At 43.4% G+C, this 957,272-nt stretch overlaps 31 protein-coding genes, 1 long non-coding RNA gene and 1 other non-coding gene across 54 annotated transcripts; 19 read left to right on the top strand and 14 right to left on the bottom strand.

The window, feature by feature from the left end:
- Positions 1 to 75,082: 75,082 nt before the first annotated feature.
- On the top strand, positions 75,083 to 122,309 carry unc5b (unc-5 netrin receptor B). The gene is made up of 17 exons (XM_029520911.1): positions 75,083 to 75,901; positions 105,581 to 105,811; positions 106,098 to 106,241; positions 106,592 to 106,695; positions 107,654 to 107,834; positions 107,924 to 108,091; positions 108,469 to 108,633; positions 110,266 to 110,298; positions 113,951 to 114,145; positions 114,545 to 114,913; positions 115,031 to 115,118; positions 115,390 to 115,564; positions 115,655 to 115,894; positions 117,633 to 117,782; positions 118,257 to 118,421; positions 118,510 to 118,688; positions 119,541 to 122,309. Exons 1-17 carry the CDS (start codon positions 75,814 to 75,816, stop codon positions 119,704 to 119,706), a joined length of 2,841 nt encoding a protein of 946 aa, XP_029376771.1. The 5' UTR covers positions 75,083 to 75,813; the 3' UTR covers positions 119,707 to 122,309.
- Positions 122,310 to 128,740: 6,431 nt separating this feature from the next.
- Positions 128,741 to 134,018, top strand: slc29a3 (solute carrier family 29 member 3). Of its 3 annotated transcripts, none has more exons than XM_029521221.1 (7): positions 128,741 to 128,859; positions 129,810 to 129,906; positions 130,004 to 130,400; positions 131,156 to 131,238; positions 131,719 to 131,945; positions 132,593 to 132,755; positions 133,010 to 134,018. In XM_029521221.1, the coding sequence occupies exons 3-7, from the start codon at positions 130,080 to 130,082 to the stop codon at positions 133,620 to 133,622; spliced, it is 1,407 nt and encodes a 468-aa protein (XP_029377081.1). In that variant the 5' UTR covers positions 128,741 to 128,859; positions 129,810 to 129,906; positions 130,004 to 130,079; the 3' UTR covers positions 133,623 to 134,018. The 3 variants fall into 3 exon arrangements, with proteins under 3 accessions (XP_029377081.1, XP_029377082.1, XP_029377080.1); XM_029521222.1 differs by lacking the exon at positions 128,741 to 128,859 and adding an exon at positions 129,364 to 129,641 and having other exon boundaries at positions 129,866 to 129,906; XM_029521220.1 differs by lacking the exon at positions 128,741 to 128,859 and adding an exon at positions 129,364 to 129,641.
- Positions 134,019 to 134,300: 282 nt separating this feature from the next.
- On the bottom strand, positions 134,301 to 142,349 carry psap (prosaposin). Of its 2 annotated transcripts, XM_029521691.1 has the most exons (15): positions 142,211 to 142,349; positions 139,457 to 139,590; positions 139,217 to 139,291; positions 138,979 to 139,104; positions 138,156 to 138,368; positions 137,916 to 138,059; positions 137,363 to 137,419; positions 137,028 to 137,033; positions 136,267 to 136,422; positions 136,080 to 136,172; positions 135,808 to 135,991; positions 135,507 to 135,670; positions 135,345 to 135,425; positions 135,126 to 135,233; positions 134,301 to 135,003 (listed from the first exon to the last, which is right to left on the bottom strand). In XM_029521691.1, the coding sequence occupies exons 1-15, from the start codon at positions 142,242 to 142,244 to the stop codon at positions 134,968 to 134,970; spliced, it is 1,611 nt and encodes a 536-aa protein (XP_029377551.1). In that variant the 5' UTR covers positions 142,245 to 142,349; the 3' UTR covers positions 134,301 to 134,967. The 2 variants fall into 2 exon arrangements, with proteins under 2 accessions (XP_029377551.1, XP_029377552.1); XM_029521692.1 differs by lacking the exon at positions 137,028 to 137,033.
- A 3,308-nt stretch (positions 142,350 to 145,657) lies between these two features.
- papolg (poly(A) polymerase gamma) lies at positions 145,658 to 157,930 on the top strand. 4 transcript variants are annotated; one of them, XM_029521471.1, is made up of 25 exons: positions 145,658 to 145,987; positions 146,729 to 146,887; positions 147,155 to 147,221; positions 147,329 to 147,410; positions 149,740 to 149,849; positions 150,601 to 150,654; positions 150,759 to 150,870; positions 151,055 to 151,144; positions 151,381 to 151,519; positions 151,808 to 151,880; positions 153,117 to 153,237; positions 153,419 to 153,503; positions 153,869 to 153,922; positions 154,077 to 154,196; positions 154,496 to 154,605; positions 154,766 to 154,887; positions 154,988 to 155,145; positions 155,278 to 155,336; positions 155,433 to 155,474; positions 155,610 to 155,812; positions 155,924 to 156,007; positions 156,104 to 156,163; positions 156,324 to 156,427; positions 156,540 to 156,640; positions 157,106 to 157,930. In XM_029521471.1, exons 1-25 carry the CDS (start codon positions 145,971 to 145,973, stop codon positions 157,279 to 157,281), a joined length of 2,502 nt encoding a protein of 833 aa, XP_029377331.1. In that variant the 5' UTR covers positions 145,658 to 145,970; the 3' UTR covers positions 157,282 to 157,930. The 4 variants fall into 4 exon arrangements, with proteins under 4 accessions (XP_029377331.1, XP_029377330.1, XP_029377329.1 ...); XM_029521470.1 differs by having other exon boundaries at positions 155,278 to 155,474; positions 155,646 to 155,812; XM_029521469.1 differs by having other exon boundaries at positions 155,278 to 155,474.
- A 2,773-nt stretch (positions 157,931 to 160,703) lies between these two features.
- On the top strand, positions 160,704 to 163,534 carry haao (3-hydroxyanthranilate 3,4-dioxygenase). 2 transcript variants are annotated; one of them, XR_003841716.1, is made up of 10 exons: positions 160,704 to 160,854; positions 161,041 to 161,119; positions 161,718 to 161,801; positions 161,903 to 162,009; positions 162,080 to 162,169; positions 162,247 to 162,290; positions 162,381 to 162,526; positions 162,785 to 162,853; positions 162,949 to 163,027; positions 163,170 to 163,534. XR_003841716.1 is itself a non-coding variant. In XM_029521730.1 (10 exons), exons 1-10 carry the CDS (start codon positions 160,766 to 160,768, stop codon positions 163,240 to 163,242), a joined length of 864 nt encoding a protein of 287 aa, XP_029377590.1. In that variant the 5' UTR covers positions 160,704 to 160,765; the 3' UTR covers positions 163,243 to 163,531. The 2 variants fall into 2 exon arrangements, 1 of the variants encoding a protein (XP_029377590.1); XM_029521730.1 differs by having other exon boundaries at positions 162,945 to 163,027; positions 163,170 to 163,531.
- Positions 163,535 to 163,938: 404 nt separating this feature from the next.
- LOC115055758 (transmembrane protein 229b-like) lies at positions 163,939 to 165,965 on the bottom strand. The gene is made up of 2 exons (XM_029521774.1): positions 165,932 to 165,965; positions 163,939 to 164,742 (listed from the first exon to the last, which is right to left on the bottom strand). The coding sequence occupies exons 1-2, from the start codon at positions 165,963 to 165,965 to the stop codon at positions 164,297 to 164,299; spliced, it is 480 nt and encodes a 159-aa protein (XP_029377634.1). The 3' UTR covers positions 163,939 to 164,296.
- Positions 165,966 to 167,300: 1,335 nt separating this feature from the next.
- On the top strand, positions 167,301 to 169,662 carry hcar1-3 (hydroxycarboxylic acid receptor 1-3). Its single transcript, XM_029521729.1, has 2 exons — positions 167,301 to 167,454; positions 167,842 to 169,662. The coding sequence occupies exon 2, from the start codon at positions 167,894 to 167,896 to the stop codon at positions 168,911 to 168,913; it is 1,020 nt and encodes a 339-aa protein (XP_029377589.1). The 5' UTR covers positions 167,301 to 167,454; positions 167,842 to 167,893; the 3' UTR covers positions 168,914 to 169,662.
- A 1,488-nt stretch (positions 169,663 to 171,150) lies between these two features.
- On the top strand, positions 171,151 to 171,244 carry trnai-uau (transfer RNA isoleucine (anticodon UAU)). The gene is made up of 2 exons: positions 171,151 to 171,188; positions 171,209 to 171,244. It is a non-coding gene; the product is annotated as a tRNA-Ile (tRNA).
- A 186,256-nt stretch (positions 171,245 to 357,500) lies between these two features.
- Positions 357,501 to 361,438, bottom strand: zfp36l2 (zinc finger protein 36, C3H type-like 2). 2 transcript variants are annotated; one of them, XM_029521755.1, is made up of 2 exons: positions 361,089 to 361,438; positions 357,501 to 360,902 (listed from the first exon to the last, which is right to left on the bottom strand). In XM_029521755.1, exons 1-2 carry the CDS (start codon positions 361,176 to 361,178, stop codon positions 359,649 to 359,651), a joined length of 1,344 nt encoding a protein of 447 aa, XP_029377615.1. In that variant the 5' UTR covers positions 361,179 to 361,438; the 3' UTR covers positions 357,501 to 359,648. The 2 variants fall into 2 exon arrangements, with proteins under 2 accessions (XP_029377615.1, XP_029377616.1); XM_029521756.1 differs by having other exon boundaries at positions 357,501 to 360,899.
- A 2,410-nt stretch (positions 361,439 to 363,848) lies between these two features.
- Positions 363,849 to 440,090, bottom strand: thada (THADA armadillo repeat containing). 2 transcript variants are annotated; one of them, XM_029521524.1, is made up of 39 exons: positions 440,067 to 440,090; positions 439,098 to 439,199; positions 438,607 to 438,690; positions 438,399 to 438,508; positions 438,128 to 438,258; positions 437,763 to 437,911; positions 437,635 to 437,667; positions 437,491 to 437,539; positions 437,028 to 437,221; positions 436,747 to 436,841; positions 436,098 to 436,321; positions 435,271 to 435,989; positions 434,942 to 435,096; positions 434,661 to 434,816; positions 434,378 to 434,485; positions 433,758 to 433,881; positions 432,931 to 433,076; positions 432,589 to 432,817; positions 432,345 to 432,480; positions 432,058 to 432,194; positions 431,556 to 431,681; positions 430,897 to 431,057; positions 424,494 to 424,603; positions 421,443 to 421,575; positions 418,784 to 418,906; positions 418,211 to 418,333; positions 417,677 to 417,768; positions 412,216 to 412,305; positions 408,800 to 408,931; positions 401,758 to 401,926; positions 392,753 to 392,856; positions 389,853 to 389,935; positions 382,015 to 382,397; positions 378,250 to 378,374; positions 376,122 to 376,194; positions 375,873 to 376,023; positions 375,619 to 375,735; positions 365,373 to 365,548; positions 363,849 to 364,365 (listed from the first exon to the last, which is right to left on the bottom strand). In XM_029521524.1, exons 3-39 carry the CDS (start codon positions 438,677 to 438,679, stop codon positions 364,057 to 364,059), a joined length of 5,748 nt encoding a protein of 1,915 aa, XP_029377384.1. In that variant the 5' UTR covers positions 438,680 to 438,690; positions 439,098 to 439,199; positions 440,067 to 440,090; the 3' UTR covers positions 363,849 to 364,056. The 2 variants fall into 2 exon arrangements, with proteins under 2 accessions (XP_029377384.1, XP_029377385.1); XM_029521525.1 differs by having other exon boundaries at positions 363,849 to 364,362.
- A 79-nt stretch (positions 440,091 to 440,169) lies between these two features.
- Positions 440,170 to 463,485, top strand: plekhh2 (pleckstrin homology domain containing, family H (with MyTH4 domain) member 2). Of its 4 annotated transcripts, none has more exons than XM_029520838.1 (30): positions 440,170 to 440,312; positions 442,112 to 442,247; positions 449,410 to 449,472; positions 449,550 to 449,699; positions 450,134 to 450,217; positions 450,345 to 450,426; positions 450,517 to 450,702; positions 450,796 to 451,637; positions 452,037 to 452,112; positions 452,183 to 452,277; positions 452,875 to 453,034; positions 453,115 to 453,251; positions 453,504 to 453,617; positions 453,841 to 453,927; positions 454,079 to 454,237; positions 454,662 to 454,742; positions 455,255 to 455,434; positions 455,844 to 455,952; positions 456,330 to 456,442; positions 456,542 to 456,721; positions 457,270 to 457,367; positions 457,596 to 457,773; positions 458,617 to 458,772; positions 458,842 to 458,939; positions 459,187 to 459,328; positions 459,499 to 459,635; positions 460,689 to 460,818; positions 461,141 to 461,227; positions 461,460 to 461,600; positions 461,830 to 463,485. In XM_029520838.1, exons 2-30 carry the CDS (start codon positions 442,125 to 442,127, stop codon positions 462,058 to 462,060), a joined length of 4,419 nt encoding a protein of 1,472 aa, XP_029376698.1. In that variant the 5' UTR covers positions 440,170 to 440,312; positions 442,112 to 442,124; the 3' UTR covers positions 462,061 to 463,485. The 4 variants fall into 4 exon arrangements, with proteins under 4 accessions (XP_029376698.1, XP_029376696.1, XP_029376695.1 ...); XM_029520836.1 differs by having other exon boundaries at positions 450,781 to 451,637; XM_029520835.1 differs by having other exon boundaries at positions 450,517 to 451,637.
- Positions 463,486 to 464,454: 969 nt separating this feature from the next.
- Positions 464,455 to 467,143, bottom strand: epcam (epithelial cell adhesion molecule). The gene is made up of 9 exons (XM_029521240.1): positions 466,794 to 467,143; positions 466,322 to 466,426; positions 465,950 to 466,208; positions 465,797 to 465,862; positions 465,645 to 465,711; positions 465,437 to 465,535; positions 465,132 to 465,329; positions 464,964 to 465,008; positions 464,455 to 464,833 (listed from the first exon to the last, which is right to left on the bottom strand). The coding sequence occupies exons 1-9, from the start codon at positions 466,852 to 466,854 to the stop codon at positions 464,810 to 464,812; spliced, it is 924 nt and encodes a 307-aa protein (XP_029377100.1). The 5' UTR covers positions 466,855 to 467,143; the 3' UTR covers positions 464,455 to 464,809.
- A 3,936-nt stretch (positions 467,144 to 471,079) lies between these two features.
- Positions 471,080 to 475,973, top strand: LOC115055757 (fibrillin-2-like). Its single transcript, XM_029521773.1, has 5 exons — positions 471,080 to 471,087; positions 471,140 to 473,022; positions 473,646 to 473,768; positions 473,898 to 475,867; positions 475,965 to 475,973. The coding sequence occupies exons 1-5, from the start codon at positions 471,080 to 471,082 to the stop codon at positions 475,971 to 475,973; spliced, it is 3,993 nt and encodes a 1,330-aa protein (XP_029377633.1).
- An 864-nt stretch (positions 475,974 to 476,837) lies between these two features.
- Positions 476,838 to 488,367, top strand: LOC115055756 (mucin-like protein). Its single transcript, XM_029521772.1, has 18 exons — positions 476,838 to 477,032; positions 477,599 to 478,190; positions 478,464 to 478,613; positions 478,723 to 478,940; positions 479,335 to 479,410; positions 479,600 to 479,890; positions 480,619 to 480,855; positions 480,953 to 481,105; positions 481,387 to 481,565; positions 481,917 to 482,109; positions 482,197 to 482,316; positions 482,391 to 482,510; positions 482,950 to 482,970; positions 483,086 to 483,147; positions 483,223 to 483,415; positions 483,729 to 483,854; positions 484,080 to 484,215; positions 486,734 to 488,367. Exons 1-18 carry the CDS (start codon positions 476,838 to 476,840, stop codon positions 486,873 to 486,875), a joined length of 3,204 nt encoding a protein of 1,067 aa, XP_029377632.1. The 3' UTR covers positions 486,876 to 488,367.
- A 4,258-nt stretch (positions 488,368 to 492,625) lies between these two features.
- Positions 492,626 to 496,201, top strand: calm2a (calmodulin 2a (phosphorylase kinase, delta)). Its single transcript, XM_029520502.1, has 6 exons — positions 492,626 to 492,748; positions 493,566 to 493,596; positions 494,881 to 495,024; positions 495,102 to 495,208; positions 495,287 to 495,422; positions 495,534 to 496,201. Exons 1-6 carry the CDS (start codon positions 492,746 to 492,748, stop codon positions 495,560 to 495,562), a joined length of 450 nt encoding a protein of 149 aa, XP_029376362.1. The 5' UTR covers positions 492,626 to 492,745; the 3' UTR covers positions 495,563 to 496,201.
- A 1,844-nt stretch (positions 496,202 to 498,045) lies between these two features.
- On the top strand, positions 498,046 to 503,082 carry stpg4 (sperm-tail PG-rich repeat containing 4). Its single transcript, XM_029521770.1, has 7 exons — positions 498,046 to 498,075; positions 498,171 to 498,227; positions 498,747 to 499,001; positions 499,257 to 499,321; positions 499,492 to 499,537; positions 501,954 to 502,058; positions 502,975 to 503,082. Exons 1-7 carry the CDS (start codon positions 498,046 to 498,048, stop codon positions 503,080 to 503,082), a joined length of 666 nt encoding a protein of 221 aa, XP_029377630.1.
- Positions 503,083 to 507,841: 4,759 nt separating this feature from the next.
- ttc7a (tetratricopeptide repeat domain 7A) lies at positions 507,842 to 545,307 on the bottom strand. Of its 5 annotated transcripts, none has more exons than XM_029521349.1 (21): positions 545,251 to 545,307; positions 544,288 to 544,474; positions 542,374 to 542,537; positions 542,066 to 542,234; positions 539,382 to 539,512; positions 538,671 to 538,795; positions 538,067 to 538,145; positions 537,669 to 537,838; positions 535,894 to 535,957; positions 535,610 to 535,747; positions 534,355 to 534,438; positions 533,416 to 533,520; positions 530,395 to 530,512; positions 529,730 to 529,787; positions 529,389 to 529,461; positions 529,103 to 529,263; positions 523,890 to 524,006; positions 523,003 to 523,115; positions 522,352 to 522,486; positions 519,358 to 519,560; positions 507,842 to 509,469 (listed from the first exon to the last, which is right to left on the bottom strand). In XM_029521349.1, the coding sequence occupies exons 1-21, from the start codon at positions 545,305 to 545,307 to the stop codon at positions 509,251 to 509,253; spliced, it is 2,670 nt and encodes an 889-aa protein (XP_029377209.1). In that variant the 3' UTR covers positions 507,842 to 509,250. The 5 variants fall into 5 exon arrangements, with proteins under 5 accessions (XP_029377209.1, XP_029377210.1, XP_029377211.1 ...); XM_029521350.1 differs by lacking the exon at positions 545,251 to 545,307 and adding an exon at positions 544,739 to 544,754; XM_029521351.1 differs by lacking the exon at positions 545,251 to 545,307 and having other exon boundaries at positions 542,374 to 542,534; positions 544,288 to 544,494.
- Positions 545,308 to 545,732: 425 nt separating this feature from the next.
- Positions 545,733 to 548,459, top strand: mcfd2 (multiple coagulation factor deficiency 2, ER cargo receptor complex subunit). Of its 2 annotated transcripts, none has more exons than XM_029521354.1 (4): positions 545,733 to 545,825; positions 546,297 to 546,488; positions 546,617 to 546,776; positions 546,904 to 548,459. In XM_029521354.1, the coding sequence occupies exons 2-4, from the start codon at positions 546,301 to 546,303 to the stop codon at positions 547,033 to 547,035; spliced, it is 480 nt and encodes a 159-aa protein (XP_029377214.1). In that variant the 5' UTR covers positions 545,733 to 545,825; positions 546,297 to 546,300; the 3' UTR covers positions 547,036 to 548,459. The 2 variants fall into 2 exon arrangements, with proteins under 2 accessions (XP_029377214.1, XP_029377215.1); XM_029521355.1 differs by having other exon boundaries at positions 545,750 to 545,825; positions 546,300 to 546,488.
- Positions 548,460 to 548,794: 335 nt separating this feature from the next.
- On the bottom strand, positions 548,795 to 550,394 carry prop1 (PROP paired-like homeobox 1). The gene is made up of 3 exons (XM_029521720.1): positions 550,301 to 550,394; positions 549,425 to 549,657; positions 548,795 to 549,151 (listed from the first exon to the last, which is right to left on the bottom strand). Exons 1-3 carry the CDS (start codon positions 550,392 to 550,394, stop codon positions 548,795 to 548,797), a joined length of 684 nt encoding a protein of 227 aa, XP_029377580.1.
- A 24,270-nt stretch (positions 550,395 to 574,664) lies between these two features.
- Positions 574,665 to 588,486, bottom strand: socs5b (suppressor of cytokine signaling 5b). Its single transcript, XM_029521180.1, has 2 exons — positions 588,171 to 588,486; positions 574,665 to 582,732 (listed from the first exon to the last, which is right to left on the bottom strand). The coding sequence occupies exon 2, from the start codon at positions 582,711 to 582,713 to the stop codon at positions 581,022 to 581,024; it is 1,692 nt and encodes a 563-aa protein (XP_029377040.1). The 5' UTR covers positions 582,714 to 582,732; positions 588,171 to 588,486; the 3' UTR covers positions 574,665 to 581,021.
- A 6,597-nt stretch (positions 588,487 to 595,083) lies between these two features.
- On the top strand, positions 595,084 to 596,779 carry LOC115055754 (GTP cyclohydrolase 1-like). The gene is made up of 6 exons (XM_029521769.1): positions 595,084 to 595,357; positions 595,614 to 595,723; positions 595,812 to 595,867; positions 595,947 to 595,978; positions 596,059 to 596,143; positions 596,650 to 596,779. Exons 1-6 carry the CDS (start codon positions 595,084 to 595,086, stop codon positions 596,777 to 596,779), a joined length of 687 nt encoding a protein of 228 aa, XP_029377629.1.
- Positions 596,780 to 601,018: 4,239 nt separating this feature from the next.
- LOC115055108 (rho-related GTP-binding protein RhoQ) lies at positions 601,019 to 615,071 on the bottom strand. Its single transcript, XM_029520572.1, has 5 exons — positions 614,560 to 615,071; positions 614,190 to 614,248; positions 606,304 to 606,468; positions 605,103 to 605,198; positions 601,019 to 601,584 (listed from the first exon to the last, which is right to left on the bottom strand). The coding sequence occupies exons 1-5, from the start codon at positions 614,699 to 614,701 to the stop codon at positions 601,423 to 601,425; spliced, it is 624 nt and encodes a 207-aa protein (XP_029376432.1). The 5' UTR covers positions 614,702 to 615,071; the 3' UTR covers positions 601,019 to 601,422.
- A 10,404-nt stretch (positions 615,072 to 625,475) lies between these two features.
- On the top strand, positions 625,476 to 629,047 carry tmem254 (transmembrane protein 254). Its single transcript, XM_029521543.1, has 4 exons — positions 625,476 to 625,596; positions 627,245 to 627,348; positions 627,944 to 628,003; positions 628,401 to 629,047. The coding sequence occupies exons 1-4, from the start codon at positions 625,510 to 625,512 to the stop codon at positions 628,519 to 628,521; spliced, it is 372 nt and encodes a 123-aa protein (XP_029377403.1). The 5' UTR covers positions 625,476 to 625,509; the 3' UTR covers positions 628,522 to 629,047.
- Positions 629,048 to 630,763: 1,716 nt separating this feature from the next.
- Positions 630,764 to 635,448, bottom strand: LOC115055753 (L-threo-3-hydroxyaspartate ammonia-lyase). Its single transcript, XM_029521768.1, has 10 exons — positions 635,098 to 635,448; positions 634,811 to 634,927; positions 634,385 to 634,626; positions 633,632 to 633,797; positions 632,586 to 632,685; positions 632,366 to 632,441; positions 632,112 to 632,237; positions 631,723 to 631,890; positions 631,531 to 631,588; positions 630,764 to 630,862 (listed from the first exon to the last, which is right to left on the bottom strand). Exons 1-10 carry the CDS (start codon positions 635,446 to 635,448, stop codon positions 630,764 to 630,766), a joined length of 1,503 nt encoding a protein of 500 aa, XP_029377628.1.
- A 6,474-nt stretch (positions 635,449 to 641,922) lies between these two features.
- LOC115055676 (placenta-specific protein 9-like) lies at positions 641,923 to 648,913 on the top strand. Its single transcript, XM_029521647.1, has 3 exons — positions 641,923 to 642,158; positions 646,280 to 646,371; positions 646,752 to 648,913. Exons 1-3 carry the CDS (start codon positions 642,095 to 642,097, stop codon positions 646,905 to 646,907), a joined length of 312 nt encoding a protein of 103 aa, XP_029377507.1. The 5' UTR covers positions 641,923 to 642,094; the 3' UTR covers positions 646,908 to 648,913.
- Positions 647,289 to 705,845, bottom strand: stk32c (serine/threonine kinase 32C). Of its 2 annotated transcripts, XM_029521645.1 has the most exons (12): positions 705,331 to 705,845; positions 686,295 to 686,350; positions 670,318 to 670,469; positions 662,725 to 662,898; positions 659,875 to 659,912; positions 658,567 to 658,656; positions 657,969 to 658,072; positions 657,548 to 657,664; positions 655,063 to 655,188; positions 654,630 to 654,758; positions 652,289 to 652,356; positions 647,289 to 650,966 (listed from the first exon to the last, which is right to left on the bottom strand). In XM_029521645.1, exons 1-12 carry the CDS (start codon positions 705,410 to 705,412, stop codon positions 650,765 to 650,767), a joined length of 1,338 nt encoding a protein of 445 aa, XP_029377505.1. In that variant the 5' UTR covers positions 705,413 to 705,845; the 3' UTR covers positions 647,289 to 650,764. The 2 variants fall into 2 exon arrangements, with proteins under 2 accessions (XP_029377505.1, XP_029377506.1); XM_029521646.1 differs by lacking the exons at positions 647,289 to 650,966; positions 652,289 to 652,356; positions 654,630 to 654,758; positions 655,063 to 655,188 and adding an exon at positions 656,870 to 656,995.
- Positions 705,846 to 707,367: 1,522 nt separating this feature from the next.
- On the top strand, positions 707,368 to 712,453 carry LOC115055689 (leucine-rich repeat-containing protein 27-like). Its single transcript, XM_029521663.1, has 10 exons — positions 707,368 to 707,580; positions 707,766 to 707,896; positions 708,222 to 708,280; positions 708,635 to 708,787; positions 709,586 to 709,778; positions 710,336 to 710,476; positions 710,787 to 710,877; positions 711,442 to 711,521; positions 712,020 to 712,140; positions 712,250 to 712,453. The coding sequence occupies exons 1-10, from the start codon at positions 707,368 to 707,370 to the stop codon at positions 712,361 to 712,363; spliced, it is 1,296 nt and encodes a 431-aa protein (XP_029377523.1). The 3' UTR covers positions 712,364 to 712,453.
- A 537-nt stretch (positions 712,454 to 712,990) lies between these two features.
- On the top strand, positions 712,991 to 728,499 carry pwwp2b (PWWP domain containing 2B). 3 transcript variants are annotated; one of them, XM_029521153.1, is made up of 3 exons: positions 712,991 to 713,439; positions 715,774 to 717,505; positions 728,383 to 728,499. In XM_029521153.1, the coding sequence occupies exons 1-2, from the start codon at positions 713,300 to 713,302 to the stop codon at positions 717,503 to 717,505; spliced, it is 1,872 nt and encodes a 623-aa protein (XP_029377013.1). In that variant the 5' UTR covers positions 712,991 to 713,299; the 3' UTR covers positions 728,383 to 728,499. The 3 variants fall into 3 exon arrangements, with proteins under 3 accessions (XP_029377013.1, XP_029377011.1, XP_029377012.1); XM_029521151.1 differs by lacking the exon at positions 728,383 to 728,499 and adding an exon at positions 720,128 to 720,299 and having other exon boundaries at positions 715,774 to 717,501; XM_029521152.1 differs by lacking the exon at positions 728,383 to 728,499 and adding an exon at positions 720,128 to 720,299.
- Positions 728,500 to 735,884: 7,385 nt separating this feature from the next.
- LOC115055594 (uncharacterized) lies at positions 735,885 to 739,581 on the bottom strand. Its single transcript, XR_003841701.1, has 3 exons — positions 739,468 to 739,581; positions 739,287 to 739,370; positions 735,885 to 738,973 (listed from the first exon to the last, which is right to left on the bottom strand). It is a non-coding gene; the product is annotated as an uncharacterized LOC115055594 (long non-coding RNA).
- Positions 739,582 to 744,605: 5,024 nt separating this feature from the next.
- inpp5a (inositol polyphosphate-5-phosphatase A) lies at positions 744,606 to 858,717 on the top strand. Of its 2 annotated transcripts, none has more exons than XM_029520585.1 (16): positions 744,606 to 745,144; positions 774,593 to 774,634; positions 781,720 to 781,820; positions 782,108 to 782,195; positions 807,522 to 807,585; positions 809,131 to 809,234; positions 815,711 to 815,763; positions 816,652 to 816,771; positions 824,663 to 824,747; positions 839,280 to 839,375; positions 840,021 to 840,095; positions 846,075 to 846,148; positions 853,582 to 853,693; positions 855,839 to 855,907; positions 856,608 to 856,644; positions 856,965 to 858,717. In XM_029520585.1, the coding sequence occupies exons 1-16, from the start codon at positions 745,067 to 745,069 to the stop codon at positions 857,012 to 857,014; spliced, it is 1,248 nt and encodes a 415-aa protein (XP_029376445.1). In that variant the 5' UTR covers positions 744,606 to 745,066; the 3' UTR covers positions 857,015 to 858,717. The 2 variants fall into 2 exon arrangements, with proteins under 2 accessions (XP_029376445.1, XP_029376446.1); XM_029520586.1 differs by having other exon boundaries at positions 856,608 to 856,695.
- A 1,677-nt stretch (positions 858,718 to 860,394) lies between these two features.
- Positions 860,395 to 861,938, bottom strand: nkx6.2 (NK6 homeobox 2). Its single transcript, XM_029521619.1, has 3 exons — positions 861,362 to 861,938; positions 860,906 to 861,078; positions 860,395 to 860,803 (listed from the first exon to the last, which is right to left on the bottom strand). The coding sequence occupies exons 1-3, from the start codon at positions 861,789 to 861,791 to the stop codon at positions 860,555 to 860,557; spliced, it is 852 nt and encodes a 283-aa protein (XP_029377479.1). The 5' UTR covers positions 861,792 to 861,938; the 3' UTR covers positions 860,395 to 860,554.
- Positions 861,939 to 881,663: 19,725 nt separating this feature from the next.
- valopa (vertebrate ancient long opsin a) lies at positions 881,664 to 888,070 on the top strand. Its single transcript, XM_029520990.1, has 5 exons — positions 881,664 to 882,027; positions 883,465 to 883,675; positions 886,069 to 886,186; positions 886,296 to 886,529; positions 887,834 to 888,070. The coding sequence occupies exons 1-5, from the start codon at positions 881,664 to 881,666 to the stop codon at positions 888,068 to 888,070; spliced, it is 1,164 nt and encodes a 387-aa protein (XP_029376850.1).
- Positions 888,071 to 905,156: 17,086 nt separating this feature from the next.
- cfap46 (cilia and flagella associated protein 46) lies at positions 905,157 to 941,704 on the bottom strand. Its single transcript, XM_029521766.1, has 57 exons — positions 941,656 to 941,704; positions 941,470 to 941,579; positions 939,064 to 939,195; positions 938,678 to 938,742; positions 937,726 to 937,890; positions 936,967 to 937,090; positions 936,672 to 936,763; positions 935,592 to 935,732; positions 935,303 to 935,402; positions 934,793 to 934,891; positions 934,211 to 934,401; positions 933,867 to 934,086; positions 933,657 to 933,774; positions 931,949 to 932,069; positions 931,266 to 931,390; positions 930,806 to 930,945; positions 930,101 to 930,198; positions 929,433 to 929,645; positions 928,474 to 928,675; positions 926,681 to 926,830; positions 925,207 to 925,317; positions 924,202 to 924,383; positions 923,727 to 923,858; positions 923,378 to 923,566; positions 922,554 to 922,645; positions 922,313 to 922,451; positions 922,042 to 922,225; positions 921,286 to 921,439; positions 920,459 to 920,676; positions 919,726 to 919,887; positions 918,901 to 919,049; positions 918,439 to 918,537; positions 918,282 to 918,345; positions 917,647 to 917,799; positions 917,276 to 917,476; positions 917,098 to 917,198; positions 916,573 to 916,755; positions 916,255 to 916,393; positions 915,051 to 915,248; positions 914,280 to 914,468; positions 913,855 to 913,971; positions 912,851 to 913,033; positions 912,449 to 912,622; positions 911,799 to 911,896; positions 911,643 to 911,716; positions 911,110 to 911,276; positions 910,777 to 910,883; positions 910,451 to 910,539; positions 910,182 to 910,337; positions 908,234 to 908,313; positions 907,743 to 907,812; positions 907,263 to 907,365; positions 907,057 to 907,169; positions 905,898 to 905,973; positions 905,621 to 905,757; positions 905,439 to 905,537; positions 905,157 to 905,269 (listed from the first exon to the last, which is right to left on the bottom strand). The coding sequence occupies exons 1-57, from the start codon at positions 941,702 to 941,704 to the stop codon at positions 905,157 to 905,159; spliced, it is 7,650 nt and encodes a 2,549-aa protein (XP_029377626.1).
- Positions 941,705 to 957,272: the final 15,568 nt, after the last annotated feature.

Below are 957,272 nucleotides of genomic sequence, written 5' to 3'. Positions count from 1 at the left end.
TGTTTCCATAACACACCTCTGATCTTCCCCAAAATCCAGTTGCAGTAGCATGAAGCATATCCCTGTGGAATCATTTCCTAGCTACATGAAAAGACATCACAGGACAATCAGGCTGCGGTAGATGAGCTCGGCCCTGAGGAGACCAAATGGACCCCTTCAGGGCCGCCGTAACGGTCAGGGGCGGGCTGTAGATGGGTGTGGCCAGAGGCGTAGTAGTGAGGTGAAAGGTCCGGGATGAATCACAGTGTCCGTCTTTTGCCCGTGCCGGCTGAAGAGGTAAGCAGTGACGCTCAGCGCTGAGCCGCAGGCCCCACTGGAGGGGCTGGTAATCTCCTGGCCCGTGCAGGAAGGGGACACTAGCTCAGATTAAGCTCGCGGGGGGGGCTTTAGGAGCAAACAACCTGCTTTTCATTGTGTGATCAGGACGAACCGAGGGGCCGCCGGAACCATGAGGGCTGTCCAGTACTGTCCACTGCTCCTGCTGTCTTTGGTCCTGCTAACAGCCGACAGTAAGGGCTTCTTTTCCTTTTTCCCCCTTTTTCTTTATCTGCCCCTCCTGTTAGATCACCGCGTAACCCCACCTGTCATTTGAGCTTCGTTGGAGTCTCCCCTTCAGTTTCCCTTCTACCTGGACGCTTTCCAAGCTCTCCATTGTCTTTCTGTGTTTGTGTCTTTTCGTGAGGCGGGGAACGTGGCGCTGCTTTCCGACATCATCACCTCAACAACAACGCCTCTTAAAACTCCCAATAAGTCTGTTTCACACCGGCGACACTTTATTTGTGCCAAATTTACTAATTGCTTTTAATTTCTCCTGCCTCCCTTTAGACTTTAACCAGCATGCAACCCCAGCAGTTAATCCCTTAATAGGCCTGGAGGCTAATACTTGTAGCATGTGTGGAGGAGCAGCTGTGCTGTCAGGATGGAGTGGGGTCAACCCCAAACAGCCGGAGACATTTACATACCACGCCAATACACCCGAGAGCGCACAAGCGACAAAAGAAATACACCAAATTGTACGAATTTGTTGTAATTTGTGTAAGAAATTACAATTTGCCGCTGTTGTTGCTGTTTTGCTGTGAAAGCTGGAACAAAGAAGTCAACGTTTGATTTATCTTGATTTGCTCAGTTTGAGGGAATTTCACCTCTCTGGTCTGTCGCTGTAGGGAAACAAGACTTTGTGTGTCTGTGCATGTTTTTTTTTTTTTTTCTCACTGTCAGGGTTAAAGGAGGTTATTCTGACGGCCAAAACAAGAGATGTGCTGCTGTATAGGATGTTTGAAGCTCTCCTTTAAGGCCAGCTCTGTTTGATCCCCTTAGGAAGCAGCATTAAAGGCATTAAAGGTTTCTGAAGGACCATTTCAGAATTTGGGAGACAGACAGAGCTTTTCAAAGGGAAGCGTTGAAGTGATATTTCAAAGGTCAGCTAATGCTTCCTCTGGAGAGCTTTAGAAAGACATTGAAGTGTTCTGTGTGCTGAAGTGCCTTCTTTAAGCTTTAGCTGAAGGTTAGAAACACGCGCCTCTAAATATGAGGCCACACACTTAGTTGTTTTTTTTTTTTCAGCATTATTTGGGAAGGTTTTTGTGAAGAGAGGGAGTAATCACAACTCTTTGCTTTGCCCCTGCGTTCCTCTGTATGTATATGTGCTCATCGAACCTACACAGCCTGTCCTTACCACGCAGGAGCTGAAAATGTTGGTTTTTAAAGGACGAATACATCATCAGCGACATTAGCAGCACACGCTGGAAGAAGCAGCCGAGACAGTTTTTGAGTCAAAAATCTCACATTAGCATTATAAATGAACTGAAGCAGCAAGGTCAGTGTGAAAGAACACGGATATTTAAATGGTTTCAGTCACATACTCTTGGTCCTTTGAATGTCACGTTTCCTTCTCCTTTTGCACAAAATGCTAAGAAGGGGAAAGAGTTGTTGCATCCCTGTGATGTATCTACACACATGAGTCTTCTCTGTCTCTCTCAGGTGAGGCTCTGCGATGTTACACCTGTATGGGCTCCAATAATGAGGACTGCAACCGGCAAGGCTCCAAATCCTGTCCCAGCTACTCTGATGCGTGTGCCGTGGTGGTGGGCCATGACAGTGAGTCCAACCGTGACAGTGTAGTAGCCTTTATTTTTCCACGGGCTTACTTTCAACCTTTGTTTTAATTTCTTTCCCTTTTTTTTTTTTGTTAAATGATAAATACTCTATTTTTATCACCATGTGCGTGCTGGTATGTGTTTAACGGCGGACAGGCTGCCGTCTGGAGACACATCTCGGTCAGCAGGGGGGCTGAAGCTTTTAAAAGAACCAAGGGCTTTGCTACTCCTACTCGATCAATATCCTTAATTAGGACGCCATGTGTTCATGGCACCAGGACGATTCCGCCACACAAAATTAAGTCTTATTAACTCATTTTCCTAATTTAAACCTGCACAAGGCAGGAGTTTTAATGTGCTATATTAATAATCGGAAAGTGGGCCAACAGCAGAGCCCGTCATTCTGTCAGTACATGACACTTTCCTCAAATTAAATCCCGTGTCAGGGTCATCATGTGCAAACAATAAACTGGATGCACACAGGCCAAGTGAGAAAATCAAAAGTTAAGAAAGAAAAACAGCACTTATGCTTTATTCTTTGACTGAATCCATCAACTCGGGGAATTTTATCTTTAGAGTAAGTTTATTGAAATGCATGTCTTTGCTCTGAGTGAAATAGCAGCTAATAGGCAGTGTTACTGACTTCTATTTCTGTCTGCTTTGTCAGGTGGGGTGATGAAGTCGTGCTCTTACAAGTCGTTCTGCAGTCAGGCCAACAGCCAGGGCTACAGAGCTCCAGGCGTCAGAGTTCACTGCTGCTACACTGACGACTGCAACGTGACGAGCTTCGCCTCCAGGCTGCCCCGACTCAACTATCTGCTGCTGTTTCTGCCGCTGCTCCTCCAGCGCATGCTCAAGTAGACGCACGGCTCGACTTCCCCATTCCAACAAGTATCCACAACACAAATGCCAAACAACAAACAGCTGTCGTTCTCATTTCCTTCGCAAACTGCCAAAACAACCGAAACTAAACATGGTCCTTCTGCCGCTGCACTTAGGTTTACTGCGTCTGTCTTCACAGAGGCATTAGTGGGTTACCGTACGCGGCGGAGGCTTCGGGCCCGAGGTGTGACTGTGTGGATTATTTGCACCATGTTGGATTGAATCCATTAAACAGCAACTCAAGTAGACGTGACTTTCAGTGGATTTCACTAAGCCAATAAGTAGGATCCTGAGGGAAGTGCAGAAATAACAGATAATTTATTGTCTGCATCCGACACTAAAGAGGAAGAGATGCTGTTTGAGTTTATTAGTTTCACCTCCCCATTCTGATGCTCAGCATACATTATCAGGTAGCGGGCCTGCCACGGTAGTTGGGTAGGTTGTAACAAAAGCGCACCATGTTTTTGACATTAAAACACGAGGTCTGCCATATTTTTGCAGGCTTTTTAATAGGTGCCATTTGTAGCAAACAAATATGAGAGTTTGGTTAAAAGCTCTCTGGGTTTGAAACAATCGGCTTTCAAGTTAGATTTTACCGAATATTTCGGAGCTCTTGTTCAGTCAGCTGTTGTGCCGTTATGTCATTAGATGTGTCAGTCACACATCTGACAAACTGTGGTGAAGACATAAGTCTCACTTCTCACATGCCTGCAAATCCACATAAGCTTCGTACGTGTCCAAGTGTGTTGCAGCAATGAGGTTAATCCGCAGCGTTTGAAGTCACTTAAAGAATTACAGAGTTGATTAGCAGAATATAAGCACCCCTCACAACTGCGTGAGGAGAGACTCATATATATATATATATATATATATATATATACTGTATGAAGAATATCATGCACATGCACATCTGGTGGGTGAGAATCCAACCAGGTTGGTGTGTCGTGGTTTGGTAGCTGTAACCTGCAGCTACTGGACCATTTATAGATTTTATTTTGATCACTTACATGAAAATGTGCAGGTGTGAATTTCCAGAATGATGTCTCATAAATCCTAGCATGCCTCAGTTTAACTGTTCTTTCGGGCACGTTTCTCATCATGGCGTGAATTCAAAGTATAAAGGTTATTTAATCTAAAAAAGGTAGTGATGCCCCCTGCACTGTATATATAATGTATTCTACTGATGAACAGACTTATTCAACCTAATTTTATGTAAATACAAACAATATAGATGACCTTTTGTAACTGTACTTGAGTGACCGTGATTCTTTCATGAAAACTGCCAACAAGAATATTTAGTTTCAACCTCATGTGATCTGACATGTTACCTGTTTGCTTGTGTCATCTCAGTGGGTGACAAACCCTGAAGTGTCACCGTTGTCATGTAATTATCACGTTTGGTATTTATGGTGACTTTATGATTCACAAGATTGTGTTATTGTGCTGAAATTTTCATGCAGTGTTTAGAAATGTGAGTAATCAATCTAAAAGTGGAACAGATTGTTGTTTGGCTCTGTTTTTTCTCTGTCTTGGGATTCCAAGGTCTTAAATCACAAAGCGTGCTAAATTATTTGAAGTATATGTCACAAACATGAAATACAGACGAGACGTTGGGTTGGAAGACGGAAGATTGGGCCTAAAACAAGATGAAATGAATCTGGTAAAACGAAAGGCTGGATTTGGAGCACATTAGCACGTCTCAGTCCAAACATTTAACATAAGCTGCTGCATTTTCACGTCTCTTCACACAATCTCCTTGTTTGCAAAACAGCTGCTCTCACTCCGAACCACGTCAACAGGTTCTTGTCTCGCTGATGAGAATCACATCTTTGACAGCAGCTCGCTTTGCCATATCAGCTAAGCACAGTAATAAACATCCCATATTAAATATATCACATGTAGTCTGCACAGGCTCCACTGTGAGGCAGTCCAGCCACACTTTTGTCCTCGGTGGCTGCGGGCGGATCCATAAGACTGTTGCAATTCAAACTGACCGGCCACGCCTCATGGGCACCGGCTCGAGTCAATAGTGATGATTTTTAATTGTGCAGTTTTATTAGTGTGTGCTGGGGGTTTGTGGAAAAAAAAAAAAAGATTCTTCAGTGCTGCCCTCTCCTTTGACTGGCAGGTGTGAGAGTGTGAACGGACTGCCCTGTAGGGGGATAAACACTGACCCCAAACTGTTGAGTCTGTGCAGCCGCTGCTTTTTCTGGATCCTCACGTCCACACAGAGCCGCCGCCCCCCCACCTTCCCCTCGGCCATGTCAGCCTTTATCAGCTTTTTTATTTTTTTTTGTTTTTGTTGTTATTGGAGAAGGAGGGGAAGGTTTGCATAGACTTGAGGGGTTAATGGGTCGACGTGCAGCGGAGGTGTAGGTGGGGGTGTCTGAAGTTTGTCTTTTGGTGCTCATAGTTCAGTTCAGTCTGTTGTGCTCCCGATTCCCTGAAGTGGGACTATTTGTGCACTGTGCAATTTCTCTGCCACGCGACTGCTGCGTTAAATGTCACCTGTACCTTTCACACATATTCCAGAACAGAGTTTATAATTTGATGGAGGATTTTGAAAGTGCAATCATGGCCAAAGCTCCCACTCAACTGGAAGCGTCTCTGGACAATAAAACCCGTCACCGTATTCTCCACGGGGTTAGACCACCTGAGCTGAAACTGAAGGTCATCGCTATGGCAACTTTGCTGTTTAAATTGGAGTATGTTTAATCCCAAACCTCTGGCACCTGAAGACATTATCACTGCAAATCCCACTGTCAGTCATCAAAGGGGATGAGCTGTCTGCCCTTTAAAGGAGGCTGCACGGAGGTAACAAGTCTGCAAAAAAAGTAACGTCCCCAGTAGTTTTCAAAACTGAACCAGACAGGTTTCACTTCTAAAGAATGCCACCAGCTGTGGTTATAGTCATTATTATTTTTTTTTTTTTTTCTGTGTGTGTTTTCTTGTTATCAGAGAGGATTTATCATTTGTCAAGCGTGGGTTCCTTTTGCCAGTGCCCTGGAAGATTGGCGTCTCCGACAAACCTTCCATCACAAGCAATCATGCTATATTTATTTGCCTGGAGAATTGATTGCATGACCTGTTTTTAATGACAACAGGCTCCGGCAGGACTGATTACACTGGTCAATATGAGCGGTGAAAGGAAACTGATGGTGGGACGGAGACCCCAGGCTGTCAGCTCCGGTCGGAGGCTCCTCCCGAACCGGGATGTGAACTTTGTGAACCGCTGGTGGAATCCAGGTCTGGCCCACATAAGCATCATCTAGGACAGCTGCCTCTCTGGAGGGAGAGCAGTTTTCAGCCGTTTCGGGACGGGTCACACTCTCCAGGCTCTGCAGGGCCGACTTTTTGGATGCAGGCCCCCTCAGAAGAAAAACAACTTAATGAGTTGTGTGTCGAGGGCAGCGGCCTACCTTTAAAATCATCGATCAGCTCCTCTCAGCCAAGTGACAGCCAATATCGCTGCCTGTGAGGGACATGATGGCTGCTGGTTGAACAAAACAAAAAACAAACACGTCGGAGTTAAAGGAAAACGCACTGCGCAGCATCAAACTTCGATGCCATTGTGAGGAAGGAACAAAAGCGCTTGTGGGGGTGGGTGAATGAGAGCGTGTGAGACCAGGGCTGTGTTTACAAGCGTGCGGGTCTTGGCTGCTTGGCCCGGGTTCACCCAACGGTCACCGGTTCTGAGGTCTCCGGGTCTTGGGTCTTTTTTTTTGAAAAAGATCTGTGAAGCAGAATTAAAGTGATCTACCTCCGGACCCCGGACGGAGAACCATGAGGGCTTTTGGTCTTTAAAACAGGGAAGAGAGGCGATACAGGGAGAGAGAGGGGGGAGAGTGGGGAGCTGGGGGGGGGATTATTTATAATGAGTGTGTTCCCTGTCTGTGCTACTTTGAAATGTGACTAAATGGCCCACCTTCTGCGAGACCAGTCCACGGCTTGAGGGCAGCAAGGAGCCTGTCGAGGGACAACTCTAAAATGTTCAAAGCATGTTCCCAACATTTCCTCCTCCTAATGAACCTTTTCATGAAATGTAAAACAAAATCATTAACATGTGAAGGAAATTGCTCGTGATTTATTTATTTGTTTTTTTTTTTTTTGTTTTTTTTTTTGGCTTCAAGTTCCTGCAGTAATTAAATCGCTTGACGTTCATTGTGTCAAAGACACGCCTGATAATTATTTCCTTTTTAAATTGAAATAACCACGGTAACAACAGATTTCACAAACGGAATCAGCAATGTTCCTCATAAACAACATATTTCAGATGTCATGTCTATTCATTAGTGAATGGATTCCAAGTAAACATGCCATGAGCCAATATACAGCAACGAACGACTCCACCATATGTTTTCTGCAGGCTTCACCTTCTTCTCCTTAGAAGACAGCGTTTGCACCATTTCTGTTTCATCTATGGATGTGGTACAGGCTGTCTATTTCTGCGATCCCCACAGGATGAACAAAGGAGCAGGATTATATTGTGAGAAATCTCTATGATGGGCTATTTTGTAGAATTACTGCAGCTCTGCTAATTCTGTATCCAGGAAGAATAAGATCTGCATCCAGAGTCGAGGATTTTAGTTTCTACAGTGGAATAATAATAATAAAATAGAAACTACAAAATGCAGAAGGTCAAAAAATTTAGGAAAACTGTAGGAAGGGAATGGGCCGCACTGAGAGAGGGACAGTAAGAGGGAGGAGAGGGAAACAGAACCTTGGAGCCAAAACCAAATCACATCAGTAACCGCTGCACCCCGGGGTGAGGGCAGGCTCAGTCAGCCGTACCGTGCAACTGGGATAATTAGTTTTGGAAAGGAATATCAACTGATATAATTGGGCATTCTCCACTAATGAAGATCCTCTGTGTTGTCACTGGTGAGGCGCTAATTGATGGGAGAGGGACATGGGGAGGGGAGGATGTAGGGGGGGCTGAGGGGCTGTGCAGGATATGATGATGGAAGTGCTCCCTGCGCTGGCAACCAGAAGCGTTTATCTTTATAAGATGGGCTTTTATATGGCAGTCAATGACTTATTGTCTACTTTCAAATGCACAAACCAACATCATATACTTTTCTAACCACATCGTGCATATTTTCCCGCTGTACAGTCATCCATAATGCATACTGCATTATGTACAGAGACATAGACAGTATCTCTGTTCTTTGTTTTTCTCTGTTGTATATTGTGTTCTTTCTTTGATCTGTAATTATATTTCATTTTATTCTGTCTCTGTTCTGGCTGTTCAGAGCTGTGGTAACGAGCAAATTTCCCCAAGTGGGATCAATAAAGTCTCATCTAACTTATCTGATCTTAACATGTGTGTGTGTGTGGAGGGGGGGGGGGGCTGTTTGTTGGTTCCCTTTCAAAGATTTGCCAGGAAATTAAAAGAAATGCACAGCAGTTTTTAGACGGGGGGGTTTAAGGGCGGGGTTTAAACAAGAAAAAAAAAAAAAAGTAGCATGAGCCCACAGGACGGGGGTGGAGGGAGTTTAGGGGTTGCACAGGTCGTGTTGGGAGTTTCGATTGAGGGAAGCGGAGGGTCCAGGATTTGAGGTGGAGGGCTGAGAGGAGGGGTCATGGTGAAATCAGTTGAGGGAATAATAGGAAAGCAAATTGGTTTTGACAAGTCTGGGGAGCTGGAAGTAATGTAGTCCTTTTAAAAGGGAGATGAGGGAATATCCAGCAAAACCATGAGATAATCAGGGGTACCATTCAGGAGGGGGGGACCTGAACCAGAACACGGGGCCCGCTGACGACCCCGAAGGGCCCAAGAAAGGAGGTCAGTGCTCATGTGTGGCCTACAGGGGGCGGCAGGTTGAAAGCAGAGTTGAACCTTGATGAAGTTGGAGTAATCCCAAACACAGATAACTTTCTCTTAACCTTCAGCCTTCAAAAGGTTTCCAGAGTAAATTTTTGTATTGATTAAGTATATTCTCACTCATGAATAAATCAGCTTAAGGAAAGCTTGCCAAATTGATAATGTTTTTTTTTGGTAACTCTGAAAACAGCAGGCGGGCGGACAGGACAGACAGCACCGATCCACCGTCCGCTGTCACACATCTTTGGAAACAGGCATCGTCCCCCCCAACAGCAGGCCGCCTGCCAGACCAGCTCCACCGGCAGCCAGCGAGACAGACAGACTGCTCACAACAGCCAGCACGGAGACAGACTGACGCAGAGCAACCAGCTAAGGTGTTTGAACACAAACAAAAGATTAACAGAGCTCCGGGCAGCGAGGTGACGGCAAATAAAACGCCAAACAGGCCCACTCCGCAGGACAGCAGGTCCAAACAGACAAATGATTTCACACTCATCTCAAATTAATGTCAGCAGATAATAGAGTCTTGGTCCAGCTTTATGTCGTCCAATTTGCCGGGACTGATTTCATATGCAGAGCAGGACGGGATGCATCCTGTTAGGGACGTGCTTTAAAAAAAAAAAAAAGAAGTCGTAAATATTGCACTTTCTCTGGCTTGTCAGGGAAGGACAGGATGATCCTCTGTTGGGCTGAAATCGAAAATTCCTGATAGGGTCAACATAGAAGTAAACGGTTGAGATAAAGTCAAACATTCTCTGTGCGCTTGCCGACACCTGCATGACTTTCTTTTCAGATAACATCACATATATACAGCGAGAGAAACAGACGCACGGGCCTGAAGGGGAGAAAAAAAAAAGAATGCCACCGCAATCCTTCAAACCCTGAGTGTCTGACTCAGAATGCAATTTGCTGTTGTTGCCAGGCATGACAACCACAACAAAACAACAACACCAAAAAAAGGCACCTCTGAATGCACGCACACGCCTCCTTAACATCCGCCTTCATCTTTTAGAGTCAGTCAAATATTTGCCAAGTGCCATTGATCTAGATGTGCATCGTACATTAAGTATGCTAGAGAAGTAAGAACAAACGAGGGAAGTTAATTGAAAATTTTTGACCCAGGTCGGCATTTGAGGCTGCTGCTAACAGCTCAATATGTTATCATTCGGTCGCAGAGACAGCAACAGCTTTTTTCTTGAAAAGGTATCAACCATCTTTTTTTCCCTTCTTCTTCTTCCTCCTCCTCTTCTTCTTTTTTACCAAAACCCATTTCTGAGATGTAAAATTCCTTTTAGAGGAATTTGCAGGTGGGACGGGACACAGTTAGGAGCCTTGGTGCTCCGGCTTTCATAGCTTGGAGAAATTTTCTCCACACTTTCCGGCCAGCGGCCTCCATCTCCACATTTTCCATGTGACTCCATATCCCTTCACATTAGTGCAGTCCGCTGAAAAAGTAGCTGCAAGAATCAGCACGCGGTCAACTGTGGCGAGGGAAAAAAGAAGGGAAGAAAGAGAAAATATTTAAGGCCTTGCTCTCGCTGTCAGCTTTCACCTCCTTTCCCTCCTTCTTCGTGTTTTCACAGCCCTTAATCCTGGCGGCTCCAATGTGAAGCGGTCACAGGTTTTGACAGCAGACTGTAATGACCTAAGCTGTTCTCTGCTGGGGGTGAGGAGGGCACCAGGGGCGTGTTATTAGGGATGGGGGGGTGAACAGAGAGAGAGAGAAAGAGAGAGAAATGTTTAATGAGAGGTTGTTTGGCATTTGTTTTGCAGACTAATGCAGCTTAACGTCTCGGCCATCGGGGGCAGAGAACGTTCAAACTCATTCATTCATTCAACTCAAAATTCAGAATACCTGCAATCATCTGGAAGATCTGCAAGAGCTAAATCAAAGTCTACGCTGATTTAGAGCACCGTCAAATGTTCTGCCTGAGTGTCGAATGTTTTCTGTTTCTTAGAGAGTAAAAACATACATAGACCTCTTAAATGAGTGCAGCCACCTTTCTGTGGCGGAGAAATGATTGAGACTTAAAAAAGGATTTTGAAGCGGCTTGTTGGAACATGTTAGCACGTTCACGCCGGCCGGTCAGTCCTCTCATGAATCGACTGATAATAAGCAAATTTATTGTGAGCCTGATGAACGACCACTGATCAACCTGGAGCAGCTTTCTTATTAGAGCGACATTATGTTAGTTTTGTGGATCCCTAGTTATTACCAAATGCATTAATTAATCCACACATCCAGCACGACGCTGACATCCGACGGAACCATATTTTTGGCCAATGTTCACCCACCAGCTGCAGATTGATTTATTAACACATTCACTGGACACCTACTTTCTATGCTGTTTGGTCTTAGAAAAGCATGATATGATCAAAGAGGAGCTGAGGAAAACAGAGAAACAACTACAGTCCGTGTCAAGGCTCAAAAATCAATGCTGAGTTAAACCAGGTTAAAAAGTGATTTACATCTGCTATGTCGGATTAATTCTCAATGGATTTAGCTCAGAAAGCTGCTCTTTAATACCAGAGCGTTTTGATTTATGTTGATTCATACACTCGATAACCTTTTGTCTTCTCTGACTCAGTTTCCTTTCAGGAGATGAATCTTCAGTCTTCTTCAGCTACGAATAAATCAAATAAACGCAGTCTGCAGAATCAGGACTTGCTTCTTATAAAGTTGTTTTTAGCATCCTTGTTGACTTGGCTCAATGCAGGCAGACGGTGAGACATAACAGGCAGACAGATAGTCAATAAAATAGACATAAAAGCACGATTTGACAGAAGTTCTGAGTTGGACTTTACAGGTCAAGAATGGATAATCAGATGAAACATGTCCATGAAGCTTATTTTTCTTCTTTCAGCTTGTCTTTCAATTAAAGGTTCTGTGAATAGTCACCAGATCTTAATAATGAAATACCTCCATCCTTGCTTGCTAGAAATAGCAACATGCGCTGGAAAAAAAAAAAAAAAAAAATCCAAAATATTGATAAAAACAAGTTATCATGCAACATGGAATTAGACATGGGGGAGCAGAAAAGCTGTTCAGGGTCAGTTCAGCAGCTCATAGTCGTCCCCATCTTAGTAAAGATTTAAGAGTTCTGACTCTGGTCCACAGAAAAAACACTCAGCCTTGCTCTTATCTGCTGGGAGCACGAAGCATGAATGACACTGATGGCGCCGGTAAAGACACTGACACAGCTGGTAAATACTTTATGGATGTTTTGCCAGCCCATCGGCTGACTGCGAGCTGAACTGGTTGTCCCCATGACCAGGCTGCCTGTTCTCTGACCTCGTCCCTTAATGTTTTAATTTATTTTAGCCAGAAAGCATGAAAAAGAAGGTCGCTGTCACCTGAACTATGCTGCACTACGCCATCTGCCAACTACACAGGAAATAGCTGTTTGCTGATTCATACATGACTCATTAAAAGACTAAAGTTATTCAACACTGGCTATTTGTAAACCTTGAGATTACCATAATCTGGCTCACCTGGTAAAGGCTGTGCCAATAAGGCCCAGCCCTATCCTCAGTACTACCCATGATCTTTTGCTGCCTCGCTCTCAAGTCTACTAAAAACGGAAATCATAATAATTTCTCTTCAAGTCGGCGCAGCTTGTCGATTCAAAGGGGTTTAAATTAGTTCTTAACTGTCCAGCCAGAACCCAGAACGTAAAAAATTACAGGGTAAGGCTACGAAGATGCAGTATAAAAGTTTCTTCTGGTGAAATTTAGTGAGAATCTGAATGTCAGCTGGAACTCAATAGGGGCACGAGCACATGGTTGCCACACAACTGCTCCCTAACCTGGCGTGGAAGTGAGGATTATTCTGGAAAAGAGCACTTGGACAATGCTCAAGCCGTCTAAGAAGATGTAGTTATCGGCTTCATTATGCAGAACGAGAAACGGTACTCTGTTCTTCCATTTTGTTTTTGAAAAATGTCCCGCTGGCGGTCACACTTCCTATCAGCAACATAACTGCGGTAGTTTCCTTCATCATCAGTAATTGAGAAAACACCTGCAGCCCGTGGCCAAAGACAGGGCATGCTTAAAAGTTTCTACCTGAGAGAGCACAACAACCACAGCCACCATTTTAACGGAATTAATGTTTGTTTTGCCTTTGAAGTTTAACCTTACCGACGAAATGAGTCGCTCTCACAGGCTGTTAATCTGCTTTGTTTTGTTTTGTTTTTTTCACCACAGGACACAGATGTTGTGTCTTTGTGCGTTCACAGCGGAGGTTGCTGTAAGATGTATAGACAGCGGCTGGAAAAAAGTAAGTAAAAGTTTTGAAAGCTATAAATATAAATTGGCAGTAAAAACACAGCATCTTCAAACCAATAATAATAATAATAAGAAGAAGAATAAGAATAATAATAATGTTGTTTCTGTTTGTGCTGCTTTCAAATGCTTCTCAGGTAAGGTGGCGAAATGTGCTATTGTTGTATTATGAAACATCACAGCGGTAACTCAACAATTTGGTTTATTTATTAGCGAGGTCACCACTAATAAATAACCTTTCTAACTTATTTAAGTGGACAGCAGCTGAGCGGTGACTTTATGTGGGGGCTCTGAGGGTCGGTAATGAACTCAGCTCCATCCATCTTTCATCCCGGCTCCAGTCTCCACAACGAATCCCATGCATTTATACATTTTCTTCATCAATATGTGCAAATAATACTGTCTCTTCACATCCTTCACTCAAAGATCCCACATTGATCAGCATTCACATATCATGGCTATTTAGCATTCCTCGGGGATTAATGAAGTGTTTCTGATGACGATAAGATGAAGGCAAACCTAAAAAGCTAATTTCATTTGACTGCTCACCTGTGCAACGTTACCATTATCCTCTCTTATTGCAGTTTACGCATGATGGGATTTCCTGTTGTAACAACAGCCGCAGCGGAGAGATGATGAGGTGATAGAAGAAAAAGGATTGTTTGTTAAAAAAAAAAAAAAAACTGATTCTAAGCTCAAATGAACATCTTAAAGTTACATAAACAAACAACAAAATCCATGTAGGTCTATTTAAGTGGATGATCTGTCATTAAACCAAAACTGAGCCAAAAGGTCAAAATCAATTTGAGGTCTTCGCTTTGTTAGCTCTGAGATTCTTCAGCGTGGATCTGTCATGCTTTCCTCCCATGTCATGATGAAACCAGATCTACTGTGTCTCAGCTGTCGCTGTTAGTCACATGGATGGTGTGGCATCCATCTTTAAGCACTTTAAAGTATAAAGCAGTTTCAATACTGAGCTTTTTATTTCGTTCAGTTATGGCGCTGACACTTGAGCTGGAGAAGTTTCTCCAACAGTCACTAGCTAATTTGTTAAAATCCACAGCTTCTCTGCTGCTTTCCTTCTGTGTTTATCCATCGAGTGCCAGCGCTCCTACAGGAATATACAATCTGCACAATCTGTGACTCACAACTGATGGTCAAGCTGAAGAAAACTGGGGCTGAAATTCGGTGAACTTGGCAGCAGCGGCGGCGTTGTTCAGGTCCAACGGCAGTCTGCACAAACCCAACAGCAACAGTCTGCGACGTTCAATGCATATTTTATAGCAATGCTTACAAAATCTAAATGAAAAAAATACATCTCACCCCAACTCCAAAGTACTGAGCAAACATCCCGATATGAAAATCCAGACTTGTTCACCTTCAAAAGATTTGTTCTTCACTGCTGTTAGTGTAATTGCTTTCTGCCCCCCAGCTACTGATATAAAATGTCCAAGGTAATAAGACTCGCTTTTTCTTCTACAGTGTGCCGCTGTGACGGTGCTGTGATTCAGTCTCAGGCAGATGGATTTTTGCAATATTTCATCCAGTAGGCAGAAAAAACACGAGAATGTCTATCAGGCCTGAACGGCTCTGTTTTGTTTATCATTTTCATTCCTCCTTATGGTCCTGAGTGTTATCTTCACTCCCTCCTCTGTTTCACAGAAGCTCATCTCGTTAGTTTCTGCCCCTCCACAGGACGACTGGCGGTCTCACCTCCTCATTATTAGGTTGCTGCCTTCACACCTATGCAAACTATAGCGCTCAGAGCGCTCGATGTTCAGACTATAAAGAGATATTCCCTTGGGGAATGAAACCAAGCAAGTCCCAATATTGGATAGAGAATAGACGGACTTAACCCTTTCCCTTCTACCAAGCAAGTAGATAAATAAAGGTTTAATTAAGAAACGATCCTCAATAGGGTTATTAGGCTTTGGGGTTGGTGACTGATGGGTGAGGGGGGATTTGAAAGGCAATTTGGACACGAGAGGCAATACTTGAGCTCCACCTATGGAATAAAGCACAATAAAGGAATATTTATTAAATATCTGGGAGCTTGCAGGCTATTGAACACCGTAGACATCATAAGCCATTCATAATGGAAAAAACTCCATTAAAAAGAGAAAACCATTACAGCTTGGTCATTACAAAAATATATAAAATAATCAATCCAATTATTTTCATTTTATCACCTCTCCCAAAGAGCAGAATGCATCTTATAGGTGAGGCATCAAGATTAATTGCTGTGGAAATTAATTTGGAGAGTAATTCTCATCATAAACAAAATTACATTTTGCTTTATCACAGTGAGTCAGAGCAGCAGTGTTTGTGGTGCAGATGTCCTCTCTGCTGCAACAGCTCTGCCAGCAGGAGAGACAGAGAGAGACTTCAATATGTTATAAACTCGCCATTAGTTTGGATGTTTTGAAATGCCTGGATGAAAAACTCAGTCAGCCATGTTTGATGGAAAATACAGAAGAAGCAAACGTGCTGAAAAGTATGTTTAAATGTAGTGAAGATAAGAATTCAGGAAGCACGTCACAGAGACGTCGTAAACGCTCCGCGTCCTGCAGGTGACGCCAACTAGAGCTGGTTAGAAGACGAAGTTAGTTTGCATGTTGTTGTGGGAGCAACAAAAACTCCAGACACCGTCATCTGCAGCAGAAGGCTCCCACACCTGTATTTATTCAAAATGACTTGGTCAAACCTACATGTCTGCTCTCCTTCAACGCTGTCAGGGATGTGCGGTGGATTTCATTCATTTATTATTTTTTTTTCTCCTCCATATGGCAGCCATCTTATCAAAACTTAATGGTAGACTTCACCAGCCTCTCTGCCATTATACGGTACTTTCCATAAGTAGAGGCTTTCCGCTCTATTGTGCTCAGTGATTACAGCGCCTGTGCGGTGATGTGCAATTGGGGAGATGTAGTTCCTTTCTACTGATTTAACTATTGACTGCAGCTCTAAAATGTAGCAGGGAAAAAAAAAAAAAAAAGAAAAAGACGTTTTTATAAGTGCTGTGTTTTTCCACCGGGGGAACAGTCGTCCAACTTAAGATGACGGCATGCATGCCAGAATTCCGGTCTGCTGTGGCTTTATGTGCCGAAGGTGAGAGTAACTTCCTCTTGGTATCACACACATCTCTTAGCTATTGAATAATACACACCAACTGTCTGTATGTTTTTCCCTGCCTTCATATCTTGGACACACACACACAGCCTCACTCTCACCCTAATATTTACCTTATGCTTTCAGATTGAAATCCCAGGAGATGCTATATCAAGGCTAAATAAGTCAAATATACCACGAATGCCTTGTGGTGCCCTTGTGTAGAAATCATTTTCTGCACAATGAATATGATCAAATCAAATTAAATCATAGTCTAAATCATCTAAATTCCCAAATCTAAAAATTCATGCAGGAGCCTGGTGCAAGTGCAAATCATTATTTATTTCAGTGAAAATAAAATGCAGAAAATGACCATTTCAACTGAAAGTGTATTACAAATCACAATGCTTGCCCAAAATGATCACAATTTGCATATTGTGCAGCCCAACTCCAGACATAAGGGAGCGTATTTGTTTGCAGACCTCAGGCCCCGGGAAAATGAAATGCAAAAAAGGCACCACTTCACCTCCAAATAAAATTGTGACTCATACCAAAATTACAATATCTGCCAAAATAATTGCAATATGATTTTTTTCCCCCCATTTCACTCAAGTCCCTGTTTTATAAAAGTGTAAATAGAGTTTGGTGCTTGCAATATGAGTAATACCTATAACACACACACACACACACACACACACACACACACACTCCAAACTGCACGATGCATTCAATCACTCAGATGAATATTGTGTGGTCAGATCTCGCCGTGTGTCACGCCGTTTATGGGCCTGCTAGCTTTTAAGTGGCCTTTTAAGATGTTCTTCTGAGCCATTAGTAGCACTTTACCATAAACCTTCATCATATAGGGAGCTGACTCGCTGAGTTGTGCTTGCGCCCTTAAAGACTGAGGTTACTAGTAGGAACTAGAAGTGGGTCTGTCCTTTCTGAAGTTTGTGCCTTTATGTTCAAACTTGTTTCTGTATGTAAGCGTATATCTGCCGTGTGTCTTTGCAACAGAGAAGCTATAGTTTATTTATATATTTAAGAATGGAGGAAGTGAACAAATGGCCCGGCCGGCCTTTGCCTGGGGAAACCGTGGACCTCCATATGTAGCATGCACATCTCCTGGCCCTAAGTCCCCCCCATCATCTCCACCAGGGGCCCCTGGGGTCCATCTGACCCACCTCCATCCCTCTATCTCCGTCCACGGCCTTGCTACGCGTAGAACACCGACGCCCCAGGCCACGGCTGACTTTCTCTGTAGTTTGCCATGATGTAGCACGCAGTGCAGACAAGCCCTCTCCTCCTCTCTGCCGTCCCCTCAGAGAGAGGGAGAGAGGGGTGGGGTGGTGTGAGGGGGAAGCTAAGGTTGACCGATTTAACAGCTGCTGGGTAATACACAGAAAGTCATTTGTTAAAATCTAATTGATCGCTCCATTTCCACCTATACACTAGGTGGATGTTCTATCCGCTGTGTGAGCGCGGCCGAACAACAGATGTCTCTCCCGCAGAGACGGTAAAACAGAGCTCAGCGGCGGCGGTGGCAGGAACGAGATGAGCTGAAACACTTTGCACGTTGTAATCTAGCGTGGCTTCACGACAGACAGGGCTTGTTTTCGTGAGCACAGTGACGCAGGTGATGCTGAGCAGCAAAAAAGCTCGTCGGGGGCCAATCAGTGTTCAAAATAAGACAATTTAAAAAATGGACATTATAACGATTGCATTCATCGCAGAAGTTTGCAGTTTTTATCCTGCTGCCTCTGGTAGGACCTGATTTCTTCTTATGCCTGTAATCGCCACGCTTTCTGCTCTGTTCACTGACATTGAGGCGACGTGTCCTCCAGGGACTGAGGACGTGCCCCGTCGAGGAGAGGCCGACCTCTCCTACAGAGCCCCTCGCTCCCTGTTTCATTTTCAGCTTCACACTCGAACTGGGCCCTTTTAACAGGACAGCAGTTGAGTTCTCGCTCCTCATAACACAAGTATATACCAACAGCCATATCACCGTGCCCCGCCTCACCCTCCAGCCCTCATGGGAAACGATGTGGTGCAGCTCTTGGCTGACCTGAGCCCGGCTGACCATGCGACAGCGAGGCCGCAGTCTGTGTGCGTCAGAGCCACTTTAAACACAATCATTTTCCATCAAAGCAATCAGCCGCTGGCCCCCGGCGCAATTCTCACGCGCTGAGCAGCGAGGCAGCCATCCACACATTCGCAGCCTCACCTGCCTCCCTCTCTCACCTCACTCCTTGCCTGTCAGCGCGACCTCAGTCAACATATAACCGTGCACACCTACATTTTATCATTAGCGGTGGCTCGAACGTGCTGCCTGCTGTCTGCCGACTGCACGCTCACAAGGAGGCTCTTGCTCCCTGTACATTAGTGGCAGAGAGCAAGCAGCTAATTATAAAACCACTCTGGGTGCCTGGCTGTTCATCGGCAGTGCTGCTGTGCTGCTCCATGCAGAGTGGGGAAAATGAGCCTGTCAGTCCGCTCCCAAGTTGCTGTGATGAGTGCAAATGAGGTAAGGCCCCAGAAGCCTCTTGGGAAGCTCCATGCAGGGAGGTGGGACGCTGAAGGGTGGGTAAACACACACACACACACACACACAGAGCAGAGACTGATAGTTTTGATTTGTGAGCTGTCAGCTGAAGTGGGTCAGAATGGGACAAACAAGAGGGACTTTCAGATCCTCCAGCACAGTGTGATTGCCCAACAGGTCGGTGGCACGCTGGGGCTGCGGTTCAGACACCCACCTACCGGCAGAATATCAAGCAGTTTCAGGCTGTAATGAGATGTTGCCCCCCCCCCCCCCAAACCGCTTGTGTTCACTTGTGTTCATATCAACATCCCCGCTGAATGCTTCTGTTGTGTTTTGCAGCTGTTAATGAAAAAAATCATCTAAGGGTCCTTATAAAAAAAAAAAAAAAAAAAAAAACAACAACAACACAGCACTGTGTCCGAGTTCCTGTGTGAACAGCGGTGTGTAATAATGTCAGGTGCAGCTTGTCATTATGGAGGCACGCAGGACGTTACAGCACCGTCACACTGTTCTGATGATGAGGAGTGCTCCGCAGCCCCAGCCCTTCCTGTCATTAACTCCTGTCACTGTCTGGGCTCATTTCCCGCAGACCGCCTGAACACCCGCTATGATCACAGCTTCACGTGCACGCAGGCCAACCAGCTTTCATTCCACGTTGCTTTCATTTTTTCTCTCCGTACTTACCTATTCTCTGTGTCTCTTTATCTGCGTTCCTCCACTCCCCTCCCTCTGGCAGGGTATTATTAGCAGCCCTATAGATTTATTTTATTTTTTTCATTTTGGTTGACTGACAGCCGAGGTGATACCAATCCTTTCATTAGCATATTAGCCGTTTAGTCTCTGTACCTGCCACTAATGGCGGTGATTCCCTGGCTGCCGTTCCTGAATTAGTATGCGCCAGCCTGGGAGTTGGGGCTGCTAATCAGAGGCTGTGGTGAGAGGAGAAGGATGGCTTTAAATTACATCCTTCACAGTCAACAGGAGGTGCACATGAAAGTGCGACATCCCGCCGTTTTTCTCCGACTTGAGGAAGTTTGCAGATCGACAGTGACAGTGCCCCGTTTACCTCTGAGACACCCTCTAGAACATCTCCAATTAAAAGCCTCCTATGATTTCCTCGATAAATAATAAATGGCTGAGAGCTTGGTGGAGCTGTGATGGTGCGTGTCTGTGAGGATTTTCCCTTCATGCACACAGTGGTGTGAGCGGTATATCTGCTGGTGTGTGCGTGTGTGTGAGCATCTATGTTCTGTGCCAGTTCATGTACATTTGCTGCTGGTGTTTTGTTTCATGAGTCTCTCCACCTCCTCTCTGTGGTGGTAGTTGCCTCATAATCATGACTGAAAAGCCATAATGTGCCTCTCTGGAAACTGAAGATGCCACATTGGATTTCAAATGGAAATCCGAAGAAGTGTCTGTCTCTTCACTGCTGAGGCAGATGCCAGGAAGCCAGAGACGGTTTTCCAGGAAAAAAAATGTGTTACTGCAAACAGTGTCTGTCCCCATGACTTCTGCACAAACATTGATCAAGTTCCAGAGCACCTGGAGAGCTGCTCCTCTTTATTAATGGCGTAACTCTGCTATCGTTTCTGTGACTACAGATTATGGGCTCTGTAACCACCTCGTACCTAAATTTAAAGGGGGTCGTACAAAGAACGGCAGCGCGCCACACCTCATCATAATAACCATAATTGCGAGAGACACCAACACCGAGGTTCAGGCCGTGCCTTTTTTTTTTTTTTCTTTTTCTTTTTTAGCATAATTTGCAAGAATGAAATGAGCCAATGATGTGGATATAAGCTTCCTCATAAATAAGTCCAGAAAACGTTTTCACGGAGGACAATGGGGCCGTCTGGAGAGGGCATGACTTCAAAATGACTCATCCACTTGGTTGCACTGTTTCTCATTTAACAAACACAGTCCATCAGAGCGTCATATCGTAGCTGCTCGGGCTGAAGCTAATGCGTCCTGATTGCTGGTTTATTTACATCTCCCTTCACTACAGCACAGCCTTTTGTCACTAGATGCCTCTGAACGTCTTTCACTCACTGTCACAGTAGCATTCACACCAGCTCTCCATTCTGCAGAATCAACTGATTTTGCTAATGCCTGCAGGACTTAATCAATATGCGTGACTTAAGGTGTCAGTTATCAGCACGCAAGTGGTTTTTCAGGAAACATTATCCTTCCCCGGATCCTGATTTGTACCTGAATAATGCTGCGTGTATGGATTGGTGGTGAGCGCGTGTGGCGGGTAATCAACACATGTTCACCGTGGCTGTCAAGCTAAAGGAGGAATTCATCCCAGAGCAAAAGGGGCGAGTTGCACATTCATGACCACAGCACGCTATAGGACGTTGGAAACGCCGTGACAAATAGTGGTGATGAATGGGGAGGGCACGACCTTGCAGGTGGTGGTTCTGCCCGTGTTCGTCTCCGTACTGTCGCCGCGAGCACAAAGAACTCTCTAACCTGGAAAAAGATATGACTTCCCTCGTGCTCACATTCAGTCTCCGTGTCTCTTTTACATGCAATTTGAAGGATAAATGCGGCTTTCCAGACCTCAACGTCTGAGCAGAGAAGTGGCAAAATTGCAGATCAGGCTATTGTTGCTTGTTTTTATTACCAGACCACAGACAGATTTAATTGTGAGTGTCACAGTTGATCTGTGTTAACAGAAAAATGCTCTCAGCAGTGGGATGCCACAGTCATCTGGGATTGCTGTCTGGTCAAACTGCCATATGTGAACATTAGACATGGTTGGACTGCAAAGTGGATTACACAAACAGAGGACGCTGAAAGAAGATAAGGGATAATGTCGGTAGACACACTTTAACTGTACAGCTTCAGATGTTTTCAAGAAAACCTCAAGAGGATGAAAATACTATATCCATGGTAACACGGCATACATTTTAGATTAAGCCGTCATTATTCTTAAATGTCACTCATAAAAAGCTGCCTTTCATTAATGTCAGATGTCCTTCTGCAGCTGTCAGCCACTCTAATTAGTCTCTATTTAAATCATTAGCAATGAAAGCGAGCTTCCAGTCTCCGTGGTCAGGTTATGGCAGGTATGGTGATACAGAGACTCCCGCTTCACTAAATAGGAGGACAGAGAAACATTTAAGTGATTCACATTAACAAAATGCAGCTTAACAGTGTTTGGCAGATTATGTGAAACAGTCTTTCAGAAAGTGCAAACACATACATGTCTTTTGTTACTGAGCTGAGCAAGGTCTGTTTTTATACTTTGGTTTCTCACACTAGCTGACACTTATTTGTAGCGAATCCTCCAAGAAAACATCTTTGTTGAGACTTTGTGGAGGCACAATACCAGGCGTCTGTGTGCAGACAGATGTCTGGTATTGTGCTTGGTCGGGTTGGCCGCTAGCTGTGGCAGCTGCAGAAATTAAACTAAAACCATCAAAACAGAGTTATCCAATTTGAGAAACGCTCAAGAAAAGGTTAGCAGGTTCACGAGTTGTTTACGAGCCCGACGTGTAATTAACCAATTTAAACAAACCATCCAAAGCCAGAACTTGAACAAAAGCTGGAGGAAGTGAAGAAGATGAAGTTGCTTGGTTGCATGAGTTTTAACTGACAGTGTTCACAACACTGAACACCTGAAAACTCATTTGATTCTGTTTAACTCTGTTTAATGAAGACCTCGTGCTTCAAATGTGTAGTGGGACATCCGAGTAACATCGCGGTGAGGTTGTCGGTTTTAAAGCTGTGCTGTGTTTCTGTGTGCTCAGTCTCCAGTTAGCTAGTTAACACCAAGAGCATTTTTTTTTTTTCTTAAATTGACAAACTGGACATTTGTCACGCCACACAGAGATATTTTGGGATTTGATGGCTGGCAACGAATGACAACCACTGCAGTTTTTTGCACAAATTCTCAGCCATCGTGCAGATAAAGAAAAAAAAAAAATTAGAATAAGTAGATATGAATTTCCTGAGCTGCTGAAGCTTCAAACAGTGCAGCCGCAGGCCGTGATTAAGGGCCCTCATTGCAGCTCTTAATGTGACCTACAACTACTGTGTATGTGCTGAATGCATCAGGTTCACAGTCCCCTCCTTGTCAGGGAATAACTCTGCGTGGTTTGTTCATCACTCCGTGGAAAGAAAGAGAGTACTCAACAACACTATTCATAAAACACTAGTTCCTGAAATGTCCAGAAGTTAAGAAAATTGATAATGAGAACAGTATCTAGGGCAGACTTGCGTTGTAAGCCTATTTGTTAACTCACACAGCCCCACATTATTTGGTACTAAAGGAGATTTAGCAATTAAAACTGACAGAGCTTATCATTTTCCAACACAACAAATGTAAGCAAGCGAAAAGAGACATAAGAACGCGACAGGTCAACCAGCAGTACCGTCGGTATTGAAACACAAACACGACGCCACATATGTAGACTTTATTTGGTTGACAGAGCGTTCACAATGCTGCCAGCTCCCACCAGCTACAGCAGATTAATTAACTTAATTTCATTTCTTAATTAGCTCAATTTTTCTCCCTGCCCTGATACACTAAAATGTAAATGTCAAAAATTAAAGTGTTCCAATTAATCTGATTCTGTTTGCCATCGTACACTGAAATGTTTCAGGCAAATGTGCTTCCATTAACATTACATTAATTTGTCACCCTTACATATGGGCCTGCAAGAATCACTGACAGTGTGGAAACTTATGCTGTGTACAACAAATAAGTCAGCAACAACAGTAATGAAACTGCATACACGTGTAGAGATTTCTTAAGTATAACGAATATAATCAGTGTTGGAGGATTACGAAATTGTGTAGCAATTTCGGATGGCATTCTCTGCAGTTATGACCTATCCTGTGTTTTTGATTTGAAATAGTTTCAGCAAACCCTTTAATGAAAAAATACCAACTGGCGTGCTAAAAAGGTAAATGCAGAGGGAGCTGTGATTTTGTCATTATCAGCAGAATTTGGTAAACCACTGTTCTCTTGTCAAGAGACACAAGAACAGAATAAGAAGAACCAAACAAATTGCAAAAAGCCAATGAACTGAAATCAAAAGTTACTGCTATAAGTTGTTGATAGGAGCTGAACTCTACACGTGTGTAATTGTGCACCTTGGCTGACATTATATCGTCTTCTCAAACAAATATAGCACAATTTGTTTTTGTTTTCTAACGCATGTCAATTTTTCCGGCAGCAGTCTCGACAAAGCATATTTCCCGTTCAGCTTAATTTTGTTTATATAGCAGCTCATCATATCAAGGCAAGGCCAAGACCTTAGAAATATTACAGCTGTCTCCACGGGGAGCGGAGAGGAAGGAGTCACGTTTAATACAAAGACCCCTCCAACTGAAACACCGCGTGTGCCCTCAATTATGATCAACTTTATGTGTCAATTAAGTTTAAAGAGATGAGGTACGTAAAAAATTATTACGGGGGAAATCAGCCTTAGAGACTAAAAGCTTTTTTTTCTGCCTGTTTGTTTCTGCTTGAGTCATTTTAACGTGGTTAACACAGTTTAGCCTAACATGGCCGCTGGGGGAATCTGTAGTTATTAGTGCTTGAACAGAACTGGACTCAGCCATCTACCTCCACCAGTTCATTAAAGAAGATACAAATGAAGGATAGTTATCACAGGAATTATCGTCATCGCAGTCATAATCCTCCGGGGGAACGACACGCAGAGCTCGTGCATGAGCTGCGGGGATTTTGATGGATGAAGGACAAACCTTTGTGTTTGAAGCACTCGGTGCAAGCGAGCTTGCTGTGAATTTGGTATGACAGCATGTAGTATAATAGCAGTGTCTGCTCTCGCAGCCTTTCTTGTTAGATGAAGAATGGTAACCTCCACACAGAGCCCTTTGCCATCTTTTTGTCTGCAGGAGTGTAGTATGATGTGACCTTTAATGGCTGGCAGGCCAGAGGAGAGCAGAGGACTTATAAGAAATGGCAGATCTGAAACTGACCTTTAAAAAACCTCATATTGCATTAAGACCCTTTGATCACATGGATTATCCACTGCTGTCTGAGACCTCACTGGATCATTCTGACCAGTCGAGAAAAAACTCATGAAAAAAAAAAAAAACAAACAAAAACAACATAACATCACGCATCATGAAAAGGACGCAATCTGCCGTCTGCAGTGTCATTCATAATTTGTACATGTGAATGCCATCATCAGGACTGTCAATGTCAGACACATCTGCAGTTTATCACAACAATTAAAAAGCTTTTACCGTATAAAAGTGAAACAGACAGCTCCAGCGATTAAAGATGATGATTTCAAGCTGTTGTTGTGGGTCTTTGTTCTTTAGGAGTCACTTTAAGCTGTGACAGTCGCCAGATGATCCGGGCTGATCGCACCACAGCAGCTGAGCCTTGTCAGAGTGACTGGGAAAATAATAGAGTATAATGTGAAAGCAAAGTCAAAGTCCATCCTCAATAACATTTATGCCACGCACTGAGCGATTAAAATCAATGCACTCTCGTCCTGCCTAGTTTCATTTTATAAGGAGGAAATATGTCGACCTTGTCAGCCGCCCGTAGTTGGTGTAGTGAAATATATCACATCGATTTTATTTAAAGACCTACTCAGTTCCTGTTAACGCAGTGAATAAATAAAATAATTCAAGTTTGATGGATAAGAACATGCTATTTAAAGTTTTAATTATGTGTTCTGTTTTTGGGATTAGTTACTTTCTGATGTGTTTGTGTTCTTGCTGCGCTGACATGTCGTATTATACAGCAGGAAGTGTTAGTTAGAAGGCTCAGATGCAGAACCACACAGTTTATTGCAGTGGTGGACAGGATCGGGTCACAGGGGTCAGGTCGGGTCAGGGATCTGAGGAAAGCAGCTTGTAACGAAGGCAGAAACCAGACCTGGACCGGAGAAAGACTAACAGTGGAATCATTGGCCGGTCTTAGCAGCAGGAGCTGGTGATTGTTGATGAGTGGCACCTGAGTCCTTCACACACAGCGAGGCAGACAGCATGACAAGGAAAGCCCTCACGTGTCCCTGATGACCTTAAATAAAAGGTAAAAAACACTCCAACACATCACACAGCCTCTTCAATGTGAAATTAATGATTATTTTTTAATGCCGCTCCAACATTCGCTCTCATTTCGTCCTCTCCTCCAACTCCTGACTGCTCCTCTCTGTTTTTCTGCAGTCTGGTGCTGGTCAGTTAATATACGGTGGCTCTTTTGAAGAGTTTTTCTTTTTTGTTGTGTGTGTGTTTGTTTGTTTGTTTGTTTGCTGCCTGCTGTGTCCTCAAATGACACTATGACAGCATGCAAGCAGCAACCAAAGCATGAAGCTGCAGGCTGGAAAAACCAAAACAGCGAGCGGGTCAAAGATGCAGCGATGAAAACCGGTGGATGATTTATTTTTTTTTTAAATGCCTGTCACATTAGGGGCTGCAGATTAATTTAATCTACCATAAATATGGCAATTATACTCCTTATACTACTTTTTATATTAAGTATAAGTAGTGCATTTGTTCCGGAGACTTTTTTAACGATCTTTTCCTTCATGCCCTGGATTATCACCCCTGAGCATTATGTTTCTTCCACACTGCATCATGTGAATTGTGCTGCCAGACACAACAGTGTTTTCTGAAGTGCTAGGGTGTGAATCTGATGCTAATTATGAGAATCCCTGGGGGAGCGGGGTTCTTGTTCTTGGACCAGGTGCTCCATCTTCCATCTCATCTCTTACCAACGCTATCACAACTGACGCACCTCCCCGAGCCAGCCAGTCAGTCAGTCAGGTGTTCATAAGTGTAGCCTTAAGGGACGCAAGATGGCTGGGGGGGGGGGGCCTTTTGATACGGCCCCTTCACTCACAACCCCCTCCCACCCCCTGTCTTTAATATCCAAATCACTGCTGTCCCATATGGACAAGGTAATTGACACTGTGATTCAAAGGCAACCTGAACGCATCCATTCCGTGTGTGCGTCCTGGAGATAACACAAAAAAGATTACTCTGTTAACATGTTCACAGACCTCTTCTCTCCCACCGGCGAGGTCCGGTGACCCGTCAGCAATTCTGTATCACCATAATGTGAAAATCTTCCCATCAGCCATAATTACCATGTTACAAAGAGCTGTCTTAAATTACAGCAGCAATAATGGTTCTGCAGTGAGAGTTAGAGCTCATGTCCGCTACCTTACCTCTGTCTGAATGTATGTGTGTGTGATATACAATAACAACCTGGACAAGGCGGATTTAAAATTGTTGTTTAGAGAGGAAACTGCAAAGGTTGGAAATGATTCATTGAGAACATCATTAAAATAAATAATAAAACGAAAAAAAAAAAACAAACCAAGATTAGCAGCCGTTCTCAAACCAGTCACGTCAGCTCTGAACTGCTGAAACTATCTCATCAAAAGTTTTTGTCTTCTTGAAGTTCTTACTGACATGAAAGTATCCGTGACGCTATTAGGACGACAGTCAAAGTCTAGTTAGCTGCCGAGTCAGTGATTAAGACGGGTTTAAGAATGGATGGACAAATGGCAGATTTTCAGATGTGTATTTAAATACTGGGGTTTGTTAGATACAGTCTGGTACCTTCCACCTTCACTATAAAATGGGATCTGCCAACCACACAAGTCTAATTCGAATAAAAATCCATTCTCCTCTACAGTTGAATGTTTGAATGATTAGTAAGTTCCTGCCCGCCATTCATCCTCCTGCGTATGATTTATGCGCTCCTTGTTTAATTGTAGGTTTGGGAAATGCCCGGAGCTCGTGGCAATTTGCGTATTCTGACCTGGGCACAAATTGCAGGCATTCAAAAGCAATGAATTTCAATCACCTTTCTCGTCCCTTCCCAAGATTGGCTCTGCGTCAAACTGTCATTAGGCTCGGCCAAACATTTCGCAAAATGTACGTGTTGATATCATTCACATGGTCGTGATTAATCAATCATTTAATACGAGGTGAAAGAGACAGGGATGATTTTCTACAGAGATACACTTTTACCATGAATAGATTTGCATTTACACAGCGTACATTAGAGCCCTGCCTGTGTGCTTGTGCGTGTTATTAAAATGTATTTTCAGCTGCTGTGCTGTCTGCTTCCTGTACCGATGATGAGACATGATGATGCAAAATGGAAAATGTGTACCATTTAAATCACAAATCTGCTGTGTAACCATGAAGCTGTAATCTTAGCCATGTGTTGTCTATTTTTTTAAAGAGAAAAATTAAGGAAATCACCTTTCGTACCAACTTGTCCTCATGCTACAACATTTTATTTTTTTAATAACAAATTCAATTACCTAAAACAATCAAAACTGCCTTTTTGTTTATAGCCTCATTATTATGTACCAATGTTCAAGAATAATAAACACGAGAAATCTGTTGTAAAACAAATTAATTATAGAACCTTTACCTGATAGAATTAAATGATAAAAGCCGCATGTAGCCGGGAGTCGTGCTGTTTGATTTAGGTGTAGGAACTTTTGCTTTGCTTTGTGTTTTCTCTTGACTCATCATCCCACTCATTATTCTTTCAGAGCAAACATGCAGTAAAAGCTGCTTTGGCTAAATGCTCTTCCCCCAGGATCTCCTGCCTCGTGGACCATCTTTTTAGATGAAATTATATTAGTTTAGATGATATCTTTTATTGTAGTTGTGACTTCCAATGCAAAATGCTGCTTTATTAAAAATAGAGTTGCTCCAAATGTTACGAGTTCCTCTGACAGATCCGTGCCGATCCATGCGATGAACTTTACGGCTAACATTCATGAAATCATTACGATAGAAACTGCAAATCAGTTCTTTGTTTATAAAACTGTAATCATCATGGAAATACAGATTTTTATAGCAGTTCACTGACAAATCAGGGATGTTTACCATCAGAACCTCTCAGATTAGTTCATTAGTCTAATTCTGGAAATATAGAAATTAGGATGTAGCATGTTCTGTCTGATGAAAAGGTGTGACCAGAACTTGCAAAGAAATGTGTCAGACATCGCAAAGTTTGGTAACATCTTCGTAACATCTTCAGGGAATGTGTGTGTGTGTGTGTGTGTGTGTGTGTGTGTGTGTGTGTGAGAGTGAATAAAAAAGAAGAATCTATTGTAGCTCGGCCTCCTACAGCGCCCGTAAGTTCACATCTGTTCAGCTTGGTGTCAAATCTTAGGAAAGAAAAGGACACTCCAGTAGTTCCAAAGTTGTGGTGTTTATGCTGACCCCCCCACCTGTGAGACTCCACCAAACACAACAGAATAAACCTGACTCTAAGCTCTTAATATATCTCCCTCCTGCTCTCAGATCTATGTGCACTGAGGGCAGCCGGGCCAGGAGGGAATCTCTGGCTGGACTGTTAATGACGCTGCTTAGATCAGTCCCCTACGGAGTTCTGTGTTTTCTCTTTCATCCTATCACTCTACATTGGCCTCTGCATGCCTCCTGTTTACTCCCCCCCCCCACCCCACCCCTAAACTACCCCCAACCTGCTCCATCCAGCTGCTCTCCACAAAAATGTGTACCGACTGAAATTGTCCTGTTGACCCGCGCTGCCCGTTTTTGCTGTTTGCAATTCCTTACAAACACACGGGGTCCGGTTCTGTCTCCAGACAAATCGAATGGGCCAGCTTGTGTCTCTGACTGTGTGCAGTGCTGGCCGATCGATGGACATCACAGTTAATACCCTCTCTTGTTTTTTTTTTTTTTTTTGGTCGATTTTTGTGGAATGCTCAGAGCTGACGGACACACCCATCGGCTGCTTTCTTCTTGTACGAACGATCATGGCTTTGCTCCTCCGGGGGACGGCTTGTCGATCCCAGGCTGTTCAAAGTGATCAGAGTCACTGTCCACAAAATCAATAGGCTTCTCCTGCTCTCCCTGCCGGCCCCCCCCGCCCCCCTTACTATCTTCTTACAAGAGTGGACAAAGTTTTTCCTGTATGCCTTAATGGAATGAACATTGGTTGGATCAATAAATCAAATAATCAATAGACTCAGGGGAGCCGCCAGGGTAGAGTCCCAGGGTGGTGCGTCAGGTTGTGTATTTGGAAAGTCCTTAAGACGATAAATCAGATAGACCAAGAAATTATTGGAAGCAGAAGAAAAAAAAAATAAGTTGTCTAATTATTGAAAAAGATTTACGAAGAAAGCAACATATATATCAGAGCCAATTCATGACCAAATATATTATCATATTAGGTTTTTGTTTTTTTTCAAGTTGCGCTGCTCAGTTTCATAAAAGTATTTGACAAATCATCTCTAAAGGATTCTAATTAAACTTTTGAAGGCTCATCCATCAACCTGGGTTGATGTCGACAACATTTGAGGCGTGCATTATTTCAGAGCGACGGAACCACACAAACGTGGTTATCTTTTAAGCGAGGCTCTGAGGCGGGGAGAAATATGCTCAAAGGTGATATCAAACATAAATGATCAGAGGTCATATGACCATCTGACCCCTCTTCTCTTCCCTGTAGGCCGCCAGCAAGCGAGCCACAGCCGTACGGACGCCTTCGTTCAGAACACCGTAAGCCAATTTGCCGCACTTGATCTCATTGTGTTCCAAAGCCTGAGAGTCCAGCTGAGCTTCACGGAGCTGACTGTATCAGGAGCTTACCTTGTGCCAACAAACGTTTGATTTCGGCTTTCACATGCTGAGATTAGTGCATCCTAAATAACGTATGTGCTGCATAAGAGGCAGAGCAGATGAAGTGTGAACACTTTAATGCTCCTTCCATTATATTACCTTCTAAAGGTTTTTCTTCAGGCATCTGGGTCTGTAGATATTTTTAGTATCGTCTTCTCTAATCACACATACAGTTTGTAAGTGTTTTCAAATTTTAAATTCAAGTTTATGTCACATTCCCGAAGAGAAACGGAATGCCCGTCTTTGCTTCAGTCACAATTGTAACACAAAGCAAAGTGGCGATAAAGTTTAACTTGATTGATTGATTGGCTTTATTGGAAACTGAGGCCTATTGGGAATTCACCCCAGTAGGAAAAATCAAAAACTGATGTGACTGCTGTCTTTAACACAGAGGGGTTAATTAGATGACCTTTTCAGTGTTATTACCTCTAATAAAGAACTAATAAAGGGCCACATTAGGAACTGAAAGCTTCCAAATCAATATGTGCACACATAGAGGTATTTGGTGAAACACTCAGCAGTCATAATGGGGGCCAGTGACAGCTCAGAGAGCTATTTTTACTCAGAGGAAAGAAAAGAAAAAGTATTGTCTTACACAGGAACTGCCAATAAACTTTAAGTATCCTTGAGCACTGCAGCTTAGGCTATCAAAATGAGTCTGGAAACTGGGGCGCACTCAGATGAATAAGGTCTCGCAGACTGTTTTGAGGACCGAAGGTCTGCGGCAGGCACGGCGTTCGGGGAGAGGGAACTGTGGATTTGCATTTAATGCCAATTTTATCACATTTTACGTTAATATCTCTGGTGCAAGTAGAAACTTTGGGCTGACGGTGATGCCAGAGAAAAGGGAAGGGGACCTAGTTTTCAAACAACAACAAATGGGGTGAAACGCATAGCTAATATACCAAACACACAGGATGTTGTCTGCTGAATGGGCCTCATTAAAGTGATCGATATCCAGGCCATTTCCATATGCAATAAAACAGGCAGTCTTTAAAATTTCTCAGTTCACTTATTGTGACGGCCCGAGTGTCTGCACCGGCTGTCTGGCTGTGCTGCGTCAGGCTGCTGCTGGTTACAGTGAGGCGAGGCCTCCTGGCGGCAGGTACGACACAGATTATTATTATTATTATTATTATTATTATTATTATCTGGTGCTGAAAATCACCTTATGATGATCAAACTGCAGCAGGACAGAGAAGGTGTGGCCTTTCACTGCAGCGCTTTCTGTCCTCTCCCTGTGAATAGCTTTGCTAGCACTAATGTGTTGACAGAAACACCACAGAGACTTCCCTCAACTGCAAGTCATGCCAAATATGTCCGCCTGTGTTGTTTACGATGATGTTGGCAAATGTGGTATTTTGATGGCTGACCACAAAGTGCCATCAGTTTACTGAAAGACTCGTGTGCTGTTTGGTGCGGTGAGTTGAAAATGGGGTGGAAACTGCGCTCAGCCACAGTCTGTGGTGGCCTGAAGCACGGACGCGTCAGTGATCACCTGGTCTGGGGGGGGTGGGGGGGCATCGTCCACCCTCATTCAGGCAGGCAATGTTAACCTCAGGTCTTCTGCCATGTGACTTTCCTGTTGCGCCTGAGATTAACAAATGTTTTCGGTGACCTCTCTGCGACTCAGCAGCTGGACTGTTTAGCGTTGTGCCCCTGCAGCAGTGCAGCCAACGCGCAACTGAGCTGCAGCAGCACCTAGCTCGCTTGCTCGTAGTGGGTGCAAATGTGGTTGCAGTTCTGCTGCAGGTTTTTGCTGTCACTATGCATGGCGTGTTTGTCTATACAGAACCTGAACAGAACATGAGGCGATTCTTTCCAGAGGCACCGAATTAGACGAAAGGCAGAGCTTTAACATGACATTCATATGGAATTAGATGTTGGGATAAAAAGACAAATTAGAAAATGCACACGATTGAATAGATGCAGCAAATGGGAACATTTTAAGCCTTGTTTTTTAATGAGCTGAAAGTGTCAACAAATTTCAGGTGTTCAGGAAGTTCGTCTTCACTTCCACTTCTCCCAAAAAGTATAGACCTGTTGATGAATACTGAGCTCGTAATGTGACAACGTCCACTTTAGTATTTTGTGCCTTTGTAGAATTCGGGATAAATATAAATATTTTTCAGCTGATGTGTGGGTGCATTCTTACAAATTAATTAAAATTGAAAGAATGCCATATGCCTACAAACCTGCCCTGCAGATCAAAACCCCAAACGCATGCAGTTGTACAGAACACCACTTTGCCATGATTATTCACACCTATCTGTGACAGTTTGAGTCTTTTTCTCAACTTGGTAAATGACCTGTCAACACATGTCAGAGTTAATTATTAATCAGTACACATGTAGTGTCCTCTCCTCGAAGCTTCCCACTGCTCTTCAGTACGTACACCAGTTATCTGCTTGTTTGTTTTTTCACTGCGCATTGCTGATTGCATTAAGTGTATTGAGGTGCCGTAATGTAAAGCACTGGATTTAAAAAGTCTTATGAGCCTGAGAGAGTTGACAACAAACACAAGACCTCTGTGTAGTTATTAAGGATCGCTAATGCACCAGATTACTGAACCAGCGGAGCCTGCAAAGCGCTGAAGAATTTGGGGCACAGACTGAACTTTACTCTGCAAAAACACAAAGCACCTCCGCCAACAAACAAAATCATTCACAATCGTTCAGTCTCTCCCTCAGGAATTTACTTCTCTGGTATTTCTTTCATCTCTTTATTGGACTTTTACATCTTACCAATTTCATTTGTATTGTAAAAAAGGAAAATCCATCTCTGATGTTTTGGATGTGAAAAGCCAGCAACATGGCTCATGCTCGTGCAGCTTACCTTGCCTCTATCTTTTCCTCAATAAAGCATTACTTACGCTAAAAGCAGCTTAGAGAAATTGAATCACCATGTGTCCTGACAGCTCAATAGATTTGCGTCTTCACTTGGATACACAAGATGACGCGATTAATCCTCTGGTGTTTGGGCACAGCACAGAACTCTAAATCACAGTAATTACTATCATCTATGCCAATTTACACCACATGACAATAGAAATGCCCCCCCTTGAAAAAAAAAAAAAAGAAGAAAAATTAAACAAGTCAAGTAAATCCACAACATCCACATGCACACAAGTTTTTGGTGTCCTGTGCTTAAGCTTGTGTTTAACCTGGGACTGTTACTGTGTGCGATTTGCTCAGGTGATTGTGTTTGTTTGCAGCGTTCCAGGTCAGTCCCTCTCCCTTGGCGGCATTCTCAGTGTCAGGGTTGTAGTCATTCTGGCTACAGGCATCCTGTCGCTGCGGTGGATTTACTGGCAACATGCCCCCTCCCTCTCCCCTCCGTCCCCGGCCAGCTCTTTAATTACCCTGGCCTATTGATCCTCCCAGGGACACGGCACTCTGGAGCTGAAGCTGGGCCTGCACCCGTTAATGACTGATTATTCCTTCGCCGTCCCTTGGGAGCAGGCAGCCAACGTGGGGACAGAGCGCCGGGCCTGTTCCGCTCTGCAGCAGCATTTGCACTTTTCCCCGACTCACCTGATTGCAGAACCGGCTCAAAAATAGCATCTCGTACTTTCTGTCCTGCCTGATTGAGGATTTCGTCCTAAAGGGCGAAGGGTTGAGCAAGTTCAGACAATCATGACGATTTATGCACGATTTAATAATTATCCCAGTGTGGGAGACACATCTGTTTCTCCGAGCAGGATTAAACAATGAGCACATAAGCTCAACTACCTAGATGTTTTTATATAACTACCACAGTTTAGTTATACAACGCTTTGGCATACATTATACAACACTTTAAAGACGAAACGATGCTTGTCTTTGCGAAAACCTTTTAAAGCTGCTGTATAGAAATAGGCAGTTGTGTTTCTGTAGCCGGCATCCTATTAGGTAACAAGTGAGACGAAGGTAAACACGACAGACGGAAAGGGGATTGGTGAGACGGCGAGGTGTGGATGTAAACACAGTCCTATGAGGCCATAATGTTAATTTAGTTTTCCCTGATAATCATCTCACAGCGTTCACACCCTTCCTGTTTGTCTCCCTCTGGAGAAAACAGGCGTACAAACGGCATTGGAAAACAAAGGACGAAATCAAAGGTATCAGGTGCCAGGTAAAAATGAAAAAGTCCTGGGTCTCTGTTTTGTTTTGTTTTGTTTTTTCAAATGAGAGTGGAGGATGAGTATTTCATTCACTTTGCTGGGTTGGAAGTTGATGTGGCACTGGACGGTGATTCCCTCCTTTTCCTCATCTCCTTTTCCCCCCTGAGTGACCAGCTGAGGGGGGACAAGTAGTATTCATGAGGAATTCTCTTTACCATCACTCCTCCGGGACTGACGCCACGTGAGTCGAGAAGACGGAGGGATGCGCGCTGAATGTTTTCGGGTAGAAGAGGCAGAAAAAAGTAGCTGAGATTGATGACGGGAGGGAGGGCCGCTCTCTCTGACCGCCTGACCACCTTTATAAATGCCTGAATGATTGAGCTGTATCACATCTTTACTGTGGTGGATCCAAAAATATGATGTTTTAATGCTCCCATTTTCAAATCCATTCACTCAAACTTGAAATCATTTTCATTTTTGGTGTTTTTTTGTTGGGGAGCATGTGGCCTTCCAACTTGCCTGCTTCCACTTCTTTCATCGTGGTGCGTCCTCCTAAACGTCGAACGTTCAACGGGGGACGGCTAATGTCAAAAATGCAGGAAACGCATTCCCAGCATAACATTGGGACGATTTGGAGAGCCAAGTCTTCCTTTGGGCTCCTCTTTGTGCCACAGAAACCAGCAAGAGATCATGAAAGTGTTGGTCATGGATTGTCCATGGTGAGAGGCAACAATATTGTCACATGTAGGAGAGATCAGCTGGAAGTCCCAGAGATGCTCTCTTAGGGCCTGGATGCCACGGAGACATCAAAGTTAGCAGTGGCAAGGAGCAAGATGAAACGGAAACTGTCCCCAGCATGAGAAGCCAGAGGGACATCCATCCAATCCATCCGTCCATCCATTTGTTTGTGTGAACACGGGGCACAAATGTTCTGCCGCTTGGCAAGTTGCTGACTTCGTACGACGCTGCCCTTGTTTCGTTGCACCTCCACTTGTCTGTGACTAAGAGGCAAAAGTGAAGCAGGCATCGCAGCCTGGTGGCACAAACAGAAGGAGAGCGTTTTGCAAACACATGCATATGATTAATGTTCCCACACATATCATCCATCCCTGCCTCCTGCTGCTGTATGCTATATTACCAACACAAAAAAAATAAAAACAAAACAAAAAAAAACACACACACACACACACACACAAAGGCCTCACAAGATGGAGCATCCTGTAAAGGGAAATATATCTTTGAGTTGTAGGCTGCACCGAGAGAATATTATTAGAGCAAAGAATTAACAACCTTAAAAAAAAAAAAAAATCATTTAAACACTCAAAGATTCACAACTTTTTCATTCAGCCTTAATGCACAGGGCTGTGAAGTGCATGTTCTTTTCATCAGCCAGCACAGTTTGTTACCAATGCACTGGGTAGCAATATGAATTATGTGATAAGCAAACAGTATTTTGCTGTGCTGTTAATTGTTGATTAGAAGATATATACCGCTGTGTTAATACAGTCTGTTGCTCCCATGTCTATGAATTAGTAATTATTGTGCACTGTTCCTAATTATCATTAGTCACAAACAAAAATAGAGATTAAATAATTAGCAGTCTAATCTTGCTTTTCTTATATATCTCCTATTTTCCCTCTTTTAGTCCCTCTCACTCATTCAGTTGCCTCTCTTTGCCTCTTCATCAGTCCAGCCGACTAATTTAGATGTTTATTCCTACAAACCCCTTAATATCACAACTGCTTCATTTAGCCACGAGAGCAAAATGAATAAAACAGTTGGCGAATTAAACAACATGCATATCAACTTGTTGTGGCATGTTAGGCTCAGTAACTCATAAAGTCTGTTTGCTGTGGAAAGGAAGTGTTAAAAAGTGTACTACTTCTGACTAAATCCCTACACTGTTTGATATCTGATACATAAATTAAGGAAAAAATATTTCAGTTCATGTTCTGTGACATGCAAATGGTCCCAGAAAAATTTGCATTTAAAGAATAGGAAATAAAAAGGCATGCAGAAAATATGTTTTATGTAAGCTAAAAAACAAACAAACCCCGTAGCTCTGCCTTAAGTTCTCCTCAGAAAAACAATGCAGTGGTATGTTGTAAATATTGGGGGCGTTGCTCTCTCTCCTCCCTCAGTGATTCACAGTAACTCGTCAGATCAGATGGATGCTGTGCAGCTCAGGTCTAACTGGACCGGTCCGGGCTGCAGGGCTGTCTGTCTGTCTGTCTGACGGCTGCTGGCTGTGGTTGTAGAGTAAAGAGAAAAAAAAAAAAACAAAAAACCTGCAGCATTCAAATAGTTTGTTTCCTGAAAATGGGAGTGATGTACAAAAGATTTCACACAAAGAAAAACATCATCTCTTGTTTGTCCTAATTATGTTTGGAAATGTCTTTTTGTTTGTTCAGTGGCAGCTAAAGTTTCCTCCTGTGTTTGGAGCCTCACAGAGGGTGTCTGGCTTCCCCCAGTCCAGAAAATATACACGTTAACGTAACTGGAAGCTCTAAATTGCCCACAAATGTAATCGAGCGTGTGAATAATTTGTGACAGACCGGCTCAGAGTTCACCCTCCGACTGAGTGTCGGCTCCAGATGCTGCAGAGATGAGCAGTATGTGATGTGATGGATGGATGTGACCACCCAAAGAACACCTTTAAAAAAAATAAATAAATAAAAAAGATGTCCCTGTTACAAACGTGTTTCCAAACCATTTAAAAGGTGAGAAGGCTAATTGTCTTCATCCAATCACAGAATGACACAGCAGGCTATTAGCCAATCACTTATCATCGCTGTCTAACTTTAAAGGTGTCATGAAGAAGGAGGTCTGTTCCTCATCTGGGCTTTTTTCTGATCAGTCTCTCCTAATTGAAGTGACATTAAATGTTCTTTTGTCCTGTTAAAGTTTAACATTGTGTCACAGTCTCTGTTGGATCTGCACGCAGCCGCTCCTGATCACCCATCAGTCAGTTTGTCACTTGCTCCCTCTTTGCCAGGTCGTTCCCGGCCCTCATGCAGAACCTCCCTGTTACCGACTTCTCCTCTTCTCGGCTCCATGCCTGCTCCCCACCAGCTTGGTTCGTCTCCCCGGATGGCCCAGTATCCGTTCACAGCTCCCCACTCAGCACCTGCACCAGGTCAGTGGCATCCAGCTTTTGGGTCCAAACCCACAACCCTCACAGAAACAGTCCTGATGACTGTGACACAAGCCAGACTCCATAATGCCAAAACTCTGAAACTGGAGCAGCTGAAATGAATTTAGCTTGAATTTCCAAACTACTTTCTGATAATTCTATTTTAATTTGCTGCTTTACTTCATGAAAACTTTGCAGCTCTCTGCATGTGGACATGTTGTGTTGTATTTAGAGCCTTATTGTTGCAGCCCAGGATGAAAAGATTATGGGCAATATGATGTTTTTCTTTTTTTAAGATATTATGGATTTTAGTTTTACTTAAATTACAAAACTACGTCTGTTTTGTACTATTTTGTGAACTATTATCCCAACTTACAGTGTACAGACTTCTTTACTGATTGAATTTTTAAATTAGCTAAGGTTTTGTTTTGTTATTTTAAAGAAAGAAAACTTTTTCAGGACAAAGATACTAATCTATTATTAAAAAGCTGAGCCGTTAGATATGCGTTTGCATCACTCCATCACAAGTTACTACAAGGTCAAGGCTGTTTTCAGCAAAGACCGAGTAATAAATGAAAAGATATCAGTTCATACTTAAAAAAAATGCACTTGCATTCACAGCAGCAGTTATGAATATTAAAGCCATTCAGAATAATAGTACTGTCAAAACTGGGGAAAAATACAGGAACTCAAAGTGCTATTCAATAAAATCAATCAATAACAAAAAAGTGTGGTGGTTTTGCATGAATATTACATTCATGCAAAGCCTCAGATGTGTTCTTTCTTCGCCAAATTTACAAGAGATAATTCAATTATAGGCAAGGACACGTGGATCGCACAGAATATCACATGAATAACTACATTATAATTTCAAAGACGAGGATGAGTCGTATTAGGGCCAGTCCAATGCCAAAGAACAGCACATGCTAATTTAAAAGGAGAGTGTGTTGCTAATAATCTGTTAATGAAAAGGATCAAAACATTGCAATCATTGTGTGTCAAGGGGAAGTGTTTCTAACAGTGTTGACACTTTGATTTGATCGAACTGCCGGACGCACCAACAGAGGCAGACGGGCACCTTCACAAAATAGTTGCTAAACACTGCAGAACCGCGGCCTCAAGTATTATCACAATATCAAACCGCCGCTGCTGGAACACAGCGTCCGAAAACTCAAACTCAAGGTGAGTTTTTCCTGAGTTTCTTCTTCCACTTCCGCAATCATCCAAAGCCAGTAAATAAATGTACACAACCTGCTGTAAATCTGGAGCCAGTGCAACAGCAGGGAGCAATATCGCCTAATGAGTCATTTTTCACCCTCTTTAGATTCTGAGGAAAACCAAACGATGCTTTCAGCCCACAATGTCTGTTGTCGACTGTTAAACATGGCAGCAGAGCTGTAATGATAGGGGCAGCCATCTACTGGGGATCATTAGGTCTGATGATTGCTCTGCATGATTGCATAACAGCCAAGGAATATGAAGCCATTTTATAGAACAGAGTGCTCCCTGCAGCGCAAACGCCGTTCCCTCGCGATATTCCCATATACTAAGATCATAACGGTATGCTGCACGCTGCTAAATAAATTAAGAAGTGGTTTCATAAACACCAGGAAGCAGTCAGACATCTTTTAATTTAAAAACTGTAAACATCATCTCCTCAAGTGATGTATTTTTCTTTTCTTTTTTTTTTTTACATATTATTTTTTTGTCTTTTTTTTTTTTTTTGACGAGTCGTGAGCGAAGGGTGATTTTGACCTGTTTTATCCCTCAAAGACTGGATGCTGTCATTCCTGAAGAATGGTTTAATATCGCCCTGCACAAAGGGTATGAAGTCGTGTGACACGGCGTCAGGGAGGATTCGGGCAGCTCCGAAGGCCAGACGTCGGCCTTTTTATGTGTTCCCTTCTTCTTCAGTGTGTCAGTAGCATGATGTAAGTTTTAGTTTGTTACCGTAAGATGGCAGCTTATTCGTCAGACAACCGTCTTTCTGTCCTCCCAGGCGCTGCCTCTGCCCCCCCCCGTCCCCTTTCCCCTCCTCCCCTGCCTGCCCAGTCTAAATATGAGTATGTACCTGTCTGCTATCGGTGCATGATTTATGATACTGAAGTCTCATTTGTGCTCTCTTTGCAGAACAGGTGTGCTTTGTTTGTTCTTCTACACTTTCTTGGACTTGTCACTTGGCAGTTCTATTCTTTCCCTTATTTTCCATTAAGCCGCCACTCTGCCCGTGGAAAGTCACCGAGCCGGTTCATATTTCTGCCCCCTCCCCCCCGTGCTCTCTCTCCAAAGGAGCAAGAACCCTTAATTTCATATTTAAACTGCTAGAGTTTCTTTAAAGCCAACCAGGAGGCTGATGCATGAATGCTCCGTCCACGTGAATACTTTCGTCTGTATTTATGAAAACCGTGCACACCTCATTCCTCAAGTGCCGTCATCCGTTGGTTTGTAAATTGCGTCTTTTCATCCCAGAGTTTAGTTATCTTGATTTGAAACCAGATTTGGAGGAGGATGAGCTGAGTGAGGACTGTTAATAGGAAAAAGTATAATGACCAATTAAATTTAAGTGTGAAAAAAGACAATTTTCCCATGGACTTCACGAGAAATAACGCTCATCAGTCTGGTACAGCAGCTTTTTAGCAGGAACTAAAAGAGATAGAGTGAAGCGAAAATGCAAAAGAGAGAGAAAGCTGATCAAAGGTTTTGCTGCTTAAACAACAAAAACTATTCGACAATTCATAAACACTAATGTTTTTTTGTTAATTTCCTCTTCAGGGACTAATGCAGAATCTTAGCATTGCTTAATATTTTATCTCCAATGTGAGCCATCCAGTAAACTGTTGCAATACCACTTCAGTATTTACTAATAACAGTGTGGACTATTTATAGTTCGTTATTCTACTAAAGTTTCTTAATAAACTCAAGTATGTGATTTCAATTTCAGTAAAACTGACTTTTCTTTTTTGTTAGCCTTTTCTGTGTTGGGCAGACAGCGTTTTTGTTGGCAGATTGGAGGATTAAAGGACGCTCTCCGTCCATGTAAGTCCGATTGTGAGATTTGGAATGAGGCTTGTGAATGTGCACCCTGTTTTTCATTGAGTGAAATTCAGAAAAAAAAAAAAAAAAATATCAATACGTATGGACGTCTTTAAAATCCTGATGAAAATACAGCACAGGCATGCTTCTGCTTTTTCTACATTCACGTGGTTTCACTCATGAGTCGTTGGTCTTTGTCTTTGTGTGTCGGCCGTGTGATGGACTGGCGACGTGTCCAGGGTGACCCCGCCTTCATCTAACGTGAGCTGGGATTGGCTCCAGCACCCTCTGTGACCCAGACACGAATAAGCTGTAAAAGATGAATGAATGGATGGTTGAAATGTCTTTTTTTTATTATTATTAGCAGACAAAAGACAAAAACGAAGTCGGCATCCTCAAAATGTTCCCATTTCCCGCCAATGTTGGCATCACTCATCTCCAACTCAGTTAAGTCCTAGTGGAATTAAATCTTGATTTAAAAAGCTTATATTGTGTTGTGATATATGGCCCTCTAACAAAGCAAGTGGGCTCTGCAGATTTCTAGATATTGTAAGACAAACAGGAGTATATCATGATTTTTTTTTTGGGGGGGGGGGAGTATCTTCAGCATTAAAAATGAATTTGTGTGTAGTGAGTATTTACAGGTTGGTATATACGGCAGTCAGTGACTGAGAAATACACACATAATCAGACTGGATATACAGACAAACTTTCAAAAATGATGCATTCGCAGTCTTTAACAGCCCTCACTGAGTGATTCATGGAATTTATTCAATGGCATGCTTGTCCTGAGCGCCCAGAGGTGAGCTCCTGCCTCAATAACAAACTCCAGAATCTTGAATGTTTTGCTTATTTGTTTTGTTACTTTGCTGTCAGCAGTGTGTGGTTCTTGTTCCTGAGCAGAGGATGTCATTGCATCGATGCTGAGCAGATACGAGGGGTGTCTCTTTGAAACATGGGCCCACGTTTCCGAGGACTCTGCTGCGGCGGCTTCCGCTGCATGTCGCGGTGGGGGGGGGGGGGGGGGGGGGGGGGTGTGTGGACACTACCATAGCAGCGCTGCCTCTTCACAGGAACCTATCGTGTACAGACAAAGTGCTGCTGACAGGCAGTTCAGGGTTTAGCAGCAGGCCTCCTCTGGGGTATTTCATCAATGCCTCTCACTGAGACACCCGGTGCCACAGAGCTGATCCTGTGCTCTAATGATGGCAACGATTGGCTGCGAGGAGGCTGAGGTGAGCTTGCCAAGGTTCAAGATAGAACAGCGTGGGCATGGCATGTGGTATGGAAGTGCGGAGGGGGGGGGGGGTGCTGATATTGGGAGTGGGCATAATTAGACTGTTGGGAGCCATGGTGATAATGGCTGTGCTCAGAGCAAGGGAGCACAGGGAAAGCACTTTAATTGAGATATAAAAGGCTCGGTTCCAAGGGCACTTCACAAGAAAAGAGATGCCAGCTACAAAAGCTTGCTCAGTGTAAATACTGAACAATGACGCACGGGCCCTTTGGTGTGTGTATAAACAACACTGTTTACAAGACAGTGTGTAATTAATTCCTAATTGATGGTAATAACAAATGCTAACTTTCATAATGCTTCGAGAGGAAGAGGAAGGAAACCAAACATGATTCAGGGGCTGTTTGCATAAAGACATTTGCTACCTTCTTAATCAAAGCGATCGCTTCCAGTTGTGTGCAGTCACTCCCACAGCCTGCTCCGGATTGCAGCGCGGAAGACATAAACACATCTGGTGAATGAGGGGCGAACCAATCAACAGGGACATCAGAGGGTGGCAACGGAGGTGGCAGATGGGCCGTGTCTGGGGGGGGGCGGCAGGACAGTGGGTTAGGGGTGGGACACACAGAGAAATGTATGCACTTCCTGGTTCTGCTCCAGGCAGAGCAGACTAAGACAAACTGAAGGAGACGCTTCTGCAAGTTCAATTCATCTTTAATTCAAAATCCATCCAAATCCGGTGAATTCACGAATACTAATAACAAATTCCTCCTCTTTTTCTTGGAGATCTTTTTGTGTTTGCCTTCAAGCTTGGAGAGAAGAATTATTACTACATCCCTGTTTCGCACTTTCTTCATTTGCATGCAAATATTGTCTTGTCCTGCCTCGGCACACTTTTTGGTAATCAAAGTCTAATGTTACTTAATTCCTGAAATAAATGTAGTCAAATGTATTCCAGCAGACTTAATCTAGGCAGCAAAACACAGCAGACAAATACAGCTGAAAGTTTAAACAAAAATGTTCATGTTGCTTAGATACAAACATAGAAGTTTGGTGCGTTTCCATGTGAATATTAGATCGAATCTCATTGGGATTGTGTTACTTCATCCGTCTGCTACTTGTTCTTTCTTTGTACACACACACACACACTTTGAACACCTCACCCCCTTTTAAACACTCATTAACACATGAAATCACAAGCTCACTCTTCCTGTCTGTCTGTCTGTCTGTCTCTATCTCAAACACTCGCTCTTATGTCACTTTGGTTCAGGACTTTGTTGTTCCACTGATTGAACAAGGCCATCAATAGCTTTCAAATACAGCAACCTGTCTGAAGAGGAGCTATGGAGCATGAACAGCAGCATCTCAAAAGATTTCCCTCTAATACTCTTCTTCCCTGGGTACCGTAGGAGTCCTGCTATTATTTCCAGCCTTTTGCCTTTGGCCATTTCTCTCTGTGTTGAGGTGAGAGGGCTCTGTCGCCGCGCACACACTGGGGCCACCAAGACACGCTGAAGACTCGGGATAAAAATGTTTCCATGGTACCGAGCTCAAGGTCATCTGGACGACGATATAAAATTAGCCCTCCTGGGACTTAACCTCCTTTCAACACCTTTGCTCACAAGTCCCAGTCTGCCATTTTACCAGTGCTCTTTCACATTTCTCTTCCCCTCCCACACGTGCACAGAAGAACCTGCTTGACTGGGTGGATTTTATTTATTTATTTATTTATTTATTTATTTTTTTTTTCAGTCTGCTCCATCGGGATCTGGCTGAGCAGAAGAGTTGGCACCTGCGGGGGGGAAGTGAAGAGAGAGTCGGGGGGCGTTGTAGCAGCAGAGGTGGCCAGAGTAGTCTGAAGCTTGAAGGAGAGTGGAGCAGCTTGGCAGTGGTGACTGCTCGGGTCTCCCAGGTTTGGACAAATGGCCCCACTTGGCCCAACCTACTGCTGGTGGTCAGATGGTCTGCTCCGCTACGAGGCGATAAGGCCAGGGGCACGCTTTCACATTCATTCCAGCCCGTCTTTGTCAAAGACTCTCAATGACTTTCCAAAAATAGGCAAGTGGGAATTCGACAGAGGAGGCAGCAGAGTGAGCAGTGGAGGAAAATGGGCGAAATAAAAGCCAAGAGTTGAGGTGCGAGGGAACAGCATATGTTGTTTTTAATGTTCGCGTTTACAGACCCTCTTTTCTTTCCCCCAGTGCCCTCAAAAGGGTCCTTCAATTCACAACAGGCCCCCAGATGGCACAGTCCTGGTTTAGTGTGGGAGGCAAAAGGGAGCATTTACTGACAACACTTTCAGCGGCGGCATCTGTGACCAGCGTTGTGTCCAAGGATGTCGACTCAAACAAAAGGAGATAAGCAGCAGTGCATCCTTAAGCCAGTCACTTACTCATTCAACTCATCCATCTTCCACCACTTATCTGTTTCCAGGTGGCGGGAGGCCAAACCCAGCTCACTTTGTGAGGGGCCACTCTGGACAGGTCACCTCAGAGGTCAGTCCATCGCAGGGCCAACACACAGAGACAGAGACCAACAAACACCCAGACCTACGGACAGTTCAGAGTCACCAATTAACCCAAACATGATGTCTTTGGACGGTGGAGAACGGGGAGACTCCACACAGAAAGGCTCCAGGCCGGGAACCGAACCCACCATCTTCTTGTTGTGGAGAAACGGCACTAAAGACAGTCGCATGAAACAAAAATAGTCGGTTTTACGTCTCAAACTGTGTCTTTTAACTGCGTGTTCGAGACATCTGACGTGTTGCAAAAACACATTTGCCTGGCAGGCAGTGTTTATCTCAACATGGCAGACCAGTGCTCAAGATGGAGACATTACCCTTCTGACAACAAATGCTTGGCTACCACCCTCCTCTCAGTCCCTCTCCGCCTCTTCCTTAGGACCCCCATGCACCCCCCCACCACCACCACCTCCGCCTCCCCACCATCAGTCCCACTTCCCTGGAGTACAAGCCTGATAATTGTCAGAATTCCCAGCAGGCACTGGTGCTGGTTTAATCTAGTGTGGGTGTAATCCTCGTGCCCTATCTGGTACTGAAAGGCCCTCCCCGCACAGAGAGCCCCCCCAGAGCATTCGTAAAGAACCACAGGAGGGAGAAGGCTTTCAAATCGGACTGGAGTGAATCCACTATTTCTGCACAGATTCATGTCTGAGCCAACAAACCAGAGAGAGAGAGGAAAATATGGTGATAAATGTAGTCATGACTGAAATAGGGGAGGCGCCGGTGATATGTGGGATTGCAGAAAATGAGGACACATATTTTGTCGAAGATACCGCGGGGAGGGGGGGGGGGCTGTGACCTGTGTTCGCTTCATATTCCAGCCAGCTTGGAGCCAAGCTTCCCCAGGCTCTGCCCTGAGGGCTGGATAAATGTTGGCTTTTGGGAGCTCAGTGGTTCGAAGTATCGTGGGTATCGCCAGATAATGACTTGCTTTTTAGAATAGCTGTTGTGTGTGTTGTTGTGTGTATGTCAAATTTTTTTTGTTTGTTAGTTTTTTTCAGTTTTTTGGGTTGTTTTTTTTTTTCATTGTATTCACATTTTCGAATGCTGTGTGGATAAATTGACTGCTGGCTTGGAAATCACACAGGCTTAACTTCGATACACATTCATACACATCCACCTTAATCAGCACGCCTGTTTACTTCTGCAGTCAAATTCAGTTAGCGTTAACAAGCGCTCCCCTCACGCTCCTTCTGCAGCGGCAAAAGATATGCCACGGAAATTTTTTCTGAGATTCTCACAAGCAGTAATTCCCTCTCGGTTACAACCTGTTTTTCTTGTTGACCTTCAGATCCCTTGCGAGGTCTCTGCACCACCGTCGTGTCATTGTGAGTAGGCATTAGTTGGACTCTTTCCTGGATCCTGCTTTTCTAATGAGGGATATCAGCAATTTGGCACAGCTTACTGGCAGCATGCATAAAAATGGACGGGGATGGGGTGCAGCTCGACAGACCTGTCCCACAATCTTGGTCCAAGAAAACAGTGCCCAGAAGGATTGGGTTGCATTATCAAATTTTAAAATATGCCCATTATTTTCGTAGTTATATTTAATCCAAAAGAGCCTTTGGGATTCCTGGTTTTTTGGAGATAATAGGGGCCACATTGTTTGCAGAGGGTTTTTTTTTTTTTTCTTCCAATGTCATGGTATGCTGTAGGTATCATTTTCTCTTCATTTTTTCCCTCCCCCTTGTGCTACTAGGTACAGAATATCCACAAATAGCCTCTCTTGGTTTTGGACATCATCACATCTGAAAAAGAGGTGTCTCAAAACGGACATGTGGTGTCAGTGTTCATGCTGAATCTCTAGAAAGGATCGAGCGAAGCTTCACAGAAGAGATACACAGAGCTAATACACCCATGGGGGATATTTTCAGGGGCGCTATAGATTCATTATCTTGTCACGTATCATAAAAAAGACAACACCGCCCTTGCGATGGAGGGGATGGGGGGTGTTCTGTGCTTGTGTGTCCAAACTCCCCTGGCTTTTCTTCAGCCAAACTTGGCAGCAACCTCCTTCGCCGCGCATAATGAGAGTGGGCTGTAGACGGCGCACCTCGGTGAGCAGTATTGATTGTCTCCCCAACACCTTCTGCTGGGAGGTCTCATTCTGTCTGTCACACTCCTACACACACACACACACAAACCTGCAGATACATGCTGTGGGAGCACACACACACACACACACGTACATGCACAGGCATGACTTGGACAACATATGCCACCCTGGAGGGCTCAGTTATTTGATGTCTCACTTGCTCAGCGCTCAATTAAAGTGTAAAAGTGTGACGTTAATGCCTTAAGCCATTATCAACACCAGATTTTTGCTAGTGAAGGATCATTTATGCCAACCTCCACTTTCTGTCCTGCCTGACTTTGTGACTTTTGAGTAAGCCCCTCTTTCTCTCTCTCTCTCTGGTGCCCAATCTTTGTAAACAGTGAAGCGGACGGCTGTAAAACACGGCTGCTTTACTGGTCCACGCCACTCAGAGCGAGGGAAAAACATTCCCTTGTTAAATAGAAAAGAATGGAGATGATGGGGAGTTTACTACCCATTTTCTCTCACCCTCATTTCATTGGTCATGGATCTGTGCGTATGCATAGGGGGGCTCTCAGCCGATGACAACTGAATTGCTGAGAATATATATATATATATTTTTTTATGAAATCTTCATTTTACCATTGGGTATTTTCATAGCTTTGACACGGCAACAGTGTAAACCCTCAAATTAAGCTTTTGGCTTTTTGTGGCCCCGTAATTCCAAATATGTCACACTGAATAAGTATGAAACGCACGCTGATTCCTTTCTGTCATATACAAATATCCAGCCATGTGATTTGCGTTTCCTCTAATGTGTGCTGACAAAAGGAAAGAAATTAACACGTTTACGAAGCACGACAAAGAGGCACAATGTAAACGTGCATGCAGGTCCAAACACATGTGTGGGGGGGGGAGTGTTAATTGACCAACCTGCCACGCAATTATTGTCGGTTGACCTCATAACCAAAATGTGTTTCTGATTATCATGCTTCAGAGGGTCTGTTAAGGAAGCCATGTTTTAAACTGTTGAGACAGCACCTTCCACAGTCCACGGGGGACTGTTCTCAATCAGGCGAAAATGTAATCTAAGCTGCAAACTAATGAAAAATGAATATTTTTTTCATGCTTTTTTTTTTTTGTATTTGAATTTGATTACAAAATTCTAATTATATAAAGCTCAGGGAATGAAAAAGATGATTTGCATGTAACTAAATCATTTGCCTGGTGGACCACAGACCACAGCAGGACAGAGATGTATCATCTCTAGATTTTAATGCAGGGCATTTCCCACAACGGTGAACTGACTATTTCATTTTTTTTTTTCTCAAGTGTGAGTCAGTGTCTAAACAACGGCATGATAAAAGTGAATGAAATATAAGTCAGTGAAGAAATGAAACTGATGGCACTGAGGTAATTTCAATCCCAGCGCAGAGGAAGGCGTCCAAGGCGGTGGCTCGGCAGCGTGAGCGGAAATGTCAGCAGCCAGACAGGCAGGGGTTGAGCTTTGCGAGATGAAGATAGCGCCAGCGGAGTAGGAGGTTAGTGTGTTTGTCCAGGAGATTATTATCCACACACATGCTCCCCAGGGATAAACACAGCCGTGACAGCATTCTAATAATGCTTCACTTTTATCAGGATGCACAAATGTGCACTCTGTGTCCATTTGCTTTGGGAAGCACAAGTCACACCGCAAACGAAGACAAACATCAAGTGGTGCAGCAAATTGGAAATTCTTTTTTTCCGGTATCTAAATCCTTTGAATTCTCCAGGTCCCCAAAGTAATTAGAGTCTCAGGCGATTGGGGCTCATAGGGGTGCCCAGAGTCTTTCTACTCAAATAGAGGGAATGCCCTGTGCCTGGCCATAAGAAAATAATGGCATAGCCCTCCTCCATCAATTACGGCCTTCACAACTTAGATTTACATTAGATGCCAGTCGCAGCAGCCCAAAGATTTGCGGTCCTGCGCTTGCCTTCAGGTTGTATAGTTAAAGATCAGCATCAGTTTGCGGGTAGTTTATACGTCCAAGCAGCGATAAGCCTCATACAGCTGTAGGCCCGGTATGAATGATTTGGCCACAGCAGGAAAACAGAAGCCACAGCCGGGATACCTGCAGGGCGAGTGTTATCTGCCGGGCAGTAGGCGGGTGTTTAACAGGACCCTGATAGCCTCTCCTCACCTGCACCCGAGGCACAGTATCAAGCTCCCTGTCAAGGAAAGAAGAAATCAACACGGCCGGTTTGGCTTGGGTTAATAGCACTAAAAGTAAGGGTCAGGACTTCTATTATGGACTAGTACCTTATCAAAGTTAGACCGGTTACCTGTCAATCAACTGGCTTAGCTGCTATCCATCTGGCCGAGGCTCCAATTAAGAATGACAAGTGTGTAAAAAAGCAGAATCTGTGAGGGGCAGCTGCTCGTGTTTCAGGGTTCTTTTTGGTTTGTATTTTTTGTTACGGTCGTACGGATGCACCGGTGAAGGGCAAAGCTGACAGATGACAAACGATCAGGGTGAGACGTTTGAGCAAAAAAAAACCAAAAAAACTTCCAGAAGTAATGATAGCGAAAATAATAATAGTTTTTTGTTGTTGTTTTTTTTTTTTTTTTCCTGCCCTCAACCACTTCACCTCTCTCATCCGATTGTTGTTTCTCCATAGAACACAGGCTTATTTACTCATTATTACTTCCTGATGCCTCTTATTGTCCACAGCTGCTTCTCTCGCCATAAGAAAAAGCTCAATGTACATTCAAGTGGACCATGAACGCATTTGCTTTCTTCCAACTCTTTCATCCTTCATCCAATCTTTTTACCCAGCCCTCCGCCTTTGCCTCTTTGTTCCTATTTTCAATTCTCCCCTGGCCCCATGCCTCTTTTCCTATTTTTCTGTCAATGGGCTGATTTCTTTTTATCCAGGAGCGCAGCAGATTAACAGATATTGTATCATGGCCAAGACAGGCAAAACCCCTCTCTGTCCCTGACATCTAATTAATGGTAATCCTTTAATCTGCTGCTTGTAGTGCAGACCCCTTGGTTGCCGTCCCATTTGCAGCAACAGAAGTGAGTCCGAAGACGGGACAGAGATAGAGTGGGGAGAGCGCCGGTTTGCTCACTCAGCAGGTCGAACTGCCGGCCCTCTGTGGACAAAGACACGTGGAGCACAATGAAAGACAATGTCTTCTTCCATTCTAATGATTGCACATATTTCATTCTGCCCAGTGTACCTCAGTACTGCAACTACCTGTTCCTGCAGCCGCTGTGCGAGAAACGCAACATCATTTAGTTTGCATCTGAAGAAGAGATATTTAAACCTGCACACTAACGTGAAAACGCACGCTGAGCTTAATCTCCGACGTTGGCTGTGCCTGGGTGACATCTGTATTTACGGCATCAACCTTGCACTGTGGACATAGATGTAATTAACTGCAGGAGGGAGGGAAGCAAATCCTTCCATCTCAATTAACTTAATTAATAGATATAAATAATCACCTTCAGCCTGTCTTCATTTGTTAGGCAATAAACCCGGGTATTAAAACCTCATCTTGCTTCTGTCATAAACAATATGCAGCCTCTGTCTCTGATGTGACGCCACAGATGGCGCTTGGATATCATCTAATGAATGTGTAGTGTAGCCTTAATGTGGCAGCCCTGTCTTGGACTTCCATAAAAGACGCCACAGCTCCAAACAGCCAAGTGACAAACTTCTGTATCACCAGAAATGAAAGAGCACTCAGCTGCAAGAAAGGCTCTCACCAAAGGAAACGCGAAACACTTGTGCCATCTGCATTGTATTCATTCATTTGTTTAACAAATGCAACACGCTCGCTTTTTTATCAGCCTGATTTGATTAATCAATCAGCACCAGAAGGTAAAAATCAGGAAGAGAGCCGATTGTTGAACTCACGCCAAGTCCAAGCAGAGTGTTACGGGCCAGAGCCACATCGGCGGTGGACCGCATCCAAGGGCATAGCACGGGAAGGACAGCAGCACCTTCAACGTGCAACACCGCAGCTATTTCCCTCACAAATAGGCACACAAAAGAGCGAGCTGTCTGTATGCACAAACGCCCACACATCCACTGCCTACACACACACACGCACACAAACACGCGCCGTAGCAGAGAGGGTTCAGACACCCGCAGACGGTGGGTGTGATTAATGCATCAGGTGCTGGGCCCTGCTGTAGAAGGTGTCTGTGTCTTAATCACTCTCTCAGTGTGTTTCATTAGCTCCTGATGGTCTCTGATGAATGGGCTTGCCCTGGGTGTCCCGGGATCTCTGGTGGTGCTGTCACCCAGTGGGCTCCACTTTGGAGGGTTTCGATTGATCCTCCCCTCAACACCCCCCACCCTCCCCCCGCCTTTTCCCCACTGCAGAGGCCCCCCCCATCACAGATTGGCAGGTGCGTCTGACAGGTTGTTAAAGATATGATGCTCATGAGCGCAGCACTGCTCCTGAATTCATTAACCTACATTTGAAGGATAATTCAGGCACCAGTCGCTGCCATATGTGCTTTGATTGCTGGATCAGCTCCCAGTGTTGGGATTCTGTGCGAGTCGATGGGCGGTTTAATAACAAATGCAGATGGCCTGTGGTGTTTCTTCATTCTTACTACTCGTCTCTCATCCTCATCTCATCTGGGAATGCTGAACTCATGTTGTACTCTTCAGTCGCCGCACTTGCTTCATCTGCAACATGACTATAAATCCCTACAAATATGGCTGTAGATATTCTACTTCACCTTCATTACACAGCACGTTGTAATGCAAAAGCACAATAAAGGAGATGATTGACGTGCTTAACACGTACACGTAGTACTTTCGAAGGATGACGTGCGTGTATTTTGTTGCATTTAAATCTGGATCTTTGTATAATTAATATTTCCTTTGTCTCATCGATTGGAAACTTGCCACCTGAGGACAGCAGAGGCTGCTTCTGCTAAAATACACAACGACCTGAGGGCGACACTCCTGCTAAGTCCTTGGTTGCTGCTGGACTCAGGGCGGTTTAAAATTTGGAAAAAAGACAGAAAGCGATGTCGATCTGTTGCATTCAAATGCACCTCCATTATCTGAATAAATGCAGTGTCAGGGTACGTTGTGGGCTATTACCTCCTGTTCGAAATGCCGTTGCGGAGATTGTTGCTGAGACAGGCAGCGCAGCTTTGGGGCTTGGCGTTGGCTTATGGGTGGCAGGGTTTGCCAAGTCTCTCTCTCCTACTGCTCCCATTGCATCATGGGGGATGTCAGACGCCTGAGCAGGGATGGTGAGGGGGGGCTGCCAGTTGAGGCTGCAGGAGGCTTTGTGGACTCTTCCAGCATGTTTTAAATTATCCCGGCTCGCCCTTCATCCCCTTCTGTATTCAGACAAATGGTAAAAACACAATCATAGTGCTGTATTTATTTTCAATTATATCAGCCGATTAAGTCAATGAATAAGCTGATCGGGAGCCAAGAAATTTCAGACGGGTAATATGAGCTGTTCACTTCATGTCCAGCAGTCACTTCTCTTACTTTCTTATTGCGATGCTTTCCAACGGCAAAATTCAGTGCCAGCGCAGTATGCTGTTGCCCAAACAATACCCTAACCTTAAAGGTTCAGCACTGAGTTTGTTATGTTGTCAATTCTAATTATTAAAATAACAGTTTGGCGTTCTGGCCTGCAACTTCACCGTTTAGGTAACTTTAAATCTCAGCATAGTTTTAAACCGGAACATTGAGATGTGTAAAAGCTAGCTGGTGAACATTATGGACTGTTTGGCAGCCACCAGTACCAGCAGTAAATAAATGAATGCTAATGTTGCTGGAGGAGTAAATAAATATTCCTCGTGTCAACCTGCCTGTGCTCGAGTTGATATGTGTTCACCGATTCTTTCTGGTGTCTCAAGTAGGGAAGCGACTCGCTCACAGCAGCATTAACCGTGCAATAAGTAGAAATTGGTATTTAACCGCAGACTTAATATATGAAGATCGATGTAATTGCTGCGTCGTCACCCATTTCTGTTGGTTCCTTAAGTTGTGTTTCAAAATTCGCAGCGTGCTGTCTCCCAACAAATCCCAGAACTTTGGCGCACATTTTCATCCTCCCGTAATCATTGTTAGCTAATTGACTTTCTGGCTAATTAGCTCGTTAACAAGCTAACTGACAAATTCAGGCATTTTTACTTTTTAAATTTTCCTGGCATGTTGTTTTTATCGTTTCTTCTTTACTTGCTCGTTGTTGTTCTTTTACTTCTAATTTATTATTTCTTTTTTTTTAAACAGTGACATTTCCAAACTGTGGGATAAATAAAGAAATTTGAGTCGATCACTCTTCATTTGTGTTTCTACCCAGTTTGATTGGTGGATGATAATGGGTGATCAAAGTTTTTCATTATTGGCCCTATGCTTTAATTGAACACATTCATTGTCTTTTTAACACTTCAGTAATTTATTAGCTATTGGAACACATTTACCACCAGGTCTTCCCACATTTATCTGAACTGCTGAGTCTTGTATTTCTGAAACTTTTTTCCCCACATCATCCTGTGGTAACCCATAATTTAGGGACCAAGCAACATCATTTATAAAGAGTAAACAACCTCATTCTCAACATTTAACAGGGTTCTTACCACAGCATTCAAAGGTGACAGATGTTTAGTGAGAAATAACTTTTATAAATCTGTTAAATCCTGAATTAGAACACAACTTTAGTTCTAAGTAACGAAACAGTTTGCGGGCAAACACACAAAGTGCTAAACTCATCTTTTCTTCCCCCTTAGTGCTCAACAATAAGGTTAAAAATACCTGAAAATGTCACGCCAGCGCCTCGGGAACGCACAATACAGAGTACACACATTGCAGTTGTGGAGTTTTGACATCAGTAATTACTGAACTATAACTGAACTGTCAGAAAAATGTAAAGAAAATGTGGATGTGTGACGTCAGCTGCCTCGGCCCGGGGCCTTCGGTGTCTTCACACTCACCTGCCTCTTGATGTTGTTGTGTTTCATTAGCATTTCCTGTTGTCGCAGCTCCCACGCGTCCCACATTCACCGTGACCCCCTTAGCCATTAGCCCCGTTCTTGGTGTCTCTTGGCAGATTATCTTTGTACTAGCTCAGTCTGTTTAGTCTTACTTGTTCTTGCTCACCTGCTCCCGACCCTTTCCTGTGCCTGTCTGTGCAGCCTTTCTCGGCTTTCACCTAAGAATTTGTTGTTCGCGTTTAAAAAGCTACATAATAATGATATAGTATCAACATGTAATAGATTTTTTTTCCCCACCCCAAATGAACCGTTTTTGCCGCTGTTCTTCTTTTATATTCTGAATCAATTTTGCAAGCAACAAGATAATTGTGAAAGTTGTGTACGAGTAAATCTGAAAAGGATCCATGATGAAAATAAACACTCTGGACAGCTGCACGACAAAACAAAGACAACGAAGAGAGAGAAGTGCTGTATCTTAGAGCACAGCTACACAGAGGGAGGGTAGGCTGATTAAAAACAGCCCTGTAAAATCCTCTACCTCACCCCCTCAATGCATTTCATGTTCTCCCCTGCTCTCTCGGCCCCATCACTCCTCCTGTTTGCTCATTTACTTTCTCCTTCTCCTCCCCCCCCTTCCCCTTCTGTGCGCTCTCTGCTTCTTGGAGTCTCACCAATCCCTCGTGTTGTTTCACACCAGACTGTGTAGAAAAGACTAAAAATATATGTGTTTGGTCCTGGCATCCCTGAAGGCAACTTTATTGAGAACAAAGGAGATAGCAGGGCGGCTCAAATAACTCATGATGAGAGAGCGAGGGGATGCTGCTGCTGGGGCTCTGTTGCCCCGCCGAAGAACATTATTGCTAGATTATTGATTTACAGCACAAAATGGATGGAATGTAAGCAGAGTTAAGCTCATTAATCCCCCTCCTGCCTCTTTTATGAAAATGGATTTGTTATCAGCGATTATTCTAATGGATTGTTGTGATCGAACACTTACTGTACCGTGCGGTGGCTGCCTGAGCAGAAAAAAAAATAAATAATAATAATAAAAATATAAGGCACAGGGGGCGGCAGAGGTGAGGTTTGGGGATGACGGCAGCAGACTCGAGGCGAAGAACAGAAGTATCTGCTGAAATGAATGCGCTCAAAACGACAGTGGAATTGCTGACATTCTGGTGACATTTGGTGCATCAGTGGCATTTTGGAAGACATACGAGCAGGTAGCTCAGTTCTCATCTCTCCTAGCATGAGATGGTCCAGCTCGCCCATGCTGGTCATTAGCATACCTTTGGGCAGGGGAGAAAAAAAAAAAAAAAAAAAAAGCCATCGTCATTAGGAATCGTTTTGATATGGCTTTTTTTGTTGGCTTATGAAACTCGATGAGTAGTTCAATTTACAGGAATGAAAACTGGAAGACACCCTGACCTCAATCTTTGTGCTCCTCGCTCTCCTCCCCTCGCCTTTCTCTCACTCTTCCTCTCCCTCTCCTCTCCCAGGTCCGTGTACATCCATCAGGGAGTGCTCCAATGGAGCGCGGCGGGCCCGACAATTGTCCTCATAAATTGTGAGCGTGTCGGGGTGCAGAGGGGCTAAGTGAGCAGTAAATAACAAAGGGTCCCGCCGCCGTCCACTCGCCACCGCCGCCGCGTTTCCGGCCACGCAAGAATACCCAGGATGCCCCTGGAGGGAGGAGGGGGGTTCTTCTTCCGCTGTGTGATGAATGGACAAGGTGGGGTGGGGGGACAGGCTTCGTCACCCAGCGTCTGACAGAGAAAAGGTGAGGCCCAGGAACCCCGCCGATTTAAATTGATGAGTGTCTTTATTTCGCCGTTAAAAAAAAAACCCCAGAAAGAAGCTGTTTGTCTCTCTCTTTCTGTAATAACAGATTGCTCGGCAGATATATTTAACTGCCTCCATTCTTCACTGTCACTCCCTTTTCTCTCTGTCCCACTCACTTTCTCCTGCTCTCTTGTGTCCTTTTCGATTTTTCCTCTCTTGCCTATTCTCTGTCTCTATTGACTGTGCATTCATAACCGCCCGTGGTCACTTATTTCGACTCTGTGTCTCTGTACTTTTCTGCAGCCCCACACTATTTTTCCTCCCTGCTCCCTCCTCTTATGTTCCTCTTCACTTCTCCTGGTGTAATGGGCCAACAGGCTATCAAAAACGCCATCAAACCTCAGAGTGCCACTCATAGTTTTCTCCAATAGATAAAAACTCCTTTCTTTTTTTTTTGTTTCATTTTTGATTTATGTAACTATTTTTCAGGTACCATCCCTGCCTGTTTTTGTTCTTGCCCGTTATAACGAAGCTATATTTTATCTCAAGCGATTGCACGTTATTCTGATGCATCTGTAACTGCGATTTCACTTGTTCTGCCTCCCGATGCTTGACTTCATTGCCTCACCTTGTGTTTTCGCCGTGTTGTACCGTTCACCTTGCCACTCGGCGTCAGTCCATTCATTTATCTTGATCACCCTTGCCTCCCCCACTCCCCTCCTTCTCGCCCAGTTTCCAGATTTACACCTGGCAAACAAAAATCTCCGTCCTCACCAACAGCTGCTTTTGTCTCTTTGTTTTTTTTTTTTTCTCCCCCAACTTCTCTTTTACATTCCCCCTTTTCCCTGCTAATACAGATTGTGACAAGCATTTGTACATTCAGTGATGTTGGTGCAGCTGCTGCGTTTAGTTGAATGGCATGTGAAAAAGAAGTTAATGTTAGGGTTTTGCGATAGTTGAATTTGATGAGAGATGCTTGCATGGCTGCCTCAGCCGATCAGCCAGAGGAGCTTTCTCTCCAAATGTTGACAGCTGTAAGAAAGGAGATGAAAAGGTTCAAAATGGGATGTTCAGCCTGTTTTCTGAGATATTCTTAACATCGCTTATGTAAGGACTGAGTTCTAGGTAGCTCCCGCTAAATGTTGCCTTCGCTCTTCCTGTTTTTGTATGGGAGAGAACATCATGTCAAACTCTGTGCTGCAAACGTTAAACTGTCAAATTTTGGCATTGAATTTGACAGGATGTTCTCAAAAGAGAAAGAGTGGCGGTTATCAAGGCATGTGGCCAGCTGAAGGAAAATTACTCGCCTCTCTCCCACACCTACTTTGCCATGTGATACTTCGGGTAAATCAAAATAATGAGAGATATTTCTTCCTCCTGTGCCAATAGGACAAGAGTAACATACCTATAGATTTCTATGGAAGCAGAACATATCGCGTATGGATCAATAAAGTATTTAATAGTTTGACGTGTAACCTTTTTAAGAATATCGATTTGTGCAGTGTTCTGCATGAGGGCTCAATTTGGAGCGTATTGACTGTGGTGTTGTTGTGATATGGCGAGGAAGGGCCTCGGGCTCCGGGCAGACGCTCTGTACGCCACAGTTATTGACCCTCTTGACCTTCTGCCTACTAAGACAGTAAATGCATGTCCGTAGTTGTCCTGTTAAATGGTATAAACACTGCAGTGATATAAACTCAACCAGTCACTCTATTAGGAGCTTAAAATGTTTCTACTCATGAATGTTCCCAATAGAGCCGTCTATCGAACTTAAATGGCAGTAAGTATCAAAAACAGCCAAGTGCCCGTTACATTATGGTGGCTGGACGTCTCCAGCCACAGGCCAGAGAGAAGGACTGGAACCGAAGCAGACAGGAAGCAAACGAAGCCGCCTGTTGGTTTGACAACTGTCACATATTGTTATTGTGTTTATAGTGCAGAATGTCATTACAGCACTTAATTTATGCGTCTGTCTGTTTTTGGCCAGCAAGATAAGTTAATTGTCTGTATACACACACCGACACGGATAATTTAGATCAGCTACACAGAACGAGTTCGGATTTATAATAGCAAATTCTTCCGCTAGGCTTAATGGATTAATTGAAGAAATATCAACAACCAGAACTTGAAAAAATATTTTGCTTAATTTTTTTAAGTTGGAAGGTTGAGCATTTTTTTTTTTTTATGAAAAACATGCTGACAGACTTAAGGAGTATTAATAATGGGGATTGACAATCGGACGTACCGATGAGATAATGAGTCCCTATCAGGGTCATTTGTTGGTTTATGACGCCAGTAAATCCAAATGAGTTACACCGTCCCTGCCATTTTTTTTTTTTTTTTATAAAAAACCGTCTCTCTGAGCTAAGAATCTGTAGCATTGTGTCACAAACATGTAAACAGTTTTTCACGCTGCTCAGAAGCAGCTTTTACCAGGTCACCAGCGATCAGCCGGTTTCAGGCTCAGTGTCATCTAGAAAATAGCATGAACAACAAATTTATGCATCAGTTGTGAGTGGCTAACGTAATGAGCAGCTCATGTTTGTGCAGAGTAACGTAACGTGACAGTCTGAGGAGAACAGGAGGGTTTCCTGTATAATGTGTAAATATTTATCTCCCATACATGTGCACTGAATCGAGTCTGACTAAGCGTGTCCTGGATCAGTTTTTTATTGAACAGCGTTTTAGGTTCCAATTACAGATGATACTCTGTATCATACAGTACAACATGAAACACATAAAGCTGGGGCAGTTTTTTATTTAATTCATCGATGCACTGGATATTTAAATGATATATTGACCACCCAACCAGAAATGTTGCCGGGTTTCATTTCAGATATCTTGTCTACTGATATTACACTGAATGCTTGGTCAGTTTCATATTTTTTGCTGTTTCCTTTGCACAGCCTGGTTTGTGTAATTATATAATGCACTCAGCTTTGAAGTGTATTATTTATTTCTGTATTATTTCAAGTGTGTATTGACTCCACAAACATTTATCAAACTGATCAGAACACTGAACAAACCTTAAACCAAACGGCTCGCATTGATTGAAATATAGAACGTTGCTCCACGAACATTAATGTAAATGAATGTTACGGTAAGATTCAGATGAGAAGGCCAACATCAGCTAAAGACAGGGAAGATGTTTAGTTTAGCTTAGTGTCACTTTTTAACGGATTATTTGTTTTGTTTGGATTTTCAGCTTCTTATCAAACCACCAAAGTAGGACCATTAAATGTTCATGCCATTTACATGCGCGTGCTAATGCGAGTGCACTGTATGCAATTTCATCCGGAAATATGGGGAGAAGGCAGTTATTTCAGCACTCACTACACCTCCTGAGCAAAACAACATGGAACAACAACAAAACACAAAAACAAGCTACCTGCATCTTTGTCTGGATGAGGAGAAGTGTGCGTTCACAGAAAAATATACACGGCTAAAAATACTGTGAAAAGTTTTGCCATCTGGTATCGCAGAAAGTTTTTTTTTTTTTTTTAATTTTGGACAACGCCCAACTCCCAGTGTTACCTTTTAATTTTCCCTTAAGAAGATTTAAAGGTGGAATTTAAAAAAGAAAATCACTGTCTAATGATATTGCACAAAGTTTTTTCTGCTCATCTCAGCACTCTGTTGAATCTGTTTCACACTATTGTGCAGATTGAGGAGAATATTCATATCCAAGTTGACATTTTTATGACTGCTCTGTTGAATGAAAGAGACAATCTAAATGTTTTGTACAATATTTCAGACACATTTCCCTGTAATTTAGTCTGACACTTCTGATCTCCTCAGAGTCCCGGGCTTCTTCCCCGAGCTCTGTGGGTTCCAGTTGTGCTTGCCCGAAAAATGTGAGATGGCAATAACAGATCCACCAAGACCGCCGCGTGGTTGAAAAAGGCAAATTTCTGCTTTTTATTTCACCTGAGCACCCTGTTTGAACTGTGCAGCTGTGAAACAACATAACGATTACTTTTAATAGATGACCAGCTGGACTTGGGTGAGCAATATCATATCTCTTCAACTCTCTTATCCCCTCTCCTCCCATCTCTCCCTCTCTCTCTCTCTCTCTCTCTTTGTGTCCATCAGCCTCCAGGCTCTCCCTCCGCCTTCCCACTGCTGACTTGGCTATCAGTGCACGGGAGAGCAGCCTCCTTTGGCTGCAGGTGAACCCCTGGACCCCTTTAACATCGCACAAAAAGTCTGAGCAGCCAAGACACACTCCCTAAATGAACTCTCCTCTCCCCCTCAGCCACCATCGCTGCCGGAGCCGGCCACTGGGTGAATTAGATTGCAGGCTTTTTAATATGGTTCTTAATGGTTTATAAATTGCACATAATGATTCCTCCTTTCCTCTCTCTCACAGTGCTTTTTATGGCCCCTTGGCTTTCTAAGGGAGTGGGTGGGATTTAATATGAGGTGGAGGAGGCAGAATGAGGAGGTGAAACTAGTCCTGCGCAGCTTTCTGCCTGTCCTTAACGCTTCCCCTGGCTACAGAGGAAGGGAATCCTGCAAATAAAGCTGGACACTGACTCTATGGTGGCTGTAACTTATACCAGCCAGAGCATGACAACACCTCATGACGAAATGGTCACCAGAGAGGCGCTAATAATCGGAGAGATGTGCGCGGTGGAAGGCTGGAGAGCGCGATGAGAGGTTCGATTGGAGGGGGGAGGCCCTGCCGTGGGGATAGACAAAAATATGCACAGCCAAGCCTGATGCAGAGCCTAAATATGAAAAAGGAAGGAGTAGCACACCCACAATATCACCCCAGTGTACATGTTAATGTCTTTTACACTGTCCCAGCGCAGTACAAACACCTTAAGGCTAAATAAACCCATCTAATGCTACAAACTCATCTTCTGGCTGTGTACAGCTTGTCCTCAGTGATGCAGCCGATGAATCTCTGCTGACGGTACGGTGGATGTGTGCCAGCTTTGAAACCTACCACCCCACCCCACCCAACACTTTCCTCCTGGTTCAATCATCTTCAAAATCAGCCTCAGTGAAAACAGTATCCTGTAGAGTTGAATCATCGCATGCCTGACGAGATAAGAAACATAAAACCGAGTGATGGCCGCACACTGTAACATTTAAATTAGATCGCTCATCACATTTATTCAAATAGACAGTGTTTACTAATTGTTAAATTCATTTCAACACCATCTCTCCTTCGCTAGCAACAACTTTGCCTCCCAAACAGTCTGGAGAATGGTAATTAGAGCAGAGTGGGAGGTTTTCAATTCCTAATGCAGCGCAGTATGAAGAGCGGCCAGCATAAGCCCAGCACATCAATTGATGGTTCTTTGGCTCTAAGTGAAATTACAATTAACTTCCCTAAATGTCTGCAGGGAGTGTTTGTCTGAGAGATGCAATTAGGTTTTTTTTTTCCATCTTGTGCTCGGCTGTGTAGTGACCAGCATCAGCAGTAACACAGGCTCCATCTGATATAAAAGTAGTTCTGTTTTTTTTTTTTTTTTTTTTCCATTGTGGAAATATAAAATGTGGCTTCTTGTACATTCCCATTGCTCTGCCTGACAGCAGTACAAGACGGGGATTCCTTTAGATTTAATGTGCAGGTTGCAAGGTTCAGCAAAACGCCCGACTACAAAGCCATTGTCTAATGGGTAACAAAGACTTACCACCGAAGAGTCTCTTTGGAAATGAAACGCCGTGGGTAGTGATGAAAAAAAAAAAACCTGCAGGTAGGGAGGCGATGCTCTGTCACAGCCCCACGCTGCGCTTTAAAGAACTGTTCAAACAATTTGGTTTGTCAAAGAGGGACTCCTGCCCCATTTCCTACAGCTTTCTGTGAGGATTCATCTGTCCCCTCTGCAGTCTGTGGACCTCCACTGGAATGACAGTGTTTCTCCAGAGACTGACTTTTGTCTACATAAGTAATTGTGTGTTTAAATGACCCTGTTGGTTGGACAATTAGTGTGACAAAAAAAAAAAAAAAACACCTAACAAAAAACATGAAAAATGTCCGTTCCTGGCTTAGTTTTTCCCTTCAAGTGCAAAACCAAAGGGAGGGAGAGCAGGAGGAGAAGGATAAAGGCACTGGCAGATGGGGATGTGGTTTCCTGAGGTCAGACAGTGGCGAAAGGTTACGGAAAATAAGAAGCGCACACTAAAACACAAGCAGATAAGGAGTGGGGGTAAGCAAATGCTGATCCATGGCTACTGTCTGGTAAGGCAAAACAGCATTGATTCTACAAGATCCACAAATGAAAAATCCATGGGGGGCGAGGAGCTCTTCGGCCCCACGGCGGAGCGGGGCACTGACACCGGACCCACTGGGCTCACTGGGTGGTGGCAGATAGTGCTGGATCAGCTGGACCGCGGCCAAAACCGACCTAAGCAGCCGGACCCCCACTGAGAAAATGATAGAAAGGAGCACATTTCTTTTTCCTGGAAAAGAAAAGAGCTTGTTTGTTTTATAGTTCCACCACTGAGGTCACATAACACAGCAGAAATATAAAAAGGACCAGAGGCGTTATTTCCTCGTCCTGTTTTTTGGTTGCCTGGCATTTTGATCGCATTAATCCCTAACTGTGCATCTGACCATTGTGCCCCCACCCCGCCCCTCCACCTGTAAAGAACAGATAAAGAAGCCCTGCATCTCTATCTGTGGTTCCATTTGAATTCCCTCTATTAACACAGCTGATAGGATTTGGGGTTGGTGGAGGGAGGGCCCTTTCTTCTTCTCATTACCACCTAGTGTTAGTACATGTACATACCACAGACACACTAATCTGTACAACACCCCCCTACACACACACACACTCCCAACTTCTTAAATGGCAGCCACACCTAAATGCAGAGGAGGGCGGGGGGGGGGGCAGCGGGAGGAAGTCATTAAAGCGTGCCCTGCAGGAGCCCGCCTCGGCCTGGCTGGGTGAGATGGTTCGACAGTGGCACTTTGGGTGTGTATTCACTAGTGGGAGATGGAAGTGTGTGGGGGGGGGCAGTTTGTTTGCTGGCTCTACTCTGGTCCCCCCACCACCACCCACGGGTAAGTCCCGGTCCCCAGCAGGCAGGATAAAAATCAGATATGCAGAGCCAGTGGTGGGAGTGTTTGTTTGTGTGTGTGTGTGTGTGGATTTGGGAGATTAAAGGTGACAGTTGTTGCTTTGCTTAGACCTGCTCACCTGCCACAGTCTGTCAGTAACCAAAGCTGCTCAGTTAAGCGTACTGCACCTGTCATCGGTGAGTCTGTGTCACAGTTTGTGGCTGCGTGTCATCTCACCTGCATTTAATATTAATAACTATAACCTCAATAGAATTAGTTGTGGTGTCCCTCTGCAGCTTTTTGGGAGCACAATCATCCTTTTCCTTTTTAAATCATGGCTTAGAACTTTTTTGTATTAACTACCTCTAAAAGCAGGCTCGTGGATGAGAGAGAATTCCGACATTATCATCTCAATTCATGTTGCCTTTCGTGACACTTCTGCACATACAGATTAACATACTTTTGAAAAACATGTTCCGTCTAGTTATTTATCTGGGCTTGTTTGTGAATACACAAACACACAGATGCTTGTGTTCACATTTAAATGTGAGAGGGAACAACTGATGATATTGTTTGCATTCTCTCCCCACAGCTTCAACACCTACAGATTAAAATAATTCAAAACATAAATATATATGTGGTACAGTGACAGAGTGGCAAGGGGGTGAAATAGACAAAGCCAGACAGACAGCATTTCTCTGCCTGAAGCACCTTAACTGATCATATATGTCTCCTATCAAAAGCTATGAGCTGTTTAATTGTTTGAATATAACCTCTTCATTTGTCACAGGCAATAATCGCATTGTAACTCAGCTTTAATGGTGATGTGCAAAACCATAATGAGAAATCATGCTGATTACTGTCTGTGCATATGTGCGTGCATGCGTGGGTGGGTGAGTTTCTGTGAGACAAGGATCTCTGCACATCCCTTATTAAAAGTGGATATTGTGACAACTCAGTTTTTTGACACATTAAAGACTGCAGCTCATCTTTAAAAGCCCTCGATGTTTTCTCGAGCTGGTTTCTTTTGGAATAAAGTATTTTTTTCTTTTTTTCTTTTTTTTTTTAACAATCTTAATCTCAGGGAGGAGATCACAGGAGGTGCAGAATTTGCCGTTGTGAAGACAAAAGGCTGAGGGAGGGGAAAAAAAATGTTTAGATGAAATCTGTGCAATACATCCCAATGAGCTAACAGGAGATGAGTAATGCATTTATATGCCCAGTGCATTCACATCCCCAGCTCATAACGGCGTTCGTTGTAAATAAATATGAGCAATCAGCGAAGAACGGCAATAAAGAGCCCATAAAGAGCTGCAAACAGTGACATGAGAGGAAATTGCATTTCTGCACAGACAAAGACAAGAAGGTTGATAAAATACGCAAAAGAGAAAGAGCAGGAATCTTTTTTTCTTTGACCTCTGTGTCTAAGGACCGAGTGGAAGGTCAGGATTTTTTTTAGTTTTTTAAAGTTGTGGTATTTAGACCACAACCCTGCTAACAAAGAGCTAACAGCAGGCAGCGGCAGCGGAGCGAGGAAGTCACAGAGAGGTTAAAAAGAAGTGTCGTATATTGGGCTCCCTTAGCCCTCCGGCGCGGGGTCACCTCAGAGACAGGAAACTGAATTACCCAGCAGCCCCGGCCGCTCGCAGGTTCAGGCGGACAAGGGGAGAGGACGAGGGGAGTTAATGAAGGGAAGAGACAGTTCAGGTCCCGCGGGGGCCTCTAGGCACCAGCCTGGCCAGCTCCCACCAGTCCAACCTGCTCTGATTGGCTAATTATCAACATGGATTTAGCCCGGAGTCAAATCACTGATTGATTGGAGTGTTTTAAATCTGTCTTTGGTCTCTGGCTGTTTCTCCTTCCTGTCCTGCTCCCTCTCCGCCACTGGAGTCCTGCTGCTGGGAGCACGGCAGCAGCAGGCGACCCGGTCCTTTCCCACCGTGTTGACTCACAGACTCAACTGTGGTGATTTCATACCTCCGTGGACGTATAATTAATTAGTTATGCACTTAAAAAGAAATAATTTGACTCGACAGATAGTTACTAATTACAGCTTAAATAAGTGACAGAACATTTTTCAAAGGGGAACGAGGGAAGGGAGGCCACAGTCTTGCTCATATTGGGTCAACATAATTCTAGTAATAGATGTTATTTGCCATCACCATGGAGGTTGTGGAGTGGTGATTAAAGAAGTGTTGCCATGTTTGCTTATATTCATTTATCAGTGATTAAGTAGCTCCTGGTCCAGTAGGAATCTGGCGCCTGGTTCATTAGACTTTACATTAAAAGCCAAAGGGAATTAATGCTGTGCAGCATATGAGTCTTAGCATTAGTCATGCCTGTTAAAGTGACTGTTGTTTCTCTGTACAATCCCGTTTTCTCTGCCGCATGGCGGAGGGAACTTGTTGGATTCAGCTTAATCATTCTATAGCTGATATGGCTTACACAAAATTCTCTTCTGTTCTGCTGAAAAGCCATTAATTCCTGAAACATAAACCGACACAGTTAATATCAAAGAGCACAAGGAGAGCACAAAGTAGGAGTTTAAATTTGGCTTTGCTGGATATTTGAGTCGTGCTCAAATACGTAACTACATGGCAGCGCGTGAGTAAAGCTCCCCCTTTGTTTTCTTATCTGCCTCCAGTTCAATCTGAGTGCATGAGACGACAATTTTACTTCCCCTGAAAAAAAAAAAAGAAAAGACAGAAAATAGGCTGAGCACGTGTTGCTCGTAAAAGCACGTATGTCAAACACGCCTCCCTATTTTTCAGTGTCAGATCAGCCAGAATCACTTCTTTCACCTCGAGCAGTGTGGGGGCGTTGAGTGATTCTCGTGGCGGGATGGAAACGCACACGACCTGCAGCTGAGAGCGTTACTGGGACATACAAATCCCAAATCCCAACCTAGATTGGTGACAAGAAGGAGAACGAAGAGCGGTCTCCTAAGAGAGCAGATTTAGCTCCATGATGATGGTCGGCACCGCCGCCCAGGATGTCTCCCTCTATTCTGCTGCATTGCATCCTGGGACAGGACATCTATAGCAGCCCAGGAAGCCCCGGGGGAGGCTGGGGGATTAGCTCCGGCCTATCTCTTTTGAGCTGGGAATTAATTAAGTAATTATGAGAACAGGCGGAGGGATGAAATATGTATGAGCCTTGATTGGGACTTTTGTGATTGTGTAACCGGCGCACTGTCACCGTCAGGTGCAACACACACCACAGGGCTGTGCACACACATACACGTGCGTGCACACAGAATTTCAGCGTACACAAAACATAACCAGTGACTCTCTCGCTGTCGGTGGAGAGGGTATTTTGACTATTTCATTATGTTAATTAAAATGAGGTTCTCGGTATGGATTAATCATCAGTAATGAGGATTGAACAGCAGATTATGTTTTCTTACCTAATCCATATAATTGTATTTGTAGAAGCATGAGATTCATATGCCAGCATCCAATTAACACTAAAATGATTGATTTAGCACGTTCCACTGTGAGATTCCTTTGCAGTGAGAAAAGTGGACTTTTTTGCTTTTGTCTAACACTGTATTTGTTGTCGTAGGTGTTGGCGGGGGCCACGAGGGGTTTTGTGTTTCGCTGCTGTTTCCTCTCCTGGTGCCCCTGTCTCTTTATTGATGGACTTGAAGGTCTGTTCGCAGCGCAGCGCTCTCCTGAAAAATACTTCCTGCAGATGACTCAAAGAGTCAATAGCACAGAAGAGACCAGTGGCCATGAGCTACACCACAAGAGAGACTGTCGCATTCTCCGAGCACGTGCGCACAATATAGGTCTTAAGTGTGGCCACAAGCATGCACACGATACAAACACACATACAGACACACACACACACACACACACGTGCACAAGAGGCACAGCAAGGCTCCCATTTCCTCTCAATCACCTGCTAGTTTATCGACCTAGGTGCATCCTCCTTCCTTTCATTTATTTTGTATTTTTTTCACTTATTGATTTGCTCATCGGTGTATTTAGAAAGCTGCAGGAATATCGGCTTCTAAGTTTCGCCATTTGTGTCCTTTTGCGCCCATCCAACGCGCTCCTGCTCTTTTGTTTCCCTTGTCTTAAAACTTTGGCATTCAGTGTAACACTGCTCTAAGTATAGTTTAAGTGAAAGAAGGAGAGACTCATTTATGTAAATGTGCAGCGAACTTTAAAGAAAAAAAAACTAAAAATGAGCTTTTTATGTTTTACTATATGCTCTAGTTCACTGGAGTACTGCAGTGGGAACCTTCCAGTATTTAAACTGGTCCCCAGTGTTTGAACTCTGCTCAGAAAGCAGAACATAAAGCAGCGAGATGAGAGGAGAGATGCAGAGATGAAAGGCTGCCGTGTGCCCTCCAAAGGGATTGTGGGAGCCCGGGAGCGCACTTACTCACAGTGTTAGTTGTAAGATTGTTCCTTTGTCTCGTTCAGTCGCCGGAGGAGCTGCATTAAAGCCCAAGCACAGGAAATGTGACAGGAGAAGGCTGCAGGTTGGATACTTCACAAGCCCACCTGTCACGTTGTGGGATTACTTTCCATAGGTGTCGCTGAACTTTGTTGAATTGCACCACAAAGGAGGTCAGAATTCATGGAGACGTGCTTTTCGGCCAACTGACGCCCACTGCCTTGTGATGCTCGAAGTCACGATCGCGCCGATGATGAGAGGAGCAGATGTGTCTCCTGACATGACACATCCACCTTTTCAACCTCTGTCTGTTCACAATAAGCAGGAGCCGTACGAGCTCATTAATTTCTCCTCAGGTTATGACCTTCCTTACTGTACAGCGGTGCCCTCTGCGTTCTTTTCTCTCCCCTCCTACGCTCTTTTTCCAGAGATATTTTTCTCCCCATAAAGCAGAAAGAGACATGAGCAATATAAAGATTTCCTGTCATTTCCCTGAGAACAATTTGTGATGTGACGTGACGCGAAGCGACTTGAATTTCGTGGACACGGCTGAAATGCTGAGGGAGAAAAAGCAAACTTCTCTTTTGGTTAATAAAAAACACGATGTATTATTACACCACACTGTCTGATCTGGACCTGCTGAGGCCTCTGTGGCTCCAAACACAGCTGACTGCTATGCATGGACTTGATTGCACCGCAGAGAGATTTGCATATCGCTCAAAATGAAAAAGCCCCTCAACTGCCAGTTTACAAAGGCGGGAGAAAAAACACAACACATGCACAGAAATGGCTTTGGCCAACCTCCTGCTGAAACATTGAGCGTTTGACCCTTCCGCAATTTTCTTCCCATTATAAAGTAATTACTTGTGTTACAATAATACAATCAAAGGTCTCAGTCCAAAGACAAATGCACAAAGCCTTCATTGAGTAGCTGGGCCTTAAAACAAGCCATCAGGACCTCTGTAACTCTGTGATGTCATAACAACGCAGTCAAACAAGCCCGAAAAGCTCCACCCACCGAAAACCAAGTTTGGTTTCTGATCTGTTTTTTCTGTGTTTAGCCGAAAGCAGCTGTATTCTCATCCAATCAGTCAGAACAGAAATGAGTCAACCAGTCAATAGAGAGGACTGCTGCCGTCCTCCAAAGACTCGAGGGACGACCTGTAAATCTGCTTTGAGGTTGTTTTTTGGACTCCAGATGTCTAATATATTTTCCCGCAGATATCAACACTTGAAATGAAACTCGGGAAATTGTTAAATATGGGACATTTAATTTAATCTGCGAACAGACTTGTATTGTCAATCATCATCAGAGGTTGCGAGGACCAGAGAGCGCTGTTGTTTCCCTTCTGTCTATTTTCTCTCAGTTTCACTCCTCCTCACTTTCCATCCCTCCGGTGTTGGCTCCCACCTCCAGAAATGAGGTGATATTGGCATGATGGGAGACCATTCCCGGGCAAACAAAGCACACCCACACCTGAGCTTTTTCTAGGCTAATAAGATGACCACTGGCTGTCTGCACTGCGGGGTCAGCTCCGGTGTTATCCATCCTCTGTCTGCACAAATCCGGCCTATTATTATCGTTTTGATTGACTGTGTGTTGAGACGTATAATAATAGTGTCTCTTAAGCTTGCATGAGCAATATGGAGGAATCGGCACTTGGCTCTTTCGACCTTCTCCGTCTTTGCGCCTGAAAAGGCTAAAAGGCATAATGTTACATTTATTTTTCTGGCTGATATAATGCGTTATGTCACCCGTCTGCACTGTATTGCATCATGGGATAGCACTGAGTCCTGCCCAGGCTGGCCGAAAAAACTCATAATATATTCGGTGGGCTGCGCTTTCAGCTTGTCGATTTGTTGCGGTGATGTTGGAGGAGAGGTGATATTTTCTGTTTTTGTTGACACCCACCTTTTTTTTTAGTTCATAAGTGTGAAACACTGCTTTTGTTTTGTTGTGTAGCTGCTGAAAAACCACTCAAATGTGTCAGGGAAGAATTTCCGCATTCACAAAGACAGCTTTATGAATGTGAATGTTATTGAAACCAGAAATACACCGGCAGACCGCCTTTCCTCTGGCAAAGCTGCGACATTCACATTTCCAATCAAGCAACAATTTCTGCAGATCTCACACCTCCAAGTATTGAGCGGTTCTTGTGCAGCGCGTTAACAGCACTCGGCTCCGTGTCTCTCACAATAACGTGCTTGTGCAATTATAGTAATCATGAACGACGCACATATCATGCAAGACAGTTTTTGGCTTCCAGTGGGATGTTTCGCCTCAGTCTCCACCCATTCTCCGTGGCCAGCAGAAGTGCAGTAGTGGCAGCTTATTTCCGTCCAGAGCTGTCAGCGTTTCCCACCAGATCAGGGCTGTGATTAATAAAACGGGCCTCCTGGTCCCCTGCAGCCTATTCTCGCCTCCTCCCTTTACGCTACCTGTGCAGCACATGCTTGTATCCTTGTGTCTGGACCTCTGTCAACGTCTCCCTTCATTCTCATTCTCTCCTTATTCTCGCTCTCTCCTTCTGCCTCTCTCTTTACTTCCCTCTCGCCGCATCCCTGGAACTCCAGGTAAATGATGCATGGTCGACTCACGGCCGCTGAGCAATCATTAGCGAGGTGGCACAGGTGAACAGCAGCGATGGATGATGAAGAGAGGGAGGGATGGAGGGAGTAGCAGAGGACAGCAGAAGTCATGTTTCCACCCTCAGGCGTTTCCCTGTATCGTCACAAAACTAGAAGCTGTTTGTGTACAACGCTAGTCGGTGGCTTTTTTTATGCCAGGGGTCATTAATCTACACACATAAACACACAGACACACACCTACACACGCGTACATACAGAAATGAAGCTACAATGCTGCTGTAAAGGATATATTTGACTGGTAGCTTATAGCCTGTGTGCTGAGCCGCCAATATCATAAAGCGTACATAATGCTTCCCTGAAGAAATATAATGACTCTCATCATAAACAAAATTTGGGTTTATCGTTCATATCAGGGTTAATAAACTGAGACAATACCTGACGAAGGTCCACGGTGGGTAAGAAACTCCCACATGTGAGGCTGACTGGAGGCAGAGTTCACCGCGATGCCGTCTCCCCCTTCCAGTCAATCAGACACACTTTGTTTGATGTAATGACAGTAACATTGCGTCTCTCCTAATCGCTGATGATTTGATTGTCAGCTCCTAAAATACCGGTGTCTCCACTTCCAACAGATGTTATGTTTAATTAGTGTTCACACCCACTCTTTGTTGCAGCTGCGAGTCAGAACACCTAATAACACTTTCCATTTGCACGCATCTTCTTCCTTCTCGGAGCAACTCGCGCTGTATAAACACAGCGTTCCTGAAACTTTTAATCGCCTTTATGTTTCAATAACACAATAATAATGTGTAAAAAAAATAATAATAATAAAAAATAAGACACCCACACAAACATGCAGGTTATCAGATATAGCTGTGCCCTAATGTTCCTTTCTCCTTCGCTACTGGAGGATCCCTGTAATGCACCATACAGTCGAATGTCTTACCCTGACAGTGCAGATACGAACCAGCCGTTTTCCTCGGAGCTCCCTCACTGCACTTAAGTATTCACGGCGCACAATGGGCCATCGTGATGATCCTCAGTCTGCTGTTTTTAGATGATACCTCAGTCAAATCCCGGTCATTAGTGAGCATTAAAGAGCCCCTTCGAAATAAGAAGTCAACACTACGATTGTGTAGTTCCACCTTGGAACTATATCTGAGATGTATAAATATAAAAATAAATATAAAGAGAGAGAGAGAGAGAGATTTTTTTTCCCATTCAATAAAAATCAAGTCAAAACTTTGTCAGAACAGAGAGTCAGAGTTCATGGAGTCTCCACCATTAAACCATTCTGATCAAACAGCTATTTGCTGATTATGATCGCAGCAAACTCCTGATTTAAATTTGGCTCATAACGAATGAGGAAGTGAGCACATCTGCTTCCTTTCTGTCCTGAATTTCAGCGGCACAATTTGGAAATGAAGGCAAAATCCAACAACATATCAACTGCGATGTGAAGTTTGAAGCCTAAAGAAATAAGAATTTATTCTCTCATATGGGTCACCTGCAGTAAGTTTAAGAACTTGGATAGTAAGTTTTTAATTCCCCGGGCTGTGACTGAGGTGACCTTTCTGCATATGAAAACCATTTGGACTTGTTTGTCGAGCTGCTGTTTCTATGCAGTGTCGGCAGAGCGAGACATATATCAAAGGCTGACATATCCTCACATTTTCCACATTGTTCTGTCAACTTTAATTTTATTAGCCTTTCCCCCTGCAGAAACAGAGGGTGAGCAGAGTTTCTAGGGCAACAATCAGTGTAATTGTCCTAAGTCTGACACAGGCAATCTGCTAAAAGCCCCGAAGCCCAAAGGCCCAGGTGCACCCTGGGATTACTACGGTGGAGGACAGGTGAAGTCAATGCGCACTGACAAGAACATACACACACCCACATAGATCCTGGGCTGTTCTCAGCGCACACGCACACACACACACACACACAAACACACAGAGACGTGTATGGACACAGGGCCAAACATGCCAAAACGCACAAACAATCTTCAGCATAACCAATCCATCTGCAGATGGTCACATACTGAGCGCTAACTTCTTTGGTTTTTTACCAAACTGTTAACAAGCTGAACAAAACCTGACCAAGACCCATGAAGAGCTGGAGGTTGTTCAAAGTAAAATCAGATATGGAATCAACAAGAATTTTTCAGGTTTAAATCATCCATAATGGAACACAGTGGAAAATATTCAGATTATTTACATAAGAAAAAGCAGCAATACCAGCAGCCTTTGTCCAAATCCCTCTGAAATAAAAACACAGGTATTATCTGGAAACCGTACTTAAAGGATCTTCAGATAAACTCGTGGATGATTGCTTTTGTTATATTATCATAACCGCTTCATATTCTTTCACTATATTTTCACTTAGATTTGATCATATAATTGGATGTTAATTTTCTGACTTAACATCGATACTTTATAGGTAAAATAGCTCCAGCTGTTGTGAAGTAAAAACTGAAAACTTCTCCTATCAGAAAAAAACAAACAAACATGAAAGTGTCCAACAGTAAATACATATAGAAACTGTCCGCCACTGATTCAGAGTACGAAGGGGAAAAAAATGTCAATACTTTGAGCAGCACAAATGGAATTTCCGCAAAAGCTTGGCACATGAAACGGAAAGTTTTCGTGTAGCCTGTAGGAAAACACGACGGGTTTCTAGGTGATCGGATGACCTGAAGACACTCCAAAGAAACTTGAAAGACACCACACTGAAAAAAGATAAATCTGTGACCATCCTCAAGCGCCAAACTGTAATGAAACTGTATTATTCATCTCTCCCTGTACGATGTTTTCTCGCTGAGCAGAAAAGCTCGTAGATTGGCTGCTTTATTTTGCCTTATTCACTGCTTCGAAATTATATTAAACAAGTTCTGCTCTGGCCTGCGAGAAATAATTAGTCTGGTGGATAGGTCAACTTAATCATTCCTGAAAATAATATTCAATTATCTCTACAGCAACTTCTAGAGCATGCATCCTATTTTTAGGCCCCCTCTGTTTTACAGAGATAGGCAGCTTGATCCTTTTTATGTCGCGGCTGCAACACAAGACGACGGAGAGTCAGCCGCGCTAAACAGTCCTCGGCGGATAACCTATTATGCCTTAATAATGGCCCCGGCTTCTTCATTGTCTCTGCCTCTGTATGGTGCACAACATATGAGCTCCGTCCCACTTGATTATGGCTCCTCTCCCCCAGCTTCCCTCTATAGTTTTCTATTAGGTGCCCTTGACTTACATCTTCAATTAGTCTTAGCAAAGGCAGCGCAAAATAATAACTAATAATAACATCAGGCTGGCAATAATTAGGAGGGGGGAAGAGAGGAGACAGGGTAAATTGTCTAATTATGGCCTGTAAAGTGTTTACATCTTGTGTGGCTTCATCAAGGTAGACGCGTCGCCAAAGTCGGCCTCGTAAACAACGGCGGAAGAAGATTCTCACCGCTGAAGAGCTTCAGATGTGAAAATGACTGGGGATGATGCTGTATAAGTACACACTCAGTAGTCATAATGTTGAGTGCAGGTCTATTACATGAAAGGGGAGACAAGAGAAAGAACACAATCAAAAAGTATGACACGCACGGGCATGTAAACAGAAAATACACTGGCAGCTTGAAGAGGCAAATCCGTCTCAAACACAACCTGCGAACTCCATTTCACGCTTAACCTCTCTCGCTGTCAGTGTCCCTCTTCCCCATCACACTCCTCCCACCTCTCTCTCTCTCTCTCTCTCTCTCTCCAATGAAGACTTGGGGAATAAATAAATAATCCTGAACGTATTCTGTGCTGCAGGAAACGGCGTGACTGTCATCAGAGGAGGGAGGCTCTGGGAGTCATCACTTGTCCGGACGGATTATGACCTTTGAAGTTGGATTTGAGCAAAATGCAGCAATGCAGTACCGTTGCCAGATACTGTCACGTCTTAGAGAGGGGCCTCGCTTCGGGCTCGGCGTCACGCACGCGGACTCTCTGGCTTCCTGACAGGCTCACCCCCATGCCTAAAACTCCGCTCTTCACCCTGCTTTGCTGCTAAATCTCGGGCAGTGTACACAAAAACATAAATTAAACCTCGAGGTGCAAGTTGTGCAGGAGGATAAAACTTCCTCCCCACTGCCCCTCGCCGTGACTCAACGGCAGAGGGAATAGATGTTGATCTGGGTGAGTCAGAGTGAAAATGAAAATGCCCGAAGACAATAACGTGTACAAAGGTATCTTCAAAGACAGGAATCAATTGTTATCCTCGTCACCATCAAAATAACATCACTCATAAAGGGGACAAACCACCATTACGTTTGCAGATCCTGAGTGTCGTCGGCCTTCTGATGACGCCATGTTTGTTCTACTGGGTTGAGCTGCGGTGCCTTGCACCATCCCCATCAAACCGTTTTAACGAGCCCTCGAGCTCCGAGTGGAAGCATCTGCACTTGTTATGATTCTCCGCCCATTTATTTTTCTTTTAATTCCTCACCCATCTGTACATCATATGCCCACTTGGTGAAAGAGTTTGCATCGGGGGGGGGGGTCGGCTCAGAGCCTCACCATCAAAATGACCCAGAATCCCAAATATCAGAGGGACACCACCTACCTCACCGACAGCCGAGCTCTGGAGTTGGACTTACCTGCTCGATGCCTGCTTTGAAAAAAAAAAAAAAAAAAAAAAAAAAGTCAACATTAAAACTTCCAAAGCAGCGTCCACCTGTTCATCATGGCCTCCACTGCTGGCCACTCACCAATCAGACAAGATCAGCAACCAGCCACTCACACGAGGAAAAGTAAAAGTGCTGCAGAGGATCCAGCCTGCTCTCCTCCTCCTCATTGGAGACAGGCTCATTTATGAAAGGCTGCTCTCTTGTGGCCACGGGGAGGAAAATTAGATTCAGGGATGCAGGAAGGACGGACTGACAGGAAATAATACACTCTGACAAACCAGGACTGGTGCCGCTGGACTCCTTTTATAGAGTCAAGACTGCTGTCCAAAGACTATTCACAGCAAAGGGAAGGGATTAAAAGTGACTACACAGATAGACGGATAGATGGACAGACAGATTGATGGACAGACATATAGACAGATAGACAGATAGACAGATAGACAGATAGATGGACAGATAGGTTGATGGACAGATAGACGGACAGACAGATAGATGGACAGACATATAGACAGACAGATGGATAGACAGATAGACAGATAGACGGATAGACAGATAGATAGATAGACGGATAGACAGATAGACAGATAGACAGATATACAGATAGATGGATAGACAGATAGACAGATAGATGGACAGATAGACAGATAGACTGATAGACAGATAGACGGATAGACAGATAGATAGATAGACAGATAGACAGATAGACAGATAGACAGATATACAGATAGATGGATAGACAGATAGACAGATAGACAGATAGACGGATAGACAGATAGACAGATAGACAGATAGATGGACAGACGGATAGACAGATAGATGGACAGACAGACAGATAGAATAATGGATAGACGGATAGACAAATAGATAGACGGATAGATGGACAGACAGATAGACGGATAGACAGATAGACAGATAGACAGATATACAGATAGATGGATAGACAGACAGATAGACAGACAGACAGATAGACGGATAGACAGATAGATAGACAGATATACTGATAAATGGATAGACAGATAGACAGATTGACTGACAGACAGACAGACAGGTAGACAGACAGACAGACAGACAGACAGACAGACAGACAGGATATATGGAAGTGATGACCTCTGCAGCTGAACCTTGGTTGAATCCAGAGCGGCTCTGTGCGCTCTTCTGTCCGGGTTTTCTGTCTCTCCCCTCCCATCCACTCCCTCCCTCCCTCCCCTGCCTTTAGTTTACCTTCACTTGTTCAGCCTTCACTCCGACAGGAGGAGGAGGAGGAGGAGGGTGGTGGTGTGTGATTGGCCAGGCGGGGGCTGGTAGTCCGGAGGCTGGCGTTGAGCTCCAGCGCCGATCCCCGTGTTCTTGTTTACACCTTGCGGACGGGGAAGTCCGGTCAGACGCCCCGGGGGGAGGAGGACGGAGAGAGTCCGGTGCGCGGCTCTCCTTGGTTTTGTGAGACAAGTTTGTGTTTAGGTGGGAATCGGACTCAGTCTCTCTCCTGTCTGAGCGGCGATGCGTCAAACTTTTTGGTGACTTCTTCTTCTTCTTTTTTTTTTTCTTTTTTTTTGGGGGGGTTGGTGATTTGTGACTCCGGGTTCGAGCAGAGCTGGAAATGAAATCCACCAGGATTAGACCCGAGCGAGTGTTTGTTGGCATGCAAGGGGTGTGAGCTCTGCAGAGCTGTTGAAAACTTCCAAAGTACGGACGGAAATTACAGCCTGCTTTCTCCCAATCCTCCTCCTCCGACACCGACACCGACACCGACGCGCAGCGCGGCGATGGATGTGCTCTGAGCGCTGCAGCCTGCGTGCGTCAAAAGTGAACTATCCCCCCTCCCAAAAAAAAAAAAAAACACCGCCATCAGTCAGCCTGCTGACAAAGCCTTCACATCCTCTTTTTTTTTTCTAAGACACTGCTGGATAAGGAGCCACTTTGGTGTGTCCGAGGCACAGACCGCAGGTTACCCCTGTGTGGACGACCCGCGACGTCTCGCAACGGCGTAGCCGGAAAAGATGCTCTCTGTTCGGACGCAGCGCGACCAACGTCTCGGTCCTCTGGTTCTCCTCCTCGTGTTCGGGGGACATGTCGTGTCCGGCACCGGTGAGTTGTGACATTAAACATCACACTGAGCACATGTGACATGGAAACACGTTTAGCACACACAAACACACAGCACATTTTCAGCATGTTTCTCGAATAGTTTCACATTCAGATCACAAGCTTTGATCCAAGTGATCAATAATAATAATAATAATAATAATAATAATGATAAAAAAAAAACAGTCCTGGATTATGTTCTACGAGTAAAACTGCAGGTTTCTGGGCTTTTCTGCTGACCTGCACTTAAAAAAAGTCTTCAGCTTCAGATTGGAGTTTTTTTCCACTTGGAGTGGAAAAATCAAACTCCCCCGGTGCGCATGGAGTAATTAAAGTTTTGCTCCATGCTTTCTTGACTTCTCAAAAAAAAAAAAGAAAAAAGTGAACTATGAAACCTTCTCCGGGGGTAGAGAGTCTTGTTGACAGTTTTTATTCCCCCCTTCACTTCAAGTTACAGCATTTAAATATAGTGGCACTTTGTTTTTGGCTGCTGGTGAAGAGACAAGTCACTCAGCTGATCATGAACCATCCAACTTCCTTTTTTATTTTATTTTACATTTGGGCTCGTTACAGCTGTCTGCTAATCTTAATGCCATCAGAGAGGGCAGACAGCTCCAAGAGAAGATGAAATCACTCGGCACAGAGAGCAGTGAGGCTGTCAGGGAGGGGACGGGACAAGACCTGAGCATCAAGGTGACTCTGCCCATCCTCGGTGTCAGATTAATGGTCCCCCTCGGTGTGGCCTGTTGGTAGCCTGGACCTTTTCTCTCCCCTCTCTTTGCCAGATCAGATTGAAATACGAGGCAGAAATCTGAGGGTTTAGTGAATTCTGGATTAAGCTCGGTTTACAGTAGAGGAGGGGGGAGAACAATGTGGACAAAAATGGAAGCAGAACCTACAAAAACAAAAAAAAAAAAAAAAAAGTGTCTGCTGAAGAAGTAATTTCTTCCTTTTTCTTTTTTGTCTCTGTGCTTAATGATAGCTATAATCTTTTGAGGGGCAGACGGGGACTGGTCTGTCTGTCTGTCTGTCCAGGTCGCTTGCCATTTCTTTGAATCCCAGTAAGAGCCCCCGCTGCACCTCCCAAGGTCCTGTGCATGTATTATTCTCTGAACAGTCGGAGCAGAAAAGCAGCTTACGTTTATTAAAATTGTGGACCCGTTCTGAAATCCTTGCATGAGAAATGAGAAACATTGATACAAACAGTTGTGGATTGCAGAGCTGAGAGTGGAGGAGGTGGGGAGGTGGAGAGGTGGTGGTGGGGGGGGGGGGGGGGGGGGGGGGGGGGGGGTGGGGGGGGGGCAACAGGGGACAATAGCTCAGTGTGTCCCAGTAAAGTTTCTGTCTGGCAGAGAAGAAGATATATTTAGGGAATGCATGATGGGACACACAGATTGCATTTATCTTCTCTCCTATTGTGCATTCCCCCCTATCTGTTTCACACACACACACACACACACACACACACTTTAACCCTCCTGGATGTGCTGAGCTCACATTTCTGTGGAGCTTCTTTTCCTGTGTTGACATACACATTAATTACAAGGATTGCCAGGAACACTTGTCTGGAGTATGAGCCCGGCTGTCCACTGTTTCTCTCAGCATGTGTCATTATTAATGACTTCATCAGAATTAGGGGAGGTGACAGACGGGAAGTGTGCTTACACCGCGCTGTTTGTGACACATCGGGATTAAAAGGAGGCGACCAGGTGCCCCGGTCTGATCGTTTTAGGGGCGGGGAGGGGCGTGAGACTGGCGTCCAGACCAGGAGGTCAAGGCAGGAGGAGAGCGAGGGTGGCGAGGGGGCAGTGGAGTGTTCAGAGTTAGGAAGCGTAGCGTGTCAGACACTCCCAGAGAGGACTGGATGAATAGTGACACGTTTTTTGTTTTGTTTTTTTTGTGGGGATGTGCTGTCTCGTTCGTGTTCACTGTGGGAATCCTCTTCCTCCTCCTCCTACTGAAGTCCCCCCTCAGTGCACTGGCTGCACGAGGACTCACGTTTTTAAATATTATATGCGTGCGAGTACAAGGCTGCTGAAATATTTGTTGCCCCCGCCACACTCTCGGGCCACAATTGTGCCATTTTCTGCCAGCTTCCATGGGAATTTTTAGATGAGAGGAATGTGGCCACAAAAGCTAACCTCAAACAAACACCAAAGTAGATTTGGCTTCAAAGACACTCAGCAGATTGAGATGTCAGATTAGATTAAAGTGTCTCTGAAACACGTAGTCATAACAAAAGTGCTGCCAGGCTGTGGCATCTGCAGAGATTTTGGACAGGTGGTTGGGCACCCTGAAAAATAAACACACAGACAGCTCTCTTCAGGCTAAATCACAGGCCAGACTTGTTCCTCAGACGACTCCTGCTGGCAGACCCGGCCAGGCCACATTCTGTCCTGGAGCAGTGCATTAGTTTTATGACCGAGAGGCGGCAGGGGATGGGATGGCTGGCCAGCCACTGCCCTCGCTGCTGTATTATTCATATGTGCAAAGTGGTCTTTGTTAATATTTAAAATGTGCTTATGATGCTCAAATTCTCAAGGAGAAAGCGTGGGAGGGGAGCAGCTGCTCAGCTCTTATTGGTGTAACTGACCCGGATGACTATTGAGGGGGGTAGTGGAGGATTTTAGGGTACCAACAGGCATTTATAGACTGGATAAAAGAATCGCAGTTCCAGAAAGTGTGCCGTTTGGGGGCGGGGGGGGGGCGGGTGCGCTGGAGCGGATGTGTGCGTGTGAACCAAACATGGAGAAGGGTTATGTGGGGTAACGCTATCCATCTGAAAGTGAAGAGGAAAAAACAGAGAGGGGAGATGGAAGAGAAATGAATCTGGGAGAGACACATTGAGATAGATTGATCTCGGGGCACGGCTTTTAAATATCCTTTATGAGAAAAGAGTGCAGAAGAGAACTCCATAGCAGTGGCATTCAAGCGTCATTAAACCTTTGGCACTGGCCAGAAGAATGAGACGCAGAGGGGTAGGTGGTGGCCTGGGGGGTTGGCGGGTGGTGTGGGGGGGGGTAAAGAGTTAGAGGAAGGCAGATGATGCTCAAGCTGGACCAGGTTGAAGCTGACAAGGCTGCAGAAGAAACAGCAGTTAAGGGGAGAAGGGAAACTCTCGAGGTGAGGGTGGGGGTGGGTTTTTTCTTTTTTTTTTGGAGGGGGGGGTCACAAAGAGAGACACAAATCCACCAGGGGGATGTTTTTATTAAGGCTCTTATCGATGGAGAGAGCTCACAGTATTAAGAGTAGACATGTTTAATGCTTTGCCAATACTGTGCATGTTAGATGGAACCATAAATCTGCAGCAAACAGTGACGGTTCTGTGGGGGGGGCAAGCAGCAAGGTAAATGGAGGGGGACGCTGACTTTAAAGAATGGAAAACAGAATCAGCAGCAGAGAAAAGTTTTAACCACAGATTGGCAGCCCTGAGATGAATACAGTTTTAAGCACAGGTCATTATTTTACCCTGCTGAAGGAAAATATGTTGCAAAGGTATTTAGGACACGCGGTCATAATGGCTTAATCAATATTGCAGTGCATAATATGAATTCAAACTGTGCGTGTGATTTGAAAAAGCACACAGGAATTCTGTATGTAATTATCATCCAGTGAAGCTATTTAAATATTCCATGTTATGTTTTTCTGAAGTTTGGTTGAAAATGTCATGTTTTCTCTCCTACCTGCTCGCGCTCGTAAGGAAAAAATGGGGGAATGTTTCAATTTAATACAAACATTTTGAAAATGATTGATGCACGAGATTTAAACAATGTTTTTGATAGAGCTGTTTATCTCAAGGTCGGACGAGTCTTTTTTTAAAAAAAAATGGTAATCACAGAATTAAATTTTATTCTGTCAATGACTTTAGAAGGTGATGCCATAAAACACACGATTTTTGGTGTTGGTCTTCAAATGCCCAATGAGTGGAGCTTTTATGGATGGGTGGAAGGATTCGAAGGGTGGAGGAGGGACGGTTTCGGTGGCAGATGGGAGCTGAAGTTGCTGCTGGGTCGGCAGGACAGGGAACCCCCTGCCCCTCCATCCTTAGCCCCGTAGGGTGGGGTGGGGGAGTGGGTGGGGCAGACAGGGAAACAGGAAGAAAACCTCGGTGGGGTTCCATTGTGCTTTAGATGAATAGGGAGACTCCAGAGGGCTTTTTCTGCCTCTTTGTGTGGGGTAAAGAGTGGGGGGGGGGGGTCCGCAGCAGAACACACACACACACACACATTTACAAATTCAACAGGAGCTACAGCTGCATGAGTGTGTGTGCATGATTCTCTGGAAGAGGTGTGCAACTGTTGCATAACTCCTCGCACACAGGAAAAGACCGCGTTTGCTTGTTTTAGCTTGAAACAGAAGAAAAGAAAAAAAAAAAAGAAAACCTGATTCACTTAATGATTGATATGCAAAGACATGCTCAGTGACATCTGACATCAAAAGGACAGCACCCACCCCACCCAGCCTCCCCACCCACACTCACAACAGCTCACACATATGCAAAAATGGAGCCACATCCTCTGATGAAGAGGTAGTATTTATGTGTATAATGGAGGAAGACCTGCTGGGTCACTAAGAAGGAGAGAGAGTGAGTGAGTGCAAGAATTTTCATTTAAGATCTCAGCAGCACACTGAGCATCGTGACCAATAGGATCAGGATTCGCTACGGAGGGGGGGGGGGCGCGCGTCAGATCCCCTCACTGCCCACCCACCTCCGCTCTTTCGCGCTAAAGCACACACACACAAGCACACGTATGCACACATACTCATATAGCCGACACACACTTGGCAAAAGTGTTTGCGTCGAGGTCCGTGGATCAGAGGCGGTGTCAGCATTTGGTCGGCTGAGCTGTGGTCCAGCGCTCTGCGTGTGCCCTGATCGTTTAAAAAAAAAAAAAAAGGATGTTTTTCAGGCCACGTAGAGTCCCCTCATCTTCTTAGCAGAGGCTTTTTGTCTTCAAAAGGCAGTCGAGCCAAGTCCACTCAGAGCTTAGACCACAGCCAATCTGTTAATGCTTGTGTTTGTGCGTCTGTTTGTATCCGAGCGTGTCACGTGGGATCGGCTCACTGGAGGAAAATTATCCATAAAATGTGTTATTAATGCACTTTCCACCGTCGGGTGGAAACGCGCCGCATTAGAGGAGGGAATGGATTGGATTTGCTTGGACTTCTGTTTTACGAATTTGGCAAAGAGAGCCGTTACATTCCCCCAGATCCACACTAATAAACCGCCTTCACTTGTCCCTGGGTTCCCCCTTCCTCTGCCTTCAAACTGGTGATGGTCCCATCAGCCGTATTTATAGCTTTGTAGTCACTCACACACCAACCTCTGTCAGCCATATCTCACTCACTCCATCTTTTTTTTTTTTATCTTGCCAACTCTGGGGTGTGAATTTGGGAATTGCTCTTTAGGAGGCACTGTGAAGAATCCCATTTCTCTGAGCGTAACGCTTATTAGGGTCCCATCTGCCCTCGGGGTAGTTATGAATGTGGGGGGTGTTTGGGTGTTCTTGGGTAGGTAAAGGAGGAGAGGGACCTTTGTCATGCCTGTGCGTAAGTGGATGTGGGTGCCGCTGGGGGCTTGTGCAGAGGTGAGAAGGGGCTTTTAACACTGCAGAGCACACACCGAGCAGCTGGTGAGTCTAAAGTAGGGGAATGACACGCAGACCTCCCTGGAGGAAGAAAACCAGGCGTGCTGAGCGTATGTGCACATAACTCCAGCTGAGCTAGGCAACGGAAATGATCCCGCGTCCTTCTGTCTGCGTGGCACGCAGCTAGGCAACAGCAGGACTCTCAAACAACTTAAAGTTGTTGTGTGTTTTTTTTTTTTTTTTTTTTTCCCTCCCACTTCCCCTCCCTTGTGTGTGTGTTTTTAAATCAAGCCGAACGATGGGTAATGAGTGTGTTTGGGAGTGTGTGTCGGATGCAGGGATGGAGGGAGGCTTATGTGACTGGCTGCATGTCAGCGACGTGACGCTGTGCTGGGTTATTTAATGTAGTGACTGTCGGTGAGTTAAATCACCATGTTTGTCTCCTAAGCTCATTGCCCCTGTCAGTAATGGAGACTGATTGGCCACTCAATCAGAGGTTAACAAGGCCACATCCAGACCTCTCCTGTCCCTTCATGTCTTTCCTCGCTCTCTCTTCCTCTCTTCTTTTTCTTTCCTCCCGGCAGTTTGAGCTTTAAAGATTGTGCTTAAGGACGAAGTCTTCTTTGCAGCAGCATCCTGGAAACATATGCAGACACATACAAACGCGCAGTGGGGGTTATAATCCTCGTTTCTGCTCAGACGCTCTTGGATCACAACCATAGCAAAGAGCAGTGAAAGAATGAGATCTGCCCTCGTCCACCCTTTAATTCCCCCCCCCACCCCGTCTTCAGCTTAATTCTTATTTCGCCTCAGAAGGCTTTGACTGGGAGCCTCCAAGCTCGGTAAGGATTCTGTTCTCGCCTTGGATGCAGGTCTTAATCAAGGGTTGACAGGCTCCTCTTGGCGTGTTTGTGTGCGGCGGGTGGGTGCAGCGCTGATGGGAAGTCAGCCACTTGCACTCCCTTTTCTGCATGGGTCACAGTGGGGTCACGCTCCCAGCCTCAATCAGCACACGGCTCTCGTACACACCCATCTCGCTCTCGCTCCGGCAGCTGTTCTGATTGCACAGGAGGAGACCTGGCTTTTCATTGTGGTACATTCGCCATGCCAGGTGTATGTGACAAAATGCCGCCGGACATCGGCTGCGGAAGAAAGAAGGACCCGGGTGTCGTTTTAAGTAAGCGCCACATGTGAAAGAGCAAACCGAACGCAGCCTGGGTCTAACGAGGCAGATGTACCCGCATGTAATTAAGGTTAGATTTAAGTGCATGAGCTCACGCAGGCATGAAGTGTGTCAGCGGGTGTGTGTTTCAAGCCTCTTACCTGCTGCTGACCAGATGGGCTCAACAACAGACCCCACGTTCACCTCTCGCTGCCATTCTGCTTAGATTAGCTGGTGAGCTGAGCTAAGGCACACGGCCATTAGACACATCAGCCCCCCCCTTACACACACACACACAGTCACATAAAACACATGTACAGTCCTCGTTTCGTTCATCATGCAGGATATTTAGGATGACGATACACTGTGTGTGTGTGTGTGTGTGTGTGTGGTTGGACAGCGCCAGCGGCCTGCTGTTTATGGGGATTATGAAAGCAGATGGACAGCCATGCTGACTGGTGAGGGTTCATTAACTCTGGGAGTCTCTGCTGTGACTCTGCCGCTGCTGTTGCACAGCTTCACTTGTCTCCAATCCTCTCTGCAACAAGACGGTGTGTGTGTGAGTGTGTATGTGTGTGAGTGGTGTGTTTGTGTGGGTGCAGCAGGTAGAGAAAGCATTTTGTGCAAGAAAAGGAAAACCATATAGATCTTTATCGATTGGGGACGAGATGAGAGCTTCACATTTGTGCTTGATTGGTTCGTGTGGAGGCATCACAGCAGCAGCCGGTTCTTCTTCTTTTTTTTTTCTTTTTTTTGCACTCTCTGGTGTCATTATGTTATTTTTGTGCCATTTTGTGTCAACGAGGTTCTTCTACATGAAAGGCAACAGGAAAAAGCGTGTTTTCGTGTAACCTAGTTTAGAGGAACGAGCCAGTTGGAGACTCCTGAGCATGATGCAACATCTTCAGCAGAGGACCATGACATTTCCCTGCTCTGCCAGGGGAGATGAATAGCTATAGTTATAGTGGGTCATTAAACACTGAGCTGTCTCTCTCTGTCTATAGCTTCAACCTTCACGCTGCAGCCAACTCCTGCCTTCTTCTTCCACGGCTTAATAAAGCAGGCCGAGAGGCAGACAGACATACCTGTGGAGAGGCAGACAGGCCCACAGACAGGCCTGCAGATTCCTGGGCAGATGGGCTGTTTGGAGTCCCGCAGAGGCCGCTGGTGCCGTTAGCCACATGGGTCTTTCACCAGGGATAGGGCCTGAGAAAGAGTTCCGGTTGAGAGCCGCCTCTAAATTGCCCAAATCAGCAGAATCAAATGCACCACAGTTTGTCATTTCCTCTTATCGATGCCAGCAAGCTTTTCCGACAGTTTGGTTTTGTGAGACTGTGATGTCAAACGCATGCATTCCCACTGTAGGAGACCTGGAAAGCAGCAGTCACGGCCATTATGAGGAGCTGGTCCAAAGCGTGAATGCAGATGGCTGTAATTCCTGTAAAATGAAAATTTCCAGTCAAAGTGGAAACACCAACAACATCTTTAATGTCTTACATGAGGCCTTAAACGAGCAACATGTCCAAGGCATTTCCTGTGCACAGGCCTGCCTCGTCCAGGATGATTAACTCGCTCCTTTTCGGCTGAGGTAAATCTTAAATCTCTCATTAGAACGTATTATTTCGCTCTTTTTCAAATTGTTGATTTGCGTGCGTAGCAGCAGCAGCTGAGTGAGGAGCGGCGGCCTCTCTGCCTGCTGCGTCAGGCAGGTTACGTGTCTGATGCAGCGAGCCGGCAGGACGAGCGGGTTGTAAACCTAAACGAGCGACGTCACAAACATACCTCCCTCGGTTCGGACGCTGTGTCCAGGCTCTGCTGCTGCTCGTTTCCCGCAACTGGTGATGGTTAAAGGTGACATACGCTGGTATAGATACGATCTTATCCAACCATTATGAGTCATCTGTTGGCGGGAACGTGATCAGGATCAGGAAAACAACAGAGAATAGATCTCTGATGATCTATATTCATTATCTATTATTGTTATTATCATTATTGAAACACTCATTATCTCTTTAAATGAGCTGGAACAAACTGAAAAGAACGTCTTTCCAAAATCAACACAAAGTTCATGATCTCAACAGAACATCAGAAGCACCTTTAAAATGTTTTGTGCTCTCGAGAGTAAATATTTCTTCAACAGAAAAATATGCTGTAGTTCTGCAGTCAGCCACTTTTTAAAGCCTTTGTGATGTGGCGATGATGCTTTGTGCCTATTTTGGGCCAGAAGACTGAATGGCAAAACAAACAAACAAAAAAAACAAAAAAAAACAAACAAAAAAACTAAACAGAAACAGAACATTTACATGTGCATGTCATTGTCCGCCCACGCCTCCGTCAGCGCCGGCGTGTGTGCGCGGCAGGTCTTCCTGTGCGTTCGTGAGTGGCTGTCGCTCGTGGCGTGCCTCTTCATGGTCTTGTGAGCGTGAGTTTGTGAGTGACAGTTATACAGTGGTGAGGAGTGTGTAAATCTCCTTCCCTCTAAAGCGCTCAGCAGTGGGCCTTACATTAGCACAACAATTTACACATCTGTCCTGAGGCGAAGAGCAGGCAGACTTGGAGAATAATGAAATAGAGACAGAGTGTGTGCGTGCGCGAGTGCGAGAGAGAGAGAGAGAAATCAGGAGAGTTTGGAGAGGTTTATTAAAACCCCCCCCACCACTCACCATCCTTTTGTCCATCTATTCCCTGCGTTGCCCCCCCTCTCTCGTTCAGAGGAGCGATTACATGCCTCTGTCTCTCGTCTTTCATCTCTCTCCGTGAAGAGAAGAGGAATGAAGGTCTTCTGTGGCGTGTAATTACACAGAGACATCCTGGATGAGGGCGTCTGTCTCCACAAACAAAAAAAAAAAAAAAGAAAAGAAAAAGACAACACCCCCCCCCCCTTAATACCTCTTGATGGGGGGAGATCTAAAAAGAGACATTTAAGTACCTTTGATCCACCACAGGGCCCTTGTCTTTACCTGCCACTTATGGACGCCTAATAAGTACCATCGCAAGTCTATTTATTTCATTAGAAGCGCTGACACTAACATATGCGTGGCTCGGCTCCAGCACCATGGGAGTGATATATGCGGCTCCTCCATTCATTTTAAGCACGTAGTCATAATAATGACACGTTTACAGAATGCCGTTCCGATCTTACCCATGAGTCATACCGCTGAATGATTATGGAAGGGCGTATTTTTTACGGGCTTACACTGGTATTGGCTCAACCTTTAATTGGCCCAAAGCACATTTGCATTCTCAGAAGGTAATAAGGGGGCTCTTTGGAGGCACTTAAAACAAGAAAGTCATTGCACTCTGACTTAATTCTGCTCATAGAAGTGATGAGGCCTCCAGATGGCTTTTTTACTGTGTGATATGGCCATTTTATGTGTTCGATCACACGCTTACTCAATACTATTTGAAATAGCTAACTTTGTGGCTGTACCACTGGTCTCCTGCCGCCCGTTTTTTTCCTCTCAGTATTTTTTATTACTTTGTATTTCACTCGCACCAGAAGAGAGATGCAAATACAGCTGCAACACTCTTCCTGAAATACAAAACACTGTCTGTGTTGATGCCGTTAGGTTGTTTGTCATGAATCTAGAGAGCGAGTCTTGTATGAAATTAGAGACCCCCCCCCTTTTGTTCTTTGGCTGCATCAGAATGTACCTTCAAGTGTCCCGCTGAGAAGAAAGCAGAGGTCATACAGTGTGGTTTGACGCTCTGCAGAGGTCGCCCATGTCAAGCAGCCGTCCGCTAAGAGAGCTGGAGTCGGTCTGAATGTGTTTAGCGTGTCTTCTTTTTTTTTTTTTCAACTTGTGTAAATCCGCCCCCATTCATGGAGACTTAACTGTTTCTGTGAACTCGCTGGGAGATGAAGTGCGTGCTGTGGTGCAGCTAAAACAGAGCTGGCGTCAGACAATAGCCCGGGGTCTTCTATTACACTTAGCTGAAGCTGCTGAATAGACTCTCAATAGACTCGGAGCATTGCGGCCGTCCAGCTGCCGGACAATGGCCTGCTCAGCAGAAAGGTGGCCTGTGACCTCGAGGTCTGCTCCGGCCCTGTCTGCTCTGATCCCTGAACCCTCGGCACACAGTCAGCACCACAAGCAGGGACCCTGCAGTAAACAGAGAAAACCAACAGCAACCAAAGGGCAGAGCTGTAAACAAATGCAGTTGTTGGCCTTAAAGGAACAGGACTTTTTACGGTGCAGTGAGACGGGAAGATTAACACCCTCTTTTATGTCTGTGCTGTAAATATAACAAGCTTAGCTTAGCACAGACCTTTAATTCAATGGGAAACACACAGCCTGCCTCAGTCCAAGTGTTACTAAGTTCTAATGAACACATTATAGCTTGCTTAATTCAGATTTAAACAGAAATGAAGTCGTTAAAAGTTGTGGTTTCATGGGAAATGACACACTGGAGCTGGAATTTAGTGGCCAGATGCACTGACTTCCTGATGTCACTGTGAAGTTGTGAAACATCCAAAACCATCCAGAAAAGGTCAAAGTATTTTTTTAATTTGGTCTGAAACGGGACTTTCATTCCTCCTGCTGAGGACATGAGCTCCGTCTGACTGTGTTGTGAATGCTCAAACTGATTGACTCGCAATTTCTGTCCTTTTTTCTTTTTTGTCTCCCCAATTTTCTTTTCTTCATGGAGGCTGGTGGCAGACACTGTGTTTACACACTCAAAAAACTATACAGCTACACCCAAACTGGATAATGGGTTTTAGTTCTTTGTCTGACTGGGTGGGGATTTTAAGATTTCTGGATCCCATTTGGAAATGAATTTACTCAGTTTGGCTTCAGGAATCCATCACGCTGAGGGAATCAGTCTTTCTGTTTGAGCGGAGAATAGGAAGCATTTTATTCTGCTTTAATAATACCAAGTGTTTGAGCCTCAGACATACTCTCATTTCCCAAAACAAACACAATCACCACACTTACACCCCAAAATCAAACACAACTTCACACACAAATTCCAGCACCGGGAAAACCGTTCACGGACAGACGCCCTGCTTTTGATCGCAAGCGGCCTCCCCTCCTCCCCCATTTGTGTTTATTCTGGGGATTATTCTGACCTAATCTCTTTAGAGCATAATTCAGATTAGATTTTGTGTTATTATTATTGCTATGTCCATTCCCTACTGTCCTGCAGGGATTTCCTGACTGCCGTAGTGCTCCCGTGTTTGGAAAATTGATTAAAACCGCTGACCACTGCCCCAGATAGCACAGGGCACTGGCAAAGTGGACGGGGAAAAAAATGAAAACACAAATGATACACCGCTGCAGTTTGTAAAAAGCATGTCCCCTGAAATAGGACCGTGGGAGGACATGCTGTGCACAGTGGCAACCAAATGTAGAAATCCCCCTTTGGTTCAATTATCCTGCATCGATCACCGCAGGAGCAGCTGAGATAATCGTATTCATAAATGTTTAACAGTACGCTCAAACACAACGTTTTGCCTTGACCAACCAGTTACCAGCAGTTTGCTTTGAAGTTCAAATGGCCATAAACAGAGCAAAGCAAAAAAAAAAATCAAATATTTGAAAAATAAAAAAACTTGAATGAATCTAATTACCTGAAGCAAAAGCCTGCGTGTGTGCAGTCAAAGCTGGAGCTCCATCTGTATTTGAGCTTCCCAAAAGTCGCTCAACAATTTGATATTCAGACGTCATGTTGCATTTTCAAGATAATGTTTAAACGCCATCTGCCTTTTATCTGCCTCTGAGCTGGGGAATGTGAACAAGAGAAGCCTTAAATAAATTACAGCGGAGTCAGTGCAGGAAAAAAAAAACAAAACAAAACAATCCATCAATTTTCTGTCCTTCATTAACAGAGAAGGTCTAAACTTTAGGGTTTTTTTTTTTTTCTGACGAAAAATCTTCAGATAAATTAGACAAAAGCATCAATAAGTGAGCGAATTAACTAAAACTAGTCCTCCGTAGATCTGCTTCCTTCTTCCTTGTTTTGCCGCCCATTTGTTTTCAGCGTTATTGAAAAAGAACACATCAGGAGGAGCTTTTGCACATAAAAAAAGTGAAGCTGTTTTTACAACAGAGAGTATCAGACAGGAAGAACATGGATCCAAAGATATTGTTTGTTTTTCATCAACAGCTAAGTAATTAATGGTTCCTTTTTGGTCTTGATGCTCCGTCATGACTCCCAAACTGTGGTCTGGTGCCCCGCTGGTGGCCCGGGAAGGTTTTACAATTGTGCAGACAAATCGTTTGCAAACATTTTTGGTAAAAAGTATATAAAAATATTTTCATGAAAAAATTAAAAGGAAATCGCTTTTGTTTTGTCTTTCGTATTGAGGTCTATCTCTGTAAAAAGGCAGTGATAGGAACTGCGAAAATTGGAGAATCAAAATGGATAACTGGTTGGCAACGAGAAAGCGTTAAATGTGTCTCTTTACGTTGAACAATGAGGAAAAACTGAGCTTCTCCTGTTTTCAAATCATTGTCCTTAAAATAAAAAGTGCTCTATGGCGTTGTTTGGCCGACGTGCGCGACATTGGATGAGGGCTGCCAACATTTTTTGCTATTTACAAGTTTAGCACGGACCTGCTAAAGGTTGGGAATCACCGGTGCATGAGTTTGTTAAAAAGATCCAATGTGTTAATAAACCATCTGCCCTCTTTGTTTTGGAGGGGTTGTTGCAGGGTTGTTGTGTCCCTGCCAGTGCTGAGACCAGACCAGCACCCCTGGTAGCAACATATTCACCTTTCACAGGCTGAAAACACACACCAGATATCCCTGAGGTCCAGAAATACACAACCTGCACTTTCATCTTTCCATTGCTCCCCTTTGCTTACTTGTTTTTCTCAATTAAGATGAATTATAGAATTGCATTGGGGAGCAGGGACAAGGAGCGCTTACCCTGAGGTCCTTCAGTCAATGAGTTGGAGAGAGAAGCAGAGTGCTGTGGATATTTTGGTCTGTGTGCCTCACACCCCCCCAGATTCCTAATGGACCGCACGATATGCAGCGTTCGCCAAACTTATGAGAGCATGTGCATGTGCAGAAGCAGGAGGAGGTGAAGCTCGGGTTTATTGCTCATATGTGGAGATGGAGGAGATAAAGGAAATGCAGCCGGGGAGGTGTGTTTGTGCTCGCTGAAGGACTGGGCTGCAGTGTATATTTCATTACTCTTTCCTCCTTCAGAGGCCCAAGTGTGTGTCACAGTTCCTTCTGTTGGCAGCCGAGCACCAGATGATTAGATGAGCTGCACCTCGGTAAATGGATACTATTGATCTCCACACCTTGTTATATGGAACACCTCAGAACGTGATGAGTCTAAGACAAGACGGCATGATGAATCTCACGCTGTCCAAAATTGCCTCTTCTGCTCAGCTAACTTTCTCTCTTTTTCGCCTTCACCCCCTTTGAGTACACAACGTAGCCTGACTTGGTCCTGTCCATTCTGCTTCCCCGTGTCTTCCTATTCTTTCTTTTTTTTTTTTTTTTTATTTGCTCCACTGATTGCTTTCACTGTCTCACATTAAGGTGATAGCGGACTGTGTAATGTATATTAATGTAATGTGCTTGTACTTTTTAGAGCAGTTTTGCTGTGCGTGCTACATTTTTTCCTGGGGAGAAAGCGCAGCGGCGTGCCTTTGTGTCGGGCAATTAAACTGAGATTGTAATTTGCTGTTTTCCGTGAAATAGTCACGCGGCTTGAAGGTCAAGGGTCATGGGACCTTTCGACGGCTTTTGCATGAAGTTCCTGATTGCTGCGCTGATTTTATCGGTGTTATCCTGCAGAACGCATCGCAGCAACTTAATATTGAGTAATGACGCCTGCGACGTGGAATTATCAGGAGGCTACGACCTCTGACCTATAGATTTGCGGTGGATAATTTGCAGCGATGTTTGTTGGTGTTATGAGGGCACTAGTGCAAGATATAAGAGGCGCTTGAACACGAGTCTCTAATGTTATTAACTGGTTTCTGCATGCCGATGTCGTAAATTTAGCTTAATGTGTATTTACAGCACACACGGCGTCTCATTTCATCCTCGTCACTCGCCCCCTGTTTGTGTTTTGGGATGTGAACTATTCAAACGTCCCCACTTTTATCATTTACACATTTGATGTGATTCACAGTGCAGACCAATGTTTTATTCCTGCTATAGATTTTGTAATCTCAACAACAAACGCCACTCACCTGCACGTCCTGAATGCTCACTTGGAGACAGCAAAGAGTGGTTCTTCATTGCTGGGGGGTGGGATAGAAGCCAGTCATGCTGAATAGATTGTAAATTGTGGGCGAGATATAAGCACCTTTATGTTTGCAGCCTGCCATTGTGCTTCACAAATGACCCAACTGGCCGCAGCCATATGGGGGTCAAACTCTTCTATTCTTCCGCCTTCCTACACAGTGAAACCTTTCAAGAGCTGCACCGTTGTCATTTTCTAGCCTGAGACATCATGAGATAGAAAATGGAAAGTGTAGAATTGGGGCCGTGGCAGCACCTGCTCGCTCCACTGTGATTTCTGTAAGGTCGCTCAACTTTTTCTAAACTTCTAAAATCAATATTTACGTTCAGTGGATCAGGTGTCTGTTAGAGTTGTGAAATAATGTCCAAATCACCTGACGGCAGCTTCGTTGAGCTCAGCACAGCTTGTTTGGATCTGTGAGTGTCAGGTTTCGATGTGTCTGACACACAACTTTTAATATTATGCCTCAGTGTTTTCGCCAGCGATGTTTTTCAGCTGCTCTCAGTGAGAAGCTGCTGACAGCAGCGAGTCAGCTTGTGAGCAAACAGAGTTGGTCCGGTGGAATTGGGGGAAACCCAAAGTGAGCTAAAAGGAGTTCATGTTAGCGAGGTGGCGGGCAGAGAATAGACTCCAAATGCTGATATTGCTGCATCAAACTTTTAACCAAAACTAATCACTGAATCCAAAGGCTTCAGCGAAGACAAAGCTGTTTGTCTTCGCCAGTTTTGAATTGAATAGAAACATGCATACAAGTCCTCCTACTTTAAAGCCCTTTGGATTAAACTGTCCACCACAAACCAGAAATTTAAAATTAATTTCACGTGGAGCCAAACAGAACGGAATGACTGTTTGGCAGGAGCTGATGTTTTTACCTGCATTTCATTTCATTGTGTTGTGACTCTTTGATGCAGCATCTTCGGGTGCTTTGAGCTCAGAATTCCCAAAGCGATTATACAAAGTTAATCTACGTGAAGCAGAATAATCCAGAGAAGTAAAGGGGCGATTGGCCTCCGTGGTGTGTTCGTGTGTGTGTGTGTGTGTTTTTGTGTGGGTTTAAACCCGTATATATCATTCATACACATTCCATAGATAGACACATAAATCCCCCAGAATAAAATCTAATCAGATCATGTTGTCTCCAATATGCTGCGTACGTGCCGTTAATGTTGTTTGTGTGTGAATCCAGCCGACACACACAAATATTCGAGTTCCTACCTGTCACACTCTATTATCCATCATTGTGTTGGATTAAGCCGCTGACTTTCTTCCACCTTGTCAGATATAAGGCAAAGCAGCAGCGATAGTTTCTGGATTCTTGACGCATACCTTTTGTTTGTTCCTTTCACCCACTTCTGCGTCCGCAGGTCTCTGCGTGTGAGCTCATTTATCTGGTCTCAAAGCAGAGCTCTTTCTTCAGCTTTTTCATCCTTAAGTAATCAATACTAGTACTATGAATTCAGGTCATCCTGGCTCCTGTGGCTTTTCTGCCTCCCGCTCTCTTTCCAGCTTTGTCTTTATTAATCTCTGTCTCCCTCACTGCCTCTTTTTCCTCCCTCTTGTACCATCTTTGTCTTGTCCCTCTCTATTCCTGTCTCTTCTTTCCCTCTTCCGTCCTTCTTCTTCTCTCCTCCTCCTGAAAAATTACTTTGCCCATCTGGACGGAGCTCTGCTCGGCCGTTACGCTATTAGTCCTCGCGTGGCAGTGATTTAAAAATAGATCAGAGTCGCGAATCAGAATTAGTCAAGACTTTTCTTCCTCTCCAGCCCTCTTTTATCTCTCCTCCTGGTACAGTGAACTCTATTGGCTGCTGTTAAAAATGGATCTGAGATTGAAAGTGAAAAGTTAGCAAGGAAATGTCTTACCTTTTTTTTGTTTTTTAAATCTCAGCTCAGTGTGTGTGTGTGCGGCACTGTTTGTCAGTGTGTGTGTGCACCGCCTGCGGACTCTTCGCTGGGTGCTGTCTCGCGTCGAGCGGTGTGTTTGAGAGGCTTGTCGAAGTAAAGCTCCTGTCAGCGCCTGGCCAGAGGAAGTGTACTGATGAAAGGCCTCTTCATCATCCTAATGGGATACACAAACCTCTTAACCAGCACTGCTGCCACGGCTGCGCCCGGGTGAAGCCGAGGAGAGAGGGGAAGGAAAAGCTCTGAGTGACTAGCTGGCCCACAAACACACACACGCACACACACACACACACACACACACACACACACACACACACACACACACACGCACACACCAAGGACCACACTGAAAATCTACAGCTCATAAAAATGTACAGTGTGAACACAATGCAGAGGAGGCGTGGGGCTCTGGGCGGCCTCTGGTTTGTGAGCGGTTCAGTGGGCCACAGCCAGTTAAAGCCCTTCTGTCCACTGGAGCCCCCCCCCCCCCCTCACCTCTGTCCAACCCCCCTGTCCTGGCATAGACGTGGAAAATTGGGAGAAGCACCAGAAAAATGTTGCATTATACTGATGTGGTGTCTGAGGCTCCATCAGTTGGTTCGTCTGCTGATTTGTGCATCAGCTGGCTCGTTTGTTTGTAAACTGGCTGTCGCCATCTTGGTTTGGCCACCTCACGTTTGGAGGAGAATGTGGAGATGAGGAAGAGCGAAGGTGGGGGGGGGGGACTAACCTGCCCGGTACTCAACCCTGATGGGTTGGTCTGCCAATCGCACGGTGGCCACGGCCGCTAATCCAGCCCATCCTTTAAGCTCTATTTCCCCTCGAAAGCAGCCATCATTTCAGAAAAGTACATCATGTTGTGCTGAAGAGTTGAAACCAGAGACTGAGACTGTAATAATAAATAAATTCAGGGAGAAATAGGGCCATTTTCCTATAGATTTCAATACAGTATGAGTTTTTACAACCAGTGGCGTTGCCCCCAGACGGTCAATAGTGACTGCTTGATAGACTCATGATCTGTTGGATGGATTGTTGTCCAGATGTTTTCGTTCCCCAGAGGATGCATCATATAGGCCGTTGATCCCTCCGCTTTTCCTCCTGTGTCACCAAAGCATAAAAACATTCACACACACTCAGACATACACGGACACACACAGACACACATTTTCATAGTGAAATGTCTCCATAAATGTTGATTGGGTTGCTGTGACATCTGGTGCATATGTCCACGGTTCCCAGAGGATGAATCCTAATGACGTTTCCATGGTGATGACATTTGTTTGGAGTGAAATGTCAATAATAAAGTTAAGTACACACAAATTTGCAATAAGCTGCAAACATATGGATATTTGTTATCCACAGATTTAGTTTCTGACCCCTGATCCCTTTCAGCTGATAAACACCTGCATGCTGACGGTAACATTCCCAGTGTCAGCAGAGATACTGACACTTTTAAGGTAGATGATGGTATAAATAAACCTGCTGAGCACGTCTTCGGCTTCTACGTTTTTTTTTTTTTTTTTTTTTGTGTGTTGTGTTGTAGTTGGGTTTCCAATATCTGGAGCCCTGCTACAGTTCAACCACCGAGGAGGACACGGGGGGTCACAGGGGTGTGGCTCAAAGTCTGCTGCAAGGGGGTGACAGACTGAGGAGGCCGGAGAGAGAGATCGGGAAAGCGTCTCTCATCGTTATTGTCACAATGCTGTGCACTCTGACCACTCAGTGTCACCATCAGTCTGTGCCGGCCCTGGGCGTCTGGTGGGTGACGCTGTGCCTCGCCTCCCTCCTTCGGCTTGTACACACACACACTCACACACTCACACACTTATGTTTTATTCGTGCACGCTCTCTTCGTCACCGCCATTTCTGCCAGTCCAGTCATACATGCACACCCGGCCCGAGGCGATGGGATGTCCTCTTTTTATTCCTCTGCAGCCCAGTCCCCCATCCTTTCCCCGAGTCAAGGACACATTCCTGTAACAGATAACTGAGGGGGGAAACAAAAAAAACACAACAAACAGGAAACTTTTGACATCCAACGGCAAACATAGCCTCATGAATGATTGATGCCCGAATGCTGACTCAGCACACAGGGGAGAGAACCAATATTTTGACCTGAGACATAACAAGATTTACATTTGTAGCGTTGAGCCGAGGCACACACAGCCTGTCCAGGTTGCAGATAACTTTGCAGAGATGCTACGGGTCCCTTTGTGCTATGAAGAGTTTTCAATTCTCAGTGTTTCACAATCTGTTAGCGCCTGAGATTGCCAGATATGGAGAAGCTGGCCTGTCCTCAAGTGATAGTCTGTGAGATGCTTATGCTTTCGTGATTACTTTTATGTTTTGGTGCCGCACTGCACTGAGATTACCTGGCAGTCAGTGTGGTATGTTTTTCTCTTCGTATCTTGAATTGCACATTTCCGACTGAAGTTTGACTTCCTCTGGGTTTCGAGTTGTGTTTTTTTTTCTTTCCATCGAATTGGAGAAACAAAAGGCGCCAGGATGACTTTGTCAACTGATTTTTATTTATTTATTTATTTATTTGTATATTTTTTAAAGTTGTTTTTAAGTTTAAGTTTAAGTAAGGAGTAATGACTTAAAATCAAAGCGTAGCGTAGACCCAGATTCCTCTTCACTGAAACAAGAGGTCTGGCAGGATGTCTCATCTCGTCTCCTTTTCTCCTTTGGCCTGATTTGAGCGAATGTGTCCAAGCTGAGGCGGGGATGGAAATTTATTTTGAGAAAATGATGAAGGGAGGTATAAAAGGGAGTGAAGTAAAAAGATCAAAAGGATAAAACAGCCGTTTGCTTTGGGATAGCATTATTTTTGCTTACATGCCCCCCCCCCCCACACAGAGTGAGGAGGTCGAATTGCTCCTCTATCTTCAGCCTTTCCATTTGTCTGCCCTGCTATCTCCACCTCTCCTCTCATCATCTATCTCCTCCACTGTGGACTTTCTTCCTATTAGTGCCCTAATCTCTCCAGTCCCTCGCCGTACCTCTCTGCTGCCTCGCTATCTCCCCGCTTCTATCTTCATCTGTCGTTTTTATTTTAATATCTCCTTAAATTTCAAGTTATCTTTAGAGACTTCCTGTTAATAAAATCCAGGCGTTCATTTAAAATACAGCTATTTGATGTCCTTTTTTTTCCCATTCTCAGATGAGTTATGCAATGAGAAAATGATGCTTGTAGTCTGTATATTTAAGGAAACACACAAATTTATAAAGCTCACAGCACTCTGTCTCCTTCTCACACACACACACACACACACAGAGGTTAGCCCACAGCATGTTGCTTGTTGTGCACCGCATATCTTGGGATTTCTCTGATGCAAGGGGACGCAATGAAGGAACAGAGTGACGCCAACCAGGCTGTGTTTGTGTGTTGTGATCATGCATGTGCATACGTTTTTGTTTTTTGTGTGTGTGTGTTTTTTTTTTCCTCCTTGTATTGTCACATCTGGTACACTGACTTGCCAACGTGTGATTTGTGAGTTGAGATGTCTGCGCCAGTGTGTCATTCGGTGTACGCATTTTTGACAGCAAGGTCTGCTCGTGTCTTCGTACATACCCTCTAATCCTCTGCTTCTCTGTGTGTGTGTGTGTGTGTGTGTGTGTGTGTGAGTGAAGTTGTGTGCACGGGCTGTCGATCTGTTGTCAATCCAGCTCATCTCCTCATCTGTTCATTAGCATGACGGAGGAGCTTTTCTGCCAAAGCAGTTAGTCACAAGAATCAGCCCCTGTCACAACACATTACAGCAGCCACCATCTCCTACAGCACCGGCAATCCTGGCAACCATAGCCAAAGCCTACAGTATGCACACACACACACACACACACACACACCAATCAAAAGTTGCACTTGATCTGCACCCAGCGAGTGTTTCTGTCTTTCTGTCTTGCTCTTTCTGTTCACATATCCTCCCTCCCTCCCTCTTCAACCCCTCTCCCTCCATCACTTGCCTTACATCAACCAGGTCACCTGTAACGACCCCTCCACCTCTCACATTTCTGTGTCCTTCCCAACCGGCTCTATTTCTGTCTCCTGTCCTCCTGCTCTGAGACTTTTCATTTTTAATCCATGCACGACACTGTTTTAGTTCACCACCCCCACCCCTTGCCATCACTCTCCTCTCTCTTCATTATCACCTGCTCGGGGTGTCTGGTGTGATTTGCACAGGAAGTTTGATCCAGTCGTGGTTTTTCTCGCTCACGGTAGCCGAGATGCCATATCAGATCATAAAGAACACATATGTTGTGACGCCTTTCGCCGGCTCCCTCTGATGTTTACGGATCATGACACTTGATAGTATATCAAACATAACCTGAAAATTTTCAACAATGTTCGGCTTTTGAAATTCTGAGAGCTTTTTAATTATGAAACTGTAAATGAGATCCTTGCAGACGATGTGCTTGAGTGCAGATGAAAGGGTAGCGGGAACTCAAGATGGCTGACTGGGGCGACAATTGCGGGGTGTTTGGGTGAAGGACATGTAATTTAACTGTCTGTGTGTCTCCAGTCTTACCGGAATCCCTGATGCTGGTGGACTTACTGGTTTTGTTGTGGTTTGTGTGTGTGTGTGTGTGTGTGTGTGTGTGAGAGGTCATGTGCTCGACCCCACCCATGCTTGGTGTGTATTTATCGCGAAGGAGACAAAAGGTGGGTGAGACAGAGCGTGGATGTACCTGTAAGGCAGGAGCTGTCAGTCCTCGTCTCAGAGCGGCCATGAGACAACACTGACCGGCATCGGACAGCAAACGCCCAGAGACGGGCCCGGGGGGGAGTGTGTGGGGGAGGGGGGCGTAGCAGTGATAGAATTAGTTTTCATTAAGAACTGACTGTGATTACTTTTGACGAGAAGTGCACTATTTACATGCATAATACAGAATCCTGTCCTCTATTTTCAGAAATTCAAAGAAAAGATGCTGAATGAGTGCCTAAGTGTGTGTGTGTGTGTGTGTGTGTGTGTGTGTGAGAGAGAGAGCAGTAATCTGCTCAAGGAGCAGTCAGGGAGGACAGAGGAGTGACCTGGTGAGGTGCAGTTAGGAGAGAGGTGAGTCAGAGGACTGGAATGAGGTTGGTGGTGGTGGGGGGGGGTAAATTTGCCTCTGGCCCCACTTAGGCAGAGACAACGCAAGTACAGTGGGATGGAGGGTGAGACATAGGAGGGGTGGGTGTGTGGGGGTGGGGGGGTAGAGTAGGTAATTACAGGGGCCCAGAGAGGAGAGGCCTGTAATCAGCCTGCCCTTAGAAAGGAATGCAGCTCATCTTCTCATGTAATTACTGCCATTTAAACGGCCCCAGCTTCCAAACACTCATCCGACTGTACTGCTCACCTATTCAACACACACTTAGACAGACTTATGTCAACAAGGCTTCCTAATAGAAGCGGTGAGGTGGCAAAAGCAACAGATAGATAGAATATATGTGTGTGTGTGTGTGTGTGTGTGTGTGCGCACCGGCGGTAATGGCTGTGTAGACTGCCGGCCTCTGGAGGAGCCGGCTCCATGTGAATACCTGCCATGGCAACCCGCCACTCCGGTTAGATTTGCGTAACTCTGGTGAAGCAGCTGCACAGTGGTGGAGCAGACGAGCTGTGGCGCCTTACGCACAACACGTACAGTTATGTCCACACACACAGACACACACACGCCCAGTCTCATTCTACCATATGAGTTTGACCTCCTCCAAGTAATAGTTGTGACATTGGTCTGTAATTTCGAGAGGATAATAGGGAAACAACATTGTCTCACCCACTCTGTCTCCTCTCCCTCCCTGTTCCCTCACCCCTCTCCCTCCCTCCCTCCCTCCTTCTCTCTCTCTCTCTCCCCACCTCTGATAGTGATTGATAGTGGTGTTTGTGCGCTCCTGTGTTCCCATGCAGTAGGTGGTCGTCAGGGCACACACAAAACAACACAGGGCCACTTTTTGATGGGGCTATGATTAATGAGCGCCGGCGGGGTGGGGTATGATGGAGGGGTGGATGGCGCCCCCTAGCTGTAACTGAGCTGTGATGTTGTACCTCTTCTTCCTCTGCTCTCTCTGCCTGTCTACTGAAATGTACCAGTAGCAGCAGTGGGATCACAGCTCCACCACAAACATAAATCCTCTTAGCGCTCCCACTCTCGCAGTCACACTCACCCACATGTTCAAAATCACAGTCAAAGAATCTCGCTCAGAGTAGGCCGTCCCTCGGATGCACGCTGGGTAAATATAATGCTCACTCTGTTACAAACACACCCGACCTGCCTCTCGCATACACAGCTTGAATAGTGTGGGTCCATGTGAAAGAGCCACAAAATTATCCACCATTCACCCAGTTATCAGTAAAAAAACAGCGCTGACTGTCGCCCTGTCATTGGTTCTTACCGGCTGTCTGGAACCACGTAGTTGGATAACATGTTTACATTTGTGTGTGCGTTTCCCCCTCTTGTACACCCCACAACAGGGCTGATTAAATGTCGTAATGACTCTGAAGGCTTATGGAGAAAAAAAAAAAAAAAATGAGACAGAAGATGAGTCCTTTTGAAAAAGGGCAGGTCACACTTCATTTACAATTAAAGGGTTGCAGGATAACTCACCTTGCAGCTAGGAGTGTGGGATAACACTCTATTTACAAGCAGATCTGTGAAAGAGGTCTTCCAATCTTCTGCAGTTTTTGTTGTGTGTGTATCTGTGTGTTGCCGTGTCCTCGAGCTTGCTTTCTCTCCTCCAGTTGTCCGGGCATGCTGGATGGACAAGCAAAGCATTTCTGTCACTCTGCATCTCCATCACCGGCTCGGACTTCTCCCTCTGCCAATCTGTTTTCCAGCCTCCTGTCACCTCTCGCTTTCTCATATTCACCAGCGCACAGAGCTTTTCCATCCTCGTTTCTGCCACTCTCCGTCTCTCTCAGATTACATCTTTCTTCCTGCACAATCAATTATACGCTTCCCCTCGTATCTCTGTGCACCAGGGGAGGCTTTATTGCCCCCTTAGAAATAGCCCTTCTGCAAGCGGCCTCATTAACGTGTTGGAGCCAATCAAAGATGCGATATTTCCACTGCCAATGATGAACTTCCAACAATTCGCAGTTCACAATTTCCTATAACAAACATGATTAGACATGTGACTCTGGCTTGATGATATCTGGCCTTGATAATCACGAACGTTCCCGTTATGTTATCTTCTTGGGTGTGTTAGCTGAGCGGCGTTCACAAGGGGACGATATCAGTTAGCAGAGTTAGTATGTGTTATTCCTAAAGTCATCTAATTAAGATATGTTAAATATGCCAAATAACACGAGAATGAAACCTTTGACATTGTTTTTTTCCATGGATACAGAGAACAGCAGCTGTTAGAGGTTAAGTTGCAAAAATAAATGCATCAGCTTCAATAACACCACATGTTCTTCAAGAGAGTGCAACTAACTAACTGTTTGTAGCTAAAGATGACATGTAAGCGTTTGGAATGTGTTTTTATCATCCTTTCATAGCGCTAACTTTGCTCTCATGTTTCATAGTTTGTGTTAAATTGACCTAATACATCTTGGAGCTGGTGCAACGAAGATGAAACAAATACTGAAAAAAAAAAAAAAACCTTTTACAGATGCTGGTTAGGGTGAGGGGGAAAAATAAACTTCAACAGCCACTGGCAGTGAAAGAAAGTATAAGAATCAAGGGAGGATCTGAAGAGGGAATGTGTGTGTGTGTGAGAGAGAGAGTGTGTTAGTTCGATAGTCACCATGGTGAGTACAAAGGAACAGGCTGTGCAGCCATGTGGCGCCGCTGCAGGTTGGTTCGAGACGAGAGCAGCTAAGGCCGACGTGTCGAAGGCTCCACGAGAGTCCGATCTGCGTCCTCCTTAGCAGGAGAAGTTCTTAGAAGAAGCCTTGCAGCCCCCTAAAAGAAATTAAAAAAAAAAAAAAAGGTGTTTGCTGGTCGCTGGTGAATTAACGTTTTCATTTATAATATGACAAATTTTTACCTTCACCTGTGTTGAACAGCGAGGGTTTGCTTCTTCTGTCATTGTCTGTTCAGAAGGGTGAACGGCAGCTCCAACCACACACACATTCAGTGATTTTCCATCGAGCGTCTTCCATCTTTTTCCGTCTCTCTCCTGGCGTAGTGACTTGTTTTCAGGCTGATGAGGATGAGGTCAGTCTGAATATCAATCACTCAATGTAATTGTCCTTTAAGGAAAGCAAGGAGAGAGCGTCTCCCTCCATCCATCTCTGCCTCCTTCGACCTGCCTCGGTCGGTGTGTGTGTGCGTGACTGCACCTCAGGGGGCTTCCTCGCAAGAATGATGATAATGAGCGAAATTGAGTGCGGATGATGGATATATGGTCAGCCAGTCAATGTTACATAATGGCGTCTGATCACTCTGTATCTATTGGCCTCGCCCCCCCAAGCATCATTGTCATATTTGACTGTCTGTCTTGGCAGCCGTTTTGTGGGCTCAGCGAGGCGGCTGCGATTCGTAGCTGAGGGCTACGACTCTTCCTCCATGTGTGCGTGTTTACATTTAAGACTGGATGTCATTTTGAAGTTGACTGGATCTGCACAAAGTGCTTTGAATCCAGCAGGCAAGAGGGAAGGAGGACTGGAGTCAGGAGAGGGCAAGAAGGAAATCATTCTCACGCCAGATGCTGAGCTGGAGAGCAGAAGGGGAGGAGGTGGGACGCTGCGTCGTGGTTTGTTTGTTTTTGACCTCATAGGACGCAGATGGATCTTGCCATTCACAGCCTGTTCCTGTGTTGTTTAGCTGCTTACAAGGATCCCTCCTCTTCCCCTGTGCATTATTCTCCCACCCTCACCCGTTTCTGAAAGCAGCGTTGGGACAGTGGGGGCACTGGAGGGGACAGTAATGACTAACTCTGTAAAGGTAATGATAAAGTACAGATGCTTTAGACTCAGCTCTGGCTGGAGGCGCTGGGGCTCAGAAAATTACAGTCGTCCATGTGTGCGTGCTTGTGTTTGTTTGTGCGTGTGCTTATGTGTGTGTGAGAGAATGAAAAGAGGGTGGAGACAGACGGGGGATAGAAAGAATAACAGAGACACTCTCAGTCGAGCTGTAGACAGACAGACATTGCTGTGATTTATTTTCCTCCCAAGTAACTACAGCAGTCCACTATTATGGACTCTGTGTGTGTATGTGTGTGTGTTGTGTATGTCTGCTGCATCATCTCTCCAATCGTCTACACGTCTGTCTTGACCTGCCTTCGGTCAGCCCTCCTGTCTTCTCGTGTTGTACCTCTCTCTCTCTCTCTCCCTCGCTCCACCACTGTCACTCCGAGACTTGGTGACACTGTGGTGAAGCACGCAGCCACACAGGAATCTCCTTCAGCCGTGCCATTTGAATCCATTTCCCATTTGCAGCTAGGTGCTGTATTAGCATAGGTTGTCATCTCGTGTCTAGATGTGCGTGCATGTGAGTGTGTGTGCTGCAGAAAAGAATACCCAGACGCCTGTGTTTGCTTTCTAGCTGTCTGCTGTCTATCATTAGAGTAATAAAAGACTTGCTGTGCTGCACTGCGAGGAGTTCTCGTCTCCAAGGCTCCTCCATTCCCCACAAATTGCCAGCTGCTGAGTTCTGATGGATGTTTGTACGCTGGCCCAAAAAACACAGGTTCCACTTTAAACCCGCCCCCCCCCCCAGCTCCATTATCTCAGAGGGAGACAGGGAGAGAGGAGAGAGGAGCTCTCAAGTTTGCCTGCTACCTCTGTCATGCAAAAAGTGTTTTAATTAAACTGTGCTGGCCCCAGAGAGAGAGAGAGAGAGAGGGAGAGAGAGCTCTCCTCCCATTCTGTCTCCGACTGAAGCGTCGCCGCTCCACTTCCATTCTCCGTCGTCCTCTCTCTCCCTCTCCATCTCCATGCCCCCTCTCCTCTCATCGCGGCCTGAAGAGTGACAGGCTGTGTTTTTCAGCCGATGTTTGAACACAGAGCGATCAATGCCGGACAAAGGGGAAAAGAGCGGGGCTGAGGTGGGTCGGGGGGCGGCGACACAATTGGTTATTGACAGAGAATTCAAAGTCTGAAAGCCTGGTGGCAAAACCATCGTAAGAGGAGAAGTGAGGGGATGTGAGGAGAGAAAACACGAGACAGGTGGCCGGGGGGGGGGCGGGCGCGGGGGGGATGAAGAAGACTTGACCATAAGTGCAATTCATGCCCAGGGTTTTAGCAAGACATTGAGATGTGTTAACTTTTATTATTCATTGGTTGCGTTTACTTTCATGAGTACCCACTTGCATTATTGTGCACAGTTAATTGAGTGTATGTAATTGACAGAAAGTGTGGAACCTGACAGGGTGTAAGCTGGGCAAGCAGAAATAAATGCATGTTTATGCGCGGATTCTCGTGCGTGTTTGTGTGTTTTGTTACTGCTCTTTCTGCTCTGAGCTTTCCCAGCGTGTCTCTTGTGTGTCACTGAAGTAATTCAGCATGATGTTGTTCTCATGGCTGCAAGAAGTAAACTCAAAAATGTAGTTTTCAGGTTCAAATGTGTTCTCTTGTCCATCAAAAGAGACAAATATGGCGGCGCCGCTCACGCCTGTTACAACATGCAGCGCGTCCATGAACAAACAAACGTGAGCAGACTGTGAGCTTTGGTGTTGCAACTACTGCGAAATTTTAGCAATCAATCATAAAGAATTATGTGTCATTACTGCGGTATCGGGATGCTGAAATGTTTATATTTTCAAAATTCCCTTGAAATGAGACACCTTAACACAATACACCTTTACAAAATGTGTAAAGGTGAGAAAGGCACGAGCTCCGATGGGGACAAATACGGTGAAACATCACAAAAGTAAATCCAGTCGCAGTTATACGACTTTATTCCAACACAATATTTAATAGTTGCCTTTTCTTCTGATTGGTTCGCCTGATGGGGATTCAGTTTTTGTGCGTTCGTAGCTTTGTTTTTTTGCTGCACTTCTGTCGGGAATACAGCAATACGACGATAGAGAGTGCAAAGGAAAAGGTGGGATGAGAGCAAAGTTTTTAAAGTGTAAGAAAAAAAAGCCTTCCTTTCTGAAACTTACTGGAAACCTTTATAATTCTTGTGTTTATAATCATCGGCAGGAGAAGGAGGGGGGTGAAGGATGATGCGTGCAGCGGCGAGGGTTCAGTCAGGGGTCACGGGTTAGTGAATAAATTTAGTGACTTCAGAAGAAGGAAGCTACCTCCACCTCTCACGGTGGAGGTAGGCGGCCGCAAAGTTCTGCTGGTTCGAAGCTGTCTCTCTGTTCCTGCCTCCCCGCTGCTCTCCCCCCTAATGCCTCCGACAGAATCTGTCAAGGGGAACGGCATTCGGGATCGTGGTGGGCAAGTGCTCATGTTCCTAAAATAGGAGATGGTATCTTTCTGAGTAGTTTCTCTTGTTCCCTGGTTGTGGCATAAATGATCAAGTTGGGCTCGATTAATTTTGAAAAACTGCTCACTGCAAATTAGCCCCAGTTTAAATCTCTGCTCATTCCCCTCAAACCTCTTTCTCTCTTTCTTCACTCGCTGAATGTGGAGAATGAGATTTAATAACCGTAATGCTCTGTTTTAAAAAAAATAAAAAAGCACAATTACCCCATGAGCTGTGTTTAAATGCTTCTGTGTGTGTGTGTCAGTGGCTGGACATGCCCTCACTGTTTTGGCATCTCCTGACTGCAGCTGAGTCAACCCTGTCGATCCCCTGCACTCCGCTCCAGTCTTCCATTTAATGCATATTGAATTCAGATCATTTTCGTTAGCAGAACCGTGTTTTTCCACCGGAGGGGTCAGACCCATTAACAATTTATAAGAACTTGAATTTACCTGACAGAAAAAGTCAGAAGGTGATGACAGATACTTCACCGCTTAGGGAAAACATTTCAATTATGTTTTTGTTTTTTGTTTTTTTTACCCTAACCCGGGTATCAACTGATAATCTGTTCTATTAATCTCTGAAATTATGATTAATAATTATTTGGTGTTTACTCTATTAAACACCAAATGAAGGAATATCTTGAGGGATAGTGATTTTCTTCTGCCCGTAAAGTTCAGCACCAATGATGGATGGCAGTTTGTGTCATTATATTGTGAAACCTAATACTTGTGAAACTATCAAGTTAGTTTTAGTAATATTGGACAAATTTGATGTGTGTACAGTAAATGTGCTGACCCTTGAAAACAATGTAATACAAATCAAAAGTATCCTTGCTGACACACTCAGCAGCAGCAGCCAGTTATATCGCAGCGATGATATTGTGCGTTGGATCTCTCCATCACATTTAGAGCAACAAGTCAGACCGAAGAGGTCAGAAATATCGTGTCCTTCCTGCCAGGAGAAGCTCTTTGCCGCATGGCCGGGGGGGATGTGTCACATCGGAAATGTCAGGGGATAATGTGCGACGAGCGGGACCTGTCCGTGGAAGGTCAGCAGCCCTGCTCCCGGCTGAGAGGCGCAGACTCTTCCTGCGACGCCAGAGCAGGAGGCCCGCATTGACCAGATTACCGGCAATAATGTCACCATGTCACTTCATTTATAGTGCAAGCTGTCAGCACCTTAAATGTCTCGGAGTGCACTAACAGGGTTTCCTTAATGTAAGCAGTGAAACTCTGCTGACAGAGCTGCTCATACATGCCCCGAAGCTGGACTGAGACACACAAGACAAGCTGTCATGCACCCAAGCGCTTCCAACAGTTGTGTGAAGGCTTCTTGTTCCCCGTGGGCCGCATTTGTCATTTTGTTTATTTCCTACCCCCCCCCCCCCCCCCCCCCCCCCCCTCCAACAGGGAGGTCAGAGGGGCAGGATCACTTTAGCACGGGTCAGCCATCAGCTTCCGTCTTCTGTGTTTTCAGAGAGCAGCGACTACAGCGAGGCCGAGGTCCTCCCCGACTCCTTCCCATCAGCCCCGGCGGAGCCTCTCCCAGAATTCCTGCTGGAGCCGGAGGACGCCTTCATCGTGAAGAACCGCCCGGTCCAGCTGCGATGCCGCGCGTCGCCGGCCACGCAGATCTACTTCAAATGCAACGGGGAGTGGGTCAATCAGAACGACCACGTCACCAGGGAGAGCCTGGACCAGATCACAGGTCTCTCTCTCACACACACAGACACACACACACACACACACGTGGTAATGTCACCTTGTATTTCACAAACATAAACATCACGCTCAATTACAAACATCATTTTCAACTACATAATCCATTAGCTCCTGTAGGGTTTTATGTGCACATGAACTGCTTCTGGCCTGCAGCCAAAGCATTGTTTTTATGTGCTGTGAAAGATATTTCCCTGACTCTTCCTCTCCCCCCTCTCTCTCTCTCTCTCTCTCTCTCTCTCTCTCTCTGTGTGTGTGTGTGTGTGTGTGCACAGGTCTGGTGGTGAGGGAGGTGGACATCTCGGTGTCGAGGACCCAGGTGGAGGAGTTGTTTGGGCTGGAGGACTACTGGTGTCAGTGCGTGGCCTGGAGCTCGGCCGGCACCACCAAGAGCAACCGCGCCTACGTTCGCATCGCATGTCAGTATCAAGTCAGAGAGAGAAAGCAGAGGGTCAAAATGTTTTTCTTTTTTTTTTCCTCCTGACACGAGTCAGCTTAAGTATATATATGCAAATACATTTGCTGTAGCACTCCCCCTGATAAAGTGCGCCGCGGCATGATTGACACTGTGCATGTTTATGAGGATTTTGGGGGGGTGACGCAGCGACAGCGACAGCTTTTTGGGGTGAATGTGTTTCTGTGTGTGTCTGTGTGCGTGTGCTGTGTTTGTGTGACACACACACACACCACCAAGATAAACAGGGTGTCACTCTGCTGTCACAAGGCAGCCGTCACTAATTTCTGACTACGTCTGTGTCACCCGCTGTAGACCTGAGGAAGAACTTTGAGCAGGAGCCGCTGGGACGGGAGGTGCGACTCGAGCAGGAAGTGCTGTTGCAGTGTCGCCCCCCGGAGGGCATGCCCGCCGCGGAGGTACGCCTTGCACTCGTCGCATCTCACATTCGTGTTCTTGATGCTGATGGCTGGTAAACAGTCCAAACAAATTTAGTGTCTTGCAAGTTCGTGAATTTTAGAAGAAACGGTGAAGCAGAGATCTGAATAATCTAATGATCAGTCATCCAAATTTATGCAACCACATAAAGTAAAAGGGAGCAAAGTAAAGGCCAAGCTACTGAAGTTACAGCTACGTGGCCCCATCAAGAAAAAAAAAAAAAAAAACTAAAACAGATAACGATCAGTAATAATATGCTTCGTTTTTTGAGCAATAAGGCAAAAAAAGGCAGCACTTAAATCCACTTAATGTCACGTTTTCATACTGAGCTGCTCCAACTCTACTGCAAAACATCAGACAGTTTTACTCCTCTCATAAAACAACAGTGCAATGATATATTGAAAAACAGGAATTATTCTGAAAAGTAGATTTTTTTTATCACTTTGTAAATATTCGTCTTCTGCCTTTTTACTGGCTCAGGGTTATTATATGACATAAAAGCAACAACATGATATGTGATTATAGGAGAACGTTTCACAATAAATACTAATTACTGTGTTCTTGTCCAGCGTTAACAAGAAAGATGTGTCAGAAATAAAAGAAGCCACAAATGATATTTTTCTAACCTAACAATCAGCAAATATTGACGTTGTCTAAATCGATAGCGAACGTGATGTGTTTTCAGCTACGGTTTGGGATGTTTGCTGAATGGTTCTGTGTGTGTGTGTGTGTGTGTGTGTGTGTGCTTGTGTGATGTCTGCTGATTCATGTTTATGCATACACACAACGATTTATGTGAGGAAATAGAATTACATGAAGTCCAATTTTTCAAATTGGGACGCAGAGGGATGAGAGTGCGGGAGCTTTGTGTTTAAATGCAGCAGAGTTTCTGTTTTTTAATCCACTGGTGTGCATGTGTCTTCTCCTGCCTGCCTCCAGGTGGACTGGCTCAAGAACGAGGACGTCATCGATCCGTCACAGGACTCCAACTTCCTGATCACTATTGATCACGACCTGATCATCAAACAGGCCAGACTCTTGGACACGGCGAACTACACCTGCGTGGCTCGGAACGTGGTGGCCAAGAGACGCAGCAGCACCGCCACGCTCATCGTTTACGGTAACACACGCGTCGCTCCTCACTTCCTGTCATTGATGAGACGATGTTTTGGTGATGGCGGTGACGTTGCCCGTCTCGTTCTCTGTCAGTGAGTGGGGGCTGGTCTTCTTGGACCGAATGGTCCCAGTGTAACGCTCAGTGTGGGCGGGGCTGGCAGCGACGGACACGCAGCTGCACCAATCCTGCCCCTCTGAATGGAGGCGCCTTCTGTGAGGGCCCGCCCTTCCAGAGAGTGACCTGCACCAGTCTGTGCCCAGGTGAACTTCTGTTTCAGACAAAGTATTTGTGCACTGAAATATCAGGAGATTGTCTGGGGAGCTTTGTTCCAATAAGCGTGTGTCTGTCTCTGTGTCTGCTGTTACTTGTCAGGATGATTTTGTACTATTGATGACTTTATCTGTAAGGACCTGCTTCAAAATTAGATGCTACAACTCGAGGGGCTAGCCTTTGAAAACAGACTGGGCCATTTTGCAGGAGTGAATTTGAAATCTCGTTCGGGGTCTGAGTGCCCAAAGTTGTTGTTGTAGAACAAACTACAGAATGCGTTTCGCAAATTGTAAAATAATCCGTTCACCGTCACCTCACTTCCTGGACGTGCTCTGCCCGGAGTGAAATCTCTGCTACCTACTTTCAGTGGATGGAGGCTGGACGGAGTGGGCAAAGTGGTCTGCCTGCGGGACGGAGTGCACCCACTGGCGCAGTCGCGAGTGCCAAGCCCCCCCACCCAGGAACGGAGGAAAGCACTGCAGCGGCAGCATGATGGAGAGCAAAAACTGCACCGAGGGGCTGTGTACACGAAGTAAGTCACAGGATCAATTTATTTGAGCTGGGGTGGCTGTTAAATGTCAAAAAGAGAGTTACCATTTGCCTGATTTCTATTTCCTAATTCTTCATCTGGTCAGTACAGATCTGCGTCCGTGAGGTTCAGTTGAGCTGTGAGAAAGTGCTGTTTCTGAGGTTTCTATAGGGGTCAGTCCTCTAACAGCCTATTTGCTGCCTCAGGTGGTTGTGGACTTGATAATAGCAACCCCTCGCAGGCTGATGTTTCTCTGCTCATAGTTCATTTTTATACGGTGTGCTTTATTTCTCAGCAGCACTGTATTTCCAAATTGTTTAGGCGTTGCAGTGTCAATGGGAGCGCCAAAGAGGAAGAGAGAGATGAAAGGAGCAACTCAGACAGATGTTTCTTGAGGGAGAATTTAGGCTGACAAAGAGAGGAAGCAAGTGATCCACGTCTGGAGAAGCACAGATAGAGAGAGAGAGAAGGGGAGGGATGGAGCAAGAGCACGCCAAGGGAGTGTGTGTAGAGTGGGAAGCAAGCATGACATGGCCAAGTTGAAAAATTAGCACAGAGAAGAGCATATGAGAGTGAGTCAGACTCGCACTGACACCCAGTGTGCAGCCCGTGATGAGCTGGGAGGAATCCAGCTGACAGCGCATTAGAATCTGGGAGACGCGCATCCACAGAGGCAGCAAGATGCGTTCAAGTGCACGCATAAAAAAAGAACGAAAAAACCCCAACACGCATACGTATGGGCACACAGGACCAACACACCCGAGCATAAGGACAGGCCTCGTAAAATGCACGCGCAGCGAGGCGGGGGCAGGCAGAGGTTGGGGGATCGTATCCACATTAAGTGCAGCACTGCGCCTTTGCTCTTTCAGACCTACTCATGAGTCCTGACATAAACAGGCTTCCGTGGAGCAGCCGGATTAGACAAATATACCGTCTGATGCGGCTGCAGAGAGCTGCACATTCTCAGGAGGCCGTCTGCAAAACATGCACTTGAGCAGCTTTGACATAAGAGGAGGATGGTGTGTGTGTGTGTGTGAGGGGGGGCACATAGGAAGGCTGTGCAGGAGAAAATCTGTGAAGAAGTCATTTGGCAAGCTGCAGGGGGCTGACTGACTTATTTATTCTCCCACCATGTTAATATAATTACTCCTTGGTCACAAGTGTCCTGATGACATTAGGACTCCTTTCATTCCTCACATGCTTCAGACAATCAGACGCTAACTCGGTGTCTCACTCGCAGTTAATCCCTCTGAGAATCGGCTCAGTGCCCTGATCATAAATGTGAAATGCTCCGAGACGCCACAAACCGCCATCCAACATCCTAATAGCTGCAGGTTCAAGGAGACCATTTGGTGTTCGGGGGAGATAAGAGCTGCTTGGTGCTGACACCGCTGCTGTCCTCTATTTTGTGTAGACAGTTGTCCCCAGATGTGAGTCTTTGATTGTTTGGATATTAAGTGTTTGCTTTCTTGCAGGATGCCTTTTATATTGAGTTTTGTTTTTTTTTTTTTCAATTGCCAAGCTATTGTTTGCTTTTTTTATTGTCTTTCATTTGCATAACAAGTAATCCATCCATTTTTATGTTTTGTGTTTCTTTTTCTTTTCTTCTTCTTTTTTTGTCTCCTGTTCAAACAGATAAAAAGATTTCTATTGAACATGCAAGCCATCGTAAGTTCGCCTTCCCATGACTTCACTCTTCCACCCCATATGTGTGCGTGTGTGTGTGTCTGTTTGTGTTGAGTTCTAACATCTGTGTCATGCACGTGGACCTGAATGTGTGCAGCATTTTCTGTTGGGTGTGTCCATCCACACTTCGTTGTCACTTCGAGTTCAGCAAAGTCTCGGCTCACTTTATCCGGGCGGCTTGCCGACGTTGTTGCGCCTGCTTGTCAGTTGTGTTGACTAAGAGCCGGCTTCATGTTTGCACATCGCTTCACACTCCTTCAAAATTATTTCACACAAATCATTGTGAAATTCAAATAGGAGCACACAAACATGATTATAGTAATGGGTGAAAATGGGACACCTCAATAAGCTTCAGAAGCTTGAGAATAGATGCAGAGTAAAGAAACCAGCTCGGAAATTCTTCCAGGTAATATTTTGGTAGTAACAGCTGCTCTGAGTACTGAGACTGACAAGTATGTGACATTTATCGTGCTCACACCTGTTGACCTCTACAAACCGCACAAAAACTTGTACATTCAGTTAACATTTCTTACCCTTTATAAGATTTTTTTGTAATCTTAAAAGCAAGAGAAGGTATTTTTGAAAAAGGTCAAAGAGTCTGTCGTTAAGCTAAAATACACCCATCTTAACGTCACCGTGAGCTGCTGTTCCGAAGCCTTCAGTTTGTAGTTCGGCCGCGGCCATCTTGGTTTTTTTTAAAGTAGTAGAGACCATATTTGGAGGAGAAGGTGGAGCCGAGGAGGAGTCCAGTCCATCACTCACAGTGAAGCCACGCCCCCTATTGCATTTATGGTGTGTTATCCTCCAAATGGGAGCATCAATTAAAAGAAAATTAATACAACGTTGGATTGAGGAAGACATGAAACTAAAGACTGAGACCATAGACTCATTAGGAAAGCCTTTACTGAGCTAATAAATCAGTGAGAAAAAAAGACCATTTTCCCATAGGCTTCAATATAATCTCATGTTTAAGGCACACGAGCATTTATTTTACTCTGACTCAGAGTCTACATCCACTTTTCAATGCAAAGTGAAAAAATGAAGTAAATAAAAAATAGCATGCGCTAATCATGAAAAAGTGTAATGTTGCGTCTTAGTTGAGGAAATAGTTGACGTGTCTGAGAGGAAACCCTGCAGACTCCAATAGAGAGGAAGCTCTTTGATCCACAGGCTGTTCAGGGGAAAACACAGCGCCTGCTGGAGGGATATAAAAAAAAAAAATCATTTGATTTCTGTGTGACTTTCAGTTAATCTGTGATACAGTTTACATTTGAAGTGATGGTAATTCCTCTGGATCAACGTGATGTGGGCTCAGGGGAGAGCAGCCGCGGTAATGCACCTAATTCGCCATTGTTCCGTTTCTGGTAATAAGTGCGGACGGCTGTCGGATTCGGTTCCATCGCGCCACGTGAGCGCGGCAGCTCTCTCCTCTGCCTCCGGCTTTCCTCTCCTCCACCCTTCCTCGCACTCTCTCTGCTGCTCTGTGGCGTCTGCGTTCCCTTCCCCGCTCCTCTCCACTTTTAACACCAGGCCTCTCCTCACACGCTGCCTTCCTTATCTCCTCAGCACACTTATAATCCCTCTGTCCTCTCAACAAATCACAACCTTATCTCACTTCTTCCTGTCTGTTTTTTTTTTCTTCTCCTCTCCAATTGCCTCTCCTGTAGCTCTCTACTTGTTCATTTATTCCGCCTGTCTACTCCTTCTCCCTATTTTTTTTTTTTTTTTTCCTCCTCAAAGCTCGATGCTCGCCTTCTCGTCTTTTTTTGTGACCGGCTCACGTGTCTGCGTTGGTTCTGGCTCTGCTAGTGTTGGGGAGCCGCGGCTTTGTTGGGCCTGCTGACCAGTCACAAGCAATCACCCGGCAGGCGACAGGAAAGGGAGACCAGCGGGGAGCAGGTGAGGGTGAGGTCAACCCGTGACCTCACCCCCCACGATCCCTCCTGGGGTTATTTACAGCAGTTTATTTTATTAATTTTTTTTTTTTTTGTTTTCATGCTTGTCTCGATACCTCGTCCACTTTTCGAAAGTGTGTGCCGCCTCAGCACATCTGTTAACCTTTGGTGCAAAATGCACCTCAGCCGCAAAAACACTTTGTGTGAGTCACGCTGCCGTAACTCCAATAGGACTACTTTTCTCACTCGGGTGTGCAGTGAACTAAAAAACAACTTGGGGCGCTGCAAAACACATATTATTATCCTCTATTTTTGCATCCACAAACAGCCAAAATAATTTTTTGATCTGTTTTTTTGCCTCTCACAACAGTGTTGCTTTTAAGCACGTAATGATCCAAGCCTGCCGCTACAGCACTCATCCTTGTCATTATTATTGATAACAGCATTAATTATAGGTATTGCTGTTATTACTTGCAACGGTTACAATTAAGGATTTTCTCCTCACTGTTGCCAAGTGCTTTTTCTTTGTGGGAACTGTTGGCTTTCTCTCTATAAATATGTCTAGACCTTAAACCCGTTAAGATGACGTACAAATACATAAAATGTAAAACAGAAACCAAATTAATCCAATTTGCACATGTTGTGGATGGTAACAAGGCTGCAAATCAAAAAAACCTTCTTGCTAAATTGAATAATCTCGTTTAGTTTAATTTAAATCGGCTGTAATTGCACAGAATGGTGTTTGTGTGCACAGTTTACCTGATGTGGTTACTGTGCGTGTATCTAAGTATTGAGACGAGCGGTAAAAGGATCGGAGCCCAGAAGATAAAGATGTGACTGGAGCCAAACTGAGCAGCTGCTTTATCTCTGCAAGCATTTTCATCTTAAAACAACTCTCCCAGTCTGGACTCATCAGTCACTTTGATCATGTCTTCTTTTCCATACGAGGAGTGACTGTGACGCGACTCCTTAATGCAATTCCAGTGTAACAGATATGGAAACTGCTCACAGTCCTTGTTCTGTGTAAAATGCATGATCAGGTTCAGCTGAAGATCATTTTCTGGCGGCACGCTGAGACACCCTTTTCTCTCCTGATATAAGTGTCACTTGGAACTCATCGGCATAATTTTCATATCTGTAACGTTGAAAGACACACACTTGATTTGACTTGCATGCATTTTAACACAGAGAAAGGACTGTGGATTTCTGTCCCCATCTGTTGCACTGCAGTCGAGTTGGGGCCGTAACAGACATGAGGAGAAATTAAATTAGCCGGGATCTTGTTAAATTCCCGACTGGGCATGAGACGGACGTGAACAATGGGAACCTACTTTTGAAGATTACGATCTCACCTGTGGAAAATGGAGGCCGCAGCCATTCCCATCACTAATTCATGATTCATTTTGGATTACTCAGACGGATCAGACCAGACAGGTCTGGTTTAGGATCTGTAGTCCGAAGTTACGTCACGAGTCCCAGAGCTCATGGTGACGTTGCTTGTTTTGTCCAATCGATAGTCCGAACCCAGAAGATATTGAACTTCCTATAATACAGTGATGTGGGAATTCTCTTTTTAGTAGCTGGAATTATTTGAATTAATCAACTAGACTTTTCTGCACTAACCTCGACAGCTATAACTAATTTCTGCTCTGTCCTGAAATTTCTCTGAATGGATGTTTTACTCGCCCCCAGTTCCTGTCTCTTGACAGTGTCTGTCACTGTGTCCCCCCCCCCCCCAGCGCTGGCCCCAGGTATGGGTGTAGCAGTCTACGCCGGTCTGGTGGTGGCCCTGGTGCTGTGTGTGATCCTGGCGCTGTGTGTGGGAGTCCTCGCGTATCGACGCAGACGCCGCCATCTCCACGGAGACATCACAGATTCCTCGTCTGCTCTCACCACGGCTTTCCACCCCGGCAACTACAAACCTCCCAGACAAGGTGCGTTCACGCACACACATACTCCCACTTATGATTCAACCAGTGTCACACATGTCGATTCTCTCTCTATCTCATTTTGTTTATTTTTTTCTTCACTCCTCCACATTGGAGAACTTTTCATTTCATTATCACCCCGCTATTTATAACATCAAATAAATGAATTCTCTTTATTCTGTTATCTCCTTGTGCTCAGTTAATTCTCTGTTCTTCACTGCATTCGTTTTTTGTTTTTATTTTATTTTAAACATTCGTTATGCTATCCCTTCTCTTGTTCTTGCCATCAAATTTTAATTAACAACATTAATCCATTTCACTCATGTTACTTTTAGCACTCTCCGTCCTGCCTGTTGCCGTTTCTGGTGATAAAAGAGCCGCTTGTCTCTTCTCCTGTGTCCGCAGACAACCCTCACCCTCTGCATCCCTCGGCTCCTCCGGATCTGACGGCCACCGCCGGGGCTTTCCGGGGGCCGCTCTTCTCCCTGCAGCACGGTGTCAACGACAGCCCCCACAAAATCCCCATGACCACCTCTCCCCTGCTGGACCCTCTGCCCAGCCTCAAGATCAAGGTGTACAACTCCTCCACCCTCTCCTCCCTGGAGCTGCCCACCGACATGGGCCCGGGCGACGGGGAGATCCTCAGCCTGAAGTCGGTGGGCACGGTGGGGAGAGAGCGGGATTTCCACAGCCACACCCTGTCCAGAGAGCCCGGGCTGAGCACCAGCGCCACCCTGGGCAACCTGGGCGGACGCCTCACCATCCCCAACACAGGTAACAACACATCCTGCCGCACCCAGCTTCCTTTTCATGCACAGATGGAAAGATTTATACGACCTGCCCAGATAATTACACAGAAGACAAGATAATTCATGATGCCTTCACCTTCAGGTGTCAGTCTGCTGGTCCCGCCCGGTACAATCCCCCAGGGGAAGTTCTACGAGATGTACCTCATTATCAACAAGTGGGACAAAACAACGTGAGTCTATTTCACTCATCTCCTTCACAGCCACGTAGCAGAAAAGCCCTCATCCCCAGCTCAATCAGAAGAGCTCCCATGCAAAGGCTCATTTGAAGGTTATTTCACTTTTAGATTAAAAAAAAAAAAAAAAAAAAAGGTATCAACATGACTCAACCTCTTCCACGAGTGGAGCGAATTAATTTCTTGCCAATTCTCTGGAAGTTTTGATATTCACTTTGCCTGGATGACACAGTGTTCCTTCACAGTTTGTGTTATTGTTGCGTTACAGGCTTCCCTCGGAGGGCAGTCAGACCGTGCTCAGTCCCGTGGTGAGCTGCGGCCCGTCCGGCATGCTGCTGAACCGCCCCGTGGTGCTGACGCTGCCTCACTGTGCCCAGCTCGACACACCTACCCCCGACTGGACCCTGACGCTGAAGACTCAGACGCACCAAGGCGCCTGGGAGGTCAGACAGTCACACAGCGAGGTGCAAATAGCGGCGGGGTGTGCCGACGGCGGACGTGGCTTCACTGACGCTTTAATGTTTTTGCTTCAGGAGGTGCTGACGGTGGGCGAGGAGACTCTGTCGTCTCCGTGCTACCTGCAGCTGGAGGAGGAGTGCTGTCACGTTCTCATGGAGCAGCTGGGAACGTACGGCCTGGTGGGCCAGTCCTGCCCCCCGCAGCCCGCCTGCAAACGCCTGCAGCTGGCCCTGTTCGCCCCCCGGGCTCCCTGCCTCTCCCTGGACTACAGCCTCCGGATCTACTGCATCCACGACACCCCGCACGCCCTCAAGGTGTTTACTTTGTGCTTTATATCTGAACCTCCCTCACTCTGTCCTGCTGCTTTCCTTCATTTTTTCCTCTGTCTCTGTTTTTGTTCTCTCTTCTATTGACTTGTTCACATTTTGTTCTGGCACTAGTTTCAATATTAAGAGATCTCCAGTCACTTATCAAACGATTGTGATCGTCGTCAGCAGATAAGACAACATCGTCCTTTTTATTCCACAATGCAGCCGGCCTGCTGGAACTTCATCCCTGCTAGTATCAGCAGGAATCAGCATCAGGCTGTAGGAGGCTGGTGATCTCACTTCATGTCCTTCCAACGCAGTCATTCGTTTGCCGTTCGCAGCCTCAGTCGGCGCTGACTGAAGAGACGTCTCATTTATTTCTGAGCCGCTCCCTCCTCAGCCACAACATCTTAATACAACCTTTTCCACAAATGAGCAAATCTCAGTCCCAGTGATCTGTAAACCGACTGAAGTTCCCTTTTAATAAATGCAGCACTACTTATTTATTTAAACATTTTCCTTTCGATGAAATATTCATTCTTCATGTCAGCTGTAGTTTTGAGGTATCTCTATACTGAGACTGGTCTGGCTTTATTATGTCAAAATGCGGTTTATTTATTTACTTGTTTTTATTTATTTGATAGAGATGATGCATGCTGAGGAACATCAGCATGAAATACAGAATTTAAATGTGAAGGATTGTGGGTGCTGTCCTGCATCCACACTCCTGAGGCAGGTAACACAAAACCAAATACTGCAACGAACGGTACACAAATACAAAAAACACAAAATGTTTTTAGCTTTGCACAAATTAAAAGACAAAATACATTTTGCAGTTAAACGTGATGACAGAACAACTAAAGTCAATGTTATTACAGTGTGTAATTAATTCATTTGTAGGTGAAAGGCAGGTCCACCTAAAACTGCACATAAAACAAGCATATTTTTTAATTGGCAACGATCTCAAAACTACTGCGAAATATTGCAGCGATGAAATGGATGAAATGTTCTTTTATAAATAAAATTTTATGGCGTTCCTTTAGAGTGATTCTACCGATTGAAGTGCTGTTCCTCCTGTGAATGAACAGATGCTAAAACGATTCTGTAAATAATCAGGTGAAAGAGAGCCAAAATAAAAAGGCAGGTGAAATCACAGCAATGTGCACTCGCAAAATCAAAATGCATAGCTTGAAATAAACCAAGAAATATCAATATAAATTGAACATAATGCAAACAGAGGGTCACGAAAGCAACGCTTCACACATGATAACAACAATACGACTTATTCCCAGAGTGGTTCTGGGTACAATCATCCTCTTTTAACGGCTTCACTCTGATCTGCCATGACTGCTGCTCTTCACAAGCAGCTCTGCCTCAGAATAGTGCAGCACAATACAAGCTCACTGCACATCGAGTGAGAAAGTAGTTGGACAAACTGACGTTAAATATTTTCCCTCTCTTGCTCCCTTGTTGTATGTTTGTATGTGTTCACAGAGCAGCCAGCGTAGTAAACATGCAGTTTACTGCCAGCACATTACATGATTTCTGGCTGCAAAAGTTCAGACAGCTTTCAAACCGACAGCTCGCGCACATTTCCATTTGGAGATATTGACTTAGAGAATGCACAGAACATTTTAATTACAGATTTTTCCATCGTGTGCTCTCGAATGTGTCGTAATTATAAACCTGTAATGATCAAGGAGATCTGCTGCTGAGCCCGTCTTCTTGCACTGCTTCTCCACAGGAAGTGATGGATCTGGAAAGGAGTCTAGGCGGAGTATTGCTGGAAGATCCCAAGCCGCTGCTCTTCAAAGACAGCTACCACAACCTGCGCCTGTCCATCCACGACATCCCTCACACGCACTGGAGAAGCAAACTGCTGGCCAAGTACCAGGTGAACAGACAATAGTTGTTGACCGGTTGATTTGTATGTTGAGTCTGCCGTGAATTTGAACACAGCACAAGCTTACAAATAGTTTTTGCTATTTGAAAAATTAATGAGCAACGCCTTACTGGCAAAAGCCACGGTCTGACAAACACTTGAGTTCTCTCACAGGGAGTACACTCAACTTTATAGTATCCACTGCTGTTGTTAACTCCAAAATCTCTCAGTCTTCATTCACTGAGCAGCAGCGCAGAAATTGCAGTCTGAACCTCCTCTGAATAAACAAATAGGAAATCGGATAGTATTTCTAATTTATGGACGGAGTACTCTCGGAATAAATTGTGCTGCGACGCACTGAGAGCCAGTTTGGTTGAACTTGAAATGGTACAATTGCATACTTCTTGGATGGAAACTGAGTTGGCTCAGGACGAAGATGTTTTTCATCCATCCTTTTGTTTCGCTGTCCGTCCTCTCGTGTGGCAGGAGATCCCTTTCTATCACATTTGGAGCGGCAGTCAGAGGCCACTTCACTGCACCTTCAGCCTGGAGAGAGGAAGCCTGGCCGTGTCGCAGCTCACCTGTAAGATCTGCGTCCGACAGGTGGAAGGGGAGGGGCAGATATTCCAGCTGCTCACAGACATCCAGGAGGTACTGGCTACAGCCGGAAAAGGCTCGTTTCAGATGATATTGGTGATAGGATTTAAAATTCACTAAATCTCTGTTTCTGTCGATCCAGACTCTACCGCCGCACTCGCCCCTCCCCTCAGGTGGCAGCTGCCTGCCTTCCTCACAAGTGGGACCTTATGCCTTTCGCCTGCCGGACTCCATCCGCCAGAAGATCTGTGCCAGTTTGGACGCGCCCAGTGCTCGTGGATGCGACTGGAGGCTCTTGGCCCGCAGTCTGGGCTTTGACAGGTCAGATCAGCCTCACACGTTAGTGTGTGAAAGGCATCTGCAGTGCCCATGTTTGACTCTGTGGGGAGACAGCTCTGCCCCTCTGGATGTGATTTAAAAAGGCTTAAGTCGTGTGTTTAAACAGAAACCTGAATCCTTGTCAGACTGAAGAGACTCTTGAACGTGACTTGAATTTTAACTTTGTGAATTTGAGTATTTTCTCTGCTGGTAATAATAATGATCATTATTATGAACTTTATCAGCAGGCACTATCCAAGACACACAACGAGAGTTAAAAAAAAAAAAAGAAGCAAATAAAATAAAGCAGTCAATACTAAAAACAAGATAAAACATTAGGAATATAAGAAATATAGGAAAACAGATAAACATACATTTATACAGTACAGTCTGAAAGTGTTAACAAAGTGCTGTGACGCACAAAATGGAGCAGGACATAAATAAGGTGGATTTACAGACACAACGGGAAAATATAACTTAAAATAAATTACAGGAAGAAGACACAGCACAAGCGGACACAAAGATATATATAGATAGACACATACACAATGAAGCAATAAACTTGTAAAATAAATAACTCTGAAGTTAAAAGGATAAGAAAGTAAGACGTGTGTATACAGTATATTTTCATACACATTTACTCAGTGAACGCTGTTCTTGCTCACCCGGTCCTGCTTTGGGAAATATTAGTTTGTTAGCTTGTTGGGCATCAATACGAGACCAAAGTCATAATGAAGCGTTACCAGCAACCAAAGGTATTAAAGACATTAAGTGCTTTTATTTAATAATGCAGCGCTTCCTTTGCTCCGTCTCTTGCTGAATAAACTTTCCTCGTCTCTCCCCCCCCCCCCTCAGGTACTTGAACTACTTCGCCACAAAGCCCAGCCCCACAGGTGTTCTCCTGGACTTATGGGAAGCCTGTCACCAAGGTGACGCAGACCTGGTCTCTCTGGCGACCGCGCTGGAAGAGATGGGCAAAAGTGAGGTGCTAGTTGTCATGACAACTGATGGGGATTGTTGATTGGTCAAGGATCGGGAGAGCAAGCAAGAAATTATGTTTTTCTATTTTTTCCGCCCTCCTGCTGCGATGATAATAAGGATACCTGGCTATCAATACACAGCCTGGCACACATCATAAGCCCGCAGAACGCTTTGGTTCTCTCACATATACTGTGTTACCTCTGCCTCATCTCACTTCTCCCCGGCCCGCTGCAGCTGCATCCGCCATAATCCGTCACCACGTGAGCCGTCTCATGACAACCGCTGATTTGATTCAGCTCGAATCCTCCAAAGCGATGTTGCGTCTGCCAGATGCGAAACCGTTCCGAGAGTAACGAAGATGTAAAGTGCGTTTGTCTTTCTGTGTGTGTGTGTGTGTGTTTGTGCGTGTGCCTCCTTCAAAGATTCAGAGTGATGCTATTCTTGTATATAAATAAAGCTTTGGCACAAACAACAACAACAAAAATTACATGTATTCAGCACAGTAAAGCACGCACAATAATGCAGGCACACAAAAGCAAACAACGTGTTCACCCATGTTTCAGTAGCGGCATGAAAGTGCATGATTCGACATCATCTCACCTCCTGCAGAGGCTTTTGTTTCCTCCATTGTCATTCTGTGTGGGAAGTGAATGACAGGCAGCACCAACCTGTCTGCAACCTCCTCAGGCTACGGACGCACTCCAACACATGTGGACAAACTGGTCATTAACGGGCTGCGATTTCCTGTCTAACCGCTTAGACTGCCAACAAACCGCACGAGGGCCGAACTCTTTAGGTTTATCGCTTTGGGCTCAGAGGGGGAAAGGAAAGAAGAAAAGAATCAAAAACGCTGCCTGTTCTTTGTGGTGGGAGGGCGAATTGGTGGATAACTACACCGACTGACTCTTTATATTGTACCAACAAATGCCTCAAAGCCTTGGCATATCTTTCTGACTCACAGGGGTTTTCCTCTTTCATCTCTCCTCACTTTCCTCTATCGGTCCGCCACACTCCTCCAATCTGTTGAGAATAAACTGTAGGAGAGCTTTCTGGTCGTCCCTTAAGAGTTTCCTTTGGGGAACGCTCTTTAAGTTATTATCCATATTTGTGGATTTCTTTTTTGTTTTTCTGTTGTTGTTGTTGTTGTTGTTGTTGCTTTCTTTCATTTCATTGTTATTGGCGCTGAGATCATATAGAACCATTTTTATCATTCATGCTTATTTAGGCTGCTGAGCTGCTGGATATTATTTTTGAATCTAGTAGAAAAAGGCCAAATGGGAGGTTTAGGTGCACAGAGGATGTCTCGATTGCGAATAACAAAACCATGTTTATTTGTTATTCTTGATGTTGTCTATCTATTCAAAATGTAAAGTATGAGCTGTAAAACATGTTTAGAGGTGGTTGTTCTGCTTTTGAAGGGTTTCTTTTCTTGTTGTTTTTATTTTTTATTTACTTTGAGGGCAGTTTCTCCGGCTCAGGCTCTCAAGAGACTTTCAGACTGCAGAGTGGATGAGCCTTGTCCTGAATCAACTAGGCAGAAAGGGACCATCAAATTTACCTCAACAGTAAACACCTAACGTATCGGTCTGTTCTCAGTACACAACTTATCTGTGCCCCTCTCTCCGTCCATCGGCGTGTCCTCCCCCCTGTCTATTTGATGACGTGCCGTTTTTACAAAGCCGCCTGCTTTGTGGTCAGGGTCCTCGAGCTAGTTGCATCATAAACATTGCTCGGCTGTTTAAATGCTGTCATCTGTAACATCTTTACTTAATTTCTCTGTTATTGAGTCTTTTTTTTTTTTTTTTTGCTCCCTAAAGAGCAAAAACTAAGTGTTCATATTTTTGAAGCCGCTGAAAAAGAAAAAAAAAAAACCTGACAACAAACAAACCAAAACACAGGCAGTATCCCCCCTCTTCACCAGTGAGTCATGTCACTGTTTTGTGTGAATGGACTGAAAACATAAGTATGTGTGAGTGTGTGTTTGTGTGAGTGGGTAGGCGGGTGTGCAAAAAGAATGTGTGCACACGCTAAAGGTCTGTCATTTCTCTTTGTAAGTGCTATGCAAGTACAAAAGAAAAGAAAAGCATTTTTGGCTTCTTTTGTTTCCAGGGAGAGTAATTCTATTTTTTCAGACCTGGGCATTGACAGGGTTCTGATTTTGTAACCTAAAGTGGTTAAAAAGCGGTGACGGTAGTCAGTCCTTCCATGTGGATCACAAGAAGTGGCTCAGCTACAGCTATGAAGTGAAAAAGCACATGTGGAAGAAGGAAAAGATAGGCTGGTGCAACACCAACAATACAGATTGTGACCAACATTACGCAACGCCTGCCCTGCGGATCTTTCTGCCTGTGAGGAAATATCTGAACATTACCCATTCAGGACTTTTGGATCCCTGAACACTGCAGGACTATTTTCTTTCCTCGAGTCTCGTGGCAGAGACCGGTTAGCCGTAGACTACAGTGTTTCTTTGTCCGGATTTCTTGAGTGTCTGTCGGATCTTTGGCCATAGTTCTGGATCATTTGTGCTGGAACTGGACTGGATTCTACCTTGCTCCCTTCAAAGATGAAAACGAAGCCTTTTGTTTGAGAAGTCAAGAAATTTTTACAAAAAAAAAAAAAAAAAGACAAAAATAACAAAAGAAACACACGAAGACAACAAAAATTGATTCAGTGACATTTTAGCTCTGTAAAGTACCAATTGTAAATAAACGTCTAGCCTTCTTACCTGTAACTAAATATAATTTTTATGCAATAAATTATATTTCTTAGTTTAACAACAGTCTTGTGTTGTTTGTTTTGGTTCTATTGAATTAAAATCTGTTATTATTGCAAAACCACTCAATGTAGAAGAAGCCTCCATCGAGTCCAAAGACCAAATTACGGGCATACTTGGAGCTCCAGGACAGGACACGTGTTTATTATTAAACACAATAACTTATTTTTCATCAAATAGACCTCATTTTTATAATAAATGCACCCCCCTTCTCTCTTCCTCACACCTCAATGGTAAATCCTCTTTAGGTCCATTTAGTTTTGAAATCTTTTAACAGTCCAGTGTCCAAATTAACAAGATGCATTAAAAGTGACCTTTAAGGATCAACTATGGCCCTTTCCATCTAACCTCAGCTTTTTTTATGAGAGCAGGATGTGGGGATTCATGAGATTAGGCTCTCACGTGGCGTCCAAATATCCCAGTGAGTCATCTGCAGTGAGTGCACACTGCAGCGTGGTCTTAATGGCAGCAACACTTTGCACCTGTTTCATCAGATGCACTGCTAATTGGGGACTGATATGCCACCCTTCATTGCATGACTTAATTGAACCCTTTACAAAGCATAAAGTGGAAATATAAAAGCTGGGTGCAGCTCCAACCTCACCCCTACAAAGGGTGCTTTTGTTGCTTTTGAGTGAGCAAAGAGAATAACGTTATTTTAAGGGCAAATAAACTGCTTGTGGTACCAGTTCATGCATACACATATGTGGCATGTGGAATTCACAGCACACATTCTGAGGTTAACAATGAAATGCTGGAATCCTTTAATCAAAGCATTCATACCTGCACAGCCTCGTAGGGAAAAAATGAGAAAATGGGACTCTTATCATTGCTAAGCTTCATAATTAGAACTGTAGGTACAAGAGAGATGCAGTTGCTGATTTCAGGCTCACAGAGGAAAGAAAAGACGGCATTTTGTTGGCAGTATATTATTTGTACATTAACTGGCTTGAACAATTACATAAGTTGTTGCCATGGGGAACAGCAGTTCAGGAGCCATCAGTTGGATTCACTCATTTTCTCAGCGATTTTCATCCAGTGGTGTCCACCCATCTGCCACGGAGAGTCTGCAGGTGTTCACCCAAGTCAAGGACACAAAATGATCCGGTTTCATCCTGATCGACAGCGAGGAAGAGTTTTTCTCCTCAGTTACTGTTTTAGTTTTCACATCCCGGTGAGGTGCGTTGTGCGTGCTGTCCTCTGGTGTCACCTACTGGTAAATATTTTAAGTAGGTCCACACTTTTATACACTCGCTGGTCGAAAGCCATTAAACACTTACTGCCACAACGATTTTAAATTACCTGATATAGTTAACATAAATTTAACAAGCTAATGATAGAGATACCGAGCCCATGTGACGTGAAGGTTTGATTTTATTTTTTTTTTATTCATTAGTGCTACAATATGTTGTCAGCTTGAGCAACCAAATGTTATTAATAGACGGAGTAGCCCACTTACACCAAGCTGCTTTCTGAGCAGAAGCATTAATGTTGTCCTTCATGTTTACCCTACACCAGGAAAAAGTCTAGTGGCTTATATTTTATAGTAATTGCTCAGATGTGTTGTTTTTACTTTGGCCAATTCCCTCTTTGAAAACAGTAAAATAAAAAAAGCACCTGCAATTTCTATTCTATTAACTGCTGTTATGTATTTGTAAGATATGATGATTAAGATATTTCCTAATTGACGTAATATGCTGTTGTTGAAAAGAAAAAATTTTACAGCCAATTGATGACGTGTTCAGGATCAGAGGCAGACAGCTAATGAAACAACCAATGAGAGACAGGTATAAGAACAACATGGATAACAACCCTTTGATCAAAGAGGCCACAACTGTTTGCACATTACATTGTACTTTGAGAAAAAGGGGCCCAGATCACATATTTGAAGATAAACAGCTAAAAGTAAATAAATTGATTTGATGGCCATCTTCAGGAGCATTAGCATTTACTTGAACTGCCATAAGCAGTTATTTTGACTTTCAGTAGGATTAAAATATCCTGAACAATTTGTTTGAGCGGTGTGTGACAGATCTCAAATTAGCTACCTGCTCATCATGCACATACATACATGAATGTGTTACATGTCCATGGTTTTCACTCAGTAAACAAAATGGAATGGATTTAACAATGAAGCACTTAAACAGACTGACCTTTTCTAAAAAAGCAGAATGGGAGCTACAGCCGTGGCTGACAGGCTGTCATTGGTACCAATTACTGTTGTTTTCAGTGGGCACAGTGCTCCTTCTAGTGTTCAGAAACATTCATAAAATAAAGTGATGGAAACAATAGATACAGTTAATGTTTTTATTTTGACATTTACATTTCAGACAGACACGTGAAGCACAGATCAACTTCCCCCCTTGTCACCAAGATTGAGAAACCCAACAGTTGCCAACCAGAGCGAGCCAGCCATCTGCCGTGACTGGTCGGGTGGAGGGAGAAAAATGGGGAAGAGGGGGGAAGGGAGGGAAGGGGGAATAAACTGCCTGCTCAGTGGGTAGGTGGTGAAACAGGAAGTAAGTGGGTGAGCTGTTGGGTGGGTGGGTTGGATCGCTTCTTTCGAAGGTTAAAGATGGAAACCATTCTGTTCCTCACTCTGCTGAAGAATTTGTTTAGCCTCTGAAAAGGGCCATTCCGGCGAAGTCCTGTCTTGACAGCATCAGTGTCAACAATTTGAATGTTTGAAGGTACGAAGGCTGTGGCTCCATCAGTTGGTGCAACGTCAGCGTCATTCTCGCTGGCAACTGGCTCACGATGGATGCTTGTATGATCGCTGTTGCGTGGAGTAGAGGTGTCTGGCTCTTTCTTAGGCGGAGTGACAGCAGCCCCATCACGAAGACTGCTTTCTGCTGAGGGTCCGGCTGGCTTGTTTGATTGTATGTTGACTCCGTTGGTGGGGTTTGGATCTTGATGGTAGGAGTGACTGGAGGCCTTTGTATCGGCATTGTTGTTCAAATGATCACAGTAACGTTTCACAGGTTGACCTCGGCGGAGCAGGTGTTTCCGCTCTGGGCGTCGAAAATGCAAATGTCTGCTGACAGGATCGTCGCTGAAAGAGTCCATGTCAGCGTCGTATCCACAAGAGAGACACTTATAACTGTAACTGTTGCTGCGTGCACAGCGGTGACTGTCACTGACTGCGTCCCTCTCACTCTGACTCTCTCTGGTTTCAGTGCTAAAATCCTCAACATCTGCATCGTAACTGGAAGAATCCAGCAACTCTTTTCCGTGACACCAATATGGATTTTTCTGCAAGTCACTTATGAGAGCAAAGTTTGAGTAGTCTTCACAACCCTTGTCGTCATCTGAAGCTTCCATCAGAGAAACGCTCATGAGCTGAAGAGCAGTATCTGCATACGAGCCGGCTGCCATTGTATCTCTCAGGTGATCCACTGTGATGAAACTGTGTTTTAGGGCTTCCCTGGGAATGATTCTCAGTTCATGATCTGGATACAGGCAACATCTCAGAAGGTCTAAAAATGCCCTCCTGTCTTCATACTCAAGATGACCTTCTGTTGGTGTACAGTTCATTACTGCATCCTTTAAATTGCGGGCAGAGTCGAAAGGCCTTTCGTAAATGTCTGGTTTCTCACCAGTCACCTCCTCGTACTCCTCTGGTGTCCTCAGTCTCCACCCAGTGGAATCATCCCAGAAGAAATAGGCCCAGCTGAATTTTGCAGCAACTAAATGGTGGTTGTCTGGCTGACCCACCAGGTGGACCACCGTTTTCATCCAGTGATACGGGCAGCTGCCAGGGAAGAGGTTGGCACCAAAGTACAGGAATGCCATGACGCAGCCTAATGCCCACATATCAACAGATTCAGTCAGGGGAAGTCCCAGGTTTACTTCTGGAGCTCTGTACGAAGTAGCCTGCATCCTCATTCCAATTTTCGCCTCGCTGGTGTGAATGGCCAAACCAAAGTCGATCAGCTTGATCCTGAATGGCTGATCTTTGTGATTGACAAGCATTACATTGTCCGGTTTCAAGTCTGTGTGCATGATGCCAATACTCTCCAGGGCTTCAAAAGCGACCAGCAGCTGTCGGGTCACAGGGCGGATTTCATTCAGACTCAGCGGCTCCCATTCTCTCTTATTTACCAGGTCCCAAAGGCTCATGTCCAGCATTTCAAAGGCTAGACAAGAGTGGTGGTGGTATCTGAAACTGTCTATGAATCTTACAATGTTCTTCTTCTCTGGATCAAGAACGCTGACTGCCTCTAACATGGCCACTTCCCTTTTAATGAGATCATCCTTGTTGTCTTTGTGGATTTTGATCGCCACGATTTCAGAGGTGTTTAGGTCCAAGCACTTGACAACTTGGCCAAAAGAGCCCTCTCCGTTAAAATCCAGTATCTGGTAGCAGGTGGTGTTGCTTCGGAGGATATCTTGGTCCTCTGCTTGATTTTCTGGACGTGCACGTTCACATGCTTCCTGCTTTCTCTTCTCTTGTGAAGGCATTTCTGATGAGAAGTTTGGCAAAACTGTCACAAACGTAGAGTAAGTAACTCCTGTCTCACTGCGAGGGCGATCGGAACGAACTGACCAAGTTTGTATCCACATTCTATGTACCTGTTTCTGTGATGTCACAGATGATGCCACCAAGTCACCTTTGGAACAGATCAAAGGATCAAAGCCAAATGTCGAAGAAGGCCATTTAAATAGCTGTGTTCAGGTCCCTGGAGGTGATGGTTCGATTCCCACTTCTGACAGAGACCCTGTCACTGTTCATGTTTTAAGATGAAATACTGTGAGAATGTTTACACTTCATTCACTGAAGGTTTCTTTTTTTACATTCACACCATGTACAGTTTCTGTTTTTGTGTTTGTGTAAGCATTATTCTTTTCTACTCTATTTTACTATTTTTATTTTTGTTCTATTCTGTTATTATTCTATTTTCATTGCTGCTGGACTCTGTGAGTTCCAAACATAATTTCATTGTACCAACTACAATAACAATTAAGTTCTAGAATCTGTATTCTAAAAATTCTAAGATTACCAGATGTCATATGACAAATTTTCAGCTCTTTTAGCTGCAGAATTTTTCTATTGGTCCTGAATTTTTTAACAGCTATGCAGAGTGTGAATTAGGGCACTTTTGTCACTTTTAAAAAAAACTCGAGGATGAATTAATTTTGACTCACCTATAAAACCCGGTCCACCTCAAGCCCCCACTATTTAAGTAGCTTCATTAACTTCAGTTTAGTTTTTGGTGTTTTTGTTTGATTTTTTGTTTTTTGTTTTTTTGTCTGCATTTTTCCTCATAATTTAACAACACAGGCTGTGCCAGCTTTTTATGAGATTGATGCAGTTATAGCCTTGCAGCTAAATATTTTATTGTTTCAGTGCATGTGTGTGACCATCAGCAGCCCTCCCTGGAATGAGTAGAATGACCTTTGTGTGGCTGGGAGGGCGGTGCTTCACCTCAGTGAGTGCCATGCCCACTCCAGGATACTACAGTTAAGTGAGACATGGAGAAAGAGAGAATTCAATCATTCTCTGTATGGATGTTGAGAACGGTCTGCATGTGTTTCTAAGAAACCATCTCTTGCTATCAGTATGGAGTGGGTTACATTCAGTGATTTGAGTGGACTCTGAAAGTGAATGTTGGAATGTTAGATTATAAATATGTGGATATATGAGGGAGGAGTGTACAGTGGAGTCACGGGCAATGTCATAAAAACTGAACATCAAGAACATCAAGACCTGGAAGGAAAACAACAAAGTTATTGACGTGATCACCACAATGACAAAATTTATTGCATAGGGGATATGTGGAAGAGAGGGAGACATATGTGAGGGGAGAAAGAGGAAAGAAGAGCAGGGAGAGTTGTATAAGGTGAGTGACAGGACAGGAGAGGTGACACACATTTTTTTCTTTAATGTTTGTTGGTTTTTTCTAAATATGTATTTTACAAAATGGAAATTCATGTTGACATTTAATTTATCAAATTAATGAAATGAATAAATAAATACATAAAATATTTATCATTTGTCAGACGATCTATTGTTTTTACTGAATGCATGCTTTTAATTTCTGCACCGGAAGTCGTGCTATTTCCGCCAACAACAGGACAAACAAAATAAAAGCACAAGTAGTTAAACTTTCCTTTTATTTAGAGTACAAAACACTGATGTTGTGTCACTCTATAGAGAGGAAAATTTTCTCAAATTTGAATTCAACTCCCCTTTTAGGGGTAAAAAAGAAATTTTAATTAGTTTGGTTTCGATACGTGTATGTGGCGGTTTTATTCTGAAAGCTCGATGCCGGATGTTGTGTTTGTTTCCGCTCGCTGTGGAGCAGCGTGTTCAGTGTTCAGTCAGCTGATCGGAAAAGTTTTCTGTGAAATGGACTTATGTGCCAGATCAGTTTCCCCAGAAAAGACAGAAACAGCATCCAGAGAGTCTCCAACAGTCAGGTACGGTGGTGCGACTCCTTCGCGCACTTTGCTAGCTCCTAATTAGCTAGCTTCTTCTGCTAATTTAGCTAGTTTGCGATTATATGCAGGTGTCTGCATTGAATGAATAAAGTTGGATTTGTTGTGTGGGGCGGTTTTGTTTGTTTGTTTGTTTGTTTGTTTGTTTGTTTTCAAGCCAGATGAGCAGAATGTTTTCTTTGCAATGGGAAGTGGAATTATTTTGTGAAACCGTCTGTCCGCAGTGACAAACTTCCTTAGTGTAAACTGTTGTGTGAAGCTTGAGGGTTAGGGTTAGGGTTAGGGTTAGGGTGTTCAGTCTCGGTCAGCATCATGTGAAAACTTGTTCCTCATCAGTCACAGATGTGGTACTTCTACTTGAAAGCTCATCATGTCGGCGGTTTTTATTCCCACGTTCGCTTGCTGTTGTTGTTTTTTTTTTTTTTAATCTCTTTGAGGAGCTGGATTTGGGGACCCCCCCCACCCAACACCACTGACAGACTCTTGAGTTTATCTCAGTTACTTTCACTTCTCTCAGCTCCTAAATTTTGCATCATTCAGGACTTATTTTAACCACCAAAAGCCGTGTTTTTGCAGAACTGGCAAACTTTAGATCAAATAACATTAAAGAAAGTCCCACCCAGATGGGAATGGCCAAACCGTGGCGGTTCTTATAAGTGAAAGGGAATTGGCTACACACAATAGTCAACACACTCCTGCTAAATGGTAATGAAGACACGATGAGAAAGGGACTGTGTGCTCACATCATTTGAGTCACATTGAGGGTGAGTCCTTGTTTTATTTGTGCACCTTTTGTGAGGACCCACTTTGTTATATTCAGTGTTTTTGGCTGAATGTTGGTCAACGCTCCTGCATTATTGTCTTTCTGCACATGTTTAGTATGCAAGATGGATTTACGTTCTCTGTGTAAAATTTGACTTGCTGTGTGGCAGGATCACAGGATTTGCATGACTGGACTTGATATCTAACCACCGCAGTATTTTTCCAGACGATGGCTTCAGAACAAACACGCTGTTTCCACAAGTAAATGTAAGTCTCATCCTTATGTCACCTTTTTTGTCACCAATAACATTACAATGATATCGTGATTTTCCCCTTTTAACTCTTGTTTTCTTCTCTTTCACAGCTTTGTGTCTAACACCTCCTGACTGCCCCAACCTTCCCTGTTTTCTTCCACCCATAGTTTTTGATCGTCTGTAAAGATGGACGGCACAGAGCCGATGCAGCCCAGTGTCAACTCCTCCTATGTCCCCGCTGCTTTTGGCAACCCTGATGCATCTGATGAAGATGAGGAGGACAAGGACTCGGGTCCCTCTGCGTCCCTCCTGCCTAAACATTCCCCAGTCCCTCTGACTGTGCGCTACAGTCCAGAGGACTCTTACAATATTGTGTACATCATCTTCTTTCTGATGGGCATTGGGTCACTGCTTCCCTGGAACTTTTTCGTAACAGCCAAACAGTACTGGATGTACAAACTGAGCAACAGCACTCAGCACAGTGAAGGTCAGCGGTCAGCGCTGGGTGTAAGTAAGAAACAACGCATACAATGTTTAATTTGTTGCACATACTTGTGCGTAGTAAGATGCATTTGTTCTGGACCCAGCTGGTATGTCTTTTGCAGACCTGATAATCCCGTGATAGATGTGAGGACTGAGTCTCCTTTCACATCTGATGTTGTAATACAATTATACAATTAGACATGCCGATGGTCTGTTGAGGAGAGCTCAGTTGAAGTCTGAGAAGGTAAAAGAAAATTACCCAGCCAAGTGAGGCTTGTCACCATAATGTTAGTTTAGGATCTGTCTTCAAACAATGAGGTAATTTCATATTTTTGCATATAAAAACGCACACAAATGTCAGGGTGACTGTAAAAACGTCTTTCATGCTGAAAGACTCACAGCTTTAGAGATATAGCTTGATCGTTTCACATATACAAACATTGAACAATTCATTCTGTAAACTATCTGTTTCACTGTATAATCCACCCACTGAAGCGTCCATGCATATAAATTCATGATGAAAAAAATAGACGCTTGCTATTTCAGGCAAGACAAAGGGCAGTTAAATTGTTCTATACATTTCTACTATGGTTTAATTTCACCACAGAAAACTCAAAGAAGAGTGTGTGCATATATATATATATATATATATATATATATATATATATATATATTTCTCATTTACAATTCCTTTGACTTTAATTTGCGGTTGCATGAATCTCCATTCTTACATCTGTTAAACTGATGTTGGCTTTTTTTTATTTTCCAACTTTTCACAGGATTACTTTGAAAGTTATCTGGTCGTTGCCTCCACGGTGCCCTCAGTGCTGTGTCTGATACTCAACTACTTTCTAGTCAACAGGTTGAGCCACAACACACACACACACACACACCTTAGTGGGCTTTTTCTTTGAGTCTTCGTGTTTATTGCAGCTTGACGTACTCCCTGTTGGTTGGTCTCTGTGTCTAGATGTTACAATGGGATGGCTGTCCTATTTAAAGCCTCACCGATTGCAGTAATGCCATTTACCACAGGATCTTTAACACAGTGTGTTCCTTTACATTCTCTAAACGTAGCTCATTCTGTTCTTTTACGAGAGAACAGGAAGCAGAGATGTTTTTTCACATCTCAGCAGAATGTGTTTTATATTTATCATCTGTGTGTGTAACTAATAACTCACTGTCTTCCATTTGTGCACTGTCAGTGTTGTTTGCACATTAATGTTGTACACAGGCTGTTATGACTCTGACTTGTTCCAGCTGCACAGCTTTTTGTGTTTATGTTGATCAGCCTGTGTTTGGTAAAACTCCCAAAGCATCTGTCTGTGTTCCATGTCGGCAGGTTGTCTGCGAACGTTCGCATCCTGTCATCTCTCGTTGTGATCCTGCTGGTGTTCGTGGTGACCACGGTGCTGGTGAAGGTGGATGTGTCCAACTACAGGGTTGAGTTCTTCTCCGGCACGCTGGTCAGCGTGGCCATTGTCAGCGGAGCCTCCAACTTCTACTGTGGCAGCATGTTCGGGATCAGCGGGCATTTTCCCATAAAGATCTCTCAGGCCATAATATCAGGTACTGATGTCGCTCAGGTCAGGAATGTCTTATTTTACACTTCTGCTACATTTGCACAGTGGTCTGTGAACACATCAAGAATCTAAGTGAGAAAACACTGGAATTTTACATGACAGGTTCCCATTACACAACAAACGATACTCTTCTTGGGCCCAATTTTAATCAATAGTTAGATTTACATTTGGATATTAATGAATACAATAACATTTAAGATCTCTAGCCTTGAAAGACCCCCATATTTCCATTTATATTTTCTTATGCAAGAACAATTTAATGACACAGATCTTTTTTTCAATTAATTAAAGGTTTTAATAATGACCTAATTAACATAGCCAGACATAATTAAGCCTCGACTGCAGGGCAGGACTGAAACAAGCAAGTACATGAATGGATGATCTTATTAGACACCATGATGGGCCATAAATATGGTACTCAGACTATAATCTTACCATTCCAGGGTCAAGCTTGGCAGAGCTGCCATTATCCCCTTGTCCTTATTTCCTGTTAGCTCTCCTCTGCTCTCTTTGATAAAGGCAATAAACCGACTTTAATAGTTTTATTTAGACTACCACTAATTACAGTGGAGATTTTTCAGTCCAGAGGTCATGTCTTAACTGACTGCACAATGAGCCTTTCTTGTGTCTCAGGTCAGGCTATGGGCGGCACATTGAGTGCAGTGGCATCATTGGTCAACCTGGCTGTCGCCGATGATGAGACAAACAGCGCTCTGGGCTATTTCCTGACAGCGGACATCTTCATTCTGCTCTGCATCATCTCATACTTGTTTCTTCCCAGGCTGTCATATTCAAGGTCAGAGGCAGAGGGGGATATTATTGTTCCAAAAGAGATTAAAGCAGTTTCTTAACCTGCAGAAGTTTGATGAGAGTAATGTCCCTCTTTCTGCAATATTTGCTTTCATCTAATTTTGGACTTTGTAGATCAGATAATGTAGGCAGGGTGAGTCTGCCACAGCGTCATTCTGCATCCGACCAGCAGACGGAGCCAAAGCAGGAAGTATTAGATGAATGAATTCAGCTCTAAGAAGTTCTGCTTCCTTTCTCCAGGCATTACATGCTGGCAGCAACATGCACCAGTGCAGGAGCATTGAGTGAAAGAGGAGATACAGCAGGCGGCATTTCCATCCTGCCTATCCTCAAGAAGACGTGGGTGCTCTGCCTCAGTGTCTTCTACGTCTTCTGTGTCTCTATCGCAGTGTTTCCTGCAGTGTCCTCAGGGATCCACTCTGCCCACGAAGACAGCGGCAGCCCCTTGACAACCACTTACTTTGTGCCCCTCACCAGCTTCCTCCTGTACAACTGGGCCGACTTCTGCGGCAGGCAGTCCACTGCCTGGCTTCAGGTCCCGGGCCCCACCAGTCGTGTCCTGCCAGCTCTGGTGCTGTGTCGCTCGATCTTTGTGCCACTTTTCATGTTGTGTAACTACCAGCCAAGGGACCACCTCCACACGGTGATATTCACACATGATGCATACCCCATTGTTTTCAACTGCCTGCTGGGCCTCTCCAACGGCTACCTGGGAAGTCTACCAATGATCTACGGCCCAAAGGTGGTTCCTCGGGAGCTGGCAGAGGCCACAGGAGTGGTCATGTCCTTCTTCCTCACTCTGGGCCTGGCTATTGGATCTGCATTCTCTGTGCTTATTGTGCGTTACCTCTAATCACTGCTGATGACATCAGAACCTCAGAGCACTGATGCCAGTTGTCTGCTATGATGGAAACATCCTGTTGAGGTCAGTGCCACTCTGGAACCAAAATGCTTAAACTCCTTCATACCTCACATTAAAATCTACCATGTTTACACTGATGTTGCATCCACAATGACGGACTACACCTTTTGAAATCACGAAGTGGCTCTTGAAGCAACATCTGCAATCCAAGAAAGGCAAATACTCAAAGCTTGTTTTATACATTTCATCTTGCACACATTTCAGGAGGAAGTGGGAGTTGATATGGGAATTTTTTTTTTTTTTTCTACTTGAATTAAACAGATTGAATTATCTGATGTCTAAACTTGATCAACTTGTTCTGTTTATAAAATGATCATTTCCAATCAATTCCTCTAGATCAAGTCATTTCTATTGTTTCGTGGCATCACTCCAATACTATTTGGTTATTCTCTTGCTGAAAAGAAATGTCTCCTAGAATTTAATCTTGAAGTCTACTGCAGGTGATCAGGTGGAAATGTTCAGTTATCTAACATTTAAAGACCAAACCATATCCAAAACATTTCCTGTTTTGGAGAACTGGCCACCCTGTCTTTAAAAGTCAGCATCTTAATAAGCCTGTAAGAACACCACACCTCAGTTTACAGTAAAAAGGAACTCACACTCAACAGAATGGATTGGGATCAATTTAATTGTTAAAAATTTACAGATCAACTGGCAGTTGGCTCACAGTTTGAAGCAGACAAATTTGATGTTTTGTATGTTACAAACAGTGATTTACAAACAGTAGGAAGAGTGCAAACAATGAAGTGAGACTTAAAACAAAATTGCCTGTCTACAAAATAGAAATTCCTTTAAAGCATCAGACATACTGCTAAAAGCAATGTCTCAACACGCAGTCATTCTTGACACAATGAGCTGTGTCTCCCATCAGGACAGCAGCCATCTGACATGTCAATTTACAAGTGAAACTTGAATTTGTGTCATCGCACGCACACATACTATACCCTGCTAGCAATACAACCCAAATGATGCACATCTTAAGCTTTGACTTCTGCTCAGTGAAGCAGGGATGTGCTGAGCTGTAGGCCACGATATATTATTTCTCAATATCTGCCCCCCCCATTCCCACAGAAGAGGGGGAGGGGGAGGAAAAAAAAAAAAAAAAATACAGTCCCTTCCCCATGACTTTGAAAATATCCAAGTTAATTTACACGTAAATTGCAGTTGTTTGAGTCTTACTTAAAAGGACCAAAGGACAACAATTAAAAGTGGAAAGCAGCACAATGTAGTAATTTTAATTCCCTACAGGTCAGTTTGTGCTGGTCATCCTCTTCTTCTATACCCACACATGGCGTTTGCAGTGAGCCACAGCCTGAAAGACAAAACAAAACAAGCCCTTTAGAAACTATGTAGAGTCCAAATCAGTTACCATTGTCGGCATTAATGACTGCTGTTAAAGAGCTTCTTCAAAGAGCTGGAGACTTAATCACTCACATTGCATCGAGTTGCTGTCTCCATGTTCTTGCACCAAAAGGCAGGTCCCCAGCTGCACTGCTCTGTTCCCAGCAGCCTGCGCACAGCTTCAGGACAGGCCCCCACTTTCTGTTCCACACATTATGGAGAAGAAAACAACATTAGCTGTAACATCTGGAGGGAAGATCAAGTCATATTACTCCAGTTTATATTTTGTTATGAATTAAGTTTATTCTTTACCATGCACACAAAGTCTGGGTCCAGCATCTGGAGCAGCAGCTGGATAAGCATTGGTTCATACTGTTGAATCATCTGGTCACACTGTTGAAAACAAGAGAGGGAATGTAAGTCTGTCACACAACAGGTAAAAGTTACACAAGCCAAGAAGATGATGTGATTTACCTCAGTCTGCATCGAGTCAGGCAGGAAGCTGCAGGCTTTCCTCACTGCCTCCTCAATCTGTTGCTCGGTGGCGTTCTTCTCCAGAAGTTTGTCAATGTAACTAACAGCCATCTTGCACACGTCGCAGTAGCCACCAGCCTGGAAGCGAGTCTGATCGAGTACAGCTGCAAAGGAGAAGAAGAAAGAAAGAAAGAAAAAAAAAAAAACAACCTGTTATGATTAACTACACGAGGCAGATAAAGACATCACACCTGTAACGCTTCTGTCAGCGCTCAGCGTGTCTTAATGAGTGAAGACTTACGGACATATGCGCGGCTGGCACCGTTGCAGAGTGCCAGCACTGTGCAGACAGTCTTGGGGTCGGCCTGCTGCAGCAGCAGTTCAATGATGGCGTCGCCATAGGCCTCAATCAGGTCCTTGCACTGGACGGTCAGACTGGAGGGCAGATATGCGCACACTTTCTCCACAGCTTGAATCACCTCCTCCTGAGACAGAGACAGAAGAGTCAGTTCGACACCAGCATTTGGTAGAAAATTCACCATAGATCGTCTGTCCAAGCTTCACTTGTCCTACCTCTCTAGTTTTATCCTCCAACATACTCTCCAGCTGCTTCATCACAAACTCACAGATGGCACATGTTGGGGAATCACGGACACGCACCACAGGCTGGAACACAAAAAGAAAAACTTCAAAACTGGACCACAAAAAGCACCCCCCCCCCCCCCAATAAGCCTGGTGTTGAGTGCCTGCCGTAATTCACCTTAGCAGACTCCACCTTGGTGGCAGGGAAAAGCTTGAGAGCAGGTATGGCGTTGGCAGCAGGCTCAGTCTTGGCAGCCTGCAGCATCATCATGGGAACAGATTTCTCCAGAGCAGCAGGACAGAAGCCAGCGAGGACACAGATCTCCTTGGGTTGCTGAGGATAGAAACACTTACTTTAGTATACACAGCTGATTGTTGGCAAATCTTGCCCCCCCCCATGCTGTTATCATAAACCTTTACACAGCATCACTCCCCATGCAAGTCTGTTACAGCCCCCACCCTCCAGCAAACAAACAACTACTGCTGGTTTCTTCTATCACAACTGAACACCTCACACACGTACTGGCAAAAATAATGTCAATTCATTGCGTTTAAGAAAAACCAGCCATTTAGAGAAGAGAAGATTACACCACATCAATGTAGCCAGAGACCAGTGCATCTCTCAGTTAACGTGTTCATGCACACATCACTACAGCCAAGCACACTGTAAATATGCCAGCACTGTATTCTCATTTGATGTGAACAGCAGGATGTTGCTTCAGCTCCAGGCACTTTAGCGTGAAGTCGTTAACTGAACAAGCAGAGTGCTCAGGTGAGGTGGAGTAGTGTCATTTAAAATAAGATAATTTAACATGCATCTCTACAGTTAGGTGAGTAGCTCCAGTAGATTAAACCACATACACACAAAAAAATAAATAAAAATTAAAAAGCAGGAGCTGTGGGTTAAAAATGCTACAGGTGGAACACAGAGACACCTACCTGTTCCTGAGGAGCGGCACATAAACAACCAAAAAAAAAAAAAAAAAACAAACAAAAAAAAAGCAAGAGACATGAATGGAGGGGGAAAGTCAAGAAGAAAAACACAAGAAAGACAAAAGAAATTAAGAAAAAAGAAAGTCAGAAGATATGAATAATTTCAGTCAACATGCCAGTGAGTGCTGGGTATGAACACCACAACATACTAATTATCTCAGACATTAGCTTAGATGGCCTGTTCAATAGGCTTTCTCAGGATATAACTGTTTCTGTCAGATGAAATGAATGAATAAAACTTCAATAAAAGGCACAGACAGTGAAGAAGTTAGAAAACTCACCATAGACATAAGCTGCTCAACAACAAGGGTACCATACTGGCTGACGTACTGCTTACACTGCAACGAGGGAAAGAAAACAACGATTCAAAAAATCTACTTCCACAGAAATAAATATGTATTGAATTAACCTATTTAGATCCACATTAATCCTTTTCTGTTTTTTCTTCATCGAGTTGGCACATATTCAGAATCTGCACAATCTCAGCCAATTATGCATTTCTGGGAACAGTAGAATAAGAAATTATTAATAAATACAGGACTGAGCCAATTTCCTTTGGCTTTACAAGTAAGTGACAGCGCTGCCTCTCAATGAGACACTGATGAGATGCGACAGCCGCTACTGTAACCAAAAGGGGTGTCTGATGCAAAGACGTGATGATGGTGGATCAGCATTGAACACAAAAGTAAAGCAGTGATGCTCCAGTTAACAGGAGAGCCTAATTCATATCTACTAAACTATAGTAACTGTGGAACACAACATGATTTATGGAATCATGCACACTTCTGGGGGCTTAATGGGGTTTAATGCCCCACCCACAAGTGGGACTCTCACCATTGAAGACAGGCCCGGCCCCAGCAGGTCACACTGGTTCTCAATATTCTCAATGAGAGAGTCGATGAATGATGAGTTGGCTTTGGCTTCGGCTTGCGCGTCAGTCAGGAACTTGATGCAGTCCTGGCACACCACATCACCGTCCTACAGGAAAAGAAAGATTTGGGGCACAATGAAGTCGATTCTCAACGACAGGAGCAGACCAGATCACTGTGCATGTGAGAGAGTTCAACAGTGTACCTGCTTTGGAGTCTCCTCTTTGGGGGCCTCTTCCATGGGACTTTGGGGGTAGAGGAGCTGGGGCACATTGAGGATGAAAGGAGCCATAGGCTGGGAAAGGTCGACCTGAGGGATTTCATTGGACTCGAGCTGCTTCATTTCTTCAGCCTTAGCCAGAGCTGCCTGCTGAGACTTACACAGCCCCATGGCGCCGCACACCACCCCGGGTTCCTCCTAAAAAAGGAGAAAAAGAAATACAACTTTAAAAAGCTTTGTTTTTAAAAGAGGAGAACATAGAACTTAAATCTTCGCAGCTGCATGATCAAATGTGTTCAGAGAGAAGCTCAGCTTCCTGCTGTTGCATAGAAGTCACATTTTGTTTTGGCGTGTAAAGAACCGTCCTTTTGGTTCTCCCTTTGTAGCAGGTGAGAGTTGAAACAAAGAAACCTACATCAAATGCTGTCCCAGTCACAAGGCTCAGTATTACACAATGGCCACTCTGTTCCCATTTAGACTGATTCACTTTCTCAGTGGTGTTCATTTAGCTGGCTTCACTTTGCTCACAGTCACTTGTGTTTTCCTTCTTTTGACCTGAAAGGGCAGCTGGACCATGTTAAGAGTCTTAGATGAAGTTGAACAATAAACTGAGTCCGAACGCACTAAAATAAACTTTAATCAGATCTCCATTAATGCCGAAATGCAGACCTTGATTGCCTGTTAATGGTAAAACTGCAAAGGCTAAGTTAAAACGTCCCTGTCTAATGTCGTTTCAGGCAGTTGCTACATCCCTAGTGTACTTAAAAAAAAAAAAAAACAAAAACACTGGACAACCAGTTTCACTCACCAGTTCTCCAATGATAATTCCAAAGATGATGGGGTAATATTCATCCACCATCTCTTTGCACTCTGCTGTCATACTTTGATCAGGGATGAGCTGGCAGGCCTTCTCCAGATACCCAAGAATCTCACTCTGCAGTCACGCACAAACCACACGAACATAAAAAAGACAAATCATCCACCTGAGTGTTTATAATCAGGTTTAGTCATGTGCCACTGTGCTGCTTATTACACAGAGATCTCACCTCAGTGGCATTGTCCTTCAGGATCTGTCCCACCACCATCAACACCTCCTTACACAAATCACATGGCACCGTTTTCTGAAAACATTTGGATGTGTTAGATTATTCGAGCATTAGAATTGTTTGTCTCATATTGCTGAGTGTAAATATCAATATATCAAAGGAGGAAGGCATAAAAATGGAATAGACTCTCTTAACATAAACACAAATATATGAATAGTCTGTCACTTTCACAGGTCTTACCATCTGGGGCTTGTTCCACACATTCTGCTGGCAGTGACTCACAGCTCCACAGAGAGACGCCGTCTTCACATTCTTACACCAGTAGGGGGGACCACGAGCACACTGCTCAGTGCCGAGCAGAGGACTCGCCAAAGCTGCAGAGAAGACAAGCGTCACATTTTTAACTACAGCAATCAAGAGAGCTGTCAAACACTTTCCAATCTCCTGATTTAATTTGCTTCCTCGTTCCCTCTAACTCCTATGTTACAGCCCTCCTGCCCATTTCTCACTCTGCCAGGCCAACCTGTAACAGGTAATTTAGATTGCAGAAGATTTTAAAAATGTGTGCAAACACCCTGTAAACTTCTGCTGCTTTAGTTCAGTCAAGATGAGATATGTTCATCTTTACCTGAGAAAAGAGCTTCAAGAGCTTTTGCTTGAGTATTTTTCATTTAAATGGAAATGCAAAAATAAATAAATAAAATAATAATAATAATAATAATGGAAGATGCATTTATGATTTCAGTTGGAATGATTTCTGTTGTGGCATGTATAACCAAATTACACGAGTTGTAAATTATGAAGAATTTTTCCAAATTTACACTGAACTTCCACTTTAATTTGGCAATAAGGAGTCCAAATGTATTAAATTGACTCAGCATAGCTGGGGGTTTTTTTTTAAGCAACCTGCAGCCATTTGCTGTTCAGCAGTTATTCATTTTTGATGTTTCTGGAAATATGTAGCTCTTCTGCCAAGTCAGTTGTCCAAGACATTGAATATCCAACTTTATTCGATCAAATATAACAAAGTTTTGTTGTTAGGCAGGCTGACAAGTGAGTCAACATACTCAGTGCAGATAGAAATCTCTCAAAAATATTGCATTAATGGGCAAAGAGCCAGCCACACACACGCGCACACACACGCTTTAGGTCAACCTGCCACTTATCACGTTGACCTACAACTGCACAACCCTGACTGAGAGCACTAGTCAGAATTGATTTGCATGTTCATCACAGCTGCAGAAATACACAATTACCATTCGTTCAAATTATTCAAAAACTTCATGTGCAGTGGATGCAAAACAAAATTTACTGAAGTGAAAAGGGGAATGTGGGAAAACACCTACAATGCAGCACTGTTCCTGTTTTTAATTCAATGAACTCTGCCTGAGCAAAGTGCAAAAAAGATGTTGACCATTTTCTTAAAATATAGACTGTTAAGTATACAAATACTGTGCATGAGAGGCCTTTGGTAAGGAACTGGTGGGGGATTGAAGGTTATTAAGTGCAGCTTCACTGGTATGAAAACCCCTCCATAGGTGTTCATAGCAGTAGACTGTGTAGTCACATGAGCAGCCCCAGAAAATAACAGGTTGTTCTTTGGCAGTCAGTCTGTACTGATGTGTCAAACATCTTTGGTTTGACTTTGACACTGCAGTAAACTGTTTATAGTTGACAACCCGCACTGAAGAAAAGCTTTACATTTCTGATGTTCCTGCAGGAGATAAACGGGATGAGGGTCAAAGGAACACTTAACTGAGGTCATCAAAAAGAAAAGCCTATAACGCATTTTTGAGTCACTTTCTGTGACTCCGAAATTAGTGAACTCATCATAATGCCGGTGAATCAACATCACATGACACATACGCAGTTTTTTTTTTTTTTTTTAAACACAAAATTCTGGTTGTGTTGTTCAGCAACAGGACAGGAACTGAACAACACTTGTACAGCATGACTGAAGCACGAATGCAGAAGTGCAAAAAAAAAAAAAAAGGCATTACATAAAATCAATTTGTCTAAACTGACAGTCAAACTGAAGGTAAGCATTTAACACACAAAGCACTAATGTGATGACTAAGGAATCAATACGGAAGGAAACAATGGTCTGAGAAGTGAACAAACAAAAACCATTTCAGATCCTCACTCCAAATGACAGCCTTATCTCTAAAGAGATTGATTTTCTCCATGTCATCGCAGCAATAACTGCTGCTTCATTGGCCCAGATTTGTCCGCATATAGCAGAACAGAAAGTAATCCAAGGGAATCAAAAACAAAACTAAGCAAGTGGTATTTTGGCCCCAAAAAAAATAAATAAAATAAAAGTGAAATGAAAGTGGCTGGTTTAAATGATCCAGCTCAACTTCCCTGAGGAAGCCGGGGTTCAACAAAAAGGACCACATATAGGCCATGATCAGTCCGGATCAGGTGGGGCCGGACCGAGCGTCTGTTTTTAAATGGTGAAACAACATAACCGACCTCCAAACAAAACACAAAGGTGACCGTCACCCACCACACGAACTAAGAGCTTTGTGGTGACGATCAGACACGTCGACAGGAACAAATTAAAATCAGAGATGAAGTGGTGGTTTTTAAAGTTTTTATCATCTAATGAACTGAACCGAGGCTAACGCTACGTTAGCCGAGATGCTAACAACTGACGCCAACGATCAAACAACAACAACCACTTTCATGCCCAAAATCAAAGGCTGACATTCATTAAACAGACTTTTTACACATTTGACACACAACCACGGGTGTAACATATAGACAGGATAATAAAAGCGGGATGTTTATATATGTGTTTACTTTTATTTTACATAATCAAACTAAAACTGCCATTAGCTAATTTGCGTGCTTGCAGAAGCTAGCGCTCCTTTTTTTTTTTGCCTTGTAATGTCGAAACGCACTTCGGTCGTTACACAACCGGGGAGCTTTCATCGTGACAAAAAAACACAACACGACAGGACTAAACAACAACATTTTGTCGGACGTTACCTGACGACACGAAGAGCAGGGTTAAAAGCAGCATGACGGCGCTGTTTTTCTGGACTGTCTGTCTGTCTGCGGTGCTCGGCGGAGCTCACTGTTCTGCAATGCAGACGGGCGGTTTGTTGTCGGCTTTATGAAGTCCGTGTGTCAGCTGACTGAACGACATGTGACTCTGCCGAAGTGTGTGTGTGTCCTGTACGATCACACGACGCACAAAAGACACAATCAAAAACCCCTTCAGATGTTTTATTTGGTTTGGGTTCAGTTTTCGTCCCCAAAAAACAAAATGATGAATACTGGTGTATAAAAATAAAATAAAAAGCTGAGTCACAAATTAAAACTAGTGCAAGTTAAAATGGCATCCGTATGGATAGACAGGTGGAACCAACTTTCAGCAAAGAAGTTTGATTTTTAAGAAGATCCCAGTTTGGAATCTATCGGAAACCAGAAATAGTTTTATTGCAAGGTATGTGTAGACATAATAGGAATTTGAGTCCAGTGTTTCAAACTTGGAGAAGGGCAAGGCAGAAAAAATAAATAAATAAAAAAGGAAATATATATATATATCAATCTATCTATCTGAAATATTAAACATGTATTACCCAGCTAATTAAGTTACGTGTTTGTTTTTTCACGTTGAATGCCTTTGTTGGAATATGATGGTACTTAAATCCAAAATGCAACTCAAACTAGAAATTGTATTTTTTATTTTACCATTATACATGCATATGGTTAATATAATCACTTTATCACAAAATAATTGATTTTATTGATCCATCTTTGAAACATCTGAAGTTTATGAATGTAAATATTTATAAATATAAATGCACGTTTGATATACATATGTATATCAGCATTAGGGTTAGGGATTGTATAATGAAATATGGTCAGAAATAATATAGTATGAACCCACAGTTAAATAATAACTAGAGTATAAATTCTCTTTACATTCCTTTCAAGGAGATTATTATTGTTCAGTAGGTCTTACAGACAACACTGTCTCAGAGTATCTACAGTTTAAAACCCTGAATCGTTGCCCCAATGTTTCATAACTTCACACCTTGCTCCTCAGTAGTCAACCTACATATGGCATGGTACACACTGTACCGTCACACTTTAACAGCTGACACCATGTCTTATGTTTCAGGCTGTAATCTGCTCTAATACCCCAAATTCACTGCTAATTTCTACCAATTTTCTCCAAATTGTTAAAATTAGCCCAAATGTAGTTGTAGTAGTGTGTGACGTGTAAATAATGGACAAGCACAGGAGGACTTATACAACAATGCCATTCCAAAAAACTAATATATTTAAAAATTGTAACCATGATAACATTGATCTTCATGAATCATCTAGCCTGGAAATCAAATTCATCAAATTGTGCAATTTGAAACAGCTGACTACACAAAATTGAATTTAGATCACATGAACTTAAAATCACATATTTAAGTGAAATATATCAAGCCATAATTACATTTGACACAAAGTTGTAATTAAAAACGCATAGGTGGAAATCCTTGTTAATGTAATTAAGATTTTCATGTCCAAACTCTCACAACTTCGAGGAAAAAGAGGAACTGAAATTAACATTTCATCCCTGAACATCATGTGAAGCGAAATGTGTAAAATGTTTGAACAGGAAGTTGAGAAAACTTTGCATCTAAAATAGAAAAAAAGTGATTCATTACGGCATAATATTCCAGACTCAGGCCTACAACAATGGGAAAGGTCAAAGGTGAATGCACCATGCTGGATGTGAGCTGTGAAAACCTGAAAAACAAAAGGCAACAGCTGTTATATTGGGATCAGTTACAGCAATCATTAGAGCATGTTGTCCATAAATGCAAGGTACGCACTTGATCTTGGATTTTTGAGGACAATACTAATACTAGTTGGCCCACTAAATACTGTACTCCGGCTGCAATCTGCAATGTATTCAAAGTGATTTAAATGTATAGTAATTTGTGTTATGATCATTCTCTTGCCTGCAGTTTTAGAACAGGCACAGGAAAGTGAGCTCCCCCTTACTCCTAGCCCATTAATCACAATTTATTGGCTCATTTCACAACTCACTCCCCCTTTACCATGAATAAACACACCTGCACCCTTAGGGGTCATTAAAGTAAAAAAAGTAAGGCAAATTGAGTATGATCTGTTGTCTTGAAGGTTTCTGTTTACCCCCAATTTTCACAATTTTGCTCTGCTGCACCCTCGGGTGGTGAAGCACTACTACAGCACTCTGTCTGAAGGAGTGGAGCCTCTGTATGAGGGCCATAATGCTTAAAGGAAAGTTAACTTGACTAATTAACCATTATTCTGAGGAATAATTTGAAACAAATATCCACACAAATGTTAAACATCTTAGTTGGCCATAAAATCCACTTTGATAATCTCTACTTTTCACATTTGATTTTCATATCTTTTTGGAGAAGAATGGCATGTTTGCAATCTGTAGTCTTGTATCTAAGGTCACACTTCACAATGTGAATACAAATTTGGTAAAAAATTCTGGAATTATTTTAATGTAATGGCTTCAGATACAATACAAATGTACAATGTACAACACTAACACAAAAATCTAAAAAAACTAAACAAAACAAAACAACAACAACACTGAATCATGATATAGAAGCAATTTGGACAAAAAAAAAATATTTAAAAAAGCCTAATTGAAATTCTGTTCAGTTCACAGCTTTCATTTGAAGCTTCATCGTTTCACATTTGGGAGGCATCTTCACATGTTAATAACTTGAGGCTGAGAAACTGCTCCCTGGTGGGAACAACAGCAAACAGCAACAATAAACACAAATCAGCGTTTACTTCACATTCAAGTTTTACTTTTCATAAGAAGACTCGGATTAATTATTTATTTTTATGGGTTACATTCTTTTGTTTGTCTAAATAAACTTGTGTGAACACTTAGTTCCCATTTTAATTAACATATGGTATTACTATTAATTAATTAATTATCTACTATGAAATCCTCTTAACTTTGATGTTAAGCCGATTTTGCAAATTTACACTTATAACAACAATAAGTTAATAATTTAGCTTCTTATAACAATAAGTTAAACAGTTTAAATTATGCTAGGCACATTTGTTTCTATGACAAGCTAACAAAATAGCCAGCATTATCTCTAACAAAAAAATGACTTACGCAAAAAAATAAAAATAATAATAATCTTACACTTTTGGCTTTTTCTAGTTCACCATCGGACTGTTGGTTTAATTATTCCACACTTTCCCTCTCCATGCCTCTCCATTCCTTGCGTTCCTTGCGTGGCGACGTGCTAGCATTTAGCATGTAGCATGTAGCATCTACCATGTAGCTGTTAGCAAAACACCGTCGCCTGCGACGTCGGTCACGTGATCTTGCGCGCGCAAGCAGACGTTGTCCTGATTGAACGGCGTGACATTTGTAGTTTTGAATTTAACAAAAAAAAAAAAAAAAAAGAGAAAGGGGTACTATATCCGTGTTGAAGCTGCTGGCATCCATGTGAACCCGATTGGCTTTGAAATAAAAAGGAAATAGACATGAATATTCCTTCAGCGTTACGAAGTTGCAGGTTATCTCAGAAGAAGTGATTCCGGTTCAGAGGGAAGGTTTTTGAACGCTTCTCTGGAAAGTGACCATTGTTGTAATCAGGTCGAGGCTGTTATCATTTCCACTTACGGACTGGATTACTTTTTTTTTTCCTTTTTTTAAATAAATAAATAAAATCAGTTTACAGCTGAACGCAGGGCAGGTTGTTTTTTTAAGAGTGTCATGAAAGAAATGTCAAGGTAAGTCGTGCAATGTGGAAGATTTAAAAATTTTTTCCCCCACTTGTGAACCGTTTGAGGAAGTCCTTAAAGAATAGGCTAAAAGCTAACGTTAGCCAACTGTCACAACAACCAAACAGGGCCTGCAGCTATCGGCTTTAAGCTAGCTTGCCTTAGTGTTGTTGTGCCCAATATGCCCAACAAAATAAATGAATTTTTACACGTAGTTGAAGATTGATAACGATGTCACTTCTTAAATCGACCCAAGTGGATCGCCACTTAAAGCCGTTTCTCCGTAGCAGCCGGCTAACATTTGCTAACTTGCTAAACTAGCTAACTTGCTAGCGCCTCTCGCCTGTTTGTAGCATTATAGCTAACGTTCGTTCGCCCCCACAATAGTTACATATTTTAGTCATAGTTCTGCACCTTTAGATCATTCTTCATCCCATATTATTATTTATACACACATGTGTTGTTGGTTCGACTAATGTAACGCCACAACATTGCTCTCCTTAGCCTTTGGCCATGTGTTTACACAGTGAATTCGCGGTAACTGGAAAGGAGCGTGATGAAAGCTACCAAACAATTAAATATTTCTACATTAAACTGATGCCGGTGAATTCATCATCGGTCATTTGGTCATGAATGTTCATGCCCTATCTTATTTGTCACATATGTTTGATACATTTCGGGATGTGACCCGTGTTCAGTTGTGTTGTGAAACACCTGTCACTTAATGTCCTGTTGTGTGTTCCCTCGCAGCACCATGCCTGGTGGGCAGCAGCCTCAGAAACACTATGGCATCACGTCTGCCATTAGCCTTGCACCTCCACGAGAAATAGACCACCAGTACACCAAGAAACTCTGCGATGCTATGAAACCTTTTGGGGTATTTGAAGATGAAGAGGAATTGAACCACAGGTGAGAACCGCATGGTACTTGTTTACTATTTGACCTGAAAAGACTAGGACATGTTAACTGCATGTCTTTCATGGCATCAGTCAGGGCTTCACAGAGAAAGGGTACATAATAAAATATTATCGACATAAATAAAAAGCTTCAGACCCCATCAAAGCAGTAATTTTTGTAACTAAAGCAAACTAAAACTCAGCATGCCTCATTTTTTTGTCTGAAGAATTGTATTCCTGAAAGAATAAAAGCACCCATTAAAGTTATGTCTCCTTTCAGACTTGCAGTTCTTGGGAAGTTGAATAACTTTGTTAAAGAATGGATCGCAGAGATCAGTGAATTAAAGGTATGTTCTGCTGTGTGCACTAAAAGTATTGTAGAATTATGGCCATGCACGTCGTGAAGTGTGATTAGACATTTTGACTTAAACGAATTTGTTTATATCCTCCACAGAATCTTCCGCCATCAGCCATTAGCTGTGTTGGTGGTAAGATATTTACATTTGGTTCGTACCGCCTAGGAGTGCACACAAAAGGTATGTGTAGTTTTGATTTAATACACATTCACGCAAATGCCATAACATCAATCAAAAATCACTGTTTTATGCTGGCAAATTGTTCTTGGATTTTAAAACATTTAAGTATAATGACAATAGCATGTTTTGTGTGACTGGCTGCGTTGGCCCTCAAAAGGCCTTGGCCCTCTGTTTTTTAAAGGCTTAGTTCACCCTGACCACACTAAAGCACGAGGCTGTCATTGTCATATTGAGTGCTATTGAGTGTTTTTGAAAAGGCCAGTTTGGGGGTTTGAAAGCTTGGTAAACACTGGCTGAACATAACCTAATGGTTTTTGGTGGCCCTGCACATATTATTGGTTAAAGTAAATGAGATGAGTGAAATTTATCAAAAAGGTGTTTGTGATTGTTATTGATTTAAAGAAAAAAAATGGTCACACAGCTTCATTCTCCTTGCATCTTCAGGTGTTCTAAGCTAACCTGTGAAGTTATCAGTGTTTATTTTAGCCAGTTTTACTTCTGTAGAACGCTCATGTTAAATCTCAAAATAAACAACCAAAAAAGAGAAATCACACCTCAAAGCTTAATTGCATGGTATTGATTGAGCTGAATAGAGGACTGTAGGTTTTAGAGTGTGTGATTCCAGTCAATTTCAGGTATATTCCATAGACACACAACCCCTCTAGATTTTTGCAACCTTTTAAAGACTGTTTTGCTCATGCTGCAAAGACAGACCTTGCCTAGCAGTGTCCAATCATTGCTGTCACACAAAGACATCTACACTGACTTTGCTTTCCTGGTTTTTAGAAATGCAGGTTTCATGTTTGTTTTGTGTTGGAGTACTGCTAGTTCTGGGAATCTTGTGATGCTGATTGCAGAGGGTATCACAGGATTTCTTCAGTCATAAATCATCTTTCAGCGTGTGCAAGCACCAACTGTTGGTGGACGCACAAATCATGCACCACACAAGTTTATTTCTGGCATGTTAGCAAGTTGCTCACAGCGTTATCATTAATTAACAGCTTTTACATCCAGCTGCCAGCCTTGTTTGTTATTTTCCTGGTAAAAATGAACCATCGTTCAAAAGCAGTGAAAAATGAGAAACTCCCTTGTTAATTTTTTAGAGACTACTACTGTGGGCAAAAAGGTAGAAAGGAGTAAACAGATTCATTTTTGCTGGAGTTTGATGAATCTGTATTTTCCCAAACTCAGGACTTCAGCGACATTGACCTGATGAAAATGGTGTATGCACTTTTTTTCATATTTTGGAAGCTTTTCTCACTTCAAAAACAAAACTTTATCAAAACAGCCCAGTGTTTCAGTCTGTGCAGCATAAATGGCTTTTCCAGAAGATAAACCTCCACCTGAGAGTTAAGGGGGTTGTGACAATAAAGTTGAGATGACTTTTGAGGGTTTGGGATCTCCAAATCCAGCTCAGACTTTACAAAGTCCACATTTGATCAATGCTGATTCACGATAACTGTTACAACAGATGAACAGGGCAATTAAGCAAAGAACCTTGCAGAAAGTATCCTTGGAACATAAATCTGTCAAACATTGAACAAGTGAGCAAGACTGTTAAACTTATTACTGAAGGTCTAAAATAAGGTATCTCTATTTTCCTTTAAAATTACATGTAAACCTGCTTTATTTACAGAGAAATTATCATTCCATATTACGTATTGTTAAATGCAAATGTATAGCTAAGCTAAGTGCAGAGTAGATGTAGATAGTGTGGTCATGAATCTATTTGCACCATTTGTGCTTAGAAGCTTTCAGCCTGTTATCTGTGTGCAGCCGTTTGCAGGGTTAGGCTTACTGCATAAAGTCGAATCAGCAGCGTTCAGGTAACTTCTGTGGTTCCATATCTAATATCTGGAGGTTATATCTTCAACAAACACAAACAGAGCTTGAAGCTTGAGTCTTTTTTTTTTTTTTTCATTCTTATTATAAAGTTGATTTGAACCCACAGCCACCCGTCCCAAGTCCCATCAGTCCCCTGAAGAGTAGTCCAGCATTTCAAATTCATTGTAAATTAAAAAGACATTTTTAAGAAAAAACTGATACTTCAGATCCCACAAAATGAATTTGATTTCTCAAGAATTAGTTTAAATCTAAACCTGACAGTGGGAGCTGAATGAACCAGATGAATCATGATAGAAAAATGCAAAACTTTGCTCTACATGAACCCAGTGTCAAAGTTGTTTACCTACAATGTTTTGTTCCACTCGGTTTAACCTTTGATGCAGAAACTGCATTCATTGTTCTTATCAGACTGTCACAGAATCATCAACTGTTAAAACTCCTGAGCGCCACAGATTACAATAATCAAAGAAACTATCCATTACAGGAGCTGATATTGATGCATTGTGTGTGGCTCCGCGCCATGTAGAGAGAAGCGACTTTTTCCAGTCATTCTTTGAGAAATTGAAACAGCATGAAGAAATCAAAGATTTGAGGGTAAGTCTGATGCATTTCACAATGTCTTATTAAAGGTATTAAAAAAGACTTCATATGGAGTCTTCACTGGGCCCTGAAAAGTCACAGTCATGTCAAAGTGGCACAGCAGATTGCTTGCATCACTGCTCCTGGAGGAAAGGCCTAGGAGCGGTTTCTCTGGGCGCTGAGCTCAATGTATTGGAAACACAAAGCTGTATGTAACACAGATATTGACTGCTGGATTAGATCCCAAACTGGGAAATTCCTGGTTGGGTCATAATTCTGCTTTTGTTTTGAGTAATAATAAATTAACTCTCAGGACATGAGCATTGTGTGTACTGCTGCTTAGTCAGGTGGAAAACATTATTAATTTCCCAAGGGGGCGTATGTGTGTGGAGTGTGTATATATTAAAACTAATACGCTTGGTTTAAAAAAAAGAAAAAAGAGGTGCATACATCTCCTAGGCTTGTGTTTGTTTGTTGTGGGTCCAAATGATCTAGAAATAAATTTATATAATTAGCTGATCTCTGCTGAGATGTTTAGAGGGTTATTTGTTTTTTTGAGCTCTGATACCATGTACTCCAAAGCCAACCGAGAGTGACACCCGTATTCTACATTACATTAATGATTTCTGACTGTAAATCTACGCTGCTCGTTTGGAATCTTGTTCTTAGTGTTTTTCATTTTGTGATGAAGTTGTTCTGCCTTGTGGCTTTACATTGTCCCAGATTTCGTTTTTGACATTGTCTGTCTTTTTTTTTTCCTCTCAAGGCTGTTGAAGATGCTTTTGTACCTGTGATAAAATTCAAATTTGACGGAATAGAGGTAACGTGTGTGCTATAGTTGAAATAATAAACTTAACTTACACACATTTAATTTAGATGTTTAACCTCAGGCTTTCCCTCCTGGTCTTCTCTCCGTCTGAGCAGATTGACCTGCTTTTTGCCAGACTGGCCTTACAATCCATTCCAGACAACCTGGACTTGAGGGGAGACTCCATCCTGAGAAACTTGGACATTCGGTGTATCCGCAGCCTAAATGGTACCCCATGGCTTCTACTAGATTGTACCAATGCAGGAGTGAAGTTGATATAGACTTTGTTGATGCTGTTACTGCTGTTTAATCATAGGGAAACTAGTGTAGGTTTGTAGTGTAACATATTTTGCAGGTATGACAGAGAAACATTTTGTGAACTTGTGATGCCTGACATTTTGTTCTAACATAGGCTGTCGAGTGACTGATGAAATTTTGTACTTGGTGCCAAACAAAGAAAACTTCAGGCTAACACTGAGAGCCATCAAACTTTGGGCAAAACGTAAGTGCATTCAAAACACTTGTTTCATTCAGTTTGGAATGACCGTATAAACCTTTTAAAATCAGATCCAGGGAGCAACATTTGTCATGTGTCATTTGTCACATGATGGATAAAAAAATGAAGATAGTTATGTGTCAAATTAAAGCTGTGTTCCTTTCCTGCACACGTCTTTGAGTTTTGACAAAAGCAGGATTTTCTGAGACATCACTGACTCATAATGTGTCCTGTGACCGTAGGTCGAGGGATCTACTCCAACATGCTGGGCTTTCTGGGTGGAGTGTCGTGGGCCATGCTGGTGGCCAGGACTTGTCAGCTCTACCCCAACGCTGTAGCTGCCACACTCGTCCACAAGTTTTTCTTGGTTTTCTCTAAATGGTGAGAATCTGGCTGTTTGCAACTCAACTGTTGTTTTTGTCCAGTTGATGGCAGCATTTCACATCCTTGTACAGTTATTGTGAATTTAAAGTGTGAAACACATTTATTGGGGCAGCACAGCGGCATAGTGGTTAGCGCTGTTGCCCCACTGTCACGGGTTTGGTTCCCAGGCCTGAGGCCTTTCTGTGCACGAGTTTTGTATGTTCTCCCCGTGCCTGTGTGGACACCCTGGACAGAGGATGAATAAATGAATGAACCCATTTATTGACTTTTACTTCTGTTGTGCAGGGAGTGGCCAAATCCTGTGTTGCTGAAACAGCCCGAGGACAGTAATCTGAATTTACCCGTGTGGGATCCTAGAGTGAGTATGACACCAGTGTTGTATTTAAACATCTTTTATCATGTTGTTATTCGCCCGTTTATTGTGTGAACGGTTGTGCAGACACAGGAAACACCATCTGGGCAGAGTTAAACTATTGAGTCTTGAAAAGATTGTTTAGTATTTAACAGTTAGCTGATCAAACAGAGAACAGGTACATTTATTGTCTCTTATTTCATGTCTCCCTGCTCCTCTGCCCTTATGTGACCATGACATTGATCGGGTCCCCCCCATCATGAGTTCCAATGCTCTTAACTCTGCTCGGAAGAGGCTTCCCAGAGCAGCATGGAGCAAGGAAGAATTCCTACATGGACATCTTTTATCAGACACAGCCCTCCAGTAAAAATGCATTAGCACTCTCATAGCCAAATAGTTGAATGTTTTTTGTTTTTTTTTTGTTTTTTTTTTGGTTTTTTTTTAGTTTTTTCCTTCAAGGCCAGACCTTTGGTATATTGACTTTGACTTTAGCCTTGTTTTTCCTGTTTTTCATAATTATATCATAAACTATCCTCTCCCAAACTTATGTCTCTTGCATTAATTGAAAACCTTATAGGCATTGAAATCTCTGTCATGTTTGTTGTGTCCCTTCAGCAATAAACACCTTTTAATTGTCAATTGTTGTTGTTTTCCGTTAAGTCACAGCAAGGCCAAATATGTCGAAAAGATCATTCCTAACATCCCAAAGATTTAGGGTATTTAATTATTTCTGTTTACCATCAGAAATTCATAGTTATCTTTGAATATATATCTTTTTTTAAATACAAAGAAAATTAAGTAAAAACTGACTCTCTGGACATGTTTATGTACCTGCTGATGCTGGTCAAGTACTTAGCGTGAAGGCTCAGTGCACAGTTGTGATTTTCAAAATAAAATGATTAAAACTAATACCACTAACAGTGGAGGTGGTGCTCTTATTGTTTCAATAGCTGTTCTTTTTACAAGTACCAGCTGTAAGGTGATAGAACGGGTCATCCAGCTGTGCAGCGTCATCAAAATCTTCAGAGAGGCATCTAAAACATGTTTCCTTGCTTCCTCCCTTCTTGCAATTCAGGACAAATGAAGACAGAGTGATTTGGGAGTGGTATTGTCTGTGTCTGATGTGCACACCTCTTGTTGTCGCCGCAACACTTGTTCAGTTTTTGGTGTGGCGTTTGCTCCCGTGGAGAAGGCTCCTTCCTGCTGTGAAACCAATCTTGGTCCCCTGTGCCGTGTTTTCAGGTGAACCCGTCTGACCGATACCACTTGATGCCCATCATCACACCGGCCTACCCTCAGCAGAACTCCACGTACAACGTCTCCACCTCAACACGCACCATCATGAGCGAGGAGTTCAAATATGGTAATTAGGAATACAAGAGTGAAACACAATGTGTATCATTCATGTTTCTGCTTCCTGTTCACCTGTTTGGCAAGTTCTTATAAACATTGTCTAGTTTTTTCAAAGGCAGTTATTTTTCTTCCTCTTAGTTTAAGTCCTGATTTGTTTCACGTCATCTTCCTTGTGTATCTGTCACGAACAGGCCTCAGTGTCACAGATGAGATTCTTCAGGGAAAAGCAGAATGGTCCAAACTCTTCGAGCCGCCAAGCTTTTTCCAAAAATACAAGTAGGTGTTCAATTTTCAATTTGATGCATTAATGAGTGTAACATTTTATTGACCAGAGCAAAATGAGTAACGTAGGGCTATGAAGAAGTAAAGATTAAGTTGTAATATCAAAATATATCAGTTGGCACAACCACTTGTACTTAACTTTCCTGCCTCTTCGTCTTTCTTTGCACTCTGATGACGCTGCTTCTCACATTATTGTTTGTCCTCAATCCAAAGAGGAAGGCAACTGTTGGGTCGACTCATTTTGTCTCTGCATGTCCTCCCAAACAACTGAAGTACAACTGCTCTTCCTGTTCTGATCTTTGAGTGTAGCACAACAAACTGAGTCTTTTTTTTTGTTGTTTGTTTGTTTTTTGCTGCAGGCATTATATAGTTCTAACAGCCAGTGCATCCACAGAAGAAAACCACTTAGAATGGTGAGTGTTAAAGATCTGGATATGTTATTGAACCATTCCTGAGTTAATTTCAGTAGATTTATTTTATTGCGTCTGTATCAGCATTTAACTGATCCCGCTAACAATGTAAGGAATAAACAGATTGGAGCAAATAAAGAACCTGTTTTCCCCTCAGGATCGGCCTGGTGGAGTCAAAGATCCGTGTTCTTGTGGGGAACCTGGAGAGGAATGAGTACATCACACTGGCTCACGTAAACCCCCAGTCCTTCCCTGGGTCCAAAGAGAACCGGAACGAGTGAGTCAGGGTTTATCTGTGCACAAAGAGCTGGCTGAGAAAGTTCAGAAATAGAAAAGACAATGTTTGGTCTTCTTAAATCAAATTCATTAAATCTCTCTTACTAATAGTTAGCCTGTTATTAAACAGGCACATGGAATGTGCTGAGAGAACTGAAAAAAAGTTTGAAAACCATTTATTCCTCTTTACTTGCTTGACCATCATAAACATGTTGATAACTTTAGTAAATTCTGCAAAAATCAGCACAAATTCGAGTCACTGATTAGCTTTATCTTGAATCTTGTGTGCTTCTGCAACAGAAACGACTTTGTGTCCATGTGGTTCATCGGGATTATCTTCAAGAAAGTGGAGAATGCAGAGAGTGTAAATATTGACCTGACATACGACATCCAGTCCTTCACAGACACAGGTAAGTCCTCACGCAAGCACTTAGTCAAAGGCACGATGGGCTGCACCATCCACTGTGCAGCCCATAAATATGACCCGAGCTATATGCTATAAAGAAAGCCTGCATAAAGGTTTTATGTTGAAAGCCCTCTAACCTCAGCATGACATGTTGTTTCCTGCAGTGTACAGACAAGCCAACAACATCAACATGCTGAAGGAAGGGATGAAGATTGAAGCAACACACGTAAAGAAGAAACAGCTGCACCAGTATCTTCCTCCTGAACTAGTGCAGAAGAAGAAGAGGGTGAGAGATCCTGCTGTGGACGATGGGACAAATCCTTTGTCATCTTTAGACCCTTTCTGTTGCTAATATTTGGCCCGTTTGCGCTCTCCTGTTTCTGCAGAGCATAGCAGAGTTGAACCGTAGCTCTAACGGTGGGAGCTCGAAGCGGATTTCTTTGGACAGCAGTCATCTAGACAGTTCCAGAGACACAGACTCGGGGACTCCCTTTAGCTCCCCGGCCAGCAAACCCTCTAAACCCACATCTGACACAGATGACAGGTCTGATATACTTGTGTTTAACAATTTTTCTCATCTGCTGTCAACCTCCACATCCAGCTGCGGTCCACATTTATTTTCGTTCTTTACAATAACGCCCAGTAAACCTTTCCCTTCGTTCCCTGTATTTTCCAGTGTCAGCCCTCCCAAGCAACTTTTTGTGGAAAGCTCCCCGGCACCCAGCGCAGCATCAAGCACGGCACCCAGTGCAGAACCCAGTGCGGCACCTAGTGCGGCACCTAGCGTGGCACCCAGTGCAGCGCCCAGTGCGGCACCCAGCGCGGCAGCAGCTGCTACAGACCAGGGAATGTCCATCCCTGTCATTGGCTCAAGTGAGTTTCCCTTGTTTCCCTTTTGGACTGGTACAATTTGTGGCACCTTAATAAATATACATATAAGAAATAAAAAGAGAATCCTTAAATCTAGACAAGAATGAGGCTGAGGGTGTCCTTTTTGTTATTCTGTAGAGCCTCCACTTAAAGCAAAGCCTCCTTCCCCTCCAGCCAGCACCTCCGTCACGTCGGGGCTGAGCAGCAGCGTGAAGCCCAACGCCACCAGCAGCCCCAGAGAGGAGCCCAACGGCCTGGAGGACTCCGTCAACGGAGGCGCTGCCAAGAGACCACACTCACCTACGCAAGAGGACCTGGCCAAGAGGCACAAAGACACAGAGGTAAAGAGGTTATCAGTTCAGGGCAGGTGTTATCGTATGGATGTGTTTTTAATACATAGATTTAAACTTATTTAATGGGATTTCCTTCATGTTGTCTGTTTTCTTCTGCAGGTGGTGTCCAATGATGACTCCATATTTAAAGAGCCATATCCACCATCCTCTGACTCCTGTACAACCACAGAAGGACCCAATATTGTAGGTGTAATCTACTCTATCTCTTATTACTGTAAAATCAGGCAGAAATAAATACAAATGAAGATTAATTTTCCTCTTTTGTCTCCTCACTAATAGAACCCTAATTCTGGATCAAAGGCTAAGCCCATTCCAACCATTGATACCTCAAGAACACAGGTGACTTTATAAAACAGAAGCTCTTTTTTATACCTGAATGTTTTGATTTTGATCGATGTCAGTTTGATTCTGAATTTATTTGATGAGCTTTTAGTAAACCCCTTGTTTATGACTTTGATCTGATTAATGTCACTGAAGATGTCATTTGTTCTTACCGCAGAGACTTCCCAGCATGGAGTTGCCAGATGCCTCGTCGCCTCTCCCCGCCAGCAACAGCTGTCGAGTTGTTAAAAATTCGATCAAACTGGCCCTCAACCGCCACAAGTGAGCCTCAGCTATAATTCCGGCAGCAACAGGCTGATTGAAAGTGTTGGGTGTTATTTATTTCTTTCCTCTATGGTGTTTAATTAACTTTGTAAACCCCGTTGTCTCACAGCATCACACCTCCCAAACCGCCAGTGTTTGAGGAAAGCCTCAGCACTAACGCTACTCCTGCAGGCGAAGAGAAGGGCATGTCCATTCCTGTCATCGGCTCAAGTGAGTATCTGCTTTTCATCTTAATTTTGTTGAGTAAAAACTGATGACGAAAACATTTCCTGGCAAAGACAGAAATGAAGACTGTTTAATAACTTTTTTTGAGGAGACTAAAACTCAGACTAACTAAAGTATCAATTTAAATTAGCAAACCTAATAATAGTAAAGTAAATCAGGCTGATGTTACATCCATTTAATTCAGTTATGCGTCCACCATCCCTGCATTTCAATTGCCTTCATTAAAAGAGGAATTTAATGGAAAATAAATATTAAAAAGCTGTCAAACAAAATGCAAACTGCAGAAATACGAAACAAAACAGCATCATGAGTTGGACTCATAGTGATTCTCTTTGTTTTCAGTGGCAGGAAAAGGCTTTTCAGGCCGAAACAAAGACGTTCGGTCACTTCATGGATGTTGACAGGAGCTGTACTGACCATCGTGTTTGTACTCTGTGTTTCTCCCTGCAGAACACGTGGTGTCCAAACATGTGGCGCCCCCCGTCGGCAGCTCCATCCCCACATTGGTGAGCAGAGGAGCCGACCCGCTGAACGGAGCCGCCTCCAAGAGACCCCACTCCCCATCCCTGGAGGAGCAGGCCAAGAGGCTGAAGGAAACAGAGAAGGCCAGAATCCACATAGCCTGAACGAACGACCGATAAGACTGGATTCAGAAACACACACAGAGGTGGGGCTTAACACAGAAGTCAAACACCGAGACGATGACTTCACACGGGTACGGGGCGCGTGCTCAGTCCCGAGAGTGAAGCGGCAGGACAGACACCTCACCTCAAATCTTCAGAGATTACAGATTTGCCAGTGGATAGGTGATTTGGTCCATGTTGTCTGCGCCCTCTGTCACACTCACAATCAGGCAGCATTTAACACAACTTTCCGGAGATTTCTGACATGGGAACTAAAGCAGCAGTTGTTTTTTTTTTTTTGTTTTGTTTTGTTTTGTTTTGTTTTTTACTCATCTTGTCCCTCAGTGTTTGAAAATGCTCACTGCAATGATGGATAACGATCCGTTCTCCTTTTCATTTTCCCCAGTTAACATATTTTAAAACTGTCAAATGTTTATCGACGCTCACTACACATACTTCAGGTGTATACAGATTTTTTTCTCTCTCTCTTCCTTTCTTCATCCAAACAGAAACCTGTACAGTAAATGTTGATGTACATAACTTTTTTTGTCTTTAAAAAAAGCAAAAGATCACTGTTAAGTCTTTTGACCATTCTATTGTAGTTTTATCTAAAAATTGAGAAAAAAAAAAGGCAAAAAAAAAAAAAAAAAAAGAAGTAATTTCTTGTTTTTCTCTACTGCTTGTCCAACAAATGTGTCTCCAGCCTGGATATTTTTTGTAAACATTGTATAGGTTTGGATATTTGCAGGGAGGATTTATCGAGGGTTTGCTTATGATGGAAATCACAACCACGACTCCTTTGGGGCCAACTCCAGGGTGGCATGGGTGCTGCTGCGTGACATCAGGGCTTCTCAGGTGCCGGTAAGAGCCAGAAAATCAAACCTCACGATGATTTGAAAGCATCGAGCATTTTCTGGAGGCGGCGAAACGTGTCTGAAGTCGTGATAAAGTCTGGGAAGGATTAGGACAGAACCCCGGAGGAACTGCGTGGAGACGTTACACCGATCCTGTTCAGTAACTTCAGTGCCGCCGTGTCACGCCTATTGTCCGTCTCGGATTAAAAGAAAAGGTTGGTGAGTTTTCCGATTCCTTTTCACGGTGTGTCATAAGTTGTGCGAGCTGAACAGTCACAAGAGAGCCGTCACGAGTAAGTGTTTAAATATTGGTTTTGTGTATGTACCTGTGATTGACAGATTGTCTGACAACTGAAGTTATCCTGCAGTCCGTCAGGAAGAGTAAATAACAGATTTGTTCAGAATACGGTTTGACCTCCCCTCCCGCCCCCCGACCCCCCACCACCACCCCCACTGCTTCCATGTGGTCTGTTTGGTAGTGAAACTTGATTCTGTCAAAGCAAAGTCCTGATTGTTTTCCATGTTTCATGTTCATGAAAGAGTTTGTGGTGCTTTTTTGACAAAAGAAAAAAAAAAAGGTTCAAAGCTTTTCTTTTTTTTTTCTTTCTTTCTTTCGTTTGGATAAGTTTTGCTTGTGTGTGTGTGTGTGTGTGTGCGTGCGTGGGAGTGTGTGTGTGTGTGTGTGTGTGTGTGCGCGCGTGGGAGTGTGTGTGTGTGTGTGTGTGTGTGTGTGTGTGTGTGTGTGTGTGTGTGTGTGTGTGTGTGTGCGTGTGTGCGCGTGTGCGCATGCGTGCGAGTGTGTGAGAACGCACATGCATAGATGGTTTATGTGTTGGAGAGAGACGGGATTCCCTTGGTTTGGGGTGTTAACCCTCTGCGCCTCCTGTGGAGGTTCTTAAAAGGCATCTCCTCGGGCCACAGGTGGGGGGTCAGGAGACAACTCGGCCCTGCCTTTGGCCCCAGCCCTCCATCTTTATAGTCTGAAGCTGGATTTCTTTGTGTTGGTCTTCAGCACACAGGTTCTGTGTATACAACAAAGTGTAAAGTGATGCTAAAGAAGCGCCCTCTTCATCGGAGCAGGTAGTCAGTTGGGACACAGGCTCTTTTTCCAGCATCAGTTTCCCCAACTAAATGTACAGAGAACATTTTTTTTTTCTTTTTTTTTTTTTTCAAAAGGCATATTCTTCATTTTTTGGGGGTTTTCTTATCACTTTATTTATATTTGCATATTTGTACCATGTTTTGTTTTGTTTTGTTTTTTTTTTTTTTTAAATAGGATTCATAGCAGGTAGATCTTTTTTGAATGGAATCTGCACCACTCTGTTTCAGACAACTTATGTTTTGCTGTTCAGAAGCATTTAACAAAACAGGTCATGTAGATGTTTGTTTCTAAAATGTATTGAAAGGGTATTTTTGTATGTGTTTATCACTTCCTTTAAACAAATCTGTACACCAATTAAACCCCTAAAAACTACTCTGGTGTTTTTGTTTTTTTTACGTATTTTTGAATCACAACCTTTTTTATACTTGCTATAATTTCGAGGTGTCATGATTGAATGAAATGTTTCTTTTTCACTTATTCATTTTGTCTGGATGTTAATTAGTCTGCAGGTTAAAGGCCTTTACCTTCACTCTGAGCTGCTTCAGCTGTTTTTCTTCCTCTGAGGAAATGATTGCTGCAACTTAGCTCCTGATTCTTATCACAACCTGTGATGAAAAGTTTACTCCCTGAGGGCTCAAACATTAACTTCTGATGCTGTTTGTTCTGTTGTTAGTTCATTAATGAAGCTCAGCTCCAAACTCCTGACTTCGTCTGTAGACTTGAACCAGATCTGTAGCTGCAGCCTCTAAGGGATTCAGGCTTTTATTCAATCTCAGTGTTAAACTGCTCCATCTGGTGAAGCCTTTAAATCATTACATCTAAATAAATGTACCAACCCCAGGGTCAAAGGTCAACGATCTTTAATAGGCAGCTGATTCTCAAACTTCCAACTGTTCAAGTTCCGTTTTTGCCAGGGAAGTAGATACCTGTTGATATCTTTGTGACAAGACGGGCACACACAATACAAACCGACGATGAAATCGAGAGATTTTCAATATAAAGAATGAGCTATGGTGATGCTAAATGTGTAGGAAGTGTAAATTATGACTATAATATGTAGCATATTTAATATAAGGGCCTAAATACTACCTTCATCTATCAATAAAAATATAAGTAGGACATGTTAAAAATATGATGCAGAAACTTTAAAGAAAAAAAGAATCTGATAACTAATTCAGCTATTTAGGGCTTTTGAAGTGCCAAAGGTTGATATGACCAAGTATTTGACTGTCGGACAGACAGATTATATGTTGACACTAATGGAAAAACCACACAAAACAGATTCTGCCAGTTTGGCTTCATGGGATTAAAAGGTTTAATGATATTCAAGAGATCTGCACTGCATGCTATGTTTTAAGAGGGTACAAACAATCTTTGACCTGTCGAGGCTCCTCCCCATTCACCTACTCCCACTTCTGCATTTTGGACTTTCCCCTTAAGTCACATAGTTGAAACCGGTCGGACAAGCAGACTGCTCAGAGACTTTTAACACAACAACACAACAACACAAAAACCCAAATCTGTTGGAAACATGAGCAGCAGTCCTCTTCTGGTGAACGTGGAAGACTGGATTGCAGAGAACCAAAATGCTTTTGTGCCACCAGTGTGCAACAAGCTGATGTGAGTAGAATGCATGTTATATTTTCCAAGAGAAGTCCAATTACTCTGCAACAACTGCAATTGTCCACTTTGTTTTGCAGCTTCTTCCGACACAGACAGGAAGTCAGCAGAGGAATGTCATTCATGAGCAATGATAAACTCTCATTGAGAGTGTGATGAGTCAGTGGTTGTTTTTCTATTCCTCAGGCACTTTCACCAGCTGAACATCATGTTTGTCGGAGGGCCAAACACCAGGAATGATTATCATATTGAGGAAGGGGAGGAGGTGAGAGAGCAGCACCAATTCATTCCGTATGGAGTCTTAATTCCACCACAGAAATGCTCATAATTAAAACAGGGGAAGGATTATACAGTTCAAACTTTCAGCTTTCCATCCAACTTTTCCTCTTCGTTGCACCAGATATTTTCTTGGCTTTGTTTCATGTTTCAAACTGTTAAATCCCTCTTCCTCACGAAATGGAAACTAAAAACTATAATACCCCCCACACACACTATTTCTCCTCAGTATTGCAATGCTTGGTCAAATATTTTTTCAGGATAAGGATTATCATCCTTCACTGTCAGGCTTTTAGACGTTTACAGTCTCAGTCAGGTGACGCCACACAGAATGAGCTGTTACTTATTAAGTCTTTTTATGTGTTTTGCTAAATACATAAGAAAGCACCACGTTGGAGCCGTATCATGTTGCCGGGATCATGACAGAGAGATTCTTAGTCAACACATTCCTCTTTCCCGTCAAATCTGGCGCCGATCTTACCCACAGTGCAACTGGATAGCTGACAGTTGATTAGAGTGCGATGTAACGTGATAGCGCCACTGGCTCGTCTTTAATCCAGCGCCGCTCTTTCCCTTCTCTGAAATAGTTCTTCTACCAGCTGAAAGGAGACATGTGTCTGAAGGTGATCGAAAACGGCAAACACAAGGACGTCCACATCAGAGAGGGAGAGGTGAACTGCTGTGTATCCGAAACATGTAACGACACACCTGGAGTCCCATTTTAAAACAGAAGAAATCACTTTTCTTCCTCTGTGTCCTCCTCGGTTTGCAGATGTTCCTGCTGCCGGCTCGGATCCCCCACTCCCCCCAGAGGCAGGCCAACACCATGGGACTGGTGGTGGAAAGGAGACGGCTGCCGACAGAAACTGACTGTCTCAGGTTCTTCTTCTTCTTCTCATCTTTTCTCTTCTTTTTTCCCCTCTCCTCTAAAATCAGTGTTCCCTTTCAGGTATTATGTAGACAACTCCACTGACATCCTCTTTGAAAGATGGTTTCACTGTAAGAATCTGGGAACCGAACTGGTGCCAATAATCAAAGAGTAAGACGTCTCCCCTTTACACCCACAGCCTCATCGGCCCAGGTCTTTTGTTTGACCGAAGTCCTTGTTGGTTGCAGGTTCATGGAGTCGCAGCAGTGCAGAACAGGAAGGCCCGACCCAAGTGAGTCGCTCTGAGACTTATTGTGCTTCCTGTTGATGTGAAGAAATTTCTCCAGCCTGATCTCTTTACATGTCGTCCTCTGATGGACAGACGAGGTCTTCAGGGAGCCTCCGTTTCAGATGAACACCATGAACATGATGTCTCCCTTCTCCTTCAAAGACTGGCTGGATAAACAGCGGCCAGCGCTGGCCACCGGCAGGCCGGTCGACATGTTCGGAGCTCAGTTTGAGACGGAGGTACGTATGATCAGATTTCTGCTGGTTCACATAACCATTTTGCCTGTTTCAGCTCTTCTTTGTCCAATTTTGTTGGAGCAACGTTTAATAGAAAGTGAAAAATACATTGTTGTTTTGAAAAAGTGACTCAGTTGACTTTTCCTGCACCGTCATTCTCCTGCTTGGGGATATTCCCTGCAGCCGTACAACATTACAGACGAAAAGACAAGAGCAGGCATTCAAAAAATTAGATGGTACTTTTTCCAATGACCCACACAGGCGATGGTGTTTGGCCCCGGGCTGATGGACGCCGCAGCACCTCAGAGCAATGTGTGGATTTGGCAGCTGGTAGGTGGCGTACCTTACATCATCCTCCTCTGATCTTTGCCCTCCACCTTCACCTTCTCTCTCTCTCTCTCTCTCTCTCTCTGTCCTTCAGGAAGGATCCTCGACAGTAACCATGAATGAGCAGGAGTTCAGTCTTTCTGCAGGAAACAGTTTACTGATTCCTGAACAGAGCCAGTGAGTCATTATTAACAGTTAATGGAAAACTGGATAATGGATAAAGAGAGGTTATATTTCCACTCCTGAATGATTCAGATGTGGTTTGAAAGCAGCCGATGATTTGAAATACAAAAGGATAACTGTCCTTCTTCTTCTGCAGGTACCAGTGGCGGAGAGATGAGAAGACTGTTGCCTTGTTCGTGGTCCAAAACCCGGAGCGGAAGAGACCATAACCATGAGCTTCTTCTCTTCACAGCTACAATCATAAAGCATGCCGTGCACAACTGACTCTGCCAATGTGCAGGAATGAAAAGCAGATATTGCATCATCACATAATAATGATAATAATAATGTGAATCATTACTTTATACACGTTAGAAGCTTCTATTATCAGTATTAATGGGCACAAAATGTTATTGAAACTGAAGCTGTACAGTGCACTTTGTTGTGGTTACATAAGCAGACCGCTGTTATGACTAATTAACTTTTTCTGTAATTTAATTTCAATGTAATGCAATGTAATGTAATAAAGACGTCTTCGAGAGCATAAAAAAAAAAATGCGATGGGACTTATTTGACTTCACACACGCTCTCCATGACTTTTACTTCCTCATTTTACTTCCTCATTGTTACATCTCTCCCCCTCCTGCTGTTTCTGCTGTGCTGATTATTCCCTCTGTCTGGGGCACGGCCTTTCCAGAGGAACAAAGAACTGATGGGACATGAATCTGCTGGATCTGTGGGTCTGAGAAACAATGAAACAATAACAGAATAAAGTTAAACCTTGATCGTTAAGTTTCATAACCCAGCCATTCTGATTCCATTCCTGTGTTTAAATCTGACAATAGCATGTTTTTAACTTTGTCTTTTTATTCTCATACTTTTCTTCACTGTCATAAATCTAAATTTGAGTTCATTCAATCTCATTTTCGGAAATTTACAGATTTAAAAAAACTGCAGAGATTTAGATGAGAAAGTCGACCACTCAGAATGGTCCCTGGATTTAATTTATCTTATCTGATTCAAGTATAAAGAAAGGAAACCACCGGTGTACAGAGTTAAAGAAAAACATGCCTGACGATGTAGTTAACCTTAATAAAACATTGTCATACATTCAGCTGCCAAATATTGTTCAGATTACAATAAAACAACCAAATAAACAATAAACAAAACAAAAAAAACTGATGCAGCAAATTCACAAACTTTTTAATAAGAAAATGTGGAAAACCTGACAGTGTGGTATTTTAAACATGTCCACGGAAGCACGTTATTCCAGACTGTTTAAGTTCAGTCGTGCAGTCGTATCCTCAGCGTGTTCCTGATCACATGCTGCTCGGCTATAAAGGCCGCCACAGCCCAAGGCAGCGCGTACTCCAGAGTCACCAGTCCTCCCAGGTTGTACCTGAACCCGGAGTAGTCCCAGGGACAGGCCTGCAGCATCCTCAGCCCTGCCCCCCAGCTGAACTCCCAGAGGTAAATGAACAGGGTGTAGGCCGCCAGGCGCACGGGCAGCAGACGATGCTGAGCCAGCAGCCGCTCTCTCAGGCTCTCCATGAGGAAGATGGCGGTGGCGTACATGGGCAGGGCCCACAGGCTGCTGTGGCCCGCCAGCCTCCTGTCCTGGGTGCTGCACCAGTCCCACACGGCGGTGAAGGCCACCTCACACAGGCAGCCGTGCAGGGCGTACACGTAGAGACGAACCAGAGCAGACAGAGGGCGGCTGGAGCGGCTCCCTGAGATCAGGAAGGACACTGATTAATCAGCTTCTGTGTGAAAAGTTTTAGAAATCTAATCTTAAGAGAAAAAAAAAGCAAAGGGAGTGAGGTCACGGGAGGTTACAGAGCTTTTGATCTTATTTTTGCATTCAACAGATCCAGCCAAGATGTTTTTTCTGTTTCTTTAAACTAAACTAAACTGCCCTGCAGCTACATTATTTCACACACATGAGGGAGCTTCTCCTCTACTTCTCAACACAAGTTCCCCAAATTATTGAATTATTCCTTTATGTTAAATTAAAACTCCTCCAAGAAAGGAGAAACATTCAATGGCATTCGTGTAAATGTGAACTACATTTACATGCAAATAATGAAGAAGTTGCCCATGAAAAGGCAGGTGTGTGTTTCTCAGACTTCTCTGTTGACACGTGTGCTCTGTTAATGTGGATGATGTAAAGTTTCTGCTCCCTCAGAAAACTGTCATGACTCATTTATATTAGTTGCTGCCTGTTTTTTGTCCCCAGTCTTGTGTTGTGTCTCCTTCTTTAGAGCTCATCCACAAATGTAAACTCAGCTGGATAAAACTAGTTCGTAAGGTAAAACAGGAACTAACTGAAGAATCATCATTGCAGATTACAAAGTTGATTTTCCTCCAAAAAGCTATGAAATTTACAGGTTTCTTTAGAACTTCTGTTTAATTAGTTTTATCTCTGTCCTAACTCAACATCAGAATTACAGTTTTTTTATGAATAATTTTTATTTCACATCATAAAAAGTTCTCTTTTTTGGGGATAACCTGTCTTTTTTTTTTTTTTTAAAGCCCTTCCCATTGTTGTCTCTCAGGTGTGTCGAGTGGCCTTGTCTCCGCATCGCAGTGTGAATCTGCACGTTGTAATGCGGATTACTGTGGCAGATTAACAGCCCAGCTAAGCAAATTAAAGGCTCAGGAAATCTTCAACACATTCGTACTCTGTATTGGAAAAACGTGCAATATCTCAAAGTCTATCAGCTACGGGAGACTTTCATTATCATGACGTCTTCTGTTTCAATACAATCAATGAAAGTTTCACAGAAGCTTTAAATTCAAACCCATCTTTTCACTCAATGTGGCTGAGATGAGGATGCAGACAAAAAAAAAATCCCCAACAGCGTTTTCCTGTAGTCGTTAAAAAGATTTTCAAACAAAACAATCTGTAGTAATTCTCACCTTGGTCATAAGAATAATGTGTCCTCACCTCCATCCCTGGGCAGCATATGGGTGTCTGTGCCTCTGTAATCCTGTGTTTCCCTGTGTGTGTGTGTGTGTGTGTGTGTGTATATTCAGGGCTAAACATTAAGCTGCTTCATGTGGTCAGAGAGAGACAGTGATGTCTCTGTCAGGCCAACCTGGACCACCTGAGAAAAACTGTGTGTGTGTGTGTCTCCATCCTAGTATTGATCCCACAACGGCTGTTTGAGTGTTTGAGTGTTACCTCTTATGCAAATAATTATATCGATGTGTCTTTATCATGAAGAAGCTCCATAAAAACATTTCCTAATTTCATGTTGCCAGCTGGGAAATATACACATATTGATTAGCTGATTGATTCATTGAAGAGGACCTATTTAAACAAAGTGTCTTATATCCATTTAAACTTTTAGCCACGGTGAGACAGAATGACTTAAACGGGCTTTTCCTCTGTCACTCAGTCAGGTCGGGTTTTGCTGGAAACTTTTAAACACACTTTAAAAAACATGGACACCAAGCTGAACCAGGTGCAGCAGAAAGTACGACCACGAAGTGTCACCCTGAGCAGATGTCAGGTTTGACTTGGTGCTACCGCTCGGTTCTGTGTTTGTTTTGCTCACACGCTAATAAAACAGTTAGATGAGTGATGGAGCTCCAGATCAGAGTCCAGTGGTTCAGGCAAACACACCTTCATGGCTGTGAAAGGGGACTGTGTCAGTGACCATAAAATGATTGAACTGACAAAGGTCGGACTCTTCACACAGCGGTGGAGTGAGCTCACTCTGTCGTTGTGTAACGAGCCAAAAGAAGTTTGTTTAGGGAAACTAGCACCAACAACAACCCATTGCTTTTATATTCATTGGCAATTTTGAATCAGTCTGGTAATAATAACTGAATTGAAATGAATATATTAATATATTAATGTTATACAAGACAAGAAGATGAGATGATTTAATGAGAAAGGATCCATCCATCTATCTATTTTTTAGATGTTTCAAGAAGTTGAAGTTGAATTTAAATGATAAATTGTGTTTTCAGGAATTTTCACACAATTTTTTACTCACTTATTCGTGTTGTGTTTGATGACTGAACGTGATTAAAGTATTCCTGTAACTGTGTGTGTACATATGTGCATTTGTTTCAATTACACCAGCAATGATCCAAATCTCATTATCACTACAGTTATCTGTTATTTTATTTTCTTAGTACTAGTAATAGTAGTATTTCCTGGGAAAGTGAAGATCACATAATCAGAAAATTGAATTCCTGCCTTGTTTCAGGGGAACCACCTTGAGTTTCATGTTGTGACAAGCTCTGAGGAACAACCAGCTTTTATAAAGGCCTCCCAGCAGGGTGTCACCTGCAGATATCTTTCTCTGCATGAGAGCTGCTCTCACTGTTGTATTTATCTGCTGAAATCACAACTGAGAAAAACTGAAAATGACCTGGAACAGCTTTTCTTGAGGGTACAACAACAACAAAAAAAAAATTGTTGGCTGCAGGTGAGTACAGAAATATGGACTTTCTTTTATCTTTGTTGCGATGTGCACAGTTTAGCTCTTCGACAGGCTGATAGTTTACATGACAGAGATTTCACAATAAGTTCAACATTTTAATTGATAGGAGAGAGATGTCATTACATTGAAATACAGTTTTAAATAATCACGTGGCAGGAGGTGAACTGTGTTCAGGCAGGCATGAGATAACTTTTTGTCCCAGCAATTTTGGATCAGTTTGGTAAATTGATTGTTTCGGTTAGTGAAATGGGCTACAAAACTATTTGATCAGACTGAAAAAGATGAGATTAAATATATTGCAATAATTCCTCAGAAATCTATTTATTTTATTAAATACTAAGCTCTCATGTTTACTTCTCTTGAAATTTTCAGGAACATAAGCTTCGGTGAAAAGAAAAGCAGAAGCAGAAGCAGAAAAACCTGAATGCTTACACGAGAAATGGATTTGGTAACCAGTTCTCTGAGGCCGATCACTGAAAATAACACTTTGATGCACTGCCAATCCAGCAAAAAATATGAAACGGCGTACCAGACCATTTTCACCATCTTTGATGTGATCGTGGGCCTGCCAGGAAACTCAGTCGCCATGTGGATTTTCTGTTTCCGCATTAAGTCATGGAAACCGCACATACTTTTCCTCTTTAACCTGGCTATAGCAGACTTACTGCTCATCATCAGCCTGCCTTTCCGCATTGTTACGGACCTGCAGGGGGAGGATTGGATTTTCGGACAGGCCTGGTGCCGCATCAACCTCTTCATGCTGGCTGTCAATCGCTCCGCCAGTATTGCATTCATGACAGCTGTGACAGTGGACCGCTACTTTAAAGTGGTGCATCCACATCACAGAGTCAGCCACATGACTTTGACTCAAGCGGGCGTGCTCACAGGCCTGCTGTGGATTGTTGTGATTGCCCTTCGGATCCCGCTGTTGACCATCAATCTCCTCTACGAGCACGGCAACCTCTCTTTGTGTCGCAGCTTCAATTCTTACGAGGGCATCCCCCCGGAGATAAAGTTACACTATTTGGCCTTCATTGTCGAGTTCATCCTGCCCTGGTTCTTGTTGCTGTTCTGCTCGACCCGTATCGCCTGCTCTCTGCACCAGCGTTGGACGGACAGGCAGAAGAAGATGGTGCGTAAGGCCACCATTGCAGTAGTGGTCATCAGTTTGGTGTTCACCATCTGCTTCATGCCGGGTGTCGTCACAGGCCTGGCGGCAATGTACATCAAGAGGTTCCACCCCAAAAACTGCACAGCATACAATCAGGCCATCCAGTGCTTTATGATGAGCGTAACCATCACGTACCTCAACAGCTCTTTGGACCCGGTCATCTACTGCTTCTCCAGCTCTCTGTTCCGTGATCCACTCAAGAAATCAATCTGCTGCAGGCGCTTTCAAAAGAAAAATGACACAATGCAGAATGAAACAATAACTATTATCTAAAAGGATATTTCAAATATTATATATTGTGTACTGTACATACTGTACTGTTTTGCAGGGAGAATTTAAAAATGAACAAGGCGTGGTTGTGAAGATACTCCCTCACCCTCTTACTATCATTGTGATGCCCTGACCTTAAACCACATTTTCACCATAAAACTAAATATTATCCTGCAAACAGCCATTAAAACTCCAGATTTTTGCATTAAACAGATCCAGCCAAGATGTTTTTCTGTTTCCAGTCTTTAAACTAAACTAAACTGCCCTGCAGCTACATTATTTCACACACACGCGGGAGCTTCTCCTCTACTTCTCAACACGAGTTCCCCAAAATATTGAATCATTCCTTTATGTTAAATTAAAACTCCTCCAAGAAAGGAGAAACATTTGATGGCATTCGTGTAAATGTGAACTACATTTACACGCAAATAATGAAGAAGTTGCCCATGAAAAGGCAGGTGTGTGTTTCTCAGACTTCTCTGTTGACACGCGTGCTCTGTTAATGTGGATGATGTAAAGTTTCTGCTCCCTCAGAAAACTGTCATGACTCATTTATATTAGTTGCTGCCTGTTTTTTGTCCCCAGTCTTGTGTTGTCTCCCTCTTTAGAGCTCGTCCACAAATGTAAACTCAGCTGGATAAAAGTAGTTTGTAAGATAAAACATTAACTAACTAAAGAATCATGATTGCAGATTACAAAATAGAGTTTATTTAAAAAAGTTATGACATTTATAGGTTTTAAATGAGGAAGCATCCATCTATCCATTTCTTTTAGATGTTTCATGAAACAAACTAAATGATAAATAGGGTTTTCAGGAATTTCCCCACAATGGTGTGTTGTGTTTGAAGACTGAACATGATTAAAGTATTCCTGTAACTGAGTGTGTACATATGCACATTTGTTTCATTTACCCCAGCAATGATCAAAATCTCACTACAGTTATCAGTTATTTTATTTCCTTAGCATTATTAATAGTAGTATTTCCTGGAAAAGTGAGACTTCCTGTCTTGTTTCAGTGCCATGTAGTGACAAGCTGTGAGGAACAACCAGCTTTTATTGCAGATCTCTCACTGTTGTATTTATCAGCTGAAAACACACCTGAGGAAAACTGAAAACGACCTGGAACAGCGTGTCTTCAATCAGCACAACGACAAGCGGATCCGACACGCAGCATCTGTGTTGCAGCCTCTTGCGGTCGGCGTGTGACGTCATTTCCGGCAACTGTTGGGCGTGCTCCGAGTCACCTCGTGCGTTTTCGCTGATAATCTTTCCGGTTCACCAGATCGATCCGATAGCGAGCTGCTGTCACGACAACGCCGACATAGAACTCGATATCTCTGCCCTTTCCGAAGCTTACTGCCGATTCTGCTGCTCCGCTAGTAAAAATTATACGATTAGCAATGTCCGCTAGCTCTCTCTCTTTTAGCTAGCCGCCCCAGATTAGCTCCTACGGCAGCCGAGAAGGTCCAACTCAGTCGCTATGTGGAGTTTCTGTGCCGCAACATTTTTTCATATTGAATAAATGGAGTTATAAAGAAGAATAAATAAATACAACCACCAAAAATGTCTGTGTGGTAATTTGTTGAGATATATTTCTTTTTACAGATTACATCTCACGTTTCTCATAATCAAGGGACAACCGTGTTTAAGATTAAAAAATTAACTCGCAGTACTGTTTAATATAGTTTTAATTGGCTTTAAAATTGTACCGTGTGTGATTTCTTTCAGACATTCAGGTAGTACAGTAATAGATGGGTCGATTTAATAATTTAATTTAACTCTGTTGTCAACAGACTTTATTTTTAATTAAAACCTACAACGTTTACGATACAAAGTCGCCGCATTCGTCATTACTTCGACATTTTATATATATAAATATATATATATATATTTGCAGCACATTGCTTTCAATTTATTTTTTGTCGCTGCAGAGTCATTTTGTTCTTTAAAAAAAAACAAAAGTTTGCTCACTGATCGTCACTTCCTGATAGCGCCCAGCCAGCGTCGATGTTAGTGACGTCACTTCCGCCCGGGTCGGTAACTATGGTGATTGAAGAAGAAAACGGAAGAAGGCGAAAAAAGCCGTAGTAACAAATGAATTTAAAATTCAACGAGGGGACAAAAATAATGATTCCAATGAATCTCTCTCACGTTGACGTAGCGTCATCGCTAAAAACGGAAAAACAAACGACCAAAACGCGCTCATGCTTATAAAGAGAACCGTGGGGCTCAGACAGTGAGCTCCAGTGGCGCAATCGGTTAGCGCGCGGTACTTATACGACAGTACGCTGTGAAGCGATGCCGAGGTTGTGAGTTCGAGCCTCACCTGGAGCAGCCTTTTGGTGCCGGAGCGGCTCCTTTTGTGTCAAAAACAGCACAACTGCTACACTTTGGTCGGCGTCGGTGAGCCTACAAACACTGGCAACTACACAACACACCCAGAAAGACTAACGAACAATCCAACTGACCTAACTGGTGTTTTGTTTTGTTTTTTTTAAACAATGGTGACTGAAAAAAAAAAAAAAACACGCAAAATGTCATTAAATAAGATTAGGACATTAAGAATTACACTTAATATGAAAAAAAAAAAAGATTCAGGAGACTATATAGGAATTTTAAACACATATATAAATATTACCATATTTAAAAGCAGACATATTTCCAAATCAAAGACACACACCTTTCTTTGTGTCCATATAGCATATTGTAGTTTTTGTTTGTTTTGTGTTTTTATTTGTACAAAATCAGTAGTATTTCAGCCATTCCCTCAAAAGGGGGCAGTATCTCCCCATCGCTGCAAAGACCCAGCCAACAAGTGACCCCTCTGCTTCCAGCAGTTTCTATCCTCACTCCAGTATTCGCCTAATACAGTCATTATTTACAAACAGTTTTAGGTGGATGTCAGAACTGTAATGGTTATCGGATCTCACTGAGATCTCAGAGAGTAAAATGTGATATTCATTCACAAATAGTACAAATCGTGGCTATCACATCTCACATCATGCCAAAGAATAATGTTCATACTGCTTCCAGCTCCACAAATTGAATTTGAATATTTGCATGGTTTTATCGTGAATCTGAAAGAGTTCAGAGATCAGAATGATTTCAAACCTGCTGTTTTTTTGTCTTCATAGATTTCTCTCTGGAGGAGCGTGCGATCCAACGATTCTTATAGGACATCATAAGATGGTTTAAAGTTCCTGGGAAGAATGTAAAAATTCATTTTCATGCAAGTGATTGGCTCGTGAGTCAGTGTGAGCCAAAGGTGTTAATTGTGCTAAGTGAATTAACATTGACTTGACATGAATGTTCGTCTCTTCCACTAGGGGTGAGTGTTGCCCGCTGTTTGGATCAGCTGGTCCTTACCCCCCCCCCCCGCCCTTCCTGATGCAGATGTGATGCTGAGATATGACTGGCTGTGTCTGGTGTTTGAATGAAAACAGTCCGTCCAGTTTTGCTCTTCCCCCGTCTGTGTTAGTGTGTGCTCATCTTTATCATCTAGTGTGAACTGCTGCAGCATGACCTGCACATATGGATGTCTGAATTTTATTTTATTTTATAATGTGTGTTGAATTTAGCCAGTTTGTGCCATCTGGTCTGTTTTAGGGGAGATCTGCTTTTATTCTCAGAAATGTAAAAATTCCCCATCCAGCCGTGATACAGCAACTTAGCCCTCTGCAAAGGAGCACAAAAACAAGAAGGGGTGTGTAGACTGTAAGTTACCAACACAGAAATCACATTAAACCTCCTCAAATTATACAAAACAATATGTATATGTATCAGCAATCAGGGCTAAAAGAAATATTTCTGATCAAGATGTGATTGCTGACATCAACAAAACAACAACAAAAGCAGCAAAGTAAAGGCCGGAGACACCACACTTTATAACACAAAGTGCATGTAGTGACACACATATTTAATCACCAATGCTCCAAGCATTGACACTCCAGGCAAAATTGTCAGTTTACAACAATACAACTTGTGCAAATAAAACCGAAACGTATACGACATATTAGTGTAATTTAATAGACTGGAAGAGACTCTCAGTGTGTAATCGGGTTTCTCCTGCATGTAGAGCTGAAACTGCTCTTCCCCTTTCTGTTGCTAAGCATTAAAATGTCAAAGAAAGTTGTAGAAGGAAAGTTGTGATGATATGATTGGGGTTATGTATGCGTGAATGGAAAGATGGAAAGACTGGGTAGGAATATTATTGACTATCACAAGCTCAAGAACAGGGATAATGTAGAAAACATGGTGTGCTGAGAGACTTCAGCTTGCTCCATTAAGATCAGGCCAGATGCAGCGAGCATGAGATCACCATATTGCAAAAAAAATAAAAAAAATAAAACAAAAAAATGGGGGTGTATGCTTCCAAAGTGTACTCGATGATCAACTTGTGCAAGGAGCCCCTTTGTGATCAGTGTGCGATGGGAAAATTGAACCAGAACTACTCAAGACGTTACCAGCTCTCATCTGATCCAGTAAACACACTGTCATCTTTTTTCCTTTTTCATTTTCATCAGTCGCCATACATGCTTGTACAAACATTTGCAGGAGTCTTTTCATTCTGCCAGTGTTGTCCCCCCCCCCCCCCCACCTCCTCCTCCCCCTACAGATGATTTCTCTCCCCTGACTTGGCTTACAGAGAAAACCGGCCGTCTCCTTTCTGTTTGACTCTGTGTTAAGACTGAACCTTAAAGTGCAGAGAAAGTCAAATACAGAGTGAAGTAGGAACTTTGTTCGGTTGTTATTATAAGACCAAAACCAATTAAATGTTTGGCTGAGAAAATGTTCTGGCTAAATGATCATTTCAAATTAAATGACATTAAAGTGTTAACGGTGAACTTTCTGTGATATATACAAAACGAGCAAATAATAATTCATGATGCATGGGGGTTATTTTCTGGTGTTTGAACAGTGTTAGAATGGGGTTTATGGGCTGTCAACGTAGCATGTGCTAAAATATCAGGCAACCAAATAGCCCACTGTGTTGCAAAATTGCTAAAGTGTTTGTTGTTTCTCAGCCCAGCAAAAATATTATTGTCTGCTGTCTGCCCATGTGGCGTGTACTGAAATGTCAGCGTAGTCTTAGAGCTTAGTCTGAGCATAGCATGTTGAATGTTAGCGCTTTAGCATTAAAACCTGCTCCCTCGCCACGCACAGAAATCATGAGCATAGCATGAAAGCGGTATATATATCAGGACATCCTGTGCAGCCTTTTTTTGGTTACACAGGGAGAATCATATCAACCAACACATTCCACTTGAGACACATTTTGTGTTCCTGAGCAGCACGTGAGTCAGCCTGACTTTAGCTGCAGTTTGTTATGATGCGAAGACACACTCCGTAGATCCAGTTCACTGGAACGGAGGATGTGTGAATGAGCAGGAGCGCTAAAGTAATCAAAAGGGAGAAATCCCGATTGGACAAAATGTTTTGATGAGAAATGAATAGTGTATTTGATGATGACAGGGAATCGCACAGTGTGTGATGAATGGGAGACCTGAAAACACAACCCAGAGGCACCGTAGCTGCAAGTCTGCAGATGTTGTGGCAAGATCAGTGCTTGTATCTTTCCTCCGATCTGGCCTGCAGCATTAATCACACACAAACACGCCCACAAACGCACACAGCTGAACGTTTGCACAAAACTAGAAAGGCCGTGAATCAATGAAGTGTGATGATCTGATTAAACTATCAAATGAACCACAAATGCTTTTATCTGATTTGTCATGAATGCGGTTGTAATCACAGACTGTATATAAAATCGGACGTAGCCGCCGTGACGTCAGCCAAGTTTCTGCCATCTTGGCAGCATCAGACACCACCAAAGGCCCCGTTAGTATGATGTATGCTGTTCGGTGAGAGTTCGGTGCATGCTGATTTGGGACAAATATATGCTCACCTGCCTGCTGCCCAACGTTTATGTGTAATGTAAGCAGCAATAGAATTTAAACTACTGACTCATATAAAACAAAACCCCCTGTAGTTGTAATAAATGGGCCAATTAGCTATGACCAGAATCATTTTCTGTGCCGGGCTGTAAACGTGTTTATCTCTGCTGTAAATTTGTACATTTTAACACGGCAGTCTATAGCGTTTACCTCTCTTTTAGAGCCAGACTCAAGAAACTCCAGCTTCATTTTTCAGGCCCTGCTGTTCACTTATAATGAAGCTTTTATTTACCAGCTTTCCACAGCAACACCAAGTAAACCAGAAATATAGAAATAAAAGCTTGTGGGAAGATAAACACGTATTGAAATCCCTTTAAGATGGAGTAAAAAAGGACAGATATTGCGATAACTGCCAAACCTCTGCATTCTGAAGGTGTATATGATCCAAACTGTCCTCCAGCCTCTTAGTAACTACACAGTTATGTGTCACAAGCTATAATTCGCATGTGTCTTTGATTAGCACTGAGTGTTCACCCACCATGTAGCTGTCTGACAGGTCTAAGGCCCAGCTGTTATATATTGCGGCCCGTGGGCTCTGCTCATTATGTGTGAAGGTATAATTATTATCATTATTGTTTTGTTTTTTTCTCTTCCACTCTCCTCTCAACCCCGAGGCAGCCTCGCTGATGAAGAGCCTGTCAAGCTGCCTAAAGGAAGTGACGTCATCTGGCCTGGCAGCACATCAGCAAACTTTGAGGTCAGAGGTGGGGGCTGTCGAAGGGGGGAGACATGTGGGTGTGTTGGACATCGGCTGCAGCCAGGGAGGGTGAAAGACATGAGATAATGTTTTGTTCCGAGGAAGCCAATTATGTGACTGTTGTTCATTCTAAGTGTGTGAATTTTCAGAAGTCATCAGCGAAGAATTCCCAGATGTGCCATTTACATTTTTTTTAAACTCCACTCTCACAAGGTAAACTGTGAATGTCTCTCACACTTCATCACCATCATCATTGTCTTTTGGGAGTGTTGTGTAAGTGTTCTTTGGGATGGAGAGCAGCTCTGGGAGCGAAGCAGCACCGGAGGCGACAGACAAAATACAATCCAGGAAGCTCATTAAATGACTATCAGGTACAAACACACTGAATGAACCTGGGAAGTTCTCTGCTTCTCCTCGGCCCTGACTCTTCTGTGGTAAAAAGTAGACTTACTGCAATGATCGACGGGACTGCTGTGATGTTTTGCACGTGATTTATGAGTGCAGTGTGTTCTTCGGCTAGCTAGCTCCCAAAAGCAAACTGAGCGGAGCTGGCAGCAGTCAGCAGGATTAACTTACTGTGAGGTTTAAAATCTTATGTCAGACAACCAAAATCTAAATTGTAAATTGCTTGAAAAAACAACAAACAAACAAACTAGTATCTTGAAAAGCTCTGTATAAAAGTGGTTTATACTTTCATAACAGAGCTTCTGTTGGTCAAACAGCCTCCATATCACTGCGCATTTATTCGCAGTGACACCTAAACGTCTTTTACCAGCGGGGACAGACCGTGCAGAGATCATGTAGTTACACGGGAGAGGACGACGGAAAATTTACGAGATCGGAGCACTGAAACGATCTCAAAGAAAAAATTTGGAGTGCAGCAGTTGGAGTCACTCTTTGGCTTATTAAAATGAATGTCAGTGGTGTATTTTGAGGTAGGGGGCCATTTCCTCGATCTGGGCCCCAAGTCGCTGTCGGGAGCGGCTGCCAATGTGCTTCCAGGTGAGGTTTGATGTCGGACATGCAACAGTGACGTTCCCAGACTGTGTGTGTGGAATGATGAAGGAAAAGCAAATAATTTCTGTACATTTCCACGTTTGCTTTCACAGTTCCTACAGACGCTAAAATGAAATGAGAGGTTGCAGGTTACTCAGAGTTGGGCCACGCGCTCTCACTCTGCCGTAATGAAAAGTGAGTATAGCAGCAGGTGGCGGCTGGAAACTTGGACAGTCTTCCAGGTTTGAGAAGTGGAGAGTCTACAAGCGCGTGTGCGTCCGCGTTAAGACAAGGGTGTGTCGGTCCAGTTGGCCGCCTTGCCTGCTGCACCTCCTTAACCTAATTAAACATCCCTCCAACAGCCTGGCTCCTTCTGCCAACTCCACACACACACACGTTTGCGCACAGACACACAATCTTCCTGGAAATGACAGCGGGTTTTAAAGGATTTGCAGCACTTCGCTCCTCATTTCGGGTCAGATGTGTGACCTTTTGTGTGCATGTGAATGTACTCACTCTTTTCTCTAATATCCAGGAAACCTGCATTTAAACTTTTAATACAAAGTCACATAACTTCCAGCAAAGTTTAACTTGAAACTCTTCAGCTTCTGCAACTTCCTATATCGTCCCAGCGAAGTTTAAAGCTTAAGGAAAAGAAAAAAAAACAGCATGGGGAGTATTCTCATCCCAGCCAGCGATTTGTTTGTATTCCAGCCTCCACCCCTCTCCCCTGGCCCAGGACTTTGGCCTAGCGGGGCCTGGTAAATGACCACATCCTGTACAATGTGTCTACCCATCCAGATAGATGTCACAAATAATGGGGAGAACTCTGGGAGTGTGTTTGATTTATGTGTGCTCAGAGCCCTCTGGAAGAGGAAGAGTGTGTGACCTGATGGAGAGCCAGGATCCCTAAAAGGGTCCTTCCTGAACTCCCGAGCCAAGCGGTGCTCTTGGATGGACCGACCTGAACTCATCCCAGAAGGAGAGTTTTTAAATGAAAATCTGCTTGTTTTACTGTCACAGTTGCCTCTCTGTCTTTTCCCATGAACAGTTTAATATGTAAATGAGCTCTCACACTCACACACACTTCAAAACATCTGCTTCTGCCACTACAGACAAGGAAATAAACACACAATCATCCCAACACACACACACACACACATGTACTTCCCCCGCGGGTTAGCATCCCTCGTGTATTTGCAGCTTTGTTGCTAATGAGCACCATAATCTTCTTTTTGGCACGAGCCAGGTGTGTTTCATTAGCTCTCCAAATACTCTGCATGGACTTGATGATTTATAAAGCTTCCATTGTGTCCGTTTAGCTCAGTGTGTAGCAATTGCAGTGAGTCAGACCTGGATGGTATAAATAACAGAACGATGACCTTTGATGGAGGAAATGAACTGTCAGATCATGTGCCAGCCTGATTGTGCTCTACCTACGTGGCCGGTTTAACGTGGCCACGGCCGGAAAAGGAGAGAAGGATGCCTGATTGCTGTGTTTGTAAATTGTTTGATGCATGCGTGTTTGTGTTTATCTGGGCAAAGCTGCTCAATGTGTGTCAACATACTGTAATTTAACACAATTTAATGGGCATGTCGTCCAATTTTCCTCTGATGTACATGACTTTTTTGTTTTTGTTTTCGGTAACTATCTGGATCAAATGGGCCAGTTAGTAGTTTTCCACTGTTAGGGTTAGTGTAAACTTATTTAGAGACACACAACAGTGATATGATAACGCACACAATCCATATTGAATTACGCATTTTGCTTTTGATTACAATAAATAAATCTGAATGTGTATTTTAACATCATCCAAGTCCAGATTTATTTTTTGTGGCTCTGTAACTATTATATTCAAACCTGAAAATATCACCATACTTTTACTCTGCCCAAAAAACCTGCTAAACTCAGCTAACATCTGGATCATGGACAGAAAATTGGTCACACTTGCACGCAGTGAAATTCATGTTTATCCCTCTACAGTCATAAGTTTAATTTTAGCGCACAGATACAGATAGGTTATTAATAAAATCGGTTCCAGCTAACAGCGCTCATCCCTTCTGCTTTTGATTCTATCGTGGGGGGCTGGACATTTGTTCCAACGGAGGCCTGCAGTTCGAACCCTGTGTGTAAAATAAAAAATAAAGCCAGTTACATCTCTCTCTGTGTCTAATGAGCACTGCACGTCTAAATCAGCGTCTCCTGTAGGCAGACGGGGCACAACCAGCCACATGTGTTTGTGTGTGTGCTGTGTGTATTGTGGGTCTGTCGGCGACCAGCCTATCGCTCCCCATGGGCACATGAAGGGCGGCGTGGCGGCTGGGGGCTGCGAGCTGCTGACATGACTGCCCAGTTCAAAGAGATGGAGCACGAGATGCAGGCGGGGAGCGAACAGAGCTGCCTTTATGTTCGCCTTGGCTGAGCCTGGGAAAGCTCTGCAGCCTCCCTGTCCTCGCCTGCGGTTACGGGCAGGGAGGCAAGTGGACTTACAGGTGCTGCACAGTGCTCGGGCTCCGTGAGATCCCGCAGACTGTGATCTGTTGAAAAATCTCCCGGTGTCCCGTGTGTTTCAATGAGAGCTAAGTGATGATGGACGACACGGCGCGGTGCGAAACACACACGAAAATATCAAAAGGCCGTCAGTCAAAAATGCCGAAGGAGTGATTCTAATCTTCCCACCGGAGTCGGTGCTGATGATGTTTTGTTTTATAGGAGGGTAAAAACCTCTAATCGACACCTGACCTCTGACCTCCAGCTCTGAGTTATCAGAGTGTGTGAGGCTTGTTTGCACATTCACAATTACACAGTTACAACAGTTAAATTGATGAAACAACCAGGAGAAATAATCACTGCTGTCTGCAAGAGGAAAAACACTCTGCAGTTACACATATTATTTTTCTAATAATTGCTAATTTTGTCAGTGGTAGGAGAATGTACTTAATGACTGCTAAATTTTATTATTTCAGTGAGCTGCTTCTTTAAGTGTTTTGGGATTTCAGACGAGCTACTGGACTAACTGAGGCACAAGACAAAATTACAGCAATTAGTTGAAAAAAGAGGGTTTTAGAGTTGAAACTAGTAACCTTTGGACGGTAAAAATGATGCAGTGTGAGGAACATTACTGTAGACATGTCTGGATTTCTGAGAAACAAAGCTGCTATAGGGCACAAAACTCATGTTGGTGATTGGAGCCAGTTGTAAGTTGCTTTTTTTACAAAATATCTTAATTAGTGCAAACTGCTGGCTAACTTGAGAAGTGGCAGAGGCGGTGTTAGTTTCCAACAGCATTATTCCTTATTATTCCTTTTCTTTCTCACTGCAGTCGTCTGCACATCATCTTCATCTTTCCTTTTTACTTCGGCCTCCTTCTCCTCTTCTCTGCTCTGAGCCTGGCACAGATTTATTTTCCACTGGCTCTATGCAGCAGCTCACTCTGGTAGTGCTCTCTCTGGTATTATTCCATTGGTCCTTTATTCTTCTCTGTCCTAAATACAGGCTGGCTATCACCTTCAACACTCCACGCTCGGTGTTTATAACCTGCAGTGCACTCACAGCTGGCTGCAGTCGCTGTTTTGCTTGTTGCCCAGCCATCCTGCCCTGCCTCCGGGCTACAGTACGGCCGTCCGCTACACTCAAATTTCCCTCAGGGATCTATATTTTTAAACTCTAACATCGTTTTTATGACACCTTCCTCGGGGCGGACTATGATAACACTTGTTACTGCAGCAGGGTTTAAGTGTACATTGGCAGGGCCGGGCAGGTGTCACTCAGCAGGCCCTTGCTGTTTTGTTAATGGTGTTTTATGTTTCTCTGCAGACAGCGATGAATGTGGCTATTCAGCAGAGGGTGCGAGGAAAGGTTGGAGTGTGTGTGTGTGTTAGAACTGGCTAAGTTAGGCTGGTATGCTGTGCCAGTGTCTGATGTGAGCGATCCGGGGGGTGTCAGTTGTTAGTGTGTGTGTGTGTGTGTGTGAAGTAAGGGGAGAGGCTGACATCACTCCTTCCAGTGCTGAGGGGGTTGTTATTGTTGCCCTTCTCAGCTCAGGGCAGCCGGAGTTATGGCAAACACTTATATGGGGCTTCACATCACAGGGCCTGTCATTTCCCCCTGTATACACACAGGCACGTGTGAGCAGATAAACACACAGTGACAGACACACAAGCGGACGGACGCACGGTGAGGTGTGCTCGCGATGACCGACTCACAATTGCAAACAGAAACACACATAGTAGCAGATCATTTCCAGGGTAATTACAGAGTGTGTGACTGACACTGCTGCATTATCACTCCAGGTGAAACTGCCAATTACGTCAGCTGTAAATCTGCCCGTCTTAATAAGCCAAAGCTGGGGGGGGCGGGGGGGGTGATGGCTGCAGCTCTGTGTGTGTGTATTTGCATGGGTGCAAGAAGGCACTTGCTTGCACATGTTGCCCAGACTTGGGGCTTAAACACATTAGACTGCATGTAAAGAACATGCTTTCAGGGGGAATTTATTAAGCCAGACAGCACAGAGTGGGCAAAGCAGTTATTTTTACTGAATGGAGTTTAAAGGTGCAATCTGGAATTTATTTTACTATCCATCGAAAATGGGGAAATAGCTGATGGAAAATAAGTCTCCTCAAAAATTAGTGAAGCCACAGTAACTCGATACAAATGTTAGACATATGAAAGGAGCTTTGATGCATTTTATCGCTCTTGTTTTGACCTTGTATTGAAAGAAATACATTTAAAACACGAAAACACCGTAACTGAAGCAGTTACACACTGGAAGGTAAAACCATGGGGATGTTTTAACAATTTACTGCTCCAAACTGTAAATTCTTTAAAAGGTAGCTCCCCACTATAAATGTTAATGATTCTAAGAGTAGCTACTGAAACGTTAAGGACAAACAAAAAAAATGAAAAACTTTTATTGTGAAGCTGTAAAATAAGAGTGGAACGCTGATGTTTATTCAGACCTGTTTCATTTCTTACAGCGTTGGATAGAACAAAGGAAATGAAAACATTTCCTCTTCCTTTCCATTTCAGCTCAGAATAAAAACATTGACTTTATCCCCTTCCTCCTGTCTGGCTGTCTGTCTGTCTGTCAGTCAGTCTCCCTCTGTGTGTGTGTGTATTCAGTACCCAGGGTGGAGATTAGGTTTGGTATTAATGGGACGTCCCTTGCTGCATGTCCGCCCCCTCCTCCTTCACATTCCACTGTCCCAACAAACCTGTACACACACACACGGCCTGACGTGACCCTGTCCGACTTGAACCTACACATCCACACAAAGTCAAACACGCATCCCCCCTTTGGCAACACTTCAAGCCCTCCTCCCTCCTTCGCCCTCCCGGGCCTTTGGACATCAGAGCATCCAGACCTGTTAAACTAACATGTGGCAGATCTTTTGTCCTCCAGCTTGATCTGGAGTGTGTGTGTTGGTTTGGCCTGGCCGGTAGGTTAGGATAAGATTTGGACAGCGTTGGATCCCCTCTAATCCCAGAAAAGCAGAGGTAAATCCCGGTCCAGGACCTCCGGCGCTTTCGCCGACGCACCCTCGTTCACCTGCACAACCACACACACACAAACACACAGTGTTGTGGTTGGATCATAAAGGTCAGCAATAATGTCTTCTATTAACTAAAAGGCCCAGTTGCATTCAAAACCTTGATGACTTCCATCGCTGCTCACTGCTAACATGCTAACATGCTAACCAGCTGCGTACATGCAGGACTCTTGCAGCTTATTTGCACTCATTTTTCTTTTCTTTTTTTTTAACCATGTTCTCTACTCTAATATTTTGTTCTGAGCATTAAACTCCACTTTATTAAACACAATCTAAACTCCCAGGCCCTGGAACACTCCTCTGCGACTGTTTCAGAGGAAAGAGTTAAGCTGTGGGGTATAAGTGTAATGCACACTGCCCCAGCGAATTGACTTTAAACGGGGGAAAGAGAGTCAGAACACGGCAAACGGTTTTGATTTATGGGAGCATAACCACATTTGATATTCATTTCCGCAGCTGTGGCCAGCTAAAAAAACAGCCCGCAAATAGACCCATACTGACAATGGCGCAGTGTAGCCCTCCAAGTGTGTGTGCGTGTGTCTGAAAGACAGTTTGTGTCTCAGAGCCTGCGTGCGTCACTCCTATTTTAGGAATGTTTTGGGGTTCTTTCAGTCAAATTCGCGACAGATGTTTCTGATTCGCCAAACACATATAATAAGTAATTATTGAAAACACCTTTCGGTTGCCCAGGGTTGTGTGGTGCTTCATTTTGTGTAATCGAAGCTGTGGTTTTTCAGAGCGGCGCGGGGATCCAAGAGTTTATTGAAAGCCAGCAAAACAGCCCCACAGTCAGAGTTTCCTGAGAAAAGAAGAGAGAAAAAGGAGCTTAAAGAAATATTCCCCCAGCCCGCTTCAGTGAAAAGACAGAAAGGGAGCAAGAGCGGGAGGGAGGGAGGTCTGGAGATGAAGAGGGAAGGATCAGCAGCAATCACAGCCAGTCAGGTGGAAAGAGATGAGGAGATTTGGTGCTTGCAGATGGAGGGAGGAAGAGACTGCTCATTGTCTGAATGATTAACTAACTGTAACAATGACTTAGACTATAAGTGGATGAGCAGACGTGAAATTAAATATTTGCCTCTGCTGAGGCACAATGGATTCTTACATTTGAAAGACTTTCATATCATCAGGCGAATAAATGGATCGCCGAGAGAGGGGAGAGTAAACAGAAACATTACTTAGACGTGAACCAGAGTTAAATCGCGTTTGAAATTCAAAACCTGCGGCCAGGAACTAAAATGTGACGCCCATTGATCTTGACTCCAAAGGCCCCGCCACAGCAGCGACTACATCTGTAACATGTGATCAGCGTATTTGCTCACGTTGAGGGTGGTCGAACTTTGACACTCAGATTCTCGCCGTTGAGGAAGTGGAAGACAACCCGAGAAGTGAGCTGGCTCGTCTACTTTTATTTGACCTCCTCCGTCTGACTGTAAAGTAATCCACATAACTGGTGGTTTTAAATCTTAAGACTGTTCATTTTGTGAATACTTGTACCAAGTTATTGTCACGTTAGCGACAAAGCTAAGAAACTCGCTAACCAAAATATTCAGTTGCTTGCATGGATTAGCTCAGAAAGTCGGATAACTTGTTTTTTTACTTCAGTAATTAATCTTTGTTTAATGAAATGAGACAATCCTGAGAACAAAATGTCAGACAGGTAGATTAGAGGGAGTATCCAGAGAAAACAACACATCACGATCTGCTTTCTAACTTAGCGAGTCATTTCCGCGTTGACACTAACTCTCCTTTGATTTAATGTGAAATCCTGACAACAAAACACTCGTGGGATGAAATTGCACACAGTTAAAAATCAAGTCAAAGCACTGCAAGAAAGAAAAATTGCAGTTGACCTATTTTGCGAGAACTCAGATAATTCTCGCCGTGCAACTCTCTGGAGTTACCAGGTGTTAAAAGACCTTCAGGGGTTCAATCTTTTTCAAGTCAATGTGACAGAAATCCAGGAAATATGTGCAAATGTTCTCCCGGTTCTCCCCCGTAGAGCTAAATTTACTTGTCCTTGCAGACTTTTGCACAAGGATCCGTGTCTACAAATTGGTGTTGGTGATTCAGTGTGGGTGCCTGAGTGCTTGTTCTGTATGTGGGTGTTTGTGTTCTGCGTGTGTGCATGTTATTTAAGAGAAAGAAGGATTGGAGAGAAAAGAGAGAGAGAGAGAGAGAGAGAGAGAGAGAGAGAGAGAGAGATTGGAGACGGGATAGGGGATGACAGGCTGGATCTGATTACGGGTTGGAATGGCTGGGAGGGTTTGCGGTGCAGCGCTCTCTCAATAGTACATTCCTGTGTGCAAGCTGGGGCAGGATCCGCAGCTACAGGCCGGCCTCTGCCAGAGGGACCGAGCAGAAAGGACGTCGTCAGAACAGGCAAACAGGTCAGGACTCACATTTAGGGTTTAGTGGGCCCTTGCTAGATAGCAGGATAGAAGATGAGTCATTCACACATCCAGCAGCGCCGGCCTCCATGACACCGGACCCCGAGCACACTTTAACGGGCGTCCTGTGTTGTATGAGCTCAGCAGAGATTTTCTACAGCTTGGAGGTCTAAAGGTTGGATTGGCCCTTTATTGTTTTGGATGTCAAATTCACATGCCCCCAGAAACTGTCAACACCGAGGGGAGTGACCTTTAAAGAAGGAAGCCAGCTTGTTTTTTTTTTTTTTTTGTTGTTTTTTAGAGGTTTGTGTGGACTGAGGCTTTGTGTGTGTGTGTGTGTGTGTGTGTGTGTGCCAGCAGGAAATGTCTTGACAACTGCACAAATCAACGCTTTTAAAAGTCAGCAGCTGTTTGCCAGCATTGCCAGTCAGCACTGGAAAATTCAAAGACTCACCTGCTCTAAATGTCGCCAGCGGGTTCCTCCCCTGTTACACAAACACAGATACACCAGTAACAAGCTCGGGCCTTTACCTGTGTGTTAGTCTGAGGGGGAACAAGCCAAACGTCTATGTTTCAATTCAGCTGTCTGGTTCTTGGCCGGTTGACAGACCATCTCTCTGCTTTTCGCATGTACACACAAAAGCGCTCCCTCTGCGTCAAGTTCAGGACGAGGTTTCGACACGAGTCGGTGAACAACACGGAGGTTCCCATGCTGAAAGCTGATAAGGAGGCCTCTCCTTGCCCCCCCCCGCCCCACACACACACACAGACTGGAAAGCCAGTGTGTGTTTGTGCGACGCTGTGTATGAACGCCACTGGGAAAAAGGTAAATGGGAGGATGAGGATGCTGATGCGGGCCTTTTGTTCATGACACTACTCCTGCCGCCATCGCTGCCGATGGTAAACACCTCCACAAACTCACAAAAGAAATGCCCCCCCCCCTCCATCCACACCTCTTTCTCCACCTCACCCCTTTAGTTTGATTTACTACACAAAGGAAATAACATTAACTTGTCCGTGTGCCCCTCCCTCCCCTATTCGGCCTTTGTTCACAGGTTTGTTTACTATTCTCTGCACGGAAAATCCTTCAGGAATGCAGAGGAAGTGGGTGTTTCCTCCAGTAGCTTGAGTTTTTTAATGGGTCTGTGTGGAGGAGAAGGAGAGACGGGGGAGGATGGAGGCAGCTTTCCAATATCCCACAATGCTTCAGGTGGTCAGGAAGGCAGGCAGGCGAGAAGCGAGTGTGTGTGTGAACTTAGTTTTAAGTTACCTGAGGCAGTGGAGGCAGCGTTAATTAAAAAGGTTAGTCCAACAAGTTAAGCTCCTGCACCTGCACAGGAGGAAAAAATATCCAGTTATCTCTGCTCAGTTATCTTCGGTTGATGCGTCAACATTTTCCTCTGAATATGATCTCCTCTCCAGTCCATCGCCTCCATCCGTCAATAAACTGAAGGAGTATTGTATGATCAATACTTAACGGCTAAAACAGAGCAATAACTGAGTTTGAAGGACTGAACTGAGGGAGATGATGCTTCCACTTGTTCCTCAGAATTAAACTGTTTAGTCTTAGCAAACTGAATATTAGGCCCAAAACTCAGTTTTAAAGTCTGAGCTTTATAGTTTATAGTCCACAAATTTAATATATTTCACTGTGATGAGAACAAAAAGCCGAATTTAACCCTTAAATCAGATATTTCCACCTGAGCTATAACCGTTTCAAACGCCGATGAAATACTAATGTTGTATAATCTAATCTAAAATAATAAAAGACACATAACTTCCTCCTTAATGCTTTATTAACTGTAACAAATCAGTTAAAACCTGGATTGAAGGTGGAAAAGGAATGGGTGAGTTTTTTACTGTCGGTGTGGGTGACCTTTGACCTGTTGTTACCAGTAAAACACACCAACGTGATTACACACACACACACACACACACACATCTGCGGTCACCTGCAGCCTATCCTTGGTGACCTCTGACCCCCGGAGCCTCAGTAGCTGCGTATAAACCTCAGCTGGCGTTAAATGTTGTCAATGTTTGAGTGATAATCGGAGAACAATCCGGTCGAGGAAAACATGACGAGTGTATGAATACCATCGGTTCCAGGGAAGAAATTAACTTTAGGAGCTGTTGGCAAATAGTACTAACGAATGATTAGCGCACACACACAAACATGAAAAGGGGCTGAGTCATCTGTGTTTATGAGTGCCTGAGATTTCCAATGCTGCTCTCATTCTGAGTGTGTCTGCGTCTGCTTTGACCACTAAAGAGTGCCGGCTGCCCACAGAAATGCCTACAAGCGATGCTTCCCTCCTAACAGCATGACCTGTGTGTGTGTGTGTGTGTCCACGGTGTTCCTGAGTGTGTGTTTGACCAGGGAAAAACTGCATCGTGTTCCTCCATCTTTTTTTTGCATCCTGGACAGACATCTGAAATGCACCCGGCCTACGAAAATATTTGCTGAAACACGCCCAGAAATTTTGAATAATCCCAGAATAACACGCAAAAGTCGCACATGTGCGATGTCACCGTTTTACCTGCAAGACCTACATTATCCCCAAACGAAACAAACCGCCAGGTCTGGTTTGAATCATGGTACCTGTTTCCAGCAGCTATTCAGTATAACTCTTGAGGTTTCTGCATTTATGTCGCTGCAATTTAAACTAATTTCCCCTTGTTTGTACTCGTGGATGTGGTTGCCCGTGCAGCGTGTTTGTGCCAGCAGATGGCAGGGCTGGAGTCTGATGTGTAGAGATGCATGTCTGTCTATCTTTGCAGGTGATGATCTGATTGCAGGTGTGTGATTGAGGAATCCGGCCCCCCATCTTCCAGTCTGTCCATCTCTCAGCGCCCTTGTAGCAGCAGATGAGAATCCCACCCTCGGCAGCAGGTGATCACAGGACTCCCTCTCTGTTTTATTGAAGCAGGCCTGTCACACTGGTATGTGGCCCATCTGTTAACACCCGGCACATGTTAACTCAACCTTGTTTTCATCTTCGGCAAAATGACTTAATATCTAATTTTAACTCAGATAAGGGATTATGTATACCAGTCCCAGAAGATTAGGACCCAAACTTCTTCCGGACTATCGGTCTTCTATGGGATAGTTGTGTTTTATCTGCTGCGATACAAGACGTTATAATCAGATCTGCTCTACGTTTTCAGTTTCTTGGTTAGTGTGCTAACATCAGTAAATGAAAAGATCAAGTTATCGGAGTTTCTTCTTTCCACCACCGGAGGTAAAGGAATAAAGTTTGATGCTGACCTCTCGCTGTTTCCTGTTTCCAAACTGCTGAGTGATCAACTGTAGTTTCTAATGTCCACAATGTGGAAACTTACAAATAACTCCAACAGACATTAAAGTGATCAGTTGTTTGTCCAGAAACTAGAAATCGAGACCGTCACTGACAAATGAAGGGAGAAATTGGGACATTTTTCCATAGACTTCAATACAGTTGAGCGTAGTTGCCTCCTGATAGTTTTTGGATAGAGTGCGGGTTTTGGGTTCTTCACCACTTGCCTCACTTGGTGCATTTTTATGGTCAAAAAGCTAAATTTAGATGTGATGAAACTTTTCCTTTTATTTTTAGAAATCTTTCCCCAGATGGACGGAAATCACTGACCAGCCGTGAAAAAAAAAAAGACAAGCTCCGATGGGTTCAGATTAAGGAGACTGGCATGTAAACGTAAATCTGTGAGTTCAGCAGCGAGCTGCGCCTATATAGTCACAGCGACGCTTCTACAGTTTGGCTTTCTTTCTTCCTCACACGCTGAAATGACGAGGCCTCAGTCTGGAGACGTGTCGTCTTTCATCGATCGCTGCGTGGATGCGTGCTGCATCGCGGTTGATCTTGGTGATAGCGTTATAATGGTGGGGTTAGGTGTGTTTTGGATCAATAGGATTACCGGCTCAGTTGTGGGGGCAGAACGGTCTGGATGTCACGGCTGAACAGATCGTGACCCGACCGATGATGGAGTTAAACACATAGCTCAGACCGCTCGTATGGCTGCAAATTGAATTGAGGAGAAGAGGAAAACAAAACAGCCTATAATCTGAGCATGTGTGTGCTCGTGTGTGTGTGTGTGTGTGTGTGTTTCCCCGACACTGACAACTACTGCTGTCTGACGCACATGAGCACAACGCACACAAACTCACAAACTATAACCACAGTGTTTACCATTATCCAGTAATCTGACCCCTCTTAGAGAGGCGGAGGTGGAAGAGATTCAAGGGATGGATGGTGGGGTCAGTGCAAAGAGGACTGGGGACTTTGGGCCAATCCCAGTTTTCAGCCTACTCACCACTTGCTACGTCACTGTGTAGTTTACGTTCGGGCACACCAGCAACTGCATAGTTACATTTGCATGTACGTTTGTTTCGAAGTAACATAAATAATTTTACTTGCTTCCTTATTATCATAATAATGTGAAATATTCAACAAGTTATCAGGAAAGATGAACGCTAGCGAGTAACGTTAACTGGACATGGTAATGTTACCTCGCCGGCTGTCATCCTGAACTGCATTAGTTGTGGTCACAGATTGTATTATCTTACGTTAAACCGTTCTGTTTACAAAAACTGTTATTACAAAACATTTTTACTAATTTTCCGTGCAAAATTATGTGTACATTTGTGGTTTTTCTTCTTAGACTTCTCCACGTCCTCTCGCTCTCTGGGGGTCGCCATTGTTGTTTGATTCATGGGAAATGGGAAATTTTCCACGGCCTTCCTTCTGCATGTCAGCATCTGAAATCCCTCGCTCTGAAGGGTTAGATTCACAGCCCCTACCCTTTGTTATGCCCACTGCCCCGATATGAAAAAGTAATTGGGACACCACTACCCTCACAGGAACGCGCAAAATTTAGGGGTAGGGCTAAAAAGTAGGGCGAGGGGGTGTTTTGGGACGGGGCCTTTATGTGTGTGAGGTTCAGCTGGGCGGTGGCTGTAAGTGCTGCCCATAAAGCCCCCAGATATGTGCTATAAAAGGGTGTCGCTAGCTTGAAAATATTTCTTTGTAGTAAATAAAGCCTCTGGTTGCAGCAAGCTAAAAGTTTTTCCATAATAACTGCAGCAAAATCCTTTAAATCATAACAAATATTGATGGGCAGGTTTGGACCAAACTCAACAACAGGCAAATTTTTTAACAAACCGTGCGCAGAACGATGGGGACGAGTGCAGCAGCTCAGGTGAGCAGATGTCCCAGAATGCACCACAGCTTCACCAGCCATGGGAATTTCTTCAACACATCGCAATCACCGTTAAACCGGATTTACACCCGGATAAAAAAGTTCACGGCGTGCTCTCTAATACGTGTGGGAAAGGGTCGTCCACAGCTCGTAGCTGCCCGGCCTGCAGAGGGCCGGCAGCTGTTGGCTGGTTGTGTTACCCTCTGGACAACTACCTAAACCCGCCAGCTGCCAAACAACAGCTGGGTTTGACATCCTTTGTGTTCAGGCGGAGGCTGATAACACAGCAGTACATGTTACACTGCATGTTCTTGTCTTCTGTGCTGTCAATTATTCAAATCACAAGCTGGAGATCACTCACAGGCATTCGTTATGTTTTTTGGTGAAATGATTTCAAAGTTGGACTTCTGCTCACTCAGCCCTCAGCAGACTGTAAAACAAAAAGGCATGAAGAGAGATTGGTAATAAAAAGGAAGTAGCTCGAAGGCCCATACATGCCTCCCCCGCCCACGTCTGTGCTTTCTTAACTGTAAATTGTGAGCCATGGGTGAAAATGCCCCGTTCGAGGTTCCCCTGACCGGGCACCTCCTCCCACCGGCTCCCACAATGCAGCAGCGGTGCCAGGGGAAGTGCAGTTTGGGCTGGTGCTTGTCTCATTGTGTTTCCACCATGTCACATCCACAATGGCATGAAAGACGTCTTGCTGGGAGGAAGCCGAAGCAGCTGGAGTGCACCGAGTCGGGCGGGTTTTCCACTGCAAAGGGGAAAAATGTTTCACTTTTGTTTTGCTGGATCATAACAATAACAACGAGGCAGTGACCGTCACAATGCTTTTCCTCGAGTCTGCCGCGGCCCCCTCACAGTCACACCCAGACGCCGTTGTGGCCATTCACAGTGCGTCCTTGCTCTCTGCCGACATCACATTGATTTGGGCTCTTCCTGCTTTTTTTGGAGAAATAATGATGTGATAGTATCAGTGAGAAGCAGACCGGAGGCTGGAAGCTGAGCTGACATTTCCTCTGAATACGTTTCTGTCGGACAAAATATACGACAGACTAACAAAATACTCATCCTTTCTGCTAAATAAAACATATACAATGACGACCTGGAATAAATGTAAATTGCGATTCTTAGACAAAAGAACAAACTTTATGGGCATCAGACAGCACATGAAGTCACTGACACGCCTACTGCACACCTCCAAACACAACAAAGATGACCCGCTTCACCTCCAATTTCAGTTTTATAATGTCACAGAGGCCTGACTGTTGCTGTTGAGGTTTGATTGATTTGGGCAAATCACAGCGGAGGGTGTTATTATGGGATAGTGAGTCATCCCTGTTGCTCCGACCGCAGGCCTGTTCATGCCTCAGAAAATCAGTTGGTAACCAGTAAAGTCAGTTATGAGAACAACGTGTGATGTGACAGTTATGTGTCTGTCTACTGACTGTTACTGAAGCTTTGCTGGAATCTGATTTCATTGGAAATAAAAGTCTACACAGGGTGAAAATGTGCTAACCCAGAAAGGAGACTTTAAAACTGAAAGACCTTAAAAAACTAAACTTAGTCGAAATAAAAAATAGATTCTGATGCTTAACGAGCCATCGCTGATTTGTCTTGCTCATCGTTATTGATTTCATCATGACATTGCTGCTGTCGAACTGAAACTGAGTTCTTGTCTCTTATTTCGAGTCTTCGTCACGATGTTCACGTTTTAAATGATGCCGCAGGTCAAAGCTCCTCAGCTTCCAGTTTCAAATAACTTTGTGTTGAGCTGGTCACCATACTGCCGAAGGCAGACTGCTGCCCAACAACGACCCACCTTTGACTTCCCTATCATGGTAGCATCCTTCAGATCTTTCTGAAGTATTTATTACTTTAAGTGCTGCTCTGACCTCCCTTTGCCCTCGTCATCCAACTTTCATCTAACCCGGAGCCATTCGCAGGAGCTGGCTGCCATGTTTTTCATTGCTCCGCCCCTCTTATGCCCCCGGTTGAGTGATCGGCCAACCTCCGCTTGGGCCAACCTTGGATTTCCAAACCGCACTCCCCTAAATTTGCCGCCAGCTCTACTCCCTTGTTGCTGTAAACTCTATAAAATAAAACAAAATCTGACCTGAGATTAGTCTTGCTCCCTTCTGAAGAAAAATAAGAAATGAAGCAGCCCATGCTGAGATAGCTTGACCTTTATTCCTTAATAGAATAAAATGGGATCCCTCTTCCCCCATAATGCAACCCATTAAAATTTTTTTGTTCGAGCCCTCCTGCCCCTTATTTTATGGTCACTTCTTTCTAACCCCGAGTGTATACTAAAAATCTAAAGCCCAAACGGATCCCCTTATGACATCATGTGGTTTATTTTTTCAGGACATTCTCCGCAGAGTACCGTTCATTGTGCCATGTAAAAGCAGAGGAGGCGCTCTTTAAAGGCGCCTTACTTTTGTTTGGCTCAAACACTAAACTGACGAAAGCAGCATTACCCTTTTCAGATTTGTTGCCGTCCAACACCTGCTGCTACGCAACATCTTCCGCAGTTAGTAGATTTAGATTTAGTTGCATGAATTGCTGATATTTTGAAGTTCAGGGATCACTCGTCTGACAGTATAGAAATTATCTGTGAGTGTGTGAAACCCCCCAGTTATAGACATGATTGATGGAAGAGCAGCATGAAGTGAGCCCGGAGGCGACGCACTGAAGCAGACACACACACATGTACTGGATCCAAAACACACACACACACACACACAGATTTATAGCTCTGGTCCTGCAGCCATGACTTACTTGCTGTCTCACCTAAAATGCAGCCACTCACCCAGAAAATAATGACCCCTGGAGCGGCAGTCAATCATCGCTGCCCAAAGAACACAGAGTTCCCCAGAAAGCTGCAAGTCTATGGCTTGACTCTTATTATCTGGCTTCCCCATATGACGTATCAGCACAATCAGGCCCCAGAGAACATTTAAAGTAGCTGTCAGAGCACTTTGGTTAAACTATTACCACTATAAACACGGTATCTATTAACACAGAGCGCGCTGGTGTTTACACAGTTAGGGGTGGTTCTATTAAACTGCTTAAAACGTATCATTATAAACCCTTAAATGTTTCTTCCATCCTATCATGTTCAGTTAAAATGTTTCTGATGTTGCTGTTATTGTCTTGTCTTGTTTGTGGAACCAAGACATTTTGTGTTGTAGCAATAAGATATGACATATTGGGTGCTGAAGGGCCGAACGACTCGCTTACGGAGATCCTGGTGCAGATGTTATCCCATGGGGTTGTTGCACCCTCGACCTTATTTATGGACCGACAATCCTTAACGCTAAAGCAGCCTGCCAGTTCAAGCCTTATGTAACTGCGCAGCCACCAGGTGATGGTTGATCCTCGCCATTCAAAAGCTGCCCTCGGGCTGCTGCTGTGAGTAAGTGGACCTGTGGTGAACTGCGCTGGCCCAATCCCACCCTTCAGTAATCGGTCTGATGAACAATACGCTCCAGGTCTCTGAAGTATGATCATTTCTAGGTCCTGTCTTAGGATGAAAACATAAACCACTTGACAAAACAGAGGAAACTTCAAATCACACAATCTATACATATAATTATCTCAAAATCCCGGCTCAGCTCATCTGTCATGACATGACTCAGAGCCAGTGCTGTAACGTGAGCCAAAGTAAACCTGCTCCGATTGTTTTCAGATCAGCCAGGCTAATTAAGTAAGAACAAATCCAGTCATGTATTAATGATCCACGCTTGTAGCAGATCGGGTCTTGTTTGGCTTCACCTACAGCAGAGTTCAGCAGTTGGTGCTCCGCACCGAGGGTTTCCTCTCCACTTCAACGGAGTGCACCGTTTCTGGGAATCGGTCCGCTTGTTGGAGGCGAGACATCACAATCATCCACATGTCCCATCTGGATCATTTGGATGTTTGTTTGATGTTTGTTTGATCGCTTCTCCCCTGACTTTTCGCCAACTCTGCGCTTGTAGACAACTCCGATGACCAAACTTACAGAAAAAGATGATTTTAGCTGCAAGAATATTAGGCTGCTAACTGAAGCTGGCCATGAAAAAACCCAAAAAACCCAACAACAACAACAACAACAACAACAGGAGGCCAAAATGGCCTGCTTAACTTGTAATGAATGGCGTGTCTAAGACCATCCAACCCTGATTCAAATTCAGGTGCCAGCACTGTTGATTCTCAGCAAACCAGCACCGTTAAATCCTCTTCAAATAGCCGATAAAGAGCTCTTACCCATGAACCGCTATGTGGACTGGAGAGAGTTTCTGTGGGCCTGACCCAGCTGCTGGTGGGCTCGGGGCTCTCTTGGTGTGGCAGGAAGTGCCAGCACATAGCTGCAGTCCTGCTGTGTATCATAGTTAAGTTACAGTAATTTTACTCTCTAATATCTTGTTAAGCTCTTAATATAGTGCAGTTATTGGTGGGCACAATGTGTTTACTGTCTCGGAAGACAAATAAATCTGTTGGTTATGTCTGACGTCGTCTTTCCACTCATGTCTACCAATTTCTTTTATTATTGCTACCAGCTCTATTACAGCTACGAGTCGGGCCCAAAGAGGAGGTTCAAATTTATCCATTGTCACGGACTTTGCTTCAGGAAACATGGCGAAACTTTGATCCTCTGACAAAGTTTAGTCTCAAAATGACCCGTCTTTACACATGGAAGGGTAGAAAACAAACACAAGCTGAAGAATCTGAAATAAAACAAACAGAGAGTGAAAACGTCATGAAATTAGCAGAATAAAGCTCTTGGGTTAATATGGTAACAACATGCAACTAAAAAATCCTATAAAATGTCTGATCTCAGGTGAAAGAAAAAATGAACAGGAGTGAACTTTAAATCGCTTTGTGATGAACTCAGTCAGTTAAATGAGGAGTATATACGTGAGGAACTTTATCGTGAGAGAAAACCTCCAAAGTCAAAACAAATGGGAAAGGAAAGTTATTCAAGCTGGAGGCTATAATGCACACTAACATCTGATCCTGTTCAGATTGGAGACTGAAAGTGGGAGGGGCTCATGATCTGCTATAGTCGCCACACATCCATTCATCAGAGCATATCTCTTGTTTCCCTCCTGACATGCCCACTTACAGACCGTTTCTGTGCTCCAACATTTCAGGACAAACTCATCCTGCATGTTTCATTTCCTGCAATATGCTACAACAATGTGTTTGGCATTACGCAGCCAGTTTTTTGTGTTCCATCTACGCTAGCAGACTTTGTGTGTATTTGTCCTGCTTGAGTCTGCAGGGGCGGAGCTTATAGTGGCCGTGCACGTGGAGACGCACTCTGCCAACAGGGACAGGATCCGTCAGCGTTCGGCAAACTCCAGGAGGAGATAGAACCTGTCAACGCAGGCCGAACCCAGAGTGATAAAGGCGTCTGTCTTCAGAGCTCAGAATCTGTGTGTGTTTGTGTGTTGGGGGGGGGAGTTAACAATAGTCCAAGTAGTGAGTGACGCAGTAAGAGTTGTATTCATAAGGCCGTGTATGTATATGTCATTTGTCTCCTTGCATGCCACTTCATGTGTAAGTGTGTGTTTGTGTTTTTGTGTTAGTGTGTCACTGTGTGTGTGTGTGTGTGGTGTGGCTGAAGGCCCGGCCATGAGAAGCAGCAGGATGACATCAGAGGACAAACTGTACTCATAACAATGTTCGTTTCCACGTAAACGGACGGCCCCTTTGGCTCCGTTGCCACGGCACCGGCACTTCACCTCCAATCTGCATCCAGCATCCACATCACCTTCAGCAGGTGGGGGCGGAGGCCGGCTGTAAAATGACATCGTCCCTCTGGCCCTGACCTCCTCGCCGACGGCACTTTATCTGCTTCACACTGACTTCCCTCTTCTTTCACTTTGTTCCTCTTTCTTCATCCTTCTGTTCCGATTTCTCGGCATCTGACTTTTCACCCTCCTCTATTTCCATCCCTCCCCGTCTGTTTCTGTCTTTCCCTTCCTCTTTCTGCCTCTTTGTTGTTAGTGATGGCTGTTTTTCTTGGCAAGTGTCGCGGCACGATGGTGGCTTGGTCCCAGTGACACTGCACATTTTCCCCAGTTCCTCTCTCTCTCTCTTCCTCTCTTCCCTTCCTTTCTCTGCCGGTCTATTCTTGGCTGATGACTCTGCGTCCTCAGCAGTTTAAAGGCGTTACTCTCCCAAGGCATTACGCTAATTGTTCTTCCATTTCCCCATCTCTACATCACCGCATCTGAATGTGTGACCGATTGAGTTTGTGTGAGCTTGTGATACAATCCGTTTCGATGTATTCGTGCACACTTGTGTTTGTGCGCACTCCCCTCTGTTTGAGTGCACTTTTGGCTTGTAATTTTGTATATTTATGTGTACGGGTGTCACTTATCACCTCGGCATCTCTTGATTTAGGAAAGTCTGCCAGTGTTCCACAGCAAGTGTTATGCAATTAGCTCTAGTTCTATGGATGCTGCAGATGTCTGTGTGTATGCGTGCGTGTCAGTGTGTGCATTTGTGTTATGGTTATCCATCTCCAGGGCATCTGCTCTCCATTATGTTTTAATGGTTGTCAGATAAGAACATGACAAACGGATGCAGAATGGCTGAGAGATGTCTCAACTGCCCCACTGGGGGAGCTAGAGAATCACTGCAGGGAGGGAGATAACTCTTCTATTTTTCCACTCCTCCTTCCTTTCCTTCTCACCAGGGACCCGAACAAACAGAGCCAAATCATTTTTTTTTAATTCTGATGATTTGTGTTGGCTCTGCTTCTGTGCCAGATGGGTGGGATTTGCCACATAGAACAATACAACGAGCGCCAGAGCTATTAGACCGTCATCCCAAAGTATTCGAAAGTCAGTTTGTTGAACTTTTCCTTTAACTGGCGACTTGACTTGACACTATTTGAGCTGTTTAGTGGTATGAAGTACATCTAATCTGCTGGTTCTCCAAGCTGGTTAAAGTTAATGTTAAAAAAAAATATTTCACCTGTGCATGTTCCCATTTACATCATCATTCCTTTCCCTCCATCTGTTTTACACTCACATCCTCAGTTGCTTGTACAATGTCCACGATTAAAGGAAAAAAAAAATCACCTTTACCTGTGGGTTTGTTTTTAAACTCAAATTTATCCTCAGTTGAAGAAATAAACACTAAAGTTCAACAGCTAGGTTAGCCTCCTCACTGTAACAATACTATTGTTGATGCTCTGCAGGTCTAACGTTTGCCACGTTCATCGTCTTTTCGCGTGTTCACACGCCAATTACATTGCAGCAATCCATCCTGGGGGTGATATGAATATCTGCGCCAGATTTTTTGTTGTTCTTGAGAAATTTCCCTCCACACCCAAAGTCCAAAAGCCACTCTGTGCGGGATCATCAGTCTGCACAGGTCCGTTCAGGAGATGGTGAGATGTTTCACAGGACAACTGAAATAAAGCCATGATGGTTTTTACCAGAAACCTTTTTAAAACAATTCAGTTTAATGCTTTTAAAATAAAAAATAAAAAATAACCAAGAAGAAGCTTTCACCTGCACTGGACTTTGTGTCTCTGTGCCGTTCCCCAAGTGGAAAAGATTAATACCCCACCATCTTTTCTCCCACGTTGCGTCTCTCTCCCTTCTTTCTTTGCTTGTACTCATTTTTCCAGATGGTTCGTTCCGCTTGGACAGCAGGAAACCGGCCTGTACGGGACACTGGGACGTGAAAATGTCCCCCTTGGTTGCACATCCACCCACTGGAAATCAATTGGAAGTCTTTGGGATGCTCCGGGCTGACGCTGCCAAACTGGCCAGCAAGCCAACAACATGAGTTATGGTGCCATTGACCTTGATCTTACAGCTTTTTTTTATTTTACTGTGCCTTTCTACCCAGTTTTTTTCCTGTTTCTTATTTTCTGTCATGCCAGAAACTCAATTTCCAAATGTGAGTCAAGGTAATCTTTGCCTGGCTTCGCCCCAGTTTGCTCCAGTGTGAGGTATTTTTATCATATGTACGTGGTATTATATTGCAATCATAAAGCCATGTCAGAAATCAAATTCTCTCACACCACCACCCAACCGCCTGTTTCTCATTGCCGCTCTCTGTTGCAGCGCCAGAATGCGTCAGACGCTCCCTGCGGCCTCTTCAAATAAAGACAGTTATACACATGACTTAAACCAAGTGCAATTCCAGTAATCATCTTCCTCTGACACAAATCAGGTGCACTTGTGAGACTCCTGTCCTGCGTTATGAGTCCTCTTTGAGACTGTCAGAGTGAGGAAACAGTTCTGGAAACAACGCGCTTTATTGCTGCTGGATGTTTGAAATGCAACGCCGCTCAGAGGGAGCCCATAGGTCTCCAATTAAAGCCTCGTGGAGTCTGGATTTTACAGCTGAAGCCACGTTCCAGGTCCGCAAACACTACAAGATAAAACATGATCCTGTTTGTTTGCAGGAACACGTGAAGATGAGCTTGAACGGCAAACTGAAACTGAAAAAAATCATTTAACCGAATCCGACTCCCTTCAGACTATTTTAGAGGCGTGTGAACTCAACATTTGTTATTTGATGTTGAACCTCAGATGCGTTTATACAGACCTACATGAGTAGCAACCAGGAGGTGAGCCCACTTTACTCCTGATAACTAAAATGTAAACAGATTCAGCTCGGGCTCAGGGTGCAGGTTAAAATTAGGCATCACGACAGCGGCCTATGGATTGTTTAAATAATAACATAAGGGGCTCTGCAACTCTGCATTGGTGCATGATGATACTTGTGTGTCAGTGTTGTGTAAGTGTGCATATGGCTATTGCAACAGTTTTGACGGATCTGGACTTGTGTATTGAGTGCTGATTTTGTGCGTGTGTTCAGAGGATAGAGGCAAAATGATGGTGCTGAAAGACAAGTAATCCTCAAACACAGACACAGACTCGGCTGGAGCGTCACCAAGGACACAGGTATTCTCTCTCCTTCCTGTCATCGCACGCTTCGTTGTGCTTCTGTGATCGCCATCCAAAAACAACACCGATCGCCTGGACGACGCATGAAAGTCAATGAGGGAGAGGAACAACAAATTGTGTGACGCACAATCTTAATGTTTAATCCATCCACCCATCCACTGAATCCCATACTCTCCATTCAACAAATCTGTACTAATTGTGTTATTTTGATTAAGGATGAAAAATGTTTCACATCAACCTTTAAAGCCAATCTGCTCGAAACTAGCAAGAATCGAACTCTCTGTTCATGTAAAGCTGGATTTAATCAGCTGATGTGGCCATTTGTCATCATAACAGCTCAGTCTGTGCATTGGGCCTTTAAGCCAAAGTATTTGAACTTATTTCCGTCTCACACACACACACACACACAGGCGCGCACGCACAATAAATGAAACCATCTTTAATTTCTGGCTATGAAGATGCTTGATTTAACAGTGTGGTGTGATTGAATGTCTCTTTAAGAAAGCACAACTCTTCCACAGTTTGGGCCCTAAGTTACTGTTCCTGTCCAAAGATCCAGGCGGCACAGTAGCAGGAACATTATATCTTCTTTCAGGTCACTGCACAAACCAGTTTCAGCTCTGAGCCGTTTAGTTCGAGACAGTAGTTTTTCAAATGTTTCCTGCCGCCCTTCTCAGTCACATTTGGCTTCTCTGGGTGTTTTATTTTTATTCATGCAGAGCTTTCATCTCTTTATCTTTCTGAGGAAGTATTACCAAAGTGTTTTGTGGTCCCCGCAGGGATCCATCCTCGGTCCCCTTTTCTTTTCAATCCAGCTGTTTTTGAACTCCAACCTGCTTTGGCTTCTGTAAATAATCTAAAATAAAAGGCAGAGAATGGACACCCTGATTGTCACACAGTTACAGGGCTCTTCATCTTCTGTAACAGTGACCCAAATGACAAGAGCTGGATGCCTTGCGGTCTGCCCGCCAGTCAGTCAGCCTGTGTGTGATTATTGAGTGGTGGGTGTTCTCCATCTTTTGTCAATGGTGGTTGGAAATGCTGACCCTTGATGAGGCAAAACATGAGGTAAACCTTTTGGAGTGTTTATAAAGAGACCATAAGCGACTTACGCTGCATTACGTGGGATTTCCAAAGGTTTGGTTTGGTCAATAAATGCAGGCTTGTCGGGTCCTGCCTTTTTTCGAGCGCTACGACGGGAATGCCGGTTGGCAGGAGGGAGCAACACATCCATCCGTGCACATACAAATGCTTCAGGTCTGCAACTATTGTGGTGAAATAAAAACCTGAAGCAACATTTCAGGAGCTCTTTGCATCTGATTGACCAGCTCATAAATCCAAGAACAGAACCCCCCCACCACCACCAACACACACACACACACACACACACACAGGCAAGGCAAACACATCTGTAAAGTATCATACCCCCCCATTCACCAGGGAACTGTCGCTGGGCTCTTGAAAAACAGACAGCAATCACCATCTGAGAGAATGAGAAGCAGCAGAGCGTGTAAAGACAGCAGGAACTATAGGAACAGGAAAATACCTCAGCTTTAGATCCTGATTTCTTGAACTATTGGTTGGAGCCCAAAATGAATGAGGGATTTGGTGTAGTTTGCTCTGCGTGCAAAAGAACTCCAGGATGTGTGTCACAGTGCATGTTTAGGTTCATTCGTTGTAAGTTTCCTTTCACACGGTTGAAGGAAAACATGATTTATCTTTGAAAAGTTCTCACTAAATTTGAAAATGAAGAAGCGAAGAATACGAAACATTCCGCCTCCATTTTGGATGATTTCATGAAGCGTGTTTCTGGGTGAAGAAGTGTGTTGAGCCCCCCGTGTCGGGCTTTCCACTCTTCCATCTGACAGAACCGACGCTCCCACATTTTAAACACCACATCTGTCGACGCATGCTGCGCAGCGGCTCGTGCTAAATGCACACCAACCTGAGCTGAAACATATTTCAAGTCCTTCTCTTTTGATTCCTGCATTTAAGTAACAGATGTGTGCTCAGTGACTGACGGACGGACGGGAAACAGACAATCATACATGTGTCCTGTACATGTATGCTGTCTGAGAAGACGACATGCTGCCTATCTGATCCTCCAACGCTGAGAATATGATACACATTTGAGGTCTGTGTGCTCTGTTTATGTGTGTGTGAGGGCTTGCGTGTGTTTAGATTTCGCGGTCCACTGAATACACATGACTAAAAAAACACACTCGCGTTTGGCACAAAAGGCTTCAGGACGGCTGTGATTGGCTGCAACGGGGCACGCTGATCCATGGTAAATCCCGGGGTGGGGGTTGGGGGGGGGGGGGGGGGGGGGGGGGGGGTGGGCGTCGATGGAAAGAACGAGAAGCCAAATGGAGAGAGAGAGATTCAGCCAGATTTTCAAGGCATTCCTGCTTTTATTGTATATGATGCAAGCTACTTGTTCTTTAGCCCATTGACCTTTTGTGCTGTACTTAAGGAATGAACATGGATGCACGCACACACACACACACACACACACACCTTCACGTACACACTCTTCCTCCCTGAGTCCTCATTTTGCAGACAGCTCTCAGCTGCTCTGGATTACAACCAGCACTGCTGACTCTTAAAGTAAACAAAGCTCAGATATTTCAGTCTTATCACCATCCGCTGTCTCCCATTCAACACACACAAACACAAACACACAAACACACACACACACACACCATCCAAACACAGCCGAGCCCCCTGTCCCCTGTTGATAACTCCTCTTTACAGTGTGTCTCTCTCTGTGTTTTGCAGTCAGGGATCAGTCCCAGTGTGATTTATGAGGCCTCAGGCTGCTGTAACTTTACTCTGTGCCACATTTTCCTCCTTTCCAGAGCCGTGCAGTCGTGACTGATACTGATGAGCACTGAGCTGATCCATCCACTGCTCTTAACAGGACAGGCCATTAGTCAGTGAAGGAAAGTTATGTTCACTAAACATACCTCGAACCTGTACTGATCTGTCTGAACTTAGTTCACTCCCTCCGTTTTGACATCAATATAAAAAGATGGCCGGACGATCACCTGACTTCTTTTTAAAATGACGCTGAACAGCACTGCCCGGACTGAAGGCGTCGGGTCACAGGCTGCACGAGATTTTGTACCAACTGTTGAATCTCTAATCTGTATTTTTATATCAACAGTGGATTAAATGTCTGCACTGTGCTTAACGAACCTGCAGGAAACGATCCCCCATGTCTGAATTTCCTCAGCTCCACGCGCCGCTTAAGCATCTTTCAGCTCTTTATTCTGTTTTTATGTCCGGCAGCGGCGTTACTGTTTTGGGTTCGCTCTCGCTGCTCTCATCAGCATTGTTTCCAGCAGCAGATGTTCCATCTTGGAGAATTTCACGGCTCAAGATCCAGAAGGCTTCATCAGGAGACGACAGAGACCCAAAACACAATTTAAGAGAGCGAAATATTCTCCTTAAAGTGTTGACAGACAGATTCAAAGTGATTGACAGTGTCGCTCCACGTCTGCTGGATGTATGAAAAGAATCTGTTCAGTCAGCCACAATTTCATAAAAGATTATGTGACCTCGTGAATTTGGCCAAGTCCTTCCTTAGGACACAGTTCCTCGACGGTTTGGTAGCAATAATAACAGTTACAGGTTATTTTGTTCCTTTCGAGCGGACACTAGATTTTTTTTAAACGACATAATTTATAGAAAAACGCTGCATAACATCTGAATCAAAATCTTTCACTTTACAGCCATTTCTTATGAAATTTGCAACTACACAACCTGTTGTGTAACTGCTTATATGTAAAACCCGGATGGATGATTATAAAATGAGAAACTCTTCACTAACATTCATAACCTTCCGTAATGCCCAGATAAATAATCTGGTGTCTGAGTTTTGTTCCGCCATTAAATAAATTGTTTATGCATTGCAGTTAGAACGCTTCGTCTATCAGCACTTTGATTTGTGCATGTCGCCAAGTTTCCACCAAGAGAGTTGCGTCACCTGCCGTCCAGCTGCGCCTCATCCTGAGGGACGTTTACTGACCGCACAAAGATTCAGTAATTTTAGCTCAAAATACGTAATCTCATAGTCAACCGGTCATCAAATGGAAATCAAACCTAAAGCCAGCACGGGCCGTTGTGGGAAGTGAGATTGGAATCATGTGACACTGCACTTCGATGGGATGAGATGGTTAACGTGAAGCTCTGATAAACATTCATTAGCTGCACTCCTTTTCTTTCTAAGGTCACAAAGTGCTGCTGGAGCCAACACCAGCTGACATACGGCGAGACACACAACCATTCACAAACGTGCACACACCTACAACCAATAAACTGATGACTGCAATGATGACAAAGGTAATTGAGGAGTTGCGCTATTTTCACACAGACATCAATACAATCTGATTTATTTTAGTTTAGACTTTTCATATACAGTCTGTGGTTAGACTGTTGCTATGAAGCTGTGAGCTAACCGCCTGTGTTTAGCATCACTAATGAAAAAGTCCTCATAACGATCAGACGTTGACCTGCAGCTGTACATTTAGTGCACAGATGTGAAAGTTGTAGCAAAACTCTCTGGGCAAGAAAGTGAATTATGCATTTAGGAGAGGCCCCCACTCCCCATACAGAGCTCTATCTCATCCACATAATTAGGGTCAGATCTTATCATCACCCCCCCACCTACCTCCCCCACTCTCCTCTCCCCCCTCCATCCCTTACAATCATTCCAGCTCTCTTTCATCTCCCCCAAAAGAATGCTTGTTTATCTTTCGCCCTCTCCAGATAGGGCCAGAACAAAGATGCTTTTTGTGGTTGTGTTTGTGTGTGTGTGTGTGTGTGATGGGGAGAGTGCACAAGCCAGAAAAAGAAGCTGCATACAAAAGTGAGAAAGTGCGACATTAGGTGGACGTAAGAGTCTGTTTCCAATGTGTGAAATAACCACACATGGTTGGAGATACTTTAAATAGTCTGAATATAAGTTAGTGCTCTTACACACAGACACGCACACGCACCCGCACACACACACACACAGATGTTTTCATAGGCTTATTTTGACAGGTTTAAATTTCAAGAATCATTCCAACGTCTTCTCGATGAAAAAAGAGAAAAAAAAGATATAAAGAGAATCTATTTGCGGACTAAGGGACAAATTAGTGAGCAATAAAAAGACAGAAACACTGTCAGCAGCGTGTGTGTTTGTGTGTTTGTGTGCTGCGTGACACCGGCCTCCCACCTCAGGCCTACAAAACTCAACCTCTGAGCGAGAGGACGAATAAACACACTCCAGGATTCATTTCTGAAGAGCACACACACAGAATTTTTGTCGCTTGGGGAGGAATTGGACATTTCTTTCGTAGGAGTGGTGTTGTATGCGCAGGCCGCCGGCCAATCAAATCAGCTCCAACCTCCGACACGGGTACGGACCAGTTGTTGGTGATCTGAGCTCCTCCACCCTTCCTGCGTGTGTGATGCGGACTTTAGGTAGGCTCCGGTGGAGGGGAGGTGTGGGGCTACATGTTTGGATGGAGGGAGTGCTGATGGAGGATTTTAGGTTGGAGGGGGGCTGCACAGGAAAAATAAGAAACAGCTGGCCGCTCTGAGCTGTTGGCTTCTCGTCAAACGGGAGGAGAGGAGGAGAGATGACGTCACCGACTGTTGCACAGGCCGAAAGGACGGCGGCGCAGCTGTCATGTAAATATGAACATCTACAAGTCTTATGTTTATTACAATGTCATGCCTTCAATTTCCAACACCCCCCCCTTTTCTAATTACATAATCATTTTGTATTTTCTGACTCCTGGCTGCCCTGATCAACACAGCGGCCTCGCACGGATCATAACAGTTTAAGCTCATATGATGTTATGTCTCCCAACTGAGCTATTGTACTTTTCTTCTTGACATCCTCGTGTCCAACAATAACGCCTCCGCCCAGCTGTTAAATGCCCCCCCCCCAGCCCCGCCTCCCATGCTGGTCTGCTGGGAACTCCATATGGCGGGACCGCTGGATGAGGCCCGGTGAGTTTGAGGGTAGTGAAGTCAGTTCATCCCTGAAAAGTAAAGTGGTTTATTCTACCAAAAAGCTGCGTGCCTTCACTGTTAAACTGAAGTGGTTACAGTCGGCGGTGGGAAAGCGACTTAAAACCATTCTAATCAATTACTCATGTCGCATTTTTCGCTGAAAAAACAACAGAGGTAATTAGTTAAATTACACATTACTTTTGTTTTAAGGCCTTTTAAACGTCTCCAACCGCTCGTCGTGTTTTTGTGCTTCACAGATGTAAGAGTGAAACAAAAAAAAAAGAAACAAAAGAAAACAGATATTATGGGTCATCTGTGCAGCAGCTTTTTAAGCCTTGTTTTATCTCAAGCCACAAAATCCACATTTAAATTGGGTTGAATCACAGACTGCATGTTAAAATGGATGCAGACTTTAACATATGGCCGAAAAGTGACGCCAAAGTGCAGAACGGATTGAGGTCTATATGAAAATAGCCTTTCTTCTCACTTGAGTTATTAGCTCAGCAAACATATTTGAAATTCATTTATGGTCTCTAGTTTCAAGTTTCCTCATTTAACACAACATTATGTTCATTTTCTAAATGACGGTCCCATATAGATGAAACCAAAGCAGACTGACGGCCTGCCCTGGTTTAAAACCGACCGCTGTTGTTGTTTCTGTTAACAATGAGTGTTGTATAAACTCTAACTGTGAGTTATTTTTGGGTTATCTCAGCTGTAAAAGTTCTCCAACCTCAAGGAAATAGCTACTCTCCTTATTTTAAACACAAATTATTCTCATTTTCTGCCAATTAAACTGTGGCAATCCACAAACATTCATTATTAAAATGTCCACCAAGCTAACGCGTCCCACCTGAACAGACAAACTGAGATCGATCCTCCTGCAGCTAAAATAGCACGTTTATCCCGAAATCACAAAAATAATGAGTGGTGGAGTAACAAAATCAGATTCAGAGAAACCTTATTGATCGTTAAAAGTTGGGTTGTGGTTTCAGAGACTGATAATAAGGAAGCAGCACAAACCAGGTTGATTACTGACATCTGGAAAAACAAATGGCGTTATCACCAATATTTTACTGTGTTATAAGCGAATGTGGACTCCACATTCGCCACCTGGTCTGATTATGCGACTGCACATTTCCTCCTCAGCTCTTGGACTTCCTTGGATCCTTGTTCCCAGACCACAGGAGGCAGGCGGCTTTGCGAGTACACTGTGATTTTTACTGATAGAAATGATGGCCAAAACTGTGAAAACAAGACTCAGATATTCAAATGCTGGTCAGCCGCCAGCACGTCTCCAACATCTGCCCAAATTAAAACTGTATATCAACCAGCCTGACAAGTGGGCCCTCGCTGAGGGTGTGAAAACATGGGTGATTTTAAAACATCAAAATTTGATATTCCCTTTCTGAAGCTATTTAATTTGATTAATTTTAGAAGGTTGAAATCTCCAAATGTTAATTTCATGTGAAAGGAGTCATAAATCACGCAGCTGTGTAGTTACGAATTAAAGATCCAAGTTTTTACACCCCATGAATCATCTTGTAACTCCTTCAGGGATCATGAATCCCAGATTGAGAGCTGCTGTGTTTCTGTGTGGAGGAAGTAACTGAAGGATGGAGAAAATAAATGGTTCTGTTGCAACCTTCTTGGATCCAAAGCAGGACGACCCCTCGCCCCTCACAAATCACACAGGAGTGAGACTTTGGTCCATTAGTGGTCAGTTTGTGGCTCTCCATTCAGCCTGTACACCCCCCCCCCCTCCTTTTAGTTTTACTCATCAGGACCCCCAACTCCATGCCCCTCAAATCTGCCCCAGCCTCTCCCGAGTTTGCCCCACACTCAACCCTGTAATTTGGGCGAAAGATTCAGAGGCTGTTATTTTTATTGAATTCCCAATAACGTAGCTGAGATTGCAGTTAAGTGTGGGGGCGGCTGGAGCTTGCGGCTCTGTTGCGGGAGCCTTTCTGGGGCCAGTGGGATGCTGAGACTGGTGCCAGGGTGGGAAGTAGAGAGGTCATTGACTTTTTTTTTTTTTTTTTACACAGCATAGGGGAAAACGCAGGGCAACAATCATCACATTTATAGATGGATCTCTGCTCTCTCTGGGTCCTGGGCAGACGCTGCCAAGTTTAAAGCCAGCCAGTGGGCGACTGGCCACTAATAAAGGGATTTCATCCACGGGGGGTTGTAAAGGCACTCTGCGGCACACGGGGATGTGTGTGTTCATGCGAAACAGAGAATACAAGTGTGAACATGTACGTAAATGTGGCACGTGCATATTCAGGCCTGTGGAAGTGGATTTATAATTGATACCGTGAGCTAAAGAGAGCCCGTTCAGGATTCGTGTGAAAGCTCTCCAGTGCGCCGTAACGACATTCATGACTCAAATCTTCTCCATCCAGGCTTTCGTGTCCTCGTCTATGAATTTTCACTGAATCACGTTGAATAATTTGTTCCGCAACACTTGTGTTTTTGCAGCCGTTGCTAAGCGCCACGTCCATGATTAGAGATCATGAATGGAACTCTATTTGGCTCTTTTCAGGGCCGACACAGTGACGTCAAACAAGGCTGTTAGTATTCATCCTTCCTTTCAATCAGGCTTCATGATCTAATGTGTGTTGCATTCAAGGACTGAAGTCCTGAACAGAACTAATTCAGGTGGCTAAAGTCTAAATGGCAGTTGACGGTTTGGAAACCCTGAAACACGGCAGCAAAACTCAATTTTATTGTGTATATCGGCTTAGATCACAAATGTAATTGTAGCTTTGTCGGACAATGAAGACATGTTGAAGCCAAAGGACGTATATTAACGAAGCTGCATATCGATCTGAAGGGTTAAACCTCCCTCGTGGATATGATCCTGGATTTAATCAGACTTAAGCCTAAATGACTCTGACATGCTCTTAATTGGCTTTAGGGATTGTGCTGTTCTAGCTATTTTCTTCCTGAAGCTAAAGTAAAAGGAACAAAGATATAAAACTGAGGAAGCAGAGGCTGTTAAAATCACCTGGTCACTGGTGACCAGTTAAAACTTGTGTAAAACAGCACAGAAACACATAAAGCTTTAACTGTAAATGTTGCAGACTCGGCCGGGAAAACAAATGAACATCTGCAGCTGCTAACTTTTCATATTGGACATCATTATTAGCATATGGTGCCATGAAGCGCATGTTACAACACAAGATTTCTGTTTTAAAAAAAACTTGAAATGTTACAAAAGGTAGATTAGTTTGGGGAGCGCTGGTATGAAAAGTTGCCCCTTAAATGATTTTATCGGTAAAAATAAGAAAATCGAATCTGACGAACTGATGTGTTGAAGGGATTTAGCTCTTTTTGTTGGGTGAAATGTGCGCCCAACAAATTGCTTTAACGTTTACAACACAGAGTAACGTAGCGGCAACAGTGGAAACACAAACTCCCAGCAGAGCAGCAACGCACAACAGTTTCCCATATGTCGACTACACACTGGCTGCTCTGCTCAGCGTAAGTCCTCTGTTGGAGTGTTGAAGTGTTGTGAAGTCAGGTCTGCTCTGGTCTGTAAGGCTGAACCTCTGGGGATACACTACACACTTTCTCACGTTCCACACGCACACACACACACGGAGACCGCACAAGTATGCACACACTGACGCAGCGGTTGCCCGGCGCTCCCCAGAGAGAAGGTTTGGTCGCAGCTTTGCACGAATCGCAGCGGCCACACTGCAGACACTTGACTCCTCATCTGATGGGATGATGGCGCTGAAATGGCCGCCCCCGTCCGCCCACCACATGTCTCGGCTCAGACACAACACTGGTAGCAGGATTGGCCTTTTCTCACACTTTAAATGGCATTATTGTGTGTGTTTGTCGTGCTGGCCTCGAGTTCCCAGGACCGCCACAGTCCTGGTCTTACACACCACAGCTGTCTGCAGTGCAACCTCCTGGATGATCCTCTGACTAATCCTCCTGTAATGACACTGTGATCACTGGACAGACCACACTAATACCCCTCTTACCCCCAGGAGGAGCCCGGACTGTGAACAAGCTGCTCATTAAAGAGCCAAGATGTTTTCAAATTTCACGCCACGGTCGTCGATACAGAACAGCTTTTGTTTGCAAAGTTTAACAAAAAAAAAAAAAATGGCACATGCATTTTCCATCTTCCCTCCTGAACTGTCAGTAAACACAACAATCAGTCAAAACGAGATTCATCCCAATGATCCGAGTCACATAAGAAAGCTGCCGGCTTTTGGCATCAGCTAATTCAGCTGCATCTCATTTTGTGTTTTGATGTGAAGATGACATCTAGATGTGATGATAATCCAATAGAGCAAGAACAGCAACAACACATCTACTTTTATTAAATGTACTTCCAGATTTGTCCAAAAAAAAAAAGTTTCGGGCTTTATTTTTCATCGGGTGATCATGAAAAATTAAATACATGAGCCAATTTTAAGATTTCCAATAAAACAATGAATTATAATTTTAATTGTCTGAGTGTAACATTACATTTAACTGTCTGGTGCCAACCTTTCTGGCTTGGAAGCCTTTATAACCCATTTATGGTACAATAATTCGTGCTCAATACTTTCTACCATCTGTGTGTTGAGAGCACGTCGACCAAAGACTGAGAAACAAAAAGACCTTTGGGGGTCCTGACCCCCAGACTGGGAAAGATTGCTGTAGCAAAAATAAAACCGTCTGCCAACACAACTAAGCGTGTAAAAATTATAAGTTGTGGTTTGCTCTGTGTTGGCCGGGCGCAGTGTCTTCCAGGAAACCAGCAGAAACTTCACAGCCTCTCGCCAAGACGTGGTCCAGAAGATGACTAGCCCTGCAAGTGAAACGCGTTGTTTTTCCTCTTCTACAGATTAAACGGATATAATGAGCTAATTAGCTTTTGATGAGATGGTGGGCAGACTTGGCTGTTTCCAGGCTTTGCGCTAAGCTAAGCTAATTAAGTGGAGCATTTCCCAAAAAGTAAAACTCAAATCCCGACACCACCAAAGATTTTAACAGATCAGGGGCCCTTTGCCACAACGAAAGCTTCTGTGAAAGCCTTGAGAGAGTAATTTGTGAATTCCTATATCTGTGATCCCCCTTAAATCATAGTCTAGTGTTACTGTACATTCCTTATCTGTCTGTCAGTGAGGAAGAAGATGGAGGGGGGGCAGCTGTCAAACTTGGTTTTCCCCAGATATTTAAAAACCAGTCCACAACTGCTGCTCCTCTCTTTCCGTGCCCCTCCGCTGGACTGAAGTTGAGCAGCTGTGTGACCTTTGACCCCTCACAACGGCGTCAGGTCTCGTTGACGTAGCGGGTGGAGAGGAGCCGGGCCGCGGCCCGTGGCAGCTTCTCTGCGATTGCCAACAAAGCAGCGCCTGTGATTTACTCGGGCCAGTGCTGCCAAAAATAAGCAGAATAGAGTTAAACTTGTCCTTGGCAAAGAAAGACGTCTGATTCCTGATTGTGTCTCGGCCAAGAACATCTCTCCCCGTCCTCCAGTGCACACAAACACAGACACACACACTAGCTCTGTCACCCTGGTTCGTTGTGTGCGTGCGCGCTTGTATTTACTCGGGCCCAGCATGTGTTGTGGCTCATCAAGCCAGAACATGGAAACTGTGAGTGGCTGCAGATGTTGAGAAGATGAGGTTTGTTTTTTTTTTTCTCGTCTTGGTTTTAACATGCTTCCTCGCACTCTGCTCAGACGCCTCAGCAGAGCTTCATCTTATCCCACAATCACCGGGGCTTAGAGGAGGAGCTCATAGTGCACATAGTTCTGAGTGCCCATCACCTCCCATCCCCGAACGAAAATCCTTTCAGGATCACAGCTCCAACTTGCTGCACCAACCGGAAGCAGGAGTGAGTTTGGAGGGAGCTGTGCGAGCAGAAGGTCATGAATTTAGACTCCAATACGTTTGCCAGAATGTCTAGTTTTCTCAATTTTTCAAAAAAGTAATCTGAATCTGTCGCTCTGCTTCAGTCTTAAGAAGGCAAATTCCCCCAAAATGAGTAGGCGGAGAGACCGCACAGTAGCGCCCATTGAAAGTATAATTAACAGACGCTCATGCTCATCGGCCGTCATGATTAATCCTGAAATGTCACAGCGGTCACTCAGGAATCCGCCCGCAATATCCCCCCCGTGGTAATCGTGTCGGCATCCGGATGAGCCTTTGGCTGGACCTCCGCATCACACAGAGGGTTATTCACCAGAGAGGAGACGTGTGGGAGAAAAAGCTGGACCGTGGAAGCTATACATTAAGCCCGCGGTGTCAGTGATCTCTCACCATTGTCGTCACACTTGCAGGGATTCTCACACTCCCCCCGCCGACGCACACACACACACCTGTCTCCATATGTTAGGGGGTCATTCTGGACTTTGGTGCGGCGATGGTCTTGTTTCCGGGGTTTTGAGGTCACCACGCTTACCTTTTAGTCGACCGAGCAGTTGTTGTGTCTGCGGACTTCGAGGTCTCTGAATAAATCATCAACCTTATTCTTCGGTTTTTGTTTCACTCGGCTGCAGCTCCAGATTTACTTTGGATGTACCGACTGCAGACGCTTTGGTTGCCAAATATCTGCAAAAAATATTCTGCGATACAAGCAGTCATGGGAAGGCATTTGCGACATCTCCAGTTTCTGCTCATTTCCTGTCAGAGAAGTGTGTTTGACATATTAAATTCTGCTCAGGTGCAGACACTCACACTGATAACATCCATAAAATCTGAATGGACTACCCAAAGCTCACAATGGGATATTATCCTGCTCTAAAACCATTAAACGTACTATGAGACTCACATCGCCAAATTCTTGGACATGCTTCTGTGACATTCAAGAGTCCAAGCCGCGTCTTGCATCCAACTGTTTTTATTTCAGAAGATTCGAGTGTTGATGGATTGTTGTACTATTGCTTTGAGGGCTCGTTGAACCTGAAACACTTAAAATAATAATACTACTAATAAAAAAACACACAAATATTCCTATTTTGGACAGAGAAGAGAGGCTTTTTGGTCTTTTTGCCAATTGGAATGACCATCTTTGAGCAGAGGTGGCGGCCAACCTCACCAACTATCAGCCACCGTCTCCTCAGACGGTTTTAGAACTGAAGAAAACTTTTGAATGAAGCAAAACCTAAAAGAAGTTCAGTTACCTTCCGCTGAATCATTTAAGACAAACACGACGTGGATGACTGAGAACCTGCACAGACAAAATGACGACAGTTCATCTCAGATACAGGAGACTCAAACTACGTTTTTGAGATCACAGAAACGATCAGGTAGTTTGGCTGCACTGGTGACATCTGATGGGAGGTAAACAAACTAAAAAACAGAGGTTAATAACGCTGATATCTGTTTCTGGCATCTTGAATACACTTAAAATTTTGAGCCTTTTCCAGCTAATAAACATCTCGTCGCTGTTCCTCGGTTAGTCAATGTTTGTTGGGATTGGATGGCTAACACCACCGCCCGCCCCCACCACCACCAAATGCATCCAACTCACACTTACGGCGGGCTGCAAAGTGCGTTCTGTCATTTATTCTCAAGTTGCAGACAGTTTTGCTGTTTGTGGATTGAAGTAAAGTTGTTCTCCAGACAGAGGACCGGGGTAAAACAATCTGATGTGAACTGAACTGGAACTGGTACCGACCTATTTAGCAGATTGGGAAATGTAGCTGAACACATTGAACACAATACCCTGGTAGAAGTCAAAAATTATTCTGTTTTCCATTAATCAGATTTTTTTTTATAAAAACAAACAGGACAAAATGATAGATGGCTCGGCTGCAGCTTTTCATTAAATCGAAAACAAAGCACATTATAGTAAATTGAAGTTTAAAATGTGCACAGTTATCAGCCAATGGGAGTTAGAAGAATCATAATTGATATCTGAGAAGAAAAAGCAGAACATTTTCCACCAATTCTCACTGATTATCCACTTTGTATTAAATAGTCAATTATTGCCAATAGGTTTGCTGACTGAAAAGCTTCCTCTTCCTGTTAAAGTGCTGCCAAACGTGTAGTTCAGCCCCTGGCCCACATTCAGAGGTTAAATGGTAAAGGAACTGGAATTACCTTGTTTGACAATGAATATAATGGCACAGGTGTTTTCAGTCCGTTACTGGCAGCTAACAGGCCATCACAGTTCTTTAAACACCCCCCAACAGTGTGGTCGGGCCTCACAGCTCCACCTTGGTCCACTTCACAAACAGACGAAGATGATGATGAGGATGAGAGGGGTTCGTTGTTTATGGGAGGTTTTAATCTGAAGAGAAAATCCCCTTAAAACATGTCAAACATACAACTCAGCCCTCCAGTTATAAGGCTCTTTTATTTCTTCGGCTTGGCGACCTGGTGACAAAGACGACAGTGCTGCTGCTGACAGCGATGTCTGTTTTTAGCACCTAGCGCTGTTGAATTGCTTATTTGATGAAAGGTGGGTGTTCTCGTTGCCAAACCAGCTCCCAGCTTGGACAAATAAAGTTGAAACATGAACTTAAAACACCATCCCTCCTCCCTTCATTATTCTTTTCTTTTCCCTTCAGCCTCTTCTCCCCCCTTTCCACGGAGGCCTTATGCAACCCAATCAGAACCCTATTTAGGGAAATCAAGTTAAATAAACTGCGATGTGAACCGATTTCAAATAAGGCCTCTTATATAAGAATGAGGTTGCTTCATAGATGAATGGCTCTTGGAATGGACATGGATTTCCCAAGTCCTGTATTTATTTTCATTACCATCAGAATAGCTTCGCCCTGAGCCGGCTGCCAAATGAGGACGGAAAGAGGAAGGAGTTGAAATTTATCTGAATTTATTTAATCTTTATTTAATTTAGTTTCTCACAGTTTAATCTATATCTAAGAGACAGATTTTAATATACTCTGCTCCAAAGATCAACAGTTTCCCGTGTCGATTAGCCGAGGGCTATGGAAAACCTGTAGCTGCACGTGTAGGTTTTACGCGTGTGTTTCTGGATCTTTTAGAATTTATTCTGTGAAACAGCAATTTGAACTGCAGCTGTCTCTCCCGGCGTCGACTCTGGGTGCAGCCTGGATTTCGTGGCGGGCTGTTCCAAGTGGAGACGACACAGATCACTGATCTGAGAAAAATAAAAGTGCTGCATGGCTTGCGTGATTCTGTCAACATGTGCCAGACAAAAGTTTTTACAGGAAGACGTAAAAGTGAAAACAGAGCAGCACAATGCTGAGAGAAATGTTGTTTTTAAGACGAGATGAAAATTTAATGATCCTGTGGGGAGAATTTGAACGCCTGCAGCGATAACGTAATGTGATTCATGAAATGGAGAATGGAGTACAGCACATCAAGGACGTTTTAAATCAAAATCCGTGACTGCTTGATGAGGGTATGTCGAAATGTCAGTCAACAAGAGAAGAAAAACTCAGTTCTGGTCCAGCTCAGAAGAGAAGGTGGTGGAGATGCACCTGGTGCAGGTTGTCTTCGATCTCCACTACAGATCCACACAGTCTCTGATTTCAGATGTGTCAGAGCTGCCTTTTCAGGAAGTCCTCAGTAACTCTTGGTTTCCAGGAGCAACGGGCACCTTTACGACCTCACGACAGAATATGTGTCCAAGTTTGAATAATCACATTTCAATATATCTTAAGTCCTTCTTTTCCAGACCTGAATAACATCTGACTCCCCCAGTTAGGGAACCCACTAATGTGGCCTTCAAGCTGCTGCACAGTAATAATTAAGGCCGACCCAGATGAAACATGTTTGGCCATGTTGGTGGGTCCACACTGAGCTATAAACTGGATTGAAATAATAGATACAGATATCTGCTGTGTCCACATCATAAATCCCTCCTGACTCTGACGTCACCAGCAGTTTGATCTTCCCTGAAAGATAAATCCTTAGAACTGCTTCCTGTTGACATTTCTATTACCAATACATCGGTTTAAATACCAGCAACACGGGACCTTTTCATCAGCATTAACTGTGTGCTTAGTCCTAAAAATAGCATATGCTGACAAACTAAATTATACATGTATACATGAGAAACATCAGTATGTTAGCATTAATGTACGACGTGGGAGCAACGTGATTTTGTAAAAATAAGGAAAAGAAGCACTTGGTCAGAGACGTGAAACATGAGCGATGCAAATGAAAGAGCACAACTCGCAACAATGAAGAAAACAAATGGGACATAGTCTGTATTCACAGCTGTCTTCCTACATGTTCTACATGTCGGGTTTACAAAGAAACAGACACTGAGGATGATTATGGATCTGTGTCTCGTGTCTGAGTTTGAAGGAGACAAGCCTTCATACGCTTCTCAGCTGACACCGCTGTCCTGAACAACGAGGCCTTGTTTCCCAAAACAAACATGGCTGCATGATCCGGGTCCAGTCCGGTATGCGGCTGCAGGTACCGCGCTGTCATGCAGCTTTATGTGTACATCGGGAGATAAATCAGTGTGTGTTTGATGTGCGCCGGGTGACTCTGTGTGTGAGTCTGTTATGTAAGCATGACAACACTGGATGGGACAAAAACATCCATCATCCCTTCCTCTCACTTCTTCCATCCCTCTCTCAGTGCTCAGGCTGCTTCCTGCAGCTGAGCTCAGCACCGATATCTGCCCGGCCTGTCCCACTGCCCCCGACCTTTGCCCCGATGTAGCGGATAAGGAAGTGTCAGTGGGAACCGGCCGGGTCAGGTCGGGTCTCAGTCCTGGGATCCTGATTCCTGGCTTGCCCCGCCGTCCCCTCCCTGTATCAAGCCCTCCACATGTGTTTCCTGTTGTTTTTCAGACCAGCAGCAGCTCTAGGTCGGCCCACCACACAAGAGCCGGGAACTTTTTCCTGAGGCTTTGTTTGGCCTGGCCGCTGGGAATGGCTTAAATTTAGGTGTGTATGGCAGAAGAACCCCCCCCCCCCCCACACACACACACACACTCCCCACGATGAAAGCTCGTGCTGCAGCCAATACAGTAGAGCCTCATAAAAACTGTTCCCTTTCTCTGTTCATTTCTTTGACACCATTCACCTCCACTGTCTGCAGTTCTCTGAGAGCTGAAGAGTTCGGCCAATATTTAATCAAGGTCCATGAAAACAGGCAGAGATTACAGCTGGAGACTGTCTATGAAATGGATGTGGACTCATCGGGTCCAAAACAGGGACAATGGGAAACAGGCCTCCATCTCACTTGATTTGATTCGTCAGTAAAAACCTTTGACTTTTTGGTCTCAGTCTCGAGTTTCAAGTCCTCTTCACCAGGAGTCAACCACTGCCTTCTTCTGTCACGACACGTGGATGAACTTTGACCTTTTGACCTTTTGACCCGTTTGAAACACTGATGTGGAGCCAGTTTGTAAAGGCAGAGTAATATCAGGAACCTCCTCAAAACAAGAACGCAGGCTGAATGAGTACAGACCTGTTCTCGGTCTTAGAAAAACAAAATTATGCAAACGTTGTAAAACTGATTCCTTTGTTAACATTTAAGTCTTTTATCAGCGTTTGTTTGCACTTTTTAACCACATTTCCATCTGTAGTACAAAATTAAGGACAACATATTCCCAGCACTGCAGATATAATTCATATTGATCCGAAATGATTGATTTTCTGATCAACAAAAAAATGCTGGTTCCCATCAAGAGAACCGGAGAAATTCTTTAAAGAGCAGCTAAACGTTTAAGACTTGGCTACACGTCAGGATGTGATAATTCTCATGGCTTATAAATCTGAGTTTTTTGGCTCCAGAACTTTTGTTGGAGTTGAAAATAATGGTCAGGTGAGACGTGGCCGAGGATCTGAAGCTCAGAGAGCAGTGTGTCCCTAAAGGAGGGTTAGGGTTGGGAGAGTCGGCGGCGCAGCTCTGGAATATCAACCAGTGGAAATTGCACCTCTATTTTTACTTAATTATCTGCAGTGGCACAGGCTGTTTGTGCCGCTGCCGATGTTTCCATGGGGGGGGGGGGGGGGGGTCAGAGGATTTATTAGAAGCAGCCTCTGCTGTTTGAGAGCAGGACTCATGTGTTCTCTCTCAGGCTCTTCTGCTGGGACTCATCCTGACGTTGAGATGATTTTGTTTGTGGATTTTTTAATTGAAAAGACACCAAGACTGAAAGCCTAACAACCCCCCCCCCCCCCCTCTCTCTCTCTCACAGCTCTTGCTCTCAGTACTTCAATCTCAGGAGGCCCCTCTGTGTTGCCCCCCAAATGTTTTCCATCAAGGAACCAGCATGCTAATTTACAGTGTGGTGAGAAAAAACTGGCGGCTCAGCAATTTGCTCTCTTCCCCTCCTCCTCTCTTCCCCTTTTCCTCCCCCTTCCTCTCACCAACCACCATCGCCACCCCTCCCTCCCCCCGGTACTGTCTTTCCCCTCCTCTTTCCTGACACAGCAGTACTATGCCCGTGTGTGACATCACAGCGCTCATCTCCAGAAAAAAGTCCAAACATTCCCAGCAGCGAATACAGCAGGGACGGGAGAATGGGTTCCATATGGGGCGCACACACAGACACACACACACGCTTCCTCGCTTTTCCACGGGGGTGGAGGTTGATGGGCATGACGGGAAGACAAGAAGAAGAAGGAGGAAAAGGAGAACTGCCAGGTTATCTTTCCAAAAGAAATTAGAAAAAAAAAAAAAAAAAAAAAAAAGAAGAAGCAGCTTTCATCTTTAGCTGGCGCGCGGTGTTTGCCCACAGCCGAACCCGCACTCTCCAAATCTATCATTTTATCATCTCTGCGTAGACAGGAAAGGCTGCTCATCACGTCTCTTTCTCCCTCTTGCTCTCTCTCGTGCGTGGTGATTGAGGAAATGGTAACTGGATCTCAGCGCTGGGCTGCTCTCCTTCCAGCCGCCACAGGTTTGGCTTGGCTGCAGGCCAGCCAACTGCCTGACACTCCATAGCATGGGAACATCCTGCCTCCCCCAGCCCGGCTGCAGCACCGACTCCCTCTCAGACTCCATACACACCGAACGGGTCACACACACACACACACACACACATAACTTATTTATGTGTGTCCACATCAATGGAAGAAATACATAATCAGCATAGATGCATTTTTAAAGTCCCAGTGTTTCCATATGGGGCTGATTTAAGATCAGACATACACTGAAGAGGCAGGTTTGTCACAAAAGAAGTGCTGCACCAGGCTGTGTGTGTGTGTCTGTGTGTGTGTGTGTGTGTGTGTGTGTGTTACTGTACTCCAGTGGAGTGGAGAGAATAGAGGCCTGCACAAAGAGATTAATGAATGTCTGCCCTTTGTTCTCTGTCAGCCCGGGGGGTTTATGGCCCTACAGTTTCCCTTAAATCTCTCACAAACACACACACACACACACACACACACACACACACACACATGCATGCACTGCTCCTTTATGTTGCAAACACAAGCTGACGACTCAGGCTTTGATTTATATACCCTCACCGAGGGTGAAAGGCGGCTCACAGATGGAATAGTGTGAGTGTTTTGTGTGCGAATATTTGCACACATGCATTTGTGTGTGCGTGTGTACATGTGTTTGTATGTAGTGTGTGCGCAAGGAGATCAAGACTGTGAAGTGCTCCTCAAAACGGCTGCAAGATGCCGTGGAAGTGGGGCCTTTTGTTTGGCTGCCTTGTTATTTTTCCCCATTAATCATGGTTAATGTCTGTCTAATCTTTCCTGCACTGCCCTGATTGCTTACTGCGGTGGTGTGTGTGTGTGTGTGTGTGTGTGTGTGTGGGGGGGGGGGGGGTCTTCATCAGCAGACAGAAAAACAAGAAAAAGGAGGAGAAAAAGACGATGGGGCACTTGCTGCTCCTCAACTCCAACCCCGGAGCTATTGTTCTGCTAATTGATTGCTGCTGATGGGGTTTAAATATTTCGAGCATTAGATACCGCTATCCTGATCAAAGTGAAAAACGCCCTCAATAAATCTGCTCAGCGGATTAACACATTCTTGGCCCGCTGTCAGTAAACAATGTAAAGAAAGAAAAAGAGAAATCGCAGAGTGAGGAGGAGGAGGACAGGGAGGAGCCGGTGGTGGCGAAGCAGCAGGTGACCCGAAGGAGTTGGAGGAAAAGGCCGCTCCAGCAATCGAGAGGGCTTAGCGGCGTTTTCCTCCCTCAATGAACTCCTTGTCCTAGTGAGTGCGTGTGTGTGTGTGTGTGTGTGTGTGTGTCGGGGGGGGTGGTGGTGGAAATAAAAGCCTTTTTTTTTTTTAAACATCAATATTGTTCCACTGGATTTCAACCTGGAAATTGTGCAAGTCCCATAACAGGATGATTTTTCCTAAGATGTATAGCAGAGCCCCCCCAGGCAGGAACATAATTCAGTGTTTAATCAGGCAGAAAAATAAAAATGCTCGTGCACCTGTGTGTGCTCATAAAGGGATTGGTTTTAATCTATTTGTAAACTTTTTGACCACGAGATTAAAATAAATCCAAGTTATTAAAAAAAAAAAAAGACTTGGCTCAGACGTCTTCGTGCTGCACCGCTGACTTCTCCGATAAACTTTAGGAGACTCATCATTCGTGTCTTCCCTCTCTGCTCAGTGAGCAGCAGAGTTGACACAACAGCTTTCACATTTCGATGATCTGAAAAACTGTTTTGTTTTTGTTTTTTTTTTACATCCAAACACACAAAGTACGCACACAGACAACTACAGGATTATATATGCTACAAATGTGTGTCCTGTGTATATATAGTGCAGTTCAAAGTCTGGACACTCTTTAATTTATGTTGCATTAATAGCATATGTACACATGAAGGGTTGACTAAAGGGCGGAGAGATTGTGAATGAAAGGGGGCGTGAACAGAACAGAGTCCAGGCGCTCTGTTTGCATTTTCTTCTTCTTTGTATTATATTTACTCTTCAGCATTCAGTGTGGAGGAGGAGGAGGTTAATGAGGTTGATTTCACAACACTGACACACTCACCCCAGCGTCTGCGAGGGTTTGTTTTGGAACCAGCTCTCAGAAGTGTTTGGCTAAATCTGTCTGCAGCTTCAACCCATTTTATCAGGAACAGAATCAGACTTAAAAATCACAGAGTACAATAAATACCGAAGAGTTTGTTGGTTGTTACATCAACGGTGACATATTGGCAAATAGCACTTCGCAGTAGGATACACAGAAACCTGGCGCGGCTCATGGGAAACAGGATCTCACGTACAGTCAAAGATATGTCATGGACTGTTTCACAATTTGTTTAGTCAATATTCATCAACAATTGAAGCTGGAAAAAGAATAAAGAAGTTAACATGGTGCTGGCTGAAGGCTGTGTCGGCTTGCCAAAGGCAGCAATGACTAATGTCTTGGAGATGTCATGAGTTTGGCACGTTGCAAAATCTATATCTCGTACAACTGGATTTATAAATCTTTATTATGCGTTGAATTTATTAACTACATCAGCTCAGCCCTATCATTTTCATGTCCTCGCCTGGATGACATTTGATAAACTATGAATTTGATCTACTTCAGGCAAGAATGGCAATGAAAAGCCATTGTCAGAAACCGAGCTTTCAGGTTTTAGGCCCTTTTCACCTTTAACTTGAATCACTGACACACTAACATTTTGATGATGCTACCTTTGAAACCATTCAAAACTGCCGTCTGCGATGGACCGACTCACAGTTAGTATTTATAACTTTGAATACTTTTATGGAAAAACATTTCATTTTGTGATTTATGGACTCTTGTGAACAAATGGAGCAACCATTTAAGGAACGGACCGTAGGGCTTCCAGATGTCAGCTGCAGGGAGTCATCGTGGTTTTTCTGGAATATGATGCTGGCAGATTTTAAGGCTTTTTATTTGCATCCTTATTTTTTTTTAGCACAAAATGAACTGAAAATTTGAATTTTAACTGATCTAATGAAATGTAACACACATCAGGGTCTGTGATTAGCCCTTCAGATCACAGCTCAGTCAGAGGCAGTTTGTCGGTGACTCAGCGGGTTTTAAAGCAGTGAGCAGCTCATATTTCAGAATAAAAGCAGTCATATTCTACTTTCAGTGCTTTCCCTTTAGTTGTTTAGCGCTCTGTTGAGCTTGTTGTTGCTATCGCAATATTTTTAAATTAAAAAAGAAAATACTATGATATTCAGCGTTTCTATTTGGTCAAGTCCCTCCCTCCTTTTTTAAAAAAAAATTACATTGTCTTGCATCAGAATCATTTCCAAAGTGCACTGAATGGCAACGCAATTACATGAGAATAAGCGTAATGTGTTTGTTTTTCCTCAGAGCTGTGGCTGCAGTACATCCGTCATCATCTGAGAGAAGACTGACTAACAGTAACAGTGCTTTGCTTTCTGATTTCACAATTATTGATTCTCATGACAGCTTTTGCTTTATGTGAACCAAGCCTCTGTAGGTTTGGAAATGAAAGGCCAAAATATTTCCTGTCAGATAAGACGACGAGGAGAGAGATGGAGGAAGAAGGGAGACAAGCTTCATGGATGAAGGAGAAAAATGAGAGAAACTTGGTCGTACCAACCTGCATGAGGATGAACTCCAAACCACCACTATCATCACACAGATATCTCCTCCTCACACACACACAGACGTAAACACACACTCTCCCAGTGGAAATTCCCTCATCATGACTCCCGTTACGATAATAATTGTTATGTCCAACATTACCATAGCAATGCGAGCAAACATCGATCACCCGACAGCAGAATTGCCAAAACTTTAAGAAAGAAAATGTTCAAATGTTTGACAGTGATGTTATCACAGCGCTGCCCTGCACTCAGGCTTCCTCTGGCGAAGCTTAAAATGAATCCCCAGAAAAGGGATTTGACCGTCTCGCCATCAGTGATGATGGCGCCCTGGGTGAATTGGGTTTGCGCCTACGTTTCTGTAAAGTTCAACCTCAAAGCAGCGTGACGGCCACATCTGGACTGCTGAGGATTTGGCTCAATCTGGACGGTTGTGCGTTTCTAAAGTCCAGATTGATGTAAATCCTGATGGTCTACTGCTTCTTTTCCCGCATCTGAGAGGAAACCTGAAGGTCGATCTGCAGCGTGTGCATATGTGTTTGTGTGTGCGCTTGTTTCAAGGCCATAGGTCAAATGATTTAGCACAGATCACTGACATTTTCCGCGAGATTAAGATGTAATCGCAGTCATGAGGGAACCCGTTACAGTACGTCTAGACTGGAAGGCCACAGGTCGCTCATTGTTACGACTGTCCAACTCAGTTGGATAGTTGGGAGAAATTCAGCCGCCGGAGTTACAAATAGGAGACTAGACTCATCTACACTGCGATTACAATAAACATGGACAGCTTTTCAAATCTACAGCTGCATTTTTGACCACTGGAGAGCAGCTCCATGTTGTGTAAGATATCACTGATCAAAGATGGAAGATACCCGCTGTTTCAAGATGCCGCTGCATTTTTCTGTGAGAGTGATTTCGAAACAACACTCAGATGATGTCTGTGTGACTCAGGGGATTTTGGGTAATTTAATTAAGGTTACTGATTAACTTATAGGAAATGGGTGACGATATCCAGCCATCCCTTTTGATGCCAGAACATTTCAGTATTGCTTTAAAGCCACAAATTTGTTGGTAAATCATGATACAATAACACAATTATTCTTTACTCTACTCTCATACATGGCCTGCTACAAAAATGCAGCATAAACCACTTTTCCATACATACAAATGTGGATTTATGGCCTTGTTTCTATATTTACATTTTTTACAACCATATGACTTGAATGCTAGTTGTGAGTTTACTTCAAACAAACTGAGAAATCAATTTACTTCATATGACAGGCAGAACTTTGGCCTCTTTTTGACCACAGCCACCTCGTTTCTTCAGAGCAGCTCCAGTCTACATATGTCCACCATCCACCGCGGCGGCGAGGAGGCCGGTTTGGTTCGCGGAAACATTAGAGCGATACGGTTGATGCGTCAAGGTTGAGCGGCGCTGCTGACACATGCAGGGGTGAGAATAAACAGAATTGGAGTTCTATACACATTCATACATGAAAGCGCACACATGCAATCAGAGATGTGCTCACATTCCACCAGCATGAAAGTGCTTTCATGTTTACAGCAGGACAAACAGAGGAGGGCTTCACCTCCTGTGTTTATCTGTAATATGCTTGTTTCCATGACTGCCTTTGCTCCGAGCAGTAAGAAGCAAAACATTTGCTCTGGGGGATTCGAGTTTGACAAGCAGCGAGCATAAAAGAAAGGAGGCATGTTGGTTGTAATTTGTTCTGGATATTTGCCTTCAGGCTCACAAATGCTGCTGATAAACATTGGTTATATTTAGTCAAACACTGATAAAATATGGACTTTAGTCATACAGCAGTTTTCAATTGGGGGGCGGGTGGATTTTTCCACTTCCCTTCAAGTGTTTTGCTGTGTTTCTTGTTTTGTTATTATTTGTATGCAGTATCTGGGCTTCTTCCTGTTTTTTTTTTTTTTTTGCTTCCAGATTTTACTGATCACCTTCGAAACAAAATCAAGGCCTGGCTCCAAGTTATGTGTCAGAACTATAAGAGCTAGTCTGAACCTTTACATCCTCGGGCAGGACCGTTCTCATGGCTCCAGGACTGAGCCCATGAAGTCTGGAACAACCTGCCTGAAGAGATGAGGCAGAGTCAATGACTTCTTCCTTTCCACTGTTATATTAATCATACGGTATTTTCGTCATTTAGCATGTCTGCTTTGATTGGCATATAAAGGAACGTGACAAAAGTGTTGCGGAAAGTTTTTATTTTCTTCAGTTTTTTGACGTTTTCATTGGAAATACATACAGGCAGTTATTTCCAGCTGAACATGGTGGAGCTTTAAGCAGCCCTCAGGAGTTAATGAGAGAGGGGAAAAATGTACAACTTCATACAAATGATCCGGCCAGTTTCGTGTTCACAACTTGTGCAGTCCACATTTGCCAAATAAATAGTTTTAGTAGAAATGTTGAACGGACCAAATTAATTGCAGAGGTCTCCTCCTTCAAACAACGTCAGGCAGACAAGAAGCACGAGCACGTTCTGATAGATTATGTAAACTTCACTGGAATAGAAGCACTTGTCAAACTCACAGTAGTTGTGCACACAGATTTTACTGTTTCTGGGCAGCGAATGGTTGTTCCCACGTTTTAGCAATTACTCATACGACTGCAATCTTAATATTGTTACATTTCCCCAAAACAATCAGAAGACAACCTACAAACAGGAAACAAAACCTACAAGGGTACTTCTACAAAGGTGGCTGTGGGAACACAACACAGCAAACACACAAACTATCAAAAGGCAACAAATGAGCCAACAAAAAAAATGAGGGGACTTAAAATAAACGCAAGTGGGAGTCACTTTCACACACTCAAAGACTTCACAAAAACGCACACTGAGCCAACTGGTGGTGTTGACCCTCTGCAGTCACACAGTTTCAACAACCTCCCTCCCCTTCCCTTCTGCCACGATGATTAGCCCAGCTGAGGGCAAATCATAGCTGCAACCAATGAGTCAGTGAAACCTGCATCCACATGCCGCACTTCTTCTGACCATGACATTCTCAAAGACTGAAAGTTTGTTCAAAACTACAGAAAAGAGTTCAGTTAGATTTTTGCTTTAACTGTTGTGGCGCTGAAGAGCCTGACGCGGCAGGACTGCGTCGAGTCATCTCCAATAGGATGCGCTCCCTTTTCCCTCCCCATCAGCTGCACTGTTTCCCTTTGAGCAAGGCAGGGATCGGTGCTGTGTGGCCAACAGCCTCCTGGCAGCTTCCAGACTGCAGGGTGATTGAATGCGAAGCAGACTGTTGCTCCTGGAAAAGACAAAGTGTTCTCAGTTTGCCTTCCCTGGTTGCCTGTAAGCTGCAATATGTGTATATTCATGGCTCTGTAAGACAGAGCTACATTCCCCTGAACCCCAGTGTCTTGTTGTATTGTCATAAACCAAATCTAGGTAATATAATAAGTCCAACCTGGCAGCAGGCTCTGGGAAAGTACAGTCCTCTGCTCTGCATCGGTTTGTAGTCAGTGGATGTGGTCGGTGGATGTGGATAGCGGGCAGAGTATGTGAATATTTTTTCTTTATTTGTGCGTATGTGTGTGCGCAGTCCTTGTGTGTTGGGTCGAGGGTCTAGCCAGCTCTTTCCTCGCTCCATTTGCCATCAAACCCCAGCTGAAATAAAGAACACATGGGAGCTGTTTTGAAGCTCCCTCGATGCTGGGTTTACAAAAAAAAAAAAAAAAAAATCGAAATTTCCCCCCACCATTTCTTACTGTCTATCCTTTACCCTCCACCCATCCCTCATCCTCCTCTTTGTGCTTGGAACTGCTCGCCCGGAACAGGCAACACCAATCGACCTCAAAATTTCCATTCGGAAAAGAAAAGAAAAACCAAAATAAACAGATGATGAGGAAGAAGGAGAAGAAAGAAGCGAAACAACATTTGCGTGCACGGCGGTGATGGGAGGGCAAATGCTGTGCCAACTGTGTTTTGGTTGGCAAACCTTGAAGTGCCTGATCCACAGCTGGGGGGGGGGGGGGGGGCTTCCATACAGCCGCTGTATGTTTGAAAACCATGGGAGAAATTTCATGTGGTTGTAATTTTCATATTAAGCTAATGGAGGTCTATCAGTGTCTGAGATGTATTTGGAGGTGGGGGGGCGGGGGGGGGGGCACGGTGTGTACATACATTTACAGTGTCATTGAAGTTAGCGTGTGTTTTGGGAGATATACTCTAATCCACCTCGTAATGGCGCTTAATGGTGGCACTTCAGAAATGCCAAAGTAAATGATAGTTGGAGCGAGTGTGAAGAGGAAAATAACTAGTCCTTGAACACTATTCTCCATTTCAGCATTAACGCAGAGCCGTTTTGAACATTTCATCACGTATTAGCCTTCGTCTGATGTAGTCTGCTGATAGACATGTACGAGGCCAGCGGTTTTTATTGAAGATCTGCTACACTTAGCGTCAACCAGTGTAAAATTTTTACCTCCATACACTTGTGGTCTATGCTAAAGCCCCGAAACTGAACTTATTCTTACGTAATTTTGATCTTATTCCTTTAAAGTCTTGACGACGAGGTCAAGTCAAGAACGGTGAGTTTAAAGTTTCCAATCGAAAAATTGGATTTAATTGGAAGAGGCAGAAATATTGTAAAAACAAAGAACTATGTGGACTAGCACGTTTTATGTTGTTGCCACACCAACGCTGTTCATAAATAAGTGAGGCCCAAGCCTGGCCAATATGCTCCAACATCTGGGTACATTTTGGAGGATTTACTGTGTGTGTGCCAGAACTGGTCCAGACGTTGAGGTAGCATCTGTCCATCATGCTTTATATAGGCCAGATCTGGGCCATGGAGCAGTGCATTGTGGGCCAGAAGAGACTCCTGAGGCCCAGACATTTGCTCAGCCCGCTGATATCTGAAAAGGTAACTTGTTAGCTTTAGCTCTTAGCCAACGTTGACTGGCCTCTGGAAACATGGATGGAAGTTGTTGTTTTGAAGTTCCGTGTGCTGCATGCTTTAGTTGACAAAACTCTCAAACCTCAGAGGTGTCATCTGTTGACTGTCTGGGTCAAACGCACTTACGCCTTCCTGCCCAGACGGTGGGATCAGCTGCTGTCGGCTCTGTTGTCTGAGAAAAAGGCCTCCATTTGCTGCTCTTTATGAATTTTTCATATTTGGCTCTCTCATTATAAAAAAATCTCAAATCCATCATGACATAAGATGTGATTTATGTCACTTTAGTCCGCAATTCTGGTAGATATACAGTTTTTATAATGAAAGAAATTGCTCTGACAGGGTGTGAATATAATGTCCAACCAACCACGGCATGTGAACTCTGTATAGACGGGCGGTCGCGTCATGTCCGTTGGTGATAATGGGCAATAAAAAACTTGGATCAGCAGCAGTCTTGGCAGCGTTGTTTGCAGCGGTATTAGCAAACAAACAGTGTCCAGCAACGTTGGCAAAGCAGCAGCGAGCACCGCACGTCATGAATTGGATATAAAACATTCTCAGCTTAATCTCCATTTTGTTCTGTTCTTATTAGCTGTCACATCGGGAGCCTGGGGGGATTTAGCCTTTCTCTTTTAGCCAGATGTGGTTTTCCACAATGCCTTTACGAGTCAGATCATCGTCTGGCTGGATGTTTGCTGTCAGGACAAAGGCGTTAAGGACAAACCCTGTCTCTGTGACCCCTCCAGCCCTGTTGATACAATAAGTGTCATGTTCAAGCCCTCCATTTATCTCCCACCACCGGGGATTTAAATCTGGCCTTATTTGTAGTTGCTTATGTACTGTGTGTGTGTGTGTGTGTGTGTCTTGGTCTCTGTTTAACGGGTGGTCTAATGCCTTTGGTAAGATGACACACATCCATCAAAATGTGTGAGCAGTTTCCTTACAGGGGCGATGGTTAAGTACGGTGACTGGTTGCCCTGGAAACTAATAAATAACTTCTGGTATTTTCTATTTGTTGGGACATTTGCACCACGTCTTCTGACGCAAACAGCCACTTAGGTTTTTTCCTTTCAACAGCACCGATCATGGCTGCAAAACCTCTGTTTAATCAGGCCAAGGCACAAAAACTACTTCAGCTACTTCAGAAAAGATTTTAGCTGTTTGGGGGCTGCAAGGTTGATTTCAAATACTCACATCCTCACAAACCAGTCCTCCTTGTAGCCAAAAGGTGGATCCTCCACAATCCTAAAAACACTGTAAAATCCTGTAAAACACAAGCTCGTGTTTTACAGGAAAGTCTTTCTCTTTCAAATTCTTAAGATGGAAAAAGGAAACTATTATTGAGACTCTTTGCTCCAAGAGCTGTTTTGATTTGTGTTGCGATTGGTACGGAAAATAAAAAAGGGCCTCACTGTACAACTCTCCGTGTTGATCATCACATGGCTGTAAATTGAAGAAAGTTGTGCGCGTGTGTGTTCATGGTGCCCGAGCGCTGGTCCACTTCAGTTCAAAAAGGTTGTTAGAAGTTCAGTAAAAGTTGGTTGTGATACAAATATCAGCTCCTTGAATGCAGACGGAGATGGACTGATACATGGGGGAAAGCAGAACGGGGGGGGGGTTATGTTTCCGTGCTATACATCAGATTCCCTCTCATTACTCCAGATACTTGCAGGGTTTTCACACGTCCCTCATAAGGCAGTGTGGTTTCGGTTGCCCGCGACCAGATGGGGTTTCTCTGTCTTGGACATCCATGAGAAGAGGGTCCCAGGCCTGAGTCAGACAGCAGGATTAGTGGTAATGCTGCTTTGCCAGGGAGATGGACGGATGAGATGGAAAGCTTGTAAGCTTGTAAGAAAAAGCGAAAAGAAAAAAAAAAAAAAAACCTTGGGAAAAGGAACAGACGTCACTTCAGATTAATTACGATGCATTTTTAATTTGCTCTTGTGGGGTTTGAAGACCTTTCAAAGGGACCTGCAGGTCACACAGCTCGCTATACCTTTAAGAACCATGTCAAACTTCATTTCTTGTAATAACATGAAATTCCCAGTGGTCGCAGTTATGAGGTTTACACAACAGAACGGGAAAGAAGAAGAAGGAGGGATAGATGGATGGGTGGTGGGGCGGAATGAGGGAGAGGAGGTTTGTGCATGTCTGCTGGAGTCACGCCAGGGCAAGACTTGGCAAGTAATTGTAGGATATCTGTGGTTAGAGGAAAGACGAGGGCTGGATGCTTTTTAAACAGAGATAGAGGGAGATGGATGCTGGTGACCTACATCCAGGTTTTTCAAACTGCAGCCTGAGAATTAAAAGCAAGAGTTTGGTCCTTTATGTCAGCGTTTTACACAATCAGCTCTAATCCTTTTTGGTTTTCCGCTCCATATGAGCAAATCTGTGTGACTCAATGTGCAGCACGTCATCATCCGAGAGGAGTGTTTGTGTGAGCGGGCCTCGTGATGACTGACAGTTGTATTGTCTCAATTCATAACTTACAAGATTCACATATCACTCAGCTTGACTGCGGTTAGAAAGCATTTTCTGAGCTTCTTGTCTTATTTGAACCACACATTGGATGAGCAGTCATATTCTGCCAAAGAATGGATAACTCTGCAAAAATCTGCATGATGTGTATCAACGCTGCCCTTTTGTCTTTCTTTTTCCATTCATTTTCAACATCATTTAAAAGTCACAGCAACCACGGTATTGGGAAAAGTTAGCGAAAGACTGTGCTTATGGTAAATAAAGTACACTTAACGTTTACACGTGAAATACAGGGAGGCAAAAATCCATAAAGAGGAATGTGTTTTTGTTTATGTTATGGTGATTCTGTCATTGAAAGAGTTCAGTAGTTCAAGACAATTGCCGATGACCCGAGGGAGGGGAGTGACGTTTGGATGAAAAAGACTAAACCCATGACTTAAAGGATTCAGACTTCAACCTGCTAAGCTGCCAGCCAGCTGGCCAAAGAGACATGTTGGAGGAAGACGCATGTTTTTGGGTTTGAGTCTTGAGGTTTGTGTGTATTTGTTAAAAATGAAGCACATGTATTAGTTTTAATAATGTCGGGTGTCTGAACTTTACTCATATTGAATGACCAGCACAAAGTAGAAAGCCTGCTGCCGAGTCTTGTCCCTCGGAGCTTACATGTCTGACACTGAGCTGGTCCACTCCCGTCCTTTGTCTGCAAACGTCTCCTCGGTGAAACCCGACCACGGGGACAATCATCATTCCTCAGCTATTAGCACCAAATCTTTAGCCTGCCCAAAATGTGAGGAGATGTTGTGTTGTCAGCTGGAGGGCTCTGATTTCTCCTCCGATGAGCGGAGAAAGGGGTTAGTGACGCCTGTCAACGACCCCCAACGGCCCCCGGCTTCCTGTCCAGGGGCTGCTCAATGACCTCCATTACATGTCACTGAAGAATCAAAATGGCCTCTGCTCTAGATTTCCACCCCGGAGTTTTTATCGGGATAGTTTCTCGGCTGAAACTCAAGAGTTTTTACATGAATACCGCATGGAAGCAAAAGCAAGATATAGCTCAGATATACATACGCTGATAAAGGTAATTTACTATGAAAGGAAAGATGGCTTGTTTTGCAATCTGAGAGTTTCTCTGAGATTTCAGAGATAAATATCTGTAACGTAAGAAGAACTTGGAGGCTCGACCGACAAGGACCAAGTGGGCTTGTTGGATCACTCAAAACGTTGTATTAAAATAAGCCTTGTGAAAGTCCAGGCAAGAAGTATTTAACCACACTGGTTTCTGTGAACTTTAAGTGTCTGGGACTGTGGCACTTTGTTCCATCCGCAGGATCTGTTGTTTTTATGTTTCTGTATGGCACTGCTAGGTGTTATAAATGTCAGAGCGATTTTCGTCTGAGCTGAACGAAATTCCTCCTGCCTGACTCTGTGGGAACTTGAACTTGAAATAGTTGTATCATTTCTGGAGGGGCTTAAAGCACACATTAGAAAATGAAGCAAGTTGGGTCTGTGGTGTAACTTTTCTTTTCCTGTGAAAATGCTCCAAGACGGCTGCTCTGTGAACCAGCAGTAAAAACTTTCCACCGGTCATGTCTCGCGGTCTCCTCGCTCACCTTGCTCGTCTCGTGGAGGCTGTTTTCTTGAGCCACCCGGTCTCGCGTCAGTGGGTCAATATTTGCCTTAAACTTTTGACCTGTATGTTTACCCACTTTTTACTCAATTACTGCCATCATTGCAGTCTGGCTCTGGGAGGGTGTTAAGGTGAGGATCTGAAAATGCTGTGTCAAAAACTCTGAGGGAACTATGTTTCTTTTAATGACATTCCATGATAGATTGTGATTTATAGACTAATGATTAATATGGAAAATATGTTGAGTGGACCAACAGACACCTTTTCAAAGCAATGAGGCCTGGGACCGAACCAACTGCACTGTTTGTTTCTTCTGTATGTATTCCAGCAGTTTAGTACTTGCGGGTGCTTTTCATAATTAAAGCTCACAATATTTAATGGTGGATAAATTTGTCTTATTTTTGGACAAAAATATCTGCTGAAAGTCAGGAGAAGTATCAAATGGAAACTGGTGATGAGCCCCAAAAAAAGTAAATGTAGTGTGCAGTGTAAGCACTCAGCAGCTGATTCCGATCAAGTCATTAAAGCTGCACCGATCAATATTTTTATATGGATGACAATTGTAATGAAAAAGCGATAACTCTTGTGATTGATCTGGTTCCGTCGCTCTCATAGAATGTACTTTCAGCAGCTGTTTTGATGTAAAATATCTGATGGAGTCATGTCTTTGCTACCGGGCCAGTAGACAAATGTGGGACAGTTAAAAGGAAGGGGCCTGTGTGCTCCATCAGAGCTGTCTGCTGGCTGCCCTCTCCCCGGCCCACACACTGAGTCAAACAATTCCTTTATCTTTTTCATCCTTTGTACTCCGGTGTAAATGTTTCATTGACTTTCTGGCCTCGCCATCTGCTCATAAAACTAAACTGGTTTGCATGAACTCATCCACACCCGCTGAGCTCTTTATGTGCAACGCCATACGTACAGGTGTCAGAACACCTCCTGCCATCCTCTTGGATCGGGGCCCAGCGGGCGGAGGAGCCACCGTGGTGTTCCTGTGACCGCGGTGGCCCGACACCAGCCTGCCATGTTGACACAGGCCACGTTCTTTTCAAACCGGATTTACCGGCATCACCCTAATCAGAAACAGAATTTAAACACCATATAAACAGACAAGGTTTCCATGTTGGTGGTGTCGACGTATTCAAACATGATTGGGACGTTTCCATGTTTGATTTCTTTTAAATATGTCTTCCTGCAGCCAAATGGTCACAATTATCAGACTTATGCAAGAGAGAGAAACCAACTTATTAACAGAAATACACGAATACCAAAGCACTTACAGCTTGCACTAACCTTGACTGAACTATTACTGCTGTTACAATTACTGCCACTACCACATACAGTATATCACACGTCCATGTGTGTACAGACTGCTGTTAACAATCCAGACTGCTGTGACTTGTTTTAAATACATCCCAGACTAATAAGCTCATTACTGCAAGAGCAGTGGGTCAGGAATTCTGGACACACGCACACACTGTAACACTGTGTGTACATGTGGAGCACATACTGTATACAGAAATGTGTGCATGAGAGCTGAGCACACTTTCTAGATACCTCTGCAGAAACAGAATCCACTTTTCCAGCACACGAGAAAAAGAGAGGCAAAGACTCGTGTCTCTTGCTGCCTGTCCATCTGCACATCCTGTCATCCTCAGCTCCTGAAACTGTAAACTGTGAAATTAGAAGCGAAAACCACATCCTCTCTGATTGAATGTGTGGACCTGCTGGGTCTCTGGGTGGCTGCACAAACAAACTGAGCTGGACAATTACAGCCTGGCTCCTCTGTGGCGTCTCTCTCTCTCTCTCTCTCTCTCTCTCTTACACACACACACAAACATGAATGCAGCAACACTTGCTTGCATGCACCTAAACACACAAACACACCTAAAGTTAGAGTTTGGTGTAGGGGGGGATGAAATGCAAAACCTCTGTCTCCAGTCCTTATCTGTATCTATAACTAATCAGCTTTTGTTTGTCTAACTGCACATACCTTCCTAAGGTAAGATAGAATCTATAATGGGTTTATTGGCAGAGGGACAACGGGGCAGGGGAGCTGCGGTTAGTTGCCTGAAAGTTTCAGATTTACAAATGTAGTTTCCCTGCCAGAATATGCATGTGACATATCTGATGTATTAGAGAGTGGAAATAGGCATATTTGAAGCAACAGATGGACTCAGATTTACAAACTTTGATCTCTGGGTCCAATAAAACAACGCCAAGACACAACATGACTCAGCAGCCAACAGGCCATAAAACACAGCCTTATCATGTTGTGTGTTATTACTCACAGCGTTCCAGTTTCCTTGGCCAAATCTGTCTGTTTCATTGGTCTGATAGTTCGGATTTCTGCACAGACTCATTTAGCCGGCTTATATAACGGAGTGATGAATGCCATCCCTCCTGCTTTCTGTTCCCTCTCCTTTCCTTTCTTTCTTTTTTCTCCATTCTCTCTGTTTTTTCTCATTTTCCCCTGAACCCACCACATCCACGGATCCTCATCTTTCAGTCTATATTTCTTCTACTGTTCCGTCTCTTGTAATTAAACCTGGGTCGGGTCGTTTAAGAACTTTTCTGTGGTTTGGCCAGAAGTGAATCACATCTCATGGGGTAGGTACACAAACTCAGACAGACAAAAAATGAGCAACACTGAGGAACTGAATGGCAATGAGAGTGAATATTACAAGCAATTAACAGACATAAATAATTTTTATGAGCAAAATCTTTCCAGATGTGATCAAACCGGGATACCTTATGGGTTTGGAGGGAGGTGGTGTCAGGGAAGGCCAAGCTGCTCTGCCATTTGAATTGAGCAAATATAATTAAAACTTTTTTTTTTTTTTTGGACAATCAACCAATGGTGGTTTTGTTTAGTGGGAGTCTATTGGAAATGTTGAAAGCTGTTTTAATCCTGCAGTTCAAAACAGCCATCATATGACAGTGGCTTGGCCTTTGGTGATGTAGAAAATTCATGTGGGAAGCCTGAATAAAGCACCATTCAGATTAAAGTAGGGTCCAGTCAAAACCACACACTCACATACACAAAAACACACAATTCTTACCTCTACTGTATGTGGTCGTAGACTGCAAACTGTACATGCAGCATCTCTTCTTCTTCACATGTGTTTGCATTTGCTGGAATCTCTGCGCTGATTCTTATTCCTACCAAAGAGAAAACTGATGATTGATGTTTGTGAGTGGAATCAGCATTTTCAGACCTTACTGCTTCACATTTTCCTGGTTTGGGAAGAAGAAAACTAATTTCCCTTGGCAGGCTTTATTAACCGGGTCCCAAGAAAAAGGAAAAACTGTAGTGTTGAGCCTGTTGACTATTTATCAAGACCAGGCATCTCCACATGCAGAAGTTATTGAGAGGGTGGCGATAAATATTTCCTTGCATATTCATATTGGAGAACATACAGCATGACGCCAGAGTGGGAACTATTGCTGCATCTACATAAATGACATGACACTACCCGACTCACTCACTCATTTTCTACCGCTTATCCAACGCAGGGTGCGCTAGAGACAATCCCAGCTCACATTGGGTGAGGACAGGTCACCAACACACAGAGACCAACAACCACTCACACACATCACCGATGAACCCAAATGTGATGTCTTTGGACGGTGGGAGGAAACTGGAGTACCTGAAGAATCCATGCAAGCATGGGGAGAACATGCACACTCCACACAGAAAGGCCCCAGGGCCGGAAAACAAAGCACTGCGCCGCCGTGCTGCCCCATGATGCAACCTGCAACTTCAAATTTGATCTTCAGCAAAGTCTCAAACACAAATCATTTATCCATTAGCATACTAATTGTTGTATTGTTTTTTATGGATAATTAATACATCACAGTGTAGGTTGGAAAAAGGATGTAAACCTGTCGACTAATGAGTCAACACAACAGGAGTCACTGTGGGTCAGCTCAATGAAATTGAAGTATCTGCTGATGGGAACCTGGAAGATCAAAAATGAGTGAGAGAATAATGGTCAAAAATCCAAATTGCATTGTGCAAATTTCATACGGCCCCAGCCTCTGTCATAAAATATATATGTTTGTCCCCCCAGGAGTGTCGAACACAGTATGATACACTACAAAAAGCAATTTTAAATTTAACCAGTGACCGTGACCCTTCCTGGCCAATTTCTAAAATGGCGGCTGTAAATAAAAAAACAAAAAGGGAGGTTGACTCTGAAGGCGGCAGGTGGAAGTCTGAATATGTTTTCCACTGAAATATGAAACAACCCTTCAAGAAAATGTGACTGTTTGTGGGGAGTTCAATGTCAACATACACCAACGGTCGGAGCATGCTAACGCTAACGACAAGCTAAAAGCTAACAGCTAACAGGGAGCTGCTGAACTGTTTCAACTTCACGGCAGCTTTTTCACTATTAAAATGCCAGAAAGGTGAACTACAAGGTGACAACACTCACTGATAAATGCTGCAAACCTTTTGTTTTTACTGATTGTGAATTTGTGAAAGACCGTGTTATGGTAACAGCAATGGAGATTATCTGTCCTGGAAGAAGCAGGAGTTTGCCAACGTTTGCTAACACGGATGCTCAGAGAATTGAAGACCTTTCAACAGACATCCAGAGACAGTTGGAGGCCAGATGATTGGGGATTAGCCTGCTATGAATGGTAAATGTAAATTAGTTCTCTGTCATCTCAAATATGACCATGTTATGAAACTGGTGATAAAGGCTATTAATTTTATTTAAAGGGTTTATTTTGTCAGGCAGAACGGTTGGCTCTCTCTGGAAAAAGTTTGGACACCTTTGATTTAGTCCAAGAGGTCACTTATCCCATAATGTGTGATCTGTGACCTGTTGAATATCTGTATCAATCACGGCTGTGATTATTACATCAGGAAACCAGGATGTGATCGATGCTCATGGAATTTCATTTCCTATCCCGAGACAACCTCAGAAACTTAGACACAGACCGCCATGACCTTTGACCTGGAAGCCGCTTGGCGAAGGCTTTGGATGTGGTTGTGGGAAAATTAGCATCTATGATAAAATCGAGGAAGATGAGTCAGACGAGTCAGAGCTGGATGCCGGAGCAGCAGCGTATCTTGTTTGGACAGTGGTTTCCTCATTTGTAGGACAAGTGACAGGCGGGTTAACTGCTGTTTCCCTCGGCGACTGCACAGACTGGAGGATGTTTGTCTCCGTTCGTGAATCTCTGGGCGCGCTCTGGTGTTTGAGGATAATTTTGGGGCATTCCAGCTTTAGTTGTATTTTGTTTTCTGCTGGTATCTGGGCAGCAGCAACAGTAAAACCAAGTCAGGTGGTCATGCAGATTTGGAACAAAGGAGGGCAGTAAAAACATTGTCCACACCCGTCACTGTTCACAGACTACTTTCTTGTTTCAACTTTGCTTCAACAATGTTGATTGCAGCTGTGCCCACACAACTTTCCTGTTGGAGTGATCACTTCTGACTGTCACTGATAATGTTACAGACTTTTTTCTTATGTTCTCAAGATTCCCCAGAATGTTCCCTGCTAGTTTTCCTTTCCGCTCAGGGTTGGTCTCCACCACCTCCAAATAAAAAATATATGGCCCTTTAACCGCTAAATGCTAAACGGAAATTGGCTAGTTGCTAACTCTGTGCTCGTTTGGATGGATTTGGATGGAGCCAAAACAAACTGCCTCAGCTCAACGTCATGAGAAGACCAGTCACGGTGCTCCACCTGCTCTTCCCAGAATTCCCCACTTAGCCGCCATAATCCTGGAAGGGGGGGCGGCATGGACGATATAAACACATACAGTGGATTATGTTTGGTGCGTAGGGAGGGGGGGCTTTGGTGGCAGGGAGGGGAGTATAAAAGAGATGAAACAGAAGATGACTCTTCTCGGGGCAAAGTAATCCATTTGCAAGCAGGTTGTGTGTGTCCATAAAGAGCTCCCGCTCTCTCACCAGGTAGGTCTATTCATCACCGATGACGGCCTGTGTGCACGGGGCTTACTGTAGATCCCCCCCCAGCTCACACACACACTTTTACACACATAACCATACATGATGGGGCCACCCAAACTTTCTGTGTGCTCCCTCCCACTGTCTCTTTTTTTTTTGGTGCTTTCACAGACCATCTTTATTCCACAAAGATCGAATGCACAAATACTGGAAACATTTTAAGGCTGTTACACACACACACACACACACACACACACAGCCCACCCAAGGATACATATTAAGAAATTAATGAAACATGCAAATATCCAGTGTGCTCTGTCCCCCCATGCTGTGTCCCATTCTCATGCATAAGGGTCATTAATATTAACGTCAACGGGCCTGTACGTTTATGCACCATTTAAATGTTAATCCTTGCAAAAAGAGCCATTGTTTTGCTTTAACAGTAGAGAGGATGTGGGGGGAGGGGGGGGGGCTAAAGCAGTTTGAACATGTTAATGAACTTGAGGGGTTTTGCACTGGACCTCAACAATAAAGTCCCTCTGAGCATGAAATGGGAGGATGGGCCTCCTGCTGTTTCCCCTCAAACACACACAAACAGACAACCACACACCATCCTCAACTCTCCTTCCTCCTTGGACCTTTTTAAGCTGTCCTGACCGAAGGAGGGTAGGGGTGTGTGTGTGTAGGGCGGGGGGGGCTGCAGTGTCCAGTCCTTCTCCTCGACCCGGGCCCGACTCAACAACAACAGCTGAAATGGCTTGCAGATGTTGCTCCACCTTAGCTAATAAATTCTTTGTGAACTCAGCAGACATGGGGGTGGAATGGGGGGTGGGGGGGGGGGTTCGGGAGTTTTGGCAGTGGGGGGTTGTTGAACATGCTGGACCATAGGGGCCTGTTTGCGTGTCTGAGTTTGGATGTGTCGCTGTGTGTGTGGTTGAAAAAGTGTCCACATCTGTCCTTCTGTGTGCTTGCATCCATAAACTTGTGCATGAACCATTTAATGTTTATATATATATATGTGTGTGTGTGTGTGTGTGTGTGTGTGTGTGTGCACTCGCATGTGTGGGTGTGTGTCTGACCACTCCATCTTTTAGTAAAACATCAGGCCCAGCATGTAAACGTCTCAAACTGCTGCTCCCATCGATTTATAGAAAGTTATCAAGTCGAGAGAAAGTTGAGAAAACAATAAATCCCGTCTACTGGCTACTGACATAACTCAGGATACATTTAAGTGCAGCAAGTATGTAGCTGATGTCAATAGACTTCAGCTTCAAAGTCTAAGTAAGTAATAAAAAGTTGAATTCATGAGCAATAAAACTAATTTGACAGAGTCAGGAGTTTAAGCTGCTGCAGACGTGAGTCCTTCAGACAGAGATTAGGTCTGCTCTCTCTGTTAGCTAAACATTTCAAATGCTTGAACTGAAAGTAGCTGAGAAGTAAACACGTTTCCAGAGGTGTCGTCCTCACTCCTGCGCTCTTTTCCACTCTTCAGCTGGACTCTATCACCTGTCTCCCGCTGCAGCGATTGTCTAACTTGATTTAACTTTGCTGTTAAATGTTTTGTGACAAAAATTATTTGAAACTTGTGACCAAAAGTTTTTCAGTGCATCACTTATGGATTGAATTATAATGACAACAAATTGTTCCTCTTTTTGACCCCCAGAAGGAGCGACTGAGATCCAACTTTGAGATTTGTGAAAAGTGACATTTGGCTCTGGACTGATTGGGGAAGTCAACATGTCATCAACGCTTTCTTGAGAAAGATGACCACCTGTACATTCATTCGGGGGAATTAGATCACCGCAGCTCAACTTCTTTGCATTTTTTCCCTCCTGCAATAGATTCATAAAACTCCGTGATAAGCAAGAATTTTCAACTCGCACGGATGCACCATCACCTCAGTGTTTGTGTGAATTCCTCTCATTCTGTGCTGGTGTCTGTAAAAGAAAACTTTTTGATACTCTTTCGAAGCCTCGAAAATCCTATTTCTGTCTGAACACACTTTAAAACGATGCCCAAGAAAATTCACTCGGTCATTATCCTGCATTTTCCACTTGTGGCCACCGTGGCTGCTGTTCAGCAAAAGTTAAACATTCCTGCTTCAGGAATTTGCCTGAAATACGATGAGATATCCAAGGATCAGTATCTCCTTTACAGATTTAAAGTTCTGATGACGGTTGGTTAGTAATTTGGCCACACGTCAATCAAATCGGACTGAAAGAATAAAAAAATAAATAAATAAAAATAAACACACTGCTACAGAGAATCACTTGTTTTCAGGATCATTTAAATGCAGCAGCAGACCTGAAAAAGAGGAAAGCGCTTTAGAATAATTAGCTTCAAAGCAAAACGGTTTAATCCCACGAATTACCACCAAAACAAAGTCAGTGAGGAGGAAAGGGGGCACGAAAGCCGAGAGTTCGATGCCGCTGTTTGTTTTTCCAAGGATATCCCTTCATCCCACGAGACTTGCTCATGTTTTTTTTCCAAATCATGAGTTGCTTACTTTTAATGACTGATATTTGATTATATGTTTTATAATCTAATGATATGTACAGTGCTGCAAACTGTCTGGGTCACATGTCTTTTTTTTTTTTTTTTGACTTTCCTATTGAGGATTTAGACTGTCAGCACTCAGATTACACTGCTGGTTAACTTTTAACATTTACTGCACACACACCTAACAAATCACGCACCACAACCTGAGAGCACACAAACCCACTGTTCAAACAGGCTTAACGTGCACACACACACACACACACACACACACACACATACATATAGACACAAGTTCACCTCTCTACACTTGCAGTCTTTGCTGCTTTTCTCTGAACAAAAAACAAAAAAATGCCAAAACTATGAGCTGGTGCCAAGATGCTGATATGTCTTGTTTTACCCCTCCCAACACACTCGCACAAGCACACACACTCCCCAGAGGAGATGTAATCAGGAGATCTGGCTTTCATGCATTAACCCCAACACCCCCTCACAGTCCCTTTTCTCCAGTAACTCATGCACACACACACACACACACGCACACAACTTCTGCCTGTTTCTTTCATTCTTGGTTTTTATTACAACTTATGTAAAACATTTTTGTGTGTGTGTTCAGGGAAGAGAAAGGCCTCGGTGACATTAAACATGGTTGACATGGAGTGGGCAGAATAAACAAGGGCCTGAGCAGTGAGGCTGCCCTTCAAACACTCCACACTCAGCAAATAGGCCTAGGATCAACTGTGTTTATCTGTCCTGGGGCAACCGAGGGAGAGAGACAAAGAGTGGGAGAGAGAGAGAGAGAGAGCAGGGGGAGAAAAAGAGGAATGGGAGGGGGCTGAGAGTATCGAGGAATGTGCGATGAGTGAAGATTGAAGGGAAACGTTGAGAGTTTAAGGATCTTGACACACTTCTGTCTGTCCTGGCTGACCATCAGATGTAGTTTCTGCAGATTCTAGTTGGGTCCGAAGTCCAGCCTGGATTCAGGGTTTCGATCTTGTTCCTGGCTCTGCAGGTGGATGATTCAGCACAGCGAGCCGGCCCAGGAGGGAGCCGACTGTTCAGCCCTGGACAAACACTGCTTAGTCTCTGCTTGTAATTCACGTTAACTTCAAATTCAAATTTTTCGTTTTGATTTATCACATTTATTGACACTCATCATAGAGAAGGTATGCAAATATTTCCCATGAATGGGGATTTCCCAGTAAGTGCTGGTGACGAGCTTGATTAAGTTCCTGGGTTTAGTGACGTCCTTGGATTGGTCCTGGCTGAGCACAACCATCAATCAATTAATTTTAATTGTTTACCAATTAAATTATCATTTCATCAATGTATATTAATCTTATGTTCCTTTGTCAGCTGTTTTATTCTGTAGCACAATGGTGAAAAGTAAACACAATAAATATTAATAAATAAAAAAGTGTGACACAGATATTGAGATATGTATTTTATTTGCACTGAAAAGGCTGGAGTGTCTCTGCGGTATCACATGTGGTGTTCTGACTCATTTATCAAGATGTGTGATTTGGCCATATATTACGATTCAATGATATTTTGATATCTTGCTAAATGTTCTTTATTCAATGTCTTCTCCAAGTAAATTACAGAAACAACAAACTTGTGATATCAAAAGGCCTGTTTCGCTGCTTTGTATTTCACAGCGATTGTTATCATCAATGTTTGGGCAGTGTGTTAGTTGTAGTTGGCCTCAGTGAGTGTTTTTACTTCCTTTAATAAAGTGTTGGACACTTTATTCTCCCTCAGGCTTACACAGATGTGACAGAGACATCAAGATTTCATTAAGATTTCAACCTGGAGGAGTGAAAATAAGAAAAGAGATTTTTCTAAAAGGCTTAAAACCTGTTGAAATAGTCCTGAATCACAGGCAGATATTTTGTGTTTTAATAAAAAAAAAAGCACTGTGCACTGCCTCTGTGGTGCATTCGAAGCCGCTGTCTCGGTCCTCATGACAGGATGACGTGAGAATGAGAAAAACAGGCACATCTGATAGACTTGTCTGCTGATTCGAATCTCAGAAGCATCTAAGATTTTCCTTAAGACAAAGAAACAAACTGCTTCACTACATCCTAATGAAATCAATCATAAGCTGTCTTTATTGGACGGCAAGGCCAACTGATAAGAGCCACATTTCTTCAGTCGTTATCACTGATAACACAAAACCGGATGAAGATAATTTAATTAAGTCTGTGTGTCAGGATGTTTCACCTCACACACTCCTCATAACTCTCAGAAGACTGGCATTTAGAGACGCAGGCTCCTTTATTTACAGCATCAATGAAAACATTCAAACATGCAAATATGCACTCCAGTTGTGCAGCTTGTTGAAAGTAAATATTCAAGTCTCATATAATCAGCGACTACTGTGATGTGACGCTTCATTTATTCTTCGGCCTGAGAATGATTAATTAAACATTTGGTGTGAAGACTGTCATAGCTGGTTTGGATTCCTATTCATCAGACTGCATCTTTTCAGATATTTGTGGACCAATAAGAATTCCCAGCAACGCAGCCCACAGTATATTGTTTCCTTAATGTCTGCTGGGAATCATGGGAAATGGCGTAAAACACTGCAAACCACAGGAAGTGCAAGTTTAGTGAGAATGCAGAGCATCTCTGGATGGGGATGAATTATGCCGATGTTGTCTGGTGAGCAGGGTGGCACGGTGGTGCAGTGGTTAGGTTTGATTCTCCTGCCTGGGGCCTGCTCTGTCTGCCTGTTTGGGTTCTCCAGCTTCCTCTCACTGTCCAAAAACAGATATTTTAGGTAAATTGGTGACTTTAAATTGCCTGTAATGGTTGTTTGTCTCTATATGTCCATCCTGTAATAGACCGGGGGCCCCTCCAGGTGCTACCTTGCTCTCTTCCACGTCCAGCTCCCTTGTGGACCCTTAAGGATGTTTTGTAATATCTTCGTGAGGTCACCATCAGAGTATCTTTCATATTTAATAAATACACCTGCTAAAGTAACAATGCTAAAACTTTAGCCTTATTATACTATTTAGAAAAAGCTACTACGCTAAACTAAGATGCTGAATAAGGCATTAAATGTATTATTATGAGCATCCAGCTCAAGCGCATTCTCACAGATTCACTAATATGGTTGTGGGGATCTTATTTTTTAATCCCATGGTGCAAATCTTACATTTAGCATAGATGTCAAACAGCGGTCACTCTGCATGTGATGCTAACGTCGGGCTGAATAAACATCTGAACATTAGAAAGATGCTGGAATTCCCCACTGAGACCTGACAGGAGAAACTCGCACATTGTTTCAGAACAGTTATGAAACCGAGTAGGACAGACTGAGGACGATACTCACAAGGAGACATTTACTGTCTACACTGTCTACATCCTGCCTTTATGCAGCCTTTTGTCTCCAAAGCCTGGAAGCGTGTTGGGCTGGATATGACTTTTCTTTGTCTCATCTCCACTTTATCTGGATTTGCTCTGGGCCTATAGCGCTTGTAATCAGTCTGTATAACGAGTTTGTCTGGGTGTGTGTGGGAAAGGATCCATACGCATATGTATGAGATAAACTGTGGTGGTGTGTGTGTTTAACTCTGGTCTCATCTCCCCATCACAAAGCATCTTCCACAGGAACAGGAAATTGTGCTTGAATTCAGAGTTTATTGCACAAGCTGCAGTTCAAAGGAATAGCCAAGAAAAGAATCTGACAAATCTTTACATTTATGAGAATGGAATCCGTCCCACAGCATACATCACTGCTACCCTGAGTGCTCTAATACCGCTGTGCTACATGAACAATATGAACTCATAAATCTCATAAATCATCGGCCCCGGGTCTGGGAGGACTCTGCTCCCTCTGCAGTAAGAAGCCTGACTTTTCTCCTCAGTGGCTGGCACGTCGAGAGAAATAATGTCTTCACATGAAAATGCAACCTCAAATTCTAGATACCTGAAAAACGTAGCTTGATAAACCTGCAGCCAGACCCTTCACGTGCATTTGGCCTCTAACAAGGTAACTGCCGTCATTTCTCGATGGCTCATCTTAATTTTGATTGGGTCCTAATCCTGATTGGATTCAGGAGCTTGTTCCACTAGATACAAAGAGTTTGGACCGAAGTTAGCTTGTTTAGAAGGGACGGAAATGCTGGGCAATGTTTCCTGAAGCTCAAGGAGATGGTGCACACCCAGAAATTACTGTGAAGGGGAACACGAGTGAGCTGAGTTCCCTGACAGTCACAGTCTGGGGAAGTTTACAGGTGGTATATTTTTAGGGGATTCATCCATAATTAGCATTCACCAAATTAGTGATCCATGACCTCAGCAACTATACGCAATGAAATCTACATGTCAGTGTTCAGGCAGATTAGATTGGTATCAGTTATTTTAGCTCTTTGCATGCATGTAGGGGACTTCTGGGGGTTTGTACACTGAATGTTGTTTTAGTTTTGCAGTTGCACGTTTACTTGCAAAGCATCTGTATGACTCAGGTTTCAGAGTTATAGTAGGATTAATCGTGTGCCAGCTTGCAGCTCTACACAAACACACACAGACCTTTAGAGGTGTGATGACAAAAAAAGAGATAACAATAGAGACGTGTCAAGTTTCTCAGAAATTTTGGCTCAATGCCACGCAGTTTTTGAGATATTTGTCGCATTTCAACACCACATCAGTGTTCTTGTCACCTTCCCCACCCTCATTTCTACCTTTCACGTTGTCACTCACTCCCTCATTTTCACCCCTCCATCTAATACAGCCTCAGTAATCAGAGAGTTAATCATAAGCCCCGGACTTTGCAGACACACAAGCGTTCTTTGTTTCAGTGTGGAAAAACACAGTCGAGCACAGATAGAGAGAAAAATCGTAAGTCACGTTCGTGGTCAATTAAGCTTTAAAAATATTTTAAATGTGCTGTACTGAAACAAGCTCTCTGCACTTCAAATGAAAATCATCAGAGGGTTTACCCCCAGAGTAATCTGTAAAGGTTTAAGTGTTTTACTGGGGGCGGGACATTAATGACTTGTGCATGTGTGTGTTTGTGTGTGGTGTGTATTTGTGTGTGTGTGTGTGTGTGTGTGAACATGCGTGGCTGATCCATGGCCCAAATCTCAACCAGAAGAAAGTTAGTCAGTCATGGAGCCAGTGAGAACATTTGGCCCAACTCCAAACTAAATATAGGAAACACGCCGTTCATTTATGGCAGATTAAGTACAGCTGTAGTAGAGTTGCCACCTTTTATAGGTAAAAAACTGGGACACTGGACAATTTTTTTTTTTTTATGTCCTTGTCCTTCTCGTCCATTTCCTCCTCCATTTCACCACATTGAGATTTAAATACATTTCATTTTTACTCAAGGCTTGCTGACTGAATTCACACTGTCGTCATGATGGATTTGCATTAAAGCCAAAGTGCATATGTATAATGGCATCTCATCTCAGATGCAGGATGATAACCCGTTCTTTATCAGATACATCGGGATGAACTGCATGCACATGTTTTCACCCTGTAACTCTGTCACGTGTCATCCATCAGAGAAAACAAAGCGCAAGCTGCTCGTTCTTTGGTTTTCTGCTGTTAACTAAACCAGCCGCACACACAACAAAGGAGAAAACTCTGCTTGGATAACTGTATTTGTTTAGGAACAGTAACCTTTTCATTTTGGCCACAATTGAGATAGAACTGAGGCTTACAGAAGAAAAAGGAAACTTTTAAAGGGATTCATCTGATGATATTAAGTCATAAATAAAATTCTGACATGTTCTGTAAATGTCCTGACGGTCCCTCAATGGAAGATAGATGATGAAAAAAGTGCTGTGATGCCTTTTTTTTATCTACCTCCATTTTTATTTGTAGAGGTCAGTATAGACAGGAAATGGGACAGAAAGAACAAGAAGGTCATGGGGGAAGGAGTCCAGCAGGCTGGGAATTGAACCAGGGACTCACCTGTTCATGTACATCGTCCTCTTCCTCCACACGCTTTAATTTTATGTACCTTTTACAGTAACATAGTCAGTAAGCTCTTCTTAGTGCTATAAACCTTTGACAGTTGTGTCATTTCCTGAAAGAAATGAAAAATTGTCATCTCGCTCTCTGTGTTTTAACTTGTCCTGGGTTTTGTCCTCCCATGTGTACCAGGAAATTGCCCCATTCTCCAAAACAGACCGCAAGTTTGTTTGTATCTCAACCTCCTTACCATCAGAGTTAACCACACACACACACACACACACACACACACACACAGATAAACTCTGTGCACCAACATGCATGCACAGACATGCACTCTCACACTGACGGCAGGTATGTGTAGACACACTGACAAATGTGTGTGTATTTTTAGGGATGAAGTTGTATTGTTCTACTTTGGACTGAAGCTTTGGGAGGTCTGATGACTGTGAGGTCCTGCAACAAGTTTCCTGTTTACACTACTCAATACAATAACTACCCAGCTGACGCATTGTGTGTGTGCTTACAGTACACGTGTGTACAGTATTGTGTACATCTTGGCTTGTGAGTTCTTGCCTCCCTGTTTGTGTGTGTGTCGGGATGCTTGCCCACCGATGATTTGTTGCCATGTTGTGCTAAAGCCCAGAGCTTCAGTCCTTATTCCATAATGCTAATTCAGAGAGAAAATATTATGTTCCAGATAACTGGACAGGCGAGCAGTGTGGCGGCCGAGCTGTTGCTTCTGGAACCGAACTGGCCTACGTGAGGAATGATAACAGAGGCTGGCGAAATAGGACTTTATTATTCTATGGATCAGCAGGAAAATAAACAGTTGTTATATTACTGTCAAACTGTGTTTTAGTTTGGGCTAGCTCAGGTTAGCTTAGGGTTAGCCAGCCACAGAAATACTTTTCAGCAAAGAAACAAGGAAATAAGTGGAGAGTGAAAAGGTTGACTGAAACTATTCAACAGACTGAAGGGCTAAAGCTTAAATAAAAGTGCTTTTTAAAGGAGGAACACACAAACTGTAGAAAAGCCTCGTTCAGTTTTGTACAAGGAAAAAGGCGGCGCCTCAGAGGTTTTCTCGGTCGAGCTCAGCAGATAGTCGGTTGACATTGAGGGTTGTCAGCTGATGAAGTTCACCTGAGTCTCCTGGACTATAAGAGTCCATGTGCTCCGCTTGTTTGCTCTCCTCCACCTAGATTTTAATTTGGCACATCCACTCATATCCTGATTTCCACGTTATATCTTTTATTTTTTGTTTTTTCATCAAAATCAATTATTATCTTTGATTATTTCTTTTTGTTGACTCCGTTCTTGTCACATTCTCTCAGCCAGGTTGTGACAGTATCAGAAGCCTGTTTGTGTGTGTGTGCGTGTGAAATGTGAAATATTCCATTTGTGGTTGTCCCTTCAGCTTCTTCTGTGTTTTAGCATCTTATTCTTTCACAGTAAAAAAAAAAAAGATTTAGTACAAGAAAGTTGTGGGTTTGATTCCACTCTGTGTGGACTTTGGATGTCATGGTCAGGTGAAGGACTGGTCGCCCGTCCAGAAGAGCCTAACAGAGAAGCAGTACAGGTAACGCTCGTGTTATCGATGAAAATAAATGCATCAGCAGGTGTTGAGCTGGATTATAGTTGTTTACAGACTCTGCAGCTCTGGAGGTGGGAGGAGCTGTGCAGCACTGAACTGTCCTCATTCAGTCAGGTCATTATGCAGCGATATCAGCGACTGATACAGTCTGACTGTAATTTATGGAGCTACATTCAGCCTGGATGGGGATGATGATGTTTCAGTCCTGCTCTGACCGCCCCCTTATCAGCCTGATCTTTTCAATTTACTGGTTTGGCTTCTATTGAGCAGGACACTGTTACTACACATGCTCTGGAGATTATCTAACCAATAAAACTGACAGGATGTGCATCATCATCACGATCATCGTCATCTTCTGGGGATTGTCTTGTAGATACATGATGCACAGAAACGTGGGAGTTTTTAGGTTATCATCTGAATGTTTTGGGAGAAACTCATCCAGGAACATCATATCTGGCCGAGCTGACAGATAAAACACATTTGCCTGCACATGTGAGTGTTTGTGTATTCGTCATCTCCTCAGTATTTCCAGGTCCCAGAGCTCCGGCTGCACAGTTTTCACTCAGCTCTGAGTAATGGGGCAGATGTTCTATCAGCAGAGGAAGAAAACAGCTATATTTGTGATGCAAAAAAAAACCTCCAAGTATAACACTGCAGCATAAAATACATCTGCCCTGTCCCAGCACTGTGCACAGCACTCACTGTGGTGTGCGTTTGTGTGTTTTTGTTTGTTGGAAAGAAACTCTCGTACATTGTCCTGAACTAGGTACAATCTGTTTCACATATTTGCATATACCAATCTGAAACACACACACACACACACACACACACACACACACACACAGACAGACAGGTTGTCACCAGCACTTGGATTTCCTTTCCTTTCCTTTCCTTATGTCACTTTTAACTCTAATCAGGTTTGACTCCACTTTGATTCCCTAAAACAAAGACTTCTTTTAAGGCAACCCATCAGTGCTCCATCTGGGAGAACTTTAAATGTTGTTTCAACAACCCACCAAAATGTCATTATAATGTCAAAGCAAAAGGGGAAAAAAAAAACAAAACAAAACTGTGGCTTCATGCAACCTGCAGATATAAGATATAACAAGATCTCACAAGATCTCACATCAGTCTGAAAGTTTTATGGAAAGTTTTCTGTGTTTTTAATAAAAGCTGTGTGCACATTTGTTTGTATTGATGCACAGAAAAAACGAAATAATCAAGAAAAATAATGAGAAGGAAGTAAAATTGTGAAAGAAAATAGGTCAGAAAAATAAAATAAATGGCTAAAGATGCTGGAACGGACGTTAAAAACGTCTTTAGTTTTGAAAAAGCAGTGTCAGAACAAACATATGAGTCAGGAATGAAATGTGGAGACAGTGCAGGAATGTCGAAACGCTCGATGTGACGTGACAGCCAGGTTTACATGAACAATCCCACTCGTCCTCTGTTTATTGTTCTATCTGAGCCTCCAGGGCAATTAATCACACATTTGCACACACATGCACAAACACACACCTTCTTCTCAAAAAGCCCAGTTAGCTTTTGAGTTTGTTGAAACCTAAAACACAGGTCTCACTTTTCTGGAATCTGATACTGACTTGGTCATTTTTACCATTTCTGCACAGCGCCGGGAATGACACAAAAACCAGAGTGACGTTCCTCTTTAAGAGATTCACCGACAACCTGTGTGAGGACTGAGTCAGAAGTGCAATTGTTTAACCCAGCTCAAGTGTATACTTATAAGGCACGCTCGGTCCAAGCCAAACAGTTATGCAGGTCTTGATTTCAGACCTGCTACAGCCTTTAATGGCTAAGTCAACATGAAGTCAGCAGCAGAGCATTACAGCTGCCGAATGCACAGCCTGGCTTCAAAGACAGAGAGGTGGACCTTTTACACACTGAACCTCTTCAGTGTATGTGTGAGGGAGTGTGTGCTGAAAGAAGTGATGCTTCCAGAGTCAAACTACAGCAATACAGCATTGTCTGGCCTTCATTTAAAGAAAGATTCAAAATCTAAAGTGTAGAGAAACTGGATCCTAAATAGAGCTGGGGGAGGTTATTTACCATAATCTTTGGGGTCTCCTCCAGAGAGGGAGGGGTCTGAGGTTTTCTATCCATCCATTTCTCTGAGCTACCAGAGGTTTGATATTCATTAGCTCTTATGACTAACCTGCCGGACGTTTCCTGATGGCATCAGTTTCAGATGTGGATATTGCAAGACACAACTTGAAGCTCCAATATGCAACTTTTTGCCCCGGAGGCAGAACGTGTATTGTTAGTCATGCCCTCCTCTGCTTCAGCATGCTGAGTTTCCACCCTAGCGGTTGTCAATCATTCAGCTGTTTACCTGTGAAAGAGCCTGTTAGCCTGAGGCTGCTGAAGCCAAGTTTGAAGTGACAGAGCCCGCCGGGGGAAAGATAAGTCACATCTGTGTTCTGATTCACCCGGAGTGCCTTTTTACTGCAGGAACCTTATGCTTTTTTTTTTTTAATCAATATTTTCCTTCAGTTTCGTGTTTTGATTTAATGGCCAACAATTTTACTTCTTTGGTTCTTTGGTATCCGTTCCAGATGTGGAAGGCAGCTGTTTTCAGTTTGAAATCTCTGATAAACTCACTGTGCAGAGCAAACAGCACGAAAAAAATTATTAGCAACTTAGTATTAAACAAACAGCTGAATAGCACAGTGTTGTGTGCGTCAGAGAACCTGGTGGAGACCAAAAAAAGGGCGAAGAGGTGGTCTGAACTGAAAGCTAGCACTTAGTTTGAAAATTAAAAATTGTTTCTTGCTAAAACATTATCCGTAGTAACTTTCCAGGGAAATACATAAGTGTACAGTCTGTTGTTCTGCCAGTTTGACAAAACATTTGGTAACATCTGGTATGTCCCACTATAATCTGCACTGTCAGCCACCCATTTCACAGACGAGGCCCTGAAGGTAAATCTCAGCACCATGAGATTTAACCTTCAGCGGTTTCAAAAGGTGCACATATATACAATTTAATAATGGCTGCAGGCCAAAGCTTAGAAATGTTGAGATGATTTGACTTCCCTGGAAAACACTTTTCTCTCTTTTAAAACATCGTTACATTACAAGAAGACATAAAAAAACAGCAGCCAAAAAAAAAAAAAAACAACAACTCCATAAATCATGAAATGCACGATATGATAACATTAATGTCCACCTGCCTGGTAATGAAGTTAGAGTACAGACCTGTCAGATCCATCCTTCTATCCAACTGACCTCCACTTTCCCACCGAGGGCAGCAACCAAATGTGAAGCCTTCGAACCAACAGTCAACAAACCGGTGGATGAAGTTTTATAGTCACCTGATCTTTTCATTGTTGTAAAATCATGATGCGTGTTGTTTTCCTCTCATAGCCAACAGCACATAAATAGGACATAGTTGAATCTTGTACCAAAACCTCACTTGGTTGAGGTTTTGAAAGGCCACATGTTCAGGGGTTTTCTGTCCCTGTAGTGGAAAAGGGGCTGTTTTATTTTTCAAAGTGATGCATTACTTTGATAATTAGACATAATAGGTGTTGTGGTTTTACTCCACAGTGTCGCCAGCAACCACAACTCAGAGGTCAGTCTGTTGGCTCGAGGGTCGGATGTTGCAGTGACTGATACTGTATAAGAACTTTTTACTTTCTCTTGGCTCCCACATCTTTATTCTTTTGTGTTAGCATTAAATATCATCATAATCATCATCATCATCAGGAAAGCCTGACTTCTCTCCAGTCACAGCAAACACATGAACTCTACCCCTTCCTCTAATTACACACGCTAATTCTCCTCGATTTGCATCGAGCTCAGACTGTTTATAGCTCTGAGCTGTATGGCACATATTCCTCTGTCATCGTAGCTTTTCCACACACCCTCACTAATAACTTATAGAAGCTGTTACTGATACACGCCAGCCAAAGCAGCACTGAAAATACATTTTTTCTTGTCAGATCCGTGCTGGATAATGCCAATTCATACGGTTTAATAAGTGGTGTTTATGGCACAGCAGGGCCCATAGAGAAGTCTACTGCTTCTAATGTTTCTAACAAAGAGGCTTTTATTGATTGTTGGATTGTGTGGACATGTATGCACCATGTACTTGTATAAACACACACAAACGAAGTAAAGAAATTTACATACTGCAACCAGAAGAACTAGCGATGTAATTAGGTTTGTGAAGACAGGAGGCCGTGTAAATTGCATACGCTGTAGTTCATTTGTGTTTAACTCCAGACACACACTCAGTTTGTTTCTGTATGTTTGCATACCTTGAGTATGAACCCACGTTCCATGTGTCCCGACTGTATATACTTGCAGTTGTGTGATTGCGTTTGTGTGTGTGTGGAAAGCATAGCAGTGTGATGGGGCTCTCAGCCATCCAGAGCACAGCTGGTTGTGTTTAGACTATTTGTCATGTGCAGGACTGCAGTCTGTCTCGGTGGCAATGACATGGCGACGTTTAGACACACACACACACACACACACAGATGTGTAGATATACTCTAAAGATTTGCATTAATGTGTCGTGCGATTTAAATGGAAGTGTAAAGATGGTTGGGACGCAGGCGGAGATCTGCATCTTGACTGAAATGAACAGAAATCTTATCAAACTGTGACCTCGTTGAACAAACAGCATGATGGCTGATCAGGGCGATGTGTTTTGTCTTTGGTTAGGGGTCACGGTGGAGCAGCGGTTATTGCTGTCACCTCTAAGTGGGTAGTTTTTGGGTTCAAACCTCAGGCCTGGCCTTTCGGTGTGAAGTTTGCATGTTCTCTTTGTTCCTCCCACTCCGTGTTTGGTTGATTGGTGTCACTGAGCTGCCTGTAGGCAAATCTGTCTATATGTCTGCCCCCCCCCCATGTCAGCTGTGGCTTCAGTCCGCCATCAACCCTGACACCTGAAACTAAACACAGCCTGCTAAGACCCAATTTTCAAAACTCGTTCTTACATTTCCATTAGTCCGGCCAGTTAGTCAGTTCATTTCAGTGTTACTTAGAATTATTCAACATATGCCAAACAAGGATGAGTGTTTTCATTAAAAAGTGTGACTGACTTCTTCAAAGAAACTGACATGTAATGTGCCTTATTCATTGTGAGACCTGAAACTGTTTAAGGTTTCATCCGAGTTATGATTGTGCAGTTTGAGTTCAAGATGACTGAACTTGATAGCCTTGTCTTTGCAGCTTTATGATGAGTCAGACCAGGAGACAGAGAAGTCCAGATAAGCTTCTCTCCAGCAAGTCAAGAGAAACGTCAGTGGAGGAGAAGAGGAAGAAGAGGCATGAGATTTTACAACTGTAAACACAATATTATGACCTTGATGTGGCTAATGTGCTATCAAACTGTTTATTTTTTACATCTCCAGTAAACACAGGGCACCATAAATATTAATTTAGAGTCCCAGCTCTACCAGATCTCGGATTTTTACCCTCCTAATGACTGTGTTTTGTTTTCCACCAACAGTTTAGGGAAAATATCTGGCTCTTCAGGTGCTAAATGCTGCACTTGTTCACCAGTGAGTCTCTAACGTTGCCTGTCTGCTGGGCAGGTAGTGCACGGTGGGTTTACCACGACGTCCTGACGAAAATCAGCAGAAAAAAAAAGTCAGGAGATGAGAAACCAATCTGATGAGCTAATGATGCAAAAACCGTCTGCAGCTGTAAGGCTGTACAATCAGCAGCGCTCCTCGTAGACCACAAACCCAAATGTAAATAACCTCCATTCCCCATTTTCATTATTCATTTCTGTGTGTTTCTGCAGCATTGAGGAGGCTCATCGCTGACATATCCCACTGAAAATGTGACTTCCATTCCAGCAAACTTTCTGCAATCTCGACTTCAGAGAAACCCAGGCTGTCTAGATTCAGAGAAACGTTCACAAAATCCAACAAGTGTCTCGCCACACGAACAGACGTGTCTGCTGTCCGAGATCATTGTCTTTAAATCATCGTCTGCTGCATCATGGAAGTGGACACTCAGTGAAGTTGTAAATGGACGGAGAAGCAGAAGGGAAGGTCATGCTCCTGAGAGACAGAAACATATTCTCCTTTCCCCCCACAAACAAACCAGTACAGAATGTTCTTGGCTGCTTTCCAGCAGATGAATGAAGAGTCTCTCTCTCTCTTTCCACCTCTGACTCTCTGTGTACCTCTCTCGCCCCTCGTTTTCCTCTTCCGTGGAGCGAGAGATGAATGGTTAACAGAGGAATGGAGGAAATATCCAGCAGTCAGATTCCTCAGCTCTTGTAATGCCATTCACATGAGTGTGAGTGTGAGTGTGACACTGGCATGTGTGTGTTCCACAGCTTGCATGCTGACAGTACTGTATGTGTCGTGTGTGTGTGTGTGTGCGTTCTTTCATGGCTGTTGTACACATCTGTGTGTTCATGTCAGATAACCTTTGTTTTGCAACACTGTTTTTTGCTGTAGGGCTTTGCCAAAATGCAGGTATGAACACACACACACACACACACACACACACACACACACACACACAGGCAAACAGACACCTCCACCCACAAACACACATACACACACACAGACAGTAAAGTGCAGTATGGTGTAATTTACTCTCTCTACAGTCGTATCTGCCAACTCTTATATAACCCATTGAAGTTGTATCAGAAAGGACGGGGGCCATGAAGTAGAGCACAGCTGGAAGAAGGCGCTCAAATGCTTAGAGACACACAAACACACACCTACACACACCAAACACACACACAAATATTGCAGCTCAAGATAAGATTTGTAGCTGCAATCCTCCTCATTCATCACAGCCACTGTGGTGTAGCAGTGCCCGACTGTGGATGGATCTTCTTTACAGGAAATATAATGTGTGTGTGTGTGTGTGTGTGTGTGTGTGTGTGCGTGCACAGACACATGTGGATCTCTGCTCATAGTCATGTGTCCACAGGGGGCTGCTGACATGAACTCTGGGGGGGTAGTGAAAGGTTAAGTTGTACAAGAGAGAAACCCCTCTCACCTCAGGCAACACTATATCTCTCTTTGTCTCTTTGACCCCCCCCCCCCCCCATCCCCCCATCCCCCATCTCTTTCTCACCCATTCCTCCCCCGCCCCCCGCACTCACTCCCCCCACCCCCCGCTCAGTCTTTTGCTGTTTATTTGTGCAGGTTTCACTAATCAACCTGATGTTTTGTCTCCTGATTGGCTGCAGTAATGAGGTCCTGGAGGTCAACAGCACAGATCCTTATCCCTTATACTGAGTGTGTGTGTGTGTGTGTGTGTGTGTGTGTGTGTGTGTGCGTGTCTGTGTGTGTAAGTGTATCCTGCTGTTAGTGAGTACATCACTTGTACATATGGATTCATACTTGCCAACGCTGGTGTAGTCAAACATATGGAGGCTGTGCATGTTCCAAACCCTGGAGACAGACACACACGTGTGGACACACACACACACACACACACACTGATTAATGACCCAGTTAATGTGGTTGTGTGAAATAGAAGAGACCCAGGCAGGTCAGTGCCTTCTGACGTCCATCCATCAACACCTCTCACCAGGGGACTACTCTTAGCTGCTAAGTTAAACACACACTGTACTGTTAATGCATGCTTATGTGTGTGTGTGTTTGCCTGAGGTATGCACTGAAACCTGCCTTGCCTAGGGAGATGAATGAGTTTTGGAAAATGTCACACATTCATGCCTAAGTCTTGTGAGGATGTGTTCCAAGTCAGGGGAGATGAACCAAAAACCCAGTTTTGCACACACACACAAACAGGGAGACACACTCAACGACATTTGCATTCATCATGTTACCAACAGGTTTGTAAGAATGCTCTCTTTGTTAGCGTTTAGCTTCAGCTCATTTAGCACATCTTTTATCAATCACTGAGAGAAATAAGTGTTTATCACTCCACCATGTGCAGTTGGGTTTTGTTGTGTGCAACTTCTTTGTTACAAGAAAAGAGACAGAGAAACATCAGCCCCTTCTTAACTCCCACAGGGCGAATCTGTGGGAGACAATGCCACTTATTCAAGTCCAACACAATACTCACATGCCATATATATCTCAAGTCACTGTAATCATTCCTCCTCCCCATACTTGCCAGGTCAAGATCATTTTAAGTCGTGACAATGCTGTTTTGATGAAAAAAACTAAATCCACGCTCTGCCATTCATGAAAAAAACCATGAAGTGAGTCATGACAGAGTAAAGCAAAGTAAAACCCAGCTGAAGGAAAAAATGACTGAACTATTCAAAAATATAGGAACTACTCTGAATGTTAGCCCAGAAACAAAGTGGAGGACGTATTAAGATTCTTTCAATAGCAGTGTCATGTTAAAATACTCTATTGCGAGTGGTTCATTACAAAACCTGAGTAAAAAGTGATATTTCCAGCTGAAATAAAAGTCAAAGTATGTCAGGTACTTGAGTAAAAGGCACTTGGTTAGATTCCTCACTGTACCGAGTGACGGTGCACAATTTAAGATCATCATGGTTTTTTTTTGGGGGGGGTTTTTTTTGCATGTGAAAGTGTGCTGTGGAAAAAAACTGCAGCTGTCAGATTAATTCAGAGGAGGAAAAGAGCCGCTCAGAGGGGGGTGGCTGGGTATCAAGTCTCACAAAATGGAATTACTCAAGGCGGTGTGGTAAGATAACTCCACCTGTTTCCAATACTGTGAAAATTTTACTCTGAGATTTTAACATCTTGAAAATAAATAAGAATCAGGCCCCAGATTGTGCTCAGATAAACATCAACGGGAATGTGTTAAACAGAGACTGGACCAGTTTCCCGCAGCTTTAAAAAAAAAAATTACAAAGTTATTATTGTCATAACAACATAAACAGCAGGGGTGAGTACAAGCTGACAAAAACAGGAAATAATATGAACCCGTTGGTCGACTTATCAGTTCAACAGTGACTAATAAATCTGTGTCTTATTGAGAAATCAGTGTTGGGACGTCAAGTGGGCCATGAGCATCGATTAAGTGAAGCACAAGGGACTGATCAGATGTGGCCGGCATGATCTTTCCATCTTTCGCCATCCACGCATACAGTGTGCTCGTTCTCCCCAGGAACTTGTTGTTCCACTAATTCAGCTGACTGAGCACATGGAGTCTGGGAAAACGCCGCCAGCCAAGGCCGAGAGAGGACTTTGAGAGTCATTATCGCCACCACATCTGTTGGTTTCGCTCAAGTTGAGATTCCCCCCACGCTAATACCTGTTAGATAACTTCATGCAGGGAAGCAGGGAGAGAAAGCTGAGGGGTGTGTGTGGGGGAGGTGTGGTTGGGGACATGCTAACACTTGGGGGCAGTCTAACACAAAGCATGAAGAGAGCGTGGCCCTGGATCACCGAGCTCCAATCTGCGATGGTTGAACACACACAGGCGAGTTGCTTGAATCTCACAACTTTTTTTTTTTTTTTTTTTTTTTTTTAAAGGCATGCTAGAAAACAACAGCGCCATCCCAATCTAGCACAAACAGCCCCCGTTTTGTTTATACAGATGATCATCACTTTCTAATCACCCAATTTTTCAACCAGCTTTAAACACACGGTCATTTAGTCTATAATAGCTCTGTTTAGTGCTCATTAAGCCATTAGAAAGTGCAGAGGCAGCTGAAAGGCTGCACAGCAGTTAGACAAAAGGCAGAGAATAGACGGCTTTATTCGCTCTTTGGCCTTCCCTATTCTCCGCTCGGTGTTCTCCACTCCTCGTCTCTCCACCGTTACATAAACATCAGAGATAGCCAGCCACATCCTCCACATTAGATTCCATTCAATCTGCACATAATGGCTGTGGTGTGGCTGCGCTGCTGCAGGGTGGAGGTCTCTCCCGCTCTGTTTCTCGAGGTTGGTGGGACCCAGCGGCGGTGCTGCGCTGTTAAAGTGTCTGTTTAGCGGGGAAGCCAGCGCTCCTTGATGTGGCTTCAGAGGAATGAGAGCCGTGGCCACAGAAGGAGCTCCATGGAGCTGCTTGAGCGAGCTGTAATATGAGTCAGAAAACAACACTGGGCACCTCCAGCCATGCTCACTCACCCTGTGTGTTTACTCACCGTGTGTGTGTGTGTGTGTGTGTCTGTGTGAGTGATTACATACTGCATACCTGTGTGCCTCTGTGCTCCCACTTAACCAGCCTACGACACCCACACATACCTCACAGTGCAAGTCGAAATGTGTGTGCCGTTTTGTCTTTTCTCCCATTTGTGTGTATGCGTTTGTGCGTGGCTGGACATCCCTGTAAGTCGTGTGTGGGTCAACGTGTTAGTGCATTTGTGTGTGACATGTGAGTCTGTGTTTGCTGTTGTGTGTGACGTGTGGCTTAGATAAGATGGATACCATTGATCCCAGGCAGGAAATGTATGTGTGTCAATGTGTGTGTCTGTGTGTGTGTGTGTGTGTGTGTGTGTGTGTGTGTAGTCTAATGTGCCCTTAGCTGTGCTATCTGATGTGCAGTAGGTGTGAAGTAAAGGTGTGTGTTGTGTGAATGTGCTGAGTGGTTAAAGGACATTCCGTTCATTTAGTACACTCACTTCCTCCCATATTAAATTACATAGCATATCATTGCATAATGTCCTCATTTTTACTTCTGGTTTCTTTTTCGATTTATGATTTTTTTTAAGATTTTATTTTTTATTTTAATAATTAATAAAGCTCAGAAGATGTTGGATGCCAAAAGAGATGGCAAACACTCGAGCTCACAGGAACAATATTAATAAAAAAAAAAAAAGCTGATAAAAGCTCAGGTATGTTTAAACACTACAAATCAGAATGAAAGTGTGTCAGAGGAGTAGAGCAGGTCCGTATACCGAAATTTTATTAAATACAGCGCAACAGTAACAGATTATTTTCAGTCTATTCTATCAGATTTTGCCACATGGTCCTCAACCTGACGGCATGGTTAAACCAGTTCTACATGTTTTGTTCTTTGTTTTGCTGTTATGAATGACACTACGATGATGAACACGCTCCTCCAACTAGCCAACATTAATGCTAATTCAGTTATAACACTGTGACAGTAATGTGAGACCGTCGGTGTTGTGATTAGTGTAATGCAGTAATACGAGGCTACTGCGGTGAGCTCTGCTCTGGGATTCATTCCTTTAACCGAAGGACTTGAATAAGGAAAAGGAGGCCAAACTCCCAATAAAGCCTCCTGGTTTTCTGGGAAGCAACTGGGCAACATTTGACTCCAGTGCACTCCAGCTCTCTCTTTATTGGCATGCTCCCCTTGGAAAGTCCGACTGCTGCTCTCTGTGAGGAAAAAAAAAAAAATCTTGTTTCAGAAATTCTTGCTATCTGTCTCATTTCCTTATCCACAACTTCTCTCTGGTGTGTTTGGCTGTCAGGGTGAGGTCTGTGGGAGGCTGGACAAAATGTGTGTGTGTGTGTGTGTGTGTGTGTGTGATCAAACACACCTGGTCAAGACCCCCCCCCCTCCCACTGCAACACACTGAACAATTACCTCAATAGAGAAGCAAGATTTGGGGCTCACAGGAAGCACTATGAGTGTGTGTGTGTGTGTGTGTGTGTGTGCGTGCATGGAGGCAGAGGAAGCTTTCAGCAACTGGTGTGAAGGAATCCAACTCCAGTGGTGGTGACCCCCCCACCCCCCCCCTACTCCTCCTCCTCAACCTCACTCGCCTCTCCTTTCCCACTTTTTCCTCCCTTCCCTCCTCTTCCACTCTCTTCATCATCTCTCCCCCGAAGAGACAGCTGCGGAAGACATTATGTTATGCTACGTGTGTGCATGTGACAGAGAGAGAGATAAAAAAGAGAAGGAATGGGGAGAGCTGAAGAAAGAGTGCATTCGACACAGGGCTGGGTAAAGGCGCGCCAAACTTTTTCGCCAACGTGTGTGTGCGTTTCTGGCGTCTTCGCTCAAAAACATTTGCATCTGGCTGGAAAAAAAAAAAAAAAAAAACAAACCTCCATGTAGCCCCCTCGACATATGTCTTGCAGATTTACATCAGTTGGATAATGTGTGGGGAAGAGAAAGGAGGGTTGCGTGAGGGGGAGGCAGGCAGGGTGGGGGCTCTCCTTTTGTACCCATTCAAGTCAAGACAGTCATTCTTATGCATTTAAACATTTGACCAAAGTTTAGGAATCCTTGGGTTCCTGTGCCGGAGCAGTGCGGGTGGTGGGCTGACAGCTGATGGCTGCAGTTTATGGTTATTTTACCACAATCTGAGAGGTCATTTCACCCACAATTTCAAAATTGCCTATTCATCATAGAAAATTGTATCTCATGGGGAAAAAAGAAAAACAACTAAAAAAAAAAAAAAAAAAATCCCCCATTCATATTCACTTTGTCTTTACAACTTCGTTCCCCGGCCAGAGTCAAAGCAGTCGCCTCCAATCATCTACATTATTGTGGGCATGGAAGCTGAATATTTGGGTTTTCATTTATAGGAAAACTTGATGGCTCCATCACATGTGTATTCACATATGTGCTTGTGTTACATGGAGAAAGAGGAGTGAGAGGGAAGTTCTTATTTGTGTAGATTTAACTCCAATTTCTTTTCTGATTTGGGCGTTTTTGTGTCATTATTGCAATTTTCCTGGAAGGAACAGCTACAGTCTTATCCAGAGGTTTTCATGGTGTAACAGACTTTCTGGAAAGCTCTTCGGGATGAGGCAGAGATCCTGTATAAGATGAGAAGTCACGTACATGTTCCAATGACAGGAAACTATTTTAGTATGGCTTCTTTAAACCTTTCAGATTTCTCAAACCTAAGACTACAGGTTTTTGCACCTTTTTGCTATGATGCAAAAACAATTGAGCATCACAACACGCAGCAGCTTCTGACCACCATATACTGTTTACATAACACAATTATACACTACACTTTTCCCCATCTTGCCATGTTTTCGGTCTGTACCATCTCCCGAGGGAAGTATCTGGCCTTTTAGCTTGTACAGGTTTGTAGAGCTGAGTTTTTAGTGAAAACAGCTGCACAACTCGACCACAGGTAGTGGTCAAGTTGTGGGCCAGACAGCTAAACAATGAGCTGAAAGTCGCTGTCAACGTGAATGGATCTGAGGAGAACTGTAGACTTGGAGCATCAATGCAACGTCCATTTTCACATTGTCGCATTGTCTTTCACTTTTCATGATTCCTTTTTGTAAAAGCACTGATTGTAGTACAATTCATTGCAGCCAGAACTTTAAAAATAAGCTCCAAATCCTTCAAGTATTCACCTGCATGGATATGTGAGGGGGGGTTTTTGTGTGTTCTTCTGGCTTGTGTCCACAGTGCGTCTGCATGTTTTTCATGCGTTAGCTGTGGTATTGTTCGAGCGTATTTGCAGAGTATTAATCACTGTGTGAGTCAGTGTGTAGTTAGTGGCAGGATTCTGGATGTGGCTCCTTCATTAAAATGTTAACCAGGCCACACGGACAATGGACGCAGTGTTCGCCCTGCTGTCCTCTTCAGCCCAGAACTATGTGTCTCCTTCCCTTTCTGTCCTCCTCACTCTCCCTCTTCGCCCTCTTCATCTCCTCAAACTGCCCCATACCCCTCGACTGTTGCTGAAAACACAAACCCTTTTTTTGGGTTTTACCTTGCATCTCGCTTACTTTTTCTCTTCCTCTTCCTTTTGAGTCCCTTCCTTTTCTTCTGTGCTACCGTGTCAGCCCTCTTTAGTTTCAACCTGAGCACTTTTCAACTCTGTATGAACCGAGCAGTCATAAATCTGATTATGTTCAGGCACGCTGATGTTACCAAATTACCTTTTTACACGAGCAGGTTTTTAAATGTGCGGGTATCCTTCTGTGTTCCTGACCTTCATGTCCATATGGATATTTGTGCAACCAGGAGGCAGCTGCAGAAATATTCATGAGGATTATTTTTGCTAAATGTTTCAGCATTTTTTAAAATTCAACATTTTTGACTCTGTCCGGTCTGGACTCACTGCGAGACAAAAATTCATATCAATATGTATGTTGTAAATATGAGAACACAATGATACAAAGCTAAGTCTGTTATTTGCTCCATCAGGGTGTGTTATTTTTGTTCTGCTGTGACAATTTTCCAACAGAGAAGGTTCAATCATTTCTCAAAGTCTGCCTATTAAACTTATTGTTCTTGAATTTTACATCCTTATGAACTGAATGTGTGCTAAAACTTGTCCAAGTGTGACATCCAAATCGCAAGAGTTGCTTTTATTAGGTTCAAAATAAAATATGTCACAACGTTGTCGTGTGTTAGCACAGTAAAATATCTGTTAACATAACAGCAACATGAATTGTTAATTAAAAGTAATTCATACATCCAATTGGCCTTTGTCATTTTAAAAGAGTAACTGCCAGCAACCAGTTAGCTTAGCTTAGAATAAAAACTAAAATCAGTGGGGATGCTGCTCCCTTCGAAGTCTAAAGTGGATGTCTGACCCTAACCCTTCACAACAATAACAAACCTTCTTGCATGTAGCCTCTTGTAAAACCACAACTGGGCATGGTTACACAAAATCCCCATGAAAGTCTGGTTAAGTTAAGATGACGACAGCCTCATATTCAGAATGTGAATACGGGACTGGCATCAATCAAACAACAGGATGATAAACTGCTCCTCCAAAACCATGTTCAAATGCACACAGTGTGCGTACACAGAGGTTGTGTGTTTTGGCTTGTGGTTCCAGCGCTGTAATATTCAGTGCAGTTTAACCGTGAGAGCGTCCATGTTGCTCCAGGCCTGCTATCCAGTTCATCTGTCCCTGAGGACCAGTTTGGGCCAGAGGCAGAGAGTGCGGCAGGACGGGGGGCTAAGTTGGTGTGAAGAGGGGTGATGGAGGGGGACCCCACCCCCTCCCTGCCCAGAGACTGGGACTTTACATGAGGATCAAAGTGGCCCTGACACCCCGGGGTCCCACGGGCCGTGTAGGTCTGTGTCTTGCCCCCACGCTCCTGAGCATCAAGGCAACAAACAGGTGTGATGTTGTGCGTGCGTGTTAGTGCGTGTGTCTCGGGCTGCATGTCGTTCAGCAAGGCAGCTGGGCAGCTATTTGTTAGCTGCTGCCACGATAAAAATGAGGAGACACTTCCTTGTTTCTAAGTTTGGCGTTTAACCCCTGTCACTCACACTCACACACACACATACGTACGTACATGCACACAAAAAGACAAAGGTCTGGCCTTTGACCTCACTGCCACAGTCTCATATTAATGCCTTTTTTGTGAACTGTAATCATAAAACATCGTCAGCGATTCATGTGAGAAGACACATTCAAACTCCTGACCACAGCAGGTCAGGGGGGATAGAAAAAGGAAATGATGTCACGACTTGCTGTCATGCTTCTATTGTGAAGGGGAACTGTATCTAAGATCTCCCTGAAGAGAGCTCATCCCACTCCCAAAAGTCTGTTTTTCCTCTCTCCCTTCTTTCACATACACAAACACACACTAACACACTCAAAGACAAACTCCTCAGTCACCTACATTTCCACTTTGCAAATTACAGCCTGAATTATGGCCCCCACCAATCAAAGCACAGATCTGTCATCAGCCCGCCAATCACGAGCCTCTGGGGTGCTGGTCGGCATGCAGGGCGGTCGAGGCAGACTTAAGGTGGTCATTTTCTGCTGAAGCCTGTAGTTAAAGTCCATGGGAAAAAAGAGGTCGGCCATTTTGGTGCCCTGCAGACCCTTGCAGAGCTGGCTGGGGATCGGAGTGGTTTAAAAATGTAAACACTTGAACTATAAATAATAAGAATGACATTTGACCATCTCGCTCGTATGATGAATGAACCCTGAGGACACTTTTATACCAGCATGTTGTCCAGAGTATCTAAATGGCAGATACCAGATTTGAGTTGGTATCTGTTTGTAATTCACCCACAAACTCGAGCTGTGGGGAGTTTTCAAGGCTGAAGAGGAAAAGAGGCCACAACATTGGATCACAGTCATGTTGTTCCATAACAAAACTGTTATTTTCTTGCATATACTATTAAATATTCTTTGGCAGTATAAACAGTCCGAATACAGTAAGTCTGAAGTGAAACACTATAAAACCTGAATAAAGTTTTGACTGGGACATTTGGACATGTATTAATAGTCTTGTTTCTAGCTTGATTCAGACTTCCTTTGACTTCACGTCCAAGTTATGTTGAGGCTTGAGTGAATCTTTTCTTGGAAAAGATCTGAGAATTAATTTGGATTTGATTGCAATTCGTCCTTGAGGAAACATGAAACATGACATGAAGGTTTCCGCAGCAGTTCACCTGGTAGAGCATCTGCCATGAGGACTTTGTCCTAATTCCAGCGCCCAGGTTGCTGCCTGTCATCCACCCTGACTTTCTGTCTCTCTCTCTCTCTCTGTCTATCAAAATATAAGTTCAATAACGCCCAAATTAGAAGACATGCATATTTATAAAAACTCGATGTGAACCTGTCTCCACCGTCTTGATGAGTAGACGAGACTTGAGACTTGGACTCAACTATCTTGAGACAGACTTGGCTCTTATTTTGACTTTGATTTCCCGTAAAAGACTTAAAACAAAAGCAGCTGAATGCAGCTTTTCCACAGAACACAAGAAGTCCTGAGTAATGATAATGACATGATGGCTGGCGATTACAGTGCGTTTTGTGAAGGTGCCGTGTGTTCCCGTTTATCTTAAACTTCCCTGACCTTCAGCGTCTGACGCATCCTGTCAGGAATGAGTGTGTGTTGCGATGAGGTTCCCTTCACAATTTCCACCGAGCATGAATACACATCCATCATTATGACTTACATCACGAGCTCACAGCTCACAGCTCGCCCTCAGGAAATTAGAGAGCGTCCAGAAACCTGTGTGTGTCTGTGTGTGTGTGATTTCACAGGAGTCCAAGCATAAGAGTGTGTTTTCAATGTGTAACTGTCTGTGTGTGACAGTTGGCTTTTTTCTGAGTGTGTGTTTGTGCACGAGAGCAAAGCAACTACTGAGTGTGTATCTAGACTCTGGGATCTGTTGTGTGTGTGTGTGTGTGTGTGTATGTGTGTCCTCCTAATCACAGTCTTTAAGGTTGTGTGATCACAAGCTTTGCTGAGCAAACCCAACCAAATTACTGACTGACAGACACACACACACACACTCCCACACACACATAAACAACATAGACACGCACATGTGCACCAACAAAAACACATTCATTGTTACGCACACTTTCACTGTCACGATTAACACAAATTCCCAAAAAGTGAGCATGCTTATTATTCGTCGTCGCTGCCAAAAAAGAAAGAAAAAAATCGAGACAACATTTTACAAACTGCCCTCAATGTCGGTGGGATCCAGCAGCTCCAAACAGGCGGCCTGGTCCGGAGGGGAAGGGTCAGGGGCTATTGTGTGTTGTGCGTTAACAGAGAGTCATCTCCACCGAGATTACTAACCGTAAATAAGGCTAATTAGAGAGGTGTTATGCCGCTGCTGTTGAAAAGCAGTCCGTTACGAGAGCCAATGACAGGCTAGGATCCTCCTGGGTGTCTTGAGGAGGGACACATTATGATAGGGATGTGGTGCGCTTTGTGTACGACCCTTCGCTTCGATGTGGGTCAGGTTGTGGAAAGACTGTGTGCGTACGTGTACGTGTGGGCGGACGCATCTGTGTGTGGTGGAGCGTTGTGTACAGTTGGAAGGAGCTTGTTTGTGCCCTGTGTTACTGTCGGGGTACAGCATGTTTTCAATTTTGCTTCATGTTTTCTCATGTTGAAACCATAATTTTAAAGAAAAGAGCGGATGATGTTCTGTTTGTTGTTAGTAGAATTTGCTAGTTTGCCTCATAATGAGGTTTAGAAGGATGGCTACATGATCTGCAGAAAAAATAAATAAAAATGTTGGCTGATATTAGTTAATACTCCGGGAGACTTTAATTTAATTGAAAATACTATAAATGATTTGATTTTTCTTGGTTCTTGCACCAAACAAACATCTTTCATTAAGTCTGGAGGAAGTTGTGGTACTTACTGAGAAGTTTCCATGGAAGGTAAAGTTCAGTCGAGCAGCAGCGAGGCCTGTGTGACCTCTGAGCGCTAACACACATCCCAACAGCTGTTTATCTGATCGGTTGGTGTCCGTATGCTGGCGACTTTGGTCTAAACGGCCGTCAGTCGGTTCATCAGGGAGGGATCAGGACCAGCCTGCGGGGGCAAAGCATCGGGGAGTGGGGGTGGAATGTGTTTTGGGTGGTTGGTGTGAGTGTGAGGTCAGGGGTGAGGCAGTGGGAGTGTTTGTGTTAGGGGGGAGGTCGGGGAGGTCTGGTTGGGGTAAAAGGAGTCGCTTCAGTTAGTACAGGCCGCCGTTTGATGTTTGAAGATTTGCGTGTTTTGGGGTGACGACGGTCGCTGCGGATGGGTTTCGTTGTGTAACATAAAATGGACGCAATACAGAGAATACACATCCATGAATACACTATGAGGGTGTGTGTGTGTGTGTGTGTGTGTTGCTGTCAGCAGGTCTCCTGTCAATGACTTGTCACTCCGACCCACAGGCCCCACCCACCCCTATCAACACCACGGGCTTAGAGTGTAGAGTTGTTAGGTGTCTGGATAATATCATACACACAAACACACAGAGAGACACACGCACGCACACACACACACTGAAGGGATTCACACTCACTTTTCTAAACTAAAAGCATCAAGTGTTTCTCTTTTAACAAGGAACTTTTGGCCAGCCGCTGCTCAGATATCACGCCTGAATCTGAATATAGATCAGCTCCCGTTCCAGCTCTTTATCCTCCTCAGCTGTTGTGTGTGTTTCTGATTAGATCCTCTTCTCTTCCCTGACGTCAGCGGGGCCGTGCCCCACCAGCGGGTTACGGTCAAACACACACCTGGGAGATATCTAGCGCAGGCCGCAGTCCTGCCCTGCCGGCCTCTCCACAGGAAGTGCCGCAGGGTGAGTGCCTTGCTCAACAGCGCACATTGGTGGCTACAGAAATCTAATCCGCAATCTCTCACTGTGGGTTTCCACTCATAAAATCCTCTTCTCTGACCATCATATCTCGCCACGGTCGCCCTCCTCGCTGCCTCGATGTGTTTTTGATCAGATTCCGTCTTCTTCCTTGACGTCAGTGCGGCTGCTTCCCTCCCCAGCTGTTTATTTTTCAACAGATCCCAGAGCGATGAGCGTTTATACGACTCTGATATGGAACAAATAAAAGAAGAGGATCTCTGCGGGACGCAGGGAAGGAAGTGGCCTTAGAGAGGCCTCCAGATACCTGATATCAAACATTTTCATGTTCAGCTCATCCAAAACAGATGCGCTGACACGTTGCTGGTCGACAACCCCTATTTACTAAACAAGTTAGATGTGTATATTGTCTTTTGCGTTACATAGGATTTAGTGAAAGCCATAAAAATCTGACCACAAAAAGGCGCAAAAAAATAAAAACTTTAAGCTCTAAAAAGTTTAAAAAGCATCAGTGATACAACAGGATGTTATAATATTGCTGCGGGAGCGAGATGTCACAACGACAGTACTGACAATGAGCAGCTGCCACTGTGACTCCAAAGATGCCAGATATGTTGTTTAGGAAAACATGATCCACTAGTTGGCGAGGGGGTGTCGTCGGCACTAAGCCATCATGAAGATCTTTTGAAACGACAAACGCACACTAAGATACACACAGAATCCACACAGAGATTCATGCAGCACTTCGCACACTTATTTCTGTATCCTGCCTGGTGCCGTTGGTATGATCCCCCAACTCTGTCCTTGTGCTAACAACACAGAGAACCCCCCCCCCCCCCCAGATGGAGATGTTGTGAAAAGGGAACAGCTGGTTTTACTCGCTGATCCATCACATATCTGACCTCATGATATGAGAAAGGCCTTGACAGTAAAATTATCGTTTTAGTACATCTGACGTGTTAATACCCACATTGGACAAACGTGACTGCATCTGACGGAGGAGAAGCAAAGATGCTTTTGGCTCGGCAGCAACAATTTGCTGTCTGCGTGTGCCAGACCTTCAATGTGAGTCATAAGTGCGTGATTGAACCGGATGAAGGATCACTGGCCAAGCAGGATGCTGTGCAGCTATGAAAGAAAAGAACTTACAACTAAATATGCTGATAAATATTGAGCTGGGTAGTTGGAGAAAATGTGCTTTCACCACTGGATGGGGTGTTGAGAACCAATCAGGGAGGGATATTTTGCCCATCACAAAATGCCAGCATTAGCCTTCTGATGTACATTTTGCAGGTACTTGGTCTGAAAATCAAAATCTGAAAAACATGAAACGAAATTTCACAGCAATAGTTGTCAAGATGTCACATTTTGAAACTGTCAGGTTCACCTCATGATGGCGAAACAGTGGATGTCAGAGGATCACTAAAATCAAATCACCGCTGTAGAAGTTCACTGGAGAGGTGAAAACAAACCAATCATTAGAAAATTGTGGTCAACTATGAAAAGGGAACATTGGTACCAAATGTTGTGCCGATCCATCGAGAGGATGGTGAGCGACATCAGAGCAAATGTCCAAAATCTGACTGACTGTTGGTGCTGAGAATTAAAGTCTGAAGATGACCGAAGGTATTAACGTCCTCAAGGATCCTGTTCCAAATCCCATGAAAAAAACCTTGTATTGATGGGGAGTCAGGAATTCCTGTCATTCTGATTCAGCCTCTCACTTTGCTGCCAGGGTGGATAAATAATCAGAAAAATAAACAGAGTTGGCATTTCTAACCACCATAAATCCAAAGAGGCCTCCTCCACACCAACTTAAAACCTTTCAGGCTCCCCTATCAAGTGTAAAGTGTTAGCTGTGAAGAACGAGTGATTTTGGTGAAGCATTGCTGTAATAAAGTCCTCACTGTCAGACGATGTTTTATCTTTTGGAGAAATCATCCATCAGGCCTGACAAGAACCAATTACACTTTCTTCAGGTCTTCCAACTTGCGTACTATAATATGATATATTATTGTTTCATATGGGGCCTTTACCTTTCATTTTAATTCTTAAAGTTTCACACTGCTCATCTGTCTGCCTGAGTCCTGCCCTCTCAGGTGGCGGTGCAGATGGAGGAGGGGCAGTAAGTTTATTAGGTTCAGCTGCTGCAGTGTCTAAAGATCATCAGATCGAGGTATATTTAGCAGCGGCTCTGTCTGCTTTGTTTACATACGCTTTCGTCAACACCGCACAACGTTGCTGTTGTCGGCTGTTACATTATGCAAACCATATCTGATTCAATCATACAGCGGAGTCCGACCGCAGCTTTGACTAAACAAATGATGTGCCCTCATTCGACACAAATAGAGACATGCATGAACGCACACGTCCGTCTTCCTCTATCTCTCTCTAACATGAGAGCTCTTCCTCTCCTGCTCTCGATCCAAGGACCCCTACTACCCCCCTACGGGCCACGGTGACTGAACCAGCACCACAGTTACAGTGATTGATGACTTCAGCCAGGGCCAGGCTGCAACCACAGACACACAAACACACATTACTCACCCCAAAGATAAGCAAATGGTCCACAAGCTGTCAATGGCCCTAAGTGCTCCACAAACACAGGTAACACTGGCCTGGTTTCAAAAGGATTCATTACCTAACCGCAGCCGGCTACCTTTATGGAACAAAAAAAAAAAAAACCCAGGGGCAATACGCTTGTGTGTTTTCATCCCTTGATCTGGCAGCATGAGGCAGATCAAATCACCAGCTCTGTTTTCAGCTGTGTCGCTGGGATGCCCGCGGTCACGGCGTGGCGTCCGCACACACTTCATATGCGTATGAAGTTGTCTAAGAAACTGTCCTAGCTGTTGAACTTATACAAACTGTATGTGTTCTGTGAAGGCGAGGTGGAGAATGCACCACCTGTGTGTGCGCACCACACAGGTAGAGAACCAGTTTGGTGTTGCCGATCCCGGCACTGATACCTCAGATAGGTGCTGTCACAGGACTGAGGCCTGGAGGGCCCGATGTTAGCAGAGAACCAGGATGGATATTACAACATTGTGTTCCTGTAAAATTGGCTGACAGCAATCTTCAAATCTGTCGCCACTTGGTAGACCGGTGTTCGGACCTAAGGAGCCTAATCCAGGGAGAACTGAAGCTGCTGTCAGGGTTTGTGGTGGATTGGCGTTTGTGATGAGAGTACAACTTCTGATTGGATGGTGTGATTGCAGATGATCTGGCATCCATACTTTAGGTGATGAAGGGGTGGAGCTTGACTGACGGCCACCAAGTCACGCTTTGATTGGACAGTCAGCAGAGGGGATTGTTTTCCCCACTGAACTTACCATCCCAAAAAATGTTTAGAAGAGTCATTGTGAATTCAGTCATAAAATCAACCAATCCTTAGCCATAACACTGATAAGTAGAGGTTTATGTTTTCCACTTTGGAAATAAAATGAGACATGCTGTTGATTTATGATAACATTTTTATTTTCATGGAGATTATTTAACTTGACTGTAGACTTGTGTTGAATCTGGAAAAATGTGTGGCAGGACAGACAATTGATGTCACCCTGTCAGAGAAGATCAATGAATTGGTGTGTGTGATGTTTTTTTAAAGATATTCTGATTCTGCTTTTCAAACTTTTGTGAATTCAAGCTGCTGCAAACTGTTCAGAAACATTTCTCAGGTATGGGTTACTCAAAAGGGACAAAGATATTCTCAAAGCCCAGGACTCAGAAGTCGGTATATTCCTCTCTTCCATCTTCTCCATCCCCTTCTTGTGCAACAGGGCGGAGCAAGCAGACGAAAGACTTGTCCACAGCAGGCCCTGGCTCCAACCCCCCCCCCACCCCCATCCATCACAATCAACGCCAGCAGTCGGCCCAATTAGGCCCCCGGAACACTCAGGGCCACGGCGTGATTGTTAACACTGAAAACACAGAGGAGAGGGACGGGACGAGGGGGTGGATTTGGAGGGGGGGCGATGACGGGACACAGAGAGCTTAGGGGGAGTTTGGGGGAAAGATGGAGGAAAAAAGGAGGAGGAAGGGGTCAGATAGCTGGCGGCCCCATTTCCTCTCTAATGGCCTCCAAACGAGGGAATATGAGGGAATGTTGCCCCTTAAAGCAGGTGACCCGTACGAATGAGGGGCAGCCACACCCACCTCCAAACCCTCATTCGACTTGGACAATACGCATACACACAAACACACGCACACATCTGCACCACAAGCCATTAAAAGAAAGAAATGGATGGTCATGCATGAGTATAATTATGCATACAAGGCGCGTAAAAAGCACACGCAAGGAAAAGCCATAAACACAAATTATGAGCAAAAGCGCAGAGGTTGTTCCTGAACATAATCATGCATGTTACACACACACACATACACACACAAAAAAAACTTGTAGCGTCATTTCCAAGCATTCCCTTAACCTCCATTACCACTAATCACTGATTTGTCTCAGTTCCCTCATTGAAAAGCCATTAGTAGCTGCGGCGCACTTCGCTGTGCTCAGCTTTCTGTCTTCGGCAGATCTTAAAGTAAACAGCACGAAGAAACACCTGGATTGGGTTGGACCAGCAATTCATAAATCCATTACTAAGTTTCTATGTGAGTCTTTCCCAAGTCCCTGTGCCAGTCAATAGTTTTCTAAAAAAAAAAAAAAAGTTTTTTTCTTCTTCTTTTTTTTTTTTTTAATCACTTGGCAGTTATTACTTCATTGATAAAAGATGTGTAATTTTAAACCTCACTGATGCTGTCGAATACAAAGTAATGGACCTAACAGCAATAATAAAACTTCCGAATGTATGGTTTTTACAGAAAATACCAAAACTCTGAAGTGTAAAAACAACAAGTTGTGGTTTCACCCCCTGTGAAACCACAACACCACGACCTCTGCAAACTGTGCAACTCCTGTTGTTTTTACACTGAAGACTAAACAAATGAGACACAATGTGTGAATTATTGTGCCCGGAGCTCCTGGTAGGCGGCCTTTGTCACATTTGAAAAGCTTGGGAAAGTTTCTCCTTGTTCCCGCTGTCTAAGCTAGGCTAGGCTAACGGGCCACCATGGTTTGACATTTACTGGACAGATGTGAAGGTGGTATTGATATTTATACTCTGAAGTGAATAAGCATACTCCAAAATAAAAACTAGAGCTTAAGTGACAGTCCTCTGCATGACTTCATTCATTCTGTGGCTCCTGGAGCGTCTGTGATGTGCAGCTCTGCTCTGATAATCATCTTCTAATCATTACAGACGCTGCAGAAAGCTGGAGGTAGAAGTTTAGTCAAACTTCTTCTTCTCAGAAAACAAATTGGGATAAGACATGTGTGGCTTTTTTTTTTTTTTTTTTTTTGCAGTTCGCATCGTACCTTCTTGTGGATTTGGTGGATTCTGATGAAATGGAGTGTATGAGTTGTGACACACTGCTCTCTGGTTAGCTCATTGACTGAGTCAAGGTCTGTTTTGAACCAATTCTCTCCGGCGTCCTTGCTGCATGTGCCAAGCTCTAAGCAAAACCTGCTGTTCCTACCATCACTGGTAATATAATCTCACTTCATTTGGGTTAATAAGTGAAACCAACTGGGCTCTGTCTCTTTTTTCTCTCCCTGGCTGTTTGTGTGAGTGTGGGTGGGTGGGAGCTGGCATGCAGTGCATATGGTTTAACAGAAAAATAGGTTGCTTTTTTTCTATGCTCATCCTTGCATGTGAATGAGTGTGTATGTAACTGCGGTTATAAGGTAATAAATGCTGACCATATGCACTATTTTTGGCGCTAAAGATCCCCTTTCTGCTGTGAAGAGGCATGTGTTTGTCTGCGTTCCGGAAGTGGGTGGGTGGTAGTGGTCTGTACTGGTTTGTGTGTTAGTAAAATCCATCTCTCTGTGTCATCCCCCTCACCACCTCCTCCTCCTCCTCTGGACCTGCATGGCTGTATTTTCTGGAAGGCAGGGAGGGGTGGAGGGCCTGAAGGAGGTCAGAGGTGACGGGGGAGGGTTCGGGCCTGCTTGTAGAAAGGAGGGACGTTACGGATGAGAGAACCTGTTTGTTGGAATGGAGAATAGATGTGCGGGTGAGCTTATGCCCCTATCCTCCATACAATGCAGTGTAACCAGCACTGGCCCGGCCCATATCCACAAACAGCCGTGTCTGACGGGCCTGACAACGACACTAAAGGTGTGGAATTGCGATTGTGTGGGGGGATTTTCCATGCCTTCACGCTCTCTGTGCACTAGGCAGAGCCCTGCCAGCAGGGTTTGTGTGTGTGTGTGTGTGTGTGTGTGTGTGTGTGTGTGTTCAGAGACTTTGCATGTGCTTGCACATGATTTAATGGGGTTTCAGAGAGAACCCTTAATGTGTGATTGAGTTCAGTATAACAAACCATAAACATGTACAATTGAACCAGATGTACAGGTCTATTTGGCAGACGGCCATACACTTATGGGAAAAGCCCCTCCACTTCGAGAGCACACACAGCCCCACACACACACACACACAGGGCGTACTGTGCTGTACTCATACAGCAAGACTGACATGTTACGCTAAGGGGTTAAAGGGGAATAATGACTTGCTATTAGATCAAGAGGGGGCACATAAACAGAGTTCCCTTGGAGACTCCTGAGCTCTGCTCCACGATGTGTGTGTGTGTGTGTGTGTCCGTGTCCTTCATGAATTCCTTCACATTCCTGGGGATCAGTGTTAGGAAGCTCAGTGTCCTGCCAGCTGTGGGCAGATTTAATGTGTCTGCCACTCACTGCAGCCGCCCTGCACGGTAATGTGTCGCAAGCACTTCCTCTGCTTTTCCCTTTCTGCACCTGGAGCGATTGGACGCTCAAGCTGGTGCTCAAGTGCACTTCATCAGGGCCCTCAGGCTGATGTGGTTTGAGTGCATCTTTGGGCTTTTTCTCTGTGTGTGGCCATGCACGTGTGTGTGCAAATTATGCAGATAATTGAAGCCATAGGGGGAATAGCTGAAGCATAATGAAGCAAATGATGCTGTCGAGGAGGGGGGAGAGCGAAATCAGCCAGCCACAACACTCACCTGAGGTGTGAATGTCTTCGTCGAACAAGTGAGTGGCACAGTAATTATCGGTTGGGATTCACATAATTGAGGTGCAGCAATTTGCGGCTACATTTAAGGCGGTAAAACCTTTCACCAGGAGGCCGATTTCCTCTGGAGGAGAGGGGGCTCCACAGGCACTCGACGAGGGGAAATCCACCCCATAAAAGAATTGGCGTGTTGCAGCGAGCACTCCAGTGGGCTTGTTCTGTTCAGTCCAGATGTGTGAGCGTGGCACAATCCATCTCCAAGTTATGCACAAAGGTACCGGTTTGGACGGAAAATAATAAAACAAAAATACCGCAGTAATGAATCATAAATTGTCTTGCAGGCTCTGTGCTGAATGCATCTCTGTTGGTGGAAGAAATGCTAATTTCAGACTTAAGTCAGAATAAGAATTGCTATGTGTTGTATAATAAATGCAAATTACAGTGTGGCACCAGGGGATATTGTTCAAGAGACACTCTGGCATGATTCCCGAGGCCTAAATTATCATACTGAATATGCTGTGCAGGCAGCTGGACTCCATATTCCAAAAAGCTGATTTTTCCCACTGACGCAGATCTATTTTTGGAACAAAATAATCGGTTATGGATGCTTCTGACGGACTTGAAGAAAGTTCTGACACCGAACGGCGTCACAAGTAAACAATGGCCCAACACTTCTCCAAAACAACTCCATCAGCAAGTAGGTAGACAGTCGCTGGAACGTCTCACTTCACAGTGGAAGTTGACCTTTGACCTCTCACCTTTGTCCAGGGTTCCAGCTGGGGGAGTCTCTGGGGGGCAACAAAACAGGTTTGCCTCACTTCGAAGTGAAATCACAGAAAAAAAACAAAAACATACAAATCTAAGAATGTCCAGATTACAGCATGAATTTGCCAAACCAACACTTTGACTTGGCTTGTTGGGACTGAAATTTAACACATATTAACCATATTTATCATATATTTACAGGAAATAATGGAAAGTTTCCATTTGAGGGGAACCTTGTGAAGCATTTACAGAAAATAAGTCCTGACCAGAGGTTTATTTTTAATGAAAGGAGAAGAAAAAGCAAAAAAATTATGTTAGAAAATCATTTTAAAAAGTCTCAAATACAGATATTTTCTTCTCCATCCCAGAATTCAAATATGTTCTAAATAAAAAAAAAAAAACAACAAAACAAAACAAAAGAGAGCGCAAAGCAATATATCCTAAATTAGTCATTAGGGGCCTTATTCTCCACATGAACTTTGAAGCAAATTATATAATTGAAGAGGAAATCATGTATTAGTGGGGAAAATCTTATTTGGCTCAATGGAAAGTATTGATGTCAACATTAATAGCTGGTTGGACTGTTGTAACCCAGTTTGTAACGATGGCGGTGGCGGTGGTGGTGGTGGGGGGGGAGGTCGCCCAGTGTAGAGGCTCTTTGTCTGGGATGGACTGCAGAGATGCGAGGCCTGGCCTGGTTCTGGGATCTGGAGGTCGGCCAGGGGCTTGAGGGGGAACCAAGAGTGCAGAAGTGGCCGATTGGTCCCATGCTGACACAAAGACGCCTTTCTCTGGACCACAGGTCTGAAGTGACCCAGGGCTCACACTGGAGACGTCAGACTACAATAGGGATGTTGACACACACACACACACACACACACACACACACACACACACACACATGTTGCTGTCATTTAATAAGTGCGTTTCTTTTCAGTTTTATTTTCAGTTCACTGAAGGCTGATAAAGTTCAGAAGACACAACGTCCCCATTTCTGTATTTGATAAAATAAAAGTTTATTAGGATGACAGTGGCTCTTAATCACGCCTACATATACGAGCCATGTGTGAAATATATGTTTGTGTGCATGAGCCCTCTCCCCTTCCGACGTTACGTAACAGATTCATCGAGGTAAAAAAGAAAACACATTTTCTGGGGGAACCTCTGTTCTTTCTCTCTACCCCCCCCATTTGCACAAAAATCCCAACGCTCCCCCCCTGCAGCTTCTAAAAGTCTGGCCTGGGTTAAACAACCCCCCCTCCCAACCGTAGCTGGTTAATGAAGCTTAATTAGCTTGATTAAAGCCCAATTACGAACTGGGGGTAAAGGGAGACGAGGCCCTGTACAGATGACCTCTCACCTTTGAGCTTTAGCTCCTTTCCCCTCAGATCAGAGCAACCTGGGGTGAGGCACTAAAAGAGCCAGACGGCTGTGTGTGTGTGTGTGTGTCAGTAGGTGGACGAGCACTGATTGTGTCCTGTTGACATAGAGCAGCCTTGGCCTCCCTGCTGTTTTAACAGGAAGAAACACACACACTTTTACACACATAATGCACACTTACACTTTGGTTTTGGTCATGTAAATTAACCTCCGAGCTCAGAAGAAAACATTCAGAGGAGCATTTAGTCCAAAGGTTTCCATGTGTTCCATCATACAGCAGAGTCTAATCAGAATTATTTCTTTATTTCTTTTTTGCTTTAAGCCAATGTTTAATGTTGTGGAATAATACACAGTAATGTAGCAGCATGATGCAAGTGGATCTAAAATAACTGAATAGCCATGAAACGTCTGGTTTTAGTACAGTATGTGAGTCAGGAAAGTGATAAAGTTTTATGGTCACTGGTCAAAGTTATTGTATTTATTTTGTCGGTTAATGGTCAATGAAATGAAAACCACGCACTTGCCAATAAACCAGGAGTATGAATATACATCCAGCTGCAGCGTGCTGGCAGCTTGGTGCTCTGAGCTACATGCTAACATGCTCTCACTGAGGACACTGACGTGCTGGTGTTTTGTTTACTAGTTATTCAGATAAAGCATCTAAACACAAAGTGCCAGTAGTTCAGCAGGTGTTTTGCATATTCACATTCAGAGGGTGAACTCTTATAGATGTTGAGGTATTTTAATGAACTGTATCGTGACCAAGTTTTTAGGATTCATCCTCAGGTGACCACAAAGTCTGTGCTGAATTCAATTTCAATCCATCCTAGTTGTTGTTGTAGTTGATGAGATATTTTACTGTAAAACAAAAAAGTTAACCTGCTTGAGGATCAGTGATGTCCGTATCATGTTTATTCACAAATACAATCGCACAAGAAAAATAAGTCTTAATTTCTGTAAACAGACAAAATTGCAGCAAAGAAAAATTTTAGAACCCCGCAAAAGAAAATCTGAAACATTGATGCACAAATATTTCTCAGTAATCTGTCAGTGTCCACATTATTTAACTGGCACACACAAACATAAACACTCTTTTTTATTTGTGTGTCATGTAAACTGTAAGACGCTGGCAGGCGGGCGTGTTTGTGCGGAGTTTGCTTGTGAGTCTGGATCATGGCTGAGGTCAGGCTGGCCTGGAGCTGATCTGCAGAGTGACAGTTGAACCACTCAGCCTGTTGTGTGTTAGTGTGGATGTGAGCGAGTGCGTATGTGTTTTATAGCCTGTGAAATGAAGATGGGGGGTAAGGTGACACTGGGAATGGGGGTGCGCAGGGTCATGAGATAGTCAACCCCATATCAACACTACCCACCAACACGCACACACACATACACATATTGTGTCTCTTGGGCCTGAGATAACTGAGTCAAGGGTCTGGGGGTCAAAGGTCAGGGCCCTGGCTCATAGGGAACACATGGAAGGGATAAAGAGGCTCTGGATTCCATAAAGCACGAGCAGGGACGGACTTATTTATGGCTGCACGGAAAACATCACAACCAAATCCTTCTCCTCCTGTCCAGTCCACTCCCCCGCTGACAGAAAGGGGGATGTAGTTAGAAGAGAGAGATGGAAGAGGGGAGCAAAAAAAAAAAAGTGGCTTCATCACAAAGGTTCCCTGAAAGGAGCTCAAACTTTCCCTGAAAAATGAAAAAAAAAGGGGGAAATATGAAACAGCGAAACATCGATGGCCACAAACTGAATGAGTAAAGAAAAGCCATGTGAGCGTGCACTCAAACAGCAGGATATTGTGACAAGCAGCGGTTTTCATTTAACCCAAAGAAACTAATGGCATGCTGCTCGCCTGCTAAAGGGCGTGCGGCCTGTCTGCGTTTGGTGCACATTAAAGTTACTGTGCACACACACTCCTGCTTCTTGTTACACATCTATTCAAAGTGTCTCTGCAGTCATTTTCTCTGGGGCACAGACCTATACAGCCCCATACTGTGCTGTTGTCGGACTGTGGAATATATTAGCGATAATGCACAGTGAAATGTTCCAACAGAGCAACAAAAAAAGCATTTATTGTCTTTATATTTGTTTGCTTCAAGCAGCTGCATCTGGAAACAATGTTGGTTAGAACAATGACAGTGAATTTGGGTCAATAGACCAAAATAATGTGCTTTATCCCTCTGAGGGAAATTGCAGTCAGGTGATGATTCCCTCTCTGTCTTGTTTTCTCCACATATATCCATTCAACTTGGTGTGTCCACACTTCTTTTGACGATGTCACTCTTCCGATGACAGCTGGATCTGATCTGCCTTCGACCTCAGGGATGCCTGATTTTTTCTCTCTGTGTCCATAGAACGTCAGCACGTCATACCATTTCCAAGTTCATTTCTTCTTACCTGATGTGATTCAGTGCAAGTAAGAGACAATTCTTGGACCAACTTTTCCTGAGACAGACAAAGATGGCTGCTCGGGCTCAGAAGGAGAACTGTGGAAGCAGAAGGGGTTTCGTCACTTGGTGTGCACTTAAAAAGGACTTGAGTGTGTGAAACACAAGACAGACAACAGAAGAAAGACGTGAAGGACTTGACAGTGGCCATCTGGCCTTTTTACTGTAGCCTCACCTCAGGACACACAGCGAAAGAGAAAGAGTGACATATCATGCTCATTACGTCTATCTTTGTGTGTGTGTGAGGTTGTGTGTCACAAAGGGGTGTTGTTGAGTTGTTATGTTCATCACCTAAGGGTCCTGAGACAATGGCAGTGAGATAATGAAGTCGGGAGCCGGTAACGGAGGCTGGCGGAGAACAATGCAGCGGTAATGGCTCTGGCTCTGGCTCTGGAGTTTACTGGTGCTCACTGGGGCGCTTCCTTCCTGTCCTGTTTTATCAACACGCAGGAAAGAAAACAACACATCCTCCTCCTCCTCCTCCTCTCTGCCCCTGAATGACTTGATTGTTGTCGCTTCTTCTACTTCTTGTCCTTCTCTCCTTTCCTGGTAATTCCCTCTTCTCTTGTTTCCTCTCCTCTCCTCTTCTCTCCTCTCAGCAGCAGACAGGAAGAAGATGCTGTCGTTCCCTCCCTCTTTTCCTTATCAGTGTGTTTTTATTCTTCGGGGGGATCCTCAATGAGGGATGCTGCTCGCTGTTTGTGTGTGTCCCTCATTGCTTGCTCTTCCTCTTCATCCCTTGTTTATCTACTCTTACCCTCCCTCTCTCATTTCAAAGCACCCTGAGGTGAGCTGGGAGAGCAGTGGAGGGAGGAAGGCCTCTCTGGGGTTAACATAATAACTTGGCTCCCTTCTAATTCATGAGCCTTGCTGCCTTCTACCCGAGGCTCACAGTGTGTGTGTGTGTGTGTGTGTGTGTTGGTGTACAGTCCTGACCCGTCCTCATCCCCGTATTACAAAACATTGTCTGACACTTCAAAGATGATAGGATTGTTGCCCTTACACCCTCTGGAGAGACAGAGACAGTCAGACAAAGAAGGACAGAGCTCTTCAGGATGTTGTGTTTGCAGAGGACATGAGGCTGATGTGGTGGGGGGGGTTTGAGAATGCTTTTCCTGTCTTTGCTGCCTTAATGGTCTCTCTTTAGACTTATATTTATGATAACTGCAGAATTATGGCATAAAGTGTTTTGTGGCAGCAGTAGAGAAAGAAAATATCTCTTCAGTGATTAATCATTTGACCCGAGTCGGGTTAAGGTTAGGGTTAGGGTTGTAGCCTTATTCTGTTGTTGACAAAAGCCAGATGTGAGTACTGTAGGTAAAGGGGCTCTATGTGCTAACTCCTGTCCATCTCATGTTCCCTCCTCCACTCACTCATCAACCCAAAGATGCTGAGGGGAGCAATCCACCATGGCTCCATTTCAAACGTCCCCAGTGAAAAAAAAGGACTGTGTTAACACAAGCTGGTCAAATAAGATGGCTCTATGCTTGGCAGAGATCTGGACTCACTCAGGACGTTCATGGGGAGACACATGCTCCATCTCGGACAAAAACAAACCAGCCTCTTCACATCAGCCTGGCAGGACAGACAACCAGCTGCAGCTGCAGCCAACATCTCATCTCTTCCCACAGCGGCTCATCAACTGGACTACTTTAATTATCATTCTAAATTATTAGCTATTATCACCACTGCTGCCGGACAACTGAATAAATAAAACTATCCACCCATCCATCCATCCTCAGCAGGGTTGGCTAGTGGGAATCAAACCTGGAATTGTGTTGCTGCTTTATTCCATCGATTGAATCTTACAGCACATGGATGGATGGATGGGAGGTTACATGTTTTTCAGTTGCTCATTTTTAGAAGTTATATTGTTGTGGGACAAAGCTGTGAGCCGAAGACAAAGACATTCTTTCTGTCAGTTCCTTTTTTTCACTTTCACTCAGTGCAACCTGTTGATTGATAGCAGAAAAAATTATTTGGTTAAAGTTTAAACCAACATGCAGGGTTGCCACTGCCCTCATGACACACACAAACACAGACACACACCCTCACATGTACACACAAGTGCATAGTGTGCTAATCTCTTTAGCATCTCCATGGAGATGCTGGTGTGAAGGCTCTGTGGGGGTTTAGCTGTGCCCTGTCCTCAAACCACTGAGGGGACTGTGTGGGGGAGAGCTAGGCACTGGGCCATGAAAGTCTGTGTGTGTGTGTGTATGTGTGCGTGTACGTGCATTTGTGTGTGACTGCCTTGCGTGCCCTTTTGCATTTTCATGAAGTTAATCCCGGCTCGGCCAAGCGGGTCTGGCTGTGCATAAATAATCACTTTAGGAGAAGTTCAAACAGCGTCAGTATGCATGACCCTCCATCTCCCTGACACTGCACCATCAACCAGGACATCAAGCCTCTGAGCCGTTATCCTCCGGACCAACACATGTCCGCTGGCTGCTACACTGCTGCCGTTACACGTCATAAGGACGAGAGAGCGAGCAGGGAAGATGAAACGAGAGGGAGAGAGTCGGAGCGAAGTGTTGAAAATACAAGCAAGTGACTCATGCCTCATAAGCAAAAATGCAAAGAAAGAAAGCGGAAAAGAAGGATTTGGGGGCTTAGAGGACGAGACTTCTCCACGGCATCCGCTCTTACTATTGGCCTGCGGTTCACCCCAATGATCCAAGCCCGACTCCCTAGCTTGGTCCCAATTGGCCCTCCATGGGTCAAATTAGCTCCAACACTGGAGAGCTTAGTTGGGCTTGAAGAAACAGCTGGCACCGTGTGGGGCCTCGTGGATCCAAAATGGCTGGCTGGTCACAGCACTACCCTACGCATTCCTCTCCCACAGACTTAGCTTAGTCTGGCCCGAAGAGGAATATTTGAAACATAAACATGGAGATGTTATTCTGTTCCCAAATGGGTGAAACCGTTTCCCATGGTGGGGCTGGGATGATAGTTAGTTTTTTGGTTTGTAGGCCTTGAGAATGTCTGGCCAGGTCTTATTCTTAGTAGGAGCACAAAAATAAAAGATGTGATTATATATGATTTCTTTTTGGTTGTTGTTGTTGCTGTTGTTGTTTGCGAACAAACAGCAGCATTGAACCAGGAACATCAGGCAGTCCACCACTTTAGTCATAATGGAAATATTTCAACAACTATTGGACAATATTAAAGCTCACTTGAACACAAAGTCTAAAAGCTTTGACAATCCTGAGATGCATCACATACCTCTGTCATTAACATCCGACTTTACCATTATTACTAAACATCTGTAAAATGAATAACATAGAAATTTCCACCTGTAGATAATTAAGAGCTTTCCCATCAACCTCAGTGTAATTTGTTCTTAGTTTTAGCCTAATATTAGCATTTGGCGCTCCGTGGACTCTGTCAAACGGTATTATTAGCATGCATTGATGGTGTTTTGAATCCTTATCATGAAATTCATGACCAACCTCATTAGCTCATGTCTGGGAGTTCCTTTGGTGCTCCGAATGAGTTTCCACTCTTGTTCTTTTTAATCTCATTCACAGGGTTCACATAGAGTGCATCCACACACATTCATGTTCACTTTAGTACATCATTTGCATCCAACCTCAATGTCATTTGATATTCTGCATTTTTAAAAACAAAAAAGAGTTGAATTTGTTTCAGAACATTTTTGGAACCACAGCTGGACCAGAAGTCTGTTCTGTTTAATTCAACAGTGACAGTGATGTGAGCAGTAACATTGTCCATGCCTCTTATATGTCGCAATGCTTGGATTTATGTGGAATGAGCTGTCATTCACAGAAAAATGGCCTGCTATAATTTGACATGCACACAGTATTTTCCTAGGACCTCTTTCGCTGCTCGTGAAACCTTCTGGTGATCTTCATAGGCTCCCACATGACATGCACTTGCGCCGTTGCCAGTGGAATTGGACAAAACAAACCTCATTTGCCAAATCTAAATTCAGTGTCATGTGTAAAGAGCTGAAATCAACAAATGGTCAAGAAAAATCAAGACAGGAATGCCAGGGAAGGATTTGTGCTGACCGACAGATGGAGGGACGATGGCGAAAGGAAAAGAGAAAAACGGATGAAGGAGGAGGAAGGAGACGCAGGAAAGAGACAGAGAGTGAAAGGAGTCGGGGGAACATGTGCTGCTGTCAGTCTGTCTTTAATCCCTTTGGATTTTTTCTTCCTCCCTTTCCCACGTTCTCAGTGTTAATTGATAAACACAGGGAGGGAATGAGACCCCGTGACTAATCATCCTGGCTGCTGCTGTGCTCTGCTGCTGTGTGTGTGTGTGTGTGTGTTTCTGCAGGTCACTGAAGTCTGCAGGCCCTGCTGGAGTGGCAATAGTAAAAAACTGGCAGCATCAACAGTCTGCTGCTGTTTCATGCCAGCAACTTGTTGTCTGGTTTTTCTTTAAAACAGAACCGCTTTAACGTGACGAGCCAAAAACTACAGTTTGTTCCATGACTCAGTGGCCGCGCAGACGGTAACTGTGATCGAACAAGCTCACGGATCGAATAGGTAGAAGTGTTCTTGTGTGTTTCAACTTGCATCGGAGCGTTTAATGAAGTATTTTTGCCTTCTGTGTTCTTATAGGACCTTCGAATGTGTACAAAAACACGTCTTTCTGTTTTCTCAACTCTGAATACCAGGAAAATGACAACGTGACGTGCACTCAGTGTAAAAGAGCTTTTAGTGCACCTGTGTGGTTTAATCAGACACGGCTGCTGTAAATCAAAGCCGAGCTGCGCTCAACAGATGGACAAGATGCACTAAAATTGCCAACAAACAATGCTCTTGTGGCTCAATTGCTATAAAAAAAAAAAGTAAAAACATGCCAGGATGGAAGATTTTCCCTCATATGCTCCTACATACAATAAAAATGCAGGTCAGAGCTATAATGGTGACAATTTTTTTCGTAAAACTGGTGAATGATGTCCTGAAAAACAGGACCAAGTAATTATTTTTGTATGAAACAAACTCAAATAAGAATGTGTGTCCCCAACTCTGTGTTTGTATAACAGCCAGTGAAAAAGCTTTTCTGGGAAAACAGTGATGTAAACTGATGTAAAATTACAGGAAACCATTCTATCCTAATCCCCACTTATTTGGAAACCCCACCACCCGTTCTGATACTCCATGTTAACTGCTGTATGACACATAATTCAAAAATGGTTTCGGTTTCACTGACTGTCCACGATGGAAGTCACCAGAATTTGATCGCCCTCTGATGCTTTGAGTCAAAAAGTATCATCCACCTTTCCAAATGATTTTAAAGGCTATGGAAACTTTTAAGATATCACAAAGTTGTAAAGTTAGTTGATATAAACTAAATTCTCGACATTTTGGGTCAACGACACACATTTGACCGGTTTTATATGACGACAATTGAACACTTCGTATCACTCAACCAAACAGTCTCTACCTGTACAGGCAAGGTGGATAATATAGCTCCACATCTCAGTGAATAAATACAAAGTGTTCCTGTTTATAATAATCAATCTAAATCTCATTTTGCAATAGTAGATTAACTCACAGAAAGAAGGAGGGAACAGCTACCAGGACTCTCCCTAAACCAAAAACCAAAAGTGCATTGGTGAATTATGAGATATAATCTGTTAATTCCTCGGCTTGACAGGTGATCCTGGGGGTTTATCCTGTTTCCAGTCTCTATGCTGGTAAAGATTACGAAGAAGGCAGCTATTTGGCCATCATTAATCTTCTCACCTTCAGAAACTCTGTACCTTTAAAAAAAAAAAAAAAAAAAGAAACGAGTCAAACATTCACCATGAAAAATTTTTTATTAACTCGGTTGAAGGGATTAATTTTGTTGTGGTCAGTTTCTGCAGGGTCTCCTGGTTCTGCCATGAAAACTGACCAATCATGTGTTGGTGTCTCAAACACACCCCTCCCTTCCGTCCTCCCTCTCACACACACGAACAGACTCATTCGTTGCCCCTTAGTCATACACTCGACCACAGGACTCACACCCACCGATGCGACTCCCACTCACACACACCACCCACGAAACTGACTCACTCAGTGCCGACTCACGATCGGGAAATTACTGTTTTGATCAAACAGAACTACGGTTCAGTGGTGAAACTTAAAGAAAGCTTCAGCAAATGTTTTCTTCCCCTCTCTTTTTCTTTTTTTTTTTTTGCATCCAAAGCAGTTGGCCTCTTCTTGTCTCATCAAGCAATAAAACCTTCTGACCACTGAGAACAAAAGGAAAAGCCCCCAGAAGAGAAGGAATTCAAGGCTCTATTATGCTTATTTAAATTGTTCTAGGTTGACATGTGAACAGATAATTGCTGTGTTTCGTCCCGATGTTACAAAAATGTGGTGAGCGGCTGGATAACGAGAACCAACACAGAAAAACAAAGTGCTGCCTTTAGATTAGCTCAGCGCAGATGTTTGGCCTGGCATGGAGCTCGAATCGGCATCGACTCGCAGTAAAAAAGGCCAGCTGACGGCCTGATACAAACACATGGCCGGCCTGAAGGACGACGGATGGAAAAGACAGCCGAAACGAAGCAGCAAAAACAAGAAATAAATAGAAAAGTCAAGCGGATCGGTAGCCGCTGTACTGTTTGTCTTCGGCGATCTGACCGGGGCATTAAAAAAACAGGCTGGATCTCATTTGCGATTACTTCATTGAGAAGAAATCATGTGAAAGGCTGATTCACATCTCTGTCCACATATCAGCAAACATTAACAAGCATTAGCGCCCACAGATGTTTTCATGGGAGATGTGAAACTAAAACAAACCCAGGAGACCATTGCATGATTTACTTCTTCAGTTTATTCTTTACTTTTAGTTTTGTGTTGACATTCAACGATGCCAGTACCTTTTAACTGCTGGCAGGGTTGGTTGACTCAACACAGCATAAAAAATATTTTATTTTTACTCATCTGTGGGGCAGCTGGCTGTGAATGTTTGGGGATTTTGTGCTGTTTTGAGATCGATGCTTAATGATCCCTGATCAGTTACTGTGGGTGAACCACGGATGAGTCGGTTTTTATTGGAACTAAACTGATCAGCAAATCACCTTTAAAATGGGCAACTGATTTTAGTCTAAGCCGTGATAGTCTTCAGTGGAAAGGCAGTCCAAGAGCTCCTGCTGTGTTGTGTGGATTATTAACAGAGTCCCAGTAGCAGCCTTTGTGTGTGAATGGGTCCATTGTTGTTGAATTGTTAGCAGCGTGGTTTTAAGTGTGGTCCAAACGGACACATCTGAACGACGATTGGATGGATCGCTGTGAAACAGTCCCCAGACCATGAACATGAACCTTTCCACAAGCTTCTGCTGCATTTGCATTCAGTCCGAACAAGTAAATCCAATCATCCTTCATTTCACTTCATCATTGCGCGCTTGATTCTGAATCATATTTGTCAGTGAACGCGGATCAAACAGACTGACTACATGCTTCACTGATCTTAAGTCTTTGAATAGTTGTTGAGTGCTGATAAATGCAGGAAAGACCCATTTCCTCTCTTAATTTCTCTATACTGACTTCCTATGAAGTGTGTATGAGTATGATTTGAAATCCTCCTTTAGTGTCCAGGCACATCATATCACATACAGGATTATACAGTATGTGGACCGCTGAGTCTTCAAACCTCCTTAAGATGAGGCATAAAACTCTGCTTTAAGTTGAAGTTGGCTCAGGGTTTTCCTTGAGCCATCCCTTTTCACTCTGCTGTAAGCTTTCACTACCGAGCTCCAAGCCACGATGCATCTGGACAAATTTGTATTCCATAAATAGACAATAATGATGGCCTTGTAATTTGGTGTTTTCTCATCTCGATCGTGTTGCAAATATTTCCTGTCAAATTTGGAAGCCAATAATCGTCCCTCCGATCCAGCTCAGCTCTCTCTCTCTCTCTGAATGTTTATATTCTTCATAGGAATAATGGTTAATCCGGTCCAGGTTGAGTCCAAGTGGAGTTTCCCTCTGCAGTATCCTACATTGTATATTCACTGTTTTTGTTTTTCTTTCTTTTACTGCAGTGGAGCCGTTCATTAGAGGAGCTGAGAGACAAACAGATGGACAGACAGGCAGTGAGAAGACTGGTCTTACGCTGCATTACAGCTAATTGGAGCAATCATAATAAAAGCTCAGTAAATCCCCACCATTAGCCAGTTAAGGACAGGAAACAGAGGCCGGCTTTTATCACGACTTCTCCTTACTGCTGGCCATACCTGCGGCTGTGTGTCAACACACAAACACACACACACAAGCATGTATGTATGTTATATACCCCCATGTTTCCTTTCCTGGCTGCTAGGCTGCACCAGCTCCGTCTATTTTTAGATTGGCTTTAGCTGTGAACGTTTTTTCATTACAGCATTATAAACAGAGCCTCAGCTCGTAACTTAGAGGGAAATAAAGATTTCTACTCTACGGACAGGATGGGGCGTGCCAGAGAGCTGTTGCCCCCAGTAATGAGTCTCTCCCTGGGGGTTGGATTCGACTCCCCTGGGGCCTCTCTGACTCTATCTTGGTGGAAAATACAGTGCCGTCCTGCAGGCTGGTTTTACGTTGCCGTGCTTTAAGTCATGTCTTTCTTTCCCTTTCACTCTCCCTCCTTGTTTGCCCCGTCATTCCTTTACTCGAAGGGGGAATTCCCCCGTTCTGTGGCCATGGTAGCTGCCCCTGAATGGGCCCGACTGGGATGAGAGTGCAGGGTGGAGATTGTGTGACTGTGCGTCGGGGGGGCAGTAATGGCTGAGTGAAAGGCTTTTTTTTTGTAAGACTCCTGCTGTTTGACAGTGGGGCTATCCTCCCAGGGCTCATCTTCAGCCCCGCCACACCCACCCAGCTTTTCATATGGTAAGGCCCCGTAATGGCTTTAACACTTGCCCGATTGCTACGGCACTCCCAAGCAACCAACGGGCTGCCCCCCTGGCAACCAACAGGGCTACCTACCCTGCCCTCCTCCGTCCCCCGCCTTCTTCCCATGGTAACCAACCACCGCTGCCGTGGCAACTGCTTCTGCCCCACTGAACCTGCCCCAGCAACTGCTTTTGACTCCCAATCAGTTCAGGTTCATTTCTGACTCCCTTGCTGGAGGGGCTGGGAGGTGGGAACAGTCAGAGGAGAATGGGGATGGGCAGGGGACATGCACGTACATGCGTGCACGTACATGCGTGCACGTTCCCACGTGCGCGTGACGAGGTGTGGCTCCCACACATTATGACCAATTCACAGCGAAACTACCGGGCGAAGAGAAAGTCAAAGTTTTCTTAAAGGGCCTACAGCGACGTCTGAAATCCTAAATCTGTCTCCCATAAGACGTATGCGTGCTCGTGAGTGTGCACGCCCACATTCAGAGAGAAAAGAGTGCGGAGAATGAAGTGTTCCTGTCAGTTGGGGGTAGCATACACACATTGGGACTTGGCTAAATTAAGGTCGGCCTTTCCACTGGGCACTCGGTGCTGGATTTGCATTTGAATCCAATTGTGAGCGCTTAGATTTATGCCTCTGTGAGTGGTGCCCAGCAGTGCTTTTTTTTCTGGCTTTCTCTCTCAACCATTCTCTTTCTCATCTTCCCTCACTGTGTTGTGCTTCTTATTGCTCCCCTGTTTTACCCCCCCCCCCCACACACACACACACAGATACCCTCTCCTTTATCTTGTTTGCCAGGGCAGGACTCATATTTGATCGATTCCATTTCATGCTTCCCACAAAAGTTCTTGGTGATTATCTCGGCAACACATTTTTTTTTTTGTACCAAGAAAGAAGACACGTGGAATTATAATGTGCTCACTTAAAGAAAGCATTGTGTTTATCTGGACAGTTCCACAGACTTAACCCTGACTGCTCAGGAATGCAAAGACATCAGTAATATGTTTATTTTTTTAATGAGGGATGTGCAGAGCTTTAGAGGGAGTTAGGGATACTTTAAAAAAAATGCTGAAATGCTAATCAAACACATGCAAACTAACTAAATTAAACACGAACAGAAATTAAATGCTTCCCTGTTAACTTTGTCATTAATTCTCCTGAATTAAACGTGACAACGCAACCTCCCCGCTATTATACAAGTGCACTGTCCAAGCTCAGTAGATCATATTTACACCATAAAGCCACATCATTTAAGATAGAAGTGTGAATTTGCATTCATTTGTATGTCTATATGAATGGAGATTAGTGGCTTTAGTGGTACTCTGTTTCATTAGCTGCATTTCATACGGAGACATCTGACTTTGATCGAGATGTTTGTGGCTGTTTGGTGACTTCTCCTTATCGTGCCAAGTGGCGACCCACCATGAAATCACCCAACGGTTTACGAACTGTCATTTTCAAGCCTCAAGTTTGTAATTTGTAGAAGCAGATGGAGCTGAGGGGGAGTGACGGGCGGATCTGACCTGCTCGGTGCCTTCTGCAGCAGGTTGCTTTATGGTCTATTTTCTTCAAAGTTGGACAAGTATTTTTTTTAAAAGAAGATCATTCCCAAAATGTCGACTGAGGTCATAAATCAATTGAGATGTGGGCCAGCTCTGAAAGCAGAATGTTGGTTTGTAAAGTTGGCGTCTGGATGGGAAACAATGACACGATGACACCCTGTTTCTGCCTGATTGGCTCTTATCAGCCTTGATTTAAAGTGGTGAGGATGAATTACAGAACAACAGTTACTGACTTTGCTATCTTTGGCAGCAGCTGATGTTCAGTAACTTTCTGTGTATGAAGGCCAGAAACTGCTCAAAGACACGTTTTCTCAGATCGTTTCTGATGTGAGGCTGAAACTCTCGTCAGAACAGAGAGTCGTAGAGTTTCAGCGTTTTCTTTTTGCTAGCAAAGAGATGTTAATCTGTTAAATGCAGGAGAAAAATAAAAACAGCGTGGTTTGTAACAGGGTAGATTAGTGCACATTCCTTCCCCAGCAAAAGGAACCACTGGAGACATAACCCCCCCACCCGCCCTGCTGCCCTCCTGCCCCCTCAGCTCTCGTTGACTGATTGACAGGGAACTCTCCGGCATGAATATTCATAACCACAGACCCACCGAGCTTTCTCACAGCTAGAAGAAAAGTAAACTTTGCCAGGGGAGAGAAGATCACTGCTGGCTGTTCACTTCATGTGGAAATGTGGCGCTTCTATTCAGCTCCCTGCAGGCTTTTCCAAAAAAGAATAAGGAAGGGGTGAGTGGTGGGCCGTGGGTGGTGGGTGGTGGTTGGTTGTGTGTCTTGAGGGAAAGTTGACAAGATTTAAGGATTTGCCTGGCTCACGCTTTTGTCTTGGCCTGCGTTAAAAAGTGAATAAACACGATTCTAGATCCATTATTCACGTGAATCAGCAATCGTAAAAACAGACCCTGGGAATGAAAGAAAGGAGAAGACGAAGGGACAAGGACTGGAAAAGAGAGAGCCAGAACATATTTAGACTAGTTTAGCAGAGACAAACAACATAAAACTCAAAAAGAGAAAAAAAGGAACGTATTGAGATTGATGTGTTGAGGCGATGGGTGACAGCTGAAACCCTGGGAATGGGTAACACTGGTGGGTGGAGGGGTATGAGGGGAGAGGGGGGGGTAGATGAGGAGATGACAGAGGCCTCTCAGCGGTAAAAGACCACTGTGTGTAATCGCTTTTAATTGGAATGTATGGAAGACAAGGCTCTCCGAGGGGATCAGTTGGCCTTAAACCTGCTTAATTATAGGGGATCATGTTGGGACGGTCGGGCTCGGGGCAAAAATACTGCTGCAGGGACGAAGCAATACTGGAGCAGGAAGAGAAACAACAAGGAGGAGGCGGCAGCAGCAGAGCGCTCCTTCACATATACACCAGCCATTTTAATAATACAGTATGAGATGAACAAAGTTAACGTTATATTTTTGTTTTTATTTCCTGTGATACTTTGAAATTCCCCATCAGTAACATTAAAAGGGATTTAATGGGTGTATAATGCGTCGAAGTTTCTTGTTTGGCACCTTCCCATACGTTAAACGGAGTTTATAGATTTTTTATACCTTCTTTAAAAATGTTTGGTGGTTTTTTTATGTTCATCTCTCAACATTTGGAGGATGTTTCTAAACGAAGCTCACTTATGGCTCACACTCTCTGTCGTCCAAATAATAGTTTTAAACCTAAGAAGAAGAAAAAAAAAAGCCACAGAAATAGTTTGCAGCCTGCGTCCAATCAGAAGGAATGAAGCTGCTGATGTGTCTACTCGTCAAGTTCATTTGATGAGATGTAGGAATGTAGCAGGACTGTCAAAATAAAACAAAATCAGGCAAACACTGGCAGCAACTCTCAGACAATCAAATCTCTCCAGCTAAACTTGAAGTTGAAAAAAACAAAAACAAAAAAAACATGGAAGTTAGTTTTGATTTTATCTTCAAATGAAGTGTTTTTAATCTAGTCCAATAGTTTTTGTTTTAAGGAGGGCTGTTTTTATTTTGATTTTGGCCTTTATTTTGATAGCCACAGCGAAATATTTTCAAAAATATCAAAGGAAATAATGTTGATGTAACTTGACATAAAGTATATGAACTTATAAAGTGAAAGAATAAAGTCCGACTCCTGATCTTCCAGAACAAAACCCCTCAGCAGCTGGAGTCACTTGATGTGAGTCCAGATGTTCGTTTGCTAAAAGGTGCTGTTTCATCTCAATATGCTGCTTGACTTTTACTCAGCGCTGCCGCTGCAAACGACATTCCAGGCTCACCGCCTACACACAGAACAAAACAAAAAAACACTTTTATACAGCTGAGCTTCAGTTTTCTCAAACTGTAAAGACAGAACTTCGCCAAACGTCTATCTTTTCATTTGCTCCCCTGTGCAGGTTGGAGATGACAGACTCTGTTACAGTAACACACGAAGCTGAAACTAACCCCGAGCGTATACATTTGTGGAAGAGACTGCGATGTGTGTTTGTAAAACTTGTAAACACATGAGCTCACAGCCGAAAGCGCTTCATGCAGGCGAACGCGACCTGATGTATGATGTTGTCTCACGCGCATAAACAAACTTCTGCTTGCTTATGTAATGCACTTTGTTGGAGTTGTGTGTCTCCAACACACTTGAACTGCAGATTTGTATCTTGTGAAGATGCAAAGAGTGGATGCACCCGCACACACACACACACACACACACACTGTGGGGAGCTGTCAGGATGGACTTTGTCAGAAGTTTGCTGGCTGCATGATTGAATTAAAGGAATGCAGTGAGATGGGAGCTCCACCTCCTCCTCCTCCCATCGCCACACTGGGCGTTCCTGGGATGAGCACTGTGGTAGGATCTCCAGCCCCCCCCCCCCCCCCCCCCCCCCCCACCAACCAACACCAACACACTCCCCTTGTTGTTTTGGTGGTGGTGGTTTCCTCTCCGCCTCAAAGTTGCTCCATGTTGTCTGGATGCTGGGTCAACATGGCGACAGGGTCAGTGTGGCGAGTCTTTTTCCAGAGGGCCGGCCCGGTTGGTCAGCGGATTCTGGGTTTAAGGAAGGAAGAGGACTAAGGATGTAGAGGGGATTGGGGTCTGGCGTCTGAATCTCTCCCCTAACACTCCACCACCTCTCCACCCTATAATGATCTGTGCGGCAGGGTGACCCGGTTCTGGCTTCCAGCGTCTCAGGTCGCGCAGCAGCAAGATGCAGCGACCACTTTCCCATGGACCCGCACTTTCAGGCCCATCATTACCATTTAATATCCTATAATATAACCCCCCCCCCCACACCCCCTTACCGCCACTTATCTCCAAAACAGCCTCGACCAGAGGAATGGAGGGGGGAGGAGGGGGTTGCCCACACCGCAAATAAGCCAGGATACCGAATATCCCCCTCTTTTATTTGGACCCTTCCATCGCGTAGCTGCACAACAGCTCAGCCGTTTCACTAAGTACGGGCTACTGCGAATTAAATAAACAAGCATTGGTGGCGACTCTGCAAGAGCACCAGGAAATAATAATGAAACGGTTTCACTCAGCGTCGGTAAGAGAAGGTTTCGGGGTGTTGTTTGCATTGATAAATCAGAACTGGATCAATATTTTGACATGGCGGTTAGTGGCGTTTGTTTCATTGTTTGTCAGGGCGTAGATGAGCAGCGTTGATGCTGGAGCCGTCTCGTATTTACGGCTCACAGCAGAAAACAAACACAGGAAGCGGCCCTCAGCCTGCTGCAGCAGACAAATGTCATTTCAGAGAAAAGCCGGAGTATAAATGCAAGTGTTGTGTTGAGCTGAAGAGCCCAAAAGACGGATCATATATACAGAACACAACCAGACGATTCAGTCTTGAGCAGTCAACACAGACACACACACACAGATACAAGTAACAACATGATCACTTATGTTGTACTGTGATTTTTTTAGAGACAACCACTGTCAACCACTGATACTGTACAAGAGACCATGATGTCCTTTTCTAATGGCACAAAATGCTCCTGGTGCTCAGTTTTGTCTTACTGTTATTCCGCCCTTTGGTGCTGTTTTGAAGCCTCTAGTTTGCCCATCTTGTTTTTTTTTTTTTTGTTGTTGTTTTTGTTGTTGTTAAGCGCACTTTACTCAGCATCTTAACTGTGAATTAGTTAATGGAAGCAAAGTTTGCCAGTAGCTGCTGCAGCAGGGTGGAACAACTAGCTTTTTGTGATCGTGTTAAATATGTAAAGGTGTGTTTGAAATAACAGCAACGTTGAAGTGCAGAACTCCACCATGTTTTTCCTCCAAGTGAGGAAAAACAATATTAAAAGTTTGTGGTTGAGCTTGAAAAGTTTGATGTCTTTGGCGTATTGTTGCGATAAAAAAAAAACAAAATATTTGAGGATCTCACAGAGCTCTGGGATGATTTATACACAAGCTAGCTAGTACGTTAATTCATAATCATTTTGTGAGGCGCAGACTTGTACCATTATGTAGTGAATCTTATTTCCAGAATCTGTTTGCACATGTGCAGCAAATGTAAGGTCTGTGTGTGTGTGTGTGTGTGTGTGTGTGTGGATGGGCAGCGGGGGATTCAGAGATAGCTTTGGAGGTGTATTGGGTGTCGAGGGGCCGGGAGCTCCTCTGAAGAGCTTCATTCACAGAGCCAGGATACTGATAAGAAGCAGAGCAGAGCTGCCATGAATCCAGCCTCTGTTCAGCCTCCCCTCACTCTCTGTCTCTCCCTCTCTCGCCTCTCCTCCAGCCCTTTATGCTCCCTGTGAGAAAGTTGTGGAGATGGGGCTGGGAGGGAAAGAGTTGGGAGGAAGGAGCCCTGCAGGCTCTCAAAGTTTAATTAGAAGGATTAAAATCAAGAAGTAGAGAGGAAGAGAAAGAAAGAGAGCGGTAGAGCATGAAAACACGTCCATTTGCAGCTGTTTGCTTTTATCTATCATTGTCTGAAACACATAGATTATCACGAAACAATAAAAACAACAGGAATGAGCTCATTCTATTTGATTTTATTGGCAAAGTAGATCACTGAACTCCAAATACTTGTGTCTTGAATAATAAAAAATAAAACTGTGATTATGTAATATATTTTAAGGCAGTTACACACTCGGGCTGCACAACTAATTGAAATTGCAACATCGCCAAGTGCATTGTGTGTGCATTATGAGTTTTATAAAGGCCCACTTTGTCTCAATATTGTTATTATTGTAAGGAAAATAAACCACCATAAAAACTAACAAAAATCACATCCTTGTCATCACTAAAACTATTTTTATAGAATAAATAAAACGGCGTCATCGTACCTTTTGCTCTGGTCACATGGTCGTGCATCTCCTCGTCATTAAATCTAGACGGATCAGCCCAAAGGGTCATGCAGATTCATTTGCCTCACTGAACTTTCCCCAAAGTTTCATTTCGCCTCCTTCCTCTTCCTCCTTTTTAACACACAACAACAGCGTTGTAGCTGTAAGTTTTCCGTGTTTGTGTGCGTCACTGCGTCTGCCTCTCTGGGTCGCGATAAAACGACAAAGCCTTCATTGTCACTGCTCTTCTGTCTGTGATTTTAAATGTACTCGGAAGAATGTCAAAACCTCTGCTGGGAGTTTTACTACTACAATTCTTTGGTCGTGAAACATCTGCTGTAATACTTTGCCATGAATACCTCACTGACAATATTTTTTCATCCGAAGTGTCTCCATGGCAACAGTGTAATCATCATCCCAGCCCTTAAGTCATGGGACTAGTCTGGTCCAAGTGTTGGTTTGGCTTTAAAAAGGCCCAGAGTGACTGTGCTGTCTGTGTCATTTGAGATGTGATCTAGTGTGTGTGTGTGTGTGTGTGTGTGTGTGCGTCTGTGTGCTGACCATTGTCCAGTGTATCTTTCCATCCTGCACCTGTACCAAGGTCTTCTCCCGACCTTGAAAAAATGACGTAATCTGCACATTACGCACAAAACCTTTTGCGCACATTCAAACACACGGAGAGACGACGGGTAAGAAAATCTCATAAATCTCATATGTGCGTCGGACATTTGAGGAGCTGAACACCCCCCCACCACCACCACCACCACCCCCACCCTCGCAGGCTGCAAGGGCGAGGTCAATCTTAGTCCTATAGGAGGTCACAGCTGCTACAACACACAGCAAACAAAATTAGCCCTGTTTGTTTTTGAAGGAAGCCTATATTACCCACAGTCAAATAAACTTCTTTCAAACCCCTCCGACCCCCCCGGACTCTCAATCAACCCACAGCTTGGTCAGCACATTTCTGCCCCATGCTGAGGCAATCTAAAGGCCTGGCCTGTGTCAGCTCTGCTCTGCCTAGGTTTTGCCTTACATAAGCTTAATGCCCCCCCACCCAACCTACCTACCTACCTCTCTGAGCCTCCCCCATCATTTTAATCAGTGTTTGCATGGCTAAACTCAGCTCTCAGAGACTGACAGGCGGGCCGGTTAAACAACAAACTAGTGGACTGAATGGTTGACGAGCAGGTTGGTGACTGTTTGCTGACTGGAAAAAAAAAAAAGCTTGTTTATCGACTAACTGGGTGACTTTATTTTGATTAACTGCCTGACTGAACGGCTAACAGGTTGCTGAGCTGGTTGGCTTGTGCTCAAACCGGTATTGTAACCAGCTGTGTGCCTGACTGTTTGACAGGCTGTGACCTCCTCCCAGAGAGGCTCCAGCCTCATTTAGTCTCATTAGTACCAAGTCTCTGGCTCCCAGACAGGGACAGCACCGCAGCTCCCTGGGGGAGGGAGGTGTGCATCTATGTGAGTGTGTGTGTGTGTGTGTGTGTGTGTGTGTGTGTGTGTGGAGTCCCGGAGCTGGGACACGGTGTGTCTTGTCTGTCATCGAAGCGCAGATGTCCAGCACATTACATCACACTGACCGCACCCTGATCTCCCTCACATCTCTTACACCCCCTCACCCCTCCCCTCTTTTTCTCCCCCATTCAGATCTTTCTCCACCTCTCCACGTCCAGCCGGCCACATCCCCTTCAGACACACATTCTCCACCGTAGATAATGAGTTCTGATTTATGGCTCCCACCGCTGCTTTCCCATCACCTCCCCTCGCCTGATGACTTCATCTCCCATCACACCTCACCTCATCTTCATTAGGCTGTGAGTCTACGTGGCCCATGATGCACTGGAATTTGTGTTGCCGGGTTCTGACCTGGGCAGGCCTTGGATGGAAGTCCTCGATCTTACTTAAGCCAGCAGGTTGACTAAGAGACGGGAAGTTTACGCTGTTGTGTGGAGTGTGATCACTGGAAAGTCTTGAGGGTCGTGAAGGTATTTCCTGAAACGAGCAACCACTCTGACTCCATCAATTAAAGATGCTGTTCACTGCGGTCTTACTGCCGTTGTAAAATAGGCGTGTATCCTTTTCTATTTCTCCTCTTGCAGCCAGGATGTCAGGCTTTTAGGCTCCAGCCCAACTCCATAACCCCAAATATGAGCTTACTCCCTCTTTCTCCTGTCATCTGTGACGTAGAGGTCCTATGAGACCGGGGGGAAAGAGGATCAGCTCTCAGAGGAGTTGGACCAGGAAGGGGAGAAGGAGGCCAAGAGCCGTGTTGATGGTCCCCCAGCTAAAAGGTCACGGAGTTACATCTTGCTCTGTTTGTTGTTATGTCGTGAGGTGATGTCATGATTAAAAGTGTTGCGCTGCTGAAATAAACGCTGGCAGAAAAGTGTTGGATTTCGCTCCGGGCCCTGAGGTTCCACATCTCGACAGAGAGAATGTATTTGTTAACCATTAACACAACTCCCCACTGCGCAGCAGCGCAACCCTCCGAAGTTTCTGACCTCGGACACGAACGGAGCCCATGGTGTGCTTGCGGGAAGCATCTCAGTCAGTAGAACAAATAAAGTAATCCGATCAGTGTAGGACTAAGCGGTGCGGCACAAAGAGCCAGTGAAACGTCTTCCTGTCGGACAGTGCTGTCTTGTTGAAGCTAACTGCAGCTCACGACCCCACAACAACAGTCTTTGTGCTGAAATCATTCCCAGAAGTTTGCCAGTGAGCTGAAATCTGCTCTGCGGCTCAGTTCTGCAACAAAGACCCCTGGAAGGCTTTTCCCATGACACACTGCTAAGTTTTGCAAAGAGTGGGGGGCGGGGGCAGCAACACTAATACAATCATGTAGCTACCACTTCAAACAATATGAAGCCATCAGCGAGAGACAAAACAGAAAACATGGAGAGAAATGTAAGTATGAAGGATGACAGAGGCCTTCTCCCTACTGATGGGTGATCAGTTAGCATAAAGGGAAGAGCTTACAGTGGATGACTGATCTTAAATCAGTGTGGAGTCCTTTTGAACCGTCGTATCAATCGCCCCAAACCTCTGAATGTGCTGCAACACGTAGAACAATCTGAAGCTGGTCCACTGTTGAGCCCCCTCACCCCCCCTCTGTCCTCCATGTTGACCCCGAGGACCACTCTCCTCTTTTCACTGTCGCCCTGATGACCAAGCGGACTCTCCCTCTTTCTCCCTTTCTCATCCTTGCATTCTAACTCTATACGGTCACATCCGGCCGATGAATCGACGGCTCTGTTCGGGCCATGAATGGACGGGGAGCGACAGAAACTGAATAGAGCGGCGGGGAGAAAAGAGCAGTTTATGTGCAGAGAGCTGCAGCGATGAAATAAATGGACGTAATGGACTTGTGCAGATGGAAGACAGAGGAGGTCACGGGGAGTTAGGGAGAAAGATGAAGACAATAACGTCGCTGCGTCCCCCAGGGGATTCGCAGTGAAGGTCGGAGGTCGCCATGCATGGGCAAGATTCATATCCGAAGCCCTGTTGGCCCTTAAACTCTGAAGGCTGGTACCAGCCTTTATTGCTCCAGACGTCCTCTCTCATAACCCCCTGCATTCTCTCCCCTCTTTCATTTCCTTTCCGAGTGTCCGTCTCTTTCGTGTCTTTATATACGTGCACGCTGATATATATCTTTCCATAACGAATGATTACACACTGCATGTAAAACCAGTAAGGGCTGCGTGCACGCGGATGGTCTCGGTCCTGTATATTTGTAGGTGAGGGCTGCGGCTCCGGCGGGTTTATAACGCTGCTGCAACCGGAGCCCGACAGGCGGAGGGCCCATGTCTACGCCGTGCCAGTCAGGCGGAACAGGGAAGTAAACTGGAAGGCCTGATGGAGTGGGGACAGCCTTTATAACTAACACACAGGGGGGCTTTTGAATTACAGCCTTGGTCTATGGTTGAAGGCCTGTGTTGGGTTAAGAGCCAGTTTTCAGTCCGCTCAGGGAAGGATTATAAAATGTGAAGATGACAACTTAAAGGCCTTTGGAAAAAAAAAAAAGACAACTTGTAAAGTTCATGAGCACAGAGACAAAATATAATGAACAAAGAGCAAATCATTGTGGAGTTAAGCATGATACAACCATCTATTATAGTGGAAATGTGGAAAAAAATGTTTAGAATTGATTAACTCAGGCATCAACTCTTGATTCCCATTTCTATAATACAGCTTGCGACCTTTCTTCTTTCAGAATTGGTTTCTTGGAGCTGAGGTGTTTCTGGATCCGTACCGCATTCCAGCAGACGGCGACGCCATGAAAGTGTAGCTCCGTGTGAAAGGGCCAGGCCGGAGTTAAAGGCCGCTGTGAACTCTGGAGCTCCGTGACCCAGACGTGGACCTCGAGGTCTTGGTTAGGTGTATCAGTGTTGGTGCTGTTTGGCTGTAACTGAGCCAGACGGACAGCTGTTGTCCGTCTGTCCGTCTGCTCGCTCTCTGTCATCGGCTGCATCGACCAAGTCTGCGTCGACCACCTGGCTGCACGTATATATAGCACAGATCACGGCAGGCCATGGCATGTGTGTGTGTGTTTGTGTGTGAGTGGAAAGAGAATAAAAATATCATAACTCTCAGGAAATTGTCTAAATACTGCAGTTTGAAACTTTATCATCCAAAATCATGAACATTGAGCTTGCAAATCTCTTACTATCAATCTATACGGGAAGAATAAATTTGTTTTCGCCACATAAAATCTGACTGTTGTGCAACAAAGTGACACAGAAATCTAAATAAACCTTTATGTGTTAACCTGTTGACACTGGCTGCGCGCACAGTGCGGCTGTGCATGTCGAAGCGTGTTGAAAGCAGCCTGCATACATAAGGTCATATACAGGGGTATTAACATGGCTATAATCGCCGGTCATGTGGCGCGAGCTCGATCTATATTTAAGTATGCTGTGGGTGCTTCGGGTGCCGCAAAGGTCGGCAGATATATGTGCTGCTCATCTGGTCCGGTGGCTAAATATTCCACTGCCTCTGCTGGGACCGAATTAATGAGGTCAAGTTGTGTGGGTAACGTTGGCTGGGGGAAAATGTTTTAAATATTTTCAAGTTGCCCCTTCAGAGTTCCTCTAAGGTGAAACCGCTCAGACGCGATGGCAAAAACAGTCTGTGTGACAGTGTTTCCTTCACTCCTGACTAATCCAACCGCCTCTTTTTTTCCATCATAAGACTTAACCCATGTATGCTCAGGCACCATCTATGAAATTTTTGCGCCACCGGTGCCACCCATTAACAGCAACGGGATGTTTCCTGAGAGCGACCAGCAATAACAATGAACTGATGGACCTTTGCATGACCTCGCCTCAAAATATAGAACCACGTGCAATAAAACAAAATGTTCATAAAATGCTGGAAATTTCAAAAGAAACGACAATATTATGACTGACATTTTTTTTTTATTTTGCAATTAACATTAAGGCCAAAATTTATAACCAGCCTAGTCCCCAAGAGTCTGATCCCCGGCCTGGGCTAACGCTCCAGGTTGTTTTCAGTTGCTGACAGATTGATCCTTCTGTCAGCTGGAAGTTTTGTTTTTTCCTTTTTTCAGCATAAAAAACTCGATCTAAGAAACTCAAGCCATCTCCTTGTTATTTCTGTTCATTCTCTGTTCTACATCTTGTGAATATAAAACATGAAGCTATATTACTGGTCTCTGTTATTTACTATGATATGTGTACGCACTTAAAGGAGTCAGCAGATCTGCAGTTGCATCTAATTCTTGCGTTGTCGTCTCTTACTATGAAGCCAGCATACTGAAAAAAATGCCGTTATCAAAGAAAAGTTAAGGCTAGATTTTCCTCCATTGTTCAAATATTTTACTTGTCTGCTGTATTTAGGTTTGCCAAGCGGAGGAAGTGCAGTTGTAGTACAACGCAAACAACATGATGAGAAGAGCAGAGTGTTGAACCATCTTAGCACAATAACATCAATAACTCCAGCACCGTTAAAATGCTTCGGGGTTGTGGGAGTATCTGTTTCCACACTCAAACCGCTCACTCTGGTCTAATCCCATGTTGCTGCTCCCCTCAGCAACAACTCCAGCTCTGTCCTCCTGGTTAGGCCACAGTGGTGACCCCACGGGGGGGGGGGTTGGGGTCAGGGGTCATGGGTCGGGGCAGCTCCTTGGGCCGGACAATAGCCTAAGCGCCACCTGGAGTAAATCAGCGGCCGGCTCAGGCAATTGCCCGTGACAGCCGCCATTACCGAGGCCAAATAAACACAGAGCAGGCAAGGGATTGTGGGTAAGGCCCATGCACACGTGTGCGCAAACATTTCAACGTTTGAGATGAACATCCAGAGGCCCACAACTCACTGCTGCCCCGTTATCACCCCCAACTTACCTCCTCTCCAACCTCCAACCTCCAACCCCCGGGTGTGTGATTAACTGTTGGAAGTGGAGAAGGTGAAGGGTCTAAGAGAGAGAACGAGTGGATCACCGGGGGTTAAACTGAGGTGTGTGTATGTGTGTGTGTGTGTGGGGGGGGGGGGGGGGGGGGGGGGTCACTGAAGGGAGAGCTTTGTTTTTGGACTCATATTTCATTCAAGAAGATTTGTTGTTTGTAGCTTCAAACCCGCTCCATGTGCTGATGGAGCTGGAAACACTTTTTCTGTCCTGGATGAATGAATGATTGAAAATGAACATGTGAAGAGTGAACGTCTTCAGTCCGCATGCATCAGCTCAGATTGTCTTATTTAAAGAGTTGTAAAACAATGTGTACTTTACGTTTCCTTAACTTCGTCCAGTGTTTTTGAAGTTTCCAGTACAACCACACAAAGTCATCACATTAAACAACAAAATGCTTTATAATGATCAGACTAATAACTTTAGCTGTAGATTCATTCAGTCTTTTTAAACCATTTACATTATTTTGTTATGTGACATGATTTCTTCTTGTGTTACTGTGTTGAGTTGATTTTTGGGGTCAAGGGGGTTTCGACAAAACCAACCAAGCTCCAGCATCGCTCCCTGTTGAGTGACAATGTTGCTTTTACAGCCACACGTGATATGAATTATGAAAAAGATAAAAGTCAGTGAGTCTTATGGAGCGGAGTTAAATGTGAGTTACGGTCTGGTGTCCCCATGTTTTCAGCAGTTGTTGTTATTTACTGATTCCTTTGTCCAAGTTAAAGCAGGAAAACTGTGATTTACTGTTTTTTAATTTGAGACTTCAGTGCAATAAAACTGAAGTAGAATCTCTGAGGGGTGTGTAGCGTCTGTGTTTGAGTGGTGGTGGCCGAGGTGGGGGGGGCAGCATAGCTCTGTTTTGGATACCAAAGGCCCAGCGATAACCGCAGCGGTCTCTCTGGCTCCAGCCGAACTCCACTATCGCTGGTCAGCGGCGGCGGCCGCCGGGCTGCAGCTATGTGCTGTGCTGCGTATGAAGATTCGGTTAACTGCATGGCAGGGCTCGGTCTATAAACTGGGGAGGGTCAGAGGAGGGTGAAGCCGTTTGATTATTAAGACGCAGACACTGGTGGGAAAGAATCGGAGGATGTTTTAGGGTTGGGTGGTCTTTGGTGGTGATAAACAGACCTCTTTGGAAATGTGTTCAATTTCCTTTTTTAAACTTTTTATTTTCGGCGTTTTGCCTTTTTGGAATAGTGGCAGTGTTGATGAGGAAATGAGGGGAGTAAGGGAGATTTCAGAAAAGTTCCTTTGTTTGTTTTGAAGTCGGTTGATGAGCTGAGTGTTTCCCCTCTTAGTTCGCTTTGCTTCCACACACATATGAGTCAAAATCAATACAAACCACGAGAACGTTGTTGGTCTTCTGGCCCAGATGTGCCTGTCATGCCATATGCAGGCCAGACTTAAGCTGTGGGACCAGAGTTTATTCTGGACCAGGTACAGGTTAGAAGTATTTTACTATCTGGACAGAAGAAAACACAGGAAGACGATCCTGACAGCGCCGGCACCCGAAACCTCTTTTCTTCGTTGGTCTAGTTTGGATCTACAGAAATATTATCCAACTCCAGAATGCTGAAACTGCTTCAGCGCTGCGCTGCGCTGCGCAGCGCTGCTTCAGACTGGACTGAGATCATCCTCTCTATAAGGTTTACAAGTCAAAATGAATTAAAAAACAAAACCAAAATGTATGTTTAGAACTTCCTGCCCACCAGGAACGGTCACACACGGAGGCTGTATTCAAGATTTGAGTTCACAGCGGTGAGGTTTTCAGATTAATATGGATACTCAGAGTAACTATCTCTTTCAGATTGATGTAGTGCAGCTAAAACTATGATGTTTTTCTCCTGAATTAGTGGAAGTATAAAGTTGCACCGAATGGAAAGTACAGTACAGTAGTGGCTGGTGCCAATACTACAAATCTGCTCTGGAAAACGAATAGAAACCAAAAATCATTTCTGTTCCTTCTGTTTGTTTTTCTGAACGTGCATTTGTATGAGAATCAGCTGGATCTTTTGCATCCATATGACGGCGTTTGTCTGTGTGTCTGTTTTCCTTTCTGACTGCGCGTCTCCGTCAGCACCACAGTTTTATTTGTCTCACGCAGCAGAGTGGGCGGCTGGTAGTGGAGGGATGTTAGTGTGCGGAGAGTCCACGGGGGCCGGTCGGCCTCCCTCCTTCTCTTTTTCCCAGCTCTCAGCCACCCTGTCATTAGGGTGACAGTCAGGTCCTGTTTAGCCCCAATTGGCCATGCTAATAACAGTTTTAATAACCCGGACACATGTAATATTTCACTTCTGTTTGGACCACGATGTCACCCTGAGAGCCCGGCAATGGAAAAACAGCTTCACCGCCGCAAGGATGGAATGACTGGGTGAACTCTGTCCAGGCACATGTGTGTCTGTTTGTGCGTGCGTGTCCATGTTTTTGTATATGACAGACTGACCATAGCATAAATTCTACTGTGCATTTTTGTTTGTCTTAGTGTGTCCTTTATGTGTATGTGTGTGTGTGTGTGTTCCTTCGCACAGATGAGTGTCTGTCTCAAACTCGATTTGTGCGCTTGTTTGTGTGCACACCTGTTTCTGTGTGTGTGTTTGTGCAATAGATTAACTCACTGACTGCATGTTAATCTTTTACCATGTGTAATGTGTTGTATAAGGCTTTTCCTGTTTCGACAGAGAAGTCAGGGGAGCTGTTGTGCTGATGTAAATACAAACATGCACCTACGGGCTGCATCTGAGGAAGGCCTGACTTTTCATTTACCTGCAGCTGGCAGCTTTACGCCAAGGAGGGATTTTTATGATGCCTTCTGCAAAGAAGTGAGTGAAGGCACTGAAAGTACTGCGCATCACTTCACTTACATGTTAATGCACACGTGTTAGAAGCAGAGACATTTCCTTGCTCAGTCCATCTAAAGGTCAGACTCTCCACAACGTGCCTTTAATTGTGTTTTCAACAACCACCCTTCCCAAACATAATGTAGAAAGCAAAAGTTTATATGCTGTTGAAAAAATCAGAATCACCCAATATCAGCATTTTATCTGGTGATCAGCAACAAAGAATGCAATAAAAGATGAAAGTGCACAGTCCTGGCACAGTTTAGTCACTTAGCCAAAGCGAGGCTCTTCACTCTTGCACTCGTGTGTAGGTCTGCTGTAAATTTTTTATTATGGCAATAAATCCCACCAGGATGTTTGACTGCATGGTGACAAGAAGGGAAGACTGACGGAAACAAAAATGTGAATTATAATATTATATTATATATTATATTCATAATATAATATCATTAGTAAGGACAGAGTGACCCAGAACTCTGTTTACACGTTGAAGTCACATTATGGTCGACTGGAAAGATCTGGTCCCATCACCTCACAACTATTTTGTCAGATTTGTTGTGTGAAGTCCATAGTTTCCAATCAGTCCTTCTCGATTTGAATGGAAAATGCTGAGATGGAAACTCGACTACAGACGCACACACACTCCTCTAGCAGCTTCAGCTCCTTCTACCCAAGGCTTTGCCAGAGAGGCAAAGAGTGAGGCCGTCTGTGAGCGCAGAGTGAAACCTAATTCCCTGGCAGCGCTCACCTTCGGCCAACGCTGTGAAAGATAAAGGCTCGGGGGGGAGAGAGCGGGCCTGGGAATCAAGCTAGCATTGGCTTTTATTGGGCAGCCCACATCACAGAGGGGACCTTGAGCAGGTCTTAGCCCACTGGGGAGGGCTGGAGACAGAGGCCCATGGAGAGAGTCGGCCCGGCGGCGGCAGGGGGAGCATCAGGGATGAACCAGGGAGCTCTTTCATTCCCTGCCAGCCTGCAGATTGCTTCCAACTGGACCCAGAGACAAAGCAAAACTCCAACAGAAAAGAGAGAGAGACAAACAGTCACCCAGAGGAACCTAACAACAACTCACACGGCATCAACAAGCCCAACATATGGTCTTAAAGCAGCACACTTACAGGTTTTAAAATGTACTTTCTTTTCATCATTTCAGGCAGCTATCGGCTTTCATTCATTCCCGTCCAGGACATCTGTTAGCACACTCTTGAAACCTATTTGAGTTGTGTAATCCATCACAATGAGCATCAGGGCCGCACTGGTTTTTGTCAAAGTTGACGAATGTTGTAGAGATCAATCTGTTCTTGATCTGCATTCCTATGAAGTGATAGTGGGATGAAGACAAAAACTTACTTAGATGACAGTTTACATAAACCATGAGGGTTTCAAAACTCGGCTAATTGATTTTCATGCCGAGCAGAAACCAAAGACTTCCAAGGTACTTAAATGCATTTAGTGCTCTGTAAAGGTGGGGGCCTCGTCAGTGACTAATAAAAGAAGAATCAACATCGAAGCCAGGAGATTCTGACTTATGCCCCAGAAAAAGCCTGGATTGTGGATTCTGACCCAGTCGGGGTCCTGCACCTGTTCCACTGCAGGAATCTGGCTTATATGTCTCAAGTATATTGAACGCAGTCGGCACTGTGGTGCAGTTAGCACCAGCTCATCATAACAGGAAGGGTCTGGGTTCAAATCTCTGTGTCCAGTGACCTGGGATTGACTCCAGACCTCTGCGAACCGTACAGATCACGGAAGGAGAGATGCATTCGTAAATGCTTTGCCTATTTTTTTTTTTTTTTTTTTCAGTCCATACTGATATATTTATATTGTGATGATGGCTAATGAGTTCATAGATCATCAGGCACTTTACTCTTGTGGTGTTAAGTAACTATATAATCAAACACTTCATTAAACAAAAGGTTTAATGAAAGGAAGTGCTGTGGCTGTGGCTCGTGAATCAGCCGCCTTTTGAAGAGAACATGAGCAATTTATGGAGGCTTGCATAACAAGAAGCCAACACTGTGTTAAAAAGCAGCCTGGACGCCTCTTTAAAGATTTGGTGGGTAAGCAGTGGAAGAGCCGGAGCTGAATCAATTAGCCCTACTGTGTGATTTATGGTTGAGGTGGGTGAGCCTCCCTTTCACTCTGTGGAAACGCGCTCGGACACACACACACACCTGTCACCGACACTCTGGAGGCTGAGCGCACCAGATTAACTCTGCCATTGCACTCGGGCATTCATCAGCGTCTGCCACACATCTGCACGCCCGCACGCACAAGAAGGCACGTTTGCTTTCAGCGTGAAGACTCCTGGAATAGGTGGCCCTTTGAAGCTGCAGGATATGTTACGCAACAACAACACCAGTGGCCAAGCATTCACCTTCAGCACGTCCGCTGATACAGCTGGTGTTCTCGGCTCTATTACTCCACAGCAGATGAAAAGGGGGGGGGGGCGGTGTTGGTTAGATTTTATATCCACCCTCTGGTATGTGGAGTGTTTTCCACTCTCCATGTGCTGTAGATTAGTCTCTTTGTTCTCGGCGCTGCTGCCATAACACTGGCTCATTAATCACACTCTTACAGTAGTTCGCTCCTCCGTCGTCCTTCCCTCCGTGGCTGCCAGCTATTCCCAGGGTGTGAACTCTCTCTGCTGCTCAAACCGCAGCGTTATCCAGCCAGCAGACAGGAGGGAAAAGTGGGTCAACACAAACCACATTGGAACCACCTGAAAGCAGCAGGAATGCAGGACCACCTCCTTCCACCCGACTGTGCGGGTGTCTGTTTGGACTCACACTACTGTATGTCAGCCTCAGCGAGAACAAATAGGAGTTTTCATTTTTCAAACAAAAGCCAGGATGAGATTTATTTGTCAGCGTTCCATTAGGACAATATTTTACTTGACTGCACTTTCTTCCAATGTGAACGTTTACTGATTCACATTTAATAAATAATCTGAGTGAACAAATAATCTTTTCTTACTTTGGCTGAAAAAGAAATGACCGGGCGTCGTGCAAGAGTCTGTTTCAGACAAATGTTTTTGAGGTTTTCTTTTTCAAATCGCTGCTTTCAGACTGAGAAGCACCGTTTGTTGCATATTCCTGAGACGTGATCATTTGTGTAGCCAACACTACCTGTTCCACTTCGCTGATGGCCACGTTTCATTCACAAAAATATGTTGCACAAGAGCAAGTAGAAGACTTTGACAGCGCACAGCTTCATGCCTGCCATCATTATGTGCTGATGTTGGCCCTCATGCATATGGATTAGTTAGGATTCCTGTCAAAACACTCCCAGCACAATATTTTCACAGAAATAAGAACCAATTCTTGAGTTCATTACTTTTTGCCTTAGACTTTTGGTGGATGATGGAATGGGGTGCGCTTTGGAAGCCAGAAAGACAACACGCAATAATCATGAACCAGAAACACTGGAAATAAACATTTATTGGTCTGTACATCCATCGTGTCACCGTTATCTGTACGTCTGTTCATGACGTGCCGTCCTTACAACCGCAGCAGCACTGTGACACAAATAAAGAGCGGCTGCTTTCGGATACAGGAAGTCAGTGAAAGTCTCTTAGTCAGCTGCAACAACTACTTGCTAGTCAAATAATTATTTGTTAGACAAAAAGCATGTGTTTTTGACGACAACATTTACAAACATATCTGTGCCACTTTTCAACAGGAAGGCCAAACATGTCCAGTAACAGTTGAAAGCGTCCGTATCAAAGTAAATCTCGTCCCCTCACAGCTCATAAGAACCCATTTTCATGTTGCTTCATTCTCCACTTCATGCTGTTGGAGTGTTTATGTCACTGTCCAACAATCCGAGTAAAATCCATCATAACTTTCAGGACCAGAAACCAGAGCAGCATGTCACACAGGATAGAGTTTCTCTGTGCTGGGGGGGCTGGAGTCCGAGGCCTCGCTCCCTGCCTTTGTTTCCAGCTCACAGTTGTGCTCACACTGAAATGGACACACACACACACACACACACACACACACACCGACGCACACTCTATAAGCCCCCTTCCCAAAATATCTCTCACACGCTACACTCTTTCCTTTCGTTCCACCTCCACCCCCCTGCCTTTTTGTCCGCCCCCTCCTCCACACACACCCTCTTTACCCAGCCACTGGTGAATTAGCATTTTTCCACAGCTTTACTTTTGTCTTAGTTAACCCTCCCCGCTGCCACCACCCCAACCCTCTCTATCTGCTGGTATGTGGCTGGTCATTAATCTGCAACGCAGCCTGAAATGACCCCCCCCCCCCCCCCAAAAAAAAAAAAAAAAAAAAAAAAAAAAAAAACAGTCCTCGGGGGCTTGGAAAAGGGGGTCTCTTCACTTCTTATTAGGAGCCAATTGCCCCCCTTCCATCCCATGCACCCATATTCACCCCCCCTCCTTCCCATTACTAGCTCACTGTGTTGCACTAATCGCACGCACTCATTAGCATGGCGCCCCCGTTTGGGTCCTGCCATGTTAATGGGTCAGGCAGGGGGACGGACGCCTCTTTTTGTCAGAGCTGGCTTTCAGAGATGCAAAATATGATACCCATTCAGCCTCTTCACTTACCCCTCAGTAACTTCAGCGCCCCCCAAACAGCCCTCCCTCCCTCCACCATCTCTGCTTTAAGGAAGTTTGCCCCTGATCCAGTGACCCGTGCCAAGTCTGAGTGAGCGCTGTGCCAGTCTGCAGCCTCCCCTCTCCCCACCGCAGCAGCCCCTCCTCAGCCGGACGCGTTGATGAGACTCGAAGCCGTCGGAGCCTGGGCACACTGCACAAGTCACAAGGCTCTCAGCTGAGTCAGTCTGGGCTCTCAGTCTGCCACCCAGACTGCGGTGAACTCGGCCTAACACCTTACAAAGCTCTGCAGCTTTACTTCGCTGTGGTTTTCAAAGGTTTAACTTAACTCATGATGATCAGCAAAGGATGAGGCATGGGAAAAACCTGCCAAGGGTGGCAACACATGCGGATACACACACACACACACACACACACGCACAAACACACCCGTACACACTCGAAATACACTCAGATGTGCCTGGATTGCAAAGCCAGTCAACAGTAATCAAATATGAGGCAACCAAAATATTATTTCACAATTAAATTCGACAACCAAACGCCAACGACGCCCTGGATTAAACTGTAAATCCCCCTAATATTATGGAAAGTGCTGTGTGACAGTTCGAGGCCTGAAACTCACAGTTAACGCGCTGGTAATTCACATTGTCAGATAGTAACAGACAGAAAACACACACTGGCCCGCAACTGTGCAGACACTCTGACTCTGACTTAATAACAATAAAGTATTCCTGTTGCAAGCCATGTTTTTTTCATCCGATTTGTGATTCCTGTGAAGACGTTCCACTTTAATGCTGAGCAAACAATTTCTGAAGAATATAATAATATAATAAATCATTTTGTACAACATCGGCTGCAGACGAGGATTCAGATGTATTACATTAGGGATAATTCTATTTTACTGCGTCTCGGGTTTTTATTTTTTGTAAATTCGGCCTAATTCTTTTCAGCTATAATTACATTACAGTCACTAAGATCTAAGCAGCATCAGTACAAGAAGGTCAAAACAATAAAAATCTGCTGAACAGCCTTAAACCTTCATTTCATCTAATGACCATCGAATTGAAGACCATGGGAAAATGTCTCTACTTCACACTTGATTTATTCGCTCAGTAAACATTTTCCTAATGGGTTTATGAGCCTTTAGTAGTCAGTCTCCAGTCTGAAGTCTTCTTCAATACAACATGATGTTCATTTATTAAATGATGGCCCCATTTAGAGGAAAATAGACCACCAGTGTGATTGACAGGATCGGGTACACATCCTCCTTTTCGGCTCCACTTTCTCCTCCAAATATGGTTCCATGGCATCACGATGAAGGATCAGCTGGATCAGACGCAAGCCAAAGTTCTCCTTGAGTGTCTTTTATCATCTGAACTGCTTCTTCATTTGCTTATTCCTGATCTCAGTTATTTACTTGGTTGTTAGAAAAGTGGAATTATCCTGCTCCCTTTGTGAGCAACGCAACAAGCTGTAAATACAAAACTGACATATTGACACATCAATCAGACAAAGAATCAACATGTCATGTCTCTGGCCACACGATGAACGAGCCTGGTGACATCAGACATTATCTGCTAAATTAACTGTTGAATCTGCAGTATAAGAAGGATTCACAGCTGTCAGATGTGTGAAAAGGAGAAAGGAACACAAACGTAATCTCAAGATGAGACTGCGATTATCTTCTTTTGGAGCCACATTGAGGTTTTCATACTTTGTAAAGGTGCCTTTGTTAATGGCAGGCAGTATTCAGAATCAGAACAACTCTCTGGTTATAAATGCCACTCAACAAATTCACAGTAATTGGGGATGTTTGTGTTGCTCGAGAGTTTATTTGAAGTTCCTATCTTGATCTGATCATGTGATATTCTCATATTTTCAAGCAGCATTCATAAAACATCAGCTCCAAAGCCTCTAATGCTCTAAATATCTTATTTTCCATGTGTGTCTGTCTCTATTCTGTCACTACAATAAACTCAGACCAACTTTTCATCAGAAAAATGCAGGATTGATTCAATTTACGGTGCAGATTTCCGAGAAAACGGCAAGTGTCTGGTAAATCCCCCCGCCAATGTGCTGTAAAGGCTTCTCTGTGCTACACGAGGCTAAATATATTTTAAAATGGTCTCTTCATCAGTATGATACTATCGTTATTTATATCCACACTGGACACGCAAATGTATTTATTTTTGATTTCACTATGTTAATGAACTTGTCATCCAGATAACCCCCCCCCCACCCAATTGGATTGACCTTCTTCATCATGCATGCTTTTTCTTACGGTGTCAGAGAGACTTATTGCCCCCCCCTTAACCCTAACCCCCCCCCTCTCCACACACACACACACACACACACACAAACCCACCCAGCTCTTGAAAACCACTCACCCTCCCACCCTTCAGCCCAGATCTGACATGGCTGACCTTGATGCCTGCTGCATTATGGGAAACAGTGAAAAGAGAGAGCGAGACAGAGAGAGAGAGAGAGAGAGAGAGAGAGGGGTGGGGTGGTTGTGTTGATACGTGTGTGCGTGTGTGTGTGTGTGTGTGTGTATATTGGGGGGGGGGGGTCACATCCCCAATCAGTGATGTAAAACAGATCCATTGTCAGAGTGGCAGGAAAAAAAAAAACCCTGATTAATGCAACGGGGGTGTTCGAGAGATGAAAGGGGAGAAAAAGGTTGAAGGGGGGTGGTGGGGGGGGGCAGAGAGGAGAATTAGGGCATGAGAAGGTTCTCGACGCATTGGAGAGTCTGCTCAATGTCCAGCGGAGGAGGTCTGGGGGAGAGATATTTCACAGCTGACAAGTCTGTGTGTGTGTGGAAATATGTTATGTAACCTCCTCTTGGGGGGAAAAAGGAAGGCGAGGGTCAGACCAAGGGAGGAGAGGAGGAGGAGAAGAAGAAGAGGAGAGGAGGAATGTCACGAGCGAGGAGGAGAAAAAGAGTAAAGAGAAACTTTCCTCTCGCTCTGTTTTCTCTGTATGAGTGTGTGTGACCTCTCTCTGTTTCTCTGCCCTCCCTCGTTCATACATCAACACAATTTCCTTCTCCCCTGTTCGCGCCGTGCCTCTTACATAAACAGCCCAACACATACTGCTCCTATAAATACTAAGATAAACACATTTATACTTCCTCTACTGCTTTCTTATTGCCCCGGACCGGCTATTTTAAAATGTCAATGCTAACTTTGTGCAGAGTTTCGGCCATGACCTAAATTATACGCAACTTCAAGCCTTGATTAAAGAAAAAAAAAAAATTAGCTGTAGAGAGGCTGTAAACATGTTTATTTCTGCTGAGCACCGTCTTACTCACGAAACAAATTCGGCTCTCAAACTCATTCAACTGCATCTTTGGGCCTGTTTTGATTGTAACACAGTTTAAGGTCAGTGTGGTCACATATGAGCTAAGTAAAGTGGAACGTGAGTGTGAGATTTGTCATCATCAGCAGCAACGACTGACATCTGAGAGCCCGTTTCTGTGGCGTAACTTATTTTAATTTGGCGCTCAGTCTGTGCACAGTGAAATAAACACTTGTTGAAATCCAACGAACAGCAGGTCCTTCAACACGTCACTTCAGAAAGAACGTTTATTTCTGATCTCTAGATATAACATGACAGCGTTTGAAAAGCAAACCCAGCGGGGGCCTCATCAGTTGTCAGCACATAGTCATCATTTTCTATCAATCCCATATATTTGAATGTGATGTGTGAACACTTGGACCTCATCCTGCATAGACTCATTTCATTCAGGCCTCCGCCGTTCCCTCTCACAGCGTTTCAGTCTCTCACTGAGCCCTTGCGTGTCCTGTTAAATCTTTTATGATGTGAACGTGCTAAAGTTGCTATGAATAAATGAAGTCCTGCAGCTCGGTGGGGGGAGGGGCAGAGATTGTTGTCCAAATCAAAATGTTTTGTGTTTAGTTAGTGCTCTTGGGCGGCGTCACATTATTGAGGCATGCGTAATGTTATATGTCATCCCCGAGTCGATCGAACAGCATGATGTGATCAAGAAACCAGATGATGTCATTCTGGTTTAATTATATAACCCTATATTCTTCGCCTTGTGTTTAACTCGCCGTCTGTTTTTTCTTGTGACACATTTTGGCTTTCACTTCTGTTGCTGTGTGTGTACTGTTAAATTTGGCTCTATAATTACTCCTTGTGTGATATAAAATGTGTTGTATGGGGAAGTTAGAACGCTTATGAGGCCATCTTCCATCTTCCCTTTTCCCTCATGTCCAGCAGTGCTCAAGTGTAAATTCTGGAGGTTGAGGTGGGGGGGGTCTGGTCGGTTGGTGGAGGTGGGTGGGGGGGGGGGGCTGTAATGGCTCTCTGCTCAGTGCAACTTGGCTTCATCAAAAGAGCCAGTGGAGACGAGAGAAGGGTTGGAGGGATAAAGGGGAGGAGGAGCTGGTTCCCTAAGCCCCATCAGTGTGTTTATGCTGTAACAGGGGGGAGGAGGGGAGCCTTGTGTGTGTGTGTGTGTGTGTGTGTGTGTGTGTTTTCTGAGTCAGAGCCGTGCTCCACGGCCCATAATTAATGGTCCCTGATGGAGGTGGGGCCGGACAATAGGAGCCTTTCAGCAGGGCCATGGGGCCCCAGTCCTGGACCCGTCCTGGCCCGTCCTGCAGGCACATTGTTGCCCCGCTGTAACTTCTGCCAGCTGGGCTAGAAGGGAAACTTCAACATAACGGGGGCCAGAAGCACTACGGCCCAGGATCCACTGTCTGTGTGTGTGTGTGTGTGTGTGTGTGTGGAAGTGCTTCTGACCAAATTGGATTACAGAGCTAAAAACGCATAAATCCAAAAGAGCTGAGATGCAGCAAGAGATCAAAGAGTGAGCAAGAAGATGCAGGACACATAAACACAAACATCATCGTCACATCAGTGTTTCTGGATGACACTGAACTGAATGCTCTTACTATTCACCTTCAGACATTCACAGTGGAAACGCTTGAAAGCACAGAAAAAATATTGCAGTTGAATAAAGAATGTGTTTCTGGTGATTCACAACTTTTATGAGGTGAGATGTGCTTTTTTCGTTTTTCCTAAGCTTAGATGAACACTAGGGGTCGGTGTTCCTACGAGTAGAGACGAGCAGCGGCGCCACCACCATCCATCAACCCCTGTGAGTCAGGCCCGGTCCCTGCTCAGCAGTCGGGGCCTCACAGAGAGCCATCTACCCCTCGCTTGTCTGTAACGATGGACTGTTATAGAATCCCATCTTGTGGTTGTGTTAGTCTAATTGTAATCACTGTGTCCTCAGTTACACTGAAATCTATCGCCAAACCAACAAAGTACCACCAAATTTATCTTATCTTTAACCTTTCAGTCTGTCGTAATTGTGGTTCGTTGTATGGCTGCATGCATGAATGTGGTTTTGTGAGTCTTGTACATTCAAGTGTACATTCAATACTGCACAAGCATGTCTCTGCGTGCCTTGTGTAGTAATAATTATCCACTGTGGCCCACCTATATTTAGACTGACCAATTTATGACGTCCGTAGCAGTCTAATCTCACCCGCACCCATCAAATGCCAAGGATGCAGCAACACCATGAAGTTTTTTATCTGCTTGTATATATCGTTGTGTTATGACGTTATGCTATACATACAGCTCATGTCATGCTGCGTTGTATTATGTTGTACTGTGTGTTGCTGCATGTTGTATGGCATGCCGTGCTACGTGGTGCCACACTGTGCGGTGCTGTGTTGGATAAACTTTGCTTTATGTGAAGACCTGCTGCATGTCATGTTGAAGTATCTTACATTGGCATGATGCTACGTTATAATACAGGATATCAGTTCATGTCGTCTTTCAGCAGGAGGATTCCCGCTCTTCTACTGGCCATAAATTTTGAATGCAGCGGATGTGAGTTACCTTAGGATGACAGTGGTTGGGGGGGGGCTGGAGCCCCTTAATCTGCCTTGTGGAAGCCTTAATCCCATTACAGTGTGAGGGAGTGGGAGCCCCAGGACGCTGTAGCTGGCTGCACACAGCCCAGCGACAAAGCTCATTCCTGGCCTTTGAAGCGGGAGTTGACCTAAAGGGTCCCCTCGTCTGGTTTCCTGTAGGCGTGACAGAAGTGAGAAACTGGCTGTTATCTCAGCGTAAGGACGGTTTCCACAGGGATCAGGGCGGAACGGTCGCATTTAAACGTCGTGAATTTCTAGAAAATGAACGGCGGCTCACTGCGCGCATGCATCGTGTTAAACTACTTAGTCTTCTTTGTGTCTTAACTTCCTGCTCTTCTTGAGACAGCTGAACTCTGGGAGACAAAAACACCTCCATAATTTCCAAAGAATGATGAGTTAATTCAAGAATGCCTCAAAGCAAATGATATTGAAGTGGTCCTAGTTCCACGACGCCACCCCTCAGTGGAACTAAGCAAAAAAAAACATGAACACAGAGTAGCTACAAAGTTGTAGCCACATCAAATGCAACCTATAGAAAACAGTGTTTTTCCATTAGGTGTGTGTTCAATCTGACCAAAATACTTGACTGTTTTTATAGGAAATAATAGTCACATCCTGGATTCAGCCCCGAGTATTGTTTGTTTCTGTTTCCACTTTTATTCACTCTGCAGCCACACTGGCATTTCAGCTTCCTGTCCCATGGTGTTGCTGGATGTGGGAGCTGCTTTCTCTGCATTCTGTCACTTTAGTGTTTGATTTTCACGCCCTTGATTTTTATTTTTTTTTTCTAAACAGCAAAAAAAAATCCTCACACAGGTAATGTCATTTTGAAAAAAAAAAAAAAAAAAAAAAAAGCTATACGGGAGCACACCAGCCAGTGTGTTTGATCGTGAGAATCTACATGTCTCCCTTCATCTATGAAAGCCCACAAATCTGTTGACGTGAACTGCAGCAGGGCTGGCAGGAGAAGGGGAAGGCAGCCTCTTCTTGTGGGTGACAGGCCTCAACCAGTCTGAGCGTAGATGAGTCGTGGTTCAGCAGCAGGTATCAGCCTGTGAAGGAGTGTGTGGGAGCAGACTCACTTGTACTGTTTGCACCAGATTTAGTTTGTGTGTGCATTCACTCGTATATGTTTATGCATCACTTTCATTACGTGCAGCCCAGACGGGCATTCAGGGGTCAAACCGGAGTGACATAACTTTGATTAAATCTCCAGTTCCTACCAAGGCTGCACCCATATGGATGGCATGGCGCTACGCCCTACGTCTGCCATGGATATATGCGGCTGGATGTATTTGAATCTGCGGTCTGCGAGCTGAGGCTGAGCCAAGCCAACAGACTGAGTGTTAACTTTAGCATAGTGCACTGCTCATATATACAGCCGTAAATACACAGGCGAGGGCTCCTCTTTTGTTCTAACCAAAGCCAAGCAGAGCTGAGGCATGAGAGGAGGAAACGTGTAAATATAGATATGTATGTTTCATGACAGGCATGCCGAAATTGCAGTGAGGCTATCTCTGCATCAGAAGAGGTCAAGGTTTTGTTTACATAAGCGTTTAAAGGGGTTTTTTGTGGCCTCTGCTTCCACCTATGTCGTCTTACATAATCAGCCTATCTAGGTCAGAGTTTCTAAACCAGAGCGAGCCAAAAATGGGATTTTTGGGATACCCTGACAGGGAAGGGAAGAGGGAAGACGTTTCCCTCAACAGTTTCTGCTTCACCTGCTCGTTGTGTCTTTTTCACTGTCTGTCTGAGCAGCAGTCGACTGGTATACTCATCTGGATTCTTAAATAATGCCATTATCTGGGTCACTTACTTGTGGCCAACTAAAGATTTCATGCCTGAAGAGAAAGCAGCTGATTTTTTTATTTTTTTTGCTGTGGGTTGCTGACCTTGAAAGCTTCGCTTATGCTTGCAGCATTTGGGGACTGTTTGAATGTGTCAGTCCGATCATGTGTGTTGGCATTTTTGAGCCGGCACCTGAGCCGATTCTGCATGTCGCCCCGAGAGATACTGGCTAAATCTTAACGTCGCGTCCCGTGCGCGTGTTGAAGTGTCGCTCCACGTGCCCCCTCTCAGACTCGTGCACGCTCACATGGAGCATGTGCTCGGCTCTAATTGTCCGTCCTGTCTGCTCACATTAGCAGCCTGTTAGTTCCGTCAGCCTGATGTTTGTCCTGGACCCCCACAAGACCAAGCCCAGCCACAAGATGGAGGGGTGAGGAGGAGGTGTGTGTGTGTGTGTGTGTGTGTATGGGCTCTTGCCATGGTGCCCGGGCCTTAATGGGATCAGAGGGGGGCGGCGGCGTGAGGGGGACAAGGTCAAGCCAATGTGCTGCCAACTTTGGTTAACTACAAGTGGACCCGAGTCCAGCAGGACAGGTGCTCTCTCACGCCATTGCTCCCACCCTCCTGTTACCCCACTTTCTCTTTCCGCCCACCCCCTCCATCTCCAGCTCGTTTTCCTCTCATCTTATTGTCCTTTTTCCCCTTCCTTCTGCTCCCCACAGCCACCCCACCCCTTGGCAAATAATGCTCCTGCCTCTATGACGGACCAGCAGCACAGACTGGGTCAACTGGGACAAACTCTCTCAGCGTTCACCTCTTTCATTTCATGTCAAGCTGAAAACACAAACCGTAACGCGCTGTGACTTTCGCTGGTTTGAGGTCCAAGATGACAAAGTCCACCTCTGATCAGATCTGTGATATTTGACATTGAGACTTTCGTTCTGACTCAAAGCTGAAACTTTTGGGTCAAAACAAAGTGTATGGTGTCGTCTTCTTATTTTCAGGGAGGAAACCTAACGTCACCTCTGCTTATCTGTCTAACACCCCGAACAATCATGCATTGTATTGCCTCCTCTCGTCTCAACTGGCATATAGCTCCCTATTCTTCAAGCCAAGAAGCTGCCACAGGAATGAAATTAGTTTCAAATACTCCACAGTGTTCCTGTATCAGCTCTGTATTGACCTTTAAGGCGTTGTACAATTTGTTCTGCATATGCGTATATGTATCTTGTAGCTCTGGTTCAGCCACACGGGTGAACTTTACTTTTAGGGTTTGGTGAGATTACACTGATGGACTAGGGGGCCTCATGTGATTTCACCATAGCAACCTCAAAACGCCACCTCTTTCCACACACATTTGCAGACATTGGTGCAGCAGTTACTTAAGACCAGCCCCGTGACCTTTAATCCACACAGAAATCTAATCTGATCTGCAGATTGAATTTCTGCAAAAAAAAAAAAAAAAAAAAATGGAGAGGAGAGCGCAGCAGGGTGTGTTCAAGTTTTTAAACTGCTCGTGCACATATGAATGAGGAAGAGTGCATGGGAGCAGAAGGCCGTCAATCATCGGGAAGCTGAATAGACTTTAGTTTTCTTTTCAACACTGACTTGTAGTATAGACTTTCCCATGTAAGGCAGCAGAGTGATGCGGGGCAGTTGTGTAAGAAGATTCCTGACACGCATCTCTCTCTCTCTTTTCATGTGTGTTTGGTTCCTGGAGTCTGTTAATTTGCTTGTCTGTGCATGCATACAACATTTGTCTGAGTGTGAATGCCTGCAGATACTTGCAGCACCTGGGTGTGTTGGCGTACACCGTCGCAAAACGCCATCACCCCATTGCACGTCTTAGTCTACACTCTGGCAGGAAAGATTCACAACGGCTCAACAAAAGCACATCGAGCGCCGAAGCATTTTACTGCTGCATCAACATGAGAAGGAGCAACAAAAGAGAAAGAGACTGTGTTTGTATGCTGGAGAGGAAGCCACTGTGGTCAGATAAACAGCTTTTATTTGCAAGAGTGAGCATGCTGCAGGGCTGGCTGGGAAACCACAGTGTGCGTAAGAGAGTGCACAGGTACACAAGCTGAGTACGCTGATGTGAGGTTACGATTAGTGCAATGGCTGGCACTGTACAGAGAGACACAAAAAACATGAAAGCATGATCATGCTGCAGCAGCGGGAGATAAAACAATGCACTTCTACTCCAAATTTGTTTTTCTGCTTCTATTTTGTACACGCATGCAACCGTACGTGCCACACTGGTTGTGTGCGTCACTGCTTCGTGTTTGTGTGTAAGATTTAGTCATAAGTGGTGCATTTAAAAAACCAGGTGTGAACAGGTGAGCAAGGAGTTGACCACATCAGATAACTGAAACTGGGGCCATTTCATATCTGCAGAAAATTGGTTTTGCATCTCATGCAGCTCAGTTTAATGGATGTAGCATGATTGTTGAATACATTTGGTGTTCCGCAGAAAATGTTCAGGACTAGGGCAGAATCGCTGTGCATGGAAATATGGAGTTTACTTTAACTGGTGCATGTTCGAGGCCACAGCCTCCCAGTGTGTGTGAATCCGATCCACGTCACAGCTTTGTGTTTTAGAGCATCTCATGTCTCAGCTGTACAAGCCCATGAATGAGTCATCCCCACCATGGCTCAGTCAGGGTACAGACTGTCCTCATTCACAACAGTGTCTTATTTAACCGTCCAATCGGGGGCCGCGTTACGGCAGTGGCTCACAGGGAGTGTCCAATGGCAGGTGGTGACAGATCGCCGTTGTGTTTTCTCAAAGGGCAAAGGCCGGGCTGATGGGTGTTTGAGGTGGGGAAGCATGGATGTGTCTGGACTGTTTGTCTGCACTGAGCAGGGAGACAACATGCACACACACGCACACACAGACATACAGTCATGTTGCGTGTGTATGATGTGTACATTCTCCCATACGCACAGAGACACACCAAACAGGGTGACGTAAAGAAATGGATTCAGACACATGCACAGGCACAGATAGGAACATAAACACACACACACACACACATCACAGAGCCTAACAAGCACTTGTTTCACTGTCTTTGTTCCATACTCGCCAATTCAAATACAGGAAGTCTGCCTGTATCTTTAATATTTTGGCAACAGTGCGGCCTTTTGCGGGGTGTAGCATCAGCACAATCTCTGATCACGTGTGTGTGCGTTTGTGTGGGAGCTTGTGTTTGGGTGTTCACTCTGTTCTTTTCCATATCTTCTTCTTCATGTGCAGCAGGGCGATGCCACAGCAGCAGCAGGGTGTCTTTGAATGCTTCGTCAAGAGCACGCACCCTCCCTTCCACCACATCACTGAGAGCCCAGCATATGTGTGTGTGTGTGTGTGTGAGTGTTGTGGTTTCAACCATGCCGCATCATAGAGGTTTCCAGTCAGCCTGCTCAGCAGCCAGCCTCACTAAACCAGAGGAACTCCGTGTTCTGGTGTTATCATAAGCCATCTTCATTTCTTTCTATTTCCCTTCCTTGTTTTCTCACTTTCCTTTTTAGAAAAAACAACATTTTAATATTTCCAAAAGAAGAAACAAAGTCATGGAACACGTGATTAGAGTGTTGTTATTGGAATTTACCACATATTTTGGAAACTCTTAACACTCCTATGTGGGTAGTTTCTGTTGTTTTTTAAAGTGGAGCCGTTTGATTTGTGAAGCTCTTATACAATTTCCTACAAGATTTTCTATTTCTAATGCAACATGGGATTATATTGTTTTACTGTTGAGATGGACAGCTTTTGTTTCTGTTTCTTTCTTTTCTTTATCCATCCCTGTTTCTTTTTCCTCTACCTTGCGTGCGCACAGACAGAAGTTTCTGCACTGAGGTCTGTAGAGTTGATGCGAAGACGAATGCCACAGGTGGTTTGTACGAGATGCGGCGGGATGCTGACTGCCTGCAGAGCACATGATTTACAGAACACAGGTCGGTTCAGGTTGAGACCCAGATTTTTTTTTTTTTTTTTCTTTCGTTCAGCGCAGTGAACCGAGGTGATGAAATGTGAGAAAACCACTATTTTGAATATCTCCTACACGGTGCACACATCCTTGACACAGTCCCTCACTTACAGTAATTCATTATTTGGAGCAGCCTCAGTCATTAATGGGAAATCATTAGCTTTTCATATTAGTTTGTGTCTTGACAAGCACATACACGATGAGCACAACCAATTGTTTCCATCCAGAGGAACTCCGCTGAACGCTTTCACAGTAAACACACCTCAGCCTCTGTTGGAAAAACACTTCACAAACAAAACAACTCTGAAGCAAGTTTTGTAGTGCTGTTTTCCATCACAGCCACACAAACTCATCCAGCATTTATTATATTTAATCTGTTAGTATCTCCAATTTTTGTTTGTTTGTTTGTTTGTTTAGATTTATATGTCTAATATAAATAAAAACTTTAAGCCACAGTTCAGTTGTGGCCTAAATACAATGAGTGAATTAGAAAATTAAGGTTTATTTACAGAAAGAGAGACACCACGTTGTGTTTGATTTTTACATCCTCGCCACGTATAATGAGGGAGGGGGGCTGGAAAAGCAGTCCTCCATTTATTCCTTGTATTTATTTTATTTTTCTACAGTTTTCTAAATGAATTGGATAGTCAGGAAAAAAAGAGCTAAGGGGGGAAGACAGAAAAGAAATAGTGACACAACAAAAGAGGCGAGCGGGGGGTCCTGAGATAGAGACTGGAGGGGGGGGTCGCCTCGCTTTCCCTCCTTCATCGAGGTTGTTTCCCCTCCTTCTGCCTTTGATGTGCAGCGGTAGACCAAAATTTTGTCAAGTGCACTAGTGAGGAAGAGTGTGTGTGTGTGTGTGTGTGTGTAGACGGGGCAGGGGTCGGTGGGGGGGGGGGGGTGTGAAAAAGCAAACTTGACAGGCTTCGGAAGTGCGGATAAAAAGAGGCACAGCTGGACTGATGGGAATGATGAGAGCGTCCTCCTCTCCCCGTCAACATACACACACCATAAATACACACATGCAGGTACACACACACACACACACACACTCACACACAGTGAAAGTTTCCTTCTCTGTGTGTCACCCACCCACACTGCAGAAAAACACACATACTTGTACACAGACAAACACACTCCACTGTCTACCCCTTCTGTCTGTCTCTCTCTCTCACTCACACACACACACTCACACACACTCTCTCACACACACACACACACACACACTGGTGTTGTTGTCAGTCACAGTGGGCTTGTAAAAAGCCCCTCTGTTCAGGCTCCTCCTCTCATTCTCCTCTAATGGTCAGGTGCTTCTGTTCTTTCTTTCTGTTCAACCCGCAGAAATCAATCAGCAGTCTGCTAGTTGTCTGGCTGCCTCAATAATGTGTGTGTGTGTGTGTGTGTGTGTGTGTGTGTGTACGTGTGAGCCTTTTTCTGTTTGACTAGATAACCGTAGGTGAGTTATTGGGAAGCAATGAGAAGAAAGTGATGTCTGATAGAAATGAGTCATTCCCGTTTGAGCAGTTTCTCACTCGGCTCGTTATTCCTCCCAATCAAACAGAATTCATGCATTTGTCTCAAGTCATCTTCATCTCCATCCCACAGATTAGTCTTCGTCTTCAACTTCTTAATATCTTCTTAGAAAAGCTGCAGGCAAACCGATGGAAAACAAACTCAGAGACTTTCCTCTAAAAGACGAGCGGATTACAGAGAAACTTCGGTCCAACTTTCATCCTCGTGCAGCCATAAAACTTTAGTTTTCTGTAACAATGCAGGAAGATTTCACAGGATTAAAGTCACTTTCTGAGATCATTAGTGTTTCCAGGGCGAATTTGGAGAAGCTGGCGGGCCGACACGACAGGCTGCTGGTGGTCACAGAGTAACGTACCGTCCTGGCCTTCGCTGTTTTGACAACTGGAGCCATGAGATAGAGACGGAATAAACTAGCACCACTGTTTTCTGTTACACAAGTTGGAGCAGGCGAAGAGTTTCAAATCAGGCACGGCGATGTTATGACTTCTCTCATGACTACTTAAGTTGAAAACAGATGGCACCATCCCTGTTTACACATTAACATTTTGACTTGTCTGAAGAAAACTAACATTTTAGGGCTCCATTTTGGATTAAGTGACTTGGTCAGATGGATGTTTTTGGCCTGGTGTCCCGCCTGGCACACGGACACTGCCAGGTGCCCCACTACTCAGGGCCAGACAGCACTCTTAAGTCCTGCCACCTTTCATTCACTTTAATAGGTGGCGGTGTGAATGCCCAGTGGCACTAACACCAGCCTTTGGTGGGCATCAGGCCTGGAAGGACAGAGCCGCTTATAAGACCCGGAGAAAAGATAGAGAGAGGAGGGAGTTATAAAATGAAAGGCTGACGCTGTAAAGCACCGCTTCAACGAGAACACAGAGGGAAGGGAGAGAATCACCAAAACAACTTACCCACCCTCACACACACACACACACACACACACACACACACCAGCCTGCCAGCCCCCCGACATTTACATTAGAAGAGGAAGGACACAGTGGGCCTGTGGAGGAATAGAGGGCCGGGGAGGAGAGGTCGGACACGCTATTGGAGGTTGTAAACACTGTAAGACAGTATCTCCATGGAAGCCCGCGCACTGCTCAGAGGCATTTCACCCACCCCCTCCATCCAGCTGCCAGTCCCCCCCAACAATCACCACCACTACCCGCCTTTCCAAAGCCAAGTACCCTGACCACCGGGCCCCCAAATCGGCCCCTCGCCTCACTTGCCAGCCTGGCTGTCCGGCACAGCAGATGTGCGCAGAGGAGTGGCCTTGGCTGACTGGATCCCCTGGGCTTTACGGATTACGGGGGTGTAGGGGGGTAGATGATGAGTGGCCTTGACAGAGGGCTTGTGTGACCGAGGCCCCGTGTTTGCAGAGAGAGAGCTCATGTTTACTGGAGGTGTCCGAGTGCGGGTTCATACATGCACAAGTGTTTGCGGATGTGCTTTCATGTGGCCTCCGCTCAGGGCCAAGACGGTAAACACTCCCAGCTTGATTTCCCGTTAAATGAAGGAAACAATATCATTTAAGATGTTCAAATTAATTTTATGTATAGTGAGCACTTTGAAGGAGCATCTTTTGGCTCATGGGTTTGCTGTTCAGCTTCATTCTGCCATCAGTGTCGTGGAGAGGAACATCAAACCAACACGTGCTGTACAACAAGTTTTAAATGTACAATTTGTACATTTTTGTTTGTCCTGCTTATTGTGCCGCCATTTAGCTGCCCCAAAATTAATTAATGCTACTTCAAATTAGTCTTAAATAGAAAAGCTGAAGGGCAAGATTGACTTTTCATTTACTTTGAATTATGTGTAGTGTTTTGTTTGTCTGCTTGTGTGTAGCTATGTATGTGTGTGTGCTAAGAGGAAGGATGTGAGGATGGAGAGGAGGAAAACAGGTGGGTCTAAATGCTGTTCTGGCTTGAATGACCCCATTATACAGCAGCTATTATGTGACTCTCAGTGGCCAAGTCACTACATGGAAGTTGCTCCGGAGAACAGACAGGAAGACGGCAAACCAACAGACGGATTATTATTATTATTCTCACTTCAAAATCAAAGTTTCTGGTTTGGCATTAAAGGTTTACATTAACCATATAACATCCAGTTTATTAAGAATTATCCCTGCTGTCTCGTCTCTTATATTTGTTTATCTCAAAGGGACTTTGGATGGGGTTACTGGTAGATGGATGGATGTAAAATAGATTCTCATTCAGCAGCTCTGCATAAAGGCCTTTTATTGGGAACTCTCTTCGTTAGCCCTCTCACCTCCCGTATTCGCCACTTCACTCCCGGGGAGAGAGTGGGAAGCGGTTGAAAGATACACATGAGGAGGGAACAGGAGTAGAGAAGTAAATGGGTAGTTTAGGAAAAAAAACAGCCCTTAAAGGCTTGTTTTTTTTTTGTTTTTTTTTTGAGGACAAAAGAATGAGTTAGAGAGAGAGAGTGAGGGAGGGAGGGAGCCTGAATACTCAGAGAGAGCGAGAGAGCAAGAGAAAAGGGAGAGCGGGTTTACAGAGCGGCAGCAGCGGCTGCCAGGCACTGAGGAATTCATGGCCGATTTGTCCTTGTTCGTGGCTGGTTTGCAATAAAAAAAAAATAAATAAAAAATGGAGCTGAAGGGGAGAAGGGGCTGGACCGAGCTGGGGGCAAGCAACAGATTGCAGATGCCTCTATTGGAGAGGGCTCCTTGTGAAAAACTAGGTCCCCCTCTCTGAGTCCCGAGCCACCCTCCAGAGAAAAGAACCCTTCTCTACTGTAAAGGAGCGCTCGGGACATTGTGGGGCTTGTCAATGGCTCTCGGCTGGGGCACCGGGAGAATACAAGGAGGCCCAGTGTTCTGCGCCGCAGCTTCTTCTATAGAGGCCAGAACCGTAATGGGGGCCCCGGGGGCTCTACAGGGAGTTTAGAGGGCCCATTTTCAATGGAGACCAAGTCTTTTTAACTGGTACATTGTGCGACTCTTTCGCTCTGTCCTAGAGATGGCAGAGGGGGAAATTCCTATGCAGATCAAACAGAATGTCTTCATTTCCAAATGAACGTGGGATGGATGAAATTCGGAGGGACACAGTTTGAGACATTGAGGGGTTATTGTTAGCGTAGGGAGGCCAGGGTTAGGTAGGTGTGTGTGTCTGTGTACATGCACGACTGCACTTCTGCATGTGTGTCAAATGTTGTTACCGCAGACGGTGGCCAGCAAACGTTCCATCTCAGGTGAGATTAGAGCCAATCACGGCCTGTTAAAGTGCCTGTCAATCAACGCAGCGGACCGCTGCACCTGGGGGCAGCCACCAGCTGTTTTCCAGCGAGTGTGTACACAGTGTGTGTGAGCGGCGTGAGGTAAGGTCAGTCATGAGTTTTTTTCCCCTGAAATCATTACTGGAAAGCATTTTTAGCCCCGCGTTGCATATTGAAGCAGAGTATAATCACTTGTGGCGTCGAGGCCCAGACAGCTGGCATTACACACATTCGGGACTCGGTTACCCGAATCCTTGAAAAGACAAACTTTACACAGTCACCATGACCGCTGCAGAACGCTGTAGAAAATGTAGCTGATAAACAAACTGTCGTCCAATGAGGTGGACAACCCCCCCACCTCAAAATCTCACCCAGGGGTCTGAATACACAGTGGGCTGCTCAGGTCTTTTTATATCTTTGTTTGTCTGCCACGCTCTTAAAAAAGGTGGCACATGAAATGTTCACGGATAGAACGGTTCAGTTTAACTTTGGCTTTTGTTTTTTGTGCTTGTGACCTTTCACATGTTGGCATCAAGCTTGCTGAGATCTGGGAACTTTACGGAGTGACGGGCAAAGGAGCAAGAGCAGCATTTTAGCCGAACTGTCCGAATCGCCAAAACGCCAAAAGTGAGCGAATCTGAAATGTTAACCAAAACTCACTGGGATGCAACCCCAAGGCCTTCAGACGGGCAGGGCGGGGAAGATCCACCAGACAACCATTCAATACAGTGTTCACGGCACCTGTGGCTGTTTAACCTTTTATTTGCTGCAGAGAAACATCTTTTAAAGGTGTGGTTGTTAATGGACAGAACTTGCAGCATCCTTTCCTGACTCTTCCATCCCCCCACAGGCCTTTATCGATGCATCCAGTCTGCCTGTCTGACGATAATTTCACTGTGCAGTTTCCCTGTGGCTCAATTTCCCAACTTCCAATAAACAAAATAATTAGCACCTTTGCCTCGACAAGAAAGCTGCACAAGCACAATCATAACAGGTGTGGTCGGTTAAAGTTAAAACAGGAAGTGCGTCTGTAAACCGGGACATGTGATTACACCAGACAGTTCAGGTGATAAATCTTTACTTTTCCTTGTCAAATTGGTTTTGAAAGTGTTTTTTTGCTGCTAATCTGACTGATGGTGTTTGTGACAGCTTGTTTTCACAGCGAGGTCCAAGCTGTAAGCGTCCTTTAACTCTCCTCCGCGGCACAAAGAGCGCTCTTCATGTAATTTTAACTCTTTGCAGTGAAATCATGCTGAACCACTCCAGACTGAACTCGAATGCAAACTAAACCCAGATCTGAAGCCGTCATCGTCCATGAACTCTTGAACAGGAACTTGGTCTTCCTGCAGGATTCCCACATCTCGCCATCTGTGTTTGTTAATGTGTGTGTGTCTTACTGTCTATCTACACATGCGACAGAAATTCAAGGGGATGAGAGAGCGTGACACCTTCGACTACCAGGTTCCTCCAATTGTTAGGCAGGAAACCCGCTCCAAGTGGAGATAAAAGAAAACGAGAAGGAAATTACCGAAGAAACTAAGCAAGCGAGGGCAGCCGCGGAGTACAGAGAGATGCTCGCTCGCCCTCGGGGGGAGGCAGAAGTAGTGCAAAGGTGAGGGTCGTGGAACAACAGAAAGCCCATGAGCAACAACAAGAAAAACAGCGGCGTGGTGAGTCAGGCCTGTGGTTTGGAGCCTCCGCTCAGCTGGTTCACAGTGTGTGTTCTCTCTGAGGAGACTCCACAATGACGCACAATCTCAAGACATCTGCTCACTACAGGAGCCCCACAAACAAGGGCATGACACAAATATATACAAAAAAAAAAAAAAACATAGATGCTTGTTGTTCTTGTTTTTAAGTTAGCACTTTGCTTGCAGCGTGAAACTTAAAAAAAAAAAAAATAATGCACAGTCACTGAATGCAGCTTGTGGCATTTACAATTTCAAGATATGGCTTTAAAATGAATCTTAGAGGGCGTTTTAACCATTACATCACGTCTGCTGCTGAACCGAACCAGAAAAAACAACATGAGAGTTGAAACAGAGAACGAGTTCCAAGCACAGAACATATTGATCTGTATGTTGTGGGGGTAACTCCCCCCGACGCATCGGAATCTCCCATGTAAACTTTATTAACTGTGACATTTTAATTACAGAAAGTCTTATGAAAGCTGTGTGGGCGCATGACTCAAATCTGACTTCAACATCTGACCTGAGATGTAAATGTGCAACTCTTTTTCATCTTAATTTGAAGCGTTTGACTAAATACAGGGAGGATAATTGTGCGTATTATTGACACGTTAATGTTGATGCGAAGTTTTATGGGGGAGAACACCAAATCAGGTCATCAAATATGCTTCGGGGAAACACGGCTATCTGCGTTCGTGGTGAGATTTAGGTGAGATGCCAGGAGACGGTTAAGCTAGTTTAGCATGAAGATCAGAATGAGCTACCTGAGCTCTGTCCCCCGACCAACAGTCCTAAAGGCCGAAAACATAGAAACACGTCATCACAAGCTACATTCAATTCCTTCTAGTTGATGCTAAGCTAACATAAGACGGACATAAAAGTATTTTCTTCCAAGAAAAGGAAAGCGTCTTTCTCAAAAAATAATGTGTTTTTTCATTTCTTGATCATCCTGACTGACCTTCTTCACTTTCAGTGGAAACAGGAAGCTGCTTCAATGTTGTTTGCAGCTGATCCACTGTTTCTGGAGCTGCTTGCTCTTATTCTGTTTTACATCGACAAACAGGCAACAGACCACACACACATGATATATTTATTTTACTCACACACAAATATCGTCATCACGTGCTGCAGAGTGCTTGTACACCACTCTCTCCATTTTTCTCTCCCTCCCTCAAGCCCACATTTTGTCTGCCCTCCCTGAGGTATTAGTTTGGTGGGCCGAGCTCCAGCAGGATAATGAAGCTATTGTCAATGAAGCTGCAAATCAGAGATAAACACCAACAGACAACCTGTGGTTTCTTACTCAGTGGTACAATGTGGTAAAGCCTCACTCATCTGGCTTCCTGGGCAGGGTTACACCGAGAGCACAAATAAATACAGTATGACTCATACTTTATGTTTACGTGTCTGTTATGTTGTTAGGGCTGGGCCAAAATAATTTCTATCGTCAGTGCTGAAGCTGATCATTAATAAAAACCAAGTCTGTCATTGTCATCCATGATGGATGTTATTGTTTCTAATGTATATAGCAACAGTAATAAGTGTAATTTAATGTAATGTGTTTGATTTGCTTTCAACAAATCCTGCATGCTCAAATTATTATTATTATCGTTATAATTGTCAGTTAATAACCGCCATCATGTTATATGTATGCAGCCCTTACAATAACAATATGATTGGCTGCACACTCAATTTAAAACGAGGTTAAAACCATCCGACAGCTTTTCATATCAAAGATTCTGGTGTGAGCTTTAAAATAAATCCACATCGGATTGTGTTTAACTCCTAAATATTAAATAAACTGTAGCCAGAGATATTATGTTTTTCTTCTTGTCAGCAAACTCCATGAAAAAAAAAAAAATCAATGAATCACTGAATTGTTGGATATTTTAATCCTCCTATAAATTGGACAATTTATGTCAATACATTTCCCAGCAGGCAGTGCAGCAAATTTAAAAACTAACTTTATTTTTCTGCATTAGAATGAAGAACGCTGTTTTTATTTTTGATATAAAATGAGTTTAAAAAAAAAAAAGGCTGAAATGTTGACTCATCTGTCTTTACAATTAGAAGTCACTTATAACAGATTGTCGTTTGTGCCTCCTCAGTGGGAATGAATAGATCTATGAGTATGTGAATTCATGAAAGACGGTGACACACCTGATTTATTCACAACTAAATAAATAGACTTATTGACTATCACAATGACTAACTATATCTGCATTGCTTTGTTTTGCTTTCCTGATTATTGGAGCTGAACCCAAATAAAAGAATCACAATAGCAGGTCATAAGCCACAAGGTGAATTCTCCATTTGTTTGCAATGAGTCACGATGCAAACAAAAGACGGGGCACAACAATGAGAAGCCTATCTGTTGCTCGAAGTCTGCAGTCACCTGTTTGAATTTATTATCTATGTATCGCCCTGATCCTCAAACATGACAGGAGCAGATTCCTCTGTGTGGGCATGTACGATTGTGTACACAGTATCTGTGAGACTGTGTTTGTGTGTGATGCAAAGGAGGGGGGGTGGAGGGGGAGGGGGGGGGCGTGGTTGACAGGCTGACAGCTACCTGCAGGGAAGTGTCTCAGTATGTGGGTCGTGTCCATCAGCCTTTAATCCTTCGTGATGCCGACCTGTTTGGACAGCCAGCAGGTTCTCACCAACACGGTTACGTAAGAGCTGAATGGAGGCCAAGAAAAAAAAAAAAACAAAAAAAAACAAACAGAGAGGCATCGGTTTGCACTTATCATCGTTAATTTACCTGAGCTCTACAATTAGACAGGAATTTCTTGGCACCTTACAGTTTGATTTAAGTCAGTGTGTGTGTTGAGAAAAATGGATTGTGCATGAGTGTGTTTGTGTGTGGTAATGAGCAGGTGTTTGACTAAAAGGTTTGACTAAACAAAGTTGGGCAGCTGGAGATTCCCCCATGCTGCTCCAACACTAACATTAGACAAATACCGCAGGTTAATCGGATGCCACATCTCAGTAAGTGGATGGAAAATAACCAGTGCAACACCTACAAACCGCAGTTAACTCCTTCTGTGCCATCCGAGTTCCGAGTAATTAAGTAGCTTGCCAAATAAATCCATCCCATTATTTTCTATTGACTCAGTATACGTTCAGTTCTGCTGCCTGAATCGGAACAGTAAATAAATTGATGTTAATAAAATGAATTGGCTGCACGGTTAAAATAAAAATATCAGCCCAAGAAAGCTGCACAGCAACAGTGGAGTTGAGTCAGGCAAAGTCATATTTTAAAAGCAACAGCAGTGTTTGCTCAAAGGGTTAAAACAATATTCCTGCTGCTCACTCTGTTCTAGGTCGACTGATAAGAGCGCCGAGACAGTGAACCGGCCGACTCGCGTCACGTCGGCTCGACCCAGGGGAGGAGATCAGGTTTAGAGAGTCAGGTTCTCATTTTATCTCACATCTTAACACACGAAAATAAAGCTTTTATTGCCTGAAGTCTTTTTAATTTCTGTTTAATTTGATTCATTTCAGTTTTTGACTCGTTGTTTTGTCACTTATATTGAAAAGCGCTCAACAAATAAAGTCTTAATTATAAAATGATTATGTTTCCCTTTTTAGGGGCAGGTATGAAAGTGATTTACTCTCCAGACCGTCTGCCTAGCTCTGACAGTCACCGACCGAATTTCAAGTCTATTTCTAATAAAGGAAAAGTTCCTTCTAAGAAACCAAAGTAAATCCAGCACTCTTCCCCTCAGTAACACTCTCACACCTGGAAATGACATCATTGTGTGCAGAGGCCTGATAAGGTCATTAGTCAACAAAAGCAATGACCTGTTGTATAAGAAAGCCCGGCAGGACTCATTGATTGACACAGACACACACACACACACACACAAAGTGGGCCACAAGTAGTTAATGATTATGTGCGTAATGTGATAGGCTCTGCTATTGCACCTGTCATATCAAACACAGGTTGGCTCCAGCCTGCTTCTCACAAACGGTCATTGTTTTCACTGCCATGCAACACTGGCCACAAACAAAGACAAAGTGTGTGTGTGTGTTGTCTCAGTAGAGAGAGTGTATGTTCATAGAAGGAGTTTCAGGATATATAAAGGTGTGTGTCTGTGTGTGTGAGCGAGGGGGAGGAGAGGTTCATGTTAAAATGTTGGGATAAGCTCAAACTAACAAAACGTTGTGTTCGTTGTTTCTCCTTTTCTCTGGACACATGAATCACGTCTCATACTTTCTGATTAATCGTGTGAAAGGGCCCGACTTTTGTTTGCAGCCATTTTGTTTATGTCACAGTGAACCAGTTCCAACTGAAGCAGTTTCAGCAAAAATGATTCACGTTGTTGTGTTTATATAACCGATGGTGTCAGTTCATGCCGACGAAATGTTGTGTTTCTAATCAGTCAGAGCTGGTTTGCCGTCTTTAATTGATCTGGACGTACTTTGTCATTTCAGCATTTTAGAGGAAACTTGTTCTTCAACTGCTAATTATTTTCATAATTGATTATTTATTCACTTATTTACTCTCATTAAATTTCAACATCAACCGTCCATAACTTAACAAACTACGTCGAATTCACAATGATATAAAGCCTTTCGTTCACTCTTATACAAGATAAAATTCTTGAAAAACAACAGAATAACGGAAAAGTTCAGCAAATTTATATAAATATAAATAACTTTTACAATAAAACATTAAATGAGACAGTTTCAAAATTTTCTGTCGTGACAAATTGGTGAGTCAGTTAAACGAAAACAACGACAACAGTTTATTTTTAGGTTTCTGGTCAGCAGTTAAATTGTGTTACTGTAACAACAAGCTGCTGAGATGACCGAATATATACCAAGCAAATGTGAGTCACCCGTGAAGTTGGTGATGAGTAATCACAATAATTGTTGCTTATTAGTTCAGATTAAAAGATTATTCTCAGTCTTTATAATCAAGTAGCCCTCTCAGGTTCGCACTGTTTGGCCTGTTTTAAGTGAAACTGTAACTACAACACAAGTTCATTGTTTTCATATCTGGAGGAGCTAAAAGTAGCTCATTTTCCTTTAACTCAAGCAAAGCTATCTCATGTTGTTACATGAAAATAAACCAAAGTAACTTTTTCAAAAAATGTGATATGTTGCTTTATGGCCCGTCGTCTGAAGGACAAAAACAAAAACCGCCCAAAATGCCACTTTGAAAGATGAGTGCAGGAAAATGAGATGACTGACAGCATTAAGATAATAGGGTATCTTTTTCATTCCTGTTATCAGGCTGACTTAATAACCACAGTGTTCTTTCTCCTTGCTGAACCTTAATAGGAGCATACCTGCAGCTACTCGTATTTCATCCCTGTGACAACGTCCAAGGTCTCTACTTAGCCCCGGCCTGGAATCTGGCGATACGACACAGTGGAGACAGCAGTGTTTTAAGGGGAACCGTTGAAATACACAGAATGGGTGTGTGTTCCAGGGTGCGTGTTTCAGCTTGTGGCCGGCTGTGTTTGATTTGTGTTATTCGGTTTAATCACATACAATGATGGCGTCTGTCATTGGACGGGGCAGGTCTCACACATTCAGTGAGAATCTGCGTTGGAAAAACAACCGCTGGATCCATAAACAAAAGCCCCCCCCCCCCCAAAAAAAAAAAGGAACAAGCTTTAACACGAGCTTTATGGAAATTAAAGAGAAACAGGAAGACTGACTGACACACAGACGTGTCTCTTATTCCAATCTGCACTCTATCGAATGACCTTCAGGGGGCGACTCCACTGGATGTAAAAAAAAAAAAAAAAGAAAGAAAGTCAGGTTGTACTGAAGTCTATGGGAAAATGGCCACATTTTCCTAATGAGTTTCTAGTTTCAAGTCTTAATTTCTCAAATGATGGTCCCATTCAGAGGAAAACGGACACCTTGGGGGCGTGGCTAAGGCGTAACTGACAGGCTGTACCGCCCAGAGCGGGTCAGATTTACCCCTCACCCCTCCTCAGCTCCGCCTTCTTCTCCAAATGTAATCTTTTCTGGTTTCTAATAATCAAGATGGTGACGGCCAAATTACAGACCAGAAGCTTCAAAATGGCGTTTCAAAGAAATCATGCAGAAATTATTATAGATATGATCATAAATATAAAACGCAAACTTATTACAACTTATTAAAATCTGTGTCAATAATTAGCAGATAAAAGACCTTATTGCTCGCAGCAACTATGCATGTTGGGAAATATATACTGTCAGCGGTGCTGTCCTATATTTTTATACTCTGTGCACGACTGTTTCACTGTTCATTACACAGTGGAAATCAATTAATTTGCCTAAATTTAAATTTTTAAAACTTTTTAGATGCACAACAGAGACATTCCGTCAGATCTTTTTACTCAATGGTTTCATTATTTATTTCATTATTCCCACACAGTCTGCGACAGATACTTGTTCCCAGGATCATATGAGCTGAGCCAAGCGACCAAAAGAAGGTTATTTTCATTACTGAATTATAAAATGTCTAATGAAAGATAACCACCTGGGAGGGAAGTGAAGATGTCTGAAAAAAGTCAGAATAAACTGGAACCTGCTTGTCTGTTTCCATGTCTGGTCGACGGAGGGGGGAAATGCGGCTCGATGATCGTGTTCCTCTTTGCATCAGAAATGAAACTATTACTGAAACATGAAGTGAAACAAGTTGAGGAGAACAGTTAATGCCATGTTTTAGTTCCCTCCAGCTCTTCATCATTACCCACAGTCTTTGAGAGCACACACCCACTGCATCAGCTCCTCTCAACCAGGGACTTCTCTGTGTCAGATCTTGGTTGTGACTTGACTGTAGCTGTGTGATGCTAACTCAGGTTGCTAATAGGGCGAACTGTAACTCCGGCCCTGCTGTGCTGAGACTTTGGTTAAGTCATCGGATCATTTGAAAGAAACACTTCTATTTTGTAGAAACGCTGGTCCGGTGTGGATCGTTGCTGTGCTGTGAAGTGAAGTAAAGTGAAGTAAAGACAAAAGACAGTGTCGTGATTTCAGTTGCATTTATAACAAACACAGAGCGCTTTGCTGTTGCTGCAAAAATGACCCCATCTCAAAACAATAGCTGCAACTAGCAATTAGCTGTTCTGACAGCTCAGCACGCTCACCTTGAATACCTGAGCGGCTGACAAACGCTCCGTATGAGCCGCAGCACATCCTCCCAGCGCAGACGTATAGACGTGTTGAATATAACAGTGATATGTTTGTTTCCCAGGCAAGTGCAATGAGCGTGTGAAATGCAGGTCAGGTGAGTCATCGTCCCTTCTCTGACAGTGCCGTCTGTTTTTTCACACCTGAATGGAAAAATACACTTGTGCGTGCACAAGTGAAGACACACACACGGGCTGATTCATATGCTTTTATGACTGCCCAGACAGCAGAGCACCAAGATGTGCTGAAAGGTCCAAGGACACGCAGGAGGGTATCGCAAGTAGCTTTGTGTGTTTTCTCACAAACACACAATTTCTTTCTCTCATTCACTAAGTTCCTCACTATCACGCACACACAGATATACACAAACACACACTCAAGCTGAATTGCTGCTGCTATAAAAAGACAGCAGTGTTTAACCCGTCCTTGAAACCAAACAGACGGCCAAAGACAACCACAAACACACACACACACACACACACACGCACACGTACATACATACGTGTCACTACCTCATTCCTACACAGGTTATGTATTACACACTGCAGAGTTTATGTTCAGAAATGACAGCGCTGTCAGTGTCCTATATAAATGTGTTGCAGTAAAGTGCCAGCGTGTCGACTAAAATGACCAGTGTAAACCGTACGCACAAACAAACGGCCGAGGTGTTACTTGCTTCTTCCTTCGCCCTCCGTCCGTTTCCCATGGTGCATTTGGAAAGTCCTCAGCTCACCTGTCGGGCGGACGGCAGCATTTTTGCTTCTGTGTGCGTTTGGTATTTGTGTATAGTGGTATCTGGTTAAGATGCTCCTCAAATGGCAGTCATCACTCTATCCATCAAACCACAACCTGCACAGACACACACACACACATGCCAGTCTGGGATAGTTGGCATGCTGGGTATTTGTGTGTGTGTGTGTGTGTGTGTGTGTGTGTGTGTGCACCCATCTGGGTTTGTCGCTGTGAGGCCATTTGCGAGACTCGAGCAGAGCTGCACTTTTACTCAGCTTTCTCCTTTTGTTGTTGTTATTGTTTAGTTAGCTGTTTCAAGTCTGTTGCTTTTTCTCTCTCTGTCTGTGCAACTCACTCAAACACGCACACACATCATGTTTAAGGACCAACAACGTCTATACACACACAGAAGAAAAGAAACATGCAGACACACTGCACAGCGAAGCGGCTCATCTGTTTCCCTCGTTTATCTGCTCGTTCTTCCCTCAGTTCAGTTTGTCCACTCTGTTCTTGTCATCTTCTCCCTCCTCCTCCTCTGAAGTGCTTTTGTGACCCTTGGCCTGTCGTTGAACCTCGCTGGTTTCAACCGGGGGCATTCCTGTCATGGCTGCCGCCTGGTGTCTGCGATGTCAACGCGGGTCAGCGGTCGGGTCTTGTTAGTAAAGATTTTATAAACCAAATCTATAACAGTAACAGAGTGAAGTTCAGCTGACCAAGCTTCACTCCATGTCTAAGCTTCCTGCCATTAAGATCCACGTTAATGCAAAAAGATTCATGTGGAAAAACACTTCCAAGGCCGGATTAAAATGGATTAAAATGAGATATCATCTGTGTTATTACTCCCAAACTGAGCAAGTGAAAAAATAAAGTTTGGCGCTGATGTTTCATCCAAACTGATGACCAAACAGCTCTTCAGCATTTGCAAAATGAGCATTATTGCTCCTTTAATCTCAGATCATTAATTAAAACACACAGGGGAGACCAGGAGGAGTGACATGTCGGATCCCCCTCTCCATTTTCTCTGTGTTCCTCTCTGAAGCTCAGATTTAGTAGATGTGAGCCTGGCTTCGATTCTGTGCAAGTGAAAGGAAAAACCTTATTATGCCATGTTACCATAGAGCCTCTGGTTTTGGATCACACAGCACCACCATCACCTTCCGTCCTGCACTCATGTCCAGGAAATACGATCATCACAATAAATCCTGTAAAGTACAGTGCGAACATTTCGTGTGGCTGAACCTTCCTTTGTCCCTTTAACGGTCTGCTGAGCGTACATGTACCTTTTGTGTTTAAGTCTAAACGTCTACGTGTGTGTCTGCATGTGCGTGTGTTTGTCTCCTGTTGCGGTGAAGGTCGCAGAGATTATCAGTAGAGTTGGCTCATGTGTGTGTGCGTGATGTTTAAGTTTCTGTATTGCTTAAGGTTATAAGGTTTTTGAAAGCTCTTATGACAAGTGTGTGTGTGTGTGTGTGTGTGTGTCTGCTGGATTCCAGCAGGCTGTAGATCATTTGCAGGTATGACAGGTCAATCTTCAATCCAGATGGCCTCCCAGACTCCCGGGCTGCATTCCAAACAGAAACACACTTCACTACACCGCAGCCTCACCTCTCTGCCTTCAGCGGCCGAGTGCGTACCTGACGATCATTATTCAAATCCGCTGAAATCTCGGCACAAACGAGCCGTTCCAACTGGGAAACACAATTTTTAAATGGGACACATTCTGGTGTCATAAAGATAGAAAAATAGGGAGTTTATCAGCCCTCTAGGTTAAAACGCAAAAGACGATTGGCTTCTCTAAGAGTAACTATCTCCTCTTTCAAATGTCGCCGCCAACTATCTCTGCAACGATAGCCTCAACCGGGTGGCACGATGTGTGTGTCTGTGCACCCGTGTCGGCTGTTAAGTATTATGGCAGACGTCCTTGGCCACAGTGGCCTACTTTACTAAAATTAGCATATTTCTTATCCTGCAGTTTACTCTCCAAGGACAGACGGCAGGAAGCCGGCGATAGAGATGCGAAAAAAAGAAAAAGAAAAAGAAAAGGTGTTTGGTGAAAAACTGCCTAAATGTGATGACACAGAGCAACAAAGTACAGCCGTGGTCTCGCTGCCTTTCACCAGGAACGCTGGAGTGTGATGAATGAATATGGAATGGAGGGAAATATGGAAATATAATGAAGAGGGGGATGCACTGACAAAGATTTAAGCCTCAGGACTAAATCAGAGACAAATGTCAGATTTGGCTCGTCCGTCTCCTCTCATGAGTCGAGGGTGATGTTCTCAACATCTGTCATCAACCTCGTCCTCATTTCTGTCTCCTCTTTCTTTTTCCATCCTTCCGCTCTGTCTCTGACTCCAGGACAGTTGTGGATGACAGCATGTGATGACAGCCCACTTTTAAAGGACAGCGCCAAATTCTGACAAGAAGTTCAGGAGCAGATATATTTCTCTGTTTGCTTTGTTTGTCTTTTTTGCTTTTGTTTTATATCAACTCAGCGTGAGAAGAAGAAGCAAAAATAAGAAAAATAAGGAAGAATTTGTGACCACTGAACTTTCGAAATAAAGCTTTCACACATGCATACACAGTTAAGATTGCTATTGTGTGTGTGTGTGTGTGTGTGTGTGTGTGTGTGTGTGTGTGTGTGTGTGCATCCTTTCTGAGCGGTCCAACAGGATATGACAGATATGGAAAGACTGCTGGTCTCCGCGCCGGCTGGGATGTTCCTAAACACACACACACACACACACACACACACAAGCACACACACACACACACACAGGTCACTGAGGCTACCGCTGCGATCAGATGTCCACCTTTTCCGTGTAAATGTCACTTCACATCTGGATATTTTTTTCCACAAAACGAGCCCTCTTGTCTCCACAGAACACACCTGTACATCTATTAATAAGGTTGGATTTCAGTGAGTAATACACAGTACATTCAGTCTGCGAAGATATAAAAACAGAAAACAGTCCTGCCCCGGCACCGACAGACTGATGATGATGTTCCTGCGGCCAAGATTTAAATCTGCCCAGAGAAAAACACGTAGAGCGTGTTGGCACTTACCGAACTCTCAATTCAAACCTCAAGTCCCTCGACAAAAAGATGTTCCATAAACCAAAAGCATGTGAATCTGTTTCCTTCTCATGCATACACATAGAAATGCTAAAAAGTGGAACCAAACTAGATTTTCAAATAAAAAAATGCCAAACTCAAAGACAAACAACCAAAGAAACCTGGCATAAACACAGAAACGCATACATCAGTATTAGTATTTAAAAGCTGCCTTCATATTTCATTACTGGATATTGTTGATCTGTTCAGTTTGAACTGTAACGTCATGCAACTCTATATTTTCATCTTCTCAATGACCATTTAGTGTCACATTTAGATTTTTCGTTTGGTAAATCTATAAAATGGATCTCACACCAACACCAACTCATCAACAAATGAAGCTGGTGTAATGAACGTGTTAGCAAACACTGAAGTCCCCACACGCAGAACAACATTAACATTTACACAAAGTAATGCATCTGCTCAGCTGATGGAATCAGTTTCACCGCCTCTTTTCCATATCGCATACAAAAAATATGAAGCGGAGCAGTTTTAGAATTGAACCAAATGAGATTCAAGTTTCAGTAAAAACGCCAAAGCTGCCAAACGGCATTCAGCGTTAACGTGTCGATGAGTTTTCTGGGAAAGTAAGGCTGGACGGTCCAGCTTTGATGGGGGCCAGAAGGGGACCAGAAGGGGACCGAGCTGGACCCGACAAGGCCATGAAACAACAGCAGCCTGTCAGCACCTCCAACTACCCAAATCAGAGCCAGGACACTGCTGTCAACAGGACACTACACACACACACACTAATTCAAATACCACGGCCAAACACACAGAGACACCCCACCCCCCCACCGAGACACACACACACACACACACACACACACACTTTGAACTGAGTGTTAGTTTAGCCTGTTTGTGCCTGTCAGTCACCGTTTAACTGGCCCTGACTTCACCACACACACATACGCTGTCAGTGTCTGTGAAAATCTTCCGCTGCTGTGATGTCACTTCCTTTCTCGTTGCTCAGCTCAGATCTCTTCACGTTCTCTCTTCCATCTGCCTTTTCACCTGACGTGACAAGGTGCTCCAGCCTCGACCGAGGCCACCTCCACATCTACAATATTCATCTTTACTTTAATAAACACAGCTAATCCGCTTTTTCCAACCCATCAGGCTCCGTCCTGCCCACACACTCGATCCTCGTAAATCCCTCATACATGCATCTCTCCACCGCGTCCATATTAACCGCTGTTTGCTCTGCCTGCAGCAGGTCCTGCAGAGGCTGCAGACCACAGATGGTGATGAATACTGGAAGAAGTTTTGGTGCTGCGTCATGGAGGCTGCTGGGATGAGGTTAGACCAGGTTAGGTCGGTTCTCCGTGACCCCATTCGGCAGCTGTAGGATCTATCTATCTATCTGTGAGTCTTCTACACAAAACGGTATAAAGTCATTGCACCTTGACTCGTAATCGGACTACAACCATTTACAATCTGACTTGTTATCTCACGTTGATGATCTTGTTTGTGTCCTTCCATCCTGTGCAGAGTTTACAGTCATGACACAGCAGACAGATGGAAGCTGACATTGCAAAGGTTGTCGGTTATACTTTAACCAAACCAACTGTGTGTGTGTACCCAAGCCTTGATGTGCAGATGACTTCATGGTGAAGTGCTGAATTCGGACTTGTATGACTGTATAACCTCTTTTTGTATGTGTATGTTTGTTTAAAAGCTAAACTAGTTCCTGGTTTCCTCTCCAGTGAGAGCTGGACTCTGGACCAAACTTGACCCAGACTGACTCCCGCTGGGAGTTTTAATAGGCTGAATAGCTTTTATATAACTCAGAGCGTCAATTATTGTTCAGCTGGACTTTGATGGCCGAGGATTAAATGACTGTCTACTTGTCTGCTGCCATCGACCGGCCCCCGTACTGAACTGAACTTGACGTTAGATGACCAGAGCGAGGTGTGTATGTGTGATTGGTTGTGTTGTGAAATACTGACAATCTTCTGTAGCTGTCCTACAGCGAATCCTGTCACATGACAAAGATAAATTAGTGGGTTAGTGTTAGTCAGTGTGTTCCCTGCAAAATGATGAGGTGACTGATGTCTTTCAGTGATGACAACAAAAAAAAAAAAAACTTCTCCAAACCTTGTTTGCAAAACCGCAAGACCTGCCCGGGTGCACATTCACAAACAATTAAGAATGAGTAAAAGTTTCCCAGTACATACACACAAAGAGTTACATGAAGCATGAAAGCCTGTTTGTCCCCTGGGACGTCTCATAAAGTGAGTCAGGCATGACTGGGAGGCCTGAGACGAGGAAGCAATCACATCGGCGAGGGTAGAGTTTCCATAAACAAGCTGCAGATCGGCAGCGTAGCACCAGATTTCAAAAAGAGGTAATATTAGAGGCCAGACAGACAGGCAGACAGACAGGTAGCAGTCCAGATAGACAGCTGCTCACCATATTAAAAAGCATTAGTCCGTCAGTATTGTCTCATAACTTTTTTACCCCCCCCCCCCCAGGCCAGAGATGTTCCTCCTGGTGAATTATCGGTTATGACGATCGGACCACAGCCAGATACAGTTATCCAACTTTTATTCCACTCCCTCCCCAGGGCTTTTTTTTTTTTAGGCCTCTGTAGCCACAGACACACACACACACACAGAATAAGGAGACACATCAAAGATTTACATCGAATCCTAAAAGGTGACGGACGGCCGACAGCAGCTGCGTTTCTGCACCTTTGTGGCTAAATAGATATCTGGGACTTTGTGACGAGCTGTCTGGTAGTTTTTCCACTTTTATGGAGCAGAACAGCTGCCGGCTCAGAGCGTGTTACTGCATCACCAACATGGAGGGCCGTATTGTGTCCAGAGCTGGTGACACCACATGCAGTCACCTCGTAAATGTGTCTGTCTTATCTGTATGAGTGATGAGACACGGCCTTCAGTCGTCTCTGGCCGTTTGTACTCGTCTTTTTATCAAGACAGTCCTGTTCCTCAAATTCATTCTTATTCTTCATTATTACATGAAACGCTCTCCTAAAAAAGTAAATTACATTTTAATGTTAATGATTTGAATCTTTTTATTTATTTGCTTTGGCTCCCTCTCAGTTACAAACAACTCCTCCTGGAGTTTACTATAAACATAATTCATGTTTTGTATGTTAAATCTGAATTTTGAGAATAATGCGGAATACATGGAGGAACTATAAAAGTATAAAGTTCTTCTGAACTTTGTATCCAGCACTCGAGGTTTTAGCTTCACCAGTGTATTTTTAACATCCCGTGTTATTCTAAATTATCAATATTAAAACGTTTCATCTGAATCTCATAAAGCTCTTTGCTTCATCCTCAAAGAGCAGATGGAAAACAGAGGAAACTTTAAATTACAAAAATAAAAAGAAATCTGCATTGATGGGGAGAATCGCTTTGTGTTGTTGCGTGTCAGCGTGAACAAGCAAGAAGCATCAATTCTGAATCTGAGTCACAGCAGGTTGAGTAAAGGAACAGATTAGATGCAAACGGCCTAAATCACAAGAAGTCCTTTCAGTTTCACTCTAATCTGAAGTATTTCAAATAAATCCATCCAGAGTCTTCTGAGAAGACAGATAAATGTTCACAGTTTCTCAGCAGAGCTGCAAAAACCATGACAAAGCTGCTTCCCTAGTGGGCTAATATGAGTCAGTGTAATAAGGGGTTAAACCATTCTGTCAGTCCCTACATGGTTTCACATGCAAATGTGGCAGAGACACATGTGTCTGAAAATAATGCTCTGTGAGTCGACTTAGAAAGGAGCCATTTTGAAAGTAGATACAGATAAAAGTTTGATTAAAAAAAAAAAGTGATGAACATGTAAACAAAAGCACATTTACACATTTACAGATTCACATGACGCTTTGATGCCTGAAAACACAACAGTGTGAGGCTGCGCTGTAAATATTTGTGTATTCAAAAAAATAAAAAGCAACAACATTTGTCGTCATTTTGCCTTTGAGACGTACTCAGTGTCTGACTAGTGTAATCATATGACACTGTTTCCAGACACACACACACACCGACTGAATAGTTCTTTTTACATTGAACAGTAACACACTTCCTCCTTTTCATTCAGTCATTCAGTCTGGAGTAACACACACACACACAGCAATTACTCTATTAGATAACTATGACTCGAGGGGGGTCACAGGTCAGAAAGGCCCTGAAGTTTACAGGACGATGACACCAAATGTCCCGACTGCTGTTTTCTGTCCATCTGAGCTTAAAAAGGAGCTGAAGTGTGTGATAAGGGTCAGTCACATTCATGAGGAAAAGAGATAAGAGGGCTGAGATTTATTTGGGAGTCTTACTTATATTGTACATGAAACTACTTCTAAGCGGTGGACTTTCCCGTCTGTATATTAATAAACCTGCCTCTCTCGAGCCCTTCGTATTGTAACAGGGCCAAGCATCTGCATGTCTGAGGTTTGATCTGTCCTTGAAACTCGCAGCCTTGCTGGTGTCGGTCTGCTCGGGCGTTTTAAGGGGACCTATATACTTATTTATCTCTGAGGATGAATTTTAAATCCAAGGAAAGTGTTGAGTTACAGCCAGCAGACCGCCGACGGCTGCAAATGCGTTCTCAAAAATGGGGAAAAACGGGATAATATCACAGAAATGATAATATTTAAGTAGTACAGGAAGCTCAAGCTTCAGCAGACACAACAAATCGTCCTCATTTAGATCGGCTCACAATACGGCCACACTCTGTCACGTGTTTCCTGCGAAGTATAGACCCAGTAGTGTGATATGTTGAATGAGATGCATCATAAAGCGTTCATAGATATCACAGGATACCGGAGCCAGAGGCTGCAGCCGTAAACTCTTAAGTGGGAGCAGATGAGATGTATTGTCTGCAGCAGTAACGTGGACCTCAGGTCACATGGAAACCACTGATGACCTTGTTTTTCCTGTTTGTCTCTTGGTTTGACGCAGTGGAAAGATCTCGTGTCGCCCGGTGACCCACCGCTATGAAAACCATCTTTATTATTATTATAAGGCTAATCTTACATTCAGTCTAAATCTGATTTGGGTTCATCAGTTTACCTAGAAATCTTGCAAAAAATAGTCAGGAACCGTTTCTCGAAACAGTTTGACCCCTTGTTTCCTGGCAGTGGGGCAGTAATTGAAAAGCTGACGTCAAGAGTTACTCAATAAGTGTAAATTAATTCAATCCTTAAATGTCGGACTTCCTCCCTTTTTTTCTACCTCTGTTTACATCTGTTTCTATCCCTCTCTCTGTCTCCTTCAGTGTTTCCATAGTCTCATGATCAATTAGAGGAGAAGAAGAAATGGTGGAGTCAAAGTGGCTATGATGACCAACTCGCCATGTCGATGGTGACCGGGTGCGGTCTGAAAAGTCGAGAGAGAGAGAAGTGGTGTGTGTGTGTGTGTGTGTGTGTGTGTGTCGAGATCATGCGGTTGTGTTTTTATAGAGCAGTGGCCCAGTCACATGACAGTCAACACCTCAATATCACACATCACCTGTCAGACAAAATATGTGAAATAGACATTTCTTTTTAAAAAATATCTCATCATATTTAACAGTTGATTCGATTGTCAACATTTTGATGATCAAGATCAAGAAAAAAATCTAATATTTGCCTTTTTTCACCACTTCCTGGATGAAAGAATTAACCAAGTCATTGGTTGGATATTGAAAATCCAACCGAACATAATTAATATGAATATTTAGACTGAAAGCTAAATTTGACTGAATATTTATGTATTATTGAGCCTGAAGTGAGCGTAACTTGGCTCAGAATCAGATGTTTACTCATGATTAACTGCTGCTGCTGCTGGAGGTTTCACTGAAAAGCTTCTGTGAGTGTCAGAATCTGGAGAACAAAAAAATCCTGAATAGAACGAAACTCTTCGGCTCCTTGGAGCGAAACGTGCTCGGCTTTGTGTGCTTGTCTAAATTTGACGGCGTTTGACAACAGCTGACTCCGCCCATACGGTTTCCACACTCTTTAAAACAAACACTGTGCTTTTGCAAATACGGCCTGACCCACTTCCACACTGCAATGTCATGTGTGTGACAAAGTCCTATGTCATTTGACTGCACCACCATGATCCCCAAGGACAGAGACAGACAATGTGTGTGTGGTTGCGAGAGAGGAAAGAAAAAGAAGAAATTCAACTTTTGATGGATTTCAGGAAAGTCTATAAATGATATGTGTCTCGGAGATGTGTTTTTGCTGTGTTACAGTGTGGTGTGTCCCTGTGTGTGTGTATACACTGAGGTAAACTAATTAGCATGTGCTGCGATCAGCTGTGGGCCCTGAGGCCTGCAGGGAGAATTCCTCTGTGGTCAGCCGACCCCGGCTCTCCTCTCTCTCTCTCTCTCTCTCACACACACACACATTGTGAACTCAGTCACCCCCCTTCACGCCACTCAGACTTGTCATGTTGAGGTCCAGAAACAGAAAGACGGCAGGAGAGCAGCAAACGTATACGCTCAGGCTGTGATTATCTTCTGTGCCGAATAAGCTTCCTAATGCATCAAACTCAGTTTTGCGGGCGGTGCGCTGGAATAAAAACTCCATTTTAACTGCGTGCAGTCGATTATTGACCTACATTGTGGCGGAGTTAAGTTACTGCGTTTTAATCTGGATGCTCTTCCAGGGAATTCCAGGCACGATGAATGATATAGGGCTTCGTCTGGTGGCTAGCCGCTATCTGTTTCCCCCACCGGTATGTCGACATGAAGTGGATGTTACATCAATGAAAACTCACGTAATCACAGCGGCAGTATGGGAGCTTTATGGTGTCGTCATCCGAGCTGCTTCAGAGCCAGAAAATCAGTTGTTCAGGAAATTTTACAAAACAAATCAAATGAACAGAAAAAGATGTTAAAATCAGCAAAAATCTACCTTTCTAAATCATAATTTATTCAAATGTAAGCATCACAATGAGACCCTCTGACTGATTCCCAGCAGGAAATAAGGCCGTTGTAACTACCTCATAAAAATAATTAGGAAATTAGGTAAATGGCATTTTCTGGATTATTATTGGTCACATGAGAATGAGGATTTGCACGGCACTTAATGTGACTGTGCTGGATTTTAAACTGCTCCATGAGACAGAGATGATGTACTCAGGTCTGGCTCCAGTCAGCCAGATCAGACCTTCCAGAGCCGATGGACGATTTGTCTCATTAGCAGCCAAGCTAAGCTAACGTGCTTGCTAATGCACGTTTCACGCTTTTCAACATAAAATCAAACCCAATCAATCAACCCAGTGAGTCAGGACTTTTTTACCTCTTAGGAATAGATCTATAATACGTTGCGTAGTTGCGAGCTAATCTTTTTGTTTCTGTTTTATCCCTGTGTTATGTTTTGATTGTATCTGAAGTTACTTTCCACACAAAAGCTTTGCTTCATTTAAATGTTGAACAAAGGCAGAGAGATTTTATTTGTTTCTGAAGCATTTCCAAACGGTAATATAATGCAGCCGTTGCAGATGTCACATATCTGCATGTGTTTGTGACATTCGCACACATAGATCATGTCACCCACAGCTATCCTCAGGGAGAAGCAAAAATATCTCCGCGCAATTAAGAGAACATTGCTGTGTCAGCTTACACGTATTCAAGTTTGAGCATGTACACCTGAAGGACAACATTTCACGTGCACACACAGGCTCACGCACAGACGCCTCTATTTCCAGTCAGCGGGGCCATCGGGGGGCCGTCGGGACACGAGATTAGCAGCTGTCATGGTTAAAAACACAAGGTCTGCAGCAGTGCAGCTAAACACTAGCATGAAGGAATCCAGACAACCACCCGCTGACCTCCCCAACCCCACACACACACAATCTGAGCTTCAGAAATCAGCGTTAACATTGGAAGTCTCATTACCACGAACACGGCCGGTAGTTGTGTAAGCAAACGGCGAGGTAGCAACATTATAGCAGAACCATGTTGTTTAGCAAACTCTGACGTGGTTGGGAAAATTAAAAAAGAAAGAAAAAAAAAAAAAAGGCCTCAGGCCCAAACAAACCATTAATTAGTGTGTCCATTCATGTTGAGACAAACTAGTGAGCTGATATGGCTCCTGAGGTCTCACCTCATAGGAGCGATTTCTTCACAAATTTGACGTTTTAATGTTCTGGCTGTCTCCGAGCCGTCCTGTTGGCCGTAACGATGACGGCGAAGGAGGCTGAGGCGAGTCCTCCACAGCCGGAGGAAAACCACAGTAGACAAACATACGTTCTCTCCCTCTCGCGCACAAACACTCAACCAAAACCAACGAAAATAGTTGTTTAAAAAGTCATGCGCCCTGAAAAACACACTCATACACTAAATAATAGGTAGTATGGTGGGAAGTACCAAGCCATCCAACATAAACCCATATATCTGCTGAACTGTATAAAGTCCGGTTTTTTGGGACCTATGATACTGAAAACCAAAGAGAGGAAAAGCGCTTCTATGGTTCTTTGGTTTTGTGAGTGGTTCTATGTGCAGCCATAATAACCTTTAATTTGTTTTTTGTATCTATGTATAAAAAAAGGCCAATCAAATAAACAACTTATGCAAGTTGTTACCTCTTTTTAAAACAGTTCTGCCCCGGAGCTGAGAAACATTTTTCTGATGCTAAATAGAACCGTTCTTGTTCAGGGGGGGAAAAAGGAGATGCAGGGTGAAATGTGATCGACCGAGAGAACCCGGCGCTTGGGAGGACGGCCATGTGTTCCCCTGACCGTTGATGCACTGATAACGACTGAATGGGAGCCGTGTTGTTTTCACAGAGCAGTTGAATACACGGTGACGTGACCGAGACTGTGAGAGTGAACCAGCATTTCCCACCATTACCCTGCAAAAAAAAAAAATAAAAAAAAAAATCTCCTTTTCTGGGGGTCAAGTCAGTTTTGGGACCTTCCCCATAAATCAAACGAAGTTTAAGTGCAATCAGACGTGTTTATGTGAAATGCAGAAATGAAAGTGCTTCGATTGCTGCATGTTGAGGTGTTACTAGAATTGGAAATTTCTAAACCTCAATACATAATGTGAAACTATCAGCACAGACACAATACCATAAAAGTATGAAATGTACATGTTTTGTGGTTTGTGTGAAGTCACACTTTAAGGTAATGGTTAGCTTAGCATCATTTACTTATTTGTTTTTTTTAGCTTCATCATCGACACATCTCCATATTAAGGCTCTGTTTCACTCAGAGGTAATTTGAGATGTAAATCAGCTGACAGAGAATCCTCGATAATTAGACAGAACATTAAAACTTTTGGAGGATATTTGATCGGACCTGCTGTAGCTGCATATCTTATCTTCATCGCCTTTACAGTCTTTGTTCGCAGCTACTTCCCTCTGAGCTGAACTCTGAGCTTCCAGGAGTTTGGCTCTCATTTCCAACACAAACCAAACACACTACAGCTCAGCTGATAGCGATACTGTGCCCCCGCCAGTAGGACTTTAACCCCCAGAGAACTGTGGAGGTCTCATACAACACAAACACACACACACACACAGGGAGGCGGGGGGGGGGGGGGGGGGGGGGGGGGTGTTTGACGCCACTGACAGATGTTGCAGCCCGTTTCCAGCTGTTCTCGGCCCGACTCCTCAGGTGAGCTGGGCGGTGTTCAGTGCTAATGGCACACCCACGCGTGCTCATTTGGACGCAGACGACCAGTTATCTCACCAGCTATGTGCGATCGACCGACACACGAAAACACATCAGTGTTTCAGCTTCTGTTCAGCAGCGAGTGTGAGAGAGCGCGACAGACGGGGATGTGTTTACCATTTGGAGGAATGTACAGTATTTGGTAATGTGAAAAGCAGCCCTTAGTAGTCCGGAGTTGAACAAACACACTGTGTTTTATTGGATGGGCCTGAGATTCCTCTGTGAGCACCCAGGGGCAAGAGGGCGGGATCTGAACACTTTAACATGCTGTCTCAGAGGTTGAGGGATCTGGTGCTGGTGTTTGTTACTGACTGAGCCTCCTCAACGGGCCTAATCTATTTAAAAACACTCTTGAGACTGGGAGCAAAAGTGTAATCCAGGTCATGCTGCTGCCAGAAATCCGCGACAAAGACCTGTAAGTGATGCTTACAGTTCGATTACATCATCGCCTCGCGCTTCTCACATCTGTTCCCGCCGACGGAGGTCACATGAGTCATCCGTGTACATTTCATCATGTGCAAAGTTTCTGTTTGTAAAGTGCAGGATTAGTGTATTAGCGAGTCAATAAGCGCTTCAGAGTTTGTGTGCTGCCTTTGTGGGTCGAAGTATACGAGGCCCAGTTGTGCGGCGGGTTGTGTTAGTGTCTGACTGAACCTGAAGCAGAGCAGCAACGTGACCACCTGCAGCTCTTATCGAGTTACATACGAGCACACGGGCTAATCTTTAGGTGAGAATCTGGGTCAGTGTCGCAGCAGGAGGGGGAGCGAAGCTAGCCCAGATCGAAGTGGGCTACTTCCAGTTAACTTTATCTGTAATTTTCAATAATCTCCTCTTCTTCTTCTTCTTCTTCTTCTTCTTCTCGTCTAATTTGTCTTTGAATTTCCTTGTGATGGCTCAACTTTTTCCTTCCTCTGTGATTTCTCTGGCTAAAGCTGGTTGATAAAAATGTCATCAGAGGGTGGGGTAAAAACCGTCCGTAGGCCTGATGTCAGAGGGCGTTGAACATTTATAATGACAAGAAGGGTTCCGTCTTATTGTGTTTACTTTGGTTTAATGATATTCTTGTAAAGCTGTTGGTGACACTGTTATCTGAAGCTGCTGGTGGTTGGTGTCTATTTATCATTTTTCTTGGAAAACTTTCAAAAGAGGTCTTCGATCAAATATTTTACCAGGATGTGGTTTTGAAACAGATCATAAATAGGAAGGGCATGACTCATAACATAAAGTCTCTTCTATGAAACCCAGCAGAAGAAACATTCATTTCATTTTCCACTAATCAAAATAAATTAATAAATCAAAATAAAGACTTTTATAATTCGATAGGCACCAAGTTTTTATCTCAGTTTTACAGCAGTCTGACTCATGTTGAGAATTAACCCAGCTCTTCAGGTCCACCTTATTTCTCTCACACAAAGTCTTCACACAGTTTCTCTCTTGGCCTGAGTTGGAAAAGCTGTTACAAGAGTAAAAGAAGCCATCAGTAAATTTCAACCTCAGTGCTGGAAACTACTTCTATGAATATGAATTCAAATGCCAAAATGTTTGACAAGGAATTAATCCAGAGCCCGAAGAGGGGCTAAAACACTCCGAGCAGTAATGAATGACTTCATACACTTCTCTGGGAATGAAAAAAAGAAAACAGCTTTTTTCAAAAACAGTCTAATGATCCTCTAATAAACAGCCGCGCTGTAAACTGACTTAAATTGGAAGTTCTGGCCCAGTCGGAGTCGGTGGGAAGCAGCAGAAACGTGCCGCCGTGTAAACACACAGTGACAGCTTTCCCACTTTATCATCGGCGAGATCTCCAACTTCTCATTTCCTCTGGAGAGCGGCGACCCTTTGGGATTGCTGTGTGGATATGAGGCACACAGGGTCTGATGTGCACTCTCATCAGTGTTATTTCAGCGTTACGTGCTTTTGAACGCCTCCAGCTGGAAGAGACCAGCTCATCAGATCGCTGTCAGAACTTTGGACTGTCCAAGATGGAGATCCTGAATTCTGCTTTTATGCCGTAGTAATGTCCTTTTTAAACCCCAAAGCCACAAGAGCACGGAGTACGTAATAAATGATGAAATCTGCTTAGCATGCCTGGCTAACCAGCACATCGGCAGCTCTGCCCTGTTTTTTTCATTGGATTTTGAGAAACAACTGCAGGGTCGGCCCTGATAGTCTCAGCCAAACGCGCTGGAAACATGCTTGGTTACTAATGCAGCCAAGCAGGATGTGTCAGAAAGAAATATCAAACACGGAACGTGATTCTCGGAATTACAGGCGCCGTGACGTTTCCTTATTCCAGTGTCCGAAATCACTCCCTATTTACTTTACAGGGAACTTTATTTACCTTCCACCATTTCATTTGAGAAGAAGCGTTCATGGCCTGCACACTTTTTTTTTTTCCCCTAGCAACAGCTCCATAAGATGATGTGCTGAGCTTTATATGGAAGCAAATGTTCTGCAAAATCGTGAAAGTGAGAGCGGGTTGGGTTAAACTGTTGAGCTTCTCCTGCTCACGGCTGCCGCGTGTGTTGGTATCAAGTGGAGTGAGCTGGTGTTACCTTACCTTGGCAGTTAACGCTCTTGGTCCGGTTCCTGAGGCCTTTCTGTGCAGAGTCTCCATGTTCTCCCTGTGCTTTTGTGGGTTTCCTCCCACCTTCCAAAGGTTAATGGACTCTAAGGTGTCTGTAGATCTGAGCGTGAGTGGCTGTTGGTCTCTGTCTGTCTCTGTGTGTTGGCCCTGAGATGGGGCCGGCACTTCAGCTGCCATATTGAACTAAGAAAATGTGACTCATATTGTGAACAGCGATGAAACGCCTGAGGGGGAAAACAGCTGTGATTGTTGTACTCGTCAGGTCTCTCTGAGGAGACACTTGTGACTTTGTGCAGTAAACGGGGTTAAGGCGTTTCCAAAACAGTTCTTTCTTGAAACCGAATGTTGCATAAGGCCTGGCCCTGGGTAAATAACTGATGCATTGTGCTGTAATGACACACACACACACAGGAATGAGAGAGGCAGGTTGTGATTTAGGTCAAGCAGTCTAAACGCTTCGGGCCTAATGACTCACGCTCAGAGCTGCAGACAGTCAGCGTTGCGGTACGCAAAATTTGTTGCTTTTACTTTGCGCCTCAACCCGACAATCAGGTGGCACCGGTCTCCACTTTGACCTTTTTTTGAATTTTCAGAACTTCTTTAAAGCCAACACGAACAATACAGTTGAAAAGAAAAAGCCCGCTACAGTTAAGGTCAATAAGCAGAATATATGAATGGCCGAATATTATATATGACCAACAACAAAAGGAAGAGAAATCGATTCCTTTAGTTTTAGGATACAAGTTTTCCTTATTAGTAACATCCACTTTCCTGTTTTGTTTGGACTCTGGGGGATTTGAGGCCGCTCTGCCTGTGTGTGTGTTTATAAGGTGACTCAACTTTTTAAATAAAAGATTATTTAGTTTAGTTCCTCTTGCCACCATCACAACAGAGGTATGTGTGTGCTTGTGTTAGTGGGTCACTGTGTGTTTCCAACTCAAACAAACCCAACAGTGAATTTGTGCAGCGGTGGCTCTGAATCATCTTTTAAATACCAATTTCTTCTTTCTTTCTTTCTTATTAGGCTGAAACGCACCATTGAGGAATCCGACTGTGAACTTCATGGGAAACAGCCAAGTGGCATCTGCTGTTCATCTTGGAGCGGCGGCCGCACGGTGCCCACCGAAAAAACCCCAAAGTGCTGAATGCCTGCACACAAGAGCAGGTCTGAGATTGATCATTCAAATAAACACCATTTTGTTTATAAAATGAAACCTATCTTTATTTACAGTAAACAGAGGTGTGTGTATGCATAGTCCCAGATGCAAAACACACACAGACGCAGATGCACATATGGAGTCTGCAAACGAGCGCAGGAGGTGTGTTTTCTTGCTCCCCGATGGTGTTTGAACAAGCAAGTACACACATACACTTTGCTCAGTTTGTGTTGTGTGTGTGTGTGTGTGTGCTGCTTCAGATAGCTCCCCCTCTCTGGTGTATGAATGAGTGTCCTGAGAGCGTTAGATAAAGGTGGTCTGTGCTGCAGCTCAGCTCCACTTACCCTTAAAGGAAGCATTGATGGGAGGGCTGGTTGGCCGCTGCAGCTCCAGGACCTGCATCCGCCTGCAGTGCACCAGCGGAGGATGGATGGAGAGAGTGGAGGGCGGAGGGGAGGGCAGCTCTGGAAGACAAAATGTCTAACACTGAGTTTGTGAACATGGCCAGGGCTGCCAAACATCAGATCCTTCAGCTGGAAGACGCAGCCAAGACCTCCAGGATGTGAGGCTGCCACAGACCAGAACGTGGCCTGTACACGCTCACACATGCAAACACTTAAAGACTCAAAGGGCTTCTAATGGCCAACACAAATACATGTATTTCTGCGCTGACTGGAAGTTATTTATTAACAGATTATATCACTGAATGATTAAATCTGATTTATAAATTTAAGCTGCTCAGCCGATAGACGACTAACAGATTAAAAAGGTTTGGCTGATAACGGATAAAACAGACGTGCAGATAATTAGATCGTCTCCAGGACTGATTCAGTCTGAGTAGAGAAGGTTTCATTTTAGTTTTGTTTATTTCAGGGAAAACGTTCTAGTTGTTCTAGAAAAGTTCTAGTCAAAGGTTTGAAACCTGTGTGTTTATATCTTCTGTTGAATTCAGACTTTCATGATCAGAAAACCACAAATAGAGTAAAATATTCATCAAAACTTTCAGATTTATATCTTCAACGTGTTCCTGATAACTGACCTGCAACTGTCCTGCTTTTTAATGTGCTTATTAAGAGACCAAACTGTCGATACATTCATTCATCTTCGACAGCTCATCTGTTTCCGGGTCATGGGGGGTTCTGGAGCCAGAGACCAACAACCACTCAGACCTGCGGACAGTTTAGAGCCACCAATCAACCCAAACATGATGTCTTTGGAGGTGGGAGGAAAGGGTTAGGGAGAACAGAAAGGCTGGGGGGCCGGGAACCAAAGCCACGCCGCCGCCGTGCTGCTCTGTTGATACATTTATAAAGTAATTCATTCAGGCAGCAGAATGATGAGCAGCTCATGAGCGTGACGAAGGAAATCCACTCGAGTGTTGACTCACAGGATGCTGCTGGACAGCATAGAACTGAAAACAGAATGAACTGGACGTGACTCAGGTCTTGATTTGAGCTCTCAGCTTTTTTCCCTTCAAGCATCTTTATTTCAGTTCACGTCGAAGCCAAATTCCCCTAAAGTTGTGTTCACGTGGATTTTAGATGCAGTCATGAGACTTCAAAAACGATCTCCTTTTAATTCAAACTCACCTTTATAGAGGAAAATCTCTGACCTCCATGGAGCCAGCAGATGTTACTCTGGTAAAACACCCCATGTGGGTTTCATTATCACATGAGCTTGATGAAACTATCTGCCCAGTGAAGAATAGATATGTGATTATGTTGAGAAATGAAACAGAGAAATCTAATGAGCTCAGTGGGTAAAAAAAAAAAAAAAAAACTGGATCACATTAGAAAGAGAAATAAAAACATCATTAGTGAGCACACAAACACTCATTTCCTCCGGTAAATGCCGGTAGATTGTATCAACATGCGGCTTTTGTTTGAAAGCCACAGTTATGAAATATGGACGTGAGTAAGACCACTGCAACTAGACCGAGAAGGACTAACCGCCCCACATACAGAGACATATCCAGGTCTAGGTGACCTTTAGCCCCTTTAACTCGCTGCCAGATGTAGGTCAAACCTCAAAGGAGCTCCGACCTCGAACGCCTCCATATCTTGTTTTTATCAGTCCACCTGCAATAATCTTCATAATTCAGTGTTTGTTTGTTTGGTTTTTTATTTTATTGCTTTAGAGATTAAAAAAAAAAGAAAAATCACTACTCACTACTTTTGATGATCATCAAAATGGTCAGAGCTGTCTGTGTTTGTCCAAATGGTTGAATTAACAGTTTAAAAAAAAAAACACGTCTGAGACTCAAAGCTGCTGTTGTTTCAACTAAATATTAATGCTAACCTCTTACAGATCATCTTCGCTTTTCATGTAGAAAACTAACACTTAAGACAAAATACAACTCTCAGGTCAACACTTGCCAAAGTTGTGCATTAATCTTCCATCCTTCTCTGGATCAAATTAAATTAAAGGCAGAAATCCCCAAATAAGACCCAGAAAATACAAAACATGTATCCAAGAGCTAAAATCAAAAATGTCGAGCTCATAATGACACCATCCAAAGAGTGAAGGGGTCGTTATGATTCACCCTCTGTATGACATTCTGCTGTAATCCTTCCAATAATTGCAACGATTTGTCAGTTTGGACCACCGCAGTGGAACTGACACACCAACTCTGCACCGTGCTGGAGATCCAAAACCTCTCAGAGCAGCAAAAACACAATGTTCTCTGATTACATTGAAATAACACAGAGGACGTGATACATCACGCCGTAATTAGTGTGGAAATGCAAAGATGAGAGCCACAGACTGACACAAGCATGATGTACAGACGAGTGTGCGTCATAGATCGAGGAAGGGCTTAACGAGACACGTGTGTTATGTTCGGTTAGTTTGAAGAATGTGGCCGGACTGATTGGAAACAGTTTTGCTGCTTCTGAGGCTCGTCAGCGTGGAGGCTTTCACTTAGAAGGTCAGAAAACGTTGGACACTCCAGTCCAGCAAAGGGGAACATTTGAGAGGCTTTATGGTGTTCAGCGCAGCGCCGAGTGGATGTGACGGCCATAAAAAGTGTTAGCAGGCTCTCCGTCTTGCTGCATGACAATCTGAGTTTGGCCTTGAGCCTCGGTAATCACGGAGCGGCTGGGCTCATTCACAACACCAGCTATACTCATCCTACACAGCCACTCACTCAGCATAGTTATGCTATTTGTACAGTATAAACATTTTGGATGATTATATGTAATTAGCCCTTGCAAAACGGGTGCGCGGACATCCACGTTGACTCATGCACACATGGACACAAACCTGCACACACTGACCCCGGGGATTCTCTTCCAGGCTGAAAAGTGTTTACTGAGTAATAAGGGAAATGAAAGAAGTCAGGGACGCGCTCGCTGCCAAGATCCTCTCCAAATAAACACCCGAATTAAATATTTTCATGTCAGTTAAGTCACTTATCTCTCGCTCCCTTCTCTCTCACTCTCAGACCGCAGCGCTGACCGTGAAGCCTCATTCATCGCGGCCCGAGATCTCATGTGTGGCTCTCTCTGTCCTCCAACGCCATTGGTCAGGAGGAGTAAGTAGGCCGCGCAATGTCAACACGCACACTCCCAGCATTCACTGCTCCAGCGGTCCCGCCTTCCCTCTCGCCTCACAGATACTTCCTTATCACCCTCCGAGCTCAGCTGCCAATCACATGTTCAGAGGCCGCGCCTGGTCTAAGTAAAGCCCGTTACTGTACTAGATAGGACATGCTACATTTTACAGCTGCGTCCGTCAAAGACGCAGGCCTGAGACATTCACGCCGTTTGGCCTGCAGAGGCCGAGCATGCGGACCAAGTGACACATATAGCACACAGATAGTGATTGTTATTTTCAGGCTCCTCGCTCTTGTATGTTGGTACTTGAACCAGTCAGATGTGCTTTGAAAGCTGCTGGCTGAGCAGTTTCATCCACTTCCAGATTTACTGCTGCCTCTGTTCTGAGTTTTGTCTTTTCATCAAAGAGAGGAAATAACAGATTGTTTATCGTGTGAATAGAAAGCAACAAAACACATCCAACTTGTCTGTGGCCTGTGGTGGCTACGATTAGCTAGTGATGCTGTGAGTCTATGAGGCATTTTAAACTGAAACTATTTTATTTATGCACGAAAGGTCAAATTGATTATGAACCAAACGTGGTCAAGTGTCCGACAACAACACTGACTTAGTTTGGTATGTATTTCTCAGATCTATCTGAGATCTAAGCTTGACCACAGCAGAAGCTGTTCATCACGTGTTACTTTCATCCTCGTTGGTAAAGGCATAATTAGATGGACGAATTTTCTGCAGCATGTGGAGGGAAACAGTCTTATCTCTGACTCCAGTAGGTGAAAAGGCCTCCCAGAATCTTCTGATCTCTGACAGAGATTCAGCGTCTTCGGCCCGGCCTTCATGAATCTGGAAACATCCTTCTGCCTAAAAATGGCCTGAGCTGGCTGTTTTGGTATTTACACCGTCCGTATTGTTTACATTTGGAGACGAGTGACAAAAACATGTTTTATGAGAATGTTCCACCCACGAACACGTGAAGTCAGCATCCAGGGTGGGGCGAGGTAAACAAACACTTCTCCCATCTCTCTCTCTGTCATCTGCAGGGTCAAAGAAGGTCGAGCGAGGTGCGACCGCTCAGGGCCGCGACCTGAACAAGAGCCAGGGGCCGGTGTTTGTAAACTGTGGAGAGACCAAGGGAAGTGCCTCATCCGACACACACACACCCAGCTGAGGGTTTACACTGTGTGAGGAGCGGCAGAAGCATCGCTTTTGCAGTGCTCGTGCACGTGAGCGTGCACGCGGGCCGTGCGCTGAGGAGGCCACAAGCATCGGTGGTAAACACTCAGGCCTCTCACAAGATGCTCTGTAAATATTTACAGCTCGGCAGGCGTTGAAGGGAGAGGAACATGGCGGACTGAGCCGAACGTGACCGGCCTCAGACAACTCCCCCCCCCCCTCGCCCCCCCACAGGCCTCCTTCCTCCCTCCCCATCTCTGACCATCACCAGACTTCAAATCCACTGGGCAAACAACATGAACTCATTCAGCATCTGTGCACTGCGGCTTACCTTGGCTTACCTTGAGGCAGCTGGAGGTGTGTGTGTGTTTGGTGGTGGTGGTGGGGGGGGGCAGCTCAGCTGAGCCTGGGGCCGGTGTCTACTTCCTGAAAATAAAGTCAGGATTATGTTTTTAGCTCCTCACAATGAAAAGAGGCAGTGAACGTTCTGTCCAAGCGGTTTGATTTGGCTCATCTGTGAACTGAATTCCGATCAGAAATGTTTAGACGCTGAATGTAACTTCAGCTGCTCCGGCTGTTTGTTGTCGTTTCTCAGTCAATAAAAGTACAAAATGTACCAAAATACTGTGCAACGCAGCAGTGCACAAAGATTGTTGTGTTGTGTCCCCGATCTGGCAGCCCTGAGCCGTTTTCCACTGAAGTGAAATGGTGAAACTGTCCTCACCTGCCGCTGATAGCAGTGGATTTAAAGATACGACGCACTCTGTGCTGAATAGCAGCACACTGGCACGTTTTCACCATTTCACCCCCCAGATTTCGGTGTGTGGGGGGACTGCAAACTTCAGTATGGGGTCATCCAATAAACTTGTTATGGCGACCTCGGAAAAGTCGCTCCTTATTTAGCGGACACACAGCAGCATTTGGAGAGCCCGAAGTTGATTTCCTGTCGGTGAAGCTCCAACAAAACGGCTGTTTAGCTGCAAAACGTTCTCCAGCTTGTTGTGTTTGGTGGGTTGAAACATCTGCAAGAAGAAATGAGGCAGCAATGTGCTCCAGTCTGACACAAAGTGGTGTGATGAGCTGAGAATATCAAAAATTGATTGATGCCGCTTTAAAAACTTTATCGTTTAGTGACAACAATCATGTTTCCTGCTGATGTAAGTCATATTTATTTCCTTTCTTAGCTTTGCGATAAAATCTGCAGAAACGTGCGTCTGTGTCACGCTAATTGTGGCGCAACAGTTGGTATTAAAACAACGGCTGAGCAAGTTAAGTGTGAAATGTGTTTTGGTCAGAGCAGACAAAGTGAGGCTGTAACTCCTGAGCTGGAAAAGGGTGCGTTCGTTTGCTTATTGCTTCATCTCTGCAGGATGGTATTTGTTTGTTCAGAAGGTAAATGGCTGCGTCTTCAGTTTGAGTCCAGGCTGCGCGCGGATTTTGACATAATCTGCGCTCACGTTATATAAACTTATCGCAGGAATCAGGTCATCAGACGTCCTCCGGCTGAACATCAGATGTTTGCTAGAACATTTAGGGGCAGTTGGGCGGAGGGCCAAATTGGTTTCTCACACAAAGACACACTCAAACATTCAACATATTCTTTTTCCTGTGAAACCAGAAGAGTTAACAATCACAGATAAGCAAACAAAGGGGGACTCTATACGGGCTCTTCACTAATTTATGATGCCCTTTGACTCTCCGCCCTGGAAGCAGGAAGGGTCCCTCAGTTAAAGTGATGAATTGTTTACTTTCACTTTATTTTATAATTTGCAATTATAGCTCATTAAAGGCAGGAAGATTTCCATTAAATCTCTGCAATCTGCAACTTTTATTACTAAATCAACAAGAACAAAAGGGAAAATCGGCCTTATCTGATTCTAATTTGGGTCTTTTTGGGGGTTTTTTATTTATTATTTGACACAAAGATGATAAACAGCTTTGTGTCTCCGCTCTTCTAGTTGGCAAAGTGCCGCCCATCTGGCATCTATGTAGTGGCTCAAACAAAGTCTCAAGAGTGTGTGCTGTTACTACTTGACCCCGGGTCTGGGCTTAGCTGCCAAAACAATACCAGGACGAGCCGAGCTTCCCCGAGCGGCAACACAAATAGTAACTTCTCGAAGCCGCCACTACAGAGGAGAAGGGAAACTGAAGGAGGAGGAAAAACAGCAGGACGAAGAAGAGGTGGAAATGGGTGGTGGCCAGGAAGTGGGACTCTTCCTGCCCTAATCACAAGTCAGAGAGTGTTTCCTTTCATTGTAGCAGCTCCAGACCCTATTAACCAGCAAGACCCCTGCGTGCACACACCAACAGCCCCACATCTGTGCTCCCCGTGTCGGAAAAGTTGTCTTTTACAGACAGAACAAATGGAAATGTTGGCGAATTCAGCTGAACATTATACGGGCTCGCGGTGTGAGCCGCAGGTATGTGGATCCTACCTGGCGAGGCCCGCCGCATTGTGCAGCCCTTTAGCTCTGCTCTGACAAACACTTCATTATGAAATCCTGAGGACACAGTAAATATTTGCCGAGGCCCTTATCAGGCTGCCTTATCTTGGCGTGAACTCCAGGCACCACATGACTCTTTGGCCCTTTATTTTCTCAATGCCTTTGCTACTACTGATAACTTTGCAGAACAGCCTGCAGAAAACACTTTTTCTTTGAAAAGCTCCTGAAAGCTGAGGCACCAAAACAACGGGGGCGGCCTTTTTGGTCTAGACATGAGGCACTTCAGATTAGGGCCTGGGGAAGGACGTATGTTTCCCGGTATTCCTGGTGAATTGAAGTTTTCCCGGCTGCGCCCGTTCTACCTGCTGAAGTGACTGATAGTAGAAACACATTTACAGCCACGGGGTTAATCAGTTATGGCCGGATTGCCGGCGTTCAGCTCTCGGAATGATCCATCCATCTCAGCCTGTCTGACATCAGAGCTCAGCTGGATTATTTGGAAAGATCAGGAAGAAAAGCAACGCACCAGATCACTCAGGTGTGATAGAAGCACATCGATTGTCGACCCATTCGAAGGCTTGCTCTTCAAATCAAATCAAATCAAATCAGACTTATTTGTATAGCGCCAAATCATAACAAAGTTACATCGAAGCACATTACATAAAAAGCAGGTCCAGACCAAACTCTTTGTAAAATTACTTAAAGAGACCCAACAGATCCCCCCGATGAGCAGGAAAAACTTCCTTTAAGAGGCAGAAACCTCGCGTTGGGTTGAGCGGTGCTTCGTAGGTGTTTTTTATTTTCTACCACTTCACAAACAAATCTTCGTTTTGTTTATTGGCTTCCAGATTAAAAGGCCCATATGTCAGTTTTCTCTGCCACCAAACGTGGACTTCTTCAGGTGTGGATGATTTACATGACAAGAATTTATAACGTGGACGCCAGCAGTGACCGGACAGGTCGTGGCTAGCTGGTTAGCATGCTAACCAGAAGAAAAGAGTTGTTGTTGCTTTCCTTTGCTTGACTCAGCTCTTAGTAAATGAAGAGATGACAGGAAGGCCTCCTGTAAACAGCTGTTAGTGCTAATGTTAGCTTTGTACGATCAGCAGTATTTACAAATGGCTCCTTTAAATCCGGGATTTCCACTATTTTTGGCCCGTGACCCCAGTTGAGTCACGTTCAGACATTTATGCGGGTCCATTAAAGAGACATTTCTTTAGAGTTTTGCCGCTCTCCAAGGATGGGGGAGAGTTTGTCAGAAAACGGGATCATAATTCTGGGCATGTTAAGGTATTAAAATCTGACCGTGATGGCGAAGAACCAGACAGATTTTCAGCCACCGACACGATCCAGCTGACGCTCCTGGGATCCCGCACATTTTCCATTTTAAAATTCCAGACCTCAAATTCCTCAGATGGTGCAGACACATCGCTCATCGGCCTCCGTTTATAGCAGAACATTGCACATTATGTAACATTACTTATTATCCTGGGATATCAGCTCCCGTGTTCACAGTCAGATTCATCCTGTTCACGAACACACCGAGACTTCAGGATTTGGAATCCAGGTCAGGCCTTTCAAGGACAAAGGACCAGGACTCGCTGCACCGGGTCCTGCAGGTCCCAGACCAGCTACAGGCTACACAATATGGGACAACACCCCCCCCCAGGGCTTTTTCCACTGTAGGAAGACTAAAGTCAGACTTCTAATTATCACCGGCTGAAGTGTTTTTTTTTTTTAAGAACGTAGAATAAAATCACTACCTGAGAAGCCTGAGACTTTTTCAAAATGATTTTTATTGGGAGAACTACAAAAAATGTACAGTACAAAGTTAACAGTCTCACACTCAATTTGTAGTGAACTGACTCCCCAAAACAAAAAAAATAATAAAAAAAAAAAAATACAACTCTCGTTGTCTTTTTGTCCGTTTTTTTTGTTACATTCAAAAAGCTTTACTTCTGATAAAGTAGTCAAAAGTACATAGTGCGCATCCCCCTGTACCTACTATGTACAAACCAAACATGTTCATCCACTTCCCTCTCCAGCAAACTCTCAAAGACTCAGACTAGATCTCAGTATCAAAAAAAAAAAAAGAGAAACAAATCAAAATGAGAGGAATGGGGATTTAGAGAAAGGTTACGGTTGTTTATCAGAGTGTCTGAGTGGTAACAACCTCTTTAAAAAAACAAAAGGAAAAGTTTCAGAATCCAACACTACATTCAATTCAACCTGTGTATAAAAAGATGCCATGTAGGAAAAATACTTTATTTGGTTAATTTTAAGGCATGTCAGGATGGTGAACCCCTCAGGCACTACACAATAATACTGGGGCACAAGGATTGCTACATTCTTTAGCACGTGGCTGGAATCACAGTGTGACCTCGTGCAAACAGAAAGAAAACAAAATACTTTTTGGTTAATTTATTGACTTGGGTTCTTTGTCACTGAAGTCTGATCTAGATCAAAAAAAAAAAAAAGTAAGGTTTGGACGGTCTGTACAACCACATCGTTTATACATTCTACAGAAACATCTAGATAGGGATCCTCGAGAAAGAAAAACAAAACAAAAAAAAAAAAAAAAAAAAGCCTTCTACAGCACTGACACACAACCTCAGGAGCAAACAGCAATCACGCAAACTTTTTTTTAATAAACGTAAACAAGGAAACAAAATTAATGAAATAAATATCACATACGTTCTCTTAAATTAAGAATTTTTTTTTTTACTCATTTACAATAAAAATAACCAAGTGAAGTTACAAAAAAAGGAGAAAAAAACAAAATATATATATTACTGTGAAAAGAACATACACTCCACTTTATGCAGATTAATAATGGCGATCATAATTTAAACATAAAAGAATATAGATCTATTGCTTCATCATACTTGATAAATACAGTATGGACACAAATTACCAATGTAGCCTATACTTTTCACAAGATAATAAATAAGTTAAATAGTCCATAGCCAGTTATGCACCGCTATGTAAATCACTCAAAAACAGCTAAAAAAATATATATTCAACCATCAGCAGTGATTTCCCCAAACAAACCCAACTCAAGAGTGCTTTTTAACCAAGCAACAAACTAGACTAACCAAACGAACCACTGGGTGGCGCTGGGAGGAAACAGATCTGGAATGGAAGCTGAAGCTTTCAAGAGGAAGGAAAAACAAACAAAACAAAACCAAAAAAAACAAAACAAAAAAAAAAAAAAAACAACAAGAAAACATTTTGATAAAGAAAAAAAAAATGTTACTTTGAGTCAAGGCATATTCTTGGCAGGATGGGAGGAAATCTGAAACCGCTTACAGTCTCTTCTTCTTGTCAAGTCATGTTACACACACACACACACACACACACACAAACACACACTCTCTCTCACTCACACACACACACATCTAATCCCAGGAAAAGTGTGGCTTGCCTGATAGAGCCAAAGGGAGAGCGGGCTGCCGTGAGCCCTTGGGCAAGGCACTGTTGGAATGCCTTCTGTTTGCTATCTAAGTTTTAATACAGCTATATTACATAAAGAAAAACAAATGAGACTAAACTAATGCCGGTCAAGGACACTTAAACTGAAGCTTTATTGATCCCTGTGGGTGAAATTCACTTCTCTTGCCCCCCTCCAGGGAGGTCAGAGCAGGGTCAGCACCCCCCCTCTCTCTCACACACACTCACTCACTCACACCACCTCAAAGTCTTTGCTCAGAGGCACATCAGCAGGATGGATGCTGCTGTTTGGGGGTGGAGGTGGAGGTGTTTTTTTTTTTTTTTTTTTTTTGGGTGGGGGGGGGGTCAATCTGGATCCTCTGCTGCTGTGAAGGACAGTCTACCTGCATCTGAGCCGTCCATAGATCCGATAGAAAAAAACAACAACACAAAGAGGAAAAATAAACAAAACAAAAACAAAAACAAAAAAGGTTTTTAGTCATCTGAAATCGACAGCCTGCTGAAGATTGGCAAACGTCTCCCCGCGTCCAGACTCGGAGACTCGGAGCCGCTGAGGCTGCCGGGAGAGCTGAGGGACCCGCTCGCATAGCTCTCCCGGTCAGAGAGCGAGTCGGGCGGGCTGGGAGGAGGCTCGAACACCGGCGACTCGCTGAGGCGGCGCAGCGCCTGCAGGCTGCTCATGTTGTAGGGCGGAGGGGAGGGCGGGCACACGCCGCCCTGCAGGCTTCCGTAGTAGGCACCGGCCGGGTGGTTGTTCGCGTACCCGCCGGGGTTGTGCACGGCCAGGGGGGCCAGCAGGGCCTTTAAGTCCTGTCCGGGGAAAGCGAAGGCACTGTTGATGCAGGACACCGAGTTGGGGGAGAGCACCTCCTCGTAGAAGCTGGAGGAGGAGGAGCAGGAGGCGGCCGTGGTGGCGGCGCTGCCGCCGCCGCTGCTGCTGCTGCTGCTGCTGGCCGGCGGCGGGGGGGTCCGGGACGTGGGGCTGTCGAGCAGCGGGGACTCCAGTCCGTGGTGGGTGGAGAAGCCGGAGAAGCTGAGGCTGTGGTGGAGCCTCGGCCTGTCCCTCTGGGTGTAGCCGAGCTGCTGCTGCAGCGGCAGCACGTCCCGCTGGCCGTAGCCGCAGCGGGGCTCCGCGGCCTGCACGTTGGCGTTGGCCGCCGGAGCCGGCCGCCGCTCGTCGGCGTTGTGGATAAAGTGACACCGGGGCCCGTACGGGCAGAAGCCGATGGTGTGGAAGGTGCGGCACGGCTCGGTTTTGTACTTCGGGTGGCGGGACAAGCTCCTCAACTCGTGGTAGCCGTGAGCGAACTGACATTTCTCCCCGTACTTGCACGACCCGTTCTCCTCGAAGGGCCGGCACAGCTCCGTCTTGTAGCGGGTGGAGTTGATCTGGGAGCCGGGCTTCTGCTGCAGCACGCCCCGGTCTCCGTTCTCGCTGTAGGCCCGGTCGCGGAACTTGTTCTCCTTGTTCATGAGCGCCGTGGCGCTGCTGCTGCCGGTGGAGCTGTTACCGCTGCTCGGCGTGTTCTCCTTCAGGCTTCCGTAGGAGCCCATGGAGTATTTGTTGCCGTTGTTCATCGCTTCCACGTTGCTGGTCGAGTTTCTCCGGAAAAATCCCGGCGTGAAGGAGCCGCCGGAGCCCGGAGTCGTGACCGGAGCCCCCACCGCTTTCTTGTCCAGCATGCTGTTTATGTGCAGGGCGTTCATGTTCATGCCTTTCTCCTGCTGCTGGGAGAGAAAAACACGCCTGTTAGACAGAGAAATCGGCGCATTTTTGCGGGTTTACTGAAGCACATGGCTGTTTTCGGGAAACTTTTCCTGCAGCCGCACCAACTTGTTGCAGCCGGACGCATGCTCAGAGCGCCTCCACCTGAACTCCACACTCAAACCACGTTTGGACAACATTTCATTTACCTTATAAAGCATGTCCATGTCGTAGAAGGCTGACAAGACGGTCGCAGACATCTCTTTTCCCCAAGTGGCTTGTCGCGCTCCCTCTTTCATGGAGGACCGACCAGGATCCTTGAATGCGCCGAGCGGTAGTTTGTGCCACGACTGGTTTTTGGTTGTGAGGAGGCGGAAAAAAAAGTAAAAAAAAAAAAAAAATATTTATAGAGTAAAAAGTTTTTCGGGAAAAAGTTGCTTCAAAAAGTTAATGTGTCCGATGAGGAGGGGGGTCAGTACTGTTGGGTTGGAGGTGTATTTTTGTGTTTCGTCCCCTCGGAAGCGCTGAGCCAGAGTGCTTCGCTGTGCGCTCTCGCTTTTACGCGTCGATTTAAATGCTTGGCGGTGTCCAGGGAGGGGCGAACTCAAGTCGGCACAAACTTCTCAGAGGAGCCGCCTCCTCCCCATTCACCGGTTGGCCGCCTATTCTTTAACACCACGCCTTGAAATCCAACCCCAGCTCCCTCCCTTCTTCCCTCCCCACCCACCCATCCACCCATCCATCCATCCATCCAGAAGTTTTTTTTTTTTTCTTTTCTTTTCTTTTCTCTTTCTCCTCTTTTAATCACATAACCAATTTTGTGGAAGTTGGTTTTGCTTTCTGGGCTGTCTCTCGCTGTGAAAGAATGCAGATACACGGAGGGGGAAGTCTGCAAGCTGCTCTCCAGCCAATTAACCAAAGAGACACCCACACTTGGGTCCATCCTGAGTCCTGGAAGTGTCCAGGTGGGGGGAAACACACACACACACCACAACACTAAGGGATCTCAGAGGACGGGCCACTTGGAAGCTGACACATGTATTTGTAATGGAAGGAAACTCTCCCCCCCCCCCCCCCCCCCCCCACTGTGGATGGGGTGAGACCACAAGTATGAGCGGAGAGGAGTCCAGGCAGAGTGCAGAACAATTTTTAGACTCCTCTGGTTGCATAATCGGCTTCCACGGCGCAGCAGCAGCCTATTCCCGTCCACTACACACGGAAAAAGTCAAACTTTGACTTCAGAAATCTGTCGCTCTGAGAAGGGAAAAATCTGGTGAATCATTATAAACACAAAGTGGATTTGGTTTGTTGCTGCACTCTCAGTTTCTCTCTTGACTCCCCCTCCTAAACGAAGGAAGTCCAGACTGCAGGAATGTGGTTTTCCTCCGCTACAGTGGCGCAACACTGCCCCCATGAGAGCAGGAAGGGGACTGAGTGTGAAGGGCTGGGGCGCCATCTGCTGATCACAGCTGGGGGGGGGGGGGGGGGCTGTAGTAAAGTAGTAAAGTTTGTTCCTCTTTTTTTTTGGGGGGGGGGGGCGTGATGCTTTTGGTTATTTCTGCAAAAAGACCGAAAACGTCTTCCTCCTTTTTAACCAATAACAAAGCCACGCAGCCACCACAGTCGCTCTCTTTGTAAAGACTACAGTGCGGTCGCAACAACCTGCCTGGCCTCAGCATGATGTAACCTTCCTAGGATGGCAAAATGTTCAAATGAAAATGTCAAACTGCTCCACTTGGCTGTTGGAGCGATGTCAAGTTTAAAAAAAAAAAACAAAAAAAAAAACCACAGTGGAAAGATCCCAGAGCTGGCAAAGCTGAGCTGGGGGCTCTATCAGAGCTCAGAGAAGCTGACTTTTTGGGAGTAAAACTGAAGAAACAACAACGAATACATCAGATATGCCACACATGGTTCCTGCAACACCTGCGACCCTGAAGCCTTTGACTTTTCAAGATCACGAGTGGAAAAGATTTTTCTTCCAGTGACATGATCCAATATTGTCTGAAGTGCTGAATGGAGACAAAAAAAAAAAAAAAAAAAAAAAGAAACGGGGGGGAAAATAGCAACAGGCGAAAAACAAGTGACATAAGAGCTTGGAATCTACTACTACAACCCTAAAATTAGGCTGAGGGCTGCCCCAGGACTATTTGCGCTTTAGCAAGTTGTGATAAATAGTTTAATGTGAAGGACAGGCGCAGCGAGACTCCTGAGAAATCCTTCCAACATGTCCTCGTCCACAGAAACCGCTCTCCCATCGCACGGCTCTGTTTTTATTGGGGGATGTCGAGCTGTTCCAAAACATTACGTCAGTTTTACTGTAACAGGGAACATGGCTACCAGGGAGGGAGACAGGTCCAGCTGTATGAGCGAGCAGCATGAATCCCCACACACACACACACACACACACGAGGACAGTGGTCCATTGTGCCGTTCCTCTTAATTACATAACCGGCAAAAACTGGAGGGAGAATAAAACGCAGTCCGAAGGGAAGAATCCCGCAGTAAATTAAATATCACAGGAAAATAACACCTCGTATAAACATACAGTAGAAGCTGGAGCGCACGCTGACATACAGCCCTGGTGACGTGTCAACGCAAACACTTGCTCTCACAACCCCGTGTGCTGGTTATGAAGCTCGGCTCGCTGCACAATCGCAGCATTTAAGTTGGTGCCTTGAAGCTTTGGGCTCCGAGTTGTTTTGTTCCAGACCTAAAGTCCCTGTTGGACTCAGCAGTCTGTTAACTCAATGCTGACACTGTTGAAGTTTGGCGTGTGACACAGTCCCGCTGATAAGAGGACAGTACATCGAGTGTTGTGCACAAAGCTCGGGCTCAATTGTTATTATGGCTTCACAACTGCCGGACTCCCCCCATATAATATTATCTCCCTCCTGCTTATTGACTTTAAAGAGGAGACACACTCAACTTTGTCTTTAAGAAGCAGAACATTGGCGGCAAAAGTGTAATTTGAGATAAAATATTTATTTAAAAAGAAAATGTAAGTTTGGTAAGATTAAAAACAGTGAGACGAGTTCAAATCGATTGTTTCCTTCGTTGTCTTGATTGGATAAGACCACAAAACCCGTCCGTGGTCACGTGTTGGTTCACTGAAGATGTTCATTCTGAAAACGTCCTCCTTTCTGGAATCATCAGACCATCCTGATGATTCCTCTTCCTCTAGCTCAGCCTCTCCAGCACATCCAGAGCCAGCGTTGCTCTCTGGTGCTGCAGCGTCAGCCGGGCGTGCTCCGCGGTGCAGGAGAACTGGGGCAAAGCAGGAAGGGAGTCCAGGGCCCGCCGGGAGCTGAGGGCCTTGGTCTGGGCGTGGGTGAGCAGCGTGGCCAGCTGGGTCCGGTCCGAGTGATGGGTCTGCCTGAAGGTCGGGATGAGGGAGCCGAGGTTCGTGTGGAGCAGCCTCACCCACTGGACCGGCTCGGCCCACAAGTTCAGATCCCCCTTCTCAAACAGGAAGTCGTCCTCATCCTGCTGAAGAGCAGAGCGTCTGTTAGCTGGAGTCTCTTTTCAAGACGGATCCACGATTTGAACTCTCAGTGGAAAACAGAAAATCCAGAGAAGTGTCGGCACTTCAGCTATTAAAGTCATTTCTTTTAAATCACTTATTTAAAGTAATTCTTATAGTTTTGCTTTGATGCTGCCTTTTCTCGTGGTGTCATCTTTTCTGTGCCACCATGCTTAAGTCCAATATTCATCCCGCCAACGTTGCACTCCGTCCACCCTGACCACCTCTCTGGGCAGTCACACAGGATAGCGACAGGCTTATGGGCGCCGTGCTAATGGATGATTACAGACTCATACATATCTAGGAAGCAGCAACACGCAGAGAAAAGACCTGCTGTTGTCATTCTGACCTACATTATTATACAAAAGAGACTCCGTCCACCAGCACCTGTGTCCAGGCTGACTCTGACAAATGTGGCGTCTTTACCAATAAAAATATACATATTTTTTAAGCAGTCTAGCAGCTGCCTGTGGAAAATGAAAATAAAGAATATCCTGCAGAGAGAAGGATCTGGCAGCTACACCGGACGAGCTGCGCTGCTCACATCACACCGAGTGAAATTTAAAACATTTAAAACTGACAGTATTGAAGAAGTACAGCTTTAAGATTCTTGACAAATCGTCAACAAGAAGCTGAAATAACCCAACAACTAAACAGGCAGCTAAACAAAGCAGGAACCTTGGCGGCTGTAAAACAGTCTGTTATTTTGACTCCAATTATGAGCAGAAGTGAAAAAAGAGAAGCAGAGAAAATAGTTTTGTCTGTTTCATAATGTCATCAGTTCATTGGACTCTTATTGCTTTCTTGCATTAATATTTGTTTGACCTGTCCTGTGACAGCATCTCAAATATCTCGGAACAGTTTGTGAAGTTCTTGTGTAGTCGTTTTCAATATGGATCTGCAGCAAAAGTGCAACTTCAGAAATAATATTTACTGAAAAAAGATATCAAAGATTATTAAAATGTTTTCTCACCAGACTGGAAGCTTCGTCTGAAGCCGCCTCGTCGTCGCCGTCTTCGTCTCCCAGCAGCCACTGCGTCAGAGCGAGGAACCCTGCAGGAACCTGCCTCCACAGCACCAACAGCCGACACAGGAGCCGCACGCCGAGGTCGACGGCTACCGGAGGACACACGGACGCAGCGTCTTCATCTGAGGGCGTACGAGATACAACGTTCATCCACTCTGTTCATGCTGTTTTAAAACAAAGACACAAGAAACTACACAAACAGGCAGGTAGGACGATGCTAAATCATCTTCCTCTGACACTTTGGCGTATGTGTGCGATTTGACCGAACTTCCTGATACACACAACCTCAGGAGCAGATGTCAGATCATCAGGCGACTGTCAGCTGAGCTGTGGTCAAACTCTGGCTGTTGATTTTATGAACCTCTGTGTGGCTGTTGTCTCCGGGGCCTGAAGGCCGAGCAGAACATTTACAGCACAACTGTTATTCCCCTCATCATACGGACTGAGAGCGCAGAAGGACTTAACTGGGAAACGTCTCAGCTGCATTCGTATTTATTCAACCCGCTTCACCTCATTCACACTCCTCTATATTATACATGTATGTTTTTAATGGTCTGTTGCGTTACATTTTTTTATTGATCTGTTTTTGGGAGAAGACAAATTTCCAATAAGCTGGACACTGAAGTCAGAAGACGTCTGCTGTGTGATAAAGCTTATAATGAAATTAGAGCTCAAGGACACAGCTGAGGAAGAAACATTAAACACTAATTCATCCACAGTTGAATTAGTGTTTAATGCTCCTTAATGCTCTTAACTGTTGTAGCATTAAATCGTAGCCTGTTCTGCCACTCTGTGATAAAACTGTTTTATTTATGGATGCCTGTGTGGAAAAATATATAGATAACAGAATTAATGCACTTAAGACTGAGTGGATATTATGAGAGCTAATATAACAGATATTGCCAGTTTCCTCTTTTAAATCTAGACAGGTCAAATATTTGCAGGCTAACGTTTGCTCCCTTCATAAACTAAGAGACCAGATAATAAAAGAGTTGTAATTTAAATGAACGAAATAGAAACCTACACTTCATACACACTTACTTTATGGTGTCACTTGGCTTAATGTGAACTGAAGAAGAGCTGGAATCAGGATTTATCACTAAGAGAGTAATTAACTTATTAAGTTTTGGAGTTACGGCTAAATTGGAATATGACTAAATTTGATGAGGAACGTCCATCATCGTGTGTTTGTTGGACTCCCTAAAGTAAAGTTGAGTGATGATGATCATCAGTGTAAAGTAAAATGAAGTGGATAACACAAAGACTTGAGTGGGTTTGAATCCGACTCCCTTCACGTTGCTGTCAAAATAAGGGTTAAAAAAACAAAAACAAAAACAAAACCCAAATAATAACTTTAAAAATGAGAAGTTGGTTATCACAGTTTGATTCCTGCTAAGCAAACTGGTTTCTACATTAGTTCCGACAACAGTCCATGTGAAAGACACCCAGCCCGCAGAGCAACAGGGGATGGATGCGGTGACACGACAGGAAAAACCATTACTCTATCCAAAATAATTAAATCCAAAGTCTGACTAAAACTCAAACTGAAATAAATAATTCTAAATAAGTCACTTTCCACAGCTCAACAGTACACTGCTTTTAAAATTTAGACGGATTTGCCCTTCAAGGAAAAAACGTGTGTGTGATGTAATCCAGCCGCCGCAAATCCAAAAACAGGAGCATTATCAAATCTGGAATACAGAAACAGGCAGAAACCTGAAAACAAGTGTGTGTGTGTGTGTGTGTGTGTGTGTGTGTGTGAGAGAGAGACCGACCTCCACAGTGAGAGCTGATGTTCTGCTTTGCTTTATGTTTAAGTGTTGATGGGTGGATGACGATCACTGATCACTCACATGATAAAAAAATGTGTTTTTGAGTTGTCATCTGCTGTCTACACACACACACACACACACAAAGACAGACAGACAGACAGACAGACACACACCAACACTCTCTGGGTGTTGAATGGGACGGTGGAGGAAGTGTGAGCGCGACAACACATACTTCAAACATAATGTTCGACTTCATTTACCATCTCCAGTTGTCTTTCTGGCAGAAGTTGTGTGTGTGTGTGTGTGTGTGTGTGTGTGTGTGTGTGTGTGTGTTGTTGTTCTCCCACCTTGACTCTCCTCACCACAGCTGACACCCTGATAACGCCAGAAACTTCAAAAGGCTTTTAGAGCCACTAGCCAAAACACTACCACTATGGGAAGAGACAGGAGGGGGTGGGGGGGTTATAGACCCCTGTTAGCACACATACAGTATAACACACACACACACACACACACACACACACACTCTGTGTTGGGAAGCCAGATTGTTTTTCCTCTTCAGAGAGGAGGCGTAAAATCAGAGCCGAGCCTGAAGTCTGAGCGCGGAGGGAAACCTGCTCTGTGAACATTAGAGGCCGATGATTGTGCCGAATTAGAGGAGATTTAAGAGTTTAGGAGCTTGAGTGACAAATTCTTTTCTTTACCAAGACTTTCTCTGGGACGGTCCTGCCTCTGATGTCAAGCCTTTACAGCCTCCCCCCCCCCCCCCCCAACCTCAAAGGAGGAAACTCTAGCTGCATTCAGTTTATCTACTTTTCTACGGAGGTTTCACACGTCGATTAACACGATTTCCCTCCTCGAGCTTTTGGCGCAAAATACTCTGTTTCTCAAGGGGATTGTCTTTCAGACTCTTATTGGTGTTGGTGTGTTGTGCGTGTGTGTGTGTGTGCGTGCGTGCGTGCGTGCGTGCGGTGGTATGTGTGTTGTCCTGTGTGGGCACTGTTTGTGATGAAAGACTGCAGGAGTTTATGTTTCTCAATCTTGTCTTAGTAAATGATGATATCAGCAGCAGTTGGTGAATGAATGGGTTTGAATAAGATTGGGTGAGGCCGTGTGTGTGTGTGTGTGTGTGTTGTGCAGTTGGCATTCAATGCCACTAATTTGGGCAGGGCAGGGCAGGGCAGGGCAGGAGTGTGAGGGAAAAACTTAACCTTGTGCCACTTGTAGCTCCTTCTAGGTTTTTCTTCAGTCGCCTTGATCGCCTTTCATATGTAAATCAGCTTGAGCTTTTCTTGAGCAATTTCTCATGAAATCTGTTCAAACAGCTAAGTGAACTTACGAGCCGTTTCCCGGTTCATTTCTCTGTCAGGTGAAGCTAAATGACAATTATCTTGAAAACCAGAGAAAATGACTATCACTTCCTCTCTCATTTCTGCATCGTGCAGCTCGTCTGTAGTCCGTTCTGCAAATGTTCGAACAAACTGTGCAGACTTTCTGCTTTCTGAACACTGACACATGTCTCTGTCTCTGGAGCTGCTTCCTGTTGTCTCAAAGTCACTGCGTTGAATTAGGAGAAAGTGAAGCACCTCTGCAGCTGGGGGGAGGGGGCGGTCATCTATTTGTCCTTTAATGCGTGCAGAAAGATGCTACAGATCTTTCTTTCCTTCGTCCTGCTGCTGGGACAACCTGAGCAGAGTGATGAGGACAGATCTGGAGGAAAGATCATCATTCATCTCCACAATCTACAGCAGGAACTCACTCAGTACCTGTGTATCTGCTGCACATCCAGCAGACGCGTCCATTTTTTTTTTTTTTTTTTTATGCATTTTAATGCATCTCTTTTTCATGATTTAGTTTTGCCTGTCAGTCTTTCAGGGGGTGGGTGGGCATGTGGGGGTGTCAGGAAGTGAGTGAAAACCTTCCACCCTTTGCTCTTCCACTCACTGGGGTCATTCGCTGTAGTGGGAGAGCATTCCTTTTACTCAGCCACCCACATCTACAGGATTTGGGTTAGATGCCCCCCCACCTCCTCACCAGCACATTAACTGACTGAACTGAAGCTATAAACTGCCACCGGGCCACCGTACGGGCCCCTCAGCTACACCTGCCCCATCCTCCAGCTGGGTCTTTATTCTTTACAGCCTGGACAAAGACTGTCTGTCAGACAGGGGCCACAAAGATCTGGATCCAGGACTGAACCTGCGGGGCTCATTCGCAAAATAACTGACGAGACAATAGGAAAACATCTTCAACATTAATCTCTGCCCCAGCTCAAAGCAACACACACTTTGTTTCTCACACCAGACACACACACGCAGAGAAAAGGCTACAGATGCTGCAGTGGAGCTGAGACGGCAGGAAACTCTGGTGTGAAATATCGAGAGAGGTGTGAAAGAAAAGCAGTCACTTTACAGCCTCGACTTCCTCTGGAGGCCCAGAGCAAAACAACAACAACGTCAACATCACCAGGCAGCATTACCATGAAAATAAGAGTCCAAGACTCAGTAAGGACTTTGAGCATTCACATAAATGGTCTGAGAGCGTGCTGGTACATGAAGTCTCTGTCAGGCCTCTGTCATAAAGCCCAGAGTGAAAGGCCAAGCCGACAGCAGGGGGTCGGCACAGACTCCCGACTGTCTCCGTCCATCACCTGCAGCCGCTTCAGTCCCCTCGAGACGGACGCAGATGATTCGATGGTTTCAAGTAACTCATGATGATGGAAGGAGCTGCAGGAGCTGCTTAAAAAACTGCTTTTACAGGCTCAAATTCCTGGGGAGCCTTTTTAAAGTCAGGCCCTTTTGTAATGCAGATGAAAGTGTGGATGCTTACAGGTTTATTCTGACACAACAGGATTTTTCCAACAGAAAAGTTTCCGTTCTGTGACGAGGGGCAGAATCTGGTTTTCAGAATAATGAGGAATTTGTTGTTTGTTTGGTCCAAACAGTAAATGCGGCAAGAAAGAAAAAAATTATGTCATACATAAACTATTAAAATAGATTTGAATAAATGAATGATGATCTCACTTCACTCACTTGTAAAACAAACATTTTAGAGATGTGGCGATTTACCTGCACGGTCATTTTGGGTGATTGTGGTCTTTTTTGTACGGGGAAGCTAAATGGCACTAACACGTTGTGACAGTGGACAGTTGGTTTGTCTTTTAAGGTTGGAGGCAGCTGGTCTGGTTATCATTGTGGGGTTTTTTTTTATTTCGTTTGTTTAACACCACCATGAGACAAAGACATTTGCATGTATTTAATATCTGTCTGTGAATGTTTGACTTTGTGCTGTTGTTGCTTTTAACTTAACCAGCCAACACTAACCAACCATGACCTGGTGATGTTGTCATTACTGCCATGAGTTTAATATTTATTAAGTCATTTATGTAACAAGCTCCAGGTCTGAAAAAGGGCTAATGTCTAAACCCCAAAACAAGAAAATTTGTTCAACCAATGAGGGCTAGAATAAACATTCAAATGACCTAAAACGACTGAGATCTGGGTCTGGTTTCACCTGTTTCACAACAGAGAATACACAATGAGGCCACATCAGTTTGACACAGTTAGATTGTGAAAAAGCTGTTTTGCATTTTATCGTCTGATCGCTCCAGTTGAGGAGCAAAGAGAAGTAGAAAAAAAAAAAAAAAGTGAACACAGCCTGCAGACACCGGTCATTACTACAGACATGTGACTTCGTTTCACACCAACCACCAAATCTTTACAATCTCCTTCCCCAACACTGCCCTGCGTGTCAAAGACAGCGTGAGCTACAACAACACAATTTCCTATTTTCAGGAAATAACATAACAGTGTATTTGTTCCAAAAGTGAAAGTCAGACCTCTCCAGCTTCCAGTTTCTGTGTATTTTTTACTTTCTTTTCCAGATGAGTGACATGTGACAGTTTTACAGAGTCTCATTCATCCAACACAGACTAACAAACCAGGCTTTAACGGATGAGCGAGTGTTGTGCTAAAATAGGACAAGGTCTGTTTAATGAGTGTCCTTCAGCTCTGTCAGGTTGTTCACGTCCATTCATCTGCGTTATCCACTGTAAATGAATGAGCCGAGGGAAAGGACACATGAATGGCTCGGGCTCAGTTTGTTGGCTTTACAGTAAGCAAAGTAGGTTACTCCAGGCGCGCGGGCTGATAATGGTTCACTGAGAACGGCCTGGAAAATATGGGCACGTCAGCAGAGTGTGTGGGTCCACTGCTGCGCTTCAGCAGAGATTTCAACTGCACAGATAAAACACACAACTCAGCATTTATTCATTCACAGAAAACGTGTCATTTTGAGAAAGCTACGTTCGATAATAATGAAAGAGAAGAAACTGAGTTTGTAGTTCTTATTTACACATTTAAAGTTGTATTTTGTCCATTTCATGCCCCTGTTATCTTGACTGGACAGTGAAAAGAGACAGGAAAATGGGCAGGAGAGAAGGGGAATGACATGCGTGGAAAAGAACCGGAGCTCACAGAATTTGTGCCCGTGTGGCTGCTCCATAATCGTTTAGCCATCGGCGTCCCCTGACAGAGTATCTAAAGCCAAATTTTCCCCATCTACACTTTATCTAACTGAAAGGCGGACAGATCAGAACCTTAATCAGAGGAAAAACCAAAGTGAACCATCTTTCTGCCTCTTTAAAAGACAAGCTGATGTTTAGAATGAAGACCACCTGAGTCCTCTCTGAGGCCGCAGCAAAACAAGCAACTAAACCGGCGTGGATTGTTCTCAATAAAAAAACAACTGACTTCAGATCAGGTGTCTGTTGGTCAGTTGTGCAACCAGTCGCTTCCTGCTGCCTCTGTGTGGTGAAGTGCCACCAATCTGCCTGACTGCCACTCATTTTAAGACCATCATGCTACACAATGTTGGTGCTGGGCGGCTTCATATTTAGCCAACAAGGCACAAAATTCTTTAAATATAATTAGTACCAGACATTTGATATCCAAAATTGGTGCATCTTGCATCTAATCACTGGGTTCTTATACACTGTCGACCAATCCGACTGCCTCTGGGCTCTATATATAAAATGATCCCTCTGTTCCTGTCACAGTGCTGGAGGTCCACTGAGGGTGAGTGGAGTTTGATTTCAGACCCAATTAGAGTGGAGGTATTTGGGTGGTGAGGGGGTGGGACTGGGCTAAATTAGATTGGCTCTTCCTGTCTGGGACAATGGCTCCACTGTGATTCACAGCTTAGTGAAGAAGAAGCTTCACCAACCTGATGAGAACCAAATTAAAATTTCTCTCCCACGTACACGGAACAGCTTTATCAACATTAGAACAGATTAAAAATAAATTAATACACGCAAAAATTCAGCTGTTTAACGTGAAACTATCCTTTTATTACAGGAAAGGTGAGTCCTGCATTTACATTTAAGCACGTAGAGACTTAAAATGGTGGAAACCATTAAAGCCTCATTGCAAAAGAGGGACTTGGTATTAAGTATTAAGTTTTGCAGCTATTGAATGAGAAGGGATGACAAAAGTTAGACATGCTAGAGTCCAGCTCTTGTGAAATATCTGTTTTAACAAATTATCTATAAGACAAACAAAGTAAATTGAGACATTGAACAAAACCAGAATTAATGTGAAGAGAAAAATAAAAAACTTAAATGTCAAACTATCTTTTAACCAATTGAAGATAAAGTGGATTTCAACCCAAAGAGCACACCAACGTCAACCAAGAATATGATCAGGAACAAGAGCATTAGTTTAAACGATTAAATGACATTTAGATTTACTTTTCTTTCTAAAAGGGGATGAGTGTTTTGCATTTTGCCCTTTTGTGTGCTAGTTTGTGTGTCTGTGTGTAGCAGATCCTGTCTCTGTTCTCACATCTCTGGATGTCGTCCATATCAAAGGGCCAGGAGTCGTCACCTCCATCTGAAGCAGCTAACACCTCAGATACTTGATTTGGCAACGGCAGGTCATAAAACACACACAGACACACAAACACACACACACACACCTCCGAGCAGACCAGACTGACTGACTTGAAAGAAAAGGAAAAGATACACACAAACACACACAGACAGGATGGTTCTGTTGATCTCTGTCCACTTTGACACACTTCAACATGTTGCACGACCATCCAGGGACGCTGAGCATGTGCACGCCGGTGTAAACAGGAAGTTGATCAGCTACTCTGAGGTTAATAAAAGACCATTGTGGTGATTACACGCCATAGTTCACGACAGCTGCTGACAAGGACAACAAGGGTAATCTGTCATCCATGTTAATTTCAACACTGATAAAAACCAAATCAGGCATCGTTGTTGTCAAAGGTCGGAGATTTTATCTCCCCAGGTCAAAAGGCAAAAATACATTTCCAGAGTTGTCAATCTGAGTCAGCCTCAGTGGTGTTTCGATTGTCTCGATTTTCTTTGACGCAGCCTCGTGCTCCCGAAAATGCTATCAGAAACCTTCAAGAACAACTGGTTGAACAAAAATTCAAAACACACCAGGCAACTTATTCTCTAGCTTCAGGCTCGGGCCATCAAGTGACGTCACCCGCTGGGTTGTGTGATGGTGTTTAGAATCCACCAGTTTGAAATCGGGATGTCACCATCTTGTTTTTTTTTTTTTTTTTTTTTTTTTTTTTTAAACCAGAACACCCCCCCACCCCCCCCCACCTCGCCCGGTGTGAGCTGGGATTGGCTTCATCATCCCCCTCGTGGCCCAGAAACAGATAAGGGAGAGGAGATAAATGAATGAATGAAAGCGGACTCACAAATACAAACAGTCCTTTTGAGAGACAAGCATCGTCTCTTCATCAACACACACTCATACAATGGCTGCCCTGGAGACAGCAGACAGGATGACTTCATTAAATTTAGCCACAACTCCACAAGTACAACAATGCCCTCTGGTCCTGTCTGTAGTGTATTTAAGTTTAGAACATCACTTGAGTTTGAGCTTTAAAAGTAGAAAGATGACATATTTTTCCAATTGAAGGTTTTGTTTTTTCGTATTCTTTATACTCAGGAGGATACGATTTCTTTTTGGGTTTTTCTGTTGTTTTTCATTTTCATGAGGAGCCCGGCTCTTCTGGCCAAGTCACTCATTCATTTGATACGAAATCACCAATTTACCGCCTCATTTCTCCTCTCTGCGTTGTGCGCACATTCCTGCAGTGTGTACGACATGTGTTAAAATAAACCAGGAATTCAGTGCAATTTCCATGGTCGTTTCGGGAGGTTAGAGGAGGTTTTGGCTGGAGAGCGAAAGGTCACACAAAGGAATTGAAACAAACACTTGCACTCTTTTTCCCACAGAACGCGTCCAGGTCCAGGAGGAAATGTAGGCCAGTTTACGGTAAGTAACACTCTGACAAAAACTGGAATCTACAAAATGAGCAGTGACTACTGATGGACAAAGGAGGATAGCCCACCCTCTTCTCTCCACACACAGACACAAACACATGCACACACACAAAGACACCCACTCTGTAATTATGCCTATTGTGCTCGCTTCCTGTTGGAGAGAAAACCTCTCCATCTTACTCATGTTCTTCAGCTGCTATCTGATTTTCAGCTGACAGCTTATCTGAACCTGACTGGCCTTATGTACATAAACATATATAGAACACACACACACACTCTGCTTTGGGATAAAATCCTGGTATGAAAACATTTAAGGAATTTTAAATGCACTTCCTGGAGCTTCAGATCAAAAAACACACACTGCCATTGGCTCTTTTTTGTCTCTCACTTTGACAGTAACTACCATAACAGTTGACTCCTACAGCCTCTGTTTGCCCCTTCCTCACAGTTTCCAGGGCAACAGAGACTTTCCAGGAGATGCTTTGCTATCCTGTGTTGTGTTTTCAGATATTATCAGCGGTGACAGACACAACAAGGGTGGTTCCTGCAGGAAAGCTGGGAAAATAGAGGAAGTGCAGTGTTTAGATGGCAGGAAGTTGCACCGTGGCTGTTTGTGAGGCGTCAGCTGTCGGTCCTCTGTGCGTGATGGGAAGCATGCAAGGTCCTTCCAGGTTAATAAACCTGTCATTGGTGTGTGTGTGTGTGTGTGTGTACCTCAGGTATTTGTAAGTAAATTCACTCAATGAGACTGTGGAACATATAATTCCTCAGGAAACTGACCTCAGACATTCCAGAAACAATGACCACACAAACACAGTTCACTCTTGCATCCCAAACTAGAATTATCATCCTTCATTCCAGGACGGCTTCACCACCCTTTGCACGAAATGATGTCATCAGCTCTTTTTAACATCAGCATGCGTTTGTCATGTTTTTTGAATATTGTCAGTGTACATGTGTGTATGCATTATCACCACTTTCTCACCCTGCTTTGTTATGTGTATGCATGTAAATCTCAAATGTGTATGTGGTGTATCACGTATGTTAGCTTGTAAGTGCGTGGTTATGCATTGTTGTGTGTGCGTAGTCTTACTCAGAAGATGTGTTGGTGCATTAGAGATGAAGTCTGAGGCTGCATTTCTGACTTCGTGGTCTTCATCCTGCAGCAGAGTGAACAGACTCCCCCACAAAGAGACTGTAGTGGTCAGACCTGAGACAGACAGACACACACATAAACACAATAGAATCATTACTCAGAACTCAGAGAACTCCAGATCCACAGAACATCCAGGAAATGACTTAAATCTATTAAAATCGATCTAACGTGTTCACATTGCTGTTCCTCACCCAGCGGTAAATGAGGGCTGGTCAGCACAGTGCCAGTGCAGCTCACCAACACGTTGGCTGCCATCAGCTTCACCTCCGCTGGCTGCTCCTCGCTGCAGCATGAGCACACCAGCTCCCCCCACTGAACCAGGCCTGGCATTGCACCGACACCCTGGAAGTTAATATCGCACAAATCACTACATAGCAGGTACTGCTGGTGAACACGTACAATTCAGCAGTATCAGGTCAGAAAGGTTCATTCGTCTTCACCTTGGGGTCAGAGCTCACCAGCTGAACCACCAGCTGAGACACCAGCGTCAGGGCGGCACAGTGGAGCTCCGCGCTGAAACACAAAATCAAAGAGACACCGTCGGCATCCACATGATGAATTTGGCCAGATTATACTTGATGACCTAAGTTTTTTTTTTTCTTTTTTTCTTTTTCATCTAATGACAGAAGGTGCTGGACAATTTATTGGTGTGATTAACAACGATAACGATTGCTTGCCATTTGAAAAAAAAAAAAAAAAAAAAAAAGAAGACGACATTTTTCATGATGTAAATAGCTCAGCCATGCCCCTTTTCTTCCTACTGCACATTAATAACAGACTTTTTGTATTGATTTCTTTATTGAAGAAGGCTCTTTTTATGTATTTCCATTTCCTTGTTTTTGTTTTTTTGGTACAACATATAACAAAAAGGAGTGTGATTGTTGAAGTCCTCTATTTTCCCATAAACTTGAATGTCAATTATAAATAACCATATGCATCCCTTTGGATATGCACATATTAATTGCTTTTCCCAGAGGGGTAATAATAATAATAATAATAATAATAGATATAATAAAAACAAGACAGAAGGAAAAAATAATAATTATAGATTATTATGTGCCTGCAGCAGAGAAATCGTTCATCGTCATCTCAATTGCCGTGTTTTCGTAATCATTGGAAACCAAAACTGTAATCAAACATAGAATTGAGATAAATCGCCCTTGAAATTACCCTTTGAAGCATCAGATCAATGCAATATTGGGGGGAGGGGGTTGTGCGGACGTGCCCCTCGGGTCATTCTGTCAAAAACCGTTATACACACGTCACCCCTCTACGCACTCACACATCACTCAACTGTATTGACTTACAATCCACAAAAGAAGTGTGCTGGTACTCACCACTACATTATGGATCACAATAGCCCCGGTGCCATTCAATCACAAAGCAGACAAGGGCAGCCAGCAACCCAATCTCATCGCTCCCTGGCTCTAATCATAACCCTGGGGCCGCTCTGGAGGGAAAGTGGATCCCCGGGTCCAGAGATTGTGGCCAGGAAAAGGCTTTACAGGACTAAAAGCCTTTGTAATCCAATCCGCATTCAAGCCTGTATTCTCTTGTTGGGGTGAGAAAAGTACAGCAGCGGCTTGTCGAGGGAGGTGTGTGTGTCTGTCAATCCATGTCACAGGGCTTACAGTGTGTACGCACACACAAACTGGAACAGTATGTGCCAAATCAGTTTGCGGTACGAGGGGCCCGATGACTCATGGACTTGTGAGCGCTGACAAAAGTAATGGCTTGACCCTGATACTTGAGAATAATGTAATGAAGGAATAATGTTCTGCCTTTGAGAGCAGAAGTATCGGCTTTCACGCGCAGACGTCTCTCTGTTTACGTTCTTTTACAAACTACCAGTCTCTCTCGGCTTAGGTTATGTAAATACTGCAAGAGCACATCAGCAGCTGCACCGACGCCCATATAGAAAGGTGCCAGTATGCTCCAGGTACCCAGGTGCAGTGTGAAGGTGCAGCCAGTGAACCCGGGCGCTCCTCCTCCATGGATTCTGGCTCTGAATGAAGGGCTGACGGCCAGTCTGCCCCAGCAGGGTGAGGGTTCCTTTCACAAGCAGAGGGGGCCGGGGAAAAAAAAAAAAAAAATAGACTGGGAAATAAGAGGAGGAGGATGTGGTTGCATCTTGCCCTGTAGAACACTCACTTCTCCTCCATCCATCACTGCTAAAAGCTGGTCTGGGACTGCTTAGAGACTGTTTTGACAGCAGGCTTTCAGGAGGCAGTGGACAGTTTGGAGTAATACATTTGCCTCCCTTTTCCTGCAGTTACCTTGAAACGAATGAAATTTACAACAAGTACTGACGTGATCCTTCAGCTCAGGGCTGGCGTGGAAGTTTCCAGAACACAACCACATGTTTTAACATCATTGCAAAAATGTGTAGCATTTGAACACATTTGTTATTTCTAGCCATGTTGGTATCGTGGATCTGGATATTCCCTCCCCAAGGAAGAATCATCAGAACTCTGCCCTTTTCACTTTTCATACAGCACCATCATCAGCTTAACCTGATTTATTTTCTAAGTATCAGTACATGAGGTGTTTGGTAGTGTGTTTGCTGACCTGTGGAAAGAATTTTGAGCCAGTGCGAGGAGGCGGCCCACGACCTCCTCTTGGGACAACACCTGAGCGCCGTCCCTCCACAGGAGTCCACCACCAGAGCTCAACGCACATAGCACCTGAAGGACCTGAGAGGAGAGGACACAAGATGCCGAGACAGTCACTCCAGTTCACGCTCCGTCTCTTCCTCCCACACACACGCACAGTCAGGGCTACTGGTGGGGGAAATTATTCAGGGCCATCCATCAACACAGCTTTGGTGTCCTCTCTGCAGTGTGCCTGGCAAGCTGCCCTGAGGGTATTTTTACCACACCGGTCAGATCCTCCCTACACACACCCTAACCATGGGTACACAGCTGCCTCACTTTCTCTGTCGCGTACACAGCACACAACTATATGCATGTATGTGGATGCAGACGAGAACATGTATGTGTGGAGTCTCCGCATCCCTCAGCTGAACCTCCCACACTCGATTTTCTCTCCATCCATGACCCCCTCGCTGCTTCCCCCTGTTCTCTCCATCCTCTATGTGCTGTTTTCTTTGCCTGGTCACTCCTCCAGAGAGGGAGGCAGCTGACCGAGTCAGAGGAGGAAAAGACCCCCATGAAACAACACACGTCCAGCCGAGAACACATGTTGACATTCCTGCTGCATATCTCAATGATTATTATTTCTTTCAAAGCCCCAGCCTGTCATTTGAGCTTTAAAATAAAGCTTGCTTTACTGGATCTGTGTGGGTGGAGACCAGAACGAGCGGGTGTAAACATCTGTGTGTTTGTGACTGTATATTTGGGTATGTGAGGAGTAAAAAGACAAGGTTGATCTCCTCAGCTATTGTGTTTGTTGTTCTGATTTCCTCTGATTGGTCCGACGGCTCAATCCATCATGAGGTTTAAGACACAAGTACCAGCAGAACAATGCTCTTTGACTGAAAGGTTTTAAATATTTTAAAGGTGTACTCATTTCTTAGTCCAGGGAATAAAAATGTGTCTTTAGCCTTGATTCAGTGATAGTATGGGGTGACATCTGTGAAGACTGTTGCAGGTGTGATTTGTGGGACTTGTAGGAAGGATGAGCTCTCAGATCTGAAAGGTTTAGAACATAAACACTGAGTGCCAGTGGATGAGATCTGCGGCCGTGGCCTTTGGGAGGTTTAAATTCTGAACAAAATGAAGTCAGTGGAGGGAGACCGGAGTGTAGCGCTCAGGCAACATATCTGTGGGTGGATTTTACCAGAGAATGAAGACTGAAGGAAGGTCTACGTTTTGGCAATGGCTCATAAAACTATCTACAATGTGAAAAGGGTGGCGTACAGTGACGAGCTACAGACTCTGACCTGCTCCTTCAGCTCTCCACCATGAACAATCCGATTTCCACCCACAGCAGCCTGTTGGACTGTTGGTCAGTCTAAAATGAAAGCTGTTGTTGGCTGTGTGGATATGTAAATATAACACTTCAAAACACGCAACAATTTAATAATGTGAGGTTGCGTCAGTGTTGTTTTTTTACTTGGTTGCGCTGCTCCCAAGTGGCCAATGAAATCCACTGATGCTGCTTTAAACGAATCCATCAGCTGCAGAGTGTTAGCCTGTAGCTGCACATGGTGCTTATATAAATTTTTTCAAACTGTTTGAAACTGGTCGTTAAAAATCTTCTAAAGTATCTGTACAGTCCAACTCCAGTGAGAGCCAATCAATCATCTCACATTCATCTTGAATCGGCCATTCATTTGCTTCTCTGTTTACTGCATGACTGAAAATCTTCCACTGGTCTTCTCCTTTCTGTTTTTGCAGCATAGAGTGAGTTATACCCCCCTCTGTAGGTATTTGAGTCGTAGCTCTCGTGCAGCTGGTCCGACTACCTCTGCATTTAAACCCTGTTTTAATGAGCTCCTGTTCTGCAGCACGCTCGACTGCCTTCGTACTTAAATATACACAGACAGACGAAAACATGCCAACTCAGGCGTAGATGCGTGCAGACTTTCATAGCTGTAACATGCAAATAAACAGTGACACCCACCCAACATGAACAGACACACAAATGTTAAGAAAATTAACAAGGTTACAAGGTGTAAAAAGGTTACACTCTGCCTAGCGTGCAATACAGTACTGCTGAACAGTCACACTCTCGCCTAAAGGTGCTGATTCTTTTTACTTTTCACTGCTTTTGCCTGCGTCAAAACACAGAAAAGATTTAAACTAAAAAACAAAGATTGCCAGATTCATTTTGCCAAAAAGGGAAAGTCATAATGACTTTTGTTTGGCCATATCTTCTAACTTCCAATTACAGCACAGAACCTAAGAGCCGGCTCACGATATCGAGTGATTACTGTATGTAATGCTCTCGTAAAAACAGAACATAAACACAAACACTTTGTCTGGGCTGGATTTCCATTCATTTAGCTTTGATATCATGATATCATTTCCAGTTTTGGAAACATTGAAAAGTCAACAAACTGGAGCTGGAATTAGCTTTAATCATAAATTGGAAAAACCTACAACCATCAGCTCAAAATGAGAATCTCACTTTCGTCCCTCTCAGCCTGAAATTAAGAACCAGGTGTTTGAAAAACAACTCGAGCGGTCAACCTGTCGCCGCCACGTTCCTTTGTTACTGTTGATCTGCTGCAAAAACGTTGACAGGTGGAGCACAAGCCACTGCTGAAACCACAGATGGTCGCCATTCAATACCAAACATCTTAGAGAAAATTAAATACAATATATTACACTAAAGCTCTAAAAATGCAGTAAAATGCCACGTGTGGTATTTATACTGCTAAATTGCTACATTCTTTGTTTTTTCTTCTCAGTGTCCTATATGAGTCATCTAATACACATGTGAATGAGGACTGGAGATGACAGGATAATTTCCTCTAGACTTCTGGAAGTAGCATCATACGCAGAACAGTAGACCAACACTATGTCATGGCCTATTGCTGCTCATGCTCCTTTCCCAGAATGCTTCAGTGGAGTCCAAAGCGAGCTATGGCAACTGGCCCATTGGGTTGGCGTGTCCTTGGAAGAGGGGAGGCTCCACTTAATGGGGCCGACACTTTAAACATTAACGGCTGGCCTGTAAAGCAACGCCTGGTGAACAGGCTCAAAAAAAAAAAAAAGAAAAAAAAAAAAAGAAAAAGAAAAACAAGAAGAAAAAAAAAAGAAAGAAAGAAAATGTCCGCAGTGGTAAAGAAACACACACACACACACACACACACACACACACACACACACACACACACACACACACCAAGCAGTGGTGACTGCAGTCGGCTCAGGAGGAGTGTTAATGACAGGTCTGACAGAGCAGGTCTGTGGCTGCCTGTCCGTCCTTTATGAACACGCTGCAATACGACCTGCTGTCCCTAAACAGGAAATAGGCTGCATTTTCCCGTCCAAAGATCCTCGGAGTGGAAGTCTACCAAACCTTTCATGAGTGTTTGGAAGTGAGAGAGAGTCAGCTCACCGCCAGCGTGCTTGGCGTGTCTGCTGTAGCCGATTAGCCTCTCACGCGAGACTCTGTGAGATGGATTTAATCAATTTACAGCAAATGTTTCGGTGGTTCAGTGTAAATGTGATGAATAGGAAAAATGTTTTATTTTGAAAAGTGTTCCACTTCATGTGACAACAGGCCCTTCACAGATGTACACATGAGACTCTACAAACACACACACTTCCACCTATAAACCAACCAGACACATATACAGTCTCTCAAACAAACACACAACAAACAAATGGACATCTCATAATGTTTTTGTGTGTGTGGTCTCACCTTGGCCAGACACTGGGGGTGTGTTTCCTGAAGAGCAAGGCTGGTCAGGTTAGACAGGGTCGTCTCGTCCATCCACTGAGGTCTTTCCTTCCTTCCCTCCTCCTCCTCCTCCTCCTGCAGCGTCCTCAGGACTCCCTCCAGCACCAGCTCCCTCACCTCGTACTGCTGGCACTGTAGCAGACGCTGCAGGAGCTGGGTCGCTGGCTGAGCTGCCCCCCAGAGCTCAGGGATCTCCACGCTGGCGCTGAGGGCGACTCGTGCCAGGCTGAGCAGATACTGGGTGCTGCCAGGCCCAAGGGTGGTGGTGAAAGAGTCGGAGATGACCAGGTCTGACGCCATCAGCACAGACAGAGTCTTCTGACGCAGTTCGCTGACTTCTGAATCTGAAACAATGAGACGTTGATTATTAATATATATATAATTTTGTGCAACTTATTACTGAAGCTGTGAGCTTTTTGAATTATTGAAGCTGACACCGTCGGGTTGTATAAAAATAGCACCAAACTCATGATTAATGATGTTTACATAAATTTCACTGCAGCGGCGTGAGAGGAGGCGGTTAACAGGTAGATGAGGCCAGAAATGTAAAGGAATCAAACTGTGCTGTTCTTGATGCTGAACTGAAGATGAATGACGTTTCAACAGATCTTGACTCTACCAGAGCTTGCCATTTAAAATAAGGATGTTTGTTTACAGAGCTGGCCGCTAGTGATTCAATTTTCTCTACCTCTGTGCAAGCCACACAGACGCACACACACATACAGTGAGAAACACAAACACACAAAGTCACACACACTTTGTGAAGGGAACAGATGCAGACAACAGACCAGACTGAAGAAGCCAGTGTCCTCTGTTCCTTTCTATTTTGACTTTTATAGGAAAGGCTGTGTCAGTGTCTGTTTGGAAATGCCCACGGCTGTGCCAGCCCAGCCACCTGTGAACATACACCCTCTGGGAATGATAGTCACACAAATAAACCCACGCACGCGCACAAGCACTTCCTCTGAAATATAAGTATAATCTGGAGGCTGTGTAACTATAGAGTAACCCAATGCCATTCTAAAGCTGTGCTGCTCCCGACAGTGCTGCACACAGACCTGCTTTGACAGCCAACTCAATTAGTTTAACACACATGCACGCACACACATACACACAAATCTTATGAAACCCAGTGCAACTCAATCTGGCCCTGCAGCGCCAGTCAAAACGTGGCCTGACAAAAGAGCGGGAAATGCTGCATTCCTCCAGAGATGGGCTGGGTTACCGTGGAGACGGGCCAGGTTACTATGGAACCTGATCCTCAAAGGGGGGTCCTGGGCCAAATAAGCATAGCCTAATGGTTATAATAGGGGGTAGGGGCGCAGTAATGACACCGATGATGAAGGGAGGAGAGTGAGGAGGATGACTGAAGGAGAAAGGGAGCGTGTCAAAGAGAAAACGGCTGTTTGTCATGGTGGAAAACAGAGAAACCTGGTGTGTGTGTGTGTGTGTGTGTGTGTATGTCAAACGCCTGTAGAAACAGCATGCTGCCATTAGTTTGTCAAAGACTGATGAATTCAAGTGTAACGCTGTGGTCCACATTTGTACCTGACTTTAACAAAGATACAAATACAAAAGACGCAAACCACACACACACACACACACAGGAAAGGGAAGCAAATCAAGAAGAAAGGAGACCGAAAAAAAAAAACAAAAAAACAACAACTTTCAACCGTGTCCAAATGCAAATGTGCAAAGAAGAAAAGGCAATGTTGATAACTGGAAAATGGAAAGAAAAGGTCCAAATGAGGAAACCCTGGGTTGAAAAGGAGAAAGAAACAAAGAGGAAACACATCATTAGTCAGGATGCAAAGGCTTTCTTTTTTTTTTTTTTTTTTATGATGGTCTTCATTAAAAATGAGTGTATAGAGGACAGGAGCAGCAACAAAAGGCGCTGCTGTGAATCCTCATGTCTGGTCATAAATAGCCGTTGTTCTCCCACAGCTGTGTTTATTTAAATCTGTGTCAGCTACACTTGTGTCTCTTTATGTCACTCATGTGTAGAGCTGTGCCTGGACCGAGTCCAGACTCCGAGGAGTTTGTGTTGGGTATTTCAGGACACTCAGCAGAACACGTTGCAAACAAAACTCCAGACTTTGCTTGTTAATAAATGTTGGTGCAGGTGTCAGCAGAGCATGTTACCGTTTAAACGTTGTTTCAGAGGTGTGAAGACAAATTGCAAAACACAAATTAAAAAGTCAAGACTGAGTTTTTGTAACAGCAGCATTAAGCGAGACACACAAAGATGACTTGCTGCTGCTGCTTCGGTCACACCCTGATTTACAACATCATTTATATCATCACGTTCTATTTTACTTCCCCAAGGTCAAAGACAGAATCCCGAAATGGCTTGTTTTGTCTCATCAGCGTTTCAGAACCCAAAAACATTAAGCAGGCCATCTTGACTGTATTTGTCACGAATGTAGTCTGATCCTGTGTTTTAAGTAACATTATTGTATCTTTTTAAGATTTTGCAAATGCCTTGTTGCCTTGTGCACACGAATTTGCATTCTTCTTCAGTTTGATTTATGACTAAATACATGCAAAAAAATGCCACCCTGTCATCCTCAGCGGTACTTTTTGTTCAGTGGCAATTAGCAAACGTTAGCATGCCATCATTTTTAGCTTAGTGAGAATGGTAATCACTAGAAACATAAACATTATACCCCCTGGACATCAATTATCAAGCTCTGTGGTTCAGTTGATTTCCACTGTGGAATCATGATGTTTTATGACATGAAACCTGAGATTTAAGAACCAACCTTAACTTGGTGTTATTAGCATTCCTGCGTCGACACCCACAATGAAACTCCACTCTGCGCCGAAGCTATGAAAACAACCCAAGAACAGCATGTGGACAAATCAAAACTCCCAGAAAAGCTCAGGAAAACTGGCCTCATGTCATCTGTTGCTCACATGTCTCGTTGAGACTTAAACCTTTTTAAAGGTTTATGTGTCAGCAGCAGAGAAGAATAAGTGCTATATGTGTGATGGCCTGTTTTACAGTACAGGTCAAATATTTAAACTAAACTTAACCACAAAATGTGGTTTGAATAAATCCAGGCCGACCTGGTTTAGGGGAAGACAGGGGCTGAGCTGGGTTTGGATGGAGGATGAAGGACCATGTGCCGGTCCAGACAGCTTTTCATGATCCAAACTGAAGTGTCACGTGAAAAACCCAAGAAAGTCAAACAGCACCACACATTTCAACCCTTTTAGATGCAAATTAAAGCTTTTCTGTTTTTACATATCTTTGTGGTATCCTTCTTGTCATTTCTAAGAAAAATGTCAACAGAACACATATTCAGAAACAGCATAATCTCATTTAATTATATGTGGCACTCATTAAAGACTTCTGCTCACTGTAATAGAGGATAGTAGTTCATAAATCAAGAAAGAACTAAAACAGAAAGTTCCTCATGTGTTTGGGTCGTTCTAGAGCTGATCTGAAGTTTCTATCTTTATCTGATCAGGAGTTCTGCTCATTCTTTGGAGCAGTAATGATGAAAAATCAGCCCCAAAGCCTCTAATGCTCTGCTCTAAATATCTGTCTTTATTCTGTCAACCCAATAAACTCAGAACAATTTCTCCTGATGCTGAGATCAGGAAAATGCAGGATTGATTCTCAGCTGAATGAGGCACTCTGATGGGCTATGACATCAACCACAGGAGCTAATAGGATCGTCCGATGCAGACGTGACTCCAGACACTAACAACGAGGGAGGAGGATGAGAATTGATGTATGAACATTCAGACGTGAAGCAGGTAAGAGGTCAGACTGATCCAAATCAGGAGGAATATCTTCCATTTCAGGCTTGTGAGCTGTATGTGATAAATTTTGTGCTGCAAAAGTACAAGAGCACTTGTGTGTAGGTTTGTGTGTCAGTGAGGCCTCTGGCTCCCCATCGGCCCCGTCCACAGCTCACTGGCAGTAAAGACGCTTTGCTGTGTCAAACTCAAGCTTCAGCGAGACACTTGCACGTGGTCTCACACGCAAGCACACAGCTGGATTTCACATCAAGTTCCACCGTCATTACCAGAACTGTGAAAAACAAACCCCAGACACTACATGTGTGTGTGTCTGCCAGTGGGAGAGAGCTGACCTCCTTCTCATGCTGATGGAGCTTTACAATTTACTGAGGTCCCTCCCTCTAATTACCCGAGAAGCCCTGTTCCCACATACACATCTATACGTATGTATATGTGTGAGCGTGCACATGGGAGGAGGGTGCTCAATATTTCTTAAGTGTCTGAGTGATATAAATAACACTAACGACGGCTTTGTCTTATAAGCCACAGTTGCATTTAGTTTCCTGAAATCATGACGTTTTACTACTTCACTGACTGAATTAGAGTTAAATAAGGAAGTAAGTACGACACAGGCAGTGGGCTCATAGAGGGCAGAAAAAGTACCAGAATGATAAACCCAGATTTACTGTGCAAAAATATAAATTCTACTTTGGTTGTATTTTGAGTTCAATCACCCGTTTTTCCCGTAGTTTAAGAGGAATTCAGATTCACCTACTTCCTTCCAGGTAGCCACCATCGCAGGTCACAGATATCTATGAGCTGCTGAACTGAAGAGCAATGATTTCTGTTTTTATATGTAAACTCTCTGACCTTCACTGAGCTTATTCTTTCTGAACTGCCCGAGTTGGATTGATGTCCTGTGACCTCTATGTGTTATAGCTTAATAAGCACTGATGTGAGGAGGAGACTGACTGAAGTGTTTCAGAAGAGTTAAAACGGGGATAAAACGTTCTTGACATAAGATTGCATAATTATGACATAAAAGCAAGAGCATCCATCCAAGCTGTCATACGTGAATCATCTGACAAACATCTGCCTCACATCACGAAATGTGAAGGATGAACGCTGTAATAACTCCTCCCCCTGCACATTGAAAAACCAAGACAAGCGAAGCTCCAATTCTCATTATTACAGAATTCCCTCTGAAAACTGGAGGAGGAAGAGCGAAAAGGAGCAAAAACTGGAACAGAAATACACAAAAAGTGCAACAAACAGGATGACGATTCACCTGATTTGTTTTTTGAACTCCAAAAAAGGCTAATATTAGCCGAAAGGTGCTGAGTGGAGCGTTTATGTGAATAAACACTTGGATATTTGCATTCAGAGCTTTTCCACCACAACACACTGTGTCCTGGAGGCTTCACTGTTATGTTCAAAGCGGTTTTTTTTCTCTCTCCCAAAATATCTTGAAGCAAAACTACAGTTGCGCTATTTCAATTATTGCTTTGTTTACACCCAACTTCGTTCATTTAGACTCTTCTTCATCTCATCTGCAGGATGTGTGAACGTGTATTGTGTCTCCAAAATGGAGACTAAAGCTACTAGTGGCTAAAAAAAAAAAAAAAAAAAGGTATAATTACAGCAAGTGAAGTGTTGATGCACAGAAAAGGCAGTAAAGCCTTTTAACCAGTGCAGCAGCCTACTGGGATTTGTACCCTTCGCTGCTCTTATTATAATTGCTTCACTTTGATTTGGTGTTTTAGACGAAGCCGCTTTTTACTCGTGAAAAACCTGCTAAGAGCCGCTGATATCAGCCTTTTGTTGGCAGCGTAAAAGACTACAATCTGTATTCAGCCTCAGGTCAAATGACTCTGCTGTAAACACGCTAATGTTCAGCCTTGATGTTCTTATGGTGTCTCAGACCTGCCACCTGCAGGAAGACGCGACAACACTTCTAAATAACTTCAGCTTGTAAATAACTTTTTAAAAAACACATGATCATTGATCAAAGCCTCTCGGAGGAGCCAAAATTTCAACAGGAAAAGCGATAAGTGACAGATGAGTTTTGGCAGCTGACGGCTGTTTAAAACTCCAAGTCTGACCAATATTTGTGGTGAGAAAAGGAAACGGGTGAGGGAGATGTCAGTGAGATTTCCAACCAAACCGCTTCAATTTGGCTCAGCAGGGAGTCCAATCAGGCCTGGTGGGTTTATAATATCCATCCTATTAAAAATATTGGACTCTTTGCAGTAATACTGTGAAGATAACTAATATTTAACTATTCCGCAAGACTGACAGCATCAAATTTTTGACTTTTACAAGCAAAACACTCAAGTTTTACCAGCCGATTCCAGATTCTTCAACAGACCAACGGTGACTGACCATCTTCACTAATGGAAACAGCACATTCACTGATACTTTAAACATCTTCCGTCTGTTTTTTTTTTTTTTCCTTCCCCTCCCTCAATTTGTGTCAGTCTCGTTTCCTACTTTCTTCTCATTTTACTGGCAGAGAGACAGAAGACTGGCGGAGGTAGAGATGAAGCAATGAACAGTGGGGACTTTTTTATGAGTCCGCCTGGATCAAAGGGCCGGGGCAGAGAAATGTGTGCACACACACACACACACACACACACACACACACACACACACAAAAGACCTGTGTTCACCGGCAAAAGGAATTGGCTGGTAAATGCAAAGTTCCTATTTAATGCAAGCTGCCAGTTAAAAGGAAAAAGAAAAGTAATATTGAAGAAGCCAATTGTTCACCTTTAGTCCTCGGTGCCAGGCTCTCCTCAGGCCTGCTGCTTTCGTACAAACCTGCCCGACCTGCGGCTTTTTAACTCAACATCTGATTTGTCTGAAAAGTGTAATTGCACAACAGGAAAAGAGGCATGGGAAATGATGAGGGGAAGAAGGGAGAAAGAGAGCGGCGGACGCGTTGAGGGCTCAAACCTCAGCGGGGTGCGGCTGAGAACATGCAGCGAAAGACGGACTTATGATAATAATAGAGAGGCATTAGAGGTGTGTAAGCTAATTATTTAGTTATGTAAAGAGCAGAGGCAAGTTGGGCCAGGCTGCGTCCTCAATCTAGGGGCTTGTTTTGAGAAATCCTCGGCATTTCCACTGTCAAGGCGAACATGTGTTCAGCACATGGTCGACCAAAAACACAAGCCCCCCCCCACCCCTCTACTTTTTCCCTCCCCTCTCCGTATAGCGCTCCACCATAAACTGGGTCATAGGCACAATCCTGCCATCTGTCAGAGATCGCTCGCCTTTGGTTTCACATTCCTCCAGTGTGGAGACCCCCGCCAGTCTGTGCACATGTGCTCACAACCACACCACACACAGCACCCTGGGAGAAGGGATTGGGGGGGGGGGGGGGAGTTCTCTGAACTACCAAAGACGTGAAGCTGATGTCTGTCAACAATCCATCTAAATGGAGAGAAGCAGCGGACAGCCTTGCCGGCAAACGCTACGAGGCTGCCTGTTCAGACAAAGTATTCAAAGCCAGATTCACAGCGAAGGGAGGGAACACAGTTGCTGCGTACTCATGTTATAAATGCCACAGCAACTTACTGACCTCAGCAAAAAACTAAATCAAGACGGAGACCTGAGAGGGACATTTTCAAAACCAAATTCTGCACCGATTCAAATATTTTACACTCAACATAATACTTCAAAAAATTATAAAATTTGAATAAATGCCAATAAACATACCATTTTCTCGTCCCCTTGAACTGTATTTTTTTATATTTATAATTTCATTGACAGCTGAAGTTTGTTTTTTGGGTTTTTGTTTTTTGATGGAGATGAGGAATTCTTTAAGAAACACCTCAAAGACAAAATAAACAAAAATATCAAAAATACAAAAATGACAGATAGATATGGGGTAAAAATGTAAAAGCCAGTTTATTCCCCGGGCAGATGCTGAGTGTAAAATCAATTCTAAGTCTGTTTTGGATGGACAGTGGAGCATGTGACGTCTGTGAAGCTCAACATCCTCCATAAAGAGAAACTGGACAAAGTTTGTATTTGTAATCACTCACCCTCCAGGAGACTGATCTTCGGCCCACAGAGACACACCAACACATCCAGAAAGGCTGCTCTGTTCACGACACAGCTATTCTGTCTGATGAAAACAGGAGAAAATAAACAAACAAATGTTTTTTCTGTCATCTACTCCATCCAACAAGCGAACTTTAGATAATTAGTTCTGCTGTCGGTCTGCCACAGAAATTCTCAAAAGGATGATTTTCTCTGGCACTGATTCTTCACAAGAGGAAGTTTTGTCTTTTTAAAAACTTAGGAATTGGTGAGTTTTCTGGTTGAGTTAAACGTACGATTTGATGTCGTACAGTTTGATATTTGCCCTGATGAAATCATCCTGCTGTGGCTTTGGTGGTAAAATGAGAGAGGACATTCATTTTTGTCAGATCTGACGATATTAGTTTTAATAAGTCTGCAGTCTCTGTCTCAATGTGGCTGTGTGATTCCAGACAAAAACTGCCCGAAAATTTATTACAGGCTACTACCGCCCGAAAGCTGTATAGCTGTGAATCCTGATTGAGTATTTAAATTGAAATTCAGTAGCTGTTCTGTCCCATTCATTTTCAGCTTTCCACAGGGTGGCCGGGGTCTGTTGTTTTATGCAGTAGTGTGAGTGGGAGTCTGTAAAATAACTCCCTGCTAGAGCTGCACATTTATAATAATAATAATAATAATAATAATAATAATAATAATAATAATAATAAAAAGGCTTATTGCAATGATTTGGGCAGATATTCAATTATGGGATTTTAGTGTTTACCCCTTTTCTTAACAAAACAATTGAAAGATGATGATGATGTAATATTTGTTGGGTCCTTTTAAGGGCCAAACAATCATTCTTCTATATGTTGGAAGAATTAGATTTGTCGCACCACAACGATTGTGGTCCTGGAAATGTCGAAACACATTTTAAAGTCTCCTGTGATTTGGATATTGCACCATTTTGATGCCATTTTAATTAATCGTGAAGCCTGTGATTACCCTTGGAGGTCTTCTTGGTTTAGGATTTCAGAGTAATCTGTGTCTCTTCGCTCTGCAGGTAGTTGAGTCCTGTACCTGGAGGACCTGAGGTCCCAGATCTTATAAGTTCTGGCCGCAGACTAATCTGTCTCCTCTCTTGTGTTGTTCTAATTTGTCTTGATTTCAACAACACCGACTGCATGATGATTAACACCTGCTATGCTATACACATTTACTTTGGCCTCCTAATTTGGTTTGATATAACATTATTTATTAATCATTAACTGGTGCGTCTCTCTTTTGTTGTGTTCATTTCAGCCTGATCATAACACGGCCCCGGCCTCTACCTTTGATTTATGGTATAAGGTGGAGCTGATGTCGCCATCAAAAAGTGGGACAGAGTCTGTCATTCTGATAATGAAAGACCCTTCAATCCACTCAAACAGCTGTCTGCTTTGTTTGTCCTCAGGGGAACATTTCAGTGTCACAGCCGCCAACTTAAAAAACTGGAGTAAAACCAAATCATGTGCTGATTTGAGAAGGACAGTCTCACCAGGACTACCAGTGGAAACATTAGTCTGCAACAAGTTACACAAAAAGTTACTGTCGTTACTGTTTCAACAGCTCACAGGATAAGATACTGAACAGGACACTGATGTGCATTTTCATCTGAAGGCAAGAATCACATGAGACCCCTGCAGCTGCACGATCAAGGAGGCAGTTGTAATTAATTTACTAGCATTCACAGCAGCATTGTTAATGATAAATTATTTGTTTTGTGGCGTGTGTGGTCAGTGTGTGTCAAGGATATGACCACGACACTGTGAAAGCCCACAAGTGCGCATGTGAGAACAAGGGACGCAGTGTGTGAGCTTGACGTCACATTTTCATCACTCAGTTATTAATAACACACATGCCCCCACACAAATGCTTTGCACGCTTCATGTGCACACATACACAATACACATGATGGAGTACGGGGAAAGGACCAAAGGGGAGTGTGTGGGTGGTTGTGTGTTTTGTGGCCTAAGTGAGAACAGACTTGGGAAGAGATGAGTCCTGTGAAGTGGGTTGAACGTGTTTGTGTGTATGGATGTGAGGTAACATTATAAAATAGGCCGTGAGATGTTGAATCATTAGATCACCATCCAAACAAAACACAGGAGATATTCTAAAAGGTTGGTCCTGGGTCGGCTGCAGCAACACAATGCCAAAGTCAACTGCAGTGAGTGTCTGCAGTTATTGTTACAGCGTTGATGCCCTCTGGGATCCAGAAAAAGTCCAGGATTACAAAATACAGAGATGTCGCGATGACAAAAACCAAACACTGACTTAGATCAGGGGAACAATGCATTCCATCCTCTCTGGAAGGTGGCTGCTTCAAATTAGTGGTGTTCTGGTGCGAGTGAAGGAATTCTTTTCCCAAAAACAGAGATCCCCTGACCTGTGATGTCCTCAGATCTGGGTGCTGGAGCTCTGCAGGGCTGCTTGATCAAACAGACAGTCTGTGGGCGCGCTCCACCGAGCAAGAATTCACCTTGTCATCTTAATAAAGGCTCATCAGTGCAACCAAGCGGTGCTAGCAGGGCTAGTATTGCTAACCTGCCGACCCTGCCTTATCTGCTGTAGGACGCAGCCCGGGAGAAGCTGGAGACCCCGGCCTGACCTCAGCTCAACGGGAGGAGGCCGACGAGATAATCTGTGCTCCATCTTGAGGCCTAGATCTTAGGTGAGAGCAGGAGGGGTTGCAATAGATTGGGGGAGGGAGGGGGAACGTGGATGGGACAGCAGGCGGCCTCTTTGAAATGGAAGCCTGGGCAGGACATGAAGCGAACACAGCCAGGGAGGGGATCAACGGTGACACAAGGAGCTATTCTTCTGGTGAACGAGCTGGAAAAGAGGGCGGGATGCTTATCTGTGTGTGTGTGTCTTGGATTACCGAGAGGCGAGCCAGATGCGTTGACTGAGGGCTTCGCTGATGCCATTTCCTGCTGGCAGGGGTCTGTGTGAGTCAGCCTGGTAGGAGTGCAGAAGGAACAGCACCTGCGCGCGCACACACACACACACACAATCAAATGAATGTTTGTAAATCTGTGGATAATCATTAATTTATGAGCCATGCCAGTCCTAGTCTTAGATTCACAGAAAACTAAAATCAGCTTTTGATGTTCACTGGGTGACACCTGGGTCACCTGGAGAGCCTGCATGGACTGTGACAGAGTGGTGACATGTCAGGTGAGCCTGCAGTAACTGCCGGTATGGAATTGTGCTCTAAGCAATTCAAAACCCTGGTGGTCTCTCCTTCAGTTGCTGACATTAATTTTCTCCAGTATTTGTATGTGACTGATTCGAATTGGATACTGCATTTTTAATTTTTAACTCATAATGCTGAAGCTCAGTGTTTGTACTCGTGTCATCCATATTGCCACTTCACTAAAGTTCAGGAAGGAGACTCGTGACAGTTCAAACATTTATATGTTGTGTACCGTTGCGGTCAATTGGTTGGTTAAAGGGAAGTGTAGAAGAAAACGGCGTGTCATCCATTTTGATTCTTTGAGCTCATATTCTTGTGTGACTCAGAAGACCTGTGCAGCTTGTGGTGAGAGGAAAAAAAGAATCAGTCTTGTCATTGTGGCTGATGTGACAGTGTGAAAGTCAGTTAGTAGCAGGTGGACCGGTGGTTGGGAGTGTTCAGGGGCCAGGACACAAGCTGGATGGCCGGCCGGCTGGATGGCTGGGGTGTGTATTCTGGGCCTTGGTAAGTATACTCTTTAAGCCGGGGCCATGGCCACAGACCAGTAGGAAGCCATTCATTACGCTGTGCAAGGAAGGCAACGTGGGGAAAAACCAGGCCGACCACGTAGCACCAAGCCTGGCCGCTGAGTCTTGGCCTGCCCCTTCTCTTCTCCTGCAGTCTCCACGCCCAAGCAACACCCACAAGCTCACACAAACAGCCTCCACACTTCTGGGTCCTTCTGCCTCTATCTGTCACTTTCATTGGCCTTTTTCACATGCATGTACCAGAGTAGGAGCTGTTCCCCCAAATAAAATGATCAATCCAAATAATTCCATTCAGAAAACTGCAGCTAAAGGTTCGATCACATCGACCAGTTGACACAGGGATCTCTTGATTTCATCCATGTTGTGTTGATCAAGAGAGCAGCACATAATTCAAACAGCATCCCTTCAAATGGTAATATCAGCTTCGTGCTGGCCTGTAGATACGCAACCCAGCCTAACATCATGTTGAGGGCAGCGTAACATCATCATAAAAACCTAGACAGGACTCCATTCAACAAAAAATAAAATTAAAAAAAATTAAGGAAAAGTGGAAAATTATCATGTTTCAATTCTGGAAAATTTGGGGAATTACAAAAATGGTTTCAGTCCAACGTGGCCTCAGTTGATATACAAAAATAAACACTGTAAATTTCTACTTGACTGATATGGCATTAAATTCAACAACAATGGTGCTGAGGGTGACGTGGATATTTAGAATAAAGTACCTGAGCTGTTTTTTGATTGAAAGGTGCCTAAACTTGCAAATCATCAAATCAATAGACTCATTGAGAAGCAGAGTGCCAGCACCGGTTCAGCATCGGCAGGGTCAGAGCCCTGTCTTCATTTCCCTCTCCGTGCACTCCAGCAAGTTGGGAAGTCCCTCTATGGGAGACTCAACCAGCTCAATCCAGCTCGGCACAGAGAGAACAGGAATATTTATAGAAAATGCAGCCTCCCTGTTCCTCCTCCCAAAAAACAGAATAGAGAACTACACCCCATGTGGGAGGAGATGCTTGGACTGGATCAAGCTGAAATGAATGGGAGACGATAAGACAGCAGCGCAGGCACTAAGAGCTGGATCAGTTTCGGTCAGAAATGTATAACCTGATGTATTATTCTTTAAAATATAACTGCTCGAAATATATTCAAGTGGAGTGAATTTAAGAATCAGAGATTCAGAGTTTCTCAGCAGGCCCAACAACCTTCAAACAGAATTACAATTCACGTCTCTCTTCTGAAAACGTTTATTCCTATTCCTCGATTGCAAAAAATTCTGGTGACTTGCACAAATCTACTCTCACTTTTAGTCCAAAGGAGCATTTGCATCTAATATCTGTCTGAAGGGTCAGATATATACATATATTTCTTTTTGAGATAATCTCAAACTTTCTCTCGGTGCTGGAGCAGGTGGAACCATGCAGGTTTATTATGGTGTTACAGCTGCTGCAAGAAACGGGATTGATGAGAACAGCAGGCCGAACCAAAACTGTTAGGTTTGTGGCCACAAAAGTAAATAACTTTTAGCTAAAAAGCAAAAAAAGGAGAAGCCAATAACAGGTGAGAGAGAATATCTCAACCTCTTTGTGCATGTTGTTTTTATGTGATGCGTTCAACGGCTGTTGCGTTGTGTGTCTGTGTGTGTTTTTCTGTTGCAACAAGCCTTACTCCTCTTTTGGGCCCGGTAAAAATAGTGGTGGTGGATGTGAGGTCCTTTCAGACTCTGTTATCAGCCTGCCCTGCCGTCCCTCCCACTGCCGCAACCTCAGACTGACCACATGCTGCCGCGAGCGCACACACGTGCACATACGCACACAGCAAGTGCAAATAATTGCACGTCAATTCGTGGCTCAGTCCAGTAAAACCCAAGCACAAAGAAACATATAAATCGACATTCACATAAAACTAGATAGGGGTTAGGCAAAGTGTGGACGCGCCCAATTAGGCAAGAAGAGATGCCATTAAAGCTGGGCTAGATATAAAAAGAAATAAACACACTCACTTGGTCCCTACAGTTGTATTCTTGCACAAACAAAGCTTCCATATGGACACAGAGTCATGGGCTCGACAACCAAGTCATTTGGTGGTGTGTGCGTCTGTCTGTGTTCCTTCTTTGACAAAAGTTAGAACAGTGCAACCAAAAGAGCCCCCGGGGAGCTGCTTGTTATTTCCATTAAGTCCGGAGAGGTATGTATTTTTGTTTGGGCAGTAGGAGGTTGCGTGTGTGCGTGGTGGTTTAAAATATGGTGCAATAAAAAGTTAGTCACTTCTGTTAATTCATCTCAAAATTTAAACTTTCATTTTCATTTTTAGATTGAAAAAAGAAAAAAGAAAAAAAAAATGGGTCAGTCTGAACAGCTTAGCTTAGATTACCTCTGCACTGAGGAAAAAAAAGCCGAGCTGACCACAATGGAGGTCAGTGGTTCCCAAGCTGTGGGATGGGGCCTGCTGGTGGTCCGCCAAAGAACTGCAAGTGGACCGACAATCATGGTGAAATTTACTGTGTGTGTTTGCGCATCTTTATGGATATATACCGTGATAAGTCAACGAAATTGAAAATTTTTTGCTCTGAACCTGCATTCTGTGTAATGACCATCAGAGGGAAAAGGTTTGCTCCACTAACCAAATCTCATTGAACAGTAGCTCACATTCTTCAGGAGCAGATCAAGCTATCTCAGTTATGTACAGCACGTTACAGCCCTGAAGGTTCATGTCTGACACCAGCAACAAACACCTGGACCAGCTTTTTAAAGGCCCACAGCTTCTTTAATTGGTTCACCCCTTCAGGGCTTTCACAGGAAGCCCAGGCAGACCACTGGGCAACGGCAGCAGGCCGACGAATGGGGAGGAATGCCTCTGGGGGAAACAACAGAAACATTACGGCTGCCAGGGAAAAGGAGATGGCAGAACTCCTAATTCTCAAGGCTCCTTCTCTCAGTCTCGCTCTCATTTCTCCTCTGTTGTGGAAATACACAAAGGATTACATCCGCCGAGTTGGCCCTCTTCAAACCACCACAAGCCGCAGCTTTAATACTTCTGGCCAGTACCAGGCATTGTGGGCCACGGCTGTTGCTGGCGCGTGTCAAGAGTGGAGATTGGTGTCGGGTTGGTTTAGTGCCGGCCTGTCCGACGGGCTTGTTAAGCAGTTCTGATGGTATCAGCAGAGGTCTGAGGCACGTAGGAGTGACAGAAGTGATTCCAGTATAATAATATGTTTTATCAGAGACAAGGGCCCTGCTGAGGCCACCCAGCGGGCAGCACTCCTTCAGGTCATACAAACTGCTCTTTACACTTAGTTTTGTCCTATCTAATTATGATTATTATCCAAAATGAAAACAGAGAGCCAACATCAAGCATCCTACTGCCAAATGTTCTCACCCTGACCAAACGCTGACTCTAAAGACCTGGTCAACAGCTAAATCAATACATTTCAATGAAATTACCACAATCAGCTGATTCGCTTGAGGGGAAGAAGTAAAATTGCATCTTTTGGGGTCAAGTTCAACTTGAATGAGACACAGTTTGCCTGTGGAATACTGTCTTGACTTGGAAAACCAGACAGTCCAGAATAGAAGATCCCAATTCAGTGTCTGGAGGAAAATAAAAACTGTGAGATTGATGTTTTAGGTAATAGTAAAACCCGGGCCTCCTAAATAAAATACCTGAACTTGTTGTCTTTTTATCAGGAGTTCTAGTGAGCAAGCAAATTAGCCAGTTAGCACTCAGTTTCACACTTTTCTGACATGTAATCAAACAACCACCTCACATAACTTAGTGAAACGTAGTTCGGGAGGACAAGCTCATGGACATCAGTGTGCCACTTCCTGATGTGAAAAGACCCAAACTAAACCAACTCATTTAATTTTAGACAGCAGATGAAATTTGTGGGATATGTGGGATGAGCAGAAACCATCACAGTTAATGTGACGGGGCAGGATTTCAACTGAAGAGAATGAGAATTGATGCATCTTTCCATCCAAAACAGTTATGTGAATATCTGCGCTGAGGAAGCGTGAAACCACAGCAGAGGAAGAGAACACACTGAACACAAACCTCACGCTGTGGCAATCATGATAGAAATATGTCTCTCGTGTTTGTTTCGTGTATTCATTTAAGGAAATTTACAGCCTTCTCACTGATCCACAAATTTTAGTGTTTTCTTCTGCTGCTATTTTTTTTTTTTTGCCTGTTTAGAGAAAGCTGAAGTCCTCCATCAAAACAAAACCATTTATGTCTAGTTTCTTTCCTCCCAAGTTTCCAGTCAGATGGTCTTTATGCAAAAATAGCTTAAGGTACCATGGGATAATGCAACATTACACTGATAATCTAATCATTTTGTAATAATTTTTAAACTGCGTGACACCAAAGAGTGGACAGATTTTAATATGAGCATTTCTGTGTTCGATGTTTGGGATTATCCATTTAAGCAACTTTTATCTTGGCGGTTCTGAGTGTTAATACTTCTGCTCAATAATTTATTCTTCCAATACTTTTTAATTCAAATCAGTTTTGAACGGAGGTCCAAGCTGCATCTAATTTACACTGTTCAATTCAGCTACAACTGAACTTCACGGTGACGTAGGACAACTTGCTGCATGAAGAATTAATTGGGGTTGGAAGAGGAGCAGGATGGAAACGTTTTCGAGGGTGTGGGTTTCAGACCTCCTCACTGTGTGTGAGAAAGTCGGGGTGGTACATCAGTCGCTGTGATGGTTCCCAGCTCCATGCTTGGCCCACTAACAGCCGATAACAGAGGAAGTCATTTCTCCTTCCAGCAAAAACATCTGCTACCTGTTACAAACACACACACACACACACACACACACACACACACAAACTCACATATTACTTACATTAGGTATCTCCCAAGGCTAAACACAATGTCCTCATCATCTCAGAGTAAACACACAGCCAGTGTGTGGTGTTCATGTACAGACTGTCAAACACACACACACACACACACACATTTCACTGAAGCCTAAACATCTTCCCTCATCATACACATAAGTGCAGATTATTTTACACACACACACACACATACACACACGGACACTATCTCCTCCATCAGCGGCTGTGTGTGTGATGCTCCCCTCTACACGTACACTGCAGCCCACTCTTTTTTTTTTGCTATGTTTAGACCGCCTCACCTGCATACAGCTCAAAGACAGTCCAACCTTCTTCCCTCAGCTAAACACACCTTAAATATCTCCCTTCACCATCTCCGTGAAGCCCCCACCCAGTTACTACACACCTGCTATCTATAGCCTGGTTTCAGATGGCAGATACATACAAACCTATCGGGAGTCAAAAAATAAATAAATCAAAAATAAAACAAAAACCACTGAATCACATGTTTTTGGTTTGTCAGCCACATCTTCAGTCCAGCAGCACAAACAATCTGCGCAGTCATTGCAAGATTAGTGTCACCAAGCAAGGTCACAGCCTCTGCTTCTGCTCCTGAGTTACAGCACTGAGTAACAAATGTTTTAGCACGTCATGACGTCACAATGACACTACGGATAGAAAATGTCACAGCTAATAGACATTTCTGGGAAATTCTGTCATGACTGGCACATAAATTCTTCACAAGCGGCACTACTGTAGTGTAGCTTGTCAGGCTACGGGGAGACTTTCCAGTCATTATGCTAAGCTAACAGACGCATGTGGGAGGAATAAACATGTTTCTAACCTCTGGCCCAGCGATTAAGACTGTATTCAGAGGTCAAGTGAAGCTGAACAGAGTTTGAGGTTTAATGCTCTGGTCTGTTTTGGATGGAAAGAAAAACAGAGAAGGAAATTAAATGTCTAAGGAAGGATGCAGGCGTCATCTGAACCGTTTCCTCAACAGACGTTTTTGTAACTTTGCAAGTGTAATATTCTGGTGATCCCTATTGTCTCGTTAAGAAAAAACGAAACGCTAGATCATCAAGTGGAGGTAAAAAAATGAAGGTCTCTCTTCATGCTGCAGTTACTGTATGTTTTACCACACAAGTAGCTCCTAAGGTACAAGGACACTGTGAAAATGGTGCAGATATCTACAGCGACAGAGACATCTTTAATAGGGGAGGGAGAAAGGAGAGGAAGGAGATGGAGACGGACGAGAAGAGACAACCGCAGAAACAGATCAGGAAACATCTGGAGAAGCTCCACACATGGCAGCCATGACAGGAAAGCAAACCGATATCCACTCTCCTCCTGAAATCTCCTCTAAGCCTTTAAGAGGCGAACCATCCCCCCTCCTCCTCCTCCTCACCATGCCTGCCTTCATCCCACAGCAGACCTCCTTGTTGTCCAGACTGCTATCAAACCACAAGCGCTCCATCCACTCCTGTCTCTTCGGGTCATACCCTTCAATGCCCCCAGCTGCCTCACTGACCCCGCTGGTGTTCAACAAAAGGCCAGGGAAACCCCCTGCCCCCATGTTCCCCCCCTCAGTGTGTGTTGATATTACCAGCAGACTGTTTGGTTGTGTTTGTCAGAGTGTGATGACAGAACTGAACACTGGTATTTGCCCAGCGATAACCGCCTTGTCTGGACAGGCTCTGTGTGGAAACTGGCGGTGTGGGACTGACAGAAAGTAAGTGTGCGAGTGTGCATGTCTGTGTGTGTGTGTGTGACTGTAAATTGTGAGGACCAGGAAGAAAGGTTTTCCCATCAGACTGAGGGCTTTTTTGCTAAGTTGCTGTTCCTCACAGATACAAGGTTTGTTGGAGGTTAGGTCTCAGTTCTTTTGTTTAGTGGTTAGTCATTTAGTTGTGATGGATTGTCGGGGTTGTGCGTTAGTGAATGCATCATCTCGATGATGTCACAAAGGCAGAAGTACGTGTGTGTAAAGCTTGATGTCCCACATTTATCAACCAGTGTGGGTGAGCACACACATTTTATGGTGACTGGATTTCATATTTTGTCTCTGTTGAGTGAAAACCTCTCAAGTCTCATTTTGCAAAGAGTTTCCCATTTTAACCTGAGATGATTAAAGGATTTTAAATTTAAACTATGAACTGAGGACATTAAGTAATAAAAGTTATGAATAGTAATACAATGCAAGTTTTACTGCAAATATCACTATGCACCACTACGCATCTGAGATCTGGCTGAGGTCAAATGGTGTTTATCATGACCAAACTTACAAAATAATGCACATTAATCTTTACACATATTTATTGAAACTTTCTGGAATAAGTCTGTGCCCCTGAGCGGTTCAGCAGCTCTGACAAAATAAAAACAAATGTTTAACAATATTGTTTAGAAGGGCAGACAGTCATTCTTATCTTTACTACATGAGAGGCAACAAGGCCAACTCAGTCAGCAGGAAGGGATAACAGAAGGACCCGGATACATTTAACCATCTACAGGTAATACGCACAAAGGCAAAGCAAATGAAAAAGGTATAGCTAACGTTTTCAAAGTGATGACTGTGTCTCACAGTCGGGTCCAGTACCAACATTTCTCTCTTCTGGAGGAATCCAGGTCAAGTTCAGTTCTGGATGATAAATTTATAGGTCTTTGTGTGTTTTGCCAAGCAGATATCCAATGATTTTTAGACAGTAGAGCAGCAGTTCACACTCACACACACAGACACACACACACACACACACACACACTTCCTTCTTTGACGTTCCCTGACCAGGACACCTGTCTCTGTCTTCCTCATGTCCAATCAATGTTACAAATAACACAGGTTGTTTATATAGACCCCGAGTTAACGCTGGTTGAGTTTCAACTTGTAGGGTCACATGTATCATCCCACATGACAGGAACAGGACATGCGAGGTGGCTTTAAAAAGGCCACGATCACAACGACCTTTCAACAATGCAATAGCCTGCTATCACATGACAAACTGACATGACAATTATGTCAACTCAATGGCAAATAAGCAAAATCCATTTGCGCAGGAAGTCAATGAGATTGAGATAAAACAAAATGTTGAAACACAAACTCCTTTGTTTGTATGTGAAAGCGGGTGACCACAGGTGTGTATGTGTGTGCATTATCTAAATTTACATGAAAGTACAGCATACTACTGATCAACATATTGAATAAATAAACAGTTGGCCATTTATGCAGTTTTTGATTGAACGTTCCAGTATACATAAGTGCGAGTGTTGACTGAAAGTGTATACGAGTGTTTTTGAAATTGCATGTTGATGCTGGTGGGTTCAGACCTGCAGCAGAGTCCCATGGATGTGGTTGTGTTGCATTGTGGGTCCTGGCTCTGCAGGAAGCTCCTGCAGCAAAGAGCGGACCGTGGCTGGAAGCTGGGTGACCAGCACAAAGGGGACGAGGGCGCGAGCGGCCATTTCTCTGGTCCGATACACTGCAGAGCGGCCACATCTGCAGAACACACACAAACAAATGCAGCAGTATTAGCATCGTGTAAGGTTATTAAAATGATGGAAAATGAACAGCTATGCTGCTGTCTTTCATAACCAGGATGTGTGGAGTTGGTGGAGGAAGCTATAAGGCTGCCAATTGTCACAGGTCATGGCTTGTTATTGCAAAGGGTCAGTTCAATTTAAGTAATTTAATTACTGTGTATAATCATGATTGTTTTTCTTCATTATTTGGTTTTCCAGTGACATTATGTCACAGGCAAATTCTTCAGTTAGGCATCATGACCCGTGGTTAATTTAAGTTCAGACAGATGGGCACTATTTCTCCCTCACTGCACTCGTTTGTCAGCGTTTAACTATTGCACAAGCAAAAACTTAACAACTTAACAGATGACCAACACACGCATGTCTGCATGGCACACACACACAGAAACACACATTTACAGTATTGGCTGGTGATGGAGAATGTGGCCAGTCACCCTGAGTAGAGGCTAAAATTAACCTTGTTTACAAGCTGATAGTCTTTCCATCTCCAGTGTCATAACACTGCCACTGCTGATATCAGGGAAGGACATGATCAAGACCTGAATGAGAGAAGCGGGGGGGTTGACAGACCGAAAGGGGAAAGAGTTAAGAGTGTCCTAATGAAGGAAGTAAACAATCCCAACGACCTTTTCTTTATGTGTCTGCTGGAGATGATTTTAATTTAGCAGAGCTTTCTAGTTACCAATCCACACAAAATTACAGGAAAGCAATCCTAATTTTTTGCTTCTATCACTTAAAGTTGTGTCGCATAACTCAACAAGACAAGAAGACTGATAAACAGTTAATGGCAATGCTGGCAATCCCTGTACTAAAAAAAAAAATTCTCAAAATGACAATGTCAGCAGGCTAATGGTTAGCAGGTGGCCCGATCATAGAGCAACTTTAAAAGTTTCACGACAATCCATTAAATATTTGTGAAAACAATTTATTTAGAACCACAGATTTGAACACCAGGGTGCCACTGAAGTTAAAGAGTAAACAGAGGATTCATCATCTGGGAATCGTGTACAGCTCTGGTTCCACTGTATCCTATTTCTCAGAACATGTGATTTGTCCAAACCACATCACGCCTGACACAATAATGACCTGCAGCATGGGTCGCTGTTCTTAGATGTGGAGGGATGACTGGGACTGTAATGTCTGGAAGTATTTCTGATAAAAGTCAGCCCAGTTCAAACTTTAATTAGTCATTTAATGGACGCAGATACTCTTTTAGCGGCTTTCAAGAAAACGATGCAGAGTTATTGATTTATTTCTGGTTTTATTCTCTTCCAAACATTTCCTTTCTTTCAGGATTTTATCTTTTCTTTGTTTTTTTAGTACCCTATTTTTTTTTAATAGCATTTTATCTTTATCACTCTTTTTGGTGTTTCTTTCCAGTTTTCTTAGTTTTGTCAGAACAAATGCAAATCCAAGAGATTTGTGATCTTTTCTGTTATTATTGTCTTGGTTTATATCATTTTTATTACTTGGTGCTCCTTATATGAATTTGTGAGGGGGATTACTTTTATTGCTTTTGCTTAAAAAAAAAAAAACAACTGTGTTAACTCGGATCAAAAGTGCAAAACGAATACAGTGTGACTGATTTGAGTTCATTCTGATGACCGCCTATGAGAATTAAATTTTAAAGGGCTTGCTGGAAAGAAAGACCATTCAGAGCAGAAGGGGGGTCACATATTGATGTCAATCACAAAGCCGTCTGTCGGCCTTTACGCTGTGAAGAAGAGGAGTCTGTGTTTAGGGCGACAACTGGTTCTTCAAAATGCATGGAGAGCAGAGTGTACATGAATACTGCACAGACAGTGGAGAACAGCACAGCACACACTCACATACATACATGCATACAGAGCAAAAGTCGAGGGAGGACAGGAGATGTGTGTAGGTTGCAGGCTGTTTATAGGGTCTGTAAAAAGGGGGCCAAACAAGTGGCTCAGATCGACGGTGGAACATTCAGCAGAAGCTTCCAGAGAAACGTGAAACACCTATCCATCACTACAGTGGTATGCAGAGATGAAAAGGAAGCTTGCTTTTTTGGTTTTGGTATGTGGGAGGGTGAGACCAGTTTAAAGACATAAACTTACAGCTGTGTATAATATGTGTCGAGGAAAGAAAAACAAACAAACAGACGGAGTCCAGGGAAGAGGAAAAGGCCAATGACTGCTCGCAAATGATCACCAACATGTTTTAAATTTTCACAATATAAGAGATGGGAAGTGAAAGACAAGAGGGGTGAAATCTTTTAGGACTTCAACAAAGAGAGGGCTGTTTGTACCAACAAGTCAACTGTCAACAAATGCTTTTCCACCTGCTGTGCACAACACATAGAACACCCTCCCTCCACAGACACACACACACACACACAGACACACACCTGTAGCCAGACAGACAACCAAAGATCCTGTATCAAACACAGACAGCAGCTTGCATTCCTGGGTGCTACACGCCTGTACATGTGAATTTATGTACACATTAGTTCACCGATACACACAAAAACACGTCTAATGACCAAAACCCATGTTCACTCCTCACTTTCCACCCCTCCCTACTGCCACTTGGGGCCCATATGTTAACTATCTGTGCTAATTTGTCCCATTGAAACTCTTTTGCAAAAGGAAATGACAGTTTGGAGGGGTGTAATTTTAGAAACAGGGCCGCCCCCTGTGGGGTCAGGAGGCAGACTGTTGACTGGCATGGACAAGACTCATCTGGGCCTCATTTTGAAGAACTAGGAGAGCAGTTTCCACCACAGAAACTGTAGCATGTTAGCAAAACAAGCCTAAGCAACGGAGTCTGTCACTGAGGAATGTGGGTAAGTTAGGAAGTTAAGTGGAAACACAATTACAATAATTTAGCTTCATTCACTCATATGGACATGATGATGTGGTCTGAATACAACCTCTCTTTTACTTCACAAGCAAAATTCAAAATTGTTAGATTTTTTTTTTCATTAGTCACTACGCATAACAAAAACAAGTGTGACATGAAGATTGCTTATAATAGTCAGACACTTAAAAGACAACTAAAACAAAAACAGTAACAGAAAGATGACATGGAGAGTGTGTTATATGAGAGAAGGGTAACCACTGTATTCGCTCGCTCTCTCTCCATATATAAAAGCTTACTTTAAATACCTGAATATGCTGTTCTCTATGATATATTAAACTTTAGTATACATATGGTGGTGTAGTGACAGTATGGTGTGTATTAATAATACAATATACATGGCATGTAGAGGTTATGTGCGTGTTATATTTATGTGTGTTATGTTATTGTTATCCAGCTGTTCAAATTTAATTTTTATTTTTTTGAGTTAGTTTTTCCATATCAATTATTTAACGTTGAGATAAAGTTGACTGTTAAAAAGACAATTCAATAAATGTTCAATAATCATGGTTATGATTTCTGCCATGACTGAGCTGCCTGACAGCCAGACTCCACCACGAGCAAACAGGGGACACACACTGCATCTCTGTTGGGAAGGAAATAACAGTGGTCTCTTGCTCTAAGTTTATGGGCATTAGTTTGCCCTTTGAAAAGAAATGAGATATGACACACGGAGGACGAGAAAGGAAAGGAAGGAGGGAGGGGTGAGGAGAGATGCCTGGATTGGATATCACAGGACGTAAATCATAGGCGCTCTGAGGTTTTGGCATGGAGGCAGAGAGAAAACGAAGGGGAGATAAGACCAACTGTCCATCTGATATAAAGACGTCGAAGGGTGGAATAAGTTTTCCAGCTCCTCTTCATCATCATCCTCCCCTTCTTTGTCATCACCATCACTCTTCCTCATTAGCTGTGCGGGTGTGACGCACGCAGGTCGGGAAGCAAAGAAATGTGGAAGTTTGGGGGAGATGTGATGGAGGGAAATACAGAGTGCTTCAACAGTCTGACACTCCTCCCAATCATTTGTACTGGGAGGAAGAGTTAATATTTGCGTCGTCTGCAGAAGAGGAGACAAGCTGCATTTAATCTTTGGAGGGGGTGGATCAGATTGTACACAGAGAAGAGGGGGGGGGCTGACAGTCATCGGCCTCATCAGACACGTCCGCACATGCCTGGGGAAGGGTTGGGGGATGGGGTTGGAGAGGGTAGTGTCGAGAAACATGGCTGGAGCCAAAGAAGTTGGGGCTGGGCTATATTTAACATCTCCAACATGTGGGCTTCATTTTAGTGGATGTGTGCGCTGCATACCTTCTCTGACAGTGACAGCCAGCCAGTCAGCCAGCGCTCAGCTGAAGACCTGTTAACCCCCCCCCGAGAAGAGATGGTTCCTGAAAATATTACTTCTTAAACGTCACTAAATCACTTACTCCTTAAAAACAAAAGTCCGGTAAATCAGTTAAGCAGTAACTTGGAGAAACTAATTTGGAACAAATGCTGTTCTTCAGGCTGCTAAATGCAACCAGGCACATCTGCACCTCCAAATGGTAACTGTTGGTATCTTGGGGGTGGTGGGGGCAAGAGAACTGATGGGAGGGCGTAGAGGGGAGAGACAGGAGACGAAGCTGTAATGTGAGGAGAAAGAGACTGGTGCATGCTGGTTGACTAAAAACAACAGGAAGTTAGTCATTGCAGTGTGGCCTGCTGATGCCCTCCCTGTTTGTGTCTACTCATCTTCTGAGTCAGAACCGAAATCAGTGTAATTGTAGTGATAGTCAAGTCTTTTGCCTGCTTTAATCTGATAAACAATCACTCCCTTAGTTCATAAATATCATTGTAATTAGAATGGAAATACGTTTCCTCTGTTTCAGAAGATTCTCCACGCAGCATCTCTGGAACTCAACCAGAGTGATCCGGCTCTTAGTCCAATCTTTGGCCAAGGCCTGATTTCTCACTTTCTCACTCTGGGAACAGCACCGAGCTTGGTCCTTTTAAGAATTATGGAGGCCACTGTGCTCTCGGGGACCTCAGTGTCATCTTCCACAGATCAGATCCTCGATACAATCCTGTCTCTGAGTTCTGCCAGCGGCTCCTTTGACATCATGTCTGTTGGTTTTAGTTATGAGACCTCATATGGACAGATGTATTCTTTTACATATTTAGCATAAAACTGCAGCATAACAAAATGTGAAGAGGTCTGATGAAACGCTGAATGCTCTGTATGTGATGGGACTGGGACAGAAATGCTCAGGTGGGTGAAATAATCCCAGTTTGGTAAGACCCTGCAGGGATTTCTCACAGCCGTGGCCATTTTGATGGTGGCTGTTCTTATTCTCGGGTTCAGAGCTGAAGAGGAAACATCCTGGCCCATATTTAACTTTCTCTGAGAACTATGACCTGTGTGACGAAGGACGGGCTGTCGGAGCCTCTGCAGGTTGGTGTAGCCTACAGATGTCCCTGTGAGCTTTACTATCATCATATCTAGGTTTCCAACTGACCTTCCTCAAACTCCCTGATGCTCAGGCCTCACAGCTTGGCATGCAAACTGGTGGAAAACCCGCATCCTGAGGAGCACATGAAATTGTGTGGCAATACATCATCTAGTTGTTGAGAGACTCCAGCTAAAACAGCTTGTTTCACTCAGTGGTTGAGATATTTCACGCTGGACCAAAGTGGTGGAACAACCGAACACCGACCAGCAGACACTCATCCATGAAGTCCTGCTGCTGAAAACTACTTCAGGTTGAGCCAATTGAGCAGCAGACAAACGCTTCGTCTATATCAAATCCCCAAACAGCATTTAAACACAAAAGAACACAATACCATCACCACACGGGTGAGCAATACCCACATTCAAGAGCTGTTATCTCAAATGTTGGTGAAGCATTAAAACCTGCAGGTCTGAGTCTAAGCCCACCATTTCCTCCCACACACCATGCAACAGTTTGTCTAAACAAGTGATGTGATATATTTCACATCCAGTGGGAAGCGGACACCCATCATGTGCCCCCTTTGGCACAGACTGATTGAATGGATGTCCTCACAGGAGCAGTAAGACGTACAAGCTTATGTTCTGTTTGCAGGTGCAGCGCATGTAGATGAGCGTGTACCAAAAATATTTGTAGATCTCTCCATCAGAGGAATGTAAAAAATGAAGGTTGTGACCGCATTTTCCCAGTCGCCTGTGTGATTTGCTCTGCAGTAAACAGATAAAACCAGTCACAATCTAATCAACCACTGCAACACTGGACGGCACAAACAACAACACGAATCACTCTGGAGGCTCGCTTGGAATAGACTTGTGTTTTGTCTTAGTGTGAAAAAATTCCAAATTAGACAAAAAAAAAACCACTTGTATTTGCTTTTTGGCGTGATCATAAGACTAGACTATATAACGCAAAAGTGAGTTGGGTGATTGTGATGTTGGAGAAGGTATCAGGAATGATATAAGACATAGGTTTATATGAGAAATGCACCTGTGCAAGCACACAATCATGTTTAGACTGTAGGTGTTTTGTCTCTGTGACTGAAGCGTTCTATTCTTAGAATACGTTTTAATTCAAGGAAAAGTTTGTTTGAGAGGTTTTTTTTCTCATGGCTGAGAGAACAGGCACATGACTCTCCTGGGTTTGATGGCACATTTCCTCGATTCACTTTTTGTTTTTTTTATCTTTATATGAACAGCCATAGTATTTGCCTATTCATAGCTTCCCACATTCTCCATTTCTCTGCTACGTACTATCCAAGAGTTAGGAGTTCATATTGTTATTCAAGAACACATCATCCGTTCAATAAAGGAATGGAGTGATTTCACTTAATGAAAAATAAAGAGGGCATTCTTGATTTCCAGTTTGATTTTATAATTTTTAGATGAAAGAGAATATAATGATTTGATTCAGTCTGCGTTTGGCCGCTGTGCATGGAGGATATTTATACTTCTGACACCCACCTTATGATGAACGGCATGAATGGGCTAAGTCCCAGAGGTGAGGAGGAGCCATCCATGGGCGACGGGTAGAGTCGACTGAGCACCAGCAGCAGTAAGAACAGACTGGGGTGTAGCTTCACTTGACCACTGTCGCTGAAAACACACAAGAAAAGCCGGTGAAGGTTTACAGCTTGATGAAAGCACTGTTATAGTTGTTGCAGGCCATTTCTGTCAGACTGCTACCTTCACCTCCTTTATTGGTTATTAATAGACATAAGATCATATTTATGTCTTTATGTAAGCCTCCTCTGTGCATTGATTTTAATGGAATCTATAAAAGGGAAAACTTCAGCTTTTTTGGAAGGCCAAACATTTTTTTGGAGAGCTGGTTTTGGTTGACAAGACTCTATTTGGCTGCCACCTCTGTATCAGCTTGTTCACATTTGACTGCCTGAAATAACTTAACTCGGTTCAAGAATGTGACTTACCTGATATGTTCTATTATAAATTTTACAGGCTGTTTTTGATAGATTCGGCTGAAAAGAATAGCCTTTGTTGGTATGCTGTAGCCATAGCAGTGGGCGAGAAAAACAAATAGTTTGGATGCAGTTCTCATGCGTTGTTCATTTTCTGAAATGGGACTAAAGAGCAATATGAAAACCGCATACAATCACAATTCCAACACAGCCTAAATTCCTCTGGTGCTTTTATCTAAAAACCACCCACACTCCAACGCAGTCATCTCCTCGTCGGCCCTGGAGCCAAGCTTATTTGACCTCTCTTTTTGTTTTTTGTCCATCCAAATCTCATCATCACCATCTGAGTCAGAATGGAAACTGTTTTTCTGTGCCAGCAGTTTCACAATTTTTCTCTGATACACTCACGGAGAGGGAAGGAGGGAGGAAAGTTAAGAAAAAGAGAGTTCTTAGGATACTAGGAGGCATGACTGACTAAACTGTATGAATATCAGGTGTCTGTATGGCAGAAGGGCGCTGATTTCCCCTGCCTACACTTCTATTCCCTCAGCTGTCAGAGTCCAGCTCTTTGAGGGGTGAATACAGCAGAAATCAATTCAAAGGCTCTACTTTATGTTGGTGTTCATAAAACTTTAGCTGTGTATTCTTGGAAAATAATGGGAAAACAAAGTTTTATACCATAAGGAGCACTTGCACCTTGTGTGAGCCTACATGAGACAGCAGAATGTCCTGCAGGCGCCGTCATTAGTCATGAGGATCTCGCAGAAGAGGCGCTCACCAACAACAGACCCCCTGTGATAACATCTTGTGCTTTTCATTATTTCACTCGGCACGGATCCGTCCGCTGGGACGGCCGCAGATCTGCACGAAGGGAAATGTAATAGTGGCCCAATTAGTAACTGGTCTGATGTATTTAGTGTTACAGTTCAGTCGAGCCCAGCAGGACAGGATGTGATGTCAGAGATAGAGGGGGAGGGGGGAAAATATTGGGGAATTGTCGGGATACAGCTGGAGGCTGAAACTCTTGACAGGATGAAAAAGAGACCGTGGCATTTAATGGCACTCTTAAATTCCATGGTGAGGTCTTCCATGAATTTTCTGCCCTCTGTCCTTTAACTCCTCAATCATCTCCAGTATCTGCGCCTTTGATGAAAGGTTTATTTTTGTTTTACATGTTATCCAACAGACAAGAGAAACAGGACACTGACCTCAATTTGTTTTGTTTTCTTTTTTTTAGAGAGTGGCAAAAAGGACGAAGTAGCTGAGACATAAAAGAAGCTCTAGTATAAACTCAGCTTTTAACACAGCATTTAGTTTGCTCTCAGACAAATAAATTATCCACTTTGTTTAGGAAATTAGAGAAAAGCACTTGCGGTATGATATGATGAGTGTTTTCTTTGGAAGTGAAGGCAGGAGCTGATAAGACTGTTTAAATGTGGGTAGTGATCTGAAATAGCTCCACAGATAAACCGGTTTCAGTTTGCTACACTGAGATAATAAATTCAGATTTTTTTTATTTATGAATCTTTATGAAAAAAACACAACACTTTCCTGTTACTGAGAAGTAAATATCCTTATCTTTATCATATGTGCTCAGACTTACTGTGTAATATTCTCAAAGGCATTCCAGTTTAACTGCTGACACATGTATTATATTAACCTTCATGGTTATTAGAGATCATTGATACTTCACAGCTCACTGCTATGGTAAACTACAGTGAGTGACATAGTACAATATCTGTACGGCACTATACTATATTATTAACCCAACTATATGTCATATTGTACTATAATAAAACATTCACAATAATACAATATTCACTCTACTGTACACGATACTCCACCACACCACTGGATAAAACCAGGAGTAGAAATGATCTCAGTGTCACAAACACACAAACTCCTGAATCCTTTCTGGCAACAAATGGGTGTGGATGAGGAAGCAAACGTGAGCTGTGTTCATTTTGGCAGCTATTTTCAGATTTAATCACATGCATTCAATCCTCCATATTTTTAGTTGTGACATAACATGCTGAAAAAGTGTTGCCTCGCTACAAAGAAGCACAGAGTTGGAAACACGCTGCCTTTCTGGAGGTACACTACTTTACATGTTTTCCCCTTTGAAATGCTGGTTCCAACTGTGTATTACAACTATTTTTGGAGGCAGGATTGTTTTCTACTCACTCACTGGATGGAGTACATATTGGATAATGTATATACATGGGCTCTAAGTATAGATGTGCAGTTACAAATCTAATTTCTATAATTCTTTGTATACTGAAACCTATTTTGGGAATGTATTTGTAATGCAAGTTCCACAAAGCTGCTTTAAAACCACTAACAGCAGCTCTTCTGCTTCCTGTCCCGCTGTGCACCGCCACAGTACGGTGTGGATGGTCTGTTTGGGTGGCGCAGTGCACTTAGATGATGTGGGAATTCAGACAACCAAGATCTGGTTCCGTGGGAAATTTGCAAATCTTTTAACAAGGGTCGAAGGGAGTGAGGGGGAATTGTGTAAGAGCCAGTCTGAAAGAGCATTCAATTAACTGGATCCATATTAAGATAAGGTTGCCCGGGGAGCCGCTGACAACAGCAAATGCTTTTAAAAGGGGAGGCCAATGAACCTCAGTGGACTCAACTCCCTACTGCAACAAAACTAAACTAAGTCTTGACAAGACATTTACTTCATGTTGGTCGTAAAGTTTTGGAGTAAATAGTCTGTCAAATGTGCACAAGGAATCAATCCCAGGCAATGCTCCTTCATTAGAAGTAAGAGCTGAGTTTGTCACTTATTCCCTGACAAAAAGCTGCACTAACTTGTTCCGAGAATTAGTTCGACAAATTAAAAATCTGTCCGGGGGCTTAAATGTGAGTGAAATTAAAGCTTTAACAGGATCAAGAAAGTGTGAAAAGGCATGTGAAGGCTGAATGTGGTGTGTGTGGATCAAGGAACCGCCTCACCTGTCCACTGTGGCTGCAGCCTCCTCCAGCTGGGTCAGAAGAAACGGATAGAGAGCCGGGAAACGAGTGAAAAACTCCCGGCCCGTCATCCTAACAACAGAAGCAAAGAGTGAGGGACGGAGTGAGTATGTAAACAGTCAAAAGGGCCACAGACATCTCTGGGTTCCTAAACAGGTTGTTTTGTTTTTGTTAAGTGGTTATGGTAAAAGAGAGGTAACATTAAATTTTGGGTCTGAAAACAAAACCAAAGACTGTAACTAAAGATGGACGTAGCCTGTGACGTCTCACAAAGGTTTCTGAGGAATAGTTTTTAAAGCTCAGTGTGGGCTGCTCCACAGTCGCCATCTTGGCAGTGTCTGACCCCGCCAAAGTCATGGCTAATCTAAACAAAAGGCGAAGAGACGGGGCGAGCGTGGAGCCAAAGCTGCGCTCCATGCCAGTTTGAGGCAACTATACTTGTGAGCTAAAAATCCCGCCCCTCCCCTGCACAGTTACCACAAAGGGATTTTTGTGTTAACTCCTCAGAGGACATGCCTAATGTCTCATCTGAAAAAATTTACCATAACATTAAATATTCTACTTCTTACTGAACTACTGTCGTCAGATTTGATCGATCCTGACAACATGAACCGAAAACCCAACACTAGCACTCAGGATTTGATCCAAATGTGCTTGAATCAGGAAAAAGGCACCTTTTTATGTCCCTGAAAACTCAATAGAAAGAAAAATAATGTAACTGTTCAAGCTTTGGCAGATGATTTATGAAATGCAGGTCCCCATTACTATTTGAAAAAAGCCGACAAGGAACAGTGAGTTCAATATATTTTAAAAACGTCTTATTTAGTAAGGAAAATTAAGTGGTGACAGGCAGAAGGCAGGTGAGATGAAGTGGGTGCATAAATTCTTTTATGCAGCGAGAAATTAAATTTGCTCTTAAAAACAAAAGCCAATAATAAGAAAATGTATTAGATTAGTAGCAACCTGACTGTGTTGAAGTTTTCATCAAGTACTGTGCAAGAGCACGCCACATGACTGACTGCTTCTAGAAATTACTCAACCGGGAATAGAAATAATATGAAATGCGAGTGATTTCCAGTTAAATTTGAGTTTAGCCAAGCGTCCTGTGGTTCAAGGCTGCATCTGCTGCACTGATTCAAATACATCTGAAATTTAACATGTTCCTTCACCGACCATACCTCTGTGACATAACAACAAGGCAGCGTGTGTGTGTATGTCAATAAAATGTCAATAAAATGACAAACTTTATATTTAACCTTGGAGGCCTTGCACGCTGACACCGCCATTCAGCCTCAGGGCCAATAAAGTTCTTATTTAATTCTGTCTGTCTAAATTAAGAGGTCTGGTCTGCCAAGCCCATGAGCACACTGCCTCAGTCACTAATTCCTCTAATTCTTGACCGGCGCACAAAAACACAAACATTCTTGGATGTTAGCCGCAAGTGATTCATATGGTTTCAAAACCTTTTCAAACATGGTTTGTGTCGTCCTCCTCATCTCCTGGGACCCGACGAGCGCACACAGACAAAATGTGTCACCGACGGCACATACTTGCAAATGGAAACAGCTGCTATTGAACTTAATTCTTACTGCATACATGTGCAAATGAAGGACAGTGTGTGTTATATAAGAGTGTGTGCTGCGCTGCTCTGCTCTGCTCTGCTCTCTCTGATGAGAGTCTCCCAGTTCAACTGGCTGCCTGGAGGACAAAGGTCAAAGGTCGTGTGGGAACAGATTAGACGGGGTAAAAGGGGTGAGGGTTACCCAGGCGGAGCGAGAAGAGAGGAGGTGGTGTGAAACAGTCTGGTCATATTTGTTGGCTCAAAGCTCACGTAGGGGACACAATTGTTTTTAAACTGTGACTGTCCCAACTCCTGCATTTCCCCGTCTTGTTTAGTTCATAAGATATGTCATGTTGTGTTCATCTGTTGTCTTGTGTTTGCATCAACTAAAAATAAAGACAAATGTTCGAAGTCAAAATACAGAAACTCAGCAAATATCTTAGCACGGTTGTTATGACTGCGCTGCATTAGTTTTGTTGATTGTTTATTTCTTTCTCCATCTCTGTGTTACGAGACTAAGTGACGTACCGATGTGCATGTATGTCGCTGGCACTTGCTCCTGTCTGATATCAACCAGTTCTCAAACCACCAGGATGGCGCCGCCAAGCTGCACAGGGCAGAAACTCCAATCTGCCTCCTATTCACGAGCTTTAGTGAGACTTAGGAAGGCTGAGCTGTTGTTTGATCAACTTTCCTCCTGTTTTTGTTAGTCTAGAAGTTTCATTATTGCAGTCTATTTGTCATACTTGAGCAGGTTACGTCGGTGTTTTGTTTCCATGTATATTGTTTGCTTAAGGTTTTGGCCTTGGCCCACCCTGAAGCAGAAACTCTGGCCTCGTTCACATCACCTCAGTAATATTATTAGTATTCTGATCTGCCTCACAGCGTGAAGGTCTAAGGTTTTGGGGTCTTTCTGTGTGGAGTTTGGCCTTCCTGTGCTGGTTTCTCAAGGTGCTGCTACCTTCCAAAGACTTGAACATTAGGTTAACTGGTGCCTCTAAATTGCCCACAGGTGTTAAATTGAGTGTGAATTGTTGTTGTTAGCTGGGAATAGCTCCAGGCCCCTCATGACTTTATGAGGATCAGACGTATGGCTTATTATTCCTTATTCATCTAATTTAACAGCTGCACTGTAAATCCAGTTCCAATTGATCAGCATTAATGCTCTTATGATATCTTAAATAATAATTTATCTGCAAAATTTGTAGTTTTCTGATATTATTTATGTGCTTTTACCTGACTCTCTCTTTAAATGCACAATTTTCTGTTTTGTATTGGTATTTCTATCTAAGTAGCACAGCTGAGGTGTCTGTGAGCAAAGACATTCACTTTGTGAACTCAAACATTAGCTGCAATGATCAGAAGCACCACGATGGCACTGATTTGGACATTTCTGCACATGCAGTGCAGACATGAGATAAAGCGGGAGGAGTTAGTTGGAATGCAGAATGGATTTATCTAAACAGCGTTATTGGGTCAACATAGATGTACAGTCACAGAGGTCTGTGTGGAATGATGATCCAAAACCAAACAATATGTCTGGATTCAAGTAACTACAGAAAATACACAGCTGAAATTCCCAGACACAGCGAGAAGCTCAGTCTTCCCAAACATGCAAATAGACATAATGCTCATAATGTAAATAAACAGGTTTGCAAATGAGGGAGATATATGTTTATGTTGCAGCTTCAGTGGACCAAGAGACGCTGACATGCATAGAGCTAAATATTAGAGTGGACAAGCTGTCAGAAAACATTTTCTACTGCCAGAGATCATAACCATAAAATTGGGGTAATAACAGAGACCAGACTTACAACAGACTGAAGAAGACAAACTCTCAAAGGGCACAATAAATGAGCTGCAGCTTTCTTACAAACATACTCAGTTCTTCACACATTTCAGGTCAACAAAATGAGATTCACTTGTCACGACAACCCAAGTATCACAACAACACTACTGTGAACTAAAGATGTTGTTTGAAAAAAAGAAAGAAAAAAAAAAAGGGCAACATAAAGTCAAACTAAAATATAGGTTTGGGGTCAAATGCTGATTTTGTGTGCCATCATGCTCCCCAGCATTTATCACTATCTCTCCCACATGCACATAAAAATAAAGCCCACGCAGTAATAAGAAACAAGAAAGCAGCAGATGTGAGGAGGGGGAGATAACTGAGGTAGGGACAGCACTGAAAGCAAAAGTGAAAACAGACAAGATAAACAGAAGCAGCCTTGGCTTATAGAGGCCTTCAGAGAAGGAGCCAATAGAAGCACAATAAAACTGAACATCTTGGAGCAGTGACCAAACCGTGTGAGACTCTGTCCTGGTTTATCTGTGCTCAGTATAGACCTGTTCACGTTGACAGCGCATGCTAACATTTGCTCATCGGCACCAAACACAAAACTGAACAAACAAAAAAAGAAAGAAGTGAGACTCTTGCTGTTATTAATTTTTGGGCAAACTGAGAGAGATTCCACTGTGCAACACCTGCGGATAGGACAGAAGCTTCTTCCTGCAGAATCACATAAATTTGTCTGATTGTGTAATTATGAGCAACCTGGAGCATCCAACTCCTACTGCTCTACTCCACCAAACCTGGATGCAACAGATTATGAAATATATGCAGGGGAAAAAAGCAAGACCCTTTAAGCATATTCATTATCAAAGTTTCCACATTATTGAATAGTTTCTTGACAGGATGCTGGAAGCATGTTATAATTTAAGACTTTTTTTTTTTTTTTTATAGAAATCTCAATAACAAGTCCCAAGTTTCAAACAATCCTTGAGAACACATTAGGACAAACAACTGATAACCTTCTAGCTAGTTTGGACACAGTTTAAGGTCCAAAATGAGACATCCAGCGACTGACAGCTCAACCTGAAAAGTTATTCTTGGCCTCACGGAGAGAACATCCTGCACATGTAGGTGAGTGCTTTTGATGGCTTCACTTCTTCAACAAATTTGTCTTGAGAATGCGGGAGAACATCCCTGTCACTGAGTTTTTACTATCACATTTTAAGATTACGATGAGTTAAGGCTGGGGACTGGGGACAAAACTGCATTCCTTTGAGTTTATTTCCCATCTTTCCCATGACTTTGAATAATCCTGTTAAAGTAATTACCAGAATTTCAGTCTACATCAATGGCAACATGATTATTTATTAAATCTGTTTTCACAAACATGCCTCTGGAGATTCAATTGATTATTTTACTGCAAACACATGTTGTTGACGGATGAATCATCAGTCAATGTTTCCAACGGTCATTAAACCAGTCATGCAGATTTTTGTTTCTCCAAAGGATGCGCACACAATGCTGCTGTGTACTTCATCACATCATTCATAGTGCACCTTATCAATTGAAGCCAGATTTAGTGCACCACACTTTTGATGGTTCTGAGAGTTTTATAGAAGGTTAGTTATAACACTATTAGTTAAAGTGCAGCTCTTTCTTTCACTCTGGTCTAATTTCCATCTTGCTGGTACAGGAGCAGTGGAGATCTGCATCCCCACAAGCCAAAAAAAATAGCTGAGTGACGATTGTATTTTCAGTCAGAGTGCTTGTGCAACAGCGCCCCTCTGTGGTACAAAGAGCTCCCGTTCACATGTCTACCTTTATCTTGGTTTGGGAGCTTCAGATCTTACTCAGCAGCTTGCTTTCCTGCAAATTGGCTGACTGCAGATTTTGAAATCAGACAAAGTCATTTTGTCTGATTAAACAAAACTTGGAAAATTACTCACAGCTGATTTATCATCAAAGCAAGTGAAACTATAGAGGTGAGAGGGGCTGTGACCTCCTGCTGCTAACTAGATTTTACTAGTTATTTTCCAATACTTAGAAACTCTGTGGTGTGTGGTTGTGTTAGAGAGGGAGACGGATCAAACCTGTTCTTTTTTGAGTGCTCGTCTTTCCCTTTCTTCACTCCAAAGATCCTTGTGATCAGTGTGCTGAAGAGAAGAGTGGAGGAGTTCCTCACCTGGGACAGAGGAAAAAAAAAAAAAAAAGACAAGACAAAGCGTGTCAACTTCCAGCTAAGACATGCTGATCAGGATTTCTATGCCCTGGAAAAGACTACAATGGGCATTGAACTCCAGGTCGCATGACTCTCAGATATACACTCAGATATTTATCAGCCCCGGCTCCTGTCGGCGCTGATGTAAACACAACACCTGAGCAAAGACATTAATTTTCACCTCTTTCCCTGCTGTGAAGTCCTTCAGAGCGCAGACACTGTAAACACATCTGTCCAGCACATAACAGAGCAAGTGTTGATTTAACTTTGTCATCTTTTTGCAGGCTACAGTTTGCGGTGGTGTTTCGTGGAGTGGAAACAACAACAAAAGCACCTCAGAGCTTGTTGGAAAAAGACATTTTTACACCTGCTTAGTGATGAACAAAAGGCGGAAGTTGAAACTCACTGCCCAGACAGGGGAGATGAATCCCAGCACAGCAGCCTGCATCCCATCTGAGACAAAGGGGATGATGTTTTCCCCCAGACGTGTGTCCCTGTACAGAGCCCTGAGGATGTTCAGAGCATGGACCTGTGGTGCGGCAGAATGAAAATAACATTAAAAACCACGATACTGCCCATGACCACAAGACCACTGCTTTCATTTAAGCCTTAGCTGATGGCAAAAAGCGATTTGATGAACCAGGACAGTCCTCAGAGTCTAATGTGACCTTCACAAGGTAACAAATTTACCAACAGCAGCCAAGATTCTGCAGGATTTGTCTATAATTCCTAATTTTTTAGAGCGGTGTTATCCACCTTCATTATAGTGAGCATGAATTAGCTTCTTTGTGCAATATTCATTAAAACTGAATCAGGAAAAGCTTTTTATATTTGGCAGGGTTTTATATTTTTACTCCGGCTTCAAACATGACAAACCACGCACACTGCATTTAGGGCGACCCAGCTGCAGAAACAGCAAACATTTATTTATTCAAAACAATTCTCCTTTGTCAAGCAATGAGCTGCTGGGCGATCATACCTGAGGGACGGTGGAGCTGTCAGTGTTCCTGTCTGCAGATGGCATGGCCAGGGTGATCAGCTCTCTCATGGTCATCTTCAGCAAACTGCAGCTGGACGACTTGGGCTCGGAGGAGAGCAGAGCCTGTGGATGTCAGAGGAAGAACACTGGACATGTATTCAGAGTGAAAAATAAAACAAGCTGTTAGTGACAGATGCAACACATCAGTTCTCAAGGACCAGGACCTGATACAGACAGAGTCAGAAACAGGATGTGCTTATTTTCCCATGTGGGAGCTTGTTGCTCATGTATATACTGTGATCAGCCATTACATTATGACCACAGGTGATGTGAATAATGTTGATTATCTGGTCACCTAGGCTCCTGTCAGTAAGTGGGATATGTTTGGCTGCAAGTATACAATTTCGTCCTGAAGTTGATGTTGAAGCAGAAAAAATGTTCAAGTCTGAGTGACTTCGACAAGGACCAAACTGCAATATGTAGACGACTGAGTCGGAGCATTTATAAAACTGCAGCTCTGAGGGATGTTCCTGCTCTGAAGGGGTCAAGACCTGCCAATTCACCACTTTTAGTAAACAGTATCCCCTAAGGGCAGCAGCCTCTTTCTCTACACTTCAAAAATGGTTCACAAATGATTTGAAGAACAACAACCGGTTCAAGGTGCTGACTTGGACTCAAATTCCCCAGATTTCGATCCAATCCAGCATCTGTGGGAAAATCCATTGAGGGCCAAACTTGCAACTTCCAAAACTTAGGCCTGCTGCTTACTTTTTTTAGTGCCAAGAAGATATTGCAAATCATCTTCAGAAAAACACAGAAACACAGGAACACTCCACAGGAGTCCAGGCCTTGATGGGTCATGGCTGTTATATTGGCAAAATGGAGACCTACTAAACATCAGCCAGGTGGTCATAATGTTATGGCTGACGAGGTGAGTTCATTAATCAATTAGATGATTTATTGGCAGTTGCATAAAGAACTATAAATCAATAGTGTCTGCACTGAAATATTTACAGCAGTAGAATCTCTAAACTGAACAGAACTGTGTCCACTACCAAAGAAACACTGATCTTTAACTTAAAGGCGCAGCCATTACATAAGTTTGTCTTTACTGACGGCTTCGCTGAATGACGTAGGTATGTGCCCTGAGTGGGAGTTGGGAATGTGGGAGAAAGGAGGTGACAGTACTTGGCGGCTGTGAGAGGAAGGAGTTATCTTACTGTGGGAGCTGATGGGAACCAGCTGTGTGTCTGGTCGGGGTTATGGTTAAGAGTTACGCCTGGGAGGGATAAAGAGATGGAGGATGGAGGTACAGTCTGGCTGCTATGAACTCTTGGTGGCGGGGGATAGAGGAAGGTAAGAGGAAGAGGAGGGCTAGTCCAGATCCTGTGAAGTCTGTCCCAGGTTGGTCCAGGCCAGCGTGAGGTCAGTGAAGCAGCCAGCCTTCCTGGAGGCGACTCCATCTTTGTGTGTGCAGGAATGTAGCCCAAAGCTCTGCCAACATGCAAATCTTCTCCCCAGACTTCCTCTGCTTCATCGAACTGTCCTTCTTCCTCTCATATCTTATCTTCCCGGTCTAGTAATTAAACCTTTGTACTACATCATGCTCTGTCCTGCCACGCTACTCTCCGTCTGTTCAGTCACTTTACCATATCTTCAAGTCAATTTTCAGTTACTTCAGATGAAGATAATCTCATAACATCGTATAAATAATCAGATAGAACACCAACTAGAGAAGGTCAGAGTTCAAAGATGTCTAGACGGTTTTAAAAGAGCACACATGCCTGCCACACAAACTCATGAAAAACACAAGAGAGTCGTGATGTCAGCGGTGCAACCAAGCACATCGTAGCCATAACCACAGCAAAGGACGACTCCAGTCCAAAATGACTGCTATGATAAAACATGAACTCTGTCATGTCTAGTTTTAATATCAGTAATCAGAGGAAGTGGGAGGTGTTCTGCGGCTCAATAGTACAATGAGTCAGTGGTGTGTAAAGGTTAGAGAGAGAATGCAAGACATTGTTAAAGGTGTGTGAGACTGGCAACTGTGAAGAGGGGTCAGAGAAAGGACAGTGCTTTTGTGTGTGCGTGTGTGTTTTCATGAGTGAAAAGACTGATAGATTAAGAAACTCCTTCTTCTTCCAGCATGAGTGCTACAGTGGTGCGCCAAGAATGGCTAATTACACGACTTTTAGGAGTAAACAGGAACATGAATACATACACACACACAATTTCTCTACTACAAAACATCCAGTCCTTCCCAACATTCATTCAGTAACCATAACCCTTACCATGCCATCATGACCTCAATTTTGACCGTTTTTTTTTTTTTTTTTTTTTTGAGTTTTAAAGAGGAATAACAAAAAGCAAAAAGTTGTGGTTGAACCGGCTATTTGGAACCATGTAGTTTGCACCCTAAACGCTCGGCTATCAGGTCTTCAATTCTTAACCATCACACTAACCTTTGTTGTGACACAGGTTAGTACTTTACCTATTGATCCTTACAGTCCTAAAAAGTTTACACACCAAACACTGCGATTTAAACAATAAGCCTCTTCCCCACATTTTATCAACAGTGCAAGTCCAGCATCAAGACTGGAAACGCCATAAGCACCCTTTAAAAACTTGTGAAAAGTCTTGAAAACTGTGCTCACACCTGGATGTAGAAGGGGATCCCAGCGCTGCGTCGCGTGGCACACAGCTTGGACGACGGGTCACTACATTTGACCTCCTGCAGGACTTCAGACAGCCAGCAGGCAGGAAGCTGCTGCAGGGCCTGACTGCCACTCCTTATACACAGAAAAACATTGTTTAGTTAGTTTTACATCATTATTCAAATCAACAAGTGAATCACTATGAAACTATGAGTGAGTCATAGTTACATATTTACTTTTTGATGCCATTTCATTTCCCCTTATTTCACCCATGCTAGCAGCCCAATAACTGACGCAGCAGGAGTTGACCTTTTATTACTTTTGTCAGATGCAACATTTAATATCCCCCATTAGCTGCATTTGTGTGTGTACTTAAATGATGGAAAATCATGCCCGCACAACATTGCATGACTGAAATGTTGTACACTAAATCCAGTATGATTGTCTCGACAAGAAACAGTCCACTGACGCACCAAACCAGGATCACGTCACTGAAAATTATTTTTAACATTTGTTTAAATCCACTCTGACAACCAGATGGGTCTCAAAGTAGGTTTCCATATAATGTGACTGACAGTTGAGAAAGCATTGTAACTTCGTCCGCTGTGGTTCCTATCAAAACGTCAAACAACCAGACAAGTTAAAACTCTTATCAAATAGTCATCCGCGGTCTTATGTGTGCCTACTTAGTGAGGACTGACGTTACGAAGGAAGTTTCCGCTCCGACACGTTTACCATCCTCTGTGGCATCTGGTTCTTCGGGCGTTTTAAAACAAACGCTGAGAATATGATCTGAGACAGGTCTGGCAAACACACACCCACGGGAAACCGCTCAGCTCTGTAGTTGAGCAGTAACAAGCAGCAGAAAAGAGGATAAATGAAAACAATTCCACATTGAGGACACAGTGGGGGTGCAGCAGGGAGACACACACTCCACTGCAGTCAATTGCACATGCTTGACACCCAGAGGACACACACATCTTCACTGGAAATGGTTGGCTTGCAGTATTTACCTCAGTACATGTGTTTTTTCAAACAGGTTCTACTTAATATCATGTGAAAAGATTATGGAGCCTCGCACCTAATTAATATGCTTTAAGATTTGATTACAATAGAGAGAGTGTGAGTTACATTACGACTGCAACAATCCCTCACAAAAAAATAAAATAATAATAATAATAATAATAATAAAATAAAAAACATCAGCTACCCAAAACATTATTGTTTCAGAAGCTGCAGCTCAATGAAATATGCCATAATTTTCCCATTAACTCTGCCGGTAGACATTCCTTCTTCACATCATCATCAATCACTCATCTGGAGTCCCACTCAATTACACTTAGAGCTCCACATGGACTGTGATTATTTTGGCAGATATTACGACATGAATCCTGATCGCAGCTGGAATGGTAATTTTTGCATTTCATTTAGACTGAAATTATGAGAATGTTATTTTTGGTGAGGTGAGTAGATCATTTGTAGGCCGGGAACATCCACAATACTTAATTTACACTGAATTATGACACCTTTTACCTTTTGTATAAATACTGCAGATCCTGAAATGTTCATATTGGTTTTCTCAATATTGAAATTTAGCTAACTATACCAAGGGTAATCTAGTGGGAGGGCCTGTGGGGGTATAAATATAAAAAACACAAGGCTTTTAACCACTGTTGTAAACAACTACTGTAAACAACCAGAGAGATAAATATGCATGACTAACAAGGGAACTGGGTCCATCATTGAGAGGCGAAACTGAGAAAATTAAGAAATACAAAAAAAGAGTAAAGGAAAGAGAGGAAGAGGAATGAAAAGAGACAGAGTGAGAGAGTGCAAACACACCAGCACCAGATCCCAGAGCAGAGCATCAAAAAGCCATGGTTAGGCACCCCGCAATCAACACCCCATAACACAGCACACGGCCTGCATACTATCCACACACTGCTCTTCCCCTGCTGAAAAACACTCACTCCATCCACATATGCCCAGAGCAGAACACACACAAATATACACACTCCCAGTACACCTACACACAACCACTAGAATGTCGCCCTCATTACACAACACACTGAGCGGCTGGTTTCTGGACAAGAACAAAACAAGTGAGTTTTGTTTTAACTGCTGAGCGTTGGGTGGTTCAAAGTCAACACTGCTGCGACGGTTTTGTGGTTTGTCACCTGCCACGGGGTGAAGACGTCCTCAATTCGACATTAAAGAACATGGAGAGGTACAAGAAAGTGAGAAATTCTTTCATGCTGGTCAGAATTAAAAGACTGTTTTTCTTCTCCCTTGGGAGGATAATAGTGGGATTATTTCCTTGAATAGCAGGGGAGCATAGTGTTCAGTGCAAGACTCCAGCTAAGTTAATGCTGCCAGTGGAGGAGTGCTGCTGCCAAAGCCCCATCACTCCAAATTTGCTCAACGTGTAAATGAACTACACACGAATGGTGGACAGTTACATTAGCCATGCTAGCAGCTAAAGGCCAATTGACACCAGAGTTGTCCGCCAAGTTTAATAAAAAGGTAAAATGTAAATCTTTCAATTAAACAATTTATTTTAACTAGTTCATTTCTTTAAAATCTCCAACTTAAATCAACAAAATTAAAAAATATACCTAAGCTAGGCTAACCATAACAACACTTTACCAATTCTTTACCAAGAAAAGACAAGTGGTGTAAACCTTTTCATCTAACTCTCACAGTCACAAACAGGAAAAATGAGAGTATTTCCAAAAAGGCCAAACTGTTATGAAAAAAGATGATTTACCAGCATTTTAATTTATAGAACTGTATTTTGACTCTACTCTATTATCAGCAGCTCATTTTTTCATGTCCATGTAACTGTCCAGAGGACACCAGATGATGAATTATTCCAACGATCCCGGTTTGGTGTAATTACAGTACATTATATCTGAGGAGTGACACTGAGAAATCTCGCCCTCTTGTTAATTACAAGCCACGCTGATGTTCACCGTCATGATGGAAGCTAATGCCCACAGCAGTATTACCTTTCAATCCTTTTGCCCTGAATGTGAACACACACACACACACACCTGCACAGCATGTCAGTGAGGCGCACAAAGCCAACATAAGCCAGTTCAAAGGCGCCACGGTGACGGGACTGCAGGAGCTGCTGACGGAAATACAGGCCGACTCCCTCCACCTGTAACAGAGAGAGACAGAGAAAATCAGCAACTGAGCTGTAACAAGAGCAGCATGGCTTTCCAGGTGTGTGTTTGTGTGTGAGTTTAAAGCAAAGGAGTGGATGTGACCTGTTGCACAGTCAAAATGATGTAATTCCAGTCTTGTATAAAACAACTGAGACGGACTGCTGCTATCTATATCATTTAATATGTAATAAACCAAGAAAATGGTTCGAAATCCAAAACAATGTCTTCTTCAAAAGACTTGTTATGTATACCCTACAGTCCAAAACCCAAAGTGGGGTGGGTGGGGTATGACATGCAATGTCTCCAGCCAGAATTGAAGGGTGACATCATGATTATATGCGTTGTAACCACCAGACTACAAGGAACCTTCAAATATTCAGTTTATAATCATGGAAACAAAAGAATAAAGACAATCCTGACATTTGATATTTCTTTAAATCCTTATTTTCTCACTCTTTTAAATTCCTTTCAGATGTGTCGTGTGATGTCTCAGTGTTTTGGTGACTAAGCTGTCCTCTGATTACATGCAATTTGCTAAAATATGGATGACTGACATGTTAAAGTTAACCTTTACAAAACAAGCTCTTTAAATCCCAGGACCCAGAGCCCATTTACTCAGAGGGCATAGCCATTAGTTTTAATGAGAATTCATCGAAATAACAGTTTCGTAGACTGTGAATCATGTTGTCAAGCTTTTTCACATCTAAATACCTGTACCTTCCACCCCCACTGCCAATCAAATGCTGGCACGCAGCAGTAAAGGGAACAATTTAACCAGCTTTGTTATTTACGCTGAAAGTTATTCTTTCCAAATAGAAGTGCAGTAGTGTAATAAAAAGAGATGACCGGCATTACCTACTGCTCTTCAGCCTAATCTCCATTTGGCAGGCACAGTGACACTGTAACACTGGCTACTCTCTTGTTTTAGAGACACCACTTAGTTTTCGGCCAGCAAGCAACGAGCATGTCAAGCGTGAGAGCGGCATGTCAGTGGCGTGACAAGTGTGCTCAAATAAGGATGCTGAGACATCCGCATAATGGCCACCGTCAGTAAAACCATCCAGTTAGTAACAGTGTTAGCGACATTATTCTAACTATACACACACACACACAAACACACAGCTGAGCGCTGCCTCTGCGGCAGTGTGTAAACTGGTGAGTGTGTTGCAGGTGAGGCGGCAGGGCGAGGCGGACGCAGGGCTTCCAGTGCCCTGTCATTAAGACTGTGGTATCACCGCCACCACAGAGGCAGCCAGGCCCCGACTTAGTCAGGGGTGGCATGGAGGGCACAGGGAGGGGTAACAAGGGCCTGATGCAAAAAAGCCCCTGTGTGAAAAGGGAAAAAGAAAATCCCAACGGCTCCACAGGGGATGTGGGGTTAGACACAACATCTAAACTAACACAGACGCCGGCCCACAGATGGACTCAGAGCACACCCATCACCATAACCTTCAGCAAACCAAGCCTGATGTCACTGAATGTAGGGACAGTGATGCATGAGGAAAGATTTACAAGATGGAAACAGCAAGAGAATGTGCTGAAACAGACAAAAAAGTGAATGAAACGTGCAAAATTAAAAAAAAAAAAAAAAAGAGAAGAAGAACAGATGCAACAAAACGTACGGCTTAGATGGCCCGTCTTTGGCGACATGACTGGTCAGTAAACTTGCCTGACCCTGCAGACCCAATGTGGACTAACTTGAACACCAAAGTATGGACTGAGTAAACCACAGCAGTACCAAGCCCAATGACTTATCACATTGGTGGCCAGAGCGGACACCCAGGACAGGCCTGACCTCACCAGGTTAAAAACGGCAGCGACAGTCACTGTTAGATGGCCCGTGGCTGCCGGGCCCAGACCGCTGCGGTGCTGAGCTGGGCCGCGGCTTCGCCTATTTAAAGCTTCCCTCCCGAAGGTTCCCGTCTGTGTAACTGCTCAAAAGGGCCAAGCAAGCTTCCTGCACAGGGGGGCGGGGGGACGGGACTTTATTTAGACGTCAACTTCCTGTTTGCAAACGTGCCCATTTCCCAGAAAAACTTCCATGTGCGGAGAAAGAAGTTTCCCAAGTCTAATTACATGTGTGGCTCCGGGCCGTGACAGTGACCCAAATAGCCAACTTCTCCCCTGATGGGGCAACGTTACAAAACACTCTGATCATGTTCGTTGTTGCAGCAATCTGCAGGAGGAATTTTGCTGTTCTCATAAATGCTAATTGACAATAGAAAACCATTAATTAACTTCAGATTCTTACACTGCAACATAACAAATATTATTCTCTTCTAATCCTGTTCAGCACATTTGGACAGAATTTAGTAACAAAAAAAAAAAAACATTTCTACTTTCTTAATGTGGTGTTAAGTCTTCTGACAGGCCTAGGAAGTTTTGTGCAAAATCTAATGACTCGTGTTTTCCCAGCAGCCTGTAACAGCGTCCAAAGAGCTTCTTGTGACATCCCAGGATGCACTGCTTGCTCAGTCTTCAAGTCTTCTGAGGTCAGGTGATTGTGGACGGTGATCTTCTATGGTGTTCGAATAGTTCTCACAAAGCTTTGAGGCGTGTTTAGGGTCATTATTCTGCTGCAGCTTGAGTCATTCTCCACAAAGATGCAAACCAGAGGGTGCAGCTTGTCTCTGAGGGAAGAAGTGGTTCTTCTCTTTGTTCAGGAAGTGCTTGAGTCAGTGCAGGTGCCAGAGCAGGCAAACCAACACTGGACTGACTATTTCCACCATCTTGTTTTATTGTGGTTTTGATACACCGTGGCTTCTCTCTCCTGTTCTTTCCCTTACATCCTTCTGTTACTGCCATAAACCTCACAGTTGGATTCATCAGTAAACAGGACTTCTTTTTTTTTTTTCCCCCCCAGTCATCCACTGTGAGATGCTGGTATTTCTTAGGCCACCCTGACCGTTTGAGCTCGTCTCTCGTCGTCAGAGGTGGCTTGGAAACTAAAGTGAAAATAAAGTCATGAAAAAGAAATCCTGAGACTAAATTCTGAAATGGATCAGACAAGCTGCAGCATCCAAGAACACGTTGACACTCAGAGCCACTACTCCTCATTAGTCATTGCACTAGTCTAGAGAATTCAGGACCACACTCTGGCTTAATTTTGATCTCAGGTACACACCTGTAAAGTTTGACGACTATCTCGCTGGTTTTGATGCTGTCGTGTTGACAAAATCTGTTCACAGACAGACAAGACAAACAAACGCCTCAAAACCACCTCTGTGGTGGTTCCTGTTATAGTAGGCGTCTCCAGGACCACACCATGATGATGACACGAGCACACGCATACACTGCAGACTCACAAAGTGAAAACAATGCCAGCCCCACTGTTGTGGCTGGTTATCAAACCATTACCATTAATGCCCACCTATAACTGCCACTGTTGCCTTTGTGCCACCCAGTGACAGAAACATCTGCAGCGTTGCCAGGCCAACGAGGATATAACACAGGATGCTGGCTCTGGACTGCAGGGGGTGTTGCGCTTACACACATTTTGGAAAGAGATGCGTTTTGGTCAGACACACACTCTTATACACATATGTTTGCCCATGCATGTCATCACTGCGGTAGGGCAGAATGACTTTGTCCACACAGGCTTTGCTGCCAGACCCAACTTTCCTAACGCTATTGGAATCACCCCACTGACTGCAAAGGTCACATACACACAAACACAAATGTTCACACAAAGCGTGGAAGCGATGACAAGCGAATGAAAAAGAACGAGGATGCGGTAAAGACAGAGCACAGGAGTTCAGATTTTCCTCTTGTAGGCATATTTCTCAGCAGGAGTTTGTTAAATCATCGGTTATGTAATGAGGCTTGTTGCTGTGGTAACCACAGGAGACAACACGGCATCCATGATATCATCATCAATCATCTCTTCGGGGCACTGGAGTGGTGACATCATTATGGAGTCAATTTCAGTAGTTGAAGGTTAGGGTTAGTAGTGAAATAGAAAAATAATGCGTCTCTTCTTCTGTGTTACAGAGAGGGTGATCTAAACTCGAGACATTTAAGGCGTTCTTACTGTCAGATTGAAAGGTTTTCCAGGCCATAGTAAAAGAAATGAACGTCACAAAATGTGCAAGTTTAAAAAAGAAAACCACGAAAAGGTGACAGTATCTCTGAGTTCACGTGCTCAGGACAAGCGCAGATACGGTTAAGCTCAATTTAACAGCAGAGCTGTGTGATAATACACAGCTCTGCTGTTCGTACACTGAATTTACATAAACTGTTGTAGTTGGATGGTAATATTGGATCTCAGTCTGGAACCAAAACATGTAATACAGTTTTCAGAGAACCAGGAGCACGAGGGGCCATTTGCTCCCAAACCTGCAGCAACGTGACTGAAGAGATTTGGACTTCGACAGTTGTTGCAGGGTTAAGAACCTGGATAATAAAAACTGAACAAACTGAGGAAAAACACACATTCAGCACATAGTACAGTACAGCACTTCCTACTTTCCCTCTCCTTCCCTCAGGGGTGTAAAGACATGGTCAACAGACAAACACAAACACAAATGAACACACACCCTTTACCCCCTACACAGACAAGCACAGCCTATGTCTGGTCCCCTTGTTATTATGGACGCTCACATGCTGAACCACTCAGACAACTATTCCTGTGTGAGTTTGTCTGTGTGTCAGACCATGTATATGTTTGTGTGCGTGTTGTTTGTAGCGCTCTGTGTTTTGCTGCTGGTGGTGGAAGTGATTTGGAAAGAATGCAGTGGAAAGGGAGGGGCGTCGCGGCCGTTAAACCAGCAGGGTCAGGCCTTAAATGAAAGCTTGGCACTAACGAGGGCGGATACTAATTGAAGAGCCTCCCAGCGTGGTGTCACAAACACACACAGACAAACACATGGATTCACATCATCTCCTCCTTCTACAGTACAAATACACACATTCAAATGTCACCTTTTGAAATGAAATACTGGGTGTGCAAACTGCTTCTACAACAGCGTCCACATCAGACTCAGCCACGTGCATTTTTACATCATCCAGTCGCTCCTCGTGTGGGAACGCCAATTCCTGACATGGAATGGAGCAGCTCGTCTGTGTCCTCTACAGCACACTACCAACGCTCAGCTGTTGTAGCTTGGTTGAAATTGTTAGCCTTCCCATTACAGAAATGAGACTTCAAAGCATTAAGAACAAGCGACAAGATAGATCTGAACAGTGGCAGCAGATGTTCGAGGAGCCAAAAGTTAGATGTATAAACGCCATCATAGCAAAAAAAAAAAAAAAAAAAAAAAACATGAAGGGAACAGAGCTTTGACTATTTGATATCTTAAAATGTAACCTATTACTAGTGGTTTACCACAGAGGACTGTTTTGGATTTCATACAATTCATATTGACATGTAGAATACATCAATTTGACTGTTTCTCTTCCAGCACCGATTTCCACCACCAGTGCTCACTTTCCACCACTTTCCATTTGAAATCTGGATACCACACTGGGATCATTCCTATGTGAGCAACTTGAGGCCAGGGATCAGTGTGACTCATAACTCAGCCTGTGGCATCCGGTGACTGCCTGAAGCTAACACTTAGTTTTACATTGACAGTGGTGAAAAAGCTGTTGTGAATATGGATCAATCTCATCTCTCTAAAATATTATTTGCATTATGAGTGTAAAACTAACCCAGTGGATTTTGAGCATTCCTGCTGACGCTGATGAGTAATAATTTCAATCGTTTTCTATGATATCTAGTAATTAGTGCCTTTTGAATAGTAGCTGAGGAAGAGCATGAATTGAATACTCACCCTTCAGTTTTTTTATTATGCATTTGCCTTCTTTTTCTTTTTTGTTTTCCTGAATCCCAAAAGAAGAGATTTCAATACTTTCCATGTTGCAGATGTAAAAATCAATAATCGACCCTCCTTGTTAAAGGAATGCGTTCACTTTTAATCAGAGGCCCTTTTCATGGGATTTCTGTCAATAAGATACAACTACAAAAAAATTTAAAAGGAATCCTGCTGGCTCTTCCATGGAGGTGCAGTTCTAACGGTTATCCCCCCTCTCCCTCCCTGACATTATGAATAATTAAAAAATGCCCACAAAAAAATAGGATTTTTAAAAAATATCCAAAATATTGGAAATGGACAGTAATACCAATAAGGTGAGGGAGCTAAGTCACGTTCAATTTGAAAGGATTAAGTAATAGTTTCACTTATTTATACATTAAACCATAAAGTCATTGTTTGGAAGAAGAAGAGGAAAAGTGACAGATGCTGACTTTCTGTCGAGGTGAGATTGTCTCAGTTGTTCGGGGTCTCACCTGTTCCTCTGTGATGAGTCCTGGGTGCGTGTGCGCCTTGTCACTGGTGTAGCACAGAGGCAGACTCTGACACAGCTGTCCGAGCAGCATGGCCACTTCCTTCATGCTCCGCCAGCAACATACCAGCACCATCTGGGCTGTCACCCTGTAGCCCTCGCCGGCTGGAGCCAACACACACATTAAAAAAATAAAGTGACATTGGAAAGTTTTTATCATCTTTTCATTCATTAACTAATCATTTAACCTAGAAGATTTATTTGTCTTATTATGTCATGGTTAAAGTTTTCTATTTAGTGGAAATCAAAAGTCACATAATGTGCCTGTTGTTGTTTACGTTGTGTCACATACGTTACACAGTTATTTTCCTTATCGCAGAGAAATTACAGTCATTTAGTGAATTATTAAATATGTTTCCTCACAGGAACAAACTGAACCTCATGTAAATGTAGGATATAAAAGAGAGGCCAAACACTGCCCCCATGAGGACATCAGCAGTGCTGCACAACCGCTCTGAAATAAACATTGGAAATGGTCTCACTGAAACTGTTTAGACTAAAGACGCCAAATAAGCTGCAAATCTTAAAAAATAAGTGAACCAGACCTAATATTTATGATATAGCTCTATTCATCTGAATTAATATTAATTATTGGTAACTTACCAGCGTGCAGTGATGGTGTGCGTGTCGTCTGACTCTGTGTGTCCAGCTCTCTGGCGCTGCTGAAGAAGTCATTGGTGTCCCTGGGCTGGATTTCCTGCAGGATTCTTTGTAGACCTGCTGATGTTTCTGTCCAAACACATGCACATGCATCATGGTGTAAATTTCCCATAACCTTTCACTACTAAATGAGTGATGAAGGAATCCATCAAACAAAGGTTTCTGTCCTGCAAATAAATCTTTTTTTTTGTCACATTTGGAGGATAAAGTCATCCACAACAATCCAATATTGTAAATGGATGTGTTAGAGTTTCCCAGAATTTTCGAATTATTTTTAATTCATGATTGCAGTCTTGCTGTTAATCACATATAAACATTTATACTACCAGTCAAACGTTTGAACACATTTTCCTATTCCTTTGAATGAGAAAGTGTGTCCAAACTTTGACTAGTAGTGTGTATTACAGAGTAAAGTGAAGAAGACAATCTTAGGAAATGAGACAACCTGAATCAGTATCCATGGGAATGAGTCCTTCTGGGGAAGAGCTCTGGACTACAGGAGAAACCACATCAGACATCCTGTAGCACACTGCGATGAGCTCTGTCACCAGACATCTCCACCGCTCAGTCTGACTCAAATTCCTAAACACACACAAACAAACATGCATTTACCACACAAGCTTCAAAACACAACTGGCTCTTTAAATACAATGTGCCAGCTACAGAAACCTAAACTCAAGTGGAAGCACACTGTCCAACATGTGTATGTGTGGTGATGATTGATCTTCTCACTCCGTGTTTAGATGCTGCAGCACAGCTGTGATGCAGTGAGCTCTGCCGTACAGAGGGTGGGAAGCAGCTGCCTGTAAGAGAGATGACTCGGCTCTCGACACCTCTGACTGCAGGCAGTGCAGCAAGAACTGAACCACTGACAGAGGAAGACAAAAAAAATAAAATAAATAAAAAGCATGTCTCATGATTATGTGAGCCTCCACAACATGCATACGTTTACTGGGCTGATAAATCTGGATCTCACCGGCGAGAGTGTTGAGCTCCCAGATGAGTGCTTCAGAAGCCTGAGGTGGAGGGCACAGGGGCTGGAAGTCGAGTCCCTGCTGCTGGCCACAGTGCAGCAGAGCCTGGCTCAGGTTCGGCTGCTGGAGCAGTAGGTTGAGGAGATGAGCTGCTGTAACACTATCAAAAGGCTTGGTGCTGGTACTCAGGTCCAGAGCAGCCTGAAGGACACAACGCATCTTTTCTGGCACCTAGCATCACAAAGCACAAGGAGATTATGAAGTAAATACTGGTAGAGACACGAAGCATCTTCTCTGTCTCACTTTTTTTTTATGAATCTATTGTGTTTTAGTGCATTATAAACCTGCAGCCCAAGAGCTGATGGAGGGAGTTGCGGTAGCAGTGACGAGGCCAGCTGTTTCACTTCAAGGAAGTTGCTGGCAACACAGTAGAGGACATTCTGGGCATGCTCCGAGGTCACGACCTCACCGAGGGCAAACACGTCAGGGCCTGAGGAAAATCGAGGGGTGGAGTTGACAAGGACTGATAAGAGGAAGTTCATATGCCGAAACAGCTGGAGCTTTAGTCTGGCATCACAGTAAAGACACGGGCTGCTGGTTCAGGCACCAACACAAAGATAAACTCTGAGTTGGCTGCTAAATTGTGAAATGCGCCAAGCATTTTCACTAAGGTGCCCTTGAGCAAAGCATTGAGTCCCATACTGCTGTGTGTGTTGGCTGAACATGGCCTGTATGTACAAATTGCGGGATGATGACATTTAAGCAATAGGCCACTGCTACTTAATTTATTTTTCTGAGTTATAACTATTCGCCCCAAGCATCAAAGTCATCCTGTTTTGATTTTTAAACTTAAAAAGACTGGAAAAGCTGTCATAATATATTCAGTTTTCATAGAAAAGTAGTAGCACAAAGAGCATATTCACACAGCTGTGACTTTTTGTTGGCTTCAAGGCAACTGGCTTTTAACTAGCGCATGGTACTTTTTTATATTTTATGTAGTGTTTTTATTTGTTATCACCTTATTTTCATTTGCTGTATTTACCTTATTTAAGCTGATGTTTTTACTTTACTTTTTGTATCTTGTTTTGAATTCCTTCCACTTGACTTTATTCTTTTGACTGCGACAAGCGTCTTCAAAATAGCCGCCTATTAATAAAATTTGCTTACTTACCAGTGCTGAAGGTGAAGAGCTGGCCAAGCAGACAGAGCAGGTGGAGGGACATGAGGCATTTGGAAAAGGAAGCTCCAGGAAGCAAAACGTCCAGCAACTGTTCACACAACCAGTGCAGGAACTCCTAAAGTACAGAAAAATTTTATTTATCTATAACTTTATTTAGCTCGGTGCTGATTTGACTGTTCCAGGAGTCGGTAACCCACGACCCCTTTGCCACGCTCCCTGTGGCTTTGAGAAAATAATGTGAATAAATAATGGATATTTAATTTCCATTCATCCATCTTCTACCACTTTTCTGTTTCCGGGTCGTGTGGCTATTTAATTTCAATAAATCTTATTCTATATAACAATTTTTCCAATGTAATAGTCATGATTCTGGAGATTTTGGTGATCTTGTAACATTGGAAGAAAAGAAAAAAAAAAAAAAAAAAAAAACGCATCCCAAAAAAGAACCTAGTTCTTATTTACATGACTTACGTGGAGTGAACCTACATTATAGCTGTAATATAGGCTTTGTGGCTTCGGATAGGTTTTATTTGTTTGAAATCAGACCAAAATGGCTCTTAATGCTGAAGGTTGTTGACCCTTGGCTTATATGACTGTACTGTGTTGTATACCTTGTACAGGTGCAGTGTGTGTTGGTCTTTGTCTCTCTGCTCCTGGTCCTTCTCCTGGCTCAGTCTCTTCTGTAGCAGCTGAGTACTGTCCTTCACTCTACAGAGTAACTGTGGTAGAAGATTTAAAGTAAATTTTAATGATGAGTTTGTTGTTGCGTTTTTAATCAAATGTCCAAAAAGTTGTTCCTATCAGTGAGTTGAGTAAATCTGCTTACTGTTGTGCTATCAACCCACAAAATTTCAAACATAATCTAAAGAAGAAAGAATGCAAAGAGCAGATGACCTTCTTCAGCAGGCTGACCGTCTGCTGTCTGACGCCTGGGGACTGACTGTTAAGATTGGGCAGCAGGAAGTGGCGGCTCAGATCCATTTCCTGTGAGGTCAGAACCTCAGTGCTGCGGTGACTCTCACACACCAAGCCCAAAGCATCCATCCTCACCTGGATGGCAAGGAATCATGACACGTTAATACAGTGGAAGATATTTTCCACGCAAAATGTATAAAATACAACATTCTTACAACATTGAAGACCATGATTACACACTCGATGACAGACGTGCTCACTTGATCATGTTTGTGTATCAGTGCTTGTTGGAGTAAGGAGAGGGGCACCAGTCCTCCCCACAGACCTTCTTCTGATGAGGGAACAACACCCTGGGCCCTGGCTGCCCGCAGACACGTCATCAGAGCTCCCAGAGCCCCCCTGCTGCCTGAAGGGCCTAAGATTAAAAAAATAAATAAATAAAAATCAGCAAGTTATAGTTATACAATGCTCTCTTTGCTTGTGGCAAGAAACATTGCTTTAACTATAATCTCTCAAACCACCACAGAATGTTTTGTGAAAGACATTAATACACGGCAAATATGAAGTACAAACATCTGTGTATTCGTGCCTTTGCTGCAGGGAGGCATGTCCTGTAAGGCCTTCACCATGTGAGCGAGACTGGAGGGGCTGCAGCGAAGCAGCTTGGGCAGGAAGTAGTCAAGGATGTATGTGGTCTGGTCCAGTCTAGCACGGCACAGCACCTGCAGCAGGGGGGTTACCCAAGTCTGGTGCCAACACTCCATCCAATCCTGGTTCTTTCCTGCAGCACCAGCCTCACTCACCAGCTGACCTTTGTGACTGATAAACAGCCTCTCCAGCAGGTCACTGGCATAAGGAGCCAGGGTCTGATCCCCCATCAAACCCAGGAGACATGATGGAAGCTGGGGTTGGATGCTCAGCAGGTACCCTGCTCCATAAAGCTCCACCAGGCAGCCCAAGGAGCCATACTTCCCCCTCATGTGCCACTCTAGTTCCAGCAGGCTGTGGGTGAGCTCTGTGATATAAGAGTCCTTGGTAGGGTCAGAACAGGAGGGATTGGTTTTCTGGTGTAGTCGGAGGAGGTTGTGAAACAGTGAGCGGGTTTGATGGCGTACTCCGTCCAGTGGGTGCTCCCAGTGGGAGTAGATGTGCTCCAGGAGGTGGCGCTGCAGCTCAGAGCCCCCACTGAGGGACTGCTGGAGGTGGGGAGGACAGAGTTGAACCTCCCCCTGCATGCAGTCCAGAACAGCACCACTCCAAAGGGTGAGCACTCGAGCTACCACCATGGCCGTACTGGACTCCTTTATACTGCAGAAACATGAATAAATAACATTACCATGCTTGTCCCTAAAACATTTTTTCAATAAGTATTCAGTTCTTTGTGTAGTTTTGAGTGACCAGTTTTGACAGACCTACCTAACATCCAGATCCAGCAGCGTATTTGGGACCAGCAGCAGCAGCTGTTCCCACTCTGGTCCTGGGAGAGAACCCTTCCAGCTCAGCATGGCCAGAACTCCATGACATAGATACAAAGAGACACCCAGCGGGCGACCAGTGGTGCACAGACAGACACACCTCTGCTTGAGCCAGTGAGGGGCCGGGTCCAAGCCCTGCACTGAACACCGAATCAAACTGCACACCTAAGATACACAATCACAGAATGGCCAACAACAGAAAAATTACTCATTGATTAAATATCTTTGAAATTAAAATGCTATGATTAATTTGGTAAAATTTTTTCAATCGAATGTGTCTAAAACGTTTTTATTTCAATGACACACAGGTGGGATGATTATGCTGCTACAAACTTAACCCAACCAAGTTTTTCTTTTTTTTTTTTTTTACAGTAAATCTGGTGATTATTAAAAGTATTAATATTATTTTACATTACATTTTGCTTACCTATTTTTCAACAATGATGTGATGCCGCATTTGAATACGCATTTCGATGCATATTAATATGGAAGTGCTTCTTGGTTAATTCACATTTGTATTTATGTTGTTACAATGATAGCTTTTCCCATAATAAATGTGCAGTATCCTGAACTTTTAACCTTTAACTCACCACAGAGGCAACTTCATCTCCTGAGCCCATGACAGACCTGATCAACAAGACGACAGCCATGCCAGCTGTACTCTGGACTGACTGGATGAACTCCTCTGTAAGCAGAGAGCAGAGCATCTGTCAGAGAAAAGTCTGTTGGCGCAAAACAAAATGGTTCTCGTTTTCTAGCTTAATATGTCATTCATCCAAAATTCAGTGTTGGGATGTAAGCGGAAAAAAAATGCTTAATCTACATCAGCGGAGGCCACAATATTACAAAGGTTTTGCATATTGTTCCTTACCATCGGTGAGGATGTGAATGTAACAGCCCAGGAGGCTGCTTAGCGTGTCCTCCACCTTGCAGTGATTTTGTCCAGCCTGGAGGGCAGCACTGATGGTCTCTTGTGATCGCTGGACTACCAGCATGGAGGTCTTCACTGCAGCCAAACAGGACTGCATGAGTTGAGCCTGGGCAATGTGGCAGCCTGCTAGACCACTTCGGGAACAGGAGGGGGCGACAGAGACAAAGCAACCGCAGTCAGTGCTGCAAAGGAAGCTAGTCCAAGTGTAAATGCAACCATGTGCCCGCAGAACCCACAAAAAATAACAATAGCAGTTAAGGTTGAAAAACAATGCATGCAAAAACTTTTCCTAAGTAAAAAAATACCAGATATTAAAGAAGATATTGCATAAATTCAGGTTTTTCTATGGCTTTAAAGTAAAGCACATCTGAAGAATTTATGATTGCATATTGTGCCTGTGTACCTGTTCTGATGAAGGTATTTACTCAGGCCCTTATGAAGAAAGTGCAGGACTAAATAGAGGATAAGAAAAACAATCAGGATGAGAAGAGTCATTTCTAAAAATAAATAAATAAATATGAAACCATAAGGATGTATAGATATTAACCTTCAGGCAGCAGCTTGTTTATGCATCGTTCACCTGAAGAGAGAAGCAGTTAGCTATCTAACTAAATTCCAAAAGGTAATAAAAGAAGTAGTATAAATCTGCAGTGACAGTAAGTGTGACCCATTCACCAAGAGAGAAGCCATCCAAAGAGGCAGTGATGGTATCCACAACATGAGCATATTTGTCTGATTCTGAGCTGAACAGACAGTCAGACAAGCAGGCACACAAACAGTTTACAGTCCTCTCCTGCAACCAGGCTGGTACTGAACCCAAGGCACTGAGGACCAAGAATGACAGGTTACTTATTACACAACTAAAGAATAAACTGGAAAACAGATTAGGTTAGCAATGAAAAACCAGATGTACTGAGCTGCCAAGTTCACAATTCAAACAAAACTTCCTTAGCAAATTGCAGACATCAGACATCGAAAATGTATACGATCAAGGAAGTCCTTTGATAGGCTACTTGGCTACAACTGAATTAACCGTGTACCTGGCGATGGCTCGTCGTAGAGGGTTCTTGGGCTGCAGGGAGGTGTAGACCAGAGCCAAGGTGTGTAGGCAGGCATCTAGAAGTGCTCCATCTGTCTGATCTTCACCCAGCATCTCTAACATAGACCCAGCCTGAAGAACACACACAGACACAGGTCATTTATTATATAGCACTGAATCCTAGCTATTCTCTGGGTCTGTCCACCAGACAGGGTAAATAATGGCACCAAAATGCACGTGACAGGAGACACGTTCATCTTATTGTAGTTCACCTTTTTAACCAGCTGGATCTGCTGCACTGGCTCAGACAGCTGCAAACAGGACTGCAGGGTCTGGGCAACCTGTCTGACTCCATCTTCTCCACCATCCACAGAGAGGGAGGCTACAAGAGACCAGGACACAGACACGGTTCAATCTCAAATACCATCACACATACGGCATGAAGTGGATGGCGTTAGTTTGTGTGTTTGTCATCATTACCAATCAGCTGGTGGAGCTTCTCCTCGTCCAGCGATACAGCCTGTACTTTGGCTGTCTTCTTCTTCACCACCATGACTCCAACCTCTGTGTGAGGAGCAGCGTGATCATTTCAATGACTGTCTGAGCTTAAACATCCAAAAAGTCAACCTCCATCTTTAAAAGAAACGGGCAAAACTCAGATTTTCCTCAACTTTAACGATCGATTTGGATTAAATGAACAGCTTCTCTTTACACTGTAAGATCTTTCTCACACCAATACACACCTAATGTCTTATTTTTTTTTACACTCTCCCTTTTTTCTGAGATGTTCAGATTTACCTGCTGCTAGCACAGTTAGCCACCTGAAGCTAGCCCTTTAGCATTGACTCTACGTGCCGAGTAAAAAAGCGACAAACACGCAGGAGATACCGGAAAAATACGACAGACAAACTCCCAGAAAAAGAGTCCAAACGCTCATTAAAGATGCGAAATGAAACACAAAAGCCACACACCTCAGTTACACATGTGGGTCCCTCACAGAACTGCGGCTTCTGCTAAGAACTCCGACGGACGTCAAGCCGGCCATTTTCAAACCTCCACTTCCTGTACGAGTTCTTTTCAGAATAAAATTATATTCACATGCAGATATATTATTAAATTAAAAAGATATAAATCTGTTACAATCTCTTAAAATGTCCACAATTATAAATATATACAACATGATATATAGCTAATATATATTGTTTAACATGCAAAACGTTAACATCAGACATTTAATTGACAAACACATGTATCCACATATATCAGAAGGCTTTAGGAAGGATATATTTTTAACAATATATCTCCAATGTAAGCTTAATACATTAAGACTTAATCATACTGGACTACGCTTTATATAATGTATATGTCAATATGTTAAACTATTCCAATTTCAAATTGGATTCTTTTTACATTTACATATATGTATTTAGTTTATATGAATGTACCTATATATATATATATATATATATATAGATAGGTATATATATATATATATATATATATATATATATATATATATATATATATATATATATATATATATATTAAACCATGTAATTTTACCAAAATATTAATTTAATCAGTCAAGTGAATGAAGAATATGAATGAATGAGCAGTCACATTGATGGAAATGTTAATATATATTTTCTTAATTCATTCGTGATTGAAATTCATGATAATAATAAAAAAAAATTAACTGTAGTGATTGAGCACATATTTATGGATTTGCGTCTAAAACTTTCAGCGTTTCCTGTTTGAGTTCCCGGAAACTTGACACAGCCTGGGCCTGCATATGTCAAACGTCACTTCCGGTGAATAATTGGGCTCCGCCCCCAGAAGCTGAGCTGTCCATAAAATAGCGCTCCGGATTTTTATTGGTGGAGCCAAAACGTCAATCAATCTCAGAGCTGAACGTTTCCCAAGCGAAGGGACACACCCACCGGATCTGTGATTGGAGGCTTTTTTTTTTTTTGAGGAGCCACGCCCCTCCTTCCTCACATCCAGCCCGTTTCCAAACTTTCGGCTGAGAGCTGAAATGAAAATCTTTAGGAAAGAGAGCAATTCCCAGCTTTCACCCCTGAATCAGAGCTTCCTCCTGAGGGATAAATAAGAAGAAGAATCACACAGACGCTGCAGTCGACATGGCCTGAAGTCGCTCATCAAAGCTCACAACAACATTTTGAAGGGTAGGTCGAGAAAGTTTGATGAAAATATGTTTGTTTGTTTTTTTATCAAATACAAAACGACGGAGAGTGTCTGTTTAAAAACGATGCTTTTAATTCCCACTAAGCTCTTTTACACAAAACCTTTTGAGATGGAAAATTTTTCTGAATGACAATCAAGTTTTCTAGACAAATACATTTTAATTTGTCTTTCTGTATCTGGTGTCTTGTTTTAGAATTGTTCCATCATGTCTATTAAAAAACAGTTTTGTTGATAGAACAAATCTCAAATTATTTTTGTGATATCACAGGAAGCTTAAATCTATGACCTATGATGTGATACAGTCACTATTGAGCTTCAGAGGGGCTTGCTGTTGAATTGAGTGAAATAATTTCCATGACTGTATGAAACAGAAATTCCTCCAGCTTTGCTGTGAATTAAAACAGGAAAAGGTTTAAAATTCAAAAAGAAAGCTCTCCCACCAGGTGAAATGTTAATCCTCACACATGGAAATTTAAAGATCTGCTTGTTAAGAAATTCCTTTTTTTTTTTTTTTTTTTTTAAGACATATCAGCTGAACTTTTAATGGACTTGGCTCCCACTCAGTTTTTCCTCACAGTTCATTAATGAGAAGTGGCTTACCTTAACGCACGCTGTAAACTTTAAATGCATTAACAGCAGGTGATTTATGTCTTTAATAGCTCACAGCAGCACCACACCAGACCGGATCGTGCATCATATTCTGCTTCACTGCCTCTTCACTGCACACTCACACTGACTTTACTCAACAGGAAGTGACTGAGAGAAAGGACAGACAAAGAAACGCTGGCTGGGTTTAGCCATCAAACTGCCTTTTGGTGTTTCCCACCAACGCCATCGTTTCTGTCACCACTGTGGAATGACGCTCGGAGTAAAGGGAAAAGATCAGCACCCTCCATTATACAGATCTGATGAACGAAAAAGAAATGTGATTTAATTCTCAAAGGCTCCACTTAACTCTTAAACTATAGAAAAATAAAAATACATTGAATAAAAAAACAAAAACAAAGGCCCTAAATATTATTACTGTTAATAACAAAAAGGTTCTTAATATCAGATATTATCTCTATTATTACATCAGAACTTCCTTAAATATGCCATATTAAAGTACTGGCCTTTGTTTGTTTACATAGTTTATTTTTATTTTTTTTTATTTTTTTTGGGAGGGGTTGCTGTCGTCAGAAGAACCAGAAATAAACCTGTGGAAGCCAGTTTATGGTCTTCCTTCACACATGTTTGCAGTCTCTTTGCAAAGAGGCCAGCCTGGTAATGAGAGGTTATTACTTATGAGAGCCTCCTCCTCCTCCTCCTTCATCAGAGATCCTCATCTCTCTCTCTCTCGCTCCCTCTTGCTCACTCTTCCTCTCTGTATTTACTGGCTGTTTTTCCTTGGAAAATGTGATACAAGTCCGACCCCGGTGGGCGTCGAGGTGTTTTGGAGCGACTGTGGTGTTTTCCTGTTTTGGCCGAGTCCAGTCATACGCCCACACTGGAATATTTCAGGTGACGGCCGGTGACGACACACCTATACAACAACAAAACCTCACCATATGTGTGTGCCCAGTCACTGTTTTTTAATTTTTTATTGTATGTAAATATGTAAATATATCTATATTTACACTGCGGAGGTGACTCGATCCCCAACTCCATCTGATTCTGATCTCTGATCCCTCAGGACAAGGAAATGAAAAATGAATTTTCCCACAGGAAGTCTTGCTTTATTGTTATGTACATATATTCACCCTTTCCCCTCTTGCTGTGTGTGTGTCTGTGTGTGTCACAGAGGGTCAGCAAGCATGGCGGATGGGGAGGAGGCCATGAGCCAGGAGGACTGGAAGAAGAAGTGTATGGTCCTGGAGGCTCTGCTCATGAAGTTCAGAGTGCAGATAATCAAGATTCGAGAACTCACCGCTGACAAAGTTGGTACAAGTAAACTTTCTTCATGACAAAATGAACTTTATTAATGGTACAAGTGCACCTCCCCGAGAAGAGGATGGAAAGTTGTCAGTTATATGGTGCCAGAGCTTTGCGGTAGTGGAGCTCCTGTTCAGGTGGGGAGTCTCTGCTGCAGGTATTTTACTGTGTGGATACAGAGCGGGAGTTCTTCAGGTTCCCGACTTGTATTTACTTCCTCACATCTTACGAAATGGATCTTATTTCATTTACGTGACTCAGTCCAACGACATTTTTAGGAGACAAATCAGCCATGACGTTCATCATGTTAGCTGACAGTTTTAAACAGAAGAGGCCTGAAGACTTCTGCTGCTCGTTAAAAAAAGCAAGATTTAAATTATGATTATCAGAAGTAGCAGGAGCATCATATTATAATGAACGATAAGTAAAGTAAAATCTGTAACTGCGTAAAACGGCAGGTAAATTAAGTTTCTGCAGATGTACTGGACAAATATTTGCCGTCATGGTGTCCATGAAGGAAAATTGGTGTTTTGGTATAAAAAAGAAAAAGTAGATAAAGTTGTAAAAGTGTTTTCATGATGGCTGGATGATGAAACCGTAATGATGCAGTACTGAACACATCATCAGGTGCGAGAGAACCAGCCGTTAAACGTAGACTGAGCAGACACAAGGATTCAAAATGTGAAAAGGATGTCAAATTTTTCAACAAGCACAGGGACGTCCACGTCCAGGCATGGAGACGTGGTGTGCGTGGTAGCTTCGGAGCGACCCGTCAGCTCCCAGCTGGCCCAAACTGCTCAGTGGCCTAGATCTGAAGCTGCTCTCCAGGGATGCTGATTAGAGCTCTAATGTAAACAGCAGTCTGACCACAGGGCTCCGCCACGCACTGCATGATGGGATTGACCCAGCTCCAGTCAATTACAGACTCAAAGTAAGCTCAGCTGGACAGCAAAACAAACTCCTGGAGAGACTTGGAAGAAAGATTCGGTGGGTTTTTACGGCCCACATAACACATGTGAAAGTCTCTGAGGGATATTTTGGGCCTCATCCATCCTCAGTGACAGGTTGAATTTAACTTCCAAGGCTTTTTTCCACTCAGAATCATAAAAAGACCATTAAACATGGAACTTTACTACAAATGTAATGATATATAATTTGCCCCAACTTCACCAGTCTGCTCCAGTAGTTTGTTTAATCCCAGTGTCAGGTTAGTTTAAAAAGGCTTTGTTAAAGTCGGGTCATCACCTCGTAGCCTTTAGCCTGATTAAACAGCTTTTCTCAGTGGTAGATACAGGAGAGTTCAGCCAGAGTTCAGGTTCATTAAAACCACTGTTGACAAAGTATGGCATTACAGTCATTATGTGTTAATATTGTTATTTTTCATTTATGGTCAGAAGAATTCACCGAAGGAATTCGATGAAAAAAGCTTTTGGTTCAATCAATAATACAACAAAAAAACCATCAGTGAACTCAAAGGTGTTGCTTTGACAACCACTACAGTTATCATCCTTATTATTATTATTATTATTATTATTATTATTATTATTATTATTATCATGCTGGAAATTATTGAACATGATCATATGGTCATATCAGATTTCCAGTCCTGCAGTAACTGGACTACAGCTGTATTTGATTTATCTACTCGGTGTTAAAACTCATCCTGTCAGAAATTTAGGGAAATTATCGGCCAGATCAGATTTTGAGACATGTTGTGTTTCCATTTCAGGCTGATTTGGTGTCTGTCTGGGTTGTGTGTCCGATGACAGAATGAACATTATTTTCCTCTGCTGGTTGTACCGTGACCCCCCCCACCTTGTGATCACTGACCTCCTGATGCCGTGAGGTCACCGTGTCAACAGTCAGACCCCTGCTGATGTTTTCCTTTTTCTCTGCTGCGCCTCCCACAGCCGGAGCTTGTTGTTGTTTTAAAGCTGTGCGGGGGCGCACATGTATCACAATCAAAATCCCCCTGATGGGGGGCCAGGGGAGGTCGGCGGCACAGGTTGGTGGCTGTTGAGGCCTCGGACGCTGAATGTCCAGAACGTTGGGTGTCTATTTATTGATATAGCTGTGTAATATTTACAATGGGGGTGAATGGAAAGCTCAAATTGATTGAAAGAGTCTGATGAAATTAGAGTTATAATTACTTTGAAAGAAACAGAAATAATGTTTTTCAGTAGCCATTAGAAATATTTACAATTCATTTTAACAGCAAATTGGGTATTTATTGAATTTTTAAACCAGATCATTTGAATTAAAAGAATTATTTCATACCAAATTCAGATTCTGTACTATAACTACGTTTTTGACTGAATTAATCATTTGTTGGACTGTGCTTGTAGTGACAACATCATTTTAAAAACGTTAGATGTTGAATCTCTCTGATCCAGTTGAGTTGCAAGAATTCAGGTAAACTTGGCTGAAATCCTTGAAAAGCTGTGTGACGGAGGAAGAGACGGGAGGAGAGAAAAAAAATAGAAGCCTTGTGTAAAGACTGAGCTGCCCAAGGGAGGAAATACCCGGTTTAGTAAATTGTGCGTGTGTGTATGTGTGTTTCACAGGAAGTGAGTTTGCAGTCTGAAGGATTTGCTCGGTCAGTTATTCTGTATGTGCTTCATATGTACATACGCAGGGCCAGTTGAAATGGCGTAGAAACTATGAAAGTGATGGTGTGTGTGGGTGCAGCTATTTGGGAGGGGACGTTAGTTTTGGCCAGCGGGGCCTCCAGCTGTAACAGAAGGCTACACATCTCTCAGGGGAGACAAAGAGCCCGTGTGTGTGTGTGTGTGTGTGTGTGTACTTTCTGATTCTGTCGGCCTCTTTTTAGTGGACTCACTGACGTATTGCGTTCTTTCTGTCTGCCTGTGATTCTCTATGAGAACGTGAAACAGTTTGAATCTGATCCAAATGAGAACCGAAAAAGATTCAAACTGTTGTTTTTCATCCCTCCATCCCTCCATCCCTCCATTCCTCCCTCCATCCATCCATCATCCATCCCTCCATCCATCCATCCATCCATCCATTCCTCCCTCCATCCATCCATCATCCATCCCTCCATCCATCCATCCATCCATCCATCCATTCCTCCCTCCCTCCATCCCTTCATCCATCCATCCATCATCCATCCATCCATCCATCCATCCATCCATCCATCCATCCATTCCTCCCTCCCTCCATCCCTTCATCCATCCATCCATCATCCATCCCTCCATCCATCCATCCATCCATCCATTCCTCCCTCCATCCATCCATCATCCATCCATCCATCATCCATCCATCCATCCATCCATCCATCCTGCCATCCATCCCTCCATTCCTCCATCCATTCCTCCATCCATCCATCCATCCATCGATCCCTCCATCCATCCATCCATCCATCCATCCATCTCTCCACTATCTGTGGGCTGATTCTCGTCAGGTATCAGGGAGACTGGACTCGATCCACCCTCGACAGGTCCCGGGTCTTTCACAGGGCCGACATAAAGTCACCTAAAGATCTGGAGCTGGAGGGAGCCCACACAGAGAGAACAGGAAACCTCAGACCTGGGGTTCAAACTCCGAGCATCCTGGGTGGCAATGTGCAAACCACTGCCCCACAGTGCCGCCGCCCTTCCTTTATCATCACCTGTAATTAATACTAATACAAATGGGGAATAAATATCATTTGGAGTGGCATGGTCTGGTTTGGACTCGGAGAGGAGGACTCTGACGGACCCTCACTCAGTTTGAAACCAAACATCATCTCGAGGGATGGGTGGGGCTTCGTGGGGCGTCAGATCAGACAGATTCAAAAATGAGTGCCTCACCTGAACGTTGTTATCCAAACATGCACCCTAAACTGTGTTCTTCACAAACATCTGCTTCATCGTCTCCGTATTTTCGTGTGTGTGGAGCCACGTTTTGGTCTGTTTATCCCCAGTTAAACATGCCTGACAATCACAAAATCAAGGCAGGACTTTCCGGGCACCGGTGTGGGAATAACACCCAACTGCAGCTGTATTCAATTCATCTATTTGGCGTTGAAACTGTATAATTGTAGGTGAACACTTCGGGTCAAGGGGCCTACAGAAAGAGGCTTTGTGAGCTGGCTCTCTGGCAGCGGATGGAGCGATGGGGGAGGGATGGATGGAGTTCAGGGGGAGGTTGGCCACAGAGCGCCAGTTGTGGAATTCCAGGAATGGGAGTTGAGCTGGAGTCCGGATCTGAAGAGGGAACGGACTGGAGAGGTGATGGAGCGCTGCTGCTGAGGGAGAGGAGACGGGTCGCACGTGCGTCCTAACTGAGCTGCACAGGATGTGACACAGACCGTCACACCTGACTCATCCTATATGTGATGCACACACAGGAGGTTATCCTCGTCATCAGACATCATGGATGTGCGTTTAAGGCTTTTTATGCGTTGTTATGTCTGCTGTGTGTGTGTCTCTCATCTCCAGAATCGGCCTACAGAACAGGCCCTGTAATTAACAAGCTGCTCTCTGCCACATGCTATATCTGTTGTTGAGAGAGCCACATGTGGTTTGTGGTCCAACACAGCAGAGGATCTATATCGAGGAGAGATCGAGAGAGAGGCTGTTTGCTTGTTTGTGCGATACGCAATATATTTATCTGTTTTAATTGGTTCAGAACTGAAATTAATGGGAGGTTGTTTTTTGTTTTGTTTTTTTTTTTTTTTTTTACATGTATCTGAGCTGTAACCTCAGTGCACTTTTTATCAGCAGGAAAAGGATAATCTTCAAAACCAGATGTGAGAATGCTCAGATTCGTCTGACACGATAAATCAAATGATCCAAACTGGCATCCCAAGCAGCGGCGGCTGCATGGAGGCGTCACTGTGCTCGCACTTTAGTCCAGAGAGAGCTGTACAGTGGAAACACTGAGTGTCTCTTGCAGGGTGTGGCTGCTTTTGGACTGAGCTGGGTCCATTTCTGCCGGTCTCTGCAAGTTACCAGACGCAGGGGAAAACTGGAGCGCAGCCATGCCAGGCTCCAACAGCTGCACCAAACCAAAAACAGATACGCTTCTCTTGCTCTTCACAGGCACTTGTGCTCAGTTTGGACAAGAAGCAGAGTGGTAATTTGTTGTTTTCTATACTCGGTGTAACACAACTGCTCTGAACACAGGAACCTCATAGTGCTCATGACGTAGTGTGTTGTAAGTCATTTTCCACTTCTAAAACATTGTCGTCCAACTACTAGGAAAAACAAGCTGCTGTTCATGCTGAATCTGGGTGGAGGGAGGGAATCAACCAATAAATGAAAAGCAATGGATTTGTTTTCCTCAAAAAGAAGAATCAGAAAATGTTAAAAGTACAAAAGTCTCAATATCTTTGTGTCTCTCCGTTTCTCACTGAAGTTTCAGTGTGTGCTGTCACACCCATAAAACACTGACTGAAAGATACCAAATTTAAAGAATGACTTGTTCTGGAACTGTTTGATCCATCCATCCATTTCCATCTTATTCATGCATTCAGATTACTTACTTACTTACTTAGTTTTACTTAGATTAATTAGGACAGTTTTTAAGTGCATTGCAACAGAATATCAAATTAAAACAATGGAGAATACGACGATGAACTTAGACACTAGAAACTAAACAGTAGATGATAAAATATGTACATGAAACAACTAAGAAGAGTAAAATATGGGAGATACTTTTGAAGCCAAGTTCAATAAACAGGTTTCCAGCTGACATTTAAAAATATTTGCAGAGCCTGAATCTCTTAGAACTCTTGGCAGAGTTTTTCAAAGTTTTGGAGCATCATTTTGAAAAGAAAGCCTGCGCTGCATTTTTTTTTCTATGTAGAAAAACTGTGCTCTTAATTTATTAATAATTTTAGACTGGACTAAAAAAGCTAAATTTGATGATTATCGCTCAGCCTTGTTGGACGTGGACTTTACATTGCTGTCATTCTTATGTTTATATTATAACATTAATGTGAGGCTGCGCTTGATGCAGATATTAAACCTGTCCTTGTACGGCTTTTCTGAAATAAATTGTATTTATTCCTGCTGCTGCAAATCAATGATAGTTTGCTATTCTGGTTGGAAAAGTCTCTTTCTTCCTTTCTATTCCTTCCCGTTTTATTTTGAGCCTTTCCTATTCTGAGCTACATCCGATCCTCTGGTGTGTCAGCCAGCTTCTCCACAGGGACTGTTAAAAGTTTCCTTTAATTGAGTGTCATTTGTGCTGTAGAAAACTATTCTGACCGCGGTGGTTGTAGAAGTGCTTCACAGAGAATTTCATACATATTTTTCTCCACGAAGCCGCCGAGGTTTAAAAGAAGACACTGGTTTCTCCGCTGCTTCCGCCGCGTTGAGCTGAGGAATTTCAGAGGAATGTTGCTCATAAAGTCATCTCTCTCCTCCATTCCCACAGGCCTTTTTTTTTTTTAATCCTTGTGTGTGCGTGTGTGCGTGCACCAGCGTGACCTTTTGGTGTTGCTGCAGTCTTGACACGCTCCCACCAGCTTCCTCGTGCCGTGCTCTGATCTTTGTGCACAAAGAGCTGGTTGTACCTTTTATACATGTGACACCTCATCAGGTGTAAAGTAAAACCGTGTAGAGTTTAGTACAGACGTGGTCAACAAAAAACGGTTATCCTCAGTGGTAGTGCACCATATTGAAGTTGCTGCTGTTTTATAGCACAAGGACCTGAAAGTAGTTTGTTTAATTTTGAACACAAAAATAACCTCAGCATATTTATCTCAACCAATCTGAGTCTGTAAATTCGCAAATCTGCCACTTTTGAGGAGAAGGATTTTATGGCACCCAAACAGACAAATGCCTAAACTCTAAATGTAGACAAATACCCCAATTCTGATCGTAATCCTTCGTAAAAAATGAAGAATGCCAAGGAGCAGCTGGTTTTCAGCATATCACTGTTATCTCGACTGCAGCTCTCATTACGTCTTTTGCGTGCAGCTCCTTCTTTGTCTTTATTTGGTGCTGTTGTTTTTGGTCGGGATCAGTGTGTTTGATATTCCACCTCCACGTGTGTACGAACACGGTGGTCAGAAGCACTAGAGGGAATAAAAGTGTGTTGTGAGTGGAGTGTGTAATTAGTGTGTGTCGTTAAGTAACAAAAATAGTACAACATTTGGAGGATAAAATAGAAATGAATGAGAAAAGAGGTCAAATTGAAATGAAATTCTTCCCCTTGTAGATTCAACAGCTGGAGACGCAGGTGGTCGACTCAGAGAAACGGGCCTTCAGTGCTCAGCAGCAGGTAAGAGTCCAATCAAATGTTTTCTCTGGTTGGAGGAGCATGTGTCGCATGTTTGAATGCTTGGCTTCTGATTTAAGGTGCAGTGGATGGAGGAGAAGCTGAAGGCGGCAGATGGTCACGCCGGAGACTCAGAGGTGCGTTTGTTTCAGCGGTGCCAGGAGCTGCAGGCCGCGGTGCAGGAGAAGGAGGAAGTCATCGCACAGCTGGAGCAGCAGCTGGAGGAGCAGGTAAGACACAAACACAAAAGAAGTTAGGAGGAGCTCTGGGTTATTGATCTCTGTGCACCTGCAATCACTTTAGATCCAACCTCAACAGACAGTTGGCCTGATCTTTATTTATTATAATCCTGTAAGATTCAAGCGAAGTTAACTTCTTTTCTGAGATCATAATAATAAGAAGAAGAAAACTGTAGAGCACTTTTCATTACAACCAGCATCTAAGTACTTTGTATGAGTCAACTCTAAAACATCCAAACAAATCAAAGCTACGTTAAATTAAAAAGATCGGCAGAGATCAAAGAACATCACTCAGTAAATACACAATATGTGTTTTCAGCCTTGTTTTGAGGGTCGGATTGCAAAAAGAGGTCGCACTGCACTGTGATTTCTGCCACACATGGCTCGTATCTTTACGTCCAATCCTCCCTGTCCTCTTTCACCAGAAGCAGATCAGAATCCAAGATGCCAAAACTGTGGAGGAGAAAGCAGCTAAGATCAAAGAGTGGGTGCTGCTGAAGCTGTCAGAGGTAAACACTTAATGTTACTAGATAGAAGAGAGGCAAGATGGCGGCTGAGTGGCGGGTTAGTCCAGATAATCAAGATGATATTAAGCACACCGTAAAAGGTTTTTCTGAACTTGTGTCTATTCTTCAGTTCGAGGTCGAGAATGCAGCGTTACGAGAAACCAAAAAGCAACAAGAGACTCAGATCCTGGAGCTTCAGAAACAAGTTCAAGGTGAGAGCATGCTGAAGTCTCCATAACGAAGACAGAAGTGAACGCCGTAGATGTTCATACTGCAGTTCAGACGGCTGTTTTTGTTTTCAGCCTTCGAGGAGAAGTGTGGCGGCGGCCGAGGAGTCCTTTGCAGACCAGGCGAGGCCCAGCGGCTCAGCAGCCTGACGTTTGGCTGTTTCCAGGTGAGAGGGAAGAATCCGCAGGTCCTCACCGGACCGGCTCCCTCCCAGAGGATCCTGAGCACCCAAGGAGAGGCCGAGGGCAGAGACCAGACCGGTGAGTCGATCCGGAAACAGCTTCAGAGGAATCTTTTTACTGTTGAGTTCCAGATGTGTATTATTTTTACTTCGGCAGCGACCTCTTCCTCAGAGAAAAACAGTGAAGTCCACCACCCAGACCAAACTGGACTAGAGGATGGCAGTGCATCTGAAGGGCTGGGTGATGATCCCTGTGGCGTCTCCTCCAGCGCTGCCTCAGGAGGAGGAGGCGGTGGAGCGAGTGGTCTGGAGTTTAGCCGACCGGGCAGTGAAACCTACCTGACTGCTTCAGACGACAGCAGCTCTCTGTTTGACGACGACATGCAGCGAGCGGAGCGGCCAGGCTTCGGCCTACTGGGGTCATCAGACGCGACCCTGGGGGGGTCTAAGGAAGGAGAGGAGGGGGTGCACAGGGCTGAGCAGGAGGACTGCACCTCTGAGGAGCTCAACAAACGATTTCAGTCTCAAAGACTCGACTCGTCGTCCTCCTCCAGTGAACCCAACACTCCCAGCCCCATCCTCACGCCGGCTCTCACACCTAAACGGCCCAACCCTCCCCAGGATCCCCGGGACAACCCCGCCTCACCCAAACAGCCGCGCCTGAGGACCCCAGCTGGGTTCGGCCTGACGAATGCGGCTCTGGCCAAGAAGCATCTGAGTCAGCCGCCAACCAGCACAGAGGCTGCGCACGGACAGACGCGCAACGCCCTCAGCATGCTGCGCCCCTTCCAGCCGCAGGAAACCGACCTCGACCGGGAGCGGGAGGTTGGCATGGAGACGGGCAGGGACACGCCTCCTCAAGGCCTTCCCACCTCACAAGCTACTACAACCACCACGCCTTCCTCTCATAACTCACATGACCCCGGAGAAATGAGCCAAGAGGGGCCAGACTGTGACGTCTCAGCTCCTGGCAGCAAACCTCCGACTCCCCCTCTGCACAGGCTGCCGTCCTGGGTAAGATCCAATCCAGGGTGTTTCTTATGATGCTGTTGGACATGGAAACTGCAGAGGAAATATATGAGGAAGAGTCAGGAAGTAAAGGTACAGGGCTGAAACTAGATCAGAACAATATACTCCACTGTGCAGTCCAGATTTTAGTCTTTTCAATGGATTTGTTGGCAGAAAAAACTATTTAATACAAGTATTAAATTTATCCTCAAAAACATGGAAGGCTCTGAAACTGAAGTCCCATAAAGTTTAGTTTGTTTTTTGTTTTTTGTTTTTTTTTTTGGTGAAAACTATCTCAGCACCATGTTTTTCATTCCAAATCTATTGGCAGCTGTGAAAAAGTCATTTTGTCATTGTTAGAAATGGAGTTTTTCTTAAATACCAGACTGACTGTTTTCGCTGCAGGAGAGTCGTATCTATGCTGTGGCTAAATCAGGAATCCGCCTGTCTGAGACGTCCTGCACCGACCCTGCCAGCAAAGGTACGACAATAAAGCTACAGTCAACACACACACATTTACCCAGCTAACTGACTTGTGGTCTGTGCTGCAGATCGATCCCTCCAGTCCTCCTATCCCGCCTTTGTGATGTACACGTCCCTCATCTATAAGAACATGACGACTCCAGTTTACACCACTCTGAAGGGGGTACGTTTCTTTGGACTGTACTGACTGTATAGCTCAGATTTATGAATCAGAGAATCATAGATGATGAAAAGAGCATTTAATACCCTTTTATAGTCTGTAAACTATCAAATGAGATATTTATGTGAGCTGCAGAGGAAAAAAAAACCTGTTTTTGGTCTGTAATGTTTAAACCACTGTTTGCATCAGGTGAGTAATATTTCTAATATTTATCGTCCTGCTTCAGCTCCCAGAAAGGAGGCAGGAAGCAAAGCTCCACAAGCATAATTGCCCCAAACTTTGGTTTGTTGACCCCCAAAGACACAGGAGATCGCGCTTTGGTCCTGAAGAGCGCAGGATTTTCTGACCAGCAGCTAAAACAGTGCAGTAATTTACTGTCAGCTTTAATGAACTGAGCTGCCCCACTTCTTTAACATCATGCATGAATGAAACATTAGTATGAGTTGAGTTTAGATAACACTGACATTATCTTCTCATTATTTGACAAATCGTTTTTGGAGGGAAGCCCATCGTTAGAGACCTGTCAGATTCTGACAGCGTCTCGTCTTTTTGTGCATTCAGTAGTTCACCATCTCTGACTTTGAGTGCTCCGTTTTGCAGAAAGCCACTCTGCTGAGCAGCAGTCCGTTCTCAGACGAGTCGTCCAGCTCTGAGGAGTCGTCCAGCTCAGGAGAGGAGGACGGCTCCCTCTGCGGCTCCCACGCCTCAACGGGCTCCCGCAAGGACAGCAGCCCCGGCAGCCCGCGGTCCCTCAAGAGAGGTACGACACCTCCCCCCACACCGAGCTTCATCAGGAGTTTTTATTTCTAACACACCAGACCACTCTCTCGTCTGCTCTAGCGGTGTCGATGTCTTCGATGACATCAGAGAGCGACTATGCCATCCCTCCCGATGCCTACTCCACTGACACCGAGTGCTCCGAGCCGGAGCAGAAACTTCCCAAGACCTGCTCCTCGGCCAGCGACAACGGCAAGAGTGTGAGTCCGTCTGTGTTTTGGGAACACGTGCGCAGTTACTGGCATTGTCATGCAGTTTTTATTGTTTTGAGGTGAAAACTGATCTGGAGAAGCTGTGTGAGCAGCGACCTTCATGTTAATATATTAAAGCTCAACGTGGAGTGAAGATCTCGCCGTGAAAACTCTGAAATAGTTCAAATAAATCCACGAATGAGGTTTTTAATAAACAACTAAATCTGCTACACAAAACTGAACAATGTGGTTGTTTTACAGGAGCCGATGGAGAAGTCGGGCTACCTGCTCAAAATGGTTAAGACCTGGAAGAAAACCTGGAAGAGACGCTGGTTTGTCCTCAAAGACGGAGAGCTGCTCTACTACAAGTCACCTGTGGGTTTCACTCAGTTGTTGTTTTATCACAAAACTTTTTTTTTTTTCTGTGCTCCTGTTAACAGTTTATGAATAAAATCAAATTTTTATGCCCCTTCAGTACGTTTTTATATATAAAATGATGTTTATTTACCATCAAATCTGACATTGATACTGATTGATATTCATCATTTCAGTGATGGATAGATGATTAGATCTGCCGCCTCTGATTGTTCCCCCACAGAGCAACGTGATCAGGAAGCCTCAGGGTCAGATCGAGGTCAACGCCACCAGCAGCATCGCCCGTGGAGAAGGAAAACAAGTTCTCCAGGTATTAACCTCAGCTTTTTAAATAAAAACAGCGTGTCCAACGAGACAGCTCCGATCTCAATGATCTCCTCAGAAACAGAGACACACAATGACACAATAGAATTTTTTCACACGTTGATATTGACGACTTCTCGGCCTGTTCTTGTGTGCAGATAGTGACGGGGAAGCGGGTGTACTACCTGAAGGCCGACTCTCCCAACCTGCTGGACGAGTGGCTGAGGGTGCTGCTGAGCGTCCTGAGGGTGAAAGCTGCCAGTCCGCTCTTCACCCAGCCGGACATCCGCCCCGGCATGAAGGGACTGCTCGTAAAGGTTGGACGGCCCAGTTCTCTGTAAACACAACCACCAGCCTAATATTGTTGAGGCCTTCAGGGACGTCTGGACTCGTCTGAGGGTTAGCTGTGGTATCTGGACCAAGATGTTAGCCAGACATGCTTTAAGTCCCAGTCCTGAAGTGGATCCGACTTGTTGGTGCACAACGTCCACCAACGAGTCGCGTTTCCATGAAGGCTGAACTTGGGCTGTCGATCCTGTCCTGCAGCGCTGAAGATGCTCTGACCTCTGACCTCTGACCTCACAGTTGCACAGCCTGATGTATATCAGGGTTAGGGCTGGTGTCCAGAAATCACTCCCCCTGTCACTGGTCGTAATGCTATGGCTGCGCTCTCTTCCTTCACCTTGCAGATTTCCTTCTGTATCATCACTGCAGTTTTTGACGTGTACTTGCTCCTCGCAGGTGAAGCACGGCTACTCGAAGCGGGTTTGGTGCGCTCTGATCGGCAAAACGCTGTACTACTTCAGGAGCCAGGAGGACAAGGTGCGACTCTAAATCTTCAGGATTTACAGGCGTACAGAGAAAACTGTAATTATTCGTCTTTTTGGCTGTTCAGGGACTTGGCTGAGATTCTCAAATTAAATATATGTTTGACAAAACGATTGGAGGATTTCTGCAGGGCAAACAAAACAAAAATGATCAGGATTAATGATAACACAATACAAACAGGGCAAATACCAATTCATGAAGCCAGTGTGTCAGCAAAAGCTGGTGTGATCTTTCGTAGTTTGATGCAGAGCTGTCTGTAAGTAACCATCAAACTGTTGAGCTGCTCTTTAGAGCGAATTCACAACTGAATTATTATTTTCACCAACTCTCAAAATCCTCTAAAATACATCTAGGGTCATTTTTATTAAGATTTTAATTCCCCGCCACAGGTCATTCTTCAAATGTGATTTCTGTTTTTAAATGTAAATTCTTTTGGAAATGGCTGAAAAGAAAAAGTCACAGTATTCACGTGAGCTCATGTTTCTTTGTTTTATTTGTGTTTGCAGTTCCCACTGGGTCAGATTAAGCTGTGGGAGGCCAAGGTGGAGGAGGTGGACAGGTCCCGGGACTCAGATGATGAGCTGAGGACGTGTGGGCGGGGCTTAGAGGCGGCGCCTTTCACCATCACTGTCCAACCACAGGAGCAAGGACCAACCTACCTGCTGATCGAGTCGCGCCATGAAAAGGTCAGAGGTCAACGTCATCAGCGCAGCAGTGCTGAATAATAACAGAATGTTCAAACAAAAAGCACATAACAGCAAAAAATCCAATATTACAAACATCACAGTTACATTTATATATTGAACATCTCCTCAACTCACATCATGTAAGTTTTTTTTATTATCGGTGACTTTGCACAACAAAATGACTAAAAATTCTAAAAATTATATTTTTAGAGATATAGATAAAACATAGAACATGAGAAATATGAGAGTGTGTGTTTGTGAAATAACACACGTGACACATGAAATAAGTTAAGACTGTACACACGTCGAGCCTGTATTGTGTTCCTGCAGGAACAAAACAAATGTTCATTTCTGTTTCGCTGTAAGTCGATTGTGAAGTCTAATTAAATGTGCGACTGTCGCTGTGCAGGACTCGTGGCTCTACCATCTGTCTGTGGCAGCAGGAAGCACGGTGGGCAAAGTCGGCACCGAGTTCGAACAACTGGTGGGAAAACTTTTCCAGCTGGACGGAGATCCGAGTGAGTCCAATCCGTTTTCTGTTCTGTTGTTACCTCACTAAAGAGGACAGGAGTAAAATCATCACAGCCTGTTCTATAAAACCAAAGTGCTTTTAAATTCGCTCAGTTAAACAACATGCTCCTTCACGGGTGAGTTGCCTGAAGACAAAAATCCCATCAGCACAAACAGAGCCGGACATAAATTCACCAGGAAGCTTGATCGTGTTTTTCCGCCATTTAGGCAACAAAGATGCAAAAAAAAAAAAAAAAAAAAAATTGAGACAATAAATGTTTCTGTTTTTTTGTTTGTTTGTTTTTTTCATTTCATCTTTTTCTGCATCCAGCTTGTCTTTCCCTGTGTGTGCAGCTCTTTATACATGTGTGTCTCTGTCCCTCAGACTCTAAGATCTGGAGACATCCCACGCTGTGTTTCAGTAAAGAGGCTCTGTCCTCCCCCCTCACCACGCTGCCCTCACAGGCCCTGCAGACAGAAGCTGTCAAACTCTTCAAGGTGCACGCTAACAGGCAGACGCAGATATATTTAATATTCCAAAGATGGAACCCTCCTCAGTTTCCTGCGCTCTGTCTCTAAAGTGTCGTCTCTCCTCAGACCTGCCAGCTTTTCATCAACGTGGCCATCGATGCTCCGGCCATCGACTACCACGTCTCGCTGGCCCAGAGCGCCCTGCAGGTCTGCCTGGCCCACCCGGAGCTTCAGAACGAGTTCTTCTGCCAGCTCATCAAACAGACCCGCAGGAGGCAGCCCCACGGACAACCAGGACCGCTGCAGGTTGGGACTCTCACCACATGATGGCAGCTCGGGCTCGTGTTTTGTTTGTGTGTCGGGCAAGCTCGCTGCAATCTGACGTTTCTTTCTTTCTTTTTTTTTTTTAAAAGCCTTTTGTTTGATGTGTCCGGTTATAAATGATACTTAAAACTTTGGAGAGGCTTCTCTTTTATCAGCGCGAACAGAAAACAGACTAAGCCTTTAACTCTACACCAGAAACTCTTTGTCCTTCTCTGTGTGGTCACGTGATCGTTTGTCACTAATAAGCAGACGCTTCAGCACATGCTGTCCTGAAGGAACATCATATGATTACATTGCAGGATTATAAAGACGGCAAGATGAGTCACAATCCAAGTGACAGACGAGTCACGAGACTCTGTGACTTTGTGATACTTTGTGATACTGTACATGAATGAAATCAATCAAAACTAATCACAGCTGTCGGACTTGATCAGGTGTTTTATGGAAAAATATTATGCAGTTCTTATCAGTTCGTCTGTGTGCCACATGTGGGAGAGTTTGTAAAGGTTGTGTTGTTTGTCATTTTTCAGGGCTGGCAGTTTCTGGCCTTGTGCGTTGGACTGTTTCTGCCTCAGCATCCTTTCCTCTGGCTGCTTCAGGTGCACCTCAAAAGACACGGAGACTCCAGGTGACGAAACACTGTCATGAAAAATATCTGCTAGAAAAACTTTTGTTTCTGAACAAAATGTTGGTAAAGTCACTCCACTTTGTCTCGACGGGCCATTTTAAGAGTTTAAAGTATATTTTGGTTCAAGATAAATGAAATATTCACACAGTGATCACTGACTTGATTTATTTCAAAATGCTGCTCACGTGCCACTGCCGCGCCGTTTGGTTGTGTTCCCGTTGCACTCAGGACCGAGGTGGGTAAATATGCCATCTACTGCCAGCGGTCCATGGAGCGGACGCAGCAGAAGGGGGAGAGGCAGGCCCGGCCGTCCCGTATGGAGATCCTCTCCATCCTGCTGAGGAACCCCTACCATCACTCGCTGCCGTTCAGCGTCCCCGTTCACTTCCTCAACAACACCTACCAGGTAACGATAATGCGCCACACAGCAGACGAGTGAATCTTGAATCTTTCTGACTTTCACACAATGCTCAGTCGCCCCGCAGTGGGTGTTTGTTTTTTGTCACCTCCTGCTTCTCTCTCTGCGCACAGCGTGTTTGGAGGAGGAGGCACCTTCCTCATATCAGCTGTGACCACTTGGGCTCTTATCTGACAACAGTGTGTCTTTGTCTAATACTTGTTGACCTGATTTCAGCCCTCGTCTACATGCGGACGTCTCTCAAAGCAGAGCAATCAAGTTCAATACTTGAATTTGAATGTGTGATGTATTTCGGAGGGTTATATAAATGTATGTAGTAATGGACTGAGATTTAAACTTTGTATGAGACAACTTACTTGTGATTGGCAGAGACAGTTAAAGAAGAACCAGCGAAACAGGCTCTTCATTAGCTTCACTAAACACAGAGAGACATGTATCACATAGTGATCCATCTTCCATTTTTTTACAATGCAATAATAACTGTGATTCTTTATAGCAGCAAATCCAATTAAAACAATAAAATCAGAAAGAAGAAAGAAGATCAAAACAGAGGAGGAGAAGAAATAGAAAGAAAACATCAAAACAATCGAACATTAGAAAAGTCGGTCTTAAGCATTTGATTTAAATGTAAAACAAGATATTCTAAGAATTAAATAAACAAGTTTGATCAAAAGAAGGATGTTCCAGATTTCTTCCTGATTCCTCGATTCTTTGCATTATGAATATTTCCTAAGTGATCCTGTACCTGCTCTCATGATTGTTTTTCTGAGCTGTCTTATACACGTTTCATTCTGTAACGTGTTTCCTCTGCATTAAATTCCCCTTCCTCAGGTGGTGAGCTTCGATGCGTCGACCACGGTGGATGAGTTTCAGTGTCGGCTGAATCAGGACACCGGCATAAGGAAAACTGGGCTCTCTGGTTTCAGCTTGTACACCGACGATCCTACTGGACGGGAGCTGGAGCACTGTCTGCAAGGAGGCATCAAGGTGCTGCTTTAATGCCTCGGTGAACCGCTTTGTGCAGGTCAGATGTGTTAACGCTTTCTTCGTTCACAGATCTGTGACATTATCGCCAAATGGGAGCAGGCCTGTAAGGAGCAGCACACGGGCAAGTCGGAGAACACCAGGACTGTTCGCCTCACCTACAAGAACAGGTGGAGAAATATATCACATTAATCATATCAACTAAATATGTTGTTTCTGTTTATTATCTAATAAAGCCAGAAATAAAAAAAAATTAAACTTCAGTCAGGATCCAAAACACAGATGGAATAGACAGGAAGGGGACAAATTCATGTGACACTAACGGAGGCGGGACATCCGATCACGACAGGAAGAGAAATAAACACTTTATCACTAATAGAAGTTCTCTCCCTGTTTCTCCTTGCCTGTCTCCCCCAGGCTGTACTTCTCCCTCCAGGGGAGGGGGGAGTCGGAGAGGGAGAGGCTGCTGTTGGCATATCAGACCAACGAGTCCATCATAGCCGGACACTTTCCTGTCAACAAGGAGCTGGCTCTGGAAATGGCCGCCCTGCTGGCCCAGGTCCGGAAAATGTTCTTTACGTATTTCCGTCTGTGTAAATGAAGCTTAATGTTGTGTTTTAATGCACAAAGCTGCAGGTTTTGTGCATCAATGCAACTGAAACTCTGAGGGGGGTTTAATTTCAACGATTTGAACACTGAAAAAGTATTTCGTGTGCCGGTTGTGTTCAGGTGGAGTACGGGGATTTTGAGCGTCCGTTCTCTGCTCCCGGATCGGCCCAGACCAAGTCTAACCAAACCCTGAAACAGGTTCTGGAGAGATTTTACCCCAAACATTATCGCAGAACCACATCGGAGGAGCAGCTCAGGTACCAGAACTCACTGAAACCGGACTATGAGTCAGTCCTACGTTGACATGCGTTCACATGTGACGCTCTAAAGGGAAATCCGGCGTTAGGCCGGAGCTGTGTCAACAATCCTCTGTACTCATTCATCAACGGCCCAAAGGTTTTCCCTCAGGTGGGGCTTTAATGAAGGCGCTGAAGAGCTGTTGTCTATCTTTTTTTTTTGTCGGATCATTACTGGAAGTTACACCCTTAATTTAACCCCTTAATTTCCTATCATCGTTGTCAGAAAACCATAAGTGCCGTCATCTTATGTACCATTCGAACCAGTCGAGCCAGTCAAGTTAGATCTATGTGGATTTGTTTATATCTATTCAATTAGTACAAAAGATGCAAAAGAAGTAATTATAGATAAGAAATTAAGTTTAAGTTTAACAATCAGCTATCAAACCATAGAAAATGAACAGGCAGTCCAAGAATTTTTCATCCCTCATTCCCAGATGGTGAAAAAATTCCCAGAATCCCATCGGAGCAGGAAAGTCCCTCTGCAGGAAACTCTGAAAAACTGCCTCCCAAAAACCACAACATGCCTCACTGAAGAAATTTCATTTCTTTTTTATTGTCTGTCATGCACATGTTTGGCAGATGTAGCTCTCAGTACTTAAACCAAGGCCTCCTACTCCACTGTAGGCGTTTTTGGACGTCTCTCATTGTGAGTTTCTTTGGATAAAATATCAAACATGATGAAATGCCAAAAGTTTGAGCCTGGTAGGTGGTGACAGTGCTAACCACTGAACCACGGGGGCGCCCCCACAACATCCAAAGCAAGAAAAGGAAGATTGTTGTGTTCATTGTGAAACTGATAGGAATCCGATGGGAAAGGGAGAAGTGGAGTTTCACAATCAAATCATGTCTCAGTAAAAAAACTAAAAATAATGTATCAGCTGACGAAAGACGTGAAAATCAGTCAGTAAATCAGTAGAAAGCTGCCCCGAACTATGACTTCTTCTGACCCGAGTATATCGCTGCATAATAAGCTCATAATTTAATGGTGTCTCCTGCTCCTACCCCCTCCAGGCAGCTGCTGCAGCGTCTCTCCGCACGCTGGGCTTCGCTCAGAGGTCGAAGTTCATCCGAGTGCGTCAGGATCTACCTGACCGTTGCCAGGAAGTGGCCTTTCTTTGGAGCCAAACTGTTTGAAGCTGTGGTAAGAGTGTGTTTCAGTTTCATTCAGTTCAATAAATTCTGGTTTCGTCGTCTTATTTTCTTTAAAAACGTGATCGTTGAACAAACACAAACATATAAACTCAATGAAAGAAAAATGGAGTGGACTCCGTCAGTATCGGATAAAGTGATTCATGTCGACCAAAACTGACTGACTTGTTTCTGTCACTGGTAAAACGTGTGATGTCACAGTGGTGACTGTGGTGAGTCAACAAGCTGATTGTTGTTCTTATCAGATTAGTGATGTTGTAATAAACTGTTCTGCATCGTCCTTTTTTTTTTTTGCTTCCAATCTCTGGTTTTAGTCCGTGACTTCCTCCCCAGACCAGGACGTGCGTGTTTGGCTGGCGGTGCACGAGGATGGAATCAGCGTTCTTGAGCTCAACTCCATCGTAAGTCTCAGTACACGTTTTCCTTCTGAGCTCAGTCTCAGTCTCAACACAACATGATGCCCTCGTTTTTAAACGATGGTCCGATTTAGAGGAAAATCACAGCAGCTGACATGGAGAGACGTACACCTCGTCAATGAAACTCGCTTAAATGAGGTCATATAAGAAAATGTGTCGCTGAGGTTGGAACTGACTGTTCCTTCTTTTCTGTTTTATTCTGTGTGTGTGTGTTTAGAAACTTCTGGTGTCCCATCCCTACAAGAACCTGATGACATTTGGAGGCTGCAAACAGGACTTCATGCTGGTGGTGGGACAGAGCGGCGGAACCAAAGACAAGCCTACAGAGAAACACCTGTTTGCTATGGACACCTCCAAGGTTGGTGTCATTACCACCCACAGATTCACTCACTTCACAGGGAACTGAGCGAAGAGGCTTCATTTTTCTGCTTCATGTTTGATGATGTGACATTCTCGTCCTTATTGTACGTGCAGTGTGTGACGTAGAACCAACAAAGGTCTTGCAGCTTTAAGGCTCCTCAGCACTGGACTCTCTTTAAGGTCCAACTCTGACGGTCGGCCGTTTTTTTGTGTTGTTTCGTCATCAGATCCGGGAAATCACGCTCCTCATATCCAGCTACATCAACAGTGCTCACCAGCAGAAGGCTGCCGCCCACCATCTCTCTGCGCCGGCCCTGATGGTGGCCCAGCCCATCAGCCTGAAGAGCAAAGACCTCAGGAGCAAAGACCTCAGGAGCAAAGACCTCAGGAGCAAAGACCTCAGGAGCAAATCCCCGCCGGCGCTGAGGCGTCCCAGCAAGACCCCTACTCTGCTGTGACGACGCCTGCGAGAGATTCTCGCTCTGCTCAGCTGATGCTCACCTTTTGTTTTTATCTTTTTTTTTACCCCAGTTTGAATATACAGCTGCAGCCGGACTGGTCTCGACTGGGCCAGATTAATTTCTGGCCTGTGGAGCAGAGGTCGCCCATCGTCATACAGGATTATTGGGAGTTGATGTCCTACCGTTTGAAGCAGTTAACCTTCTCAGACGTTACTTTTCTCAGAGAACACATTATGAGGTTTGGGCTTAAACAGGAGCTTTAAGCTTTATCATGCGGTACAAGGGTGTTGAGGAACAAATGAGGAGCTTTGCTCGGCGGACTCCGGGGACAGTCATTGTCTCCCTGATGAGCGCGCTGCTTTTATGTTGTGACTCCAAAGAGGGAAACCGTCAGCGCACTGAGCACGTCTCATTAATCTGTGCGCTCTCCTGAAGATGCTGTTTGAAGTCAATATTTCTTCTTCAAAAAACAATGCAGGCATAAACAAAATAGAAGGCTTCACAGGAAAATAATTGAGAGGGTATTTTCTCCTTTCCTGTCGGGCACAGCGACTCTGTGGTGAGATATTATAATGAAGGATACTGAACAATATGATGAAAGCAGGAGGCAATAACAGGTAAGAGCAGAAAGTGGCTGCAGTGAGAACGGAAGCGCTTCGTGTTCCGGATATTTAGAATAGATGGAGTTAGTTGTTAGACTGAAATTCAAAAGAGGGAACCAGGTTGTGTGTTCTTGGTTACTGAGTAGCCGAAGACCGGTGAAACTTTAATCGAGCAACCTCGCTGTGACCAAAGTCAGAGCAATTTAGAAACATGAAGTTGGCATGCAGGAAAAAGAGGATATGAAAGAGGCTGAATGAATGAAGGGAATTACAGTTCTGTTTTTGTACCTGGTACCACAAACAGTATGAAGGTGTGAAGAGTTCCAGTTACTGGAAGAGAGAATTCATTTTTCCATGGTACTTCCCCCCTCTGTGTTTGTCCTGTTTAGGCTAACAATGGACCCGTGTTATATTTATTTGTCATATGAAATATATATCATATTTATATCATCTTTGGAATGAGTGATATAATTATTGTACAAGTCTGAAGCTTGAATAAACCCGACCACAGCAAAATGAGTGACCTCATTCATTCAGGTAATAAACCACCTCCTCCTGGGCTCTGGGGGGCTTATTGTAGAGACTCTGGGAGTCTTTTTCTGCCCCACTAAAATTCCTCCAGCTCCCTCATTGGTGCCGACGTTGCTGACATACTGATACCTGCAACAGGTGGCTGAGAGCGACGGACACACCTTCATTCCTGTAGTCTTTCAGGGAAGAGAGCGACGGTGACATGTGATACCTGACCTGCCTGAACTAGTTTCAGACATGCTTTTGTACCTGTGTTGCTATGGACACCGAGGGGGAGGGGTGGCAATGGGGGAAGAAAAACTGGGTGAGGCAAAATGGACCTCAGACACCAGAGAGAAATTTTATAATGTGCGTTCAATAAACAGTAAAGATTAAAGAGCGTTGAGAGATTTAAAATAAAAGTAAAGTGAATTGAGCTGGATTAACTGTAAGTCATGAACCTGGTTTTGTTTTTGTGACTAAAAGACATTGAAGACTGGAAACTGGGACTGGGAACTGTTTCCTTACATGCCGCCCTCAGGCGGTCCCAAAAACCACCAGTGATCGTGTTGGGACACAACACTGGGAGAATTCTTACCTCTACGGTTTCACCTGAATGTTCCCTCCTCACACTTTATTTTTTGATTTGTTTGTTTCATGGCTCCAGTTTAGACCCTTTCTGCAGCCCCGCCTTTGCTGGACTTTGACTTCTCTCTTTAATCTGTGAATAAAAGCAGCGGTTTTGCTTTATGTCGGTGTTTGTTTTCTACCTGGGTTCTTAACGAGTCAGCCAGAACCTGACTGACAGGTTCAACATCATGCCGGGCTGTTTCCACAGATACAGGAAATGAAGGAAAAAGACAAAGCATCCCACCTGCCCTGACAGGTGTTGTTAGAATAAAAAACACAAACACACTCTCAGTTCTCAGCTGTTTTTGAAGTTCATTTAGAGTAAACAAACCAGCCTGACACACCCGTCAGTGGAAAAACTTCCATTAGGCTGATTCCAATCCACTTTATCAAAGCAGGGAGCCTACAGCCGATGGAAATGTTGGGTTGAAGTGTGGCCAAAACGTGCTGCATTGAATTCCAGCACCTTGGACTTAAAAAAAATAAATAAGTGATACTTATTCTGACTGACTGTATTTAAAGGAACAGAAAATGCCACCAGCAGGGACAAACTTGCTCCCCTCCCCCAACACAAGACACTGCGCTGTAATTTTCCACTGAGACTAAAGACACAGAAGGCTCATCAACACAAAAGCTGCACCACACCAACTGTCTTTTAAAATATTTTTTATTAAAAACAATCCAAACACATATGCAAGGAGGACACTGTACAATCTATGAATCTAAACCATTTAACAAAGTTGTTGTACTAAAATGAGGGTGGAACATATTTTAAAGGAGTGCACTTCCTTAAGGCGTAAAGGCTGAAATATACATTCAAGACTTTACACAATTTTATAAATAAATGGCTGAGCTAGTAATGCCAACAGTGACTCAGTTGATCCAACATTTAAAATCGATTCTCAAGTAAAAATGATAAGAATGGCACATTCCCAATGCAAAAAACAAAACATACATCCAAAAAGGTGAAGTACAAGAAGGCTGCAGAGTCCTTTCCAGAGACTTTACATGGCGTCCATCTCTCTTTGCTGGGTTATTATTAGAAAGGAGAAGAGAAAAACTTGGTTTAAAAAAAACAATTCTGGCACTACACATACTTTTTTATTATATTTTCTACTTGGAGTGATGTTGAAAAAAGAAAACGGATGTTCATCTCACTTGAGTTTTGTTGTACCGCAGACTCCGGCGCCTTCTGGCAAAAAACTAGAAACACACACAAAAAAAAAAAAGAAAACAATTAATATTCAGTCACCTGAATCTTTGAAACTATGAGATGGGAAATGCATGCAAAAAAAAAAATAAAAAAATAAAAAAAAATGCACCCACCAGGACCACCAAACCGACAATCACAGCCAGCACGACCACCACGATCACCGCGATGATCCCGCCTGTCAGGTGCTTCATGGTGAAAGTCGGGGCCTCCTCGTCCACATAGTACACCAAGATGTTCTCCATTTCCAGCTGCTGGCCGCCCACATTTGGCTTAAAGGTTTCCTGGTTCTTGAACAGGGGCAGGGCCTTCACCTGCAGCAGGAGGATGAGAAGTGGCAGGGTCAATAAAGGGCTTTCTTTAAGCCTTCTACAAATGAATAACAATTAAAATTAAAATAAAATAAAAAAAACTGGCATACATCTTTCTCCATGTAATAGGCCATTTGGGACAAGTCATTAACGCGGTCTCCCATGGGCTTCTTGACGTCCACCACAATCAAGCGTGCGTCAGCGTCATACTGCAGATGGGCAGAGAGGTTAGTTGTGCTATTGTGATGCACTGCTAATAATTAAACCCACAAGGAACACATTTTGTTTGTTCTCCCTTAAAACCAGACATGCACTCACATCGACTTTGTCCACAAGGTCCTTTCTGAAGTTCTTGTAGCGCTTGTGAATGGCGTCCGCAATGGCACTGCATCAGAGAAAATGAATCGTGAAACAAACTCATTTGTCACTTTAACAATGAAAACAAAATGGAGGCCGTTAGATGTGCTTACTCCTTCAGCTTGCTGGTGTCCACTGGATTGTTCACCTTTTTGTGTGTCAGCTGGAGACGGACCCAGCTGGAGAGAAAAGCAAAAGAAAAAAGTTAAACCCCGAGATCTGCACGCTGAAACTGTCAATCCAAGAACCATCTTAAAGTTACTCACTATGTCTCCACCAGCTTATCACACGTCAAGCTGGTGTCTCCCTTGTCGGTACGACGCACACCGGCACTGTTGACGCACCAGCACTCCTCAGTGTTGTTGCACTGCTTGGCCCTGAATTTTCCATCGTTCTCACAGTCCGGGTCGTAGATGCCGTCGTTGTCAACGAAGGCGGTCTCCACGGGCTTCCCGCCCGTACGGGTGCTCAGGCCCTTCCTGGCTCGGTACATCTCAGCCTTCATCAGGAAGCACTTTGGGATGACTGAGGGTGGAACATTCAAAATAAAAAATAAAAAAAAAGGCACATCATGAGCATGTGAGGACAGACCAGCTGGCAGGAAATCAAATCATAGTCTTGATTGCATTGTTACTTACGCTTGTTGCAGTCCAGTTTCTGTTTCTCACTGTTGCCCACCAGGATGGTACACTCACATGATGCATCTCCATCACAGGTAGCCCACTTCATGGTGTCACATGAACCTACATACAGAAACAATTTTCATTTTTAAACCCAGTGAGGCCAAATATAACCTCAAAAGAGCTTTACGTCAGAAAAAGGAACATTTCAAGACATGTGACGGTTTAAGCTTTGCTGTGGCAGTGAAGTCCTGCAGTGTAAAATGGGGTTAGAATTCATCCAGCCTGTATCCAATAAAGGCTTTACAGCAGGTAGCTGGGCGTTGGTTCCTGCTCAGCCCGGAGGGACTCACCGTCCCAACCCCCACTCAGGCTGCATTAACCACAGCCGCTTCAGAAAGCCATTTCTTTATTCAACAGCTTCACCGAGCTTCCTTTTTTTTTTTTCTGACCAAACTCTCCCTGAAAGTGAAGAAGTCTGATTACTTACAGCTCTGAGCCGAGGTTCCGGCCGCCAGGACCGCCAGGACCACAAAGATCCACATTTCCATGTCGGAATGACCGAAGAAAAGAAACTTTAAGAAAAGTTTGATCTAAAAAAAAAAAAAAAAAGTATCAAAGTCCGTCCGTCCGTCAGAGAGAGTGAGAGCAGCTCCTTCCTCCTTCAGGTGTGTTCCGGTCCAACCCGTCGGGGGACTAGCTCAACGAGCACGAGCGTGCGCGCACACACACACACACACACAGCAGGTAAGGCGATCAAAGAGGCGCGGACACCTGTTGAGTGACGTCAGTCCGTGAGGTTAGTAATGGCCGCGCTCCGTCTCGGTCGTTTCTCCGGTTGATCTGACAGACGAGCCGAAGAGGCAACTTTTTATAGGACAATGCAGGCTGCAGGTAAGGTGACGTGAAAATCGGGGCGGGGCCAAAATGACAAACCGGTGTGACCATATTTGGTGTGCCCGCCCCCTCCCCCCTCCGCCGGCGATTGTCGAAAAACAGTCTATAATTCCTATTCAGTATCGTTAACACACATTTTTACTGTGGGGGTTTCAACAAACAGACAAAACTTCCAAAAAAGCTCAAAAAACACAACATTACGAAAATTATTACTAAAAAATTATTAGGGATTTTACCAGTCTCATATTAAAGTTTAAGTTTGTTTATTTGTGGATGTGAATGAACTAAAAGGATAAATTATGATGTTAATGATCACAGATCTTAGATTTTATTGAATCATTGTACATGAACAGTTAGATGTATTCACATTTAAAGGTTCAAAAAAATTATATTCCACCATTATAACATTCCTTTGTGATCATTTAGCACTTTGTGTCTTTTCTTCAGTTATTCAAAAAGTTTAAAGTCACATTTTTATTCCCACTTCCATGATATGAGGTGTAAATATGTTGTTTATCATACACTGACAAACATTGTGATGTGATGGCATCATCAACTGTCTGAAGTGGGTATCTGACATGACAGAAACTGGAGGTTTAGAAAACAATTCTGGTGTTGTGAATCACACCCCGCTGGATGGGCGTGTCAACATCACAGCACCAGATGTCATGAAGTCATGGGAAGATTATTTATCTAAGAAATATTCTCCCCAGCAGGCCGCTTGGTTTCCTTAGTTTCACTTGTGAGTCGAGCAGGGAGGCAATGATTCAGTTTAAAAAATGAGTTTTATAAAAATCAGAGCAATGTTTGTACTAAATCACTGACGTGTGAGGACATCGCAGCACGGGCAGGTCTGCAGGAATAAAACAAGGAGAGCCATCATACCTGACATATTCTCTGCGTCTGAAACACATAACAACAAACTCAGACACACACTTTTCTCATAGGCTGTCACTTTTAACTCCTGTTCTTTCTTTATTTTTAGGGAAACATTAGAGCTTTGAGGAATTTTCACTTTCTCTTCTGCTCTTTTTGGATTTAAATTATCATGCTTAGAATTGAAACCAGAATGTTAGTTAGTTTAGCAACCCAAAAACGGACAAAGCCACAGTTAGCATAGCTGTGTGTAAGAGCATTGTTGGTCACTGCAGTCAGCTGTAGCTCACACACAATATACAATAAAGTGTGCGTTTCACAATCATATATATATTTTTAAGGTTAAATATGCTGTAAACAAGTTGGTGCATGGATTTCTCAAATGCATGCGCTGTTATTTCTAAAGCTAATCCAATGACAAAACATTCTTTAAAATGTATTACAAGCACTGTCCTGAATGTAAAGGCTGCTCCTACAGTTGAACAGGCCCAAGTGTTCAGATAAATCCCAACGACAGGTCATAAAAACAGCCAGTGAAGGCGGGATAATAAACCTGCTACCTGATGCTGCCTTATCTGCTGCCAACGGTTTATTACAGGCTGTTATCCAGAGCTACAGCAGGACTGGCTGAACAGGCATCAGCTCGTAATGTACATATTTTTTTTATTTATTTATAAGGAAATACTGCGGCAGCAGAACTGCAGCAGTGCTCACTTGGTTTACTGTCATTCTCGCATTATAACTGTAATGAAAAATTACTAAAAAGAAATTAAGTGGTAGAATACGCCTATTGGACTAACAGCAGAATCAAATATTTAGACATTTTGGTTTATTTTGTCCTCCGTCGACATCACAGATGGAATTGTAGATAAGATATCAGTCCACTGGGGTTATAGTTCACATTTCACGGATCAACAAATGTCTTAACAAACAAACAACCAGAAGGAAAAGAGCTTTAAAGAGTGGTTTAAATGGTTTGATTAAATTGGTTATTATTCTGGTGTCAATGGTGACTGTAATATTAGCTGACAAACTGGCAAACACAGCACCCAAACCTCCTTTTCTCCACAGACGAGCAGCTGAATGAAAGTCCTTTTGCTGCCCGGGACAAACGAAGGCCTTCGGGGCCTGGTCCACTTATTGTGCGAGAGCTGACACACAAGCAGGGGGAATATGGGTGTTCCTCTTCCCAGAGGTTTAAGATGTCAGGGCAGGACATGGGACGGTGAGGTGGACCATTATCGCCATTCCCAGGGGTGGAGGAATGAAGACGGAGGTGGACGAAGCTGCCTGACGACAGAAGGTGAGAGATCCAGAGGAGGGGAGTCCGGTCTGCCTCCCCACGAAGGACGGAGAGCCCACCAGGTGACGAGGAAACATGCGGTGAGTTCAAATCTCTACGTTTCTTTTACCATCTCTCCTGTTTATGTTATTTCTTCTTCTTAGGGCTCATCATATTTTTCCAAAGATTTGTTCACCATCACGTGAGCCCGACCTCAGTTTAATATTTGTGATTAGATTAGTTCGTTTGCTTCAATATATTTGTTTCATGCCTTATTTTTGGGCCATTAAAGCACAAAAGTTCCTTCATTACCATAGAATCAGATAATTATTATAATGTTACGGTGATTATTGAAAAGGTATTATTCACTTCTTACTCTTCACCTGCATGTTAGGAAAATAAACAAAAATTGTGTTTTTTTTTACAAGTTAATTGTATTAATTCCACCATCTGTTGAGTTTATTTGTTATTCAGTGATTATGTCCTCAGTAAATCCTCGCTTACAACCTTGGGAGCAGGATATTTAGATATACATGAAAGTCATGATAGATAAAGAAAAGGGAAGAATAAACAGAGGGAATAACCACAAAGAGTGTTTCAGGAGTCCCAAACTGAGTCACACAAAGCGCAAAAGTAAACAAGGTTGGCCGCAGTATAACAAGGTAAATAAATTAAAAGGTAACAGCAGGAAAGTATTAAATTATAATCTGCTCTGGTCACTCTTGTTCTAAGAAAGAACAGATGAGATATAATAAAAGCTTTAGAGATGCCGGTCAGCCAGGCCCTGTGATGTGTGTTAATGCTAAGCTAAGTAAACTATATTTATACTCAAAGACTGAATGAGCTCTGCTGAAAAACAACATTAAAAGCATTTATCAAACATTTGACCTTTTCTGACACATACACATCATTTCCTCATGTTTTCTGTCATGTCTGTTCCAGTTGCAGCCCCTCAGGGAGGGCTTGATACGGTTTACAGGAGACAGTCCTACATTTCTGTAATGGAAGAGCGTCTCCTTGCATGTCCAGGACCGTCCCCCGAGACGCAAACAAAGGCCCCATGTGGCCTGAAGGGAATATTGACATTCACTTTGTTACCTAATCATAGCAAACAAGAAGCGTTCTAATTATTCTCATAATCCAGCTCTAATACTTCCTTAAACTGCTGCCCATACCAAAACAAACCGAGAGTCTGAGAGTCCGAGAGCAACTTTATCTGTTAGTGTGAACAGGCTGAAGCTGGGGAGGTTTAAAACCTCTGAGCAAGTGGTGAAAAAATAAGAATTGTTTCAGAAATGAGATCTGATCATTGCTCAGTGGAAACGCAAAAAGCATTACTTCCTGTTTCAGGACTGTTTCAACTTAATGTCTCCTTAACTGACAAAGACCAAACATGGATTGTGATGATTTTCTCTTCTTTGCTCCTGATCCCAGGTTTCCACTCCTGTGGCTGATAAGTCTACCAGCAGTGTTGGAATACTGCAGCGCAGGTAACTTCATGCCAACTAAAACCATCTTTACTGCGTTTACACAAGCCACGGTCAGCAGAAAACAAAACACATCTGCTCTGTTTTTTCTCCAGTTGCTGACCCAAAGGACTGCGAGGCAACCGGCAGCAAGTGCCACCCTCAGGCCGAGTGTCTGAAGGTCAAAAACAACTTCACCTGTGCGTGCCGCATGGGCTACCAAGGCGATGGGCTGCTGTGCAACGACATCGACGAATGCCTGAGTGGCCTGCACAGCTGCCACCCGAAGGCCCACTGCAACAACACTCTGGGCAGCTACAGCTGCGTCTGCGTCAGCGGCTACGTGGGAGACGGCACCAACTGCCAGGACATCGACGAGTGCAAAAAAGAGAACGGCGGCTGCCACGCCAACGCCGTCTGCACCAACTTCGAGGGGGGGCGGCAGTGCCAGTGTAAAGTTGGCTTCAGGGGAAACGGCTTCCAGTGCAACGACGTCGATGAATGCACCAACCAGAGGATCTGCCACTGGAACGCCACTTGCACCAACAACCCCGGGTCCTATGTGTGCACCTGTAACGCTGGTTATAAAGGCAACGGGAATTACCTCTGTCTTGACATTGATGAGTGTTCGGAGACTCCTCATGTTTGTGCTTCCTCACTTGGCTACAAAGGCTGTAAAAATCTGCCCGGCACCTACTACTGCACCTGCAGCAACGGCTTCGAGAGCAACGGGCAGAGCTGCGTGGACATCAACGAATGTGCCAACAACATCTGCAGCCTGTATGCAGACTGTGTCAACACCATGGGGTCGTACCGGTGTACCTGTGACAGCGGTTTCGTAGGAAATGGGCTGACGTGTGTTGACGTTAACGAATGCAATGAGAACAATCAGTGCGACTCCAACGCTGTCTGCATCAACCGGCTCGGGAGCTACGAGTGCTCCTGCCAGGGGGGTTTTTTAGGAGACGGTCGACTGTGTCAGGACGTGGATGAGTGTGCAACACCCAACATTTGCTCTTCTACCACAACCTGCGTCAACACGCCTGGGTCGTATTACTGCGACTGTGGCAGCGGCTTCATCTTCAACGACTCCATCTGCCTCGATGTGGACGAGTGTGCGGTGGGCCGCTGCAGCCCCTTCGCCAACTGCACAAACTCTCCCGGTTCCTTTTCCTGTCGGTGTGCAGCCGGGTTCAACGGAGATGGCTTCACCTGTGCAGATGTGGATGAATGCTCTCTGGCCAGGCAGTGCCACCTGAATGCGCTTTGTGTTAACTTCCCCGGCTCCTATAACTGCACCTGTCAGGTGGGTTATTCTGGAGACGGGGTGTTTCAGTGCAGTGACGTGAACGAGTGTTTGGTGGATAACGGAGGCTGCAGAAACAAGGCTAAATGTGTCAACAACCAGGGCTCCTTCTCCTGCCTGTGTCTGCCAGGCTTCGTTTTGGTGAACCAGACTCTTTGCCAGGATGTAAACGAGTGCCAGGAAAAGAACGATCCATGCAGAGTCAACGAAGAATGCAAGAACGTGGACGGTTCGTACGAGTGCCCCTGCAGGGTCGGTTTCTTCCGCCCTGCCAGCACCTTGGACTGCGTTGACATCGACGAGTGTAAAGACGACCCCTGCCACGTTAACGCCACATGCCTCAACACCGTCGGCTCCCACGCTTGCACCTGTAAACGAGGTTTCACAGCAAACGGCACCCAGTGTGAGGACATCGATGAGTGCGCTGCAGTGGGTGCGTGCCACACGCGTGCCCTCTGCACTAACTTCATGGGGGATTTTTCCTGCTCATGTGAAGAAGGTTTCAAAGGCGACGGCTTCTCCTGTCAGGACGTGGACGAATGCACCTTCCTCGATACCATCTGCCCGGCCTTCTCAAAGTGTATCAACTCCCCCGGTGCTCATGTGTGCTCCTGTTTGAATGGCACAGTGGCCTTTAATGGCACCTGTTTGCCACCCAGCTCGCTCTGTGAGCCAGCCTGCCACCTTCACGGCCTCTGCCACCTCTCGCCTGCTGGATACCAGTGTGTGTGCGACTTAGGCTACGTGGGTGACGGGCTGACATGTTCTGACATAGATGAGTGCCAGAATGAAAATGTTTGTCCTGAAAATGAAACTGAATGTATCAACACCCCTGGACTGTTTTTCTGTGCCTGCAGAGGAGGATACGTTCTCAATGGAACACAATGTGTTGGTAAAATATAATTATTTCTTTCCTATTTTCATTTAAATCTACAAAGTGTGAAACAATTGGCAGCATGATGACACTATGAAAAAAAATGTTAGTTCAGTTTATCCTTAGGTTACACTGAAACAGCATTAATGTGCAAAATATTCCCAAATAGAGCTCATGACATGAATCTGGATAAAAATAAAATGTCTGTTCTTGTTTTTTGTTTTTTTTTTCCCAAAATGCCTTTCCTGTTCAAAGTCAGTCAGTCATAGTCAGCTCATACACATAATGGAGAAACTAAATCTGCTGCCAAAGGATCTGTTGTTCGTTTCCGTGAAAACTGTCTGACAGATTCATGGTGTGGTGACACACTGACAGTTACAGTTACAGTTGGCTTTGATTTGGAAGTTTATTGGAAATTAAGGAGAGCTTGATTCAGTTTCATTTTACTGAAAAAGAGCACCATACACACACACAAAAAAAAACTGTTGTACCTCGTTTATCTTCAAAACATGCTCCAAAGAGCTAAACCCCCCCCCCCCCCAAAAAAAAAAAAAAAAAATCTGATCTGCTCATGTCCTTTTGCTGTTCATCTCAATTGTTACCCTCTTTTTCTCCTCCCTTTTTTGTCCATCACCTTTCAGATGTGAATGAGTGTGAGACGGGCCAGCAGCAGTGTAGTGAGTTTGCCCAATGCATCAACACTTTGGGCAGTCATTTCTGCTTCTGCCTCAGCGGCTTCACCGGAGATGGGAAGAACTGCTCCGGTAAGCATCAAAACTATAAATAACCGTGATTGGTTACTCTGCCGCCGTACGTGGACGATCTTTTGAGCTTTCTTTTAGCACTATGTGGGGCTGTTTCCCTGACACTGTCCCATTTTGGATAAATTATAGACTTTGATGAGTGCCAAGTCCAAAATGGAGGATGCCATCCAGTTGCCAGCTGCTCTAACACGCCTGGATCATTCCACTGCGCTTGCCCGCCAGGCATGGAGGGCAGCGGCTTTGACTGCCAGGACGTGAACGAGTGCGAGCAGAACTCCTCCTTGTCGCACAACTGCAGTGCCCATGCTCTGTGCCTCAATTCAAATGGTTCCTATGCCTGCCAATGCCAGGATGGATACCGTGGCGATGGCTTCCTTTGTGAAGACGTGGACGAGTGTCAGTTGAACACAACTTGTAACCGGAACATGGCGTGCAGCAACACGGCCGGTTCCTTCGGATGTACCTGTTTTTTGGGCCTGGTGTACGACACGGGCACATGTGTGCCTGAAGACACGTGTCTGAACGGCACCAGCGCCTGCCACACACTTTCTGAGTGTCACCAACACCAGGGTTCCTTCTACTGCCGGTGCAAAGACGGCTACGAAGGAAATGGCACAGATTGCTGGGATGTGGATGAATGTGCCCGTTCACAAGGGGAAGTCTGCACCAACTTCTCTTATTGTCTCAACACCGATGGCTCCTACATCTGCGACTGCTGGGATGGGTTCGAGCGCAAAGAGACTCACTGTCAGGATGTGGACGAATGTGCCACAGGGAGATTCATCTGCCCCAACAACAGCACCTGCAGCAACACCGACGGGAGCTACAACTGCACCTGTGATCCAGGCTTCTCAGGCAACAGCTCCTTCTGTTCGGACGTAGATGAGTGTTCCCTCGGCCTCGTCCACTGCCCTGATTTCTCCGACTGCACAAACACAGCCGGATCATTTGTCTGTGAGTGCTGGGAGGGTTACCGAGGGAATCAAAGCCACTGTGAGGACGTCGATGAGTGCCTGGAAGACTCAGCCTGCCCTGAGCATAGCGGGTGCACCAACACCAACGGAGGCCACGTGTGTCAATGTGACGCTGGGTTTTCCAGTGAGGATGATCTGTGCGTAGACATCGATGAATGTGAGAGTCTGCAGCTGGGGGAGCTTTGCGCCAACGGAAGCTGTGTGAACGCTATCGGGTCGTATTACTGCGACTGTATCAAAGGGTTCAGGTCCAATGGGACAGAGTGTGTGGATGTCGACGAATGCTCAGACTCCAACAACTCCTCAGTGTGCCAGCTGCATTCTGTCTGCATCAACATTATGGGCTCTTACCTTTGCCCCTGTGATGAAGGGTTTGTTCTGAACGGCACAGAGTGCCAGGATGTGGACGAGTGTCGCAGCCCGGATGAAACGCCGTGCCCCGAACACTCAACATGCAACAACACAGCGGGGTCCTTCTTCTGTCTGTGCTCTCCTGGGTACGAACCCGCCCAACATGGCTGCGAGGATGTCGACGAATGCGAGCACAACACCACCTGCCGCTTTGACCAGGTGTGCGCCAACCTGCCTGGAGCATACAGCTGCTCTTGCCCCTTGGGGTACCAAGAGGAGAACCAGACATGTGTCGACACTAATGAATGTGAGAATTCACCGTGCCACCACTCAGCGCGATGCTGGAACACCCCGGGCTCCTTCTCATGCCACTGCCCTCTGGGCTTCGCTGGAAATGGTTCCTGGTGCAAAGACGTGGATGAGTGCGTCGCCCTGACCGATCCCTGCCACCCTCGATCACGCTGTCACAACACCCCAGGGTCATTTCTCTGCGAGTGTACGCCCGGCTTTGTAAGCGTCGGCCCGCTGTGCGTTGACTTTGACGAATGCCAGCAGGCAAATGGGAACTGCCACCACGCTGCCACCTGCTCCAACAGCGTGGGAGGCTTCAAATGTTCGTGCAATCGCGGCTGGAGGGCCACCGACAATAACGGTCACGGAAAAGGAGGATGTGTGGACGTGGACGAGTGTCTGTCACCCATGACATGTCCCGGACAGACATCCTGCACCAACCTGCCGGGGTCTTTCAGCTGCTCCTGCCCCAAAAACCACACAGTGTGCAGATCGATGGCTCTGAAGGGTCGGCTTTGTCTTTTTTTATCTGTCCTGATAATCACACTGAGGTCTGTTCATCCATGTGTGTCTGACACAGACCGGCTGAATCTTTACGTTTCATTGGTGTGAAATCCTAAAAGTGAACTGACTATAAAGCACAACGTTCAGCACACATAGCTAGTTTTTACCATTTTGCATCAGTGAAAAAGACATTAGCTTAGCTAGTGCAACATTTATTCAAAGTCATTTAATGTATCAGCTGATTTTTACAGATGTTCAGTTATCCTGAGGTTTGCAAGTAATTATTTCTGGTTTTTTTTTTCTCAATAGAAAGCAGCTTGTATCCCTTTGGCACAGAAGTTGGTGATAATGAAATAAAGATGGACACAGAGGATGGGAATTCCCCGTATATTTCCCCACGTATGGGGTTTCCCTTCATAGGAAAACTGTTCGACAGGCTTTATGTGAGTGCATCGTTTTACAGAAATTGAAAACACACCAATATTTGGAGGAAAAAAACTAAAAACCAGTAATTACTCCTTTCCTGTTTTGCTTCTGGTCAAACTGTCCTACATAGTCTGACATGAAATGTGCTCAAAGACTGAATAGTAATCATGCTCTTGTAGTGAAATCAGGAATAAATGAATAAAAAAACCTCTCAAAGTTAAGGCAGAATCTTCATGATATCTTTTGGACACTGTCCCTCAGTTTTCTGACAATGGCCTCGTCCAGTTTCAATCCGCTGCTGAGAACGAGCAGTATCTGCTTCCCGCTCCTTTGGCCAGCGGTTTTCCCGACAACATGAATGCGAGTCTTTTGGGGGCATTCTGGGATGACGTTGACCTCACCAAGGGCAACGGGCGGCTGCTCTATCAGGTTTGGAGTCATCGGGGTTTTTCCTTTTTCACTTGAAAGAAACAACTCAATCTATTTTTAATCACACTGCAATCTGTAAAAGAATCTTGGGTTCATGTCTTCCTTTCAGGAATACCATAAGACGGATATATCGGATGTTTACGCCCAGATCGTCTTTAATCGTACAGTCGATGAAGTGACAAAGTTTGAGGTGCAGAGAAACAAGCGTGTTTTCCTCCCTGAATGGATCCTAAAGGTCACCTGGGATCGTGTGGTGCCTGTTTCCTACCAAAAGTTCAACCTCTCCGAGGTAAAGTCCCAATCTTTCTGCCTTTTAGATTTTCTTCACCACATAGTTCTTCTAGTGTTTCTGAACCATCTTTACCTCTAGAATTTAAAAAAAAGGAATCATGGAAGAGTTTTACAGTTACAACTGTAGTTTGGGTTTTGGTTTCATTTCTTTCTCGCTCTCATATGAACTCAAAGCTTCACAGTCCTGTCACAAGTGATTAGTGGCAAAGCGGCTCCAGGCCTGTATCCAATAAAACACTAAAGGATCAATCCTTTGTCAGACTGAGGATACTCACAGTGAAATCGCCTGAGGGAATGTTAGTCTGTTCTTGTTAAAATGCTGCGCTCAGTGTGAGCCCACAGACTTCCCTGAAAAACTCATCCTGCTTTGTTTAACTTTGGTGCCATCTTGGGGTTGTTGTTTTTTTTTTCATCCTGAGAGGCCTGAGTGATTTCTGCTGCCACCTGTCCGTCAAAATGTGACAAGATCTTCTTCTGGTTCTGAATTGACTTACCATGTGATGTTAGGCAGCGAGGGACAAAATATTAAATTATAATTGAATAAATCTGCCTTGTTATTCTCAGACTAACACTTTCCAGTGTATCCTGACCACGGATGGGGTGCGCTCCTTCGCCCTCCTGCGATACGGGGAGATGCTCTGGGGTCCGGGCCAGAGGCAAAATCACGACGCCATCATTGGCTACACAGATGGGAAATCCTCCTTCAAGGAGCCCACTGTCCCCTCAGGAAACCTTTTTGGGCCTGCGGGCCGATATAGGCCCCACCAGTTGAAGGGGACTCTGGGGAAGTTGGGCCAGCTGGTGTATGATTTGGCAGGACCGTTGGACTCAGACGTGGATCCCCAGATCAGGTGCCAGACTTGGGCAATGAAGGAACCTGATCCTGCCGATTGGACAAAGGAGCTGCCCCCGTGTCCCTGCACCCGCACCCAGGCCCTGGAGGAGCTGGCGTTCATGCGGGATACTACCGAACCGGGCTCAAGTGTGAAAGCACTAAGGGGCCAGCGATGGGGGGGTGCAGGGGGCCACATCTTCCGGTCAGTCCTGTCCAACAGACACGGCTCAGGGAAGAGGTGTGTGTATGAACCCGAAGGTCCTCTGCTAGCCGGATACAACGAGCGATACTTCTTCGGACACAGCGAGCAGAAACACATCGGTAATACCAACCACCCAAACACACAGTGAATCCTAATGAGCAGCAGATTAGTCAGCAAGGAATATTTTAAAGACCGTATTAAAGTTAAAGATCCGCTCCCCAAGTTGGAATGAAACATATTGAACATGTACATTTCAGTTTTTAAGGGCCGTGCGTTACAACAATCATTTTAAATGCACAGAGGAGAGTGATTACTGAGTGAAATATATAAATTAAAGAGTGATTTTCTGAAGAGCAAACTGAAACGTTGATCCATGTATCTTCTCTCCTCAGATGAAGACCTCCTGCCTTTTCAGTGGTGTTGCATTGAGTCTTCTCGATGTCACCTTTATCTCAACAAGAGACCGCTGGACCGTTGCCAAGGTTACAGCTGGTCCAGAAACGACCGCTGCGTCCCGTCCAAGAAGGTCACGCAGGGAGTAGGTGAGGGAGACGAGACAAAACCAAGACCTGTACCTGTAATCAAAGATGTCTGCTTGGTGAATTGAACTCACAACACAGGAAACCTCTCTTCGCCGTGTTTCCCTCACAGCGATGGTGTATGGCAGCCTCCACCTCGTCACCTTCGACGGCACGGCGTACTCCTTTAGGGCCCTGGGAGAGTTTGTGCTCTTACGTCTCTCATCCAGCACCGGCTCTAATATCTTCACCCTGCAAGGGCAGACCGAGAGGCTCCGCATGGGCCCAAAGGGGATCAGGGAGGTCCCAGTGGTGGCTCGCATGGCAGCCTTCCACCAGGGCATCGGCAAGGTCGGGAAGTTTGGGTGTCAGGGAGGAAAAATCGGAAATGTGTCTGCATTCAAGCAATATTCACATTCATTTGAAATATTTACCGTTATTTTACGTTGGATGATGAAGCCTGTTTTAGCACAAAGGAGGAAGAAGAAACAGGATTGGCTCTGAAGTCGAAAACTAAGCTTCAATGCTTTATTTTATATATTATATTTTTGATTGAGCATTTGCAACCTTGATTTCTAATTTCCAGTTTGAAGCAGCAGATATGAGGAGGTTGGTGTCTAATAGATTTAAGTCAAGGCAGTCATCAGATACTGTGTTCCCCTCGATGAGACATCTGGTTGTAAATGTGAGATAATGTTATGAAGTTTTTCTTTGACCGAGCTCGAATTTTCACATGTAATTCCAGATTGAATGGAGATGTGCAGAGGAAGGAGATGGACTCCAGGTTTTTGTGGATGACTCTGAGGTGCCAGTCACAGTTGGTAATGATGATATCAAACATCTGCCATACAATGAAAAACATGTTTATTTTATTTATTTATCAAGAGGAGCTGAAGTCTGGGAGCAGATTTTTGATATGGGCAGGATTCTGCCAGGTCTCTCTGACACACCAAGAAAAGAAATCTACAGGATTTAAGTCCTGAAGGCTTTTATTAAAAATGTCCTTTCAGGTGTCGTGCACTCGGGCGGGGGGGGCTTTGCTGTGCGCTGTCTGTCAGTGGACCGCTGTGCAGCCGTGTACGCTGGCGGCCTCCACGTGTTGGCTTGGCGGGTTGAAGGCCACAATCAGCTGGCGGCCATTGTTGAGGTTCCTCAGACCTTCTACAACCGCACCGTGGGCCTCATGGGTCTCTGGAGCTCCAACCGCTCCGACGACTTCCTCATGTCTGACGGAAGGCTCCTCCCCTCGGACGACCTCAACCCCCCCTCAGAGGAGAGGCTCCATGACTTCGGCATGTCCTGTGAGTGAACCACAGATATATGAATCAGCTGCATATCACTGCTAATGATAACGGCGTATTAATTATCTCCTGAAAAAAGGTTGTGTGAGGTAAACTACTAATCATTTATCCATCTGACCCCTGACTCCTTCTTTTTGGTATATACATATATATCTAAAGTGATATGCATCAGAACAGAGTGTAAATGGAGCATTAATTCAGCCAAAACTTTCCACCCTGGCTTCAAAATCTGCCACAATAAATCCCTAAAAATTCCCCTTTCTTACCTGCCAGACTCAGGTGATGCTCACCTTTTAAAGCTGCTCTAATCAATATTTTTATGATAACAAGGGATCAAATAGCTGCTCTTTGTTTCACAGTCAACAGTGTTCACTCTCACTGTTTTCAGTCAACAGCTCTGATCACTCTGCTGCTCTCGCTCAGCTGACGTGCAAAGTTAAATGCAGGCTGCTGAACAAAGAGAAGTGTTAAACAGCTGAACAGTCAGATATTCCTCTAAGAGACCAAAACAGAGTGAGAAGACACAACATGAAGAAAACAGTGGCCTTGTTGAGTTTCGCCAAACCGACCTAGCTTTTAATGTCCACGCCCATTTTTGACCCCCTGCAATGCACGTTTAGTCTTAATATGCAGAACAGCAACAAATAAGTCACAAAACACTTTTTCACAGCTGCACCGGTCCCCGTTCACACGTGTCCTCCTTTCTGGTCCCGTGTGTTTGTTTCCAGGGGCCGTCCCGGGCCCAGAGAGCCTGTTGTTCTCTCTGCCTCCGGTGGTTCCACTGGAGCATGTCTCCTCTGAGCGTCTGCTGGAAAGGCTCAGTCCCGCTGAGGTGGAGGAGCTGAGGAGGACCTGTAAAGGCAGCATGGAGTGCGTGCTCGACACCGTGGCGTCGGGCAGCTCTGCCATGGGGCTGCGGACTCTGGACGCCAAGACGCAGCTCCAGAATCTGGCTCTGATCTACGGTGAGCTGTCTACGCCGTGTTGCAGAAAAGGTTTTTGTTCCTTCCACCGTTGACCTGATGTGACCTGGTCTGACGTGGTCCGTCTGTGGTCTGGCAGGTAACATGCCGCCCATCGTGACGGAGCCCACAGTGATCCATGGGAAGGTCAACTCCACTGTCAACATCCAGATTGTTGCTGAGGACCCGAACGGAGACGCCATCAGCTACTCGCTGCTCTTCCCCCGGCCTCCTCGGGCTTCAATTGGAAGCGGTGAGACACATTTGCACAAGAATAACAACCCCCCCCCCATCCATCACCATTATAAGATGACGCTACTGTTGACATTTGTTAGTGGGATGGTGAGTCTCCTGCTGTAGCCAGCAGTGCTGTTTTTCAGCAGATGGGACATTTCAGAGCTGAGTCAGTGGATGGATCACAGACAGACAGGCACGAACAGGCAAAAGCATAAAAGTCTCTTTCAAACTTTTTCAAACCTGCTCTGTTTAATTCAACACCTCAGTTCCTCTGCGTCCTTGTGCTCTGTGCTCCAGGTGACGGTTACCTGACCTGGACTCCCCTCAGCACTCAGCCGGTCCAGCTGACCATCAAGGTCAGCGACAAGCTCACCAGCTCCATGTTCACCCCCATCCTCCGTGTTTGCAACTGCCTCAACGGAGGAACCTGCCAGTACGACAGCGCCGTCGAAAACCACCAGCAGGGGAAGTTCCAGGTCGCGGATGCTCATCTCTGATCATGTCCACTCACACACAAATATCATATATTCATCATCTGATATTCAGGATTAAAAAAAAAAAACTACAGAAAACCCACATTGTTTATGCTATATGCAGTTTAGTTTGTTTATCTGTTTGTGGTTCAGATTTTCCACCACAATAGAAAACAAATATGAAAATAGAGTAAAATTTTAAGATAAAATGTTTTGACACAGAGCCTTTATAGTCAGCGATCAGCCTGAAGCTGCAGGTTTGCTGAAAATGCAGCCACGTTGGGCACTTAGGATAAAGTCATCTCCGGTCTTTTTGGATGTAGTATTCATTCTGTTTTCCCGCCTCTCTCCCAGGTGGTGGGGTGTCTGTGCCCAAAAGGCTTCAGTGGGAAATTCTGCGGTAAAGTCGCGGATGTATGTCAAGGAAAGCCGTGTTATCGAGGCGTCGAGTGCCGCTCTAAGACGGGGCCCGAGCAGTTCTCCTGTGGAGAGTGTCCCGATAACACCGTCTCTCAGGGGAAACAGGGATACAAGTGCTTTGAGCATGGTTTGTTGCAGCGTAATGAGCCACATGGTCAGGTGTCGGGTAGAGGAGTGAGCCTATGACTGATCCAAGTCCTGTTTCTCCTCTCAGACATGTGCCTTCCTCCTTTCCCCTTCCCCTGCCACAAAGACGCAGACTGCCGCAGCACAAAGCAGAACTACACCTGCACATGTAAGCCTGGCTTCCGTGGAAATGGATACAACTGCACAGGTACTTAATCCACAAAACTTCATGTTGTCTGAGTAGCAATTATTGCACCGATCCAACCGTGGCCTGTGTCGCAGATATAGACGAGTGTGAGGAGCTGTCAACATGCCCCAATGCGAAATTTGAGTGTAAGAACAAACCTGGCTCTGTCGACTGCTTCTGCAGATACAAGGACGCCAAGGACACAGACGGATGTGGTAGGTGAATAGTCATATATTCTGATTAACTTTAGAATTCAAGTCCAAATAACTGTTAAAAAAAAAGGCCAGAAATGAACTCATGTGACAACACGTGAGAAACTAACAGATCTTTGCAATATGAGCAAAATGCTACATGATATAGTTATTATACATGTACATTCAATCTCACTTATAACTGGATTCTTCATTCTGATCTCTGATTAGATTTTTAGCATCTCCTTTTGTCCTCTTTTGATGTAGTCATGATACATTACACATTCATGTCATGTGGTGGTTGGCTTTTTTTGTGCACGTGTAACACAGAACATCAATGCATCGTGCATCAATAATGTATTATCAATGTTAGCATCAATTCAGCGGGGTAAAAATGCCATCAGATACTACAGCCTGATAATTGTGTGTCTGGTTCACGTCTGAATGATGTGCTTCCCTGCAGGTGACTCTGAAAACCCTCCAGGTAAGAGCTCCCATACGCTTCGTTCTACGGCGTCGTGGTGGCCTTGTGTTGCCGTGGCGACCTAACAGGTAACGAGGGGGTCAACAGTTGTTCTACTGCTGTTGTGTTTCTGCAGGAAGTAATGTGTTCAACGTCTCCGTGAGCTGGAAGAAGAACAGAGCTGATGGACTCAAACAGGTCGGTGTGTTTGTGAATAATGTCGTCATTTTGCACCAGAAGAGTCATTTATTCCCGTTTTCCTTCTCCTCTCAGCTGGTGGACATTGTGTTGATGGGTTTCCAGAATAAATTTTACAACGCCAGTAAGAAGGATCCAGGTCTGGGCTCTAGTCCAGGTTTTGAGGAATATCGCGTCAACGTGTCCAGTGACACACCCCACTGGTATATCAGAGACTACCTGGCTCGGGTCAGCAACCACTACGACATCACTGACATTGAAGTGGATGGTAAAATAAATTGCTGGTTTTCATTGTTGCTTAATTCTATCTTTAGTATTAATCTCAGCAAGTACAGCAAACACCCGTCTGAAAAGACTGCCTCAAATAAACTGGCATGATGCTTATCATAGAGCTAAACAATCAGAGTAAATTCTGTCTGACGTTTTCGTTATTGGCTGCTTCTTGTTGGAGAAAACAAGTAGGAGAAACATAAGATTTGATCATAATGAGTGTGACTGGCATGTTGTGTTATTACAGTGTTTATTCGAGTTGTTGTGGTACAGTATACCGCAGCACTTGCTGAGAATCTCTGTCCCCACAGATCTGGATGAGTGTGAGGCCAAGGAAGCAGCGTGTGCGCTCCCAGCTCTGTGTGCCAACACCTACGGAGGCTACAGGTGTGTTTGTAATGGCACCGACGTGAAGGAAAGCCAGTCCTGTGTGTTAGGTGAGGCTTCACACATCCACCCTGCAGTACATTCATCAAAAATATATATTCACTGGAAATGACTGCATTAATACATCAGCAGCGTTGTCAGCAGAAATAATTCTCCGGTGTTGTTATTGTCAAAGCTCCTGTCCTTTCCTTCCTGAATCAATATGACAATGGGACTTGATTTGATTAGAGCTGGCTGCAGTTTGCCAGGACTTAATACAGACTGACCTCTTCCAGAGAGAGACAAAGTGAGCAACGTGGAGCTGGATCTGGTTCTGGGGCTGGTTTTGGGCATCGGCATCCCTCTGCTGCTGCTCCTGCTCCTGGCTGCACTGGCCTGTTTCTGCTGCTGCAAGAAGACCGTGACTGGAGAGTGAGTAACAAGAGCCACACGTGAAACACTGTTTATTTGTTTATGTGACATTAAACATAACAACAAAAATGATTTTTAGACAGACGGGTTCTGTTTGATTGACCTGTCATAATATCGAAGCCTCCTTGCTGCCTTGACAGATCCATTTTTAAACCACTCCTGGATGTTTCATTTACCAAACCTCGTGTTTGTGCCTTCAGTGGTCCAAACTTCACTTCTTTTGATTTATGAATGAATTGATGGCAGAACAACATGACTTTTCTTCACAGCCGCGGTTGTCTGTCAGTTTTCCGTCCATACAACAATGGCCCTCACACGTCGAAGATGTGTGTTGGGCGTCACAGCCTCTTTACAGACAAAACAATAGCACAAAAACTCCAACAGATAAATATAAAACTGGTTTTGGGTGGAGATGGGCGGTGATGAAGGGTTCATTACAAGTCTCCAGAAAATATACTGCTGCAAAGAATAACAAGATTGTGCCGCACGCATGAACACACAAACACAGTTTTAAGGTACAGTAGTGGAGTAGGTCTGGCCTGAAACAATCTTTCAGAACACCTTGGAGGTTTTAAATCCTCTGTGCTGCTGCAGCGTCTTCTGGTATTTAACTTATCATCCGTTGGAGGACAGGCTGCCCACTCTCTTACTATATTAAACAAAATACACTTCCTACCGCTGGCTTTGGTTGGAGTTATGAAACTACGGTTGGGTAACACTGAAGAATGACATCAGATTTACTGTAAACTAAAATAATAATAATGAGGGGAACACATGCACAGCTAAAACGGCATCATCTCAGTGTTTTCCTGAAGTAGCAGCTCAGGAGGATTGATGCAGGACACTTTCTTATCTCTTTGCAAAGCTAAACTGGTTGGCTTCATATTTATCATCCAGATGTGGATGTTAAAAAACTATTCCTCTTATCAGACATAAAAATGAGCAGTGATTGCTATTATGAGGAAGATTGCAATACTTTTTCAGTCGTTTTAAGATTCAGTCAGATTGATTTGAAGAGTATTAAACATTGCTGGAGTCTCAAGTGCACAGAAATATCACATGACTGCAGGATTTCTGCTGAATTAGTCTGCGGTATAAAGTACATCTCCTGTCCAGATGTACAGTGTGTGAATGCACAGCTGAGGCATCTAATCATGACTTTTTCATTATAACGTGCATGTACAGATGTATGGCATCTGGGCCAGGTGTTAGTGGGCCATAGAGACACGTAATCCCCCTGATGACTGGCCTGCTTTCTCTGCTGTCAGTTAACTAGACCCTATGGATATAAAGGCCGGGGTCTTGACCCGCATTGAGGGATTAGGTCGTTAGATTAGAGCGAGAGAAGCAAAAAGCAGGGAGGAGGCCATGCTGTCGTCTGTGAACAAGATTATATCTTATGATATAATGATACTGAACATCCCAGATGTTCGTACAGATATGATAAAGACGACGCAGAATGTTTTATCATGTTAATAATACACTGTAAAAATATCAACAGAATTAAGCACCTTAACAAAATTTGAAGCAATAACTGTGATCTGCAGTCTGAAGATCTTTGTACAGTCAGGAGGAAAGAAATTATTTGGCAACAAGCACGTTTTGTTCCTTTAGTCTGTATTCCCAGAAGGATTCACACCAGGTTGTTCAATCTGTAGCTCATTATCAGCGAAGATTTGCATCTTTATTTGCACTGAGAACGACCGTAAAGACATACAATCCAAAATATCACGACTGTCAACAACAGCAGGTCTAGAAATCAGACATTCAGGCTGTATTTTTCATGTTTTTAATCAGCTTTAGCCCCAGATTTCAGCATCTTTCAACACTCTGAATATTTAGGCTGGAGCTGGTGATTACATTCATGCTGCCTGTCCAAACATTTCCATAAATTGCCTCAGATGATTGTCTGCTGAATGAAGAATTACAGGCTGCAGCAACTAAAGCCAGGAATTTAATGAATATGGTACAAAATATACAGATATTTAACTCCTGGCACTGATAGAGATAAACATTACAGTCACTCTCCGGTCTCGCAACCTATAATCAGCCCATTCAGTCCAAGTTCAGGACTTCATCTCTTTATATTTAGACGAGAGAGCAGCAGCCTGTCGGGTTTTCAATCAGCCAAAAATGGCTCATGCTACTCCACAACTTGTTGACCTACACTAGCCTTCCTCCCATGGCTGCAGGAATCAAATTCAAGTCACTAATGCTCCTCCTTGAACTCAATCATGGAGCCCTACGAGACGTCTCTGCAGCTGATTTCCACTCAGGAATGTCATCTGGATCTCAGTCCAGACTGTTCCATTGTAAGGTTCCCTGTAGGTGGAACAAGCTGCAGAGGAGGGACAAAACTCAAACATGACAACCGTGTACTCTTACTGAATTCCAACAGTAAGCTCTTCTGCTGCTCTCAAACTTTACTGGTGTGCCTCACCTGTAAGTTGCTTTTGTAAGTTTTCTTGTTTACTCCTGCAATCTGATTGGCTGCTGCTTTTTTGTTTGTTTGCTTCAGCCTCCCCCACTCGATGCCAGATTACATCCAGGAGCAGTACAACCCTCCGCCCTTCAACTACTCCGACCCCGCACTGCACTACTTGACCCACTCCAGCCCTCGGATCATAGACAACATCAAACCCAGACAACGCCACAGATAGCGTCACATATTCATCCACGTATATGTGCAGATCACTCACACAAACACAACATAAGCACTTTTGGAGCCGCTGTATATGTTTTATATAATGATAAAATGGGTATTATATGTCTTTTAACAAACTATTAATTAAACCTGAATGACTTTTAAAGTCAATTACTTTCAATCCTCCCTGCTGAGAGATGGACCTGCCAAGTGTGAGCTGGACGTTCTTTTGCCTGGACAACAGTTTACAGACCGTCTGACCCAGCAGAACTCGACAATCTCTTGGCTGGAGACGATGATGAAAAGTAAACCACTGCAGTGCTGTTAAGCTTCCAGCTGATTCTAAGCCAAAACCTTCCTTGATAGCAACATTTGCATTTGCCAGAATACCTGAGCTCCTGCCCTCATCATCGTCAATATCCAGTTTGTAATTGCTCTTGGAGCCATTTTACAGCAAAAAAGAGAATCTGCATCACTCAAAATCACCAAAACATCAGTGAATCAATTTATGAAACTATCAGGAAATTATTGTTTAAAAGCTTCAATCCATACGGTAAAAACTGTGGGTGTCACTGTTTGTCTCACTTCAGAGTTACACAACACCAAACAGCAAATTACTTTTCATATTTGGCCTGTCTCCCATTTAATATAACACAACAGAGTAACTCAGTGTTTCAACTGGCAGCAGTCTTTCTTTTAGACTGTCAATGCAAGATTTAAAATAAATGTAAATATTGCGTAAATTATTAAAAGTGCAACTTAAATGTCATCGAAGTGGCCTTTAGAGACTTTACTAACTAAAGCAATGGTCTTCTGACTGAAAGGTCCAGGTTTAAATAGTAAAGTGTCCTTGAGTGTGGCAGTTGATCCCTGGACTAACTGTTCAGCTCACCTTGACCTATGACCTCCCTCCAAGGATGGAAATGAACAACACATTGTCATCTTCCTGTAAACTGATACACATCAAGCTGCAGCTGCTGATAGTTTGTCAAAAGGACTCAATGTTCATGATGAAATAATGATGTTATTTCTCCCAAATGTTATTTTTGTCTGGGTGAAAATAGCACCTCCCGTTGTAAAATAAAGGACGCTGGAGCCAATCCATCAGGCTAGCATGGATCAATTTACAGTTAATTAAAGTCAGAATGACTAAATATTGACAGTATTGACCCGAGAGGTTTAAATTAAACATCAATCAGCCGTCTAAACAGCAGTGAAACACATATTCAGCTCATTTACCCAAGTAATGCCACAGTGGAAAGATACTTCATTATAAGTCTTACATACATATAAAATGTGGAATAATTATTATTATTATGACAATCATCACAAAAGTGTAGTTAATGTGTTAAATGTCCTGCTTTTTTTGCACCAGAAGGCACAAAAAGGTTCCAACAAAACAATTTTCCTATCTGCTGAATGTAATTTTAGAAAATACAGTTTTAAGAGTTTTATCCACTGCTGTAAATAATCTATTTTAAAAAATGATCACTATTTGCACGACCATTTAATTTAACAACTATCCAAAATTTAAATGTAAATGTGCAAAAATTAACATAAGTAATAATGAGTGAAATAAAAGGAGTGTATATTTCATGATTATATATTTTGTATTTATTTTTGCAGTTTGCAGTGTAAAATGTGTGAACTTGTGTGTGTGCAGATTGTATTTACAGTGGTTAGTGTTTATTAGAGCTTTTATTTAACCAGCAGTTTTTCTTCTGGCCACCAGGTGACCCAGCTGAGTCGTGCACACAAGACAGATCAATCACATTTGTTTATGAGCAGGGCTGAAGCAGAAACGCAGTGCACGCACACACAGAGTCATACGCACACGTACACACGGACGGCTGGACACCTGCTCTGCAGACTTCATCTGAAAACGACCACAGCATGCGGTGGAGCCAGCTGCCCCCCTGCAGAATGAGATCATCTGAGGATGGTGAGGGTGGGGGGCGGGTGTGAGGGAGGCAACCCTGCAGGTCCCTGCCACTGCAAACTCACACCCGGCCTGTGCCACATCCAGGGTCAAGGACGGGGCACTTCTACAACACCCGGCCCCTGTCACTTCCTCATTGTGGTCACACTCGTGCAGAGAGCCGCCCTGCATGTCCTCTGCAGTGGATCTTGATTCCTCTGATATCACTTTTCTTGTGAGTAAAATGAGACTAAGCACCACAACAACTCACGAAGGATTTGCAGAGGAAACTTCTGGAAAGAGGCAGCGCTCCCGACACCTGCGACGCAGAGGCAAGGCTGGCGGGGGGAAACTGCAGCCGCCGAGGTTGGAATCACCTTGGCGAGAGAGACACGTCTGGAAGGTTCCTGGTTGCACTGTTTCATGTGCTGCTGAAGGCTGCAGTGTTTGAACTCCAGCACCACTGACTGCAGAAGACAACCTGGAGGGAAGCCAGTGAGGGAGGCAGGGAGAGGTAGCGGGGAGAGAGAGAGAGAGAAAGGACGAGGGGGGGAAATGAAAAGTGAGGGAGTGAAATCAACAGCAGGGATTCTACTTGACAGCCAGTAAGTGGTTTTGTCCCTCAGATCCCCTCAACTAAAACAAGTGACATGTGCAAGTTCAGAGAGGTGGTTGATGATATAGTGCCAGGCCCAACCAACAGAGACACATTGGGGGGGTGGGTAGAAAACTAAGTGCATGCTTAACACTATATCCATTTCATCACAACATGATTGAAAGCAGGGAATAGCAGGCCTGACCAAATCCTCTTATCTGATTTGAGGCCATTAATCATTTTTGCCTCATGATGTAATTTTAGAAAACAAGTCATTTCTCAGTAACAGGTAGGCCAGAATGCCAATGGGATTGGCTCGTGTCTGCGCAGCTAATGTCCTTATTGCATGGCTGTAAAACCATACACACTAACTGGAAATAGTGGTAGCCCATCAACTTTGTCCACACACTACACCAGACCTTTGGCCGGTGTACGCTGGTAAGTTTCACTGGCAATCAAGAACTCTCAGAGGCCGGTTGGATGCAGCTAAAATTGCCTGCCGTTCATTAAAAATACATGCATACACGAACACACCCCTTCCTTGTTGTATTTACCATCAGTACATACGTACAGAAAAGCATTTCATGAAGGGCTGAACTTACAAACACTCAGACAAACATGCGGATGTTCAAACTAAACACTGCAGAACAAAAAGATCCAGGCCTGAGCGTGCACGGACAATGTGTGTATACAACGTATAGGACTCCCTGATAGTAGCCACATCCGTGACACACAAACAGCTGCCATTCTCGCCCATGAAAGATGATCTGACCTTGGCATGGGACCAGCAGGTGCATTACGAAGCCTCATCCATTAGTAATGGTGTCCACGTCTTACAGTTACACAGGTAAACATCTCATATTTGTCACCAGTGTTTTATCCCTCAAAGGCCACAGGCCACAAATTAACTGTCTCTTCAAGTTTTTTTGTTTGCTTGAACGCTGCTTAATTTCATTCCCTGCACAGCACATCACACTGTATCTCACGTGCTGCCGCCGACCTGCCCCCCCCCCCAGGGCCCAAAACTGACCTGACCCACATGGTGAGTTCCTACATGACGGGAACAATGCTCCCGTGCCGTTCCAGGCTGTTGGGAGGTGGCACTAGTGAAGACAGAAGGGTGACTTCAAGAAACCTTTCCTCTGCCGAACTAAGGTGAACTTTGACCCCTGCGATATGGAAATTAAAGCTGCAGTTTTAAAAAAAACGTTCTAGCTCGGCGACTTCTGATAAGAACTTACGTGAGGCAGTTACATATTGACAAAGCTGATAACTGGGAGCAACATGCTTAAGGACAACAGTGGTTTGTGTGCAGTGTGTGCGTATGTGTGTAGGATATAAATAAAAAGCAAACAACAGCTGAATAAGCACAATACCGAACATCCATAATGCAAAAATTAGACTGTAACACAAACTGTATTGTTCTCCATATTGAGAGATCAGTCCTCTTCGTCTTACATCATGGAGATTGGTTTCAGGTTTTGTAGACTATTAAGACATGTCTCCTAGGTTCCAGTATTGCCTATCCATATTAACCTTTAACCTTCGGGGACCTTTGACCTGGAGCAGGCCCTCTGAGACCTGAGGTTCATTGAAGGGCATGTCATCAAGCAGCCAAACAGCTGATCATGCATATTGGATGTAGTGCTGCTATAGAAATTGGGCAGGAGGACAAAGTAGAAAGCTGATTTTGAAATATATATGACCCATCAGTAAACCGTTTTTTTACAATTCACTCTAACTGTTGCAAAATATCATCTCAAAATATCAATATCACAACAGTGAAAATGAGGTGAAGTGTCCGCGGCAGCTACTTTATAATATCCAAGGTCGCATTTTAAAGTGGTTGCCAAGTATTTTCAAAGTGGCGAGAGGTGAATTCGTACACCTTCGCACACGGTCGGTCACACATGCTCCAGCTTATCTGATTCTTGTGACAGGTTTAGGCCTCTGTGCCGTCATCTTTGGAATTACATAATCTGCAGTGACAAAAACACCAACATGAAAACAGATTTAAATCAAAGGAATCCAGTGTGCTCCAGATTAGGCTGGTTAGGGGAAAGCTTGGTTTATTCTGAAGCTGCTCAGCCGAACACATGGCCCAGGCAGCATCGCCTCTGTATGTGCAGATGGAGGCGAGAACAGCTTTGGATCCTCGTTTCTTTGGTCTACTCCTGAGATATTGAGCTTTTCACAATCCCTGCTCTCTACTTATGGTGTGACTTCAGTGTCTAATAATAAGAGAGACAGCAGAATCTGGAGGGTGTGTGTGTGTGTGGGGGGGGGGGGGGGGGTCTGTTTTGGGACATGGAATTTCTAGTACATTCTTCAAGTCTTCCTCCTTGCACGTCTCTGCTCACCCTCCTCCACAGTATCGCCCATGGGATCAGACCAGAGACAGGTGGTCACTGGGAGACAGGAGAGTCAGTCAGGCATAAGCAATCAGGCTATCAGATACTCCAGCAGCACAATTAGACCTGAGAATCCACCGTCATCTGACAGTCCCATCACACATCCCAACTGTGCACACACACATGCACAAAAAAGCCGAAAACCCAGTGCATCCCTGTGAACCTACAAAGCATTTCAATATGCATTTGAAGTTGAGCAAAAGGGGGCAACTTAGTGTTTCAACCCTATCACACAAATTTTAAGAAACAAAACAAAAATAAACGATGCAGCCGTGATGAGGAAACAGCTGGGGCAACTGTAAGCACAAAGTGGGTCACTGACGAGTCACAAGTCACGGCGCTCCTCGCAGCTAATCACTTCTCCAAAAAAAAAAAAAAAAAAAAAAAAAAAAGGCACCTTATTGGGTGTAAAAGCCGATGCACATTTTCCTGCACACACCGCGCACAGAGCCTGCGGCGCTGGCTGGGCCGTCTGCGGCCGGGCTGCAGCGGCCATGGGAGTGACGCATTGCAGGTACGAACGGACCAATCAGAGAGCGCGGTGCCCCATCACGGAGTAGCAGAAAGTATTCATGCGCCGCCGAGGATACGAGAGAGAGAGCGATGGTTGGGGGGGGGGTGGTTCGAAAATGGCGATTGAAAAAGCGCACGGCCGTCACCGGCTGGACCCGGAGATGGTGGGTTAGATTATTTTAGCGCCGCTGGTGATGAAATAAAAAACAAAAATTGAGTGAATATGGCCGATTTGAGAAAGTGAGAACACGGGTAAATCGGCGGAGGGATACCACGCGGGTGGGGAGAAGGGGGCGGGGTTAAGGGCAGCCGTTAAAGGCGAGTCCGACCGGCTCCTTCTCAGTGTGTCAGTCCGCCGAGCGTCGCCTCGTCTTTCGGGACTTTTTCTCTTTAAAAACGACAAAAAACAACAAAAAAAGTCACCAACCGCCCGCTGCATTTACATCAAAATGGTAAGAAAACACAGATTACGCCTTCTACCGAGTCTGCTGCTGGAGGAGGGGGGGTTAGATCGTAGTCCCGTAACGGTTGTCGCGTGCGGCTGCTCCGGGGTTGTGACGCCGGGAGGACAGACTCTTCTCCGGCCAGGCTGAGAGCGCCGAGCCGGCCTCTCTGACGGCTCGCTCGCTCGCTCGCTAGCTAGCTAAAAGTGGCTGTCAGTGAATGGAGCGGTGGGTGTGAGCTGATTTTTCTGCTTCTGAGGCTGTCGGATGTTTTAACTCGTCTTCTTTTCCGTATTCATTTGCTGTTTATTGTGCAAGCCCCGACTCGGTCATAATGTCCTGGCCGCTACACGGCGGCGGTGCCCGGAGGTTTGTCGTGGAGAAAATAAAATAATAAAAAAAAAAAAAAAACAAAACCGTCGACGGTACAGAAAATAAATAAAACGTTTAAATGGTTAGTTAAAAAAATAAAAAATGCGGACAGCGTTGCTGTTTTATGGTGCAGCACGGCAGCTAGCTTGGTTTAGCTCTCAGTAGCTAACATTTACCGCCAATTTGGAAGTCATTCATCGTCTATGGCGAAGCAGCGACGATCGTTCTCACGTCTGCTGGGATCACTCTTGTGTTTGGTCATTTTTGCTTCTAGATCAGTCAAACTCATGCTACCCACCGGCAGTAAAATGTCTATTTTAGAAAGACGTGTTTTGCATCTTGCTCGAATTGGGATTGACTATCTTAGTCATAACGATAGGAAAGCTAATTTGGGCTATTTTGCAATAAGGCATGCTATTAATTACTTCATATTCCTTTTTTTTTTTTTTTACAGGCTGATCAGCTTACAGAAGAGCAGATTGCTGGTAAGAGATCGCTGCACTGATCCTCTACTTTCCCCATATCCTGCAAAGTGACCCGCATTATGGATCCTTGCATCCCTTGCAGTGGATTTACACTTTTGCCTTTTAAGGCGTTCCACAGGGCACCCTGCTTGGTCATAAAACAGGAATGAATGAAACGGCTGTTGCTTGCTGGCTCTGGAACGCTGAAGGACTCCCTCATGGAAAACTTTGCATTTTCATTGTAGCCATGTAATAAATGATGTAATTTGCAAGGGCTGTGCTCTGAGGTGTGTGCCGTCGTGCTGTGCATGTGTCCTTTGCCCTGGGTGTGTTCTCATCAGATGGAATGCATCGAACTGCAGCAGTAACCTGGGTTTCGTGTGCTGATATTGTAATGAAAATCATGTGGGAGTGTCTCTGCTGTCAGTCTGTTTCTGCTCAGACTTGGTGAATTGAATGCAGTTCACGTTTAAAGTGGAGCACAGTTGGAGCTGTTTGCGGTTGCTCATTGTACTATATTTCGTGGTAGTTGCCATTTAATGGGTTAAGGTTTGTTTGGTTTACTGGTTGATTAGTTTTTAGGCTGTTTAGACAAATGGCATAGACAGAGATGTGTGCTGTTACTGTAATTTGAAAGTGCAGCAACTAACGCACTGATGTGTATGTTTTAATGGCTTGTGCCAGAGGAATTAGGACCCACACGTGGATGCTGACAGCAAGCCTTTCCTCATAACAAAAAGGGTGTAGCCCCCTGTTTTTGCCCCCAGCAAATGGTAGGGAATGTTATGGTTTTAATGGCACTGACAAGCTGCCTCTGCTGTATGCCACTACACATTTCCCACTGGCCTCATCACATTTGATGTGTCATGATTCCTCAGCCCCACCAGCTTCACCAAACTGCACATGTTATGTTTGTAATGCAGCCTGATTCTGCCCTTCTGCTTGGTCTTGTGGCTGCTGTCCTTGTTTAGCCAGAAACAACTATAGTTTGAACTCTAAACAAAGGGGCTGGTCGTCATCCTGTAGCCAGTGCATAAGTCATGAGTGATGTCCTCTTTGAGACTTCTGGTAGTTCAGAGTTTGGCCCAGTGTTGATCGAGCTGAGAGGAAGGGAATGTGGTTAATGACGGTCCGTCAACATTTACCTGCCTTTATTTATGTTTTTAAGATGGCTTGAGCCTTCTGCTGTGCTGGAATTACAAACACTGCTGAAGCTGTCTTGCAAATGTTTTTGTACATATTTATCTATTGGTGTGACAGCTTTGCCTTACTGATGATGCTCATCCTGTTCTCTTTTACAATCAGAGTTCAAGGAGGCATTTTCGCTTTTTGACAAGGATGGAGATGGCACCATCACCACCAAAGAGTTGGGCACAGTCATGCGTTCTCTGGGCCAAAACCCCACAGAGGCAGAGCTGCAGGACATGATCAATGAAGTGGATGCTGATGGTGAGACCTGGCTTCAAATTAGACACATACTGTCCATGTACAGGGTTATCACCCCTCCTCATTGTCTCTGTCTTCAGGAAATGGAACGATAGACTTCCCAGAGTTTTTGACCATGATGGCCAGGAAGATGAAGGACACAGACAGTGAGGAGGAGATCAGAGAAGCATTCCGTGTCTTTGACAAGGTAAACACTGTCTGAACTCCCACACAGGTGGATGAACAGCAGGGTTTGAATTTGTTCACTAACGGATGTGAATTTCAGGATGGAAATGGATACATCAGTGCTGCAGAGCTGCGCCATGTGATGACAAACCTGGGGGAGAAGCTGACTGATGAAGAAGTGGATGAGATGATCAGGGAAGCAGACATTGATGGAGATGGACAGGTCAACTATGAAGGTTAGTAAATGTTCAGATTTAACTTCCTTTTATTTATTCAATCTTTTTCAGTTACTTATTTTATACTGATTTGCAAATTTTTTTTTCAATTCCTTCCCCTTTTTCTTGCAGAGTTCGTACAAATGATGACGGCGAAGTGAAGGCCTTGTACAGATTTCGTATATAAATAATTTGCCTTTTCTTTCTTTTTTTTTTTTCTTTGTGTAATTTATCTGTAAAATCTTAATAGCCCCTTGTCCCCCTTTGTCCCTGCCCCTTCTGCTGTCCAAAGGAACTGCATGTAAACTGCATAGGCTCTTGTCCCCATGTCCCTTTCTTTTGCTGTCATGGTGTTTTGGAGTGACAGAACGGTCATACAACCAGATGCCCGTGGAGGCCCCTGGGAGCCGGAGAACTTCGTATCTTCCTGTCTTGTGTGCTCGGGGCCCTCCACGCATGGCGACATTGGAAACTTGTCAGCTGGTTGTCACTTGACAACACTGTTGGCATGGAAACAATGTAGAGGAGATTAAACTCTGCATGGACTACGGACAAAGTATATATGGAAATCTCTCAGCATTGCACTACTGCAAAAAAAATGACACGGGTGTATCTCCTAGGTACTCGTACAAACTCTTTTTGTATCTGCTGTTCTATATACCAGAAAACAACTAATCTTATGCTTTTTAATGTTTTACTCACTTTTATTTTCTTTTTTTTATGGCCTCTGGTCATGCTTCAAATAATTCATTCCAAGTTGTATATTTTTGTTTTCCAATAAAATTTACAATCTACCCGGATATGAAAATTGTCTTGTTTTCTCAGTTAATGAAGCCTTGAGTTTGTATAGCCTGTAATATTTACTCTTTTTTTTTTTTTTTTTTAATCTTTATCTTTTCCACCTCCCTTGTTGCTTAGAATCTCTATGAAATGTTTACCTTTCAAAATTTAAAGTGTCCCTCTGATTTCCCTAAAGCACTGAGGAGCATCAGCCAATGCCTCTTAATGTTCAGATAAGCTCAGATCAAAATCTGTATTGTCATCATTACAAAAGCTCGGAGCGGCATCAAAGGCTTCCATTGTGAGGCGCGCCCGACGGTGCCCGACCTCAGATTAGCCTCCACACTGCTGCAGGCCACGTGCTGACCGCCTCATGTCTTACAAGGAGCAGGTGATTGAGTGTACATCAGAAACCATGGTGTAAATAGGTGTACCTGTTTTTTTTTTTTTTTTTTTTTTGTTAATTTGGAAATATTGAGTTTGTTACAGTAGCTTGCAGAGATACTGAGTTTGTTATTTTGATGAATGATGATAATAAAGCTCGATTGTGGGCCTCTGCTTTGCCTCCATGTGAATTTTATTCCAGTTGTGAATTCACACTTAGATCATAAAATCCACATTCTTGAAGAATTATTTAAATAAGTTTACCTTTTACTCAGTCTGACAAGAGCTGAAGGGAAAACAAACTTCAGGTGTGAATTGATGACACGTGGTTATCACTTTGTCAAAAACAATTATTGCAAGACTGGAAAAGCTCACAGTGTCATTGCTTCTTTTTTTTTTTAAAACAGCATTAAGTCTCTTCGTTTGCATTTCTGCTTTGTCCACTGCAGAGAAACTGAACGATGAAAAGGGACCCTGTCAATCACATAATGGCTCCTCAGCTGCCTCTTTCCTGTGTGAATAATCCTCTGAGGTCTCACCAGACGAGTGTGAACATAAATTATTGCGTCCTTTGGATCATGAGTTTCACGTAACTTAGCAACAAGGATGAATTTAGTGCCTCTGCTCCCAGAGCGAGCTTTTCGCTTCAGCCGACGGTCTTCAGTTCGGCTGTGTTTGTCTGTACATGACATCACTCCTCAGCCACGACAGGAAAAATAAACTTCCTCCACAGCAAAGGTGTTTAGTTCGAAAGAACGGCTCAAGGTGAACAACATCCAAGTGGCAGGATTCAGAAGACGAATGATAAATAGACCGTTTTATCAGAACGCCTGCTCAACTGCTGCTTAACACAAACATCTGGTCAGCCAATCACAAGTTCAACCTGAGCAGCAGGAGGGAGACTAAAGATTGTTGGTTTAATATTTCAGAAACTGAAGATCTACTGCGATCTTCACTGTAAACACCTCTAAGGCTGAAGAGATTGGCCCACCAGTTAGCAACAGTCCTCACCAGAGGTCAGAGGTCAGACAGGTTGACGAAAAGGCAACAGAAACTCAGATAGCCACCATTTACAACTGAGGTCTGCAGAAGAGCCTCCCAGCTAAAGCAAGAATAAGTTGCACAATTGAACTTTTCCTGATAATAGTTACTGAAGCAGCTCGGTGGATCTGTGCATTCAAATAGACATCCCAGTCTCACACCAAACATCACAACGATAGCGGCCGAGCATGCACAGCATGTACAGTATGCACATACACTTGCTTCCCATTGTCTCTCGTTCTCAGTCAAACTGCTAGGTGAGTCTAAATTTAGCCTACCAGGCCGGCTCGTTGAAAAATTGATCAATAGTGGAGTCGCTGCTATAGTAACAGTAAGTTTTAATGGCGGTCAGGTTTCACCGGATCTCCAGTCAAGCAGGAGAGTGAACAACAACAATGGGCTCAGTGCAGGACTGAGCGGTGTCTCTAAGGCCGGAGACATGTCGCGGGGCGGGAACAGATCAGATAAGGTAAGAATCCAAGGTTTCTTTAAAGGGAAGAAGAAGAACTGGTAAAGGGCACGCACACACACGTTGTCGGTGCATCAAACTGTTCTTATCTGCAGGGTGAAGACAGAGTGGACCAGTGTGGACGGAGCAGCTGGTGGACGGGAACGCTGAAAGTAGGTGTCCGGTCCCATGACCTGTCATCAGAGCAGAGGCGGCCACATCAGGCCCAAGCACACCGCTGCTTCGTCACTCTGGAGTGACTCATTAGCTCGTATTTAACTCCGGCCGAGCTGAGCCTAATGAAACCGCAGCAGAGCCTCATAAACACATGATTGTTTTTGCAATGTGTGTAGTTTTCAACTACCGCCTTTTATTGCACAGCACTTTACAAAGTCTGCCGTCTGCCAGAAATGAATCCGAACACAGCAGAGTCCGGCCTCTAAAAGCCTCACGGCGCATTCATCGCAATAACACACAGACCTAATTAACTATCGGTTTATCTTAATGCAGGCTCAGCTCTCCGGCTCCATCACTGTAGTAATGATGTCCATACAGCAAACAGTCTGAGCCCGTGCTGCAGTCGTCTGATCTGCATTTGGCTCATGCAGACAATGATCCACACGTACAACAGTTCAATACATTTCCTGTCACTGCACCGAGCCTCGTCGTCCCTAAACTTTTCCCTCCTCCAGGACACGCCCATCCCCGGTCACTATCACATTCGAGACTTCGTCGAGGAGGCTGAACTGAACCCTGTGAGGAAGACGTACGGGTTTAAAGGTGCGGGCAGAAAAGCTCAGATTCTGGGCTCCCGTAACGGGGACCTGCTTCTGCCGGGGGCGTACGACTACACTGACTCGATCCAGGAAGTCCTGAAGCAGCGGGCGTCCTACTCCTTCAAAAACTGTCCACGACCCCACGTGGCCACCCTCGGCCTCAGAGACAAGGTGAGACTGAGACACACCACCTCGCAATCTTTAGTTAGTTTGGCTTTGCGAGCATTTGCTGAAGGCGGTTCGTAGCAGGTCTCTTCAACACCATCCACCTCGTCGACTCCAACTAAGCATTTATTAATGGTTGTTTTAATAGTTTTTGGCTGTTGGATGGAGACATGATCATAGTGCTCAAAATGGCATAAAGCGCTTTTTAAAGTGTAGCTGGAATATGAAGGTGATCCTGTAACGTCTATTTTCTGGTGCCAGCACATAAATACGTCGCCGTGTGACTACGATGTGGGCCCTAAACCCGTGACGAAGAGTCCCTGCAAGTAAGTTCCGACAGACAGTCATCAGTCCTCCATCTTCTCGAGGATTAAGGATCAGCAACCATTGTACAGTGTCTCTCAATCATCCAGGAACTTATTCTTTCCTCACCGTTCTCCTCTCTTCTATCTTTTGGACACCCACATTCCTCTCCCTCTCTTTTTTCTTCTTGCAGGCATGTAATGTTTCGCTCGACTGTACAACGGATCAGCTTTCCTCCTGTAAGTATCTGATCACGCGGAGCAGTTATCAGGCCCATTCAGGTCTTTCCATTGTCCACAAAAAGCCTTCATTACAATAGACTTTTTTAGGTTTTGATTACAAGAGCCGTGCATGAGCTGGTTATGACAACCGCAGAGGAAACTGATTCCAGCAGCTGATTGGAGGGGCCTGCTCTGGCTGACCGGTCAGCGTCGGTTCATGTTGCACAGCGAGTGTTGCTGCCTAACCCGCGTGTCCGTGCTGGTAGCTGATGGATACTTGAGCCGCGCTGGCAGGTGCTGAGTGTTGACAGAGAAGGAAAGGCGCTAAGAAATCCCGAGGGTGTTATTACTGCAGAGATGGGAGCACTTTTCTGCTGTTAGTGGTGTCATAGCGACTCCGGGACAAGTTTATTGTCAAAGGTTAAGCAGCTTCACAAATCCCCCTGTGAAGTTCTCAGAAAGGGCCGATCATTCGGGCAGCTGCCCTGCCAGAGCTGGACGGACATTAGTGGATCAGAGAGGAGGCAACTAAATGGTTTTTCACCGAGAGCTCCGCGTCCGTCCCGACGTCTCTGAGCTGAAATTTAAAATGAAATTGATTTCCACGCGCCTGAAAGAGGCCTCCGCTGAGCTGGAGATGTTTGGGGACGCAACAAAAGCAGCACATACAAATATCTGTGTGTGTTCAACTGAATTGCTCCGTCCTGGGGCCACAGCGTGTCCTAGATTTACATGTTGTGCTTTTTTTTTCTCCTGTTTTTGCAACATCAGCCGCACATGCTGCTCAGAAGGAACAAATCCTCCCTCTAGATTCAAGTCTGCTTGAATTCAAATCATAATCACATCTATTTCCTATGAATACATATCCCACTTCCTATTGTACCAAAGCTGCAGTCTGTACTCACACAGACATTCGTGGTACCCAGAGGATGACTTTCAACGATTGCGACCTTGGTGATCTCTTCATTTTTCCTCATGAGGGTGATATTTATGTTTTTCAGCACTGACGTGAGGTTGGTTTGTGTATATATTTATCTATATACAGCTTCATTATCATGTTCCAAATGATTCCACCTCAGTTTATTTTAGAGGAAAAAGAGATTTCCTGTTTATTTAAGGCGGGCTGTATCACAAGGATTCGGACGGGCGAATCAAAAGCAGGTCAAAGTTTAAAAGTTTCACAGACAGTGACAGCATGTGCCACATTTCCACGCCACTGTGGCTCTGCGGGAAACTAGGCCAGGAGCTTTGGCTCAAACACACTTCCACACATCCAGAGAAGAGTTTCGCTGCTGTCTGCCGGCTCCTGTGAAATACACCTGCATTAGCGCCTCAGGGAGCTTCAGCCAGTTAGAGGGGATCAAGTGAACCGGCAGCCGGGTTCAAACAGTAACCTAATGGGCGCGGCGTTTCCTCCAAGGAGTCAAGGAGAGGAAAAGACATCTCCCTCGTCTTCCTCTGTCAGAATCTGAGAGCGGCTGAAAATGAAAGGCTAGTCCTGCGTTCAGGGACAGGGAGACAGTTTTATGTCTGAGGAGGAGGACGGCGGGGAGTGATGCTATTTCTGCATGGCACGCCGCTGGTGATGACCAGTATGTGTGTTAGTGGGTAAGAGAAAAGGAGAATTGAAAGACAACGAGAGAGAGAGAGAGAGACTTTTGACAGAGATTCAACCTCAACATACCGAACCAACAGATTTACTGGCAAAGACCAGAAAGTCATGAGTCAGATTATGTGTCACAGGCCTTAAAAATATTGATATGAAATCCTGGAATAGGTCGGCTCTACACTGACGGAGCATTCCTCACATGGCTGGAATATCAGCATGATGTAACAATAGAGTTTTCAAGAGCTACCGAGTTCAGTGGCATAAAAATGAAAGTAACCTAATTCAAGCTCACGCGTTTTTGGCCAATTAAAGTTTCATAACAAGCTGTTTCTGTGTGTGACCACAACTGTTGCTGGTGTTCAGATCTGATTCCACTGTGAATCAGCTACTTGCTGTAAACTACTGATATTTCAATAAACACAGAATTTAGAAATAGGAAAACGAATTGACAAAAAAACAAATCTGGTGAGTAAAATTCCAATTTCTGTCCAATCACAGAGCTAATGCTCATGAACATTTTCTAAATTATGCTGTAAAATGTTTTTTATTATAGATATAATTATATCAGTTTATCGTATGAGGTCAGTCTGTCCTTCAGCCATTTTCTTGTCAAAGCCTTTTAACTCATCCAGATCACTAAGACACATTATGAATATTAATTAATGAATAATTATTCAGACATTTTTAATAATAATAATAATAAAAAAAAAACTCATTACATGGTACAGATTATATCCTGGGCCTGTTTGACAGAATATCGAGGTTCACTCAAAAAAGTCAATGAATCAATCTCTCTGTAATGTCTTCCATCTCTGGCCACCACAGAAGGAGGGACCAGCTCCATGTCATTACAGTCCCCAGACCAGACCTGAAAAAGCCATCACGTCCTGCTTCAAGTCCACTTTACCGCGGCTCCACTATGTGCACCCAGTGAGTCCAGCTCTCCTCTGTATGTTTGTAAAATGTAAGATACACATCCATGTAAGTGTCTTATTGTGACGACAGAATTATTTTCTAAAATATTTTAAAACTGTAATTTGATTTGAATCACTTCAGTTCCTTTAAGTAAAGTGGGACATCATGTTATCAAAGAGGCTTCAGAAAGTATTCAGACCCCCTCTGTTGTGTTGCAGACTGAAAACTCTTTTTAACAAAGATGATCAGGTTGTCAGGAGTATCGTCTTTGCTCCAATCTTCCTTCCACCAAACTGAAGTGATGGAACATCGTTAAGAAATGCAGGTTCTTGTGCAGATACACAAGCCAAACCATGAATTCCAAGAAAAGAAAAAGGAGTCGTCTGTTCTTTTCCCAAGCCAAAAGGAAGAGTCGGCCGTCCAGCCAAAGTGACCCAATGAGACACGAAAACCTTCCAGAAGGACGACCGTCTGAGCAAAATGCCATAAATCAGGCTTCTGTGGTGAAGCTGTGAGACGGAGGTCACTTTGAGTGAAAGGCATATCATGTTCAAGTTTTCAAAATATAATTTAAAGAACTCAGAGAGAGTAAGGAGAAAGAGTCTCTTGTCTGATAAACACCAGAAGGTTCTCCACAGCCAAGATGAAGCTGGAGTGACTTTGGGACATTTTGGGACTTCTGTCTGACCGCAGCAGGTCTGCGACCTGAAGATGACCTGAAGATGACGAAGAAGGCAGCTTCCCATTCCAGCTGAGGAAAGATTTGACTGGAATCAACTTCCCAAGACGGAGGTGTGCAAAGCTTACATATGTTGGCTCACCGCTAACTTAAGAAGCAAAGGGCCTGAATACTTTCTGGAGAACAGGACGCTGCAGAATAAACGTCAGCGGGACAAATGTCACATATCTGTGTTATTTTCATGTTTGACAGAAAACCCCGGGACCCGGAGCGTACGAACCTTGTTGGAAGTTGGGCGACCGTCTGAACGCCAAGCTGCCAGACCCCTCCTTCAGCCTCTTTTTCCGCAACGCTCCCTAGTGTGGACTTTATTTCCCACGATGCCTTCACCCTCGTCCTGTCGACCTACTGGCACAGCACACGTGACCCTGCGTTAATCATGGAAATAATTAGTAAAATCACAAGTGCACAAAGAAATAACACCTCCAGTCTCTCATGACCCGTCTTTATGTGTGTGTCAGCGAGGGATTTTGTGGGCTGCCAACAACACAATCAGCTACATTCGTTGTGCTCAAATCCCTTTTGTGATGCCAGCCAGGGAAGCAGAATGATCTTATCTGCAACAAAGGGTACTTCATTCCACTTAACTACACGTTCCCGGTATTGCTCTCTCCCTTCATTTCTCCTCTCTGCCTCTCTGTTGGCAGTCAGGCTGCTTCGCCTTCCTACTATCTCTGCCCCGCGATGCACTCAGGAGGAGGAATGCTGCTCAGCCATGCGTCACATGCACATAGCTTAGTGTGGCATGCTGCACCCTCAGATAACACATTCAGTATTAGGGGCCAAAGCAGCGGCGCACAATAAAACGTCTATTCTTATCGCTACCTTCTCTGCGTACTCACCCTTTTCTTTCGACCGACCGACCAACCAACCAAACGTGGAGACTGAAGAGAAGTGAGAGGAATCACCTGAGCCTGGCACATAATTGGAGGTGTAGATTACAGCACAACAGGGAAAAGGTACAAACATTATGAATAAATACATAAAAAAAAAAACACACGGCAGATTTGCTATGGGTATGATTCCGGACGATGTTTCTTTATCTGCTACTTGTTTTGTTTGTTTGTGGGGTTTTTTTTTTTGTTTTTTCTGGTTTGTCAGCACTGATTTATATTCATGGACTTACACTCAAGAATTTTATGCCACAGCCTGGTGGGCAGTTTTTTATCTAAAGATGTACAGCAGTAATTAAAGCCCACTGTATGGAGCTTTCTTTGAGTGCATGAATAAAACACCAATAGCAGCTAATTACACAGCACAAGGCCTTTAACAAACAGTAATACAGCTGTCCCACTGATATAAATTAGTCATGACTTTGATGCAAGAACGGGCCTCATTTTTGTTTGTTCATGAATCTGCAAATTTGCTTACATGCCTCTCATAAAACTTAATAACATGACGAAGAACTCAGTGTTGCTTAATTTGAAGCTTATGAGCAACCTTCCAAGTGGTCAAACAATAATTATAGCTCCTTTGACTCCAGAACTGAAGCCACGTGTGGTGATGTAACCGGAAAGTCAGGACAAATATTTTTATTAATCCTGTCAGAGAGTTAACATCTGTGAGGAGATGAAGATGCTGCTACCAGGTTCAACATTTATTTATTGCCAGCTACAATCAAGTGTTCATGTACTACATATGAGAGAGAGAGCAGAGCTTTTGTTTCAAGTTGTAAGACCCCTCAAGCCACCCGAGGGGACTTTGGGTGCTGAGAGATAGACGTGAACATAAAGAAACATTGTTTTGACTCCTTTAGAGGCGTCTGCGAAGTGTTTTGTCTGCCGTCAAGCCGTGCAGGGCGTTATCACAGCCACATCTGCTTTAATCTCCACCTCTCTGTTTTCCTTCGGTAGTCGACATTCAAGAGCATGAAGAGGTTCAAGAGCCAGGCTCTTATTAGCCGTGTCATTATGGTGGAGACAAAGGAGCGCACATTTGCATCCGGAGAGGAAGACAATCTTATTAACACGGAGCTTAGCATGCAGCCTCTCGAGGGCAGGCCATGTGTATCCACCGCTGGAGAGAAAGAGGCAATGAGAGCAAATGAGTGTTTGAGTTTGAGTTTGTGTTTGTGTGCGTGCGCAAAGAGCAGCGATTCGGCCTGTGGTCAAGCCACCAAGCCCCCAGTAATCTCTGTCCCTCTCAACCCCCGACGCCCTTCCTCCCTTCTCATCTCAGTGATCTCCGTAGTCCAGCGTTGATCTCTGACATATGCCTCATACTGACGACTTAACACCCTCCGTCTCCCACAGCCCGCCCCGACCACAGGCATGACCGGCCGTACTCTGTCAGTCAGGCCGGCCCCTCGCGGACCAGCGTTTCTTAAAAGGATACGCAAGCAGCCGCACAATCCCCTGAATGCAAAACACACACATGCATCCTAACCCTCTCACAAAACTGCAAACACAACACAGTTCCTTGTTTCTTAAAGGTTCTCAAAAACTGGAACGTCACTCGCACGTTAGTATTTTACCTCCATTTAATGAATGCGATTTTAAGTGAATTGACTTTAAATTCCTGCAACATACTGCACTAATCTTACCACACACAATCTTTTCCTGCTATTGGTGGCCAGACAGTGATTTAGGATTTGAGGTAGATCATAAAAGAATCAGCTATCAGCGCTGGTCGAACACGGGACCCAAAACATCAGCGAACAGCTTAATGAGAACATTCAGGAAGCACATCAGCGAGGGCCTGTCTGGGATAAATCTGTGTTTTTGGCAGCTTCCTGCCGGACGGTGACCCCCCGCTCCTCAGCGGCACAGCTGGGCCGGAGTGAAAGACGTCAAATTAACGGCTAACTCGGGACAACATGCTGAGAAAATGTGTCGCTGCTCCAAAAGGGATGACGAAGGCAAGGCCGCAGGAATTTCCTAAGAATGTGAGGTTGCTCAAAAATACCCATAATCCAATACTGGTGTGGGACAAATGCCATCATCAGTTGCTGAGTCCCAGCTAAAGGTCGACAAACAAACAAAGCCTCAGACAGAGCAGCCTTTGTCCACTCACTTGACATTGTGCTGAACTAAAATGGCCTCACCGCTCTGGGCCGGCCGGGCCGGACCTCCCTTTTCCATTAACCCTCCCCAGCTCGACAACAGCGGTGGCAAACTTGGTTTGTTTTATTGACACGGGTTATTCTGAGCGATCCGGTTCACTTCAGTCAGTGACACACACACACACACCCCTCCAATTTAGTACAATTATTATTATGATACTAATCATAATAATCATCATAGCATGTGCATAAAACACCAGTGTGTTTAACCGCCTGCTTATGCTTATTAGATTCACTGACTGGAGTGAAGTCACTGTTTCCAGTGAGTCCGCTGTCTCACCTAGGATCCGGATTGATGGAGGCCTCGGGCTCGTGATTCAGTGCGAACTGATTCAGGAAGCGACGAGCTCTACTGGAGGACACGAGCACCGGGGTGGGGTGGGTGGGGGGGTTAAACAAAGAGGAGGCAGGCTCGGAAGTGCTTCTCCCTCGTGTCTCCACCAGAGTCCAGGTCACATTCCCTCTCATCACCAAATCCCACACTGAGGGTGATGACTGGCCAGAGAGGGAATTCAGCGGGCAGTGCGACATGCCAGCAGGGTGACCAGGTATCCATTTACCCCCTCCACTCCTGCGCTTACTCCTAATCCTCCTGCCGGGCTGCTGACAGACACATCGGAGCAACATTACGCTTCTATTAAATGACATCTAAAAGTTTAATCAGCTCCAATAGGCAGCTGTTAGCGAACGGTGTCATTGTGTAAGTGGGTAATGGTGCTGGCACTGCAGCCGAGCGTGGACCTGGACCAAGACAGCTGGAGGGCGATGAGGTGAGCTGGAGTGACTGATGGAACGGCCGCCATGTCACTCCACGCCACTTCATCATTTGAGCCGTCTGCTCGGAGCAACTCAACTCCTCTTCTTCTTCTTCATGTCATTTCACGGCCTCAAACTATATATACGTCTACAGTGCCGGCCTCTTTATTTTTAAATGAGATTATGGAAGCACATCTGATCCTTTAACCTCCATCCCACCCCTCACCCTTCCATGACTCTCCGGCCTTGTTTGGACATCACAATGGCGGTTTATGGTTTCCTTCTTGGCGCCCTACACCAGCACCGCCCAGCCCGTGCCCTCCAGATGCCCCCTGCAGAGCTGGCATCAACACACAAGCAGGACAGCGACCTGAATACCAGACCCCCCCCCCCCCCGCCACCACACACACCACTCTTTCATCATCCATTATTAGTTTGTTATTGATGCCTTATCAAACTAAATCGACTGTGACCTCACTTTTGTGACGATCTTATTGATTCCAGGTGTGTGAGCTCTGTGTGTGTATGTATTGTTTGTTTGTTTTGGTGTGTGTGGATGGAGCCTCCAATAGTCAGTCAACACCACAACATGTGTGTGCATGAACATGTGTACTGTAGAACATAATGCCTATCGATGTCAGCGTGTGTGTGGATGGGATTAGAGCGTTCGTCTACCCAAGCTGCTGTGTAGGTGTCACACAGGGCTCTAATCAGGAGAGGATGGAACAAGGGAGAGCTGCTGGGTGGGTGGGGGGTTAGCGGAGGTTTTAAAAAAGGACAGGGAGGGCCGGGATTAGAGTCGGGGGGGGGGGGGGGGGGGAATGGGTTAAAAAAGAGATTGTGGGTTTGCTGAGAGCAAAGACAGGGACTCTTCCCATAACACAAATCAATTTACACCAGCCTGGGACATTGATTGCAGCTGAGTCATACCTCACATGGTAACAGACATCAAACAGACACTGTCAAGCCTGTAAAACCACACAACAGGGGCATTATCTGTGTGTCTGTGTGTGTGTGTGTGTGTGTGTTGTTCAGCAGACCAGATAGCTCTCCTCTTCCCCAGTTACTCAAACAGGGGGATGGCTGCTAGGCAACCAAGCCACATCACATCACATCAGGCGAGCCGGGAGCGAGCAAGAGACATAGAGAAATAGAAGAGGAAAAGAGAGAGAGAGAGAGAGAGAGAGAGGAGGAGGAGGAGGAGGCAGTTTGGAGGCAGAAACTGTGCTGGCAGTATTACATAAGCCGGCCGCCCGGTCCCACTGCTCACATTAATGTGGTTAGGCACTCGGAAGTGATGTCCATTAGTCACAAGTGACAAGGCAGGTGAAGACGTGGCATTATTAAACGCCATTGTTGTTTATAACGGAGAACATCACAAACAGGCGAGTCCAAAGGAACACAACACAAAGAAAAACAAGAGAGACGGCGTGCACATTATCGGAGGATGAGTCGCCTGCTGTACTGTACCAACACAACAAACACAACAGAGACCGATGACACCCCGGAGGGACAGTCCTAAACAAACACAACAGGAAGATACATTACGTAAAGACACACACACACACACACATACATAAAAGTGACATACGGAGCGACAACATGACAAATTATATGAGGTCTCCTTTGAAGATGGGGGGGCGGTTGTGTGTACGTGTCTACATAAAAGCTGCGTCAATCAATGTGATGATAAGAATACATTAAAGGCTAAAATGAAAGTGACGTAGAGCTGCTGTTGTGAGCAGCTTTTATGCAATCTGCATTTTTACATATAACAAAACATGCAACAAATTCTACCTGAAGACGTAACCAGCACATCAAATCATTTATGAAGTATCACAAATATTATTCATTAGTTAATAACTGAGAAACATCTGTACCTTATTATGCCACTTTTTGTTTTCAATGATTTATATCAATATTCAAGAAAATATAGATCATTTCCTTTCTCTCACCAAATGCACCTCATTAAGAGCTGCTTGGAATGTACAGATATATTATTTTTGGTAAAACTACAGTCCCTGAATACTGAACACGTTGGGAAGAATGCTTATTTGCTTTCACACCAAGAGTTTGAAGCGTTTTACACCTAAAATTGAAAGTGTTTTTCAGCACGTCAGCAGATGAACGGTTCTCCGGGGGGGTTCAGGTGACGTTGCTGCCACACAGGACCAGAGCTGATAAATACCTGTGACGACCACAGGGAGTGATTTCAAAATGTAGATTTTACAATGGTAACAAAAGCCTAAAGTTAACAGGTGTTCCCAGATTATTTTGACTGGTGTTTAAAAAAAATAAAAAGGCTTTAGATGAGAAGATAGACATCTCTGATTGTTGATTAAGAAACAACACTCATGAATCAGTTTTATAAAACTGTAAAACACCTGAATCTGATATCCGGATGTGAAATTATTTTGTGCAAAAGCTGAAGTTCTCCATCCTGCAGCTCCATATTAAACTGACAGATATCTGAGTGGCATCAAGCTTCTCAACTTACTCTTGGCAACAAAGCAAATATTTCCCAAAATGTCAAGCTATTCATATGAGGGACATTTTCCCACCCATCTCCGTTTTATTCATTGTATCTCCACCAGCGTGCAATCATCCAGCCTGAGACCAGTCCTGTGTCCTGAACCCAAACCTCCGACCCCTCAGAGCTCCCTGGGGATGATGGTGAAGGGACGGATGGGACAAGAAGCCTCGAGCTCCAGGGCCGTCAAGAAGCAGTCGGGGGCCTGGCTGGAGCTCCGAGACTGCAGGGCCTCGCCCAGTCCGCTCCAAGCTTCGTGGGAGGTGCTGTGGACTTGGACTGCATCACGAAGGACCTTCTCCCCGAGGTGGACGCGTCCGCTTCTCACCAGCAAACGGCCCTGGACAGACAGGCAGAGGGACGAAACAGGAAACTCAGTTCAGCTGTAAAATACTGTACGTACATACAACTGTGGTGACAAATCTATTTAGGGCAGAAAATATCAGACCTTCTAAAGCTCTACTACAAAGACAGCACATAACAGTGATTTTTGTAGTTTTTATACTGAACAGATGGTAGTTTAAATAGAACAAAGTGGTATTTAATTGCTGAGTTTGATGAGTTTAAACAGAATTAACACCCCTTCTGAGGTGAGTTGTGGTATAAATGCAGCCCTGTTTTTCACAATACACAATGGCCCCATCACATTAAAGCTCACGACCTTGCCTCTAATGTTTTTACTCTAAATATCTACCATTAAAACATTTTTCAGTGCATGATGAGCTCAAACAAGCAGATGGCGGCTTTTAACACACAAAAAAATAAAAACCCAAATTTTGGGTTATAATTCCTGTTGGCCTTTGGACTAGTTTAGCACAAAAAAACCAAAAAAAACAAACAAACAAACAAACAACTGTACTACTTTTGACTAGAGTTGTATTTAACTGGAATTGTACAACTGAAAAGAGAAAATCCACAAATCATGAGATTAGGGGTAGCCTTGGACACAGACACACAAAAGGGTGCCACGTTTAACCTGTTTAGATCAGCTCAACAGGGACACTTGAGGTCATTTTTTTCTGTTTCGGTAATAATATCGTTACTATTTCTACACTACAGATTTGAAGACAACCTGCACAAAAAGCTAAATGGTTTACAGGCTGCAGTTCTGAGGCATCCAACCCAGAAGGAACTGATGGATGCTTCCTGAGGTTTGTATAATCGTGCGACTGCTCTGGCAGCAGTCAGTACAGTGTTATCATCCTCCAGGTTTCCTTTAAAGGGGCTCTCTGCTGCAGAAAGCGACGTCTTGGCTGCCGGTGAGCGGTAGCATCTTCAGGACAGTTTGGAGTTTTACAGTCCAGTGCTAGCTGGTTACCATGCTAACCCTGACATAAAAGACCAACGTTATTCATTCTGATTGCTGGAAACAGCTGTAGCGGGGTAAAGGATTACAGTTAATGCTAAACTTGAAACGTTTGCCTTACGTCAACATCTGCTAACACTAACTTTAGCTATGTAGAAGTAGGAAAACAAAATAATTGCTGCTTTAAGGTCTCTGATTATTTTATTAACTCTGCCAAAGATGTCTGATCCGTTTGTCCGGGATGATCAGGTCTTTCAATCAGAGCCAGCAGGAAGGTTTCCCAGCAGCTTCTATGATTTTCCGGATGGTTCTCCTGTGCAGCCCACAGATCCTGGATCAGGACTAAGGACTGGCCCGCCAAGCCCTTCCATCACACTTCCACCGGTTCCAGCACTCAGCAGATCTGACAGCTCTACCTACACCACATGTTGTTGGCCCCAGACACCAGCTCGGTTCCTGCTCTAAGTACAAAAATGTTTGGCAGCCCACTCTGCATCGAAACTAATCACGCTACTTCAACAAGTCACTAAATCAAATAAATCTAGACAAATAAATCTAAATCGTTCCTCCCATCCACGTCGAGAGACGTTCGGAGCTGATGTGATATCAATACGTCTTCTTACGTCATAAAGTGACCCGAACTCAGTGGAAGTCAGAAGAAATTAACATGAATAAAAGAACCATCAGTATGTACCTTAAAAGAACACATTCAGAAGTGTTCATTTTCAGTGGCGTGCTGGGCGCCGACTGCCCAGGGCTCTGCCAGGACGAGTGCTGGGCACGCACGTAATCTTCACACTCACTGCTTTTATACTGTATCAGTGTGTGTGTGTGTGTGTGTGTAAAGAAGAGTGTTTATGTGAAAAGAGCAATATTACACTTGATATCTGTTGTCACCATTTTTTTGGTGTGTGCGTTTGTGTGTCTCTTCACCCTGCTCAGCTCAGCCGGGGTGGGGTGCATTTGAGAACCCAGCAGAAAAGGGCGCCACGCAACTGACGGCACAGAGCCAAATTTGTGTTGTGCACAAACACAATGCACAGACACACTCACTCACATGAAACCTACAGCGCCACATGGAGACTAAAGGTGACAACAGACAGCCACTCTCACACAATAAGGTTCCCTCCCTCGCTTTGACTATCTGTTACACACACACACACACACACACACACACACACACACACACACACACACACACACACACACTCTGAGCTGGCCTGAGGTTAGACAGACGAGTCTTGTTATGCAGCCTCTACTCACAAGCTCCAGATTAATTGGGCTGAAATTCACATAGCTGTCTAGGGCCTCTGATGCAACTTTCAATAAGAGTACACACACACACACACACACACAGACACACACACACACACACACTTTAGCCTTCTATCCTCCTCTGTTCTGCTGTGTTCAAAACAGAGGAGAAACTGAAATGGAGAAACTCACAGGCTGCACATGGAGGTTTGCTCATTTGTGCGTGTGTGTGTGTGTGTGTGTGTGTGTGTGTGTGTGTGTGTGTGTGTATGCATGCCTGTGTGTGTGTCTGTTTGGGTCTATGATGTATTCCTTGCTGCCGGTTTAGCCTCCACATCTTGCTGTCTGTACTCAGACTCACAGGGGTTACATTGTTCTAGTGTTTCTAGCATAAACACAGTCAGCCAGTGGGCTAACACACACACACACACACACACACACACACACACACAATAATACACACCCTTCCATCTGTGCTGCGGCACGTCAGTTATGCTGGTAATCATGGAAAAGTTGATCCTTCTGGAGTGGCAGCTCCATCAAATAAACACTATTCCACATTCTGATGTGGAGCTGACAGGGAGGAACACGCTGCAGAAAACACACACGGCCCCGCATGTAAAACATTCAGCTCTGGAAATAAATAAAATAAGATAATGTAACACCTGTCCGTTTGTTACATGGATTACAGGGCTGTGGCTGGCTCAGATCATTATTTTAGCAGATGTAAACATTTGGCCTGGCTCTGTTCAAAGTGAATAAATAAACCCACCAAATTTATTTTCAATATTGGAATGTTGGTATTTGTTTTAAATGTACTGGGATGTAAAACGACGATAATTTCCTTAATATTTGAGACTCCGTTTGGAATTGGCAGTTATGGTTGAGACCAAAATGCTGCTACAGCTCATTAGCTGGGTTGTCTTATATAACCTGCTCCACAACAGAGACCTGATCCCCTGGTACTGACACTGTACCAACATGTTGTCCCCTTCACTTTCAAAACTTTCCACCTGGCATTAGCAAGCGGCTTTAATCAACATACAATTGAGCAGGAAAAACTTTGAGGATCGATCCCTCAGATGGATACCAAGTTAGAGAGCGAAGAGTAGGAACATTTGGCTTCTGTCAGCAAAAGAAAAGACTATAATCTGTGAAGATGCTAGTTTCTGTCCCTTTTCCTGCCGTAATGACTTCCAAAGCGCATCAAATCCCACGCTGCTCGATTAAACTAGAAAATCTGCAGCGATATTGTGTTTTTAAAACTCAGTTAACAGCTTCAGCTCATTCTACCATTTACAGACCTGACAAGACTTTGACTGCCAGTTCCTGCTTTCCGAAACCGTAAATCTCTACCTAGAGACCACAAGGAAGAGGCCGAGGAAAAGGTTTGGTAGTAAATGAAGTGGGAATTAGGGACATTTTCCCATAGACTTCAACACTATCTCACTTGTATTTACAACCAGAGGAGTCGCCTCTGAATAATCAATGAAAACATCCATAATAGTGAGCTTTTCCTTTAAGTTGGGTAAAAATAGTTTTTAAATTAAGAAAAGCAGTGACAAACAGCTAAAAGAAGGTTGGTAGTTCGATTCCCAGCTCCTCCCACACTGCCTTTAAAGATCAAGCCGTGTCAGCTCGCTGTGATCAGTGTGAGAGTACCAAAAAAAAAAAAAAAAAAAAAAAAAAAGGACACACTGCTTAACGTTCTGGATAAAAGTGTGACTGGCTGCTGAGGGTGAGTGAACGGATTCAGAAATAAAGAAAAAAGTGGACGTTGGTGAGCAAATGCGTGTTCAAGAAGACAGAGATTGCTGCCGAGCGTCTCTGGCATTACTCTGATAAAACTGGTTTCGCTTTAATTACTCGCAGCCATCTGTCTCCAGTTTTACCTCAGCTGATCCCATCAAGCTTGGCAGCAAAGGTTTAGTTTTTTTCCTGTTGCCATTAAAGCAGAACTAAAGTCAGCCGAGCCAAAATCGAGCAAGTGGGCAGTCTTTTTTTTTTTTTTTTTTTTTTTTGTGTGTGTGTGTGGGGGGGGGGGGGGGGGGGGGGGGGGGGGGGGCATCGTCTTTCAGGCTGAATTCAAGCAAAACTTTTTAAAAAATTAAACAAAAAAAAAAAAAACCAGCATTTAATTAAGTGTATTTCCCTCAGCTAGATTGAAGAGAATGGGAAAACAAAAGCTTCTTGGATGTCACAAACGAACACACCCAACAGAGATTTGATTATGGAATTTGATACGCATCGGGGAAATGAGTTTTTGTTCTTTGGTGTCAATTAATATAATTCATATTTCATACTGTGCAAAAACAAAAGAGTACTTTGTAATACTCCATACTCTAATACCATAGAAATATATTACTGGGAATAATATCTATTGGATAACTAAAAAACCTTTTCTGCTTTAAGCTTGTATATGTTGACTGGAATATATATTATAGTTTTTGCTTTGCTTTTAATGCATCCAATATATTTTGACTTGGTGCAAACGTAAATGTTTTTTCTTTATCTATTTATAATTTAATGCATGACACATTAAAGTGTGCAAATAGTAAAGGGGGGTGAATTCTAAAGTAGCTGTACATTACATAACTGCCAAATCAGTCACTCGCAAAATGGTCGTTTGGATCAGTTTCCAGAAAAAAAAGAAAAAAAAAAAAGCACAGGAATTAACATCTTCTAGACGGCGTAGAGACAGCTGATCTCTAAATTTAGACCCGCAATCTGCTGTTGTCAGCCACGCTGCCTACATAGCTGAAGAGCCGTGAGTGACCAGGGCGAACTGTCGAATAAGGAGCAGGTCGTAAAATGTTTATTTCAGATGAAAGGTTGGAGTTTGTGAAGTTAAAGAAGGGTTAAAGTGTTTGCATGGCTCAGTTCAGGCCCAGTAAGTTCCATAACCCAGAGGGTTTGTTATGACACTCGATAACCATCTGTTGGACCACTTAGCTTAGCTAAGCTAATCAACGTAGAGGCCTTGATCTTCCCTTCTAGCACAGATATCCAATATCATGAAATACTTAAACTTCAGACTCCATGTTTTAAATACTGTCCAAAATACTGTCCTTGTTTTGCGCTTTTACAAATTTGCCCCTAAAAATTTAGCCAGACAAGTTTGGCAGCTCTGCAAACTTTAAATTCATGATTCTGATTTCCTGTACAGATATTTAAGCAGTTCAACACTGAGTGAGTCCCCATTATGTTCTGTTTTTGTCGGCTTCATGTGGTATTGACCTCGCTGACCGTTGCGTCGCCGCCATGACACGCACATACACAGCACGTCTGCACGCTCGGCTGCACCTTCAGTGTGTGTTTGAAGAAAGAAATGGGATCTGCAGAGCATCTAGAATCAATTCCCTCTCTATCAGAGCAGATACAAGTCAGCATGACATGACCCACACATACAAACACAAACACACACACAGGGAGAGGCAGCAACAGGAAAGGCAAAAAAAGAGAGGCGTGATAAAAGAACCTCGGAAGAAACTGAGGAAGAGAGCGAACAAGAAAAGAGCTAAAATGGGAACAATGAATAGAGAGAAAAAGAGATGGAAGGAAAAAGAGAGTCGCCAAAGAAAAAGGAAAAAATAAGTGAGCCCAGATGAGCCATACATAGCAACGGAGTCACCAGCCAACTCCCAATCGTCTCTCTGTTTGCAACCCGATTTTTTCTTCTCTCTCTCTCTGGTTATCAGAGGTCTTGCTCAATAGAATACATTTCCCTGGTTGCTAGGCAATCCCATAAAGTGGTGAGAACGAGCAAAGCGTTATAAATAATGTATTTGCATTATCTAATCAGCTGACAACCACCCCCATCCACACAGAAAGGGAAGGAGGGAGAGAGAGATGGGGGGCATTTGATAATTGGAACGCAATTAATTCAATGAGCACAAGACCTCGGCCGATGTGAAGCTGTGTATGAATATGCTTCTGTTGGAGAGGGGGAAAAGTAAAGAGTGTGTGTGTGTGTGTGTGTGTGTGTGTGTGGGGCTGACTCAGAGCAGGAGGGATGAGATGTGGAGGATGTTGGGAGTGGGTCAGATTCATTTCATACCATCGCCGGAAGCAAGGCTGGGCCATGTTTCAGGATCAGCTACCCATCTGAACACACACACACACACACACACACACACACACACACACACACACACACACAAACACACACAAACACACACACACACACACCAAAATACCAAACACTTTGTGTGATTAATTTAAACTTGGTGTTGCACACGTTCAGATTTAACCTGTGGACTGGAACAACCAAGACATTAAAGTAGAAATCTCCAGCTCCACCTTAAACACACATACATGCGCGCACACATACCATAACCCTGCACTGGTTTCCCCTAACTAACACTCCCTCATTCATCCAAAAATACTCTGAAACCAGCAGCTGACCAACCAGAGCTGTGAGTCACTGTCTGATTACTGCATTTCTCTCTGAAACACACACACACACACACACACACACACACACAGATGATGTTAACAGTTGGTGATGGAGTGGTGAGTAAAATGGCGTGCGGTGACTGAGGGAACATGGTGGTGGTGTGTTATTAGGAGCCGGACCACAGCGGCTGTTCGTGGCTTCGGGATGTGGGTTTCCTGAACACAACGTTTCCCCTTTTTCCGTCCACCGCAGCTACTGTGGAGAAAATTACAACTCCGCTCCAGACTTAACCTGACGCACCAGATGGGCTGTTACACAAAGCCATCTGGGAGGACTTTGGTGAAAAGTGTTTGGGGAAAGGGAAGGTAAAAAGGATAAAAACATGCAGGTAATTGGTGAAACCATCCTGTCACTCTCAAACATTAGCCAGTCTTATTCTGCACCCTTCACACTTCTTTTGAACAAACAAACCTGTCAGGAAAACATCATAGTTCTTCTTCGGGAATAGAAAAGCAACAAAAGTAGTGAAATGAGGCCAGAATAATAATAATAAGAAGAAGAAGTAAGACAAGCTGAGCATCCAACAAAACAACGGCTGTTACAAGGAACTAAATGAGTAAAAATAATCATTTAAAAAAATAATAATTCAGGTTCCTATAAAGATGCCATTTTCATCTTATATCCAGTTGAGTAGAGGTTGAATTGAATTGAATTGAAGGCCGTTGCTCCATATTATCAACCTTCCTCCTTCTGAATACTTCCCGTCTGTATTAGCACCGTAAAGTGTCCAGTAAAGACGAGCTGTACAATAACATTGATAAAACTTTTATATGGCACAATGATTCCTCTTTTCCCCCAAAGGTTTTTAATTCAGAAAATATCTGCTGAAATTAAAATCTGAAAATGATAAAAAAACCATCTTGTAGGATATATATATATATATATATATATATATATATATATATGTACTCTTCACAACAAAGAAAGTTCTTAAGGACATTCAAGGAAAGTACAGTATGTACTTTTGTAGAATAATTGCTCAAGTGTAAGACTATCATCAGAGTTCCCCTTAAGGCAGAGCAGAATAAATGGGCCACCGGCACACAAAGTGTCCACAGCAGATACAGTATAAAAATAAATGCACGAAGCCGGAGCCACTGAGCAGCAGCAACTGTAGGTTGTATTCTGGAAGGCTGATGCAAGCCAGAAATATGGGCAGTGCTCCAAATAAAATGTCCCACACACTGTCCTACTTAGGCTCCATCACAATGCAAGGATGCATCCATTTAACAGACGGCTCCATTAGCATGTAAAAAATATAATCCGCAGCACGCCGAATTTTATATCGCAGGATTTTTATATTTGGGGTTTATGTCTTCATCTCTTGTGAAAAGCTGAAAAAAAAAATCTCTCCTCTGCAAAGGACTCTTCAGTTCTTTGTCAGTGGCAGGCAGGAAAAGGTCCACTGTGACCATTTTGTTGTAGGTCACCAGCGGGGCCCATTTATTTCATTTTGCTCTTCGAGGAGTGCTGGAGGTTCCCAAACACTGAGGACGCTGTGCTCCGGGAAACAACCAAACCTCAGAAATGTTTTCCATCCTCGGCCTGAGCTGTGCCTCATCACAATTTTATATTGCAGAGTTCCACTGAGGGATTACTTGACTTAATTTTCATGCAGTTTTTTTTTGTGTGTGTGGGACTTCATATTTACAGGTGCAGTCCACTCGAAACTACTTTCAATTAAACCAATTTGCTTCCTCAGTTGGACTCCCGTCAACTTCTAGAAACATCTCAGAGAGTAAAAACGTCCACCTGGAGTCCCAATATTTCTTATTTGCAGAAACATCTACAAACTACAAACAACTCAGCGTACACTGATGGGCAAATATTGATATTCTATAGATTTCGTTATTAAATAAAGCCCAAAGCAGAACAGATCTGGAGACTTTCTGAAGAAAATGTATGTATAATTTATCCCGCCCCCCCCAAAAAAAAGAAAAAAACCAACTGCCTAAATTTGCTTCCATGGATGAAAGAAGGCGTACACAAACACAGTCATGGCTCGACACACACACACACACACACACACACACAGAACACATCTGCCCTGTAAGAGACCAGAGTAGGACACTGCCAGCTGGCTTTGTTTCAACTTTTCGCCCCCTGGGTTTGATTCTCCCACAGGCCAAATATGGAAGAGACGCAAACCTTTGTGGTCCCAAATGAGACTGACAGACGCACACATGCACACAGACGCACACATGTGGATAACACGCACCCTGAATGAAGTGCACAGTAGGAACAACAGCATTAGCCTTATGTGGTCACAAGGTGGCCAGAGCTCAAGTCAAAGAGATATCAACCGGCACATCTGCGGTCACCATGGAGACCACAGTCATCAGTGTGTGTGTGTGTGTGTGTGAGGCTTGGATTTGAACAATATCAGTCCGTCTGGTCACATCACCATGACAACAGAGAAAGTTCAAAAGGTCAGAGCAAGTGTGGTTAATCCGGTGGATCATCTGGAGGACAGACTGGGAGGGAGACGGACTGAGGGAGTGGGTGGAAGTGGGCGAGAGAGGATCTTTATAGTGCAGAAGAAAGAGAGAGAGAGGGAGGATCTGCTCAGATGAAAGAATTGTGGGGGAGTGATCCGGCGAGAGAGACAGAGAGCCAGTCTCTGAGCAGGATTTGTCCTTTGTTGGTGCTGGCCCAAAAAGCTTGTTTCTATTTTCTGAAATATTCTGTGTTAATCTGCTGTGGAAAACTTCATATGTCTGAGCTGTAATCTGATATTACACTCACGACACCGAACTGCACCGCACGACGGGCCGACATCCCTGCTGCTGCTCTACGAGGCTAACTTTGTCTCATAATTCCTCTTGAATTTGTGATTCCTACATTTCAGAAATTCAGGTATCACAAAATAAGACAATTGTAAATATGGTGAACCAATATTTATTGGACATCCTTACCTTTAGATTTATGTATTTTCTCTGATTCTTCTAAAAATGGGGTTAGCATACGTTGATATTTTCATTAGTTTGTTAAAAATTTGTTTTTCCATTTTGATCTGATTTGATTTGTATGTGTGTCTCTGAGAACAAGCCAACAGTTTAATTACCAGAATCTAAATGCTTAGTTAAAGTTCTTTTATTATAGTTGTAGCACTTAACAGTGGAAAGTCCGAACTGTTTCGACGTTCTCCGTGCTGTTTGTGTACGTGTTGTTAAGTTCCTCTCAGTCTTAGGTAACGTCTCACTGTCGCTCACCATGTTCACCAGGATGCGCTCTCCGGTGGGATGGATGGCCAGGGCCTCGTCGTACAGGCTTTTCGCTTCGTCCAGCTGACCCCGGAGCTCAGCCAGGCGTCCTCGCTGCAGCAGCACCGAGTGCGAGTTGGGGAAGAGCGCGCTCGCCTCGGAGATGCAGAACTGGGCCTCTTTAAGCCGACCGTCGGCCATGAACAACTCGCCTGCGGGAGGAGACGGAACGAGGAACCAGGAGGGAGGTGAGAATTGGAAGAAAGGGAGAAGAAACGGGGAATGGAAATGGGAGGAAATGATCAGGGACACACAAAAAAAAAAAAAAAAAAAAAAAAAAAAGAGTTAATGAACGTCTAAACTGTGAGTTCAGAAGCACCGAGTTAAAATGTAAACTGTGCAGCAAACACAAAATACTACACTGAGATGGACACACACACACACACACAGATGTAATGCCTGGGAAGTCATGAAAGTCTTGCCTAAATATGGCCATCACATACTGAGGCCGGCCGCCTCCTCACCCCGCTGCTGGGAAGATGAGGACAAACCCCAGACACACACAAACACACACGCTCACACAACATCACGCCTACAAGCAATTCATTGTCCAATAAGCCGTCGGACACAGAGCTGACCGGAGGACCCGCCTTCGAGGACGGAGCAGACCGCTGCGTGGGCAGGAAGCCGCAGCAGGGAGCCGTCAATCAAGAGTCGACGCCGGGTCGACAACCAGAGAAACCCTGAGAAAGAAACCCCTCAGCTGTGTGTGTTACAGATAGACAGAATGAACCCTGCTGTGCAAATACACTGCACACACCGTCTGCTCCGCGTGAACCCATGTGTGTGCTTGGTAGCGGACGCTTTGTTTGTTTACCTGCGTCTCATGGATGCACAGATGGGAAACACGTAGCGGCGAATGCATGTATGCAAAGTGTCAGAGGAAGAGGAGCGGACTCTCAGCCGCGGGGTTCCTTTTCATGGCTGCTTTTCAGGGAAAAAAGATTCACTGAACGGTTACGTAAGGCCTCATCCTGTTCAGCACCTGAGCCCTCAAACTATTAGATTGTGTTTACGTTTGTGTTTGTAGAAGACACACAGCTAAACGTCGCCCTCTGTGTCCTTTACGTGTGTGTTTTTTCTCAATGTGGTCATTGAGGATGTGAGATTGAAAGAGGAAGTGACTGATGTGAAGAGGAATGCTGGGACGGAGGGAGGAGAGGTTCAACTGGTTCATTCTTGAGTGAGGGGACACACCCCCTGATCTCTCACACACACACACACACACACACACACACACACACACACTTTCTATTTTGCCCGTTCTCAGCCAAGGAATAGTAGAGTTGAAAGGTCGGACATAGAAAGTAACCTTGAAATCACACCAGGCCGCTCGGGACGTGACCCCGTGACCCTCCCCATCCCGTCCTGAACCACATCACGCTGGTATTCCGGCTGCATCGCCGCCTTCGCTCAGTTGCGATACAGATTCCCTTTCCCATGCCTCGTCCACTCCAGCTGAGAGATGGAGCCGTGTTTGTGAGGAGCATCTCTGCTCTCCGGTGAACTTCCACAGGCAGACTGAAGGCTGAAGGGGTGGAAATAATGGCCGTATGCTGCACTGCCATTCTGCCCTTAAGAGGAACAGTGGACTGCGTGTATGCAGGTAAAGCTCCCAGATAAAGTAACAGTTATCTGAGAGGACCGAAATGGCTCAGACCACTAAATTGTTAACGTTTTTCCTTTTTCCCTCGCTTGTGGAAGGCAGAGGAGAAAATGGCTGTAGTGGTCACAATAAATTAATCATGTAGTTTAAATAAGGTAACAACAAATCCTTTTTGGCAGCAGTTTTGATTTATACATATATATAAACATAAAGTAACATAAATAAACCCGACTGAATCTCTGTGGCACCCCAGAAGGACTGAAATCTAACTGCACTTCTCTGAAAAGTGTGAGTGACTGAGTAGCATCTACAAAATTTCCATGAAAGGGTTGATGTCAAATTAAATAACATGATGTTTAGGACAGCTACACTTTCCATACACACTAGGGTTTGTTTTTTTGTTTTTTTTTAGCTTTACTCCTGACCGATGTGATCAAACGTATATATGTGGTCCAATAATTGAGCTTTGAGGTGCACCATGTGTCCACAACCACTGGACCTGGACAGATCTATCAGTCATAAACAGCAGGGTCAAAGGTCACGTAAATGTGGCTCTACACTCACCACAGACCTGAACGAAGGATGTAACAAATCTTACGGTGTTTATTATCTAGGGAAGGTCATCTTTGTCCTCCTCTTGTGCGATTGGTCCTCCACTTTGATGGCTATTGGATGAATAGTCATAAACCACGATCCTTTGAGAATAAACGACTCTAGTGAGCCATTAGGAGTTCTAAGTCATTAGTCTCTGCTGTACCTCACATTTCCTGATAATTAGCAAATAATAGCATCGTAACACACTGAACAATGATCAACAATTTTTGATGTAAAGATTCTAACATAAGCGTTCACCTCTTAGACTCAGAGCTGCAGGCAGCGAGGGTGGAGAGTCAGTTCTGTTTGCTTTTAATGCTGTAGTCCTTCAAAAAATTGGAGAACTCAAAAGCTTTAGCTATCTGAAATCAATGTTCTGTCCATTTTGTACTGGCCAGTGGAATTATTATTCAAACAGCTGAATTACAGTGGAAAACACAAAAAAAATCTGAAATGTGATTATTCAATTTAATTCCCATAAGACGTTTCCGAACTTTTTCCAGCTCAGATTCAATAAAGACATGAGCGAGGTTTTTCTGTGCTCTCAGTCCAGCAGCAAATGAACTCCCATGGCGCACACACTGATTACACAGTAACTGACTGACCATAAACCCCGGCCAAGACTGAAAAGAAACTCCCTGCTGACGAAAGGAATTTCAAATCAACTTTTCCAAGAGATCCCAACTCCAAGGATAACTTGGAAAACTTGTGTTACAGTGACTCATCGTGTATCGCCGTCATACCAGCCTGTAGCCAAATGCGTTCTAAGGTGGTCCAGATGTAGGTGGGTCCTTGGCGACGCATGGAGCTCATGTCTGACACCTCAGAGATCGCCGCCTCCAGACGGGACACCGCAACGGATGAAGGGCTCAAAGAAGCTGTGGAGAGACGAGAGGAAGAAGAAGGGCCTCAAAGTTTTAACGGAACATTACAAAACTGCATCATCAAAAATAACAGAGAGCTCTTTAATATGCTAGAGCCGCTGAATGTAGAATATTTTATCTGAAATTAGTGACATTTAAAACCCTTCGAGATCCGTCCAGTTGTTGGACACTTGTTAAATTGTGATCAGAAAACAACAGAACAGAGCCATTCGTTCTTTGTGCCTCAAAACACAGATGTGGAGGTGAGTCACATCATTGATATATAACAGTACACGTGTTTCCCAAAGAGGGGGGGTGGGCTCAGACAGGCAAACATAGTTTAATCCGTTACAGGCCAAACACTGGAGGATCTAAATTAACCCGCGTTCACCTTCCTTACTGGTATTTACCCGACACCAGACAGGGAGGAAAAGCCATTTGACTTAAAATAATCAATTTGGCACGCGGCAATCCAAATATGTGCAGTGACATGCCCTCATTAGAAACACTGAGACCAGAGATGAAGCAGACCGGTCGAGGCGTCCTGGAAGTCCGGCAGGGTGAGGTGGATGGAGGGTTTCCTGCCTCCGGGGCTGACCTCTGCCCTCTCAGCCATCGGTATGCTGCTGCTGTCATCCGTCTCACTGCGCACACAAACACACACACAAATCAATAAAGACAAGCAGAGTGCAGGAAAACATACATTTAATCACCTTAACATAAAAAAGTTCTTGTTCCCATCAATCTTCTCTTTAAAAGGTAACATTTTAGATTTCTCTGGAGATTTACACATCAATAGTCATAGAAATAAAATAAATAAATAAAGGAAAAGGTTTTCTAATTTGAGCCAGTAAGCTGGTTCCATCTGTGGATCAGTACTTGGAACAACAACAACAACAAAAAAAAAAAAAAGATTAAGAAGAAGTTCTGTAAAGTGGATTAGATTGAATTTAACTTTAAAATGCTGGCTGTGTGCTTCAGGCTGCACCTCTTGTTGGTAACAATCCACTGATCCTTGTCATAATTACAGCGAATAAACAACAAAAATTATATAAGAAACATGATACTCAGCTAAAGAAGGCAGAATTCAGACACACATCACGTCAACACAACAATAAAAACCCTTTAATGAAATAAGGGGTGTTGATCTTGTGTTAATAAGTACCAGTATGAACAATTCGTCCACTGAAGCTGAAGGAATTAATTGCTCTCTCACACACACACACACACACACAGAGAAATCAATATTATCAATACTACAGCAGCATACAAACACTCCCCCATCCCCGCCTACTTGAAGATGCAGAGCAGTTTATTAAAAAAAAAAAAACACAAATGAGTAGCGAAGTATCGCACATTTTGCGGCGCACAATAAGCAAAGTGGCACACACCATGTTGTGTTATGTTTGCACGCTCACCTTGACCGGCTGATGTCGTAACGGCTTTGCCATTGTTGCAGCATCTCTTCACATGTCTGCAGGGCTGCAGCCGCCCCAAACAGAGCTTCCTCCAGCTTCACTTTGGTGAACAACAAGCTAGACCAAACAAAACACACACGACTTTTATTTTTGTATAATGTTACCGTGCTTTTTCATGCTTGTGTTGCTATAACACAAACCTTGTGTTCGTCTTGCACACAAAATATCTGCTGTTTTTGTACCCATACAGAAATTAAACTGTAAACTTGGTTTTTAAATCACCAGGACTTCCAAGTCCAGCAGCGGAAACCAGCACATATTATCCCAGATGGAGATATAACTGAAGATTTTATATATTTATTATATAAATGCAGTAAACTGGCGTGCACGATGTTGTCCGCGTGTGTTTGGTGCAGTCGGTAAGTCCAGAGGACCCATCAACATCTAACTGATGCATTCGGACTGAGCGACACACAGATCAATATGAGAAGAGTGGTGGGGGGGTAAACACAGTCATCAAGAGCACGCTCTAAGAGCTGTGTGCATGTGTGTGAGGCTTATATGTGCGTTGTGGCGTGCTGAGGAGGCCATAGTGTGTCTCCGCTTGGCCTTTTAGTTGGCGACAACTGGTTAAGTGATGTGGGAGTCTCTGTTGTGTGTGTGTGGTTGTGCAGTAATTGCCAGAAGGGGATCTCAGCGGATACATCTAATGCCCGTCTGCCGAACTGTCCGCTGCCTCCCTGTTGTTGAAGGCTCTTCCAATTATTCTGGGTGGGGGGTTGGGGGGGGGGGCACGGATGAAGGAGTGGAGCAAAGCTGAGGATGGATCAATAGCAGAGGTGAGCTCGTGCCGGGGGAAAAAAACTCGAGGTGAAATGAGTTATTACTAACTCACTGGTTGGTGGATGACTTGGGAGGGAGCAGAAGATGGAGGGATGTTTGGGAAAAAAAAAAGCAAAAACAAAAGTGTGTGTGGGAGGATTTGGATTTATTTTATTTTTATTTTTTTTTTTTGACAAGCTGATGACAAGTCCTCACAGAGGGACTTTGTGTTAAGGATACGCCTGCCAGCAGGGGGGCAGTGAAGTATGGATGTGATGTTGTGCGTCTCTGGAGTCCCCATTACCAACGTGGCAAAGTGTTTAGAAGTGTTGTGACATGTAAGTCCATCCTAGTGTTGAAATGTGACGAGGGCTGTGTGTGTTTCGGTATCATACACACAAAAAAAACTGACATCTCAGTGTGAAATCTTCAAATCATGCATAGCAACACCAAAACTACGACTGCAAACAGTCTCATTAATGTCTTTACTTACGGCTTGCTTTATTTTAGTTTTTTTATTTTTTAAATCTACCAAACTGTCATGAGTCTTCCTCCCCTCAGAAGTTTAACATTAAAAGAGCAAAAATTATTTGCTCCTTTAAGTATTTTTCTTTTGAAAAGAAAAATAAAACGAAATAAAGAGAGACCTTTACTTTTATGTGCTCGTATCCTTTTAAAAGCCTCTCTAATACTACAAACAATGGGGCTGCTTTCTTTGTATCAGAAGGCAATAATTGGAAATTTCAGGCTGCGTCTTTGAAATGTATCCACATATTTAGATTTCTGGCAAGATCGCAGGGCGCCGGTTACATCACGGTAAGTAATATCAGACACACACACACATACATTTCATCAAGATTACAGCACTCCCAACAACACATCAGATGACAAAGGCTGTCGTTTCCAGCCTCATAGGAATGAGCTTGGTGTGTGTGTGTGTGTGTGTGTGTGAGGAAGGATGTTTCTCCATATCAATGTTCGGTGGTGGCCAACTAAGAGCAGTGAGTGCCAGCGTAAACTCCAAATAAAAATAGCTAATAACGTTCCCTTGAAGAAGCGGTACATCTACAGTATTACTCATTCTGCACTCCCACATTTCAGAGTGTGTGTCCTCCACAGTGCACGCGCCGTTCTCCTGCATATACACTTGTAGTACATGCATAGAGATTAACAAACACAAGCCTAGGCAGACATGCTTTGTAAGGCGTAAGGCATTAGCCAGGCACGCACTTGTAGAGGTGCACACGCACAAACGGACTTGCTCATGCTGCAACATCCCGTTAGATGAATGCAGAATCAAAGGCTGGGATTAATCATTCCCTATAGCACAAACTGAGACCTCTCTCTCCAAAGCACACACAGCCCTCCTGCTCTTTCTCCTCAGCTCTCTCAATCTGGAGCAGATTCACATTTCACATTGAAATATATGCCTGTTTCCTGGGTGATTAAAATTTCAAAGAAAAGAGAGAGATAGAAAAATTAAGAGGCAAGGAGAGAACGAAACACGTGGAAGGACGAGAGAGGAAGAGATAGAGTAGGAGAGAGAGAGAGAGAAGCCGGGGGAAGAGGATGTGGGAGAAAAGGAGGAAGGAGAAATTCGGTATGCTACAGTGAGCTGACAGTTTGTTGTGGTGCAGAGAGGCAGTGGCTAACAAGAATCACACACATGCATGCATACACACACACAAACACACAATGACACACAGTGACACACAAAAAAAATAAAAACGCAAGTGCAAGATTACGATCTGGTTCACTTGTACACCCACGTCTCTCTGCACCCCACACACACACACACACACACAGAGTCGTGGAATGCCCAACGCCACACAGCAGTGCAGGCTTTGATCACAAACGCTCACTCACACAAATACTGATCAAAAGAAATTCAGTGAGCTGGTTGCTGAGAAAACACCTCTGACTGTCGTCCTCTCTGTCTGAGCCCTACAGATCCAACATATTCATTCATCCATCCATCTTCTACCACTTATCCATTTCCAGGTCGCACACTGAGCGACGGCAGGGTCACTCCGGACAGGTCTCCATATTTATTCTAAATCCAGGCAGAATTTCAGTGTTCATTGCAGGCTTGGGTTAAATATCAATCAAATGTTGCTTGATGACCAATGATACCTTTGTATGAATTCTGTGTCAAACTAATTATTTCTTCAAGCTTTTTAGCTACAGGAAGTTTGATCAATCAGTAAGTTTACACGTACTGCAGAAAGAACAAAGTTGTGTCTGTTGTAATGTGATGAGTGGAAATATTTACTCTAATTTTAATTCCGTTTTGGTCTCCTTCAACTTCTGGTAAATGTAAACAGCAAAAGCTAACAATTTCACTTACCTGTTGTTTATGATTGTGCCAAATTTCTAATTGGATTCTGTTTGTGTGAAGTCATTTTAGCAACATAATGTCAGTTAGCTTGAAATGTTTTTCTTAAACTGGCTAAGTCATGTTAGCTAACTGATACTTAACATGCTGGCTTTTCATTTAATTGCAGATAAAATGTCTATCATGTTAATCACTGGTGCTGAGTCATGGAGGGACATTAATATAAAGTTTGTGTTTTGCTTGTTTTGCTTCATGACGTTAGCTTTCATAATTAATACAGTCTTAATTTACTAATTCATCTGGTCTTACCTGATTGAGCAATCTGAAAGTGAATGAAGGTCACAAAGAAGGTTGTGGATGAATTTAGAAAAGTGCTTTTGAACATGATGTAAGAATTTGTGCCACAATCAAATAAGAAGAAAGAACTGGTCACTGTGAATGAATAAATCAGGAAACCTCAGCGGTAGTAACGGAGTTAATGGACACGTATTTAGAACATTTTGACTCAGCTGCTCCATTCGGATATGTGGATGTGTACGGCTCTCTCTCTCTCTCTCTCCCTGTCTGAGTCAGAGTCTCTCTGCCGCACCATAACAACAGTTTGGGAACAACAACTGATTCTGGCTGCTCTACCCGGATGACCTCATGGTTACTGGGGCGATGGGGATCCCTGGCGCAGAGAGCGACGTAATTGGCCGAGCCTGGAAAAGAGCTCTTAAATGGGTCAAAGCAGTCAAGTGTCTCTTTGGAGAAGGTGTGTGTGTGAGAAGTGTGTAACTGTGCATCTATACACTGAACAAACAGACTTCATCTTCCAATTGAAAGCACAACACCAAGCAGTAAAGCCTATTATGAAACTGTCGCCTTTCCTGCGTCCTCCCACTCCGTCTCTGAGCTTTTCTTCTTCCTGTCGGGCTCTTGCATCCTTCCTTTGCTTCATTGTGTCATCAGTTTTTCTTGTTTTTCTGCATTTCCTCTCTCGTCCTCTCACTACTGATGTATGGACGTACCCCCCCCCCCCCCAACCCGTCTGTCTGTGCCGGGACCGTGGAGGCCAACACTGACCCCAAATGGTTGCATTACGAAATGCTTTGCTGGGCTTTGAAATAAAGAGAAAATGCATCTGAAAGATGATGCAACATGCCTCCATGTTATGGTTGGTGTGAAAAAACTGGCCTGGACAGTTAATGTTGTCTAACGTTGGTACAACAGAGTCTCCTCCACAGCTAATGAACGCGGTTTTCATATTTTTTTTAATGAGGGTGATTGACTGAAAACATTCCTGGGAGATAATCCTATAACAGTTTGGAGTTTGCAATCACAAACCTGCATCAAATAATTAACATAATGGATTATTATTATTGCTTATTGCAGGAGTAAAGTTTTTCAACCGAGACGAAATTCTGAAAGAATTTGTGATTGTTTTTGTGTGAATATGATGTAATGGCACAATTTCTGGCTCAAAAGCACTTTTCTCAACTTATCCTATGACCGTTGAGTGCTTTCAGGCAACATTGCTCATTAGAATATCTCAATCGTATGGTCACACGGTTACAGACACCAACAGTTCACAGGCTCACTTCCTGTCCTTCCAAAGTAAATCATGCCCCGAAATGATTAGTGTAAAAAAATCCAAGTCTGTTTTACTGTTTTGACCTGCTTAGCGAAGCAGACGGAGGTTTATGTGCTGGATGGGTTTTGTCTTAAAAGCAGCACCAGGACTCGGGTCAGAGCAGCCGTGTTAAAAGGGTAAGAGTGTGTGAGGGGCACGGGTACCGCAATGCAGGCCTCTTCTCTGCCACATCTAAATACGGCTTCAAGTGTGTGTGTGTGTGTGTGTGTGCTTAGCCTCCAACACAGTGGAGACCAGACACCCTATCCCTACGGAGAGGACTGCACCCCTCACTGGTTTTACACACCAACACACACTAATACACAACACACACGTGAAGAAACTTCAAAAGTTGTGCAGCAAATCAAGTGGCATCTTATCTTAGTTTCACCAACATTCGCTGCTGTGTGTGGGAGTGGGACGGTGCTGGAGCTGGTTGTTTACTTGAAGTTGTCAGGGTGCTGGCTGAGGGCCAGGCTCAGGGTGTCCAGGGCGTGACGGTGGTGTTTCTGGGCACTGAGCAGCAGGGCCAGCAGGTGGAGGGAGTGCACGTCATCCTCACGGAGGTTTAACGCTGCCTGCAGGGGCTCCATGGCCGCTGATACCTGCCAGACGTACACACACAAACGCACATCCTTGGCTGTAGTGTGTACTTTCCAATTATGTGAATATGAACAATATTTGTTGTTGCTGATGTACAATATGTTTCTCATGTATTGGCGTTGTATACCTGGCGTACAAGTGCCAGCTGCAGACCGAGGTACATCGCAATCTGAGCATCGTGGGGGTCTAATGAGTGAGCCCTACGGAGGAGACACAAACATCACACAATGTTCATGTTAAGTTGGCACAGGTGATGTCGTGAAATGAAAGGCTCTTGGGAGATAGATAAAATAATGTAACACAAGATGCTTTTATTGGTTAAAACATATAAACATAATATCAACGTGTTAACAGGGCAGTAAAGACCTTCTGTTTACCATCTTAGCGTTTGCTAATTAGTGCTAATCACAGTGCAGATGAGCTGACGCGAATCTGAAAGCTCTAAAGAATGAAAGGAATCAGACCTACTTGCTCAGAGCCTGAAGCGCTTTTCTGTTGAATTCATTCCGGTTGGCTTTGAGAGAAGCTGCAGGAAGACATTTATTTTATAACAATGTTTAACAGTAAACGGCCCAAAAATACAAAAATAAGTGTTCAACAAGTGGTCAAACCAAAACACAAAATGGGACTTTTTAAAACGACATTCACGACTCAAGGTGGCAAAAATCACTGCATTCAGCCAAGAAAACGCACAAATGTCATTTTCACACGAACGCTAAGCTAAGCTAAGCTAAACCAGCAGCGGCTCTTATGAACAGACACAATCTTCTCTTAACTTTTGACTAAAAGCTAAAAATTGCCTTTTTAATGACCTCGTTAAACGCTGTATTCTTAATTCAGTTTGTGAAACTTGTTATTTATTTCATATCCAAATAGTCTGAACTAGTTATTAAAGATTAATATTTAATTTTGAGATTCATTTTAAATTCCTTTCTGTTACTCAGTCAGATTTCATAATTAACACCCATCTATGTTGGACAGTTACAGTCCTCCATACATCTTCACTGCATTGAGGTTTTGAGGCCGGCAGTCTTCACCTCTGTGAGTCTTTGAACGAACGACTAATGCTTTGGGTTTTCTGGTGAGGATTGTCGTAGCGTTTGTGTGATTGGCAGTTCATTGTGCGTCCGTACCGTCAGAGGCCTGTAGACTGTAGGAGAGGCCCAGAGCCAGGTAGGCTCTGGGAAGAAACTCTCCAGCTTCCTCCCCCTTCGACACCACAGTCTTGGCCAGAGCTTCTGCCTCCTCAAACTTAACACACACAGACAGACATGAATTAAGTCAAGTGTGGCATGTAAAAACATCTCCATGACGCAGCGCGAGGTTTTGTGCTTTACGCTCGACCTGCAACAGCCTCTGAGTGTGTGTGACAGGAAAAAGCTTTTGTCGCGCTGAAAGGCAAATGAGGCTGAAGTGCAGCAGGGAATGGAGTATTGATGGCTGAGTCTGGTGTGAGTTTACTCTGAGTAGATTCATCTGAAGGACAAAGCAGAGTTTGCTGAAGGGCACGCACACACAGACACACACACACACGCCCGCACACAGCAGTAGACTGCAGGCAGCGAGCGGCTGAGCCGAGCCGAGAAAAAAGTGTGTCACTCCGTTTGAGGTATGGCTGGTGGCAGGCAGGCAGGTGGGTAGGTGGGCGTGGGGGGGTGTGTGTGTGGGGGGGGGGGGGGGGGGGGGGGGGTAATGCCTTTGACGGCACGCCAGCGCAGCAGCAAGCCAACTGCTCTGACACCCTCCCTCCTCTTCCTCCCGTCATCCTCCTCCTCTCTTTCTCCAGATCCAGTCCTTGTGAATTCAAAGCCACCACACAATAGCCAGCCATTTAAACACACACGCACATCTGAGGAGGATTAAGCTTCTTTTTTTCCTTCTCCTCTCTCTCCCTCTCTCTCCCTCTCTCTCCCTGTTGAATGGTGTGAAAGAAGAACACGTCGCTGTTGTCGGGTGAAAACGTTGCATCTGAGAAACTGCTCTTCAGGAATTTAGAAAAGCAGCTTTGCTTTCAGATCGCCGGTCGTGCGGTTTGCAGTGATGTCACCGGCTTGGAGAGGTTTTCTCGTGCCCTCACATCCTGTACTGTTTTCCTACACACATACAGGAGCGCTTTGAATGCCTGGAAAATTAGGGAGAGATGCTTCTGAAGTGTCGGCCCGGTCTGAGGGCTAATGGGCCAGCTCAGTAAACAAAAGAATGTCGGTGAACAGCTAACGGCCCAGACTGTCCGGTGCAGCTGATGGTGGATAATGGTGGCCTATTTATGTAATGCCCCACTGCACTATGGCCATAGTGTCCCATTGTGATTAAGGCTGTAAGCTCCTTAGTGTCTCCGGCCTGCCATGATCTCCAGCCACTGACAGATGTGCACTCTCCATTCGGCCCTGCTAGCTCCTGTTTTTCTAATCTCTGACCCCTTTCTCTCTCTCTGTCTAACTCGCCCTCACTCTTTCTGTCCCTCCACCCTAAACACGACTGATGTGACTTGCTCCCTGCCGCCCAGATCATCCACTGCAGGACTTGTCCAAGCGGGCCGAGCCCCCATGCTGATGCACATCTACCCGATGTGCTCCACAATTCTATGACGTAACTTCACCATTAAGCTTATCATCATATAAGTGTTCAGCAGAAGCTGAGGCCCCCCCTCAGCTTCTGCAGGTCTACCTAAATGAAAATGAACATGCAGGGATTACAGGAGTGATGCGACACAATTTAAAATATCTCATTAGTTCAAGATGGAGAACGGATCTTCGCTACTGCGGCCGTAACCCTGTGAAATCGCAACCTTTGTATTTATAGCTTCACGGCTTTTTGATGGATCCCTGTTTTGTTGGCGCTGACTGGATGGGTCGGTAATACAAAAGCAATCTCTGCTTTGTGTTAAAATGCCAAGTCATTGAGTGATCTCCCCTTCGGAGTGATGGTCGCCACGTCGCAGCTGTTGGGAATAGTTCTGGGTTTGAAGGTATTGAGCTCATAAAACAAAGGACTTGACGACCAGCTTAGCTTTTTTTCAAGGATCACAAAATTATTCGACATGTATGCACTACATTTTCATGGAATCCAACTAATTGTTAAAATGTTTCAGTCAAAAATGAAAGCTTTTGACTGAAAACGCAAGTCAGGGAAAGGCAAATGGAATTCATCATCTGGGGATCATGTTTTTACAAAACTGATCCTCCAGTCGTCCAAATAGATGGACGAACATCTACAGAAACAAAAACAAAACATTACGTCCTCTTACATAATCCACTTGCTTTTTTTACTTTGTGCCCCAGTAACCATGTTATGAGGAGCCACAGCGACTGTGTCAACGATCACAGACTTTTCCGGTCTACTGGGAGAAGGAATTTAAATTACTACACAACTTGTGTGCAGCTAGCTTTCAGCAGCAGTGAAGCAGCGCAGCATCAAGGAGGAATGGTGAATCAACAGGAAGGGAAACACAAGAAGAAGATTCAGAGATGCCAAGCAGAAACAAAATGTAGAAACTTTGTAATGAAAACCAGCAGTTTTCCAAAGTTTTTGCTTAAAATGATGACACGCCTGCTCGAGATGTGTCATCCCATATTTTGGTCACATTGAGGTCGTGGTGTGGAGATGATTTGTGAGCAGCTGAAGTGTAGAAAGATTTTTCTCCTGCTTAGATTTTGTGAGTTCAAAGAAATATACTTATTATTTAAGAAGGAAAAAAGCACACTCGTGCTCGAAAGTTTCAGGAAAACCAAATTACACATAAAAAGGTCCAGACTCGTAATCTGTCCAGGCTGCATCTGGCTAACGAACAGTCCTGCCTGTGACGTCAGGCCATTTTAAAGACACGCAGGTCAGGTGACGCTTGTGGATGTAAAAACACAAGACCGGCGATGCCGAAAAGAATCCTGGGGGAAATGCTGCTATCTCTCAAAATAGGAGTCAGTGAGCCGCCACAAGACGGAGCAGATGTTGAAAACAGCTCCACCTACAGAGACGCATCCACAGCAACAAGTACCTCTGGGAAAAGCAGTGCAACAACATGACAGCAAGGACACCTACGGCATCAGAGGTATTAGGAGGAAGCTCCCAGACCTGACCCTCAACTGCATGTGCGTGCACATTATGATTGTGTACAAGTTTAGAAGGGATGTGTGTGTTTGTGAGTGTGTGTTCACCCCTTGCAGTTGACCAATGCAGATCTTAGCAGCTAAGAGAGGCAACGACGGGTCCTCTGGTCTCATCCTGGCACACTCTTTAAATACAGACACGGCACCAACCCCCTGGAAGAGACACACACAGACACACACACAAATGTCAGTGACAAATTGTGGTGCACATGGCGGCCACAGATGACATGGATGGCTGTGGAGCGAGCGTATCAAACGCACATCGACTGTCCTTACACAGCCCTAATAGACCCATTTAGACACTTAATACATGTAGGTCAATCATTAATGGACCACGTGCACACCCGCATGTGCTGACACACATGCACACAGACACACACTTGACAGGCCCTAAATAGAAGTGGATCTGACGACACTGAGGCGGCCCCCTTCTCCTTCTAGGGAGCAGCCTATTTCGAGAGCTCTCCATTGATCTGCAGTGTCATTTTATCCTGCAACCCAGATCAATTTTACCGTTCGCACAAATGGACGCACACACACACAAAGAAAAGAGAGAAATGTAAGCTACTCCTCATGAGGACTCCCATTTAAAGAATGTCAGGTATTTTAACACTACAGCTGCACTCATGTTATCTTTGGAGCAAATGGATTTCATTTTATTTTTCAATATTTTTTTTATAACAGCAGAAGGTGTTGGAGGTCTTTAAGGTGAACACTGAAAAAAAAAAAAAAAAAAAAAAGTAGCTGAAAGCACTTTTGTTCTACTTTGTCTCTTTCGATGAAAACATCTGATTTACCTTGCTTGAGAAAAATGTAACCCATCCAACCCCACCTCACCAAAAGCAGAGCGAGCACTCAGCTATGAAAGCTATCTGTTGCATGCCTGGACGTGAAGGTGAGGCGGGAGCACAGGAGTATACAGGAAGATGGACGTCGCCTTTGGCTGGTGTGTGTCTGCTGCTGGTATATAAGGAGAAATGAGCTCACCTTCCCAGCCGCCATGAGTGACAGGCCCAGCTGGTGCCAGAGGTGAAACTCGTTGAAAGAGAACTTCATGGCTCGCTCCAGACACTGGAGAAGAAACGCACACGCAGACACACACAAACACACTTTAGTTACGTAATTTTGCACAAGCAGGATTTGTGAGCAGAAGGTTGAGTGCAGGTAACCCTGCATTTGTGTTCACGCTGTCTTTAAACTGAAACCGTCAGGAACATTAAATTAGTTCGTTACTTTTTCACTAAACTGATTGGCCGCTCTCCTTGGCTTATTTCTCTGTGACTGTCAGTCACTACACGCCACCTACTCCGTTCTCTTTCAAAGCGAAACAGTGTGATTGATGTGTGTGTGGATGAGGAGAGGATGCCACTCAGTTAGCTGCCGTCAGTCATGCAGAAGTGAGCTAAACCCAGAGAAAGGCCTGCCCAGTATTTCATTAAATAATGTGCAACTAACGGCGAGGCTGCTTACCGTCTCCTGCGGTTTCCGAAACCAACAAAAGGAACGGACTAAGTTCTGTATCGATAGAGAGGCTTCAGTGATCCCAACCCATTACAGTACAAATCCCATTTTATTAACCCCCGTTCAGACTTAACAAGTGGGGAAAGTAAGAAATAGCATAATAATGCCAATTTCAATCTTTACTGTTTTGATTTTATTTCACTGCTGCTCGTATCTCCGTTTCCAGCTGAAGCATTTGGTTGTTCTTGTGGAAAAAAAAACTCTCAGTAGGTAAAGTAGGAGATGAGTTGTGCTAACAACAAAGTGCACTTTGTTTTTATCTATGAAAGTTGTGAATAATTCTGGATTAATGTTTCAGTGTCACTTTTACTCCAAATTTTAGAGCAAACCGATCCACTAGTACAACTGGAACCTCCTCAGTGTGTGTGTGTGTGTGTGTGTGTGTGTGTGTGTGGTCGGCACCATCAGTCAGACAAACCTAATTTGAGACAACCCCTCCAACCTCTGACCCTCCGACTTCCCAAATCTGAGTAAAGGTCACATTAGAGCGCCGACCGTGAAAGAATAAGGGAGGACGAGGTGAAGAAACGGAGGCAGGAAGGGGAAGCTGAGACGGGAATAAGATAAAAATCCTCCAGCTGAAAGTGATGAGGACATTCATTAAAAAGTTTGGCAAAGGCAAAGCTCTTACTATCTCATCTCTCACTCTGTTGTTCGCCTTCAGAAAAAAGACCTCCAGCACTGTGTGTGTGTGTGTGTGTGTGAGAGAGAGAGAGCACACCTCTGACAGCATGGCGTACTGCCCCCTCCTGGCCATGCCGATGGTGAGCAGGTCGTAGACGGAGGTGGCGTCCTGCAGGCTGGCCTGGCGAGCATCAGTCTGGTCGGGCAGACGGCTGATCACCGCTTCGCCGCTGGCCTGGACGGGTGAGGAAGAGGAGGAGTGAGGAGGAAGACTGAGGGAGGGGAGGGCGTCTGGACACATCTGATGGGAGCGTCTCACAGGAAAGTGTCAAAAGGTGTCGACATAAAAGGGCAGGTAGGTGTGTGTGTGTGTGTCCTCACCATGGACTCTGTGATGAGCAGCAGCAGCACGGCCTCCTCCACCACGTCCTGGGGACAGAAGCAGCTGCAGGGACACAGGAAACAGGAAGTAGAACCAAGAACAGGAAGTCTATACACACACACACACACACACACAGCTGGTCTGTAGGCAGATTGACGGATTGTCAGGAGTGTCCGGTTTCTGCCTCACCTGTGCTGCTGTAACACAACACGGACCACCATGGCCGTATCACCACACAACAATATCTCAGATGTCTTCTCACACAAACGCACACTTATCCCATCTCTAGCTCTCTTTCATCACTTCCTGCGCTCCGGTCAGCTCAGTTCAAGGACACGTTTGCCATCGCGGCCTTTTCAGAGGCAGCGAACTGACGACAAGAGCCGTGAACAAAACTGAGGTAGAGCTGTTCCTCAGGGCGAGTCCTCCCGTTCACCCTCTCCTTCTAATCTCAGACATGGATTTAGATCTTCACTTATGATAGTGTGGGCAGGATTAGTCATGTGGCGCTGACTAAGTACGGCTCGCAGGGCCTGAACAACAAGCAAAGGATCCCTGCAAAGTGGGAAATGTAGAAACGAGGCAACAAAGTGGTGAAAACTGTTCTGTACTCTTCTATATTCCAGGTCCTCCGTGCTTCTGATTGTTTTATGTGTTCAGATCTATAATCTCTGATCTATTTTATTATGAAATAAACCAAACTGCTGCTGCGTCACCTCAGAACACGGCTGTCAGTTTTCTGCTTTAGAGCTGAAGAAAGTTTTAGAAAATAAAGATTTCCTCTCATCTCAGACTGAATGTTATATAACCAATGTTGTTATAAACAGAATTGGTTTGATGGACGATAATTTAAAAGTAATCTTAATTCTCACATATTCACTGGTGGGCTGCATTTTTGATGTGAAGTATTGATTTTTCTTGTATTTAAAAAAAAAATAAATAAAATATCTAAAAAAAAAAAGTCTTCGTTCGCACCAATAAGAGAAGGGAGGAGTAATAACCGGTAGAATAACCAGGATGTGCTGTGGGAGTCCTCACCTCGGCTGAACCGGCGTAAACTGGGAGTCCACTGTGAGATCTCTGCCGGTAGTTGTGTTATATAATGCCAATTTGGTTTCCATAGAAAAAGGGTGTTCTTTTACTTTGTGGAGATGAGGCTCAGATTCACACCAGCCTGCCGATGACTCACAGTCTTTAGTACAAAATAATCCAAGAACAAAGAAAACTGGCACCAAACTCCAAAATCTGCAGTTTCTGACAGGATGGAAACTTGGACAAAAGCGCCGGGGGCACATGGGACGAGAGCAAAACTTTGACAAAGGAAATTAAAACCTACAGGGATGAAGTGTTTTGTTTGCAACAGTTTTTGATCCAGTAGAGAGAGAAAATAAAAATCTCTCCTGCCATATCAGATCTATTTACTACAGTTAAGCATTCGCTCTGTAACTGACACTGCATTTTTTTACTACGTTTAATGTAAATGATTTTCTAAGCAACACAAATTGCTTGCTTACTTTAGGCCAATCAGGCCCCCAAGTGGATGTTAGAATTTGTAAATTCTTACTAAGTTATGTATGTTCTTGTCCTGTTTCTGTCTTCTTTTGTTTATTTTGCTTCTTGTCTGATTGGATGACTGTAATTGTGTTGCTGCTGTGTTATGTCAGGATAGTTTAGCAGTTAGAAATTAGTAAAAACTTAAGTAATTGTTGAGCTCCAGTCCACAGAGCTGAGGAGATGCTGGACAAAAGCCAGACAAAACAAAGATGACACAAACCAGTCGGTGCTGTAGCGCTGCGGCGGTTTAACAGTGGGGTAGATGGCGTCTTTGGAGGCGGCGGCTCCCTCTCTGTGGAGCCAGGAGGGGGGTGGGGGGCCCAGCGGGGGCCAGTAGCTGTCTTCACTCACTGAGCTCAGCAGCACCTCCGCCAGCTTCCTCGCTGCAGACTAGGACACAACGATAAACATAAAAACTTGTAGAGACTTGTTAGCATAAAATGATGTGAGTTTTCAACACATCGCACTGAAGAAATTCATTTCAGTCACACGTATTTTCCCATCAGTGTATGATCCGAAAAAAGGAAATCGCTCATTGATGCTTCACACATTTTATTATGTTTTCATCCTATTTTGAACAGCTCTTCTGTGTGTGTGTGAGAACGGGAGAGGCCTCACCTTCCTGAAGCTCTGGGACCCTCGTGACTCCACCACCCTGAGCACCCTACGCAGCTGGTGAGCACCCTGCGCAAGATGACTAACACAAACACAGTAGGTGTATATCAGTGTGATGTGTACAGTAGGATGTGAAGATGTCACAAACATAGAAGCAGCAGAGAAAAGTTATGCAAAGACTGGAGCGTTACTCTCACTGGGTAGTGTTTCAACACCCCCAAACTGAAGCCTGAACACAAGCTGCTGTGTTAGACTGCTTGTTGGGTTTTTCTGAGTCTAAGAGCAACACTGTCACCTGCTGGTCACAAATTAAAATTCATCTCTGCTGGACTGAGTTCTGAGCTACAACAACAACAACAACAACAAACAACCTGCGACGTCACAGAAGTTCAGATGGATAAACTGTCTGTGATCACAAAAGGCCAACCACCTATTAACCTCAAAAAGGACCTCATTAAGAAGCGTTTGGGTGAGTTAAATATTAATCGATTAAAATTTAGCACACACACACAATAATAATAATAATGCAGGTGAGCTGAATATCTGAACTCCAACAGGCCAAATCACAATGATGGATGTATGTTGTGTACACAATTTGCAGACTCACCCTCTCTGCAGCAGACAAATGTAAGCGCTCTGCAACGCAGCCTGCAGGAAGTATCCCAGTTCGATGTCCACCGGTGGGGGCAGCAGACTGGCTTTGGCCATCTTGGTGTGGGGAGTGGTTACTACCTGGAAACACACAGCAAAAGTATAAATTCACTACATTTATAGGAACACATTAGTGTAGGAATAAGGACGTGAATAAAGACCTTCGACAAAATGTTTAGATTTTTGCATCCTGCTGTTATTTTGGACGTCCCTTCCAACAAACACTGGAAAACGTTTTCCTGGAATGTGCATTGGATTGTTTTTGTGTCATTTGATCCCGTTGGACACCCAACAAATGAGCCAAAATACCCCAAAACTGCATTTTAATACTGTTTGTTCATTAGTTTCCAGTTCTGGTGAAAGTGGTACAAAAACGGTAAAACACATTTTCTCCCTCCACTCACAGAGCCTGAGAAGTACCAAAGTTTTATATATTATATTCAGATTCAGAACTGCTGAAAGAAAAAAGAAGTTGATGAATTGAAGATGTCTCTTGGATGAGTCCATTTCAGAAACATCTTATTTCTTGAACTTTCTCATAAAACTTTCAGCTTGATGACTGAGAACTTTCACAGCATTTGTAAAGAAATAAATGGGAGTGCTGGAAAACGGTATAATTAATGTCAATAAGCTGAATGCAGAGTCTAAAAGGTAAAATAATGCTCACTTTATCGAGCTCCTGCAGGTAGGACAGAGCAGCGTCGCAGGCCCGGAGGTAACAGGACAGACTCTCCTCCTCCCGCTCTGACAGACGGACCCGAGACACCGCAGAAACCGTCTGGTGGTCCAGAGACAGACCTGGAAGACCAGGATGAATTCTGACGAAATAAAATACACTAAAGCAACAAACTCTGATAGCTGGTGACAAGCTGTGTGCGAAAATAAAGTGCACAGATCAGACAGATGACTCATTATAAAGAAAAAAAAAGGAAAATAAAAACGAATATTTCCAAGCACTAAAACATGGATGTCATTATGGAAAGTGTATTTTTTTTAATTCTTACTCATCTCCCAAAGAGTAGATCTTTGAATTACGGAAGACGTAAAGAAATGGCAACAGTCAGTACAACATTATTTGGAGTTCTGTGGTGTGCAGGACAAATATAGAAAAAGTTAGAGGGAAAGACTACAGAAGTATATTTTTATACCGATTACACTGAGTTCTTGTCAGACTGAATTCTGGACATGCGTGAGTCCCTGAAGATCGTAAGTATTAATATAGCTTTACCTAGATTAGGCTAAGATTGTAAACAGTAACACATTAACATTGTTACACAAAGCTCCTAACGTGGATTTAGACTCAATCTCCTTGTTTAAAATACAAACAAAAGTATCACCTTGAGAGAAGTAACTGCATGTTTATCTGATGCTGCGCTGCACAGTCAGACGTGTGTGAACGAATATAAAGCTCATGGTGGTCCAGACGCCTCCTCTGAAGTCTGTTTGTGGAATTACTGCTACAAATAAACGGCTGGAGGAACTTTTCTAGTCCAATGTAGGCCTGTGATGGACGACGGCATCAGGCCAGACGCCAGGCCTAATCAAATAAGCAGGCAGCTGCCGTCATACAAGACATCATCCTCCAAACATTCACTACTGACTTCATTCCCACAGCAAAGCACAACAACACGTACGTAAAAACAGCAAAGCAGCCCCCACAGGGTCCGATTGGTTTCCCAAATATAACATCATTCAGGGGAATTCAAAACAATCACTGGAAATCAAAATCGGATGGTTGTTATATTAAAATTCTCCCCAGTTTCATGAGCATGAGGTCATGTCCGCTGATCAGGAAACAGGGAGTTTAATGACATGATGATGATGATGAGTGTAACTCTGCAGACCACAGTCTGCGTTATGTTCTCTGACCTTGGACCTTTTTATAATGTTGGTATTCGATGTGTCCAAGTAGTCAGAAATTTTTAAGATGGTATCTGACTGGAAAGAGTCCGCCCGCCGATCACCTCAAAAATAACCTGCTAAAACAAAACTTCACTTTAAGGACTTCAGACAGCTTGTGTGACTGTGAGCAACAGCGAACACTTCCCTGACAAATGACTCACCATCAGCAGGCTTTTACAAACAGCATTTTTATAGAAAGCCGTCGGGACACAAATCAGCCGCGGTGAGTTTGTTCCCAGAGGAGTTTACTGTCACTTCAGGGGGAGCAGCTACAGGGAAAACATGATGGAGACAACGTTTCACATATTCACATCACGACTCTCGTCCACAGGCCGAGGTTAAAAACTGACAGAGCTATCTGTCCCATCAAGCTGAAGATTCCCATCTGTGCTGCCTTCATTTCTGCAAACTGAGTTTCTTCTGCCCACCACCTTTGCTTTTCGTGTGTCTAAACTCCATACAAGGTCAGGGTGATTTTAGGGCTGTAATAACTCAGAGCAAAGAGATCAGGAATCAGGACATCATCAAGGAAATGTACGCAGGGAACTGTTCAGCCTCGCCTGGGCTGTTTTTCCAGGGATGTGTGCCAGTCTTCAGTGCTGCTCTGGTTTACTTAAGGCTAACAGGTAGGAGATCTGCTGGAACTGTTCAGCGCGCAGCACAACAGAGACAGAAATCCAGCTAACGTTCAACATGACGCACTGTTGGCGACACTTTCTGTTCAGACACAAGTTTCTATGAATATCGGCACTACATTTCTTGCACAATCACGATTATATTCACTGATCGATAACAAAATATCTGACTGTCAATTAAAGTGACCACGCCCCAAATTAAATACATAAATAGGGGATATCTGAGACATGAAAAAAAAAAAAGCAAAGGAATTTCTTAAGAAAACTGCAGTTCCTTCAATGCCTGCAATCCTTCTAATGTCAAGTCGAGTGGATTTGTTTTGAAACAGTTCCAATCCACAGAAACATTTCCAAAAAGACCGGCTCAAAGCTAATTTTGTCCTTCATGATACCTGTGTGTTTTTTTATTTCACTCACTTATGAGCGACCGACGGACGAGCAAAGTCGAGCTGTAAGTCTGCCTGAGCCGAATTCTCAGGGTGGATCTAATCTGATCTGATCTCTGCTTAATGGTCTGTTTCCCCTAAATGGGTCCATCATTCAAAAAAAAAATGAACATCATTTTGTATTGGAGAGGATTTGAAACAAGAAGCTGAGACTGTAAACTCATCAGGAAAACATTTACTGAGGCAGTAAATCTAATGAGAAGGACGGACATTTTCACATTGATCTAATGCCATCTCCCTTTTCCAGCCAGTACGGTCTCGTCCGGATGGCCATTACCAAAAACTACCAAGACTAGCAGCAACAAAACAACTAGACTCTAGAAAGCAAAAATGGAATTTCTCTTGAAGTTTGGAGAAACCCGAGTTACCTTTGATGACGAACGCCTCAGCCAGCAGTCGCAGGTGGTAGGTGGGCTGGTCCTCCTGCGTCAGCTCCTCCAGTCCCACCCTGGCACACATTCCCTGGGCGTCCCGGTAGCGACCCTGCACGTAGTGGACTTTGGCCATCAGCAGCAGAGCCTCGTTCAAATACCTGGGCTGGGGGCGAAAAGGGGAAGGAAATGACTGAAACAACACAAAGGAAAAGATTTGCATGTAAAGGATGCTGTGCTCTGCGGCACAAAGCACGTAAAGAAAAGAAGCTTTGTAAAGAATCTGCAGCTGAATCAGAACTGACTGTGAGGCGGCCTCGGCTCAGGATGGTGTTCAGGTGGCCTTTGGCCCTGCACAGTCTGGGCTGGGTCCTGTCCATCAGAGGTATCGATCTCCGTAACAGGTCCATGTTTTCCAACAGGCTCTCCTCCAGCAACGCCTCCGCCATCAGCAGTGTCCCATAATCTTCTGGGAGAGGGATTTAAAAAAAAAAAAAAAAAAAGAAAAGTTAAACATGAACATTTGCTAGTGTAGGTCTGAGGTCAGGGTCAGAGGTCATCTGTTTCTTTAGCCAAAGCAAACCTGACTCTGCCTTTTAAAAACAACATTTCCCACCAACCCTGGTGGGAGCAGCTCAGCTATGCCAGAGATCTAAAGTCTATTTAGAAGCTGCAGTTTCCATTTCCCTCAGCTCTTCCTTAAATAGCCATATCGTTGGAATCACACGGTGAACGCTCCACATCCACCTACGCCGAACTAAGATATCAAACTTTAAACTGACCCCGTTCACTCGGTTTGTGTGTACACACAGCTTTGATCAAAGCCTTCCTGTTTAGCTTTTTCATTCTGTTTTGTTTATGTTCCGATATACTTGACATATCTGCTGGTTTGGTTTTATCAGCCCAGCCGAGACTTGGCCTGCCGGGGAATGGAAGGTGAGGGACAAACAGCAGGACGTGTCTCAGCCCATAACCACAGCAGCAGCTATTTCATGCTTTCAAACAAGTTGTAGCACAAACTTGCAACTTGCCACTGTTGCAATACAGAGCTAACACTGGTGTCGGGCCCTCTGACGGGAAATTCTACATGTTTAAGTGCAGGAAGACAAAGAAAATGTGTGTGTACAACATCTTTATTCTTTGAGTCTGACTGACATCAAATTATTCCAATTACACCTCAAGTTTTTAATTAGCCAGCTGATACATCATGAATTCAGAATCCGTTTGTCTGGCAGCCTTTCACACTTTTATAGGAAGTTGGAGTTAAACACTAACTACACCAACACAATTTATTTCCTTATTGCTTCAACTGCAGCAATGCTCCTCTGTCTCTGATAAATTAACCTCTCCACGTCTTCGACACAAGTGAAGCATGCAGGCAGTAATTCCACTCTGATTTAACACATCGGTGCGAGTGCACTCAGGTCGGCCAGTTATGGGCTCGACATTCAGCGGGTCACCTGAACTTGTGTTTACTCTGCTAAGGTGAGAGGTGGAAGCAGGTGCATTCGTGAACTACCAAAGTAACGCTTTATGAGGCACAGAGTGATAAGTGTGTTTGCTTTTCTTTCAGCACATGTACATGGGGTGATTTAAAGCGTATGGGCAGGGAGTGAATAGTTCACTGGAAAGGCTCGTTTTGCATGAGAAATAGCAGGTGGTGCTGTCTGTCCTGTCTGAAGTACAGCCTGTCAGTGTGTACACTGTAAACCTCTGTGCAGTCACACTTTTATGTCATTCTTGGAGACAGCTGGTAACCCACTGGGACAGACAAAAATCAGCTCACTATTATTATCAGCATTGTTGAATACGTTTTATGGGAAAACTTTGAAATACAGTGGCCCATTCTGTTGTTTAAAGTTCAAAGTCCAACTTGTGTGGCAAAAACGCACTGCAAAAAATGTCAACAAAAAAAAAAAAGATTCTTCCTGACTCTTAATATCTGTTTTTTTTTATTGCACAAATATTAAAGTGGGTGACACAGTGAACTCTTGCTGCTCCCATTTTCTCTTATTTATATGTGTAGTATAAAAAAAGTGCTTCATGATGACTAGAAGTAACTTCCTGAAACAAGTGGAAGAACTAAGGAGCTAAATTTTATCTCCTTTAATTCAAAACGGAGAGATTTCAGCCTGATAATGAAGTCAGTGTTTCTTTTTTGCAGCGGATCAGTGAAGGCAGCAGGAAGCCTCAGAACCAGGTGAGAGCCGCTCACTCACCGTCCTCATGGATCCGCGCTGTCTGCATCTGCTCGATCACCGCCGGCATCTTGTCCCACTGGCACTCGGCCCGGTACCGCTCCAACTCCGCTTCCAGCCGGATCTGACTGAAGGAGATCCGGGATGCCATGGCTGCTCTGTCCCGGTGGTGACTGTAGTCCCCGGACACGATGGGAGTAACTGCGGACTACCAGGAGAAATAAATGTGTAATCTGTGAGTGCGGAAGGATGGAGGGTGGAGTGTGCACCACAAGAGCCGGTGCGCCAGAGTAAGTTAAGAAGTGCATGTGATAGTAGCTGTTTGCAGCTGGAATAACTTTTTTTGTTTTATTTAACGTGGAAATTAAGACAAATATTCCACAAATCCGTTTAATTCCTGCAGAAATGAACAATGCAAATACATTACACATGCACACTGTTGTGCACAGCCTCAATGGCAAATGACTCCTACCAGTGAAGGCTTCTTCTTCATATAAGTGTGGCATTTTGAGGAGGACTTGATCAGTAGATGTCTAAAGGAAATGTGTCTTCCTCTCAGGACACACGTGTCCCTAATCTCTTCTGTTAACACTTTAACTGGATCAGGTAGGGCTTAGGAAGACTTCAGTCCTCTAAAGTGTGCAGCCCAGTTTGAGCAGAAACAAAGTCGTTTTTCTTCTTTTTGTTCTGCAGTGGAAAGAAAAATCAATTTGTCATCGGCCTAGCCTGGTTAAAGTCCCAGCTGTCAGCTTCTGCACTGTGATTTGTAAATGCACCGCTTCAAGCAAGCCAATGGATGCAGTCTCTAGAGAGAGAGCTACAAGATGTTTAGCTGCAGCATATAAAATTAAAAAAAAGGGTTGGTGGTGGAGGGGGGGGGGGGGCATTAAACCAATCAACCACAACACGGGGTGGAAATACACAGGGAGACACTCACTACCGAGTCTGAGTCTCTACCAGCTACTTTACGACGTAAAATAAAACCTCAAGCCTCCTGAAAAGAGATCTAGCTGCTTCATTTTCTCTCTGAAAACTCGACATTTGTTGGGAAAGTCGTTTTCTCTCTCTCCCCCTCCTGATTTGTGCCACATCGACTGCTCAGCGTGCTGCAGACTGATCAGCTGAGCGCCCCTTCCGGCTTTATACCGCGGGCCTGTCAAAGAGCGCCTCGGCCGCCAAGAAAGATATCCTCAAAAAAAGACGAAAAGTGGCGTAAGTGAAAACATATAAAATATATATGATTTTTCATGTCTACATTACGCCACATAGTCACTTTTATTTCTATATTTTACCTTCAAATCGTTAAGGTTGAATTTTTTACGGGTAGCAATGATTATCTAACTCTTTAGCCCGGCTAGCATGCGCTAACGGTAATAATTCTCTCACTTCGGCTTCATACTCTTTGATAGCATTAACCAATCATAATGCGCTGTCGTGTCCAAGCGGAGCTACGGCAAGCCGTTTGGCCCAAAGCGGTGTGAGGAACGGTGTCGGCTGCCAACTACAGAAAAGAGCGTTCACCGTCTGCGCAGCCAGGTGGAGATACAAATTAGCTTCAAGTAGGTGTTAAAAACTGTCTTTTTACTGACTATTCCACACTTAAACTCGCAGCAGAGCTGGTGCCATCTTAAAGAGGATTCAGACTTAAAGCTTCGCGCTAGCAGATGTTAGTGTAGCTTCAGAGCTAACCTGAGTGATTGTTTTCGTGAATTTCTGCGCTCTAGCTTAGCATTAATAACATTATGGAGCAAATAACAGGATCAGTTAGACAGTATCACTGAGATAACACGCCTAAAATCAATCGATGTGTGTTGTTTTCACATCAGCGTTTTAAGGAGAACATACGGTTGACAGTGATGAATAAGGGGACATGCGGACATCACCAGGAGTTTGAATATTGATCTTGTTAAAAGTGTGACAGCTTGAAATGGAATAAGATGGTTTAGAAAAGTAAACAACCCCTTTGTGTATGATCAGGGTAAGTAATGTCCACCCTACTGGAGATTTGTGTGTCTCTGTGTGTCCATGAGAAGGATGAGTGGCGGGTCCAGAGTCCAGTGGGGGGGTCTGCTCCTCCTGTCCTCCTGTCTGATGGGGGTTTATTCCCACATGGACCCACATCAGCAGCAGCAGCAGCAGCAGCAGCCACCAATCGTGGAAAGTTCAGCCACCCTATCCCACAGTCACGGCCGCTTTGACAAGAACGTGGTCCAGGACAAAGAGTGAGTGAAGTTTCCTCATTCAGTGCCATGTCATTTGAACGCACTGATAAACTTTGAACAGAGCCAGCAGCGGGCTTCGTACGCTGCGTATTTCAAAAGCCGTGGTTCTTGGTCTGTTTCTCCACCAGCCACATCATGGAGCATCTGGAGGGAGTGATAGACAAACCGGAGAAAGAAATGACGCCTCAGGAGCTTCAGCTACACTACTTCAAGATGCACGATTACGATGGAAACAATCTCTTGGATGGGCTCGAGCTGGCAACAGCGATCACACATGTACACAGAGAGGTGTGTGGTTGTGTAAACATTTGCTTTGGTTACTTCTGCTGTCTCAAACCATTTGTTAAAGAGCACATAAAATGTGTTGTCAGCATATGTACATGAACCCTGTTGTTGTTGGTCTTTTCTTGTTCAGGAGAGGGGAGAGAACAGTCAGCCAATGAAAGAGGAGGATCTGATAAATCTCATTGACGATGTTCTGAAGGACGATGACAAAAACAACGATGGTTATATAGATTATGCAGAGTTTGCCAAATCACTGGAGTAGAGCAACTTCACGTCACATCACGTCCACAAGAACAGCAAGTTTTGCAGAGAAAAGTAGGTCAATGGAGCCAAACAAAGACAAGGCACCTCATCGTGGAAGATTATCATTTAACCTTTTCTAGTTCTCTCACAGGTGATCAGTTCTGCTTGTTGGTAATTTAAATGCATAATTTGCCCTTTCTAAGCTCCTGACACTTATTTTGTCTGAGCTGTAAATTGGATAGATTTGGAATGTTTCCAATTTAATAAGAAAATTGGTGTAGAAAAAATTCTACATCCTATTTTGCGGGTTTTTTTGAAGTCATGTAAATTTAAAAGGACCAGTTCACCCATTTAAATACACTTAAGAACATTTTTCACCATAATAACTGTTTGATGTGCTTTAGAAACACCTCTGATTCCTTTGTATACATGAATACTTATAATTTTCTTTGCAGCTGCCTGTTAAATAGGTCCTTAGTAATGTCTGTGACCTACCCAGAACAAGCTGAATATTAATTCACCTCCAGAAGTCTGAAGTACCTCAAAACCAGTTTAAAATAATTTAGGGTGAACTTGCCCTTTATAAGTACAGGGTTGCTGTGGTTAGTGTGTGTTTCTTCTTTTAGTCGTGCTACACTAACTTTACTCTGGTAGCACATCTAAGCAGAATGTCATGACTTTAAATGGACCAGTTTGTGGTCATGGTCACACAATTGCTGTCTGACGTTCGACTAATGGGACCAAAGGATTCCTGCTGAGGATCCATTTCATTTGCTGTTTGAGACGAAAATGGTCGTTCTCATGACAACAGAAAGTGGCCTTGCTTGGATTTATATTTTGTCATGTAGTGTGTGTGTGTGTGTGTGTATGTTTGTGTGTTTGTGGCAGAGTAGAAAACCTTACTCTTTTTTGGAGGGAAGCCCAAGCAGGGTGACACAAAATTGAAGGGCACATCAGAATCACACATTTATTCTTCTCCTGATATATTAACAATATGAGCCAATCACCTTCCTCCTCCCTGTCGTCATTCAGCCAGCCAGCAGGTATATGTCATAAAGTGAATGTAAAAAAGCTCCACAATGCTGGTAATTTATCACTGGATAAGCTCGACTTGAAGCGCACTGGTTGACGCTGCTGCGGTGGCATCAGTTTCCTGAGGAGCACTTGGGCACAACTCCTTCACTTGAGCTATTAGCTACCTTTAAAACGGATTTGGACGAAGTGCTTCAGGTCTCTGTGTGTGTCAGATACATCCGTGATTTCTTCTATTGTAGGATTTTCATATGAATGAATTCTATATTTTTGCCATTCAGTGTTGACTCTTCAATCCATTCAGGTTTTTGAGTGCAAATATTTAAAATATAAAAGTGAAAACTGAACAGATACAGCACTGTTGTCTCTGGGATGTGAGGTAAAAATTAAAATAAAAAACTATGAAAGATGTGTCTCTTTCCAGGTGAATTATTGAATTACTATTCAGTATGATGACTTGGCTCCTAATTTCCCAGATCTCAGTTCAATCCAGCATCTGACTGAACCTGAGGTTAACTCGTTCTTCCACTGCAAAAAACAATTCGAAGCATATTTTTAATAAAAGTAAAAACACTTTAGTACAAGTTTAATGACTGCAGGATATAAAATGATTTGGTACAGAAGAGTCTACAGACAAGATAGAAAAATGCAGGAATGAAACAGTGTTTACTGCCATTGTGTAGATTTAAAGGGACTGTTTTCATGCATTTTGTTTTTGAAGATCCCGTTTCCTCCCTGGTTCTACCTTAGCTCCAGGGGGAGGTGGGGTCCAGAGGCTGCATGGAGGCCAACGAGAACACCGGTGAGCCGAGGTTGCCCCTCAGAGGGCCGTACCAGTCGTCGTGCTGGCGCTGGGTGGCAGGCTGTGGCGGGACCCCGGGGTAGGGGCACTGGCTGACCGGGCCTGGGTGGCGGGCATACATGGGGGAGAGGCGGGGGATGTGAGCCAGGGGCTGGCTGTAGTACTGTCGGGCCATGCCGGACGGCTGGACGGGGACGCCCCCCAGCAGAGCCCTGTGGCCCGGCATCATGCCCAAGGAGAGCACCTTCTGGGAGGCTCGCTCCTGCTTCCGCTGTTTGGCTCTTCTGTTTTGAAACCACACCTGCAGAGTCAGGCCGGGTCAGGGAAGAGGAATAAGAGCAAATAAAAATGTTATCCCATCATCTTTCTGCTCGTTCTCAGGAATTATCAGACTTTTTGCCAACAATTTTCTTCCTAGTGCAGATCTTTTGCTTCAGGTGTGCTACCATCTCTGTGCCTTTCCTGCTGTGAAACATCTCAATGTCTGCTGTGATGAATTGAAATTGATTGTCTGTAAAATATCTGACCTCCCATCTATTTAGCAGGCTGCACAACATGTGTTAGGGTGAGCTACCTGAATTCGAGCCTCATTGAGTTTGGTGACGCGGGCCAGCTCCTCTCTGTAGTAGATGTCGGGATACTGGTTTTGTCCAAAGGCCACTTCCAGCTGTTCCAGCTGCTTGTGGCTGAAGGTGGTGCGATGGCGTCTCCTGGCTGGGGTGGGGTAGGCCCTGCTCCGCCGCTCAAGGCCAGCAGCCATGGAGGTCTCGCCACACAGTGACCCCTTCCTCACCGGCTCTCCTATATCTGTTGTGTGCAGCAAGAAATAAATAATAAAAAAAAAAAGGTCAAGGCTTTCCGAAAGCTGCTGAGGAGCAAATTTCACCGATGGCTGTCTCAAAAAAGAGGGATTACACCAACTCAATGGTTCCCACTGCAGCCAGGCAACCCGAGAGCCAGAGAGATTTAGCTGCCAAAGACAAGCTCGTGAGAAAGAGATACCAGAAACTGGGGGATTTGACCAAGATTACTGGCACAATAACTGACAAAGTGACTAATCTGTCAAATTGGTGGACTGAGCTGACCTCGTCTGTTCGTACCATCGTGGCTGGAGAAGGCCGAGAAGATGCAGACAGAATTACTGGCGACAGTGTACATTTCCCTTTTCTCTACTTTGGTAACTTCATGCAAACTGTCTAAAAAAGAATTTAAGTTGATTATAAACTATTAAGCTTTTAACAGTGTCATAAAAAAATAACACTAGGCGGCAAATTGGAAAGCAAAGTGATTTTACATATTAAAGAAATTTCATAAGATGTACTTTAAGATCACAATGCAACATAACTCTCCTTCACTGAATGGAACAACGACCCTGCTGCATTAAAGTCAATAAATATGACTAATAATACGTTTGATATTTTTCTGGCTTTGCCTTTTACTCTGGACTCACCTGCACTGGAGCTGACGGTTGCCATGTCAGAGTAAACCTCTGCACAGTCCGGGTGGCTCCTCACAGCCTCCCCCGATGCCTTCACCTGGGCCATAGCTGCAGCTCTGCTCAGTGACGGACGATCTGCACCGTCTGATCCCCACACAGTCACCTGCCGTCTGCGGGACCCACCCATCGGGCTCTTTGTGGGGGGGTGTGGATCAGGGACCTGTGGAGTGGATGCATCAAGACCCAGGGAGAGCTCAGTTTACCTCGAAGATGTCATTTTCAATTTTATTTTTTATTTTTAACATTTTCTTCTTAAAGTTCTGCATCTGGGAAATGTAGGATCGTCACTTTGGCAGATAGATAAGTTTGTGTCTGAGATTGGACAGCTGAAAAGTTGAATTTCTGCTCCTAGTGTTTCATTTCTTCCTGTTAAACAGGCCAAACCTCTTGGCTTGTCACTTATAGGGACATTATTTTTAATGCCTCACACGTCTACATCACCGTCTTTGTTTTATCCCTTTTCCCAAAGGAAATAAAATGACAAGAGAAAATTTACATCCCCTAATTCAGGTGCAGTTTTTAAATTAAATTAACCTTCAACACAGTAAAGATCTGAACTAAAAATCCAAATTGTGTTTCATTTTCATCTTTCTACTGTTGACCACATAGGCAACACTGACGATTTATATTTCAGCTACACAAAAAAATATCATCAGTACATAAAATATGATGCAATGTAGACTAAACTTCTCAGCACTATATAAAGTAGTTCAAATGTTACACGGACATGCTTCTTATTTATTTACTCTCTCCTAATAATTTTCACACTACAATAATATTATATATTTTACATTCAGTTATCGTATTCGTACTTTGAGCCTATTCTGAGTTTTCACATTGTGTCACCTTGTCCAAAAATGTCAGTGTTTTTTATGGCATTTGTTTCACTTCGTTATAAAAGAATGTAAGTAATCATTTAATTATATTATTAATTCTTTAATTCTGTGTTCAGATGACAAAGGTTTAAATATTAGTTCTACGTCTGCAGCTGCCTTTGTGACCAGCAGGTGGCCCTCAGGTCTTGTATTGGGGACAAACCGGATCACAAAACTTCAACAGAACAATCCTCAGAAGTCCAGACTTTGATGCAGGGGCAAAGTGCAGGAAACCCTCCCAGCTGAGTCCACTCTTCAGCCCTCCACAAACACGAACCCTCCCAGGTCAGTTCCTGCCTTTGGTCGGCTGGATCTTGACTGACAGGGCACCCCGTCAGCTGGATTAACTCAGCTGAACTCGTGTGTAACCTCCCAGGACGCCAGCTGCTATCAGCAGTTCCCATGATGCTAAACTCAGTCCAAGACCAGGACCGGGGGCTGGCCCTCTGAGCTGGATCTGAGGAAGAGACCGGCTAATGTCCCAGTCAGCACTGAGTCATGATGAGCAGCAGCTTCCTATCAGGGCTGGGGCCGGACACCAAGTCCTCCTCATCACACACCATAAATGTTGAACAATGCCTTTGCATGTGTGTGATATAGTGGCAGTAATGTGTGCTTGGAGCACCCACAGAGTAGGGTGGGGGGGGGGGCTTCTGTTTGGAGCACCCACAGAGTAGGGTGGGGGGGGGGGCTTTCTGTTTGGAGCACCCACAGAGAAGGGTGGTGGGGGGGGCTTTCTGCTTGGAGCACCCACGGAGTAGGGTGGGGGGGGGGGGTGGGCTTTCTGTTTGGAGCACCTACAGAGAAGGGTGGGGGGGGGGGCTTTCTGCTTGGAGCACCCACGGAGTAGGGTGGGGGGGAGGGGGGGCTTTCTGTTTGGTGCACCCACAGAGAAGGGTGGGGGGGGGCTTTCTGTGGGATGATTAGACAGTTTGATGGCGCTGAATTCTGAGTAGACCCTCCCTCTTGTGTAACAAGTCTGTCATGAACCATTTGACCTGGGCGAGACTTGTGACTCCCAGGAACCAGTAAATCAGACATCCAACTGGACTCTGATGTGTCACGCTGAAACTGCGCAGCGTGCCCCTCCACCCCCCTCCCCCCTTTCCTCGTTCCAGGGATCATGTCCTGCAATAGACGAAATACAGTGATTGAATGACATGCTGCACAAACACAGCTGCATTGATTGGCTGGTGTGAATGAACCAACTTTCCTGTAGATTCCTTGAGAAAGCCCCTTCGCCTCGTTCTGCACAGCAACATCTAATTTAATTCCTTGTGACACGACGTCTGCGAGAGCCAAGTCCTGTGTGTCCTGGAAGAGCTTCCATCTTCCCTGCATTGTGTGTGTGTCTGTGTGTACGTGTGCTCGGCTGCCAAGTTCTCTACGGATCCCATATTCAGCTCACATGTTTCCTGTCCCAGACAACCCCCCCCCCCAGCAAGGCAGGCACACTGAGCCCGTCTGTGTTTTCTGTCTGTACCTCCACTTCTATTTGTCTCCCTAATAAATAAAATATCTAGCAAACGTCTGTGATTCAGGGTTGAAAATTTATCAACCGCATTTCTGTTTTTTTGTGTTTTCCTGCTGCTGAAGAGGGGGATTTTTCCAGAGCATCTTGAGAAAATGAGCAGCAAATGTTGATGGGTTCAATGTACAGAATATCTCTAACTTAAAATCAGGACCATATTTTCCTGCCATGTGTCCCCTTCTCCTCCGGGAATGTCTGAACTCGATGGAGTTAAAAGCTTAACCTGAACGTTTGCCATCAGAGCAGTGGAGCTGAAGTCCAATATTGGCTAGTTGAGGAAAAATAAGTTTGTGTTTTGTGCAATGAAACAGTGCAGTTTTTCACGCCAGAACTCCGTGGCACGCTAGAAAGCAGTGATGAGGCTGCCATTGTTTGTTCAAGATTGGTTTGTGTTTATAGCAACTCAATAGCATCTCAGATTTTACCAAGTTATGGCACATTACTTGGTCGAGTTACAGTGTGTGTCTGAAAGAGGCTGTCAGGACACTCTATCTGTCGGGGAATAACTTAACAGTCTTGATCTATTTGTAGGACACGAAGCATCGAGACACCTCAGCTGACCCGGACCAGGTTTGGTCCAGTGGAGGTGAGGCAGCTTTCAGTTTTCCTGCTGAACACCTGAGATCTGCCGACAGGTCAGCTCATTTCTCCTTCTGTGTCCTGTGTTCTGGAGACACACAACCATTCATGCTCCCTTCTATGAGCAGTTGACTTAAACAAGTGTGTTTTTGGTCTGCGGGATGAAGCCATGAATGAATGAAGACTATCTGGAGGGTGGGAGCAGAGCATGTCCTGCTTCAGGCCTGGTGCTGCTGGACCCAGAATCTTCTCGCTGTGAGGCAACAACACTGGCAACTGCAATGACTTTTACAAACAAATATTTTCTCCAGTTAAATCTAATAATATTGTGGTTATGTGGTGAGTGTTCATACCATGTGGGTCCAAGTGCTCTGGGCAGAGCTCCCCGGTTTGAGTCTTGGAACGGCCTGCTGGGCTTCTCCTCTTTTTCTTTCTTCATCCCTCCCATCTAATGCTAAAGGCAAGGAGGCACGGTGGGACAGTGGTTAGCCCCGCTGCCTCACAGAAAGCTTCTGGGCTCAAACCACGAGTCAGTTGCCTGTTTGGGTTACAGCTTAGGTGTCTCTTGTCTGTTGGTCTCCGTTACGACTGTAAATAATAAAGGTATAAAAACATGGGCGCCACAGATTGTAGTGAAAAAGCTGCGCACACAAACGTCTACACAATCTGACACAGAGCACACTTACACTCCATGTGCAACCCCACCTCTCCTACAATATACATGGGAGAAAATAACATGCAACTCATACTACAGTGGGCGCTCAGTCAACATCAACACACACACGAGCGCACACAGGCCTCTGTATGTTTGTGGCCATGCCCAGTATGGACACATAGAGGAAATTCTTCCCTCCCAATTTCCCGGGACTGAACTGGGAGTGACCTGGTTGGCAGACACACAGCCCCGATGGAAGGAATGTAACTGAACTCCCCCCACCATCACCCTCAGCTACCCCCCTCCCATCCATCCAGCAGCCTGCAGGCCCAGCTGTGAGAGGACAGTGAGAGACACATACAGTGCTGTGGGGTGAGAGGTGGGGGAGTATTTTATCTCTAATGCATGAAACCCCTCATTATACTCTGGTGAGTATTAATATTTAAGGTTTCACAGTGTTTGTTGTGGAAAAGATTAATCTGTGTTTGACATCGTGTCTCCTGGAGTCACCGATGTGCCAGCAGACAGTGAAATTCGTCTTTACTTGCTTATGCAGCTCAGAATGTACAAGCGCAGCAGTATCAACACCAAGACTGACCTCTTTCACAACCGGAGCAAAAGCTGCAACAAGGTGTCGAATCAGAAACAGCCAAATAACAAAAGGCAAAGAGACGAGTGACAACCACATAATCATCATCGAGTCTGAGCACCATCAAATAGAAATGGTATGCTAATCTCAGCGATGAGCTCAAAACAAACCTCGTGTTCATGTTCAGAGCCAAAGTCAGCAGGTAAAACCAGCTCGGCCCCGTGATCTGAGACCAGCAGACAACGGGACCCAAATCCTTACCAGACAGGACAGACGTTTTTGTTACTACACTGAAAAAAACTGGAGTCTTATTTAGTTGGGAAAAGCTAGGAAGGTTTTTGTAAGTCAATTCTACAAAGGTGATGATCAAGTACACTTTACTTGTGGATGTAACTTTCTTTTACCAGCAAACCTCTAAGTAACATTTTACATTATTTTCCTGCAGTTTAAATTTGCTCTGAATGTTTTTGTTTGTTGAAACAATGACTTAAAAAAGTTAAGTTACAAAACATCTGTTCACAGCTATAATCATATCACTAGAACAGATATAACATCAGATTTTCCATACATTTCATGCGGCGCCACAATTTAAAAGGCATTCTGCTTCATTCCACAGTCTCTGGGGGGGTCTCATCTGGTCCGGCCTAGGTCCTGGGGGGTGGCACAGACTTGTTCGGCTGCCCAGACCGGGACTCGAACCCAAGACCAGTAAGATTTTGTGGCAAACTAAGAGGACACTGCACGATAACAGCAACGATAGCTTCCTCTTTAGTGTTGGAGGTGAATGGCAAAACCTGGGAGATATCCATTTACAGATCATACAAATGTTAAATCCTAACTACATTAGATTTACAGATTAAATCCATCGCTGTCAGCAGACGGCGGCAGTCAGGAAGTCATCGCTTGGTGCTAACTTTGACTCTGACTCCAGCTAGCATAACGTTAGCTTTGTGTCTTATAGCCGAACCAGACTTGAATAATTGCAGTTCTCACTGATTCTCACAATTAGAAAGTAAATATTGTGACAGTTAACCTAATAAATATTACTGCACCACAAAATCTTTTTTTCAGTGTATTACTATTGTCTGTTGTTTTACATTAGCATTTTTACCAGCTATCAGAAACATAATAATAGCTAATTAGCATTTTTACCAGCTATCAGAAACATAATAATAACTAATGAATATAAGTATGTCATTGTCATTGTGTGGTTGCATGGAGTAATTTAACCACTAACAATATTTATTTATTTATTATTTGTTTAAAAACAAAGGCAGCTGACTAATGTAACATGTTAGTTAGTGAGTATAGCTAACTTATTTTATTAGAGACTCTAAAAGACTTCTTTTTTTTTTTTTTTTTTTTGTAAGCAGCCGTAAGCTGATTGGCCGAGGGTCAATAAATGGATCATATTCCGCTGGGTCCCACAATATTGTGGTGTCCATGCTAACCATCAATACTCCAGCTGCTAATCCAGCTGCTAAACCATTCAAGCAGAGATAAACTGGACCGATCAAATCCCTGAGATAATGTCTGATAATATCTTACATGCATTTAACACCCCAGAAAAAGGCAAATTTCTCAGTGACACAGCAGCTTCTTGGTGACTCAAACTGGAACTCGTGACAACTATTCCTTTAATTAGCTTTGAATTTGGTACCTGCCTCATAATCTAAATTTAAATTGACACAATTTGTATTGCGACACGCTGGTGTATTATTACTAATGTATGTCAGGTGGTCAGACACACGGCTCCTGATGGATCCTTTTCGTCTCACTCTTAAAGGGTTTTCTGCTTCAATCGACTCTGTATTTAGTCTGCACATATTAACAGTTTGTCTTCATCTCAGTGCAGTTCCCACCTGAACCTCCCTGACTGGGCCAGTCTGCAGGCTGAAGTGGGAACCACTGCGCCCATTATGACTCAGCAGATGGTGCGCTATGCAGCACCACCCTCCCCGTGCGCCTTCAGGAGGACTCGGTGTCCTCCGATGACATTTAACGCATCTTAGCCTGCGCCCTGGGAATCTCATCTTTCCCACATACAGATATAAAGCCAAGAATGCCAGGTTTGAACTGGCCAGGTTGTCCTGGCCGCTGCAAAAAGACATCCTGTTCAGTAGCTCATACGATTCAGCCGAGAGTCCTGCAGCCTCTCACGCTGTAAAATGTGGTACTTTCACTGCAGCTTTGAATTTGAATCCAAGAATGTATATATGTTCTTGTTTTCGTTTATGTTTTTGGTTTGGGTTTAGTTTTTTTGTTTTTTTTGCTGTTTTTGTCACACAACCATGAAAATGTCAGCTTTAAAGTGGAGTGATTGAGATAATGGTGGCGTGTGGCAGCCTGCCCTGAGCGAGGTTTTTGAGGTTCAGCTGTTTGGGAGGGAGGGCCGGTGGATTTGCAGAGCTGTTGTCTGGATGCCTCTTCCTGCTCCAGACTCCCTCGGCGGTGTCCTCTTTCCTCCTGTCCCGACAGCCTTTTATTGGCTCTGCAGGCTTCCTCTGGTGCTCATGGGCACTCCCTGAACTGGTGCATGATACTCTGCCCGCAAAACCTGCCATTCCACCCTTGCTCTCATCTGCTGCCACGGGGTTGGGGGGAGGGGGGGTGGAGTGGTATAATTATCTTCTTCTTACATCTCTCTCTTCACCTCAGTTTCCTTACAGCTGATCTCATCCTAACCCTTTGGTTCAACTTTGCAGTTTAACAGGGTTGGCATAGTTAACCACTAAGACAGTAAACTCATTAGGAAAATGTTACCTCAGATATTAAATCAAGGGAGACAATGTGCCATTTTCCCATAGACTTCAATACACTGTAGCATATTTTTACAATCAGCGGAGTCGCCCCTGAACATCAGTCAGCAGCCCATTCACATATAGAATCCATGATCTTTTCAAGGTAAGATTTTTAGCCACAATCTTTAAACAATGTGCAACAAGTTTGTGAGGCATTTCACTTTCATCAGAAAAGTGCAGCTGCTGTGATTTGGATGTTGCACTTGGACGTCTTATCATGTTGATTATTTTTACATTTTTGCAGCCCCAGTAGTCAGAGAATCGTTAAGAGCTCCACCACATAGAGGTTTCTCCCTTCCAATATTGTTTAATTTTTATAAATGTCCAAATAATCCGATATCCCACCGAAAATCCAAGTTTAGAAAAGAAGTCCAAAAACTGAAAACAGATTCATGAATCAAATCTTTGTTTTGCTCCTTTCATCTCCCATTAAAAATCAACACATTGGCACGAAAGTAGCATAAAGATAAGAATAAATGGAATGAAGATAAACTCTCTGCAGCTGGCTCACCTACAAAGTCCCCCTGTAGGTATTAACATAATCAGCCACACACGCTGTTTAATCAGTTCTTACATAGCGTCTTTTGGATTTTGGAAAAACCTCCAAACTCTTGTCTCCCTGGCTGCAGCCACATGCAACCCACATCAACACAAGAAGAAACCCCAAATTTTACCGGCCTGTCGTGCTTCGTGATGGTTTCTGAGCCCTGACGGATGGTTAATTAGACCCAGTTCACAAAAATAGCAGCGAGACGGGTTCATCAAAAATCCCTGCGCTCCATAACATTCCTCCAAATCAACTCTTTTTTTTCTTTTTTTTTTTTGCTTGTGCAACCTTGTTTATGAGCATCTGTTTGTACATTTCTGCCTCCTCTTGTGTATCACAGACGGAGTGAAGCAGCATCTTGGCAGTTGTAACCATGGTGACCGCTCGCCGGCTCCGCTCCATGACGATGCCAGGCCATGTCATATCATGGTCACGGTGCTAAGCCGCACTCTGACCCCCGGCACACTCCACCGACATCACCAGCCTGTCCCGCACTGAAAGGCCACACATGCACGTACTTGTACTCATGTAGACACGCATGCTATTTCACATAACACACACACGTGGGCTATATTTTACCCCACAAACTCATGTCTTCTTTCAGCTCAGATTGGCACTTACAGGCACACTGAGTGACCTCTCCATAGGTATAGGATTTCTGCCGCTATTACAGAGCATATTATGGTCTGGTGTGCAGGCTATTCTCAGCACTATTATAAATGTAAACACGAGGAGGAAAGTTTTGAGCGTTTTTACGGCTGCAGCAGATATATGCTGCGTACTAAACGAATCTTCATCTTAAAAATCTGATGCACTGAGAGAAATATTTCCATGCTGTCTTTGTCTGTTTCCGCTTGTTTTCGTCAAACACGCTGATGGTTTGCAGCTTTTGACTGAAGTACTTCCAAGCCAAGGAAGATATAGCTATACTAGGAGCTATAGGTTTCAGACTCCGTCATCCACATAAAAGCACAATTAAAAACACTCACACAGGAAGTGAAGAGTGGAGGCAGCAGAGGAGAGGAGTGGAAGTGTACAGTGCGTGGCCATTCCCAAGCTCAAACTCTAAAAATAAAGTAAGAACACAGTAAAAAAAAAAAAAAAAAAACAGCCATTAATGGCATTTATTTGACCTTATATTGCAACTGACTGAAAACCGTGCCACCATTCTTTTGCGCTGCCAGGGAGATCACATAAAACTGAATGAGCTGGAGAGCTTCTAGCATTTTGGACTCCACTTTCTGACCACCCATTACGAGGCTAACAAATTCAAAGCAGCTTTGCTATCTGTCAGGAGTATGTACGTGCACACCGACAGTGAGCTCAACGTTGAAGCCTTTCAGAGGGCCGAGTCTGCTGCGATGGTTTGCTGTCGTAAATACACGCATGATGATGAGCCGGTAATGCAATCTCCTGTCCCCGTGTGACTCTGCAGCTAATACACACTGTATGTCTGGCTGCATGTGGACAAACAATCTCGACTTCTTTAGTGTGATATATTAAACGTGGCTGCAGATCAAACAAACTGAGACTAGAGAACTGTTGAGCATTAAAAGTTGGCACTGTCAGACTTAATATTGACATTTTTAATTAAATGTTTGCTTTGAGAGTAACCAGTTTGTTTGTACTTTAAAAAGAGGCATTGTGCTAATATGTTAGCAAACAATTCCCTTTTAATTCATCCAGCTGGCACGAGCGGCCTTATTATTAATTTTGACTTATTTTTATGGCCATTTGATGGATGGGAAATCAAATGATCACCAATAACCAACGTTCCTTTTAGCAGCAGATCATTGTGTCTGATTCTTGTGCTGCTTTTTTTTCTTTGTGCAAAAAAGTGTTGCTGTTGCTTCGGCTGTCTGAGCGTAAAGTCGCATGTTTAGCGGAAAGATGCTGAAACTGAATCACAGGTTAAACACACCGCGCTCTATCTACCTCTAACTGGGACCATAACTTAAAAATTCACTTATGTTGGATTGGATGTCCAGGGCGACCCCACCGTCACACAATGCCCCGCAAGCCATGACTGATGAAGAACTTCAAACTGGCGACTGAGTCCATTAACTCATTCAGACAAGTTAATAAACTAGCAGAACAGGCACAGACTTCTTTTTAAAAACCAGTGATGGTCATTAGATAGAACACAGGTTTGTTCCTTTTCTATAAACAGTCTAATTATAATCTTCTGTTGTTTTATTTAATATATTAATTAGCTCTAAAAAAAAATTATCCTCACCAAATTCTCAGTTTGATATCTTTATTTATTCGCACTTTTCTGAAATGTGAAACTTGCATGCAACAACACGTCTATCTGCATCTTTAGGCATCTGCATCGTTTTTTTTTTTTTTTTTTTTACAGCTTCGTCTCCAGAAGTCAATTAATGAGTTTGTGGCAGTTTCTGGTGGTGCCAGTAGCAACCACGCCCCAACAGCTGGAACGAGGACAGACGCACACAGCTGGGAGGGAGGGAAAAGGGATGAGGCGTGAATAGTTTAACGCTGCTAATTGACGGACGAGGGAGAAGAGGTGGGGAACATACAGCACATAAGTTAAAGCGGCCTTCACGCACTGTCAATGCGACCGAGCGTGCACTTTTAAGGGCAGATTTGAGGGCACATTACGGGCAATTCAGAACAGTTATGGCATAAAAAGCCTCAGTGTGTGTGAACAGGAACAATGTGGCCATTTATGGGGTGAATACTGCAGTCTTTAACAAGGGCCCTTAACATATTAACCATGTGACCCTCTTGAGCTCAGAAAAAGTCTCGTAACAACCCCCAGCCCTGCTCTCCTGCGATACACCCAAACCCCCAAAATACAGAGACAGAGGTCCAGTTGTGCAGATGATGAATCGCCGCATGTTTTGTTTTGTTTTTTTTTAGCACGAGGCTCCTTAAGTTCTTAGCCTCAACTAACATGTGATTCAAAAGTGTTTCATACGATTACATCAGGTCTAAGGCGAGGGCTGGTGCATGCAGTCATTAAGTGTGCAGCCCTGACCTCTGACCTGTCGAGTAAGAACATGGCCGCCTTTGCCCCATCGCGGCTGTGATGTCACCCTGAGCACAGAACAGGCAGTGCTGGAAAAGAGGGCCTGAAAAAAGAACGGAGGAACACGGGCCAGCAGAATAATTATATGAGAGAGGGAGTGAATCAGGAAATAGCTTTTGGTTTGGGAAACTCAAGAGTTTGAGGGAGCGCTGCCATGTGCTAAATGAAAACAGCATTCAAAAAAAGAGCGAAGGAGCGAGGAGTGCGAGGAAAGCAAAAGCCAAAATGTCTCTTTTTTTTTTTCGTGCAGAGGGGTAGCAGGGTAGCCAGTGGTCAGCACAGAGAATATCCCTCAACAACCCTCGAACTTTTCTCCACACAACCGCCCCCCCCCTCCTCTTTGCTGGCTGGCAGGCTCTCAGCTCTTTCCTCTTTCCTCACACATTTTAATGGGTATCTTCCCAATCAAGTTTTTATTGCAGGAAATTTCAGAACACCACATTGCGTGAGCCGAAGGAGCGCTCTTTTCTTAGCTCGGCACCGCTGAGTGCCAGGGTGTGTTGAGCTTGCCAGTGTATGTGTGTGTGTGTTAGAAAAGCGGGGGGGTTAACTGTTGTGTCAATTTGATGCCAGCGTTACAGCCCTCCACGACCCCTCCTCCTCCTCCTCCTCCTCTCCTTTGGTAACAATACTGAAGTCAGAGCAGTCGGCAGTGGATGGAGGCCGTTGTGAAAACACCTCCACCTCCTTGACAACTCTGAGTCAGTGTGGAGTGGCAGAACTTAACAACAGAGTTCCTCCACCACCCGACCTACAGCTCCAGCTCCTCACTTTATCCCCCCTGGCAGCCACCTGGGTTTTTCTCTGAAAAGAAGGCCGTGGTTTCAGGCCTGCGGTTTAATTGAAATAATATTTGCTGTACTCCGCTGCCTCCCAGGCTCTGTTCTCCCTTAACAACGGGCATTATTTTTAGCTGCTGCGCAGAGTTCTGTCATTTCCTGTTGCAGGTCTCGCTGTGTTTTTGACCACAAGCAGACTCAAACACTCGTCTGCGCCTCTGTGCTCAGCCGTCACACCATTCCTCACACTCCTCGGCACAGAGCGGCCAGGCCGAACTGTCCGCCACTTATTGTGACGTCCAACCAAACGGCGCTCACTCTGCTGCATTTTAATTTGCATTACACCTAAAATATGCAGCTTAAATAAAAAAAAAAAAAAAAGTCAGCATGTTCTTGCAAACAAAACCACTGCTCTGATTTATATTAGCAAAGAATTTCCAGATAAATGTCCAGACAAAGCTTTTCTATCTCGACAGATGAATGGCACTGCTGTCCACACTCTCAGAGACTTCACTTGCAGCAGAGTCTTCTGACCTGGGACACGAGGACCTCACATGCAGTGCAGACACGCAAGTGCAAAACAAAGTGTGGACGGTAGACTATACAGATCATTCTACAAATATACATTCAATGGCTGGTCGCATTGAAGCAGGGTGTTTAACAGCATGGCTGCAGCTGCACCGGCAGGACTGCTGATCCAGCAGATCATCCGATACTGACTCCATCATACAGAACCGAAAGTGAGGAGTCAGTATGTCATGAAGATATCACACGTTTCTAACTGTCAAATTAAAAAGGGGGCTGTCCTCCAGACATCCGATGCCCCATGATAAGTGAAAAGAGTTTCAATCAGGACATCCAGAGATAGGACAAAGAAGAAAAGCTATGAAGTAAATATCTCTTCTCCTGAAAATTTTGAATTTTTATTGAGCCACAACTGAAGAGGTTAAAAGGGTTTCTTCAGTCCATCTCTCTCCACAGCTGAATAATTTCAGCACAGAGCCAATTCAAAATTAACATTAACTCCTAAATAATGAGGAAACGTGTTTAACTGAAATGCATCTTCTGGTTTTTGCAGTCGACGTTGAAGATTTGCACAAAATGTTGTAGACTGAACATCAGATTAGCTCCACGTTAGCCGAGCTGTCGTCAACATTAGCTTTTCTGACGCCTTGACATTTGCCCCAGTTGCCATAACAACTCATCTGGTTTCATTGGTTACTGCTTATTAAACCAAGGTGAAGGCAGCAGGTACAACTGACAGAGTTATAATCTATAAATGTGATGTCTGCCATTTGAATCCAGTTCATCCCAGTTACCAAAACCATTTTATTAGGGAGTAGAACTGAAAATAAACAGAGCAGTACTGCCTGTAAATATCCCACAATGCACTGGACTGTGACAAATTTAGAATTCGTACAATTATCCTCAATTACTGAGCGACAAAGTTGGACCATGAAGTCAATCTGTAAACTGTTAAAGATGTTTATAATGAACGGTTGTAGAAATGGCTTTATTGATTGTCCCCATGTTTAGCCCTCTTGGCTAGATTTTTCTAGGTTTGACTACTTCGGGGGTCATTTGAGGGGAAAAAGCTGGAAATTTTCAACATATTTGTTACAGTCAACAAATCTTATGAAAAGACCCAAACCCATGATGTGTTATGATGTGTGTCTCATTGCTTTTAGACTTTCCCAGCCTGTTTCTGGCTCTCAGCCACCTTTCAACAAAATAGTCAACAAAAGTATGAATAATTTTCTAACAGTTGCCCAAAAGACTAAGACAGCTGGGGAGTGTAGTTTTTGTCGTTTGATTGTCAGCCACTCAAACAGGAGCAAGAAGTGTGTACATTGGGGATTAGTTTCATCTGTTGATTAATACACATTTAATACACACTTTGCTGCTGCGCTTCTGGCAGCGTGACTGTGTAAATGAATCTGACTCAAAATAAACTACAATGTGTGTGTGGTAATGGAAGAACGTGACACCCAGCACAACATCAAAGTTCACTGAAGTGGTTTGTAATAATAATACACTTTGGTTTCACACACAATGTTTGCTTTTAGAATCAATTTCCTGCTCATTAATAATACAGAAGAATGAGGATAACACCAGAAGTATCCGTTAACATCTGTATGATCTAATGACCCTGTTTCTTTCGGTTCTTCACCCAGATATTAAGATACGGCCGGCCAGCACTTAGGCCACATGCTTCTGGTCCAGTACAAACCACAATCCCTTGGCCCAGGTCCGGCCCATAACACAGCAGGAGACGCATCTTCCAAATCTGGACCGACCAAGTCCTCCAGCTGCCTGTGAGGTAGAACAGCTGGAATCTACCAACGTGTGGAAGTATATTGGCTAGACTCACACTGTGGAAGCAGTGAATACTGGGCATGGATGTTCATTTTCCAATATGGATAGTGTTAAGGTCAGTTAATATTTCTTTCCCAAGTAGAAAAAACAAAACAAACAAACAAACAAAAAAAAAAACATGTGCAGATCCTTCTTCCACATCTGGACCATCGGGTGTGCACACAGAAACATCTGGATTGTATCCAGATGAAGTAAATGGGCCAGACTCGGGCCATGGAAGCGGACATTACACTTGATGGTCAGAAAGTAAAAAACTTTTTCTCCTTTAATAAAGCCATGAAAGAAAGCTGCCTGCTCAGATTAGACTTTCACATCTGGTCCATTTCTAGTGCAAACACACAAAATCACACCGGAGGACAACAGCTAGAAGTATCAGGCCATAAACAGCAGTTTAAACTGGCTGATAATATTCACTTAGAAATGCTAACAATTGTATTTCACCCCTCTGCAACAATGACCACCGCTGCATTAATCTTCATTATTTTCCTGAAGAGAAGTTGGACCCTTGAGCCCAAAAAGGTTAAAAGTTGTGACCAGAACTCACAGGTTCATATCCAAAGATGCACTGGAGCGAGTTATGCAACAGGCAAGAGCTCCAGTGGAGTCGCTCAATGACCCGTGGTTGTTTTGGGCAGCTCCCATGATGCAGGAAGTGAAGGCGAGCCTTCCTGACAAAAGAGCAGTGAGGTCCAAGAACAATTTCTAGCGTAACAGCAGAGATTACGAGAACCAGCTCCTAAAAGGAGTCTGTTTTTAAAGTCAAAAGTGCTTCATAACAAAGGCTTTTATTTGAAGCAGGGCAGATAGGATGGGCTCGTAATGTACCACACAGCTGTAGTTCAGCACAGCATATCCAGATACTCCATCCATACGAGGAGGTCAAACCAGATCAGTCAACACCGATGAAGCTCATATATTACGTTTATGTCCCTGGAGCAGAGTTACATGTGTCATAGTTGCCACAGAAAATAAAACATGTCAGCAGGATGTAAACAGCAAACGGGGAGTTATGACTATGAGAAAGTATGTCAACACGTTAACAATCGAAGCGTCCACCACCTGGGTGGGTTGTGGTCATGAAGCCTGTGTGACAACAGCTGCGTGAGTCAGCGGCGGAGCGCCGGTCCTGGAGGAGACCCTGGGGCCGTGATGAAAGGCCTCTGGGCTCCTATGTGGTCGCCCAGAGCTGATTCATTCTTCTGGGAAAGCAGAATCTGAAAAGAAACAGTCTCGTTTCTCACTGTCTTCTTGCTTCCTTTGTCTCGTTTACGTTCTGCGCGTTTCTCTTCGAGGACACTACAGCAGAACTGGATCTTTTGGCATTTCTGCGGCAACGTAAATATTTTCTGATTATTTTTCTAATATTCTTGACGACTCTAATTTCTAATGATGTTCGGACTCTCTGTGTGAATATTTTGGAGAAAGCATGAGTGGCCTTGCTTTGATTTTTCTGAGTAACACTCTAGTTGAACCCTTGAACTGATGACTTGTCTTTCCTAATGCAATGATGCCACACGCAGTAATGTAATCTATGGACATGAGTCAAAAGTGTGACCTTCTCCAGTCAGGACAGGAGAATGGTCCAAGACTTCAGACAGATGTCCTCAATGCCTGAAATTAATCTTTAATGTAGCTGCTTGTTTATTGAATGGAATCAATGGCTCTTTGTTTTTATGTCTATAAAAACTGCAGTGGGGATGCACCCATCACTGATCCCTCTGATGTCCCTGAGATAAATACACAGAGAATTTCTTCACAGTCTCTTTGTTTCTCCAGAACCAGAATCAGCTTTATTGACCTAATATCTGTGCACACACAGAAGACATGGATCTGGTTTAGCTTTGCATAGTTGTAATTTTTAGAAATTCAAATTCAGATTGTTACGCAAAGTGTTCACATCCCTTCACTTTTTACTTCATTTTGGTAAATAACAGCCTTCACGCTGAAAGACAATGATGAATATAGAAACATTTTTGTTGATGAAAAAGGAAACATATAATTAGTATTAAGATTTGTTATAGTGCCTGTGTCACCTCCCTCAGGGAAAGCTAGGGGTGAGGAGGGAAAAAATGACTTACAAAGGACTCAAAATGTGGGGGAGGGTGTTGTACCAAAGCAAAGAAACCAACAAAACAAAATGAGGCCGAGGTGGGTTAGCTCAGGTGACCCCAAACCTGCCCACCGTCACAGCTAAAGGGGGCTTCAGAGAGGGACCGCCGGCACTCAGGTGATGAGTGTCGTCAGGTGGAGCCCATCCACGCCGATCAGCAGGAGAGGAAACAGATGACGTGGGGGGGTCTGATTGTGGTGCACAAACAGCCTGTACTTTGGAGCAGAAGTTTCATTCTTCTCTCTGAGGAGGTGGAAGAAACAGAGCTCAGTGCAGCACGGTGTCAAAGTGCTGACAGCTCTCATCACACCGGAGGAGGAGGAGATGATTTGTTGAATTACATGAATGAAAAGAACTGTGAGTTTACCTGCTGCATCATACGCACACCGTAATGTGAAGAACCAGCTGGATGTCAGCGATGCAGCGAAGCAGAAGCAGAAGCATGTGGCCATGTACACGTGCTGGGTGTTGTTAGCGTTGGTGCGGTTAGCATTCACAATACTGTATGTCAGCAGCTGCATCTGCTCTCAATGACCTGTACAGATGGAGGCGACGCCAAAACTCTGACTGACACCATAATCACCGAACTCAGGAAAACAGGAGCCAATGCAGCCAACAAACTGAGTCAAGTCTGTCTGGAAAGCTTTGGTGGTGCTCAGAAGACCTCGGAGAAGAGAAATGTCGTGCGTACGTTGACTCGATCGCCAGCTGCTCTTCATTACCCTTCATACTCTGTCAACAGAATAAATGGCAGAGGATGTTTTCATAATCTGATCACTTCACATGAAGACATGAAGCATTTGCTCAATCAAAGATGTACGGGTCATCTGGCCACTCCGTCGGTTGTCATTGCATCATTTAAAGGCTCCATCTCACTGACTTCTAAGCACAATCTTGAGCAAGCGCCTGGCCCTGAAAGAAGGAAAATAAAGGCTGCTGAGAAAAGTGTCTGAGCCAGGATTTGTGTTTATTGAACATCTTGTGCATACGATTCTTTCGCTACTGAATCCCCTAACGAGCTACTTCAGGAGGAGAAGAGAAATTTACAGATGGGTCACAAACTCGTGTCTATTACAACCAAATGTGACCTGAAAATGGAGACGACCCAGAACCAGAATGGAAAAAAAAAAACTGAATAAAAAAAATATGAACCTTTGTACCAAAAAGCCACATTTGGTAATGAAACTCTTCCTGTAACAGCAGACCAGGAGTCACACCTGACAGCAGTGGAAGGAAACAGTCAAGAGGAGAATCAATTTATGAATAAAAAGATCAGTCTAACCACCAGAAGCCAGAAATGGACACAGAGCTGGTTTGCATATGAAAACAAAACTTTGGTACTTGCCAGTTTGTGGCCACGCGTCAGTCAAAGCTGAATTTGGTAATTTATATCAAACTTTAAGACTGAAAGAGGCACAGCTGTCACCAAGGACCAAAGGCACCAAGTTTGCCTGCAGACCAAAGAATGTAAACATGGTTATTTCTTCTGAAAAGGTAAACATTTTGTGTTCAGCGCCAACCTACCGAGACGTCACCTATTGTTTAGTGAGCTGCCAGCAATTTGACCATCACCATCTTGGTTCTTTAAAAAACCAGTGGAAACTGTATTTGAAGAAGAAGATCTGACCGGCTCTCAGCTCCATCCTGATTGGGTAGTACAATCTGCCAATCATACACTGTCAACGCCCCAGTCCAGCCCCTGATCTTCCTCTTCATCACACAATGAAGATCGTACAAATTCAGCTTTAATGCTGAAAACCGACCAAAGTAAGAATAAAGAACCCATTTTCTTGACACATCAGCGCCACTTTTTCATCAGCAACAGCGTGAAACCGTCAGCTGGAATGTGTCTCATCTGTCAAACGGGAAGGAAAAAAAAAAAAAAAAAAAGGCTGCACCATCTGATTCCACAATCACAAGACAATTAAACAAGCACTCCAAGGTATCCTGAGGCGTTCTTTCTGTGGTGGAGCTGAGATCCAAAGAGGTTTAATTGGCTTTTATAAGTCAAGATCATTTATTTTGATGCATTTCAGAAATCATGTGATGTCCCCAAATCAACCCGACGTCATTCTCAAATTTTGATTATTATTTTTTTTTTTTTTTTTTTTTTTATTTTGCAACTGTAATTTGAGCTCAGTCTGGAGGCAGCGCTGTCTGCTCACACAGTCATTATGGGTCTGATCTATTCTTTGGCAAAACCATATTGTGTTGTATGTTTACAGCGCATTTCTGTCTCACTGAAGCAGTGAGAACCATGTAGCCTAACTGGGTCCAGTTCACGAAAAACCAGAACAGCTCCAGTTATTTCTGTCACCTCTACTGGTAACCATATTACCTACTGGAGTGGAATAGTTTAATCCCAATTCAATTAATTACAAAGTGGCCGGTATCCCCAGTGCCAATGACCCAGGCAATACCCCTCCATAAGAAAATACAGCTCCACCACACTTCCCATAGCTCGACCACAGGGCCCATCTGAGCCCATCACTCGCCTGTCCGGCTGCCTCCATAATGGTGCACCAGCCACCACAGAGGCCGTAGCTCCAGCTCCAAGGCCCATTTCTCCTCCACCACACTGCCACTGCCTGCACGGCGAATGAGGGATTAAATATACTGCTCGCATGACAAGTCTGCAACGCAAGAGAGGGAGCGAGGAGGAAGGAATTTGTCAGAACTCCATAAACACATACATGGATTTCGGGTCCCACTGCCAGCCCTCAGCAAGGGGAGAACTTTCCGGAGGCTCACTGAGCGACGGGAGAGGCTGAGGGTGAGCGTAAGCATGGCTGCCGAACGAGCCCAGGGTTTACGCAGAGGCCAGCCAAGCAGCAATGATACACTGCGATGGAGAAGGAAAGTGATAGAAACAAGAGCGGAGACGGGAAAGAAGACGGTAGATGGGGCGGACTAAACCCCCGGGGTCTGGATTCATTGTGAAATAAAACATTCCCTCCATCAGCTGGGATGCACATATAATATATACATAATGTAGAGAGAGACTGAGACAGGATCAGGGAGGGAGGGAGACAGTAATGGAGAATGAGAAAGCGCAAAGGACGGGTGGGGGGAAATTAACAGGACATGCCCACTGAAATTTTCCAGTGTCTCTGCCAGAGAACAAAAAAAAAAAAAAAAAAAAAAAAAAAAAAGGAGGTCAGTCCAGATGCCGTTCCACGACTGTTCACATGTGGTGCAACTCCTCTGGATGGGCTGAAGAAAAAGAGGTGTTGAAGAAGGAGGATGACCATGGTGGGGGGGGGGGGGGGGGGGCAGCGGTTGGCTACAATCAGACTATATGAACCAGAACTTGGATTTCATTTGGTGAACAGATGTTGGACAGGCGGGGAGTAAATTCTGCAGGAGGTCTGAGACTTTGCAGAGGGATTGTGAGGGGAGGTGGAAGGTGGAGGGGCAAAGGTCAGGACGTAAAGCTCCAGCTTAACTGTAACCTGTTCTGCCTCCAGCAGAGACGAGCTGTTGACCAAGCAGCGATGCAGGACGAAGCTGGAAAACGGATTTATGGATCTTCTTCTTTCGGCCCCCGAAGCTGCCTCAACTCCTCCGCTCCAGATGATTGTGCGATTGTGCGATTGGCCCTGTTGCTCTTGGCTCGGCCACTGGAAGAGGAGCAGCCTCCAGGCCCAGCCCTCCTCGGCCCTCTCAGCCACTGGGAGGTGAGCTCTGCAGTGGGTGTAAAATACTGCCGGGCGGATATATTTCTGCTATGAAATATGGATGCAGGCCTTGTGTGAGCGTGTGCCTGTCTGTGTATGTGCATCCGACTAAGGTTAACTGGAGGTCAACGCTCACTCTGCCGCCGCAGCCTTGGCGGCACTCCAGCGCTGGAAAAGCAGCAGCAGTGTCTCTTACTCTGTGTCCTGTTCCTCTCCCTGCGCTCTTCCTCCGCCTCCTCCTCTTGCCAATGTTATTGTAGTTTGCGTGCAGTTAACATGCAGGGAGCCATGTGGTGTGTGTCTGTGCTGAGCTCTGGGCTTAGCACTGTGTGTGTGGGGAGAAATGTGGGCTCAGAGCTCGAGACGTGAAGGAAATGAAAAGCCTAACTAGCTCTAAAGTGATACGAGAGTCAGATGAGTCTAAGAGAGTAAAGTTCTCCCCCCACGCTCTGTAAAACTCACAGCTATTCTGGTAGTAAAAGCTAAAAATACCAAATAGTACTACTATAAACTGGAAAAAAAAGACTCAGCATTTCAGGAAATGTCTTTATTTGCTTGCTTGATGAGTCAGTCAGTTTGCAGGGGTGGACAGTAACAAAGTAAATTTACTTAAGTACAGTTTTTGAGTATCTGTACTTTACTTGAGTATTATTTTTGGGGGATACTTTTACTTTCACTTCATTTGAAAGACAAATATTGTACTTTTTACTTTCACTACATTTCCATTGATGCACTCACTCCTTTTGCGCTATTCTAACATTACGGTTCATTGTTTTTGTAACACGCACACCTCTGTGCATGTTCCAGGTAAGAATATGGCCATGATGTATAATGCTCATCCTACCTGGGTTATTTCTCCACAGCGATCGGCTCATCGTGGCCGGATTATCACCTGGAACATGCACACCTCTTGCATTCAGTTGAGCACGCATTAGCTTGTAGCCAGAGTTTAGATGTCTTCTGTGGACATCACTTAAAACACAGTCCAACTCCTCATCAGTCACAGCTGAATACAGGTCTAAAAAACATTAACAGCGAGTAATGTCCCGGTCCTTGTGTGTGTTGTTGGGGATGACTTCTTCTAAATTTGCGGTCAATATCTTTGTCGGGAAAATAATGCCAACAACTTAAAGAAATCCCTCTGCTTTACAGGCTACACGCTCTGGGTCAGCAGGTCCAGCTTCCACCTACTCTGCAAGGTCTAAAATGTCTCTCACCAACTCCCCAAAAAGTTGGAGCACATCCTTCAAAGCCGCCATGTTTTGAAAGACTTCCAGGTTTCACCAAAGCATTTGATTAGACTCGATTTGTGTTAGCCCCGTCCAGGCCAGCAGACAGTCTTGCCTGGAACCGGGACAAGTTAAGCCTAGATGCCCCCCCCCCCACACCACACCACCACCAAACTCAGCTGTTTCTGTCAAAGATAACGTTTTGTGTCGGCTTTAATACAAGCTAGGCTAACGGACGTTAGCATTAGAGCTTGCCAGTTAGCGTATCTTACAAGCTAACGGCGCTGTTTCTTACCTTGCTCTACGTTTCTCGTCCCAGCTTCACTGTCACCACGTTTTGTTTTTTGTTTTTTTATATTTGTTTAGAAAATTTCTTAACTCTTTATTTTCTTATTCTCTATTCTATTCTTTTCTGGGCACCGGACCGAACTTCAGACAAGAGAAAACAGCCTGGCATAGCAACAGTAACCAACGGGGGGCGGGGCTTAGCGAAGGATCATTAGCGAAGGCCAAACCATTTGTTGGCGGTTTGTTCCTGGGCCGGTCCTGTCTAGTCTGGTCTGGTTCGGCCTAGGTCCTGGGGTTCAACCAATGAACCAGTTAGCCTAGCCGTGTTCCGCTGCCTGCACTGGAAATCGAACCACGCCTCTTTGGTCCGGTCTCTTTTCTGGTCCTGTTTACCATCTGTCTACTATCCGCTTTTCCTTTTTACCTTGCTGTAGCCCCGTCACTCTTCGACAAATGACCACCCGCCCCTACTGGGAATCGAACCCCGAAGTGGGCACTTTTTCACATGGAATTCAATATAATCAGCCAGTATAGTCACCACCTGATGGTCATTAGATAAAATACAGGTTTAAGGTTTCACTTTAAGGTATCCAGCAGCTAGATAGCTTAGCTTAGCATTAGAACTGGAAACAAGTAAAATGTTTACCTGTGTAATGTAATCATTTAGCAGGTTTGAACACAGAAGCTGCAGTGCTAACCACTGCTCCACCGTGCCACCCAGTGTTGAAATATTCATTTAATAACTCCGGCCTTCGACATTCACTGAATATTTTTCCACACCAAAACATTTTGTACTTTCCCACACTTCACGGCAAAGGACCGAGTGCACGTGTAAAAGTATTGCACCTTTGTGTGAACCCTCATTATCAAATGACATAAAATACATAATAAGGCTTCTGGCACAGACGAAAACAAAACAAAAGGGGCCTTTCATGTCGATCGCAGCGTGATGATTCTCACCCTTGACTTATCTTTTGATGCTGCTGCCAACAACGGGCCAACAATTGCTCAATGTGCAAACTAGAGATAGAGCGGAGAGCAGAGAGGAGGCTGGTCCACCGGGCCGATAAGAACCGGGCCGCTGCGAGATCAGATCTGACGGCTTCGCCCTGATGATGAACTGACAAAACCATCCTTCTCTGCACTTTAACCCTCCTCCTCCTCTCGGTGTCACTGACCCACTTCCAACTCTGGATTCCACAACTTATTGCTGGTCAGTTATTGCTTGGGTTTCTATTCTGGTTGTGCCAGAAGCTTCAGCGGTGGTGGTGGGGGGGGGGGGGGGGGGGGGGGGCGGCTGGTGTCATCATGCTTTTGTACATTTACATGGAATTGCTCAGTTTTGGTTTTTGTTGGTTTTCAGAAAACTGTGTGGTCATGAGAACAGAAAGGCTCCTTCCCTGGACTGGAGCTCAGACTCGCTCTCCTCCTGGGTGAGCGTCAATTATTCATAAGCCTTGGGTTGCTAACTTGAAACCGATAACCCACATGCTATTTATACTTCATTTCAAATGAACAAATACTTAACTGTGAAGTTCCAGGCAGCTTGCTTGTGTCTGTCTGCATAGCTGCTGCTGCCGGGCACAGGGTGGAGTCATCTGTCTATTGGGGAGAAAGGTTGAATCCGTGAGATGACAGGATTGAGAATCTTTACTGTAAATCTCTGCCCCCACCCACAAGACTCAGCAAGCACAAATAAAATAAGAGCTTAATACGTTTCTAAATATTTCTAAATATGGCTTCTTTGGATTTATTTTGAAACCCTACCTGTTTCTCTGTGCAGTCCACTTTATAGATCGTCCAAATTGAACTTAATGTTTCTGCAGTTCACAGTAGTCCAGGTCCAGGTGACAGTCCAGCATCTTCCTGGTTTAGTGTTGATGGCCTTGTTTTTTTTTTCTCAGCCAAACTGTTTCATAGCTTCCAAGCCACAGCTTAGATCTGCGGTGCTGAGCTCTGCATTAAAGGACGTTTTAATTTCAGCTGCAGGTGGTGTGTGTGTGGTCTCATTGTAAAAATTCAGGGAACTTGCTTGTTAAAGATTTGACTGAACTGTGTATAAAATTAATTCCTGTTCTGATCTCAGGTATTTAAATTGTAAATCAGATGTGTGGCCATTTTATAAAGTTATACTGCTCTTTAAAATCACCTAAAGGGAACAGACGTTCGTGTTTTCAGTGTTTTGCTGCTTATATTTACAGACCATTTTGATTAGCGCTGCACAAACTGCAAAAAAAACGAAATCGTATTACAATTATGTTGGCAGATATTGTGATTTCAGTTGGAATGACTGTTTTCTTCTACCAAACAACCCAAAGCCTGTACAACATGATGTGCATGTGCAGCATCTCCAAGTTTATGATGCAGAAAACAAAAACCATCAGCTTTCATAAACTGTTCTGTGATAATCTTAGACATGTTGACTGTCATCCTGTCGCGTTATTTTTTTCCACTGCAGATGAAAACTCTCTGGCTGATCAACATTTTAAGTCTTTACAGTGATGCTGATGTATGAAAATCAAAGCTCAAATGTATTCAGAGCTTCAACATTAAATGACACTCTGCAGTGCGCCCTGACGAGCTACACGGGCCGGAGGCTGCAACACACTGCTGCTGCTCTCAGAGAATCACTTTCTTCTGAATTCATTATCAGCTCAGATAAAAATGTGCAACGGAAGGGAAACGTCAAGATCCAAAGCCACTAAAGTCTGAAATTATGATTGAAGTCTGACATTAAACACAATAGCTGAGACTGCTGATAGAGATGGACGTGGACTGGAGTGTCTTAATCTGTGTTTAATCTAATGACCGTCAGATTGGATTGAGGTCTATTGAAAATTGGCTGTTCTCACTTCATTTATAATTTTAGTAAACATTTTCCAAATGAGTTTATGGTCTCAGTCCCTAGTTTCAACTCTTCAACACAACCTGAATTTTGAAGTGCTGGTCACATTTAGAGGAAAATAGACCACAAAGCAGTGGATGGATTGGGACATGTGGCAACTTTCTGACCTTGAAAAACCCAACAACGACCAAATTACAAACTGGAGGCTTCAAAACTTCAGCTCAAACCAATAAGTGACATCACAGGGCGTTGACACTCCATTTCAGCATGAGCAAAACAAAAAAATAAACAAACATACTCCAGAGCGTATCATGGGCCAGTGTGGATTACACTTAACAGTTTTATTTGGAATATTAAGACAATGAAGCATAAGCCAAGCACCAAGAGTGACAGCTACAAGTGTCGCATCATACGGCTCTTAAAAATGAACAGATTATACTGGAAAACAAGTTTTTTTTTTTCTTTTCAAATGGTGAAGCAGATACACAGAACAGACAGTGAGATGTGAACATGATTATGCCATTTACATGCTCCAAATCCTACCTGACAGCAGAAGAAGATAAAAATCAAATAAAAAAAAAAAAAAAAAAAAAGGAGAGAGAGAAGAAGAAGAAAATAATGAAAAAGCAGAAAGAAAATGGAACAGCGATATTCGTCCGACTACAGCCTGGTCAGCCTGCGGCCCCGGGTTTAAAAGGGCTCTTATGATTGGTCAGAACGAATAAGGCAGTCTGGGAACGCGGCAGCGCTGCAGAGTGACAACCATTAGTTCCCATCATTGTCAAGTCCTGTTGCCTCGGCACCCACATCCACACAGCAACCAATGTGCACATACAGCATTAAAGTGACAGAGGATTGCAACCATTGTTACACTACACTCCATTGCATATTAGGGAGAAGTAATAATGAAAAATAATAATTCTTTCATACATCTTTTTCTGTTTGTATATAGCACTTAACCCAGCTTTCTAAAATATATATGGGAACAAGGAAGAAAAATGTTTAAAATATCTTTTTTTTTAAAGTTTGTCCTCTTAACAGCAGAAACCATGAGTCGTACCGAGGTGGGGGGGGGGGGTCAGACATTGCAGGGTGTTGCTGTAAATTGGGACAATTTAGCGAATTAACCAGCCTGCGTCTCATCCAGACCGGACCCAGTGGTTTCTCGCCACAAGCGAGGCTCTCATCATAGTGCAGCTAAATAGTGTCATACTAATGACAATAGAAGGTCAAAACTGTTGAATTCATGGCATTTTCTTATTTTGTTTTGTTGTCTTTTTTTTTTTTTCCTTTTTTTGTTTTGTCTATTATTTAAGAACATAGAATATACACAAACGCCCAACTTTGCTTTCCCTTTTTTGGGGGAGTCACACACAAAGGTGGTGCTGGCTAAAATGTGGTCCATCTTTACGCATCCCTGGTTTAGGGGGGTGAGGATGCAGTGTGAGTGTGTGTGTGTGTGTGTGTGTGTGTGTGTGTGTGTGTGTGTGTGTTATACCTGGGTTAGTGTCGCTGTTAGAGAAAATGTTATGGTATGTGCAAATGTGTGTGTTCCAGACAGTTAATGCACCACAGAAGAATAAAAAGTCTTTTCATCAGGCTCCTAACACACAACTCCAAACAAATTATTCATCAAACATACAACAGTTTGTTTTTCTTCTTCTTCTCCTAAATCTACGGGATATATGGCAAACATGTGCTATGCTTAACATCAGATATTTCCCATGGGGAAAACGGAAAACTGGGTTGAGAGGGTCCCAGGACTCTCCTTGCAACGGGCCTGCCTGAGGGTTTGTTTTTTTTTTTTTATACATATATGGGGGGTTGGGGAGGACGGGGCAGAGAGGCATTGTTCACCGGAGTCACTGTCATCACCCCTCACAGTCCACCCTGCTTCCCTCCCTCTTGTGTGGCTCTGTCCATAGACTAATATACTACCACACAACACACACACGCAGAGTCTGCACCATGGTGGAGAATACAACTCCATCAACACAGCTTCCAACACCTGAATATAAGTGAAACGCTTTCAGGATCGCCGGCGCCATCGCAACACTCACAAGTCTCGCTGTCTTGAGCTAATACATGTACGGTGCTGTCCGGAGATATTGGGACAGTGGGACATTTTCAGTCGTTCTGACTCTGTAGTGCAGCTTATCAGTAATGAAACAATGATGATGAAATTAAAGTGCTAACTCCCACTTTATTTTACATTTGAGAGCGTTCAAATCCATTTTGGGTGACCACAGTGGGGATACTGGCCTTGTTTTTTAATTGTTTAAAAAAATTATCCTTATCTAATAGACAAAACATTTTTTCAATTTGAGCAACTGAGGAAATTTTACTCCCAAAATAAGTGAGAATGAACATTAATGCAGCTATCAGAACAGATCATGTACTCGTGACTGATTCTGGCACTGCAGAACATGCTCGACCAAGTTGTATGAACCTTAAAGCGTGTTAGACTTGTAGCTGAGGTCCAATCCCCATTGTGTTCACCCAGTATAAACCTCTGAACCCAACCGTCACTTCAATATGATGGAGTAGAGACGCGTCACTGTCCCTATACCTGGAGACTGCACCGTAGAATACAAATACACAATTAAAGTGCTTTTTACTTCAACAAATCCCTCGCCCTCTCTGCGAGCACTTCGTAGCACCTTCAGTGAGCCAGCTCCGTCTCTGCTATAACATGGTTGGAGAAAGAGTAGAGGGCAAGACAACAGGCCTGAAGTTCACTCTAAACCACCATCATCTACATCAGCGCTCTGATGTCAGGAGATGTGGCCAGATGGGGAGAGAGGATATAAAAACATAACAAAAAAGTCAGCTCCCCTCAGTCATACAGCAGCCATAAGGCAACACAAAGTGGCCCTTATAGTACCCGGTATATTTATCCCCACATGGTAAAATTAGCCTGTGATTAGTGCCCACAAGCAAGGTGGGGCATGTTAAGGGGTCATACGCAATTGCTAAGCAGCAGCGTGGTCGGCAGGTGGTGGTGAGGAAAATAGAAGATGGTTTGTGTGTGTGTGTGTGGGGGGAGTTTAAAACAAATACAGCGGCTTCACAAAATATTCAGACCCCTTAAATTTGTTGTGTTTTGACAGAGGCATGGATCAGGATGGAAGAAGTTAGAGTTCTGTCCATCCAGCCAAACTGAGTCACCAGGCAAGAGGAGCCCCGGTCTGGGAAGTGTTACACCCAACGAGCTTCACAAGGGCCCGCCTGAAGGACGAACATCAAGCAGGTTTTTTCTCTGAGAGTGTGAGGAAAAAGATTCTGTGGTCCAATGAGACAAAAAAAAAAATATATACACTCAAAACACCCTGACCTCTGCAAGCAGAGCAGTGACAGTCACTCCAGCGTCGGCTTGGCTGTGTGCTGACTCTGGCTGTCCTTGACAGGCCCAGCCAAAGCCACATAACATCTGCACAGACCTGAAGGTGGCAGCTTCCCATCCAATCTGACGGCATTTCAGAGGATCTGCCATGAAGACTGGAATAAACTGCCCAGATCCAGGTGTGTAAAGCTTTTTAAGTCTAAGCCAACAAGACTTGAAGGTATAACTGTTGCCAAAGGGCTTTTACAAAGTACTTCTCTAAAGTAGAGACTTCGTTTTCTTATTTAGTGAAAATATGTTTTGGGTTATTCAGCACAGACTGATGGGTAATTATAGCCATTTATAAAAAAATCAAATCCACAAAACAATAAAGGGGTCTGTTGCTCTGTGGAGCCTCTGTATACGTTTCTTGCATTCGACAGTGTGGATGCCGAATATTCTCAAACATAAAAGTGCGCATGCAAGCAACTAAAATGTCGGCCTTATTACCCCCACCCCCCCTCCTGAGAATCACCCCAGCTCCTCTCAACACATACAGGAGAGTAATGTGCTGTATTCATGACCACAAAGTACCAGGCAGCTGAAAATGTTCCACACGTTTTCAGACAGGAAATATTTTATAATGCCTGATCAATTCGAACTGCTTCAAAGAAACGGTTTGTGAAACACGAGGAGGCCACACACCCCACATTGCTGCCTGGTCAATATGTGAACATGAGACTCGGGGTGTGGAGAGCATTTGAGTTTTACAGCGTCCTGGTCCTCCCACAAGAAAATGTTGTAGCAAAGAGCTCAAGTCTCCAAACCACAGTATGGAGCGAGCTTTCACTTGTTTGTTAAGCTGATAATTTAGCTTTAATTAAACACCACTGAACTCCACAATAAGCATCAGCCCAGTGAGTTAAGAGACAGAGCTGTGTGCAGCAGCTTTGGTCTCAGATTTTCATGGGAGAGAAAGCACCCAGACATTTGTTCACGATTCAACCCCATTGATGATTAAAATGACCTTTTTGCCGTATGTGCAGGTTGATACACCCATGAGCACATACACAGACTAAAGAATGACTAAAGAACTAGTTTAGAGATGAAGCCCTCCAGTGATCATGAGCTCATGTGCGTTTCAGCTTTAATATTTCAGTTTTACACATTACCTGCATGGTTTTCAAAGAAAAATCTTCTCTTTTAGTACACAGGGGAGTCACTCATTTGTTTGGACACATCTCGCTCACAGAAATGTGTTTCAACGTTTAACTACTCTCTCTTTTTTTTAAGCCAGGTAATGTGTGTTTACTAAAAAGTAAGAATTAAAACTAAATGTTAGTCATCAGACGTTAGATTATTATTTGCTTAACCTTCCAGATTTGTTTGGCAAGTAGGAGCCAAGAACCTACACATGAGGCTGGACAAACAGGGATATTTTGAGCTGGTGTATGCTACAGTAGGGCTGGCATTGGACCCGCTATCCACCTAATACTACCACACAAAGCCATGACATGACAAGAGACTAACACATGCATTAGTGAGTGACAACAGATGTAGCTAATGTAAAACCTAACCAACACAGAATACCACTACTTTTTTTTTTGTTTGTTTGTTTTGTTGAACCACCATGAAAATGAGCTTTTGGCTCAGACTCATTTCATGGCATTCAAGTGCACCATGTTGAAGCACCTGCTCCAGGTTTGGACAACTAAACAGCGGATTAAGGGACAAGAAGAATGGTTTTCTGAAAAGGCACATAGGTTACACTGAGAACACAACAGAGGTGGCTGGATGGCCAGCAGTGTTTTTCTCCCACACAACTGAACTCACTCAGATTACAACAATTAAAGCTCTCAGGTACATGCCAACCTCTTGAGAGTCAAATGTGTTGCCTGGGCTCGATGCAACCATCCAATGAGGGGGATTTCTTCAGATAATTAGCTGTTAAGTGTGGGACATTAACGCCCAAGAAAAGGCTACATGATCTGTTTCCTGTTGGTGACACAGGGCCGTTCATTACAACAGCATAACACATTCTAACATGATTTCATAGAAAGAAATATAAACTCAGGCAAAGAAAGTGTTCTCCAATTGACATTTGTCCTATTAATGAACTTTAAGGGGTCAACTCCCTCTTTTATGATCATGTTTAGAAGGGACAAGAGTATTTTTAAGTTTCATTGATTGTCTTCCCAGCACTTGCCACACACACCTTCAACTTCTCGGACAACCCCTGTAAGCACCCCTTAGTCGAAGTGCACGGCTAGCTGCACCAGTGTCACAAGTGTCTGGTGAAAACTGGAGACAACTAACCAACTTGGACACTCTCAGTGTCCAGGGCAGACGCATCCAAAAAAATAAAAAATTAAAAAAAGTGCTAACTGAAAGAAGCAGGTGTAAAACTAAACACTGTCAAGCCACAGCATGATCCCGTAGAAACACCGGACTACTCAAATGTTACAGGGTAGGAAGAAATGAACTGGCAGCACATGTTGAAGTGACCGTGGCCAAAGACGATGTGACAGACTGCTAACAAAATATTTTCCTTACTATATTTCCTTGAAGGAGAAAGAAGAAAAAGGAGAGCGGGGGTGTGCACACTAATTAGGATACAGTACACTGATTTTTTTATTCATGATTACTGCTTAAGTAGGAACAATTGTTATTAAGGACCAATATTATCCTTAGAAAGCCCTTAACTTCCCTGATGTGCTGTCCCTCTCAGAATCTGCCCCCGTCTCTGGCTCAGGTGATACTCATGCATGCAGATATGGCAAAGAATGTGCCTAATGCAGCTTTATCCATGGGACAAGCTCTGACTGCAATATACCAATAGCACCTCCAGATGCCCTCTCAACCCATTGACACCTTAAAGCCCTTACAGGAAGGTGTCTCCACTAGGTGCTTTGACAAGCTTGGTTGGAGGGGAGGGGGGAAGAAAAAAAAAAAAAAAAAAAAAAAAAAAAAGAGAAAGAGAGAGAAAGCACAAAGTGAACTGTACAACGTAGCCATGTGGCCCTAAGTAGCATTTTGGGATGAACAGGGAAGGCATGCAGGCAGGTCTACAGGCAGGGAGATGTTGTGGGATCAGGCAGACAATTAGCACAAAGCGGGAGGGGAAAAGACACAAAGCGCTGATATTTGTGCCTTCCCTCCCTGTCAAAACAACCTGTTCAACACAAAAACATGTGCTTGCCAGACAGCATTATACTGAATATAATTATATGTATTTTCTGTGATGTAAGTAATAACTAAAACAAAGATTAGAATGAACCTTGTATAGCTTGTTATATTTCAATTTCATCTCCCACCAGAAAGAGAGCCATATCAGCAAAGCCTCTAATTGGCTAACGAGGAATTTCTTCAGTTTTGTGATGCTGCTGCAGTGTGTGTACAGACGATGGAGAAGCCCGCCCTATTTGACCTTAAGTGGCGGTTCCCTCTCCAGCCAGCGAACTCGTACTTTTTGTTTATAGTGATACTCCTTGAGGAAGTCCTGCAAAGCAGGGGGCAGCGGCAAAGAGCCTATACCATCGTATGTGGTCCAGCGGCAGATGGCAGCTCGTGCCAAGTGCTGCAGGCCAAAGGGAAAGGTTCGATGGAGAGGTGCTGTAAGCAGCGGTTCAAAAAACATGCAGGCGCTGGGGTCCTTGTAGTGCTCCAGCAGTCCTGTGACGGTGGAAGAGTGGAAAACACAAGGGTCGTGGGCGTCGAAGCTGAAGTTGTGGTTCCACTGCTCGATGCGTGCGTGCAGGGAGCGGTTGTAACGGCGGAAGCTAACGGAGAAGAGGTAGTCCTCCTGGGCTGAGTCACGCAGCAGAAAGGTACCCTCTGGCCGTCCGTCCAGCAGTGCCTCAGCCTCATAGCGGTCCATCACACCCCAGTAACAGGGCAGAGAGGTGATCTGCAATAGATCCGGCACCAGGCAGTGGATGTAGTCTATCTGCGTGTGGACCTTCCACGGTCCAGGTTGCTGCCGGCTCAAGTGACCTTCACCAGAGGTGTGCCTCTGCTTGGGCCTTCTGGCTTGCAGACAGAGGGTGGTTGAATCCTCCTCAGAGTCACAGTCCTGGGCTGACGCTGAAGCCCCCAACACCTGCCCACATGCCCCTGATGATACAGCAGTCACAGAGCTGCCAGTCCCTGAGGCCCGGCCATCCCCAGAGGCCTCTCCCATGCCAGGAGCCATCTTTGGTCCCAGTTTGTAGAGAGAGGATCCCGGCACTGAGGCCTCCAGGGTGTGGATCTGTGCATTAGGTGGTGGGTCCACACCTTCCTCAATGCTAAGTCTGCGGCGCTCACGTAGACGTTCCTCTTCATCCTCAGGAGAGGGGTGGGCCGGGTCAAAGGCATCAAGCAGGGCAGTGGAGGAATGCGGGCTGACCGGTGCTGTGTGTTGCTTGATCAAGTGCCACTTGTGGGCGAGATCTGAGCCTGGTGGGAAGGGGCAGGTCTCCAGCATGAGCTCTGTTAGGTGAATCTTACGTTTGGAGGCGACTGGGTTCTTAGTTGAACGGGAGCGTCTTCGAGTGGGAAGGGGTAAGCACAGTCCCACCGTGTCACTCAGCCGCTGGCGCAACGACCGAGCAGTCAGACTGCGTCCTCCAGACACAGAATCGCTCATCTCCTGAATGGAGCTGACGGCGTAGCGCCTGTCTCTACGGTTCCCACTCCCCCTTAAACGCCCAGAACGCCGATCTGCCTCCAGCGAGCTCTGGGTTTTGGTGGAACATGAATGTTTTTTCTTGCCCCCCCATGGAGCATGACGGGAATAGGAGTCTCTCCTGGCCAGGGGAACACCCCCTGATCCCCCCCGTATATCCTCAGTGTCCTTGTCAATAGTGATCTCTACTATCTGAGGGATGTCCGACACACAGTTGTGATGGCGCCGTCCTGATGTTACCATTGGCACTGGAAGGAGGCTCCGTGATGGACTAGATGCTCCTGATGGATGTGCGTCACCTGAGCTGCCCGGTTGGCCGAGATCCACCACACAATGGACGGCATCTGCCTCAACCCTGCTTTCACTGGGTCCTGCACTGCTGTTGTGAAAGAGTGTCTGGCATTTGCTCTTCAGGTTGCTCCACATGTTGCCTACTTTCTTCATCAATAGGAGCCCCTGAGACCTGGAGGCAACAGGAGAGGGGGGAAAAAAGGCAAAAACAAAAAATTAAGTCACAGGTGGAGCAATCTCACAACAGCAACAGTGCCTACATTTAATACTGAGGTAAAACTATATAAAGAATGTCCTACATTTAAATTCCCCAGGCTACTGTGTATCTAGTAATTAGACATGGTGTGAGTATAACGGGGCCAAAGTGTCTGAGAGGTGGGTGAGCTTGAGTAGCTGGAACAGCGGAGTTAGGAGTTGCCAGGCAGACGTGCAGGGACACAAGGCCACAGCTATAAATGAACCCAGGATCTGCTCACAGCTGATCTGCTGGTATGTACTGTATTACAGAGCCAGTCTAGACCTGACCAAAAACTTTCCCTGCAACAGAAGCAGACAGGCGCGCGCACACACACATACACACACAAACGTCACTGATTTTTCACTCTTCTACAATTTGACAGATCTGGAAGTGGTGACACAAAAACTGTGTTTGAATTCTACAATAAGCAGGGTCAGCTCGGGTACGTGGCCTGGCAAACACAAAAGCTTCAAGGATTGCAAAAAGCAGCATTTCCTTCCTGGTTTCAGACATTTTCTCTAAACCCCATTAATGTATACATTTTCGTGTTTACAAGAAGGTTCAAAGTAGTAGCAAACAACTTTTCCACAAAGAAAACCTTCTGGAATGATTTTGCAACTGAATTACTATGTTTATTTTCTTTATTGCTTGTGCATTTAAGTGAACAGTAGATAATAAAATTAAGCTTTATGGATGAGCTTGAAAGAGCATGCAGTTCAATTGTAGCAGTACTCAATAAGACTGAAATCCCCAACCCCGTCAGCATTATTTGTACATACCATTCACTAATATACAGCCACTCATCAAAGGACATTAGTCCCTCTGTGGCCAGTCTGTCTCACTTCCTCCAAGTTCTAACTCAATAAACTTCTGGACTAAAAGTGCTGTTTGACCACCTGGCATCATGTCGACCATCACACAGACAGTGCATCCAAATATTGATAGAGGCATCATGGATTTGCAGACTCAGCTGAGAGAGTCCAGAACTCTGATGTGCAGGAAACTAAACTGATCCTCAGCACATGACTGATTAAGTTGATTTCCTGAGGGAATCTTCTATGAGTATTGCTGAAAAACTCATTACATCTCCAAACCTGGCTGTGGTCATCCCACATATTGAATTGCTTTCAATTTATAAAAAGATGTCAAAATATCTGTGTAGCCATGAAAGTTTAACCCCCAAATGTGACATAATTGAGATTCTGTAGATCACCTCTTATTCTGTATTAAATATGCATGCACACAAAAAACTGGAGAAAGTGCATTGTCTGTTCTGTTGGACAGCCGCAGTACTTAAACCCACAACTGGCTACACATTCAAGCCACTGACTTCATATGGAGCCCCAAAGATAAACAGACAGACATATTTCCGAACATGCAAAGCTCCCACATGCTTTTATACAGCAAATACAACAAATGCATGACTGTTGAGAACCAGTACCATGGTAGGTTTCTGCATGCTGCAATTCAATTATACTTAAAATATGTTTGTAATTAAATTACAGCTACTAAAGTGGTTCATTTCAGCACTGCAACACGCACACCAAGTCCTTTGTACTTTGTTCAGTGCTGCCGACTGTGGTGGGAGCTGCTCTAGCATTATACCATTATAATCCTTATCTATCTGATTTTGGCATTGTTAAAAAAAGGCAAATTTACTCATCATTACCTGATTGACTTTACAGTTTAAGTGTTGCTATTGTTACTAAAGCTTGAACTATGGTGACGTGTGTACTGTTGTTGATCTTTAGTAATGGAACTCAAAGACAATCAATACTTGGCCATGATTTTGATTGATTTTATTTTTTTTTTTAAAGTCTGCACATAAATAATGAAATAGCCTTTTTTCCTGTTGCATGTAATTAGATAATTAAATTTATGAGGTAAATAATTGAATCAGAGTGACCAGCAGTGTTCCATTACTAAAAATGCTTATACAACATGCAGCCATGCAGAAAACTCAGTAGCATTGTGCCCACAGCATTAGCTCTGATTATAACCCCTCACATCATGGCCAGTGTCCACACTGCGTGGAACTTCAGCTGTTCCAGGTATGCACAAATACTGTTGCACTAAATCGTGTACATCTTGATTAAGCTGATGCTAAACTTGTGCACAACTATTAATCTATTTATCAAACACCCAATCAAAAGAAAATTCCCACCCATTCTGAGAAGGGGAATAATTTGTTTTCTTTGAAAGATGTTTCCAAGGGGAAAAAAATGCAAAACAATGTGAGAATTTGTTGCATCACTTGGTCTTATATCAAGAACATTAAATATTTTCCTATCCTGCAGTGAGATCACATGGAAATAGATGCATGCTGTAAACATGCTGTTAATTGTAAGTAATATGCACAAAGGAAATAATTGTTAGTTGCCTTTGTATAAATAACGTGTACTAACCTAGACAAAAATATCACAGATTGATGATTCAAATTTATTTAGGAAGCACTTTTAATACTTTATGATGGTCCAATCTGCCACACCATAAGGTGCATTCACACCAGAGGAACGTTTCCATAGTTATTAGAACTGGTGGAGAAAGTACCCCCCTTTTCCCGTGTTTGCACCGCAGGAACGTAGAACCATTCTAGTTCTAAGAACACTGTTTTGAGGGGCTTTTTTGCTGCCCCTACTTCAGGGTAGGTATTTTCGCAGCGCAATAGGAACTTTGCATGACTTAAGTATACAGTGATTGGTCCAGACGTAGGCACACTACATTCAACTCCACCATTTTTAAAAAAACCCGTTTACAGCATTTGCCGAGTAAACACAGAAGTCACGACAGTGTTCCTACTGGCGGTGCGAATGCACGCAGTTAAAAGGCCCTAGAACGTCTGTAGCTCAAGGCGGTGCTTGAAGGTTTGCGGTTCCTATCAAATGATAGGATGTTGATACTGTCAAGACTTTTAGTTAAGAGGTGTCATGCCTCATGTTACACACATGGAGAAAGCAAAAAACCCGAGAAATACATTTACATAAAAAAGGAAAAAAAACAGCAGCCTTGAACTAAGTTGATTAGGTACCACCATCCACAATGTGATTTTACATCTTAACTAGAGTTGTCTATGATTTCAATGTGTTGGCTCAATAGCACACTAACGCATCTCAACCATTTCAAGATTCAAACTAACTTAGACAGGCAGAAGAAACATTACTCAAAACACACTTGAACTCGTTGTCCAGCCAAACAAACTTAAGAAAAAGGAAACAAGCCAAAAACCAGCTTTAGTTTGTCAAAATTTTTGTTGGAGCACAAAGTCTAACCAGCCACCGCCTAAATTTGCCAGATTTATCTTATTTCTTGTAATTCGATTGTCAGCCAGAAAGCACTGATCTACCAACTACAACTGCATGTTCACACCCTGCTGTTTAACTTCCAAGATAAACTGGAACTGTGAGGCTAATGTTTTATCAGTTACATCTTGAGAGTCTGGATTTTCCATCCAGGTTGGTGTGTTTTATCCCTCAGTCTGCTAATGGCTTAAAAAATACAAACAATGAAAAGTTCCATTGACCAAGACCCATGACTGAAAGGGGTCAGGATCTTGACAGCTTTGCCAACTGTGACCAGGTATGATTAAAGAATGCCTATAACTTAACCAGGACTGACATTTATTATTAATAGCATTAGAAATTGGTAAGAGTTATGATTAACTTGGCAAGCAGGGAGACAAATCTCTGGGCACTGAACCATAAAATTGTATGAACTATTACAAATGTGAAGGAATGAAAACTCTTTGCGCAACAGTGTTATTTAGCTAATCTGGCCCATGTCCTCGTTAGCATGGCTCCAATCTCACGAGCTATCAAAAACAGACAACATTAATAACACTGGACTCATCGAACCAAACAAAAACAGTCACCATCTATGAAGTTAGCGCATTTATTAAAGCGAAGATGGTGACACAAACACATTATATGAACTTAAACTTGAACTCGTATCAGACTGCTTGCACCATTGCATCCAATTTACAATTCTTGCACTAATCTTTTACACCACTTTACAATAAGACAACTCAAACTGCAGCTTTGTGCTAAGAATTAACTCAGTTCAGCCAATACATGAGTGATTATTTTATAGGTGACTGTCCTCTATCACTGTCTAGGAGTCGCCCTCTGATAACAATGGCCACACCGATAGCACCATCCAGTCCACAAGCTTTTAAAGTCTCCCTGAAACAGAACTAGGCTACTTCTGCTCTCCGGCAGCCCAACACACCCATTCTCCTGGGATCACACTGATCTAAGAGAGGGCTGGAGAGAAGACAAGATTAAGGGAGGGCGCCTTCTCTGCTCAGACCAGGCCAGAGTTAATGAGATATCTGCAGCGTCTCGCATTCTTAAAGATATGTGGGATGGCAGCAAGCCATGCAGGGTCTGCAAACGACTGATAAAACACACTGATTCTTCCTTTAACTCAAATATATCTCTGCAAATACTTTTAAAACTTTTAATTGAGATATTGATATGATGAGCCAATTTATCCTCCACAAAACATAAGCAGATTGTCTTTTTATTTAATAGTGCAGAATATGCACAGTCAAAACATAAGCCTGAAATATTACCTTATCCTGGAGCACATACAGAAATTTCATTAAAATAATTATGCTGTCCTGCTGTGGCTTTCTAGTAAAACAAAACATGCAAGTTAAAAAAAAAAAGTCATTATAATGAGTTAAGTGACATTAGGTGGGAAAAATACCAAAACTAAGATAAACACAGTTTAAAGTTAATAAAATAAACCATTCTTTTGAGTTATCGCTCCAACAATGAATTAGAGCTGGTTTTACAGATAACCGCGGACGGTTCCGTTACTCTAACGGGCAGACGAGGAGATTTTTATAAAACCATATTTAATAATATAATGGATTTTGTTGTTTTTAAGCTGGTCTATAGAAATTGGTTGGAGGCCTTTTGGCTGCTGGAGCCCCCCCCCCCTCGGTCCCAGCCGAGTTAGCCGACCTGCTAACACGTTAACCCTCCACAGACACACCGCTCCTCTGGGGTTACAACCGTGGGGGTTAACGTTAACCAAGCTCCTTTTATATGGTATTAAATACAAAAAACTTAAAAACATCCATTTAAAAATAAAATAGAGTCTCTTTAATTTAGCAACTCACGAGCTGTCAAAAAAAAAAATTGCTAACCAGCTAGCATAGCATTCCCCCCAGAACAGGGGGATCCTAACGTTAGCTTTCGGCTAACCCGCTAGCTCCGCTAGCTGGTTAGCTTGAGGGGAGGAGGAAGAGCGGAGAAAATCCGACACAAAATCTGAAATAAACCATCCAAGAGAGGCTCAAACGTGCCGGGCAGATATCTACAACATGTCGGACGTGTGGCGGTGGGTGTCCCGGGGTCGTGTCTTACCCGTGTGGCCGGTGGAAGGTCTATTCAACGGCTCTCTTTGTCTGCAAAAAATGGCTAACGGGAGAAGTCAGGCATAGATCCCCTCTGCGGACCACGGCGGCGGAGCGAAGCACGGAAAAGACGGGGAGACTTGACGGTGTCATCCCGGATGTTTCCCCGATAATTACTTCAACGCTGTTAAAAAATATATATGTTATTTTAAAAGAAAACCAAAGAAGGAGTTAAATTAGCCTGGAAGTGCAGCCAAAGCCCGTCTTTTCCATCATGGTGGGGGTCTTCTTCCTCTGCCGCGGTCGCTGCTGCCTCTAGCAGCCGATGTGACGGCGGTGTCGGCAGACGGAGAGCCGGGGGAAGGGGGGGGGGGGGAGGCGGACGGAGAGGAGGACTGACGGCGGCCCGGTCCAATGGAGGGCGGAGGAAAAGGCGGACACTTCCGACGGAGCTGCCGGATGGGGAACGGCCCCGAGCCCCGCCACTGCTGACGGGCGTGCGCGGCCGCCAATGGCCAGCCAGGGGAGGCCGAAGCTCGGCCGCTGGCTGCGGCTCGGAAACGTGGAGCGGTGGAGGGATGCTGAGGATGGACGTCCCGGCTTCACTGTTTCACTGGTTAAAAATGAACCACCGTCTGAAGCTCAGCTGGCTGTGACTCATTAAAATATACACCATAAATAACAAATATTCATTCAACGAAACAGTAAAAGCCTCGTGTGAGGTTTTGTTTTTCTGCCAGATCCACGTGTTAAAATCTGGTTTTGTACTCATCTTGGTTTTTGTCAGGTTACATTTTTGGTTTTTTTATGTTTATTCATATATTCTCTATCAATTTCTTTTTTCCTGTCTCATCTAACATTTCTAGTTATCCCTCTTTGCTTCTATTCTGTCCGATGCTGCTGTAATGTACACATTTCCTCACTGAGAGACGAATATAGGATTATCTTATTTTATCCTTATTCTGTTTTTCTAATTATATTCCTACTTAACAACACAATGAACAGGCATTGAGAGGAATACAGGACTAAGAAAGGCCCAAAAGATTAATTTTTGTACTGAAGCCTTTAATAGTATAATCTGGACATACTCATAAACTTTCCTGGTCACGAACCAGAGTGTTTTTAGTTATTTAATTTGAAATTATAATAGTATATTTGCGGAAAAAAACACAACCAAATAACAATTCAAACTAATATAATAGTTTGCTATCTGGTCCAATTATTCAAATATAGTTTTGTGCTTATTTTGCTGCCTCTTTCTCATTTGTTTTATGTTTAATTATATTTCTACTTAAACTTTGCACATCGTTGAAGCAGTGAGAGGAATATGGGTGTTAAGGCCCAAAAGCTCAGTTGTTGCTCTGGAGCCTTTAGGGAGGGATGATCTGGACATACTTGTGAACTTTCCCAATCACATCAAGAGGACTTTAAGGATCAAAACAAAAGCAATTATGCCAAAAGAAGAAAAAAAAATCTGTAGTGGACATGATAATAATAATATGTGAGACAAATTAAACATTTAAAAGCCATCCCCTCAAACTGTAGAGATCTGGCATCATGACCAATTAATACATTGCATAGCGAGTTCCAAAGCAAACATACAATTAAAATGTCTGAGAAGAACATTCACAGTCACTCGCACCCACACATGAAGTCATCTCCTGGAGTCGGATCACTCATGTACACATGACACGAGGCGTAATGGGAAGTGGAAGTGGCGTGAGTAATGCAGTAGTTAGCTGGGGCTGAGGGTGAGTTCAGGGGAAATCACCAGCAGCCCGAACACATTAGCTTTTACATCTCCGAGACGCTGATCTAATTTGTGCTTATGAAAGGAAATGAAAGAGAATTGCATTAGCACTGATTCTTCTGCCAGGAGTGATTCACACTATTTTCGTCAGCGAGGACCTTTCCTACCAGGTCTACGCTGTGTCATCTGCAGGCGATCCACAGTGAGGATATGATAACTCCCTCGTCCCTGTCCAGGGTGACTGAGTGCGACTCATCTGGACCTGAGGGAGAAAAGTCCTGATTATAAAACCACATTCTCACACCAGCTCTACTACAAATGTGAAAACTGTAAAATCTACAGAGGGAGAAGTGTCCCAGCCTCCATATGTAATATTTTTTTACATAGATTATTGAGATTTCTGTAAATTCAGACTACTGTCTTGTTCTAGATGCAAAAAACTGGAGGTGGTGTTTATTCTGTAAGGGTCATTTTGAAAGTTTCAGTTGCACTGATGTTAAAGTGTTTACTAAACTTCATTTACTGCTCCACGCTGCGAGTCTGGCATCCAAATAAACTAATGCAAATCACAAGTGTTGACAGACAATATTTGGGGACGGGGAGTCGCATCGTACAGAAATAGACTTGGATGCAGATCAGTCGTGGTGTTTCGTGGATGGAGTGAAGCAGACGTTGGGTCGGATCTTTCGTGGTTTATGTTTTGGTCTTAGTGAGCTGACAAGCCCCATATTCAGCTCAACGCATGCTGTTAAACTTTGTAAAATTAATAATAAGCTTTCATTATTACTACACTTATATCACCGGTAGCATTACAGGTACCATTAACGTTATTACTGCTGCTGCTTCTACAATTGTAATAATATTGGTAATTATACTGACTTTATTTATGAAGCACTTTTCCAAATAAAGTTACAAAGTGCTGTGCATTAAAACAAAACAAAGCAATAAAAGTGGCAATTAGCAAGGCAACCATGACAAGGAGGATTAAGACAAAAGACAGAAAGGAAAGGCAATAAAGCTCATTATTATTTCTAATGCTCTCTCTCTCTCTCTCTCTCCAGTTGAGGAAGATGGACGCCCAGCCTGATCCTAGTTCTACTCAAATTTTAGGTCTGAAAATGAAGTTTTTGATCTTGGTGGGAATCATTCTGTCTAAATCCAACGATTAACCGTTTAACCAGTCGCACCAACAGTCAGATTAGCCACAGCAATCAACCTAATGTGCATATTTTCGTACTGTGGGAGGAAGCCAGCGGCCTGGGATTCAAACCTGGAACCTTCTTGTGTTATTTTGTGACTTCAGATACTTAAATTTTCATTTAATTCAAGCACGCAAGCCATAAGTATACTTCACAGGACATGACTGAAGGCCCCTTTGATCTGGTGGTGAGTTTGCAGTCACTGATACTGACAATATAAAATAATTGAATAACTTTCCTGAATTATTAATTGCTGTTCATCCTCAGTTTAACTACAAGATACACAGGATCCACTCTTTGTAATATGGCAGCAGCTGCTATAATCAAATTTGAATTACAGAAAGATAAATTATCGCAACTCAGGACAGAAATGTTGCTTGCATTTACAACCAGGAAACTGTGAATCTCTATGTTGAGTTACAGGAAGTTGTTCATGTGGTTTCCATGGAAGTGTCTCCATCTTGTGGCAACAGCCTGGAAATAAAATTGCATCGACATGAAATTCAGATTTACTCATAGCTGGTAATCTCTGGTTTAAAGATCCATAGCTGATGTTTGATTCATCTTATGACTTATTCCTGCATGTGTCCTGTTCTCACAATATGGGTTAACCCTAACACACCTTTTGTATTTTTGTATTTTAAGATCATCCCAGTCATGAATTTATAATGTATCCAAAATTAAACAACACCATTATCCGATCCTTAGGTGGCTTTACTGTTATTTAAATCTAGGGATTAGCCACAGTTGTGTTGTGTTGTGTTGTGTATTTTGGGTGATTGTTACATTAAATCTGTTTTTGTTCCTGATGTCCTGCTCGGCCCTTTTTCTTCACCTGTCAGGGTTGTTTTGTAGTTTTATTTTCATAAATTTCATGGATGGGGTTCTTCGTAAAGGTGTTTTTTGTGGTTGATAGTGGAATGATGGAGACCTACAAGTGGGAAATAACATCTTGGAACTTCAAATTTTTGATGAGTGTTTGAAAATGGAAATTAGGCATGAAGTCCAGGAAGTTTTTATAAAAATTGGAAAGAGAAGAGTAAAAAAAAGCAAAATGCATCAACATTATTTTTATTCATTTTTATTTATTTATTTATTTATTTGCATGTCACCGAAGAAACTTTTGATTTCTAAGAAAACCATCCAGAAGCTCACATGCATGAAGAAGTTAGTGAATTTCGTGCATCTTTAGTCACGGCAGCATTGTGACAGTAAGCACAAAGCCGTTCACTTCGTAGTCACAGCTGACACAAAAAGGCGGAAAACTTCAGAAATATAAAATGTAATCTTTATTCATTTATCATTTGTCCAATAAAGTCAGAGCAGCATCACTGACGTCAGGAATTTTCACGTCCTCGTGGAGGAAACATTTATTTTAAATGTAAGTAGTGGTCCCCAAACTTTTCCAACTCATGGCCCACTTGAAAGTCCAACAATATGGAAACCAAATAATTTCTTAGAGAATTTTTTCTTGTCTTTTTAATATAATTACATTCAATGCTTTGTTGGCCTATTTTATAGCCCAGCAGTGGGCCCCAACCCAGGGTTGGGATTGAGTTTACATTTCTTCCAGATGTTGGAAACAGCAGCATGCAGATCCATCACTGGATAATGTGGCTCATCATTTTGATGGATGTGCTGTGAGAGGTGAGGTGGGTCGATACCAGCTTCTCTTTGAAGCCCAGGACAGTTGACAGGAGGAAGCCATATTGACAAGGATGGAGAATCTGGATTTGACACCCTGGACTGGGAAAGAGATGAAGCTGTCGTGACTTTCAAGAACTGCAGGAACTCTGAGGAAGATTAGACAATTAATTATACATTACCAGATAAAATGTCGTGTCAAAAATGAACACTAGTGACCTAAGTTTTCCACAAATCTCAAATTCTTGATCGTGGATTGAGTTGTCTTGATTTTACAGGCAAATGTTTTTCAATCCAGCCTTTCATATATGTTTAAAAATGAAAGTTAAGTTTGAAGATTTTAAGGATTCTAAAAGGAAAATGTGTTCTTTGGTTATATATTTGTTTTCGATCTAATTTAAATGTCTTTCAGTCTGTGTTTTCTGAGAAGTCAAAGAAAGTGAGACAAACAACAAGTGGAAAATGATTTTGATCGACATCATGTGGATAAGGTGTGACAGAGACTTATCTGAAATGATGATTGAGTTAATATCATGTGAGTTTACACAAAGTGACGGGAAGCCACTTCTTCTCCACGCTTGTGTCTCACTGTGTCAAAACAAAAAAACGGTCCTTTTCCTGGAGTCCTTTTTGTGCTCGAACAATAACGTTAACAAGCAGTAGAAAAACTATAGCAAAGGAATGTCTCCAACAATCCCTGAATGGATAGAAACCATTTTGATATTAAGGAGCAATTGACTCTTCCCCTGAGTGAAACAAATACGAGAAGATGCTGAAAGAACTAAATCTAAGATGAATTCTTCTTTGTGTATTTGCAGTGTTGAATAGATTGTTGACTGACTTGACAGCAAAGTCACAAATCATCATGAAAACCCACAATGAGTTTAAAAGACACACGTAAACATAAAGGACACTCACTTCAGGGGCCTGACTGTGCAGCCATTATGCATGAGGCCACATTTGAGAGGCAGATTCCACAGAACCTGAGGTCGATCTGGTCACGAGTCAGTGGCCTCACAAAAGTTTTAATGGGTCTGAAGCCACAATCAGAACTGTCAGCCTTATCTGTATTCATTTGTCCTTTTCAAACAGTTTCTTCAGAAAAAGGAGACATTTCGTCCTGTCAGACTAAGTTCTTGCAATTTGCCCGACTCTTTGTTCGTCTTATAAACTAATTATTTTCATTAAATGGAGGATTTGATGTGATTTTTTTTTTTTTTAATTCTGCAGGGGATTTATTCTCTCATGACTCAGAGAACGCGCTAATGTGCCTCTATTAACCCTTTTAAACCCAGAGAGCTGGAAATTTGTGTTTTTTCTCATTTAACAAAAAAATCTTATTCCTAACAAGGCCAAGCTCAAAGATCTGGAAGTTTCTGGGGTCACATCTTCTGTTTTATCAGCTGCTATCTCCTAAAATGGGTTAATTGAACTTAGAAGAACAATGTGCTCTTCCAGGTTTGATTCCCTGGGACAGTAATTTAATTGTTTTGGCTTTGTATCCCAGAGCTGACCACGGAACAGCCTGTAATTTCACATGTGCTGTCATGCACCATTTGTTTTGGCCGTCTCCATCAATTGATTTTGGAATCGATCAGTTCTGCTGATCAGGCTCACATGTTTGCACGTTCCTGTGCTCAGGCCAGATTCTGTGTTTCTGTGAGAACTTAAATTGAAATCGGCGTTGGCTCACGTCTGATTTCGTGTGATTTCAGGATTTAGAGGGAATTGCGCTACATGTGTTCCCTGTATTATATTTCAACATTTCTGGTTGAATGAGACACAATGAGTGACACAACGTTGTGACAGCAGATGATCAGAGGGTGATTTTCCACCCTCCTATTCAAGTCTACAGTCATGGTCCACGGTGGCTGTGACCCAAATAACAAGGCCACTTTCGTGTCACAGGATCATATGTTGGGTTTTTTTTTTTTTTCTTTCTTTCTTTTTTTTTGGGGGGGGGGGGTACGTTGATGAGAAATTGTGGATTCTTTATATCTCCACATTCCAGGACAGTGAGAATATGAAGTCAAGAGGGAGTTTAACGTTAATTATTAATTAATTAAACTTTAAAGGCGATTTTAAACGTCATATATGGGCACAGGAGGAATTTGCAGCTCTGTGACGCCCCTCTGCATCACAGGGCTCTTCTAGGCCTCTGCTAGCAATTATCCACAGGTTATCTGGATTGCCCTGAGGGGCCTGTAGTGGGCTTTATAAACCAGAGGCGTCTCCTTCCAGAGGCCACAGCTCAAACAGCCCGGTTTAGGAGCTCATCTACCAGCCGTCTGCAGTTTGTTTCATCTCCAGCAACCAAGAACCGACCAAGAATGGAGTTTCATTACGCCTCAGAGTTCAACGGAAATGTGTCCGTTTCTAAGCTGAACAAGCACAATGAGTGCAAACACAACGATTTGTGCAAGGAGGAGAAAGACTCGACGGCACCAGAGGATCGGTCTGCGGTGTCCTGCATGGAGAAAGCTTACAGCACCATCCTGAAGGAGCTGGGAGAGGATGTGGAGCGGGAGGGACTTTTACGCACACCATTACGTGCAGCCAAAGCCATGAAGTTCTTCACAAAGGGCTATCAGGAGACGGTCCAGGGTGAGTGGCATGACCAAACTCAGCTGTGCTGCACATCTGAGTAATCACTGCAGCAAATATCTGCACTTCTGTCAGATAAAAGTGAGCTTCAAGTTGTGTCAACGCAACTTTACGCCAAACTGTATCAGAGTGAGAAATGAAAGCTGGTTGTGCGTTCACAGTACTCAAAACTAGGCAGAGAAGTTTTCCATCTGTAGTTTAATAATGATTTATTCAGTAAGACAGAAAAAAATAATCAGCGTTTTCATCTGCACAGACATCCTGAATGACGCCATCTTTGACGAAAACCATCATGAGGTGGTGCTGGTGAAGGACATCGACCTGTTCTCTCTCTGTGAACATCATCTGGTGCCTTTTTTTGGGAAGGTCGTTCACTCACCGAGACACCCAGAGTCCTCAAACAATCCTTTAACTGTGTTCTTACTGATTTTGTTGTTTTTTGTTTCACTGTCAGGCTCACATCGCCTACCTCCCAAACAGGAGGGTGGTCGGCCTGAGCAAGCTGGCCAGGTAAGTGATGGCAACACACACACACCAAAAATGAAACAAATGACCAACTGGATTCACTTTATTGTTTTTACTTTAATAGAATTGTGGAGGTGTATAGCAGGAGATTTCAAGGTAATGTGTGTTTGACTTCACTCTTATTTTTGTAACCTTTGGCCTTCAGTCACATTCAGTGGGATTTTTCTCCTCCACAGTTCAGGAACGTCTCACCAAACAGATCGCGATGGCCATCAATGAGGCCCTGGAGCCTGCAGGAGTGGCTGTGGTCATTGAAGCTGCGTGAGTCTCTTTGTCTTCATTTATTATAAAAATCCTCGACAGTTTTCTCTTTTCTGACTAAATAAAGCCCAGTATTTTGGTCCAATATCGGCCCTAAAATAAGACACAGTTAATGGGACACTTAGGACTCAAACTTCTTGAATGTTTTGAAAGAAATAAAGTAACCCAAATGATTTTTAGCATAGGCTAAAAAATAAAAAGGTTATTACGGCCACTGAGCTCTGCAGGGAAGCAACAGCCCAGTTCACAACATCAGACAGACTTCATGTCATCAAGGCTGTACGGCATAAAGGATATGATATGACATAAAACTATTTGATACATCAACTCAGCTGAACCATCTTTAAGTCGCTGAGAGGCTGAGGTTGATCCTGGTTTGTCTGAAATTCTGCCAAAGTGGGGGAAAATGACAAGAAATGTCTAAACTGGGGCTTTAGTGTTTAGATCTACACTCGCCTCCATTTTTGTACTTTTTAACTCAAAGTTAAACTCTGTCTGCGTTTCAGTCACATGTGCATGGTGATGAGAGGTGTCCAGAAGATAAACGCCAACACTGTCACATCTGTCCTGCTGGGAACTTACAAAACAGATCCGAAGCTCCGAGAGGAGTTTTTGTCTCACATACACAGGAAATGAGTCAGCTGGACATGTCCACTTCTCGAACACACCACACCCTGAGATGGAGTCAGGATGTGAAGTGATAAAAGTGTAACAGATAAAAGGCACTGAATGTAATATTAATTTACTTTGTTCTAATTAATATCTTTTCTGGATGCTTTGGAACATGTTATCTTAATATTTGCCAAATGAATGCTATTTCTGGTCACAGTGATACATCATTGTGAGATATTTATGTTTGTACAGTCACAACTTAATTAAACTTATTCTTCTTTGCCTTAAACTTCATTTTTGTCTTTGTTGTCTGAGTAAAAACATTTGAATCCAATGCACCAAAAAAAAAAAAAGTTCTTCTGATTAATTTGGGTCGTTGGTTTTTCGCCATGAAGTGAGAAATAACGCTTAACACAACTTAATACATATTACACAGAAAGCTGATGGAACTCATCATACCTTATGCGACTTAATTTCCTTCTTTAGATCTAGAGAACATCAACGATTCAGAAAAGCTGCAGATGGTCATTAAAATGGGAAGTAAGAGCCTTCTGAGCAGAACCGTGCAGCCAATGAGGGGTGCTAACGCTCCACTCTCCTCCCTGTGCAGACTCAGTGTTGGGGTCCGATCACTCGACTAACACCGTACCTGAGATCACCTGGCGTCTCGTTAACCGCGGCCATGTTCTTACATCAGCCCAAACTTTCGGCCTGCAAAGCCTTTTCCTCCCTCTGAGAACAAACAGAAGTACTCAGGATATTGTTTTTGTTCATATTGCAGCAGTTAGCTGGTTGGAATTTCATTGTTCGACAGCTTTTTATTGTTTATTTGTGTTATGTTATATTCTTGTGTTATATTCTCATTTTAATACCACAAGACGAGGGCAAAGGAAATGCTAAGAGGAAGAAATGTCAGCTTGATTTGCTTCATTTACTTAATGCCGTTGATATTGTTCTCAGTTTGTTTATGCATTGTGACGGATATCATCTTTAACCAGTATTTTGAATTGAGACAAATATTGGATCATGTGTTTAAGGGCCCCAGTCCCCTCGAGGGCCCAGAGCCCTGAGGCTGGGAACCAACGTGGCGCTCATCTGACGGTGACTCTTTGTCGCCTTCAGCAGCTCACAGTGACGCTCACTCACTCAAAACCTGGAGATGCCTGTAAGTTAAACTTCTTATCTCACTATTTAGGAGTAAAATTTGGAAAGTGTCTCAGGTTGTGCAAGAATGAACGTCCTCTCTGCTGATTTAAAAAATGCAAAACATTTCCTCATTCTCAGTTTTTACAGCGACAAGTTTGTATTTCCTGTAAAAAAAAAAGCTGATGACCCTAATGTCACTTAATTTAGACTTCTCTGTCTCTTGCCTGGTTAAGTGGTGGCGGCATTAAAATGATCGAGGTTCCTTTTTTTTACTCATGGGGCCACATCAACGGGCTTGCGGATGTAACACTGCTTTAAATGTGGATGTCTTCAACTGAAATGAAAACATGAAAATAAAAAAAAAATATTATAATGATATATAAATGAATTAGTATCTAATTCCATTGACCTGTTTACCAAGTCGACCCAGTGATGTGTGAGCCATTATGAACATTAACACCCTCAGTTCCACAAATAAAAGCTGCGAATGTTAATTCCACAAATGTGTTTCTGATGCTGCGCGAGTTAACGCCTCTGAGCCAACTCATCAACACATTAACCACATTTATTGAGAAGAGAGAAGCATCAACAGGGAGAATGCATCGGTGGCTGCGGCACTTAGATCCTGGATCCTGAGGGTGGACCTTCACACAACGGATAAGCAAAGCAAAAACTGTCCCAAGAGCGAGAGAGAGAGAGAGAGAGATAGAAGGCTGTTCAACCTGCGATCTGCTGACAGTTACACAACGCAGGCTGGGACAGAGGAGGAGCACCATTTACATTAAAGCTTTGAATCAATCATCAGAACAAACAGACAAACAAAAAAACTTACACAAGTCATTCAGCAAGAGTTGGCACTGTTGGATTAATCGTTTGAAAAAGTAAAAGAGGAAAAGCCAACACCAAATGCATCAAAACAAGGCAAGCCGATAGTTTAGATGTTTGACTTGCAAGAAAATAAAAACAAAATTCCATCCTGAACTCAGGTTGTTACCAACAAATCCGACAGACATGAAAATCCGAAACTGTATTTGCATAAAGCTGTTTTATGGAGTTACATATATTTTAACAGTTTTCAAAATTCTGGTAAACTTCACATATCTTCATTTCTGTTCAAAAAGTTGTTTATTACACGACACCTGTCGCTGTCAAGCTGATGTCATTTGGGTTCAACTGATTTGAATTCCATTTTTAAAAAGTAGATTTATAGCATGGGTTGCACCAGCCATCTATCAATCACAACGTTTTGTTGTTTTATGGTTTTAAATCAGTGATTTACTAAATTTGGCTGCACCATTAAAACTTTTTCTTGTTTTCTGCAGTCAAGACTTTGGTTGTGCAAATCAGTTGCAAAACTAAATTAGTATAAAGTCACTGTAGCATCAAAGTGTGAACAAAACCACCAGGACGTTGATGCTAACCTGGAAGTTTACAACCCAAAAAACTTTACTGCAGAAAATAGTTCAGGAAATGCTGCCAAACTTCCAACTTGTAGTTTAGTTGAGTGCTCACTTCATCCAAAAAGAGTTAAGCATGAATTGTTTTACAGTGTTTACGTATTTGGTGCAACGTGTTTAACTCTCCTGAAAATCTCTGTATCCTCTGTTATTCTTTTAAGAAGTCACCACCACTGTATTTTATGTTGTAGAGTCAAACATGAAAATGTCTTGAGCTTGTGTTTTTAATCAGAGACTTTATTTCATCATCCAAAAACCTGTTTTAAAAAAAAAAAAAAAAACTTCCAAGACTTTGTGAAAATTTTTGTGGCTAAGTGCTAAAATGCTAACTAATTTCCATGAAATTCAATTTATGTGATTTAATTTTGGAAAACACATCAAGAGTTGGACAGATTCATACGGTTTAGAAACGGTGGGATGAGTCTGATTATGTTAAACAAATTAGCATCATTTTCATCCTTTAGCCTCCCAAAGATTATTGGAATAACATTTTCTGGCATCTGGAGTTGTTTTTGCACACTTCTAATTCAATTCTTTATTGTGAATTTTAAAAAAGTGTCAGGCCCAATGTCAAGAGTAACCGTTTTTGGGTTTTATTAGCGAAGGCGCCGGGTTCTGCTTTGCTGCCTGGTTCGATTTAATACCAAGTAAATCCCCATTTATTACATAATTAATGGGCTAAATTTAAATCTACAAACAGCCGGTGCAACTGACGGCAACTCCTGGTTCCCTTTGAAAACGAGAAGTTGGCCTTGGGAAGTACAAGTAGTGATTGATCACGGTCGACGGCGTGCTGTGCTCGAACTTGTGCCTGATGGATCTTTGTGCGCGTCAGTCGACCTTTTTTTCCAGGAGAAGGGCGGTGTGTGTGGAAGAAGAGGAATGTGCTTTGTTTTGCCGGGAAATGAGAGTGGCACTGACTGTGCTTCATGTTGTGCATTAGATATACAGCGTCAGCTCACGGTGATGAAAATGTGCATTTGAGTCTTTGGATATTGGATATGAATCAGAGTTTCATTTGTAAAATGAGCTCTCTCTTCTAAACTCTCTTAAAGGTGATAAAATGATAACACATTATTGCAAGATAACCAAAGAGAAAACAAAAACAGGTTAAGCTATAATATTTGCAAAGACTTAATGATCTCTATTTTAGAGATACAGAATCATAAACTCCGGATAATATATTTTAAAAATGAATAATAAACCTCTTCAGTTTCAGGCCCTGTCTTAACTTACAGTATGATTTGGCATGCCATACTATAAAACGACGGGGTTTTCATAAGGCAAAAACACAAGACTCTCAAACGTTCAAATAAAACAGTTCTAGGTCCAAAATCTGTCGTCTGAACAACATTTCACTGTTGTTGATTTGTGCTACCCTCTACACACAAGCAAAGCCTCTTATGTGGTATAATCTGCAAGTCCTCAAAAGAAAAATAATTGGAGACAGACTTTTTCTGGGCCAACAGAGCTAGAAATTGAAAAAAATCAAAAAACAAAAACAAAAACGAGGCCCTTATGTCCAGGAATGAATCCTGGGCGCCGTCACAGTGTCACCTAAATCAGCCTCTAATTATTCATCTATTAGCTGCAGCTCCATCATCTGCAAATCAATAATGTGACTTTTAAAACCATAGAAATCATATGAACTCTTTGAATGTAGCATTTCTCTGAAAACTGAAATGTCACCTTGTGTGTTTTTTTTTTTTTTTTTCTTTTCTCTTTTTCATATGACAGCATACAACAATCTTGTACAGGAAAAATGATTAAAAATGGTTATAAAAGAAGGTAACTTTGAGGCAAAAAGTCTTTGAGAAGAAGAGACTGACTTGGGTTTTGTGCTCCTTTGGTAGTAAACTGCATCCTTAACCCCGGTGATGGCAACAGGAGAGGAAGTTACGGCCTTTGAAGAGCGCTGCAGCTTAAAACGAGCTCTTGCTTTGTCCTTTCCACTCTCCTCTTTTGTCTCACTCCGCTGTCTGCACATCTCACGTCTGTCTGCCTTTAGCTTCCAGTCCAGGTTTGGTTTATGGTTGGCTGCCGTGCGCTCTCTGGGTTTATGTATCACGTGATCAGGCAGCAGTTGATGCAGCGAGGGCCCAGTCTTCTCTTCAGAGCTCCCTTCTTTCTCTTGGGCGTCAGGATGGCGATGATGGCCTCGTCAAACACCGTCTTCAGACCCTTCTGGGTCAGTGCTGAACATTCAACGTAACAACACGCACCGATCTGACGAAGAAGAAGGGACAAATCATCAATTAGTATTTAAAAAAAAAAAAAAAAAACTATAATAGGTGACGTTATTTAAGACAAAGCCAACTTTAGACAAACCGTTCAATAATTATAAAACTATAACCAGCAACCGGCTAGCTTAGCTTAGCAGCCCCCTCAAGTGATCGTGTCTAGTTTTTAAACTTTGTACTGATTAAACTAATTAAGCTAATTATATTAATAATAGTTTATATTTGGGGAGCACTTTTGTTAAAAAGTGAAGAAAAAACAGATAAAAACTATTAAAATAATAAGTAAAGCCAGCACGTGTAGAGTCATAGAATTCCTACGAAACAGAATAAGAGAATAAAATCAGTAATAAATAAGAAATAAGGTCTGTCTTTAATGGCTTGTTGCTTCTGTTTGCCTTTGGATTTCCCCAAATACTCTCTTTTATTTCTTTCTCTTTATATTTCTGTATTTTTTTTTATTTACTTGTTTTTTTACTTGACTTGTCTAATTTATTCCTGCTTTTATTTGGACATTTATTTCCTTATTGTTTTGCAGATTAATTATTTCTTATGGCTCTCCTGTGACTCCATACAGCAATAAAAGCTCGCTGATAGAAGTGAGTTTTTAGATGACAATTAAAGGAGATCACAGTTCAAAGTGTATTCTTGTGCAGGAAACTATGAGGCCCGACATAAAACTGGGAGCCTTCAAAGCAATCAATAAAATTTCAAATTCTCTTCTCAAACACATCATCTCTTGATCCTGTACCGTCTGGAGCAGACCAATGGGTTTTTGGGAGACGGGGGGCCTTTAAAGGTTAAATTATAACTGTTTTATGATTATTTCTAAAACGATAAAAGCACGATTGTAGAAACTGAGAACTGAGAACGGTATTAAACCGGACGCTGACAGTTTACGCTCAACGTGTTCTGCCTGGGAACAAAAACGTGGCACAGACAGTTTTATCAAGCAGGACGTCCATTTTCTTTGAGTTCAACTGACAGAAATGTTTCAGACGTCCAGTTATTGACACTGTTGAGCTTCCCAAAGTACAGTTACTGTGTCGCAGGTCTTCTGGTGTCCTCTGCCGTCAGCAAAGCTAAAATGACTTTATATGCCGTTTGTTTGAATCAGTCAAAGCAAACAACACTGTTCCCCCTGACTCTGCTGCAGAGGCTGAAGCTGGTGAGTGCTTCTGTAACCTAACGCTATGATTGTATGTGGCTAGCTGTGTAATGATGTATCATTTGCTGTGGCTGGGTTGATATTATGGGGTAACTTTATCTGGGTGGGGGGCATTGTTTTTACCAAACCTCCTCCTCCGCTGCAGAAAGCGGCCCGTCGAGTTCCTGTATGTTGTAGCTGAGGAGATTTTATTTCTGTTGCCCCTTTCAAATTCCTTATGAGGGACAAAAACTTACATAATTTTAAATAAATATATTTTTATATTGAATGTATTGATAATATTGATATAAGTGTGTATATAGACACGTACTAATCTTTTATTGATTCACTCATTTCTACATTTACTTACTTACTGAACATATGTTGATTAGGTGGCTAGTACTGTGATTCTCCTTTATGGGAAATAGTTCAGGTTTCTCCTAAAAGTATTTTAGAGCTTCATGAAAGAAAACGTCACTAATGAGGCTGAAAAGTTGCTAAATCCAGAGTGAAAGCTGCTGAGTTTGCATCAGCGAAAAGGCAGCTTGTCTGGAAAAGTTCAGGTCGTAGAAGCTTGAAAACTAGTCGACTGCCTCACTAAAGAACATGTAGACACGGAAATAAGTAAATGCATAAATACAGAAATAAGTTAATAGTTTAAAAACAAAAATTACCAAAATATTTCTGTTACCTTTTTTTATTCATTCACATTATAAATCTCATGTCTCAATAAACAGAGACCTGGAAACTCTATTTCAGGAACAGATATTTGATCTGACTGATCTTTGGCGTTTGCTCAGTTTGTACATGCACCAAAGTTGGAGTTTCTTAATACTATATATGATTATTATCTTATGTTTTTATAGTTAAATAACACCAAAATGTGTTTTGTGTGTGTGTGTGTGTGTGTGTGTGTGTGCGTGCGTGCGTGCGTGCGTGCGTGCGTGCGTGCGTGCGTGCGTGCGTGCGTGCGTGCGTGCGTGTGTGTGTGTGTGTGTGTGTGTGTGTGTGTGTGTGCGTGCGTGCGTGTGTGTGTGTGTGTGTGTGTGCTGTGCTAAAGCATCAAGGAGGTTCCAGCATCATTTCCAGCAGCATGGATATAAAATCAAGGAACACAGAGGAATAGATTAACATCTGGGGGATGTTAATATGAGTCAACGGTTCACTTTGTTCAACATAAAGACTCAGAACAGGGGGACTATATCTTTCCAGGGAGAAATCATCTCCTGGTCTGGAAATATTGTTTCCCCTGTTTGGAGTTGTTGAGTACAGAGATGTTTAGAGTACACACGAAGCCGAGCTGACTGTCTGCTGGCTCCACTGCACATTTAGAGTATAGATATGAGAGTGGTATTGATCTTCTCAGCAAGAAAGACAATAAGCTGAATAAGTAAATAATATTTGCTAAAATATTTAACTGTTCTTTAAAATTTTTCTGCAGATGATGTATGTTTTTCATCCATTTAGTTTTTGCCATATAATTTTCCCCAAAATTCGGGACGCTAAGCTCTAGTTGTGGATGCACAATATGTGAAAAAAAAAAAATTAAAGAATCCTTTAATCCAATCATGATTATATTGGAAGATGTTATGATTGTGGTTTAATTTGAGTTTTTCATGTAATCTTTGATGAGTGTGGTACCCAAAAAGCTTTTTTATATCTGAGGAATGTGATTTGCAGGCTGGAATATCTCCATAACATCAAGACAGTGTTTAGACACATTTTGGCTTTATGAAAAATTTGGATATTGCACTTGACCATACAGCAATTTTGAACATTTTTTGATAATTTTTTCAGCTCTAGAAGTAACCCACTTATATAATTGTAATAGCATAGCTGTATGTAGTAATTATAGAGCAACCATCTGAGGAAATTAGGGGTTGAGCATCTTTCCTAAAGACATTTTGACACATTGAATCTGAGCCACAGCCGCCCCTAATAATGCTCACATTGGCTTAAAATTATCTTAAATGTACCCTTGTGGCCGTAAAAAATTTCATTTTCAAGTTGCCAAAGCTGCATAAACACCTGCTTTTAACTGTAATTTATTGTTATTTTCAGTTTCTGCCTGACAGAAGCTTTTCATTTGATATCTGCATCTTCCTCACTTGAACTCCTATCTGGTCATCCCATGTTGACCCAGAATGTATTCCTGGATTCATTTCCTGGCGAGGGATGCACAGAGGTCTAATTCAAAGCGGTGCATTCCTGCAGAGACATTCCTGGGTCAGATCAACACAGAGGAAACTAACTGGACCTGACAGCTCAATCCTGCAACACTGATCGTGAAAATAGAGGCTTCTCCTCTCTCTCACCAACTTCGCACCACTTCATCTCTTCAGTCGGACAAATACACCAACCTCCTTTGCCAGTTTCTGCCCTTGCTCAGTAGCTATGGGCTTCTCCTTCATGTCATTCAGTTTAGCAATGGTCTTGGGGTCATCACGAAGGTCAATCTGAAAGAGATAAAGGAAACTTCTTGAGTCAAATTCGATTTTTGCCGTGAAAATAATAATAAGCCTTGCCCATTATTTTCTATGACTTGTCTGAATTGTGGACATAAAACTAGGGATTAGAGCTACTGAGTCCATTTTACTAAAGGTGAACAGCGTCCAGTGTCGTCTCATTTTGAAACAAAGGCCTGTTGGCCCACATTTCCTGCTCTTATGCAAAGTAATTTCACAGCCAACCACAAGGTTCCTCACGCTTCTTTTATTCATTGCAATGCTCAGCACAAACTGCACATTTCCGTCTCAGTAACAACCAATTATGATAAATGCACAGACCCACACAGTCTTGCAGGGAGCAACCGCCATTAAGCCCTTTTCTTAATTGGCGTGATTTGTGTTAGTGTGGCTCTCTGTTGTCGAGTTTGTGTGCTCAGAGCAGCATCCACCCGAGGAGCAGCGAGTGAGTTATGACAGGAACTGATAAAAAGAGCAGTAAACATCAGCTGACATGAGATAAATCAGACACCCACTACATCCTCCTCTTCACCGCTGGGCCTGGGCTGCAACTGGCTTTTGGTTGCCAGGGAACACAGACCAAAAATCAACCACAAGTCAGTTCACATTTTTGAGGGGGACATATGGTACTGGCAGCCGGTTTTAATACTTAGGATCAATGTCATCCCTAAAAATTGATGTGACTTTCGTGATAAATCTATTGACGATCACAAAACATTAGAGCAGCTTTAGCATCAGTTTTTTTTTAGTTGGCTTTAAGTTAGTAAAGGTTTGGGTCAGTCTGTCTCTCGGACTGAAGCACTGCTACTTTAATGTAGCAGGTTTATCCATCGATCCTCATCCTCCATCTAGAGTCACGTCACTACATCAGACGCTTTTATTAGCTCCAGGTGATGTCACAGCCAATCAGAGCGTCTCATTCAAAGGCCTAACTGTCAGCTGAGGATCAATCCTGTATTTTTCTGTTCTCAGAGTGAGGAAATGTTGGTCTGAGTTTATTGTGTTGTGTCGTTACTGCTCCTAAGAATGAGCATCCCCCAACTTATAACCTTCATCTGAAAATGAGCGTGAAGGCCTGCTGTTGTCAGGGACTGACCTGGGTGCCAATGAGCAGGTACGGGACGCTGGGCGCATACTCCTGCAGCTCGGGCACCCATTCCTCTCGTACGTTCTGGAAACTGGCAGGGTTGACCACAGAGAAGCAGATGAGGAAGACATCAGTCATCGGATAGGACAGCGGCCTCAGGCGGTCATAGTCCTCCTGGAAGAGGGCAGGACATCCTTGGTTAACAGTGACAGTTGGGTTCAGGAGAGGATTAGAGGTCAGGATGGAGGGGGACAACGGGAAGGAGACAAGGAGACAACTCATTTCCATTTCGCAACATCTGAGAAATTATTATTCATGAATTATTAATGTGAACAAAAAAAGAGCTCCAAGCGCAGACAGACTTTTACATCCTCAGGGCAGCCAGGAGGGCTGACGTTACGCCGCTGCTAGATGGTTCTGTTTTGACATAATAATGTTAACAACAGACAGTTGGGAGATGAAGAGAAAAGGATGTGAAGAAGATGACTTTCACATGAGAGTCCTTCTCTCTTTCACTCTCCCATCCTGACAAAGACAATTGAGGATTATTTTGCACTTGCAGTCAGTTAAGGCGAGCAGCGCACAGGCGTCGCTACAAGACAGCCAAGACCTGACACGCTGCCATCTCTGATATTTGTGTGGCATAAATGGCCAATTCACAGATGCAAGACTGCCCTTTGTGCACCAGATCAAGTGCTGCCTTGTCCTCTGCGAAGATAAACCCTTTTGACAGAGTCTCTGTCTTGCACACATGAATATTCATGAGTCATCACACGTCTTCTTCTTCTGGTGGTTTTCTGCTGCTAGCTTGAAGACACAGTCAGTCAATGGATGTCCAGTAATCAGATATGACTCAACCAGATCAACTCAGACCAAGTGAATCAATCTCACTCTCATGTCTTTGAAATTCACTGTCCACATCCCTGAAATCAAAGCTAATTGGATACAACATCCCTCTGTGCCAGAGATAGTTGCACTGGGACAGCTGAGCGCCGGCACGACAGTCTTTCACTTTGATGCCTCCAGTATGTCCCGTTCACTGCCAAACACACACACACAGTCCAATACTATCACACTGACACAACCCCAGAAAGGGAAATGATTATGCAAATACCATGTCAAAGATTCTACAAACAGCAGTAGATCAGCTGCAGGCGTGTCAGCCTTTGTTGCCTCTGTAATGAATTTGAGATGGACCGACTTATATAAGCGGATAAGCAGCTGAAAACACAACGGACTTATATGAGATTGGAGAAGATGACAAAAACAATGCACAAAGCCTCACGCCTGCGTTAGTATCGCAGATGACTCAACTTTGCCTCACTGGAGTGGGTCAAGTGGATCTGATTCAAAAATTTATGAGGCGTTCATCCTCTTACTTCCAAGTGAGTATCTCACAACATTTACGGGTCTGGTTCATACGCTAAATAATTCTTGGGATGTTTTTGACTTCTTGGGAGTGCCAGAGGTTTGGACATGGTGTGTGCATGTTGACAGCGCCTGTGACTGACAGCTTACCTGACACTCTGTGAATGTTCCTGATGTGAAAAATCAATTATGAATGTGAACCATCTGCTAGTTAAGTGAAGCTGAGACGAATGGTGAGCATTTACAAATACTATGTTACACTAACCTGAGTCGTACACACGTAGTCTGAAGCGAGCTCAAGCAGCAGAATGAAGACATCAACATCTAAATTTGGCCTAAAGGTGTGTGACTTTAAACTACTACTACTACTTTAAACACATTTTAAACTACTGTTAAAAATACTTTTTAGCATCTGAATTCATAAACCTAAAGCTGTCTATTAGCCAATATAGAAAAACAAATAAAAATATTATACCTTATGAGAGTGACCTTATAATGGATGCCATGGTATTGTTTTATGGCACAGTTCATCTTCGACTCACTTAAAAGCATTCAACCTTAAAATGACTCCATGATATACTAACTAACTAAACTATAGTTAAGATTAAAACTAAATAAAACTCTAAAAATTTTAATTTTAAACTGAAACTTTAAGTCTTTCTAAACTTTTCTTCTATTTGTGAATACTTAACGCCTCTTATAAACACAAAATCATATTGATGAACAGTTTCTCCACCAAACTGGATTGGTCTGTCTAATCTCACATCTAAAACATTTTTTAAAAATCACTCCTCCAAAACGTGTCACCGCAAACCGGAAACGACTTCTTCTACGCTGCTATAAAACGGTAGCTGCCAGTGCGAACGACAAAAGTGGCGAAGAAGAAACGACTTCCGGTAAACGCTACAACGCTAGCAAGTTTTTCAGCAATTAGAAATGAATAGTTATTAATTTTTTTTTATTTAGCAATCGCGATTTATTTATTATTATTAGCAATTTCGTAGTCATTTTCGGGACTGGCGACGAACTCCGAGCTCAAATTGCACCATGGGAAATGTAGGAGCTTCGCAGCCTCCCGAGTCAAGTCTTTTAAACGGTGAGTGGCCCAACTTTGTAGAAGTGTAAGACTTCATAGCATGAGTGATTTTTTTTGTTGTATCTCAGGGACTAAAAGTCATAAAGTCAACAATAAGGTTTCATAAAATTTAACTTGTTTATATTTAGCATCAGCAGGATAAACAGCAGGTAAACATCTGGTTATGTTGTCCATTCTTTTATTCCATTCTTTGATTGGAAAATCTTTTTTTTTTCCCTCCAGTAATCTGTACCATGATAGATTATATGATGGAAATGTACTGCTGGAATATAAAATTGTAATGTAAACATATAAACTATGGTTACCTGCTGCATTTTATACCTGTAACTCAGACGAGAGTTGCGTTTATATGAAATAGAAGACACAATGGGGAAGGCCATCACAAATAAACAAGCTATTCTAGATACGGGATTTCCCTCTACCTGTTTTTGGCTCAGGTATATACTTTGTCACGGTCATCACCAGTAACATAAAAGGCAATTAATGTAGTGAAGACATGCAGGTTGTTCCACTCAAAACTTTAAGTTACTTGGCAAAACTATATATATGTGTATGTGTGTCTATAAGTGTGTATATATACACCATATCTGTGATGTGAGAGCAAGGACAGTGCGTGTTTATGTGTCTCTGTGTGTTTATGACCTTTGCTTGCACAAGTGAATCGCCTGATCCCCCAACGAGCCACAGACATAAAGGATCACAGTGTAAGCCACTCAGCAGTTTACTGTAAACAGGCCTGGAGCTTCTCTGAGACCCATCTTGGCCTCTCACACTGTTTCCTCAGTGCACCCCTGACACATTACCAAAGACAGTCTGCCCGCTCGCCACTCTGTGTGGATACAGGGAGGCACAGACTGAGCGTAGTCTCTTCCTCCATAGCTCCAGTGCTCAGTCTTACTCACGCAATGTTTACACTCACGCTGCTGCTAGAGAGCACTGGATGGACGTTTCCGCCAGAGGTATGCAACACAATTTTATTAGCACAGTCCAACAGTTTGTGTGTGCATCACAGACACCTTGCATAAGTCAGTCTTTCCGAGGTCGTCAGGAGCGTCTCGTAAATATTATGATCAGTGGAACGTAGACAAAAAGGGAGTGAGGGTGGCTGAATGTGTGCATGATGAAATCTTAACGCGAACGTCTCTCTCCATACATGTCCATACATCCCCACCAGTGTCTTCATTTGGCCACTGTGCGACTCCGCTGTGTTGACTCAGTGACATATGAGTGCTATGATACCAGTGAGTCATTCCCTCCTCCATCAACCCCCTCCTTCCACCGCTCTCTCTTTCTTCCATCTTTCTCCTTTTCTACTCCGTTCTCCTTAGGGCTCTATCAACCGACTATGTCAACAGAGTCAGAGACGCCTGCTCTAACATGGCCGCCGGATGGGAACACAGGCCCAGAAATAGACGCTTCTGTTTGCAAAGTTCTGTCTCTGATCTGGAATTGGCACATTTTTCAGAAATAGATTTAACCTAAGGAGTAAAGTTTTATTAGCGCTTTGATGGTGATTAATGATCATTCGTCGCAGCTTGAGCACTGATGCACACATGTCTATTCATGCCTTCGTAACGAAAACATCCTGCAACACTTAATTCTGAAGTCTGACAGTTTAATGTTGCCTTTAATGCCAGTGGTACAAATGCAGGCAGGATTCAGCATAAATGGAGACTTTAATTAGAAGCAGCTACAGTATCTAATTTTATGTTCTTTCTTTTAGCACCAAATATTATTATTGCTTGATCAAAACATTTTGGAGCTTAGCGTACTCACTATAAGTACACCCGAGCTTGTAAAGGAAGCTGCTGAGACTGGGTGAGTTTTGTCGAGTCCCTCATGATGTCTTTAGGGATTATCTCAGCTTCAGCGTGGAGACTAAAAGTTGTTAAGGGATGAGTAGTACGATTTTTTTTTTTTTTTTTTTTTTTTTTTCTCTGAGACAAAAGCAAAAACAACAATCATTTGAACCTATAAACAAGTGCAGACTGAAGAATCTTATTCCCTCTGAACTCTGCTGGTGAACTGAGTGCCGCAACATCAACACATGCTGTAGTTTATTTTGACTCAATTCTTCACTGTCCCATTGAGGTAAATACTTGCTGGAGAACAAAATGTGCATTAATCCGCTGCTGAAAATAGTCCCATCCCCCCAAATGCACTGTTCCTCCTTAGCTGAGTAACATTTATAAACACTACAGAGCCCACGTTTTTATTAAGCTATTAAGCCTTTTAATCTAGTTCCTATAATGGCAACTTTTGTTATTCTGCACATTTTATTTAGAGATAGGATCATTAAGCATAAAATTGACTATAAAAGGGATTAAAATTTTACCACAGGCCTCTCCTTACAGCAGAAGCCACAGTGAGATCTATTTTCTGTTTTTTGTTAAGATAAAAGCCTCAAATAAGTTCTGAATTCTGGAGCATTTGCTTCAGGCTTTGAGCGTTTGACCAGTATTATTCACTCTCCTGACAACTTTTGGAATAAAAAGACACATTAGACGTTTTAAAGGGTTCGTTTCATACAGTTTAAAGGCATGTCTGGCTCAGGCACGTCTGTAGGATTCCTGTGTCACTTTGTCTGAGCAGCTGAGTGCTGACAGGCCCCCCAGCTGGGGAGAAACATTTCCAGTCCTCACCCCCATACTCCACCTGCCACTGGGACGACAGAGGGTCACTGGGCCATTTTGGGCTGCTGAGTCACATGAAGAGTGACCAGACTGTACCAAATGCTGAGGGGGGGGGGCATAATAGGTGAAGTGAGGTGGTAAAAGTGATTACACGATGTGCAGTTGAGTGTGAGAGCCTGAAGGCCAGCGCAAACGAGGAACGGTCCAACAGCAAGGTGGGGGGTTAATAGAGGAGCAGGACATGGATGCCATAGGGTATCAACTACGGAGTTCCTCTCTCTGAAGCGTTTCCATGGGTACCACAGCACTTAGCATCCACTTCCTGTTTCCTCTCGCTCCTCCTCAGGCGGCGATGCTAGATTTTCTTGAGTGCAGCAGGAGCGGCAGCAGGAGAATGAATGAATAAGTAAAGACTTTTCCCTCTGTTCCCTCATCGCATTCAGCAAAACAGACTTTGCAGACCTTCCATATGGAATAATTCAATAGGCAAGAGCCCGGGGGGAACGACGTGGCAGCGCGCAGACAATAGCAGAAGGGGAAGCGATATGAAGAGCAGACAAAGCAGAGTGACACTCAGCTCAGTGGAGAGTTGTGATTATGTGGCCTGATATGAAGCTCCAACGTGACAGCAAGGAGCCCTATCAGTTGAGGATATGACGGCGTTGCGTATCTATAATGTTGTTGATACCCTTGTGGAACAGCAAAGGATTATGGGAACTCCAGCCATGCAAGGAATATAAATATTACAAGGAACTGGAAGCCAATCGAACATGTGCAGGACAGGCCAGAAGTGGAGATGATGCAGGAGAGAGGTTTAAATTAAAAGAACGTGAGAAAGAAGGGAAAAGAAAATGAAACTAAAACGACTGAATGTATTCAATTTGTGAGCAACCCCCCCCCCCATATTTTTCTTCTTCTTCCTCCTCACTCTATTTGCCGCCCCTCCAGTCTCGCTCTCTTCCTCTTTCTGTCTTCCTCTCACTTTCTATCTCCCCCTCTCTCTTTGGGGCGCCGGGGCTTTGATCAGATGCTGAAGCTATAAACATTACCAGCTGGCCTTGTGCTCCACATAAAGAGGTCAGCCGAAGTGGGGGACTGAAGTGGGGAGGGGGAGGAGGGGTGGTAAAGGAGTTAGTGAAGGGGTGGGGGGGGGGGGGGGGCGGCTGCATTTTCAAGAGAAGTAACTCTACCCTCGGCAGCCAGAAGCACCCACAGCAGACATCTGGGAGAACTTCTCCATTTCAGAGACGCTCTGAATCAGCCAAAAACAAACCCTGCTCCGACACACACACACACACACACACACACACACCCTATCAAACACGCCAGAATAGACAATAAGGTTGTCTTCCTCTTTTTACAACTGAGTAGTAACACTTCTGCCATCTGCTTTCTTCAGGGGAAAAGATATAACACAGCCACAGGTACCCGTTTGGGTGGGAAGGTGTTTGTGATTTGCTATTCATGGACTTGTGCATTTCGCATTCATGAATGAACAGACGGCAGGAAGGGCCGAATACTCCCCGGCTGACCTTTCAAGTGCTTAACTTTTTTACAGCGGCTCACGTTTCGGATTGTGACTCCTTCTGATTTCACACAGTTAAATCCAGTCCTGTGGAAAGTGTTAACTATTCAACATCAGGCTGCTGCAGAGGCAGGTTAAAGGTTTTATTACGGCACAGGCTGAGTCTTTTATTAATATGGCTGATGTGAGCCAAATTTTAAAGGTGTCGTGGTGAAAAGAAGCCCTGTTGTCATTCCGTCTTTCTCACCCAAATTCAGATGTGTGTATCCCTGAAAAAGTTGGAGTTGTGTAATGTTTACATCCAGCTGCATCTGCTACATTATTTTTGTCTGCTGTCGATCAATCAAACAAAATCCGGTTCCTGACATGTTCCTGACATGTTTGTGCAATACATGATCCATAAAACTAATAATATTGGTCAAAAAAACCACGGCTTTCTGCTTTTAAAGTGGAAATACTGGAACACATGAGATTAATATGAGATTCTAAAAACATGCATGTTAAAGGTTAAAGCTTATGTCCAGTATGGTTCTGCTTTCCATTATCAATTAATCTGCTGATGATTTGTGTCATAATCAATTCAAGATGTTTTGTGCAAAGCCACAAATATTCAGTTTACTGCCAATTGTGAGCGTAAGAACCAAATGGAAGCAGCTGAGTTGTGTCGTTTGTGATCAGTGATGTCAGACTTCACATTTAAACTGATAATTTATCATTAATAGCCTTTCTCCATACCCAGCTGTCACCTGCGAGGAGCTTGTGGCCATTCTGTGCGTCCATATGATTGTCTGCGTGAGTGTTTGTATACACTGGCTCTTTTGGCGCCATTGTTTGTTTGTGTGTGCGCTCAGGGCAGTGTATTTTCATTCCAGTTTTAGCTCTTGCCCTCTGAATGGCACATTGTAAAGAGCGAGCCCAGGCATTAGGCAACCCTATCAACAAACCTGTGACATCACTACTGGACATAGGAGCCCTGTTCGCCACATAATAGAACTATTGAAGGCCCCTTCACTGCCATCACTGTCCGTGGCACACCAGAGTCTGGCAGTAAACCCATGTGTGAAAACCATCACCTGTTGCAGCTTAGTGTCTGGCCTGAATCTGAAGCCTGTGGGCGTGTTGGAGACACTGTCGGATGGTTATTGGTCCCACGAGCACGTTGGGAGACCGAGATAGAGATATGGTGAGAGACAGGGAGAGCGAGACCATATGTATGTGTGTGTCCTTGACATGCTTGGCACCTGGCCAGAGTAAAAAAAAACTAAAACTGTACCTGACCAGCCGTGTCGTACAGTCCCAACAAGTACTGCTTTCCTCCGACGTTGACGCTCACTGCAAGAAAATGACAAAGAGCAGTTGAGAGAAGGAGGAAGGGGTAAAAAAAAAAAAAAAGGAAGGAAGGAAGGAGGGAGGGAGGGAGGATCTGGGTCCCCCAACCCCTCTCTGCTATGAAGAAGGCAAACAAGTGGTTTTGATTATAGCAACAGATGCAAGCCAATGCAGTTGGAGAAGGAGAGGCAGAGGAAACGGAATGTTTCATCTTCCATTTCATCTGAATCCCTCCTGACGATTTACAGTGAGCAGTCACGATTAAACACACACACACACACACACACAGTGAGCTGCACGGCTTGTGTTCATACCTGCATAATGGTCAAACACTGTGGGCACATACTCCTCCGGGAAGGCGTCGTTGGCATAGCTCATCAGAAGACACGTTTTTCCCACCGCACCGTCTCCGACCACGACGCATTTTAACATGATAGCACCGGTTCCGTTTGCCATGATCCCGACCTTACCACCATCATCCTCCTCCTCCCCGGCCCCAGACGCCCTGTTGTCCCGACCTCCCCCCGCTCCTCCTGCCGCTGCTGCTGGGCGGTGATTCCCGGCGCGGCGGGCATCACCAGCTTCGGAGGCGGACTCCGCGGCGCACGGAGTCCGACTGGAACTGCATCTCTCTCCGCCCTCCTCCTCCTCCTCCTCCCAAATTTACCCGTGAAGTGAGTTCGATTTGTTTTTTGTTTTCTTTTTTTTTTTCTTCCTCTTTTCAAACGCAGTCGCTCTCCTGGACGGGGAACAGCCTAAGAAGTGGCACCGGTGTCCGCGGTCCTCTGCGCTCCGGCTCCCTGGCGCACTGACGGGGCTGCTGGTGGACAAGGTGGGTGCGCTTGGTGGAGAGGCGGAGCCTGGGTTTGAAACCAAGGGGCTCCGGATAAAGTACACTCCGCCTGCTGGAGGACCACAATCACAGCCTGCTTTATTCTCCAGACTCCTCCAATTTGGTGCAAACACACTAAATTCAGTGGAGGGGGGGGGGAGCAATGAATGTGAATGAATGTGTCCCCTTTAAATATCAACAGAAAATTCAGCAACACAGATGTAAAAGAGTGAAACTTCAGGAAGAAAATTATGTGAGAAAGATTATAATAGATAATAAAAGGATATTAGAAATAACCAGACATAGAGATATTAGGAAAACATATAATTAATAAAAAGAATAAATACTAGGACCCAAAGGATTTAGTGTTAGTTCAGAATAAGCTAAAAATATAACATTATTGTCTCATTGGAAGTGAAGACGATAAGCCTGCTGACATAATACAGGCTAGACTTACACCTGTCCTGCCTTAAAGTCTGAGCCTAAAATCTCAGATTGTCAGCCACCTGTTTGTTTTAGTTGTAACTTCAGCCTAACTTCAGGTCATAAACACAGAGGCTCTAAATTTAGGGAACTCTCTGACTTTGTGGTGGAGGGGATGAACAGATGACCTGTCCTTACTGTGCTGATGTGCGACCAGCCTGTGTTTGTGGTGGTGGTGGTGGTGGTGGTGGTGGGGGGGGGCTGCAGATGGAGACACCACAGGAAGAGGTATGTGTTCGTGAAAGAAGGAGGGGAAGTACAGAGATTTGACCTCTGAGCAGTTGGCCAGGTGTGGGCTGTCTCTTTGAATTAACACACTCATAACCGTCTTAATAAAGCACGTCTCTCCACGGATGGAAAAGGAAAGAACCTGCCTGTTTTCTGTTCTGTCTGCGTTCGAGGTTAAATGTTCCTCAACTGCTGGTGGGGAGCTCTGGACGCTGCGGGGCCGCTCCCAAAGTCGGCTAACAAATGATTCCAGTCCCAGAATAACAAGTCGGCCTCCTGATCCTCATCTGTCCGAAGGTCCTTCACTCAAGGATGTAAAACTAATTTAGATATGTTGACTGAACCAACCACAGCAGTCACATATTAGTTAATCCATAAAGCTCTGAGCTCCGGCACAAAAACAAAGCTTCAAAAGAGCTTCTGCTCGCTCTTTTTTAAGTCATAAATGTGGTTGACTAGTTAGCTGTGGCAAAAATATACCGACAACGCATGACGTATAATATTACGCATTTCACTGGAGCATAAAAACTGAGTCACAGTCGACAGGAAACAGACCGTCTTCCTATTACTTGTATCTGCGGGGAGGTGCAGCAGCAAGATAAGACATCACACAATCACCACGGCCGAACTTCGCTGGAATAATGATTCGGCTTATTAACACGCACTTTCTGGACGCATTCAAAACTACTGAATACAAATCAGCATTAATATTTCGTCGTAGTCTGTCGGTGCTTCCTGGTCTGAGTCCCTCCATGGGTGCATCTCTTGGATGATGGTCCCTAGATGTCTGCAGGCTGTCCAATCAGCTGCCGGGGGGGGCGGGGTCGAGGATTCTCCTGCTATCATCACATTTGACAGCTGCTGCAGCAGCTCACATGACCAAACAACAATTACCTCATACATGTAGTACTCCTGGGCAGAGTGGAAAAGTGGTTAGTGCTGTGGCCCCACAGCAAGAAGGTCGCAGGTTCGGTTCCCGGTTCTCTTGCTTTGCTTGCATTTGTTTCCCACCGTCTAAAGACATCATGTTTGGGTTGATTGGTGGCTCTAAATTGTCTGTAGGTGTGAGTGTGAGTGGTTGTTGGTCTCTGGCTGTCTCTGAGCCGGGGTTGGCTCCATCGCTTCAGAAATGGATAAGCGGTAGAAGATGAATGAGTGAAGAGAGCACATCAGAGCCCAGGCTGCTGACTACAGACGCTATCTGATCTAAATCCCTGAAATAGATTGTCAATATTTCACTTACTGTGATTGATATTCTGCTGCAGAAGACACAGAGGGAACGTGGATTAAAAAGAAGATAACATAAATTCTCATTAAAAGTCGGCTTATTATGTTTATGGTTATGGTTAGTTGGGTTTTCACTTCCTCACTGCTCTAAATGATATATATATCTTTTTGTCCTTTATTCCAAAGAAGAGGAATGACATTTTATATTCCCACAGAGATTTATAGTGTATTTAATTAGTCATGGCTGTTGTATCTCACAGATTTTTGAGTCCATCCCAGAGGGAGCCGAGGCACCTAGAGGTTGCTCTATTTTTACAGTTTAGAAATAAATAAAATTCACTTTCCTTCAACACAATCCACCTTTTTAGCCACTTTAAATCAAGCTTTAGCAGGGAGCATGACTGTAGGAGTCCTGATATCTATCAGATGGATCCTAATGAGATTGGTGATTCGTGCACTTTCCCTCGAGTGTCTGTATGAGGACGCATTCGTGGTTCAGAGTGTTGGATGGATTTTGTGCAGACATTCACCGTCTTTTTAAACTTACTTTAGTCTAATAGTTTGGTTTGTCTGTGTGGTTTTGTTTTCACTGTGGCCTCACACGGCAAAAAATTCAAACCTTCTTAGGTTCCATTCAATTTTAGGTTTTTTGTTCCATTGTGTTCATATTTATTTTATTTTAATTCTCTGCTTCTGCAGTTTCTAATGTCACATTTTCACCTCACATATTATCGCAGTAACATCCCTGTTATATTCTGGGGAGGAGGTGCCCATTTAAAACTTCCATTATTTTTTAAGGGCAGGCTGTGAAGGGCACGTGTTGCATTCACGTGCTGTCTCCGGTTTATTAGGTTGCTGTACTGTAGGTTAGAGCTGGCAGGTACCAGAAGACGTCGCTGCCCAGGAGTTCATTAGCGAGCTGCTGACCTTATTTCCCATGTGCTTGACATTTAATATGAACTGTCTATTTCTGTATGGAGCTAAATTTTAAAGCTAGAGGCTTCAATAAAATATATTGGTTTCCTGGATTGTGCATTTCAGTGTATTCACCCTGTCAGTATATTGAGATGTAAACGGCCAAAGAGACACAAAAAAAACAAAAACAACTATGTTTGAATGGAAGTTTAAGTGCGTTTTGTGCGCACTGAGGCAATATGAGTGAAAATACAAATATTCAATAGTGTAGTATTACATCAGTCTATTTCCAGAGGGCTGGAGTCTGGCCGGCAAGCGGTTCTATTTTAGGAAAAAGGCAAACAAATGCAGGAGCTCCTCACTCCCATGTCTCCGATCCAGTTTCCAGATACTATCATCTAGATCGTACAGTGCGCACATATGATCGCACACACACACACTTCCTCCCTGTTCCCTGTCACTGATCACCATCAATCACCATCATGCGAACTGAGGATGAGTTTGCAGGGAGAGAGTAGCGCAGTTCAATCACACAGCTCTCAGACGAGCTCCTAAATTAGACCGTGTGGCCGATGTGGACTCCCTGGGAGGGTTTGGTTAAATTACAGGCCGTATTTTTAGTGAAGGCTGAGCTTCTTCCCTGCGTCTGCGCCGACAGCTGAGGACCATCACTCACCCAGTCTGCCTGTCTGGGGGGGGTATGTTGACGTCCTCTGCAGCAGAATGTGGGTCATGTCAGACATCTTGGTCGTGAGAAAACATCACTGGACACCTCAAACCTCAGACTCACAGCCGTCGTCACATGAGCAGCTGAGTCACTGACAACGTGTCTGAATGTGGCCTAAAAGGTGAAAGGGGCTGAACTTTTGTGTTACTTAGACACACAGACACATGATGAGCCTCATGATGCTTCGCTCTACATTGTGAATCGTGAATCTAGATAACTGAATGAGGAAACGTTGCTGTTACACAATCACAACAACAAGGTCAAGATGAGGGGAAACAAGACGAATCATTTACAGCTAACAGGCGGCCGAGTAGCACCAGAAATATTTCTTCCAAGCGTGTCTAACGGCGTGGATCATTTTTTCCAGTAACATCTGAAAGTCTGGTGGATATTTCTGTTTTCACTTAGTCAGTGCGGGAGCTGTCAAAACATCCCGTCACATCTCAGGTAAACAAACAAAATCAACAATATTTCAGCAACAGTTGTCTTTCTGAAGGAGCCTGATGGCGTTCATTATTTATTTGTAGTTCTGGGAAAGTTTGTCCGCCAACTTTATTCCAAGAGTTGTTAACAGATTGGGGGATAATAATGAAAGAGGAATTACAGTCGTTCCCACTGACTCTGGGTCGTCTGCTTCAGTTTTGTGTTTGTGTGTTTACTTAACTGGTCCATATTCTGTCCTTTTCTTGGAGTTTTAGTTGAAGTTTTTAGCGCGCTCAAAGAAAAAACGTTACGATTTCAGGTCCTTGTTGTGACATCACAAAGTTGCCCAAGAGCTGATCGCACAGTTTCTCAATAGAGGAGCGGTGACCAAATTCAGGGGCCTCATCCTGCAGGAGCCCAAAACACGCCAAGATCAGTTCTGTTCGTTATGAAGGTGATCTCAGCAAACCCCCCCATAGACCCAATAAGGGCCACGTCCACTGCAGGATCCGGCCTCTGTGGAGTTTAATCAACAAATTCAACTTTGTCTAATAGTCCAAATAATCATGTTGTTAATATAAAAGCATTGACTGTTTATTTAGTTTGCTCTTATTTTGAGATTATATTGAGAGTTCGTGAACATTGATGTGTTGATGAAGGATAGATTTTTTTTTTTGCTCGCCAAAAGAAGAAACAGCCTGCAGGTATCAGTAACAGTAATTCTTGAGATCTTCTTTTGGGTTCTTGGCCGTTCTCTCTTCCTTCAGCTGTCTGCATCTTGTTTGTGGAGCATTGTGCCGTCGACCACCTGCCTGATGCACGTCAGCCGCTGACGGTCTGCAACATTTCCTCTGTCGGGTTGTTTTGTGGGCCCTTCAGGCGGAGGAGTCACGTTCCCGCCTGCCTATTGTGTGTTTTTTCTGGGGACAGGAACCCACGCCAGACACTAACAAAAGGACAACACCCTTCCTTGCATCTTGAGGATGAAGGCAGGAGGCCAAAACAGTATAAACAACTGGAGCACATTTCACTCCTGTGGGAAAGCAGTGTGAAGCCTCAAGCCTAACATCCTGTGAACTGTCCTGGGCTTTTTCCATCACATGGCTCGATGAAGAAATGCACGCCGGGGTCATCAGGTCAGGGGAGAACAGAGGACTGACGCACACCGGGGGCTTTGGCAGATGCTAAAAAGATGATATAACTTTCATCTTGACCTGACAGTTTAACCTTCAGTACCTCATGGTGGACTTACTGATGCTGCATTTGGGGGAAAGTAAAAAAAAAAAAAAAAAAAAGTTTTTAAACATGTTGGGTTTACAAAATGACTCCAGCTCTTTAATAAAACAAAGTTTTGGAATAAAGCTTCATAGAAATATTTTCTCAGCCTCAAAGCTGCACAAAAGTTGTATGTATGTTTATATGCAGTTTGCTGAAACATTCTTATGTCTGATTTCATTTCAAAAGGTTTCATTTATGATTTTAACATTGTAAGCTGGACTTCACTCTCTTTTTGGTTCTCTCTGAGATGAGAGAACCGGCTCACAGGCGCCATCTACTGGTTGTGGTGTGTGACCTACTTTCTCTCCCTGATCCAACAGTAAATCTATCACATCTGGAGAGCAAAAGGAATTTATGTCATGGATTTCACTCCATTGTAATTAACAAACTCAGATGATGAAAAAATGCTCAAAAAATGCAGTTGTGCTTTATTACCACTGATTTATTTATATAAAAGTGCAGAAAATCATAAATACACGTTATAAATAGTGAATGGATGAATAAATACATTAACCAGAATAAGCTGCTGTAAGTGAAGCATAACTAAGCATAAATAGAAAAGGATTTTGAAAATATGGATCCAGTTTCCAACATTTTGACTTTTTTTTTTCTATGTACACAAAAGACTAAAATTAAAATGATACACGTGATTTCTGTCCGTTTAACATCCTGGTAACAGAGACATCAGCAGAAAGCCGCTTTCTCCTCGATAATATGACAATCCAGGCCCTCTCCTCCCAGCCAGTCCTCATTTAGCTCCCCAAGAATCTCCTGCAAGGACAGCTCAGGCAGGGGGGCGTGCTGGATCAGGCCTGCATGTCTGGGCTCCCTGCAGCCCTCCAGGGCAGCGCCGCTCCACGAATCCTCCAGCTGCGAGCACTGACCTTCCTGCGGGGGGCTGCTCTCCACGCCGGCATCCCAGTATCCAGAATCGGGGGTGTCTGGGGTGGAGGAGTGGGAGGTCGAGGAGGTCATGTATGTCTGCTGCTCCGCCGATCCTGGATACATGAAGGAGCTGGAGCCGTAGCCGCCGACCCCCCGAGGAGAGTTGCACCACAATGGCGAGTGAGGGGAGGTCTGGCTGCTGGTCTGGGACCAGAAGCACCTCAGGGGGGGACTAGAGCTGCTGCCCAGCAATCTGCCCTGCTGCAGCCCAAACATGGAGCTGTAATGGCCGTGCTCCTCAACGGTGGAGTAGGTCGGCGGACACTGTGAATAGTAGCAGGCTTCCTCCATCTCCTCCTTCACCTGAGCTGGGTACGCCGGCGGGGGTCCCTGCGGTGGCAGGGGAAGAGGGCCCAGCTGTGGTCTCACGTTGGCGACAGCGTGTGGTGGAGGGACGGCCTCCTGGCCTGGGGGGTCGCTCTGCCACAGGGCCTTCTTGGCTCCTTTGCACTTGAGGGTGCGAGCTCTTCTGTTCTGAAACCACACCTGAACAGGAAACACAGGAAAAAGTTTGAGTTTAGAGCCAATGAAGGAACGATAGAGCAACTCATTCTGCTCTGTTAATCATTTTCTAGGCACCAATGAGGGAGGGGCCGAGCACGGCTAATGGCTCCCAGCTGTCACAGTTTGTTGTACAGTCAATCTGTCCAGTCAAACAAGGCCCCGATAAAAGCAGCTTGTGTCATCGCTGCAGATAAAGAAATACAGAGATAGAGTGATAGCACTATCTGCATTCTATGCAGGAAGCATTTGAAAACAGAGGCTTTTTATGATAAGACCCACAGTGCAAACTCCCCGAAACCACAACTACGTGTGTGTGTGTGTGTGTTTGTACTTTCTGCAAAGCATCAATGTGTCTATGCATACAAAAGTATAACATATTAGAAGATTTCTTGCACATATAAGGCTTGCTGAAGGAAAAGGGTGCAGGAGGTGACTGCGTACCTGGATGCGTGACTCTGGCAGGCCCGTGGTCTGGGACAGGCTCTCCCTGAGGCTGATGCCGGGGTAGGGGTCGGTTTCAAAGGTGGCACGTAGGAGCTCCACGTGCTCTTTGGAGAAACTGGTTCTCTTTCTGCGGCTGGCGCCGCGGGAGGAGCTGCCGCCGGAGGCTGCAGATCTGGTGTCATCTGACGGAAGAGAAGACAACAGGTTCCACATCAGATCCGGGACTAATTCCATATTACTCATCTGTTCTACGTATTGTGACCGAAGGACTGTCCGGTCACCGTGCAACTAAACCAGATACCTTGTTTAGACTGTGAAATACAAACTTTTGCATCAGCGGCATTTAAAAAAGCAGCATGCAGTTTGTGGTCATCTAGATTTCCCCACTGTGGGATGAATAAAGGAATTTAAAATTCTCCTTCCAATTAGTCATGTTTCCAACATTAGCTGCTCAGGTAGATACAACACACAACGAGACCTAATGTGTATACACAAATGGTCATTTCAACTGGATGTCCTGTTTAATTCATCTTAGCACAGTAAGACCTTCAGCCTGCTGCAGCAGGCAGGTAAAAAAAAAAACCCTGAACTATTTCATCCAATTCAGATCACAAAAGACATTTACTGCAACTAAGACATGGCTGCAGATTACACATAAAAAAACTGATTATCTGTTGTTTTCCTTTTCTATTACAGAGTATGAGACTGTTCTTACCGTTGCTGCAGTCCTTCCACATGGCAGCAGTTAAATGAATGAAGCTCTGGACACAAATGGATTTCTACTGGACTTCTGATGGGACAGAGTTCACTGTGGCAGTGTGTTCCTTCACTGTGTGTCTCCTGGTTGGACCAGGACACCTTTTATATGGATCACCTGAGACCCCAAAAGGGCAGAGTGGTGGGGTGTTAACTTTGAGGATGGTTAACAGGACTATGCTGACCGGAGCGGCCCCCGTTATCACCTCACCTCTATCAAAGTAGTGCCAAGGTCAATGGTAAATATGGCAAAGTGTGTGTAAGACAAAAGGAGGTCGTTAGCCTCATCGATACCACTTCACAACATGATTACTTGTATTTTTGGGCGAATTAATATTTGACAGATCAAAATGGCCTAAAGACAAAAATATTTTTTTGCTATAATTTTAATAGGTTTGCGTTTGTTAGGTGATTTGTCTTTAGTGAACTTTATTATAATGAATATAAATGCACTCTGTTCTAGCATCCTTGTGTCCTTTTTTAGTTAAAAGAAAGTCTAAAGACATGTTGGTATATTTCAAGGCTTCCTTTTAATTCAAATTTGGCTTCTGGGAGATATCTGATTAGTGTTAAGGACAAACACAGGAGGCTTCACAAACTGTGGAACGTTGATCAACAAACAATAGCCCTAAAGAAATATTTAACCCACAGACTGCAGCAAAATACAAAATGGTACTCTGAGCTGAAGCCTATCAGCGGCTCCTGTTCTCTTCTCATATGCAGAGCAGCTCCCTGCTATCATCAGAGGAAAAACAAAGGTGGCTAATTATTCAGTGATTAATTGGACAGTTACTCTGCACACACCACACACCAGCCTCATTAAAGTGAATAAATGCATCAAAGTGAGGGCCAAGTTTGTGAAATGGTTTAACATGTCCGGGCCGTGGCCAGGCTGTGTGCAAATGCTGTGACTCTTCACTGCAATATGCCATTTTTTAAATATATATTTTTTGCAAAAGATGCCAGAAAACAGCCATTAAATTAAATATTTAATGTTTGGATATTTACATGGATTTATTTTTACTAGTTGCAGCAGCCGCTAAATGTCAGATGCATTTGAAAATGCAAAAGCTAACACACTAACAGGCTAAAGTCAAACAGTCCTTAAGGACAAAGTGCAGAAACAGATTTACGGTAGTTTTTAGGTGTATTAGAAAACAATGCAGCTTGAAGTCTACCAGAGTTATCTAAAGCAAAGCAACAAGCTCAGTTCAGTTCTTTCTTTTTATCTTTATCTGGACAACAGGCAGAATCAATGTCTCCAGGTGAAGAGACGGCTCCTGAAAGTCCCCCAACTCTCTCTGTGCTTCACCCAAATCCTGTCAGATATCACGTGCAGCAGTTTGCCAACACTGGAAGCTGTCACACCCCCTAATAAATAAGAGATTATGCTTTAAATTCAGACTGGATATTAATATTAAAACACAGGCACAAGTTTGATTATCTAAAATTAATCTGATAAAATAATAATATGGGAAAGAGTCTTATCAATACACCATTTCAGAAGGTTAAATACTTGTTATGCCCAAGTTTACACACAATGATGGCGTGATAAAAGCTAACACTGGTTCTGCCCAAAGAAAACCCAAACCCAAAACCACTACGGATTTTATTTGTTTTTTAATTTTTAAATTTTTTTCTTGACTCTATAGAGAGCTCTATCTTAGAAAAACAAAAGAGCATCTAATCAGGTTTATCTCTATAAAATGAACATATTGTTTTATTGAATCAATTTTACGAGTCAGCTTCCAGAGAGATACATAGAAATGATTGGTTAGATATGTAATATTCTCTCCCCATGTTTGTGCAGTTCCACTCCTCTTTTCCCAATATATGTCATAAACTATGAGCATGTACAATTATAGTTATGTTGTATAAATCAATGGTTAGATACCATTTGGCTGGTTTTCAAAGGGGCAATAGAACAAAGTCTTACCAAACAGATGTCTGTGGCCAGGATTATCTCTTTACACTGGTGTCCACAGCACATACTGATTCAGATTATACTGTTTAAACTGGAGGGAGAAATATTGGAAACCCCTTTATTTATATCTTTACTATCTTCATGTACAAAAAATAAATACCTGGCAGTGGAAACATTTCACATCTGCAGATTATTCAGACTCGTTTTGTACGGTGGGAGTAGAAATCTGAAGCTGACTTTTTAAATCATCTTGTTATCTTGAGGCATTTTACTGACGATGATTTTTCTAATTCATTTTTCTTTTTTCATAAATCCTTCAAAAGACCACCAGAGGGCGACAGCACACGTAATCATTTTTATTTGTATTAAAATAAAACAAAATTACTGTTTCACATCAACGTTAGCTAAAAAAAAGAGTGTATTATACATTTCTATTTCTCTTTTTCTAATTATTATTAATTAAACTTTTCCAACTCCACACCGACTCGCCGCCGGGACTGCTTCCGTCCCGCCGCTGTTTCCGCCCGGTCACATTTGACGGCGGCACCAGCCGAGCAGCAGCACCAGCAGCGGCAGCGATGGCGAAAAGTGATGGATGCGATTATTTTAAGAGAACCAGCCTGTTCTGGATCGTCTTTGTGACATTCGGGGTTGGATATTTTACTGTAAGTTGACTTAAAATTCCATAAAATGAAGGATGTGTTATTATTTATTTCACTTAAAAAAATGCCACCGTGTTGTGTCGGGTCGCATAAAATCTCATTAAAATCATTTCCGTCATAGTTTTCCGGAGATTTTGGATTTTCTATATTTCCATTCTGTTGTAATCTCTGGAAAAGTCTCAGCCGGTGACAATGACTCATATCCGGATGGATTATTCGGTTATGCGGGGTCAAACTATTGGACAAAGTCCACTTTACAAACAGTTTGTCAGACAACTCGTGTTAATGTTTCCCCTCCGAACAACTGACCGCTTTAGAAAAAAGACAAACCTGCCAAATTCCATAAAAATCCCTCTAAATAACCTCTGAAATAATATGAGCGGTAATATTGACTAACGTCGGTCAGAAGGCATCGGGGCGGTTCGTTGCAGCCGATGTGTTTGTTTTTGGCCAACAAAATGAATGCCGAATTGATCAGCAGAGAAATCACAGCAGTGAAATATCTTTAGATTTATTTTTAATGTGTTGCTGTGTCGAGCTGAAAGGCTGAAAAATAGAACACGATACTTTTTCGGTGCGATTCTGTTTCGTTTCCCAGATTGGGTGTCAAATGTCGGTGAGACTGAAGGTAAACCTGCCACGTGTGCAGAAACAGGAGGGACACCAGAGTGGGAAGGAAAAGGACAAGTTCTTATAGTTTTAAATAATGTTATAATCAATAATAAATGGAGAAATATGTGTTGTGTTTGACAGAATAACTAAATAAAGCCCTCTGTGGCCCGTCAGCTCACAGCTCCACACAATGCCTTTCACTGTCCAGGACTCATGTTCCAGTGAGACACAGAACCCCAACTGAATTATTCAATGCAATTATGCTAAAACTGAGCTGTGCAATTATAGAAGTGTCTTCAAAATCAACATGCATCGATGTCCACAAGGAGTAGGTGAAACAAAAAAACGCAACATATTGATCTACAAATATCATTTTATCAGTTCAGATTCCTTCAGCTGCGAGATAAAGCTGCGTTTACTAAATCAACACGGCAGAATTACCAGATTAGATGTCAACAAATGTGGAGGAGAAGAACTAATCCTGACTCTGACAGTCACACAGAAGCTTGAACTTTGATTTCACATTGCAAAACTTTAATATCAAACCACAGGAAAAAAAAACAAAAAAACAGCATGATGCAGAACTAGAACAAATTAGATCTAAGTGGCATCTCGCACAACAAGGCTGCCCTTTGCAGTACATGTGGCTGTTACTGTTATGATGAATAAGAAGGCATTCATTAAGCCTTCTTTTTATACAGTTCATTATTGTCACTGTTTTTCCTTCCAGCATTAAGATCTAAATGCAGCAGAACACTTTTAGATGTGTGACAAGAAATGCACGACAGATTACTCTAAAGTCAACGTCAACAAAAAAACGCTTTGATTATTGAAACAGTTAAAGAATTACTGACCTTCTGAGTAACACGCTTTGGGCAAAACAGTTCTGAAAAAAAATGTATGTCTAAATGTTAAAGAGGTTAAATGTGCTTTCAAACAGAGAAATGCATTGATTTTTTATTTTATTTTATTTTTTTATATATATACAGCACATGCTAGACTAACTTAATTATTGCTGACATACGTTTGTGTTTTGCAGTGCGTTGTGTTTGCACCAGAAAAAATCCCATTTGAGCTCCTTGGTCCGTTCGGTACCTTCTCCAGATACCTTGTGGATAATCATGCTGAAGTTATGTACAAAGGGTGAGTGTTACAACCTTCATTGAATCAGAAATGAGAGTGATCAGATCATTAATTAATTCAGGATTAATTCCTTTATTTATGACAGTTGATTATTGCAGCTTATCGTGCAGCACAAAGCAGAGTTGAATCAAAACAGCTCACAGCTGTTCTCTTTAATAATCATTCATCGTTTATTCAGTTTTTATTCTTCTGTCATTTCTGTTAAGCACATTGAATAACCTTTGTGTGTGATAAAGTCCTTTAAAGTCTTAATGCTTTTTATACATGAGCAGATTGCTGTTAGTCACACGGCCTCTGGGTATTAAGGCAACAATCAAAGGAAGATGTTTTGTTGTTGGTTGGGTCATGTGATTTACAGGACAGCCCTTAAACTTGACTGTTTTGTGAAGTGGAGGTTGTTGTTTCAGTCTTTTGTGTTTCAAATGTGCGAAGTGGTTGATCTTTTTCAGGCCGTCACGTGACTCGGATGTTTTGGGTATAAAATGTTCCTGTTGGAGCTGAAGTTAAACTGATGGCTCTAATCATTATTATTTCTGTTTTTTAATCATGTGTTAAATATCTTTGTTGAGGAATCTAACACATCTGTCTGTTACAGGTGGTGGGCCGCTCTTGCCATTCATGTCGTGGAGGCATTGGTTGCATTGAAGGTTTGCAGGTAAGAGTGAAAGGAATCTTATTGTCCACTAGAGGGAGGTGCAACATAACTTGTTGATAACCTGCTTAACTAATATTTGAGATTTTTTTTTTAACTGTTAAAAGTCCCAAATCTTATCTCAGACACATTATTAGTATACACAAACTGTTTTTACTATACATGATTTATGAATGTCTTTCTTTTCTTTTTATTGCAATAAAAAGAAATATGAACCATAACCTGTGAAAGAAAAGCCTTTGGAAGTTGTGTGTGTGTTAGATAATCACAAAATGTCTTCAGTAATCCTTTATTATCAAGTGTTCTCAGGAATTCAGGAAAATTATGGTAAATCAATAAGGGCCATGGGTTGTGAGGATTTGTTTGCTCCAGCAGCTCAACCTTTGTTCCCTCCCCACAGTAACAAAGGTATCAACAGCACAACCACTCGCCTCATGTGGGTTTTCCAGACCTTTCTGTTTGGCTTCGCCTCCCTCGGCCCGCTCCTCAAGTACAACCCGAAGCGCCCCAAACAGCACTGACACCAGCAGCAGAGCTCCACAGAACAACACAGCGTAAGATGAACTTCCAAGAAAAAATCTAGTTTCCTTGTGCCTCTTCCACAGTCGCTCTGTGGTATGAAATCCTGCTGAGCAGGCAGCAGATGGAGGAAGAGCCCTGAGCCTGTTCACCTTTTATACTGTTTTTTTTAACACCGAAGTATTGAAGTGAAGACTAAACTGTGATAGAATCAAATATTCTTTTTCCTGTGCTGTGACGAAATAGACTTCTTTTTCATTCCGTGGATTTTTCCACTGTGCCTCACGGACGATACTTTAATGTTTTACTGATAATGGTATTAACAGAATTATTTTGATGAGTCTGCTGTGGGCCAAACATGGACTGCAGTACAAGGTGAATCTTTTAGGCAATTTTTTTACATCCCACAATGTTTACATTCAGCCTGGATGTCAGGCAGGTTGGCTGCAGATGGTGCCGCTGTCATGAGCTTCAGACGTCCTCTGGGATTAAAAAAAAAAAAAAAAAGAGTGAGCTGCTGTATGAAATCTGCATTTGCCTCTGTTGTACTGAAGTCCTTCAAGGTTTTAAACCACAGACTGGAAGTTCTTCATATTAATTACACTAAATAAAATGTGACTTACAAAGTAAATGTCATGTTGGATTTTATTTTTTGATCCTTGAAAAAGACTCAAAATGGTGAAAAAAAAAAAAAAAAAGACGATAACGCCAAACATTTAGGTTAACTCTGCTAATTAGCACCAAACATGATGCGGGTCATGGATGTTGCGGTTACTTTGGCATGACCTGATGGAGAAGTCGAGGAATATCTGATCCTTTCTGTGTCGTGTGATTATCTGTCTGAGTTTAATTAAAATCAAGAATCCTCCTGACTTACTTTTGCTGATGCTAACAGACGTTAGCATGTCATGATGCTAACAGACGTTAGCATCAGCCCCACACTTTAAATGGGCTTTTGGAAAATACGACAATACAAGTTTAGGATACTTACAAGTTTTTCTCAGCAATTTTTTTTGAAAGAACTGCAATGTTTGTTAAAGCTCAAAAAAACAATCCTTAGAGGTGCAAAGTAATGCTAGTCTAGAAACGATAGCATGATTACATAGTTTAAATGTCATCATTGCTAAACTTCCACTTTGTAGTTTGGTGTGTGGCTCGTCCATTTATATATTATAACTTGGCCAACTAAAACATCTTCCCTATCAAAATTAGTAACAGCCTGGAGAGCAGCAAATGTAAAAATAGAGAATTTGTTGAATCCATTTAATGTCTGATGGCGTATGTAGTCTCCTGTTAGCACCATATGTGGGAAGATACAGAAACGACACCGGGAGGATTTACTGGAATATTTATATGCTGCTGGACCTTCATAATAATCATAATAATAATAAAGAAAATAGACTAAAAACTACATTAAAAAAAGTAAAAAGTCACGGACGAGGGAACTGGAAGTCCAAAAATCCTAATCTGGGTTTAGACGTTCTATTTATATAAGAAACTACAAAAAGCACATTAGTGAAACTTTTACCATTAACAGTGTTGCGTTGTTTTTGTTTGTCTTAGAGGCAGTGTTGATGGCACACACGCAGGTAAACAGTGTGACCTCATCTGAATGCGTCTGAAGCAGCGGCCCGGGGTCACCATGTCCTCTGCTGACGGACCTAAGAGCCTTAGAGTCTTAAACAGCAGCTTCTCCAGCCATTAATCAGGGACAGAGTGGAGGAGACACACTCTGACGGACTTTAAAAAAGAAAACGGTGGAGACCTTTGTCGGTTCCCAGTTTTATTTGTTTATATCGACACGTTTACTTGGACTGACACTGCCACCTCAGGATGGTACAAATGAACAAATATATACAACAGTTTATAAACAATACGGGTGGAAAAATATATCTTTTGACATTTGTAGTGTGTGTTTCATTTAGAATGAGACAACTACAGGACTGAACCTGTGTCATCAGTGTAGGATTGGCTCTCTGTCTCGGTGATCTATAAGATCTATAGTCATCTTCTGGATGCAGTCTAAAATCAAATTTATTCTAAATAGAGGGTGCAATGATTAAAGAAGAACAGCAGCATAATTAATGGGAGTAATATGTGTAACATTTGTTCTATAATCTCAAGGCTTTGCAGTCATTTTTTGTAGTAGTGTATTTGTTTGCACATAATCTCATATTTTGTGTGTATTGTTTCCTCTTTTTTCTCCTATTGTAAATATAGTTTGTGTTTAGGATGTTGGTGGGATCACCGGTTCAGCCAGCATATTGACGGGTAGCGCTCACTCAGCGTCTTGCGCAGCTGAGCGCTCTGTGCCTTATCCCTGGTTTCCACCACACACTCCACCTGTTACACACAAACACAGTAAGCTGTCTGATATCTCAGATCCACATACGCACACGCACACTAGAATTTGCATAGGTTGTAATGCAGAGCAGAAGATAAGACACTTCAATTTAACAGTTTCTTCAAGTTTTTGAAACAAGATAGAACGAGTTAGTCTGGTCCAAGAAGATTGATAAATCAAGAGCCTTTACGTTTGGAGTGCATAAGCACACTCAATACAAAGTGAGAAAAGAAAATGGACAGAAATGTGTTTAAAACTACAACATCGTAGTGTGGCTGTAGGCTAAACTGAAGCGTGACAGTTGGACTGAGTAAAACTGGCCACACTGGATGAACTGAGTCTGTATAGAACTTCACATAGTTCCTTTCAGCGAATGGACTGAAGAATTTGTTTATTATTCATACAGGCATTACAGCTTAAAAAGGATGCCATATTAGAAAGTGGTAGGATTATTTTTTGCCCTATAATCAAGGTTTCTTTGGAAAACAATCTACAAAAAACAGTAAAAATTTTTTTATTTTACTGTGTTTTTATTTTTGTCTCTTTAATTCGTGCCAGCTCGCTGCCAACACAAGCCAAGACTTCCATGGTGTTGGAGGGAAAGTAGATGAGCAGATTGAAGTGTAGGAGGAAACAGAGAGGTGAGGCGCAGAGATTAGTAGCATACCTTCGCCTTGAACAGCTCTGACTTGTCGCTGTGTCTCCGATGGCAGACGTCCAACAACCTGGAGGAAAAAGGCAGAGCGAGAGCAAATAATTACACATGGCATCAAGGAACATTACACATGAAACAGACTGGGCTGCAGCGGCGTGAAGCAACAGAACAAAAGCTCTTTAAACGGGCGGGGGATGATCCTACCTGACGTCCTCTCTGGACAGGACGTCCAGCAGCTTGGCCATGTCTCCCGGCCACTCTCCCAGTTGCACAGAGAACTTACTGACCCGGTCGTCCAGGACCAGGGCTCGATCAACACACTGTCTCACCAGCTCCAGCTCCATGTTAGCGCTGCTCACCACCACAGCAACCCTGCAGCAGAAACACAAGAGGGAGTCTTGTTTTATGTGCAGCCAAACGGATTAGCACTGATGACATCGCTGCATTGCCAAAAAATGTCAGCCTCTCAGGGCTTAGAAAACGCCTCAGCCCTCAGAATAAGAGCTGAATGTTTACATTGTTTAAAAATGTACAATTAAATACAACTTTAGGTTCTCTGGTGTCTCGCCTCGACATTAACAAGTCTGACCCACTTTTTGCTCTTCAGTTCTGGGAGTTGTCCGGCCAGGATGGCGGCCAGTCCCATGGCTCCCTCTGTGTCCACCGTGGAGCGTTCAAACTCCTGAAACCGCAGCATCGCCACCAGAGAGTCCTCCTCACTATGGGGACAGAGGTTCAACACTAATGACGGTTAGTTTATGTAACGGCCTTTATACGAGATAACGTCGCAGTACACGACGGTCTTTCGTCTAAAACATGTGGGCCACATTCATAAATGAAGCCGTACCTGACGGTGATGACTTTATCTACGAGTTTCTTTGACAGCTGGAAGGTGTTGACACCGAGGGAGCGCTCCATAAGATCTGAGATCAACACATGTTTAGTTACTGTTACTTACAGAACTTAGCAAGCCTGATTAGCTTCAAATAGGGAAGAAGTGCAGATGATGTCTATTCAGCGCTAAACCTGACAGCAGAGAGAACAATGAGTAGATTTGCTGATCTTACCTCCATAGAGTTTCTTATTGGGGTTGCTGTGCATGTCTTTGACTGGACTGTTTGTTTTCAGAGATTGTAGTAGCAGAGGGAAACCTTCTGGTTCAATTCCCTGTTAAAGGAATAAAGTCAGAGCATCCATTTGTGTTTTCACTGTATTACTTTAATAAAAGATTGCTGAGGCCTACAGCCGTGCTACCAGCTCCGTGCAGCTCTAAGGACTCTTGGATTGCCCACATGCTCACAATGACATGCTAGCACGCGAATGTTAATGTATTTACCATTGTGTTACCATGGTAGCATGTTAAAATTAGCTGATTTATACAAAACACCTGAAGCTAATAGGAATGAAATCTGTTCTTCGAGCTACAATTTGATCACAAACCAAAACACTGGAAAAAGTACCGACTGGATCTACGTCATTGGAACTCCGAGCTTGGCTAAAAATATTATTTTCCAATCTAGGACTAATCCATGCCTTATTTGCAAGACTAAAAAAATCCTCAGCCTCCCTCTCACTCCTCTACATTTTCCCTTTTCTGATAAATTATACTTTGATTGAAGGCATTTTCTTTCACAAGTTGTTCATATATTTAGGGAACTCTGGAGATGTGGAGCTTCCTGCTCAGTAGCCTACAATACTAGCTTCAGTAAGCAGGAGATATTAGGTTAGTTACTATAGTTACTATACTTAGAGATCACTACGAGATCAAGCTTGGCAATTAATTTGATTCATTGCTTTGCTGTGCTCAGAGATATTCTTTTTTTGATTAAAAATAGAAGCAGAGGGCTGTTCTGTTCCCTCCAGAGTAAATAGAGCTGAAGCTCTCAGAGTAACTCTTATGGACAGAAAGTGGAACAAGGCAAAACACTTCAAATACATTTATCTCGATGAGGAAATCCAGGCAGAGAGGAAAACACAATTGGATGAACATCGTAGACATATTGGTGTCAAATACGCAACCTCATCTCCATAATAAGAAATTAGGCTGTGCAGGAAATGTGACCTGAAACACAGCACAGTGTGAGACAGAGGCGTCTTTTTTGCATCAACCTACTATAACAAGAATCTGTGGGTTGAGGTGTTTGATGGCAGCAGCGGTGCCGGCCAGGAGACCATACTGTCCAGCTGCAGGAACAACCACTGCATCCAGTTTGGGCACTTGTTCATAGATTTCCATGCCCACAGTTCCAAGCCCGGCCAAATACGCTGCACTTTCATCTCTGGCCATCGGAAAAGGAAGAAGAGAAAGAAAAGTGGTGACAGTCTGCGGAATTTAAGTCTACCTTCCTTATATCAAACCTGTGCACAGCCAACAGACAGATGAGAGAAGCAGTTCACGGAAAATAATGGAAATTTGTGCCCGGAATGTGATTTACTAACATCCATTAGCTTATAAAAGCAACCGTAGTGTTATATAACCCGTGGATTCAGTGTGTGCATTTTGCATAAAATGGCTCTCAAGTGTGACTTCACTCTATTCATGAGTTAAATCATGTACTTTCAGGAGGAAAATGGAAAAGGGCTTCAAGAGAAACTTTTGATGGAATAGTTTCTAAAGATACACTGAGGACCCTCCTGCTCTACTCAATACATTCAGGAGGTTTTCAGTCACAAGCTTCCTAATTCTGGGATAAGTAGTTCATTTTGGGTGATGTCACCAAACTTTTAGGCAGCTGAGGCACCGACATGACTGACTGATTAGTCTTCTCTTACTGGATCCCTGTTAATGCGCATTAAACTGAGTCTATGGCAGCTGCAAGTGGAGAACCACGCAGTAGAGATGGAGGTCGATATAAGTGGGACTGACTCTTCCAAGTAGAGGTATCCGTTCTCTTTGGCTAGATGGCGGGCGTGGTTCTGGGAATCATAGCCAGTGCTGCCGTAGGAGATGACCATGGCGCCGTAGTCCCTGTAGATCCTGAGGCGAGGCGAAGAGCAGCACGACGGCATGATGACGAACATCGGGATCTTCAGCTCCACGGCATGATGAGCCACGGCCATGGAGAAGTTACAGTCAGTGGCCACGATCACACCCTTCCTCTGCTGCTCCTGGAGGGCCCGAAACATACATGGATCTTTAAGTAGGTATACACAACAAGTGGCAACGCAACATGATGTCACCCATTAGTGTGCGCAGTGCCATTTTTAAGCCTCCAGTTTGGAATTTAAAAGCAGTTTGTTTTTGTTTGTTTTTTTTTTTAACTGAGCAGATGGAGGGGTTCTCTTGTTTTACCTGTGTGAGCGAGGTGAGCAGGTACAGGACTCCTCTCTCCTTCACTGAGCCTGTATAATGCAGATGCTCCTTCTTCAGGTAGATCTCCATCCCGTACTGTTTGGACAGTCTGGAGTACTGCACACGCAAAGAAGCAGAAGTACACAAATTCACTTTCTCAATAATATTCCTTATTTTAATTTTTATAGAAATGTCTGTAGCAGACACCAGCTGGTCTCTTTGTCAGCGCTCAGTGGTGACGTTGGCTTCGTCACTGCACATTGTGAGCTCATGCTAAGCTAGCGTACCGTGCAGGGAGTCTTCTGTATCCCTGACTGGATCCTGAAGGCAGCTGCGCTGATGTCCTCGAAGCGGAGGTACTGGGGCAGAGGTCTGGGGATAATCCTGAACTCGCTGACTCTCCTAGTCTTAGGCGGGTTCATGAGCATGATCTCTGGAGCCCCCACCACCTTGGTGTCGTAGACCTTCACATCCCCATTGAGGAGTTCCTCCTCACCGAAGTCCTTCAGCCGCTCCGGTTCAATGAGGGTGGGTCTGCGGCCTGCAGTGCCGTTACTGATGGGGCCACATTTGTAAGGAGCTCCAGAGTGAAAGGGGCCCAGACGCAACTCCTCTCTGGGCAACAAAGAGACAGACATTTCCTCACTTTCAAATAAGTTATCCAGCATTTGAAAAGACTGACGTGATTATTATGTTTCCTAAATGAAGAGATAATAGTAAAGTGAGTTCTTTTACTATTAGCACAAACTAGCACAAACTGATTTCTTTAAAAACTACTTCTCACAGTGTGATCGTTCAAGGATCGCAATATTATTTTGGTTTTTAACAAAACAATTTCCAAAGCAGGCATTTTTTCCCTAATTTGACAGCAGAACTTTTGATATTTTCCTTTTATCAACAACATTATGTGAAGTTTTATTTTCATTTACTTCCTGTTATTGTTGCAAGTTAATTCAGTAAAAAGGAAAAGCTTGAATACTTCCAGCAGCTAGGATTTGCTGTCCAGACTGGATAAGTACTTTAATGGCTTCTAGACTGTTTTGAGGTCATGAAGATGGAATTTCCCAAAAGCACATAAATACAATAGCACTGCATGAGTCATTCTCTTCAATGCAACTGAAGTAGACTCACTAGAAATTTACAAGCTCCAATACTGAAATACTCAGTGTTTCTATAAAGACGTGAATTTTTATATAACACATTAAAATTAATAACAGCTACAGAGAGAGGAAAATCTATGCAATCAATGTAATTAGTCATAATTAAACTAACACGTGCTGTCAAAAGTGCCCTTTGAGTAATGTTAGTTTTGCTTTAATTATAATTTCATTATAATTCAGACCCTCATGAACTTGTGAGTGAATGTGACGTGATGTGAATTTAGTTGTTTTTCACTTCTAAATCTAGTCAATCACATTAAACTGACTCCACACACACACACACACACACACAATCCTTCACACCAGATAAATCGATTCACCTTTCACGTCAACCCAGCTTCCATTTACCATGACAGATTATATCTGTGAATCAGTTTATGATTCATTGGGTCATTCAGCTGCTTGTTTTTGGAGACATGAAGCCAATTTTAGTGGCAGTTTATGTCCAAAGGTTGGACTGGCTGATTAATAGCATAATTCATTTATATCATCCTTCCAAAATCTACTGACTATAGTTGCATTTCTCATTTTGATGACTTAGCACAAAACCAAATCAGACATTTGAGTTGTTTTGGTTGTTTGGCTGACAGCACAGTTAATCAGGAGGCTCTCTACGCAGTACAAATATAATAATAGGATTGGACCTATTGGAGATTAACCCTGTGACTTAACCACTAAAGCAGATCACAAATGGTTAACAGCTAAGATTGAAACTTTGAATAAGGTTGTGCAGCGGAGCCAGGAGAATAATATATATGTAAAAACACTGTGGAAGCCAGACAGGAGGTACGTTTGCTGCATCATAATAATCCAGACAGACTTGAGTAGCCTCTTAAATGAAAAGAGTAAAAGAGATAATAATCAGGAGATGACAGTGTTTTTTTAAAGACTCCCAAAATAACATCCCAAACCACCAGGTGGAGCCGCTTTACCAAACAACAGCTGACAGCTCATCCTGGTATATTTATATCACAATGATCTGCCATAAACAATACCTTCACCTTTCACCTCATTTCCTCAGTGCATTACTGCCCTCAATCCCACTATCAGTCACTTTCACTCTGTCACTCCGCCACAGTGCGTGTCCTTAACACAACTGAACAGAAAGATCCCAAGGCTGCACCTGTGATTAGGGTGCTTTGGTTCAAAAACAGAGTTCAAAAACTGCATCAAAAGGGGGAAAGAACAACACTACGGCCAGTTTGAGGCCTAAAAACGAGGGGATGAAGAACTGAGATGGTAAAAAAAAAAAAAAAAACAACAAACGGATCTTTTAATTTTAAATGGTGCCGAAAACGACAAGTAAGGACAAAGTAAAAAGAGAGGAAGAGATCTCAGCCCATTGGGCTTTCATCATTACACTGATCTCAGCTTCTTCGTGTCCTTTTAAAGACTGAATGCCCCGACTTGCCGCTGTAATCATTTTGGGGAATGAAAATGTCTCAAAGCAAAGTATGACCCCAATTGTTGAAACAACTCTGCTCATTTCTCTCTGTAAGCTCATAGCTTCACAACTGTCTTGTATTATTTGAATTTGGAAACGACAGAAAAAAAACAAAAAACAAATCTGTCTTTTGTGATTGAACATCTGTCCAAAACAGTATCCATTACTATCACACCAAGGACAAACAGAGATAAAGTACTTTCAAGCCCTGTTTTAACCTAGAAAGGAAGTGTGGCACTAAACATTACCTTTGTGATCCACTGGTAACTTTTGATTTCTCTGGGTTTTCCTTGAAACATGTCATAATAGGGAGGACAATGAAGTACAGGACCAAGCGAAGGAGCAAGTCTACAAGGGCATGGAAGGGAGGGAGAAAGTTTCTTCCACAAGAAGTGGGGGCCGAGGAAAAGGAGGAAGACGACAAAGCCATTTCTGCAGTGGATGTAGATGGAGCGAGAGAACTCTGGGGATAAACCATCTGAGGAGAGGGATGTTTGTCGGCCCTGGATTTGGGCTCTGCATCAGCCAAACATGGATTGGGAGAACAAATGGTAGGTTTGGTTGATTTCTTTTCATGATGAAGGGGAAGGGAAAGAGGCTGAGGAAGAGACTGAAGATTTGAGGGTTTGTTTGTTAGAGTGGGCTGCATACAAGGTGGATGTGGAGGAGGAATCAGAGTGCCTGAAGACGGAGGCAACGGCATTGAGGAGGTGGGACCTACCTCCGAACTCCACGCAGAGGGTAAATCTGTCACTACAGGATCGATCTGGGTAGGGGGTAAGTCTGGGAGGTCCAGGGGGCTACATGTTGTAAATTCCCACCTCTGCCAGAAGGGGTCATTCTCTTCGCTGTCTTTAAGTGCAGGCCTAGGTGAGTACAAACGCTCAAGTCGCTCACTTAAGTAGCTCGAGTAGAATAACTGGGCGGCAAAGTTCATGGTGGTTGAAGCGCTGTCTTCCTAAAGTCCCACGAGTCTCTGAATCCCTCTCCCGCTCCAGCTGGTGTGGTGTGTCCGAGGGATAACAGGACACTGACTGGTGCTGCTCCCACGGTATAACGTCCCCTGACCTCGCTCCCTCCCACTTTCCCTTCCCGTGGGCTATTAAAGAGAGGATTAGACGGGGACACATGCACGGTGGCTCTGGAGAGTCTCTCCAGTGGCCTGGCCCCTCCCAGGGCTCTATTCCTGGGCCCAGACTGGGATTACTCCCCATTTCTGTGACGTAGTGCTAATCAGACGATGTAAGGAGATAGATGCAGACTTAGTGTTTATCTAAGGAGCAGTGATCTGGAGGCTCAAGCATACAGAGGATACGATGAGGAATGGGGGATCAGAAATGAAAGGTTGTGGGGTGAAGGTAGCCCAAAGGATTTTCACATTTGGGCCAAGATGCATTGTACTTTACCTCGAACTTCTGCTCGTAAAATAGAGAGAATACAAATTGAAGGTAAAGCCTGAACAAAAGATCCTTCCACACTGCATACCTGAGCTGTGTCTGATTTTATATCAAGATGAGAAGAAAAAAAGATTTAAGTCACTATAGAAGAGGCATCACTGTATCTGTAGTGACTAAAGTCCTTCCGTGGGATGGACATCAGTAAATATACGGTCTGAAATCATCCTGTGATGAAAACTGGAGGAGTTTCTTCCAGAAGGGAAACCACTAATACCCCCATACACCATCCATAAGGCACATTAGGTCAAGGAATGAATTGATAAGAATGAAAATAATATTCTATGGCCTTGAGTGACAGAACCACCATCATCAAAATACCAAATGAGATAATATCTTTTTTAAGAATGGTGTTAATCCCTCCAGTCCAAGGATTTGGAGAAAATAATATCAAGGAGCATTAAAGCATTTCTGGTGGCCCGATACTTTCCAAAGTCGCTTTGGTTTTTCTTTTAGTCACCCATCTACATGGACGACAAAGGCTGACTTCATGCTTGTCTGGTGAGTTATCAGTGTCTGCATCTGTAAGTGAAGTAGTATGCTGCTGCAGAAGAGCAAGGCTTCCCTAGATAAATAATCAGATAAACTGAGAGAGAGAAAGGCTACCGGCCTGACAGATAACAGCGACTTCAGGGAAAAGGAACCAGCCTTAAAACTGGCTGCCGGCAGAACAGCAGGTAGCCCATATCCCACTGAGCTCTGATGAATGTCCTGCCCGCCCTTCAAATCTGAGCTGAGGAACGACAGTAATGGCAGCATTAACTGGACGGACTTCAACAAGGTAAAGAGCGTGCCCCAACCTGGATCACTACATGAATGTATACTTAGAATCAGAGATGATCCGTTTAGCCAACATGACTCAAACGGTATTTGCAGGTAAATCTGAGTGCAGTGAATGGAGGGAAAGTCGGGTGGAGTTAACTGTCCCAGCAAAGTGTACATGGTGTCTTGTGACTGTCTAAAATCTTTCATAGTAATTTTTCTAATTGATAGTATGTTGGTATCCTTCCACTTAGACCAGCCACAGCAGATGTTATTGAAAGCCTATCAGGTTATCTTAAATGTTGTTGTCCCATCAAGCAGGCACCGTCTAGTAAGCAAGATGAAAACCTGGAGTTGTTCTTCAGACTCTGTGAACACAACAGATCTACAACAGGTTTAGGGCACCAAAGGCCAAACAGTGACTTGTCTCAAAAGGAGCGAGTGGAGAAGTTTGTTTCTTTTGATGTAGTTACACCGACACACAACCAAACTCATCACTCACACATCACTCAAATTAGATTTAGCTCCTTAAAAAGGGACAGGAAGTGAGCGTATGCCAGGCAGCGAACCGGTACGGAGAGCCGAGTCCTCGTCCTGCCAACAAGGTTTACTGAGGCCCATGTTCAGGTGTAATTACCTGGTAGGGTGGATGAAATGACAAAAGCCAGGAATGAAGGCCTGCTCCTCCCTTTCTACGTCTCTGAGGACATTGTAAACTACATTCAACCGAACCGGCAGAGGTATAGACAGAGACGACGGGTGGACAGAAATAGATGGAGAGAAGGTGACCCTGACTCCAGCAGCCAGTCACACCACAGATCAGCGTGACGCCGGCTGACTGGAGCTCATGATCCTCTGGCTCTGTGTTCGTGTAGACATTCTGTACTTCAGCGAGTATCTGCTGGCTGGACTTGAACTAACATTTGATGCCTGAATGAACTTTGACACACATTAATATTTTTGCTTTTTTTTTTTTTTTTTTTTAAATCAGTAATTTCTGAAGGACCTAATAACATTAATATGGAGCAAAAGTTATTCAGATTTCATCGACTAAATCTGAGAAATATATTGAATAAATCATAAAACCATTTTATTATTCCCATCATTGCCTTTCAACATGGAAAAATGCTGACCAGATAACATCTTTAATAAGATTATCATTCTCATTTCATTATTGCTCTACCATCTACCATCTCATCCATTAAATATTTCTATGTATTTTTAATTTTAGCATGTAACATCTGATAATTTTACAGCATTTAATCGATATAATTATGCAAGATATAATTTCTTTACATAAATAATTCTTAAAATACAGGTTAGAGCAAAATCTGCTTTTATAATTGATCCTCTGAAGAAAAACTAATATGTTAATTTTTCTATTAAACATCAAAAGTGTGAGAATTAAGTGAAATCATGTCACATAAGAATTTTTTTTTTCCAGGTTCAGTGAATCAAACTTATTCTTACTGTGTGAAATTGACAATCTCTTACTTTTGTCACTTCAAAATAGATTTTTTTTTCTTTTTCCAGTGACCTAGGCTTAAATGATATTATGAATCAGATAACTAGGTTGTTTATGTGTGGAGATACGTAGAGTAAGTCTTTATGGTTTGTATTTCTGTTTGTTTATCTGTCTATTTGTCTTCTCCTCTCTTCATTGATCCCTTTTTCACTTTTACTCTGCTGCTTGACCTGCAAATCTGCTTAAGAGACCAGATAAGTGAGCAAAACACGAGGTAAAGACAACCAGGCTTAACGAAGATGACCACACTTGCTACGTAATTGTCTTGGCTGCCTTTTAGCATTCTTGTTTGTGTGCGTGTGTTTGTGTGAGTCACTCAGACAGAGGGAGAAGTCAGGGTTTAAAAAGGAACCAATCAATGCAATTATAAAGACCATTCCCTTCAGCTGAATTGATCTTCATTTGTTAGCCTTGGTGTTGACAGGAAACACTGACTGATTTTCCCAGAAAAAAGCTCAACAGCCCTCACCGCCATTTATTATTCTCCTAATTTAATGAAAAATGCAATTTCAACAATTGGCTGCATCAATCTATCATCGGAAAAACAAAATGCTGGTCCAGGTTATTATGAACTTAAATGTGAACAAGAAAATGCCAGTGACCACAAAAACAGCAGAAAAGTTGCACAACATTCAGTAAAAGCAGAGCTGCCGTCTTTGGCTGCTCTGAGATCGCAGTCCCCTCCCCAGTACATCCCTCCCGCCCCTTCCCAGATACTAACGTTTTTGTTCTGCATCTAATGTTTTCATTAGGAAACTGGGCGCAACCAAGACAAGGAGGGAAGGAGGGAAGGATTAAAGAGCAACAGAGTGAACACAGAGTTAAGGAGGAGAGGGAGCCATTTGGTCTTTCAGTCATTTTCTGAATTACAGGGGATTTTTGGGGGAACGTTTCCTCTCTCACACACTGTTTCTGTCATCCCCTTCACTTTTCGTCACCATGATATCCCCTCTTTCCTCCTCAATCGGACTCCTCCTCCTCCTGATTGGCTCCTCAGCAGCAGGTAAGGGAGCAGGGCAGGGGTCTGGGACAGGGACGGTAGGCAGGTTACAGGTCACGACAGGAAGGGCCACAGGAGAAACATCAGGTACTGTTAGGAGTTTTCACTGATAGACCAGATTATTTATCGGTAAGCATATTTTCCATTTCTTTACTTTGTGTCTTATCGGCATGAAGCAATGTGTGTTTGTGGGTGTATAAATGAAAACTGGATGCTGCTGAACTGACATCATGGCTGTACACACACATACATGTGGTTTTGTGTGTGTTCAGGGATTTGCCAGCACATCTGTTACTAATTCAACTGCAGCTCGAGCGTCACATAATCTAATATGTACTCTGGAGCAGAGTTTCAAACAATCACTCTTTGCTTCATCCATTATGTTCATCTGCCGGCCCTCGAGCCTTATTTTAATTCTGTTAACCAGCGTTACAATAATTCAGTGGAAATTCACGAAAATGTGGGACAATCCTCCAGAGCCCGATCTGTGAGTGACGGCCTCGAGTGTGAATTACACTGACTTCATACTGCAAGAATGGGCGACTGCAGGAAGCATATGCTCACCATCACAGCACGGGCTCTGCCTCGTTACATTTAATGCCCACCAGCTTAATCTCAATAAACAAAAAACACTTTTAAAAAGTCACCTCAATCATCAAATGGTTCTTCAAACAACGACAATTTGAGGGGTTCATTTTTTTACAGTGCAATCAAAAAAAAAATTGATAAACTCATGTAAAGTTAACAATCATAATACTTATAAATAACTACTTTCCACATTTAGTTATCCTTCAACACACCTGCGTATCAATATTACTGAAACAGGTGAAAGCCCTGAATTCATCTGTGAAAACAAACAAGTGTTATAAAATGAGGCACGAAAATGGCAAATAAATAAATAAATAAATAAAAATAATTTAATTAAACTACCAGACAAAAAAGGTTCAAATTAATGAGTCTATAATTTATGAACTAAATATTTATGTCAAAATGTATACTTGTATCACCGCTAATCCTTCGTGATATCAAGCATCACGTTATATAAGAGATGATTTCATCTAAATTTTAATAAAACCAAAAATTTAAGTTAATTAATTTAACATCACGAGGGAACGACACCGGAAGTGTCATGGCGTGCTAACGGCTAGCTAAAACCAGCCTGCTCCGTCGGCGACGCTGAACTGTAATCAGCGGCTAACGTGGCTAACATTGGTGTCGGGAATGACCGGAGTTCGTCTGCAGAGTATCTTCACGGTCAGAATCAGACAATCTGAAGGCAAGAAAGTTCCATTTATCGACGATAAATCATAAATAAACGCCAACTTTACCTCCACGTCCACGGTTAGCCGCCATCGGAGTGTAGGCGATGGTACGGTCCACTTTAGGGGTGTCTCAGATCCGACCATCTTCTGGGAAATGTATATGGACAAAATATAAAAATATTTCAACTAAATGTTTAGAGATTCTTCAACCGTGAAAATGCTTGTTTTGACCTCTTTTGGTTGGTGCAGGGCTGAATCACGACGACAGACACCTCCGATCTTCCCCCACATTTCTCGCAATGGTTCCCACCTAATTCTCAGCACAACACAACTTTTGCAGAGAAATAATTTTTGTGTTCAAAAGACAAACAGCTCTACTGTGAGCATTTACGCTTCAGCTTTTTAATGTAAAACGGAAGTGTCTGACCTTGTGTGCAGTTTTTTTGGAGTAAATATTCAGTGATGTTACTGTGCATTACACACAGTACCCTCATGTTTTCTGTTGGTGTTTGTCAGGGCAGTTCTTGGTTTATGCTTAACAGAACTCATGTCAGTGCAAACCCAAGGACAAAAAAAAAAACAATCTGCAGACACGCACAGCGCTTCACCTTTATCCTTGGGTGCCGTATGTAACTTAGATCATGGTATCCATGTTTGCTTTTCCTGTAGTGTGTGTGTGTGTGTGTGTGTGGACGGTGGGTGGTTGAGGGGATGCTGTGATTTCCCAACCTGCTGGAACGGCTCTGACGGGATTTGAAAAAGTCTCAGCATGAGCGAAAGCCAACACAAACAGAAACAAATGTCTTTCTGTGCTGTTCGGAAACAGTTTTATTTTAGCATCCCAGACGCATTAATGGCATCTGTAGTTTGTCACACACACTTCTGTCTCTTCGGAGCAGCTCAGCAGGTGGCCACACCAGCATGTAACTCTCTGTTGCACATTTTTCTCCTAAAGAGCGCGATGTGCTGTGTACACATGCCGTTCACACAAACACACACTGACACTTCAATGGAGGTACAGCTGTGGGTTTTTTTTTTTGTTTTGTTTTTTTTTTTTTTTTTTTTTTTTTTTTTTTGGGGGGGGGGGTATCTTTTGCTGATCTGGAAACCAGCAGTGCATCCTGCCACAGCTGAATGTGCATTTGTGGTTGTTGGAAAGTGCAACAGCAGAACCCACCGTCTGGTTCCACCTCCAGATCCACGTGCTGGAAATATCCAGCTTTTTTTTGCAGACTTCTGATGATAAGATGTACCCAGGGCAAACATCTGCCGCATCTGCTCAGCAAGGGAATCTAATGAAGTCACTGTTGCTTTCATTCATCCGTCACTCTGTCTTGGCCTGTATCCCGCATGTACTGAACCTGGCGCCCCTCCGTCCGGCGTAATGGAGCTTGTAAAATGTTTCCATGCAATATCATTGTAAAATCAGAGCAGCTTGGTGCTCAGGCACGGCCGTACATGTGAAGACAGTGAGCAGAATAAGATCCAGGAATCATTTCTTATTGACTCTGCTTTCATTGCTGGGGGAAGAAAACACTTGAGTTGGTCTAAAGGGCTCCTTAAGGTGGATAATGTCTACACTGTTGATGTGAATGTGGTGAAGTTCACGGCTGTGAACCTGAACAAAGCAGCAGTCTGTGTTTGTGTGTTTGACACCAAACTGAATGCCTGGTGGTTTTGTTCAGAAATGAATATTTCCATGAGCCCACGTGAAGCTCCAGCGTGCACAGACTGAATAATGTGGAAGGAAGAGATGGCAGGAAAAGGTTCAGGCTGAAAGCTCAAACTACCTGAAGAGAGCAGATGTAAAGCAGAGTTTAGGTTTTCAGGTCAGGCATCAAACCCGCTGAATGAGGATTCACAATCAGAGAGGGGGGTCTTTGATGTTGTCCAGGTTGGGAGGCATTAACAAAACAGGAAGTGGGAAAAAAAAGCAAATGAACAACAATAAACACAACATCAGACATGGAGGGGACATGACAGCTGGTTATAGGAGAAAACGTCATGATGGGACCTGATGGTGTTTCAGCTCCCGACTGTGTTTTATTCCAGTAGAAAATGTGAAAGCATGTTTGTTTGTTTGGTCACAACAGGAGAGGAATGATCCTGACAAATGTCTGCAGAGACGAACTAACACAGCCTCAGCATCATTAAAGTTCAACAACAACATAAGCTCTCAACCTTTAGCTGCCTATAAACGCTCCAAATGTTGAATGTGAGCGAAGCCAGCAGCGTTCAGGAAAAGAACGAGAAGCGTGTTCATCTGTAAAATGCAGAAATTTGGCCTCCAGCCTCTGAGAAGGTGTCAGGGCCAAGTCCTGTGGGAGAAGGAAGGCGTCCCATAACTAAACACGTCGGCTTCAAAGAGAGGCAGATAATTGGAAACATCACTGTGAGGAGGGAGGGAGGGGCGCCCCCCCCCCCATACCTCATACAGTTAGTTTTCCTTTTAGGCTTCACAAAACGACAAGCAGTCATTCTGTGAGTCTGTCTCACAGCATCCAAAGAGATGATCCCGTGTTATTTCTCACATTTTTCTGATTGTAGAACCAAAGTTGGGTAAATGTGTGTTCACTGTAGATTCTGTCCTCATCTTCTTTTTCTTAAAACTAATTTTTACAGACTTGCTTTAATGTGACATATTCTTTCAGTTTGTTACCCTTTTACTTAATCCTGTTATTTTTTAGGATTTAATATTTATAGCTTTATCATATATATATATATATATGTATGTATTTTATCTACCAAAGAGGACAAAACTCCTTATTATACTCGTGTGTTTGTGAAAATTTAGTTTTTGCTCGTACATTTTCTTTCCTCCTTATGTAAACCTGTAAATCTTCCTCATTTCATCATTCCCAGGTCCTGAGCCTGGCCTGCGCCCTCGAGCGGTGCGTTCAAGTGCCTGTCAGGAGCACACAAACCTTCACAGCCGCCTGGATGTGGTGGAGAAGGTGCAGTTTCCGAACCAACTTCACATCAAACCCCTCAGTGGTTTCACACCTCCAGGAATCAGGATGTTTTCTGCTCCTGGTGTCAAATTCATTATTACATGTCAGCCACTTTAGCTGATTCTCCATCTGAGACTGAGAAAAAAAAAAACAAAAAAAAAAACACAGCATTTCCTTTTAAACAGGAGATGTTGTGTTTATCCACCATCTTTTAACCTGATGAGACAGAACTCAGACTCACTGTGACTTCACTTCACCTGCTGTTTTCAAGAACTGTAAAAAGTGTTTGTGTTATTCACCTGTGATGTTTCTGTTGTGTGTACTCCAACCTATTGTTGTATTGTTCATGTCAGTGGCATGAATACGTCTCGTGTCTCCTGCAGAAGGTGGAGGAGACTGTGGACAAGCTGGAGGTGGAGCTGACGTCTCTTCTGGATGTCATTGAGGCCCCAAAGTGGCGTCCACTGTTGGACAGCACGAGAAGGACAACAGTGGACATCCTGGAGGAGCCGGAGCAGAGAGGCCCTGTCCTGAACTGACCAGACATCCCGAGGAGGGAAGAGGAGGGAGAGCCTCGCTCGTTCTTGGACTCTGAAGGATTAAATCTGTCTCCATGAATTGTTTTTTTTTTTTCAAGTGTCAGTGCATCAAAATGAAGTTCGTATGTGAACGGAGGAGGCGGCTCTTTACACAAAGCTGAGCTTGTCTGCATTATTTATTCATACTAATCCTGCGACAGCCTTGTCTCTTCCCAGGCTTCAGATTCTGACCCCATGCAGTCAATAGCGGCACAGCTCATGTTGACAGAGCCAGTCAAACAGATTAATCCACTTTGGCCATCCCGGCTCAGCCCATTCTCTCCAGCGCCCCCTACTGACGCTGTATCTGGGTGGAAATGACACAGACGAAGATGTAAAATGACTGCAAGGAGTTTTATTTCTTTATCAAAGCAGTTGAAGCATGTTTTTAAACACACAGAGCAGTTTCAGCTGATAAAGTAACCAGGCTTTCACTGATTCCCTGCAAAACAACAACATTATGCAAAACAGGTTCACAAGCAGGAAAAAAGCTGCGTAAATCACATCTTCTTCTTGTTTCATTTTCTCACCAGGACGCTGACTAACTGTATCCACAGAGGTCACACATCTACAGGAGCGTACACCCCGGTTCATCCATCAGGCAGGGAACGCTTGAATAGGAGACATGCTGTTGCACGATGCCTTAAAAAACAAACAAACCAAAACAAAAAACACCTAACAGCATTCAGAACATCAACACATAAAGACTCATGTCCAGGAAGGTTTGCAAGCACATTCAAATCAGGATCGATCACTGATATCAAGAACAAAATGCCAGTGCTGTAACTTAGAGAAAAGCTACACTTAAACAAAATCCAGTTCTTAATCCATTTACAAATGATGAACATATAATTACACACCCACTTTAAGCCTACGTTGATTCTGATGGAGTGTAGTTTTAGCTTTCTTTTTCACAAATGGAGACATTCAGTGTTTTAATTATGCAGCGAATTCTGTGATGGGGTGAAGTGAAAACCTGCCCCACTTCCAATTTCCTCTTCCCCTTGCTGCACAGACAATAACGCAACACATCAACCCACAACAGAGCATCACACACGGCTGCTGACCTCATTCCACCCATACAGCACAAAGTGTGAGCCCAGATACTGTAACAGAGCGTAAAGACGACCTACAAGATGCCAGAAGGTACTGCATATCATCTACAAATATCATGCCGTCCATATAACACTGCAGATTATAGGATTATCACTTTTATTTGTTTGTACAGTTCACAAAACTCACTGTTCAGAAACAGTCATGTTATACTTTGATTTGGACTGCGTCAGGTATCAGGTGAGTATCGAGGTTTGCTATTACCGAAAGCTTGTGCATGCACAAATCAGCCAGTAAGGCTCAAGCTCAAGGCTTTGGCAAAAACAGGCTTATACTGTAAAGGTACATGCAAAAGAAGCGCAGGGCTCGATTATATTAAATTCATCATGTATCTTGGCGAACTTGGAAGGTGCCACTTTTAAATCCCTTTAGAGAAGCTTCTTAATCTAATAATGCAGAGTAGTTAAAGAAATGGTTGTATGTTTTGGGAAGCACGTCGGTCTGCCTCGTTTCTGATGGATGAGAAGGTCGACACCGCTGACACCGACTGACCTGAAACAACCAGCCTGCTGTCAGCGCTACAGTCTTCCACACATCTCAGACATAAACGACGGCTCTGTAACACAGCTTGTTTTGTTTTTCATCATCTACTGAAACCATGAAAACATGTAAATACACAAAACAACAGCACATTCTGAAAAGTTTTAAACTCCTGAAATAATATTTTATTACATATCGCAATTAAAAACAATAAGTTGATTATCGGGATAATTGCTAATGTCCTCAGGAGTGATTTGAAAACGTTGTTGAAGGATTTCATTTGGACTCTTCCATAAAGTCATGACTCCTGCTTCTGTCAGAATGAACCAACTCACACAGTGTTTCTATTATCATTAATAAAGGGACCTTATGATTTATAATAAGATGATGAAAGTTTCATTGTTTTTTCCCCTGATGCCTCAGGCTGCCTTCAGCCTGGTCCAGTCTCCAAAACAACAATTTGTGTGTTTACAGTGAGTTACTTTGTGTAACCTGACAGAGAACACGTGTGCAGAGTGATTTTTACATTCCTGTTTGTGTAGATTTGTGTTAACTAGTTAATTCAGTCAGAAACACACTTCCTGCTCCCTCCTGCCTTCAGCCTTTGGGCTGAGATAAGCGCCTCTAATTTTGGACTGGTGGTGTCGATCTTCTCATTTCTTTCACTTCGTAAACACAGCGAACTGGTGTACTTCCCAAAACATACTCTGAGGTCTACCCCTTACCTGAAATATATACTTTATACATCACATTATTATATAAATGATAGTATTTCTTCACTTGCAGAAGGAACGTTGACTTTACGTTATACTGGGAAAAAGAGACATACATTCACTCACTCAAAGTTCCTTAGAAATGGTTACGCAAATGGTAGAAAAGCTTTGGCATATTTTGCCTACAAGTTGTGCCTGCACACTTGGAAAGAAGAGAAGGATGAAGCAGCATGAAGCTTCACACAACTCTTCCTTTAGTTTATACGTCGAGTTCGCAGTCCCACATAAAACTGTGGCGAGTTTAATTACCCTACACTATATGCTATTTACACGGTTTTCATTTTAATAGGCCTCAGGCTGTTAAGGTGGACTTTTGCTACATGTTCCCAGCTGTTCAGACTGAGATGGATGGCGCCACCTTAAACGTACCACTACAACGATGACAGTTATCGACTAGTTTGTCTACACAATTTGAAGGTCCAACAGGGCACAGCTACACATTTTAAGTACAGCCCCAAAACGAACTCTACAGGGAGAAGATCTTTATACTAACCAAGCACTTAAAGAGATGACAGCGTCCTGTCAAGCAAATGGAGCTTCTCCTGGATTATTAAAAGATTTCTTATTGGCATTTAATCCCCAGAGCAGAGGTCCTGGGTGTGACACAATACTGAATGTTGGAAACCACTACAGACAGTGACGAGCACCTTTCAGTACGATTGCTGCCCTGGTTTCTCCAAAATGGCGCGCACCGTCATCCAAAACAAGCTTGGGGGGAGAGTAACATTTAAAGGGAAAAATCATTCTGGCCTATTTAAAGCATCCACGGCGACAGTGTGATTAACACATACTGATTATCAGGCACCACTTTAAACATGAAACCAGCCACACTGTCACGGCCGACTGAAGAGAGGAGAGGCGTCCCGACAGGAGGGAGGCGCTCTGCCCTGGAGGACATTGAAAACTTTTTCTTCTCCTACAAATTAGGGCGCACGTTAGAGAAGACACACTGAGGGGAAGAGTGAAGTGAAGACACAAGCAATAACATAAACTGAGTGCCTGCATGTGCTGAATAATTCAGCCGTCCCCATCAGATTGTGAACAGGACGGCCGAGGGGAGGTGCCGCCGCCAAAACCACCAACTCCACAAAAAACTGCTATTGCTCAGGATGTCATCATGCTCGTGCAAGGTTTCTGCTCCTGAACGCCTCCTGTTAGTGATACCTTATTTGTCATGCTATACAGTAACATTGCATAGAAGTTAGAGCTTACTCTGGCGGGGTGGGGGTGTGTATGGTGGGGGGGCAGGTACAGTAGGTGGAGACTCTCTGGAAATCTGATTCATTCATGCCTTACCGGAAGGATGCTACAAAAACATAAAAAAAGACATATGGGGGAAATGGGAGGAGCCATTTTAGGTCCTGCTGTGTGTTTGCCTCCACGCCGAGCTACAATACAGGAGAGAGGTGAGAGCGAATCAAACACTGCAGCAGCCAGAGAGACCTGCCGATGTTAGCAGCTGCCAGGGGACGAGCACACCGAGACGCACATGCTCAGCTTGGAGGAGGACTCGGGCTCCGGATCAGGACCGGCTTCAGGTTCTGGCTCAGGCACGTCGTCGTCGGTGGCTCCGGCCTCCCCGTCCCCGTCCCCGTCCCCGCTGGCGTCCTCGGCCCCGGCCTCTGACTGACCCTCCTCCTGACGCTTTTTCAATCTGAGACAGGAAAAACAGATGTTTTACATGCACTTTAAGAAAACATTGATGCTGAACTCTCATTAAAGCTTTGCATTTTCAACTTTACAACTTTGTGCCAATAATTGCTCATGTGATCAAATCTTTTGTCTTGGACTTGGGTCTCTCCAGATAATATCATCCAGAGAAGGTCCAGATCTGCCCCACTGGAACTTGACATAACTTCTGTTAAGAGATTGGTTTAAATTGCAGCCAGAATGTCGTTCTGTTTTAAATGTGGTCAACAGTTCACAGTTGAATGTAATGAGGGGCTTTGAGTTTTTTATATCGTGTTCCTCCGTGCTCTGTATAATTCCAGATATTACGACCTCCATTATAAATAGAAGTAGACTCCCATTAATTAGAGTAATCGGATATAATGAGACGTTTCCCGCACAGAAGGATTGCAGTAATGTTGCAGTGGCAGGACCTGTTCAATAATAGATGAGGCAATCATTTAGGGCAGCACTGAACCAATATTCCTCACTTTATATTGCAGAGAGGGCAAATATTCTATGAAGACATATATGGGCCTCATATTTGTTATTTATGATGCAGTGTGTATGTTTTAGTGGGATGAGTAACATTAAGCCACAGCCGGTTGGGCTCTTCACAGCCTCGTCATCTGCCATGTATTACATATCATGTCATTTCATGAGTTTGCTTGGCTGTCACACAGGTTTGGAGTATATGCTGCGCCGCTCCACGCTCCGTGGTTTTGGCTTATCGTGGAAATGTATCAGTGTTTGCTGTGGATCCTCACAAACTGCAGCTGATACAAGTTCATCACTTTCCTCGTCTGCTGGCCGCTCAGTACATTTCACACAGAGGTGACGCTTCAGGCTCCGTTCAGCATAAGCTCCGCTTTAATCCACGTTTCAGTCACGGTTTAAATGCAGCTAACTGTGACAGAAATGTTTTTCATCAAATAAAAACACTAATTGTGAACCTGAGGAGTTTTGTGATCAAAGGGGAATGTAGATCATTTCACGTTGGGCAGATCTGATCATCGTTTAAAGCCGTTTTGAAACACATCTGTACAGACATTCACCTTCAGCTGTCCACTTCATCCTGCATGGCTAATTTTGAAAGTAAATCACTTTACCTTGAACAGAGCTACTACTCTCACCTTTTGGTACGCACCACCGAGTTGATGGGTTTCAACAGCGGCTGAATTTTATTTGTAATCATTGTTATATTCTGCCTTTTGAATTTGATGTGTTTTGTGGCCGTGCTGCTTTTTAATGACAGAACAGGAAGTTCTGTTTTCAGCCCGTGTTATCGACGGTCTGCTGCTCTCTTACCTTTCACGGTTGAAGATCATGAACTCTTGCTGCACCACTTCAAGGCACTCCTGTAGGTAGTCATTCTCCTGCAGGGGAGTCATCAGACCACACATCAACCTCATCATCGTCATCAAAAACCACAGACAGAGCCGGACTCAGTCAGCTGTGAGACCTCTGAGGTGAAAATGTCTCTTCTTTTTTTCTTTTTTTTTTTTAAGAAGTCATGAATTGTTTGTGAGCCTTCCTCAAACTGGATGTTTGGCCTGAGACAAAAATAGAAGCTCATATTTCCGAAAGCACTTGAGGCCAAGACAACAGCACTGAAGCTTCATAATTTAATAATCTCTGTAATAACGCTGTAAGAGTGCACGCACACACACGCACACGCAGACCAAGTCTCATAACCCTGCTGTTCCTAGAGGTGCGTACTCCTTGCACACGCTGATCAACCCTGAAAACGCACACACAGGGCTGACGTTAATAACACTGATGTCATGATGACTGTCTGATGGGAGCAGGCTGCTTCTCATAAATACAGAGAGGAGATCTCTAGTCTGTTGTAAATAATGTCTCAATCAAACACAGCAAAGCAAAGAGAGAAAGAGGCTCCAGTTAATCCTGCAGGTTTCAGCACACAGACCAAATCAGGACAGACTCAGGTTTGTTCATGTATTTGAGTGAGCGGTCTTTTATTTCTCAATACTTTTTTGACTCTTGTATTCTCCTTTCATTTCCTTTCCCCCCATTGTGTCTATTTTTAAAACCAGGATAACAGTTTTTAAGATGAAAATACCCGTTATAGGTTTTGCCTTTCAAAACGACCAGACCAGACACGTCATTGCAGCACAAAAGCCAGAAACTGTTTAGCTGTTAGTTAGTTTTAAAACAAAAATTGTTGGTAGGAAACATTAAACTGGAGCCTGCAGCTGTTTATCTTATCTCAGCATAAAGGCTGAAATTGGGGGGACACAGCCAAATATAAAGAAAACCCTCACCGATGATCACGTTACACCAGCTGCTGGGTGAGAGAGCAAAATGTTGAACTATTCCTTTCTAATATCAACATCCTTTTGTTTTGGTAATAATATCACAGGGTGAAAAATGTATTTAGCCCTGCTCGGGGTGGAGTTTATTTAAAATATACAGTATGATTAGATGTCAATTTAAAAAGATGTATGATCTCAAAAGGATCGTAATAAAACCAATCGGGGTACGTGCCTTGAAGGCTGAAGCCTGTACAGTAAGTCTTTCTTTATTGTCTCGAGCAGAGATAATTCCCCGTAGCTGAGAAAGAGAGGATGCTGGGATTGAGTGCACCAACCACCAATCTAAAAATATACAGTATTGACAGGAACTGACAGACTGGAGACTGAGGGAAACCCAAGTTGCATTGTTATCCTGGGCTGGCCCTGCTTCTTCATGTGAATGAGTAATATTCCTCTGCAGCAGGTAATAATTTAGAGAGATGTGTGCATGTGCTGGCGGACTCTTCATGGCCATACATACAGAAAAATAATCTGATCTGCGCGGGGATGGAAAGATCGAATTATTGGGAAAAAGGACGATCATTGTGTATCTGTGTGACAAATAGCCCTTTAACATGTGAGCAGAAGTAAAAATAGCCTCTGTCTCCATCATCAAAGGGAACACAAGCCGCTAACAGCTGCAGTGACATCTTGAGTTCCACCTTCATCTTCACAGCTCTTTAAGCCTCCTCCTCAGCACAACATAATGCTTTTAATGCCGAGGTTACGAAGCATTTCAGTATTTTATCTTTCCAGATAAACTATTAAAGATGGTGCCGATTAGCAGCTAATCCGAATAATAGAAGCCTGTCTTTGGAGGTAATCCCCAAATGGGAGACACAAGCTTGTTTACACTAAGTGCACTTCTCTTTGTACTTATGCTAATAAGGTGTGATTGAAAAATAAATGCCAATTGTCAAGTAACTATTTAGGAAACAGCCATTATTTCAATCTTGTTTTTACGAGGGGAAATGAGGTTCCAGCTTCTGAAATGGGAGGATTTGCTGCTTTTCTTGATTTATGTGACGGTAAAACTAATACCTTTAAATTTCGACTGGTTTGATGAAAAGCCGAGGCTTTTGGGTGAAGTTGTCTAAATTGTGATTGGCAGTTCATTAAACAAATGCATTTTAATTAAAATAAAAAATGTATTTTCAGCCGTGCTCCTTCGGTCATTTTGGTAAAGATCTGTTGGTGATGAAACCAGCAGTGACAATGTGGAAGTTCCTAGCATAATAAATAACTATTCCGCTGTTAATAAAGAGGAAAATCCATATGAAAAGCAATGCATTATGGGTGTGTGTCTGGGTGATTCAGAGGGAGGTGTCACTCACCGACTGTGAATCCTTGCTGTTGTCTCGAGACCGGTTTTTGGCCAGCCTCTTCTTCTTCTTGTGAAGTGGACGCGACTCCAAGATCATCTCCTCCAGCTCAAAGGTGGGGTCACAGTGGAGGCGACCTTTCTGCAGGCGGGAGATGCACACGAGATAGTTAGAAACACTATCACACACACACACACACACACACAAAGCCACAGACTGCACACTTAATGCACCAAATAACACACATGAATAGACTGATGCACACACAAATGTACAATAAGTGCATGTGCACACACTACAGAGGCTGCATTCAGTTTCCTTTACATTATTCAGTTGCCACACACACTCGATCTACAAACATCGGAGTACCTGTGTGTCCGTTTGGGTGTTTGTAACGTGTGTGTGTTTCTGTGTGTGTGAGCTGATCGGATCTCTGCTCACTAACATTAGGAACAAATCCGGCCTCCATCTTCTTCTCGTATACAGCATCCCAGTTGATGTCAGCGAGGTAAGGAGAGGTCTGCATGTCAGACACACTGGAGAAGCGATGCTCCGGGTTCACTGTCAGGAGCTGGAAGAAGTGGAGACACACACACACACTGTCACCTACAACATGTCACCCTCAGAGTAGCAGCATCACCTTCACAGTTTCTCTCCTCGATCACAGCAAGGCTCTTCTCTCTGTGAGGTGAAATAAACCCAACAAATGGTGGAGGTTTATTGTGTGTTTACCAACAGCGTGGAAGCGACAACAGGAGAAAGAAGAAAATGTGGTCAAACCATTTTATTTTTGCAACACAAATGTCAGTATATTTATTTTAGAGGTGGACAGAGCACACGATTCACTACTTTAGTAAAAGTACAGATACTACTTCAAGTATTACTCCAATACAAGTAAAAGTAACTTTACTTGTCAAAATATTACTTAAGTAAAAGTACAGAAGTACTTGCTTAAAAAATACTTCCTTCAAATGTAGTGAAGTGAAAGTATCCCCCAAAAATAATACTCAAGTACAGATACTCAAAAACTGTACTTAAGGACAGTACTCAAGTAAATTTACTTTGTTACTGCACCCCTGCTTTATTTACTTTAATATTTTTGGCTACAAGTGCGATAAGAATTCAGACTTTTTTTTTTTATTATTTTTTATTAGCACCAGCAAGGCTACTTGTGAATTCATCCACTTCGCTTCAGCTAGTTATATTTAGCACGGTTTAGCTCCAACTAGTTACAGTTATCGCCAGTTAGCCACAGTTACTGTCTAGTTATTTATTCTGAATCTCTTCAAATGCAAATTAATGCTATTCATTATTTGTTTACTAACTTCCTGTTATACTGCGATGATGGAGTTTTTACTATTTTGTACTTTTTTATTTGTGAGATTGCAAGACAAATGAATCTGACCGATTGATTGATGAACCATTCAGGCACCAAATGAAGTATTTGATTATGTTGCCACTTCCAAAGGAGGAGTACTTTCTGGTATCTAAACCAATAGAGGGCACTGTTTATTTTATTTAAATCAGACACTCATCAGGTTTGAATCAAAAATAAAAATTGAAATAGGAGAGATGAACGTGGAGTCACCTCCTGGGTGAATAAAACCTGGACCTGATACAGTCTAGATTTCAATGGAATACCATCCGTTTCATTTTTTGGCCTCGGGGTAAACACTGGAAATGATAAGAACCTTGTCGTGTTAAGTCTCTTCTTCGCTTTGGTCACAGGCTGATTCGGTTTTCTCCTGCAGGGCCGGTTGGGTTCGTCTCGGTGGAGTCCAGACATGGTAATCAATCAGCAGCAGAGCGGAAGAGACCGCCGCTCGGTCCAGAGCGCTCAGTCATTCAGATATGGAGCACATGCAAGCAGTCATGCTCACACTTACACTCTGCCAAAAAATATCATTTTAAAGCGCGGCGTGCTGCTCAGACTCACTTCAAATCCTTGTATTAAAATGGCTAAAGAAAATATCTCCACAGGGGATTCTTCCATCACAGGTTCAGATGGTGACATGATGACAAAGAAGAATCAGGTGGACTATTAAAATGACACAAAGGGAATTATGCCCTCTGATATTAACTTGTAAGAGAAGCATCAATATCAAATGATATTGTTTGTTACAATTAATAGTATCAGCAGCGACACACTTGTTGACACACTCAGACACGCACTCTTGTCTCGTCTCGCACTTGCTCTGCTTCTGTGCTTCCATCCCTCTGATCCCCATCTGTCGTTTTTCTTCTCCTTTGCCCCGAGGGTCTCGGCTCATCTTCCCTCCCTCCAGCTCCAGTCTCCTTCAGCGCTTTTACCTCCAAACGTACCCTGATAACACCTTGACTGTCCCTGCTGTCCTTTCCCTCCTCATCCCACATATTTTCTGTCGGCAACAAAGCATCACTTTGTACAATTTGCTATCACATAAGATGGAAAAAAAAAGGAAGAAATACTAACAAAGGACCAGCAGGAGCCTACTTATATAACAAATTAATTATCCAAACAGTTACAGAATATTTCTTCCTTCTATTCTCTAAATAATTGAAATTTTAATTTGAATTGTATTACACTTTGATTAAAAATTGAATGACCTGAACATCTGGATACTAATAATTAATGTTTGAATGTTGATGATTGCACTTTAAGATTGAATGCAAAACGCCCACAAGTCCAGCAGTGTTGGAGACAAATATAGTATTTAAAAAGTAATTCAAGTTTCTTCACTTTGGCAGGTTAAAGGTTCAGAAACACTTCCAGTCAATTTCAATCCAATGAAATCAAATATTTGTCCTTAAATTATGCAACACGTGCCAATTGTATTAACAATGTGAAACAACATCACAATCTTATCTCTTAGGCGGAGAAGATTTCTGGCTTTTGACATCTGAAGTAAGACCAACTATGTGATGGACAGAGCTGAGGCTAAATGGCTCACCTTCCTCAGGAGGGAAACCAGGTCCTTGGGCCAGGCTGGGCTGTACTGCACGCTGACTGTACTGAAGAGCTGAATCAGGGACTCCACCGAGTTATTGGCATGGATGTCGTAGGGCCTCTGGGACAGAGACAGAAACAGGCAGGGTGGATTTGATGGACCGGACGGATATTAGCTGATTTGTTGACAAAGAAAAAATAAACGGTGCTGCTAAATATACAAACAATATCATCAGGTTGTTGTAATAAAGTGGACATTTGGTGAGTTTGTTGTGTAGAGGTAACCAGCAGTGTTGCCTCAGGGAATCATATCCCTCAACCTGCTTTGCCTTCAAATATTTATCTGTTTATTTCTATTTTATTAATTTTACTGTCGTTGGGTCATTCGTTTTCAGTTAGGCCGAGAGGTCGATGCTTTGGCTTACCCATCCACGGAGCACTTCGAAGATTGTCACCCCCAGCGACCACCAGTCCACTTCAAAGGCGTAGCCCGTCCCTCCACTGACAAAAGACTGGAAGATCTCTGGGGCTGTGAGCAAAGAGAGAACGATTTCTGAAGCAGAAACAGCATTTCAAACCACAGCTTGAACATGTGGTGAAAAACGAGAAAGGTGTATGTTCTTCTGTGAACAAACGGTTCATTTTCACCTCAGTCGCCACCAGACGAGACGTAACTTTTTTTTTTTTTTTTGCACATTTGCTTCAGAGTCACTCAAATAAACACAAGATGTGTTCAGAAATCAGCAGAAATCTTGTCTGGAACGTTCCAGCAGGAATATCTGATCTGAAAAGGGTTGTCTGCTGTGAGCATGTCTATGCTTTATTTTAGTTGTACTACCGTGACACAGAAATGTCAGATTCCCTTTGTTCAAACCAACTAAACAGAAAACTAATTTTCATCAGGCTATTCACTTCAAATCTAATTCAGTTTTTTAAGATTATAACTGTCTCCCTCTTCTAGTCAGGATATTCATTTGTATAAAGTGATGAGACATCTGTGAAGTCACTGCAAATTAAAGTTACCCATGTAGGGCTTGGTTCCAGCTAAGGCTGTGGCTCTCTCTCCATCCTTTATTATTGTGGCGATGTTGAAGTCCGTCAAGTGAGCGTGACCTGAAACGACACAGACGGACAAAAAATACGGTGCAGCCAAATCCCTTTGAACTTCGGAATCTTTCAAATAAACGTCTGTGATGATTTCAGAAGGGAACGTTTCAATATGTAATGAAGGAAAATAAAACCTGACATTTCAGTCCACTGGATCAATGTGCCTTTGTGGTTTGTGTGTGTTAGATTCACATCTATCACTGCTGTGATCTTGTTAGTGTTGACTCAGAAGCCTGCTGGGTCATTTCTGAGTATTTCACTTGTCAGGGTGAACTCTGGATCTCTGACTACTATAAATTTAAAATGTTTAGCTATCACATAATTCACACTTCACATAAATTTACAACCAACAGACAAACGTAATAGCCTAAATTGAAAAGGATGTTTTAAACATATTGATATTTAAGCTTTTTAAAAATCTTGCTATCTCAGCGGGATCAAGATCTGTTTTGCACACTGATCTGATTTCAGCAGAAGAGATAAGAAAACGCTCTGATTATCGCTGATAAGTACGTTTGAACAGCACTCAAACGATAAGACATCTATAAAAATGTTAAAAATAGAACGTCGGCCTAATGGGACCTGACCCTGAAGTCCTAAAGTTCTTTGTTCCTCGATTTAAATGCTGCAGTGGAGCTGAAGGGAGTCTTCACATGTTCCGTATTTCCTGGTGGGGCATCAGGAGTTAAGCAGCCCTCAGATGTGATATACTGAGCGAGCTTTGGTAAGAAACTACAACACAGAAATAACTCAGCATGGTGATTTAGCGTGAAACCTCATCAAGCTGACAACTTTGCCTTCTTGACAGTAAAACACATTTTCTTTTAACAACACTGATCGCAGGTTTGAGGTTAAACTGAAATGTGTGAAGACTGAAAACAGAGTAACCTACACATGGCTCGAGTCGAAGAAGAGCTGTATACAAAAGACTATCGTCTGTCTAAAGCAGGATAAGAAAAGATAATTCTCTGAAAACACATTAAAATCAGATTTTTATATTTTCTAAAATGCCAACACTGAACTGTTGGCCCTGGAGATACATCCATACAACGTTTACAGGTTATCTCTGTTCACATCCATCCCATGTTAACTCAGCTCAGACTCAAGATTCGTTCTTCAGTCGAGATCTCTGACAACTCTCAACTGGACGCACTCCCCATTTTTGTCCAGTTTGTTTGCTGTGGATGTCGGATGACGGATGTCTTTAATAGTTCACATTCTTACCTTGCTCGTCCAGCAGGATATTGTCAGGCTTGACATCTCTGAAAAAGACAAACAGACACACATATTCATCACAAAAGAGTAACAAGACTTAAAATCTGGGAAGACTCAAGTTATAAATGCCACAGTAACTTTAAATAACCATGAAAATGGAAAAGAACAGGTCTTGTTTATAAGGAGTTTGAATCTAGCGGTCAATCTGCTGCATCTGGACTAAATGGCTTCAGTTTGATCAGATTTTGTTGACAACACAAGATGACAGATGTCGTCAAACTGTAAATCTATTGTCTATTGGTGTCTGCAGATTTATGGAGGCCCCCGTGGCTCTTAGTGGGATGCTAATTGAGAGCCTTTAATGCCTTTTGTGTTTGCGATGTTCTAATCACTTGTTTACAAAAAGTTTAGGGAGCTCTTTCTGATATTGTGAGTTCCTGTCTTCCTATTTTTTTATATTTTTCGGTCAAGTCAAAGTCCCTCAGGCTTTGTGGTCTGGTGGTAAACACCAGGATAAGATGTGTACGATCTAACTCTGTGAAAGTCTGTAGGAGGTGTTTGGAGGCTGATGTATGTGTGAATTACATGTTGGCGCAACATGTGAAGTGTGTGTCTGTGCATGTGTGTGTGTGTCGGTGAGAGATGGGTGGAGGACGAAACACAACCATCACCAGTTTCCCTGGTGGCTCTCTCAGGCTTGTCTGCACACGCTTTCTACACTGGCCACCCAGTCAACACACACATTCAGATACACGCTCACACTCTCGACATTTCCCAGCCTCTCCACGCCAATTAACGGAGCGTGCACATCTTATTTAATTATGCTGCTCGTCACGTTGTTGTGGAGAATACACGAGAATCCACAGAGAGCGTCGTCACACCTCAAAGGACACATGTGTTCGCTAACATCATCTGCCAAAACCATCCAGCAGCACAGGACTGCAGGGAAATAGGAGGAATCCTGTGGAGCAGGATGAAACGCAGATGGAACTGCATGTAAAGAGATTTTCTGTTTTGTACGACAAACCTCCTCTGTGAATAGATCTGATGTGTAGAGCGTTTAACATGAGATGCATTCAATGGAGAAGAGAGCAGAAAGGAGGACTCTCTACTTTTACTTCCCTTTTTCTCACAGGACTAATTTTACATCTTTGGGCATGGTGGCAGCTGACTGTTGCTAGGAGACCGGGGACCCTTCTTCCTTCAGTTGGTGCAACAAAATAATTGTATAGTATTCTCCTGCCAAAAACATACAGGGTGGAACGAAATTGTAGAGCTGGGGACGGCCATGGATACCCAGGGATTGGATCGGGGCTCTGAGAGCAGACACTACTGTGTCGGAGGCAGAAGAGTGAGAGGGAAAACATGACATTTCTCGCCTGTCTCTAATGGGAATTTTCAAATGTACATCACGGACATCTGCCAAAAGGGAGGACTTCCTGTGGTGCACTCAAATGATGAATAGGAACTAAAGCACTGAAATTGTACACTGTATAATAACACAAGCAAACACCATATGTATAATTCAAACTGACGCTCTGGCTGTGCATTGTCATTTTATCATTTTAGTGTTTTTCAGTAAAACACCAAAACTATTGTACACAGGTATTCTGTGCACACACTGACAGAGAATATTGCTGTTTAAAGGAAGACATGTGGCCCAAATGAGGTTTTGAACAAGGTTCAAACTGTTTTTTCAGCCATCTGTGGCATTAAATCTGCAGCCTGCAGGGAAGCAGCTCTTACACTTACTGCACACTTACTGCTGCGTTCAGCATATTTCCACAAAAAGCTGCGGACCCAAAGTCCCCCTGGTTGAAGATGATTGATGGTAACAATTGCAGGAACCCACATTAGGGCCACCTATAGGTATGTAAAGTAACGTATATAAAAACAGGGAGATGTCCGAGTGCCTGCGCAAGGTATGAATTTGAATCCACACAAGGCTCAGACTGACAATCTGCCTCCTACAGCTCAGGTTTTGATCTCACACCTTTTATCTCTAAGCTGTGTCTCAGCTGCTCTCAGAGCAGATTTAATAAAGATAGGAGGATACTGTGGCCATAAGTGAAGACAGGGAGCACGCTCCTCAGAGCGAATAAAGAAAACTAATAAAACCTCTGCACTGCCTTTATGGTACGGCTTCGATCTGGTGAGCTATTTCAATGCAGAGGAAATTAAATTTTACTATTTTCACGAAACAAAATGCGAGAATGTACCAAGCTGATGTAAAAATGAAATTCATTTGATTGGATTAATCCCCCAAAAAAGATTTGGTCCAATATTTGAATGAAACCTCACTGTTTTTGAGCGAAGGAGGTGGTGGAGACTAAAATAAATGTAAATGAGTGAATACCACGGAAAGAAGCATGACTCAAAATGATTGCAAATGTTTATAGTCAACGCGCATTTATACAAAATCGGCTTATGGTGATAATGTTTTCAGAGTTTAACGCCTGTTCTGATGCTCTGAGTTACTCAGGGACAGAAGATGATCAAGCATCGCTGCTTTAATCAGAAAAATGCTTCCACTAACATACTTTTGAAATACTGAGTAGCTGTTGGGTAACACTTTTGTCTGAAACAGGTTTAAAGAAACGACACTCTTCATATGTTACAAAGCAAGCAGGTTTCAAAAATATTTTTGTCATTTCTCCAGACGGAGAGAATCTGTTTCTTTACAAATATTAACAAAAGGCTCGGGAGCTGCTGGAGGCCTTGAAATGAAAAGGAACAAAAACAAAAAAAAAGTCCATACCTCTTTGTTGGCTCTTTAACAGCTCCACGCAGAGTTTGGTCTAGACCTGCTCTTTATGTTTGTTATGATCTGGAGCCATGTCAGTACATTTGATGTGATACCTATGGATGATGTGCTGGCTCTGCAGGTAGTCCAGCGCCAGCGTCATCTCACAGAGGTAGAGTTTGACGGCATCCTCGCTGAACTGGACGCTCTGCTGCAGGTGGTATCGGAGGTCTCCTCCCAGCAGGAGGTCCACCACCATGAACATGTCCTCCTCATCCTGAAACGAGTACCTGGAACCCGGTGGGGAAAGAGGACGCAGCGCTCAGTCACTGTCAAAGCAGGGAGGAGCGCTAACTATACAAACAACGACAAAGACAGAGCATGCAAGCAACACACGTGTGCTGTGCAGGGCCTTTTCTGCTCGTGCATGCAGTGCAAACAGCACACATGTGCAAAGCTTAGACGGTAAATATCAGCACACAAAAGCATGTTTACACAAAAGGACAAAGGACAAACATGGCAGGAGGCCTCATCAGAAAAACATGCCCGATTCGTGCATCGCTCTCATTACATGTGCAACGTTTATTCATGTGCATCACTGTCTGCTTATTTGGTTTCTTTACAGGTGGATGCTTCCTGTAGAGCCAAACAATGCAGATAGTTTTTTTTAATAATAACCGTGAAAATCTTCGTTCTCCTCTTAACGTGCCGTTTAATTTAAAAGAAACAAGAGGAGACAGACTGACCGTCAAATTGAAGCTTGAAAACAGACCCGTCTTTGCTCGGTGCCGCTCGTGGAGCACAAACCATTTTTGTCAATCAGGTTCACTACTCAAGCACGTCCAATTAAAACAGCCTCTCCCCGATCTGTAACACCCCAGACACCGAGTAAAACAAGAAGCCACATGGGTGAACAAACTGTTTCCATACAGCACCGTCTATCCAACCTACAATCCCTGTGTGTTCATTTGCAGGAGGGGAGAGAAAACAAATGGAAACTTCAGTGAGTTCTACCAAACTCAGCCAAATCTTTACTTTCCCCATTAAAGCTCAGATACTGTGGCGGTATTAGTTTTCTTATATTTATAGCTGGAGGGCCCCTCTGTGTCATCAGGCTTGGTCCCCAACACTCAGAGGGACATTCTGATTGGTCCTGTTCAGGTGCAATTTCCTGCCTTTCTGTAATGTGAGAAATGGTGCCGGTGTTTGCTTCGGAGTGAAAATCATTCAATCTCATCCACACATTGGTGGTTCTGCCGGAGGGGGGTCCATTTGTTGAGTCTTTCTCTTCTCCTTCATCTTTTCCTCCCTCTTCTGTAGATTAAACGCTGGAATGGCCTCGGCCGTGCGATAGGATGTGATTGCACACATAACGGGCACACAATAGTAAAAGATAGTGTTGTCTCTGATGCATGACACCGTGCCAGGCTGGATTAAACATACGGGCAACAGGGTAGTTTTCTGAGGGCCCGGGGCAACATATCTCGCTACTGAACTAGTCTCTGGTGTGCTGGAGCGTGATGACAAAAGCCAGCATGGAGTTAATGTTCAGTATTTCTTCTCCCTCAGCAGCCACTGGAGCAGCTAACATTAGCTGTTAGCTCAGAGAGCAGCTCTAAGTGGCGACCTGCCCCATTTAGGCACCGTTGGCCTCAATTCCTCCAAACAGAAAATGCCTCTCAGTTAAACATGGTAAAATTTGTTAATTTTGTCAGATTAAACAAACATTTAGCCACATCTCTGAATGTCCTCTGTGCTTTCTTTCTTTCTTTTTTTTTGCTAATGGACTGAAGAGAACATTCTCTTTTTCTCTGTCTCGAACTGTGAGAGTGACACGCTGACCTAAGTGCCACTTCATTAAGTTTTTTATGTGTCCGGAGTCTCTCGTTAAATTTGTGACAGCCTCTGTTTTTGTCCTGTCTGTGAATGTCCCGTGGCTCCTTTTCATTCGTGAGGAACTTGGATGTTGGAAAAAGAAAAAGAACTTTAACTTTATATTTACACCACTTTAGTTTCGTATTACCATCAGTCTGTGATGGATTGGCGACCTGTCCAAAGTGTACCCACCCCACCCGCCCAATGTGAGCTGGGATTAGCTCCAGCAACGAATAAGTGGTAGAAGATGAATGAATGACCGTCAGTTGTCATTAGACATGTCATCATTACAAGATGACAATTCCTGTAGGATGGACTCAAGAGGAAATGACAGTAAAGTCACCTAAGTCAGATAAGGTAAACTAATCTGCGCTGACCTTTCAAAGATTGGCCCCACTATTTAAACAGAACTTCCGCAGCAGATGGGCGGCCACAGGATGCTGTTTGCCGCTGGCAGGGATTCCTCACTGTCACCTTTTTATCACCTCATTGTCACAGTCTGATTCCTGGTATCCGGCTGACAGATGAGCTTCCTCTCAGGCGCCACTCACTATCTCAGTGTTGCACAAAACGGTCCTCCCGAAGCCTCCGCCAAAATATCAGGGCTCAGAAGAGAGACGGCGATGGCAGCGGCCCGGGTCTGGTTGTCACTTCCTTCCCGGCTCTCACTGAGGTGACAAGGAGACGTCAGATACGAGGCGACAACTGGAGCATATGAAAGCTCCAGCGCTGACAAGCTCTGTCACCTTTAAGATTCCAGCCAAGGATGGGACAGAGGAGAAACATAAACACTTTTATTCCCTTGTCCTAAAAAAAAATAAATAAAGGAAGTCTTCTGCTGGCTGGAAGTGAGAAAGTAGTTCTGCTTAAACTTTGGAAAAAAAAAGAGGAAGCAGGAACTTAAAGACATCTCTGTTAGAAATGAGAAAGAAATGTCCACAAAGTATTTTAAAAATTCACATTCAGACCATTCATTTTGCCTTCATTTGGCAGAGTTGATAAAAAAAAAAAATGCATTCACGTTGGCATTTTAAGCTTTAGAGACAAATAACTTTTTGCAGCAGGCTGTAAACATGTTAATTTCTGCTCTAACGTTGGATAAGGGAGTGTTGTCTTTATCTGTCAGCCACGGTCGCTGCCGCTGCTTTGTTTCATTTGACAGTTCAGGTGATAAGGGGCAGTGAAACCAAATTAAACTGCAGAGTTGGAGGCTTTGAAACCAAAACGATTAGATGAGAGAAGGTAGAGCTCGAGTCTGGTGGATTTATGTCCAACAGCCCAGGAAACATTTTCATTTAATCTATTGCTGATATAAAAATAAATGAATGCAGTGCTGTTTTATATCTGCAGAGCTCTTAAAACAAGGACAAGGAGTCCAAATAATGTTTTACCCCTAATCTCATTTTTTTGGCAATGTGCTGCTTTCCCAAATAGAAAATTAGCACAATTTATTTGGATGTGTTTTGTAATGAGCACAGAGGAGTTACAGGTCAAACCCCGGAGTTTGAATGAATGCCTGGCAGCACGCTGGGACAGTTTCTGTCCAAGACCACCAAGAGGCCACATGGAGAGGCCATGACAGCACTAGGCTGCGACAGTCACAGAGAGTTTGAGCATGCGAGGTTAGCCGGCTGGAGGGAGTACAAGGAACAGGCTGAAATAATCAGGACACAATGACAAATGAGCGCAGAGAGGCAGGGTGGAGAGGGAAATAGAGGGACAGTGGAACAGTTTTGAGGAGGGAAAAAGCCAGAGAGAAACAAGAGCTTGTGATTCTGCTGGCTGAAGTCGGTCTGCAAAGTTTCAATGGCCTACATAAAGTTGATGATAGAGATGGTGCGTGACTAAATCACAAGACCCTGGCTCGCTCCTCTGAGGTTTCCTGCAACATCGCTGTGGGTGAACGCTGCCTCTCCTCCGGATGGCCTCCAACTGCTCGCCTTCAGACACAACGACTCCAATGGCCTGATTTCACAAGGTGCACTTTGAAATCCTAAAAGTTCTATAAAACTACTATGTGGGGCAGTTTTGCTCCAGTCCTGAATCCTTCCGGAGGGCAAAATAAACTGTGGATGCTCGATGTGATATTAGATTAGAGAAACAGACTCCTGTGCCTTTCAAAATGACCCCATACTTCACCTTCCATGAGGATGATTTAAAGCTGAACCCCCTCGTAGGGCTTGTTATAGCTGCTGACCGGGGGTGTAGAGGCTAATTTGTTCCAGTCTCCTAAGGCCTTGTTCCATCCAGGCCTGAAATCAATATTCCTAATGGAGGCTGAACAGGACACAGCACATCCATCCTCGGCACTACTCTCGCTTGTTTTCCGACTCCATTGAGGGGATGGACAGTAAGAGGAGCGAACCACATCCCGCTTCTCCACATGACTCACTCCCGTTTTGGTTTGTGAAACCTTCAAAATCCTTGAGGATTATCCCAGAGGACTGTGCTTAAAGCTCCGACTCTGTGATGACAGTTGCTGCGACAGCCCTGGCTAATGTCGCCGCTCTGTTTTCAACAGCGCGGTGGCAGCGTCCATTTGGTCACGAGTCACTGCTGTGTCTGCGAGCCCTTAGGGAGAAGGAGTGATGGCGTATGAGAGTAATCTGCTGCGAGGTGAAGCTTCAGGCCAAATCGGGCTTCTATAATGATGTGCTACACTTTTATTCCTGCGCCCTAATGCTGGTTATTTACTTCCTTCTGGGGGGGAAGAGGTGACCCCTGCAGTTTGGTGCGTTTCCAACACATGTGAGGGAAAGAAGAAGTCAGCGTCTTCTCATGTGTCTTAAATCCTTACAAGGATTTGTGTGGATTTGGCGCGCGCAGCAGATGATAGTTAATTTTTCCTCCTCCAAGGTAATCCATTCAGCGTACCCTCGACTCCTACACATCATATCTGTGCAGCAAGGGAATGGTTGCAGCAATTACTGTGGGCTGCAAACTTGACATCCGCCCAGCTTAGAGCAGCCTTCACCCGGCTGAAGGGATTCAGTGTGGTGCTTCCTAATGAATTTCCTTTGGACGGAGCTGTTCAAAAGCACAGCTAGAATTCAGGACGTCTCTGTGAAAGCCAAGCCCCTGTTTGAGACAGAAAAGTGTGTGTGTGTAGGTAAACGCTGAAGGAAAAGATTACAAATCCTCTTAGTCTGCATGTCTCTTTTCTTTTTTCCTTTTTTTTTTGACAAAACAAATCAACGCCACATACTTTCTTTGTGCTGTCTTGTGCACCCCTCCTCTCTACTTGATGCCTCCCCCCCTCCCCTCCATGATTGCAGGAATCATTACTTCCTCTGACAGCTACTTGGTGTGTTTTCCTGCATTCTCTCTCTCTCTCTCCGTCCCTGACTAACTGAGGCTCCCTCCTGGCATCACATCAATAAAAACACTCCTATGAAGCTTTATCAAAGCTGGCTTTTCTCGTGAGTTGCATCTTCTTTTTGCCTTTGAGAATGGGCAGTTCCCAAAAAAAATCCCAGATGGCCTATCACACATCCATTAAAAATGGAGTCAGGTGCCAAAATGCCAAGCACAAGAACTGGCTGATTGAAAAGCCTATGGAAAAATGGAAAATGGCTGATAATCAGGGAGTTGCTTAAGCAGCATATCCAGCCAGTGAACCAATGAGATGGCTGGTTGTTACCCAGCCAGGGAGATGATGGGAAGATGAAGCAGAAATCTCTGCTGTCCAATCTAATTACCTGCCAGGATGAGAACCTGAAACACAGTTTATGCGTACAAACAGGTGCAGTGCACAAGGCTGCTCACCAATGTCTGCGTTAACTGGGACAGAAATAACAAAGCTACCACGGACTCGAGCTCTAGATTGAATTCCTTTATCTCTCACTGCCTGTTCTCTCTCCAGCTGGAGGAAGAAAATTCAAACTTTCCTTCAATTTCACATTTTTGTGCATAGAGAAGGCTGAAGGCAGCAGGATCTCAGTCCTCACAGGTGATCTTCAGAGCAGTCCTGCATGAAACTCATCTGGGCTTCTGGAGCAGCATTACTCTCTCTGCTGGCTTCGCATGGGATGATTCTGGTGATGCATGCCTTTCAAAAACATCAACACAGCTGCCCAGGTTCAGGGTCTGTGCAAACAGACTCATCACACAGCTGGTTTCATAAGCCGTCTCTATCTCTCTCCTGTCACGCAGCCACTCAGCAGAGGCCTGTTGAGAACGTGCCTTTGCCTCCTGCATCCCTCACTGTGACGCTTTATTTGTTATGCAGATTTGACACTTTCCCTTTGCTCTGCAAGGAGGACAGATAATACAAGCAGGCAAGATGTGAGTGACATGACGGAGGGGGACAATGGTGTTTAGAGAAGGCCTGCTGGCCAAAGTTATCACGTCTATTTCTGCAAAATATCCAACATTTGAATTGTAGAATTTTAAATATTCCCAATTAGAGGGAAACAGACCATAATGCAGGTTATACAAAACACCAAGATGGCTGATGGACAAATTACAGACTGGAGGCTTCAAACGGCAGCTCGCACACCAACGGCTGACATCACGGTGGGATGACACTTGGCTCCGAGCAGCTCAAAATCATTTCATCAAGCAAAATCTCAGTCTGATTCAATTAGCTCCATTGTGTGAGATTGGTAGGAAAAAATCTGAAATCTCTGGATGCTTGAATATCAATATCTCTCTCCCTTTAATGTGTGTAATCATCAATCTTTGCTGTTTCCTTTAGACGTGAAAGTGGGCCTTAGAAATACAGATGTCACAAATAACATGTGGATTATCCAGATTCAGACCAATTATGCATGTTGGGCCGTTTGGGGAAGCTGATGGAGATTGTGTTTTCTCTCAGTGGGCTCCCAGTGAGACAGACAAGCCCTTTCTAGAGCATCTCAGTGAAGGCGACTTAAAAAGGAGGATGTGAAGCGTGAAACTATTCATTCCCACAAAGCTGCACATATACAGTTTAGCATCTTTGTCACTAATGGGCATTTGAAATAGTGCTGGATGCTGAGAGAGAGAGAGAGAGAGAGAGGCAGGCAGAGCAGCACAGCATTGAAAAACTGGAACAAAGAAGGCTTTGGCAGCCAGAAACTCCGGCAGGGAATTATACTATACTGTAAAAAATACACAGCCTACTACTGTACGCTTATTAAAATGCCTTCAGTCTGTTCTTGTAGCGTGCCTCCTCAAGCAGGCAAAAAAATATTCTCTCTGGATTAAACTTTGATCATTCACAACTTCAGACACAACTTGTGTTGAATCATTCCTACACACAATCAATCAGTGGAAGTTAAGTGTGAGCAGCATGTGCCATATCATTCCACCGATTACAGCAAAGAGGAGCAAAGTGCTTTGCGTAACATGCCGTGAATGCCGTGCCAGGTCCCCAATTACATTTAGAAATGTGTCCCGCCTGGAGATGATCGTTGAATAATGAAAGCAGCTTCCATTCACCCACATATCGAAACTCAGGGGAAGAGTAAGGTCATTTCCAACCGCAGTAATTATCAAATGTGTGCTTCGTGGGCTAGGAGTCAAAATTAATAGCCTAAAATATCCCCTGTGAAAATTGTTTCTGGAGGACAATTTTTTTCAAGCCTTAATGACACTTAAAGAAAACTTGTCCTTTTCTTTCTTTTCTTTTTTTTTTTTTTTTTGAGGGGCAAATGCAGAAATATAGTGCATGCAACAGTGCGAACATAATACCTACAAAGAGTACATCTATTTTAGGGCTGCAACAGATCTCAGAGTGAGCATGCACTTCCCCATTGAGAAGTAAATACACAGAATGAACAGACAGAGCAGAGCAGATGACTGACAGACGCACACCAGACCACACTGAAAGTGTAAAAACATGAGATAGTCACCAGAGATTTACTAAAAAAACATGTTCAATTTCCTGAAGGATCTCAAGCTCTCTAAAGACGTTTCGGACCTCATCTCTCTCTATGCACTGCTGCTTGTTCATGTACTTCATGGCGTACATCTTCTCTGTGTCCCGCTTTTGCACAATGCATACCTGCAGCGAGAAAGAACAGAAGAGAAAGAGAGACAAGATCAGACATTTTAGATAATGAGATAGCCATGTGTTTAGGCTGTATTTAGCATGCGTAAAAAGGCCGTGTACACATGAAAAGTAGAACTGGAGAGTTACATCACTGCTTTTGCGGCTGGGCCAAGTTTCAGCTCCACAGATGAAGCCTCACTGGTATGCAAATAAAGCTTGTTTTCAAAATAGCCCACGGCATCTTTCAGCTGTTGATTAATGCGATTGTTGGGGCAGATACCCTGCGCTAATGCATAAACGCCGTCACACTGAGCAGCTCTAATGAACTTCATTCTCAAACACAGAAGTTTGTGGCAGAAACCACTTCCAAACAAATCACCTCATGATTTATTCATCACAGGTTTTGTGGTTTCGTCAGGAAGCGGCTGCAAAAGGTAAGAGACAGGACGGCACTCCGGAGAGGTCAGAGTCATTACAGTAACATCTCTGTCCGACCGCAGACATTAAACAGATCCTGTCCTGTCCCAAACACAAACCCGGATTTAAATGACTAAAACTGGACGTCTATCCTCACTCCTCTATCAAAGAATGACTTAGGATTCACCATATGGGAGGTTTAATAGCCAGTATGGAGCCATCGACAACTCTCTTGGAATTCGGTGCATATGGCGCGTGTATTGTATGAATGGAAAAGGCCTGAATCCATCATTTAATATGGTTTTACAGCAGCAATCTCCAGGGGTGTTGAGATGTAATTTGCATGACTGTTGAGCAGTGATACCACCGACACTGCCAGAAAAAAGCTTAAGTGTACCAGAGGGAAAACATGCAGTCCCCTTGGCTTCAAATGCAAAGGAAAATGGCCAAGAAGAACAGTTTTAAACCTTTATTTCTTTAGTCCAATCGAGTCAGTGTCGTGTAAGCAACAACCCTGGTTTCCTTAAATAGAGAAAGAGATTATTCAGCTGGATTTCTAATGGAGGCAGCAGATTTCTTCTTCCCGTCAGTGTTTATCTGGAAACTGTGCATAACAAAGACTTAAGATGGAAAGTCACAATCGCTGTGGCAGCAGTGCAGGAAAACACTGTTACTCATCCATGTAATACACTTAATATGCCAGCCTTGGTTTGAAGCTGTGGCAGGGGGTAGGAGTGGAATCTGATTACAGAGCACCTGCATGTAAGCACAGTCCCTGATTTCACCTCCTTAAATGGGTTTCTCCGAATAATCTGGCGCCCTGCGTGCACGAACAAAGTGAATGTGAAGCCCTTGCAGACAGTCAGAGTCTTCCCACCGTCCTGCAGTCAAAGTGCTTCAGGAACAAAATCTAAGCAGCTGTTTTTGGCCCTTGAAAGTGTCCCTCGATGCCCCGAGCGCAGCACATGACCGCCCTGTGAAGCATTAAAAGCTAAACAGAGCACCGCAGCTATTTTTGTTACAGACAGAAGGCCTTTGCTGAATCGAACTGGCCGCCAAGGCACAGGTCTCCTCTTTATACTCGGGGCCAGACAGATGTCTCAGACGGTTTTACCCACTCTGGCCCCGATGCACCACAAAAACACCCATCTCAGCCTGTGTTGTCTCTTTTGTCCAGTCTTATAGAGGGAGAGTCTCCATGGTTGCCATGCAGGCGGATGTTTGTGCAGCTGTGCAAAAGCAAGATTTAAGATTTTTCAGGAATGAGGCAAAATTAGCTCATCCTAAATGCACTCTTTGTTCAAAATGCCTCTGCATTAGAAAGATCAAGTCATCTAAAACTGCTCTTCTTCCCACTGCAATGAGGATTTTCTCCCACTTGATTTAATGGGGGAAAGCGGAGATTTTGCAAATGAAGACCAGGCTAAATGGAGTGTTAAAATAGACATTATGTCTGGTGACAGTAGGAAACCTATTACTGTGTAAATCACCATCTATTTAACTCTGCATCAGGGTTTCCTCTCAAGCAGAAAGCTCAAATGAACGTGAGGTCTCTGCTTTCGCCTCCAGGCTCAGATTTCACTCAATTCTGTCAATTTCATTAGTGTGTCACTGCTCAAATTAATCAAAACCCGTTCCTCCTTCTTTATCAATCGTACTATCGAGACAGAGTCTATGAGCTGACTGCACTGAATTGACCTTTGACCTCTGTCACAACCCCCTTAGTTACTGTTGCCAAGCCTGTTTGTTTTTCTCAAGGAAAAGAGAGACAAAAACAGCTACTGGCAGAGCTGATTAGCTTTAGCAAACTAAACAGAAAAGGCTCTGTGTGGACAGTTATACTAATGCTATGCTAACATGCCAAAGTTAAGAGCAGCCATTCATAATTAAAAGCTGATTTAAATTCTAGTACAAAGTGTTTCCCTTACTTCATCAAGAAAATGTGTGATGTGGAGAAGACAAACATCAACACAATCCCTTTTCAATTAAAAATGTTACATATCAAAAGAAAATTTTAATTCTTGCCACTTTAAAAAGTCCTGATATTAGAGTTCAAGTTTCCTTATCAATTCACCCATTCCTCGTCTTTAGTATTTTTTTAGCCCTCAGCATGGTAAAACACAGCTCCAGGCCCTCCCTTTTTCCATCTCCCTCGTCGAGCTCAACACAGACCCAGTTTCTCTTTGCTCTGAGCCAAGCCGGTCTGTACCATCTGCACTGTGCTGGAAGGTAGACTAAATAAACTCATTTTAATCCAGCAAACAACAACCCAAGAGGTCTTTTTCTTACTTACACATTTTCATCCTTTCCTCCTCTTTCCGACATGCACCTTAACCTGTTTAAACTGAAGCTATTTTCCACGACAGCATCGTGTAGGAGCAGCCAATTTTTAGAGGCATCTCTCCAGCTCCATACTTATTTTTGAATAACTTCTTTGTGGCTCTCTTGAGAGAAAAAGCTGGTTTGCAAGACTCCTACATGCAGAGAAAGAGAGCCTTTACGTGTAATTTCAAATACCAAGTCCAGTGCAAATGAGAAACAATCACAAACTTGAGATAGATGCTTCTATATGAGGCCGGGGGGCAGATGGATATCAGAACTTTATCTGGAGCTTATTGCTGAACGCACAGTTAATCGCTCCATCAATTTGACATTTATTTTCTATTGGACCTGTTTTTTTGTGATGTGATGTGTGAAGTTCAAGCCGCCACTGAGCAGAGTCCCTGCTTACAACCCAATAACAAGATGATCTTAATTCAACTTAAAAGAAGAAGCAGAAAGTACAATATTCTCTTTTATTTGAAGGATGCTTCAAACCCAATTGCACCTAGTGTGGTAGAAAATAAATCTAAACTCTTCCTAACAGCATTCATTAAGCCCTTGCCCTTTTTAATTCTTTTTAATTCAAATGCTGAGACATGAACTGTACGGTGGCTCTAGTGGCTCAAGCTGCTGCCCCTTTTATGGCTGATGTGCCCCTCTGGACCAAATAAATAGAATTATTACAACTCTTATGGCTGCCATTCTTATTATCATTGTTGTGTGAAAGATTTGTTCAGATTTTCTCAAATACTACTGCATCTCCCTTTTACTGCTCTTTGAAATTCAATTTTCATTCTTAGTGGATTAATATTTTTCTGATCTTGTGATTTGCTCTTTTATTGACCATATTCTCTGTTTTCTACATTATTCATAGCTCTTTATAGGATTTCCTTATTACAGATTGTAGTGATGGTGGGGAGTGTAAAATCCAGAGTTTTCCAACCAATCACTTATTCCCCTGTCAGTCATCTCCTGCCAGCCCCATCTTATCTGGAATCCCCAGGGGCCAGACAGAGAAGTGAAACCACAGCTTTTAAAAAGGATTTATTCATATATTCATAGGGCATATTAGCAATTCAATGCATTAGAGTAGAGTAGTATGAAGCAGGAAAAAAAAGTCACAATTTTCAGACGATAGGTGCAAGGCAGATATTTACATATGAATGGAAACATTTCCACCTAAACTGAAAGCATCTCATCACTGTGACGTGTCCATTTAAGAAGGAGGGGGCGGTGGGGTGATGGCTTCTGAGACCAATTTTCTCCAAGCAGTAACCAACACTAAAGTATCCTTAATTAATTCTGTATCGCCATCTCCAAAATGCTAATGGCGAGCATGAGCCAATCTTCCATTACTCTGCTGGCGAGGTTTCCCGAGTTAAATTATAATTTGGGAACACCTGCTATTCAGATCGCCTTTGAATATTTGTCAGCGATAAAGGTCATTTTGTTTTTGGACAGGCAGGGCGGAGTCAGACAATGCTGCCAAATCTCCCCGTTGGATGGCTGGCGGTGCATCTGGGAAAAGGGCTGGCTAATAAATCTGCACATTATAAAGAACCGGCTCTGAATTGTTTAGCCTCAAGCCAGCACGAGTCATCCAACAGCAGGAACTGAAAATCTAAGTGAGCAGCAACCAAATGTTGCAGAAGAAAAAGACACAAGGAGACGACGTTAGCACTGGAGCGCTAATCAAATCTTAAATGGTGCAAAATTAAAATATGTAGCTCATGTTTGTTAATTGAAGTAGTCTCCTCAGTCCACACAAATCTAATGTTGCCCCTTTCCCACTGTTGTAGATTGTCGCAAGAATCACATAACCATAAATAAATCCAAACAATGAAAATCACTGATGTGTTTCGTAGAGTTTTAAAGGCGCAGTAATTCCATTTTCTTTTATCTCAAGGGTTGATACCCCAAAAACAACATATTTGTGGTTTAACAACCAAAAACTATCTGAAATTAGTTTTCCATCTCCTCTCTAGGGCTTTAGGACCATACAGATTTTACTGCGGCCTTTTCAAATCTAAAGGGACCTTGTCTGAAGAGTGAAATATACCTGTTTTATGACCAACTCCATCTATATCCATTTTATGAATAAAAAAATACATCAATAAATGTAAAAATCACTGTAATGGTCTAGGTGACAATGAATTCAGCACTTGCAGCTGTCAGGGAGATTGAATGGCTTTGCAGTTAGTGAGAAAAAACAAAAACAGGCCATTCATATGGGCTGTGTCCCGGGTTTACACTTGGCTGCAGAATCTACGTCTCCAAGCAGCAGCCTGGATGACGGCACAGCGCCGGGGTAAGATGCTGTCACAATGTTGGCCGTAATCTCTGACCACCAGCTGCCCATAGCACCTGCTTATCTGTCCTATAGAGAGCTTTTTAGAGGTGGCCAGGCAGACACACACACACACACACACACACACCATATACACAAACACACGGCGTAAAGATAAAGGAAGGACCTTTCTCTGTGGACAGAGTTAGAGGTGCATGCACGTTTGACGTGGAGGCATTCGTAAGGCAACAATGACGCACATGAAGGAACGCAACAGATGACAGCACCACAAAGAAAACCCTCCTTTGCATCTTAACACCTCTGATGCTCACCTTTAATGGCTTTGAGCTCTGAAGCATGAAACTAACTTTGTTTTTTTGCAGCACAATCATTATTTAATCAGTGCTAAGAAAGGAGAACGGCGCTCATAACGAGGAACGCAGCAGGCTGTTTCCTGGAGTTAATCTCCATAGGGGCAGCCAGGGGCACCTGGCAGGCAGCGAGACACGTTCCTGCGATTGAACCGCACGTTCAAACATCTACCATTCTAAATAAAGCCAACAGAGCTACCCAGCCATATGCTCTAAAAAAACTTTTTAAGGATCCCTAATGAGGCACTACAAACAGCAATTACAGAACAACAGTGCTGGGTCTGCTGTGGCTTGTGACGGGATCATCTTACTCGTAAACTCAGATTTAAAAGCAGCACTAATCCATTAAAAAGGCAACAGTCATTCATTAATAATTCAGTATTTTATATTCTACAGAACATCAGACATTGCACAGCAAAACATGCAGGTTGCATATGGCCTCTGGGAAAGCAAAAAGATGATATATCGGGTTTACATTTGGCCCCAAGGATGACAGACACCTGATTAAGAAGGTGCCTGCAGAGTTCAGGGGCTGTATGCTGCTGCAGTACACTGCTCAAAACTACTTTAGAGATCACTCGTTGCATCTCGATGAACAAATTATGCAAGCGCAAGATCTGTCCAGCTATCCTCCCGTAGCAGCTGGTCTCCTGGTCACTCCTCCACGCTCCTGAGACTGAGCAAAATTTCAGCTGTGGTCACTTTCATTTGCACCGAAGCAGGTTAGCGGTTGTGCTTCCTAAAAGGACTGACTTTTGATTCATCTCCCAGAGAGAGAAGAGATCGGGTGTATTACTGTGATTATTAAAGGTTCCCATTTATTGAGCAGTGTATATTCAGGTGATGCAGTTTAACACCAATATCTTAATGTATTTTGCCAAAAATAAATAGTAAAACTGCTGATTTTATTTCACATCGTCGGTGTGGAAGCTGGTGTATAAATAACACCTCAGTATAATTTGGAATAATTAGCCTGTTACACAATAATAGACCCATTTCACAGACTGCAATGTTGTATTACATTATTGTGATTTGCATGGCCACACCACTGCTGTTCTGGTGTAGACATTAACCATGCACTGTGCTCTCATCAACATGATAGTGTTAAAAAGTTTAATAAAAGCATGTATATATGCCTTCCCACACAATAACAGATTCTTAAACTCCTCTCTAAATTCGCTGTCAAAATTCCTCCGAGACTCAATGTGACCTATCTACTAGTATGACCCATCTACTGCAGATCATGAAACTAATTATATATTCCACTGAGACGCTCTGTCCAGCTCCAACTTCAGCTTTTTTACCCAGTTGCTGATGGGTGGGTGATGTTAATTTGGAAGGTCAGTGGATAATGATTCCACAGAGCAGTGGAAGAATCACAATAAAGAACAAAAAAAAAAAGATTCCTCCTGTGGAATTAAAAGAATCTTATTTAGTTGAGGTAAGATCATGGCTCTTTGAAAAAGCAGCAGAGCCAATTGGGTCAAAACAGATAATTTCTTTGCTTAGCTTAATTAAACCAAACTGGTGCTTCCTCCCTCAGTTCCATTAAAACTTTATCTGGGCTCGAAGCACCAATACTCCCCAACACTGAGAGAAGTTCTGTGGTATTAAAAAAGCTGAGTTCAAGATGAGCAGTTCCTTGAATATCCTTTTATTAACGGTGGGATCCTGGACCGCCGAGCGTCACGCCAGCAGAATTATGAGGAGTGAGAAATAATGGAACAGACGTTGACAGACTGAAAGGCCCACAGGCAAGAGCCCCAAACTATCCTCAAATTAGTAAAGCAAGGTTATTACTCTGCTTTAATAAAGTCTTCATCCATTATAGAGGGACTTTAAATCGTATACCACCATGACCTCACTCAGGGCTTCTATGATCGCTCACAGTTAGACTCAATGTCCCTCATGATCTAACAGGTCCGACTGATGCAGAATACCAACTGGAGCTAACGCACTGCAGTGGTTGCAAATTTTGCGACAGCAGATGCAGATGTGCAATAAATGTGAGAAGTTTCAGACGAGCAACTAAAGAAGAATTTAGTTTAAGAAACAGAAATTATTAAAAAACATAATAATAATTAAATTATTGTCAGCTAGTGTTTCATGATAAATTCTCAGAAAAAAAAAAAAGTTACACCAAATGGTGCAACAATTAATATGCATGAAGCCCCGAGCTTATTGGATCCAATGCAGACATATTTAATTTAAAGATAAAGTTCTCATTCAGCATTTCTTTATTCTTGAATAAATTGGGATTCTAACTGAGCAGTATATTTACTTTGTTCATTCTTTCATTCATTAGCTGCACTACTTATCCTTTCAGGGTCAAAATCTTCATCTAGTCAGTCACAGTAGCCACACCCCTTTTCTCTTTTAAATGGGCTCTTCGTTTAAAAAACTAATTATGTTGTTTTTAAGACCTGAAACTATTAACTGAGATTATAAACTCATTAGGAAAACAGTTAGAAATCCAGTGAGCAGTCAGGACATTTCCCCATAGATTTCAAACAAGCAGAATCGGAATCAGAACAGTTAGTTAATGCCCCGGGGAAATTTGGTATGATGGTCAACATTTTTCAAGAATGAGTCCATGTCCACTTTTAAAGTTTAAAGTTGAAACTGTCATATTTTGAACTTTCACATTAAGATCTCCCTCCTTTCTATCTGGTTGTTATAAAATGAGTCACAAGCCTTCAACTTGTTCATCCATTTGCCTCTTGTGTCCAGCCGTGACATTTAGTCTGCCAACGTCTGGGGCTTATGGGAAATGTCTGGGGGTGTTTGTTAAAGGGCAACAGTATATGAGTATAACCTACGCACAGACACACAACATCAAGCGTTACAATTAGACAAAGATTTTGGGACATAAAGGTTGACAGAACATCTACGGACAGACTGTCTTCCCACTAGGCCACCTTCATGAAGTATCATGTGGTATTTTGGTGTCATATCGCCTCTGAGGTGACCTGTAGTCACCCTGCCTCTGTCCTTATGTGTCTGACCTCCAGGCAGGTGGTTATCAGCTAATGAAAATAGAAACCCAAATTCCCTTTCCGCTGCCCTAAATCTTTCATATGTTGAAAAAAAATAAATAAATAAAAAAAAAGTGATCTTGGGCTGCAGCCCAGCGCAGACTTTTTGCCTCAGCCTCAGCCTCTAGCTCCTCTCTCTCCACCCAGACCTCCCTCTGCTTCGTCTCAATGTTACATGCTCCTTGAACACATGCAATTATTAAACGCTTATTAGCTGAACATATCACTTGGAGACAAAAAAAAAAAAAAAGAACTTTCATTTGGTGCTTCAAAACAAGCCGTCACTGTTAAATCCCGGGGATAGCTGCACGTTGTTTACCTTTACAATCCGCCTTCTTCCTCCACTGTTCTGCTATAGTTAGCACTCCTATCAATTGTTGTCAGAAGGTCTAAAGCTCCTGGGATAACAAAGATTGCAGAGAAGAGAAAAGGGTTGGGTGTAAATTTAGTGGACTCAGTCAGGAAGCTGCGGATTTCAGTTTTTCTAGGTCAGGTAAGTGCCAAGTCGGCCAGAAATGTTTGACTGAGACACGTGGGGAAAGACGAACAGATAGAAGACCACTGCCTGGGGTAAGGCAGAAGGGGAGAGAGACATCACTTCTTAGCCCCCCCCTTAAGTTCAACAGAAATATGGTGTACATTAACTGTCGACATTCATCATTCATCTTGTGTTTGTTGTCGGTACAGCGGTTTAACACTCATCATCAGTGCACAGTGAGTGAAAAGACACACACCCTCACAAACCCTGCATTTTAGCAAAAGTGCTTTGAGAGGGGCAAGCAAGGCAAACACACTTTCAGGGTCTGATGAACATGTCATCCAGGGAGAAGAAGGAATAATTTGCTCTTTCATTTGGTTCATTCCACTGGATGTCTTCTGGTCCACAACGGCTGCTGTCAGCCTGCAGGAAATGAAAGTGTTTACTGAGCTTGGCCATCCATTTGCACAGCTCAAGGATGCTCTATTATGTCAGGCATAACCATTAATACGTACAGTCATGAATCAGCCTTCTCCAGGACTGAGCTGGGGAATGTGAACCAGGAGGTGTTTTTGGGTGAGAAGTGTAAAAATCATTTCACAACACATGCTGACAAGCTTTGTGCACACAACACTCATACTCACTAAGACCTATTACTCTGATAGCCTGTGAGCACTCCGGTCTCTGACTGAGGGGTGTAACTGAGGGATAAAGCAAAATCAGCTTGGCTCATGGCTCCATTGTAAACCAAAATCAGCTGAGTATCAATCGTGTCTTCTTTTTTAACCATTCATTGGGCAGAATACAGGTTAAAGGGTGGGAGAAGTGCATGAGTTGGCTTCACTTTTCAGCCCCAGAGTCTACTTCCATTTTAATATTCAGGCTCTGGTCTTGCTAATATTCCATGATTAATTTTCAATGTGAAGTACTGGTCCTTCAGGTGGCATAAAACTCCTCAGATTAAAAAAAAAAAAACGGAGAGAGTAAAGCACAAGACTTAACTGCAGTGTTGACAACAAAAGAAAAGCTTAAACACACATGACTTCACTGATACAAATATCTTAAAAACCCTCTGGGCAAAGACACCAAATGGCAAAAAATTGCATGAATGTATAAAACAGGCTTCCTTGAGGTCTGAGCTTTCCTCCAATTTTTATAAAACACAAAGAAAGACTTTGAAGCTGCTCGTGTGTGACGGTCAGAAAACTGCAGGATAAGGACAGCATAATGACAATGACATGCATCACACAATGTAAAGGAGATTAAAGATGCACAAAAAGGGCCCCAAGGCTCATTTCAAGTATATCCTCTTTAGGTTCAACGAAGACATGTAGAGAGGTGTAGAGCACGTGTTTCAGTAAAGGTGGAATATCTCATACATATTCACCACTAAGACTGAACTTGGAAAGCTGTTGTCTCATATTGTGTTCTATATGACTAACGGAAAGAGATGCTGGCCGTGATCTGGCTGATATTGCATTTATCCTCCTCTTCATCTGTTTGGCAGTTTGATTCCCTGAGATCTCTGTTAAAGTGTTCATCAGTCAAACCCCGCTGGGACCTTAACAAAACACTGACATACATATATTAACTCTGTCAAATATGTAAACACTTTGGCTTACATAACGGATTCATTAAGCCCTTCCCCCTTACTCTCAAGCCATTTCTTCTCACACTCCACATATAGGCAGTTTACGGTGATAGCGGCAGCACAATTATGAAACAAATACACAGTTGTTATTTATGGAAGGTTGGACAGTTGGATTTGTGTTGACAGGAAATTTGATTAAATCGCCCACAATGCAACCACTCACACCTCAATTTATAGTATCTTTAATTATCATTAGAAATCTTAAAAGTTTGCAGGCTGATGGAATTCTTATCTGAAAGTCAGAAGAGTAGTTTTTAATCATAGTTCTCTATCAGATTTTAATAAAAAAGATATAACCCTTATCTGAAGACAAATGCTGGATGCTGTCACAGTTTAGCAATTCATTCTCCACGGAACTGCACAGAAACAAAAATGTGGAGGTGGAACAAAACTCTCTTGTTTCTGGCTATACCAGGCAGTGAAGTGAAATCACACAGTAACATGTGAATAATCAAAGTACTGGTATTCTCCTGGGAAGATGGTTGGAATGGTAATGAATGTGAAGATTATTAATGGAAATGCTGCAATACTCATGGAACAGTTGTCATTAACGTGTGGAGTGATGTCCTCGTACAAAGAGGAGCTTTGGCAGACTTGAGCGATGATGAAATAAGATGCTCTGCGGGGGGAAAAATGTAGAGGTCCTGACAGAGCTTTGGCACACAGCATTGCTGCCATTCTCATTTTCCATCATGTATATTGTGTTTAGTTGGCAGGAATGTTAATATTAACGCCTCCAAATGGCCTTCTTCTTCTGGGCTGTGAATGTGCCCAGCCAATTAAAACAAAACAAATGAAAGCCATTTCAAGATTTCTGAGCTCAGTAAATAATTTTCAAGTCCAGAAGCTATTTTACTCACATTGCTCTTGCTCCAGGCAACATGGTGGCATAGTGATTAGCACTGTTGCCTCACAAGTAGGTCACGGGTTTGGTTCCCGGCCCGAGGCTTTTCTGTGTGGAGTTTGCATGTTCTCCCCGTGTCTGTGTGGGTTTCCTCCCACCGTCCAAAGACATCATGTTTGGGTTGATTGGTGACTCTAAATTGTCCGTAGATCTGAGTGCGAGTGGTTGTTGGTCTCTGTCTGTCTCTGTGTGTTGGCCCTGAGATGGACTGGTGGCCTGTCCAGGGTGTACCTGCCCTCGCCCAGTGTGAGCTGGGATTGGCTCCAGCAACCCCTGTGACCCGGAAACGGATAAGCAGATAAGCAGTAGAAGATGAATTAGTGCCCGCTGCGTGGAGCTTTGAACTATGAAACATGCAGAGGTGTAATGGAAGAGGATACAATTCTGGACTAATAGGTTGCTGAGGGCCACACTTCGGCTGAGCTTTACTGCAAAGTTGCACTCTGCAAAACCAAGTCTCATCCAAGCTCTTCACACCTGCGGCTGGAAGGTAAAGATGAGGGCGAGACTGACAGTCTGTCACCAAGAGGACTGGCAGCGAACAGAAAGGGCAGAAAACAGCAACAAAGGCTTCATCATGATCTGACCTTTCCGCGGATGCTGGCACCTTCCCTGATATGATAGAGGCGTCAAAGCCTCTCTCACTGCCTTTAGCTCTCCCTTCCTGTCGGGTTTATTTCTACCTCCTGTCTGCGTCCATCACACTGGGTCCTAATGAGGGCTTATTTCCGATGAACTGTGTTGTATGAAGATGTAGAAACCACCAGCTGAGCTCCTGCGCTACCTCTGACCTTCCTTGTCTCTCTCCATCCGCCTCCCTGAGTGCTCTCCCCTCTCTGTTTAGATGTTTACCTGCACATCTGACTGTTGGCATTAAGGAGCTGTCACTTAAACCCCTGTCAGTGCCGATGACTGTCACACCCTGGCCCCCTTTCTGCAAGTGTCACTCATCCCTCAAGCACTCAAGCACTGGCCTTAATGAGCCCTGCGGCGGAAATGGCAGTCCAATATGCAGCCAGAGATGAGAAGATGGAATGAAAAAAAAAAAAGGGGGGGGGGGGGCAAATGTGTGACGCCTCTAAGGAAAAGGCAGAGGAGAAGCAGGAGAGCAACAGCGGAGCAGCAATTATCCTTACTCTGGTGCTGTGCATCACCATCTTACCCTCCGGCAGGCATCTTACAAATGAGCGACAGAATATCCACCACTGCTGTAGGAATAATCACATCGAACCACCCTCACTCTTCACCCCCACCTGCTAGAGGACAGATCTTCCGAAACAGAGATTCTTCTTTCTGTGGGAATTCAAACTACATTTATGCCTCTTGTTTTTCAATTTCTATATTGCTTTGCCAACACAGACTTCGTTGCTGCCAAATCCGTAAAATACACTTGAATTGAATTGGAGCCCGAGGTGGGGGGGGGTTACCTGCACTGATGTCAGAAGGATGTACATGGGGATGATCAGCCCTAAGGCAAGGTGAGAGGAAACAGACAGGCAGGAGAAGGAGAATGAAGTCTGAATAAAAACACGTGCTAACCAGCTAGCATCCCCCAGCTCTGGCACGTCCATCAGCCCTGAAGATGTAACCTACTTAAAAGGACGTTTTTGAACTTCTAGTCTTGTGAACGCAATGATGGCTGAAGCTCCTGCCAGATCACCAACACCCATAATAAACCTTACAGCTAAAACTTATGACTCACCCTGTTAAAAAGGCAACTGCCAGTGATTCTGTGGACTTAGGTCATAGTTAGGTAGGATAGTTTCTGCACACACTGTTAATGCGACAACAGCTTGTGACAGAAAACGTCTTGTGCAGTACAGCGGTCCTAAGAATTGGAAAGTGTTACAGTCTGCATGAGCTTTAAAACAAGGAGAAGATGAGAAGCTCATGTGTTGAAGCAATGACAGCAAGAGGAGTGGCAGAGAAAAGACACCAACACTCACACTGTATGTACATGAAAAGAACGGAAGATGGAGGGAGACAGAAAAACAGAAGGAACAAGTTTAAAGGAGAACCAGTTAGCTGTGTTCACTTTCCAAAGACAGAGATTCTCAGATTCCCGTCTCGCAGCTCCATCCTACTGCACGACTCCCTGCTGTGTGAGAACGACTCCCCCTGCACACATTCTCACTTTCCAAATGCACACCAACACAAAATCTACAGTACCACACAAAATTTTCTTGGGGCGCAGAACAGGCAGATAAATAAGCACTCTATAGATTTGTACCTGATTGTGTTCCTTGTTTCAGACAAACATCAGTGTCTTTGTGATGTGGTTCTACTTTTTATAAGGCTTTACTTTAGACTCATTTAGCTCATCGTAACCAAGATGCCTTAAATTACAGTCTGTTTTCTTTATCCATCTTCTTTATTTCTATAAACATCTGCGCTCACATGCACACCATCAGGCTAAATGCCAAGCTGAAGACTTGCCTATGTGTGTGTAGTATGTCTGTATGTGCATTACAGCTGTTGCATAACTACAACCCATTTCTATTTCTGCGGACTCTTGGATGAAACAGTTGTCTGTCACATGCATGTCTTGTTTTCTGTTTTTGAATAATTTTGCTCAGACTCAGGTTCAGTGTCAGAATAAAAGCAAAATTTCTGCTGTCACTTCAAGAGTATATTTAATGCATATTTAATAGAAGAAGTGACAGTTTGACAGCGACGACCACTGTCAAGCGGCCCTTGTCATTGGGAAGTGGTATGTGCCAGGAGAACATGGGGGAAATCAGCACAAGTGGCATACCATTAGCAACTTTTCAACCCGATGTCTCTCTCCTCTTGTTTGCTCACATTGTTATTAAAGATAATTTCAACTGTGCGCATGAGGACATTTTATAAATTTCCATCAATTTTTTTCAGCCTATCTGATTTACAGACATCCATCTGTGCTGTAACACCTTCCAGCTCCTCATGGGGGATTTCAAGATGCTCCCAGGCCAACTGGGTCAGCTCTCAGTGGGACATGCTCAGAAAGCCTCCAGAGAAGGGCAGCCTTGAGGGATCCTTATCAGATGTCCCAACTGGCTCAACTGGCTCAACTGGCTGCTTTCAATGTGAGGGAGCAGCAACTCTACTCTGAGATCCTCAACAGATCTCTAAGACTGAGTCCTGCCACCCTACCAAGGAAACCCAGTTGAGCCGCTACCGAAACCTCATGGCCATTTTTGAGGGTTTGAACAAAGATTGACGGGTAAATCAATTGGACCAAGTGTAGGTCAGTATTCAAATCGTCTGGGTTGTCCTCTCTCTCTTAAGAAGCTGTACGCAGCGCATTTCCCAGCTTACTGCTGATTCCCTTTCGTGTCATAAGGGAAGTGACAGCAGCTTGAGGGAACAACGCAATAAGTAAACATTGATAAATGCACATGGAAATGTATTCAGCATTAGGCAGTGACTTTTCACCTGACAGAGGGACACGGATTTGGAGGCAAAGCAGAGAGAATTGCAAAGGCTTGCACAGACCCGAATATAATGAACAAATATTAGCAGTGATATTTTGGATTCAAAATGAAGATAAACTATTCCAATCTCTAGGGCCCAATTGTGTATCAACGCGCGCACACACACACACAAACAGCACTCTGAATCCATTACTGAAGTCTCATACAGACACTGAAGGATTCTTCAACTAACAAATGGCCCACAAGTTCATCCAAACCATTGGTATTTTCAATAATGGCCTGAGACACGCTGGAAAGGAACCGCAATAACTTGGTTTCGCAACATTCAGAGAGTGGGAGTACAGTGGAATGGTGGTTAGTGCTGTTGTGTCACAACAAGAAGGTCGAGGGTTCGGTTCCCGGGCCTTTTCTGTGTGCATCTTCGGATGGGTTTCCTCCTACTGTCCAAATCCATCATGTTTGGGTTAATTGGGTAAATTGTCCTGGTTGTACCTCACCCTCATCCAACGTGAGCTGGGATTGGCTCTAGCACCTACCGCAACCCAGCAACATATAAGAGGTAGAAGATGAATTTATGGATGAATAAATATGCTTCCCGCTGCATTCAGTCCAACCAGTGAGCATGATGATAAATGCAGCCACAGTAGTGTGCTGCTCTGTAATTAAATGGAGATGTGGGGTCAAAACTCCCAAAAGACTCACTGGCATTAGATGAAAAGTAAATTGGCTCCTCTCTGAGTGATTTTAAAACAGACAATTACATAAGCTCTACTTATAACTATTATTAAAATAGAAAAATAACTTATCTTGGAAGAGCTATAATATGAAATGAAGTGGGATCTTTCACAGCCTGCTCTGCCTCACCTTCTCCGATTCTTCACAGGAGATAATTGCTCTGCCAGGTAATTGAAGGTGCAGAACACAAACACCCACTGCAAAGGGAATGGAGGTTACATTACCTTTCCAAAGCTCCCTTTCCCAATGGCCCGCAATATCTGGAAGTGGTCAAAGTTCACTGTGAAGAGAAAGAAGGAGAAAGAGAGAGAACCCATCAGCATCATTTGTAGTTGGCATGTGGTGCCTTATTAAGTATCATTATTGAACCTATGACAGTGAAGTTAAATTGCTGTGTTCAAGCCTCATTTTGAGAACGATCACACCTCCGATTCTGCCTCCCTTTGTTTAGTCCGACACCTTAATGGAAAGCTGTCGAACAAGTTAACATCAACTGGTCACAATCGACAGCTGCAAATCTTTCGCAATCAATAACTGGCTGAAGCGTTCAGCCTGCAAAAGCAGCAGAAACATTCACTTTCACTTCTTGCCAGCTCTGGTTGGCCTCAAAAATCCCCTTGGCCATCTTGTCTGTAGGAACAAAATCATTGCCCTTCTGAATCCTACGACTATACTTGGAGGTGTGTGTGTCTGTGTAAAAAAACAGCTAGGGTGTGATATTTTGAAGGGATTGTTTTCTTAATTAGGCCTTTCAAACAACACAGAGCTTGCCCACTTAGGTCGTTTGGTCCATTACTCGCATGTGCACGTGTAAGAGGTGACGCTTAGTTTTACTTTGAAGAGGTTTTGGGTTAGTACAGCTCCTCTGTATCTGAGGTGCTTCGGGGTCTCTGTTGGTTTCCACGCATATTTTTAACATCCTGTTCCGTCTTTCTTTAAAAAAATTAAAATAATACACTTCTGTTCAAATATTGTATGATTATATGAAACACTTATCTTAAAACTAATGATATTCCTGAAGCGAAACCTTCTATATTCCATGTTATCATAACATAAAACATTCAGCACACATTATTAACTATTAAAATTAGTTTGACCTTCGTTACTTCAACTGCACTGACTTTATCATCAAGATCAGTTGTTGCTTCAACTTGAAAAAGTGATCAAGAAGAAACTTTTCAAAAGGCAGATCATTTCCAAGCAAAGCTGTTTAAATGGTGATCAGCCGAAGCCAGAGGAGTCATATTTCAGAAAACCACACAGCTCAAAGCACTGCAATCATTCATCTTATTTAATGTTGTTATATCAATATGTGTAATGGCGCAGTTAGATGTTTTGGTTCATTGCCTTCTTCAGTAAATGTGTTTTTGTCTGATTGATAGAATTGTCCTGGTGGTTAAAGAGGAGGGGTAATGGATGGTTTGAAGGACCCTAAGAAGGGATCACTCTGTGAAAGGACTTACTGCAGAGTTGTTCTATCGCTTTTCGTCATACAGAGGCATTGATTCAACACTCCAGGAAACAAAACTACTTTTTCCAATCAATGCTGCAATGGAATTTGATGAATAAAACTCAAGATGTGTATTTATGATGAACACTATGAACAAGATACAACTGTTCCTTGTATTGATCATGCTTTTTTACATTTATATAAACATTTTTCAATTATATTTAGACATTTTAATTTGATTTTAAATTTAGCTGCAAGCTACACAAAAATTCCCCGGGGACTTGAACCCAAACGTGTTAACCCCTGCACCACCATGGAGGGTTGAGCTGTGCCGTTACCTAACACTACCTTCATATCCTGCCCGAGCTCGGAGCACTCAACAGCACGGTTTGTTTTCTGACAAATCTATTGTTGGCCAAAGTAAATAATACAGATGCCAGGAGCACATTAATCAGACATCATCCAAGATTTTATTTTATTCTTTATTTTTTTGCTGTTTGTTTCACCGTCTCACACAAGAAATGCAATTAGCTGCAGCTGAGTAAACCCACCGGCAACAGTTGGCATTTCAGTCGAGAAAGTCAACAGTTTTCTGACTCACACTTTTGCTTGTTGCAGGTTGTTAAAATATTTTTGATTACTTAAGTAGTAATTAAAATTTTCAGTGGTGGTTAGGTCTTTTGAATTTTCTTTCCCTTGTATGTGTAAGAAAGGATTGCACATCTACGGAAAAGGTTTTACTGATTGAGGCCACAGAAATCTGTCACCCTGTTGCTATAAAGTGGGCTGATGAGGGCGACCACTGACCAACCTGCTCCTGGTCATCTGTCCCTGATTGAGGCTCGACTCTGTTCTTTATGAGTGTGTGGGAGTGTAGCGGTGCCCCGGGCAGACGTGAGCGCAGCAGGCATGGTGCTAACTCACGCGGCTGCTCCTTAAAAGTCAGTCACCCTCTGAAGCACACATCTGATCTGCACAGCCCCTCTGTCCGTGCAGACAGGGACTGATCTCCTCATCCTCCAGGCAGACCCACTACCAGCTGACCTTCACACCCCAGGGCTCAATCAGGAGGAAAACCTACAACATTAGCCGCTTCTAGAGAAAAAAAAGACACAAGGCATGGTTTGCATGGTTCTTCTATAAGACGACTAATCCAGTGTGGAGTCTCCACATTCAGTCTTTTTGTACATGGATAATCCTCTCATATGGCATGGCTCCGACTGCACCCTAGCGCCAAAACACTATGAACGTAGCTCTGTGTGTGGTATTTAAGGGATAAAGGGAAACATGTAAAAATTGTTCTGCTTTCTTGCCAGATTAGATGCATTTTCCTTTGACTTCCCTGCTGACTCAGTTACACTTGTTATGGTTGAGCAGCCTGAAACTCAGACACTCATGTCCAGAAATATGACAACGCACCGTGTCAAACTGCTGACAGGGTCAAAACCTGATTTGATGCTTTGGTCCCATCTCACTTTACATTCTCCATATTGGTTTATAAATTGAATACAATGCATGTTAAATGATGCAAAGAGGGTGCAGTGTTAATGTGGTACACTTGCTTAGTTTAATTTGAGACCACCCACTGTTTTATTTCAGTATGAACTGGTAGACAAGGACAGCAGCAGGATGTGCAAAGTCAGCAGTAAGTGGAAAGGTGGAACTAATTAAAAATAATACAATTATCTAGTTTTCTCAAAAGAATCATGTCTGATACCCAACATGTTTTTGGATATAATTTCCAACATTGATAGAATCAGGACACAGCTACAGTTAGCTGCTGTGCTAAGGAAACTCTCGTTTTCAGTCCTCACAAGTTTTCAAATGTATTTTTCTCCACCCCCTGCCCTTTACTGCTGACCGGTTTGGCTGTCTGAATCTGTTTTTACAAGACAGTCTGGTTCTCTGCAGTTCAAAGTGGAAACACTTAGTCAGAATGTTAATGAGTTTAAATGCTTATTTTTCATCTGGGTGGTCTCTGAACTGTTCTTTTTTACGTGATTTGAACCATCACACAATACTGAGTCTCTGTAGACATATTACATTCACAACAAATAGGCTCAACAGCAAAATGACTCATCCACCTTAACTTTTAACCATCAATTGATGTTCTCAGTATCGCTGCACTCCATCAGCCTGTGAGTCATCTGCTAATGGGGAGAAGAACAAAAGTCCCCCCTCCCCCGCCAATCCTCCCTTTAACTGGCCTGGTGAAAGGAGCTGCTCTTCAAATTCAGGGATAAAAGGGATTTGGGTCTTGTTCCATGCTAAGGGGATAATTAGAGCAGACACTGCATTTCCTGTAACCATCACTTCAGCATCGGAGGCTCCCCCCCCACCCCCCCCCATATTTGCCAGGCTGGCTCCCACATGCTGTGAGGAAGAATTACATGGGAACGCTGTTCAGGTCTTTCATGTCATGAGAGCGTCATGCTGACCCGAATCTCATCGTGCAGAGGTGAAGTCCTTGTTGTGCAGTTGGTACATTACTTCCCAGAAGCAAAAATGTTGCTCTTCACCACTGACCTTGTCCACTTACATCTGAGAGCTGAAGTTTTCCTCTTTGAGCCGGGGCTCTGTTTAAAAAAAAAATCCAGCCATTTACCAGCCTTTCAATGAATGTTTTTCTCAAGCTGTCAGTGGGCGTCCACAGCAGTTAAGTCCAGCTATTATTTTCAAGCCAAACGACTGAAGGACAGAGGGCATTTCTTTTTCAAACTACTCCAAACTGGACTACCTTAACTGGAGCGTTTATGGTTCCCCAGGCTGAGTGTCACACATTTAAATCATCTTCATGGGCTGTTGTAATGACACAAATCAATGCAATAACTTTTGCGATAACATTTGTGTAGTTTTAAGGTCAAATGGTCCTCCAGAGAAACCAACAAGTTGACGGTGAGTGAGGCCTGATGGAAGAAGTGTGTGCAGTCACTATGTTGGCTCCGTCCACCTGTCTCAAGTTTCAGCAAATGCTCCACAATTGACTACGGCCAAATCCTCATGCAGACAACTGAGGCGTGTAGTTTGAGTGAATGTGATCCACCGCAGAGACAGAGGGAGAACAACAACATCTCCTCCTCTGTGAGGGCTGGAAGCTGCTGACATGCAGCTGAGGATGATATACTGAGTCGGCTCCACAGGAGCCCTCATTGAGTGATTGGCTCCTGCAGAGGAGCTGATATTGGCATGAAGCCCATGTCAAGGGGCATGAAAAGTGCATGTCTGAAAGCATCTGAGTGTGTATGTGGGAGTGCATGTGTGTGTGTGTTCATGCACTTTAATCCACCAACTGAGCAAAAATTGCAATTCAAGCTTCACTTTGGCCTCATGTGTTCATTTTATTATAAAGAAAGGTAAAGTTAGTAGAGTGCCAGTTTAGGAAGTTGTTTGTCTTCATTAAATTTTCTGACTGTCAGTTTCCAGGCCTGGATCTTAATACCACAATATCCCAAAACTGCGATGCCACAGTGTGTACATTTTTTTCACCGGGTAGAAACAACTGGCAATTGTAGAAAATAGGGATTTCCCAGAAAGTCGTGAGCCACATTTCCTTTGTGGAATTCAATTCACAATGTGCTGAGAGAAGACTGAACATTCTCAAAACGGAGGAAAGCCAGGCGATGTTTGATCTTTTGCTTAATGATTGACTTTGTTGAGATTAAGTCATTATTGAAAGTTTTGATAAATAAACAGTTGATTGCAATTCCACCCAATTTGAAGCAGGAGTGGTTCAAAAACTGCATCAATAACTGGTTGGTTTGGATGGGTGGGGTGCTTGTCAATCAAAGGCTTAAAGTGTGTCTATAATGGTTGCAATCAATGGAGTCAATTGAAATGCTGTTGATCACAAAAGAGAAAAGAGAGGAGGCTAGAAAGGTGAACAAAGTGGAGGACACCTTGAAGTTTGTGAAAACACATTATGCAGCAGGATCATTAACCTTGTTGATTAGACCCTGGGAAATACTGAATCGCATATTTTGGGGGACTGGAGAAGCTTTCAAAGCTGCTCTCTTTTAAGGGATAAAAGAAAAACACTCTGTAGCCCAGGGAACAACATTTAAAGGACAGAATTGGAGTGAATCCTTCACACATGAAGAGAAACTAAAAATAACTGATGTCTCAGTCAATATTAGTAAGATGAAATTGAAAAAAAGATTCTAATTAACATCTACGATCATATCCTTGAGGCAGAACATGTTTAGAAATACAAAAATAAGCCAACGTATGTATGGAAATTAATATGAATTTACCGTGTGGTGCAAGGTTTCTGTAGTCATATTTTGGTATTAATTATGAATCATAATGTAATATAATTTTCATGAGCCGTTCTTTATTAATCACCATCACAGTCGCTGCTCCCAGGCACAAAGAGGGTTGTGTGAGGGGAGGAGGAATGGCAATTCATCAAGAGCGCAGATGCTGATGAATTATGAGTTCAACTCATATACAAGAATCTGCAGCTTGAATAGCTGTGGTGTAATTCACCACAAACAGATGCTCGGTACTTCAGGGTGGTGAGTTTATGCCATTTGTGCAATGCCACCACTTGGAGGAAAGTTATTGAACTCAGGATTTTAGACACAAGTGTGACAAAACTCCACGGTAGCAATGTGGTCCAGCACACAAACAGCAAACGCAACTAATGAATTAGTAAAACGCCATCCTGTTTTAATATTAGTTGGAGTTCCATCTTGGACCAGTCAGCGTTAATTTGAAACAGTCAATGCACCGTTTAAATTTTTAATTATAAAATTGGACAGAGTCTGGGGCTGTAAATTGGAGCCGATGCTGAAGAGTTGCAAACCTGCATTTTATCTAATGACCATCAGGAGGCTACTTGATCTGTGCTTAAAAGATTTTATTGAAGTAAATGGGAAAATGTCTCTGTTTCTCCCTTGATTTAATAGCTAAGCTAATGTTTAACATGGTTTCTATTGGTTTCAAAAAAGCACGATGGTGTCAGCCAGATTACAAATTTAAGGCTTCAAACAGAAGCTCCCAAACCAATGGATGATATCACTGCCATCAATCTGAGCATGGATCCATATCGAGATTTATATAGCTCATATGCAGCTAATCAGACATAGCCATGATGTACCGAAGTCATTACGTGTTAAATTCAGTCACTGATAGAACTTTTTTTAAACTAAACTCCCTTGGCCCAGTTAATTGGCAAACGAATTCTAGGGGAAAATGAACGTAATTGTCCAATTCTCCCCATAAATCAACCAAGATTTCCTTTGAGAACACATTTCAATCCAATTCCAGTTGGGTTTAATGTAAAAACCAAAACCACAGACAGCAGATTAAGTATTGACGCATTCCTTTGTAAAGCAAACCACCAACCGCAACATGTGTTTCTCCATTCTCTTGCCTCCAATTTCACCCCAGGTTTCCCATAGAGAATAAATCTAACTAGAAGAGAATCACTGCATGATCAATACACCAATGATACTGTTACCGACACCGTCACCTGAAATGGAGGCATCAAGCTGAGATCATAATAATTGAGGGTGGGAGGAGACGGGAACCTAATACCTGTGATGTCACTGGAGCTCGAACACATTGATCCACGAAAGACTATTCCACGTGACGGCACAATGGTTCACCGTGGTTGTTCTCTTCATGTGTCCCAGAGACTGCTGGCTTGGATAAACCATGCTGTTGTGCAGCATGTAAAGAAATATGTAAAAAGAAGTGGCCTATCTGCATCTGTGGTCTATCATGAAACTGCTATTTATTCATATAACAGTACAATATAAACAGCTGAATTCATATGATCAGATATGAATGTTTTATCTTAGGATTTCTAATAGCTCTAGATGTTTTCAAACTGTGATAAAGTAGGAGATTCATGTTATCTGGACTTGCGGCCCAACTATGTACTCTAATGGTGCCACCTTCGAGGCTGTTAAGCATATTGTCTTGTTACTTATGGTAATATTTGTCTGAAGCTATTATTGGGCCAGTTTCTGCTTCACATACAGGAGGCCTAAGGATCCCTAACTTCGAGAATGTGATACAATTCTATATACAATCAATTAGTGGATTGAGTAGTTAAATTAATTAAAAAATAATAATTTAAAGCAGAAAAAAAGGCAAAATTATTGATATTCACTCAATCTCTTGGAAATGAGTCAGACTCACATGGAAGAATTTGCTGCTGTTTGTCACCATGTGTTCTCGATATTGTGATTTATGCTTTTTGCTGTTGTTTTTTTTTTTTTCATTTATTTCATAGACCAAACAATAATTGAGAAAATGGATATCAGATTAATCCATAGTGGGTGCAGTCCTGTTATGGCTGACAATTCTTTCATAACACAGAGATTGTTATTTCATTTAATTTATCACGATCAATATTACCCCCTAAACGCTTTGATTAAACTCAACTGGCTGTGATTTCAGGGTTGCCATAACGGTTCTTTTGTGCAACAGCTAATGCTGCTTAAGATAAATATACAGTTTACACACACTTCTGCATAACTGGCATCAACTGAATCAGAGTGTGATTAATCATTAATAAATATCAGAGTATAGATCAATCCTTTTATGATGTTAAGTCCTTTGACACAGGACACAAAAAGTGAACTTTGAAATGTTAATGCACATTACATTTAGTGTACGACCCACCATCAAATCCCTCTGAGTGAGTGCACCCTGCGTGGACAAGCCTGTTGGACTCGGATCAAAAAACCTCCTAGCATTGATCCCTTCCGGTTCTGTCTTTTGAGAATACGCCTCTGCTTTTAATCCAATCCCATGCTGTCTGCCTCCATGCTATGTTATCAGCCTGTGTACAAGATATTGCTCAGATTTTGCTGACAGATTCCCATTTGCATACACAGCGCACATAACCACTGTGCTGTATGCCTGGCAGCATCAGCAGCAGGCCATCTTCAGTTCAAGTTCCTTTGGTGGAAGTGAAGTGTCTCTACAGCAACACAGGCAGAAAGATCAGCCTTTGAAAGCACGGGACACTTTACTGTGCACGTGACACAACATACTGCAACTAAGATCAGAGTAAGCTCCAAAAACACAATTTGCTTTACAGCAGATTCTTCTCCCACGTGATTCTTTAAATATTTAATTGTACTAGTAAGATGTATTTCATGGTCAGTAGTAGTCGAGCTGCTGCTGGAATATGCTCCAGTATTTAATATTGATCATCCAATCAAATGCATTGAGAGGGAAATGCAGGAAGATTTAATGCACAGCTCAATTCAGCTGTAAATCCAAGACGTTTAGTGATTGACATTCTCAGTTTCTATAGTCTTGATTTGACCTTGCGCTGATCATCTTTGATGTTTATTGATGGGACTCTCATAACATCAGAAGAGAAAAGACTCACGTAAAGAGAAGGCTGCATTTGCCTTGGACAGCGATAAAGGGGAATATGGTTCAAGTTCTATGATCGTGCTGTCGTAAGCTTTTTTTTTTTTTTTTTACAAATAAAAATGTTTGCTGAAGATCACTAGAAGTAAGAGTCAAGAGAGAAGGTCAACGCTGAACAAACAGATAAAATGACTTATACTGCATTCATAAACAAACCCTCTGTCCAAAAGAAAAAGAAGCTCACTAACCACTGTCTTCCCGTTTACCCACGTGATATGTATGACAAACTGTATTTCTCATCTGTTGACAAAAAAGAAATCTTTCTCTCTTAAATTTCAAACTGACACGGCAGAAAAGCGCCTCTGCGGTGCTTGAGGCCACATTTGATGTATCTGTTTACTTAAATCACTATCATCACCAAACAGCCATCATCATCATTTTCTCCTTGTACACTAGAGCACTAATACCGCCTAATTGTGGGCTTTCTAAACAGAACACCTAATGAATATTCATGAGCACTACTGAGCTCATTGTTTTCACAGGCGTGAATATTTCAGCTATGGATCCAAACCGATAATTGGACAAGGACGGGGAGGTACCAAAGAGGGTATGCTGGTGTAACTCTATATTCAATTCCTGTGGTGAGTCAGCAGTGCTCCCTGTGGACAGACTGCCGTGTGGTTCAATCGTCTTTGAATGCCCTTGCATGTGCATTAATTACCCTGAGAGTGTGTTTTGTTTTGTTTTTTTATCTTCATCTGCTGGACGGCTTTTATGATGACACAAAAGAATCATGCCACTGGAAAATTAAAGCAGCCATTAAGGCTTGATCTGGCTTTTTTTCCTGGCTGTGTTTACGTGCCTCACTAATGTGATGAACCTTTTCTCAAAAACAACTAGTGGGGCCTATGATTCATACGCCGTACCTTGTTGCTAAGGTTACTCATCCAATCGGAGTGAATTTGGACCACTGATGCATACAGATCAATAAAGGATGTAGATCAGGGACACACACGTCAACTGGCAAAGTTTTACTGGGCATTTCTTTGGCAGCAAACAGAAAATTTGGATTTTCTGAGCAGTCATATCTGTTAATTTCTCCATTATTCACCTCCTACGGCCACTTCCCCAGATTTATGTGGATGGAGACATTAGCCATTCTCATGGTAGAGTAACATCCAGTGTGTTGCAGACACTGCACAGTTTTTCTTTATGATCAAAATCAAAACGCAGCCAAAACCAAATGGAAGACTTTAGTACAATCTGACTTCTTTACAATTTAAGTTTAAACATTGTTTAACACCATTATCACCATAAGTGTTTTCTTCCTTTTAAAATCATTTTCAATTAAAATCAAACAAAAACAAGCAGGTGAAATGAAATTTCAATTATAATATTTGCCAAAATAATCACAATACAGTGTTTTTTGCAGCCCTAATCAACATTAATACCAACAGTGAAACCCAAAGATTTGTTATTGAATCAAATTTGTTCAACCTAAACTTAAAGCATACATATGTATTTCATCCATCCATTTCAAGACAATCTCACAACAGAAAATTCAGTTCAACAAAGAACTACATGGAGGGTGAACCTTCAAATCTAGATTTTTTTAAAGCAGCGTATGGTTTAAATGTATGATAGCATAATAATTTCAGTTAACTATAAGGTTATGGGACTTAATACTCAATTCTCATTATTCGAACTGACTGCAACCATCAAAGTATCAGCTCTAACTATGGGAATGTTAAAGTAGCTTTAGCAACAAAACAAAAAAACAAAACTGGTGTAATTGATAAGGCCAGTATCAGCAGTGATAACCAAAACAGTCATTGCTGTTTGTTATTTTTTCATACAGGACACCCACTTGGAAATGTGTTTGTGAGAGACAGACATTCTGTGGTTGTCGGGTTGAATGGAGTTTGGAAAATCTGCAGATGTCAAGGAAATCTTTACAAACGGGGAGCCACGCCACAGAAAATGAAAGGGGCGACGTGGAAATGGACCTCTACACAGAGGAATCGCTACAGGATGCTGTGTCTTACATCTAAAGGCTGTCAAGACGAAACGCGAGCTAGATGAAAACACTTCAGAGGATAATTCTGCACTGCAGCAGGGGGACTCTTCCATGCACAGCACTGTCACAAAGAAACATCATCTGGACTGTGTGAAAACTTCTGAGGTTGCCATGGCAATGTGTCTCTTTGTGTGCGCGTTTGTATGCATGTCTTTTACTCTGTGCATGTTATGTTACAGCGCTGCAACATCATCTCATGGTCCCTTCGCTAGCGTAATTAGTTCCCTGTGCTGGCCCAGCGTCGGCACATTGTGTATTCACCACAACTTGGCTCATTAATAAAACACTGGGAGGGAACTGTGCTGGACTTCAGGTGAAGTACCTGCAGCTTATTATTATAGCTGGGGTCAGACAATACATATAGTCTGCAGTACAAATTACTCCTGCAGTGCAGTGTTGAGTTCCTCCAGTGAGAAAAGCCAATGGATTTATTGGTCAGCCCTGCTAATTTCTCAAAGGTCATCGTGCCGAACTGGCAGGTCAGACACTGCAAAGCCATTACGGCTCAAGGTGCAGCAAACGCTTCATCATGCTGCTGGTGTCTTTTAAATCTGAGAGATTTCACTTTCAGGTCTAGTAAAATTTTCAAAAAAGATAAATCAGAAAAGTTAGGAAAAATAAACTATTTTATTCTTGGTGTCTTTTATTTTAGTTTGCCAATTCTGATTCTGCAATGCTGGCAAGAAACTAAAATGTGTTAAACTCAAAAAGATTGAAAGAGCAGATTTAAGCTGCCAGGTTGCTGTCTTGTAATTTCTTTTTGGTAAAACTGGAAGAAAAATCATGTCGCTATCCAATTCTCTGCACAAGTTGAATCTTCATACTTGTTTTTAATTGAGTCAGACATGCAAAAGCAAATCCTATTCTGTAGCATTTTGGCAACAACTCCAAGAGAAATCTAACACCATATTGTTAAGACTCAACACAAGCATTGACTCAAGCACAACCAAATAAGTAAACAGCTGCTGAGTGGGTCCAAACTCCCTGCTGCCTACACATTTGGAGCAAGTTCTTCCAATTAAGAACTGTATCTGAGCACCCGACCCTAGATGTTTCCACCGACCTGGTTTCAAAAAAATCACTGGGCTGTGACATCGCTGTGAACAAATGGACCACGCTGCAGGGTTAAAATGCCATACTAACCTTTCAACGGTTCACAGAGGGATACATTATGGATCTGTTTAGAGCCTGGTGGGAGGTTAGACAGTATATAAGAAAAAAATGGTGATGGTATACTGTAAATAGAGATCTACAATGTCCACCTGGTCGACAGAACAGCTCAGGTATTGAGTTTGAAAGGAAAAGAAATAAAAAAAACAGGACAGCCCCTGAAAGGTGAAAAGTACGCTGAAGTCTTTACTTCTAAAAACCGTCTTCACACACAACGCAGGACCTTGAGAGGTAAAATGCTTTGAAACAAAAATATTAAGTTACAGTGAAGATAAATCAGTACTGTTATTTTCTGGGCATGCAAAAACACGTTTTGCCTGTGCTAACCAGAGAAAAGAAGGAGAGAAATGGCATTTGCACTGGAGCTCGGCGCATATGACATTGCACTGAAGTGTGTGTTTAAGGTAAAAGGAAATGGGCACTATGGCCTAGTTCGTTCCCCTTAAAAGTTCTGATTAGTGGCAGAGGCAGGACACGTTGTGTTCTGGCCCAGATACACCTGACTTCTGCTAGTCTTCACAGGTATTTAGGACAGAGCTATATATTCAGTTCATTTATCAGGTGTGCACCCACATGTTGCCTTGGCCTAGGCCCAATTTCCAAAAATGTTTTTGTGAAAGTCTGTAACATCTACTGAGACAGATTTTTCCCAACACCTGTAAGAAGAAGTTTGATTGTTTTTATAGACCTGTGATCTATGAAGTGTGAGAGATGTGCTTGCATACGCACTCCCCTGGGGATATAATGGGCAGCTGCGAAGGAGGAGTCTGTCAGGATGAATAGAGTAATGTTTCAGTGGCGAGTCAGTGTGGGGTAATTCAAGAATGAGAACATGGGCATGTGTCTTCGTGTGCCACCAGTGACTGATTGTGTTTGCATGTGCCTAAATAACATGATTACTATTGGCTGTCTACAATAATTTGATTTCTTGAATGTCAGGCGAATGAGAAAATCTATTTTCTGAGAGAAACCCGGTTAACATGACTTGATTTCTGCTGGAAAAACAGATTTTCAGCTGTGTGTGCCCACCACAGAGACTGAGAAAGTGCAGCTTTGTGCAGCATGGTAAGAGGGGAGATTGTTATGAGAAGCTGTGAATAGAAAAATGTTCAAAACAATTAAATCTGAAGCCCTTGGATAAATCATGTTTAGGGGTAGAAGATGAATCTAATTACCTACCAGCTGCATGTAAACATGGATTTTAACAGTAACATCGAAGTAATCGCATTCTCTAATTTCCTGCTTTAACCTGACAACACAAGTGAGCTCGGAGCTCTACATTAAGACGAGCAGGGGAAGTGGGTGGTGCGGTATCCTGACATCAATGAGGCTGACCAACAGACTGCCAGTCCTGTCCTCATGCGGGAATATGAAGAATTGAGTCATCTTGATCCAACCTCATTCTCGCCGTTACAAATGGTGTCCTGAATAATAATAATAATAAAAAAAGCCAATCTCTGACCAATACTAATTTAATTAAAAGTTCTTTTTAAATGAAACTGAAGAACTTGCTCTTACAGCTATTCTCCAGAGTTCAGAGATTACTGCCACTGTTATGCATTTCATTCATTTAAAGAACGACTTAGTACCTAAATTACTTAAACCTTTTCCCCGCAGTGATTGGATAATCATAGCTTATGAACCATATTACAAATGAAAGGTCCATCAAGTTCTCGATTTCTGCCAAGTTAAAGTTGTGCCGTCAGGTGGAACTGGGCTGTATTTAAGGTGCTGAATCTCTTTTGAGTCTATATAAAAACTTTAAACAACAGCAACAGGGAAAAAAAATGAAGTTGGGTTTTGGATGGGTGTTTCACCAAATTCATGTATCAACTAATGAAACCTTCCAGCAACAGATGTAATATCAGCCTGTAAAACGGCCAACTCGGTCTGATATCTGTTGTCACTTTTAACTATCTCTGTGCTGACACTTCAAAACCCGACCAGTTTAGCAGCATTAAATGAGGCTTCCTTAATAAATGGTCAGCACGCCATTTAAGTCCTAGTGAGACTAAACACTTTGATTTTTATAGCATAAAAATGCCTAAACCAACCAGGCAGACAACGATTCTAAGAAAATGGAAATGCATTTGACACGGACACAATGCAGGGACGCTGAGGTTTTAATTAGTTTCTATGGGCAATAATGTCTGGGCTGCTGCCAAGGTAAACTGAGAAGCCAAGGGTTCGTTTCACTACACTGCACAGAGGCTTTCCTATAAATAAATACACACACACACACACACACACACACGCACACTGCACAATGGGTTTGTAAACTACAGAGTTTACATATGTCAGTCTGTCAAGCAACTTTGTGACTGCAATCTGAGTTTTCATCCCCTCTGATCCTTCATCAGTGGCACAGTAAAAGCGTACTTGCAGTTTTATTCAGGTTTCCCACAGGAAATGTCTAGAGAGTGCCGCTTCTCCTCTCTCCATCGTGAATCTAGTTCAGTAATCGAAATGTTGGGAATGAGATGAGGGCAGGCTGAAGACAGTTATGTATTTCTCCATAAAAGAAGGGTATAAGCAGAGAGCCAAATATTAAACTAACCGAACTACAGCTGCAAGGAGACACTTCAGTTTGCTTTATTAGATGCTCCAGTTTTTCTTTTGCCAATGACAAAGCGGAGTGAATTTATGGTCGACAATAAACCTCGGTGTACTCACTCCCTTTGTAGTGGCAAGGGAAAGTGCTCTCCTCAGTACTCTGTATAAAATTGTTAAAATGCAACACAAGAAGATCAGCAGGTGTGAAAGCATCCATGCAGACATTCCTCCGCCTTGCCAACGCACATCAGTTGTATCCCCCTTGTCCTAATCCCTTCCTCTCTGCTCAGAAACAGGCACAAACACCTCAACAAGCAAGCGCGCCCTTTCTTCCCTCTGCTGTCACCTCAGCATCAAGCTGAGCAAATCTCTTTGAAGACTGTGTTGGTCTGGCACTGAAGCTGCGACAACAGTCATCACCTGCACATCACCAGAAGCTAACAAGGTTATGTAACACGAGAGTGACGGACGTGAGGCATTGTGAGTTGCTTTTGCATCAAAAGGAAAAAAAAGAGGCACGTCAGGGTGGAAAATCGAAGGGTGACTTTTACGGTGCGGATTAACTGGAAACTAGGCGTTCTCTGTGTCACAGCAAGAAAAACACAGGTGTAAATGATAACATTAATGGTGACTAAATTCCATTTAGCGTCTTTGATTTCGTGGGGCTCGCAATGTTCACACTGCCTTGCTGCCACACTGTCATGACTCACTGGGACACTTGCTGTGAAAAGGCCTACGCTGTCAACAGTGGCTGCGGCTGCTGTGTCAGATGTGACATGCCAGCAGTTTGTCATTATTAAAATTAAGGGCCAATTAGGCTGTTAAATATGAGGACAACACCATTTTTAAGTGTCATGATGATTTTGGAATATTACTGACAAATCACAGGCATACCACTGATGTAATATCTTAAATATAGGTATGCTACGTTGGTGAAATATAAAAACTTCAGTTAAACCTTTTTATTTCTGATTCAGGACTTTAATTACAATCTACACTTCAACATTCAAACTTTTCTATCTTCTTTTCTCAAATCCATAACAACGACCGCACTTTGTGTTTTTCTGAATTTGGGGTGGGTGATCCCACAAAGGGATCACATCCGAATCCCTTGAGGATAATTAGAACCCACGTCTGTCACAAGTGACAGATTTTGTTTATTTCCTATTCACATGACAAGTTGTGCAAATGGTAGCCTGGATGTGAAGTCGGTTCCTTCAACTTCAAGGCCCGACTGAAAAATCTCCACATGCTGTTTCTGATTTTATCCCTCAAATCCTAGCAGAAGTTGTGACTCTTCATTTTCTGCCACTTTGATGCTTCCTCTCGGATGTTTGTCCGCTCGCCGCTCTACCTCGCCCACAATGCCTTCTGTCTTTTGTTTACAAATTGTGTCAGTTAGTTAATCTGGACTGTACGTTTGGGTAGATAGATTTCTGTGTTTCATCTGAAAAAAATTTTGCTTGGCCAAAGATCCAGATTATCCATGGAACCTTGGAAACTCTTTTACACTCCAAGTTTTATTTGTTCAGGTACAGACAGAATAAATTTGTGATTGTGCTACCACATGCACAGACCTGGAAATTAGCTATGTGTCTTACAGAAATCTTTATTCCTGAGACTGATGACAGTTTGGCAAATAATTAGTAATTTAATAATTGTGAAGTTCTACAAGGTAAATACTTAAAAGTGTAAACTATGGCGACATGCTGCGATCAAATGATATCTCTTGTGTAACTGTAAGACTATCAGAGCAGACCTCTGCTATGGCAAGTGGCCAGTCGCTGCAGGCAGCCATGAAGTTGAGTTGAATAGAGAGTGAGAGAAATTGAGAGTCTGTTATAGAAATGAAAGAAAGTGAGCGCCTCAGTACTCAGTGCAAGTAATCAGCCATCTTGCTCTGCAGCTATCTTTATCCTCAACAAAATCTTCTTTCATTGCCTCATGTACTTATCCTTAACAGGAAAAGCAGTCACGCACACACTCAGACATTCAGGCTCACACGCACATACGCCTCCACAAAGAACACAAGTTTATTGTCCACAGAAGTATAAATTCGCCTTTGGCTTAACAAGGACAATCAAATGGATACAACAATATAACAACACGATAAACAGTCAATACAAGTAACTGCATCCTCTGCACGCACAATCTTTATTTCTTTTGCATAGTTCAAGTATCACATGCACCTAAACTGGATTAAAGCAGGCGTTTGTCTGCCGATTCTTCTTCTCTCTCCTGGATTCTGTAGCAGATTCACAACAAGTGTCTTCTCTCAAAAAGCAACAAGCTGATGCTGTTCCAGATTCAGTTGAGGACTTGGACAGTGAAGTGGTCCTTTGTCTGGAGTCTAGCCAACGGTTAAACTAAACAGCCAGTCCACTCACTTACTCACTCACTCACCTCTGATTCTTAACAACTTGTGGAGTGGTTGTACTCATTTACAGTGCAGATGCAATTTTTCTTGAAATCATTTATATTTTCAAAACCAAAATGTCCATCGGAAACATCATTCCATTCACTGTTAATTCCCATTCACTTTATCAAAAGGAACAGTTCAACATTTTAAACAATAAGGTCATGGGTTCGTTTGCTGGGCCCTTTCTGTGCAGAGTTTGCATGTTCTCCCCGAGCCTGTGTGGGTTTCTTCTGGGTGCTTCAGTTCCGGTTAACTGGTGACTCTAAACTGTCTGTAGATTTGAGTGTGAGTGGTTGTTGGTCTCTGTCTGTCTCTGTGCGCTGGCCCTGAGAGGGACTGACAACCTGTCCACCTGCTCATCCAATGTGAGCTGGGATCGGCTCCAGCATCACCCAGCAATCCAGAAACGGATAAGCGCTAGAAGATGAATGAATAAATGAATGAATGAATTATGTGCCTGATCAATCCTCAGCCAACGGTAAACCGTGCTTTGGTTTGTGAGAGCTTTAGTACTGCTGAACAGATGTTATCTTGGGATTACCTGTGAACATATTAGCCCTGGCCAGTTCAGTCTTTCATCTCCACAACACTGTGGTTCCTTTATCAAATGAAAATATGAGGTGTCAATATTTTTCATCCAATGGAAGAAGGCAAATAACCAAGTTTCTCAAAAAGTCAAATTTAAGTATTTGAAGGGGCATGAGCCAAGAGCTTAGGAACCTTTGGTACAGGATGTGGTACCTTCCGCTTCACCACGACTCATTCAACACAGGCTCTTATTATCTTTTCACTCTGAACACTGCTGTCAGACAGTTTCAGTAGGAAAAGCAACACAACAATGACCAGGATGTGCACCTCAATCAATTCCACAGCTTTCCTGTGCTAATCAAACTATCTGCCAAAAAAGCCCTTTTGGCAGCTATGCTTGGACATCAACCTGACCACTCGATTATGTTTGCAGCCTTTTGAGCCAAACGCTGGTCTAATATTACTGCCTAATGTAGCCCATATGCTGTATTCCAAGAAGCCAAGAGATACTGTTTCTAAGAGACATCTCCAGTGCAAGTCAGCATCCACAGCGAGGTGCACCGGGGTTTGCTCGGACTGTCCTCAGTGCTGGGCAACTCTTTGCAGAGATAAACGGGGTGAAAGAGAGGCAGCTGGTTTATACAGAACCGGTGCGACACAAGTGTTCAAGCTGATCAGACCGACAGTAACACTGGTTTCTTTTACATGTGAACACGTGCATTAACAGACTCACCCCTTGTGCGAATACTTAACTAAACAAGCCTCAGTCTCAACATCGTACTAGTGCTTTTGATAAAAACGCAGATATGACGGCTCTGATGATGCAAACAATGCAACTTACTCTGCCTATGATGCTCTTCTCTACACCCTTGTTCATGAATTTGCCTCAAGGAAAGGGTGATAGCGAAACACTCAGGGATGTAGAACCACTCCCCTTCAACAATACTCTGAATTCATACCAAACACTTTTCTTCAAGGCTATTGAGAAAAAGCAGAAAGCTTAACTGGGTTATCCTTTTATGCAATACTAAACACACACACACACACACACACACACCATATGACCATATCCCTGCAGAGAAATGACCTCATTTGCTCAAGTTTTGTCCACAACTTGGCCAGCACTGTAGCAACAGTGGATTTCAGTCTCAGCCTCAGTCCATCATGCAGATACTGGGATTCGGTGCTCAGCTTATGGGCTTGACTTCCAAGAGGCTTATTTCCCATACACTGACAAGATATCACGAATTAACATTACTTCCATGCATGACACTAATCTCGTCTTAATTATGCAATTAGCTCTCTGTCTTCACACAGTCCTCATTTCAAAGGGTCCATTCAGGCATTCATGCATTTTCTCACAGTCCTTTTGTTGGTAGAACTCCTTCACTTTCTGCTTTGTGAGAATGATCCCCTCACAAACAGGAAGTTTATCAGCTGTCAAATTAAGAGGATGTTGACCTTTACATTATTATTATTATTATTATTATTATTATTATATTACTATTATTTAAATTTCCACAGATGATAGTAAACAGCTGCAGTCGTCTGCTTGCAGGAAGACGAAACACTTTAAATTGAAACACTGAAAGTATAATTCTTCAGAAGAGCAAAAACTTTCCGAACTTTGCTAACAGATGCTAATGCTAACTTCGGGGGGTTGATAAATTAGCCCTTTTTAAAGGCTTTGTTTGTGTTTTGTTTTGTTTTTAGTTTTCCGTCACTTACCATCTTCCTTTTCATCGAAAACGGGTCTCTTAGAAGAACTGTTGGCTCCCATCCTCTTCTTCCACTTGCCCCAGTGAAACATCGATGCTCAGATTTCATTCCTCGCCTCTTGAAGAGATGAAAAAAACAAACTACAGCTCCGTGTTGGACTCCCTCCTCAAAGAAACACACATTTCTCTCTCACACGCACAAATAAAATAAATAAATGGATGAATAAATAAATGAAGAAAAAAAAATAAAACTCAGTCCGGTATTTCGCTTCACTTCTCCGTTTTTTATTCTGACGAGTTAAAGTCTTTAAAAAAAAAAAAAACAAAAACAAAAAGGAGGTTGATGAGGAAGAAGAAGAAGAAGAAGACGGCTGGCTGGAGCAGGTACCGACGGACTGGGGTTAAATATCTGAGATAAAGATGAAATAAATGTTGTTCTGATAGTTGACAGCTGGAGGCTGGATGTAATCAGTCGGCTCTGCCGTTGTTGAGTTGTGTTCCGCAGCTCGGCAGCACAAACCGACAGACTTGTGTTTGTCGGAGAGAGAAAGCTGCGTCAGTCAGCTGAAACAAACCGGAAGTCGGTCTGTTTGTCTTTAAAAATAAATAAATTTAAAAAAAAAACATCTAAACCAGTCGGACAGCTTATATTATCGTAAAAAAAAAATTCATTTAAAATATAGATGGTTTATGACAACAGTCTGGTTCAATCCATTTAGATTTTAAATGCGCTGCAACAATGACTTACTGCAGTCTTGCCATAAATTATTGATGTGAGACAATTCATAGAATGTTCGTCATAGAAATAAAATTATATGTTTTTATATATATTATTCTATAGGGGAGACACGATTATGGTGGAAAAGAAAAAGAAAGGAATTAAAATGCCATCCATAAACTCAAGAAATTATATATATAATATAATATTATATATATATATATATATGTGTGTGTGTGTGTGTGTGTGTGTGTGTGTTATCAAGTAGGCAAGATCTTGGTTGAAAAGTAAAAATTAAAAGGAGTTGAAAGAAAGAAAAAAAAACATTAATAAATTAAAAAAAATTGTACTGAGGTGTAAATCTGAGTCAGATTTGTTGGGAGAGGAGAAAATTGAAATTGAAATTGTCTTCTTTAGCTCAAAAATTGTTCTGTTTGCGGTGTGATATTTTGCATTGAAAGTTAGAAGGAAGTTCTTCCTTCCGTGTCCTGACTAACTTTACACTTGTGAGAGTAGTGTGACAGCTGCTGTCCAGTGAGTGTGTGGTCGACGTAGCTCACTATCACAGACTGCTGTGCATCTGAACACACAAGGACCAGGCTGTGGAGGGGAAGCCTGCTCCCTGCGGAGAGCTGCTGCAGTCCATCCGAAATGAACCACAATCTCATTAATAAATAGAAGGGTGGTGCCTGATCACTGAGGGGGTGGAGGAGGGGGGGGGGTGCAGGGATTAATAACAAACTGCTCCATTTACTCCTGTTGCTCCTTTGCGCATTATGAAGTGGGACGTGTGGTGCTGTTCAGCCCACATTCACTGAGAAGTGAATGCCCTTTTTACTAATTAATCTAAACCCTAAATGGATTAATTTAATTTATTTTTGTTTTGTTTTTTTTTTTGCTAACTCGTCTTGTTTGGACGCGTACGGCTGCCGTAGTTAGTGTTGAACGCGTTGTCATGGATACGCAGTCAAATTCGAGAAGTGGTAGCTAAAAGTTAGCATGATATTTTCCTACTTTTTAATCTTCTTTTCTGTTAAAGTGTTTATTTTAAGAGGGCTTTGGTCGTTTACTTAAACAGCAGGTAAACTAATGCGGTGTTGTTTTTGTATTTAAAGGAAGTCAAAGGTAAATTTACTAATGTTAATGTTGTTAATGTCTAATGTTAGTTAGCAGCTAACATCTGCTTCTGGGCAAGTTTAAATCTTTGTGACAGCTCTCTGCAGTTTGGGGAAAAGGCGAGCTATTAAATGAGACACTTTTTCACATTTCAAATTTTTAAACACGGGGAAGAAAAATGCCATCCAAGAAAGACACTTGAACGCCCTGGACATGTCTTCCCCCGAGGAGAAGGAGGAGACCTCAGACCGGCAGCGGAGCTACCTCTCCGGGAACAGTGTTGACAAACCACAGACGTCCTGCTTTCTGCCTGGGGACGCTGAGCCACAGGAGCTGGACGACCATTACTCAACAGAGACATTGTGTCTGAGCAAAACTAAGCTAAAACATGTCTCTGAAAGTATTTTTAAAAATAGGACACTAAAGGTCAGTTTCTTCTTTGCTTTGCTTGTCGACCTCTCAGCTACACGCTGTGTGCTGCAGTAGTTTCAAGCAATATATGTATATATATATCCTCCCACCAGAACATTAGGCCAGTAATGCATTATTTCTTTTAAATGTATACTTTTGCATTGTCAAGTTATAATAACTCTTCATTGTGTTATCTTCAGTATTTATATCTTGAGGGCAACCAGATATCCAAGATCCCAGGTTCGCTGTTCATCAGCCTGCCCAACCTGCAGTGGCTGGACCTCAGGAATAACCAAATTGTGTCACTCCCTGCTGAAATTGGCTTGCACAGGTAGGTTGCTTATGCAACTGGTCCCTGAAATACAGGCTGATGGTTTCCAAACTCCCAGGCCACCAAGGGAGAGCAGTTTGCTTATTTGTGATAGTTTTTATGAGGTTTTTTTTTTTTTTCTTTTCCAATTTTTCTAAGTAGCATATGCTTGGAAAAATACATTCTAAACTGTGGAATATTAGATTCACTTAAAGCATATCTGGTTTTCTTTGACCAAGGCGTATCTTGTTTCTCCCCTTTTAATTTTAAGGATTTAACATCTGTCTTGATCAAAGCATATCCCTTGCAGTCATCTAATGATTAAAGTATTATTTGCTTCATTAAGGTCTCTGAGAACATTACTACTTGAAGGGAATCCTATCTCAGAACTTCCACCAGAATTGGGTGAGTTGAGTTCACTCATCTCTGCCAGTGAGCAGCATCTCTGCTCTTTGAGATAACAAGCTGTCTTTCTGTTTCATCACTCTCAATAATCCTCACTTGCAGAAAATTTTGATTTACGTTACATGTAATGAATAACTAGTGGTTGCTAATAAAAAAGGTCATTCAACATATTTTAAAATGTTTTGTCTTACCTGTAAATGCTGAAGTTTATTACTGCACAGTTACTTAAATGTAGTTCATGAATGAAATGGAGTTATGTACTCCGTGTCAGCTTCCACTACTGATGCACTCATTTGTAAATTAATTTGGATAAGAGTGCATAGTTAAATTAATAATTATTTGCCTTGTTTTCAGGAAAATTGGTTACCCTTAAAGGCCTGAACCTTAGAAATTGCCCCATAACTTTCCCACCACAAGACATTGTGCACCAAGGTGTCCAAGGTATCCTCCAGTATCTGAGGAGTGTGATGGCGAACCGGCAAGTTAGCGCATGGAAGGCCTCTCCAGGTGAATCAAAGGCACCTTAACTTCGAACTGTGCAGCAGCAAGGTGTTCAGTGTGCACGTGCTTCCTAGCCATCTGCTCTTTTTGTCAAAGATAGGACGGCTGGCCACAAAAATAGCTCCTATCCCTGTTACCGCTTCACTGGTGTGACTCCTGTTCCCTTGGAGACAGCGCATGCCGTGCAGCTGACTCTTTTTTTTTTCTTCTTCTTTTGACACCTTGGCTCTGCAATATTTTGAGCCAGATGAAAATGATCAATTACCAATAGGCCCTAAACAGAACCTCTCTATCACTAAGCTCCTTGTAGTGATAATCACTGTGAGAAGCCCAAGACAGCCCTCCACAGGAGAGGCTGCTGCTGCACAATGAGCAGAATAAATCCCTCAATCAAACAATTTATCTCCCTCCGCACAAGGTTACTAACAAAGACAGGCCTCTAGTCACTGTGTGAGGAAATCTCTTTTTATTTAATTAGCTCAGAGTTTAGCAAATTTGAATAGATATAATTCATTAACATACTGCAATGTCATCAACCTTTTCCAGCTGTGGTAACATGGAATATTTAGTTTGTTTCAGTCAAATTATCCTACATGGAGTGAAAATTGTTAATCAGCCATGTATTGTTTAATTATCTTAAAGATTCCTTACAGCATACTATCCTCTGTAATTCACACAGAGTAATTTACATGCTACCTCCACTATACATCTACTATTTCCACTGTAGCTGCAGACTTTGTCTTGTTGCCAGCATAGGCTGCCCCAACGTCACTCTTGTATCTGCCATGTTTGTTTCATGGGCAGAGTTGCCAGTGGTGGAGAAGCTCCAGCTGTCAGAGCTGATGGGGTCGAGTGTGGAGGAGCAGGATGAGTCAGTGGATGAGGATGAGCTGCAGAGGTTCAACCAGCTAAAACAACAAATGATCTTACTGGACAAGGATGATCTGGGTTCAATAGCACAGGGTGATAGAACGTCACATCTTCCTGTTATCAAAACGTAAGTGAAAATATTAGAGTGAAAGGAATAAGATATTTTTGAAAGAAAAATTTCATATCTTGATATGTAACATAAGAATACAAAATAGCATTTACATATGTATACTTTGTAAGACTTTTGGGAGTTTGCAGGTACAGTCTTATGTCTGTACAAGATACTGTCAGAGTCTTGAAAGAGATTAAAACAAAAGTCAAAACTTGGTAGCTCATCCCTACACCCTTTGTTTTTGTACAATGAATCCAGTCTCCAAATATCTAAAAGATAGAATTTTTTTTTTTTACCTGTTCAGGTACATTTTGCAGTGAAAGCGTTATTGGTTATCTGCAAGTTTGACAGACGTGGATTTATTTTGTTTTGGTAGATAAGTGCTGAGGTCTGGAGTTGTGTTACACAAAATAGAATACAATATGGTGCCTTGGAAAAAAATACCATAACAACTTTCATTGACATTGTCCACAGAGGAGACAGTGATAAAACTCTCCCACGCTATTTCCACTGGGGCTAAGGGCTCTGGAGAGCTAATAAAATAAAGTATTTCATTTCAATTTATTTGTTAGGAAAAAGGCAGCGTCCAAGGCCGGTATAATTCCTGAGCTGCATCTGTTTGACACTCAGCATTGGAAGAGGCCAGAAGAGAAGACACAGGCTGCGATGCAAGAGCTGAAAGAAAAACAGGCTGTTCTTGAGCAGAGGAGAAAGTAAGCTGAAAAAGACCTTTAGCTCAGTATGGTATTGTAAATACCTTTTCTGCCTGACTTCATTTTGATCGTTGAGAAGATTTAGGACCCGCTCTAATACTGTTGTTTCAAAAAGCAAATTTAAAATGCATTTAACTGGCATTTGTCCCAGTGACCAACAGTGAGAGATAATTATTATGGCCACTATATAAAGACAGAGGAACAATCAATGTTTACAGACATTTTAGAGCCTTTTAGAAATTAAGAGTCTGAGAGCCATTGTCCATAAAATAAAACTATATGTGTGTATTGTGATGTGGGTTTCCCTTAGAAGCCAAGAGGCTCTTCGTGCCTGGCGCACACAGGACAAGAAAATATCAGCACACAGGCAGAGGAAGAAGGAAAAACACAAACAATCTGTGGTAAGTGTGGAATAAATCATCTGAATTGTCACCTGCCAACATGGCAACCACAAGGAGGCAGTAGAGAACCACCTCTGGAACACTGGACAGAGGACCAACACAACAGATATTAAATCCTACAAGAAAAATCCTTTTTGATGCTCATGAATTGGATTTCAGGTGGTACCATTACAAGAGTAAGCGTTAGAAATCCTGCGTTATGGTGTAGGTGCTGTTGAAGGCAGCGACAGATGCCAGTGCCTGTGTTGGAGCCTGCTGCATCAGTGATAGCAGCAACACGTGTGCAGGTGTATACATGCTGTAGATTTATGCAGATGGATAGTCTTCATTAATTTAACCGTCATCCACACTTATATGCATGTAGTTGAACCATTAAGTACCATTAAGTTAGCATTCAAACAACAACCTCAGCGTAAATGTTCACTGAAACGTATAATACCAAAAACAAAGAAAGGCAAAAGGAGGCCGTTTGTAGCCTGTGTTTGTAGGATGTGTCACAATAGTTGTTATATTATTTGATCACAGGGTCTGATGTTCTTGTAACAATTCCACTCTTTCTTATAGGAAGCAGAAGCTGACGAAGAGAAAAGAAGTGATACTCCACCGAGGCCACATATGCCCATCGCAGAGTACGACAAGACCAGGTACATGGGAAATCTGGATGGCCTAAATAATACTAATACACAGTACACATCCACAATAACAATCTACAAGTCTGTTCTGTAGGACTATTAACTCTAATTGTGCATATACATGCCTATCTTCACCTTTCAGGGAACTGAGTAAAATGATTTAGACAGATTTAATGGCATAAATTTAATTTGATATTTTATATGCTAACCTAGGCAGAGAACTAGAGACACCTAGTGGGCAAAGAGAGATACACACCCTTCACAGAACATCAGCAGTTTCCTTTGTTCTTCTTCAACAATGTTATGTCTCCAATAAAACAGATAAATTAGATTAAATTGCACAGTGTGGGGTTTTCTGTCTTCACTGACAGAATAAATATTAACTGAGGAGAGAACATTTAGTCACAGTCTTGCATTTTTAATCGGTTGTCTGCCACCGATAAAGACTGTGATACCAGTGGCCCTACCTCAGCATCTAAATGTTAAATCCTTTGGTTTTAAATTTTCCAGGTCAGATCAGGAGCTAGAGCGGCAGATCCGGGCCCGTGTGGAGAAGATCCAGGAGAGACACAGGAATCCCAGGGGCACAGCCACCGAGCAGATGGCAGCAGCAGAGCAAGACGTAGAGGAGGTAAAACCTATACATCAGTCATCACGCACAACTGATGCATATTGAACTCCTAAGAGATTGACCTGAATTCTCTTTTGATGTTTTGAATCTTCCTCTTTGTTTTTGACAGATGAGGAAGTTACAAGCGCAGCTTCTTGAGCGAAAGAAGAACCGAGGCCAAGATGCTGAAAACTGTTTTACTCTCTTCACCGGAGACACCTGGCCAAGTTTCCTTGACAAGTGACAGCGATTATACAGCCCTTCAGTTTGAGTTTTGCTGTATCGATTTCATTCTCCAAAGTCAACTTCAAAACCTTTTTTGCATGAATAATGTTCTCCATGCTCATATCTTAAAATAAAGATCCTAAAGATGTTGAGTGAGTGGTTTGAAACATAGCACGGCGTGGTTATTTTTGTCTTCCTCTTTATTTTCTATTGTGTGTTATTAAACATAAATATATTAACCTATTCTTCACACATGTACAAGCAGGGCACTGTTGCATAGCGTGTGAATTTCATTAGGTACAATGGCATTATCATTATCATTATTAAAACTTAATAATAGTTTCACACTGTGAATTAAAGCTGGCGATAATAAGTCAAGGATTGTTAAGGAGGGTGAGACAAAGGTGGATAAGGAGCCAAACTGAAAAACTGAAAGGCATTTTTATATGAAAGTATAAATAACCACAACAGTTTAGTGGCCTCATATCTTATAAGGATTTATTCAACACAGGCCATAATTATCCAACTAAATTTGGAAGGGGCTTAAAACAAACAAACAAACAAAAAAAAAACAAACCACAATCTGGTTTGTTCTATCAGGAAATACATCCACATGTTGTCCTCTGTGCAGAGAAATAAGAGTGGCTGTGTGGAGGCTGTTGTTGGTGAAAGTGAGATGAAGTCCGCATTAATGAACGGCTCCAAAGCGGTGAAGGCAGCCGGAGGAAGGGAAGGCCTGGTCTTGGAGGGTTTCTGCTCCTCTAGCACAGAGAGCGTGATGTCAGCGGTAGCAGTGCTGTTGTAATTGACTTGGTGGGGGTGATGGCGTCATTTTATGCCCTGGTGTAGCCTCCTGCTCCAATAGCGAAGGGGAGACGGATCTTTGGCCGACGCGACCGTGGCTCCCTTGGCCGGGATCGAGCACCGCCGAGCCGGACACTTCACCCCGGGAAACATGGAGGCTGTGGCCGAGGAGCTGCGGGCCGGCTCTCGGGTACCTGTCACTATCGATCAAATAGTTAACGATACGCTGGTGGTGACGCTGACCTACCGAGAAAGGAGCTACACGGGGATATTACTTGATTGCAACAAAAAGTGAGTCGCGTTTACTTTTGTTTGTTATTTTTTTCCTTTTAAGCATTTATCTCTGAAATCGATTCTGCTAAACTCTGCTAACGGCTAACCTACCGTTGATGCTAATCAGTCAATGCTAAGCGGTTAGCTAGCCGCCGGGCTAACTGGGCCTCCATACAAAAGACTCATAGGTAACAAGGTAGCTATCTGTTAGCCTGCCGGCTAATGCCAAACTGGGTTCATTTTATGCCACAATAAGGTGATAAAACACGCAGTCTTGCTGTGGTTAAAGTCCACGTGTCAAGAGGGAGACCCTGTCTGAATAGAGAGTGAATGGCTTATTTTGAACAACAGCTAATGTCACTGGGTTCATCTCTAGCTTATTGTTAGCCTAATCAAATACAGAGCAGCTAAAACGTATTCAGAAAAAAGAGCAGGCCTTGACTGATCTGCTCTCTGTAAATCAATTACAATTTGATGTATATCTACATTGATGTTAGTGCATTGTGTACACAATTCCAGAGGTGATGTCCTTTTTGTAAAAATTATATTAAACATTATAGTAATAATAAATCTACAAGATTCAGAAACTGTTTTGAGAGATGGTTTGATTACCCTGATCAGCAGTCACTTTTAATCTATTGAAACAATAGAAAATGACATTAGAGACACATGTGGGTTTTGGATGGATCACAGCTGTTGTGTTTCTCATTGAAATGTTATTTATGAAAAGATCCAGAGAACATTTCAGGGTCTGTTTGTCAGGAAGAGGTCTTTCTCTGGCCCATCTGTGGAAAACAACCAGGTTCAAATCAGAAAACCATATGAGATTAATTTGACATATCAGTATCAGGTCTTATCGTTTCCCTTTGCTGCGTGTCACATGTATGAGCCTTGTGTTGCTCTTAGTGTTGTACACCTTAAAAGCCACTGGCTTTAAACTATTTATAGACTAGCAGAATCAGAATCTAACCAGCTTTGCCCCTTAGTATGCTTAGATGGTTTTTCATGTGAGCGCTCATACTGTCCTGAAAATAGCCCACCCAGATGGGAAAAGACAGGCCTTGGAATAACTTGAAATAGGCCCATTTTTCAGGCCTTGTCACTGACAAAAATTTGACTAATTGTTCTTTTTCAGTTCGTGGTAATACAGTTCCTGTCATTGTCTCTTCCAGGTTTTTTGGTTTGTTTTTTTTTTGTTGTTGTTGTTTTTTGTTTTTTTTTTAGGCGTATCATACGGGCAGAGATCCACATTTAGTTTTACTGTACACAACGTGATATGGCAACAGAGCGGTGAATCATTGCTGGTCATATGCTGCGTCCTTGTACTGAGCCTACCTAGTACTGTGTGTTCCCTGTCACAGGCTGAACTGTCTGTGCCATGTCAATCACTATGAAGGCTAATGTTCAGCTGCTTTACAGGCACTTACCAAAAAAACAAAAAAGTGAGAGGAACAAGCCTCACCAAGAGACTATTATTTGGAGGTGCCTGCCAGTTGCTTCTCCTGGGGAGAAAAACCGGCTCCCTAAATGTGCACTAATTAATAATCTCACCACACATAAGCCCTGAGTAGACACGGATGCAAAACAAACTGAAATCTCCTGGCTCCTACTCTACCTCTCTGAATCCCGAGTGATTCATGGGATTGTTTTTTGTTCAGTCAGATGTTGGGGAGGGAGGAGGGGGTTCCTGGGCATCCTGTAGTCTCTTTGTCTGCTGTCTCCTGACTAAAGCAGCACAGCCATGTTACTGTTGCCTGCCAGCCACCTCTCAAAGACTCCTTGGCAGTTGGGCCTTCTGCGGACATGTTTGCTGGTTTCAGAGTACGAAAAGAGAGCATGTAAAATCCCTCAGAGAGAGAGTCAGTGATACTATTGCTCCATTTTTGTGGCCTAAGGCAGCAGGATGTCTGGCTGCTTGTACAGCGAACCCCAACCCCCACACAATAAGAATTTTCAGCATACAGGTGACAGAGTGGCGTCAGTGTGTCCAGTCAAAGTAAAACTAAATGGTAAAGTAGGTTTCCCTTCTTGTACATGAGGTAGGAAAAAGCTTTGGGTGCTTATTTCTCATTTGGCCTGATTGAAACAGCGAGGCGTTTGATTTGTGCTGCAACACCAGCCCAGTTACCTAACAGGCTGAAATACAAGTGCAGCATTATAGTATGATTGCTGTGAAGGAAATTGCTTAACTTGAAATTGAAATGTAAAAATTGCTTATGATGTATGACAAGACAATTTTTTTTGTGTTGGCTTTCGTGAGCTTCACTGGAGCATACTCACAAAGCTAAACAAAACACACAATAAACACACAAATTTATTGCTTTGTGTTTTTTCTCTCCTTGTTTGTCCTAGGACTGGACTCTTCTGTCTACCGGATTTCACAGTAAAACCTGGGGATTGCCTGATATCTAAACCAAGTTGTGAAATCCCAGAAGTTCTGAGTGAGGAGTCAGTTTCCAAGTCTCCTAGCCAGGCTTCACACAAACCAAAGGATGAAAACACTCTCCCTGAAAGCAGTGCACCTACTGCATCTCTTCCCTGCCCTATACCCACACCAGTCCCAGCTGGACAGACTCCTTACCCTCCTTATTTTGAAGGAGCCCCCTTCCCTCAGCCCTTATGGGTGCGTCATAGCTACAGCCAATGGGTACCTCAACCCCCTCCAAGACCAATCAAAAGAAAGAAGAGGCGGACGCGAGAGCCTGGCCGCATGACCATGAGTACTATTCGTCTGCGGCCACGACAGGTACTCTGTGAAAAATGCAAGAACACCCTGAATAGTGATGAAGACAGCAAAGATGGCATGAACAACACCAAGACATCTAGAAAAGAAAATGCACTACAGAGTGATGACGATGGTGACGACAAGGACATCCCTTCTAAACTGTCAAGAAAAGAGGATGTAGTTGCTACCAAGGACACTAAAAGGCGGGAAAATGGCACCGGCCTTGACAGTAAGCGCCTTAGGAAGGACAAAAGGGGGGAAGCTGACGGGGAGAAGTTCCCCGGAGGTGATGTGATTATCCCCCATAGTCCTGTCATAAAGATCTCCTACAGCACTCCCCAAGGCAAGGGGGAGGTGATGAAGATCCCTTCACGTGTCCACGGTTCAGTGAAACCATTTTGCCCCAAACAGCTGGTGCAGAACGGTGTGGGAGAGAATGGCAAGGCACCTTCTGATCCAACCAAGGAACAACGGCACATTCTAGATGCCACGCGGTCTGGCCTTACTGTGTCCATTCCCAAACTCAAACTAACCAGACCTTTTACAACTGTGGGTCAGGACTTGCCTTCTCCAAAGATCCGCTTGAGACCTCCTCAGAGGGAGGGTGAGGAGAGTGTGGTCGAGTATGAGGCAGAACTGGTAGAGGGCTCTAGGAGACGAAGCCCCAGGGTTCCCGGTCCCTGCTTGCCTCACTCTGATGACTCGGGGGAAGGCAAGAACTCTCTGGAGTTGTGGTCTGGGAGTTCTGGGGAGGAGGCCGAGCGAGGCCACAGCGATCTCACCCTTCTTATCAATTTCCGTAAGCGTAAAGCGGATTCTTCTAGCCTGTCCGTGTGCAGCAGCGACAGCCTAGATGAATCCAAGTCCTTCAGCTCGGACGGCACATCACCTGAGCTGTGTGATCTGGCGCCTGGCGAAGACCTCTCTGTAACCTCATCTTCTGTACCGTCACGGGAGGACTGCAAGACTGTGCCGCCGCTTACGGTGCGGCTTCATACACGCAGCATGACAAAGTGTGTAACGGAGGAGGGTCACGCTGTGGCGGTGGGCGACATTGTTTGGGGGAAAATCCACGGCTTCCCCTGGTGGCCAGCACGTGTCCTCAGCATCAGCGGCACCCGGAAACAGGAGACAGCCAGTTGCGAGGCGCAGTGGCCACAGGCAAAGGTGGCGTGGTTCGGATCACCCACCACCTCCCAGCTCTCTGTTGCCAAACTGTCACCCTTCAGAGAGCTCTTCAGGTCCCGCTTCAACCGCAAGAAGAAAGGGATGTACCGGAGAGCCATCCTGGAGGCGGCCAAGGCTGTGGGTCACATGAGCCCAGAGATTACATCACTGCTTTCCCACTGCGATACGTAGGTCAGTTAACATTTACACATGGGGGCTTCACATTTTTCTAGTTTGACACATGTGCACAGGTGCTCTATATGGACTGAAATGGGGGGGGGGGGGGGGGGGGGTGTAAAACAGTAAATCTGCCTAATTTAAATTATGGTCGAGTGTTTGGTATCTTCAGCTCATGAATTCTTTTAGCCAGGGCAGCAGGTAAAAACTGAATAGTGGTTGAGTGAACTGGAACGAAATGATGCAGCAGGTTATTACACAAGCATTTCCAAAGCGCCACACACATTTATTTTTAGGGATGCAGACTAAAAAAGAATTAACAATAATGCATCTCACTGCGTTATGAAACATAAACATGCTGCTTGCATAGATGCTGTGGCAAACTGTCTTATTTAAAACAGACGTATGTCTGGAACCTAACAAAATAATATTCATAATCTTTATAGTTAAATAAAGTCTGCTCACAAGAACCTCAATAGATTCATAAACGATTAAGATTCAGTAACATCTCCACTGATGTTTATTCTGGGATATAATGGCATCTCTCTGGATTCATCCCCAACCACATTTGCTCAGTATACAGAATATAGAAGAATAATTATATAGCAGGAGAATATCCAAATGATATGTTAAAATATTAATCTGAGACTTTGAAGTAACAGCTGGAGCTTCACAAGATTTTACGTATGAGCCACACAATCTAAATGTGGAAGTCCTGGATGAAAACCATAAAGCTGCCCATCAGCTTCACTTTTTTTTTTCATGGTGTGGACAAAATGGCACAAATACACGGTGCTCTCATCTAAACTCTCATGCCACATGCATAAACTAAAGAAAAGGCCTAAAAGTATTGTGTTTTTGCTGCAACACACATTGGATCCAAATAATCAGTACTCATGGGGGGAAAAAAGATTTTGATTGACCCTTAGAGGAGATTCTGACTCCTGAAGCTGATGGGCCAAATATTACACAGTGTTTTTACAGATCGTCGTCATGATCAGTGTTGATGAACAAGAAGATCAACAAAAAGAAAACATTTCTTCTGTGTTGAATTTTTTTCCCTGACAAATGATGTTTGGCCAAGTGCAGAAGAGGAACACCCATAACTGATAAGATATCAAAATGAAACTAGGCTGTTATTCAGTCCCAAACAATGAATGAATTAATAATTTATCAAATGCTGTGATCTCTAAACACTGTTGCCGTTTGTCCGTTCTGTCGATGGCAGCTGAAAATGAGTGAACGTCATGTGAGTGAGTCGTGCATTGTTCTCTGCTCACGAGAGCAAACAGAGACAAAGCAAATATTTATCATGCCATCTCAGGTCCTTTTAACTGTGAAACCAAAAACATCCCACAGAATAAACGAGAAGCCATAAAGGTGTCAGAGCCTCCTTCCCCTGGGTTAGTGCAGCCAGGCAGTTGTGTTTTTGTGATTTAGTAAGATGTTCACTGTGATGGTGATGATGGAAGGTCCTGTGCGCAGCGATGTTTGTACCTGTTTTATTATTGTTACTGAGTAAATGTGACTTCATGTTAAAGTGGGCGGGGGGGTTCTTCTGCTGCAACCTGCTTATTTAACAAACACTCGCCCGGGGGAGTTTAGCTTTGTTCGTGTCGTGGAACAGTCTCTGTGTTGAGAGGGGCAAAACAAACTTTAATATCAGCTGTAATGAAGGCGCAGGCTGCTGCTGCTGAGCTTATTAAAACTGCTGATTTCTGAAAGTGAGCCTCAACAAATAGTCCCAACGTATCAGTCAGGTGACAAGTGAAAGGAAAACCCAGAATGAGTGCGATCGTAACACGCAGACAGCTTCAGTGTCCGAACAAACACATTCCTTTACATCAGTCAATCCACAACAATTAACACTGATGGCCATGCTCTATATCCATCTTTTTTATGCATCTGTATCTCTGAAGAACACTTTTCATATCTGTGTATAAATGTGTATATCTCACATACATCTCCATCCACCCTAAGGTAATGTTGGGTGTCCAGCAGCTCATTAGAAGAGATAATAGCTGGTAATAAATAAATCAGTCCAGTTAATGACCCACTTCCTTTGGAGTCTGATGTGAGTGGGGACACGGGATCTCCTGCAGCACATCGAGATGAGACTTCAGCTCGTTCTCTGACATATTTTACCTTAAAACCACAGCTCCTCTGATTTGGATATACCATCTCGATGCTGTGTATGTTTTCTGATGTGTCTAAAAAGACTTTTTTTTTTTTCCCCTCTCATTGAGTGTGTGGAATCAAGCAGCAGACACTCAAAGGTTAAATATTGTCTTTGTGTTCTCAGCCCTTCTGTTGACTCTGTAATGGGCCCAGTAGCCAAGAAGAGGGTGGTTGTCGTAGAGAATAAACACAGTAAGGGGTTAAGACCGGTCTATATTTGGTACTTTTTCCAGCGCTCATAAAGGAAGCGTTTTTCTTGCTCCGTCAGCTACACAGAGGTTTTTAGTCCGATGGAAAGTAGCTGACGTTCACTTCTCGGCGCTCCGTAATCTGCAGATGACAAACCTGACGTGTTGAGAAACACATCTCTCCATACCTGATCTTTGTTTGCTCACTCTCTTTACTTTGTTCTCTCCCTCCTCCTCCTCCTCCTCCTCCTCCTTTCTCTCTCTTGTGTAGAAGCTGAGGAATCTGAGAGGTCTCCGAGGTTTTTCTGAATTCTCAGACTGTCATCAAGATCCAGGAGAGAATACGTGCGGTTGCCACGGCTACTATTTATATGCCGTTTTTTGTTTTGTTTTTGTTTGTTTTTATTTTATTTTATTATTTTTTTTTTGTTGTTGTTTTTTGTTTTGGGGTTTTTTTTTTTTTTTTTCTCCTTTTTCACAAGGCTGGTGGAAAATGGCCGCCAAGATGGCGCGCTGTTGAGACTGGATAAGGGAGCAAAAAAAAAAAAAAAAAAAAGAAATGGCCAGGCATCTCATGGTCTCAGATGAACTAAGATTATTCCTCTTTTTATTTTATTTTATAGATTTAATCATATTTCAATAGAGCAGAATAACGACACTACGAGGACCCGAATGTATTTATTATCTGGAACGGTTTATTATGATCCATTAAGTTCACCTTTCCACTTCAGTCTCCCTAAACCCCGCCCAGTCTGCTGCTGCCATCATCACGTTCCTTCGCCACCGATGTGTTCACTACGAGGTCCAAGTCATCCAGCTAGAAGAACCCCCCCCTCGACCATGAGACATTCTTACCATGATTTGAAGTCTTACCCTGAATCCTCCCACTTCTCACAATGTGAACGGCTCCATCCAGAGACAGCAGTGACTGTTCCAGCTCTTCTAGTGATCAGCGTTCCATCCTCGTCGCCTTCGGCCACATTAGTTGGGCTTGTGGATGTATTTATACTCTGAACTCTATTCCTCTCCAGAATCACGTTGTGTCTCTTCCATTTCATGTTTTTACCTGTATGAGTGTCACATCGGCGTTCTTACTCCTCCAACCCCACCTTTTTTTCCTGAGAACCATTTTCACATCACTTTAATTATTTAAAACGTCATGTTTAAGAGAAAAAAAAAGCACTTTATCTGTACCTTGGTGGCCTGCTGTATGCTCACTGTCTGAAACACTATTGCAAGATAGAGCCCTGATAGGCAGCAGGGGAATTCAGAAGTCTTTGTGGTTGACTATCCATGGCCTTGGAAATACAAGAGATACAAAAAATAAGAACCTGTTTTTGTTTTTTTTTTCCTTCTCTTTTTGTTATTTTATTGTACGACTCTTGGGGACAGACACAAGATGGTTGTGTACACTGTATTCTCGACAGGGGTGTGTTCCTCTCCGCTTATTTACCACACACACTACACAAGTCCATGTTTTAACATTTCCACTGGAGAAACATGGCTGAACAAACTTGTCAAAGCCCCCTATGCATTATCAGTTAAAGCTTTATGAGTGACTTTGGGAGAAAAAATAATGCTGTAAGAATACTGTGAATTCAACTGCTGAGTGTGCTGAAGAAAAGCTCTGTACTAGTTGGGAGCCTGCCGTTTATATTGAGTCATCTGGCAAAGGCAGACTAAAACGCTGACCTTTAGTGACCTTTGTGTTGAAAGCAGCACTGTGGGAATAGGGGGAGGGAGGCAGCTCTCGAGCGCAGCCCCCCGGTCTGTAGTTCAGAAAAAAGGAGTTTAAAAAAAAAAAAAAAAAACTTTACCGAAGATTGCACACAGTCACGCTCAGCCAACCAGCTCGTCTCCTTTCTGCCTGTCTGGGAACTTCCTGTTCAGATCCAGGCTGAAAACTGGGATTGCTGATTGTTAACGAGAGAAGTGTGTTTATTGCAGGAGCTGGAGATAATGCACTCCTCCCAATTTTTTATTTTCATTTGTACGTTTCTTGATAATCTGTGGTTTGACCATTTGCTATCAAGCCCAGCTAGTTTCCAGGCAGCCTTACACAATGAGGAGAGGGAGAGTCGACATCTACGGATGCCTGAGAGGGAAAAACGGTCCACAGGATTTTTCCCGTGTATGAGCAACATGGCTATCTACTGTTGCCCACGTTGGTCAATGTTATTGGCTACTTTTTTTTGTTTTCTTTTTTTACATGTACTGTACATAAAATAAAATATACAAGCAATACCCGTGCAGTCGTGGATTTGACTTTGATATTACATTTCCAACAAAATGAAGGAAAAAGAAACTTGTGTTTCAGTTTGTGGCTTTAACTTTTTAATAGGAAACTTACCTACAAGCGAGGGTTTCAGAAAAAGGTGTTATTTATGTGGATTACAGGAAATGAGAGCTTTAGCTTTAAATCACAGTAGTTCCCAGTGAACTACCAACCCACTGGAGCATTCATGTGTAGACGTGTGCATTACGTTAAACTTCTGCACAATACAGCTGCTGTTATTAGCATTGGCCTTTAATGTGTGAAAAAAGCTTTGTACGTCTACATTAAAGGGTCGACACCATTTTCAACCATCTTAATTTCAGTGAGCAGTAAAAACGCTGCTAGCTGGATGTTCTTACTGTGATTACTCCCAGGTTTTTAATGTGGCTTCTGTTTCTGGTCTCGACCAACATGGAAGACCTGATCTTCCTCCACGCTCTGTCGTTAAACATGGGCTGTTACGTAACTGTAGGATAGGCCAGCAAAGGTGCTCTCCTGATCAGATCTTTTTGCTATGAAGGGCTAAAGTGAACTCTCCCCTCCCCCCACGCCTGCTCATGTTTCATACCTCTGACCTGCCTCTGTCTGCTGCCAGACATTTCATAACTCCGCTCTGCTCCGCGCTGTTTCACCCAGACCAAAGCTTCCTTAAAGCAGAGCGATAGGCCGGAAGAGGGTGTGAGAGAAGATTACTTTTATTGCCTCAATCCAAAGTTTCTCAGTTCATAAAGGGGCCAAATGTAGATTTTTTTTCTCATCCTTTGTTTTCTAATCAACGAGGAATCACTAACCTGCTTTTTTATCCGACTGCTGCTTTGTCCTTCATAGATTAATCTCCCAAAAACAGGATAAGAACCTCGACACAGCTCTCAGGACCGAGGCCTGAATATGAACCGACCAGGAGACGTTAGCTCAGATTAAATGCACGACTGAATTACTTCCCTGAAATAACATGAAGCTCTAAATGATATGAAAAGAATTAAATAAGAGCTTGTGTCGGCTGGTTGGTTATTGTTTAACTATAAACCCAGAGGTGGCCTAAATGGCCTTCAGATGGATGAGCCCTTTTCTTCTGAGTCGGAGGTCTGTTGTTGCTTCCTGGAACTTCTATTTTTCAAAAATAAAATGAAATGTTTCCGCATTTAGCTCCATGAAAGGAAAGGGGAGGTGCTGCTATGATACTGAATCACAGCTTGTCTTTATAAAGCATTCAATTTTTGTCTTCTGTTGACGTTTGCACATAAGAACGGTCCATGTTTAGCTCAGATTTACGGTTTAGATAAACTCATGTTTCCTAAAGCTGCAGCATCTGTGTTGGTTTTTCTAGTTTGTGTTAAGTTTGTTCTTCCCACAGTCCTCACCATCTGAGGCTCAGGCTCTGCAGGTGAGGCGACATACATGCAGGCACGCCTCATTTTCTAAATCTAACAGTGTGGCCGCAAACAAATAAACACATTTATGCACACAAAGTGAGAAACAAAGAAACTGTGTTCGCTGGGAGATCTGCAGACGAAGCAGCAGTGACCGCTGTGGAGATATCTGGAGCTCTGTAACTTTGTGATGTCATAACCCCGAAGTCAAGGCCGTCAGCTGTTCATTCAGCACCAGGTGTTGTTTTTAACTTCATTAATGGTACAATACCAAACACCCGGGGATTGGGATTCAGTAGTAGAGCCCATGCCTTGCTTAGACAGGCCTGGGGTTCAAACCCCAGCCACAAGCAGCGCTTGTGCCGGCTCCAAGACAGAAAAAAAGGGGAGCGTTGTGACAGGAAGGGCATCCAGCGTAGAACTGCAGCTTCCCCTTCACTGAGCTAATTTTATAAACCAGCTGAAGGGTGTTTTAGTGACGTCCTGGAATATTTCAGTCGATGTGCTTCGTCTTTCTTTGTGTTGCTCAGAAATCAGACGGACAAAACAGCCTGTTTTTGGTCGGGTGTAGAAAATGGGACCATTAAATTGCTCTGTGTTTTCGTCTTGTGGAAACAGATTGGTTTTGGGAATTTACTGTCCACGGAGATTCACGGAGCAACAACCAGTTTCACAACCCAGCAGGAGGAAACAACTGTCCCTCTGTTGATATGAAAACACATGTCTACACATGAACATGCTTTCACAACAAACACACTCTGCCTCTCAGTAATCCTGCCGTTTCCTGGAGCTGCACCGTTCATGCACACGTGCTGTTTTTTCCCCTTTGCCTTCTTTCAAACCCCGATTTCTTCCTATTGAGAGATGGGGACACATGGAGTTGTATCATCAGCACGCAGAGCTTTGCACAGAATCCTTCATGGATCAGTGCAGCGTAAATCTGGAACACACAAAAAAAAAAAAAAAGAGGGAGGCACATGGCAGTGGGATGCTGTGTGCAATTACTGCTAATGATATGCCTCCATGCAAGCTGTGGCCGTAATTAAGCGAGGAGGAAGCCCGGCTTGTCTGAGCCCCGTGTGAGGGGATGCTCACAGGAACAGGCACAGCGCCGAGTGTCAGGGCTACGAAAGCAAACCTGCCTGGACATTGTTCAGACAACATGTCTGCTGCCTCAGATTAGCCACGTTGGGTGGTCTCGTGTCGGAGTAATATAATGCGGATGTTAATGGAGTTGTCCTCCGGAACTTGGCCAAAGCTCAGGAGAGTTTTGTGAAGCAGTTTGGTGGAACTGTAGGTCAGAAAGTTCCTGTATAGCCGGATGATGACTTGATTAATAGTAGTAAAATGTCTTTTGTCTAATTTAGACTTTTGGATTTTTATTGAGTCTCACGGCTGACGGATGATTTTAACCTTCTTAAGTCCACAGAGGCCTGAATGTCTCCAAAAGTCTCTTCTCTCCTATTTAGATCTGTGATGGTTTGCGTTAGAAATGTCTTATTTCTCTTTAAAATAGATCAGCTCTTTGTCTGCGTGACACTGACGTCAGTGTCAGTCTCATGAAGTTCAGTCTGACTCTTCGGCTGCTGCTTTCCTTCTGTGTGTTTATTCGTCCATTCTTGTCCTCCATCTTTGATCTGGAGTCACGTCTCTACATCGGACACTCCTATTGGAGCAGGATCAGTCCTGTATGTTTGTGAAGTTGGTCTGAGTTTATTGTGTTGTCAGAGTTTTTCATCATTACTGCTCCAAAGAATGAGCAGAATGACCCAAACACATGACAGGAACTTTCTGTGTCCAACTTTCCTTTTTTATTCGGACTTACAGTGTTTTAATCTAGAAAATAACGACACACTGAGCGTGTGTTTTTTGTTTTTTTGGGGGGATAGGAGCTCCTCCCCTGTTACAGTAAAGCAGTGTCTTTATTGACTGACATATAATTAGCTGAGGTTGTGCTGATTCCAAATATGTGCAGATTTGGAGACATTTTAAAAAACAGTAACTTTAGAAGGAACGCTGTTCACTGCTGAGGAAACTTTACAGTCATCATCCTGATGTTCTGTCCCAGCCGTCCCCACGAGGACTTGGCCTGTCTCCAGAGTCCAGAGCCCCCCTCCTTTGTCCTTGATGCCTCGGAGTCATCTCTCACTGCTGTCATCAGTATTGACAGCCTGAATCTGCTGGCCTGGCTTTTTAAATTGGGCCGTTTTATTGATCTGGGTTAATCAGTTGAGGTTTGATCACTCCAGTCTCTCATTTGCATTCAGTAACTGCTTGCCCCCCCCCCCCCCTCTCACCCATTACTGTGTAATTAATGTGATAAACAACTTGTATGTCCTGGAAGTCACTCTGTAATCATCGTGGTTTTTCTGGTCACAGAGATGTTCCTCAACAAACGCAGCATTATGCAATTTTTGAATTTCTCTTGTGTAATATGCAGTCTTTGTCTTGTGCATTTCCCGGAAGAGACTATATATATATTTCTCAAGGGTTAGGGCGCGGTTGACAACTTTCAGGACAGACTCAGGGTCAACCCATATGACCTGGGTAATCACAGTGTGGGCCCCGACAGGAAGCAGCCGTCAGTTATGATGGACTTTAAACCTTTAAACGCTGTGCGTATGTGTCATGTCTCTCCTCCTCCCCCGTGCAGCGATTCCTCAAATATTAACACAAGTGGATAGCCTGAGTAAACATCGGGCTTCTTTGTCAAGGCGGTCTTTATTTCGGGTTGCTCCAGTTTTTGTGGCTGCTCACGGCCCTGAGCATGCATGAGCACTTCGCTGAATCTTCCAGGATGTGGCTGCGGCTCTGGCCGGCCATAAGCAGCAGCCCCAGGCCTCCCAGAGCAGCTGTCAGCCGGCTCTAGAGACAGAAAGGCAGAGAGAGGAGAGAGTTGCCCTGCCCCCAACTTCACCAGCCTGCCTGCTCCCACTGCAGGGACTAAAAAAAAAAAAAGGGGGGGGGGGATGGGAAGTTATACAGCCAGATAAAACATGGAGAAATCATCAGCAATTCCTCTGCATCTCTTCATGAAATCAGCTTTAAAGCTGCGCTACATCACGCTCCTCATGTTCACTTATTTGTCCTCTCCTCCAAAATGGATTAACCAACAGTTGGCCTTTGACTCAGCTCTGTGCACCTTCCCATCTGGCCTCCTCTTTCTTCTCTTTCTCAATCTCCTGTTTACCACCTCCTCCATTGTCCCCCTTCATCCAACACTGCTCTGCACTTAAGCCACAACCAGGCGGAACATCCTTGAGGGTTTTATTAAAGTCCTGGCGTGCCAGTGACACCAGAGGAAGGAAGGAAGAGAGTCAGTGGTGTCAGTGTGAAAAACAAAATGACAGGATAATGTAGCCGAGGCTGAGTAATGATGGCGCAACAGCCTGTCGGAGCAGCTGCCTGTCAAGAATGTGCCATATAAAACGCAGTTAAAGGTCATGTTGGATTTACGGACAGTTTCATCCTAAACGTTAAAAAGCACGAGTGACGTTCAACCCTGAATGGAAACGAGCAGAAGCTTCTTTTTTTTTTCTTTGTAAAACACGATTTGTTCCTCTGAGAGGTTGAGGCAGCAGTGAACTTTAGATTTCAGCAAATTTACTGTGAATTTATTCATTTATTATTGAGGATTGATAGCTGACACTTCAGCTCCATAATAAATACCACATGTGAGCACAGAGGGGAAGAACATAAGAGATCCAAATTAGACCCGGAGGGGTTTGGGTAGATGAGCTCCGAGCAGGCGTTGCTGTTTCAAATCCCTTTCTTCCGTTCTTCCAACAAATAAAATGTAAAATCCAAATTACAGACTTGGATTTTACATAATAATCATATTCATACAGTCAGTTATAATATTTCACTCCTTATAGTTATGAATTAGATTAAAAACTCTGATATTATTGGTGCGTGTTCCTCGTTTCTAAAGTCCTGAGAGAGATAATGAAGTGATGTTTGTTTGAGTTTGGCTCTGGTCCGAATCACTGTGAATGAGCATATGTTGAGCCTGTTGGTCGCCTGTCAGCACCTTTATATTAATGAATTGAATTGAATGTCATCTAATTTATTGTCCAAGTCCCAGCTAAATGCAAATGTAGGCCCCCCTTCCTTTAGTCCCCAACTCCACTTTGTCTGTACGAGAGGTCCAACCATACACATCACACTGCTAATGTTTCCAGGAGATCCAGATTCAAACTGTTCTTATTTTAAATCCTAATATAGATAATAAAGCGACCCTTTTTAATGTGATGCTGACAGCTTCATAATGAGATCTAATTATCTGCCCCTTTCCCTCTGAGCGACCCCTCCTTGACATAACTGTGGCTACGCCACCGTTTGCATGGAAAATCAAAATGAAGGAGACATTGTCTCCGCCACACCTCTGCAGACAGAGATGTGGCAGAATGAGTATTATCACAGCTGGACACCATTTTCAAGCGTGGATGGGTTCAGCTGTTTCTGCTACCGACCGTCAGACGTGAGAAATATCAGTAATATTCATTTTGTTGACAGTTAAATCTAAATAACTGAACATTTGTGGGGATTCGATTGGAACAGTTTGACCCCCTAAAGCTTTTCTGTAAATCCATTTTCACACAGGTCTGCATTCGATGGCGTGTTCACATATTAACAGGATGACATTTAATTTCCCCCCATAGCTCTCCAAGTGTGCACACCAATCAAATTATTCTCAGGAGAGCTCTATCAGCATTGTAACAGGTTGACACTTATTAACCAGGAATGTGTGGGAGGGATGTTGTGTACACTGGAGGGGGGGGGCTTTTGGTAAATACTCTGATCAGAGTGTGTTAAGATCTTAATATATGACCTATCCAACCACCTACCGTCCTCCACTGTCTCTCTGTGTTTGTTTTTCAGATTCTATCCTCCAGTCTGCCTTCTGCCCTCCGGCTGCTCTCGTTCCTTCTTTATCTGTCTATTATTTTGAACCGCAGCGTGTTGTCGACATCAGAACCGTCAGGCGCAACGGAAAAGGACATTCCAACATCATCAGGGAATCAAACACGCACGCAGATGTTCTCCTTTGTGAATCATACCCCCAGATTAGGGATTGGAGCCAGTTTCTGGGATCTTAAAATGAGGAATGCGCCTCAGCAGAGTGACGATGTTCCACTTAATGGTGGAAAAAATGATGTAACTGAAATGTAAAAGTAAATGTGTGATTTGGTGATTTGTATCTGCACATACTGTACCCTGCAGTGTGTGTGTGCGCCGCCCTGCCCAGCCCGGCCCTACAGCTATGCTGATCCCATCTGTGAACTCTGCCTCCTCACAGCTTGATCCCAGCACCACCTCTATTGTCTCACTAATCCAGGACTATTAACGCTGCAGCACCACAACAGGCGCTTACTGGGGCCCCGGATGGCTCCCAGAAAACCTCCGTTCTGAGCAGACTGCAATCTAATTAACTTGGAGGAGGAGGATGAGGGGCTGGTGGGGGCCGGGCTGTGTGAGGTTTTCTGGATCGAGGGGATTTGCTTTTCATAATGTGCCGAGGCCGGAGGGCTACAGGTGCCAAAAGGAAAACGGCCTCAGTCGAGATTCCCGCTGGACTTCAGATGCAACATTAAATCTGATCACCGGATGAAGTGGAAAGAGAACTGTTCCTCTTGTTGGTTTTAAAATTCATGTTATTCCAAAAAGCAGCAGAAATTATCGGGTTTGTTTCACCTCATGTTCATATGTTCAGCTTGAATAACCAGGTTTTTGTGTTTTGATGCAGTTAAAACTGAATCAGTTATGCACTCATTTGGCTGTCACTGTAATTCTGATAAGTTTATTGGTGAATTTGAAGCATTGGAACAAAATCAGATTGTGTTTTCGTCTCTAAACAGCCCGGACAGTCTGCTGACCTCGGGTCACGTGATGTTTCCACAACCCTGAACTGAACAGCAGCTTATTAACACACTGTCTGGAATTAAATTCAGCTCTCACACTTTCTATTGATTTCTATTGATCGAATCAGATTAAATGATAAAACTGGTGTGACACTCTCTGAGAAGTGAGCGTGAGCTTCCCTCGGGCTCCTGATGGTCATTAAAGCCAAATACGTTTGCAAGTAGCTGCCAGCCCAGCTGTCAAATTTCAAGAAGCCCGTTTGAGATATTTTAAGATTTCATATGAAGCCGTGACTGTGAGGTCACTAAGATTTTCATCTTTGACCTTTGGCCATAGAAAACGGGTTCTTCCTTGAGTCTTACTGAAGGTTTGTGCCAAATTTGAAGACGTGAAATATCACGACCAAACGTCGACAACACGGAGGCATAAAAATCCGTCAGGGACGCAGCTTTAATGACCAAAAGTGATAATGAAGGATCTGACCTCGTCACGACCAGAACAGACAGAAGTATTTCACAGTGTGATACAGCTAACACGACTGCTTCTTTTTTTTATCCTTATGGTCTAACAGTTTCGTCAAAGGTCAGATTGCACATGGTCGTTGGTTAATGTCACCAGCTCACCCAGATAGAGAAAATTCACCAATCAGCTTCTCTGAATTTGGTCCACTTCTGTCTCAACTTTGTTATGAAAGCTGCTGTGACTAAACTGTTGGTCCGTGTTTATGTTGGTTTGAGCAGCTTCCCCTGAAGGACCGGAGGCCTGCAACCTTGGTGTGGACACAGATAGTTTATGTAGATAAAAATCACACAGTGAGACTTAGGACAAGCACGAATGGCTTTACCTCCAGCGCTCGGGGGGGTCCGGCTCTCTGGAAGAAAAGAAAACAGATCTGTGCTCAGGTTGTGGTAAAGCTTACTGTAAGTCAGAGCAGCTGAGTTTGCAGAGCTTCCACCTCCTGAGGCCTGGGAACTGTTGATTCTTCAATAATTCTGTGTGTGTGTGTGTGTGTTGGCCTCCACACTAGCTCATGAGCGTGCACGTGAAGATCCGAGCGAGCGAGCTTGGTTAATGCACTCCCTGCCCTCCCTCATATTTGACATTCTTTGGCCTTGTATGGCAGATCGGCATCAGATGGAACTCCAGAGGAGAATAATAACCGCAGTTTGCTAACTCTTCTGCAGGCCACCGCCCTCGACGCAGCGGCTCGAAGAAGCAGCTCCACATATCTCCCTCTTCAGCTGGAAAAGCAGGCTGAGGTAACGCCCGATGAAAGATGTGCAGAATAAATTACACTCTGCCTCCTTGGTTCCTTCCTCTCCTTTTTGCCCCTCGTTCTCTCCATCTTCATTTGTCCTCATGAGTCACCATATGAGGCCTTGATGGCAGACTGTGTTTGTGCAGGGAGGAAATGCCGATGTGTGTGTTCATACCCGAAGCTGCAGTCATTATCAGTGTGTCCATGAGGATGGCACAGACATCCTGAAGACGATTCTCTATCACTGTCTCATCAAGACTCTCATTTGTTTGATTCATCCCTTCAACTGGAGGAGAAGAAACATGAGTCTTGTCTTTCCCCTGTAACGGCTGCTGGGCACCTCGGGGCGTCAGATCAAGATCACTTTGGAGTTTCAGTTCCCTCTGGAGCGTTCATGGAAATGTTTACCGTAACTTCAGATGAAGATCAGATATGTTGAAACTGCTTTCACAAAGCAAAACAAACTGGTGAGAAAACACAACTCCAAATAAACCAGCAGTCTCAGATGTAGCTCCTGATTCGGAGCCTTCAAACGAAGCTCATGTGGACGTGCGCTGGATGATGTCAGTGATAAAGTCATTCAACACATCCTTAAATATGATCCGGTTTGTTACAAGCTCTTCAACATGTGGTGTCTTTAATTATTGAAATTTCCTTCCCCGAAATGCAACTAGTGCAGAAGTTTTTAGCCACCATACTACACAGCTATAATTAGCATTAACATGCTGTTTACTTAGTCTGGAGGAAACACTGAGTTTAGCATTAAAAATGTTTCCCTTTACTCACCAAGAATAAAAAGTATCAGGCGTCAGCAGGAAATAATGTTTGGCAGTGAAGGAAACTCACAGAGGTCTCATATTTTACTTACTCGTTGTTTTATTGGGAAGTTTTTTATCCATAAGGAGACTTATTAGTGGTTTTAAATAACAAAAAATAGACCCATTAAACTCTCAATAGACGATAAATGTTCTTAAGACCTAATCCAAATCCAAATCCAATCCCTAAATCACGTCCTGCCTTCTAACAGATCGGACTCTCATGTCTGTGACATTAGCGCTGCTGTTAACACCGTCAGAACATTTTTTTGTCCACATTAATCTGAAATGTGATAGTTGAACTATGACAGTTCCAGCAGAACTGGAGTGTTCAGAGGCTTCCAGTCTGTTGAGCCTTTGATAGCATGCCGATGGCGTTTGCTAAGAACCTGCAGCGGGGGGGTGGGGGGGTTGAATCCCACAGAGAGGCAGTACATTCCTCACTCTCCATTGGCGGTGGTGTCTAACTGTCACCTCGCTCTCTCTCTGACAGGTTTTCTGTTCAGCTCATCGACAGCTCAGAGATGAGTGACTCTAACACAGATACACAAAGACACACACAAACGCACAAACACACACACACAGCACAGAAGAAATCAACGGCTTTCTCTGTCTGCACTGCATCCACTGAGGCCTCTCAGCTGTTACCTACAGAGTTTCACATATTTAAACAGATCTATTTGCATTAAATTCTTAATTAGTGTCGTAATTAATTACCCCCAATTAAATCGCACACGATCTGTGTTTAATTTGATGTCAGATCTGAAATAATTTCCCTCCACAGCTCAGATGAAATGTAATATACGGTGGAGTCAGGGCGCAAAAAGAAGGCGGAGATGATCGCAGGTTAAATCACAGGCCCATTGTGGTGAGGTGAGTCAGAGTCTGAGTCACAGCGGCGGTGACGTCCACGATGAGTCACACCGGGTGGAAACGTGAAGACTCAACCAACTGAGGTGAGAAATGCAACAAAACCGTCCAGAGAATGCAGTCACAGACTCAACTTGTCCTTTGGCCGACTGTTACTTTACAGGAAATGATCCCAGTCACAATCCCATTACCAGCATTATCGTGTTTCCATTTGCGTTGGGGTTTGGCTGATGAGCACCTTTTTCATGGCTGGTTACCACCTGAATGGAGGAGACCGGAGTCGTCGTTTGGTTCCTCGTAGCTTCAGCCTGTTAGTAAAGCTTTAATGTCCTTCCTCTGACTTCACTCCGCCACGGTTAAACTTCGTTCCAAATCCTAATGAGGCTCTGGATGCGTTACATGTGTACTGTCTGTTATTGGGCGGCACGGTGGATCAGTGGTTAGCTCGCCTCTGGATGTTGTTTTGATTCTTTCACTAAACCTGAGGAAGACTAATTATCATGTACAAAATAAATGTAAAAAAGGGAAGCCGGCTGACTTCAGCGTGTTGTTTTCTCCTGTCGTGCTCATACAGGTGCAGTATTTGACAGCAGGCTGAGAATCAGAGCTTATTTTCCCAAAGTGCAATCCAATCCGGTTAGATGACATAAAATGCAGCACATTTCTTGGCTGATATTGTCAGCCGGTCACAGACGGTGGACTTTCTGAGTGATAAGAGCTGACAGTGTGAGGACTTAGCGGAAAACAGGTCATGAATCACCAGGACGTGTGTCGTTACCTTCATTGGATTAACTTTCCACCCTGAATCAGTCGCTCTGAGTCTGTGACTCATCTGGTGGACATTTGACATCCAGGACGGTTTTCTCAGAATAAATAATACAAAAAAAAAAAAGAAACAATCTGTTTTAAATGTTCAGGCTTTCTTTAAGTCAGACAATAAACCACCTCGTTGTGTTTTACTCGCTCTGAATGAAACAAAGAATTACATAGGTCACTTCTGATATCATGATTCGGCTCATTCTTGGGAACCGACGGTCTGTTTTATGAGTGTTTTCTGCCTTTTACAGTAGAATCTGTGTGTTTTGGCACTCAGACAGTCACTGTGGAAGGAATCCCACATGGTATTTACAGCCATGGGTGGGGATGTTTATTCTCTAATCAGACCATCTCACTGCTGACTTATTTCAAATCTAATTTTCACAGCGAGGAAGCCGGTTACTGACACACAAAGACAACACGCACACTGCTGTATTTATTCAGTGTGACTTTGGAGCCGGTCCACACTCAGCAAACTGAGTCCGGTGTTACAAAGTCCAGCTGTATGACACTGTCGCTGGGATCTCTGAGGGGAGTTGTGCAACCACCGGGAAGATATGACATTTTTAATAAAAGCCAAAGCTGATATTGCACCAGCCTGCTCTGCAGTCCGTTGGCAGGCAGACTGATGATTCTATGACTCAGCCTCCAATAAAAAAAAGTCACATCTGCTTTCTTTGAAATGTGCCGCTCAACCCAGTGACCGTATCTGCACTTCCTCAACACAACCTTCTACTCTGTAAATGCCTTCGTTTCGCATACCTGCATGTGGAACCACTTCAGATAAGACCACACCCTTCTGTAAGTTCAGCGTTTAACTGTCTAAAGTCAACAAATGAAACCTACAGCCGCGGTTGCTAACCTTCCTGATCATGCAAATGATGACAGTGCGGCCTGAGAGAGTCTGAGAGAGAAGAAGAAAATAAAATTCAGTGTTTTACAGGAAAAGAGAAATTAAACAAAACTTAAAGCAAAATAAAAGGAATTCACTGGAATCATCTTTTGATCAGCAGTTTGGCGTCAGAGATTGTCTGTTTGGTTAAATGTTTCATCAGCTATTTAAAAGGTTTCAGAGTTTCCATTTTTGTTTGTGTTTAATGTTTCCAGACAAATTTCTGAACATCAGACATTAATGCTGAAGATTTGGTGTCCAGGATGAATCAAGTCAACTTAGCATGCAGTTCTATTGCTTGTGTTCAGTCTGTCTCCTCTGCCACCCTCATATTACACTCATATCTTATTCTTAATTCTTTTTAATTTGGATCATAATTCCTGCTTTCACTGAGCTGCTCCTGCTACAAAATATCTGTCATCAATAAGAGTTTGAGTCATTTTGAGGGCCTGGAGATGATTTTGTGGTCTAAAACGAGAAGGAAAAAAAATCCAACATGATCTTAGTTTGCCCCTGAGTGCACGTTCAGCCACAGTTTTTTAATAAACTTGTTATGAATAATGAAATTTCTCTCCTACCAGACGGATATGAGACATGAATGCTGCTTAGACAATGAAGTCTTAAGAATTTGGTGCAGATGTTCACGTTCAGAGAGGAAGACGTATTAGCATGTTTTTGTTGGAACAACTAACTTACAGCCGTCTCGGATCAAATCTCTGCCCAGAGTGTTTGTATTGTTCACTGAGCGCTCTGTGTGTTGGCATGTGTAAAGGTGAACCACGTCGACCCCCCCTCCACGCTTTTGTCTGGACGCAGGTTTGTTTATTGCTCAGCTCATTTTGGACTCCATTCCCCTCAAATGTCATCTGTCAGTGGAATAGAAAGCGTGAATCGTCTCATGTTGTGTGTTTCCTGATGAAAAGCTTTGAGCTCTGGTCTTTTCTTTGTGCTGCTGTAACCTTGTTTTTCTCCCTGATTCCACCTCTGTTGACTCCAAACAAAAGACCTGAGAGGTGACGTCTTCATTTTATTGCTCTGAGCCACAGAAGATTCTTAAAAACTGACGGCAGCAGATTGTCCTCCTCTGCAGAGGTTTCTCCTTTTATTAACCAGCCTCAGGTTTTTGGGGACGGTGGCTTTCGATGGGAGGTAATGATGTGGAAATGTGTGTTGGAGGAAGGGGTAGGGGTGAGGGGGGGGGCAGTGACAGCTGTCACACACTAACAAACACCTCCCTCTGTGAATGGGATGGTGATGGTGTTCCTGTGGGTGGAGTGGGGGGCACCTCCTTCACCACACAGCTGCCACAGACCTGTCACTCAGGGCGTTATCGTGCCCCCTCATCTGGGCTGCACGGGGGGCTTTTGGTCAGTGTGGGCATCGATCCGACACCCCCACAGCTCAACCCAAAGACCAAAGACTGAAGTTCATTTTGGGATCATTTGTGTTTCACTGACAGCCGAATGATTTTTAATAATTCATCACATGTTGGTGCATCGAAAAGAGTCAAATATTAGTTTACCTGCAACAGGATTTCATTAGATGACTGTCTTCACAAACATGATATAAATTATTAGTCAGGCAACAGAAGTCCAACACTGCCATCCAGTGGTCCTTCAGAGGAAACTCACAATGTGTAGACAAGGACTGGATTACATTAAATAAAGTACTCATTCATTTATAAAGACAAGTTTATAAATGAACTAAATCTGTTGTTCTTCATTTGAGCTTGTTCAATTCATTCTTTAACTGAGCTTCTTCTTTTAAAATATCTCATACTCAAGAATGAATAAGGAAAGCATTTTAAAATCATTTTATGATACAAAAAGTGACAAAAAAAAAATCAACATCATATTAGTTTGGAGTTAGGAGTGCACACACATTCATGGTTTTCAATAAAACATCATGAAAGTTTAACAAACATCTGGTAAATCATGAAAACAGACCAGGATACATGCAGAAAAACAGAAATGTGGTAGAGATGGCGTAAACAGTTTGTGTTCAAATCAAAGGTCAGATAAAGACATTTAACAGGAAGTCAGTGGACCGGCTCACACACTGTGAAAATGTGCTCCTCCTGTTGTTGTATTTTAGTTGCATTCCCAGTTCTTTATCAGTTTTTAGTGGCATTTTCAGTTTGTTTCTTCAAAATAAAATAAAAAAACTAACTGGACACTTTTAACTCTTTGGAGGTTCCCAACATGTGGGGTGGGGCCCACTGCTGGGCCACACAGGTATTGCAAAGGGGCCAAGAAAGGATTAAAAATTTTGGTGAAAAGATTTAATTATGGAAATAAATGGGGCTTTTAGAGGTTCTTTGCTGTACATTGTAGTTCTCAACAAAATGAGCCTTCAGCAGAGTAAAAATGTTTTAAAATTCCTTTCACTGTTTTTGTTATCTTGTTTCAAGGCCAATCACTGTGATAAGCCAGTTATGGGAACTTCTGTACGTCACCTCAGGCCACATCGTCTGAGTGTTTTGCTTTTTTAATCCGCTAAAAGATTAAATTCATGGAAAAGTTTACATGAATGTAAACTATCAACATGAAAATCTAAAAGCTGAGAAACAGATGATGAATCCTCTTCAGACAAAGAAGAAATGTTGAGCTTCCCCTGCTTTGAATCCAGACATGATTTATATTATCATTATGGTAACAGACATAATGTATTATTGGTTTTTTGTATTGTGAGATGAGACACACAGAGCTCGCTCTATAAATCCGATACCTGTGTGAACAGAAGGCCAAACATCCCGTACAGCAGGAAGTGAAGTGCCCTTGAAAATTTCTTGCAGACATCATTACTGTATTTGACAGAGAGCCATGAATCAAAGACTGAATGTCCATCCGCTTACATCCTCTTTCACAGCGGGAGTCATCTGTTTTAGAATTAGATTAATGCTGAAACATGCTGCGACATCGTTGGTCTCTACTGCCATCTCCTGGAAGGCAGCAAGAACAGACGAGTTCCCATAACTTGGTGCTGAAGAGAAGTTGAGGATGCAGCATGCTGTCTGATTTAGTTTGGTAAACAGTTTACACATCAACGTTACTCAACCGCCAGAGCCCGTATAAACAGGTCAGACAGGCAGGCTCAGTTATTATCCTGGAAACAAACATCTGTTGGTCACAAGATGGAACAATTTCATCATTTTCAGTCACAAGTTGGTGCCAATTAAGCCGAGCTCTGCCGGGACATTTACATAAGGCTCTGGAAAGCAGCACAGAGCACGGTTTGTTTCCTGTTTTTGGCAGCGGCTGTTTCCTAGATACACACATGCCTGTTTTCAGCACCTTCAGGAGCTTTGTGTTTGACAAGCAGCAAAAAAAAATTATATATAAACCCCCAAGTTTATATTTAGGACAATCCTTTTCTTACAAAGTGTGTAATAAGTGTGAGTCACAGGGTCAATGTGTTGACATTTGGCCAGTTATGGATTCAGTGAATGGTGAAAGGGGGGATGCTGGCCTGGATTTGGGCTTTGTGTGTGTGGTTTGTGTATGTGTGTGCGTGCCTGGTGTGTTTCCTCTAGATGGCGGCAACACTGGAGGAATCCAGTTTTGGCACATGGAGATTTGGAGGTCTAATGAGGTCTAACATCAGCGTGTGAAAGAGCAAGTTGACCTGACGACTGAAGAAAGGAAGAAGGTTTAAATCACAAGACAAGTGAGATCATACAAAACTAAGAAAGGATCCATGAGATAAAGGGTTTAAGATTCACTGCCATGTAAAGATACTCTCACCGACTTTTTGGCCATTTTGGGCTGTAAAATAAGGACCGACACACTCTTATCTTATAAAGTTGATATAGTGAGGAATTAGGATGTTTACTGAGTGACAACCAGTCTCTCTCCAGTTTAACTGTCAAATAAAGGCCAAACAAGACCCAAACAATGAGACGAAAGGCAATAAAACATTTCCATACTTGGGGGCATCCTGAATGCTGTTGTATCTAAAGAAAACACATTTTCATTTTGCAAATATTGACCCGTATCACGTTGTTGTATCAGTTTAAAAGCTCATCATATGTCCGTTTCAGTCTGTTCTCACACCAATCAAAAACTTATTCCTTTCTTTCCATCTTCTCTTTCAGATTTCTATAGAAATTCAAAGTTACATAATCTGAATCTGAAAATAGTATGAGCAATGAGTTGAAGCGGGGACAGTCTCACCAGTCGGTCCCCCTTGAGCTAAAAATGATTGAGGCCATCAGCAGCCATTTTCAGAAAATAACTGACCTTTGTCCCGGTGGAATAACGTGATCCAAATTAATTAGTAAGGGAGGATGAATTGCTATGGACCGATATTACAGAGCACCCAGTGGGAGCTCCAAAATAGGCTTCATCGCAGTGGGAGAAACAAGCCAGAGATTTAAGGCTACAGTGAACTGACCCGACTGAAATAATGTGACAGGGTTAACCGATGCCCCCCAGCTTGGGAAAATAGACTTTTCTTAGCCCCGTGGGTCTGCTGTGTGTCCTTTGGTTTTTGTCTTGTTGACAGCATGTTTACTCATAGCTCAGCACATTTGCTGACATTATGTTGTGGTGAAATTAAGGAATTTTCATGAGTCGAAACCTAAGAGACGGTCACTAGCTGGTGAACGCAGCAGATAAAGAGCTCAGTCTTTCCAGAGACATTTGAAAACTAAAATTAACAGATTCTTGTGTTTGGGGCTCCATTTGTTTTGCTCTTGCCAGCATTGCAATCAACGCTTGTTTACTTCCCAGTCTTGGCAGCTCTTGACTCATCATTACTTCTCCTAGAAAGTTAGAATGCGTCCTTTGGGCAGAGCGATGTCCTCGGGGCAGACCGATGCTCCAGTAAATCAGAGTCAGAAAGTGATGAGGCGGTTCAGCCGGACATCGGCTAGCTGGTTAGCCTGCTAACTTTAGAAAAGAGACGAGGTTCTTTCCACCGATGGACTCAGACTGCGGTGAGCTCACAACGATTCTTCTTCTGGTGAGTAAACAGCTGTTAATGATAACACTGGATATGCAACAACAGCAGCAACAAAAAAAGTTTATGCCTCCATGTTTAACAAACATAGACCATCCATGCAGCTATTACAACAGGCCTAACACATGCTGAGGTGCCTTAGCACAGAAGGTCAATCAACAAATTAACCACAAACCACAAATGTAACAGGAGATTTATCAACCTGCATGCAAGTAGAGAAATAAATGCCATGAAAAGGAAGCTGCAAATGACAGAAAACCCATCTAAACTGTTATTCCTGTGCTAACAAAGCTGAGTCTCCTGGTATACATACATCAGGTTTACACGACTGCAGCTGCAGAAAGAACTTCACGTCGGCCGAGTCTTGATACGCCGTTACATGGCCGAATCCCTGCTCCTGAGGAGACATGAGAAAGCCAGATTGTTTCCAGGTTTGCCTATTTTTAGATAAGCGAATTTAAGCAGTAGAGAGATCGAGGTCAAAGTGCACATACTTGCTTGCAGTCTGGAATTCCAACATAATTTTTTCCATTACCCCAACTGCAGAAGGAGGGGCTTCTGGCCAGTGTGTAGGACTCCTTTATCAGCAGTGGACACACACTCACACACATGCACAAAAAAAAAAAAAAAATTCATTGCCCTCCTCATGTTACCCCCGAGGGATATCCTGCCTGGAACTAACGGTGTAGTATTTACTAACCCCCATGGAACACTGTACCTGTGTTGTTATCTTTGTGCACACAGACCTCCGTGAATGTTTGTCCTGTTATATTTAGGAGCATTTCCACTTGTGGCCAGAGCTGTTTGATTAGCAGAAAGGAAAAATGTTGGTTGCATGTAAGCCACAGCAGCTGGGATACAGTAGAACGGGTAATGATGGTTTATCTGAAATTTACCTTTGAAGGAAAAGTACCTCACTTTGGGAAGTATGTTTAGGTTCTTCCTTCCTGAGGGGTTAGCTGAAGAGATCGTTGTGATTCGGGTGTGTCTGTCTATAGGAGAGGAAAAACACCTATTAAGCTCCAAAACCTGTAATTATTATTAATTAACATCTTATTACTGCCAGAACAAACTCATGTGAGCTTCTGTATAAGAACAATTTGTCATCTCAACCTTTGAAGTTTTGTAAAATATAGATATAACACGGAGACTCATTCGGTACCTTTGGCTGGTTGTTGTTTAGCCTCGATGTTAAACTAAGATAACTAGTGGATACCTCCTGTAAGGTATTCTAAGCTAATGAGTGGTGTCAGTCTTTTCCTCTAACTCTAAATAAATACTTTACCCTCCTCAAAGTTCTCCAGATGAAGACAAAACATTCAGTCTAGATTGTTAGCAAGCTAATTAGCTCTAATAAGTTTATATTCTGATGAACAAAAACATTTAGTGAATGAATGTGAAATTATGCATAACTAATAAGATATCAGCCCTGTGGTAGACTGGCGACCTGTCCAGGGTGAACACCCCCCCCTTGCCCGAGATGTCAGTGTAGAATCAGCAGATCTCAGTGTTGTGGGGGTTTCTATCGGGACTACTGTAAGTATCAACCAGCTGTTGCTGATTGCAACCAAACATTTTATTGTTTGCATTGCACTATTCATGATGTATTTTCACTTTATTTTCCCAGCCTGTCTCATTAATTGTCTGCAGATATGCCTAATTTGTTATTTCAGACTGGGCTTGCTGATTTCCACTTGAAACAAGGAAGCAACATTTACACTCCTCTGTCTTCGCCATCCTCCGTTTCTCCTTCCCTTCCATCTTCTGCCTATTAAGGACACCGCTAATGGTTTTTTTTTTTTAGCCTTGACTTCTTTCAGCCTCCACATGAGCAAAAGCTATTAACTCTCAGTCCTCCAACCCACGGGTCCAACTTTATGATAAACATTAGTCAGTCAGACTCAGACGGTCCCAGTCTCCTTTACACTGTTTACATATTTCTAATGTACTTAGTTTACTGTGGTGAGTAGAACATTCTCCAAAAGAGATACTTTATAGTTTGGGGTTTTTTCCACGGCAGGCTGATCCATTGTTAATCAAACCTCTGGACATGAACACACACACACTAAAAAGTGAAAATGCACACACAATAGCTCTGGTACTGACTTCTACTTTGAATCTTATCTTCGTCCTCTTCATGTGTCTGAATGACTGATTATAGATACTCTGAGTCATATCGTTTTCACACATACAGAACATGGCGAGACACCACATAAATAAACATGCATTTGTGCAAACACAATCATAACATGGAAATCGCAAAGAGGCACATTTTCTCCCAACACACACACACACACACACACACTTTCCCCAATGCCAGGCACAGCTGTGAGCACTCTCATTTTGGCAATAATCTCTCAGCTCTCTTCAAAGACTCTCAGCAAGCCATGACCACGGTCCCCCTCCCTGAACACACACACACACACACACACACACACTCAACCTGAGCTGTTAACATAAGAGCTGCATGAGCCATCCTTTAGTCAGTTGAGGTTTGCCACCATTTCCTACTTTTATCGCGACACAGCTGGACACTCAGTGACTGAACGATTCTCATAAAACACATCACAACAACATGCTAATGATGCCCAAAGCTTTATTCAACTCGCTCAACAAGTAAATTCTCCCTATGATTCTTTTACCTCATCGGTCCTTTTAGGAAGGCGAGCTCACTGCCCTCTTATCCAGCGTGTCATATGCACCCTGCCCTAACTTGTTGACCTCAAACTACCTTTTACTGGAGTGAGCTATTTATGGTCCCACGCTCCCTCGAAACCATCGAGTGAGATCGCATCATGCTGTGTGAAAAGCATTTCTGTAATTCATACATGATGATCTGTGAATGATGCAGGAGAGTCACACTGCGTTCCTGCCAGATGTTACGTTTCAGACGATCAAACGCTGACAGAAAACATCACAGACTGATTTCTATTCCATTATCATCGTCCATACAATTTCACATCAAACCACAATTGTCGTCTGACTGACAGTTTGATCTCTCCTTATTGCGGTCAAGCGGACCCTTCAGCGGAAGCTTCATTTATTTATTTATTTATTTTCAGTTTTTCACAGTTCAATCCTAAGCCTTGTGTCAGCAAACAGGTGAGATTGATGCTGACAACAAACACGGTTTATTATGCCAGAAAAAGACAGATATAAAATATCCTCATTCACGGTAATCCGTTGCACATGGACTTGGTAATGATGTCTGAGCAGTGTTGGCAAAATCCAGTCATGCACACAGTGATTTAATTTCCAGTCTTTTAATATGAAACTTTTCCAAGATCTCCCTGCCAAAACCTAAATAGGAATTCTTTAGATCAAAGAGTGCATGTCCACCTTTGGCACAGGGTGTCGACGTCTATGCAAAGAGCTCACACATGCAATGGAAAGTACATGTTAGGGCATGTGTGTCAGGTTTGGACAATTTTAGCTGCTGATTGAACTCAGTAACACAGATTAGTTAGATAGCTATCTACCATTAGGCGCACACAAGATTGCTGAGCTATTTTTCAAGGCTTATCTGTGTATATGATAATGGTAATGACATTCTTCATCTTCATCCATTCTTTCAAAAATCACTCTACAAAACTGTACCCTTTAGTTTACACAGTAGACATTTAGGAAAGATGTGTCATAGCAGAACAAACAAACAGCAGGTTACTGACCTCACATTGTAATAATGGGTCCGTTATATTTGAGTTGAATTGTATTTTATGACATGAAAAGGGCTTTCAACACTGTCAGTGAATTGCAGTGTCTATAGTGATTTATAGTTTTTGAAGCATGTAGACAAACAAGCCATTTACTGTACATGCCCTTAGGCAGCACTCTGGTAGCTCAGAGGTCTAACGAACATGTTGACTATGCAGCAATGCTTTTTAATATTAGCAAGGAATCAAATTACGATGAAATTCCTTCTTTAACTTACTTTATAGAGCTTGACTCCACTGAGGCAACACAGAGTCTGGACTGTGATGCATGCTGATTGGTGTCAAACATGCACTCATCCACCTGTCACTCAAAGGAGCACCATCATTTACTTTTGACTTTAGGAAGTGAGAAAATATTTCCACTGTAAAGTTGAACGTTTTAACATGGAAGTCTACGGGGGAATGATTTGCCTTTGTGGCCAGTCTCAATTGGCCATTCAAAGAATGATTTGCAGATTTAAACACTGTTGACATGAACTAAAAATATTGGTGCTGAAGTCCCCATGTTCCCACATTTGCAAATTTCTTTACAGTGAATTATACAGTAAAACTTAGCAAAATAGCAACAGCCATTGGCAACAAATGTATGGATGTAAACACAAGTGACTCTCTCACAAAACCTGTCTTACAGCCTAATTACACCTGGTTCATGCTTTGGGACTAGACTGACGTGCCTAAACTCATTCAGGCTCCCCTGTGGAAATCATGTGCACACAATGATAGAGGATGTAGTGTTGTTAGGGATATCAGTGAAACTCCGTCCATTTTGCCAGGTGGTTGCTGAAAACACTTGTGCATTTTCAAGCCATGACTAATTAAACAGTGACAGATATAATGCTGCCCATACCATGATATGGGGAAGTAGTGCTTGATAAAAAAATACTGCCATTGAGCAGCTGGAGGGTGGCATGGTGGTTTGGTTGTTAGCAATGTTGAGCCGAAGGCTGGAGCCTGCCGGCTGGCTTCTCTGAGCACTCCTGCTTCCTCCAACAGTTCAAGGACACACAGGTTCAGCTTAAATGCGAACTGGATTGAGCTTGTCCCTGTAACCCTGATGGATACGTGGTAGAGATGATCGATAGATGGTCTGGTCCTGATCCTGATCCCGTTTCTGAACCTGATGCGGATTCAGATCCTGATCCAGATTCAGATCTTGTTCCGGATCCAGATTTCTACTCTGTTCCTGATCCAGATTTAAATCCTGATCCTGATCCTGTCCCTGATTCAGATCCAGATCCTGTTCCTGATCCAGATTCAGATCCTGATTCTGTTCCTGTTCCTGTTCCTGATCCTGATCCAGATCTTGATCCAGATCCTGATCCTGTTCAAGATCCTGTCCCTGATCCAGATCATGATCCTGATCCAGATTCAGATCCTGATTCTGTTCCTGTTCCTGATCCTGATGCAGATCTTGATCCAGATCCGGATCCTGTTCAAGATCCTGTCACTGATCCTGTCCCTGATCCTGATCCAGATCCTGTCCCAGATCCAGATCCAGATCCGGTTCCAGATCCTGTCCCTGATCCAGATCCTGATCCTGATCCTGATCCTGATCCAGATCCAGATTCAGATCCTGATCCAGATTCAGATCCTGATCCAGATCCTGATCCTGATCCAGATCCTGTTCCTGATCCAGATCCAGATCCTGTCCCTGATCCAGATCCTGATCCTGATCCAGATCCAGATTCAGATCCTGATCCAGATCCTGTTCCTGATCCAGATTCAGATCCTGATCCAGATCCCGATCCCGATCCAGATCCTGATCCTGACCGTGGTGTCCGATAATGGACGCCTCTCGGCTCGTCTCGTGTTTACGGTGCGCTGGCCCTTTAAGGCGGCCCCGTGTTTCCATTGGCACCGTGACGTCAGAGCGGCGGCGGGGCTCCAGCCTATCGCGTCCTCGCGGCGGAGCCCGGAGGTCCAGGCAACGAGCCCGGCGCTAGGACGGAGACTTTTCCCCGCTCCGACAGCCACCAGCAGGGCAGACAGCCGTCCTCTGACATGAGCCGCAGCCTCCGGCCGCTCTCCGTGGATTAAGAAAAAATAAAAGAAACGGAAAACTTAACGATGGCCGCGAAGGTGAAAAAGTAGCGCGAGAGGAGGCAACGACGCCAACGGCCGCCAACGGCCCTTCCACCGCAGAGCAGCTCCGGGTAGATGCGCGGCCACCAACCGAAGAAAAATATGCTCCAGCCGAGCCGCCTCTGCCCCGGCTTCAGTGGCAACCCCTCCGCGTTATAAGACCAGCTGAGAACTGTTCCGCCTGTTTGTGTGTTTGTTTGTTTTTTTTTTTACATTACCGCCTCTTACCTTACAAAGTCCCGCCGTACAAGTCTCCCCCTCCGACACACACCTCGACTCTACCTGAGAGACAGAGACTATGGCCGGGAAGATGACAGGAGCTCCGGGGACAGGGATACTGCTGGTGACGGCCAACGTCGGATCCCTGTTCGAGGATGTGAGTCCTTCCACTGTCTGTTCGTGTAACTTTCACCGTCATGTTTTGCCATTTAACGCCGCAGTCGGTCACGACTTTGACTCTCACACATGGGCCTCTCTGAGCCATTCAGACACATGGACCCTGTGTGTGTGTGTGTGTGTGTGTGTGTGTGTTCTGTCCCACTCCCCCTCCCATGTGTGAGGATGTGCACATTGCTTTTAACTGGCACACACACCGGTGTGTATTTTCTTTCTGCATGCATTGGCAGCATAGAGTGAGATTGCTGCTGTTTTACACGATGCAACTTTCTCACGTGTCCTGCTTGTTTTATGATGGAAACAAAGTGCATTTAGATACTGACATTAGATAAAGGCAGTTTCTTGCTTGGTTGCAGAAAGCAATGCATCACGCTCTGTGTAAAAATAGGTGTGCCGGGCATTCCCCAGGAGTGTCTGCAAAGGGTGCTGAATTATATCTAAGACTCTTATCATGCATTTGGACTCTTACCTCTTTCTCTGTCAAGGTGCAGCTTTGTGCGCAATGGCATGCCAATTTTAGTTAAAATTAAATGGCCCAAGCTCGAACACACTGTGTCACTTTCTCTGTTGTGTCAATAGAGAGTCTCCCTCTTCCTCCTTCCTCTCACCCATGTGAAGTGCTGATCCAAAACATGAGGGAAGAGCGTCTCCCTCACTGGAGTAAGCCTATAAATAGCCTGTCTTGTGCAAGCACCACACATTGGGTGTTTTGTGAATTTTTTTCCCTTTCCCTCCACCAGACTTCTAACAGACGGAGCCAAACAGCACATAAGAACATGTTTCCTTCTATGTGTGGGTGTGTTGGTCATATATGAGGGTATTTATAGTCTGCAGTGTGTTGGCACCCCTGTTATGCATATAGGAGTTGAATGAAATCCTCGGCCGGCTCCACTATTAGCTGTCTGTTGTAGATGAAAGGATTGTCCATCATTGCGGCACAGTCTGACCCCGATCCCGCCTCAGACCTCAGGCTTTTTCTCAAGTTGAGGCATCGTGGAGTAAAAAGAATCTTAACTTTCCAAATCAAATTTCACAGCTGCATACACACTGTTTACACTCATTACAATAGTGGACATGCTGGAGATTAAACCTGACACATTCAGTGAGTAATGAAACACACCCAAGCTCAGTTCCAACACACTCAAGAGTGTGATAGTCTTACTTTATGTCCGGTACCTTATAGGGACTACTGTTAGAAAAGAAAGACTGACAATACAGAATCAGCTCTATCAACTTTAAGCATTTACCATTATTTTAATTACCCGCTGTAGCACCACAGCTGGGTGTTGAACAAAGTTGAACAGGGCTTGGTTTAATACTGAGGTCTTAGTGAACATGAGTTGTTTCCAGAATAAAAGGACTGTAGGAATGACATACAGGGAACATTATATCACACTAGTTTTAGGAAGGGCTTCATTACTCCTAGTGCCTAAATGATTCATTTTTATCATTGCACTTTGAGCTGAAACTTGATGCAAAATCTCAATTACTATTGATTACATCAGTGTCCCATTGTTGTTTTTTTTTTTTTTTTGTCCCATCCATCAGTTTAAAAATATCGTTGACTATCTAAAGAGGACAGGTCACTTGGGGGGTACAGTCAGTCAGTTACATGGTAGCCATCTGCTTTTTGGTCTATTTTCCAGCTCACAAAGAGATAAAGAAACCGTATGAATCAAATCCGCATCCAGTCGAACAAAAAAGTTGTTTTAAAGCCAAGTCACAAAAGTTTTACAATCATATTTCCTTGTCACGTGAAAGATTTATGTGCATCAGACAGCCGCTATCTTTGGCTTAAAAGGCAGTTTGATTCAGGATTCTGTGACGTTTCCGTTGAAAACAATGCTTTGATGTTATAAATTGCCGTCGGCTTCGCTATCACTCCAGTTCTCAGTCATTGCTTGAACATCAATAATAAAACACATTCTCCCTCATGCTCAAGTTGTTTTTCCATGGTTGGGCCTCTGAGCCATCCTCAGTGGATCTGATTATGACAACAGAGACCAGTTCCTCCTGCGTTTTAAACAGTGTCATGAGTTAACCTTTTATTTGCTTTTTTCAGGAGTTTCACATGATCACTTTGTGCTTCTAAGACAAAGCCCCCCATCATCCTCCCCCAGCTCCTCGAGCTGACAGCTCGACTGCGTCTTTGCTCTTTGGCTGCAGTAGTGAGTTATCTAGTCAGTCCAAGTAAAGCAGGAGTCCAGTTTTAAAGGCTAACCTGATTAAACAGAGCACATGCACCTGTGAGTGTTATCTGCTTTTAATTTATTTATTTTCATTCATTGGTGAACTGAACTCAATACTTTTAGTCCACACCCTGTTCCACTGAACTGTTTTCAGCCCGCTTCCTGTAGAACTAATTTTTTAAAATCTAGTGGTCAAATGTGTCATGAAATGAGTCATGAAATGTGTGTTGTGATGATACAGTGACAAATCGTCAGACATTAGAGAATGTGTTTGTTTGGTACAAGTTCAAACAAAACAAACATCCTCATCAATTCTTTTTTTTTTTTCAGGGAAAATGAAACTCACATGTGACTCACATTGTAGTTGCAACATCTTCCAAAATCACTATTTAACTTCTACTCATACGTATAGATTTAAATGAGAAAGAATATTTTGAAAGGTCCATTGTCCAAAAATTACTGAAATAGAAAAAAAAAACACAAAAAACAAAACCAAAACTAAACATGTTTGATATTACAGCGGGTGAGCATTATTACTCAGCTGTGTTTTAATATTACTGTCTGTAGACCTTTTAATAAGAATCAGCTTTAAGGGTAAACCTCTCTTCTATTCTTGAAAGCAAGATTCTACTGAATATACTTCACTGAGAATACTGTGAATATATTCAGCACACTCTGATCCTCCAATATAAAAAAAAAAAAAAATCTAGTAAAGATGAAATGGAAAATAATTATTCCAACTAAAACTGGACCTGTATCCCATTTGTGATATCATGCAGCCCCACATGTTGAGGATGCCTGAGGGTAATGCAGCTATAATGTACATTATTCTGCATTTCTACTCCCAGGGCACATCAGGGAGGCCCAGTGAGAAGATGCTGCATGACCTCTGTGGATTCCTGATCAAAAGTCACTATGTATTACACATTTCAGCATTGACTAAGTCAACTAATGATCCATACTGCCATACACACGACCACCACAGTGGAGTCAGGATAAAGAAGGAATAATGAATGTGTGTGAGTCTCACAGTGTGTGAGTGAATCTGTTATTTGCTTCACCTCACCCGTTCACCAACCTGACAGAAGTTGTTGGTGAGTTGGAAACTCATTCCAGTATGTGGGCATGTTAATATAAAACATACATTGAGAGCTCTGGACTGTTGTCTTTTTAGTAAGGGCTTGTTTAAACAGGTGGACACTGTGCAGGCTGGACTTGGGTGTCACCAAATAACCACAGCTTGATGCCTGAGGCGCAGCTTTCTCTTTCACATTGGACTAAAGTAAACCCCTTAAAGTGTTAATGTGGTCTACTGTGCCAACAGCCAAGTTACAGGAAACAAATCCAGAGTAAAAAAGTATACTGAAGTGCTGAATGAAGCATTTGCAAATCCTGCCAGAGTTTCAGGGACTGGAATCCACTGCCCGTGTTTACAGGCTTTGGGTTTGAACCTAAATGAACCCAGACAAAAGCAAGAAAGTAAACTTTTCCACTGTGGTTGACTCCAAAGAAAACAAACTATAGGTGTGATCTGAGTGTCCTTGTCTATTACGTGATCCGTGGTCATAACAAGGCCTGGCTTGCTGACAGTAATTGAGCGATCATATCATGCTTCTTGGAGACTTTCCAGTGATATGCTCACTTACGTTAAGCTGGATGATTAAAATTTAACAAACAGCTGGCCATGTCTTGCCCTGCTTGTGAGGAATCATGCCGCAATATTTGTTGTTCCCACCTTGTTCTCAGGAGCTCTCATTGCGGTAAACGTCGGGTTCCTGGCTGTGGTTTTCATTTGATTTCAAGCGCTCCGTTTTTTTGATTACATGCACCCCTTGTTTGCCAAGCCAGGATGACCACAATGTGATGTAACAGATTACTATGAAAACTCTCTATTGTGGGTTTGGCTGTCCAAGTTATTTTTCATATGATCTGTCACTCTCTGGCTTGCCCTGTCCCGTCCACTGGCAGCTCATTAGCTCAGCCTGTCACAGCACATCCCACTGAGCTGGCATCTTTACACCACTAAAGATAGAACAGAGCGGGAAGAAATACCAGAGTGTTTCCTCAAACTCTTTTGTATTTAGCTCTCAGCGGCTGTTATACATTTATGCATGTTTGTGTAGTTAGGAGTAGTATGCCGTGCATTTCATTAGCTGTACCACACTATTTTCCTCGTGAAGATGGTACAGCCGGCAGCGTAGACCCTGGGAACTATATTTAGCCTTAAGTCACATGGCTGATGGTAGTGAATTCCCTAACTGAATAATGTAATTGAGCATTCAGGGTGTGTATGTATAGTATTGTTGGTAGAGCACAAATGTATGATCCCAGCAGTCATGCTGTGCTGATAAGGAGGTAGAAATGGAGAACGTGAACAATGGGGAAATTAATTGCGGCCCTCATATCCCCCTGTATTTGTCCGTTCCCCCGTCCATCTGTGCTGATGTTTTAACTCGGAGAGGAGAGGGAGCAGAGACGGTGACCAAAGGCTTCATCTGACAGCTCGATTTTGTGTTTCTTCCTCTGCCAAAGTCTGTTCCAGTGTGTTGCTTCAGGAGTGGAAAAGTTTATGAAAGAAAGATCAGATGATGCTATTTTGGTGTTCCCCCTGCTCTGCCCTCCTCCATCCTGTCATAACACGGACTTAGAATTTCAAAAAGGGAAAGATGTTGGAAAGAAATGAAAGTTGCCACCAGCAGGCAGCGAAAAGTGAAGGGGCTCAGCAATATGTTTTAGCTTCCTGCAGATGCCTCTATTCATTAAAACTGTCCCCTGTATGCTTCCTTTTCATTGGTAACCTTCTTAAATACTTTATTTTCCTCCTATCGTATAACTTTGGAAGCACTGAACTGAAAAAGATGGTAGAAATTAAATGGCACTGCAGAATTAGCAGCATTATGACCCTGTGTCACACTTGATGTGTTAGATTTACAACTACAGAGGGTGATTTGATTTTCAGTCAACACCTCTAATGGAAATTACAATACCCAGAACTTCTGCTGTGTTGCTGTTCGGGAACTCCATCATTATATCAAGGTGGCTTGTTGACACTGTACCCGACATTTACAGCAGAACACCGCCTGCAGTTTTTCAGATAACATGCTGTTGTGGCATGTCGCACAACAGCGTCTTGGTCTGTCCTGTCATGCCGATCGATCAAGCTCTGGTTTTGACTTTAAGTCAAGACAATGATTTCTCCTCCGATGTTTGTGGCTTTTACGGAAAGCAGCAGAATGAAGGTGCACCCTTGAACTGACTGTGTAAGGATAAATTGTATGGAGCTGTATAATAGTGTTGAAGTCTTTAAAAGAAAGCCGTGAAGCTGTGGGCTACTCTGCACAGTCCAGCCTCCCACACTAACTCCAGCTCGTCACCAGGGGCAAAAGTTGAGGCCACTCCATAATCATTTTTTTCCTGTTTCCAGAGGTCCGTGTCACTTTGCTTGATGGCAGCCAATTAGCTGTCACTCATGAAAATAATTAGTTTGCTTTGTAATAGTAATGAGTATTCAAGTATTCAAAGTATTCAAATAAACCATTGAGTAGAGTGATGGTTATGGGGTTTCTGCTATCATATTAGCAATCCCCCCCCAACCAGTTTTCCACTTGATTTTAACTTCAGTTTGGTCATAATAGTGCTGATCTTTGAATGGGATAAAGAGAGCCCTACATAAGGAAAACTATTTTTTTTAATACTTGTTTCCAACAAAATTAGCAGGTAGAAGTGGGTTAGGGTCAGGCAGTTCTTATTTGCATAGCTCCAGTTCACAAGAGGAGTTATCTCAAGGTACCTTCCAGATGGAAGAGGGAGCTGTGTTAATATAAAATTATTTACAGAAACCCAACTATTTCCACCTTGAGCAAGCAGGAGCCGCCATTTAAGAGACAGAAACCTCGGGCAGTGGTAACAGCTGAAATCATAGTCTTAATGGCAACTGTAATTATGTATAATTATAGTAAAGACCTGGAGAAAAAAATGAGTTTTAAGCTCAAACACTTAAGACTGTAATTTTAGGATGAGTATATTTTTCTATTGGCTTAACAAACATCAGGAACATCAGGTGAGGCTGATGTCTGACATGATTTTCGGTCAGTGGTGATTTTCCGTGTCCTTCATCACTAACTTTTATCCAAAGTAACAGAGTGGCCTCTGTAAGAACTTCCTCATGTTCTGTGTTCAAGCTGAAGCAGATGTTCGCTCTCGGCTCACCCCGTTTTATCGCTGCCATCTTTGGTGCTGGATTGTGTTGTATTGAAGGTGGAGATCAAATCAGATCAGGTCACTATCCCCCAGAACAGTGTAGAGATAATCGTGTTGGCACACCTCTGCTTAGCTGTTGAACTCATTCACACTGACACCTTGTGTAAAACAAGAGACAGGGACTTCAGAGTGAGTTGACCCTATCACATTTTTCAAGAGTTCATTGCTCCTGCACAGCAGGATTTGATAATGTGTGTGTGAGCGGAGCAGGACAATGAATAGCCTGGCCCAGCTGGGCCCAGATAAGGAACTGGGATAAAGGTGGGAGTGCTGACGCAGGCAGAGGGAAGCTTGGGTTCACTCCAAGAGCCATAATTATCTGGGATGGGAAAGCCAGAGAGGGACACCCCCACCCATCCCGCTGATTAGGCCCAGGACTCATTCATAAGGTTTTCTGGAGAGACAGCAGCCGAGGCTCAGGCCCCATTAAAGCTTTTTGGGTTGAGTTTCTGCTTTTACTTGGTCACAACCTGTCGGCTACACAATCAAGGAGATGGTCACAGTCAACTCTGGCCACTGTTGGGTTAGCCACAGTAATTAACAAGGTTCATTGAAGTCGCAGACAAAAGACGAGACATTTAGTGCCTCTAAATTAATTATCAAGCCATATTATTTGGTTCACTTTTCGTAGATGTCAAAGTGCTGTGTGTGTGTGTGTGTGTTTTTATATATTATTTTAACAATCCCAGAAAGGTCAAACATTTCTAAGCTGACAGCAATGTGTTAAATATGGACATAAATTCACTCTCACTGGGTTGGGGGTGTAAATTAGCAACTGGGCTGCTGCTCTTAGCAACAGCTGCCCTGTGTGTCAACTCCTGTTTTTGTGTTCATGAACATTTATTTCACCTTCCTGTGATCTGTTGTGATGATGTCAGCCTTAAACCTCCTGCTGTGTTTGTTAGAGTCACACACTCACGTAGAGGCACGGACTTGGGTTTTTGACAACGTGCTGTGTTTTGTCTGAGCAGGCTGCCGGGGAGAGACTACAAATTGAATGATTGCAGAAATGCTGGTTTGTCTTTTATTTGCACAGAAGCCAAACTTGGTGAATAAAGAGGCCGGGGCTCATAGCAGCAGCCTGCCCGAGCTGTGACAGAAGATCTGTCCTCCCTGCGCTGCTCCACGTCACACTGGGACAGTTCATATCACAGACAGCTCGGAAAAATCTGTAATCTTGTCAGAGATCACGTTTTTAGAAAGTGGATAAATGGAAGAGATAGTGTTGCAGAGCGGATTTTATTATTGTTGTTGTTGTTGTCATTGTTGTTACAGGCTCAGCAGTACCACATTTTTAATAATGCAGTCATTGGAATTACATCATTGTGTAGTGATTGACGAATATGCTGATCGACCTGATTGTGTCTTTTTAGTGACAATAACATCTGAGTGCGTTGGTTGTTGATCAGCAGCTGCAATATAAACAGTCTCACTGAAATAAAATCCAATCTTGTTTGGGCAGTGAATGATTGGCTACTCACTGTGCGTGCAGTAGCGATAACCGTGGTTATTGTTTGCTTTATTGTTTTCGTGGCCTGTTGAGAGATACTCATGATTTTTTTCACCTGAATCTGTAATGATGTGAGAAGTAGAAAGGATTTCCAAGGTTGGATATTGACAACCAGTATGTATAAGGATGGAGGAACGGGGGTGTTTGCTTTCTCATTCTACTTCGACATTTTGGAAAATATGCTTGTTCGCTTACTTGCCAAGAATTCGATGGGACAATCAATACAACTCTGTACCTGCAAGTGAACTAGAATAACTACAGTAGAATGACTCGTCCTACCCAGCCTCCAAAAACAAAGATTTGCGTTTGACATTATGGTTTGTATACCTCGGTTCTTGTACTTACATAGACAAATGAACCCTGACTGGTTCATATTTGTTTAGGTTGTATGAACAGTTTTTCTTTTGAGGTTGTTTTTGTTCCTCACCCCTTTTATCTCATCTCAAAAACCAAATATTAGCTGGTCTCAGTGGGTTTGACCAGTGGAACCTCTCCAGTTTTACCCCTCTCTCAGCGTCAGTGCTAAGCTAGGCTGGCTGCTTTCTTTTGTGGTCAGGGTTAGGGTAGACGTTGAAACACTGGCTAATATGGTTTTCCTCAGGACAGTGACTTGACATTAGAGAGATGCTGCTCCTTGACATTGAAAGGAGCCAGTTGGAATGGTTTGGTCATCTGATAAGGATGCCTCGTAGGCGCCTTCAGGACATGTTCAAGTGGGAGGAAACCTTTGGTTAGACCCAGTGCTCACTAGAGGGATCCCATTATAGCCCGAGGGTCCTGGGAGAATAAAAGCTGAAAAGTGTTACTGGAAAGAGGGATGTGTGGAGTTCCTTGAATCACCCTGCTACTAGATTACAAGAATATGATGAATAAAAATAAATAAATAAATAAAATCAACAAAGAGAATTACAGTAGGTTTTCTGTGCAGTAAGACGTTTATTGTGAAGAAGCTGCAGACAGGCCACTTACAGCCAGCTTGGCTTCAGATGCAAGAACATTGCTGGTGGTTTAAACCACCTAATTGACATTATCATCCTCAGCTGTGAAGGCCATGTGATGGTCGTCACGTCGCTCTGTGACAAGAATTGAGAAAAAAACTTCACATTTTGGACACAATTTTCTTTTGATGTTTTCAAAATGTGGCCTCCCCTCACGTCCTCACATCGACTATGTTCCTGCACTAGTTCCAGTTGGGGGGAAAAAGAGTTTCCAGCTGGGCTGCTCCTCTCACTCCTTTTATCCCCTGCAGAGACCTCTACACTCACTCGCTCCCTTAACCTTCTTGTCCATACACACCCAGCACACGCTGTTTCAGCAGGATGGGTGTTTATTTAACTCGAAGGCTTGGATGGAGGATGCTTCTCTCTAGCCCACATTTCAGTCGCTGGGTGAATATTTCCCAGTTAAGACCATTGTTTTTTTTTTTTTTTCGAGCCTGAGAAAGTACGATCTACGGATGGTTTTACTATAAAGACCAGCTACAATTTGGTCACAAATGCATCACTGTTGGAGAAATAAAGCATATTCATGCGTCACTCAGTATCAAAAGTGTATTCTCCATCACTCAGAATGATGTCTGGTTTCTCTCAACAACTCCCAAGCCCTAATGGAAAGCTCTCTCCCAGTGACCCCCTCCCCTTCAATATTGGCTCCTCATCACTGGTGAAATAGCCTGATAGCTCCTGTTACATGTCAAGTGGCACTTAGCAGCTTGACATGTAACAGGACTGTAGATTTGTATTTACATTAGATGGAAATATTTGTTTTTTGCCTGTTCCTGGCCAATTTTAGTGCTGTATCCAGAAGGCACATGTTGTTTGTGTCTTTTGTCCCCCCCCCCCCCATATGATGCAAATAGAGGCCCAGCTGCAGACGAAGGAAGAGGAACAGGGTTGGCATTGAATGCTACTCTTCAGCAAGCTGCTGTGGTGTAATTGTGGTGCCTGCTTTAATTACTGCATCATTAGTCCTCCCACTCTCAGCCTCACTTCTGGAGAAAACGGAGGAGCAGTCTCCAATCTTCAATGCATTATTTTTTCACAATACTGAAAATCAGAAGATCAGATACACATACCATAAACAGTGTAAACAATCGAAAAAAAAAAATAATAAGGGATTGTAAATGCAGTTAAGGAAAAGCGTGACAGAAGAGCAGGAGATTAGATCAGGGATTTTCTCTTTTCATTTCTAGCCCTAATTTTGTAATAAACGATTGCCTTGTGTCAGGTGGCTGTTTGTGGAGCTCTATCAGGTCTTAACTGTCTGACTCCTTTGTGACATGCCATCCCTTCCTTATCGCTCCTCTGTCTTCTTGACTTTCCTGTCTCTCTCTCTTTTTCTGTGACTTCAACATAAAAGCAAAAATGCCCAAAAGTAACTGTAAGAAAGCTTAGGCTGCCCACTTTAAGTTAATGAATGTCTTTTTCAAAGCAGATATTTTGACTGGACCACATTAAAGATTACTCAACAATAGTCACTGTCTGTACGTGAGTGAGTGTGTGTCTGTGTCAGACAAATGCAACTACACATTAGACACAGGTGATGCAAAAAAGGGATGGCTTTTTTTGATAAAATTAATATGTGTTGCATAGTTAGCAACACCAAGGTGTTTTTAACATGGACTTAACTGAAATATAATCAAAATTGAAAAGTGGCCAATTGCAATATGCAAATCACAGGAGCTTTTTTTTTTCATTGATAAATGTTATGTCACCATATCAACATTGTTATGATGGTTAGGCTAACAAAACATGCTCTCCAGGCATAAGACAACATGTTCGTTTACTACAAACCCCAACAAAAATTGCATCATCATAATTTTTTATTTTTCTTCGCAGTGAAACCAAAATACAACTGAAATGTGATGACACTAGCTGCCAAGCTTGATTGTGTTGCTAAGCCATGCTGTACACCTGTGAATCCCTACTTCAGGGATGATTTGAACCCCCGGAGTTTAACGTCCACATCTTGATGGGCGTTGTGTGTGGCGCGTCTCAGCAGGACAGGATCTTCGCTGGACCATGTTTATTCGTGAGCAATAATACCCTGGTGGGGGCTCGGCCACTCCCAAATGATTTCCTTTTGTTTCTGAAATTGTGACTGGGGGTTTGCCAGGTTTCCAGCACATACATGAATACATGTTGTGTATGTGTGTGGTCCCTTTTGCTGCCTTATCTCCCTCTGACCCATACAAAGGGTTATCACTTGGTCTTCCACCAACGCTAAAGTTTCCACTGCGGACAGCAGCAACAATGAAAGACCCTCCCTTGTTTCTCCACTACCTCTGCCTCTCTCCCCGGCAGCTAAATATAGACCTCAACCACAGGAATAGCTTTGTCTTAGACATCCTATTATTTAGTAGCAGGGCCTCAAACAAATTTCCTATTCTACTGACAAATTTGGCAAAGAAGGCAATGATTCAGGTCACAATCGGGTGTTTTGAGGCTCAAGTTGAGACTTGATTTCTCTTCCTGATGCTTCAAGTGGCTAAGTTCCCTGAGGGACATACTCCAAATTTCACAGTTTTTCTGCTCCTTTGTTTGTCTATCAAGAGTTTTAGTACTTTAGTCAGAGCTAAAGGCCCTTCACTCGGTTTTTAATAATGTGGATTTGGACTGAAAGGTCAACACTCAAGCAGCAATCTTTTAGTGCTTATATGAATTTTGGCTGGTGGATAAAAGTCAGGAGACTCGTATATCTATTCTTTGTGTAGGTGTGAGTTAGGGATATGCAGTTTTTCTCCTGAATGAGCATGTTCCACTCTGCTGTTTTACCTATTTACATATAGAGTCATGTCTCCACATTGGACAATGCCATTGGCTCCTGTGGGCATTGTCCCAGCCAATCAGCATGGAGGAATGTAATACTCTTGTATTGTAAAGTTACTCATTTTGTTTTCAGTAAGTTAAATTCCTGCTTTTTAGGCAGTCGTGTTTTTTTCATGTGCTCATTTTGTAATTTTACTTTTGTGATATTTCAGCATGACTCATGTGGGGGCTTGGAATAAAACTATCAGGCCTTTTTGCTTCACCCTGCTCTGTATGCTATTTTCTTTTAAATATATATATATATATTTGTTGTTTACTGTGTATTTTATATTGTGCATACTTTAGATGAGCAAACACTCACATATATGTCTCAAGGGCAGCTCTGGCCCTTTGCCTGCAGCCTGTCTGCACTTGATCAGACAAGTGTCCATTCGTCGCTCAGGCTTTGTGGGACAGGCCAGGCCGGTCCCAAGATGCCAGTTCACATGCCAGCTCAACAGATGGTCTCTACCTTTCTGGCTTTGCAGGTTTTTATTACTCCTGACCTGGCCAGTGGCAGGTTTAGAAAGGGGTGGCAGTTGTCCACAGTGAATAAAAAAAAGCATATTCATCCAACTGCTAATGAACATAATTTAGCTTTTATAGATATTTGCTTTGTCTGCCTGACAGATGGAAACCTTGTTAAACTGTGTGAGTGTGCGCTCCGGCCTGAGTCTTCCTAAGTGTGTTGGTCAGGGCACAGAAACATCCCAGCTTTACAGGACCACTGAAAAAACCAACCATGTGCTCTGTTCCATTTAAAGCCCATGAGCCTACGGACATAAAAGTGTCAGAGACAAAACAGTTCATGGTTTTACAAGGTTTGTCTTGTAAAGTGAGTTAAGCCCAACTGCCTGGCTGTTTTTTCATATGGCACATCTTTATTGTCTTTATAGCCACAGATACAGAGATATGGATTCCTGGAACGTTCATCTGTTTTACCGGCAGTTTGACGCTGACTCTTAAACCCCCGGTAGTGATAACTTGTCCTGCTGCATTCATGTTCACCTGGAGGACAGACTGACTGACTGTAGTGATCACTAGACTATTCAGTGAAGTGTTGACAGTTTCTGTGTTATGTAGCCGGACGAAATATTTGACACAAAATAGACTGTATATTGACCTGCTTCTATCCAACCTGGTTTAAAAAAAAATATGTTTTGCGTTTTCAATGTCTATCACATATATCTGGTTTAGCCAGACAAAGGTGGAAAGTGTCAGATTTGTGTAATGTTGCTGGTATGATGTGACAATAACATCAACAAGTCAGTCTCTATTTGCTACAGAAAAAGTTGTTGAGGTGCTGAATCTCTAGATCTCATGGTTGTATCAACTGTTAAAATTCAGAGTGCTTAAAAACCACACACATCCACACTCATACTCTGATGGAACAACCATTGGATGTCATTAAGGGTCTAAGGTCTTGCTGAAGGACCTGGAGGAACTGGGAGTTGTACCAGCCACCCTCTAATTAGCGGAAAACCTGCTCTACCTCCCGAGACTCAAGAATACGAAAACACCCACCTCCACGCCCCCCCCACCGACATGGTGAATAGCAGCATCTCCAGGTCCAGCAGCTGACCTTCATTTATTCACTGCTCCCTGCTTGGCTTTTATTACCTGGGAATCAGCAAGAGGCAGCAGCTGTCACCCCACACGCCAATGTGTCAGGTGAAGCTCTTGTGTCAATTTGCTGAAATTTGTGTGTTTTAATCATCTTTCCTTGACAAAGAAATGGTAATACACAGTAGAAGCTGCTGGATATTTACGTTCAGCTGTCTGTCTTATATTGGGTGTTGGTCTTGACTTTTTTTTTTTTTTTTATGTCTCCCATTTCTCAAAAACACGTTTGCAGAAACTGTCAGTATGCACAGTACAAATCAATTTTCTCCTCAGCATGTATACTGGGACAAAGGCAGTTGTCCAAATGACAGACAAAGGTGAACTATGGCTGTAATTTGACTAACTCTGGGCATGTAAACACAGTGAGGGACAGTGAGACAAGAAACGCTGAGTGAGTGTTTTATCTGATTGGCTCCTGGCAGAGCCAAAGAGGTGTGTAAAGGGATACTTAGGAAGATAGGTGGCCTGGGGATGCTGGTCTTGGTCTGGCCTTTCCTGTCTGTCAATTTCCTGCTTCCCTATTCTCCGCTAAAAGGTTCAAGTTCAAGACTCGAGTGACTCTGAACATGTTCCAACATCTGAGCTGGCAAATTCACACTGGGCATTTTTTTGGGTGCTGGAACATGTTGAGGTAGTTAACTGAACTGAATACTGTCTTCTTATTAGATTTGATGATTTTTTTCCAGGGGGAAAATACTGTATTTATGTATAAATGAGGAAATCAGTGACCTTTGACCTTGGCTGGCTTTTAGTTGCTGCTTCTTGGCTGACTGGCTTCAAGCAGTGTCCTCTGTCCTAATGAGATTCATGAGCTGACATTAAATGTCCTTATATTAACTGTTATTACTGTAATAACTGTCATACAATTCACATAATTAAAATGAATATCTCTTTATTTAACACAATGTTTTCTGTTATGTGTTTGAGCTTTTTTCATATGCATGAATGAATTTGAACTGTAATTTCAGCCAGAGGTTTGTTTTTGTAGTAACTGCTTGCCGGGATGTTGGTGAACTAGAGCTAATATCTAACACACTAGCCACCCATGAGCAACGAACAGGATGTTAAATGCACGTGGTTTATTCAGGAGTTATGTTCGTAGTATCAATTCCTATTTATTTTAAATTAAGGGTGGACCTCTTGCAGGTATTTAATTGTGCAAATAAAAATCGATTGGTTTCTTGAACACTGTTGTCATCACATGAACAAATTTACAGAGCATAAGCACAGATGCATTGGAGACAGTGAACTAGCTGCTTAGCAAACTGATTAAAAAAGGTTATCTGTCATAAGTCATCAGCTTTGCTCCTGTAAAAGTGTTTCCTTAGATCAGTGGTTGTGTCTCTTTAAAAATGATGTCGAGGCTCTGGTTCACTCTGTGTCTGGGTACTGAGACTTTACGGCAGGAAAAAGGGCAGAAATGATTGTGCTGGTTGACATCAATGCTGATAAGCACCCAGGTCTCTAGCAGATTCATTTGACCTGGGTCTGAATGCCGATAGTGGCCTTTTCCATTGTCGACGAAAGCCAGATGTTAGCAGATTGTAGGTTTTTTTTTTTTTTTGGAAAGAAGGGGTGTTCCAGCAGCTTTCCTTCAGTTTGACTCTACGTTTCCTACAGATGTCATAACTGACATGTCTCAAAATGGCATGTGATTGTTCACATTTCAGCGCATTTGAACTTGATGCACAGGACTGACAGGTCTGCTTAACCCCTGAGATCTATACCAGTGATCCTGGCAAAGCCTCCTCTGCTTATTGTCACGCTCTGCTTTTTGTGACTCATTATTTAGTTTGTTCCTTAAACTGTGTGTGTGTGTTTAAGAGCACGTCCATTTTCCCTGAAGGAAATTGAAGGTGAGTTCAGGCAGGTTTTGCATTTGTCTGTGTGATTCAGTGGTGTTTCTTTGCCACAGGGTGTTTGTGTTAGCTACAGAAAACACTGCTATTTATCTATTCAAAGGGTGTTTGTGAATTTGAATGAATTTTACTTCTGGAACAGCAAGATTACGTACAACTTTGTCTCTCAATTCCTGTTTACGCATCTCTCATGATGACCAGTCTACGCTCCTTATCCTGTTTCCACTCCTTCCACTGTTTCCCCATTTGGCCCTGTCTCATGGTGAGCCTGCATTCTGCTGAGGGGTCATCGGAGACTGACGGGACTGCCCAGGAGACGTGATTAGTTCTATCAGATGATGTATGGAAGTAGGCTGAAGTAAATAGGAATGCAGGAGATTGCGTCTGTAAAACTGATGAGGCGCTTTCGTGAGGCCCACAGAGCTGATGCAGCTCGACAGACGGCAAGACGCTGCTGCAGAGAATGAATGCCTGAAAATGGTGAATCATTTTGAGGGGAGGAATAGAAGTTTGGCAGGCTGGGAATGAGGTTTTGCCGTCTGCTGTGTCTGAAAATGTTTGCTTTTGTTAGCTCCCACTCATCTATATGATCTGATGGAATGTGTCTGAGGGTCATAATAGGACGGATTGTACAGAAGAAAACGTAGCATTGTGGCTCCAGAAGAAGAAAGTTGATCTCTTGGTCTTTTGGTACCACCTCACTACCGGGTCCAATCTGAAATACCTCAGTTTCTATTGGATGCATTGAATTAATCATTATTATTTTTTTTTTTACAAACATTCATGCTCCCCAGAAGATGTATTCTAATAATCTTACATTTCCTGCCGTACCTTATTGAGGATGACCTTCACAACTATTAGATAGAATATCTTGAAAATCATATGCAGACATTTTTTTTTTACTCTTTTAACTTAACTTTGCACTAAACCAACGCTGCCATTTGCTGTATATACTTTTTCCTTTGTACAAAACATTTTTAATTCTATTGCTTTTGCTTACTATTTTGATATTTATTATGGATAATTTGTTCTTTACTGTATATATTTTTATTCTTATCCTATGTTGTTTGATATCTCTGTGTGTAATGCTGCTGCTACACTGCAATTTCCCAGCCTGGGATAAATAAAGTATATCTATCTATCTATCTATCTAATAGTCCCCAGAAGATGTGTATTAGAGTTTGACTTTTTTTCCTCGTGAATGAAATACCATGACGAATGTTTGCTCGGTTGACTACCCAGATTGAAATTCTCCAGAGGATCAATCCTCCAAAGGACTTTGGTGATCCCTTGACTTTTATATGCCAGTTTTATATGTTAATTATGGCCTTACTGCGCTGCTATTAAGGCTGTTGATTCTTGGTCTAACTGTCCACACATCCACGAGATTGTGTTGTTGACAAAAGGTCAAACAAACTCTGTGCCCTTTTGACGTCATTATGCAGAGAAAAACAAGTTTGAAAATATGAACTGAGTGACGGTTATTATGTTATATTTCTTTTTCTGAGACAGGACAGTTGTTGATGATGTTGGCGCTCATCATTCTCCTTCAGGTCGTCTTTCAGATGACCTGCATGGCCTCAAGTGTGGTTTTCCTCACAAGTCCTCACACTGCCAAATAAATGACACACTTTAAACATCCCCTAACATGCGGGCTACCCTCATCGCTTTCCCAACTACTACTCTGTGATGTCAGTTCATGAGAAAGTTGTGAAACTCTATTGTGAAATTATTTAAGGGTGTCGTACCAAGTGTGAACTCTTATCGCCAAAAAAGGAAAATTACAAAAAAGGGATCTTATTAGCCTTGCCAAGGCGGGTTTCCAATAAACAGTACATTGTGAGTTTGTAAGGGGGATTCTATCAGATTGGAAGTTGGCGTAGTGAAACAAAAAAATAAAAAGTTCCTAAACTCTCCAGGGAGGAGCCATGGGGAAATGTGAAAGTGATGGAGGAAAAGAGTCAGAGGTCCAGCTCCAGGGCCCAGTAGACCCAAACCTGGTTGCTGGCCTCAGATGTGAACGATTGTGGTGCTTCTAAGGACAGGTTAGTTAGTTCACTTTGTTCACTTTGTGGTCTGGTTGAGCTCTGTGTTGTGGAAGCTGAGCACCCTCTCTACTGATTTATTTTTGAAGCCTGGTTCTCTGGCTCTTTGTGAAGGTCAGTACTGAGGGGAGCCATTAGATGAGATGATGACTTTGGAGATATAGCTCTGGATTTGGATATATTTTGGACATGCTTTCTGTTGCAGAGAGTCACAGAGAGCCTGGTTTGTCCCGTTTGGGGCTTGCCCCTTGAAGTATGATGGATTTAACCTATTTTGGTGTGACACAGATACCAATGTTGATGTTTCTGCTCTACATAGTTCACAGTGACAGGACAGAAAGAATTGTTGCGGGGCTTCTCAGAGACATTTTAATGGGGGTTTGGTAGAGATGGAAACTGACCCTTCTGTGCACCCCCACCCTCCCCCTGTTGCTGCTCACTCTTTTCTCTCCTCCTCTCTCTTCTCTTTCCATTCTCACTCTCTGAAAGCACTCCCACAGCAGGAAGAATACAATTATGGAGATATCGGGCCCATGCTGAAAAAGTGATAGCCTGTGAAATGTCTTCGGCGTCACACAGACAATGTTTGTCCTGCCCCAGTGCAAACAGGATGCTGTGTGCAGGAGAGCGGCGTAAGATAAGAACAGACAACGGCAAGAGGGAAAGACCAAAAGAATGGGCAACGAGGGGGGCAGAAGACAACACGGACAGAGAGAGGGGAAAAGGACAAAAAAAAAAAAAAAAAAAAGAGCATGAAGACCGATGATGCTGAGATGATCCTGTGACTCTGAGAAAGGGACAGACAGAACAGCAGCAGTGTGATTGTTGTACAGGAAGTAGAAGGGTATGAGCTACCACCTGAAGGAAACACAGCTTCTCCTCCTCCTCCTACTCTTAACCATTTCCTCTTCCTTCCTTGCCTGATAGTTGTTCACAATGACTTTTGTTTACCAAGGAAATTGCAGGTTGTTTTGTGCAACAACTCATCAGAGTCTGAGAAACGCAGCAGAATCACTTACACAGCTGTCGGCAGGGATTTGTTAGTATAGGTGTGATCGCACACCATGTAATTCTTGCAAAGAAACAGATTACATGATGATTGTACACATTTTTATGAGCTGTGTCTTTATTGACAGACACATATAATTAGTTGATTCTTGGTGATTATTTTTGAAAATAAAAACTTTTGTGAACCAGAAAAGCCTTAGTCTTGGTCTAAAGCCAATATTTTAACTTTTTACCCCCCATCCTGCTATATTAGTACATTTTTTTGTACGACTCCAAAGGCACATGCTCCACTTTGTCATGGCAAATAACTTAAATGATCAAGATTCTAGCTAAAGTAGGTTGTTTGCACATTTTCATACCAAATAACAAGACTGTTCCTGTCAGACACACTGATTTATGGATGTTTAAGTATTTACTGACTCACTCATTCATCTCCAAGCCTCACACCTCATGGCCCATCCTCTAGTCAACAGATGAAAAATATACAGGAAGAAGTTTAAATAAGGAGGGAAGCATCTGATCTTACAAGAGATGAAATTATTGACATATCCAGAAATGGAAACTATATATTGAAGGAACAGAACCCAACAGTTCTTCCCATAACCAGATTAAAGACTTTTGCTGGGTTGTGTTTAGCTTTTGTTGGGACGTTTGCCGTCTCCATGAGCTTTTTAAGATTAACATCAAAAGACTCCTGATACGAAAACACAACCCACACAATCAATATCAGGATCAATATAGGACTTTTAGATCACACACATAAGGAAGCATGCACAAAATCACAAGATTAAAAAATAAAAAGCTCTCCATCTTCATCCAGCTTTCCGGTGTTGATGCCTCTGGAGATGAAAAACCTTCAGAAAATGGAGCAGTGCTTTTTATGTTAAATCTGTGACAGCCTCAGTCTCTCTGTCTTTTCTTCCGTTGATGAATTATGCATGCGTGTCTGTCTCTCCCTTTTTGGAGATTGAAACCTCCTTTTTTGAACGTGTTAAGCAGAGGCACTTTGCTCATGTCCCTCAGGGTGTCCTCGGGCCAATGCGAGCACTGAGCACCTCAGCTCTTTTGAGTTTGTGTACACAGAATTAGTAATGAGCAGTTGTGTACTAATTCGGCATTGCAGTGTTTACCCTAACATTAGGTTAGTTATAACTGCATCTTCTTTAAAGGCATTTGTAGAAGCCACAGTGATTATAAAGGCTGCTCAGCATTGGCAAGAATCATTATCAATGTGCTTAAAATACTTAACTTAACGGGAAACAAAAAAACATATTGAGTCAAATTGTTAATTTTAATAATGTATAATATTTAGCAACATTTAGAATACAGTTTCAAGATATATGGTCCTAACTTAGATGGTTGAACTGGATAACATCCACCAGTTTGACCATAAATGAATATCAGTGTAATAGTGTAATAAGAGTCCATCAGCCACAGAAAGATATCTATTCATTATGCTATTTCTTCAGGAATCTTAAAACCGTTCTTGGGAAAGAGAATAGATAATGGTGAAAATGTTATTTTTGGAAATCCCTTGGCTCTGGCACTGTTTAAAATTCAGGGTGTCACAAATAATGTGCAGCTCTTGGTGGACTCTTTGGTGGGATCCTTGACAATGTGACTCCCACCGTGGCTCAGCTCCTGTCTCTCCTCCCCTGGAATTACCCCATCAACAGGGAAGTAAACACCAGGATTAACTTTCAGTGCTGGATCTGGACGGGGCTTTTAACTTCAGATCTGCTCAAAACAATGAGAAATCCTCCTACTTTTCTTAGCAGCTGCCTCCCCTGAGCTTCCCACTCCCCTGAGCAATACATAAAGCTTCCATGTTTCTTTCGCATGAAATGCTTAACAGGATATTACTATATTCCACTTACAGTGACAGTAACCAGGCCTGTGCAGCATTTTATTAGCGCTTTCAGGTATTTTCAGTTCAGGGTCATGTCAGTGCTTGTGCAAGTTGAGAATATAGAACTTTCACAAATGTAAAATTTTATCTTTATTTGTGAAAGGTGGATTTGCAGTATGATGATGTGATCATCTTTAAGCTTTATCCACAACAGCGCAGAAGGACCGAGCTCACTGAGTAGGACCAGAGCTGCAGTCTTGGGTGAGCACTCCCTGCACTGATTGGAAAAAGTTGCTAGTACAAAAAGCTCATCATCTCCACAGCCAACAGTGTTTTTTGTTTTATCTTTTTATTAGGTCCATAAAAAACCATGCAAGACACCATCTTAAAGACACCCATGAAGTCCTGCTGAACAATAAAGGCACAGCAAGCAGCCCTCGGCTCTGTAGCCTCAGGCAGCTGAGTGGGCCTTTACTGTATGGGTAGTCGTTATTGGCTTGATTTGTGATTTGTAATTACAGTGTTGTGGGTTGGGACGGCAGCTGAAGCCGACACTCCTTTCCTCCCCCCTAGGTGTTCTACAGTGTTTTCCTCCTGTTGTGTTGGACTTTTGGTGGTTCATAGATTCCATGGTGTCGCTATGAATTTGAATTTGTTTCTTTCCACCGCAATCCTGGAAAATCCATTGGCAAGATTGTGTGCATCATAAATATGGTGCAAAATGACTCTTTGCTCTTGCTCTCTTTGGATCCTTAGGTAACGACAGAAAATTAAATCCTCATCAACACAGACCTAAATGAATAAAACTTAATGGCTTCGTACTGACAGGATGGCTGTGAGTGAGATTTAATGTGCTCAGTAGAAGGGTACTAAGTCTCTTCATTCAGTTCACACAGCAAAGAAGATCATTAAAAAAGTAAATTATCATTTACTGCTCTCTTTCAGCATCTTTTTTTTCTGGCTAAAATATAAACATCCTATTCCTCTGTTATGAATAAAGCTGGAAGCACCCATCATTTATGTATTCCATTTATCCAAGCAGCAACCAATTCCAGCTGTCAATGGGTGAGAAGCCATCAACTGATGGCTACAACTGATTTCGATAGTTTTCATTGTTTTACTAAAGTTAACATGCCAACCAGCTAACTTTGCCCTGTCTGGTCACTTTCTGATCGTGAAGATGTTGCTCAGCTAAGAGGACAATGATAATCTTTTCTGTAAAGGCAAGATGGCTAAAAATTGCCACCAAAGGCTCCCAGGAAGTGAATGCTGCTGTGAAAGTGAATGACAGCGGTATAAAGGTATAAATAGAGAGCTAAGGCTGATTATAGTTATAGAGCGTGCAATAACGTGACGTGCACGTTGACACTTCAGTACGTCTCTGCTGTGAAAACTTCACTTTAAATGTTCATTGAATCCAATCAAACAGCAGCATATATTGCTCTTCAAATCCAAACTACTTCTTATTTTGTCATTAGTTGTTCTGGAATTAAATCAAATGAGTTCTGTGATGTTTGATCTGCCGAATTGTTGCTGTATGAAGTCAGTGCTTTTTAAATGATAATAAGGAAACATTTACACTCCGCATGTTTATTGCCTTTTATCTTTGTAAAGACAAGGACACTGGGTGGTTTGAACACATCTAAAGTCCCTTCCTGCTCAACAACACAACAATAAATGCAAAACATTGAACCTGATAATGACAAACTCAGTGTGGATTTAATATAAAAAAACAACAACAACAACACAAATGCTTAGTCACGCATTTCTTTCAGTTTTGCTTTCAGTGGAAAATACCATGTATTCAAGGCTGCTGTGTATGAGTTCTCTCTGAAAGGTATTTGAGCATAATGCAGTAGCTGTGTGCATCGTATCGTCACAGGGAGTTTGCTGTCTGTGTTGAGTAACATGGCAGAGGTGTGAGTGGGAGAGCTCGACTACTCAGATAGTAGCATTGCTCTGTCAGTTGCTGGGCTCCCTTCACGCCTTGTGTGGATTACACAACCCTCCAATACCGACTTTTACAGTGAACACAATCTCTAAAGAAATTGTGTGTCACGAGTTGTGAAACGTAAATGGTGAATTTCTCCTTCTAGACAAGTTCATAGCAAATACTCAATCTGCAGAATGAGTTGAGAGCCCAAGGCTTCAGTTGCCGCTGCACTAAAGTGTGTTTCACGGCTGCGCAGTGTCTCCCCCCTGCAGATACTGCATCCATCTAAAAGGTGCTGCGAGCTCTCCAATGTTGGAGATGTCAGCAAGGGAAGGGCTTTCCAACTGCATAGTTGTGGTTGTTCTGAGTGGTGTCATTTCCTGTTTTCTGATGACACTTAATCGGCGCAAATCCCAGCTGATTGCAGCATTGATTCACATTAAACGGGTGTGTGTCTGTACATTTGTAGTTCTGTTTTCCTTTGTTCACTGCTCCATTGCTGCATTTACACTGCAGCTGCCATCCTTTTTATATCCAGTCTATGCTATCTGTCTTCACTGCTCATATAAAGCTCTGTGAGCTGCGGTTTTAGTATAAAATCGTACACATGGTAGTTGTACACATAATTTGAAGTTTTAAACACCAGTGTCCACTCTCAGCACTTGTCCTCTGTCCTTCCCTTTCATCGAAAATGCTTCCAGTTTGCTTGTCCCTCTCTCATTGTCCAAAGGTGTTATTCGGAAACAGAAATCTTCTGCCTGTCTTCTCCTCCTTAGCAGTTTCTCAAAGTTAGGGCCTTGGAGTGAATCTGATGTTGAAAGCCAAGTGTGGTTTGACGGACCATTTAATGATGTGATGGACACTTAACTCAAAGAATGCGTTAATCCTCCTCTGTGCTTCATCCACAAGAATGAAGATATCTCTCAGGAGCCAGCCTAGGTCTAAATCGGTGTTTCCTCACTGTGGGTTTGCTCTAATTAATTCCATAATGAGCCTCTTTGATGTGGAGTTGCATAAAACACTGAGGGGACACACTTCAGCGTCATCCAGCCCCGACTGAACTGCCGCTCTCATTGAGACTTGTTAGGAAGAGTCACCTGTGGAAGACCAATGAACTGGTTCCCCTGCTGATTCTCCGGCTGTTCTCCCTCCTCAGATCCCCTCCCTCAGTCAATGGCCTCCATCCAGGCTGGATATTTTTAGTCTGCTGCCCTCTCCCCTGGAAGCAAGCAACCTCTTTTCGAACCGTCCATCAACTCATGTCCAAGCTGCCTCTTCATGAGGAGCTGAGCCATGATTGTTGGAGAAAACAAGGGTCTGGCATTGAAAGCATCTGCAGAACATTTTAATGTAGATTATTGTTGATCATCTGTCTCAAATTTGTCACTGTGAAGAAGTAACTATAATTCCTCAGAGCAGATAGACAGATACTTTATTTATCCCAGACTGGGAAATTGCCATTTGTTTTTTTTTTTTTTTTTTTTGGATAGTGTGTCCTCTATGTGATACCTTTTGTGAGCTGTAGTTTGTGGAGGGGTTAAAAAAGGATCCCTTTCTTCCTCTATCACTCCAAAATGTTCTGCTCAAATTGGACGTGACTTTCTCAGCACTGGTTTGAAAGGCTGGTTTTTATTTGGTTCTCTGAAAGGCCATTCTAACAAAGTCACAAGGCTTCTTGGGTATTTTTGAATATATAATTTGAAACACTACTTCAAAACTAACAATAGACTGAGACTGAGCTGAATGGCTCTGCTGTTTTGCATTTGGTCACTCCTATCAAAAAACTTAAAGCTGTTATAGTCAGTGTTTAGACCCGATGCGGTTACATCCCCAAACGGCCAAGTGATGCCATTACCCAGAATGTTTATTTTGCCGGCTGAGCTGTCAGAATCTGATCAGGGAGTGATGGCTTGAATCACGGCACATCTTTGTCTTAAGTTTATTTGTACCTCACATGATGTTATGGCTTTAAAATCAGCATTCTAGCAGTGCACAATAAAGCTGTGTTTTTCCAGTAAGCTCAAAAATATTTAGTTTCCAATGAACGTGAATGAATTCTTAAAACTAATGCTGCAAAATATCCCTCTACCCTGGTACATTACTAACGTTTAAACAACGAATGGATCAGTTACTTTAATGAACTTTAATATGTCATTAATAATAGAGATACAAATAACATTAGTGTGAGTAACCACGTACAGTGATTTTTCAATCTGATCTTAACATTTACAAGTGGCTTCATTGGAGCTATGTTTGTCATGTTTCTGTCACATTTTAATGTGTAGTGCTGTTTGTTTATATGCCAGACCAAACATGTGGTACACAGATGAGAAGCACACACACAGGCGGTTTTAGAATATGAAACAGCATGAGAAAAACACTTCACAGTCACACTGCCAAAAAAAAATAAAAAAAATGAATAATAATTTAAAAAAATTGAAGTTTTATTTGACGAATCTTGATTTAATAGACAATTGACTTTTTTCACCCCAGCTATGTATTATATGTAATTGTATACCTGACCCTCTGCCTCTAGTTGGAAATGATTTCTTTTGTGAATGTGTTATCTCTGAGGTCAAACTAGGTAAAGGCTGGATGATGTCAGATGATTTATTTCTTCAGATTTCTTTAATAAGGCTCCCACAGAGTTGAGTTCTTAAAGGACAGGCCTAGCACTGAGTGATTAGTGGTTGAATTTGTGTAGTATTTGATGTTGGCTCTGAATGGGGGCGCTCACTTTGTCTCTGTCACTGACTCTAGCCCCCCCCCCCCAGTCGAGGCAGATGGTTGCCCCCCCCCCCGAGCCCGGTTCTGCCTGAGGTTTCTGCCTCGTAAAGGAAGTTTTTCCCTCCACTGTTGCTGAGTGCTTGCTCATAGAGGGACATGCTCGGTCTCTTTAACAACTCCCGAAAGAGTACACCTGCTCTATGTGTACAATGTCTTGATGTAACTTTGTTATGATTTGGTTCTATATAGATACATTTGATTTGAATTGCATTTCAGGCTTTAGTGGCCTCCATTCAGAAATACTCTTCATCAGCCCACATCATTAAAAACCAGTGTACCACGCAGCCTTCATCTATGATACATGCTAACGTGTCCTTCAAGGGAACTTGAGGATGTGTCCTGAAGGTTGTTGTATTTTCAGGTCATGACTCTATTTTGTGTATTCGTGTCAGATGGAAACACAAAACCAAAATTACACTCGAAGTGGCTTGGTTTATAAGTTTACCTCAAATACAGCTTTTTTTGTTCTGAGGTAGACCTGGCATTAGTGCCAGGTGTAACCAAGCAACCGTGGCTTTTTTAAGGCTCCTCATCTCCACTCCACTTCTTTTCAATTATGGAGCTTGCATGCAGCAGAGGAAAGTTTTTATAGCAGCGTATTTCTAACCCCATGCTGCCGTGGTCTGAAGAAAGGAGAGCTCAGCATAGAGTTTGGGAAGGATGAGCCAAGATTACAGCCAGTGGAGACGGGAGGAATGGGCAAGCCTGGAGATCGGCACAGCTCAAAGAAAACAATAATATTGTAGGTGAATCTGAGGACAAGAGTGAGAGTATGAGGAGTGTAGAGTGGAGAAAGAGGAACCTCATGTGGTGGCCATGTGCTCTCAGAAGATGGCCACAGGGGTCTTTGACAGGACCAGCCTGATGTCATTTCCTCTCCAGTCTCAGTTTAAGCAGCTGTCAGCCAAAGAATGCCTCATATGAGCCACAAGGGGAAGAAGACTTGAAGCCATGACCTCTTAGGCTATGCGGAAGCCTCCAGGTTATAACCTTTGCTGGTGTCGTCTAAGCATTTTTATCCTCAAGTACTGTTGCCAAGTTAAAACGTGGTTACTATTTAACATCTTAAAAGTCACTGTCAACATTTGAAAAACAGGTTTCACTAGAAGGTTGTTTTTGCATTAATCACCATTAACACCACGCTTCAAAATTCTAAAAATATGTACAGAGAGAACATACTGTAATGGGGTGTTGTCTACTGTAGTTGTACTTTGTGGTTAAGGCTATTTTCAGATCCTGAACAAACAAATGCACACCCTAATAAATAATTAAAACACATTTTAATGTAGTCATTTAGGCCCATCCCATTAGACTTCAACAGGACTATTTATGTGGCCGGACGTAGTAAATTTAAGACCCATCTTTCCTTTCAATATTAAGGTTAAGTGAATATTGAATATATTAAAACATTTCTGTAATATGAATAAATGTGCTGTTTAAAAAAGGTGTAGATGCTTCTACTCTGCTTTGAAATTCAGTCCAAGGTCATTCAGTTTGTAGATCTGTCTCATGCCGCAACACATTTTGGCCTAAGTGTTTTGCATGGGATTTGTTTAAATACAAAACAGCAATATAGAAGCTGCAAATAACTCATAACATGGTTCTTATACCTTCTCATGATCTATTGGATTTGATTCTTAATATCCAAATAAAGTATTATGTTTCAACAGGAGAACTGGGCTGGTACTTCTGTGTTCAGAGCAGATTCAGTCAGCAGAGGTGTCAGTATTTCTTGAATTTGTCCATATGTAAAGACGCTGCCTTCTTAAAGACTGGGTTGTTAAAGAGAGTTCCTCTAAAAACCCAATCGGGTCTCTCGGTTCCCCACGCTGCCTAAAAAGTAGGCCATTGGCTGAGAAAATGGAGGCATGAGCACAGAGGAGAGAGGAGGCGGAGAGAAATAAACGAGTGAAAGTGCCAGCGGAGGGAGAGGAGGTGTATGTCGAGGGGAGGCAATGGGTTTATTTTTACCTCTCCAGCAGTATAGCCCCACTTTCTAATTAGCTGCAAATTAACTTCAGACAAGCTGAGGGCGGGTGGCAAAGCGCTGCGGGTGCAGATATAGACTTGGCTTGTTCTGCCTTCCCTTCTGTTATTAGCCACGTTTCTCTCCAGGGCTCAGGCCTCCATGGGCCCCTCAGAGCCACCCAGGCAAGGCCAACATCTGCTCCCCAGAATCATCACCCATCTCCTGCACATCAGAGCTGGGGCAGCCTAAATCAGAGCTGACTCTCTACACCACCGAGCTGCTGCGACACGCTGCTCCATGTCAGGTTGATCTAGGCCACGTATTCCCCAGATGAGATGCTTTAATACTTGTTTATAAAACTGTCAGCAGTATGGTTTTATTGCCTCATTACCATGGTCACCCCTCTGTCAAGCTGGTGTTGTCCCCCCCCCCCCGTCCCCCTTCTTATGCAAAGTCCACCGGTGCACTTGCAGGCCGAGAGCTGCTGTGTGTGTGTCTATGTATGTGTGATCTACATGTGATATACAGGAAACCTTTGAAATAGCAGCAAGCGTGGCTAACGGGGGTCCTGGGAGGAACCGCCAATGGAAAGAGCTAAAAATATCAGTATGATTTGTCAAGGGCTGTCACGTTACTTGATGGTACGATCGCCTCACAGGATCAGGATCATGACTTCAAACACGTACAGACACATGTTTCGAATTTGGTTTTTCACCCACTCAGCACTGCTGCACTGACGACGAGCTGAAATAACACTATAGGAGCACAGGCGGCAGACGTGAACTCGGATCTATTGTGCACAGGTGGCGACTTTCTAGTGTGAATCTTTCTGTTCCTCCGTGTCTGTCTCCGTCTCACTCTCTTTTTCTCTCCCCTCGTCCATGTGACTAATGACAAGGTCCAGTGCTTATGTCCTTATATAGACCTATGCTCTGTCTGATCTGGCAGAGGCTGGGATGATGGTACACACACTTTGAAGCACCAACACACATACTTGTTCGGCCTCGAAACCCTGAAAATGTCAATGTATGAGCTTATGACCAGATTTATCAATCTTCCAGTAAGTTAGTGTTTGATCTGTGCAAAGGGCAGGTGTGCTATTTTTAGCTCATACATCTAGTTCACCACACGGACGATTATTACTGATAGCCTGTTTCCTGACAGTCAATTCAAATTCATAGGTAGTGTTTCTAATGTAAAGATAATGTAAACATTTTTTTATGATTGCCACCACCACTTAGCATCGCACAAAGACTATTCTGATTCTGTGGACAATTTTCCCATAGACTTCAATACAATCTGAATTACTTTTATAACTAGTGCAGTCACCCCATGATCGTCACTGGACAGAACGCAGGTTTGAGACACTCTATTCACTCATCTTTATTTATGATTTAATCAGTTAATCAGAGATCAGCTGTTTGTTAAGTGGACGCTGACACCCAAAGATTTCCACGTAAAGGGTTAGCGTTAGATATTTCATACTATTTGATATTATGTTTGTGTGAAAACAATAAGTTTGTTTTGAGATAGAGTTGTCAGTGGCGATCAGGTATTTGGAGTTCTGCATGCCCCATGCCATCCATGGGTACTGGACCTACTTCTGTAATATATTAAGGCTTTGTTACAGATACCAACAGAGCCTGCTGATCCCTTGTGTATTCTTATTATAGACTTGTCTTGTTAGGACACACACACACACACACTCTGAGCTGTTCACCAGACCTAGTTATCGACATAAAGAGATCTCTCCTTAAATGGTAGACTGCCCATGGCCCTGTTTCCACTGCACAAACCAAATGAAGTCCAGGTCTGGAAATGGCCTTTTAAAGTGGAGGAGACTCAGATAGAGAGAGGAAAGAGAGAGGGAGGGAATGATAGATACACGCAGAGGGAAAGAAGGTAAGAGGAACAGACAGATGGCAACAGGCTTGACATGATTCCTGACCCCGTGGGAAAGATACTGTGACAGCAACGAGGCAACTTCCTGCCTGTAAACAGAACGTGGCTGTACATTTATCAGATGTATATACGTATATGCCCCTTTCATCTGAGCGGAATCAAACTTCCTCTTCAAAAAAAAAAAGAAAAAAAAAAGAAGGTGTAATTGGATGTTAAACACGGAGCTGGGTTTATAATACAAAAAAGAGCCACCTGTCTACTTTAGGTTTCCAACACACACAGACATCTCATCATTGAGTAAGTGAGGGAGCAACAGAGATAGATATGTGGACAAAGAGGTAGGTAGATTGATAGATCATGTTGGTAACCAGGTAAATAGTAAAATAAGTACAGTAGATAGGTACGCAGATGTGTACATAGAAACACACCACCACCATAAAACTGTTATACAACGGATATCCCTGAAGCTGAGAACAGATTCTTTCATTTAAACGTGTGCACAGGATTACAGCTGCAGGCTTGGTCCTACACAAAAGTATTCAGAAGTCAGTTTGATGTAATTTCTTCTGTGATGTGACTTGATGAAGTTGAAACACACATTGACACACTTTGAATGTGTAAAATTGTCAGGAAAGGCTGTTAATGGTGTCACTCACACTTCTCTTTTCTCTCTCTTTCTCCCCTCTAGCCTGAAAATCTACAGAAAACATGGCTGAGGGAGTTTTACCAGGTAAGTGAGGCAACATGCCAACGATTTTTTTTTTCTGCAGTGGAACATGTGTAGTGCCGTTGTTGTTGTTTGCCTTAGTTCGTAGCTTCAGTTGGCATCATTATGTGTTTGCTCATTCCTGCTCATATACATCACATAAATTGTGCAGAGTACATTGAGAAGTTAGTATTTGTATATCTGACAGTATAATAGTAACAGTTGTTGCGTCTTATCGCACACTTCTTGCCCTGCAGCGTGGGCCTTTGAAGCACGTTATCGGGATTGTTATCTGCTTACTCTCCCCCATCATCCTTATTTAATTTGTCACAGTGGTGCTAAAGTGAATGATGTGCTCTTGGTGCAGCGGGGGTTACCATGTGTTTCTATAGCTTCAAGTGTCATGGGACTGTGACCCAAAAAAACCCCTTTCATGTGATTTTCAGTTGGAGGCATATAGATTACGACGAGTGAAGAGAAACTGTAGACCTTCCTTCGCTATTTTAAAAACCAGTATTTGTTTGTCTTTTCCTGATCATACTCTTTACCAGTCTTTATTTATTTTTTAATCTTGCAGACTAATGTTCGATTAAGACGCTGTGATCTTATTTGCTTTCTGAATTGGTTTCTCAGAGAGCTGTGGCTTGAGCTCAGTCATGTTTTGTATCTTACCTTTTCATCTACATAGGAACCTCTGACTAACCACAACTCTTTCCACTGGGGTAAGGGAAGTGAGGCAGCTAGAAGTCAAACTGCTGTCTTAAAGTGCTGCTGAAAATAACAGACGTTGATAGGTTTAATATAATAACCAGGATACATCTGGGGTGACGTTGTGACAATTGCCACTTGCAAAAGGCGTTTTTATGCAGATTGGAGCTGTTAATTTTAAATAGATTTTTGCATCACTTGTTATAGTTATATATTTTAACTTGTGCACTTATTCAGATCTATACAATTACACTTTTTAGTTGGTAGCTGTCCTAACTTCATGCACAAATATATAGATTTTGACTGAGAAGCTTTTGTGTTTTGACGGATGGTAGAGAAGTGAAATGCTTCCTTCTAAAGATGTTTCAATGCATATCCTAATACATTTTAATATGAATATATATTAAAATTAAAATTTAAAATATATTAAAATGCTCATTATTTATATTATAAATACACAATATGTGAATACATGTGTTTGGTGGATAAATTGATGTGTGCTTGGATGTGTGCAACAAAAAGATGCTTTTTGTTCCTGCATATTTACACACATTAAGCCTAAAAACTAAAAATATTTTCTGGTTATTTTCTTTTGCATTGAATGGTTTCTTTGACAACAGTGTGATGCTGGTCGGGGATTAGCTGGAAAAAATGGTTTACCTCAGACCAATATGTAAATGGAGTAAATAAATGTCTGCTCAAATACTGGAGAAAAATGCAATCTTGTTTGCCATTCCAGGAAGCACTGCTCCACTGGTTGTGACAGAAAATATTCCAGGCTCACCCTGAACACACATTAACGTGACTCACATCATCTGTGCTTTGAGCCTCATACAAAAAAGTCAAAAATGTGTAGACGTAAGAAACTCAAGCTATGAATTTAGTTTTTATGTAAACTTTTGTGTGCAGTGATAACAGTAATGCATTGCCTCATAAAAACGCAATAACATTATACAATTTAAAGAATAATAATGAGTTCATGATTAAATTTCAGACCAGTCGTTTTTATTAAGTTCCTTCCAGTCATCACTAATTTTGTTCTTATGAGTTGGACCATGTTGTAACAGGCATCGTGACTTCTACTTAGTTTCGCTCAGCAGACACTAAATTTAGCTGATATTTGTTTACAGTGGGATTCATACAAAACCAGATACGGCTTAAAGTCCAGACAGGTCTTGCCTGATAGAGCTACACAACATATCCTACCTGAAACATTTCAGTTCTTACTTCCTTAAAGCAAAAATCAAACTGCATAATCTCCCATTTTACTTGGGCATGTGTTTGTTTAAAGTGTCTACGCTTCAGGTGTATTGGTATTTGTTTTCTGTGGCAGCAGGTGTGTGAGCTTCTGTGACGTCAAACGTTGGTTTGTGAGTTGCTCCAATTTGAAGACTTAAAACCAGAGACTGAGGCCATAAACTCATTAGGAAAATATTTACACTGACTCTGTAACCTCAACCATTACCATCATAAATAAATGCTCAGGCCAAATGTATCCTCACCCTTAAAACCAAGTAACGACCTTAATGATTTTCTTTGTTTACTTTAGCTCAACGCTCTTTTGTATCATTTGTCCCTTTTTTTTTTTTTTTGCTAGTAATAGGTCTTAAATTGATTTTTAAAAATGCCTTAAATTGAAATGGGTCTTAAAGGGATTGATCAATTGATAAAGAATTGTTTTGAATAATAATCACTTATCTGATGAAGCATTGTCTCTTCCAGCTGTACATTATGTAACCATGCGAACCACCCAAATCTCAATCCAGTACGATACATGATGCCGCTGAAAGCTGCAAGAGTTGATGCATTTTCTCCGGCGAGCATATTTGTTCATGCTTCCATGCGGTTTTCAATTAACACTGTTGAGTAGCATTCCTCAAACCTGATTTGCAACTATAAACAAATCTGAATTGCCTCAGGCGCCATCTATTCAAAACCACCAGATAAGAATATGTCTCTGATACTGATCTTTGAAAGTGGCTCTATGACGACCTTTGTTTTTACTGACTGTTTATTAAAAGGAAACGGAGGACCTGTTACACTGAAGGAAACTCCCTTCATTTGAAAATGTAGACTTGAAGAAACGAGAAAACACAGATTAGGTGTTTCTAAAAGAGTTTTTAGGAAATGATGAGCATCGTGTGTGTGCTGAAACGCATCCTGGCTATGGTTATTGAGGAATTCTGGCTCACAGGCTGAAGAAGAAAGTGTCACTTCTGCCAATGCTTGCAGTGAGAAAGAGGCAAAGAAAAAAATAGCTAGAGAGAGAGAGGTGTGCCCCTGTGTGAGCCAGGCGGGCCGATAGCTTCATGCCAGCTCTGCTGCTGACGGCTGACGTCATGGAAAGAAGCATCAGACTCTGAACTCAGCATGGCTGGGAACAACCAGCAGCGACTGTGAGAGTTAACTACAGTCAGAGGGAGTGTGCAGGGCTAGCTCAGCGTAACCCCCTCAGCGCACACACACACACACACACATATACGTACAATACACACTGTTTTCTGCTCCATTGCGTTACCACCTCAGATCACATATGTTTTTAATTCGACAGATTTCTGGATGTAGCACAGTGGCAGGACTCAAACAGGGAGGCTGTGGTCCCGCACCCAGTAAATTGAATTGTGTAGGAACATCCTGTCATCAGGAAGCATTTTAAGAGGTGTCGCCATCTTCTCCTGTAACAGTGCTGCATGCATCACTGCTCCAAGGCATCTGTATGCATTCCACTTTCGGCCAACTGCTGCTGCATGCCCGCTGGCTTTTAAGCTAAAAGCCATCTTTTCTTTTGATTTAATGCAACGAAATGAATCTGCGTATAGTTGAACTGAAATATTCTGGAAAATGAAAGCTGTTAAACTGGCTTTTTCAGAGCTGCAGTTACAGCAAGGCTGTACAAGGTCACCTGTTGGTACCTGCACCTTCATGTGTCAGTTGTGGCTCCTGAAACTTGTTTTTCCTGAGTCACTGATTTCAGATAATGCCTCCGGGTTGAGGGAATTCCTGGAAGACAAAAAATTATTTATTTTTATTTTTTCAGACACCTCTGTCATATTTAATTGAGCACTTTCTCCAAAATCTCTTTTGATCAGTTTTGGCTTGTTTTGGCCTCCTCTGCAGAGGGTGTGTTTCCCAACAGGGCCCCTTCATACCAAGCATGTTTGAAGCAGTGTGGACAATCTCTGCAGCGTTAACTTGTTAACACAGTTTATTTAGGCAGGTGAAAATAAACTCATTTGCACCAACATGTCTGTAAATGCCAGTCTCCTTTAAAGGAGGACCTGCAGCACACCCCCATTTAAGAGTATGACTATTATCTAAACTCGTAAGGGGAATTTGATTGTATGGTTTGAGGGTTAGAGAGGAGCAGATATTGATATCTGGCAGCAGACATTTACTCATACATGCACAGAAAAGTGTGCTATTACTCATTTAGCTTTTTTTTCTACAAATGGCGTTAACATTAGCGATGGTAAATTACAGGAAAGAAAGAAGAGATGAGAGACTTTTAAGTGGACCGGATGCGCTCAGTCAACAGCACACAAATTATATGTAACCTTCTTGTGTTTGTTTGACATCATCATCGTCATCAGCCCCTTTTACCACCTGTGATTCCTCATATGAAAAGGTATTACAGAGATACGCTGCACGTCAAGCCAAATAGTACGAATCCACAAACTGAATGAAGATTGTGAAGGAGTATGCTTCTGAGTGACAGACTGAGTTGCTGATCTATTCATGATTACAACAGGTACCTCTCCCTGAGCATGGCTGGGCATGGCAGCATCCCTCCACTTTAATGAGACTGCACACTGGACAGAAGAGATTGTACAGATACCCAGACCGAATATAGAAGAGCGAGTGAAGCTTAGCTCTAGAATCAAAATTAGATCTAAACAAATCTATTAACGACAATTACTGGGCGCCCTGTGACACGAGCTTGAATCCTTCTTTCTCATGCCAGCGAGTCCAATCAAATCATGTTTCATGACTCAGGAGTATCAGGACACTTCAGTCTTTTGCACATAAACAAAGCAGGGCTAATTTGCCTGTTCCACGTGTGCAGTAGACTGGGATAAATTGGAATCCGGCATTGCTGCTGTGGTAGTATAAACTATGCTTTGCATTGCACCACACTGAATTAGATAATCCCACAGGCGATTTGCATTGGAAGCTTCTCTGGATAGTCACAGGCCAGTGATTGTGTCAGCGTCCCCACATCCAGTCTTGTGATCTGTAAACTGCCTTGTTAAAGGTTGACTGGGTCTTTTAACAAAATATCCAGTCTATAAATACATTACCAAAGCCTACCTGATGTACAGATCTGTTATAATTAAGCTTTTTGATTTCATTGTTAAAGTCTTTAAAGAACAAAACTAATCAAAATCCTTTGACAATGAGATTGAGATCCATGGACTTTGTGGACTCTCTTAAGAAAAACTGTGTCTTTTGTATTATATCTTATATCTGGTTGTTCTCTTGTCATATTTTTTCTGATGGGTTAACTTTTGTGTAGCATTGATGGATAAATCTGGTCAGGTGATAAGCATTAAAATGTTTTAGTTTTAGTCTGAACAGGCAAACTTGCTTTCTATCTACTGACTATCAGGGCCGACTCCATTGGTTGTAAGAAGTCAGGTTATATTTAAGTCTATGGGAAAATGCTACTTCTACTTCTCTTCTGCTCACTTGATTTAGTACCCCTATAAAAGTCTTCCTGTTGAGTTTATGGTCTCAGTCTCTAGTTTCAAGCCTTCGATATGACCTGATGATTATTTTTTAAATGATGGAAATAGACCACAAAGCACCAGCATTCATACATTTGTGTGCTTGCATGTGTGCTAGTAGGGAAAGAGATCGTTTTCATCAAACCACCTTGAAATGTTTCCCCCTTTTGTTGCTACAACGCTCCCTGAGACTTCACTCAGTCGCTCCACTGTCCTGATTGTTTTGCTCAAAATGGACACTCATCAGTGTAAGTTGAGAATCAGTCCCATATGGCAGCGTCCTGTCAGCTGTGTCAGCATGCCCAGACGGGCTTTTCTCACCACAGCAGCTATCATTGTCTGGGGGTTATTTAGACGGACCACTACTGATGTATACATGCACTATTTGGAACAGAAGTTCTTGTTAACAGTAGATAAATTTAGAGAGTGGTCCGAGGTTTCTCTCTTCACAGGTTTGAAATAAAGTCAGTGGTTAATACTGTTTGGTTTTTGGTTGATAGCACTGGTAATTCTGGTAATGAAATTACCACCTGTCTGTTTGCTAACATGGACCTGAGTTTACGGCCTGGAAAGATAAACAGAATGCAGCCGATTAACACAAGCATGTGCATGTCAGTGTGTGCACACGTACAAATGTCCTGCACGGCGTGCCCGAGCCTGACATTAGTTGTAAGCTCCTTGAGAGTGTGACCTTTTCTGGTGCGAGTTGATAGGTCCACTAATCTTTCCAGGTTTTAGCCACTGCAGATCTCTGCTGCTGGGTCATCCAGCTAAGTGACAAGCCATAGGTTGATGGAAAATCCATATTGTTATTGCCATACATTACTTTTATTTGATTGGGCCTGTAGTGAGTATAATGCAGGACTGAGGTGGGCTGCTGGTGAAGTAGCAGGGCTCCATCAAGGTCTGTGAACCATTTGTAGCCCCCTCCCGCCTACATCTACCCCAATACCCAGTGACACTGATGTATAGCCTCTGCCTGCCATCCATAGGCTGCAGCCTGTGAGTGCTTGAGAGTGCTGTAAATCACTCAGTGGTATTGATTCTCCATTAGAGGTCAGCCACTCTGAGCACCTCTGACAGGGCAATCGCAAACACCTCGTCATGTGTAACAGGGAATGTTCAAGGAAAGCAACACGAGGCCACGTGAGAGGAGCTTGCAGGAAGTGGACGGTGCCCACTAATTTGTATGAATGATACAATATACGCAGGCTTACATGTTTGCTGGAGTCCTGCCCGTGCTCTAAGAAGCGCTGCTGACATATTCCTGGAGCAGAACAGTTGTTATTGTGAGTGATGTGTCAGCACAAGCGGTGACGTGTGAGCATCTGTCACACCCTGCAGTACATACAGAGCTGTAGGCACTTCCCCGGTGGTGGATGAAGAGGGGCTGACATTATGCTTGTGGAACAAGCTCACTAAGTGCCTTCTGCCTACATTAGCATGGTACTTTGTCTTGTGTAAATATGGTAGCATGTCACAGAGTTGAGTTAAGAAGAATTGTAGAGGCCCCGGTGCAGCACTCACACAGGTTTCATACTCGGATGAACAATTTAACTTAAGCTTTGTTTATCGTGAGTAAATGGACCTGACTGTGGTTTGTTACAGCTCTAATAAGAAGTCTTTGTCCATTTCCCTCCTTTTTGTTGACCTGTTTTCCTCTGTCTCCCTTCACAGACTGTACAGTCACATAAGCCTTACTTCTTGGCAGTGCACTGTCAAGAGGTGGGTGGGAAGAATTTTGAGGAGTCCATGTCACACGTTGACAGTTTTGTCAAGTAAGTAATGTGGTAATTTGTTTAATTGTTTTGAGCACAGAGGTAACTGCTGAGCGGCTTCTCTGAGGAAACACCCATTGGCAAAAATCTGTGTTAAACTGAGCTGACTGCTCCCCCCACTGGTCACATGGAAGCTGTACCTCAGCACAGAAATCTGTTACCGTCTTATTTTACACATGCCGCTGTGATGGTGTAACTCTGGCGTCAGTTTAAATATAAATGTGATTTTACCAATTGAATTTAAATTTGATTTGAGACGTTTCCTGATCCGTCTCTGTGCCCATCAGGGAGCTGTTGTCCAGTGATGCCATGAAGGAGTACAGCAGAGCCCGCCTCTACCTCGACGAGAACTACAAATCCCCAGAGCAATTCACAGTAAGTCCTGTTTCAAACATCAATGCTGCGTTTGTTTTCTACTGGAAACGTCATACAAGCTGCGGTTCAATGAGGGATCAACAGCTCAGCAGTGGCTTAGTTTGGTTTGATCTGAAGTTTGCAGTTGGCTTCAAGATTGATCGTTGGTCATGATGAAATCAGGTGGTGTCACATCGTTTAAAACAGTCACCTGAAGCTTTGTTTTCAACATCTGTCATAAGTGCTGACGTGAGAGAGTATTTTAGTTTGATGTTGATACACCGAGTATAACAAAGTTTAATTTCTGAAACCAGAACTACTGAAACTTTGCCCATCAAGTAAACTCATCGTCACTCTCCTACAAGGGAGAATTTTTCTTTAAAATTAAGACACAAAAAGTCACATTTCTTTTCTGTCAAACAGTGTTAAGTTAAACTGTTCTAAAGTGAAAAATGAATTTAAGGAGGCCAAAAAAAAAAAAAAGAGATGTATCTCTGTGTCTTAGCCTAAACGAAACAGCATTGACTGAGTTCAAGTACGACATCCTACTAAAAGTTGTGTTCATACATTAAAATCACTCGGTGTATGTTGAATATGTGATGTTGAAATGAAAATTTAGTGTTCACTAGCATTGTAGTCAGGATAGTCAATGTAAAGTCCCACCAGAGCAATGAAAAAGATTTATCAGTGTGTGTTGGTGCAGTGCTCAGACGGTTGGTGTCGGATGGTTACACTGGTCTCTGTTAATGCCTGGCTGCAGGTGAATGAGTGTAATAAAGACCAAAGGTCTTGTTTCTCCTGTTTCACAGAGGAACGGTAGAAAAAATGGCCATGATTGAGCGGTGGTCCAACAACATGACTTGAGTGACAGAGTGAACTGGAATAGACTATCTGGGTTAAACATCATATTGAACTTTGGGTGTATGACGAAGTGACAAACAGAGAAACACAAACGACTGCTGGTTGATGCAAAGACATTCTACACAGGCACATAAAATATCATTACACATGGACAGCTGCAGCATTGAATCTGATTATACTGCTCCTGTACACTTTTGTTCTGCAGTTGGAACCATTGCCTCAAATTAAGACTGTTCTGGGTTTGATTTCCAGGCCTGAGGCCTTTCTGTGTGGAGTTTGCTCTTCCTTTTCCCTTCGGCTGGTCCAGCACCCCCGACTCCCAGACCCTGATGGATATTTTCTCTGCTTGTAGGAACGTGAGATGGCCACCGGATGGCACTAGACATCAGGAAATAATTTAGTTCTTGGGGCTGCTTCCTTTTTTACCATCAGCATTTATTAAATAATAATAAATTCCATTTACTTTTCATCAACAAAGGGGAGTTTTAATACAAATCACTTTAAATCAAACAACATAGAAGTTGAAAGGATTTTGGCCAAAATAGTGAAACTAAAGTCAACACAAATGTTCGTCGTCCAGTTTGTTAAAATACAAGTTCAATCTGTTTTCGGTCTCCTGTTCAACTGACACAATAACTATAAGTAACATCTGTGGATATAAAATGGTTAAGTATTAAACTATTCTTTTATTAGATATGTTTTAAACCTTGAGTGGTGTCTGAAACCATCCACTCCTATCACTGTAGTCCATGCTGTCCGAAGATATAGTGACATTTATTATAACTTATATAAATCAGGACGCATCATGAGGAGTCATAGAAAACTGATGGTCACTGAGCAAGAAACAAATTAAGGATGTAAACGAGCAACCAAGCAGGAAATGCACATTATATATACAATTATATATTATCCAGAAAAACACTGTGGAGAAAATGTGTTCTTTCTTATTGATGCGTTCACTGTAGTCCTTGACATAGATGGTGAGTGACTTCAGACTCAGCCGCGGTCATTTCTTTATTTACCCTCAGCACGGCGGTGATGAAAGCGTCCTCTTGGTGGAGCCAGATACTCAAAGCTGACAGGAGCAGGTGGAGACTGTAACAACAAGCATCGATTCAAGTGTGGCTTTATATCTGATGCTTTAATTGACAGGCGGGTGTGTCAGATGATCATCTCTGTGCTCCCAGGTGATTATGTAGAAAGGAAGGGAAGCACAGAATAAACCCCTCCTCCCCAACCCCTGATGTGTTTCCAGATCAGGACCGGGGTGCTGTTTTAAATTTTTTTTTCCTTCCTCTCTGTGATCACTGAGTTGCATCTGTCACGGTTCTCCTCCATGTTTTCGGCCTTATCACCACGCTACGCTGCACCTCCACAAACGCTCATAAATCACAGCACCCGCTGAGTCACATTTGCTCTTTTCAAAAAAATATTACAAACATTGGCCTTTGGAAAATATAATCATCTGCCATTTCATATAAGCGCTGCTAATATCCCAGTATCATGAGCTGTTTATTTAATGGTGTTTGTCTATAGATTAACCTTTTTGTTGTGTTCTCATTTTCGTCAAATAGAGATCTCTGCTCTCTGCTCTTTGTGAAGCAGTCAGCGGAAAGAGAAACATCTGATGTGCTTTCTATGATGTTGATATTGAAATCCTGGCAACAGTAAATATGAATAGACTCTCCAGTCTTTCTCACACAGGGCTTGCCATTTAGCTTTGATGACATCACTCATATTTGTTTTCTCAGCCTTCGATTTTTTTTCTCCGGGGATAATTGTTTGTTGTCTGCCCCACCTGTCAATTTTCAGATAATCTAAGTGGGAAGACTTTTCTGGCTCCACACACATACGAGTGTGTTTTGTTGGGGTGGTGTGTGTAGTTGAGTTTCTTTGCATGTTTGGGATGAGCGGGTGAGTGTAGTAATGTAGCGGCTGTGTGGTAAAGGTCGGTCAGATTGTGTACATGCCTGCTCAGTGTGTGTTTGGACTGTGACGGTGACAGAAAGGAATGTGATTGATAAATGAGTGTGAGCTTCTGTTATGAGAGACCCTTTGTTCATTATGAACAATGGACACAAACTGAATCAAAATCTACTTTTAGCGATTTTTTTTCATTGGTAAAAATAAAATAAAATACAAATTTGATAGTTTTCTGTGTGAGTAAATTTTGATGTCTTTAGCCTGGAGCCTATTTGGACAAAATAAGAATGACTCTTATTGTTTTCTACTTCTGAAACTGATTTCTGAAAATTACCCAAATATTGTTGGTAATAGAAATGAATCATTATATAATTATAAAATTATATTAAATATATTGAAAAATTATAGAACCGTTAAAAAAATGTAGTTTGGATTAAACTTTTTATTATTTGTTGGGCAAAAACAATGATGTGCTGGGTTTCTTTGTGAAATCTGACCCAACAGAACACTGCAGTGCAGTCTTAGATTCCTCAGATTGAACATACAGATGATGCGAACATCCTGATGTTGAAATGCCACATGTGGTTCCTTCATGCTGAATCTGAACAATGAGAAGTGCCGAGCCGGAGCTCCTCCTCTCCTCCCAGAGGAAGGACACTGTGATGGGGGAACAGGTTGACTGACACGTCCCCCCGCCTTACGGCTGAGCCTGGGCCTGATGTTTTACAGCCCTGTTAAGGTATACAGCAGGTAAAATGTCAATTAGGAAGGCCCGCCCTGATAACTCAACTCCCAATCCACTTGTTCTTGGCCATTAATATTTATCGTGGGCCTGGCCCTGGAGCTGCAGCTCGTGTCATCTGGAATGATGTGCGCTGGTGTTATCGCTTCCTGACACACACTTTGCACTGCGGTGTCTGTGCAGTTTAACCGAAAGGCCTGCAAAACCGTCATGCACCAACACAACACACACACATACCGCTGTTACACAGTCTGATCAAGCCATGCACACACACAACACAGTGACACACAGTGGTACACACTGCCTCCTCAGCCCTCAGTTGTTCCAGGGCATTTTAATGGGAAATTAAAGGCATCCTTCATGTCTGTGGTCTGCAGGACAGGAATGAGAACAGCGACAGAGGATAAATCAGCCTCTGCAGCTTGACAGGACACCGCTGTCTCCTTTTATGCTGCGGCTGTGTGTGTTTGTGTATGTGTGCATATTTTCTCACAAATGTTTTCACCCTTGGAGATGGTGTTACTGTATAAAAGCACTTTGTCCCATCTCATTTGTGGCATGGACTCCCGCTGAAAGTTCATGTTTAGCCTGTTTGCAGTGTTGAATTTAACAAGTAGTGAACAGATCTGTCTTTTGTAAGAATCCGCCTGCAAATGAATGAAAAGCAGGTTTACAGTGTGCGTGTGTGAATCCACTGTGCAACATTGAATGAGTTTAATGTGAAGTTAATATTTTTTCTGAAGTGAATTTCACCAGTAAAGAAGCTCCAGTCAGATCAATAGATAACTGACATTGAGTCAAAAATCCTTAATTGTTATTTAGCTCATTTTATAAAAAATGATTTTACAAAGGAACAAAATTAACCTAGCCAGCAGAACAATGAGGTTAAATCCCAACATCACTTTGTTCAGTAAGAGAAAAACTACTTTAATTCATTAATGAATGGTTTTTGACATGAAACATTTAAATCAATAATTTTTTATAGAAATTAGTTTATAACTGCTGTTTAGTGCACAAATAATTTTAATTATGCCATCCCATAAATATATTATGGGGAGAAAAAAAAAAAAAAAAAGCAAGCAAGAGATAGAATGTGGTGTTTTTAACCCTAAATGTTTGGCCTGTCATGAAAATAGAAACTACCTCAATGATGAGAACAGTTTTTAATGTGCCTAAATAAAGACTGAAGTCTTTGAGCTCCTTTTGTTGCAGGAAAAGGTTTCCTTATGGTCCTTATCAAGAGTGGATCATGAATCAACAGGTTCAACAAATGCAGTTTAAAAAAAAAAAAAAATAATGATCATAGAGGCAGTTCTGACAAGACGTGGCTCCTTTATGTTGATGAGTCCATGAGAAACCCCCACCTATTGTGTGTTTTTGTTAAACACATTTACTCATTTGGCAGAAAAGCTTCAGTGCAGGAGAAGGTCAAAGTTAAGTCCTACATTTATTAAATAAGTGCAGGAGATTGAATAAGAAAAGAAAAGCACACTTTTTTTTAAGGAGAGGAGCTGCTCTGAGAAAAGAACTTTAGAGTACCTCATTTAGTATTTTTATTTTCAGCAGAGCCACCTCAGTCTCACTCAGCTCTGGAGGCGGGTCCTCCGTTCTCGACCAGGCGGCGTGCTGTAATGCAATCATCAGTACCTCTCTGCTCGGCCAGGAATTTATGAACACTTAGTGTCCCTCTGTGCTGACAGGACATCAGCCGGAGTGTGTTTACGGTATAGCCCAGAAATGCGTGTCACTCGCATTTATCGCCTTGTTTTTTTTTTTTTATATAACTCTGTCTTATATCACCGTCCTCTTCCACCTTTTATGACGAAACAAAACCTGGTTGCATAGAGATTATATACTTTCCAGAGAAAGTGGGGTCATTGAGGAGAGGTCTGTTGGTTTTTATACTCACACGAGTTAACTAGCGGGAGTAGGCCTCCTCTTCCTCCTCCTCCTCCTGCGTGCTGTGTTTAAACGGAGCTGCAGCAGGCATATAAAGGAGCTTAAAAATATTGCAAACTAAATCTAAGAGAGCTCCTATTTCAATATGGTGAGAAGTACGGTACTGACTGAGGCCACTTGAATGGAGTAGATGTCAGCTCAGTAATATCGCCAGGCCATAACTCTCCTCGGCCATCAGTCATACTCTCAGGGCAGACATAAGTGCATAAGCACACACACAGACACACATACACATAGTGTCAAAGCCTAACAAACACCCACACAGGCACGCACAGGGAAGAAACGCACACGCGCTGGACATGCGTTGAGCGGCAATCAATGAAACTGCCATCACACTTGAGTTATGAGGCAGAGAGAGTGGGCATTTCCCGTGTGAAAATATTTTGACTGAAAATGTAGATATAATTAATGGATTGTGTAGAGAGGTGGAGGAATTGATGCATTTATTACGAGGAGTCAGGTCTGCAGAACCGAACCTCCTGCCCTCCTGGATCCTCCCTGTACTGGGCCTTCACTGCTTTCTCACACACACACACACACACAAACTCACAGCAAGCTTCTCCTCGTAAACACCATGCTGATAAAGTGTTTACCTATCTGTGTGTTTGTGTGTGTGCGTTTTGATGGGATGTAGCTGGGGGAAGTAAATCAGTTGTGTTAGAGGTGGAGGTGTTGTTGTCCTGTAGTGGGGGGGGGGTGCAGTGCGCGGTTGTTGTTGTGGTGGTGAGTGTATGCGTTGGGGGCCACAGATAATGATGTGATTCCAGCATGAGGCGTGACGGGTGTACCTCGCCACCGTCCATTATGATGTGCAGCCCCCAGCCACCGAGGGGGCAGAGTGAAGGTGAGCCTGTCATATCGATCTTTTTAGTGCTAAAATATGAGCCACTTTACTCTGCTCTCCGGCGCAGTGATGTGAAAAATAATAACTCGGACCCAAATTAAAAATATTGATCGCTTAGGAGGTGTTGAGAGCAAATAAACACCCTCTGAAGGATTTTTATCCTCCATGCCCCTCTTACTCCCCCCCCCCCCCTCCTCTCTCTCTCCTTCGTCTTGTCCCTCCCGCCCAGCGATAGGGCCAGGTCAGGGATGATGGTGATCTGAACTGTAAAAAAAAGAAAAAAGATCCCACCATCTTGCTGCTCGATGGTCTTCATTACTCCCACAGACCATCCTCTCGATTCTCTTTATTGTTCACAGACACAAATCAACAAGCTACCGTCTTTTCAGCGACTCTCTAACACTGATTGATCGGGTTTTGACTTCATAATCTGGCATTAGCTCGGCTCTATTCAGGAACACAAACACACAGACACACACAGACACGGACCTTATCTCTCTCTCCTGAGTCATAATTTTTTGCACATCCGAGCTTGACTTTTTTATTCCTTCCTTCGGTAACAGATGAGCTGACACGGGGCCATCAAACGGGTGGGAAAACAATTGCCACAAGGTTAATTTTATTGCTTGCTCCATGCATTTGTGAGCAGGCGGGAGGTGTCCTCTGCCCGGGTCCTGATGAATGGCTGCACCGAGTGGGCAGGAATGAAAATGAGAGGGGAGAGGCCAGCCACGGGAAGCCTGAGTCCCGTTGCTCCCACCTGAAATTGAAATTTTTCTGACATGCTCAAAATTGGTAATCTGATATATAAGAGAGGCGATGTTCCATTTAGTCTGATGATGAAAGCTGTCATGTGTCTCATTCAATTGCATTTATGACACCCACTTTATCTCAGACATCTGAAGAAGGTTAATATCCGCTCTTCCTAAATGGCGGATGTCAGATTGTTCGGAGTCTGTAGGAAAATAAACTACTTAGTGCATCTAAATGCTGTCGTAATACTTGGCCGTCCTGCTCGCAGCACTATTGATTGTCCACAAGGACGTTTGTTCTGTTTTGAGGCCAAGGCGCGATGAATAGATATTTGATGGAGCGTGGAGAGTGGGGCCGGACCAGCATCTGTATCTCAGTGCTGTGTCAGTGGGGATGAGTGCCAGGCGTCGGGGAGAATCACATGCTGCCTGTTGACATCAGTGAGAGGGAGCGGAGCCCGGAGCTGGCGATATCTCCGGTTCCCCACTTGAGCCGGGTCCTCCCGCTGAAAGCTCACTCCTGTCTGCTGGCTGCAGGCCCTCACTGTGTGTGTGTGTGTGTGTGTGTGCGTGTGCATATGTGCCTGCATGTTCCCATACGTGCGTGTCTGTGTAGCATTACTGATATAGGGCCATCTCCAGCCAGCACTTTGTCCATATATATCGATTCTTCCTCCGCCACCGGCTATAGCCTCCTCATTTGCATGGCCCAGCTGACCCAGGCAGTCAGTGGCCATTATATTCCCATTAGCTAATCTCTCAGCTTTGATTTCCATAATCCTCTGTCTATTGAGAGCCCTCACAGCTCTCACAGCCCCTCTCTGCAACGAGGAAAGTAAAAAGACCCCCACCCACCCCATCTCAGTTACTAGACTCTCTCAAAAAACACACAAGCATATGTGCACATAAACACACAAATCAATGCTCCATATTTTCTGCCTGACCATGAAAACTGTTGGTGTGACCGTAGAAGATACTGCAGCTCATTTAAACACTAAGTGTAATATCCAAATTGCAGCACTGCCTCATCAACTTCATGCATTGTTTGCACAATAAGCGTTGTGGTCAATGTGGGAAATCAGAAATTACCTTTAAAACTAAAATCTCCCAAACAAATCTGTTTGATTTCTTGAGAAGTTTCCATGAACCTGTTGAGTCTGCAGCCAACTTGGGTTTTATTGAGAAGAAACCATAACTGAGGAGGAGGGAGTACTGGATCTGACCTGCTCTGTACTCTGTCCTGATTGGGTGGTACAGTCTGTCAGTCACATGGTGGCCACACCCCCTAACTCAAACCCTGCTTTCTGGTCTATTTATTTAAGTGAGGCTGTCATTTAAAAAATGAACATCATGCTGTATCGACAAAGCCTTGAGACTGAAAACGAGAAGGAAAATGGGCTGGAGGGCTGATGACTGATTTGATGTGGTGCCTCTTATACTGTGAAGAAGGGATTTTAGTGTTTTTACCCCCCCCCCCCTCCATTTAAAACCAGTCAATAATGCTATCACCAGTACTTGCCAATATGTGAAGTGGATCAACCGTCTATAGCTACCGGTCTCCTCTCCCACAGCTCCATCCCTGGAGCATCCCCTCATCTCCTCCTGGAGGAAACATCCAGTGTGCCAGGACAAATTGACCTTAATCACCCTCAGCAGAGCTCTGTCAGAGCGATAGCTCCGATTGATCAAACAGGACCTACCGCCCACGCTCCAACTTCAACACCCCGTCTTCTCCAAATGAGCTGATAATTAATAAGGGCCAGCTCTGCAAACACCGGTCAACAGACAGCATGATGGATCAGGCAGCTTGGATGCAAACCAATACTATGCCAAGCTTTTCTGCAGCCCCAAGAAAGGCCCCTGGGTGTCCTTTAGCCTGCATGATCAGGCATGCACAGGAGCACATCACCCTGCTAATTAAATACCCACAGGTTGCCCTTGTTTTTCAGCAGGGACGCTTTCTATCTGTTCACTATTGGCATGTATTTAATAATTCATAGAGCTGCATCACTGAGGACACAGCTCAGCTTTTGTGCTGAGCTGTTGCAGCCATAGATTTAATATTTCACCTTCTTTACTTGCAGATAATTCATGAGAGTTTTTCTGTGTTTGCTTCACGACGGTTGACGAAAATGTTTCTAAATCGACACCTACATCCTAGATGCCGATCGTGTGTGACAAACATGGTCCACGTTGATAATAATTATCTTTGGGAATATTCTTAACGTTAATCTGAGGGAGTCACACCTCTGTGCGACATTTGCTGTTGAGCTGCCAAATACCTGCAGCTCCAGGCGATTTCCTCCAACTGCCACCGACGGAGTTCAACAACAGGCGTCACAGAATGATCCACTGGACTGACAGCTGTGTGCTTCCTCTGCCGACACAACCATGACTGATATTCACCACTGTGACAACGGCCTCCTTTAGTCACTACACTTCCTGCTTCTTTGCTGAAGCTTTAGCTGCTATTATTATTATTATTATTATTATTATTATTATTATTATTATTATTATTATTGTGAACTTTATTAAACTTAAAATACAATTCAAATGAAAAAAACGTGATGAATTGTAAAATAAAGTCTGAGCATAAACAATGTTGTATATAATATTGACATTAATTAAATTTTATATTACTAAAAATACAACACAAAGCATTTTATTATTAACATTTTAGAAAGCCTGGTGTGTAGTAATTCAACAATCAACCCTGACAGCACACTTGTTGAGGGAAAAGCTAATATTACATTTTTAAATTGTCTCATGTTGTTTTTCTAGTTTGACATTTCAAAAGTTTGAGGTCTCTCCTGACCTAATTAGCTGAGTAAACGTTTTCCTGATGAGTTTATGGTTCTCAGTCTCGAGTTTCATGTTTTCTTCAACACATGATGCTCTTTTTTTGGAATGATGGCCCATTTAAAAGGAAAATAGACCATGAAACAGGAGATGGATTGGGGGCGGGGCTGCAATGTGATTGACACACACACAGGGGCCTACCTGACACTTTCTCCTTTGAACATTTCTTTCTTTGTTCTCTTGGTTTAAAAATCAAGATGGTGATGGTCTTATTGCAAACTGGAGATGGTTGGTGGTAAAATTTGGCCCAATAATTGGCCCAATATCGTTAGTTTTTTGTTTTCATCATTGTTTGCCAAACAATGTTTGGTCCCATCACCGCAGGACAACACATGCAGTTGTGGGGGGGCCCCGTGTGTCCCGATGTGGCCCCTGATTGGTGAAACTGGGTGTAATTGGTAGATGTGGCTGTAAGCGAAGTGGAGGGTCGCCGGCTATGGGCTGTGAGCCTGTCATAATAACAACCAACAATGTGATCATTTCATTTCCTTTTCACTTACACATCACCTTGCTTCACATGAAACACACACACAGACACACACACACAAGGGGACAAGGTTAACGCTAGGCCTCATTTATTTCACTCTAACAATGGCTCTAAATAGCCTTTCAAAAGCCGAGGGGGGGGGGTGGGACAAAAATAATCGAATCACACAATTACGGCAGGCTTCATTCTATAGTTAAGTGCATTTTTATTGTGTAACGTTTCTTTTTTCCCCCCAGCACCCACTACCACCCCCTTCCACCGCTCTATTCCTCCTGCCTCCCTCGGCAGGCGTTCTCTCCCTGCCACTTCTCATCTAATATGGCCATAATTGGGTTTGGTTGTCCAAATCAGATTTCAGCAATTGGGTTATCCTCCTCTGAAATTGGAGAGGTCTGCGGGCCGGCAGGGGTGGAGAGTTAATCTGCTTTTGTTAAGCCCCTCTTTTGGTGGCTGCAGTGGCAACATCAGGCTGTGCCAGTTAAAGCATTTTACCTGTCACTGTGGACACAGCTTGTAATTTACCCTCCTCTTCAAAGGAGAAAAAAAAAAAGAGACCCCCCCTCCCCGCCTACACTACACACATCCAGCCATCCTCTGCTTCTCCTCAGGCAAATAATGACATTTGAATCGAGCATTAACAGGCTTAATTACTTTAAAATTGTCATTTTAATTTACACTGATATAGTATTGATCACACAAGCAGAGATTAAGGCCCTCAGTGGAGCGGTTGATGTGGAATTAAACAGGGCACGGTCCTCCTGGGGCCCGCCTGGCCTGTCCTGCTGCAGCCAGAAGAGGAATGACATCCTCCCCCTAATGAACTGGCAGCATGCGCAGACATGAATTTCAGGCCCCACTGGAGAAGGAGGGAAATAATGGGGTTTGGGGAGCCATGGCGGGTTATTCATTCACTGCCATGCACCAATTCTCCTGTGATTCATCCCCAGGCCCCCAGACCCCCACTGCCTGTTTGCCTGCCACATTCAGCCCGCCTGACCTTTCTCCTGCCTAAGTGTATATATATATCTCCTCCCTCCTCAGGGAGCACCTTGCCCCCATGCCAGGTATCATGTACAGAACGGGGGAGGAGCACGGAGGACGTGTTGGTGGTGGTGGTGGTGAGGGGGGGCTACCTGCAGGGAGCCGCCCGGCTCTAATCTAAACATCTCCCCCAGTGGTGGAAGTGCCGGTCCGTGATTCTCCCTCTCATCCAGGCTCACTGGCCTGTCGGAGGAAGACGATGCTTTCCTGGGAAATTGATCTCCTTGCTCGAGCTTGATGTCACGCACAGCTGGTTAATATCAGGGCGAGGGGGGGGCGATGAGGTGTGTGTGTGTGTGTGTGGTGGGGGGGTAAGTAATCGTTACATTAAATCCAAGCAATTTCTTCCTGGGTTTGAAGAAAGGCCCATGGCTGCTGTGGTAAGTGCCGTGTTGTGGAGTAATTACAGCAGTAGAAACAACCTCTTGACACCTGTCTCCGATGAACACGCTCAAACAATCGCACTCCACACAAGTGCTTTTAATGAGTGGCTCTTAGCATGAGGGGCCCGATCAGAATAAATCTGCAGTTGTGAGCCGACACAGGAGTTCCCTTTTTTTGTGTGTGTGTGTGTGTGTGTGTGTGTGTGTGTGTGCGCGCGCACAAATAAAGAAACAGTAATGAAGGCGCTACACATGAGCAATAAGACATTATTGTTGTTTTTTATTTCCTAAAATAAAACAGCTTTTTTTTTTTCTCAGCTCCTCTGTTGAATTTAAAACACGCCAATAAGGTGAAAGGGACTCAGAAGACTTTTACAGTTAGCTGCTGATATTTTATCTTGGATTGATTTTCTATCAGACGATACTTTGTTTGTGACCAAGTGCCTTTTTGGACCAGTCATGTATACAGTACATTATATATGCTGCATTTTAAAATGTACTATACATTTCCACATCTGGGTGCTTTTCTTCTCGTGCAACAGATTGGACTAGATCTGGAAATAGCATTGTGATCCAGGCTACACCGAGATTTTAAGGTTGTTTTACCGTTTGTGGTGGAGAACCTGATATGTCCACGCACTGCCTCTCACATGTGTCGGGTTGTGCGTTGTGACGTGAACACGGTGATCATGGCAAACAAAGGTTATGTTGATCAGATAGCTGCTCTGTTTTTCTTGATTAGCTCTGTTTACAGATGGGTCAATAGGACGTGGAACAGGTCGAGCTGATGGCCAATGTTCCCCATCAGCCTCAAGGTGATTTTGAGCACTTTTAATAGTAAATTTATTCACATAAGCAAATGAATTTCTAACACATCACAGTATCAAGACGGTGATGGATTTGTGACAAAGTCGAAACGGAACTCAAGTCTGTGCTCGTCCTTCAGCGGTTGACAATCAGTGTTTCCTAAAATGGTCTAAAAGGCCTAGAGGAGATTGAAAGTGATGGAAGTGGGGGGGGGGGCTTGTTTGCGAGGTCCTCATTTGATTGCATTACCTACACCTGGATGTCGGGAGGTGGAAGCTATCTTGACAATGAAAGCTAAACAAAACAACAAGCTCCTCTCTGTCTTGGCCAGCAAGTCCGCGTGACGGATATCAAGACGTCTCCCAATACTCGTAATGGACTTGGCAAGGCCCGGGGTGGCAGGGCTCGGGCCTTCTACTCCACTCTGTTATCCAATCACCTTATTCTAATGCTGTTGCATTGTTTAGTCAACCAGCCGTCCATTTACATCAACCCATAACCACACAGCCACACCACAGAGGCACTTAATAGAATTAGCAGGTATTGTGCAGCACATTTTAAACACATAGGCCATTTTTACCACACACACACACACACACACACCCCCCACCTCCCTCCCTGGGCTGATGATCCCCTGCTTGCTGTCAGAGTAATGGCATCACAGACTCTCTATGCAGTGTCTGCCTTTCCTCTTTAACCACCATAATTCTATACTCTGCCCACCGGAGACAGTTTATTCAGATCTTTAAATGCGCAGCCAATATTGTTGTCATGTTTATGTTATGTACTACATATTAATAGCTCATAAAGCACATTTGTTCCATTATTAAATCATTTTTTACTTGCCCTTCATTAGGAAAGAGGAAGCCGGAGCTCTTTACTGACACAGCTGGTTAATGATTGGGCTCATAATTTCCTAATCTGATTTTGGGGAATGTTTGCAAGTCTGTTCGGGTCCGCCAGCATATAAATAGACTAACAAAAATGAAATGTCCACATGGCTGTAAATTTGCAGTCATATGCACTCCCTTGCCCTTGACGGAATGCATTATTTTGCTTTTCCAACCTCAACACTCCAGTGCCATCTTTTCAAACAAATTAGTCTCATATGCTTCCCTCTCCTTGTGATTAACAAAGGGCAAATTCACATTAAATAACCCCAAAATTGTCTTAAGACCTAATTTTCTAATGATATTAAAAGGGGGCACATGTAAGTTTATTTGGAATGACTCATCTCCGAGGTCAGGGGAAATGAGCAATCCCTTTGTCCCCTCGCTGCCACCCCCCTGTTTAACTATTACCTATAAAAACAGGCGTACACTCGCAGTCAAAGGGTGTGTCCTGCCTCGTGTAATAACGCGGGCCTTTCTCCTTCTCCCATTCCTCGGCCAATTGATTTTTGTTAGGAAAATTAATGTAGTTGCCGTGAAGCTGTGGAGGTCAGAGGTAGACAGGCTGCTGCAGATGAGGGGCGGTGCTGGAAAACCCAAGGCAACATGCAGCTCCGGTACGGTTGGAGCCCGACTGATGAAACTTCCCGTGCCTTTCGTTTGAGGGCGGAGTGTGCCATAGTTTATGATGTATTGTCGGCGTTGTTTCATGCAAGCATTGAAATGCATCTCCTATGATTGACCAAGCAAATATATAGGCCCGTTTATTGACTGTTGGTTGGGTTTGTTGCCCTTGTTTTATGTTGTGTATTTAGTTTGTTTTCCTGACAGCAGCTTGAGAGCTGAGATGGATTAACTCTTCACCAGAATTCATTCAGATTTGAATCTTAACTGGCTCCTGGGCTCATGTAACACTTCAAACATTGTGTCTTCTCTAAAAGTTAGAGGTAACTCGATGAGCAGCGCAAACCTCTGCCTGACCCCGAGCATAGATCCCACTGGTGTCTTATAGAGGTATGAAGCAAAACATAACCATATTTCAGAGAGTAATGCTTCCCAAGTAGGAACCAATCTAACACAAAGGGTGCTCCAGTCAGCAGGGTCCCTGCACAAGTTCAAGCCACAAAGACTCCCTGTGTGCACCATGCTGTAGCTAATTACCAGCTCATTAAAGAGCCCTCTAATTAGATTGGATGTTATGGTCTTTTAGTTAAATTCAAGCTCTTAATTTTAACAGGCTAATTGTATTTGAGAGAAGGAAAAAATTTCCTTTTCAACGAATCGTCTGACCTACTGGAAAAAAAATGTTCAGCTGCATAGACTCAATCCCTGCTGTCTGTTTATTGTGTCTCTATCTTTTGGATGATAGAAGCATAAATCTGTGGAAAAGAAATGCCTGGATGAATGTTGATGGTAAAAGGATCTAACAGGCTGCTGTTATAGGAACAATTATAGGAACACACAGTCTTAATTTTACCTTAAAATAGACAGGTGAGGGAGGAAAGGGCGTGTTTCCTGCTGCAGTCTGTTGTTGTTTGGCTCCTGCAGCCAGTGCTGTGCCTTTGAGTTTGATTTCCTCTCAGATGTAACAGATGTACTGTACACTCTGTGCTCTCCTCTACTCACACATGACTCAATGATATACAATCCAGAACCACCTGGTCATCTGTCGAGCTCTCAAAGGGGAGGCCCAGGAGACTTGTTGCAGACCTGCATGGGCCCCCGCCAAATCCTCTTTTCTTCCCACATTTCTGAGGGTGTGATATTTACAGGAGAGCAGACGTGGGTTTGCTGCCACTCTTGCCCCTGGCACAGGACCTCAGCTCGCTCACATCTTAAAGCTGTCTTTTAAGAGGGGCCACGGGAAAGGCCGGATGCTGCGATTGTACGGATAAAAAGAAACATCTGCGTAAGAAAAGTCCTCCGTTGTTCGCTCCTTTTTATTTATTATTATAATAATACAATAAGAGGGAAAAAACCCATGACATAATTTCTTGTTATCTAAGAAGCTGAGGCTGCATTTACATTTGCTTTTTATGCAGCGTCCATGTGCTCTCAGGGGCGATGCACTGGAGTATAACTAAGCTAGCATGGAGGATATCCAACCATTTAAATCAAGCCTCTGGGAATTTTACATAACACATCATTGGCGAGCATCGGTTTTTACATAAAGACAAAGAAGGCCACAAAGAGCCACCGGACGGGCGTCTTAGCCTGAGACGAGCTGCTGCGTGTGTTTTTGCAGACTCCTCTAAAGCTTCACGGTCCTGTGGTCACTGTTGTGTTCCAAGAACGCCTCTGCTCATACCCAGACAGCACACAGACAGAAAGCTGCTTATTTTTTTATACATCGAGGGGGGAAAAATTATTTTTCTGAGTGCGACCTCGAAAACTGAACCCTCTCCTGTGATGCTGTTACTTCTCGTCTTGGTCTTCAGAGTAATACCCCACCACCACCTCCTCCTCTTCCTCCTCCTCCCCCCCCCCTCCGGTCTCTGTGGGCCAAAGCAGATACTGTAGCCTGCCATCGATTGTCCCTGCGGCACGGAAGCTGTCATATTTTATAGATGTTTCACGAGATGGCTCATGATCTAGACGATGTTGCCTTCATTTAGGAAGAGTTGTGTTTGTAGTAAGGGAGGAGGAAGGGCTCTTGATGCAGAGAAATAGAGACCTTCCTGATAAATTCTTCTCAGAAGTGACAAAGTAATGCCACTAAGACGCAGCAAACTAATATATTTCATTATGGTACTCTGCAATAGAGCTGTATCTCATTGGGCAGCCAAGGATGCCACTTTGTCACTACAAGGCCAAATGTGCTAGCCACAGGCAGTGTGGGACAGAATCAAAGCTGCCTCTGGACAGAAGCTGACTGATTACTTTTCCAGCTGACATCACTGCTCTGACAGCCATCCCGGCGTCCTTAGGGAGAGTGGAGTTTGCTCAATACAGATTATTTGACATCGAAAGTTGCTTCTGTCACTGGTTGCTCCACGCCCAGATGTTGACATGTCTGTGTGCACATGTGTCTCACCTCTGCTAATGCACTGGCATGTTAAGAATAAAGGCTGGTAATTGAGTTGCAAGTGCATTCAGTCAATATAATGGGAGAAAAAAAACTTTTCAAACTTCTTTGCAGTCTTAATTAAACAACAGAGATCAGATAAAATTGTATTGCTTCCATTTTTCCTACAGTCTGTATGATGCTAATCAAATTACTTCTTTCAAAAATGAGGCCACATGAATAGGCGCAATATTAAATCAAATAATAATATAGATTGATGAACAGTCTATGACAACATTAGCAGCCTCTCCAAAATGCAGAAATGGAAAGAAATCAATCAGCTCAAAGACCCGTCATTTGCATGGGCCTCTTCCACTAATGGGAATAGTTTTACAGACAGGGAATTACAAGCTGAAATATTCTTTTTGATTATTGGACATCCATAGCCAAATATGATTTACATTAATGAGCATAAGTATATTAAAGGCATTTTATCCCCCAGCATCCGAAACGATTGAATAATGGCTCTGGCAACCAAGTGGCGGGCTGAGAAAACACAAAGGAGGTAATGTCACTTTAATTACTAATGGATAGCTCAATTGTTCAAACTTTGATTTTTCATCTTTGGGGGATAATCTAATAAGGTAAATATTCATCATCTTCATATCCCCTTTTAAAGCGATGATTTTGTGGAGTGGAGGCAGCTTAGTTCTTTAAAGAAAGTGGACGTTTACCATGCTTGGCCTCCGGGATCAATGGTTTATTTGAAGATAGCTTTCAAAAGATTATTTTCCTGTGAAAAAAAAAGAAGAAATGTCTTTTTCATGTCCACTTGCAGATGTCTAATACACTCAGGGATGAGAAGTTGACCTTGTTAGCAGGGACAGGCATTGTAAAATTTTCCCCTCCAGAGCTGTAATTGTCCCACATATTGCTCTTCGCTGTTTGTCACTGAATGAATATTACATCCTGTTTCAGTCCTCGTTGCTCTGGTGTCTTGATTAAATTGTGTACTGCTGTGTTTTTGGACCCGAGTTTTATTATGAAGTTACAGAACAATCTCGACATAGCTGTGTGTAAATCATGGGTTGAGTGACGCTAAAAGTGCTCTGCTCACTTTGTAAAGTGCTTTAGTCAACAGCAATTCAGCAGCGCATGAGACACAACAGAGTCGTCTTTGACATTGTTCTGTGATGAGGTTAAAACACTCCGGGGATAACATCACATATACATATTCATTCATACAAGGTCTTTAGAGATTAAAATGTGTCATGTTAAATATGATGTGCTGTAATTTAAACAGGAGTAACAACATGATGTATATGCATACGTGTGTGTGCATATACATGGAGCTCTTCCTCTGTTTGTGTGCTTCGGTGTGTCGCACATACACACCAAAAAAAGAAAAACTTAGAGGAATGCCCACCAACTCTATACCATATTTCCACATGGCTGTCATGCAGAACCAGGTAAAATGTTTCTTTTCTTGAACAAGTTTCTGAACTCTAACACGATGCTGCATTTTAGACTTATTCAGTGTTGAAGTTAAAAGAGGAGTGGAAATGTCTGCTCAGCTGACGCGGCTGAGCAGACATTTCCACCGCATTAGAAAAACCGAAGGTTTTCTAGGTCTGGCCAAGGGACGGTTTTTAAAACTGGTGGTTTGAAGGTGAGATTTTTGATGAAAGGCCACGCTCAAGGTCAAAGAGAAGCTGGGAGACATTTTATCTTTTAAAACTGAGATAACGTTAAAGCAGCGTCAGACAAGAAGTTCTCACCGTGAGGCGCTGTTGAATCATCATCATCAGCTTTCTACAAATTTTTCTGCGATGATCAAATGCAGCTGCGGCAATATCTCCCATTACCAATCCCATTATGAATATTTTCCTACCTGATCTGACAGCAGCCCCACTCTGACCACCGCTGGCTTTAACATGAGCCTGTGAGCTGCGGCTGTAAAAAGCCCTCAGCGTGCCTCCATTTAATTTATCCTAACTATGAATTCATACAGAGTGTTCTTCCATGCAAAGTACCATTCTGCCCAGTCTCATTAAGAGGTCAACAGCAGCACAGGCCCCACAGGTGTAATCCCATTTACTTTGATCCTCAGTTTTTATGTCCTCGTTAAAAGCTGCTGGGGTAGCAACACGGTATTAGTAAATACGCAGCTGGAATATATATGAGCATTAATCATTCTTTCAGATCGGGCTGCTGCTGCCTTAATGGAAAATGGGGCTTGTACAGAAATCGTACATTTAGCTGGATTTCAATAGTTATTCTTTAATTAGGGTTGGAGGGATGCACCTTTCCTTTAAGTGTAGTTTTTCTTATTGCTTTATCAGAAGAAATTTCTTTTAACCCCCCCCACCTGAAAATAGAATCGAGGCGCTATTACTGTGTAAATGGAATATATTTTGTAACAAAGTTATCAAAGTCTTCCATCTGAATTATGCCGAAGGAGCCAATGATGTGGTCTACAGCAAAAAGAAAAGCCTGAGCATTACAGAGAAACTCTTTTAAAGTCTGAGTCATATCATGTATACGCGTATTCACGTTTATTTATTTATTTTTGTTGTTCTTGAATGTCATTGCTGTGATGGTTTTATTGCTTTAGACCCCTCTGCCGGGCAGGTTAGGGGAGCGACTCCACGACTGATGAGCGTGGCAGGAAATTGGCAGATGGAAGCATCTATTTCACCGCTAATTAGGAGGTCCAGAAGCCCGCCGACTGACAGGGTTCAACCGGGCAATGTAGTGCCTGCCAGCTCCCATCCCGTGCGCTTTATAAAACGCTCTTTAATTCTCCGGCACAATATCATTAACTTTGTAAGTGGATGAACACAATGGACAAGCAATTTAATTAACTTCTACCATTGAATGTTGGAGGGGAGACTAAATGAAATTAATGCACAATATTTCCCAGGGAGGCAGCCAACCTTGGGAGAGGGTCTGGATTGTTGGCAGGTCAGGCGCTGCCGTGGGTTTGGCCAATTATGCCTTGTTTAGACCCATCCATAATATTTTCCTCAAAAGAAAATAAAATCAGTGGTTTTGAGATCAATCACGAGCGTATGTCGCTCTGCATTCTGGGAGATTTTAGAATAATGAAGTGGAGGCCCGGAAATTCTCTGCCAAAAGTCCTCAGAGTCTTCAAAGCTAAATAAAATATAAGTATCATAACCGATCCATGGGGGGACGGTGGGGTAATAGAACTAGACCGTTAATAAATGGGTGCAGTGTGGGTTTGGGCAATGTATGGTTTCCTTCTGTGGCAGTCCATCAGATCAGCTGAAGAAGTATTACATGGACTTTCATGATCTCCAGAGGATAGACCCTAATGTCTTTGGTGATTCCTTGACTTTTCTTCTTGCCCATAAATAAATTTGTATCATAGGTCTTTTGGGTGGCTTTTCATCAGATTTGATTAACTCTAGTGATCCTCTGGCTTTTCATTTTCCTCTACTCCTCATCGGCTCAGTTTTATGTAGCTCCATTATATATCAAGGGTGCAAATATTGTTACAGCTTCTCAGGATAAAAATGACCATCTGACCAAATCTGACCATTTCGACTCAGGACCCGACCGTACGAGGTTCAGGTGGCCTGTCAGTGAATCCAAATGGAGGATCTGCTGTTTCTGTTTTAATTGCACAAGATCAATACTAGTCCTGCTTTGCTATGTAAACCAATTTTCTTGCAACGTTTGCTCCCGAGTCCTCTCATGGGGCCTGTGGAGGAGTATTCAGGAGAGTGAGCTTAATTAAAATCTTAATTACTGTGAAATAAATAAGTAGCTTTATGTGAGCACGTTTCCTTCAGTTCTCTTCCTCTAGCCTAAACTTACCTATGCCCCCCCCCACCCATAACACAAACACACACACACACGCACACACACTCACACACCAGAGACAAGAGCTCCTTCAGGACGTGACTGATGGCTGCAACACACAGGATGCTTTCAAATCACAGGAAGTGACAGAGGAAGTTTTAATGAGAGTTTTGTCTGTGTATCCAGTCAGGCCTTCCAGGCAGCCGATGAATAATAGACACTGTGGCTCAATACTCTGAATACTCAATCAATGGCACTGGGAGAGGGCCTTGGCAAACACATATGGCAGCCTGGGGTGGGCGGTGGGCTCAGGAGGGGTAGGAAATACTAAGGCTTCTCCATCTCTGGGCTGAAAAAGCAAGCCATCTCTATTGATGCTGCTCACTTTTGTGCTGGGGTGTTTTCCTTGCCGGGGATGACAAACAGGCTGTTTGTGCAGTATTGGAGATTTGTGCAGAGAGGCTCCTGTGAAGGTGCTCTTTTAGCCCTGGATCCTGCATATCAATTGGTCCTTTGCTGGGACGTGGAAGGCTGATCTTGAAATAGATATGTGGATTCTCGCATTCAGCAGCAGCTGTCGTCTGAGCACATTGTCGGCTGAAGGATTCACCCTTCACACTTTGATTTGGAGTATGTTTAGAGTTTGGCCATGTATGAAAGCTGGTCTTAGGTGACTAATAGCTGCATAATGTCGTCATTAGTCAGAGCTTATGTCTCTGCCTCCTGCTCTAAACTGCTTTGACATAGAATGTTTTTCTGATATATCGCAACACCATTTCTTCATGGGAGCATATCTGACTGACCTTTCCAATAACACTTTGTGTATGTCTGGCAAGACTGTGCGAATGTGTACACTTGTGCGTTGTGTTTCTGTGGTGATGTCTCTAAGCGCACGTTTATGTGGAAGTATGGCATCACTTGTGATTTGATAGATGATGAGACTCCTGGGATTTCTGAGCTATGAGATATAAACTGGAAAACAGCCCATTTTGTCTCTGCTGTAGGAGGCACCAAAACCCAGAGGGGATATTTCTCTGAGTCGCCTGTAATGAGACTGGTGACACACACACACACACACAAAATCACTCTCACACAGATAACTGTGAATACAGTGTAAGTATCACTCTTAAAGTATATAATGTTTTCTAGTCGTTTCTGAGTATTAAGCATGAACAAGCCTTAAAACTTATTACGAGTTAGTAACTGATTAAAGTCATGTTAATTCAGTGTTCAATTCAATTTAATTTAACATTTCAAATGTTTCAGTTTCTCTAAAAAAGTTATCATCTTTTATTAATGTGTTGTTGCCATTTTCTGTTAATTTGACTAATGGATGAATAACGAATGAATTCAACCCCTCACGCTCACACGACCTCAGTCATTAGTGAGAGATTTCAGGTGGGCTCACTTCCTGCCTGACCGTCTGACTGCACGTGTGTCTCTTCTTGTTGGACTCCGTTATACGTTGTCACCACGTTGTTGTCTTGCCAGTTTTGATTCAGTTACAGCAGTTGCATTGCTGCCAAAAAAAGCAAGTTGCACTTCCAGAAAATGAGAAGAATGCTTACAGTGTCAACATTCAGAACTAATACACACAATATCAGCTGTTTCACTACCTTTTCCGCAGAATACACATCGTTACATGTTACCACAATGATCGATAATCAAAAGATTGTGACACATCAGATATTCTACATCAGCTGTAGTTTGAGTTGGCTTCCTTCACTGTGGCGCTTTTAAAGCCACTCGTTTATTTTTCCTATGAAAAGGCTCATTGGACACATGCTCTCATTGCTGTGCTCCAGAAACCCATAATCCTGCACTTTGCTAGTGTCTGGGGACAGCAGAACATTACCCTCGGAAGTTGTACAGTTGACACTGTGATGACACGGGAAGTGTGTATGTGTCAGCTCTCCCGGGACTGGCCACTCTCCCTTAGCCGGGATTGGAGGTGAGACCTTGAAGAAAAATTATTACTTTTATGTTTGCTTTATGGCTCATTTTTCACATTACACGCAGAAAATCTATTCAGGGGTCACAGAATTCCTGCTTCTCGTCGTCGGCCAGAACTAATTTTTGCAACCCTCGGTATCGATAAAGCATTCAGCGGAGCAAAGTATGCAGGCTATGTACTGCAGCTCTCAAGTCTCTATTTTCCACCAGCCAGTCTATTGGGACTTGTTCAGCCCGTATCTGCAGGGGTTTTGGAAATGTCAACCACGCTCTTGCACGCCCGCACGCACACATGCATGCACATGTAGGGCGAGCGCCGTTGCCGTTGTGTCATTGTGCCCTTATCTGCGAGCAGTGTACCCAATATGACTTGTGATAAGAGATAGCATTGCCAGAAAGAGTCATAAAACCTGAGCTTTTATGGTGTGGTTATTGTCTTTCTGTCTGCGATTATGGTGATTACTCATTTCCCCTTACCTCCCCCATCGCCCTCATGGTGCACTTAATAGACTGCATTTTACTAATGGAAAATTAAGTAGCTGCCGTGGCAGTGGGGTTTATAAATATGTAAAATATACTTTTAATTATTTCAAGTGAATCTGGCAGCTAATCAATAAAGAGGGACGTGACAAACATACGTTTGACACAGGCCATTGTAAAGCTACTGGTAAAAGATAAGCATGGCCTGTCAGCGCAGTCCAGCCCTAATGAATATTTTGAGCCTGTCATGTAAGGAGACAAATGGATTAATTGCGCCCTGCTAATATAATAGCTTCTTCATGAAGAGTGCAGGAGGGAGGCAGAGGAGAGGAGAGGCAGGCGAGCAGCTGCCGGGCTCTGGACCCTGATGTCAAATAAATATTTATTAGGGTTGAGGGTTAAGTAGATTTTTGCGATTACACGGATAGCCACTTAAGCATAGTTGTTTATCATTTATTTGAGAATTGATTCATGCCGATTTGTTTGATGTCATATTAATTTTATTTTTAGTAGTCTCAGGCATTAAGGGCACCCAGAGGGATCAGCTCCCTGTGCAAGAGAGACAGCAGCTGTTTGGCCTGAAAGTGAAGGCTTCAATCCATCAGTTATTATTCTTATTTTATTTAATATATTTCAGAAGTCCTTACTTTCTTTAATCTATTCAGTATGAGTGTTTTTCTTTAATGAAATCAAATTAAATGTCCTTCAGTTTCCTAGAGTCCAAAGTGAAATGCTCTTTTTGGAGACAGCTATTGAAACACCCAAAGTTTTTATCTATTCATTTTGCAGAGAAAATATAAAAAGCCTTGCACTTAAATTAGTAAAAAAAGAAAAAGAAATGCATATATTTTAAATTTTTTATTTAGTTTTTTTTCCCCACGTATCATATTTCAACACAGTCGTTTTTATTTCAGTCCCCACTGAAATATTCACACGAACAGCAGCAGTTAGCACAGTGGAACCGTTTTGACAAATAGCAGCGCCTTTCCTCCGTCGCCCTGTTCTCCTATCCATCTCCCCGTCCAAGTCTGTCGCCGGCACTTTAAGGTGAAACAGAACATAAAGACGAGTGGGCACAAATAAGCACAGGGGCCTTTCCTGGAAACCGTCCTCCCGCTATGGGAAGCTGTGACCTTGAGTCCTGTGTGAGCCCAACGACCCTCTCATATGCACCCCCCACTCTCCTCTCCTCTCCTCTCCTCTTCTTTCCTCCCCCTTTTTCCTCTCTCTTCTGTCACAGCAGGAGAAGGAATGACAGCGGGAGGGAAGCACGGCGGGCGGAAGTTCGGGTCACCAGCCGCTGTTCTCATCAATTAAATGTGCGACAGTGTTTTTCGTCGGCTGAACTTATATGTCAAGGAGATGGGCAGGACCTCATGTTTGTGCTTTTGACAAATCAGCAAATGTTTAATCTCAAGATGCGCCGGCACTCATAAATAATGCAGAAGCCGGGCCGGGCCTGGCCCAAACTCTCTCCCAGCATGCCCCCCCCCCCCCCCCCCCCCCCCCTCCTCCTCCTGGCCTCAATAGGAAACCACAAGAAAACACTAAATCCTTCTCCGTGGAGCCTTTTCTTCTACAGATGTCTCCCCCTTCGTTTGATCACACCCCCTGTATTTTACTGTACGTGAGCTTGGACGATCTTATCTCCAGCTCCAATCTTCTCGACTTCCTTCGAGCCTCGTCATTGTATTCCTTATCTAGCTTGTTTGTCTTTTGCCGTGATTTTCTCACTCACTCACGTTTTAATTTGGTGGCTCTGGTCTTCATAGTAAAAGTCACTCACAACCCTCAGCCTTTCTTTGACTCAGAATTATCCTGAGCCAAAGGTCTGCTATCTCAAAGACACAGAGGATTGAGCTTGAGCTTTGCCACCATTTGCCCTAAATGTAAAGAGGGCAACAGAAAGCAGTGTAGTGGACTGTGAACCGCATCAAATCCTCCTCTGCACGACCTTACTTCTTCCCACAGACTTTGATTGGCTTGTCCAGCGACTGGGAAAGTTTCCTGATTGTTCACAGGGAAAATTAAGATTTTAAGCCTATTGAAGTTGATCTTTGCTCATTCAAAAGTCCATCTGAATGTGTCCTTTGAAAGCTCAAATTGTTGACTCGCCACATTAGAGGACTCTAAGCTGGAGAATGGGGTGTACTGTACTGAGAGCACATTGCACCTGTTGTTGTGTAGTTGATGGTGTGTAGTGTTTGTGGCTTCCCATTGAGCGGAGCTGTGGGAAGTGTGCTGTGGAGTGTGTTGAAGAGTGAGACTCGACACTTTCAGGGCAGTTTATCGGTTCTCGCATTAGGTCCTTTGTTCGCTCAGTGTCGTGAAAAGGTTACAAGCAGAGAAACGGGAGAAACAATATGATAAAGTGACACTCCTGAAATGTTTTAGCTGCCTCTTCAAGTGGAGAATCTCCTTCTGTGAAGGGATTTGATAAATCTGGACTGGCTTTGGATCCAGACAAGAAATGAATGCTTTTTAAAAAAAAAAAAAAAGTATGGAATTATTCATTCGTCCCTTTTCTCTTGCAGGCTCTTGGAAGTTTCTACTTTATCCACGAGTCTTTGAAAAACATCCAGCAGTTTGATTTCAAAGGTGAGTGCCTCCCTTCGACACACTTCCTCAAACACATCACCACCTCTGTCTCGAAATGAAATCCTCACACTGTGCCCCCTCATCCCACCCCTGCATATCACACACAACCATTTGCAGGCTATTCCAGCTTCCATCAAAACCAGCGAGCTAAGATTGGCTTTGAGGATAATGTAAAGGCAGCGGGACAGAATGGTAATGCTTATTAATATTAGGATTTAATTCATAAGATTTCGGGCCTACAGTAATGGTGTGTGGCGGGTTATTGGACAGTTACAGCGGCCTCATCAGCCTGCGGTGTCAGAGGGCCCCGGGGGCCAGCGGCCGCGCTAATTAAAAAAGGGATATAGATGTGGAGGCACCTCGCTTCCTATTAGACCCAAGTCAGCATTAGCACCAGATACCCCAGTGAAGGACAGGGCGAAGGCAGGGGAGGGGTCCACAGGGGAGAGCACCAATCCCGTCGCACACACACTTTCAGGATTTGTTTTAAGATCAGAATCAGATAAGCTGCTGTACACTGAGCTGCTTTGTAAGAAAAGCACAGGTGTCACCAACAACCTCGATAATGGCTCCGTTCTGCTCGGTCCTGGTAAAGCACGACGGGACCGGGACACTGACGCTGAGGCAGCTAAATGGAATTCAGTCTTTATTCACCTGTGAGACGGTGTGCTTTGGGAAACGCCCGTCAGATCCTCGTTAGTATGGACTTCAGGAAAATTAAGGCTCCTTCAAAGACTGAACATGAACCAGCGTCGTGTTGTAACAAAATGGTCACACCTTCACCTAAAGATAAATACAAGCACTATTTATTTGTTATAACAAATAGGGATTGGAGAGAATTACAGGTTATTTTCTGTAAATTAGTAAAAACTGTTTTAATTTAACTCTCAGAATGAAAAAAATCAATGAATGTATTTTTTACTTGAACAAATATTAGTCATTTATTAAATAATGAAGGTAATGAGCTCATGATGTGAGTCAGTGTTCAAACTGCCAAGAGGGAGCCGTTGATGAACAACATATGTTTCTGTCTACTCATGAAGTCGCAGGTAGCTACGTCAGCTCTGTTGCACTTTTAGGTGCACAGATAGTTTTACAGATAGTTTATTGATCCAGAAAATCCGCAACAGAAAGATCAGCAGGTGTTTCACAAACAGAGCAGCACTTTAGGTTTATGTTAAACACAGAATAAATCAATAATTTTTTAAATTAGAAATGCAGGAATAAGCTTTTGCTCGTTTGCAGGCAGCTCCTGTTCCCGTCGTCTTTACTCAGGATATATATGTTGTTAATTCACTGAGTCAGTATTCCCACACTGCTGCAGCAGGCATCAAAAAAACACTCACATCATTCCATTTTGCTCCTGCTGTGATCCCTCACAGGCCTCCTCAGCTCCTTCCTCACTCTGACCAGCAGGTGGGGCAGTTGTCTGAGGAAGCCCTGGTGGAGACTCTGAACTCCTGCATGTGGTCTCCAAGTCCAGAACTGATGTGCTCATGTTTATAACAGTGAACTGTCCTGCCCCCACCCCTCTGTCTCCTTCAGCCAAAAAATTCAGGAAGGTGGTGGGAAGGGAAATCTGTTCAGAGACACTAGAAAGCACACCTTCGCTGGAGAAGGAGAAGTTTCCACAGGAGTACTTTCCCGAGGTGAGTTCAGGGATAAGCATCTGACTGACTGATGGAGGTGACAAATCAACACAAACCCCCTTTGACCACGCATACATCATTTATTTCACATTGTGTCTGATGAAGTTTGCTTCAAACAATAACTTCATTTGGACTTAATAGATAATTACTGTCAAATGATATCCTTTCCTAAACTTCTTATTCTATTTTCAAAGAGTTATTTCTCATTTTCTTTTACAGCCCAATTCTTTTTTATCTTTGAAGCAAATCCTTGAAAACAAATCAAGCCCCTCCAAAATAAAGGAAATAAATAAGATTGTGAAACAAAGTCTTTGATGAACAATTCTCTGCTCAGTCCGCCGTGTTCAGTTTCCTGGTTTTGGTGCCGTGTGCGCCATCAGGGAGGGAGGGTGTGGTGGTGGGGGGGAGGTGGGGGGGCTGAGCGCTGAGCATAGCAGTGCTGATATAGTAATAAAGAGCACGACCGCCCGTGTGTCATCCCTGCACTCCCCACTCATCTGTCAACCATGCTCCGACGGCCGCCTCTGCAAATATATGCAAAACAGATGGATACGGCCCCTTCACACACTTCCCCCCAATTTCCGTCTCTTTTCACACACTGCAGGACACCCCCACTTCCCTCTCCCTCTCTCTCTCTTTTCCTTGCCCACCCTGAGCCACCCTAAGACATAAACATATGCATTCATACTACACCAGCCCCCTTCTTCCTCCCCACCACCTCCGAACAGCCCCACGTCTCTGGTTTCCCATATCCCTGTTGCAGAGATGATCTAAAACCAATTACACTGATTGAGGCGCAAAGCCATTTAAAATGATTACAGCCAAGCATTGTTCTGCATTTAACAGGACAAGGAAAGAAAACCACAAAACAGACCTGGCACGGCACGCAGCGAGAAGGATGAGGGGAGTGATGTAGGGAGAAGGAGGTGTACGGAGGAGAAGGGTGCAGATGAGAAAAGTTTTGCCTGGTGATTTATGCCTCTTTCCCGGCTGGGATATGAATCTGGGATGATGCTCCAGAGAGCAGCACTCCAGATAATGTTAGCCCATTTAAAAAGAGCAGATTTGTGTAGTCTATCAGGGTCGGCGAGTATTTTTTTCCCCCCTCCTGTCTCCCTCCTCCCCCTGCTCCTCCCCTCCGTAGTGAGAAATTGGTTGTTATCATAGATCACAGATACTGCTCAAACCTCTTATGAAAGATGAATTAATTTCACTAATGCTTTAATGCAAAGCTCTCATGAGGGAGGCAGACTGGTGATAACCCCTGCCTCGTCTCCGCTTCCTCCGCTGGTGATTTATGCCCTCTTTTAGTAGATGAAACTGCCTAGATTTGCCATCCATCTGCAGCTTTGAGGAATCCTATTACACAGGGATCCTGGACCAGACGGGACACCCCACAGAGTCCCGAACCAGGTGTCGGAATCCCAGCTCCTGATACCTGAGCTGAACGATCGGAAGTAAAACGTAGCAGGCCCGGTGTCACAACCCAAAAAAATAAACGACAATTAAAAAAGACATTTTGGAAGGAGAGAGAGTGACAGTTCAGGTGGCGGATGTGTTTCACCTTTACAAGCCCTCATTAATAAAGCATCTCTGACTGAAATGCTGATCACATCGTGAGGTTGTGTGTAAAACACAAAATCTTAATTTCAGCACATCAACGTCACAGACACATAAAGTGTGTGTCCATTCAATTACGATTATTCTAATTCTGGGTGAATTATATTTTCAGCATTAGTTTGTTTCACAGATTCCCAAAGACACAAAGACTTTCAGTTTTCATGATAAAAGAGCAGAAAATAAATAAATCTACAGAGTTCTGTTTTCTTTTATCTTTTCATGTATTTCATAATTGATTGATGATAATTGATAAATAAATTCAGCCTCAGCTCCCTGAAAACAATCAAAAATGTAACCAGAGACAAATTAATCTTTCTTAAATCTGCATAATATAAAGATGTTTCTGTTTAACCTAAATCAGGCTCCTGCTGGCTTTCAGCTTTCTAAAGTGTCACAAAATAAAACATTGGTTAAAATCACTTCCATTCACACTTTCCTGCTCGGGGCTCTTTCTTCCCCCCATTTGATTCTGATTTAAGTGACATCGCCCTCTGTATGCAAAACATGAGTTCTTTCCGTAATCCCAGTTTGAGTTATAGCTGTAAGTGAAGGAGAAGGATGCTGAGGAGGAGGGGGGGGGTGATGTTAATTGAAATGCTGAATAAGAGGGAAGTGGACAAAATTGTGGGCGCATTCCTTTTGAAAGGTCGCCATGATGGATTTGGCCAGCTTGTCGTTTCCCCGTTGTTCCGTCAATCTCTCCATCTCCCCAGTGGACATTAATATATTTATTTGTTTGGCTCAGTAATACACGCCTCCAAAAACCATTGCATCATAAGGATTTGTCATTGCCTTATATAAATAAAGTATACGACCCAGACCTTAATGTGCCCTTGCTATTGATTGTTTTACACAGCCGTGGAAAAAAGAGAAAGGAAGAAAATAGGCGACGGGTTGTAGATCAACATCCATATGAGTTTCTATTTCTTGTTTGGCACCGTGAACGTGTCCATAAAAGCATTGACTTTTCATAGCCTTTTAGTGCCCTCTGTAGTAAGCTGCAGTACAGGGCTGCGATTACTTTCAAGTTCAGCCCCCTGATGAAAGTTAACTTCCTTCACATTTTCCCCCCGTTTTGATTTAAGCCACCGCCTCTGATTCATAGATGCGATGCGTACGTTAAGGAGATGAAGTCATTTAAACTGGCATTTCCCGTAAAATGCTCTCTGCATCGATCACTGGATGAGGCACCTGTGACACAGATGCTGCTGCCGCTGACAGGTGTGATCCATGCGGCGGCAAGCAGCTCATAAATGTGGCGATAACGTTGAAACGAGAAGCCAAATGAAACTTGCAAACAGAAGGATCAAGATCAAAACTCGTTTGTAAGGCATTTTTTTTTGTTTGTTTTTGATTTAATCATTTTTGCTTTCAGCTTTTCATCAGCTGAATTTTTAGAGCTCTTGACTTTTCCCACAGTGTTTGCTCTTACATCAGAGTTCACACACACACACACACACACACACGTACCTTCATGTGCTGTCCAGTTATATAAGCCCTTTGTGAGGCCCTCTCTGGTTTGATGGCCCCCTCAGATGATGGAATAAAGATAAATGTGACTGTCTACTGGGGCTCAGATCAATCAGCGTTTGTGTATTACTTATTACTCACAGTGCATTTCTGTCACAGGGCTTTTGTGCAACCCCCCCCCCACCCCCTTCTCTCTCTTTTCTCTCACACACACACACACACACACACACACACACACACACACACCCCGTCCTGCACTCTCCTGTCACCCCACCACCACCACCAAACATCGCCAGGCCATAATATTATTTATGGGGGTCAGACTTTGAGCTGAAATATAAGAAAGGTCAAAGAATCAAGCGGGATGGACCAGGAAATGTTGACGGGAGGGAGTTTTAGACTGTGTGTGTGCGTCAGATCTGACATTTTGTAGAAGCCTAATTTTCCATTGGACACAATTGGGAGTTTCACGTAGTGGTCTCGGATCTCAAGTGAATATGATAGTTTCTTTTTTTCCTTGTCTCAGGCCTTTCACCTTCTGTGTGTGTGTGTGTGTGTGTGTGTGTGTGTGTGTGTTTGTGTGTGTGTGTAGTGGTCAGCCTGTATATGTATTGGCCAACACCCTTGGATGTGACCCACTGTGTAACCGCCGTTCATCACTGTCATGGGCGGAGACGCCATCGCTGACCTGTGGAAGGTCAGCCAATGTCAACCCAAGCCTCGTGACCTTTTACCGTTGCCCTTTGACCCTGGCCCTCATCCCCGCTCAGTGACTCTTTATAAGCACCACTCCTGATATATGATCTGATTACAAGCTACTATCCATTTAATCCGGCTACGTCCTCCAGTGACATCACACGCCAGAGAGCAAATTGGCTAAATTCTTCCATTATTTAAAGACATGTTTGTCTGTGTGTGTATACGTGTGTATTTTTGTGTGTGTACGTGTGGGGGGGAGGCCGGGGCGATGATGATGTTTCGGCGGGAGATTAAATGGGCCGGACAGCATCTGTGTCATCATCTCTGCTGCAGTATCAGCTGCAGCAACCAAATAATGATGTCATCATGTCAACCAGTAGAGAGCGACGCTTTTCTTCTTCTGCACTTTGATTGATGGTGCGAGATAATTATCTTAACTAGACTCTTATTGCCAAAATTAAACCACTTAATTTGGTAAAGTAATAAAGTAAAGAAAAACTGTCTATTTTTTAAATTATTATTTTGACTTTCTGATATGTGGATGCATGTTTTATCGTTCACATGAGCGTGTGTGTGTGTGCGCGCGCGTGTGTTTATAAGCAAGCGATGAAGCAGGGGGTCAATCAGTCATACGTGGAGGAAATGGGGCAATCTGGGGCTGGGTGTCAAGGAAGTGATGGATTTTAATGCTGCGATTGTAGTTAATGGCTCCTTAAATTAAATCGAGATTAAACGTCTCTGGCTGCAGTCAGATCTTGTATGTACACTGAGCAGGAACCCCCCCCCACCCCACTAAAACCGCCACTCTTCATCATCGCCCTCCTCATCCTCCCCACTGTAAGACTTCCTTCCCTCAACTATCTTTAACTAACCCATACGTTGCAACAATAGAGAAATCCCATGTAACATTTTGTGCACGTGCACTTAGTTGCTTGTGTTTATCTCTTATGTATATCGAGTGTGTTGTTTTTTTTGTTTTTTTTTTCTTTTTAAACACATTTCCTCAAGTGTAAGGTCAATCAGTTTTGATGCAGTGTGACACTCACATCTAATTCCATTTGCTCCTTTCAAAGTCACAATATTGGGACAGCGAGTTATAATTGGGCCCATACATCCTGGGCAGGCAGTATGGATTAATTCAAGTATGCTAATGTAATTCAATTTGATACAGTTAATCTTGTACTAATGCAGATTGAAGGATGTGAGACGCAATCAAATACCTCTTAGCCCTTTAATTTGCATCCGAGATTTTTAAATAAAATTAGTCAATTTGTAATTTTGTGACCTGGCCCTTAATTAGTTTATTCATCACTGCAGTTAACTCCCCATCAGGAGTATCAGAGAGAGGAACAGAAAAAGAGAGAGGCCGGAGGAAAGAGACGTATTTATCTGTTCAAAATGAGAACGCTCGCAACATCAATTTGTCTCTCATTTAATAACCAGCTTCATAGTGAATCATGTGCTGTTTGAGAAAGAGTTCTAGACTTGTGATTGGATAATTAATTTGGAGCTGGTGGGATCTGATCAAACAGCTGCATATGAGACGTCCACATGCCAGGTTTTTTTAGATTTGGTGTACCATGCCTTCACACAGGCTGCAGGCTGCAGGCTGAAACTGTTTAAACAAAATGTCTATGTGTTCTCATTTGATATTATTTGTTATTTACATTACATCAATTTTATTTCTTATTATCTCTTCTGCTGGTGTAATGTTACATCTATTTGTTGTTTTTCATTGCGAATTAATTTAGATTTTCTGGATTAATCAGCTCCTATCTATAAAAAAAAAAAAAAAAAAATTTCCAACAAGTTGTCCAAAACCAACAATTTTATTAATTTCCTATAAGAAGCAGCAAAAACATTTTTTTTCTTTTGATACATTTTTGGGCATTTTCTGCCTTTATTATCTGGCAGGACAGTAAAAGAGAGATGGGAAATGGGAGGGAATAAAACATATTAGAAATCAACAGCATCATAATGTTTTTTTTTTTTTTTTTTTTACCACCTTTGGCTCATTTTATCTGGACAGACGGATCATCTTTTGTGTGTGAACCAACACTTGTATCCGTAACTGCCAAACATTGTGACTGTGATGAAGTTAAAAGTAAATTAATCTGCACTGAATATAGAATCTAAAATATCTGATGTTTAAATAAAAGTGTGGGCTGCTGCAGGTCATTCCTCTCACCCTGTTTCCTGTCGGACTCTCTGCCAATTACTGTCTGAAATAAAAAGGCATTAATTGACCAAAATTTAGATAAAAAAAAAGCAGCAACAATTTATTAACAAAGTAACTAAACACTAACCTTCCACTATCCTGATCTGTAAATAGATATTTATGTTTATGGGCTGTTGTGCTGCTGAATGCTCTGAGGAGGTGAGTCACCAGTTTGATTTCTGCCTTGTTCCGCTTCTCTTTGTCCCATTTCCTGTCTGGAAACTGGCCAATCCGATGCCCGAAAACCAACGTTTTCTGAGTTTCATTTAATTAAAACCCTTCGTTAAAAATGTTAAATGCTTTTGATAATGTTGTTAATGTGTGAACTCTGAAACTCTCAATTAGGGGACACTGTTACTTTTCTGCCATTTAACCGTGCGAGTTCAGTTCGTCTCATGATGACAGATCAAGTCTTAGAAACATCAAAGTCTGCCGATGTCGTGCTGAATTGAGTCTCTCTGTTCTGCAGTGCAAGTGGTCCAGAAAGGGATTCATCAGAACTCGATGGGCCCTGGCTGACTGGTGAGTTTTATTAATAAGTCCTCTCAGTGACGCTTCCCACCTCATCTCCGTTCAACCTTGAATCGTTACAGCTGTATCATTGACATTAGAGATGAAGATCTAACCATGTGAGTCCTGTCTGAGTCCTGTCTGGGCTGTGTGTGTCTGTGGTCACTGCAGACACACACACAGGGTGCGTTACATAGCTGAATCCTCTCCGGAGAGTGTCCCAACAGAAGCAGGCAGCGATTTGATTACACGTAATCGTGTTAGTCAAGCAGTTGCATATGACAGATGACAAGAAACATTACATGCAATTGAACCTGTGCGGGAATGAATGCAAACGCTGGCTTCCAGTGTGCAGAAGCAGGGAATGGGTGGAAGAGTTGGGGGGGTGGCTGCTGAGGAGGGGGGGTAATCTAATAGAGGGATGACATGAGAACTAAAGAGCTGAAACGGTAAGCATTTAATAGGGCCATGACGTTTGACAAGAGCAGCAGAGAGAGAGAGGCTGGTGAAGAATAGGGAGATCAGATCAGAGATAGTGAAGCCTCTGCATGTATTCATTTGTTCAGGATGTCACAGCAGAATAAACCCCTCTGAGATAAGAGCAATTCCTCTGGGTCACCCTGCTGAACACGAGACCAACAAAACACCCCTGATTGATAGGACGAGCAGGGCGGCGTTCATCTCCGCACACTGAGCTATGGGACAGGCAGCAGTTTCTCTGGGTTAGGTGGTGCTTGTCCGTTTTATTTTAGACTTGATTGATGATACTTAAATATTGTTAATTTCAGGAGTATAATCACTGACAGAGTAAAAAGGCTGTAAAACTGTTTTTTCACTTCGAATTGAACTGAAATAAAACACAAAATGAAAGGACTCGCTCGCTCTGTTTTTTCCTCCCAGTGCATTCGATCTGGTCAACATCCACCTTTTCCATGATGCTTCCAACCTGCTGGCCTGGGAGAAAAGCCCCTCATGCTACTCTGGGAACAGGCAGAAGGCTCTGGGCTACGTTTTAGACAGGTACGGTACCCAGCAGATGATATTCATTCTCTCTGTAACGTATCTGGTCTTATGTAATCATGCTGCAGAAAACACAGTGCTGTGTCAGCATTTCGATAATATTAATAACAACGTTACTGCTAACAAAATCGGAATATTCTCAGCTTTTCCGGCTTCTTCCCACAGTCCAAGGACACTTTAGGTCACAAAGTATTTGAGCAGCAGATGCACAGCAGAGATGGTTTTTCAGGGATTCATTCCTGGACCAAGGATGAGCTCCCAAGTCTCTCTTTTTTTTCCCCGTCCCTTGTTCTAAATCGATTTTCCGTCTCTCTTTTTGTGGCGTAATCCCGCATTCATCTTCATTTTTGGCCTGCTACTTTCAAATATTTTTTGTGAATCTGGCCCAAAGATCCAATCCCACCCTACTTTGATCTGCACTACACTCTGTAATTGGCAGTTTCATTTCATTTGCACACTCGTACTCACCAAGAGTATCGAGCCAGAGAGTAAATTAAGCATTTTTAATTACACTAACGGGGGCGTTGGAAGGAAACTGTAAAAGCAAAGATATCCACACTCTGCAGGACTAAAGCCAGCCTCTATACAAACAGACCAAGCTACCCATTCTTAGGCCACAGTAATGTGATTTATGGGATATCCATTTGCAGCAGAGCAGAATGATAGAGTACATGGTGCAACCCCTGCTCCCTACCTGGCCGAGCTAACACAGAATAAAAGCCCAGTACCAGCCTCGCAGCAGGTGACCTCCCATTCAAATAGCATCAGAATGCACGACATGGCTCCCCATTGCCCTGACGTTGAATAACTACATGCATATATGGGCGGCATACATTATCTCCAGGCTTTCCGATGTGCATGAGTTATGAGGCACTTTTTAAAGTATTCTCTCCGAGGCCATATTTTACCTGTGCTTCATTCTTGATTTGATGAAAGAATGGTCTGCCTTTAATGGACAGGGAAGTGGGAGTGTTTTTCAAGAATATGGCAGCTTTTGCAATTTTTATTACGCTGTAACTTACCTGGATTTACTGGCACCATGAAGTTTGAAAAGGAGCTCCGTTGTTGCTTACATTCAAGTGTTTTCATTGTGTTTCCTCTGCTTTCATCATGCTCTTGCAGTTGATTTATTTTTAAAGGTCCACCTCATAGCGGAGTATTCAGTCGGAGGCTGAGGGGATTGAATTGAAATTGCATTGGCTGAGCTGCAGTTTCCATGCTCCCTCTCTTTAAGTCCCCTTGTGTTGGGATAGTAACCCTGTTGTTACTTCTGGGCCATATCATTTAAAGGTTCCTTTTTTGACAGGGGTGGGGATGAGGGGTAGGTGGTGTGAGGCAAGGTGGTGATGGGGAGGTCGTTATATGTTCCGGCTGCCCTGGTATTCCTCGCTGAGGGCCATAGGGGTGGGATGGTGGGGGGCATCGCGCCTCAGTCGCTCACTTTGGGGGAAACTGTCGGGCGCAGATCCGGAGCACCGAAGTGAGAAAAAGCTGGCGGTGCAGAGGGAAGGGAGGAGGAGCACAAAGGGTGCTTGGGCTCTGTAAAGGGCAGTGAATAATGGGTCGGTCCTTTCACAGAGGCTGCTAACCTTTTGGCAGCCACCAGCAAACTCCATTCTCCTCTGCCGATCTGGGAGGACAATGTGCCCAGGCCAGGCTTTGAATGAAGCGCTACCACCAACAGTGTTCCCATTCAGCGGCTGGTTGGGAACCATCTTTTTGGCCATTGTCCTAACTCTGACTCCTACCCCCAGAAAGCAGAGCAGGAAAAGGGACAGGGGGAATATCTAAAGCCAACCCCCCCCCCACCTCCTCCTTATCCTCCTCCTTGCCCCTTCTCTCTCCTCTCTCCCTCTCTGAGCTCTAATCTCTCATTGTGGAACGGGAGAGGAGGGGAGGGGGGTGCTGTTGAACACGCCACCAGCCGAGATCCATCCACAGGAGCTGATCACACAGCGGTGCTGGGGACAGAGCTCTGCTGCTGGGCATCAAACCTCAGCCTCCATCTTATCTGGGGCCCAGGCCTAATAATGCAGCTTGCAGCCCATTGAGAACGCATCTGATAAGCCTTTTCCTCTGTGGCCCTTTTAACTGCTAAACGGTGTTTATCTCCAAAGTGCTTCAAGGCCTCAGGGGAACAATGCTGAGAGGGAACAGCGTTTAGCTGGCCAGACCTCACTATTGAGTCACATCAAAAAAGCACTGCTCTAAAGCTTGCACTGATGTGTGGGCCACTTACATGAGAGCAAAGCAAGGCTTTGCTTTAAATGCTTGTTTTCCTGTCCTTTGAAATTGCACATTATATGTGCCAAAGGCTGCATGAAGCTTTATTTACTGTGTTGACTCAGCTATGCTTTGATCTACAGTCATTGTTTTATAATTAAGTCAAGGTTTAATAGACTTTGCGTGCTTAAAATGTAATATTTATAAATATATATATATTATTAAATAAATGTTAAAAAGGGATAAAATACCAGATAAAAGAATTATGTGTATTTGCTTAATTCTTCCCAGAACAGCTGATGTGTAATGGGGCTGATGCTGAAAGGCTTGGCCTCTCCAGAGGACAGAAAACACGGCTGCTAAATGAGCCTCTGAAATGATAGCATGAGATAAAATCAACAGTTTTTTTCAGCCTCTTCCTTGGAGAAAAAAAATCCCCTTTTGTGTGTTGGCATTTGTTTCTTTTTTTCAAGCCGCATTCAGAGCGCCTGGTCCGGTTCAGGGGAGAACAGTTTTACATTACAACTGTGAAATCCTGGCATAAAGGCGTCCTTTGTGGCGTGCCATTATTTTCACACAAATATAGTCCATTGTCACAGTGCTGAAGTTAATTTGATCAACATTGGGGACATTTAACTGTTTTGTTCGCTGAAAAGACTTGTTTCATGCTCATTTTCGGGGCATTCAAAAGCAATGATTGGCAGAAAAATAATGTTGCCGTTAACAATTCAAAGCAATTAGTTTCCCATGGGGAGGCAGTGGGCCGCACTGGCCACCACACAGCGATGCTTTGTCATTTTATGGACGGTCATCAGTCAACTGTCAGAGGCTCTCAAAGAGCCCTCCAATCTAAATGTTTCCCTTTAGGTTTTTCCCAGAACAACAGCCTGAAAGAGGAGAGAAAGGCCGGCCAGTTTCCAGCCAATAGACATGTTGAGCTGCAAGAGGGGGGACTGGATAATCACAGGGAGATCCTCCATAAAGCCTGAATGAATTTATTTAAGAGACTAGTGTGCGCCTGTGTGTGTGTGTGTGTGTGTGTGTGTGTGTTTTCAAGCAAGTGTATATGCTAGACACATTTTCCAAGTTGTAACGTGTACAAAACAATTCCGGTGTGTTTACATCTGGTATCTAGATGAAAAGTAGTTAGCTGCCGAGCTATACAGGAATTATACAATATCTGTGTGTGTGTGTGTGTGTGTGTGTGTGTGTGTGTGTGTGTGTGTGTGTGTGTGTGTGTGTGTGTGTACAGGTAACTGTGAATGTGTCACTGTGTGATTCTGAGCTGCCTTCTCACCCTGGGAGGCCTGAAGGAGCAGAGGTTAATCCCCTCCCAGTGTGTCTGTAGACCTGTTTATTAGACACACACACACACACACACACTCTAGAGAGAGGGAGAGAGTGCAGCAGGGGGGGGGGGGCACACAGGCGTCACTGTTTCTGAAGCACCTGAGCTCATGTTCATGTTCCCACAGTTTGTGTTGGTTGCTGTTGCCTGAAATTTGACCTGTAAGTTAGTAAGAAATGTAATATTCAGATCGTAGACTGAGTAACTGAGTAACGCAGCATCGTGGCACACTGCTCAAGTGTTTCCCAAGAAGATGAGTTTTTATGTTGGCTGTCATCTTATCACACACAGGAATTAACCTGTTGAGGAGTCAGTAAATGTTTTAATGGTCATCAGTTCAGCATTGAGATTGAGACTGAGGATAAAGTAAAACAATTGAACTGGAAACCGATGCAGACCAGGACTAGAAGGAGAGAGCACATTACATTGGTCGTTACACGTCGGATCGATTTCTTTTCAAAGCCCAAACGTCTCACATGTTCTCACTGTATGAAGCAGAGAGACTCCTTTTGATTTTTAACTGTGCTGAAGTGAAAAAATAAAACTTTCAAAAGGATTTTAGCTTTTCTGCTCTGGTCACGCAGACATATTGAAAATTTATGAACATAAACTCGAAATGCACCCCGACAGCCTGGCTTTTGATTAAATATTGTATTTTTATTTGTTCTTTGGTTATGAATTCTCTCTCTAAAAACTTTTTTGGTCGCCTTTGTTCCTTGATTTGTCCTTTTTATGTAATAAGTCATCTGTGAAGCTTTGGACCGGACTGACTTGTATGAAAAAGACTTGTCGATACTGTAGTCTGATAAACTCCCGACAGATTTCTAAATAATCAGTGACCTTAAGCTGTTTGACACAGAAGGGGCTCTGAGCTTTTGGAAACTCTGGAGGTCTGGGACTACGAGGACCTTTCCAGCCCACTCCAGACTGGATTTCTTTCAGAATTGTCTGATCCATTTTAGACAATCAGTTTGTGCAGTGAACACTTTTCAGTGACAGTTACGCTCATTATCTCCTTCGAGATGCCCTCCTTGTCTTGAGTGTGGAAGTTTGACCTGACTTATTCGTTAACCTCTGTGTGACCGCTGTAGCGTCCTTACCCCCCCCCCACCCCCCACCCCTCGCCCCTCCTCGGTACCGTATCTGTCCTGTGTGGCGATCTCGTTGGGATCGGCGTTGCCGAGGAGCCGGGGGTTGCTAACAGGGGAGAACGAGGGGAAGGCCGTCCTGCGGTGTCAAAGGTCCTGTCAGGCGCCACCCCTGGTCTATTCACTGAGACGTCATCCAGCACATTCTTCACAATGTTAACATTCTCCCAAATTCGCAACATTTACTTACAATGGATGACTGCGCTCAGCCCAGCCATTGTGTGAAAAGTCAAATCTGACCGGCCAACTTATGGTAAGTCATCTTGTCAATATAATCATGACATGGCCCCCAGTTTCACCCTCATAATCCCATATAGACTGTCTATTATGGCTCAGTTTAGCTGTCAGTCAGGGTATAATCTGCCGAGGAGCCGGTGAGCAGCTGAGGCTGGTGTGAAGCAAAAAGCTTTAAAGCATGCAGGAGTGTGATCTGTGACATTTAGATGTTGTCAGTGTCTTTGGTGCAGCAACACGTTCACCGTCACAACGGTGTGTTTTTCTGTGGGAGTTAGGTAGCGTCTCAAAGGGAGGATGTGCTTTGGCTGCTTTGTGCTGGTGGTTTAAGGAGCCTGGGAGCAGAGTCCCGGACTGTGTTAGAAATTAGTGTCTGACCCCTGTCTTTGTGTGGCCCCGAGTAAAGGCCTGACGAAGGCCCCAGCCCAGACCCCAGTGAGAACGGCCCCTGTGATGGGCCTCTTTCAGGGGTGTCACTGCACGATGAATTGGCCCGGAGAAAGCACGTTTATAGACTGTGTAAAGGAGTGCGTCTTTGTGGGAGAATGTCACTGACACTGTAACAGTTTGCGTGAATGAAGCGTGATGACGAGGCTAATGGAGGCCCCCGCAGGGGGGTGTGCAAGTCGGCGAGGAGGGGACACTGGGCTCAGGGACCCCCCACCCTCAGGCCCCTTTCACGCCCAGTAGCTGTAGGTAATGTTGCCCCCCAGCCCCCGCACCACCGCCACACCACAAAGGCCGAGGAAAAAAAGCCAACTTTCACACCAGTGGGTCACCATGAGTGCTTTAGGAAATTATCGTGTAAACACAGTGTTACCTTCTGACCTGCGGCTGATATCGGGGAGCAGCAGACAAAACAGCCAGGCTGCGGGTATTAGACATGGCTGTTAGCAGGATAAAGCTACAACACCCCCAGACTCTGGACTTCTTTTTATCTGAGAGACTCTCTCCTCCTTTAAATCCTTCTCCTTTATTTGGGATCATTTCACCACAACTTGAAGCTGAATTTGTACTTCATTTTAATCTACTTTTATGTTTTATTCTGCGTCCACAACATCAGATGAGGTAAATTTGCCGTCAGAGTGAGTCAACTAGAGTTCCCACGACTATAAGAACTGCATTGACGTGTATGTTCAGGCATTTTACTGCTGCCCACATTCGGGACAGCAGGATAAACTGGCCACTAACCCTGTTTAAATAGAGCCGAGGCTCTTAGCACCAGAATGTGAAGTCACTAATGACATCAGTCCCAGTTTGAGTGAATTAACGAGCTACTACACACACACACACACACACACACACACACACCAGCCTGTGAGTATCTCTGTTAAAAACCGTAGTGAGTTAGATTTTAGAGGTTCCATGTCCTAATGCAGAAGTCGCTGGGCTCAATATTTGTACTCTGACTCGTGTGAATGAACAAACCGTATTTTTTTTTTTTTTAATCTTTAGAAGTTCAGGATGTCAGCACTACACATTCATGGTGTACGCTGAGTATAACTGTAAAGGGGGTCAACAGGTGGTCCGGCTGTGGTTCTGGGAGGAGAGTCCCTTTTTAGATTTGTGAATTGATCTTAAACGTGTTTATCCAATTGATGGAAGAGCGTTATTTTGAAATTCTAGCTCACAATAAAGCCTCTGGGACAGAGAGACGGTCCGGTTTCTGTTTAATGTGAAGGGACGTCACAATGACATACTCTCTATTTAATATAATAGCTATATTCTCCGCCTCCTACTCCAGTCACCTTCGCCTCTGTGCTGCTTTCTTTCTCTACCACTAAGGAGCTTCTTCTCACTTTACAGCCCCATAAATATATTGTTATCTGGGCCTGGGAAGTCCACGATGAGATTTATCCGTGCGATTAGTGTAGACACCGAGCCAAGCATCCCGAATCATTAATTACACAAGAGCCTGCGCTACATCCACCTTAATTTCCTATCTCTGCTCTGTAGAAGAGCCACTTTCAAGTAGTAATGAGACATAGGAGTTAATTATATGTCACTTAGGTTTGTGCGTGTTTGGTTTTTGTTTTTTTGTGTTTTTACACTGGGATGTTGGCACTGTGTTCAGGTCCTGGAGATTTGGATCTGTATTCTCTGTGAATTTTGTGAAGAGACGGAAAAATGTGCTGCTGAAATGGAGCCTGAGGCATTATGGGTAGATGGAGTCCTTCAGGCGGTTCAGAGCTCAGGGTTTAAACCCACAAGTCCACGATTAAATCTACAGAGGCTTTGGGCCGCTTCATTCTCTCCTTTGATCAATTCGGCAAATTGAATTTCCTTTTTCTTCAAAGCAGGTTATTACGGGAAATTATTAAGATAAATTTTTTTAATTGTGCTTTTGATGCTGAGAATCAACAGTTTGAAGTGAAAGCATGTGCTCAGAAACATGTGTCCCTACAGATGAAGATGCTGTGATTAAGTGGGAACTGCAAATAAATGCTTCAGTTTTGCATCAACAGTTGCAGACAGTGCTGTGGTTTTCTAAAGGTGAAGTTATTATGAAGACAGTATAGAAAGCAGATTTTTTATTTTTATTTTTATTGAGATTTTAAGCTCAGTTCCAGACTGTTTGTCCGCGCTGTTTAAATAACTTCATGTCCTCGTCACCTGAGCTGATGATGAACTGAACCGAAGCCTCGTGTCGTTCATCATTACATTGTATAAATCATGAAGAGACACAAAAATAAAGCCAAAGAAACAATTCCTCATCTCCTCAGCTGAAAAGCTGGTGGACACAGTGTGCAGACCACTAGGTGGTGCTGTGGCCTTCATGAACTAAAACTCCCGAGGTCGGGGATCATCCAAAGACTTCTCCAGCTAATGTTGTTGTTGATAATGATCATTTGGGATTGTTAACGCCGTGATGTGTTGTCTGGTATGTTCCTCGTCACGGAGGTGAAAAACAGCTGTGTGTGTGTGTTGTGTTTTTCAGGATCACGGACCAGCGGTATGAAAAGGTGCCATATTTCGTCTTTGGGGACTTTAACTTCAGGTTGGACTCCAGGCTGGTTATTGAGGTGAGTGTTTCTGCAGAATTACAGATGAAAGTCTAATTATAAAGATTAAGTGTGCAATATGGGGGAATGTGCACACAACTTTATGCTAATATATTATGTATGTATGTGGTTAAGTGCTATCAAACTCAAAATAATATAAATGTATGTGCGCTTGTTTTCGTGTGCATTAGAGGGAGACTGCAATATAGTAAAAGTGGCTTTAGTAGCCCCCTGTCTCTTTAGAGTTATGACTCATTAAACGCTTCACTGTTGCTGGCCCAGCTGTGTTTGCCAACTGAGCCTCCAAGTGCATTGTTATGTTATGGTGCCATTCACTGCTCTTTCTCTCAGCCTTCCTCTCCAGCTCCCTCCCTCCCCCTCTTTCTTCCTCTTTCTCCTCCTCCTCCCCTCCTTCTTCTCTTGGTGCAAATGAGGCCAGTGAGAGCCAAGGTAGTGCGGTCATTCAGCCCTCTCCGTGACGCGATGGGGGGTTAGCGGCGTATCAAGCCATAAAGGCCCACCACAGCCAGCTGAGTCGATGATAACAGAGTGGGAGAGCCACTTGTTGGCCCATCCTCTCCCTCCTTTCCAGCACAATGGCCCCTCGAATCAGTGGTCCTGTTCAAGGTGTGGGCATTGTTTGTTTCAATCAGAGCCCCGTTGGAGGGGAAAGGGAAGAGGAGGGAAAGCCCTGTGAATGGCATGGTTTTGCTCAAATGACTTAGGAAGGACTCTTTTTGGCACTCAAGAGGAAACCTTTTGTAGTTTAGTCATCCAGCCACTAGAGGTGCAGTAGTGTACATCACTGTCTCCTCTCAGGGGCCCAGCTCAGTGGGGCGTTCACATCATGTGTTTTTACTTAGCCATCTCTCAGCAGTGTGGATTGATTGCCTCAAAGTTTGCGCAGTACATTTGATGTTATTTCTGTAATTTGGTCACCCAGTGATCATGTGAGCTTTCATTGCTTTGGAGATAGTAAATCCAACCACGGAATCCACGACAGCAGATGTGCAAACACTGAGGCCATTCAGAAGTCAGCTATATCTATTAAATGTCACCAGGCATACATTTAGCTCCAACAGCGATTTATAGCTGGCTGATGTATCTCCCAAGAATCTCTGTGATAAGAGACACTTTGTTAGATACATTTAATCATAAGGAAAGGTTCCGGCTTCATTTGTTTTTAATGGCAGTTCTCAGTTTAATGCAATGTGGATGCAGGAAGATTGGACTTGGACAATGTCTCGTGTCTGTGTTTCCCATCTCGTCCGTGCTGCTCGGTGGCAGATGAGCTTTCACCCTTGCAGAGTCTCCACTGCTCTGAAACGCCAGCTGAGTGCAGTCAGGGTCATGATCCCTTTTCCAGGGATGTGTTGGGCTTTGCATTGGTGTATATCCATCTACCCCCCCCCCCCCACACACACACACACACACGCACACACACTCTACAAAGCTCCTTTCCCATGTACCTTGGCCTCCTATTCCAATCCAGAGCGAATACACACACACACACACAAACTAATTTGTTAGTGCAAATGAAGGTGGGGGGGGCTTTAGAGTTCCCCCTCAGGAAGTTAGAGCTGTGACATAAACCTCACACACACCTAGAAATTGTTCCTCTAACATACTGACCACTTAATGGGGACATCAGAAAAGACTGATGATGTCATCGGTGAGAAACATGCCATTAAAGGGGCAGCACTGCTTCGTATCATGCGCGGTGGTCAAGCTGTCTGATTTAACGGCGACCCGCGTGTTAGTGGCAGACAGAGCTGTGACATCACCAATAAACAAATGGGTTGCGACCTCAGTGTGGGATGTAACTCACAGCTGGGAGGCCGTTTTAAGCCCTTTAATGACAATTAATGTCAACAGGACAATTAGTGCACATCCACCGAAGTGCTTAACTGTAGATGGGCTGGTGGTGGATCGATCGTCCATACTTATCTGAAGATTGATTCGGACACGCGGAGGTTGGCTCTCATTCTCACTGTCCGAGAGTCTCATCTTTTTGCTTTCCGCACTATTCTCCCTCCATGTCGGATCGATAGGAAATGGCCCAAAAAGAACATGTAGTGGAATGGATGTCTTTTCTGTGTTAAGTGGGAGAAATAATCACAGCATTAAACCACTTGTCTTTTTGATCGGCTGAAAACCAGGGACACCCATGAGGATCCCTAGACCTCAGCTGGAGAGTCACTGGATCAGTACGTTTCTCTACAGCTGGACACCACTTCTCTTCTACTCTGTCTCTGGTCCATTGTGGGTGACTAGACTGTGGACAACCTCTAGCCCCGCCCACGTCACCCATCCTCCCTTGTGGGTGGATGGGACAAGGGGGTATTTGAGGATGTATCCATGTGTGTACAGAAAAGGAGCTGGGTTTGGAAGGGGGTGGATTTGTTATTGTCACAGGGCAAATTCCAGGTGGCAAATTCCTGGCATGCTTGTGCGGCAGGATCAGTAACCAAAGGCCTGCGGCCGGCCCCCTTCTGCCCAGCCCGGGCAACCCCATTAATTGTGTCCGACAGAGGGAATTGGTTTCAATTGACCCTCATTCAGCCGCCCTTTGACTGGCAGACAAAGGACACAGCCACGTGGAGACTAATGCTAGGGCTGAGCAGCCTGGAGGTGGTCCAGTCGCCGCCAACCATCTCTTTCCTATCCCATGGGTCTGATCATGCTTCGCATCAGTGCTGGTTAAACAGGAAACCGCAAAGGAAAGGTTTTGTCTGGCGAATCAGATATTTCACAGTCCACTTGCTGATGCGCTGCCTGTGATTCCTTATAATCCCTTATCAAGCACTTGTGTTGAAGGCACACTCACACTCAGCCAGCCGTTAAGTGACTAAAGATGCAGCACATGTTGCTCCAGACCTGTTGCATACAAATCTGAGCATCACGTCTTGAACACGAGATCACAACTTCACAACACTTAAATTCTGACATGGAAAGGACTTCTTTGAAATACATCAGTTTTTATTGACAGAAGCATGACATTACATCAGACTGTGCTTTATCAATGAATTTTTGGAGAATCTCTTTTATGTTTAATGTCCACCTTAACTCTCTAAAAAAATCTTTACAGTTCAGGACTTTTTGTGCCAATAGAAGATTGAGGTTGGCAGTGGATTTGGAGATGTTGTGGGAAACTTTTTCCAGAACAAACCTGAGAGTTTGTTATTATTGACCCTCCAATAAAACGCTCCCCAAAGCTCTGTGCCTCCGTTAAGATAAAGCTGATTCAGTTCATTATTGATTTCTCTTTATCTGCCACTTCTTTTTCTCTGAGCCGTGTGGTCTAGTCCTGAAATCTCATCAAACATCAAAATAATTCATCTAAACTAAATTTAATTGGTACACAGTGACAGCCTCGCTGCTGCTGAAGGAATCATCTTAAACAGTTGTTTAATTTCACTGATACCACGATATCAAACACAATTTTTCTATTTTCTATCCATTTAATGTACCATAAAATGTCTCGTCTTTACTATTAATATTTTATAAACAGTGTTTTCATCTCGTACAGCTTTTTTGTTCCTGTCTGGTGGTGAACACTAACCAGTGTGTTGGTGCAGAGCGTTTCCCGTTGCAGCTCCTAAATCTCACTGCAGCGAGCTGAGCAGTGCCAGATCCCTCGTCGGGATCACAGTCATGATGCCATGCCACAACCCGTGCTGACCCATTCCGGCCATCAGCAAACAGCGTTTTCTCCCTGTTTCCAAGCTTCAGTTAGAAGGTGCTATGAGGTATAGTGGCGTGTGTGAGAGAGGCTGTGTGTGGCCGCTGGTTGTGAATCAGCAGTGCCGATGACAGTCTCAGGGCTCCGTGCCTGGACTCCCAGTATATTTAAAATCCCTCCTAATTAAACTTAATAGAATGTAAATTTAATATCTGCAGAGATTGTGTGCTGCTGGCCGGCCTGCTCCAATTTAAGGATTGATAGAGGCCAGCAGGAGGGTTAATTGCTGACTTGATCTACTGTCCCCGTGACATGGTGTGGGGCTGCTTTAATTGGGCCTGATCTGCTGCTACACGGAAAGATTTCATTAGGTTAGCTGGCCCGTCACTGACTGTAGGCTGCTCCGGATCGGCGCCCCCTCTCTGCTTCTGCAGGAATTGCAGAGGGCCGGGCCGGGCATCAATCTTCCTTCCTTTTGTCCTGCGTCCTTTTCTCTCACTTGAGCAGCATGAAATTAAAGGTGGGGCCCCAGACTTGCCCCACCCCTAATGAATGCTGTAAAATGCTCAGTAATGACAGGCCAACATGATAGATCTTTCATTTTTCACGCTGCGGAGTCACTCGTGAGCACGACCATGACTGTGGAGACAGAAAAATAAGCAAACAATTATTGAGACACACATTCCAGATTGTCGTGAATGACTGCTTTCCTTCATTTATGCTGCTGCATCTCCATTTTTATACATTTAGATTGTATATTTTTAAATGAATTTTTACCCTGCTTTGTGATTTTCATTTAATGGTTATGATAGACGTGGGCAGGAGGCCCCTCAGTCAGGGGCCTCGATGGAGGAAAGCAAAGCAAGTTTTCTAAAAATCCAGATATGCACGACTACACTAGAGGTGACAGAGCTTTTTCAATCCCAGCGCTGAACGAGCTGTCCGAGGAAATCCCACCACCAGATTCTCACCACTTTTGTGGTTTCACTTAATTTTAGACCTCCCAACATTTGTAGGATTTTCACTTAAAATGTCATAAGGGGTTGATGCTTGTTTTTTTGGGGTGTGTGGGGGAGGGGGTTTAAGACCAAACCCCCCAAAAAATGTTGTCTTTGCACATCAGTTGCAATAAACCAACAACAGTTCATCAAATATTTGATGGCCAATCGTCTGAACCACTGAACCCAGTCAGGGCAAATAATTTGCAGAAAAGACGAAACAATTTCTCCCTTTTTAGTCTGACTTTGACTAGCGTGTGTGAATCTGGCCAGCTATAAATCAAAAGGCGGCCAGTGTAATTAAGTGTACACTACATTAGTCAGGCTAATTAATTTTGGGATCCATCCATCCATTAACCAGTGGGCCAGCACTGATTGGGCCTCTGTTGTGTGGAACCCCTGACACTGGGGACTGTGACCCTCCCTGGCTGCCTTAATACAGTCCAGTAACAGATATATACACACACACACCAACCCAAATGTACTTAATCAGATTATAAAATTTTTATCATTTCCTGTCATTGTGTTTTGCTTTGTTTTTTTTACAGACCAGCCCTGTAATAATATCTTTATTCTCAAATTTTAAATATTAACTCAATGGGTGGTTCAGGCATTAAGGTTATATTTGACTATTTTATTGCTATGCCAAATTGTATTTACAGGTCCTCTCCTAAATCTGTTTATTTTTCCATAGAGGACAATCCACCTCTCACTGTCTTGATTGTCCTGCTGCAGTAAACTCCTCCCATTTACTACAGCAAGTTTAAACAGTTATTAACACCTGCTATTTGACCCACGCCTGTTTATGGCTTCACAGGTGAAACCTATGATGGAGATGTTTCTTTACAATACAATAAAAGCTTATTATCTGACTAGAAGAGACCAATCTATCACAATGAGGGCCCATTATATCACAGATAACCCATCTGGATATAGAGGGAGACTATTCCCTCTAGACAACAGCGTCTGTTCTCTCTCTCGTCGCCCTGTTTGCTTTCGATGCTAATGAATACGGCTCTGAAGACACAGAGGAAAAAAGAGTTCAGCTATGAGGGCGTAACTTGAGCGATGCAGCTTTGATGGAAGCGCTGTCCATATAATTAAAATGCTGGCAAATGAAGAACAAGCAATGGCTTCTGTTGGTCCTGCTCATTAACAACAGGCCGTTTGAGCCCGGCGCCAGCCATGCTATTGCCACTGTGTACTTGGAGGGAGGGAGGGAGTGGGGGGGGGGGGGCACTGTGACTGGCAGCTGGGAACACCATGCCAACGGTGGGATGGCGTGACAAACCAAGCCGAGGATGAGCGCAGAGCCTGGCACTAACAGGGCCTGGGAGGGCGCGCTGCCTCGTTAGGCCCCTGGGGTTGGCCCCCGGTCAGGGATGTAGCCTGAGTTACCCACTGCTGTCCCCTCCAGCTGGAACCAAAGCTGAGATGTCTCTTTTTACCCCAGACCTGCTGCCGCTCCCTCTCTGAGTATAAACAACTTTTTAAAGTTTGACACCAGAAGAAATAGTCTTGTATCAGACTGTTTAGTTGTTTTGTTTGTTGAATTACATCCTACTGTCTCATACTTTGAGGTTGATGCAAAGCCCCTAAATATATCTTCTCTCTCCCAAAAGCTTCCACTCACTGATTCTTTAATTTCCTTATCTCCTCTTTAACATCCCTTCTCTTGTCCGAACTAACTTCCCCCCTCGTCATTTCTTCATTCTGCTGTTCTTTGGTTTATTTAATCAGACCAGAACAACAGCTGGAGTTTATGTTCATTCTGTGTTAATCTGCTGATCGTTCCTGGAGTCACTGACATTTTCCTCCACGATCGGAGGGATCATGTTTGATGCTAACTTAAGTTTTGATAATCAAGTCAAGCTTGTTTTACCGTCTCAGGATTATTTCTATCAATCAGTGACCAATGATTATTCTAATGCACTGTATTCTGGTATCAGCCAGGCCACAGTCAGCCGTCCTCAGCTATTTGAAAAGGCTGCTGCTCGTCTTATTTACAGGATGTAACAGCCACCTCCCTCGCTGGGCTCCCTGTTAGATTCTGGATTGATTTAAAACATTTTATTGCCAGCTTTTAAAGCTTTAAATGTCTTGACTTCCAATTACATCTCAGAATTGTTGACTTGGTATGTACCCAACTGAGAACTGAGATCTGCAGGAGGAGGCTGGCTGGTTGTCCACAGATGCTGTTTCTCTTTTTACTGTTTTAAATCTCTTCTTAAAACATGATTTTGACAGTTTAGCCTTTGGTAATGTCTAATGCATGTTTTAATTATATTTATTTAGCCATAATTATTGTTTTAGTCAGTTCTTTTTGCAGAATAATTGAGAATTTTTTTTTTAAATGCTGCTCTGTTTTTTATTTTATTTACAATCGGGTGACATTAATTTTTTATTTTTTTTGCTTTTTCTTAGAAATATAATCATCATTATTGTTATAAATCAGAATTTTTACAAAAGACCAGGGTGGGGTCTTTAAATGGCTTGTATCAGATATTCAGTTCATTGATGTGAAACATTAAGAAAAATTGGGAACTCGTGTTCCAAACACAGTTACCAACCACCACATAGATACAAAAAGACGCTTCTTGAACTGCCGGTGTAAGTATTCTGATGTTGTTTACTGTTGACAGCGTTTACATCAAATAATATTCTTCAGTTTTATATATTTGTAACCATGCCAAGATTATGATATTATTTTTTTTCCCCAAATCTAATTAGTGAATAATCCCATCAGTCTATAAATTCAAGTAGACCTAATACTGAATCGATGTCCCTTTTATTTAATCCACCACTTTCCCTAAACAGTCTAATCTCTCTATAAATCATGAATAATCAACTTTGGCTCCCAGCTCAGTCTTTCTTTATCTCCGGCTTTATTGATGGTTTGTCTTGTCCTCCGTTTGTCGGCATTGACCCCTGCCTTTGAAATCACAGAGCAAGAGCAGCAGCAGCAGCTAACAGTGATGCTATTATTTAGTCCAGATGAAATGTGGCATAAACTGTGAAGGATAGGGATCTCTTTGTGCCTGGCACATAGTGTCCAACTTGTATGATGTCAGTCTATTTTTGACTAATGCAGTCCTCAGCCATTGCAAAGCACAACACAATAATTGTTTTTCTTCTGTTTCCATCTGATAGAGTGATTGCCAAGATAACACAAGTTGTCTCTGGGGGGCGGGTGGGGGGTGCACAAACATGGGCGCGCACAAACCGTCTCCATGGCTGTTTCCATCATTATATTCATTATAGTTTGTTCGAATGCATATGCAAAACAGCCGTCTGTGTAAGAATGGCTGCACATGGCTGCATTCACTGCCTGCTCAACAAGTCGCTCACAGTTCTCATTCAAATCAGGCGAAATCTTTCAGTCTCGCTATTTGTTTGTCTTCGTCTTCGGTGAGCATTAAAAAGGAAGAGTGATGACGATGTTGAGGATGCCAGAGGTGATAGCGCCGTTTAAACAACTTGGCCCAAGTGTGGATCTTTACTGTCAGCAGCAGAGTGATGTTGCTACAGAATGGCTCATTGTTACACAGCTGTAAACCCGCTGTTGGCACCGTGGGCCTTTAAACAACTCTGCAACCCGACATTAAAAGTCACCGGCCTCCATTCACACACAAATATCCCATCATATTTAAGAGGGCCCATTAAGGGCCCAGGAATTCATGAGCCTTTCTCTCAGCTCCCCCTTGTGTGATTTATCTGTGACGGCCATATTGCCAGGCTCTTTCAGAAGGAGTGGCTCTACTTTTTGTCTTAGAGGAGGCCCAAAACAATGCATTTCAGGCCCATTTCTCCGACAGGGCCTCCTCTTTCAGGCTGCAGAGAGAGCCGGGGCTGGCCTAACATCTGTTTGTGTCCAGAGCCAGGCGGGCCCGAAGCACAGCGTGCCTCGATGGCCCCCTTCTCCTCTCCCTGGGGGTCTTTGTTCCCGATTTCATGCTATCAGAGCGGCAGCATGTTTTCCTGCGCAGAGCTGTCAGGGGCATAAAAGACCCTGAGTGGGGTCACATCAAGAGGGATGGGCATGAAAAATTGGTAAAATGTATCACAAAGCCCACCCACTAGATGGTTGCCTAGCACCCTGTGACGGGGTGTCAAACCCCTCCCACCCCCTCCACCTTCTTCTTTCCTCAGCTAAATTACACCTCTCTCTCTCTCTCTCTCTCTCCCTCCCTGGTGGACAAGCGCATCATTTAGATGAAATGGTGCAAACAAATTAAAGGGTGGTGCTCCAAATGAATCAATGTTCTTTGTGTGCGAGGAGGGTTTTGTGCTCCTCCTCCAGTGCACACTGGAAGGAAGAGAGTTGGTCACCTGGCTGAAAGAAGGAGAGACCGCTCTGCTAGCTCAGCTGTTGCTCCAGAGAAGCTTTTTTTTCTGTTTCTGAAAGGGGAAAAATTGTTTTTAATTTTAGTCCAATTAAACTGAGAGTGAAAAAATATCTGTAACATGTGAGCCCCACTTGCTTACCAAGCTCCAACCTCTTTTGAAAGGCTCCTGAGTTAGACCATCATTAATTGTTTGGTCCTGATCTTTATTGAATACCAGTGTAATGGACTCAACAGACTGCATTCCTATTGGACCGTCACTAATCACCAGCCACTGATTGGGTCTTCGATAGCCTGTAATTGACTCAGCAACGACAAATTACCTCACTGTCTGTTTCCTTGAATTGATTCCCAGCTAGAGCTGCAGTGGGATAGGTGAATTAAATGAGATTGCAATGACTGTGGGGTGTTTATACTCATCAATAACGTTAAGTTTGGCCGTGTTTAAATGTGCTACAATTATTGCTTCACGGTTGGATGTGAATGTGTTTCCTCATTAGCAGGATGAAACGTGGTGGTTTTTTAGTTTTAAAAAGAAAACCATGAATGGCTGCAGCTACTCCTTCAGATCACAGAGCTCCCCTTTCAAAACATAACAACTGCAGCTAACAACATTCAAATGAATGCCACATTAAGATGGCCATTGAGCTATTTAAGCATGCATGGCCTTATTGAGAGGTTAAGAGAAGCCGCTGCGTTAAACAGTCTTACAGACATCTGCTGCAGTTGGTTTCAAAGTGCTGACTAAAAGTGGTAGGGGAGGTTTTTCAGATTAAATCTCTCATTAGGTTTTCTTTGTACAGGTGGCAGTAATGTGTCAAGAGCCCTGCCTGAGACAATGCCCTCCTCTTAGTGGGACTAATATGCCTCAGGAGAACCCACCCTCCTTTTACTGCCACTACTTTACACAGAGACACAGTTACAATGAAGCATCTGGTGGCTTTTTCCTGTGTAGAAGGCTTTTCCATGCCCATTGTGAGTGTGTGTGTGTGTGTGTGTGTTAGTGTATGTGAGAGTAGGCTTAGTTCATTTCTGTGGCCCGACTTGTCTCGTTTCAGTCGCTGTGTGTTTCTCTTTAACTAAAATGTTTGGAGATCTTTTCTGAAGAGAAGCTCCCAGCTGAGGCTGGAGGGAGTTCGGGTGGGTGGGCAAGTGTGTGCTCGTGCATCTGTGTGTGTGTGTGTGTGTGTGTGTGTGTGTGTGTGTGTCACCCCCCAGCAGTGGGAGGTCGCCGGGGTCAAAGTGATGAATTTTTATGGGCCTGTTCCCTGTGTTTCAGCCCTGTCCCTTTCTCTGCGCGCTGCACTGCCTCTCAAAGACAACCATGCAGGGCAATTTGTCCTGCGGGGCCCTGCAGAATGGGCCAGCAGAGAAGTTAAATACCAGGGGGGGAACACACACACACACACACACACACACACACACACACACAAAACATACACATACATTCAGTTTCTCTCTCACACGTACACACCCCTCCGTCCTGTTGTCCTGAATGATTTGTGGCCTGTCCATTATCCATTCCGAGGGGACAAATGCTTTTGGCCACTTTCTGACGGTAAAGCCAGAATGGCAGCCCTCAATGCGTGCCATTGTTTTTAGAGAAGTTTCCCAGATGTTATAATGCACAAGATAAATAGGGCACATTATCACTACCTCACACACCCTCTTACCTCTTCCAGCTAGTTGTTGACGAGGGCGTGGCAGGTTAGCAGACCTCCTACGATGTGCACACTGCCGACAAGCCTCACTGTCAGCTCTCACGCAGCTCAACGAGTTCATGGGAAGGGGTGAGAGTTTGTGAGGGTGTGTGTTAGCCGCTGTTCGGGGTGACGCAGGCCAGGTTTACTAGGGTCAAGCATTGACCAGTGGGTCACACAGAGGCTAACTTTGCGGGTGATAATGCGTCCACTTTCACCTCTCAGCCATCTTGACTCTCTAGCCCTGGTGCTGTGTGTGTGTGTCAGTGATGAATCCACCGTGTTTGGAAGCATTAAATTAGTCGGCCGCTTGGAGAGTGGAGTGGATAACTCTGGCTTGTGTCCAGTCAGATCGGGTGGGGAGGGTCACAGCTGATTTACTGGCTTTGCCGTGTAATAGCCGGCAGGATAGCAGGAGGCCGAATTTGTTGTTGCCTCCTTCGGGTGCCCCCTTCTACCCAGCTCGCGCAGATGTCGCTATCATGCATGCGGGATGGGCTTGATGAACGATGGTGAGTCGGAGAAAAGTGATCGGAGCGCGGAGCAATTCATGCTGAACCTGCCAGCTTTGTTGGCACACCTTAACTCAGCTGGCAGACCTGCTTTGCGTGGCAACGAGAGAATAATGGCGTGTTCTGACAAAGCCGCTGGCCCTGCTGACATAAAGGGGCGCCCCTGTCCCCTGCCGCTGGTAATGACGAATGAATAGTTAGCTTATTGTCCACTCATCCTCCGTGTCCCTCTGCTCACAGTCTTCTCCTCTGTCTACCTAATTGAAGTTTAATCAGTGTCTGAATGCACTCCATGGATTATTATATTGGAGGAGTGACTGTTTAGTGAGCAGCGTGAATCACTGCATGGGCGATGGGTGAGGGGAGGAGGGGGGGATAAATATATAAACTCCAGAGCAGTTAGGATGAGTTGTGCCTTGGCAGATTATATCACAAAGTTCTGCTAACAGAAATACAGAATGAACTGACGTCCACTAACCAGAGTGCACGTCCAATCCGGTAAAGACAAATGCACGAAGGGGATTTGCTTTTGCCCCCCGTGGTTGTTTGTCTCTACTTGTCGGCCCTGATAGACTGCCGGCCTGGTCAGGGCGGACCTGCCCTTGCCCAATGTGAGCTGGGATTGGCTCCAGAGTGAAGCAGTGTGGAGAAGGGATGGATGGGTTCAGGCCTGAAGTTGGCCAAGAACAGATCTTTAGATTTCAAATATGGACCATTGTGCAGAGAGCTAAATATTGAAATGCATAATCCACTAAGTAAACAAATTTATATTTAAAGGATAATTACTAACAAGTGTGGCCTGTTTATCTAAAGCTTGATTTATCCCATTGAAGACAACATGTATTTTCCTGGCTGGGAAATAAAATGTTAACGTTGTTTTCAGTTGATTTCTTTTCTAACACTCCTGTGTGTGATATGCATTGTGAGGAATGCCTGGGTGTTGTGTGTGGGTGTCTTAGTGTTTAAGTTGTGCGCAGTGGCTTGCCTCCATCTGTTGACTGGACCAGAGACAGAAGCCCTGAATGTGTGTATGTGTGTGCGTGTCTTTGCTCTTTGAAGTGGGACAGATTGCTTTAACCTCTTTTCTAAGGAGAGCAGCTGGAATAGAGAGCTCCTTTAAACAGCCACTTCCTCCTTCGACAGTCACGAGATTATCCTCCATTGATGCACAAAGCCCGCGCCTTCCTCGGCAACGTCTCATCCCAGCCCCCCGGCCTCTGGCCCTCTGCAAACACCCGGTGTTGACCTTTGACCCATAATGCAGAGATGTATTGCCAAGTCACTTTGCAGGATCAGTCCCCCTCCTCCCCCAATAGGGAGTGAAGACATCCCTACTGTCTCCTGAACCGCTGCTGCTTTTCCTGACAGCTGCCGGTTAATATTTTCCCATTGCCTGCCTTCCCCACTCCCTTTCTCAGACTAATTGGCCTGTATCAAATAAGGAGCCAATTGCAGTCAAATGAATTATGGTAATATCATTTAGGGCGGTCAGTGAGAGCGTGTCTCCATGAAATGTGCTCAGGAGGCAGGAGCTTTGAAGGGGGAGGTCTGTTCGTACCTGAGCTGTGCTGGCAGCGGGGCGGAGACATCACTGCACTGATATGGCCTTAAGTGACAGCATCAGCATCAGCTTCTCGTTTTCCCCATCTGTGTGTTTGGTGGAAAGCCCTAATGACAGAGATGCTGGGATGAGCGAGGGCTGAGGCAGCGCGTGTGTTTTTGAAGAGGAGGATGTTTTTCAGAGGACGACAGTAGGAAGGCTGTGATCAATCGGGTGCAGTGAGCCGCCACCAGCTGCACTGACACTCTGATTGATCAATCAGCGGCCTTTATGAACGGATCAATCAGTGTAAGGACAGGCCGCATCAGTACTGACGTGCAAATCTGCAGATGGGATCATTAATTATGTCCAAGCTGAATTGGTTTAATTCACTGTTATCATTCTGGGAAAGACATTATTGCTTAAAAAAAAAAGAAAAAAGGTTGCATTAGCTAATTGTTTAAATTATTACCCAAACACAAAACCTTGTTTCAGATATCCCACAGGGAGCGACACCAGCCGGCTCTAATGTCCTCTCCCTGTTCATATCCACATGTGGGTGCTCCACCAACTAAACTAAAGATTTTCTCACTGGATCATCAGAATCGTTTGGATGTTTATCGAAGGGCTATTTCTGTGCCATAAATATTGATGCTTATTGTGCCAGTGAGCGGTGTGGGCGCCTGGCAGTGAGGTGGTCAGGGATTTCTGCTCCACTGACTTTTGGATTTGCAAAGCAAATGACAGAAGGGAGTCCGCTTGGATGAATTACAAGACCCAGGCGCCTGTAGAATCCAATAAACACGAAGGTCAATTTAAACAATGCGTAAATCTTTTAAAATATCGAACTCGCAAACCTTTTTTGGACCTCCTGGAAATGTTGCAGCCTTTGCTACCCGCAATAAAGACAAATGGAGGCAGCGGGAACATGATCACGTGTTGCGTTCAGTGCCAATTGGAGATGCGGAAAAATGACTTATCTTTGCTAGCTGTGGCTACAATGGCTTTTTGACAGGGAAAGTATCTCTTGCCCTTCTCACTAGCTCCTTCTTTGGCCTATTCATTGCACAAAGCTGCTTAAGCGCACTTAAGCGCATTAGCATTTGGCTGCCAGGGGACCATATTGACCCTGCATTTGGATGGCCTAAATGAGTGAAAGATGGAGCGATTTGTTAGGGCTTTAGAAAGTTGCTTTTGGGGAGGGGGGTGAGGATGAAGGAACAGGGTTGAGTTGGTGAGGAGGGGGTGAGGGGGCCGTGGGGGGAGGCCGATGGTTGTTCGACTTTCTCTCAGGGCATGGTGTTTGTTCTAATCTGGTCTGCAGTTTCTTCGTAGCCGAAGCAGGACTGATTTGTGACATTTCAGTCTAAAGGGCCTTTTTCTGCTCGCTATATTGGCTTGACCCGATTATCTAATCTGTGCTTTGAATTTCAATCAGGTCACCCAGTCTCTGCCGTGCGGTATGGGAACCACTGGCTGAGGGATTATCTCATTCAACTGTCTTCAAACACAGATGGTCGAATGTTTAACTAATTGTTAAAAGAGTCCACAAAGGGGAATTTAACCATGCACACAGTCCATGGGGTCAGTACATAGACCCAGATAAAGAGGAGGGACAGTGAGGTGGTTGGATCTGTGTACAACAGCACCATGAAACCAATGAAATAGACACGAATCAACAAATGGTTTCCATTTTAGTATCTCTGCTGGTTTTTATTCTGATAGAGATTATTACGTTTTCTTTGACATCACTCACTTTCTTCTCCTCTCATCCCCAGAGTCTCTGCCCCACTGCCATCATGCAGACATGCACAGAGAGCAGCACTGGTGAAATCAACCAGCTAATATTCCGGGAAAGTGATAATGACCGAAAGGTATCTATCTATTTATTTATCTGTCAGTCTGTCTGTCTACCTATCATAGCAATTTGTAAACATAACCGGATTAATGTAATCACTATCAACTTTTAATCTCAAATTTATTTAATTTCTCCTGAAAATAAATCAGGCCAATAAATGGTCCATCTTCAGGGAAATGGGTGACGATTGTTGGACTGGTGGGTAAACTACTGAAACTGCCAGCCTGCAAAATAAAGGTTTGACTTGATGGAGCGCTTTTCACAGTTATCAGTCCCGAAGTGCTTCACAATCAAAAGTTGCTGGGTTTTTTTTAACAGATAAAATAGCCAGTTTGAAAAATTCCTGTGTCAGAGTTCACAGCAGTTGTGAATGATTGACATTAATCCACATTTAAAACGCTGAGTTGTGATTAAATCTTAAAAATACTAATGATTCTCTGGTTGTACATTGTCCAGGTTGTCATACACCTTAACATGAGATATTCCAGGTTGTGTTAACATCTCATGTAAAGCCGTGTGATGCTTCAGTGAGACGTGTAGAATTAACAGTGCTGTCTGCTGCTGCGGCACTCTGCTGTTCATTAGGGCTCTAATTACAAAGTGCAGTTCACATTAGTGTTGGTATTAATCAGATCTCCGTTTCTCTCTCACCCCGATTTAGGTTGTTCTTCTGCTTGAAAAGAAGGTTTTTAATTATGTCAACCAGGACGTTTTCCGGGAAAACAATGGGACCTCAGTAAGTCATCCCCGTGCCTCCTAACCTTTTTTATATACATCCACTCTTCTGACTATTTATTACACATTAAATGTCTTTTTCTGGCTATAGGCTTTTCATTTTCCACTTTGTTGTAACTTCATTCAATTAGATTATCTGTGAAAGGGAGCCGTGAAATTTAATTTGAAGAATTTTCATATTTAGATGCAGCAAAGCTAATGTAAAAATAAGATGTATGCACGTAGACCAACATGTCAAAGCATCAACAACAACAAACACTCTTTATAGTGAGGGGCCAAATGTGTTTGGAATAACTTTAAAATGAGTGTGAGCGTAGATGAGTGGGGCCCCTAAGTGTCTGCAGAAGAACATACTTCCACTTTTATATGGCCATATATTACATTAAGTAGTTCAAAGTTGTACCTTGTTAAAATCCCAATGAAAAACGCACACACACACACACACACACACACACACACACACACACACACACACACACACACACACACACACACCCCTGCACATCCACTGAGCAGACTGTGAAGCGTCTCGTCTCAGCAGAAGGTGCCTCCAGTCCACTAATTCAATATGAACTGTCATTGGAGGGGGAAGTGATGATTTCCTCCTTTGTTTTAAACCATTTTCAGACCATCTGTGATGGTGAGACATCCCACATCACAGTATATATGAATATGGGAAACACATTCCTGTAATGTATTTTACATATGGATTTATGTTGTCATTTTGTCACGTTGTCCGACGTGATCCACATCAAGGGCAGGTGTGTTAAAGTCCAACATGATGTCCTGTCAGCCTGCATCGCTGTGAGTGTTTGCGATGCAGAGTACATGCATGTGAAAACACACATGCATGTACTCTGTAGTATTTTTAAGTGAGAAAGTTTTCAGTCACAGAAAAGACACTGAATTTAAATATTTTCTAAAAATATTTACTACTTTTTATATTAAATAGGTACTATGATGCTCTCCCCAAAATTAAGCCAGACTTAATTTGTGTTAATTCAGTTTTAGTAATATGTTTGGTCACATAATTCTGCTCTTTAAAAGCGAGAGAGCTAATCAACATATCTCATATAACACATCAACATATCATGAATTTTATTTCCCCTGTAAAAGCATATTAACCACCAAAGTAGCAGGCAGGGAGATTTAATCACTCAGCTGATTAACCAAAGATGGAGTTTGGGAGACACTGATATCGGCAGATATTGACCGTGCACATTGTACAGCGAGACATCATTGAATTTGATCAGCAGAAATATGTAGGAGCCCTGAATGTGTGACAGTCAGAGGCTGAGGTGCCCTCTTATTTCCTCCTCCCCTCCTCCCTCTCCTCCTCCCCACCAACCCAGATAAGATGGATGACATAATGGGGGCATCAGAGATAATCTGATGGTCATGGTCTAGTTAAACACACCATGTTATGATCCTTATAAAACAAACTACCTTTCCAAAAGGATAAATGTTCCTCCTCACACTCCTCTGCTGGGGAAGGGGGGAAAAATCCATTGCATCCTTCATCAACTGTAAGACTTGTACCAGCCTGACAGAAATTTAATTCGAGGCAGCTCTTGAAAATAATTATTGTATTTTGAGAGGAGTAATCATTGGCCGGGACATGATTGAATGTGTCCATGCCTATTGACTTTTGCTATGATTAATAGGTTTGTTTAGTCGATATTCCCATCGAAATTGTATAATTAATTATCCCCAGCGCTGTCACGGCGGGACGATGGAGAGCCCTGATGAGTATTTGGGAAGATTAAATTTTCTGGGCGCTCGTGGCGTCGAGGGGGCACCGCGGGGCCTTGGTCTGCCGGAGGAATGAAGGAGTGTGTGCATGTGTGCGGGCCTGTGCGTGTTTGTGCCGCGCAGCCGTAGATCTGCACGATTTCTCCCCTCTCCGGCAGCACACGCCCGCAGGGCCGTCCCCATTGATTTTGTTTCAGTATCTCTTTATTGTAACTTTATCAGTGTGGTGTCGGCAGATGGGGGACCGAGAGAGGAGGGTGTGTTTGTTTACTGGCTGTTGTAAGTGATGAACCTTTCTGTCTGGGCTGCCTCTCCTTGTCATGCTGGCAGCGTAGCCCTCAGCTTTACTCGAAAAGCCCAGAGACCTTTTGAACATGAGTGGAGCATAAAGAAATAACGAACAAATGATGTTCTTTAATATTTTACCTGTCAGAGCTCTTAAGTGACAAAACAGAAGCCCAGCTGAATGAAGTCTGACCTTAAAGGCTTTATATAAATTGATGCTGTATTGTGGTTTGTCTTTTAGTTTAGCTTTGTTTCATTCTGAGCAACAACAATTCTCCTTATCAGAACACACACAACGCTTTATGTGTAGCTACAATAGCTTTTCTTCCAGCAGTGCACCTGAGCTGAAAGTAAAGACGGTATCTTAAATATGTAAATCAGTTTATGGTCTGATTAACAGAATGCACACAGATAGACCCTTTGGACATTTGGCTGCTGACCAGATCAGTGCATTTTCCCCTTGGAGCCATTTTTCTATTTATTTTTGTAATTTAAATGTTGACATTTTTTCTCATACCTGCCATGTCTTTCCATCAGCCCAAACCTCTGTTGTTTTCTCTGTTTCTGCCTGTTTGTCTAAATGAAAAATCTTACTGGAATCTGTTCAGTATATCTGGACAGCTCTGCTCTCTGCTGTGTCGTGTTTAGTTTGGGTCGGCCCCCCTCTCAGTACCAATCGGCCCTGCCAGTGACAGTTTATTGCTTTTCCGCACAAAATAATGAAGATCTCATAAAAAGAAGGAAAAATATGGCTCCTGCAATGAAAGCCAAGTGTGAGGTGTAAAAATCAAATTAAATGACCTTTCACCCCAACATTTATTGATGGCTTTTAATGGCAGCAGGTGTTGTCACAGTCCGTATTTGACAATGCGTAAATCAAAGCACAATTACAGGTGGTGGACGTTCATCTGGGTCTGTGTGGAGGGACAGTGGGGGCCACAGACCTGCCCCCCCACTCCCCCTTTTTTTTTTTTAAACCTTCCTCAAAGTCCTGCCTCTTCACCATCAGTACCAGTCTGATTTAGGAGCACGCTGATCGTCCAAGCAGAGTCAGAAATTTGAGCCGATGACAGGCCAGTTTTTATCCAGACACTTCTTCATCTTTTTCCCTCTGTGAGGGCGTCATCTCACACCACTTCCTGCACAACTCCCAAGGTCATTTCTGGTTGACAGACTGCTCCTGGTTTTTATAAGGATGTGAAGCTGTGAACCAGTATAATCTGTTTTTTTTTTGACCTAACAGAGCAGCAGAGCATCATGGTTAATTGACCTGAGATGAAATGTAGTGTGAAATTTGCGGCTGCAGGGTTTTCCATTCACCTGAATGAATTACTCAATATTCTCTTAAAGCCCACACTCCGTAAACACACACAGCCATATGTCGCTCATCCCTGCCTGTTTAAACTGTGACACACACTTAAGGCGCTTTCCCTTGAACAAACAGATTCACACCTGTGGACGTGCACATAGATACTCATGTAAACCTCCTGAAAACTGTCAGTTATTGATCTGAGCACTCAGTATGAGCTTGCATTGCTAAATAAACTTCCCACCACATTTGACCCTAAAGGCATCCTAATTCATTACACACACTAGAGTTCGTCTGGCTAATCAGAGCACATTAGCTTCATGCAAATACATCAGCATTAGTGTCCAGTAAAAAACAGGACATTTCCGCTAACAGGAAGGATGCAGTTTTATAGGTTGTCCACCGGAGAGAGCTGACAAGTGTTTTTTTTTTTTTTTCAATAACTGTTCTTCATCTTATTTTTTGGGCCTTTGCTGAGACTGTTGGAGCAATAAAGTAAAAATCAGGGTCAAAATCTAAAAAAATAAATATATATACATCACTGACCAGCTGCTTATTGTTCCACTGATCAGCAGTTATTTAATCATATTTTATTGCAGATTTTGTAACTAGGCGTGACGGAAAATTCTACAATTAAAGATGGCATTTAAAAAGAAATAACGCTGATCATTACGAGCTGTGTAGTATTCACGACGCAGGCGCCACTAATGCATGTCGACGCACAACTTTGGAGACTACAGGAAATCATGTGATGGTCAGGTTTGGGAGTCAGTGATGGAGGAATTATTACATCATGAAAGCTGCAGCTCTGCAGTCTAAAAAAGAAAATCAGTCTTTAGAAAAAAATTATTATAATTAAAGCAGGCAGCAGTTTACAATTTGTCCCTTTTTTTTTAAATTTCTTTCTTTTTTTTTTTTTTTTTTTACTTCTCTGTTGTCATGCTACTATAAATCACATCATTATGTTCCACATTTCGATTCCTTCAAATTAAAGGTGTCTGAGCAGAGCTGAGGTCAGTCCAGAGTCCAGACTCATGTCAGTGGATTCAGGGAAGTGTTTGCACTCCAATAATTGTAGAAAATATCTTTAATTTAAATGATCTTTATTGCTGTCGGGCTCAGAAACACACACACACACACACACACGCTGGAGGAAGGTGTCACTGGCTGGATGTTAAGATGGGGTGTACAGTGGAGCGTGGGGTTGCATCCCCTGCTCCGCCATCCCTCATCCACAGTGTGTGAGTCTCTCCTGTGACCCCGGCAGTGTGAGTTTGATGAATGCTGCACATCTGCCCTCCTGAACCACTGAGACTCTGTCTGGGAGGCCCCTCTGCCTGCAAGTAATGGCCACTGTTCTACACCACTGACACATAATCACACACACACGCACACATGTCATTGTGAACGCACACGCTCGACTTTGGCTCATTTACACGTGTACGAAAACAAGACAATATTTAGACAGTCGTACATGCGCAACACAAATATGTCAGTGTAGATGGAGGACTGTAGTTACCTTCTGCAGATGTAATAACACTCATGACATCCGCCTCCCTCCTCCCACGTCTCCACTTTGTGAGGACGTCCTTCCAAATATTACCCATGTGCACCGCGTTGATATTTCATCGTGTATTTGTCAGCATACGGCTGCATGCGGTACACCAATGTAATGTCATTAATATCAAGCTGCCGCTGTCAGGATGAGGTCTTCATCGGGACATGATGGCAGCCTGCTGGGTGAAACGTGTACAATAGCCCAATTTACCACTAAACGAACATGCCTCGCCTCCGTCCTGATGCCTTCCTGTCTGAAAGGAAGGGGCGGGGCTACCGCGAGGTCCTCTGGGGTTGCTGGGAAACGTCGCTGTCTGTCTCTCAGGGAGGCAGTCATGCAGGTGCCCGAGTTACCTGTTCATCTCCCAGATAATTAATGTGTACAAGGAGCCGCTAATTGCACTTTTCACTAATGATTTATGGGTTTTGTGAAAGGGGGGAAATTGGGGGAAGTGTGTGTGTACACTCTGGTGAGAGAGTACAGCTGGGTGAGGAGACATGATTGATGAAGAGTATGTGGATGTGCTGTTAGTGTGGAGAGGTTGATCCCCGGTAGGACAGGGCCAGGAACACACACACAACAACAACCGGTCAGTCGCTGCCAACTTTGGGGCCGTGATGGTGAAAATCTGTCCTGATTTTGGTCACACCTCCATCAAACTGAGTCACTCACATCAAACTATCTGAGCACGACTATTTCAAAATGGACGTCGACTCCTGCACTTAGATTAGTGTTCCTGAACACTGCACATCCCTCACCTCCTTTTCAGTCAGCGTAGATGTAGAAAAGTTAAAATACTAAATATGAAGCAGACAGACTTTAATTAGTTTGAGTTCCTGTCTGTAGTCTGATAAAACAAGATTTCCAGTTGGAGTTAATGCTGATTTAGCTCAGTGTGTGTCTTTGTTGTTGCTCTTTTTCAGACAAATCTGATAACTTGTGCCATTTTTCATCCATCCAACGGATGGATTAATGGAGTGTCTTCATCCATCTATGGTTAACTCTGGGACGTGGAGAATAGGCCCAGCCTCTAGTTTGTCTCTTATTGTTCCCTTTCTCTTCTTTTTTTCTTCCAGCTTTTAAAGTTTGACAGAGAGCTGTCGGTGTTCAAGGAGCGGCTGCACGAACTGGAGATCTCCTTCCCACCCAGGTATGAATTTAATCTCGTTAACACAACTAAAATCGTCTCAGGTGTGCTGACGGGAAGCCAGCCACCATTTCTGCTTCTGCTTCTCAAAATTTAAATCTGCACCAGTGACAGTTATTGTTTCATATCACTGTTGCCAAGTATACAACATTTTGGTTTCGTGACAGAACTCGAAGGATTAAAGCGGTTTATTTGACCGGAGAGGGAGCGCTCCTTAACGATGACCTTGGGGTTTTCTAAATGCTTCTGACTGGACAGTGACAAAAACTATCACGTGTCAGTAAATATCTTATCGACTCTCAGCCGTAAGGAATCGTTTATTAATATGTAAAAGCAGAAGGAGTCAGTCGCCCCCTGATTCTCCAAAATGGTTTTCTAAAAGCTGCTGGATCTGCGTTTGATGAGTGTCAGTTAAGTATTATTGGATCTAGTCCCAAACGGCTCCCCTGTGTGTCTGCGATATGTGCGTTGTGTTGTGTCACTGTGCGTCGGCTTTGGGCTGCATTGGTATTCTGTCTCAGTGGGGCTTCAGGGAGATCGGAGCGGGTGGTCTCCTCTCCTCTCTCTCCTCAAACAAATGCATTTGCAATTAGCCCTTTCAGAGGAGAGGGAGGGCAAACATGCGGCCGGTGTGGAAATATGTTTCGGGAGCAGCGCGTTAATGGTGCTTGACCTTTGCCGTCGGTTGTGACTCAATCAGTGCAGATAATGAAACGCTGTAATCAAACAATAATTACTTGATAAACTGCTCTAGTGGCAGGCGCAGGGTGGCGGGGGATTTTAGTGTGTGTGTGTGTGTGAGAGTGTGTGTGTGTGTGTGGGAGAGAGAGAGAGAGATACATAGAGCTATCAAAGTGTGTGTGTGTGTGTGTGTGTGTGTGTGTGTGTGTGTGTCAAGGCTCTGCCAGTCCCTGTTTTTTAAATGACTCTGTGTCTTAATCAGGGACCCCATTTACATCACTTTGCATAAGTGACAGGTGGATTTATTGTCTTTTTACACTGGCTGACTTTTGCACCTATCCATATAATACTGAATCATCTCTCCACGGGGAGGAATGAACGTGCTGCTGTGGAAGAATACAAATGATTTCCACATACTTGAGGTGATGATGAATCAAATAGATGAAACCCGAGAGCAGCATATGAAATCTGATTTGATCGACTCTGTGTGTGCGTCACACCACATTGTCTGCCTTGTAATGGGTAGCGGTGGCCTAGTTAAACTTAAACAACCCCCTCCTCCCACCTCTCACATGCACACACAGCCTACACACACATGCATACATATACTACTACCCCTCCCCCTGTCAGGTCTGCCTTGTGCTCCTTGAGCAATCAAGCCTCAAGGATTGTTCTCTATCTCATAGCCAGCGCCGGACCGGCCCCTTGCCATCTGTGAGGTTATTACTCTTTTTAATGCAGGCCATCAGAACACACCCTCGCTGACATACACACTCACTCATGCACACACACGGCTCACTTTTGTTCAAATCTATAAATCAATACTAGTCACAAACATTTAATCTGCAAGTTAATTCCTCCTGTTGTCTGACGCCGGGTAAGAAGTTGTCACAAAATGAGACACGCTGTCGAGGACAAACACGGTGACTGATGTGCACATGCAGCAGCAGCAGCCGCCGTGCAAAGGAAAAAAAAAGTGTTTCCAGCTTTGTAATTTTTTATCTGGTAACTACAGCTGAGGCTTCGTCGGCCAGCAGCTCGTTTCTTTTTCTTTTTTTTTTTTTGTGGAATGCACATCCAGCTCTGGCAGACATGCATCTCTGTCCTCGTACATAGACGCATGAATTCCTCCTCCAGCATCGCTGCAGAGCCTCCAAGCTGTAAAATGCAAAATCGTTTTACTTTCAAGAAGGCGTCTGTCAAAGTAGGCCGTGACAGGGCTAAGCACTCGGGCACTGGAGTGAGGAATTTGTCCGGGCCCTGTCACAGTTGGACCTGGAGCCAGTCGGCTGCCGCGCACTGATTGGCTGAAACACGGCTTGAACGCACACACTGCAGCCCATGTATGGTTCAGACTTTTCAGAGCCCGCGTCCAGGGAGAGAACAGATAAGTCTATTAATCAGAAAACAATCATTTATGTAATGTTTGAGACTCCATCCAGCCATTATATCATTATCTTTGCATCGGCTACAGCGCAGCCATTTGACCCAAAATAATGGCAAGTTTTACTATACATTATGGTCCTTTTGATTCCATATTTGAAATGGCATAACAAAGGTAATATCCCCTAAAACATACTAAGGCCCCAGTAACTTATTCATGTATTTTGATTGATTTAGGCCAAAGCTTTTAGTACTCCTCTGATCTGATTTCTTTGTCCCTTTTTTGCACGAGATCGATGCAAAAATTGAATCGGGACTCCGACTGCAGGAGGAAATGCAGTGGACAATGAGGGAGCAGTGGAAGAATGTATTCTGCCTGTAACGTGGTTACTGGGAATGGGCTCTGAGGGAGATTTTGAGTGGCATCAGACCAGCGACGCAACTCCATCAATGGACAAATCATGAGTGATTTCAGTGCAGGGGAAGATAGTGTGGAAGCTGTGCGGCGTTGGTGGGAGGAAAAATCTGCAAGTGGACAAAGAAGAAGAAGAAGAAACAAGGCGGAGAAGGGGGAGTAAAAGATCTGGGCCGACTCCCATTCTTCAGCAGCTGTTAGCCACTTTCTTACTCCTCGCAGATCCATCGAGGAGATGAACTGTCCTGGATCACCGAAAAACCAGCAAATGTGCGCTGTGGGAATTAGCTAGCTGAGGGCAAAGATTCATATCTCTGGCATCTATTTATTCTGCCGAGTGGCCAGAACTTCTCTTTAAAGCACATATACAACGATGGGAAGGTGTCAGACCTAACAGGCTGGCTCCAGGCCCGAATGTCTGTGTTTGTCAAGTCTAGACTTGGAGAGAAGCACGGGACCAGAGTGTGGCCCGGAGGTCAGGAGGTGAAGCCAGCGAGGAGAAACATAAACAGTTGTGTCTTCACTGTTTGAGGAGCACCATGGGACCAACCTCTGGCACGTCGGCTTACGTTTTCAGGAGCTGTGGGCCCGTGAGGACGAGCCAGGAAGTGAGCGGTCTGCTGGGAAACGCTGCAACATTCACAGGATCATGAAAGAGGCAGGTGGTGAGCTGTGAGGTGGGGGTGGGGGGGGGGGAGTTTACTCCTCAGGTGGGAGAAGATCTTGGATCAGTGGCACAAGTGGCTACCTGCCAGCTCCTCAATAACTGCTACTAAGTGTACGAGTGAATTATCAGAGCGGTGGAGAATTCCTGGAGCTGCTTTTGAGCTCATAGGAAGTGCTCACACAGATGGCTCTCTGGTGCTCAGTGACTGTCCTTGTTCTGTGGACAATCCCCTTCACACAACCCCCCCGACCTCTGAGGGGCTGTACAAATGATGTCACCCTCTGTCCATGTACATTGCACCATGAATACATTAGCCCTATAGGCCTGCTGTTTGCATCCTATATGAAGGAGGCTTCTTGTTCTCCACCAAGAGCAGTGGAGGATTCACCAAGCAGAGCGGCGTGACTCCATCGAAGGAGCCACGGCGAGGTAGTTCGACGGCGCCGTTTGGTTACGCCGCAGGGTCCAGAGTTACAGGCCGACCTACTGAACAAGAACATTGTTTTACAGCCATCAGCGCATCCATCATTCTAACGAGTGGGAGAGCCTGTGAGCACGATGAGGGCCCATTGTGGAGATAACAGCTGAAGATGGTCCGCTGTCGTGTGTCACTGCCTCTCGTCACTGAGAGCGAGGCTTTGTTTCAACAATCTCACATGGAGAGAATGAAATGGATGCCATCTGTGTCTTCTTGTCTTCATTTACAGCAGCTAAAGGCAGAACATGTCATAGCTGAACCCCAGCGGCTGTGAGCCATGAGCTATTGATGGCATTTCACTCTGTTTGTACTGCGCTATGCCAATGTTGTGCCTGCGAGCCTCCCAGCTCTACAAACTGAAGCAAACATTCAGCTTTATTGATAGCATTTGGCTGATCTTTTTGAATCTGTGTGTGTGTGTGTGTGTGTGTGTTGCCAAGCCTCCCCTGACAACGGCAAACAAACATAGCTGCAGAGGCAGAGACTCGTTCGAAACCTGCCTGTAGTTTCTGACTTTTCAGCCAATGCCAGGCCGGCACCGGCCACTCCGACGTCCCATGATGCACCGCTGACCTCGTGCTGCTGATCCTGTGGCTCTTATCTGTAGCTCCTGGCCCTGCCTGTGTTTACGATATTATATTGCGCTCATTAAATAGTGAGTAAGTGAATGGCTCACTGTTTGGTCTGTCCCTTATTTGTCATTATGTAGAAGACAGTAATATCTTGATGCAGCGATAGGAGGATGAAGGATCAGGGAAGTCTGAAATCTGGTCCACCAAAACAATTTCTTTTATTGCTCCTGACGTTACAGAACTCCAATAAAGTGCGCCTGTATGTACAAGCTCGTATCGTACAGGTGAGGCAGACAAACAAGGTGGCTGGAACACTGAGTGATCTGTCAGCGGCCAAGTCAAACATTAAACCCCAAACTGAGCGTGAATGAGCGAGCTCTTAACGGAGGCTTCGGGGTTCAAGTTGACAACAAATCTCTCTCTCTCTCTCTCACACTTTCTTATTTCTCAACAAATCTACCCACAAATCACAGCATAAATGAATTTTATGTAAATTCTGTCTGCTGCTGTGTGGATGTCACCCGACCGTCCCGTGTTCACTTCCTTCTGTTTTCCATCTCTCACGTTGTACGTATTCTGTGTGTGGATACCATGAAGTGCAGCTCCCCCCTCCTGTGCAGATACACAACTGTTGCAGCTATCAGCTCGGCCCATTAATTAGTGTAATTAGTCTTGCTGCGGGCAATAAGGGCCTGATATGAGCTGACGGCCTCCAGCCCACACGCCCTCTCGGACCGTTTACCTTCCGTGATAAGTTTGTGAGCTTGCTAATCGGACACATTAATCATTTTGGCCCCAATGGCACCATTCAACTGTTTGCTGTTGCATTAAGACTTGTTATCTCTATTGGAGCCAATGGAGGGTGCGGTAAAACAGACAGGAGAACAGCCTAAAGCTGCACACACGGGGACACCGAATGGCCCTTTAATGGTATTTTTAATCAGCTTTTACAAAAGCCGGCTGTCATCAAAAATGACTGAGCGATGGCTAAGTTTTGTTGCTGAAGTGCTTTGGGAAGTTTGCTATCAAGCGGGAGTTCATTGTTTGAAGGAGATGAGGGCAGAAACTTGATTTTGTCTCAATCTCTTTAACACCAAAGTGACCCCAGCTTGTTAGTCAATAAAGAAATAAGAGAGTCCCTGATAGGAGGATTGTTCTCCGGCTGTTTGAGGACAAGGACCGTCCTCAGCAGCCGGGCCACCCTGAAGTGGAGCAGCTTTGAAGACTTTGCTCTTTTTCACCCTCACTTTGCCTCTTTCTGTCTGATCCATCTTTATCCCCTCTCTTCTGCCTCCCTGTCCATCTCTGTGTCACTCATCCTATTCTTCGTGCTCTCTTTTATCCCAGGATCACTTTGATTAGCATACCAAAACCCCATTTCCCCCCGTGGTTTAAGTGCTATTAATGCTAATTGGAGGCAGGGAACTTCTCTAAGTAGGTCTCTGCAGGTCTGTTTGTACACCTGGTGGGGGGGCTCTGTGTGTGTGGTGTGCTGATGAGGCTCCTTCATGCCCTACACTTAACCCCACACACACACACACACACACACGTAGCTGAAAACACACTCTCACATTCTACATGTTCATTATTTACAGAAACTGCCGCCCTCACAGCAACGGATCCATTTCTGCAAGTCCACCATTTTTACTGCGCTGCAGAAAAAGGAGTCACCAACATCAGACATCTGCTGCACAGCAGACTTCAGTTCATCTGTTACTGTTTTAGTGTATTTCACAGGAACATTGAAGCGCAGTGATCAACAGCAGAGTTGATCTGATCGTCACGGCCGTTTGATTAAAAAAAAAAAAAACACAAAATACTGCACATATAAATCAGTATGTAGTACACAAGTTAGTAAAAAATAACCAATAACTGGGCTGAACGACACGCCACAGGGTCAACGGGCCAATGAGAGAAATGTACTGAAGCCACCACATTTTGAATAACAAAGTTGTTGGTTTTGTGTGTGTGTGTGTGTGTGTGTGTGTGTTAGCTCTGACTGTGTGACTTCTTCTTTGGTTCAACAACCAGGAGCTTTTGATTTAAAAAAAAAAAAAAAAAAAGTGGGATCACTGTCCCACTTTTTATATGAAATGTAATATTTCTAATCATAATATTTCTTTTTCAACTCAGATTAAAAATAGAAGCAGGAGCATAGAGACGTGATTATAGCAATAAAGTTTCTGTAAATACAAACAAAACTTCCAGTTCACATGCTGAGTTAATTTAGTTAACTAGTTTAAAGCATCACAGCCACACAGTCATCGGAATGTTTTATCTGCACATGTTCCTATAAAACAACCGCAACCAAATGTGTATTAAAGACAGTCTGCCTTTGCACAAAGTCCAATTAAGCCGAAGAAGTGTGATGAATCGAAGGCCTGGCGAGCGTGTGTTTATTTTATCATTAGGATATGGCCGCCCTCCCTCGTGTTATGCTACGGTTAGCACGTGTGGCACTGAAGGAGCAAATTGGATTGGTATTACAGTATGTAAGCCCGCTCTTACATCCTGATGAGCGCCGACAAACAAATTGGATTGGTGGCGTGTAAATCTGAAGCACTTTGATGAGCCGAAAGGGGGAAATTGAATTCTCAACAATGTAAATCTGTATCAGCTCAATGGCTCCCCGCCCGGCTGCAGCCCCGCCGCCGCTTAAATCACGCAATTGTTCCCTGCTGTTCCAAGACGCAATCTCTCTTGGCCATTTGCCGCGGCACCTAATCTGTTTTTGATGACCGTGCAGGGATATATCTATACATATGGGCAACTGAATCTTCCTCTCATTCTGTCTTCTTTTTTAAATTTTATTTAATCCCCCCCTTCCCCTCTCCCTTGCTTGCTCGCTCGCTCACAAACACACACTCACAACCTGTACAGTTGGCAGAGAAAGATTGCCTTGATTGAGCCATCCATGTGTGTTGATTCAGGAGATTACTCAGATGATTGGTCATACTAATGGACCTCCTGTTTTCTCGGGAAAACATTTTGATCTCTGTCTCTGAGATAAGGCGCTTGACGTGACGTCTCATATTTATTACTCCTCTGCAGCCCTGTTGATTCACATGCATCATATTTATTGCTTTCCTTATTGGCTCTCCTTTAGCGTGTCGGTCTTTGTGCGGCGCTGTGCTGGAATATAACCGTCCTTATTACCTGGATGCCGTTTAAGCCCTATAAATTACCACAAATGTTGCCCGTGTGAGTCTATATTTGTGTGTGTTGCTTGTGTCTTTGCAGCTATCCGTACAGTGAAGACAGCAGCGAGGGGAAGCAGTACATGAACACCAGATGCCCCGCCTGGTGCGACAGAATCCTCATGTCTCCCTCTGCCAGAGACCTGGTCTTAAAGGTGAGCCTGAACCCCCCTGGAGTCAAACCCCGACTCATATCCTCCGAAAGCCTCGCTCATTATTTCTACAACTCCATCGTCCTTCATCCAAACACCCCCCCCCCCCCCCCCCCACCTCGCAGATGGAAGGATGAAAAGGATGAAGTGTGTGAATATTAATTCTGGGCGTTAAGCCGTCGGTCCACGCAGCCAGTATATTTATCTCTGCACTTGTAGAGTTCCAGCAGGCCCATCATGCTCTTCATAAAACTGCAGATCTGCCTCTTCCTCTGGGATTCGAACCCCCCCCCCACCTGTGCTGTAGTCTGTTCCCTCTTTTGAACTGACTCCTTATTTTGTTTGCCGGATTACTGACAGATCCTGATCCACCCTGCAGCTTTCCAAAGTCCTCACAGAAATTCGTGGCTGCCATGACAACCAAAGATCAGCTCATTAGTGTTCTGGTCTGTTTGGGTTTTTTTAGCTGACTGAGTGTTTCCCGTGCAGCCTTTCATCTGTTCTGTGTGTGAAAGTGGATTGTACAGTAGCGCTCCACGGCGGGGGGGCGCTCAGGAAGTTTGGCTTTCTTTTGTCTGCCACAAATGAGAAATTCCTTCCTAATCATTCTTCTTCTTCTCCTTCTTGGCCAAACCAAAGAATCACAGGGAGCAGAAAAATACCTCTGATCTCTGTGCTGCAGCGAGTTAAGGCATCGTAAAATGATAACACCCAGTTTGCTTCCCCCGTTTAATTTATCAGCATTATGGGAGAAGTGATTCACTCACACACTCACACACACACAGCTGGGTGGTTGTTTGCTTTTCTTCCCCTCAAGCACCAGCTAATTGCTTGTAATGCCAGAACGGAGTGGAACAGTTAGTGTGTTCGCAGATTGGCTGATGATTCACTGAGCACACGCTCTCCGGCTCTGAGCATTACAGATTGTTCAGACATGGGCCCGTAAACAGCCCAGCGTGCGGCGTCATCTATCATGGCACGGTCGGTTAACTCGCCATCATGTTATTTTCTGCTTGCCGAGCCCTAACACGCCAAAGGTTGCCCGCTGGCCGTGCGGCGCGGCACCAGCTCCGGGAACGCTGGTAATGAATGTTTAGCCGAGCGAGCGCTCCCTCTCTGCCGGAGGGCCCGGGGTAATTTGTTTATCTGTCTAAAGATTATGCAGCCCGAAAATCCACAATTTTATGCTGCCTTTGTAAATTATCAAGTGTGTGTTTGATGAATGTATCTCGGCAGCAGCACCGGGGGTGGCTGAGGGGGGGGGCGGCTGCCAGACAAATAGAGAGGTGGCAGCGCGTGGCCTGCCGGAAAAAAGGTAGTGAGGTGGAGGCACAACGTGTGCTGACCTCGCTCCGCTGCAGGATTGGTCTGAAGTTAATTTGGATTTCACTTTATGGTTCATTCTCAGGATGTCTCTTTTCGGCTGTGCAGCTCAACCAGCGAGTCACAACCGGCAGCCTTGGTGTGTGTGTGAGGCGGCTTTTTAAAAACTCTTTAGATCAGCCACACAAGTGTGATGTGTTCTCCACGCTGCAGGTTCATGTGTGAGTGAGTAACTGATCCTGGATCGGGACTCCGGTCTGCAGGCAGATGTGCACTTTGAAGCTTGTGCTCGGTGCGGTGAAGAGAAAAGAAAAGATTTACAAAGTTAGGAAAGAAAAAAGCTCCCAGTTTGTAAACGTACATCCAGTTGAGTGGATATTTGTGTTCACCATCAATCAGATGTCGCCGCTGCTTTGACAAGAAAAACACTTTAATTTGGAAGAATCCAACAAAAACCGTCCAGAATGTTTCTGTTTTTTTTTGTTTTTTTTTTTTATTGGAATGAATAAATTTAGTGTCCTAACAGTTTGAAAATGTGGATTTGACTTTCTGTTGGTCACTAATTTTTCCTGTTCTCTGAGATGGGAAGATGATTCTGGACTTTCAACATAAACCTGCTAATTATGTTTAATGAAGCCGGCTCATTGATTGTTCATCCATAAACGTGTCATAAAACATGATAAAAGCCTGTAATGAGTTCACTGTGTAAACACAAACACTGTGCTGCTGACTCTGCATCCTGTGTGGGGCAACAACACAACACAACCCCCCCATACAATGACTGCTACCCCTGTTCATCACCTGTACATCTCTGTGTCTCTGCAGCCTGAAAATGAAGAGAAGTCTATAGTCTATGATAACATTGGGCCCAATGTCTGCATGGGGGACCACAAGGTAACACAACTTCACTTTGTGTGACTGTGTCGTGCTGTTGTCAGTAAAGTGTGAGTCTGTGAGCGGAGGAGGGCGACGACTCTCAACACGTCTGACTTTGGGGGAATCAGCTGTTAGTGCCTCTGTGATGTTCTTTAGTTAAACCGCAGGTTTAGTTTTTTTATGATAAATGTACATATTAGGGCCGCACGAAAAAATCACTCACTTCAAATCACAGGAGCCGCAACTGTGTGTGAAGAGAAGCTGCAGGTCTACAGCAGCAATATCACTTTTTGTGTGTGTGAGAAAATAAAATGTAAAAACAAATTCTTGAGCTAAAATTGCGACCTGATTTTTTTTGCCGTATGTTGCAGCCCTAATATGATCATAAAAGATGCTTTCATGTTTGAAGCATTTGGGGGTCACAGACAGCCTTTAACACAGAAGGTCTTTCATCATCACTTAGTGTGATGTGGACAGTGGTGTGTGTGTGCGACGTGACCTGAGCTCACAGCAGACACTGCTGCACGCCGCTGCCAAAGTCACAGCTGGCCATGTTTAAAAAATGTCCGATGTAGTTTAGCACGCGGGCGCCAAAGCGCCGAGGCCTGGTATGTGAGTTTAACCCGAGTGTCATGGCGGCCGAAGGGGCAGAGAGGGAACTCGTCCACAGTCCTCAGCTTGTTGTCTCTAACTGCAGTGTGTCTCTGCCCCCCCACAGCCCGTCTTCCTGTCCTTCCGAATAACAGCGGGGGCAGGTAAACCTAATGCAAATAAGCACAAGTGTTGTGTGGTGCAGTGATGTCGTGGTAAATATTAATTTTTCTTTATTATAATTCTTCCCATTGTTGCTGTTGTTTGCTTTGATTTGCTTTGTTTTTTGTTACTTTGCACAAATTTTTCTGAAGGCAGATTTGTCTGTTTTATCATCAGAGGAAAAATGTTGCTTAAAATGCTTCAGTCATTTTAAGACTGCATGTCACAGCCGACGTGTGAAGAGTGTGAAGAGTGAAGATCTGTGATTCAAGCCGCCGTTTTTCATTTAGCAGTAAAACTTGGTCTTCTTTTCTCCCCACAGGGAAATGTTGCCAAAGGGGGGAGAACATATTTCGTGAAGCGCCTCTGTGAGAACACCAGAGAAACAAACAGGACACCAAGTCACACAAACACACACAACGTAACACAAAACACATATGCACAAACACACACACACACACACACACACTTTGCACAAGCGTACACTGAAGAACCTAGACAAACTTTTCTCAGCAGTGCTGACAAGTTCTTGTCCTGACACCTCATTCATATGAAAACGCCGCCGTTTTCTCTCCATAAAACACTTGTTGAGATGTGGACGAGCACCCGAGCACCCGGCTCCAGACAACACACACATCGCTGACCTCACCGTTGCCATGCAACCCCCATTCCCCGGAGAAGAAAAGGACGGACGGACAGACGACTCTTTTCCACGCCACAGCCTCGTTGCCAAAACTCTAATTGAATTCAGTCCTACTACACTTTTAGACACCGTACTCACCATTTTTAGGTATGCCTCTACATTTAGAAGCTACTTTCCATACAGTATGTAAGGTGTTTTAAAAAAAGAAAAGTGCAATGCAAAAGAAGTTGTATATCTATATTGTTAGGTTTATTTGTACATTGGACAGTATAACATAGAGTTGTTGATGGTTTTAGTGCCGTTCTCTTTTCTGACCAAACGTTGTGGTCCCGTTGTTGGAATAGATCGAATCTGTTCAGTTTATTTCAACACTTTAGTATATATATTTTTGGTTTGTTTGTTTGTTGTTGTTTTTTTTTTTTTTTGGTTTGTTTTTTTGTTTTTTTTTTTGTCGTTCTTGTGTGCACAACACACTGCCATGCCTGACACATCAGTTGAGTCTCATTTTATATACTGTACTTTTTAAAGAGATAATTTATAATTCTTACCAAAATGTTGATGCTGAAGTGCAGAGACGGAGCGACTGTTCCTGCAGCAGCAGTGACCTTTGAGTGGAAGCGGAGAAAACTCTTCAGTGATTTATCGCCTATCCAAGAATGTTTTAAGCAGTGCCATAGACCATGCAAGTATATAAGATAATGTTTCATATATAGCACTCTCACATTATTATTCTTACTCTAACTTATTTCTATAATATTATGGTTCTGAATGTGATATTTTAGATAGGCTTGGGTATCCTTAAAATGTAAACTTTTTGTCTATTTTTGTTACTGCATTATGGTGCCAAGTATCCTACACAGGGCCGGAGTGTGTGAGAGTGATGAAATACACAAAGGTGTTGATAATGACGTGTCAGAAAAACAGAGACAGAAACTCTAAATGTGGGACGGAGCAGGAAGACTTGCTTTTTATTTGTTTTGTATGTAGCCTTCAGCAGCCTTCACTGCAAATAATTGGAGCATTACAGGAGACGCCAGCGTTTCTTTTTATTGATTTCATTTACTACACTACAGATTTCAGACTCTGTGAAGCTGTCAGATTGATCCTCTGTTTTTTTATTTTTTTTCTCCATCTAAATCACCGCAAGTGGAAATGATTTTGTGCCTGCTGCAGAATTTATGTTGTCTTGTGTGATTTGGTTTGTAGGCAAAAAGTTAAAAAAAACAAAAAAACAAAAACAACAACAAAAAAAAAGCCCTGCTTGTTTTTGTTCCTGCTGGTCATTGTGAGTATACTGTAGGAGTATAAGCTGCAGTTTCTTCTTCACTCCATCTTATTAAAGCAGATAGAGATTTTATTCTTCCCCTTCTGGACGACCTGGCCTCTACTGTAGGTGATGCAGTTCTCAAGCAATAAAAACCGTTAGAGCTCAGCGGCTGTTTGTCCTCATTCACCGTCCAGCTGCACACAACTACACACTTACACACAAAATAATATTCCTGCGGGATGCGGTTTGTTAATATTGACTTTTTGTAGGTTATTAATATTCTCTAATTATTTAAGCTCCATGTCGGATGATATTCCCTCCGGCTGCTCTGTTCATGTTCAGAGTTTAAACCTCCAGGAAACTCAACATTTTTTAAATGAGACTGGAAGAAAGAATAAAGAGCCAAATGATATTTTTATACTGTTCATCATAAAGTGACTGAATATTTACCTGCTTCCTCTCACAGTCACATGACAGTAAATGTGATTAGACTCCGTGTCGGCCCGGGCCGGTGTAGTACCGGCTCAGAGACAGAGGGGGCGCCCTGCTGCTGCTGCCGACACAATTAGACTAAAACATCTTAGAATCAGTTAGAATCTGTGACAACAACAATCTTTAAACGATCGGAAATTAATTCAACTATTAGTGCTGCTAGGCAACGCCCACCGGAAACCACGAGGTCCAAAAGAGTTCAGCAAAACCCCAGAAAAAAAAAGCGATTGGATTTTAGTGAATTCAGGAAAAAAAGTGCTCACAAATAAAAACACTAATAATAGAAATAATAAATAATAATTTAATAATAGTCTGTAGAATTTATTTCTATTTTACATTTTAAAAAATAAAAAGCTGAACTAATATTTAATAATAAAAGCAACATAGTTTTACTGAGCCTATTTTTATTAGTAATAATAAATTAACCCATTATCATAATTAACACAGGCTGCCTGGTCTTCCATCATTTCTCTAAAATATAAAATAAATAAATAGAAATCCTTTTCTCACCAGCAGTAATCCCTGAAAAGCATCAGTTACCAAAAATGAAATTCAGTTATTGATAGTCGTGAATTTATCTTTAATTTATATTAAGCCCATACATTAAAACAAAATCCATAATAAAACAAAAATGCTTGTTAAATAATTTATTCATAATACAAAGTGTTTTTTTTTCTTCCTATAACCTTCCCGGAAGTGATAATACTCTCTTTAAATCCAACACAAACGATGATCATGTTTCTGCTCCGCTGTGAGCTCGAATATGAAACATTGAAATAAAATCCAAAGAAAAGTGTGTTTGTCCTGAAGGACGCGTTAAAACAAGCCGTGTTTTCTTTACAGTGATTATTTACAGCGTTCTCCGTCTATACATGTGTGAGTGTGTGTCTATAATGTGCGTGTTTGTGTGTCGGGTCTGAACAGAATCGTAAAACGTGGAGAAAAAGGGGCGACATTTAACTGCAGGAATAAAAACCAAGCAGCAGGTTTCTCTGGGGGGGGGGGGGGGGGGGGGCGCCGCATTTCCTCCCATTAAAACAACATCTTAACTTATTCAGTAAAAAATATATACAATCTCATCTTCATCTTCAGACTGCAGCACCAACCATCCCGTCAGGTGATACCCTGGTTAATCTGAGCTTTAGAAGCGTCACAGGCCCCGTTCACACCTGCCTCTAAACATGCGCCACGATCCGGATCAGTGCTGGCTCCCCTAAAGAGCCACAAGCGGAATAATCTAAAGAATGCTTCACTTCCTTCATGTGGAGATTAAAAATGAAAAACACTGATAATTACATCATCAGTTATCAGGAATATTCTCATGTTGTTGGTGAGTGCACACTGATCCGGATCAAACATTTACACCTGTTAAACTCCAGAGTTGGTCCTTCTGTTCGGCTGCTGGCAGTCCGGTTCTGCCGGGCCTGGTATCTCCGGGCTCATCTGTCCGCCTCAGAGGCATGTTCTCGGAGTCAGGTGCAAAGGGGGTCCGGAACAGTGCGACAGGCCATCACAAAGTGTCCGAGCTGTTACTGCAGGGGCTGATCAGCGCCAGGTTGGTGGCCTTGTGCTTTTTCAACAGTCTCGTGATTTTCTCGTCGTCCGAGTTCGGGTCCAGAGGTTTGTTGTACTCGTCGTCCTCCTCGTTGTCAGAACTCTCCTTCATCTTCTCCGTCTCTGAGTCGTGTTTCTTCTTGGCAGAGGCCATTTCCGCCGCGTGTCTCTTCCGCCATTTGGTCCTTCTGTTCTGGAACCAGACCTGAGGAGGAAGAAGATGATCAGCAGGTCAGCAAAAGGCCCAAAGGCATGAGGCAGTCCTGGATTTCAACCCCAACCACACCACAACAAGCTGCCGGGGTACCTTCACTTGGCTCTCGGTCATTCCTAAGGAGTAGGCCAGCCGGGCTCTCTCTGGACCGGCCAGGTATTTGGTCTGTTCAAAGGTTTTTTCCAGAGCGAAGATCTGCTGCCCAGAAAAAGTCGGCCTGGAGTGTTTCTTCTTCCCGTCCTTGTCCACCATGATGTTGGCCTGAGCTGGGGAGGGAGGGGGGGTCAGGTTAGGTCCAAACTTCAGCATTAAGGCCTCCAACAGGATGTTATTATGACGCCACCGGCAGTTTATGTTTTTATTATTTTACTAGTTTGGAAGTCCTGCCAAGTGTCACATTAAGAACAGCTTTATTTCACCAAACAGAGTTTAACAGTTAAGATGTAACATTTATAATAGATTTAATTTTGCTCTTATAAACCATCAACCTCCTTAAATAAAAACACCCTGCAGCTCCAGGGACTCAGAGGGACAATCAGAGGGACTTACTGGGACAGGGAACCCGCGGATCCCTCCAGGGAGAGCCCTGCATCACTCCGGGCCAGAAGATGGGAGCCCTCCCCGGCAGCTCGGCCAGGGGCTTCGGGTACCGGGACACCGCCGGGCTGAAGTACATCCCCGCCGCGGCGGCGGCCGCCGTGGTGGCCAGGCCGTTTATCCGGGGGAAGCCGGACAGCAGCTGGCCGGCCGTGGCGATGGGTCTCCCCAGGATGTCGCTTATTCCGTGCGGGGTCCCTCCGGAGAGCTGGGAGTTGAGGTTGGACAGCGCCGGAGCCTTGAAGCCCGCCGGGCTCTGCTGCAGCGCGTACGGGAACAGGGACGTCTTCATCTCGGTCATGTTGTGCAGCGCGGCCAGCGGGGTGCTGCCCAGGACGAACGCACTCTGCCGGTTAGCCTCCATCTGCCCGACCGCTAACATTTGTGAACATGAACCGCGGAAGGCGCCTGGACCCAAAAAACCCAAAAATCCCAAAACAAAACCACAAACAAGGAAAAGACAAACGAAAAATAAAAAGACCGCCGCCGGCCGGCCGCTCCTCAGGAGTCCGGGGGGAGCTGGAGCTCTTCAGGCGGAGCGGAGTTCTGGAAGAACCGACCAACTCCAGAGAACCTTTTTCCGGTTTGTTTTGGTGGGACGGTCAGCTGGGAGGCGGCCTCGTGCGCCCGCCGCAGGAATCCTCCTCGCGGAAGGAAGTGCTGTGGTTGTGGTGGTTCTGATGGGTCTGCGGGTTCTGATGGTTCTGACGGGTCTGCCGGTTCTGACGGGACCATTAACGGTCGCTCCTCTCTCCATAAATTGACTCGCGCTCTGCTCAGAGAGACGCGCCACCAGCTGATAACAGCGCAGCCACCTGCACGCGCGCTATTCCCATTGGACGGGGCTGAGTGAGACGGCGTCCTGATTGGACGAGACGGAGACACACGTGTGTTCGCTGGAGCGACGGCGCCTTTACGGGAAGTCGGAAAAACGGGCTTTTCGATCGGCCGCATCACCGAGGAGTTTTTTTAGGATCAGATGATCCATCATCAGTCTGAAAGAAGAAAATAACGAGCAGCCTCTGATGGAAAAGTGTCCTAAAATTAGAGTCACATTCATATAAGTTTAACAATAAATGCATCCTATTTAGAAAACAAATGGGACCAGATTACTAATCCAAGAAGACATTTAAAAGGCCGGCACAAAAGGAAAAATTTATAAAATATATAGTATATGTAATTATTCACTATGTATTAATTAAATTAGAAATTATACCAGATATACAGAATAATTCTGTTGGTTCTGAAATCAGCTGCATTTCACTCCAACCCCTGCAAAAACCTGTAAAAGTGGAGTCAGGCAGTCAGAGGAGTCCCTGAACGCATCACGCAGCCACACTCTATTAAGATCTTTGCTGCTGCTGCTGTTAATGATGCGTCTCCCACCGTGGAAATCATTGTTTCCACATAAAACAAAGAAAACACATCCCCATGATGAGCTGAAAGCTCCGACAGCAGCACTTTATTAAAGCTGAATCAGAGTCCGGGGGATTAGATTTTAAATCAGTAGATCAGGAAAATAACTGGCTCCATCTTCATTAGTTGGTTATTTTCACTTTATTTTTCGGTGGATATATTTGATGTGAATTGGTCGCTGTAAAGTGTTTAGGACTTTTTAGGGAGTCTTTGTGTTTTGATTTTATGTTCTATTTCCTTTTAGGACAGTTTTATTATTGATGTCGGTTCTTTGGGGAATAAACTGAGTTATTCCAGCTCTTCATTTAATTTGCCTTCGTAAAAAAAAAAAATAATAATAATAAAAAAAAAAGAAAGAAATTTTACACCCACAGCACCCCATCCAGCTGAATATCTCTGAGTCTATTTAATTTTGTTTATGTGGGAGATCTTAAAAACTAAAGGATGATTTAGGAGCAGCCGACACGGTGTTTAGAGGACGGAGCTGAGTTTTACACGGCGGACATCAGCCGTGTTTTTCAGATCCAAACTGCGTTATTATGGTGAAAGTGTGAGAGAAAAAGCGGCAGCTCCAGTCATCACTCTGAGTGCTGTAATATTTTATGGAGATGTGAGAAGGTTGTAAGAGTGAAATATGGCCACGTTAGCTTTCAAAGGCTTCAAATGCACCTTGCTGCCCATTTAGTCACTTTGCTTTTTAAAAAGGTTTTTTTAAAAAACACATTTTGACTGTCTTTTCCCAGATGAAGGGAAGCAAGAGGATTTTATTTAAAGTCTGTAAATGTCTCATTACATCCCCACATTTCCCCTCCTGATTTTAATGCACAGATTTTATGATCACGTTTTAATTGTTTCTATAATAAAAACACACCCCGTCTTACATTTCCTGCATCGTGCTGCTCGATCTGCTCCGTCTTTTGTAAAATGTCAGTCAGTTAAATGCAGCACTTAATGTCTGACCCGGCGGGAGATCAATGACGGAAAGATTGGCACTTTCTCCAGTTCATCTGCAGCCAGAGAGAGAGCTGCCAAACTGCCCGTCACCGTAAAAACCATAATCGCAATTTAACATAATGATTTATTTGAATTTTTATCTCGTAAATTTACGACTAATTTAAAGTTTAAACCCTCAAACTCTAATTTGTTAAAGAAATAGACGAGACACGATGAATAGAAAGTGAAAGTCCTGATTGATTAAAAATATATATTAAAGCAAAGAAATAACATTAATCAGTTTGAACACTGAAGACTGACCACAGTCTACATTACTGTTCTTCACAGAAGAAAAATTGAACTTTTTAAAGAAATAATGCCAGTAATGATAATAAAAGACCAATAAAAAATAAAAAAGTACTCATTATTATTACTTACATTTAATATCACTTCTGTTGCCTTATTAATGTAGGTATTAATTATCATTTGGTATGTAAACCTGTTGCTCCATCTTGTTGTCTTTTGTCAGTAAATTGTGTTGAGATTTTTAATGATGGCTTGTCGGCCTGCTGATGGCTCCAACCACAGGCCTTTGTCCCAGAGAAGAGAAATGGGTTAATAAACAGCGTAAAGATAATCTTATCTGAGTGTAACCTCCACACAAATGGGGATTGACGGCGCTGATAAGCAGATGTTTGGACAAAAAGACGTTTGTTGGACTCAGTGGATCTGCTCAGTCACTGAGGCGTCCAGCTGCTTCAGCAGCACTGTGTCTCCCCCTTCAACTATTAGCATACTAATATACACCAAAGGCAAACAGGCTGTCAGACACAAACCATAATTTACAAATTAAAAAATAGGACTTGGGCCTTAACTGTAAGATATTTATACTGAAATAAATAAATAGATAAATAAACTCAATTTTACAAGCTGGTGATTGATTATTGTTTTCATACTATTGACAGGTTTTGTCTGAGGCCCAGAGCTGAGTCAAATGGACTGGATCCCTTTCAAACTTGTGGTTTCATGTAAATGAGGCAGATCAACATGGAGACAGAAGACAGATATAATCTGTCCAGGAGCGCTCTCTGCTGGTTCCCCATCAAACCAGCTGAATGACTGACTGAACTGGCTTTCCTGGAGGATCACAGCCAAACAAACAAATGCTGCTGTGAAATTATCAGAAATGAAAAAACTGAAAGTTTAACTGTCGGAAAAACCTCACATCCACCAGTCAAACTTAATAATTACCATTTAAACAGGAGAAATCTAAAAATCTATTATTACCTTTCTTTTATTTGAAGCAGAAGTTCAAAATAAAAAAGGAGATTCAGCCTAAAACTTTACAATCTACTTATCTCATTTTAACTGAATTTTGTGTACTCAATTTCTTGTAAATAATTTCATATGACACATAAAACCAACAGGCTGTGCTTACATTTCATTGTTTCCCTGTAAAATCCAACATCTTATTCCACTTACAATAACCTGGATTAACTCTCTGTTCATTTAACCTGTCAGATGTCAATTACTCAAACAAACTGATCTCTCATTAAATTTATTTAAAATAAAATATTTGTGTAAAAAAAGAGCATCCTGACTTTTCCTAATAAAAGCACCAATAAGTTAATATTTTCCGTGTTTTTCCAATCAGCTCAATCTTTAACAACCAAACTCTTGATCCTTCAATACATCACAAATATTTAGGGCTATTTTTATAATCACAATTTGAGCCAGTTTAAAGTGTTTATTCATGCCAGTTTAGCTACCTCTCATTAGGTAAGCTAGCTGTTAGCCAGCTGTGCTAACTGACTTCCATTTGAGAAAATAAACAGAAGAAAAAAACTAAATATAATAAAAACAAACAGGAACACCGACCTTTCTTCGTTTGGAGACGTCTCACGGCGGAGAAGGGACGACGTGTCCCTCAACGTTTCTCCCGAACGGGTTGGTTCAACAGCCGTTGATGCTAATTCAAGTTGATGCTAACGTTAGCTTAAAAAAAACAAAAAAAAAAAAAAACTCGACTCGTTTAAAAGTTTACACGCCAGATAAATAAACAAACTTTGTCTAAACTTCGATATGATTTGATATAAAAACCGGCTGATATGGAGGATTAAATGAAGCATAATATCCTAAAAGAAGCTCCCAAACTTTGTCCATCGTGGCTCCTGAAGCATTAAAAAAAAAAAAAAAAAACTCAGTAGTGGCGTTTTTATTTCCAACCTGGAAACCAAATTAACTTTATTGACAATTAATAAGAAACATTTTCACGTTTATATTTCCATAAAATTTATGGAATTGATCATTTTAAAATGTTATCTTTATATAATTTTTGTTTTTCAAAGATCCGTAGTTTGATGGAAGTGAAGACACGTTGAGTTATTTTTTAATTTTATTTTTAATTTTTGAATTTTAATATCACGGCTCCTGCTTTTTTTTTTTTTAATAATTCACACTCTAGTTTTTCTGGTTATTTCAGTACAGTGTTGTTTATTTGTTTTATCTCTAATTTCACTCGCAGGTTGTGTTTTTTTTTTTTTTTAGGTTCCACCAGCCCGAAATAAAATGATTTTTTTTGTGTCGCTTTTATTTTATTTATTTATTTATTTATTTGCAGAGAATTAGTCACCACCTAATTAGAAACCGCACTTTAAAAATGAAGCTGTACACAAACTTTCCTCGGTAAACCTGAATTCCCTGAATTGGGAATTTAATCCGATAGTGGAGTGTGGACTCAGTAAATCCACTAGATGGTGCCAACATCAATGACAAAGACAGGAAACTGTGAGGACACACCGGTTGTTGTGTGGAAAGTGGACGGCCTCCTACGGTCCTTGCTCTAATTTTCATATATTCGTTGTGAAATTGAGGCTGATACTTAAAAAAATGTGACATGAATTTCTAATTGTTTACCAGAAACACTTTAAAGCAAAGGAATTCTTGTTCTGGATCTACAACTTGCCATGTAAGGTCACGGTTGGTTCCAACAGGTATGTTGATTTGAGGCCTTCTCCTTCTGGTTTCCAGTTTCTCTAAAATTGAGATTTAATCAGCGTGTTCATGTTCTCTCTTCCCCTTTTTCTTTTCAGCTGATGAAGGTAGAGCAAACTTCGAAGTGTGACGAAGGTCAGTCAACTCAGGACACATCCCTCTCAACTCAAAGGTTTCTTCTTTTTGTTCAGAAGTCGCGTTACAGCACAGATCAGGGAGCAATAACTCGGGGGGATTTGAGGGAAATGAAAGTGCTGGATGGTGCGGCTCAGTTTTGATCGACCGTAGCTGTAGAAAAACATTGTTTTTGGCCACCCGCTCAGGCAGCCTATTAGCTGGGCCCAGGCCCGGCAGGGCAGCACAGAGCTGTATCTTCACAGATCCTTGCCGATTGTGGAATAACATTCACTGATATTACCTATGGATACCCGAATAAGCCCAAATTTAACAAAGGCAACATTGTCAGTTTCTTGCTTTGTGTTTGAAATATGAACAACGCTGATTAAAAAAAAAAAAAAAAAAAAACAGCATCGGTTCGGTTCAGCGTGGAGCCAAATGCAAATGTGACTCAGGCCGACTTTCCAGCTTGACTGCATGTGTGACTTAGTATGCTCATGTTGTTGTGGCCTGCATGACAGCCGTCAATAATGAAGTACCTGGTGGGAAAGAGAACCAGATTTGTGATTCCTAATAATGTTGAACTGGCTGCAGGCTGCATTTCACATGAGTAATTGAGATATTGAGTCTGACCTTACAGATTTCCATTTGAATCGATTCCTGTGTGTGATGAAGGGAAAACCGGCCACCTTGAGGTTTTCAGATAACACACACACAGCCTGCTTCACGTCATTGGTAGAGAGAGCAACAGCAAACCGTGCTATCAAGCATTTCATGTGCTGTGCGTCTATAAACATATTGAGTCAAAATCAGCGTCCTGTGAAAGTGATAGCATGATGCCATGGTATTAAAAAGAGCCGTTACCGAAGAGTTTGTGTTGAGATCTGTAGCTGTTTACTTTTTTTTTACTGACGTCCCACATTACTTGATCTGTCCAGCTTTCTTCGTTGATGTGTAGCTCAACCATAACTCACTAACCTTTGAAAGCACGGCTGCAAAGAGGTTAAAATCCACACTGTTTTGCAGTTTGGCTGTATCAGTGTGTTTTACTGACCAATATTTTCAAGCAAATCTGAGTACGGTTCATCAAATTTCTTTGACTTATGTGAACTCATCAAAATTCATTTTACATTGCTCTCATTAGTGTTTCATTTCACATATTTTTCAGACTCAGATGATGTTCGAGGGGCAGAGATGAATGTATTTTCAGCACAGTTGTTCTTCTAATTATAGCTTTTATCATTTATTGGTCAGGACTGAATGGAAAAGCAGTGTGAGGCTCCACAGTTGCCAATCAGTGGCAGTGATTGGCTTGATATAAGAAAAGAAAAACGGAAGTGCAAAGTCATTTTTGTACAATGAAAGCGGTTTCATCAAAAACTTTGGATTCAGTGGCAACACAGGAGCCACTAGAACACAAAATATTTACATGAATACTGATTACTATACACAATGTGTTGGATTCTGTCTGATTATGAACAATTTGAATCAGTCTGACATCAAACCCTTCAGTTATTATTATGTAAACAAGACTAAAAACTAAAAAATGTTTACTGAAGAAATCAACCAAGGGAAAAGTAGGGCCATTTCCCCATTGACTTCAATGCAGTCTGATTACTTTTTTTTTGTTTTTTAACAACCAGTAGAGTCTCCCCCTTGTGGTCACTGAAAAGAAAGCAGGTTAAAAGCTCCTCTGCATTCGCTTCACCTAACTGAAGTACACTCAGCTGCAGCTAAAGGCCAACTGTGTCCGTCTGAGGAGGAAGTGTTTACGGCCAAGAAACTTCACCGTGAGAGTCGTGAGAATGACCCAAACCGTGATGTTGAGGTCTGAGCAGCTAATGCTCCATAAAACCTGAGAGGAGCTGCAGACTCAGGTGATGATTCTCTGCGGGTTCATCACTTAAAGTGACCCCTTTCACATTATTACATTTGATGCATTATCATAAAAGTATTGATCACAGCCGCTTTGGAGACTGCAGTAGATTACAGGATATAAATAGTGCGTCCAGTTAGTGTTTTTAGATGTTGCCATAAAAGAGCGAACTATGATGATTCATCGGAACAAATGTGAGAGATGTAAACATTTCCAATTTTTTAAGATGATACCTCTGATCTCAATATCTCATAAATTAAATTAAAATGCACAACATATTTTCTCTACATTGGATAAATATCTGTTGGAAATAAAGGCCTCTTACACACCAGAAATTTTTTTTTCTTTGTGAAAATATGCTTCAGTACGAACAACATAATCCACCACGCAGATTAAACTGTCAGGACTGTTGAGGAGGAGAGAAGGATAACATGTAAGTCAGCTTTTTGAATGTTTAGGCTGCTCACAGACTCTGGATTCAGCGTATCTTGATGTAGATTTAATTTTTGTATTTTTTATTTTTGTTGAGCAAAGAAAAGAAAAATGTGCCAATCATGAAAGATTAACCTTTTCTCAAAATGTTAATGCCTTGGAAAAAAACCCAACCCCCATTGGTTTAGAGTATTCTGAAAGTTCATTTGTCAGTGATTTCCAACAAATGATGCCTGTGTCCTTTTGGTGAGTCACAGCGTTTCAACAAAGGCTGTTGGAAGGAAAACAGGAATTTGGAAGAGCTCTGTTTTTAAACGATGATTTAATTGCTGTTAATGAAAGTAGCTGGCTGACTTTTATGAAAACTTTAAACTTTATGAATTTTTTGTTTACACCTAAAGTTAGGAACGTTCAGGAACATGGCGCTGGCTGGTGTGTCTGGTGGTCCCAAATCGGCGTCAGCAGTGAGATTAATGTAACACCTCCTGTTTTGCAGATATCAAGGGTATAGACTGGGCTGTTTTGGCGAGGTGAAGCACCACAGGGTCAGGCTGATTGATTGCGCCGACACCCAAAAGGTCAGTGTCGAAAGGCTTCCCCTCCCGCCGAAGCAGCCCGAAGACCTCGGCAGCCAACGCTGTTTGAATATTCCCTGAAAGCATTTAGCATTTCTTCCTCTTGAGGACATTTGTCAAGGACCGAGCGCCGCTGCCTGCTCTCCTTGGAGCCCGGCCCCTCCACTTTAGCTGCTGCCTGTATTGATGACAGAGTGAATACAGAGTGAGAGCATTAAAGGCATGTACAGGATAAGGAGTTTATCTGGATTTAGATAAATGGCTGCATTGTCTGCTCACCAAGTTTCTGGGCCAGAACCAGAAAACAGGGATATTTTATTACCGACGTCATCCCTAAAGGGGAGTTTTTTAATCCATGTCTTTAAGTGGCATATAAAGGCCTACTTTTTCTTTTAAAGAGGGAATTACTGTCCAGGCCATTGATCGATCAGTGGCCTTGGTATGTGTAGTGTGACGTAGATGCCCACAGGAATGCAGGAACTTCTCCCAAAGACTCTTTCTTTGTCCCACCTTTTCCTGAGGGCAGCTTGACAGCTCATTTGCTCCCTAATAGAGATGAACTGATGGGGACAGCAGGGAAAGGATCCTCTGGGCAGGAGAGGAGATCAGGAGGAGGGATAAGGCTGCAGGTTTCCTCCCGTCTCTGCTATAATTGATTATATTCATCACATCCTGTTGCAGCACTTTGCAGTACTGAATATCTCTGATATCTGATATCTCAGCAGCTATCTCGCCCACCTCAGCCCTCAAATGAAGACATGAACAGAGCTGCCCAAAGTCTTCTGTCTGCGCTCACCTCTGATGTCGGTGTGGTCGAAGGCATCAGGCAGCTGTGGATAAAACATACACATTCATATTATTCAAGAGTGCTGTTAGAACTAATTATTTTCCCGGGAAATGTGTTGGGCTTTTTCACACAGTAATGTCACAGCTGATTATACAAGCAGAGCCGAAGGAGCTCATTGCCGACCAGGATAATAGCTGACAGATGATAGCGACCTGTCACAAGGTCACACTCTTTTTCCGTGCTTTCATTACCATTTAGCTCAGGCTGAAACCTTATTGTATAATTTGACTGTACAGGAACAGAAAAGCAGGAGATGGGCTGGATTGTGTATAGATGGAGATGGTAATTAGATCACGACTGCAGCCATCATCATCCGAGGCGGGTAAACATCCAGCCACACAGAGGGAGGAACAAATGGCGGTGTTGTTCAAAGACAATGACTGTGCAGCCATTCAGAACAATTAATAGCCTCAGATTATAGATCCAGATCTGATTTTGTTAGTAAATCAGGACTAAATTATAAGCACACCAAGGCCTGGCTTCCTTTCAGGATCTGATGCAGCAGTGAAAGCATTATTATTCTGTTTTGCTGCATCATCACTACATGTCTGCATGAAAACCAACAATACCCGACTGAAATCATCCTTCACATCATCGCATCTTAACTATGCACAGACACTGTTGTAGTAATTAAAATGCACATTTCTAGGTGATAGCAATAAAGGATGACGAGTGTTTCTCACAGATTTCGAATATATTCTTCCCCTTTCAGAGATCTGATTTTTCAAAATGATGGAATTCAAAATCCAAAATCAGAAAATCTGATTGATGCTAGTTAACTTCAAACCCCACCAGTGTGTAGTGTCTTTGCTGATTACTTTTTTAAGAAAAATCATATATCCTTGTTTGAAGATAGTTTCTTTAGCATAATATTCAATACTGAGGGTGTATAAACGGCTTACACAAATCCAGACAACTCCCCCCAGCAAATATTTTTTTGAGCAATATCACAATATACCCCACAATATACCAAAGACACACACAGTCAGGGAAATAATAATAATAATAAAATCAGGATAAGTCAGGTAGCACAGGCAAAAGGTTTAATCATATACAGGAAGACCCACTGAGTGTCTTCTCATCCACAGATCATCCACAGTTCAAATAAGAGCAGCAGGCAGAAAGTGCCGGAAACTGTTTCGTTTTCTTTCATTTGTCTACAATCTTACGTCAGAGTCCCAATTTCCTCTGAAACAAACTGTGACCGTGAAGCTCCGCCAATCAGTGTTAATAATCTGTAATAATCTGTGGCCTACAGACGATCCTTCATATCCCTCTATCAGTGCATCCGTTTGTTTTTTGGGCTATGAGCTTGGATAAACTCACTTTATGCAAACAGCTCAACATTAAATCATTAAATGGCAGCCAGACAATATTACACAGCAGCGCCACATATATATTTATATCCCTCAAGACCTGGTGGCGACCAAAAATGAGAGTAAATATTGGACCTACATTTCACTGCAGTCCACTAACTCGACTCGACTGCTTTATCTTAGATACACATTTATCACCTGGGTCATGTATGGACTTGCAGTGGTATTAATTAGGGGGAGCTACCATCAGTTCCATTTCACAGGAGTAAAAAAGTGCGGCTTTTTGTGTCCCCGTAAAATGAAGTTGTAACTTTGACTTATTACGCATGAAGTCCATTTGGCAACAGTCGTTGGCATGTGGATGCAGTGAAGGACAGCACCGCAGAAAACTCCCTCATAAAAATATCTGAAGCAAAACCTCCATTAATCCAGGCTCTTCTTTCCTTTTTCCCTCCAGCCGTCTGTGTTGAGGTGCAGTCACACTGCTTTACTACAACACCATGTCAGGACTTAGATTATATTTTCTCGTCCAGGCGACCCTCATTTAGGAGCTGTGGATGTCGTTCCCCGAGTGTTTCTCAGCTCACAAGCCATTTAGGGGCTCACATTCGAGGAGAGCTGTTTCCAACGTCACTTCTCTGCCGGTCTCATGAATTGGGACGAGGCCGGCGAGGCTTATGGAGCGCTGCTGAGATATCAGTGTGAGGAGTGTTCTCTGTGCTGCTCAGTCAGAGAACTCAAGCAGTGGAAATGGAATTTGACATTTAACAGATTCACTATTAGGAGGCAAATTAGTCTCTTCGTTTGTCTAACCCGGCCTCGTGAAATCTCTTAATAACTTTGTCGAACTTTACAAAATGAGGAAACGTTGCTGATTAATGAATCCGGCAAGGTGTGAAGTGTTGATATCGAACCAATCACCAAACCGCTCTCCAACAATACGGCACATTTGTTTTCCTGCATTATCCACTCTGGTCATGTTCAGCCAATCACAGGCACTTTGTTAAAGACAATTTCTTTTAATTGTGTTTGTTTAGACTTTAAAAGTTGTTTGTGTTTGCTGCTTTTGCAGTCAGTCATTCTGCTTTAGAGATTCAGGGGAATGAGGATGCGGGTAAGAGAGCTAATTCTGAGTCTAGACTAAAATGACAACAGTGAGAGTAAACTTCAGGGCTGTAGTACCTGTAGTACCAAAGTGTATTGAAGTCTATGGGAAAATAGCTGTACTTCCTTGATTTATTAGATCAGTAAACTGTCAGGATGGAGCACAGAGCAGGTCAGGTCCAGCTCCACCAAAGAAAATTAAAAAAAAAAGAAGATAATTACACACTTGAGGCTCACAAAGTGATGGATGATATCACAGTGAGTCTGACCAAAAGCTTCATTTCATGTCTCATTGCTGTCCTGGTGTTTCATTTCTCCCAAAATGAATGCCAACAACAAAACAGGTGGATTGTTGTGTTGTGTAATCTCTGATGTCGGTCTGAACAGGAAGCTACACACACACACACGAACCGAAATGCAAAGTAGTTCATATATTCTGTTTATGTTTTGGTGTGAATTCTCACCGGCTTGTCTGAGTCTGATAGAAGTGGACTGTAGTGACTGTAGTGATATTTTCCACATGTTGTCCAACAGGTTAATAGGTTTATTCCGGTTCATTAGTCTAAAGATTCCAAAAAGGCTCTGTGTGTCTAAAGAGGAATTAAGCCATAGTTCAGTAAAGCACATCACTAAGATGAGAGCAGCTCCTGACATATTTTTCTAGAGGATATCCACTTGACTGGCTCATTAGCCTTCAAGCTGTTCTCTTCCACTTCTAACTTGGACACTCGCCTTTCCTACCAATCTGTTACGCTGCTGACTGCTCATATATTTTTATTTTCCTTTAGTGGTTTTCGCAATTTCGAGGATGATGAAAACTTGGTTTTGTTTTTTTTTGTTATAAAATCTACTTTGTGTTATGGGAAATGACTACATGTGCTGATGTAGGTTTAGTAAAGCAATCGCTCCCACCATCAGAGCTCGTGTTGTTTAGTTGTCAGATCCGATTGGGCCTTTTTCTAGCATTTCACAAAGACCACACAGTTAGACTTCATTCTGTCTCACAACTCTATTGGCTGGAAAAAGAAGCTCAGTAAACGTTTTCCTGACGAGTTCATGGTCTCAGGCTGGAGATTCAACGTTTTAGAGGAAAACAGACCATAAAGTAGATTAGAGTGTTCCTACTGTGACATCAGATCGACCCCCCTCGCTAACTTCTCCTCCAAATATAGTTTCTTCTGCTTTACATAAACTGACGGCAGCCAAGTTACAAGAAACGGCGACGTGGACTGACCTACAACTTGATGAGAAAGGAGATATTAAAATAGCTGGACCACCCGTTTAATTGATATCTGCTAAAGACAGACAGTCTGGCCTTCTCTTATGGAGATGACCTGAATAAAGTGGGTCATGTTGTGTAATACAGAAGGAGGAAGTGAAGAACATCACGTCTGCCTGGTCCCCATGTGGTCACAGTGGGGTGATGGGGGAGGAGGGTTGTGTTTTTGAGGTGACACATGGTTTTCCTCCGTGTAGACAGATCAACATCTCCCTGGCCTTCTCGAGTCTCCAGGCAAACAGCTGAGACTGTCTTCGTTTTTGAAGCTCTGTCTTCGCCTGCCTCGCCGTTCCCCGCTGCCCCTTTGACATGATTTGTATTTGACCTCAGATTTGCAGCACGGCTCATTAAAAAGACAGAGAAACTTGTGACCTTGGCATTACAACAATACTCCAACTCCGATCCCCGGTGTGGCTTCGAAGAGCATCAGCGAACTGCCACAATTAATGTAATAAAATTACAACAAAATCAATTCTGAAGAATATTGGAAAAGCAAAATGTACAAGGTTAATAATAATTAGCATCTTTCTTATTTTCAAATAGTCATATTTAAAAACTCTTCTTTTCAATAAGCGTTCTACAGCATTCCTGTCGAAGTTGGAATTGTCCTTTTTCATTACACATTTCAACGAGCTTCAAAACCTACAAATGCCAGTCTAAGCACAAAGTGCAGCATATGTTTACACAGGAAGCAGACATCCATGAATTTCTACTTTGCACATAAACTGAAACAAGTGCATGCATATGCACACACACCAACGTGCACGCATGGAGGGGACGCAGATAAATCCAGTTGACTTTCTTAGAAGTGTGTGTGGACTGAGACATGCATCAGGGGCATCCAGTCTGGATTTCCAGCGGTGCTGAAGGTCCCAACAGACAGCCAGCTGCTCCATCACACTCCTCACCTGAGGCCATGCTCATTTAGCATCTCTGAGATTCTCCAAGCAGCCACATGGGGAGCCAACAAGCCTCTAATCAGAGTTTTCACCTTTGCTGCTCAGCTCTGACCTCAAATTGACGTTTTTGTGGACAAAAGAAAGCTGAGATGTGAGTGAGACTTTTTTTTTTTTGTCTTTATTTGATCGTGGTAGCAGAGAACCAGAATATGTAATTGTGAAGGATAAGCTTTGCTTTGCTTCATCACTTCACTTGCACCTTAATGACCCACATGAAGGTAAATTATCACCAGCTCATGCTGTTCAGCCAAACTTCAGTCCCCATAAATCCTTATTTTAAATTCTAAAAACAAACAAATCATGAGGAAAAGCTTGTGAAATGCAGGAACGGTAAAATCTCGGCTGTCTTAGGTAAATCAGGACTTTCATACTGTGGGAAATAAACTTGTCATGTTTGCGTTCTTAGTTTGAAAGAGATCAGCAAATCCTGCCATCACTGATAGAAACGTCTTTAAATTAAACGGTTCAATCATTAAATCTTACTTACTTCACCCAAATATGAGCAGCAGGATTAAACGTAAAAACACTGTAACGCGCATCTTCTCTGAGCATGAGCAGGATAGCAAGAATTAAGGCATGAGTAACTTTTTTTCTCATAATAGGAAGTGATCCGACATTTACCGTCACGCCCCCGGAGTGTAGTTTGGAAAGGTCAAAGCGCCGCGGCACCGGCGGAGGCCGGCCTGCGAGAGTGTCACATTAGACCAAATGAGCAGCATAATGCTGTTCTCTCTGATTCAGCATGGTGCTAAAAGGTTACAGCAAATGAACATCTTTAACACCAAAGTCATTTATCTGCACAATCACAAAGGCTGCTGCAGCTTCACGGGACCGTTGCATATTATTAGCATTAGTGTGCAGAACGTCTGGCATTGTGTACAATTACAAAAGACCAATTAGCATTTTATATAGGTTCCAAAGTGAGACAGGGGAACGTGATTAAGATAACTACAGGAAGACTAAAGGCTGAGGTCTCAGTTCGACTCGATGAGAGCGTCCAATTATGGCCCACTTTTCCCTTCAGAGCAATTAACACAACGTGAGCGTGACATTCAAAAGTACAGAATGAAAATCAGATGAAGGAAAGAAAACGAACTTCCACATTTTCACTTTTTTTATCGTATCCATGAAAAAAAATTGTTGCTGAGGTTGTGATTTCCACTCATGTGGTCTGCAAGAGAGGCAGAATCAGATGGCTTCCTGCGGCCTGTCGCCTCGCTTCCCTCTCCTCCAGCTGGACCAGTAAATGAACGGGGAGGGGGTGGGGGGTAAATGTCAGCCCGTTTCCTTTACCTGCATTTTCCTGGAAAGACGCTGACAATTATCAGTCGTCTCCTGATGGGGGTTTGTCTGGGCCTCTCATGTGGCAGATAAGAGAGTAGGCAAATAAACTCGGGGAGGGAAACGTGTAATGTCACTCGGCTCACTGGCATATTAAGAAAGGTCCCAGAATGAGTGTCATCAAAACAAGTCAACGAAATCCTCTGCCCCCCCCCCAACCAGACTCACAGCGTCAGGGCCACGGCTGTTTGATCTCTGAAAGGTCCACAGGGCTGAAGGTGCACGAATGATGCTGACGCTCCGCTGCTGTAGGTCATCGTTGCTTCGTATAGGCCTGAAAACTACAGTTCAAAACTAATTGGATTTGGTCGACTCCCCTCAGTTGACCTGCAGCGTTAAAAAGTCTGCGTGCAGGCTGACATTCAACGTCCTGCGAGCTCACACACTGTTGTGATGTGTCATCCTCCTTATCTTGTCTCCTTATCTGTCGCTCTGGATCAAACACGGGGAACGATAAGCAGCGCTGTATATGGGGTTTTCACAAACCCTGAGGTCCCCCAAAAACTTTCTGCCTGTCTGGGTCAAACTGATCACTATAAGACCAATACGTATATTTTTAATTTCTTTAGTTACATTTCCGTCTCCAAGTCTACTCGTTATGATAAACAGAAAGTTACACACTGCGGAAAACTACAAATGAAAATCAGAAATTTAGTTTTTAATTTGTTGTAATGCGTAAAAAGACTGCACACAGTCACTTATCTCCTGCTTTCATGTTGATTCTACCCAAAAAACAACATTTCAGTATCACAGGAAAACGCCCGGTAGGATGGATCAGACCTCCTCTGGGCTCCGCTCTGGTTTTTACTGTAAATGGGAGCTTACTTTAAAAAAACCAACATCATGATGCATTAAAGAAGACTTGAAACGAGCGACCATGAACTCTTCAGGAAAACACTACTGAGCTGATTAAACAAGTCAGAAGTAGGCACATTTTCCCATAGACTTCAGTGCGGCACTGTGATGGCCATCAGACAGAAGGTCTTCACTTTTTTAGACCCCAAGTCTGGACGATCTAGAGTGTATGCTAAGCTAGGCTAATCAGAGACAATACACATTAAAACACCTCTTCACACATTCTCAGGCGATGACAGGAGGATAAATTCAGGACACTTTCTGCTGACGCTGTCATGATCCATCACTTCCACATAAACTAGGCTTTACTCATGTTACTCTTCTGTTTCCACCTTTGGCGTCTTTTTAGTGCACAACATTCATCTAACTGTATTTCCCTGAATCACTTCAGGACGTCGGATCTGATTTTAAAATAAGATAAAAATGTTCACTTTCTTTAAAATCCTCAAACTGTGAAGCTTCAACATTTTTTGGCTTTTTTTTTTTTTCCTCAAGCTTCCCCCAAAAGATTCCTGCTTTGAAAAAACAACACTGTTATTGAAGTTCTCTGAGTTGTGTGAAATTTAATAGAAAAGAAGTTATGATTGGGTTTGGAGATTATTTCGGATTCCTGGATATTTCCTGCTTATATCCCGCTGTATGAAACGTAAATACTCGGTCTCATCCCTCTGATTCCAACACAAACTTCACTGGGGACCATTTTTTCCCGACACACACTAAAGATGAACACAGGTCGCTTGTTGTGCGCTAATAGCACGCACAAGAAAATTTTAAAGGACACACTGAACAGCTTCTGATGAATCAGATTACCCCCCACCAATCATTTCAAATGAGCCAAAGCTAATAAAAATGGATACCTGGAGGTGACCTCTAATTATACAGCTCTTTTGTCGGACTGACTGGCTTCATAGTAAACATCTCTCCAGGTGCACACATATTTGGCATCAACAGTCACCTAATCACAGAGATGTGGTGTCCTTTCTGATCCTTCTTCAGGCACATAATGACATTTGCGGCTGAAGAAAACAGGTAACCCAGGAGGGATTACTGTGAGGATTTGTGTGTAATCAGTGTGAGTTCTCCTGCCCTGGGGAGAGAGAGGCGGGAGTTCCCCAGTGAGCCCTGCAGATGGTCCGCCGCTTTTATTTCACAGAGAGAGCCGTGAGCCTTGAGAGTAATCAAGGTAAGACCTTTCACCAAGTCATTACTCAAAACTCTGCGTTCTTGGAAAAATCACAGCGCTGTGAGGAGAATGACAGAGGTCAGCGCACCAGGAGCTATCGATCCGATGAAATGAATGTGACTTCAGTCTGAAAGACGGGCGTCACAGAAAGGGGAACGTTATATATTTATCACAGAGGACTCATCTGAAGTTAAAGAATATTTGGAATTTATTCAATCCTAATCGGAACTGAACCTTTTCAAAGATGCAGCATCTCAAGACTGGATGAACATTAGGCCAAATGAATTGTGGTCCTCTTTCTGGTCTTCTCATGAAATATGTTGCTGATTGGCTCGAATGATGTTTTGTGTTACTCTCGTTGGACGACGCCGGCCTACAGAAGTAGTCCGACTCACATGTCACATGTCAATGAAAAGCCACTTGACTCTTGACGTGAGGCCTTCCAGTTGTGAGAAGCCATGACAGGAGATCACTCAGCAAGAGTCACGGGAAACAGAAGTGTCAATATTGTCTTTCAGGTAATCTCTGTCCAACAGGTTTGTACTGGCTGGGTTTGATATAATTCTGTAAATTAGCTTTGAGCTCACTCAGTGAAATTAAGATTAAAACACAGCTCTTGTTTGGACAGTGATGTTGTTGTAAACATTGGTTCCTGCTGAGATGAACTTTGTGTATTTGATGTGAAAATGCTGGAAAACCTCAACTATCATGTTCTGAGACACACTTCCTGCTAACCCTAACCCACACAGAGGCCCGTGAAGGTGTGTTAAGGTGGACGTGGTTATGACATTTGTTATCCACTGAATGTATGAATTGAAATCCACTGCGAGGGGACATTAAATACACAATGTGTGCTCCTTGAATACACAATTCTCAAAACAATGTGGATGTTTTTGTATCACGTACTGTGTGTTGAGACTGTTTACAAAAACAGGCATACAATTTACCATCAAGTCTCCAAACTGTGGCGTAACAAACCTGAATAAGTCAAATGGTGTTAATGCAACGCACACAAACACACACACACACACACACACACACACACTGGTTGAGGGGAATGACAGGAGATGAAATGAGGATTCATCAAACATGAAAACCAAAACTATCCCTCATTGAGTAAGTTATTGTTACAAAGGCACCAAATCTCACTTGACATCTGTAAAAACTGAACCTTTCCCCCTTCGTCACCACTTCCACACTAACTCGTCCATTTCAGGACCGCCAGCAGCCAACGCGTCCCAAGATTTAGCCCACGGGTTTGTATTCCCAATCCGATGCCTCTGACAAAACAGCCAGAACCGTCTGACGCAGGGCTGCTAAACCTGTAATGGAGATGGGATTGTGTTGTCTGGCAACAGTGATGATGTTGTAATCTGTTCATTTAAATCATTGAATTCAATATTAGCTTGTAGCTGTTCGTGCTGCTGCTGCAGAGCGAATGACGTCGAGAAAATCGTGGAAAGTATTTCAGGGATAAACGAAGTCCGGTCCGGTCCAAAGCTAATTGGATCTGCTCAGGCACAAGGTCGGACTTGGCAGTGGCACGTTACAACACATGCCAAACAAAAAGCAGTAGACAGAGCTCTGGACAGGCTGCACAGACAATAAATCCTCATTTACGTGATGGTCACTGAGGTGTGACAAGCCGGCTTCCACAAGAGCGAACTGGATCAAAGACCGGGCGGGAAGGCGATTCACCTCTCTGGAAAAGTTGTGCGGACGTGGACTTGACCTTCAAGATCTGCGCCGACGTTAACTCGATCGTGGAGCCTGAAATATAAACGACATGCGTGTAGGATTTGAAAAGAAGCTCGGACTCCAAATTCTTTTGAATCCCCGTGTGGCGCCTCAACGTGCACAGCGAGGCCGTCGATGTACGTCTCAGTGGAACCGTTTTTAAGTCGGCCAGGTTCAGCAGGTGATGTTTGAACGGTAATAACCGCCAGCAGAGCTACAGACAAGATGGCTCCTCAGAATGAGACTCAGGCTTTAATAACTTTTAATGAGGTGGGCCAACGACCTAAAAGCCAGACAGGCGGATTTGGGAAATGCTGGAAAGTTGTTTTTTTTTTTTCTCCTTCCTAAATAACCAGCTACATTTTTATTTATTTATTTATTTATTTTCAACGAGGCTGAAATCAATCAAAGCTTTTTAAACTGTGCAGCTCAAAGCTGCGTTCAGGTTCACCAAAGAGGCTTCTTGTAATCGTTCTCGGCCGATTAAGCACACATGTGTCCGACACAGCTGCTCATTTCAGCTGTACAGGTGATCAGAGTGTAATTAAACCCGATGATTAGGAGGAGGAGGATGATCGGTGTGACCAATCAGGCCGCACAATCCCGCGGGATTAACGAACTGCGCGTGAACCCGGAAGAAAAAAAAAAAAAAAACCCCCACCGGAGGTCAAAGTGTCAGTCCACCTTGATCCGGACTCTCTCTGGGTGGATTTATCGAGTCTGAGGCTGATTATTGGCTCGTGGTAAAAGGACAGAGACGGATCGATCGCGGCTATAAACCCGCGGGTTTTGGCCAGAGCGCGCGCGCCAAAGAGGGGGGCTCGTGTGTATGTGTGTGTGTGTGTGTGTGTGTGTGTGTTGTCCTTCATGGCAGCAGCTGCCTATAAAAGACCCTCCCAAGATGCTCCCCTTCAGTCCTCCAGCCGCTCGGGCAGAGCCGCCGCCTCTCCGTCCGCTCCGCCGCTCCGCGCGCTCCGCCGCTGCGCACATGTAGACTCACCTCAGCAGCAGCAGCAGCAGCAGCTCGGTGCGGGATTTCTGTGGGATTCCCCCCCCCCCCAGCACCGGCACCAGCACCGCCACCATGCTCTCCGTGCTTCCAGGACTTCAGGAGCAGAAGTTGGCCGGAGCAGAGTCCCGGAGCGCGCAGGCGGCATGTTTGACCGGACACCGGCGAACTTTGCGGGCATGAGACAAAGACAAGAAACGGGATCTTTTCTCGGTTAGGGTCATCAAGCACAGCAGCCTTCACCCCCCCACCACCACCACCTCCACCACCGGCCGTGGACCATGGACACTCTGAGCCTGTCGGTGAACGCCGTGTCCTACACTGTGGCCGCTGAGCTCCCCCCCACCGAGGATCCCTTCAACGGACCCATCAAGAACATCGAGCCCTGGAACTTCACCATCTTGGCCGTGCTCATGTTTGTGGTCACGTCGCTTTCTCTCAGCGAGAACTTCCTGGTGATGTTTGTCACCTTCAAGTTCAAGCAGCTCAGACAGCCCCTGAACTACATCATAGTGAATTTGGCCATCGCTGACTTTCTGGTGTCTCTCACCGGCGGACTCATAAGTTTCCTGACGAACGCTCGGGGATATTTCTTCCTGGGGAAGTGGGCATGCGTCCTGGAAGGTTTTGCTGTGACGTTTTTCGGTAGGTTTACACATTTAAACACCCCACACAGCCTTCAGTTTTTTTTTTTTTCTTGGTTTGTACTTTCACAGCTGCAGTGAAAGTTTTGTGCTTTTTCGTTTCCTTTAAAAATAAAGAAATTGCTGAAGATGTGAGATGAAGAGCATCTCCACATGGCACATCCTCAGTCATCAGCTCCTGCTGTCAACATCTGCTCACAAATTACAGCATCTGGCAGGGAGGGACACTGAAAATGATGCTCATTTATATGAATAAAATATCTAATAAAACCAGCCTCCCAAAGTGGATCCTGCTCATACAGGAAAGCAGGAAGAACAATATTAATAAAAGGAGTGGGGTTTTTTTTTTTGTGTTGAAACTTCTTGTTTTATCAGATCGAGGGTGGATTTGATCGATTTAATCCAGCTTGTATAAGACACTCTTTCATTATTATAGGTCATTTCCTATAAACCAGTTCAGTGTCTGCGGTAAGTCAAAGCTTTTCAGGATCAAACTAAGTTGGAAAAAGTCAGTAAAGACTTCCTGTGTCTGATTTTTAAGGACTTCACCTGTAATGTATTTGCTGTGTGTGGGATCAGGAATAAAGCCGTGTTCACCAGCAGGAAGGAGAACGCTGACTGACTTCAGGAAACGGGCTCTTTATTCAGTTAGGAAATGAAACAATCAGCGACAGGACGCTTTATTTTCCACAACAATGGCACCGTTAGATATTATTAAGTCGTTTTCAGTTGCTGTTGTGAGTCGAACTGAAGCCACGCAGCGTTTTAACAGGTGGAAACATGCATGGTTGTGGCTCCTGGTGTACTGAGTATGTTGATTTATTAAAAATGTAGTTCAGGGCGCCTGCAAAACGAAAAATACAAGATTTCATCAAGATGAGGAGTTTCTGGTGAATCGAGGCTCATTTCAGTGATTGACATCTGTGTTGTGTTATCACCTGCATGTTTTGTGAGTCTGTGAGCACGATGGATGGTCCACTTCTAATTCTGCTCAGCGAGCACATTTTCTCATTTTCTGTTTAGTTTGTCTTCTACGTGATCCAGACCGATCCATCAAAACTGAAGTGGGTTGCTGTTCGATGCTCCGTTTCAGTCCCAGCAGTAAACTGCAGTATTTACGTATCGCTGTTCATTTCAGTTGCAGTTTATTTGCTTTTGTTTAGATTTGTGTGTGCGTGTTTTCCAGCTCTCACCCCGTAATGCATTCACCTCCAGTCATGAATCTATCTTTTGTCCAGAACAGGACACTGAGCTTTGGGGGACGTGTTGAGCAGCAGTACACAAAAAAGTGTGAACCAATCAGATTCCACGCAGATGAATGCAGTGAACTGATTCCTGAGATAATAATTTTTCAGGTTTGTTACAGTATGAGAAAAGCGGGACTCGGTGGTGTGTGTTTCCATCCACATGCTCACTGACCTGCTGCTGTTTGCTGCAGGCATCGTGGCCCTCTGGTCGCTGGCCGTCCTGTCCTTCGAGCGCTTTTTCGTGATCTGCCGGCCTCTGGGGAACATCCGACTGCAGGCAAAGCACGCGGTCCTGGGTCTGCTGTTCGTCTGGACCTTCTCCTTCATCTGGACCTTCCCTCCGGTGCTGGGCTGGAACAGATACACCGTGAGCAAGATTGGAACCACCTGTGAGCCGGACTGGTAAGAAAATAAATGAGCACTCCGTTATCTCTTCAATCCACAAAGATCTGAGCGTTCAGTGAAAAAGCAAAATTTATCTTCAGGGGTCACAAGAAGTCACAAACATCCTTTTTTTTTTTTTTTTTTTTTTTTTTTTTTTTTTTTTTTTTTTATCCTTCAGGAACTGGATTGTTATTCCTAGAAAGACAAATTGCTTTGAAAACGTATTTCAGCGCTGATAAAATGATCTTTGTCTCCATGTTTTCTGCCAAGTTTCAGAGCGTAATATCTCAAAATGCTGGAACTAAACCAACTGAATTCAGCAGCGGGTGAGAAAACTGGCCGTTTGGGGATCGTGACCCTTTTTAATGCTGCAGAATGGAGGTAGCCTTTATCTTACATAACACACAGATACATCGACGTTTTCAGAAATGCTGCTTTAAGTGGGTGAATTATCTCAGCAGAAAAGTGCATGAAAAAGCAATGTGAGTGCCAAATAGCTGAATAAGGTGATAATAATATAAAATGGAAAAAAACAGTTAAATAAAAGCTGCAGCTGTCCTGTAGATGCTGGGTAAAAAAAAATTATATTTTTATATATATATATATATAAATATATTTACTTTAGTTATAATTTTTAAGACTCATAAAGACTTTAAATCTGTCCTGGTGGATTTTCTGACCACTTGGCCCGTCCCTCACTGAAGCTCCGTCTCAGTCTGCAGCAGTTTATGGTCTTCCTGGGAATCGAACGTAGAGCCTTCCTTCAGATTTGTTGTGTGCTGGTAGTGAAAATGAGGAGTGACCCTTTTTGAATGTCAGCATTTGGTTTCACATCAGTTCGACAGTTCATTGCAAAACTTTTCAAGCCAAGTTTTTCTGTATTTAAAAAAAAAAAGAAGAGAGTGATTATTACTAATTTCAGATTCACCTTCGTAGATCACGTCCCCCTGAAGGATGCGGCTCCTGAACTGGGACACAACTTGTCTGTTTTGTCGGTTTCCTGACAGCAGCAGCAGGGAGGTTAATGAGAGCAGCGTCATTGAACCAAAACAGTCTGATTATTTTCTGTGATCGACCCCTTTGGATCGCTCTTTAAGTCAATGCTAATCCACAAATATTGACTGCATTAATCGAAAGTGTAACTCTGATGGTCCAACCTAAAATTCAACCCAGAAATATCATCTTTTTGTTTTTTCTTAGTGAGCAGAAAGCAGACAAAGAGCCAAGAGGTTCTCCGCTCGGCCGTCTGGCTCAGATCCTCGATGCTTCTCCAGCTGTATTAGCTCAGACTCATGGGAAAAAGTCGGCGCTAACCGTGGGCCCCAGGGTGCCATCTGGGTAATGCTATTTAGCTGCTTTGATCAGAAAGCGTGCAGATATGGGGCTGAGTATTTGCCTCCAGGACTGAGAGGGAGCCGTTGCTCGGCGCGGGGGGAACAAATGGTTCAGACAATGCAATTAAGGGTTCACCTTATGGAGATGCTCTCATAGATGACCCGGTCCACCTCTGGCCGCATGCAGCACGAGCTCTGTCACAAACCATTTGGTTAGCAGCAGGAGCAGTACGGCACAGGTGTGGCAGGGCCAGAAGGTTGCTGCGTGATGCATTTTAAACGCCTCGTCGGCCGGTACGTCCGGATGGCTGCTGAATGTTAAGAAGCAGAACCGGAGGGACAGCAGGTGGTTGTGTCCTTGGAGATGAGTTTTGGATACAGTGTGCCGTCGGCGAGCTGCTGACGACTGTGAATGCCATTCATTAAAAAAAAAATTCTGTTCAGATCTCTGAACCCGAAACTCTCATCATCGTTCCTCAGCAGGCCTGTTGCTGCTCTGTTAACTGATGAGACACTAAACCAACAGAAGAGTGGCAGAAGAGAAGAGAGAAGAGTGGCAATTGAATTTAGTCCAAAGAACGGAAATATTTCAGTGAATTTCGCTCTCACTGCTGGTTGTTGACTTTATGTTGCTGTCACTGACTTCTTACCCGTTATTGTGTTTCCTGGGACTTTTCAGTACTTTTGATTTTTATCAAGCAAACGTTTAGCGTCAGATGATGAGTTGACTTTTTTTTTTTTTTTTTGGGTTTGTTGTGTCTCACTTTTGTTTCCATCTGGTGGTGGTTGTGTCATATAGAAAAATGATGTGTGTCCACTCTCTGATGTGACACTGCCTGAGATTCAGGCCTTCCGTGAAAGGAGCACACCTATATTGAATTTTTTTTTTTTTTTTTTTTTTTTCATAATTAAACTAATCTGCTGAAACTGTCATGATTCTCTGCAGCTCGTTGCCAAAAAATCATTGACTCTTTGGCCATTTTGTTCTGAAGTAGACACTCAAGTGTTCTCCAACAAGCAGCGAATCCTGAAAAAGCTGCAGTATGAAAGTTCATGCTGTGTTTCTTTTGTTGGCAGGTATTCAACCAACATCAGGGATCACAGCTACATCATCACCTTCTTCGCCACCTGTTTCATTTTCCCTCTTGGAGTGATATTCTTCTGCTATGGGAAGCTCCTACGGAAGCTCAGGAAGGTCAGTTCTCACACAACACGAACGGAAAACGTTCCTGCCTCTGCTGTTTGTTTAGTTTTGTGTCGTCACTTCCTGTTTCCCACCTGTGTGATTGCTCTCCTTGTCCCAGGTGTCTCATGGTCGTCTGGCCAGCGCCAAGAAGCCCGAGCGGCAGGTGACTCGTATGGTCGTGGTCATGATCGTGGCGTTCATGGTGGGCTGGACGCCGTACGCAGCCTTCTCCATTCTGGTCACGGCTCATCCAACCATTGAGCTGGACCCCAGGCTGGCGTCCATCCCCGCCTTCTTTTCCAAGACAGCTGCTGTCTACAACCCCATCATCTACGTCTTCATGAACAAACAGGTAACTGTTTTCATTTCAGTCGGCTTCACGCGCTGAAACGTGTCTGCAGCAGATGAAAGCTTCTGTCGTTGTTGGATGTGAACGTCTTTCAATAATGAATCACTTTATACAGATATAGAGCATCTCTGTTCTGTTTTTCTGTGATCTGTAGTTGTATTTCATTTTATTCTGTTTGTGGTAACGAGCAAAGGTCTCGTCCTAAATTACTACTGTCAGTTCACATGACTGAGTCTCGGTGCTGGAGTCTTCTATTGGTTTTGTTTCGGTTGATTTCACATTGTGTGTCTGTAAATGAGACGCTCACACATTAGCTCTGAGGTTCTGTTTGTGTGAGGAGACTCTCGGCGCTGCAGTTTTGACAGCTTGAAGTGAGTCACTGGAGTTACACCATCGGTCAGTTAGGCGACAGGAGGAGTTTCTCTGCAGGCCGCTGCTCTTTGGAAATGGCAGAGAAAGTGTTGCCACATGCTGATCTTTGTGTGGCTGGTTTGTGCGTCACTGCTTTGCTGCTGTAACATGAGCGCGGTGCGTTATCACATCGGCTTCCTTTACTCCTCGCTGCAGATTCTCCTAACAGCATTTTCATGTTAACATGTCTTCCTCAACATCTGCACATTTCTGTGCTTTACTTTGTCAGGTGAATATTAAACCTGTCGGGGTCAGTTTCCATGAACAGAGCATTAAAGTGATGTATTTTCAGAAAGTAGCAGGGAGCTATCGGTGTGTCCTCGAAGGCATCGAGTGGACGTGAGTAAGGACGACTAACGAACGCCCCCCCGCTCTCTAACTGCGTTGCATAACAAGCTCCAGGATTTCCATGATTTATGACCACAGCTTCTTGTGGCAGCAGTCTGTAAGGGAGACCTCTGCCCCCCGACATCTCAGGACAAAATGTCCAAAGTGAAAGGATGCTAGAAGATATCTGATTTGAAATGCGCTGAAGCTGACGGCATCGCTCTCCTCCTCACTGACTGATCAATAGAGAAGGCATGGCCAGCAACTAGAAAGAAAACATGTTGGAAAAAAAATGTGCTAATTGAAATTGATTTCATCGCTTTTTGTGCCTCTTTACAACAGATTGAACAGTTTTTAAACACAGATGTGCTGCGTCTGCTGTAAATGTGGGCTGACCTCCTTCTTAGACCAACTGGCATCATTGTGTGTCTGAGAGGACAAAGAGGACAACAACAGAGTTTCTTATCACCTCTAACATGATCCTTAAACTTTGTAATTCCAGATCACTTCAGTCTAACTAACTGCTGTTCGATGATTTTTATTTATTTATTTTTTTTCTCTCTGTCCAGTTCAGGAAGTGCCTAATCCAGCTCTTTACCGGCATGGGGACCATACCGGACAGCCACCGGAACCAGACCTCAGAGCGGCCCGGGATCACCGTGGAGAGTCAGACCGGAGAGATGTCAGCCATCGCAGCTCGCATCTCCGTGGGCGGCACCGTGTCGCCCAGATCCGACGACTCTCCCACCGACTGCGGCTCGTTCGCTCAGCTTCCCATCCCGGAGAACAAAGTGTGCCCGATGTAACAGGACACCCCGCCCAGATGTCCTCTGACAGTCCACCATAACCTCCTGTGATCTAGAGCCAGTGAGTTTTTTTTGTTTTTAACAGTTTATGCCAATTTATGGCACTTAGTTGGTTTGGGGGAGATTCAAGGTACAGCGAGTCAACTTTTGATGCTTCTTTTTTCTTTTTATATTTCACTTGGAAACGTAGGAAGCATAGAGACAAAACTTAAGTTTTTGTGCTCTAGCATGTTTCAGTACTTTGTTCAATAATTGAAGGAAGAGGAGGAGAAAAAAAAAGCACAATAGCAGCAACAAGAATTGTGCCAACAGACACGCTAAGAGATTTACGGTGGAGGTACGTTGTATTATTTACTTGTTGGACACTCGTCTGTCTTCGTATGAGAAAACGTCCTGAATATTCCTGCCCATCATTACACACCTGCTCGCCCGTCACATTTGACAGCACATGATTTGACTTTGATTGGACAGCAGTTAGTATACAGTAGGCCCAGCCAATGTTTTTCAAATAGCACGATGCATCCAGCCTTTTTATCTCGTCCTTGTGGTCTCCTGTGACGGCGTCTGCAGAAAGCGTTGTTTTTCTATGCCGTTTCAGTACTTCAGCCGCGCATCTTCATTCATCTCCAGGCGTCAAGAGGACGGAGCGGTCTTCTGAATTTGGATGCTTTTACTTTAGTTTATCCCACGTAGACTAGTTTGAGCCGAAGCTTTCATCTTTAATGAAGAAGGTCAATCGGACTTTGAGACGCCGGCCCCCTGTTGCCTCTGTTGCAGATGTAGGACAGCATATTTATGAAGCGCCAGCCGGGGATCAAACAACACTGCACTCGACTACAAGAAGCACATCCGCACGCACACAAACAGGAATTAGGCCATCACAATGATTGGTGTCACACAAACTTTACTGTTTTACATCATTCATGGGGCCCATTAACTGGCTAAATGCTCTGTCTTGCTCCTTTGTATGACATCACACCCCCCCCCCGCCACAAACCTCACAACCAGGTCTGAAGATGGTAAAGCTGCGTTCACTGCCTGTATGAGCTCTCCGTGGTCACTGTGAAGACGCTACAATGCACTTAAACATCCTCACAAAACGGCGGCTCAGCTCGGCAAAAAGCGAAGCCACAAGAGCAGCGAGCGGCCTGAGATCACCGCCGTTAGCACAGATCAACAGCAATATTAAAGGTAGAAAGCGTCACACAGTGGGACATGTCAGTGTTAGCTGCAGTAGAAAGTAGCAGTGAGTGTCTTCTATTTAACTTTGTGCTGCATGTTTGTTCTCCGTTACTGGATATTTGTCGGAACGCTGTTGTACTCTCTATGCTGCACAGTATTTAACCATGTTTAAAAAAAAGTGTTTGCGATGTGCTGATTGTGTGTTCCAGTCTGGTAGAGGTAATGTTCAGCATCTTTAAACGTCTGTGCCAAATTAACTGTGATGCCTTGATGAGACCAGAGTTGGCTTCTATCTCAATCATGTTTTCCAGCATTTATTTTGCTTTTTTTTTTTTTTTAAATGTGCATTATTCAGTTTGACTCCAAACAGGTGATCTTGGCTTTCTTTATATGGGAGTATAAACTGGCTGTAACTGCGTCATACGATGGTGTCTGCACATTTTCCAGAGCAAGCTCCAGTGAAAATGCTCATTAATGTGTGGACATGTGTGCAGACGAGGACTCCTGTGGTTTCAGAGCTCCCAGTGAGCTTCATCCTCAAATCACTGGCTGAAAGAAAACAAAGTGAATGTGCCACGTGAGCTGTTATTAGATTATGGCCCACGCTTAAAGGCTGCTGTCTGTGCAGCTGACATCACCAAGACACTGAGAGGAGATATCACACCGAGATGTTTTGTTTTATCACGGCTGGTCGTCGAGTCCACGTCTTGCTGAAAATCTACAGCTACGGTGCTAATGTCTGTTCATTAACATCAAGTCTGCAGTGACGCGTTCATCTCACCTGTGTGCAGCCTCCGTGCCACCTACAAACATCCACCACCAGCTCATGTCATGTCAGAACCAGCCAAGTTTCCACATTCACCTCGTCGTCCTTCCTGTATGAGTCCAGCTCCCTGTTGTCAGATTGTCTTTGTGCGTTTTGCCAAACTGTAAACCTTCGTCTGCGTCCCTGCCTGCTAGTATTGTTGTTCATGCGCCTGGTTTGTTTGTGTTGAATTTATCCAGGAAAGACTAACTGCTCATCGCTGACTGTTATCTTTGGGTCCCAAGTTTCCTAGAAGGTGATCTGGCGGCTCAGAAAGTTATACAGGATGTAAATGGAACGAAACTGCCACTGCATGCTGATCAGGGGAGGGAACCCTTCCTTGTGTATAGACGGGTTAAAGCTCCCATTTCTGTTCACCTCCTCTGAATACCGAAGCTGCTCCAACTGTCTGTTCTATCGTAGGCATGTTTTTTTTTTCTGTCTTTATTTTGATTTACAGGTTGTAAAATAAAATGCCTATTAAATGTTTTAACTGCTTTTTTTTTTTTTTTTTTTTTTTTTTTTTTGGTGCATTTGACCGGAAAAAAAAAAAAAAAGGCTGTGTAGACTAAAATTGAATAAAGACTCCACCAATATCAGAAAGTTTGAGGTTCACATTGTTCACATTGACTTTATGCAGACGTATCAGAGGAGGTTGTCAATGTGAATAAAACTAGAAAAAGCTGGCACACAATTGATTACTGTGTAAAGATGTTTTCACAAAATCACAATCTAGAAAAGGGGACTACAGTTAACGGAAGTGGAACAAAGACGGGCTGCATGTTTAATTACTACTTGTAGTGCTATTTATGGGCTGAGCGTGGAAGATAGAATTTTTTTGTGATAAGATTCTTTGACAGTGTTTTTTGAGCTTTAAGCTGGACTGTTCTCACATTTGTTGTTCATTCAATCTTTCTGGAAATTAATAAATGGCCTCATTATCCACTTGCACGAGTTTCATTAACTGTGTTGGTCCTCGGCTCTGAGTCGTTTGGGCAGGTTTGATGAATGGACTGAGGAAGAAGCCGACATGCGGAGGACGCTGTGTGATCGGGCCACACGTTTCTTCGTGATCAGCCTCATTACGTCGGGGATGGATACAGTTCTGCTGACTGTAGGAGGGAAAGCATCTCACTCATTTTAATATTATACTAATGTGGACAGGAAAATGGTGTAAATCTTTTATGCTGAGTGTGTAAGATTCGCCTCTCCACCGTGAGGGTCAGGGTCCGCGTCTGATCCGAGCCCAGTCTGTTTCTGTCACTGTCAAAGCAAAGCTTTATATCCAAATTCTTTGAAAATACAAAGTAGAATTTTCAATCTATGCAACAGCCAATAAAGTGCAATGTGTTCAGTCAAAGTCAAAGGCCAGCTGTCATCTAAGAAAACCATCTACGTACTGACAGACTAAACACAACACTCTGATACGACCAAGTAAGTCTGGCTCGACGCTGAAGCTCTTAATCTGCCATAAATCTGAGCACACAAGTCCACGTTTCTCACCAACGCCTCCTGATTTCAGGCCCAGTAAAGTCCCCCAGCACTCCTCAGAAAAAACAGGTGAGGTGGAGGAGAGGTCGTCACATCCACAGAATGATTTATTTGATTTATGATATGGATTGTTCTGTTTACACTCCACTGAGTTTAACTGTACAACAAACATTCTTCACACAAAGCATCGCCAGATTGGAAAACACGGATAAATCGTAAACAAAGAAGGAGGACGGGAACGACATGAGTCAAAAAAAAAAAAAAAAAAAAACCAACAAAGTCATAAAGGTTCAACTGTCTCTGCTGCAAGAAAATAAAATAATTTTCTTCTCCTCCCATATCGATGTTTTCAAGGTCCTGTCCTGCGCCCACATGGAAGCGATCGATATTTGCAACCTACTTGTGACGATGGATGATTGTTCACGTGCAGGTTTTACACCACGAAGTGGATTAAGTGACCCTGCAGACCGCAGAACAAGGCAACACCAAATTGTTGGTGGGTTAGGGTTCGCAGCCTGTCAACCTTCTCATTTCATTCATGTGCCATATTTCTAACCCCCCCAACTCTGCAGTGTACAGCTGACACGAATCCAGATTGTCACGGTCGACGTGACGACCTCATCTGTGTCCATGTGTATGTAAAAGGGAAAACGGTGCAGCTTTTCAAATCTGTTGCCTTTTTCCATCGTGTAAAAAAAAAAAAAAAAAAAATATTAATCTTTTTTTTTTTTTTAAACCAAGGCCATCATTTCAAAGAGTTCCAGTTCCAAAGAAACACTAATAATGATTTAATTTAATCACTGAACTCTTTTTCTTCTGGTCAAACAAACGTTTTAATGTCTTAAAACTGGATGATGGTGGAAATGAATTGATGGATTGAATTTCTCACCAAAGCTTGAAGAATGGAGTCTGTTTCTGGTTTCTGGACTTGTGGATGGATGAAAAAGATGCTCCTGTCAGAAGTCTTTGTGAGGGCAGGTACTAAAGCAGAAAAAAAACAAAAACATTCCTCTCATAGTTATTACATGAAGTTACTTACATATTTCTTCACTTTGATAGTCGTACACTTGCAGTATTAAACAGATGTTTAATATTGAACAGATTTCAGAAAGAGGTCAGATTAAAAAAAGAAGACACTGATATAGCTGGAGGCCAAAAGATGCTCGAGCACCACCTGAGCTCTGTCTGTGCACGAACCTGCCGAGGGCGTCCTCGGCGGCTTGGGAAACATGATGAAATGTAAATAAATGAATGAACAACATTAAGGAAATGTCCTGCAGGACTGAATCAATGCATTCTCAAATGCATCATCAGCAGAGGGAACCCCAGCTGCTGAACTCATCTCCTGCAGGAAAAAGACTCGCTCTTCTGCTGCAGTTTGCAGGGAGGCGTGTGTCACCACTGATCAGCACAGACACCGACCAGGGCGGACAGTGTCGGGGTGGGCAGTAGTTGAGATTCAGGGTTGTGTGTAAAGGTCTTAGTTGATCAGCATCTCCTCCTCTCAAGTGCTCCTTCCCTCTTTCCTCTACTCAGCGTGAAATCTCAATCCGTCCTTTGAAGCAGCAGTGACATCGGTGACTCCGTATCCATCAAGCGGAAAAAATAATAAATATTTACAAGGATTGTCAAACCACGTGCCAAAGATGACAGCTGAGATGAAAGCGTTGGTGCAGGCAAAGATGGAGAAGGGGAAGCAAGAAGGTGGCACAAAAGCACAGAGGCAAAGGTGACGGTGCTGGAGGTCACATCGCAGTGGACACATGTAGATGAGAACACGGACAATAAACCATGAACTTTTTAACGCTCCCATAAAGTGCTCGCACTCCAGTCAAGTCTACACAGTGACAGAACGAAGGGGATCAGATGGGCAGCGGCGACCAGACGTCTGCTGGAGTTGGATCATGTCTGAGAGAGGACTCAGTGAAAAACCAGCCTCTGCATTCACTCACGAGCCGCCTCCAGTGCCGGAAAGTACAGCGTCACACGAACACATCACTGAAATAAAGAACTCCGAACACTCAAATAAAAATGATATTTTTGGTCACCTGCCCTTTTTTAAACAGAAGGAAATATAAAAACTGATAATGAACACCAGTGTGGATTCATTCTCTGAAAAAAGTCAGATTGAGCAGACGTTTTCTAACAGGCAGGTTCATGTAAAGCGTTAATCTAAGTGGTTAATCTGGTCTCGGGAAAGAACGTTGGTGTTAACTGTGTTTTCTGTAGCTCATTTGAGACGCTTCATTAACGAAGACCCGACTTCACATCTGTAGATTTTGACTGAATTTCTGCTGACGTCCATTGAAGTCTTTCAGTCTGGACTCACAGATCCGTACATCCATAAAACAGAATCAGAGCCCGACCTCTTCACACCGAAACCTTCAGCGAGACATCAAACATGTTGTGGTTTATCAACGGGGATTCATCCTCCATCACCAGATCTCGCTTGATCTCAAACGACGACGGGATGGAAAAAGCTCAGAGAGAAGTTGTTCAATGGAAACAGAAACATGGACGCTAATGAGTGAATGAATGGGTGAATGTGTTAGAGTCAAAGGGAGGCGTGCTCTCAGTGGGTCAGGGCCTGATATCTGTTCACAGAGCATTCAACTCTCATCCAAATCCCATTTGATTTGGAGCTGCGATGTTGTTTTGAAGTCTTCCTGGATGTGCGTCTCCCGTCGAAGTTCAGGCGAACAGATGACGCAGAGCTGCTCCCGTCTCGAGGGGCTCATCACTCACAAAGCAGCTGCACCGAGACGACGAAACGGAATGACAAGCTGATCCGTCTGAGTACAGTTTTCACACAAGTGCTGTGTGGGGTTCAGGCTTGTGTTTGTGAAGTCCAGTCAGCTGCCATCAGATGTACAGACATCTGTGCCGCCATCTTGGTGCTCAGTTCACATCCTTCCTCGGTACACACCCATGTTGTGCGCTGTGCACACAATGTAGTGTGCGAAAGGTTCATTGTGCACATACCGGAAATGACAGTCACGTCATCTGACCGAGATCATGAACATGCTTTTACTTTTAGTTTCCTGTGACACTGCAGACAAACATCCCTCCTCGAATGTCGCTGCTCTTTTGTCAAGTTGGAGTTTCTGCTGAAGGAAGAATTGAAAAATTCTTTCCTCAGATGAATGAAAGCAGGACTACTGAACCGAAAAAGGTTAGGGTTAGGGTTAGTGTTTGTATTGTGTTGTATTTGTTAAGAGGAACAGATGTTGCGTTCTGTCAGCCATCTGCACATTGAATCCAGAGATTCTAAAAGATGTGCTGTTAGTCACCAGACTGATGAGAAGAATCAGCTTTAATCTTCAGACTCTGAAAGTTTCCAGTTGAATGTCTAATAGGAAGGATTAAAGAGTTTAAAGGAGCAGTGCAAGCAATTAAAATGTCGGCTTTGTTAAGTCTACTTTACTGAATCAGCTGAAACTCTCAGACGTCCACGGAACCGTAACAGCCATCAAACCAGCTGGCCGAGTGCCACGTCAGCCACGTCAGCCATTTTAAAGCTGCTGCTGCTGGGAAAAAAAAAAAAAAAAAAAACTAAACTAAAAACTGTGAACAGAATCCAAAGTTACACAACTACGATTTATCATCTTTAAAAGCTGTGAACAAAAATAAATATTTACCAGCGATTCCATTCAGGGAATCCCTGTCGTTAAACAACACAATGTTCAGAGACGATCCGCTCTCAATGTCTCATTTCTGCTGTTGAAATATTCCACATCAGTCTTTTTTTTTTTCCTTCACAGAGATGAAAAGGGACATTAGGAGCTTTCCATTTCCCGCCGCATTTTTAAACCCATCATTAATTGATAAGATGACATCATTTTATGAAGACTTCCACTTCCATGTTAATATTTCATCCTTGGGGGGGGGGGCGCTGAACGGAAAGCCTCCGTGTTGTCGGCCGTTTTGGGTGATTTAGATGGAGGCTAAAAATAAATCCAAATGTCAGTGACAGAGTTTGGCTGGAATAGGTGAAGTATTTAAATACTTTCTAAATTGAGCTCTGAATGAATTCATCCTGAGAGATTTCACCTGCTCGGAGAACGGCATCGCTTCAGGGCGCTTTGGTGTTCTGTGACATTCATTTATTGTCCTTTGATGCTTTCAGAAAGTAAAATTAACACAAATTCTACCTCATCGTGCTGCTTTGTTCTTTTTTTTTTTTTGTGCTGCCAGCAGATCTCTGACTTCATTGTTCGGTGCTCATGTCATGTCATGTCAGGGCCTCATCATTATTATCACCCCCCCCCCCTTCCCAGGCCTCCCTGTTCACGGACGTCTCCGGATGACTTTATCTAACTAAAACTAAAAGCCTCAATCAGGAGCGCAGTGAGTCCTCCAGACTGCTGCACGTGGCGTGCCGCCATTAGTGAGTCAGAGGAAGAAGATGAGTCAGGAAGCCACGCCTTAGCCGCCGCCAAACACTGTGTTCCTTCCTCGTCTCCAAAGAGAGGCGTGGAATGGCGGAAACCCTGATGCAGGACCACGCCGCCTCCACTCGGCGGGACCAGGACCAGACTCATCTATCCCATTTTTAATCAGTAATGGAGCGCGACTCGCTGGCATGATGGAATTTTTTAGTGAAGTTAATGTCATTGATGGATTATGGGATCCTTTGAAAGTTAATCTTATTAGAGAGAGAACATTGGGTGAAGTATGAAGGAAATGTTCAGAGGAGGTCGAAGTGAAAGTGTTTTCTGAGCGGTTCTCAGCCCACTTTGGTTTATTTTGCTCTCATAATGCCAGTTTTTATGTTCCTGACATCATCGAGGAATAAAACAGAAATGTGTGTTGAAGATGAGATTTCATCATTTTCTGATTTCAAACTATTTATTTTATTTGGTTTTTTTTGGCAGATGTAGAAAAGTAATGGTGGTCAAGAGCCAAATGGAAAATGGCAGGAGAGACTGAAAAACATGGTCTGAACCTTCACTGGGAAAACGACTGGATTTAAAAGTGAGTCATCAAAAACAGCTCTGCCACTCCGTACCTGGTTTGTTGTTTTTCATAACCTCAGAAGAGGATTTATTTAATCTGATTTCAGCGTTGTATAATTTCTACCATATCGTATTCTTCGAAAGTAAAGCCATGAATGCAGGAGATTAAAATCATGTTGTTGGGGGTGCATATCTAAATGCAATTAGAGCGGTTTAGTTCGGGCCTTCCTGTCCTGTGTGACTGCAGCCAAAAAGGCCATTAGGTGATGAATTCTACCTTCGACAACAACAAACAGACGGGATAAAGGAGGATGGCGCTCTGTGACGACAACTCTTCCCCCAATAAAAGTGATTTGGAAAAACACCACAAACAGAATATCCCTGTTTGTTTTGTCGCCGTGCGGCTCTCTGACCACTGAGCAGAGGAAATCATGACCACATTATCATGTGCTGTGCTTTGGAAATGATTGAATCCCGAACGACCGACTTTGTTCATTTCTTTTTGTAAGCCAGGAGTCGATAAATATCTAAATAAGAATATAAATGTAAATAGGTAGCAGCATGGCCGGCTCAGCGTCTGTATTATATTAAATTGAGGGCACGGGGTACCTGCGGCTTGCCGTAGTTTGGCTTCACTCTGTTCTGTCTACATGTAGCGTTGGCAGCCTTCAGTCCATCTGACTGAACACAATTCTACAAATATTTAGTCACACACACACACACACACACACACACACACACACACACACACTCTGCTGCTGGCGGTGTTTAATTTTGCGCCCAGGAAGAAAACCATCAGTCGGCCTGTGTTTGGCTCTTTTGTGGCTTTGAAAATCATAAATAATGAATTGATACTAAATTAAAGATGGGAAACAATATTACACCTGCCAACACACGTTAGCTTTTTCAAATAATTTTTATGGTCGTGGGGACAGACAAAGAAATCTGACGTCATATGGACACCTGAATAATACAAAGTCATTGATTTTCTAACTATCCCACGACATATCTACGTTTTTCTGGCTTGTCTGACAAACTGCACATACAGCTGAACGGTCCGGGTTTTCTTTCATAGATCAATTCTGTACGAGCACATTATCATTATCGGGGGCAGATCCAACCTGGAGGAACGTCAGAAAATTGGGCTACTGAGTTAAAGTTTTGCATTTGAGCTGGTCTGACTGGGAACGTCAGGCTGGAGGGAGTGACTGAAAAATGCTCTCACTTTTCTCTTCCTTCGCTTTCGGCTCATCCTTGACCAAAGTTTGTTTCTGGTCAGCTGGGAGCGTCGGCGCTGTGGAGTCAAAGTCTGGATTTGTGATGCAGACTGCGCTGCCGGTCTTTTGTACATCTCTGCAGACACACTTTGGTCTTGCCATTGACATCTTCCTCCACGTGTATGAGAAAGTGATTTTACCGAGGTCACACTTTCAGAAGCAGACATTAATAATTACTTCACATTATTTCACTGAGCATAAACATGCACATCGAAACCTTTCAGAGGCATTTTTGATGAAAATATCTCAGCTCTGACAGCCGGGACCAAACATCATCATCCCCTCAGCTGGAAAAAAAAAGAAAAGAAAATCCTGATATCCACGGCCAACCTTGTGCGATCCATCACCATCTTGACATCTCCATGGATTATCTCCTGCAAGAGCTGTCTGGAGTTTTCCAAAGACCTGAGAGACGACCCGCAGATCCATCTCTCCGGACCGGCTGCTCCAACGCCATCCCTCAGGTGACGCCGTCTGACGACAGTGTTTGATTTGCCGTCTGTAGCGGTGTTGCTGTGACACGAGGGAATAAGGGTGTTATTTGATGACCTTGAAGAAAACGCACACTTCATCCTTGATTCAAGTGTGCTGCTGAGCATTACTGACTCCTGCGCTCTCAACTAACTGTCAGTCTGCTGAAAGATCAATGAAATCCCTGTGTTACATATAAATATATAAGTGTATGTGTCTTTTGTAAAACAATCAAAGGAACCCTGAGTTAGACAAGACGACCGAGCCGCTCTGCCTTGTTTCAGTTCGATGACAGAGATGAGCTTCACACCGCTGACAGCAACAATGAGGAAATGAGAGTGTCTGAAATATGAAACTTCCTTTAAAGACTTTGGTTTTCAGATGCGCAGACTGAGATCAGCCTTACTTGTGATCCAGCAATCATTGTGAAAAACAACAACAAACAAAACATCTGTAATGTGAAAGTGCAGTTAGTTTGTTTTCTTTTTTTTGGGGTGGGGGGGGCATTCTTCAAACAGCGAACATGAAAGCTCTTTTTATCGCAGCAGACAGGGCAGACTTTCACGATGGCCCTAATTAAGGATCATATCTACAAGGGAAAGGAAGGCAGCGAGTCTCACTGCACACTTTCCTTCTCATCACTGTTGGTTTATTGTATTATTAGTTTTCAACAACACGGTCCAACATGGTTGAAATGCAAATAAAAGACGCTGTCTTGCTTCATATTTCTGTGAAGGATTTTACCTTTCAGCTGGTGTCTCCGTGGATGTCATTTTATTTGGGCTGTCAGGACATTCTTGGTTCCCAGAGGATGAACCCTCTCTGGTTCTCGAGCCATTTCAATATTGCAATGAATGACAATATAAAGGCGATGGTGAGTCCAACAATGCTGTTTAAAAAAAAAAAAAAAAAAAATCAATCAGTTGACAGAAGACATAAATGTGACTGTGCTGAGATATTTGTGATGATTGTGTTTCAGCTGTCGTCCGTCAGCATGTTTCTCTGCAGTCATGACTGACAGGCTGCCGGCAGCTTAGCCAAATCTGCATGAAGCTGCAGGAGAATCTCTGAAGAACTGAGGCCACATTTGGAATCGCAGAGCAGAAGCCAGAAGGAGCTTCTGACAGGTCTTTGGTCCTCGTCTTTGTTTTTACGCTGCTGTTCAACGTGGATCCTTCATACACCTGAAGGGTGTTTTACGGTGGTCCGTCAGAGATAAGAGACATCCTGAAGTCTGGTGGAAGTAAAAATCTGTTTTAAAGCCACAGAAGTTAATGATTCTCTCATCATGGACATAACTTTAACCAGCTCTTTATAATTCTGTAAGCTACCAGCTGTGTGATATATGATAATTACAGACCTGAACATGATTACAACATTTAACCTGTTAAAAGACATTTTGTTTGCTCTTGTTCTCGTTACTAACTCAGAGCAGCCGACTACATGAACACAAACTGACACGAGTTTCTACATCCTACAAAAACCTAAATGTCAGCCGCTGATGCTCACAGCATCTCCCAGACTGCCACAGTTGGGGGGGTGGCCTTTCCTCTGAAGGGGGAGTCCAGTCTTTTCTACCACAACTTCATGATGGCTGCATGATGCTTCTAAATGGCTTCAACGGCAATTTGTGCTTCTAAAAGCATCAATGTTAATTGGTCATTAACAGTTCAGGCTTTTAATAATAATTATTATTATCGGAATATTGAACTTGATCTTTAGAGCCTGGAAAAATTTTTATCTGCTGTTTAACTGAGAGTGAAACAAGAAACCAACAGTCTGGGTCTGTCCAACGGTAACAAATCCTCCCGGCGCCTCTAAAGAAGTCAGCGAAATGATCAAAAACAAGAAATAACTGCAATATTACTAATAAGTGAAACTAATCTCAAAAGCTAAGAAAAAAGCTTAAAAGCTACTCTGAACATAAAAAGAACAGGAAAGTCTTGTCAGAGAAAAACAAGCTCATATCGCCCTGACTTAGATTTCACTTTTTGCAGGGCTTGGTTCAACCATCGCAGCTTCGGTGCTCTTTGACGGACTGGATAACCTCGAAGTATCTGCGACCAACATTATTTGTTGAATTGATGGTGCTCCTTCTGTGTTTATTTGGGTTCAGATCTGGAGTCTGTCTTGTAAATCAATGTATTTTTATTCTCATCAAACTGTTCAGTGAACTTCCTTCCCTGTGCTGGAGCGATTATTATGCTTCCCCGGCCTCATTTGTTCTGCAGGTAGACTTTTTGTAAACTGCAGATGTTTTTCAGTATATCCACAAGGACGCGTTGTACAGTACCGATTTCAAATATAACACTTGTCCTTGCTCCATTAAACAAAGTAATAGAGCAGGGACACGATAAAATAACTTACAACAGCAAGTAAATAGACTTTTTTTTCTGGAGGCATAAAGACAATATGCTCTAAAAAGGACTTGAATTATTCACGATTGATTTTTGTTGGCACGCTGAGAATTATCACATTGTTCTTTCTGAGGATGTTCAAAGCTTCGAGCTGAACATACAAACAAACAAGCCAAACAGAATCCTTCCTGCAAATGTCCCCTCCGTCCGCCTGCACCAAAATAATCTTCCCAGACTGACGTCGATGCCGGAACGTTTACAAAGAACACAGATGGAGCTTTGCAGCTCGTCCACATGCAGCAGAACAAATGTCTCAGAATGAGCTGCTTGGCTGCTGACTGAGTACCTTTCCATCTTTTTTGAACACATCTGATGTTTGGACAACCACAAACTGGCGAAGCATACGAGCTTCCGTAGCCTTGAGTCCAAGGCAGGCTTCGTCAGTGTTGGCAATAAAGGAGAAGAGCTGGAGCTTCGACCTTGAAAGTATCAAACCTACATACATTCAGTTGCCCCGATATGCTGATGACGCACATTTGAGACACACTTTATGGAGATGAAGAGGAAGTTTTTTCTATAGGACGACAAAGACGGACGTACTCAAAGGTCATCACACCGTCTCTAGTATTCTTTATGTTCAATGCAATATCTGTAACAACACAACTGAAACGTCTCCACACCTCATCAAACATCAGGAACGAACAAAAGCCCTGAAGAGGAGACTTTCTGCTGACTCTGCTGACTCTCTGATGTTTCTGAGCGAAGTCTGAGCGAAAGTCAAGTGGCTACATGAGACTCGTGGACATTCCGATGCTTTATTTTAATTATAATTGTTCCAAGTTAGATTCCTGTTGATTCAGGAATAAGTAAAACAAGAGTTCCACTGATTTACTGATTAATTTCCCGCTGAGCATAAGACAGTAGTATTTTGTCTGACAATGCAGGTTTAGAGCTGCAACACGAAAAGATCCAAACTGCTGCTGCAATAATGAAACAATTCACCACCAAACATCGGAGCGAACGCAGACCTGCAGCACAGCTCAGCTTTCACACAACAATGGGTGTGATAGCTTTTCAAACGGGGATTTTAATTAGATGCTAAATGGAGCCATTTTGGTTACGGTATTGTATAAACCCTAAAGACCGTACTGTCATTAGGGACAACAAGGAGAGGGACAGACAGGAGAGATAAAAACTAATGAGACCACCGTTAATAAAAGGAAGCACCTTTAACGTGAAAAAGAAATACGGAGGAGAGAAGAGGACAGACGATGAGAGAAGCATTTCTCTGCTCTTCACATTCTGACCTTTTCTGCTTCTTCCCTTTGAAATGTCTCAGATCTGCAGCCAGACAGAAAGTGAAAGAGCACCAGCTGAGCTTCATGTGGCAAACTCACTGAGCACCTTCGTCAGGGCCAACTCTGTTTGTTTGTTTAAAATAATTCAACAGAAATCACATAACGGTCAGTAGTTTTCCCTTTTGTCAAGCTCACGTCAGAGCTTAAGCGTTATTATCAAAAGCACAACATGGCCATCCAGAAGACGTTTGTCTGTGAAATCTTCATGTATTCTTCTCAGATCTTCTTCCTTTATAAAATCTGAGAGCAAAGCAAAGAATATTTTCATCTCTGTTTCAGTATATGGGAAGTAAAATTTGGAAATCTGGCTGCTTATTTAGGCTCCTAATATGTGCAGATATATAATGCTGTGATGAGCGAGAGCATGACATTTCTCTGCTTATCTGGCAATATAGAATTCCACCTCAGCAATTCTGCTGAATCAAAGCTGAGGCGGAGAAGATAATCCCAGAAAATGTCATATAATAAAATAACTGACAGTGACTGTCGATGCTTGCCTTCTTCCATTTGCAAACTTCAGTGCTTATGCAACTTCATTATGCTGCAGCAGTTTCTTCACCAGTCAGATGATTTAGTTTGCAATCAATGTGTCTAAAACTCTGAAGCTGAAAAAAAAAAAAAAAACTAACAAAAAAAACAAAACACCAACACACATCCTGCCTTCATAATCATAATTAAAATCTTGACATCATTCCTTCCTGTGGCAAATTCCTGAAGTACAAGTTGATCAGACTTGTATTTACATTTATGTTTTTATCCAAACTGACCTCAGAAGTGCCAGAGTCAGATGACGACATCTGTAAAACTGTTATCATGGAGCTGATTCAGTCACATTAGAAGACGTATATAGTTTTATTTCTGAACAAATGAAACCTCTGCATCCTCTGATATTATACGCTCTAACATATGGAAAGTGATCTTCTCATCATGGAGACTTTTAGTTGGTAATAAAATGTAGAGGTATTATGCTTTAAGGCAGGACTACAGCACGATGGGAACTTCTACATATTATTAGTCAAAAAGCTTTTGGATGCTGATTATTTCTGAAAAGAAGTGAACCCTAAAAAAAAGAGGCCAACCTGTCGAACAAGCTCAGGTACAGTACACCATCTACAGTTCAATACGCTTTCATCTACAAAACACTAAAAGTAACAGGAATACAGTAATTAGTGATTTTCTGTCCGTCATGCTTGCGTTCAGTGAACCAGAACAGAAATGGCAGAACTTAGTGCTGAGCACATCTTTGAAACGGCTCCCAGTCAGATCAGCTTTGACACTTGTAAGAGAGCTGCCTGCTGAAATGGAAAAAGGAGGCGGGTCTGCTTCTTTATCTCTTAGGCCAGAAATGAGCTTTTCAATTAGATTTTTATTGACCACAAAACACACTGGATAGGTCTCTTCTGTACGACAGGTACGAATCTTCATGGATGGCCGTAACGAAACCCAAAAGTGACCTTTTCCAATTTGTATATTTAAAACAATAAGTCCCGTCAGATAAGGGATTTCCTTCTGAGCTTTGCTTTGGTGGCAGCATGATCAAGCCAGACGTTTCATGTACACTCAGTCATGCATTCGACATCACAATGTCCCTCAGCAGATTTAACTGGCAACAGGGGAACAGTCGATGGGACAGTCGATTCACTGATCGGTCAGCTGATGAAGAATTGATTGAGGACATTGACTGACAATCATCACTCAAGCTGTTTTTACAGTGAAAAGTTACACACCGAAATGAACAGATTTGTTGATGTGAACTCACCTGAGGCTGGAGGTGAGGCCCAGTCCGGCTGTTTCGCCACCTACGGACAGATCAACCAGAATATTTTTGGAATGATGAAAGCTGCCCAAACTGCCGTTTTTCCTCTTTTATCTGACCCTGATACACATTACACATACTGATATTCTCCCTCCTAAGATATAAAGCATCATTTTAAATCTATAGCTTACAGAGAAACTAAATAAATACAGCAGTCAGTGTTAAAAATAGCACGCAGAAATTGTAGAACTTTTTATATTTACTCTACACATGCACCTCATGTAAATAAAAGTAGGTGAGCATGTCAAACTTAATCAGCAAGAGAGAAAACTTGGTGGGCAGCCAAGTTATCGCTGAGTGAAAAGACAAACAGGATACTTAGAGAGATAATTAGCACCCAGGTGGATGATTGGAGTGTCCGTCCACACATGAGCCAAAAGAATAATTCCCTAGACGTTATTGGATAATGAGTAAGAGCTGCGTGGAGGCTCAGCGACCTCAGACTTCTGGCCTGGACATGAACGGATCAGTACACGGAAATCAATTCACATTTGTCATCTGGCAAGGCAGAAACACGCAGGAATCCAAAGAAGCATTGAATCCTTTCACTCAGATCCAGAGAAGGATTCCTGTTTCCAGGCAGGTCGGAGGAGAGAACTGGAGCTCAGTGAGTCACAAAAAAAAAAAAAAAAAAAAAATAGGGCAGCATTCAAATCAAGTCAAGAGCCTGATTTTCCTAAGGGTGTATTTATTAGTGAGGAAGTGTCTAATAGAAGAAAAAATTTGAAGGATTAAGCTCCGCCACAGTGTCTGATAGAGGAATTCTCTAAATTAAATTGAATTAAAACAACATTTTAATGAACAGAAGCACTAATCTTCTGCCAGCAGAAACCACGATGACACAATCAGAGCAAACCAGCACCTGACAACGAGGCATCGTTTTCCAACTCGAGTTCATCTGCTTTGGTATGAAATAATTCCAGTTTGGTGAAGTTTGGTTCATAACTGAAAACCTGGCAATTGTGGTGATTGATGAGAATGGAAGATTGTAAACACTCGATATATTGAGTTTCATCTGCAACGCAGAAGTCTCCAAGGTGCAATTCATCAACACAATAACACAGTAAGATGGATATTACAATGGAACAAGGCATGCATAGAGTGAATCTCTGTAGGCTCCAGCTGGGATGTTGCATATTGTATCTTACTGCCTGCTATACACAATAAAAGCAATATTAAAATCATTGCGTAAAAAGTCAGTATTTTCATAAACTCACATTAGTAATAAATCATCTGCAATGAAAAGTGTAACCGCCTCATTTTAGAGCTTCAGCTTCTTGCTCAAAGAAATATTTGCAAAGCTGCCTGAAAAAACCTTGAACTGTGAAATATACAGTAATATTGAGTGGAGTATTGGGTTTATTCTGCAGTACATCACATGACAATTAAGTTAGGGAGTCCATAAAGTACGCAGTTGAAAGCTGACGGCGTGGGAGTCGTTTTGTGGTGAACATGGTCTTCGTATGAGTCGGAGAGGAGCGCTGGATCTGCTGAGGAGAGTCAGAGAAAACTGTAAATATACCTGAGGGATGTGGTGTAATTCTTTTTTGGGTTCATACTGGATGACATTTCATTTTCTTCTTTGCTAGGAATAGTGTGATGTGCGCATACAATACAGAATGTAAAAACTGAGGTGATGAGTTGAATATACGGTACCACAAGATCCTGTGATGTTTTGGTGCTTCATCTGGCTTCTATTTCTTTTCCTCAGCGCATGGATGGTCTGACCAGAGGTCAGTTTGACCCTTAGAAGATCTGTGACAAATGGAGGCATGCAAATTTGTGTTACTACAATAAACTAATAAAATGATTTATGAGTCAGAAAATGTAACACTCACTGTTCAGAACAGCAGCCATGTCGTGTGCTTTCTGTTGAAGGCTGCTGGGCCACTGATTGAGGACAACACAGCCGACGCCGGCTAAACTCAGCAGCAGAACCGTCTCCAGAGGTTTCTGCAGGCCAAGCTGTTCTTCCCTGGGGAGGAGACAGTGAGCTTATTAGAGAGAGAGAGTAGGTGGGGAAGCTCTGAGACAAAGACATCAACTTTAACTACTGAAGTGAATCCAGTAAACTCCATTAGGAAGTTCAAGGAGGCCCCTTTATTTAAAACCTACCTCTTGTGCATATCAAGGACTGACTGACAGCTGGTCTTGTTCTGAAACTGGTCAAAGAGCAGAGCTATGCGGCAGTCTGAGGAGAGGAAACATCATTATTAGGATGTGATGTGGTAACAGAGTGAATAAAGCCTCTGATGAAAGATAACTATTCACAAATACACCAAAGTGGGATTTGATGGAAATATAGATCATTCATTGTGTTTAACTGTGTTTTGTTCAGCTGCTTGGTAAACTCCTCAGCAGACTCAGACTGCTGGCTGTAAAAATCTCAGGTTGTAAAAGTCTCAGTTGTGTAGAAACAGTCAAAGCAGAGTTGCATAGATCGAACTTCGCCCCCAAAAGAGTCACACTAGGAAACAACCTTCTCACCTAAACAAGTCAAAGATACAGAGATAAACTAACTCCAAGTGCAGATGGTGCAGCATGTACAGTGCGACACCTTTTGTTTCCCCTGATAGACAAAACCTGCCCAGGCCTAATTATAAATCAATGGCCAATTAGGTGGGAACGGTCATGAATGTTGTGAAGTAACAGCTGGAATTCAGACAATGGTGCCAGTCACGCTATAGTTAGCAGCAGTGACGCTGGGCAGGTGGGTGGCACATATGTCTGGCCTGGGGCGATGTGTGAGGCCAGCCTGATCCTGTCAGTCACAGCCGGCCGCCCAACCACCAACCCTCACACTGCATTTGTTTGCTGGTCAGGAGAAGACAGGAGCCACAAAGGTGAAGCATTAGTGGTTTTGTGAAATACCTCTGAAGGTGAGAGCTGGAGGGTGATTTTCATAAATTTTATTATTTAGTATGGCAGAGTATGGCGAATGTAAATAAATTAAAAACGTCAAGAAAGGAAAATGATTTAAAGAACCAGTTCAAGAATCAAAGAGGAAATTGGTTTCATTGAGTTGAAATTGATTTCACTCAAAGCCAAATGTCACACTATTTCCAGTCAATAATTTTCATCTACCGTCATTATGTAGTGGATCTTGCACATTCCTGGTAGTGTGAAACAGAGTTCTGTCAAAATACAGCAGGACTCACACCGATATGTTTGACATGCTGCGAACTTGTAAGGCTAACATCTGTAGAGACCACATAAAAACTCAGGTTCAATTAAGAAGTGCAGAGGGAAATGACAGTGTCTGGGTGTACAGTACCAAACAGACTGAGCAGAGTTAGGCAGGCCGGAGGGATGTTTGCCGTGAAGCTCTCCGTCCCGAGGTAAATAAAGCCGCTGCATCTGCTCAGCAGCTGCTGCATCTCAGACAGACTTGACAGAGCAGAAGTTAGTTGTATAGAAATGGAATATATACAAAGGTTGGTCGCTGCATTGGATTCATTTTGGTCACTTAAAGGTTCTAACCTGGGTGTTTGTTTGCTGCCCACGAAGCCCTCCCACAGATGAGTGAAATGCTCGCTGTGTGTTTCCAAAATCTCCTTCATCCTCGTGCTCAGACTGGTCCCTTCTGTGCCACATGCAGACAACAAGATATGAAACAGGATAAGACTAGAAGGGACCTATGATGTAACTTATACCAGAACACATAAGTCCAGGTTTAATAAAAGTTGTACAAGAGGATCAGATGCAGAACCAGCTGCTGGCTGTAACACAATGTACAGTGAATGAACATTAATCATCACAGAACAGGGCTGAGTCTGTAAAAGACTTCCTCTGTGGTCCAGTGCACATCCCTCCACATACACAAATAAAAAAACTGCTTAAAATGAACTGCAATGCAATTGATCACAAGCAACAGCCATTTATATCAGTCACAAAGCATCGCTTCCATTGAATTAATGCAGAGAGCGCATTAACCCGATTCTCTGAATAACATTTACCTACCAAAGATACATCTGAAGTTACGTGCGTCGACAGGGAAGGTGTTTGAAGGTGACACACGGCTGGTGGGTATCTGTGTAAATAAATTAAAAGTTGTTGCTGCTGAACCTCAACAGCACAGCTGCAAAACATCAATTATATACAATCAAAGAGCATTAATTTAAAAAATACATGTATGCACAACCAAGGCATTATGTCCGAGACATACAAAGGCAGTTGCAAAAGAGAATGTGAGAGCGGATTTTAAAAAAAGAGGAAAAGAAATGGAGCCAAAGAGGAAAGGGTTCATGCAAAAAATAGAAAGTGATGCATGACAGAGGATAATGGCTCTGCAGCCAGAAATAGGATTGTTACAAAAACACATGATGTAATTGATTGAAAAACACACTTAAAAGGGAGGCAGGTGGAACTTATATACTTACCCCTGCTGACAGTAGGTAAAAGTAATATTGCTGTCTGTATCTGGGTGGAGCAGATTAATTTACTGAACTCACCACTTTGATGGCATGGCTTTGATCTGCCTTCTCCTTAGTTCCTTTACCACGTTTGATTTCCTTTTTGTTGTCACTTTCAACTGCCACAAACAGGAAGCAGAATTAATATGCGCTCTTGTCTGTGGGGAAGATTACACAGCATTTGGACTGGGAAGGAAGAAAGAAAAAACTTTCAGTGTCTGCAGGTCAGTGACATTTATAGGTGACTGAAGAACTGTGCTGAAGGTTTGCTCGTGGCCTTTTTCAAACAGAAGCACTGAAGACCATTTAAGCATTTATCAATTTAACTGCCATGATTATTTGATCAAACTTTCATTAACACAACACCTTGGGACATACCTTTCATACTACAACTGTAAAACAAAAATGTTAAGACGGTAAACCTTGAGAAGAGGAAGAACAGATGCTTATGCAAAGGCAATCTGAAGGCGGTCTGTTTCTAGTTTGTGCTAATTTGTCCCGTGCACACCTCACAGAATAACAAATAGCACTTCTGAAAGTGGTTTCAGGCACTATATCTTCTTGACACAATGCTAAACTGTAGATGTCAAAATTATGGTAATGATGTTCCAGAAAAAGATCACTTTTATCCTGCTTCTCATCAACACCCACACACACACACACACCTGATCCAGGTATTGAATGATGGATTAAAAAAAAAAAAAAGGATGTTCTTCTCATTTTATATCTGTGGCACAACCAAGTGTGACGCACACACACACAAATGTAAATTATAGTTCAATAGTAACCTTTGAATATTCACTCAAGTTATGCAAATAATTTAACCTTTAAAAAGCTAAAAATGTCTTAATCTTCAACTTCACTGCACTTTCTGCCCCCTTTTCTTTTCCCTCTAAAATACAAATGTTCCTTATTCTCCCAAGAATTGAGACACTATTACCACAAAAACTGGGATTTCTCTCTCCTGGCAGGGCTTTAAAATAAAACCCAGACAGAGAATAACAGACACAGAAAGCAATAAGCTGCTGAACAGAGAAACTGGCATGTAGTGAGCTGTATGTACCAATGTGGTCATTTAAACGTAATGCTTGATTTGCTCAGTAAGGGTCTACACTTGGCCAAAATCTAACCTACAGTGCCAATTCTAAATTGTTCGAACAGGCACCATAAAATGGCCTCAGTAAATGGACAACCATTTTAGCGAAGTGGGCCACGGTGCGCACGGATGTCCGCATGAACTTCTGCTTGTTGCCAGGATGTGAAATGACCTTTCTATCCTGAACAAATTCCATTTCTATGGTTGACTGCCTGCTGTCCAAATCTTAGCGCCAAGATGCTTTTATAAATAAAGGCCATTATTTACTAAAATGTAATTTAATGTGATGAGGAACTTTATATGAGGCAAACATCCGGGCAGTTATACTGCATTCGATATCTGTCTCTCTGAGCGAAAACATTTAAATTCCTGCTGATTAAAAGGTTTTATTTTAAGTCTAATCTTGCTGCTACTTTACTGTTCATATTATCAGTACATTATCAGTGGAATATTGGTCCACTGGTCAAATTGTATTCATTGCTACATCATTTTGATATAAAAGTAACATTAAAGGTATTTTTTGAATTAAATAAAGAGATTAATGTTAAACTAATGATAGATCTTGATTAAACAAACTTTGGGCTACTTAACTTTGTAGTAGATGAACTTGAACGGGGGGGGGGTTTGATTTGGGCCAAATTCACAGGCTGAATACTGAGATGGAATTCTGCTGCTGATTGAAGTCAGACTTTTTGGAGTTATCTCATTTGTCCAAAGCAGAGACATGTCAGTCTGTATCTATTTAAACTGTAAAATGGACAGCAGAGCCATAAAATATCATGAATTATGCAAAGACCATAGTCAACAGATAGAGTCCACCAGACTAGCTGACTTGTGGGGTTCATGGGAATTGTTAGGAATGTGTTAAGATGTGTGGTGCGTCCTTGTTACCTTTCTCTGATTCTTCTCGGTTCAGTCGCCTGTGGAGAAGTTGCAGGGAAAGGTCTCGTGACACAGAGCCCAGGCCTTCCTCCTGCAGGACTGACAAAGCCTCCAGTGGCAACTCCAGCAGTTTTCTGTCCGCCAGCAACACCACATATCCCCCCACTTCCATTTGTGATTGGCCTGCAATCGGTGTGTATACACACACACACACACATAAATGTACAGCAATTTTCAAACATGCATTTTGTGGCAGAGCAGCTATTTTTCTCACAAACAACGCACTCTACCCTCACTTGAGCTCCCTTTTTCTTCTTTATCTTTGGGTTTAGTCATCTCAAGACAGGGTGCTGCTGCAGCCTGGAGCCTGTGTGAGATAACGGGCAGAAAAGGAACAATGAGACTACAATAACCTGTCAACTGAAGTAGAAACACACTGTGTGACAAAACAAAAACAAAACACTCTGCACTTGCAGTGCAATCTTGTTGCAAGTATCCCAAAATGCAGAGAGAGTTGATTTAAAGTTTCCTTCCTCCAGGTAAGAGAATTGAATGAAATTTGCAGAGGAGAAAATTGGGAATCTGATGACACACATTACATTACCGAAAGCAAGAGAAGTCAAACTGCGTGAGAAGTGGTTTCAAATAGTCTTCCATATCTTGTACTATTTGGCAGAAGTGAGTTGCTAATTTTTCATCTGCGGCAGTTTTCTGTATGAGGGAACAAAAAGAAAAAAAAGTTTCAGTAGCTGTGATACAGTATTCACTGTTTCAGGTCACTCATTACATTCATAGATGGATTCCTTTCAGCGACACAGTGGTTGGAAATCAGCCAGCTGCCTCATATCTCAATGCAAGGGAATGAGTTGATTTGTCAGACTGACAGCAGATAATGTTAATAGAGTGAAAGAAACGTAGAGGTGTGAAGAGGAATAACCTGATACTCCTCAGGGGCCTCCATCCTGCCCTCAGTTGTGTGCCTGCAGGCTTCCTTGAGGAGGGCATGTCTAGCTTGCTGGCTAAAGGCCCGAGTCTGCTCCCTCAGAGCCAGCAGAGCCTCAAGGCAAACTGAAACATTGGCCACTCTCGAACACGTCAGGCTACCTGCAACAATGGAACTGACACACCATCAGACATGCATACTCTCAGACACATGCGGGCCTTCTAATTGGTCCCCATGAGCGCCTCAACCACTTCCTCCTCCATGTCACGCCTCTTTAGTTACATTTCACTCTCTCCTCTCTCTGATCAGGCCGGCACACAGAGAGGTCAAAGGGAAAAGAAGGCGTTTCTTTTCTACATTTCATTGCTTTCTCCGTCCTCTGTGTCTTCATTAACTAAACCAATGCCTCTTTTCTCCAGGACTCTGCATAAACTATGTGTGAAATTGCCTGCATGTCCCATAAAAGAAGGAAATCTGTCTGGTCCTAATGTTGTGAATACTGGTTCAGAAATGAACAAATACAAAACCTGTAGCTTGTCCAGTCTTTCCTTTTTGATTCTCTGCAGCTTTTGCCTCATAGAAAGCTCCATAAAGCGTTGATCTAAAAATGAAACAGACCAACACAATGAGTTAAAACTCAACATAGAGCAAAAGCAAAAAGATAAGGACAAAATAGAAGTTACCCATCTTCAGAGTGCTGGAGCAGCAAGATCTTCAGGTTAGCTGGAAGCTCCGTGAGGATGTTTAGGTGGTTGGGATTGATTGCCAGCTGGGTGAAAGGCTGCAGACCAGAAAGTCATTTGAACATCACGACATTCCAGGAAATGTAAAAAGTAAATCATGGTCTTAAAAAACTGGGCTCCACCATAGAGATTTCATTAATATCCTAATTATTCAAAATGATTCAGAAACCAAATTGTGCCACTTACCGAGATCAGTTGAAGACCAATCTTTATCATGATATAGCAGATCAATTACTGCACCTTGTTCAAAATCAGTGACTGACTATTCACATTTAAAATCTAAATGATTTCATGTTTTTAAGTGGAAGGTAATTACATTAAATACCAGATAGTTTTTACACCTAAACACCTATTCAGGCACAGAGTACCAGCAGGATGGCCCACATACAGCACATACACATACATAAACTTTTATGCAGAAGTAGGTTTGCAGTTCCACTACTCCACTTCTGAATTCTTCAGTACATTCAGAGCAAAGGTCAAAACAGCACCAACATCGTGTACCCTGTCAAGGGAATTTATCAAGATGGGAATGGCAATATCCATAAACCATGAGTTGTGTGTGTGTGTGTGTGTGTGTGAGGCAATACCTTGGAGAGGCTGCTGAGGGAGTCCTTTACTCTCCTCAGCATGCTGCTGGGCCTCTCCTCCTGAGAAAGGAGCAGTTTCCTGTGGAGGTGGAGCAAAGCTGAGGACTGGGACATGCTAGTGTCACCACAGGCAGAATCAAGAACTTCTGCTATCATAGCTGCAGCACAACAGCTCTGGGGGAAAAAACAAATCACAGATCAATGACAAGGCTAGGCAAAAGTAGGAATTACAATGTGTGGTTGATGTCTCAAAGAATACTGGCTGCAGGTCAGTGTTAGGAAACAGACCACTATTTCAGGAGCATCACAGTTTTCTAAATATATTATGCACACACAGTTTACTGAAGACATTGGCTGCATGGATAGGCACGGTAGTTTAGCGTATGATTTGATGCATTATACCTGAAACAGAGCAAGATATTGGCCTGCCATTGCAGGTTCAGACTGGCCGTGACAGTCCAGCATGTTGATAGAGGCATCAGCCAGGATGGAAATGGGCAGATTATGTTGAAGACACAGGTTGATGGCTTCAGCAAGTGCTTTACTGGCCTGTGACAACAGCTTCTGAGCTTTATGCCTGCTTTGCTGAACAATTAAGATACACAACAAACACACAGCTAGATAAGTATTGTACATTATAAAAGTGAATGCAAGTAATTCCAAATGTAATATTTTTTTGCATTGGGGTGGAGATTAATGTAAATATAAATTTTGTGCTACAACTGATTTCTATACGACTTCCACACATCCACAGATATTTAGAAAGTTTTCGGGGGCATAATGGGTCCTTTCAGTCCCTTCAGATTCCCTCCTCTTCTACGAGACGGAAAAAAATCTCTTTACACCAAGTATGGGTATGAGAAAGAGTTCAAGGTTCCAGGTGTTAGGGAAACATGCTTATGTTTGCCAGAGTCTTCAAAAGATGAGCCTTAAAGTCATGGTTTATTAGATAGTATCGTAACATAAGGTTATTAAGTTCTATGCCATTTGGGAGAAGGCTATTTCATCTGTTTAAAATCTACTTATTTCCCTGCAGAAGAAAAAAACTGATTAAAACCAACACAGAAGGCATTTATCTAATATTCAATATTAATAATACCTTTTGGATTGTTACATCTAATATCAAAGCAGGCAACTTAGCCAAGTCAATCATCATCACCAACTGCATCGTTCTTAATATTGTAAACTAATGCCACATAAATAAAACATGGCTTTATTCTGTACCAGGTTTGAAGTGGAAGTGAGATCTCTGTGCACTGACTTTTAATATGTGAACAATGCAGGATGCCCAGGGGTTTGCCTCAGAGCTTTGAGGTGTGAGGTGAACCTCAGTATAAAAACAAAAACAAAACACCAGAGTTGATATGAGTCAGAAGTGACTGGCTCACTTGTCAAGAGGTATGTACCTGCAGCTCAGCACTTTTGGCAGAGGTCATTCTTAACTCTTCTCTGTTTGATTCTCCAACAGTCTCATTCCCTGAATTCTCCTCCATGGAAACAGTTTTAGGGTCAGAGCAGGCCTCCTTCAAAGAACAAGAACAAAACTGTGATTAGAATTAAATCCCCTCATGATCAAAAACCATGAACACTTGTGTCTTAAATTATCTAAGCAGACATCCATCTCTCCAATTACGATAAGCTTCCCACTCTATGAAATGACCTTTTCCAGATTATTTGCCATTGGAGTGTGCGCATGTACAAGTGTGTGTTTGAATCAGTATTCCCAAAGGGAATGCATGTAAAATTCCACCAACAGTCTGAAGATTTGTATGACTTCTTGTAATTAATTGTGAGTACTTGCGTGAGTACTTGTGACATGCGTATTGCCTACATGCTTATTTTTCCCCCAGAGTGCACACAGATAAATGGGGTCCTCGTGCACAGCCAGTAGCCTGAAGTACTTTCCCATCAGACACAGACAGCGAGCTCTGGTTTCCACGTTGTCCGAAGAATGACAACTGACTGCAGTCAGCTGACCCAGAGCGACCTGCCCCAGAGTGCTGCCCACACTCCGCCATTCCTGGACGACAACACAAAAACGTGAAGGTCAGAGGAGGCCGGGTGGATAACTTATGAAGACAGGGGGAAAAAAAAGAAAAAAAAAAAAAAGCTAGATAGAATGAGAGTCATTTGGGAAAAAAACTACAGAATAATATCAACTGTATTTGATTATACCATTCACAAGAACCAAGAGAAGAGCTGTCAGAGTTAACCTCCTTTCAGCCTTAACTATTAATACTGAATGAGCAATTTCCAGCTCAGCGCTCTTGGTGATACAACTGCTAACATCTCATATGGCTTTCCAAGCATCGCTTGTCTGCCAATAAGCACATCCTGAAGAGTATATATCGTGTTACCTATTGTAACTCTATGTTATGGTTTGAAAATTGCATTATTAGGAACTGGATATGTTGCAATTGCAACAGAAATTGCACTTTATTTAGTGCGTTTCATGAAAAGCAGTATGATAGAGGAGAGTGAGGAAACACCATAAGTTAAAGACCTCGGCCAGGTTAAACCCCAGTCAGTAATAATTCCAAATAAATATACCGATGAAACTTGGTATGATGGGGTTGTTGTATTACACTGTGTGCTGTGTAACCTGTTCTATAGAGTTTGGCTCAGGTGTGCAGCGTGTAAACTCCTCCAGTGCTATCTCAGCAGAGGTCTTCCTCTCCCAGGACAGAGCTCGGCGTTTCTCTTCAGCACAGTGCTCCTCCAGCATGGCCAGACTTAATTCTGCTAGAGTCAGTCGGAGGCGCAGCAGCCGCCGCATCGCTGCCAAAGACATCCCATCACTCTGGCAAGGACAGGATAGAGAGCACCAATATTCACAGTTATGATTATAGAAAATATACAAGGATTAAAACGGAAGATTAACACTGAAAAACATGACACAACTGAACATGGAGCCACATTTTTTCCAACTGATTGGCATGTGTTATAGCATGATTTCTGTGACTACAGCTGCTGTCTATTTTACATGTTACAGGTTGGATGCCAGAACTTAGTGGCGCAGCAGCACCATCTGCTGAAAACAAACAGCTACAACCCAGCCCCAACATGTGACTCAAACATCCACAGGAGATTTAAACAAAAACTAAATAGAAAAAGGATTTGCAGCAGGTGTGAGAGTTGCTCAATCAATATTTCTTATTATCTTAAATTCCATCAACATGTAAATTGAGGCAGCAGTCAGTGTTATGTCAGTCCATTTCTGGCAGGAAAGCACATCTGGATGAGAGCCTGTGTAATGTCTGGATAAAATATGATTGTGACACCAATTTGCTCTTGACAAGTCTCAGTAATTGCTGCTTTATCAGGTTATGTCAAAACATTATGAAACTGTAGTATGAGATATAAAGGCCAGCACATGTACACACAGCCAAGAACAACAGTTTTATTAACCTCAAGCAGTAACTCAGTTGTGATTGACTCTATTAAACTCTTTAGTAAATGAAAGTGCGGATGGCGGAAACAAAGCCTCTCTCTAACATTATTCACTTCATTTCAGGAGAACTCTCTTGGCTCAACAATGAAAAATCTGTTCAAGTGATAAATAGAATAAAAAATTTGCCGTCTGAACATCGACTGAAATGGCCAGCAAATTCAGCCAGAATGCAGTTTGACTGCCAAATAAACGTTCTTTCACATAATAAAAAAAAAAAAAAAAAAGGGAACACAGTGGACAGTTCTTTTTGTTTTTGGTTCTGTACAGTCACTGATTTTTGCTGTTCATCTTCACCCGTATTCAGTATCAGTATCAGATCAGTATCCACAGATTTTTTTATGTACTCTTTATTTACCTCCTCCTGTGGGGGCAGCAGGCTCTGAGCATTCAGCACCACATGTTCCTGCCCTGTGACAGCTAGCTGCATTTGGGAGAGGCCATCGAGCAAGAGGTTGCGTTTCTCCACTTCATCAGCAGCATGTTTGGCTAAAACCCTGCAGAGGAAATATGTGGTGAGCAGGTGAGAGAAAACAAGGGCCAATTATTTGGGTGAGAAATTACTGAAAGATTGCAGTGTAACCAGAGAGTAGTTTGAAATTATTCTTTGGTTTGACTTTACGTGGCCATTTTTAATTGTACCCAACACTCAGGTTGTGAGTAAATCCTGACTAACCTTAAACTGTGTGCGCACTCAGCATGTGCCTCTGCTGCCTCTTCTTTATAGCCCAGTTCAGTGAAACTACCGGCACACTCCCTGAACGTGTCGCAGGCAGCTTTTAGCCTCTTGACAGCCTTAGTGGAGAGAAGCTCTCCAGCTTCAACCCCAATAATGGCACGGATACATTCGATGGCACCTCTGGAATACAAAACATTGCATTAAAACAAGGTTATGGAAATGCCCAGAGTAGATAAAAAAAAAACAAAACAAAAAAAAAAAAAAAACGAAACTACATGCAAAGAAGACTTTACTAATTTCATATGATCTGTTTTATTTTTGACTAAATTATCAGTTAATGTCCAAGTTTTTTTTTCTCTGTACAGACCTTGATTATAAAAATCAAGAGGTGTCTCTAAAAGTTAGTTCTTGAGTTATTTTATTTGTGTGGTGTTATTAAAGATATTTATATAGCACTACATGAAAAGTAGGGATTATTAAGAGGGGACTTTTGGTCACACAGATTTACAAATATAAGGTTACCTCATCTTTAATGAGAGGATCAAAAAGGCATGCTGTGGGACTCTGTTTACTTGATTCACCAGCTTCAGTGATTCACAGCCTTGCTTTATAATCTGCTCAGCCTGTAAAAGAAAAAAAAAAAAAAAAGAAGTAACTGCCCAGAATGTGGTGGATGTGAAGTGGTGAATCTGTACTGTACCTTGGTTTGTGAATCTTTGAGTCTCTGGCCTACTACAGCTCGAACCTTAGTGAAGATGAGTTGGTACCAGAATTCCTCGTCTCCGCACATATCTTGGGCTTTGTCCAGCAACATCAGAGCTGCAACGTGGTTTTGCTCTTCACAAGCCAAACCGGCCAGACTGAGCAAACTTCTTGCCACTGATTTGTGATCCCCAAGCTCCTGAGCAGACAGAATATGAAAAACTGTCACATGAGAGTAGTTTTATCTCATAGCAGAAGAGTTTCCTTTATAAAATCTTTAGTATGCCATAAAAGCGGAGCCAGACAGGTTTATATCGGATTTAACTTTTCTGTCTGAGCCTGATATTGTTTTCTTCTCTTTTAACTCACCTTTGCAGCCGACTGAGCCTCTGCCAGGAGCTCCCGGGCAGATTGATAAAGCCCCATACTGAGACAAACATCAGCTTTATCCAGCCAAATGTCCTGAGCTCTTACATCCATACTGTGTGTCGTCAACCCAATGTTTTCATGGATCTCACCTTTCTGAAAAATAACAAATACGTTTTTTTTCTGCAAAATATTTAACTGACAGCAGATTGGACACTGACCTAACACACAGACACACACACACACACACTAAACAGAATGCCACATACATAAGGAGAAAAAAAAAAAAATCCTTCCCATGTTCCCTGCCAGAATTTTGCAGCTTTATCATGTTAAAGTTTATGAGATGAGCTTTTTAAACATCAATATGAAATTCACACCGTTAAGTGAAGGCACTCAGTCCTGGTTTATGAGACAAATCATTAGACTGTTATAAACTTCATATATAATTCTGCTTCAATCAGCATTACATTATAAAAGTAATTAGAACAGACTGTTAGTAACTTGCAAGGACTTTCCCATTATTGTCTGTGAAGTAATAGAATACTAGAGCTAATTAAAGCTTGTAAATCGTTGTGAATGCGAATCATTTGATGGAAATAAAAAAAGTAAATTTATTTTGTGTGCAGCAGACTGACCTGACTGGAAGCTCTAGTCCTCAGAAGTTTTCTCTCCTGAGAAATAAGAATAAGCCTGCGGCACCTGAATCAAGAGTATGATATGATTACTAAAGAAAAAATGTGTAGACATGAAATTACCTAATACCTAAAAATCAATAAAGCTGAGCTGGCATACTCCATCTGTTCTTGTTCTTGGATTCTGCACAAATTCAGGAGCCTCTCGTGATATGGTGACAGTGTTTCCAAACCCAGCTCACAACAGGTCCTCACAATTCTAATGAGATTAAAAAAAAAAAAAAAAAAAAAAACAGCAATAAACACCAAAAAACCCTCAAAGGAAAGTCACTACACAAAATCGACTAACTGGGTATAAATAAGATTTCTAAAAGTTTGTAATGCTGCACCTTGATGCTCATCAGTCTTTGTTACTTTAATCAAATTTCATTCTGTTTCATTCAGTTCAAATAAAGTGAATTCGAGTGAACTAAAACTTTTTTTCTTTTGTTCATATTCCTAAAAATATTTGAACTACTCCAATTCCACTTCGCTGACACTTTCAAACTCACAACTGTTTGAGTGAGGCGGCTAATTAGCTTTGAGCCTCTTGAGGAGTTTCCCTTTGATGCTGTGTGCTCACCTAAGGCGGTAGACATCAGAGAGGCTCCTCCTATCCAGAAGGTCATGAGCAATGAGCTCAGCTAGATGCATTATGGGCAGGGTCAGGTGATCAAGTGAGAGAGAGTGAAGTTCTTTTACCAGCAGGTCAAGATAAAACAAGCTGCGAGCCTGCAGGAAAAAAAGGATTACATTTTTACATTATCCTGGAAATGGTCCATGATTTCATCTACTGCCTCGCTTCCTACTTAATTAAAGTGGCAAGGGAACGAATGGACATCCGTTTCTTACCTAGTTAGAAAACAAAGCTGAGACTGTGGTGCCATTCATTAATTTAAAATAAACTATATTAAAAATGCTGCTAATGAAGTTTAAAGCAAACATTTTGCTTTTGTTGCTTCACAATAAATGCATCTCCCTGGAAAAACACAAGTGGAGTTTTATTATGGAGTAATACCAGGATGTGCAATGTGCTTATCAATGAACCTGGACCTTAATGTGATCATTCATCAAAAATGAAGTCAGTTTTATGGTTTAAAAAAAAAAACTGTGGGTAAAGTTACAATCAAAGATTACCAAGTTTAAAGTTTTGAGTGAACCTATTAATCTGGATGAGAAACAAATTTGAGGATGTGACAACAGGTCACAGGAAATCTAATGGGATTGAATTCTTCAAGATTGATCCTTTACATCCAGCTTCATTATCATATCACATACTTCTCTCAGAATATTGCTGTTATTCTATTATTATTATTATTGCTATTATTATTCCACCGCTTTGTGGAAAATAAGGCTGAACTCACAAGTAGGAGATGGAGATAAGAAATGTGAGGAAGGGAAGTCTTGCCTGCTTTGGGATACTGTGTGTGTTGATACACTCGGGGTTAGTGTCAGTTCTGAAAATCTGCCTGGCCTGATCAGGACAGGTGTAGCAAGCCCAGTCTTTTGTTGAGGAAGGAAGTGCCCGATCCAGGACAACAGCTTTCAGTCTTTCTTCTGTCAAGTTTGTCTGGTTAAACAATGAGCGGTAGAATCAATATTTTAAGTCAACAATTTAAATTAAATACATGCAACTTAAGTTCAGTAAATATGTATTAAGGGTATTTTTATTTCCCCAAATAATGTATGTACAATTATATACAAACTTTGTTTGCATTGTTTAATTTAGTATCAGGCACCAGGTGGTACTTTGGCAGGAACTACAGGAACTACAGTTTCACAGTAGGTGTCTCCATGGCCATATCATGCCACAATGATACACACACATTTCACAAGGTGGAAGCCGCGTGACTGGACTCACACTGTCACAGCTGTTGGACTCACATCTTTCACTTTTGTTTCTTTTTTGCCTTTTCCTTTGTCTTTGACCTTTGCCTCTTTTTTGGAGCCAGCAGAGGGAGGAGGCTGGGGTGGCTGATTCTTTGCCATTGCACTGGAAATCTCATGAGCAACTGCCATTGAAACCTGCAAAGAAATACAAACATATTCGATACACAACTCGATCATTATTTTGCATTTGCAAAGAGCCGCCTTATCCAAAATGTTAAAGTTGAGTGATAGGAGAAGTAAAGAAGCAGTACCTGCCATATTTGAAGTACAAAGGTGTATGCTCTGAGCAGGTTAAGCTGGTGTTCAGGTGCAGTCCTGTCTGCCATGACAGCGAGCACAGTGTGTGCTCGGACTAAGCAGTCAAGGTGCCGCACTTCCCTCAGACTGGACACATTTTGCATGAATGACCGGCTGACTCCTACCAGAGACTCACACTCCACTGAACTTGTACTCCTCTTTTTAGACTCATCTTGAGAGGAAAGATACATAAAGACCATTTGCTTTGACAAGTAATTCAGCAGATACATACAGTAGTCTCTGAAGAGCATCACTAACACAACTTGCAACTACTAAAAATTATGCCTGTAATACAAAGGTATACAATTTCTCTGCAAACAGTTTCCACTTTTTCTTTTACTTAATTGGGAGTCTGTCTCAAAGGAAATATCAGCAGGCTGATAGCAGGCTATTAAAGGGAGAGCTGTTCTCAGTGGGCAGCCAGATGGGACTTAAGAAATCCACGCTTGAATGGCCAGTTGTTTTTCTTCTGAAAAATATTTGCTTTGTTGATGATTTACAAAACTAACAACTGAAATACAAGCACAGATACTGAAACTTTCAAAAAGCCATGCCGCAGCAGTTTTGTGAATCAGAAGTCATCCTCTTTCAATTATAGCAACAACAGCAGGGATTCTTAAAAAAAGGCTAATGGCCATGTGCAACATTACACATGGGCTCAAGCAACATGAAGGATTTCAGAAGTACCTGTGCTTCATGCCCTAATAATGCTTACCTTGAGGGACGCTTGCAAACTTTCCTTCTAGAATTTAGGGTGCACAGTAATGTAATTAAGACCTACCTGCTCCTTCTCCCTGTTCAGGTTCTCGGCGTAGGAGGATGTCAATGGCACACTGCACCTGCTGTTGGGCATGAGATTTGGGGAAATTGTGGCAATAAAGCCACTCTCCAAACTCCAACATGAGCATCACCCTCTGCCACTGATTCTCTGTGCTCTACATCACAAAAACAAAAGTTTCCTCCGTCATGTGTTGGACAATAGTAAGGACCTTAGAGATTGAGACGAACAGATGGAACCAATCCTGAATTGAACATCTAAAATGAACAGTAAAAGACTTATGATTAGTCATGAGGAGGTGGTGTAAGGATTGGTGTTACACTCCTCCACAACACAAGAATTTAGAAATGAGCTGTAGTGACATTATGACACCACAAGATGGTGCTTGGGACTCATGATTGTTATCGTCTTTACTCCACTAAGTTAGTGGAGCACAAAAAATTAAACGATGGATTTCATAATTTCTGTTTGATCCCAGTTTTAAATCTGTGCAATTACGCAGGGTGACAGGGTGAATATTTACAGTTTACAGTGAATGTGCAGCCCTAAATTATTACAGTTTTATTTTTTAATACTGACTTTATATTTTTATACTGCCTTTTTTCACTATGGGGAGTTTTTTTTTTTTTTTTTAGATTTAGGCTTGGTCATACAATGACAAAGTCCTAAAACGAACAACTATCACTCTGAAATGACAGATTTCTTAAAGGATCAGCTTTTGGTAGTGAAACAAAGACAGGCCTTGAACAGAAATAATACCAGCAGTGATGTGACAGAGTTCTGGTAGGCGGTCAGCTGCTGGGGTACGTTGCCAGCACACAGTGCCACCTGATGCCACATTGAAGAACAGCACTGCTCTCCTTCATCTTGAATCTTCTGCATCTCCATCGTTATGCTTTCTCCCAGTTTTGCTTTCACGAGTATCATTTTTTTCAGCAGAGGCCTGGGAAAGTGAGACACTGAGTGAGACATCTCAGATTCTTTTTTTTTTAAGACACTGATATTCTTTTAGACTTTCTGCTTTTCATACAGTCTGTGTCTAGAGTCGTGCATGTCTCTAGTAGCCTTGTCAAGCAGCTGCAGAGCACTTTTCCAGTCACTTTTATCAATGTTGATTTGGAGTAACAAAGTGTAAATGGCTATTCTCAGGGTTAGGTCCTCATCTCCTCCTACACAGACAAACAAATTACAGAAAAACCGGAATTAGTTTTTATGCCACTGTAGCTGACCAGAGCCACAGTAGGAAGTAAAACCAAATTTCAAAGGAATACCGTGGGGCTCTTTCCAATCCTTCAGCAAAGTTTCTTCATGTTTAAAACTCCCACATGGCATTGCTGTCAGGGTGAGGACGCCTTTCTCTTTGCTCAGTTTCTAAAATAGGGGAAGGAGAAGATTAACACCTAAGTTGTTAGAAGAGTGATTGAAGATTACTGGTGGTCCTTAAAGCTCTCTGATGTATAAGATAAATAAGTATTTAACTCTGCCCTTTATATAAACTTATCCAATATCTGTAAATGCCTTTCCCCTCCTAGAATCTGTAGGACTGGCTTCGATTATGCTGTTGAAGGCTTTTGGTTCACATGGGTCAAGAACAATGTATGTGATGTTGGAAAGAATACCACAGTGGAACATGACTGATTCTTCATATAAGCTACCTTTAATTACTGAAGTTAAGTTGCTTTGCATTTAAACTGAAAACTACAACTGTTTATCCCTGTGGCTGTCCAAGGGCAGTGATGGGGAAATGTTTTCTCAAACTTGAACACATCTACAATCTCTGTAGCAGCCTCAAGAAAAATGTTCATCAATTTCACCCTCAATTAAAGAGAAGAGTGTGCTGGAGAACTCTGCAGCATATTTTACCAGATTTGATAGAAACTAAACTACAATCATTAAAAAAAAAAAAAATCTATACAGTAAAATATCCTTCACCTTCCAGATGAAGACCTGGGATGATCCAAACCTTTTTTAATTGCTTCTACTCATGTTAAATCTGATGAAAATCCTCATAAAATTTGATTGATCATCCTAAAAATCCTGCTCAGAAATGGCGTCAACATGGAAAATTGGCAGAATTTATATGGAGTGACAGTACAAATATGATAAAATTGGAATTTTTACATTTGTGTGTTTGGTGGTGTGGATCAGAGCACACAGGATTTTCTCTAGGGGATCCTTGAGTTGCTGCCTTTCCTCTGGAATCTGTGTCAGAGGTAGACAAGTGTTCCAGTAATGTCTGGCAGCTATGATACACAATGCTGGATTCTCAGCCTTTTCTGCAGAGCTGTGGAAGAGAACAAGTGAGGAAAGCAAATATATATAGAGCACTAATTTCCCATTAGGAGGAGCTGATTAAAAGACAAAACAAACAAAACAAAACAATTGTACTGCAGTTAAAGACACGACCAAAATCGTAAGGTATGTATATTATCTGAGAATATCACCTGACACTGGACAGAAGCACCTTCATTGCCTCTCTGAAAGTGTGAAGATCTCCACTGGACTCATGGGCTAAGCTCAAACCCCTGAAACTGGCAGCAATGCTTAGCATTTCATTCACTGCTGTAGGGCCGTACCTAGGTATATGACGACATATATAAGCTGTCAGTAAAAGTCAATCAACCAACAAACCAAAACATCAAACTCTCCAATTTAAGTCATATTTTGCAGCTTGATAAATGGGCAATCATAAAAATGTCTAGTTTACATAAACTGCAATACACTTGAATATGCACAAGATGTCACTTGCTCCTTAGAGAGTTTTGGAAGTATAAATGTCTCCCACCCCAAACATAAAGCTAAAGCTTCACAAACATTCATTACATCATTTCTCCTGCCTATTTTTAACTGTTACACAAAGATCTACTTTCCAAAATGATGCGATTGTTTAGTAAACTGTTATTGTCCAAGTCCACTTACAAAACAAAGGGCATTGTTTTTAGGCTCTTTGTTGCTGCTTCTTCCAACTGCAGAGCGTTGCTGGTGCAGCACAACACCAAGCTGTGTTCCTTGGCATTGTGGCAGAAGGAGGCCAGCTGGCACCACACCTGCATCTCCACCACCGCGTCTGTCCAGCTGCATTCTGATGCCATGCTCACCATCTTCAGGTGAGGGGAGGGGAGGAAAATTGAGGTGATGAGGGGAAAAAGCATGAAGTATTGTAGGAAGGGAGTGCAAACACATGAGAGGAGGGAGTGTGGGTAACTCGGGGTATGGAAAAAGAAAAAAAGAAAGGGGGTGGGGCAAAAGAGAGGAGGCAACAGAGGAGGGAATGATAGAAGAAACCTGGGGAAATTAAATAATACAAAGAGGAAATGGGAGAAAGCAGGAAGTAGTAGTAAAAGAAGGAAATTTCCCCTGGGGAAGAGGGAAGTATTTCTAATTCTTATTTCTGATTCTGCAATTGAGAAGACAGGAGAAGAAAGAAATTAAGAAAGAAATAAAAGGGAGAAAAGAGAGGAAGTAAGTAAACAAAACCCCACAGTCAAAGGGTTTAGAAAAAAGTCTAACAGAATAAGAAAAAGGGATTTTGCATGGAAAGCAAAATACAGGGACTGATGCAAAAAGGGAAGGGTACGGAACTAAAAGAGAAGGAGTGAATGAAAATGAAGGTTAAAGAGAAGAGAGCTGAAGGGAGATGGATGATAACAGACATAATGAAACAGTTTTGAAAAAGACTAAAGGGCCTAAAATGTCAGAGCAAGAAACACTCCACGCAAAATGCACATCACGTATAATGTCAAAGAAATCTGTGGTAGACCTTAACCCGACTGAAGCAAGACCATTGAGCCAGCTACAGTATCTTGAAGGTATTGACACATGATGAGATGTCGACTGGCTCTGAAGGCTCCTGGGTCATTTCAGTATTTGCTCGTTGGCCAGCAGCCCCTGTAGTCAAACATGAACAAGCAGAGGAATACGTACTGAGGAGAGGCTGGGTGCTGAGAACTCCATATGCCTTGGATTCATGTTGCACTGGAGCATCTCCACTCCAACCAGGACGCGCATCATTGCTGACACTTCCTCATTCTCGCACTGAAAACAGGAGCCAGAACAATGCACATAGAGTTTCAGTGCCATCCTCTGCTGAATATATACACGTCGCTTAAGTTCCATTATACAAAACACGTGTATTACTACGTGCTTATAATTTATACATGGAGCTGCAGCATGATTACCATTATGTGTCCCAGAGATAAATAGGTATCTAACCCTGTGTCCCATTACAGAGATGGCTTTGTTGATAATGTCCGACTTCCTACTGTGTACAAAATTAGTTGATGAATGATTTATTGATTACAATAAGATAAACCTTATTTATATGAATGCTGCATTTCTTCATTTGCATGGTAAGAATCAAACCTCATTTAGTCGTGACTCAATGCACATCAGCCTGCAGGGATTAATGTAGGGCAGGAAATTGTTGGATGATAAATAGTCACAGGATTATGACGACTGATGAAAAGTCCATTTCAATGACAAATTGTATAAATGCTTTCTCACCATAAAACAGAACACCTACACCATCAAAAGGATTGATAAAAAATGTCAGCTGCTGTGTGCTTACAATATCACAAGCACATTTTAGAATAACTGAGTAAACCATATAGGATACATTATGAATCCAATGTGATTTTGTTGTGACACAGCCATACAATTGTCTCAGCCATGATTCATTGTCCATGCCATTTTTATCTTAAATACAGCGCAAAAACAGAATGTTGGCCCTTTCAAGTAGTAAAAAAAAAGGCATGAAGCAAATGACGGTTTGAAAAGAAGTTTATAGTACACCATCATCCATGTTACATCACAAATTTAGGGGCTTTTCTTTTTTTTTCGTTATTTTAAGTCAATTTTGTGAAAGCTTTTCAGCAGTGTTTGGATGCACATCAATCAGCTGAGCTTTGAAACAAATCCAACAAATCCAGTGATGCAATCATCTCAACTTTAAATGTATTCAGAAAACTTTTGATTATGTTTTTGCTTTTTGCCCACAGTTTTCTCTACTCCTCTAATATACTCCAGGTCAGTTTCCAAAGACTACTTGAGAAAGAAATTCTCAGTGGACAAAACACTACCCAGATAGCAAAAACAAAGATTCTGGTGCAATAAACCCTCTGGATGCACCAGCTCTGTCTGGCCCACATTCTTCTACATCTTGGTAGATTATAGATGATATCCACCGGTGTTGATTGACAGCTGGAAACATTTTGCAGCAAAATTGGACTAGATGTAAAAGTAGCATCTGATAATCACGCAGAATATGGGCCAGAACATTATAATTATCAAAATTCAAACCACAAACCTGATGCTGCTGATCATTTAAACATAACCCTAACCCTAAACAGTAGATTAGTAACCTAAGAGCAGCTAGTTAACCCGATACAGAAAACGGTACCTGATCTTTAGTGTCGATCTTTGAACCGATTTGCTGTTGCAGTAGCCTCTTGATCTGCACCCATGTGGCCACCACCCGTTTCTTTACTGCAATGGGGACCGTCTCTCCTGGTGTGCTGTAGTTGGATATGTGAAGGGCGTAGTCACACAGCTAGGAGGAAGTGTAGAAAACAACAATTAGCAACAGGAGTGAAAGGCTCTGTTGGTAATAAATGACAATAAAACACTTCGAATGTACATGTGTCTGAATTATATTACCAACGTTGTGTCAATGTGTCAAATACTACAGATTATTTTTGAACATATATGTAAGACATGGCACACCCCAAACCTTTCCTTGGGTCAGGCCCACAGACAACTGCAAACACAAAACACAGTGAGAGACTGTATCTGACCGTGCTGTGGACTACTTATGAAACATTTACTGGAAAGGCTCATTTTTAATCTTCCCTTCAAAAGAGGGAACAGATACGATGAAATTTAGTTAATAATTCACTGATAAAGAGACTTTTATCTGGAGTAAAAGTCGATATTCATGGAGGATCCTTTGAATGAAAAAGGAGAAAGGAAATTGGGTTTAATTGGAAACTGCGGCAGGGAGAACAGAGATGTATATCAGACTGCACTGGCATAAAGAAGCCCAGTAAGGAAAGCTGCATGAGGGTAAATGCATGTGTGTACTTGCACAGTCAAATGAGTATGAATGGGATAAGAAAGGACGTGATGCTTCACAAAGTGTCATGACGCCATACAGCAGAATTAATACTTCTTGAAAGGCCTCACACTTACAGATACAGATGGAAAGACATCCTGAATGAAACCTGAACAATGGCTGCCTCTATGGCTCCATACACAATGGCTTTTATCTTTGGATATGTGTTTGGAATTTGGTCTCCCCCATTACTTTTTTTTTTTTTTTGACAAAGTAATACCGAAATGCTGTAGATTTCAGGTGATGTCTGCATTAGCAGCTTATTTAATCAGCACATCTTTATGGACTATGGCAGGATTGTATCTGTGAGTCTGCTTCTTAATTCATAAAATTAAGAGTACACTTTGAGGGTTGAAACCGCTGCTATATTGTGGATCAAAAAAATAAAAAAAATAAAAAAAATGGAACGAAAAAGTTTAAAACTTGCATAGTATATACTTGAAAAATGAAGAGAGAGAGAGATAAGAATTTGAGTTTGTGATCATCATATCTCAAAGATTCGGCACACTGCATTCAAAGATTTCAACTCTTTTCAGGGAACCCAATCTGTTTTCAAGCTTTGAATACTGAGATTTTAGACATCGTTTTCAGAGAAAGGATCAGACCGTGGAAAGGGGGAGATCAAACCAACACAATCAGTCTGTGAGGGAGTTGATACGGGGTCAATTATATTTCAAGGATAATCTTTTCGGAAGCTTTAGACAAAACTCAGTGACTTCATTAATTACAATTAAATAATTGCTGATGTATGGACTTTTAATTGAAATGTATAATAAAAAAGGAACATTTCCAGGCTGTAAATTTATTGCGATGTAGGAAGTTTGTTTCCCCACGAGCATTAATGTATCGAGTGTGATTCTATCAAATGCACAGTGTCAGTAAGAATTTTATGCAAATTTATAGTGATATAGGCAGCTTTTATGGACATGTACATAAATTAATGTTGTTCACAGCTGCAACTGCTGAAGAGTAAAGTTAAAAAGCTCAACTTTTCATTTCACTTCTTCTGTAGGGCTGATGGGGATTAAATAGATCAATTGGAACATTGGTTTTGCACAGGTGTCCATCCTACACACACATACCTCCAATCCCTTTTGGACGTCTTGCAAGGTGCTGGTATCTAAGACAATTCCATGATTTTTGGTGGCCTTATTCACCCCCTTCTCTGCTCTGTTTTTGGCCTCGTTTCCATGCAGGATTTCCTCAACACTGTCCGCTCCACCTAAAGGCTGGATTAAACCTCGGGCCACGGCATCACAGAGCAGCACTACTAGAGCATGATTCCTGATAAACACAATACAAAGAATGCTCCAAACTGACAAAATCTGAAAAAAGGACATCAGGACAGAACATTGAGCTTGAAGTACAAATATATTTGTATATTAGGAGCCCCTACTACAATATTGGACTGAGAAATATGAGTTTTCTTGGCCATATACACAGAGAATGCATTCTTGAGGACAGTTTAGTCTGTTTTCACAATAATTAACGGCTTCTTTCCATTGCCCAAAAGAGGAAGAGACCTTAAACTGCCTCTTATTGTGTGAATTAGCTACAGCTCTGAAGAGAACACATTTAAAAACATTATTCAGAGGTAAACTTTGACCGTGCCTAGAATGGTTTCCTGAGAACATGCATATATACTGCTGTTGTTGGCTGAAAAAGCAGTAATTTTCCCCTTTTACCTGAGCTGAACAACTACGTTTCCACAGTACTCCACTGAGGGTTGACAAAATTATTGCTGGGCGTACGAAATTCTTTGGAAACCCACAGAGTGATTTAAAATATGTCCAGTCATCAGTCTGAAAACAGCTATGTTTCATGTTTCCTACAGATGTTGACATTTTGTGAATGAGTTTTTAAAATCAACCCCATCTCCGGTTCAGACCTGTTCAGAATAATTTTTACGTCACAATCATTTATTCATCTAAAGGGAAGTTTGGCTATTTTTTTTGGACAGGACTCCCCCCACCCCCCCCAAAAAAAACACCCTTAATTATTCTGTCAAACAGAGTGATACTTATTTAGCAACCCAGCTCACCCAGTGTGCTCTGTCATTCGTAGCATCTCCACCACCCTCTGGAAGGGGGCTAGCAGGCGTTGGTACTCCCCAGCTACTAGTAAGTGGGTGCTGTAGTTCCACAGGTAAGTGGCTGCATTCACAACCACCCACGACTCCCTGAGCTCTGATCCAAGCTCCGCTGCCCGCAAGAAGTTGGAGGTGGCGTAGGAGGACAGAGCCTGGATCCAGTCTCTGGGTGATAGAGGTAGAGAAGTACAATAGGGAGTGGGAGTGAGAGAGTAAGTTGAACTATTTACGTGAAAAACTTAATTCATTGACCTTTTCATCTGCAGTTTTCTGGGGGCAATGCCAAGTGGCTGTGTACTGCTATGTATTTCACAAACAAACATCTTGTGGTGTCTGAAAGGTTTTTCTGTGGGATGTCAAGGAAAAAGGGGAATCCCACATTCTTACTGTTAGACATGCTAAACCTAATGGGGCTCACAAGAGCAATTTGTTTGAACACAGGGACACCTCTGAGACCCAATAATGTAAAGTGTGTTTCAGGATGCATTCAAGCAAAGCAGAGCACAGTAGTTGCATTGCTGAATGTGAAAATATAGAAAAAAAGACAGAAGGCTACAGTACAGAAAATATATAAAAAAAATGTTTTAATGAATAGATGTTTTTGAAAATTGTAGTTTCACCTGTAAATAAACCAGTGTGGATCCTCTTTAATCTCCTGTGGGGGGACAGCAGGGCTGTTAAATTGCACCCCCTCCATTCGCAGCTTATGGATGCTGGCCTGAGAAAGACAAAAAAAAAATGACTCACTACCACCAAAGATGTTATTAAAAGTGACTTCCTGTTTTGACAAATTCGTAACAAAAGTATGTATGTGTCGTTTAATTTAATGCATTTCAATTATAATTCTGTGTCATAGAAGAAAGCGAGAAAGGCATGAGGTTAGCATGCAAAGAGGCTATAATCTGAAACAGTTTTGGCAAAGCAATGGAGTTGCTGTGTATAGTTGGCTCCATTTCCTTCAAAGCGCTGTTAAGTACATCTCTATGGACTCAGTAAAAAGATGGAGCTGCAGGCTTCATGGGAGTATGATTACATAAGACATCTCATAAAACAAGCAACAATTTCTGACTTCAACCAATCAACATCTACCTTCTGGGGTTGTTAAAAATCCTTATGTTGTTTGTCTACTACTGGAGCAGTGTTTACTTATTATTTGTGAGACCTCAAGCTGGAAAAAACAAAACAAAACAAAAAAAAAACAAAAACAAATACAAACTTTCTCTTACTGCGTATTAAAATAATGTAGCACAATGACTGAAAAGGCTGACAATGGAATTGTGCGTGTCTGATCTGTAGAATAAAATTTAAACATTGCTTGGGTCTACAAGCTGGTAAGGAGCAAACACCTCAGCACTGATGAAGTGGATTTCAGCTAAAAGGCGCAGGAGGTCCCTCACGCAAGCTTGGCTTTCATTGCAACTGTGAAGACTCTCTGCACAGCTCTCCTCCTCCGAGCATGTACACTCTGCAGAGAATTGAAAAAACTCTTAGTGACAGCAATCCACTCCTTCCTGAATTTAACACTGTTACAAGCACAACTACTCCAACTACTTCCTGTCCACCAGTCAATTTTCTTTAGCAATACCAAATCATACGTTGTGTTAGGTAGGTGTGTTACACAAATAGACCTGATTTGAACAATGAGTGAAAATAACTTTATAACCCTGCTATTATAACACATACTCTACATCTATAATTTCTCTGACATTCGACTACCTTTTACTTCAGCTTTAGAAACAACTCTGAAACGTTACCACCAGTCTTGGGATTCATTCTTTAGCTTACTGTCAGCCTTGGAAATCTTCCATCTGCCATCATCATAAAGCAAACAAAATCGACAAGCTGCTCGGCACACATCCCAAACTTCATGTTTTCTGGCTGTCTTCACTAGTGCTGCCCACAACTGCATCCTGAAACAGCCAAGAAATAAAGATTCTTTTTTAAAAAAAAAAAAAAAAAAAAGGGTCAGAGAATGGGTTCAGTCAGAGAAATGGCTCAGTCATACACTGCATGATCTAAGGTTGCTTGTTTGGAGAGCCATAATTCAATAATAAACCTTTCCTTGGGGAGTCTTCAGCTCCCGATGCCTGTGCTCTCCCCTGACCATTAAGCTGTCCATTTCTGATGTACATACTTTTTCAGAGTAATGATCTGGGAAGATAGGGAAACTCAACTGTGTGCTCTGAATAAGGAGATGTAAAACAGCACTGCCCACTCTTATATTCACACAAAAACTTAGCTGGAGAGAGGAGCAATAGATCAAACATTCATTAGTATATAATGTTCAGTAAAACCAGGAAGTTATAAATTCAACAAGGCATAAAGAGGCTGATTGTACAGGCAAACTTCGGACTGGGATTCTGGGAAGCCTGACTGAAAATGATTACGGAGAAAACTTTATATCACAAGAAGACTCTTACATACATTTAAATTAACATATTTAAATACAGATGTTCACACACACAAACCTGGCTATGCTGTCAGTGTTGCTGCCTTGTCTGGCCAGATGACCGTCCAACTTCTGTAAGGATGTGGAGTGAAGCTGAGCCTTCTCTGAGAGCTGGGCCACTGGTCCAGATCCAAGACTGCCTACGAGAATTAGACAGTTGTTGAAATACTGTTTGAGTCAAACTATCTTAATACGGTCAGGAAACTTACCTCTAAAGAATGAATCAATTCAAGTTTCTGGCTATTATGCATAACAAATGTCTCTTTGACTTAACAGATTGCTCATAATTTATAAAACATTGACTAAACTGTGTGCACTCAAATGCAGGATGCGCTCCTTTTGAAACAAGTTACATAATTATGCTTATTATGCCAATTTCTGTGTAAGCGAAAGGGAATGCAGCTGAGGGGATACAAGACTAAATGGCCAATTTCCAAAAATGCCAACTCTTTCAAACAGGGATGTTTTTGACTACAGTGTAATCACATTAGACAGGTAGGGTTTAGCAAAAAATAAATAAATAGAAATAGAACAACAATATAGATTTTTTTTTTTAATTCAGACTCATCTACAGGAGCAGGGCCAGTCAAGCTTTTTTTTTTTTTTTAAACTTAGGTCTGTGGTCAACTTTGAAACAAGCAAAAACTTTGAGTGGACATACATCTCTCATTGATGAATATCTTCTGAACAGGTTTCTGGCTTTAAAACCAAGAACACTACCATAATTGTCCTCATCTTGAGAATGAGGTTTATAGACGAAAACAACAGGTGCCTTTCTGGATGAAAGCTTTTACAAATGCCTGCAGGACCCCTTAGATGAGCTGTGACAGACAAGATCTTCCCCTGGTCATTAGGATGGTGAGTGCTCCTTTGACCAAAGAGCCTAGAATTGGTCTGAGATCACTGTCTCAGGCCCTTCTGCTCCATGATCTACTGCACAGTGGACACTGTTTCAATGTGAGCTATTCTGGACCCCACAGCAAATAGATACGGTGTTCCAAAACCACCATAATGAGCGTGGAGAAAGCTGCGAGAGATACTTAAGGCTAACCACCAAGTTCAGCAAAGGCTCAGAACCAAGCAGGTGGAGCATGACAGGAGAAGATGCACTTTAAATGTGTTATCAAGAGAAGAACACTTCCAACTTGAAACTTTTTTGAGTGAATTTAATGTTGAATAGTATTGAATACAAAGCCACCTACCATGGCCTCCATATTAAAAAGCAGAAATGTTTATGTATTAAAAGAAAAAAAAAAAAAAGAGCTCTTACTGCAGGCAGGATATACTTGAGATAGGAGGAATATAAATATTCTTCTAGGCCAGTAAACTCTCCTTTATTTTAATAAGATGTTTGTTCCCTGGAGCAGATAAAAGAAGGAAAGGGCTCAGCAAATATAAATGGTTGTATCAAGCTGTCCTGAAAGAGAGAGTATTTCAAATTAGAGATGCCATTAGACATTGCCATTTGTCTGAGTTTTCAGTCCAGGATATCAACTCTGGTTAATTCTAACTGCACCAGTTTTACAGAAAGCATTTATGGGGATGGAGAGATCTGTGTGATTTTATTTTTTGAACTGTCCTTATTTTTGTTTGTTAACTTGTGATGTCTTGCTTGTATTCTCAGTACTGTGGAAAATGAGGGTCTCATCCTTGAACGTGGCCTCCGAGATCTAAATAAAAGATGATGATGATATGGAAAAACTAAAAACAAAGATGAAAATTTGTACTTGTGGATGTGCTGTCTCCATCGAGCACCATCTGGAAATCGTCAGGGCCCAGAAGGCCACCCACAGAAACCAGGGTGGGACGAATGTCTGTCTTGTCTTGGGGTTTAAATTCTCTGACCTGCAGAAGAGAGAAAAGGGATGTATGTCATAGTTAAGTCAACATGCAGTTTACTTGCAGTCCTAGCTGTCTAATGCAAAAGGAATATAAACCTGCTGCAGAAGCATAGCAGCTTTGTCTTCAGTCCGCGTGGGTGTTTGGCAGAGCGTCCCTCTGAGCTGCATGAGACGCAAAGACAGGCGTTTCTGATCTGTCCCCTTATCCAGGAGCATGGCTTTTTCAAGGTGGGTCAAAGAAGCCTCCAGGCGGCCCTCCTCCTCTTCAGTCACTGCAAGCTCTGAGTGGACTTGACAGCGCATATCCAACAACATACTGTGAAAATAACACACAAGTGCTTTGAGCATAACGCAGTGTAATTAAAGTTGAAAGCTGAGCGATATGAGCTCAATAGTCATGAACACAGTCATTATTAATATATGCACAATAAGGTGGAAACCTCTGTATATCTTCCAGTCCTTGCGCTACTCTGAGCAGGGGTGTCTTTATGTGTTTCCTGAGGTTGTGCTGCAAAAGAGGCAAGCAGAATCTCCATTGGGTAGCACACACTGCCTGCACAGCCTGAGGATCGCCCTCTCTCACTGCAGTCTGCAGCCACTGATCCAGCCTGCCTATCTCCTTCAGCCGGGCCTGTAGGATAAAAACTATAGAATGAATATCTCTCCGATAGCAGTTAAAACACAGCACTTCTATGTACTTGGAAAGTGTAATGGGTTTGATATGTGGTGCCAGTTCTCACACCAAAGCACTATATGGTATTAAAAGAGGAAAAACTGTCAATTAGGGAGATTATATAATCATTAAAATTTTCCATTGAAACTTAAATTAATGAGGAACTTCTTGATGGCTCAGCAGTTCTGGATACTTTTCATGTAAAAGGGCAAATCTGCATATGCTGCCTTTAAAGAATGAAGAATGAGATTACAGAAATGATGGTAAGGAGTGAATTAAACTTGTGTCAGTGGAATCACTGCCTGCATTATAAAATGCAGCGTAAAGAACTAGATGATGTGTTTGATACCTCCACACCAGCTTTGGAATAGACATTTATCTTCGCCTCTGTCTTCAGGAGTTTGATTTCACAATTGACACATTCCATTATTATACGTTGGCCAACACTCTAAAAAAAAAGACAACCACACATTTTATTTCAGAAGCACAGAGAAAAGAACGGATTACAACTATGAAGCCATATTCTATGCCAAGAAAAACCCCATATGCTATGTTGATAATTAAATTATCGTGTCATCTAATTTGTAAAAGAGGATGTTGGGCACATTACTGAAAATCTAGACACTTTTCTGTGAAATAAATTCTACATTGCCAAGAAAAATGAAAAAAAAAAAATAAAAAGAAAATGCAGCAAACTGCTTGGCATGAGTTCAGCTAATTATTCCAATCTATTGTCAGGAGCCTACTTAAAAGGGGATGTCAAATTACATGCATAAATTTACATGTTTTCATGGTATGTACAGTAACACCACGAAGCAATGCTGCTGCCTGAGGTTTTAAGAGAATATCGGACACTCACAGCTTCTCTTGCCGACTTTAGCTCTTTCAAACATTCGGCAGCTACTTTCTGATGCTTTACTTGCAAGGCCAGCAGAGCCAACTCCAGGAGGAAGGCAACCCTGCAAATCCCAGATAAAACATAATTTATACAATTCACAACATTGCAGTACAGTAATCTGAGTCATGTACTGCCCTCAGGATATCCATATGCGGGTTTATGGTGTTGGAAGGTTTAGGAATAGGAAAGGGAGCAAAAAAGGTGAACATGTCGGGGAGGTGATTTGATCGGGAAACTTTGGGTCACAGACCTTTCAGATGGTTCGATGGGGATTGGGCTCTGAATCCCAGAAGACGTGGATGGTTTCACACAATCCACCAGGAGATGGAAAATCTCCTCAAGCTTGGCCAAATCCTCTTTCATCAGCTCATCCTTATTTATTTTTTCCGACCTGGTAAAAACAACAGGAAAACGTGTTTTTGCACATTAATAAGCAGTTATGCATCCAAGAGTGGATCCGTATGCATTTTAATTTGCTTTATAATATACTCAAACTCAACTGTGGATAAAGCTTAGGCAAAATAACCTATATGATGCTGACAACGGCTGGGTCAGGATGGGTCACACTGTCAACCTTGATAGCTAAGCTGAAAAGCCATAAGAAGGTCTGACATGTTGAGTACATGCCTGCAGAAAAGGGGTGGGGGTGGGTTTGTTCTCTACTATGCCACACCAGAAGTGATATAGTGCTATACTATTCACAATCCACACAGGCAGAACGTTGAAGCTGTCCACCACAGGACGTCACAGACGAAGCTGATAGCTAGTGGAATCACTGGACTGTTGACCCAGGTTTAATGTTGGCATGCCACCTCAAAATGCAGAATGGCAGACTTCAAAAAACATGTCTTTGTTTCAACCTCTAGTAAAGACGTGATGGTAACAGTTATGTGCCAACTTGCCTCTATTATTAGCTGGAAACTTTTCTAAAAAAGTACATGTACAATCAATCAGTTCTTCATCAGAACTGATGAAGCTCCTGATTGAGAGGTGAAAATGCCTAATTCCAGTTGTGCTAGATTCAGCTTCCTCTATAGAACTATGATCTGGATGACTAAGAACTTACAGACTTCATACAGTTGTAAGATAAAGCTAATGCTTTCAAACACACCTTTGCAGCCACAGTTGTAAAAAGCAAACATTATTAAAGCAGATCAAGGGTTTCTTTTCTTGGACAATCACAGCACAACCTGTTTATCTCAGCTGCAGATAGATGAAATTGGCTTTCATTGTGACAGCATGAACACAATGTTTTCTGCAATATAATGCTACAGCAAAATCAGGACAGTAAAAATAAAGTTCTACTATGTATAACAAAGAAACTGCTTACTTTTTAAATTCCTGCAATTTGTAAATGACTGATAAGGTGGTGCTCTGTCTGCTTATTTCAGTGATGTCACCTTCAGTCAGATTGTGTTGTACCTAAGAATAGAAGAGTTCAGGTGAACATCACAATTTATTGATCATCCAAAAATGTATCCCTACAATTAGCAGCATTAAAGGTGCTGCAAAGAATTACCAGTAATGTTAAAAAGAGGAAAAATCTAAAGGTCACGACCAAAGTAAGTTCTGTAAAGAGTTCAGTTTAAAATCTAAAATCTTAGATCTAATGAAAAGCTGTTTACCATTAATGTAAAGAGTCTTGGATAAAGATGCGCTACATGTGACTTGATCAGTTCTTCTGTAACTTTGGCAAAGCTTATAGCATCATCAATTTTCCCTGAATCAGCAAGACATTTGATCAGATGCCTGAAAAGAAGCAGAAAAAAAGTCTCATGACATTTAACTGAAGAAAAAAAAATGTGGAACTGCAAGGTAAACACCATGTTGTTGGAATGTTGATTAACATAATGGGAGTTTTACAACAGTAGACAGTGAAGCTTGTCATGTTTTTTGTTGATGGATAACTGCACTATATTTTACTGAATGCCGTTTCTTGATCCTTGCTGCATACTGACTTTTTTTAAAAGGAGACATATAATATCATTCCTACCCTCTGTCTAATTGGTAGGGAGCTATAAATTTCAGTCATGCCAGACATACTGTACCAAATCCCATTATTACCCTAGCTCACTGTCTTGCTGACATTAGACTGCGTGTGAATGGTACATTATACTGACTGAATAAATATAAAACTAAGATTTGAGTCAGAGGTGTCATGGCAGAACATGATAAAACAGCTTACACTGGCACAGAATTTTCACTGTATAGAGAAGGAAAAAAAAAAACCAATTAACTGGGGAGGCAGGAAGTTGTGGTCATAAGTGAACAGTTGGTTAATTAGCTCTGCACATCATCTCTATGAATCCAGCCTGAGACAGAACAGAACCAGCAATGGACTCATTCATGAAAGGGAAGAAAGGGAGCATTGTGGGGTCACTTGCATCATGAGTTCAGCCCTCCAAGTGTGGTCTTGGTCTGCCACCTCCTCCAGACTTTGGACCACCTGTCTGAAGGAGGGGATCAGGTTGATACACCGCCCTGGCTGCAGAAGGGGACGCACTGTCTGAAAATATAACACTGAGGCGTTGAACACCATGAAATGGTATCTGTAAGACAGAAGAAACATCTGAATTATTTATGATTCACTTGTAATCTATATAATCTCTTAATAAAACTCAAATCATACAAAGTGACAACCCCGTATGGTGTAAATCCTGTGTATGTGGATTAACCATGGTCCAATGAGCCACAGGAGAGAAACCTATATAAGCTCTCTATGTGGAATGAGGGATATTTATAAATTCAAGACACTGTGGAACAGAAACAGCCTGTTTCAGTGTTACTAATTTATTCACCAGAAAATGTTTTACTTAAGTCTGGGCAGATGAATAAGATATGTATTCTCTTTGGTGTTAGTTGGGATTGCTCATTTAGCCATTTTATTGACAGGTTATGAGTTCATTAGAAAAGCTGTTTAGTGCTGATTACTTGCAAAGGCTAAGCCCGTGTCTCATATCTCATCTGTGTGCAGGAAACAAAAAAGTATTCATACAATTTCTACTATTAAATTTATTTATCAACTCTTTGACTACTTTACTTCAAAATATCTGTGAAAATGTAGAGGAATATGTGCTGATTAGCATACACTTAAGAATAGGATGTTAGAACAAAGCAGGATGAATCGTGTTATTTTTCAACATGTCCTTTTTTTTCTTGCTGCACACTGAACCTCCTAACATGAAAAATAAAAATATTCACTGCTGTGAACATTTTGCTTTCATATTTTTTCTTTTACTGGAGCAACTGGCAAGCTGTGAATATTACTGTACTGTACATAAAGTACATTGGTCAAATTTAGCGACAAGCTAAGCACCCATCTGAGAAGTTCCATACCTTGGTTCATTCTTTGAAATTTCAATTGCTTTCAGAAAACACATCACAGCCTCTTCAAAGTCTTCCTGTAATAGAAAATAATGCAATGGGGAAAGTGAGAGGTCACACATCAGACATATTCACAAAGTTAAGACAAAAAGGTCATTCAGCGGGCACCACAGCTTGATAAAAGACAGAAAAACTTGTAAAAACAATGAAAAGACAAAAGGCAATATGCTTAAAAGACTGAATCACATGGAGCCTGTTCATGATGCTAGATTATCCGCTCCATTTTTAGTGCAAAGATGACAAGTACATAGAATAACTGTATGTGTATACACCTCATTGGCACAAACACAAAAGCACACAACCCCCTCGAGGAGATGTGTCCAATTTGCTATCCTCACCACACTCCCAAAGGCCGGTGGAGACTTCAGTTGGCCCTGGCAGAGGTAGGCTTGACACAAAAATTGATTAGCTGGCGGATTCCCTTCAAAGTACATCTTTAGACACGCTGTGCTTATCTCCAAACAACCCAGCTGAAGACAGAGAGAAAGAGACAAACAAAGGCCAAACAAAATTAATATTTCAAATTTGTGTGCCAATATATTGTGTCACCAGCATTTCAGCAGGCTGCTGTCCTATGTTATGCACTGTCTCCTGTTAAATAAATAAATACATTCCCATGGGGTACATATCACTAAAGGAAGTGCAAGGTTTTCTGCCGCAAAAGAAATTTCCACAGTACACTACAAGAATTGAATTGGGTCAAGATATATATATTTTTTTTATAGCTTTTGAATTCATAAAAGAATGGAAATTCCACACTACTGAACTATGAATCAGTGTGCTAGACAATGTCTTTATGGAGCAGGAATATTCATGATATTCATTATTCTTGAACATTAAAGAATGTGATGCAATTGTGCTGAGGATGAGAACTAATTCAGTATTAGCTTAGCAAGACAAAGTTTCAATACAAGTGACAATGTCATCTGGGATAAGACTCTATGGGGAGGGGTTCAGCAGCAGGGTTAATTAGTAAATCTAAAAAAAACCCCAAAACATTTTATTCCCAATATAACAACATATCAGATGATGAAACAGACATTTTCCCATTTCGTGGAAAATATTACCTCATTTTGAATTTGATGGCAGCAACACAAATCAAAAAAGTTGGAACAGGGCAATGTTTACCATGGTGACAGTTTACAACTGTGTGTAAATGTCTGGGAAGTGAGGAGACCAGTTGCTGGAGAATGTTGTCCCATTTTTGTGTGATGCAACATTCTAGCTGCTCAACAGTCCTGGGCCTTTGCTGCCAGATTTTTCATTTTATGATGAATCAAATTTTTTTCAATTGTTGAAGGGTCCAGGCTGCAGGCAGGCAAGGTCAGCACCCAACTCTTCTCCTGGGAAGTCATGCTGTTGTGATAGATGCAGTATGTGGTTTAGCATTGTCTTGCTGAATTATGTTCCCTGAAAGAAATGTTGAGATGGGTGCTCTAAAACCTGTACTGTTCAGCAGTGTTGGTGTCTTTCCAGGTGTACAGTAAGCTGCCCACACCATAGGCACTAATGCAACCCCATACCAGAGATGCAGGCTTTTGAACTGTCTGCTCATAACAAGCTGGATGCTCCCACTTTTGTCCATAGGACACAGCGTCCATGGTTTCCAAAAAGAATTTCCATTTTTAGTTCACCTCACCATTATCCTTTTTGCCTCAGACCATTTTAAATGAGCTTTGGCCCAGAGAAGATGACAGCGTTTCTACACTGTGTTCACATATGGCTTCTTCCTTGCATGACAACATTAACTTGCATTTGTGGATTTCCCAGCGAACTGTGTTCACAGACTGATTTCTGGAAGTGCTCCTGAGCCCACGCAGTGATGTTCAGTACAGAATCGTGCCTGTTTTTAATGCAGTGCCACCCCAGGGCCAGAAGATCGCGAGAATCCAGTTTTGACCTTCGGCCATGTCCCTTGCGCATGGAGATTCTTCCTGACTCTCTGAGTCCTTTAATAATATTATGCACTGCAGGTGGTGGGATCCTCAAATTCTTTGCAGTTTTATGTTGAGGAATATTTTTCTGGGCCACAGTTTGTCACAGATAGGCAAACCTCCACCCAGTTTTAGAGCTGAAATGCTACTTTTATACCCAGTCGTGTTACCAACCTGTAACCAGTTAACCTAATTAGTTGTCAAATGCCCCTGCAGTTGTTTTTGATTTGTGCCAATTACTTTTCCAGCCTTTTTGTTGCCTCTTTTCCAACTTTTTTAAGATGTGTTTCTGCCATCAAATTAAAAATGAGCTCGTATTTTCCATGAAATGGTAAAATGTCTCAGTTTCAACATCTGATATATTGTTTACGTTCTACTGGGGATAAAATATGGGTTAAATATGAGATTTGCAAATCATTGCATTCTGTTTTTATTTCCATTTTAAACTGCATTCCAACTTTTTTGGAATTGGGGTTGTACATCAGAAACTGTATCATCAAGGTTACACTGGTATTGATCCACCACCAGCCCCAAAATGTCCTGAATTGTGTTTTATTTATTCAAACCAGATGAATCCTCTGTACATGCAAAAAATGTTAGTAATATCTATTGGATGAGAAACTTTCACACAGAAGATTTCAGCATTAGACTTGTATTAAGTGAAGATGTTCAAGAAGTTCAGAGTTTACAATGAAAACATTTTAATTTGGAGCTTAAACTTTTGCTTTGCTTTTTGCTTTTTCTGAAGTGGTTCCAAAGTATGGTAAAAAAAAAAAAAAGACAAACCCTCCCTTTGTCTCTTAGTCTCACCTGTAGAGCTGCTTCAGCACAGTGGACGTACAGCTCCGGGGGTAAACGGCTCCGTCCGCCGATTCCTGCTTCCGTAATCAGACGGTAGGCCGACTGCAGCGCTTCATGGTCTACATCGAAAAGCCACCGTGAGAAAAACAAAACTTTTCCAAGTCTTTACAGCTGCTGAAGTTTTACTTCACAGACCTTGTTGCTCCTTGGCCTTGGCTAGATCCTGCCGAACGTCCAGCTCCATGTCAGGCGTCTGATCCGGTGTTAACTTCAGCGGGCTAATATGCTAACAGCGGAATTTAGCACCAACATTAGCATCAACATTAGCATCGGCTCACTAAACAAACACAAATGCGTGTGTAGCTGGAAAAGAAATGCACAAAGCTGTGGAATCTTCGGTGGAGTTGACAAATCTCTCGTTAAATATTTGTAGGAATTTCACGTTATTTATTTATTTTTTTAAATAAACAGCTTAGCACAGATCCGCACTAGCCCACCGACGCTCTTGGTTGTCATGGAGCGTTACTAAGCAACGGGAGTCAACAAACTCGAACTACAGCAAGCGAAAGGGATCAAAAATGATTATCTGCTCTACACAACACCGAGTGAGTTTTGAATCCCCTTTTAATGTTGAATTTTATGGGTGTAGATGATATAACCATATAAATTATCAATATATAATCAATTGTAACGGGTGCAAGGATAAAAAATTATATGCAAAAAGACACAGCATTGCGCTCTCTCTCTCTCTCTCTCTCTTTCTCTCTCTCTCTTTCTCTCCCTCCTTCCGACATACACATTCCCTCAGACTGGGGTGCAAAAAAAAAAAAAAGGCACCCCTTCATGCTTTTTAACTTCAAAGTGCATCATTAGAAATCAGGCCACTCAGTGTGCAAATATAATTCCCTTGGTCAAACCAAGTAGCCCTACTGATGTGACAGGGAACAAAGTTCCCAAAGCAAAGCACTGTGGCTCTCACTGGGGCTTCCTAGTTTGCAGTTTCAGTGACAAAATCATGTATTACCTGCTCCTATTTCAAAGCAGCATTGATAGCTCCTCAGTGGGCCTCAAGCTAATTTACTAAGCAGTTCATTGAGGGATCTGTCTAAAAATACACACAAGGAGAATATTCACCCCTTGGAAGGCTTTAAATTTGAAATATATAATTATTTTCTGCAGGAGATTTTTCATCTGTCTCTTGACCTACTTAATGGTTTGAGATGTTGCTTTTATTTTTATTTTTTTTTACTTCTGTCATGTTATGTGATACATTTTTTTGATGATAAGGAGTATGAAGTAAGGGCTTTTTTTATCTATGCATCATACAGTACCTGCAGTAGTAGTTGAAAGTAAAAAGGGTGTGGCTGGCTTCACAAGTCAGTAGCCAGGAAGTCTGGGTAAAACAGATGGTTGTATATATTGATGAATAGCCTCTTGAAATAATTAATGTGTTTGTCCAGGATGGTATCAGTATATTACAAAACACCTGCAATGATGTCCATTTTACAAGAATCTTGAATAATTCCTCATTTATTCATTCATGCACAGCCAATTGATGCAATAAACAGAATGGGAAAGCTATGATCTCATAGGGTGTAATTAATGTTTATAGCTGTGGAAAATTCTTGGTAAAAGTCTAGAAACCCGGACCAAAGGACCAGCATGTCATGTCATGAGAAAACATAAATCACAGGAGAAATATTTACCGTTTTAATATGAGCCATCCACTGAAGACAGAGTTGAGCTGAAAACAATCCAATAAGTAAATGTTAACCTCCAGAGCTCAACAGTAGATTTTGGTTCCATTTATTTTCTGTTTACAAACCATCATAGAACTATTTTTCTGAAATGCATGTTTGGGTCATGCTCTCTAGTAAAATTAAGAAGTAAATTGAAATTCCATGATCCATGAGCTGTGTCTGCGGGTTATCTTTGGACCAGTGCACAGACGATCTACACTAAATGAGAATATAACTGCATGGTGCAATCTTGTCCCCAGTGCTGATACACACCAAGGTGGAGAACAAAGATAAACAATGTAGCACCCGCAGTGAAATTAGATTTCTAATTCAGTATTTTTCCAGAGAATAGACGTAAAAATAAAAAAGGTTTAGTCTTGTGCTTTTTACACTGAGGTTCTTTGCAAAGATGCAATCAGATAATTAAGATGACTCAAAGAGTGCTTTTGGTCATTTATTTTTAAATTCAAGTTCTTAGAAGTTATAATGAGGTTGTTTTAAGTGACAAAAAGAAGCTGATGCTGAATCGGCTAATCTCTTTATTAACACAGGCTTACAGTAGTTGGTTGGTCATCTCACACTGTGTTGAATTGAACAGAAAAATTATTGTGCCCAACGCTTTGATAAAATACATTTGATCAGGCAAAGTTTTGAAAAGCTACAGCCTTTGAAGCTGTGACATTTTACACTGCCTCTAATCAATATAGACCGTCTTACGTGGGTGAGGTTTTAACAACAATCATTTACATATCAAGTACACATCAAGCTACGCACAAGCACAATTTACTTCTCATCCATAATGAATCAAAGCAGTTGTGCGGAGCAAACTCCTTTGCATTATGTGCATTGTCCCCTAATGGAACAACTTTCACCATCTTTGAAAAGTCCCCACAACATCAGCATGTCTTTAAGATGGTAAATCTGCAGGAGCACATGAATTATTGATCTACTCTCAAATTGCCATCAATTATTGATCATTTTACACATGTGAATCCCACATACATTCGAATGGCAGTGAGCAGCCATGCAATGATCACATCAGCCCAAATCACACAGATTGCTTGTTTCACAACATGCATATCCCATTATACTTTATTAGGATACATTTCTAAGAACAAAATGCCTTCCTTTTGGCTCTGGAACCAAAACGTTTCATCTATGATTGAAAAGAGACCCTTTTTTGCCAACATGGCAGTATACTGCAATACAGAGTAATACTGTGAAATATCTTTTAATTAAGGTTTAAACGATATTGTCAGTAGAAATCAAGTTTGTAAAACTATTGTTAATTTGGCACAAAAAGATGAAAATGTGATTAATGATGCATCAATATGATGACAGTTAGAGGAGCAAAATATAATCCAGAAGATTTGCAACTCTTACAGTCAAACAAAATGCCACATAATGCAAAGACTCAAGATGAATCCCAATTAGGGATTAACTTTCACCAGCTGTGACTGTCGTAACTATTACTGCTCCTGTTGTTTTACAACGTAGAAGCTATGAAGGAGCCTTCGAAATGGGATGTCCTGCTCACACCACCCAGATAAAATTGGTTTTAAAATGCAACCCCAGAAGAGGGGCATAGTTTCTGAGCCTACAATGGGCTATAAGCTCAGTTGTTGAAAAATCTCCCAAACAAAACAACATTGCCATTCCAATAGCGCATCTAAAAACACATGGGAGCATATACATTATATATGAACAGTGCATCTGGATACAGAGTCTGCAAATCTTTACTGCATTGCTGTGTTGTCTGCGACTAATTAGCACGTCCACCTACATTTAAGATGAAAGTCAATCAACATAGAATTATAAGCAGATGTAGGTGTTAGCGATCTAAACAAATGCGTCCGATATTCAATGTGCATTTGCTGACAAAGCCCATCTGGAGCTGGATATATTTACTTCCCCAAGAATCAAAGCCCACCCTCCCCCCTCATTTTAAAAAGCCATTCAGTAACAACAGTCACTGATTGGATAATCAGCATCAGGCTGAATTCCAAGCCCTTCCCAAGCATCCATTTCAAATCTTTTGAGGTAATGGATCCGTTGTTTATTACTGCAAAATCAATTGACTGCCCACCATAATTAAGATGTTTCTTTTCATTCACATATACATATCCATTAATATTTGTTTCCCTTTAGGAAGGAGGTTTCTCTATTAGATCGGGCTAATTAGCGATGTGACTCATGCTGTTGAGCATTTGCATGCATTTGTTCCACCTCACAGCACTTTTGCCGTAGAACACCTCGCCTCCCCAAATAACGCTCAGTCATAATGAGCAATAAATCATTTACAGGTTATTTGCTTGGACATTTGAATCCCTCAAGATGTCGTAATCCAATTTTCCATCATGGAGTGTATGTTTAATGTTGCATCTCCTCCACGTTTATACCCAACAGTTTATCTGTTACTGTTCCCAACTGTCCTACTTAATGTGCAACACACACAGAAGCTTTTGGGATGACTTGATTTCCTGATCTGCTATCTTAGAATAATCTGGTCTGTTAGAGCTGGACCGTCACGCTCAACAGTTTCTTATCTACACCAGCATGTGTTCAAATGGCTAATTAGGGTGTTGGGTCACTGCCAGCTGGAAATGATGGATGTCGCTGATTTGTCTAAGCATCATCAGTGTGGGGATTGGATTTGGTGGCCTCTAGATGCGTACTTAGCAATAACTGACACAATGCCCAATCCCTCACAGCACGCTTTTACTGATTTGGTTGCATTCCAGAGAGATTAGTCATTCATATCAAGTTGAATTGAAGTGCTGCATTACACAGGCAGCAGATATTTTACATGCATGCTTGAAGGGACACACATGGACACTTTCAGCACTGTAAAACAAGGATATAGACATGAATACATAGTTTATCAGTTTTATGATAACGACGCTGCCTATACGATTACTGGGCTTCACATTTTGTTAACAGTCCATAAAAAACCCAAGTACTACACCGTGCTTGTTGCTTATAGATGATTTTCTGAGAACATTTAAATCATCACCAGACAGTTTTTTTTACACTTCACCAACAGACTGATTAAAAATCCAAAATGTATCTGATGGCAGCTGAGAAATGATTGATCAGTTACACTGATGTATAATAACATTCCTCACCAGATGGATGTTTGTGTGTCCACGGCGACGCATCAGATAAATATTGGAGGAGTTGCTGTCACAGTTTGTCAGAAAGTGCATGGTCTCCATTAGTATGATCTGAAGTTCATCACCTTGCACCACCAAAAGGACAAGCTTTTGACTTGTCCGACAGTTAAGTTGAACTGTAACTGATACCTTTACTGTGCTGTTACGAACATTATAAACACAGTATTCAGTATATTAAAAAGAAAAGCCTAAAGCTGAGCGCAGTCTGCTGTTATGGCGCACACTCAAATCACCAGTCTCAAGACTGAACAGATACAGGACCAGGTCTAATAATTTTGGCATATTTGGGACTTCTCAATCACTCAGTCTCTTCAGTGATGCGTTTTAGTCAGCAGTGGCGGACTACCAGGATTATAGTTTATCGTACGCCCAAAAGCTGCCTCCTCTCTTGTAGGTTTCTTATGCAAATGTCTGCTCATCAACAGTGTGGGTGAAGGATTACCGCTGCAGCACGTTGTCAGTCTGGTGGCATAGACATTGTTTCCTTGCTGGAAAGTGAAAGACAATTTGTAAAAAAAAACAACAAAAAAAAACAAAAACATATAAATAAATAAATAAATAAATACGTAAACCTGGATGATTACTGCAGCTAAAACTGCATATGTCTATTTTATGGGGTAGAAAAGTGCCCCGTGCGGTCTTTCTTCCTGATTTATGAAAGGAAGGGTCACTCTGTTATCCAAACCAGGCAATTTCAAACTGGATATTATTTTATCTTTTGGTTTACAGTTTCATCTCAGTTTATTTCCCATCCACTCTGTTTTATGTGCTTGTTCAAAGAAACAGGCTGGAAAGATGACTAATGGCAGTTTTCATGCTTGACTTTGGTGGGAAGTTTTGTGTAACACTGAAAACAAATGTGCCAAGGACACAGAAAAATGTGACTTCAGCCAAACTAAATGAGAGCACACAAAACCAACATAAATGTCACATTCTCTGCAGTGTTTTTCATTGTTGAAGCTTTGACTGGTGCTCCTTTCATACCTTTCATAATTATGTGTGCCCACTTGGTCTGCAGAGGTTTTGTGGAACAGACCAAAAAATTTGCATCATCAGTTGTTTATCATGATGCACTCAACACTTCATAATTTGATAGCAGTAGTAGATGGAAATGTGCATTTCTTAATGCATTTTACTTGACAGTCTTCTTTGGAAATGTTTGTGGGCAAAGTTTTTGAGCTGCAACACAACAAACCCATTTGACTTCAGACTTTTGTCCCTCCAATGATAACAATCAAAGGAAAGCAAAGCTTCAAGGCTCATACAGACTCTGAGTCTTGTTTCCATTTAGATTTCTGGAAAGATAAGCTGAGCTGACTGATCTTGTTCATGGTAAAACACCTCCCTCCTCAAAGCACAGACACGGGGTGTCAGTAGTGATTAGCCACAGTCCGTTTCCCCGTCGACAGGCATCAATAAACCACTTACAGACACGCTGGTTGCCCTTTTACCTTCTATCTTCCATCGCTTGACGGTGCAGCTTGACCTGAACATAAACCACGTCTCATAACTGTGCCTGTGGTCACGTCAGCCATGGGATTACAATTCATGCTCAATGACATAAATATTTTGTAATATGCGCCTTTACTGACAAGCGACTAGTTGTGCTTTTCTGAAGGCTATTGCTCTTCTGATGGTCGCAGTCTCTAGTTTCAAGTCTTCTTCACTACTAAATAATGTTCGCACACTGACCTACACTGAAATGGCAGTCGGGATACCAGACAGAGCAGGCCAGACCAGGTTTGGATGTGCTAGCTGATGTTAACTAGCTCCAGAGCTTTTACTGAAACAGAACATCTTTATGCCCTGAATGATCGGTCAAATTATGTTTGTGTTATTTCCTGCCATATTTTTCCGCTTGGTTCACTGGGTTTATTTCTTTCTGTGTGAGACATAATACGAATAACGTATTCAGGAGTGATGCAGGTGGTGCTTTTGAGGTGAGCATTTTTTTTAACTTTTGGTGTAATTGTTTTTGTAATATTCAATGGGCCGTGTTTAAAGTGACCTGAATAAGCATATGTTTTCTTGTCACTTTTGCATATTCATTTATATTACTCATGTTGATATTTCAGACCCCTTCTTGCATGCAAATGAATAGTGCCAAGCACATTCCTGGCTCCCTTTTAAGCAGGACAAATAATGTTCTATGAAATAACAACAAAAAGAACATTTTCACACTCACTGTCATGAAAGCGACACATGAAAATCCCCGTGGAGCTCTGTCTTGACTTTATCATCTGTCAGCCAACCTGACAGCATCTTTTCAAAGAGATGAAAATAATACACATGAATATTTCAGGAGGAGCGTGTCATTCTCAGAACGGGGCACCTGGCTAATGAGAAGCTGTTTTTCATCTTACTTCCTGATTTTAAGTGTTCTATCAGCCTCTGTGTGTGTGTGTCTTACTGGGTCTGAGCGTTTCTCCAGCCAGGTGCTCATCCAGCCAAGATGTTGAGGAGGAGCAGCCAGTCTCAAGAAGCGTCGGATCAAAAGCAGAAAGACGCTCAGTGATATTTAATACTTCTGCAACATTGCTGAGCTCAGGTACCATGGTAACCAGCCTCCTCCTCCTCCCAATTTCCCTTCTTATCCCGCGCTTCTATTCCAAAATAGAATCTGCTCCTTTCCAAACACATGAACATACGGCATTAAGCAGCTGGTCATGCATGTAGTGTCTGCATGTTGATTTCACAGCACATAGATTCACTACAGAGTTGTAGACGTGCACTGATGACAAAGTTCACATTGCGGTCACATTATGAGAGCAATTTCTAAGGGAGCAGCTTCCTCTCTCTCTCTCTGTCTGTCTCCCTCCTCACTCTCCCATTTTTCTCTTTGATGATGAGAATTGTAACGTGTCTGGAAAAAGTTATAATGTAAGACTGTCACAATATGATTGAAAGAAACAAAGCAGCTTTAGATGTGTTAAAGAACAACATCTAGAAGAAGCTAAATTGGGTCAGTCAAAATTATATTTACATGTTTTGTGTGAATTATATTTCTTATGCCGTCTGGTGCTCTGTTATTTCTCAGTTGGTCCTTGGCTGGGGAGCCCAACAGATTGGCTCTAGCCCCAGGACACCACAGAATAAATTATCCCACTGGCCCAATCCCCGCATGGATTATTTAAAATTTAATAACAGGAAAGTTAAAAAGTCCAAACTTTTCATTCTTCTTTTATTTCTCTTTGTTGATAAGTGAACCATATTGTCATTAAATATATTTCAATCCAAACTGCCAGAATTTGATGAAACAGGAGTGGAAGTTGGCCAAATTGTCTTCTGATGATATTTTGTAAATTGCACTTAACACTATGCATCTTAATTCATTAAGACCAGCCTGCCATCGTGCTGCAAAGCCTGTTATTAGACACTGTAGTTTGTGATGATGGCAAATTTACAACTCAAAACTGAGGGATTTGGGATTTTAGGTAGACGAAATGGGCAACCTTCAATTACAGCTGCTGCTCCAATGGGATTTTATCACCTGCAGCTGCAGCATTAAGTGAACGCTCCAACAGACACTCTGACACTTCCAGCGTCGTTTAAAACCAAGAGCCTCATCAAAATGACATGTTGGGGGGAGGTTCTGCAATATAACAGAGTTTAAATAGATGCAAATTCATGCATCATCTTTCTTTAGTTTTAAAATCCTATATTTGAGTTTTACAAATCACTGTCAAGTCCTTTAGCGTTTGCTCTCCGACTACACTAATAGAAAATAACTGAGGCCATGGCTGCATGTCGCAGCTAAAATGTCAGCATCACGACCAGTTGATCCATGTCAGGCTATTATGGGAAAACAAGGTCTGGCTGAAGCTGGCTGAGTGTAAATCCAGCCGAGCAGGACAGAGCTGCTAACCCTCTGATACAACCACTACCACCATAAGACAAAGTGGCTTGTTCTTTCCCAAAGCAGCCCATGAAATACGACTGATGTTGGAGGTAATGCTGGCTGTGTGTCTGACTGCGCACCGAGGTGGTGAACCACGCATACTGACTTTTGCAGCTATTACTTTAGAGCAGATAAATACCCAGTGTAATCGATTCTTTACACTGACGGTCTGGGAGGGGGTCGTTTCACTTCAGAATGGCGTAAATCCAAAATCATTCAGGGGGAGTTTTATCACTATGTTCACAGTAACAGTTCAAGCCTGGAAAAGGATGGTGGCGAGGATTCAGTAAGGGAGCAGCAGTAGGAGGGAGGGGGGAGGCGTGAAACCTCTCCGCCATCACATGCCCTTTAGGACAGTCCCAGCTTTTTCACAGTTCACATGGCTTTTCTTTCACCAGGCTGAATAGACCAGATTACGGCATTTCCCTCTCAATTCACAATCCCACATGAGGGAAACACTTTACGTAAGGCCGCAGATGGGCTGTTACGGTCCTGAAATACAATAAAACTATCCCCTGTGAGCCAAGACATCAAATTCAGCCTCATGCAGACTATCTCCATCCCTTGTCGCCCTGATTCTATCCGTCTCTCATACTGTCTCTTCATGTCCACGTCCTCCACAACTCTTGAGAGGCCTGCAGGGTGTGAGTGTTCTGCTCCCTATAAAAAGACGGCTCCCTCACATTCTCCATCTTCCTACGACACACTGACCTTGCCTCCCAATTGCTGACTGTCAGTTTTATCCAGTGACACCCCCCCCCCCCTCCTCCCTGCCCTCTGTCTGAAGGTCGTGCTGTTGCTTTGGTACTTCTTCATTCAGTGTTTGCTCAGATCAGGGTCAGTCTGGCCTGACATCGTTACTGTACTGTCATGTGACCAGAGCGGTCCAGTCATGACCCGAGAATTCTGCACTCTCTATTCATTCTTTAATTGGAGCAGACACAGAGCTGCCAGAAATATAAAAACTGATACTGTAGGAGGACATACAGTGGAGCAGACTCAAATATATAAATAGTGTATATATCAGAATTATTTCTCCAACTCAAACTGCAGTAAAAAAAGTTAGCTTGAAAACAAGCACAACGTTTATCTTATTGCTGGGAACTAGCAACCGCTCAACTTTTTCTCTTTTTCCTCTATTTATGGCCGTGTAGTTTTACGTCTCCTCATGTAATATCATAAAAATCTAGAAGATTTCGGGACAAAAAATCTGTAAGAAAATGCAGCAGGTGTTTTTTGCATTTCTCTTCGGACATTCACAGTATATATACTTATGAACATGAATATGTATGTATACAGGACCTTTAGATGCTTTAGAATCAAAGAAGACATCAACCTTTTATGCTACATGGGACCTTTTAATGATTAGTTCAGATCCTTTCAGAAAGTGAGAGCTGTGTTGAAACCCCACAGACTGTCGGGGCTCAGATCTCAGCTTGATGTGTGCGTCATTGAGGAAGGACTCTGCAGAACAGAAAAGCTTCTCTGCTGCTTACAGCAGATGTGAAAACATCAAACTGAAAACTCTGCTGACTGCAGCCTCTTAAACATACATTAGATTGTGTTCTTCAGCTTTCACTGCCGTCATAGATGTTTTCGTTTTAAGCCAATGACAAAGGGGTGCTTCACGCACAACAGAAGCAAGATTCAGGTTTAGGTGGACACAGTGATGCTGCTCAGCTTCATTCTTGTGAGCTCCTGTTTACATCGATACATGTGAATGTTTTGAAGCTCTCCGAGGTCTGCAGCAGTTGTTGTATTTGTACATTTATTAGACATTCACCCAAACATACACACTTTGATACGGCACAAATGATAAATACTTGATCATTGATCTGTGTCTCATCAAGGATCATCAACCAGTTTCTTTCATTAAATGGGATAAATCTGCTGAGCTTGATTCTATTTCTAAATTACAACCGTGGAGATATTTGTGTCCTGTTTATGGTGTTGCAGCCCCCGTTAAACGTTGGTGTCACAGTGTGGCAGCCTCACACATCCCTTCAAGCACAATAGATTCCAGTAGTGATGAGATTTTGAGGGGGATGTCGACAGAAATGTCCTCTGCAGCACAGTCACAGCTCCGCTGCCCATCTGTTTGCACAGTATGTTCCCAACAGTCACATTTTTGTCAAACCTTGGCTTAATATGCAGCTTCTGTATCTTCCCTCTGCATCAATTTTAGCTGAAAACCGATCAATACCACTGGAGTTTTTTAAAATGAGGTGGCTGCTCATAATGAGGTTTAATTCAAGTATCAATAGCACATTCATCACAGGTAATTTACTTTGAATATTCATTTATTTGTAATGCTGTAGTATTTTGCTTGTGTGAAAGATAGAGGTCATATTTGATATGAACCATCCTCTGCTAGCGCACCCTTCCCCCAGCCTCCCGTCATGACAGCTGCCATCGCACACCGACGAGCTGAGTGCTGCTCCCATAGTGCTACAGTTCTTTGAGTCATTCATGATACAGTTGGACATGACGTGTCGCACAAACCTCCAGACACCAACGTTGCATCAGCTCTCATGCTGAAGTTAGCGACAAAGGATGAAAACCAAGATCTGTTGGTGTAAACAGGCGTATTCTGCTTCATTATGACACATTCAAATCACGAATTCAGTGGTGGATGCAGAGGAAAAAAAAAACCCCAAACAAATAGCAATAAATATTCCACCAGGCTGTGTTTTTGTAAACAAAAATATTTGCCATGCAATCCTGAGCAAATTCTGATTTCTCGCTCTCATCCTCTCCACCCTCTCCACCCACCTTCTCCACCATATGCATCCCAAAATGATCACTGATTCTCAGCTCCTGAGTGTGTTTGTGTGCCACTTCCTGTTTTATTTTGATACTCACATTCTATCTTCTTTCCCGCTCCTGGAATGTGCCTCACCTGCGTCTATCTGTATACACCTCACTTCATGCTGTTTGGATGATTTGGATGATGGTCTCATCTTTTGCCTCTTCATGTGGACTGACAGATTAAAGCCTGTTGAAGTGAACCTTGTGTCTGAGAGCTGTGCTTTGGGGTCCTTTCTCCGTGTCTGTGTGCGAAAACCAACACAATGCTGCTCAGTCCTCCTTCATGAGTGAGAGATGGCTCCAGGCTAATGGATATTAATATATGCTGACACTGGGCAGTTGGAAAGAAAGATTGTTTCCTTCCTTTCTTCTGTGGCTCTGCAGAATGTGTTCTTTTAATGGAATGTACAGCTGCACTATCGCATTTGATCTCAGTGAAACTACAGTAACTCATACGCAGCTGGATAAGATAAAGCCAATTAGATATCAGCGTCAGTCATTCTGCTGCAGAGTGACAGCCACCCCTGCAGAGCTACAGACTTCAAGATTGTACATCTACTTTTAATTAGATTTGTTCAAAGTTCCCTTTTAATCCTATTTCAGCGTCCCTCAGTCGAGTGTTTTCACATCAGAGCCACATCAGTTTACTTTGTTTTCTGTCAGTCACACGAGAGGAAAACGGACGGCAGAGCTTCCTCAGAAACTTATTCCATTTTAAAGCCTGTCTTGGTTGTAATTGGATCATCTTTCTCAGGTGTGATATGAGGTCATTTCAAGCCAGGAGCTTCACTGACCAACTGGACTGGAAGGCACAAACCTGCCATGTGAGCTACCAGCTACCACCTGCTGCCATTTGTGACAGCCAAGATATAAAATTGTTCATTTCTTTCTTTAGCTTCTTCCCTAAAGTTGAAGTTAGAACAAGAAGCTGTCGTTCTGTGTGAATATATTTCTGGGTTCGAACTACAGGACTTTTCTGGTTGTCCTCCGGGTTCCTGTGTGGGTTCTTTCACATTAAATGTTGTTGTTGTCCTTCCATGATGACAGCTGAATAAATAGATGAATGTGTTGCTGCCAGTCTGTGTGCTTCATTTGATCTCCGTGTGGCCGTTTTGTCCCTTTACAGCCACTGTGTCTTTTTCCAGTGGTAAATTTTAATTATGCATCATATTGCTGACACCTGTCCATCTGTGTCCTGTATGTAGTGAGAGGCTTAAAATGAAGAGAAGATTCCAGACAAACAACTAATTCATTTAGGACATTAAAGACGCTTGTGAAATATGTTAAAATGTATGCTAACCCCAGCAAGTGGCTAACTCAGTTTAGCACAAATTATTGAAGTAATCAGAAACAGGAAGCCTGATTAGCCCAAAGATCTTAAAGATCCACCCAGAAATGTACATTTTATCCCATCAGTATATCTTCCCTGTTTGTTTTTAATGCATATTAAAAAAACTTATCTCAGGTCATTTAATTGTTACCTCCCTTTTGATATTTGCTTATTTAGCCTCAAGTCTTTTCATAATAAAATACCAAAATTACATTAATGACTAACTTCACAACAAGAGCTCCTACAGCACAGTTTTTCCGCGAGCTGTAACTTTTCATTTAATAACCTGAAGGAAACCGCTCTTCACTTCATGGTCACGGTGTATGACTGAATTCTGCCGTGACCTGGATCCGACTGTGATTACCGAGTGTGATGCTGCACTGTGTCGGTTTGGCCCCTCTGTGACTGGGTGAGTGGGTGGTTGGTGCTGTGTGGGTGAAGGGGGAGGGAGCGATCATTTCTGAGTGTCCTCTGGCGCTTTGCCTTCCTGCACTTCTTTCCCTTCCTCAGGCGGTGCTCTGTATTCCTACAGTCTGCTGCTTGCCAAATGGCCAGGGCTGTTTGTGTAACGCTGGAGGCAATCTGTGCTCACGGGCATGCTTTTGTGTTACACACAAACATACACAGTTACTCTATCCAGACTGACACCCTGAGACTCTAAACACGCCATCATTAAGTTGCAGGCTTATCTTAAAATATTTATTTACTTCGTTTTAGTTTTTTTTTAAATAGACTGGATCTGAAAACGGGGTCACTCTGGTTAAGGCTTTCAGGAGCTTTGGTCCAAAAAGTACAAGGAGGTCTTGGATCCATCAGAAACACTAAATAAAGTTGGGAATCCAGCCAGTGAGAGGAAGGTAAAATATCTGCTGGAGCTAAGACTTCACATTTCGTTAAGTTTAGCAGCCAAACGCTTTGTTAAGGTGGAGGTGTGAGTTGTTTGTCACAGACAGAAACTCACATGAGTTGTTGAGCAGTATTTCTCCCCCTCCATCTTATCTCAGTTTGGCTCGTGCCTTGTCGGAGCTGGGGACAATAATGGAGTTTTAAAAGAAACTGACTGCTCTGCTGCCAAGTCATGTTTCCTTTTCAGTGGATTGCTTCCCAGGAGTCTCATATTGTCCTAATGCCTTCCTACTCAGTTGGCTCAAGACAGCAAGAGCAGGAAGAAATGTCAGTGTGCTGCACGCGTCACAGACAGACACCTGTGCCACTTACGCAATACACACAGACATCTGGGTGATCCAACATGTTGTAAAGACCTCTCCAGTGCAAACAAGAGAAGATGCCACCGCCTCCTCCCACTCAGTGCATGAAATTAACATCTGTGACGTTCCAGTTGCAAAGCTATCTGGATCAGGTCTGACTCAAGTCTCAGGTCTTTAGAGTAAGTCCAAGTCCAGCAGCCTCGGGTCTTCAGAGGACTCTGCTGAGTAATTTCATCAGAAACTGCCATAACTTGGCTGTTTGGTGCATCAGGCATCAGACTTGGAATTGCATTACTCTGGTCGATTGCAACTTGCCAGACAAAATTAGTGGGTATACACAGTTTTTTTAAAAATGTGCATGAACCCACTTACAAAAGCTGACGCACAACTGTGTGAGTAACAGCGTCTTCACATGCACTAACAGAGCACAGACTGAGCTGCTACTTCAAGTTCAAACTGATAAAATGGAGCTTTTGAATTTCATCATCGAGTTGTCTGCTCCTGTCAAAGTGTCAGAGCTCCCCTGTGAGACGCTTCGATACGGTTCTGATTTAAGAGCACTGCGCTGGCCATGTGACGGGTCAGGATATTGTGTCTGTGCTGTGATTGGAGCGCAAAAATACCCACATCAGTGGTGTTTCACCTTGATCTGAATGCCGAGGGTAACCTTTTCCATTGCCATTAAAATCTGGATGTTATCAGGTCGGAGCAGCTATTATGGCTGTAGGAAAAGGGGTTTGAGCCTCAGGTCAACGATTAATCTGATTTAAATGTCTGAATAAATGTTAGTGAGGTCTAAAGAGTGAAGCTCAAACCTTCTGATCAGTGCTGCGGTCCAATTCTCTCTAACACCTCACATTTTGCTTTCATCGGTTCTCATTAGCTTGTTTGTTTCCTCACACATTACACAGGCACCAGCTGAAACCGTTCCAGTTCCAAAAGATATTTTGGCTAATTTGTGCCTCATTTTACTCATCACTGTTTCGCTGCACATTTAAATTAGCAACAAATCCTCCCTGAGTTTTGCTATAATCTGACATTACAGCCGGGTCAGAAAATCAGCGTCCTAAATAAATGTGAATACACTGGCAGCTATTTGACGTAAAACACAAATGTTACTATGTTATATGGATTATTGCAGCACATTAAACATTAAGACATTATTAAAAGAGAGAAAGAAAAAGAAAAGTTGTGTTTTTCACAGTGAGCCAAACTCATTGGTTGTTGTCAGGTACTTTGACTCCATTAATCAGGCAAATGTTAAGTAGCAGATTGTTCTGGGAGTTGCCAGTTTTTCTGCTATCGTGGCTGTTCATGAGGCGAGAAGTAATTAGTCATTGTCCTGGTCTCTGACGTGCTCATGTTGCTAATGGCCTCACGCAGAAATTCAAAGTGCATTTATCAGATTTAAAAGACTCTTAGTTATTTGGGAAAACACAAAATGAAAAAAATTAAAATGAATTTAAATTTATTAGAAAACTATATTATGAGTGCTGGAGATATATTTTGCAGGGAGCTGTAGCCTAACAGGGGTGGATATTTTGCTGCTAACTCATCTTTCAGTTTTTTCCATTCGTGGCAAGTAATTCATGTTTCACTGATCCTGAGCCCAAAGCATTTATTAATCATCAGTCAGAAAAGAAGAACAAATACCAC

This window comes from Echeneis naucrates, chromosome 15, assembly GCF_900963305.1.
Source record: "Echeneis naucrates chromosome 15, fEcheNa1.1, whole genome shotgun sequence".
NCBI lineage: Eukaryota > Metazoa > Chordata > Actinopteri > Carangiformes > Echeneidae > Echeneis > Echeneis naucrates.
Note: the sequence above shows the minus strand (reverse complement) of the source record. Positions and strands in the feature narration are given on the sequence as shown.

Coding starts and splice junctions, on each gene's coding strand:
- slc29a3 (XM_029521221.1), top strand. CDS start 130,080: ATGGACGGCACAGAGCCGATGCAGCCCAGTGTCAACTCCTCCTATGTC. Junction 131,946..132,592: donor CTCTCAGGCCATAATATCAG/GTACTGATGTCG, acceptor CTTGTGTCTCAG/GTCAGGCTATGGGCGGCACA. Junction 132,756..133,009: donor CCCAGGCTGTCATATTCAAG/GTCAGAGGCAGA, acceptor TCCTTTCTCCAG/GCATTACATGCTGGCAGCAA.
- zfp36l2 (XM_029521755.1), bottom strand. CDS start 361,178: ATGAAAGAGGGAGCGCGACAAGCCACTTGGGGAAAAGAGATGTCTGCG. Junction 360,903..361,088: donor ACATGGACATGCTTTATAAG/GTAAATGAAATG, acceptor TTTCTCTCCCAG/CAGCAGGAGAAAGGCATGAA.
- LOC115055108 (XM_029520572.1), bottom strand. CDS start 614,701: ATGGCAAACGGAACCGGTGCTATCATGTTAAAATGCGTCGTGGTCGGA. Junction 614,249..614,559: donor AGTGTTTGACCATTATGCAG/GTATGAACACAA, acceptor ATTTTCTTGCAG/TGAGCGTCAACGTCGGAGGA. Junction 605,199..606,303: donor ACCTGCTCATTGGCACCCAG/GTCAGTCCCTGA, acceptor TATCTCTTTCAG/ATTGACCTTCGTGATGACCC.
- epcam (XM_029521240.1), bottom strand. CDS start 466,854: ATGGAAATGTGGATCTTTGTGGTCCTGGCGGTCCTGGCGGCCGGAACC. Junction 465,863..465,949: donor GATAAGCTGGTGGAGACATA/GTGAGTAACTTT, acceptor TTTTCTCTCCAG/CTGGGTCCGTCTCCAGCTGA. Junction 465,712..465,796: donor GACACCAGCAAGCTGAAGGA/GTAAGCACATCT, acceptor TCTCTGATGCAG/TGCCATTGCGGACGCCATTC.
- hcar1-3 (XM_029521729.1), top strand. CDS start 167,894: ATGCTTACACGAGAAATGGATTTGGTAACCAGTTCTCTGAGGCCGATC.
- papolg (XM_029521469.1), top strand. Junction 155,146..155,277: donor ACATCTGACACAGATGACAG/GTCTGATATACT, acceptor TGTATTTTCCAG/TGTCAGCCCTCCCAAGCAAC. Junction 155,813..155,923: donor AGAGGCACAAAGACACAGAG/GTAAAGAGGTTA, acceptor TTTCTTCTGCAG/GTGGTGTCCAATGATGACTC.
- LOC115055676 (XM_029521647.1), top strand. CDS start 642,095: ATGATATCCCCTCTTTCCTCCTCAATCGGACTCCTCCTCCTCCTGATT. Junction 642,159..646,279: donor GATTGGCTCCTCAGCAGCAG/GTAAGGGAGCAG, acceptor CATCATTCCCAG/GTCCTGAGCCTGGCCTGCGC. Junction 646,372..646,751: donor GCCTGGATGTGGTGGAGAAG/GTGCAGTTTCCG, acceptor TGTCTCCTGCAG/AAGGTGGAGGAGACTGTGGA.
- inpp5a (XM_029520585.1), top strand. CDS start 745,067: ATGGCCGGGAAGATGACAGGAGCTCCGGGGACAGGGATACTGCTGGTG. Junction 809,235..815,710: donor CACAGGAGTACTTTCCCGAG/GTGAGTTCAGGG, acceptor TCTGTTCTGCAG/TGCAAGTGGTCCAGAAAGGG. Junction 839,376..840,020: donor AAAGTGATAATGACCGAAAG/GTATCTATCTAT, acceptor ACCCCGATTTAG/GTTGTTCTTCTGCTTGAAAA.
- tmem254 (XM_029521543.1), top strand. CDS start 625,510: ATGGCGAAAAGTGATGGATGCGATTATTTTAAGAGAACCAGCCTGTTC. Junction 627,349..627,943: donor GCTGAAGTTATGTACAAAGG/GTGAGTGTTACA, acceptor TGTCTGTTACAG/GTGGTGGGCCGCTCTTGCCA. Junction 628,004..628,400: donor GTTGCATTGAAGGTTTGCAG/GTAAGAGTGAAA, acceptor CCCTCCCCACAG/TAACAAAGGTATCAACAGCA.
- pwwp2b (XM_029521151.1), top strand. CDS start 713,300: ATGGAGGCTGTGGCCGAGGAGCTGCGGGCCGGCTCTCGGGTACCTGTC. Junction 713,440..715,773: donor TTACTTGATTGCAACAAAAA/GTGAGTCGCGTT, acceptor TGTTTGTCCTAG/GACTGGACTCTTCTGTCTAC.
- LOC115055758 (XM_029521774.1), bottom strand. CDS start 165,965: ATGGAGGTGAGGACACATTATTCTTATGACCAAG. Junction 164,743..165,931: donor ACATTATTCTTATGACCAAG/GTGAGAATTACT, acceptor TCCTGATCTCAG/GGAGCCGCTCCAGCCGCCCT.
- LOC115055689 (XM_029521663.1), top strand. CDS start 707,368: ATGTCTTCCCCCGAGGAGAAGGAGGAGACCTCAGACCGGCAGCGGAGC. Junction 708,281..708,634: donor AGAACTTCCACCAGAATTGG/GTGAGTTGAGTT, acceptor CCTTGTTTTCAG/GAAAATTGGTTACCCTTAAA. Junction 710,477..710,786: donor GTTCTTGAGCAGAGGAGAAA/GTAAGCTGAAAA, acceptor GGTTTCCCTTAG/AAGCCAAGAGGCTCTTCGTG.
- ttc7a (XM_029521349.1), bottom strand. CDS start 545,307: ATGTCGAGTTTTCAGAGAGAAAATGAAGCAGCTAGATCTCTTTTCAGG. Junction 537,839..538,066: donor GGTCCCAGAGCTTCAGGAAG/GTGAGGCCTCTC, acceptor GTTGTGTCCTAG/TCTGCAGCGAGGAAGCTGGC. Junction 533,521..534,354: donor CACTCATGGCGGCTGGGAAG/GTGAGCTCATTT, acceptor TGTCTCTTCCAG/GGGGTTGGTGCCGTGTCTGT.
- plekhh2 (XM_029520835.1), top strand. CDS start 442,125: ATGGCGGATGGGGAGGAGGCCATGAGCCAGGAGGACTGGAAGAAGAAG. Junction 450,427..450,516: donor GCTTCAGAAACAAGTTCAAG/GTGAGAGCATGC, acceptor TTTTGTTTTCAG/CCTTCGAGGAGAAGTGTGGC. Junction 452,278..452,874: donor TTTACACCACTCTGAAGGGG/GTACGTTTCTTT, acceptor TCCGTTTTGCAG/AAAGCCACTCTGCTGAGCAG.
- stk32c (XM_029521645.1), bottom strand. CDS start 705,412: ATGTTTCACTGGGGCAAGTGGAAGAAGAGGATGGGAGCCAACAGTTCT. Junction 659,913..662,724: donor AGCCAGCACATCATCCATAG/GTATCACATCAA, acceptor TGTCTTTTTCAG/AGATGTCAAGCCTGACAATA. Junction 650,967..652,288: donor ATGATCTTCAACCGTGAAAG/GTAAGAGAGCAG, acceptor TTCCTGTCTCAG/ATTGAAAAAGCGTCAGGAGG.
- LOC115055757 (XM_029521773.1), top strand. Junction 473,023..473,645: donor CAATGGAACACAATGTGTTG/GTAAAATATAAT, acceptor ATCACCTTTCAG/ATGTGAATGAGTGTGAGACG. Junction 473,769..473,897: donor AGATGGGAAGAACTGCTCCG/GTAAGCATCAAA, acceptor GATAAATTATAG/ACTTTGATGAGTGCCAAGTC.
- psap (XM_029521691.1), bottom strand. CDS start 142,244: ATGCTGCTTTTAACCCTGCTCTTCGTGTCGTCAG. Junction 135,992..136,079: donor TGGAGGATAAAACTAGAGAG/GTAGGACAAGTG, acceptor TCTCTGTCTCAG/GAGGAGGTGATTCAAGCTGT. Junction 135,234..135,344: donor ACCCAGACTTTGTGTGCATG/GTAAAGAATAAA, acceptor TGTGTGGAACAG/AAAGTGGGGGCCTGTCCTGA.
- socs5b (XM_029521180.1), bottom strand. CDS start 582,713: ATGAAGAAAGTAGGCAACATGTGGAGCAACCTGAAGAGCAAATGCCAG.
- LOC115055754 (XM_029521769.1), top strand. CDS start 595,084: ATGGAGTTTCATTACGCCTCAGAGTTCAACGGAAATGTGTCCGTTTCT. Junction 595,358..595,613: donor CTATCAGGAGACGGTCCAGG/GTGAGTGGCATG, acceptor TCATCTGCACAG/ACATCCTGAATGACGCCATC. Junction 595,868..595,946: donor GGCCTGAGCAAGCTGGCCAG/GTAAGTGATGGC, acceptor TTACTTTAATAG/AATTGTGGAGGTGTATAGCA.
- prop1 (XM_029521720.1), bottom strand. CDS start 550,394: ATGGCCCAGGTGAAGGCATCGGGGGAGGCTGTGAGGAGCCACCCGGAC. Junction 549,658..550,300: donor AACCGTCAGCTCCAGTGCAG/GTGAGTCCAGAG, acceptor TGCACACAACAG/ATATAGGAGAGCCGGTGAGG. Junction 549,152..549,424: donor TCAATGAGGCTCGAATTCAG/GTAGCTCACCCT, acceptor CTGACTCTGCAG/GTGTGGTTTCAAAACAGAAG.
- LOC115055756 (XM_029521772.1), top strand. CDS start 476,838: ATGTCTTCCTTTCAGGAATACCATAAGACGGATATATCGGATGTTTAC. Junction 478,614..478,722: donor GAAGGTCACGCAGGGAGTAG/GTGAGGGAGACG, acceptor TTTCCCTCACAG/CGATGGTGTATGGCAGCCTC. Junction 482,317..482,390: donor AAATGGATACAACTGCACAG/GTACTTAATCCA, acceptor CCTGTGTCGCAG/ATATAGACGAGTGTGAGGAG.
- haao (XM_029521730.1), top strand. CDS start 160,766: ATGAGCAGCAGTCCTCTTCTGGTGAACGTGGAAGACTGGATTGCAGAG. Junction 161,802..161,902: donor TCCACATCAGAGAGGGAGAG/GTGAACTGCTGT, acceptor CTCGGTTTGCAG/ATGTTCCTGCTGCCGGCTCG. Junction 162,170..162,246: donor CTGGTGCCAATAATCAAAGA/GTAAGACGTCTC, acceptor TGTTGGTTGCAG/GTTCATGGAGTCGCAGCAGT.
- mcfd2 (XM_029521354.1), top strand. CDS start 546,301: ATGAGTGGCGGGTCCAGAGTCCAGTGGGGGGGTCTGCTCCTCCTGTCC. Junction 546,489..546,616: donor AACGTGGTCCAGGACAAAGA/GTGAGTGAAGTT, acceptor TTTCTCCACCAG/CCACATCATGGAGCATCTGG. Junction 546,777..546,903: donor TCACACATGTACACAGAGAG/GTGTGTGGTTGT, acceptor TTTCTTGTTCAG/GAGAGGGGAGAGAACAGTCA.
- calm2a (XM_029520502.1), top strand. Junction 495,025..495,101: donor CAATGAAGTGGATGCTGATG/GTGAGACCTGGC, acceptor CTCTGTCTTCAG/GAAATGGAACGATAGACTTC. Junction 495,423..495,533: donor TGGACAGGTCAACTATGAAG/GTTAGTAAATGT, acceptor TTTTTCTTGCAG/AGTTCGTACAAATGATGACG.
- nkx6.2 (XM_029521619.1), bottom strand. CDS start 861,791: ATGTTAGCGGTCGGGCAGATGGAGGCTAACCGGCAGAGTGCGTTCGTC. Junction 861,079..861,361: donor TCCGCGGGTTCCCTGTCCCA/GTAAGTCCCTCT, acceptor CTCCCTCCCCAG/CTCAGGCCAACATCATGGTG. Junction 860,804..860,905: donor TGACCGAGAGCCAAGTGAAG/GTACCCCGGCAG, acceptor CTTCCTCCTCAG/GTCTGGTTCCAGAACAGAAG.
- LOC115055753 (XM_029521768.1), bottom strand. CDS start 635,448: ATGTCTGTCTCTTTGTTGCCCAGAGAGGAGTTGCGTCTGGGCCCCTTT. Junction 631,589..631,722: donor CTGTCCAGAGAGGACGTCAG/GTAGGATCATCC, acceptor TTTTTCCTCCAG/GTTGTTGGACGTCTGCCATC. Junction 630,863..631,530: donor CAGAGCTGTTCAAGGCGAAG/GTATGCTACTAA, acceptor TGTGTGTAACAG/GTGGAGTGTGTGGTGGAAAC.
- valopa (XM_029520990.1), top strand. CDS start 881,664: ATGGACACTCTGAGCCTGTCGGTGAACGCCGTGTCCTACACTGTGGCC. Junction 882,028..883,464: donor TTTTGCTGTGACGTTTTTCG/GTAGGTTTACAC, acceptor TGTTTGCTGCAG/GCATCGTGGCCCTCTGGTCG. Junction 886,530..887,833: donor ACGTCTTCATGAACAAACAG/GTAACTGTTTTC, acceptor CTCTCTGTCCAG/TTCAGGAAGTGCCTAATCCA.
- stpg4 (XM_029521770.1), top strand. CDS start 498,046: ATGTCGCGGGGCGGGAACAGATCAGATAAG. Junction 498,228..498,746: donor GGTGGACGGGAACGCTGAAA/GTAGGTGTCCGG, acceptor TCCCTCCTCCAG/GACACGCCCATCCCCGGTCA. Junction 499,322..499,491: donor GTGACGAAGAGTCCCTGCAA/GTAAGTTCCGAC, acceptor TTCTTCTTGCAG/GCATGTAATGTTTCGCTCGA.
- cfap46 (XM_029521766.1), bottom strand. CDS start 941,704: ATGGAGCTGGACGTTCGGCAGGATCTAGCCAAGGCCAAGGAGCAACAA. Junction 934,087..934,210: donor GGACTGGAAGATATACAGAG/GTTTCCACCTTA, acceptor TTATTTTCACAG/TATGTTGTTGGATATGCGCT. Junction 907,170..907,262: donor GGCAGCAAACAAACACCCAG/GTTAGAACCTTT, acceptor TGCTCTGTCAAG/TCTGTCTGAGATGCAGCAGC.
- thada (XM_029521524.1), bottom strand. CDS start 438,679: ATGGTGGTGAAGAAGAAGACAGCCAAAGTACAGGCTGTATCGCTGGAC. Junction 432,481..432,588: donor GGAGCTCAACACTCTCGCCG/GTGAGATCCAGA, acceptor TTCCTCTGTCAG/TGGTTCAGTTCTTGCTGCAC. Junction 389,936..392,752: donor CGCATCTGGCTCGCCTCTCG/GTAATCCAAGAC, acceptor TGTTTTCATCAG/ACAGAATAGCTGTGTCGTGA.
- unc5b (XM_029520911.1), top strand. CDS start 75,814: ATGCTCTCTGTTCGGACGCAGCGCGACCAACGTCTCGGTCCTCTGGTT. Junction 75,902..105,580: donor ACATGTCGTGTCCGGCACCG/GTGAGTTGTGAC, acceptor CTGTGTTTTCAG/AGAGCAGCGACTACAGCGAG. Junction 117,783..118,256: donor AACTGCTGGCCAAGTACCAG/GTGAACAGACAA, acceptor CTCGTGTGGCAG/GAGATCCCTTTCTATCACAT.